This window comes from Carcharodon carcharias, chromosome 10, assembly GCF_017639515.1.
Source record: "Carcharodon carcharias isolate sCarCar2 chromosome 10, sCarCar2.pri, whole genome shotgun sequence".
Lineage (NCBI taxonomy): Eukaryota > Metazoa > Chordata > Chondrichthyes > Lamniformes > Lamnidae > Carcharodon > Carcharodon carcharias.
Window position 1 is genome coordinate 132,021,397 of NC_054476.1, and position 1,153,433 is coordinate 133,174,829.

A 1,153,433-nucleotide genomic window follows, 5' to 3' on the forward strand; every position below is an offset into this window, starting at 1 on the left:
TCGATACAGCCTGTTTCCCAGGAATGTTTAAATAATGTGGCGGGTTTGGGACGATACAGCGTGAAAACCTGTCATCGCAGCTGGAGGGTAAAACGCCTTTTTACCCGCCCGCTAATGTACTTAGTGCAAATCTAGGACAATTCCACCCACTATCTCTCACAGAGATCTTTCATTTACTCACTAATACATGGACTAAATAAGAGACACAACTAAATATGTCCAGGAATCTTTAAGCATCTGTTTGTCCAAACTGATGGTCACTCAAAATCTGTTGAATCTGTTTTACATTAGATGAGGGCAACTTTCTAGTCGACTGCAGGGAATATTCTAGATATTGTATTCGCTCTTATATTCGTTGTATCCACATTGTTTTTGTGGTTCTTGTACACACATCTCAATGATTGTTTCCTTCAGGCATGTCTACCTCTTGTTGTCAATTCTTGGTTCAGAGTTCAATGGCATTACATCATTATGCATGTTGCTTGTTGCAGTTTTTCTCAAGACTGTATCAAGCCATTCTGCTGCTTCCATAGCAACCAGAGCTTTCTCCTTGGTTACCAGCTGCCCTTGTCTGACAGACATTGTCCGTTAATGTTTCATTTTTTCCTGTTTTACATGAGTTAAATGTGGTTTAGCCATCATTAAAGGGTTAAAACAGATTTTTCTTATCATGGCGATGGTGGGAGTGATGGCGATGGTGGGAGTGATGGCGATGGTGGGAGTGATGGTGATGGTGGGAGTGATGGTGATGGTGGGAGTGATGGTGATGGCGGGAAGGAAGGTCAAGATGGATTGGGGGTGATGGTGGGTTGATGGTAATAACTGGATGTTGGTGGGGGTGTACTGATCGAGGAGGTGAGTGCAAGTTTGGGGTAGTGTCAAGGGTCATAGTGGTGTGGAGCTGGGGATGGGGGATGGAATGATTATCAGGATGGGTTTGAGGTTGGGGATGATCGTGGGTGTGGGTGTGAGTCTGGGAGTGATAGTGAAGATGGGTATGAGGCCGGGGGTGAGGGCCAGTGTGATGGTGAATGTGGGTGTGAGGCTGGGAGTGAGGGTGGGGGTGATCATGGGATTGATGTTGATGGTGACTTGGGTGATGATGGTGGTGGTGGTGGGACTGATGTTGATGGTGGGAGTGAGTGTGCCAGAATGGGTGGTAGCGGAGATGAAGGTGGTGTGAGGATCGGTGGGTGGTCATAATAGTAGAGGTGATGTTGTGGGAGTTGGGGATAAGAATGGGTTGGGAGAGAGTAGTTTCGGGTGATGAGGTAACGGTGGAGGTGGAGGTGAGGGTGGAGGTGACCTCAATTCCTCAACTTCCTGTATGGCTGATACTTAATGATGGCTCATACTAAAACATTAAAGCTGTAATATAATCATTCCAAAACTCAGTTGAATTGAATCCACATTCGTCTGGTTGAGTTTTCATGAAGGGAAACATGAACTTGTCTGTACTTGTCTGTTGTCTGCAGGTGTTGTCTGGCCTGCTGGATCTTTTTGGTTTAATTAGTTTGTGCGTGGTATGAAAATAATTCTCACTCCCATACTCTGCAGGTTCTGTATCTGTGTATCGATGCTGTGATGGATTCTAAATTATTATTTTTCTCTGACCCAGCATCTCCCTGCCTCTGCCTCTGCCTCTCTCGCTCTCTGGCTGCTTCTCTGTTTCTCGACTTGTGCTGTTATGTTTCCCTGGGAACGATTGTTCTATTCAATGACATGCAAGCAGGTGGTAGGATGGCTAGGTGTTGGGAGAGTGGTGACCATCCTGAGGAACCAACAGGAGACCTCCAGGCTACCTTCTTGTTAAATTAAGGGAGTTGTTGGTATAAAACATGTTTCTACCCAGAAAGCTCACCTATTTGAACATGAGGAAGTCAGGAGGTGGATCAATTTCTTAGAGGTCTACAGCAGCTTAAGAGGCCGAGGGCTTTTTTGTGTATGACAGAAGTGATAATGTTGAGCAGCAGGTGCCATGAGTTCAGAACCGACAGCCACAACTATAAAAACAAAAAAACTGCGGATGCTGGAAATCCAAAACAGAAACAGAATTACCTGGAAAAACTCAGCAGGTCTGGCAGCATCGGCGGAGAAGAAAAGAGTTGACGTTTCGAGACCTCATGACCCTTCAACAGAGCTACAACTATAAGCTCTTTCAAACCCTTTAAGGGTGAAGCAAAACCCACAGGCTACTGCAAGAAATATGTCTCTGAACATTGTACACAGCTTTACCTGGGAGCAGTTGAGGCTTCCTTTAAATTTCCTCCGAAACGGTGGTCTTCCAACATCTATCACCCATGGTTGGTGGTCAGGGAGAGGAACTGATGGCGAGGGCACTGGGGCCTAACTAATGTTACCCAATACCTTACTAATAGGACTCATAGGAAAAGGAGTAGGCCATTCAGTCCTTTGAATCTGTTCTGTCATTTAATGAGATCATGGCTGATCTATGAACTAACTCCATATACCGGCCTTTGCCCCTTATCCCTTAGTACTTTGAACAAACAAAAATCTATCAATCTTAGATTTAACATTGACATTTGATTAAGCATCAGTTGCTATTTGTGGAAGAGAGTTCCAAACTTCTTCACCCTAATTTCACCCTGAAAGGTCAGCCTCTAAGTTTTACACTATGCCCCCTGTACCTCCGGATATAATTTACCTCCCTCAATCCTATCTGTTCCCTTTCACCCCTTAACCTCCCAAGTTCCAGGGAATACAGAACAATAACAGAAATACCTGGAAAAACTCAGTAGGTCTGGCAGCATCGGCGGAGAAGAACAAAGTTGACGTTTCGAGTCCTCATGACCCTTCAACAGAAATAAGTAAAAATAGGAGAGGGGTGAAATATAAGCTGGTTTAAGGTGTGGGGGGGGGGGGGGTGCGGGGAGAAGTGGGGTGGGGGAGGTGGTTGTAGGGATAAGCAAGCAGTGATAGGAGCAGATAACCAAAAGATGTCACAGACAAAAGAACAAAAAGGTGAAGGTGGTGATATTATCTAAAAGACTGTACGAACTAAGAATGGCTAGTAGGATACACAAGGTACAGCTCTAGTGGGGGTGGGGTGAAATAAGACTAAAAGGGCATAAAAGGTATAGATTTTAAAATAATGGAAATAGGTGGGAAAAGAAAAATCTATATAAATTATTGGAAAAAACAAAAGGGAGGGGGAAGAAACAGAAAGGGGGTGGGGATGGAGGAGGGAGTTCAAGATCTAAAGTTGTTGAACTCAATATTCAGTCCGGAAGGCTGTAAAGTGCCTAGTCGGAAGATGAGGTGCTGTTCCTCCAGTTGCGTTGAGCTTCACTGGAACAATGCAGCAAGTCAAGGACAGACATGTGGGCAAGAGAGCAGGGTGGAATGTTAAAATGGCAAGTGACAGGGAGGTCTGGGTAATGCTTGTGGACAGACCGAAGGTGTTCTGCAAAGCGGTCACCCAGTCTGCATTTGGTCTCACCAATGTAGAGGAAACTGCATTGGGAGCAACAAATGCAGTAGACTAAGTTGGGGGAAATGCAAGTGAAATGCTGCTTCACTTGAAAGGAGTGTTTGGGCCCTTGGACGGTGAGGAGAGAGGAAGTGAAGGGGCAGGTGTTGCATATTTTGCGTATGCTTGGGGAGGTGCCGTAGGTGGAGGTTGAGGAGTAGGGGGTGATGGAGGAGTGGACCAGGGTGTCATGGAGGGAACGATCCCTATGGAATGCCACTGGGGGGGTGAAGGGAAGATGTGTTTGGTGGTGGCATCATGCTGGAGTTGGCAGAGAATGATCCTTTGAATGCGGAGGCTGGTGGGGTGAGAAGTGAGGAAAAGGGGGACCCTATCATGTTTCTGGGAGGGAGGAGAAGGCGTGAGGGCGGATGCACGGGAGATGGGCTGGACACAGTTGAGGGCCCTGTCAACTACCGTGGGTGGAAAACCTTGGTTAAGGAAGAAGGAGGACATGTCAGAGGAACTGTTTTTGAAGGTAGCTTCATCAGAACAGATGCGACAGAGGTGAAGGAACTGAGAGAATGGGATGGAGTCCTTACAGGAAGCGGGGTGTGAGGAGCTGTAGTCGAGGTAGCTGTGGGAGTCGGTGGGCTTGTAATGGATATTGGTGGACAGTCTATCACCAGAAATTGATACAGAGAGGTCAAGGAAGGGAATGGAAGTGTCAGAGATGGACCACATGAAAGTAATGGAGGGGTGGAGATTGGAAGCAAAATTAATAAATTTTTCCAGGTCCCGATGAGAGCATGAAGCAGCACCAAAGTAATCATCGATGTACCGGAGAAAGAGTTGTGGGAGGGGGCCGGAGTAGGACTGGAACAAGGAATGTTCCACATACCCCATAAAGAGACAGGCATAGCTGGGGCCCATGCGGGTACCCACAGCCACACCTTTTATTTGGAGCAAGTGAGAGGAGTTAAAGGAGAAATAGTTGTGTGAGAACAAGTTCAGCCAGACGGAGGAGAGTAGTAAAAACAAAAAAACTGCGGATGCTGGAAATCCAAAACAAAAACAGAATTACCTGGAAAAACTCAGCAGGTCTGGCAGCATCGGCGGAGAAGAAAAGAGTCAGTTCTGTCGAAGGGTCATGAGGACTCGAAACGTCAACTCTTTTCTTCTCCGCCGATGCTGCCAGACCTGCTGAGTTTTTCCAGGTAATTCTGTTTTTGTTGTGGAGGAGAGTAGTGCTGGATGGGGATTGTTCGGGCCTCTGTTCGAGGAAGAAACTGAGAGCCCTCAGACTATCCCGGTGGGGGGTGGAGGTGTAGAGTGATTGGACGTCCATGGTGAAGAGGAGGCAGTTGGGGCCAGGGAACTGGAAATTGTTGATGTGAAGTAAGGTGTCAGAGGAATCACGGATGAATGTGGGTGGAATACAACACTGGTTTGTGTAATCTCATCTTGTAATTTAACCCTGCAGCCCAGATATCATTCTGGTAAATCTGCGCTACACCCCATCCAAGACTAATATATCCTTCCCGATGTGCAGTGCCCAGATCTGCTGAAAGTAAGTACTTCAGGTGTCTTTGTATAGCTGAGGCAAGACTTCTACCCACTTGTATTCTAGTCCTTTAGATATTCCATTAGCCTTTTTGATTATTTCTTGTACCTGTTCATGATATTTTCATGATCCATGTATCTGAACATCCAAGTGTCTTTGGACCTCCACTGTATTTAGCTTTTCACCATTTAGAAAGTACCCAGTTCTATCCTTTCTCTTACACTGAAATCTATTTGCCACAGTTTTGCCCATTCACTTAATCCATCATTACCTCTTTGTGCTTCTATCTACACTGCTTACAATGCTGCCTATCAGCAAACTGGGGTACATGGCTTTCGATTCCATCATGTCTATTGTTAATAAAGAAGGGAGTAGTTGAGGCTCCAACAGAGATTCTTGAAGGACACTGCTAGTTACATCCAGGCCACTATCCATGCACTTTGTTCCTGCTGCTCAGCCAGTTTCCTAACCAGGTTAATAATGTATCTTCAATTTCATGAGCTCGAACTTTAGCTAACAGTCTCTAGTGAGGCGCTTCATCATCTGCCTCCCAGAAGTCCACATAAATAACATCCATTGACATTCCCCCGTCAAATACTTTAGTCACTTTTACAAGAAAATCAAATAGGTTTGTCATGCTAGACTAGCCTTTGCAAACCCATGCCGGCTCTCTCACCAACGGAACCCAACAACAGATGTTCGGCCAACTGGTCCATATTTCCCTGGTTTTCCTCTCATCTTTCTTAATTAATGGAATAACATGCACAATTTTCCACTCTAAAGAAACAATTCCTGAAAATGAGAGAATTCTGAGGTAAAGCTAGGTTTCACGCTGCTACTATGCAATAGCAACACGGGTAGTATTCCACATTAACAGGATGGTGTTGTCAACCCAAAAAGACAATGGCCGGGATTTTCTGTGCCCGCCGGCGTCGGGTATGATCGGTGACTTGTGCGAACAATATGGCACAATCGGTTTCACAATGGCATGAAACCAGTTTGCAATCGTCCGCTCAGCACACCAGTGGTGGGCCGCTTTCTCCACCATCGGAATTCAGGAACCTCATTGTAATACATCAGCATATCATTATTAGGCCTCATCTGGCCTCATCTCCTCTGGAGACTGCCTCCTCAGGCATGGCCCCCCACCCCCGCCTCCCCCACCCCCCACCCCGCCACTCCACACCCGTTGGATCGTCTGTCCACATCGGCAGGACAACACGCCAATATATTTCACAACAACACATAAGCGATGTGCAGTTGGCGGGCTTCACTTCGCTCAGGACTTCAAAGTTTGTTTGCCTACCTTGCTTCGGGCAGCACTCGCACTCATCAGCTCCAGGCTTCACAGGCAGCACCACATCACTTTTAGGGGGGCTCATGGGCAAGTCTCTACCTACCAGATCAGCCATATCTGATGACTTTTCAATGGCTGCAGGGTTAGGGCTTGCTTGGGGAAGGGGGAGAAGTGGCCTCAAGCAAGGGAAGAGGCTGCAGGGCCAGGGCTGTACTGGAGAAGGGTGTTTGTGGGGGCACTTGTTGATCTGCGCAGGTGGCCTCAAGATAGTGAGGGCTGAGGAGGCAGTCTCCAGTGGAGATGAGGTCAGCTGGAGATGTGAAGGTATGTGTGTGAGAATGGGTGGTGATGTCCCTTGAGCTGTCAATGAGTGTGATGCCAGTGAATGTGTGATGGGCTTGAGTGTGTGAGTTTAGAGTGATGAAATGGTTGCCATACCCTGGCTGCATGGATGAGATCATTCATCCTCTTTCTGCACTGGATGGCGAACCTCTTCTGTGCAGCATTGGCACTGATCATCAATGCCATTTCCTACCATGTCAGAGTGGTAATGTTGCTGCTCCTCCTGCAGCCAGAGCAGGGGAAGAGGACATCACAGAGGGCCTCTGCAGCACCCGAAAGGCACTCGAGATCTGCAGTCTTCTTGCCTTTCGGGGCCATGTCTTCTTTGCTGCAGTCCTGGGCTGGAAGCACTGAGTGCGGCTGTACTTTAATTGTGGTACCTGGCGTGATGGAGCAGTGAGGTGACAAGCCTGATCCCAGAGTGGAACCCAGCTTTATAGATCCTAACTTTTATTTTTGTTTGTTTAGGTATGTGGAGAGTAGCTACTGAACAGTGTCACAGGAGTCGGCTGATGAACTTTTAACAAAAGAATAAAACATTCATTAAACAAGAAAAGATAAACTATATTACAACACTTCTTCATCTACAACCATATCTTTACAGATATATACAGATTTCTAAAGATAACACAAGTTAAAAAAGCTATCTTATACTCTAATGTTCACAGTAAGTACACAGTCCATGTAAACCAATAGGCGATCTGTGGTCAGACACACCACACTCTGAAATGAGGTGACAGATGCCACCCCAAACAGATACTATGGATCTCTCATCAACTGCCCCCAAACCCTTGTCACACTGTGAGCCAATGGGTCTCACTGCACTCGGTCTTTCACACGATGGTTTCCAATCTCCACTCTCCAGCTTCACCTTAAAATCTTCCCCCAAACTGACACTTTCTCACTGACGCCTTCTGCAAGGGTTCACCTCCTGGGTTTTGAACTCTCCTTCCATTGTTCCTCTTCCCTGGGTCATCACATGCATTCAAGCCACCTTCCATGCATTCTCTCTCACTGACTCAGCCATCAACAGTACCAGCTTCACCTGGCCATCGCAAAGAGTTACAGACCTTCACTTGTCTTGTTGGACCTTCTTGCTTCTTGCAAGCTGTTCTTGCTTTAAATCTGCTTTCTGTAGCTTGTATCTCTTTAAACCTGAAGCTTGGAGCCTTTCTGTCTCTCCCTCACTCTTAGCTTCACCTAACAGGGCCTTTTCCAGGTTCCTGTCTATCATTTGACTAGAAGGTCTGCTTTAGACTTTCCCTTGTTTCTGTCTCACTCATTTGGCCTTGGGGCCTTTTGGTTTTTTTTGGAAATCTGCCACTCCCTCTCCCAGTGTCCAGTCTCTCTGAAGTCCTGGCTTCAAACTGCTTAAAACTGCTGTTTCTAGCTTTTCTGTGTTTATCTGTGGGAGGGACCTGCCACACTGGACCCCTATTGTTAGGCAACAGCGCAATTCTTCCACCCTTATTCATTTACTTTAGCTGCAGCAGTCATAAAAAAAACTTTTGGAAATGCAGGCACCTTTTTAAAGTGAAACTAAAACTCAATTTAACTTTTCTTAACACACAGATACAGAAATACAAATCAAACTCAAACTTTAATGCTAAAACCCATTCCTAACACCCACAAATACAAATATAACTTATTTAAACTATCTATTTCCTAACAGGGCAAACGTCATTTTACCTGCCTGCTACCGTACTTAGCGCAAATCTAAGACAATTCTGCTCGTTCTGCCTATCACACAAATGAGTAATATAGTATATGAATTTCAGTGCTGGTGTGATGCCAAGTATGAAGGCCAGACATCCCAATGACTTAGTTGTGATTCTGTGATTGGACAGCACTTGCTAAACAATCCTGATTGTGCTAAGAGTTAGACTGACACCCAATTTAAGATTATCAATCTGGACCATTTCAAAAACACATGGATTGTAGTTAGGCACATCTGCACCATCAGGATTTGCACTTCCACAATATCAGAGCTCCGGCTTCGAATCGAATCTGGATCTTCAATGGGAACACAAGTCCAGGAGAGGAAAGTGGCAAGGGGGTGAGTCAGGGAGTGGGAACTTTGGCAAGAGGGTGGATTGGGGAGCAGGGAGAGGCCACAACTCTGAGGTTGGGGTGGGCGAAAGGCCATTCCAAAATGGCACCAATTGAGTCATGCAGGAAACAACATTCCAGGATTTTGACCCAGTGACGCTCAATAAGATTACAGGCCCCATTAACTTATCAACATTCAAGTGAAACAATGTTAAACATGGTAACATTAAACAAGGACTTTCATGCCTCTACATCTATTTTATGTTTAGCTCCTGGCCCCCTTTGCATTGGCCAACCACACTGGTGGACAAAGAACTGATTGGACACATGGTTTGCCTCAGGCCTCCAAACCTAACACTCCAGGCTGTCCAGCATTGCATGGTGTCTTTTTTAATTTGGTGACATAAACTGCTGTACATTTACATTGCTATGTGCATTGTCTCTCCCTTTTCTATGACCTGTGTTTACGTCCATTTGCTGAATGCTATCACGATCAACATTTCTCTCCTCCTTTTGATCTTATTTCTTCAAAACCTCCAGTACTTTGTTATCCCATTTCACAGCATCAATTACCTATTCATCTTTCTTCATTTTCAGCAGCAACATTAATCAACCCAAGACATGCATCAAAGTTTTTTTTTAATTCATTCTAGGGCGTGGGTGTCACTGGCAAGGACAGGATTTGTTGCCCATACCTAATTGCCCCTGAGAAGGGGATGGTGAGCCACCTGCTTTAACTGCTCCAGTCCATCTTGTGCAGATACACCCAAGATATCCTCAAGGAAGAAATTGCAGGATTTTGACCCAGCAACGGAGGAATGGTGATATAGTCCCAAGCCAGGATGGTGCGTGGCTTGGAGGGGAACATGCACCTGAACATGAACATGGGTGGTGTTCCCATGCACCTACTGCCCTTGTCCTTATAGTTGGTGCAGGTCCCAGGTTTGGATGGTGCTGTGAAAGGAGCTTTGGCAATTTGCTGCAGTGCATCTTGTAGATCGGTGGTGGAGGGAGTGGGTGTTTAAGGTCATGGATGGGGTGCCACTCATTGGGCTGCTTTGTCTTGGATGGTGTTGAGCTTCTTGAGTGTTGTTGAAACTGCACTCAGCCAGCCAAGTGGCGAGCATTCGATCTCACTCCTGTGCTTTGTGATGGACAGGCATTGAGTAGTCAGTAGGTGAGTTATTCACTGTAGAATTCACAGTCTCTGACTTATTTATGTAACTGATCCAGTTGAGTTTCTGGTAAATGTTGGCTCCCAGGATGTTAACAGTGGGAATTTAGTGATGGTAATTTATTCATTCATTCATAGGATGTGGGCGTTGCTGGCTAGGCCATCATTTGTTGCCCACCCTAATTGCCCTTGAGAAGGTGGTGGTGAGCTGCCTTCTTGAACCTCTGCAGCCCATGTGGTGTAGGTACACCCAAAGTGCTGTTAGGTAGGGAGTTCCAGGATTTTGACCCAGCGACAGTGAAGGAATGGCGATATATTTACAAGTTAAGGTGGTGAGTGGCCTGGAGGGGACATTCCAGGTGGTGGTGGTATTCCCATGTGTTTCTTGCCCTTGTCTTTCTAGGTGGTGGAGATCGTGGGTTTGGAAGGTGCTGTCTAAGTAGCCTTGGTGAGTTCCTGCAGCACATCTTGTAGATGGTACACACTGCTGCCACTGTGCATCAGTGGTGGTGGGAGTAAATATTTGTGGATAGCGTGCCAATCAAGTGGGCTGCTTTGTCCTGGATGCTGTCATGTTTCTTGAGTGTTGTTGGACACCCAAGCAAGTGGAGAGTATTCCATCACACTCCTGACTTGTGCCTTGAGGATAGTGGTCAGGCTTTGGGGAATCAGGAGGTGAGTTACTCGCCACAGGATTCCTAGCCTCTGACCTGCTCTTGTAGTCACAGTATTTATATGACTACTCCAGTTCAGCTTCTGGTAGTTGATAGTGGGGGATTCAACAATGGTAATGGCATTGAATGTCAAGAAGCAACAGTTAGATTCTCTCTTGTTGGAGATGGTGATTGCTGGCACTTGTGTGGCGTAAATGTTACTTGCCACTTGTCAGCCCAGGCCTAGATATAGTCCAGGCCTTGCTGTATTTGGACATAGACTCCTTCAGTATCTGAGGAGTCACGAATGGTGCTGAGCATTGTGCAATCATCAGCGAACATTCCCCACTTCTGACCTTATGATGGAAGGAAGGTCACTGATGAAGCAGCTGAAGATGGTTGGGTCGAGGACACTACCCTGAGGAACTCCTGTAGTGATGTCCTGGGACTGAGATGTCTAACCTCCAACAACTACAATCATCTTCCCTTGTGCTAGGTATGACTCCAACCAGCAGAGAGTTTTCCCTCGATTCCCATTGACCCCAGTTTGCTAAGGTTCCTTGGTGCCACACTTGGTTAAATGCTGCCTTGATGTCAAGGGCAGTCACTCTCACCCCACCTCTGGAGTTCAGCTCTTTTGTCCATGTTTGAACCAAGGCTGTAATGAGGTCAGGAGCTGAGTGGCCCTGGCGGAACACAAACTGAGCATCGGTGAGCAGGTTATTGCTAAGCAAGTGCCGCTTGATAACACTGTTGTTGACCCCTTCCATTACTTTACTGAAGATGGAGAGTGGACTGATGGGCGGTAATTGGCTGGGTTGGGTTTGTTCTGCCTTTTGTGGACAGGACATACCTGGGCAATTTTCCACATTGTCAGGTAGATGCCAATGTAGCTATACTGGAACAGCTTGGCATGGAAAGGTCTGGAGCAGAAGTCTTCAGTACTATTGCCGGAATATTGTCCAGCCCCATAGCGTTAGCAGTATCCAGTGCCTTCAGCCTTTTTATTGATATCACGTGGAGTGAATTGAATGAGCTGAAGATTGGTTGCTGAGGACCTCCAGAGGAGGCCGAGATGGATCATCCACTCGGCACTTCTGGCTGCAGATTGTTTCAAATGCTTCAGCCTCATCTTTTGCACTGATGTGTTGGGCTCCCCCTTCATTGAAGATGGGGGATATTTGAGGAGCTGCCTCCTCCAGTGAGTTGGTTAATTGTCCACTGCTATTCATGAATGGATGTATCAGTACTGCAGAGCTTAGGTCTGATCTGTTGGTTGTGGAATCACTTAGCTCTGTATATCACTTGCTGCTTATGCTGTTTGGCAAACAAGTAGTCCTGTGTTATAGCTTCACCAAGTTGACACCTTAATTTTAGGTATGCCTGGTGCTGCTCCTGGCATGCCCTCCTGCACTCTTCATTGAACCAGTGTTGATCCTCTGGTTTGGTGGTAATGGTAGAGTGGGGAATACGTCTGGCCATAAGGTTACAGATTGTGGCTGATTACAATTCTGCTGCTGCTGATGGCCCACAGCGCCTCATGGTTGCTCAAACTTGAGTTGCTAGTCTGTTTGAAATCTATCCCATTTAGCATGGTGGTAGTGCCACACAACATGATGGAGGGTATCCTGAATGTGGAGGCGAGACTTTGTCTCCACGAAGACTGTGCAGTGGTCACTTCTACTGATACTGCCTCGGACAGATGCATCTGCAGCAGGAAAATTGGTGAGGATGAAGTCAGGTATATTTTTCCCCTCTTTTTAGTTCCCTCACCACCTGACACAGATCCAGATTAGCAGCTACATCCTTTAGGTCTCAGCCAGCTCAGTCTATGGTGATGCCACCGAGCCACTCTTGGCGATGGACAGTGAAGTTCCCCAACCAGAGTACATTGTTCCCCTTGTGACCCTCAATGCTTCCTCCAAGTGGTGTTCAAAATGGAGGAGTGCTGATTCATCAGATGAGGGGCAGGGTGGCGGTGCATGGTAATCAACAGGAGGTTTACTTGCCCATGTTTGACCTGGTGCCATGAGGCTTCATGGGGTCCGGAATCGACATTGAGGACTCCAGGGCAACTCCCTTCTGACTGTATGCCACTGTGCCGCCACCTCTGCTGGGCCTGTCCTGCCCGAAGGACAAGACATATCTAGGGATGGTGATGGTGGTGTCTGGGACATCATCTGTAAGATATGATTCCGTGAGGATGAATATGTCAGGCTGTTGCTTGACCAGTCTGTGAGGGAGCTTTCCCAATTTTGGCACAAGCCCCCAGATGGCAGTAAGGGGGACCTTGCATGGTTGACAGGGATGAGATTGCCATTGTTGTTGCCGGTGCCTAGGTTGATGCTGGGTGGTCCATCTGGTTTCATTCCTTTTAGACTTTGTACAATTTGATACAATTGAGTGGCATGCTAGGTCATTTCAGAGGGTATTTAGGAGTCAACCACATTGCTGTGGGTCTGGAGTCACAAGTAGGTCAGACCACGTAAGGACGACAGATTTCCTTTCCTCAAGGACATTAGTGAACCAGATAGGTTTTCATGACAATTGACAATGGTTTTATGGTCACCATTGGACTGTTAATTCCAGATTTTTATTGATTGAATTCAAATTCCACCATCTGCCATGATGGGATTGGAACCCGGGCCCCAGAGCATTACCTTGGGTCTCTGGGTTACTTGTCCAATGCCACTGAATGTCAAGGGGAAGTGATTAGATTCTCTCTTGTTGGAGATGGTCATTTCCTGGCACTTTTGTGGCATAATGTTACATGCCACATACCAACCTAAGCCTGAATATAGGCCAGGAGTTGCTGCCCAGAAGGACGGATTGCTTCATTATCTGACGAGTTGTGAGTGGAACTGTGCAATCATCAGCGAATATCCCACTTCTGACTTCATAATATAGAGGAGACCAACGATGAAGCAGCTGAAGATGGTTGGTCCTAGAACATTACTCTGAGGAACTCCTAAGCAATGCCTTTGCACTGAGATGATTCACCTTCAACAATCACAGCTATTTTCTTTATGCTAGGTATCAATCCAGCGAATGATGAGTGCCCCTTGAATTCCTCTGACATCAATTTACTCAGGCTCCTTGATGCCACACTTGGTCAAATGCTGCCTTGATGTCAAGGGCAGTCACTCTTATCTCACCTCTGGAATTCAGCTCATTGGCCCATGCTTGGACCAAGGCTGAAATGAGGTCAGGAGCCGAGTGTCCCTATCAGAACCCAAAATGAGCATCGGTGAGCAATTGGTGAGTAAGTGCCACTTGATAGCACTGTCCATTGCTTTGCTCATTGCTTTGAGAGTAGACTGGGGTGGTGATTGGCTGGATGGGGTTTGCCCTGCCTTTTGTAAACAGGCCAGATGTGGGCAATTTTCCACCAATATAGGTTGATGCCAGTGTTCTAGTTGTACTGTGACTGTTTGACTAGAGACTCAACTAGCTCTGGAACAAAATCTTCAACACTTAGAGCCAGGCTGTTGTATTTGCTGCATTCTGTGAGCTCAGCCAATTTTTAATTTCACATGGAGTGAATTGAATTGACAGGTGACTGGCATCTGTCGACCTCCAGAGGCTGAGATGGATCAACAACTTTTGGCTGAAGTGATGGATTCATCTTGGTCGCCTCTTGTTTTTGTTTCTTTATTCTTTCGTGGATTGTGGACATCACTGACAAGGCCAGCATTTGTTGCCCATTTCTAGTTGCCCTTGAACAGAGTGGCTTTTTTGGCCACTCCAGTTAAGAGTCAACCACATTGCTGTGGATTTGAAGACACATATCGGCCCAACTGGATAACAATGGCAGATTTCCTTCCCTACAGGACATTAGTGAACCAGATAGGTTTTTGTAACAATGGTTTCATAGTCACCATTACTGAGACTATTCCAGATTTTTATTAATTGAATTTAAATTCCAGCAGCTCGTCTGGGTCTCTAGATTATTAGTCCAGTGACCATTTCCATTACCATTACACCACTACCTTCTCATGTTGGGTAGGCTAGAGCAGGCAGACACTAAATGGACAGAAAAGGTATTTTGTATAGTTAGCTACTGTTGATTTGAACCCAATGGCAATGGAGGCAGGACTGGCATAAATTAAGATGTCTGACTGATATTGCCCCATTTACGCCATCGCCAATAGTTAAAATGGTCCTTCTCGTTCTTTGCCTAGAAGCTCAGCTCTTTCAGCTTTATTTTTGCTCCTCTAAAATCCAAGCTTGAAGTCACCTAACCTCACATTTATTGATTTACTTCATGCATTGCCCACCTTTCACCCATGGTGGTGCCCTACACAATGGGCCTTGACCATCTATCATTCTGGCTTCACAGCAAAAAAGTTAATTGCATTTACCCATCCAGCCATTGGGGGGAGCCCTGATTACAATTCTCATGGCTCTTGGTCAGTCCCCCTGCCCCATGCATTTTCAGGGCTGAGAATTAATCTCTCTAATTGGATCAGCTCTTCTCTCTCTTCAAGGACATTTCAATCCCAGTTTATACCCACTGTTCATTCAGATGAAAAATGAATTAAAACTGATTCTCATTAAGAGGCACTGTATAACACGATCAGCTAATTTGAAATGAACCTTTACTAAAAATATATTTTCAATACCTGCTCAACCAGAATGAACAAGTCAGAGAGACGGACTGGTCCCTGGAAGTGAAACCCAGCATCTAGGCATGGTAATTACGTTTTTACAGCTTTACTTATTAACACATCCTGCTCTCTGCAGAAGTACTCAATGTGTGAATGAAATGAAGTTTGTAAGATTCGATGCCACAAAGCTTCTTTCATCTCTCTAATCTTTAGCGTTTAAAACCCATTCATTTATTTGGAACTTCATTGGTTAAATACATCAGTTAAATACTCCATCTTCTGACTCTCAAAATGCAACTCTTTACAATTCAGGCTTTTAAATGCCATTTTCCCTTCAAGCAATCATACAGGCTTTCCATGAACTGACTTCATTTCCCTAACCAGCCCTTACAAGCTTTGTTACATGCAGAGGTCATGCGGTGAAGGATTGATAATCATGTAAACTGTACACTGATCTCTGTGTCCTCCAACTCCATTCTCCTCAGTCAGTGGAATTCACCACACAGCGCAAGGAGGTTATGGCTAAAATCTTTACAAATTACAGATGCTGGTGAAGCATTACTGTTTAGTTTTACTCAAAACGCAATATTCTTCCGCAATATTGCAATAGACATGAAGAAATTACAGCACAAATGAAAGCCATTGAAACTCATTGCATCTATGCTGGGGCTGGCTCTTCAACAGGTGCTGCTTACTTTAATTTAAGTCCCAGGGATAAGATTTCAGTTAAATGGTGAGACTAGAGAAGCTGGGATTCTTCTCCTTAGGGCAGAGAGGGTAAAGGGAGATTCAAAATTATGAAGATTTTGAAAGAGAAAATAAAGAAACATTGGATGGAATTTTACATTGTGTTAAAGTCCCTGAACTCCCTTGTGTAAGGGTCAGCGTCAAACTTTCTCCTGTTGTGGCAGCTTGCCCCTGCCAGCAGACTGTAAATTGCCTTGAGGCAGTACTTCCTTCCCCAGTCAAATGGTTGGCAGCTCACTGGTCCCCACAGCACCACCTGGAGCAGTGGCCAATACTGGGATTGCAACCAGTCTTAACGGAGATTTGAAATGGAGCTGGACACCAAGGTAAGTGTGGGGGAGGTATTGCCAGAGCCAGGCTGATGGGCCCCGGAGTGATGGGTGCAAGGGGCTGGGGGAAGGTGGGGGGGTGGTGGGGGGAGGGGTGGGGGGCAGGGTGGGGTAGGGGTGGAGGGCAGGGTGGAGAGGGAAATGGGAAGGGATTGGGTAGAGGGTAGACCTTGGTGGGGGGAATCCTCTGATGATCCCAAGGGGCCCGTGAAGGACATAACCTCTCGCACATGCCTGCCACCTGGCCGACCAATGAAAGCTGCTTGGCTTCCCACTGGGCGGTGGCGTCTGCCTGCCATGGGAAAAATTGCAGTGGGGGTGGGAACAGGCCCTTAACTGGCCACTAATTAGACACTTAAGGGTCTCAGTTGAGCAGGTAGGCTGCTTGATACCTCCCCCAACATGAGTAAAATTGCAACAGAGTAGGTGGGTAGGTAATGGATCGGCGTCCATGGGATTGGGCCCAATTTTATGCCCACCACCCGCCTGCTAATGCTCCTCCACAGGAGTGTAAAATTCAGCCTATTGCTTCCAGAGGCAGGAGGAGATCAGCAACCAGCGGACACACACTTATGATAATTTGCAGAAGAACTGGAGTCTGTGGCGGGGGTGTGGTGCGTGGAGATATGGATTTTTTTTTTACATGCTGAGTTGCTATGATCTTGAATTTGCTGCCTGTAAAAGTGGTGCAAGGAGATTGAATAGTGCTTTGTATCATTGAAAATGAAAAATGTGCAGGGCTACGTGATAGAGTGAGTGTGAGGGATTAACTGGCTAGCTCTTTCAAAGAACTGGCATATGCATGATGGCCCAAATAACCCCCGTCTCTGTTGTGTCTCTTTTTTCACATTCATTCATGGGATGTGGGCGCATCTTGCAAGGCAGCTTTTATTGCCCATTCCTGTATAATCTGTGATCTCTGCCATTTCCCTGTATTTGATTATATTTTTTCATATCCTTATCCAATTCTCATTAAGTGAGGTTACAGCATCTGCCTCAGTAACACTTGTGCCAAAACCTTCTGTGTGCCAGTAACCCTCTGTGTGAAAAATCTTCTTCAACTTCCTCATTCATTCATCTAGTGGTGATCCTGAGTCTATGTCCCCCTTTGTTGCTGATTTGTTAACTATTTTTTTGTGATTAACCTTCTCAAAGCTTTACATAATTTTGAAAACCTCTGTTTGATCTGTTCTTTCCCCCTTCCAGTGAAAAGGGCCCTACGTTTTAGTTTTTCTTCCAAACTACACCTTGTCATTCCTGTTGTTATCCTTGCCAATCTGTCCTGAGGGGAGCAGGGGCCTCCTTTGCACAATTCAGTCTAGCAAGTTGTACAAAATGGGGACTGCTGGAGTGCCCCCGCTCCCTGGTGTGATGCTGAGGAAGGATTCTCGTCTGAGCCTAGGCTGAGTAAAATGCTGTCACTGGGACAGCAAAAATAGTGCATGCCCAGACTAAAAAGGAGGGCAGCGAGGATTTTGATGTCCACTCACTTTCTAGTGATCCCTGCAGGCAAGTGTGTGGGTAGGGGGAAGGAACATTTGAAAGCCTGCTGTAATGCTCACCCATGTTGAATACTGCACTGGCACTCATTATCCAGGTTTATAAATGACAAATGGCCACTAGGAGCCAGCTATGAATAATAGAGGGGGGTCTGTGCCCAGGATTCACACCATGGAGTGAGTCAGCCTATTAAAGTATGGAGTACCAGAGGGCAGTCTGTGCCTAGGGATTTCACAACATGGAATAAGCCAGCACTTTCAGGAGATATGGGGAAATTAACAGAAGGGTTGGGGATGAAAAAATGTTGCATCTTTACAACTCTATTGACTAATGTAAAGATGGCTGAACCGCACATTGTTCTGACAGCCTGCCCTGACAGGAAACTGACTGAGGATGCACTGAATTTCAAGCTGGGATTTTATAAACTGAAATCTACTCCAATAATCCTTTTGATATTTAACCTTATTTTCTAATTAAGTATGAATTGTGCTCACATGATACTTCCCACACACAGACAGGCAGGGATTGTGTACACTGTCATTTCCTCTATGTGCTCTGTGTTAACATTTATACATTCCCGATCAATAGCAACCTGATTACATCATTAAAAAAAATCCATAGTTATTTTATAATGTGAATGAAATGCATGGAGTGCTCCACTCAGCCACTCGTCCTCTCCTGGACTGATTTCTCTTCTATCGATTCCATTACACTGAATGTCCTGTCCATTGTAAAATCATATTCACAAATCAGCAGTGTCCTCTTACCTGCAACTCACATCGGAACATGAAGGAAATGTCTGACATAACAAAGAGGATAAAAGGATTTGTTTTCTATTAACTTCAATTTAATTTGCTGCATTCTGATAGAAAGTCAAAAACTCTTTCAAGCAGCAGCTGCAAAAGCCATGATAGAAGACACTGAGCGTAACCTGGGGGTTAAACTGTAGGGACTGAACATAACCTGGGGGTTAACCTGTAGGGACTGAGCCTAACCTGGAGGTAAAACAGTAGGGACTGAGCCTAACCTGGAGGTAAAACAGTAGGGACTGAGCGTAACCTGGGGGTTAAACTGTAGGGACTGAATGTATCCTGGGGGTTAAACTGTATGGACTGAGCGTAAGCTGGGGGTTAAACTGTAGGGACTGAGTGTATCCTGGGGGTTAAACTGTAGGGACTGAGTGTATCCTGCGGGTTAAACTGTAGGGACTGAGCATAAACAGGGGGTTAAACTGTATGGACTGAGCGTAACCTGGGGGTTAACTGTAGGGACCGAGCGTAGCCTGGGGATTAAACTGTAGGGACTGAGCGTATCCTGGGGGTTAACTGTAGGGACCGAGCGTAGCCTGGGGTTTAAACTGTAGGGACTGAGCGTATCCTGGGGGTTAAACTGTAGGGACTGGGCGTAACCTGGGGGTTAAACTGTATAGACTGAGCGTAACCTGGGGGTTAACTGTAGGGACCGAGGGTAACCTGGGGGTTAAACTATCAAGACTGAGTGTAACCTGAGGGTTAAACTGTAGGGACTGAGCGTAACCTGGGGGTTAAACTGTAGGGACTGAGCGTAACCTGGGGGTTAAACTGTAGGGACTGAGTGTAACCTGGGGATTAAACTGTAGGAACTGAGTGTAACCTGGGGGTTAAACTGTAGGGATTGAGTGTAACCTGGGTGGGTAGCTTCAGGTTGTGAAGATTTAGCATTTGCTTTTGTAATGCAAACAAATTGTTCTTTTTTAAGTTCCTAATTTGCAACTCTTAATATTTTTGTAATTTTTTGTATTTTTCCTTATTATTTATATTAATAATGTTTTTTCTGCTTGTCCCAGTCCTCTAAATTGTCACTTCTCTTGGCATTTGCCTAAATCACTTCTTGTAGGCCCGAATTTTATCCTTGATCGGCATGTGTGATCGGCAGGCCCGTGACTGGTCAGGAAACCAGCCGCTGCCCGCGATCATTCCCCGACAGCGATTTCACTCTGTCTTGCCAATTAAGGTTCGCCCAACGTGAAACGCGTCTTCCCAATGGTTGGGAAGGTCCGGGGGCCTGTTGGCTGCTGGATTCAATGGAGACCCGGCCGATGGCTTAAAAACGGCACAGGCAGCTCCTTGAAGGCCTTGAATAATCATATCTTCTGCATTCTGAAGGCCATAGCCATGACCTTAAATGTTGCTTAAGATGCCAGGCGGGAGGGGAGGTCGGGTGGGCACTCGGCCCTCCTCGGTTTTTAGATGAGCGCCTCGCTGTCCTCCTGGAGGAGGTGGCTTCCAGGAGGGACACCCTCCTCTCCAGAGATGGCCGGATGAGGCCACTGCACCTGGCAAAAAGAGCTTGGGAGGTGGCAGCCGAGGTCAGCAGCCACAGTGTTGTGCAGTGCACAGGGGTGCAGGATAGTGGCGTCTTCTGCGGCCCCTTCCGCCTTGGACTACCTGCTGGCTCTGTGGCTCTTGTGCCTGCGCCTCTCCTCCCACAGGTCACTCCCCTGGAAGCTGCATTGGGACACCTGGCCTCCTCTCCCTTCTGCCCCTCTCTTCCCCCTCAGAAAAGGTGCCTCCAGCGGAGACCACAATCCCCATTATCAGGGTAACAGAAGGCTGTCTGATACCTGGAAGGATCCACTTGGTCTGAATCCTCCGGGGGCCTAGGAGACACCAATGAGTCCTGAAATGAAGCTCAGAATAGTGATGAAGCTGTCAAGTTCAAATAAGCAACCAACAGAAACTATCTCCCAAACTCCTCACGACTCACACTGGCAATGCTACTGACCCTTTTTATCCTGCCCTTGGATAAGGTTTTGCAAAATATCAGCTGCCCAGCTACCCGTTTTGCCTGTGTGACGAGCAACATAAAATCAATTGGTTTTTTTAAAGGCCATAAGTGGCCTTTTAATTGATGGCAGGCATGGCTCTGTCACCTGTGCATGCCCTCTGACCTGAAGGTTCCGTGCATGCAGGATGACATCGGGATACTTGCCCCATGTCTTCTTGTGCAATTTTACGCCCGATCGGATCGAGTATGTGGCCCCCGTGAGGCGTAAAATTCTGTCCTTAGTTTTATACTGCATTGCACCTCACGTGCTGGTTCCTTTGACTTGCTCCTTGCTTCCTTTCCTTACCCTGAGGCCCAGTTGTGAATTCACAATCAAGCCTTTTTCAATTTTCTCTTGCCTCCTTTTTCTCTTGCTGTTGTTTAAAAAGAAGTTTGCCTTATCTTTGATACCTGCTTTCATTCTTTACTAATGGATGGAGAGACACAGGCACATGCACAAATGGTAAGTAATAAGATGGCTGACAAAAAACGGTGTAGAAAGTACTGCTTGCTACACTGATGGCCAAATATTTAATGTGGCGTCCTCTGTCTCTATTTAATGAAAAGACTCGCATTAGTCTTTTTATGACCTCAGGACATCCCAAAGCACTTTACAGCCAATTAAGTACTTTTGAAATACAGTGGGTGGAATTTTTCATTCTGGAGACTAAGGGCAGAATTGTACCAGATTTGCACTAAGTGCAGTAGCAGGTGAGAGAAAGAACATTTTACCCACCAGCTGCAATGACAGCTTTTCATGCAGTATCATCCCAATCCGGCATCATTAATCATGCATTCCCGGGAAACATGCCGTTTTGCTGGCGTGTGGACTCCAATTCGCCCATCACACCATCACCTCACCGCTTCCTCACAGCCAGTGCCATATTTAAAGTGCAACTGTGCGCAGACCTCTCAGTGCTTCCAGCCCAGGACTGCTGCACAGAAGACATGGCTCCAAAAGGCGAGAAGATTGCAGCCCTCCGATTCAGTGCATCCCTGGAGCACCTCTTGGATGCCATGAAGGCTTGCCATTATGTCCTCTACCCCGTTCTGGCCACAGGAGGGGCAGCAACGTCACAAATCAGGCTTGGGAGACGGTGGCAGCAGTGGTTAATGTTGTTACCTTGCAAGAGAGGACAACCACCCAGTGCCATAAGAGGATGAATAATCTCCTCCATTCCGCAGGTTAAGTCACTCTTCTCATCACTCTCAACTCACACACTCACAAATCCATAACACATCTACAGGACCCTCACACTGCCAGTGCAAGGGACATCACCATTCACTCTCTCACACACACCATCATTGTCCTCATCCCGTCCTTGGCAGCACTCACCACCCACACAGGCCAGGCATACGTATCATCTGCTTACACTCTCCATCTGTATGCATGCAGGACAAGCTGGCACACAAAAGGGAGAGTTCGCAGCCTGGTGGAGGAATGTCTGAAATCAAGGTCTTCATGAACTTTGAAAACAGAACCATCCAGCTGGCCGACGAGGATCTGGACTGTTCCTGTGCTGCTGCTGAGGTCGGCGCTGCTCAAACAAGTGAGGATCCAGCAGTGCAACATCCATCAGACACCCATGCTGTGAGTTTCACAGGCTATTGCCGTGTACTAATTATCTCTGCTTGCTTTCGCTGGCACATCTGCCAAACAGCTGAGGGAGTCCATGTACCAGGTCCTCGACTCAAGTCCCGAAGACACCTCGGAAGAAGCAGCTGCTGAAACCCTCATTGAAGGCATGTCTCAGTGCTCACCCACACCCTGCACCAGCACTGGGACAAAACCCTTGGTGGCACCTAGTTCGAGAGTAGCCTTGGGGTCACAATCTGATGAGCACATCACACGTCTGATCCACAGTAGGCAGCAGCAGGGACTTCCCACTTTTCCAGCACTCGGAGAGCTGCTAGAGGCCAGAAGTCTGCTGAGTCTGAGTCAGATGAGGAGCCTCTGGACTCGGTCACACCTCAGTCGCTGGAGCTGCAAAGGCAAGCTCGGGAACATCAGGAAGGGATATCTAAAGCATTCCTCAGATTGCAAGGCACGATGGACGAGTCTGTTCACCTTCTGTCTGAGGTGTTAGTGCCAGCATGCCAACGTACTGAGGTCAACACTGGTAGGATAGCAGCCTCCATGGAGACCTTGGTCCAGGATGTCGCTTCTGCACTGCTGCATGGGCTGAACTTCATCACTGACGTTATTGTTGGGCTCCAACACAGTAAATGTGAGAGCAGTGCTGGGCAGTTTGATCTCACTCCAGCTTCTCCTTCCCCTCAAGGAGTCAGACAGGGCCCTCGGGCACACATAGGGAGGAGGATCAGCAGGTACACACCCCAGGGCCATCCACCCAGGTGACTCTGGGAGTTTCCAGCCCATCCGAATCCCCCCTTCCTGTGACGCCAGCAGCTCCAGCTCCACAGGCCGCCGAGGGTGCCACTGTCACACAGGACCTTGAAAGCAGGCCGGGGCCCTCCAAGTCTCAACCCTCCAGAGGACGCCTGCCAAAGTCATCACAGACAGGGTGTAGCAGTCAGCAGGCTGCCTCCTCCACCTCCATTGTGGATGTCCCGGGAGCACCAAGACGTAGCAGTGGGGTTAGGAAGGTTAATGTTATGAAAATATAATAATTCTCATAATATTATTGTGATTACTTGAAAAGTGGGTTAATAATGGGATTTAATTGAATTAGAGACAACTGGTCTGGAGGCTTTGAGTCATCAAAAAGGAAGTTAGGTTTGAAATGCTAAATACGAAAACATGGCTAAGTTCTAGAATGTGATGTGCAAGCTCAAAATTTGTATTTTTAGATAAACCAGAGTAGATTGAATTTCAAAGAGATGGTAAGATGTTACACTTAGCCAGAAGGAGCTAAGCCAAACAGTGTGTTTATTTTTCCCAAATATTACTGATAAAATTAGTACGATGAAAGATTTATATTTTGAGAAAAGTAAGGTTGCAAAAACATATGGGAACAATGGAGCTTGCATTAAAAGGGAGAGACATGTATAAAGGAGATGAGGCTGTGTAAGAGGAGAAGGAAGTCTAAGACCTAACGCAAGTGTGAAAGGCCTCCAGCTTCTGTGCATCAAGGTGCCGTCAACAGGAACCAAAGCTGAAAAAACTCACTTTGAATTAGACAAACCATAGTATTTGAAGCTTTGCCTGGGTCTGTTTAAATCTATTTGTTTTTACCGTTGCCTTAATGGGGGTGTAGCTGGAGCCAGATTAATTAGAGGTTTTAGGAGTTATTATAATGGTAATTTGTAGACCTATGTATGTGCTTGAAATCTTTTCTTTTGTTAATAAATATTTAATTTAGTTTTCTAAAAGTCTTTGAAGTCATGCTAGTCATATTGTTTCTGAACTCAAGACACGAATCGCAAAATAAAATACAAATTGCAAAACAGTTGTGACTGTGTGATCAAGTTTCCCTCGTGGATTTGATCCACCTGGCACACATCATCTGCCGTGTCATAACAGTTAAGATGTAACTCTTTTGTTACAACAAATAAACTAAATTAACATAATCAAGGACAAAGTAAAAGGCAGCCCCTTAAAGGCAAACTCCAAAAACAAAAGAAAAAATTCAAAGAAAACTTACAGGCGTTAAATCAAAATGTGTTTAAAGGGGTCTATAAAGCACCTCAGTCCCCAGGGTGCCCAGTGAGCACAGAAGGCCTCGATAGTGCTGGCAGACACCCAGCCATGAACACAGCCGCGGAAAAGGGGCAGACAGTCAGGTCAGACAACCCACCTGATCGCCCGCTGCCTGGACCTGTTAACGGATAACTTGGCCAGGCCCAGGAACAGGTTCACGAGGAGGTCCTCCTCCCTCCTGGCAGCCCTCTGCACTGGGTGCCCGTAGATCAGGAACGAAGTGCAAACTAAACAACAGCAAAAGGTTTTTCAAATAACTGAAAGGGGAGCTCAGCCTATGACACCCTATATATACATGGCCCACAGACTCCAAAAGACCGCCATAGATGCAGGCATCTGAGGAGTCCATGAACCAACACAACCTACGGTCGTATGGGGCTTCAGGGTGCAACATCCTCAACCGCAGGTCCCCGATGGAAAGGGGGAGGACTCCTATGTCGAGAGCCCCCCCACTGGGGACCTCCGCCACCTAGGCATGTCCGGGCAGTAAGCGAGGGCAAGGAATTGAAGGGTGTGTGGCAGCAACCCATACAGGAAACCCCTCCATGCTGTGCTAAAGGGCACAGAGGGCATTTCACGAGGCCATTCAGGTTGTGGGGCACTAGCTCCCGAGGGAGGGTTCGGGACTTGGGCCCAATGTGGAATTTCATCCAAACAGGGGAACGCTCAGACGGAAGACCACCACGCGCCTGGGCCACCTTGATACCCAGTATAACGTTGGGGCCGAGCACGACCGTCCTAAGGTCCTGAATGGCATCGGCCGCGAGCCGGACGCTCACAGACACGCAATGCGCCAACTCCTGCAGAAGCATCCAGCCCACCCCTCCACCACCCAGCACGTCCCCCATCCTGGTCACCCCAGCAGCCACAGCCCTCCTCTCCTCCAGCCACTGAAACAGATGGAGGGGCGGATTCCTGAGCTGCGGCTCTCTGACGATAGCCGCTACCCCTGACAGTGGAGAGCTGCATCACGAGGCGACAATGCTCCAGAATTTGATCAGGTCCTGGTAAAAGATGGGCAATGCCTGCAGTGAGCCACAAAGGCCCCTGGTCTACAATCAGGAGCTACACTTCATAATTCAGGCTGTGCACCTGGTGGAAGAAATATGTCGCCAAGACACACCATCTCGGAGGAGGATTGACGTAAAGGTTTCGCTGCAGGGCCTGAAGGCAGAAAGTCACCACCTGGATGTGTAGGCACACCAGCACCTGACCGCCCTCCCTAAGCGGGAGACTCAGAACCTCAGCAGCGACCCAGCGCAGCCTTTTGTCCCAGAAGAAGTGGATGAGCATTCTCTGGATTTTTGTGACAAAATCTGGGGGAAGGCGTTAAAGTGACCAGCCGGTACCACAACATGGTGGCAATCAGCTGGTTTATGACCAGAACTCGACCTCGGTAAGACAGCACTCGGAGCAGTCCTGTCCAGCGCCACAGGCGAGTGGTGACTTTGGCCTCCAGCTCCTGCCAGCTCACTGGCCAAGATCCCTCGTGGGGCAGAGGAGGTAGAGGAGGCTGGTCCTGCTCCAGGTGAAAGGACTGAGCTCCTCGGGTAGGGGATCCATCTGCCACTGTCCAACCAAGAGTCCAGAACACTTGCCCCAGGTGATCCTGGCAGAGGACATGGCAGACTAGACCTCCTGGCACTCGTGCATTCTCCACAGGTCAGCCAGGTTGGTGAACATGAGGAGCACGTCATCAGCGTAAGTCGAGAGGACCATCCCGATGCCCGGCCTGCACAGAACCAATCCCAACAACCTCCTCCACAAGAGGCGCAGGAAAGGCTCCATGCAGATAGAATACAACTGGCCAGACAGGGGGTAGCCCTGACACACTCCTCTCCCAAAGAGAAGGGGCGCCATAAGGGACCCGTTAACCTTAACTAGACATTCTGCGACAGTGTACAGAAGTCGGATCTGGGTGATAAAATGTGTCCCGAGCCTGAATGTTCGCACAGTGCCGAATAAATATTCATGATCCACCCTTTCGAATGCCTTCTCCTGGTCAAGAGACAGGAAGGTATTCGACAGACCAGTCCTCTGGGAGAAGTGGTGATGTCCCAGATCAGATGAATGTTGCCAAAGATGGTGCAGCCCGGGACAGTATAGGGCTGGTCAGGGTGGATCATGTGGTCCAGCATGGTGCCAAGGCGAGAATATATCACACTGGCAAAGATCTTGTAATCTGTGCTGAGGAGGGAGACCGGGTGGAGTGGCAGAGGTCCCCCTTCTTAGGCAGCAGGGTAATTATGGCCCTGCGCCATGAGAGGGGCATCTCCCTGGTTGCGATACTCTCCCCCAGGACCCCCGCGCAATTGTTCCCTGGGATGTCCCAGAATGCCTGAAGAACCCCACAGTCAGTCCGTCCAGCCCTGGGGACTTGCCCCTCGAGAGGTTGTTGAGGGTGCTGGTCAGCTCCCCCGGACGTATAAGGGAGTCAAGTTTTCCTGCGCCCTCCGGGCCGACCTGCAGCAGGTCCTCCCACAAACTCTGTGAGCATCCTCGCTGGACGGATCCGGAAAGAACAGAGCAGTGTAATAATCTCAGGCAATGGCCCTGATGCCCTCCGGATCCAAGACAAGGGATCCGTCGCTGGCCAGCAGAGTAAGGAGCTGCTGATGGACCCCGTGCCTTTTTTCCAGTGAGTAGAAGAAGGGGGAGCCACGGTCCAGGTCCGTGAGGAACCGGATCCGCGACATCATAACGCACCCCGGGACCCAACGAGTTGCAGGTCCCGCAGCGCACCCTTCTTCTCATCGTACAACAGCTGCAGGGCCGGGTCCACATCAAAATGACACTGTATGTCCCTGCTGCCATTAATGTTGAGGCTGGCTATGGTAGTCTTCATTGTCAGAAGTATGTGCTACCATCACCATGCCTAGAGTATGTGCAGAAGGAGAGGACTTTTTTAAGCTTTCCTCTACTTCAGAAGCCCAGTGAGAAATGTTTGGACCCTCCCCTGAGCGTTTTGGTCCAGCTTTGGGGCTAGGGCCTCGGGGGCAGACCAGAACACCAGCAGAAATGGTGTTCCAATTGGACCCTGTGTTGATGACCATGATTGCTCGCAAGAAAGTGCCTCCAGATCGAGCAGCTCCTTCTCCAACTCTTCAACCCTGGATTTCCACCTCTTTGTTGACCCCCTCGCGTACTCCTGACAGAAGACGCAGACGTGAGCCTTGCCCATGTCCCACCATAACCTCAAGGAGGGGAAGCCTCCCCACTTCCTTCTCCAGCCGGCCCAGAAACAATGGAATGAGTCCAGGAACTGCTCATCCTCCAGCAACAAAAAATAGTGAAATTAAAAAAATCAGTGATAAAGTAAAAGACAGCCCCTGGCCCCAAGGGAATAGTTGAAATCCGCCCTCTGAGGACGATGCACTCACCCACATCGATGGAGCCCAGATGAATGGACACTCCCTCAAAGAAGCTCGCTTGCTGCTGCGTGCCCAGGGGAGGTACACATTCACAAAGTGAAGAGCCGCACACCCCAGGCGCACAGTAAGGTGCAGCAACCGGCCTGGCACCAGCTCCTTGACCCCCAAGATCTCCGGCTGAAAATGTGGGGTCAACAAGATAGCCAACCTACCAGAATTGGAGGCTAGGTGACTCATCTAGACGCCCCCCTTGCCACTCCAGGAGCCATGTAGCTTTGTCTCCCGGAAAGGTATGGGTTTCCTACAGGAAGCACACGGCGTACTTCCCTTCCTGGAGGACTGAGAAGTTCTGGAACCTGTGCTGTGTGTCCCTGCTGCCATTAATGTTGAGGCTGGCTATGGTAGTCTTCATTGTCAGAAGTATGTGCTACCATCACCATGCCTAGCGTATGTGCAGAAGGAGAGGACTTTTTTAAGCTTTCCTCTACTTCAGAAGCCCAGTGAGAAATGTTTGGACCCTCCCCTGAGAGTTTTGGTCCAGCTTTGGGGCCTTTAGGGCCTCAGGGGCAGACCAGAACACCAGCAGAAATGAGTACCAAAGTCCAAGGCCAATTGGACCCTGTGCTGATGACCGCGATTGCTCGCAAGAAAGTCCCGGAGCTCCCCAACGGGAAAGAGGGGAAGTCGACAGCAGACACCAGAGTCCCCCAATCGCCTCACCTGGCTCTATTGACTCAAGGTCATCAGTGATGCTCACTATCAATGCCAGCTCCTCCTCTATGTCGTTATCTCCAGCTTCCGACCCATTCCTCACGTTGAACGTGGGGGCTGATTCAGATCCACCAGCTTGCTTTATCTCTACCTCAATCCCACCCCCAGGATCAAGGACAGAGGGGTCCTCTCTGGTCTCCATTCATGGTGCTGGGCCACAGACCAAAGGTAGCTCAGAACCTCACTCCTCCCCAGGCACCGGGTCGTCTAGAAAAATCTCCAGAACCAGGACAGAGGCACCCGGCGCTAAAGGTTGGGAGGGAGCTGGGAGGCCTTCCCCACTACCACCACATGATGACTCAGTGCTTGGGGCAGTAAAGGGGCTGCTGCAATCCCCTGGTGGGCTAGGTGTGCAAGGTGGGTCAAGGTGAGGCACCACCTCAAGGGTGATAGCCTCGCTGACCCCTGAGGGGCGCTGCTCAGGGGACTGCAGCGATATTTCACCATAGTTTTTTACTTTGCTATCCCCCAAAGGGCAGTATGAGGACTGTGAGGTGGAGATAACACCTCTCCCCCAACAGGAGGGGAGACACTCCCGACCTCTTCAGCCATGGGGTCATCCCCCTTCGAGGGCTGGCACCTCTTCCAGGACAGGCTGGGGACACCTCCACCTGTGAGGCCTCCGTCACCCCCTCCAACCACCACCCAACCCCCTGCCCCACCACTTCCGGAAGTGCTGCCCTCTGGGGTTCTGGCAGGGTCACCCTTTCAAATAGTGCCACCGGCTCGGGGTCAGGCGCCCCACTGCTGCTGGACCCAGGAACCTGCGCAGGGACGACGCCAGGCCCAGCACATGGCGCGGAGAGGCACACCAGCCCGGGAACACACACAGGCACATCACCAAAGCCGGATGATGTTTTTTTTTCCCCCGAGACAGTGTCCTTGGGGTTCTGGGGTTCAGGGTGGGTTAGAGGGGCTTTGTCTGCCTCCAAACACCAGGTCTTCCTCCAGGCCTTCTTCTGGCTCAGGGTCTCCCCTCCCAACTCACCGGCAGCCGAGGTGACACTGGCCGCCAGCGTCACCTTCCCATGTAGCGGTGGCACAGGGAGCCGTGGCCACCTGGATGGTTTTAGCAGCTTTGGAGGCAGGGCAGTTCTTCCTCACATGCCCCACCCCCTTGCAGGCATGGCACCGCACGCCATCCACTGACCAGAAAATACAGTCAGCCGCCCCCTCACAGGTGACATCAAAGCCCCCCCTCTGTGCATCCCCCCCACCCCCCCCGGGCCAGGCTAACAAAAACCTGGCATTGGAAGGCATACACATGATGAAGGGTGGTGTCCTTCAGGATGAGCAGGATCAGTGCCACCCCCGCCCTCACCTGCCCAGATGATAAAGGTGACAGAAGGCGGGATGTTGGAAAGGATCAATCTCCGGACGGTGGCCCCCAGGGGGTCCACTCCCAGGAGCGTCCCACCCACCATGAGCCCCTTTTTGAGGGAAAGGTGCACGGCCCACTTAGCCCTCAGAAAGAACACGGCCTTTCCATACATTTTCGAGGCCGATGCTTTGGGGCTGACAAACCCGGCCACGGCCTTCACGCAGGCCTCGGTGGTCATTGTGGGATGGGTGTAGCACTTCACCCTGAGCTGACGGGTGAGCAATTTAAATGGTGACGGGGCTGCCGGGGATGCAGGGGCTGAAAAGGACACTGACCCCACATAGGTGACCCGAGTGAGTCCATGGAGGGGTGCTACACCCATGCCAATACAGGGAAAAAACAAAAATGAAAATTCTGGAGCAAAGTAGACTTGGAGTAGGGGAGAACGAAAGGGGGAGGGGAAGGGAGAGAGAGAGAGAGGACAGATGGGCAAATGCCTTGATGTTTCCAGGAGATAGGGGGGTGTGGTGCAGGGTGGTGTATTCCCCAATATTCCACTGCATGGGGAGCAGTCTTCCCTGCAGCAGCAGGGTGTGATAGCAGAAGCAGGGTGTTTTAGTCCCCAAAAAAGAAAGAGAAAATCCACTCCCCAAACTCCTTTCTCCTCCTGGTGGGCGGCAGTCTTCTTCCTCCAGTTGAGAGCCAGAAGGAAACTCCACAGCAGTTGTTATAGCCACAGGAATTGCAGCAGCTACAGCTACAGCCACAGCCGAAGCAGCAACAAACTACACCTGAGCCCAGTCAGGAAGGTGTAACTATTTTGAGTCAAAACCAAATAAACTAAATTAAGAAATCAGGGGCAGATTAAAAGGCAGCCCCTTAAGTGGAACCAGCAAAAACATAAGACAAATCAGGAAGATGTAGTTGCAGAGCCTGGGCATGGTTGTTAGTCACTTTTACATAATGTTCACTTTGTTAATAATCTCCCAAGAATGTCTCCTTGCAGATGGCTCCTTGTTCTGATGACTAGAGTTTGTATCACTCAGATGTGAAACCTTGGTCCCTGCACAAGATAAAGTCAGGTGTCTCAGTCCAGGACCTCTTCCCTGTGCTTTGTGCAGCCTTCTCAGCACACTGATGGTGCGCCTTCACAATCACTGAACACATTAGTCATGCCTGCACCTTGATAGTGCTTATTATTGTTGCCAGAATGTTCTGGGCCAGCAGCACAGAATTCTGTCATTCTCTCTGTATGCTCTCAGCACCATTGAGGTGCGTTGGCCCCCATTTCATCAGCAAATGTGCCCGGTGACAATGTGGCCCCGAAGGGTTCAGCTCACAAAAGATGCCATAGGATCAGGGGAAGTTAAAGTTTCCCAGCTGCATCTCCAGCATATGACCCTGTTCACAGAGCACAAGCGAGCTGCCATTAGCCAGAAAGTCAGACATTCACATAAGCTATGTGAGGATCTATGGAGTATCCCCACTGCATGTCGTCATCTTCCTCCTGGAATGTCAGGACTATGGACATCTGCAGTGTCTCCATGACAGGAGCCTTATCACAGAGGGTATGTGCGCTGCCACCAGCCAGAAAGGAGTCAAATATTCACAGATGCAATGTGAGGATCTATGATGTCTCCTCACTGCATGTCGTCATCATCCTCCCGGAATCTAGCAGCTCTGAAGGCCTCCTGAACGTGCCTGCCTCATGTGGCCAGTGCGATGGCCTCATCACCATCATTCTCACCTTTCAGTACCTCCTCATCCTCATCCCCGTCAACATCTTCCTCGTCGGGGGAGAGATGCAGCCCTTCCATCTCCTCCTCAGCCAGCTCCTCCCCCAGTATCAGCGCCAGGTTGTAAAGGGCGCAGCAAGCGACAGTGATGCCTCACACCCTCTGTGGGCTGTATTGCAGGGCTCCACCAGACCGGCCCAGGCACCGGAACCTCCTTTTCAACACTCCATCGGTCTGCTCCACCGAGTCGCGAGTTTCAGCACGAGCCTCATTGTACCTTCTCTCTGCTGCAGTCTGAGGCTGCCGCACGGCCACAACCTCTGTCGGTAGCCCTTGTCCCTGAGGAGCCAACCCTGCTGCCTCTGTGGGCCCTGGAAGACACCAGGGATCTGAGACCTACAGAGAATGTAGGAGTCGTGGACTCTCCCTGGGAACCATGTGCAGACCAGCAGGATGCACTTGTGGTGGTCACATACCAGCTGAACATTCAGCAAGTGGAAGCCCTTGCAGGTTCATGTAGTTGATTGCTTGTTGCCAGGGAGATGTGAGTACCACATGAGTGCAGTCAGTGGCACCCTGCACCTGTGGAAAACCTGAGATGTGGGCAAATCCCAGCGCTCTTGCATCCTGGCTTTCTTGATCCCAGATAAAATGCAAAGTTGTGTGCCCTCACAGAGTTGGTATCTGTGACCTCATGGATACAGTTATGCATGGAGGCTTGTAATATCCCACAGAGGTTAGCATGGGTGTACTAAGAACCTGCTTGGTTAAGACTGAAGGCCTCTTAATGCATCCCGGAGAGTGCCGGCCAACACTTGGATGGCCAGAGATTAGTGCGCTGCATGGCTGCCCGAAACCACACCCACTTCCACCCCACTCCACCCGACTGATTGGCGGTAGCTTTGCCTGTTGTCCTGCACCCTATGTTCTCAGCTCAGGCACAGGCATTCTCCTAACCCGCACTGCAAGGCTGCACTGTTAGCTTGAACCATGGGGCAGACTAGTCCAAACTGGGATGATGACATTGCAAGGGACTGTGAGCGCCTCCAGCAGTGACTGCTCCATGGCCAGCTTTAGCAAGGAGAATGTATAACGTGCACAGGCATCCAACTGTTCTGCAGTCCACTAAAACACTCATTAATTTGCAGTCTGTGCCCGAGGGGTGAAAAGCTCTGGAACTTTTGGTGGCATTTTCCTGCCTCTGTGTTGCTTGAGTGATCAGCGAGGCTGGAGGCCCGACTCCAATAATATCAATGTGGCTGTGTCTCAACTGCCTCAGCTGCAGAGGAATGGTCACTTTATACAAGGTTTCCCTAATGCGTGGCCGTTTCCCTCATCCCTGCCTGACATGTGCTTGTGCAGTACCATTGACTCCTGTGCTTCCCTTGCCCGGTCACCTCACTATCAGCCACTTGCCTATGCCCGGGCCTGAATGCGTGGCACCTCAGCTTTAAGGTCCAACAGGTGACCCTTGTGAGTGCTGCTCAATGTTACTGTGAACTCACCTCTGAGTTCCCCTCGAACTGCAGCCCACAAATACGTCTCGTAAAAGCTGTTGTGAAACATGTCGGTGTAATGATCCAGCGTGGGATGATGATTCCAGTGAGCTGGGCTTATAATGATATGCAGATTTATTACAATGACATTCCCGATGTGCGGCAGCGGGAAACATGGTCCGCCAATGATGGGCGGAGCAGACGATTGCAAACTGGCTTCACGACAGCGCAAACCATCTTTTGGCCTTCCAGCCATTTTGTCCGCTCACGCCCGCCATGACACCTGATGCCAGTGGGCATGGAAAATTCCGCCCTAAGTCTGCTGGTAGGTGGGAAAGTCGGCATGATTCCCGCTGGGCAGTGGGGCAGCTGGATACTCGCAATCCTCTGCGAGTCAGTACATTAATTATACATCTGCAAAGAGCTCAGCAAACCTTGTGGCAGGTTGGGCAGCAAGTTGCCTGACCCGCCCTCATTTCAGGGAGTCGAAGGCCCTGGCACCATATTTAGAAGGCAGCTGGACAGACATTCACACAATACAGACCAGGAGCTCCGCATTACTCCTCCAGAGTCCTTGCAGCCGCAGCTCGTACTGGAGAAGCTACAAGTGACTCCAGCATCGCCTTTTGCTCATCTCTCGATAAAAGCACTGCCGGCAATACACCCATAGTCAGGCCAATGCTCCCCGTTGCAGTGGTTCATGTTCCCCAGCCTCTTGACCATATAGAGGCTCCACTGCCTCTTGCTGCTCAGGCCCTTGTTTCGCATGACCCTGTGCCAACTGGTGATGGGCTCTCCTTCTCCCTATCTGAATGGGAGCCACTACCAAGACAGGGTTGTCTGTAGCCTGCATCATCGATGCCTCAGTGGGTGTGTGAACAAATTGAAGTGACACATTTCCTCTCCATCTCAAATCCAGCAGGCCAGTGTTCAGCCCTACACCTGGCTTCTGTCTAGTCATGGCATCCCCAACCCACCCCTTCCAGGTAAATGACATCCCGGAGGACCAGAGACGGGTGTTCCTCCCATTCATACATGACTGCATATGGAGACATTACTCTTTGACCAGGTTAATGAAAGCCATGTGCAAGAAGTCTCATTCTGCTTGTCTCCACTTCTCTTGAGAGTCTACACAGAGACCATGGCTTGCGCAGCATAGAAAGACTAACCACATGAGCCCTTCTTAGCCATGAGTTGGGAACAAACCTGCTGCTGTGTGGGCTTCACCATAGAGAGGAGAACACAACAAAGCATGGCTGACATCCAGTTGCCTCCATTATTAGGGTGTCCCTTTAGTCAGCCACTTTTGCTGACCTTGAACTCCACCCTCCTGAAAAGCCTTCCTCCCACTTTGATGGACCTCACTGACTGACTAACTATGTGGCCAAAGTCATATTGGAAAAATGGTGTGCATCACCTTTCAAGCTTACTCCATAAGCTTCTACCCTCCTCCATCACCTGCAAACATCCCCCATCCATCACCCTAGACCCACCCAATATTCCTCTTCCCTCTGTCACACTTAAAGCTGCCCCCATTACTCTGGGCCTTATCACAATCCACCTCCACTTGCTTCCCTCCTCTCAGAGCCAACACCCCCTACCATCCCGATGCCAGCCCTGACCCTGTACCCTCCATTGATCTGAGCCACCTGTCTTTTCCCCCTGTGTGACCCCACCCCGATGAAACTTTCACTTACCAGACTCTCACCTGGACATGCCACTCTACCATACCTCACTCCTTCCTTTGACTGTGACTGTTCCCTCCTATCACCAGTACCCTGAGTTCACATCCCAGGACCTCACTGTTGACACCACAGATCCTATCCTCTAAGACTCTCTCCCTGCCCTTCCCTGCAATTCTCATTCCCTTCCCTTGTAAGCCTGCCTCTCCTGTCCAGCTTTCACTCCACCCTTCCACGCTATCTGCCCCCCCACCCAGCCTTTGCCTTCCCCCCACTGTCCAACCTTTTGCTAATGGTACGCGAATGAAGTTATACGAGGTCCCCAAGAAGGAGAAAGCAGCATCTCCAGAACCTCAAAGTCATGGAAGTGGTGAAGCTTGTTAGGTGCACGCCACTTATATGCAATTATAAAATTGAATGTTCTAAATTCTCACAGGCGGGGAACTTAATTTGGAGGACAAACTTAATGCCAGCGAGGTTGTCTTTTAATTAGCATACATGAGATGCTAATGAATGCAAATGGGGTTCCTGACATTGTTCATCAGGAAACTTGACCGGCCTTTAATCTGCCATCAAAATTGGGGGAACAAAATTCCAAACTAACTTTCAGCTAGCAGGGAACATGATTTTCAATCATGCCAAATTAAATGCTCCCACCTGCCACGATTCCCACCACTGGTGGAAGCAGAAAGTTCCGCACAGCCCCTGTTATAATGTGGGAAATGTGGCAGCCAATTTGCGCACAGACAGCTTCCAAAGACAGCAATGCAATGAATGAAGTGAGTCAGGATTTTTGGTTAAGACAGATCAGTCATTGTCACAGTCCTAACCATTAAGTGGAGTTGACAGTCAAAGTTCAGACTTAACACAGTCAGAGATGTTGAGAGAACAGAATCAAGCTAATGGAAATGGAAGGAGATACCCAGACAGAAAGAGAAAAAAGCCAGATTATTTAATTAAATGTATTTAGAAAGTAAGAAGAAAAAGGCTGTTCTTTTCATTATTCCTTGTCAAATGATGACATTTTTGTTCAACACATACTGGTGTTAAGGAAAAACACATCAGAATTATCCTGGCAGCATCATGCTTTGGTTGTGATTACAGTAAAAACAGATGTGCAACCCAACCTGTTACATTTTCACATGTTGTTGATGTTGGTTTAGTCATATTGCATTCTGGAAAATTATGCACTTGTGTCATTTTACATTTTAATTTACAAATGTTTTTTTAAGCGGAGAGTAATATACTATAAGAATTGAATATTTTGTTATACTGCTCCTCCATGCTGCCTTATCTCGAGCGTGAGACCAAACGTTACATGGCTGGTCCCAGGAGCCAGTTTCTGATACAATGAAACAGTTCTTCAACTGAAGACACAAGATGAGCAGTCAAGATGGCATTCTATTGTGGGGTGCATGGGTAATAGTTCCTCCAAAGGGAAGGGAGCCACATTTAGTCAAAGTACACAGTGCCCATCCAGGGATCTCCCAAACGAAGACATACTGCACAGACACCTATGGTGGCCGGGGATGGATGATGATATTGAAAATGTGGTAAAGCACTGTGTGCAATGTCAGTAGCTTCAAAGGTTGCTGGTGGCAGCTCCATTGCACCCATGGGAGTGGCCTGGTAGACCCTGGATGCGGGTACACATCGACTACATCGGACCCTTCCTTGGAACCATGTTTCTACCGATTATAGATGCTCATTCTATGTGGTTATATGTTTATGAGGTGAAGTCATTAATGTCGGGTGCTACAATAGAGAAGTAACACCAGAACTTTGCCATCCACAGAATACCAGAAGTAGCCAGATCCAATAACAGCACTGCATTCACGAGTGCTAAGTTCCAACGATTTATCAGCTCCATGGTATCACCCATGTGAAGACTGCACTGTATCATCTATCATCAAATGGACTGGCGGAAAGGGCAGTACCAACTTTTAAGGCGGGCATGAAGAAGTTAACTTGGGATTCATTGACAATCAAGCTTACGCACTTTCTTTTTCACTACAGAACGACCCCCCACACAACAGGAGCAACACCTGCAGAATTGTTAATGAGACACCATCATAGGACAAGACTGAGTCTAATATTTCCAAATTTGAGGGGAAGGTGGAGAAGAGTCAAGGAAACCAAAAAGCTGTGCATGACTTGAATAGTAGTGGGAGAAAATTTATTGTTGGAGAAGCAGTATATGTAAAGAGTTTTGGTGGTGGACCAAAGTGGTTACTGGGTAAAGTAGGTTCAGTGACTGGACCATTATCACAGCACATGGAAGTGAAAGGCCGGATCACCTGTAAGCATGTGGACCATTTAAGAAAAAGAAAGATACCACAACAAGGTATGGTTCCACCTGTAACCAATGTTGAACCAGTGTTTCCTGTTGAAGATGCTCAACCAAGGACTGACATGTCTGATGTTTCTATGAGAGTGGAAGACACTGAACTGCAAGTACCCACCGAGGTACCTGATGTTCATGCAGTTCCAGAAAATGTGGTTCCTGAAAAAGAATCTGTAGTTGTGGAGCTGTGACGTTCCACACAAATCAGGAAACCACCTGAAAGACTGAACTTGTAAATTTCATGGCCTGTGTAAATATTATAATGTCATGAGATAAATATACTTGTAAATACAAAATGTACAGCAAAGTTAAAGGGGGAGGAATGTAATAATTATGATTTTGTTAAATGTTGGACTGTACCTTTAAGAATAGTCCTGTGATGTAAGATCACATGATATGTATAAGCCAATATATTAGCAGTGTGGGCTACCTCCACAGGCAGTGTAGAGATAGAGCTGAAAGCACACGTGTAGTTGCTGCTGACTATATTGTAAATAAACCTAATGTTTCCACTAAGAAAGTTGTCTGCAGATCAACTTTATTACAAATAGGTGACAAGGTACAACAGTAATACTCCCTCAATACTGCACCAATATGCCGACTTAAACCTCATGCTCAAATCCCTGGAGTGGGGCTAGCCTTCTGGCTCAGTTGTGAGAGTGCTACTCTGTGCAACGACTGACATGAGTCATTCCTTTGTATAATTTGTGTTACAACTGCATTAAAACAATCTCTAACTCTTTCAACAAAGAAAACTCAGCAGCTAGCAAAGGGAACAGTAACAGATGGAGTAAACTGAAACAGAGAACACTGTGTATAACATACATATTCAGACACAGGAAGTTGTGGACTTCCCATCAGCAACACAATGGGAGATCAACTGGTTTCATGTAAGCAGCGCCAGAAGTGTTAAATGGAAGAGAAACTAACTGGGTAATATTGAGCCCAATCAGCCACACAGGAGGATAAAAAGCAGCTGAGGAGATGGCATGTAGAATATATTAGAATATATCATATATCCATGTGTGTTCACCATCAGTATCTCCAGAACATTCTAGAAAACACCATTTACTGTCCTTAAATTGAGCTTAAAACAATGTTAAAAATGACACCTACTGCAAATTTAAATGGTCAGTTACAATTGGCTCAGTTCCCAAATAAAACAAGGGAGTAATATTGGCTTTGCACAATAGTGTAAAAGGGGTCACTTTACATCTCTCCTGATTTTTATTTTGATTGTAGTCAAAGACTTAACAGACTCAGCTAATTCCTCGCTGTATTATGTCAATAAAGTGATTATTGACAAAACACGTCCTTATTTTAATTCAGGCGATTATATGCTTGGAGGGATTTAGTATGAACTTCGAAAGCAGTTATAAGGGAATCATGCTGATTGTGACTTCTACCCTAAAATAGTTAGAATTTGTGAATGTTAATGAACAGATGTTACATTTTGTAACATTTTACATTGTTTTATTGTAAAATCGAAGTTAATAATTGCAAGTACTGCAGCAATAAAATTAAATGAATTGTATTACTAACTTGCAGAACTTTTTTGCCTCCTTTTCTTTTACTAATGTTGTATGACAGGGTGAAAGGTTACTTGACGGGATCAAAAATATGGAGAACAGAGGTCTCTACCCCTTCCTCTTTAACTATTTCTTTCAACTGGCTTTCAAAACCCTACCTTGGTGTCACTCCATTAATAATACTTAACTTATCACATCTTTTTCACTCTTGATGTTGGCCTTTTCTGTGAACACTAGCTGGCCTTTCTGAATAAGGGAAGCATTATATGGACGGAAGCGTGCAAAGGCTGAACGTAAGCACAGCCTTATAGAGATGTTGAAGTTTCCTGATGATCCAATTATTGTCTGTATTACATAATGAATCCCTGGTGATCTACTGGCAAGAAGCTATATATATTAGGTCCCTTGTGATCTAGTGGTAATGCATGATAAAGTGTTTTGTTTATTTGGTTCTATAAAATGGGATTGAATAGAAAGGGGCTGAGTTAGTTGGATTTTATGCAGTGGAAGTGAATGGGCAGGGAGTTAGATTTATTGGATTTTAAAATCCAAACCTGACCACCTACCCACGATTTCCTTCCCAAATTTAATAGCATTTCTCCTTCTTCTTCTGAGGATTTTGATTTCTTGCTACCAACCGGGGTGCTAAGCAGGGCCTTGCCCAAGTATGAATACTTCACGTCTGTTACTTGACAATGTGTGTTAACAGGCTAGTCAAGCACAGCTATCTAAATTCCTGTCTTCACCTAATGCCATTATCTGATGTCCACACACAGAGCCTACACACAGACACACCCACACAAAGACAGACACACAGCACCACACACACACACAGCACACATAGAAAAGCACGCACACATTCACATGCACACATACAAATACACACACACAAACAATACACACAAACACATCACAAACACACACACATACACACAAACACATACATAACACATACACATATGCTACATACATACATGCACGTTACACACATAGACACACACATACCCTACACAAAGACAGACACACATGCACATACACACAGACACACATACACACTACATAAAGACAGTCACACACACAGACGTGCTACACACACAGACACACACCCTACACAAAGGCAGACAGACACATGTGCACAAACACTGTACACAAACACACACACACAGCACCATACACACACACACATAGAAAAACATGCATACACGTGCATGCACACGTACAAACACATACACACACAATGCACACAAACACACCACAGACACACACACACACATTACACACACCATACACAAACCACCCAAACACACGCACAAGTTCGAACAGTGGATAATTATCAGTGGATAATTATTAGAATGGAAGCCGGACTAATGTTTTCCATCTCAGCTGAGTGACACTGATATTCATGTATACCACCCTAGCTCCAATCACAGACCAGAAACTGAAGAGACCTCTGGTTGATATAATTCAGCATCACACACACTTTATCAATTGAAACATTAGAGAGACAACCATTACTTCCTGATTTCCTCATCTTCACTCCTGTTCTTTCTGACCCTACTTGTGTACTGTACTATTGACCTTTCCCCTTCATTTAGACTTCACCAACCTGGGATTTCTTGTTACTGGCTTTGGTGCCTGCAACTGTTTTTCGAATTCGTCAAAATCTGACATTTGTGTTGGTGTAATCTTAACGTTTTTTTTTAAAAAAAAGAGGAAATAAAACAAAAAAAAAACCAGAGGTCTTTTATTAATTTTCTGATTGTGCCTTCATCCACCGTTTACAAGCTGGCGGGGGCACCCCGGCTCGATTCCCTCACACATTCCTCAACTAGGCAAGTACCAATTAAAGAGTGCTTATTTTTAATTGTATATCAATTGTGTTTAATGAAATTCAGGTGAAGGGCATTAATTAGGGTTTCATGAGACACAACTGCCCCATCAGGGTCTGACAGAACTGCTCCCCCCACCACCCACCCCCATACCTTTGATTTTTTAGCTTAACTTGCTGATTTCGTTTCTCAATAAGAATCTATGAATAGGAGACCCCCACCAAGGGCTGCTCTTATTTATTAATTTTTTGTTTTGTTTACTGATTTTTGTTTTACTAATGAGAGTATAATGAGACACATACTGAAACTGTGGTTCAATTAGGAGGTGTATGCTTGTAATGTTTCACGCTGTAAATAAATGTAAGACTCAGTCAAGGTTAGCTCCAGTACCATCCTTCACCACTGGCTTTCTGAGATAGAACACTAATTGTTGGAAATGGGGTGAAAAGTGATTGGGTGCGGCTTAGAACAGGTCAAGCTGTCATCAGCAACATGTCTACCATCATTACTCGGGCAGAGTGTCGCACCATATTTTTACAACATCCCTATATCTGAGTCTCTGTATGGACCAAATTTCAGAAGTTTCCAGTATGTGTTTTTATTTTTACCAAGATCTTCCAACCAAATTATTATTACAGAGTGATGGTCACACATTCTGCAGCCATCTTACGGATCAGAATTTGTCCAAACTGAAGCGTTGTTTAGAAATTCTGTTCTCCTAATAAAATAATTAGCAGCCTGACACCTTTAAGATGCTTTGCAGCAAATAAGCTGTGTCAAATTCCCTTGGCTCTGAGAGTTTCATCCAACTTCAATTAACTTGTAACATATAATGTATTCTTTATATGAGAGATGTGAAATATTTCCAGTTTGAGAGGCTGGATCGAGACAAGAAAGGTCAAAGCTGACATTGTTTTCATGTTATTTATAGAGAAAATGAAGCTGCAGTTCAGGGGAGCAAAAGAAGGTGTTTGCAAATTCAAACCAAATACATCAAAAATATGACATTTAAAAGTAATCAGTATTTACATTTCTGCAGGGCTTTTCCTGATCAAGGCAACTTTGGTGGGGAATCCTTAGAAACCCTGGAGGAATGATGTTTACATCATTGATCCAGAGTTTGCACTGATATTCCTATTAAGTTACAGCAGATAATCATGAGAACCCGAAGGAAATTCAACCTCAATCTTCTTTCTTTCTATCTCTCATTGATCTTTGGGTCAAATGGGCTGTTTCTATACTGTACACTCAACATTTACCAAGTCCAATTTGGAAAAAAATAGTCAAATAAAGTTGGAAGTAAAAAATATAATCCCCAAGCCACCAGGATTAATAAATTGCATTAGTGAATATGGCAACAACAGATGTATCTCAGCTTATTTAAGATTTGACTCCATTTTAATTGAAATTGGGTGAACGTCTAGAGCCGTAGTGTTTACCATCAACAAAGAGAAGAGATAATGTAAACTAAGAGGTAGCCACTAGGTTTGGGAGTTAAAATCCTCGCAAGCAATAGGGGAAAGTGAAAACTGAGGGAGGCAGGGAGTGTTTTGATTCATTTTGTTAGATTGAATAGTAAAACTTCCAGATATCCTTCTTCTAGATTCAATTGAAGAATGCCTAAGTCTTGGAGTGAATGCTTCAGAGATTCAGAATTATACCAGGAATGAGGGACTTCAGTTAAACAGGGAGACTGGAAAAGCTGGGATTGTGCACTTCAGAGAAGAATACCCGCATGGGCCCCAGCTATGCCTGTCTCTTTATGGGGTATGTGGAACATTCCTTGTTCCAGTCCTACTCCGGCCCCCTTCCACAACTCTTTCTCCGGTACATCGATGATTACTTCGGTGCCGCTTCATGCTCTCGTCGGGACTTGGAAAAATTTATTAATTTTGCTTCCAATCTCCACCCCTCCATCATTTTCACGTGGTCCATCTCTGACACTTCCCTTCCCTTCCTTGACCTCTCTGTCTCAATCTCTGGTGATAGACTGTCCACCAATATCCATTACAAACCCACCGACTCCCACAGCTATCTCGACTACAGCTCCTCACACCCCGCTTCCTGTAAGGACTCCATCCCATTCTCTCAGTTCCTTCGCCTCCGTTGCATCTGTTCCGATGATGCTACATTCAAAAACAGTTCCTCTGACATGTCCTCCTTCTTCCTTAACCGAGGTTTTCCACCCACGGTCGTTGACAGGGCCCTCAACCATGTCCGGCCCATCTCCCGCGCATCCGCCCTCACGCCTTCTCCTCCCTCCCAGAAACATGATAGGGTCCCCCTTGTCCTCACTTATCACCCCACCAGCCTCCGCATTCAAAGGATCATCCTCCGTCATTTCCGCCAACTCCAGCATGATGCCACCACCAAACACATCTTCCCTTCACCCCCTTTATCGGCATTCCGTAGGGATCGCTCCCTCCGGGACACCCTGGTCCACTCCTCCATCACCCCCTACTCCTCAGCCCCCTCCTATGGCACCACCCCATGCCCACGCAAAAGATGCAACACCTGCCCCTTCACTTCCTCTCTCCTCACCGTCCAAGGACCCAAACACTCCTTTCAAGTGAAGCAGCATTTCACTTGCATTTCCCCCAACTTAGTCTACTGCATTCGTTGCTCCCAATGTGGTCTCCTCTACATTGGAGAGACCAAACGTAAACTGGGTGACCGCTTTGCAGAACACCTGCGGTCTGTCCGCAAGAATGACCCAAACCTCCCTGTCGCTTGCCATTTTAACACTCCACCCTGCTCTCTTGCCCACATGTCTGTCCTTGGCTTGCTGCATTGTTCCAGTGAAGCCCAACGCAAACTGGAGGAACAACACCTCATCTTCCGACTAGGCACTTTGCAGCCTTCCGGACTGAATATTGAATTCAACAACTTTAGGTCATGAGCTCCCTCCCCCATCCCCACCCCCTTTCTGTTTCCCCCTTCCATTTTTTTTTCCAATAAATTATAGAGATTTTCCTTTTCCCACCTATTTCCATTATATAATAAAAAAAAAACCCACTAGAGCTATACCTTGAGTGCCCTACCATCCATTCTTAATTAGCACATTCGTTTAGATAATATCACCAACTTTAACTCTAACACCTATGTGTTCTATTGTACTATTGTCATTGACATCTTTTGATGATCTGCTTCTATCACTGCTTGTTTGTCCTTACAACCACACCACCCCCCCTCCACCTCTCTGTCTCTCTATCTCTCCTCCCCCCACACACACACCTTAAACCAGCTTATATTTCAACTCTTTCTTGGACTCGAACTCAAGTTTTGTCGAAGGGTCATGAGGACTCGAAACGTCAACTCTTTTCTTCTCCGCCGATGCTGCCAGACCTGCTGAGTTTTTCCAGGTAATTCTGTTTTTGTTTTGGATTTCCAGCATCCGCAGTTTTTTTGTTTTTATATAAGTTAAGGGGAGATCTAGTCAAGACATTTAAAATGGCATGGGTTTTAACAGAGTAAATAAAGAAAAACGGGTTTTCACTGGTAGTGGGTCAATATGCAGAGGACACAAATTTAAGATATTTGAAAGAACCAGAGGGTATTGTTTCATTATAATAGATAATACCTTGGGCTAATATACTATACAAGGCACAAGGCGCCAATCGCTCATACGGGATTGGGTAAACACGTTGTAGGTCTTATTAAGGCTAGGCACACGAGAACAGTTACACATAGGTATAAAACTTAAAGGCATCAAGGTTGTGTGTGTGTGTGTGTGTGTGTGTGTGCTTTGCTCAAAGGAAAAGTGAAACTAAGACTGGATCATTGACACATTTCCCTTCTGGCGATGTCATGCAGATATCCCTTAAAGACATATCACAACATCTCCCTTTCTTTCTAAAGATACTTTCTACCTTCCAAAGAAGAATTACTATTTACAATACATGTTCATGTTTAGTTATCATTACATAAGTGCATAGAACTGATGAACCTATGAGTCTCTAAAGCGTAAAGGTAATCTGCTGGTATGCCCAGATCCTTTACGGAACCTTGTCTGGAGGTGTCTGTAATTACTCACAGTGATCTGTGGGATTCTCATTCTTCGATGTTGTTCCTCATTGCATTTGGAATCTTGTCCTAGATGCAATAGGACTGCACAGTGGCTCAGGAGATGGAATGGATCCGATTTGTCCTCATTTATGCTCACTACTGTGCCTTTGTATGTAATGACTTCAGACGACCTTGGTTCTGAACAAATCCTTGTCAACTCGGCTGGTTGCCATGTACCTTCTGTGGGATCCTGGATGTGAGCTCGTTGCCCCAACTGTAAATTTGGCAATTCCGTACCTGCATTTTTATCATGTTTGTTGGTCATCTTCTCTGGTAGTTGTAAAAGTTACTCTCTGGTTTGTGAGAGAGTAGTAAGGGTAAGAGCAGGTAGATTGGTATGCACTGGTCTGCCAAACATGAGCTCTGCTGGTAATGAAATAGTTGCACTTAAAGGTGTTGCTCTTGGGTGTAATGTTGCAATGTGTGCATCTTGCTTGGTCTGTCTACATTTGAGATTTAGGGACTTCACTGTGCAAATCATTCATTCAGCTAGGCTATTAGATCTAGGGTAATGAGGTGAAGTAGTGTGATCGATATTCCACTTCTCACACATTTCATGAAATGGCTTACCAATAAATTGTGGACCGTTATTCTTGATGATTTCTCTAGGCACACCAAATAAGCTCAAAATAGCACTTAGAATGTATACGACAGTTTTATTTGAAGTATCGTGCAATTGTCAAATAATGGGGTGCTTGGTAAAGTAGTTGGTAATGACAATGAAGTCACTGCCATGGACATAAAATAGTCAGATGCGATTTTAGACAATGGTAGGAACTTCATGCAGGATCAGTGGTTCTTTGTGCTGACTTGGCATATGATCTTGCCATGCCTTGCACTTCTTGTTGATGACTTCAATGTCATTGCTCATACCTGGCAAATAGACTGTTTCTCTTGTGAATCTTCTAGTCCAATCTTTGCCCATGTGTGAGTGAGGGCACAGCCTCAGAGTAAAGGGAAGACCTTTTAGAACAGAGAAGAGGAGAAACTTCTTTAGCCAGAGAGTGGTGAATCTATGGAATTCATTGCCACAGAAGGCTGTGGAGGCCAGGTCATTGAGTGTATTTAAGACCGAGATAGATAGGTTCTTGATTGGTAAGGGGATCAAAGGTTACGGGGAGAAGGTAGGAGAATGGGGTTGAGAAACTTATCAGCCATGATTGAATGGCGGAGCAGACTTGATGAGCCGAATGGCCTAATTTCTGCTCCTATGTCTTATGGTCTTATGGTCTTATGATGAAGTTGTGAAAAAGCAGGAAAAGCACATCCTTTTTCAATAATTCCCTGAGCGATGAAGATTTTTGAGAAAAATTAGGAATGTATGGAGACAAGAAATTAAAGGGACCTAGACACTTGCAAAGATCATCCTTCTCTTGAGGACTTGGGATGGCCTTAGTATCCTCTATTTTACCTGGATCAGGACATATGCCAGCACTGGAATAAATAGAACTGAATAAATTGATCTGGGGCAAGTTGATCTTGCATTTTAGACTTTTGAACACCAATCCTTCAATATTTGCTGCTTGCATTAATAAGTGCAGATTATGGTCATGTTCTTGCTTTGCTCTTCACACAACAGTGATATCATCTACAAAACAGATGCATCCTAGTACAGTGCATGTAATGCAGTCCATGTGATCTTGAGAGAGATTTTGGCTGTCAGATAGCCCAAAAGGAAGTGATTGAAAACTGTATCATCCGAATGGGGTACGAAATGTAGTAAACTCTTGGGATTTCTCCATGAGATCTGCTAACCATTAACCATGCTTCACGTCAACTTTTATGAATAATTTTGTACCTTCAAATCTCAGATTTAGCTCTTCTAATGTGGGCATTTTGTAAGGACAATGCTCAAAGCTGAGTTTAAATGTCCTGGATTGAAGCATAATCTCAATGATCCATCCATCTTTATGTCACATGTGATTGAATTGCACCAATCTGTGCTTTCTTGTGCTCTTCTAATGATTCCATCTTTCCACATTTTGTCTAGTTTGACATTAAATTTGCCTTGTAACTGGATGCTGCACTCACATGATGGATCAACTGTTGGATTTGCATTCTGCTGCAAGTGTACTGATGCTACTTCCTTGCAACTGTCAATTTTTTCAGAAAATTCTGCATATTTCGATGTTAGATCATAAATTGAGGTGTTATGAGCAGTTTCTGAGGATGCTCTGCCTTGTGATGTCTGACTGATTCCATGGATTGTTACTAGTGTAACAGCACAACGTGCCAATAGATTTGCAATTGCTGGGCCTTTTGTTTCCACCATGTAGAACTTCTGTGACACCCAGGAGGATTGATTGTTGCTGAATTCCAGACTATGGTCCTGCACATGGAATTAGTGAACCGCTTTACGCTGAATGTTTCACAGTAGTAGGTTTTGCTATGGCCTTCCACACCTGTGGATACATGTCTTTTAGAATTCACAAAGGTAATATGTTGGTACTTGCACCTGTGTCAATCTTGGCCAGTAACGAATAGTTACCAACCTTTCTAGGGCAGGTAATTTGAATCTTGGCAAACATTTCAGACGGTGTGGTGTCATCCATGTTTTCCATGAGATTGACAGCGTTAAACGTGTATTCATTGCTCTTTGTCTTGTCCTGCACATCATTGTCATTTCCTGGTTTGTCAATCACCTCATGTATGTTTCTGATGGGATACCGGATGGTCATTCTAATTACCATTGTGTACGGTCTATTTGGATCAATGCATGGCTCTTTGTAGCTGCAGCAGCCTTTGCTCGAGTGCATTGCTGCTGCCAATGGTCCTTTCTGCCACATGCCTTACAGGATTGATGAAAATCTGGGCATGCAGAAGGCCACACCTTCCACATGTCTTGCTAGGTTTGGGTGTTCTAGTGAGTGCATTAACAATGGAGGCTGTATTTAGGACCTGTCAGCTTTGTTGACTTATGGGGATCACTTAGTACTTACATCTATCATTGAGTAGCTGTTTGACGATATATGTTTTGGGCTTGCCTAGTTGATCTTTCTGGAATGCTTCCATGGGAATGCTTGCAATCACCAACTCGACAATTCTGTCTGCTAGCTCTTCGTTTGAAAAATCACAGTACTTACCCTTTTCTCTGCATCTGCTGATGAAGTGCTCTATGGATTCTGCAGGCTGTTGTCGAAATGACATGAATTCTAGTTGATGAATACGGAAGTTTAACCTGATTCTGAACCAATATTCCAAAGTAGTCCATATTTTTGGGGGATCCTTAATAGCTCTCCTGCTATTAATCTTGACATGTTCAACCTGTGTCGAACTTCATTCCCAATTGCTTGGTGGATTTTTATGGCTTGTTTGTCTGGTTCAGACACATCTGAATCAGGAAACCATAGCTCTGTATGTTGTTGTAAAACTTTGAATTTGGATAGTAGATCAGCTGCATCCCAATTCAAATTGGGGAATTTTGTGGACATTCTGACAATATTCCTTTGACCTGCCCTTTTCTGTAGTATCTGGGATGAGTGTCACTGTAGCCACTTTCGCCTGCTTTTCTGAAGCTCCGCCCATGAAGATGATTTGTGGCGAGAACGCACATGAAGTAATGGTGCCTTTGCTGCTTATTCAATTTATTGTTCAGCAGCTCCCAAAGCCACCTGTTATAATCACAACCTTCTCTGGCCCGATTTTTATGATGTCTTTTTTTTGTTTGACTCTTCCTTGTCGATCTGGTCCACACCATGGTCACTCACCTTTCCTGACTGAGCTAATCCAGTGCTGGTCCCTTTGACTTGCTGTCCCACACATGGGACTGACAGACTATGTGCCGAAATCTCACCATGACGGATCTGTCTGCTTACCAGCTCTTCACTTGAACACTATCATGGTGCTTTGTCTACAAAGCTTTTACTTGTAGTTATCACATTGCGTTTTCATCACTCACCGATACTGTGACTTTGATGTGGTCTGTCCAAACCGTCAAGAGTCGTCTCATGCCATGTATGTACCAGGTTGTTCTAAAGCTGTTCACCATGTTGTACCTGTAATTATCTTGCTGCCAACTGTCTTACAACCACTGAATACCATGCCGTGTTATTATAATAATATAATTCTTGGGCTTATTTACTGTAAAAGGCACAAGGTGGGGATGGAAGGCAAAAGGGAAGGAGTTCGGCAGGGGGAAGGAGTGCGGAGAGGGGACCGAGTCCAGGGTGAGGAAGGAGTATGGACAGGGGAGGGAATCCAGGGGGAGGAGAGAGTGTGGAGTGGGGAGGGAGTCCGGGGGGAGGAAGAAGTGAGCATGGAGGAAGGAGTCGGGAAGGGGAAGGATTAAAGCTGGAGGAAGAAGTGAGGATGAAAGAAGAGGTAAGTCTGGGGGAAGGATTCAGGAAAGGGGACGGTCTAAGGGCGGCGGAAAAAGTAAGGATGTTTGAGGGAGTCAGGAAGGGGGAGGAACTAAGTGGGGGAGTCTGGGAGAACGGGGGTCTAAGTGGGGGATGGAAATGGTCTGGAGGGGGAAAGGGGTTCCACGATGAAAGGGGTCCAGAGGGAGGAAGGGATCTGGAGGGAAGAAGGAGTTTCAGGGAGTGGAAGGGGTCAGGAGGGGGGAAGGGATCCAAAGGGGGGAAGGGGCCTGGGGGCGGGGGGGATGTCCAGGTGAAGGTGCAAGGGAGAGGTCTGATAGGTCCATGACTGCCTCCTGGTGAACGAACTGAGGATGCATGCGGTATGACAGAATGGTGAGAACAACTGAGGGCAGAGTGAAGTGGTAGGGTGGGAGGGTGAGGGTTTGATGACAGCGGTAGAGGGGACAGTGAGGTGGCTGGTGGGGACTCAGAGTCAGACACAAACCCTGGGGGTGGGAAGGAGGAGATCGGGGAGGTGAATGTGGATGGGGGTGGGATTTTTGGTAAGGAAGGGAATGTGCATGTTCATCTGGACATCTCTGTGGGGAAAGGATTGTGGCTGGTAGGTCACAGAGGGCAGGTGGAAGTTGATGCCGGGGGGGGGGTCAACTGTGATGGGGGAAAGGAAATGGGTGACGAGGGGAGGGGAAAAGATGGGGGATCACATGAAAAAGCGAATCCAGACCATGCTGTCCAAATTGAAAGTGAAATGACAGTCGTCGGCACAGACAGTGGGTGGGATCAGGTGCTGCATGGGAGTGTGATCATTGGCTGGGTGGAGATGCAGGTCAGCTCAGATGGACAACTGATAGCGAACCCCAGCAGGCAGCATTCAAAATGCTCAGGACATTGAGATGAGTATGATACGTGAGGCATCCGCGTGCGTGGGAGAGTGCTTGCACGAGACTCCGAAAGGCCCTGCCACTCACACACTTCTCCCTCCAGAATCACTCGTTGGCCAGCTGCTCCCTCTGCAGTGACAGAGGGCGATGTTGAGGAACTCACAGGCAAAGGGGACTTGGAGGGAGAGGACAGCCTCTGAGGCTCCTGACTGGATGACCCAAGGTTGTTCAGTTGCCGCTCCTCTTCCCTTTGGGTGCCCGGGGGCCCCAGCCTGATTTCCTGAGGGGAAGGAGCACCTGGAGGGACATCAATGTGCCCATTTCCCTCTCACATTGCCACTGCAGGAACTCACCCATGGCTCCCGCGATGGAGTGCTTGTCTGCACACATCGCCATGTTCTGCTGGAACAGGGTCTCCATGGCATCCGCAATCCTCCGCATAGGGACCTTCAAACATGCACATGTGGGCACCACTTCATCAGAGAGCAGCCCGACATACTCCTCCAACTTGCATGCAGATCTGTTGAGGGCTTCCAATAGCTCTGCGTGATGTTCCCACACCTTCTGCTGACTCTCCACGATGAGTTGGAAAGTCAAATTCAGATGCTCCTCATCTGACTTGGACTTCACAGTTGCCTGATACCCAACAGTCCCCCGAGTGCCGGGGAGCTTGCATGAATCTGCCTCCTGCTGCTGTGGACACATATCCATGCAGTGACCACCAGATTGTGAACCCAAGCCTGCTCTGGATCTAGGTTCCACGGAGTTGTGTGTCTCTGCGCTGGTGGAGGGTGTGGGTAAGCGCTGTGATAGGTCTTCCAAGCTACTTATTTCTGGCTCTTCACAGAGGATGTGTCCTCTTGGCTGGCTGAGGGTGTCAGTCGCTTGGCAGAACTCCCTGTGAACCAAAGTAGAGATAATTAATGATGGCAGCAGAATCAAAAGCAGGAGAGAGAGCACTCACATTTACATTGAGAGAGGGATGATGTGGTGCAGGATCCTTATAAGGGTGTTTTTTTTTTGTTATTCATTCATGGGAAGTGGGCTTCGCTGGCTGGGCCAGCATTTATTGCCCATCCCTAGTTGTCCTTGAGAAGGCGGTGGTGAGCTGCCTTCTTAAACCGTTGCAGTCGCTGTGGTATAGGGTACACCCACAGTGCTGTTAGGGACGGAGTTCCAGGATTTTGACCCAGCTACAATGAAAGAACTGCGATATATTCCCAAGTCAGGATGGTGAGTGATTTGGGAGGGAACTCCCAGATGGTGGTGTTCCCATCTATCTGCTGTCCTTGTCCTTCTAGGTGGTAGTGGTCATGGGTTTGGAAGTTGCTGTCAAAGGAGCCTTGGTGAATTCCACTGACCTTACCATCGCCACAGGTATAGTCCACTTCCTCACCAGTCAGTGCAATGGCACACTCCTCAAAGTGAGTGAGGGGCCTAATGTGGGCCACTCCACCCCTGGTCTGGGACCCCTTCATGCTTATGTGAGCCAGCTTCTCCTGCATGAAAACGGGTGGATAGAGTGTGAGCAGGACACATGGCACTGTGCATGAGCGGAGCCATGGACAAGATGAGGCCACAAGCTCAAGCGGGTATGAGCCTGATGAAGATGTGAGGGTGTGTGTGAGAGTTAGTGGTGTTGTCCCTTGAGGTGTGAGATCCCTGTGGATAGGTGATGGGTTTGGGAGTGTGTGAGTTGAGGGTGATGAGAGGAGTGAGTTACACTGGCAGAACAGATGAGGCCATTCATCCTGGATGACATTGGGTGACTGTCCTCTTTGCAGGGCTTTGGCGCTGACCACCGATGCCACCCCCTCCCATGCTGGATTGGTGATGCTGCTGCCCCTCCTGTGGCTAGAGTGGGGGAAGAGGGCATTATGCCGGACTCCATGGCATTCAAAAGGCACTCGAGGGATGCGTCACTCAACCTGCAGGCTGGAGTCTTTTTGCCTTTTGGGGCCAACCTGTCTTCCATGCAGCAGTCATGAGCTGGAAGCACTGAGAAATGTGTGCGTGGCTGACTTTAAATGTGGTGCCCAGCATGATGAAGTGGTGAGGAGAAGGCGGGTGGGTGAATGAGAGACCACCCACCATGGAAACGGTGTGTGTTGGGATGATACAGCGTGAAAAGCCACCATTGCGGCCGGCGGTTCAGACGTCATTTTACCCACCCGCTACCTCACTTAGTGCAAACCTGTGACGATTCCACCCATGGTCTGTGCCTGTGAAGATTCTTGCTAATCATGGCTGTGGATCAGAGAATCATAGTTGTATTTTATAGCCCTGTCTCTGACTGGGTCCCTGTGCCATCGACAATTCTCGTGATTAGTGCCTTTCGATTAGAGAATTGCCTGTTTACAGTCCTGTCTCTGACTTATACTCTGTGCAAGCACTGAGTTTCACTACCATTGACTTTGGGTCAGACAGTCATGTAGCTTTACAGGCCTACCTTTGATTCACACTCTGTGCTGACAGTGAGATTTATGTAACTGTCCCTTAAAAATATTTCACTTAATTCAGGAAACTTTGATCTTAAACTAATCTGCTTAACATTAACTTTCGGAAGTCAGGTTAGGTAAGTGCATCAAGTCATAATGTCCGTGGTAAAAGGAAAAGCTTTATGTATTGGGAAGCTGATACCTTTAAACTCTGAAGCATGATACACTGAAGTACATGATACTGCTGAAGAGGATTCCAGTTCTTAGACAGCATGCATTCACTACAAATAAGATGGATACCGAAAATATAAATTAGCCAAAATGGAAGCAAGACTTCTCATTTTGTTGTAGCTAAGTGTGGTAATCTAAGGTGTAATACACCTTTACGAGGATGTGAGCAGATTGACCACGTGGACTGTAAGACCCGATAGTTGTGTAGCGCGGGCTACCATGTTAATGTTAGTATAGAATTGGGTCTGGCTGGAGAAGCACACATCATGTTAGTGCCCTGTTGTCTGTATAAGTAATAGTATGTTCTTCATTTCATATCGGTCTCTGCGGCTGCAGTACATTGTAATCAAATTGCCTACTGACAGGTAAGCAGCAGCCAGTTCCCGAGCAAAGCGACCCCATAGTAAAGCATAACAACTGGTGACGAGCTAAAATGCAACCAGTCAACAACACCAAGGAAAGCCACGAGAACTCAGCTGTACTGGATTAGCTGTGCCCTGCGGGCCGATTACAATTGTAAGCCCTCACCTTGGTCATCAAAGTTATCTCCCTCCAGTATGCCACAAATTGGTCACATCGAACCAATTGGTCAGAGCACCGATGACTGGTCACATTATATTTTGTTTTTCTTTTTGGCCAATGACATAGCAAGGGAGAAGAAGAGGCAGGCAATCCGCTTGTCGATATGTGTCAGTAAAACATACTGCCTAATCCGTAGTCTATCAACACCGAACGCCCCAGATTCTAAGAGCTTTGAAGAGTTGGTGAATCTAGTGAAAGGCCACTTCCAACCGAAACCCTTGGTAACAACGCTGCATTTTAAATTCAATTCGAGGTGTCGCGCGCCTGGAGAGAAAGTCACTTGCTATGTAGCAGCCTTAAAACAACCGACAGAGCGCTTTGAGTTCGGGACGTTGATTAATGATAAGTTAAGAGACCGATTAGTGTGTGGGATTAATGAAGACGCCATTCAAAATAGGTCAGGGACAAAGTTAGATTTCAGCAAAGCACTGGGCTTGGCGCTCACAATGGAAAACGCAGTCAGGGACTCAGAAGAAATCTTCACGTTGGGAGGGAGGCACCGGCTAGAAAAGGCGTAGAAGTGCAGGGCTCCATGGAAATGAGGGAAACAGCTGCCCCATTAACAAACCAGCAAAAAGCAATGACTTAACGGATAAAAAAACACATTAATAATAGTACAAATAAATAACAATTTAAAAGAACTGAGTGCTTCTACTGCCATCGCAATGGGCACATTATGCGATATTGTAAAGAAAGATCGAGGCCAAAATTCAAACAAAGAAAGTTGTGAAATTATATAATGGAGGAGCCGGAAGAAACAGAGTCAGGTATTTACTCGCTACACAACTTAAAAATGGGTAAATCAGAGCCAATCTACATGACAGCAGAAGTCAACTGAACACCCATTCGAATGGAGGTGGATACAGGCACATCCGCAACAGTCATAGGGGAACACACGTTTAAGTGCCTAAAAGGAGGAGGCCACTCATGAAAGTTGGAAAACTCAGATGCCAGGCTAAAGACATACACTGGTGAAAACATACGAGTGACAGGTATACGCAAGATTCCAGTACAATATGGAAGCCAGTCTGCTAACCTACCCCTGATAGTGGTAGCATTCACTGGTGATGAATTAAGAAAGTTTAATAACAAGACAAGTTCTTGAGGGATGGGGACATTCAGATTGCTGTTCTTTAGAGGTAATTGGCTCAGTGTGTCAGTATTGGCAAACTGGCTTCCCGGCCTGTGGATAAAAGTATATTCGTAAGCAGCTAGAACCTTTGGATGCGTACTGAGGTGAGGGTCCAACTCTACTTGGTCGGAACTGGCTTAAGGAAATAAATTTGGAGTGGACTGAGATTTTTTAATTCAGGGTGAAAAATCTGCAAGAATTATTACAGAAATATATCTCTGTGTTCAGGGAAGAGTTTGGGAAGATTCGGGGCTGCAAGCTAAAATCCACATGGATCCCAGAGCAACCCTCAGATATTTGAAGGTGAGGCCAGTCCCCTGTGCCTTACAAGAAAAAGTGGATATTGCATTGGACAGGCTGGAAAGGTTAGGAGTCTTACAACCTGTACAATTTTCCGAATGGGCAGCGCCCATAGTTCCAGTGCTAAAGCCTGACCAGAGTGTGCGAATATGCGGGGACTACAAGTTGACTGTTAACAAGGTAATCAGACTTGATAGGCACCCTATACCAAAAGCTGATGAATTGTACTCCAAGCTGGCAGGGGGAACCGCATATATGAAACTCAACATGAGCCACACTTATCAGTAAGTCGAGCTGGAAAAGGACTCTCGGGATTTTGTGACTATCAACACACATAGGAGGTTGTACCAGTATACGAGGTTATCCTTCGGAGTCTCATCAACTCATGCTATTTTCCAACGGACTATGGAAAATTTACTCCAAGGTCTGCCGCATGTTGTGGTTTATCTCGATGATGTCCTAGTAACAGGACTAACTGATAAAGAGCACCTGGCTAACTTGGAAGAGGTATTGAAGCATTTCTCACAAGCCATCTTCCAAGCAAAAGAAGTGATTTACCTGAGTCATAGGGTCAACTTGCAGGGCCTTCACCCAGTAGAAGACAAGGTGAGAGCTACTCGTGAGGCGCCAGCCCCGCAAGATACCATAACTCAAGTCGTTCTCGAGTTAACCATGGTTAACTACTACGGTCATTTTCTCCCAAATTTGTCAACAGTGCTGGCTCATTTTTACAGGTTACTCATGAAAAACCACAGGTGGACAGACTTTTACAGCAGTAAAGCAGTTATTACACTCAACGGCCCTGTTGGTACATTTCGACCCAAAGAAACAATTGACTTTGACCTGCAATGCATCCCCTTACAGAGTAGGGGCAGCACTCTCCCACCAGATGGCAGATGGCTCTGAAAGCCATTGGTTACGTTTCAAAAACACTCAGTGTTGCAGAACGAAGGTACTCACAAATAGAGAAAGAAGGCTTATCTATTATATTTGACATTAAGAAATTCCACCAATACATCCATGGTCACCGTTTCGCCATAGTATCTCACCACAAGCCACTACTAGGCTTGTTTGGGGAAGATAAGACAATACCCCCAATTGCCTCAGCACACATCCAAAGATGGGCACTGATTCTAGCTGCTTACAAATATACTTTTATCCACAGGCTGGGGCCAGATTGACAATGCTGACACGCTGAGCTGATTACCTCTAAAGGACAGCAGTGTGAATGTCCTTATCCCTCAAGAACCTGTCTTGTTATTAAACTTTCTGGATTCATCACCAATGAATGCCAAACTAATCAGTGAATGGACAAACTGCGATCCAGTTTTGTCTCACGTCAGGGAATAAGTCTTGTAGGGATGGTCTAACAAGCCAAAGTTAGATGAAATGAAGCCCTATTTTAACAGGAGATGTGAGCTCACTCACCAGGATGGCATCTCACTATGGGGGGCAAGAGTCATTGTGCCTCTCAGAGGAAAACAACTATTACTGATAGAATTGCATAGCGCTCACCCCGGCATTTCTAGAATGAAATGTTGGTGCGCAGCTACTTATGGTGGCCAGGGATGGACACTGAAATCGAAAACATGGTCCAAGAGCTGCAAGCAGTGCTAACAGGTGCAGAAATTGCCTCCTTCTACTCCACTGCATCCCTGGGAATGGCCAGGAAGGCCATGGGTTCACCTCCACGTTGACTACATGGGGCCTTATTTGGGCACAATGTTCCTCTTATTTATCGACACTTATTCCAAATGGATGGATGTATACGAGGTGAGATCACCCACATCTGCTGCCACCATAGACATATTGCATTAGAGTTTCGCGATACACAGTTTATCAGAGATAATAGCGTCTGATAATGAAATGGCATTCACTAACGGGGAGTCCAAAAGATATACAATTCTCAACAGCATAACACATGTCAAGACCTCGCCACACCACCCTGCATCCAATGAGTTGGCCGAGAGGGCCGTTCAGACCTTTAAGTCTGGAATGAAAAAACTAGATGGGGACTCTATAGCAACAAAGTTATCATGTTTCCTGCTCAGCTATAGGACTATGCCAGATACAACCACAGCTATTACCCCTGCAGAGTTATTCATGAAGAGATGTCACAGGACATGGTTAAGCCTCATTGGGCCAAATTTAGTTGGGGGCAGGGTTAGAGAGAAGTCGTGGGGCTGAGGAAAATGAATACGATTACCGCAGTCGTGAAAGAAACTTAACTGTAGGAGAAGCTGTTTACGCATAGAACTTTGGATATGGACCCAAAAGGCTATCAGGTCAAGGTAGTGCAGTGACAGGACCCCTGCCTTACCATATATCAGTTGAAGGTTGGATAACCAGGAGACGTGTAGATCACCTCAAGAAAAGGGAAACAGATCCACAAGAAAAGATGCACCAAACATTCCCGTTGGAGTCTACACCACAGGTAGAAGGAATTTCCCTTGGTTTGGAAGTACCTGTCGGACCCATTGAGCCTGAAAGCATCGAAGAGGCAAACTTACAGGTTCCTACTGGGGAGCTTAGTGGACAAATAACTTCCAAGAGGGAGGCCTCAGATAAACATCCGCAGTTGTAGAACTACGATGGTCGACACATTTGAAAAAGCCTCCTGAGAAACTGAACTTGTAAATATTTATTTATATAAATAGTCAATATATTGTAAAATGTACTTTAAGTAAAGTGGGGGGGGATGTGGTAATCTGAGGTCTAATACACCTTTAAGACACTGTGAGCAGATTGCCCACATGACCAGTAGGGTCTGGTTGAAGAAGCAGACGTCATGTTAGTGCTCTGTTGCCTATGTAGTAAATAGCATTTGCTTCATTTCATATTGGTCTCAGCATCTGCAGTATATTGGAATCGACTCACCCGCCATCAGATAAGTGTGCAACCGGTTCGTGAGCAAAGCGACCCCATAGTAAAACATAACACTAAGCATGTCCTTTCATGTTCTGCATTACTCACTCCAGGACTAAGTGTGTGAATGGACGGCTAACTAAAGTATCCAAAGAGCTGGCCTTCAGCTAACAAAAAGCCACTTGGTCTGAAGTTTCCAACTGTCCATCTCTCCATTATTGGATTACGTCATGCTCTCTATAATATATATGTATTATATCAGCACTTCTTTTGTTACATATATTATATTAATCTCCATTTTGTACATGTTTATAATATATTAGCCCTCCATTGTACATATGTTATGTTATGCCCTCATTTAATGTGTCCATTGAACAACTGCTTTGGCTAGCCAGCTTCCTTAAGTTGTGGCCTTATGCATCAACATCTGAAAAAGAAATTATAGAAGGAAAGAGTATTGATTTTTTACATTCCCTTTTCTTGAGGCTGTAACGCCTCCTTCCTCCCAGTCTACACTTTTTGAAACACTCCAGCTTTCAGTTAATACAGTAGTTGATCATTCAAACACATACACATGCACAGAATATTAAAATAATCTCAGTGTATTTACCAAAGTTGCAGTAATAAGACAGCTTGACAGCAATGAGCAAAGGCTGCTTGCTCAGTAATGGCAGCTAATATCACAAAACTGTTTGGAGCTGGAACTGTAATTGGCTGCCTGGTTGTTTGTCTACTCACAAAGCACTCCTCCTGATGGTCAGTGCCTACTTGGCTTTCAGCTGGACTGTTTTGAGCTTTCTGGCATTTTCCAAAATTTCTAAAAAGTGAAGAAGAAACCAAAAATCTGAATTAAAAACACGAGGGCCTAGAAGTTGGATCTGGCTGCATCCATTATATAGAGCACAATGGTTGCTTGAGGGTGCACCAGATCCTGCATCATGAAGGAAAAATAAGTTGAAACTGGTTGAAGACTGCAACTGTATCTAACTGGAATAACCGGTACGTACTGTGTGTGTGTGTGTGTGTGTGTGTATGTGTGTAGGTGGTGGAGTGGGGGTGGGTGGGGGTCAAATTGAACAACTGGGAAATCCAACCAGAAATCATTTGGCCCCTGATTTTGTCAGTCACCTTCAGCTGTGGCCGTTTCTGATTTACTGGGGGCAGTTAACTTGAACTGGGGACTGAGTGGCTGAAGTCGAGCATGTCCCATTCTTGTGTGCCAGTTAGCAGATGGTCCTCATTCAAGTGTGTCATCAGGCTCATCATACTGTTTTCTGTGTGCCAGTTATCAAGTTGGATAGAGTTTGTAGCCCTTTGCCAATGTGTTGATTATTGAATTCTCCCAGGTATGGGATCAGTTTGTACACAGGCTTTATAGAATCCCTGAGACCTCTCAGCTGCTGACGAGTGAAGCTTGATGACAGTGGGAGCAGGCAGCCTGGAGCGCTGCTTCTAACACGTGTGCCCGACCATCAGCTCCTAAGTGAGGCTGATGTGTTTGTCCTCACTTTGCAAGCAGCCCAAATGCACAGAGGTGACACTGCATGAAGTTACTGCCAGGTGTTCACTATATGGCCGCTGCTGTAAGCATTCTATTGCTGGCTTTTATTTTGCTCGGAGATGTGATTACATTGCCCCAGTTCATTAGCAGGGCTGCACTGAGACTCTGATGCTATACACTTATCTCTGATTTAAATGTGACTTTTGGGTAGTGTAATGCGAAAAAATTTAAGTTGCAGTACAGGAAGGGAAGAAAAGGGGAGATGTCAGTCTGTCTTTCTGTGAGTGGCTGCAAAGCAAACGATGGTGGTTTTAAGGAGTTCCTTTCACTCCCTAGCACAGCAGCTTGGAACTGTAGGGTTAGAGGACCATGCAAAGAATGGTTTTCCCTAACAAGAGCAGCAACGATTGATCAGCCCAGCAAACAATGCAGAGTAGCAGTAAAATACAAGCAAACCGCATCAGAATTTTGCCAGAACAGGCTTATGGCTCTGACACTTGTGTTTAATCTGCAACTGTCCAAGTACATATTTCACCGGCTGGGAAAAATACCCATTTCCAAAATGAAAATCCATTCGAGGTGCAATATGTTCACTCTTCCATTTCTCATTTTTTTGCACAAAATTAAACCACGCAGGTGACATCACAGAGAATATATGGAGAACCCCCAAGTGTTGAACTTTACACAAAGATACAAGAAATAGGAAGGATGTGGATGAGACCATGGCTGCGTGGGGAACCTCACTACTGGTGAACACTTGGTGCGAGCTGCCTGCACTGATAGTCCTGGATGTGTTGTAAGTTCCCTTCCAGCCCAGTCAGTCTGCCTAGTTCCACACTAAAAGACAGGTTTCTTAAAGAAAGGCACCGGCATTGGAAAAGAAGCCTGCCACCCACCTACACTGCTGCCTGACTTTACACAGCCAGTGTTACTGAAAGCTGGTGCATATGAAGATGCAGGACAGGATCGATAGGGAGGAAGAGGAGGAGGTGGTGGAGATGGATGAGCCAAAGAGAGGAACCCCCAGCTCAGATATGGACAACAGGCAGCGGTTAACTGAGCCTGAGCAGAAAATTGTCCGAGAAACATTGCCTTGATGAGCCTACTGTATCTGGGTGGCCCTCACTCCCTTCCCATACCTCCCATCCTTCACACCCCCTCCTCTTCATCCTTCACTCCCCCAACCTCTCCCTCCCCTTTCCCTCAGTCACCCTCCCCCTCCATCACCCTCCCCTCTCACTCCCCCTTGCCTTACTCCCCCTCCTCCTCACTCACCCTCCCCCTCACTCCCCCTCCATCTCAGTCACTGAAGGGGCCGGGGAAGCAGAGCTTGCTGGGGGGAAGAGACACCTGGAATGGGGCCTGAGCTGAAGCCCAGTGATGACGGACTGGAGAGAGAGCTGTGAGAGCAGGAGCGAGCCAGGGGACTGGGGAGAGAGTAAGGAGGCTGCTCTTGGTGGGGTGGAGAGAGAGATTTAAACCTGCCTTAAAACAATCCATAAAGTTCTGGAGGTATCTAGTCACTGGGTAGTTAAGGAACTCATTTTTATTTTCTTGCATTTTCTTTGCAGAACTCAGAGAAATTTTAAGAGAGGGGCTATTGGAAGTAGTTAATTAATGAGACAGGTTTGTTCTAAGATCGTACTGTAATTTTATTAGAACATCTTTTTTGCTTTCTTGCTGGACAAGTGCATTGGTCTATATTTTTCTTTGCTTTTGGAAAGTGTCCAATAATTATATTGGAATTTTACATCATGGCTGCTGAAGTTCGCCTACGTATGATTCTTCATGATAAGGTCCGCCGACTTGTCGACACGATGAGAGATACCAAGGACTTTGATCCCTCAATGTATAGGGATAGTGAGGTGTACGTGGTGCAATGGATCCAAACAAACAAATCTACTGGCTACCCTTGGGGAAGGATAACCATAGATCAAAGAGTGATAAGTATTACAAAGCTCAGATTCTTATGATCACATGTAAATCTCAAAGATACAAGACAATAAGAATAAAGACACCACACACACACACACAACACACATGTGTGCGCGCACCAGAAATGAGAAGTTAAGGGTCCAAAATAAAAGTTTTAAAAGAATATACAAATCAGTCCTTGGCTTGTCCGTGAGGCATAGATGGTAGTACGTTGGGGCCGTTAAGTTGGGTGATTTTGATAGAGCTGACTTTGACAGTTTCATAATCTGTTGGAGACACTTTCTGGCTTTTTCCCAGTGGGAGAGGTGACCTGGTTGTCTGTGCAGGAGTAACTGAAGAGGCTGTCCTGTTTCGTTCTGCTTGCTGCCTGCAAGATGAATTCCAGCAAGAGAGAGAGAGAGAGAGGGAGAGAGAGAGAAAGATTGCCTGCTTGTCTTTGTGGGGGAGACAGGGGTTGCTTCTTTATTATTTTTCCTTGGGTTTTAGTAATGAATAAACTTAATCTTTCTTTTACTCAAGAAAACCTGGTTAAATTAGAGCCTTATAAAAAATAAATACATTTGGATTGGGAAACGCTATCCATGGGGCAAGAATTTTAAACAAACCTTTGTTAAAACCAACCATGGAGATTGGAAAAGAGGGGAGTCAACTTATTCCTCCTGATTCAATCGTAACAAAATTGAGGATCTAGTCCAGGATCATACCAGATGATAGATTCTCCCTCAATAGGGCCGGGTAGTCTTTTAAGTCTGAGCATTTGCTCTTGCGTTGAAAAGATTGTTGTACATTCGCCTGGAAATGTGATGTCCTGAGCAACTGTGGGTGAATCTAAAATGCATTCTGTTAAACTGCATTTAATTTGATTTCCCTATGTTTTATTCTTGCCCTCGGTCATAGCGACCCGTCAAGAGATGGAGATGTGAGACTGTGTGTGAGAGAATGAGTGGTGATGTCCCTTGAGCTGGCAGTGAATGAGATGCCAGTGAATGTGTGATGGGCTTGTGAGTGTGTGAGTTTAGAGTGATGAGGTGGTTGCCTTACCCTGGCAGCACAGATGAGACCATTCATTCTCTTTCTGCACTCGATAGCCAACCTCCTCCATGTAGTGATAGCACTGACCACCACTGCCACTGCTCCCCAAGCCAGAGTGGTGATGCTGATGGGCCTCCTGCAACCAGAGTGAGAGTAGAGGACATCGCGGCAGGCTCCAACAGTGTCCAGGAGGCATCCCAGGAATGTGTCATTGAATCGGGGGGCTGCAGCCTTCTTGCCTTTTGGGGACATGTCTTCTGTGCAGCAGTCCTGGGCTGGTAACACTGAGAGCTGTGCACACAGCTGCACTTTAAATATGGTGCCTGGTGTGTGTGTCTGAGAAAGTGGCAAGGTAATGGTGTAGCGGGCGAATCGGAGGCTGCCTGCCAGCGAAATGATGCATTTCCTGGGGAATGTATGATTAATGAGGTGAGATTGGGACGATACAGGGCGAAAACCCACCATTGCAGCCAGTGGATAAAACATTCTTTTTCCCGCCCGCTACCGCACTTCGTGTAAGTCTGGGGTGGTTCCGCCTCTAGACTTGAGCGTAAAAACTCAGTTGACATTCCAGTGTGGTACTGAGTGAGTGCTACACCGTTAGAAATGCTGAATTTTGGATGAGACCTTTCCCCAAAGTTCTGTCCATCTTCTCAAAGTGTCTGTAAAAAGATCCCACAGCACTAAGAAAAGCTGGGGTGTTCTCCCCGCTGTCCTGGCTGATACATATCCCTCAACCAACATCACTAAAACAGACTATCTGGTCATCACCTCATTGCTGTTTGTGGGAGCTGGCTGAGCACATATTGGCTGCTGGATTTCCTGCATTACAACAGTGATGACGCTTGATTTGACTTGTTAACCATAAAGTGCATTATCACACCCTGATGCTGTGAAAGGTGTTATATCAATACAAGCTTCCAGGCACCATATACTGTCCAGAGGGTCATATTTAAGATTTAAATCCATGCTTCGTTTTGAATTATCGTTGCTGATATTAATAAACATTGCTGTTTTGATTTAGGATTTAACCATCAACCAAGGAACAATTCTAAAAACAGCCATGTTCAATTCTTCTTATTCATGAAACTCAAAACAGAAGCAATCATCAAACAACAGCATCAAAAGAGAAGGCTCAGGAAGGCTCAGGTGCTATGGCCCATGGCCGACAGTTTGCACATCCCTGATTACAGTGAGCCCAAATCTTCCCTCGACTGCTGCCCACAAATATAGGGCGGGATTTAATGACCCCTGTGGAGGGTTGTTTGATCAGACAGGAGGATGCGGGGTGAGGACCAAACTGCCTCCCTGCCTTCCCTGATTAACTCTGGGGCAGGAAGGCGTGCAGGAATTGTGCTGCTTGGATTCATTTGATTCTCTTTAAGTGAGGAATTAATGCTCACTTAAGGACCTCATTCCAACACCACTGGTATTCAACCAGCGGCGGGTGGGGGACTGGCTAAGGGGGGATGCTGACAGCCTGGTAGGAGGTGTTCCTTGCTCACAGGCATTCGGGGCTGACTGAGGGACCCAGCATTAGGAGGCTGGGGTGGGGAGGGCCTGAGAGTTAACCCCTGCCCTTTCCTCTTCAGCAGCGATCCCTTCCTTGTGACCCCCATCCTCACATCGCTTATTCTTCTCCAGGGATCCCTTGAGGTAACCTGGTGAAAGCTGAATTGTGCTACTGGCAGTAGCCACTGCTCCCTGTGGCACTGCTGATAAAGGAGAGTTGCTGGCCTCTGGTTGGCCAGCACTTCTCCAGGTGCAATTTCTGCCCACTGGGGAAGAGCAGCAATTAAATATCCCTCGAGGAGCTGGGAGACCCAGCGGCAGGGTTCCTGCTTCCATTTAGGGACTTAATACCCTCGGCTCCCAGAGATCAGGTTGATGGAGATGCCACAAGTTTGGTGGGCAATGAGCTCCCCAGCACCCTCATTATATTCTGTCCGTAGTGTTTACCAGCATTGAATCTGAAATGTGGACCATAGCTAAAATTTTACACACCCCAGAAGCAGGCTGACAGGTAATGGGTGTGAAAATGAATGGAATGGCGGGGGCTGGTGCCTATCACCTGCCTACCTTCATTGAAATTTTACCAGCAGGTGTTGGGCAGTCTGCCCATTCTTGGGCCCATTGAGCAATAGGGCAATGAGTGGCCACTTAAAGACCTCCTCCCTCCACCACTGGCATTTAACCAGTGCAGAGCGTTCCTGTGCCACCTGGTGAGGCTGCCAGGTAAATCCTGGTGACCTGGCTGCAGGCTTGGTGTGGGGGTGTTCCTCCTGCACGGGCATCCTGTGCCCAATGGACAGCTTCCTCCAGTGGAAAGGACACCCCTGTTTATCCACCCACCCCTGGACTTCTGTTGGATGCATCCCCCTTTACCCCCACCCACCCCACCCCACTCTCCACCCCACCAGAGCTTGCTGGATAGTCTCCCACTTATCTGTTCATCGCTGTTCCTCATTGGACAATGCTGCAGTCCCATCAGTGGCTCCCACTCTTGGTAGTGCTGCTGGGACTGGAGAAGCTGCTGGCCATCTGATTGATCAGCAACTCTTGGAGGTGGGACATCCTCCCACCTGGAGGCGGAAGCCACAACTTCAGATAGCTAACTCTGCCAGTGGAGGCAGGCTCAGCCTCAACTTTTCAGCTGACGTTTGGGGCCACCGCCTCGAAATTTCAGCCCATGTTTTTATTTACCTTCTCCTTGGCCCAATAACATGGACATCAGCTTGGATCAACTGCCTCAGTACAGTTGAGACAATGAACCTAGGGCTGTCCTGAAATAAAAACAAACACTTTTGGAAATGCTCAGCATGATATACAGTCTCTGTGAAGACCAAAACAGAGTTAATTGTTCAAGTCTGTGATCTTTCACAATACACAGATGCTGCCTGACCTGCTGAGTATTTCTAGCACTTTCTGTTTTGCTTTCAGGTTTCCAGCATCCCTGGTATTTTGCTTTTGTTCTGGGACCTTCCTGATTCCTGTGTTACATAACTGAGCCCTCAGGTTTACTGCCAGTCTCCATCAATTGATATATCTTTCCAAGTTGCAGTTACCTCCATCTGTATCCTGTTGTTGTCATATTGTGTAGAACAATACATGAAATACAGCTAGTTAGTAAGGAACCTTCTGTTTCTCCATAAGGTTGTCAGTTCTGTTGTAGGCCACATTTTCTATATCCATTTACCACATGAGTTCTTGGCTGTGTTTCTTTGTCTTCAGCTTATGGCAGTGATACATAAATGTCTTGACTCATTAATAATCCTGATGCCAATTATGTATTGACTCACTTCATTCCAGATCTGATTGAAAATCTGAAGAAAGGGTAGTTACTGTAGCTAATTATCACCTACTGTTTGTAAATGGCATTCTTATTAGCTAGGAGTGAATAATTTACCAAAAGCTGTTATAATGTACTGCACATACTACAAGTGAGCTTGGAAGCTCCAAGCAAGAAGACCCATGGAAGGAAGTGTACCACAATTACAAGTGGGCAATAATCTAGATAATATCCATTTACTATCTATGGAGGCTTTTCTCAAGACCCAAATATGCATCAAAAACTTTGTACCAATTTTTGCACCACCTCTTTAATTCATACTTTCCCAGAACTTCAGACCTAGGATTTATTATCCCTCTCAACTTTACCTTCCTCTTGCCATTAAAACACAAAATCAGTATCACCAGGGTTCATGTTTGATTTCATCAACTCTTTTATTCTTTTGAGCCTTAATGGTGTCCTGAGCATTGGGTCTTTCATGTAGACCTCTCAATAATAAGACTGGAAACCTGGCCCCTTCTTTAGGGTCCAAGCCTTGTTTACCCAATCAACCAATGTGCAACTCCCTCTGGACCTGACAAGGGCTGGGGATATGGAAGTTCTTAAATAGGGAATCACTTTCCCCAAGACCAAACCTGTCCTACATTGGTCTGGAGAGGGCAGAAGCTGTGTTTCCAAAGGCCTCAGAAAGCTCAGGGTGGGCATAAATCAGCCTTGGCATAATTTTCAGCCCTTCCAATATATTCTTGTAAGACTGCATCAGAAGGGCTGCTGATTCTCAGTTCTGCACTCTGCTTCTTTAATGGGAGCCTGTTAATCTGATTTATGATTTAAGGAAATTGCAGACATTGCAGTGGTTTCATGGAGCACAAAGAAAAGAAATTCTTTTCATTGAAGAATATGCATTAATGACAAAAGGTGTCATTTTTCTTTCTGTGGTCAAAATATTTTAGTCACAGTCATTAATGATATGTTTATGCCAGCCTATTTTGCAGTGAAATGTTCATGAGGACATAGAAACAAAAGATTAAGAACATATAACTTAAGAACAAATATGTTCCTGCTAATAAAGGGGTGGGACTCCTAAATCTAAAGCTCTAAAGAGCATACAGAGCAGGATAAGGCAAACAAAGGGAAGGATATGTCAGATGCCAAGAACTCAATGCTGCACAAAGCCCAGAGAAGTCCAGAAAGTGTGAGGGTGAAATTAGAAAGGAAATTAGGAAATCAAAGAGAGGGCATGAAAGAATATTCAAATGTAAAATCAAAGAAAATCCAATGACGTTTTACAAATGTATAAAGAGCTAGAGAATAACTAAGGAAAGATAAGGCCTATTAGAGACTAGAAAGGTCTTTATCATTTTTTAAAAATTCATTCACGGGATGTGGGCATCGCTGGCTGGGCCAGCATTTATTGCCCATCCTTAGGTGCCCTTGAGAAGATGTTAGTGAGTCGCCTTCTTGAACCGCTGCAGTACATGTGATGTAGGTACACCCACAGTGCTGTTAGGGAGGGAGTTCCAGGATTTTGACACAGCGACAGTGAAGGAACAGTGATGTATTTTCAAGTCAGGATGGTGAATGACTTGGAGAGGAACTTCCAGGTGGTGGTGTTCCTATCTATCTTCTGCCCTTGTCCTTCAAGGTGGTAATGGTTGTGGGTTTGGAAGGTGCTGTCTAAGGAGCCTTGGTGAATTCCTGCAATGCATCTTGTATATGGTTGACCACTGTGTGTCAGTGGTGGAGGGAGCGAATGTTTGTGCTAGGTATGACTCCAACCAGTGGAGAGTTTTCCCTCTGATTCCCATTGATTCAGTTTTGCTAGGGCTCCTTGATGCCACACTCAGTCAAATGCTGCCTTGATGTCAAGGACAGTCACTCTAACCTCAGCTCAGGAGCTCAGCTCTTTTGTCCATCTTTGAACCAAGGCTGTAATGAGGTCAGGAGCTGAGTGGCCCTGATGTGGTGCCAATCAAGCTGTCTGCTTTGTCATGGATGGTGTCAAACTTCTTCAGTGTTGTGGGAGCTGCACTCATCCAGGCAAGTGGGGAGTATTCCATCACACTCCTGACTTTTGCCTTGTAGATGATGGACAGGCTTTGGGGAGTCAGGAGGTGAGTTACTCGTCACATGATTCCTAGCCTTTAACCTAATCTTGTAGCCACAGTATTTAAATGGCTACTCCAGTTCAGTTTCTGGTCAATGGTAACCCCCAGGATGCTGATAGTGGGGGATTCAGTGATGGTAATGCCATTGAACATCAAGGGGCAATGGTTGGATTCTCTCTTGTTGAAGATGGTCATTGCCTGACACTTGTGTGGTGCAAATGTTACTTGCTACTTGTCAGCCCAAGCCTGGATATTGTCCAGGTCTTGCTGCATTTGGACATGGACTCCTTCAGTATCTGAGGAGTCACGAATGGTGCTGAAAATTATGGAATCATCAGCAAACATCCCCACTTCTGACCTTATGATGGAGGGAAAGTCATTGATGAAGCAGCTGAAGATAGTTGGGCCGAGGACACTACCCTGTGGAACTCCTGCAGTGATGTCCTGGAGCTGAGGTGACTGAACTCCAACAACCACAACCATCTTCCTTTGTGCTAGGTATGACTCCAACCAGCAGAGAATTTTCCCTCTGATTCCCATTGACTCCAGTTTTGCTCAGGCTCCTTGATGCTACACTCAGTCAAATGCTGCCTTGATATCAAGGGCAGTCACTCTCACCTCAGCTCAGGAGCTCAGCTCTTTTGTCCATCTTTGAACCAAGGCTGTAATGAGGTCAGGAGCTGAGTGGCCCTGTTCTTATTGAATACTTTGCATCTGTTTTCACAAAAGAGGGTAACCATGTAGACAGTGTACCTAAGGAGGATGAGTGTGAAATATTGGATATGATAATCATAGTAAGGGAAGAAATATTAAGGTGGGAGGGATTTAGCATTTTAGAAAATGAATAAATCACCAGGCTCACTGAAATGCTAACAAAAGCAAGAATGAACTAACAGAGACTCTGACTCATCTTTTTCCAATCTGATCTGGTTACAGGTGCTGGAGGACTGCTAACATTGTACTGTTTTTTAAAAAGGCAGGAAATGATAGGCTGAGTAATTATAGGCCAGTCAGTCTAACCTTGGTGGTGAGCAAATTAATGGAACAAATTCTGAGAGACAGTATAAATCATCATTTCGAAAGGTGCAAATTAATCAAGGGCCATTAGCATTTATTTAATGGGAAGATCATGTCTGACTAATTTGACGAATCTTATGAGGAATAAAAAGGAGGGTTGCGGATAGTATGTTTGATGTTGTCTACATGGATTTTAGCAAGTCTTTTGGCAAGGTCCCACTTGGCAAATTAAAAGTTCATGGAAATAAGGGCAAGTGGCAAGTTGGATCCAAAGTTTGCACAGGGGTAGGAAGCAAAGGGTGATGGTCGACTGGTGTTTTTGTGTCTGGAAGGCTGTTTCCAATGGGGTTCCTCAGGCCTCAGTGCTAGGTTCCTAGCTTTTTGCAATATATATCAATAACTTAGATGTAGGGGTGTGATTAAGAAGTTTGCAGACAATATGGGAATTGCCCCTGTGGTTGATAGTGAGGAAGAAAGCTGTAGGCTATGGGAAGCTATCACTGGACTGGTCAGGAGGGCAGTAAAGTGGCAAATTGAATTCTAAGTGTGAGCCAATGCATTTGGGAAGGGCAAATAGGCAAGGAATACACAATAATGATAGGATACTAAGAAATGTAAAGGAACAGAGGGAACTTGAAGTGCATGTTCACAAATTTCTGAAGGTAGCAGGAAAGATAGATCAACTAGTTTAAGAAGGCAAACGGGATACTTTCCTTTATTGACCAAGGCATAGAATATAAGAGCAGGGAGGCTATGGCATAACTGTGTAAAACATTAATTAGACAGCAGCCAGAGTACTGCATACAGTTCTGGGCACTACATTAAGGAATGATATGATTTCATAGAGAGGGTACTGAGGAGATTTATGAAGATGTTGCCTGAGCTGGAGTATTTTAGCAACGAGGAACAACTGGAGGGCTGGGGTTGTTTTCTTTTGAGCAGAGGAGATGGAGAGGGCTATAATCTCTCAGTCTTCCCTAGGCTCAGGGGTGGTGCCAGAGGACTGGAGAATTGCAAATATTACGCCCTTGTTCAAAAAAGGTTGTAAGGATAAGCCCAGCAATTTACAGACTAGTCAGTTTAACTTCAGTGGTGGGCAAGATTCTAGAAACAATTATTCGGGATAGAATTAGTAGTCACATGGAAAAATATGGGTTGATAAGGAAGAGACAGCATGGATTTCTAAAGTGGAAATCATGTTAAACTAACTTGCTGAAGTTTTTTGAAGAGGTAATGGAAAAGGTTGATGAGGGTAATGATGCTAATGTGGTGTACATGGACTTTCAAAAGGCATTTGACAGTGTTACACAATAGACTTGTGAGAAAAGTTATTACTCATGGAGTAAAAGGGACAGTAGCAACATGGATACAAAATTGGCCGAAAAATAGGAAGCAGAGAGTAATGGTCGATGGATATTTTTCTGCTGGAAGAAAGTTTGTAGTGGAGTTCCCCAGGTCAGTATTGGGACCCTTGCTTGTCCTGATATATTAATGATCTAGATCTTGGTGTGCAGGAGACAATTTCAAAGTTTGCAGATGATACAAAGCTTGGGAATGTTGTGAACTGTGAGGAAGATAGTATGGAACTTCAAGAGGACATAGACAAGTTGGTGGAGTGGGTGGATAGGTGGCAGATGCAGTTCAATGTGGAGAAGTATGAGGTGATGCATTTTGGTAGAAAGAACATGGAGAGATAGTATAACATAAAGGTAACTATTTTAAAGGGTGTGCAGGAACAGAGGGACTTGGGTGTACATGTACATAAATCATTGAAGCTGGCAGGACAGGTGGAGAGAGCAGTTAAAAGCATTTAGTATCCTGTGCTGTATTAATAGCAGCATAGAGTATAAGAGCAGGGAGGTTATGCTGAATTTATATAAGACCCCCATTAGACCTCAGCTGGAATATTGTGTACAGTTCTGGGCACCATATTATTGGAAGGACGTGAACACATAGGAGAGAGTGCAGAATAGGTTTACAAGATTGGTTCCAGGGATGATAAATTCAGCTGTGAGGATAGATTGGGGAAGCTGGAGCTGTGTTTTTGGAAAGGAGAGGGCTGAGAGGAGGCTTGATAGAAGTTTTCAAAATCATGACGAGGCTGGACAGAGTAGATAGCGAGAAGCTGTTCCCGCTCATAAAAGGATCAAGAGTAAGTGGGCACAGGTTTAAAGTGATTTGCAAAAGAAGCAAGTGTGACGTGAGAAAAAGCTTTTTCACACAATGAGCGGCTCGAGCCTGGGACACACTACCTGGAAGAGTGGTGGAGGCAGGTTCAATCAAGGCATTCAAGAGTGCATTAGATGATTATTTGAATAGAAACAAGATACAGGAGTAAGGGGAAAAGGCAGGGCAATGCCACTAGGTCATAATGCTTATTGCAGAGCCAGTACAGACACGATGGGCCGAATGGCCTCCTTCTGTGTCGTTAAAATTTTGAGATTCTGTGATTTAATTGAGGTGTATTAAATTAAGAGACCTAGCTAGTGGATGGGAAGGACCTACTTCTGTTGGCAGAGGAGTTGATAACCAGAGAGCATTGATATAAATAATTGGTAGAAGGATTAGAGAGGACTTCTATTGTTGCACCTGGCAGCTGGTGAGGACCTGGAATTCACTGCCTGAAGGGGTGAGGCAGAAACCCTCATCACATGTAAAAAATATTTGGATATGCACTTGAAATACCATAACCTACAGGGCCATGACCAGAGAGCTGCAAAGCGGGATTAGGTTGGAAAACTCTTTTCCAACTGGCACCGACATGATGTGCTGAATGACCTCTTTGTGCTGTAAATTTTCTATGTTTCTAAGAAGATAATTTAGTCCCACAGGTTGCTGAAATCAAAGGGAATGACAAACATGACCGGTGCTGATTCTTTGATCCATTCTTTTCAAGCAGAGCTCCCAGCTGAAAACGCAGGGACAATAATTTTAACATAAGGAGCAATTTCCCTGCCCTTTGCAGTCTGCTATCTAGCTCCTTTATCAACATTTATGTTTTCTTTCTCCTGTCCCCCCATCTCCCAAAGCATTGGTGCTCTTGGTACCTCAGCTACCTGATTGTCATGTCTGAGCCCCACCTGTGAGTCTCCTCAAGCTATTCAACTATGCGTGCGCAGCTGCAAATATCCCCCCTCTAATCTTACTGAGCAGCTACACTTCCCAGCAGGATGGAGATTGGTAGCAGCAAGTTTCTCTCATTTGTCGACTTGGAGCACAATCTGACCATTTTCTAAATGAAAAGAAACGCTTGCATTTGTAAAGCACCTTTCACAACCTCAAGACATCCCAAAATACTTTGCAGCCAATGAAATTGTTTTGAAGTGTAGTCACTTTTGTAATGTAGAAAGTTAATTGGCACACAGTTAAGCTCCAACAAACAACAATGACATGATGACTAGATAACCTGTTTTACTGATGTTGGTTGAGGGATAAATATTGGCCAAGACACTGTGAAGAACTCAACTGCCCTTGTTCAAACAGCTTCATCAATTTGTTAGGCTCACCTGAGACGGGAGATTGGGCCTCAGTTTAAGAAAGATGCTCTTTTGATATTTAGAGCTTATACCCATAACTTTCTAATTCAGAGGTAAGTGTGATGCAACTGGGCCAGGGCTACTGTCTAGAATGTTTATACCCAAAACCTGTACCACTTTGCAGGAGCAGGAAATCCCCAAGTTAGTTCCCTGTTCAGGCACTCCTGGAGAGGTACAGCATTCACAGGGATCACTCATCAGGGAATCAAAGGCTGGCAGTCCTGAATTTCTCTCTGTGAATTTATATGGATGGAAAATCAGAGGCTGACAGTTTCCTGACCTGTGTTCCACTTATAAATGCTGCTTCTTGTTGGGAGGGCCTGATCAGAGATTCAGTTTCTGTTGAATATTTCAGCCAAGTGAGTCAGCATTCACTGCTTGAGGTGCAGGCTGTCATACAAACCGATCACCATAGCATGAGAAAATTACTCTTGATGAAGTCAGCTGCCAGATTCCTCAGCATTATCATGACACCATCTATTTCTTCTACCCACCTTTCACAAAATTCCCTTTGAATGTCCATTTATTGACTCCCACCATAATCCTTTTTTTTCAAAGGGAAGAGATTTTACTTCCAGCACTTCTTTTCATGGCTCACTGATCTAAAACCGGCAATGATTTTATGTTCTTCTCTCAATTCATTCCACTCCTGAAAATAAAAATGCACTGTGCCAAAATAACATCTGTTGTCGGATAAGCTTTTTGGATCGTGGCACATCATAGCCCAACCTTGCAGTGTTGTTATTTGTACTTGTCTGCTGGGATCCAAACCAATCAGTTGATTCTGCCCCTTAAACACTGGTTAGATAAGCAAATAAAAATATTAGGACCAGCTAAAGGCGAGGCAAGTCTCCACTCTTTTCCTACATTATCCTCCCACCTTAAATCTTCATCTCCTCTCTCTGTAGAAGCACCCCAAGCTTTTAGTGACTGTTACAATTACATCCTCTGATAACTTTTGTGAGAGAAGTGAACAGAACTGGTTCATCTTGGCACTGGAAGGTGCAGTTACAGAGCGTTAGGTTACACTACCCAGAATGAAAAAACAGTGAAAACTGGGAAATTAGAAAACTAGTCCAAACTGTTTTTTCCCCTTCTGGGTATGGCACCTTGCAGATCAATCACTTTGTTAGTTATACACTCTGCATCTACTTGGCTGGCTGTCATACTGCATATTGGACACTGGCCCGCAACTTCTTGTGGGGATTATAATCAGCAAGTTACGGCAAAATTTCCACTATTGTTACATCCCTTTTGCATGCATCAATTTATGCCAAATTTCCTGCCAGTCACATTAGCAAACTGGAATGTAAACATTGACGTAAACAAGCAGAAATTGCCATACAAAATCGGAATTCAAGCAAAGCAGGGAACAGACATACATTGTACAATGCTCAGCTAGATATCTACTCCTCACAGCTTAGCTAGGTGATGGCCAACTGTCAGGAATTCAGTCACCGTGAAGGTATGGCTTTTGAAACCAAGGTTGAGAGATTTTCTTTGCTGTATTATTTTGTTAAAGTATGAAGCCCATTCTCTGTCATGTCTAACAATGCTCTGGACTTCTATCTCTATTTTCATACAATTACCAGAGTGGAAGATTAAGTCAGTCATGCAAAGGTCAAGAGTTCACTTCCTGTCATTTATCTGTTCAATTTGCACAATTGCTCCTAATGTTCCATTTAATAGTCTATCAGTGACAGCAATTACCATACGGGAAAGTATTCATCATAACAAGGGGGTGAATGGTAAATACAGGTAATCACTACTCAAATCCTCACAGAGTGGGCAATTCCAGCACTCAACCTTTAACTAATTGCAGATCCCACTGCTAAATAGTTACCAGTTGCACATGGTTTAATTTAACAACAATGTGGTTGGCTCTTAATTGCCCTCTGAAATGACCGAGTAAGCCATTCAGTTGTAACTCTTTCGAGTACAAACACGTTTCCATCTGTTCCTATTCAGATGAAGTTATCTTGTTTCATAGTTTGCCATTGTGAGATTTGAACTCTTGATGAAGTTACATTGTTTCATAGTTTGCCATTGTGAGATTTGAACTCTTGATACTCTTTCGAGTACAAACCTGTTTCCATCTGTTTCAGATGAAGTTACATGTTTCATAGTTTGCCATTGTGAGATTTGAACTCTTGATCTTGGTTTAAATGAAAACCAAATCAACAAAATTGGGATAAATCAGGCACAGCCCCTAATTCAGGTCAGCTGTAAAACCAAGAACAAAGTTTAAAGGAAACTTACAAACTTTAAATCAAAATGTGATTAAAGGGGTCAACAAAACACCCCAGTCCCCGCGGTGCCCACCGAGCACGGAAGGCCTCGAGAGTGCCAGCAGACACCGCGTGCTCCTTCTCCAGGGACATCCGGCAGCGAACGTAGCCGCGGAAGAGGGACAAACAATCGGGCGGGACTCCCCCGTCGATCGCCCGCTGCCTGGACCTGTTAATGGCCAACTTGGCCAGGCCCAGGAGCAGGTTCACGAGGAGGTCCTCCTCCTTCCCGACCCCCTTCCGCACCGGGTGCCCATAGATCAGGAGCGTGGGGCTGAAGTGCAAACAAAACATCAATAAAAGGTTTTTCAAATAACTAAAAAGGGAGTGCAGCCTACAACACCCTATGTATACATGGTCCACGGACTCCACAAGACCGCAAAAAGGGCACGTGTCCTGAGAGTCCGTGAACCTATGCATCCTCTTATTATAAGGGACTGCTGCATGCAACACCCTCCAACCCAGGTCCCCGATAGAAAGGGGGAGGACACCTCCGTAGAGGGCCTCCCATCGAGGGCCTCCGCCGCCGGACGGCAACAAGGCACGCCAGGGCGTGTCCGGTCGACGGACAAGGGCGAGAAAATGGAAGGTGTGCAGCAGCAGTCCATACAAAAAGCCCCTCTTTGCTGTGCCAAAAGGCACAGAGGGCATGTCCCCGAGGCGGCTCATATTGCGGGGCACCAGCACCCGAGGGAGGGTTCGGGGCTTGGGGCCAATGTGGAATTCCGTCCGAACAGGGGAACGCTCAGACGGAAGACCACCGCGCACCTGGGCCGCCTCAAGACCCAAAATAACGTCGGGTCCGAGCACGACCGTTCTCAGGTCTTGGATGGCATCGGCTGCGACCTGGACACTCACAGACGCGCGTCGCGCCAACTCCTGCGGGAGCATCCAGCCCAGTCCTCCGCCACCCAGCACGTCCCCGATCCTGGTCACCCCTGCGGCCACAGCCCTCCTCTCCGCCAACCACTGAAAAGGACGGAGGGGCGGATTCCTGAGCAGCGGCTCTCTGACGATAGCCGCTACTCCTGACGGGGGAGAGCTGCGTCGCGAGGCGACCACTTTCCAGACTTTGATCAGGTCCTGGTAAAAGACGGGCAACGCCTGCAAGGAGCCACCGAGGCCCAGCTGTTCTATAAACAGGAGCTGCACGTCATAATTCAGGCCGTGCACCTGACGGAAGAAATACGTCATCAGGGCACACCATCTAGGAGGAGGCTCGACGTAGAGGTATCGCTGCAGGGTCTGAAGGCGGAAAGTCGCCACCTGTGTGCGTAGGCACACTAGCGCCTGACCACCCTCCCTAAGCGGGAGACTCAGAACCTCGGCAGCGACCCAGTGCAATCTTTTGTCCCAGAAGAAGTCGACTAACAATCTCTGGATTCTTGTGACAAAGTCCGGGGGAGGGGTCAAAGTGACCAGCCGATACCACAACATGGCGGCGATCAGCTGGTTTATGACCAGAACTCGACCCCGGTAAGATAGCACTCGGAGCAGTCCTGTCCAGCGCCGCAGGCGAGCGGTGACTTTCGTCTCCAGTTCCTGCCAGTTTGCCGGCCAGGATTCCTCAGCGGGGCAGAGATGGACCCCCAGGTAGAGGAGGCTGGTCCTGCTCCAGGTGAAAGGCCTGAGCTCCTCGGGTAGGGGATCCATCTGCCACTGACCGACCAGGAGTCCGGAACATTTACCCCAGTTGATCCTGGCAGAAGAAGCGGCAGAGTAGACCTTCTGGCACTCGCGCATCCTCCGCAGGTCAGCCGGGTCACTAAACATAAGGAGCACGTCATCGGCGTAAGCCGAAAGGACCACCCCGATGCCCGGCCCGCGCAGAACCAATCCCGACAACCTCCTCCGCAAGAGGCGCAGGAAAGGCTTGGCTATTTAGGCCAAGCTCCATAAACACATTTCCATCTGTTTCAGATGAAGTTACATTGTTTCATAGTTTGCCATTGTGAGATTTGAACTCTTAATCTTGGGGTTACAAACCCAGTACCATAACCACTTGGCTATTTAGGCCAAGCGCCATTCAGTTGTATCAAACTACTCTGAAGATAAAAAGAATGAAACCAGATGGACTACTCAGCAGTGACCTACACACAGGAAACGACAATGGCAAACCCAATCTTTTGACCCTGAAAAGTCCTCCCTACTAACATCTGGGGGCTTGTGCTAAAATTGGGAGAGCTGTTCTGCAGACTAGTCAAGCAACAGCCTGACATAGTCTTACACACAGAATCATACCTTATTGGCACTGTTCCAGGCACCACCATTACAATCCTTGGGCGTTCCCTGTCCCACTGACAGCACTGACTGACCAGAGGTGGCAACACAGCAGTATACTAATAGGTGGTAGTAACGCTGGGAGTCTTCAACATTGAATTTGGGCCCCATGAAATCTCACGGCATCAGGTCAAACATGGGCAAGGAATTTTCCTGCTGGTCACCACTTACCAATCCCGCACCCCACCCCCCACCCAGCTGATGAACCAGAACTCCTCTATGTCGAACACACTTGGAGGAAGCACTGGGTTCCACCAGGGCCACTCAGGCCTGAGTTCATCACAGCCTTTGTCCAAACAAGGACAAATGAGCTGAACTGAAAAGGTGAGGTGAGACTGACTGCCCTTGACGATAAGGCAGCATTTAACCAAGTGTGGCATCAAGGGTCTGAACAAAACTGGAGTCAATAGGAATTGGGGGAAAACTCACAGCTGGTTGGAGTTATACATAGCACAAAGGAATATGGTTGTGGTTGATGGAGGTCAATCAACTCAGTCGCAGGACATCACTGGAGGAGTTCTTTAGGGTAGAGTCCGAGGCCCAACTATCTTCAATCTTCATCAGTTGCCTTCCCTCCATCTTAAGGTCAGAAGTGAGGATGTTTGCTGACGATTGCACAATGTTCAGCATCATTTGTGACTCCTCAGATATTGAAACAGTCCATGTCAATATGCAGTAAGACCTGGTCAATATTCAGGCTTGGGCTGATAAGCGGCAAGTAACATTTGCGCCACACAAGTGTCAGGCAAGACCATCTCCAACAAGACAGAATCTAAGCATCTCCCTGAGACATTCAACGGTCTTTCCATAGCTGAATCCCTCACCATCAACGTCCTGGGGGTTACCTTTGACCAGAAACTGAACTGGACTAGCCATATAAACACTATGGCTATAAAACAAGCTCAGAGGCTGGGAATCCAGCGAGGAGTAACTCACTTCCTGACTCAACAAAGGCTGTCCGCCATCTACAGGGCACAAGTTAGGGGTATGATGGATGAGTGCAGCTCCAACAACGCTCAAGAAGCTTGGCACCATCCAAGACAAAGCAGCCCACTTGATTCGCACTTGATTAGTTTCCCCATCCACCACTACTCTCCTCCGTCTGGCTGAACTTGTTCTCACACTGAACAATTTCTCCTTCAACTCCTCTCACTTCCTCCAAATAAAAGATGTGGCTGTGGGTATCCGCATGGGCCCCAGCTATGCCTGTCTCTTTATCGGGTATGTGGAACATTCCTTGTTCCAGTCCTACTCCGGTCCCCTTCCACAACTCTTTTTCCGGTACATCGATGATTACTTCGGGGCTGCTTCATGCTCTCTTCGGGACTTGGAAAAATGTATTAATTTTGCTTCCAATCTCCACCCCTCCATCATTTTCACATGGTCCATCTCTGACACTTCCCTTCTCTTCCTCGACCTCTCTGTCTCAATCTCCGGTGATAGACTGTCCACCAATATCCATTACAAGGCTACCGACTCCCACAGCTACCTCGACTACAGCTCCTCACACCCTGCTTCCTGTAAGGACTCCATCCCATTCTCTCAGTTCCTTCACCTCCGTCGCATCTGTTCCAATGATGCTACCTTCAAAAACAGTTCCTCTGACATGTCCTCCTTCTTCCTTAACCGAGGTTTTCCACCCACAGTCGTTGACAGGGCCCTCAACTGTGTCCGGCCCACCTCCCACGCATCCGCCCTCACGCCTTCTCCTCCCTCCCAGAAACATGATAGGGTCCTCCTTGTCCTCACTTATCACCCCACCAGCCTCCGCATTCAAAGGATCATCCTCCACCATTTCTGCCAACTCCAGCATGATGCCACCACCAAACACATCTTCCCTTCACCCCCCCCCACCCCCGGCGGCATTCCGTAGAGATCGTTCCCTCCGGGACACCCTGGTCCACTCCTCCATCACCCCCTACTCCTCAACCCCCACCTATGGCACCACCCCATGCCCACACAAAAGATGCAACACCTGCCCCTTCACTTTCTCTCTCCTCACCGTCCAAGGGCCCAAACACTCCTTTCAAGTGAAGCAGCATTTCACTTGCATTTCCCCCAACTTAGTCTACTGTTTTCGTTGCTCCCAATGCAGTCTCCTCTACATTGGAGAGACCAAACGTAAATTGGGCGACCGCTTTGCAGAACACCTGCGGTCTGTCCGCAAGAATGACCCAAACCTCCCTGTCACTTGCCATTTTAACACTCCACCCTGCTCTCTTGCCCACATGTCTGTCCTTGGCCTGCTGCATTGTTCCAGTGAAGCCCAACGCAAACTGGAGGAACAACACCTCATCTTCCGACTAGGCACTTTACAGCCTTCCGGACTGAATATTGAATTCAACAACTTTAGGTCTTGAGCTCCCTCCTCCATCCCCACCCCCTTTCTGTTTCTTCCCCCTTCCTTTTGTTTTTTCCAATAAATTATATTAGATTTTTCTTTTCCCACCTATTTCCATTATTTTTAAATATGTTTAAATCTTTTATGCTCCCCCCAACCCCACTAGAGCTATACCTTGAGTGCCCTACCATTCATTCTTAATTAGCACATTCGTTTAGATAATATCACCAACTTCAACACCTATGTGTTCTTTTGTTCTTTTGTCTGTGACATCTTTTGATGATCTGCTTCTATCACTGCTTTTGCCTACAACCACACCACCCCCCTCCACTTCTCTCCCCCCACCCAACCCCCCCTCCACACACTTTAAACCAGCTTATATTTCACCCCTTCCTTGGATTCACTTGGTTCTGTTGAAGGGTCATGAGGACTCAAAACGTCAACTCTTTTCTTCTCCGCCGATGCTGACAGACCTGCTGAGTTTTTCCAGGTAATTCTGTTTTTGCACTTGATTAGCACCTTAACCACCACCTTCAACATTCACTCCCTCCACTACCGATGCACAGTGGCAACAGTGTGTATCATCTACAAGATGCACTGCAGCAACTCATCAAGGCTGCTTAGACAGCACCTTCCAAACCCATGACCTCCACCACTTTGAAGGACAAGGGCAGGAGATGCATAGAAACACCACCATCTACAAGCTCCCCTCCACTATCCTGACTTGGAACTATATTGTTGTTCCTTTTCTGTCACTGGGTCAAATCCTGGAACTCCTAACAGCACTGTGGGTGTACCTACACCAAATGGACTGCAGCAGTTCCAGAAGGCAGCTCACCACCACCTTCTCAAGGGCAATGAGGGTGGGCAATAAATGTTGGCCTAGCCAACAATACTCGCATTCCATGTGTGGTGGACTAAGACCTCACACTGTACATTTTTATTATATATATATATATATATATGCCAGTGACCCAAGTACAAAAGAAGCCACTTAGCAGTTTTGGAAAACTCTCAACTCCCACCTCATTATCTCTGAGGAGCCACTAATCTGTTGACTACACAGCTCAACTTCAAAGAGAGCTATACAAAGGCCATTTGAATTTAATAATCCAGCTGGCCAGCAGGAAACAGGGGGTCTGCTAAGACAAAGGCCCCTCAAGCCTTCTTTTCAACTCATAATGGCTGAGGTGTTTAGCAGTCTTTGAGACCCAGCCAAATTCCAGATGATTGTTGAAGACCAGTGGGTCATGTGATCTAGGCCTCAGGCTTGTTGAACAAGTTAATATTACCTTGCTGAGCTAAATAGCTCAGTCTTCTGCTTGAATGTCTGACTAGCAGGCCACACAGAAAGGAGTTTTACTCAGGTTGGACACCTGACCCCATCTACCCTGCTTTTGTTGGAAGTTCTGTGCCATTGGCTACAAGACTGATTCGTCTCTGCATGCCTATCTCATCTTGTGAAGTCAACACAACTGGAAAAGTGAATTTTACAACACTGGTTTTCAGCCCATTGACCTCCGTGAAGGAATACCTCTTTGGACTTTGATTCTAGACACTGGAACCTACGTGAACCAATATTTATTTTCTCTGTGGTCTCTGTACTGTAAAACCTTCTTTGCTCGATCCCTCTCTTTACTGCCAGAGTGTGGAGGTGACATTGTGAACCTGCCTTTCTGTGTTTTGAGTGTGTGCAAGTAAACTAATGCTTTGAGTTCATCCTACTTCGAGTTTGCTGTGGGGTTATTAATAGAAACTTGGATTGCACAAAAACAGGGGGATGGGGAAATACCCCATTGCTTATAAAGAGGGAAACAAATCAAAACATCTTTCTGTTTACAGACGGGTGGGGAGAGGAGAAATTAGTGCTGCTTAATTTAATACCCCCTCACCCCACCTCCACATGCCCATAGCACATGAAAAAAAAACTAGCTGTCTATTTCATACTATGTTGTTGACTAAGATGTACTTTGTTATTTTGGTTCTTCCAAACAGCTTCACTAACATACCAACTGGTTACCCACTCTATTATTTTATTTGTTATTCTTTCCACACTCTTTAATTAATTTCTCACTCCTGTCCAGTTGCTTACACACTCTTTACTGCTTAACTAGTTATCTACTCTACATGAGAGATTGTCAGCACATCACAGGCATTGGTTTGGAATTCCTTATCACATTCCAGCTCCGACTATTTGACTCCGTCATCTAATTCAGGGTTGGAAGCATTTTAATTAAAAGCCTTCAAGGAGTAGATTGTCTCAGATGCAATGAGGGATCTGGTTATGGAAGACAGGAGCCTTTTTAACATGCTGGCAGGATGTGTCGACAACCATCTGTTCAAACTTCTGAGAAAAAGTTTTCCTTGATTAAAGAGACCATCTCTATGAACAAATATTAACAGCAACTCCAAATGTGCAGGAGGGGGAGTGAAAAAACAATTTCTGCTCACAGCGAATATAATTGTATGTTGCCTAAAATAGATTAACGTGAGGAATGGGTTGAGAAGTGACACTGATTTTATTTGTGTTTGTAAATATCAAGCGTAAGAAATACCTGCAGCTTATGTCTTCTTAAAGGGGCACTGTCATCATAACAAATTTTTAAATATAATTTGAAACCTGTGACATGGTGCCCCAAACTCATCAATGTACCAGTGCCTCTCAACAAAGCAGGAGGCACATCTCTAATGTTAGCACATCTCTCAGTGCTTGTCTAAGAGTAACGCTGGCTGTGGCTCTACAGGAGGCTAAATGACGACCCTGCCTTCTGCCACGCAGCACATTCCTCCATCAGTGACAGCTGTGGGAAAATATTAAGGACAGAATATGCTAAGCAGCTTTGCTCATATCCCTTCACCTCTCTCTGTTGCCCCTAGTTACTGCTGTTTGGATTGTAGTTCTTTCTTGCTGTTTATTGGAATGTAATATGGCCTTGAATGGGAATCCCAAGCAACCTGCAGCTGGCAGCCTTACAAACTGCATAATAACAGGCAGTAAACGACAGACACCACCTCACCCTGGCTTATCCCATTTCCATTGTAAATATCTTCCTTTATAGCGTGTGGGGATAGGAAACAGTCTAATGAATCTAGCTGTTGTTAAAATAAATAGGATGGTGGATCCTCCCCACCTACTTTAAATGGAAATAATCAAAGTATCCCAATGTTAGGCAGGTGTACCCTAACCTGTTCATCTCCCCACCCCACCCCACATCCCACCACGTTCTCAATAAAGATATAATCAATTATCACCTCTCTACTTTAGACAGTACTGTGAAAGCCTTAGCCATATCAAGCTGCTGTAGCCAGTTAACAGGTAAAGGAATGGAAGTGCTGTCCATGCTCAGCAGTGTGTCAAGTATTAGTTTGGTATATCAATGTGCAACACATTGGCTGATATTTCAGGTGACCCTTATGTATCCTGGAAGAAGGTAAATCAGCAGAGCTGAGGGGGAGGAGCAGTCATATGCTATTGGTACCATCCCAGGTGGCAACAGGACTTTTTGCACATAAGACTCAGCTCTACAACTGCCAACCTGCAGTAATGGGGGGTGTGGAGGCCGTTCCCCCTCATTGCCACACAGGTATAGCTCAGGCTTGCAGGTTTGTTTGGTGGCATAATGATGATCACTGACAGTCCATCTCCAGTATCATCTGGTCTCTTTAGCAAGGAGATATTGAGGGGAGCAGTGGCGTAATAATCCAGAGGCTCAGACTCTGGCTGTGGGGACATGGGTTCAAATCTCGTCACAACAGCTGGTGAAATTTAAAATTCAGTGCATAAATATGGAATTTAAAAAATTGCTGGGCTCAGTAATAACGACCAATGAACCATTGCCAATTGTCGGAAAAACATACCCAGTTCACTAATGTCCATTAGGGAAGGAAATTTGCTATCCTTACCTGTTCTGGCCTGCAAGTGATTCCAGACCCAAAGCAATGTGATTGACTCTTAAATGCCCTCTGAAATGGCCTAGCAAGCCAATCAGTTCTATCAATCCCCTACAAAGTCTATGAAAAAGGAATGAAACTGGATGGATCACCTGGCATTGACCTAGGCACCGGAAAGGATAATGGCAAACCCAGCCCTGTCAACTGTGCAAAGTCCCCCCTGTTAACATCTGGGGCCTTGTGCCAAAATTGGGAGAGCTGTCCCACAGACTAGTCTAGCAATAGCCTGACATAGTCATTCTCGCAGAATCATATCTTTCAAACAACGTCCCTGACACCATCACCGCCAGAGGTGGCAGCACAGTGGTAAATAGTCGAGAGGGAGTTGTCTTGGGAGTTCTCAACGTTGGCTCTGGAGTCCATGAGGTCAAACATGGGCAAGGAAACCTCCTGCTGGTTACTATATACCACCCCCTCCTCAACTGATGAATCAGTGCTCCTCCATGCTGAACACCACTTGGAGGAAGCACAGTGGCAAGGGCACAAAATATACTCTGGTTGGGGGACAGCACCGCTACTGACTGAGCTAGTCGAATCCTAAAGGACAAAACTGCTAGACTGGGGCTCCAGCAGCTTTTGAGGGAACCAAAAACAGGGAAAAACTTATTTGATTTTGTCCTCACCAACCTGCCTGCCGCAGATGTATCTGTCCATTGGTAGGTGTGACCACCAAACAGTCCTTGTGCAGGTGAAATCCTGCCTTCACATTGAGGATACCCTCTATCGTGTTGTGTGGCACTACCACTATGCCAAATGGGACAGATTTCGAACAGATCTAGCAACTCTAGACTGGACATCTATGAGGTGCTGTGGGCCATCTGCAGCAGAAGAATTATACTCGAACACAATCTGTAACCTCATGACTCAGCGTATCCCCCACTCTATCATTACCATCAAGCTAGGGGGTCAATCCAGGTTCAATGATGAGTGCAGGAGGACATGCCAGGAGCAGCACCAGGCATACCTAAAAATGAGGTGTCAACCCAGTGAAGCTACAAAACAGGATTACTTGCATGCCAAACACCGCAAGCAGAAAGCAATCCCACAACCAATGGATCGGATCTAAGCTCTGCAGTCCTGCCACATCCAGTTGTGAATGGTGATGGACAATTAAATGCCTAATTGGAGGAGGAGGCTTCACAAATATCCCCATCCTCAATGATGGGGGAGCTGAACACAACAGTGCAAAAGACAAGGTGGAATAATGTGCTATAATCTTCAGCCAGAGATGCTGAGTGGATGATCCATCTCGGCCTCCTCTGGAGGTCCCCAGCATCACAGATGCCAGTCTTCAGCCAATTCGATTCATTCTATCTGATATTAAGAAACAGCTGAAGGCACTGGATAGCACAAAGGCTATGGGCCCTAATAACATTCCGACATTAGTACTCAAGCCTCATGCTCCAGACCTAGCTGCACCCTTAGCAAGCTGTTCCAGTACAGCACAACATTGGCATCTACCCGGCCATGTGAAAAGCTGCCAAGGTATGGACAAATCTAACCCAGCTAATTACTGCCCCCTCAGTCTACTCTCGATCATCAGTAAAGAGATGGAAGAGTCATCAACAGTGCTATCAAGTGGCACTTACTCAGAAATAACCTGCTCACTGATGCTCAGTTTGGTTTCCACCAGGGCCACTCAGCTCCTGACCTTCCCTGAATCTAAACATGGACAAAAGAGTTGAACTCAAGAGATGGGGTGAGAGTGACTTCAAGGCAGCATTTGACCAAGAGTGGCATCAAGGAGCCCTAGCTATACTGGAGTAAATGATAATCAGGGGGGAAACTCTCCACTGGTTGGAGTCATATCTAGCACAAAGGAAGATGGTTGTGGTTGATGGAGGTCAATCATCTTAGTTCCGGGACATCACTGCAGGAGTTCCTTAAGGTAGTGTCCTAGGCCCAACATCTTCAGCTGCTTCATCAATGATTTCCTTCCACCATAAGATCAGGAGTGGGGATGTTCACTGATGATTGCACAATGTTCAGCACCATTCACGACTTCAGATACTGAAGCCATAAGCAACAAGATCTGGACAATATCCAGGCTTGGGCTGACAAGTGGTAAGTAATATTCGTACCACAAAGTGTCAGGCAATGACCATCTCCAACAAGAGAGAATCCAAACATTTCCCCTTGACATTCAATGGCATTACCATCGCTGAGTCCCCCACTATCAACATCCTGGGGGTTACCATTGACCAGAAACTGAACTGGACCAGCCACATAAATGCTGTGTCTACAAGAGCAGGTCAAGGACCGGGAATTGTGCAGAGAATAACTCACCTCCTGACTCCCCAAAGCCTGTCCACCATCTACAAGGCACAAGTCAGGAGTGTGAAGGAATACTCCCCCCTGGATGAGTGCAGCTCCAACAACACTCAAGAAGCTTGACATTATCTAGGACAAAGCAGCCCATACAGTGGCAGCAATGTGCACCATTTACAAGATGCTCTGCAATAACTCACCAACGTTCCTTTGGCAGCACCTTCAAATCCTGTGACCTCCACCACCTCAGGGGACAAGGGCAGTAAATGCATGGGAACACTGCCACCTGCAAGTTTCCCTCCAAATCATACACCGTCCTGACTTGAAACTATATTGCCGTTCCTTCACTGTCGCTGAATCAAAATCCTGGGGCTGGATTTTTTCCTCGTCGGGTGAATGTGGTGGGCAGCCCAGCAGCGGCTGCAAACCCGACCCACCGCCCACGATTGGACCCCAACCACGATTTCAGGCTGGTGGGCTAATTAAGGCCAGGAAGGATCGAGCGGGGGTGGGAGCCTCTTTGCCTCCGGGTCCAATGGTGATCCGGCAGTCAGTATAAAGTAGGCCCAGACAGCTCCAGAAAGGGTGCCAGAGTAGGACGTCTGGCTGCCGTTCTAAAGATGCACTCGAGTTCGGCAGCAAACACCAGGTGGAATGGCAGGTCAGGTGGGCAATCAGTCCCCCGCTTTTTGGATGAGTGCCTTGTGGTTCTGCTGGAGGAGGTGGCTGTCAGGAGGGCCTTTTTCCCTAGAGATGGGAGGAGGAGGCCACTGTACAACACCAAGGGCATGGGAGCAGGTGGCAGCCTGGGTGAGCAGCCGTGACGGGGTGTGGCGCACATGGGTGCAGTGCCAGAAGTGGTTCAATAACCTGCTGCACTCAGGAAGGGTGAGTACTGTGTTAGCATGTGTCAGTGGGCAAAAGTGTTAAGGTGCCTCAGGGAGCTGCAGACCTGAAAATAATAAAAGAAAGCACAAAAAAGCTGCAAAAACTGTCCATGCAGCACAATCAAGCACCTGAAAGCATACCTCATAAAAATGCTGTCCCCAGACATTTATTTTTATTTTATTTCCTAACGGAGATTTCATCCTGCGCTTGAATGAGGTTTCATGAAAAATGTAAAGGCTGCCTGACCAATTCGCCAAACATAAGGGTGGATGGACCACAAAAAATCACAGACAATTTCGTCATTAATGGCTTAATTGCCTGCTTAATTGTCGGTGGACGTGCTTCCGACTGCCAAACGCGGTGATGTCAGGACACTCGCCCTACATCAGCTTGCACGATTTTACGCCCTTTCGGGTCAGGCACATGCCCGCCCACAGAACGTAAAATTATGCCTGTAATCTTGAAATGAAATATGTAAATTAATGTCAAGGGATCATTTTGGTTTCAGTTTAAACATCCACTCCCTCCACCAATAATGCAACATGGCTGCAGTGTGTCCTATCTATACGGTAGTCATGGCTTCTTTAGCAGCATCCCCCAAGTTTATGACCTTCACCACAAGGGTATGGGAAAACCAGCAGCTCTAAGCTTCCCTGCAAGTCACACACCATTCTTACATGGACATATCTCATAGTTCCATCATTGTTTCCAGGTCATAGTCCTGGAAACCCCTAATAGCAATGTGGAGATGCACTTCAAGAGGAAAACCCACCACCACCTCTCAACAGCAGCCAGGAATGGACAATAAGTGCTGGCCTTGCTGGTGACTCCCACAACCTGCACACTAATGTGAAAAAAGACACTTAAGGATATTAGTGTTTAACCATCAGCCTAAATAACAAAACAAACCAATTGTCTTGAAGGCTCACAAGAGCTGGAAAGCCAACAAGCACTTAGGAACTCAGAGGCTTCACCTTTATTGTCTTCTAAGCAATTAACCAAACTGGGTGATCAGCTGGCACCCTGGGAGTTTTGACAATGAGGCACAGCAGAATACAAATGGGTGTTCAAATGAATGTTTATGCTGAATAAGATTGGTTAAAATAATTCAATTAGGAGGGAGGGAGGGAGGGAGTCAGGGGAATAATCAGGATTACAGTGAGGAAGACTGGGTGCTGCTGTGAGACGTCAAATGCTGGAAGTTGGCTCCAAATTGAGAGTTCGTTGCAGTATATATGCCTGATCACGGTAGATAACTAGACAACAGATAACTCATGTGATATATGTTATTTGTATATTAATTGTGTATTTAAGTGTGTTCAGTTGGTGGACAATTAACTGGGGATTCACTTCTGATCCTAAATGTAGTAGCAGACTGTTACTGTGGTGGTTGGGTTGGGAGGTGTATGTTTGTAATGTGTATATCTGTAAATAAATGCTTCCAAAGGTAAAAATTGACTCCAGTTCTATCCTTCACTGCCTGACTTTCTGGAGTGGAACAATCGAGGCTGAAGCTACTGGTACACTTGCCCATTAGAAAAACATGCAGGAGTTGGTGCAGTCATGGTATTCCATTCCTGTGGCCAAAGAGTATCTGTTTTAGACAAGTGAAAAATAAGTAGGAGTTTTGGCATCATTGCAGAAGTGATTCATCGCTGGTGGATAATTCAAATGACTTAAACGCTCACTCAGTTGTCACACTCTTGTTATGAGTCAGCAAGATGTGGGCTTAAACCTAACTGGGACTTGAACATATAATCTAGGTGGCACTTCAGTGTTGTACTGGGAGAATGATGGATTATTGTAGGTGCTGTATTCCTTTGAGCTGTTAAACTGAGGTCCCCATCTGTTTGTTCTAATGAGTGCAAAAGGACTTATGGCACTAGTTAAACAAAGCTAGAGGAGTACCCCCAGTCTCCTGACCTACACTTTTACTTCCCTTAACCAATGCCGCCAGAGCAGAGTAACTGGTCACTAATTTCATTGCTGTTTGCTTGGTACAAATTGGGGCTGTTGCATTTGCTGACAAAACAAGAGTTGACTATAAGTTGCATTAGAACAGCACGAGAACATGAAACGTGCCAAGTAAATGCAAGTAAATTATTTCTTTTATGTAACTGTAGCTGATCAAATGTAGGATTGTTGCAGCTGGCTGTGACTGAAACTGGTAGAATTGACCTGAATAAGGTCACAAGGCCAATCTCTCCAGAGATAGGGGACTTCTGTGTAATTTTCAGCACAGCAGAGGAATGTGGGTCAATAGTGAGTCATACACAGAGAAAAACTTAGGGCATGTTTTTCCTCGGGTGCTTGGGGAGTGTGAACTAATTAGACCGGCAAAAGCATTGTATGTTAATCCTATTTGAGAGACAGTATGGACGCAGCTCGAAAGCATTGATCTTAAAGCTCAGTCTAGGCTCATAGGACCACTTGATCATCAAGATGCTGGTGCAGCACAATAACAAATCAGCAACATTGCTCAACCATGATGAGTTACTCATGTGAGTCTTGCCTTCAAGGGTTATGCAATTGGATTAGTGGTAAATAAAGGGATATCCTTAAGTGAAGAAGGGGTTCTAGGTAGGCACCTGATACCAGATAATGCTTGGGACTTGCAGAAACCTCTTGCTTGCATCAGATAAAAATTGAATAGATGGCCTAGGAAATTGACTGGAACCCAGTTACTCTGGCTCCTGGCCTTTGGAAGCTTTCTGCGAGGCCTTGCCTGTCTGACATAAAGCCTTGGTCCAAGTCAAACATGAACTAATGGATGCAGATGCACAGAGACTCCCAATGCTGGGAATTTCCCCCTGCACAGCCTCAGTGGGACCCATTGCAATTATGAAGACAGATATATCCACTGAGATGTGGTGTATCAGCCCCACAAAGAAGCCAAGTGCAGTCCAGACTAGGAAAGCAACTTGTCTCCCTGTAGAATAAGTAAAATTTATTTTTAATTTTATTTTTAAATCAACCCTGTTACAAAAAAGAGACCAGTAAATTGTTCCTCCAGGTATGTGGGGAGCCAGGAACCCTCACGGATGGATGCTGGAACTTCCATCCTATATTGGCACACATGTTCAAGCGGCATGAATGCCTATGGCTCCATGTTAACTTGGTGTCTCCCATTGCTCCAAAACTGTTCTGGGATCAGCTCTGGAAGGCAGGTATAATCCAGGTATAATTTAGGATTGCCAACTGTGATTGAATGTATTCCTGGAGGTTCCAGCACATGACTTGCCCCCACGCTCCAGCTATTACTCAGCCAACCCATTCACCTGTGTGATGCGTTGTCTTCTTATGCCAAATGAAAACCAAAAGATTCATTACCCAATTGGATGAGATTTGGCTGGCAGCCAAACAGCCTTTGTATCCCATTTTCAATATTTTTATATTGCTAAAGAGAAATGTTCAAAGAAAATGAGAAAAAAAGCAATCTTTTTTAATGTCCTGCTGATTTTTTTTTACCAGGTTTGCACACAGCAGTGTCGTGGAGATTGACCTTTAAGCCTGGAGACTCCAGGCCATCCTGGAGGGTTGGCAGCCCTAAGTGCCACTGGTACAAACCACACAAATTTGGAGCCTTGTACAGACAGACACTTACAGAGATTTCACCAAGCAGATCTGACTGTAATATTTTATATAGTTCTGTGAAGTCCTCCCTTTGCCATCTCTCCAGGGTGTAGATACTAAACCTTTCTTAACCTTACCTCATGTGTTATCCTTCTTGTGCTTCGAGTCACTCTGGTTACTTTATACTTCACCCTTTCCAATGCTTTCATATCTCTTTAATGGAGTGGTGACCAGAATAGCACACGGCACTCTGACCAGCACATTATATGGCCTCAAATGACCTTGGTAAACTTTGTATTCCATTATTTGGTTCTACACTCAAGCATTTAGCTAAATTTTAGTTATTTACTTCACCATACTCTCTAGACCTTTGTCAAAGGCAGGTACACTATTACTCAAAGGAGTTGAAAGAAGCTGTGATTAAGGTCCATGCTTAAAACATTGATCTGTCTTGTTGTTTAATGATGTTTATAGGCTTCTCATGTATTTACAGCATTTTCTGTGTTTTTGTTCTGAGTTACCTTGTACTCATTCCAGCTCATTGATTTCATATTTATGTCGCACATTATTCTGTCAATGTTGGTATTAAATTCACTTATCCATCTAAATTCATAAATGATGGAAATCTCTCTTCAAATCCTTATCTACATTCCAGAGGTTACTGACTTTCCTTTCTTGGTGTGATTTACAAATTTTATAATTGTGCTTTTGAATTCAGAATCTAGGTTATTTATGTAAACGTGAAATGGAGATCTAAGCATTAGCCCCTATGGAATTCAACTCAAGGTTTCTCATCATAGTCTCTGTTCCTTAATTTCTCATCCAATAATGTACTCTACCCTCAAGTCCCAAGGCTTTCAGCTTAATTATAAATCTGTCATGCAGAACTTTATCAAAGGCCTTTAGGAAGTATGAAGTAAATTATATCATTCAACGGTCTGCTTTATTCTTAGAGAAGTTAAGAGAAGTTTTTCAGGCAGGATATTTGTAAGGAAAAAATAAGTATTTCCAATTTATGTAGCAATTTATCACAGCACTGAAGTGTCTCAGAGTGCTTTAATTTTGGACTGAAGTGATTGTTGTCATCTTCCTCTTTGAAGTCAATGTTGTTTCTTGCAGTCATTTCTGCAGAGATTCTCTTCCCAATGACTCCTCGGAATGGTTTCCATTATTTTACCATGTATGGATCTTAGTTTTTTTAAACCTGTGGTTGACTGGAACAGGCATCTCTCTCTACTTGCACATTGGTATCACAATTAATGGAAAAAAAGGCTTGCATTTATACAGCACTTTTCATGGCTTCAGTATGTCCCAAAGTGCTTAAATACTTTTGAAGAGTAGTCACTTTTGTAATATATAAAACGCAACAGCACATTTATGTACAGCAATGTGATGATGACCAGATCATTTGTTTTACTGGTGTTCATTGAGAGATAAATAGATGTCATGACATTGATCATCTAATCTGATGTATTAGCTGAAGATGTTTAAGCATCCCCCCTCTTCACTCAATACTACCTTTATGGCTGTTATCTTTCAACTGTATTTCATGCTTTTGTTATATACATGCTGCTCATTTGTGCGTGGGTTATGGACCAGAGTCATGAGCCAGGTGGTCAGCAGATAGCCTTTGTTGCCCACTAGCCATCCTTTGGTCTCTTGTGGTGGTTCAAGTGCTGATGTACAGTGCACTGGTACAGAATAAAGGCATCATGACTGATGCCAGTATAAAAGGCATTGACCTGCATGATCCGCTGAGTATGTCTCACACACCTGAACACTGAGGAAATAGAACCTTTCCAGTTGTACATTTCTGAATTTACATGCAGTGTTTGCAAAGTGTTGTGTGTGCTGTCACTGGCACTCTGCACCATGGGCAAGACTGCCATCCTGGCAAAGTTGCATGCCTGCTCTGCCTGCTTCTCTCTGGAAAGAGAAATATAATGCATTCCTCTTTCTTTGTGTACAAGAAGCATGACATATAAAACCTTTTACAACATCGGATGATACACTGTGAGATGTTGGAGATATTGCCTGCTCCAGCCGGAAAGAAGACCAATGTGAAGAAGTTCAAGGTCAGCTCATGGCTATTGACAGTGCCATTCTCACCCTGCTCTGAAGCTACAGGTCTTCCTGTAACAGGTGGCAGATTTCAGTGAGAACCTCCCGAGATACATGAAAACATTGCACACTTTGGGTGGAATTTTTCATTTTTGAAACTAAGTGCAGTGGTGGATGGTTTCTGTAGCACGTATCCCTGCTGCTCAGAATGGCGGGAAATCGTGCCCCATTCCGAGCTTGGAAGCTGATTAATTATGCACAGGTGAGTATCTCTCCAAATCACCTGGCAGGACAGGAACTGATTTGTCAGCCCCGCTGTTACCTGATGGGGTCAATTGTCCGGGCACCATATCTAATCACCACCCAGGCACACACATCTCACTCTCTCCAGTCCCCCTGTTTCCAGGACATGTGTAGAGATGTTTTCCAGCCAAAAGAAGAAGGCCGAAAGCCTCAAGAAGAAGGCAGCAGCTCGCTTCACCCACTAGGCTCTCAAGGTCTTGATCGGAGGAGTCGGTGCGCGTAGGGATGCCCTATATCCCAGGGATTGTTCCAGGAAGCAGGCCAGCCGCACCTGTCCGGTCTCGAAGGCCATCGCAAAGGATATCAGTGTGGCTGGCAACTGCATCCAAAACGAAATCCAGTGCAGGAAGATGAATGATCTCATCCGCTCAGCCAAGGTAAGTCACCCGTCAACTCCTTCCAATGTCAAACTCTCATTATGGCACCACGTACTCAAACAACTTCACAGATCTCACACAACCATTAGCAGGGGACACACATCACCACTGATTGACTAATGAAGCCTTTCACATCACTACCATTCAATTTGCCATGCTGCGCACTCTCCATCCTCAGACCTGCTGGGGAGGGCTCACCACTCAAGGGGCATGCATCCTTCCCATCTCATGCTCCATCTCTTCTTATCACCTGCCTTTCTCCTGTCTTCATCCAGGGCAAGCTTGCCCACAGCAGGTGGGAAAGAGTGCAGACCTGGAGAGGTACGGCCAACATCATTGCCCTCAGTGAGTTTGAGGAGGCTGCCGCTGAGATCACAGACAGTGGAGAAGGGAGCTCGGATTGTCTCAGCAATCCAGTATGGATCACACCTCCATCAGTTCATCGCATCCTGACAATCACAGTGAGTGACATGCAGACCTTTAATCCTCTTGCTCATCAACTAAAACTCTATTCTCTATCTTACAGGCACCAGCACAGGGCTGCCCACCATAAATCCCAGCCCCTGGACCATTTCTGAACAGGAAGCTGAGAAGAACAGTCACTGCACTCACCTGCACCCTCCACCACAGACACGCCTCGATGGGGCATAGCTCTAGTTTAAGCTCGGGCTCCCCTACTGGAGAATGTCTCACTGACGCATCCCAATAGCAGACGGAGGCAGGGACAGCCCAGGTCTCAGGCACTCAGAGGGCTGCTGGAGACCAGCCACCCATTCAGTCTAAGTCAGATGTTGAGCCTCTGAGTAGCTGCCAACTCAATGCTGGAGATGCAACAATAGGCAGCACCTTCCAAACCCACGACCACTACTATCTAGAAGGACAAGGGCAGCAGACACATGGGGATGCCACCACCTGGAAGTTTACCTCCAAGCCTCTCACCCTGCTGACTTGGAAATGTATCACTGTTCCTTCACTGTCACTGGGTCAAAATCCTGGAACTCCCTTCCTAACAGCACTGTGGCTGTACCTACACCACATGGACTGCAGCGATTCAAGAAGGCAGCTCATCACCACCCTCTCAAAGGCAATTAGGGATGGGAAATAAATGCTGGTCTAGCCAGAAATGCCCATATCCAGTAAATGAATAAAAATAAATATCAGGCAAAGATTCAGCAATCACTTAGCAGACGAGAGTGAAGGATGGAGGACCCCGTCTGTGCTCTGTCTGATTTCATGGTTCTGACATGCCAGTGCCTCATGGTCATCGTGGGAAGGTTGGTAACCACCTTGGTCCAGCAGGTTTTGCCAGATTTGTGCTCAGCCCTGGACTCCGTGGCCACACACCCTGGTGGTCACCATCACACATAGGTGACAGGGTGATGAGGCACGTTGACCTCCCTCCATGTGTACCTTCTCCTCAAGGAGTCAGGGCACCCACAGGGAGGATGAGCATCAGTTGGACACCCCAGGGACCTCCTCTCAGGACACTCCAAACGTGTCCAGCTGCTTAGGGTTCCCCTGCCTGTGACCGCATTCACTCCAGCTGCTCAGGCTGAGGACGATGCATCTGACTCTGATCATGAGACCCTTATCAGGCCGGGGCCTTCCAGGCTTGGACCATCTAAGGATGCCCGCCAAGGTCATCACGGACATCAGGGCATAGCAGTCAGCAGGCTGCCTGCACCTCTGCTGCAGATGTTGGGGCTGCACCCAGGCACAGTGGAAGGGTTAGGAAAATTAAGAAATATCAAAATTACTTTTAGGTCACGGGTGTACAACCACTGTAAAACATTTTGTTAAAACATTTGATGTTTATGTGAATGGCTTGGTCAACTGAAGGTGTAGTGATTATATACATTTGAATCCTCTTATTTTGAGGTTTATCCATCCTCCCGCTCACTGATGGTGTCCCTTTGTGAGATTCACATTCATGTGATGTCAAACTCACCGAAGATAGCCTCCGCACCCATGTATGCTGTCAGAGAGATATGTTAAAATCTTTATTAGAAGTGTGTGATTTATGTGCTTCCAATCCTCCTTCCTCACAGAAGACTATTGTGTGAGGGCAGATCATCAGACTTGAGTGATTAGTGACAGTTGTATCTCCTAAGTGGTAGTAGCAAAGACAAGACATGGATGGGAGGTGGAGATCCCTAATCATGTCCTCATCTCACTGTCCACTGTTGTTTCTTAATTATGTGGCAATGACTGCTTCAAGTCACTTCTTGCATCGCTCTCATTATTGAGTGGACTCACTTCCCAGAGCAAGGTGCATACAGAGAGCACCGCAGACCTTTGCAGAGATCAGGACCTGGTGAATCATGAGGCCAGAAGGTGCAAGTGTCAATGCTGGATTCATTCTCAATTTGAATGGTTGTAAATCCCTTGAGATGAAAGGGAATGGTATTGAGAGCCAAGAGGACTGTGGCCACCTCCCCTTGCCTTCACTCTACTCCTCCTGGAAACTGGCAGTGATTAAAGTGCCATGAGCATATTGCCCATGTCTTGCTTCCTCTGTGGCATTGTTACCTTCAAATTGACCCTCATCACCTTCTTGAGGTTCCTGGGCCTCCTACTTTTCATCCTCCGAAGAACTCTCACCAGTCTTCATTTCACACTCTGGCAAGGGGTCACCTCTTTGCAGTGCCAGGTTGCGAAGGGTGCAGTACACAGCAATGATGCAGGAAACCCTCTCAGGAGTGTACTGGTATCTGAGCAGTCCAAACACCTGAAGTGCAACTTCAGACTCACAATGATCTGTTCGATTAGGGACCATGTGGAGCTGTGAGCTGTGTTGTATCTTTCCTCTGAATCATTCTGAGGCTGACACAATGGTGTCATCAGCCAGTGTTTCAGTGGGTAACCCTTATCCCCAAGAAGCCAGCTTTGCAGATGCTCAGACCCTCCGAAAATCTCAGGCACCTAGGAGTGACTCAGGATGTATGAGTCATGGCGAATCCCAGGGTACCTGGCACAGACTTTCATCATGTGCTTCTGATGATCACACACCAGTTGAACATTCATGGAATGATAGCCTTTACAGTTGATAAACATTAGGAGATGCCTCCATGGAGCCCTTGAAGCCACATGGGAATAGTCAATTCCACCCGGCACTCTAGAGAAGCCTGAAACAGCTGCAAAGCCAGGGAATCTTGCTGCCTGGCTAACTTCATCCAGAGCAAACCTCATAAAATGATGTATCTTGCTGTAGAGGGCATCTATGACCTCCTTGATGTATCTTTGTGTTGTGGACTGCAAAATGCCACACAGGTCCTATGTGGATCCCTGGAATGACCCACAGGCAAAGAAATTGAGTACTGCAGTCACCTTTAAAGCCACTGGCAGGGAATAGCCTCCAACTCCACGTGTCATCAGGTTTTCATGAAGAATGTGGCACATGTGATCTACCATAGCTCGGGACAAACGCAGACGTGCACAGCATTGTCTCTCACTCATTTGTAAATAGGAGAGTCTTCTTCTGTATACCCTAGGTCTAGTGATTTGCCTCCATTGTCTGGGTCTCTCCTGCTGACCCTCTTGTTCTTTCTCTGGTTTCCCTTGACCATAGCTATGAGTGGGGTCTCCTGTTGGAGCTGCACTCTGCATTGCCTCTCCCTCCATTACTTCCTCCATTGCATTAGGACCCTCAGAAAGGAAGCATTGAGCAATGGATCCATTTTTGCTTTTACCTTCTCTTTGAAATGAAACATTGAAGACATGAATGAGTGATGGGTCAAGATAGTGAAGCTCACAATTTGTTACATTTAGCAACCGTAATCGTCTATAGAGGTTTCTGCCCTATTTGCATTGTCGCTGGTGCTGCCTTGTCTTTGAGGTGCTATCACCCACAATGAGATGACCAAGGTGCCATCCCAGGAATGTAACATCTGAATCCCTCATGGCCACGTGAAGGTCTGAATGACAAGCGTTACCTAACTTGGCTTGTTTCCAATCTCTGATCTGACATTCTAATGATCAATAAGTTGCTGATGATTAATGACTGGATGCCCTTTAACCCATTAGGAATACCAATTCTGGAGAGCACATGACTGACCTCCATTAATGAAATGCCATATATGCTGAACTTGTGCTTCATCCCCGATTGCTTGCGTTCTTAAATTATACATTCCAATGTCTTCATGCGGATATGCTGTGAATGTGATGTTAAGCCATTGGCTTCTGAGTATCCCTGTTAAAGCGCTGATAAAATCATTGGCTTCCAATGGCTTTCTTCACAAAGAGGTCTTCCTCCTTTCTCTGTAATAAGACTCCAGTTCAATATTGCAGCATCAACAAGTTAGGGGGCGCCCACCGGAAGAGCCCCTTACTCTGGCAATGCATTCCTTCCACACTGCTTCACACCCTTCCTGTTCAGATTTGCTTCCATTTTTGATTTATAACTGCGTCATAACTTCAATAGTGCAGGATGGTGGTTCTGCACTATTATTTCGAAATGAGCTTTGAAGCTCCCTCTCTGTCCATGACCCAGAAATCTACCTGGAAGCTCACAATGTGAAGGTAGAGCTCCTTCCTTTATTAATACTGGATCCGTTGTTGTTGTGGTCAACATTCCTATCCTCCCTCCTGAGCCCATCACTACTGACGCGCCCATGCCCCATGAAGACATTGGACCTCTACCCTCCCTATCGAGAGACCGTGTGCACAGTCACCTACTGAGGACAAACACACCCACCCCAGGAAAGCTTCACATACATACCCCCTCCCCCTTTATTATGTTTTCCCCAAATACAAGCTGCAGATGCCTCCCATAACCATTACCATTTCATCTGCAGCCCAGTACAGAGACAGACAAGCCCATGGACTGTGACTGTGAGACAGCCCCGCACACCAAGCTGTGCATTATACCTACTGAGCACACAGCTCTTGCTCATCCCTGGAGTGGGAGTACACTGTGCTCCCAATGGTTACTCATGCAGCATGCCCACTGCATCCATGAATGTCTCCACCCTCTGGCTGTTGACTGTAAGGTCCGCAGAGCCCGAAGACTGTCTCTACTGTCTGACTCCTGACTGCAAGCCTCAGGCTAAGGACTGTGACTTTCACAGAGTTCCCCATTGCTCTCATGACTGAAGACAACACTGTCTTCCTCATCAACTACCTCTGTTTATGAGCCTGCATGTGACCCATCACTCTTGTGGCACACTAACAACCCCTTCTTTCCTATTCAAGAGTCTGTGTGCATCCTCTCCCATTCAGATATGTGGTATTCCTTTCACTCCCTTGTTCCTCAGTGTTTCAGTTACTCTTGTCAGACTCAAGCTTCCCACCCCTCGGTCTCCCCTCTGCCTGTTGTTGCTCCCCCCTTCCACCTCCAATCCATTGCAAAGCCTTCCTTCCCCATCACCCGCTGTGTATTCCCCTTCCTCACCCCACATGCCCCCCATTCCCTCCAACCACTTCCCTGATCAAAATGCTAGCTTCTGAATGCTCCACTCTGTATGCGTTCTGCTGCACAGTTCTGTCCTTTGGGACAATGGTGGCAACCACCAGGAGCAGACCAACCCTACAGCCCCAGAAATGTGGCATTCCAATGACATTGCAATGAGACTGGCGCAGCACTGTGGCAGGTTGGCTACCTGTGTTGCACTCACCTCAAAGTCGTAAGCGAAGTGAGGCCCAACCAGTGCACAACACTCTTTTCAAACCAGATTCAGACCAGTGTGATTTTGCGCTGGCAAGATTGGAAAGCGGCACATGATATTGGCAAGAAGCTAAATTCAGGACCATTCATGAGATGGTAGTGAATACAAATGGCGTTCATGCTATTGTTCAACAGGACACCTGACCTGCCATTAACCTGTCGTCAGGAGAATTGCAAACTATTTTTATGCCAACAGGTTTTCGATTTTTGGCCTCCCACTAAATTCTCCATTCTTACCAGCTGTAGGGCGATGGGAGAATTTCGCCCATTGTTCTTCACTGAGGTTGAGAAAGGAGAGTTGTTTCCTGGGTATGTATACCTGCTGAGAGTCCATCTTCTGCCCCCTCCTCTTCCTTCTCCTCCTTCCCTCTCTTTGAGGAGCTTGTGTTGCCTCAGCTCATTCTTTCTGTCATGCTAAAGCCCAAAGGAGTTAGAAACAACAGTACCCATAGCAGGGAGCAAGTAGTCTGAGTAAAATCCTTGAAATGAGATCCAAGGCCTTTACTGCATGCCATTGTCACTGCCGTCAGCACCAATTTTAAGTTCTTCGTCAGTATAATGGTTAGCATCCCAGCTTGTCATGCTGCAGGCCGGGGTTTGATTACCTCATGGGATGAAGCTTGATTTTCAGTTTCCTTTAAATTTTGTCTTTTGTTTTTGCAGTTTCCCTTTAAGGGGCTGCCTTTTACTTTGTCCCCGATGTTGTTAATTTAGTTTATTTGTGTTGTAACAAAAAGTTACAAACTTCCAAGCAATTCCAATAACTCAGTAGCAGCCAGTAGAAATCAATCAGCAAATATCTTGGAAGTGGTTAATGATCCCTTTAAATAGTGCTCCTGGGGGGTTCTTTTTGCAGATGAATGCATATTCAGAAGTGTGAAGTTAAGAGAGGGCATTCGTGTTCCTGTTGAAAATTGCACTATGGAGTCAAATGAGAATTACACACTTACTAATGCCACAATCTGTCTGCTCTGCACACTTCCAGCATGCGCTCTCAGCTCCCAACCCAGAAGGAAAAAACAGTTCGGACCGGGACTCTTATTCCCCAGTTTTTACTGGTGTTCCATTTTAAGGTATACAAGACCAGTTCAGACCAGTGTTCTTATTTCCCAGTTTTTACTGGGTTTTCCTTCTGGGAAGCTAACGAGCTGCCTAAAATGCTAATAGGCTCCAGAACTGTGCACATGTAGCATGGACGACTGTTTGGATCTTGAGACAACATAAATTGAGTGGAAAATACAGGTGCTGCTCAACCAAATTTTGAAGCCAATGGTTGGATTTCTCTCATTTTTTGTTTAATTGTTTTGTACCTATAACAAAGTCAGTTACTTTGAAGTGTGATATCTGGGAGTAGATTTCCACATTGTGATAGTGTAAAACAGGTGAGAATGAATCAGCAGCCTGTTTCACTGTTTCATATCTCTGCTGAAATTTATTTCCATTGAATTAAAATCAGGGAAGATGTAAAATGGGCTGTTGATTTACTATCATCCATCCCAATCCACCCCCTGGGTAGCGATGGATCTATGCTGAACACAAAGGAGTTAAATTTCCGTGGGAGCTCTTCTGCAAAGAACCACAGAAAACCCAGGGAAATGCTGCTCATGTCACTTCTCCAGGGTATCCACAGACCTTTCACTGAAGTCACAGTGAACAATCAGAAATTTAATCCCAAGACTTCGAATTTATAAAATTCTACATTATAAATCTTCTATCTGCAGGAATCTCCTGTAGCATAGCAATTAGTTATTGTAACTGCCACAGTTTTGCTGTTCATTGATTCGCAGTGAAACAGAAATTGGAACTGAAGAGGTAGGAGACATAAGAATCAAACGTGAGGAGCTTGGCCATGAAGCTGTCAACAAGAAGCTACAAAAATGAAAATCTTAAAACAACTAATCTGAACGATCCCAATAAAAGAGATAACGGACCAACGGAATCACTCAAAACACTTGTCTTTCTTTCTCAGTGGCTGAATTTTCTAATATGCAAAATAAGGCTTTAAACAAATAAAAGACTTGCACATTTCACAGCAACAGGATTAAATTTATCAATTAATGTGTCTTCTGTGACTTAATACTTAAGATAAAGTTTCTACTACAAAGCCTCAGGTCAAAATTCCAGACCTCAACATGATTTTTTTTCTCCAGAACAGTTAAATATGCCAACAATAGATTTTTAAAATTTATTCTTTCATGAGATGTGGGCATCACTGGCAAGGCCAGCATTGGTTGCCCATCCCTCATTGCTGTTGAATTAGGGTTTGCTGGGCTATTTCATAGAGCAGTTAAGAGGCCACAGTGCTGTCAGTCTGGCGTCACATGAAGTCCAGACTGGGTAATGATGGCAGATTTCCTTCCCTAAAGGGCATTCATGAACCAGTTGGCCTTTTACAATAATTAACGGTAGCTGCCATGGTCACCATTACTGAGGCTAGCTTTAAATAATTGAATTCAAATTCAACCAGCTACCATGGTGGGATTTGAACCCTTGTCCCTAGAGCATCAGCCTGGATCTCTGGATTGCTAGTCCAGTGACATTACCACTACACGACCATCTCTCCATTAGTATGTATAGTTTACCAAATTGTCCAATCTCCATGGAGACCAATAACTTTTAAACATAAATTTGAACTTCTAGTTGATACCTGAAAGAATGATGTGTCAAGTTTTCACTTTTAAGATGTATACTGTAACAATTGAGTAAAAACACTATTAACTAAACACTATCTCTGTAGACAATTTATACTTTTAACCACAGAATGGAACACTCCCCTTCTTATTCTCAGCCCAACTGAAAAAACACACTTCACAGGTATACTTTGTACTGTCCTTTACATAGACAATTTTCCCAGAAGCAACCTGAAGTAATTCTTATCTACTGAGGGTTTATTCCTGCCCTTTTCTTTTCTCAACCTGGTAACTTGAAATCTTAGAACTGTCTTTCACGGTGACTCTAACTCTAGCCCAAGCTAGGCAATTTTTCCAGTCTAGTTTTATCTCCCCACAAACTTGATTTTTTTTCCATCCAAGTGTGAGCTCCTACACATGTTCCTACATGCAGGACCACAAAAATGTTATGGTTTCTGGTTGCTCCCTCACTCCCAGGTCCAGGCAGACTAAAAACACTGTTTGTGATATTCAGTAATATCCTTGGAAAGCCTGGTCTTTAAATTAGCTTCCTTTTCATCCTTTCCTATGGCAACATGAATCACATGGGCCTTGTATCAGGGTAGACATGCTAATTACCTATCCTTAAGAGCCCAAATCTCTTTCACGTTGGGATGAAATCAACAGTTTAAAGCACAACTGTTTACACCCCAACATTCCCAACATTTTTCTGGTAGTTTGGAGACTTACAGACTCCACTGTTAACACACCAGGTTGCTGCCATTGTTTCCAAATGCCTTATACCTTTTTCCAAATAAAACAATCTAAACCTTCCTTTGATCTCTAACAATCAAATCACTCAGGCTTACTGCCAGGCAAACTGTGGAACAGTTCACATGGCTCCCTTCACTATATCTTAATTTTAAGGACACAGTCCCAAAACAATCTTATAAACCTCATACTTGTAGCATAAGCCAGTGTTTGAATTATCAACAGGTATTTTCAGGTGAGATTTCATATATACTGTAATAAAACTTTTTTTTCTGTTACAAACTGCTCAATTTTGATCTCTCAGATATTAGACAGCATTGAGCTAAATTTACTGACTCTTGGCTGGCAGGAACTGAGCTGATGGAGCTGTTAAATAATGCTAAACCGCATATGGATGGCTCTGTATCCTAGCCCCGCCACCTGGAAAGTTTCCCAGTAATGGACTAGAGGTGGGCTCTGAGGCAGGTTGGCTGCCTGCCCCACAAAGGCAAGAAGCTGATTTGTGTGAGTAAGGGCCGAATTTTGACCCATCTTCTGGGGCCATCAGCATTTTGCTGACAGTGGAGCAACTTCTCATATCGGGAGGGCAGCTGTGATCTTCAACGCCACTGGCATGGGGTGCCCACCCACACAATTGGAGCTGATCTCAGGACCTATCATCTAACAAATGGAGGTCACCGTCTCCCTTGGGAGACGGAGCCTCCTTCGGCACTGTACCTCAGACATTTTGAGGTAGCTGCTTCGCCACCTTTAAACCCTAGCAGCAAGATAGTGGCGTCTTCTGCAGCCCCTTCCACTTCCTGCTGGCCCTGTGCCCCTTGTGCCTGCACTTGCCCTCCCAAAGGTGGCTCCCCTGGTGGCTGAATGTGCACTCCTGGTCTCCACCTTCATCTGGCCCTCCCTTCCTCCTCAGTGGAGAACACAACTCCCATTCCCAGCCTAAGGGAAGGCTTCCTGAAACCATCAAGGTCCCAAAATTGATATTTACTCCAAAGTCCTGACTTGTAACCTGTCACTTCTGTCCAGGAAGCTGTGAAGAGTTTTGAAGTACTCCTGCTCACACAAGCAAGTAGCAGTAAGCTTAAGCCTTAAATGTTTGACAAATAACACTCGCAATCCCACTTACCCCTCTTATCCCTCCCGTGGATAAGGTTTATAAAAATGTGGCCTACCCACCTGCCATTTTGCCCGTGTGACAACCTGAAGATTGCACTGGCCCCGAAAAATCAGCGTCAATTACTGGCTCAAGGGCCTTAAGTGGTCCGTTAATTAATGGTGGATGCGCATCAGAGAACATTGTTCTAAATATCTGTTTATTGCGATGTTTATCCTCTCCTTATTCCTTAGATGCTTCCTCTATTCTGTTTTTACTAATTACTAATTGCAATGTTCATCTATTTTAGTCATTGCTTGGTTAATTTTTTTCCCCTGCATTCTACACATTTAACCCTAATGTTATAAAGATGCAGCATTTTTGTGCAATGTTCACCTCTGTCAGCTGCGTTTCCCAGATTGTAGCTTCCTTAGTCCTCCATCTCCCAGCTTCTGACTGCAGTAGAGAAACTCATTTTCAAAAGCTGCTTCAAAGAAGTTCTGAGATAGCTAAATGCTGAGAGCAGTTCATTTGCTTTATGATGTAACCAGAAATCTGCAACAACACTACAGCAGTTATCCTGACAGCATAAAGAATTAGTTACCATCTCTCTTGAATGCTTAATTACTTTTTTTTTATTGCGTGCATTATGTTCCCACGCTTGGTAATGTAGGAACTGGTAAACAGCTAAACAGCACAACATTGGATGAAGCAGCATCTGTTAATTATATTCTCCTGTCCCTGATTGCCTGATTCTTTGGAGGAATTTTAACATTGAGGAGTGTGTGGGTTTAGGTGCAGGCTGGAGGGAGTTAAAGTCAGTGAAAATCTCAACACGTTCAGAAGCTGATTACCATGTGCCAACTTCAGGGTTTAACTCGGGCACATTTGGCTCTGTGCACATAACCCCCTCCAGACAGGCGGGTTAGCACTTTGAATATTTAAGTCACTGAACTGTAACGGTCATGGGGCCAGAAAATCCCCCGTGTTGGGGGGAGGGGGTTGTGCAGGGGTGGGTGGGGGCGGGCGCGAACCCAATCGGCGCCCCCAATCAGGGACGTGCCACCATTTTACGTCGTGATGCTCGCCCGGAAGTGCTGAGTGCTCCCTGTGCAGGCGGGGGCTGGGAGATTCCCTGAGAGGTTCCCTGTTCTCTTTCGTGCATATGCGTGAATGAGCATAGAGATCTCCCCGAGGCACGAAGGTGCCTCAGGGAGATTTGTTTCAGTGCTAAAGTTTTGCATAAAGGTTTTTAACATTTTTAAAACATGTCCCCTCATGTGACACGATCACATGAGCTGGGACATGTCAAAGAATAAATGTATACATTTTTATTAGATTTTAAAACACTTCATGAAACCTCATCTCACCCATGGATGAGGTTTCATAAAAAATGCGAAGGCCGTCTGCGCTCTTCGCCTGCCCGCCAACCTTAAGATTGGATGGGCAGCTCATGAAATTGAATTAATTAGGTTTTAAATGCCTTAATAGGTCTTTGACAGTTCGGTGAGCACACAGCCAAGTCGGCTGCGCACCCGCCGAACTGAAAAGCTAAATGATGCGCAGTGACATCAGGGCACCCGCCCGACATCACTACATGTCACTTTACGTGTCGGTGAGTGGGCCGCGCCCCCGCTCGCTGACAGGAAAATTCTTCCCCATATCTCTGGCTAGCTTCCACTAGGTGCAGTACACATGCAGCAACTGTGAACTACAAGATGTCCCATTCCATCAATGTATATTAAGTGTGAAACCACAAGGAAAGGCTTATGTAGGTGTGCTGCAGATTTTTGCGGAACTGCCATGGTGCTTGCAATCCAGCACATTTCCAGCTGCTCAACCTCTTTGGACCTATAGTCTGATTTAAGTGGTAGTTGCTGGGAGAATAATGGACAACCCGACAAACCCAGTTAATAACACCCGTGAAAAATTCAACCAATGAAGGCCTGGCGCCATACAACAAAAGCCATTAGGTAACCAGATGTGTAACTGTTGGTTCACTCGACATGAGCTTCAGGTGCCTGGAAAGATGTGGAGGGGCCCTTCAGTGCTCACTAGCCAGGATCTCCAGAATGATTGTAGTGTGCTGCCCTCTGTATAACGTTTCTAACTAGCAAGGGTTTGAGCTGTAGGAGGAATCAGACACTGAGCACACATCATCTGTAAATGAATCCAGAAGGAAGAGGAAGAGAAGGAGACAGATGATGATCCAACACAACCAAGGCTGCTCATATTGCTGGCCAGGATGCCTGGAGGCTGCGACACCCACATCCCATGAATGAATGAATGAATGAGTAAAAAAAAGTCAACTGACGTAACTATCTCATTCAATGGTCGTTCTCCCCCATCTCCACCTAATCCCACTGACACAAAGTAGTCCTGCTACCAATTGTCCAGCTATTGTACATCCCCGCATTGGTCCTCATCGATTCATGTCTTCCCATTCTCAACAAGACACTGAAAAGGCAACTTATCATCTGACAATCAGGAATAGACAACATGCAAAAGTGTTGAAACTAATAAGCTTTATGTGATTCTATTAAACAATGGAAACTTACAAATTAACATTCTTCATACACCCATGTGAATTTCCTTCTGCAATTACGAAGCTTTATTCTTCCTTTTCTTAATGGTCCTATTGTAACGTAACCCTTGTGGCTTCAGCAGAGATAGAGACAGGCTGCTCACATGCCTGTTCTGAATGTTGAGTTGCCGTTGGTCAATGTCCTCTGGATTTTGGAACCAGGGAATGTCCTGCCTAAGACTGCTTCTACTGTACCTGTGCAGGAACAGATTCAGTCATCAGGAGAAAAGGCAGTATGTCGAGCATTGGTTAGTTGGGGGCGGTGCGAGGGTGGGGGTGCGGGCAACAGGTGAGAAGCTTAGAATAGAGTTTACATTTCAAAATTCCCTTTCGCCACAATCCCGCTCTTAGCCCAGTCACATTTCACTGCTACCATTGTAGTGGTTCAATGTAGCGCTGATTAAGATTAAGCTCAGGTGTCCTCATCTTGTATAAGGCACCAAACATGCTGACATCCAATGTCTACTCAGCCATGGTCAAGGCTTCCACGGACTTCTTTGGTTGCTGTGATTGAAGCAGAAAAATTATTAAAATGAAAAACTTGTCCTCTTGAGTCTGGGAACAAAATCTTGATGATTAGTTCGGTAGGGTAGGTCCATGAGGAGGGGAGATTCAGAATTAGAGCCAGCCAGATCCCGTGCAGTGATCACTGCATGTGCAGTGGTCAGGCTGATATAAACTACCTCGGTGTGCAATGGAGCTATACCATCCGGGAAGACAATCCGGTGTTCACCTGAATTATGGAAAAGACGTCATTGGAGCAATCAGATCCTACCTGTGATAGAATATGGCCTCTGACAATCCTTTTCTGTACGGCTCAGTTCTAGGAACATAGGGCTTAGGAGCTGGAGTAGGCTATTTAGCCCCTTCAGCCTGCTCCATCATTCAATAAGATAATGGCTGATCTGGTTGGGGTCTGAACTCCACTATCCCGTCTGCCCCCCATAACCCTGGTCTATCAAAAATCTATCTAACTTAGCCTTGAATAAATTCAATTACCCAGCCTCCATTACTTTCTGGGGAAGAGAACTCCATATACTAACAACCCTCTGAGAGAAAAAAAAATCTCCTCATCTCCATCTTAAAAGGGGGATCTCTTATTCTTAAACTTTGTCCCCTAGTTTTAGTCTCCCTCAAAAGTGGAAGCATCCGCCCAGTGTCTACCACGTCAAGTCCCCTCAGGATCTTATATGTTTCAATTAGATGCCCCCTCGTTCTTCTAAACTCCAATGGATATAGTCCCAACCTGTTCAACTTTTCTTCATAAGATAAACCCCTCATCCCAGAAATGAGACAAGTGAACCTTCTATACTGTGGCCCTCAGGGAAACTAATATAATCAGATGTACTAATGCTCTAAAGTTAGTCTGGACTCATTCCATTTTCCTCTACTTTAGTCAAGGTACCATGAGAATTAAGTAAATGCGTTACTGGCACTAACCCAAGTTCTTCCGCTGAGTTGCTGTACAAAGTTCCCCTAACTCCATTAAATTAAGAATAAAGATTTATTTTATAAATAGAAAATATGTCATAATCTTGCCAGGTAGGATATAAATCCAGCATTAAAATGACTAACCTGTTAGATACAGAAAATATATTGTATCTACACATAGGCACTGAAATGTAGGAAACCTACTACAGATACCAGTGAGACATATATCAATTTATATAGTTAACTGCAGCAGCTGGAGATAAACACAGGATTGCATATTTGTGCTTACAATCTATTTTCAAAAGTGAACTGAAAAAGGCAAAATGAATAGCATTGTCACACTTGCCAAAATGGACAGAATCTGAGGGGAGCTTTCTCATCAAGTAGCTTGGCAATTATGCATTTAATTCAGGTATTTCTTTAAGTCTGTTTTGTGGCTTCCTTGTTGCAGTGTAGACAGTCTTTGCATTCTGCTTTCAATTTTGTGACCTTCAGGTCATTAATAAAGTACAATAATCCCACTGTGTTGTTTCAACTTGGAAACTTTGCCTTGATGGGGCGTGCTTTCAGAGTATCGGCAGGACTTTTAGCTCGGTGGGTGGACACGAGCCCGACCTGACCGAGCATAAAATGACGCACGATGACATCGGGCGTGTGTCCCAACGTCACATTTCAGTTGGCGGCCGCCCGTTGACAATTAAAAGGCCTGTTAAGGCCACTTAAAAGGTAATTTAAGTAAATTTTTTGCTGCCCATACAACTTTGCAGTTGGCGGGAAGGCGAAAAGGCTTTTTTGGAAACCTCATCCGTGGCCGGGATGATATTTCCAAAAGCAAATAAAAATGAAATTAAAACTTTAAGTTCCATAAATAACATGTCCCTGCTCATGTGACAGAGTCACGAGGGGACATGTTCCATAACATTTATCAAAACTTTTATTTTTTTTTTTCAAATCAGTTCATCTCCCTGGGGCAGAGAGCTGCCTTGGGGAGATTATATAGCGCGCACTCATGTGAATGCATGAAGGTCATGCTCGCCTGGCTAGCCCTCCTCCCCTGCCCATGCAGGCAGCGTTCAGCGCTGCTGCTCATGTTTAATTGGCCCGCCAGTGTGAAATTACCTTCTGGGCCCGATCGCGGGCGGTGGTTGGCTTCCTGACCACCCCTGCCCGCCCCTGCTGAATCTGCACGCCAAGGGCAAAATTCTGCCCTATGTGTTTGTACCATGGAGCAATGACTGGTCACATATTTTCCATCCATTGCTTTCAATGATAGGTGCATGCCCATGATTTCCTGATAAGGGCAACTGGCAGCAAAGTTGCCAAGCTGGGCAGGCTCTGGTTTCTGCTCTTTGTTTATAGCCACAATCCAAGCTCTCGTATCCTCCAAGAACAGATTTTATGACTGAAAGATTGCTCGAAAAGATTAAGCTAATTGAACCTCTGAAATCTTGTTCAATGCAGTAGATTTTAAGGTCTTAAAGGAAGAGAGAGAGATAAAGATGGAGATGTTTAAGGGAGGAATTCTAGAGCTTTGGGCTGAGCTGCTGAGGCCACAATTGGAGGGGTGCAAAGATCTTGGCAAGTCATGGGGTCAGAAGAGATTAGAGAGATTGGGAGGACGCGACCATGGAGGGATTTGAAAACAAGGTTGAGAAGTTTAAAAACGTGACCCAGGAGCCAATGTAGGTCGCCGATCACACGGGTGATGGGTGAATGGGATTTAGGGCAGGTTAGAATACAGGCCACAAAATTTTGTACACACTTAAATTTATGAATGGTGGAAAATGAAAGGCCAGCCAGGAGATCCTAGAAGGTAACAAAGCAGGCAAGCTGAGCAGGGTCGGAGATAGGCAATGATATGGAGGTGGAATGAGATGGTTCTGGTGGTGGAGTGGATAAGTGATCAAAAATTCATTTCAGGGTCAAATAGGATGCCAAGGTTTTGAATGGTTTGGTTCAGCCTCAGACAGTCCCCAGTTAACAGGATGGAGTTGGTAGATAATCCACTGAGTTTGTGACTGGAACCAAGATTTTGTCTTCCTATTATTTAGTTGCAGGAGATTTCGACTCATTCAGTGATGGATGTCAACAAATAGTGTGACAAACCAGTGGTACAATACAATATTTATTATTGGAGTTCAGTTTAACTAACACTCGTGAATCTTTTAACCCTACAACAGGTATTTATTTAAATTTATGTTTATTGGAATATAAAGTGTTAATAACATCCTAAAATAATTCAATTCCTTGTGATCTGAATATCACTCCTCATTACTTTGGGTTACTTTGAGAAATTCTATTATGATCAAACTTTTGAACGTGAAAATGAGATTTAATTACCATGCCTCATTAATATAACAAAGAGACAAGCAGGACGTGTATTTTGTTCAAAATAATTTGTAGTTTTGGTAAATGCATGTGCCTGTCACACTGATTGATGGGTTCATCAAATAAATGTACTGCTGAAAGGAATGTTTTTCCATTTCAAACAGCAGTACCGTTATCAACCACTGACAGATCTAACACAGCACCGGTGACAGTCAAGTTGGTTGTACCCTACCCCAGGAGCAGGTCTTAACCATATGTTAGAAGAGCACCCTTTTCTGCAACAATAGACATCTTCCCATTCCCTGGTCAGCCTTTATTTTGTTCTTTTTCTCCCCTTTGACTTTTTCTGCTGACCTCAATCACAAATATTGACTCATTCTGCAGTGCCTTTCCATGAAAGTCTGCTGGTATCTTGTCCAAGCAGACATTCTTCATGTCCATCTCGACAGTAAGTTCCAAAATGCTATGGTAAAGATAAGCATCCCATTGAGCTTGACCTCCTCTCATTCAGTGCCCACCCAAGGAAAGCTTTTTCCTTGGGATATTCAAATTCTATCTTGTGCTCACAGTGATAGAGAAGTTAGTAAAGAGGGATTCCTTGCAGCCCTTCAAGAAGGCAATAGGTGGCCTTTGGCTAAAAAAGGGGTGCTTAATGCACATGGATGGTATAATATTCTGGTTAACTAATTTGTTTAGGACCTCCAGAAACTTGCCTGATCATCCAGGAGAAATTTTTGCCAGATGATTCCTGAATTGGCTGCAGGAATCTGTTATTATTAGCTCCTCTTAGGGATTGGGGGAATGGAAAGGTTGGTACATGGGACTGAAATCATTCAAGGTTGCGGGTGAGGATATAGCTGCCCGATGGCCTTTTCTTTTAACTTTTAAACTAATAAACAAGATGAATTTCATACCCTAATGAGAAATAGGAGTAAAATCTCTCATAATCTGTCCCTTCCTTAACCTAGGGGCCTATTGTGGTGCCTCAGCTAGACATTGAATATTGATCCTTCCTGGTTCAAACTATTCAGTCATTAGTGACATCACCAAATGAACCAGAGCTCGCCATTGCTTTGTTTACTAGTGCTTTGGTTGGGATTGAAGTACTAGAATAGGGAAGTCTTGCACTCATTGTGTAGGACTTTGGTGACACCACACTTGTGTTTAGTTTTAGTCCCCATCTTTAAGGAAGGATATATTTGCATTGGAGGCAGTATAGTAAAGATTTGTTCGATTGGCCACACCACTGGGATGCAGTGTTCTCCTAAGATGATAAATTGAATTTATATTCTCTGGAGTTTATAAGAATGATAGGTTATCACATTGAAGCATGCAAGATTCTAAAGGTGCTTAACATGGTGGGCACTGAGAGGTTGCTTCCCTTGGCTGGAGAGTCTAGGTCCGGAGGCACAATCTCAGGTAAGAGGGTCAGGTAAGAGGATTGAGATGAGGAGAAATTTCATCACCAAAAGGGTTGAGAATCTTTGGAATTATCCATCCAGAGGCAAGTGGATACTCCATTATAGAATATATTTGAGGCTGAGATAGACCGATTTTTGGTTTGTCAGAGAATCGAGGGATATGGGAGCAGGTGAGAAAGTGGAGTTAAGGCAGAGGATCAGTTATGTTTCTATTGAAAGGCGGAGCAGGTTTGAGGTTCCATTGGGTCTTCTCCTGTTTCTATTTCTTATCTTCTTACTGTCTCGGGGGAGAGGCCGGGGTGGGAGGGAGGTCTGGAGGCCACCAGACCTTAAGCGGGCGGCATCCGGCTTCAGAAGGGGGCTTCTGATGGAGACAACACACCCCCAACCACCCCCCCCCCTTCTTTTTCAGGACTCTCCCACGAAGGTTCAATCATCTTGCCAGCCTAAAAATTTACGCTGGATGGGAAACAGCCCTTCGGTGACCATTAGTTGGCCACTTAAGGGCCTCAGCTGGGGCAAGGGTGGGCTTCCTGTCCGAGGCCTTGCCCGCTCCTGCATAAAATTGCTGTGTGGTTGGGGCAGATGGGAACCCAGAGGGAATTGCGTACCTTCAATTTCACGGTCCTCCACTCCCCGCCCAGACCCCCGCTGGTGGGGGAGCATCAAATTCACGCCAATGGAGAGTTTGAAGCATAATGTATGGAGTTTGCAAGACATTAGTCATCCTATTATTAACAAGTACTAGGTAGAGGGAGGTCAATCTTTCCTTTCAATAGGTATCCTCTCCAAATAAACAATAGCAAGAAGGAATGATCCAAGAAAAGCATAACATCGTATCTCAACGCAAGAACTGCTCAACCAGAGCAGGCCGTATCTTCACTGCTTCCATCGCTGGTTGCTCTGCTTCTGTTAGCTCATTGATACCCCTCCTCCTCTTGTACCACAGCTTGTTGCTACTCTTCATTCACAAGCAAGTGTGTATTTGTTGCTGCATTCTGCACCATGCTTTACATTTCACTGTCACAGGCTGTCTTGTAGAATATCTGCAGCTTGGCCCCCACATCCAATCATTTCCTTCAGTTCACTAAATGAGGTTATTGGCGCATGTGTTTTCCTCATTGCTGACTTCTCTTTTCAGGGGTGCAGCAGCTGCAGAATAATGTCATGTGACACAATTCAAGAGGCTAACCCAAGAGCTCTCCATGATCAGCTGGTCAGCCTGTTGTCACCCTGCCTTGAATTTTGCGCTCATCGAGTGCGTGGAACCGGCAGGCCCAGGAGCAGACAGGAAACGGGCCCCTGACCACGATCGGCTCCCGACCTCGATTTCATGTTGGATGGCCAATTAATGGCCAGCCAGCATGAAACGTATGCTAAGGAAGGCTCAGCACTGCTGGTGGGGGTGGGAAGAAGATGGGCACTAATGTCACCACGGGTGCTGGTGAGCGCTTCCACTGAGCTCCCTGAAGGCAGACAGCTGCCTCAGGGAACTACAGACCTCCACAGAATAAACAAAGCAACAAAAATGCTGCAAAATATGTCCATGCAGCACAATCAAGCACCTCATTAAAAAACGAGCCCCCCAGGTATCTCTTTTTGCTTTATTTCCCAGCGGAGATTTCATCCTGTCCTGGATCAAGGTTTGAGCAAAAATATTGGTTGTCCACCAAAGGTAAAAGTGGATGGGCCACGAAAAATCACTTTCAATTGCCTCTTTAATTGGCTTAATTGCCAGCTTAGTTGTCAGTGGTTGCACTTCCGCCTGCCACACGTGCTCGCCGAGCAACATATCGTGCAAGTGCACAATGACATCGGGACACTCGCCCAACGGCATTTTGTACATTTTCTCGTGCATTTGGGATGGGCACGCCCGCCCAATCAAAGTACAATTCTGGCCTCTGTATATATGTGGGAAAACCATGACTCTGTTAGGATGTGGGTAACATGGGCACTCCCTGGAAACTGAGCATTGACACATAAAAATTTGATAGAAGTCTTGGTTGCCAATTGAATGTTCCTAAAGTGATATCCTTTTGAATGTTCAACAAATGCCATATGGTCACAGCTGTCCTGGGACTGATACCAAAGTTCTGCCAAAGTCAACTACAGCTTCTACATTTTTGTATTGAACTTAATGATTGTCACCAACTTGTAACAGGGTGCCTGTGACTTTAAAGTTGAACTGGTGATCTTTTCCGAATATTCTGGTGTTTTAATTGTGGATCCTGTGCCAAAAAAGTTGAATGAATTGACACTTTTACCATTACTGATTGCACAGTGCTGACGCTCTTCCTTGGCTATCAGTCTGATGACACAAGCCCATTAATGATATCTCGGTGAGACACAAAGGCCTCTTGACAAAAAGCTGCACTCAGATGGAAGACAGATGGCAGTTATAGCTACAACATTGTAAATCCAATCTTCCCACCTGTGATCAAGTGATGGATCATGGAATCGCCTTGTTGGATCCAGTTTGTTGTGAGTGGTGGCCAATCTGGTACTATAGATAGTTGATCAGCAGACACTTTTTAGGTGGAAGATTTATGTTTATTTACAAAGGTGCTCAGCAGCAACTGCATATGTGCTTTCGCTTCAAACCCTATCTCTACACTACTAACTACAGAGGTAGCCCGTGCTACTCTCCTATTGGGTACTAAAGATCATGTGATCTTCCTTAACAGCATTCTTCTTAAAGGTATATTACACATTAGCTAAAACCATAATCACCACACACCCTTTGTAGCCTTCTCACAAAACACACTTGTGAGGTCAAGGCAACTCTGTTAACTGCAGTAAACAAACAGGCTGGGACAGTGACAAATGCTGGTGATTCTCCGTCTAGGTAACTTCTCCTCCAACCTGTCGACTGCTGCATGAACAGAAATGACTCCAGCTTGATTTCCTGCTAAACGCCCTCCAGCTCTTTCAGCTGCATTGTTTATAATGGCATTATTAATGATGTGCACTTGTATGCATACTGTCTGCTAATTATCTATAAACACCCCCTGAACAAGCAAAACAGCTGATAACACGGCCATTATATTAGCGTGCGTTAGGTCTTTACACACAGAAGCAGTTTTAGAACTGGACGAAGATTTGTGGCCTCTATAATGTTAACACACAAAATGATTGCAGCTTGTCTCACACTCAACTAAAACGTACTCGGACTCCCTGCCAATCAGCCAGCAGAATGCAGACTGAGAAGTGTAATGGGAGGATCTTTAACAACTGTGCCTCATTCAAGATTGACCAGTGATCTGTTTGTCCCAAAAAGGCATTTGGAGCAATTCACTGGGTGTTAGTTTTGTAGCATGTCATTCCTAGAAATCTCTTATACAACATGCATGAAAATCAAACGGGCAGCAATAAATCACAGCTGGAAACAATTTTCTGCTGGATTCTGGTGACACTGCTAAGCTGCCTCTTTCGGGTTAGAGATTTAGTTGCAGATTTAAGTGTGGAGCTGTTAGTCTCCATTTGACTCCAGGGTATGCCTATTTTAAAAATTCTTTTTAATGGTACATGGGCGTCATTGGCTAAGCCAGCATTTGTATTGCCCATCTCTAATTGCCCTTGAGGAGGTGGTGGCTCACCACCACCTCAAAACTCAAAGCAGTCCACATGCTGTAGGTATGTCCACAGTGCTATTAGAGAGGGAGTTCCAAGATTTTGACCCAGTGACAGTGAAGGAACAGCGAAACATTTCCAAGTCAGGCTTGGAGGAAAAAAATTATAGCACAGGATGTTGAACAATGGGCTGAAAGGAATAGGTCAGTTTAAACACAGCTCCAATTCAGGAATGCCAAAGGCATTCCTGAGCAGCACCTGATCAGATAGTTTAATTGATATAAGTTAAAATTAAATTGAGAATGAAACTGATGAATAAGTACTTTCATTTACTTTTCTTCACCTCCAGCCCCATCCAGTGCCATAAATATTCCATGGAAGGTCAGGCAGCTGAATTTGCCACATTCAAGCTCCAACTGTTGTAAAATGTTATGTGTACTCGGTAAGTCTCATGAAGAGGTTTTGAGTCTTGCATAGTTTAACCATAAGTGTTTATTAACTACTTTTAGCTATATACATAAATGCAGTATAAAGTCTAAACTAGGAGCTGTCTCCATGCTTGTCTCTACACATGTCTCTGTCTAGTACAAGACTTGGACAATGTGTTCCTTTACATTAGAGTGTGGGCAGCACTATACCCAGTCCCATGTTAACTCTTTCTATGCCAGACCCTTATGTGACACTTCCCTCCAAGTCTTTATTGAACATATTTACGAAGCATTCCTGTTTGCCCAGCATATTTACATTACCTCTACTGCCCCTTCTCACCCTACCCCCCTTCAAGTCTCTGTATTTACAGGTTCAGAGTCTGGAGGCTTTATAATTCTTCCAGATCTTGTCTTTACAACAATTGGACGAATGATACAATCTGTTGTACAGGGTAAACCTTGATGATTAGAAAGTTGTTTTGGATGTGGTCACCCTGGTGTTTGGTTGGCTGTTCTTTATTCTCTTTTCTCATTCTTTGGAGTTGAACCATTATTTCTCAGTTCCCCATCTGGTGGTCATCAGTTTATCTGTCCCTTGCGGAAGGAATGAACTTTCTGCATGTCTGTTGTGCTCATTCTGTTTTTCTTCCTACAGCAGTTCACCGTGATGCTTGTGTGAGTTTGTGTTTCAAGAACAGAACCTTCATCCCTACATGTTTCACAACTTTAGACAAAAGTTTGATTACTCTCTTATTTTCCAGTTTCAAGCTTATATTTCCATTCAGCTCAGCAACTACTCTGGTAAATTCAGCTTCCTTTCTTTCAGAGTTTTCTGTGGAACTCTTACATAAGTTTAACAAATTCACCTGGGCATTCAGTTCTTTTCAGAATGTTTCTTCCATGGTCAATGACTGCTCCTTAGACTCTTTCAATTCATTTGCTCGATCTACAATCTGGTTCACGGAATTTTCCTTACCTGCTTTCAATGTCTAGACTTGCTCTTCCATACTGCACATCTCATCCTTCAAGTTGTTCAGATTATATCGAAGTTCAAGAATTTAATCAATTTTGTTATTAATTCTGCTCTCAAACAACTGTTCTGATATATCAGCAATTCTTTCTTCTGTTCCAGGCATTTTCTCCAATGCTTACTAAAGACTTCTGATGCTTGAAGTGCATAAAGTTTTAACTGAACATCTACCTTCACGTGTTCCTTTATATCACAGTGTGGGTGGTACTGTGCCCAGTCCCACATTAACCCTTTCTATGTCAGATCCTTATACCACACCAGCTAGCAAAGTCACAGAAACAGTGATTCCCTCTCCCATTTCCACTCATACTATGAGGAAATCTTTCACCGTCAGTCTGCCCTTAATGTAATAACCTTGAGGATGGAAATTAATTCCAGTATCTTGCCACACAGCCCTTTATATTCTTACACTTCAACCTGTCCAACCTCTCTGTGACAATTCCATGTTCTTTTACACTTAGACATCTTTATCCATCCTTCTATTTGAGGTGATTCTGCCAGATGTTGGGAGGCTGTCACTGTGGAATTTGCCCCATTAACAATGCAGGAAGGATTCCATTGAATTGCATAGTGTATAAGATCTTGCAGTGGAGGTTTTGTGGTGCAGTGGGTAGTGTCCCTGCCTCTAAGTGGGAAGGTCTGGGTTCAAATCCCACTTCAGGACTTGATGGTTGAGGAAGGTGCATTCATAACATGGCCAAATGAATTGAGTATCAACTTCTAAATCCTTTCAACATATGCCAATGAGTGGTATGGTATGAGTGGGAGAGATTCCTGATCAGAAGGCAATAGCAGGTATTATGTTGGCAAGCATAGTCCATGCCATGGACCAACACAGAAGGCCATGGTTGCCAAATAGTACCTGAAGGGAGAGATAATAGCTTGCACACATATAAAAACTGCATCAGCAACAATCTGGCCATGCAACTTCCCTGATCAGGTGACTGAAGTAAGCCTATGCAGGCCAGGAGTAGGCTCCGGCACCTACTTGCCATCTCCAAAGGAGCATTGAAAAGCACCTCTTGAGGTCGTTTTTGCCTGTGCTGGCATCAGCCGGAGCACCTTAGTTCTGTTTTAGTGCTAGCACTGACGTCAGGGCTGCTGTAACCAAAAGAGGTACTAGAACATTTTTGAAGGCACATTGAGCCCACTCTTACTAAACCAAGACAAAGGATTTGTTAGACTTTCAACAGCAGTTTAATTAGTGCCTGAGGATGTTGCACATTCAGCTCAGTTAATTCACCTGGTTACAGTGCAAAAATATGTTTTATTGATTATAGTATGTTACTATTTAAAACTTTGAATAAGTTTTAAAAATATTCACTGAAAATTATGATTACAACATATCACATCAAGTTTCTTGACAATGGCCTGATTTGTCAACGACATGAAAGCAACCCAGCATTCAACTATATGGAATAAATCAAGTGAAACTTGTCCACTTCCCAGGCAGAAGGAACCATTGTTGCCTTGATGTGCAACTGACCCATTTGAGTGTGAAAGGACGCGCAATGACGTTGTGCGAGTGTCCCGACATCATCGTGCACTTGTGCGATATTTCGCTCAGCGGATGCGCGTGGGAGTCAAAGCTGCACCCGCCATTTAATAACAGGCCAGCTAAGGCTCTTGACAACCCAACTGATGGCGATTAAACGTTGCCCATGTGAGTTTTCATCATCGCACGGGTAAAATGGGCAGGCGGGCAGGCCACAATTTGCAAAATCTCATCTACAGGTGGGATAAGAAGGGTCAGCAGCATTGCCATTGTGAGTAGTGAGGAGTTTTGGAAATAACTTGCTGTTGGTGGCTTATTGAGACTTGGCAGCTTAATCTCTGTTAGGGGCTTCATTGTTAGCATTTCCAGGCTTAATTTGTGGACTCGTTGGTGCCTTCCAGGCCCCCTGAGGATTCGGACCGTGTGGAACCTTCCAAGTATCAGACAGCATTCCTTTACCCAGGTAATGGGGCTTGTGGTCTCCGCTGTAGTCACCTCCTCTGGGGTGGAGTAGAGGGGCAGAATGGAGAAGAGGCCAGGTGTCCCAATGCAGCTTCCAGGGGAGTGACCTGTGGGAGGAGAAGCGCAGGCACAAGGTGTGCGGGGCCAACAGGAAGTCCACGGTGGAAGGGGCTGCAGACGATGCCACTATCCTGCTGCCAGGGTTTACAGGTGGCGATGCAGCTACCTCAATATGTATGAGGTGCAATGCTGAAGGAGGCTTCGTCTCTCCAGGGAGATGGCGATCTCCATTTGCCAGATGATCGGGCCTGAGATCAGCTTCGACTGTGTGGGTGGACACCCTATGCCAGTGGCTCTGAAGGTCTCAGCAGCCCTCAACTACTATGCCTCTGGCCCTTTCCAGGGGTCAGTGGGGGATCTGTGTGGAGTTTCCCAATCAGCTGTCCAGTTGCGTCAAGCTGGTGACAGAAGCTCTGTTCAGGCAGGTATTGACTTTCATTCATTTCTGCTCAAACGAGGCCAGCCAGGCTGAGCAACACAGAGGTTTTGCAACAATTGCTGAGTTCCCCCGTGTCCAGGGTGCAATTGAACGCACACATGTGGCCATCAAGGCATCAGCAGGTCAGCCGTGTGCCTTCGTCAACAGGAAGGGCTTTCACTCCATGAACGTGCAGATAGTGTGTAATCACAGGATGTAGATTCTGCAAGTCTGAGCAAGATACCCAGACGCTCCCAGTGCTTCAGCCCGACTGGATGGGTGGCTGCTGGGTGACAAGGGCTACCCCTTGAAAAGGTGGTTTATGATGCCTCTCCGCCACCTAAGAACAAAGGCGGGACAGCAGTACAACAGGAGCCATGGCTCCACAAGGGCGGTGGTAGAGAGAACCATAGGTCTTCTCAAGATGCACTTCCAATGCCTGGCCCGTTTAGGAGGTGCACTGCAACACCCCCCAGAGTGGGGGTCACTGATAATGGTTGCATGCTGTGCTCTCCACAATCTGGCACTGGCAAGGGGGGACCTACTGGAGGAAGAGGATCTTGATGCAGCTGCACAGGCCACAGAGGATGAATCCAGTAGTGAGTCAGAAGAGGAGCACAATGAGGAGAACGCTGAGGGCATGAAGTGAGACTTCTGTAACCTCCAGGGAGGCAAGGGTGCCTTCATCCAATGCTCCTTCAGTTAGGCTGCTAAATAAGAACTTCCACCTCATGCCAGGGCTGCTGCCATCATCTTGGATCACAGAAATGACTCTTTCTTTGGCCCCCAAGATACACTCAGTGCCTGTGCAATAAAGTTTTGAGCCACCCACGTCCTGCGTTACATATTGGCTAAGCCTGCACCTACAAAATAAATGAAGCATACTCAGGCTAATAACACAAAAGCAAATTTAATTGTATGATGGAACTCACATAGGCTTGAAGAGAAAAAAAACTGCTATTGCTAGTCACACCATTAAAAAAAAAACAAAATGGGGGAACAAAAGATCACCCGTGACCAGTCCTTCTTGGCTTAAGGTGTTTTAAACTCATGTTTATGGGTGCTATATCTGGGTGCTCCTCCCTCACTGGCATTGGAGACAGCTCTGCTGTCCTGTTGGCCTTGATGAACTTGGTGGTTGTCCTTTGATCAGTGGAGCCTGTATTGGCCCCGCCTGGGAGGGAGTGGCCAGTGGCATGGTTGGCATCTCCCCAGTCACCGCAGCCACATCAGATGCAACAGTCACTGGCAGAGGGACAGAGGAGCTGCTAGCATCATCTGGAGCACCCTGAGAGGAGACTACAGAGTCAACAAGCAGCTCGTGCACCAACATGAGGTTGCTCTGGACCTGCCTGTCACCACTGATGGACAAGCACCTAGCTGGGGTACTGGGTGCCTCATCTGTCTCACACGTTGACACTGACCAGCTGAGGTCAGTGCCTGTGTGAGGGTTTGCAGGTCCAAGCGCAACCCCAGGAATCCCAGATACTGTTCCTGGAACAGCCTCTTCATGAGAGTCACCACTCTCCATGGAGGAGGCATTGCACTTGGCCAAAAGGATCAAAGCAGTGCTCATGCTTTGCATGAGCTCCTCCATAACTGAGAACATGGCACGCATACCCTCTTGGATCTCCACCAGATACTCCCACACACCCCGCTGGATGTCCAGCATCTGCTGCCTAATGGAGACTCCAGAGGCTCATCATCTGCCTTTGACTGAGCATCGTCCTGGTCCCCAGAGTCCTCCGACTGCTGGCAACCTGCGCACTCTCTGCCTCTGATGGCACCTCAAGCGAGTGCGAAGTGCCCTCACCAACGTGCACCGAGATACTATCGGCTGATTTAATGCCCACCGAGGTGCTGGTATCTGCACTGGTGCCTGCTTCAGAGAGTGTGTGTGAACTGAGGAACCCCTCGCAGGGCAGATCTGAGGTGTGGCCTTTGAAGTGCAAGGCGCTCAGTTCAAGCAGCCAGGGCTCAACACTTGGCCAGCTCCGGCGTCACTGACAGTTGGCACACAGACTCTAACACCCTTGAGCTCCATGGGGGGATGGCCAGCCCAAAACAATTGAACACACTGACACTTGCCAACATGGTACTCAGTCCTACTGAGCGCAGCAGGTCAGTGAAGTGCTTCTGGCACTGCACCCAGGAATGTTGCACCATGCTGTGGCTGTTCACCAGGGCTGCCACCTCTTCCCTTGCCCTCTTGGTGAGATGTGGTGGACTCCTCCTTCCACCTCTGGGGATGAGGGGTCTTTTATGCCTTGGGTAAATGAGTTCATTAGTCAACTGAACTCTAACTGCATGCCTCCCTATGTTCTCCTCAATTACTGCTTGCAATCAATAATGGGGAGAGGCTGATCTAAGAATAAACAGTGATGGTTTGTTGAGGCATAGGGCAGAGCACCAGATCATGCATGCTCACTCAGAAACCTCTGGAACTAGACTTACAGTTCTCAGTTGCCCATGCTGTACAGTGATTCATCAGTGCTGCCACATAATCAGTATATCTGCATTTGCTTAAAGGGTACCTCATGTTACCACATCCCTCCCCCTTTACTTAAAAGTACAGCTAACAAGCTTAAAACACTAACTATTTACACATTAACTATTTACACAATAACTATTTGCAGGTCAAGTCTCTCAGGAGGCCGTCTTTGACGGGTTCAGCGTTATAGTGAAACAACCTTGGCTGGTGTTTCTGAGACCTACTTTTCAGGGGCAGTTGCCCACTATGTCCCTCAGTGGATGATTTCGCCATCATCTGGGTGCAGTCACATTTACTCCTGCTGCTCCCCCTCCAAGTTGAAACAGATAAAAGGAACAAGCACAAAGCAATACAGCGATGAGCTACATGATGTGTGAGGAGAAAGGAAAAGGAAAAAAAAATATTTTTGTTTTTCTTTCCATTGACTGTCAATATTTTTTCTTTTCTTTCTGCATGTCCTTTTATTGGTAGCACTGACTCGTATCTCTATCTTCTCTTTAATTTCGCTGTTGGCTGGAATAGACTCAGGCTCGAGCTGAACGTGAATGAGCTCAGTAGTTGGGTTTTCCGACAGCTGTTCTGAGAATTCAGGGCCTTCTAGTTTTAAAACTTCAGGGCTTTTATGCAGCTGCTTCTTCAGCTCTTCAATTCTTTCCTATCCTCACTAATACTTTCCTGGAGAATCACATATCATTGCCCCTTCTAAACTAACTCATTCCTTAACTCAGCCAGAGACAAGCTTAACTCTTCCTTTTCTTCCTCATATCTTTTTCGTGGCACAAATTGGGAGGTGATTGAATTTTGTGATGCACGAAAGTCCTTTAATAGATTTTCCATTTCCTTTCAAAGGATGCTGGCTTCAGCTTGAACTCTGTCCCGATGTAACACTTCTATGAGCTTCTCCCATTGGATCTTCGCCTACCCATTTTTTTCTTGCAGCAACACTTCTGGTTTCGAATAGGGAAGTTAGCCTCAAGGTTTATCTCTCCCAGCCAGTTCCTTCCAAGAAGATTCGGTTCCCTGCCTGACATTACAAATTGGAATAATTTTGCAGACTGTTCCTCATACTGCACCTTGACTTGACACATAACTTTCATCTTTGTCCATGTATGTCCTCAGCTTTGTGTCCGAAACTTCTAACTTCAATGAATGGGTTCCTTTGCTCAGATATCTGAATGTATGCTCTCCAATGATGGACATTGACACTCTCGTATCAATTTTCATCTTAATGGATTGTCCGTTAACTGTAATGGCTACTTGGATTGGCTTGGTTCTACCCACTTTGAGGTTATATAATGAATGAATGTCTGATTCTATTTCTTCTGGCTCTTCCATGAGGCACATTGCACGACTTTTCCTTTTGCCTTTATAGTGTTGTTTTAGCCTTTCTCTGCAGTGCTATAGTGGTGGCAGAGAAAGCACTTGACTGGTTTGAGTTGTCGTTCACTCACTGGAGGCCTGGTTGTATTTCTTTCATTCGTTTTTTGGGTTTTCACTGCAGTAATGTTGTTTTCAATGGTTTGGAGCTAGAGAGTGCTTCCTGCCTTTCCGAGGAGTCCAAAGTTTTCATGCCTTTTGTTGCCGGATTGGCCTGCTCGACCGGAAGGATGGTGCCATTTTGTGTATCTTTTATAGCTTCAGAATTTCTAATAGCTCTCTCCATAGTTAATTCTAATGCCTTATTGAAGTCTAGACTAGATTTGACTCGCAAATGCGTTTGGATGGTATCACCTCCAATCCCGCATATCAGCCGGTCTCTCAACATGTCAGCAATGGATGTTCTGAATTCGAAATGCTCAGTTAATTCCTTTAAAACAGCCACATAGTCAACTATTCTCTCCTCTGGAAGTCTGTTCCTTGAATTGAACTTGAAGTGCTGCATAGTAACTGAGGGCTTTGGTCTCAGGTGCTCTGTACAATCTTTATTGACCCATCAAAAGTCTTCGACTCAGGGGCAGTAGGTGACGTAAGGCTGCAGATCAAACGATATGTTTGCTCCCACATGAGGACAAAAGAATCGCCCTCTTCTTCTCCTCCCCCATGATGTCATTAGCGGCAACAAAGAATGCTAGATGTTCAACATACTGAGACCATTCATCTGCAATGGGATTCGATGTATCCACACGCCCAAACTGCGGCATTGTGAACAACTGCAAGGGGACTACACTTCTGATAGGCTTTCCAGATAATGACAAATTTAGGCGTGACAAAAATTAACTTACTCCAAAGTAAGGATGAGAAGCAGTTGAACATTTTCTACCTAGTTAGGATGGGAAGCTGTGTGCTGTTCTCATCTTTCCATTATTTCATTTTCATTGATATATGCAGGTGAAGACTCATAGTGCAAGGTACCTCCAATGTTGAAAGAGTTGAAGAGAGGAGTAAGTGATGATTACATGATCCTACCCATGGTTATTAAAAGCCTGGGAGTTGTAACTGGGGCTATGGCATTCCATTGTTTTGAGAAAGATGAGTCAAAGCAGGCGAGTCGTTGGTGATTTGACAGGTTAAGCAATAATAGAAGGCAAAGAGTAAGTGGGAAATCAGGATTAGAGTTAAAGAAGAACAAAACAGAACTTTGATAGAAGCACTAACCTCAGCAAAGTCACTGAGGGGGAGATCTAATATTTGTAGATGGGAGGTTTTTTCCTTCTCCCTGTCTAAGAAAGGAGGGGGCTGCAAGTGTCAGAAAAAACCTCTCCAGATAAAGGGTCAGGATTTAAAGTCATGGTTGAACTTCAGCTTTGCAGAAAGTTACAAGTTGCCAATGTGAAAAAAAATATTTGTCGTATATTAGATCAATGGAGAGCTTTCCTGCAAAAAGTGACTCAACTGTGGCCACTGCAGCTATAAATTTAAACAGTTCCAATTAATTTCCTGTAATTATATGGGATTCTAATACAGCTCATTTGAATTTGTAGGAGCTCCATAAATATTAGAAAGTGAAACTGAGGGAGTGGAAGACAGTGAATATTATATGGATATTAAAAAATAGGATGTGCTATAAATCTGAAAATTAAGATTGATCAGCCTAATATCAGCAACAAAGAAAATACTTGAGAGCATTACCATTGGATGATGTCAACATTGAGCTAAGAACACTCATTTAGAAGGAAATAAATTTACGGACATATGAACAGATGAAATAGGAGCAGAAGTAGGCCTGTCAAGCCTGCTCCGCCATTCAATAAGATCATGACTAATCTGTTTGCATTAATAATTCCACATTTCCACCTATCCCCGATAATCTTTGATTCCCTTGTCTAACAAGAATCTATTTAACTCGGCCTTAAAAATATTCAATGGCCTCGCCTCCACCTCCTCCTGTGACAGAGAGTTCCAAAGTCACACAACCCTCTGAGAGAAAAGATTTCTCCGCATCTCTGTCCGAACAGGGCAACCCCTAATTTTAAAACTGTGCCCCCTAGTGCTGAACTCACCCACAAGAGGAAGCATCATTTCCACGTCCATCTTGTCAAGACCATTCAGGACCTTGTATACTTCAATCAAATCATCCCTTACTCTTCTAAACTCCAGTGGAAACAAGCCCAGTCTGTCCAACCTATCAACCTGCTCATTCCAGGTATCAATCTGGTAAACCTCCTCTGAACTGCCTCCAAGGCATTCACATCCTTTCTTAAATAAGGAGACCAAAACTGCATGCAATATTCAAGATATGGGGCAAAATTTTTAGCTTGGCAGCCAGGCGTGCGTCCGATCCGCTCGAGCGTGAAATAACGTGTGTTGACGTCGGCCGAACATGCCAGAGTTGGCAGCGTGCCCACCGACAATTAAAAGGCCTGTTAAGGCCATTAAACAATCAATTAACTTAAATTTTTCGCTGCCCATCCAACCTTATGGTTGGCAGGCAGGCGAAAAGGCCAAGCAGCCTTTGCGTATTTTGGAAACCTCATCCACGGGCGAGATGAGGTTTCCAAAAGCAAATAAATAAAATAAAAACTTTAAAATGTAATTAATAACATGTCCCTGCTCATGTGACAGAGTCACAGGAGGGGACACATTTTATTACACTTTTCAAATCTTGATTCTTTTTTAAAAAGCGCTTCATCTCCCTCAGGCAGCTCTGTGCCTCGGAGATTTTCAAGCGCTCACCCGTACCCGTGCTGCTCGCACTTCACACTGGGGATGGGGGGGCCTTAATTGGCCCACCAGCGTGAAATCACGGTCCGGCCCCGAATGCAGACAGCGGTCGGCTTCCTGGCTGCCCTGCCTGTGTCCGCCCCTGCTGAGCTGACCTGCCAATGGCAAAATTCTGCCCATGGACTCACCACTGCCCTTTATAACTGAAACATAACATCCTTACTTGTATGCTCACTTCCTCTCATAATGAAAGATAGCATTCCATTAGCCTTAATTACTTGTAACTCCATACTAACTTTTTGTGACTCATGCACACAAACACCTAGATCCCTCTGCATCTCAGAGTTCTGCCATTGTTCTCCATTTATGTGATATTCTGCTTTTTTTATTCATCCTGCCAAAGTGAACAACTTCACATTTTCTAACATTGTGCTCCATCTGCCAAATTTTTGCTCACTCACTCACTCACTCAATCTATCTATATCCATCTACAACCACCTTAGGTCCTCTTCACAACCTATTTTCCTACCTATCTTTGTGTCATCTGCAAATTTAGCTACCATGCCTTCACATTCCTCATCTAAATCATTGATATAGATTGTTAAAAGTTGAGGCCGCAGCACAGACCCCTGGGGGACTCCACTCGTCACATCCTGCCAATCAGAAAATGATCCATTTATGCATACTGTCTGCTTTCTCTCAGCCAGCCAATCTTCTACCCATGTAATATGTTACCCCCTAAACCATGAGCTTTTATTTTCAACAATAACCTTTGGTGTGATTTAGATTTAGAACTAACATGCCAAGATTCACTAGTCTGCTGTCATCCTTTGGGACTGGTGGGTGAGGACTCTCCTGTTGGCATAATTTATTTCAATTTTCGGAAGGCATTTGATAAAGTTCCACATATCAGGCTTTTAAAGGAGCTTAAAACTCTTGTGGGTAACCCCATTTGCTTGGGTGTGGGTGTCATGATTCGTGCACAAGCCAGTTTGAAACAAAATGTGCAACACTTAAAAATTTGTGTGTTCACCTCAACTCCAGGATGTAGCATGGCCCCGAGTGGCTCCTGTGTTATACTGGTCTCTACAGTGCTGCTGGTGGTCTCTGTGTACCACATGGGTCTGAACAGCATTCTGATCAAACCATCTGCTGCAGACTGCCCTCCCTTTTTTAAAGGTGCAGTCCATGTGAATGAAAGCTGCTGTAATGTAGTGCAGGCTGCAGGATAATCAGTTTGAAATACTCAGGGACAAGGAATATGTCACACCCCAACAAGGAAAGGACTCCCTGCTTCAGTGACATGGACCTGAAGGCACAGGTCAGACAAGTGGAGACCAGGAAAGAGGCCATGTTTTCACTGTGGGGGCAGAAAACCTTCACAATGAGGTTCAGAGTGGAATGGGAGCAGGTGGCAAGGGCAGTTAATACTCAGAGTGCCGCAACCAGGATATGTGCCCAAAAGAGATTAATGACCTCACTCAGTTGGTCAAGGTACGTGAATGCATCTGCACGTCACATCACTTACATCTCTCATACTGCACAATGCATCACACCCCCATGACTCACCCAGCGGTACTCTGTCAGTTAAGGCTCACCACAACCTCCCTGTACTAAACGTTACCCACATACATCCATCCAAACATGCCAGCCACACACGCACCTCTGCATGCCTCCTCAAACCAATAGCTATTCAGCTATGTCAGGCACAACCGCACTGGAACACTTGCCATTGACATTCTGCCCAGCCCTGCAGAAGGCAGTCTACAACAAGCAGAAAACCCACAACATTGGCGGAGGACCAGTGCAGCTCAATCCTCCCAGCACCCTCCAAGAGATGGTCCAAAGAATCATCAAGAACAATGCCTCAGAGCCAGTGGAACCTGCTGAGGCCACTGAGGATGATGACGAGTTGCTGCCTTATGCAACTTCTTCACTCAATCCTCACCTTCATCCTATACAGAGCCATGACATGGAGACTTCAACTGCAGTGACCATGGCATTCCTATTTTTCTCCCCAACCTTGCCTGCATTTACCCTCCCCCTGCCCCAATTCCCCTTATGCTTCTGTGCTTTCAGATAGTCAAGAGCTGGCACCTGGACCAGCCACTGCAACATCATGAGGCCGGTTGAGAACTGCATGAGGACTCTGGTGAAGGAGTACTATCATTTAACCTTAAGGCTCCACTCTAAGCACAAAAATCTAGGCTGACACTCCAACATAGTACTGAGCAAGTGCTGCACTGTTGAGGTGCCATCTTTTGGATGAGGTGTTAAATTAAGGCCCTGTCTGCCCTCAAGAAAATGCAAAAGATTCCATGGCACTATGTTGAAGAACAGGAAAGTTATCCCAAGAGTCCTGGCCAATATTTATCTCTGAATCAACGTCACAAACCTCCAAACTCCTCCAGCCACTCACCGCAGTGTTTCCATAAATTGCCTGAGCACAAGTAAGTCAGAAGCACCTCAGCTGTAACTTGCTGAGTGGCCCTACCAGAACAGGGCTCGCCTTGCTCCCTCACAATGATTGTTTCAAAAGTGATTAACGAAAATGTTGCCTATACATTTGTTGACTAAGTTTGGTATCCTGGTCCTTAAATCACATTCATGTCACTGACATCACAATATCGCCCATCCGATGTCTTTGGCCATGTGCAGGGGTTGAACCTCTGTCCCACATTCCATTGCAGCAACATCGTGCTGGCCACATAGGAAATAATTAGCAGTGGATCACGCACATGGAAAATTCAGGTAGGCTTTTGACTGCTGGAAGCTTTGCTATGCAACTGAATTTCACGCAGCTGGAATTACTTGCTAGATTTGAAACAGGACGGGGATGTGATAAATAGAAGACACTCCATCGGGGGGTGGGGGTCGATAGTCATGGGGAGGGATGGTGATTTTAACCTAACCCACCTGACAGGAAACTGGTTCAAATTATCTGCTAGCTTTACAGCCTGATTCAGAAAGGAAAATCGTGTAGGGAGTAAAACAGGAACTAATCCCATCCCATCAGTTTGCCTCCTCTGGATTAGGTTAAAATTCACCTCACTGAAGTATAAATGTGTTGGTTTTATATCTCCTGCAGTGCACATTGCTGATAAATGAGAGCATGATGACTACTAGCATATGATAATGATATTATAACGCTTGCTGACAACACCAAGCTATGTGGTAAGGTGTCAAATATGAAGGAGATAAATGACATTCATGGATATCTGAAGCAGCAAAGTAACTTGGCTCATGAACGACAGATGGACTGTAATGCAACAGGAAATATAAATGCTCGATATATCACTGTCATATTACACACGGCAGTCTGTGATTCATCCTGTATACAATGTAAACCATCGAAACTGGGTGATGTGTCACTGTCCTGTGATACACTTCAGTTTGTATCTGATCCTGTATTTTGTGAAATGGAAGATATCAAGCAAATATTGGACACATTATTGCCATTCTCCTTGCTTACCTGCATGTCTACTAGAGCAGAGCAGCGGCAAGTGAACCAACAGCTGCACAGAATGGATTCCACCAAACCCAGAGCAGATGAATCAGAAGTTGCCCTGAGCACTGGGTAACCAACGATTGACATGGTTGAAGTGAAATAACAAAAACCCGAGGGACCATTCCTTTAGATATATAGTGATTATGAAATCTGGAGTAAGTGCAGCACATTGGTCAGTGGCTTTTTAACCTAGCCACTGCATTACCAGAATATTTCCAGGTTTCCCAAACAGAGTGAGCAGGCATCATGACGACCTGCATAAGTCAATTTCAACTACAATGTTTAAAGGGACGCTCCAAACATGGAAGTTGATGGATTGTGGAGTTAGGAGCAGAACAGGAGGCATTGACAGAATGGAGTCCACATGTTCAAGACTACGCCTCATTTTAGTGGTACCTCTCTGGATATGTTGCTGGGGCCCGCAGTTAGATCCCTTTCCTAACGATACAAGCAAGAAGCCTTCCAGTGAAGCCAAGAAGCTGTAGCTGGAGGTTGCACATGAAGTCAACAGCAGGAGTGTGGTGGTGCCACGCTTGTGGATTTAGTGTCGAAAGCAATTTCATGACCTAAAAAAAGTAGGGCAGGAAAGGTGGGTACAGTGGCTGTTTAACTATATCCTGATGTGTGTATCATGCCAACTCCCCCGCTTTTCCTTCTCAAGCCTACTCCTCACACAGACTTACCTTGCAGGTGGACCCATCCCTCACTGTCTATGCACTTCCTCACATCCTCATGTCTCTATCCATGACATACTATCATCTTTGCATAATGTCATGTCTCTCACTCAGTCACTCTCCCCATCCATTGGGTGAACTTATGCCATTACTCCCATTTCTATGTCTTTTCTTTCCCTACTTGCAGTAGAAGAGTGCAGAACATGGAGAGGCAGAAAACCGGAAGTGACCTTCCAACCATCTCATGATTGACAGCTGCAGAGGAGGCAGCGCAGGAGATCAGTGGAGCCTTGGTGTGCTTGGCAGTGGGAAATCAGAAGATGGGGGTCTTCAAAATACCTAGTGACAACGTTAAATATCAGATAGCCATTGGGAATACAATATTCACCTATGTTGGCCTGATGTCACCAGTGAGTGAAATAATATCATGTATATAACGATTAATTAAAACATATTTTCCTTGACAGCTCTAATGTATGATTTTCTCTTCCCACAGGGCCTTCAAGCAGCCTGCAGGAGGTGGTGCAGAAGGCTGGTGATGATTCTTCAGAGGAGGACTCATGCACCAACTCAGATACTCACACTTAGTTGGGACCAGTAAGGAAGTTAGTTGAGTTTTCACCTGGTGACTCACATCACGGGTGAGCAAGAGCAGATGGTAGAGACAGGGACAGCAGTGGAGAGTCCATGTTGGAGGGTGCAGAACTCTCCAGACTCCATCAACTGGACGCCAGATTCTGTACCTTATGGGCAGCTAACAGATAAGATTCTTCTGGGAAAGCATTAAAGGATGTGCAAGCTAATGACAGGTATTCCAGTCACACTGTGAACTCTCACAGGGAGAATGGAGGGGTCCATCTCAAGCATGAATAGTAGTACCATGTTGTAATGATGTTGTTATCCATGGATAGAGTGGCTACCTGCATGGAGGTGGCCTTAAAGTGGCACAATCAAGCGAGTGCTGCAGCCTCAAGCCTCACTCCCGGCTTACACACTATGAATGCCACTTTAAGTAAGGTGCAGTATCCTCCAGCTTTGGCTGTTCAACAGCCCACGGACTTGCAGCAAAATGTTTGCCAGCTCACTGTTAGCAGGGCCGTGTGGGTGAGCATGAGAGGAATTATGGTAAAGGGAACATGGAAAAGGGGTTCAACACGCTTCCACTTCCCACACTTTTCCCTCCTCCCTTGTCAGTGCCCCACATTCTAACTTGCCACTCAAGGCTGAGTCTGTCCCTGAACAGGTGCAGGTGCGGCAGACTTTGCTGGGGCTCCCACAGACTCCCAAATCCAGAGGATGTCAGCCAAAATATTCAGCAGTCAAAGCAGGGACTTCGTTGCTCCTGGTTCTCATTGGTTGGGCCCTCATGTTTTAAGTGGGTATTCTTTGCCCCCAAGCAGCCAGAGGTAAGTCTGCTTCAAGCTGCAAAGAAATCAGGGAGACTAGTCTGCTGCAGGACAAAGGCATCATGGCAGACACCTGGGAATCTTGAGAACACCTGCATTAAAATTTTTTTGTGGCACAGGAAGTAATCCAGAGATTCCCATCTTAGAGGTCCTGTCCTTTAACTTCCTCCTTAGCTCCTAAAACTCTGACTTCAGGACCGCAACCCTTTCCCTTCCTATAACACTGGTTCCCATATGAATCATGATCTCTTGTCTGTTCCCATTCAGAGTGTCCTGCACCTCTCAGTGATGTCTCTTACCCTGGCACCAAGGAGGCAACACACCATGTGGGACTCACATTGGTTTCAGAAAGACCTCTCTATTACCCCCACTATTGGATCCCCTCTGAGCCCTGCATTTTTATACTTTGTTGTGTCCATCTCTGCAGTCATTCATCCCACAATTCCATTTTGATCTCTAGACTGCACTTTCCCAAGGTGCCATTACCGTCAATGGTATCCAGTGTTGAAAACTCTCATAGACTTCTTGCACTGCCTGCCTCTTCTGTCTCTGTTGGATGACCACACACAGTCATAGAGTCATTTACGGCACAGGAGAACACCATTCCACTCATTGGGTCCATGCCAGTTCCTTGTGGAGTGATCCAGTCAGTCTCTCCCCCACTAGTCTCATTGCCCTGCAGTTTATTTCCTTCAGGTGCCCAACCAATTTTCTTTTGAAATAATTGATTATTTCCACATCTATACGAACATACAATCATATGAAACAGGAGCAGAAGTAGGCCATTCAGCCCCTTGAGCCTGCTCTGCCATTCAATAAGATCATGGCTGATCTGTTTGTGTTTCAAATTCCGCATTCCCATCTAACCCAATAACCTCTGATTCCCTTGTCTTACAAGGTATACTTCAACTGCCTTCTGAGGCAGAAAGTTCCGAAGTCCCTCTGAGAGAAAAAAATTCTCCTCATCTCTGTCCTAAAAGGGCAACCTCTAATTTTAAAACATTGACCCCTAGTTCTGGACTCACCCACCAGGGAAAACATCCTTTCCACATCCACATTGTTAATACTGTTCAGGATCTTATGCTTCAATCAAGTCAATCTTCTAAACTCCAATGGAAACAAGCGCAGTCTGTCCAATCTTTCCTAATAAGACAACCTGCTCAATCCAGGTATCAATCTAGGAAACCTGCTCTTAACCGCCACCAATGCATTTACATCCTTAAATAAGGATACCAAAACTGCACACAGTATTCAGGATGTGGCCTTACCAATGCCCTGTATAACTGAAGCATAACATCCTCACTTTTATGTTCAATTCCTCTTGTAATAAAGGATAGCATTCCATTAGTCTTCTTAATTACTTGTTGTACCTGCAGACTAAGTCATTGTGACTCATGCACAAGGACACCTAGATTTCACTACACCTCTGAATTCTGCAGCCTGTCTCCTTTTAAGTAATACTTCGCTCTTTTATTCATTCAGCCAAAGTGAACAACTTCACATTTTCCCACAATATACTCCATCTGCCAAATTTTTGCCCACTAACTCAACCTATCTATATCCAGCTGCAACCTCCTTGTGTCCTCTTCACAACCTATTTTCCTACCTATCTCTGTGTCATCTGCAAATTTAGCTACAATGCTTCACTCTCCTCATCTAAGTCATTTATATAAATTGTAAAAAGTTGAGGGCCCAACACAGATGACTGCAGGACTCCACACATCACATCCTGCCAATCTATCAACATCCCAGGGGTTACCATTGACCAGAAACTGAACTGGACTAGCTGTATAAATACTGTGGATACAAGAGCAGGTCAGAGGCTAGGAATCCTGCAATGAGTAACTCACCTCCTGATTCCTCAAAGCCTGTCCACCATCTACAAGGCACAAGTCAGGAGTGTGATGGAATACTCTCCACTTGCCTGGATGAGTGCAGCTCCCACAATACTCAAGAAGCTTGATACCATCCAGGACAAAGCAGCCTGCTTGAATGCCACCACATCCACAAACTTTCACTCCCTTCCCACCCATGCACAATAGCGACAGTGTGTACCATCTACAAGATGCACTACAGCAACTCACCAAGGCTCCTTACACAGCACCTACCAAACCCACGACCACTATCATCTAGAAGGACAAGGACAACAGATGCATGGGAACACCACCACCTGGAAGTTCCCCTCCAAGTCACTCACGACTCTGACTTGACAACATATTGTCGTTCCTTCACTGTCACTGGATCAAAATCCTGGAGCTCCCTTGCTAACAGCACCATGGGTGTACCTTTGCCACAGGGACTGCAGCAGTTCAAGAAGGTAGCTCACCACCGCATTCTCAAGGTCAACTAGAGATAGACAATAAATGTTGGTCTAGCCAGTGAAGCCCACACCCCTGAATGAATTTTAAAAATCAGAAAAAATAACCATTTATGCATGCTCTCTGTCTCCTGCCAGCCAGCCAATCTTCTATCCATGCTAATATGTTACCCCCTACATCATGAGCTTTTATTTCCTGCAATAACTTTTGATGTGGCCCCTTATCAAATGCCTCTGGAAGTCCAAGTACAGTATGTCTACAGGTTCCCCTTTATCCACAGCATATGTTACTCCTTCAAAGAACTCCAATAAGTTGGTTAAACATGATTTCCCTTTCGCAAAACCATGACTCTTCCCAATTACCTTGAGTTTTACTAAGTGCCCAGCTATAACCTCTTTAATGACTGACTCTAATACCTTCCCTATGACAGATGCCAAGTTAACTGGCCTATAGTTTCCTGCCTCCCTCTCTTCTTGAATAGAGGGGCTGTATTTGCTACTTCCCAGTCCGATGGAACCTTTCCAGAATCTAGTGAATCTTTGAAAATTAACACCAACGCATCTACTACCTCATTAGCCACCTCTTTTAAGACCCTAGGATGAAGTCCATCAGGACTCGGAGACTGGTCAGTCCACAACTCCATCAATGGCAGTCCAGCCTTGTGGGCAGCGAGTTCCAGTTCATTACCACTCATTGCATAGAAAAATTCTTCCCCACATTCCCCTTGCATCTCTTTCACAAAATCTTAAATCTGTGTTCCCTGGTCCTTATACCATCAGTGAATGGAAAGATTTTTCCCTTGTCTACCTTATCTAATCTTGTCATAATCTTGTATACCTCTACAAAATTTTCACTCAATCTCCTTTGCTCCAAGGAAAACAATCCCAGCCTTTCCAACTTAACCTTATATCTAACAACCTCTGCCCATCCCTAGAATGATTCCGGTAAATCTCTCCGCACCTTCTTAGGGACCTTCACATCTTAAGTATGATGACCAGAACTGGATGTAATACTCCAGAACCAGAGCTTTGTAAAGATTCATCATAATTTCCCTGCTTTTCTACTCAATGCCTCTATTTAAGAAGCCCAAGTTTCCCTATCTCTATCTCTCAATATGAACTGTCACCTTTAAAAATTGATGCACATGCACCCTCGGATCTCTGTTCCTGCACACTTTTTAGAATTGTGCCATTAAGCCTGTATTGCCACACCCGATCCTTTCTGCCATGATGCATCACCTCACACTTCTCTGCATTAAATTCCATCTGCCACTTGTCTGCCATTCTGCTAGCCAACTATGTCTTGTTGCAAGCAATGTTTAGCATCCACACTGTCGCTCCTCCAATGTCCAAGTTATTTTATATATACGTAGCAAAAAAAGCAGTGATCCTATGACTGACCCTTGGAGAATTTATTATTTTCCTGAACTCTGAACCACCGGAATGTGCACTCCAGGGAGTTCTCAGCAACGCACCACCAACCCCCCCACCCTCAGCACCACCACGCCCTGGCACCAATACCATCACCCAGCTGCCGAATGCCACAATACATCCCCCATCCCCGCCCCACCCCACCCACTACAACCACCTGTTATAGGCCCTGTAGTTTTCCTCCAATTCAGAAACCCTGAAGTCAAGTTCGAGAAACTGGAGGTACATCCTACACATGTTTACCGAGGAAATGTGGAGCATCCTGGAGTTCCCACATGACACAGGAATTACAGGGACCCAGCCATCCCCCAAGGAAAGTTCAATTATGTCACAATTATTTTACAAACACTACTTGCAATTCACTAAGAAAGAGCATTATTAATTGTTAAATAATCTTTATTCTGACCAAATCTCTCGTCGGGGGGTAGGGAGGCGACTCCGCCTGTTATGTTTTCTTTCATTGTTATTTTTTTAACTGTTTAATTTAGCTACTTCTGTTTACCTTTGTCTTAGATGGTTCCATCTCTGTCCCCATATTCCATCGATATACTGCAACAGATTTGGTCGTGCCTGCCACAGCTCAGAAACGACACTTCAAAGCATCAAAATGATATTTAAAATACAGTGATTTCATGTAGAGGTTAATTATAATTGCTGAAGAAAGTTTCAGCTGGAGTGGGAAGCATACAAGCAATTGGCAATCTGCAAAAATCCCTCACTAACAGCAATTGAACTGTAACTGACTTCAGTTGAGACTAATGTACTGCAATTATATTGTATGGAACAGTGTAAACTTAGATCCATCTCACTCAATGGATTTTCCATTGGACAACTACCTATTTTTTTGGGCACTATAGAGGTGGTAAAATGGGGTGCAAACTCTGTCCTTTGTGGTAATCAGAGATGTAATACACCTTTAAGAGACTGTGAGCAGATTGACCACGTGACTATAAGACCTAATAGCTTTGTAGCACGGGCTACCATGTTAATGTTAGCCTGGTGTAGGGTCTGGCTGGAGAAGCACACATCATGTTGATTCTCTGGTGTTTGTGTAAATAAAATAGCATGTTCTTCATTTTATATTGGCCTCTGCATCTGCAGTATATGGTAATCGAATCACCTGCCAACAGATAAGCGTGAAATCTGTTTGCAAGCAAAGCGACACATAGTTAATACATAAAAACTAGCGATGAGGCAAACACCGCTAGTCGACGACACCAAGGAAAGCTGCGAAAAACTCAACTGTACTGAAGTAGCCATGCCTGCAGGCCGATTGTAAGTACATTACAATTGTAAACCTTCACCGTAGCCGTCAAAGCCATCACCATCCAATATGCCACAATTTGACCGTATTGAACCATTTGATCAGACCACCGATGACAGGTCACATTATAGTGTACATCTTGCATTTTTCTTTTTGGCCAACAACATATCGGGAGAGGAGAGGAGGTGGGAGATCCCCTTGTCAACATGTGGCAGTAAAACTTACAGCCTAATCTGTCGTCTAACGGCACCAAACACCCCAGGTTCCAAGAGCTTTGATGAGTTGGTGAATCTAGTGAAAGGCCCTTTCTAACCGAAATCCTTGGTAACAACACAGCATTTTAAATTCAATTTGAGGTGTCGCGCCCCTGGAGAGAAAGTCACTTGCTATGTGGCAGCCTTAAAACAACTGACAGAGCACTGTGAGTTTGGGACATCGATTAATGGCATGTTGAGAGACTGATTGGTGTGTAGGATTAACGAAGACACCATTCAAAATAGGTTGCTGTCAGAGACAAATCTAGACTTCAGCAAGGCGCTGGAGTTGATGCTCACAATGCAAAGCACAGTCAGGAATTCAGAAGCAACCAAGGGAGCAGAAAATGGCACCATTCTTCATATTGGCAGGGAAGCATTGGCTAGAAATGGCGTAGAAGCGCAGGGCTCTGCGGAAAGGCGGGAAGCAGCTGCCCCATTAACAAACCAGCAAAAAGCAATGGTTTAACGGATAAAAATCACACTCATAATAGCAGAATTGGAACCAGGCATCAAACAAATGACAATTTAAAAGAACTAAGTGCTTCTACTGCCATCACAATTGACACGTTAAGCAATATTGTAAAGAAAGACTGAGGTCAACGTTCAAACAAAAAGGCAGAAGTCATGAAATTTATATAATGGAGGAGCCGGAAGAAGCAGAGTCAGATGTTTACTATCTGCACAATTTAAAAATGGGTAAAACAGAACCAATCTATGTGACATAATAAGTCAGCAGAAAACCCATTCGAATGGAGGTGGATACAAGCGTATCCACAACAGTCATAGGAGAACACACATTAAGTATCTGAATGGAGGAGGCCACTCATTAAAGCTGGAGAACTCAGATGCCAGATTAAAGACATTTGCTGGTAAAAACATAAGAGTGAAAGGTACATGCAAGATTCCAGTACAATATAGAAGCCAGTCTGCAATCTGCCCAACATGGTGATAGAAGGCAGAGGGCTGAGTCTCCTCGGAAGAAACTGGTTAAGAGAGATCAATCTTGAGAGATTACTGAGATCTTAATCAGTAGGTGGTAATGTTGCTTTTTGGAAAAAGGAGCATGTAAACAGCTGATGTTTCAGGACAGAGTTTGAGTTGAAGTCAGGAACCTCCAAAAAGAAAAAGAAAGCCTGTTGAAAGACTTTCGCATATTGCAAGGTTCCCTCAGATCCCAATTTGTGCCACTAAAAAGGCATGAGGAAGAACAGAAAAGAATCTGCATACCTCTGCCAAGATGAAGAATCAATTAGCTGAGAAAGCACAACAATACTTAATTCTCCAGGAAACAACTAACAACTATAAAAAAGAAATGGAAGAACTGAAGGACCAGCTGCGCGGAAGCCAAGAAGCCTTAAAAAAAGAGACGTCTGAGTTTCTAAAGGAGCTGACAGATGAGGAAATTCTGGAAGACTCAGCCGCTGAGTTCACTCAAGTTGAGCTCATACCTGAGCCTATCTAACCAATAGGGAAGTTGAAGAGGAAGCCGAGATTAAAGTCAGCTCTGCCAAAAAGAAAACCCATCAAAAGAAGACACGTCGGAAGAGAAAGCAAAATTACTAACAAGGCCCCAAATTTTTTTTATACAACAGGGAGCTGATCATTCCATGTTGAATTTAACCTTTCCCAACATCCTACTTCTCAGAACCTGCCTGACAGTTGCCTTTCATATTGTTGAACTGGGGGCGGGAGGGGCAGCAGGAGTGCATACGATTGGGCCCAAAAGAAGATGAAAACGTTCCCTTTGGAGTCTACACCACAGGTAGAAAGAACTCCTCTTGCTTTGAAAGCACCTGCAGAACCCATTGAGTCTGACAGAGTCGAAGAGGCAAACTTTCAGGTTCCTACTGGGGAGCCTAATGGACAGATAACTCCTGAGACGGAGGCCTCAGATAAACAACCAAAGTTGTAGAACTACGATGGTCAACACATTTGAAAAGGCCTCCTGAGAGACTGAACTTGTGAATAGTTTATTTTTGTAAAGAGTTAATATATTGTAAAATGTACTTTCAAGTAAAGGGGGAGGGATGTGGTAATCTGAAGTGTAATACTCCTTTAAGAGAATGTGAGCAGATTGTCCACATGACTGTAAGGCCCAATAGCTGTGTAACGCAGACTACCATGTTAATGTTAGACTAGAATAGGGTCTGGCTGGAGAAGCAGACGTCATGTTAGTGCCCTGTTGTCTGTGTACATAAAATAGCACGTGCTTCATTTCATATTGGTCTCTGCACCTGCAGTACATTGTAATCGACTCACCTGCCGACAGGTAAGCGTGCAACCGGTTCGCAAGCAAAGCGACCCCATAGTCAAAACACAATGCCCTTAAAATTGGACAGCATGGTTTTCCTCCCACGATCTTGCTGTGATCCTGATCTGCCCAGTGAAAGCACATCCCACCACTTTTAAACAAAATGAAGGTGGGGCCAAATACCATCTGACACCCACCCCCCAGGATTTGCATCCACTTCTGCACTCTTATCGCACATGACAGGTACGACGAAATGTGAAACTGGCAGCACTGAACTTGTAAGGTGGGATCACAGGCGAGAGAAATTTGAGGAGGTGAAATTTCATGCAGGAGTGTGATTCTGCCATGCTGAGAATCTCTTCCATCATTAAAACTGGAGTCTTTGAGCATATATTATGAACATTGCTGAGAATTGAAAGGGAGATCTGCATAGTGAATTAATATGGATTTCCCCCAGGGAGGTTCAACCGTTCATGTGTTTGGAGGAGAAGCAGAGACAGGGATAACACCTGGCCCGCAGATATCGGCGTCGCAGGGTCTTTAGCACCTATCTGAATTTTTCTGACAGATTGTATTTCCGTGAGCTGTGCTTCCCACAATAAGCAACCTCTTTCTACCAGAACCACTGCCTTGTTTGTCGCTTTGATAGTGACAACAGCACTTAAGATTTATGCCTCTGGAGGATTCCAAGTAGCCAATTGCGACATTAATCACATAATTTAGTCAACAGTTCATCGTTGCGCTTGGAACATTGAAGATAGTCTGTTCAGGTTTGTCCCAAGTTCATCCAGTTCTAAATGAAGCCAGCAAAGTAGAGGGACAGAACCAGCAGCCTCTACCAAGTAGCTGGATTCCTACAGGTGCAAGGTGTTACCAATGCCACCCATGTGGCTATTAAAGCCCTGTCTGAAAGTCTGATCAACCTCACACACAGGAAGGGACTTCATACCCTTAATGCCTGGATAGTGAGTAATCCTAGCTACCTCATGTTGGTGAATCTTCTCCAGAGAGTAGCCAAGCTGCATTTATTCTCATTCTACCTGCACTGCTCAGCAAGGGCACAGTGATGGAGTGAGTAGGGATGGTGGGAGAGGGTGGTGGTTGATAAGAGAGCACAAGGTTCTGCCCTCAGCCTTGACTGATAACACCTTGTTGGAATCCTGCTTGTGGTGATGTCAATGGAAGGTAATTGATCTGATCACATCAGTTTATCACTAGATGGATTTGCTTTGACTGCCTGCAGACATTCTATGATGAATATGCTATAAGGTGCAGGCAATGCAGCCATCTCTTCATTTCTTGCTAAAACCTTGCAGGAAATACAATGATGGAATGGCAAGAGATGAGAAGAATATTGAGGGGCCTGTGTGGCTACTAAGGGTCTCATTCATTTCTTACTTCTCTCCACTTGTTCTTGGCCAGCTTGGAGGTAAATCACACTTCCAACGCTATCTCAGCATCTGCATATGGCCTGGTGAATTCAATGAGACATTTCTGACATTAAGTAGCTGCTTATGGGTGGATGGAGTGATGGTTGGTGCCACCTCCCTCTAAACTGACTGCATGTCCTTTTTCTGGGGCAGAATGCTCTGGGTGCAAAGAGCAATGCCTCCTGCTTATGGCATTATCTCCATCGCAGCTTCTGAGTTTCTAGAGGCCTCGGTCATTGCAGATTCTTCCCCCGATGGTGCTACTCCTTCTGCCATTGCTATTGTTGAAGCTCCAACTCTCTCTCTGTATCTCTCCCGCAACTTTGGAGTCACTTGTTGTGCTCACAGCCCTCGGCCCTTGCAGCAAGCTTTTAACTGCTGTCATCTGCCCTGAGCTCTGCCCTATCCAGTGGCAGAGACCCAGACAGGGATAATATCCTCTCTAAAATCCTGCCCTGCACACTCAAGGAAGGCTGTTCCAATGCCCAGCACAACCCTCTACTCACCCATGGGAAAATGTGATCTGGTGATCAGAGGTCACTGGGAGGGTGGAAGGTGGAAGTCCAGCCTGCCATTTTACCAATGACCTCAGGAAAAGTGTTGCCGTTGTAAGTTACAATGTCCTATTTATAAATTAACACACCATTCAAGTTCCCAAGAGCTCTGCTGGTAAAGAAAGATGTTATCCAGCAAATGTAGCAGGGGAAGTGTGGCAGAGCTAAGTGTGACAGGGAACAAATGTGATTCAGGAACCGTACACTATACACAGGACTTGTAATGCATTGCTAGCAGATCTTGTGTGCTGATCATGGTGAATTGGAGAATATCCTGGGATAGGAAAAATGTGATGAAGGTAGTGATACAGGAAGTTAAGTATGACTTTTGCAGGATATTCACACAATAAACATGGCTAATAAATTCCTAGAACATGGATCATTAGTTGCCTGGACCCTAAACTCTGGAATACCTTCCCTGCATCTCTTTGCCTCTCTACCTTACCTCTCCCCTTTAAGACACTCCTTAAAACCTAGCTCTTCTACCAAACTTTTAATCATCTGTCCTAATATGGCTCAGTGTCATACTTTGTTTTATAATGCTCTTGTGGAGCACCTTGGGACATTTTATTACATTAAAGGTGCTATGTAAATATAAGTTGTTGTTGTTGAAAATGGTCTTTCTCTGATTGTTGTGATAAGTGGAGTGAGGTTATCAGGCCAACTCTGGAGCAAGCAAAAATTACAGGAGTTCTTCAATTCTTTTTAGTGGTAACAAGTGTTGTTCTGCGGAACAAGTAAAATAACGCACTATTTCACCATTACATCATTACATTATCCATTGATTTTAATAATCCATTGCAACATTATCAACTGATGAATTTTAACACATTATAGATAAATAAGTTTAAGTTGATGTGTATACAGTGTCACAAAGATATGTATATGAAATTAATTTGATATACATCAACTGCTTTCACATATTAAACTTTATTAAAAAGTGACATTTTACTGAAAAAAGTCATTGACTTAAAATGGTTGCCAATTTACATCTGTGTAGCCACAGCCCGTTTAATGGAGATGTAGGGTCAATGGAGGCCCCAACAGACAATGGCTTCTCTGGAGGTGTGAAAATCTTCCTTCCTATCTCATCCAAATGGAAGAATGAACCATTCAGGAGTTAATTTATGGAACATTAAAAATTAAAAGCAAAATACTGTGAATGCTGGAAATCTAGACAAAAACAAAAATACCTGGAAAAACTCAACAGGTCTGACAGCATCTGCAAAGAGGAACACAGTTGACGTTTCATCAGAACTAAGGAAATAGAGAAATGAAGTGAAACATAAGCTGGTTGAGGAGGTGGGACAGGTAGAGCTGGATAGGGGCCCAGTGATAGGTGGAGCCAAAGAAGAGACTGCCAAAGATGTCATTGATAAAAGGACAAATGGATGTTGACAGTGGTGATATTATCTAAGGAATGTGCCATTGGGGACATTAAGGGTAGCAAGCAGGACAAGCTATTGGTAGAAGGTCCTAGTGGAGGTGGGGTGGGGGGAAGGGATTGAAATGGGCTAAAAAGTGGGGATAAAACAATAGATTGAAATAAATTTAAAAATAGGTGGGAAAAGAAAATTTTTTAAAAAATTATAAATTATTGGAGGAAGGGGGATCAGAAAGGGGTTGAGGATAGAGGAGAGAGTTCATGATCTGAAATTGTTGAACTCAATATTAAGTCCGGAAGGCTGTAAAGTGCCTAGTCGGTTTGCGTTGAGCTTCATTGGAACATTGCAGAAGGCCAAGAATGGACATGTGGGCTTGAGAGCAGGGTGGTGTGTTGAAATGGCAAGCAGCATTAAAACTTAATTGCCCCAGCTATCACAATGCCTAAGAGGAGCTGTGCCAGACAAGAGCTGATCAACTTCCTTTTGGAATATACAATTGACATGGAAAGAGGTCATGTGATGCCACTTTTTGTATGGATGTTGGAATTGAGGATTTGGCAGAGATATTGTAGCTGCCGGAGTGAGTAGCTGATTTCTCATCCTCTCTTTCTCTCTTTCTACAATAGTCCATTTAACTTTGAACCTGGTTTTGCTAAGCTAAAAATGTATCAACATTCCTGCAGCAGAAAGAGACTCTACTGAAAGCCATTGGATTCTACAGCAGTGTTTCCAGGAGAAAAGGAACATACCAGCCACAATTTTAACCAAATCCCTCAGCTGAAGAACCAATGCCTCTGGATACAATTATTGAATCTTTATTGACTTCCCTTTTTTTTTAATTGGCTCTTTAACTTGGCCAAGTTTAACATCTGATGCTCTGTAAAGTTTATTTTTTCCTGCATGCTTGGGATTTGAGTGTATGCTTGCACACATTAGTGGGAAGTAGGACGTATTTATACATTTGTAATATTTTTAATATTTTTTCCTGGGTGGGTTTTAGTACAATTAAACTAACCTTTTTTTGTGTTTAACTCAAAATATCTGCTTGAATTAATTCTTACAAACTGCACACAGCCAAGTAAGTACCAAATTGCCAATGCAGCATCCTTTTTTAAAATTCAAAACCCCTGCTGTATGCAATCAGGGAATGGGAAAAGAGGGAAATCAGTCTATCCATCCTCACCTGGTTGTAACCAGAGAGAGAGAGAGAATGCTGGATAATTCAGTCACCTGGAGCAAAGAGATTGGATAGTTTGTGTAAGCGATGATATCCGTTGGGGTGATGTGTACCTCCACATCACTGAGCCAGGGGGAGCTGCTCCAAGTTCTTTAGTCTTTCCAATTCCAACAGGTTAATCAGTGATGTAAAATGATTTCTTTCATCCTTCCATGCATTGTCATTACCTAATTTCCAGGAGTCAGACAACCATTCATCACTAAGATAAAAGCAAAATACTGCGGATGCTAGAAATCTGAAACAAAAACAGAAAATGCTGGAAAAACTCAGCAGCTCCAACAGCATCTGTGGAGAGAAAGACAGAGCTAACGTTTCGAGTCCGTCTGAATCTTCTTCAGACTCTTCTTTCTCTGAAGAGTGATGAACCATTCATCACTGTCAGATTATTAATTTCACAAAATACCCTATTATCTTGGACCACTCAAATGTGGCTCACAGACACACTCAGCACACTTGAAATTTAAGCAGTTCCCCACACGAAACACCATTGACCTTTCATATTTTGGCTAAATGATACCGATAATATTCCTCCCCAACCTGTAGTGATTTATTGTCAGGGCTGAGCAATATGCTTTGGTGAGAGATGGAACTATTGCTGCTGAGGAGCTGGAAGATGTATCACTGGATAGTGAAGTGTGAATATTTGAAGAGTCAGCTTATAAGGCAGAGGAGGAAGGTGTCTGTCAGCCTTAATGGTGATTGTTGGCTGCTGAGGAGCACAGGTCTGAATCAATTACAGCTAATTGTTCAGAAGAGAGACAACAAGAGAGTGTTGGAGAATCCTGAAGCAGGTATATTGTGCCACTGGGTTCATTTTAGGTGCTGACCAGGGAACAACTCCTCCTCCAGTGATAATGCTGTACAACTCCAACCTGGAGTGGTCACAACCAGCTGAAGGCCTACTTCTCCGCATCTGAAGTTCATATATTTACCTCAATTCTGCTAAAGAGACACCCAGTTTCCCAGAGTGCAGGAAATATGAATCCAGTTACTTTATTATGTGCACTGCTGATAATAGGCAGCTTGATAAATGTTAACACACTCCCAAGGAACTCTGCAAACAACAATGTACTTTTGGGGACCCACTATAAATATCAACACAATACCCGCGGACTCACACCCTAATAGCCTCTCTGGGGACCCCCTGGAAATATCAAAACACCACCGAGCACCCACACCCAAATAATAATGCCTCTGAGGGTTTTTGTTCTAACAGCGGAAGCAGAACGCAGAAGACAACAAGGCTCTTATTGCTGAAGATTTCTTTACTCATATAAACCAAGAGAGATTATCCAGTACTGTAATGCTTTCAGTGATCCAAATATTTAATTGGAGGGAATTTCTGTCCCTCCAGTACTGGGTGTTGGATAAGTCGGATAGTTTAGGAACACTGGATGGATCGAGAGATGGTAAGGTAGAGCTCGATGTCATTAACATATATTTGGAAACTGACACTGTATTTGTGGATGATGTCACCAAGCGGCAACACGTGGATGAGAAATAGGACAGGGACATGGATTGATCCAGAGGTAATGGTGTAAAAGGGCAATAAATTGAAGATGAGTCCCTGGCTATGACTGAATAGATAAGAATGGAACAATGCAGCTGTAGTCCCACCCAATGTGATAAGAGTGGAGAGGCTTTGGAGGAGAATGATGTGGTCAACTTTGTCAAGGGCGGCAGGAAGGTCAAGAAGAACGAAAAGGGATAACTTACCTTTGTCACAGTCACATAGACTGTGACTTGTGATAAGAGAAGATTGAGTATTATGGCAGGGAGGAAACCTGATTCAAGGGTTCAGAGATGGAGTTCTAGGAACGACAGGCAGGGATTCAGGTGGGATAGGACGTTCAAAGATTTTGGAGAGGAAAGGCAGATTGGAGATGGGGCAGTAATTTGCAAGGTTGGAGGGGTCAAGAATTGGTATTTTTGAGGCCAGGGGTGATGATGGCAAATTTGAAGGAGTAGGTGAGCACCTGAGGAAGGAGAATTATTAGTAATATCAGTTAACATGGGAGCTAGGAATGGAAAGCGAGCAGTCAGCACTTTATTGAGTGTAGGAGGAGGGGGCAGGAGGTGAGTCTCAAGGACAAGATCAGCTTGGAGAGAGCATTAGGGAGATAAGAGAGAAACAAGAGAAAGATGCAAGTTCAGGGTTAGGGAGGAGGAAATCTTAAAGAAAGTTTGGTCAGGAGGGTGAGCAGAAGGGAGGGGCAAGGCAAAAGCAGCTGATCTGATAGTCTTGATCTTAGTGAAATAGAAGTCCATAGGGTGAATTTTAGAGTACTGCTCATGCACCCCACCCCTCTGCCTCAAGCAGTAAAAAAGTTGGATGGCTGCTCATTGACTTTATAAGGGGCTACCCCATAATGATAATACCCTGGGAGCAGCCTTAACAAGGGGGTGATGAGACTTCCACCCCTCAGGGACTGGAAGTCCCACCCTCAAGAGCTGCTACACAATCAGATTGGCTGGCAGCTCAGTAGTTTCATCATTACTAAAGTACATTGCCTGTACTCAGCCATGAATCAGTTGGTAGTGCCCTAACCTCTGTCAGAAACTTGTGGGCTCAAGGTCCACTCCAGAGACTCAAGCACAAAATCCAAATTTAACACTCAATGCAGTATTAAGAAAATGCTACACTGTCTGAGGGGCCATCTTTCAAGTGAGACATTAAACTGAGGCCTGGTATGCCCAGGAAGGTGGATGTTAAAGATCCCATGGCTCTATTTTGAAGAAGTGTAGGAGGTTTCATCCCAGCCTCCGACCAATATGTATCCCTGAACTAACACCAGAAAGATATTATCACATTACTGTTGGGAGCTTTCTGAGCACATATTGGTCACTAATGTGTTTTAATATTAATTAGAGACCACAGATTAATTAAAGAACACTGCCAGTGTTAAACAGGAAAAACTAATTCCGTGTATGTGAAATTAAGGTGATACAAATTATTGACTTGCATTTATATCATAATTTTAATATACAAAAAGTTACACTGTATAACTGCCATGCCCAGATAAAGCTAATGCATCAACAGTGTCAAGGCTAATGGACATCTACAGAACAGCACAGGCTTGCTACCCTCATTCTTCGTTCACATCTGCACCAATAATTACATTGACGTGCTGAACTATAATAAACAATAGAACATCCTGTCTTGTTTTGAAGTTGTGGTTTAGTAAAAGAACACATAAAGTAAGAATAATTAGAGCCCACAAAGCCCATTCAAACTCATCCCACTCAATAGGCTAATTCCCCCTCTGAAACTTATCCCTCTAATACTGTACCCCCCCAAAACTCATCCTCATAATACTCCAACCATCTGAAACTCATCCCTCAAAGACTGTAAGCCTCTGAAATTCATCCCTCCCCTATGTTGACTCATGCACTGAAGCTCAACCTTCTGGAGGCCAGTCATCTCAGCCCCAGTATATCACTGCTAGAGTCCCATGAGGTAGCATCCTAGTCCCAGCTATCTTCATCAATGACCTTTCTTCCATCAAAAGGTCAGAGGTGGAGCAATTCACTGATCTTTACTGAATTTCATCTCCACTTACAATTCTTTAGATATTGAAGCACTCCTTTACCACATGCAGCAAGACCTGCGTAACATCCAGACTTGGGGCTATAAAGTAGCAAATATCATTTGTCCCAAAAAAGGTGCAAGGAGATGACCTTCTCTAATGAGAGAGCATAACCACCTCTCCTTGACATTCAGTGGCATTACAATCACCAAATCCCCCAACACCGATACCCAGTGGTCACCACTGATAAGAAACGTATCTGGGTAGCCACATTAATGCCGTGGCTACTGGAACAGGTCAGACACTGGGTATTCTTTGACAAGTAACTTGCCTCCTAACTCCCCAAACTCTCTCCACTAAAACTCAAGTTATAAACTTAATGGAAACTCTCCACTTCCTTGCATGATTGCAGTTGCAAATATACTTTAGAAGCTCAAAATCATCCATGACAAAACAGTCTGTTGATTGGCACCCCACCTTTGAGCCTAAACATCTATCTCCTCCACCACTGGTACAATGTGGATGCAGTTTATAATATCTGCAGAATTCATGCACCAACTCACCAAGCCTTCTTCAACAGCACCTCCCAAACCTGCGACTCCACCATCAAGAAGGACAGGAGCATTAGATGCATGGGAGCATTACCTAATGCAAGTTCTCCTCCAAGTCATACACCATCCTGACTTGGAACTATAGCGTCATTCCTTCACTGTCACTGGATCAAAATCATGGAACTCCCTTCCTAACAGCACTGTGGGTGAACCTACAACACAGGAAATGCAGTGGTTCATGTAGGTGGCTCACCACCACTTCCTTACGGTAAAGCATGGGCAATAAACTGTAGTCTTGCTGGTGATTCACACATCCTGAATAATGAATTATAAAACAAAAACAATTCCACTTCCACTACAATACCAAAAGCAACACAGATAACTGTACAATTCACTACATGTTTGAACTATGCTGTTGTAATTGGAAAATCTAATTTTTCTTTCTGAAGCTCCTTCAGTGTAGGAGGCTTGAATTATTCAAAGATTTTTTTCAATCTCCTATTGTTCTCAAGAACGCTCAGAGTTACAGTCTGCCACTGAATCCATGAAATTTCCCATGAAACTCGGGGTCAGTTGGGATGTCACTATCAGCCAGTTTGATAGCTGCAATTTCTCTCGACTGTTTTGGTTATACAAACCCACTAAAGAGCAGTCAGTTTTATTTTAAAGCAGCACAGGCCTAGAAATTTGTTGATAATCCGTCTGATTTGCAGCCATAAAGCGGGTGCCAAAGCATCCAATATGGTGTGCATCTGCCTATTATGGGCACAACATTGTAAAACAATTAAAAGAAGTAGCCAGGATCTGTATGCCTGAAATACATTGGTTTGTCCTGAATGCTGCCAGAGTTGGACCTTTTGTGTTCAGGAAAACCAGCTCTACAGGCTGCCTTATTACACTGCAATCCTTAAAGGGATCACTGACACCCCCAGCAATAAGGTGAATTTGAAAACAAATATTTACCTGAAGGTGAATCTGGGAGATGCAGCAGTGTTCCTCTTGACCCCACATTATACCCATAGACTGCTGCTGAACAATAATCTTCCTATCAACACCCTCGAACCCCCCTTCCCCTTCCTGATCTCCGCCTAGAATCTCCTCCCAGGTCACTGCATTGTTACTGTAACTCTGTGCCATGCATTGATTCCAGTCACGATTGTTGCCCCAAGCATCCCTACTAATGGTCCCCACTACCAATTGTTAAGTATATTAATGATAGGGGTATTTCCACATGAAAAGACAGTGTATCTCTATTCTCAATATGGCAAGTATTTCCTGACTGCCACACTGGGGTCTTAGTAGCTTGGTTAGCACCCAAATTTATGGGCCTTAAAATGTTACTATGGGGTGCAATAGGTTGAAATGAGGGCAAACTTTACAAACAACTGAATGAAGACCCAGTTCATCAGTTTTTAATGGTGCTGGCTGAGGTTGTTGGATGTTGGGCACAACAATTCTCATACTATCGCTATCAATCATTAGGACTCAACTGAAGAGGCACAAAGTGCCTCAGTTTAAAAGCTGATCTGAAAGACAGCCCCTCCTAAAATACAACACTCAGGGCTACACTGACCAGCAACAGGATGTCTACCAACTGGCACAGAAAGGTCATGCATCACATTTTTTAACATCTTTCCTTCAGTACATTTTGAGGAATGTTAGGGCTTATGATGTGCACTGGGAGCAAATGATGATAGCTGTGTAAGGGAGGGTAAGTTAGGGTGGACTGAGAGTTGGTGGTGTTGTGACTGAGCATTGCTATTCAGTGTGGGTGGGGAGTTAGGATGAGGAAAGAGAGTGTGGGTGAGAGTAGGGAGTGTGGGTGAGGGAGGGCAGTGCGAGTGAGGGGGGAGTGTGATGAGGGGAGTCTACGTGAGGGTAGGGATTGTGGGTGAGGGTCAGGAATGTGAGTGAGGGAAAGGGGAGTGTGGGTGAGGAGGTGAGCGTGGCTGAGGGAAGGGAGGTTGGCTGAGGGAGAGGGAGTGATGTTATGTGAAGGATGGTACTATGGGGCTGTGACAATAGGTGTAATTTTAATTCTTGATAGGACTTCATAAAAATAACCTTTATTTTTATGCAATATCCTTATTTAACATTTTTAATGTCCAACTTCCAAAATCTCTTTTTGGGTTTTATGACATCAGACTGCTACCAGCTAATCGTTCACAAGATCTACCATGTGTCATGCAGCTGTTTATTAAATAATTTCCATACTGCTTTTTCACAATTACACAAACAACAATAATCAAATCACGACTGAAATATGAAGCTAAGTCAGTTTGGAGTCAGGATATGAAAAACAGACTGATGATTCCCACCTCCTACATGAGAATGTGCAGACACTGGTGGCAGGGACAGGGGGAAGCCTCATTGGGCTGCAATACAATCCAAACTCTGCTCAGCAGGCCACAGATGCTGAACACTGGGGGCTCTCTTCAGGGTTTTTACCTTGTCAGGCGGGTGGGCCCGACCATGATTTCACACCGCCTAGCCAATTAATTGCCAGCCAGCATGAGAGGCAGCCACAGAACCTCAGTAGTGCCGGGCGGGGGCACTGAAGTGTGCGCATGCGTGCGGGTGCGCTCAGTGAAAGCTCCCTGAAGGCACAGAGCTGCCTCCGGGAGCTGAAGATTTTTAACATTACAAATGAAGAGTTGAAAAATAAGGAAAACATGTCCCCTCATGTCACTCTGTTAGACGAGCAGGGACATGTTAAAAATGAGTTCTAAAAGTTTTTATTTATTTTCTAAATCACTGGTCGAAACCTCATTCCGCCCGTGGATGAGGTTTCACAAAAAGTGCAAAGGCCGCATGGCCTATTCGCCCACCTGCCAACTGAACGGTTGGACGGGCAGCAAAAAACTCAGTTTAATTAATTGGGGGCCTTAATAGGCCCCTTAATTATCGGTGGGTGCGCTGCCGCATCACGCGCTCGTCCACCAAGCGAAATATCGAAAGTGTGCGCGATGGCGTCTGGACGCTCGCCCAACGAAGGATAAATTCTGCCCCCTAGAGGAGAATTTCCAACTTGGCCAGGCACTGACAGAGGAGCCACACACACAGCAGTGGAGAGAATGGAAGAGCCCAACTCAGCAATTGCTGGATTGATGGAGCAGGGAATTACAAGAGTGTCTGCCATGAAGGGAGGGGTCAACTCCATGAAACTTCAAACATGACTCTCAAATGAATTCATGCAGACTTTGGATTCCAGTTTATCTGCCTCCTCAATAGGAAGACTTGAGATGCCATATCCATGGCCTTAGGGGTCACTAATTGCCATCAAACAGGTGTACAGTATAATGGTAGGGTTGATGGAGGGCTGGATTATACACTGAGGGTAGGCTCCTTGCACAGCAGTATAAACACCAGAGGCAAGCCTGCATCCACCTAGCTGGCTGGTCCCACTTTAATTGTAAGTGATTAAGAAGCAAGATGTCCAGCAACTGATAGGAGATTGAGAGCATGAAGTGGCTGGCAGACAATGAGTGCAGATGTCCCATCTGCTGGTGAGTGCTGTGACCCAAATTTCTGTCCAACATCCCTGGGGACTCGCAAACTTACACTGCCTGATGCCCTTATGAGTGTCAATTTGCAGGGAGCGGACGGTGCCATTTACCCTGGCGGAGTGCAGCAGATCATTCATCCTCTTCCTGCACTGCTGGGCTTTTCTTTGGTGAGCCCCATGGCCACTAACTTCTGCTATGACCTCTGCCCAGGTACCGCGGTCAGACAGGAGGGCGTGCCATGCCTGGAGAGCAGCACCTCCAATCTTTCCTGGACACCCTTAAGGAGAATATCCAGGGAGGCTTCGCTGAACTGTGGGGCTGCACATTGTTATCTTCCCTTGGACATTAAAAACCTCTAGACTGATGCTCCTGGCCTACAGTGAATGAATGGCTGTCCGATTGCCCTTTAAATATGGTGCCTGGATCTTCGACCCCATGAGGTGATGGCGGAGATGGTGACTTGCCATGCTCTGCATAGGTGCATAGATAATAAGCTGACCGGCTCAGAATCGGGCATGGTCATCTGTCCCGTTCCCCCAGTGGAAATCTCTCTACCTCCCACTCCCACCACTGAACTTAGACTCCAGAATGGAAGATTCCGCCCTTTGTTTCTGGTAAAATCTTTGATGAAAGAAGAACTAGAAATCCTGTATTTAAAGAAGCCCTGTTGCAATAAAGATACTAATTTGACTGCAAATGTTTTGCGGGTCTCTGCTGCTATCCACATATTTGATTCAGCATCTATTTTTGGCAGATTACTCTTCTGCAAAGCATCATGAGATTTTTTTCCATATTAAAGTTGCAATATAAATGCAAGTTGTCTCTGTTGCAAGAGACCCATGTGATGGGGAAATAGAGCAGTGTGATTCAATTCTTTATTCTTAGCACTGAGGTAATAGCTAACCAATCACCAATTTTCTCACCTTCCAGGCAAAAGCTGTCCCTGGGTACAAACTGTTCCCGAACATTTTGTTTATACAATGAATGAATAAGAAAGGGGACAATGGAGAGGAAATAATCTGAAAGTCCAAGGGAAGAGAAAATAAACACAAATAATGTTGCAGGTTTTAAAGGCACCAATGGAAAGGCAAATGAAGTTGAGCAATACCGGGGACTATAGAAGGTCAAGAGAAGGGTGAAGCAGAGGTGTGACTCACGTCTTTTAAGGACCATGCAAGGAAAAAACAGAGCTGTAACTGGGGCTCTGAGGGGCCAAAAGAACTGCAAACCAGTGATGTTGCTGGAGATCATGAAGAGCAAGCGATGGTGTTCGAGAGTTTGAAGGACTCTTCAAACAAGGCATGAAAATACCCAAAGAATGGTAGCACCCTGGGAAGAACTGAGGATCAGAAGGACCTTGGTCTACTGCTGCCTTAAGGTAGAGAGACAGGTAGATAAGGTGGTTAAGAAGGCATATGGGATACTTGTCTTTACTGGCTGAAGCGTAGAACGTAAGAGTAGGGAGGTTATGCTGGAACTGTATAAAATGCTGGTTAGGCCACAGCTGGAGTGTTGCGTGCAGTTCTGGAATCCGCATTATAGGAAGGATGCGATTGCACTGGAGAGAGTGCAGAGGAGATTTACCAGGATATTGCCTGGGCTGGAGAGTTTTAGTTATGAATAGACTGGGGTTATTTTCCCTGGAGCAGAGGAGATTGAGGGGGTACATGATTGAGGTGTATAAAATTATGAGGGGCATAGATAAGGTAGATAGGAAGGAACTTTACCCCTTGGTGGAGGGATCAATAACCAGGGGGCAGGAGGTTTAGAGGGGATGTGAGGAAGAATTTTTTCATCTAGAGGGTGGTGGGAATCTGGAACTCACTGCCTGAAAGGGTGGTAGAGGCAGAAACCCTCAAAATACTTAAGAAGTATTTGGATGTGCACTTGCGATGCCATGGCATACAAGGTTATGGCCCTAGTGCTGGAAAATGGGATTAGTATAGTTAGATACTTGTTTGACCGGCGCAGACCCAATGGGCTGAAGGGCCTTTTTCTGTGCCGTAGACCTCTATGACTCTATGACTAATCAGAGATGGAAAATAGCACAGAAGGAGGCCATTCAACACATCAGGTCCACGCTGGCTCTCTGCAAGAGCAACACAGCTAAGCCCACTTCTCCACCTAGTTTTCTCTGTAGCTCTTGAGGACTTGAGGACACTACCAAGAAGAAGAATCAAACTTGAAGCTAAGATTCTCGATGGTCAAGGAAGAAGGACAGAGAAATAATCAAGACACTGAGACAGAAATGTAAGCATGCTACTGGAGGAAGAATTATAAAATCTAATGGAAAGCTAGTCAGATGGAAGAAGAGCTGGAGAATTTTTAAAAACTTATTCTTTCATGGGATGTGGGCATCACTGGCAAGGCCAGCATTTGTTGCCCGTCCCTAATTATCCTTGAACTGAGTGACTTGTCACACATTTCAGAGGGCAGCTAAGGGTCAACCACATTGCTGTGGGTCTGGACTCACATGTAGGCCAGACCAGTTAAGGGTGGCAGATTTTCTTCCCTAAAGGGCATTGGTCAACCAGATGGGGTTCTTACAACAATGGTTTCATGGTTATCGTTACTGAGGCTAGCTTTTCAACTCCAGATTTATTACTTGAATTCAAATTCCACCAACTTCAATGATGGGATTTAAACTCTTGTCCCCAGAACTTTAAACTGGGCCTCTGGATTGCTAGTCCAGCGACATCACCACCAAGCCACCATCTCCCCCAAATATAAGAGCACAAAGCTGATAAATCATAGAAGAACCAAGAAATTAGTCTAAAATAGAACTGAAAGAAGGAAAGCTATCAATCCATAAAGACTTTCAAGTCTCTTCAAGTTTGTTTTCATAGAAAACAATGTCTAAGCGAATAGATGTTCAATTAATTTCTCGCAATTAACCTATGTTCTAGAATTAGTGTTGCCTTGTATGTTGTTAATATTTACTGTACCTCGGATTATAATTAATTTAACTTTCTGCTGCGGTGTATAATTTAATTTGGCTTCATTAGTGTAATTATTAATAAAGTAAATTTAGTTCCAAGAAAAATTGTCAAATGAAAGAATTACATTATGAGTGACAACGAACACTTGAGCTGCCAGCAGGAGTTGGAATTATTAGGTAAGTGTAGGATTTTAATGGTACATTTATTTCCTTGATGTAAATAGCTTCAGAGCTTAAGCAATCTTAGGTTTTGCAAGGTATTGATGTTCGAATTTTGCCACTATATTCGTTTATTTCCATTATCCATTAGCGTTCTGAGCCACCAAGCAAATTTTTGGCATAAGTGGTTTGTGAGCAAAAACATGAAAAATACTCTTTTATGGTAGACTGGGGTGTGAATCACACTGGCAGGAAACTCAAACTCAGCAGGGCCATTTGAAATTTGTACTGAGTTCAAACAGACCTCATTTTCACTGTTCCAAGGGTCTTAACCCATAGTTTGCGAGTCACAAATTTATTGAGGAGATGTAAACACACTTGAAGGACAAATAAGGTCTGTTTATGTGTCATGATCTGAAGTTATTTAAATCTCCAGCCTTTTAAGAATAGAAAACAGTTCAGCTTTCAGTTGGAATAAAAAATAGACACTTGCTGCTAGAGTGCATTGATTGACAAGCCATCTGGTTCAGCTTAGAAAAAAACTAGCCAACGTTCTTGCAGTTTCAATAGACTTCACTGTTGCCATTTCCCAAGGATTATTATTACAGCTAAGCCCTTTATGAATACTTGGCTGAGTTTAAAAAGTTCAGACCTACTTATCTCAGCTGGGGTCTGAGTTTATATTTTGACTGGCAGCTTCTAAGAGCCGATTAAAGGATTTTCTGTCTTTGATAGGATTAGCAGATAGAAGCTTGTTTGTTTTTACACAGACTTATCACTTGAGGGGTTTGAAAATGTTTGACAGGATTTCACGAATGTGAGGTTTATTTCAGTATTAAGCATGTATGAGTGAGAGCCCTCTTAGGTTGTTAGAAGTTACATTTTTTTCATCACCACATGGGTCCTGAGGTCTTCCCAAAGTGGAGACTGGTAACTGACTATGGAGGTAGTATGTGGGGGCGCGGTGTGAGAGGGCATGGAAGTGGCAATTGGGATGAGTGGTGAGGCCTAGAGCATCTAGTAGCTTTTTATACTGGGCTGCAGTCCCAGAGAACCAAGGTGGGCCTTTTAACCATCCCACCGGAGCCCTTGCCTGCCTCCATGCCTGCCTCCGATCTGTTACCTGCTTCTGGGATCAGACTGTCCTGCTGGGGACACTGGGGTGTCCTGCTTCACGACAGCAGGTCACGATCATCCGATCAGAGTGCCGATGGCTGGCCATGTTTCCAGCCATTGGTCAATGGGGAGCTAATTGTAAACATTAGCATATAATTAAAATGCCATCCCGCCAGGGTCTTGGAACCCCACCGCATCGTCCATCCACGTCGGCGGGAAAGTATGACAACGTATTTCACAGCAGCACACAGGAGACATGCACTTGGCGGCCTTCATTTTGAGGGAACTAAGGTGAGTGAGCAGCAGTGTTCTCCACAGCTTAACTGTTGTTTAGAGGCCTCAGGGGCGCCAGGAGGTGGGGGAAACTGATGCCTGGCCCCGCAGGCAACTTCTGAGAAGGGAGGTGTCGTGTCCTTGTGCAAATGCTGGCAGGCCTCCGAGCCGGCTGCTGGGGGCGGTGGCGGGGGGGAGGTTGGGGGTGTGTCCGGGGGCAAGTACTGGCCAGTCTAGAAGGCGACCATTGCTGATGGGGTGAGGTCAAGTGCTGCCCTGGTGTTGCATCCCGCACATAGGCAATTGAGGTGGGGGGCAGGGTAAGTGAGATAAGTGGCCACATATTAGAGGCACCTGTATAAATTGCCCATGCCTTTGCAGCTAAGACAGATCAGGCACAGCCACAGTGATATGATTGGAGGTTAGGCTCCTAGCCTGCCCACCCATGGAAGCAACGTGGGGGCACCAAAGGGCCACCATACACTCCATACCTTACCCCGCCCACCACTTCCCGAGTACAGTCCACCACCACTTTATTGGATTTAACAACAGTTAAGCTGTGGAGAATGCTGCTGCTCACTCACCTCAGTTCCCCCAAAGTGAAGGCCGCCAAGTGCACCTTGCCTGCGTGCTGTTGTGAAACACATTGGCGTGCTTTCCCACTGACGTGGATGGATGATACGGTGGGGTTGCAATCTCAGCATCCTGGCTTGGACCAGTGTCCCTCATGTCGCAGGCTGACAGGGCAGCCATGCAATGCACTCATTTCTGGCCATCCGAGGGGTGACCAGCACTCTCTGGGAAGTGTTAAGGGGCCATCACACAGGGCCAGGAAAGGTGCTTAATACAGCCATGATAACCATGTCTCTCTCTCTCTCCTTCATGCTGCAGGAGGACCACTTCAGGATCATGGATCCTGGTGACCCAGCTGTATGCCTGACGGTCTACAGAGACCATAGAAGACGGAGGAGAGACTGACTGATGCACCTGGCTGCAGAAAGGCAGGAGCAGCAATCTCATGAAGAAGGGGCAGCAGGGGCTCCCACACACATTCCCCAGGAGCAACAGCGAGTCCTGGCTAGTCGACGCCTAGCAACACCCAGGCTCTATAGATGCCGCCTGCCATCCCTGCAGATGACTGAGAACCAGTGTCGCTGATGACTGTGCATGGCTAAGGACCTGGTGGATCACATCTGCCACTTACAGCAAGAGTTGGCACCAAGGGGACATGGAGGGCATCCACTGCCAGTGGCTGTGAAAGTGACCACAGCACTCAATTTCTATGCCAGTGGTTCCTTTCAGTGCTCCACAGGTGACCTCTATGGGATTTCATAATTCACCACCCACAAATGCATCCATAAGGATGCCATCTTCTCCGTGGCACACAACTTTGTGCATTTTGCCCGGGATCAGGACAATCAGGATGCAAGGGCCATTAGATTTGCCCTGATCCCGGGATTTCCATGGGCGCAGGGTGCAATTGACTGCATTCATGTGGCGCTCAAGTCTCCATTGCTACACTCTGTGGACTTCATCAAGCACAAGGGCTTCCACTCACTAAACGTGTAGCTGGTATGTGACCACCAGAAGCTTATCTTGCAGATATGCACACGGTTTCCAGGGACTGTGCACGACACCTACATCCTGAGTCGCTCGCAGATCCCTGCAGTCTTCCAGGGTCCACAGAAGCTGCAGGGTTGGCTCCTTGGGGACAAGGGCTATCCACAGAGGCCGTGGCTGATGACCCCTGTGCAGCGGCCTCAGACTGCAGCAGAGCGACGCTATAGTGAGACTCATGCAGCAGCTCACAACTTGGTGGAGCAGACCATTGGGATGCTGAGGATGAGGTTCCAGTGCCTGGACCGGTCTGGTGGAGCCCTGCAATACAGTCCGCAGAGGGTGTCACACATCCTCATCATCTGCTGCACCCTTTACAACCTGGCGCTGCAACGGGGAGACGAGCTGGCTGAGGAGGAGATGGAGGAGCTGCACATCACCTCCAATGAGAAGGATGCTGATGGGGATGAGGATGAGGGGGTCCTCAGTGGTGATGATGACGGGGATGAGGCTCTCGCACTGGGTAGGCGAGGCAGGCATGCTCGGGGGGCCCTCATAGCTGTCAGATTTGTGAAGGATGATGATGACATGCAGTGAGGACACTCCATAGATCTTCACATAGTCTCTGAGAATGTCTGACTCCTGTCTGGCTGAGGGCAGCTTCCTTCGCTCCATGATCAGGGCCATCTCAGAGACGCAGCCAGGAAACTTTAGACACATCTGATGCTGTGTCCGTCTTCAACACCTCAGCCCTTCAGGAGCTGGTGCACAGCATCACTGATCGCAGAGGCTGGTGTGATGGGGGCCAGCCCCACCTTAAAGGTGCTGAGAGCACACAGAGAGTATGAAAGAACTCTGTTGTGCCTGCCCAATACATTCTGGCAGCAATGACCAGCACTGCCAAGATGGAGGTTATTGACAATAGTAAACAGTACGTACAAGTGATCAACACCCATGCCCAGGCAATGCAACTACTTTTACCTAACTTTCCTAACCCTGCCACTATGTCTTGGTGCTCTCTGGACATCCACAGCAGAGGTAGAGGCAGCCTGCTGACTGTGACACTCTGTCTGTGATGAATTTGGTGACCGTACTCTGGAGAGCTTAGGCTTTGAGGGCCCCGGTCTGCTTTCTGGGTCCTGTTGTGTGGCAGTGACACCCTCCTCAGCCTATGAAGCTGGAGCTGCAGAGGTCACAGGAAGAGGAGATTCGGATGGGCCGGCCACTCCTAGAGTCACCTGGGTGGATGGCCCAGAAGCGTGCACCTGCTGATCCACCTCCCTAAGGGTGTCCATGTGCCCCTGGCTGACTCCGTGAGCGGAAGGGGTAGCTGGAGTGAGAACAAACTGCCCAGCACACCTCCCACGTACACACTGGTGGAGGCCAACTATTACATCAGCAATAGAGTTAAGCCTGCGCAGCAGTGTTGGAGTGACGTCCTGGATCAAGATCTCCATGGCGGCCGCTATCCTGCCAGTGTTGACCTCTGTGTGTTGCAATGCTGGAGCTATCACCTCAGCTTGAAGGCAGATAGACTCCTCCATCGTGCCTTGCAATCTGAGAAATGCAGTGGACATCCTTTCCTGTTGTTCCCGAACTTGCCTTTGCAGCTCCAGCAACTGAGGTATGACTGAGTTCAGAGGTCGTGATTCAACTTGGACTCAGCAAGATTCTGGCCTCCAGCAGTCCTCTGAGTGCCGGGGACCTGGGAAGTCCCAGCCTCTGCCTCCTGTGGATCAGAAAGTGTGATGTGCTCACACTCTAAAGTTAGGTCCCACCGAGATATGTGTCTCTGCTGTGGTGGAGGGTGTGGGTGAGCGCTGTGATGGGACTTCAGGGAGAATGTCTTCAGATTCCTCTTCAGAGGTTTCTTTGGAGCTTGATTGGTGGCCCTGGGTCATGGGCTCTGTCAGCTGTTTGGCAGATGTGCCTGCGAAAGCAAGGGGAGATAGATAATTAGTACATGGCAGTGGCCTGTGAAAGAAGACACATCACTCACGACATGGTTGTTGGATGCATCTTGCACTGCTGGATCCTCACTTGGTAGATCAGCACCGACCTCACCATCATCACAGGACCAGTTCCAGTCATCGCCGGCCAGCTGGATGGCTCTGTTTTTGAAATCTGTCAGAACTTTGATCTCCGGCATCCCTCCACCTGTCTGTTACCTTTCCCTCCTGTTGTGAGCCAGTTTGTCCTGCATGGATAGAGATGGGGAGTGTGTATCAGGACTCCTGCTGGGCCAGTTGTTAAGTATACCTGGCCTGTGTGGGTGGTGAGTGGTCCCATGGATGGAATGAGGACAATGACGGTGTGTGTAAAAGTCTGAATAGTGATGTCCCTTGCACTGACAGTGAGTGAGGGCCCTGTGGATGTGTGATGGGTTTGTGAGTGTGTGAGTCGGGAGTAATGAAAAGAGTGACACCCTGGCGGAATGGAGGAGATCGTTTATCCACTTGTGGCTCTGGGTGGCTGTCCTCCTCTGCAGGGCTGACCACTGCTGCCACCGCCGCCCAAGCCAGGTTGGTAACTTTGCTACCCATCCTGCGGCCAGAGCAGGAGTAGTGCAAATCCCATCGGGCCTCCACAGCATCCAGCAGTCACTCGAGGGACCCATCATTGAAGCGGAGGGTGCGGTGCTGCAGTCTTTTTTCCTTTGCTGGCCATGTCTCCTGGGCAGCGGTGGTGAGCTGCTGGCAATGAGCACTTTGCTCGCGGCTGCCTTTTAAAGATGGTGGCCAGTGTGATGCAACAATGGGGCGATGGCAGGCGGTTGAATGAAAACCCCCCAGCTATGGAAACGGTGTGTTTCACGGGAGTGAATAAATAACGAGGCGGGCTCGGGACAATATGGCCTGAAAACCCACCATTTTCATCAGCGAATAGAATTCCATTTTACCTGCCTTCTACCACACTTAATGCAATTCTGGGAAAATTCTGCCCCTAAACTTTTTAGTTAAGATTAATATGCATAAGAAAACTTTTTTGTGAATTCCTGTAGAAACTCCACTATATTACAGAATGGGTGACTCAATTAACATTTTGGTTTAGATGATTGTTACAGTATTTTTCTTCCTCATTCAAGGTTATAAGGACGATGGGTATTTCAGTAGGCGCAGACATAAAATATACCAGAATCCAACAAAAAGATGAAATCCACTCTCAAACTCTTATGTTCCTATAGAAAATTGAAGGAGAAATAAGCTCTAATCTTGGACAGATAGAATTAGCTTCACTTTTACAAGAGAGACACTGTAAGAATACAAAAAGATGGATTTAAGATCAGAATAATTTTTGCTGAGCTTAAGCTGAAATAAAAATTGCAAGGGTTTGTAAATGCTGAGCTCTGTGGGTATGATTACTGCTTCAGCACAGTATGGCTGCAACAGCAAGATCTAGTTCCACTGACTTTCATCTAATTACTTAATGAAACCAAAAAAGCAGACTTTTTTTGCATTGTTAATATCTCAGCAGGCGATGCCATTTAATATTTGCTTTAGTAGATTCTCTTCCTGGCCTGCGAGACTCAAAAAAACCATTCAAATTACCTATGTAACCAGAATTTTTGAGCATTCACATAGACTGCATAACTTCGTGCCACAGCACACGGACTGTGTGACTCAGTGCCAGGTTATGCAGACTGTGTGACTCAGCGCCACTGTACACGGAGTGTGTGACCCCCATGTCATTTGCACACAGACAGTGAGACTCAGTGCCATTTTACACAGACTTTGTGACTATGTGCCACGTTTTACCAACTATAGCGTGCATTGTCAGCTCATCAGTCTGGCTTGTTTTTTAAATCCTATTCACAGAGGGCTAATGTCACTGTTCAGCTTATGGCATTAACTAATCTTACAACTGCTGTGTTGATGCATCATTCCTTTGATTTAGCAGTGCAAAAAAATGCAGTGCAAAAAAGTAGGTTTTACTTCATGATCATTTTGCTGGAGAAGGCAAAGTAGGCACAAAAAGTAGGCACATTACCATAAACTAAATACTGACTAAGGATGATGGTAGTTTATTGGTAATGCTATTGGACGAGTAACCTGGAGGCCTAGACTAATGTTCTGGGGGTGTGGGTTCAAGTCCCAGCATAGTAGCTGGTGGAATTTGAACTTAGCCAGTAAATCTGGTACTGTAAAAAGCTAATTTTAGTAGTGATTCTTGCTTTTTTTTCCCAAAAAAAACCTATCTAGTTCACTAACATCTGCCCTCCTTACTTGGTCTGGCCTATGTGTAACTCCAGATCCACAGCAATGTGGCTGATTCTTAACTGCCCCCTAAAATGGCCTATCGAGTGGTTCAGTTCAAGGACAATAAGGGGTGGACAACAAATGCTGGCCTTGCCAGGGACACCCACATTCCATGAAATAATAAAAAAAAAGTTCTACTGAGATGTCCTTACAAAATTTTTACTGTGTGAACTGTCTTGTTACCATCTACGTGTTCCTTTTTACCCATTCATGTTTGGATTTTGTATCAGATTAAACTTTGAGCATTATTAATAACCCAACTTGGTTTGACGTCAGGGTTGACTATTTAGAAATCTCAATGGAAATAGTCTTATATTTTGCTTGAAACACTTGCAAATTATGTCAGTGCCTTTTGCTATTTTGAAATTCTATCAACTTTTAATAAACCCTGATTGAAATAATCAATTTCAGTTCAACAACACGCAGTTAAGAATAAGTCACATATCATAGAAAGGAATCCCCGTGACACCAATGGAAAGAAGTGAACAAGATTTCATTTTTCAAATCTTTACTGTAACAAACCAATGAATAATGTAGTTCAAATATTAATTAACAGGTGAAGGATATTTCAAACAAAGAAATAGTTTCACATTAAATAGTCAATACTACAAAGTAGTGACAAGCATTCGCATTACTTCCTGCACAAATGGGCCACCATGTGCAACTTCACAGTCTTTCCAACTCAGCATCTGCTATGTAGGATCTCTCAACCCCTCTTAATTGACCCGATCCCTGAGTAGCATTCACCAGCAGCCGTTTCATCTTAAGTCCCCAGGCACGGCCAACACAGACAAGGCACACATCTGTGATCGATTTCTCACTTGGGTCACATTGTCCTGATTGCATGGAATCCCCAAACATTACCTTCTATGAACCCTTTATATGGGCTGTTGGGCTCTGGAAACAGTAAAACAGCAACAATGGGTCTTGTCCAATCCACAATCCATTGCACTTCCTGTCTTCAGCTCTCTGTCATTTCCAGCTGCATAACATACACAATAATAAAGTCTCTGCTTCATTTTCAGAGACCTGCTTCACCTCAGGGATCTGCTCAAAGAATGCCAAACAGAAAACTATCCCATTCAGAGAGAACCTTGTATGTTTCCTCTTACACAAATTCTAGTGTGTTCTAAACTGTTAAAGAGAAACACCACTGCAATTAGCTTTCTATTTACCCTTTGCTTCTTAGTTGTTCATTCCCACAGCAACCTCAGGTCACATGGGCATTTCTTGAAACCTAATGTTGTCATAATCAGGAAACCAGCTAACCCTCTGTCAGAATATTCCCCAGTTCACCCTGGTCTTAAAACGGATATGGCACAAAATTAAAATACAGGCTTTTCCCAAAGCACATGGGATATCACACTTCTGAGAATAGTATACAAGGTGAGAAGATATAAATGACTGACTGAGTTAGTAAGTGACTAAATGGGGGATGAGAGGGAGTGTTGCTGGTGGTAGGGTGCTGAGCACAGCTGCCGGCATGGCAGTCAGGTTAACGGCATGGTTGCATTTTGTGCATTAAAAAGGCTTTTCATTAGTTTCATTACTGATTTGGAGGCTTTTTCTTTCTACAGCTTTTTCTCTCCTTTTCTAAAGATCCCAGCATTTGCTGTAACTGGTTCCAGGGGCACCAGTAACACTCCATTACCTTCCTACATCACCCATCCTCATTGCTTTGTTTGGCCAGCTGGTTGTCTAACATGCACAGAAAGCCACCCATACCATTTAACACTCAGAATCTGTAAAATTCTTATAAATAGAGTTTAACTGATATGGAGTCCATACTTATCTCACCCTACAGAGCTACGTGCAAAAAAATTAGATAGGCACAGGTCAAGAAAAGCGAGGCTCACTGGTTCATCCAAGTGCGCACAGGTGTGTTGGTCAAGTTTAGCCTGATACAACATCACAGCTTAATCATAGAGCACTGGTCCTTTGTGTTGGGGATATGGCTTCCAGGGATAGCAGGAGACAAGAGCAAATGAAAACTCAATTCTCTGAGTTCCTTTAGTGAGTCAAGCTGTATGCTCAATCTAGCCTGCTGTACTGCAGACCCACCTTTGGTCATTGGGTCTGGCTCAGAGGGCTGACTTGGTTAAGAATTTCTATTGTCAGTCTTGGAGCCACCTTGATCCAACCATTCAAATCTTTGATCTAAAGGTGTGTCACATGTAAGTAAATAGACATGGACACATTCAACTGTGCAAGGAATAAGCTGACTGTATTGTCATGGTCAAGTTGCAAGCTGGTGAAGCTTATTAGGAGGATAGACACTAACTTTTTTTTGAAAAAGTATCATGGAACGGGCAATTTACCTTAACCAGGGGAATCAGGCAACTTATGTGGTTTCAGTTGAGACAGAGACAACACATCTGAACATATCTTTGGGATGTTACTTAAAATGCAAATGGCCTCCCCAAGTGCCGATTTTCCCCTCAGTATTTCAATGGAAGAGTTTTAAAGTGATAATGGTTGCCAGACTTTCTGGCTCCATGACGATGGAATTTCAAATAAAGATATTTCGGAGGCAAATCAAAGCTAGAATTTTGATGAGATAGCAAACTTCCCCCGTTGTGTGGCAAATTACATCTGCCATGAACCCATCTTGTGGTTAATGGAAAACATCAATACTGTTGTCACATGATCAAAACTGGCTTCTGATAGGAAAGAAAAGCAAAATACTGCGGATGCTGGAGATCTGAAATAAAAACAGAAATTGCAGGTCTTGCAGCATATGTAGCTACAGAAGCTACAGAATCCAATATGACTCTTCTTCAGAACTTCAGATTCTTCCATCAAAGAAGAGTCATATTGGACTTGAAACATTAACTCTGTTCCTCTCTCCACAGGTTCTGCCAGACCTGCTGAATCTTTCCAGCACTTTCTGTTTTTATTTATGATAGGAAATGCCTGGAAATGCCTTATTAGTTCACAAGGACAGGCCAGGGCAAGTAGTCTGGACCAACCCATAAGATCTCACCCAGAAAAAAGCAAGAACACTGTCTCTAAAAGGAAGTCATCTCAGGCTTGAAGAGGGGTTGGTTTGTTTTACCTGCAGGATTATAACTTTCAAGAACTCAACCATAATTTTAACTGAAAAAGCCAGAAGTGTCGAACCTCTTTTGTCTTCAGTGTATCAAGAGAGAATCCTTCAGGCCTGCAATGCTTCAACCACCATCTTAAGGACTGTTTAAAGTAGTGACCTGTTTCTTTTTTATCCTTTTAGTAATCTAAGTGCATGTAAATCTTTAAAAATCATCTTTTCTTTTGTATATGTGTGTTTGTGTTTGTGTGTGTGTGTGAGGAGTGAGTGTTTGTTGTCTTTACATTTCAGGCAGTGGGAAAAATAAACATTCATCTTTTCTTTTGATTTAAAGCCAGTTTTGTGCCTATTCTTTAAGGTACAGCACATAAGTGGTTAAAACATTCCTCAAAAAAAAATTCTGATGCAGTCAGTTGAGAGATGGGAAAAGGGGGAAAATATCTCACATCTCTGCTTCCCATCTGTAACACTAGCCTCTTCAGTTTCACACACTTTCCAGTCACTGGATAGGAATCAGAAGCATAACCCGAAGTGATCTTCCTCTTCGTGGCCCAGGGTGATTGTAGCAGCCCAACTTCACCCAACACCCAACCTTGGCAAGCTCCGTTAACTCAGCACAGTTAAATTGACTCTGGGAGTTTTCATTTCTATGTGGCTTAGTATTGCATTGAAGCCTCAGGACAATCATTATTATTTTTTTAAAAAAAGCGTGATGCTTTCCGAAAATATTTTTGGGAATGGATACAAAGTTGGCTGAGTGACAGGAAACAGAGTAGAGATGAATGGTTGTTTTTCGGATTGGAGAAAGGTATACTGTGGGGTTGCCTAGGAGTCCTTGTTAGGACCAGATCTTTTCTTTATTCTTTCATGGCATGTCACTGTCGCTGGCAAGGCAGCATGTACTGCATATCCCTATTGCCCTTGAATTGAGTGGCTTCCCAGGCCATTTCAGAGGGTGGTAAAGATTCAACCACATTGTTGTGAGTCTGGAGTCACATGTTGGCCAGACCAGGTAAGGATGGCAGATTTCCTTCCCTAAAGGACATTAGTGAACCAAATGGTTTTTATGACAATTGATGATAGTTTCATGGTCACCATAACTGGGATTAGCTTTATATTCCAGGTTTATTAATTGAATTCAAATTCCACCAGCTGTGACAGTAGGATTTGAATCTGTGCCCCAGATCATTAGCCTAGGCCCTGGATTACTAATCCACTGACAGTACGACTGTGTTGCAATCTCCCCCCAATCTATATTTATATTAATTTATTCTAATTATTTCTATATTAATGACATAGACTTGAGGTATACAGAGCCCAATTTAAAAATTTGCAGATGGCACAACACTTGAATTTATAGGAGGATAGTGATAAGCTTCAAGAGAGCAGCGGGAATGACTCAGTGGCTAGCTCTCCTGCCCCTGAGCCAGGAGGCCCTGTCTTCAAATCCCTTTCCAGGACTTGTTATCTATGAAAGAGCCCAGCCAGCATGTGTTGAATCCAGTTCCTGGCATGGATAAACAGAGAGAGTTAGTGAAAAGAAGAGCAACTAACTGTAAAGCCACCCATCAAATCCAGGAAAAAAGATGGCCAGAATGAAGGTGATTGACTAGCATTGTGGTGACCCCAAATAATGTGAGGAAAAAAGTGATAAACTTCAACAGTTCAGAGACAGGCTGGTTAAGTTCATTTTAGTAGGAAAAACAAGGAAAGGTAATATAAAATAAAGGGAAAAATTCTAAGGGCAGTGCAGGAGCAGAGAGACCTGGGAAGAAGTGTACCCAATTCATTGAAGCTGGCAGGGCAGTTGGAGAAAGTGGTTAAAAGGCAGAAGGGATCTGGGCTTTATTAATAGGGGCATAAAATACAAAAGCAAGGAAGTTATGATAAACCTGTATAAAACACTTATTATGGAGGAATTATGATAAAGTTCCATGTCAGTGTGGTGGCTTGGTGGGTTGCTTGCAGGTGCTGGTGTTTGGTGGTGTTTCCTTGCATCTGCTGTCCTTATCCTTATAGGTGGTAGAGACCGTGGATTTGGAAGGTGCTTTTGAAGGAGCCGTGGTGAACTGCTGCAGTGCATCTTATATATAGTACACCTGCTGCCACTGTGTATCAGTGGTGGAGTGAATGTTTAAGTTGGTGGATGGGGTTCTGACCAAGCGGACTGCTTTGTCCTGGGTGGCTTAGAGCTTCTTGAGTGTTGTTAGAGCTGCACTCATCCAGAGAAGTGGAAAGTATCCCATCACTTGTGGCTTGCAGATGGTGGACAGGCTTTGGGGAGTCAGGAGATGAGTTATTCATCACAGAATTCCCAGCCTCTGCCTGCTGTTGTAGCCACAGTATTTATATGGCTAATGCAGTTCAGTTTCTGGTCAATAGTAACTCCAAGGGTGTTAATAGTAGAGGAATCTGCAATGGTAATGCCATTGAATGTCAAGAGGAGATGGTTAGATTCTCCCTTGTTGGAGTTGGTCTGGCACTTGTGTGGCATGAATATTACTTGCCACTTATCAGTCCAAGCCTGAATGTTGTCCGGGTTTGCTGCATATTGGCATGGGTTGCCTCTGTATCTGAGGAGTTGCAAATGGTATTTAATTTGTGCACTCATCAGCAAATATTCTCACTTCTGACCTTATGATGGAAGGAAGATCATCAATGAAGTAGCTGAAGATGGTTGGGCCGAGGACAATATCCTGAGAAACTCCGGCAGCGATATCCAGGGACTGAGATGATTGGTCTCCAACAATCGCAACCATCTTCCTTTGTGCTACATATGTCTTCAACCAGTGGAGAGTTTCCCCCCTTATTCCCATTGACTTCAATTCTGCCAGTGCTCCTTGATGACACAGTTGGCCAAATGCTGCCTTAATGTGAAGGGCAGTCACTACCACTTCTTGAATTCAGCTCTTTTGTTTGTGTTTAGACCAAGACTGTAATGAGGTCTGGAGTTAAGTGGCCCTGGCAGAGCCTAAACTGAGTGTCAGTGAGCAGATCTTTGCTGTGTAAGGGTTACTTGATAACACTGTCGATGGCACCTCCCATCGCTTTGCTTTTGATCAAGATTAGATTTGGTTGGTCTTTTACGGGCAAGACACATCTGAGCAATTTTCCACATTGCCAAGTTGATGGCAATGTTACAGCATTACTGGAACAGCTTGGCTAAGGACCCGGCTAGTTCTGGAGCACAAATCTTCATTACTATTGCTGGGATATTGTCAGGGCTCATTTATAAGAATAACTCCAGGGATAAGAAACTTAGTTAGATTGGTGAAGGTGGGGCTTTTCTCTTCCGAGAAAAGACCCCCAAACAGTCAGAGAGAAATAGAAGAGCAGATACGTGGGCAAATTTCAGAGAAGTGTAAAAATAATAGGGTAGTAATAGTGGGGGATTTCAACTTCCCCAACATTAACGGGGTTAGTCATAGTGTGATAGGTTTAGAGGGAGCGGAATTCTTAAAATGCATCCAGGAGAGCTTTTTAAGCCAGTCCGTAGAAGGTCCTACAAGAGAGGGGGCGGTCCTGGACTTAATTTTAGGGAATGAAGCCAGGCAAGTGGTAGAGGTATCAGTGGGGGAGCATTTTGCAGATAGTGATCAGAACTCCTCTAGATTCAAGGTTGTTATGGAAAAGGACAAGGATGGGCCAGAAATCAGAGTTCTAAATTGGGGGAAGGCCGATTTTAAGAAGATCAGATATGATTTGGCCAGAGTGGACTGGGAGCAGCCTACTTTTACGTATATCTACGTCAGAGCGGTGGGACTCATTCAAGAAGGAAATAGGGAAAGTACAGGGCCAACATATTTCAGTAAAGGTAAAGGGTGGGACCAACAAATCCAGGGAACCCTGGATGTCGAGGGACATTAATGATTGGATAAAGAGAAAAAGGGAGGCTTATGGCAGATACCGAGGACTCCAAGCAGCCAAAGCCCTAGAGGAGTATAGAATGTGTAGGGGGAAACTTAAAAAGGAAATTAGGAGACCAAAAAGGGGGCATGAAAAAACATTGACAGGTAAAATAAAGGAAAATCCAAAGTTATTTTACAAGTACATTAAGAGTAAGAGGATAACTAGGGAAAGAGTAGGGCCCATTAAGGAACATAGTGGTAATTTGTGTGTGGAGCCGGAAGACGTAGGTAAGGATCTAAAAGAATACTTTGTGTCGGTGTTCACAAGTGAGAGGGACGACGTGGGTATGGAAATCAGGCATAAGGACTGTGATATAATTAAAGAAATTAGCATAGAAAGGGAAGAGGTTTAAGTGGTCTGGCAGGCTTAAAATTAGATAAATCTCCAGGCCCAGATGAAATGTACCCCAGGCTATTGAGTCAGGCAAGGGAGGAGATAGTAGGGACACTGGCAATAATTTTCAATACCTCTCTGGCCACAGGAGAGGTGCCAGAGGATTGGAGGACAGCTAAGGTAGTACTGTTATTCAAGAAGGGAGGAAGGGATAAACCAGGGAACTACAGGCCAGTCAGTCTAACCTCAGTGGTGAGGAAACTATTGGAAGCAATTCTGAGGAACAGAATTAATCTACACTTGGAGAGGCAGGGATTAATCAAGGACAGTCAGCATGGTTTTGTTAAGGGGAGGTCATGTCTGACCAATTTGATTGAAGTTTTTGAAGAGGTGACCAGATGTGTAGATGAGGGCAATGCATTTGACATAGTCTACTTGGACTTCGGCAAGGCTTTTGATAAGGTCCTACATGGGAGACTGATAACGAAGGTAAGAGCCCATGGGATCCAATGCAGTTTGGCAAATTGGATCCAGAATTGGCTGAGTAGCAGGAAGCAGAAGGTGATGGTTGAGGGGTGATTTTGTGACTGGATGCCTGTGTTCAGTGGGGTTCCACAGGGATCGGTGTTGGGTCCCTTGCTGTTTGTGGTATATATATAAATGATTTAGACTTGAATGTAGGAGGTTTGATCAGTAAGTTCACGGATGACACAAAAATTGGTGGGGTGGTAAATAGTGAGGAGGATAGCTTTAGATTACAGGAGGATATAGACGGGCTGATCAGTGGCAAATGGAATTTAATCCAGATAATTATGAGGCAATGTACTTGGGCGGGACAAACAAGGCATGGGAATACATGATGAATGGTAGGACCCTGGGAAGAACCAAGGATCAGAGGGACCTTGGTATGCACGTCCACCGGTCCCTTAAGTTAGCAGGACATGTAGATAAGATGGTTAAGAAGGCATATGGGATACTTGCCTTTATTAGCCAAGGCATAGAATATAAGAGCAGGAAGATTATGCTGGAACTGTATAAAACGCTGGTAAGGCCACAGCTAGAGTATCGTGTGCAGCTCTGGAATCCACATAGAATGCGATTGCACTAGAGAGAGTGCAGAGGGGATTTACCAGGATGTTGCCTGGGCTGGAGAGTTTTATCTATGAGGAGAGATTGCATAGACTGAAGTTATTTTCTTTGGAGCAGAGGAGATTGAGGGGGAACATGACTGAGGTGTATAAAGTTATGAAGGGCATAGATAAGGTAGACAAGAAGGAACATTTCCCCTTGGTGGAGGGATCAATAACCAGGGGGGCAAAGAATTAAGGTAAGGGGCAGGAGGTTTAGAGGGGATGTGAGGAAGAACATTTTGACTCAGAGGGTAGTGGGAATCTGGAACTCACTGCTTGAAAGGGTGGTAGAGGCAGAAAACCTCATAACATTAAGAAGTATTTGGATGTGCACTTGCAATGCCATGGCATACAAGGCTATGGGCCTATTGCTGGAGAATGGGATTAGAATGGTTAGGTACTTGTTTGATCGGCACAGATTCGATAGGCCAAAGGACCTTTTTCTGTGCTGTAGACCTCTATGACTCTATGACTCTAAAAGAAAATTACGATGAGATTGGATAGAGTGTTGAAAATCATGAGTGCTCTGGATGGAGTAGAGAAAAACTGTGCCCACTGGAGAAAGGGTCGAGAATCAGACACTGATGTAAGATGGTTGTCTAAAGAAGCAATGGTGGAAAAACATTTTTATGCAGTGAGTGTTGAGGATCTGGAATATACTGCCTGAGAGCGTGGTGGAGGTAGATTCAAAGGTTTTCAAAAGAGAATTGTATTATTATTTGATGAGAAAAAATTTGCAGGGCTATGGGGACTAGGTGAGTTGCACTTGTAGAGAGCTAACACAGACACAACTGGCTGAATGGCCTCCTTCTGTACTGTAACCAATCTATGATAATTCTATTCTCCAATATATTTGACACCTTTTGAAAATAATTCAACATATAGGCCGTAATTGGCATCAGCCCTGTTGGCATCAGGCATCATGGCAGGTGGAGGAGCAATATGGCAAGAAGAGCAAAAATCGGTTTCATGCCGTTGTGAAACCAGTTTGTGATTGTCCGCTCCACCCATCAATGGCGGGCCAAATTTGCCACCACCACACGTTGGGAACCTAATTTCAGTACTTTAGAATCTCATTGTAAGCCCTGCTCGCTGGAATCACCCTCCCCCCGCCCGGCCACCCAACATCAAATTTACCACCCACGTTGGTGTGACTTCAGAACGGTATGTTCCACGAATGCCTTCAAAAGGCATGCACCTGTCGACCTTGACTTTGAGGGAAACTCAGAGATGAGCGTACACAACCTTGTGCAATGCTTGTGATCATCACCCATAGGACATCAAGGAAGAGGCACATTCGTGGGAGGCACAGAGCACAGACAAGTTGCTTTTTTCCAAGCTTGCTTTCAGTGTGTTGTCGGGGAAAGGAGGGGATGGAGGGTGGAGGGGGGTGGGGTGGGGGGGGGGGAGGGGTTGGTGAAGGAAGCAGCCACACACTTGGAAAAGCTTTTCAAAATAAGCATTCTTCCACAATTAAGACTGTTCAGCAGCAGCTCCATTGACATGCTTGGATTTGGGCCTCTGAAGCTTTTCTGCCCACTTAAGCAATGCAAAAGCATGAATGTGTCACCAAATGCTCCAGAACCTTTCACCCCTCATGTGCAGACTGCAAATTAATGTGCATTTTACAGGGCAGCAGGACAATTGGCTGACTGGGTAAGAATCCCCTTGTGAAAGGTGGCCTTGGTGCAGTCACTGGTGAAGGAGCTCAGAATCCCTTGCAATGTCTGTGTTAAGGTTTGGACCAATATCTCTTCTGGTTCAAGCTAACAGTGCAGCCTTGCAGTACAATTTGGGAGAATGCCTGCGCCAGAGCAGAGAACACAGTGTGCAGTCCAGTGGCTGAAGCTGCCACCAGTTGGTCAAGTGGAGTGAGGTGGAGGTAAGCAGGGTTTCAGACAGCCATGAAGCGCACTATATGTTGTCCATCCAAGTGGTGGCCAGCAATCTCTGGCGTGGGTGTTCAGACTTAACCAATAGAGATTCTTTGGACACATATGCTAAGAGAGCAGAGAAGAAGAAGAAGAGGGCGGCAGAGGTGCCTGGCTCAGCAAATGGAGGATCACTTCCCTCAAAGTAAGGGGTGGCAGGGCCTGCTGCACCTGCAGCTGAAGATCCAGATGCTCGTAGGTGCTTCACAAGGCCTACTTGCCATTCCTGCAGATGACTGAGAACCAGTGTCACCAAAGGCTGTGCTTGTCTAGGGCTTCCACTTGTTGAATGTTCAGCTGGTGTGCGACCACCGCAAACACATCCTACAGGTCTGCGCATGATTTCCAGGGAGTGTCCACAGCCCCTACATCCTTAGCAGGTCTCAGATCCCTGACATCTTCCAGGGTCCACAGAGGCTTCAGTGTTGGCTTCTCAGGGACACGGGCTACCTACAGAGGATGTGGCTGATGACACCCATGTGGCGGCCTCAGACAGCAGCAGAATGACGGTATAATGAGGCTCATGCCACAACACAGACTTTGGTGGAGCGAATGATAGGCACATTGAAAATGAGGCTCCGGTGCCTCGACAGGTCCAGTGGAGGACTGCAATACGGTCCACCGGGGGTGTTGCACATCATCGTCACTTGCTGCGCGCTCCACAACCTGGTGCTGCAATGGGGAGAGGACCTGGTTGAGGAGGAGATGGAGGAGCTGCACCCCTCTCATGTTGACACTGTTGGAGGCCAACCATGGCATCAATGATGGAGTTCAGCCCACCCAGCAGCACAGGAACGATGTCCTGGTCCAAGTCTCCATGGCGGCTGCTAGTGTTGACCTTGGTGCATTGGCATGCTGGCATATTCACCTCAGACTGAAGACAGACGGACTGCTCCATCATGCTTTGCAACTGAGGAGTGCAGCGGACATCCCTTCCTGATATCCCTGAGCTTGCCTTTGCAACTCCAGCAACTGAGGTATGACCGAGTCCAGAGACTCCTCATCTGACTTAGGCTCATCAGATTTCTGGTCTCCAGCAGTCCTCCGAGTGCCAGAAACCTGGGAAGTCCCTGCCTCCGCTTGTTATGGAAGAGACAGCGTGATATGCCCACCAGATTGTGGCTCCGAGGATTGTCTACAACTTGGCCCCACCGAGGTGTGTGTCTTTGCACTGGTGGAGGGCATGGGTGAACACTGCGACAGGTCTTCAATGAGGGTTCAGCAGATTCTTCTTCCGTGGTGTCTTTGGCGCTTGAGTCGAGGACCTGGCTCGTGGACCCCCTCAGCTGCTTCCCAGGTGTGACTGAGAAAGCAAGAGAGATAATTAGTGCATGGAAGGGGACTGCAGAACAGGGGAACTCACTCACAGCATGGTTGTCTGATGGGTGTTACACTGCTAGATCCTCACTTGGTCAAGCAGCGCTGACCTCATTGTCAGCACAGGAAGGGTCCAGATCATCACCGACCAGCTGGATGACTCTATTTTCAATGTCTGTGAGGACCTTGATGTCAGGCAATTCTCCACCAGTCTGTGACCTCTCCCTGTTGTTATGTGCCAGCTTGTCCTGAATGAATGCTGATGGAGAGAGTGTAAGCAGGATGCCTAACAGGACAGATGAGAAGGATGCCTGGCATGTGTGGGTGGTGAGTGGTCCCATGGATGGGATGGTCACACGATCCACAGGGCAGATGAAGGTGTGTGTGAGAGAATGAATGGTGATGTCGCTTGAACTGGCATAGAGCAAGATCCCTGTGGATATGCGATGGGTTTGTGAGTGTGTGAGTTGAGATTGATGAGAAGATTGACTTACCCTGGAGGAACGGAGATTATTCATCCTCTTGCGGCACTGGGTGGCTGGCTCTTTTGCAGGGCACTGGCGCTGATCACCGCTGTCACTACCTCCCATGCTGGATTGGTGACCTTGCTTGCTGGCATTCACCCGGGGCAGGGCCTCGGCAGGCCTCCACAGCATCCAGTGGTGCCCAAGGGAGGCATTGCTAAATTTGCGGGCAGCTTGTTTCCTCCCTTTGGCAGCCATGACTCTCCAGCAGCTTCCGATCCCTTAGAGAGTGCTAGCTCTGTGCAGGGGCGCCCTTTAAATATGGTGCCCTGATTACTGAAGGCCTGAGGTGATGGTGGGGCAGGTGAATCAGAGGTGTGCTTCCCGGGAATGCATTGTTATTGAGGTGGGATGCGTTGGGAATGGGACAATATGGCAGGAAAACCTGCCATTGGGGCCGGCTGGTAAAGTAAATTTCTTCACGTCCGCTATCGCACTTTGTGCAAACCTGGGATGATTCCACCCATGATCTATATTTTGGACCTGTGGTCTTGTTTTATAAGAAAAAAAATGAGACATAGGATTCAATAGCAAATGGCATTTATTTTCCATTCATATTGCCCTTGAAAAGGTGATGGTTGCTTGCCTTCATTAATTGTGGAAGTGTGGCAGAGCTACACCCACAGTGCTGCAAGATAGGATGTTCCAGGATATTGTCCCAGTGACAATGAAGGAACAGTGATGTTTCTCCCAGTCATGTTTGTTTGTGACTTGGAGGAAAACGTGGAGGGAAACCTGAAGGTGATGGCATTCCCATGATTCTGATGCCTTTGATCTTCTAGACATTGGAGGTCATAAGTTTCTGAGGTCATATGGCTTCTTCAAGTTACATTGGTTGAGTAGTGGGTTAATATTAAAAAATACATGACAAGCCACCTTGTGAAATCTGTACAGAAACCTGTCGCCATAAAATGAGGGAACATGAAAGATAAAATATCAATGTGGTATTGGCACTCTTAAGAGTTAACACCAACAATAAATCAACCAAAGAGTAATTCCTGCAGTTTTCAGTTGTTCCCCCTGGAATTAACGACTAAAATTGCTAGTTAATGCAAGGATGATTAAGAGGCCATTAATTTTATAATTAAAAATGAATAATGGAAAGAAAAATTGCCCATTGAGATTTTTTATGATAAAAGTCAGTGTTAAGTAATAGTTTTTTATGGGTTTACTTACTTTTGGAATTAACTCAGAGACTGTTGGCGAATTTAGGGAATTCCAGACAGTTTTTAAGAAATAAATTCAGCTCACTGCAAACCCTAATATTATGGTAATAAGACCCATGCCTTTCCGGGGTAACTGTGTGATGATTATCTTAACTTTTGGAGCACCTAAATACTCTCTCTTAAAAGGAAAATAAAATCCCTGCCAATCTTCGCACAATATATTGTCTGATCATGGAGTTTAAGTAAGGATTCTCAACATACTTGGATTACAATGCTGTGAGTACCATTTGGAGATGAGATTTAACATGTTCAAAATGAGTTCCATTTTCCTTTTCATCCTGTGTGCTAATCTCTGCAGCACTGGCAAAATTAAGGTAACACATGACAGGTTGTGAGTTTGCCACAGAGCACACATAAGCATATTGACAGGACTATTTCACTAGGCTGTATGAAAATAGCCTGATTTAATTAACTTCTCTATTTTCTTGAAGATTCGTAGACTTGCCCCCATTTCAACTGACCTAGTGGTAAGTCTACCCCTGCATCAGAAGATTGAGGGTTGAAGTCTCAGAGGCTTGAGCATAATCTAAGCTGACATTTCTGAGTGCATACTGTACTGTAGGAGGTCCTATTGAACGAAAGCACTATGTCTGCTCTCCTGGATGGGCATAAAAGATTCCACTGTATTATTTCAAAGAAGAAGTGGGGAGTTATCCCTTGAATTCTGGTCAATATTTACCCCCAAACCAAAGTCGCTGAAACAAATTATCTGCTCATTATCACATGTTGTTTGTGGGAGTTTTCTGTACACAGATTGGTTGCTGCATTTCATTCCTTGCAACAGTGACAACACTTCAAAAGCATTTCATTGGCTGAAAGCATTTTTTGGACATCCTGAGGTCACGGAAGGCACCATATGAATGCAAGTTCTTCCTTTGCCATGTGGATAATAACAGAACAATGTGGTCCCTAGTTTTCCAGATGCTAAGTATACTGCCAGCTGAATTACTGAGGCAATTGTGTCAAAAAGGCATATGTTGGAGTACCAAAATATTCTCTCTTAAATAAAAGTTTCTGCCAGAAAACTGTGTTGGCAACTTAACTTCCCACCCATCTGATCCAAACACAATTCTACCCAGCATATTTTAACACTATTCCAAACAAGGCAAGGATTCTTCACTTCTTGTTTTATTTCCTTTTTTGGTGAGCTCCTGGATTGGGAAGTGACTCTATCATATTTCCATTCCCTGTTTAGGTCAAGAGCTGTCTTCTTGAAACCTTTGTTAGACCTGGGGATTGGCCTGAGTTGAACGTGAGTTTTTTCTCCCATTTAACTCTGACCCCAGAAACCAAAATCTCACCAGATGACCTTGAGTTCAAATAAATTATTATAACCAGAATAGATGTGAGCAACCACTGAAATGTCCAATCAAACTTTAATTGTCTGAAGACAATCTTAGACACCCCATCTAAATTCTAATCCGTGTCCCAGCTCTGCTGTCCTGTGATTTTAATCATCAGCTAAGTTCAACTCAACTGTAATGTCTTTTGAAATAAATTACATCAAAATCCCATTTGGACAACTAGTCAAAAATCCTGAAATTTAAGGAGCACACTTGGGGATCACTAAAACTTGATTCTTACCATCTTGTGCTAAGTTTTCTTGACATAAGTAAATGGGGTGTTTCCCTATCAGGAGTTAGTGTACAACAGAAACACTACCTGTGTGCTGTCTCCATGCAACACTTGTAAATAAGGTCATGGAATTTCATGCATCTCATGCATCTGGATGACCACAAGTTAACTTTTGCACTATCAGCTCCCTATGTTTAATTCTCCTTATTATGTCACTTTTACTGTTTATTAAATGAGGTTCTTCATCTGCAATGCATATTTGGTTTGCTGTATAGCTGGAATTTCTGTAATTGATTCAAATGACTGAGCTCCTACTCATCAACAACTTGCTGGTAAATAATCGATTTATTTGATACAAATTAAATTTTCTTTTATCTGACTCATCTTAAAAGGCAAAGCCTGGTGTATAAAAAAGCAGAGTCCTGAGATGTAAGAATTGAACAGAGGGAACAGGGTTGATATGATCGATATCATTCCTTCTACAGCTAATGGCTGCAGTACGAAAACCTTCTAGTGCAGTGTGTTACAGCACTAACAGGATTTTTTTACAACACTTTGATCACCATGTTATATTGCCATTTCATGCCAGAATGCTTACCATGTATCACACTATTTGTTATGCGCCACAATTTTCATTGTGCACCACAATGCATGCTGTGTGTCTCATGGTGTGAATAGGCTATTGCTAAGAAAGAGTTAACCAAATATTGCCTTCCCAGTGTAATTAAGTATACTTACAAACCTACGAACAGTACTTACCACTCTTCGTAACAGCACTGTAGGTGTACCTACACCACATGGACTGCAGTGATTCAAGGAGGTGGCTCATCACCACCTTCTCAAATACAATTTGAGATGAACAATAAATGCTGGCCTAGCCAGCGACACCCACATCTCCTGAAACAATTTTTTTAAAGATCTAACTGTTGGCATATAGCATGTATGATGATAAGTGCACTTTAGGCCTTCCAATGGGGTTCAAACATCAGTGACCATACCCAGCACTTTAAGTTGTGTAATGCAGCTATTTACAATCTCCAGGATAATGCATGGAAGGCTGGTACAGCTAACCTTAAAGGTGCTCTCTTGCCTTGATCAGATAGTGAAGTCTTTGAATAGTGGAATTATAGACCCTAGCCCATAGCTGACCAACATTTCACACTCAGACAGATTAAAGGTCAAATTGTGGGAGACCACAGCAAGAGATGCATAACTGCTAGAGTCAAGGACAAAGCATTTGGAGCTGAAGACAATTTAATATTAGGGTCAATTAACACTCCTGTACAAGTGGCAGTAGATGGGTCAGATGATAAGTCAGGCCAGGCAACAACAATAGCATCAGATGTAACTGACTGAAATGTTGGGCCATCATGGAGGCTGCGTATCACCAGCTAGCACACTTACTCCTTTCAAAACAAAGGCACGAGATGGAGTGGTCACGCACCACAAATAACATATAAATACAAAGGAGGAATATTCTAAAAAAATTACATTGACAACATTCACAGAACAAATAAGAACTGGAACCAGTGCCCTGCAATTGGTTTGCACATTATTGTGTATATATTCATTAGAATAAATTAGAATAAAACAGGACCTCAACAGAAATTCTGGAGATGGTATTTGAGAAAATTTGGAGGAAAATATGTCGGACAAGGTAGTCTAATGTAATACAAGCAGAAAATGCTGGAAAATCTCTGCAGGTCTCGCAATATCTGTGGAGAGAGAAACAGAGTCCAATATGACACTTCTTCGGAACTGTAGTCTAAGGTAAGTTGCTTTGAACATGGACTGGAGGCTTATAAAAAGCAGTTACTCTGCCAGTTATTGGAATATATCTTTGAGCCCTTGTGCACTATTCTACCTTGCTGTTCTCCTTTGTCGTCACCTTCATCATCCTGCTCTTCCACAGTTCAGATTCTGCTCTTCTACCACAGCGGTGACAGAGCAAAACTCTGCACTTTGCACGAGATGATTATTATTGAGACTCTAACAAGATATGTTTGCTGTAAGGCACCATCTGGCTGAGGCATCGAAAGTGATGCTTTAAGATCCAAACAGTATGCTCAGTGACATCACAGCTGTAACTGCTCTGAACTTTAGGGCTTCATGAACCATGGCTTCAAGGAGTTCCCTTGATCTTCCTCAAGCCATCCAACTCCTATACCTTCGACTTCAAATAAAGCTGGCACAGATAATTGCTTTAAATAAAGACATCATGGAAGTTCTTGAGGAAGTGTTGTGTAGAAATAGTTTTGAACTAAATGCACACTGATGGGATGAAGGCCCTTACAGTTCATACAGGCTGAAGCACTATGCATGGAGCCTGAGCGGCAACATGGTTACAAAGAATGATACGCTAGATTTTTTTCAAAGCCAACAGAGCCGTAGAATTATATAGTAATTTCAGTAGTAAAAGTGATTAAAGTATTAATCCTGCTGAATTAGTTATCTGTGATCTCTATGACCAAATCGGCTGCTCTTGCATATATCAGTGCTTGCTTGGAAGGAACTTTATACATTGGTTTTGAGCACTAAGGTGACTTTGGTAGCCTTATGGACAGTAAACCTTGTCAAAGTCTTTATTGAATTATTGCTTTGTCATAACCTTCTACTTAGCCGCATTTTTGTAAGGCACTGCTCCTCAGTCATATCCGGGTAGTAAAGCTGGGGCAATAGACCTGGTAGAAGATGAATTGTTGGATTTTCATGGTCCCGATTGGGGCCAAAGGAATTAGGGACTGAAAAACGTGGTTGGTTTCACGAGGGCAGTAAAGGGAGCAGGTCAAGTATCCTGCCCACTCCTATGGAGGAGGGAAGTGACTGTTGTGGGAGCATTGAGAGCCCACCCCAGATAAGTTTTTTTTAATACTTTTTATGGGGACAGCCAGTCTTTAGAAGCTGTTGGGTTTTACACCAACTGCATGGAGGTGTGAAGCATGGATTGAAGGCAGAGACAGTTAAAAACTGAGTATATGGCTTTGTCTTCTTTACAGTTGACTATGAAATGTTATAGCATGAATTGTATCTGTGTTTATTAAGGTGAGTTATGACAGTGCTGTGTCTGGAAGATATAACTATCCAGGGCAGGATTTTCGGGTCATTGGGCAGGTATGGTGGGCAGGCTTGGGAGCAGCTGGAAACAGGCCGCCACTTGTGATGGCCCCCACCCGCCTCCCCCCACCCCCACCCCAAACCCCGATCGCGATTTCACGCTGGCTGGCCAAATAACAGCTAGCCAGCATGAAGCACATGCTGAAAAGCTGCCTGGGTGGGGGAGGGAAGAGGGTGAGCACTGATGTCAGTGCGGACGTGGGGGGAGCGCGCAATGAAAGCTCCCTGAAGACACAGAGCTGCCTCAGGGAGCTGAAGAACTTTAAATCCAAAAATAAATAATAGGAAGTTCTGAAAAATATGTCCCCACATAGGACTCAATCACCTGAATACCTAGATAAAAAAAATTCAGCCCAAACATTTTTTTTAAATTAATATTGGGAACCTCATCCCGCCCTTGGATGAGGTTTCCTCAAAAATGCAAAGGCGCCTGGCCGATTCCCCCGCCCGCCAACTGTAATGTTGGATGGGCAGCACAAAATCCACATTAATTGAAACTTTAATGGCCTTAATAGGCCTCTTAATTGTCAGCCGGTGGGCGCGCTGTCAACTCTCACGTACGCCCTGCCGACCGAAATATCGTGCTACTGCATGATGACACTGGGACGCTCACCCGACACCACCGTGCGCTATTTTATGCCTAATCGGGTCAGGCGCGCACCCGCCTGCAGGACATAAAATTCTGCCCCCAGTAAACAATGTATTTGCTCATATGCTACTTGGGTCAATTAGCAAGCTGTCAAGTAAAAGATCAAAGCTTTGAGATGAATTGAAAATGTTCATCTAATGGATAAAATGGTAGAGCACATTTCACAGTATTGAAAGGGAAGTCTAGTATGATAACCAGGTGTAAATGTTCAATGTTTTCCCATTGCTTTTATGTATTCATTCTAGATATCTGTTGTAATGGCAGTTCTGAAATTTATTTGTTTAATCAGGAAGTTTTATGGGCTCTTGGATATAATCCAACTGCCTAATCTGTTGACAAGTTTTTATACAGCTGTATTGTTTATACGGGTGCTTTGAAGCGTCTGTTTGTCTACTCAGGTAGTATTATGGACTATTCAATGACTTCCAACTGTTATAATAGGGCTTGTAATGGGTGATGGGGTGAGGGGCAGGTTCAAACTGGTCAGAAGATTCAACTGTATGTGGGTTGGCTGCTGATTGCCTCAGAAGCACTGGGTCAAGGCTTTTTGGGAATGGAGCCAAGCCGTTTAACATGCCCACTCTTGATTCGGCCTGCCTCCACTCCTGCCTCAGGCCAGCTAGGGCCTGGATCCCTGGATCTCTGCCAGCAGTCAGGAGACGATGACGGATTGCAACAGCGGGATGAGTCCCATCTCTTGGTTCTCACCTCCAATATGAAAATCTGGCCCAAAGTCTCTTAAGCTCACATTGTGCACCAACTTTTTCTTCCTGTTCATCCCCCGAACTATTCAGAATACTGAATCCAACATTGCTGTAATACCTTATAGATTTGGTTCCATGACACAGTCTATGAGACATGATTGTCGCATTGGTCACAGTGGTTCCCATGGGTCATAATCATCACTGCATCAAAATGGCCAGTAGCAAGGCTGCAATAACTTTTATTGCTATTACTGGCACCGGTTAAATGCCACAAAATGCACCTTGCCCCAGGATGAGTGTAATACTTTAAACACTATTACCTCTCTGAAAGCACAAGTTGTTTAATGCTACAAAGTTACAATAAAACTAGAATCAGCTGGAAATACCCAGCAGATCCAATAGAATCTAGAAAGAGAAAAGGCAGATTAATGTTTCCATTATCAGAATGAAGAAATCCAGAAGAAAGTACATTTTTTTTTACCAGAAGAGAAGTAAATTAAGCAGCACAAACAGCTCTCAGTTCAGATGAAGGGTTTTACCTAACTAGTCCTATGTTCACAGTTGCTGTCGCTTTATTTCTAGCATTTGCTATTTCTGTTTTTAACTTTCTGCAGTTTGTACGGCCTTTCTCAGGTGACCAGCAGGTGCTCGGGACATTTAAACACCCTTCACTGCACCTCTGTATCAAAATCACCGCTACTTTAATTTATATGGCACCTTTAACATAGTAAAACATCCCAAATCACTTCAAGGAGTGTAATCAAACATTATCTGACACCAAGCCCTTATAATTTATCAATTCATAGAATGTGGGCATCATCGACGAGGCTAGCATTTATTATCTATCTCAAATTGCCCTCAAGAAGATGGTATTGAGCTGCCCTCACAATAACTGAGTGGCTTGCTAGGCCTTTCCAGCTAAGAGTCAACCACATTGCTAAGAGCTTGGAGTCACATTTAGACCATGCCCGGAGCAAGGACAGTAGATTTCCTTCCCTAAACAATATTAGTGAGCCAGATACGTTTTTGTGACAATCCAGTATTTTCATAGTGACCATTACTGATACTAACTTTTTAATACTAGAATTATTTGAGTGAATTCAAATTCCTCAGCTGCTGTGGTGTGATTTGACTATATGTCTCTGGGTTATTAGTCCAGGCTATGCTACCAACCCTTGGTCAAAGAGGCGGATTTTTGGAGTATTTTAATGGAGAGAAAGGAGATATTGAGGCGGAGAAGAGCAGGGGAGGAATTCCAGAGCAAAATCAAATATCCACTCTCACACTAAATGATGTTGTGTTATTTGGATCTATTTCAGTTTGATGCTTCTTTTCACCCTGGATGAGCTTGAGGTCAAACATACTGGGGCCTCCTGCACAAAAGGTTCCTGAGAGGGTTCTCTTGTCTGAGGCAGTGCTTGTTACCTCTCTCTCCAAATACACACAATTATATCTGATATACATCATACCTTTTGCATCTCATTTTCATATGCTGCTCCGAGGCTGACAAACGTGAAGTTGGATTGCAAGAGTCAATCATGACAGAGTCACATGTGGGGACACGTTTTCCTTATTTTTCAATGAGTTATTTTTAATGTCAAAAATCTTCAGCTCCCTGAAGCAGCCCTGGGCTTTCAGGGAGCTTTTACTGAGCGCACCCGCGCACATGCGCTGACTTCCACGCTTGCCCTCCTACCCCCTGGCCCAGGCAGCGCTGTGCATTGCAGTGCACGATTCACGCTGGCCGGCCGTTAGTTGGCCACCCAGCGTGAAATCGCAGTCAGGGCCCAATCGCAGGTGGCGGTCAGTTTCATGGCCGCTCCTGAGCCCCTCCGCCCGACGAGGTAAAAATCCTGCCCGTGGAGATGATAGGCACATATCGGAAGACAACCACACATTTAAGGACCCTGGAAAGGAAAAGGTGACAAGGACAGAGGGGAGTCATGAGTGTTAGTTTTGCAGAGAGGTGGGATGACTGTAATTTTGAAAATTAGGGGTACAGTACTTCAGGTAAGGGAATCCAAGGCAAAAAAGCAGCAATTTAAAAGCAATTTTAAGGATAGAAATTGTGATTGACTCAAACTGTTCAATGCCTGCATTAGAACAGCATTAAGGAATTTGGTCCAATTGCATTATGCAGAGCCAATCACAATCTCTGCCACTTTCTTCTCTCTATTTTAAGGTCTGAATTTTCCGGCTCCATTGGCATTGGGTGTCATGGTGGGTGGCGGGAGGGGGACAATGTGGCAAGAATACCAAAAATCATTTTCAAGCTGCTGTGAAGCCAGTTTGCGATTGTCCGCTCCACCCATCAATGGCTGGTCACATTTCCCGCTGCCACATGTTAAGAACCTAATTTCAATACGTTAGCATCTCATTATAAGCCCTGCTGGCCAGAATCATCCCTCAACGCTGGATCATCCAGGAGTGATTGCACGCTGACGTGCTTCACAACTGCACATAAGCGACATACACCTGGCGAGCTGCACTTCACTTGGGACCTGGAGGTTTGTTTGGCTACTTTGTTTCAGGCAGCACTCTCAGTCATCAGCGCCAGGCTTTGCAGGTAGCACCACATCACATTTAGGGGAGCTCACGGGCAGGTCTCTACCTACCAGATCAGCCATAAGGCAGGGATGGCTTTTCAATGGCTGCAGGGTTGGGGCTTGCTTGGGGAAGGGGGAGAAGTGGACTCAGGCAAGGGAAGAGGCTGTAAGGCGGGGGCTGTGCTGGGGAAGGGGAGTATCCCAGGGTGTGTTTGGGGGCAGATGTTGATCTGTGCAAGTGACCTCAAGATGGTGAGGGCTGAGGAGGCAGTCTACAAAGGAAATGAGGCCAGATGGAGATGTAAGGCTGTGTGAAAGAGAGTGAGTGGTGATGTCCCTTGAGCTGGCAGTGAGTGAGATGCCAGTGAATGTGTGATGGGCTTGTGTGTGTGAGAGTTTAGTGTGATGAGATAGTTGCTTTACCCTTGAGGCACAGAGGAGATCATTCATCCTCTTTCTGTACTGGATGGCTGACCTCTTCTGTGCAGCATTGACACTGACCACCACTGCCACCGCCTCCCAAACCAGAGTGGTGAGACTAATGGGCCTCCTGCGGCCAGAGCAGGGGTAGAGGATGTTGCGGTGAGCCTCCAAGGTGTTCAGAAAACATCCCGAGGATGTGTCACTGAATCGGGGGCAGGGGCTGCACTCTTCTTGGCTTTTGGGGCTGTGTCTTCACCAGAGCAGTATTGGGCTGCAAGCATTGAGAAGTGTACGCGCGGCTGCAGTTTAAATATGGTGGCCTGCATGAGGAAGCAGTGAGCATGGCGGGCAAATCGGAAGCCACCCGCCAGAGAGATGCCGTGTTTCCTGTGGCTGCATAATTAATGAAGCAGGATTGGGATGATACGGCATGAAAACCCTCCATTGCAGCCGGCGGGTCAAATGACTGTTTTCCCACCAGCTACCACACTTTGTGTAAATCTGGGATGATTCCACCCCAATTCCCTGTCCAGCTTTCTCTTCCTTGTTTGTTCCCATTTTTAAAATTTGATTCCTCACTTGCTGCCTTATTTGCTTAATGTTTAGCGTTAGTCTCTATCTCTCACTTCTCCCACGACTCCATCCCTCTGTCTCCTTTTCAGTCCTTGCCCTACCTATCTGATTTTGATTTTGCATATCTGCATTCAAAGACCCCGGACTCTCAATACCTTCTGCTGCCCTTTTCTGTTTCACAGTGTCAGCCTTGGCTCAGTGGGTCAGAAGTTTCAGAGGGTTCAAGGCCCACTCCACAAAATTCAAGCTGATTCTTCAGTAGAGGTCTGAGGGGCTGCTACATAGTTGGAGGTGTTGTCTTTCAGGTGAGATGTTAAATTGAGGCCCTGTCTGCCTTCTTAGATGGGTGTAAAAGATCCTGTGGCACTATTTTGAAAATCGGGGTACTTCTCCCAGGTGCCCTGGCTAAGATTTATCCTTGTAAAATGCTTTGGACAGCCTTATGCCATGAAAGCTGTTATAGAAATACAAGTTCTCTCTCCTTGCACTACTTTCTCTTTATCCCTTTGTGTATTTTTCAGCCTCTGGTCTTGTAGTCGATCCTTGTGCTTTACTCATCCCCTCTTATTGTTGTGCTGTTGTGGAGAGTCAGAACCCTCATTAATATGCTGCCAACATGAGGTAGAAAGATGAGCCACACAGTTTATTCTGTAGCTAGAAAAGGCATCACATTTATTATTCCTAATTAGCGGCCACATACTTAATCTCTGTAGCCCTGATGAAACATTACACTTATGTAAAAATCAAACAAAATAAAACAGGGTGCTTCATGACTAATGCTTACTGTGGAAATTACTTCACTTAACAAATTGTGTTCACTGCAATCTGTGATATTGTATTAATCACACCCTTGCACAATTATTTCCAAGTACTGAATTTCTCAATGTGAAATTTATGTTGTACGCAGCTTGTATTTCAGTATTTTGTTTTTTTTTGTTGTATGTAAATTTTGTGTTCCTTGGACCAGGATCTTCCTTTCGGTATGTGGGGTCGGGTGTGCGTTTGTCCCGACGTCACCACGCGTCATTCCGACCTTCAGTTCGGTGGGCGGGCACTGGAGTCGGCTGTGCGCCGGTCAAACTGTCAAAGGCTTGTTAAGGTCATTAATTAGCTAATCAAAGTGATTGTCAAGGCTGCCTGTCCAACTTTAAGGTTGATGGGCAGGCAAAGAGCCCAGGCAGCCTTCGCGTTTTTCATGAAACCTCATCTACGGGAGGGATAAGTTAATTAAATAAAATGTCTTATGAAAATTCATAAACATGGCCCAGCTCACGTGACAATATCACAAGAGGGGACATGTCTGAGTAATTTTCTTTTTCCTTTTTTCCAATGTTTTATTATTAAATTAATCTCTCTGAGGCAGCTCCGTGCCTCAGCGAGATTTCTGCGCTCTTTCGCGCAAAAGAGCGCAGGCCCTGACTCTCCCTCCTCCCCCCGCCTGCACAGGTAGCGCTGAGCGCTTCCAGGTGCATGTCACGCAAAATAGTGGCGAGCAGCCGATTGCGGGCGGCAATTGGCTTCACGCCTGCTCTCGTCCAGCCCGCCCGAAGGGGAGAAAATTCTGCCCCTGGGGTTGGAATTGCTTGTGCTATGAACAGAATATTTGCCATTTTGAGAACCTGATGTTGACACCCTGTGTTCCCAGGTCATTTATACGAAGGTGAGATACTGATTGAGTCTCTCAGTACTGATCCCAACAACATACCTCAGCTTAAAATTCAGCCTTTTACCTACACAAACCTGACATTTCTCCATTCTACACCTGCCATCTGTGTCCTTAAGTAAGATTCTCAATTAAAGGCACTTTTACTGCCTGACACCAGCTAGGACCAGGATTAAAACTTTCTAATTAATAATGTCCTCATTCTGCCCTCCTATTAAGATTGTTAATTTGTCACCTAATAAATGATCCTCCAGTCTTCATGCTCTCTCTTTTATCGATACCACTATGTTCACTGCTCTTCTGAACTTTCCTGTTGATCCTTCTAAGCTCCTACATATTAATCCTCCTCTCTGTCAGATTTAGGATTGATTACAATATCTCCAACTCCAAATCACTTTTTCCCCCTAGAAACTCAGAACTGTGAGATGCCCATGTCCATGAGTCATTACAGTCTCCCTCTGTCTTTACTACATCCCTTGGACTTTACCGTCTCTCTCAATCTCCGGGATATTTAAGATTGGTATCAGCCAATTGCTCATTCCTGATTATGCTAGTGGGATATGGAATAATTGATAGTTAAGAACAGCATCAAATAGTTCTAAATGTTTTGGATGGTGTAAAATGTGTTGCAACTCCCCTGAATTTTGTTCCCTTTGATATGAAGAACGTTACATGTGCAGAAGCACCTACCCTTCCCAATCTTGTCAAATCAGTGGAGTCTTAAACTACTCCTTGTGGTGGAAATAGGTTTAAATTGTAGGGCCTCCTGCCCTGTTCCAGCTGGTTCTCAGTCTTCCGAGGTCTTTCACTATGTGGCCTGGGTACTGACCTAAATCAGGTGACAGCTTAATCAACCCCTGCAAACTGGGATCCTGTCATGCACACAGGAGACACAGCAATGCATCCGCGAGGCTCAGGGTTACATGGATAACACATTTTTAGATGTGGTCACTCCGCTGTTTAAGGAAGTGCAGTCAGAGAGGGAATGGGTGACCACCAGTCAGAAGAAGGGATGCAGGCAAGTAGTCAGGAAAGCCCCAAACTGCATCTCACTTAAGAACCATTTTTCTGTGTTGGTAAACAGTGAGGGTGTGGGTGGATCAGATTGCACAAGGGGCGAGAAGGAAGAGTGCAAGAGCAATAGTGGTAGGACACTCAATAGTGAGGGGTGCAGACAGTTGCTTCTGCAGTCGTCGATGTGACTCCAGGATGGTGTGTTGCCTCCCTGGTGCCAGGGTCAAGGATGTCACAGAACGGCTGCAGGGCATTCTGAAGGGGGAGGGCAAACAGTCTGGGATCATGGTTCATATTGGTACCAACAACATAGGTAGAAAGCGGGATGAGGTCCTGCAACAAGAATTTAGGGAGCGAATTATCAGATTAAAAAGCAGGTCCTCAAACTCTCTGGATAACTCCCTGTGCCACATGCGTGAGTATAGGAATAGGAGGATAGAGAGGATGAATGGTGGCTGAAGAGATGGTGCAGGAGGGAGGGCTTTAGTTTCCTGGGTCACTGGGTCTGTTTCTGGTGAAGGTGGGGCCTGTACAAGTTGGACGGGTTGCATCTGAACCAGGATGGGACCAACATCCTTGTCGGGAGGTTTGCTAATGCTGTTGGTGAGGGGGGGGCGGGACGGTTAAATTAACTTGACAGAGTGAAGGTACAGCAGGGGGTGATGCACAGCCAAATGTAGAAGAGAAACTAAGTCAGTCTGGAAAGCAGAGCAAACATAGACCTGTTAAGGCACAAGGGAATAATGAAAGGCTGGATTGCATCTATTTTAACACAAGGAATCTTACAAGTAAGGCAGATGAACTGAGGGCAATATGATATTGTTGCCATTATAGAAACATGGTTGAGGGAAGGGCAGGACTGGCAGCTCAATATTCCAGGGTACAGAATCTTCAGGCTGACGGGGATGGGGTGTAAAAGAGGAGGTGGCATTGCACTATTGATCAAGGAATGAATTACTGCAGTAAGGAAGGATGGTTTCTTAGAAGGTTCCTCAAATGAGGCCATATGGGTAGAACTTAAAAACAAAAAAAGGGGCAATCACTTTGCTGGGAGTGTACTTTAGGCCTCCAAATAGTCAGGGGGAGATAGAGGAGCAGATATGTAGGCAAATCTCAGAGAAGTGTAAAAATACTAGGGTAATAACAGTAGGGGATTTTAACATCCCCAAAATTAACTGGGATAGTCTTAGTGTGAAAGGCTTAGAGGGGGTCGGGATTTTTCAATTGCAATCAGGAGAGTTTTTTGAGCCAGCACATAGAAAGTCTGACAAGAGAACGGCGGCACTGGACCTAATCTTAGGGAATGAAGCCAGGCAAGTGATAGAAGTTTCAATGGGGGAGCATTTTGGGGATAGTGACCATAACTCTAAGATTTAAGGTTTTGGAAAAGGAGAAAGATAGACCAGAAATAAAGGTCCTTGACTTGGGGAAGGCCAATTTCAATTTGATAAGACAGGGTCTGGCCAAAGTGGACTGGGAGCAGCTACTTGTAGGAAAGTCTACATCAGACCAGTGGGAGGCATTCAAGAAGCAAATGGTGAAAGTTCAGAGCCAACATGTTCTTGTAAAAGTGAAGGGTAGGACCAACAAGTCCAGGGAGCCCCAGATATCAAGGGATATAGAGGATTGAATAAGGATAAAAAAAGGAGGCTTATGGCAGGTATAGAGGGCTGAAAACAGTGGAAGACCTAGAGGAGTATAGAAAGTGTAGGGGGTACTTAAAAAAGTAATTAGGAGAGTGAAAAGCAGGCATGAAAAAGGTATTTGATAAAGATTTTAAGGGCAAGGGGATAACCAGGGAAAGAGTAGGGCCAATTAGGGACCAAAGTGGCAATCTGTACATGGATGTAGATGAGGTTTTAAATGATTACTTTTCACCTGTGTTCACTATGGAGAAAGACAATGCAGGTTTAGAAATCAGGGAGGGGAACTGTGATATATTTGAACAAATTCGTATTGAAAGGGAGGAGGTTTTAGCGGTTTTAATGGGCTTAAAAGTGGATAAATCCCCAGGCCCAGATGAGATGTATCCCAGGCTACTGTGTGAGGCAAAGGAGGAGATTGCAGGGGCTCTGACACTAATTTTCAAATCTTCTCTGGCCACAGGAGAAGTCCAAGGGGACTGGAGGGCTGTGAATGTGGTACCGTTATTCAAGAAAGATAGTAGGGATAAACCAGGTAATTACAGACCAGAGAGTCTAACATCAGTGGTAGGGAAACTATTGGAAAAAATTCTGAGGGACAAGATTAATCTCCACTTGGGGAAGCAGGGATGAATCAGGGATAATCAGCCTGGCTTTGTCAGGGGGGGGATCATGGGTAGAATTTTGACGTCACTCTGCGGGGGCAGGCCTGATAAGCCGACGTGTAAAATGATGTGCGATGTCGGGCATGCGTCCCGGCATCACTGCGCGCCATCACGATATTTCGGTGGGCGGACACTATGAGTTCCGAGGTGCACTTGCCATTAATTAACAGGCCACTTAAGGCCCTTGCGGCAGTAACACGCAGTGATTTTTCACAGCCCTTGTGATTTTCAGAGTGTCGCACAGGCACAACAGGTAGGCGGGTAGGCCACATTTTTAAAAACCTCATCCATGGCTGGGATGAGAGCGGTGAGTGGGCTCGTGAATGCGAGTTGTTAGTCATTTACTTTAGAAACTTGCTACTTGCTTGTGTGAACAGGAGAACTTCAAATCTCCTCAGAGCTGCTTTTACAGGAATAACAGGCTTCAGGTCAGGACTCCGGAGGAAACATAATTCTTGAGGCCTTGCTGGTTTCAGGGAGCCTTCCCTTAGCCTGGGAATGGGAGCTGAACTCTCCACTGGATGTACCTCCTCTGAGGAGGAAGGGGGGAGCAGAAGAGGGAGGAGGCCAGGAGTCTATGTTCAGTCCGCAGGGGAGCCAGCTGTGCGAGGACAGGCACATGCACAGACACTGACCTGGGCAGCCTCCAGGGAGGCAGGGACACCAGGGAGGCTTTGATCCAATGCTCCTTCAGGTAGTCCACCACAGATGGACCTCCAACACATGCAAGGGCTGCAGGCTTCATACTCGATACCTGAGAACAAAATTTGCCTGGTTAGGAACTATGTGGCTTGTCAATAAAGGTCAATGATAAACAAGTCACTCATATTATCATGGGTTCCCCTTCACCTGCAGAAGTAATGAAGCACCCAGAGGCTTGTTGAGAACTCACATATTTAATGGTTGCATACTACAAAACAGAAATGAAGGTGCATAAAAAGGTGTTGAGCTGCACAATGAGAAGCAAATAATACGGGGGCAACAGAAAACCACCAGTGATAAGCCCCTGTTGTGCCTAGGATGACTTATGCTTACGTTTGCAGGTGCTATATCTAGGTGCTACGCCCCTCACTGGCACCGGTATTGGAGACAGCCTGCTCACTTTGCTGTCCTGTTGGCCTTGAGGACCTTGGCGGGCGGCCTCTGGCCCGTAGAGCCTGTGCTGGCCCCGCCTGGGAGGGAGCTGCCAGTGACACGGCTGGCATCTCCCCAGTCGCTGCAGCCTCATCAGATGCCACTGGCAGAGGGACAGAGTAGCTGCTACCCTCATCCGGAGTGTCCTGCCTCTCTATGAGAGTCACCACTCTTTCCATGGAGGAGGCAGTGCGCTCGGCCATGAGGGTCATTGCATTGCTGGTGCTCCGCATGGACTCCTCCACCACGGAGACCATGCCATGCAAAGCATCATGTATCTCTGCCAGATCCTCCTGTGGACCCTGCTGGACTTCCAGCATCTACTGCCTCAGGGATGACTCCAGAGGCACATCATCAGCCACCGACAGAGCATGTTCCTGGTCCCCAGCAGTCCTCCGACTGCCGGCGCCATGGGAACGCTTTGTCTCCGCCTGCATCTCAAACGACTCTAAAGTGCCCTCACCACTGTGCCCCAGGGCACTAGCAGACGATCTTATACCCACTGAGCTGCTCATATCTGCGCTGGTGCCTGCCTGGCTGAGGTGGTACGGCGCTGGTGCGTGTATATCTTCAGGTCCCTTTGCCTCCTGAGTCCGGGCATGCTCCAGTGAGGCTGAAAGGAAGAACAAGGATGTTTGATTAGTTGAAGTCGTTACACTGTTAATGAGCATGCCTGGCACCCAGATCAGGATGCGCTCCTCCTTCCATTATCAATGGGAAACACCTCCCACTGGCATCCCAACCTCACTGTGGCCGGTTGACCTGGCGCATGGCGTCTCTCCAGATCCAGTGTCTCCTGCTCGTATCTGGTGAGTATGAGTAGGTGGATCTGCCCTCCGCCAGTCCGCATCCGTTTGGCATTATTGTGTGCAGTCTTCTCCTGAAAGGAGAGGGGAGTATTGATTAGTCCATCCTGTACCTGCATTGTCATTGCAGCCTTGCCAACCCCACCTGAGTGAAACATTGCAGGGCTTAGCCGACTTATGACCCTGGAGCCACCATACACTCACTCCAAGCAGCCAGGGCTGACTCCTTTGCCCAGATGCTGCCTCCAGCACACTTGCCACTCACACTCTAAGACCTTCCAAACACACGGCACTACCACCTAGAAAGACAAGGGCAGCAGATGAATGGCTACCCTGCCACCTGGAAGTTCCCTTCCAAGTCACTCAGCATCCTGACTTTGAAATGTTTTGGCGTCCCACCATTGCACCTAGGTCCAAATACTGGAGCTCGCCCCCAAAACAGTACTGTGGGTGTACATGCACCACATGCAGCAGATACAGAAGGCAGCTCACCACAACCCTCTCAGGGGCAACTAGGGATCGGCAATAAATGCTGGCCCATCCAGCGAAGGCCACATCCAGTGAATTAATGAATGCAAAAACAAAATTCTGAGTTGGTGGGGGGGCCAACCTAACTGCTGTGCTAAGTGACCCATGCCAACACAGTACTCACCCTTCCCAATCGCAAGAGGTCATTGAACCGCTTGCGGCACTGTACCCAAGTGCATTGCACCACATCGTGGGAGCTGACCCCTTCTGCCACCTCCACCCAGGAATGTTTCGTCATGTGGAGAGGCCTCCTCCTCCTGTCCCTCGAGGAGGGCACCGAGGCACTCATCTGAAAATCTCAGGGGACACTTCCCGCCAACCTGTCCTCCTGCCTGGCCTGCTCTCTGAGAGTGCCCTTGGACATCCTTCTGTGTATCATCGTTGGCAGCCTTTGGAAGGCTGCCTGTGCCATTTTTAAACAGGTCACTGGGTCGCCATTGGACCCAGCAGTCATTGGACTCTGGCGGCCACCTGCCCCTTCCTGCTGTTATAAGGAGCTGCGATTCACATTGGATGGGCCTTAATTGTTCACCCGCCTAAAATGGTGGCATGGAGCCAATCACGGGCAGCGATCGGCTCCAAGCCCACCCATGCCCGGTCCTGCCCAGCCAGCCCGACATAGGTAAGATTCAGCCCCATGTCTAACAAATTTGATTGAATTTTTCGAGGAGGTGATTGGTTGTGTAGATGAGGGTAGTGCTGTTAATGTAGTCTACATGGACTCCAGTAAGGGTTTTGACAAGGTCTCGCATGGGAGAATGGTCAAGAAGGTAAGAGCCCATGGGATCCAGGGCAATTTGGCAAATTGGATCCAAAATTGGCTTAGTGGCAGGAGGCAGAGGGTGAATGTCGAAGGTTGTTTTTGCGATTGGAAGCCTATGGCGAGTGGTGTGTCACAGGGATTGGTACTGGGACCCTTGCTGTTTGTAGTGTACATTGATGATTTAAACATGAATGTAGGAGGTATGATCAGAAAGTATGCAGATGACACGAAAATTGGTGGTGTTGTAAATAGTGAAGGGGAAAGCCTTAGATTACAGGATGATATCGATGGGCTGGTAAGATGGGCAGAGCAGTGGCAAATGGAATTTAATCCCAAGAAGTGTGAGGTGATGCATTTTGGGAGGATTAACACAGCAAGGGAATATACAATGAATAATAGGACCCTAGGAAGTACAGAGGATCAGAGGGACCTAGGGCTACATGTCCATAGATTCCCAAAGGCAGCAGCACAGGTAGATAAGGTGGTTAAGAAGGCATATGGGATGCTTGCTTTTATTAGCCGAGGCATAGAACATAAGAGCAGGGATGTTATGTTGGAGGTGTATAAAATGTTGGTTCAGCCACAGCTGGAGTACTGTGTGCAGTTCTGGTTGCCACACAAAGGAAGGATGTCGTTGCACTGGAGAGGATGCATGGATGTTGCCTGGACTGGAGCATTTCAGCTATGAAGAGAGACTGGGTAGGCTAGGATTGTTTTCCTAAGAGAAGAGAAGGCTGTGGGGGCACCTGATAGAGGTATCCAAAATTATGAGGGGCATAGATAGGGTAGATAGGAAGAAACTTTTCTCTTCAGAGGAGATGTCAGTATCCAGGGGGCATAGGTTTAAGATAAGGGGCAGGAGGTTTAGAGTGGGTGGTGGAGGCAGGAACTCTCAAAACATTTACGAAGCATTTAGATGAGAACTTGAAACGCCATAGCATAGAGGGCTGCAAGCCAAGTACTGGAACATGGATTAGAATAGATAGGTGTCTTATAGCCATCACGGACACAATAGGCCGAAGGGCCTGTTTCTGAACTTTATAACTCTGTGACTCTATGACTATGACCGTGAATTGGTTTTGGCTGCCAACTGGATTGAGCGTGAATGGTGGATGCTATCCTCAATGCAATCTATTGGGTGAAAAGAAAGAGGTCCAAAAGGGCAAGTGTTAAAATAACTTTTTGTGGGGTCAGGAAGAGCAGAAATAATCTTCTGGACTCCACAAGTAAAACGCAGGCCCTGCCACAATGTTCCTCCCACTTACAAGCATACAAAATTGTCGGGCTGGTAGAGACCAACTTATCCATTAGGCTTGCTGTACACACCATGGTGGCTGCAGCATCACAACCAGACACTTTTTACTCCTTCCATATATGAACTGACCATCCTATTGTACTTTTCGACCAGCCAGGTCGGCTCAGAGCAAGTGAGCTACAGCGCGATAACCATTATGGGGCAGGTCATTCACTGGATTTATGCTAATGAGCCTTGGCCTTTGAAATTGGATCAGACCTCCCTCTCTGTCTATTAGCCAATAGTTAGATTCTACCCCCTAGTTGTAGAGTAAAGGTTAATATCAGGAGCACTTGATGCTGATGTAACTACTGATGTAACTATGATGCAATATCACATGACTAAGAGACTAAAATCTGGTGGGAAGCAGAAGTAAAACCCCGTTGAGATGTATATGGATCTGTAAATGAACAAGAATAGTTTTCACAAATAATAGTTTATGGTAGCATTCTTAGGGTAACAGGCAAACCCTAAAGAAACCCCATTCAAACCCTGAAATCAAGATGAAACATGGTGGCAGCGGACAGAGCATAAAGATCCAGAAAAACTCCAAAAAAAGGCTGCAGACCTGAAAGACCCACAAATTCTTGGATAAAGGACAAGGCGGCAAAAAGTTGAAAATTCACCTAAGAAAGGAGCATTGTGGATGCTGTAGATGCAAGCAGCCACCTGTAGTCCAGACAGCAGTGGGTGCAGACCACAATCTGCAGGCCAGACCTCTGAAACAGCAACGGATCCAGAGCTTAGAGTAAGCATGGAGCCTACATTGCCACACCCAGAACCATTCTGAAGTGCTGAAGGCTCGCAACAGGCTCAACACTGCAACAATTGGAAGATGAGATTTTTTCAGATACAGAATGGCTTCAAGTTTGCATAAGAAGGACCAGAAAGACCAAGTCAGTACTTTGCTCCATGCAGCAGGGGCCATAGAAGACGATGTTTTTGTAAGGCAGGGAGATCGATGAGGCTGCAAGCTCATATAAGAATTCTTCCAAGCTTTCAATCCATATTTCAGTGTTCAAAAAAATGTGATCATTGAGACAGCAAAATTTAATAAGAGGAACAAAATCCAGGTGAATCCATGAACTCATTTATAAATAACTTGCACAGACACATGGAGAATTGCAATTATGGGTTCTCAGAGGTGAATTCATATTCAATCGTATAGTGTTTGGGATCTTAGATGAAACCTTATTCGATCTTTTGCAAATGAGAGAATATTTAACTCCCACTAAGGCAGTACAAATAGAGTGACAGACTGTGTGGGGAAAATGATGTACCTTCGGGAAAACAATAAGTGAAGCCACTCAATATGTCGGACAAACACCCACAAATTCGGGACGAAGAGTTCCAACTCCATCTTGAGATACACAAGTGGGAAGAATGTCCAGCAGGGGGAGATGAGCAACACAACTGTGGGAAGTTTGGACATTTTAAAATCGTCTCAGACCCAAAGTTCCTATAGCTCCTGGGAAGAAAGGAATAACAACGAAACCAAATAAAATTCAAGATTAGAAGAGCCACAGAAAAAACAAAATAACCTTCTGAGGAGAAGTTGACAAAACAAAAAATAATTATTGGAGCATTCAATTAGAGGTTGATAGCCACCCCACAGAATTCAAACTAAATACTGGGGCAGGTGTTTCAGTATTATCTGATGAAGTGTAATGGGTTAAAAATATCACATTACAGCCATCCTCCATCCAGTTGTAAGGTCCAGGAGGGACTGCAATAAAAGTAATAGGCCAACACTTGCAAGATTAAGATAGAGGAATAAAGTGCTATTGAACCCCTGTACATTATACAGAACCAGAAGTTCACCATTATTGAGCAAAAAAAAACATGTTTGCACCTGAGGCTAGTGAGGCATTCAGGAATGAATTTCCATCCTTAGTTTCAGGCTTAGGAAAGCTGAAAACGGAATATCACAAAACTTTAAGGGCAAATGCTCAGCCTATATGTCTCTTCACAGCGAGGAAGGTTCCTCACCCACTCTTAGACAAAGTCAAGAGCGAGATTGAACATGTGTTACAACAAGAGGTCATCTCTCCAGTAACCACACTGACAAAATGGTGCTCTAGAATGGTCATGGTACCAAAGTCTAATCGTTCAATTAGAATCTGCATGGACTTGACTCAATTAAACAAGTCAGTAGAGTGCAAGATCCAACTGATGTCATCAGTGGATGAAGGTCTCGCCAAATCAGCAAAAAGGCTCCCTGTTCACAAAATTGGAAGCTAACAGTTGCTTTTGACAGTTGCCTCTGGACAATAAATCCAGATTGCTAACTACTTTTATCACTTCAACTGGTCGTTATTGTTTTAACAGGTTTAATTCAGAATTGCTTCTGCACCCAAGATATTCCAAAGAACAATGTCTCAGACCCTGGAAGGCATGGATGGAGTCATATGCCATATGGACGACATTCTCGTATATAGTTCATTGAAGGAGGAACATGACCATTATGTTGGAACAGTCCTCAAAGTCTTACAAGAAGCAGCTTTGACATTAAACAACAAGTGTAAATTTGTAAAACCATTGGTGAAATTGAGGGCACATTGTGCAAGCTTTGTGAATTACAGCCAACCCGCTGAAGACCAAAGTGATTTGAGAGTTCCCTAGCCTAGAAGCATTACAGAATTACAAAAAGTCCTTGGCATGGTAAATCAAGTGGGCAAATTCTTACTGAACCTGGCAGAAATCAACGACAATCATTGCGACAACTATTGAGACAAGGTCAACAATGGTTCTAGAACATGGACCAGCAAACTGCTTTTGACAAGTTAAAAAAATCTCCTAATTTCATCAGAAATTCTAGCGCTATGATCCAGAGTTGCCAAAAATTGGAGCAGCTGCGCACCATCTACAGGCTTGGGCATAGTGTTGTTTCAAGTTCAAAAGATGGACAAAGAAGGCCAATTTATTACACCTCAAGATCTCTCAGACACAGATAAGAAACATGCAACCATTGAGAAAGAAGTATTAGCAGCCACATGGGTCTGTGAGAAGCTCTCTGGTTATATCATGGAACTAAGGTTTAAAATTGAAAATGACCACCTAAACCTTTAGCTACTCTTCTTAAACTGAAGGAAATTGCAAAAAAGCAGCCTAGAATTCAATGTTTAAGACATTGAGATATGATTCAGTTAGAGTACATTCAAGGAAAGCACCAGACAACAGCGGATGCATTGTCAAGAATACCAGTGGAAGGAGTCAGGCTGGAAGATTTAAATTTTATTGTGGAAATGGAAGCACATGCTTCACTCATTACCAAACACTTACCAGCCACTGAGAAGAGATTACAAGAAATTAAGCAAGCACAAGAACAGGATGATGAGTGCATCAAAATACAAGAGAATTGCCAGAATGGATGGCTGGAGCATACTCCTAACCACACAGTACTTCACCAGTATTTTGAACAGAGAAAACATCTCACAATCACTGATGATTTCTTAGTTTTTAATGACAGGCTGTCATACCTAAAACACTTCAGCCCCACATTCTCCCAAAACTCCACCAAGGTCACTTGGGAATAGCGAAATGCCAAGCAAGAGCCCAGCAGTCAGTCTGGTGGCTGGGCATCAGTCATTCTACTGAAAGGTTAATCACAACTTGCCTTACGTGTGCAGCGAATAACTAATGCAGAGTGAACCACTGGCACTCTCCACTTTTCCTTTGAGGCCATAGCAGCACCTGGGAATGGATTTATTGGTGCATAAATGTAAAGTTTTCATCATCGCCATTGATTACTACTCCAGACAGTTTGAAATGAGTAGACTGCATAGTGCCAAGGTGCAGGCAGTCATTACGTCACTTAGAATTTTCACGGCATGTGACGCCTCAGACGTTGTAGTGTCAGACAATGGACCTCAGTTTGCTAATGGGCTATTTCATAACTTTGCGCAGGAATATGGTTTTATGCATGTGACTAGTTAAACAGGCAAACAGAAAGAAGAGTTCAAAAAAATCAAGCAATTGATTAAAAAGAACAAATATATTTACTTAGCCCTTCTTAACTACAGGATTTCATCACTAAAAAACGGGTTCTCACTATTCAAACTATTGATGGCAAGATGGCTGGGAATGCAACTTTCAGCTCTGCAACAAACACTACAACCTAACGTTACCCCAGATGATCATGAGAGAGGAAACGTGAGGTGCAACAAAGAGACAGCGAAGCTCATAATTTCAACTTCAGGCACAGAGCACGAGGCTTGAAAGTGCTACAGTCCGGAGGGAGAATGTGGATATGAGATCTATAGAAAGAAGGAATTATAATAGAAACAGCTCCACAACCGAAATTTTAGAGAATTGAGATGGACCAGGGAAATATCAGAAGGAACTGAAGAACCTTGATATCATTGGGAAGGAAACCAATGGAACCTTGCACATACTATTTAGATCCATATGGAGAAAAAGAATCAGAAACAAGTAGAAACTCCACAACCACCCAGGTGGAAGACACTACTATTGGACAATGAGAGAGTGCAGTTCATCTTCAACCTCAAAATGAAATCAGGGTCAGAGCAGGGAGATTGGTCAAAGCATCACAGAGACTAACCCTGTGAAGTCTGAAACTTTGGGGGAGATGTAGGAGTACATATATAATTGGGATAAAGACTTGGGCAGGGGAAGAGCTAAAGGATCTGGAGCACCTGATACTGATGTAACTATGATGCAATGTCACATGATTAAGTGACTGCAATCTGGTGGGAAGCAGAAGTACAACATGTTGTAGAGTACTGAGATGTACATAGATCTATAAATAAACAAGAATGTTTTTTATGAATAACAGTCTATGGTAGCCTTCTTATGGCAACAGGCAAACCCTAAAGAAACCCTGTCAAGACCCCAAACCCAAGACGAAACACTAGTGTCAGCAGGAAATATTCCTGGTTTGGTCTAACAGAGGAAAAAGATTCTTTAATTAGCTTCCCCCTCAGGAGACTATTCCCCACTGGAACAGCAATTCTCAATGTCTCTTCAAGTAAGATAACAATCTTCCTCCTTTTTGAGTCAAATTGAGTTAACTTCATATTGTGGGCCAATTTAGCAGTGTTAAAACTGCCCAATATACAGGCTACAGAAAGAAAAGTATTTCATTCTGTTAGTCCAGGCTGGAAGAGAACTCATCTGCTTTTGGTGTTTTTTTTTTTAAATTCAGTAACTAACATTTCAATTTAGTTTAATATAAAGGTTAAACAAAATGAAAAAAATGTATTCCACAAAAGCATGATTACATTTTAATTATTATTTGTTTCTTCTAAATGCCTGCATTTTAATTTTACTTCAAGGCCTCAGCTGGGAGCAGGGGCTTGATATCTTTGAAATGAATCTGATCACAAATTACAGAGCCTGAGCATGTGCAGCGTACCCACTTGCCCAGGATGCATTAGGATTCAGTAATGGGAATCTTATTTTTTAGCTTCTACAGTTTCTGTTGTTCTAGTAAAAATGAAATTTGACTTAGTCACTCAGTGTGCCTGGCATTAATCTCTATATGGCATAAACATCCTTGTTTACAATAGCATAAGTCCTCTGACTGACTATGAACATGGGAGAATACTGCAGATATGTATTCTGTACAAATTGAATATGCCTGTCACATTCTATTGTCACATACTGTTGTACTATATAACAACAAATCAAAACTAAACATTTTCTTTTAAAAAGTCCACAAGAAGTTATTCTATGCTAAGGTGAGTTACAGTTTAATTGTTGTTGGTGAGGGAAGTTAACAAATTGATCTGGGCTGGCAATTTACAGGAACCTGACCATCTCCAAACTTCCATCAGCACCATCAGTCTGATTGACCCCAGGGTGTGTACTTATACCGCAATCAGACTTTGTGTCCTTTAAGAAAAAGACTAATTTAAACACAGCTCCACATTGAGTGGAGTTCCTGGGGATGATGTACGACTATTACAGGACATGTACAAGGAGTGCCAGACCAAGAGTAAGAAGCAGTGTGGGGAGTGTGAGAGTTTCAAAGCCAAAGTAAGATTGCACCAAGGTTCAGCACTGAGCCCCTTCCTCTTCCTGATTGTCATAGATGTTCTAACTGAGCAAGTGACACAGAAAGTGCCATGGTCAATGATGTTTGTAGGTGACATTGGGCTATGAGGTGGGGATGATGAGAACATGACTCAGCATCTGGAGAAAAGCCCTGGAAGACAGGGGTATGAAGATCAATAGACCATTGACCCAATATATGGGCTGTCAGTTTGAGCCTAGGGAAGAAGATTGGAGTGAAGGTTTATAGATTATGGGCGAAGATCCAGAGAAAGTGAATAATTCCAAGTACCTGGAGTCAGTAGTTACGGAAGGTGGGAGCATAGGAAAGGAAACTCACTAATGGTTTAACTATGTTTAGAGTAATTAGAAGAAGTGCAGTGGAGTGTTATGTGATAGGGAAGTATCACTGAAACTGAAAGGAAGAATTAACAAGTCAGTTGTGAGACCTGCCTTGCTCTATAGTGCAGAAACTTAGGCAATATCAAGAAAAGAGGAATAACGTGCAGATTCCAATGAGATGTGGATGGACGTGTGGAATAACCAGAAAGGACAAGATCAGGAACTAGCACATCAGAGGGGTTGGTGAAGATTGTGGGAGCATCAAAGAACGTAGCCGGGAAGAGACTGAAATAGTATGATCATCTGGTGCAGAGAGTGGGAGGAAATATGGTGAGGCAAATGATGGAGATGGGACTGCTAGGAAGAAGGAGAAGAGGAAGGCCTAAGACCAGATGCTGTGGTGAAAGACTTAAACACGGTGGGATTGGATGAGGAATGGGTGACTAACAAAGGAATGGAGAAGAGTGATCAACCAGCATTGTGGTGACCCCAAGTAAAATGGGAGGGAGAAGAAGAAGGAGGAGAAAGAAGAGAAGAAGAAACACAGCTTCGCCAGAGAAACAGAATAATATACAATGGTAATGTCATGGTTATGCTGTTGAACTAATAACCTAGAGGCTGTGGACTTGGCTGCTGGAGAATTAAATTCAATTAAATAAATAAAAAGTTGGAATTAAAAAGCTAACATCAGTAATGATGGCCACAAAACTGTTGGATTATTGTAAAAACTCATCTGTTTCACCAATATCCTTTAGGACATTGTTCAGAGTATAATGCTCCCATCATCATCATCTTGCATAACAAAGAGATGAGTAATGATGGGGAGAGCTCTTTGTAATATGGCTCTGTAGAATCCTCATTTGAATGTCCTCTTACAAAGTTTGATCTTAATTATTATTCTAATAAAAATGAATGTACACCATCTAATATAATCACTGTTGCAATTCCATGATGGTTACACTGTTCTTAGCACTTCAATTGCATTAGGTTCTATACATAATGAAGAACCTCATCCTCTATTAAATGTCCTTTTAGCCTTCTCTGCTGCAGTGGAAAAGTCCCAGTAACGCCAGGGTCTTCTCAAAACTCTCATCCCTTCCTCTGACATCATCCTAATAAATCTGCACTGTATGATTGCTATGCTATAATTGGGTGTCTTCTATTACATTTTGACTTTTTTGACAATTTGACCTAGAAAGAATTTTGCATAATTTATGCCAATGATTTTGCAATTAAGTTAAATTGAGCACACAAGGGATTAAATATAAAGAACAGCCATGCACTGAGAACGTGAGTTAGAACTGATCAAAGCATCAGTCCAAATTCGTGCTGCTTACACATCAGGTCAGTTTGAAATAGTGTCGTTTATCAAGCACATTTTACATGAGGTTGGATTGTTTTTATTCATTTGAGCCCAGTAGGGCATCTGGAGGAGTCCCATACCTAAAATAGTGAAGTTAGCTGAGGCCCAACGCATTCACAGACACAAAGTCCTTGGAGAAGATCTATGACCAAGTCTTTGATTTCCTATCTAGATGGCACAACTTGACACAGGTGAAGTCAGTTGTAATCTTCAGCCACAAAGGGCTTAATTTTTGTGGCTGTCTGAAATGGAATTTGGAGGCAGATCTTTGGGAGGGGGCGTGGGGGCAGGAAAATAGTGAGTAGCTACATGGAGATGGCTCCCTGGGTGCATTCCTGAGAACTTTCCCAGAGGTGGACTGGGAAGTGGGTCTGTTGCTGCGCCATGCAGGCAGAATGCCAGTTAATCAACTAAGGCCCTACTCTTGAGGCCATTTTGAGCTGACGCTGGTATTTTCCCCACTGTTGGCTCTAACCCTCATAAAAGATGCAGGCTCAGTCAAGGCAGCCTCCAGCTGCAAGTCAAGCAGCCATCAGAGTCAGAGGCCCCATGCTAAGTGGTAGTGCTGTCACCTCTGAATCAGAAAGTTATAGGATCAAGCTCTACTCCAGTACTTGGGCATGCAAACTCAGCAGACACTTTTTTGCAGTATGGAGTGAGTGCTGTGCTGTTTGGTGTGACAGCTTTCCAATGAAAGGTTTCTGGCTACCCTTGTAAAAGATTTCATGACATATTCAAAGCAAAGCAGGGACCTCGCCTATGTATCCTACACAACATTTATACCTCAGCCAATGCTACTAAAAACAGTTTAATTGGCCATCTATGTATTTGCTATTTGCAGGAATTTGCTATTTGCAAATTGGCAGTCAATTATCCCTGCATTATAACAGTGACTATACTTCAAAGAGCATCATTGGCTGTGAGATGGCCTGAGATCATGAAAAGTGTTAAATAAATGCAAGTTCTTTCTTTCCAGCTTAATGAGTCTGGTTAACTGAATTCCACCTGGTCCACTCCCTTCCTCCTAACTTTCTTATTTTTAAATTTCCTGGGGTTTGAATCCAATACCATTGTGAACAGTTTGCCCTGGCTCACTTATAACAATTCAGTTCATTATCACTGGATCAACTTGAAGTCTCTTTTCCAGCGAAAATCAGTCAAATATTTTGAATCTTTGCTTGTAACTTATATGCCTGACAGCTGGGGCTGCATTTTTACCTCCTGGGGCCATTTCCAAGTCCTGAACCTGCCCCTGGGGGCAAACAGTCACTCTTTGGGATTTTCACAGGGTAACCCCCTTGATTGCATGGAGGTAGGTTCTCTGCCCAATTAACGGCAGTGGGGAGGGTCTCAAAGTGGGTGGGCCAATAAGAAGCCTTCCAGCTTGAGAGGAACGGCATGCTGTGATAGAAAGTAGGTAACATAAAGGACCCTTCAACACTCTTCAATGTTTATACATCTTTAATTAAAAATTAGGTTCAGCAGCTTCTACAGGACAGCCAATGCCTGTTGTTGCATCCAGGCAGGCAGGGAGGGCATCTATGCCCTCAAGGAGCACTAGCCACTCAGTCTGCTGCCCTGTACCCACCTCCAGGCACCTGAACAGGCCCCTGCTGGTGTGGGAGCCTGGAGGCAAAATCCCAGACATCCTCCATTAATTGGCCTCAACTAGGCACCTACCAAGCCTAATTGGCTACCCACCACATGCTCAGAGGGTAGCTCTGCCAGCCTACCATGGCAAAAATGGCCCCGAGGTGGAATGCACCAGCAGAGCTAGAACACCGGCTGTTGGGGCTAATTTTCAAACACACTTTCCTTGGTTCACTGCTCCACTGGGACTCAAAAATCCAGCTAACAGATGAATCACCCTCATTCCGCATCTCCTACAGGCTATAGAATCCTTCCTAAAATTGGGCAACTGGAACTACAGACAGGTTTCCAGAACGAATCTGTACAGTATAGTTGCTTGTGGATGTTAGTCACCTTCAATGAATCTGGCTGCATGTAACACAATTCATTACAGGAAACTTAAATTCTGCAATCAAAATATCTGGCCTTGCCCAGTTCTTGACTGTTTGTTTCAATCGTACTAAATTTAAATTGTACTTACAGCTGACTTTGCACAGTATTAGCTAAGCTCTGAACACTTCTACCGCTCAATTTTTACCCTACCCATCCAGCATGAATAGAGCAGGTAGTTAGTGAAAATTCGGTTGAGGGGGTAGGGGCACATTACAGAAGCATTTTATATTTGACACAAAGCCGCATAAGGAGATATAAGGCAGGAATTCACCAAGGTTCATTAGACAGTACCTACCAAACCCACGACCATTACCATTTAGAAGGACAAGGGCAGCAGATAGATGGGAAAACCACCACCTGCAAGTTCCCCTCCAAGTCACTCACCATCCAGACTTGTAAGTATATCACTGTTCCTTTACTGTCGCTGGGTGAAAATCCTGGAATATCTCCCTAACAGCACTGTGCATGCACCTACTCCACATGGACTGCAGCGGTTCAAGAAGGCAGCTCACCACCACCTTCTCAAGGGCAACTAGGGATCAGCAATAAATACTGCCAGCGAAGCCCAAATCCCGTGAATAAATTAAAAAAGGGGCCTATGACCAAAAACTTGGTCAAAGAGGTAGGTTCTTCTTTAAACTTTTTGAAGAGTCTTAAATGCGGAAAAAGAGGCAGAGAATTGCCCCTGTGTACATTAATCATCTAGCCTCACACCTGAAGAATGGTCACAGTCAAGACATTTTATAGTACCCCTCACAGACTGACCTCTGCGAGAATAAGATTCCAAATGAGTACTAGGCCTGGTTTGATAAATCTTAAAGTAGGAGGGAAGGATAATGGTGCCCGTTATACAAAACATCATTTACAAATGATTCCACATCATTGTCTGATGGATTACCATTCACCATTACATCTTTAGGGCTAACACATTTCAAACCAAAAATAACTCTGCATTCAAGCATTAGCCACTTCTAATTAATTATGTGCCTGCTGTATAACAGATTCACATCTGGAAGGCTCCATCAGTTCCTCAATTATAACTCAACATAATTCAATTCACTAAAAAAGAACAAATATTCTTTGATCAAACTTTCAGACATATTTCAGTTTTTCTAATAAGATTTTCCTTGCATGGTTGATGGTCTTTCTATCTGATTTTTGGAATCCCTGAAAATGGCTCTCAAGGTTAAAGACAGGGGAAGAGTTTCCGCCTATTTCTTACAAGACAAATGGCGGGCAAAGGGGCAGTGCCAAATAGGTCCCAACTGTGGATCAAAAGTGAGAAACACTAAGCTCAGATCAGTTGGGCTCAGGATTGTTGTGGAGGTCAGTGAGTTGAGTGAGAGGAGTTATACCAACCTTCATGAGAGTGGGTAGGGTCTGTTGAACTCTGCTCCAGTTTTCATCAGATCAGCCCTTTAGGTCAAGGGTCTGAAGAGAACATTGCTGGAGATGAGAGCATATGTAACTTGTCCCCTCCCACATGAGGCCCCTCTCCCAAGGGTCAGACAACTGACCAAATTTCCAAAGGTATGGGGCAGGCCTGAAGTGCTCCATGCAACTTCCTGCCTCATGCTTCTAAAGTGCCCTCCCAATGTTTTCACCAACTGGCACTGGTGTTGGAGCTCATCTGCAGGCAGGGCCCCAACTCCAGGACCACAGCCAGAGAAATTTCAGAGTCTCCCTGTCTGACATTATATGGATAAATTTGATAAACTTTCTCCACAGTGATCAAGTATCAGGAAACTGTGACTGTGCACCCTGCTATTTTCCAATATGCACTCCCAGTGGGTGAGACTTCACAGCAGAAATTACTCCATGTTCAAACTGCCATGTTCCCTTCGTGTCTATAGTAACAGGTGTTGAGTCAGAGATACTTGACAGACCTGGAGAGGGATAATTACAGTCACAAGTTTCTGTTTTGCTTCATGTCTCCAGCTTTAGTTTAGTTCTGAAGTGTAGTCCTGTCATTTCCAAAGAAGAGATCTTTTCACGCATCTCACCCATTCCCTGCATGTATCAGGGAAAGCCCACAGGGCAGGCAGATGAATGATCATTCATTAGGGCTAGAGATAGATCTGATGGAACTTCCTATTCCCAACTCCATATGGCAAAGGAGATTCTGATTTTGTATGTCTTGATCCACTCCAAACAATGTTCTTATATCTACTGAAGAAAATCGTTTTTTAAAAGCTATCTATATGGAGTAACTGCCTTCATAAATGGTATTTGTTTCCCACTTTCCCTGATGACAGAAAACCAATGGGGAGACATGCACAGTAATGAGGCAGCTACTGAAAGGGATTGCCTACCCATTTCCCAGATAAATTGTTATTGTTCTTACACCAATAGGATAACCTAAAATGATCCAAACTTGCTTCTGCACCCTTGGGTTACAGACTGGAAAACTGGGCAGAGTTTGAGAATCATCAAGTTAATTCAAAATGGATCATGGCCAAATTTGGGTCATTTCATGTTACAGATACAATTCTGTGCCAATCAACCTGGTGAAAAGGAATCATTCCTCTGCTTTCTCTTTCATAGAGGGTCAAATTGTAACTTATGCCAACATTGGTCAATGACTGCTTGCTGGCCCTATTAACATCAGCCAAACATTTGTTTGGTTAAGGGAGGAACTTAAGGCCTACCCCATACCTTTGGAAATGCAGTCAGTTGTCTGATCCTTAGGAGGGGGGCTTATGTGGGAGGGGACAGGTTACACATGCTCCTAGTTCCAGCAATGTCCTCTTCAGTCCCTTGAACTAAAGGGCTGATCTGATATAAATTGGAGCAGAGTTCAGGGGTGCAGGCCACACATATCCTCGTGAATGCTGAATGCTCAAGGAGGGTCTAACACATTGCAGTGGCGCAAATCCTGAGGACACCAGGCAATTCTAGGTTGCTTGGTTTTTTTTAGCTTTCAGCTCACACATTGTGATACTGAAATAATTGGCACTAACAAGATGACTCAGATATCAGGAGGGAATTTGCACCTTAATGTGAATATAATTTCAACAAAATAAGTACCTGAAGAAATGTAAACAGAGTTAAAAATCCTATTTCTGCTCCTCATTTTCTCTTTTTCCTCTATCTTACATGCTGTCAAGGTTATCACAAACAACTCTCCCTGAATTCTCAGGCTTGAATACCTCAAGTCTGGTCAAAGTACCTCAAGTCCGGTCAGTGGTCAGGGTCAGCAGGATGTGACTGCATGTGAGGCAGGTAGAGGGATCCTGTATTCAGGAACAGAGGAGCCTCAGCTCTTGACCTTGTCCAACAGGTACGAGGTACTTGCTCCCTGTGTGGATGAGGAAGAGGGCTGTAGGCAGGATGAGCCAGCTGACCACAGTACCGTGGCACAGGAGGCCATTCAAGAGGGGGGAGCAAAAAGACAAGTGGTAGTTGTAGGGGATTCTATAATTAGGGAATTGATAGCTTCCTTTGTAAGCGGGATCGAGAGTCCCGCATGGTACGTTGCCTGCCCGGTGCCAGGACATCTCTGACCGGCTTGAAAGGATATTGGAGAGGGAGGGGGAGGATCCAGTTGTTGTGGTCCACGTCAGGAAAATAACGTAGGTCAGACTAGGAAAGAGGACCTGTTTGGGGATTATCAGGAACTAGGAACTAAATTAAAGAACAGGTCCTCAAGGGTTATAATCTCCGGATTACTACTCGAGCCACGTGCATTTTGGCATAGGAACGCGAGAATAAGGGAAGTAAACACATGGCTAAAGGAGTGTTGCAGGAAAGAGGGGTTCCATTTCGTGGGGCACTGGCATCAGTATTGGAACAGGAGGGATCTGTACCGTTGGGACAGTCTCCACCTGAGCCAATGTTCTAGCGAAAAGGGTAAATAGGGTGGTCAACAGGACTTTAAACTAGAAAGTGGGGGGGTGAGGGAAAGGAAAACTCCAAGAAGTATCACTAATGGGAAACAAAGCAGCAGGTTAGCATGTGGGGAGGGGGGGTGGGTGGTTGATTCAACTTCATGGAAAATCATGAAAAAGGAGAGGCTATTAAAGTCCCCAGAACACAAAATAGGACAGAGTGTTTGGAAAGGGCTAGGAATCTAACTTCAAGCATATCAGATAAAGGGACAACAATGAGAAAGGGGATGGGAAATACAGGACTGAAGGAGTTGTATCTGAATGCACACAGTATACGAAATAAGGTAAATGAGCTTGTGGCACAGATTGAAATTGGCAGGTATGATGTAGTGGGCATCACGGAGACATGGCTGCAAGGGGATCAGGACTGGGAGCTAAATATCCAAGGATATACATCCTATCGAAAAGATAGGCAGGTTGGCAGAGGTTGCTTTGTTAGTAAGAAATGAAATTATATCGATAGCAAGAAATGACGTAGGGTCAGATGATGTAGAAAAGTAAAAAAAAAACATAATGGGAGTTATGTACAGGCCTCCGAACAGTAGTCAGGATGTGGGGCACAAGATACACCAGGAGATAGAAAAGGTGTGTAAGAAAAGCAAGGTTACAGTGATCATGGGGGATTTCAATATGCAGGTAGACTGGGAAAATCAGGTTGGTAGCGGATCCCAAGAAAAGAAATTTGTGGAATGTCTATGAGATGGCTTTTTGGAGCAGCTTGTGGTGAAGCCCACTAGGGAACAGACAATTTTAGATTTAGTGATGTGTAATGAGGCAGATTTGATAAGGGAGCTTAAGGTGAAGGAACCCTTAGGAGGAAGTGACCATAATATCTTAGAATTTACCCTGCAATTTGAGAGGAAAAAGCTGGAATCAGATGTAACGGTACTACAGTTGAATAAAGGCAACTACAGAGGCATGAGGGAGGAGCTGGCCAGAATTGACTGGGAGATGAGCCTAGCAGGAAAGGCAGTGGAACAGCAATAGCAGGAGTTTCTGGGAGTAATTTGGGAGACACAGCAAAAATTCATCCCAAGGAAGAAGAAGCATACTAAAGGGAGGACGAGGCAACCTTGGCTGACAAGGGCAGTCAGGGACAGCATAAAAGCTAAAGAGAAAGCATACAATGTGGCGAAGAGCAGTGGGAAACCAGGGGATTGGGAAGCCTACAAAGACCAACAGAGGATAACTAAAAAAGAATTAAGGATGGAGAAGATTAAGTATGAGGTTAAACTAAGCAGTAATATAAAAGAAGATTGCAAGAGTTTTTTTTAGCTTTATACAGGGTAAGAGAGAGGCAAAAGTGGACATTGGGCCACTGGAAAATGAGGCTGGAGAAGTAGTAGTGGGGAACAAAGAAACGGCAGAGGAACTGAATAGGTACTTTGCATCAGTCTTCACAGTGGAAGACACGAGTGACATCCCCAAAGTTCAAGGGAGTCGGGGGGCAGAGGTGAGTATAGTGGCCATTACCAAGAAGAAGGTGCTAGGAAAACTGAAAGGTCTGAAGGTGGGTAAATCACCTGGACCAGATGGATTACACCCCAGAGTTCTGAAGGAGATAGCTGAAGAGATAGTGGAGGCGTTAGTGGTGATCTTTCAGGAATCACTGGAGTCAGGGAGGGTCCCAGAGGACTGGAAAATCGCTAATGTAACCGCCCTGTTTAAAAAGGGAGTGAGGCAAAAGACAGGAAATTACAGGCCGATTAGTCTGACCTCGGTCATTGGTAAGATTTTAGAGTCCCTTATTAAGGATGAGATTTCAGAATACTTGGAAGTGCATGGTAAAATCGGGCAAAGTCAGCATGGTTTCATCAAGGGGAGGTCATGTCTGACAAATCTGTTAGAATTCTTTGAGGAGGTAACGAGTAGGTTAGACAAAGGAGAGCCAATGGATGTTATCTACTTGGACTTCCAGAAGACCTTTGACAAGGTGCCGCACAGGAGGCTGCTCAGTAAGATAAGAGCCCATGGTGTTAGAGACAAGGTACTAGCATGGATAGAAGATTGGCTGTCTGGCAGGAGGCAGAGAGTGGGGATAAGGGGATCCTTCTCAGGCTGGCGGCCGGTGACTAGTGGAGTTCCGCAGGGGTCAGTTTTGGAACCACAACTTTTCACTTTATACATTATTGATCTAGATGAAGGAACTGAGGGCATCCTGGCTAAGTTTGCAGATGATACAAAGATATGTGGAGGGACAGGTAGTATTGAGAAGGTGGGGAGGCTGCAGAAGGATTTGGACAGGTTAGGAGGATGGGCAAAGAAATGGCAGATGGAATACAAGGTGGGGAAGTGTGAGGTCATGCTCTTTGGTAGGAAGAATAGAGGCATAGACTATTTTCTAAACGGGGACAGAATTCAGAAATCCGGAGTGCAAAGGGACTTGGGAGTCCTAGTCCAGTATTCTCTTAAGGTTAACTTGCAGGTTGAGTCGGTAGTTAGGAAGGCAAATGCAATGTTGGCATTTATTTTGAGAGGACTAGAATATAAAAGCAGGGATGTGCTGCTGAGGCTTTATAAGGCTCTGGTCAGACCACATTTAGCATATTGTGAGCAATTTTGGGCCCCGCATCTCAGGAAGGATGTGCTGGCCCTGGAGAGGGTCCAGAGGAGGTTCACGAGAACGATCCCAGGAATGAAAGGCTTAACATATGAGGAATGTTTGAGGACTCTGGGTCTATACTTGATGGAGTTTAGAAGGATGAGGGGGGACCTGATTGAAACTTACAGAATACTGAAAGGCCTGGATAGAGTGGATGTGGGGAATATGTTTCCATTAGTAGGAGAGACAAGGACCCAAGGGCACAGCCTCAGAATAAAGGGAAGACCTTTTGGAACAGAGATGAGGAGAAACTTCTTTAGCCAGAGAGTGGTGAATCTATGGAATTCATTGCCACAGAAGGCTGTGCAGGCCAGGTCATTGAGTGTATTTAAGACCGAGAGAGATAGGTTCTTGATTAGTAAGGGGATCAAAGGTTACGGGGAGAAGGCAGGAGAATGGGATTGAGAAACTTATCAGCCATGATTGAATGACAGAGCAGACTCGATGGGCCGAATGGCCTAATTTCTGCTCCTATGTCTTATGGTGTTATAGTCTTATGAATTAGCTTCAATATTCCTGTCTATTATGATTATTACAAAGTTAGGAAGCAGGAGAATGTGGCACAGCACAAACAATGACATAAGGTGAAACTCAGTGCAGAAAGACGGAAATGATATTGTTGCAAGAACCAGGAGCAATTGTAACAGGAATCAAAAGTCTGCTCAATGAAATGAAACTGCTTCTTCTACCAGTTCTATGTAGAATGTCATCCAAATGTCACCAAAAATCCTTGCTGCATTAATCAGGATTGGTAATACCAATGCACCAACATTTTGAGGGTTGGATGTTACGAGTGCCATCCTTTTCACCAATGTTATAGCCAGTCTTCTTGCATTTGATATTCCTAGACTTGATGTGATGGAGTTTTGGGCTGGTGAGGGTGGGGTGCAGTTGGAGTCATAAGAGCACACACAGAAATGATGTGCATGGTGCAAGGCATGATAAATTCTATGGGCCAAGTTTTTCATCCCTCAGGCGGGCAGGCATGCACTCGGCCCAATTGGGAGCAAAATAGTGCGCAGAAGGGAGAGGAGGCCAAGTTTCCCAATGCAGCTTCCAGGGGAGGGACCTGTGGGAGGAGGGATGCAGGCACAAGGTGTGCAGGGCCAGCAGGTAGTCCAAGGTAGAAGGGGCTGCAGAAGATGCCACTATCCTGCTGCCGGGGTATACAGGTGGCGATGCAGCTACCTCAATATGTCTGAGGCGTTGTGCCAAAGGAGGGTCCGTCTCTCAAGGGAGACAGTGACCTCCATTTGCCATATGATCAGGTCTGAGATCAGCTCTGACTGTGTGGGTGGACACCCCACGCCAGTGGCTCTGAAGGTCACAGTGGCCCTTAACGTATATGCCTCCGGCTCTTTCCAGGAATCAGTGGGGGATCTGTGTGGAGTCTCCCAATCAGCTGTTCATAGTTGCATCAAGCTGGTGACTGAAGCTCTGTTCAAGTGAGTACTGACCTTTATTCTTTGCCATTCAGAGGAGGCCAGCCAGGCTGAGTGAAATCGTGCTTGGTGCCCAATTGCAGGCAGCGGGCCATTTTGCGGTCACTCCCAGGCCTGCCTGTCATGCCCACCTGACGAAGGGAAAATCTTGGGCTATCATGTATACCCCCACTAGGCATTATTTCCATCAGTGCAATTTACAATGAACCTCCTCATAAACTGACTCGTTCAGTGGTCATGGCTCATTGAAAGGTACTTCCTACTGGGATAACTTTTGCCCATTTAGATCTGTCTGCAGGTTTATGTTTTTCTTCGTCATTTGGAGTTGGTAAGCTTGACTTTAAACTGTAACCAGCCTCTGCCACAGGAAACAGATACCACAGGAGAGAGTAAATTTCTCTATGGGGTTTCCACTCTAGTATATGGAAAAGAAGGGAAAAAAAAGGGAATGAAGGAGATTGAGGCAGCAGCAAAGAAGGAAGAGGGCATCCTGTTATTACCCCTACAGTGAATAAGTAACATCTACAGACTTTACGAGGGGGCTGAGTATGACAGTCAAACACTGCCCCAATCTCAAACTTAATGCTATGATACACTTTCCAAGCTGCAACCTGCCAGAAAGTCATTCATGCTTTGTTATAAGTTAGATCACCAATAATACTTTCTGGAGAACTGCAAAATGCATGCATTGGGAAGACCCTGATATAAAAAGACTGTTAAATTTTATATATTCCACAGAGAACAGGACCAACAGATGCCACCCACTTCGCTGTGCAATCCTACTATGGAGTAATCAGATTTGCTAAATAGAAAGGGTTTCCACTCGCTCGGCTTTCTAGATCTTATGATCAGCAAACGTTAAAACTGCATGTCACACAAAATTTGCAAGAGGTTTTCTGAGCATATCCTTAATGAAGAATCCCACCCCCCACTCCCCAACTCAAAGCAGTGAAGTGTTGGGATATCTTCTGGAAGACAACACAAACCCCTCATTTCCGTGATCCTAATTCGACTCACCAAATAAACATTGCTGCAATGAAGTCCATACAGCCACTACTGACAGTACTGTTGGAGTTTTACATGCAACTATTTGCTATCTTGATACATATGGGGGAGACACTGCAGTATAGTCCTGAACATGTTTTCATCATGGATGCTGTGCCCTTCACAGCTCATCATTCTCGATGGACTGAACCTGAGACAGCAGGAGGATTGTGACTGGATGCAGAGGGGGGAGTGGGCAGGCGGAGGTAAGGAACCCATATGCTCAGCATCAGGAGAATCAATACTTTGAGTACTCACATATGGCAGTTCTTGTACTTTGGCTATCTTGCTCAGGTCATTAAGGTATTTGAAACCCTGACCTGTTGTCCTGGAATGTGAATGGTGGCACCCAGTACTACCCTGCGCATAACACAGCATAGCGGCAAGTTTTCTTGTGTGTAACACACCCCAGTTTTTATTATCCGCTCTATATATTATGAACAAATGTATAATTTTAATTTGAATTTATGTATTTATTTGTGTGTTAAGGAAGGTAAAAATGGTTTCAGTTTCATATAGGGTTTGTTTATGGATCTTGGTGTCTGGAAGTCTGGATTGTGACTAAAATGTTTCAGGTTTTTTGGGTTTGTTTTCATGTATACATTTTTAATGAGGTCTTACAACCCCTGAAGTTAAAGAGATGGGTTTAAAGGCTTTTGAAAGTTTAGTGATTCTGGGAAAAAAAAAACACAATGTAAAAAGACTTTACTGTTGCCTAGCAACAGTGATCCAGTGATACATATACAGATAAAAAAAATAGGAGTTGAGAGGAGACTGTTCAGTGTGTGTCAGGAAGAGAAAAAAGGGACTTTAAGCTCTCTGAGAAGAAAGAAGTATAAAGCTATTGGGACAGTAGTTAACTGAATAATCAGTTTTAGGACTCAGTAAAGTGATCAGTTTAATAGGGGTGCTACTGGAAGACTGAGTTTAAGGAACTCATTTGTTTGCTCAGCAGTTGAAGAAACAGTGAGTTTAGGGTGTGGCTTTTGGGTATCTCAGGGAGAGGTGTGAGTTGGGTGAGAAACATCAGGTGAATGCTCACGAATGCACTGGAAGAAAACCGTTTGCAACTGTGCCAGTCACAGGTGAGAAGCCTTTGTGTCGAGCTAGTGGTAACTCTTCAATAGTTTATGTGTTTGTAAAGATATTGCTGGGGCAAAACAATAGAGGGAATTTGAATCATCTTATTGTGTTTGTATTAAGATCTTTCCAACCTTTTTGTCTGGTGTAACATAATTCACTTTTCTTGTTTTAATAAAAACTTTATTCTTTGTCTTAAAAGTTTATCAGCAGACTCCAGTGAATCTGTTCAGTAACTTTCCTATACAGCTTTTTAGAAAAAAGTTAGGATCTATCAAGCCAGGTTTCACTCTGGGATCTGACTTATCCGGTATTAACGTCAGTTGGTATTGTAACAAAGCAGGGGCTCATCCGGAATCAAAAAAAATCCTTGAATTTAAGTGGGATCTGTGAATCCTTCAAGAAACAAGTACGTAGAGGTACTGGGCATAATAACAGGATTTGCTGTAAAATATATTACACTTGTTGGAACTCAAAAATGGCTTTGACAGTTGCTAAGACTTTTCTGGAAATAGTAAATGTAACAGTAGATTATTTGAAATCCTTGACTAAGGTTAGACCAAGAGAGTTAGCAAATCAACTGAAGGTAGAAATAAAAGCCGGATTCTGTAAGGATGATATGATTATAGAAATTAGCCAACATTTAGAATTAAAAGAAGAGAAACTTGAAAGTGGTGTATCACTGTTAGAGTCAGCTAGAATTCAGCTGCAAATGAAACAACTTGAAATAGAAAAAGAAAAAAGAAATGAAAAACATCGAATTAAAAAAAGGAAAAGAAATGAAAATAAGAAAGCTTGAGTTTGAGTTTCAAGGAGAGAAATAAATCAGACAGCATGACCTGGCTAAAGAAAAGTTTAGAATGAAGAAAGAAAGGAGAGCTAGTGGTTCAGAGGATGATTCTGATTCTACTGAAGATTTTGATTTAACTAAAATTCTTCATGTAGTGCCTAAGTTTACAGAGGATGGAGTTGAATGATAGTGTACCTCATTTGAAAAGATAACTGTGAAGTTGAAGTGGTCAAAGGATGCTTGGACTTTAATGTTACAAAGTGCCCTAATAGGGACAGCTATGAATGCGTACACTAGTTCATCACAGGAATAGCCTGCAGACTGTTAAGTGGCTAAAAGGACAATACTCAGGGTGGGGTTTTCCGCATCTGCCCACCGCCGGGATCGTCCAGTCCGGCCGCAAGTCAATGGACTTCTAGCTGGGGCACCACCTCGCCCGTGATGGGGCCGTTTCCGGCCCCAGTGTTCACAAACTTGCCCCTGAAGCACATCAGTTGAAATTTCTGATTTTAAAAAGACTGAAGGGAAAAAAGAAATGCTGTGGGACCGGTGGTTTCAATCACTGAAATTAGCGAAAGATTTTGAGAAACTGAGGGAAATAATGATTATGGAAGAACCTGAAATAGTATTCCAGTAACCACTCAGGCTTATTTAGATGAGCACCAGGTATCACAGATTTGGGACATGGCAGTTTTGGTTGATATATATGATATCTCACACAGACAGTTACACGTGGGGAAATAGTCATGCTGATATCAACAGGGAAATTGGAGGAATAGAAAATCTGGTTTGGAAAAGGTACTAGTTCTAGGGAACAGAAAAAGGACGCCAAAATAATAAAGGAGATAGGCGAGAAGCTAAAAGTGGTACAAAGTAAATCATATATTTCTATTGCAATAAAACTGGAGATACTAAATCTAATTGCTGGAAATTAATTAGGAGACCTATCGCAATAATGGGGTGCATAAAGAATCTTTAGGAAAAACAAGGGAAGGAGACAAGTGACAAAACAGTAGCCATAATGCAAGTGCAAAGTGAAGGCTCTGAATCGACCAAAGAGGTAGAGATAATTTTTCAGACTATTCAATTAAATTTGGAAAATCAAATTATGGAAGGGTTTGAAGGTTTTTTTTTATAGAGGAAAGATATTTCCTTATTCTTCTAATCAAAGAGGTAAACTAATAAAGACATTGCGAGGTACTGGAGCAAGTCAGTCCCTGATGCTAGCTGATGATACAATTCAACCCCAGAAGGGCTAATGAAGGAAAAAATATTAATTGGGGTATCACCAGATGTTATAAACCAGTTCCATTATATATAGTTGGATTAAAGAGTGACTTAGTAAATGGAGTGGTTACAGTTGAAGTAGTGCATAAAATGCCTATAGCAGGAATTGATTTTATCTTGGGGAACAAATTGACTGACTGAAGAATATTAGCCTCACCGACGGTGTTGGAACAACCAATGGAAGTGAAAGAAACAGAAATGCTTTAGGAGGAACATCCTGGATTGTTTCCTGACTGTAGTAATTAGATCTCAGGCCCATAAAATTAGACAGAAAGAGGAAGAATCTATGAAAAAGGGAGATGAAGGACAAATTCCATTATCTGACAATATTTTCCAAAACATGAGCAAAAAGGAGGAAGGTAAAGAAAATCAGGCTGACATGTTTCACTCACTTTCTTTAGTAGAAGCACAACAGGCTGATCCTGAGGTGAGAGAACTTTATCAAGCGGCCTACTTAGAGATTGAATAAGAACAAATGCCTGAGTGTTATTATTTAAAAGACAACATGCTAATGAGGAAATGGAGCCCACCTCAAATACCAACAGATGAGGAATGGGCAGTAGTTCATCAGTTGGTAGCTCCATCTGAGTGTCATAATGAAATTTTACAAGTGGATCATAAATTTCCAATGGCAGGTCATTTCGGGATTAGGAAAATGCAGAATAAAATACTGAAACATTTTTATTGGCCAAGATTGCAGAAAGATGTGGTGAAATTCTGCCAGACATGTCATACATGTCAGGTAGTGGAGAAACTCCAATCATCAATTAAATCTGCACCCTTAATTCCAATACTAGCTTTTGAAGAACCATTTATCAGGGTCTTAATAGGCTGTGTAGGACCCATACCTAAAACCAGAAGTGAGAATCAGTATCTTTTAACAATTATGGACCTTTCAACAAGATTTCCTGAGCCAGTGCGTTTGGGGAAAATTACAGCAAAAATGGTGGTGGAAACATTAGTTCAATTTGTTAGATATGGATTACTTAAGGAGATAAAATTTAAGCCTTGGTCTGTTGTATGTCAAAAATATTCAAAAAATAATGAATAGTTTGGGAATAAAATAATTTAAATCTTCAGTTTATCATCCAAAATAGCAAAGAGCATTAGAAAGATGGCATCAAACTTTAAAAACCACGATTAAAGCCTATTGTCAGGAATGTCCTGATGATTGGGATAAAGGAATTCCATTTTTATTGTTTGCCATTAAGGATGCTCCTAATGAATCAACAGGATTCAGTCCTTTGGAACTGATATATGGACATGGGGTGAGAGGACCCCTTAAATTAATTCAGGAAAAATTTAGAAACCAAAGCTCAGAGACTACACTTTTGACCTAGGGAAAACATTAAAATAGAAGCAAAATACTGTGGATGCTGGAAAGACAAAAACAGAAAATGCTGAAAAAAACACAGCAGGTGTGGCAGCACATGTGGAGAGAGAAACAGTTAATGTTTGGAGTCCGTATGGCTCTTCTTCAGAGCTCTGAGAATAAGTCATACGGACTCGACATGTTAACTTTGTTTCTCTCTCCACAGAGAGAAATGGGCACACAACCCCTTTCAGATGCTGCCAGGCCAGCTGAATTTTTCCAGCATTTTCTGTTCTTGTTCTAGGGAAAACATCTTTGGCCATACATGATGTTAATGTAAGGGATGCATTACCCATAAAGCAACACCCTTACAGACTAAATCCAGAGAAGTTAGCCCAAGTCAGGGAAGAGATCAAGTTCATGACAGAAAATGACATTATGGAACCGAGTCTCATTAGCTGGAGCTCACCTATTGTAATGGTAAAGAAGCCAGATGGGTTGCAGCGATTATGTGTAGATTATCACACAGTTAATGCAGTAACAAAGGTGGTCTCATATCCAATTACACGGTTAGAAGACTGTATGGAGAAGATTGGGCAAGCAATGTTCATCACAAAAATTGATTTACTGGAGGGATAATAGCATGTTCCACAAACTGATACAGCCAAAGAAATGTTAGCTTTTGTAAACCCGGATGGACTTCATCAATGCAAAGTCATACCTTTCAGAATGAAAAATGCAGCAGCAACCTTTCAAAGATTAACCAACAAGGTCATTGAAGAATTATGCCACTGTGTGATATATACTAATGATTTGGTTGTGTTTAGCCAAACCTGGGAGGAACATTTTCACAAATTGTTTGGTCAATTTCGAAGGGCCAATTTGGTCATAAACTTGGCAAAAAATAAATTTGCTAAAGCAAAAGTAACTTATTTGGGCCACGCTGTGGGAAAAGGCCAAGAAAAGTCTAGAGTAGTAAAAATAAGGCTATTTTGGATTTTCCAGTGCCCAAGACAAAATAAGAGACTTTATGGTATAGAGGCACTTGTCAGGTGTAACATAATTCACTTTTCTTGCTTTAATAAATATTTTATTCTTTGTATTAAAAGTTTATTAGCAGACTCCTGTAAATTTATTCAGTAATCTTTCTCCACAGTTTCTGAAAAACAAGTTAGGATCTATCAAGCCAGCTTTTGCTCTGGGATCTGACTTGTCCGGTGTGAACATCAGTTGAAATCATAACTACCTGCTGGAAATCTAAAACAAAAACAGAAAATGCTGGAAAAAGAGTCAGAGTCAGAGAAAATGCTCTGAAGAAGAGTCATATGGACTCGAAACGTTAACTCTGTTTTTCTCTCCACAGAGTAAAATCATGGTGGTCTGCAAAGGAGCAGGCAGCATTAAGCCACCTTATATCTGCCATGTTGCACTTTCAGCATTGAATATGAAAACATGTTTTGTGAATTCTCCTAGCGAGCTTATCTATCTAATGTCTGAACCATACAGAGCAGAGAGGTCCCAGTCTCTATTTCCAGTCTGTAATGAATTTATTGACCTCAGTGAAGGTTGAGGCTGTCTTCCTGCTCCCTGAGTTACAGAAGGGAGAAAGGTCAGTCATAGTTTTTGGGCCACGCTTGGGACTGTGGCACAGTCGGAAGGTGCACGTATTTGTATATAAACTGGGATCAGGATAAGGGTCACACTGGCTGTTGACACTCACTGTCTGAGCTCCCCCATGCATCAGCTAACTGAACAAAGCAGCAGAGAGTGGTCATCATCTGGGGGCCTGAACCTCAACACAAATGGCATGGGAGAAAATTGCAGTGAGGAGAAATATGTCGAGGAGAACGAATGTTTCAAAGAACTTTTTCCACTTTGTTCAGGGAGCGCTGATAGCTCTTAATTGCGGTGATTGACAGGAACTAACATCGTTCCTTGTATTTCAGTGCTACCTTCAAACAAAGCACGAAGGACCAGACTCCCAACACTTGAAAAGCAACATTATTACAAACAAAAAAAACTGCATTCGGTGCTCAGTAAGTGATATTGGGCCATAACTTCCCAGCTCCCCAGCATCAGAATTGGTGGGGGGTACCCCAAAAATGCACTGAGGAATTCCTCTCAGAATGTCACAGATATGGGTTTATATGGCAATTGGCCAGAAACGCAAACCTCTCTCTGCTCCTTTAGAACATTGCTTAAAGTCTGTCCCAAATTTTTGTCACTTCTCTTAATATCTCTTCATGTGGCTTGGTGTCAGATTTTTTTTTGAAAAGACTTCTGCCGAGTGCCTTGGGATGTTACAGGTGCTATGTAAATAGAGACTGTTGTTGTTAAAAACACAAGAGACAGTGGCAGTTTTTGGCACTCATCCTTTACAAAGCAGCCACAGAAGGTTCCAGAGATTACACATGCTAGAAAAACAATATTCACCTGGGAGTGAGTTACTGAGCTGTAAAATGTGCAAATTGTCAATAATAAACTGTCAAGAGTGGAGCATGATTTCAATGGAGCTGAATTTCCTTGTTGCTTCCTGACATGGTGCTGAACAGGAGCCCAACCCCGGAATTATATGATGCAGGGGTAGTCCCAGATCAGGCCCAGCTGCTGACAGGGTTTCCAGCACCCATGGTAGGGCCAGGAAATCCAGGCAAATGTGCAGATCCCTCAGGCTGGTCTTTGGTGATCTGTACCCCCAGCTGGATTTCACAATCCTGAGCTGAGGCAGGGGTGGGGGTGTGCATTGAGGTTGGGTGGGGTTGGTTGCAGATGTTGCAGACAGGACTGAAGGTTCAGGAGCAGGCCACAGCATCACTCTACCTGGGAGTCCCATTCTACTTATGTAAGAATCCATGGCACAAACAGTCCACAAATCAGTATGATGGGAAAGCATGGGTAAACTGAATGCCCCTGGGTGAGGGAGGAGAATCAGCCATCATCCACAATCCTGCTCATTGTCAAATGAATTCTACTAAAAAAATGTGAAAGCTTGCATGTCAGGGTTGGCTGTGGTATTCCCCATGGCCAAATAGCCTCCTAGTTGTCTAGGCCCACACCAAATACTGTAGCCCTCTGAGATTTAGCACCTTCAGGAATGAAGGAGATTGAGAAGAAAATAATTTGTAAGAGATATCATGGTGTGAAGTCTTGCTGTCATTAAATGTGTTCTGCTATGTGATTGACTGCATTTCAAATTAAACCCTCAATATCCTTGAATTGACTAACGATATGCACTCAAGCAGACTCGGAAATCTGCACCCAACTGTTGTCCTCGCACAGTTTTATTTTTAATTATCCTTCAAAGAATCCAAAATAATTAGCCAGCTGCTTAGTTGGGCAGGAAAACAGACACTAAAGCCTTTAAAACCTCAGCTGGTAAATCAGCTGCAGGGCGTGGAGCTGATTCATATGGGCCAGGAAAGTCCCAGCATTGGTGATACCATTCATTAATCTCAGCTGGGGGAACAATAGGCACGGGTCCAATTAGCCTCGGTGTCCTTGGACCAGACAGGGACTTCTGTTACAATGTGCATGCTTGTGGATCATGATTGAGGATAGGACCTGAATCAGCCATGATATGGTTGATAATCTGATAACCATCATCAGGCTTCCCTGTCAGCGTTTGACCTTTTTAATGGACAAGCGATCTAACATTAACACACAAAAAAGTAAAACATAGAGAATAAAGTACATTGCAGTCACACCTCTACTTGAGCTTGTTTCTTGTGCAGGTCCGGGACAATCATAAAAATTACAACAGGGAAAGAGGCCATTTGACCCACTGTGCTGTTGCTAGCTCTATGGTTGCCAAACCTCCAGGATTGGCCTGGAGTCTCCAGGAATTGAAGATCAATCTCTAGGACGTAGCTGTTTGCAAACCTGGAGAAAAATCATCAGGACAATAAAACAGATTGTTTTTCTATAATAAAAGAAAAATACTGCGGATGCAGGAAATCTGAAATAAAAACAGAAAATACTGGTAAAACTCAGCAAGTCTGACAGCATCTGTGGAAAGAGGAAGGATCAAACAGACTCAAAACGTCAACTCTGTTTCTCTCTCCACAGGTCAGACCAGGTTGTTTTTCTTTTGTCATTTTCTTTCAATATTTTTATTGCTGGTAAAGAGAAATATTCCAAATTGCAAATAAAGGCTGTTTTGCAGACAGTCAAGCATCATCCAATTGGGTAATGAGCCTTTTTGCTTTCCATTTGGTGTAGAAAGGCAGTGTGGCAGAAGGATGTGTCGGCTGGTGAATGGCTGGACCATAGGGGCAAGTCATGTGATGAAACCTCCAGGAATACATTTAACCACAGTTGGCAACCCTAGCTAGTTCTTCAGCTGAAATGGTTTGCTCTGATGTTATTGATCTGCTTCCTTCTTTATCTCCTTTTCCAATAATTAAACAATTTCCTTTTAAATCATTTCACAGACTCTGTCTCCACAGCCACTTCTGATAGATCATTTCATGCTTCCTATGAATAGATGTCTTAAAACAAACAGTCGTGGCTCTGTTTATATTACAAACATTAGATTTAATATATTTGTAACTTAAGCCTACTTTGGAAGTAAGCTGTGTTCAACAAATCTCTGCACATTAGGAGATTAGAACATTTTCCAGTATTTGTTTGTACACCAAGCTTGAAAATTTATGGGAAGATTCAGCAGCACTTAATTTATTTAATGACCAAACAGCCATTTTGTTCCCAGTTGTTTCTCTCCTCCAGCCCTTTGGGAATTAACTCAGTCTGCAGGAGTTCCACCAGCCTGTAAAAATCATATAAAGCGTTGACTGGATCTTGGACCAAGCTCACCTGATAAGTGCATCCACTTCCCAACATTAATGACTGCACAGCTCAAGGCACTGAAACAAGGGCTGGATTTTACAGCCCCCCCTCCCCCCCCGCTGAATATTTGATGATGGAAGATTGAGGGTGAGGGTGGGGCCTGTAAAATAAAGCAAGTGGCCTTCCCACTCTTGTCCCGTTTCCCATATGATGGTGGGTGGGGAAGCATCAAGCAGCCCTTAGGTCGATGAGGGTGTTACATGAAGAGGGAAGAAATCTTTAGCCACCCCAGATATAGGGGTGTGTGGAAGTGTATGCCCTCCCCCACTGATGGAAAAGTTGATCTTGAGTCCACCAACTCAGAAGCCGGTTGCCCTGAAGTGATAATCGCATCCTCATTCTACCTCCGCCGCTGTTTTCCGTATGGCGGAGACAAGGCAGGAAGCCGGCAGCTTTCACTGACAGGGCTGCTGTTCGGTCATGGTGGCGGGGCGGGGGGCGAGACACGCCTCTTTTAGAGCTCTCCTGTGCCATCAGAGGTGCCCCCGCCCCCCGCTACATAACCATACCCCCCCTTTAACCTTCCCTCCCTGGCCTCTTCATCCCAGCCCCCTCACCCCTCTCGCTCGGGTTTCTCATCCAGACCTGTCCACATTCCCAGATTTACCTGAAATCCGAGATCCATGACAATTCTTCCTTGGGACCGACTTTTCCATCCAGTGGGAGTGGGGGTGGGGGAGGGGGATATGTCTCATGTAAAATCCACCCCGGTGGTTGTTTATTCCTCTCCTGGATAAGGATCTCTTACTCTCTTGTTCTCCATGTAACATCCTCAGGTTTCAAGAACTATCTCAGCCGGTATGACGATTGAACCTGAGCTGTTATTCTGCACCAAACACCAGCCATCTAGATAACAGACCCCTAAGCATTACTGAGGTCATTTGTTGCAGCCACATCTGCTCTAAGTCAGAGCAGATCAGGGATTGAACCTAGAGATAAAAACGAAAAACTGCGGATGCTGGAAATCCAAAACAAAAATAGAATTACCTGGAAAAACTCAGCAGGTCTGGCAGCATCGGCGGAGAAGAAAAGAGTTGACGTTTCGAGTCCTCATGACCCTTCAACAGAACTGTAATTCTGTTTTTGTCAGGGATTGAACCTAGTGTGTTGATCAACTCAATCACAAGAGGCATGAGAATGATGCTTCCCTGTGGTGTGTTGTGGAGACACGTTTGCTGCTCCAGCTCAGTCATCAGGTTCTCCCCAATTGACAGCTAGATTTTAAATTACTTTAATGGCACTTTACTGGTTTAAAAGTGTGAACACTCCATTATTTTGACTGAATGCTCATTGGCTGCTTCACTTCCACCAACATTCACAAATGCAAAGAACAAGCTGCAAATCAGGTGATGGTGACACTTTCACCACACAAGTACAAGTGATACTTTGCATTTGAACTGCTCTGCTTTTTAACCTTGTACTACATTCTGAGTGATTGAGGGCAGCTGCATCTCTTTTCTCTTTAGCAACAATAATAGCTTGTATTCATAAAGGCATAATCAGATAAAAATGGATGTCAAGCTAAAGAAGAAGATATTTCAATTTACTCAGTTTTACAGCACAGAAACAGGCAAATTGGCCCAACAGGTCCACACCACATCATGTGGTGCTTATGCTCCACATGAGCCTTCTCCCACTCTACTTCACCTAATCCTTTATGTATAGGCTTGCTTGATAAATTATTAGATAATAGACTCGACAGCAAAGTTGCAGCCCATGGAATAAAACACACATTGGCAGCATGGATTTGAAGTTGGATGAGTGAGTATTGGTGAAGGGTTGTTTTTCAGACTGGAGTAAGGCATGCTTCCCAGGGCTCAGTACGAGGAACACTGCTTTTCTTAATATATATTAATGGCTTGGTTTAGGCATACAGGACAAAATTTGCAGATTACACTAACTTGGTAGTGCAGTGAACTGTGAGGAGGATAGCGACGGGCTTCAAGGGTACATAAATAGGCTGGTTGAATAGTGAAGGTGTATCAGATGAAACTTAATGCAGAGAAATTTGTAGTGATACATTTTGGCAGGAAGAATGAGGAGACGCAATAGAAAATAAAGGGTACAATCCTAAAGTAGATGCAGGAATTGAGAGACCTGGGGATATGTGTGCACAAATCATTGAAAGTGGCAGGGCAGATTGAGAAAGTGATTAAAAACACATATGGGATCATGGGCTTTACAAGCAGAGGGATAGAGTACAAAGCAAGTGCATTCTAGTGAACCTCTATAAAACCCTGGTTCAGTTTCAAATGGAGCATTGTGTCCAATTCTGGGACACACTATAGGAAGCATGTAAAGGATTGATAAAGAGTACATAAAGATTTGCAGCATGGTTCCAGGGATGAAAGACTTCAATTACTGAATCGATTGGAGAAGCTGAAATTGTCCTCCTTAGAAAAGAGAAGGTTGAGAGGAGGTTTGATAGAGATGTTCAAAATCATGAGGAATCTGGACAAAGTAGATAAGGAGAACTGTTCCCACCTTCTGCCAGTCTCAGTAGCAGTAGGGATCTGCCCAAGGGCTACTCTTCAGCTCATTTCTCCAGGCCTCATAGACTCGTGCTTTCCTCTCCAATTCCCAAAGGAGCCTCTCAGTTTCAATTTCAATGGCCAATCTGACTAGAGAAAACAATACATGAGCTGGCTTCCTGTTGCCTTCCTCAAGTGTGTTCAATATCCTCTTTCCAAAGAATCCTTTGTCTGGGAGTAGCTGTTCTCCTTGAAGTTCTAACTTTTCAAACGTAACCCTTATGAGCCTGGGATGGCTCATAAACGGTCAGAGGCAGCCTCCCCCTAAGGTCCCAAATGACCCTGCTAGCTTACCCGTCTGACTACATACCTTTAAACTAGAGTCTTTTTCCGTGTATAGCTGGTTTGCTCTGCATTCTGCTACTTGCCCCTGACTCTACATCCTCTGAAGTTAGTCATGAGTCTATAATGCAGTTCAAAACCTTTAGAAAGTCCTTTAGAAAGTTTTAAAAATCATTTATGGGCTATGGGCATTACTGATGAGGACAGCATTTATTGCCAATCCCTAATTGCCCTTGAGAGGGTGGTGAGTTGCCTTCTTGCACTGCTGCAGTCCCTATAGCATAGGTACACCCACAGTGCTGTTAGGAAGGGAGCTCCAGGATTTTAACCCAGCAACAGTGAAGGAACAATAATATATTTCCAAGTCAGGAAGGTGAATGGCTTGGAGCGGAACTTCCAGGTGGTGGTGTTCCCATTTTTCTGCTGCCCTTGTCCTTCTAGATGGTGGTGGAATTGGGTTTGGAAGGTGCTACCTAAGGAGCCTTGGTGAGTTCCTGCAGTGTATCTTGTAGATGGTACACACTGCTGCTACTGTGCGTCAGTAGTGAAGGGAGTGAATGTTTGTGGATGGGGTGCCAATCAAGCGAACTGCTTTGTCCTGGACGGTGTCAAGCTTCTTGAACGTTATGGGAGCTGCACTCATCCAGGCAGGTGGGGAGTATTCCATCACATTCCTAATCTGTGCCTTGTAGCTAATGGACAGTGGAGTCAGGAGTTGAGTTACTCAATGCCATATTTCGAGCCCCTGACCTGCTATTGTAGCCACAGTATTTATATGGCTAGTTCAGTTCAATTTCTGGTCTATGGTAACCTCCAGGGTGTTGATAGTGGGGAATTCAGTGATGGTAGTGCCATTGAATGTCAAGGACAATGGTTAGATTCTCTCATGTTGGAGATGGTCATTACCTGGCACTAATGTGGTGCAAATGTTACTTGCAACTTGTCAGCCCAAGCCTGGATATTGTCCAGGTCTTGCTACATTTGGATATGGACTTCAGTATCTGAGGAGTCACGAGTGGTGCTGAACATTGTGCAATCATCAGTGAACATCCCAACTTCTAACCTTATGATGGATGGAAAGTCATTGATGAAGCAGCTGAAGATGGTTTGGTCTAGGCACTACCCTGGGGAACTCCTACAGTGATGTCCTGGATCTGAGAGGTTTGAGCTCCAACAACCACAACCATCTTGCTTTGTGCTAGTTATGACTCAAACCAATGGAGAGTTTTCCCCAATTCCCATTGACTCCAGTGTCACTAGGGCTCCTTGATGCCACACTTGGTCAAATGCTGCATTGATGTCAAGGGCAGTCACCCTCACCTCACCTCTAGAGTTTAGCTCTTTTGTCCATGTTTGAACCAAGGCTGTAATGAAGACAGGAGCTAAATAGCCCAGCAGGAACCCAAACTGTCAGTGAACAGGCTATTGCTAACCAAGTGCCACTTGATAGGACTGTTTATGGCCCCTTCCATCACTTTACTGATGATTGAGAGTAGACTGATAGAATGGTAATTGGCTGGTTTGGATTTGTCCAGTTTTTTGTGTACAGGACATACCTGGGTAGATGCCAGTGTTGTAGCTGCACTGGAACAGCTTGGCCAGGGGCATAGCAGGTTCTGGAGCACAAGCTTTCAGTACTATTGCCGGAATATTGTCAAGACCCATAGCCTTTGCATTATCTGATGCCTTCAGCCATTTCTTGATATCACGTGAAGTGAATTGAATTGATTGAAGACTGGCATCTGTGATGCTGGGGACCTCTGGAAGAGGCCGAGATGGATGATCCACTTGGCACTTCTAGCTGAAGATTATTGCGAATGCTTATCTTATCTTTTACACTGATGTAATGGGCTCCCCATCATTGAGGATGGGGATATTTGTAGAGCCTCGTCCCCCAATGAGTTGTTTAATTGTCCACCAACATTCACTACTGGATATGGCAGGACTGCAGAGCTTAAGTCTGATCTGTTGGCTGTGGAATTACTTAGCTCTGCTTATCGCTTACTGCTTATGCTGTTTAGCATGCAAGTAGTCCTGTGTTATTGCTTCACCAAGTTGACACCTCATTTTTAGGTATGCCTGGTGCTGCTCCTAGCATGCCCTCCTACACTCTTCATTGAACCAGGGCTGATCCCCTGGCTTGATGGTAATGGTAGAGTGGGGGATATGCCTGGCTATGAGGTTACAGATTGTGTCCGAGTACAATTCTGCTACTGCTGAGGCCCACAGCGCCTCATGGATGCCCAGACTTGGGTTGCTAGATATGTTTGAAATCTATCCCATTTATCATGGTGGTGGTGGCACACAACAAGATAGAGAGTATCCTCAATGTGAAGGCAGGACTCCATCTCCACAATGACTGTGCGGTGGTCACTTCTACCGATACTGTCATGGACAGATGCATCTGCGGCAGGCAGGACAATGAGGATGAAGCCAAGTATGTTTTTCCCTTTTGTTGGTTCCCTCGCCACCTGCTGCAGGCCCAGTCTAACAGCTTTGTCTTTTAAGACTCTCTCAGCTCAGTCAGTAGTGGTGCTACTGAGCCACCCTTGGTGATGGACATTGAAGTCCCCCACCCAGAGTACATTCTGCACCCTTGCCACCCACACTGCTTCGTGTAAGTGGTGTTCAACATGGAGGAGTACTGATTCATAGCTGAGGTGGGTGAGTGGGTACATGTTAATCAGCAGGACGTTTCCTTGCCATGTTTAACCTGATGCGATGAGATTTCATGGGAGCCTGAGTCACGTTGAGGACTCCCAGGATAACGCCGTCATATACCACTGACTATATACCACTGTGCTGCTGCCACCTCTGATTGGTCTGTCCTGCTGGTGGGACAGGACATACCAGGGATGTGATGGTGGTGTCTGGGACATTACCTGTAAGGTATGATTCTGAGAGTATGACTATATTAGGCTGTTGCTTGACTAGTCTTTGAGGCAGCTCTCCCAATTTTGGCACAAGCACCAGATGTTAGTAAGGAGGACTTTGCAGGGTTGACAGGGCTGAGTTAGCCATTGTCATTTCCGGTGTCTAGGTTGATGCTAGGTGGTCCGTCCGGTTTCATTCCTTATCCAATTTTCTGCAGCAGTTTGATACAACTGAATGGCTTGCTAGGCCATTTCAGAGGGCACTTAAGAGTCAACCACATACACTGCATTACCATTGCCTATACTTTCTGTTACCACCTCAAGAATTGTCAGGCAGCCTTCCCTTTTGAAATCCATGCTGACTATTCTTTACTAACTTTTTGTTTTTTCTATTACCTTTGTGAGTAAAAATTCTAATGTCTTTCCTATCACTGACATTAAGCGAACTGGTCTAAAGTTCTATCTCCTCTTTTGGAAACAGATGACTAAAAATGCCTAATCTCTCCCTCTATTGTCAATCTAGTACGCCAAAATTGAAGAATGCTAAAAATATGGATCAAGTTACCTTTGATAAGTGTTTAAATTTTTTTGACAGAACCAACTTAGCAAAAAGAATCCTTGCCTTCATAAAACTCTGGCATAATCTGCCAATTCCATTTGTGCTGGATCATATGAGCTGAATCGTAATTATCATTTGAAAGGTCATTTTCAAAAACTAAAGATGAACGATACACAACAACTTGTTCCAGCCTGTGTGCAATTGTTGGGCGGATTGTTATTTCCACCTGTTAATTTGATGGAAGAACAAGTCAATAATGTGTTCTCCAATAAGAGAAATTACTGTGATTTGGGGTTAATTGTTAGAACTCCTACAACTAATCTGTAATGGCAAGGAATAAAAACATTTTGCAGTTGTTGGATCCTGTGGACCCTCATCGCATGCTTGTTGTGAGTGGTGGCTGAGTTGGTTCTATATCTAGAGTTGATCAACAGACACTTCTTAGGTGGTAACATCCGACTAAGTGCTGGCCAGCAGAAATGATAAGGAATGTATAAGGAAGTGCTGGCCAGCAGAAATCATAAGAAATAAATACGTACATACCTGATCTTGAAAATTGTGTGGCCGTTTTCGTTCGCCAGAGCTGATTGGGGCTTGCATCGAAAGAATCCTCGCAGGCTCCAACAGGTTCAAGGAGGCCATGCCCCCTTTTTCAGAACTTTAAAGGGCCAGGTAAATTGACAGGCCAGGGAGAAGGTACGTGGATAAGATTTGTGGGTTGGAGGGTGAATGGGGGTGGTCCAGGTCGGGGTGGGACCGAGGTCGGGGAGGGTGATCCAAGCTTGGGGAGGTGGGGGATGGGAGGGTCTGAGGTTGAAGGGGTGTTCTGAGGTCACGGAGGGTGTTGGGAGAATTCGGAGGTTCCGAGGTCGGGGGCGTGGGGGTTGGTTCTGGGGAAAATATGAGAAATTGCATCCTATAAGCCACTGAGATATCTGCACTCCTTTAATTCTGGCTTCTTGAGGATCCCTGATCTTAACCACTCTGCCATTGGTGGCTATGTATTCAGGGCCCAAGCTCTGGAATACCCTCCCTGTGCCCCTCCACCTCTCTACCTCACTTTCCTTCCGTAGGACACTCCTTAAAACATATCTCTTTGACCAAGCTTATCTGTCCTAAAACTTCCTTATGTAGCTTGTGTCATACTTAGTTTTATAATGCCCCTGTGAAGTACCTTGGGATGTTTTATTATGTAAAAGCTGCTATGTAAATACAAGTTGTTGATTCAAATCTAGGCCATGAGTTGAAAGGATAATATATTCACCCACTGAGCTACCCTAGTCCTAGGAAGGTTGGAATTTTGTTAGTGCAAGCACAGTTTAAATGTAAACAGTAAAGTACTGAGAAATTACAGTCGAGAAGTAATGTGAAGGAACATAAAGAATTCTCACTTATTGGACACCACTGGAACAAACTCTCTTACAATGTAACTGAATAGTCAATTGGTGCCTCTAGCTGTTCCCTGTTGTGTATCTTCAATAGCTGCAGTTCATTAAAATCAATTTTTATAGATTTTCGAAAGGTATCAAGATGAAACAACACTCATGGAACTGAAAAGGTCTGAGGGGCTTCTGGCACAAAGGATCACTGGTACAAAATGGTACTTAGACATAGCTACATAGTGTGTTCAGTTTCTGAGAAATTAGCAGGCTGCAAATTATGCTTTCCACGTTTTGTCCAGTCTACTCGAGATCCATCATCCTGCGTCAATATCACAGAACTGGGTTATTTTATTGCCCCATTTTTAACTGTTGAGCAATTAAGGTGGTCTCGATCCTGAAGGTTAGCTTCACTGCAGGAAACCTAAGGGAGAAGTGGATAGCTATTTAAGGGATTGGATGCTTAGGAGATCACAAATTTTTGGGATTGGTCAGAAAACCTGCAGACTCTTTAAGGAAAGGTGTTCATGGGAATACACCATTCACTGACACATATACCACTGCCAGTCAGCTACCTCCGTGTTTTCAATGGGATTTGCATCTTTGTTTTGGAATGTCAAACGAAAAGAAATAATTTGGAGCCATCTTTGAGGAAGTGACATCCCACGTAGATTGCAGAAAACCTTCCAGCACGAGGTCTGCAGACTTCTAAAACTCAGAGCAATGGGGATTCCAAATAAATGTTGGGACTCAATAAGAAATTAGCCAAAGGGTTAAAATGTAATGAGTTTTTGTTGGATGATTTCTATGGGGTGAGAAGCACTGAGCTGGGGGCCTGAGGGGTTGGTGTTGGGACTACCACTTGTTTTTAATTTACGGTCATTCTAAAGCTCAGGACCATGTGGTTAAATTTGCAAATGATACCAAAGTAGGAAGGGCAGTGAAATCAGAAGAGCACCACCAATTGGTGGCAAAATGGGTTTAACAAAACTGGGACCAAATTTCCTGAGGGTTCTGCTGGTTTCCTGCCATTTCCCTGACAGAATCCGAGGAAAATAGCAGATGCCAGGAGTTTCTTATAGTTTTTGCCAGAAATTAAAAGGCGAACTTGCTCAATCTGTCACTTCAAGAAGCACACCTTGGACATGGGGTTCTGGAACTACTGCTCTGGTTCCTTGTCATGTACCATATCCAGGCACAACTTTTGCTGGTAGCAAGGGATTTACCCTCCAACATGTCACAGCTTCTTACATCTGTTAGCCCATTTCCTGCCACTCTTTGTGTATCACCTCTGTGCCATTTCACTCTGCATTTTTGCAAAATGCTAAAAGTTAAATGTGTTGTAATTACCTGCAAATATTTTTCGATTGAATACTGTCACAAAACCTGATATTATTGAAAATCCACTTCAAAATTGGTATTTTAATGCTAAAAAATTAAAGAAGTTATGGCATGTGTTTATTTAGTTTGTTTTTTTCACAGTTTTCACCCCTACGGCTTTAAACAAATTGGGGTCCATATTTCTTGTGTTTCAAGTTCCATCCCTTACAAGGAATGCTGCTTATTTCAGTCCCTAAGGAGCCAGGTTTAACAAAACATTTACTGACAGCCCAGAGGAAAATGTTGGCAGCATCACCCCTGGTAATATGAGTCACTTGTAGCCAAATGAAAATAACTTCTTGTTCATCTTGTTCTCTCGCCCTAGAAATGAATGAAATGTTTGTAGTCAGAACTGACTGGAGCAGCCCAAGCTTTGATCCAAGTTGATTTCCAATTCATTTGTACACGTCATACCCAATTTACACTAGCAAATGCCAATTTCTCATTTGCTTTCTTTATGATAGAGTGGTGTCTGTTTCAGATCCAAATTCATTCCGCAGTTAGTCCCGAATGAGATGGCTTCTTCTGAATGCTCTTTTTTAACCTTCTGTATTTGGATTCGCTTAAAAAATAATTAATTTTCTTCAATTTGCACTTTGTGCTTTGATCCACACTGGTTGTTGAATGAAGAAGGCTTTATTTAATCAGAGCTTTAAAGGGAGCTCAGTGAGTTTAGTCAGGTCCAAACGAATTAAGCTGGAACGAGAACTGACTGTTATTTGAACAGAAAATCTGCCTTTCACAATCTACTGACACTCAGGGTCCATAATCTCCAAATGCATGAAAGCCAGAAGAACAAACATGAAAAAGCAGAATTGCTCAAATTCCTTTCCCTTTTGATCTTCCACTGAACTGCTATATATATTTTGCACTTTAAAGCCTGTGCTGAAAATGACCCAAGGGAACATCTGTTACAGTAGAATTAGCTCGATACTGTGGAACCATCTGGAATATTCGGCCGTCCATTTATCAGCTATGGACTACAGGACTAAGAGCTCATTATGCAAGACTGCAACACACTAACTAACCATATGGTAACTTTGCAGACTGAATTGCATGTAAATCAAATTCAACCAATCCACCTGTTTACTCAACCTAATCTTCTTAAATTCATTAAGAACTGGAATTAAAATTTATACAGATGATCAAAAGAAAATTTACATAGGATTATTTGTTAATATTTTTGTTTTGTTAAAAGCTACAATCCTAATGTTTGCTTGTCTACAGTTGGCAACCTCCCAGGTTTGATGGGCCACAAGTGGGGTGTTATTACTGGGGATAATAATTCGCGACTTCATCAAAAGCACCCTGCCTGACTCCTGGTATCAGCCATTTGAGCTACGTGAGAGACTTTATAAGTCTGTAAGGGAAGAGTGAAGGAATGAAAAATTTCAGTAAGTTGAACCCGAAGAGACTGTTTACCACAATTCTAAGAATTAAAATGGGGCTGGGGGAAAGAGTCATTTGGGATGAATCTTAGAGATGGGAAAGTGAATGGTTAGATCAGATAGTGCTGTTTGACATAGAATGTAGTGAGTACTTGGAATGAACAATCTAGGGATGCAATTGAAGATGATGCCTAAAGTAATTATAGGAAAAAGGTTAGTTAGACATTTGGGTAGAGAATCCATTGGGTGTTGGGCAGGGGGGTAGTGGTGGGGGAGGAGAATAGATTTCAATCTTTGTGGACAGAATTTCACAGTTGGCATGCAGGGGCGGGTCTGACATGCATGCTTGTAAAATGACACCCAATGACGTCAGGCATGTGTCCCAACGTCACTGCGTGCCATCACAATATTTTGGAAGGTGGGCGCACTGTGAGTTCAGAGGCACGCCCGCCATTAATTGATGGGTCAGTTAAGGCCCTTGAGGCTGCAGTTGACATCGATTTTGTGCAGCCCTTGTGATTTTTTTTTCAGGGTGTCACATGGGTGCAACAGGCAGGCAGGTAGGCCACGTTTTTAAAAACCTCATTCACCAGCGGCATAAGAGGGGTGCGTGAGCTCGCTATGCGAGTTGTTTAGTTTATTGCTACTTGCTTGTGTGAAGAGGATAACTTAATTTCTCTTCAGGGCTGCTTTGACAGAAATAACAGGCTTCAGTTCAGGACTCTGGAGGAGTCATAACACTTGGGGCCTTCCAGGTATCAGAGAGCATTCCCTTACCCTGGGAATGGGGATCGTGGTGTCCGCTGGAGGCACCCCCTCTGAGGATAAGAGAGGGCTAGAAGGGGAAAGAGGCTAAGTGTCCCTGTTCAGCCTCCAGGGAGCCACCTGTGGGAGGACAGGTGCAGGCACAAAGGGCACAGGGCTAACTGGAAGTCCAAGGTGGAAGGGACCACAGAAGATGACACTATCCTGCTACTAGGGTTTAAGAACAGCAATGCAGCTACCTCAATATATCTGAAGGATGCTTCATCTCTCAAATGAGACAGTGACCTTCTTCTGTCAGATGATCGACCTGAGATCAGCTCCAACTGTGTGGGTGGACATCCCATGCCAGTGGCACTGAAGGTCACAGTTGCCCTCAACTTCTATGCCTCCGGCTCTTTCCAGGGGTCGGTTTGTGGAGTCTCCCAATCAGCTGCCCACAGTTGTGCCAAGCTGGTGACAAACGCTCTGTTCAGGTGTGCATTGACTTTCATTCACTACCGCATGGATGAGGCCAGCCAGGCAGAGCGAGCCAGAGGCTTTGCCATGATTGCTAGGTTTCCCCGCATCCAGGGTGCCATCGACTGCACAAATGTGGCCATCAAGGCGCCAGCAGGTGAGCCAAGAGCCTTTGTCAACAGGAAGGGCTTCCACTCCATGAACCTGCAGATAGTGTGTGATCACAGGATGTGGATTCTGCAAGTCTGTGCAAGGTACCCAGGCAGCTCCCATGACGCATACATCCTCAGACACTCCCAGGCTCTTCAGTGCTCCGGCCTAGCTGGATGGATGGCTGATGGGTGATAAGGGCTATCCCCTCAAAAGGTGGTACTTGATTCCCCTCCAACATCCATCAGGCTGAGCAGCAGTACAATAGGAGCCACATCTCCACAAGGGCCGTGGTAGAGAGAATCATCAGTCTTCTCAAGATGCGCTTCCGATGCCTGGATCATTCAGGGGGTGCATTCCAATACCCCCCAGATCATTTGTCACTGATAGTGATTGCATGCTGTGCTCTCCACAATCTGGTGATGGGAAGGAGGGACGCAGTAGAGGGAGATGATGTTGACGCAGCTGCTCTGGCAACAGACAATGAGCCCAGTAGTGAGTCTGAGGACAAGCACGCTCAGGAGAATGCTAAGGGGATAGACGCTGACCTGGGCAACCTCCAGGGAGTCATGGACACCTGGGAGGCTTTGATCCAATGATCCTTCAGCCAGCCTACCAAAGATGAACCACCACCATATGCCAGGGCTGCAGGCTCCATACTCGATACCTTGGTCAGCAACATGAACTATGTGCCATTTCAGTAAAGCTCAATGACAAACAAGTCACTCATAACATCATGAGTTCCCCTTCACCTGCAGAAGCACCCAGAGGCTTGTTGAGAACCGACACATTTAATGCTTTGTAGCTTGGCCGACAGAAATCAAACTAAATGAAAAGGTGTTGAACAGCACAACAACTTAACAATAACTTAAAAGTGGGGCAAAAGAAATCCACCAGTGATAAGCCCGTGTGTGCCTAAGATGCTTTACGTTTACGCTTGTGGGTGCTACGTCTAGTTGTTCCCCCTCGCTGGCACCTGCATTGGAGACAGCCTGCTCATTCTGTTGTCCTGATGGCCTTGGAGGGCATCTTCTAGCCCGTGGAGCCTGTGCTGGTCCTATATGGGAGGGAGCGGCCAGTGACACGGCTGGCATCTCCCCACAGCCACATCAGATACCACGGTCACTGGCAGAGGGACAGAGGAGATGCTGCTCTCACCCGGAGCACCCTGAGAGGAACCTGCAGAGACAATGGACAGCTCGTGTGCCATTGTGAGGTTGCTTTGGACCTCCCTGCTCGCCACTGATGGATGGGCACCTAGCTGGGATACTAGGTGCCCAATCCATCTCCCATACTGACACTGAGCCCCTGAGGTCATTGCCGGTGTGAAGGCTTGCAGGTCCGAGTACTTTCCCAGGAAGCCCTGATTGACTTCCTGGAGGAGCCTCTCCATGAGAGTCACCACTCTCTCCATGGAGGAGGCAGTGCACTCGACCATGAGGGTCATTGCATTGCTCATGCTCCACATGGACTCCTCCATCACGGAGACCATGGCATGCATACTCTTATGGATCTCTGCCAGATCCTCCCACACATCCTGCTGGACTTCCAGCATCTGTCGCCTCAGGGACTAGTCCAGAGGCTTATCATCAGCTACCGGCTGAGTATGTTCCTCACCCCCAGCATTGCTCCAACTGCTTGTGCCCTGGGCACTCTCTAACTCCACCTGCACCTCAAGCGAGTGTGAGGTGCCCTCACTGCTGTGCACCAGATACTTGCCACCGATCTTACTCCCACCAAGGTGCTGGTATCTGCGCTGGTGCCTGCCTGGCTGAGATGGTGTGATGCTGGTGCGTTCATATCTTCTGTGCCCTCAGGGGTCAGTGGCGGTCCCTCAGCCTCCTGAATCCGGCCCTGCACTGGTGAGGCTGAATGGAAGAACAAGGACATTTGATTAGTAGAAGTCGTTACACTGTTAACATGCATGCCTGGCACCCGGATCAGGATGCGGTCTTCCTTCCATTATCAATGGACAACCCATGTTGCATGCTGAAATCAATATACAGTCAACAGTAGAAGGTTTGTAATGACAGATATTGTGACCTCAGTGCACGGCACTCTTACCTCCCAGTGGTACCCTAGGCGCATGGCGCCTGTCCAACTCCAGTGCCTCCTTGTATCCGGTGAGGATCAGAAGGTGGGGCTGCCCTCTGCCAGTGTTATTGTGTGCTATCTTCTCCTGAATGGAGAGAGGAGCATTGATTAGTCCACCCTGTACCTGTATTGCTATTGCAGCCTTGCCACCCCCACCTGAGTGAAACCTTGCATCCGATTCGTGACCCTGGAGCTGCCGTACGCTCACTCCAAGCAGCCAGGGCTTACCCCCTTGCCCACGTGCTGCCTCCATCACATTTTCCACTCACACTCTTACAAACCCATGAGCACTACCACCTAGAAGGACAAGGGCAGCAGATAGATGGGAACACCACCACCTGGAAGTTCCCCTCCAAGTCACTCACTATCCTGACTTGGAAATATATCGCCGTTCCTTCACTGTTGCTGGGTCAAGGTCCTGGAACTCCCTCTCTAACAGCACTGTGGGTGTACCTACACCACATGGACTGCAGAAGTTCAAGAAGGCAGCTCACCACCACCTTCTCACAGGCAACTAGGGACGAGCAATAAATGTTGGCCCAGCCAACGAAGCCCACAGCCTGTGAATGAATGAATAAAAATACAAAATTCTGAGGTGCGGGAGGATGGGGAATTTGTGGTGGTGGTTGGGGCGGGGGGGTGGGGGGGGGGTGGTGGGATGGCGGTGGTGGTGAGGTGGCCAACCTAACTGCTGTGCTAAGTGACCCATGCCAACATGGTACTCACCCTTTCCGATCGCAGGAGGTCATTAAACCGCTTGTGGCACTGCACCCATGTGTATCTCACCACATCGTAGGAGCTGACCCTTAATGCCACCTCCTCCCAGGCACGTTTGGTTAAGCAGGGTGACCTCCTCCTCCCATCCCTTAGGGCAAGGATACCCCAGTGGGATGCCACCTCCTCGAGAAGGGCAGCTGGGTACTCATCTGAAAATCTCGGGGCCAACTGCCCCACTGACCTGCCCTCCTGCCTGGCCTGCTCTCCGATGATGTTGTCCATTGCGGCTAACCGAACTCAGTGGCAGATGGCTGAACTCAGTGACAGGTAACCAAATTCAGTGGCAGCCTTAGGACAGCTACCTGCGCCGTTTCTGAACAAGCCGCTGAGTTGACATTGGCCTCCTGCTGCTGCCTGCCCCTTCCCTCAGGTCTTGGGAGCCGCAAATTACGCTGGGCGGGCCTTAACTGGCCCGCTCGTGTAAAATTGCGGTGCGCACCCAATCGCAGGCAGCAGTCAGGTTCCCAACTGCTCCCATCCACTCCCACGGAGCCCGCCTGCCAACTGAAAAATTCTGGCCTGTATTTTTGAACTCTGGGGCCTGACGAAATGTACTAATTTTCCAATCGGTGCATTCCCACACGATTCCCCTAAGTAAGCAACCCTGTGGTGACATAATTAACTAAAGCTGAAGGCAGACACAAGAGCATGAAATGTCCCATCTGCAACCCACAAAAGGTGCATGAATTTCATGTGTACTCAATCTACCTACAAAGGAGATTAGTTAATCTGAGAGGTATTGTTTAGGTGTTGCCAAGATTGGTTTTTTAAACTTCTTTAAGTTGGAGCAGCTGGAAAGTGTGATGAAACTCATACAGTCCAAAATGGCTGCATTTATAATACAGGACAAGGAATTGGAATTGGAAGATGACAACCAACACATCCACTATTTCCACAGCCACCTCCTTTAGTACCCTGGGATGTAGGTAATCAGGCTTTGAGGATTTGTCGGCTTTCAGTCCCATTAATTTCTCCAGCACTATTCTTCTTGTAATACTAATTTCCTTCAATTCCTCCTTCTCACTAGACCCTTGGTTTCCTAGCAAATTTGGGAAGTTATTTGTATCTTCCTTCAGGAAGAACACAGTCTCAGGATACAGGGTAGGCCATTTAAGTCTGAGATGAGGAGAAACTTTTTCACTCAGAGGGTGGTGAACCTGTGGAATTCTGTACCACAGAAGGCTATGGAGGCCAAGTCATTGAATATATTTAAGAAGGAAATAGATAGATCCCTAGACTCTGAAGGCATCAAGGCATCTGGTGCTGAGATAGAGTATCAGCCATGGTCATATTGAATGGTGGAGTAGGCTCAAAGGGCTGAATGACCTACTCCTGCTCATATTTTCTCTGTTCCTATGTAATGCAAATACTTACCTTAATCTGAAGTCGGAGGTCGGGAACACCAGTTCCCGATGAGCCTCAGTCCTTTTGCGCATGCGCTGGCTGTGAAATGGTGCACATGCACAGTTCATTCATATTACCTTTTTCAGAACGGGAACCTGTCGTGTGCAGCTGTGCAGAAGCCAGGAAGGGTAAAGGGCATGAAAAGCAGGTCAGATGACCTGAACCACTGTGCCATTACCATGTAGGTGTCCCAGAGATTAGGACACGGGACGGGGGGACAGGGAGAGGTCCCAGAAGGAAGTCCCCGGTGTAAGATTTCTGGATTCGGGCCCACAGATACCTAAATAGGCAGTCAACTGTTTGTATATTATTTTAAGATAGTTTATTAAAAATCAACAGATTAGATATGTGATATTAACTAATTAGACAGAAAAAAAAGTATACGACTCATAACCGCTTGTGATAACAGCATTCTGCTCTCTAGTAGAAGTGTTTAGGAAACTCTTCTCTTGACTTTCCTCCTCCTCCTCTGGTCCATCTTCCATCTGAAGAGGGCAGCTGCCCAATGAGCACCGTCACCTCACCAGCACCTCAGTCCACTACCACCAGTATGACACCAATCTATATATCCTTTTTTGGGGGCTGCTAGCTTACCCAGTGGCAATCATCTATCTAACTGTTCTGACCAATGGATACAGGACAGATACTCAAAACATCAGGGTGGTTACCACCACCACCACCCACCACCCCCCAACAGCCCCCAACCCCCATGCATCACCCCGCTCGAGGTCAGCTTTTTAGTTTGCATCTTTTAAACGATTGCATTAATAAGGGGGTACTGCAGACACCATCTTAGCTTAGGAATGACAACATGAACTAAGTGACCTTGCCTATTTCCACAGACGGTTTAAAAATTGTTGCCTTTTGGAAAGTTTTAGGGGGCGTTATATTATGCAGAAAATATCCGTTTATTCAAGACGCCAATTTCTTACACCGGTAAGAGACAAAGACGGGGATCAGATATAATTCCTGTTAAGTTAAGCTAAAAGTAAGTAGCAGAGAACTAATTAAAGAAAGAGCTGCAGTGAGCAGACTTCAAGTGAAGCTGGGTTTAAGAGAAGCCCTGAAGATTTGAGAAAGCAGCCAAGCTTTGGTGAAACTCTGCTGCGGGCCATTCAGTAAAAGGTACCACTTTGATGCATTGGTGTTCTGCTTGGCATGGCCTAAGATCTGGAACTGTGCTTGGAAGGTGGCACTTGAGTTAACTTGGCCAGTATTAACATCAGCTGGGGTTGTAACAAAAGGTTGAGCAGGTTGATGAGTTTAATAATTTCAAGATCCTAGGAAATAGCAAATTCGAATAGGAGACCACATGATGAACTTTTATTTCAATACAATGGGGCCTGTGTACCTTCTGTTTGTTAATTTAGTTTTCCTCAACTGAGGCAGCAATTGGGGGATGACAATTGATCTAGGGAGGGGAGTAGATCATCTCATGTTCCTGCAGTGGATTGCTATCTGGTGGCTCTGACTGTTGAAGACGAGAACAACAATGGGATTCATTCTGATGCTTCCTGTAGTATTAAAACCTGCTGATACTTATTGAGTAGGCTCACACATCAAGAATAGTAGCTTAACTCAGGTTGACAGGGAGCCACTGTTACCTATTCTCCTGATTTCCAGACAGAATCTGCATCTTCGACAGAAGAGAAAGGACAAAAGGTTATTTTGAAGGGTTTTGGTTGTTTTGGAGTTGGGTTTATTCCCGATGATTTAAAATGGCATTTGTAGTTAAAAAATGAACTGTCTAGTGAATTAAATTGACCAATACAGATATTAAAAAATAGGTATTTGCTGCAAAAAACTGTATTAAATAATTCAAATTAAGCAGCTTTGAATTGGGTCTCCATTGTTATTTCAGTAATTAATTTTTATTTTACCACATTTATCTCATTAGCTCATTGTTGTCTAAAAGGAACACATAAAATGGATTTGAGATGAGATGGGATGAATTTTATGATGGGGCGTATTCCTCATGCATCCATCCCCCATTCCTCCCAACACGGTTGAAAAGTCAGTCATCAGGGGCAGCCTTAATAAGGTAAGAATGGGACTTCCTCCCCTCAGCGACAGGAAGTTCTGCCCATGAAATCAGCTGGGCAATCACATTACCTGACAGCTCTGTAGGCCCAGCAGCACAAGAAGCAAGTGGTGGCCTTTGCAGTCCCCCAGGAAGGGAGAACATGGATACCGGACTTGAAGGTAAGTCAGGGCATTTTGGTCGGCCAGGAATTGGAGACCGCAGCAAGCGGGGGAGGGGTATGGGGCTTTAGAGTCTGGGGAGAGATACTAAGTAGGGAGGTGGTGTACCATTTTGGGGGCAGTGACCCCAATAGGCACAAAGAATCCGCTAAAGGAGGTAACATCCACTTCCTGCCCGCCTTTAGCCCGTGCAGTGAAACCTGCGGGATACTCGCTTTCCTTCCATCTTCATCAACTGCACGTGTTATAATGGAGGAAGCAGAAGGAGTCCTTTAGAAGGATGACCATTATTTTGCACTTAAGGACTTCAATAGGCCTAAGGATGGGCGGGCTGCCTGACGCCTTACCCGCATCCCGTAATATGGGGGACAGGTTGGGGTTGGGAGGGAAGGAAGGAAGAGGCCTGGCTGCCTGTTTTATTTTATGTACCTTTAAATACAGGATGGCGACTAAATTCACCCTGCAAGTGAAAATCAATGCAGAGCACTTATGACTCATTCCGGTCCTGAAATGTAGACAGACCCATTGATTCAGCAGGCAGGAAGGTTCTTTTGAAGAATTCAACCAAAAAATATAACAGTTCCAAAACATAATAACCCTAAACGTGAATGAATTACTCCCCACTGTGTTTCGTTTGTGTTTTTCTTGACTTGTTATCATACTATCAGCCCCTTTTTTGTTGCTATGTTGATTTGAATCATTAGTTCAGTCATTGGGATTAATTCCACCCTATGTTCTTCTTCCATTGAGAATTTTGTTTAGCAAGAAATAGAACTGAATTAAAGACTGTTACACAAATCTTGTTCCTGTCCCTATGGATCTACTAACAGCTACCACTCAATACTCAGAACCTCAGACACACAGTTCATTTGAATATTGAGTTCCAATAGCACTTGACCAGATTTACAGGCACAATATGACACATGCAGGTGGTGTTCGAAAGGCAGCCCTGCATCATTTACATATGTACTTCCTCTGACCCAACCCCTCACTGGAAATGTATTGCAGGGCTCTGTTCTTACATGTTTAGATAATTGAATAAGAAAATAGTTAACAAAGTGAGCTTGGTCCTATTGAGTGCATGTCTTGGGAATTGATAATGGAAAGTAGGCAGATGGTAGATGAATTAAGCAGGTATTTTGCTTCTGTCTTCACTATAGAAGATACAAGTAACATCCTGGAAATAGCTATGAGCCAGGAAATGGAAGGGAGGGAGGAACTCAGGAAAAGTACAATTACTAGAGAAGTGGTATTGAGCAAATTGTTGGGGCTATGAGCTGACAAATCCCCAGGTCCAGATGGACTTCACCCTAAAGGGTTGAAAGAAGTGGCTATTGACATGGTTGATGCACTGGTTTTAATTCCCTAGATTCGGAGAACGTTCCATTAGATTGGAAAATAGCAAATATGACTCCTTTATTCAAAAAGGGAGGGAGATAGGAAACAGTAAACTATAGGCCAGTTAGCCTAACATCTGCCATAGGGAAAATGTTAGAAGCTATAATCAAAGATGCTATATCAGGACATTTAAGAAAATTTCAAGGCAGTCGGGCAGAGTCAACATGGCATTGTAAAAGGGAAACCATGGGTAGAATTTTATGTTGATCAGGCAGGCACACGCCCAACTCGATCAGACAAGAAATTGGGCGATATTTCGGTCAGCAGGTGAGTGCAAAAGTCGGAAGCACACCCGCCGACTATTAAGAGTCCAATTAAGGTTATTAAAGGTGCAATTGTCTCTGATTTATTTGTGGTCCATTGTTATGGCTCGGTGGAAGATCAATGCTGAGCATCTCAAATCCCAGAGAGAAATTTGAAATAGCTGCCACAACTATTTTGCAATTTGTATTTTTATTTTGAGATGCATGCCTTGAATTCAATAGTAATAAGTCTACCAAGTCCTAGAGGTTTTATACAAAACTAAATTAAACATTTATTAATAAAAGAAAAGATTTTAAGCACATACATAGGTCCACAAATTATTACTATGATAACTCCTAGCTCCCCTAATTAATCTGACTCTCAGTTACACCTCCATTAAGGCAACAGTAAAACAACTAAATTTCAACAGACCCAGGCAAAGCACACAATACCCTGGACAGTGATATTCACAGTGAGTTTTCTTAGTTTCCAATCCTGTAGACTGCAACTTGATGCATAAAGGCTGGAGGTTTTTTACACTTGTTAGATCTTAGAATTCCTTCCTCCTTACACATAACCTCATCTCCTTTATACATGTTTCTCCCTTTTTAACGTAAATTCTATTGTTCCATTATGTCTTTAAAACTTTACTTTTTCTATAATATAAATCTTCCATAGTACTCATATTATCAGTAACCTTTACGAAAAATAAACACATTGACTTAGCTTCATATGACTAGTTGTAGTATCTCATCATCTCTTTGAAATTCAAATTACTGTGGTTCAACCAAAAATGCAAATGTTCCTCACACCTCACATTCTAAAACTTCAGCCATGCTTATGTAGCATTTCAAACCTAGCTTCCCTTCTGATCACTCAAAAGCTCCAGACTAGCTGTCTCTAATTCAATTAAATCCCTTACACATATACCTACACACAGAGAAACTCATTCAAACCCCACTATTAACCTACCTTTACAATAAATCACAATAATCTTATGAAAATTATTATATTTTCATGACAACCCCCTTCTTACTGGAAAATGAACCATCATAATTCAAAAAGACAGCTTCATTTTCTTAACCTGTCCTGGACCCATTGATCATACCGGCCCACCAACCTAAAAATTCTGCCCCATGTTTAACTGATTTATTGGAGTTCTTTGAAGGAATCATGTACTGTGAATAAAGGGGAACCAATGAACATACTGTGCTTAGATTTCAGAAGGCATTTGATAAAGTGCCACCTCAAAGGTTATTGCAGAAAATAAAAGCTCATGGTATAGGGGGTAACATACTGGCATGGATAGAAGATTGACTAGCTAACAGGAAGCAGATTGTTGGCCTAGATGGTTCTTTTTCTGGTTGGCAGGATGTGATGAGTTATGTGCCACATGGATCAGTGCTGGGGCCTCAAATTTTTACAAGCTATGTAAATGACTTGAATGAAGGGACTGAAGGAATAGTTGCTAAATTTGCTGACAACACGAAGAGGTAGGAAAGTAAATTGTGAGGAGGATGTAAGGAGGCTACAAAGTGATATAGATAGGTTAAGTGAGTGGGCAAAGATCTGTCAAATGGAGTATAATGTGGGTAAATGTGAAATTGTTCATTTTGGCAGGAAGAATAAAAAGGAACCCTATTATCGAAATGGTGAGAGATTGCAGAGCTGTAAGATTCAGAGGGATCTGGGTGTCCTAGTGCATGCATCACAAAAGGTTAGTGTGTGGGTACAAGAAGTAATTTGGAAAGCTAACAGAATCTTCTCATTTATTGTGAGGGAAATTGACTACAAAAGTATGGAGGTTATGCTTCCGTTTTACAGGGCATTGGTGAGACCACGTCTGGAGTATTGTGTAGAGCACTGGTCTCATTTAAAGAAAGATGTAAATGCGTTAGGAGCAGTTCAGAGCAGGTTTACTGGGCTAATACTGGGTATGGGCAAGTTGTCCTTTGAGGAAATGTTGGACAGGTTAGGCTTGTATCCACTAGAATTTAGAAGAGTAAGAGGCGACTTGATTGAAACCTTAAGATCCTAAGAGGCCTTGACAGGGTGGATGTGGAGAGGATGTTTCCCCTTGTGAGAGGATCGAGAACCGGGGGTCACTGTTTAAAAATAAGGGGTCGCCCATTTAAGACAGAGGTGAGAAGAAATTTTTTCTTTCAGAGGGTTGCAAGTCTTTGGAACTCTCTTCCTCAAAAGGTGGTGGAAGCAGAGTCTGAATATTTTTGAGGCAGAACTATGTAGATTATTGATTAACAAGGGAGTCTCTTCGTCTCTTTTATTCATTTACAGTATCTTTCCTAAAATGGAGGAGACATTAGACACCACATTAGCGGATTGAGCTCTGCCTATCCTTTTCATTCACAGATACTTCCGAACATTGGGCCTGCTCCTCATGAGTCAGAATAAAATGCTACATGAATCATGGTTCAAAACGCAATGTTCAACCCATAGTTCAAAACCTTTACTCTCACTAGATGTTCTTGAATTCCTTCTTTGACTTTTCTCTACTATAAATATCAGGGTAACACATTAATATATTTGTACTGAGTATGGTTCCAACATTTAAAAATAAAATGTTTGCTATTTTAAGGTTTTCTGGTGCTAACCTTGTAACATCACATGAAATTTGCACCCGTGCAATTCTTTCTGTCCAATTATCCTAATGCAGTATGAAGGGATAGTTTGTTAGCAGATTGACACCTGTGTTAATTATTGTGGACTTGCACAGAGAGAGAAAGAGACTCCCTCACAGTCCCTCTGTACTAGGCTTCGCTTCATCATTTTGCTATTTGAACAGGTGACATGACTGACAGGGAAATAGCAGACAGCAAAACACAGAAGTGTGAAATGATAGAATGTGAGGTTATTGCAATTTTCTCACATAAGGAAAGCAGTAAGAAAGCTTTAATCAAAGGCAGTTTCTGTCACTCTTTGGCCTGTCTAATCCTCAAAGCTGGACAGGTCTGTCAACCAATCTTGCTCTTGCAGTACAGAAAATAAACCTTCACTGACAACCACTTGTCTCATGTAAGACTGCCTGATCTTTAGTTAAATCCAAAAGGGAGGAATGGGGAGAAAGGACAAGGTGATATTGTGCATTACAGACTGGCTGTTCACTTTTGCAACATGAATTCAAATCTAGTTTAGATTGATGGCTGTATGGGTCCTTGACTAAATATGTACAGACAAATTCAATTCAGCCACTGGTAGGTTTAGGCAAAGAACATAAACTACATAACACAACCTAATCCAAACGCCAAGAGCCAGGGACACAGATAGGATCAAGGCAGTGGGCCAATTACGAGAAGGTCAAGGAGGCAGATTGTGAGCAGGACAGGGAATGGGATTAAAGGGACACAAGGACAGAGATGGGAGTAGTGAAAGGAGTATGATTGATTGGACTGGACTAACAATCCAGAGAATTAGTTCAAATCCTGCCAAGCCGAATTGAGAATTGGGACTTGGTTTAGAAAAATCTGGGGGGAAATAAATCGTTGCCAATAAGCAAGGATGAAACTGGTGGGTTGTTCATTAATGTTTTTTAATGTTGGAAACCTGTCTTTCCTCAGCCCATCCTAAATGTGATTGCTGTTCTGTGCCATGTTTGAATTTTAACTGCCCCCTGAAGCGGCTGCTCAATTACATCAAAACCACTTTGGACAGTGAGGGCTGGGTTATAAATACTAACCTTATCCATGATGCCCACACACTGAGAATTAATTAGAACTATTAGTGTGATTACATATGGTTACAGGTAGCCCTGTTGTTCTAGGTCATGTGTTGTTACACTTATCATTGTGGTTACACATACTGCTATAGCTATTTTATTCCTGTGGTTACATGTAGGGCAGAATATAATGGGGCTTGTAAGAGGGAAATGTGACAAATGGACTTAATTTGGTGGAAACTGAAATGTCAGTTTTCCGATGGCGGATGGAAGTTGGGTATTAAGTTGGTGGTGGATTGAGGATGGATCATACTTCCTGACGGCGAGTGGCAGGAACCTATTTTTAATATGTTAGTGTGCTCATTAAAACACAGATTCACCAGATTAAGTTGTACCTATAAAATTAAGTCTGCAGCAAACAAGAAATACATGCCTTCAGATTCATGATTGATTCAGGGTGGCGCGAAGCAGGCGAGGTAGTCTTTCTGGTGGATTTGGACTAAGAAGGATCTGCCAGGGGAGAGTTGCCATTGATATGTTGAGGTGGGTTGGCAACTGTGCAGGGAAACAGGGCAATGGCTGACCAAGGAAGGCAAGGAGGTGGCTGTGGAAGGGGGATTGGGGCATGGCTGACTGAGGGATGGAGGGAGGTGGCAGCCCTATGAACGTTTGTGGGGAACAGAGGGAGGAAGCTGGACTACAGAGGAAAAGCCAATGTCTACAGATGGGAGGTAAGCAAGATTGTTGAGAGGTCCAGGGTTAGAGAGGGCAGGTCAGTGGTGAAGTCCTGAGAGTTGAGGGTAACAGAGGGTAGGCAAAGGGTGATAGAAGGAGGGTCAAGCATGACAGATGGCAGGTCAAAGGTAACAGAGGGTAACAGATCAGAAGGGGATTGACAACATTTTCAGTGAAAATAACTCTTCACAAACAGCCGGACTGATGCGGCTGGATAGCAGGGAGTGAATGCCTGTCTGGGTGCCATTTAAATATGGTTCCTATCCATTTGTGAGGTATTGACATGGCAGATGACTTGCTGCCCTTCTCTGCTGCACGTATGGTTGGGCCCCTTGCATCTGCATATCTAATTGGCTGGCCGGCACATGATTGAACCTGACCAGCTGTTCTCATCCGTGTGAAAGTGCCATGTACTTCCAGTCCCGTTGCCGGGACACAACATGAAAAGAAAATTCCACCCATGTTCTAATAGTTATACATCCTGCTTTGCACCCCCTTCCCACCCCCTACCTCCTGTGAGTGCATGTCTTGCATTGTTACACACTCCACTGGGGTAACATGCAGCCCCAAGTTTACATTTTCCATCTGCATGTAATGCTAGGTTGAGAACAGACAAAATTATCACAGTTAAGTCCGACTGATTTAAGCATCAGGCAGGTTTTGTTGTTAAACAGCAACAGCTTATATTTATAAAGCACCTTTAATGTAATGGAACAGACCAAGGTGACCTCATGAACTCCGCACTGTGAAGTAAATGCAGAAGCGTTGAGTGGATGATCCACCTTGGCCTCCTCTGGAGGTGCCAGTCTTCAGCCAATTCGATTTACTCCATGTGATATCAAGAAATGACTTAAGGCACTGGATAATGCAAAGACTATGGGCTCTGACAATATTCCGGCAATAGTACTGAAAACTTATGCTCCAGAACTTGTCGTGCCCATAAGCCAAGCTGTTCCAGTGCAGCTACAACACTGGCATCTACCCGGTTATGTGGAAAATTGCTCAGGTATGTCCTGTACACAAAAAGCAGAACAAATCCAACTCACCCCATCAGTCTAGCCTCAATCATCAGTAAAGTAATGGAAAGGGTCATCAACAGTGTTATCAAGCGGTACTTGCTTAGCAATAACCTGCTCACTGATGCTCAGTTTGGGTTCCACCAGGGACACTCAGCTTCTGACTTCATTACAGCCTTGGTTCAGAGGCGAGGTTAGAATGATTGCCCTTGACATCAAGGCAGCATTTGACCAAGTGTGGCATCAAGGAGCCCTAGCAAAACTGAGATAGCAATGAGAATCATAGGGAAAACGCTCCACTGTTTCGAGTCAGGCCTAGCACAAAGGAAAATGGTTGTGGTTGTTGGAGGCCATTCATCTCAGTTCCGGGACATCACTGCAGGAGTTCCTCAGGGTAATGTCCTAGGCCCAACCATCTTCAGCTGTTTCATCAATGACCTTCCTTCCATCATAAGGTCAGAAATGGGGATGTTCGCTGATGATTGCACAATATTCAGCACCATTCGCAACTCCTCAGATACTGAAGCAGTCCATGTCCAAATGCAACAAGACCTTGACAATACCCAGGCTTAGGCTAACAAGTAGCAAGTAACATTCATGCCACACAAGTGTCAGGCAATCTTCAACAAGAGAGAACACAACCATCGCATCTTGACATTCAATGGTATTACTACTGCTGAATTCCCCCACTATCAACATCCTGAGGGTTACCAATGACCAGAAACTGAACTGAACTAGCTATATAAATTCTGTGGCTACAAAGGCAGGTCAGAGACTAGTAATTCTGCAGCGAGTAACTCACCGCCTGACTCACCAAAGCCTGTCCACTACCTACAAGGCACAAATCAGGAAAATGATGGAATACTCCCCATTTGTCTGGATGAGTGCAGCTCCAACAACACTCAAGCAGCCTGACACCATCCAGGACAAAGCAGACCACTTGATTGGCACACTGCTGCCAACAAACAGTGGCAGCAGTGTGCACCATCTACAAGGCGCACTGTAGAAACTCACCGAGGCTCCTTAGGCAGCACCTTCCAAACCCATTATAACTACCATCTGGAAGGACAAGGGCAGCAGAGCCGTGGGAACACCTCCACCTACAAGTTCCCCTTCAAGCCACTCACCAACCTGACTAGGAAATATATCACAGTTCCTTCACTGTCGCTGGGTCAAATCCTGGAACTTCCTCTCTAATAGCACGATGGGTGTACCTACGCTACATGGATTGCAGTAGTTTAAGAATGCAGCTCACCATAAATAGCTTGAGGGGCATCACTCCACATCAAGCATGGGGTAAGGCAAGGAGGCAAGCCTTATTGAACTACCACAGCCAGTACAGGGATTGAACTCAGGGGTGGCGATGACATAGAACAAAGAAAAGTACAGCACAGGAACAGGCCCTTTGGCCCTCCAAGCTTGCACCAATCATATTGCCTGTCAACTAAAACATTTTGCACTTCCAGGGTCCATATCGCTGTATTCCCATCCTAATCATGTACTTGTCAAGCTGCCTCTTAAACACCACTATCGTACCTGCTTCCACCATCTCCTCTGGCAGCGAATTCCAGACAGTCACTACCCTCTGCGTAAAAAAACTTGCCCGGTACATCTCCTCTATACTTTTCTCCTCTCACCTTAAATCTATGTCCCCTAGTAATTGACTCTTCCACGCTGGGAAAAAGCTTCTGACTATCTACTCTGTCCATACCACTCATAATTTTGTAAACCTCTATCAAGTCATCCCTCAATCTCTGTTGCTCTAGTGAGAACAATCCAAGTTTCTCCAACCTCTCCTCATAACTAATAACCTCCAGACCAGGCAGCATCCTGGTAAACTTCCTCTGCACCCTCACCAACACCTCCATATCCTTTTGGTAATGTGGTGACCAGAACTGCACGCAATATTCCGTGTGGCCTAACCAAGGTTCTATACGGCTGCAGCATGACTTCCCAGCTTTTATACCCAATACCCCTGCCAATGAAGGCAAGCATGCCATATGCCTTCCTGACTACCTTATCCACCTGCGTTGCCACTTTCAGTGACCTGTGGACCCGAACACCCAGATCCCTCTGCCCATCAATACCCTTAAGGGTTCTGCCATTAACTGTATAATTCATGCCTGTATTAGACCTTCCAAAATGCATTACCTCGCATTTGTCTGGATTAAACTCCATCTGCCATTTCTACGCCCAAGTCTCCAACCGATCTATATCCCATTGTATCCTTTGAAAATCCTCTTCACTATCTGCAACTCCTCCAACCTTAGTGTCGTCTGTAAACTTACTAATTAGCCCAATTACATTTTCCTCCAAATCATTTATGTATACTACAAACAGCAAAGGTCCCAGCACTGATCCCTGCGGAACTCCACTCGTCACAGCTCTCCATTCAGAAAAGCACCCTTCCACTGCTACCCTCTGTCTTCTATGACCAAGCCAATTCTGTATCCATCTTGCTAGCTCACCTCTGATCCCATACGACTTTAAATTCTGTACCAGTCTGCCATGAGGGACCCTGTCAAAGGCCTTACTGAAATCCATGTATATAACATCCACTGCCCTTCCATCATCGATCATCTTTGTCACTTCCTCAAAAAACTCGTTCAAGTTAGTGAGACACGACCTCCCCTTCACAAAACCATGCTGCCTCTCACTAATTCGCCCATTTGCTTCCAAATGGTAGTAAATCCTGTCACGAGGAATCTTCTCCAATAATTTCCCTACCGCTGATGTAAGGCTCACCGGCCTGTAATTTCCTGGATTATCCTTGCTACCTTTCTTAAACAACGGAACAACATTGACCGTTCTCCAGTCCTCTGGGACCTTACCCATAGCCAGTGAGGATACAAAGATTTCTGTCAAGACCCCAGCAATCTCCTTCCTTGCCTCCCTCAGTACTCTGGGTTAGATCCTATCTGGCCCTGGGGACTTGTCCACCTTAATATTCTTCAAGACGCCTAACACCTCCTCCTCTTTTTTAATCTCAACATGATCCAGGCTATCTACAAACTCTTCCCTAGACAAATCGACCGCTAAATCCTTCTCTTTGGTGAATACTGATGAGAAGTGTTCATTTAGTATTTCTCCCATTTCTTCTGGCTCCACACACAGATTCCTACCTCTGTCCCTGAGTGGGCCTACCCTTTCCCAGGCTACCCTATTGTTTTTTACATATGTATAAAAGGCCTTGGGATTTTCCTTAATCCTGGTTGCCAGTGACTTTTCATGACCCCTTTTAGCCCTCCTGACTCCTTGCTTAAGTTTCTTCCTACTTTCTTTATATTCTCCATGGGCTTCATCTGTTCCCAGCCTTCTAGCCCTTATGAGTGCTTCCCTTTTCTTTTTGACTAATCTCACAATATCCTTCGTTATCCAAGGTTCCTGAAGCTTGCCATGCTTATCCTTCATCCTAGCAGGAACATGCTGGTCCTGAATTCTTATCAACTAACGTTTGAAAGCCCCCCCACATGTCAGTTGTTGATTTGCCCTCAAACATTCGCCTCCAGTCTAGATTCCTCAGTTCCTGGCTAATATTGTTATAATTAACCTTCCCCCAACTTAGCACCTTAATCCAAGGACTCCTGTTATCCTTATCCACCAATACCTTGAAACTTACTGAATTATGGTCACTTTTCATGAAATGCTCCCTACTAAAACTTCGATCACCTGGCTGGCTTCATTCCCTAATACCAGGTCCAGTATTGCCCCTTCCCTAGTTGGACTATTTACATACTGTCTCAGAAAGCCCTCCTGGATGCACCTTACAAATTCTGCACTATCCAAACCCCTAGCACTAAGTGATTCCCAGTTAATATAGGGAAAGTTAAAATCACCCACCACAACAAGTCTATTGCTTTTACATCTTTCCAAAATTTGCCTACATAACTGTTCCTCAATCTCCTGCCAGCAATTGGGAGGTCTATAGTAAACCCCCAACATTGTGACTGCACCTTTCCTATTCCGGAGCTCCTGTCGTACAGCTGTGATATTCCCCTTAACCAGCATTGCAACTCCCCCACCTCTTCTACATCCCTGTCTATCCTGTCTGAAACATCTAAATCCTAGAACGTTTATCTGCCAATCCTGTCCATCCTTCAACCAAGTCTCTGTAATAGCAATAACATCATAGTACTAATCCAAGCTCTAAGCTCATCTGCCTTGTCTGTTATACTTCTCGTATTGAAACAAATGCATTTCAGACACCCAGTCCCACTGTGTTCAGTAATTTCTCCCTGCCTGCCCTTCCTCTTAGTCCTACTGGCCAAATTCACTGGTTCCCAGTCATTTATTTCACCTGCTGACCTATTGCTCTGGTTCCCACCCCACCACCCCACTCCCCCCAAACCCCACCTCCCCCCCCACCCCCCACCCACCCCGCCATACTAGTTTAAACCCTCCTGAGTGACACTAGCAAACCTCGCAGACAGGATATTTGTGCCCCTCCAATTTAGATGCAACCCCTCCTTCTTGTACAGGTCCCACCTGCCCCGGAAGAGATCCCACTGATCCAGATATCGGAAACCCTCCCTCCTACACCATCTGTTCAGCCACGTGTTCAGCTGCACTATCTTTCTATTTCTAATCTCACTGGCATGTGGCACAGGGAGTAATCCTGAGATTACAACCTTAGAGGTCCTGTTTTTTAACTTTCTGCCTAACTCCCTGAACTCCCACTGCAGGACCTCATCACTCTTTCTGCCTATGTCGTTAGTACCAATGTGTACCACAACCTCTGGCTGTTTTCCCTCCCCCTTCAGAATGTCCCATACCCGATCAGAGACATCCTGGACCCTGGCATCAGGGAGGCAACATACCATCCTGGTGCCTCTTTCACGACCACAGAAGCCCCTGACTATAGAGTCCCCGATGACAATGCTTTTCTGTGCTTTGACTCCCACTGCCGAACAACAGAGACAGCCGTGGTGCCACTGCTCTGGCTACTGCTGTTGTTTTCCCCTGATAGGCCATCCCCCCCAACAGTATCCAAAATGGTATATCTATTAGAGAGGGGGACAGCCACAGGGGATTTCTGCACTGACTGCCTGCCCCTTCTAGCAGTCACCCATCTATCTGTCTGTACCTTGGATGTGACCACATCTCCAAAACTCCTGTCAATGACGCTTTCCGTCACCTGAATGCTCCTAAATGCATCCAACTGCTGCTCCAACCGATCCATGCGGTCTGTGAGGAGCTGCAATTGGGTACACTTCCTGCAGATGTAGTTGTCCGGGACACTTGAAACGTCACAGGTTTCCCACATTCCACAGGTGAAGCACTTCACCCCAGCAACTGCCATTTCTAGAACTATTTAATAAATTAATTTAAATCTAATAACTGCTTATTGACTCCTTGTTAACTATACGTTGCCTAGGGCTAGATTTCTACTATAAATGCTAAATTCTAAGAACAGTAATCCCCTGATTCTGGTCTAGATACCCTCTACTTATTAATTAAGTGATTAATTTATTTGGTTTAATTAGTTTAACAATGCTTTAGTTTCAAATTCAGTGTAGATTCTCTACCAGCCAATCAGGTCACAGATTTACCGTGTTGCCACTTTTAATGTTTTTTTTAAGACCCGAGGTCCATGAATCCCCAAGGTAAGGTTTTTATACTCACCTCTCTGGAACTCCGCCCTCCGACTCTGCTCCCTGGAACTCTCCTCACACTCTTTTATCCTGTGTCTCCGCTCTTCTCCTGTTTTTTTATCCTGTGTCTCCACCGCTCTCCTCGCGCTCTTTTATCCTGACATAGTGATATTGTCGCTGGACTAGTAATCCAGAGTCACAGGGTATTGCTCTGGGGATGTAAGTTCGAATCCTGCTATGGTAGAATTTGAATTCAATTGAAATTCAATAAAAACATCTGGAATTAAGCCATTGTCGATTGTTGTAAAAACCCTAGTTTACTGAGGAATCTGCATGTGGAATGAACAATCACAACAATGTGGTTGACTCTTAAATACCCTCGCCACTAGGGCATCCCATGAACAAATTTTAAAAATTCATGCTGTTTGTATCATTCTGCATCACAATTCAAGCTAACTGAGCTAACCAACTCCGACTTTCCTAAAATTGGGCAGAAGCATGTTGTTGAGAAAAAGTAAGGACAGCTTCATACTAACTTCTGTGAGTGGATTACAAAAGGTTTAGAAATCATCCCTATCTCAGCCTACAAAATTCACAAACAACAGAAACACTATGTGTCTTAAATTAAACAAGGATTTTGGAGCTGTATTTGTACATTTTCCCGCCAAGCCATCCTTTGGTTAAGGGCTGACTGACCACTCAGGTGAATACAAAAGGTAAGACAGAAGCATTTGCAAGAATGTTCAGCTAGAGGCGCTGAATGGATGATCCACCTAGATCTCCTCCAGAGGTCCCCAGCCACTTCAATTCACTCCACATGATATCTAGACACAGCTGAAGGCACTGGATACTCCAAAGGCTATGGGCCCTTACAATATTCCGGCAATAGCACTGGAGATTTGTGCTCTAGAACCTGCCACGCCCCTAGTCAAGCTGTTCCAGTACAGCTACAACATTGGCATCTACCCAACAATGTGGATAATTGCCTGATGCCCTGTACATACAAAAGCAGGACAAATTCAACCAGCCAATTACCACCCCATCAGTCTGCTCTCGATCATCAGTAAAGTATAGAAGGGGTAATCAACAGTATTATCAAGTGGCACTTGCTTAGCAATAACCTTCTCATTGATGCTCAGTTTGGGTTCCGCCAGGGTCACTCAGCTCTTGACTTCATTACGCTTTGGTTCAAACATGGACATAAGAACTGAACTCTACAGTGGGGTGAAGTGACTGCCCTTGACATCAAGGCAGCAGTTGACCTAGTGTGGCATAAAGGAGCCACAGCAAAGCTGGACTCAATGGGAATCAGGGGAAAAGCTCTCCGCTGGTTGCAGTCCTCCCTAACACAAATGAAGATGGTTGTGTTTGTTGGAGGTCAATCATCTGAGTTCCGGGACATCACTGCAGGAGTTTGTTGGATCCAGTGCCCTGGGTTTGTTGGGACTAAAGGATCCAGGTTGCACTCTTGTTTCAGAGTGACCGAGTTGGTACCATAGACAGAGAAGATCAGTAGATTGTTCTTAGAAGAAACACATTCTATTTATTTACAAAAGGAACTCAGCAGCTACACTTGTGCGCTTACAACTCAAAACTATGTCTTCACACTTCAGACTATAACTTCAAACTACAGGCTACAGAGGTAGCCCATGCTACTCTGCTATTGGGTATCAAAATCATGTGATCTCTCATTACAATATTTGTCTTAAAGGTATATTACACATCAGATTACTGCATCCTTCCCCCTTTACTCAGAAGTTAATTTTACAATTTAAAAAAATATATATCAAATTATTCCCACAGAATAATAATTTACAAAGTCAATCATTCTGGGGGTTTCCTTATGCGTGTAGAATATCTCAGCTCTGCAGCTTCCAATATTTGATCCAGAACCTCCCTCACTGTAGTCGTCTGAACATCTGATTCTTCAGTAGGTAACTGTAAGTCTGTTTCTTCAACTCTTTCAGGTACAGTTGGCCCTTCAGAGACATCTGTACTCCACTGAGTTCTTTCAACAGGAGATGCTGATTCAGTCACGAACATTGGTATTTCTGGGTATTTTGTTTCTCCACTTCTTATATGATCCACAAGTCTCCATATGACTCGATCTTCCACATTCACGTGGTAGGAAAGAGGTCCCGTTACTGCTCTTATTTCACCAAACAGCCATGTTGGTCCTTCTCTAAAATTCTTCACAAATACCTTCTCTCCTATGTTAAACGGGCTGTTATGGCTGTGACAGTCATGTCCAATTTTCTGACTTCCCTGATTTCTTTTCACCTTCCACCCACCCCCAAGTTTGGCATAATTAGGCTCAATCTCAATTGGAGACAGCACTTCATCAACAATTCCCCAGGTGTGATGCCTGCTGTTGTACGATGGGTGATTCTATAATGGAAAAGAAAACGTGCTAATTTAGTCGTTATAGAATCTCCAGACAATTTCTTTGTATCAGGCTTGAATGTCTGAACTGCTCTCTCAATCAGTCCATTTGAATAAGGGTGTTATGGTGAAGTTCTCACATGAATAGTACTGTTGAGGCTTATAAATCGGTGAAATTCAGCTCTCGTGAATACTGTTCCATTTTCTGATACACCCACTTCAGGTAGTCTGTTGATTGTGAAATTTTGTCATAGCTTGTCTATTGTAGCAGAAGATGTTGGCGACTTCACTTCATATATGTCCATCCATTTTGAAAGTGCATCGACGATAAATAGAAACATTGTTTCCATAAAAGGTCCCATGTAGTCAATGTGGGCTTCCTGGCAACTCCCAGAGATGTAACAGAGCTGTTGTAGGTAACCTTTGCACTTGCTGACACTGCATACAGCTTCTCACTAAGTTTTCTATTTCTCCATCCAACCCAGGCCACCATAAATAGCTGCGCGCTATTGCCTTCATTTTGGAAATTCTGGGATGTGCACTGTGAAGTTCAGATAACAATTGCTTTCATTCTTTTGGAGGGACAATCACTTGTGCTCCTGACAACAAGATAACTACCTGGCTGGTTATTTTGTACCTTCTCTGGAAATACAGTTTCATTTAATCAATTTCTTGTTCTTGTGACCAGCAATGAAGAACCTGATCTCACACTTTGGATAAGACTTGGTCTCGATTTGTCCAATCTTTAATCTGTCCAGCACATACCGGTGATGAATCCAGAAAATTCAATAATAAAATGAATTCTTGAGGAATTGGAACATTCTCATCTTTTACTTGCATGAGCAAACGATTGAGTGCATCTGCATTTGCAATTTGACTTCCAGGACTATGGATGAAAGTATACTCATGCATTGCCAAGATCAATGCCCATTTTTGTACTTTAACTGTAGCTATAGGGGGTATAGCCTTGTCTTTGCTGAATAATCCTAATAATGGCTTGTGGTCAGATGTGATAGTAAAATGACAACCATGTACATGTTGGTGAAGCTTCTTAACATCGAAAATGATTGACAGGCCTTCTTTGTCAATTTGAATGTACGTCTTTTCTGCTGTATTGAGTGTTTTCGATACATATCTTATAGGTCGCTCTGATCCATCATCCATTCGATGGGAAAGCACTGCCCCCACCCCGTAGGGAGATGTGTCACATGTTAATATCAACTCTTTTCTTTGGGTCAAAATGTACTAGAAGTGTAGATGATTGTAACAACTGTTTCATTTTGTGAAAGCTTTCTTTTGTGGTGTTTGCCAAAACCATTGCTGGCTTTCCTTGAGTAAGTAATAAGTGATGCCAGTTCTGTCAACAAATTAGGAGTGTCCAAAGTAATTGATCATCCCCAAGAATGATTTCAGTTCAGATGTATTCTTTGGTGCTGGGGCTTCTTTAATGGCTTTCAATTTTTCTTCAACTGGATGTAGGCTTTGTGAATCTGCCTGGTGACTGAGGTAAGTTACCTCTTTTGCCTGGAATATGTACTGTTCTTTTTTCAATCTCACTCCCACCTGTGAAAAATGTTTCAAAACTTCTTCTTAGTTCATCAAATGTTCCTTTTCAGTGCGTCCAGTCATGACAATGTCATCCAAATAAACTACAATGTGGGGCAGTTCCTGTAGTAAACGTTGCATGGTTCTTTGGAATATGGCGCAACCTGAAGATATGCTAAAAGGTAAACGGGTGTATTGGTGCAGTCCCTTGTGTGTATTAATGGTGAGAAGCTTCCAGGAGGTCTTCTCTAATTCCAACTGTTGATAGGCGTGACTCATATCAAGCTTTGTGTAGGCAGTCCTACCTGCCAGTTTAGCGTACAAGTCTTCAATTTTTGGTATGGGATGTCTGTCCAACTTAGCCACTTTATTGATTGTTAATTTGTAGCCCCCACAAATTTGAATGCTTCGGTCAGGCTTGAGTAAGGTACAATTGGTGCTGCCCGCTCTGAAAGTTGCACTGGTGGTTTCATTCCCAGTTTTACTAATCTGTCCAGTTCAGCACCCACCTTATCCCGCATTGCATAAGGTACTGGTCTTGCCTTCATAAATTTTGGTGTTGCCTCTGCATCTACATGAATTTTTGCTTGTTGCCCTTCAATTTTTCCAAGTCCGTCCTTGAAAACAATATTTTTGTAGTAGCTGTGAAAGTCCATTAGTTCTCAGTTGGGAGATTTCTGTCCATTCCAATTTAATTTCTTTCAACCAGTTTTGTCCAAGGAGACCAGGTCCCTCGCCTGCTGCTACTATCAAGGGTAATTTCATTGTTTGACTCCGTGGTGTGCTGTGACTTTGCATACGCCCTTGACTTTGATGTCTTCTGCCATGTAAGTTTTCAATTTGGCATCTATTTCTTCAAAATTCAGTTTATGTTCCCCATGATTCAGGCATTTAAAAGTATGCTCACCTATCACCAGAATGGCTACTCCAGTATCCACCTCCATTCTTATAGGCTTCTCATTCACTCTCAGGTTACATAGACTCTGTTCTTCCTACCTTTAAATTACATAACAAATAAAGATCTGAATCTATTACTTCAAGCTTTTCAACACAGTTAATCTCATTGAGTTTTTTCTTTTATCTGAAAGCTTGCCTGATTCTATCTTTACAATGTCTCATGAGATGGGTGAAGTGACAGTTGGCGACCATATCGGGGACAATGATCACAATTCAGTTAGATTTAGCATTACCATGGAAAAGGACAGAGATAAGGCGGGTGTAAAAGCCTTGAACCGAGGGAAGGCAAATTTTGCAGAAATGAGAAGGGACTTGGCTGAGGTGGACTGGACAACACTGCTGGAGGATAAAACAGTGTAAAACCAGTCGGAAGCACTAAAAAGCGAGATCCTAATTGTACAAAGTAGACATGTCCCCTACAAAAATAAGAGTGGTACTGCCAAATCTAGACCCCTCTGGTTGTCTAGAGGAATACAGGGGAAGATCAAACAGAAAAAGAAAGCGTACGATAAGCACAAAGAACTAAGCACTGCAGATAGCCTAGACGAATATAGGAAGTGCAGGGACGAAGTAAAAAAGGAAATAAGGAAATCAAAGAGATGGCATGAAAAAAGATTAGCAAGTAAAGTTAAAGATAACCCAAAGATGTTTTACCAATATATTAATGCTAAAAGGTTAGTTCAGGAAAAAGTGGGATCTATCAGAGATGAAGATGTTGATAGGTAGATGCAGAGGCTGTGGGAAGGGTTTTGAATGAATATTTTGTCTCCATGTTTACAAAGGAAAGGGAGGATGTAGATATAGTCCTCCAGGAAGAACACTGCGAGATATTGGACGGGATAGTCATAAAGAGAGAGGAAGTACTCGAAGGGTTGAAATCCTTGAATGTTGATAAGTCACCAGGGCCAGATGGATTGTTTCCGAGGCTGCTGAAGGAAGTCAGGGAGGAGATAGCAGATGCTCTGAGGATGATTTTCCAATCTTCACTAGATACAGGGGAGATACCAGAGGACTGGAGAAATGCAAACGTAGTTTGATTGTTTAAAAAGGGATCAAAGGAAATGCCAAACAATTATAAGCCAGTTAGTCTTACATCGGTGGTGAGCAAATTAGTAGAATCAATCCTGAGAGATAGGATTAACTGTCATGTGGAAAGGCATGGACTAGTCAAGGATGGTCAGCATGGATTTGTTAAAGGAAGGTCTTGCCTCACAAATTTGATTGAATTCTTTGAGGAAGTGACAAGAAGGGTTGATGAAGGTAATGCAGTGGATGTTGTGTACTTGGATTTTAGCAAGGCATTTGTCAAGGTCCCACATGGCAGATTGGTCAGGAAAGTAAAAGCCCATGGGATTCAGGGTAATGTGGCAAACTGGATAAAAGGTTGGCTTTGTAACAGGAAACAAAGGGTAATAGTCGATGTATGCCCTTACGAATGGAAAGTTGTCTCAAGTGATGTTCCACAGGTCTCGGTGTTGGGACCCTTGCTGTTTGTGTTATATATTAATGATTTGGACGTGAACGGGGGGGGGGGGCATGATTGGGACATTTGCAGATGACACAAAGATTGGCTGAGTAGTGGATAGTGTAGAGGATAGCCATAATCTCCAAAACGATATAGATGGGTTGGTGGAGTGGGCGGTAAAGTGGCAGATGGATTTTAACATAGAGAAGTGTGAGATCATAAATTTAGGGAGGTCAAACAGTTACAGGGATTACAAAATAAATGGGAATATAGTAAGAGGGGTAGATGAAGTGAGAGATCTTGGCGTACAGCAGTTCAAGTAGACAAGTTTGTAAAGAAGGCATATGGAATGCTCTCCTTCATTGGCAGAGGTATAGAATATAAAAGTAAGGATATCATGTTGGAATTATATCAAACACTGGTGAGGCCACAACTGGAGTATTGTGTGCAGTTCTGGTCACCACATTACAGGAAGGACGTAATAGCTCTGGAGAGAGTGCAGAAGAGGTTTATAAGAATGTTGCCAAGGTTAGAAAAGTGTAGCTACGAGGAGAGATTGGATAGGTTGGGGTTATTTTCCTCAGAACAAAGAAGGCTGAGAGATGACTTGATTGAGGTGTACAAAATTATGAGGGGAATAGATAGAGTGGACAGGATAAAGTTGTTTCCCTTGATGGAGAATTCAAGAACCAGGGGACATAGATTCAAGATAAGTGGCAGAAGGTGTAGGGGACATGAGGAAGAACTTTTTTACACAGAGGGTTGTGGGTGTCTGGAATTTGCTGCCCAAGTTGATGGTAGAGGCAGAAACTTTAAACTCTTTTAAAAAGTACCTGGATCTGCACCTAAAGTGCTGTAAGCTGCAGGGCTATGGGCCGGGTGCAGGAAGGTGGGATCAGGAAGGGCACCTGGGTTTCTTCGGGCTGGCATGGACAAGATGGGCCAAATGGCCTCCTTCTGTTCTGTAACTTTTCTATGGTTCTATGCCCATTTTGATGACAGAAAAACCATTCAATTTTTTTAAACTGTGATTCATTACAAGGTTGTCTGCTTCCATCTCTGTTAACATGATGCCATGTTTTTGCTGCTAAGTTATCTCTTTTGATTTGTCTGCTAGCAGTGGCTGCTTACCATTTCTGAGTAAAGCTTTGCACTTTCACACTCTTTTTAGCTGAGGCTCCCCACCCAACGTGGAGAGTGGCGCCATGTTGTGCTCCTTGCGTGGCTTTCGAGTCTCACGCTGCACTTTCCCTTGCCAGAGAGATTTCCAAAGCCTTCTGAAAATCTCAATTTGTTTCAGATAGTAATCTCTTCTGAATCACATCTTCATTTATACTACACACCAAACAATCTCTACGCATGTCATCGATAGATGTACCAAACTCACAATATTCAGTTAATTGTTTCAAACTTGCCACATAACAAGCAACCGTCTCCCCTGCAGCTCTATTCCTTGAGTTAAATTTGAACCGTTGCATCGTCACTGACGGCTTGGGCTGGTAATGATTTTTTACGAGGTTCACTAAGTCATCAAAACTTTTCAAATCCAGAGCACTGGATGCCAACAAATTTCGAATTAATCCACATGTCTTACTCCCACACGTGGATAAGAAGATTGTGTGCTTCTTCTCCTTCCCCAACAATGTCGTTCACCTGGAAGAAGAACATGAGGTGTTCAACATAGTGAGACCAGTAATGTGAGGTTGGGTCGAAAGACTCCACTCTTCCAAGTTGTGGCATGCTCTGAGGGAATTACTTCAATGATCAGGAAGGAAATTTTTCTTTACTTACAACTACCGTGCGAGGTATGGCTCGATTTTGGTTCTTTTGATGTCTTTCGTTCCTTCTTGCTTTTCACCTCGTCCTTTTGTGTCTTTTCTTGCTTTTTACTCTGTGTCAGTTTGTTGCCCTGGATTTGTTGGGGCTAAAGGATCTGGGTTGCACACTTGTTTCGGGGTGACCGAGTTGGTACCAAGACAGAGAAGATCAGTACATCATTCTTAGAAGAAAGACATTATTATGTTTATTTATAAAAGAAACTCAGCAGCTACACTTGTGTGCTTACAACTCACAACTCTGGCTTTACTCTCCTGACTCTAACTCAAGACTACTCTACAGAGGTAGCCCACGCTACTCTGCTATTGGGTATCAAGATCATGTGATCTCACATTACAATATTTGTCTTAAAGCTGTATTACATATCAGATTACTACAGAGTTCCTCAGGGTAGTGGCCTTTGCCCAACCACCTTCAGCTGTTTTATCTTCCTAGCAAGACTTGGACTGTATCCAGTCTTGGGCTGACAAGTGCCAAGTAACATATGCACCAACAAGTGCCAGGCCATGATCATTTCCAACAAGAGAGAATCTAACCATCTCTCCTTGACATTCAGTGGCATTACCCTCGCTGAATCCCCCACTATCAACATCCTGGGCGTTACCATTGACCAGAAACTGAACTGGACTAGCCATTTAAATACTGTGGCTACAAAAGCAGGTCAGAGGCTAAGAATCCTGCAGTGAGTAACTCACCTCCTGACTCCCAAAAGCCTGTCCACTATCTACAAGGCACAAGTCAGATGCATGATGGAATACTCTCCACTTGCCTGGATGAGTGCAGCTCCAACAACACTCAAAAAGCTTGACACCATTCAGGACAAAGCAGCCTGCTTGAATGGCATCCCATCCACAAACATTCACCACCGACATACAGTGGCTGCAGTATGTACCATCTACAAGATGCATTGCAAGAATTCACCAAGCTTTCTTAGACAGCATCTTCCAAACCTACAACACGTACCATCTGGAAGGGCAAGAGCAGCAGACACATGGGAACACCATCACCTGCAAGTTCCCCTCCAAGCCACTCACCATCCTGACTTGGAAATATATCACTGCTCCTTCACTGTCACTGGATCAAAATCCTGGAACTGCCTTCCTAACAGCACTGTGGGTGTACCTACACCACATGGACTGCAGCGGTTCAAGAAGGCAGCTCATCACCACTTTCTCAAGGGCAATTAGGGATGGGCAATAAATGCTGGCCTAGCCAGCAATCCATGAATGAATAAAAACAAAATTCCCATGGCACTATTGTGAAGAAGAACAAGGCATTCTCCCCATTGTCCTGGTCAATATTCAACCATCACCCAGCTTTTCATAATCACATTATTGGATTATTTTCATGTTTTTGTTTGTGGGACCTTGCAGTGCAGTTCCTACATTGCAGAGTGACTACACTTTAAAAGTATTTCATTGACTGGTAAGCACTTTGGGAAGCCCTGAGGCCATGACAGGTGCCATATAAATGTAAATCTTTCTTTCTTCAGTTTAAAAAAGTTGTTTGCAAATTGATTTGTATATTTTGGTTTCATTATTTGCAGGAGCTTGCATTATTACGCTGTGTCTATATTGAGCTTGTTTATTTTATATTGCTGTGTGGCAGTCCTAGATATGAAATAATTGGACTAATGAGATATTTTCCAACTTGCTTGAGTAGGAACATTGGATTAAGTCATCAGTCATTATTTGTATTGCAGTTGGTTTGCAATAAAGTGGTATGGCAGATTAATGCAGCCTGTCAGCTCAGTTCCAAAGTTGGGAAAATCCTGAATTCACTCCAAACTCCCTGAAACAATTTCCACTCATTTCCTGTTCTTTTCCTGCCAGTGAAGTATTCTTGCATTAACACTAACTGAGGATTAAGGTATAAAAAATTCCTTCATTAAGCCATTAATCGAGGAGAACTTAGTGATAACATGTTGACCATTTATACCCAGAAGTAACACACAGGACAGAATCTTACCAGCCTTGCAGAGGGAGCTTTGGAGGTGGGGCGGGGTGGAAAATTAGAATGTAGCATCGGATTGGCTCCCCATTATGTTAATGCCTTTGTAATCAGAACAATTAAACCCCACTCTTGGAGAGCACGGGTGGGACCCCTGCTGTGTCCGCTCCCCAGCAGCTGTGAGGAAGCAGCTTCACAGTGGGAGGTCAGAGTCTCATTACCTTTGAGGCTGTTAAAGAGCTCATCAGCAGCAAATGGCAAGGCTGCTGACTGCCCATATTGCAGTGTTAACATTGAATGAAGACATTTTGAAGATGGATGTCTCTAATGACCATATGTATTGATTCTTGCATCCACTCTGACCACTGCCTCCCTGCTGCTCCATCAGTCTAGCCCTCAGCAACTCTCCCACTGGTTTCTCAGTGGGAGAGCTGCCAAACTCCATTGGAGTGGGCTATGGTCCTGCCTCGGGAACCCAACCACTGTTGTTAATTGGACATAAATGAGGAGGTGGCCTCTTAATTGACTGCATCCCCTAAGAACGTCCCCCTAGCACCCCTCCCCACTCAACTGCCAGCACACCTCTGACCCTTATGGGGCCAGGACACAGAAATGGTCCTGATGCCTGAAAATTTTTAAAGAGAAATTTGATTGTAGAGTGTCACGTGTATGTCACCTTACACGTTTAAATCAGTCTGTCTGAACAGAATATGATACTGTCAGAGGACAGCAGGAAGTCAATAGGATTCAGCAACTGAGATTTCGGTAATACGCATGAGAGAGGTTAGGGCCTGTTTGAATTCTCCGTAATATTGGTTGTTTGACTCTGTTATTAATCAGTGTTTCCCTTGGAAAAGATCGAAAGAAAATTTGGAATGAGGAATGCCCATTTACTTCATCAAGGTTCTACTTCTTCCAGAATATGTACAAATTACAACAACATGCAAACTACCCAACTGAAACCCCAAAGGCAGTGAATCACCACACTGAAAAGCTGAAAAAAAGCAGTGTGAAAATTTCTCCTCCACTTCACAAGGTAATCAATCTAGAGTAGCTGGAGGATATCAATCTAATATTGTGTAACAGGACCTCTTACCTAGTGTAAAACTGCTTTAGATTTCCTTCTTTGCATTTCCCTCCAATGTCCATTAATTTGCAAACAAGACCCTTGCCACCCATGACCTCATTGTGGATAATTGCATTGATATCTGGGTAGTGAAAAGCTTGTCACTAATTGAAACCTATATTGGTGTTCACCTTCTACCATCTATCCTATCCAAACTGCCCGGAACCCATTATCACCAAATCACACTTTGGTATGCTGCCCCTCTTCCCAAAATATCCTCCCTTGTTTCCACACAGCCTCTGCATTGAGTGACTCTTCGCTTTTGGTAATTTCAATCTCTATCTCAACTTCCCTTGCCCTCCCTCCTCTGAGTTCATAGTCTCCCTGTCCTCCTTAAACCTTTCCCTCCACATATACTCAGCTATCCATATTTACAGTCACCCCTTCAATCTTGCTCTCTTGTGGCCCCTATGCTCCCATGGTCTCAATCACAGAAACAACCATGATTACTTCCTTAAATCTCCCACTACTCACATCCCTCTACCCACTTCCAATGTCACTTCATTCTGCTCCTAACCCTGGAAAAATTCTCATCAAGTCCCTTAATTGCACTTTGGACACATTTGTTCCACATCTGTCATTCAGCTCAGCTGCTGCCTCTGTCCTACCTGTAATGATCTTTTCCCCAATAAAATCCTTTAACTCTCTCTCATATGGTCAGTCACCCTTTACAGATACAAACATTTCTAAAAGAATTCAACTTATGCCTAAACTATTGAAATTACAGGCCATATTTTCAAACACTCTGTCTAGAATCATTACACGGAGCAACTTTTCCACTTTCACAGACCCAGCAGGACAGCGACCATCATGATCTGCTGAACCTTTGATTATGCACAACTGCATTTATCCTTAGAACCTTCAGGTTGATTATTCACTCAGCTTTTTTAAATGGAATTTCTTGGCATAGCACTAAGTGCTCTTGGAGGAAATTTATTCTTCATGTATCTTTGACTGTGTGGGTAAAAGAATTCTTATAATCGCTAGTCAAGCTACAGAGATGTTGATTTTTCACTTGTATCATCCATTTCTGCAATTACAGTTTCAATTAAATACCCTTATATTTACATTATCCAGATCTTTTAGAATTGGAAACGCCTACGAATCTTCCCCTTTTCAGCCACCTTTTTGTTCAAAGAAAACCAATTCCATTTCACAAGTCTCTTCTCAGTTCAAACCTTCAACTGCTCGATAATCCATGTCTCCGTGGGCTGGGTGTTTTGATTATTGTTGGTGTGAACGCTGACATTACAAAAGTACTCAATTGTCATGACTGTGTTAGTTAACGTTAAACATAGGAGGTTAATGTCCTCGAGTTGCATTTTTTTTACAGCGTACATCAATGATTTTGATTTAGGGATAGGGAAAGTATGGTCAAGTTCGCAGATAATACCAAAATAGGATGGATAGTAAATTAATCTGAGCACTACAGCATTTACTTCCAGCAGGATGGAGATGGAAAAACAGCTTTTCTTTTAGCTCAATGCCAGCCTGAAACTTCACAGGTTGGCAACAATTTTCTTTGAAATTGTTTCTGTTTTTACCAAGAAACAAATGAAACTGTCTCTTGAACTGATTTATATATTGTCTGGTTGAATGTCCTTCCCTGGTAACACATTCTGTAAGCTATTACCTTTCAGGTCTGACTTCCCTTCTTATTTCTGACATCCTAGTTTTTAACCTGTGTTCTTCGTATTTCAACCCTTCACCTAAGCTAAGAAAATCACTCTGGCAGTGTGTATGGTCGAGTCTTGGATGGCACTGCAAAGCAGGCTGCGAACTTACTATCGCCGATTTTGTGCCCAAGAATAATTTCTACCCCATGATCCCAGGTACCCAAAATTTTATCTCAGCTGTGCTAACACATCCATTAAGGTAACAGAGTAATGTCATGCAAACATGTTAGGCATCCATTTGCTAATCATGCTAAAGGTTTTGCACAGCTTCCTGTCATATCAATTGTAAGTGTCAGCGACCAGAATAGATCTTCAGGTCTCCCTGCAGCTGAGCAGTCATATTACAATGAATGGTCTCTTTACAAGATGCTGGAACAATAAGAATTGCATGTAATGTTGTGGAGATTTCTCAAGAACGATGTGTGTGGCAGGTCTTGCAACAAAACAAATTTGATCAAATGACATAATGCTTGATCTACTGATTTGTTTTTCTTCCCTCATAATTTTCTGGACACTCCCTTTTACCCAGAATTTAAGCTGCAAACTCAAAATGGCCTACCATAAATGAGAGTGAGGAATTGATATCCCTATTGGAATTGTGAAATGGCTTCACACTCCAAACTTCCATTTGGATCTTCAGTACATGCTTGAGAGGAATTCAAATGCTCTTTAGGGATGTTTTAATATGGTGCTCAGGTAGTCATCCATCTTTCATGTCCCTCAGCACTACCCACTGCTGTCCAACATCATTCCATTTCGTATGGAAAGATCACAAAGTATTGAAGTTCAGATTCTCAAGCTACTTTGCAATATTATGAACTAGTCAAAAATACAGATCAGATGAGCATTCCCACATATAATAATGTTGTCCAAGTAAATGAGTGATATGAGATATTTTCTCTTATGCAGGTGCCACTTTGTGTTAGCAGTAGAAAATTATACCCAGAAGCTGTGAAAAATGTGGCATCTGTCATCTAAGAGAGCAGCAATGGCACCAATTTGTTAACTCTCTTGCATAAAGAGACACAATAAATCACACACTTTGTAAAAGGATGTAAAATTGATTGAAGGAGGCAAGAGAAGACTGTTTTAACTGTTATGATGCAGATGTGCCCTCTGTATACCAATCTGACCATTAATCTCTTACTTTTAAACTTGCTGACAGCTATTTAAGATGGCCAGAGAATCTATTGGATCTCTAAGCATAATAGAATTTCTTCATGATCTGGTTAAGTAACCTTTTAGAATTCAGTAAATCTTTCTTAGGAGTTGGCAGTACTGTAGTAATCTTACAACAATTCTTTTGTAAAAGTATTGGTGTCGCAGGCTGTTCCCACAGCGTATTCTCCCACTTATTTCCCTTCTTTCCGCTGGGACATAGTTCCAGCACCAGCAGCTTTCTGATAGGCTGTTCAATTGGCAGTTCATTCACTATTGCTGGGCCAAACTCCTTGAACTCCCTTCCTAACAGTACTGTGGGTCTACTTACACCGCATGGACTGCAGCCATTCATGAGGTGGCACACCATCACCTTTTCAAGGACAATTAGGGATGAGTAACAAATGCTGGCCTTGCCAGTGACACTCACATCCCATTAAATAAAACAAAGTTTACTCTGATTGGCTGAGGCATTGCCATAGAGAAGCAACAGGGAACTATAGGCTCCTTATGCTTCCAGGCAATTCAAAAAAGACTCAAGATGTGAACATGTTCAGTTTGTTTGCAGAGAATGAGTCCCTGTGTATGAATGTATATCACATCCAGCAAAAGTAAATGTTGGCTAGGACACGTAAAGAACTCCTCTGCTCTTCCACAAATAGTGGCACAAGATCTTTTGCAGGCCTCAGTTTAATACTACCTCCAAAAGACAGCAACCCCTAGCCATTTGCTCACCTTGCAAGCTCAACATAGAAATAGACACATCAAAGCTATCCTGCAGGACAACGGCTATCCTGATCCGATCATTGTTCACTGTGCATCGCGCAAACTCACAAATGGGCCAATGCCCACCACTTTTGGGCCTGAAAAGTGCCCGGTCTACCTGGAAATGCAAAATATCTAAAAAATCTGACAACAGGTTAAGTAAGGCATTTCATGTTGCTATTATGCATGAGTTGCGTTTTCCATAGGATCATAGGATTCTGCTGTCCGTTCAAAAGGTGGAAAAAATGTGCCTGCTCCACAATTGAGCTATGTTGTGTATGAATCTCAGTGCTAGTGCAATGCCAGCTATGTATACAGGCCATATTTCCCAATGATTGGCTGATCGAATCAAAAAACATGTTCTTTGGCTGTTCATGACATGCAGAGTGTAGACCATACTCAACCAGCCCACGTTTGCAAAACTCAAAACCAGACATCTACTGTTAAATGTGCTTCTGTAACTGGGCAGAACTTGCTGCACAATCCTGAGTGTGTATAATAGCTACACTAACAACCAATCTAAGATAGTCAATTGAGCTTGTAACATGGCTCATTCATTCTTGTTAGAAACAACATATATTCATATACAAGGACCCGTTCTCTGCAAGCAAAAGGAATATGTCCAAGCCTTGTGACTTTATTTTGAATTATTCAGAGACTTGTGGAGCTCCCCATTGTTTACACCTTGGCAATGCCTTAGCCAATCAGGATTTGCTTGCCACTCCTTTTCTCCTGTAGTATATATTGTGCAATCGTTTGAGTGAATGATCGCAAACTAATTTCACGACGGCATAAAACCAATTTTTGGCCTTCTCACCATATTATCCACCCACACCTACTATCAATGGGAGTGAATGATTCCACCCCTTGTCACATTAGGGAGTGTGGCATCTGAAAAATCTCAGATTGTGAAAACTGAAGAAAAACATCTTTGGAATGTGATTACCCAGAAATTAACTGTTGTTGATAATTATGATTTGGCTGCAAATCAGGAGAACATAACGTTAAATAACTGACTTTCTCTTTTTTAAGATTCCTTTGTATCTGTAATATCTTTGTACATGTAATATCTGCAATGTATCTGGTTTAGCCATGGTTAGTATTTTAATATTAGGCTTCCACAGCTGCCCATCCTCTGACCACGTGCTGCTGACTTACTAGCTTTATCTGTCCACAGTATATTTCATGGTCTGGAATTGTTTTTCCTGCACTATGGTCCATCTCTTCTGCTTCTGAGCTGATAGTGACATTCAAATTCTGCACCATTTGTATTCCCCATAATCGATTCTGCATACATCCTGGTTCTATCATGTGGCACTTTCTCAAATGCTTTATAAAAGATTAATATAAAGCCAGAAATGATGAATGATCAGGTGCACGTTGTGCCTACAATTCGTTGTCTTCTCCCGACTCACATTGCTTATAGAACACTTTCTGTCTCCCTTCATTTGGTGCTTCCTGTGTGATCCATTTGCAGCCTTGCAGTGCTGCTGATGTCTATGATGACTGCTCCAGTTAATACAATAAAACAATTTGTTGCCATTTTTACCTCCCTCTAGCTGAACGGTTTCAACAATTTCAGCAGTAGCCTGGAGAAGTTTCAACAGGTAATGTGGTCTGCAGGCACACCCCTGAAGTGCCTTGCAGTGTTTCGCTTTGTTGAGGGTGCTATTTACGTTATTGTTGCTACAAAGCAACAGAAAGACTAATTAAGAAATGCTTAAGAAGAAGAAGAAGGAGAAATAAAGGATCCAGACACTTCAAGAATATCTCTCTGAACCTGTGCTGTGTCCACATGGGCAGCAATGGATCCTTTCCATTGGAGTGAGACTGAATCAGTGCTACAGTTGGTATATTTCTAATGGACTTGTCGTCTATGAATCACTGTGCTTTGATTTGAGCCACGCATAGATCACTGTGATGCAGATTGGTGGCACTAAGAGAGTGGACTATCAAAGGCGATATTTGTTGAGTGTTAGAGCCAATCAGGAAACCTCATATCACGAGAGGAGCAGAGAGAAGTGACCATGAATCATGAAGAGGGGCGAGGAGTGATTATAAATTGCAAATGGAGCAGCAAGGAGTGTGATACAGGGACGAATCTGCAAAAAAAGCTGAAGAAGTGACATTAGAGGAGTTGCGGTGCTTAGGCAACTGCAGAACAGTGAGTAAGTTAGTTAATCACTTAATCATGTGTGTGATTGACTAAACAAATATGTTTAATGCTCAATGAATTTAGCAGATCTGGGCAAGGTTATGAAAATAACTAAATCGAGGACGTTGTCATGAAAATCTTAAGCCTTGAAGTCAGAGCTGAGATAAAACAATAATAAGTATAGGTTGAATAAACAGAAAAATAGAGAAGCTAATAAATAAAAAGTAGCAGAGTAAATGAATGAGAGGCAGAACAGTTTAAAAAGAGCCCCAAATGTTAAATTAATTTCAGCTATGTCATGAAATAAATAGAGCAGGAGTATATATGGATGACAGTGCAGCTGGCATGCTGTAACTATAGCACATAGAGATTTGTGGAGAGTAGTGTGATCCTGGACAACCTTATCTGCTGTGAATATCTATATCTTGAGCTCAGCTCAGAGTTGTTGATCCAGAGTCTGAGCTGCAGATTCTGTGGTCTATCAGGGAGGTACAGAGGTTATGTTTTCTGTCCAGTCACTGGCTGAAGGACATCTGTCCTGTTGGGAAAGAAGTTGGAGTTGCATTATGCTGTAATCACTGCTCACCAAGCAGGCTCCTCTACATTGGGAAGACCAAACGTGGATTGGGTTATCTCTTTGCTGTACATTTTCATTCAGGCCACAAGAACGACTGAGCTTCCGATCATGTGCCATTCAATTCTCTGTCCCATTCTCTCTCTGACCTCTCCATCCTTGGCCAGCTATACTTCTAATGATGCATGAGGAACAGCACCTTATTATTTCGCACACAACAGCTCAATACTGATTCAATAATTTCACATCATGATCACACTGCAGCTACACCAGGTGCTGATAAAGATTTAACTTTTTTTTTTATTTAACTACTCGGCCTTCCACCCAATCACAGAAACTCCCTTCCCCTGCCTCTGTACTTTCTTAAAACTTGTCACACCTCTATCTTCCAGTCCCTTTCTGACAATAGACAACAACATGAAGTCTTCTCTCCATCCATGCTGCCTGGCCTGCTGAGTATTTCCAACATTTTCTGTTTACATATTAGGAGCTCTCTTTGCCCACATCTGACTCAAAGGCTGTAGACTTCATGCGGTTCCAAATGAATACCAACAACTTCCAGGACAACCTGACTTATACCATAACCTCTAGTGTGTCTGCTCTGCTGGTGGAACAGGACATGCCCAGGGATGCTGATGGACAAGTCTGGGATATTAGATCAAAGGTATAATTCTGTAAGCATGACTATGTCAGCTCATCCAATTTTGAAAAAACTTCGAGGTGTTAGCGAGGGGACTTTGCAAGGGTGCACTGATTAGCTCTGGAACTCACTCCTGAATCCTCTCTGCCTCTCTCACTCTCTTTCCTCCTTTAATGCATACCTTAAAACATAGCGGTTTGATCAACCTTTTGGTTATCTCCTTATGAGGTTCAGTGTCAAATTTTGCTTCATGACACCCCTATGAGTTGCACTGGGGCAACTGTGGTTGCCTTGAATGAGACTGTGGCATGAATGTTGAAAACTATAGCTGTAGTGTTCAATTGTTCTACATTTAATTGTTCTGTTTTTGATTGTGTGAGTCTATTTACTATTTATGCTCATTGTGCTTGATAGGTTAAGCCTGACAGTGAACTCGAAGAAAAGTAAACAAAGCTGTAGAAGGAGCTGGAGCTAGAAGCTATAGCTGAAGCATGGAGTAGACATTTTAAAGCACTGTGAACAAAACCTGTGACACATGGAAACTAATGTCATGTCTCCATAGGTCTGAGATATAAAATATACAACAGTAGCAACTCTCTGTTCCCTATTGAGAATTGTTTGTATTGCAGACCTTGGTTTCAGATCTGGCTACAACAGCAAACAGAATTGCTCCAAAGCTTCCTGAAGTAAGCACAGTCTTCTGATAGAGACCTCCTGAGGGTTGGGGAATTCCACAATGGTTTGGCTCTCCTCTAATGTTGCCTAATGAATCTGGCCACCCGTGTGGTCATCTCCTATTCTAACTTATCTTCTTCCAGTATGTATTTCATGTTAAATGGGATTCCTATAGGGATTCTTATTGGCAGCACAGATCCACTAGAGTTATACTCGACTTTGGAGGGTTGCATTATGAGATTGTATTCCCTTGAGTATAGAAGACTAAAGAGTGATCTAATTGGGCGGGCCAATTCCACGTAAAATTGCTGTGCGGAGCCGTTCATGGGTCACAGGCAGCTTCCCGACTGCCCCGCCCGCTCCCGCTGAGCCCGCCTGATACGGGAAAAATTCAGGCCTCTGTCACCAGGGAAGAAAGTTGCTGTTGTATTTACTGATAAAGATCTTGAAGACATATACAATATCCACAAGGGGTGGGACATTACCAAAGGGGTTTAAACATATGTACATTGTCAATTAGTCTCTAGTATTATAGTCTGAACAAAGAATTTATGCCTCATTTATGCCAAACGTAGATGGTGCATTTTGACAGGACAGTACGATCTTGTCAATGAAACATCCTGCCTACCTTGGAAAGTAAGGTCTACAGATCATTGCAAAAGGTGATTGATGCTCAAGTTGACCATCTTGGTTCGCTACTGAAGGGAGGTTTGCCACTTGCTGGGTGAACATACGTATTTTTTCTTGTAATGTATTTGTGGCAATGGATGTATTATTAATGGGTGTATTGTTGATAGGCATATTGTATTGTTAACTAGTATTCATCTCAACCTAGTAAAGCCAATAGTGTTTATTTTGAGCTTTGAGTGTTGACACCTTACTTCTTGTAATTTTCATGCCTGAACCCTAGAATAACCTGTCAAGGGTAAAAGGTTTATGTCTTATGGTTTCCCAACCAAGACACAGGAGCCATTCTCTGCCTTGAACAGACTGCAACTATTTGAATTCCATTTCTGCTGTAAAGGGTAGGCCTGACTTTCAAAGCACATCAAAATCACCTGACCGTGGTGTCACCGCTCCTACTTCGCGGCCACCATTGTCAACTTTCACCCACCAAGATTTTGTGATGAAGCTTTTAATGGCTTCACTAGATTTTCCAAAAGAGCAACATTTTCTTTGGTCTATCAGCCACTAACGAAAACATGAACCTACAGAGTGATACACAGAGTGAAGGAGTAGGACTGACTTCTGGGCTTTCTGCTTTGCCACATCCACCTCCTGGAAGCTGCAATGCCAACAAATATGCACTGTCAGGAGGTGCCCCTCCTCTCAGTCCTTCGAGCTCCTTTGTGCTGATCTGGGAGGACTGTGCCATGTTTCATGTCATTTTTGTTAAAGGCAGCTGCCTTGCACATTGCTGGCTTTGACGTCAAGACGCTGTGGGAAGTGATCTGTGCTCTGAAGTTGCAGTGTTACTAAATGCTGCCTTTTCTTATGACCAACACCAAAAACAGATTATCTGGCCATTTATTTCATTGCTGCTTTTGAAGCCTTGCAATACACACTTTTCCTACATTACAACAATGACTGTTAAGCACTCTGGTACATCCAGGGGTCAGGAAAGTTACAATATAAAAACAAGTTCTTTCTTTTTTCTCTTCTTTAAAGGAAGCTCAGAGATCAAGTCATTAGAGAATTGCATTCTGCAGTGGTCCTTTCAAGTTAATTTTAGTCTGTAGCCACTATGTATACATCTTTTCAATTGGGTTTGCTTGATAACACAGGACTGGATAAGTGGATTGCATTGTTCACCCCAGGGTGTTTTCATTAAGCAGTTTCTCCTGTATCACAATAGCATAGCACTTCTCAATGGTTAATAACAACTGTCAAATGTCAAAACTTGTTCTGAGGCAGCCTAGAGATGTTATTCTGGTTTAGTTAAGTTGTAATGATCCTTTGGGACTGTCAGAATCCAATGATCAAGGAAACAGAAAAATAAACTTTCATTAAAAGAAACGGCAAAGCGAAGGCACATTGTGGTGGTTCTGGAAGATCATTTATGAGCCCAGAAATTATCCTTGATAATATTAATGGCCAAGAACTGCACACATTCATTAGCATGTTCCTTGATCCACTGTTTTAATTCAGATGTTAACACAGTGAATTTACATAGGCCTGCACTCTAATAGCAGCAGGGAAATGTCCTCTGAAAGCATTTAACAATCTCACTCCCACTTATTTCACCATCAGTAATTACTGTGCTAATTGGAAAAGCCCTGGGAGAAGAGTGCCTTCTCCATGAGGAATGTATTTGAACACTGAAGGTTTCATTGGAGGAGCCAGAAGTAACAGATGGGTTTTATGTCTAGGGTAAATTTTCTGTGCAGAATTTTATGATTCGGCGAGCAGGGATAGGATCCACTCGCCGACATGTAAAATGACGCATGGTGACATTGGGGGGAACTCCTGACATCACCGTGTCCGATTTAAATTTTCAGGAAGACAGGAGCGCAACGAAATCAGCTGCGCGCCCGCCGACCTGTCAATGGTCAACAGAGGCCATTGACAGGGTCAATCAAGTAATTAAAGGACCTAAAAACAAAAAAACTGCGGATGCTGGAAATCCAAAACAAAAACAGAATTACCTGGAAAAACTCAGCAGGTCTGGCAGCATCGGCGGAGAAGAAAAGAGTTGACGTTTCGAGTCCTCATGACCCTTCAATCTTAAGGTTGGCAGGCAGGCCAGGAACCCCGGCGCAAAGTAGAAAAAAACATGAAACCTCATCCACGGGCGGGAGGAGGTTTCATGCAGGCTTTTAAAAATTTTAATAAAGTTTTGTAAAAATTATGGACATGTCCCAACTCATCTGACATTGTAAGAGGGGACATGTAATGAAAATTTTACTTTTCTATTTTTATCTTTTTTTACATGTACAGCCGATTTCCCTGAGGCAGCACTTAGCCTCAGGGAGATGAGTGCGCTCTTTCGTGTGCATGCGAGAAAGAGCGCACTCTCAATTTTGGGATTCGCTCCCCGGCTGCACAGGGAGCGCATAACACTTCCATGCGGACGTCACATAAACTGGTGGCGCGCCTCCAATCAGAAGCATACCTATATGCGCCCGCTCATCAACCTCCCCCCCCCCAATGGGGGGGAAAATCCAGCCCTCCGAGTTAGTGTTCCTGATGCATAATTTGAAATGATGGGAGTGGATATTTGGCACTTTGGGTGTAAAGATCAGCCCAGCCGATTTCTAGCCATATACCAGTGTTATTGGGCAGGACATGATGTGGGCTGAAAATTAGGCTTGTTGATCTTCAACTCCAAAATCATGGTATGCGTTCCTGTTGTATGAAGTCTCATGTAGAAAGTGCTAACCAAAAATCTACCCTGAGAATTTCTAAAATGGGGGAAAGGCTTTCCTTTATGAATAATCTGACATTAAGCTGTGCTGGAGAACTTGTTTTGGAATTATTTTCCTGCTGTGATGTGATCCATTTCATGCAGCTGCCTGATTGCACACATATATAAATGCCTGGAATACCCTAGCAACTGAGCTCTGTAACCAGAAATATTCCAGGTTTAACCCCTGGTCTGTGTTGAGTTAATTGATCTCAATGGGCATAGTGATGGGAATCTGAGGGGAAAAGATCATCCAGGATTCACGCTGGATTATCCGGTGATCCTACTGGAAGTGCCCATATGTTTATGCGGATAAGAACTTCTCTGTGATGCACCCCGACTCTTCTACCAACCAACAGTCGAACAGCATGTTAATAGTCATTGTCCAGCCTCACACGCAAAGAATATTTATTTAATTGATGTAGCAAAGGAATGTTTGTGCCCATGGAACCATAACCAACAATCAACTACTTCAGGAGGGAAGGGAGAAAACTACTGCAGCAAAAGTAGATATTGCAGGATAAATTTTAATTCTTGAGTGGAAGGCCACCAACTCCCCATCCCTCTGTTCTCCCCTATCCAACCACCACAATGCACACTGCCCCCTAAGCTGCAAATTCATAACTTTGGTGTGTTCGTGGGAGACCTTCGGTGAAATCAATGCCTGGCCCTCATTTATATCTCATCAGCCAGCTGCCCACCTGAAGCAGCGGCTGGAGAGCTGCTCCAAGCCAGGTGGGGGAGAGGGATTGGCAAGGATCACTGCCACTATGAGATAGAAAGGGGGAGAAGCCTAGGGGAATAGCGGTCCAGACTTTCCTCCTGATGGGGGCACCCTTGGTGGAGTTTCCTCTCAGTATAGGCCAGTAAAAGGCATCAGGGTGCTGTGGACACAATTCACATAAATCACTGAGTGAAACAGGTGCCTCATCCACTTAAAATCTGTTAAGATGGTGACAGAAAGGCAGGAATAGAGTGAAAATGGGATGGTGAGTCTGAGCACAGCAAGTGCATACCCATTATATTGCTTCTGGATGGGGTAGGTTAAAACTCTCCCCAATTCAATCCTATCCCCTGCACATTGGAAGGATGAAAACTGCCTGTATGATATAGGGCCTAAATAGCCAAGTGGTTATGGTACTGGGCTTGTAACCCCAAGATTAAGAGTTCAAATCTCACAATGGCAAACTATGAAACAATGTAACTTCATCTGAAACAGATGAAAACATGTTTGTACTTGAAAGAGTTATAGGGTGTGGAAGTATAAATGGATCATGTGAGAGGAGCTGTCACACTACCTCTTTAGATTATGGGTTAAGAGGTATGGTAACTATTGCCTACAGTATACACTTATGAGCTGTCAAACCTCCCTCATTTACACAATCCTACCACACTGTGCCCTTAATTCACAAGATATTACTATTGACAATTTGAAATGAAATTGCAGAGAGCTATGTGCTTTACAGGGGGATAACAGTAACGAGATCTTCACCTGGGTGATTCAATTTCAGATATTACCTCGCACACAATTATCTGCTCTTGCCACCTCAGCACTGTCTCACAGACACAGGTACTCAGCTTGACACTATGTGAAAATCAACGGCACAAATTTGCTGCAGAATGAATCACAGAGTGTATGAATGCACAGAACAGACCTGTGGTGGGCTAACTGATCTCAGCTGAGTGTTGTAAGTGTCAATCCCAACCCCAAACTATACAGACAGGTTTCCTGCTCCTGATCACTCGCCACTGACTCTGTGCTTGTGCCTGTCAGGTGAATTCAGGGCTGGTCACAGCTTAGATGGCCCTCCCCTGAAAATCGGATAGCTTGCTGACACTGTGGCCTGGAATATTTTCTGTGAATCAGGTGCACAAAGAGTTGAGAGAATTCCCGGGTCCACGTACCTGATTTCTAAAAGTGGCTGCCTGAGCTTGCCATTTCTTGATCTGGGTGGGGCGGGAGTCAGGGCAATCGATCCTAGGAGGAGTAAGGGTCAGAAGTGGGCCCAGCGAGGTTTGGGCCCCTGGGTTGCAGATAAAAAGCAGGCCTTCAGAAAGGCCCCTATGACACGTAGATCATCAATGCTAAAGTCCCTGTGCCTTGGAAGAGACATCATTGCCTTGTCAGATGACTGTCCAAATTGTCCAACTGTTTAATTAATTTTCACAGTTGTCCAACTGTTAGCTGACCCTGGAATGGATGGCCCATCGTGGGTTTTCCCTCTGGGAGAAATGTCATTGTTGCTGTCTAATCAAAGTGTACTCTACTGAACCACTGAAATCATGGGAATGGATTCACAAGACACAGCCACAGGGATGGAACCGTCTTGCCACCAATACCTGGTACAGATGTTACACAGTCATGTAGTTAGCTACCAAAACTCAGTGTGTGGTTGAATGATGAACATTACAGATTATCCCACCCTCTTGAAGCACATCTTTAAAATGCCAATTGCCTGCTTCATGGTACTCCTGGTGATGTCATGACTGATGTTGTAGTTGAGGTCTGCCTTTGTTTGTGGGATCCTAAAGGGCATCATTACCCAAGTTCTTAAGGGGTTCTTGTCCCCTAGAAGCCAACCATGGATCTACATTGGTGGCTGAAACAGCTGAGGGAGTTTGGAACTCCTTAGTATGAAAAAATGGTGGCAGCTGCTAGGGAATCTTGTACATACTTGAAGGAAGACCCTTGTTGTGGTCATAAACCACCTGGATGGACGTTGATTGAGAAGAAGGACCTCCGGTTGACAGAGGTGTCCACATGTTGAGTTGGGGCCTTGATGGCAACCTGGGTTATGGGAGATGGTGGTTTGTAATATGACACAGCCAATGGTAAAGGCTGAGTTGCTAAAATCCCAGAGGGAAACCCATTTTTGTAATTTGTATGTTTCAAGATGCAGGTTTTGAATTCAGTGGTAATAAAACCACCAAGTCTCAAGAGGTTTTTTTATAAAACTAAATTAAACATTTCTTGATACAAGAAAAACTGTAAGCACATACATGTTTACAAAATTACTACCATAATAATTATAAAAATCCCCTTATTAATCTGACTCTCAGTTACACCTCCATTAAGACAACAGTAAAACTCATAGATTTAAAAAGACACTAAGCAAAGCACATTTGACATTACAAATTCAAAATGAGATTCCTTGCAGACACAGTTGCAGGCATACAGGCTGGTTAGATCTTAAATGCCTTTGCCACACACACACAAACTCCTTTCTGTTTATACGTAGCTTTTCCTTTGAACGTAAATTTTCCATGGTATCCTAGGCTTTTAACATCACGCCTTCTAACAATAACATTTCCAATCCACTAATTTTATTAGTTATATAAACACATTGCCTGGTGTCTCCCAGCTAAATGCAAGATTTTACTCCCACTCTTGAATGCTTTATTCAACAAATGCAAATGCTCCCCCTTAGCACCTATGTTTCTAAACTTCCCCATGTTTATGTAATTACCATTTCAAACCTATTTCTTTCTATACATCAAAGCACCCAGACAATAGCTGGCTTTAATCCAATTAAAACACACATATATACACACTCACAGACACAGACACCACTAAACTCTTATTTTAAAAAATAATTTCCAATAACATTATAGACATTAATCTCTTAATGACACTATGTCACCGGACTAGTAATCCAGAGACCCAGGCTGGGTCTGGGGACACAGGGATTCAAATGGTGTCACAGCGCTGGTAGAATTTAAATTCAATTAATTAATCTGGAATATAAAACTGTCTCAGTAATGGTGACCATGAAACTATTATCAATTGTCATAAAAAAACCTATCCGATTCATTGATGTCCTTTAGGGAAGGAAATCTGTCATCCTTACCTGGTCTGGCCTACATGTGACTCCAGACCCACAGCACCATGGTCGACTCTTAACTGCTCTCTGAAAACGGTCTAGCGAGCCACTCAGTTCAAGGGCAATTAGGGATGGTCAACAAATGCTGGCCTTGCCAACAATATCCACATTCCATGAAGGAATCAATAACACCCTCCACCGAAGGGAAGCCACTGGGCAAAGGCCGTGGCTCTCTGTATCTGAGATGCCAAATCTATAGGGAAATTATGATTCCACTTCATGAACAAACAGAACATTAGTTACAGCCTTAATGCAGCAGTGTGCTGTTGACTGGGATATACCAGACAGGTCTCTTGAAGAACCCTGGAAAGATTCTGAGGCATAGAAGTTGAGAGCAATGGTTACCCTCACAGCCACTGCAGGATCGGGTTGTGGCTCAAATTGCTGCTGGACCATGCAACATATGCCTGACACCACCTCACAGCTTAGCCTCAGTTGTCTTCACCCCTGCTTCTCTGTCATATTAAGGTAGGATGTCCTAGGTCTGTACACCCTTCACACACGATGATTCTTGGTCGTCCTGCCTCTCTTCCTCCTCCTTCCTGTTGGCGAGTAGAAGCTTTTTCCTCTTGACCTTCCACCCTTCTTCTGGCCTCTGGGTCCTCACAGTGACTAGCTGATATGGTTTCCATGTGCGAGGGTGCCATGCCCATCTACTATGTTCCTTCGCACAAAGAGCTGTATGTCCTTCTCCAGCACAAAGTTCTTAGTAGCACAGGGGTGCATAAGTCAGTAGGGGCAACAATAATTGCCTGCAAGACCAGGAGCCCCACCCTCCTACTCCCTTGGGTTAAGAGTAAACAGTTGGGCCAGGATCTTTCAGGCGGCATGCGGGGGCAGGCCCACCACACCAGCGTGCAAAATGACGCACTATGACGTTGGGCGTGCATCCCGAAGTCATCGCGCTGGCTCACGCGAGCAGGATGAGGTTTCCTAAAGCTTTTACGGCTTAAATAAAAATTTTATATGAAAAATAAAAACATGTCCCATCTGATGTGACACGTATGGCCTTAATTGGCCCTCCTGCGTAAAATGGCGGTGTGGAGCCACTCACGGTCAGCTCCGCAGCCTCTCCCATCAAGCCCGCCCAATGCAGGAAAAATTCAGGCCATGGAATTTGTTTTATATCACTTCTGGGCCAGTGAATAAATGTTTAAAGCAAATTCCACAGGAGTATCCTACCTCGCCAAAGGGCTTGCCTGGCTATCCAAACGAATGCACAAAGTTCAGACCAGCTCTTACCAAATCTAAGTTGCATACTTTGTATTTCACACTCCTAGCCTACCAAAATCCCATTTCAGTGGAAGTAGTTGATGATTTCAATGGCCAGCTGCCTCCATAAAATGCGCATGTGCAAAACATGCCCCGCCTCCATTCCCACTCCCGCGAAAACAGGAATTGCCATGTTCGGGACCGAGACTTTGTCCACTTCCCCATTTTCACCACTACAAAGAGGCTTACTATCGTGGTGAAAATCTGTGTCTGTGTAGACCACAATGTGAAGGATAGCTTCTTGGGGAAAGTACCAGGGAGCTGTCAACATCAGTGGGATAATCAACAACTCCAGAGGAAAAAAAAGAGTTTAAGCATTGTTAAAGATTGACCAGCAAATAGATCAGTGACCAGGGGACATAGAACCAAGATAACTGGCAAAAAAACAAAGAAGGGAAATGAGAGTTGTTGTTCTGCAGCAAGGTATGATCTAGAATCTGGAAGTAATTTCAATAGTAACAATCAATAGGGAATTGGATAAATACTTGAGAAGCAGAAACTTGCCGGATTATAGGAAAGAGTCAGGGAGTGGCACTTGGATAAGTCTTTCAATGAGTTAGCACAGAAACAATGGTGTGAACGGCTTCCTTTTACACTGTATAATTCTAAAGATTGAATATCTATTTCTACAGTGGCTGTAGCCAATAATACAGGGCAACAAGCAGTGCTCAGTAAGTGTACCAATATCAATGTTCAGGCTTCCTTACTAACATTTAAGATGGCAGTGCAATTCAATATAGCCTTTTTAATGAATTTGAAATGAATTGATTTGGTGCTGTGCACTGGAATTATATATTTGGATTAGACTCCTGCCTGGGTGAGGGATTTCTTTGGGGCCAAGCTTCCTTGCAAACAGCGATATTCTTACCTAATCTTGCTGCAGAAATTGATATCTCGGGCTAATTAAATTCACATTAGTCAGGATGAGATGTCCTGGTGATCAGGGTTAATCCTGGTGGCTGGGTATCACTGGACAGCTAGCATTGAGATTAAAACAAAAAACTGTGGATGCTGGAAATCCAAAACAAAAACAGAATTACCTGGAAAAACTCAGCAGGTCTGGCAGCATCGGCGGAGAAGAAAAGAGTTGACGTTTCGAGTCCTCATGACCCTTCCACAGAACTGAGCGAATATAAGGAGAGGGGTGAAATATAAGCTGGTTTAAGGTTGGCGGGGTGGGGGGGGGTGGAGGGGGGGGCAGGGGTGGAGAGAAGTTGGGGGGGTGGTGGTGTGGTTGTAGGGACAAGCAAGCAGTGATAGGAGCAGATAATCAAAATATGTCACAGACAAAAGAACAAAAGAACACAGAGGTGTTGAAGGTAGTGATATTATCTAAACGAATGTGCTAATTAAGAATGGATGGTAGGGCACTCAAGGTACAGATCTAGTGGGGGTGGAGTAGAAAGACTAACGGGGCATAAAAGATTTAAAAATAATGGAAATAGGTGGGAAAAGAGAAATCTATATAAATAATTGGAAAAAAACAGAAGGAAGGGGGAAGAAACAGAAAGGGGGTGGGGATGGAGGAGGGAGTTCAAGATCTAAAGTTGTTGAATTCAATATTCAGTTCGGAAGGCTGTAAAGTGCCTAGTCGGAAGATGAGGGTCTGTTCCTCCAGTTTGCGTTGGGCTTCACTGGAACAATGCAGCAAGCCAATGACAGACATGTGGGCAAGAGAGCAGGGTGGAGTGTTAAAATGGCAAGCGACAGGGAGGTTTGGGTCATTCTTGCGGACAGACCACAGTTTCCTCTACATTGGAGAGACCAAACGTAAACTGGGCGACCGCTTTGCAGAACACCTGCGGTCTGTCCGCAAGAATGACCCAGACCTCCTGTCGTTTGCCATTTTAACACTCCACCCTGCTCTCTTGCCCACATGTCTGTCCTTAGCTTGCTGCATTGTTCCAGTGAAGGCCAACGCAAACTGAAGGAACAGCACCTCATCTTCCGACTAGGTACTTTACAGCCTTCCGGCCTGAATATTGAATTCAACAACTTTAGATCTTGAACTCCCTCCTCCATCCCCACCCCCTTTCTGTTTCTTCCCCCTTCCTTCTGTTTTTTTCCAATTATTTATAAAGATTTCTCTTTTCCCACCTGTTTCCATCATTTTTAAATCTTTTATGCCCCGCTAGTCTTTCCACCCCACCCCCACTAGAGCTGTATCTTGAGTGCCCTACCATCCATTCTTAATTAGCACATTCGTTTAGATAATATCACTACTTTCAACACCTCTGTGTTCTTTTGTTCTTTTGTCTGTGACATCTTTTGTTTATCTGCTCCTATCACTGCTTGCTTGTCCCTACAACCACACCACCCCCCCAACTTCTCCCCCTCCCCCGACCTTAAACCAGCTTATATTTCACCCCTCTCCTTATATTCGTTCAGTTCTGTTGAAGGGTCATGAGGACTCGAAACTTCAACTCTTTTCTTCTCCGCCAATGCTGCCAGACCTGCTGAGTTTTTCCAAGTAATTCTGTTTTTGTTTAGCATTGAGATTCTCTTGTTTGCCATTGTTTTATACAACTGCAATAGAAAGCAGATCAGAGGGAGATTGAATTCAACACTGTGATTGGCTGGAACTGCTACAACAAACTTCACCTCAAAGAGTAGCAGTCAAAAGTTTTTTGAAATTTCAGGCTGGATTTTCTCAGAATTGGGGAGATTGCAGGGACCTTTGAAAATGGCGGACAGGACCTGCTTCTGGAAGTTCCCTCCCCCATGCCCCATTTACAGCATGCAACATTTTCACAAGTAGGAGAAAGAGGGTGGGTGTGAAGCACACATAAGGGAAACCCAAGCTCAGCTGGGCCATTTTAAACCCAGTGCTCAAGTCAAGCAGACCAATTTTCACTCCAGGAATGGCCTCAACCAACGCTGTGTGTTCCACGGCTTTGTGGCATGTCATGATACAGCCTTTTGGTAAAGCTGAGTTATTTAAAATTCCTGGAGAGAAACTTTAAACAACTGTCATAACCTATATTTTTAAGTGGTATGTTTGAGATGCAACTCTAAATTTAGGAATCAGACCACCAATTCTCGAGAGATTTTATATTAAACTAAATGAAACATTTTACTAATTTACACAAGTTAAACCTATACACATGGCTTCAAATTGCTACTGTCATAACTTTTAACAAATTCCCAAACTAATCTCCATTAAGGCAACAGCAACCCATAGACTTAACCAGACACCAGGCAAAGCATTTTCACCTTATAAATTCAAAATTAGGTTCCTTTCACTTTGGCTCCTGTGGAGATAGTTGTAGGCTTACAGCTACTTTGCTCTTACATTGCCTCTACCCCACACACAAAAACTGCTGAAGTTATACCTAGCACAGCTCATTGAATGTAAATTCTCATTGTATCGCCAGCCTCTTTGAAACCATCTTTTCTAACAATAAAACCCCTTTCATAGCACCAATTTTATTAGCAATATAAACATATTGTTTGGTATTTGCTCACTAGGTTCCAGATTTCACCCTATTTCTTGAATGTTCTTGTCAAAGAATGCAAATGCACTCTAACTAGCACACATCAAAGCACCTAGACCAGCTGGCTTTAATCCAATTAAGACACAGCCACAGGCTAAACCTCTATTTTAAAAGAAAAATATTTTCCAACAATATTATATACACTAATAGCTTCATGACAGGTGGAGATATAATGCTTGTGAAGGGAATAAAGCATGCAAAAACATCAAGCTGTCAAGCTATTGCCCTTTAAATTTTGAATAAAAAGCTGTCTGCCTGTGTCCCTGAGAATGGGAAAAAACTGGTTCCAGCAGTTTCTATAGATGGTTGTTGACCTAATGCTAAAATGACAGCATTATTACTGCTCAGCTGCTTCCACAGCCTGTCATTGCCACAGTGGGGTGGAGGGTTGAGGGGGTGGGGGGTGGGGTGGTGGTGCATGGGGCTGTAAGTTCACAGTTTCATTGACAGCTCCAAGATGTTATTAAAGGAGAAGTTGTCTTTGAAGTAGGGTTATGAATACAAATGTTTGTTTTTATAAGGGGTTAACTACTGGAGGTGATTTAAATATATTGAATGGGTTTTCATGAATTAAAGTGTTTATTTTATATAGTGAAGTGTGTAATAGATATTTAGGATTTGATTTTATTTCAACTCAGAAAAGCTGCTGAGGTCTGCCGATGGTGAATACTGAGTGAGTTGTCATGGAGGGTGTAAGGGCAGAGTTGGGGGTGGGGTTCATGAGTTGACAATAAATTAACATAGGGACTATAAGAGGCCATGGGTATTGGTGGAGGGTTATGAGTTAGCATGGAGGGTATATAGGCCATGAGTTGGCATGAGTTGATATGGATTGGCATGGGGAGTGGTGGGGGTTTGAGGGGATGTAAGGGGTAAGGATTAGAGGACATAATATTGAACAAAACATCTGGAATGAGGTCCCAGGTGGGCCTTTTAGCCAGCCTGCCTCAAAACCTAGCAGCTCCTGTGGTTTCGTCTGTACTGTTTCCCAGGGCGGCAGGCTCAACTCCAGCAGCCCCCACCCTGGAACAAAAATCAAGTCTTACAAGGCACTTTTGCCTGAGGTGGCACGCCAAGCCTGGGAATTTCCTGAATCCCGTTACCCAGCCCTTCATCTTCATCTTTTCTCACCAGCCAGCCTTTCTGGGGCCTGCCTGACTGGGCCGATCTACCCCAACCCCACTTACCCTGATCCGAGGATGTGTCCATGACGCTGTTCAGGGCTGAGTGCAGTCCCAGCATTGGCCACGATTCCCGGTGGCGCTGCTGGCCATGAGAGCTGCTGGTCCTCTGAATCGCCAGCAGCTTTTGGAAATTGAGTGTCATCCCTTCAAGGGATGCGAGCCCCGAAGGCAGTTCATCAGCTGTCTGATGGGCATAAAATCTGCGCAGTGCTCCCAGGAATGGCTGATGTTGCCCCAGACTTTCTGGCCATTAGATTGAGCCACTGCTGTCCAGTATAATCCTGGCCAACATGTTCTGATCAAGTGGGGGCAGGTAGTGAGGGGATAAGAGGGGGGATGGGGGGTGACGGAGGGTAAGGTGGGGGCTGGTGGTGAGGGGGTGGAGTTTAAATGTTGTCCTTTTACAGGACCTGAGGTTATATGCCTGAAAACCTGTATATTTAAGGCAAAAGTTCAAAAATGTAACTGGCCATCTTTGTTAGGCCTGCATGACCAGGCTAAATACTTAATCCACAGTCAGTAAGGAAAGAAGAGAAAGCTGTGATGCCCGCTGTGACAGGGGCAGCTGTCCAATTGCTGCCTGGCTCAACTGCCTCTAGCAGAATAAGGAGAAGCTGTTTCTAGAGCTGACTATGCTGCAGGAGCCAATAGCACTGTTCTCATTTGCTTTATAACTCTACCATCAAAGTAAGGATCAGGGCCTTCTTTGCTGTAGGGTAAATGAGACAGAAATTTGGTCTCATACTGCCTTCAGAAAGAACATCCCATTGTTCTGAGATTGAGTCAAGCTCGGGACCTCAACAACAACAACTTGCATTTATGCAGCACCATTAACATCATAAGTCATTCTGAGGCATTCCGCGGAAGTATTTCAGACACCCAGGCACAAAAGAAGATATTTGGACAGATGGTCAAAAGTTTGGTCAAAGATGCAGGTTTTAAGGAGCATCTTAAAGGAGGGGAGAAAGTTATAGAAGACCAGAAATGTGAGGCGGGATATAAGGAGGGATTTTCAGAGCTGAGAGCTCAGACACTGAAAGCATAGCTACCAATGGTGGGATGAAGGATATCGGAGAGGCAGAAAAGGCCAGGATGAGAAGAATGCAGAGTTCTCAGGGTGTTGTAGAACTAGAGGAGGTTAACAGAGATAGGGAGATCAAAACAATATAAAAAAATATACTTGTGCTGTCCTGCCCTCCTAACATCCAACAGAGGTAATTTACACACAGGTAAAATGCAACAACTGATTGATATAATTTACATAATTGTAACTTATTACCTATTGTTCCCACTGCTTCTTGCTCATTCTTTTATTGTTTGCTTCTCCTTCCTAGCATGAACATTTTCTTCCCTCTTCACCCAAAGAAGGGGATGCTCACTGGAATATAGGGTGGAATCGTCCCAGATTTACACTAAGTGCGGTAGTGGGTCGGAGAAAGGATGTTTTACCCTTTGACCATGATAGCAGGTTTTTCCTCCACATCAACCTATTCCCGCCTCATTAATTATGCATTCCTAGGAAACACGCCGGATCGCTGGCGGGGCAACCTCTGATTTGTCAGTCCCGCCATCACCTCAGGCGTTCAGTAAACTGGGTGCTATATTTAAAGGCCACCCCTGAACAGACCTAACACTCTTCAAGGGATAGGAAGCTGTGGGAACTGTTGGCTGCCAAAGGCGGGAAACATGATGCCCCCATATTTAGTGACACCTCCCTGAAGTGCCAACTGGATGTGATGTCCTCTAGCCCCACTCTGGGTGAAGACCAGCAAGCAAGACCACCAATTCAGGTTGGGAGGCAATGGCTGCCGTGGTCAGCACCAACGCCTTGCAAAAGAGGACAGCTGCCCAGTGCTGCAAGAGGATGAATGGTCTCCTCTGTTCTGCCAGGGTAAGTCACTCTTCTCATCACTCTTAACTCACACACTCATAAACCCATCACACATCCACAGGGATCTCACACTTCAAGGGACAACACCACTAACTCTCACATCTCCAGCAGGCTCATATCCTCGCGAGGTCGCATCCTCATCCTGTCCATGGCTCCACTCACCACACAAACATTCTATACAGTGCCATGCATCCTGCTCACACTCTCTCCATCTGTTTTCATGCAGGAGAAGATGGCTCACAACATAAGGGAGTGGTTCCAGGCTGGGGGTGGAACAGTCCACATTAGGCCCCTGACTCACTTTGAAGGGTGTTGACTAATGGGAACGTGGACTGTGCCTACTGTGATGGTAATTTCAGAGGGGAACACGCTCGTGAGGATCATGCAACAGGTCATCCCTCTCTCAACAGAAATGTGAGTGCTCTATCTCTTGTTTTTGATTCTGCTGCCATGCACTAATTATCTCTACTGTGGTTCACAGGGAGCTCTGTCAAGCGACTGACACCCTCAGCCTGCCAGTCCCTCAACTCCATTCAGGTCCTCACCTGCAGCCAAGAGGACACCTCCTCTGTTGAAGCAGCCCATGCCCAAATGCAGCAAGACCTGGACAGTATCCAAGCTTGGGCTGACAAGTGGCAAATAACATTTGCACCACACAAGTACCAGGCAATCACCATCTCCAACAAGGGAGAATCTAACGATCGCCCCCATCACGGAATCCCCCACTATCAATATCCTGGGTGTTACCATTGACCAGTAACTGAACTGGACTAGCCCTATAAATACCATGGCTACAAGAGCAGGTCAGAGGATAAGAATCCTGTGACGAATAACTCACATCCTGACTTCCCAAACCCTATCCACCATCTACAAGGCACAAGTCAGGAGTGTGATGGAATACTCTTCACTTGCCTGGATGAGTGCAGCTCCCACAACACACAAGAAACATGACGCCATCCAGGACAAAGCAGCCCACTTGATTGGCACCACATCCACAAACATTCACTCCCTCCACCACTGACACACAGTAGCAGCAATGTGTACCATTTACAAGATGCACTGCAAGAATTCACCAAGGCTCCTTAGACAGCACCTTCCAAACCCACAACCATCTAGAAGGACAAGGGCAGCAGACAGATGGGAACACCACCATCTGGAAGTTCCCCTCCAAACCACTCACCATCCTGACTTGGAAATATATCCCCGTTCCTCCACTGTTGCTGGGTCAAAATCCTGGAACTCCCTTCCTAACGGCATTGTGGATGTACCTACATCACATGGACTGCAGTGGTTCAAGAAGGCAGCTCACCATCACCTTCTCAAGGGCAGCTAGGGATGGGCAATAAATGCTGGCCCAGCCAGTGAAGTCCACATCCTGTGAATGAATAATAATAAAAAATAAGCAGCCTGGAAGATCTGTCACAGTGCTAACCCACACCCTCTACCAGCGCAGGGACACAAACCTCGGTGGGACCTAGTTCGAGAGCAGGTTTGGGTTCACAATTTGGTGGTCACCATACGGACACGTGTCCACAGCAGGAGGAGGCAGGTTCAACTGAGCTCCCTGGCACTCGGAGGACTACTGTGGAAGAGGCATCTGCAAAGTCCGAGTCAGATGACAAACCTCTGGATTCGACCTTCCAACTCACTGTGGAGCCAGTAGAAGGCGGAGGAGCATCATGCAGAAGGAACAGCTACCCACAGGAGGACAATCAAAGCAAGCTGGGGCTGTCAAGACCTTGGCTCTCCAGAGGACCCATGCCAAAGTCATCAGAGGCAACAGGGCCAACCATTGCACAGACTGTCTCCTCCCCTGCTGCGGATGTCAGGGCAGCACCTGGAAGATGTGGTAGGCCTAGAAAAGTTAAAAAATTTCTGATCACAATTGGTTGCACAGGTGAACACATTTTGTCACTTTATAATCTGAAAATATATTCACTTTCACTGAATAATGTATAATAGTGTCTTTGAGTTTCATTTACAGGCTTTGTGAGTCCTCCCCTTGCATCCACCCCCCCACTAGCAGTTCAGCTGCATACAGCCGGGCCGCGAGTGATTCTAGAGCAAGATATGATAGTATCCTCATATCTTCATTTTGACACTCCACATCCTACAGATGGCGTAAGCACAAACCTCTTGCTTCCACACCAACACTGCCACCATCACCCCAACACTTCCCCTCAACACAACTTACCCTTCTGCATATTTCCTTTCAGATACCCAAGAAATGCAACCTGGCTAGGCAGAGGCAGAAGAGAAAGAGGTGGATCAGCAAGAGGACACTGATGAAAATGAAACACAGTCACTTAGTCTCACATTGACAGTCAGCAATTCAAAGGCTGACACTGCACATACCTTAGAGAATAGCTTAGAGGCGGGGTCTTCGCCTGGTAAGCCACTAGCAGGTGTGGCCTGCAGCCAGGATGGTGGGAAAGGCTGGTCCAGCCACCAGCTCCCCAAAGGGCGAAGTCACATACATGTCCTGCCACAGCGGGCTCATGTGAGCATTTCAATGAGGTGGCTACGGGAGGAGGCTGATGGTATGTGTAGTGAAATGCTTGGTGCATTGGGGAGCCTGCCAAAGGGCCTGTGGTCACTGTCAAGAAGCACAGAGGAGCCTGACACCAACTTGGCACAGGACTTTCCTCAGAGCTTGAAGCCCATCCATTCTAGCATGGAAGTGGTGACCAACTCCACAAGCACATTTGTGAAGTAAAACATGATGCAGCATCTGATGGCCAATGCATCAGTTTCCATTGCAGCACAACCAGAAACCACCCACTGCAACAGATGTTCAGACTTTTGGCATGCAAACTCAGACAGCTGCCATCGTGACTCCAGATGCCAGTGTTCAAGGGGACTTGGAAGGGTCACAGCAATCCAACAGTTTATTAGATTGGTGAGCTGCTGCCCAGTGGGAGTGACAGTGGCCCCATGGAGCACAAACATGCTGTGCATTCACCCTCCCAACTCTATCACTTCACCAACCTTGTTTTTGCCTGTCGGCCAGACAGCCAGACTGCTGCCACCATGGCAAGTTGGTGCAATTGAGAGCCAGGCCTTCTAGGCCCAGCACTGTTCAAGGTCATCGTCCAAGGCCATCTGCAGTCTCCCCCGCTGAAAGTCAGCAGCCTCCCACCAGCTATGCTGCAGCCACTGGGCCGTCACTGTGTAGGAGCACTTGGGCAGGCAAAGATACCTCTGAAAACAGGCACTAAGGCAATGCACAAATGTGACTAGTTAATGTATGTATGCAATATGGCTTGATTTAGTTTAAGTTTGGTTCAGAATGTTTATTTTGTGGTGGCTATTATTGTTGTATTATGGCAAAATGGATGTTATGATCCTCAGTGACAGATGGAGGGTAAGGTGTGGGATGGTTGGTGAATGGGACATCGGGATTGTGTTCACTGGTATTTAAGTCAGATGAATTGTTCACAGACAGCCCAGCCAGAAAGAGACTATCTAGATTGTCTCCTCCCTCCTCTTTCTCATCATCCTCCTGTTCCTCAGGTGATGGCTGTTTAGCCGGTGGCAAGAGTTGTGCCCTAATGACAGTGCGTTTATGTGCTATGCAGCAGACCACCTTGCGTCTTGACACCCACTCTGCCGGGTACAGTAGGGCTCCTCCAGAGCAGTATGGGTTTAGGAGGTTTTTCAGCATGCCTACAGTCTGAACAATCAAATTTTTGTGTGTCAGTATGCATGGGTTGCGCGCTGGAGTCATCAGTCATGTCATCAGCAGATAGCTCTTGCTGTTCAGTAGCCACCCTGTGGTTTGCCAAGGTGGACCAAATGCAACTGCCACACAATGAAGGAATTATGACAGCTGCAGGATGCTGGGCATTGAGCTGTATGATTCTCTGCCTACGCTTTGCACTGCAGCTGGCCATTAAATGGAATGGAATCTTTTTTGGTCACTGTGCATCTCCAAGTTGAAGTACAGTGGCCACAAAGCAAGATGCATCCAGTCAATGGCTTCCTGTAGCATGGCAAAGCTCATAATCCTTGCAATGCTGAGTACTCACTCTACCTGCTGCCCTGTGGCATGGGAGAATAAAATGTATTCAGTTCCCTTTGAATAGAAAGCCTCAGTGACCCCCTTATGCAACTGTAGAGGGCTTAATGCGAAATATTGCAAATATCTCCAGCTCCTGCCTGGAAGGAGCCCAATGTATAAAAGTTAATCACAGCAATCACCTTCACAGCCACTGGCAATGTGGTCCTTGCCCTGCTCTGAGGGTGCAGTTGTGGCTGCAGCAGGTGGCAGATTTCAGTGAGGACATCTCTACTGAAACACAGACAGCTCACACATTGTTCCTCACTGAGGTTCAGGTAGAACTGATTCTTGAACACAGTGGGTGGATGTGGCATCTACTGTGAGCCTTTCTTCACCCCCTTCTCCTCCTCCTTTGACTGGCAGCTTGGCCTGCTCTCTATGCACTCTGCTCATTCTCCCAGTCGTGCTGTATTCCAGAGGGAATGTCTATTACTACACTTATGTCAGGGAGCAGTGGGTTTATGCTGAAGTCAAGTCAGAACTAACTCCTTGACCACCTGCTACACCATTCTGTAGACCTTAGCAATTTTAAGCAAGTATATACAAGGGGGGTAGGAGGGTGTTTGTGGTGGGGTGTCTTTCCTGTTGTTGAATGTGTGCTCAGCCGTAAGTGATTGAGAGGGCATTAGCTGGAATGTTGAGCTCCAAGATGGCAGTGCTGGCTTTAAATGCACACTGATTGCCATCATGATCTGCCTGCTTGGTGTTCTTCCAGCAGTTGCTTATTGTGCAGGTGCGAAGGCTTTCTTTTACACTGGTTGGGCACAAACTTCAGATTGACTGGCCCTACTGGCTCAAAATAGCATCTGTGGCACAGGTCTATTTTTCTGCTGCCAGTTATGCCAGGTACCATATTATTGAGGGAGTATCACAGATCGGCTTGATCAAGCTCGCAACCAGTGGTCAAACACAGCTCACATCTTCTATCAGAGTCAATGGATAGTGATCAGGAGTGTGAACCTTAATTGTTTTTACCTCTCCCTTCCCTGCAAAATTGTCGCATCTGGAGCTTCCTTATTACCACTTCTGCTGAGGTAACTATCCCAATTGGTTTTGTGATCCAATTTGTGAACTTATTGATCTCAATGGCTTAGTTCAGCACTGTGTGTTGTATTTACCAAATAAAAAATTCAGGGCTCTAATCACTTTCCATATTTTATGATTTCTATGGCATCCTTGAATTATCTTGGTGTAACAAAATGTTTAAAATGCTTCTATTGAGCTAAAGTTAGCCTTCAAGGGGTTAAGTTCACACAGTGGGGTTTGGAGATATGAATTAGTGTTCAAACAGGATGTCTAAAGGAGTGTGCTGAATACGATGAAAAATACATAAACATTTTAGTGATTATTTGCACTCATTACTGCTCTGCTAACTCTGTTCATTCCAACTTAGCAGCAGGAGTAATGGCCAAATTGAACAAGTGGATTCTATTCTGGGTGGGTGGCTAGGTAGTCACATCAACTAAAATGTAGCAGAGGAGTCAAGCTATTATAAACAGATAACTGTCAGGGTAGTGAAATTTTGTTAAAAACAAGTTGTGAGGGCATTTGATAAGGGAAAGACGGAAGACATATCGATCATGTCGGGTAAGATGATCAACTGATATGACGAAACACGTTCTTTATTTTGTATTGCTATGTGAGGAGAAGTTGTAGTGTTTGAACTAAGTAAATCTGATCAGTACTATACCCTTGTGTATTCACTCATGAAATAAAATAGTGTAATAATCCAAGGTGCCAATTGGCTCAGTGATAGAATGTGTACTTCTGAATTAGAAGGTTGTGGGTTCAAGCCCTACTGCACATATTCTCGGCTGACACATCAGCACAGTGGTGAAGGAGCTCCGCACTGCTGGTGATGCCATGTTGAGGATGGGGCATTAAGTCAGGCCTACCTGACCGCTCGCTTGATTATATTGTAAAATATTGCATGAAACTATATTGAAGAAGATCAGAGAGTTCCCACTCATGTCTTGGCAAATATTTATCTCTCAGCCAACATGACTAACAGAAAACCAGGTTATCTGATTATTATCACACTGCTGTTTATGGAAGCTTGCTGTGTACAAATTAGCTGTTGCATTCCAAAATTACAACAGTAGGTACACTTCAAAAGTACTTCACTATCTGCAAAGCACTTTGGGATGTTAATGAAAATACTTTATCATACAAGACATCTCACCAAATGTTTGCTAGTTCACCTTCAATGAGATTGAACAAGTTACAAGTTACATTTCCATGCTGGGTTATGCTTTCATACGAGATCTTAAAGAGCATTGTGAGACTGTTTATGAGAGTGATTAATGCTACTGAATCTGAAAAGGTAACATTAGTGCACACAAATTCATAACACTATTCAATGGAACACATGCAAGTTATCCAATCATAAACTTTTCCTATCTCCTTCAATTGCCCAAGTGTTGAGTAGCACTATTCAAGAATGATTAGGCTGTATTTTCTCCCTAATCCCCAAAGATAATCAAATGAAAACTTAAAGATATCAATCTAGCATTGTAGTATACAATATTGAAGTTTCAACCTGCTTGTAATCCACAAATGGCATTCCTATTGTGTCAACAGAAACGAAGTCACAATATTCGAAAGAGTACTTAATCATCTGTGCCTGTACTCACTTCTCAAACATTAATTCCATTCACAATTAAATATCTATCCAGTTACTTTGTTAGAGTTAATCAATTTAATATGGATTGGAGTTACTTCTCACTTCACTGATAGTCAAAGTGACCTCCCTCTGGAATCAATAGGTAGAATTTTGCGAATCAAACATGTCTTTTTGAAAACATACAACTAACTTCCAGCTCCACATTAGTTATGAGCTTTGCTTAGACCCAATTTTGGATCCATTTTAGAAGCATGAGCAAAATTTAGCTTCCAAGGAAAGAGGCTTTTTACAATGTACCATCAAAGCAATAATATGTTAATCCACAGCTACTTCCTGATTTCCCAAGCATTTCCAGAACTTATGTTTTTATTTTGAAATTTCCAGCATCTGTAATATTTTGCTTTTGTAATATGTTAACTATGTCAATTATAATTAATTATGTTTCATGTTAAATATGTTAATTATGATTCAGAGATGCAAAAAGCCAAATTAAGCATGTGCCAGACTTCTAATTTAATGACTCTTAAGTTGTGCTGTTTGCTTCACAATTAATAGCAAACTAAAAGCAATCTAAGGCACAAATTACTGCAGGAACAGCCCCATGCTCTGAACCAAATATCTAAGGATTCGCACTGTCCCATGCTATTTCATATGTCAAATAGTTACAAACTATAATCTGTCATCCTTCAAGGCCTCAAAAATACTTCACTGTAAACAAAGGCAGCCATCTGCATTTGAAGCTGACAGCAGCTTCTGAGTTTAAACTATGGAGATTAATTGAGCTTAATGTTACATTGTCTCAAATTATAAGGGGGGTGGGGTTTAGCCTAAAAACTGGGTGTGGGGATTAAAATGCAGCATTAGCCCACACCTGTTCGCAGTGAAGCAGACAGCATGCAAACTTCATGCTACCTGCTAATTATAATGATTGTGGCGTGCAGCGCAACACTAAACATGTTGTTTAGTGACTGGATGCCTCAATAGTGGCTACAAAGTTTGTGCGAGACTAGCACCACTTAAAGCTAACCTGCGTTAAAGCAAGACTGCACCTTTTAAAGGTAAAGTTTATTCGGGTTGGAGGAGAGCCTGGAACCTGATATGGAAGAGTTGAAGACCTTCAAGAACATACAGAGATGGCACAATAAGCCACAGCATATTCCCCGAGGTTCTCCAAGGCCACACGGGAAGTGGTGTTGTAGGAGGTGCACTGGGGGAGAGAGGTCCTCTCAGGGGCCCAGGCAGCCTTCTAGACAGGTACTGAGACGGCAATGAGAGCAGGTGGTCATTGCAGACAATACCAGCAGTCCAACCCTGTGCAGTTGGCTACAGAGCCGAAAGAAGCTCAATGACCTCACAATACTTGTCAAGGTCAGTGAATGTATCTTCAAATGTCATATCCCACCAAATACTCCACGAGCCTCACACTGAGCACCCCAATCACCCACCTACCAACAATCTCTACCAATCATGACTCATATCTCACATTCAGAGCCTCACACATTTAGCACTGCTTTAAACTGCACACCCATATCTCTCAGCTTGCACATACTGTCAACTATTCAACTGTTGCAAGCATATCACCCAAACACAAAGTACCACACTCACTGATACACTTTTCTCTCTCTTAAGAAAAACCTCTCTTTCCAACTGCAGCAACTTCCCTTGCAGTCATTATTAACTTGAAGCAGCATCTCCAAACAACCAGCAAAGGCAGAGCCAGTAGAAAATAATAAGTAACTAAAGCTGCAGGTTGGATGATGGTGCCTTTGTGTGGTGCTGGCGGAGAGGGCCCTTTATGCTACTGAGGACATATTCAGCTGTGCATGTTTAAGAGAGGGAGTTACTAGGGCAGTGAAACCTAAAATAGCAGCACTGGCATCAACTCAGTGTTAGATGCTGACTGATGTCACAGTCTCCTACTCTGCACACTACTAGCGCACACTCATAATGCCCACACTAACACCTTCACCAAGATTTTGTTTAATATGGGCCAAGCTGGAAGTGGCAGAAGCTGCATGAATGCCATTTTGCTTCTAAACGGCAACTAGTTCTGAAATTACCAGCACTATATAAGAGTTGGATTTTGTGCCTCTGTTTCCCATTTCTAGGTGAAGAATGTTGTTGTTCAAAAGTTTTAATGGTACTGAAAAACACCCTTCTTGTTAGCTTCAGTTCTTTCCAGCTCTTTCACAGACTGACCTTCCTCGTACTGATGAAAGGTCCCACAATACATTTACCTTTCTCTTTCAGATGTCAGTATTTGTAGAATTTCCTCCCCAGTGGGCCAGCGGATAGACTTGAGCCCTATTGAGCCCTTGGTCTGGATAATTACACATCCTGAAAGGGTACACTATCGCAACTCGCTGATTGATCAGTAAAGCAATTCCAGTCAGTTTGGATGCCAAACCAGCTGGTGGGCCGGTAGATTTGGATAGAAACTGATCATGGGGTTGAAATGGGTAGGGGAACATAGGAATTAGGAGCAGAAGTAGACCACTCAGTCCCTCGAGCCTGCTCTGCCATTCAATAAGGTCATGGCTGATATAATTTTATCCTCAACTTCACATTCCCGCCTACCCCGATAACCTTCATCCCCTTGCTTATCAAGAATCTGTTTACCCCTGCTTTAAAAATATTCAAAGACTCTGCCTCAACCACCTTTTGAGGAAGAGAATTCCAAAGTCTCTCAATCCACTGAGAGAAAAAAAAATCCTCATCTCTGTCTTAAATGGACAACCCCTTATTTTAAACAGTGACCCCTAGTTCTAGATTCTCCCACAAGAGGAATCACCCTCTTCACATCCACCCTGTCAAAGCCCCTCAGGATCTTATGTGTTTCAATCAAGTCTTCTAAATTCCAGTGAATACAAACCTAGCCTGTCCGACCTTTCCTCATAAGACAACCCATCCACTCCAGGTACTAATCTAGTAAACCTTCCCTGAACTGCTTCCAATTAATTTACATATTTCCTTAAATAAGGAGACCAATACTGTACACAGTATTCCCGATGTGGTATCACCAATGCCCTGTATAACTGAAGCATAACCTCCCCACCCTTGTATTCAATTCCCCTTGCAATAAAAGATAACATTCTTTTAGCTTTGCTAATTACTTGCTGCACCTCCATACTAACCTTTTGCAATTCATGCACTAGGACACCCAGATCCCTCTGCATCTCAAGTGCTGCAATCTTTCACCATGTAGATAATATGTCTCTCTTTTATTCTTCCTGCCAAAATGGACGACCTCACTTTTTCCTACATTATGCTCCATTTGCCTGAAAATACCTATGTGGATTATACTGGCAGATCTGGCCTGAGAGAACATGGAATGCTGCACTTGAAAAGGTGTCATGGCCTTCTTCAAGCAGAGGCACTTAAAAGGATGTTAAGAAAGACGCAAAGGACTGAAATTTAATCTCCTGTGGTTGTGGAGACAAAGACTGATTACCGCATCTCAGCAGTTATCTAAAATCTATCTCCTGTTGATTTATATCTCAGAACATGTAAAATGGTTGGAGATGAAAGAAAACAAACCCGGGCATCTTTTTTTTCTCCCCTCACAGAAATACACAGGGAAAAATGGGTTAAAAAGCTACTGCAGAGCAGTGCAGTGTGTGTTAGTGTGCAATGAGAGTGACAGCACAAGAAGACCAACTAGTCACCCCTGCAGTTACAGGCAAAGTCTCTCTCTCTCTCTCTCTATTACTGGAGACAAAGGTCAGCAGGATCCAGAATCGGAAAGGAAATAGGATAGCTTCTTCAGCCAACCTGCAGAACCAAATGTCTCCAAACCAACTGCTAAACTGCCAAGGTCAGCACTAACAGAATCTTCCAACTTAATGGCTGCAACATATCTCCATCTATACCTCATGGACAAACCAAAGACTGATTCATATATCTTTAAAAAAATTTTTTGGACTCTTAACTTCTTATTTCTGATCTATGCATATGTATGTTGTGTTTTTATTATTTTTCTATGGTTTATAGTAACTAATAAACTTAGTCTTTCTTTTCTTTTAAATTGGTTCCCTCTAAAAAAAACTACATTTGGACTGAGAAAAGGTATCTAGGGGGAAGGGGATCTCTTTTAAATGAATCTTTTGCGACCAACCGAGGGAGTTGAATAAAAAAGGGAAGCCAGTTCATTTCTCCTCACCTGGGAGCATAACAAAATTGGGGTCCCATTCGGAAAGTTAACAAATTGGGGGACATCACCGGGAGACTGGTTGTAACGAAAACATCCATGACAATTGCATACCTTTCTGACAAGATCCAGCTATTTCTTCTTTGATACCTGGTCCTACCATAAGATTATAGTTCGGGGGTCTGTGCACCACTCCCACAAATGACTTCTTGCCTTTAACCATTCCTTATCTCTATCCAAACTACTTTTATATCCTGGTTCCTGAACTTAGGCCATCCCTTTCTATTGTGCTAATGTTGTCTTTAAGAAGAGACACCCCTCCACCTTTTCCTAGCTTCCTGTCCTTCCTAAAAGTCACATACCCTTCAATATTCAGGTCCCAACCTATGCCATCCTGCAATCTTTGGGATCAAATGACTGAGCTAGGGTCAGATCTGGCCCATAGTATTCTTGTGGAACTCAGAGAAGAGCGCCCCACCCCCTGCCAAAAAAAGAGATATCAGAAAGATATTTGGAACAATATTTTTTAAATTACCAAAATGGGTGGTCCTGTGTAATGGCTAGTCTGCCCAATTACCTCTCAATATACCAAACAGGGGTCTATATGTGTTCAGGACTCCACTGTTAAAGTGTCCTACTGCAACAAAGAGGCTCCAGCTGCTGATCAGAATATCCCTTCCAAGATAATTGCAGTCAGAGAACCAGAACAGTGACCCAACACCATTTTCAGACTTCAAGGCAGGCCAAGTTAAACTTAACTTTATTACACTGAAAAACCCGGGGGTTGGGGGTGGTCAGGGGAAATGGGGTGGTCAGGGGGGATGGGGTGGTGGGGATTGTGCGGGGGTGGGTGGGGTAAGAAGAGCAGGTAGGATGATATATCTTGACTGTGGTAGGAACAAGAGAGGAAAATTGTTGCTAATATTGAATGAACATTGTTTTTTAGGCAACATTTGTGTAATAAATACATAAGGTTGTTTTGATTGGATACAATTTCATTCTATTTTGCTTTACTACCTACTAGAGCATGCAATTATGTGCAATTGCACTCCATGGACCTGGAAAAATGAAAGATAACAAGGCCCAGGTGGTCTATAAGTGTTAGTCGCCCATGTTACACAGGCTTTTAATTGCTTTGGCTGCCAGATGTATTCCACTTCATTGATGTGCTTGTGGACAACTTAAAAGCTGCGTTTTTAATAGATGCTATTAAAAACAGAAAAAAACAAAGCAAAATGAATCTCTGCTACATGGAGAACTGAAGTTCAGCAATGATGGTTGAAAAGATAGGTAGTACTTTAACCCAGGTTTAATATGTTTATCTTCTATTGGACTAGAACTATAATCAACCTCAGCTGTCCATCAGAAAACACAACATTGTGAATTGCTTCAATTATTGGACAGCATCCTATGAATGTACTTGAATTTATTAATTTTCTTTGCACACAATCAATAAAATGTGCTCTCCATTTTCTGCTAATGTTGTTCTTTGGCTAGATCTAGGTTGCGGGGTTCTGAAGAAACTTGGAGTTCTTATGACACATGGGGAACAGAGTGAAAATCTATTCCCAACCAAACCATGGCATGATAACTTGGAGCTTCACCAAACCGCTCCTTCTGTGGACAAATTTTCTATCACCAATCACCAACATACATATTAAATGAAAATCCAAAACTGCAACCAACACGAGGAAATTATCATTCACGCAGGTGAAAAAGTACATCACACTTGGAAACAGCCATTTCTTTTCTGGTCCTGCCATTGTTAACATCAATTGTCCAATTTGCTGCAGGGACACTTGCAGCTTTAATTTCTGTTCAAAAGAAGTTGCCAATTGATGTCAGAAAATATTAGAAACACACAGGTCTGTCAGCCACCATGGAGAAAGAAACAAAGTTAACGCTTCAGCTTGGTGAACTTTTGTCAGATTCTAATGCACTTCGTTGCCCTCACTTAGAAAGTGTGTATATGTCAAGCGACATTAGGTCAAGATCAGGTTCCACTATAACGTTACCCAGTGTCAAATAGTGAACCAACTTCATAGCCTCACTGAATGGGAAAGGCCACAGGATAACTGGCGTGGAAAAATAAAAAAAAAATTACGCAATAAGAATATGTATCTATATAGTGCCATTCATGTAAAAACCAACTCAAGGCACATCACAGAGCCATGATCGGACAAAAAAATATGTGCCAAATAAGGATATTTTAGGAGGAGTGACCAAAGGTTTAGTCAGAGATGAATTTTAAGGGAGGTCTTAAAGGAAAAGAGGAAATGAAAAGGCAGAGGGTTATTAGAGAGAGAGTTGCAGAAGGCCGGCAGTGAGGTCGGGGAGCGCAAGGGCAGTGGTTTAGATGGCTGAAGATATGGCCACTATTGGTGGGGCCAGTGATGAAGATGAATGAGCCAGATGCAGAGGAATGAAGAATTCTTGGAGCATTGTGAGGTTGGAGGTGGGTGAGGCGATCAAGGAATTTTAAAACAAGGATGAAAACTTCAAGTTTAAAGCACTGGGGAACCAGAAGCCAATGCAGGTCAGTGAAGGCAGGAGTGAGTGGCAAGCTGGACTTGGTGAATGATAAAATGTGAGCTGCAATCTATGGAGGGCAGAGGATGGGAACACAATTGCCCTGGTGGCATTCTCATCTTTCATTGTTTTTAGCTTAGTCTTATTTAATGGGTTTGACTACAAAATTATTTAAACCAGAGAGGAAAAAAATCCCCTTTTTGTCTGTTTGTCAGGGCCACATGTGAATTCAGTGACCCCAGGTCCCCACATCACCCTCATTATAGTAATTACACATTGGGCGGAATCGTCCCAGAATTACACTATGTGCGGTAGCAGGCATGACAAATGACATTTTACCCACCGGCCACAATGGTGGGTTTTCACACCATATCATCTGCTTCCTGTCTCATTAATTATGCAGCCACAGGAAACACGCTATCTCAGGGGCAGCCTCTGAATCGTCCGCCATGCTGTTACCTCACCATTTCCTCACTTTGGGTGCCATTTCTAAACTGCAACCACACACACATTTCTCCATGCTTGCAGCCCAGGATTGCTCCAGTGAAGACATGGCCCTGAAAGCCAGGAAGAGTTCAGTGACCCATCACTGGAATGCCTTTTGGGAGGCCTGCCTCAATGTCCTCACCCCTGTTTTGGCTGCAGGAGGTCCAGCAATCTCACCACTCTGGCTTGGGAGGTGATGGCGGTGGTGGTCAGTGCCACCATAGAAGTATCTAGTGCAGAAAGAGGATGAATGATCTCATCCGTGCCAACAGAGTAAGGCAGCTATCTCATCAGTCTAAACTCACAAGGCCATCACACATTCACTGGCATCTCACTCACTGCCAACTCACTCTGTCATATACATCCTCATATCTCCATCTGGCCTCATCTCCTCTGGAGACTGCCTCCTCAGCCCTCACCATCTTGAGGCCACTTGTACAGATCAACACGTGCTGCCACACACACCCAGGGATACCCCCCCACCCCCCCACTTCCGTACTACATCCCACGTCCTGCAGCCTCTTCCCTTGCCTGAGGCCACTTCTCCCCCTAGCCCTGCAGCCATTAAAAAGCCACCCCCACTATATGGCAGGGCTGGCAGGTAGGGACCTGCCTGCGATGTCCCCTAAAAGTGATGTGGTGCTGCCTGTGAAGCCTGGCCTGGCGCTGATGACCATGAGTGCTGCCCGAAGCAAGGTTGGCAATGTGGAGTCCTGAGTGAAGTGCAGTCACCAGGTGCATGCTACTTATGTACAATTGTGTAGTATGTCGGCACGCAATACAGGCCAACGTGCCTAAATGATCCAGCGTGGGGGTGGGGGGTGGTGATTCCAGCGAGCAGAACTTTTAATAAGATACTAAAGTATTGAAATGTTCGGCAGTGAGAAGCGCAGCTCGCCATTGATGGGCGGAGCTGACGATCGCAAACTGGTTTCACGATGGTGTTAAATCGATTTTTGGCCTTCTCTCCATATTGTCCGCTCACATGGCCAAACCTTTCATCCACCAATGGGAGCAGGAAATTCCGCCCATTGTCTCAGTTTCTTGGGGCTAAGGTGTGAGACTTTCCTCATGATTTGAAATCGCGCAATGCACAGGAGCTGAATAGTGTGTAACCTCCTGCCTGCAGCTCCCTATGGGCAGCTGCCTCTCTGAAGCTGACAGTGGTTATTTGTAGCCAGGCTGCTATCTCTATAAAATCACAGAATTTAAGCTCGGAATGAGACCATTTTGGCCTGCCCTGCCTGTGTGACTGCTCTGCTCCAGAACCAGTTTCCTTTCCCTACATCATTTATTTCTTTGTTCTTCTTAAGTGTTTATCGAATTCCCTGCTAAATGTTGTGATTGGACCAGTATCAATAGTCACTTGTTTTAGTTTGTCGTGTTAATTTCTAGATCTTTGACAGTATATTTCTGTCCTGGTACACAGATTGGGAATGATGATCTCCATGAGCCACTCTCCATTCTTAAGATATTGACTCGTCACTAGGCGCCATTCTGTAGAAGATCAGTGAAGAATAATTGCTTCAGCCAGTGCTCAGCAATGGTGGAAAACACTGCAACCCACACTAATACACTTAGGGGGGAATCATCCTAGTTTTGCACTAAGTGCGGTAGCGGGTGGGGAAAATGGCATTTCACTGCCGGCTGCAATGGCGGCTTCTCACGTCATATCATCCCAAACCCGCCTTATGCATTCCCAGGCCACACGCCGTTTTGATGGTGGGCAGGCTGTAATTCGTCTGCCAGGCCGTTACCTCGCCGCTTCCTCACACCAGGTGCCATATTTAAAGTGCAGCCGCACATACAACTCTCAATGCTCCCAGCCAGGACTGCTGCACAGAAGACAGGATAGCCTCGAAAGGCAAAAAGACTGTAGCCCCTCACCCCCCGTTTAGTGATGCATCCCTCAAGTGCCTCTTGGACGCTGTGGAGGGCTGCCATGATGCCCTCTGCCCTTGCTCTGGCTGCAAAAGGGGTAGCGACATCACCAATCCAGCATGGGAGGCGATGGCAGCAGTGGTCAGCGCCAATGCTCTGCAAAAGAGGACAGACACCCAGTGTCACAAAGAATGAAGGGTCTCATCCATTCTGCCAGGGTAAATGACGGTTCCCATCACTCTCAACTCACATATTCACAAACCCATCACACATCCACAGGGATCTCACACCTCAAGGGACAACACCACTAACTCACACAAACCCTCACATCTCCATCAGGCTCACATCCTCTCGAGCTCACATCCTGATCCTGTCACCACACAAACATTCCACGCAGTGCCGTGTGTCCTGCTCACACTCTCTTCATCTGTTCCCATGCAGGAAAAACCTGTTCACAAGATCAGGGAGAGGTCCCAGATCTGGGGTGGAGTGGCCCACATCAGGCCCCTCACTCACTTTGAGGAGTGTGCCATCGCATTGACTGGTGAGGACATGAACCGTGCCTGCGGTGACAGTGAGGTTGGTAGCGAACACCCTCGTGAGGATCCTGCACCACATCAACACTCTCTCAATGCAAATCTGAGTGCTCTCTCTCCTGTTTTTGACTCTGCTGCCATGCACTAATTATCTCTACTTTGGCTCACAGGGATCTCTGCCAAGTGACAGACATCCTCAGCCAGCCAGTCCCTCAGCTCCATCCAAGTCCTCACCTCCAGCCAAGAGGACACTTCCTCCATTGACGAGCTGGAAATAAGCAGCCTGGAAGACCTGTCACAGCGCTTACCCACACCCTCCACCAGCACAGACACACACACCTCATGGGACCAAGATCTACAGGAGGTTCGGGTTCACAATCTGGTGGTCGCTGCACGGACACGTGTCCACAGCAGAAGGAGGAGGCAGGTTCAGGTGAGGTCCCTGACACTCGGATAATTGCTGGGGATCAGGCATCTGTGAGGTCCAAGTCATCTGGAGAGTCAGCAGAAGGCATGGGAAGATCATGCAGAACTGTTGGAAGCACTGAATAGAATGGTTCTCCTATGAAGTGGTGCCCACATGTGTGTGTATGGATAGCTCCATGGGGCTGGCTGGCAGATGCCATGGAGACCCTGGTCCAGCAGACATGGAGATGTGTGCAGATCTGCACTCCATCAAGGGAGCCATGGATGAGTTCCTGCAGTGGAATAAAACAATCAAGTCGGAGGGAGTACAGCTGCAGTAAGTTTCAAGGGAGTAAGCTGGATGGCCTCTACTTTAATGCCAGGAGTATTACAAGTAAAACTGATGAGTTAAGGGTGAGGATTGACATGTGGAATTGTGATCTAGTAGACATCACTGAGACGTGGTTGAGGGAGGGGCAGGATTGGCAGCTCAACATTCCGGGATATAGAATCTTCAGGCGGGTCAGGGGAGGGAGTAAAAGAGGAGGAGGCATTGCATTATTAGTTAAGGAGTCAGTTACTGAAGTAGGGAGAGATGATATCTTGGAGGGGGCATCGAATAAAACTTTTTGGGTAGAGCTTAGGAATAAAAAAGGGGCAGCCACATTGTTAGGTGTTTATTATAGGCCCCAGATAGTGAGCGGGAAATTGAGGAGCAAATATGTGCACAATTTGTGGAGGTGTGTAAAAACAATAACAATAGGGTAATTATATTAGGTGATTTCAACTTTCCCAACATTAATTGAGATAGACAGAATGTTAAGGGCTTGGATGGAGTGGATTTCTTGAAATGTGTAGAGGAGAACTCTTTATGTCAATATGTAGAGTGTCCAACAAGGGATGGCGCAGTGCTGAACCTAATTCTGGGGAATGAAGCTGGACAGGTGGCTGAGGTGGTGGTGGGGGAGCATTTTAGTGATAGTGACCACAACATGGTACAATTTAAGTTTGTTATGGACAAAGAAATAGACAAGTTGCAAAAAAATGTTTTGGATTGGGGGAAGAGTGAATTTTAGTAAAATAAGGCAGGATCTGGCCAAGGTAGACTGGGAATAGGTACTTGTGGGGAAATCTACAGAGGAGCAGTGGAGGGTGTTCAAAAAGGAAATGGGGAGGGTACAGGCTTAACATGTTCCCTCTAGGGTGATAGGAAGGAGTAACAAGCTCAGAAAACCATGGATGACCAGAGATATTCAGGTTATGATGAGAAGGAAAAAAGAGGCTTTTAGCAGGTACAAGGGAAGCAAATCAGCAGAGGCATTAGTGGAGCACAGAAAGTGCAGAGTGAAGCTTAAGAAAGCAATTAGGAGAGCAAAGAGGGGTTATGAGTAAGCTCTGGCTGGTAAAAGTAAGGAAAATCCCAAGATATTCTATAGTAGATCAATGGGAAGAGGATAACCAGGGAAAGTGTAGGGCCTATAAGGGACTAAGGGGGCAATCTATGGGTGGAGCCAGAGGACATCGCTGGAGTGTTGAATGAATACCTCACATCCATCTTCACCCAAGAGAATGAGGATGAACGTATCGAACTCAGGGAGAGAGACTATGAGGTTCTTAAGCAAATTGATATAGGATGTGACAAGGTATTGGAGGTATTGAGAGGCTTAAAAGTGGACAAATATCCAGGTTCAGATGATTTGTGTCGGGCTCCAGCATCTTCTGTTCCTCGGATGTCCACGCTGTGACTAAGACTCTGGCAGTTAAGCCCTGACCTCTGCACATCACACTTGTCAAGGAGCGTTCTGCTCTGTCATGCAATCACACTGACGTGGGCAGGCAATCCAGCATGGGGGGATGATTCCAGCAGGCTGGCCTTGTAATGATATCCAGATGTATTACAATGAGGTTCCCAACATCCAAATGTGGGAAAAGTGGCCCACCATCGATGGGCTGAGCAGTGATTGCAAACTGGTTTCACGACGTCGTGAAACCGATTTCTGGCCTTCTCGCCATATTGTCTGCTCATGCCGCCAAACACGCCTGAGCCAGCAGGCACTGAAAATTCTGCTCTTAGATTAATTTATCTCCTTAGGGTAAGAGGGTTGAATCAGGCATCAAATTTCTGTTTCCCAACATGCCTGCACATTCCTAACAATAGTGCCCACATGTGGCAGTGGCATTATATATCACAGAGCATTAGATGGACAACGAATAAAAACTAATCTGCATTTCGATCTCTGGAATTAATCTCTCATGCCCAGCACTTGCCAACTGGATTTTGCTACACAAGATTGATGGCTTTGTCCTGCTAAATATCCCTTCCCCAATTGCTTTTGGATTTGGGAAAAGAGCAGGAACTCTGCACAGTGGGAAATACTGTACTGATGTTCGGGGATTTTACTCTGCGTTTAAGCATTCTAGACTGATGCCTGATGCTGACAATGTGTGGTTCTATTCCAGAAAGCCAGTTGGTGAAGGATAGTAATACTAGAACTAATATCTACTCAGTTTTACATTTATTTACAATGCACAGCATTACAAGCAAATGCCTCCTAACTCAACCACCCCACAGTTTCAATAAAGTGTCTTTTTATATGTGCTCAAATGAAATCCCAATCAATGCCCTTCAATTGCATAAAATCAATCATAATTTATGTACAATTAACAATGAGTCCCTGAAATTAAAAGATGCTGATGTAAATGGCCAGAAAAGTGATTCCTGTATCTGTAATCTTCATAAAGAAAATTCAATATACGCTTTCACACAAAGGTTTTTTTTGCATATTTCTGATTAATACCTTTTTTTTAATCAAAATCTTTCCCCACCTGTTGCATTATGTTACTGCACTAATTCTAAGTTTCCCCTCCATTTTCATACAAGTCATAGGTTATTGAAGAACTAATATCTACAAGGGCCTTTGCTTGTAATTCATATCACTGATAGCTGGCGGGTTGAGGGTGGGTGGGTAGGATTGGAGGGAGCTGGTTTCTCGTCTGGAATAACCAATGAAAAGCGATAAACTGATCAGCTCCTATCTTCTTCAAACAATCTGCAGCCACAACATAAACTTCAGCTTTCTTCATAAATGAGTAGAAAGGGTAAGAGCAGCCTATTATTATGAACTGCCAAATGCGTCTTACAAGGAGTGGCTGCTAAATTCATCCAAGGTCCTTTCTCTGGAGACTAGATTCAAACAGAAAGCATTTGCCTCAAGTATAAAGGTTGCAGAGATTTATTCCTATATTTTGGCACGCCAGGGGGCAGCATGTTTTTATACAGATGTTTTTAATTGTCCCCAAGATCATCTATCACTGCTTCTGTTTGTCGATCTTTACATTTCTTTCACTGGGCACTGGGTTTGGTGCTCAGAGCGATACAAAAATAAATTATTCTGTTGCCTATATGTGACTCAAAATTAGTTCCCATAGGCCAGATGTCATCAAAATTATATAAAATATTAATGTCAATGGTAGTTTTTTCTTCCTTAGAATCTGTAGGAAATCATATCAGGAAATAGGTTTGATTGTTCGTAAGTAACCACGGTAGTGCTGTAACTTGTCCTCAGTATATGGGCAGCTTTCTGCACTTATTGAAGCAAAAATTGCCAGAAAATTAATGGCAAGTTCACTGCATCCATCACTATTAATTTGTGAAACATCCAACAATCTGTGGTGAAGAAGTGATACGTCATGAATTCTGATTTTCCACAAACTTCTGGATGATTTGCACCATTCCACCATTAGTCTCGACATAACTGAAAAGACTGCAACTTTGCCTTGAGTGATTTAAATAGTTGCATGTCATGAAATTGCTGGATTAAAGCCGTTAATGCAGTTAATCCTTCCATAACCAGTTAAGGCTGCTAATTCATGGCTTAAAAACCCTGTCAGTGATGTGGGAGGAGGGACCCTTTGAGATCCAACCCCTTGCCCCCCTCTCCCCGTGACCCTCACACTCCAAAACTGCACCCCCCCACCTCCCCCCCCCCTCCCACCGCCACATTACTTACCTGTAGCCTTGGTCCTCCATGTCCCTGGGACTCCAGGACAGCAGTAGCCACGGCCTCCTCAGCGGACCTGCTGAGCACAAGAACTGTCTGCCTCTGATTTGCCAACAGCTCTCGATAGGCAAGACTTCCACCCGAGGTCTTGATTCCAGGGGAAGGCTCACCAGCGGCCTCACCAGTGCTTGTTGGCTTGTGGTTCAGCTGGCCTTCCAGAAAAGAACCGCCACAGGTCTTTCGCCGGCTTTTCAGCTGGCAGGCAAGAATCTTGATGCCGCAACAAGATTCCATCCCTTATTTCTCTTTCTTATCTCTTTTTATAGACAGAGATGGGAGAGATAACTGAAACTCTTTTTCGCTTTCCCTTACTGTCCATAATCAGCATGTTTTTGGAGCTGGTGTGTATGTTTTCAACCACTGAGTGTGTGGTCAATTTTGAACAATCAGCAGCATGCTTTTGTGTGTTTAAGTAAAGAGGATTATTTGTTCATGCATTCACCACAAAAGTCTAAACGCTGCATCGCACATGCACACATGAAAGATAAAGTTCAACAGGATGGAGGACTTTTACTAATTACAAGCACAAGAACAGTTTGTAAGTCGTGTGTTTGGATCATCTTTGGAAGCAATTGTTGTGGACCCACTGAAGAATGCATTTTCACTCCAAATGGTTGGTCTAGGTGATTTCAATAGCTGGAGTTGCATATCAGCTTTGTTATAGGATTCCCTCAAATAAATGGCTTTTCCAGCAGGTCAGGAAGTTGGTTACTTGTGCTTTTCTTACCAGGTGGTCAAGTTTCTGTTGTGGTGGACTTTGAAAAGAAACAGGTGGAAGACTTTAAGATGAAGTCATCTCCAGGTTTAAGAAGGTGCAAGTGCTATGGCCTTTTCTGCAGCTGCTGTTTCTTGCTGTGTTCTCTGCAGACTGATTTGGTTTCTCCTTGGTTTTTGGGATAAAAGAATTTGTGATCTGAAGTTGGGTTTGGTCACGTGATGGCAAAATTCAGTGCTTCCGATTGTCCACATATGGTTTGGAGCTAGGGTAATTGATACACAATAGAGGAACTGATTGATAACCCATCAATATACCAGGTACAATTAGCTCACTGGAAGACTATTTGACATTCCAACCTCACAGCTCCATCAAGTCTTTTCTTAAGTATTCTTTCATAGGTTGTGGGCATCGCTGGCTAGGTCAACATTTATTGCCCATCACAATTGAACTCAAGAAGGTGGTGGTGAGCTGCCTTCTTGAACCGCTGCAGCCCCTGTAGTGTAGGTACACTGCAGGGCTGTTAGAGAGGGTGTTCCAGGATATTGACCCAGAGACAGTAAAGGAATGGTGATATATTTCCAAGTCAGAATGGTGAAAGACTTGGAGGGGGACTTGTAGGTGATGGTGTTCCCTTGTGGCTGCTGCCTTTGTCCTCCTAGGTGGTAGAGGTTGTGGGTTTGGAAGGTACTGTCTAAGGAGCATTGGTGAGTTGCTGCAATGCATCCAGTCTCTGATACACACCACTGCTACTGTGCATCGGTGGTGGAGGGAGTGAATATTTCAGGTGGTGGACAGGGTGCCAATCAAGTGGATTGTTTTGCCCTAAATGGTGGCAAGTGTCTTGAATGTTCTTGGAGCTGCACTTATCCAGGCAAGTGGAGAGTATTACATTACACTCCTGACTTCTGCCTTGTAGATTGTGGACAGGCTTTGGGGAGTCAAGTAGTGAGTTATTCACCACTAAATTCTCAGCCTCTGCTCTGCTCTTGTAGCCACAGTATTTATATGGCTAGTCCAGTTCAATTTCTGGTCAATAGTAATCTACAGGATTTTGATAGCAGGGAATTCAGCAATGGTAAAGCTATTGAATATCAAGGGAAGATGGTTAGATTCTCTCTTGTTGAAGATGGTCATTGTCTGGCACTTATGTGGCACAAATTTTACTTCCCACTTATCCACCCAAGCCTGAATGTTGTCCAGGTCTTGTTGCATATGTTAAGAAACAGAGATAGTTTAAGTAAGTTATATTTGTATTTGGGGTGCTGTTTTAACTTTAAAGGTTAAGTTTCATTTGTTTTTCCTTATTTGTGTGTTAAGAAAAGGTCATATTGAACGTTATTATCACTTTTAAAAGGTGCCTGCATTTCTAATGGGGTTTTTATGACTGTTGCAGCTATGCTAAATAAACAAGAGTAGGAGAATTGGCCTTTTGCCTAGCGGCAGGGGTCCAGGGAGGCATGTCCCTTCCACAGACACACAAAGAAAAGCTAAAAACAGCAGTTTGTTTTTGGAAGCTGCTTGAGTTCAGTTGGTTTTGAAAGCAGCTGCCAGGAGAGACTGGAGCAAAGGGGACATATAGCCAGTCCCAAACTAAAGAAAATACCCCAAAATCCAGGGGAGTGGAACAGGAGGAAGTCCCAAGCAGAACTTCTAGTCAAAGGAAGGACAGGAACCTGGAAAAGGTCCTGTTAAGTGAAGTTAAGAGTGAGGGTCAGAGAAAGGCTCCAAGTTTCAAGTTTGAGGCTTCAAGCTGTAGAAAGAGGATTTAAAGCTTGCAAGAGGCAAGTAGGTCCAAAGAGACTGCTGAAGGTCTGTAACTCTTTGCAATGAGCATGTGAAGTGGTGTACTGTTGACGGCTGAGTTTATGAGAGAGAGTGCATGGAAAAGAGCTGGAATGCATGTGGTGGCCCAGGGGAGAGGAAAATCTAAAGGAACGTTTGAAACCCTGGAGATGAACACTTGCAGAAGGCGTTGGTGAGAAAGCATCGGTTTTGGAGAAGATTCTAAACCGAGGTCGTCGAGAATGGAGATTGGAAACCCTTGTGTGAAAGATGGAGTGCAGTGAGACTGGTTCGCTCATGGTGTGACAAGCATCTGGGGGAGTTGAGGAGAGATCCATAGCATCTGTCTGGGTAGGCATCTGTCACTTGGTTTCAGAGTGTGGTGTGTCTGACCACAGGTTGCCAGTTGGTTTACATGGACTGTGTACTTAATGTGGACATTAGAGTATAAGATAGATTTTGTAACTTGTGCTATCCTTACAAATCTGTATATATCTGTAAGATATAGTTGTGGGTGAAGGAGTATTCTGATATAGTTAATCTTTTCTTGTTGAATAAATATTTTATTCTTCTGTTAAAGTTCATCAGCTGACTGCTGTGACTGTTCAGTAGCTACTCTCCATGCATCTAAACAAAAATAAAAGTTAAGACCTATCAAGCTGGGTTCCACGCTGGGATCAGGCTCGTCCAGGGGTAACCTCAGCTGGGATCATAACACATATGGACATAGACTGCTTCAGCATCCCAGGAGTCATGAATGGTGCTGGCAGCCACTATCTGTTAAGTCCTTTCCATTGAGGTAATAAGGATACTCCCTTTGCACCTGAGAAACCATTTGCATTTGAGAACTTCCCAGGCGCATTTTCAGATACAAATTAATCCCTTGTCTATGCAGAAATTGCAAAAGTCACCTGACCTTTGGCAGCCATGTTAGCCCCTTGCAAATGTCCATTTTTTTTAAATAAAGTTAGTTCCAGATTTCCAGCAATTTACTTTGAAATTATATTGCAATCTGAAGGGCAAGATAAAATGTCTTGTTCAGTCATTCACTGTGATTTTCAGTATTCCAGCAATTCAGGAGCATTGTGTGCAAACAGCTCTCTGCACTTATTGCCAGCACAAGACTCTTATATAAATGAGACTCTCCATGGTTATAATGTAGTTGGGGTTCTCCATGGTTATAGTTGAGACTTACCAGGCACGAAATTGGGTTAAGTAGCACCTATTGTTCATATAACATAGATCCATTTGGGAACCAAATGGGCGAGTGCATACTTCTGTCCTGAATCCTACTGAACATCTTATTTGCTGAAGGCATTAGCATGCTAGCTTTGAATGTCAGCTGGAAGTATGCAGATCAGACAGATCATGACAACAGTGTGCAGAGCTGATTTCACGTCAGAAGTTCCATTTTGGAACTCAACACTGCAGGCAATGTCCTCTCTTAACCTTGCACAGCTCAACACATATTAACTATGACAACTTATATTTATATACCACCTACAACCCAACAAAAAGTTCCAAGGCGCTTCACAGGAGCATTTTAAAACAATTGTGACATTGGTCACATGAGGAGATATTAGGTCAGATGACAAAAAGCTTGGTCACAGATTTTAAAGGTAGAAAGCGTGGTTGCGGGGCAGAGGTGTTTGTGGGGGGAAATTTCAGAGTTTAGGGCCAAGCCAACTAAAGACGTGGCCACTGATGGTGCAGTGATTAAAATCGGGGATGTTCAAGAGGCTACAATTAGAGCAACGCAGGTATCTGGGAAAGTTGTAAGACTGGAGAATATTAGAGAGATAGAAAGGAGCCAAGCCATGAAAGGATTTGAAAACAAGGATGATAATTTTAAAATCACAGAGTTGCTTAACCGGACATCAATGTAGGGCAGTGAACACAGATGTGATGGGTGAAAGGGATTTGGATTGAGTAGAGTTTTGGATGACCAGTCCTGATTGATGGAGATTATTGACTGATGAGTGATGGGGGGTTTTATGATTTGAGCAGTGTCTGATGCAGTTGGTAGGAAATGACGTTTGAAGAAGCATTCACTGATCTTGCCCATTCATGTAAGGTCATTGAACTTCTTGCTGCACTGTATCTGGGTTCTCAGGGCTTGAATTGTGGCATTGAGCAGCACAGCTTCTGCTCTCACTGCCTTTTGGCCATGTGTCTGGATGGCCTCCTGCCCTGTGGACACAGGAGATTACTCTCCCTTCCAACTTCCTCCACCAAGACCTCCAGTGCAGTTACAGAATCATTAGCGCCCACTCTCTCCTTTGTTGTGTTATTCCTAGCTACGAAAAAGTCACTTCCTGCATGACTCCCAACATCTGCCCCAGTCACCATGAACCCCCCCCACCCCCCCTTTTAACATTACAGGTGAGCTTTTCGGAATGTTAAACAAATGTCGATTCTGCTTCCCCTGTCAAAGCTCTGACTGCAAGCAGCAATCAATCTACAGAGCAGGCTGCAGTATGTTGGCACACTGCCTGCATTTCAGTCAACAGATATGGGTTCACCATACATCACAATTCCCACACCCTTTTTGGGAACTATCCAACTTAGCCCATATGATGTTTTACACTGAAAATGGGCTCTACATGTTACTTGTGGAGAAGGGATGCTGCGTGTTTATAGTGAAGATTAAACTCTCCTGTTTATTGTGGAGATTGGGTTCTCCTGTTTATAACTACTGCAAATTCTTAAAGGGGCACACAGATTGTTGCCTCCATTTATGAGTGAAGCAGCATTAAAGGATATTACTGTGACTGAAAGCAATAGAGAAGCAGCCAGATTTTATACTGGGGCTGTTGAACAATTGATGGAAGTAGTAAGAGAAAGGATGAGGACCATCTATGGCACTGACAGACACAGGCCGTAAGGAAAGCTTACAGCAAGTGTCAGAAGCAGTCACTACATCTGTCAATGTCACCTCTTAGAAAGCTGGGAACAGTTGCAGGAAGAAGCTAATTACCTTACTAGGTCAGACAAGGTAAGAAAAAAATAACCCAGCTCTTTCCTGTAGGTACTGTACCAGCCACTTATAATTACCTCACTTCATACTGCCTTAAATGTACTCTAAGTGCTTACTGTGAATGCCTTTCAGGCAGCAGGGTGTGCTTTAAGCTGGAATTGTTCACTCACATCCTTACATGTACTATGTATGAGAAGCCTCCCATATAAAAGGTATCTGAACCATTATGAGCTACCATTGGATATTACCACATTTCAAAGTAACAAAAGCAAAAGGAAGCAGGAGAAGAGCTTAAGGTGGCAGCTTTCCGATTTGCACCATTTCCGTAAGAATATAGAAAACGCTAGAATGAAAAAAAGCCAATATAATTCACCACCTACAATCCTGGTAGCTGCAAGATACAATGATAATGTTGACTAATCATTGCAGCCAATCTCCATCAATTTCTTTACAACAAACCTAAAATTCACATGAGGAAAACCTCAGTGGTGGAGAACTTTGGGAACCATGGGTCCATGGTCACCTTTTCCCTTCAAGTATGTAACATCTACACACCATCTCTCAAATTACTCATACTCTGTATCACATAATGTTACATTCTGAAAGATATCAATCTTATTTACATTTGAATGCTTCAATACGAATTGCTTCCACTGTCGCCTAAGGGAGATTGATTGAAATATTGGCCAGGATTTTACTGGCCCCAGGGAGAGTTGGGATGGGAGGCTCATCCCAAGGAGCTGGGCAGCCAATTTACATGTGTGAAGGCCCTGTTAAGGGCCATTTTACATTGCAATCAGCATTTTGTCAACAGCGGAGTGATCCCCTGCTGTGTGAGGAGGCCTACCAGCTAAGTGGAGGCAGCCTCCTAGCAGCATGGCAGGAGCCTGGGGGTGGCTCCATAGCTCCAAAGAAAGGGCTGTGGGCATGGAAGGCAGCTCCCCTGGCCTGGGTGGAGTTTGCCCTCCGGCCCCTTATCCCATGAAATTTTAATTTTTAATTTTACTTAACAGCCTAGCTGCCAAGGTTGCTGTATACCTCAGCAGCAACTCCTCAGCTATTGGCACTGCTGAAGCTCCAGAGCTGCCGGCCCTGTGATATGGCTGGCAGCATGAGGAACCCGCCCGCCCACCTTCATTGCATGGCCACCTGTGGTGAAATTGCTGAGCAGCTTCTGCTGCCGGCAGGTGCAGGATTGGGACCCGCTTTTTACCCTGACATCCCTCAAAATTAAGCCCACTGTTTCTGCAGTTTCTTTAACTTACTGCCCCCCCAACCACCGCCTTCAAGTACTGGCAATGTCACTTGTTTTTTACAATTCTAAAGGTAAAATAGCTTCACATAGTCCATAGTGCTCTGTCCCTTTAAAAACAGCAATTGCATCCCCTCTCAACAATCCATTTTCCATTGAGAACTTACCTCATATGAGGGGGAAACTCTGGAAAATCTGATGAGGGATTCCCCAAAAGGTGCTGGAGACCGGGAAGTAGGAGAATAAGATCCACCCAGGGTTGTAAGAAACCTCTGCTTCCCATCTGATTGTGCCGTTCAGTGTTAGGAAAGCCCATTGTGATGCCTTGCATCAAGTTACTCCTTCCAATGTAAGTCTGCTCACCAGGACACCACTGTAACCTCTCTCCTGCTCTTTTACCTCCAGATTTTCCTGAGGAAGGGAAGCCAAACCCCAGCATACCTGCTTGTGGGGTGTCACTCACTCTTCCTCCCAAGAACTTGCTCCGGTTTGGAACCTTAACTCTTGATGGTACTCCTGGAGGTTTCATCACACGAATCCCAGTCTAGATGACAACCATAGCTCAGTAGGTAACATCCTCACCTCCAAAAGTTGTGACTTCAATTTCCCACTTCAGCGACTTGAGTGCAAAAATCTAGGCTGACACTCCAGTGGAGTGCTGAGATATCTGTGTTACCTTTCAGATGAGATGTTAAGCAAAAGTCTCACCTGTTTTTTATGATGGACGTAAAAGATCACATGGCACTATTTAGAAGAGGAACAGGCTAGTTAGCCAAGTCTTAGGCAATATTTATCCCTCAACTGACACAGCAACAAAATAAGTATAATCTGGTCATTTTCACATTGCTGTTTGCGGTTCATTGCTGTGTGCAAAATAGTTGCCAGGCTTCCTACATTACTTGACTAAACGTAAAAAAAAAATTGGCTGTAAAGATGGGGCATCCTGAGGTTGTGAAAGATGCTGTATAAATACAAGTCTTCCTTTGTTTTCCAACCACCCTGCCCAGTCAAGCAGCTTTTCCCCTCATCTCCAATATTTTTACAGCTAATAAATGGAAATGTTCAATAATGCAAATGAGAAAGCACAATTATTTTTTCATGTGCCCTATGATTTTTCTCCCGGTTGCTCATAGTGGTGTCCAGGGCAATAATCTTTAATTCTTGCATATTCCAGGACAGTCCTGGAGGACTGGCAATGCTTGGCTCAGATCCATATGGGACGACTTACATTGAGAGCCAGAGGAGATTGTACTGACTGAGACACACCATGAGCGAGCGGGAGCATCTGATGGAAGCATCAGAGGAGAAGGAGGAATTTTCTGCCTGGGAGGTCAAGCTTGTGCTGTGCCTCAGCTGAAGAGCCTAATGATATAGATCTCACTGGTCCTGTTTTTCTAAGGATACATTTTGTGTCAAACTCTAATGGAAGAATTGGAAGTCGTGCCAAATAATGTGTTGCTAATAACAGCTTGCGAGGACCAGCCCACCTCTCCAGCCATCAGGAATGGATGCAAAAAATTCCATGGCACTCATTTGAAGAAGAGTAAAAGAGCTCCCCTAGTGTTCTGATCAATATTTATCCTTCAGTCAAAATCACTAAAAAAGGTTATCCCGTCATTAACACTTTACTGTTGTGGAAGCTTGACACACACACACACACACACACACACCAACCCCACTTCCCAACTCCCCACCATCCCCATACATCCCACATCCAAATTATTGAAATAGATTGTGAACAGCTGGGGCCCAAGCACTGACCCTTGCTGTACCCCACTAGATATTACCTGCCAAGAATCCCCCCTTCTCTATTCTGCAAGTTACATCCTCAAAAAGCTCCACCAGGTTTGTCAAGCATAATTTGCCTTTCATAAATCCATGTTGACTCTGCCTAGTCAGATCATGATTTTGAGCGTTCGGTTATCAAACCCTTTACAACAGATTCTAGCATTTTCCCTACTACTATGATGTTAGGCTAACCAGTCTGTAATTCCCCATTTTCTCTCTCCCGCCTTTCTTAAACGGTAGGGTTATATTTAAAACTTCCAATCTGCAGGCACCATTCCAGAATCTATAAGATTTTGAAAGATGACCACCAATGCATCCACAACCTCTGGGACGTAGATCTTTGGGCCCTGGGATTTATCAACTTTCAGTGCCATTAATTTCTCCAATACTCCTTTTTAACTGGTGGTGAGGAAAAGTGGAATGCCATGCAAAGATGAATATGATACTATGCTATGTGACCAGCTACTCCACCAATATGGAACTAAATTAAACTCCATAGGTCTGTGGAAAACAAACCTGAGCAGCAGGGTTCCTTGAGACGCAAGCTGTGGGGCCACAAGGTAACTGTTGCAAGCAAAACAAAAATGAAATGCCCATTTAGAGATTTGACTTATAAACAAAAAGCTCAATTTCCAGTCAATGGCCAGTAGGCTTACTCTGCAGTGTAAGTTGCACACGATGAATTAGCTGAGACTTTGAGCGAAATGGAGACTGGAAATGAGAGCATTAGTGTCCTTGATCTATGCACCTAATTAGTTTATTTCATGCAGTGCTTGTCAGGTTAATTACTTGGCAGATTTTTGGCTCTTAGTATTGTTCGCTGTCAATCCATTCTGTCACAGCATTGGATAAGGATCATTAGAGAATTCTAATGCTTTATCCTCCTTTGAAGGTCTTAACCTAATATTTGTGCATTTCCACCACTCATCCGGAAGGATAGTGAGGGGGTCAGGTTTGTCTAAAACTAATGCTGCCTGATAATAAGTATGAGCACTCAACTTCTTCATCTGTTTTCTAGCTAAGATCACCAAATGTCATTCTTTCCTCCTGGTTAGTATGATCCTAATTCAAGTTCGATGTTTTGAATTTATTAATTGTAAGTTAGTTGGTTCTCAAGGGAAATCGACTCTGCTTGACTCATAATCAAACACTTGGGTTATGATTTAAGTGTTCGAATGAAACATGCTCTAGGAAAAGTAACATAAAATGAATTGTAATTAAAGTAAAGGGGATCAGGACAGCAGAGATTAAAGAGGATCTAACCACTGTCTAACTCCTCACCTTGGACATTGCTGAAATTGAGGTCGAAAATTTAGCAGCTACATTGTAGAAACCTTAATGTAAAGATAATGCAAAAAATAATCCAAGAAAGAAGCATCTAATAGCATTTTCCTCTGCCAAAAAATGCTTACACTAATATGCCCATGGTTCAATTGATAACTGCAACTTCCTTTTTTACATAAGAGAGCAATGGATTTGGGAGATAAACTTCAGATAATCACTCTACAAAACCATCTACATGCCTCATCTGAGTTTCAAACTGTTTACATATAGAATTTCTATTCTAAATGTTCTTCAGTCAGGTCTTCAATCAAGTTCAATCAGGTGCACAGTACCAACTCCTAACAAAGTCAATATGCTATGTGACTGTGAGAAAGGTGAATTATCCCTACTCATCCTTTTTGACTTGTTTGCAGCCATTGATATGGTTGACCACACCATTCACTTCCAAAATCTTTCCTCTGTTGTCCAGCTGGATGGGACTGCACAGTTTTATCTATCCAGTCATAACCAGAGAATCAGTTAAAAGGGCTTCTTTGCCTGGTCCTGTTTTTACTCTGGGGTCCCCAAGGAACTATCTTTGGCCCCTATCTATTTCTCATCTACATGCTACCATTCAGTGACATCATCAGAAAACACATGCACTCTTTTGACATCCAGCTCTACCACACGATCATCTACCTTGACCACTTCACTGTCTCTAAATTGTCAGACTGCTTGTCTGACATTCAGCACTGGATGAACAGAAATTTCCTCCAAATAAATATTGGGAAGACAGAAGTCATTGTCTTAGATCCCTGCCACAACATCCATTCCCTAACCAACAATTCTAATGAGGCTGAACCAGACTGCTTGCAACCTTAACATCATATCTGACCCCGAGATGAGCTTCCGACCACATATTTGCGCTAAGGTCACCTATTTATACCTCCATAATATCACCTGAATCCACCCGGCCTTAGCTCATCTGCGGCTGAAAGCTTCATTCATGCCTTTGTTATTTCTAGACTTGACTATTCCAACGCATTCTGCTCCATATCCCATGTTCTTCCTTCCATAGACTTGGGGTGACCTAAAACTCTACAGCACGTGTACTAACCAGCTCCATGTCTCATTCACCCATCACCCATGTTCTCTCTGACCTACATTGGCTTCCAGTAAAGCATAACCTTGATTTTAATATTCTCATCCTAGATGTCATGGCCTTGCCCCTCCCTTTCTCTGCATTCTTCTCCAGCTCCGAAACCCTCCCAGATATCTGCTCCCCTCCAAACTGATCATCTCTGATTTTAATCGCTCCACCATTGGTGGTCGTACCTTCAGCTGCCAAGGCCCTAAGCCCTGGAATTCCCCCCTAAACCTCTCTGCCTCTCTTTCCTCATTTAAGACACATTTTAAGACCCACCTCTTTGACCAAACTTTTGGTCATCTGCTGTAATGTTTCCTTTTGTGGCTCCATGTCAAATTCTATTTGATAACATTCCTGTGAAGTGCCTTGGGATGTTTTCCCGCATTAAAAACATTATATAAATACAAGTTGCTGTTATAATTGACACTTCTGATGTTAAATGTTGAAATCATGTGTAACCAAAAATTGTGATAACAAGGCATTAGATAGGAATATATAAAATATTTATTGTATAAATGTATGTAATATGTATTATATAAAATAAAATGTTTAATTAAAGTCACATGGCATTGTTACAATGATTTTCAATCCATTAAAACAAATACATCACACACACTGCTTTTGTGAGCTAAGCCACCTATGATGCATCTAGAAATAAACTTCCACTGCTACAGGGGTAGAGCTGAGGAATGGGACTGATTGGATTGCTCTACAGAGAGCTGATATAGGCACGATGGGTCGAATGGCCTCCTTCTGTGCCTTTATGGCTATGATCTGTGGTAGACACGCTCAAGCATTGGGTAACCCTGAGATGTGAACTGTGTGGCCCACAAAGCAACTGCTGTACTTAGCAACATTAAGAATTCCAATTAGGGGAACTAGAGACTACACCATCATGTACAGCAAATAGGCATTTAGAGTGGTTTCATCCAGTACTGGATTAGCAGAAATTTTGTTCACATAAATTGGTTAAGTATGAAGCCATTGCTTTCAGCACCCCACTCCAAACTCTGTTCTGTAGCTGCCAGCTCCATCCTTGTCCCTGGCTGATTCTAAGCCAAATTGTTTATAATCTTGGTGTCATATCTGACCCCAAGTTGAGCTTCTCACAACACATTCACACCATTACTAAGACCGCCTATTTCCACCTCCGTCACATTGCCTGACCTCATCCTGTTCTCAGCTCATCTGTTGCTGAATCCTCCATTCAGGCTTTTGTTACCTCCAGTCTTGACTATTCCAACACACTCCTGGCTGGTCTCCCACATCCTACCCTCCGTAAACCTGAAGTAATCCAAAACTCTGCTGCTTGTCTCTTAACTCGTATCAAGTCCCATTCCCCTATCATCTGTGTTATTTGACCTACATTGGCTCCAGTCAAGCAACATCTTGATTTTTAAAACTTTCATCCTTGTTTTCAAATCCTTCCATGTCCTCCCTTTCTCTGTAATCTCCTCCATCCCCCAAACCTTCAGAGATATCTACACTCCTCTAATAGTGTTCTCTTAAGCACCCCCCATTGATGCCTGTGCCTTTAGTTACCTCGGACTTAAGTTCTAGAATACTGTCTCATCACCTCTCTGCCTCTCTATCTCACTTCCTCCTTTGAGACACTCTTTAAAACCTTCCTCCCTGAGCAAACATTTGGTCAAAACCAGACCCGATATCTCCTTATGTGACTCAATGTTTCACAATGCTCTTATGAAGCACCTTGGGAAATTTGGTAACATAGCGGTTATGTTACTGGAGTAATCCAGAGGCCTGGACTAATGATCTGAAGACATGAGTTCAAATTCCACCAATGCTGCTGGGGAAGTTAAATTCAATTAATTAAAAATCTGGAATGAAAAGCCAATATCAGAAATGATGACCATAAAATTATTGACTGCTGTAAAAACCCATCTGGTTCACTACTGTCCTTTAGGGAAAGAAATCTGCTGCTCTTACCTAATCTGGCTGATCTGAAACTCTAGGCCAGTGTTCCTCTAATTTCTGTTTGCTGTGCATGGCCAGCTTGTTGCACTGCATGGTCCCTTTAAGATTGATGCCCAACCACTCGTGCTTAAATCTTAAAGGGAATGTTGCTTGGGCACAGCCTATTTGTTCTTTCCTTGGCACATTCCCAATTGCTAAACGGCTGGGGCACCCATACAGTTTAGAGGGAGTTACATTGTTCCAGATGAATGTTCCTGCTAAGCTATGCAGCAGCCCCAAAAGTTAACGGGCAGGCTGTTAAAAGTTGCCCTTTAACTTGTCACGTGTGCTCAGACACACAAAAATATTTAAAGGGGTTCGCAGTGAAAGAAATCAGCCATGCTCTACAAAAAACTCTATATGTTGCTCCAGACCCACAGCAATGTGGTTGACTCTTAATCCTCTGAAATGGCCCAACAAGCCACTTAGCTGTTTTCAAGAGGCAGTTCACCGCCACCATCTCAAGGGCAATTAGGGATGGACAATAAATGCTGGCCTAGCCAGCGACACCCGTGTCCCATAAATGAATAAACAAAAGTAACAATGTTAAAGAGAGGTTTTTACCTTGACAGATGTTCCTCCTTCTCCTTCAAGCCCCTCATCTGAAACTACAGATCAGTAAAATAGCTTTGGAGCAGTCTTGCCCAGCTTGTTGCCTGCTATAAATCACAAGAACACAGAGTCTGAAGTACCCACAGGCATATCTATAAATCACAGCTGCCATGGGGAGCGAAACACCATCTGATTTTCAAAGCACTAAATCTATCTGCCAAATGTAGGTCTGCGCAAGGGGAAGGGTAGCCCAAAGGCCTTGGCCTCCTGAGCTGTCATAGCCAGACAAAGACCATAGCAATGCTATACCGTGCAACAAAATGAAAAGAGGGTTGTTGAGCTCTATACTGAGCAAAGTATGGAGCTAATTGTAGGCATCACTGACTGCCTCTCTGGCCCAGCAGACAGAGCACAGCGCTCATTATACCCCCTGTGCTACCAGTAATGAGGCTGCAAACACAGCATATCTCAAGGCCAAAAACTATTAAGCATAAATGTGAGAATTAGTACTGACTGTCCTACATTTGAAATTACTATCGTCAGCTTCTGATAAATGTAATTTATATGGTGCTCACTTTAAAAAAACAATGTCATCTCTCCAAAGGTCATTTCTAACCACACAGTGTGATTATTTCATCCATATATTAAAATGTGGGCTCATTCCTCCCCCACACTTGACTTGGCTGTGCAGCCTGCCACCCACAAATATCATCACAATGTCGCTGACATGACACTGTGTGGCTGTTATTCCAATTCTTCCCAAGGAAGCCTGTACTAATTATTCCCCAACATGGGCGTCGTGCCCTTCAACATTCTTATTCTGAGCCAACTCATTAATTTTTGATTTTTTAAAAATATTCTTGTAGAGGTAAAACAAAGGCAGCACATACATTTTAATATACTATCTTATTGTTCTCTTGTGGCATTGCATTGCTCATTGATCCTGGACAACACCTTGATTCATAACAGGAGTATTATACCATTTGATGCATGAGGTATTATGCAGCTGGTAGCGTGAGAAAAGGGTTAATCAGGCTGATTTGAAGTGTGTCAATGTCGCACTGCTAATAGACTTTTATGTTGTAGCATTATTATGTTGCAGTAATGCAGTAAAACCCACTAAAGGTGTTTAGCCTTTGTTTGTTAAGTAGAGAAGTATGATTCTTAAATTGTAGTACCTGAAAATGGGTCAAAGAATTCAGCAATTCTAAGGTTGTCATCCTCTGCTTAAGAAGAAAAGCTGATAAGAGACAAGGTGAAGAAAGGGGTTCAGCACAGGCACAGGGCAGGCAAAAAAATGTGTTCCTTCATTAGAAGGGAGAGCCTTGAAGCCTTAGTTAAGATAAGCACCCGCTTGAGGAAGACCGTAGCTTCTAGTCTGGAAAGTTAGGATAAATGAATCACATAAAGGGAGTTACAGATCTGCAGCTGCAAGGACTGATCAAATCAGTGTTGAATTACGCATATGAGGCATAGAAGGGGTAAGAAAGTGTGTAAAAAGGTGGGCATTGGAACAGATACTTTAGAACCAATTAAAGTTTGATCAACCTGTATCCCAAATGAGGAACTGTAACACATTTGAGTTCTCTGACTAACACTTGCAAGGTTCATTGTTAAGTGCTGCTGTGAAGTATATGTTTAATTATTGTTTGATTAATAAATTGGTGACACATGATATTCAATGATGTGAACCCCACCAATTTCAGTAAATTACAAGAACACTAATATTTATCCCTCCGTGAGCTGTGTTTAAGCTGATCTGTCCCTTCAAGGTAACAAAATGAAATTGGTCTAAATCCTAAAGTTAGTTTGAGGTTAATAGTTGCTTGCAAGGAAAGTTTGTACATTACCAGGTACTGGTTCCAGATCAGAAGCCAGCAAGAATTCAAAATGCAAGAGAATCGGATAATTGTCCAAAGAAAAGATTTGGGATTTGCTGAGTTGCTCTTGCAGAGATACAGCATGAATGCTCATAAATTAGATATTTTGGCTCCTGTGCCAGATTAATCAATTTATACTTTATTAAAATTTTGACACAGAAATTGATGGCTCTTGAAATCTGATAGACTGAAATTTCATCCTAGACATAATTGGACAATTCCCTGCCAAAAAAGGGGCCCAAGTCATCGTGGTGTCCATTGTGCCTACCTGATGGCTTCAGTAAGAGGCCCAAACTGTTTGAGATCTAGCCTTAATTTCTACATTTTGGGCAAACTGCTCAAGTTCAGCGACCACGCAATGGCAGCTCATTACTGGAGTGGGGAAGGCAGGGGAGGACTTTAATGGTTTTTCCACAGAATCTAGATGAAAAATAGGTGGGAAGTGGGAGAGAGGTTGGCGATTATGATGGGGGATGGCAGTGAGTGGCCAGCCTCAGCTCCTGAAGGTTTTTGTGGCCTGGAAGAGCATTCCTGTGTCTCCTAGCTTCCACAAAAATCTGAAGAAGCAGGGAACCTTACCTATGCAGGAGCAGCTGCCAGGCATTCCTTTAAGGACCCCTAGCTAGACCCATTGGTGCCTGGGACCGATGAACACCAGAGGTTCCATGCTCAACATAGGATCTGATTTAAACAATTAAGTAGCTTTCTGTATTTTTCAGAAACAAATACACTAAACCAAGTTTCACTGAAACCCCTAATAAGGAAGGAATCAACAGTGCCATGTTCCATTCCCCCCTTACTTTACTTTCCCTTCAATGAAATGGATAGCTCTGTTGCAATGGACCAATCTAACCAGAATCTCGATGAGAACTACTCAAACTCTCCTCGCAAAGAATATCAGTCAAGCCTGAACTTGGCCACTTTGAATTGGGGCCTAATATCTGATGGCTTCCTTTTATTGCTATGTTAACAAGTGACCTTTTCAGGCAGCTATGAGAGCTGATAGTAAGTGGCTGTCAGAGCTCAGGGTGATGCCCTATTGCATCTCTACAGTAGTTGCTTTCATTTACTTATCTCAGTGGCTCTGCTCCTAGTGATCTGATTACTCTACAAAATGCCTGTCTCTAGATTTCCTTTAGTGTTTCAAACAAATAACTTTTCCATCATCAAATGTCAGTTTTCCTTTTGTTTGTGAAGCAGAACGTCAAACTTTGTCAAGAGATCTGAATACATTAACAAACTCCTCTAATGCTACTTGTCCCGAGAAACAAAATTGGATTTGGATAGTTTGTGTAAAATTGAGAAGCCGAGGTGAAGGACCCTGTAACCAGAGTGCTCTCTACCGCATGTAATTCATGGAGTGAGAGAGAGGTTAGGATAAGTTAAGATAAGTCCTCTATGCACACTGCATCTCTGGCCTATTTTTCTGGATTGCATTTATCTCCATGTTTTCCACCATCAAAGGGAACATGCTAGCTAAGGTGAAGAATCCTGGCACTACTTCAGCACCACAGCACTGATAGGAAAAGAAACATAGGCGCACTGAAAATTGTTACAAGGCTTCAACTGAAGACCTTGATCAAGGCCTACACCACTGGGCCATATTTCAAGGGAGAAGAGGCTGTTACATGGCCCTTTCGCTCCATTCTGGATCTCAAGCCCTGTGAAAGGTGGCAGTAGCCCCTAGAAAGCAAAGGTAAGCAGAGCAACCAAGAGGGAAATCCCCCCAGGGATCTGTTCCCAGCTTTCCACATGTGCAAGAGCAATTCTGATTGGGGCATGAAGCCTTGGTTGTGGTTGCAAGGTCATCGTAAACCTCATTACTCACATTGTGATGGAGTATGAGAGACAATCTGAGGCAGGACCACAGGGAACAATTCCTCCATGGTATGAGGGAATGTCAAGCTCATGTTAAAAGAATCTGGATTTTAGGAGAACAAGAAGCTGAGGTAGGTAAGGATTTCTTCCAGGCCAGCAAAAAGAATTCAATCACCTTTCTTTGGTAGGTCTCTTCTCTTCCATCATCTGTGGAACTGGTCAAATTGTGCACTGCACAGGCTTTGAACAGGACATGCTGAAAATGGTAATGGAGATCCTAATAACATTACAGATTTCCATATTTCAAATGCCTGAAGCAGGCAACCAGTGGTAGGCCACTTTTAAACTGGAGCTGGTCACATCACCAGAGTTAACAAGGTAATAAGGCTACCAACAACGTTGCAAACCCCTTCACCCCCAATAATGCCAGCCAAAGGAAGTCAAAAATCAACCCATGTTGTTAATTATTGTATCTCATGGCTCCCACATTACGTCAGGAACAGACTATTGCTTCCCATATATTTTCCTAAATAGTTACAGAGTGAGTATTGCTTGCTCACTCTCTCAGTGCAAACCTAGGACGATTCCACCCAGAAGTTAAGTGTGGTAGGAGATGTGAAAAAAGACGTTTTACCCATTGGCCGCAATGGTGGATTTTTGCGCCGTATCGTCCCCTTCCCACATCATAAATTATGCAGCCCAATGGTAAGTGACAGATCGCTGGCAGGTGGCCTCCGATTGGCTCACCATGCCATTACCTCACCACTTCCTCATGCCAGATGCCTTATTTAAAATGCAGCTGCATGCACACTTCTCAATGCTTGCAGACCAGGACTGCTCTGGTCAAGACACGGCCCCAAAAACCAGGGGCAGCCCGATTCAGTGACACATCCCTGGGATGTCTGCTGGACATTGTAGAGGCCTGCTACAATGACCTCTACCCCTACTCTGGTAGTAGGAGCTCCAGTCTCACTACTCCAGCTTGGGAGACGGTGGCAGAGGTTGCCAGTGCCAATGCTGCACACAAGAGTTCGACTATCCAGTGGCGAACTCGGATGAATGATCTCATCCGTGCCACCAGGGTATGTCAATCATCTCATCAATCTCAACTCACCTACTCAAGTCCATCACATGTTCACTGACAGCTCACTCACTGCCAGCTCAAGGGACATCACCACTCAGTCTCTAACACACTGTCAGCTCCTCCAGAGACTGTCTCCTCATCCTGTCCATGGCTCCACTCAGCACACATGCATGACTGGCATCCTTCTCATTTGGATTGGCATGTGCCTTGCTCACATTCCCTCCATCTGTCTTTATGCAGTGCAAGATCGCGCACAATCACCGGGAAGGTTCTGGACCAGGGGTGGAGTGCTGGACACCAATGTCCTCACTCCTTTAGAGAGTTGTGCATTTGAGCTGGCTGGAGAGGACATCAACAATTCCTGCGGCAACAATGAGGTCAACGGCAAACACCCAAGTGAAGATCCTGCGTTATATCACCAGTCTCTCAACGGTACTCTGAGTCCACTGCCCTGTTTTCAATGCAGCTGCAAAACACTGAATCTCCACTTTCTGTCCTAGACACATCTGACACATCAGACACAGGGAACCTTGAGACTGACCCCAGTGCCAAGAGCACCTCAGATGAGAACCCTGAGAGCAGCACCTTGGAGACCTGTCATGGCACTCACCCACACCCTCCACCAGCGCAGTGACACACACCTCGATGAGACCTAGGTGTAGGGTAGCCTCAAGATCACAATCTGGTGAGCACACTACACAATCTGTTCCACAGCAGGTGGAGGCAGGGACATCCTTGGTCGCTGGAAATCAGAAATCTGGAGGAAAGGAATCTGCTGAATCTGAGTCAGATGATGAGCCTTTGGACTCGACCCTCAATCAGTTGGTGGAGCTGCAAAGGCTATCACAGGAACATCGGGATGTCTGGTGCATTCCGCAGATTGCAATGGAGGATTCCATCTGCCTGCTTCTGAGATGATAGCGCTGACATGCCGATGCATCAAGGTCAACACTGATAGGATGGCGGCTGCCTTGGAGACCTTGGTCCTGGACCTTTATCCTGCTCTGCTGCTCAGGCTGGACTCTATTGCTGATGGTATAGTTGGCCTCCAACAGTGTCAACACAAAAGGGGTGTGGGGTAATGTCAGACTGTTTAACTGAAACAAAATGCTGTCTTATGAACTCCATTCACTCAAATAATGAATGTGCTTTAATAAAATAAGCAAACTTTTAAAAATAGAATTCAATTGAAATTGTATTATAATATGTCTAACAATAGTAGATGTGTTGATGTTGTATACAATATATGAGCTGAAGTATTAAAAGGTATGACAGCTGAAGGCATCTAAAAATATGTTAAGATAAGAACTTAAGGATGAAATAATTCAGCAGACCAGTTCAGTGACTGGTAAGTACATAAAGAGGAGCTGACACCAGGGTGGCAATATTATGAGTGACAAGTACAGGCAGAGGAAAATACTTCCATGACAGTGCTCTTAGATCTCTGCACACCTGCAGTTCTAGGCTCTTGTGCTCACCCCATTTCCATTGCTCCACATTGGAGGCCATGCCTTCAGTTAAACTCTGGGATTCTCCAAATCTCTCTGCCTTTCTCCACTTCTTTAAGACGTTCCAAAAAAACTGCGCACTTTGTCCAATCTTTTAGTCACCTGCCCTGATATCTCTATGGGCTTGGTGTCAAATTTTGTCTGATAATGCTCCAGTGAGGCACCTCGGGACCTTTAACAAGGGTTAACGTGCTAGATAAATATAAATTGCAGCTGTTGATATAAGGCTTAAATCCAAGGTTGTCATAAACATTTTGTAAAAAATGTACTAATCAGTTTGTTATTAGACCCATTGATATTTTGAAGGGCTCTTCAACAGTGCTCATAGGCACTTCAATTATGTTACTTACCCCTGTCCTCTCCTCCTCTTGTCTAACACCAACACTTTCTCATCTGATTTGAATTTACGCAAAATCAAATGGAAAAATCCAACCCATCCTTATCCAGCATTTTGGACAGATTGCTGTTTAGTGTTGGCCAGCTGAGCTGTGGAGCCATGTCACATTCCCTAATAAATATTTAGCTTTCAGGCTTCTTGTCCACAGTGCAACATTTTCCTTTAAGCATTCGCCATTTAGGCTACTTAACTTAAAATCCCAGGCTGCTTTTTCACGACCAAACTCGTCATCCTTTTCCACCCCTACTCCTAAACTTGCTGAATTCTCTTCCCTTCTGTCCCCAGGTTAAACCTTAATTTCCACCATAACTTACATTCCCTGGCCCAGCCAACTTCATAACCCTATTTGCATCCTTTGTCACCGTTCTCATCAACTGCCCCACCTATTCATATGCCACCATTTTTGTCATTACTTTTTTTATTCATTCATGGGATATGAGCATCACTGTTTAGGCCAGCATCTATTGCCCATCCCTAATTGCCCTTGAGAAGGTGGTGGTGAGCTGCCTTCTTGAACTGCTGCAGTCCCTGTGGTATAGGTACACCCACAGTGTTGTTAAGGAGGAAGTTCCAGGATTTTGACCCAGTGACAGTGAAGGAACAGCGATATATTTCCAAGTCAGGATGGTGAGTGGCTTGAAGGCCAACTTCCAGGTGGTGATATTCCCAACTATCTGCTGCCCTTATATAAAAACAAAAAACTGCGGATGCTGGAAATCCAAAACAAAAACAGAATTACCTGGAAAAACTCAGCAGGTCTGGCAGCATCGGCGGAGAAGAAAAGAGTTTTTTCTTCTCCGCCAATGCTGCCAGACCTGCTGAGTTTTTCCAGGTAATTCTGTTTTTGTTTTTATCTGCTGCCCTTGTCCATCTAGATGGTAGAGACTGGGTTTGAAAAATGTTGCCTAAGAAGCCTTGGTGAGTTCCTGCAGCATATCTTGTAGATGATGCGCACTGTGCCACTGCATGTTAGTGGCGCAGGGAATGAATGTTTGTGGATGTGGTGCCAATCAAGCGGGCTGCTTTGTCCTGGATGGTGTCAAGCTTCTTGGGTGTTGTTGAAGCTTCATTCATCCAGGCAACAGGAGAGCATTCCATCACACTCCTGAACTGTGCCTTGTAGATTGTGAACAGGCTTTGGGGAGTCAGCAGATGAGTTACTCGCCACAGGATTCTTAGCCTCTGACCTGCTCTTGTAGCCACAGTATTTATATGGCTAACACAGCTCTGTTTCTGGCCAATAATAACCCCCAAGATACTGATAATGGGGGATTCAGTGATGGTAATGCCATTGAATATCAAGGGGAAATGGTTAGATTCTCTCTTGTTGGAGATGGTCATTGCCTGGCAATGTGTGGTAGAAATCTTACTTGCCATTGGCCAGCCCAAAGCTGAATATTGTCCAGGTCTTGCTGCATTTAGACATCACCTGCTTCAGTATGAAGTGTTGCGAATGGTGCTGAGCATTGTGCAATCATCAGCGAACATTCCCACTTCTGACCTTATGATGGAAGGAAGTTCATTGATGAAGCAGCTGAAGATGGTTCCCAAGCATCTAGGACATTATCCTAAGGAACTCCTGCAGTGAAGTCCTGGAACTGAGATGATTGACCTCCAACAACCACAACCACCTTCCTTTGTGCTAGGTATGACTCCAACCAGCAGAGAGTTTTCCCTCTGATTCTCATTGACTCTAGTTTTGCTAGAGCTCCTTGATGCCACACTCGGTCAAATACTGCCTTGATGTCAAGGGCAGTCAATCTCACCTCTGGAGTTCAGCTCTTTTCTCCATGTTTGAAACAAGGCTGTAATGAGATCAGGAGCTGAATGCCCCTGGCAGAAATCAAACACATTGAGTGAGCAAGCTATTGCTAAGCAAGTGCCACTTGATAGCATTGTTGATGACCCCTTCCATCACTTCACTGATGATGGAGAGTAGACTGATGGGGTGGTAAATGGCCATGTGGGATTTGTCCTGCTTTTTATGTACAGGACATACCTGGTAGCCGGGTAGATGCCAGTGTTGTAGCTGTACTGGAATAGATTGGCTAGGGTTGCGGCAAGTTCTGGAGCACATGTTTCCAATACTATTGCTGGAATATTGTCAGGGCCCATAGCCTTTGCCGTATCCAGTGCCTTCAGCTATTTGTTGATATCACATGGAGTGAATCAAATTGGCTGAATACCAGCATTTGTAATGCTGGGGCCCTCCGAAGGAGGCTGAGATCAATCATCCACTCGGCACTTTTGACTGAAGATTATTGCAAGTGCTTCAGCCTTACATTTGCATTGATATTCTGGACTTCATGTGGCCTCAAGATCTCTGAGGTTTTGATCACTTACACTTCTTCAATTGCTTTTCCTACTAATACAGCTACCAACCCCAAACCCCACTGATACTATATTCTCCCTTGGGAAAGTACCACCACTCAGCTCCCTCACACATTCTGTATTTCTCCTTACTTTCCTCACTTTGATGTACCTTCTAAAATTATATCATAGTCTCAGTCAATCTCATCCATAACTGTTTTCCTCCTCCTTTGCCATCCATATTTCTATTAGATCACTCACCATATCCCTGTATTATGGGTATTTCTGTGGCCTCAAGCCCACAGACTGAAGATTAAATGCACTTTGCAACCAGTCTGGTTGACCATCACCAAATATGGCTTGTGAAGAGCAAAATACTTTACCTGCAGGAAATCTGAAATATAAACAGAAAATGCTGGAAATACTCAACAAATTAGAACTGATGCAAGGTCACAGATCTGAAACATTAGCTGCTTCTCTTCCCACAGATGCTGCTTGACCTGTTGAGTACTTCCAACACTATATCTGCAGTCTGATCACTTCAAACTTTAACAAGGCCCTCGTTCCACACCCAAAATTAATATGTTCTTAAATTGTATTATATTAACAAATATAACCTCCACTTCTCAATAAACCACATCTGTTGATCATCCATGACAAACCTTCTCTCTATGTTAGCTTCACTTCAAATGGTAGCACTCTTGTCTGTGAGTCAGATGATTCAAACTTGTCTTTGTAGAAATGTAGTGGCTCTCTGTACCCCAGAGCATTGATTACAAGATCCTCATCCTAGCCTTAAAATTGCTCCATGATCTTGCTCACCCATCCCCATGTCTCTTCCTTGTATGTATCTTCCACACCTCCAGTTCCTCAGTTTCCAGTCTACCATTGCTAACAGGTCATTCTACACTCCTGCCCCTTGAAGCTCCCTTACATTACACTCACACTGGTGTTATGATTGCTGTACAGACCTTACTTTTAAAAAGGTATTTGAATTCCAGTAAGATAAAAGCAAAATACTGCGATGCTGGAAATCTGAAATAAAAGCAGAAAATGCTGAAAACACTCAGCAGATCTGTGGAGAGAAACAGAGTTAACATTTTGAGTCAGTTCAAGCTCTGAAGAAGAGCCGTACAGACTCGAAACATTAACTGTCCCTCTCCCCACAGGTGCTGTCAGATCTGCTGAGTGTTTTCAGCATTTTCTGTTTTTATTTTTTATTTTGAATTCCTGAAATTGACTGAAAATATAAAAAAAAGATTTTAAACTTTATGTCTTTTACTGGAATAAAAACACAAAGCAACATTGTCTGATCATTAACAGAATTAGCTGGAAAAACTCAGCAGGTCTGGCAGCATCGGCGGAGAAGAAAAGAGTTGACATTTAAAGTCCTCATGACTCTTCAGCAGAACTGGGTGAATCCAAGGAGAGGGGTGAAATATAAGCTGGTTTAAGGGGGTGGGGTGGGGGGAGAGAAGTGGAGGGGGGTGGTGTGGTTGTAGGGACAAGCAAGCAGTGATAGGAGCAGATAATCAAAAGATGTCACAGACAAAAGAACAAAAGAACACAGAGGTGTTGAAGTTGGTGATATTATCTGAACAAATGTGCTAATTAAGAATGGATGGTAGGGCACTCAAGGTATAGCTCTGGTGGAGGTGGAGGGGGGGGGGCATAAAAGATTTAAAAATAATGGAAATAAGTAGGAAAAGAAAAATCTATATAAATTATTGGAAAAAACAAAAGGAAGTGGGAAGACATAGAAAGGGGGTGGGGATGGAGGAGGGAGTTCAAGGTCTAAAGTTGTTGAATTCAATATTCAGTCCCGAAGGCTGTAAAGTGCCTAGTCGGAAGATGATGTGCTATTCCTCCAGTTTGCGGTGGGTTTCACTGGAACAATGCAGCAAGCCAAGGACAGACATGTGGGCAATAGAGCAGGGTGGAGTGTTAAAATGGCAAGCGACAGGGAGGTTTGGGTCATTCTTGCGGACAGACCACAGGTGTTCTGCAAAGTGGTCGCCCAGTTTATGTTTGGTCTCTCCAATGTAGAGGAGACCGCATTGGGAGCAACGAATGCAGTAGAGTAAGTTGGGGGAAATGCAAGTGAAATGCTGCTTCACTTGAAAGGAGTGTTTGGGCCATTGGATGGTGAGGAGAGAGGAAGTGAAGGGGCAGGTGTTGCATCTTTTGCGTGGGCAAGGGGAGGTGCCATAGGTGGGGGTTGAGGAGTAGGGGGTGATGGAGGACTGGACCAGGGTGTCCCGGAGGGAATGATCCCTATGGTATGCCGCTGGGGGGGTGAAGGGAAGATGTGTTTGGTGGTGGCATCATGCTGGAGTTGGCAGAAATGGCGGAGGATGATCCTTTGAATGCGGAGGCTGGTGGGGTGAAAAAGGAGGACAAGGGGGACCCTATCATGTTGCTGGGAGGGAGGAGAAGGCGTGAGGGCAGATGCACGGGAGATGGGCCGGATATGGTTGAGGACCCTGTCAACGACCGTGGGTGGAAAACTTCGGTTAAGGAAGGAGGAGGACATGTCAGAGGAACTGTTTTTGAAGGTAGCATCATCAGAACAGATGCGACAGAGGTGAAGGAACTGAGAGAATGGGATGGAGTCCTTACAGGAAGCGGGGTGTGAGGAGCTGTAGTCAAGATAGCTGTGGGAGTCGGTGGGTTTGTAATGGATATTGGTGGACAGTCTATCACAAGAGATTGAGACAGAGAGATCAAGGAAGGGAAGGGAATGGAAGTGTCAGAGATGGACCACATGAAAATGATGGAGGGGTGGAGATTGGAAGCAAAATTAATACATTTTTCCAAGTCTCGACGACAGCATGAAGCAGCACTGAAGTAATCATCGATGTACTGGTGAAGGAGTTGTGGAAGGGGGCCAGAGTAGGACTGGAACAAGGAATGATACATCAAGCCATTGTTTCCAGGACTGTCACTGACCTCATCTCCTCTGGAGATCTTCCTCCTACAGCTTCCAACCTGATAGTTGCCCTACCTCGGACGGCCCGCTTCTACCTCCTACCAAAAGTCCACAAACAGAACTGTCCCGGTAGACCGATCGTGTCAGCTTGCTCCTGCCCCACGGAACTCATTTCTCGTTATCTTGACTCCATTCTCTCTCCCCTTGTCCAGTCCCTTCCCACCTACATCCATGATTCCTCTGACAGCTTACGTCAATGAACAATTTCCAGTTCCCTGGCCCCAACGGCTTCCTCTTCACCATGGACGTCCAATCCCTCTACACCTCCATCCCCCACCAGGATGGTCTGAGGACCCTTAGCTTCTTCCTCGAACAAAGGCCCAAACAATCCCCATCCACCACTACTCTCCTCCGTCTGGCTGAACTTGATCTCACACTGAACAATTTATCCTTCAACTCCTCTCACTTCCTCCAAATAAAAGGTGTGGCTATGGGTACCCGCATGGGCCCCAGCTATGCCTGTCTCTTTATGGGGTATGTGGAACATTCCTTGTTCCAATCCTACTCTGGCCCCCTTCCACAACTCTTTCTCCGGTACATCGATGATTACTTCAGTGCTGCTTCATGCTCTCATCGGGACTTGGAAAAATGTATTAATTTTGCTTCCAATCTCCACCCCTCCATCATTTTCACGTGGTCCATCGCTGACACTTCCCTTCCCTTCCTTGACCTCTCTGAATCAATTCCTGGTGATAGACTGTCCACCAATATCCATTACAAGCCTACCGACTCCCATAGCTACCTCGACTACAGCTCCTCACACCCCGCTTCCTGTAAGGACTCCATCCCATTCTCTCAGTTCCTTCACCTCTGTCGCATCTGTTCTGATGATGCTACCTTCAAAAACAGTTCCTCTGACATGTCCTCCTTCTTCCTTAACCGAGGTTTTCCACCCATGGTCGTTGACAGGGCCCTCAATGTGTCCGGCCCATCTCCCGTGCATCCGCCCTCCTTCTCCTCCCTCCCAGAAACATGATAGGGTCCCCCTTGTCCTCCCTTTTCACCCCACCAGCCTCCGCATTCAAAGGATCATCCTCCGCCATTTCTGCCAACTCCAGCATGATGCCACCACCAAACACATCTTCCCTTCACCCCCCGGCAGCATTCCGTAGGGATCATTCCCTCCGGGACACCCTGGTCCACTCCTCCATCATCCCCTACTCCTCAACCCCCACCTATGGCACCTCCCCATGCCCACGCAAAAGATGCAACACCTGTCCCTTCACTTCCTCTCTCCTCATCGTTCAAGGGCCCAAACACTCCTTTCAAGTGAAGCAACATTTTACTTGCATTTCCCCCAACTTAGTCTACTGCATTCGTTGCTCCCAATGCGGTCTCCTCTACATTGGAGAGACCAAACGTAAACTGGGCGACCACTTTGCAGAACACCTGCGGTCTGTCCGCAAGAATGACCCAAACCCCCTTGTCGCTTGCCATTTTAACAGTCCACCCTGCTCTCTTGCCCATATGTCTGTCCTTGGCTTGCTGCATTGTTCCAGCGAAGCTCAACGCAAACTGGAGAAACAGCACCTCATCTTCCGGCTAGGCACTTTACAGCCTTCTGGATTGAATATTGATTTCAACAACTTTAGATCTTGAACTCCCTCCTCCATCCCCACCCCCTTTCTGTTTCTTCCCCCTTCCTTTTGTTTTTTCCAATAATTTATATAGATTTTTCTTTTCCCACCTATTTCCATTATTTTTAAATCTTTTATGCCCCCCCACTCCCACTAGTGCTATACCTTGAGTGCCGATCCATCCATTCTTAATTAGCACATTCATTTAGATAATATCACCAACTTCAACACCTCTGTGTACTTTTGTTCTTTTGTCTGTGACATCTTTTGATTATCTGCTCCTATCACTGCTTGCTTGTCCCTACAACCACACCACCCCCCTCCACTTCTCTCACCCCACCCAACCACCCCCCCACCCCCCTTAAACCAGCTTATATTTCACCCCTCTCCTTGGATTCACCCAGTTCTGCTGAAGGGTCATGAGGACTCAAAACGTCAACTCTTTTCTTCTCCGCTGATGCTGCCAGACCTGCTGAGTTTTTCCAGGTAATTTTGTTTTTGTTTTGGATTTCCAGCATCCACAGTTTTTTGTTTTTATTGTCTAAACATTATTCAGTACCCAACTTATAGTCTAAATTACCGAATAAATCCTCATTTAACTTTTAAAATGACTGTAAATCCCCCTCCATGGCTATACTTTACTCTGCCCCTTAAGTGGACATTTCATTCCCCAGGAACCAGTACAAAGTTGCTCTCAGCTCCCAGTGGCTTGCTTCCTTCTTCCTTTTCCAGCCAAGAAACTTAGAATCCCCAATTGACTCTCACGCTGAGGACTATCCTGGAGATCCCTCCCTCTAGTTAAAGCTAGGCCAATCTTCCAGCCTTGATTAAATCCTCACAAAATTGGGCTCTTCAATCTGAGCACAAGCTTCTACCTGCTTTCTGCGTGGTAAACCATAGAGACTGGCTGCCTCTCTCTTTTCGCGCTCTCTCCTCCTCACTTAGATTTTTGCAGACTGACCTGTTTCTGTCAGGTTTTGTGATATTTTAAGAAAAACTCAGTAACCTAATACTACAATGGCTTGCTATGGACTCTTCCCCTCTCAAAGTCCATTTCCATGTCAAAGTGAATCATATGGCCCTGGTATCCAGGTAGAAATGCCATCCTTTTAGACACCCAACTCCATTTTATCTAGACAGTACATAAAACTCAACATTCCTAACACCTCCCTGACAGACTTGGGGTCTAACAGTCAATTCACCAGCACAGCTGTTCTGGTCATTGTTTACAGGCATGGATATCTTGCACCTTCTTCCCAGTAAGGCAAACTGCACACCTCCCATGACACACACTGCATCCGCCCCCAACCACCTTTAACCTTTAGTAACCAAGCCATCCAAATTTGCTGTCAGGAAAAATTCAGAACAGGTCACATGATCCCCTTCATTCCTCCATTTTACCTTAAATTAAAGAAATAGTCCCAGAGCATAACAATCTTATAAACTTCATATTTGATGCACTGGTCACTTCTTTCCCTGCTGTCAAAAGACTTGATGGAAATGGCATTTCTTTTACTTGACCCCCTTCTCTTTTCTTCTTCCCACTTAGTGTCCATTGTTTGCCCACAGTCTATAAAATACTTTGGCACATATCTCTTCATGTTGAGAATTACTGAAATGCAAGTTGTGTTCTCCTTACCATGTTTACTCCCCTCTTATCAACAGACATTAATTCTATTTAACTTGTGTTACAAATCCCTTTAAAGACTCATCATTCAAGCTTCTGAACATTCTACTTTAAGTGCCCTACCATCCATTCTTAATTAGCACATTCGTTTAGATAATATCACCAACTTTAATACCTATGTGTTCTTTTGTCCTGTTGTTTATGACATCTTTTGATGATCTGCTTCTATCACTGCTTTTGCCTACAACCACACCACCCCCCCAAACTTCTCTCTCTCTCTCTCTCTCTCTCCACACCCCCCCCCCCCCCCCCCCCCCCCACCCCCCAACACCTTAAACCAGCTTATATTTCAACTCTTTCTTGGACTCGAACTCAAGTTCTGTCGAAGGGTCATGAGGACTCGAAACGTCAACTCTTTTCTTCTCCGCCGATGCTGCCAGACCTGCTGAGTTTTTCCAGGTAATTCTGTTTTTGTTTTGGATTTCCAGCATCCGCAGTTTTTTTGTTTTTATTTTTTTTGTTTTTATTCTACTTTAAGTGTCTACTACAAATTTTATTTCGCCCCAGGTTTTACAATCCCCTTTAAACACATGCTATCCATGCATCATGCCCCTAGTTTGCATTTCCCTTTAAACATCATTCACATAGCAACTCACTCAAGTTACATTCATTTTTAAGCACAGCATGCATTTTTATAGCACCTTTAATGTAGTGCAACACCCTAAGGTGTCACAGGATCACGATCTCAAAGAATTTGGCATCCAGTCACATAAGGAGATACTAGGATAGGTGAGAAAAAGTTTGATCAAATAGGTAGGCTTTAAGGAGCACCTTAAAGACAGAAGTTCAGGGAGGGAATTCCAGAGCTTAGGTCCGAGACAGCTGAAGGCACGGCCGCCAATGTAGTTAGTAGTTATTATAGTGATTATCCTTCTACCCCCTAGCATTATCTCCTCACTCTCAACTCCAATGTTATTTTGCTTTCTATGTATTTATCATTTGTAGGCATGTACTGAAATTACTACATTTAACATCTTTATTAAACATTAATTATTAATTTTGTATTCATTTTAATCAATTCAACCTTGGGAGATGAGGTAGCGCCAAAATCTAATAATTGGAAGGAGGAGAATAAAGCATGCTGATAATTTGTGTGTGCATTTTGTGTCTTGCAATAGGATGTCAAGCAATAATGTATCAAAAGGCAGGACTCGTTTGGGCTAATTAATGATTTGCTCACTTGATTTACATGCATTTGTGTGCTTCCTCCTATAAATGAGATCAGTCTGGATATTTATCCCTCTGTTTCCTGCTAATTGCTCAGTTAAATAGTGCATTCTATTTGGAAAATATTGGCTTTTAACTCAACCTCATTCAAACAATTCAGTCCTCAAAATTGACTCCTCCCTACCTTTCTGCACATATGGGATTCAGCATTGGTTAAAATCAGAGAATCATAACCAGTTCCTATCATTTGTCATCTAGAATAGGGGCATTAGGAGACCCTTTGCCCAATATCCATTTTTTTTGTTGAGCCTTCTAAGGAAGCTACTTGATGTAGTTAAGTTTTAGAGCTTAATGAGAGCATATCAAGGATTACTTCAAAGCCAGTGTTCTTCAACTGGGTCTTTAGGCAAGCTGTGAGCAATTAGAATGATCAAACGGTCATAAAATAAGAGGGATAGCATTAGTTTTGATCAAGGTGAAATCCTGACTCCTGAAAGTCAGGAACATTCTCTATTCTATTAACAGCATCTCCCTGTCATCATTACCTTAAGAGTCTTAGTCAGCTGTTTCCAAATTCCCCCAAATGTCTGGCACTGGGAAATCTGTTCTGTTTCTTCAAAGAGATTCTCCAAGCAGTATACTCTATGATCCTTGCCCACTAGATTGTTCTGTTCTCTAGTTCATTATTGATGTCACACTCCTCACTGGAACTTCAGTGTGTAACTTGACAGCAGAATGTTTTGGACAAAAGCAACTATATTCCAGCCAATGGCAAATTCTCATGGCCATATCTCCAAGTAGATAATTGGTAGATGTGATGGGTTCCTTCACAATGTTTCTTTTTGCTTTTTCTTTCTGCTTAATTACAAAGAAATTTCTAATCCTTGATCTTATGGACCCATCCTCCTTATCAGATTGCTGAAGAATTGAGTCAATAAATCTGACCAGACTCCCACTTTCATTTCTACTCATCCCATGGAAAATATTTGATTCTCATTCTGAAGACTAATCATTTGAATGAGGACCAAGAAGGTTGTTCCTACTTCGGGAATAATCATACTACTCTTCAAAGGAAATGAAAAAGACCAGCAAAATAGACTGTTATGGGGGCACCCTTTTGAGAAGATAATAACTTTCAGTTTATAAAGGCCACAACTGCCGAGCCATCATTGTGGAGGGACAGCCCAGGGCTAATGGCCACAGCTGGATCCCAACAGGAGAGAACAGGATAGTGCACCGTCCCAATCCAGTTTGCCAGTGGAAGGTTGCTCCTATTCCCTGACTTCAATTCAGCTTTAATTGCAGGGGTGTGTGGGGCTGGGGGGCTGGTATGTGGGGCTGGAGGTGGGGTGGTGTGTGGGGCTGGGGGTGGGGTGGTGTCTGGGGCTGGGGGTGGGCTGGTGGTGGTGGTGTGGTGTGTGGGGCTGGGGGTGGGCTGGTGGTGATTGTGTGGTCTGGGGGTGGGGTGGTGGTGGGGTGATGTGTGGGGCTGGGGGGGGTGGTGGGGTGGTGCATGGGGCTGGGGGGATGGTGGTGGGATGGTGCCTGGGGCTGCGGAGGGTGGTGCGCGGGGCTGGGGAGGGTGTGTGGGGTTGGGGGGGTGTGAGGGGAGGGGAGGGTAGGGCTGGGGGGGGAAGCTGATGCATGGGGCTGGGGGTGAGTGGTGGTGCATGGGGCTGGGGCAGAGTGGTGGTGCGTAGGGCTGGGGCGGGTGGTGCGTGGGGCTAGGGTGTGCATGGGGCTGGTGGGGGCAAGGGGAGGGTGGGGCTGGGGGCGCGAGGGAGGGATGAGGGGAGTGTGGGGCTGTCGGGGTGGGGGGAATGTAATGCATGGGGGTGGGTGGTGTGTGTTGCTGCGGGGGGAGGGGGTACTGGGTGAGGAGGGTAGTGGGTGGGGCTGGGGAGGGGATGGGAGGGTGGTGCGTGAGGCTGGGGAGGGTGGTTCGTGGGGGTGGGGGTAGGATGGTGTGTGGAGCTGCAGTGGGGAGGTGGTGGTGGGTGGGAGGCAAGTGGTGCATGGGCCTCGGGGATGGGAGTGTGCGTGGGACTTGGGGGGGCATGTTGTTTTGGGCAGGGGCTGTGCTGTGTGGGCAGGGGGTGGGTGTGGCACGGGGGTTGTGTGAAGCAGGGGGGTGAGGGGGAGGATGGTGCATGGGGGTGGGGGGAAGGTGGTGTATAGGGCTGGGGGAGTGGGATGGTGTGCGGGACTGGGGGGGCATGTTGTGTTGGGCAGGGGCTGTGTTGTGTGGGCAGGGGGTGGGGTGTGGGGCAGAGGGAGTGTGGGGCAGGGGGGTTGTAGGGCAGGAGGGTGTGTGGCAGGGGGCAATGTAGGACAGGGGGGTGAGGGAGGGTTGAGGTAGGTGGGGGAAGGAGGGTGTGGGGCTGGGGCTGCATGTGGGGGAGTAGGGGGTCAGAGGTGTGGGGTGGGGGGGTAGGGCACATGTGCATTTCCAGTCAACTTCTGCTGAGAGACCTTATAAAGGCCATTTAATTTGTCTAATAGTCCACCTGCCACTTGCAGCTGGCTAGCCTTCACTCTTATCTCTCTCATGCCGGAATAGAAATGGCCCTGAGATAGGAACATACCAGCAACTTGGTACATCATTCTCCAATGCCAATTTTCAGACCTTCTCACCTCCAGTACCACCTCTGATGGGAATTTAAAATTCTGCCCAATAAGTGCATTACTGAGTGAATGCTACAATGCTGGGAGCACAATCTATTGGCTGTTGTGTTAAAACAAAGACCCATGCGGATGTAAGAATTCTTAATGCACCTCTCAAAGAACATAAGGGGATTTCTCCTGCTATTCTGGCCCCGATGTATCCATGAACAAAAAACCCAGATTACTTGGTCATGTGTGTGCAACCTTGCTGTACACATATTAGCTGCTGCCATTGTCCACAAAACAACAATAAGCACAGCTCGAAGGTAGTTCAGCGACTGTGAAGCTCTTTGCAATATCCTAAAAAATGTAGAGCTGCTTTATACACAGTCCCACCTTATTTTTATTTTTACTTTTCCAACTTCAGGAACGGGAAAGCCAACCCCCCCCAAACTCCCAGAGGAGTAGGGGCCTAACTTAAGTGTTGCAACCCAAGGGTATCACTGGAGTCCACACACTGTTTTGACCAGATCCCCAGCCATGGCCCACATGACCTCCAGCTTACCAGGAAATGTTGATTACAGCAGCGGCAAGGATTCTGGTCTATTAGTTCCTTATTAATTCAAACTCCTCGGCTTCCTGAGGCCCAGGACGTGCAGGAGTTGAGGATACCTTGCAACTCTCCTGCTTTGGGCTTACTCTACTCCCTAATCACAGATTTGCTAACCCAGCTCTGTTCTTCATTTACCTTGCTGCCCGCTATTCCAATGGATCTTCAACAGTGAACTGACCCCATCGGTTTTGATATCTGCTCACTGAAGGTGGCATCATTCACCTCAGATTTAGACAGGAGTCAGACTCAGGGTGCATAAATGAAGTCAGAGAGGTAAAATCTACAAACTCCACAGGCAGTAAGATTCATCATCCTTTACAACTCTCAATTCCTGCTCTAATTTAAAATTGCTCTTCTTATATGTTATAACTTGGATAGTTGACAGTAAAGAATAGAACTGAGCCTAGTATTTTATATACTGACAAGCTTTCAGGCACTGCTACAGGTGACTCCCCAACTAATGCTCACCATTTGAACACAATTAACCCTCAATTGATATACAAGTAACATAGTATCTATGATCATGGTTTATGCAAGTCTTTTGAACAAACAAAGTTGAGACCTTCAGCTCAAAATATACTAGGATTTGACCTTGGACTTTTGAATTTGTAGGGATTAATTAATCAAGGTGAACTTACTGTGACAAACAGTGGACAATTGTGCTCACCTTCACTAATAGGAAGAAGAAGTTTCTTCCTGCGGAGTTTGAACTGTGGCATGTCATTCCTGACAGCAAAACAGGAACTGGGCACCACTTCCGCTCTCTTGCTTTTTGCTGATTCCCACGCGATCACAGTTAAAATTGAAAGTGCTGGCAGTGTGCACAAGACATGTCGATCACACAGCGGGGGAATTGCTTTTCATTGGTGAAGCCCTCTGTCAGCTGACAATGCAGCAGCTATGTCTCCTGGACAGACAGGGAGACTCTTCATCACAGCAACAACTTTCCTGCCCAACTCCCTTGTCATAAACATAACACTTATTGAGAGCACAAAGGTGGCCCAGGTGTTGTTAAATTTAAATTTCACTTGCAAAAAATTCACATTACAATAGCTTCACCTTATTCATGTGTGCATCATTGTTATTTGTTGAGATTAGTCACACAGCTAAATGAACTGGCACACTTCATGATTGGCAAGCATTGATGGTTACAGGGGAGTTAGGGTCATTATTGTGGAAGGAGCAATGTTATGTTTTTGCATTTACTCTTTAGTGAATGTTCATGTCAGTGTCCAGTGTTGTATTTGCCACTCTGTGGGCAAGGTCTGAACTTGCAGGTTCAGCATTGTAAAGGACATTGTCCGAGGTCACTCTGAGCAGGGATAATTGAAATGTTGTATGTGAACTCAAAGCCCTATAAGGACTCTGCTAGTCAACATCCTGAGATGGACCCACACATAGACAGTAATGACATCGCCCTTTAGGCCCCTCATTTTCTTACCTTGACTGACTGTTCCCACCACTTCCCATCATACCCAGGATGCTAAGCCCTACCCAATTTACTCCTCCATGCCTCCAACCCCACCTGTCCACCCTTGGATCCCTCTGCCACTTTTCCATGCTGCTAACCCCACACCACACCTCCCCCTTTCACCACTCTGTCTGTCCTGAGACTCCATGCAAGCTACCATTCTCCTGCTCCCCTCCTTTGTATTGCAAAGTTCAACAAGGAAAACTGTTGACCTCAGGCACAAATGCACAAATCTGCCTGTTGCTCACCATCTTTAAACGGAATTGAACCAAGTGCCATGAGATTTTCATGTGTCATTGAATTTGTATTGAAGTAGAACATAATTTTTAAAAGTCTTATGCTAATGAGTATCTGTGGCATGAGTATCTGACAAGTGGGAACCAGCCACTGGACAGCATGAAACCTGACACAACACTACTGACTTAATGTCTGCATCTCAACTCACAGTTGAAATTTCAGCTCCTGCCAAATTTAGTCACCCTATATGCCATGTTTCCCACTCTTGCAGACTCCATAAAATCCCCCCTACATGTGCACAACCAAGCAAAGGCAATTGATATGCTATTAATTAACCCCACCAATAACTGGACAACTGGAAATGAGATGCAGGTAAGAGAACAGTGTATAGACAGGAGTTATTAAATACTTCATGGAAAACAATGGATCTTGTGCCACTGCGGTTATAAGGGAGGCTGGGAGGCAATTAGCTTAGATCTTTTCAAGATCAACTTAGATAATGATCTTGAGAAAAATCATATCATTTGTCCAGCTGCTAGCCACAGCAGGTAAGTGGACCAGATGGACCCCTGGGCCTTCAATTTCCTCAGTGTTCCTCTAACCTATTGCTGTAATGTTTGTGGAAGACTGGTGTTAGTTTGAAGGAACATTTAAATGGACATTTGCGCTGTTTCAAAGGGGTTTCCAGCAATCTTCCATTGAAATTATAGCAGTGGTCTGGGAAAATCCAGGCGATGGTTTCTTTTAGCCTTGAGACTTTCCATTTCAGTGTATCTGACCAGACAGGAATCCTTGAAAGTGAGAGCTGAAGAATGCAGTCTTTTCTTGGGAGATTAAGTGGGTGGGGTAGAACCTGTTACCAAAGGTAAGTCAAATTTTCATCATCAACAGACTTTTGCACTTTCTGCTAGAGTATGACAATGTATATTTGGAGTGAAGCTGTGAAGTGGGAGGGTTGAAATTTCCTCCATGGTCCTTGATAGACCAACTGGCGCTTTTTACTTTCCATACTTTTCTATGTTCCTACAAGTTACTATGATACTCAGGTGGATATGCAAATTCAGTCTCCACTGCACATGGTGGACATCTTTGTGCTAATGTGATTTTCCTGCTATTTGATGCAAATGGTAAATCCACTGAAGTCCCCAATAATGTCTTTTAAGAGATGAAACTTCTATGAAAAGCCCTAGTCAATTCAAAGTTCCTGAACAACTGCAGCTGTGTTTGCAATTCTCTTTCAGAAGTGAACATGTAATAGGTAGATCAGTTAAATACATTAAAGAAAATGCTGCAGGATGAACAGGGCCAGGGAAGGTGACCCCAAACCACTGTTTAAGCTGTCCAAAGTAGCCAGCTTGCTTAATACAGTTAAAGCAGCATTTTTATAATTGATGCCCCTGGTAATGGTAAATGGTCAGCAACACTTGCTTGATAAAAATAGGGCCTGAATTTTTTGCTTGTCAGGCGCGTGTGATAGGCGGGCCCAGGAGCAGACAGGAAATGGACACTGGATGGCCAATTAACGGGCAGCCACCGTGAATCACGTGCTGAGGAAGATTCAGCACTGCCGGTGGGGGTGGGAAGAGGGTGGACATCAACATCACCGTGGGTGCTGGTGAGCACTTCCACTGGGCTCCCTGAAGGCAGACAGCTGCCTCAGGGAGCTGCAGACCTTCACAGAATAAACAAAACAACAAAAATGCTGCAAAATATGTCCACACAGCACAATCAAGCACTTGAAAGCATACCTCATTAAAAAAAAAATCCCCAACTATCTCTTTTTATGTTATTTCCCCACAGGGATTTCATCTCGCCCTGGGTTGAGGTTTCAGCAAAAATGTAAAGGCCTCCTGGCTGAATGGCCTGTCTGCCAACTGTAAAAATGGATGGGCCAAAAAAAAATGCTTTTTTAATGGGCTTAATTAGCTGTTTAATTGTTGGTGGGTGTGCTTCCAACTGCCACGCATGCCAACCAAGCAAGATATCACACGGTGACATCCAGACGCTCACTTGACGTCATCTCACACTATTTCGCAACCAGACAGGCCCAGCGCGTGCCTGCCCGCGGGACGTAAATTTCTGGCCCAGGTGCCCAGGATAAATAGGATGATGTAAGTGGTGGTATTTACAATCTATATTTGATATTTGACTTGGATTCAGGGATAGAAAGTACTATGGCTAAATTTGCAGATGACACCAAAATATGTGGGAAAGTAATTTGCAATGAAGAAATAAGAAATTTACAAATGGATATGGGCAGGTTAGGTGAATGGGCCAAAATTTGGCAGATGGAGTTTAATGTGGATAAGTGTGAGGTCAGAAGATTAAAAAGGCAACTTATTATTTAAATGGAGAGAAACTTCAGAATGCTTCAGTGCAGAGGGATCTGGGTGTCCTTGTGCATTAATCGCTGAAAGCTGAAAGCAGGAAGGCGAATGGAATTTTGGCATTTATTGCTAAAGGAACAGAGTATAAAAATAGGGAAGTGTTATTGCAACTGTACAAGGAATTGGTGAGACCGCACCTGGAGTACTGTGCACAGTTTTGGCCCCCTTACTTGAGGAAGGATGTAATTGTATTGGAGACGGTTCAGAGGAGGTTCACTAGATTGATTTCAGAGGTGCGGGGCTTGTATTATGAGGAGAGATTGAGCAGTTTAGGCCTATACTCGCTAGAGTTTAGAAGGATGAGACGAGATCTAACTGAGGTATTTAAGATGCTAAAGGGGATAAACAAAGTAGATGTGGAGCAGATGCTTCCCCTTGTGGGGCATTCTAGAATGAGAGGCCATAGTTTTAGGTTAAGGGGTGGTAGATTTAAATCAGAGATGAGGAGGAATTACTTTTCTCAAAGGGTGGTGAATCTGTGGAATTCACTACCTCAGAGTGCAGTAGATGCGGGGACGCTGCTTAAATTTAAGGAGAAGATAGACAATCAGATTTTTAATTAGTAATGGGTTGAAAGGTTATGGGGAAATTGGAGTTGAGACCGAAATGAGATCAGCCATGATTGTATTAGTTGGCGGGGCAGGCACAAGGGGCTGAATTGACTACTCCTGCTCCTAGTTCTTATGTTCTTATATGAGTAAATACTCGGACAACAAGATCCTAAACAGCTATGTATACATATGAAATAAAACCACATGGTCAGTCAGAGAGCTAGGACAAGCTTGGTCACACTTTCTAATCATTGCATTTATTCAAATACTTTTTTAATTCTTTCATGGGATGTGGGCATCGCTGGCAAAGCATCTGTTGCCCTTCCACATCCCTAATTGCCCTTGAACTGAGTGGCTTGCTAGGCCATTTCAGAGGGCAGTTAAGAGTCAACCACATTGTTGTGGGTCTAGAATTACTTGTAGGCCAGACCAGGTAAGGACAGCAGATTTCTTTCCCTAAAGGCCATTAGTGAACCAGATTGGTTTTCACAACAATCGATAGTTTCTTGGTCACCATCACTGAGACTAATTTTACGTTCCAGATTTATTTATTTTATATTAATTGAATTTAACTTTCATGGGCTGCCATGGTGGAATTTGAACCCATGAGCACAGAGCATTAGCCTGGGCCTCTGGGTTGCTAGTCCAGTGACATTACCACCATCTTACCATCTCCCCATGCTTCTTGTGTTGTAAGAGGAAGAGTTGCTTAAACCCTCTGAGACCTGTGCTGTTTAAAACTGAGCCCATAACACATAATGTAAGCAGAACATAGCAGCCATTGAGCAGCTCTTGGGCTTTAGTGGATTTTCTTTCATATTTTATTTGGATTCACTTCATTAGTGGTGTGCTCTAACGAGTGAGGAAATTATTGTACAGGATTAGAGAAATTAAACAAATAGCAAAATTCATTTAATAAACTTGGATTCCACAGATCAGCCAAATTACTAAAAAATTTAAGGAGATTTAAAATTAAACCTTTCTAATGATGCTTCATTTAGTATCAGGTTGTCAGTGAAAATTATACATTTCTAGCAAATACAATCACCACTTTAAGTAAGTTGGTACAAATTATAGCCCAGGGAAGTGCTCTAAGGCAGAATTTTAAGAGCAAGATCTCAAAGACAAAATAAACTGTTTTTAATCTATCCTCAGTGGATGACAATCTCAGTGGTTTAGTTCTGCTCTGTCAATCGTGATCCATCAGTCCTGCTCCGTCACTCCTGCCCCATCACTATTAACACACATCTTGCTTCATCAGGGTTACAGACTGTTGAGTTGCAGCTTTCTCTTTAATCATGGATTTCACTGCTATCCCACAATATGCCATTAGAATTCTAATTTGTGTAGCCATTTCAGACACCCAAAACAGAAAGCTACAATACAACAGATTTATCTGGTAGTTTAGCTATGGATTGGTGCTATTCACCCAGTTAAGGTGGTTGACTCTGAGTCTTAGATAGCCTTTGGGCTTCAATTCATGGTCATTGTGACTGGGAGTATTGAGACACTGGGTGCAGTTGGTTGCGGACAGGGACAAGAAAGAAGCAGAATCACACTTGCTGCACATTATACATCACACCCAATATTTGACTCTATGCAGTTTGTTATGAGCTGCAATACCTGATGTGAAAGGGCAGTGTCACCTAAGGCAAAATACCTCTGAGAACATTAACACCATCTACGTTCGAACAGATCTAGCAAACCAAGACTGGGCATCCATGAGGCACTGTGGGCCATCAGCAGCAACAGAATTGTAATTAAAAACAATCTGTAACCTCATGATCCAGCATATACCCCACTCTACCATTGCCATGGATCAATCCTGGATCAATGAAGAGTGCAGGAGGCCATGCCAGGAGCAACACCAGGCAAACCTAAAAATGAGGTGTCAACCTGGTGAAGCTATAACACAAGGCTACTTGCATGCCTAAGCAGCATAAGCAGCAAGTGATAGACAGAGCTAAGCGATCCCACAACCAATGGATCAGATCTAAGCTCTGCAGTCCTGCCACATCCAGTCATGAATGGTGGTGGTCAATTAAACAACTCACTGGAGGAGAAGGCTCCACAACCATCCCCATCTTCAATGGTGGAGGAGCCCAGCACATCAGTGCAAAAGGTTAAGGCTGAAACATTTTCTACTATCTTCAGTCAAAAGTGCTGAGTGGAGGATCAATCTTGGCCTCCTTCGGAGGTCCCCAGCATCAAGATGCCAGTCTTCAGCCAATTTGATTCACTCCATGTGATATCAAGAAATGGCTGAAGGCACTGAGTACCGTAAAGGCTATGGGCCCTGACAACATTCCAGCAATAGTATTGGAGATGTGCTCCAGAACTTGCTGCGCCCCTAGCAAGCTGTTCCAGTGCAGCTACAACACTGGCATCTACCCAGCTATGTGGAAAATTGTCCAGGTGAGACATTTACATTAAAAGCAGCACAAATCCAACCCAGCCAATTACTGCCCTATCTGTCTACTTTCAATCATCAGTAAAATAAATGAAGGGGTCATCAACAGTGCTATCAAGTGGCACTTGCTTAGCAATAGCCTGCTGATGCCCATTTGGGGTTCCGCCAGGGCCATTCAGCTCCTGACCTCAAAATAGTCTTGGTTCAAACATGGACAAAAGAGCTGAACTCCCAAGGTGTGGTGAGAGTGACTGCCCTTGACATCAAGGCAGCATTTGACCAAGTGTGGCATCAAGGACTCCTAGCAAAACTGGAGTCAATGGGAACCATTGGGAAAACTCTCCACTAGTTGGAGTCATACCTAGCACAAAGCAAGATGGCTGTGGTTGTTGGAGGTCAGTCAACTCAGCTTCAGAACATCATTGCAGGAATTCCATAGGGTAGTGTCCTAGGCCCAGCTGCTTCACAATGATCTTCCTTCCATCATAAGATCAGAAGTGGGGATGTTCGTTGATGATTGCGCAATGTTCAGTACCATTCACGACTCCTCAGATACTGACACAATCCATGTCCAAATGTAACAAGACCTGGACAATGTCCAGGCTTGGGCTGACAAGTGGCAAATAAAATTTGCACCACACAACTGGCAGGCAATGACCATCTCCAACAAGAGAGAATTCAAACATGTTAAGTGGCATTACCATCACTGAATCCCCTATTATTAACTTCCTGGGGGTTACCATTGACCAGAAACTGAACTGGACTAGCCATATAAATACTGTGGCTGCAAGAGCAGGTCAGAAGCTAAGAATCCTGTGATGAGAACTCACCTCCTGACTCCCCAAAGCCTGTCCGCCATCTACAAGGCACAAGTCAGGAGTGTGATGGAATACTCCCCACTTGCCTGGAGGAGTGCAGCTCCCACAACACTCAAGAAGCTCAAAACCATCCAGGACAAAGCAGCCCACTTGATTGGCACCACATCCACAGAGATTCACTCCCTCCACCACTGACGCACGTAGCAACAGTGTGTAGCATCTACAAGATGCACTGCATGAATTCACCAAGGCTCCTTCGACAGCACCTTCCAAACCCATGACTGCTACCATCTAGAAGGACAAGGGCAACAGATATATGGGAACACCACTACCTGCAAATTCCCCTCCAGGTCACTCACCATCCTGACTTGGAAATACATTAGCATTCTTACACTGTTGCTGGGTCAAAATCCTGGAACTCCCTCTCTAACAGCACCGTGGGTGTACCTACACCACATGGATTGCAGTGGTTCAAGAAGGCAGCTCGCCACCACCTTCTCAATGGCAACTAGGGATGGGCAATACATGCTGGCCCAGCCAGCGAAGCCCACATCCCACGAATGAATTAAAAAAAAAACACTGATTTTATCTGTCCAGAATGTATTGGCATAAGGTTAGTGAGTTTATTTGTGAGAGAACAAAAACAGTGTTGGGAAGGGGAACCCAACCACAATGTTGCCCTGGTTGGAGAGATTGTTTCCATGAGGGATGGCATGGGAGGTATGGATGAGATGATGGATTCAGTTACGCATGGCAAAATGGCCATTTATTTGATACAAATTATTATTATTCAAAAGCTATTCTTTGTACTAAGGATGAAACTTCACTAGATTCGTATGAAAATGTTTTAGAAAAGCTGTCCGGTGAATTATCAGAATACACGTGTTGATTCTATAGGTGAAGAAGATGATGACAATCTAAACCCTCCAGATTTTCTGCCCAGTCTGACTCTAATGGAAATTTCATCACAAAGACTTGGAAGTAAAGAAGGAACAGTTATAATGTCGCAACAAAACTTGAATCCTAAACAAGTGCTTTGTCATGGAATGAGATTGGTAGTTTGAAACTGTTTTCTTTGATGACAGATGCTGAAATTATAACAGTTTTCAAGGAAATAGAGTGCTTACTCCTTGAATAATGAGCCCATCAGATGTAAACCTACCTTTCTAACTCAGGAGAAAACAGTTCCTAATTAGTCTTTCATATTCTCTGACTATAAACAAGTCACAAGACCAGGCCCTTGACAAAATTTGCATTTACATTCCTGGACTGTTATTACACATGGACAGATTTATGGAGCTTTTTTCAGTGAGAAGTTCATTAAACTCTCTCAAACCCTTACATAATATTGAAGAACTCTTATCAGGTGATCCGTCAATCTTCCCTTTGAGAGCCTCAGCCTGTTATTTGATATGAAGTATAAGAATGACCCCAGAACACACTCATTATTTACTCTGAAAAAGTAATGTAGTTAAACTTTGTTGCCAAAGCAAATCTTTGTGTGGCTATAATTTCACCTCCCCTGTGCCACATGTTTTATGGAACTCTTCATATTCCTGTTGGAAATTTTGCAAGGAAGTTTCACCTTGTCTTAATCAGCCACTTTTTGTCTATTTGCTTTTGGAGATTACAGAATACTTATAAAGAGCACGACCGATTCTGCAATTGGGTCCCCTTGGAAACAAACAAGGAATAGAAAACTGCAGGGTTGTAGCCCATGATACTCCACCACAACTGGGGCTCTGTAATTTTCCAACCTGTGCCCCCTCCTAGTGTCACACCTCGCTGGGAGCACCCAGTCACAGCATCAACCAGAAGGAGATTAAAACAGAAAAGTAAATGCTCATCATTTTCTTCCTTCCTGTCAACACCTGCTAACCTGATCATCAAAGGAAATGCTTGGTGGCAAGGACAGAAATTACTTTGTCGATAACAGTGGGTGAAGGCTTAACATCTCCTTTAAAATAGCAGGTAAAGGAGGGTCTGGTGAATATGATAAACCTACATCCCCTATTTTTGCCATCAGTAATTTCTGGCCTATGTTCTTTTAATAAGATGAATAGCATACAAGATTAAAATCTGTAAAATAAGATTAAGAAAGGAAGTCAGGCAGAACCTTTTTACACAAAAGGCCAATTAAGTTAAGGAGTAGAATACCAGGGAAGGAGTTGAGGTGGGCAATACTAATGAGTTCAAAACAATTAGATGTGCTTGCGGAGAGATAAGTGATTGAAGGATATGCTGAGCAGGCAGATGGCTGATGTTCCAAGGAGGGATTGTCGTGATTTTTAGGTTCCTATGGTATTATTCATCCACCCTAGGGTATTGCTTTGCAGCCAACAATATAGTTTTTCCATCTGGGACCTTGTCATTGTTGCTGTTAAACTTTTCATTAGTACATTGAGAGTCAGCTTTGAATCTGCAGTCAGAGGCAATAGATTGATGGCAAGTTGACCTTTTGAGCATGTAGCTCAGTGAAGGGTGAATGTGCCACTGTGGTGAATAAGCACATAAAAACAATAATGTTTGCATTAATCGTGATCAGAAGTGTGTGCTTAACAGAGACAAAGAGGCAGGAAATTGTGATTAACAGAGTAATAGTTGCCACTAGTGGGCTCTGGGGAAAGATCTAGTTATGAAACTTATCCCAGTACTAAAATGTAATTTAAGTAGGATCTGCAGAGTTTACTAAAGATGAAGCTGTCAGCTCAATTAATGGATATAACATAAACAGTGGAGCCAAGCGAATTCCACCTGTCACACCAGCTGATAGAATGTGACTTAACAGACCTCAATCATTCACTACGGTTTAACTCATCACTCCATTTAATGTGCATAAACTTAACTTTCTTGCAACATTCTCCTTTCTTCTCCTGAAGGTACTATATTTTCCTGGGCTACTGTTCACAGGCACTGGTTGCTCTCTGCTACCTCTGACTAGTTGGCCTATCTTCAAGCACATACCAAGAAAGTGAATGTCAGCTGTTCAACTCTCACGCACATCATAGAAGAACTGTCCTTATCTGCCATCACACATGCGCATGGGCACACGCATGCACACACCAAACATCCCCCAAGAATCTAGGCTCATTTTTTTCTCTCTTGCTGGCCCAAGGCCCCAGTTGTAAGACCCAGAAATGATCTTCTGGAATGTACTTGGTTCTGAACTTATTCCACAGGGCATTCTGCGGTACTGAAACACACTACTGTGTGTAGCAAAAGCTGTAAAATATTGACTTTGATCCACTTGTGGTATCTGAAGATAGGTCTGTCACATGTTGAGCTTTTTGAAGACTCTAGTCATGAAATAAGGTTGATTTTGCATTGCGCAAGGTAGATTCAATGTCCATGTCAATGAGTTGATTCAGCTAACGACGCTGTCTGTTTCAGCTTCTGTAACATTTCGGCCTGGATTGCAAAACAGCAGCCATCTCAAATTTTGCTAATCTGGAGGAATTGATGTGTCAATGTGAGGAGGTCCAAATCAGGTAAATAAGGAAGGAAAGCATTGTACATAGTTGGTGTCATCAATCACATAAATGTGTGCTCAGGTGGAGTCTGAAACTTTGAAGCCAAGCTTGTCGAAAAGGCTTATCCCCATAAGGTTTCTGCCTTTGGCTATGTAGAACGTGAACCTGTCTAGAGTGACTCTCTTGTTACACACTGGAACTGTGATCATTCCCAAATCCACAATAATCGAGTCATCATAAGCTTGAAGAGTGTCTATTGCAGGAGTGGAAGAAAGTTGTGAAGAGTATTAATGATAGAGTTTGTCACTCAATGTGGATGCTGTGGATACGTTTGTGCCAACATCGGTGAGAAATGACACTGAAATGCCTGCAAACTCGATTGAGCATTCTTTAAAATGCTCTGGTGCTTTACAATCTGTCGTGGTATACACATACCTTATTCCTCTCTCAGGCCTGCTCCGCCATTCAATAAGATCACACTTGATCTGTTTGTGTTTCGATTTCCATATTCCCATCTACCCCCAATAACCTTTGATTCCCTTGCCTAACAAGATTCTATTTACCCCTATCTTAAAAATATTCAATGAATAAAGAAATGTTCCACGTACCCCATAAAGAGACAGGCATAGCTGAGGCTATGGGGCTATGGGGCTTTATCAGCTATGCCTGTCTCTTTATGGGTTATGTGGAACATTCCTTGTTCCAGTCCTACTCCGGCCGCCTTCCACAACTCTTTCTCCAGTACATCGATGATTACTTCGGTCCTGCTTCATGCTTTCATCGGGACTTGGGAAAAATGTATTAATTTTGCTTCCAATCTCCACCCCTCCATCATTTTCACGTGGTCCATCTCTGACACTTCCCTTCCCTTCCTTGACCTCTTTGTCTCAATCTCTGGTGATAGACTGTCCACCAATATCCATTACAAGCCTACCGACTCCCACAGCTACCTTGACTACAGCTCCCCACACCCCGCTACCTGTAAGGACTCCATCCCATTCTCTCAGTTCCTTCGCCTCCGTCGCATCTGTTCCGATGATGCTACCTTCAAAAACAGTTCCGTTGACATGTCCTCCTTCTTCCTTAACCGAGGTTTTCCACCCACGGTCGTTGACAGGGCCCTCAACTGTGTCCGGCCCATCTCCCGCACATCCGCCCTCATGCCTTCTCCTCCCTCCCAGAAACATGATAGGGTCCCCCTTGTCCTCACTTATCACCGCACCAGCCTCCGCATTCAAAGGATCATCCTCCGCCATTTCTGCCAACTCCAGCATGATGCCACCACCAAACACATCTTCCCTTCACCCCCCCGGCAGCATTCCATAGGGATCGTTCCCTCCGGGACACCCTGGTCCACTCCTCCATCACCCCCTACTCTTCAACCCCCACCTATGGCACCTCCCCATGCCCACGCAAAAGATGCAACACCTGCCCCTTCACTTCCTCTCTCCTCACCATCCAATGGCCCAAACACTCCTTTCAAGTGAAGCAGCATTTTACTTGCATTTCCCCCAACTTAGTCTACTGCATTCATTGCTCCCAATGCGGTCTCCTCCACATTGGAGAGACCAAACATAAACTGGGCGACCGCTTTGCAGAACACCTGCGGTCTGTCCCCAAGAATGACCCAAACCTCCCTGTCTCTTGCCATTTTAACACTCTCTTGCCCACATGTCTGTCCTTGGCTTGCTGCATTGTTCCAGTGAAGCCCAACGCAAACTGGAGGAACAGCACCTCATCTTCCGACTAGGCACTTTACAGCCTTCGGGACTGAATATTGAATTCAACAACTTTAGATCTTGAACTCCCTCCTCCATCCCCACCCCCTTTCTGTTTCTTCCCCCTTCCTTTTGTTTTTTCCAATAATTTATATAGATTTTTCTTTTCCCACCTATTTCCATTATTTTTAAATCTTTTATGCCCCCCACCCCCACTAGAGCTATACCTTGAGTGCCCTACCGTCCATTCTTAATTAGCACATTCGTTTAGATAATATCACCAACTTCAACACCTTTGTGTTCTTTTGTTCTTTTATCTGTGACATCTTTTGATTATCTGCTCCTATCACTGCTTGCTTGTTCCTACAACCACACCCCCCCTCCACTTCTCTCCCCCAACCCAACCCCCCCACCCCCCACCCCCCACCTTAAACCAGCTTATATTTCACTCCTCTCCTTGGATTCACCTAGTTCTGTTGAAGGGTCATGAGAACTCGAAACGTCAACTCTTTTCTTCTCCGCTGATGCTGCCAGACCTGCTGAGTTTTTCCAGGTAATTCTTTTTTTGTTTTGGATTTCCAGCATCCGTAGTTTTTTGTTTTTATAAGGATGTTCCCAATGGTGGGGGAGTCCAGAACCAGGGGTCATAGCCTGAGGATACGGGCTAGACCATTTAGGACTAAGATAAGGAGAAATTTCTTCACCCAGAGAGTGTTGAGTCTGTGGTATTTGCTACCACAGAAAGTAGTTGAGACCAAAACATTGTGTGTTTTCAAGAAAGAGTTAGATATAGCTCTTGGGGCGAAAGGGTTCAAAGGATATGGGGAGAAAGCGGGAGCAGGCTATTGAGTTGGATGATCAGCCATGATCATAACAAATGTCGGAGCAGGCTCAAAGGGCTGAATGGCCTACTTCTGCTCTTAGTTTCTATGTTTCTGTAGTGATGATAGAAGCAAAATATTTGTTCATTTCATTCTCCTGCTCTCTGGTTGGTTCCAGAATGAGCTGCTCTAAAAAACGATCTTGAAAGAATGCTATGAACTCCTCATCCAGGCTACTGCTGCCAGTCTGATTTTTTTCAGTTTATATGTAGATTAAAATCACCTATGATTATTGCTGTCCCTTTATCACAAGCATCCAATATTTCTTCTTGCACACTTTGTCCTACGATGTGGTTACTATTAGGGGGTCTGTAGAGCACACCCACGAGTGACTTCTTTCCTCTACTATTCCTCACCCCCACCCAAACCGATATTACATCCTGAACTCCTGAACCAAGATCATGTCTAACTATTGTACCTATTTCTGAAACATAACATCTGTCCTGCCATTTTTAAGTTGTGTTATTTAGTTAACTTAATTTAGTTATTCATTTCATCAACTTAGAATAATTCCTACGTATATGACACCTATTTCCTCGGTGCACCGAATTCTCACATGAGCCTAATTCGCTACTCTATGGAGTTCTGAAATGAGTTGCTTGCATTGAAGTTAAGTGCCACAGTCACCTTGAAGGTAACTGGCATGAGGTTCCCTCCAAAGCTATGGGAACTGCAGATCTTGTTGTAGGTGTGCACACAGGTCAGTGACTGCCTCCCAGGAAAACCTTAGCTGTCTCTGATGTTGCATCTTCGACATCTGGAAGTAGTTGGTGTGTGTTCTGAACACGCACTGATGCGCCAATGCTGTTCGGTGATGTTGACAGCCTTGATTAGATTCGTCCTGACCTCACTTCCCCTCAGCTGGTGCTGGCTGATATCCTTGTGGCCTATGTTGCAGTGCGACCAAGGCCCCCTCTGGTGAATCCACTCCTCAGCACCCAAGATTGCAAAAAAGACTGGGGGTATGAAACCCATTGCGAATCTACAAGGTACACCGTATGAAGAAGGTAGGCAAAGATACGAGCACCTCTGTTAACATGGCCTACAGCAGCTCCAGTTGACCAATGGGAATGCATGATCTTTTCATGGGCCACACCCAGAGCTCCTCCCATTCCACAATGGTATCCTCCCACAATTACCTGATCTCTGGTTAGATAAAAGTTTCCAAACAGCACCTGATCTCCAGTAAGGTAGCAGTTTCTGAGCAGCCATGTTGAAGGACACTAACAATATGACCCTGGTGTTGGAGCCCATCCACCTCTATCCTCTCTCTGTCACCCTTAGGTTTCCTCCCATCTCTTGTGATCTTCACAACATTACCCTGCTTCTTCCCCCAATCATCCTGGAGCATCCTGCCATCATCCTTGACCTAGAGCCATTGACCCTCCCACCCTCACCCTCAACCTTCCTGCAGTCATCCTGGAGTTTCCCTCAATCATCCTTATCCTGCCTTCATTTTCCCTCAACCCCCTCTCAGGGACCATTGACCTGCCCTGCCTGCATCTGGACCTGCCCTGCTTCAAACTTGATATCCCTTCCCTGTCTGTTGACCTACTATGTATGGTGCAGCTGCCTCCCTTGGACACACAGGATGAGACCACTGTAATGATGGACCCCGCACTAAAGGCCAGAGCCTGCCTCCCTTCAGACACCTGCTTCCATCCTGTCCCCAAGCATGCCAGTGCCTTGCCGTGCTGCCACTTGACCTGATCGCCAGCCCCACCCTCTTGCCAGCCCAACCACTGTGCCATTTCAGGACTGGACCACCACACTCTTGCCTCATTCTTTCTGCTACCAGACCATCCATCCTCCCCTAGTCCTGTCCTCTGAATAGCCGCTGAGTTAGACAAAGAAGAAACCTTAACTCAGATCCAAAGATTGAACAACTTCGCCTGGAGCATGCCTTCTTTAAACCATTGGGAAACAGAAGGCATGAATTTCCTGTGCCCCACTTTCTTAAACTTGAAGGTAGGATTGAATTTGGTGGACTTCCCAATTAATGAGTATTCATGGCATACAAATGGATGATAAATAAGTTACCACCACTAGGCAGTGTGTGCTGCTTGACTGCTGACATGCCATGCACTTTATCTCACAGCCTGATGTCAGAAAAATCAAGATTTTTGCTCCTGTGTAATTACACATTCCTCCTGACCCTCACTTCCACATTTCCCACTCTCACAGGCCCCATTAAATTCCACCCTTAGACTGACTTGGCTTAGTGTCAATGTTCTAGTGGCTTAAGCACATAATCCAGAATTGTACTTCAGTGAAGTACTGAGGGGGTGCCGCACTGTCAGAGATGCTATTGAATGAGACATTAAACTGAGATCCCTTCAGCCCTTTCAAGTGGGGGTAAAAGATTTTATGGCACTATTTAAAGAACAGTGGTGATCTCTCAGTATTTTTTCCCTTTATTCATCCATTTATGCATCATAGCAAGGCCAGCATTTATTGCCTATCCTTAATTGCCCTTGTGAAGGTGATGGCAAGCTGCCTACTTGAGTACAACTGAATGGCTTGCTAGGCCATCTCATGGGACAGTTAAGAGTCGGCAACATTGATCTCGGTCTGGAGTCACATATAGGCCAGACCAGGTAAGCATGGAAGAGTTCCTTTCCTAAAGGATATCAGTAAACCAGATGGGTTTTTTTAATGATAATCCGGTAGTTTCATAGTCACAGTTACTGAGACTAACTTTTTATTACAGATTAATTTAATTTATTTAATTTAAATTTCTATACTCTCAGGATAAAATTTGAACTCCCCTCCAGGATGATTACTCTCAGCCTCTGGCTAGTCCTGTAGCATAATTATTATGTTACCATTTCCTGGCCCTAGTCAGCATTTGTAAAAACGGGAAAAAGAAAGAATTGTCTGCATCTGGCTTGCACACAGTGTGAGGGAGCAGACAGAAAGTGCTCAAATGGTTATTTTTTAAAAACTTTGAAACATGGCAAAAAGTCATCAATAGCCTGGAAATTAAACTTACTGCACTTTAAAACCTGCCAGGATCTCCTCGGGGTGGGTGTCTCTGCGAATGTAAGATTTGCACGTGTTTTAACCTTACCCATGTTTCCTATACATTACAGCAGAGATGCTTCAACCATCACAAACAACCTTCCTTACAGCCTGGTCAAAAACTAACAGTCTTCACAATATCATTGACACATCATATTGACAAGTCTGAAAATAAACCAACATTTTCATCAGCAGAGTTGATCTAACCTCTCCGACCTCTGTGCCCTCCGCTAGCAGATGGAAGAAACAAAAATCAGCATTCCAGTGGTATCCGATTAATTTGTATTGGAGGATGGAGGACAGTAAGGTGTTCCAGTCTTACCATCGTTACCTTGAATGTTACAAATATATTAACGGCGCAATTGAATGCGATTTTTTGTGGCCCGTCCAACCTTATGCTTGGCGGATGGGCCAAGCGGCCTTTATATTTTTCATGAAACCTCATCCAAGGGTGGGATGAAATCTCCATTAGGAAATAAAATAAGAAATATCTGGGGACTGTTTTTTTTATGAGGTATGCTTTCAGGTGCTTGATTATGCTGCATGGACATTTTTTGCAGCTTTGTTGTGCTTTATGTTATTATTTGCAGGTCTGCGGTTCCCTGAGGCAGCTGTCTGCCTACAGGGAGCTCTCTCGAAGCGCTCACCCGCACCTGCAGTGATGTCGTCATGCGCCCTCACCCTAGCAGCGCTGAGCTTTAATGTATGCGTTTCATGCTGGCTGGCTGTTAATTGGCCAATCAGCATAAAATCACGGTTGGGGGCTCGTTTCCCGGCCGATCCTGGGCCCACCGATGGCACACGCATGACGAGGGAAAAATTCAGATCTATGTGTGCATATATGTGTGTGTCTATTGTTTATATATTGAGTATGTATCTGGGAGTATATGAGTTGTTATGCCCAGTGTGTATTTGAATAAACGTCTGTGTGTGTACATGTGTGGATGTGTATTTCTGTGTGAGTGTATGTATGAGTGCTTGTCTGTGTATGTGAATGAGGTGATTGCGTGTGTGTCTTTATGTATACGTGTGTGTGGATTCCTTCTACTATTCCTTATTTGCTGGGTATTAAAATTGAAACAAAGAATCAGAACTGTCATGAATAACATTGTCAACTGAAAATATATTGAGTGAACATATAAGATATAATACTTGCACCAAAATGTTACAATTGAAAGGTGTGGTACCAAACCTCTAATAAAACTGGGTAAGGAAAGGAAATTTCAGAAACCCACATAGCCCAAAGGTTGAATGCTGGTTTACATGTATCTGGATGTTTGCTGTTGTTACAATTGATTCTAATTGGAACAGACAGAATAATCCCTCATATCTAACCCTTGTGCTTTCAGTTCTTTCCCTAAAGCAGCTGCCTGCTTTCTTTCCAATAATTTCACTGCATTCCCACACCAGCATTGCAGGCTTTGTACTCTAAAATTAAAACCAGCAAGAGCGGTTGTGGAGCTATTACTGGCTGTTCCGATACCTATGCAAACATTGACAATTATGTATTTGTAATTTGCCCAGCATGCCTGGCCAGGCATGTTCCAAGCATCAGAAGAAGCTCTCAGTGAGGAGAAAAGACTATGTGCTCAAATGGTCATTGGAGAGGGGACCTTCATTGATTAACTTTCTACAAAGGCACTCTGAAAGTGCAGTCATGCAGCTTATGTGTGTCTTCATCAGCCTCACTTCCAAGTAACACAACTGCTTGACAAATGTCTTCAAGTTTTGGAGCGCAAGAATGAAGTAACTGCACGTATTGTCCCTCCTTCCTGTCGATTACAGGTCATGTGATGTACTGCAAGGGCTTTGACCAGTGAGCTCTTAGTGCGTGCAATCCGGGCGGGTGGAGGTGGCGTCTTTTTCGGACTCATCACTTTTGACGACGAGGGTGAAATCGATTTCAACTGTGCACCTCACCCTGTTACTGAATTTTAAAAACTACTTACCAGTCATGCTGCTGTTTGGAAGAATCGATCCATATGATGCTAATATTGAAGATTGGAGCCAGTGTGTTAAGCGCCTTTGATTTTACCTTGTAGCAAATGAAATAACTGCCGAAGAAAAGCGGAAAGCGATCATCTTAAGTATATGTGGCAGTAAAACATACTACCTGATTCACTGTTCTGAGTGCATCCAATTCCAAGCTGTACAGTGAGTTAGTGGACCGAGCGAAAACACACTTCCAGCCAAAGCCGTCCGTGATAATGCAACTCTTTAAATTTAATTCAAGAGTTTGTGCCGTGGGAGAGTCCATCGCAACATATGTGGTGAACCTCAAGCAGTTAACGGAATACAGTGACTTTGGGGATGCATTAAACGACATGTTGCAGGGCCAACTGGTAAACAGAGTCAAGGACAGCACCGTACAGCGCTGCTTGCTTGCCAAAATCGATATCAACTATAAGCGCACCTTAGAAATCTCCCTTGCCATGGAAAGCGCTGCAAAAGACTCGCAGACTTTGCAACACATGGATAATGGCACTGTACTTCACGTGGGCAGGAGCTTGCCACTGAGCGTGGTGCAAAAACAAGACCTGCAGAACTAAAGCACAATTCAATGTCCACTGTGATGAACATTAAGAAGCTTAACAGAAACATTTCATCCACGACTTCAAAACAAAATGCTCTAGATATGGAAGTGACCAAAGAGCAGATGCTTATAAATTCAGAGAGGCAGAATGTCATTGTTGTCATAAAAAGGGAAGCATGGTTAGGCAATGCCAAACAAAGATGAGTCAGCCTGCAAGGGAACAAATAAACATGATCGAGTTAAGGGGTACAGCAAAGGCTGAAGCTGCTGATACTGATGTGTACTCCCTGTAAAATGTATCTGCTGTGAAAACTGAGCCTATTATGGTGACAGTACAAGTAAATGAGAAGCCACTGCAAATGGAAGTAGATAATGGTGCCTCAACTACGGTGATTGGAGAGCACACTTTCAGGTGCCTTACTGAAGGACGATAGTCAATAAGCTTGGAGCGGACAACCAATAAATAAAGAACTTACATGGGAGAATTGATTCAAGTCAAGAGCATTGCCACAGACCCAGCCTGTTACAAGCAACAGACAGCCCAACTGCCTGAGATAATCGTAAAAGGGGAGGGACCCAGTCTTTAAGGTCAAGATTCGTTACAGAAGATAAAATTCAACTGGTCCAAGATATTTCACCTAAAATCAGACAGAATTCTGGAACTTCTGAAGAAATACAACATGGTTTTTCAGGATTAATCAGGAAAGTTGAAAGGCATACATGCCAAGATATATGTTGATCCTCAGGCAACACCACGTTTCTTCAAGGCCAGGCCTATGCACTGAAAGAAAAGGTGGATGTAGTGCTGCTCAGGTTAGAAAGCCTGGGAGTAATTCAGCCCATCCAGTTCTGAGTGGATCACACCCATAGTTCCAGTGGTCAAGCCTGGACAGGCCATACATATATGTGGGGGCTGCAACTTGACAGTAAATAAAGTAATAAAACTAGACAAGTACCCCATTCCAAGGATAGGTGATTTGTATGCCAAGCTGGCAGGAGGTCAGTCATATATGAAATTAGATATGATTCATGCCTATGAACAATTACATTGCATAGCACATCGAGAGAATACATGATGATTAACACGCACAAGAATCTCTATCAGTACATTCATCTACCTTTGGAGTCTAGTTGGCATGTGCTATTCTTCAGAGAACAGTGGAGAGCCTTCTGCAAGGACTCCCAAGAGTGATTGTATATTTGGATAATGTTCTTATTACTGGGTTAATTGAGGCTGAACACTTAGCCAACCTGAGATGGTTCATAAAAGCCAGCGTACAGTTAAAGAGGGGAAAATGCACATTTCAAGCATTGGAAGTGACTTATCTAGATTACAGGGTGGACATCAGGTGGAAGATAAAGTTCAGGCAATAAAAGATGTACCATCACCATCCAATGTAATAGAATTCAAGTCCTTCCTGGGTATGATCAACTATTAAAGCTGCTTCTTACCTAACCCATCAATTGTTTTGGCACTTGTTGCTAAAAAAGAACCACTGTTGGTCATGGGGGTTCACCACAGGAAGAAGCCTTTGTGACAAGAAAGAAATTGCTGCATTTATCATGTTTATTGGTGCACTATGACCCATTGAAAGAGCTGGTGTTAACATGAGATGCTTCTCCTTATTGGTGTAGGAGTTGTTTTATCATGTAAAATGGGAAATGGATCAGAAAGGCCCATTGGCTATGTCTTTTGCGAGCCCTTTCCCAAGCCAAGAAGAGCTATTCTCAGTTAGAAAAAGAAGGATTATCAGTAGTATTCAGTATAAAAAAAGTTTCACCAGTACCTACATGGATGACATTTTACCATTGTGTCAGACCATAAACCATTAACGGGATTATCAGTGAGGACAAGGTCAGCCCTCCAATATCATCAGCAAGATGCTGGGCTCTGACATTATCTGCATATGAGTATTATTTTATGTACCACACTGGCATACACATTGCAAATGCAGATGTACTCAGTCATCTTCCTCTACCAAATAGTATTGTAAATTCTCTCACAAGAATTAGTGCATTTATTGAATTTCTTAGATTCTTTGCCTGTGTGTACAAAACACTTTAGAAATTGTACAGACAGAGATCCAATATTGTCAAAAGTCAGACTTTGTTTTGTAAGGATGGCCAAACTCACCTGTATCTGAAGAACTGAGACCATTTCATGTCAGAACCACAGAATCAGGCTGTCAAGATGGAATTGTGGCCAAAATGTTTCCCTCGTCAGGCCGGCTCGGCGCGATAGAGCAGCGGTGGACGGGAAGCCAAGCGCCGCCTGTAATCGACTCCACTCCACAATTTCACAAGGTTGGGCCAATTAAGGCCCACCCTGTGTGAATCGCGAGCGGCAGTGCTCAGTGCTACCTGCGTGGGTAAGGGGAGGAGGGAGAGCTGGGCCTGGTGCACAGTTCGCGCTTGTGCACAAAAGAGCACTTCAATCTCCCTGAGGCACGGAGCTGCCTCAGGAAGATTGAAACGCTTTATATAAATAAAATAAAGACAGTAAAAAATTTTTAAAACCTGTCCCCTCATGTGACACTGTCACATGTTCTTAATTCAAAAATAAAGTTTTTAGTTAATGTTTATTTGCTTTAGGGAACCTCATCCCGCTTGTGGATGAGGTTTCCTAAAATATGTAAAGGCCGCTTGGCCTTTTCACCTGCCCACCAACCGTAAGGTTGGACGGGCAGTGTTAATTTGATTTTAATTAGCTTGTTAATGGCCTTAATAGACCTTTTAATTATCGGCGGGCACGCAGCTGACTCTGGTGTGCGCCTGCTGAATGAAATATCGCCCGAGTGTGCGATGATGTCGCGATGCACGCCTGACGTCATTCCATGTAATTATACTCGGGCGTGATGGGCGTGTAAAATTCTGCCGTGTTTTGTGGCTCAAGAGTCTTCATACCATCTTATGGCAGAGCAGCACACTTGACAGAGCTCCACAGTGTGCATCTAAGCATATCAAAGATCAAAATGCTTGCATGAATTAATGTCTGGTGGCAAGCATTGACAGTGACATTAAAAGCATGGTAAAGCATGGTGTTCATTGTCAGCAACAACAGAAGTTGCCTGTTTCAGCTCCCCTGCATCCGTGAGAGAGGCCTGGTCAGCCCTGTGTACATACCAATTTTGTAGGACCATTCTTAGGCACCATGTTCTTGTTAATTGTAGATGCACATTCAAAATGAATAGATGTATACAACGTCAAATTGCCAACGTCAAATGCAACTATCACGAAATAACTTCACTGTTTCAGCATACGTGGCCTACCTGAAATTGCCATTTCTGATAATGGTACAGCCTTTACCAGGATCAAGTTTCAAAAATTTAAGATCTGAATGGAATCCACCAGATAAAGACAGCTCCTTGGCACCCCTCATTGAATGGTCTAGCTGAGAGAGCTATACAAACTTTTAAGTCTGGTATGAAAAAGTTATCGGAAGGGACTCTGGCATCTCAACTTTCCCGGTTTCTCTTGTTATCATACAACATCACAATTTACTATTGGGTAGTCATGAAGCTATTAATATATATAATATTTTGGAAAATATTTTTTTTTAAATAGACATTAAGTCTGCGGGTGTGTCTTAATTGGATTAAAGCCAACTAGCCTGGATGCTTTGATGTTTACTAGTTTTGATATGTAAGAGAGAGAGTGCGCACTTGCATTTTTTGAATAGGACATTCAAGAAGTGGGGTGAAAACTGACGCCTATCTAGCAGCTACAAAGCCATATGTTTATATTACTAATAAAATTGGTATTATGAAAGGAGTTTCATTGTTAAAAGGTAAAGTTCAAAGAGGCTGGTGAGACAATGAGAATTTGAATTCAATCAGCGGTGGTAGGTATAACTTCAGTAGTTTTTGTGTATGCAGGGCAGAGGCAATGTGACATCAAAAGGCAGCTGTAAGCCTTCAACTGACTTCACAGGATCCACAGTGAAAGAACCTCATTTTGAATTTGTGAGGTGAAAAAGCTTTGCCTGGTGTCTGGTTAAGTCTATGGGTTGCTGTTGCTTTAATGGAGATTAGTTTGGGAATTTGTTAAAAAGTTATGATAGTAAGTTGTATCCATGTGTATATATATTTTTAACCTGTGTAAATTAGTAAAATGTTTCAATTAGTTTAATTTAAAACCTCAAGAACTGATGGTCTGATTCCTGAATTTAGAGTCACACCTCAAACATAACACTTAAAATTATAGGTTATGACAGTTGTTTAAAGTTTCCCTCTGGGGTTTTTAAATAACTCCACTTTACCAACTACATCAGTCATAACAGGGTTCTATGCCATCTGAGTTACTAATGAAACACAATCTGCATACATGTTTACACTGGTATTTCTGAATTTAGAGGGGAAGGTAACGTGGAACCAGAGTAATCAGAAATGTAACCATGACTTACATAGTAAAGCTCGCACATTCAGTGTAGGTGACACAGTATATGTGCAAAATTTCGGCAGTGGATTCTGTTGGGCTCTGGGAGCCATGTTTCAGAGACTGGTCTATTATCTTTCCAAGTACAAGTGGGAGATAGAACCATCCGTGAGTACGTAGATCACATCTGTGCCAGAGAGACATTCCAGCAATTAACTGATCAACCTGTGATTAATGTTGGATCATTGACTCCTGAAGTGTGTGATTGACCTAGAACAGACATTCCAGATGTTTCAGAGAAGCTGCCAAATTCTGAACTGCCCAGTTCTGATGATGTATCTCATGGTGCAGCTCCAGATCCTGTTGATCCTGTTCAGAAACCTCCAGTGGTAGAGCTACACTGCCATAGCCGTATATGAAGAGCACCTCAGAGACTTGATTTATAATCACCTCAAATTACGCAATATTTGGGTGTTCAAATGTGTTTTGTAAAGACTAATTGTAAAAAAAAACTAAAGGGGAGGAAAATGTGGTAACTGTATGTATTATTCCTCCCTCCTGTAAATCGCTGGTCATGTGATGTACTACAGGGGCTTCAACCAGTGAGCTCTTAGCATGGGCAGTCCAGCAACTAAAAAGGATTTTTGTCCCTCAACCTATATTCAAGAAACAAGTCAAGCAATGGATAATTACAGCAAGTATGACTACACCTATCTGAATTCTTAAAGGTGTGGTATGAAACTCTTGTCAGTCATAGAATTAACAACTCCCCCTGACCCCCAAGTGTGTCAGGTTACAAAGAAAAGGTTCCAGAAGTAGGCGTATATTTTAAAATTGGCAAAGTTCACACCGTAATACTAAATATGCTCATACTAGATTCTTCTCTGCAGTATTTTTAGATTAATATTATTGAAGATAATATTGAAGATTGATGCTTGACTAGCAATAGTGCACAGGGGGATCCAGTATACATGCATGATGTATTCAGATGTGAACTTTACTGACGGAAAAATAAATCCCAGATTGACTCTGTAAATTGGTCTCCTGTAACATTTAAAATGAAATGTACTGCTATTCTGTTTTTAAATAAATCAGTTTAAAATCAAGACAGGCATTGGATTAATTTGATTATAGGGAGGCCATCTGATGCTCGAAGACTGCAGTGCTTCTGAGTGTAAGGTCTTCATTCAGCTGCTTGTAAAATGGCTGCTTACAGAGAAATTCCCTTATGGCAGAGGTCACATGACTATAGAAAACCAGGTAGGACATGTAGTGATGTTGCATTTCAAAGCCCAAACTATGGTGAGAAGTTGTTTCTTGGAGGTTGAAATTTTTTGAAATTCTACTGGTCTCCCACTGCAACTCCTCTGGTCAGCAACCCCAAAGTTCCTGCCCAGATTGGGCACAAGTTAGTTTCTTTGAGTTACCACATGCACGGCTGTGCAAAAATTTTAAAGGGGCTATGCACTTACATAAATCACCATGCTCTACAAAAAAAGGAGAGGGTAGTTTGGTTACAACTCTTTCCTGGGGTTTCCCTGAAATGTGGGGTGGGTGGTGTTTGGGTGTGTTGAGGTAGGAATTGGGATGTGCTGGGGAACAAGTAGCAGGGTCTCCTGAAGTTGGAAGTGTAGGCAATGTAATAATTTGTGGCTGGTACACTGAGTGAGTGGAGGTATACTGACCTCCACAGAGCAACTATGGGCCCCATGTGGGGTCAAGGCCAGATGAGTGGCTTGAGCTTCTGAAGGGTTTAAAACTGACTTTTAATAGGCCTTCGATTCCAACGACTCTTTTAACTATTTTAATCAAATTGTCTTCTTGCTCAGCAGGCTGCTAGGACTGTGGTTGGGGTCAAGAGGATTTTGAGAATTATCCCTTACTCCCCCCACCGTGGGTTGGCAGGTACCAAAATTTTTGGGAGCTGTGGAGAGGTGTCTGCCAGCCTGCCCCTTTCTAATGAGACACCCTCCCAAGGTCCCTGCGAAGACTGTGGAGTGAGTCCTTGAGAACACTAACTGGTGCAATCCTATGCAACACCCCACCTCCAACCCCTCCCCCCTTCAAAGTGATCTCAACCCAAGAAATTTTGGGATCTTGGTGACTTAACAACAGATTGCCGCCAGAGGCAATGATAACTAGGAGATTTGCTTCATTAGTTTGATTGCTGAGGAGCAAACAGTAAAAACAAGAGAATTTGTACATTCTTGACAGGAAGCAGATATGAAATAATACGTGGCCTTCCCATGGCTGAATTCACTCTTTAATAATCTGTGTCCATGATGGTAATTTTTATATAGAACAAATGGCATTCCAAATGACTGGAGAAAGATCTGTAGGCAGGACAAGAGGGCCTGGATTTTCCCAACACCAGAGGGTCGGATTTCTGCTGACAAGTGACTACATGTTCCCTTGACGTGGGACCTATTTACTATCCAGGCAGGGTTTTAGTGAGGATCTCATTCCAGACTGGGTTTTCTCCTTGGGGGGCAGGGAAATAGAGGCCAGCACTGAAACTCTGAAAGATTGCTGGTGCTGAAATGGCTGATAGCACAGCAGATGTAAGTCAGATTTAGCCGCTGGCATATCCCTGTCTCCAATCGTCTTACTATGACTAGAGGTGTCCCCAGGGCACAGTGATTTATCTTTCAACATTCACTGTTAGAGAAGGCTATTTCTTGCTGATGGTGGTGGGAAGATGGGGTGCGGCTGGTGTGGGAGGTGGTAAATTGCCATAGAAATGTCCCAAAGTAAAAACTACTGGACTCTGTGCCAAATGAACATCCTTGACATTTTCTGTCCTTAAATGAGAGCTCCATGCAGTGTTGCACCTGCAGGAATCACAGATATTCAAACCAATCAGATTTGTAATTTTTATAATTTCAGATTTCCTGTCCCGTTGCAGGTCTGCGCTATCAAAGGATGCTGGCACAAAAATACTTTTTAAACACTGCGTCAGCAAATGTTCAGGGGTTTAATTAAGAAGATATTATTGTATTGCTGTATTTATAGGATCTTGGAAGCTTACAGCACAGAAGAAGGTCACTTTAGATATTCTTGACACTAAAAGGAATGTCTCCCACATTGTGTTGGAGCAGTGAGGACAAATACCAAATCTGGATGATAAAAGTCCCCCCTGGAATCCTTCTGCATTAATGCTACCTGCAGGAGGAGGAGGTGTTTGAACAGGGAGTTGTTTTAGGCTCAGGATAGTAAGATAAAGCCAGAGGAGGAGAGCACTGACTCTTAGGGACCCTGTGTGGGTATTTCAACCCATACATACATTTATTGCAGCAATGCCAAAGGTTTTCGGGAGATTATCAGAGTTTTGTTCTCTGAGGAGAGGACCTGAAACCACAGTCCTGAGGTTTCATTGTGCTTCCTGTACAGAGAAGGTCAACACGACATGTACTTGCCAAACCAATGAAGATTTCAAGCAGGCATGGTGTAAGGATATGGGCACATAAGAGTGTTTTGAGGGGAAGGCATTGCAAGGGTTAAATGACCCTCAGCTTTTCTCGTAAGCAACGAAAGGAAAAATACACTGCTTTGATCTGTCTGCATGTGCGGTATGGTCTTGTTATTGTAAAAACTAATTACAGAGTTATTGGGGAAGAGAGAGAAAAAGAACAGAGTGTAACTTTAAGTCATCTACGGCCTTTGTCCTACCTTTTCCTATGTCTGTAGGAATACAAGAATTTTTGTAAATTGTTGCAATATGATTACATTTAAATGTAATTTCCTTTAACTATTTTTCAGTATTAAGCTTTGCTCACCTGCAGTTTAATCTATCAAGGTTGCTGGTCAAGAGTTTTATTACTTTGGGTAGAATTTTACATCCTGCATGTGGATGCACACCCAACCCGATTGTGCGTAAAATAGCGCGCGATGACTTCGGGTGAGCGTCCCGACATCATCACGCACTTGCGTGATATTTCAGCTGGCAGGCATATGCAAGAGTCGACAGCACACTCGCCGACAATTAAGAGGCTTATTAAGGCCATTAAAGTTTCAGTTAGGGGGGATTTTTCACTGCCCGTCCAACATTACAGTTGGCAGGCAGGCAAATCGGCCAAACAGCCTTTGCATTTTTGAGGAAACCTCATCCAAGGGCTGGATGAGGCTTCCAAAATTAATTAAAAAACAGATAGAAATGTGTGGGCATAATTTTCAACATGTATGTTGAGGTGACTCATGTGACGTGCGGACATTGTTTCTGGATTTTACATTCGGTTTTTATTCATTGTAAATTCGTCAGCTCCCTGAGGCAGCTCCCTGCCTTCAGGAAGCTTTCCTTCCATACTCCCCTGTGCCTGTGCTGACTTCGGCACTTGCCCTCCTCCCATTAATTGGCCAGCCAGCGTGAAATCGTGGCCGGGGGCTGATCGCAGGTGGTGGCTCGTTTCCCGACTAGCTGACCACACCCACACGCTGAGGTCAAAATCAGTCCTTTCAGCTTATTTCTCATCTGTTAGAATTAGGAAAAGGTATGTTTTCCACACCCGCCCGCTGCTGTGATCTTCTGGTCCCGCCGCAAGTCAATGGACTTCTGACTGGGGCACCACCTCACCCGTGGCGGGTTCCACCCATGACAGGGCTGGAAAATCCCAGCCAAAGTCTTATTTACAGTTGGAACATTCGCATGTCCTCAAAGTACTGAGTTATCAACCATGAAAACAGAAAACAAGCACAGAGAAAGCTTGTGCTAAGGCTGAACAGAAGATAAGGGAGGTCCAAAACCGTGCTTCAACTCAGAACTTGCTATGCCTCTCAGTGGATTGGTTTCTCTGCAGTTCCAGTTTTTAGGGTTTATTCGAGTGGGTTTGGGTCATTCTCAGACAATGGAGGACATTAAAAATCTGTGGACTCATAAGTGAGTGGATGTTCTGAGGAATGGACAACACCTTCTATTCTTTATTTCACTCCTTTCCTATTTTTGCTTAGTTCTGTTGAAGGGTCATGAGGATTCAAAACATCAACTGCCCTCTTCTCCGCTGATGCTGCCAGACCTGCTGAGTTTTTCCAGGTATTTCTGTTTCTGTTTTTGTTTTGCTCTTCTATTCAAGGATTCAACAGAATAATGTCATTCTCAATTATTCCTTGGAAACATAAGATCATAAGAAATAGGAGCAGGAGTAGGCCTTTCATTCTATCGAGCCTGCTCCGACATTCAATAAGACCATCTGATTGAGCCCTCAACTCCATTTTCCTGCCTGCTCCCACAACCCTTGATTCCCTTGTCGATCAAAAATCTGTCTAACTCTGCCTTAAATATGCTCATTGACCCAGTTTCCAAAGCTCTCCGTGGAAGATAATTCCAAAGACTAGCAACCCTCAGAGAAGAAATTCATCCTAATCTCCATTTTAAATGGGAGACCTTTTTTTAAAAAAAATCTGTGTCACCTCATTCTAGATTTCCCCATGAGAGGAAACATCCTTTCAGCTTCCATTCTGTCAAGCCCCCTTGGAATCTTATGCTTCAATAAGATCACTTCTCATTCTTCTAAACTCCAATGAGTATAGGCCCAACCAGTTCAAAATGTCCTCATAAGACAGCCCCTTCATCCCAAGAATCAGTCTAGTGAACCTTTTCTGAACTGTTTCCAATAGCAAGTATATCCCTCCCTAAGTAAGGAGATTAAAACTGTGCATCGTACTACAGGTGCAGTCTCAACAATACCCTATATAGTTGTAGCAAGACTTCCCTACTTTTATACTCCATCTCCCTGGCAATAATTGTCAACAGTCCATTTGCCCTTGCAATTACTTGAAATATCTCCTTAAATGTCTACCTCTGCTTCTCAACCATTTCACCTTTTAACCTATTTTCCCAGTCACTTTATCCAACTCAGTCTTCATACCCTTGTAATTGCCTTTATTTAAGCTTAAGACACTAATTTCAGACCCAAATTCCTCACCACCAAATAGAACGTGAATTTCTATCACGCTATGATCACTCTTGCCTAGATGACTGTTTACTGTGAGGTTATCAACTACTGCTGCCTCATAACACAGTCGAAAATAGCATGTTTCCAGTTGGTTCCAGAAAGTATTATTCTAAGAAACTGTCCTGAATACACTCATCCTCTAGGCTACCTTTACCAATTTGATTCGTCCAATCCATATGAAGATTAAAATCTTCCTTGATTAGTGCAGTACCTTTCTTACAAGCCAGCATTATTTTGTGATTTATACTCTATCCTACAGTAATGTCAGGGGGATTATAAACCACTCCCACCAGTGACTTTTCTCCTTTGCTATTTCTTATCTCTACCCAAACTGATTTTATATTTTGATCCTCTGAACCAAGATCATTTCTCATGGCTGTACTGATCTCATTTATTATGAACAGAGCTATCCAGATTTCCTTTTGTTTCTTGCTGTCCTTCTGAAATGTCAAAGATCCTTGAATATTCAAGTCCCAGTCATTGTCACCTTGTAATCTGCTTCCATAACGGTTATTATATTATACTCATTTTTTTCTATTTGTGCTATCAATTCATCTGTCTTGTTACAAATGCTGCATGAATTCAGTTAAACAGCCTTTGGTTCTGTCTTTATGCCATTTTTTTCCAAAATGACTTTATTTCCTGGTGCACTCTTATGTTTACACACTCTGTCCCTTTCTGTCAATCTCTGGTTACCCAGCATTATTGCCTTGTCTTTTTTCTTGAACTTGCCAAATCTCCACTCATATGAACCATACCCCTGCTCCCACCCAACATTTAGCTTAAAGCCCTCTTGCAGCTCTAGTTATATGACTCACCAGTACACTGGCCCCAGCACAGTTCAAGTGAAGGCAGTCCCAGTGGTACAGTTCCCTTTTTCCTCAGAATTGGTGTCAGTGTCCCGTGAAATGAAGCCCATTTCTTTCACATCAATTTTTGAGCAACAGATTCAGCTTTCTGATCTTATTTAACCTATGCCAATTTGCTCCTGGTTCATGTCGTAAAGCTAATTACCTTTATGGTTTTGTTTTTAAATTTTGCCCCTAGCTGCTCATAATTCCAATGCAGAATCTCTTTCTTAATCCTACCTTTGTCAATGGTACTCATGTGAAACACAATAACTGGATTGTCCCCTCTCACTTCATGTTTCTTTCCCACGCGGAGGAGATGTCATTCTTGGTGCTTAAGTACTGTAATGTATGAATCCTCATGCATGCTTAATTAAAATCAAAATTGTTGCCAATATGGTGTCAGCTTCAAATAGTCTAAACGGATTTCAAATGTATTACATGTGGTCACAAGGCACACACCTTACTTAAGTCAGTATAGCATGGATACCAGGGTCAAAATGAATGTGCCCTTGTTTTCTACCAACTCGCTGTTTTTCCCAGCATGCAGGCTGTGAGTGATAGTATTCATGAAGACCTTAATTGAAAGAAGCACTATTTCCAATCGTGTCCAAATAGCGTGTGATCACAATGATGGAGGTGGGCACACAGGCCCGGATTTCCATCATGGCAAAAATCCCGGAAATGGGTGAAATGTCAAAGTCCCAACCTGTACGTGACATTTCCCATCCTCGCAGGGGTGGGACTGGAGTTAGGCTGGGGTTTGTGCCTGCACAATTCGCGGAGACATCTGGCCATTTAGATCACAGCTGCCTTTCCTGAAGTGGAATTTTAGAAGAACTGGAGGGTGGAATGCAGGGGCCAGAATTTTACCCTTGTTGTGTGGGCCCAGGAGCAGCCATGAAACTGACTGCCGCCCGCGGTCGGGTCCCGACCATGATTTCACACTGGGTGGGCCAAATAAGGCCCGCCCAGCGTGAACAGCGGCACTGCACTGGTCAGGAAATACCAAGTGGTGTGGGTGGGGGGGTTGAGGGTGGGGGGGGGGTGGGGAGGAGGGAGGGGCGGGGGGGGGCTGCCTGTTAGCCACTGGGTCCAATTGTGACCCAGCGACCGGTATAAAGAAAGCCCAGGCAGCCCCAGAAAGGCCACCAGGGAAGGGCATCTGGATGCCGGTCAGAAGGACGATGCAGTCGAATGCGTCAGCAAACATCAGGCAGCAGGGCAGGCCAGGTGGGCACTCGGCTCCCCCCTCCCCCGGTTTCCCGATGAGTGTTTCACCATTCTCCTGGAGGAGGTGGCTGCCAGGCGGGACAGCCTTGTCCCAGGGATGGGAGAAAGAAGCCACTGCGCCTCACCAAGAGGTTTTGGGAGGAGGTGGCAGCCCGGGTGAGTAGCTATGATGTTGTGCAGTGCTCCTGGGTGCTGTGCCTGGAGCACTTCAATGACCTGCTGCGCTCGGGAAGGGTGAGTACTGTGTTAGCGTGGGTTAGTGTGCAGGAAGTTCAAGGTGAGGCCATCGCCCCATGGACCTCAGGGGTGCTAGAATCTGAGTGCCAACCGTCAGTCACACTGCAGCTGGACAAAGGGGTGACCCCTGGCTGCTTGGACTGAGTGCCCTGAAGCTCGAGGACCACAAATTGGATGTGCCCTGCGAGTTGTTCCTCAGCTGGGGTTGGCCAGGCTGCAATGGTGCTGCAGGTAGAGAGTGGACTAATCAATAATCCTCTATCCTTTCTGGAGAAGACAAGCCATAACCAGGCCAAGGGGGCATGAACAAGCGGAGGACCACTCAACCTGCTGCTCACCAGATTCAAGAAAGATCCTCCGGAACTCGAGAGCTGGCAACCGGGGCATGGAGAGGCGGGGGTGCCAGATAAAGGTAAGAGTACAATGCACAGAGGTGAGACATTCAGATTGTGCAATGACTCTAGTATTGTCTTCTCATTGATGGGAGCCTTGAACCTGGGGTCTCCATTGATTATTTGAAGATGATGGCACCATGATGCAGATCTCCATTGTCTCACCAGGGTGCCTGGTGTGTACAGTGACAGTGCGATGACTGTAATTAATGACAGGTCCTTCTCTCTTTTACTCCATGAACGTGCAGATAGTGTGTGACCACAGGCTGCTGCTTCAGTTCTTTAATGATATTAATATTGGGACCGTACAGTAGGACTTATATATTAATTGGATTCACTCCAGTGTCTCTCAAGGTAAAGGTATGGCTACTGTTGTGTAGCGATGATAGTTCTCCCCTTAATTAGGGTGGAGGCATCTTACTAGACTCGGTAGCTTTCTATTTGGAGATTTAAGGTAAATACTACTTTAAATATTGATGGATATATTAAATATCTCTCTGTAACATTATGAAGACCTGGATTCTCTAATAGAAAAAAGATTATACTTTGCTTTCCTAGAACTATCACTGTTGCGATTACCATCATAATTGAATTGTATGTTTGGTTCTTAACATTTATATAATCCAGAAAATATATTTTCTCTTTAGTCTTCTGTATCCAAACTCAAAAACCCATCTCTGCACACTCTTCAGTGAAGAGGTACATTGTTGGGGAAAGATGTCCAGACCCTTATAATATCCGGGTTGTTGTAATCCAGCTAAAACAAGTTAAAAAGGCTACCTGGAGAATAGTAATATGCTCTGGTGGTTCCTTTCTTTCAGGAAGGATTAGATCAGTTATTCAGACCCATTTAAGTGTCTGAAAGGCCTGTCTTTCTCAACCTTAAGTGAGAGTGATCATCTGAGGAGTGCGCCTGATCCAGAATCGCCCCATAAAAGGGCTGGGATTATAATTCACTTCAATATGGAGTGGGTAGAGGGGCACTAAATTGGCATAGGGCATCTGGGGGACATGGCAGGGGGTGGTGGGTGGGGGTGCATGGGTTGTCACAGAAGGGGTATAGGGGGTGTGGGGGGGGTGTGTTGAGGGGGTTGGAGGCTGAGGGCTGGAGGGATGTTTTTTATTTTATTATTATCTTTTATCTATTTAAGCAAAGTGCTGGAGCACAGAGGCAGGCCTTGCATCCAGCAGCCTCCACATTTGTTTTGGGGTTGCCCTCCCCAGCTCCTATTTCACCTCACTGTACCCCCCGATTGAAAATCCAAACTGCGAGCAGAAGCTTTTAAAGGTCAGATTCGCTGAGCTGGGAAATCATCTGACTTAACAAACCCGATCCGGGGTTGAAAATCTGGGCCAACATGTCTTCAACCTCAGTCAATCCACCCTCTGACCCTCATTTCAAGGGCAAGGATTAAACAACAATCTGATAGGAAACTATCTGGCAGTTATTAAATCTCATCCTGGAAACCCTCCTTTGACAATATTGTACAGTAAAACTGTTAGACTCAATGCCAACCTCTTGACCTTCTTTGTCAAGAAAAACATGGCTGAAAAACCCACTCTGAATGCATCCACATCAGCTCTCACCGTTATTTAATCTTCTCCAAAAGCCTTAACTCCAGTAACATCAAAAGGGCTTTTCACAAAACATAATCTACACTCATCAAATTTATCACACACATTTCTCATAGTGACTGCCAACCTAATTCTTTCCAGCACGCTGCTTCCCCTTTTTAACAGTGCACGGTTCACTGGTCTGATGCTTCATCTAAGTGATTCCCCTAAGGCAGGAACAGGAGGATGGCAGCTGTATGTCACTGTCAAAAGCCCAAAACTTTATCTATTTCAGCAGCATCCTTGCTAGCCTCTAGTCAAATGCCTGATATCACTCTCTTCTGACTCCTAGTTCTCCTGCCTTCCCAACCCCTGGACTCATGCAGACCTAACTGTGTCAGGCATGGCTCAGTGCAAGCACATTCACTAATGAATCAGAGGGTTGTGGGTTCAAGTCCCACCCCAGAGATTTCGATACAAAATCTAGGTTGACATTCTGGTGCAATACTGAGGGAGTGCCGCTGACGATGAGACATTGAAATGTGCCCTCATGGTCCCTCTTGGTAGGTGTAAAAGTTCCCATGGCATGGGGCTGGATTTTATGGCTGCAAACTGGTAGGCCACGCCCCCATGCTTATGTAAAATATGGCGTGATGGTGACAGGTAGGCAAACCGACATCATCCCACCAGAGTCCAATAATGCGGAAGGCAAGCGGGTGCTAAAATCGGAAGCCTGCCCACCCTTCTGAAGAAAACAATTAGTGGGCCATTGAGCTTGTTACACAGCCAATTGACTGCAATTTTTCACTGTCCATTTTTCATTGGATACAGTCCAGATCTTGCTGCATGTGGGTATGGGTTGTTTCATTATCTAAAGAATTGCGAATGGAGTTGAAAACTGTGATGTTGATGATGGAGGAAACTTGGCGATAGAACTTCTATTGCACATTAAAAGAGTGGTGGTTTGGTTTACTCTAGGTTGAGATGGTCATTGCCTGACACCTGTGCTCATGAAATAGAATTACTGCCTATTGCAGTATGGCTTTGTATAGTTTGATCATGTGTGATTTTGATGTGCATTGCACTCCAGGAAAGCTACTGCATCCATAAAACTGAATATGGCTCTCGTGTTGCAGCTGACGGTTCTTCCTGAGCTGTATAAAAGTGTTGTGGTGTTGACAGAGGGCATTTATGACCTTGCTGATTCCATAGTAAATGGCATATTGACTCGCACCTGCTGCATCCACTGTAGCTGTCTCAGAGGAACCAAAGGCATAAAAGAGTTCAGTGCCTTTGTTGCATTCATTAGCCCAGTTAAAGTAGTCCTGGGGGTTTGAATGCATCTCCAGCAGAGGTGACATCATTTAATGGCTGCCCTGCTGTTCAGTTGGAATGTTCCACAACATAATGTAGAGGTACAGTCTGGTCTCTTCTCTCATGAAACACCCTGTCCTCATTTATCTCAGCCTGAAACAGCATCAAATTAAAGTGTGCAGTGTCTCCCAATTGCCCCCCAGCAGTGCCCCCCCCCCCCCCCCCCCCCCCCCCACCCCCCCATATCATAGGATGTGCAGAATGAATTTCCCATAGCAACCTAGTGGCTGTTCTGCTCTATGCTTGAATGCTTCGCCAACACATAAAGAAGAAATAAAATGAGACCAATCCAAAGGCCTGTGAAATATGGAGCAGGAGGTTAAATAGGCTTTTCACAGCTGCTTAACAAACCTGAGCAATCATTTAACCTGAAACACCTATTACTTCATGGAACTGCACTGCAGAACAATGGAATTCCTGGAAAGGTGTTAAATATGTCAGAAACAATTCTTTCTGAATCCCCTCCAAATTGGGCAGTGATAGTAACAATAAAACAATCAATTGAGAAAGAAAAATACACATTTTGACACAGCACCTTTAAGATGTCACAAAGAACTTCATAATCCATGGATTACTTTCGAAGTTTAGTTACTGCTAATTCTTAGCCAAATGTGGTAGCCAATATGTGCACAGTAAGATCCCTCAACTGCAAATTAATAATAATCCATGTTTAGTTATGTTAGTGAGTGAGAAATGTTGGCTCAAATGCTGGGACAATCACCTGCTTTTCCTCAAACATCCTCCTGGGTAAACACACAGGGCCTCAGTTTAACATCTCAAACAAGGTGCAATAGCCAAGTGTGAACTTGGATTATGTGTTCAGGTGCTGGAATGGGACTTGAAGCCGTGAGCTAGCTGGCTCAGAGGTAAGAGTGCAGCCAGCTGAACTAAGATGGCACTGTAATCAATAGTCACTTGGACAAGTGCAGGATAACGGAGGACAGCCAGCATGGATTCACTAAGGGAAAATCATTTTTAAGTAAGTCCCTGGAGTTTTTTGAGGAGGTAACAGAGAAGGTTGATAAGAGAAATGCTGTTAATGTGGCGTATATGGATTTTCAAAAGGCATTTGGATACAGTGCCACACAACAGACTTGTAAGCAAAATTCTACATCATGGACTAAAAAGGAAGCACTTGGATAAGAAATTTGCTGAGTGGTAGGAAACAGAGAGTAGTGATAAATGATTGTTTTTCAGGTTGGAGAAAGGTTTGTAGTGGAGTTCCCCAGGGGCCAGTGTTAGGTCCCTTGCTTCCCTCTGGTGTGCAGGGCATGATTTTGAAATTTACAGATGATACAAAATTGGAAGTGTTGTCAACTGTGATGGGAATAGTCTTGAACTTCAAAAGGGCATTGGCATGTTGGTGGATTGGGCAGATGAAGTTCAATACAGAGAAGTGTGAGGTGATTTGTTTTGGCAAGAAAGATATGGTGACACAGTATAAAGTAAAGGGAGAGCCTCTAAAGGAGGTGCAGGTACAAAGGGATCTCGGTGTATACGTACTTATATCATTGAAGGTGGCAGCGTATGTTGAAAAAGCAGTTAATAAAGCAAATAGCATCTGAGGCTTTATTAATATGGGCATTGAGTACAAGAATAAGGAGGTCATGTCAAACTTGTATAAGACACTATTTAGGCCTCATCTGAAGTATTGAGTCCAGTTCTGGGCACCATACTTGAGGAAGGATGCGAAGGCATTGAGAAAGTTTAAGAGAAGATTCACAAGAATGACTCCAGATATGAAGAACTGTAGTTATGAGGATAGATTGGAGAGTTTGGGACTCTTTTCCTTGGAGAAAAGAAGGCTGAGAGGAGGCTTGATAGAGGTATTCAAGATCCTGAGGGGGATGATCAGGGTAAATAGTGAGAAACTGTTTCCACTCAAGAGAACATCAAGAACAAGAAGGCATGGATTCAAAATAATTGGCAAAATGAGTAAATTTGATGCGAGGAAATATTTTTTCACCCAGAGTTTGGTTGGAGTCTGGAACAAACTTCCTGAAATGGTGGTGGAGGTAGGTTCGATCGAGGTATTCAAAACTGAATTGGATTGCTACCTGAAAAGAGAGAATGTACAAGGTTACAGGGAAAAGGCAGGGGAGTGGGACTAATTGGAATGCTCTGTCAGAGAGGCAGTGCAGACTCAATGGCCAAATGGCCTCCTTCTGCACCATAAAGATACTGAAATGCTTGAATTAGCCTTCATTTTAAGTAACGTAAAGAGATTTCAATTTGTTCATGTTATAATCAGATTGATCATCCTTCCTTGGCCAGAACCTTCTTCTTCCTGCTGATTAATAATACATACTTACTCATTTATGTTGCCATCACTTAGCCTTTCCTCCAACTAATTCTTATTAAAATGAATCTCAACTTCTAGTTTCCACATTTTCAAACAATTGCTTAGATTTCTACCTGATTATGTACAGGCCATGCTTCTATAAGTTGTTTCTACATAAGCAATCACCCCAATTATCATCTTATTCATTCATGGAATGTGGGCATCACTGGCAAGGCCAGAAGTTATTGCCCATCCCTAATCTTCCTTGAGAAGGTGATGGTGAGCCTCCTTCTTGAACTGCCGCAGTCCATGTGGTGTAGATATCCTCCTGTATGTCCTTTAAATAAACACTGCTGCATTCTTTATTTTAAATTGAACTGCCTTTTGAATGTTCTGTAGATTCCTCAAACTTATATCTGTATCTTTGATTACTGCACCTCCAATGCTATAGTAGCAGTTTTCATTGCTGTAACTTCTCACAACTGGTCATGCCACCAATAATGTCACGTTCTAATTTAGAGTAAACAAAAGTGCCATCAAAACGGTTGTCAGCTTCACTCAGAGATGAGATAAGGAGAGCTGATATATATGTCACATAAGCCCAACAGGCTGTTAAGTAAGGTGAATGCTTGGACATTGAGATTGAAACTTTACCAAGTACCTATCTTGTATCAAACCTAATTGGCTGGGAATATTGGATGCCAATAGCAGGTTCCAAAACAAGCAAGTGACCCATTCCCTAGTATTGGTGACCCTTAACTCAACAGGTGCAGCAATTCAACAACATCAAATTATAGCTTTTAAAGTACAGTCACAAATGGAAGAATGTTTGTGGCCTCACTCCAGCTTCCATGGCATGCAAGAACAGTGAGCCACAATGGTGAAACTTGCTGGTTCTTAGCCAGACCTGTGGTTGGAGCATCTGTATATGTGTGGGAGAAGCGGGTGTCAATCCCATTACAGAATAGAAACATGAGGCATACTGATCCTACACGCCAGTGCCTACTTCCCATTACTGACACAATGGAGTGTAAACATTAGTGACTAGTGTTGGCTCTGTCCTTTTGCCTAAATGAGGGCATTTTAGAGGTAGCAAGGATGAACCTGGGGATATGAAAGGGAAGGATTACACTTTCCCCAATTAAGACAGATCAGAAGTGTTATTTGAGGCAGAAAACGTGCTCATCGCTGACATGTGGAAAGCAGCTTTAATTGAAATTGGGCTGACCAGGCAGATTTCTGGCTGACTGAAGAAGGCTAGTTGGTCATGAAGGTCCACATCTGTTGATGCAATTGAAGACCACTGAGGTAGAGTCACATTCAATGTGAGCTGTGTTTTGAATGGGCGTTAACAGCACTCTGTTGCCCTCACTTACTCTCTGCCTATCATAAAGGCAAGTGATGCATTGCCCCTTTAATCAGCGATTGAACTGAAGAAATGGACAGACAGTGGGTATCACAGGCAGAAGTGGCATAGTTTCAGAACAGCTGCTAGCGTTCGAGAGGGGACGAGTTTTAATTTCAAGCAGCCGTGAGTGGGGCATTGAAGAACAGGACAGCTTTGCCAGTGCTGGTGGCTGCAAGACTGAAGAACAGCTGGTGTGTGTCCAATCCAATTAATACACACTTTACTGATGGACAGAAAGACACCGGTGTAGAACTAAATGTGATATGATCTTTCACCTCATTTGATGTTATCTTGATAGGCCTGACTCTGTGCCACAAACAGTACTGCTTTGGGTATACAAAAGAAGAATAAATTAAAGGCAGCTTGTGATATGGCTAGGCAGAGTGAAAGGATCCAGATTCAATCTCTGATCTACGCTGATTCAAATGGTGGCTGTATGGGTGACGTCTGTGCCTCTAGGTTAAGAATTCCAAAAAAAAACATCAGGTGGTGTTCCAGCTGCTGATCACCATCCAGGATTCAACTCCTGATCACCATCCAGGATCCCACTCCTGATCACCATCCAGGAGCCCACTCGTGTGTGAATGTCAGATGAGGGCAAGATTAAGTTTCCCGAATGTTCACTGAACCTTGTTATCATACAAATGGGTAACCGACATCTATAGACCATACCCCTTTGGGGTGGAAAAGCAGAAAGCAAATTAGAAAAAGGAGAGATAGGAAGAAACCAATCCAAGTTAATGAGTGGATGGCCTATATGGTAGTAAGATCTGGTTTAAAGGTAGTTTCAAAACGTCAAGTACTACAATTAATTATTATGTACAGAGGTGAATTTCTGTGGAGATTCTTTTGCTCGACCACCATAGCTTCGGTGAAAGGAAGAATTGCATTTCTCATGCAGCTTTTATGATGTTAAGATGTCCCAAAGCACTTCAGGCCTAATGAAGCATTTTAGAAGTATAATCACTGTTGTAATGTAGGAAAAACGCCAGCTAACTTATGCATAGCAAGTTGCACAAATGACAATGTGATAAATGACCAAATAATCTGTTTTTATTAATGTTAGTTGAAACATTAAATATTTATAGCTGCAGGATCCTCCCAAAAATCAGCATAAATACAGGCTACTCCATATTTCTATGGTTTTCATGGCTCTTTAACCAAATTACAGCAAATGAATGGGAAAATTCCTGCAAAGCAGAAATACCTGAAGGATGGGAAAATCTCTGGGTCAGACTTACTTCGAGGTTGGTGCCGAGTGTTTTTGCTTCTTTGCTCACTGTAAAGGGCCCATGACCAAAATGTAAAACTGCTGTTTTCTTTTTCAGATCCTGTTGGACACTCTGTGTATTTCCAGATGTATGTTTGTATGTATGTCCTTGTGAACCCAAACAACAGCAGATTATGCTACTTTTGTTCTCTTCCAAACATCGAAAACTGTTTTATCTCCAACTTTCTCCCCTTCCTTCACAAATGTCTTTTGTCATTTGCACACAGGCACCAGCTGCTCCAAAGTACCCAAGAGCAGCATTGGTGGCCGCACCTTGATAGTGAGAGTCAGCAGAATATTTGATTATGGAAGGCATTGTAGCAGACCTTGCTGTCCTCTCACCTGACTCATGCAACACATGTACACATGCACATACGCACATGTGCAGACACATATGTGCACACACATACATGCGTATACATGCACACATACACATATGCACTCAAGTGCACGCATATCAAAAACATAGACATATGCGTGCACACATAAATACATACACATATTTATGCACATGCACAAGAGCACACAGATGTAAGGGCATGCACAAAGGTACACACACTGACGTGCATGATACTCCCCCACCTACCCACCTTTCAGTGGAAGTGGCTGGATAGCAATTAGCAAGTTTGCCATGACTTCTTAACTGCTTCATTTCATGACTAAATAAATATCTTTCACTTGGTATCTGTATTACATCTGGAGGTAAGCTATTGCTATTGATGTCAATAGCCCTTTTAAACCTAACACCTTAGCCTTCACCTCCCCAAATGCTGACTGCAATATTTCCTCTGTGTTCTCTACACTTACAACAGAAAGAGGAACAAAACAAATTGATTTTGCTGGGTGAGACTTTGAAAAATGTTAATGGCAATTGCTTGCTCTGCCCGGTGCCCCCTGCTATCAACAGCTATTTTTCCTGGTGACTGCCTTTCATTCATTGTATGTAATCCTGTGGGCCCTGCGCCTGCAGTCCAGGGCTGACTGAGCATTGTCAAGCCTCAGATGGTCCTGATACACATCAGCTGGACTTTACCATCCACCATCTTGTCAGTCATGACATTTATTTTTAAAAGAATCCTTGACCCTGCAGACCTATAATTAATGACAGGCACCTGTAACTGACAAAGTGCTGGTAGCCTTTGCTCACACATTGCTGCAAGTTGTCCCTTTAGACTGTGCTTGAAGCATTTTCCTGTAAACTTGTCAATACCACATGGCACCTTTCAATATCCGCAGTAGATATCAGTCACAAAAAATACAGCTTCAATTCATTATTGATGAATTGCCACTATCCAGACACATCAAGGTCTAATTCCCAGTCTATGCTGAGTTAGTTGAGCTTAGTCAGGATGCTATAATTACCCTCAGGGTCTCTGGATTAAGGAAATTAAAAATAATTAATGGGCGTTCCCACTTGGAATTGCAATCTGTTGACTTCTGCTGAAATGTGCATGTGTTTGCTTGTCAGATGAGGACTCGGGTACCTTCCTTAGTGGAATATCATTAGCAGGGTTCATACATGAAGGGCGGATGCTTAACTGAAGTAATCAAGTCCTTCTGGTACCTGTGGAGTCTGTACCTCACCAAGGAACTGCATCTTCAGAAAAGGAGGGAAGAAAATAGGGAAAAGCAAGAATATCGACCAATGATTGTGGTGCTTTACGTTAAGCAATAGATTGGCTTCCATTCATGTTATTATTTATCCTTCTCCAATTCTTGGTCCTCTAGCCCCAAGTCTCTGTTCTGCAACCTGATGCATGGAAGTATATAAGTGCAGAACCTTGTGTGAGTTCAATCTTCTTGCAGAAGTTGGATCCTACAACATCTTGCATTTTGTGGGCATTGTATGCCATCTCCAACATAAATACTCTATGTACTATCTGAAGGGGTCACTCATTTAAGGCAGATATGAGAAGATTTTTTTCTCTCAGAGGGTTGAGTCTTTGGAACTCTCTTCCTCAAAATGTGGTGGAAGCAGAGTCTTTGAATATTTTTAAGGCAGAGCTAGATAGATTCTTGATTAACAAGGGAGGTGTAAGGTTATTGGGGGTAGGTAGGAATTTGGGTTTGAGGTTACATTCAGATCAACTATGAACCTATTGAATGGCGGAGCAGGTTCGAGGGGCTGAGTGGCTTACTCCTGCTCCTAGTTCGTAAGAGCTCCTGGGAAGACACTCTTATCTTGTGGGAAATAGCAGGATCAGTGCTACCAACCTACTCTATCAGTCTGGTGTTCCTGTGAAGCACCACACAGGCACAACCTCCCCCTTCTCTCATTCACCCTTAGCTTCTGCCCTCTTCACCTAAAGATCCACCACAGCAACGGGCAGCACAGGAGGAACATGATGATGATGAGGAGGAAGATGAATCGAGATACTACTACCTCCTTGTGAACTAGGATGACGAAGACAAGGAGGATGATGATGAAAAGGGAGATGTGTAAAGAGGGAGATTGGACTCAATTCCACCCATCACTTCCTGCAAGTTCCTCTGGCCACCAGGCAGCAGCAGCACCTTATAATCGCCAACTGCAGTAACATAGTGGCCACAAAATTTGAATGGGTAGCACTGTAATTCCAATGCTTTAGGTCATGTTGGTACCAAAATGGTTTCCGTGCCACTCACTAACGCTTCTGGTGTGGCCCACAACAAGCACCATTTTGATGAGGACGTTAGTTCCGGCACTTGGAGCATGCACTGGAAGATCTGTGTGTGGCCTATGGGAAAATCACAGGTGCCAATGGGAGTCCTGCAGATGCAGGCCTGCCCACTGAGTTTAGGTCCAGCTTCCAAATGCTAGTAGCGAGCAGCAGCCAGAAGGCCTCATGGCTTCAGCTTCCAGAGACAATCTAACAAGGTCCTTACCTGTTGCTCCAATTCACCCTGGCAGCTTTTTAGGGCACGTCTGGATCCTTGGGTCACCATGTACGGAAACTGAAATAGGAATCTGGGAATGCCCCTTTCTGCCATGCTTCTATTGTCATGTTAGGCCTGGTCCTGTAACTGTTTCCACAGGCTTTGCCTCATCAAGGGCTAGGTCTTGGAAAGCCAGGAGCAATAAAAAGAGGGAGAAGCATTGTTGTCAGCAAACAGGTGTTACTTGGAGGAGCGGGGTGGGAAGGGAAAAGATGAGGAAAACTAGCCTTGTTATTCCTTAAATTTAACTGCATCCTTTTTCTTTTGTTGACGGATCACCAATGTGCACTTTGGTTTGATAGTTGGTGATAACTGTCAACAAATACTTAAATAAAAACAAAAAAACTGCGGATGCTGGAAATCCAAAAAAAAAACAAAAACAGAATTACCTGGAAAACTCAGCAGGTCTGGCAGCATCGGCGGAGAAGAAAGAGTTGACGTTTCGAGTCCTCATGACCCTTCGACAGAACTTGAGTTCGAGTCCAAGAAAGAGTTGAAATATAAACTGGTTTAAGGTGTGTGTGTGGGGGGCGGAGAGAGAGAGAGAGAGAGAGAGAGAGGTGGGGGGGGTGTGGTTGTAGGGACAAACAAGCAGTGATAGAAGCAGATCATCAAAAGATGTCAGCAACAATAGTATAAAAGAACACATAGGTGTTAAAGTTAAAGTTGGTGATATTATCTAAACGAATGTGCTAATTAAGAATGGATGGTAGGGCACTCAAGGTATAGCTCTAGTGGGGGTGTTTTTTTTTAAAATAATGGAAATAGGTGGGAAAAGGAAAATCTTTATAATTTATTGGAAAAAAAAGGAAGGGGGAAACAGAAAGGGGGTGGGGATGGGGGAGGGAGCTCACAACCTAAAGTTGTTGAATTCAATATTCAGTCTGGAAGGCTGTAAAGTGCCTAGTCGGAAGATGAGGTGTTGTTCCTCCAGTTTGCGTTGGGCTTCACTGGAACAATGCAGCAAGTCAAGGACAGACATGTGGGCAAGAGAGCAGGGTGGAGTGTTAAAATGGCAAGCGACAGGGAGGTTTGAGTCATTCTTGCGGACAGACCGCAGGTGTTCTGCAAAGCGGTTGCCCAGTTTACGTTTGGTCTCTCCAATGTAGAGGAGACCACATTGGGAGCAACGAATGCAGTAGACTAAGTTGGGGGAAATGCAAGTGAAATGCTGCTTCACTTGAAAGGAGTGTTTGGGTCCTTGGACGGTGAGGAGAGAGGAAGTGAAGGGGCAGGTGTTGCATCTTTTGCGTGGGCATGGGGTGGTGCTATAGGAGGGGGTTGAGGAGTAGGGGGTGATGGAGGAGTGGACCAGGGTGTCCCGGAGGGAGCGATCCCTACGGAATGCCGATAGGGGGGGTGAAGGGAAGATGTGTTTGGTGGTGGCATCATGCTGGAGTTGGTGGAAATGGCGGAGTATGATCCTTTGAATGCGGAGGCTGGTGGGGTGATAAGTGAGGACAAGGGGGACCCTATCATGTTTCTGGGAGGGTGGAGAAGGCGTGAGGGCGGATGCGCGGGAGATGGGCCAGACACGGTTGAGGACCCTGTCAATGACCGTGGGTGGAAAACCTCGGTTAAGGAAGAAGGAGGACATGTCAGAGGAACTGTTTTTGAAGGTAGCATCATCGGAACAGATGCGACGGAGGCGAAGGAACTGAGAGAATGGGATGGAGTCCTTACAGGAAGCGGGGTGTGAGGAGCTGTAGTCGAGATAGCTGTGGGAGTCGGTGGGTTTGTAATGGATATTGGTGGAAAGTCTATCACCAGAGATTGAGACAGAGAGGTCAAGGAAGAGAAGGGAAGTGTCAGAGATGGACCACGTGAAAATGATGGAGGGGTGGAGATTGGAAGCAAAATTAATAAATTTTTCCAAGTCCCGACGAGAGCATGAAGCAGCACCGAAGTAATCATCGATGTACCGGAGAAAGAGTTGTGGAAGGGGGCTGGAGTAGGACTGGAACAAGAAATGTTCCACATACCCCATAAAGAGACAGGCATAGCTGGGGCCCATGCGGGTACCCATAGCCACACCTTTTATTTGGAGGAAGTGAGAGGAGTTGAAGGAGAAATTGTTCAGCGTGAGAACAAGTTCAGTCAGACGGAGGAGAGTAGTGACATGTCCAAGAGCTTAAGCTTCAGGTACAATCTACAATCTGGGCAAAAACTGCTTCCAAAATTGAGCTAGCTTTGAGTAGCCTCAAATTTAATTTGAGTCTTTCCCTCAAATTTCAGCTCAAGCTAACTTGCTGAATGTAAAACCTGTCATGAACCAGCAAGATTGGTAATGCTTTAGAATGGAGCTTTAAAAAAAATAAATTTGGGGGTTACAATCTATCATATGATATATCTCAGACTGGGAACTTAGTGCAATCTGACCATCTGAAAATAGGTTTATCCCCCCCAAAAAATGCATTTTTAATTTGTCAGGAAGATATAATAATTTTTATAAGTTTATTGGAATTTATCTTAAAGTAAATAGTGCAGTCTGTGCCTATGTCTGTGTGTGTGCGCATGCCTGTGTGTATGTGTGTGTGTGTGTGTGTGTGTGTGGGGGGGTGGGGGGTGGTGGTGGGGGGGGACTTAATTGAATTAAAGCCAGCTGGTCTGAAGGCTTTGATGTAACAGAGGATAAGCCAGGTTTAAAATGTTAAGTAGGTAAACATATGTGTAATGGAAACATTTGCATTTTTAAATAAACCAGACTAGCTTGACTTCAGAAGAGGGTGAAATGTTTCACTTAGCCAGGAGAAGTTAAGAAACAGTGGGCAGAATTTTGTCCTTGGTGTGCAGGATTGGCAGGCGCGGGCAGAGGTTGTTGGGAAGCAAAAGCCACCCGCGATCAGCAGCACTCCATGATTTCATGCAGGCGGGCCAATTAAGGCCCACCCAGCATGATATGCGGCTTTGGGAATGAGTGTGAAGGGGTGGGAGGGAGCAGGGACATGGGCATGATGTCCACTGGGTCCAATGGTGATCCGGCAACTGATTCGAATGTGGCCTCGGCAGACCCTGGAAGGCGGAGATATATGAGGGAATGTGTGCCATGATGTCCATTGTGGAGGAGTCCCTGCGGAGCATAAGCACCGTGCTGACCCTCATGTTCATGCGATGCCTCCTCCATGGAGAGAGTGGGGACTCTCATTGAGAGGCTGCTCCAGGGCCTCAATTAGGGGTTCCTGGGGATGCATTTGGACCTGCAAGCCCTCACACCAGCAATGACCTTGGCTGGTCATTGTCAATGTGGGAGATGGATCGGGCACCTAGTATCCCAGTTAGGTGACCATCCATTGCTGGTGAGCAGGGAGGTCCAATGCAACCTCACATTGGTGCACAAGCTGCCTGTTGTCTCTGCGGGCTCCTCTCAGGTTGCTCCGGATAATAGCAACAGCTCCTCCTCCCATCTCCCAGTGAATGAGGCATTTGATGAGGCTGCAATGGCTGAGGAGATGCCAGTGTGGCACTGGCTGCTCCCTCCCAGGCAGGGCCAGCACAGGCTCCATGGGCCAGAGGATGACAGCTAAGGTCATAAAGCCCACAAGGCAGCAGAGTCAGCAGGCTGTCTCCAATGCTGGTGCCAGCAAGGGGGGAGCACCAAGATGGAGCACCTGAAAGTGAAAACTTAAAACAACCTTAGGCAAAACACAGCTTTATTGTGGGTAAGCACCGCCGCACCCTTTTTCAAAGCTGCGCGTGCCCCCAGTTTCATTTTATTCTTCGTCTCATCCGACGCTTCAACAAGAACTTTTTCTCTTTCTCTCAAGTGCTAAGGAACGCAAGCTGCAACAACTCATCGACACCAACACCCATCTAGGACCCTCCACCCCTGCCTGTCCCTCCGTCCCCACCCCGTCTTCCAATCCCAGCCGTGTATTCACTATACCCCCTGACCTTCCCCTCTCCGATGCTGAACGTTCAGTGCTCAGCAAAGGACTTAGTTTCACACCCTTATGCCCTCATCTCAATGAATTTCGGGCCCTGCACAATGCTGAACTCCTCTTCCGTCGTCTTTGTCTCCGGGCTCACTTCTTTGGGCAAGAGTCCTCTCCCCGGTCACCGATCCTTTTACCCACCTCCAATATTTTCCCTCCACCTGGACCCCTCCCTCTGGATTCTTACCTTCTCTTGATCTTTTCATTGAGAACTGTCGGCGCGACATTAGTTGTCTCAATTTCTCTGCTCCTCTCACCCATTCTAATCTCTCTCTCTCTGAACTTACTGCACTCCATTCTCTCAGGTCCAACCCTGACATTGTCATCAAACCCGCTGATAAGGGTGGTGCTGTTGTTGTCTGGCGCACTGACCTCTACCTCGCGGAGGCTGAGCGTCAACTCGCAGACACTTCCTCCTGCCTCTCCCTGGACTATGACCCCACCACTGAACATCAAGCCATTGTTTCCAGAACTGTCACTGACCTCATCTCCTCTGGGGATCTTCCTCCCACAGCTTCCAACCTGATAGTCGCCCAACCTCTGACAGCCCGCTTCTACCTCCTACCAAAAATCCACAAACAGAACTGTCCTGGTAGACCGATCGTGTCAGCTTGCTCCTGCCCCACGGAACTCATTTCTCATTATCTTGACTCCCTTCTCTCTCCCCTTGTCCAGTCCCTTCCCACCTACATCCGTGATTCCTCTGACACCTTACGTCACATCAACAATTTCCAGTTCCCTGGCCCTAACCGCTTCCTCTTCACCATGGACGTCCAATCCCTCTACACCTCCATCCCCGACCAGGATGGTCTGAGGGCCCTTATCTTCTTCCTCGAACAGAGGCCCAAACAATCCCCATCCACCACTGCTCTCCTCCGTCTGGCTGAACTTGTTCTCACACTGAACAATTTCTCCTTCAACTCCTCTCACTTCCTCCAAATAAAAGGTGTGGCTATGGGTACCCACATGGGCCCCAGCTATGCCTGTCTCTTTATGGGGTATGTGGAACATTCCTTGTTCCAGTCCTACTCCGGCCCCCTTCCACAAATCTTTCTCCGGTACATCGATGGTTACTTCGCTGCTGCTTCATGCTCTCGTCGGGACTTGGAAAAATTTATTAATTTTTCTTCCAATCTCCACCCCTCCATCATTTTCACGTGGTCCATCTCTGACACTTCCCTTCCCTTCCTTGACCTCTCTGTCTCAATCTCTGGTGATAGACTGTCCACCAATATCCATTACAAGCCTACTGACTCCCACAGCTACCTCGACTACAGCTCCTCACACCCCACTTACTGTAAGGACTCCATCCCATTCTCTCAGTTCCTTCGCCTCCGTCGCATCTGTTCCGATGATGCTACCTTCAAAAACAGTTCCTCTGACATGTCGTCCTTCTTCCTTAACCGAGGTTTTCCACCTACGGTCGTTGACAGGGGCCTCAACTGTGTCCGGCCCATCTCCCGCGCATCCGCCCTCACGCCTTCTCCTCCCTCCCAGAAACATGATAGGGTCCCCCTTGTCCTCACTTATCAACCCACCAGCCTTCGCATTCAAAGGATCATTCTCTGCCATTTCCGCCAACTCCAGCATGATGCCACCACCAAACACATCTTCCTTTCACCCCCCCTGTCGACATTCCGTCGGGATCGTTCCCTCCGGGACACCCTGGTCCACTCCTCCACACCCCCTACTCCTCAATCCCCACCTATGGCATCTCCCCATGCCCACGCAAATGATGTAACACCTGCCCCTTCACTTCCTCTCTCCTCACCGTCCAAGGGCCCAAACATCCTTTCAAGTGAAGCAGCATTTCACTTGCATTTCCCCCAACTTAGTCTACTGTATTCATTGCTCCCAAACGTAAACTGGGCGACCGCTTTGCAGAACACCTGCGGTCTGTCCGCAAGAATGACCCAAACCTCCCTGTCGCTTGCCATTTTAACACTCCACCCTGCTCTCTTGCCCACATGTCTGTCCTTGACTTGCTGCATTGTTCCAGTGAAGCCCAACGCAAACTGGAGGAACAACACCTCATCTTCCGACTAGGCACTTTACAGCCTTCCGGACTGAATATTGAATTCAACAACTTTAGGTCTTGAACTCCCTCCTCCTTCCCCACCCCTTTTCTGTTTCTTCCCTCTTCCTTTTGTTTTTTATCTTTTCCAATAATTTATATAGATTTTTCTTTTCCCACCTATTTCATTATTTTTAAATCTTTTATGCTCCCCCACCCCCACTAGAGCTATACATTGAGTGCCCTACCATCCATTCTTAATTAGCACATTCATTTAGATAATATCACCAACTTCAACACCTCTGTGTTCTTTTGTACTTTTGTCTGTGACGTCTTTTGATGATCTGCTCCTATCCTAACACCACCCCCCTCCACTTCTACCACCGCCCCCCACCTCCCCCCACCCAACCTTAAACCAGCTTATATTTCCCTCTCCTTGTAAAGAAAGATCAGTTCTGTCGAAGGGTCATGAGGACTCGAAACGTCAACTCTTTTCTTCTCCACAGATGCTGCCAAACCTGCTGAGTTTTTCCAGGTAATTCTGTTTTTGTTTTGGATTTCCAGCATCCGCAGTTTTTTGTTTTTATCGTGGGTAATGTTTGAGTCCTCTGTTTTTCTTTACATTTTTAATGTTATGATGGAAAACACTGGTTAATGTTAATTTCAGAAATGTTTCACACAAGTAAGTGAGATGTTATTTTGTGCTATTGGCCTCTGTATGTTTCATTTGTTTATTAGGTGCAGGGAAGGCCATTATGTCATGATGTGCTTGTGTCTCCTGAAACATTATTACAAAGGCACAGAATGTACCTTGTTGACCAAGAAATTGGTCCTGAGAGGGATCGCGTATGGAGCCTGCAGCCCTGATATGTGGTGGTTCTAATTTGGTAGGCTAGTTGAAGAAGTGTTGGATCAAAGCGTTCCAGGTGTCCCTGTCTCCCTGGAGATTACCCAGGTCAGCATCTATGCCCTCAGTGTTCTCCTGAGCCTGCTCGTCCTCGGACTCCTTACTGGACTTATCATCTGTTGCCTGTGTAGCTGCTTCTTCCTCCATTGCAACCCCCCCTTGCCAGTGCCAGATTGTGGAGAGTGCAGCATGCATCCACTATCAGTGACACATGATCTGGGGGGTATTGGAGTGCGCCTCTTGAACGGTCCAAGTATTGAAAGCGCATCTTGAGAAGACCTATGGTTCTCTCTACACCGCCCTTGTGGAGGCAAGGCTCCTGTTGTACCACTGCTCAGCCTCAGTTCTTGGATGGCAGAGAGGCTTCATGAGCCACCTTCTGAGGGAATAGCCTTTGACACCCAGCAGCCATTCATCCAGCAAGGCTGGAGCACTGAAGAGCCCCAGCACCTGGGAGTGCATCCGGATGTAAGCATCATGGGAGCTGTCAGGGTACCTTGCACAGACTTGCAGAATCTACATGCTGTGATCACACACTATCTGCACGTTCATGGAGTGGAAGCCCTTCCTGCTGAAAATGGCCCCCAACTCAACCGCTGGCGCCTTGATGGCCACATGTGTGGGGGGCAACCCAGCAATCGCTGCAAAGTCTCTGGCTCCCTCGGCCTGGCCGGCCTCATCCGTACGGTAATGAATGAAAGTCAATGCATGCCTGAACAGAGCTTCTGTCACCAGTTTGATGCAGCTGTGGACAGCTGATTGGGAGATTCCACAAAGAACCCCCCCCATTGACCCCTGGAAAGAGCCGGCGACATAAAAGTCGAGGGCAACCGTGGCCTTCCACGCCACACAGTCAGAGCTGATCTCAGGGCCAATCCTCTGACAGATGGAGGTCACTGTCTGTCTTGAGAGATGAAGCCTCCTTTGCCATTGCACCTCAGACACATTGAGATAGCTGCATCGCCGCATGTAAACCCTGGCAGCAAGATAGTGGCATCTTCTGCGACTGCTTCCGCCTTGGACTTCCTGTTGGCCCTGTGCCCCTTGTACTTGCGCCTTTCCTCCCACAGATGGCTCCCTGGAAGCTGAATAGGGACACCTGGCCTCCTCCCACGTCTGGCCCTCTCTTCCTCCTCAGAGGAGGTGCCTCCAGCAGAGACCACAATTCCCATTCCCAGGGTAAAGAGAGGCTGTCTGAAATCTGGAAGGCCCCACACGATGTGAATCCTCCGGGGGCTGGGAAAACAACACTGAGTCCTGAACTTAAGCCTCTAAGTTCTCTGAAGATAGCTCTGAAGCGAGATGAAGCTGTCCTGTTACAGAAGCAACCAGCAGCAAGTGATATCCTGCACTCCTCAGTATTCGGTTTGTCTAGCCCGCTCACCCCTCTTATCCTGCCCCAGATGAGGTTTTGTAAATTGTGGTCTGCCCACTTACCTGTTTTGCTCATGCGATGGCCTGAAAATCGCATGGGCTACATAAAGTCGGAGACAATTGGTCTTTCAAGGGCCTTAACTGGCCACTTAATTAGTGGAGGGCGCGCCACTATCTCCATCATGCACCCATCTAGCGAAACATTGCGAGAGTGCACGTTGACGTCAGCACACTCAGTTGACATCAAGATGCTTTATTTAATGCTTGAGCAGAACGGGCATGTGCCTGTTCACAAAGCTAAAAATTCTGCCCAGTGTATTTATTTTTCTCAAAGATTACTGGTAAAATTGGTGATTTCATGGATTTTATTCCATGAAATAATACATAGTGAAACAATGGGAGTTTGCATTCAAAGGGGAAAATATATATAAAGGAGTGAATGTTGTGTGTAAGGGCAGGAATTCTAAGATCTAGAACAAGTGTGAAAAAGCCTCCAGCATCTATGCCTCAAGCTGCTAAAGAACTGAAGTTAAGAAAACTCACTTTCAATTGGATTTTTCAGGGTATCGTGTTTCTTTGCCTGGGTCATTTAAAATCTGTTTGTCTTACTGTTGCCTTATTGAAAGTGTAACTGGGAGTTAGATTGATTCGGAGATTTAGAAGTTATCATAATAGTAATTTGTAGATCTATGCGTGTACTTAAAATTATTTATCTATTAACATAGGTTTAATGTAGTTTTGTAAGACACTTAAAAGATTTGGTGGTCTTGTTATGACTGAATTCAAAGCACGCATCTTGAAATTTATACAAATTGTAAACAGCTGTGGCAGTTGTTTCGAGTTTCCCTTTGCAATTTGAGCAGCTCAGCATTTACCATCGGCTATGCCATAACAAAGTTGGGGGCTCATCTGGGATATATTTTGAAATTCCTTGTTTGGGGTAGGAGGACGGCAAAAGGGGAAAAAAGGATAGAAAAGGGGATAAAATAATGAATAAATGAATAAAAATAAAAATATAAATAAAATTTAAAAAACAAAAATATGTAGGTAAAGAATAAATATAAATTTAAAAAGCTGGGGGGTGGTGGGTGGTGGGATTAAAAAAGGGGGAAGATAGAGGAGAGAGTTCACGGTCTGAAGTTGTTGAACTCAGTGTTAAGTCCAGAAGGCTGTAAACTGCATAATCGGAAGATGAGGTGCAGTTCCACCAGTTTTCTTCGAGCTTCACTGGAACATTGCAGCAGGCCAAGGATGGACATGTGGGCATGAGAGCAGGATGGGGAGTTGAAATGGCAAGTGATAGGGAGGTCTGGGTCATGCTTGCAGACAGATGGAAGGTGTTCCGCTAAGCGGTCACCCAGTCTGTGTTTCGTCTCCCCAATGTAGAGGAGTCCACATTGGGAGCAGCAAATGCAGTAGGCCAAATTGAAAGAGGTGCAAGTGAAGTGCTGCTTCACCTGAAAGGAGTGTTTGGGCCTTGGACGGTGAGCAGGGAGAGGGTAAAGGGGCAAGTGTTGCACCTTCTACAATTGCATGGGAAGGTGCCTTAGGAAGGGGATGATGGAGGAGTGGACCAGGGTGTCCCAGAGGGAACGGTCCCTACAAAATGCTGACAGGGGGTGGAGGTGTTAAGGGGAGGATGTGTTTCGTGGTGGTATCATGCTGGAGTTGACAGAAATGGTGGAGGACGATTCTTTGAATGCGGGAGCTGGTGGGATGAACAGTGAGGACAAGGGGGACCTTATTATGGTTCTGGGAGGGAGGAAGTTGTGTGAGAGCAAAGTGTGGGAGATGGGTTGGATAGGGCCCTGTCAACCACAGTAGGTGGGAAACCTTGGTTAAAGAAGAAGGAAGACATGTCAGAAGTGCCGTTTTGGAAAGTGGCATAATAGGAACAGATGTGACGGAGGCGAAGGAACTGAGAAAATGGGATGGAGTCCTTACAGAAGCAGGGTGTGAGGAGCTGTAGTCAAGGTAGCTGTGGGAGTCGGTGGGCTCGTAATGAATATTGGTGGACAGTCTATCACCAGAAATGGAGACAGAGAGGTCAAGGAAGGGAAGGGAAGTGTCAGAGATGGACCACATGAAGGTGATAGAAGAGTGGAAATTGGAAGCAGAATTGATAAATTTTCCCATGTCTGGACGAGAGCATGAAGCTGTTTAAATAACTTAAATGACTTTTTTAAAAAATACATAACTATTTACTAGTTATATTGGTGTACAGTGGTTAGTTGCAGAAAATTGTTTTTACCATTTAAACGCTTTTAAAAAGGTGCCTTTTAGTCTCCTTGCCCCTGAATACAAGTTTAATTTTAAGACCTTCCTCAGAGACCTGCAAACCGGAACAATTTGCGGAAACATAATTAGTGACTATTTCAATCTGTGGGGTATGGCTAGATTTGTGAGCAGGGCCTTTTCCTGTACAAAAGATTGCAGAAACTTCCTTTCGCTGGACAAGCTTTCTGTTTGAAATGACTTGATCTTTTTGTGCTGTTCTGCCCACCCAGAAGGAAAAACAGTTCGGACCGGGACTCTTATTTCGCAGTTTACTAGTGTTTCATTTTAAGGTATACAAGACAAGTTCAGACCAGTATCCTTATTTCCCAGTTTTTACTGTTTTTTTCCTTCTGAGTAATTTCAGGCGAAATGTGCTGATGAAACCAGCACGTCTGAGGGGGAACTCTGGACCAATATTTTCATGTGACAATCCTCTGGCCATATTTTAAATGCTGGCATTAATTGGTTTATTTTAAACAGATTTTTCACCTTCATTATAATAGTTAACAGAGATTATCATGTAACCATATTAGGATGAATTTCTAAATTGTTATTTTAATTGGGTTTAACTGAAAATGGAACTGCAAGTCTAATTATAGGTTCATCTTGCTGCCAATGTGTTGAAATGTACATCAACTCTTATTGGCAAGGAAATGCTTAAATGGGCTATTTGATTTTTAGTCTTTAACTTCTGCTCTCCTCCCTGAAACATGGAATTGATTTGTCTTTTGCTCTACGGGTGCTGACCACTCTCGCTTGCCCCAAGAGCATGTCTGTTGTCGGAGCAGGCATCACAAACAGATCAATCCCCTGGTCCCTTAAAAATCTTTTCATTGGTGGAATGACAGATAATGTTCTAGAGTGGGAGAACAGGCTGATTTTTCTCTAAATGGACTGAAGTGGTTTTTCTCATAGTCATTTGGAGCTACAGTACGCTTGAGAGGTCCTTGTTTGTGCTAGGATTAAATCCTCTGTTTGCAGCCAAGTGAGTAAAGAATAAAATAATAAAGCTCTGCAGCAGGAGTAGGTTGTAAAGTTATCTTATTAAAAGCACATTTTTGTTATAAAAGGAATTATTCTTTGTCAAAAGCTGACCATATAATTGACTTGGCAAGCTAACCTTGATGTTTCCAGTGGAATATGCTCAAATGGGCTGCTTTAGCCACTGATCAGTCACCACAATGAGAAACAGCTGGAATCAACAACATCATTTAATGATCACAGAACATGCCAGAAATGCAGCCAGCACACCTATAACCTCCTATTACACTCTCCCACTGGCTGCGACTCTTCTCTGGGAGCATGCAATTATAAAATCATTAAGGGAGGCAGTTCCTGCAGAGGGGAAATAGATAGAAAATTGTAAGATGCTTTCCCATAAAGAAAGCTGTTGATATTGTGCTAATTGACTGCTTCTCAAAAGGATTGCAATAAAGGGGATTTGAACGATGTGTATGAGGTGAAGGTGTATAATTCAAGATATAAATCAGATTTCCAATACAGTGTCTGCGATGGAAGGTACATGTTAGGATTCATGTCTTGGAGGTGAACACTTGCTGCACACCCATTACAACAGAGGATTACACACGGTGTGGTGGCCTCCACAAATGCCCAGTCAGGGTGTGCTCTCCATCTCCTAACATTTGTCTCCAGTGGACAAATTTCCTCAGTGAGAACATCTGGAACATGAGACACAGTAGGTCAGGTAGCAACCGTAACGAGAATGGACAGGTTTTACTGCTTCAGGAACTGTGCTGTCCAAATTATTTGTCCTTTCTTCCATACAGATTCTGACTAACCTGCGTGATACAGTTCCAGCATTTACTATTTTCTCTTTCAAATTTCCAACCTCTGAAGCTTTTTCTTCCTTTTACAGAATTAATACTTAGTCCGCTCAACTTTCTGAATGAGCAGGAAATCATACTGCTTCAACTTTTAAAAAAAATTAAAAGCCAGAGGGAACACAATTCATAGGATAAAATGCTGATTTAAACAAGGAGTTCACAGAAGTGATAAACTAGCTAAATGAAGTCCAAACGTTTTATGGATATTTTCTGAATCCTTAAATTGAATTTCAGTCCCTTATTCACTATTTTTCAAAAAATATATTATAGATCCAATAAAATAAAAGCATTTGATGACAGCTGAAAGTAAAACTGAAATTACTTCAACTGAGGAATGTACAATGAATAACACACAATGTGTCACAAGGCACAGTTCAATCAGAATAATAAGTCAAACAATTGAAATCTGTCACAGAGAAGGATTCTTGTATTTTATACAAATTGGTAGATTGCCCTAAATCAGTGATGTCCAGCAATGTCTATTTGCACCACTCATCATGTTGGCCAGTGAGGACCCAAAATGAACAGATACAGAAAAATAAAAGTAATGATTGAAAAAAGAAAAGGAAATCATGGATGAATGGGAGAAAACAATATAAGCTAAGAAAGAAAAAGAGAAATGTGAACCTAGTTTGGAGAAAATATCACGGAGAGGTAACGCGATGATCCAAGTCTTTGAAAAGCTGTTAATCTGGAGCTAAGTAGGGTATCTGAATCTGGGGACTAGAAGGATTTTTCTCTGCACAGGCCACTGAGTACTTGGATCACTTCCCAATGAAAGCAGTTGATGTCATGTTGACTGCTTCTCATAGGGATTGAAATAAGGATTTTTGAGCCTCAGTGTATGAAGTGCAGGGGTAAAATCATTGTTTAACAACACCTCCAGCATAGGGCTGTCTGTGATGGAATATACACATTAGGAATCGTATTCTGGATGTCAAACATCCATTACAACAGCAGATCATCCAAGGTGTGGCAGCCTCCACTCCTGAATTCCCAGCAGGTGTCCCCGAGAGGTCAAATTCCAAACCAAGAACCTTTGGCCATAAAACTTACCCTGAAATGTGAAACATTGGACAGTGCAGAGAATAGTACAAAATTCATTGCTCATGTTAGCATTGTAAGAGTTAAGTAAGGTTTTTAATCAAAAAGCAAACAATGGGGAAATCATCAGGAAATGGCTATTAAAGCTGTGAGGTTTGTTGTAAACCTTTGGAATCAAAGGTTGTAACCTGAAACCACAACAAGCGGGCTGTACCAAGGTAAGAAGTACCAGCTTACATTCAACAGATGAAGTGCCAACCCCACGTGGACTGTGGCCATTTGCAAGGCCTAGAGATTTTGCAGGTCTTCTGCCACTGAAAGGCAGTCTGTAATCCTTAAAGGGGAGGGGCAACTGAAGCAGCAGACAACATGAATTTGTTCAGAGGACCCTGACTCTCCAAATCATTTGTTGAGTAAATCGTGGAGCAAATGAGGAATAGGAAGAGGGGTTTGTTCCTTCAGATGGGCAGTAGGTGTTCTGCCCATTTACCTCCTGAAGGCCAGGCAGCAACCCTGCTGATGCAGCCTTGTTTTGTTCCTCGGCATCTTTTCCAACCTTTGTGACTCGAGCTAAACACTGTACTCCTGTTGGTGTCTGAATAATTATTTTCCTTTTCCATTTATAAATACTACTAAGCTCATTCCTCCTCAGATCTTTCCAGTTATTTCCCACTAAAGGTGCCCTACACATTCTATCTTCTCTCTGTTTACTCACTGTTGAAATTAAGACACTTTGCACATGTGGGGCCAGGTGGTGGTGGTGGTGGGTGGGGGTAGAGTGTGGGGGTGGGGTGGAGAGTGGGGAGGTGATACTTTTAACTTACTGACCTGGTGAGAAACTGGAGTAAATGATTGGCTGCTTATTTCAAACTGTGCACCTTTAAACTTCCCATTGTGGAAATTAAAATTGGCAGGGTGTAAATGGATGATTAATCCAATTCTGCTAGTTTCCCAATGGACTGCCTATTTCCTACTCTAGCATGCCTTCTCTAGACTTCAGAGGTGCAGAATACCCCATCTCTCTCAGTCTTTCCTTTCCTTTACCAGGTTAAAACCTTTAAAACCTCCAAACTTAGTGTCTCTTAATTCCTTGATATGCTGAGCATTTTTGGTCATCTGTTTGCTGAAACCTGGTGTTGTCTTGCACTTTGAACATTGGCCTTGCACCTCAGTTTCTTAGCACTCAGAAAATGACAGAAAACTCTTCCATTTTTTGTCACTCAATTATTCATGTTCTTCAAGAGATTTTTAATCGGCTGATGCATAGCTTACCTCATCCAACTTTTGGACTGCTCAAACCTCGAGCCAATTCGAAGAATGCCATCAGGATCAGGCTGAGGTTTGCTGGCATCTTTGGACATCAGTCTGCTGTATGGTTTCAGCAGTTCTTTTCATTGCTGGTTTAAGTGGTTTGACAAGAGAGCTCTCTTGTACATGTAGCCATTTTCCAAACAAATCTCAAAAATATCTGTCTGCTCATTTAATGATCTCACACATCATGCAGACAAGAGCTTCCTGACACTTATTTGAAGTTACTAAGAGTATGCGGTTTGGCCTCAATGCTTATTCCTTTGAACACTGACTAGCATGGCGTGTTCACATAGATGCCATTTTAACTCAGCCGACATAAGATAACTTGACATGAGTAGAAAGCATCGTGTATTAGAGAGGTAGAGATAGAATAAGAGTATGGACAGTATGCATCAAAACCATCAGCAGACAGTGTGTGTTAAGCAAGGTAAGACAATGGTGTACAAGTAACTGCATTCCTGCAGAATAGGCTCTTAGATGGAAATTGTATCAGATGATTTTAGGGCTTTATAAATTAAGTGGGGTGACTATGGTAGTGGAAAATTTATGGACAGAGTAACCTCAAGGAGATATTTAAACACAAGGCCTACTGTCTGTTTTGCAGAAATAGACAAAACTGGATTCTGTGATCTCTCAGATCAAAGAGAATAACACATAGGTCTATGAGTACAACATATCCTGTATCAAAGGATACAATGTGTATGATTTACAAAATGCAATGGCCAAGGCTTCTTCGACTGCACATTCCAAAGCTACAAACTCTGCCACTGAGATGGACAAGGGCAAGAGTCAATGAGAGGATTAGACTATGCTGGGTGGAGGGGAGTCGAAAAAAGGATTAGACTATGCTGGGTGGAGGGGAGTCTATAAGAGGATTAAAATGTGCTGGGGGCTGGGAAGTCTATGAAAGAATTGAACTGTGCTGGGTGGAGGGGACGCTATAAGAGGATTAGACTGTCCTGGGTGTAGGGGAATCTATAAAAGGATTAGATTGTGCTGGGTGGGGAGGTGTCTATAAAAGGATTAGGCTGTGCAGGGTGGAGGGGAGTCTATAAAAGGATTAGGCTGTGGTAGGTGAAGGGGAGTCTATAAAAGGATTAGGCTGTGGTGGGTGGAGGGGAGTCTATCAGAGGATTAGGCTGTGCTGTGTGGGGGGGTGTCTATAAAAGGATTAGGCTGTGCTGGGTGGAGGGGAGTCTATAAGAGGATTAGGCTGTGCTGGGTGAAGGGGATAAAAGGATTAGGCTGTGGTGGGTGGAGGGGAGTCTATCAGATGATTAGGCTGTGCTGGGTGGAGGGGAGTCTATAAAAGGATTAGGCTGTGGTGGGTGGAGGGGAGTCTATCAGAGGATTAGGCTGTGCTGGGTGGAGGGGAACCTATAAAAGGATTAGGCTGTGGTGTGTGGAGGGGAGTCTATAAGGGGATTAGGCTGTGCTGGGTGGAGGGGAGTCTACAAGAGGATTAGGCTGTGCTGGGTGGGGAGGTTTCTATAAAAGGATTAGGCTGTGCTGGGTGGGGAAGTGTCTATAAAAGGATTAGGCTGTGCTGGGTGGAGGGGAGTCTATGGGCGGAATTTTAAGGCCCCTCCCGCTGACAGGATTCTTCAGTTCCTGTCGAATTCAATGGGCCTATAAATGGCTCGCCAAGATTTTCGGCCCTGCCCTTGCCATGATGGAGCTGTAAAATTCTGCTCTACAAGTGTGCTTAGATCATAAGGATGGGGTGATACAAATTATGTAAACAAGGGTCATTGACTAATCTATTCAATTTCCTGGTTATCTAATGTTGTTAACTGATTTTTTTGTAGCAAAACAAATTATTCACAAGAATAACAATTCAATAATCTAAGGAGTCTAATCCTAAATCAATCTCAGCATTTTTTAAAATCAATCTCAGTCACAGATCTCAGTTGTAAATTGATGATCAGCAAGCTCATCTACCATGACATAACTGAACTGCCTTTTAACCTCTTATTATTTTCTCAGATAAAACTATTAAACATTTGCATACTTAATGTTTAACTGCTGCTAACTATGGGCTGAATTTTAATGTGCACACGAGTAGGGCAGGGTGGAGTTCAAGCCAGGGAAACATACAGTGGGTCAGGAATCTGTCTCCAACCTGCACGTTTAACTGCACTGGATTAGATTGTTTGTGAACAATGCCCTCAGGGAAGGTGGATGGGGGTTTATTTATTTCAATATGTTAATTGCTCAACTATAGAGATTTAAACAAGGCTCTTGCAATTCAATTGTGGGTCCTTGAGTTTCCCGGGCATCCTGACCTTGCTGGTGAAAGCAACCCAAGAACACAGCTTGCCTGCTCATGTGAGCAACATGAGAGGTTAGGAGCATTGGGTAGAAGGTGTCATTTGAAGATGTTTTCACTGACCTTGACCATTTGAACTTCCAGCACTGCAGCCAGGCCGTCACGCCCAGACTCTCAGGAATTGACCTCCTTGGCTACCTGTTCCCATTGCCTCCAGAGGGTATGTCCCTGTGAAAACATCAGTTGGGATTTTTAAGAGGAAATTGGGGTTTGCAGCAGGGGCTGAAAGTGGGTGGGTGGGGGCGACGCTGCTTCAGTGGGCAGCGGGGCCCAAGGGGGTGTTTTATGAGCGATACCCAACTAAATGACTGCAGTTGCACCTACTGTCCAATTAAGGATGACAGCCCACTCCCACGAATTGCCAGTCCAAACAGATAGCTGGCAGATCACCAGGACTGGTGGCAATTGCTAGGGCTGTACCAGCAGAAGGTGGGCACATTGATAAACATGCATCTTACAGCCAGGTAAGTGGGGTCTGGGGGTGCTGGAGTCAGTCAGGCAGGCCCCTGGTGAGGGGGTTTGTGGGCGTTGAGGGCAGGCAGGGCCAGGCCAGGGGATCAGCATTGCTGTCGGGAGTGGGACTTTCTGTTGGCCAGAGTGCCTGAATAGGAGAGGCTCCCTCCTAAAACCCTCTGGAATACTGTCTGGATTTACCTGGCAATCTCCCCACACAACAGGTTCCTCCTCTACCTCCTCTTCACCAATGTTAAAATGCCAGCAAAGGCAGGCAGAGGCTCTTAATTGGCCACTTAAGAGGCTCAATTAGGCTCCAGGTGGGCAGGTTGTCAGGCACCTTTCTCAACACCTGATGCCATAAAGGGGCATGGAAATCCCAGTCATCATCTCTCCTGCAGTAAGGCTGCCAGAGCTGCATCAATACACATGGGAGCACCCTCCCTGGCTTGTTGATGTATTTGCATTTTCTTCTCTCCAGAAAAGCCTTTCTGTGACTATTCCACCAGCTGCATTCCACCTCCCCTTTAAGAGGGGCAGGCTGCCTTTATGTGCAGGTTAACTGCACATTGTTCTCGCCATGCACCCTCCTCGGCCACCTGCTGAACAGGTGACCAGCCATTTTGTACTGGGCTGCATTCGACAATCATTGTGATGAGCAGGCATGAGATTGGCTGAAATGAGACTTCCTATATCAACTTAACTCTTAATGCTCTCAGAAAATGTGCAATAAATAATGCCCTGCTGTATTCCTATATCCCAAAAACATATTTCAAAACTCTTACATGAATTCTATTAAAAATTCCTATATTTCTCTAATTTCTCTGTGGTTCCTTTAATTGGTGCTGTGCTGTCAGACCTTCTCTGTCATAAAATATCCTGGGGGCTACTGTGACAAAAGGGTGAAAACAGGCACTAAGTGGGTGCTATGCTAATAAACATGTTTGTTTGAAGGTCTGGTTTTATCACAATTTGGGGATTAAACATGCCTGGCAATGCTAAAACAGATGCTTGAAGATTTTCCCACTCACGCATTATTCTGAAATAATTTTTGTGGAACAGGATTTGTATCCTCCATGTATCTACTTACACTGAAGGTGTGGACTGTGCTGACTGGCACACAGGAGCAGGTTGAAATGGCTCAGGGACAATGGGAGAAACTGCACAGGTTCTTGGATGCAGCTCAGCAGATCTTGTTGGGGGGAGGGATTTACTGTACTTGTAGCTGGGAGAAGGAGCACACCATACCCGCCCATTGTTTTCTCCTGCAGCAGCTGGTGCTGCTCTGCCTGGTCATATCCCCTCCTCCCATTTCTCCTGCAACAAAGAGGGATCCCTAGCAAACTGTCGAAGACCTTCTCCTACTGATTTCCAGAAGGTAGAGTAGCACACCGCCCATTCTTTTTAAGTGATGTCCTCAGACGATTTCTAGAATAAATTTTGATAAAGGGTTGGTGAAGTCTTGACAAAGTACTTCAGAAAGTCTCCTGATGTGTTTCAAAAGCCATATTCAAACCCTTAGCAACAGCTGAGTAGTGAAAGCTCAGCATAACTTTAAGTACTGCTTGAAATCCTCAGCAACAACTTGTTTACTTCTATTCAGCTGGTTGCTGTTAAATATCATTAATTGAAGTGCTAACGACAAAACCTGCTATACAGCCTCTTTAATGATCACAGGCAGGCAATTTCATTGTCAATCAGACCCTTAACAAGAACGCTGGCTGTTTTGTACTGTATGTTTCAACTCCTTTTTTCAAAGTGGGTCTTGCACTGAAGGTGAGCTAAACCCATATTGCGGCTCAAAACCCCACCTTGGAGGCTCTTAAATGCCTAGAGAAAATATCCATAAATCCAGCTATTTTTGTGAAGGTCCTACAAGGTACATGTACTGAACTACTTTAAATCTTCAGTTTGAGGTTGCATGCCCCCAATGCTAACCTATGCCCCTCTACCCACCTCCTATGGCCCCTCATGCCCCCAATGCTAACCTATGCCCCTCCACCCACATCCTATGGCTCCTCATGGCCCCAATGCCAAGCTAACTCCCTCCACCCACCCTCATGCCCCCAATGTTAACCTATGCCCTGCCACCCACCTCCTATGGCCCCAATCTACTTCCCTCCACCCGCCCTCGTGCTCCCTCTGCCAAGCTATGGCACTTCCATCCCCATTAACCCATAATGTACTGTACAGAAACAATGAACCCTGACAGGATGTGTAAAAAAAACTTTTTAAAAGTAATTCATTCATAACTTTGCACAATGTTTAAAAAAAATCATTTCACTGCAAGATAATAAAAATGTCAAAGGAGCCCAGTAATCCATTACTCTTGTTGAACAGTTGTGCCGCAGGGAAAACATTGCCTGATTGATAGCTCAGGCTCCCTTTTTTAAAAGGCTCCTGAGTCATTTTGACTTTGTGAAAATTCAGTTCAGAGGACCTGACTTTAACTTTGTGCAACTGGGTGGGTTTTGAATGGGTTAAAATCAGGCTCATTGGGTTAGGGTTCAGTGACAGCTCCCTGACTTGTAATCCTTTACTCCCCAACTTTGTTCTCACTCGGCCCCATATTGCTGCATTTAGCCTTGCCCAATTCCCCCAGTCCTTAACCACCTTTGACAATTTCCCCATGTCATCTCATCCCAACATTTCTTAGTCTCCCTGCACAACATTCTTCTCACCTTCAGTATTTTAGTCCTCTCTGTTTGCATTTATTAATTTCCCAGCCCCCCCTCGCCCGTCGTTAATTGGAAGCTTCCCTTAATTTTACCTCACCGTTATGTTCCTTCTATTGGGTCACTTTGTTCAGCAAGCATGGTTGCAGGCCTATCTACTGACGTGTGAGTTGGTAATCAAGATGATGTAGGTGAAGAGAACATTGTAAAATGAAGCACATACTGTTTATTCACATATGTAATAGAGCATTAACACATGCGTGCTCCTCAAACCAAAACCCATTCTAAAACTGATTAACAATGTAGCCCACATTACGTAGCAATTGGGTAATGCAATCATGTGGTCAATCTGCTTACATGCTCTTAAAGGTGTACTGTACCTCAGATTACCACATCCCTCCCCCTTTACTAGAAGGTACAAATTACAATCTTTACAATATATCAACTATTTACGTGAATAAACTATTTACAAATTCAGTCTCTCTGGAGGCTTGTTCAAATGTATTGAACATCGTTGTTCTATGACTTCGGATGGTTTATCTGAAACCTCCCTCTCAGGAGTTATTTGTTCACTAGGCTCTCCAGTAGGAACCTGGAAGTTTGTTTCCTCGATCCTCTCAGACTCAACGGATCCTACAGGGACTTCCAAACCAAGGGGAATTCCTTCCACATGTGGTGTAAATTCACTCGGGAATGCTTGGTGCATCCTTTCTTATAGATCTGTTTCCCTTTTCCTGAGGTAATCTATGTGTCTCCTAGTTATCTGACTTTCGACCGATATGTGATAGGAAAGAAGTCCTGTCACAGCACTAACTTCACCTAATAGCCATTTGGGCCCATCTCCAAAATTCTTTGCAAAAACTGTGTCTCCGACAGTGAAGATTCTTTCATGACTGTGGTAATCGTGTCCATTTTTCTGGGCCTCCTCACCTTACATTCGACCTTATGAGACTCAAATGTGTCCAGAGATGTCTCTTCTGCTTTCTGTCTCCCTCCCATCTTGAATAATGGAGTTACATTTGCTATCTTCCAATATAATGGGACCTTCCCCCCATCTAGGGCGTTTTTGAAAATTAAAACCAATGCATCAATTATCTCACTCATCACTTCTTTTAAGACACTAGAAAGAAGTCCATCAAGGACCTGGGCACTTGTCAGCCCGCAGCTCCAACAATTTACTCAGTACCACTTCTCCGGTGATTGTAATTTTCCTGAGTTCTTTCCTCCCTTCCATTTCCTGATTTATAGCTGTTTCTGGGATGTTACTCATATCCTTTACAGTGAAGACTGATGCAAAATACCTGTTCAATTCATCTGCCATTTCCTTGTTTTCCATGATCGATTCTCCAGACTCACTTTCTATAGGACCAACACTCACTTAGTTAACTCATTTATTTTTAAAATATTTATAGAAACTGTTGCTATCTGTTTTTATATTTCTGGCTAGCTTTCTCTTGTACCCTAATTTTTCCCTCCTTAATAATCTTTTAGCCATCCTTTGCTATTCCTTTTATTCTATCCAAACTTCTGACCTTCCACCTATCGTGGCACAATTATATGCTTTTTCTTTAATTCAGATACTATCTTTAACCTTTCTAGTTAACTACGGATGGTGTGTCCTTCCCTTGGACTTTTTCTTACTCTTTGGAGACATGAGCTCACAGTCTCATCATAGCAGCAAAGGCGTTTAAACTCGGCTAAGTAAATAAAAATCTGGAATAAATATCTAGTCTCAGTAAAGGTGACCACAAAACTATTGGATTGTTATAAAAAAAAACCCATCAGGTTCACCTATGCCTTTTCGGGAAGGAAATCTTCTTCTACCTTCCCACGGGCAATTCAGGATTTAGAATAAATTCTGGCATTGCCACTGATGACCACACCTGAATATTTTAACAAAAGCTCGTTGTACATGTACTGGGAAGAGATGAGGTAAGGTCTTAATCGATATTGACAGCTTGTCAGATAAAGAGAGCATTGAACAAGAAACAAATGGTATTATATCTTCATATCGAAGGGGATTATGTAATGAATGTTATATGATAATGCTGTATTCTCACAGATTATTAAAGTATATAAGATGTTATGTAATTAAATCTGGCACAGCTTTTTGATCTCATCTTGCTGAGGCTAACACAAGCAATCAAAACAAGCTTGCAACATCTTGACGTGTCCTCTGCATGTGAGTTACTGCATTTAAGAGGTTGTGTTATTATCATTGATTTCATAAGTAAGGGGTATTAACTAGATACCTTGGTGTTTCCTCATCCTTAAACTTGTATTTGGTGGACAGGATAAATGACTATCCCATAACCCATCCACATAAGGGTAAAGGATGAATGACAATATCCAATACCATGCTAGAATTTGTAAAGCCTGTGGATTTCAGGAGTAAGGAAAGACTGTGGCCCAAATTTTTGCTCCCAGGTTGAGTGCGCAGAGATGGGGAAATTCCCGACTCTGCAAAGCTGACTTTTAAAAATGGCTCCCCAGGCATCAGAATTTCAGCGTGGGGTGTGGGCTGGATCAGAAGTCAGGGCAGGCAACCAGGGATGAACTGAAGAGGGTGCCAGGTATGGAGGCTGAAGACCTGCTTTTGGGCTCGGGTAGTGTGTTCAAAGTTTAAAAATGAAGATTGAAACATGAAACATCCCTCCAGCCTTCACCCCCTCATCACCCCCCCAACACGCACATACTCCCCATGCCCCATTCATGCCAACTCATGTTCCCACCTTCCCCCTCCATAACCCCCCATAGCCTCCATCCCATCCTATGCCCCCCCCCATTCCCATAACTTCTCAGTCCGCCATTCCAACCTCCAACTCTCCAACCACCATTCCATGGCTCTTTATGTCAATGTATCAGCCATTACATTGTCAAGGTCCAGTGACAATCATCTTGTTGACTGGCAATTATAATATATAGCAATTACATTGTTAAGACAATGGCTTTGTTAAAACAGGTGATGGGCATTGACTTAAATGGGTACAGCTGTAACACTCTGGGGTGAAGGAAACAGGAGTCTGTTGAGTTGGCCAAAGTATACACCGTCTTGAGGTAAAAGACTTGCTTCAGACTCATTCTTCCCTTATATACAATTATTGGAGTTAACACTTAATAGCCCAATGCTAACCTATGCCCCCACCCCCACCCTTTTCCCTTACACCTACCAGGCCATCTTACCTAGTACCCACCATGGGCAGACCTCAGGACCCATGCAGAGATGAGATAAAAAAAAGTTCTAAGTGTCTTGTAGACTTCGCTATATTGAAAAAAACACACTCAATTGTGAAAAAACCTATTTATTAAATTTACATACCTTCAACTAATTGAAGCCCTATAACAACAAACATTCCATTCAAGTGCACAATCCCTTATAACAACATGTATTGGAATTCATAGGCCCACATCAAAGCATTGTTGCTGTCAATCAAACTGTGAAATGGCAGGCATGCTTTGTGGTTGTGGATGTTTGTGAAATCAGTCATGCAGCACTAATTCACTAGTGGATTTATGGCAACAGACAGAGTGACATAGCAAGCAATCATTTTTTTAAACACTCCAGACATTGTTTTCAAAGATTTAAAGGGCAATACTTTTGAACGCCTTGACAGCTTGATATCCCTTTGACAGTAGCCCCTGACAGTTTTGATTGGTCACTTTGACAGGTCCTTCTGTCAGTTTTAACAGTTGATTTTGACATGTCTGTTAACTGTTTCAATAAGCTTGACAGTAATGAGTTAAGGCACTTTTTATGCACATCATTGCCTACTTTTAATAATTCCAAAGGGCACCTGACCCCCATCCCCGCAAAAAGATATCCTTGGCCAGGGAGGTGATGGCTTAGTGGTGTTATCACTGGACTATTAACCCAGGGACCTGGGAACCTGGGTTCGAATCCCACAGATAATGGAATTTGAATTCAATAAAAATCTGGAATTAAAAGTGCAACGGTGACTATGAAACCATTGTCGATTGTTGAAAAAACCCATCTGGTTGACGAATGTCCTTTAGGGAAGGAACTTTGTCATCCTTACCTGGTCTGTGACTCTAGATCCATAGCAATGTGGTTGAATCGTAAATGCCCCCTGAAATGGCCTACTTTGTAACAAACTGCTAAAAAGTCACAAAAAATGAATGAAGCCCAATGGACCACCCAGCATCGACCTAGGCTCCGGAAATGATAACTGCAATATCAGCCCTGTCGACCTTGCAAAGTCCTCCTTACAAACATCTGGAAGCTAGTGCCAAAATTGGGAGAGCTATCTCACAGACTAGTCAAGCAACAGCCTGACATAGTAATCTTCACAGAATCATACTTTACAGATAGTGTCCCAGACACCACCATCACCAACCCTGAGTATGTCCTATCCACCAGCAGGATAGGCCCAGCAGAGGTGGTGGCACAGTGGTATACAGTCGGGAGGGAGTTGCCCTAGGCATCCTCAACATTGACTCTAGACCCCATGAAGTCTCATGGCATCAGGTCAAACATGGGCAAGGAAACCTCCTGCTGATTAAGAACATAAGAACTAAGAGCAGGAGTAGGCGATTCAGCCCCTTGATTCAATACAATCATGGCTGATTTCATTTTGGACTCAACTCCAATTTCCCACCCTCTCCCCATAACCTTTCAACCCGTTACTAATCAAAAATCTATCCCCTCCTTAAATTTATTTAGTATCCCGGAATCTACTGCACTCTGAGGTAGTGAATTCCACAGATTCACAACCCTTTGAGAAAAGTAATTCCTTCTCATCTCTGATTTAAATCTACCACCTCTTAGCCTAAAACGATGGCCTCTCATTCTAGAATGCCCCACAAGGGAAAACATCTGCCCCACGTCTACTTTGTCTATCCCTTTAGCATCTTATATACCTCAATTAGATCTCCTCTCATCCTTCCAAATTCTAGCGAGTATAGGCCTAAACCGCTCAATCTCTCCCCATAAGACAAGCCCCATATCTTTGGAATCAATCTAATGAATCTCCTCTGAACCGCCTCCAGTGCAACTATATCCTTCCTCAAGTAAGGGGACCAAAACTGTGCACAGTACTCCAGATGCAGTCTCACCAATGCCGTGTACAGTTGCAACAACACTTCCCTATTTTTATACTCTATTCCTTTAGCAATAAATGCCAAAATTCCATTTGCCTTCCTTATTACCTTCTATACCTGCATCCTAGCTTTCAGCGATTCATGCATGAGGACACCCAGATCCCTCTACACTGAAGCATTCTGAAGTTTCTCTCCATTTAAATAATGTCGTCTTTTTATTCTTCCAATCAAAATGGATAACTTCACACTTATCCACATTAAACTCCACCTGCCAAATTTTGGCCTATTCACCTAACCTGTCCATATCCATTTGTAAATTTCTTATTTATTTATTACAACTTACTTTCCCAGCTATTTTGGTGTCATCTACAAAGTTAGCTATAGGACCTTCTATCCCTGAATCCAAGTCATTGATATAGATTGTAAATAATTGGGGCTCAAGGACCGAATTCTGTGGCACCCCACTAGTTACAGCTTGCCATCCAGAAAAAGACCCATTTATCCTGACTCTCTGCTTTCTGTTGGTTAGCCAATCTTCTATCCAAGCTAATATATTACCCCTAAATCCATGTGATCTTATCTGTGTATTAATCTTTTGTGCAGCACCTTATCAAAGGCCTTCTGGAAGTTCAGATATACTACATCTACAGGATCCCCATTATCCACTTTGCTTGTAACATCTTCAAAGAACACTAGCAAATTAGTCAAACATGATTTACTCTTCATAAAACCATGCTGACTCTGGTGGATTGCATTTTGACTTTCCAAATGCCCCATTACTACTTTCTTAATAATGGAATCCAACAATTTCCCAATGATAGATGTTAAACTAACTGGTCCATAGTTTCTTATTTTCTGCCTCCCCACTTTTTGAATAAGGGCATTATTTTAGCATTTTTCCAATCCACCGGAACCTTTCCAAAATCCAGGGAATTTTGGAATATTATAGCCAATGCATCTCCACTGCCACTTCCTTTAAGATCCTGGAATGTAGGCCATCAGGTCCTAGGGACTTGTCACCTTTTAATCCCAATAGTTTGCTCAGTACTTTTTCTCTAATGATGGTGATTGTTCTAAGTTCCTCCTTCTCTATACCCTCTGCACTACCTGTTAATACTGGGGTGGTACTAATGTCCTCCACCATGAAAAGTGAGGAAAAATATTGATTAAGCATCTTTGCCATTTCTGCATTCCCCACTATTAACTCCCCATCCTCATCTTCCAAGGGACCAACGTTCACTTTAGCTACTCTCTTTCCTTTTATATACTTTTAGAAGCTTCTGCTGTCAGTTTTTACATTTTGCGCTAGTTTTCTTTCATAATTTACCTTTGCTCTTTTTATTATTTTTTTACTAACCCTTTGTTGATCTTTCAAAGTTTCCCAATCTTCCAGCCTGCCACTGACGTTTGCAATTTGGTATGCCTTAGTTTTTCCCTTTATGTTATCTTTAACTTCCTTGCTTAGCCATGGATGCTTTTTCCCCCTCTTACCATCTTTCTTTGTCTTTGGAAGATATTTTACTTGGGAGGAATTGAATATCTCCTCAAATATCTGCCGCTGTTCATCAACTGTCCTACGTTGTAGTATTCCTGCCCAGTCCACTAGGGCCAAATCTGCCTTCGTGCCTATGTAGTTAAATTTGTTTAACTTCAGAACACTGGTGTGGGACTCAAGTTTCTCACTCTCAAACTGAACTTGAAATTCTAGCATGATATGATCACTCTTCCCTAGAGGAGCCTTTACTATGAGATCATTAATTAATCCCATCTCATTACTCAAAGCCAAATCCAGAATAGCCTGCTCCCTGGTTGGTTCCACAACATATTGCTCCAAGAAACAATCTCGAATACACTCTATGAACTCTTCCTCGAGGCTACCCTTGCCAATTTGATTAGTTCAGTCTATATGCATATTAAAATCACCTATGATTATTGCCATGCCTTTCTTACATGCTCCCAGTATATCCTGGTTTATATTATGCCCCACTGTTGATCTATTGTTTGGGGACCTATAGATTACTCCCACCAGGGACTTCTTTCCCTTGCTATTTCTTATTTCTATCCAGACTGACTCCATGTCTTGCTCTCCAGTGCCTAAATCATTCCTCACTATAGCACTGATCTCTTCCTTTACTAACAAAGCTACACCACTTCCTTTTCCTTCCTGCCTATCCATCCGAAACACTGAGTACCTTTGGATATTCAACTCCCAAGCCAATTCTCCCTGTAACCACATCTCAGTAACTGCCACCAAATCATACCTATTTATCTCTATTTGCACTGTTAATTAGTTTTATTCTGAATGCTATGCGCATTCAGATACAAAGCCTTTAAGTTTGCCCTATTGTCAATTTTCTCTACTCTTATAATATTACCACATTCCACCCCCCCCACCTCAGCCGATGAATCAGTACTCCTCCATGTTGAACACCAGTTGGAGGAAGCGCTGAGGGTGGCAAGGGCACAGAATGTACTCTGGGTGGGGGATTTCAATGTACATCACCAAGAGTAGCTTGGTAGCAGCACTACTGACTGAGCTGGCCTAGTCCTAAATGACATAGCTGTTAGACTGGGTCTGCGGCAGGTGGTGAGGGAACCAACAAGAGGAAAAAGCATACTTGACCTTATCCTTGCCAACCTGCCTGCCGCAGAGGCTACTACCCATGACAGTATCGGTAGGAGTGACCACCGCACAGTTGTTGTGGAGACAAAGTCTTGCCTTCACATTGAGGATACCCTCCATCGTGTTGTGTGGCACTACCACCATGCTAAATGGGATAGTTTTCAAACAGATCTAGCAACTCAAGACTGGGCATCCATGAGGAGCTGTGGGCCATAGCAGCAGCAGAATTGTACTCCAACACAATCTGTAATCTCATGGTCCAGCATATCCCCCACCTCTAACAATATCATCAAGCCAGGGGATCAACCCTGGTCTAATGAAGATTGCAGGAGGGCATGCCAGGAGTAGCACCAGGCATACCTAAAAATGAGATGTTAAACTGGTGAAGGTAAACACAGGACTACTTGTGTACCAAACAGCATAAGCAGCAAGTGATGGACAGAGCTAAACGATCCTTCAAACAACAGATCAGATCTAAGCTCTGCAGTCCTGCCACATCCAGTCATGAATGGTGGTGAACAATTAAACAACTGGAGGAGGAGGCTCCAGAAATATCCCCATCCTCAATGATGTAAGAACCCAGCACATCAGTGAAAAAGATAAGGCTGATGCATTTGCTATAATCTTCAGCCAGAACTGCTGAATAGATGATCTATCTCGGCCTCCTCCGGAGGACCAGCATCAGAGATGCCAGTCTTCAGCGAATTCATTTCACTCCACGTGATATCAAGAAACGGCTGAAGGCACTGAATACCTCAAAGACTATGGGCCCTGACAACATTTTGACAATAGTGCTGAAGACTTGTGCTCCAGAACTTGCCATGCCCCTAACCAAGCTGTTCCAGTATAGCTACAACACTGGCATCTACCTGGCTATGCGGAAAATTGCCCAAGGATGTCCTGTGCACAAAAAGTAGGAAAAATCCAAGCCCCATTACTGCCCCATCAGTCTACCCTTGATCATTAATAAAGTAATGGAAGGGGTCATCAACAGTGCTATTAAGTGGCACTTGCTTAGCAATGACCTGCTCGCTGATGCCTAGTTTGAGTTCTGCCAGGGCCACTCAGCTCCTGACCTAATTACAGCCTTAGTTCAAAGACGGACAAAAAAGCTGAACTCCTGAGGTTAGGTGAGAGTGACTGCCCTTGACACCAAGGCAGCATTTGGCTGAATGTGGCATCAAGGAGACCTAGGAAAACTGAAGTCAATGGGAATCAGGGAGAAAATTCTCCACTGGTTGGAGTCATTCCTAGCACAACAGAAGATGGTTGTGGTTGTTGGAGGTCAGTCATCTCAGCTCCAGGGCATCACTGCAGAAGTTCCTCAGGGTCCTCAGCCCAACGATCTTCAGCTGCTTCATCAATGACCTTCCTTCCGTTATAAGGTCAGAAGTAGGGATGTTCACTAATGATTGCACATGTTCAGCACTATTTGTGCTTCCTCAGATACTGAAGCAGTCCATGTCCAAATACAGCAAGACCTGGACAATATCCAGGCTTTGGCTGACAAGTGGCAAGTAACATTTGCGCCACACATGTGCCAGGCAATGACCATCTCCAACAAGAGAGAATCCAACCATCGCCTCTTGACATTCAATGGCATTACCATTACTGAATCCCCCAATATCAACATCCTGGGGGTTACCATTGACCAGAAACTGAACTGGACTAACCATATAAATATTGTGGCTACAAGAACAGGCCACAGGCTAGGATTGTACAATGAGTAGCTCACCTCCTGACTCCCCAAAGCATATTCATCATCTACAAGTCACAAGTCAGGAATGTGATGGAATACTCCCCACTTGCCTGGATGAGTGCAGCTCCCAAAGCACTCAAGAAGCTTGACACCATTCAGTACAAAGCAGCCCGCTTGATTGGCATCACATCCACAGACATTCACTCTCTCCACCACAGACATGGAGTAGCAGCAGTGTGTACCACCTACAAGATGCATTGCAGGAATTCACCAAGGCTCCTTCAACAGCACCTTACAAACCCACGACCACTACCGTTTAGAAAGACAAGGGAAGCAGAAAAATGGGAACACCACCACCTGGAAATTCCCTTCCAAGTCACTGACCATCCTGACTTGGAAATATATCGCCGTTCCTTCGCTGTCACTGGGTCAAAATCCTGGAACTCCCTTCCTAACAGCACTGTGGGTGTACCTACACCACATGGACTGTAGCCTTTCAAGAAGGTAGCTCACCACCACCTTCTCAAGGGCAACTAGGGATGGGCAATTAATACTGGCACAGCCAGTGAAGCCCATATCCCGTGAATGAAAAAAAAATCCAAAGTTGTACCTTACCTCTCCAAAGGGATATCCAAATAAATCCACGAAGTTCAGACCTACTGTTACCTGTTCTAACCTGCACACTTCAGGTTTCACACACACCAAAATCCCCCTTCTCCTTAAATCACACATGGACAAAATGTGCCCCGGTCCCATTCCCGCCCCAGCAAAAATGTTCGGGGGTGGGACTTACAATTTTCTGCCACTTCTACCATGACAAAGAGGCTCTGTGTTGTGGCAACAATCTGGGCCTGAGAGTTGAAGAGTTTCACAATTGGAAAGAATGGATTAGAGTAGGAGATGGAGCAATGCTTGACTTCAATGCGGAGTGGAAAGAATATTGCAGCAGTGCTTTTGGTGCTTAAGAAGACAAGTTAGGGAAGTTTAGGGGAGGGATAACCATGTGAAAGAATCTATATAAAAAATATATACAGTATATAAAAAAAGGCACAACTCAGATGGACAGAGTTTGGAGACTAGAGGAGAGGTCAAGCCCCTAAGGGGATTGCATTGACACATACATACAGAGATTGCAAAGGTATGAGTGCTGTGACAACACAGTCACATAATTATAATGGCTCCTTGATACAAAATTGTAATTTGTGCAATCAAGCATCGCCATTACCGAAGCTCTTCCCAATCATACTCGTCACCTCTCCATTACCAACCTCGAAGTTAGATGCAGATTATTGAAACTGGCAAATAAATTGAAATGACAGCGACTGAAAGCATTCCATTAAAACAGACCAAACAAAAAAATAAATGGTAAGGGCAGGAATGAAACATTGCTGTGTAAAGAAGCTATTAAACTATGGCTGATTATCAAATCCATAAACATAAACCATTTCTAGTCACAGTCGCCAGTTCACATTACATAATAAGCACTTTCAGGCAGTCCTGTCAATCAAATTATCTGCAGTACTTATTGTTATTCCAGAGCTTTATTTACTACTTTTTTTTATTTGAACCTTTACTTATTAACATATTCTGGTGATTAATATGAATGCAGGAATGATCTGTCTTAAAATGAAACAGATTGAAATCTGGTGTTGCTAAGCTATTGAACTGTAAGGGACACCATGGACCTGATTCTGCTGTTCCAGCAGAGGCCCATTGATAGCAGTCACAGGACTTTGGAAAACAGAGGGATTGCTGTGGTTAGTGGTCTGGATAGCAGCCAGAGTGCCCCTTGATAACAGTTGATAGGGTAGGGGTGTTTCTGGATAGCATTGAATTGTCTCTGAATATCATTCAGTAATGGGAACACTGACTTCTTTTCCCTCACCATCTTAAGGCCAGAATTGGGGATACAACAATTGGCCTTAAAAGCCTTCAAATTGATCACTATTCATTAAGTCTTCTCCTCACTGCCCTGCCCCGGAAAGTATACATGTAAAATCCAATGAGTGTGCCAATGTGCAAATATACTGTCAACCACCTGGGCTCACCTGAGTTATTGGAGGCAGCTAACCCCTGTGGAACTGCCCAGAGATCACATGTTGCTGAGATAAGTGTGGTAGCTATTGCTTTGTTCTGAACTGTGCAAGGTGAACTGAACACCTTTATAAAAGGAGAGTAAAAAATTCCAAAAGAAATCTCAAATAATTTCACAGCAATTTTGATATTACAAATTTCAACTCCTAAATCAAGAAAGGACAAAGGATTCATAGAGCAACCAAAGTGCAGTCACAAAACAGCTACTATGGAACAGCTCTCACTCTGGAATCAGGAAAATCTGAGGTTTAGGCTCTCGGATGGGTCATGAGGGATTATCAACAGGCAACTGTGCAGAGATATCTAAAGATGATCTTCAAGCTGTTTGTGGAGCTATAGACAGATTTTAGCTTCCAGCTAGGGCACACAGTCAATTTTAGGACAGTCATTTGGAGACATCCTTGAGGCTTAAACCAATTGGCAATAGCTAAAGCCTTGTGGAGCTTTTCAGCATGAAGATTGTGGCCATATACTGTAGACACATCAATAAGTAACCTTGAGCGTATGGTCTTGTGCTGTAACTTGAAACTTGGGCTTGCAGGATAATATGCAAATCTGAGATGGTCGAGAAACGTAGCAGCATGTCCAGTAAGATTAAATCCTTCAATAGGAGAGCAAAGGTCACTTCAATGATCAGGTATTGGAGATCTTCATGGTTTAACTCATGAGGATCAGGAAAGGTTAGGTAACCCTGTCTTCACAATTATGGGCAGAGATGGTTCACTAAATCAGTGCCCACTAACTCAGTGTCCAGCTCAGGATCATTCATCCTAACATCACTCTGATTAGCACAAAGGCAGTTACACATGACGGAGTCATATAACCTCCCATTCACCTTTATGAATAATAAAATAATAATTGCCTTATTACATCGGAAACATCTCAAAGTGATTTTGTTCAATAGTTTTAGTGAAGTCATCAGTGTCTTGAGTTGGAATAATTCCACTTAACTGAACTGCCTTTCACTTTCTGTGATAAATTCATTGATCCCACACTCCCAGCGGGGAGCCTTGTTTGAAAGAAGTGCATTCAGACAGAGCTAGAAGACTGGAGCATTGATTCTCCAATCAGCAGTCTATTCAATCTAGACTCGCTGCTGGGATCAAATCAGTAAATTGTACCCTTATGTTACATATATAGAACAAAATGTATCACTCGTGACAGTCAACAACAACTAGGATAAAGGGAGAGCCAAACCACCAATTCTTTTCTTTTATTCACTCAGGCACTGCCTCATCCATGTCAGGCGAAATACTAGTGACGGATTGCTTAGGAGGAATAATTAGGCCAATGAATAAATAGTCAGACAATAATAGATATGGTTGAACAGAAGTGATGAAAGAGAAAAACAGCTAGGTGGTGTGAAGGGTTGGTGGAGAAGATGCAAGTTATATAATTGTTAGGCAGCAAGGAATAAGAAAAGACCTCCATCCCACCCCCTTTTCGTTTCTTCCCCCTCCTTTTTGTTTTTTCCAATAATTTATATAGATTTTTCTTTTCCCATCTATTTCCATTATTTTTAAATGTATTTCCATCCATTGTTTATCTCTACCTTTTAGCCTTTTTAGTATTCCTTCACCCCACCCCCACTAGAGCTATCTGTACCTTGTCTGACCTGCTTTCTACCCTTAGTTAACACATTCCTTTAGATAATATCACCACCTTCAACACCTCTTTGTCCTTTTGTCTGTGACATCTTTTGGTTATCTCCACCTATTATCGGCTTCTTGTCCCAACAACACCCCCCCTTAAACCAGCTTATATTTCACCCCTTTCCTATTTTTACTTAGTTCTGTTGAAGGGTCATGAGGACTCGAAACATCAACTGTGCTCTTCTCCGCCGATGCTGCCAGACCTGCTGAGTTTTTCTAGGTATTTGTTTGTTTTTGTATAAGAAAAGATCATCAATTATAAAGTCTAATCCTTTCAATAGGCCACATTCAATTGCCATTGTCAAGGACTCTTTTTTTTCCATTTGTCGTCTCCCCAGGGAGTACAAAACAGAAAACTTTTGAACTTCTCCCAGTAGCAGGCAAATCAATGGTCCAGTATATCAGTCTAACAGCACAATATAAGGAACTTAAATCTAGACAGCTACGTTTTACAAATGACAGTCCCACAGTCCTGACAGGACTGGAATCACAGTGACCTGTAGATTACTTCATTATCTATGTCTATATTTACTGGAATAATCTCCAATCCTATGCTTTACCAGATAATGAGAGAAAAGATTAGATAAGGGATTAGAAACAAAATACGGAAAGGATTAGAGAAGGAATCAGGGAAACAGTCCATTAGTGCATCAGTACTTAAAGTAACAGCTAACCTTAAGGCTCTAAATAGTCATCATACATTAAAGGTCACAAAGTGTGGGGAGGAGACAGATTCTCTCTGTGCCACTAATTAACACCTCTTCATAATGAGTGATGTATAAATAACAATTAGATTGGGTGTCACTGAAGGAATGACATATTGGCCTGGATTTTACTGGGAAGGGATATCTGGGGGTGTGCCCCGTTAGTGAGACATTTTTCTTCACGCTTCAGCTTGAAATTTTTTTGCCTTGTAGATTGCTGGAAGTGCCAGGGCAACAAGGCATCTGGGATAAAAACAGTGCTGTGTACAACCATGTGTATTATTGTCTGACCTAATTATTCCTCCTAAGCAATCCATCACTAGTATTTTATCTATGAAGAGAAAAAGAGAATTAACATTTCAAGACATATAGACACCTGGGACACTGGTGAATGGCAGGACCAGCAGCCTATCTCCTTAACCAATGAGATTTAAGGCTTGAGGAGATAATAGGGGAATGTGGGACAAGGAAATAAGCTGAATTAGAGTCAGATCAGGTAGAGAAAACGAATGTATTTTATTCATTCACAAGATGCAGGGATTGCAGCGGTTCAAGAAGGCAGCTCACCACCATCTTCTCAAGGGCAGTTAGTGATGGGCAATAAATATTGGCCTCGCCAATATAAACTATTCCTAAACGTTCTTGAGAAAGCGATTGTGAGACTCCTTCTTGAACATAACCAAATGGCTTGCCGAGCCAATTCAGAGGGCTGTTAGGAGTCACTCCATTGCTGTTGTTCTGGAAATCAGGTAAGGATGGGGAGAACATTAGTGAACCAAATAGATTTTATGACAGTCCAGAAGTTACGTGATCATTACTACAAATACTAGCTTTTTATTTTGGATTTATTTAATTAACTAAATTTAAATTCCCCAACTGCCATGGTGGGACTTGAACCCATGCCCCTGAATCATTAGTCCAGATCTCTACCACTTCCATTCTAGGGTTGAAGAGAGGGGAAGAAAGACTTGAATAAAAGGGGAAAAAAAGACTAAGGGAAAAATAAAAAAAATAAAAGAAAACAAATTCTCAAACTATCTACCATCTATAGGAATGAGATTCCACAGATGAAATTGTTTGCTTTCTAGGCTGGAAATGTTGATAGGCATCATGGGAACATATAACTTCCCATTAAAAAGGTACCTTCACTGTTGAGTAACGGTTGTAACTTTCTGTAGTGACTTTAATAGGTAATTAATGTGCAATTACAGGTATTTGCTAAAATTCATGGGGAGGTTGTGGACAATCTGTTACTTTCCTGATGCTGATGTTGGGCTAGGGCAAATCATCTAGCAATTTGTGACAATACTCAATTTATGTGGTATCTCTTCCAATCCACAAGTTGCCAGATAATTTACACATTAATAATGGTTAGCGCCATTAAACCCACTGTTATTTTGGATGAGCACTGTAATATATTTTGGACTTTTATTACAATCATTTTATGTAGCCTCCCAGTCAAACATTTTTCTTCTAATCCAGGAAGTGTTTTTTTGTCTAAGTTTCTTCAAATTCAACTTCTCCCTAAGTACGGCATATCAAATAATTTTGTGTTAACATTTGTCTTTTGTGAGTTGGCAAACAGTGAAAGTGTTCATGCATACAGCCCTCCTATTTCACTGTTACAATGGCCTGAATCTTCTGGTCGGCATGCAGTGGCAGGCCCCGCTCGACGCCGAATAAAATGGCACACGGTGGCGTGTGTCCCGATATCACCGCACGTCATTCCGATCTTCAGTTCAGCGGGGCAAGCACCAGAGTCGGCTGTGTGTCCGCCGAACTGTCAAAGGCCTATTAAGGCTACTCCACAACCAATTAAAAAAATTAACAGAGCTGCCCATTCAACCTTAAGGTTGGCGGACAGGCAAACAGCCCAAGCGGCCTTCACATTTATCATGAAAACTCATCCACGGGTGGGATGAGGTTTCATGAAGTGTTTTTAAATCAAATAAATTTTTTATTGAAATTCATTGAAATGTCCCAGCTCATGTGACACTGTCACATGAGGGGACATGTCTGAATAAATTTTCCCATTTTTTTTTAAGTTTTAATAATGAAAATAATCTCCCTGAGGCAACTCTATGCCCCCGGGAGATTTCTGCACTCTTTTGCGCACATGCGTGAAAGGGCACAGGCCCCGATTCTCCCTCCTCCACCCCACCAATACAGGGAGTGCTCAGTGCCTCCACCCTGCCCACGTAAAATGGCGGCGTGCAGCCGATCGCGGGCGGTGATCGGCTGCACGCTCGCTCACACCCACACCCAATATGTTGCAAGGTGATCTGGGCAATAAAATGGAGGACAAATGATGCCCATGGAACTGTACCCCAGTGTGAGGCATTACCTTTCGGAAAGGAGAAAATTGAAAAGAGTCACCTCGTTTTCCTTTATTTTTCAATTACTCCTATTTGGTAAGAAATAATTTCATTTTTAGCATCTTATTACATCCTCAGGACATCCCAAACCACTTCACATGTAATGAATTAATAGGGACTATGCTTCAAAATTATGTGACCAACTATGCTGCATGCAGCAAGATCCCACCAGCACAAAAGGCAATGAACAACAAATTAATCTATGCTTGATGGTGTTGATTGAGGGAAAAATGGTGGCCAGGACAACAGTAAAGTTACTGTTCCAGTATTGGCATTTGATCTTTTACACTTACCTGAGCAGGTTTTGCTGACAATGCTGCATTCTCTTAGTACTGCACTAAAGCAACATAGGTTATTTGTTCATGTCTAAAGTGGGGTTCAAGTCACCATTTTCCACTTCAAAGGTAAAAGTTCTACCAAAGCAGCCAAGCTAACGCTAAATTTAATTTTACTTATGTTTTGACGTAATCAAAATTCTATTGTCCTTTGTAATTATTTCATTCTAAAAATTATGTTTAAATCCAAATACTGACCTCATTTTTCCCCTTGATGTTGTCCATCCTCTGAGACCAGAGAAGAAAATTAATTTTCAAATCAACCACATCATCAAATCTTCTCCACAGATGCTGCCAGACCTGCTGAGTTTTTCCAGCATTTTCTGTTTGTATTTCAAATCAACCTGCCTCGCTTGCATTTAAAATGACTGAAAATTGGCTGTAAAACAATTCTTGCAGCTAACCAAAAGCCAGATTTTGCGAGCTTGCTTGTCTCATCCTTGATGCATTTTCTGTAAACTGGCTCAGTTTAATAATCAAATTAATTACTGATTAACTGTAAGAATTTATGACTGACTACATTTAATAATTTCAATTACTGAATCAATTTAAAGAATTGAAAGCACAAATTCAATTTATAAATAAATATTTGCTGGCTAAAATTGATAATGAAATTAATGCACCAGTTTATTAATTTTAGCTTGTGAACCAAATCTTAGTTTATAAAAATACCTGACCCTTTGCCCTATTCCCTATGTGAATTGTGACAAATAACTGCAAGAGTATTGTCCCTGAATATATTCATCTGGGACTCCCAGACATTTGATATAACCTTGAAAAGTACAGTTGTCTGTGGGAATTGGAGGGTTAAATGCTGTTGAAGCTGTGCACGATATAGATTAAAAATATACTTGCTGGGTATGAAAGGAAAAGAAACTTTAAAAAATTTTGACCTTCCATATGGCAGAGGAGATAAATCATCTCCGAGGCACGTGCACATGAACCGACCCTTTCCCTTTCAGATTCTAATTCCTGAGTCGGACATTAACACATCTAGGTGGGGTAAAATGGTGAAAACTCAGTATTCTTTTAACTATTGTATCACTTGACGACATGCAAACATCAGTACACTGCACTCTTCAATTTTCAATCAGTACCCAGATACGTTGTTCCCTTTAACTCTCCTTAATTTCAAAGAGTTCTCACTCTGACGGTCACTCTAGGAAGTATGCCCCCATCTGTGCAGATCAATCCTGCTTGCAATTATCCTTACAAGCCACAGCTTCTGTCCCAAAATGCACCCTTTTAGTACAAAGATCAATGATTGACACAACCCCTGCCACCAACCCCCCTCAAACACTTTACTTGTAACATCTTAAATATTGTATCAATTCCACATCTTGGGCTTGTGAATAGTCCATTAACATACAAATGTGTTTTGATGGGGAAAGCTCTGCCCAGGAGGAAAAAAACAGTTTGGACCAGTACTCTTAATCCCCAGTTTTTATTGGTGTTCCATTTTAAGATGTACAAGACCAGTTTGGACCAGTATTCTTACTTCCCAGTTTTTACTGTTTTATCCTTCTGAGTGGGCTAATCAGCATCATTAGATCGGTGAATGTGTTTCACCCTATGTAACAGCCTAGAGATTAACATTTCCAATTGATTGGGGGGCCAAACCAGGCACAATGGAATCATTGTTCTTATTTTGTCAAATCCTGTTGACAGCTCGGCCCCAGCAGTCCAATAGTCAAGGCAGTCAGTTAAATTGAACAAACACATGCTATTGCTCCAGTTTTGTTCTTGGTAAACATATTCATGAAATTAATCCATCATGCCTGTGTCTTTGTGTGAATAATTTCATTTCAGCTCCCAGCTTGTTTTTTCAAAATTTCAGTTCAAAGTCCCTTTGGTTCCTGGGGTATGACACTTGGCCATTTTGGATGATTGTCAAATTACAAACTGCCTTTCCAGTACACCCTCTTGACCCTTTAATGTTGGGTCCTTGTAAGTTAAGTGCTTTATTGCTGAAGGACTGGTGACAGTGCATCAGCTCTTTGGGCCACTGACTAATTCTCCACCAGATGCCCAAAACTCCTTAAGTTAGCCTAGAAAAGGTACAAAAGAAAATCGAGCTGTTCACAACAGTGATAGAAGTGAGTCATTTCTCAATGTTCTAGTTCCTAACTTACTGAAAAAATTATCCTTTGAAACCGATTTTCATCTTAACAAGCTGCAAAGTTTAAAGATGTGGGTTCTATTTTAAATATCAATGGCAGACGAGGCACAAGTAAGATTGATGCTCAAATCCAAAATCTGTCTGTATAATTAAATCTTCTGCGTCTTGCCTAGATCCACAGGCTTCGGGAAAGTGTCCAATGTATCCATAGGACATGAAGCTTTGGGTTAAATCTTATATTCACTGAAAGCCAGCCAAGCAAAAAACACACTGACATGTACAGAGAGCACATCACAATCTCTGAAAGAATTCCCACTCACAAAAAAGGAACCATTTATATCCTTAAGAATCTTTCTTAGCCTTAGTTTGTTTTCCATACACACCTGATAGAGACATCATTAAAATACTATTTGTGCCATAACAAATATCTTTTAAAAAACCCTATAGTCACATCTTCCAACAACCTTTCTTTCTCCAAACGTGCCTTGCTTCCCTCAAGGATCTCAGACTTTCATTCTGTTTCATTCGCAGGATTTCAATTGTCCACCAATGTCTTAGGCCCCAGCATATTTGTGCCTGTGTGTTAGCAACAAGGTGAGGAGGGTCAACCAGGTAAAGGAGCATAAATCCCAGACCTCATCAGAAATGCAATGGATTACAACTCTAAGAGTACAAATCTGGGTTAGATCGGTGTAGTAACTGTAGCTTTAAGGGATGTAGGACTTATTGTACTGTGTCGTATCACATGACAGTGTGAACAAATTAGCCCAAAGTGGGGGGAACCTTAGGGGTGGAGTTTGTGTCTAGTTGTGGGTCTTGATGGAAACATGTAACTGCTGATGAATCCCTGTAAATAAAGTTTACTGTTTCTTACGAGAAACCTGTCTGGAAAATCAAGTCCATAACAACCGACAATGAGGATAAATTGGTTCTGGCACTGTCCCTCACTCAGTGAATGTGAGTATCTTGTTTTAAACAGAAGAAAAGGAAAATATATTCACCAGGTATGCCACTTTTTGGCAAGATCAACACCTTCAACTCATCCACAGAGGATTAGAGTCAATATATAGAATGCCTCGGTTTCTTTTACCAAGAAAACAAAATAACGGTGAAGAAAAAAAGGAAAGCAATTCTCCTAAGTGCCTGTGGGAGTAAAATTTATAATTTAATCCATAGTTTGACTGCCCCGAACGCCCCTGATTCGAAGACTTACAGCGAATTGGTAAACCTTGTAAAGAATCATTGTCAACCCAAACCCTTCGTAATCTGTAGAAGTTCAAATTTAATTCGAGAGTAAGAGCCCCGGGAGACACCCCATGTACGTAGCGAAGTCGAAACAGCTAACTGAACATTGTGACTTCAGGGAGACTCTAAACAATACATTAAGGGATCATTTGGTCTGTGGTGTGCACAATCATGCCCTTCAACGATGGTTATTAGCCGAAGTAAATATTGATTTTCAAAGAGCATTGGAAGTAGTGCTTGCGATGAAATGCCTTACAGGGTGTGTGCGCTGTTTTCCAGTTGGGGCAGGAACAGACCACCGGGCGTGGCGCAAAAACCAAGGAGACAGCCATGGAGCGGAAGACAGCCCCTGCTACCCGAAAATTTTAAAAACGTGCAGGAGACAGCTCAGCAGCAAATCAGAAAATGAATTGTTACCAAGGTGGAAGTAACCATATCCCTGAAACCTGCTGTTTTAAAGAGGTGGAGTGCTACTATTGTCATAAAAGAGGCCACATACTGAAGCAATGTAAAGCAAGATGGAGACAGACTCCCAGGCACCAAACTAAACTGATTGAAATACATAATGTGGAAGAACCAGAAAGCACTAATACTGATGTTTATTCTCTATTTAATGTGAAAGTAGGGAAAGCGGAGCCAATTACTGTAACTGTGCAGGTCAATGGAAAACCTTTGATTATGGAAGTGGATACCGGTGCATCAACCACTGTATTGGAGGAGCACACGCTCAAATATTTAAACAAGGGTACTCAACATTTGAATATGGAACAGAATTCAGCCAAATTGAAAACATATACTGGTGAAGCCATACAAGTGAAAATTATTACCACTGTACTTGTTTATTACAAGCACCAGACAGCACAGCCTCCTATGATTGTAGTGGAAGGTGAAGGACCAAGCCTTCTGGATCATAATTGGTTGAGGGAAATTAACCTTGATTGGCCAGTGAGAATTCAAAAGGAAGCAGGAAGAGTTCCTGAGTTGAAAAAGGAACAAGGCAAGGTAATTCAGAAAGAGCATGGAGAGTCATATGACCTTAACAGGATGCAAAAGGAGTGTGTAGCCATTCAACAACCTGAGGAAATGAAGACTGTCTTAAACAGCAGCATGGAAGAACAGCAGAAGAAACTCAAGGAAACTCTGTTGAATTACAGAATTCAAAATGAAGCAAATGAGCTTCGCAAAGAAAAGGAAAACCTGTTGAAAGACCTTCACACACTACAAGGATCCCTCAGGTCATCTGGAAAATTAGGAATAGAAGCAGAATGAATTTAATGTCACTCTGAACAAACCAAAGAACTAGTTGGCAGAGAAGATGCAGCAATGTTCAAGGTTCCAGGAGGAAGGCAAAAGATACAAGAAGGACAAGAGCTGAAGGATCAGCTGAGTGAAACAAAAGAGGCATCAGAAGGAAACATCATGGAACATTCCAAAATGCAAGTGACTGATGAAGCCAATGGGTAGCTCAACCCCTAAACTGAACCAAGTTGAGATTTTGCCTGAGAGAAATCTGGCTGACTGTGAAGTCTAAGTGAAGGATGAGACTAAACTCTGTGGTAGACAGATGAAGACAAGATGGAAGATGGTTCGGAAAAGATAATGAATGACCCCCCCACACTACTACAGGTTCACTACTTTCAGAATTACTTATGAAGCGCTGACTTCGTACGAGGTTAAGCCTGGTACTTCCCAAGTTGGAGGGAAAGGGAGAGAACAGTCAAGGGGATCAAAAAGTGACTCATGATTTACATAGTTGAGAGTGAGAATTTACTCTCAATGAAACAGTATTTGCACGAAACTTTGGTGGTGGATCGAGTTGATTACCTGGGCCTGAATCTTCTGGTCGACATGTGGGGGCGGGCCCCGTCGCCAACGCATAAAATAATGCACGGTAACGTCAGGTGTGTGTCCCACCCAACTGTCCAAGGCCTGTTAAAGCCAATTAAAAACCAACTGAAATCATTAACAGGGCCACCTGTCCAACCTTAAGGCAGCCTTCGCTTTCTTGTGAAACCTCATCTGCAGGCGAGATGAGGTTTCATGAAGGGTTTATAAATCAAATAAAAATTTTTATTGAAATACATAACCATGTCCCAGCTCATGTGACACTGTCACATGAGGGGACATATCTGAGTAATTTTTTAAATTCTTTTTTCCATTTTTGATAATTAAATTAATCTCCCCGAGATTTTGCACACAGAGGAGAGTGCAGGCCCCAACTTTCCCTTCCTCCCCCGGCCCACACAGGGAACGCTGAGCGCTTCCGGGTGTGCGTCACGCTGGGCGGGCCTGAAATGGTCCTCCCACGTAAAATGGTGGCACGCAGCCAATCGCGGGAGGCGATCAGCTGCGCGCCCACTCCCACCCAGCCCGTCCGATGGGGAGAAAATTCTTCCCCCTGGTGTAATAGTTTTTGTGATCAGACCATTGTCATACCATGTAGAAGTGGAAAGCCGGATCACCTAAAAACAGGTGGATCATTTGAGAAGGGAGATACCCCAACAAACCAACGTTCCACCTGTTGCTATTGTTGAACCTGAGGTCCCCATTGTGATTGATCAAAGAAGGATAGATATACCAGATGTCTCTGTCAGATTGGATAACACTGAACTGCCTGTGCCTAAAGAGGTACCTGATGTTGCTCCAGTTCCAGGAAATGAAGATTCAGTAAGAGATTCTAAAGCCATGGAGCTGTGACGTTCCGCTCAGGTCAGGAAACCACCTGAGAGATTGAAATTATAGGGGAGAATTTTTCCTGTGGCGGGTGGACTGGGCAGGAGTAGGCGGGGGCGGGCGTGGAACCGATCACCACCTGCAATCTGCTGCGTGCCACCGTTTTACACGGGTGGGCCAAATAAGCCCCGCCCAGTGTAATGCTCAGCGCTACGGGAGAATGTCGTAACTGTAGCTTAAAGGAATGTAGTGACTTAAGACTTATTGTACTGTGTAGTATCATGTGGCAGTGTGAACAAATCAGCCTGGGGAACCTTAAGGGTGGGGTTTTGTGTCTAATTGTGGTTCTTGATGGAAGCATGTAACTGCTGCTGAATCCCTGTAAATAAAGTTCACTGTTTCTTATGAGAAACCTGTCTAGAAAATATAGGTGGGCGGGGGGAGGAGGGAGAGTCGGGGCCTGCACTCTTTCACGCATGCAGCAATCTCCCTGAGGCACGGAGCTGCCACAGGGAGATTAAATGGTTGTGAAAACTTTTTAATAAATGAAGTGAAAATTTATTTAAACATGTCCCCTCATGTGACAATGCCACATGAGCTGGGACATGTATGTGAAGTAAGTAAAATTTATTTACTTATTTTATAAAAATTTCAAGAAACCTCATCCCGCCCATGGATGAGGTTTCCTGAAAAACACAAAGGCCGCTTGGGCTCTTCACCTGCCTGCCACCCTTAAGGTTGTTAACAAGTTAAATTACATTTTTAATGGCCTTAAGGAATGAAACGTCGAAATGACACACGATGATGTCGGGATGCACGCCCAATGTCATCGAGCGTCATTTTACACGTCGGTGTGTTGGGCCCACCCCTGGAGGCCAACCTGAAAATTCAGCCCATAATTTCATAACCTCTGTTTATCTTTGTAATGTCATGAATGTAGTTGTTCTTGTAATTACAAACTGTAAAAAAAAATTAAGGGGGAGAATGTCGTAACTGTAGCTTAAAGGAATGGATTGACTTAAGACTTATTGTACTGTGTAGTATCATGTGACAGTGTGAACAAATCAGCCTGGGGAACCTTAGGGGTGGAGTTTTGTGTCTAATTGTGGTTCTTGATGGAAGCATGCTGCTGAATCCCTGTAAATAAAGTTCACTGTTTCTTATGAGAAACCTGTCTAGAAAATCTAGTCCATGATAATGAGCCTCCATACTTTTCAAGATGCTCTATAAATTGTCTCACTTCATGCATGACCTATGGATATTACAGTATTTGAAAATATATAAATCTTACAGGCACTTAGTTAAATGGACATGCACATGAAGAAGCATTGCTACCTTTACTAAGAAAAAGGTCAAATTATAGGTCATAGCAAATGGATATTAAGAATATTACTGAAAGTTACGGCACTGGTGAAGAGTACTGAGATTACAGTCTAGAGGCATAAAATACACCTTTTATTTTACCAAGCGACCCTGAGAGAATTTATGGTGCATTGCAGTGATGTCCAATGTATAAAATTCCTAGAAGGCTTGCCAGATGCAGTGAGCCTGTTCCTGCTGGTTGGAGAGTCTAGAACTACTATATTCTAAGGCCATTGCAGACAGAGATGGGGAGAAATTCCTTCACTCAGAGACTTGTGAATCTTTTAAATTTTCTATCCCAAGGGAAGGATTTTTCCCTCAGCTTGTGGGCACGCACCCGACACGCCTGAGAGTGAAATGAAGCGCGTTGACGTTGGCCGAGTGTGCCGACGTCGGCGTGCACTCTCACAAAAGCTCGGTCGGCAGGCACGCGCCGGAGCTGCAGTGTGCCCGCTGATAATTAAAAGGCCTATTAAGGCCATTAAGTTAACAACTGAGCTGAATTTTTCACTATCTGTTCAACCTAATGATTGATGGGCAGGCAAAAAGGCAAAGCGGCTTTGCAATTTTTTGGAAACCTCATCCACGGGCGGGATGAGGTTTCCTAAAGCAAATAAAAATAAAATAAAAATTTTACACTTGAATGAAAAACATGTCCCTCCTCAAGTGACAGAGTCACATGAAGGGATATGCTTTATGACATTTTTATTTTGTTCAGTAGTTTTTTTTAAACAGTGCTTCATCTCCCTGACGCAGCTCTGTGCCTCAGGGAGATTGAAGTTCACATTCGTGCGAATGTATCGAGTTCACACGAGGCCAGCTCACCCTCCGCTCCCCACCCTCACAGGCAGTTCTGAGCGCTGCCGCTCATGTTCCATGCTGGGCGGGCCTAAATTGGCCCGCCCATGTAAAATCGTGGTGTGGTGCCAATTGCGGGCTGTAGTCGGCTTCTCGCCCATCCCTGCCGAGCACGCCTGCCAAGGGCTAAATTCTGCCCCAGGAAACTGTGGCTGCTCAGCTGTTGAGAATCTTCAATGAAGGGATTATGGGGATATGGGGATAGGGCAGGAAAGTGGAGTTGAGACAGAAGATCACTCATGATCTTGTTGAATGGTGAAGCAGGCTTAGCAGAGTTAGCAAAATGATTCTGTCCCAGTTAGAGAAAGAATTAGCATTATTATTATTGTAATTATTGCAAACCCCAATAGTTGTATCTTTACCATGAGAGAAGCTGGAGCAAATTCAGTGATACTAAAATCCAATGGATGCTCTCAATATTTATCGTGTTACTTCAGGCTGCATTTTTTTTTACTCATTCACCAGAAGTGGGCTTCGCTGACTAGGCCAGCATTTATTGCCCATCCCTAATTCCTCTTGAGAAGGTGGTGGTGAGCTGCCTTCTTGAACTGCTGTGGGCCATGTGGTGTAGGTACACACACAGTGCTGTTCGGGAGGGAGTTCCAGGATTTTGACCCAGCGACAGTGAAGGAATGGTGATATATTTCCACGTCAGTGTGGTGAGTGGCTTGGAGGGGAACTTCCAGGTGATGGTGTTCCCATATGTCTGCTGCCCTTGTCCTTATAGATGGTAGTGGTCGTGGGTTTGGAAGGTGCTGCCTAAGGAACCTTGGTGAGCTCCTGCAGTGCGTAACTAATTTTTTAGTCATATCTTAATTGTAATTAGGCTCAGCCTCTTTTACAGCCCATTTAAAACCTGTATCACTGTTGATTTCTAAGTATATCTGGCCCTCCAAGAAATGTATCTGCTAATTTCCAGGTAAGGTTTGTCCCACATCAATTTGAAGGAAGCCAGGCTGCAAGGATTCATGATGATTGGTTTTCATGAGTCATATGTCTTGTGTTGTTTAAGGTGACAATGTTGTTTTAGGGTTTGGTTAGCTTTGTGAAATATTCAGTTGACTGTGATCTATGATTATCAGTATAAGATCATCTAATCAAATATTACACTGTGGTGGCCTTCATGACAGCTTGCAACAAAAAAAATGATAGTATGTGACTTTGCGTGCGTATCTCTCTTATCAGGGATTTTCTTATTGCTGCATGGATAGGCAAGTCCCAACATGCAGAGTGAACTGTATTATGAATGCTTTTCAAAAAAATGTTATAGGAAAATAACTCATTTAACCTTATCCCTCATTACGGCCAGATTTCTTTACATGGGTTCCTTCACAGAATTTGTTACTAATGACAGTTAATCTAATTTCTGACTGAATTCAAAAGCTTCAATACACTTTATAAATATATAGTTGCTCATTTACAATTAATAATGAAATTAGTACCTCAGTTTATTAATTTGTAACCTGTGTACCTACATTTCCCTGATCATCTTATGAATGAAAAGCCTGACCCTACGGCCTGGGGATTGTGATTGATTGGAATAAAAAAATACTGGTCCATGTGCCCTGGTGACCTTGACCTGGAAGCAATACCTACAGGAAAGAAGTTAAGGCAAGAAGTGTGTGGCTGGCAGACACAAAGGAGAGCTATGAGCAGAGGAGTTGGATGGCGAAGGCAATCGGTGCACTGATGCAGAAACACAGAGAAAGCAGGTAGAGACAGAAAGAAGAGTACATTGAATTCTTGTGAGGAGAAGAAAATCTCTCGTAGGAAGAGGTCAGCTTTTCTGTTTGGCAGAGGAAGGGATAGGAACTTTTGGAGACTGTACGAGCTGGTTAAAAATGTCTGAAACCCAGAAATTTCTGCGTGATTGGCTGGGAGGTGCTAAAGTGCTGGGTGCTTTCCTAAAAGTGACCACACTGTGAACAGGGTGTTATTGGTTGGTTAGTTGAAAAGGAACTCTGGAAAGCTGCACCATCAGGACAATTGCGACCTGAGGTGGAGAGAGTTCGTAGAAGTATGCCTTGCTGGTGGTAATCATTTCCATTTCCATTAAACTTGAAGGCAAAAGCTGTTGTCCGATAGGACTCCTGACCCACCCTGCACAAATAAAGAACAGCATATTGTGGAACTGTCCAGCCACATAGTGCCACAATTGTGCAGGGAGTGATGCGGATGCTTGTGGTTGTGTTAGATGTAGCTTTGTTGTACCCACTATTTAAAGTGAAATTTATCTTTTCATTTGAAGCATCATTTGTCAATAAATTCATGTTTAATTTATTTTGGTTCTGAGTCTTGTTGAAGTAAATACTACAAAAAGTGGAATTTTGTTGGTAATTTCTTCTTCATTTGGATCTTTGGTAAATTTGGTTATTTTTGCTCCCTCCGGGGATCATAACAATACATAGTATTTGCAATGTAGAATCAGCTCTTAATGCTCAATTGGCCTATGCCAGTGATTATATTCCACATGGGTCTTCTCCCATCCTCATGCATCTAACCTTATCAACATATCCTTCTTTTCTATTATTTCTCTAGCTTCCCCTTAGATGCATCTATGCTATTTGTCTCAATGATTCATGTAACATTCTAACCATTCTCTGGTTAATGAAGTTTCACCTGAGTCCCTTGCTTTAATTCAGTGTATCTTCTAAGATCTGCCAAGTATTGCAAAAACTTTACACAGGCATGAATTTTCTGAATGGTGCAGTAATATTAAAGGAAACTGAGCTATCACAGACTTTTATCTTTCAGAATACAAATGCTGCTTACACCTTAACATAGGCCTCGTGCTGCTGGAAAGTAAGAGCAAAAGAAATACAAGCAGGAGTAGGCCATTTGGCCCCTTGAACCTGCTCGACCATTCAATAAAATCATGGCTGATCTAATAAAGGCCACAACTCCACTTTCCTGCTTTCCCCCCAAAACCTTTCACTCCCTTGTAGATTAAAAATCTGTCTAATTCAGCCTTGAATTCTATTCAAGTACCCAGCAGCCTCCACTGTTCTCTATGGAAGAGAGCTCCAAAGATTAGTGACCCACTGAGAGAAAAAAATCCTCATCTCTGTCTTAAATGGGAGACTCCTATTCTGAAACTGAATGCATTGTCCTAGGATCCCCAATGAGGAGAAACATCCTCTCATCATGTACCCTATGAAGCTCTCTCAGAACCTTATGGTTCAATAAGATCACCTCTCATTCTTTAAACTCTAGGACCAGCCTCCTCAACCTTTCCTCATAAGACAACCCCTTCATCCCATGAATCAGCCCAGTGAACCTTCTCTGAACTGCCTCCAATGCAAGTATATCACTCCTTAAATAAGGGGATCAAAACTGTATGCAGTACTGTCAGTGAGCTCTGACCAACAACTACAGTTGTTGTAAGACCTCCTTACTTGCACACTCCACCCCCTTTCATAAAGGCCAGCATTCCATTGCCTTCCTAATTAGTTGCTGTACCCGCATGATAACTTTTTTGTGGCTCATGTATGAGGACATGTTCCTCAGGGTGGTGTCCTAGGCCCAACCATCTTTAGCAGTTTCATCAATGACCTTCCCTCCAACATAAGGTCAGAAGTGGGGATGTTCGCTGACGATTGTTCAGCACCATTCACGACTCTTCAGATGCTGAAGCAGTCCATGTCCAAATGTAGCAAGACCTGGACAATGCTGACAAGTAACATTCGTGCCACACAAGTGCCAGGCAATGACCATCCCCAACAAGAGAGTAACTATCTATCTCCTCTTGATATTTAATGGCATTATCATCACTGAATCCCCCACTATCAACATCCTCGGGGATACCATTAGCAGAAACTGAAGTGGACTAGCCATATAAAAACTGTGGCTAGAAGAGCAGGTCAAAGGCTAGGAATCCTGCGGTGAGTAACTCACCTCCTGACTCCCCAAGGCCTGTCCTCATCTACAAGTCAGGTGTGTGATGGAATACTCTCCACTTGCCTGGATGAGTGCAGCTCCAACAGCATTCAAGAAGCTTGGCACCATCCAGGAGAAAGCAACCCGCTTGATTGGCACCCCATCCACAAACATTCACTCCCTCCACCACCAATGCACAGTGACAGCAGTGTGTACTATCTACACGATGTACTGCAGGAACCCACCAAGGCTCCTTAGACAGCACCTTCCAAACCCACGACCACTACTAAATAGAAGGATAAGAGCAGCAGATACATGGGAACACCACCACCTGGAAGTTCCCCTCCAAGCCACTCACCATCCTGACATGGAAATATATCGCTGTTCCTTTACCATCACTGGGTCAAAAGCCTGGAACTTCTTCCCTCACAGCACTGTAGGTGTACCTACATGGACTGCTGCAGTTCTAGAAGGCAGCTTGCCACCATCTTCTCAAGGACAATTAAGGATGGGCAATAAATGCTGGCCTAGCCATAGCCGTAAATGAATTTTTAAAAAAGTCTGATGCCTGAGTATAATTGACACTGACAGATTCAATGTGTCGCCTATCTGAATTAAATTTGGCATCATGTTAGCTGATCAACCAATTAGCTTGATATTGAGTTAAACTGTTTCATTGAACTGCATTAGTTGGCATCATTTCTCACTGTTCACTGAGATTAACCATTTATCTACTTTAAATCCATTCTTGGGCCTATCATTCCTTCTTTTAAATCTTGGTGAGAGAAATCAAATGGATTCCAATGTGATCCGTTAACAGGAGGCAGGGATTGTGGTACACAATTAACCTGCTGTCATCCATTAAGATGCAGACATAGTAGATTGGTAACATGTGCTTTTTGTAAACGATTTGCTACATGTACTGCATGCATCAGCGGAGGGTCCAATATCTCCAATATTGTGAGTGACTAGTGCCATTTAAAGGCAGCGCGTACCTCTTAAAGGAGAGGTGCAACATAGTTGCACGATGCACTAGGTGCAGAATTTTCTGCTCGTCGGAGGAGTGGGGGACGTGTGCCCGACTCGAACGAGTGTAAAATGATGCGCATTGACATCGGGCGAGCATCCCGACATCATCAAGCACTAGTGCGATATTTTGGTCGGCGGGTGCACACAGGAGTCAGCAGCGCACCCGCTGACAATTAACAAGCCTATTAAGGCCATTAAAAATCTAATTGAATTAAATTTTTTGCTGCCCGGGCAACCTTATGGTTGTCAGACAAACGATAATCCAAAGTGGCCTTCAGGGTTTCTTTGCAAAGCCTCATCCATGGGTGGGATGAGGTTTCGATCCGTCATTAATTAAAAATTTTCAAGCTAATTTCTAACATGTGATAGGGTCACTTGAGCGGGAGCATATTTGTAATATTTTTAAATTCTTTCTTTCTTATTATTAAAAATCTTCATCTCCCTGAGGCACACCCACGCACATGCATGAAGTTCCCCGCTTGCCTTCCTGCTCCCCTCAAACACAGGCAGCGCTGAAGCACACGTTTCACGCTGGGTGGGCCTTAATTGGCCCGTGAATGTGAAATCGTGATTGGGCCCCGATTGCAGGCGGTGGTCGGTTTCCCAACTGTTCCGGCTCGCCCCCGCTGAGCCCGCCCAATGAGAAAATTCTGGCCTAGGTGTCTTTTCAAAAGTCAACCTGGACTACAACACTTTAAGCAAAGGCTGAATGTGTAAGAGAATAAATACCCAGGTTTTCAGAAGAAGCACTGGAGGTCTTGGTGGAAGAGGAGAGAGGAAGGACAGATGTCCTGTACCTGCAGGGATGTAGCAAGACCTCCAAAAATATGCTCAGGAGGCATCGGGAATAAATAGCAGCAGAGGTCAGTGCCAGGAGCATTGCTTTAAGAACATGGATGCAGTGTGGGAAGAAGTTTAACAATCTAACATGAGTTAACAAATCTAACATAACAAGGCGAGTGAGTTCATCTTCAAATGGCATATCATACCAATTTGCATCCCCAGCCTCATCCATTGCTCAATTCACTACACTCCCATTACCCACCTACCAACAATATCTATTGATCAGTCCTCGCGCACTCACCTCACAGATTACACAGACTGACAGCTATTCAACCACATCATTTAACCACTATTCAACCACTATTTAGCCACACCAGCTAAACATACTGTCCCTTTTTTAAAATTTTAGATACCCAAGAATTGAAACCTTCCAAGTCAGAAGTGGAAGAGAAAGAAGACAGTGAAGACAAAGAAATGCATCATTCAATCTTGTACTCACAGTCACTAGCTCAGAGACTGAGATTATGCATATTTTAGAGACCAGGATTGAGAGGCATCTGTAAATGGTGAGTGCAAGTGTGCAGGCGTCAGGTTGGGGAGAAAAGCAGGTGTCAGTTCACTAGAGGGTGTGGTATTACTAGTATCTCCAGCAATAGCCTGGAAGGAGTCAGAGGCATAACCCTCATTTGTCTCAGAAAATACATGGGGCAGAATTCTTCAGTCGGCAAGCGGGGGCAGGGCCCACTCGCTGACGCGTAAAAAGACGCGTGGTGATGTTGGGCGTGCGTCCCAATGTCACCACGCATCATTTAGAGTGTCAGTTTGGCAGGCACGCAGCCGAGTCGGCTGCGTACCTGCCGAACTGTCAAAGGCCTATTAAGGCCATTTAAACAGCTATTAATCCAACTAAATGAGCTGCCCATCCAACCTTAAGGTTGGCGGGCAGGCAAAGAGCCCAGGCGGATTTGCATTTCCATGAAACCTCATCCACAGTCGGGATGAGGTTTCATGAAGTGTTTTAAAATGTAATAAAACATTTTACATTAATTCTTTGACATGTCCTAGCTCATGTGACAGTGTCACATGAGGGATATGTTTCAAAAGTTTTTTCCTTCCTTTATTTAAAGTTACACATGTCAAATGGATCTCCCTGAGACACCTCCATGCCTTGGGGAGATCTCTGCCCTCTTTCACGTTTCTGGGCAAGCATCACGCTGAGTGGGCCTTAATTGGTCTGCCCACGTAAAATGACGGCGCATCCTTGATCGGGTTCATACCCGCCTCCACCCACCCCCACACAACCCCCTGGATGGGGGGCAAAATTTTTCCCATGAACCCTAAACTCAGGAGAGAACATGACCTCTAATTGCCTCCGAGACCATGTAAGCCCTGACCCTCAGGAAATAATGCATAAACCTTGCCCCTTGGGAGAGACCAAGTGATTTGACTGACAAGGGTAGGTGCCAGGTAGATGGACACCTGCTTGTTTAATGTTGATGCTATTTTGCACTGCAAGTTTCTGGAAGTGGGGGTGGAAACAGCGTGGCACCCTCCACAGTGCAACTGAACCTCAGTAAAGAGGGTAAACAGCTATGACCAGGATGTTGAGGTTGGTGAGTGGGGGGCGGGGAGGTAAGGTGGGGGGTGCAGGGCCTGCTCGCCAATGTGTAAGATGACATTGGGCGGAATTCCCTATGTCACCCCGCATCATTTCAATTCAGATCAGCGGGGACGCAGCCGAATCAGCTGTGCACCCACTGACCTGTCAACGGCCAATTGAGGCCATTTAAAAACTAATTCAACTAGCTAAAGAACCTGCCCATCCAACCTTAATGTTGGCAGGCAGGCTGGGAGCCCTGGCAGGCTTCAAAAAAAGCATGAAAATTCATCCACAGGCGGGATGAGGTTGCATGTAGGTTTTTGAAAATTGATTAAAAGTTTAATTAAAAGTGATGGACATGTCCCAACTCACGTGACAGTGTCACATGAGGGGACGTCAGGGAAATTTTATTTCTCTACATTTACCATTTTTAAATTTGGTGCCGATCTCCCTGAGGCAGCACTTAGCCTCAGGGAGATGAGTGCGCTCTTTCCTGCGCATGTACAAAAGAGCGCACTCCCGGCTTAGGGAATCTCCCCACCCACCGTCCGCACAGGGAGCATATAGCGCTTCCTGGCAGATGTCACACTAGGTGGGTCTTAATTGACCCGCCCACATAAAATGGCGGCATGCCCCCAATTGGGGGCGCCAATCGGAGGCGTGCCTGCACCTGCCTGCTCCTGAACTTTCCCCCTCCAACAGGGGGAAAATTCTTTCCTATGTGTCTCCTTACTGAATCCAATTGAAGAGCTATGAAATTAACAGTGTAAAGACGGAGAAGGAGGGTGAATTAGAGTGTGTGAATTCAATGTCAAATCTAGTTACAGAAAGATAATTAAAAAGAGGGAAAGGAAGATCGGATTAAGAATTAGAGGATAAAAGTAAATAATTTGTTTTAAATCTCTAATAATTAATACCTGAAGCAAAGAGATTCCACACTTGTTACAGTTAATTTTCTGCACAAGACAGACTGACTGACAGTAATTAACACAATAGCTTGTTGTTTCAAGAAGACTTATACTTGAAATAATTGATTTAACTTTCTGGCCTGAATTTTCACCACAAAGGAGAGGCTCTCTGATGTGGCAAAACTCCGGAAATGACCAAAGTTTCTAAGCCCCACCCCTGAACACAGCACCTTTGTATCGGTGGGACTGGATTTGGGCCGGAGTTCACGCATCCATGATTTGCAGAGGCAGCTGGCCATTTAAATCACTACCTGCCTCCACTGAAGTGGGATTTTGAAAGAAAGGAGGATGGAATTCAGAGTGTACGGATTAGAACAGGTAAGAGGATGTCTGAACTTGGTGGATGGTACCCCTTTAGAGAGGCAAGGTACAGCTTGGATGGGGTTCGGGGACACTGCTTGGAGAGGTAAGGCAACTTTTGGGAGAGGTAAGGCACCCTTTGGGAGAACATAAGGCACCCTTAGGGACTGTTAAATGTGAACATGATTTTGAACTTTTTACACACTAACTCATTGGAACTGTCATGCTGTCAAAGAAATATCCTGCTGCAAGAACCTGTTCAAGAGCTGCCCAGCTGTCAAGGAACTGTCCAGCTATCAAGAAACTGTTAAGAAGCTGTCAAAGAGCTCACCAGCTGTCAAACCTGTCCAGAATGTGTCAAAGTAGTCAAGGAATTATCCAATAATGCTAGGTGAATTGGCATGGAGGAGGTAAGGGCAAAGGGTTGTAGGAGGGACATTTGGCATGAGTTGGCACTAAGTTGGCATGGGGATATGGGGGCAAAAGGGATGGGTAGAGGGGCACTAAGTTGCCATAAGGGTGGAGGGGGGCATGGATTGGCTTGGATAGGGAGTGGGTGTGGGTGCTGGAGGGATGTTTTTGGTTTCATTGTTATTTTTTATTTATTTAAACACAGTGCTGGAGAATAGAGGCAGGTCTTATGCCCATTCCGCCACTGTATACCTTCTGGGTTCAACCGCCCCAACTTCTATTTCAGCCAGACCCCCAGGACCAAAATTCCGAGCTGTAGGCAGACAATTTTAAAGGCCCAGTTCATTGAGCCAGGAAATCTTCCAACTCGTCGAACCTGATGCGGGGATGAAAATCTGGGCCTCTATTTGGAGTTAAGGTCATATTCACTGGGAACTTTAACCTGCTCAATGCATTTGAATGGAGGACCAGACAGCAAGACGTCATTTTCATGAGGCTAAAAGAGTGGAGTATTACAGACACAACTTTTTTTGATTTCCTTCCTTACTTGTGCATCTGCTTCTTGGCTGAAGTGGTTGCATCAGCTGTGGTTCAGTTGGTAGCACTCTCACCTCTCAGGCTGAAGGTTCTATAGGGCTAGGGTGCAGAAATCAAAACTGACACTCGAGAGCAGCACTGAGAGAGTGCTGCACGGTCATAGGTATCGTCTTTCAGCTGAGCTGTTAAACTGAGGTCCCAGCTGCCCTCCCAGGTGGACGAAATAGATCTTGTGGCGCTCTTTTGAAGAAGTGCGGTGGAGTTATCCCTAGTGTCCTGGCCAACATTTATCCTTCAAAGTACAGATCACAAAAGGGATTATCTGGTCATTATCACTTTGCTGTATTGTGAGTTTGCTGTGTGCAAATTGACTTCCATGGGCAGAATTTTGCCTTTGGCGTGTAGGATTGGCAGGAGTGGGCGGGGGTGGTTGGGAAACTGCCTGCCGCCCGTGATCAACAGCACTCTGTGATTTCACGCTAGCTGGCTAATTAAGGTCCGCTGCCTGTGTGAGCGGGGGTAGGAGGGCGGGCAGGCTTAGCATGAACTTCACGCATGCGCGAGAGGGAGCACTGAATAATCTCGCTGAGGTACAGAGCTGACTCAGGGAGATGAAGAGATATTTTTTAAAATAATGAAGAGCAGAAAAATGTATTGAAACATGTCCCCTCGTGTGACTCTGTCACATGAGCAGGGACATGTTTTCAATTAAAAAAATAAAGCTTTTATATTACTTGTATTTGCTTTTGGACACCTCACCCTGCCTGTGGATGAGGGTTCCAAAAAAATGCAAAAGCCGCTTGGCCTTTCCGCCTGCCCTCCAACCGTTAGGTTGAACAGGCAGTGAACAATTAACGTCATTTGATAACTTAATGGCCTTAATAGGCCTTTTAATTGTTAAGGAGCGCACTGCCAGCTCTGGTATGCGCTCACCAACCGAGCTATCATGCATGCTCGGCTGACATCATCGCGCTTCATTTCACACTCGGCCGACATCATCGCACTTCATTTCACACTCGGCCGACATCATCTCGCTTCATTTCACGCTCGGCCGACATCATCGCGCTTCATTTCATGCTCGGCTGACATCATCGCGCTTCATTTCACGCTCGGCTGACATCATCTCGCTTCATTTCATGCTCGGCCGACATCATCGCGCTTCATTTCACGCTCGGTCGTGTCGGGTGCCCGCCCGCTGAGCTAAAAATTCTACCCATGTTTCTGCATTACAACAGTAACCACACTTCAAAAATACTCCATTAGCTGTAAAGCAACTTGAGATGCCTGGCAGCCATGAGAGGCCCTATAGAAATGCAACACTTGCTTTCATTCTTTGGCACTTGCAAATGAATGAATGAATGAAACAGCCTCACTGTTATTTTCATAACAATTTTTGGGTCCAACTCTGAGTGGCAGAATAAGCACATGATCCATGACCATCAAATGTAATATGTCACCTGAACTATCAGACTGGCCATGTGAGCTCCGGCTGTGTCTACAGGCTTGCGCTTGCTCTGTATCTATTTCAAAGACTAAGACAGCTTCATAACTGCCTCACCGTATCCTAGCATTGGCCCAGCAGATTGCTCAGGAAGAAAGGCAGTGCATTTTACAAACCAGCTCTTTAACTGTTACCAAACAGATTTATCACACAACGTAGAATTTTGTGATAAGTATTAACCTGTGGTGCGTCAGGCCTGAATGAGCTACATCCTGAATCAAGGCTTAGAGGAGACGCCAGCAAAATGCTTATAATCTAAGAGAGGGAGAGTGAGACGAGCGATAGAACAGGGGATGACAATAACAAAGAAAAAAGGAAGGCATAGTAAAAAGAAGATAGGAAAGAGACAAAGGGCTAGAAAGGAGAGAATGAGAGAGAAAGAGCAATAATAGAAAGAAGAAAGGGAAGTGGAAAAGAGAGAGAAGAAAAGAGAGAGATTAAAACATAAAGTCAAAGAAATAGGAGTAAAAGAGAGATAAAGACTGAGATAGAGCAAAGAAAGACAAGCAAAAGAGAAGGAGAAAGAAACATTAAGGAAATAAATGTGAAGAAAGAAAAAGATGGGATAAAGAGAAACACAGTCAGCAGTGGCTTTGGTACAGCCAGAGGAAAGAGACAAAGAAAGGTCGGGGTGAAGCATTATTTAATGTAACGTGCATTGTGCGGATGACAAACCCAGCTGTGCTCTGATCATCACATTACAGCATGTGGGTAACAGAATCAGGCAGTGCAGCTAATGACTGTTAAGAGAAAACATTTTGTTTTGATTAAAGAAAATTGAGATGATTAATAAGCACAATCTTGGCTCTATTACATTGAGTAACAAATTACTGGGGATTGTTCCAGAACACAATCAGATATGTCAGCCCTAATCAGAGGTTTGAGATGTGAAGTGTGAGAAAGATCTAGTGGCCAGTGATTATTGCAAATGAGAAACAGTCACAGATAAACCCAACGATGAGTGACAATGTTATCCAACCCTCATCACTAGAATTACTGCCGACAAGCTCTCAGTCATACTTATAACTATTTACAGGCAGGTTTCTACTCCTCCCCTTTTAAATTTTTTTCTCCACAAGACTGGGCTATGATTTCAGTCAACCAGCCAGTCATTTTTTAAATTTAAGACAATGCAAGGACTTTTGGTAAACTATCACAGCATAGGAAACCACAGTTAAGCCCAACCCTTCCTAAACATGACACATATACACACAAACACACACACATGCACGAACATATCAGCACACACACATCCGCACAAGTCTCAGGATAAGGGGCTGATCATTTAGGACTGACTTCAAGATAAATTTCTTTATTCAAAGGGTTGCAAATCTTTGGAATTCCCTATCTCAGAGAGTTGTGCATGTTCCATCGTTGAATATATTTAAGACTGCGAATGACAGATTTCTGGTTTCTCAGGGAAAGTAGAGTTGAAGCTAATGATCAGCCATGATCAAGACAAACATGGGCAAGGAAACCTCCTGCAGATTACCACCTAGCACACTATCCACCCCTGCCGAACCCCCACCCTCAGCTGATAAATCCATGTTGAACATCACTGGAAAGAAGAATGAGGGTGGCAAGACACAGAATGTATTCTGGGTGGAGTACTTCAATGTCCATCACCAAGGGCAGCTCAGTAACACCACTACTGACTGAGCTGACTGAGTCCTAAAGTCCAGCTGTAGACTGGGTCTGCGGCAGGTGGTGCGGGAACCAAAAAGAGGAAGGAACCTACTTGACTTCTTCCTCACCCAATCTATCTGTCACAGATGCATCTGTCCATGACAGCATTGGTAGAAGTGACCACCTTGTGGAGACAAAGTCCAGTCTTCACATTGAGGGTACCCTCCATCATATTGTGTGGTACTACCACTGTGCTAAATGGGATACATTTCGAACAGATCTACCAGCTCAAAACTGTGAGGCACTGTGGGCCATCAACAGCAGTAGAACTTTAACCACAATTTGCAACCTCATGGCCCAGCGTATCCCCCACTCTACTATTACCATCAAGCTGGGGGATCAGCCCTGGTTAAATGAAAAGTGCAGGAGGGTAAGACAGGAGCAGCACCAGGCATACCTAAAAATGAGGTGTCAAACTGGTGAAACTATAGCACAGGACTACTTGTGTGCCATACAGCATAAGCAGCAAGTGATAGAAAGAGCTAAGAGATCCCTCAACCAACGCATCAGACCTAAGCTCTGCTGTCCTGACACATCCAGTCATGAATGGTGATGGGCAGTTAAACATTTCACTGGAGGAGAAGGCTTCACAAATATCCCATCCTCAATGATGGAGGAGACTAGCACATCAGTGCAAAGGATAAGGCTGAAGCATTTGCAACCATCTTCAGCCAGAAGCATTGAGTGGATGATCTATCTCAGCCTTCTCCAGAGGTCCCCAGGATCACAGGTGCCAGCCTTCAGCCAATTCAATTCACTCCACGTGATATCAAGAAACAGCTGAAGGCACTGGATACTGCAAAGGCTCTGGGCCTTGACAACATTCCTGAAATAGTACAGAAGACTTGTGCTCCAGAACTTGCCACACCCCTAGCCAATCTACACACTGGCATCTAACCAGCAATGTGGAAAATTGCCCAAGTATGTCCTGTACATAAAACGCAGGACAAACCCAATCCGGCCAGTTACCGCCCCATCAGTCTACTCTCAATCATCAGCAAAATGATGGAAGGGGTCATCAACAGTGCTATCTATCAGCACTTGCTCAGCAATAATCTGCTCACTGACGCTCAGCTTAGGTTCCACCAGGGCCACTCAACACCAGACCTCACCACAGCCTTGGTCCAAACATGGACAAAAGAGCTGAATCCAGAGGTGAGGTGAAAGTGACTGCCCTTGACATCAAAGCAGTACTTGACTGAGTGTGGCATCAAGGATCCCTAGCAAAACTAGAGTCATTGGGAATCAGAGGAAAAACTCTGCTGGTTGGAGTCACACCTAGGCCAAAGGAAGATTATTGTCGGTGTTGGAGGTCAGTCATCTCAGTTCCAGAGTTTACTGCAGGAGTTCCAAATGTCCTAGGCCCATCCATCTTCAGCTGCTTTATCAATGACCTTCCCTTTGTCATAAGGTCAGAAGTGGGGATGTTCGCTGATGATTGCACAATGTTCAGCACTATTCGCAACTCCTCGTATATTGAAGCAGTCCATGTCCATATGCAGCAAGACCTGGACAATATCCAGGGCTGACAAGTGGCAAATAACATTTTCATCACACATGTACCAGGCAATGACCTCCAAAATCTAACCATCTCCCCTTGACATTCAATGACATTACCATTGCTGAATCCCCACTATCAACATTCCTGGAACTCCCTCCCTAACAGCACTGTGGGTTTACATACACCACATGGATTGCAGTGCTTCAAGAAGGCAGCTCATCACCACCTTCTCAAGGGCAAATAGGGATGGGAAATAAATGCTGGCCCAGCCAGCGAAGCCCATATCCAATGAATGAATTTTTTTTTTAAATGGACATGTTGAATGGTGGAGTAAGCTCAAGTGGCTGTATAGTTGACCCTTGGTTACACATACATACAAACACACACTCACACGCACACACATGCAATGCACACACATGAATGCACACCATTTCCAGCAATAATAACTGGATAGCAACCTGGGCAGGTGCCCCCAGCTGCTTGCGCCCCCCCCCCCCCCACCGCCCTGTGTAGCATGGGGATGCTGAGTTACTTGCAGCATCCCAATGGATGCTCTGGCTGGGTTAAATTAATTCAACACAGATCAGGAGCTGAATTTAGGACTTTATGACCTGCCTGACTCAGGACCATACAAAGCTGCATTTTTCCCACTGAGGTATCAGGAGCTTCATGCCATTTAGGATCTGTCTTGCATTACATTTGTTTGCTCCTGGCAAGGTGATGCAAATATTTTGGATCATTTGAATGTCCTACAGAGCATATTTAGAAAAAATGCAAATTGCTGATTTCCCCACCTTGGCTCAATTGGTAAATGCACCACCCTGTGTGATATTGTACTACATAAACACAGAAAGTTCCTGCCAATTTGAGTATGATGCTCCAAATTCTCTTTACTGCTCATATAGGTCATGCAATTAAGTAACCAAACTGAAATCACTCCAGGCACTGGCTGTCTGATTGTTCTATAAAACAAACATCCACTACTACATAATGATATAAAAACAAAAAACTGCGGATGCTGGAAATCCAAAACAAAAACAGAATTACCTGGAAAAACTCAACAGGTCTGGCAGCATCGGTGGAGAAGAAAACAGTTGACGTTTCGAGTCCTTATGACCCTTCAACAGAACTGTGTGAATCTAAGGAGAGGGGTGAAATATAAGCTGGTTTAAAGTGTGTGTATCGGGGGGGGGGTGGGGAGGGGGGGGTGTTGTTGGCAGGGGTTGGGTGGGGGCAGAGAAGGTGGAGGGGTGGTGTGGTTGTAGGGACAAGCAAGCAGTGATAGGTAGCAGATAATCAAAAGATGTCACCGACAAAAGAACACAGAGGTGTTGAAGGTGGTGATATTATCTAAACGAATGTGCTAATTTAGAATGGATGATAGGGCACTCAAGGTACAGCTCTAGTGGGGGTGGGGTGGAAAGGCTAGCAGGGCATAAAGGATTTTAAAATAATGGAAATAGGTGGGAAAAGAAAAATCTATATAAATTATTGGAAAAAACAAAAGGAAGGGGGAAGAAACAGAAAGGGGGTGGGGATGGAGGAGGGAGTTCAAGATCTAAAGTTGTTGAATTCAATATTCAGTCCGAAAGGCTGTAAAGTGCCTAGTCGGAAGATGAGGTGCTGTTCCTCCAGTTTGCGTTGGGCTTCACTGGAACAATGCAGCAAGCCAAGGACAGACATGTGGGCAAGAGAGCAGGGTGGAGTGTTAAAATGGCAAGCAACAGGGAGGTTTGGGTCATTCTTGTGGACAGACCACAGGTGTTCTGCAAAGCGATCGCCCAGTTTATGTTTGGTCTCTACAATGTAGAGGAGACCGCACTGGGAGCAACGAATCCAGTAGACTAAGTTGGGGAAATGCAAGTGAAATGCTGCTTCACTTGAAAGGAGTGCTTGGGCCCTTGGACGGTGAGGAGAGAGGAATTGCATCTTTTGCAGGGGCATGGGGAGGTGCCATAGATGGGGGTTGAGGAGTAGGGGGTGATGGAGGAGTGGACCAGGGTGTCCCGGAGGGAACAATCCCTACAGAATGCCGCCGGGGGCGGGGGGGTGAAGGGAAGATGTGTTTGGTGATGGCATCATGCTGAAGTTGGCGGAATTGGCGGAGGATGATCCTCTGAATGCACAGGCTGGTGGGGTGATAAGCGAGGACAGGAGGGACCCTATCATGTCTCTAGGAGGGAGGAGAAGGCGTGAGGGCGGATGCGCGGGAGATGGGCCGGACACAGTTGAGGGCCCTTTCAACGACAGTGGGTGGAAAACCTCGGTTAAGGAAGAAGGAGGACATGTCAGAGGAACTGGTTTTGAAGGTAGCATCATCGGAACAGATGCGACAGAGGCGAAGGAACTGAGAGAATGGGATGGAGTCCTTATAGGAAGTGAGGTGTGAGGAGCTGTAGTCGAGGTAGCTGTGGGAGTCGGTAGGCTTGTAATGGATATTGGTGGACAGTCTATCACCAGAGATTGAGACAGAGAGGTCAAGGAAGAGAAGGGAAGTGTCAGAGATGGACCATGTGAAAATGATGGAGGGGTGGAGATTGGAAGCAAAATTAATAAATTTTTCCAAGTCCCGACGAGAGCATGAAGCAGCACCGAAGTAATCATCGATGTACGGGAGAAAGAGTCATGGAAGGGGGCCAGAATAGGACTGGAACAAGGAATGTTCCACATACCCCATAAAGAGACAGGCATAGCTGGGGCCCATGCGGGTACCCATAGCCACACCTTTTATTTGGAGGAAGTGAGAGGAGTTGAAGTGTGAGAACAAGTTCAGCCAGATGGAGGAGAGTAGTGGTGGATGGGGATTGTTCAGGCCTCTGTTCGAGGAAGAAGCTAAGGGCCCTCAGACCATCCTGGTGGGGGATGAAGGTGTAGAGGGATTGGACGTCCAACTCCTAACTTCAAAAACAGTTCCTCTGACATGTCCTCCTTCTTCCTTAACCGAGGTTTTCCACCCACGGTCGTTGACAGGGCCCTCGACCGTGTCCGGCCCATCTCCCGCGCATCCGCCCTCATGCCTTCTCCTCCCTCCCAGAAACATGATAGGGTCCCTCTTGTCCTCACTTATCACCCCACTAGCTTCCGCATTCAAAGGATCATCCTCTGCCATTTCTGCCAACTCCGGCATGATGCCACCACCAAACACATTTTCCCTTTACTCCCCCGGCAGCATTCCGTAGGGATCATTCCCTCCGGGACACCCTGCAGTCTCCTCTACATTGGAGAGACCAAACGTAAACTGGGCGACCGCTTTGCCGAACACCTGTGGTCTGTCGGCAAGAATGACCCAAACCTCCCTGTCGCTTTCCATTTTAACACTTCACCCTGCTCTCTTGCCCACATGTCTGTCCGTGGCTTGCTGCATTGTTCCAGTGAAGCCCAACGCAAACTGGAGGAACAGCACCTCATCTTCCGACTAGGCACTTTACAGCCTTCCGGACTGAATATTGAATTCAACAACTTTAGATCTTGAACTCCCTCCTCCATCCCCACCCCCTTTCTGTTTCTTCCCCCTTCCTTTTGTTTTTTCCAATAATTTATATAGATTTTTCTTTTCCCACCTATTTCCATTATTTTAAAATCCTTTATGCCCTGCTAGCCTTTCCACCCCACCCCCACTAGAGCTGTACCTTGGATGTCCTGCCACCCATTCTAAATTAGCACATTCATTTAGATAATATCATTACCTTCAACACCTCTTTGTTCTTTTGTTCTTTTGTCTGTGTCATCTTTTGATTATCTGCTCCTATCACTGCTTGCTTGTCCCTACAACCAACCCACCCCCGACTTCACTCCCCCAACCCAACCACCCCTCCCCCCACCCACCTTAAACCAGCTTATATTTCACCCCTCTCCTTAGATTCACTCAGTTCTGTTGAAGGGTCATGAGGACTTGAAACTTCAACGCTTTTCTTCTCCGCCGATGCTGCCAGACCTGCTGAGTTTTTCCAGGTAATTCTATTTTTGTTTTTATCCACTACTGCATCCCCATTCTGATCTTTTTTGTTGCTAGACCACAACTAATTTTGAAATCAGCTGGAAAATAGGCTATCAGCCATCTTAACTCAACCTCATCTTTCACAAAATAAAGATTGAATACTCAGGTTTTAAATTCACCTATTTAAAAAAAAACTTGAATCGGAAATAGTACTAATTTCCAATTAATATAACATGTAAAAAAAAAATGACTAAATAAGGTCCAAATCACATAATGCCTCACGGTCATTTGCAAAATAATCCAAAATTATATTTGGTAACTTCATCATGAATGTCAGGCTGGTCTGTAACATTATAATGAAAGAACACAAGCATATGCATAATATTTGTCTGAGGAGACAGCAATCTTTCTAACACCTTTCTTTTGCCCAGAGGACACCAGGATTATGCCTCCCTCCATCTTTCTTTTAAACCAAGCTTTCACAATTATTTTGGACACAGAACATGGACTTTTCCATTTCTGTCTAAGCTCCCGAGGCAAGGTTCTGTACAATCAAATTCCCTCACTTTCAAGAGTAATCAAGCAAACTCCAGAGTGGTCATCTAACTGCATGTCACCACCACGCAAACCATTCATCTGAATCCTCCATGGGCACAGCCTGGCAGAAGCAGAGACGGCCAATGATTTCAAAAGAAATTGGCAGGACACTTGAGGGAAATAAATTTGCAAGGCTGCAGGGATAGAGCGGAGGAATGGGGCTGACTGGATTGCTCTGCAGAGAGCTGACATAGGTTTGATGGGCTGAATGGCCTCCTGTGCCACAGTGACTTCTCAAATCCTGACAGCATTCCTCATGTTAGGATGATGTGCCACAGTATTTTAAAGGTCAGAAAAATATCCCAGAGGTCCAATAGTGTAAACGCATCACAGCACCAGTTCCATGGGGAGGAATTTCCCCTTATAGGGCGGGCGTGGTGCGCAGGCTCGGGAATGGCCGCGCAACAGTCTGATGCCCATGATCAGGCCACGACCGCAATTTCACACTGGTTGGCCAATTAACAGCCAGCCAGAGTGAATTGCGCAGCGCTGCCTTGGTGGTGGGGGAGGGGAGGAGGGAGAGTGTGGAATTCAGCGCGTGTGTGCGGGTGCGCTCACAGAAAGCTCCCTGAAGGCACAGAGTTGCCTGAGGGAACTGAAGATTTTTGACATGAAAAGTAAAGATTTTTTTTAAAAAGGAAAACATGTCCCCTCATGTCACTCTGTCACATGAGCAGAGACATGTTAGAAATGAGATTTAAAAACTTATATTTATTTTTAATTAACATCGGAAACCTCATCCTGCCCGTGGCTGTGGTTTCCTCAAAAATCCAAAGGCTGCTTGGCCTATTCACCCGCCCGCCAACTGCAAGGTTGGATGGGCAAGAACAAACTCAGTTTAATTAATGAATTAATGGGCTTAACAGCCCTCTTAGTTGTCTGAGTGCACGATGATGTCAGGACGCTCCACCCAGGTCATTGCGTGCTGTTTCATAGTCGTGCGTGTCGGGCGTGCACCCGCACACCAAAGTGAAAATTCAGCCCTATGGCCTGGATTTTTCCTATGTCGGGCGGGCTGGGTGGGAGTAGGCGGGGGCGGATGCAGAGCCAATCACCGCCTGCGATCAGCTGCGCATCACCATTTTACACAGGCGGCTCAATTAAGGCCGGTAGTGCTCAGCGCTACCTGTGCGGGCGGGGGCTGGAGGGAGAGTTGGGGCCGGCGCGCAAAACAGCGCAGCAATCTCCCTGAGGCACGGAGCTGCCTCAGGGAGTTTGAACGGTTATGAGAATTAATAAAGAATAGATTTAAAAATTTATTCAAACATATCCCTTCATGTGACTGTGTCACATGAGTTGGGACATGTTGATAAAGGTGGGAAAATATATTTATTTATTTTATAAAAGCTTCAGGAAACCTCATCCCGCCTGTGGATGAGGCTTCCTGAAAAATGTGAAGGCCGCTTGCGCTTTTCACCTGCCCGTCAACCTTAAGGTTGGGCAACGTTCTGAACTACTTTAATTACTCCCTTAATGGCCTTAATAGGCCTCCGGTGCATGTTCGCCGAACAAAATATCGAGATAATGCACGATGATGTCAGGAAACACACCCGAACATCATCACGCGTCATTTTACACACCGGCATGTCGGGCCCACCCCCGCACACTGACCGGAAGGTTCTGCCCTGTGAATCACTGTGCAACCTGATTTTACCTCCATTAACAGCCTTACACTGAACTGCTTGGTGGTTGAGGATTCTAGGTTTTTCTGGAAGAATGAACTAAATAGGTCATATGACCTCCCTTATCTGTGCAATCTTTGTGGTTCAGCTGTTTATGGAATTACTAAATCAAAATTAATGTGTCTATCTTACTGATTGAGAAAATGCGGCTGTGCTGATGAATTCTCCAGAGGTGCTGTTTAATCCAACATGTGCATCCATTCTATCAACATTATCCTACATAACAGCATCATTCTGAATGGAAAGGTCAATATTTTTGCAGATAAAGTGGCTTTCATGTGCCCCAACTGGCAAAAAACAGGCTACCTGGATACACAAAGAATGTAAAACCCAGCAGATTGAAAATCATTAAGGACGGGGGAAAAGAAGATTCTAGAATCTGTTAGAGATTCATGCAGGAGGCCAACCGGTTTTTAATCTGTTTCTTACATGGAATTGAAAAACTGACATGCAGCGAACTGAACATGGAATATGAGTCAAACCAGTTCAATCAAATTACTCCATGAAATATAACAGTATTAACCTATTTATTTTTAAATGAAGGAAAGTATCCACTAATATAGCAGAGAGGTCAGACAAACTCATTAAGCAGGTGTATGCTAGCATCCTGCAGCATAATTTTAGGGCCTGTGTAAAATTTCACAGCAACACAACAGTGCAAATAAAGCACAGATCCACCAGAAGCTGGTGAACTACACTCCATTACTTGGAAGACTCAGATAGGTCTAAAATATTAATCAGAAGTGGGCTGTTTCTAAATGTTTTAAATTAAGAAGCATTTCTACTCATTACTTCAATAGGCACAAAATTAATGAACCGATAAATAAAAAAAATGGTATTTGAAGAAACTAATAACTTTGAGATTTTACTCTGAAGCTAACTGCCTTTATGTTCACAGGATTTTTTTGCTGTGCCAGGAATGTTACCAAACATTGTACCTAGGTAACAATGATGGTGAAGTACTCTTGAAGGGACAGAGACCTGGGATTCATTCATTATTGTGATATTAAAGATAAAACAAATCTAAACTAAATCTAAAGTCAAAGACCTTAAAACGGAAAAAAAACTTGCATTTAAGTAGCATTTTTCATGATCACCTGACATCTCAAAGTACTTTAGAGACAATGAAGTACTTTTGAAGTGTAGCCACTGTTGTAAATGGGAAACATGGCAGCCAATATGCACTCAGCAAACTTAATGTGATAATGACTGGGCAACCTGTATTTTTTATGATCTTGATTGTGGAATAAATATTAGCCAGGGCCCCATGGTAACACCCTTGCTCTTCTTCTAAATAGCACCATGGGATCTTTTACATTCATCTGAGCAATTTAACATCTCATATGAAAGATCACACCTCCAACAGTGCAATGCATCCTCAGTACTGCACTGGAGTTTCAGCCTTGGTTTTTCTGCTCAATTCCTGGAGTGGGACATTAGAACCACAAGTTTATGATTTAGGAACAAGAATGTTACCAACTGAACCACAGTTGATACACAACATGGGCGTTAGATCCCACATATTCATCCATTTTCAGATCACTGATCAGTTTGAAGGGCAAATTCAACAAGGCTGCACCCCTGGAGTGGGACTCCAGCAAGGAAGAGCAAAGGTGGGGAATCTGAGCCTCAAGGCTTCTTGTTTATTCCAGCCTCATTTGGCAATGTCCTGTTCCAGGAGTACATTGTCAGAGAATTTGTCCTACATGCACCCATAAACATGAAATATATTTGTTCTGCTTCTCCATTATCTTGGGAGCCATTTAATAACTACATCTAAGAAATTGCTTGTAAATTTATTTCTCCCTTCTGGTTGTCCCTGTGGCCACTCTCTCTGTATCATTTGTTTGTTTTGAGGGGTTTTGAGCCTCTCGTTGTTATAGTCATGAGATGACTTCAATTAAATAAAGTCAGAACATTATTAAGTTCTCAGATAAACTATCACAATAAACTCAGGCAGTGACACAGTCTAGCACAAGCTATATACTTCCCAGATTATGGCCAGGATTTTCTGGTCCCATCCACAGGCGGAATGGCGTGTGGGAAGGGAAAATATCGTGGGAGGGAAAAAGTCAGTTTCCCATCGGTGTAAAAGCAGGTTGTGATCGTCCATTCCCACCCTCAATGATTGTGCGCTTTTCAATTTTGTGCCATGTCGGGAACATCACTTAAATACACTAGAATATCACAAATGCTCATTATGAAGGCAGCTCGCCAGAAACACACCCCCACACTGGATCAAAAGGCCACACCAGCGTCTAATTAGACTGGCGTGATTCACAACCACATGTAAGCGACATGCACCAGGCAACCTGCACTTCACTCATGACTTTGAGGTTCGTTCGCTGACCTTGCATCACGCAGCACCCACGGCACCTCGGGCTCCGAGGCAGCTTCGCAGACGGCTCTGCTTTGCGATCAAGGGGGGTGTTACAGAGGCAAGGCTCTATATACCAGACCAGTGGCAAGGTGGGGGTGGGTTGTAATGTGTTGCAGGGGAGGTGGGGGGATGGAGGGAGTCAAGACACAGACAAGGGAAGGGGCTAGAGGGAAAGGACTCAACTTGGGGGTGGGGAGAAGATGAGACTGAGACAAGGGAAGGGGCTGGAAGGCAAGGGCTCGAATGAGGGAAGGGGGAAGACTGAGGAATGTTGCACTCAGACACATGACTTGGTGTGGGGTTTGTGGTGGTGGGGTATGGGGGTGGGGTTGGTTGAGAAGCATCCTCTGGGCCAGAACTGGGAGAGAGTCTCTTGCAGAAGGACATAAGCGAGTTGGGGCCAGAGTGGGAGGATTGTGGAGTGAAGAAGCACTTCAGTTTACATCACTGAGCTTCTAAATACAGCCCTTGTCCCAGTCCAGGGAGGGGGAGGGCATGTCAGTCCATTGTCAGTCGTGCCCGGCATAGTGTGCGCAGAGCATGGTCATCACCATGCACATGGCAGTCTGCGGGGTTTCTGACATAGCACTCAGCCATAGATGGTAGAGTCACAGTCAGAGGAGGCATCAGCAGCCTGTAGATGATAATGTAGGGTCGGGCACTCAATGGTCTCATTGGGGTTGGTGCCTATATGTGACAGTCCGGTAGGCCTCAAGATGGGGAGGAGTAAAGTCCACATGGGACATAGGCACATCCATTTCACGGGGTAACACAGGAATATCAACCACAATTCCAATGGAATCAAGGATTACAGGGGGAGGACTGAGAGTAATAGGAGGCAGGGAAACCTGAACGTTATGCTCCTCCAGGATGATGGAAGGGGTTTCCACGGTCACACAGGGAGGGTCGGAGCTGGTCTGGAAAAAAAACCTGAGGACCGCCATCTTGGAACCTCAAGCAATGGTGCAGCAGAAAGTGAAACTCTGAAAAAGTGCGGCCGGGGGGGCTTCTGGTTTTGACTGTTTTGGCTTCTGGGAGAAGTGGATCACAGCACTGGGGGCTGATTAAAGGTGCACACATCTGGAATCTGTATTACCACATGAGGAGCTGAGATATGTTAGGAGCATCTCAATAACTATAGAGGCAATCTGAAGCCTTCAAAGTAACAGCGTATCCACGTGAGATTAATTCCGATCTGTTCCAATCATCAATCTCCCTGCAGTAACCCATTGTACCAATCGTGTTAATTTTCCAGTGTGATAAAGACTCCAAAAATAAGTGGAAACCTGGACAAACAGGAGAAGCCTCTTGGAAACCCCCCTTCAGAACCTTGCAGCTGCCGTGTTCAGGGATGGGAACTCCCAGACCCCCCTGAAAGAATCTCATTCCCTCACAGAGCATGTGTTCTCAAAGGATGTAGTCATAGAGTCAACTGAATGAGTAATTTATCACCTTAAATAAATGCAGGACATCCAAGCTCCTGGCCAAGTCCATCTTATAGCAGTAGGTCTACTGAAATGGGACCATGGGGTAAGAGAGGTCATTGCAATGGCCAGGATTGTATTGGCTAATAGGTTGTGAGACTGTAACCAAACCCTTGAACCCACAGTCACTCATGAGTCAGCAACAAAAAGAGAATCTTTGGAGGCTGACGCTCAGCCATGTCTTTCTTTCAATATTCCTGCAGAGATGAAACTTTCAGGAAGATGGAGGGTGAATTTCATGTTGCTGCATCATCACATGTAGGCAGTAGGAAAGGCGGAGAAGATTGCTACAGCAGCACCAGGCTCACCAAAGGGACGAGCTTCACCCTGATGAGCGAGGGGCACTAGGGCCCCCTCTGGACTGAGAGGATGAGGCTCACAGAAATACTGTGCTTAGGTGCCTCTCAAAACCAAGGGTGTATAGAAGACACATGTCCGTTCTGCTGATGAGTGAGAGACAATGTTGTCGAGGCCTCCGCATGTCCAGGGAGCTTGGCTCACATCTGCTAAGTTCTCCATGAGTTGATGCCACAGGGTCTGGGAGCGCATCCTTTACCAATGGCTCTGAAAGTCTCTGCTGCTCTTAACTTCTACGCAAGTGGCTTTTCCCAGGGCTCCACTGGGGACCCCTGCAGCATCTCTCAAGCTCCCACCCACAAGTGCAAACAGGAGGTGATGGACACCTTTTTTGCCAAGGCCCACAGTTGTGTGCAGTTTGCTAGAGGTCAAGCTAGCCAGGCAGCTAGAGCAGTGAGCTTTGCTGCTATTTACTGATTCCCAAAGATGCAGTGTGACATCGACTGCACTCATGTAGCTATAAAAGCTCTCTGGTAACAGGCAATGCAATACATCAATGGGAAAGGCTTCCACTCACTCAATGTGCAGCTGGTCTGTGGCCACAAGAAACAAATCATACATGTTTATGCAAGATACCGGGAAGCTACATCTTGAGTAGATCACAGATCCTGGACATCTTCGAGGGTCCACACCACACGCAGGGTTGGCTCCTCGGTGACAAAGGCTAGCTGCAAAGGGCATGGCTGATGATGCCCATCTGATGGCCACAACTCCAGCTGAGGGACAACATGCTCATTCGGTCACATAAACGTTGGTTGAGCAAACCATTAGCATCTTGAAGATGTGATTCTGATGCCTGGACAGATCTGGCAGAGCACTCCAGTGTACTTCCCAGAGGGTCTCATGGATCATTGTGGTTTTCTGTGCCCTGCACAGCCTGGTGCTGCAAAGGAGGGACGGCTTGTCAGGTGCCAAGGTGGAGGAGCTGTAGTCCCCTCTGATGAGGAGGACATCAAGAGGGATGAGAGTGATGAGTTTGAGGAAGCTGAGGCTGCAGGGGAAGAGGCCATAGCACTTGCCAGACAAGGCAGGTGTTTATGTGATGTGCTCATAGCCACCATATTCCAGGAGGATGATGACAGTAGCAGTGCATATCCTGTCAGACCATTGCCCCACATGATGGTCTCACATCACCGTCAATGTGGCTGATCTTCTCAACCATCCTCTTCATTCTGAGATTCACTAGTTACACATTCTGCTCACCATGTCCTCATTCTTTGAAGGATGATGAAGCCTTAGAGGCATGTGTCCTTGCTGAGATGAGATACCATCTGCAGGAGGTTGTTCTGGTATCACACAACAGTAGGCACTGACTCTTCAAGTGTCTCTCCAGAATCTCAGTTGCTAAGGCAGCCTACAAGAGGCAGGAGCCGCCCTGCAGTCCTCAGTGGAATCATTGCAGTATACCTTCAGTCTGACAAAGCGCCTCAAGGAGATTCATCTCTAGCAACAGAAAAATGCCTTACGTGTCACTTTGAGGGGAGGTTAAGCAAAATGAATGGGCCAGCACTGCAACCCTTCTTTTTGACGATAGCCTTATGGGCGCTATGCAGACAATTCCAAGATGCAAAACTGTTGAAACCGTAGCTTTGAACGCCAGGACAAAATTGGGCCCCTCGAGGGACAGAGCACTGGCACACTGAGGTGGGAAGGTGCTTATTGCTCAGCTTAGCAGATGTACATTCGGAGTCAACAATGTGCAAGGCTGGCAGAAGCACACATGACCTCTGAGAATGGGCTCATTAACTGAAATCCTCACAGATGACAGAGAGAATAGAGTTCAAGGAAAGATTACCCTTCCCCACGCGCACCTACATCTCTCCCTCTACACTACCCCTTCACCTTTCCACAACGCAGACGTGTCAAGGGCAAAATGAGCCTCCACCTTACACAGCCCAGAATGAACATCACTTGAACCTGCAATGCATGTCGATGAGAAGCCTTGCACAAGCACACTTTACATTGAGGGTGAGCTATCACTGATGTCGGGAATGAGCTGAGAAGGAACACATATTGTGATGAGATGGCTGCAAACAACATCCACCAGTGGCACATGATGCGAAATCTGCGATAAGTGTGGGGAGGGAACACGGTGTGACATCTGATCGAGCACAACACAGCTCAGCATAAAGAGGAGACATACACAAGAGAACGTCCTTGCCTGCCTTGGCCCATGTCTAGCCTCGCAGTGTCACCATCAAAGTGACACATAAGGCATTTTTCTGTTGCTGGAGATGGATCTCCTTGAGGTGCTTTGTCAGACTGAAGGTATACTACCATGAGGACTGCAGTGTGGCTTCTGCTTCTTGTAGGCTGCCATAACGACAGGGATTCTGGAGTGACACTTGAAGAGGCAGCGCCTACTATCGTGTGTTTCCAGAACAACATCCTGTAGTTGGTACCTCATCTCAGCAAGGACACATTCCCCCGAGGCTTCATCATCCTTCAAAGGATGAGGACATAGTGAGAAGAATGAGTAAAAGAGGAGAAGTGGAATCGATATAATTCTACTTACATTGGTCAAAAGTATATCCATGTGATGAACACTCATGCCACCGTCATGCTCCTAATATTTCTTGATCTTCCTAATCCTACCACTACATCTTAGTGAATCCCCAACATCCACAGCACAGCAAGGCAGCCTGCCGACTGCTACACCCTGTTGTCTGTGATGACTTTGGCCAACGTCCTCTAGAAGGGCAAAACCTGGGGGGGCTCCAGCCTGCTTTGGGTCTCCTGCTCTGGGAGAGGTGCACCCTCCTCGGCCTGTGGAGCTTGAGGTGATGAGATCACAGGCAGAGGGGATTGGTATCAGCTGGCCACCCTCAGAGTCACCTTGGTGGATGGGCCCAGGGAATCCAGATGTTGGTCCACATCCCTATGGGTGTCTGAGGGCCCCTGGCTGACCCCTTGAAGAGATGGGGTCCTGAAGTGAGATCTAGGTTCCCTGGCCCCCTCTGACGTACCTGCTGGTGGATGCCATCTATGCCTATAGTGATAGAATGCAACTCACGCAGCAGTACAGGTGCTATGTCCTGTACCAAGGTCTCCATGGCAGCTACTGGCATGCTGGCACTATCACTTCAAACTAAATGCAGAGGGACTCCTCCATTGTCGTTGCAATCTGTAGAATGCAGCTGACAACCCCGCCTGATATTTCCATGTCTGTTGCTGTAGCTCTAACATCCCCATTAAGACTGAGTCCACAGACTCGTCATCTGACTGGGACTCAGCAGAACACTGGCCTCCAGCAGTCCTCTGAGTGCTGGTGACCTTGGATGTCCCTGCCTCCGCCTGCTGTGGACCAGAATCTGTGCTGTGCTCACCAGATTGTGACACCGAGCCTGCTATACATCTAGGTCCTACAATGGTGTGTGTCTCTGCACTGGTGGAGGGTGTGGGTGAGCAATCTGATGGGTCTTCCACAAGTGGGTCCTTAAAATCCTCATCCAAAGTGTCTTCCGGGCTGGAGGTGAGGGGTTGGCTCCCTGTGTCCATGGGGTGCTTGGCTGTAGTGCCTATGAAAGAGAATAGAGATAAGGAGTGCATGACAACAGACTTCGAGGCATAACATTGCACTCACAGTCTCTCAGTCTGAAGGAGCAGCCAGTGCAGGATCCTCACATGAGTGTGCGCCACCATCACTGCAGGCAAGTGTACTGTATGCTCCTTATACTGGGTGAGGGCCCTAATCTCTGGTATCTCACCACCGGTCTGGAACCTCTCCCTCTTACTGTGAGCGAGCTTGGCCTGCGTGAAGATGGATGGTGAGAGTGTGAGCAGGAAGCGTGTCAAGGCAGATCATAAAGATGCCTGCCTTGTGTGGGTGCTGAGTGGAGCCATATATGGGATAAGAGTGCTAACTGCATAGGGTGTGAACTCAGTTGGAGATGTTAGGGTGTGGGTGAGAGTGAGTGGTGATATCCCTTGCACTCGTAATGTGTGCAATCCCTGTGGACTATCATCCTGCAATCATGTGAGGGGCTTGTGAGAGTGTGAGCTGAGAGGGATGAGAAGGTTGACTTACCCAGGCTGTGCGGATGAGATCATTCATCCGTTTGTCGCACTGTACCGCTGTCCTCCTGCGGGCTGAGTGGCACTCACCGCCACAGACACCTCCTCCCGAGCCAGGTTGGTGACCTCTTTGGACCTTCCCCAGCCATCCCCAGGGTAGAGAAGGTCACGAGGGGCCTCGACAGTGTCCAGGAGATGACTCAGTGAGGTGTCACTAAACTTGGGGGCTGCACTCTTCCTGCTTTTGGGGGCCATCTCTCGCCTGGTGCAGTCCTGAGCTGCAGACATTGAGAAAGCTGTGTGCGGGTGCGATTTAAATATGGCATTCAGAGCAAGGATCCACTGAGGTCACAGTGGAGTGGGTGAATCTCAGGCCGCTCACTGGCTAAACGATGTGTTTCCAGCTGATGCATACTTAATGAGGCGAGAGGTGGACAATCAGGAGCGAAAACGCACCATTGCCGTATTCCCGCCCGCCACCGCACTTCTTCCGTGGAGGGGAGACTCCCAGCCTGTGAATGGACAGGGAGCACACAATGACATCTCTTCTTGCAGCTTTTGGTGTTCGGGCTTTTCTTCTTTGGTTCTGAATCACACTAGGATTCAGCTCTCCCTCTCTCTTTCATCTGTTCACTTTGAGCTGCAGATTAATTCCAGTTGTCAATTATTACTTTGTTGCAATTACTGTTACTAACTTCAACCCAGATTGATTCTGCCATCTCCACTTTTCCGCTGTACCCACTGCTTTGATGTTTGCTGTGTCCTTCCTTTGATGATCTCACTCCAGCATTTAAGTTGAATTGCACTCAGGAAAGATTTGAGTTGCACATTACAGATGCAACTAATTTTTGTTTCTGATAGGTATTTTAATATGTGAAATAGCACTTCGTCCTGAGGAATGACTGAATTAATATGTTTATACAATGGAAGAATTCTACATAAAATTTTTGTACACTTAAAAATATGCATATTCCCACTTTATTACAGATGCGCTACCTTGGAGTACAAGAGTACACATCCTCCAGAACTTCTGGCCTCCACTCAGTTACGCACAACCATTTACAGGCAATTGGCACTAACCATTCAACGGCTTCTTGAGAATGTACACTACTGTGCCCATCTATCTTACAAATCTTACATGCTGAAAGCACTGACCAGCGCTATGGTACAGCTCCACCGGTGTTGGCTGCCCTCCAGTATCTTGCCCAGCTGGTGATTCAGGTGAGCCTAACCAATGAGGGTCTGTGTTTTTCTCCATCATGGAGCACATCACGGCTAAATTTGATACTGTTTTCACCAACACTCTTTCCAGTAGGAGCCCTTGAAAAAGTCCTCAGTGAGACATCAGAAATTTCACCCCATCATAGCTCAAGTATCCTGCAACTAACAGCACAAATCAACCAGCACAGCAGTTTGCCATTTTATGGTATTACCAATTCACTGATAATGGAAGCGGATTTTCCCTATTCACTTCATCCAAAACATCAATAATTTTGAAATGTATCAAATCTTTTCAGTCTCAAAAAGTCCTTATTTAATTAAAAACAAAAAACTGTGGATGCTGGAAATCCAAAACAAAAACAGAAATACCTGGAAAAACTCAGGAGGTCTGGCAGCATCGTCAGAGAAGAACAAAGTTGACGTTTCGAGTCCTCATGACTCTTCAACAGAACGGAAGGTTCTGATCTAAAGGGCCTGGCTTTAGATTCCAGATTAATGTTCCATGGAACCATTGCCAACACCCCGTTCTCCCCCAACCCTGGGCAGTGCTTCAACAATCCTACTGACTTGCTGGAAAATGGACTGATGTTTCTGGAAACTCCTTTGAACATTGGCTCCCAGAGCCACAATGGAAGCATTATGAGTTTCCAAGGTATTATGAGCTTGAGCTGCAGCATTCAAACCTTTTGTGGAAGCTTCTTGTACTGCAATGGAAGATCAACCATCAGATGCTGCATCATGGTGGATTCCACATGTTGGTTGATGGAGGAGGCTGCCTATTCCATATTGGAAAAGAAGGGTCCCAGTGTCTGCGTGAAGCCATGTGACAAGCTAGCACTGGACTCCTCCATGATCCTTGACATTATGCGCAGGCTTTCCAGTACTGGATCTCCAGTGCACCACACATTTGGTTATGTACACTCACCACCTTTCTTCCATAGTCTGCCCTTTGTGACAGAACCAGTGCACAACCTTGCCCACCAAAGAGCCTCTACCTGCACCAATCTATTCGTCTGCCACAATTCTTCCCAATTTTTTCAGGTTCAGCCAATTTAACTCCCATTAAGAAGAGACAAGCTTGTAAGCAAGCTGTTCAACTCAAACTCTAAATGTTGAAGAGGATTTCTCTGCAGAACAATGAATATGTGCAATACATTCCCAGCTAAAGTCATCAATGTTGCATCTCATGACACCTTTGAAAACTAGTTGATTAGAAATGGGATTATAAGGGCATGTACAATATTACATAGTCCCTGAGCTTCTTGTACCATGCGAGCATTAGGTAAGACACATGGGTTGTAAGGTTAGGCAGATGTTCTGGAGTTCCTAGATCTGAAGAAAGGGCATATGGACTTGAAACATCAACTCTGTTTCTCTCGCCACAGATGCTGTCAGGCCTGCTGAGTTTTTCCAGCATTTCCTGTTTTTGTTTCAGATTTCCAGCATGCATAGTATTTTGCTTTTATATTATTCTGGAGTTCCTCTTGATTTAATGATGGGGAGTGGGTGGAAGGGTGGTGGTTGTTGTAGGATAGAAAGAAACTTTGCAAAACCAAGATTTAATGGCTCTGGTAGAATCCATGAGATGATTTTTTGGGTCTTGCCGAAGTCCGGAACAGAGAGGGGATGCCCCAAAAGTTATGAGGATGGCCAGTGTGTTGGTTTTCTGACCGCATCACCAGCATTGGTCATTTTGGTGGATGAAGGTTTGGGGCCTGACATGGCCACCCACTCCTTCATAGAAGTCAAGAAATTAGGCTCGCTAAGAGCCTTGTATCCCAGGAATTAATGAGACCAATTTTCTAGTCAGCCTCTAATTTCCTGATGCAACAGAGGGGTGAGGGCAGTTTAATTGCCTGGGGATGAGCACATGGCAGCAGGCTTTGGGACCAGTGCTTTAGGTGGGCCTACAAGCCCTCCCCACATGTCAGGCATGAACAACCAAAGGCCTCTCTGTAGAGCCCCCAACAGTGGTGGCCTGGCTACTTTGTGTATCATTTATTTAAATATTTAAAAAGGCATTTGAGAGGATACCTTCTTGTGGTAGTGTCTTCTTGGTTACTTACCTCTTACTGCAGCCTTCTGCTCCTTTCAATCTGGAAGGCCTCTGATTGGCACTCCAGCTGTGTAAGCCTGCCCACCACCATTAAAAGAGTGGGGAAGCAATGAGTGATCTGGCAACAGAGTGCATCATGAACCAACTGTTAAATTTGGAATTTAGAGCAAGTGAGATTTTGGTGGAGAGGGAGAAGGAGGAGCTGTTTTGTATTCTTTTTGTTTTACTCCCAATAGTTGCTGAGTGTTCGTCCTTCATTTCTAGGCTCAGAGACTAACTTGCTAATAAGTTATTTTACTAAATTGGTAATTAGGATTAGACAAACATGGCAGGACAAGGGATGTACCCTGATTGCAACATGTGGGCATTTGTGGAATGCATTGCAGTCCTGGCCAACCATACCTGTAGTAAGCATCTGCAGTTTGAGCAACTTCAGCTCAGAGTTGCTGAGCTTGAGTCTGAGCTGCAGACATTATGGGACATCAAGTAGGAGAGTTACCTGGACCCTGTTTCAGGTGATAGTCACACCCTTTGGTTAAGTAGAACGTTTAAAGTTGATAAAAGGTCAGGTACAGGTGGGTGTGACTGCAAGCCTGACAGGTTTAGGGATCCAGGTTGTAGTGATGGAGGAGTTTCCTTAACTTTGACCAATAGGCTTTAGGTACCTGCTGCCTGTGTGGATGTGAGCAAGAACTGCAGGGTGGATGGGCAAACTATTCATGGCAACATGGTGCAGGATGCCATTTGGGTGGAAGGAGTGAAAAGGAATGTGGTAGTGATTTGGGGGCAGTTTAGTTAGGTATATGAATACAAGCTAAAATACAACAGTCTCTCTAGAGTAACATCTTTATTGAACTAAATGTAATATGGCTGCTTGGAGGGAGAGGTCACATGACAATGGCAAGCCAGGTGGGACACTTAATAATGATAGCATTTCAAAACCCAAGCATCCTCCTTTCCATAATGAACAACTTTGCACGCACTATCATGTATAACTGTGTGTTGCCCACTTATGCACAACTGTTCTCATGCATTAACAAACTGTTCATTAATCTCATCAATCTCTGCACATGCACTGCACACATAGCTATTAAATCATGCAAGCCTCTTATGGTGCGCATGCCCTTTGTCATTGGTTGTTTGTCTGGATAATGTTCCTTCTCCAGGGAGTGTCATTCCCACCACACTTGTTGCATGGTACCTGTTGCTTTTGTTCCATTTCATTGTTGGGGACCTCTGGGAGTGATGGTTGTTACGTACTCTGTGCAGCTGGTGAGATGTCATCTTCCTGATCGGCTGCCTGCAATGAAGGAACAGTTTCTCTAGTTATTCGTATGTGCCTGTGGTTGTGCCGGTATATTTGCTCGTTCACTTCCTCCACGTATGCTTGAAGTGACAATTTCTCTACGCATGTTCCAAGTCCCAGGGCTGACTCCTGTTGGGACCATTGAAAGTTTGTACCCTGACTGGCTCTCCAATGCTCAACTCTGGCAATGGTTTAGCAGTCTTTTCAAAATGAAATTTGGCTTTTTGCCGTTTCACCTTGATTTTTTCACACATGCCTATTACTACTTCTGGCTTCAGTAGCTTTTTTGCAATTGGAAGAGTAGACTGGGTGAAATGTGACATTAGTCTATGAATTAGACTACCTTCCCCATGCCTTCGGTCAATGTGTTTCTCCACTCAAGGATTGCCTTGTATACATCCGTGCTAGATTTTCTCAATTTCTCGATGATTCCTTTGGCAATTTTCACTGCCGCCTCAGCCTATCCATTTGACTGGGGATAGTACAGAGGTGATGTGAAGTGTTGAATTTCCCAATTCTTTTTGAAGTGGTTGAATTCTTCACTCATGTACTGGGGATCATTGTCACTAATCACAAATGATGTAACACCCTTTGCAGATGATTTGAGCAGATAGTAGCAGTTTGAGAAAAATGCTTTGAAATGGCTTATGGTCAGACTCCATTATTATTTTGTCTCTGCCAAGCAGGTATTGATGAAAATACTCACAAGCAAAAACAATTGCCAGGCAAGTTTTCTCGATCTGAGCAAAGCGTCGTTCAGTTTGTATTAATGTCCTGGATGTCCTTGCTGCATCAGTGTTGCTCAAAGACCTATCTTTCTGGTGTCACAATGCAAGGTGACAGCACCATTGACATCATAGTACTTCAGCACTGGTGTTATAGTCACTAGTTGTTTGATTTTAAAGAATGCTGCTTCTTGTTCTGTGCCCGAATACCACTACACATCCTTGGTAGTGAGCTTGTGTAATGGTTCACTCTCCGATGAGAAAAATTTTGCCAAATAGTTCATGAATCCAACAAATCATTGCATTCCTTTCACATCTGTTGGTTGCTACATTGCTGCTACAGCTCTCACCTTGTCAGGATCCGGGCAAAGACCTTTTGCTCTCAGTACATGACCTGTGTACTTGACTTCAGGCATCTTCAGTTGCAATTTTTTCTTGTTCAGCTTCAGGTTCATCTGGTGAGCTCTCTCTCTAGCAGTCATATTAAATTCTGATCATGGTCAGCTATGGTTTTTTCTATTGTGTTTCCACATCCATAGACTGTAGGTCATCCACAATGGCATGCACTCTGGGAAGATCACTGACTATCTCCTGCTGTCTGCATTGATACCCTTCTGGAGCCGTGGAAATTGTAAATGGTATGTGCAACCAACTGTATCTCCCGAGCGGAGTCCAGAGTGTAGTTAGGAAGCTATTGCTTTCATCCAGCTTCACTTTCCAGTAAACATCCTTCACATCTACAGTAGTAAAGATCTTTGCCTTGGCAAGTTGTGGCAAAATTCCTTTGAGGCTTGGCATGGGGTAGTGAGATCTCTTCAGCACTTTGTTTAGGTTCTTTGGGTCTAAGCATACTCTCAACTTTCCAGGTTGTTTCACTGCTACCATGCTGCTAACCCAGTCTGTAGGAGTTGTCACTTTCTTGATTAGTCCCTTCTTTTCCAGCTCTTCTATCTTGCTTTTTAGGCTGGACTTGAGGGCAGCTGAGGCTCTTCTCGACAGGTGCTGAATTGGTCTTACTATCTCATCTACTTCTACATGATATTCTCTTGGTAGACATCCCAACCCTGTAAACACATCTTTGTGCTCCTAGAGGATCTGCTCGGCAATCAATGGTTTTGTGAGCTGCAACAGATCGTAAATCTCTGTTGGCACATTTAGGGTTACAAATCCAAGCTTTAGACTTGTTTCAGCTGAGACAAGTGGCTGTCGCATCCTATCTATGATCTGGAACTCCAGATCGTCACTCTTGCTATTGCACTGGGCTCCCAGACTAATTTGTCCTCTTGGTATGAGTATCATGCCACCATATAGCCTCTTACTTTCGAGATCTTCATTTTTGGATCATCATGTTGAGCCACTGCGCACAGGACTGTGAAGGTCGTGATGTTGTATGATGCACCAGTGTCCTTCTGCAATCATCATTCTAATACTTACAAACCATTTATTGCCTATAGACTTGACAGAAGCAGCCTTTTATATGGTGTATAGTGATTCATCAGACTCTTCAGCTGATATCTCTCCAGTGGCCATCTGTTTCAGCTTGATTTGCTTCTTTCTATCCAAACATCTGTGTTCAAAATGATTCAGCTTCTTGCAGTTAAAACACTGCTTTCCCCACACTGGACAATCCTTCTTTTCCTTCCTATGATGTCCTCCGCAGTATTTGTGTCCTGTCATTTGTCTGTGATTGTTCTGCTCCTTCAGCCTGGAATGTCTTTCGACATAATGCATCTGCTGGTCTGTTCTGCCATATGTGTTCTCTAGCTGCCTGTTTTACAACCTCCGCATTTCTGCGCACGTCTATCGCTTTCTTGAGAGTAAGTTTCTCCTCTCTCAGCAGACTTGCTCTCACTGTCAGACCTCTTTTGCCTAAGACAATTCTATCTTTAAAGGGATCATCTTTTAGTTGCCCAAATTCACATGATTCTGCAAGCCGTGTTACTGCAGTCACATACTGATCAATAGACTCTTTTCACCTTGAGCCCTAATGTTGAACACATACTGTTTATAAGTTACATTAACTTAGGGTTCAAAGCATGCCTTCAAGGCTTTCAAAATGTCTGCAGTCTGTTTTTTCTGTTCTTCAGACATGTTTAGGGTGGAATACAATTTGTAGCAGTCTCTCCTCAGCAGCCTTAAAAGTGCTGTTACTTATCTCAGCTCCAGCTTATTGATCAGATCTTTTGCAATTTCATAATTTTGCCATTGTGAGTGGAAAAATTGCCAGCTCTGCCAGATATCTCCTTTCATTTTGACAGGAGCTGGGAGTGGAAAATTTACAGCCATTTTTATCTCACCCGGTATTTTACTTGCAGCCTACAGCTTGTGTTAGCTTTTCGTTGTCTGTGTTTTTTTTTTCAGCAGCTTTTAGGAGTTTGGAACATTTCAGTGTTTCTCTTTCAGCAGCTGTAGCTTCTCTTCCACCTTTTCAAAACTCAATCTCAGCTCCACTTCTGACACCATGTTATGAGCTGAAAGAGCTCTTTCTAGTGTAATGTCTTTATTGAACTCAATGTAACATGGATGTCTGTCAGGAGTCCCTCATGCAGAGGTCACATGACTATGGTACGCCAGGTAGGACACTTAGTAATGCTTGCATTTCAAAACACAAGCAGATACCGTTCTCCACAGCTATGGCTTGGAATTCTGAAGGTTGTGTTGCCTGCCTGTTGCCAAGATTAAGGACATCCCCTCAAGGCTGGATATAAACATGGTGTGGCAGAAGAAGGACCTACTTGTTGTGGTCCATGTCAGAACCAACAACATAGAATTAGGGATGATGTTCTACTGAGAGAATTTAGGAGTAAGAGACCACATTAAAACCAGAACCCCAATCTCTGGATTGTTCTCTAAACCACATGCCAATTAGCAGAGGATCAACCAGATTAGAGAATTAAATGCATGGCTCAAAGAGTGCTGGGGAAAGCAGGTTTCAATTCATGAGGCACTGGCACCAGTACTGGGGAAAGAGGGAATTGTTTCATTCGGATAGGCTCCACTTAAACTGAGCTGGGCTTAGTGTTCTGGCGAATTGTATAACTAGAGTTGTGGATCGGGCTTTGAACTAAAATGATGGAAGGGTCCAGGTGAAGGGAGATTCCGAAATCTAAACAGAAAGTCAAAATAATAAAACAGTGTAGCAATTTGGGCAAAGACAAAGAAAGTGGGACAGATAGGGACAGAGAGTTTAACAGTAGTAGTACATCAGTGAGTAAGATCCATGCAAATAATAGAAGTAAAAGAATAACATTAAATTCCTTATTTGAATGCTCAAAGCATCTGCAATAAGATAGGTGAACTAATGGCACAAATAGAGATAAATGGTTTAGATCCACTTGCTATTGGAGACATGGTTACAAGGTAACCAAGGTTAGGAAATAAATATTTCTGCACAACATTTTAAAAAGACATCTAGAATGGAAAAGGAGGAAGAGTAGCTCTGGTAGTAAAGAACATAAGGATAGCAGTGGTATAGTGGTATTGTCACTAGGCTAGTACTCCAGAGACCCAGGGTAATGCTCTGGGGACTCAGATTCAAATCCCACCATGGCAGATGGTGAAATTTGAATTCAATAACATATCTGGAATTAAAAGTCTGATGATGACAATGTAACCATTACTGATTGTTGTAAAAACCCATCTGGTTCTTTAGGGAAGGAAATCTGCCATCCTCACCTGGTTTGGCCTACATGTGACTCCAGTGCCACAGCAATGTGGTTGACTCTTAACTGCTCTCTGACCAAAGGCAATTAGGGATGGGCAATAAATTCTGGCCTTGCCAGCGATGCCCATGAACAAATATTTTTTTTTAAAAGTATCACAGTATCTTTACATTGCAGAAGGAAGCCATTCAGCCTATCGAGTCTGCACTGGCTCTCTGAAAGACCATTCCACACCCTGTCTTATCCATAACTTTGCATGTTATTTCTTTTCAGGTAGCAATTAAATTCCCTTTGGAATACCTTGATCGAACCTGCCTCCACCACCCTTTCAGGAAGTTTGTTTCAGACTCCAACCACCTCTGGGTGAAAATATATTTCCTCAGATTACATTTGCTCATTTTGCCAATTAATTTGAACCTGTGTCCTTTTGTTCTGGATGTTCTCTTGAGTGGGAACAGTTTATCAATATTTACCCTGTCCACACCTCTATCAAGTCTCCTCTCAGCCCTCGTTTCTCCAGGGAAAAGAGTCCCAGCCTCTCCAATCTATCTTCATAGCTACAGTTCTTCATTGCGGGAATCATTCTTGTGAATCTCCTCTGTACTCTCGCCAATGTACTCATATCCTGCCTCAAGTATGGCACCCAGAACTGGACGCAGTACTCCAGATGAGGCCTAACTAGTGTCTTATACAAGTTCAACATGAATTCCTTACTCTTGTACTCAATGCCCCTATTCATAAAGCCTAAGATACTATATGCTTTATTAGCTGCTCTCTAAACATGCCCTGCAGTATTCAATGACCTATGCACGTATACACCATGGTCCCTCTGTTCCTGCACCTCCTTTAGAGGTTGTCCCTTTATTTTATACTGTCTCACCATATTTTCCTGCCAAAATGAATCGCCTCACACTTCTCTGCATTGAACTACACCTGCCACTTGTCTGCCCAATCCACCAACATGTCTATGTCCTTTTGAAGCTCAAGACTATCCACATCACAGTTGACAACACTGCCAATCTTCAAATCATCTGTAAATTTTGAAATTATGCCCTGTGCACCACAGACTAGGTCAGTAATATATGTCAGGAAGAGCAAGGGTCCCAACACTGAATCCTGAGGAACTCCACTACAAACCTTCCTCCAATCTGAAAAACAACCATTGATCACTACTCTCTGTTTCCTATCACTCAGCCAATTTCTTATCCAAATGCCTACTTTTCCTTTCATTCCATGATGTAGAATTTTGCTCACAAGTCTATTGTGTGATACTGTATCAAATGCCTTTTGAAAAACTATATACACCATATCAATAGTGTTTCCCTTATCAACCTTCTCTGTTACCTCCTCAAAAAACTCCAGCAAGTTAATTAAAGATGCTTTTCCTTTAATTAATCCATGCTGGCTTTACTTAATTATCTTGCACTTATCTAAGTGACTATTGATTTTATCCAATATTACAGTTCCCAGAAGTTTCCAGACCACTGAGGTCAAACTGACTGGACTGTAGTTGCACCCCTTTTTGAACAAGAGTGTAACATTTGCAATCCTCCAGTCCTCTAGCACCTCCCCTGTGTCTAAGGAAGACTAGAAGATTATCATTAGTGCCTCTGCAATTTCTATTCACTTCCCTCAGTACCCTTGGATGCATCTCTTCCGGTCCTTATCTACTTTAAGTAAAGATAGCCCTTCCAACACCTCATTCCTCTCAATTTTCTAGTGTACCAGTTACCTCCTCTCTCACCTCGGCCTGGGTAACATCTTCTTTCTTTGTAAAGACAGATGGAAAGTGCTCATTCAACACCTCTGCCATTTCTCCAGTCTCCACATGTAAGCCACCTTTTTTGTCGTTACTTGGCCCTACTCTTTCTTTTACCACCCTTTTATTATTTACATGCTTATATAAGACCTTGGGATTCCCTTTTATGTTCGCTTTCTCTTTTCATGCTCTCTCCTTGCTTATTAGTCTCTTCACTTCTATATTCTACATTCAGCCTGATTCTCCATTGTATTTTCTACCTGACACCACGTACGCACTTCTCACTTTTCATCCTTCCCTCTACCTCTCTCGTCATCCAGGGCACTCTGGATTTATTTGTCCTACTGTTCTCCTTCAAGGGAATATACCTTGACACTGCCTGCATTACTTTTTCTTTGAAGGTGGCCCATTGTACAGCCACTGCCTTTTCTGCCAACATTTGATTCCAACTCACTCGACTCAGATGAATTCTCATCCCATCGAAGTTGGCTTTCCCCCAATTAATTATCTCTGCTCTGGATTGTTCCCTTGTCATTTTCCATGATTAACCTAAACTTTATGATACAGCGGTCACTGTCCACTAGAGGCTCTCCCACAGATATTTGATCCACTTGGGCCAACTCAATCCCCAGAACCAGGTCCAAAAGTGCATGTCCTACTGCTGCAGAAAATTATCTTGAACACATTCCAGGAACTATCACCCCTCTTTTCCCTTTCCTAATAGTGAAACTGGATCTGGAAGCTCAGAAGATCAAGCAGTAGAATCAGTATGGGTGTAGATTAGGAATAGCAAGGATCAGAAAATGCTGGTCAGAGTAATTTATAGGCCTGCTAACAGTAGTTATAGAATTGGCAGAGCATTAAGCAAAAATAAAAGGCAATGTAATAATTGTGTGGGCTTTAATCTTCATATTGACTGGAGCAATTAAATTGGCAAAGGTGATCTAGAAGATGAGTTTATAGAATGCTTTAATGACTGTTTCCTAGAACAAAATATTATAGAACCACCTAGGGATAAAGCAATTTTAGATATAGTTTTGTGCAATGAGGTTAATTAGTAATCTCATAGTACAAGGTCCATGGGGAAAACATTATCCTAACACAATTGAATTCCATATTCAGTTTGAAAGTGATCGAGTCCAGTCCCAAACACAAATCTTAAAATCAGACAAAGCCAATTGCAAAAGTATGAAGGGTTGATTGAGTAAATCGACTAGAAGATATGGTGGTAAATAAATAGTGGGGAGCTTTTAAAGAAACTATTCAAAAAGTTCAAAAAAAAATATATTGCATTAAAAAAACAAAGCAAAAGCTCAGCAAGAAAGATCCATCCATGGCTTACTGGAGAGGTTAAGAATGGTATTACATTAAAAGAAGAGGCTTATAATGTAGGTCTGAGCATTGGGAATGTTTCAGAAAAAAAGGGTCACCAAAAAGTTGATAAAAAGTGAAAAAGTAGGATATGAGAGTAAACTAGCCAGGAAGATAAAAACATTGCCATTATGGAGATGTGGTTGCAGGGTGACCAAGATTGGGAACTGAATATGCAAGGATATTTGGCATTTTGGAGGGATAAGTAAAAAGGAAAAAGGAGGGGAGTAGCACTCTTAATAAGGGGTGAGATCAGTACATTTGTAAGAGAAGATCTTAGATCAAATGATCAAGATGTAGAATCAACTTTGTTGAATCTTAGAAACAGCAAGAAGCAGCACACATTGGTAGGAGTTGTTTATAGACCACCAAACTATAATGCTAATGTTGGGTATGGTATAAGTCAGGAAGTTAGAAATGCATGTAACATGGGCAATACAATGTTAATGGATGACTTCAATTTACACATAGACTGAGATAACCAAGTCAGCACTAATGTTTTGGAGGAGGAATTCCTGGAGCGTGTATGACATGGGTTTCTGGAGCATTATGTTGAGGAGCTAACTAGGGATCAGGCTATTTTGAACTTAGGCAACTGGCTAATTAATAAAAAAAAAAACAAAAACAGAATTACCTGGAAAAACTCAGCAGGTCTGGCAGCATCGGCGGAGAAGAAAAGAGTTGACGTTTCGAGTCCTCATGACCCTTCGAAGGGTCATGAGGACTCGAAACGTCAACTCTTTTCTTCTCCGCCGATGCTGCCAGACCTGCTGAGTTTTTCCAGGTAATTCTGTTTTTGTTTTGGATTTCCAGCATCCGCAGTTTTTTTGTTTTTATTTTGGCTAATTAATAACCTTGCTGTAAAGGAGCCTTTGGGAAATAGTGGCCATAATATGATTTTTGACCAACAAGGGAGTCAAGGATTATAGGGTGTAGACAGAAAAGTGGAGTTGAGATTACAATCAGATCACCCACAATCTTATTGAATGGCAGAACAGGCTCAGTGGGCCAAATGACCTACTCCTACTCCTAATTCTTGTGCTCTTGTGTTCACTCCATCAGTTTCAGATGGTATGTACCTCCTGGAAGAAACTCATGCATGTCTGTGCAAAATATCCAGGAAACTCCCAAGATGTTGCCATTCTGTACCAGTCAAATCATCCACAGATCTTCCAAGCTCCAAACAGACACTTGGAGACTAGGGATAACTTCTAAGGACGTGGTTGATGACATCTGTGAAGATCCCTATCACTGATGCACAGGAAAGGTACAACAGATGCCATGTAAGCACAAGAGAAGTCATTGAGCAAGTATTTTCATATGCATCAGCAAGGGTGCCCCAAATGATAGTAGGCTGCTGCATATTGCAGAACTTGCCACAGCAGAGGGCCTGGAGATGCAAACAAAGGAGATGATGGCTATTCTGCAGCTTTGGAGGAGAAAGAAGAGGAAGAGAAGGAGAAGGAGCTTAGTGTGGTCAGGGTGCCTGAAATTGCACACCTACCTGCAGAGGTGCCCAGGATCGACTTATTCAGGCACAATTCAGCTAGGCTGCAGCTGTGAAGCCATATGACACATCATTGCTTAACCCTCTGCCTCCTCCCCCCATCACCAGCACAAAGCAATCCCACAGTCAATAATCCTCTCATTTTTCTGACACCCACTGCTCATCTTCCACTCCTGTCACATCATTTACCTCATGGTTAAGGTCTACTTGGCAGGCAAGAGACAACAATTGACATGACTGGACAAAGGAAACTTGAAATTAAGTTTTTAGGCTTAAACGTTTCTAATGAATTTGACACATTAACATTTTTAAACACTCAAGTGATTTCCCTATTGAAGCTACAAAGTCTTCCTTTTCCTTTTCATATTACTTCTATGCGATGCTACCCCTGTAGGCTTCAGCAAAACCACAGGCTGCTCATTTCCCTGTTCAGATGCTTGTGGCCCATGTCCTCTGAGTTTTGGAGAGTTTGAGGGCCCTGCCAAAAATTGCTCCAACTGCATCTGTCCAGAGGCAAACTTAGCCATTGAGACAGGAGTCTGCATGTGGGGCTCTGACTGAGCAAGGGGGAAGAAGTGGAAACTCCTTGAGCAGAGTTTGCACTTCCACATGTCCTTTCTCTATCTTCCCTTTCATGGCTCACCTGTGCTCCCCTATTAGCCAAGAGCTGGAATGCACTTTAGTAGGGCACTGAATGGCCAAGCCAAGGTTTCCTGCCATCCTATCTGAACTGACAGACTGAACCATTGGTGAGATCCAGCATGCACTTGGTTGCCTGCCATGTTGAATGGTCCATGCAGATGGCCACCCTTTCCATGGGGGTGGGCTACAGTGTAACAGCCTGAGACTTCACAGCACTCATGCTGGAGATGAACTCCTGTACTTTCTCCCCAGCTGTGCTCACTGTCTTTGGAAAGGCTGATAGAACCTCACACATTTGCAGCACCTGCTCCAGAACATGCCTCTGGAGCCTGTCGTGATCCCCAAAGCTCAGCTTCTGTGACCAGCTGAGCAGATGGAGGGCCCAGATTGATGAGGGAGTTTGGCCATAGGTGACTGAGGGTGGGATGGGAGTCACAGAAAGGGAGTCACTGCCAGGCATTTGTTGGGTGGCCTTCAGGAACCACAGGAAACCTGTGCAAGTTAGGGGGAACCTCTAACCTACCTCTAAATCCTGATGGGCTCAGGAATAATGACCTTTATGCGGCTCAATAATGAGCTTAATTAGCCAGCAGGTGGGTTCCCCGCAGCAGATGATTCCCGCTGTTGACCTAATGAGGGTCAGCTTTCTTGCCAGCGATAATGTGATATGCTGCTCCCCCCATGATTATATGGACCTGCAAGCCACGTATTAAATCCAGCCACTTCATATTTCAGTTACAGATGATGCCACATCAACATCACTGTGTGCATGGGGTTCTGCAATACTTAATTCTGTCACTATCTGGGAAATCACCATCTCTCCATCTGACCATGCACTCTGACAGGCTGCTCGAGTTCTAGTGTCTCATCCTCTGTAGCAGTCAAGGTGGCTATCACTGGAGTTCTGTGCTTTCTTCTGCAAGAAGGCATAGCAGAGAGTTATCAGTGTAGGAAATGGATTGTGATGAGAGAATGGAGGAACAAAGTTTATGAAGGATGACTGCAAGAGATGGATGTGAAAAGGCAATAGGATGAGAGTGAGTGCTGGCTGTTCAGATGAGGATTTGAGGCAGTGTCTTGAGAGACAGGAGTGGGTGGAGCAGCAAGGTGTAGTTTTCTGAGAAGGGCTTTGCGTAAGGATGGTAAAGTCAGAGTGATGGGGTTGGCACTTGAATGTGGCAAGATACTCACCAGTTCTCACCCTGAAACCTTTCTTGGAACTGTATCCATGTGAGGAACAACACTCCTACAGCCCAGCTTTTCAGTCACTTCCTGGCAAGCCTGCTTCATTTCAGAGCCTGGCTGCTTCCCTCCCACCACCCATCCATATGGCAAAAGTGTCTCTCTGTAGGCCTTTATTGATCTTAGCATGACCTCTGGCCTCAGAGAGCCAGGAGCAGGCCTCCGTCCCCCATTGAGACTCCTCATCACTGAATATGTCCTGACAGTTGCAGTATACAAGCGTTCTGACCTCTGCCGCAGATCTTACAAATAATGAGGCTTGCTCCCTCCGGGAAACCCGGAGACAGGATACTAATGAAATGTCTAATCTGAAAGAAAAACATAGAAAAGCCCATTACAATAACTTTTGAGTTCAGAACCTGTTAGCCCACCACTCCGCCACCCCGCACCACCCCCATCTCCTCCACTTCAAACTGTTAAAATTCTGCCCTAAGCCAATTTTCTTATTCCTTGCTTTTCAGAATTATGTTTTTCTTTTGGGCAAGGAAGAGGGGGACTATATCTCCTGATAGCTCTTTCCTCCTTAAAAATGTGTGTGTTTGTATGTGTGGACATTGAGTGAATATAAGGTCATGCTTGATTGAAAATTGATGAGGCTCACGTATAAAGAATGGCCACATGTGTCATCGGGCTTCTGGTATCCAGAGAGGTCAACATCTTCAGGTCAGGCAGGGAGAGCATTTGAGAAAAACACATTTCAATAACAGTGAGTTAATAAGAAGCTTGCTCTGTTACTTGAGCCCCAGCCTACTGAGGACATGAGCCCATGTCTGTCGCACTACACATTCACCAGCTGGGAGCCAAGCATACCTGAAACGAATAGGAAACAAGCAAACATAAGACCACAAGACATAATCAATATCACCAGGAGCTCTAAGCTATGCAGCATAAACAAGATATTCAACAGGAGCAACTCCGTACAGCTGAAACCTAGCACTGCTCCACATCAGTGTGCATCTGTGTATAAATCCTTATTTCCATATGAATATTGACCTTCAACCATGGAGATAATTTTAGATCTTACAGTAAGCCCATGAGATTCGGTGCATTTAACCTGAAATAAGCTTCCATTATATGTCACTCCTTCAATCTTCTAAACTCATTTTCAGCCAATAAACTTTAATACTGTGTTGGAATTCTGAATTTCTGAACTATTGATGTTCGGATCCATATCCTATACCCTGAACCTTACAATTCTTCCCCATGCCTCCCTTTAGCATCTCACCGATTGCTTTCACCCAGACAGCTGCCCTGCAGGTTCATGTTGTTCTAGATAAAACATCACTTTCTCCTTCCATGGGGCTGAAAATGCATGGAGAAAGATAACCTTTAAAGAGGTCTTTAACATTATGAAAAGGTTCAAATGTGAAGAGTATTTCTATCTTGTGGGGGAAACCAAAACTAGGGGTCATAAATGTAAGATAATCATTAATAAATCCAATAGGGAATTCGGGAGAAGCTGGATAAACAGATGAGGGAGAAATGAATAGAAGATTATGCTGATGGGATTAGGTGAGGAAGGGTGAGAATGTGAAAGAAAGCAATTATAAATATGGAGTTAAAAGAGAATCCAGCTATAGTACAGAGTTCTACGACCGAAAAGAATGATTTCTCCTATGAAGTAGGGATTAAAAATTAAAAGCAGAATTATCTGCTGGAAAAGAGCTCAGGAGTTTATAAACATGCCTAAGCATAATTGTGTACTCAAGGACACTAAATTCCTGTGGCATAGGGTATGGTACATCCTCTAACACAGGACAGTTCAAAAAAATAAGAAGAGCTGGCCTCTACGTTACCTCAGCAAGGCATTGATAATTTGTAAGAAACTGCAACCTAATAATAGATAACCTTAAGGATGCCCCTAAATAAACTGACAGCTGAATCCTGGAAACTGAGTGTAGTGACCACCATATGCACCTTTCAGTATTCTGTCTGTTTAATGAATGTTAACTAAAACAAAGGATGTTGACTAAAACCAAAAATGGTGTCCAGCACAAGTGCTCAACATGACTCCTGCTGGTTCAGCTCTTTTATGGTATAAAAATTGGAACAACACAGTAGGACTTTTAGATTTGTTGTATTTTCTCCAACATCTCTCAAGGTTAAGGTATAGCTGCTGTAGTGTAGTGATGATCACTCTCCCCTTAATTGAGATTAATCTATCTCACTAGAGTTAGTAGCTTTCTACTCAGGGATTTAAGGTAAATACTACTTTAAATATTAATGGATTTCTTAAAAATCTTTTTTTAAAATTTGTTCATAGGATGGGGCGTCGCTGACTAGGCCAGCATTTATTGCCTATCCCCAATTGCGTTGTTCAAAGGGCAGTTAAGAGTCAACCACATTGCTGTGAGTCTGGAGTCACATGTAGGCCAGACCAGGTAACGATGGCAGATTTCCTTCCCTAAAGGGCATTGGTGAACCGTATGGCTTTTTTTAATGAAGAATCAGCAATGGTTTTGCGGTCATCATCAGCCTTTTAATTCCATATTTTTACTGAATTTAAATTCCACCATCTGCTGTGGTGGGGATTTGAACCGGGGTCCCCGGAGCTTTACCCTGGTGTCCAGTGTCAATGCCAATATGCCGTCACCTCCCCCTATTATTAAGACCTGGGGTCTCTCATAAAAACAAGGTTATAACTTTCCTAGAGCTATAAATGTTGCAATTACAATCAAAAATGAATTGCATGTTTGGTTCTTTAATAATCTTCTTTATAATTTAGAAAATATATTGTCTCATCCAGCCTTCTGTATCCAAACTCAAAAACCCATCTCCATACACTCTTCAGTGGAGATATAAATTGTTGAGGAGAGATGCCCAGACCCTTATAATAGCCGGGTTGTTATAATCCAGCTAAAACATGTTTAAAAGGCTAACTGGAGGACAGTAATATTTCCTAGAGTTCCTTTCCTTTGGGTAGAGTTAGATCAGTTCTTCAGATCTATTTAAATGTTTACTAGGGCTGTCTTTCTCAATGTTAAGTGAGAGCGGTCATCTGAGGAGTATGCCTGATCTGGAATAGTTCCAAAAAGGGGTTAGGATATTACTCCACATCGGGAGGAGGCTTGTGTGAAGATTAAGGTATGGAATATGCCTGTTTGTTCAATCAGCCTGTTTCTGTGTTATAATTTTATGTAAGGATGGGGGCATATCCCAGCATGTCCAGGCCCTGGCCTCATTTCAGATCTTTCCAACATACTCCCACCGATGTTATGGATAAAGTGCATTGAGTGGGCTATGTCCACTTGTTCATTTTGGTATTTTTTGGGAATCTGAAAAGTCAATTCATATCCCCAGTGTGGTCATGTGTGAATGGCTGAATTATTGGAAGGTTAGAGGAATGCAGAATCCCTCTCTCAGTAAATAATTTGTTTAAAGAACCACTGCTTTTATTTTTGGATTTAGGATGAACAGGGGTCAAGACCAAGCAACCCTTTCGTGTCATCTGCAGGGTTTGAGTAATGTTGAAGCAAACAAAGAAATGAGTGTCATTATTGAACGGTTTTTGACAGAAATGGAGCCTCTTTCATGCAAAGTATATTCCATGAGGATTAGTGTATTTACTTGTCAGGGATTTGCTCTAAAATGGAGGAAATTTGCATTAAAATGCAAGAGCTGACTAATGATTTTTTTTTTATGTTGACTTCAACTGACTGGGGAATGACCCTTAGATTAGAATCAATTTGTGCAGCGTACTTCCACTGGAACTATTGCTAAAGTGCACTGGATGGCCAACAGATCTTCACAATGAGGTATGCTACATGTTGCATTGTCAAGCCCCCTGAGCCACGGCTCCACTACTGCCAGGGTCCAGTAGGCCCTCTGAGCCACGGCCTGATTAAGACCCTAAGGGCAACACCTGTCAATAAGCAATATCTAATGTTACCTAAGTTATCTAATAGTGCCAGGTTTTCAGTGTATGCATCTGAAGACAGCACTGAACATTTATCACTGGAGAAGCCATAAAAACTTTGGTCAGTTCAATGAAAAAGTTTAAAAGGCAGCTCAATCTGGTATGTATGAGATTTACAAAAATAACTAATCCAAAGTAAATTGGATGTTGAAGGCATTTGGGGACTCTTCATCATTATCATAAATTTCTCATTGTGTGAGAGTTGACTTTTATATGTGAATTATGAGCTCATTAAGTTGCGTAATGCTGGTTCTAATCATTGCAACACTTCAGGCGCACAGTGTCCGAACCATACACTCCCAGATCAACTATAGCACAGTTGGATGGAGAATAAAACTCCCTCTCCTCGTATAAAATAAAAGTGATTAAAACATTCATCATCTCTTTCTTCCTCTCTTATTGTGGGAAAAGATGTTTTGTGAAGTGCCTGTCAAGAAGCTTCACATATAATACTCTGAAGTGCAGTGATGACTGTTATATAAGCAAATATCAACAGCCATTTGGCACTCACTGAGCAATGAGACTGTCTAATAATATTCTGTGTAAGCGGTACATGCGTATGACCACGTAACAACCCGGAAGAGACCATGCAGGTCGCTCAGGATTTGTCTCTTCATCCAAAGGGAGCAGCAGCATTCCCTAAGTACAACAGTACTTCCAGCTTTATTTCTTGATCCTGATGTCAGAAGTGCTATAATACTGCACCAGGGTGGTATTTCCATTGCTCTCAGCAACCATCATTTTGGTCACTCAAGGTTAGATTCCTAATCTGTGCTGAACTTTGTGTCATTTGTGCTTTCAGCCTTATCATAGTAAAACTGCTGTTGGATTGCTCCAAGTTATTTCACAAAAAACAAATACCCAAAATTGGAAATATGTAGCTTGGCAATCGCCATTACCACCATTGGTTGCAAAGTGCAAAGAAAACTGGTTATTGTTCTTGAAGGTCAATTATATCAGCCCCAGATACCAAAGTGGTTTGTGCCTGTATGCAGCAAGACTTGGACAACATTCAGGTTTGGACTGATAAACAGCAAATAACATTTGTGTCAAACAAGTGCCAGGCAATGACCACCTCCAACAGGAGAGCAACTAATCCTCCTTTGGCGTGCGGGGGCAGGTCCTGCATGTCCGCACATAAAATGACACGCGGTGATGTCGAGCAAGTGTCCTGATGTCACCACGTGCCATCGCGATATTTTGCTGGGCGGGTGCAACGCACACCCGCCATTAATTAACAGGCCACTTAAGACCCTTGAGGTAGCAATCAATGCTGATTTTTCAGCACCCGTACGATCTTCAGGTTGGCGCATGGGCACAACGGGCTGGCTGGTTGGACACATTTATATAAACCTCATCAATGGGCAGGATAAGAGGGCTCACTGGGGTCGCGAGTGCACACTGTTAAGTTTTTGTTTCTGAAAGTTTTTGAAACTGGCCTTTGTGATCTGCAGTACTTCAAAATGCATACCAGCTGCTTTTTCTGGACTCTTAAACTTCAGGTCAGCACTCTGCAGTGAGGAATCTTTTCTAGGCCTGCAGGTTTCAGGAAGCCTTCCCTCAGCCTGGGAATGAGAGCTGAACTGTCCACTGGAGGCACCTCCTTTGAGGAGGAAGGGAGGGCTAGAAGGGGGAGGAGGCCAGGAGTGCACAGTCAGCCTCCAGGGGAGCTACCTTTGGGAGAACAGGCACAAGCACAAGCGGTGCAGGGCCAAAAGGTAGTCGAAGGCAGAAGGGGCCAAAAAGATGCCACTATCCTGCTGCCAGGGCATACAGGCGGCGAAGCAGCTACCTCAATATGCCTGAGGTGCAGTGCCGAAGGAGGCTCCGTCTCTCAAGCAAGACAGTCAACTATATCTGTCAGATGATAGGGCCTGAGATCTCCACTAACTGTGTGGGTAGACACCCCATGCCAGTGGTTCTGAGGTCACAGCTGCCCTCAGTTTTTATGCCTCTGGCTCCTTCCAAGGATCGGTGGGTGATCTTTATGGTGTCTCCCAATCAGCTATCCATACCTGTGTCAAGCAGGTTACAGACACTCTGTTCTGGTGTGCATTGACATTCATCCACCTGTTGGGATTAGGCAAGCCACACATAGCGAGCCAGAGGCTTCGCAGCCATTGCTGGCTTTCCCCGTGCCCAGGGTGCAATGGACTGCACACTTGTGGACATCAAGGTGCCAGCAGGTGAGCCCAGTGCCTTTGCCAACAGGAAGGGCTTCCACTTCATGAGCGTGCAGATAGCGTGTAATCACAGGATGCTGATTCTACAAGTCTGTGCAAGGTACCCAGGCAGCTCCCACCATGCCTACATCCTCAGACACTCCCAGGTGCCAGGGCACCTCAGTGCTCTAGCCTGGCTGGATGGATGGCTGCTGGGTGACAAGGGCTATCCCCTCAGAATGTGGCTTATGGCGCCTCTCCGCCATCCAAGAACAGAAGCTGAGCAGCGGTACAATAGGAAGCAGAGCACCACAAGGGCTGTGGCAGACAGAATCATCTGTCTTCTCAAGATGCACTTCCAATGCCTGGACTGCTCAGGGGGAGCCCCCAGATTGAGTGTCGCTGCTAGTGGTTGCATGCTGCGCTCTCTACAATCTTGCGCTGAAAAGGGGGGATGCAGTGGATGATGAAGACATCAACACAGTGGCTGCGGCTGCATACAATGAGTCCAGCAGTGAGGCCGAGGATGAGCATGCACAAAGAAATGCTGAGGGGGTAGACGCTGACCAGGGCATACTCCAGGGAGGCAGATACACCTGGGAGGCTTTAATCCAATGAACCTTCAGCTAGCACACCACAGATGGACCACCAGGACAAGCCTGGGCTGTAGGCTCGATACTCGACACCTCAGTGCAAAATCTGCCAGGTTAGTAACAGTCACTAAGGACCTTGTTAATAAAGCTGAATATCCAACAAAGCATTCATTACATTAATGGAAACCATCCAAATGCAGAAGAAAAGAGGCACCTTCAGCCATAGTGAGATATCTGAATTTATTCTGTCAAGCAAACCAAAAAATAGAGAATAGTGTTACCAAACAAAACAAATTATAAGACATTATCTCGGGCCAACACATAAGCACCAGTGATAAACCCGTGATGTGCCTAAATGTAAATGTGTTTACATTTTCAGGTGCTACGTCTTGGTGCTGCCCCCTTGCTGGGAGTGGCATCTGAGACAACTGCTGACTCTGCTGTCCTGTTGGCCTTGATGGCCTTGGCAGTCGTTCACTGGCCCGTGGAGCCTGTGCTGGCCCCGCCTGGGAAGGAGCTGCTAGTTCCACAGCTGGCATCTCCCCAGTCGCTGCAGCCTCATCAGAAGCAACGGTCACTGGAAGAGGGGTAGAGGAGTTACCACCCTCAGCCAGAGTGCCCTGAGAGGTGCCCACAGAGATGCCAGGCAGCTGCTGCGCTGAAGTGAGGTCGCTTCGGACCTCCCTGCTCATTGTGGATGGATGGGCACTGAGCTGGGAAAGTTGTTGCCCAAACCATCTCCCACACTGGCACTGACCAGCTGAGGTCAGTGCCGATTTGAGGGCTTGCTGGTCTGAGCGCATCCCCAAGAAGCCCTGATGGGTCTCCTGGAGTAGCCTCTCCACAAGAGTTGCCACTCTCTCCAAGGAGGACGCATGGCGCTCGGACATGTGGCTCATTGCTTTGGCGATTGTCTGTGTAGACTCCTCCACCACAGAGACGAAACCAAGCATAGCCTCATGTATGTCCCCCAGACATTCCCGCGCACCCAGCTGCATTTCCTGCACCTGCTGTGTTGCGGACGACTCCAGAGGCACATCATTAGGCACTGACTGAGTATATACCTGGTCTCCTGCAGTTCTCCAACTGCTGGCGCCATGTGCATTCTCTGTCTCTGCCAGCTCCTCCAACAAGTGCCCTCACCACTGTGCCCCGGGGCACTAGCCAATGTTCTAATTCCCACCGAGGTGCTGGTGTCTGCGCTGGTGCCTGCCTGGCAGAGATGGTGTGATGCTGGTGAGACTTCAGGGCCCTCAGGTGTGAGAGGGGGCCTCTGCTGTTCCTCCTCCCGGCCCTGCTCCACTGATGCTGAAAGGAAGAACAAGGACAGTGGATCAGTTAACATAGAGACAATGTCAAAGTGCATCCCTGTCCCCGAATCATTACGTGCTCATTCTTCCATAACCAATGGTCAAGCCATGTTGCAAAATTAAATCAATTAACATTCAGCAGTGCTTTGGCCAATGCAAGAACAATGCTGACCTCACTGTCGGGCATAAGTACCTGGCCGTGGCACACCAGCCTCTCCGACACCAGTGGACCTTGGTGCTTGGCAGCTCTCCAGATCCAGGGCCTCCTGCTCGAAATGGCTAAGAATGATGATCTGCACCTGCCCGCCACCAGTCCTCACATACTCTGCCATGTTATGAGCAATCTTCTCCTGATAATGAGAGACGAGCATTGATTAGTGCAAATTACACATGGACTCTTTTCGCACACGGCCCACCCCAATCAGAGTGGGGTGTATCAGGGCTTCAGTGTCTCCTCACCCCACTGCTGCTGAACACTCACACAAAGATGCTAGGCCTGCTCCACACGCCCCCACCCCACCTTGGGTACATACTGCCTGTATCACATTAGGTACCAGACGGTATATCCTTCCATAGCAAGGAGGCGCAAGCATGTGGAGCACAGAGTGCAGCAGATGGTTCATTGCCACGCCACCTTGAAGCTCCCCTCCCAGCATGTCATCACCCTGACTAGGATATATCCTGGAGTTCAAACACAGCGCCTAGGTGCAGCTCCTCCAGGATGTCCCCAAACCAGTCATGTGGGACTCAGTGTAACACATGCTGTGGGGCAAAACAACTCTTCATCACCCTCTCAGGCTGACCTCAGCATGGACAATCTCTGCTGGCCCACCCAGATAAGGACAAGTGCCGTCAATAATTCAAAGCAGTCACTACCTCAGACTTGGGGTGGGCGAGGGGGGAAGGCAGCAGGTGGTAAGCCGACCTGCTGAGTTAAGTGACTAATGCCAACATGGTACTCACCCTGCCAGAGCGCAACAAGTCATTGAAGTGCTTGCGACACTGGATCCAGGTGCGCTGCACCATGTCACGGGAGCTCACCACCTCTGCCACCTCGGCCCAGGTGTGTTTCGTCATGTGGGGGGGCCTCCTCCTCCCATCCTGGGAAACCAGCACCTCCCGCTGTGTTGCCACCTCCTCGAGGAGGGCAACAAGGCAGTCATCTGAAAAACAAGAGGAAAACTGGCCCCCATCCTACCCTCCAGCCTGGCCTGTCCTGCTGCCCTACCCTCCAGCCTTGCTTGCTCCGATGGCCTACCCTCCAGACTGGCCTGCTCACCAGAAGCCCTCTGGTCAGCCCTTCCACTTGCCATTGTGAGCAGCCTTGCAACGGCTGCCAGCGGTTCAGATAAACAGGCCGTTGGGTCCCCATTGGACCTGACGGGCAATGCACTCCTGCCACCGCCCACTCACTCCCGCTATCCTTGGGAGCCACGCATTACATTGGGCGGGCCTTAATTGGCCCGCCTGCATAAAATGGCAGCACGGACCTGATCACGGCCGGCAATCGGGTCCGCGCCTGCCCGTGCCCAGTCCGCCCCCCCACCTCACCAAACAGAAAATTCAGCTCGTGGTTACAGACATGGATAGTGGGATAACTTTCCCCCATTCTCCTCTCCTCTCAGGTATCCGTAACAAGATTATGTTTAGAGGGAGTGTTTTACCTTTTTAGTGTTGTGACTTTTAGCAATAGGCACAAAGAAGACTTTTGGGTAAATTTAAATCAGAGGAAAGATAATATTTATTCACACAAGACCCTGAAATGTAAATGCAATGAAAAACATTCATTCCCTCATGCGCATTGGCAAACAATTAAAGATAGATCCTAGAGAACAAAGAATGTAGCAAGAACATTAACAGAATACAAGAAGCAAACCATGTTCAGATTGAATGGGTTTCCTCTCATAGTTATTTGGAGATGAATGGACATCTCTAGAATTCTAGATGAGGTTATGGTTGCGTTTCTGTGGAGGCAAACCTTCACAGGTGAAAACAAATTAGTCTGCCTTGCACTACCTGAGTTGATTGATTGTTAGGCAGAATTCTGTTCTACTGGCTGGGGGAATGGTCTCTCTTGTCCTGTTAGTTTCAAACTGATCTGGTTTCTTTCTGGTGCTTAGAGTAAAATATTTGTTCTTTGAAGACAGTTTCGATCACATGAGCAATATTTCTATTGTCCATCCAGAAGAGTTTGGAAGTCTGATGCCATTGGCACACAATAGAGGAATGAATGAGTTATTTATAACTACTTATGATTAATTGGTTTCTGCTACTTTCTTTTGTTAAGTCTCGAGTTGGAGACAATGGATTTGGTAGGCCATTGATTTTGAGTTTTGGGAAAGTCTACAAACACTGGAATGTGTGAATTCACAAAACGGTTCTCATCTTGGTATGTCTATTCAAGAGAAGGCATTCCACCCACATTTGAAGAGCTGTCCAGAAGCATGTTCAGACATGAGTTAATCCTTTGTCTGCCTGGAATTCACAAAAGATCACCTGACCCTCAGCAGCCATCTTGGATGGCATTTTGACCAATTTTTGAAGTTAATTGCAAGAAATCCATTTCTGAAAGTTAGGATTATGATATCCTTATTGGACATGAAAACAATCAATGGCATTACCATCACTGAATCCCCCACCATTAACATCCCAAGGGTCACAATTGACCAGTAACTTATTTGGACCAGCTACATAAATACTGTGTCAACATGAGCAGATCAGAGGCTGGGAATTCTGTAGAGAGCAACTCACCTTCTGAATCCCAAAGCCTGTTCACCATCTCCAAGGTAGAAGTCAGGAATGTGATGGAATACTTTGCAATTGCCTGGATGAGTGCAGCTACAACAAAACTCAATAACTTTGACACCATCCAAGACAAAGGAGCCTACTTATCTAGACTCATCCAGCATCTTAAACATTCACTCACTCCACCACTGGCTGCACCATGGCTGTAGTGCCTATCTATAAGATGCACAGCAATAATTTGCTAAGGGTCCTTTAACAGCACCTTCAAAACTTGTGACTTCCACCATCTAAAATAACGAGGACAGCAAGAACATGGGAACACCACCAACTGCAAGTTCCACTCCAAATCACACATCATCCTGACTTGGAAATATTTTGTTGTTCTTTCGCCATTACTGGATCAAGATCCTAGAACTCCCTCCCTAACAACACCCTAGGTGTACCTACATAACATGGACTGCAACTGTTCAAGAAGGCAGCTCACCACTGTGTTCTCAAGAGAAATTAAGGATGGGCTATAGATGGTAGTCTTATTAGCAATGCCTATATCACATGGATAAATAACAAAAATCTAAAGAAGGTTGTCATTTTAGAAAAGACCCTTCTCCTGGCATCTTTTTCTTCCAGTTGTTGACCAGTCTGATGTCATTCTTTTTAGCATTTTCTGTTTATATTGCAGACTTCCACCATTCCATTTCTTCAGCTATTTCAAGTAGTTTCCTTGCATGGAAAAGAGAGAGAGAGAGGAAACTGATTAGGTGAAAAACCTGATGCCAAAAGATAAACTATCAGAACAGTGCACTTTACAGTCTCAACACATCCACTAGTCAGCACAGCACAATATTTTTACTAGTATTTAGATGAGTTAATATTTTGCAGATCAGAGATATAGGCCAGAGTTTTGTGGATATGATGGAGGTCTCTGCTGCCAGCTGGAGAGCCGATGGGAGCTGTGTCACCCCTTTCTGGAAAAGCCTGCTGCATCTTCTGCCACTGAGGCACTTTCAGGCACTTTACAGGTCAGTGGCAGGCCTTCCCCAGGATCAATGACCCTGGGGGACGGGTGAAGTCCCATGTGCTGAGAGCTGCTGGCCAATCAAGGGCTGGCAACTCTATTGAACGGCAGAGCCACCGGAGAGGCAGTATGACATGCACCGGAGGCCTAGTGTTGTCACTGGATCCCAGTCCACAAGTGAGTGATAGCCGGGGGGAGGGGGGGTGATGGGGGTTGCTGGGTGGGGTTCTCAGCGAGACTGGCTCAGCATCAAGGACATGGAGTTGCGCTTCATGGTCCCCTATCCTGATGCCAGGTCCCTGAGTGTCTTTGAACAAAGATCCCAGCCCCTGGAATCCCATAAGCAACTGCACTCAGGTTTGTTTGTCATGGTCTCTAAATGGCGAGCCCTCTGCTAATTGTTGGCTCTATACCAACGGCAATAGTGTGAGGCCCTCTAGTGGGCATTAATTGCCCACTGAAGGGCCTCAGTTGGTGGTGGCATGGGCAGACTGTCACGGGCCTTCCTGTCCTTGACTTATTTGGGGTGAAGGCAGAAAAGGTGGTGGGATCCCTGACTGCCACCCTCTCGCCTGAATAAATGACCCCCGCCACCAAACTCACCACCGCCGAGGGCACAAGATTCCCCCCATAGCTCTGCAGCTGACCTCCTCCAGTTATCACAACTGAACTTTATTACAGAGTATAAGGAAATTATGGCCCAGGTCTTCTGAGCCTAGGTGATGATGTTCAGATTGCTGCTGCACTTAAAAATTGCCGCTATTTGACACTCTGCGAATTTCTTCCAGGGTCTTCTGAGCCAGCTTTCACAGAGGTGCACAACACAGTGACCCTCAGGGAACTCCAACGGAGGGGAAAGGTGTCAGGGAAGAACAGACTCACTCCCATTTTACAGCACCAGCTGCTGTAAGGTAAGCTTAAAAATCAAGTCTGAATGTTAGTGAGTTGATGAGTGAATTGATGAGTGGATGAATGGGTGCATGGATGAATGGGTGAGTGGGTGAATGGGTGAGTGGGTGAGTGGGTATGTGGGTTGATGGATAGGCTGTGTGGGTCAGTAGAGTAGGGTGCCGGGAAGGTGGGTGGATAGGTGGGTAGTTGGGTAGGGTGGGTAGGATGGGGAGGTGGGTGAGGTGGTAGGTGGATGCTTGGGTAGTCAGGCTCAAGGGTAGTCAAGTCAGGCCAGGGGTAGTTCGATGGTCGAGAGGGGTCACTGGGTGGTCAGCAGGGGTTAGTCGGGTGGTCGGTGGCATAATCAGGTGGTTGAGGAATATCCAGGTAATTGGGGGTTAGTCGGACAGTTGGGGTGGTTGGGTTGGCTCGGGAGGCAGTAATCGGGTGGTTGGAGGTGGTCGGATCAGGTTGGGGATTAGTTGGGTAGTCGGATGGGGAGTCGGATCATGGGGATAGTCGGGTGGTTGTGGGGGTTCTTAGTCAGCAATTAGGGTGTTGATTGGGGAGGTTGGTTGCGTAGTTATGCAGTTACGCAGATGTTCGACTAGATTTTAATATGTATAACATTTCCTGGGTAAATATCCAGGTATGTACATCAAAACGCCTGGGGCTGAATTTTACGTAAGTGGGATTTTACGTTCCCGCCAAAGTCAATGGAGTTTAGAAAGGCTCGCTATATTTTAGAGCCCCATCCACACCATGATGGGGCCGTAAAATTCCAACCTTTAAAAAAATCACTAACTGGTCTCTAGTATCTATTCCTTTCTTCTACCATGTGGGCTGATCCATGAAATGCTGCTAACTTTGCTGCTTTTTGTTGACATCTCTTATGCTGATGTTGTTGGAATCTTCTCCTTTGACATCACTGTTATTCCAGTGCATCCACTGCCAAATACTGTGTTACATGCCACATAGCACTCTGGTCATACAAGTCACAAACACCACACATCTAAAGGCTCTGTAGTAAGAATCATGCACTGTATAGGACTCTCTTATTGCATGCTTCATTTGCAGTCTAGAAATCAGGATTCATCACAGAGTCTCCCACCTGTGACTCTTTCTTTCTCATCTTTCCTTGGTCTTCCCTTCTCCAACAACTTTCAGGCGTGGCATCGCCAATTCAGGAATTTTGCAATTACCTGTACCTCTCCTTCAGTTGTCCTTTGAACTAAGCCTTGGTTCTTTACCTCAGCATCTTGGTAAAAGCAAAGAAAATCTCACACCATGAAGAGAGGCAGGAGAAGTCACAATCCCAGGGGAGTGATGGCTACTAATGGCTAAAATCATGTTCAGTCCTCAGCAAAGCACCGTATGCATTTTAACTGATTGATGCAAATGCTGTCACCTTCCAGGCAACACTTGTTTGGTTGAAGGTTGCTGCCATGGGATTAGTATTTATTTTATTCAAAACCCTATAAAAACGTCATGTCCAGCCTGAGTACTTTGCTAATAACTTCTTTCATTCCTGATGTGTTATTTGGATGGCCCTTTAGATAATGGATTCACGGGTCAGGAAAATTCGTAGAATGCCGTTCTGCATTAATAAGCGTTGCAGTATGCACTCAATATTTCAGCCAGAGAGCTTTAGAAGCACAAGAATAAATAAATCAGCTTGGGCATTGCTGGCCTTTTTGTATAAATGGAAACACCATAAAGAATTCAGAAGATTAACCCCTTCAGGGGCTAATCATGAACATGAATGCTCCTTAGTACAGTGATATTATGCCAAAATCGTCCGGTTTCCAGACCGTCGGAGGCCGAATGTCTGACCCAAGATGTGCGTCTGGACCCTGTGGAAGAACTGGTGCATGGACCCATTTGGGAATTATCTGGGAAATTTCAACTTCCGATGGGCAATTCTCCTGCTCCCCAGGACCCTTCAAGTATGTCTCCAACTCTGGGCAGGATTTTGCCCTTGGTGTGCAGGAACAGCAGTGGCAGGGGGGTACAGTCACGAAGCTGATCACCGCCTACGAGGGGCAGCACTCCGCAATTTTACGCGGGTGGGCCAATTAATGCCCACCCAGCATGATACGCGAGCAGCAGCACTAAGCATTGCCTGTGCAGGTTGGGGGGATGCGGGTAAGGGAGTGCGAGCAGGCCTAGTGCGAACCTCGCACATGCGTGTGAGAGAGGGCAGAATAATCTCCCTGAGGCTCCATGCAACTCCGTGCCTCAGGGAGATTAAGAGGCATTTAAAAAATAATAAAGAGCAGGAAAATATAATGAAACATGTCCCCTCAGCAGCGACATGTTTTTAATTTAAAAATAAAGTTTTTATTTAATTTTTACTTGCTTTTGGAAACCTCATCCCACCCGAGGTTTTGAAAAAAATTGCAAAGGCCACTTGGCCTTTTCGCCTGCCCACCAACCATTAGATTGAACGAGCAGTGAAAAATTAAAGTGAATTGATAACTTAATAGCCTTAATGGGCCTTGTAATTGTCAGGTCGCTCGGCCGACATCATCGCGCGTCATTTCATGCTCAGTTGGGTCGGACACACGCCCGGCCATCGAGCTAAAATTTTGTCCGGAGACTTCAGTTCCAGGATTTTGACCCAGCAACAGTGAAGAAATGGCGATATATTTCCAAGTCAGGATGGTGAGATACTTGGAGGGGAAATTCCAGGTGGTGGTGTTCCCATCTGCCTACTGCCCTTGTCCTTCTAGATGGTAGTAGTCGTGGGTTTGGAAGGTGCTGTCTAAGGAGCCTTGGTGAGTTCCTGCAGTGCATTTTGTAGATAGTACACACTGCTGCTACTGTGCGTCGGTGGTGGAGGGAATGAATGTTTGTGAATGTGATGCCAGTCAAGCGGGCCGCTTTGTCCCGGACGGTGTCAAGCTTCTAGAGTGTTGTTGTAGCTGCACTCATCCAGGCAAGTGGAGCGAATTCTATCACACTCCTGACTTGTGCCTTGTAGATGTTAGACAGGCTTTGGGGAGTCAGGAGGTGAGTTACTTGCCACAGAATTCCTAGCCTCTGACCTGCTCATGTAGTGACAATATTTTAGAGTCTAGGATATTGGATTTTTATTGAATGGAAAGCTTAGATTTTTTTAGTGAATAGAGGTTAGACTGCATGCCAGATGATCTCGTTGGAATGCAACTTTTCCACATTGTTTTGGACGCTCCTCCTATGTGTTGGGTGGCCTTCCCGTCTCTGAATTTAGGCAAATTAAGATGGTGAGGGTGTGGTGGGGTGTTGTAGGCATTGGGAATGACGTTCTGAGAATCTGTGCTAGTGGTGAGCTTTACCATATGGCCAGAATTTTGAGGTCGGCGGGCAGGAGCGGTCGGCGGGCCTGAGAGCCAGCAGGAAATGGCCCACCCACCATGATCTCACACCAATTAAGGCCCGCTGAGCATGGATGGTGGGTCCCCAATGGTCAGAAAGAGGTATTGTCAGCAGGAGATTAAAAAAAATGCATTCCAATGCGGCTGCAGATGCCAGGCGGGAGAGCAGGTCGGGTGGGCACTCTGCGCCCCTGGTTTCCTAATGAGTGCCTCATGGTCCTCCTGGAGGAGTTAGCTGCCAGGAAGGACAACCTTGTCCCCAGGGATGGAAGGAGGAGGCCACCACACCTGACAAAAAAAGCTTGGGAGGAGGTGGCAGCTCTGGTCAGCAGCCATGATGTGGTGGAGTGCACCTGAGTCCAGTACCGCAAGAGGTTTAACAAGCTGTGCTCAGGAAGGGTGAGTACTGTGTTGACATGGATCAGTATGCATCCTGTGGTCTCACACTATCTGGACATTTATTGAGTGGAAGCCCTGTTGACGAAGGCACCCAGCTGACCCACCGGCACCTTGATGGCTGCATGTGTGCAGTCTATTGCATCCTGGATGCAAGGGATCCCAGCAATCGCTGAAAGCCCTTTGGCTCACTCAGCCGGGCTGGCCTCGGCTGTACGGAAATGAATGCAAGTCAATACCTGCCTGAACAGAGCTTCTGTCACCAGCTTGATGCAACTGTGGACAGTTGATTGGGAGACTCCACATAGATTCCCCACTGTCCCCTGGAAAGAGCCGGAGGCATATACGTTGAGAGCCACTGTGACATCCAGAGCCGCTGGCATGGGGTATCCACCCACACAGTCAGAGCTGATTTTAGGCCCAATAATCTGACAAATGGAGGTCACTAAAACAAAAATAAAAATACCTGGAAAAACTCAGCAGGTCTGGCAGCATCTGTGGAGAGGAACACAGTTAATGTTTTGAGTCCGTATGACTCTTCAACAGAACTAAGGAAAAATAGAAAAGAGGTGAAATATAAGCTGGTTTAAGGGGGAGGGGTGGGACAGGTAGAGTTGGATAGAGGGCCAATGATAGGTGGAGATAGCCAAAAGATGTCAAAGACGAAAGGACAAAGGTGGTGATATTATCTAAGGAATGTGCTAATTAAGGGTAGAAAGCAGGACAAGCAAGGTCAGATAGCCCTAGTGGGGGTGGCATGGGGTGAAGGGAAGGGATCGAAATAGGTTAAAAGGTAGAGATAAAACAATGGATGGAAATACATTTAAAAATAATGGAAATAGGTGGGAAAAGAAAAATCTATATAAATTATTGGAAAAAAAGGGGAAGATCGGAAAGGAGGTGGAGATGGAGGAGAGAGTTCATGATCTAAAACTGTTGAGCTCAATATTCAGTCCAGAAGGCTGTAAAGTGCCTAGTCGGAAGATGAGGTGTTGTTCCTCCATTTTGTGTTGAGCTTCACTGAAACAATGCAGCAGGCCAAGGTTGGACATGTGGGCATGAGAGCAGGGTGGAGTGTTGAAATGGCTACCAACAGGGAGGTCTGGGTCATGCTGCGGACAAACCAAAGGTGTTCTGCAAAGCAGTCACCCAGTCTGCGTTTGGTCTATCCAATGTAGAGGAAACCGCATTGGGGGAAACAAATGCAGTAGACTAAATAGAGGGAAGTGCAAGTGAAATGCTGTTTCACTTGAAAGGAGTGTTTGGGCCCTTGGACGGTAAGGAGAGGGGAAGTAAAGGGGCAGGTGTTGCACCTTCTGTGATTGCATGGGAAGGTGCAATGGGAGGGGGTTGAGGTGCAGTGGGTGATGGAGGAGTGGACTGGGATGTCCCGGAGGGAACGGTCCCTGCAGAATGCCGCCGGGGGGTGGGGGTGAAGAGAAGATGTGTTTCTTGGTGGCATCATGCTGGAGTAGGCGGAAATGGCGGAGGATGGTCCTTTGAATGTGGAGGCTGGTGGGGTGATAAGTGAGGACAAGGGGGACCCTATCAAGGTTCTGGGAGGGAGAGGAAGGTGTGAGGACGGATGTGCAGGAGATGGGCCAGACACGGTTGAGGGCCCTGTCAACCACCATGGGTGGAAGACCTTGGTTAAGGAAGAAGGAAGACATGTCAGAGGAACTGTTTTTGAAGGTAGCATCATCAGAACAGATGCGATGGAGGCGAAGGAACTGAGAGAATGGGATGGAGACCTTACAGGAAGCGAGGTGTGAGGAGCTGTAGTCGAGGTAGCTGTGGGAGTCGGTAGGCTTGTAATGAATATTGGTGGACAGTCTATCACCAGAAATTGAGACAGAGAGATCAAGGAAGGGAAGGGAAGTGTCAGAGATGGACCATGTGAAAATGATGGAGGGGTGGATATTGGAAGCAAAATTAATCCATTTTTCCAGGTCCAGATGAGAGCATGAAGCAGCACCAAGGCAATCATCGATGTACCAGAGAAAGAGTTGAGGGAGGGGGCCGGAGTAGGACTGGAATAAGGAATGTTCCACACGCCTATAAAGAGACAGGCATAACTGGGGCCCGTGCGGGTACCCATAGCTACACCTTTCATTTGGAGGAAGTGAGAGGAGTTTAAGGAGAAATTGTTCATTGTGAGAACAAGTTCAGCCAGATGGAGGAGAGTAGTGGGGGATGGGGATTGCTCGGGCTTCTGTTCAAGGGAGAAGCGGAGAGCCATCAGACCATCCCGGTGGGCGATGGAGGTGTAGAGGGATTGGACGTCCATGGTGAAGAGGAGGCAGTTGGAGCCAGGGAACTGGAAATTGTTGATATGATGTAGGGTGTCAGAGGAATCACTGATGTAGGTGGGAAGGGACTGGACAAGGGGAGAGAGAATGGAGTCAAGATAGCAAGAATTGAGTTCCGTGGGGCAGGAACAGGCTGACATGATCAGTCTACCGGGACGGTTCTGTTTGTGGATTTTGGCTAGGAGGTAGAAGCGGGCCATCCAAGGTTGGGAGACTATCACGTTGGAAGCTGTGGAAGGAAGATCTCCAGAGGAGATGAGGTCAGTAACAGTACTGGAAACAATGGCTTGATGTTCAGTGGTGGGGTCATGGTCCAGTGGGAGGTAGGAGGAAGTATCTGTGAGTTGACGCTCAGCCTCTGCGAGGTAGAGGTCAGTGCACCAGACAACAACAGCACCACCCTTGTCAGCAGGTTTGATGACAAAGTCAGAGTTGGACCTGAGAGAACGGAGTGCAGCAAGTTCAGAGAGAGACAGGTTAGAATGGGTGAGAGCAGGGAAATTGAGATGACTAATGTCACGCCGACAGTTCTCAATGAAAAGATCAAGAGAAGGTAAGAATCCAGAGGGAGGGGTCCAGGTGGAGGGAGAATATTGGAGGTGGGTAAAAGGATCTGTTGAACGGGGAGAGGACTCCTGCCCAAAGAAGTGAACACGGAGATGAAGGTGGTGGAAGAAGAGTTCTGCATTATGCCAAGCCCAAAATTCATTGAGAGGAGGGTGCAAGGGTATGAAACTAAGTCCTTTGCTTAGCACTGAACGTTCAGCATCGGAGAGGGGCAGGTCAGGGGGTATGACGAATATACGTCTGAGGCTGGGATTGGAAGACGGGATGGGGACAGAGGGACAGGCAGGGGTGGAGGGTCCTGGATGGGTGTTGATGTCGATGAGTTGTCGGAGCTTGCGTTCCCTTGCACCTGAAAGAAAGAGACAAAATTTCTTGTTGAGACGTTGGATGAGACGAAGAATAAAATTAAACTAGGGGCACGCGCAGCTTAGAAATAGGGTGCAGCGGTGCTGCTAGAGGGAGAGGTCGAGTGTGTTCATATGGCAGTGCATGGCACTGAGTATGGATCTCAGAATGCGACGGGAACAGCAGTCCGAGGAGAGATCTATGTCCCGGAGATACCTGTAATCCTGGGTGGGTTCGAAACATGAGGGATGGAATTTCAGTTGAAATCCACGTGGGGTAAGTCGGAGACGGAGACAGTCACTGAGGAAGGAAATATGGCTGTGAAAACGGGTTTTAGTAAACACCTTGTCAAACACCAGGAGAGAAATGGACAGCAATGAAGGTGAACAGGGCAAAAGAGAGATACAGAATCCTGTTGGAGAGAAATGCAATACTTCTTCAAGGTTGGCATTCCTTGAGGAGATGTGGCAGTCAATTAAACACTAAGATAAAAGCAAAAGGAGGTCACTGTCTCCCTTGAGAGATGGAGCCTCCTTCGGTATTGCACCTCTGACATATTGAGGTAGCTGCGTCACCTCCTGTAAACCCTGGCAGCAGGACAGTGGCATCTTCTGTGGCCCCTTCCATCTTGGGCTTCCTGTTGGCCCTGCGCCCCCTGTGCCTGCTCCTCTCCTCTCACAGGTCACTCCCCTGGAAGCTGCATTGGGACACCTGGCCTCCTCTCCCTTCTGCTCTTCTCTTCTTCCTCAGAGGAGGTGCCTCCAGTGGAGACCATAATCCCCCTAACCAGGGTAACGGAAGGCTGTCTGATACCTGGAAGGGTCCTCATGGTCTGAATTGTCAGGGATCCTTGGAGGCACCAAGGTGACCTGAAATGAAGCCTCGAAATGCTAAGAATGAAGCCCCGAAAAGAGATGAAGCTGCCAAGTACTAATAGGTCACCAGCAACAAATCATCTACCAAACTCTTCACTACTCACACTGGCAATGCTGTTGACTGTTTCTATCCTGTCCGTAGGTGAGGTTTTTGAAATTGTCGGCTGGCTGCCTGCCTGTTTTGCCCGTGCGATGAGCGTGAAATCGCACGGGCAACGAAAAATCTGTATCAATTGGCTTTTTAATGGCCTTAACTGGCCTCTTAATTAATGGCGGGCGCAGCTCCGGCCCCTGCGCATGCCCGCCAAGTGAAATATCGCGCGAGTGTGCAATGACATCAGCACGCAAACCCGATGTCATCATGCACTATTTTACGCTTGTGCATGTACCCACACACCGAGCGAAAATTTCTGCCCTTTGAGTAGAACAGGGGAATCTCAGTTTTGAATCATTCACAATTTTTATAGAACCAAAGGGCTAAAACTTCCAAATTCCAGGACTCTCATCCCTCATTTGAATGAGCATAAATGCTTAGCAAAGAAGACATCTCTTTTTCCAGAATTTCTACGCTGTGTTAAAGATGTTTGCAGGCAATATAGAAGTAAGCACTTTTGGTATATATGAGCCTTAGGCCATTCAATTATTCATTCCACAACTGAGCCTAAATGAACAGAATATATAACATCAACGTTTTATTGTTATACAAGTATTAATAGCTGAAATGTCATCAAGATTTGAATTTTATTTCTGAATGGAAGCCTTTCAATGAATTGGATGATATTGAAGCATAGGGCAGGATATTAAGGTCGGTAAGTGGGGGACCTGCTCGCCGACGTGTAAAATGATGTGGAATGACATTCCGCTTCATTTCAATTTTCAGGTTGGCGGGGTCTCAGCTGAATCAGCTGTGTGCCCGCCAACCTGTCAGCAGCCAATTGAGGCCATTTAAAAAGTAATTAGACTAGTTAATGGACCTGCCCGTCCAACCTTAAGGTTGGTGGGCAGGCCGGGAGCCCTGGTAGGCTTCAGGAAAAGCATCCACGGGATGAGGTTTCATGTAGGTTTTTAAAGATTGAATAAAAGTTTAATTAAAAGTGATGGACATGTCCCAACTCATGTGACAGTGTCACATGAGGGGACATGTCAGGGAAATTTCATTTCTTTACATGTACCATTTTTAAATTTGGCACCAATCTCCCTAAGGCAGCACTTAGCCTCAGGGACATGAGTGCGCTCTTTCACGTGCATGTGCGAAAGAGCGCACTCTCGGCTTAGGGAATCCCTCCCCCCACCTGCATAGGGAGCACATGGCGCTTCCTGGCGGATGTCATGCAGGGGGGCCTTATTTGGCCCACCCACATAAAAGGGCAGCGCGCCCCCAATCAGGGGTGCCTATTGGAGGCACGGCCCGCGTGCTCCCGCTCCTGAACTTCCCCCCCAACAGGGTGGGGTGAAATTCTTCCCTTGGAATCATACGTGTACTGTCAAATAGAACATTTGTTACCAGTATTAGCACCATTTTCTTTTAGTCAATGCCATCTAGAGGCAGGAGGTAGCTCTCCTGACACTGAACCTTCAGCATGTTTGAAATCCAACTACAGGAGGAAACCTCCTACTGCATTAGGTTGACATGTTATTTTTCACACTAGCCAGCGCGTAGGTATAACATCCTTGGATTTTCATAAACCATATGATAAAGTTACACTTGTGATGACATATTGGTTAACTGGATTGGACAATAAACTGAGACTGCTTGTCCAGATGGTTTTGGCAGATGTTAAAGTTCCCATGGCACTATACAAAAACAAAGAACTATCCTGGCCAACAATCCTTCGTCAACCAAACGTGGGCTCATTAGTTATTCACCTCAATGCGGTATGTGAGCAAAGTGACAGTTGTGCTTTTGCTTTCAAAGCAGTCACTGCATTTTAAAATACCCAAATGCACACTTTGGTGCTATTTCAAAAAATATTGTCTGGTGGTTTCTGACCTCAGTGCAGTGGAAGGAATTCAGAAAGGAGGAGCAAGAGTTTGCTAGTTTTAGTGATCTGAGATTTAGGAACATGACGATTTAGGAACCAAGTGTGAGGCCCAAAACACCTGTCATGATATTGGAGATCACCCGTCACTCCAACCCCAACCTCCCAAGCCCACACCTGCTCTTTCACTAGGCCCTTAAACCTCTTTCTCTCTAGAAAGGTATCAACCTGTTTCTTGAACCACTTGGACTCTATGATTCTGGGGCCAGCAGAATTTCAGCTATGGGGAGAAAACAGTCAAAGCTGATTACAATTTAAAATGTTGGACCAATGATGTCCTAGCCATTTGGTTTATATACGCTTCACTGTTGATAACAGAACTTCAGCCACCATGGACCTATCTTCGGAATTCCATCAGTAAAAACCTCCCCCTCTCCACTTCCCTTTCTATTAAAAATATTATCCAAACTCTTCCTTCTCAATAAGCCCTCCCTTAACCATCATTTGTCCAGACCCTAATTCCTCTCCATATTAAGGATGTAGCAAAACATATTCATACAATCTGCTCCAATTCATGACTCCTTTCTGTCCTTCACCCTTTGGGTGAATTGGTTCTCCCTATTTTGTCCCTTGGTTCTATATTGATTTATTCTTTCCAGCTTCCTATTTTAATTGGTACTTGATTCATTCGCATTGACAAGTTGCCTGCACAACTTTCTTAATTTGTTTCATAACCTTGAAAATTTTAGCTCACCTTGAGCTTTATTTATTCTTTAAAGAAAGAAAGATTAAAAGAGGACACATGGCCGAGTCTATAAACTGATGAAAAATGGGGATCATTTAAATATCTGCAGGTTATTCAATTCAAAGCAGTACCTGCAAGACTAGTGGACTGGAGCTTACAGGGATAATTTCCCATGTTTGCAGTCCTTGCACGGAGGATTACAGGTCACAAATATGTCCCTGAATATCGAGCAGGGAGGATCATTTGCCAGTGAGCCAGCTGGCCCAATTTTCATCCATCAATTTAAGTGGATGGAAGGTCAAGCACCCATGCCCAATATGCACTCCTATTTTGTGTGATATTCTATCTGGAATGCAAACTTAGAAATTCACTCCTGGGTAATTTGCCTTTACAGAGCCCATTGAACACAGGCAACAATGGGCAGGATTTTTCAGATGGCAGTAATTGATTGGGCGTTCGGGGTGGGGGGTGGGATTTCCACCTCTCAACTGGGAAGAAATCCCATCTCAGAGTGCTACTGGCCTTGTGTGGTGTCCACTGCTGGGACTCCAGGCAGTCTGAAGGACAACAATGGTTTAACTCCTTGTGTGAGGTTCTGCTGAAGTTACAAGTTTAAGTGGAAGCAGAAGTCACATAGCCTAGTCGAGAAGTAAAGGTGCAATAAGCATATATGTCTTACAACTACAATAGAGGAAGGGATTAGCGCCTGATGACATTAGAAACCAGACAATAGAGGAAGATCAACTCAAGTACCATATAAATCACAAGGGGAGGCGTGTGAAAGATTGGCCTTCCTGAAATCGATTATCAGCAAGAAATGGGTGTTTTTGTGTCTTTTGCTGAAGATTTTTTAAAAAGGATATCGAAAATGAGGACATGAGCTGCCCATCAGGACTAAAGATTTGGAGCATTGTCAGTTTTGGAGACAAAATGGCCAAGTCAGCAACAAGAAAATGGTATAAACAGGAACAGAAATTACTGCTCCTGCAGACAGTCAAGGAGAATGGTAGAGCACGGTCAACTCCACAAGAGGCCTACAAACACCATCAGTAGACCACCGAGGAGTGATTTTAAGTATTAAGTTAGGAAATTAAGTTAGGAATAAGGGAGTTTAGCCTCTAACAGGACAGGGTTGTAACGGTAACTTGTGACTGCTGAATATAATCCTTCTCTAAGGATTGTGGATAATTCAATAAAGTGACTGTGAATGATCAGAGGGAACTTGTCTTGCTGGTAAATCTGTTTGAGTCATGCATTTGTAATTCTGATGTCATGAACTTGAGTGTAGAGGTTCTCTGAGTAAGGAAGAGAAATCCCTACAGTTCCACTAGTTTAAGTGTCAGAGCCCCCAGAGCCAGGTAGGTGTGGAGTCTTGCGGCAATGGGAGGGGAGGCCAGGTGGTAGGGACTGAGGTAGAGGATTGTGACAGCAAGGCCAGGCAGGGAGGGAGCATAACAACACAAAGGAACAATTGAGGGTTAAGAGAGAGACTCATTAGTTTTAAGTGCACAGACAGCAGAGGAATGCATAATAAGACAGAATATGAAGAGATTAGGAGAGAAATTAAAAAAAACAATTAGGAAGGCAAGGGGGAAGCATGAAGTTAATTTATCAAAGAACATAAAATAAAATAGTAAAGTGCTTTATAGGCACAGATAACAATAGAGAGATGCCAGAAATAGTACATATTTATTTCACTTCTGTATTTACTAGGGAGGTAGATCAAGTAGACACAGCATTGAATGATGAGATGATTAATAAGATAAGTGCATTTCAGATTTTAAAAGGAGGATGTACTGAATAAACTAATCAAACTCCAAGAAGATAATATTCCTTGTCCATATGGATTCAGAACATGCATTTTAAAATCACGGAGACATGGCTGCAAGGGGATCAGGACTGGGAGGTAAATATCCAGGGATATACATCCTATCGAAAAGATAGGCAGGTTGGCAGAGGGGGTGGGGTTGCTTTGTTAGTAAGAAATTAAATTAAATCGATAACAAGAAATTATGTAGGGTCAGATGATGTAGAACCTGTGTGGGTAGAGTTGAGGAACGGCAATAGTAAAAAAAAACATAATGTGAGTTATGTACCAGCCTCCGAACAGTAGTCAGGATGTGGGGCACAAGATACACCAGGAGATACAAAAGATGTGTAAGAAAGACAAGGTTACAGTGATCATGGGTGATTTCAATATGCAGGTAGACTGGGAAAATCAGGTTGGTAGTGGATCCCAAGAAAAGAAATTTGTGGAATGTCTACGAGATGGCTTTTTGGAGCAGCTTGTGGTGGAGCCCACAAGGGAACAGGTAATTCTAGATTTAGTGATGTGTAATGAGGCAGATTTGATAAGGGAGCTTAAGGTGAAGGAACCCTTGGGAGGAAGTGACCATAATATCTTAGAATTTACCCTGCAATTTGAGAGGTAAAAGCTGGAATCAGATGTAACGGTATTACAGTTGAATAAAGACAACTACAGAGGCATGAGGGAGGAGCTGGCCAGAATTGACTGGGAGATGAGCCTAGCAGGAAAGACAGTGGAACAGCAATGGCAGGAGTTTCTGGGAGTAATTTGGGAGACACAACAAAAATTCATCCCTAGGAAGAAGAAGCATACTAAAAGGAGGACGAGGCAACCATGGCTGACAAGGGAAGTCAGGGACAGTATGAAAGCTAAAGAGAAAGCATACAATGCGGCGAAGAGCAGTGGGAAACCAGGGGATTGGGAAACCTACAAAGACCAACAGAGGACAACTATAAAAGAAATAAGGAGGGAGAAGATTAAATATGAGGGTAAACTAGCCAGTAATATAAAAGAAGATTGCAAGAGTTTTTTTATACAGGGTAAGAGAGAGGCACAAGTGGACATTGGGCCACTGGAAAATAACGCTGGAGAAGTAGTAGTGGGGAACAAAGATATGGTGGAGGAACTGAATAGGTACTTTGCGTCAGTCTTCATAGTGGAACTCACGAGTGACATCCCCAAAGTTCAAGACAGTTGGGGAGCAGAGGTGAGTATGGTGGCCATTACCAAGCAGAAGGTGTGAGGAAAACTGAAAGGTCTGAAGGTGGAAATATCACCTGGACCAGATGGATTACATCCCAGAGTTCTGAAGGAGATAGCTGAAGAGATAGTGGAGGTGTTAGTAGTGATCTTTCAGGAATCACTGGATTCAGGGAGGGTCCCAGAGGACTGGAAAATCGTTAATGTTTAAGAAGGGAGTGAGGCAAAAGACGGGAAATTACAGGCCAATTAGCCTGACCTCAGTCGTTGGCAAGATTTTAGAGTCCATTATTAAGGATGAGATTTCAGAATAGTTGGAAGTGCATGGCAAAATCGGGCAAAGTCAGCATGGTTTCATCAAGGGGAGGTCATGCCTGACAAATCTGTTAGAATTCTTTGAGCAGGTAACGAGTAGGTTAGACAAAGGACAGCCAATGGATGTTATCTACTTGGACTTCCAGAAGGCCTTTGACAAAGTGCCACACAGGACGCTGCTCAGTAAGATAAGAGCCCATGGTGTTAGAGACAAGGTACTAGCATGGATAGAAGATTGGCTGTCTGGAAGGAGGCAGAGAGTGGGGATAAGGGGGTCCTTCTCAGGATGGCGGCCAGTGACTAGTGGAGTTCCGCAGGGGTCAGTGTTGGGACCACAACTTTTCACTTTATACAGTAATGATCTAGATGAAGGAGCATCCTGGCTAAGTTTGCAAATGATACAAAGATAGGTGGAGGGACAGGTAGTATTGAGGAGGCGGGGAGGATGTAGAAGGATTTGGACAGGTTAGGAGAATGGGCAAAGAAGTGGCAGATGGAATACAACGTGGGGAAGTGTGAGGTCATGCACTTTGATAGGAAGAATAGAGGCATAGACTATTTTCTAAATGTGGAGAGAATTCAGAAGTCTGGAGTGCAAAGGGACTTGGGAGTCCTAGTCCAGTATTCTCTTAAGGTTAACTTGCAGGCTGAGTCGGTAGTTAGGAAGGCAAATGCAATGTTGGCATTTATTTCGAGAGGACTAGAATATAAAAGCAGGGATGTGCTGCTGAGGCTTTATAAGGCTCTGGTAAGACCACATTTAGAATATTGTGAGCAATTTTGGGCCCTGTATCTCAGGAAGGAGAGGGTCCAGAGGAGGTTCACGAGAATGATCCCAGGAATGAAAGGCTTAACGTATGAGGAATGTTTGAGGACTCTGGATCTATACTCGATGGAGTTTAGAAGGATGAGGGGGGATCTGATTGAAATTTACAGAATACTGAAAGGCCTGGATAGAGTGGACGTGGGGAAGATGTTTCTATTAGTAGGAGAGACTAGGACCCGAGGGCACAGCCTCAGAGTAAAGGGAAGATCTTTTAGAAGATTTAAGTTCAAACAAAGCCGTGCAACTGGCCAGACAGGCTGAAGAGCAGAGGCAAAATAAGGCTTTTGTCAGAGATGCGAGGGAAATTTCCCAAGAACAGACTGATGAACTTGTTCAGTTCGTGGGTTGTAAAACCAAAAGTATAGCAAGGCAGCAACCAGGGAAACACAGAAAAGGCACCAAACACCATTTTCCAATGTCCTCGCTGTGGCAGGAAGAAGGTTAGGCCATTTTAAAGTGGTCTGCTGTTCCTGGAGATCTGTGTTTACCAGGCAGGAGGAGAAATCTGCTAAAGGAAATCAAGATTTTGACAGCTAAGACATCATTTTCCTAGGAGAAATAAAGAAAAATAAAAACCAGTATCGGAATGCTGACATTAATATAAATCGGCATCTGACCGAATTCAGACTTGATACAGGACCTTGTGTCGCAGTGTTATCTGACAGAGTTGTATTGCTGAATAAAGTTATACTGTGACCATCCACTATTCGATTGGAAGAGCAGCAGGAGGATATTGCAGATCTTTCACTTCTCTTTGAGGGCAGGCTAGAAAAAGCAGGGACAAGGTGCACAAAGAATGATGGTGATAGCCCACAAGATAATATTCTAGACTTTAATTTGCTCATTCAGGAAAGAGGGCAAGAGAATGAAACCACCACAGAGGCAGATGATCTGTTGAAAGATGAGGTCCTAAACCTTACTACAATCTTTGACTCCACTGCCAATGATTGTGAAGTCTTTGTTGATTCTTTTGAGAATTAGCCTTTTGTTAAAGAAGGTAACAAACAGGTGAATGTCTCTACTTATTCCACTGACCCCACTGACGACAAGTAACAACAATTGCTTGCAGCCAGCAGAAAGCTATCCAGAGAGAATGAGATGCTTAACTCCAAATTGGATCAAATCAATAGTGAAAGTTCAGGGACTATTAATCCATTAAGCTGGAGCCCACAATGGGATCTCCTCAGCAAGCCATGGAAGCACTTAAGCTTTCTTTCAGTGAAGAAGCAAAGGCCCAAACTACAGAGATTCTACAGCAGGATAATACATTAGAAAAACTTAAAGTCAAGCTGATGTGGTGTGTGGACCATGCAGGAGTTGAGGTAGAAGATCAACCGTGATTATATTGAATGGCCGAGCAGCTAAATGGCTTACACTTGCACTATTTCATATGTTTCTCATTTAGGATAGGCAGAGCTTACTAGAGTGTAAATTACACATGACCTTTGAAAGGAGGCAGTTTGATTGTATAAGAAGCATTCCCTCATTCTATTAATCTAGTGGCACTGGGTTTAAAGGAGATGACTGGAGTCTTGGCAGCCAGCTGGAAAGCTGGTGGAAGCCCAGCGTCGCTTCTTTTAATGAAGGCCTGGCGAATTAAGTGTAACTCAGGCACTTGACAGGCCATTGGTGGGCCTTTCCTGGGAATGAGGAACCCAAGGGCAAAAGTCCTACCTGGCAAGAGCTGCCGGTCAATCAAAGGCCTGTAGTTCTTCTGTAATCGCCAGTGCCACTGGGAAAGCGGAGGCTGCTGTACTACACCCACACATCCAAGGTCTTGGACCAAGGAGGAATCCACCCACAGGTGAGTGATGGTGGAAAGAGGATCATGGGGTGCAGGTCACAGTGTAAGGGGGAGGTAAGGGGGAGGTGAGTGGGAGGCAGGCAGCAAGAACGAGGAGATGGCTACCAGCACCTCCTCCTCCATGATGTGGGTCCCCCGATCAGGTACCGAGTGCTTTTGAATGAGATATCACCCCCCACTTGGGACCCTGCATGCAAACATGCCAGGGTTTGCTTGCCATGTTCCCTGCATGGTGAGAACCCCGGTTGCTGCTGGGATAATATCAGCAGCGACGGGATGAGGCCCTTAAATGGACATTAATTGGCCATATAGGGGCCTTCATTGGTGGCAGGGCAGGAAGACTGTCTACGGACTGAATTAGGGCAGAGGTGGGAAGGCAGCAGTGTCCCTACTCGCCACCCTCTCACCTGATTAAATGTCCCCCCCACCCGCCACCAAACCTGCCTCTGGGGAGGGCTTTAAATTCTGCCCGTGCTCTCTTTGGGTCAAATTGAGTCCGGAATTAATTTGCACCATGTTACAGGCAGTTTTGTGCTATAGAATCATCTTTTATATGAGTGAAGTTAGAACACCCATATTCATTTCAGTAGCACTCTTGAAACCAACAGACATGGAATGCTTTCATTGCAATTGCAAAGATTTCTCTTCTGACCATCTGCTGTCTTTATGAATTGGCAATATGCATTATGTAGAAAGTTGTAAACATGGTTCCTACAGGGGCACTTTATTTGTGAATCATTCTTGGACTTAAATATAATAACCATAATGCTTCTGCACCAACTGGTTGATAACAGTAATTCATTTATAAAATTTCATTAGCATAATTTCTTCTTGATGTTGTTTTCCTTTTAAATGGTTGCTAGCAATTAAAATCTTTGGAGAGACTGTTAACAGCTTTCTGTTACTAAATAGTGATGTTATGCTACCCAAAAATTGCACAGAGGAATCACCCAGGGTTCTGTCAGTAAATATAATTGTAAACTTTGCATGTATGGGAGTCATATGAGAATGTGGTTAATATTTTGATTTCACCTCATACAAGATGGATCAGCCAAGGTTTGCATATGAACAACAGCCAATTGGTTAACATTATCTAGGTTCCTCTGGTAACTGAGGGACCATTTTCTCGCAAGAGTTAGTCTATTCAGGAGCCAGCGAGATAATATTACAGGGAAAGAACATAACTTAATGTATAAAAACAAAAAAACTGTGGATGCTGGAAATCCAAAACAAAAACAGAATTACCTGGAAAAATTCAGCAGGTCTGGCAGCATCGGCGGAGAAGAAAAGGGTTAACGTTTCGAGTCCTCATGACCCTTCGACAGATCTTGAGTTCGAGTCCAAGAAAGAGTTGAAATATAAGCTGGTTTAAGGTGTTGGGGGGGGGGCGGGGTTAGAGAGAGAGAGAGAGAAAGGACTTAATGTATGTCTTAATAAAAGATCACGTTGGGCATGCAATAGTAAATTTCTGCTTGCACAGTACTAGTAGAGGACCTGACCCATCAGAAGCACATTTTGGGCAATTGCCATTGCACAGAAGATTCTGGACTGCATGGACACAATTTCCTACTACCCAATGTTGGCAGCCAGGTTTCCATGCACAAGTGAGAAAACAATTGCCCTGTAATTGTTCTGACACCAGGAGGCCTTTAATGCCCATGAGCAGCCACTTGGGATTAAATCCCAATACTTACACATCCCTGAAACATTGAATCGCCTGGAGATATCAATTTATGAAGATGCATTCATTTGAGATTTAATTAATTACCATCCCACATATCACTGAGTCACATAGAGAAGGCACATCCCAGATTCAATGTGTGTCCGGTACTGAGTTAATCAATCAATCAAAGTTGAAAAAAAGTGTATACACTATATCGCCCTGAGTGGTCCTGAGCTAGAGCCTTTAAGGAAATAAAAATATAATTAAAGAGGAATGTTGAATGAAACTTTAAAGACATTGCAGGGAAAACTAAATAAAAGAAATAGTTCTAAATGGCCACTGTCTTGCAGTCTTAGAGAGAGCAATAGAACTTATAAGCAAGGTGTGACTTTTTTAAAATTTAGGGCAGAATCGTCCCAGATTTGCACAAAGTGCAGTAGCGGGCCAGAGAAAGGAGGTTTACCTGCCGGCTGAAATGGCGACTTTTCACGCCATATCATCCCAATCCCATCTCATTAATAATGCATTCCTAGGATACACGCCATTTCGATGGCAGGTGGACTGTCATTCACCCGCCATGCCATCACCTTGCTGCTTCATCACACCCGGCACCATATTTAAAGTGCAGCCGCTCAAGTACCTCTCAGTGCTTCCAGACAAGGACTGTGGCAAGAAGACATGGCTCCAAAAGGCAAGAAGACTGCAGTGCCCACCACTCCCACCCACAACCCCCACCCCGGTTTAATGACGTGTTCCTCGAGCACCTTTTGGATGCAGTGGAGGCCCACTGTGATGTCCTTTACCCCCGCTCTGGCTGCAGGATGGGCAGCAACATCACAAATCTAGCATGGGAGATGGTGGCAGCGGTGGTCAGTGCCAGCATCCTACAAAAGAGGACAGCCACACAGTGCCAAAAAAGAATGAATAATCTCTTCCGTTCCACCAGGGTAAGTCACTCCTCCTATCACCCTCAACTCTCAAACATGCCCGATGCTAGCAGACACAGGAAATTCTGCTGTTAATTCTCAATATAGTGTACTGTGATTTTGTCAAAATGTTTGAAACATGTTATGTTATCTTTGTAGGCCCAGCTCAACTCAACTGTGCCAACCTGCAAAGTAGCTAGATTGATGGCGATGCCAGTTAGTCTGCTATATTAGTCACTGTTGCATGCTTAGAGGAGCAGATCTGCTGGAGAAGGGGAAATGCTGCAATCATTGGTAACTTTTCTAATTTTTTTCTTGTGCTCATCAAGATAAGGGATGTCCCTTGGGGAGTGGGAGCCTTTTTGACCCATATTCTGCAAGAAGGACCCCCAGGATTAGGTACAAGTCTGTCTTTTGGATGGGACATTAAATCAACACCCCTTCTGCCCCCTCAGCTGAAGGTATAAGATCCCATGGCACTATTTTAAAAAGAGCAAAGGAGTTTTCCCAGTGTCCAGGTTAATAGCTATCCCTCACCAACATCGTTAAAACAGATTATCTGGTCATTACCTCGTGGGAGTTTGCTGTATGCATTTCCTACATTACAACATTTCAAAAGTACTTGATTGGCTGTCAAGGATTTTGGGATGCCTTGAGGTTGTAAAAGATGCTATAATACAAGTCTTTGCTTCTTTTAAAGCCCCCTTAATTTTGCCTTGGTAACGTGTCTCAACTCCAAATATGTCATCACGGAAGAATCCCATCTGGGTGTTGCAGGAGAGGTAATGGATACTATTTTCCAAATACATGCCAACAGCTGGGACATTCATTAGTCACTGACCGTGATCGTCCCTTCATCAATGGTAACGTTTCCTGCGTCAGTACTTATTTTGGGAATGACTGTACAAGTCTTTCAGTATAGCTTCAAGTTAGTACTTTCAGGTGGCCACCAGTTAGTATAGTGACATGGATGATCCAACTTTTGGTTTATATCCTGTATGAACACAATTAGTTGAAAAGTGGCCTAAAGCCTACGCAACTAAATTATGCATTTAAAACATAATTTTGAGTAAAAGTTAAAAAAAAATCATTCTGCTCACTCGATTTTCTTCAATTCTCTCCCTTTCCCATTCTGCACCGTTTTTATTTAATTTTACAATCCCCCACCCACAACTGTTTTAAATCTTAGGTTTTTGGCTTTCTCTCAGCTCTGCTAAACAAATGGGAAAATGGGAGCAAGCTCAGGAAATCGTGTCTTAATTGGCAGAAAAACAAATTTGAAGGCTATTTTTGCAACCAATTAAAAGCTACAACTTGGAAGACTAATGAGTTAATATCATGGATCTGAGTAAATCCAATCATTGGTGAAATTTGTGGCATTAAACCAAGAAATGAGCTGCTTAACAAAGATATTCATTCACATCCGTGTTTCCAAGACCACACAAACAAATAAAGCCAATGGTAGTGTTGAGAGAGTTAAAAATGCCCAAAGTGTGTTAACGTCCCTTCCCTAGTGGTATGTGTCTGGTACCTGCTCAGTGTTTCAAAACTGTTCCACACTGTGGGTGAAATGATAAAAACAAATTAGTGTCAGGGTGTTAGAAGAGATTTCAGTTGGTAAAGCCTGAAGCTTTCTTTAATTGTTATGTGTGGATCAAACATGGAAGTGATTTACAACTGATATAAAGCAGTAGATGCCCGTGAATGAGTTCAAATTCAATAGCACGATGGATGGATTCAGATGACATCATAAATCATGAGCATGGATACAATGTTAATCAAATCCCATGTTTTGTAGGCCTGTCTGGACTGCAGTCTTTGCGACTTATGATTACATATAGCACAGCATGAATTACTAAGGTATTTTCAGGAATAATATACATTCCCCACTGTTTCCTCTTCATTAGAAAATCATATAAAACACCCACTTTCATGGTAGGCACTGCCATATTCAAGGCTAGCAAACAACCAAGAGTAGCCATAGCAACTACAGCTATAACAGGGCTAAGAGCATTGTGCAGCAATGGGAACGTAACAGGGCTAAGAGCATTGTGCAGCAATGGGAACGTAACAGGTCTAAGAGCATTGTGCAGCAATGGGAACGTAACAGGGCTAAGAGCATTGTGCAGCAATGGGAACGTAACAGGGCTAAGAGCATTGTGCAGCAATGGGAACGTAACAGGGCTAAGAGCATTGTGCAGCAATGGGAATGTTACAGGCCTAAGAGCATTGTGCAGCAATGGGAATGTAACAGGGCTAAGAGCATTGTGCAGCAATGGGAATGTAACAGGGCTAAGAGCATTGTGCAGCAATAGGAATGTAACAGGGCTAAGAACATTGTGCAGCAATGGGAATGTAACAGGGCTAAGAACATTGTGCAGCAATGGGAATGTAACAGGGCTAAGAACATTGTGCAGCAATGGGAATGTAACAGGGCTATGAGCATTGTGCAGCAATGGGAATGAAAGAAAAAGCTGGAGGCTGGGGCACTATAACCAGCCTGAGTCCATGCAATAACATTACCCAAGTAACCAGTCTGCATACTTAGCATCGCCTAATAACCACTTCAAATTTATCTTGTCTTCTCTTCTAAGCTTTTGAGTCACATCAATGTCTCCCACTATGACCTTTAACACCTGATTTTTTAAAAACACATGTTTATTATTTCAATTACTTCCATGTGAAATATCAGACTTCTGAGATTAATGCGAATCAAATTTGAATTAATTGAAGGTAAAGTTCACACTCAAAAATAAGTAAGTTTGGGCCAGGTAGGAATTTAAAACATAAAGAATTTCAAACCTGAGCCCAACCCACCTCGTAGCCACCCACTTCTGGTTTTAGCAGAGGCTGAATGGGGTGTGGATGGGGGTGGGTGGGGAGGCAACCAACAAACTCTTGGGAGGCAGATAGATCATTTAACTATTTTAATGAGGCTGCATAGCTAAGAATTCATCTATCTTCCAGCTTTAATTTTAGATGATCATGTTTCCCAGGGCTCAGGAAACCCAACTGCTGAAGAAAGGTGAGGACTGCTCAATGGGATGGGTAAGTTCCTTTATAGCAATACTTGTGGACCAAGAGAATCAGAGTGCTACCCCTGGCCATTCAAGCTATCTTGTTAATCCCCTCAGTGATATGACTCTTAACCTCACCCCTCCTACCTTCCCTACAATCTGCACTTCTGTTGTCCTCCCTGGTCTGTGATTTTCTCCATGCGCCCTCATGATCATCTCCCCTCCTACTCCTGATCTCTTCAGGCTTCCCTATAGATGTGCTACTTGACCCCTGATCTTTCAGGCTCCCAGAGCCCCACCCACAATCTCTCCCTCCTTGTTCTACGCTTCCCAACAACGCCCTGCTGCCATAGGCCTATCTGCCTGACAGCCAAACAGCTTCTCAGTCTTGTCAGGATGATGAATACAGCAGCATGTAGGTGAATGTCCAATTGCACTCACCTGACCTGGTTAAGTCATTAATGTGCTTCTTGTATTGATTTTCAGAGCATGACACAATGCTCCTGCTGCTGACAGCCTGGATCACCTCCAGACATCTCTCCTTTGTGGTAGCAGCAGGTTTCTTCTTCCCATTGCTGGGGAAGAGTATTTCTCCTACTTCTGACTGAACCCAGCAGCACATCAACATGGTGGGAATATATCATTGTGCAGTCCTTGGCCATTCTAAATGCATCATAAAACCTCACCCTGTCTTTTTGCAAACTCATAACTCCCTCAAAATTCACTTTTGGGTTGATTCTTTAAATACTGGAGTTGACATAGTTTCATGCAAGGCCTCATCACAGCCACTGCTGTGCAATCCAGAGACAATAGGCTTATTAGCCTAGCCATCAACCCACCTACTTTGAAGTTTGGAACACTTGGATTTAACAATGGAACCGTGAAGTTACATTTTAGGTTAATAAGTTTTTTTCAATTGTTTGATCATAGGATGTAAGAAACATTAACAAGGCCCCATGTTTTACTCATCCCTAGAATGATGCATGTTGCCAGAGTAACGGGATTAGCTTGTAGCCCACGTGTGTTTTGCAAAATGGAGTTTTCCTGAGAAGATGGTGGTAGATCTTCAATTACTGCAGTCTTTATGCTGATGGTTCTTCCACAATGCTGTTAGGTAGAGAATTCTAGGATATTGAACAAGTAATGATGAAGGAATGGCTATTTACGTCCATGGTATGGGAAACACAGGGTAATTTGGAGGTTATAATATTCCCATTTCATTGATGCTCTTGTCCTTCTTGTTAGATGTGAATGCACTTAACCTTTAAAATTAAGGCCAAAGTTTTGCCAGCGAGGCAGGAAGCTCCAGTCAGGAAATTTCCCAACTCAGCAGATCCATCTCCATAGAAATTGCCCCAGCACTCACTATTTTCACTCCGGGGAGGCATAGGTGGGATCAAGTTAGGCCCACCAACCCTGGGAACAATTTGGATGTGGTCTTGGAAGCGAGTGCTGAGGCAGGCTGGTCAGAAGGCCCACCTCAGTTCTTTGAGACTTAATCCCAGTTGTACTAAAAGATAGGCCCTCAAGCCCTCACCCCTCACATTCCCTCCAGCCTCACCAACTCCCCATGCCTCCTCCATGCCCCCATATACCTCCATGCTTCCATTCCCTCTCCATGTCCCAAGCCACTTTCATGCTCCATGCCACTTCTGTTTCCCACATGCCCCTTCCATGTCCCCCTGCATCCTCCATGCCTATTCATCCAATATGTACTATGGAAGCAATGAGCCATAATGCCAAGTCTTGAAATGCACTTTAAGAAAAATTAAAAAATCTCCTTTGAAAAATCTGCTGCTCTCACAATGCTACAGAAGTGTCAGTAGGACAGACCCATTATAGTATCAATAAAAGAAGCTTTACCTCACTTCAGACTTCTTAATCTTTCCCAAATAAACATACAGATATTAAAAGAAACTGTTCAAAGAAAGAATTTCTATTATGATCACATAAACTTGCCAATCAAACAAAGCAAACACTCCACTTCCACCTATGAAAACAGACCCCTGTTTAGCTAATCCATTAGTGAGTCTTAGGCCAGGATTCTCCCTTCGGCAGGGGGTGGCGGGGCCCACTCGCTGACGTGTAAAATGACGCACGGTGATATTGGGCAGAACTCCCGACATCACCCTGCCCCATTTAAATTTTCAGGTAGGCGGGGGCTCAGCAAAATCAGCTGTGCATCCGCCGACCTGTCAATGGCCAATTGAGGCCATTGACAGAGTCATTAAAGTAGCTAATGGACCTGCTGGGAGCCCTGGCGGGAATTAGAAAAAGCATGAAACCTCATCCACGGGCGGGATGAGGTTTTATGTAGGTTTTTTAAAATTTAATTAAAGTGGTTTTAAAAGTTATGGACATGTCCAACTCATGTGACAGTGTCAGGGACTTTTTTTCTCTATTTTTAATATTTTTTATTGTACAGCTGACCTCCCTGAGGCAGCACTTTGCCTCAGGGAGATGAGTGCACTCTTTCATACACATGCGCGAAAGAGCACACTCTCGGGATTAGGGATTCCCCCCCCCCCCCCCCCCCCCCCCACCCGCACAGGGAGCACATAGTGCTTCCATGCAGACGTCACGCTGGGCAGGCCTTAATTGGCCCGCCCATGTAAAATGATGGCGCGCCCGTTCTTCAACTTCCCCTCCAACGGGGGGAAAACCCTGGCCTTAGAGCTCAGCCAAGTATTCATAATGAGGTAATCTGTGAACTGTATTAACAGAAGCAAATAACCAGACATCTGTTTCTCCATATCACTATCTGCACGCTTATCCTGCAGCAGTAAAAATTGCCAGCACTGAGAATGGCAGTGGGAATCCTGGAATCAGGTCCACCCACCATTTTTAAAGATCTCCAGAGTTGGCCCACTCCATGAAATTCCAACTCATTATGTCTGGATTAAAATAGCAGGAAGAGGAATTACAGATGAACACACTAGGCATTCATATTCATGCTTATTATTAAAGTGTATGGAAAAGAAGATATCTCCTTCCTTGCAGAGAGTACTGGGATATTGCACTTGGAAAATCAATTTTACACAATCCCATCGCACAGAGAGCTAGAGTTGTGATTGGGTTACCAGGTTATCATTGTGATTGTCAGCTTTTAAAAATGATTAGTCACGCAGATTCTATCACTAACCATCTTCGTACATAGTAGGCTTATTGTCAGCTACCATAAAATGAAGGGGGCAATAAAAAGAACTTTGGGTGGCCCCCAATCCAATCTATGAGACACTGTCTAGAGGTTTTATTCTGTACCTCTTGCTGGATGAGATCAAATGCTCAGAGTATAGAGTATCATGGATGCAGAAATGCTTGTTAATGTTTTACAGCATGTTAGTGTATTAATTTGGATACTGTTTCAGTGGACTTCTTAATTATTGAGGGTATAAAAAAACTATTTTTGTAAAACACAGGTGGGCTAAACAGATGTTTGTCAGCAACACGTTCCAGCTGCAACCCAATCCCATTACACTGGTAACTTGTATTATACTCACTTTCATGAGTTTTCAATTCCTAAGCCTGGTTTAGGTGACCAGGATCCATAGTTCAGTGCAGAGAATCAAAGAATCATTACAGCACAGAAGAAAGCCATTTGGCCCATCATGTTTGCACTGGCTCTCCAAGTGAGCAACTTATCTAGGACCATTCCCTGCCTTCTCCCTGTAACCCTGTCCATTCTTCCTTTTTAGCTAACAGTCTATGTCCATTTTGAATGCTTTGATTGAAACTGCCTCCACCACACTCTCAGGCAGTGCATTCCAAACCCTAACCACTCACTACATAAAAAGGTTTCTCCTCATATCACTTTTGCTTCTTTTACAAATTACTTTAACCCTGTGCCCGTTTGTTCTTGAAACTTTCGTGAGTGAAAGAGTTTGTCCCTATCTAGTCTGTCCCGACTCCTCACAGTTTTGAATGTCTCCATCAAATCTCCTCTCAGCCTGCTTCCCTAAGGAAAACAGTTCCAACTTCTCCAATCTGTCTTCATAACTGAAGTTCCTCATCCCTGGAACCATTCTTGTGAATCTTTTCTGCCTCTTTGTAACACCTACACATCCTTCCTAAAGTGCAGCACCCAGAACTAGACACAATATTCTAGCTGAGGCCAAAATAGTGACTTATACCAATTCAACATAACCTCCTTGCTCCTGTACTCTCTGCCCCTATTAAGAAATCTCAGGATACTGTATGCTTTGTTAACTGCTCTCTCAACCTGTCCTGCCACCTTCAATGACTTATGCACATATACACCCAAGTCCCTCTGCGCCTGCACCCACTTTAGAGTTGTAACTTTATTTTATATTATCTCTCCCATGTTCTTACTATCAAAATGAATCACTTCACACTTCTCTACATTGAACTTCATCTGCCACCTGTCCGCCATTCCACCGACTTGTTTATGTCCTTTTGAAGTTCTACATTGCCCTCCTCAAAGTTCACAGTGCCTCCAAGTTTAGTATCATCTGAAAATGTCCCCTGTACACAAAGGTCTAGGTCATTAATATATATCATGAAAAGCAAGGGTCCCAACACTGACCCCTGGGGAACTCCACTACAAACCTTCCTTCAGCACAAAAACATCCATTAACCACTACTGTCTGTTTCCTGTGACTCAGCCAATTCTGTATCCATGTTGTTACTGTCCCTTTTATTCCATGAGCTATAACTTTGCTCACAAGTCTTTTGTGCAGCACTGTATCAAATGCCTTTTGAAAGTCCATATACACATCAGCAGCATTGCCCTCATCAACCAATTTGGCTCCAGCCAAATAAATTCGATCCTTGATTCCTCTAAGACATCCTCTTTCACCAGCACTGCAATGCTCTCCTTTATAAATATCACCATCACTGGTCCCCCTTTTCCGTACTTTACTAGCATTTCTGAACATCTTGTATCCTGGAATATTTAACACCAATCCTGCCCTTCTTTGAGCCAGGTCTCTGTTATTGCCACCACATCATATGTCCACATGGCAATTTGTGCCTGTAACTCACGAGTCTTATTTGCCACATTCCGGGCATCCACATACTTGAACAGTGACCCTAATTTAGACTCGATTACTGTCTCCTTTACTCTAAACCCACCTATTAACTTATTATTTCCTACTCTAGTGCTATCTATATCTCCAAGTATTTTGTGCCCTTTGGTATTCCTCTCCAATATTCTCTCCTAGTTCCCACACCCCTGCTGAGTTAGTTTAAACCCTCCCCAACAGCACTAGCAAAACGCCCCACAAGGAAATCTGCTCGGCTATGTTCAGGTGCAACATGTCATGCTTGTACAGGTCCAGTCTCCCCCAGAGTCAGTCCCAATGTCCCAAGAATCTAAAGCCCTTCTGCTGCATCTTTCCAGCCATGCATTCATCTGTCTTATCCTCCTATTTCTGTACTCACTTGCACGTGGCACTGGGAGTAATCTGGAGGTTACTACTTTTGAGGTCCTGTCTGCTAATTTTCTACCTAGCTCCCTAAATTCAGTCCGCAGAACAACATCCCTCTTTTGACCTGTGTCGTTGGTACCGATATGACCACGATTGCTGGCTGTTCACCCTTCCCCCTCAAGGTGCTCTGCAGCCGCTTAGTACCATCCTTGACCATGGCACCAGGGAGGCAACAAACCATATGGATTCACATCTGTGGCCACATAAGTACCTATCTATTCCCCTAGCTATAGAAGCACCTATCATTGTTGCTCTTGCAGACTTCCTTGTACTCCAGTGTACAGCTGAGCCACCCTTGGTGCCATCGGCTTGGCTCTGGCTGCACTCCCCAGATGAATCATCACTCTCATCAGCTGAATACAGGTTGGAAAGTGGAATGCACTCAGAGGAATCCTACTCTACCTGCCTGTTCCTTTTTTAATGTTTGGTAGTCACTCCTTCCCTCTCTCCCTGCATTCTCTTAAGCTGAGGGATGACCACATCTATAAACATGCTATCCACTTAACTGTCACCACTCGGAAGCTCTGCAGTGATGCCCGTTGCTGCTCAAGTTCCACAACGCAGAGCTCAAACTGCTGCAAATAATGACGCCTCCTGCACAAATGGTTATTCAGGGTATGGGAAGCATTCTGGAGTCCCCACAAAGCACAGGATGGGCGCCTTTGAGATTGGAACAGCCCTGCCATTTCTCTATTAACTGATGACCTTGTTACTGTGATTAAACCTTCCTACTAGTAATAAACCTTACCTATATTAATATAGCTTTATAAATACTAATAAAACTTACCACTATTAATAAATCTTAGCAATATTGATTAAACCCTACAAATACTTACTACACCTTACTAATGGTAATAATAAACTTTACCAATACCAATAAATATTACTAATACCTATGATCCCTACTAATACTTAATACAATTCACGAGTAGTAATAAACCCTACTTCATAAATTAGGATAAGACTCACTCAGTTATTCCCTAGTTTAGATTGGAATTACTCACCAGCCAATCACCTACCTGTAGCCCTGGGACGTCACACCTCGATTTTTTTTTTCACAAATAAAAGTCAAATAACTTTTCTGAATGAGCATCTGCATTAGAGACACCAGTCAGATTGGAAAGAATATGACAGAAGGTGCAATTAAGTGACACCAAGTCTGCATTTTAAAAATCTGTAGACCTCAGGAGAAAGGAAGGATGGAGGAAAGTTAGGACTCCCACAGCTCAAAATATATTGGAAACAGTAGCCGTTTTTTTTTCTGATTCACTGCAGGTTGTGATAAAGTAGCTCTGCGGATAAATGCTTTGCATAATTGATCTCAGAATGAAAAAAAATGTCATCAGACAGTTGGAGCAGCTCTTCAAGGGAGATTGCAATCAATAAATCGATTTTATGGAAATCTATCACAGAAATTTGGAATTGTGATCAGGTTACCAGATCATTGTTTGATTGTCAGCTTTCAAAAAAGTTTAGTAATGAACCATCAAAGGGCCAGACACATGCATGTGGAGCAATATTATAAGCTTTATTAAACTCAGCATCTGCTGCAATATGAAGTTACCAATATGACTGATACTGGGTTTCTTTCGCAAGCCAGTTTATGGGATTTCACCTTGACTGGAGAAGGCCTGATGATCACTTGTTAAATATTCAATTGTACAAAATTTCAAAAATGAGTGGAACTGAAGCTGAGTAATCAAGAATCTACATGAGGCTTTATATTTGCTCTTAAATGTACCAATTATTCAGTGTATTTATCAAATTAATGTGAATTGTTGTAGTTATCAGTGAGTGCTGTATTTTGCAATCTTTCGACTTTATAACTGCTGTGCTGTGCTTTTCTGATAAATGATTTTGTTACAGTAAAAGGTTACATCTGTGATATGAGAACAACACATTGAGTTCCACTGGACATCTCACAGGTGTGTTAAAGTGATATAATCAGGTTTTTTCTTGAAGTTTTTAATTATTTGGTTCTCAGTACAAATCCGAGAACACAAATGAAGTAAAACTTGTTAATGCCAGGATTGTGGCTGTGTGCTGATATTATGGGCAACATGACAACCCACCATTGAAATTCAACTTTATAATTTATTTACAGGAATAGAAAAAGCCACTTCTGGGGTCTTCCTGCTCCTGGTTTGCTGCACTTCAGCCTCTTGGTGGACCTGTCCACCAGGTGCATCACGTCACCTAAGACACTGCATGGTAGAGAGGCCAAGGCATTGGCAATTCCTCCCCTGGTCCCACCCCAATTAACATTATGAGGTCATGTTTGGAATAGATGGAGATTCTGCTTTCTCTAGGCCTCATCAGGAATTTCCAGCCAAGCAAATTTCTGGCAGGGCCTATAATTTCCCAGGCTTTCCAGATATATAAATATATATTCCTCTTTTAGGGTCTGTGACTAATTTGCATCCTTAATTTATGGTTGACGTTGAGGATTTATGGATCCTTTATTTTTATAAATTTATAATCATAGCATAGTTATGGCACAGAAGGAGACCATTCAGCCCACCATGTCCACTCTGCAAGAGCAATTTGGCAAGTCCTGCTCTCCTGTCCTTTCTTTGTAGCCCTGCAATTTTCTTTCTCTTCAAACCCTTTTGAAAGTCACAATTGAATCAACCTTCACCACACTTTCAGGAAGTGTATGTCAGATCCTAACCATCCTCTGCTTTAAAAAAAATCCTCATGTCATCTTTGGTCTTTTAGTCAATCGCCTTAAATCCATGTCCTCTGTTTCCCACCCTTCAGCCAATGGCAACAATTTCTCTCCATCACACTTTGTCTACACCCATAATGATTTTGAATCTCCTCTCAACCTTCTCTTCTCCAAGGAGAACAACCCCAGCTTCTGCAATCTATCCATGTAATTGAAGTGCCTCATTCCTAGAACCATTCTCAGAAATCTTTTCTGAACCCTTTCTGAAGTTTTCACATCCTTCCTAAAGTGCAGGACCCAGCATTGGACATAATATTCCAGTTGAGGCCAAATCAATGTTTTATAAAGGTTCATCATTAGTTCCTTTTTTTTCTCTATGCCTCTATTTATAAAGCTTAGGGTCCCACACACCTTTCTAACCACTTTCTCAACCTGCCCTGTCACCTTCAATAATTTGTGCACACATACCCCCATGTCTACCAGCTCCTTTAGAATTGTGCCTTTTATGTTATATTGCCTCTTCCCGTTCTTTCTACCAAAATGACTCAATTTACTCCCCTCTGCATAAAATTTAATTTGCCATATGCCAGTCCATTCCACCAATCAGTCTATGCCCTCTTGAAGTCTATCACTTTCCGCCACACACTTCACAGTACTTGTAAGATTTGTGCCATCTGCAAATTTGCACCCTGTACATCCAATTCTAAGTTATTAATACATATCAAGAAAAGTAACAGTCCTAATACCAACCTCTGGGAAACTCCACTGTATACCTATTTCCATTTCAAAAAACAATTATTCATCATTACTTTCTGTCACTCAGCCAACTTCATATTATTGGCATGGTCCCTTTTATTTCTTTGGCTTCAACTTTGCTGACAAGCCTGCTATGAGGCATTTTATCAAAGATCTTTTGGAAGTCCATATAGATCATATCAACTACTTTACCCTCATCAACTCTGTTACCTCATCAAAAACTCAATCAAGTTGGTTAAATATGATTTGCCTTTAACTAATCCATGCTAGCTTTCCTTAATTAATCTCCACTTGTCCAAGTGATTGCTAATTTTCTCCTGGATTTTCACTTTGAAAAGCTTTCTCACCACTGGTATTAAGCTGAATGGCCTGTTTTTGCTATGCTTATCCTTACAACTTTTTCTGAACAATTCTCCAGTCCTCTGGCACCACCCCTGTATCTAAGGAGGGTTGAAAGATTATGGCCAGTATCTCTGCAATTTCCGCCCTTACTTAACTCAGCATCCCCAGATAAATCAATTTTAAGTACAGCTAGCCTTCCTGATATTTCCACTTTATCAAACTATAACACATCTAGTATTGTGACTACCTCCTTGTGGACTATGATTCAGGCAACAAATTTCACTTTCACTTGCCGTTTCCTGAAAATATGCCCACATACCAATTGATGACTGTACATTTGACTCACTCCACATACAAACACTTTGAAGCATGGCCTAAATAGCCAAGTGGTTATGGTACTGGGTTTGTAACCCCAAGATCAAGAGTTCAAATCTCACAATGGCAAACTATGAAACAATGTAACTTCATCTGAAACAGATGGAAATGGGTTTGTACTCAAAAGAGTTACAAACACTTTGAAAAGCTGGGCAGCACATTAAGGAGAAGAGGCAACCACCTTATGGTTACAGGTTGATAACCTGCCTCTATAAACCTTTATGTATGTACCCAGAGCTGTTCTCCATGGTAAATAAAAGGAAACTTGCAGAAATGAAGTAGTGTACTGCCTTCAGGCCCATGTAGAGCCTGTTGTAGACCCTAACCGAGGTTAATTTCATTGAATTCTATATGACAAAGTGAAACTGAAAGGTGTTGAGAGGCATGCAGAGACAGAAAGACCATGTAATAGAAAGAGTGAAGTACAAAAGACAGAGATAAGAATAAGAATGGGAGATGGGCAGAGAGATAGTTACAGAAAGAATCTTCTTTAAATTTACTCAAAGCCACATCACAACTGACATAATGAATTCACAAGGCTAGTTACAAGCAGAAATCCATCTCAACATTTTATTAATTGTTACAATTTCACATTTGAATAGCAGAAAGGTATCCCATTACATCATATAGGCACAAATTGTGAGGCTCTGTTGACAGAACAAGCCCAGGGAATGAAATGGGGCTACAATGTTATTATCCTATCCTTAATGCTCACCTTTTATAGTTCCAGTTGTTGCTGGGCTTGTAGTGGCCTTGAAAAGCAATTTATAAGCAAGGATATTTTTAAGATCTCGATGTCAGCTTGTTGAGTGTGTGCTCAATTTCTCACATGACATCTGCATCCTGTATATTTCTGATGCTCAGTGTTCTCCAATTGTATGAGAGTAATTTCTCACCTCCTCTGCCACACATCATATTCCACAACCCAGAGGGCATGGACCAGCTGCTCCCAGCTATCAGGCATCAAAACCTTTCCTAATTTGCCGTAAAATGTTTTATAAATCTTCCAAAACTGCACTCCTGACTGGCATGTTGTTAGCAGATTGTTAGTGTACTGGATTGAGTTCAGCCAATAAGTTCTGAGACTCAGCATTGGAGATTAGCTGGGATAGGATGAGAAGAGGTACTTCCTCACTGCAAGGGAAACTGAATCACAGACACGCATGCACGCACAGACACAGACACAGACACACACAGCCACAGGCAAATGGACACAGATACAGACACACGCACGCACACACTCTCCCTCTGAGTGGAGGTAACAGAGTGGTATTGGTCTAGAACTGGGAGCAGTTGGCCCAAGATTTCTGAGCTGGGGTATGGGTGGGTAGGGGGGTGGGGGCGGGGTGGGGGGAAAAAGAGTAGATCTGAGGTTTCTTAAAAGAGGATAAAGAAGGAAAAATAGAGAAAAACAGAATAATCTCCCAAAATCTTTTTTCCTTACCAATATATTTCTTTACCTTTATGTCCTGAAAACAAGAACACAAGAAATAGGAGTGGGAGCACACCTCACGGCCCATCAAGCCTGTTCCGCTATTTAATACGATCGTGGCTGATTTTGGATTTCAACTCCACTTATCTGCCCGCTCCCCATATCCCTTAATTCCCTGAGAGACCAATACTTTGTCTGTCCCAGCTTTAAACGTATTCAATGATGGAGTATCCACAACCCTCTGGGGTAGAGAATTCCAAAGATTCACAAACCTTTGTGAGATGTAATTTCTCCTCATCTCAGTCCTAAATGATTGCCCCTTATCCCGAGACTGTGTCCCCATGTTTTAGATTTCCCGACCAATGGAACCAACCAGCACAATTTTACGCCAGTGGGATTTTGCGGTCCCGCCGAACTCAATGGAGATTGCAGTGGCTAGCCACATTTTACGGCCCCATGCCCACGGCAATGGGGCGGCAAAATTCTGACCAATCTCTCAGCATCCACCCTGTCAAGCCCCTTCAGAATCTTGTATGGTTCAATGAGATCACCTCTCATTCTCCTAAACTCCAGTGAATATCAGCCCAATTTACTCAGCCTCTCATCATAAGACACCCCTCATCCCAGGGACCAATTTAGTGAACCTTCATTGTACCACCTCCAATGCAAATAGATCCTTCCTTAAATGTGGGGCTGGATTTTACTTCCCTGGATGGGCATGCTACTGACCTAATCGGGCGTAAAATTGAGCAAGACGATGTCAGGCGAGTGTCCCGACGTCATCCTGCACTCGTGCAATATTTCACTTGGTGGGTGCCGCAAAAGTTAGGAGTGCACCCGCCAACAATTAAGAGGGCAATTAAGCCCATTAACGGTGCATCTGCTTGTAACTTTTCATAGCTCGTCCAACCTTATGGTTGGCAGATGGGCAAATCAGCCAGGTGCCCTTTACATTTTTCATCAAACCTCATCCAAGGGCAGGATGAGGCTTCCATTATTAAACAAAATAAATATAAAAACCTGTGGGCAGCATTTTTATCATCTGTATATTCAGGTGCCTGATTGTGATGCTTGGACATTTCTTTCCTGATTTTCAAAACTTTATTTCATGGTTTTCGGGTCTGTAGCCCCCTGAGGCAGCTCTCTGCCTTCAGGGAGCTTTCTCTCAGTGCTCGCCAGCGCCTGCGGAAACGTCATCGCCCGTCCTCCTCCCACCCTCACCTCGGCAGCGCTGACCTTTTCAGCGCGCTCTTCATACTGGCTGGACGTTAATTGGCCAGCCAGCGTGAAATTGCAGTCGGGGCCCAATTGCGGTGAGTGGTCCATTTCCCGGTCCACCCCTGCCCTGCCGATCGCGCCCTCCCACCGAGCTGAAAATTCAGGCCGTGGAGATAAAACTGCATACAGGATTCCAGATGTAGTCTCACCAAAATCCTGTACAATTGTCGCAGGATTCTTTATTCCTGTACTCCAATCCCCTTGCAATAAAGACCAACATGCCAGTTGCCTTCCTAATTACTTGCTGTACTTGCATGCTAACTTTCTGCTTTCCTTGTATGAGCACATCCAAGTTTCTTTGAGCATCAACACCTATGAGTTTCTAACCTTTAAGAAAAAATCTGCTATTCTAATTTTACGTTAAAGTGAATAACTTTATACTTCCCTAAATTAAACTATCTGCCATCTTGTTGCTCACTCAATTAAGTTGTCAATGTTTTTTTACAGCCTTTCCGTGTCTTCCCACAGCTTACCTTACCTCATCAGTAAACATAGATACATTACTCTCTGTCTCTTCATCTAGTCATTGATGTAGACTGTAAATAGCTGAGACCCCAGCACTGATCCTTGCAGCATTCTACCATTCTCTGCCTGCCAAATGCTCTATTTAAGCCCATTCTCTGCTTCTCATCTATTAACCCATCCTCTATCCATGCTAATAGATTACCCTCAATTCCATGAGCCCTTATCTTATCTATTAACATTTGGTGTAACACCTTAACGAATGTCATTTGAAAATCCAGGCATACTACATCTACAGCTTCATTAGTAGGCTCCCTCTGGTCTAGATATTTCAGAGAATGTCACTGATTAGAAGAGTTGTAGCCATTTTCCTCTAAAGAGCAGTGTCTGGAGATGGTACAGTGGAAGAGGTGATTTAGATTTAAAGGCTATGGATGAATTGTACTGGTTTACCTGAAAAACAAAATTTCTAAACATGTTGGGTATAGTTCCTGTCCCTCTGGAAATCAAATGTCAGAAATTGTCTTAAAAGGCTTAAATAATGTTTTTGTTTCAAACAAATGAGGAAACCACTGCTTCCCTCTGGCATCTCTTTGAACGGCACATGTTTCCTTTCACCACTTCTCCAACTGTTATCTCAGCCTCTGTTGCAGTCCTAAAGATTTACTTCCATTCCCTGCTTGGTGCAACCTCAGATTCTTTTTCTAATGTTTGTAACAGTATACCCTCAGCTTCTAGTTTCCTTTCATCTGACTTAATCATTGTCTGACATAGAAGCACAGAAGGAGGTCTCTTGGCCTATACTGCCTGTGCCAGCTCTTTGATAGAGCTATCCAATTAATCCCACTTCTCTGCTCTTTCCCCTTAACCTTGTAAATGTTTTCCTTTCAAGTGCTACCCAATTCCCTTTTGAAAGTTACTATTGAATCCAGGCTTTCACCATCCTTTCAGACAGTGCATTCCAGATCACAACCGTTCTCTGTGTAAAAATATCTTTCTGCATGGCCCTGCTGGTTCTTTTGCCAATCACCTTAAAATGGTGTCGCCTGGTTACTAACTCTTTGCCACTGGAAACAGCTTCTCCTTATTTATTCTATTCATAATTTTGAACTCCTCTAAATCTCCTTTTAACCTTCTCTGCTCTAAGGAGAACAATCACAGTTTCTCTAGTCCCTCCACAATAACTGAAGCCACACATCCCTGCTACCATTCCAGCAAATTAATTCTTCTCTTGTCTTCTCTCCATTTCTTTGATTCTCATCAGCATAGATTCATTATCTTCTCTCAAGGGAAAATATCCATACTTTCGCACAAATGTTCATTTTTTAAAAATTTCTTAATTTCAACTTCTCTCTTTAATTGCTTATAGCATTTTTGTTGTATGTTTCTTCTTTTCAGATGTGATTCCATTCATATTCAACCCTTCTTTTTAGGTTTGGTTTCTTTAATTTCTTAGTAAAGTCTGATCTTTTCCCCCACTTACAGTGTTTTGCATAGAAATCTACCTCAGGCTTTGCCATTCATTATTCTCAGTCTTATCCATTTTGCGAATGTTAATACTGGATAGGTCAGATCCCAGAGTGAAACCTGGCTTGGTAGATCCTAATTTTGTCTTTTTTTAGAAACCGTGGAGGTCAGTTACTGAACACTTTCACAAGAGTCTGCCATATATTGTTGACACAAAGGATAAAACATTTATTACACAAGAACTCACACTATTCCTTTTGTCCCAGCAACCCTTGTCAACAGGAATGGATTCCGCTCCATGAACGTGTAGATAGTGTGTGACAAAAGCATGCAGATTCTGCAAGTCTGTGCAAGGTACCCTGGCAGCTCCCATGACGCTTATGTTCTCAGATACTCCCAGGTTCTGCGGCTCTTCAGTGCTCCAGTCCAACTGGATGGATGGCTGCTGGGTGCCCAGGGCTATCCATTGAAAAGGTGACGCCTCTCCACCACCCAAGAACAGGGACAGAGAAGCATCACAATACAAGTCATGCCTCCACAAGGGCGGTGATAGAGAGAACCATAAGTCTTCTCACGATGCGCTTCTGATGTCTGGACCATTCAGGGGGAGCACTACGGTATGCCCCAGAGAGGATGTCACTGATAGTGATTGCATGCTGTGCTCTCCACAATCTGGCACTGGCAAGGGGGGAACCCACTGGCAGAAGAGGATGTTGATGCACAGGCCACAATCATGAGTCCAGTAGTGAGCCTGAAGATGAGCGCAGTGAGGGGAACGCTGAGGGCATGAACCCAGACCTCGGTAACCTGCAGGGAGGCAGGGACACCAGAGATGCCTTGATTCAACACTCCTTCAGCTAGGCTACCAAAGATCAGCTTCAACCACATGCCAGGGCTGCCACCTCCATCCCAGATATCTGAAAGGACTCTTTCATTTGAACACAATTAACACACAGTGCCTGTGCAATAAAGTTCAGAGCCACTGACGTCCAGCATTACATATTGGCGTTTCCCATACCAATGAAATGAAAAAGTGAAGCATACTCAAGCCATGACAATGAAAACAAAATTTATCTCATTCTGACAGTTCAATAATATTTACATAAACATTTCTGGTCTTCAGCCTTAAACCAGTTTACATAAAATCAACATAAATGAACATAAAATCACCTGTGGCCTATCCCTCTTGGACTCATGGTGCGTTTTACTTAAGTTTGCAAGTGCTACATCTTGGTGCTCCCCCCTCACTTGCACCAGCAATGGAGACAGCCTGCTGACTCTGCTGCTTTTGTTGGCTTTGATTATCTTGGCGGTCGTCCTCTGGCCAGTGGAGCATATGCTGACCATGCCATCTTGGTGAGGTGGGTTGGCCTCCTGCTCCCATCCCTGGGGACAAGGGTGTCCCTCCTGGCAGCCAGCCCCTCCAGGAGGATGGTAAGGCACTCATCAGAAAAGCGGGGGCCGGGTGCCCACCAGACCTGCCCTCCCACCTGTCCAGACGCACTCGAATCCGTAGTGAAATTACAGGAGACGTCCTTCTGTTGTGGCCTTCCAGGGGCTGCCTGGGCTGCTTTTAAACCAGCCGCTGGGTCACTATTGGACCCAGTGGCCGACAGGCCTCCGCCCCCACTCAGCACTTCCCAGCCAGTGCAGAGCCGCATTTCATGCTGGCGGGCCAATCGCGATCGGGGCCCGATTGTGGGCGATGGTCCATTTCCCGGCCGCTTCCGGGCCCACCTGACAACCTCAAAATTGTGGCCCAAAAGAGATATAGAGACACTGGCAAAGCTGTAAAGATTTACAAAGATGATGTGAGAACTGAGAGGTTAAGACTATCAGGAAAGATTGAACAGGCTGGGGCTCTTTCCCAGGAAAAGAGGGTCTGGATTTTTCAGTGGGGTGAGGGAGGCAGAACAGAAAGTGCGTGGTCCACCCCAGCCTTCTCAACTCAGTAAGTGGCATCGGATGCTCAATTAACGGCTGCCTGTTGGGAAGGCAGCTAATTAAAGGTGTGAAGGGGGGGCTCCGTGCCCAATCGGGGCTCGAGACCGGGACATCATACAGCAGAGGGGTTATGTCGTAATCAGGAAATTGGCCACAGCTACAAATTTAAAGGCCTCCTATTTATCTCATTCTCTCTTTATTTCATATGACAGGCTCAAAAAAGTTAATAAATGAAGTGAAAAACTATCCAGGCGCTTCCACCTTCACGAGCAGAATCTGCTGCTACATGCAGCCAGGGGCAGGCCTTTACTTCCATCCTTGTGCTGCCTCATCATACCTGCTGTAAAGTACTCCCAAACTTTTTCCTGTCCGATGCCCAAAAAATGCAGTGAACAATGAAAAAGTTGCAGACAACTGGGAAGTTAACAAGGTGTTTCTCACATGTCAGTGCAGACTCAATGGGCCGAAGGGCCTCTTCTGAACCGTGTGATTCTGTGAACAGCTTGTTAATTAATTATTTCAAAATGGTGGACAGGCTTCCAGCTTCTGCACCCTCTCACCTTCCATAACTTTGGAGATTGGTAAGATGACGTCACATTACTGACCCAGCATCATCACTCCGTATCTTACATTCGCATGGGAGCCGTCACGCCAAATTTGCGGCTGTAAAATCCAGCCTGAGAAGACTAAGAAGTGACCTGATAGAGGCCTTAAAATTGTAAAGAGGTTTGATAGGCCACATAGAGAAAATATTTCTGATTTTCAATTGTGCTTCAGTTGTCAATTATAGATCAGTTGGTAGCACTCTTGTCTCTAAATCATAAGGTTCTGGGTTCAAGTCTGACTCCAGGGCTTGAACACAAAAGTGAAATTGCTAAGTGGCAACTTAGTTCTAAGTGCAACTAAGTGGCAATACAGTTCATGTATTTTGTTACCCAAGTGTCTTATCCCACTATTTTCACAAACAGCAGATCCCTGTATATGCAGCATGACCTGACCCCACTAGTGCAACAGGCAGTGCATAACTCACCCCCCACCTCAGCACCAGTTTGCATTTATATAGTGTCTTTAACATAGTAAAATATCACAGGAGCATCGAAACACATAATTTGGGTGGAATCGTCCCAGATTTGCACTAAGTACGGTAGCGGGCAGGTAAAATGATGTTATTATGCATTCCCGGGAAACATGCCATTTCAATGGCAGGCGGGCTCTCATTTGTCCGCCATGTCACCATCTCGCTGTTTCATCACACCAGGTGCCACATTTAAAGTGCAGCCGCGCGCACACCTCTCTGTGCTTTCAGCCCACAACTGCTGCAAAGAAGACATGGCCCTGAAAGGCAAAAAGTCTGCAGCCCCCAGGTTCAATGATGCATCCCTCGAGCACCTTTTGGATGTTGTGGAGGCTCACCGCGATGTCCTCTACCCCTGCTCTGGCCGCAAGATGGGCAGCAAAGTCACTAATCCAGCTTGGGAGACAGTGGCAGCATTGATCAGCACCAATGCCCTGCAAAAGAGGACAGCGACCCTGTGCTACTACTGGATGAATGGTCTCATCTGTTCTGCCAGGCTAAGTCACTCTTCTCATCAGTCTCAACCCACACACTCACAAACCCATCACACATCCACAGGGATCTCACACCTCAAGGGACAACACCACTAACTCTCACACACACCCTCACATCTGGAGCTCGTGTCTTCATCCCGTCCATGTCTCCACTCACCACACAAACATTCCACGCACTGCCATGTATCCTGCTCACACTCTCTCCATCTGTTTTCATGCAGGAGGAGCTGGCTCACATCAGCAGCGAGAGGTCCCAGGCTGGGGGTGGAGTGGCCCACATTAAGCCCTTCACTCACTTTGTGGACCATGTCTGTGGTGATGGTGAGGTCAGCAGTGAACACCCACCTGAGGATCCTGCACCACATCATCCGTCTCTCAACTGAACTATGAGTGCTTTCTCTCCTGCTTTTGACTCTGCTGCCATGCACTGGTTACCTCTACTTTGGTTCACAGGCAGCTCTGCCAAGCAACTGACACCCTCAGCCAGACATTCCCTCAACTCCGTCCAGGTCCTCACCTCCAGCCATGAGGACTCCTCCTCCACTGAAGAGCTGGAAATAAGCAGCCTGGAAGACCCATCACAGCGCTTACCCACATCCTCCACCAGAACAGAGACACACATCCCAGTGGGACCCAGATCTAGAGCAGGGTCGAGTTCACAATCTGATCGTCACCGCATGGACACGTGTCCACAGCAGCAGCAGGTAGGTTCATGTGAGCTTCTCAGCACTCAGAGGGCTGCTGGGGATCAGGCATCTATGAGGTCCGAGTCACATGACAAGCCTCTAGATTTGGGCTTCCAACTTATTCTGGAGAATTAGCAGAAGGCAGGGTAACATCATGCAGAGCTGTTGGGAGCCCTCAGCGGTGTGGCACATGGGTCAGAGGAGTACATCCACCTGCTCTCTGATGAAGTTGTGCCCACATGTGTGTGTATGAAGATCTACATGAGGAGAATGGCTGAAGCCATGAAAATCTTGGTCCAGCAGAACGTGGAGATGTGTGCAGGCCTGCACTCCATCGTGGGAGCCATGGGTGAGTACCTGCGGTGGCAATGTGAGAGGGAAACAGGGCACATTCTCATCCCTCCAGCTACTCCTTCCCTTCAAGGAGTCAGGCTGTGGCCCCCCGGCACCCAAAGGGAGGAGGAGTGGCAGGTGGGCACCACTGGGTCGTCCACTCAGGAATCTCTGAGGCTGTGCTCTCCCTCCAAGTCCCCTTTGCCTGTGAGCCCCTCAACCTCGCCCTCTGACACCGCAGGGGGAGCAGCTAGCCAATGAATGATTCTGGAGGGAGAAGTGTGTGTGTGGCAGGGCCTTTCAGAGCCTCGTGTAAACACTCTCCCATGCACGTCGATCCTTACTGTATCACTCATCTCGATGTCCTGAGCATTTTCACTGCTGCCTTCTGGGGTTCACTTTCAGGTGTCCATCTGAGCTGACTGCATCTCCGTCCACCCACTGATCACACCATCATACAGCAGCTGACCTCACCCACCACGACTGTCGTTTCACTTTTGATTTAGGCAGCATGGTCTGGATTCAGTTTTTTGTGCTCTCTCCCGTCTTTTCCCTTCCTCCATTCACCTATTTCCTTTTTCCCATCACAGTTGACCCCCCTGGAATCACCTTCCACCTCTCCTCGGTAACTTACCAGCCACAATCCTTTACCTTTGAAGATGTCCAGATGAACATGCACATTCCCTTCCTTCCCAAAATTCCCACCCCCATCCACATTCACCTTCTCCTTCCCAACCCCAGGGTCTGTGTCTGCCTTTGAGCCCCACATATCACCCTCACCATCCCTTAAACTGCTACCGTTGGACCCTCACCCTCCCACCTCATTCTGCCCTTGGTCATTCTCACCATTCCCTCATACCAAGCCCACCCTCAGTTCACTCCTCAGGAGGCAGTCATGGATCTTTTAGACCCCTCCTTTGCACATTCACCTAAACATGCCCTCCCCTCTCACCCCAGAGCCCATTGCCCCCGGAACTCCTTTCTCACCTTGGGATCTCTTCACCCACTGAAACCCCTTCCCCCTGGAACCCCTTCAGCGCCCCCTTAGTCCTCCCACCCCACACCAGACTCACCTCCCACTTAGTCCCTCCCCCTTCCTGACCCAGTCACCCTTACTTCTTCTGCCACCCTTAGTCCTTCTCCCCTCCTGACTTCCTCCTCCAGCCTCACTCCTTTCCCCTTCCTGAATCCCTCAGACACCCTCACTTCTTCCTCCAGATTTACTCCTTCATCCTTCCCAACTCCTTCCTCCACCCTTACTTTATCCCCCACCCTTACTTTATCCCCCACCTTACTCCCTCCCCTCTCTGCACTCCTTCCTCCCCCTGGATTCCCTCCCCCTCCACACTCCATCCCCCCTTCAAATTCCTTCCCTTACACCTTACACTTACCCCTACATCTACCTCCCCAGTTTCCATCTTCTCCCCCATTACCCCCTCTTCACTCTGTACCCCCTCCCTATCTCACCCCTGACACCTTCATTCCCCCCTCCCACCCTCACCACCCCTGCGGCACTGCTTTTTCTCCCAGTCAAACCTAGACCTTCCTCTCCCACCCCTTTGACTATCATCCGTTGTGAGCATCAATGGTGACTTTCCAACTTCCATGAGCTGCTTCACAGCAAAGCCATGTCCATGAGAATCCACCCAGCATGCCATGGATGTTCCTCCAGGATCCCGCTGCTGTTGAGCTCCAGCATCTTCTGCTCCTCAGATGTCCACGATGTGAGCAAGGCCCTGGTGGTAAATCCCAACTTCTGCATGTCACAGTTGTCAAGACCTGTTGTACACTGGCGTATTTTCCTGCCAACGTGAGCAGATGATCCAGCGGGGGGGATGAGTCCAGCAGGCTGGCCTTATAATGATATGCTGATGTATTACAATGAGATTCCTGACGTCCGATGGCAGGGAATGCAGCCCGCCATCGATGGGCTGAGTGGACGATCACAAACTGGTCTCACGATGTCATGAAACTGATTTTTGGCCTTCTTGCCATATTGTCCGCTCACGCCGCCAAACACGCCCAATACCAGCGGGCACGGAAATTTCCAGCCTTTGACACAGAGGTGTATAAGGAGCTACCAGACATATGACTAAAAGCTGAGTCAAAAAGATAGGTTTAAAGGCATACATTAAAGGAAGGAGAGAGCTAGAGAGGCAGAGAGGTTTAGGGAGTGAATTCAATAGCTTGGGGCAGCTGAAGATGTCATTACCAATGGTGGAGTTATAAAAATTAAGATGCATAAGAGACCAGGTTTGGAAAAGTGCAGAGATCGCAGAGGGCTGGAGGAGGTTAGGAGTCATGAAGAAATGGAGGAATTTCATACAAGGATGAGAATCTTGAAATTGAGGCATTGACAAACTGGTAGCCAATAGGTCAGAGAGCACAGGGATAATGGGTGAACAGGACTTGGGGGAAGTTGGGATATGGAAAGCAGTGTTTTGATTAGGCTCGTTAGGGTGCAAGATGGGAGACTGGCCAGAAGAACATTGGAATAGTCAAGTCTAAAGGTAACAAAGACACAGATGAGGGTTTCAACAGTACTTGAGCTAAGGCAGGGGTGGGGTTAGAGATTTCAATTTGGAGCAATCCCCTGATACATTGGGAATAAACAAACTGATCAAAATATTTTGAGTGACCAAATAGATGCCTCCAAAATTCTCACTTCAATCCTATTCACAGCTACATTTGCAAAAATATTTTCTCTGAATTGATCTCTAGCAGGGTATATTTCAGTTTTAATGGAGCAGTTTAATAGATACAAATTTCTAGACTGAGGTTCCTTCACCAGGGGATCAATGAAATCATTCTCCACTTGACATGATCCTCTAAATTTGCCTAATATGTAGGATGACGTGAGTCCAATAAATGGTAACATCTATTGTGCAGGCAGGTTGTTTCTACAGAAGCAACACAAGGTACCTATTTAAACTTGTTAATGGTTCATTGATTTTAGTTTGATTGACAGTGTGCATTGAATTAGCTTTTCTCTCTCTGCTAGGGGTAACAATTGCATGAATGAACAATTCACCTTGCCTTTGATTGCTGATCATTGACATATGCTGGAAAACGCATACGTCTGTATGTGTCTTTGTGTGTAGTTTGGGTGAGGGTAGGATGGGTCTTGAATGTGATTCTCCAGATGGTTGAAGAACCTGCTGATGCTTACTTTCTCAATTTACGCCAAATCATTCCCAGCGTCCTTGGGGCCACACCCACCCTGGAAAGGAGAAAAGGGGGAAGGGAAGTGGAAAAAATGGAGAACTTAATGAAGATCTGTAGATGGTTAACTGTCCAGTTACAGCAGAATTCTGATACACCGCTCATTTACAATTGGACTAGTTTGACAGATGCATTATATTCTCACTTGTCATTTCTCCCTGAAGGCTAAATGAGGCAGTGGCTGGACTGATTAATAGGGATTGGGAACATCATTCTTCATGTAAACTTGAGGGAGGGTTTAATTTGCAATCTCCTTCGTTCAAATAGATAAAACTGATGACAAATAATGTCTTTTTTTGAACTACGCAAAGCCTCCGAAGAGAGGCTCCTTCATGCACCCCCACCACATTTCCTGCACTGGAGACATGCAGGCAGGGAATGCTGGCATTTAGACTTGCTGACAGGAGACACTATGATCCCACCCAGGGATTCTATCCTGTGTCCCGGTTAAAAAATGAAGAAACTTGGGCCACATCGTATTCCCAAATTTCAACGTCAGGAAACCAGATCTCAATCCATCAGTATCTCAGTCACTCTGATTAATCAAGAGCATAGAACTATATTTTGGATGATCAAGACCAGGTAGGTTTTACACTTTTTCAATTTTGGTGAATTTTTTGCTCAGCAATGTGAGAGATACCATTTCAGGAAATCAGTGTCATGTACTCTCAGCGCACTTAGAAAATCGTAATGGCCCAGACCTTCTGATCTGCGGCAATGGTGGGCTCATTGGGTTACAGGAAACTTCACAGCCAGTGGCAAAAATATCGCACATTTTCCACCTGGACTTCTGATCCAGGCTGCTGTAGAAGTGGGCCTCTTCAGAGCAAGAATGGCACGTGAAGGAGAAGATGGAAGAGAGGACACACCCTCTTTTTATGACAGTCGCTGCCACATTCAGATACCTAATTATGCTTCTTTGAGTGCGTCTAAGTGCCCAAATATCTGTAAGGTGGCACAGAAATCCTTGTTTTGTTCAGCTCCATCTATGTGTGCAAACAAACATTTGCCCTGCTGAAATACAACAAATTTCCTTATAGGTCCCAGTTAATTGACCAGCATCTCAAGTCCTTATTGTAGATTTCCACAACAAAATGACACCAGACTTTGATGCCACTGTAAAGAGGAGGAGTGACCAACTGCATTGTTCATATTAAGTCAAGAGGGTGTGAAAAAAGGGGCTACATTTGGTTCAGTTGATGTACTGCATCACTATGATGGTATAATTGTCATAAAAATAATGGTTTTGTGCTTATGGGTATCAACATTTACCTTTATTTCAATTGTTTGATTCTTGAGCATTTATGGCTCCTATACAATTTCCACACCCAGTTTTGGCCATCCCATCGAAAAATTGCACAGCCCTATCTTAAATGAAGGAACCACGTGTAATGCATCCTGGTTTACAAATGATACAAAGCTGGGAAAGTAAGTTGTGGAAGGACACAAAGGGGGGGATTCTAATATCGGAGTGGATCGGATTGGGTGTGGGTGAGGCAGCCAGGATTAAATGGTTGAAAAGTGGAAACATGTCAGGAAGCTGATTCCAAATGTGATCTTTGACATTTACTCAGTCAGGATAATGAGTGAGCAACTAACCCACATCCAGGATACAGGTTGGCATTTTGAGTATGTTAATGAGTCTAGAGTCTCAGATTTAAACTGCAGGAGGTTGTATGTAATTTTGATAAAGACTTGGGGGGAGATGTAGAGTAAAGGGTTAACATCAAAAACATGTGATGTTAATGTAATGATGATGTAGCATCACAGAATTGAGTAACAGAGATCTGGAAGAAGCAGAAGTTCCAACCTCATGCAGAGGCCCTAATATGTATATTAAAACCTCTGCAAGAGGTTGGAACTTCTGTTCCAATAGCTGTAAATAAAGTGTAATAGTTTTAACAAACTACAGTCTCGGGCAGATTACTTTGGGAGAATAGACAAATCCCAAAGAATCCCACCTAGACTCCAAACATAACACAAAACATGGTGACACCAACAGCAAGTAAAAGTCTAGAAAAAAACTCAAACAGCTACAGCTACTGGCAAGTCAGGAGACCCTTAAAAGAAGAATGAAAGGAACAGATTCAAAACTCACCAGAAGGTCAAAGCATCGCCAGTTCACAAGATGCAAGCTGGGACACAGACCTGGAGTCCAGACAGCACTGAGCACAGACCAGAATCAACAAGCAACACCAGTAAAGCAGCAACTAATCCAGGTCTTGGTACATGCATGAAATCCACACTCCCACTCTCAGATCCATTCCGGAGCACTGAAGGCTTGCAACAGGCTTACTACTGAAACAACTGGAGAAAGAGGTTTTCCAGATATAGAACTGCTTCTGGTTTAGTTAAAGGAGGACCAAATGATCAGGTCAGTACATTATTCTATGCAGTTGGAGCTATTGCTGATGATATAATCATAAGAGAGGGAGTCGATGAGACTTCAACATTTTGAAAAGAACTTCTGCAAGCATTTGATTCAAATTTCAACAGTCACAAAAATTAATTATAAAAAGAGCAACATTTAACAAGGGAAAGTAAAGACTAGATGAGAGCATGGATTCATTCATCAATAATCTTACATGATGTCAGGAGTTCACTACTACAGAATATTGGGGGGTGAATTGATTCACAATTGAATAGTAGTTGGGGTTTTAGCTGATGCTCCATCAGATTTCTGGCAGATGAGAAAAGATTTAACTCTCATCAAGGCAGTACAAATTGCAAGACAAACTGAGCTCGGAAAACAAAATAGAGCATTTGTTCACATGGAAGGGGAGGTCCCATGGAAAAGACTGATTGATGCCATTCAATATGTAGGGAGAGTCAGTGGCATTGTCACTGGGCTAGTAATCCAGAGACCCAGGTTAATGCTCTGGGAATTTTGGTTCGATCTCACCATGGTGAAATTTGAATTCAATAAAAAATAGGATTCAAAAGCCTAATGAGGTCCATGAAACCAGTGTTGATTATTGTAAAGACCCATCTGGTTCACCATTGTCCTTTAGGGAAAGAAAGCTGCAGTTCTTACCTGGTCTGGCCTACATGTGACTCCAGACCCACAGTAATGTGGTTGACTCTTAAATGCCCTCTGAAATGGCCTAGCAAGCCATTCAGATGTATTAAACCGCTAGAAAGTCAAAAAGGAATGTATCTTAAGGACCACCCAGCATTGTCGTAGGTACCAGAAATGACAACGGCAAACTCAGCCCCATCGACCCTGCAAAGTCCTCCTTACTAATATCTGGGGGCTAATGCAAAAATTGGGAGAGCTGTCTCACAGACTAGTCAAGCAACAGCCTGACAGAGTCATCCTCACAGAATCATACGTTACAGATCATGTCCCATACACACCATCACCATCCCTGGGTATGTCCTGTCCCACTGGCATGACAGATGCTGCAGAGGTGACAGCACAGTTGCATATAGTTGAGAGGAAGTTGCCCTCGGAGTCCTCAATATCGACTCCAGACCCCATGAAGTATCATGGCATCAAGTCAAATATGGGCAAGGAAACCTCCTGCTGATTGCCACGTACCATATTCCCTCAGAGTGGCTTAATAGCACCACTACAGGCCGAGCCGGCCGAATCCTAAATGACATAGCTACTAGACTGGGTCTACAATAGGTGGCGAGGGAACCAAGAGGATGAAAAACATACCTCATCCTCACCAACCTGCCTACCGCAGATGCATCTGTCCATGACAGTATCGGTAGGAGTGACAATCACATAGTCCTTGTGGAGGCAAAGTCCCGTCTTCAGATTTAGGATGCTGTCTATCGTATTCTGTGGCACCACCACCGTGCTAAATGGGATAGATTTTGAACAAATCTAGCAAATCAAGACTGGACAACCATGAGACACTGTGGGCTATCAGCAACCACAACCACAATTTGTAACCTCATGCCCCAGCATATCCCCCAGTTTACCATTACTACCAAGCCAGAGGATCAAACCTGGTTCAATGAAGAGTGCAGGAGGGCATGCCAGGAGCAGCACCTAAAAATTAAGTGTCAACCTGATGAAGCTACAACACAGGACCACTTGCATGCCAAACAGCATAAGCAGCAAGTGATAGACAGAGCAATTCCACAACCAACAGATCAGATCCAAGCTCTGCAGTCCTGTCACATCCAGTCATGAATGGTGATGGACAATTAAACAACTCACTGGGGGAGCAGGCTGCACAAATATCCCCATCCTCAATGATGGGGGAGCCCAGCACAGCAGCGCAAAAGATAAGCTGAAGCATTTTCAACAATCTTCAGCCAGAAGTGCTGAGTGGATGATCCATCTAGGCATTCAGCATCAAAATGCCAGAATTCAGCCAATTTGATTCACTCCATGTGATATCAAGAAACAGCTGAAGGCACTGGATACTGCAAAGGCTATGGGCCCTGACAATATTCCCATAATAGTACTGAAGACTTGTGCTCCAGAACTTGCCGTGCCTCTAGCCAAGCTGTTCCAGTACAGCTACAACATTGGCATCTACCCGGCTATGGGGAAAATTGCCCAGATATGTCCTTTACACAAAAAGCAGGACAAATCCAACCCAGCCCAATTACCACCCCATCAGTCTACTCTCCATCATAAGTAAAGTGATGAAAGGGGTCATCAACAGTGCTGTCAAACGGCACTTGCTTAGCAATGACCTGCTCACTGACCATCAGTTTGGGTTCTGCCAGGGCCACTCATCTTCTGACCTCATTACAGCCTTGCTTCAAACATGGACAAAAGAACTGAACTCCCGAGGTTGAAGTGAGAGTCACTGCCCTTGATACCAAGACAGCATTTGACCGTGTGTGGCACCAAGGAACCCTAGCAAAATTGGAGTCAATGGGAATGAGGAGGAAAACTCTTCGTTGGTTGGAATCATACCTAGCACAAAGAAAGATGTTGGAGGTCAATCATCTCATTTCTAGGACAACACTGCAGGAGCTTCTCAGTTGCTTCATCAATGACCTTCCTTCCTTCCTTCATAAGATCAAAAGTGGGTATATTTGCTGATGATTGCACAATGTTCAGCACCATTCATGCCTCCTCAGAGACTGAAGCAATTCATATCCAAATGCAGCAAGACCTGGACAACATTCAGGCTTTGGCTGACAAGTGAGAAGTAACATTTGCACTTCATAAGTGCTAGGCAATGGCCATCTCCAACAAGAGAGAATCTAAAAATCGCCCCATGACATTCAATGGCATTAACAGCACTGAATACCCCAGTATCAACATCCTGGGTGTTACCATTGATCAGATACTGAACTGGACTAGCCACATAAATACTGTGGCTGAAAGAACAGGTCAGAGGCTAGGAATCTTGCAGCAAGTAACTCACCTCCTGATTCCCCAAAGCCTGTCCACCATCTACAAGGCACAAGTGTGATGGAATACTCTCCACTTGCCTGGATGAGCAGAACTCCAACAACACTCAAAAAGCTTGACACCATCCAGGACAAAGCTGCCCACTTGATTGGCACCCCATCCACAAACATTCACTCCCTCCACCAACAACGCACAGTGGCAGTAGTCTGTACCATCTACAAGATGCGCTGCAGGAACTCACAAAGCCTCCTTCAACAGCACCTTCTAAACCTATGACCACAACCATCTAGAAGGACAAGGGCAGCAGATACATGGGAACACCACCACCTGGAAGTTCCCCTCCAAGCCACTCACAATCCTGACTTGGAAATATATCACTGTTCCTTCACTGTCACTGGGTCAAAATCCCGGAACTCCCTCCCTAACAGCACTTTGGGTGGATCTCCAGCACATGGGCTGCAGCGGTTCAAGAAGGCAGCTCACCACCATCTTCTCAAGGGCAAGTAGAGATGGGCAATAAATGCTGGCCCAGCCAGTGACACCACATCCCATAAATGAATCAAAATAAATGTAGGCCATAAGAGGGAAGGTGTACCAAAGCAGAAACCTGCAAAAATGGGGAAAAGCACACCAACCACCAACTTGAATTGCTCTCGTTGTGGCACGAAGAACCTGCACAAGTTAGAAGAATGTCCAGCAGGGGCTCCAGAGTCCAACAACTGTAAAGAATAGGATCTTTTAAAACCATCTGTCAATCTAAAACACCGACAACCTGCAAAAAGAAGGAAAAGATATTAAAGCCAGAACACATTCAAAAAGTGGAAGAACCACAGAGAAAGGAAATAACTTTCCTAGCGGAAGTCAATGAAATGGTAAATAAATACAGGAGTATTAAACTTGAAGTGGATGGACACCTCACAGAATTTAAATTAGACATGGGGGAGGAGTTTCTGTCTTAACTGACAAAGTAAAATGGCTTAATCACATTACACTAAAGCCTTCATCTATCAAGTTACAGGGTCCAGGTGGGACTACACTGAAAGTTATTGGCAACACATGGAAAAATTGCAGTACAAAGCTGGAGAAATCATTGAACGTCCGTATGTCATCCAAAATCAAGAATCTTCTTTACTACGCAGGAAGGCATGTTTAAAATTGAAGCTAATCTATGAGGTTGATGAAGTTGCTAATGAGCATTTGAGCCATACAATCAGGAATGAATTTACAAAATTATTTACAGGCTTGGGAAAACTGAAGGCTGAATGCCATGTTACCCTATGAGCTGATGCTAAACCAATTTGTCTCTTCACACTGAGGAAAGTCCCTCACCCACTCTTTAACAAAGTCAAGGTGAAATCCAGAACATGCTACAGCAGGGAGTTATATCAGCTGTCACCATGCAACAAAATAATCTTCAGGAATGGTCATGGTCCCAAAGCCAAATGGCTCAGTTAGAATCTGCATGGATTTAACTCAACTTAACAAATCAGTGGAATGTGAGATCCATCCAATGGCCTCACTGGATGGGAGTCTTGCCAACTTCCCAAGACTACTCCATTCACAAAATAGCAAATTTTGGCAGTTTCCTCTGGACAAAGACTCCAGATTGCTTTTATAACACCATTTGGTCATTACTGTTTTAATAGATTACCATTTGGAATAAGGTCCACTCCTGAAATTTTCCAGAGAACAATGTCTTAAACCCTAGAAGGCATGAAAGGTGTGATATACCATATGGATGACATATTTGTACACAGCTCCATGAGAGAAGAGCATGACTATTGAGTTAGAGCAGTCCTGAAAGTTTTACAGGATGCAGGCCTAACATTAAATGAAATATGTGAGTTCGCCAGACTTATGGTTAAATTTCTAGGTCACATTGTACAAGCCTCTGGAATAACAGTCAACCCACAAAAGAAAATGGAGATCAGAGAGTTTCCACAACCCAGCAACATTACTGAGCTTCAGAGGTTCCTCAGGATGGTCAACCAAGTAGGCAAGTTCCTACCAAATTTGTTTGAGGTCAATAAGCCTTTGAGACAGCTGTTGAGACAGGGCAACAGTAATGCTGGAACGTGGACCAGCAAAATGCTTTTGAAAAAATCAAAAATCTTTTAATTTCCTCTGAGTTTTTAGAACATTATAACCCAGAGCTACTGACTATAGTAGCAGCAGATGCAGCGTCCACAGGTCTGGGTGCAGTAGTATTTCAAGTACAGAGAAATGGTAAACGTAGACCAGTTTACTACACCTCAGGGTCACGTACAGACACAAAGAAAAGACTTGCTACAATTGAAAAGGAAGCATAGGCATGTAAGAAATTCTCAGATGATGTGATGGGATTGTGGTTCAAAATTGAAACAGACCATAAGCCACTTTTCGCTCTTCTGAACATGAAAGAGATTGTGATATTGCAGCATAAAATCCAATGGTTAAAATTAAGATTAAGATTAATGAGATATGATTCCATAACAGAGTACATTCAAAGGAAGTACCAGACAACAGAAGATACATTATCAAGGATCCAGTTGAAGGAACTAATCTAGAAGATTTGCATTTCATCGAGAAGGTAGAAGTGTATACATCTCTCATTACTCAACACCTACGGCTACAGCAAAGAAGTTTCAGGAAATAAAAGAAGCATAGCAGCGAGATGATGAATGTGTCCAGATAAGAATTTACTGTCTGGAAGGATAGCCAGACTATACTCCTAACAATCCAATACTACAGCAGTTCCTTGAACAAAGAAAGCAGCTCACAATCATTGATGATCTCTTGGTTTTTAATGACAGAACAGTCATTCTGAGAACACTTCAGCTTGATATTCTTCAAAGACTTCACCAAGGTCGCTTAGGGTAGCAAAATGTCAAGCGAGAGCCCAGCAATACGTCTGGTGGGCATGCATTACTCGTTCCAGAGAAGAAATTATTTCTAATTGCCTTACAGTGAACAGTCAAGAGCAAAAGGAACCACCAACACCTTCTACTTTTCCATCAAGGCCATGTGAGTGCCTGGGAATGGATTTAATAGATTTTAAAGGCAAAACATTCCTTATTGTCATTGATTATGACTCAAGTTAGATTGAGGTAAACAGATTGCACAGCGTCACGGAGGAAGCAGTCATTCAATCACTGAAGAGAATTTATGCAACAGATTGTCTGACAACACAATATCTAGAATGCAATGGTATGCAATTTGCTAATGAACTATTCCGAAATCTTGCAAAGGAATACAGATTCATTTGCGCAATCAGCTCACCTCATTATCCTCAAGCAAATGGAGAAGCTGAGAGAGGTGTATGAACCATTGAAGACTTGATGAAGAAGAATGAAGATCTTAATTTAAGTTACCAAATCTCATTTCTACAAAATGGTTTCTTATCATGAGAGTTAATAGAAAGGACATTGAGAACAAAACTTCCAGCTCTGTAACAGAAACTAAAACCTAATATTACTTTGAACAACCATGAGAGAGTAAAACAGCATGAGGAAGAACAGAGAAACAAACAGGCTTGCAACTTTGACTTCAGGCACAGAATATGAGACTTATCAGTGCTGAAGCCCGTGGAGAGAGTATGGCTATGAGACTAACAGAACAAAGGCATAATAATTGAAAGAGCTCCACAACTGAGATCATACAGGATTGAGACAGATCAGGAAACTTAAAAGGAGAAATGGCCGCGCCATAATATCCTTGGAATGAAAGTTGAAAAAGCATTGGCCTGACTACTCAGATCCTGATGGAGATAAAGAAAAAGAAATAAATCAAAGCTCTACAGTCACTAGGAGAAGGAGACTCCTACCGAGAGGAGAAAGCGCAGAATGACCTCAACCTCAGAAAGAGAGCAGAACAAGATCAGGGAGATTGGTCAAAGCATCTCAGATACTAACCCTGTGAAGTCTGAGACTTTGTAGGGAGATGTAGGAAGATGTAATTATGAAAGGGATAAAGATTGGGGATGGGGTCGGGGAGGGGGAAATGCAGAGTAAAGGATTAACACCAGAAGTATTTGATGCTGATGTAATGATGCAGTAGTACCACATGATTGATTAACAGAGACCTGGAGGATACAGAAATTCCAACTACCAAGCAGTGATCCCAATATGTATATAGTAGTTGTAAATAAAGAATAGTGGTTTTAACAGACTACAGTCCCAAGCAGCTTTTTTTGAGAAAATAGACAACTCCCAAAGAACCCTATCTAGACGCCAAACACACGACAAAACATAAACCTGCTTTATTCTGGCCCCTCAAGCTCCCCCTGACCTCCTATGCAACACCCACTCCCAACTTTGGTCAAGGATCAGACCATCTCTACTCAGAGGTCAGGGATCAGATCAATCTTACCCACTCCCACCCCACAACCCCCCACACCCAACCTTCAAAACAGGATCAAGTATTGGACCACCCTTCCCCTTCCACTTCACAATTGGACACCCCCACAACACCACCTCCCACTCAACCCCCGGTCACTATCCCAGAGTCAGGAATCATAGGAATTGGATCCCCTGGGCTCATGGATCAGACTGCCCACAACCTCTCCTCAGGGCCCTGATTGGATCACATCCTCCTCCCTCTCCAAGGACAGAGATTTGAGTACACCCTCTCCCTCTCCTGGGATCAAGGGCTGGATTTTACAGGGCACCATGTTCCTCACCATACCTCCGCCGAAAAGTTGGTTGGGAGCCCGCCCACAAAAAAGCTGGCTGCCTTGCAACAATTTTATAGTCAATTGGGCATTAATTGGCTCACAGCAAGACTTCAGCCCCCATCTAAGAGGAAGTCCACCTTAGAGAGCTGCTGACCAATCCAATAGCACCAGGTTTGAACAGTGGTCAATGCTGGGACTACAGCCAGTCCCCAAAGAGGGGGTTACAGACGCTAGACTGAATGCAAGTCCGAGATATCTGTGGGGACTGGCTGGCAGGCCTCAGCGAGTGGGGTGAGGGGAGTGGGGGAGCTGGGTTTGAGAGGCCAAGGGGGGAGGGTTTAAGGGGAGGATATGGCCTTGGACAGGTGTTTAGCAGATCCCCAAAGGAGATCCCCCTTGCCTGATACCAGCCTGCCATTGAAAGCTACCAGGCTTCCCACTTGGCCTTGGCCTCCCCCTGCCCATGATTAAAATGGTGATGGGGAAGGGGTGGGGCACTAAGTTGGCCATTAATTGGAGACTTTAGGGCCTCTTTGTGCTCAAGGCCTGATGCCTGCATTGCCCGCCATAAAATGGGAGACAGGTTGGGAGCGAGCAGGAAGGCGGCAGGCAGGCCACGTGTTGGATTTTACGGGCCCCTCCACTGCCCATCTTCGAACATACCTGTGGGGAGAATATTATATCCAGTCCCAAGAATCAGACATACCTGGTCCTGTGGCTGGTCCTCAACGTTCTCAGCCCAACTGGGAGCCCAGCCATCAATCAGACAGACAATCAGGTGGGGAACCTGTCAATGAAATCAGATGCAAACTGTTTCCTATTCTTATGTTCCTAAGTCAGTTAAAAAATGACAAAATCTAAAGGAAGGGTGTATTCACCAAAGCTTATCGCTGGTGCAAACCTTTGCACTGTTACTAAGCATATACAATGCAATCAGTTGTGAAAGACCAAGGGAGCAGAGCAAGCATCTGGTATCAAGTGAGGTCCTGACTCCACATTCATCATTCACTCTGTAAAGACAGCACTGGTACAAAGGAGAAAAAAGCAAAAAAAACTGCAGATGCTGGAAATCCAAAACAAAAACAAAAATACCTGGAAAAACTCAGCAGGTCTGGCAGCATCTGCGGAGAGTAACACAGTTAACGGTTTGAGTCCAAATGACCCTTCAAGAAAACTAAGTAAAAATAGAAGAGAGGTTAAATATAAGCTGGTTTAAGGGAGGGGGCGAGGGGTTGGGGGAGTGGTGCGGTGGGACAAGTAGAGCTAGATAGAGGGCCAGTGATAGGTGGAGATAACCAAAAGATGTCACAGACAAAAGGACAAAGAGGTGTTGAAGGTGGTGATGTTATCTGAGGAATGTGCTAATTAAGGGTAGAAAGCAGGACGAGCAAGGTACAGATAGCCCTAGTGGGGGTGGGGTGGGGGAAGGGATCAAAATAGGCTAAAAGGTATAGATAAAACAATGGATGGAAATACACTTAAAAATAATGGAAGTAGGTGGGAAAAGAAAAATCTATGTAAATTATTGGAAAAAACAAAAAGGAGGGGGAAAATCGGAAAATGGGCGGGGATGGAGGAGAGAGTTCATGATCTAAAATTGTTGGACTCAATATTCAGTCCGGAAGGCTGTAGAGTGCCTAGTCGGAAGATGAGGTGCTGTTCCTTCAGTTTGCGTTGAGCTTCACTGGAACAATGCAGCAGGCCAAGGATGGACATGTGGGCATTAGAGCAGGGTGGAATGTTGAAATGGCAAGTGACAGGGAGGTCTGGGTAATGCTTGCGGAGAGACCGAAGGTGTTCTGCAAAGCAGTCACCCAGTCTGCGTTTGGTCTCTGCAATGTAGAGGAAACCACATTGGGAGCAATGAATGCAGTAGACTAAGTTGAGGGAAGTGCAAGTGAAATGCTGCTTCACTTGAAAGTAGTGTTTGGGCCCTTGGACGGTGAAGAGAGGGGAAGTAAAGGGGCAGGTGTTGAACCTTCTGCGGTTGCATGGGAAGGTGCCGTGGGAGGGGGTTGTGGTGTAGGGGGTGATGGAGAAGTGGATCAAGGTGTCCTGGAGGGAACGATCCCTGCGGAATGCCGCCGGAGGTGGTGGGGGGGGGGGGGTGCGGTTGGTGGTGGGGGGGAGGGGTGAAGGGAAGATGTGTTTGTTGGTGGCATCATGCTGGAGTTGGCGGAAATGGTGGAGGATGAGCACTAACCAATTAATAAGAAAAAAAAGCAAAGAATAGGTCTGAGCTGTCTGGGCTTTGAGGGTCAGAGTGTTAGGGCCTATCACGCCACATATGCCTCAGGACAGTAGCTAGCACATGCCTACTTGACAATGTCCCAGTAATACACCTCAGATCCAGCCTTAGAAGAGTGGCCTTGTTATTTGTATATTATGTTGATTTAATTATATGTAGATATTGGGGATTCACCCGTGCCCCTACAAAAAGAGCCAGACTGAAACTGTGGTTGTTGGGTGAGGAAGCGCGTGTTTATAATGTGTAAATCTGTAAATAAATACTTATAAATGTTAGTAAATATCGGCTGTATGTAAATATCCTTCGCCCCTGGCTTTTTGGAATATAACGTGGTAGGAGAGGGTGGTTGCCTCAAGATAAAGGTTGGAAACTAAGAAAAATAAATTCAGACAGAAAACTAAAATCCTAGTGACCATTATGGAAAATGGAAAAAAAGGAAATGTAAATTATTGGGGTATAATTACCACTGATGTTTTCAGAGTCTAGATGATATGATCAGTGAAAGAATGAAGTGGGTATAAGGTCATGGGCATCCTATTAAAGAGAAAACAAGGTATGGCCTTGGCATTGTTGCTTCCTAGAAGAAGTGAAACTGGAGTATTTTGTGAGATAGGTGCCTGTCAGTTGGATAAAGATGAAGATTTGCACCTCTTAGAGTTTTTGGAAGAAATTTATGAGATTACCTATGAAATGCCTCTGAGGATGGATTTGATGAATTTCAGAAAACAGATGGTCATTCCATGGAAGAATATATAATGGAATTTAACAGAATGTATAAAAAATTGATGAAATTCAAGTTTGGGAATCCTTGGATCTGTACGAGCATATAAATTATGGGATTATGTTGTGTCCCATATGGACAGTAAACTGGTTCTAATTAGTGTTCTATTCTCACAGGGGGAGACCCTGCTGGATCAGATGTCCATCGCCTTAAAAACATTCCTGGGGAAATAATCATTTCCTTCAGCCTTCAGGAAAAAATTGAGATGCTCTGCATTGACACAAAAAACAAAGGATTCAAAGGATTTCAAAATATTCCAGAAACTGGATGCAGGCGTCCAATACAACAGAAGGGGTAAGGAATGGCAGAATGAGGATGAAGGCACCTTTAGTATATCTGGCTATTACAGCAGAAGTAACATTTGCACTCCACACGTGTCAGGCAATGACCATCTCCAACAAGAGAAAATCTAACCATCGCTCCTTGACATTCAATGGCATTACCATTGCTGAATCCCTCATTATCAACACCCTGGGGGTTACCATTGATCAGAAACTGAATTGGACTAGCCATATAAATATTGTGGCTGCAAGAGCAGGTCAGAGCCTAGGGATCCTGTGGCGAGTAACTCACCTCCTGACTCCCAAAGCCTGTCCACCATCTACAAGGCACAAGTCAGGAATGTGATGGAATACTCTCCACTTGCCTGGATCCAACAACACTCAAGAAGCTTGACACTATCCAGCTTGATTGGCACCCCATCCACAAACATTCACTCCCTCCACCACTGATGCACAGTGGCAGCAGTATGTACCATCTACAAGATGCACTGCAGGAAGTCATCAAGACTTCTCAGGCAGCACCTTCCAAACCCATGAACACTACCATCTAGAAGGACAAGGGCAGCAGATACATAGGAACACCACCACCTGGAAGTTACCCTGCAAGCAACTCACCATCCTGACTTGGAAATATGTCACCTTCAATGTCGCTGGGTCAAAATCCTGGAACTCCCTTCCTAACAGCACTGTGGGTGTACCTACTGTAGCAGTTCAAGAAGGCAGCTCACCGCCACCTTGTCAAGGGCCATGAGGGATGGGTAATAAATGCTGGACTAGCCAGCATACCTACATCCCATCAATGAATTTAAAAAAATGTTTTATTTACCATTCATAAAGACTTGGAAAATAATAAAGCATTCACAGTTAGCAATAATGTTGTTACCTGCCCAACAATTCCCTGCAGCAAGAGGCATCTTCCTACTGGCAAAAAAGGCGGGCATGTTTACTTTTATTTTTCCCTCAGCTGGTGATTTTTTTCTCATTCTTTGCAGGTGTGCAGTACTTACCTAGGTCTGCCATTCCAGTCTTTTGGCCCTGCAGGAGTTCAGCCAAGATTCCAAGATTGGACCCTCAAATACAGCAATGTTATAGATGGATTCACCAGTGCAGGATCGAGTGGATTTACAAATAAACCTTGATGGCTAATTGGGATTCCTAACTGAGTCCTGGCACTCTCACATCATTCCTTGCTGCATCCGTATGATAGATGTCACCGCTAAGACACAATCATTGATTTCCTCAGATGCATACAGAATGCAGCAATGGTTCAACTGTCTTAAATACAGACGTTCAGCCTTGAATGAGTTGAGAGCAGAGTGCTGTAACGTCAGCCATGAAATGGGCTTTGGTCATAATGGATGGGTAAAACTAACTAAGGGTTGATAGGATTGCCAGAAACATGAGTTTATACTTAGAAACTAGCAATACTTGTGTTGCAAGGTTAAAGTCGAAGCAAAATACCAGAACATGTTTTGGGAACAGTAAACCCTATTACATCCAAATAATTCCATCTCCCCACATCATCAGCAGATCCTTCAAACCTTCCCATCTCCTGAAGTATGTCTGGTTGCTTCTTGAACTTACATTTATAAGGGGAGGGGGGGGGAGTGCAGGAGCAGGCGTGGGCAGGTGCACCTCCGATCGATGCCCCTGATTGGGGGTGCACCGTCATTTTACATGGGCAGGCCAATTAAGGCCCGCCCAGCATGATGTCCACCAGGAAGCGTTATGCGCTCCCTGTGCGGGCAGGGGGAGGATTCCCTCAGACGAGTGTGCACTCTTTCGCACATGCATGCGGAAGAGTGCACTCATCTCCCTGAGGCTAAGTGCTGCCTCAGGGAGATCGGCTCCAAGTTTAAAAACATTATAGAGACGAAAACAAAATTTCCCTGACATGTCCCCTCAAGTGACACTGTCACATGAGTTGGGACATGTCCATCACTTTTAGTGAAACCTTTATTAACTATTTAAAAACCCTCATGAAACCTCATCCCACCTGTGGATGAGGTTTCATGCTTTTTCTTAAGCCCGCCAGGGCTCCCAGCCTGCCCGCCAACCCTAAGGTTGGACGGGCAGGTCCATTAATTATATTAAGTACTTTTTAAATGGCCTCAGTAGACCATTGACAAGTCGGCGGGCACACAGCTGATTCAGCTGCAACCCCACCAACCTGAAAATGGAAATGACGCAGGGTGACATCGGGCATTCTACCTGACTTCATCCCGTGTCATGTTACACGTCAGCGGGCGGAAGCTCCTGCTCATGGTCTTCCATAACATCTCATTGCACAGCCCCATTACTACGTGTAGTAAACAGATGCAGCACAGGTAAATATAATGACCCTATGTTAGCTTCATTCAGTGCGGTGAGCTTCATAGTCTTTCCCATGTGTGGACCATTGTCCCACAACCAGGAAGGGTTGAACAAACTGAATGTACATCACTGTATTAACATGGTTTGCACTTCTTTATTATGTAGATAAATTTTAGGCACTGGGTTAAGTGCTGATTAAGCAGAAATTAAGATAAAATTTGCAATTTTGTTCACGATTTACTTTATTTATGCATTGAATTAACTTCCCACAAATGAAGCTTAGCTACATTAACAGAAAGTTCAAGAGGTGAGCAGAATAGGAAATAACTTACCAAACTGGTGAACACAACCACTTGTGTTCATCACTAAGACCTGGATTTTCACTGAGTCAGGATGACTCGGGAGCCCTTTAAAAATGGCAGGCGTGTCCCGATTCCAGGGTTCCCGATCCCATTCCTGGGCTGTCTGATTTCCTTTCAAGGGTGTAGGCTGATTCCTGTCAAAAGCCTGCATCTGGCATTCCTTACCTGGCCAGCTCCATTGTGGAGAGAGACATGTCCTATTCCTGCACAGTTTTCATGGAATCAGGCCAGGTTATTAAAAAGTTGTGATTCATAGCCCTCAGACGAGTCGTGAACCCTAGACTGCATGAGATGACCTTTTAAAAGGTAAGCTCTAAAGGTCCTCCTCATGTCCCCTATGCTAAGTTACACTCCCCATTCTCCACCCATTGTCTATCATGCCCGCTATGCAAAGCTATACCTTTCCACCCACCTACTACTCATGCCCCCAGTGTCAAGCTTCGCCCTTCCACCCACATCCCCTTGGCCCCTCATACCCCAATGCCAAGTTCTACCCTCTGACCTGCTCCATATAGCCCCATATGACGTCAGTGCCAAGTTCTGCACTTACAGCTGCCCCATGGCCCCTCATACATCCAATGTCAAGTTATGCCTTCCACTGATCCCCAATGGCTCCTCACTCCCCTTATTCCAAGCTCTGCCCTTCCACACAACCCCCAGGGTCCCTCATACCCCCAGAGCAAAGCTATGGCACTGCCATGCCCATTAACCCACTATGCATTGTATAGAACCAACAGTGACAGTAGGCTATGTTAAAAAATGTTATGAAAAATGAATTAATTCATAACTTTTTGCAATGTCAAAAAAGATTTCACTTAGAAGGCAAGAAAAGGGTCAATCATCCAGCACCTGTAAAGTATCAATAACAAAAACCACAAGATCTTAAAACCAATTAACCTTGTGTAAATAAACATTGTGAAATTGACCACAGAGATCAGAGAACCTGAGCTATCAATCAAGCAATGTTTTTTCTGGGGCATAATGGATTTCTGGACTCTCAGCCAAGCATATATAATGAGGCTTGGCTGAGAGCCCAGATATCCATTGCACTTGTTTAAACAGCTGTGCAAGGGAGCCTGCCCATCTCGGGAGTAAGTGCCCACAAAGGCAGGATCTTCATTGCTGGGGGACAGACACAGGCTGGAGTTGGACCAACAGATCCAGGAGAAAGTTTGGAGACTGATGCAGGGGCTGCTGGGTGCAGAAATGGGCTCTTTACAAGGTCCACCTCGATGCTGTAGGACTTCCCAGTTGAAATAAAATCACAAGGGCCTTCCAGCCCTCAATCCTCAATCTCTACACATTACTCATGCCCTATCCATACCAAAGCATGCCCCCCACCCACCCCTATGGTCCTTCATGTTCCATAAGCCAAGATCTGCCCTGGGCTGAGCAGGAATTTTCCCAACTCCCACTACCCATCTTGAGGATGAAAATTCAGGCTTAAGTGCCTTTTAGTTAGACATTTTAAAGTAAGCACATCCGGAAATCATGGTCATTGACACTCAGGACAATTGGAAGCTGAAGTTAAGATATCACCTAATGCAGAACAGCAACCAGTAACTTCAGTGAGGAACAGTGTATAAGAAGACTGTGCCTTCACTGGATGTGGTCTCTAGCTGTAGCTAAGATTCAAATCTCAGCACAAGTGAAAATCATCACCACCCTAACCTCCATACCACATCCAGATATCTGGATACAAGAACTGCATCAGCTAATGTTCATATCTCAGGCTATAGAATTTACACAATAAAAGCCATGCATGCTAAGAGATGACTAGAAACTATTCAGCTTAGGCATCTTTGTTCCAGTTCATGGGGCAGGATTTTCCCCTCACAGGCAGGCCTGGGAACAGCCACGAGACCCACCGCCGCACATGATTGGGCTCCGACCGCAACTTCACGCTGGCTGGCCAATTAACGGCCAGCGGCATGAAATGCACACTAAGAGCCTCAGCGCTGCTGGGGTGGGGGCAGGAGGAATGCGAGCACTGAAGTGTGCGCATGCATAGGGGAATGCACACTGAAATCTCCCTGAAGGCATAGAGCTGTCTAGGGAGCTGAAGGATTTTAAATAAAAAAATAAACATATTACAAATGATATAAACATATCCCCACCATGTGACTCAATCACATGAAGAGTGACATGTAATAAAGGATGTTAAAAAACTTTTTGCTGTTTTATCAGTAAGCATTGGAAACCTTATCCTGCCCATGGAGGAGGTTTTGTGAAAAATGCAAAGGCCACCTGCCCTATTCGTCCACCTGCCAACCAAACAGTTGAGCGGGCAGTTAAAAATGCAACTTAATTAATTGCTTAAGGGCCTTAATTGGTCTCTTAATTGTTGGTGTATGTGCTGCCACCTCTTGCATGCGTCCGCCAACTGAAAGATCACCAGAGTGTGGGATGACGTCAGGACGCTCGGCCGACGTCATCGTGCACTATATCACTCTCGTTCAGGTCAGGCACACGCCCCCATCTGTAGGATGAAAAGTTCTGCCCATGATCTTTGCTAATTAATTAAATGGTTGCATAATCATATCAATTGAATCTCTTCTTCAAAATGTGGGATCAAGTTTAACTAATTGTAATTAATTCCAGAAAAGTTAGGGGCTAAATTATCTGAAACTGCACCTACTGGACTCACCATGGACATGTTTTCTCTGTCAGTTTAAGAGTTCCAGCACTCTGTCAGGGAGATGGCAATATCCTTCTTCACCTTAATTCTGCATACATGTTCAGCACCAGCAGGAGATAAAGACCCAACTCAGTCAAGTATGTAATCCTCAAGGGCCCACATTGATCAACAGAGTCTCATCTGTAAAGTAGGCATTTTAAAATCTCCCTGTCCTCCTGCTGGGTGTTCAAGTTTTCCCAGTCCACAGCTGAAATGATGCACTGAATTTAGTTTATATTGATTATATGGGGGATTTAGTAGCATTATTGCTGGTGAATTCTGATTGCTGCTCAGCTTGAAGAACGGATGAGTTGATTCCTACACATGCATGAAAATGGGTCAGGAATATTTACAGAGAATTACATGAAATATACAGTCAGCCCCACCAGTCCATGCCACTGTTTATGCTCCAATCAAGCCTTCTCCCATCATTCCTCATATAACTCTATCAACAGAACCCTCTATCCCCTTCTCCATCATATGCTAATCCAACCTCCCCTAAATACACATGTATTAGTCACCTCAATTACTCTCTATGGTAACACGGTCCACATTCTTACCACTCTCAGGGTAAATAAGTTTTGTTCTGAACTCTTGACTTGAATTCTTGGTGAATATTTTATATTGATGGCTTGTAGTTTTGCTCTTCCCCAAAAGTGAAATGTGCTTTGAGTCTGGTCTCTGAAAAAGACCTCTATTAGGCCACCCCATAGCCTTCACTTTTCAAGAGAAAAGAGATCTAGCCTGTTCATCCTTTCATGATAACATCTCCGTACTGGTATCTTCCTTCTAAATCTTTTATACACCCTCTCTAATGCCTCTATTCCTTATTATATATAATATGGTGACCAGAACTGCACACAGTGCTTCAAGTGTGGTCCAACTGAGGTTTGACACAGGTTTAGCATAACTTCTCCACTTTTCAATCCTATCACTATAGAAATAAACCCTAGTGCTGGGTTTGCTTTATTATGTATGATCTTATCGGCCTGTGTCATAACATTTAGTGATTTGCGTATTGGCACTTCCAGGTCCCTTTGCCCTTCTATCCCATTTAGATTTGTATTTTATAATTAATATGCGACTTCCTCATTTTTCTTACCAAAATATATTACCACACACTTGTCTATGTTGAAATTCATTTGTTAATTATATGCTCATTTTGCAAGTTTATTAATGTCTCCTTGTAATTTGTTGCAGCCCTTCTGTGTTTATTATCCCTCCCAATTTGATGTCATCTACAAATTTAGAAATTTTGTTTTTGATTCCAGAGTCTAAATTATTAACATAAATTGTGAGCAACAAATCCTAGCACTGACCCTTTGTGGGACCAGACTTCCCGCCTTTTGCCACTCTGAATAACTACCCTTTACCCCTACTCTCTGCTCTTTTTTAAGTCAGTTTGCTATCCATTCTGCTACTTGTCCTCTGATTCCGCATGCTCTGATCTCATTCATTAATCTATGATGTGATATCTTATCAAAGGCCTTTTGAAAAGCTAGATAAATTTCATTTTTGCTTTAATCTCGTCTAAAAGCCTTTAACTCTTCAAAGACTTCAGCAAGGTTGGTTAAGCAAGATTTTTCCTTTTGAAAGCCATGTTAACTATTGATTATTATACATTGGTTTCAAGATGTTTTTCTTTTTTCTTCTTTAGTAGAGATTCCATTATTTTTCCTACTGCCAATGACTGGTCCATGGTTCTCTGGGCATGTTCCTTCTCCCTTATATATGGATATATTGTTACCTATCCACCAATCCTCTGACACTGCACATTTTTCTAATGAATTATTAAATATGTGCAATAATTTCTCTGCTATCTCTCTCTTGATTCCTTTAGCATGCATGAATGGAGTTTGTCTGGACTAGGGGTTTTATTGTCTTTTAGTTTGACTAACTGATTTAATATGTCTCCAATTCTAATTTTAAATGCAGTTACATCAAGCAGCATTGTCCAGTCCTGCCCACTGCGGGACTGGAAATACCCACCCAAGGTCCACAGGCTCTTTGCGGCTCTGTTAAATTTTCTACCTCCACTCACGACAATTCGCATGGTGGAAACTCCCAATCATTTCTAATTCCATCTTCGGGTCTCATAACCACTTGATCTATTTCTCTGGTAAATCCTGAAGCAAAATAATTATTTGATATTTCTGGCATTTCACTGTTGCTGCCTATTATTTTATCCTGACTGTCCCTTGATGGCCTTTTTCTGATACTGTTTTTTATTTGTATGCCTGTAGAATATTTTAATATCTTGTTTTGTTTCCCTTAAAAATTTGCTTTCATAATTTATCTTTTCCTCCCTATTTTTTTATCTTCTCTCCTAGTCTCTTTGTATTCTACTTTGCCTTTCTCACCTCTGCTATCTATATCCCTTTTATTATCCTCAATTTTTCCCTATATATTTATTCATCTGTGCTGTCTTATTAGTTTTTAGTTTGTTCTTGTTTTTTTTTTAAGTGGAGTACACTTTTTCCTGGGTCCTGTTGAGCACTGTTTAAAATGTTTCCCTTTGCAGGTCTACATCATTGTTTGCTAATATTTTGTTCATTTTATTTTTCTGTGTTCTATTCTCAGAATCTCAAAAACAGTTTTTCTCCAATCCATTACCCTGGTCCTTGTTATGCTTATATCCTTGTCCATTATTACTCTAAATCATATTATATTATGATTGCTACTGCCTAGATGTTCCCTACTTTTATTTCTCCTATGTGCTTGGTTCTTCCCTCATTACCAGATCCAATAGTGAATGCTCCCTTGTTGGACTTCTTACACATTGGGTTAGTGGAATACAAGTGGAATCACATGGCCAGGCGGAAGTACTGCCACCCTGTTTTACCAACAATGTCTAGAAAATGTAGGTCTTTTTCTTGAATGATTATTCCATAAGAAAAGGTTTAAAAATTCTTCATAGAATTCTTCTCTAGCAACTATGTCAGAACTAAACAGTCTTTGGCTTACGCAAACTTAAAAAGTTCTTCTTCCTCTTCTCCCAACTTGGTTGCAGATTGCATATTTTGACTGATAGGTTTCTCAGAAGATTCATTCCCATAATCCAAAAAGAGTAAGCTAAAACTCTCTTTATTGCCAGAAAACAACTGTCCATAATTTTCTGCCAATATAACAGCGAGGATAATGTTACTCACAGTCATCTATGTATACATACTACAATAACTTCAGGTGAGAACAGATGTGAGGTTAAACACATTAATCCAAAAGTTGCTATCCAAAGTGTGCCATTTGATTCACATAAACATCTTATTGTCTCTCTCACCACTGGAATACATTGTGAAGCTGCAGTACTTGCAAGGTAGATCCAAATTAAACTCAACACAGGAGGTTAAGATTTGTCCATTTTCATAAGTAATCATTCTCTCTCTGTTCCTTTTCTTCTATTTCTAATCTTTCTGTCCCTCTCTTCACTTTGCTTTTCATAACTGATTTGCCATTGAGTTAATTATTTGAACTTATGGGCCAGGATTTTGCCCATGTTGGGCAGGCTCATTGGGGGTGAGTGGGAGCTGTCGAGAAGCTGACCGTCACCTGTGATCAGGGCTGGACCATGACTTCACACTGGTGGGCTAATTAAGGCCCACCCAGCATGAAACACGCACTGCAGCACTCAGCGCTGCCTGTGGTTGGGGGGAGGAGGGTAAGTGTGGAAGTTCGTACATGCGTGCAATTAAAGCTCCCAGAGGCACAGAGCTGCCTCAGGGAGCGGAATATTTAAAAAATGAAGAATAAAGAATTTAAAAATGTAAAAAAAAACCCTCATGTCACATGTTATTAATGAAATGTTAAAATTTTTATTTAATTTTTACTTGCTGTTGGAAACATCACCCCAACTGTGGATAAGGTTTCCTAAAAAATGAAAAGGCCGCTTGGCCTTTTCGCCTGTCAGCCAACTGTAAGGTTGGGTAGGCAGCAAAACATTTGATTTAATTGGTACTCGAATGGCCTTAATAGGCCTCTTAATTGTCAGCAGGCATTCTGCCAAATCCAGCATGCACCTACCAATCAAAATATCACACGAGAATGTGATGACGTTGAGACACACACCAGACGTCATAGTGCGTCATTTTATGCTTGTTCAGGTCGGATGTACACCTGCCCAACAAGTGAAAAACTCTGGCCATGATCTTATCTCAGTCCTTATGCTGTTAATTTCACAATCCTTCAATCTGACTGGTTAAAGAGATGCGCAATTGGTTGCACTGTTCACTCAGGTCCCAGATGCTAGGCTGCATTTTACAAGTCCTTGCCAGGCATGTTTTCAACAGCAAGGCATGTAAAATAGGGTGGGTGCCCAGCCCACTACCCTCCCACCCACCTTGAGTTCACCACAATAACATGCTAGGTGGGCAGGCCACCAATGTTTAAAAAAAATTTAATGCTCAACTGAGCTTGTTAACAAGGCCCTCCCTAAACTGGCCAAACTCTCCCAACCAAATACCCCAGACTTACCTCGATCGGGATTCATTGGGCCTTCTCTTTGGGACAGCTTGCAGTCCCGGCAGCACTCACTACTGAGCTCTTGTCACTGCTGGTTCTACTGGAGCCAACAGCCAATCAGATTGGGCAGCAGGTCTCAAGGAATTGCTTCCTCCCCAGTGAAGGTCGGAAATCCCACAGTTGGCCAATTTAGCCCGCATGCAATGCATCATGGCTGTGGGCCGGGCTTGCACAGGTAAAATGCAGCTCAGCTGGCACTTTCAGCAACTTGCCAGGTCAAAGAAAAATAAAAACCTAAACCAGTCTAAGTCTTGGCAAATGCTCTTAGATGCTTGACCACAGCAAGTTGTGGCACCAATATTTTGCCCCCATTTAACTACGCAATTCTTCCTTAATTTGCTTTCAAATTAAACATAATATTGCTAAATCTAGAATGCTGATGTGGACAATCATTGTGGAGAAAGTAGCCTCCGAATATTTACAAATCTCCATTCAGCTGATACAGCCTGTTTCAGCATGAATTTCAAAACTTTTAAAATGAAATGACAGGAAAAGTGAAATGATCTGAATATTGAAAATCCAATGCATTGATCAACAAAGCCAACTTACTTACCAAGGAACGATGTTACTAATTAAACCCGAACCATTGAAGTGTTTTAAAAATGGTTGAAAAACCGGCTTTATGATTGCAGAATCTGACAGCCATCTCTTAGTTAATCCTGCTCTGCTATTAAATGAAAATTGGAACCAGAAAAGTACACAACTTTTCATAATAATCATTTTAACACTTAGCACAAGTTCTTTCTTTAGAGGGGTGACAAAGTGCAGGCATCTAATTAATTTGTTCCTCAAGACTCTTTTGCAGTTTGTCTTACTATCTACTGGGTACAGCCAGTTTATCCAGCTCGTTAAGGCTGGAGACAACAAGCATGTGGAAAATAACTCATTCACCTTAAAAAGCTTTAAGTCCTTCACAGAGTGCCCCTTCTACCTGATGTATTGTTACTTAATAATAAGCTGCAATATAAATCATATCTTTCATTATGGTTTTTTAAGTTTGCCACAGACAATACACAAGCAGTAAGGTTTGCTTAGAACAGGTTAGGAGGAAAGAGGGTGTGGTAGATTTATAGAGATGGTCAGTATTTTTGTTCCATGAATAAAATGTTAGGTATATCTATTCTGTATGTGTCTGTAGAATTTTCTCCGCACTGTCAGTGAAACTGTGGTGAAGGTGGATTCAAAGCCTTCATGTTTTACTTGTGCTCCGAATAAGCAAACTTTTAGCGAAAAATTGTCTGCAAAATATAATTTGTTGAGTGCGAAATCCTGTTAATCCTCATACGGTGTCTCTAGGAAAAACCTTGAGATCCTTTACCTGAGCGAAACAAGATAGAATTGGTGCAGTACGCATACAGTTAAATGAGGAAGAGCATAATGATGAACTTTATAACTATCCAGTATCAGATAGGTGGTTTAAAATACTACTGGATATAATGGCTACGGGTGGATTCATCCCATAGTTGCACTAAGTGTGGTAGCGGGCGGGAAAAACAACATTTTATCTGCTGGCCGCAATGGTGGCTTCTCGTGCCATAGCAGCTCAATCCCACTGCATTAATAATGCATTCCCAGGAAACACGCTGTTTCCATGGTGGGCGGGCACTCATTCACCCACCACGCCATCACCTCACCGCTTCGTCACACCAGCCGCTGCGTTTGAAGTGCAGCTGCATGCATACCTCTCAGTGCTTCCAGCCCACGGCTGCTGCTTGGAAGACATTACCCTGAAAGGCAAAAAGTCTGCAGCCCCCAGGTTCAGTGACGCATCCCTCGAGTGCCTTTTGGACACAGTGCAGGCCTGCTGTTATGTCCTCTACCCCGCTCTGGTCACAGGATGGGCAGCAACATCACTAATCTGGCTTCGGAGGCGGTGGCAGTGGTGGTCAGCGCCAATGCCCTACAAAAGAGCACAGCCACCCAGTGCCGGAAGAGGATGAATGATCTCCTCCCCTCCATCAGGGTAAGTTACTCTTCTCATCACTCTTAACTCACACGCTCCCAAACCCATCACACATCCACAGGGCTGTCACTCACTGCTGGTTCAAGGAACATCACCACTCACTCTCACATACACACCTTCACTATCATCATCCCGTCCATGGGACCATTCCCCACCTACACAGGCCAGGCACACATCATCTGGCCTGGTAGGCATCCTGCCTACACTCTCTTCATCTCTATTCATGCAGGACAAGTTGGCATGCAACAAGAGGGGAAGGTCACAGACTGTGAAGGAATGCCTGAAATCAAGGTCCTCTCTGACTTTGAAAATAGAGCCATCCAGCTGGCCGGCGAACATCTGGACTGGTCTGTGCTGACAGTGAGGTCGGTGGTGCTCTACCAAGTGAGGATCCTGCAGTGCAACAACCATGCTGTTGAGTGATGTGCCCTGTTTCACAGGCCACTGCCATGCACTAATTATCTCTCCTTGCTTTCGCAGGCTCATCTGGGAAACAGGTGATGGAGTCCATGACCCAGAGCCTCCAATCAAGCTCTGAAGAAATCTCTGAAGAAGAATCTGAAGGCATTCTCCCTGAAAACCCATCACAGCGCTCACCCACACCCTCCACCAGCGCAGAGACACACACCTCGATGGGACCTAGTTCTAGAGTAGCCTTAGGATCGCAATCTGGTGAGCACATCACATTGTCTGATCCACAGCAGGTGGCGGCAGGAACTTCTCTAGTCTCTGGCACTTAGAGGACTGCTGGAGACCAGAAATTTGCTGAGTCCGAGTCAGATGTCGAGCCTCTGGACTCGGTCATGTCACAGTTGCTGGAGTTGCAAAAGCAACCTCGGGAACATCAGGAAGGGATGTCCGCTGCATTCCTCAGATTGCAAAGCACAATGGAGGAGTCCGTCTGTCTTCAGACTGAAGTGATAGCATCGGCATTCCAATGCACCAAGGTCAACACTGGTAGAGTGGCGGCCGCCATGAAGACCTTGGTCCAGAGCATTGCCCCTGCACTGCTGCATGGGCTGAACTCCATCGCTGGCGCCATAGTTGGCCAACAGTGTGCAAATGAGAGGGGTGTAGGGCAGGCTGGATCCACCTTTGCAGTGGATGTCTGAGGAGCACCAAGATATAGCAGCAGGATTAGGAAGGTTAAGAAGAATTAGTTGCAAAGCCTGGGCTTTGAGTGTTAATCACTTGTGCGTACTGTTTACTATTGTGAATAAACTCTCGAGAATGTCTCCCTGCCTCTTTGATGAGCTGTGTTTGTGTCAGTCAAGATGTGAAGTCTTTCTGCACAAGATAAAGGCAGGTGTCTCAGTGCAGGGCTCTTCCCTGTACAGCCTTCAGGACAAAATGATGGTCCAACTTCCAACTCCCTGGACACATTACTGATGCCTGCACCTCGATGGTGCTCGTCATTGCTGCCAGACATCGCTGGGCAGGCATCAGAGAGTTCCGTCATTCTCTGTGTGTGCTCAGCACCTTTAAGGAGGGGTTGGCCCCCATCTCTTCAGCATCTCTGACCACTGATGCTGTGCTCCTGAACAGCTCAGGTGCTTAAGGCTGACAAAGGATCAGGTGCTTTTAAAGTTTCATGGCTGTGTCTCCATGGTATGGCCCTGATCATAGAGTGCAGGCGAGCTGCCCTCAGCCAGACAGTAGTTAGACATTCACAGAGGCTGTGTGAAGGCCTGTGGAGTTTCCTCACTGCATGTCATCATCATCCTCCACTTGGGATTGAGCAACTATTAGGTCTGCCACTACATTTCCACGACAGGAGCCTGATCACAGAGGGTATGTACGCTGCCATAAGCCAGACTGAAGTCAAACGTTCATAAATGCAATGTGTGGATCTTATGTGCCTCCTCACTGCATGTCATTATCATCCTCCACAAATCTAGCAGCTATGAGGGCCTCCTGAGTATTCCTGTCTCATCTGGCCAGTGCGATGGCCTCATCGCCATCATTGTCATCTCCACAGAGCTCCTCACCCACGTCCCCATCAAAGTCCTCCTCATCAGAGTAGACCTCCAGCTCCTGCTTCACCCCCACAGCCAGCTTCTCTCCACGTTGTAGCTCCAGGTTGTAAAGGGCGCAGCAGGCAATGACGATGCGTGACACCCTCTGTCAACTATATTGCGGGGCTCCACCAGACTCGTCCAGGCACCAGAACCTCATTTTCAGTGTCTCCACCAAGTTGCGAGTTGCAGCATGAGCCTCAATACACCTTCGCTGTGCTTGAGGCCACTGCATTGGTGTCATCAGCCACGACCTCTGCGAGTTGCCCTTGTCCCTGAGAAACCAATTCCTGAAGCCTCTGTGGACTCTGGAACATGTCAGGGGTCTGTGACTAACTGAGGATATAGGGGTTGTGTACAATCCCTAGAAACCGTGCACAGACCTACAGGACGCGTTTGTGGTCACACCCCAGCTGCACATTCAGTAAATGGAAGCCCTTGCGGCTGACATAGTTGACCGCTAGTTGCCACGGAGATCTAAGTGCCATGTGAGTCGATGGCACCCTGCACCTGTGGAAAACCCGAGATCTGGGCAAATCCCAGCACTCTTGCTTCCTGCTTTCCTGGTCCCAGGCGAAATGCACAAAGTTGTGTGCCTTTGCAAAGGTGGCGTCCATGACCTCATAGATGAATTTGTGGGTGGAGGCTTGTGATATCCCACAGGGGTCACCTGTGGAGTCCTGAAAGGAGCCACTGGTGTAAAAATTGAGTACCGCAGTGACTTTCACAGCCACTGGCAGTGGATGCCCTCCATGCCTCCGTAGCACCTAATCCTGCAGCAGGTGGCAGATGTGACCGATCAGTTCCCTAGACATGCACAGTCTTCAGCAACACTGGTTCTCAGTCATCTGCAGGAATGAAAGGCAGCATCAGTAGATCCTTGGTCTAGCTCAGCCCCAACCAGCAACGGCTCGGCTGTGGCTCTTCAACCGCGTGTGCGGGAGCCCCAGCTGTCCCTTCTTCCTGAGAGTGCTGCTCCTCCCTCTGCACAGCCAAGCGTCTCCGTCGCTGTCTCCTCCGTTGTCTCTGCTCTCTGTGCCCATGACACATACAGCTAGTTCACCAGGCTCCATGGTCTCGATATACTCCTCCTGCAGAATGAAAGAGAGACATGTGTGGATTAGCTTGGGTGTACTAAGATCAGGGAATTTTTTTCATACAAAATCTTAATCTCAAGAAATTAAATGGATTTGTCGGAGTCCTAAGTAAGGTGGATGGTACATATATTGTTAAATGAGCAGATTGGTGACTTGGTCGAAAACAAAACCTGTTCATACCCCTGAAGGGCAAGAGTTCTACCTGTATAATAAATTATCTTTGTCAACAAAGGAAGTAAGGAGTAGGCCCAGATTTTCACTCGCTGGTCAGGTGCACAGAGACAGGAGAATTCCAGGCTCCATGATCCTAACCTCTAAGAGTATCTGCCTGACCTTCTGATTTTCAGTCCAGAGGGGTGGGTCAGAATAGAATCAGGGCAGGTGACACCAGGAGTATTAAGGGGTTGGAAGTGAGTCCGGCGTGGGCTGGGCAACTTGGCTGCAGATAAAAAGCGGCCCTTCAGAAAGGCCCATATGATACGTAGGCCATCAACGTTAAAGTCCCTGTGCCTTGGAAGAGATGTCATTGCTTTGTCAGGTGAGTGTCCAAGCTGTAAATGTTGTTCAGCTGTTAGCTGACCCTGGAATGGATGGCCCATCTTGGGTTTTCCCTCTGGGAGAAATGTCATTGTTACTGCCTATTCAAAGTGTATTCTACTGAACCACTGAAATCATGGGAATGGATTCACAAGACACAGCCATGGAGATGGAATTGTCTTGCCACCACTACCTGGTACAGATATTACGCTGTCATGTAGTTAGCTGCCAAGACTCAGTGTCTAGGTGAATGATGAACATTGCCATGCTCATTATCCCATCCACTTGCCCTCTCGCCACCCATCTATCAGCATGTGGCCACACTGTTGACCCTTGACCAGGTTCCTCACAGCTGCCCTGTCATGACATAACAGTGTGACTAAGAGGAAGGAAACCAGTAGGGCTGTCAGAGGTTGCAGAGCACAGCCTGCTACCTTGGATTTACATATGTAGTACCGAGCATTTGCGCAGGGCCATTTTCTCCACCAAACCTTACCAGTAATCATTGATGAAATTGTGAAAATGGTTCGTGCATGTAAGCACACAAAAGTGAATGATGGCATTGTAATCTGAATGACCCTTTTTGCCTTACACTTTTATTGATAGAATGTAACACAGAGGAGACACAGGGGGGAGCGATGCATTCAGTTGCCTTGCACTTTTCTGATTAGGACGATCAATTTTTGGTGTAAGAAGTCCAGAAGAGGAGATGGTCCTGTTACTTGCTGGTGTAATGCTGCTGCAGCTATCAGGAAGGCCTGGCTTCAAGTAGTGGCTGTGGTGAACACAGCAGGAGACCATCAGTATTCTTGGATTCAGTGCAGGAAATGTTCAATGACCAGCTGCACCAGCAAAGTGAGTAGCTTGATTCAACCACATAGAGCTCCAGGAAAGGGTCATATCTGCAAACTGCAGTATAAGCCTCAATGCAGAAGAAGAGGCATGTGTAAGCAATGTAGGTGCACATGGAACACATGTGACTGAGCATTGTGATGCATTGTGAGCAATACCCCTCCATGTGCTATATATAAGGATAACATAAATTCATCTGGCCATTGCAGACCAAAAAGGCAAAGACTGCCACGGAGATGGCCCGGACTGGGGGTCGGTCAGTTTACCTGAGACACATCTGTTTTGTTGAGCCAATGGCTATGAGGTCGCCAGGGTGCTGGAGCAGCTGTCAGATGGTGATGGTGAATCGCTGTTAGCAGGTGATAAAGGTGGTGTTGAAATCATCTTGGCGCAAGGTGGGAATGGTGGAGGTCATGCTGTCATTTCACTGAGCACAAAGAGATGTTGGCATGAGAGAGTGTACAGCAATGAGGTTGCATCATTAGGGCAGCATGAACATGCTTAAGACAATGGCATGTATCAGAGAGTACATTCACAATAACACAGACTATACCTAAATAATTCCTTCTGTGTCTCAAACAGGTCCCAGCGCTGTTCCCTCTCCACACCCCTTCCCCCTTCCCATGCCCCCATTTGGGGCAGATCATCCCTCAGGCATCAAGAGGAGGAAGAGATGTCCGAGGATGCAGCATCACATCTTACTAGCCCACACTCCATCAACTCAGAAACAAGCACTTCGGAGGGATGTAGCGCACATGTCGAGTTGGTGGCACAGGATGGAAGTCACCGCACCAGAGTGCAAGAGGAGGCGTCAGAGTCAGAGACATCTGTGCACAGTCCCCTCGGAGAAGGGAGGAAAGTTATCATGATACTCCAGCGGGCAAGGAAAAGAGACCTCAAGAGTCACCTTTTAGAACACCGTATTTGGATAATCAGCAGCATATGTGTGGACATCTTGCAGATTTCCCTGAGGCAGTGGGAGCTCTTGGACTGTGAATGGAGGAGTGTCCATCGCCATCATTAGCTCCACATTGTTCTGGGATCTCAATCGCATGTGCTCTATCCACGGCAGTTTGGCCAATCTCATGGAGAGACACACAAAGCAACACTTGGAGTGGACGCAAGAGCAGCGTCTCAGCCAGGAAAGGGTGCAAGCTTCCCTCAGTGACCTGGATCAGTCCATCAGAGTATGAGTACTGATTTCATGGAGCACATGAGGTGCTGCATACCCTTAACAGAACATTTGCAGTGTTGACACAACAGTTACTGGAATAGATGACTGCTGTGCACCTGCAGCCAGCTCCATCAACCGCACCCAAAGGTCTACCCAGTGCTGTGCAGGTCACTGAGGAGGGTAAAGGTATTGAGCACCTCTCATCACCCTCATCTTCCTCCTCATCCGCAGCCCCCCGCCAGAGCCCTTGTCCGCTGCACATATTCCAGTGACCACGGCTGCTCATGCAGTGATGCAGAGGCTGCAGTCTGAAACAGTGCCTGTACAACAATGCAGGCCACCTTGCTCTTCATTGCCATTTAGACAGAGAAGTGAGCAACCTGCCTCCACTTCCTCTGAGGGAACATCAGGGCGGTGGGGCAAGAGAGCACGTCGTAGGGGTGTGCATCTCACCTAGAGCACAAATGGGTTCACCGGGTTATACTTTTCACATTGTATATAGCACATTTGAGCACTTCTTGAATATATCTACTTACACTTGTACATGACTTGGTGCGTGTTTGTACATGACAGAGCTGAAAAAGAATGGTAATGTTATGAAGACGTTTCTTACCAAGAATAATGAGGGTGGCATGCTGAGGTCCATCTTGATGTGCCCTCAGCAGGATCAAGGTTGCCAGATGATTTGTGATGCTTCAGAGGGCTTCTTCCTTCATTACTGTATCACAAAATTCCAGTGTTCAAAGGCCTTTGCTCCTTGTATCCTTCATCATTCATCCAAGCTTGACTTTAACAGAGGCTCAATGATCAGACTCCATGAACAGATGCTGGGCAGCAGGTGTATCTCAAGCATGAATGCTGGGCGCAAGATATTCATCCACACTGCTGCGTTATACATCGGACCAGGTATAGGCATCACAGCTCGAAAGGGTGTATCATCCAGGTAATATTGGCCATCTGCTGTGCCCACCACTTTGGCTGCATTTGCATTCTAGGTGTCACAGGATGTGCTTTGTGCAGTAAGCAGAGGTATATGGAAACCAGGAATGTTGCATGTAATTCCCACACCAGAAACTGAACCATTGATCAGAATGGATGGTGCACAAGTTCTTTCAAAGAGCTGTTGTTGGACAGTTATAGGCTTCTCTTGTACAAGATACCTTATCTCCATGTATGTTACAACAGGCTTGTCCAACTCATGGCACATGGGCCACAACCCAGCCGCCGAAGCCTCTGTATCAACCCCTCAGTGCCAGCATTCAAACTACGTGTGAGCTCAATTAAAGATTCTGCAAGAGTTGCTCCTTTAATCACAGACCAGTTCTCTCCCACCTCAACAGCAAGTTCTGGAGAGAAACAAACAGTCTCTGATTCGAGGAGCAGCAAGCAGTGGGAGGTTAAATGGCTTTTTTGTTTTCACAACATGTGCATTCTCTGCCTATTGACGCGCTCTTTCTCTTTCTCTCTTGCCCTTGCTCACAGGTGCCAGCTCCTGATGGAGCAGAATGATCAAAATGGTGGATTGGGCCAGGGAGGTTATGAGGAACAGCAGACTTGCAGCAACTGCACCCATCCACATGGCTCCCTGCCTGCCTGGGGCACCTGGAGTCCAAGACAGGGTGGAATGAGTAATTGAATCTCTTCACAGTGTCCCGATATCTCTTTGGCAATAAGATGTCCAAACTTCCCAGGCCCAGGTGGGGAGTCAGTGAGTCTGGTTGAGTGGATCAGTGAGTGAGTCTGGGCTAGTGAGTGAATGAATCTGGGCGAGTGAATGAGTGAGTGAGTCTGGGTGAGTGGATCAGTGAATGAGCCTAGGCTAGTGAGTGAGTGAATCTGGGTGAGTGAATGAATCTGGTTGAGTGCATGAGTGAGTGAGTCTGAGTGATTGAGTCTGGGTAAATGAGTCTGGATGTGTGAATGAGTAAGTGAGTCTGGGTGAGTGAGTCTGGATGAGTGAGTGAGTGAGTGAGTCTGGGTGAGTGAGACTGGGTGAGTGAATGAGTGAGTAAATCTGAGTAAGTGAATCTGGATTAGTGAGTCGGGTGAGTGACTGATGCTGGGTGAGTGAGTGAGTCTGAGTTGTTGAGTGCCTGAGTCTCGGTGAGCAAGTCTGGGTGAGTGATTGGGTGAGAGCAAGAACCCTGAAACTGGGAGTGAGCCTGACACACACACACCCTGCCCTGCTCCTCCTCCCTCCTCAACATCCTATCCACAAAGCAGGCCAGGGGAGGGGGAAAACTCAGGCTGAAAGGGAACCCACTTCTGACCCCTCTTTTATATGAATTCCGCCGAGGCTAGCATGGAGTGTGTGCCATCAGAGGTAAATGCAAGGTTAGTATTAGTTAAAACCAACTCCTTTGCTTGGCCCAGTCCCCAGGATTTGGAGCCTAGTCTGTCTGTTTCTTAAATGAAAAGGCAAAAAATAAGGGTTTTTTTCCAGCTCGGTACTCTTTAATGCTCATTTTTATTAATGTTTTAAAAATATATCAATTTATCACTTTGACATCAATTTTTAAATTCCTGTTTAATGTTGTGCCAAACCCTATCTTGCCAAAATTTGCTCACCAGTCCCTTGAGTGAGAAAAGAATTGAAATGTGGCTACCCACACAAATAGGATGGACAATCCTATGCTATAGCAATATAGTAACTGAAGGTATAGACTCTCCTACTCTATCGGGGTCACATACTGTTCCTGGAGGCTCCGACAAATGAGCCCCAAGCATGGGTAAATGGGGTGGGATGGGGGGGTGTGGGGGGGTGGGTGGGTGGGGCTTCCTGACAAAAGAGTATGTAGAATTTGAAAAGCTCTCTGTTATAAAGTTCATCTGTTTCTTGTTGAAACCTGTCCGGTCCATCAAGGCATTACATTTGCCAACGAGGATGGGATAGCTACGACACTGCACCTCGCCTTGTTAACATGAGTACATCAAAGCTTAAGAAAAAAGAAAAGGTTATTCACCAGTCATGCCACTCTTCACCAGAATCGATCCTTACGATGTGACTATGGAAGACTGGAGCCAGCATGTAGAGTGCCTTGGATTTTAGTTTGTTGCATACGAAATTACCGTGGAGGAAAAGCAGAAAGCAACCCTTTTGAGTGCATGTGGTGACAAGATAAACAATCTCTTCCACAGCCTGACAGCCCCGAACCCTCCCAATCCTAAGCCCTATAATGAATTAGCGGACCTCGTGAAAATGCACGTCCAGCCAAAGCCACCCATAATAATGCAGCAGTTTAAGTTTAATTCCAGATTTAGGGCCCTGGGAGAGTCCATCGCAACCAATGTAGCGAAGCTGAAGCAGTTAACAGAACACTGCGACTGCGGGGACACACTAAATGGTGTGCTGCAGGGCTGATTAGTTTGTAGAGTTCATGATGACACCATTCAGCGCCATTTACTCACACAGGCTGACATTGATTTGAAGCGCGTCCTGGAAATACCCCTCACTATGGAAAGTGCTGCGGGAGACTCACAGGCTTTGCAACACATACAACATGGAGCTGTTCTTCATGTGAGGCGGCAACCTACCGCTGGGCGTGGTGCAAAAACCAGACCCATAGCACCAAAGTGACCGGCAATGTCCGCAGTTAGAAACATGAAAAGTGTTAGAAACACTTCAGCAGCAACTCCAAGGTTAATTTGTTACAGATGTGGGGACAGACCGGACACCTGCAGACTCAAGGAGGCAGAATGCCATTACTGCCATAAGAAAGGTCATGTAGTAAGGCAATGCAGGGCAAAGTTGGAACAACCAATAAAGCAACAAACGAACATGATTTATTTGAAAAATATAGCAGAGCATGAAACTGCCGATACCGACGTCTATTATCTAGTATAATGTCACTGCTGTAAAAACTGAACCTATCACTGTCATAATCCAAGTTAACGGGAAGTCACTAATAATGGAGGTGGATACGGGATCCTCAACCACAGTGGTGGGAGAGCACATTTCAAATACCTAAATGAAGGTAGACAGCCAATAAACCTGGAGCAGACAACCACTAAATTGAAGACATACACTGGAGAATCTATACAAGTAAAGGGCATTGCCACAGTACCAAAATCTTAAAGGCAACAGACAGCTTAGCTTCCAGTGATCATACTGACAGGAGAAGGACCTAGTCTTCTGGGCCGAGGCTGGCTACAAAAAATCAAGCTTGACTGGTCTGAAATATTTCACCTGAAGACAGGAGAACCTGAACTGCTAAGGAAATACGACAGTGTATTTCATGACGAATTAACGAAGTTAAAAGGCTTGCAAACAAAAATATATGTGGATCCCCAGGTGACACCACGTTTCTTTAAAGCCAGGGTTGTGCCTTATGCGTTGAAGGAGAAGGTGGATGCGGAACTGTGCTGGTTAGAAAAGCTGGTCATCATTCCCACCGTCCATTTCTTGGAATGGGGAGCACCCATAGTTCCAGTGGTTAAGCCTGATCAAACCATATGCATTTGTAGGGACTATAAATTGACCATCAACAAGGCAGCCAAACTAGCTAAGTGCCCTATTCCAAGGATGGATGACTTATGTGCAAAGCTAGCTGGAGGCAAATCCTATACAAAATTGGATATGAGCCATGCTTACCAACAATTAGAGCTGGATAGCACATCTAGAGGATACATGACCATCAACACACCTAAGAGTCTTTATCAGTATACTCATCTACCCTTTGGAGTATCAGCTGCATGTGTAATCTTCCAAAGGACAATGGAGAGTCTTTTGCAAGGATCTCCCCAAGTGGTAACATACCTAGATGATGTTCTGATCACAGGGTCAACCGAGACCGAACAATTGGCCAACCTGGAGGAAGTGCTAAGAAGACTCATGGAAGCCGGCGTTCGATTAAAGAAAGAAAAATGTACATTCCAAGTGCCAGAAGTTATTTACCTGGGTCACAGGGTGGACGCCATGGGTTTGCATCCAGGGGAAGAGAGAGTTAGGGCAATCAAAGATGTGCTCTCACCATCCAATGTAACCAGACTTCAGTTTTTCCTGGGTATGATCAACTACTATAGCCACTTCTTGCCAAACTTATCAACAGTGTTCATACCATTACACTTGTTTAAAAAGAATCACCGTCAGTCATGGAATTCACAACAGGAAAAAGCCTTTGTGAAAGTAAAGAAATTGTTGCATTCGTTGTGTTTATTGGTACACCACAACCCATTGAAAGAATTGGTATTAATATGTGATGCTCTCCTTATGGTGTAGGAGCTGTGTATCACATAGAATGGAAAATGGGTCAGAAAGGCCCATTGGATATGTCTCGAAAAACATCTCCAAAGATGAGAAGGGTTATTCCCAGCTAGAAAAGAAAGGTGTATCAGTGGTACTCTGAGTGAAGAAATTCCACCAGTACTTGTATGGGTGACATTTCACCATCAGACCGTAAACCATGAACGAGTTCATTCAGTGAAGATAAGGCCATTCTGCCGACAGCATCAGCAAGAATACAACATTGGGCTTTGATATTACCTGCGTATGAGTATGCCTTTATGTACCGTCCTGGCGTACAGATTGCAAATGCGGACACACTCAGTCATCTCCCATTATCAGATATCATTGTACATGCTCCAGTGCCACAAGAAGTTGCGCTGGTACTGAATTTCTTGGATTCTTCACATGTGTGTGCAAACCAAGTTAGAAATTGGATGAACAGAGATCCAATTTTATTTCTTATTGAAACCTGTCCAGTCCGTCAAGTCATTACAAACACACAAGCACATCAACAAGTGTAGGATTTGAATTCAGACGTCGTGTCACTCTCAGCATTGTGGACATAGTTTGATTATGGAAAATTTGGTGATTGGGCCCTTCGTTTACAGTCATTGGCATTTTTGTGAGAGGTCCAGTTTTGAATGACTATTACCATGCGAGTGAATAAAAATTTATAGCAAATTCCACAAGGGTACCTCCTGGCTATCCAAACAAATAGGCCAAGTTCAGACCTACTTTTACATGGTCAATATGTACAATTTGTACTAAACACATCTAGGCTAGCAAAATCCAACTAGTGCGGAGGCAACTGCTGATTTAAATGGCCAGCTGCCTGCATAAATCACGTATACATGTAATGTACTCTGCACCCATTCCCACCCCCGCAAAAATGGGACGTATTATGTTCGGGGACAGGACAACGGAGAGCCGCTCCATCATGGCAAAAATTTGGGCCAAAGTACAAAACTTAAAGGAAGCACTAACACCAAAGCAAATGACAGTAGAGATCTTGTGCGCTGGGATAGATATAGAGAACAGCAAAGGGAAGAAAAGATAGTGGTAAGAGCTGCAATAAAGAATATGAGAGAAAACTTGAGAGAAAATTTGTAAGAGTTAACAAGGGCAACACTAAGGGCTCAAAATTGGGCTCCATAGCAGCTGTAGTTTCAATGTTCTGAATGCTGTTTTGGTGCCAAATTGGCAACTGTGCCGCATGTGCGCATTGTCGACAGAGTCAGCATCAAACATCAGCACGAGTTTAGGAATGTGGACCTAAGAAGTATGTAGAGCAGGTAGATTCTGACACCAGTCAGTGTGTGATGCTGATTTGATGCCAGTGCTGCTATTTTCAATTTTGCCATTCCAGCTTATGCCTTTCGCAAACTCACACAGCTGAACATGCTTTCAGCAGTGGAAGGAATCTCCCTCCAGCATTATTTAAAGGGATCATCAACCACTCTCAGGTTAATGTCTGATGGGTGTTGGCTTCAGTCATCTTCAGTTGCAGTTCCTTTTTATTCTGCTTCAAGATCATCTGGCAAGCTCTCTCTAGCAGTCTCATTAGATTCTGATCATGGTTTGCGATGGCTTCTTCCATTGTATCTCCACATCCATGGAGCAGCAGGTCAACCACAATCGCTTCCACTCCTGGGAGATCACTGACTATCTCATGCTGTTGATACTGATACTCTTCAGGAACCATAGAAATGCCAAATGGCATGTGCAACTATCTATACCTCCCAAAAGGTTTCCAGAATGTAGTCAGGAAACTGCTGCTTTCATCCAACTTCACTTGCCAGTACCCATCTTTCATGACTAGGGTAGTAAAGACCTTTGCCTTGGCAAGTTGTGGCAAAGTTTCTTCAATGTTTGGCATGGGGTAGTGAGATCGCTTCAAAGTTTTATTGAGGTCCTTTGGATCTATGCACACTCTCAGTTTTCTGGGTTGTTTCGCTGCTGCCTTGATGCTAATCCAATCTGTCAGAGTTGTCACTTTCTTGATTACTCCCGTCTTTTCAAGCTCCTCTATCTTGTCTTTCAGACTGGACTTGAGGGGAGCTGAAACTCTCCTCGAAGATGCTGAGTTGGTCACACATACTCATTTCTTTCAAGATTATGTTTACCAGGAAAATATCCAAGACAAATGAAAACATCCTGGTAATTTTTTAGGATTTGTTCAGCAGTCAATGGTTTTGTGCTGTGCGAATCAGTGCAAACCTCTTCTGCCACATGGAGAGTTACCAGTCCTAACTTTTGAATTGGTTCAGCAAAGATAAGTGGATTTTGCTTAGTGTCTATCATTTGGAACTGCAAATCTTCCTTCTTCACATTGCATTGGGCTCTCAGCTTGGTTTGTCCTCTTGGGGTGAAAATCGTTCCATCATGTAACCTCAACTTTACCTCTGACAGCTTCATTTTTGGGTCACCATCTTCAGCAGCTTCACACAGATCTGCAAAGCTCATGATGTTGCACATAGCGCCAGTATCTATAGACACTTCACATTAACCTGATGCCTTCCTTTTGCAATCATCATACCAATATTCACAAACCACTTTCTTTTCTTTAACACTTGAGGGTGCCAATCTGTTATAGAGTGTAGAGTGGTTCATCAGTTTCATTGTCCAACATCTCTCCAGTAGTCCATGTCCAAATGCAGCAAGACCTGGACAATAGCGAGGCTTGGGCTGACAAGTGGCAAGTAATATTTACGCGACACAAGTGTCAGGCAATGACCATCTCTAACAAGAGAGAATGTAACCATTGCCCCTTGACGTTCAATGTCATTACCATCACTGAATCCCCCACTATCAACATCCTGGGGGCTACAATTGACCAGAAACTGAACTGGACTGGCCATATAAATACAGTGGCTACAAGAGCAGGTCAGAGGCTAGGAATCCTGAGGCAAGTAACTCACCTCCTGACTCCCAAAAGTCAAGGCATCTACAAAGCATAAGTCAGGATAGTGATGGAATATTCCCCACTTTCCTGGATGAGTACAGCTGCCATAACACTCAAGAAGCTTGACATTGTTCAGGACAACGCAGCCTGCTTGATCAGCACCACATCCACAAGCATTCACTCCTTCCACTACCGACGCACAGTAGCAGCAGCTGTACCATCTACAAGATGCAATGCAGGAATTCACCAAGGATCTTACAAAAGCACCTTCCAAGCCCAAAATCACTACCACCTAGATGGGCAAGGGCAGCCGATAGATGGGAACACCACCACCTGGAAGTTCTCCTCCAAGTCACTCATCATCCTGACTTGGGAAATATATCGCCGTTCCTTCGTTGTCACTGGGTCAAAATCCTGGAACCCCCTTCCTAACAGCACTGTGGGTGTACCTACACCACATAGACTGCAGCAGTTCAAGAAGGCAGCTCACCACCACCTTCTGAAGGGCAACTAGGGATGGACAATAAATGCTGGCCCAGCCAGCAAAGCCCACATCCCATGAATGAATAAAAAAATATTCCTAGGCTTGCTTTCCTTCTTTCCAGCAAACACTTGTGTGCAAAGTGATTCAGTTTCTTGCAGTTAGAGCACTGCCTTCCTCATGCTGGACATGCTTCCTTTTCTTTTGTGTGGTGTCCTCCACAATATTTATATCAAGTACTCTGGCCTTGAACTGCTGGCACTTCTGCAAATAGTTCTTCATTCCCTCCATTGTTTTGTGCTTGGAAGGCCTGAACTACCTCTCAGCGTAGTGCAAAGCCTCATCAGTTCTCCCATCAATACTCTGCAGCTGATTGTTGACCACTTCAGAGCTTCTACACATGTCAATAGCTTTCTTGAGATTAGATTTTTCTTCTCTGAGCAGACATGCTTTCACAGCAGGATCTTTAGTTCTTAAGTCAATCCTATCTCTGATCAGATCATCCTTCTGTTGCTCAAACTCACATGATATAGCTAGGTGTCTCTTCTGTAGTAACATTATCAGAGAACTCAAAGTCAGTCCTTAAGGTCTCCACAATTTCACAAGTCTGGCTTCTCTGCTCCTCAGTGATATCTATGGTGCAATATAGCTGCTAGCACTCTTTACGCAGCACTGATAATTGTTATTGTTATTTGTTCAGGTTTCTTGTTTAACTCTGTGGAAATGTTATAGTTTTGCCATTGAGACGGGAAGAATTTCCAATTTATTTTCAAAATTGCCTTTAGCTCCATAGAAACCAGTACTGGAATGTTCAAAGTCGTACTTACTCACCCAATGACCAATGTCCTATACCAAGTTGCAGACTGAAGTTTTAATGATTCTCTACCGTTTCTTAAAGCTGCTGGCTCTCTTACCCAATTTCAGCTGCATATTCCTGACACCATGTTCCAAGTGGTGGATGAAATGGCTTCTGGTCTCAAGCCTTTATACACTAAGGATTACATCAAAGGTCACATGACTATGGTGAGCCCATGGCAAGCCACATTGCACAAAGGCACTTCTCCAAACACAAATGTAGAAATTCTCCAAAAACACCCTCAATTGCATTAGCAGCCAAAAAAAAACAATGAACTAACTTTTGTGCAGTTCACAATCCCTTTAAATTATGCTGGGTGAGGGTCCTTCATGCCACCTAATATTGTATTCAGCTGTTAATGTAGGCTGGAGGGGGGTTTTCTAAAATGGCAGTGCTGGTGTTAAATCAGTGTTGCACAATGATTTACATCATAATATGCCTGCACTCCATATAACCCTCAGTCATTAGATCCGCGCATGCAAACCCTTTTACCGAGATGGCATCGAGTGCACTTCCCATTGGAAGTGTGCTTGCACATCCCAGACAACTTTATTGAGCATTAGGAAGTCATATATTGAGGCTAAAAAAATGGATGCTGCACAGCTCAATTTAGCCCCACATATGCTATTGGAACTGTGCTATAACTCTCTGTGATGATGGTATACTCACTTTATCTTTGACCAGCATTGTCCTCAGACGCAGCTTCCCTGCTGTGTTTGTGACATAGTTGAATTGTACCTTTTATGTTTCTTCTTTTACAGAGCTTCGTTAGAGGCTTATCAAGCTTTTTTACATTTTACAGGCTCCCTTAGCCCTCAGTCCTTGGCTCTTCGAAATTGAAGGAACATACAAGATTGGAGTTGACAATCAGCAATCTTCATGCCAGCATGTTTCTGTCTTAAAAATAAATAATGTGCTCTAACTGGCTGACTACTGTCAGGGCCTTATGCTGACAGAATTGTGTCGACATTCCATGTTGGTGAACTGAAGGCAACTGGTTTAGCTGCTATGGAAGGTGCAGGCTCTCAGACACAGCCAGCGGGGGAGAAGCATACATGATGGGTGAAGTGAACAATGCCAACATGCTACTTACCCTTAAGATAAAAACAAAAGCAAAAGCCCACTTCCGCACGTCCCGCCCGACATGGGGAAAATTCTCCCCATTAAAAACGCTCCCATGTGATGTGGGACCTTGCTGTCCAGAATGAGTCTGCTTAATTTGCCAACATTCCAATAGTAACTGCTTCAAAAGTATTGTAAAAGCACCTATAAGGCACTTGGGTCATACTAAGAAAGGTGTTGATGAATTTAAGTTCTTTCTTTATAACGTTCCTCTCAAATGTGACACATTTATGAGCTGCTTCACATTTTTTAGTCTTGCTACACGCACTGCACCTTCCATAGCAGCTAAACCAGTCGCCTTCAGTTCACCAACATGCCCAATTTAGCCCCACATGTCTTAATGGAACTGCACTATAACTCTCTGTGACGATGGTATACTTACTTTATCTTTGACCAGCATTGTCCTCGGACGCAGCTTCCCTGCTGTGTTTATGGTATTGTTGAACTGTACCTTCTACATTTCTTTTTCTACAGAACTTCGTTAGAGGCTTATCAAGCTTTTTTACATTTTACAGACTCCCTTAGCCCTCAGTCCTTGGCTCTTCGAAGTTGAAGGAACATACAAGATTGGAGTTGACAATCAGCAATCTTCATGCCAGCATGTTTCTGTCTTAAAAATAAATAATGTGCTCTAACTGGCTGACTGCTGTCAGGGCCTTATGCTGACAGAATTGTGTCGACATTCCATGTTGGTGAACCGAAGGCGACTGGTTTAGCTGCTATGGAAGGTGCAGTGCGTGTAGCAAGACTAAAAAATGTGAAGCAGCTCATAAATGTGTCACATTTGAGAGGAACGTTATAAAGAAAGAACTTAAATTCATACAACACCTTCCTTAGTATGACCCAAGTGCCTTATAGGTGCTTTTACAATACTTTTGAAGCATAGTTACTATTGGAATGTTGGCAAATTAAGCATGCTCATTCTGGACAGCAAGGTCCCACATCACATGGGGGCATTTTAATGGGGAGAATTTTCCCCATGTCGGGCGGGACGTGCGGAAGTGGGCTTTTGCTTTTGTTTTTATCTTAAGGGTAAGTAGCATGTTGGCACTGTTCACTTCATCCATCATGTAAGCTTCTCCCCCGCTAGCGCCCCAGCCATGTCTGAGTAGCCTAAGTGCAATGAGTCACTGACGGTATGTGTCCTTAGCTGGGTGGCCCAGTAAATATCCCCTATGTGTTGGTCAGCCTGAGAGGGCTGTGATGAGATGGGTTCTGCACCCGCAGCATCTGGGGTGGGGGCAACCTGGAGGATCTGCACCCAGGCGCAGTGCTCGAACTCCAGGATATGTTGAAGTTAGGGTGATGACATGGTGGGAGGGGATCTTCAAGGTGGCGTGTCACCGATTGATCTGCTGCCCTCTGTGCTCCACATCATTGTGCCTCCTTGCAACAGCAAGTACAACTGTATGCTCCCAACTGTGATGAAGGCAGCATGTGGCCAAGGTGGGGGGGAGAGAGGGGAAGGACACAGCTGGCATATTTGTGCGAGTGTTCAGCAGCAGCACTGGACCCCTGCAATGAGCAGCTGGGCTTGGGGTGGGCCAGCCGCCAGTAGATTGATGGTACAAGTATCACTTATCAATGCTCATTTTTCATTTCCAGAATTCTCATAACAATGCCAAGTGGCTGAGGACTGGTGGTGGGCCAGGCCAGATTTTGCTGCTTAGCCACTTCAAGCAGGAGGCCCGCAACCTGGAGAGGTGCTACGCCCACTGGAGCCGGAGAGGCTGGAGTTCCATGGCCAGCACTCACTTCACCAGTAATCTCCCAACATCCATGGCAGTGCTGATTGTTGAGTGAGTGAAATAACCAACATGGCTTGTCCAGTGCGTGTGGAATGATGAGCTCATGATGAGCCGGGGGACAGGCATGGACATTGACACTGCCCGCACGCTGACTGATCGAATTTCCTTACTCTTCCTTTCAGCATCAGTGGCGCACAGCCAGGAGCAGGAGCAACAAGGGCCCCTCTGACACCTAAGGGCCATGAAGTTCCAACATCACAAGCATCGCACCATCTCTGCCAGGCAGGCACCAGCGCAGATACTGGCATCTCGGTGGGCATTAGATCTTTGGCTAATGTCCTGGGGCACAGCGGTCAGGGCACTTCACAGTCACTGGAGGAGCTGCCGGAGACAGAGAGTGCCATGGCACCAGCAGTAGGAGGACTGCAGGGGCCCAGGCACATGCTCAGTCCATCGCTGATGATGAGGCCCTGGAGTCATCGGTGATGCAGCCAACTGATGAGATGCGGCCGGGTGTTTCCGATGGAGAGACACGAGGCTGTGCTTGGCTTGGTGTCAGTGGTGGAGGAGTCTACGTGGACTGTAGCCAATGCATTGAGCCTCATAGATGAGTGCCAAGCTTCCTCCATGGAGAGAGTGGCAACTCTCTTGGAGAGACATCTCCAGGGACAGGATTAGGGGTTCCTGGGGTTGCACTGGGACCTGCACACCCTCACAGGGGCATTGACTTCATGTGGTCAGAGCCCGTGTGGCTGGTGGTTTGGACACCAGGTATCTCACCTCGGTGCCCATCCATCTACGGTGAGCAGGGAGGGCTGAACGAACCTCACTTCAGTGGAGCAGCTGCCTGTTGTCTCTGCTGGTGCCTCTCAGGGCACTCTGGATGAGGGCAGTAGCTCCTCCGCCCCTCTACCAGTGACCATGGCACCCAACGAGGCAGCGAAAACTGGGGAGATGCCAGCTGCGGAGCTGGCAGCTCCCTGCCAGGTGGGGCCAGCACAGGCTCCACAGGCCAGAGGACGTCGCCAAGGTCATCAAGTCCAATAGGACAGGAGAGAGAGCAGGCTGTTTCAGATGCCAGTGCCAGTGAGGGGGCACCACAAAAACGTAGCACTCGCAAACATAAAATGAAGGCATCTTAGGCACACCCCGGGTTCATCACTGGTGGGTTTTTGTTTGCCCCCCTATGAGTTCCTTCTGATTGTGGGTGAAGTGCAACACTATTTTATTTCTGTTATGCCAAGAGACTTTTGTTACAGCATTAAATTTATGTCATCTAACATGACTGGGGGTGCCTCATTTCTTGGGCAGGTGCATGGATTCCTGAGATTTGATGAGTGATTTGTATGTCATTGACATTTGTTGACTGAGCCCATCGTCAATGCTCCTATCCAGACAGATAAGGTCTCCAGTATGGAAGCTGCAGCCCAGGCTTGTGTTGAAGGCCCATATGTGCTGTGCTAGCTGAAGGTTCCTTAGATTAGAGCATCCCGGATGTCCCTACCTCCCTGGAGCCCGGGTCAGTGTCTGCCCTCTCAGCATTTCCCTGTGCGTGCTCATCCTCGGACTCACTGCTGGACTCATCGTGTGCAGCTGCAGCTACTCTGTCTAAATCCTCTTCTTCCACAGCGTTCCCCATTGCAGCTCAAGATTGTGCAGGGCACAGCATGCAGCCACTATAAATGACAGACGATCTTGGGGGTACTAGAGTGCACCCCTGGAATGGTCCAGGCATTGGAAGCACATTTTGAGAAGACTGATAGCTCTCTCCACCACAGCCCTTGTGGAGGCGTGACTTCTATTGTACCACTGCTCAGCTTCTGTTCTTGGATGGCGGAGAGGCATCATAAGCCACCTTCTGAGGGGATAGACCTTGTCACCCAGCAGCCATCCATCCAGCTGGGCTGGAGCACTGAAGAGCCCTGGAATCTGGGAGTATCTGAGGATGTAGGTGTCGTGGGAGCTGCCTGGGTACCTTGCACAGACTTGCAGAATCAGCATCCTGTGATCACACACTATCTGAACGTTCATGGAGTGGAAGCCCTTCCTGCTGATGAAGGCACCGGGCTCACCTGCTGGCGCCTTGATGGCCACATGTGTACAGTCTATAGCAACCTGGATGCGGGGGAAGCCAGCAAAGGCCACGAAGCCTCTGGCTCTCTTTGTCTGACTTGCCTGGTCCTAGCGATAGTGGATGAAGGTCAATGCACACCTGAACAGAGTGTTTGTGACCTGCTTAACACAAGTGTGGACAGCTGATTGCGAGACACTGCAAAGATCAGCCACCAAACCCTGAAAAGAGCCAGAGGCATAGGAGCTGAGGGCAGATGTGATCTTCAGAGCCACTGGCATGTGGTGTCCACCCACACAGTTAGCTGAGATCTCAGGACCAATCATCTGACAGATAGGGTTGACTGCCTCCCTTAAGAGATGGAGCCTCCTTTGGCACTGCACTTCAGACATATTGAGGTAGCTGCTTCGCGCTCTGTATACCCTGGCAGCAGGATAATGCCAGCTTCTGTGGCTCCTTGTACCTTAGACTACCTCTCGGCCCTGCACCCCTTGTGCCTGTGCCTCTCCTCCCAAAGGTGGCTCCCCTACAGGCTGAATGTGCAGTCCTGGCCTCCTCCCCCTTCTAGCCCTCCCTTCCTCCTCAGATGATGTGTCTCCATTGGAGAGTTCAGCTCCCATTCCCAGGCTCAGGGAGGCTTGCTGAAATCTACAGGCCACAAAACAAATCCTCACTAAAAAGTGCTGACCTGAAGGTTATGAGTCCAGTCCAAGCAGCTGCTATGCGTTTGCAACTTTTCCACCTCACAAGTTTCGCTAACTTCTGAGCATTAACTTTTAAACGTCTGGATTAGTGAACTCACTGAGCCCTCTTCTCCTGCCCGTGGATGAGCTTCATGCAAATTTCAGATACACACCTGCCTGTTGCGCCCATGTGACGAGCCGAAGATCGCACTGGTGCCTTAAAATCCAGATCAATTGAAACCTCAAGGGCCTTAAGAGGCTTGTTAATTGATGGTGGTCACGCAACAGACATCGTTGCGTGCCTACCCACTGGAATATTGCGATGGCGCACAGCTACTTGGGACGCGCGCCCAACTTCACCATGCGTCATTTTACGTGTCAGCGAGCGGGTCCTGCCCCCCCCTGCACGCCGATGGAAAAATTCTGCCCAATGTAACCTGCTGGGATACTGATGGAATTGGGTGGAAGGCTGATTTTACATCCTGCCTGATTGTACACTCCATTGTAATCAGTGGAGAGCAGTATTAGGTGGAGTGTAAAACCAGCGTCCCAACCAACGCTGTGTGATTCCTACCGGGTGAGTTAGTTCAAAATTATCCCCTCTTATTTAATGTATTTATACTTTCTGCATACATAGAGAATATTTTCAGAATTTTATCAGATACACAGGTTTTTACGGCTTCTTGTCATTTTTTTGTAGCAAGTTATCCTTATAAATTTCTATACTGAAATTTGTAACAGAACCTGTCTGTAATCACACTGTAATCATACCCTCTCACTACTGAAACCATAATAACTGTGCTTTATTGTAATTTTTGAACCTTGAAATGAGTGACATTAACACTGAAAGTAGAACATGTTCTACTGCAAGCAGTCTCAGCATTATATCGGTCAAAAAATACATTAGATCAAGAGTAAGGTTCTCTGTACTTTGCCTCAATAATACCATTTCATATTGCACATGTATGACAATTTTCTATTTCCTACACAAGCCATTTGAACTGAATTTGAACTAAGTCACTGAATGAAAGGTCAGTGTTAAAACCCATTGTCCCATTCTGATCTTACAATACCAACAGCGGAAGATTTAATAGTTAAAGCATAGTGGTTGAAATTGCACTGTATGCTGTTAGGAACAGATGCATTAATTAATTTCACATCAAATTCAGTGTTTACTGTTTGAACAAAATATTAACTTCAGGCAAATATTTTTGTTCTAGAAACAGAAACTGCTGAAATCATTCAACAGGTCTGGCATCATCCAATGAAAGGCCACCAACCTGAAAACTTAACTTTGATTTTCTCACTCTCTTTTATTTCCAGTATTTTCTGTTTCTATTTCAGATTTCCAGCATCCACTGTTTTTGGCTTTTACATATAAATGTTTTGTTCAATTGAGAGACACAAATTTTGTTCATGCATTAACACATTCATTATTAATATTGCACCTTGTAATTTTAATCTATGAATTTTCAACTGATGCTTCAATGATCCTATTGTTATGCAATGATCCCTGTCTACCAGCTCTACATTATACATCATTTCTTACAGAAGAGCTCACACTGTCTCATCATTTCCAGTGCAAGGCTGACCAGTTTCACCACTGATCCATCTCCTGATACATTGAGCTGCTCACCATTAGCACCTGTTCAGGATATTGCGACTCAGGGTCAAAACCAATTAAGGAGATTAAGAAACAACAAAAGAGTTATTATTGTCAAAATAAGATAAAGCTCATGGGGGACTGGAGCCCATGTGGCTGAAAGAGAAAGTGTCCTGCTGAGCTGTTCTAACTTGCTGTGTCTGTAATGGAAATATATTGTGATTCCATATTCTAAAAAAACAAAAGTTGCTTTGCATTTTTGCTGTGGGCCTTTTATTTATCTTTAGCTCTAGTTTGTAAATTATTTTCTTCCTCTTTCCATCACTTACATGATGGGGTCCTTATGCCTGTGCCTCAAAGTATTTTAGCATTTTTAAAAATTCATTCTTTGGACATTAGTGTTAATGGCTAGGCTAGCATTTATTGCCCATAACTAATTAACCTTGAGAAGGTGATGGTGAGCTATTTTCTTGAACCGCTGCAGTCCATGTGATACACCCACAGTGCTGTTCAGAAGGGAATTCCAGGAATTTGATACAGTTACAGTGAAGAAACTACAACATAGATTCAGTCAGGATGGTCTGTGATTTGAAGGTTGTGGGTTTGGAAGGTGCTGATGGAGAAGCCTTGGTGAGTTGCTGGAATATTCTTGTAGACGGTACACACTGCTGCCACTGTGCGTTGATGGTGGGGAGAGTGAATGTTTAAGGTGGTGAATGGGCTGTTGATCAAGCAGGTTGCTCTGCCTTCAATGGTGTAGAGCTTCTTGAATCCTGTTGGAGCTGCATTCAACCAGGCAAATGGAGACCATTACATCACACTCTTATACCCTGTAGATGGTGGATATATATTGGGGAGTCAGGAGATGAATTGCATGCTGCAGAATTCCCAGCCTCTTACCTGGTCTTTTAGCAACAGTATTTATATGGCTGGTCCAGTTAAGTTTCTGGTCAACGGTAATGTTGATGATGGGGCAATTCAGTGATGGTAATGTCATTGAATATCAAGGATAGTTAGATTCTCTCTTATTGGAGATGGTCATTAGCTGGAACTTGTGTGGCATAAATGTACCTGCAACTTACTAGCCCAAGCCTTACCGCAATCCGAGGCCAGAAATTTACATCCCGAAGGTGAGCATACGCCCAACCTGTCTGGCTGCAAAATAACGCGAGATGATGTCGGGCGAACATCCCAGCATCATCACACACTCGCGCGATGTCTCGCTCAGCATGTGTGCGCAGCATTCAGAAGTGTGCCTGCCCACAATTAAGCTGGCATTTAAGTCCATTAAGGAGGCAATTGAAAGCGATTTATTTGGCCCGTCCACTTTTACGGTTGGCAGACAGGCCAATTGGCCAGGAGGTCTTTTCATTTTTACTCAAACCTTGATCCAGGATGGGATGAAATCTCCATGGGGAAATAAAATCAAAAGCAATATCTGGGGACTCGTTTTTTAATGAGGTATGCTTTCAGGTGCTTGATTGTGCTGCATGGACATATTTTGCAGCATTTTTGTTGCTTTGTTTATTCTGTGGAGGTCTGTAGCTCCCTGAGGCAGCTGTCTGCCTTCAGGGAGCTCAGTGAAAGCGCTCAGCAGCACCTGCAGTGACATTGGTGCCCGTCTTCTTCCCAACCCCACGGCAGTGCTGAGCCTTTCTCAGCGTGTGTTTCATGCTGGCTGGCCGTTAGTTGGTCATCCAGTGTAAAATCATGGTTGGCGGCCAATCGCAGTCGGGAGCCTATTTCCCGTCTGCCCCTGGGCTTACTGATCATGTGCGCCTGATGAGTGAAAAAGTCAGGCCCTAGTCTTTCCACAAAGGACACAGACTGATTCAGTACATGAGGAATTGCCAATGGTGCTGAACATTGTGCAATCATCAGTGAACATCCTTTTTTCTGACCTTATGATGGTGGGAACGTCATTGATGAAGCAGCTGAAGATGGTTGGGCCGAGGCCACTACCCTGAGGAACTCCTGCAGTGATGTCCTGGAGCTGAGATGATCAGCCTCCAACAACCACAACCATCCTACTTTGCGCTAGGTATAACTCCAACCAGTGGAAAATTTTCCTCCTGATTCCTGTTAACTTCAGTTTTGCTAGGGAACCTTAATGCCACACTTCGTCAAATGTTGCGTTAAAGGTAAGGGCAGTAACCCTCACCTCACCTCTTGAATTCAGCTTTTTGTGGTCCATATTTGGATCAAGGTTGTCTGGAACTGAGTGGCCCTGAACATGAGTGAACAGGAAGTTGCTGAGCAGGCACAGCTTGATAACACCATCGACAACATTTTCCATCACTTGGCTGATGATTGTGAGTAAACTGATGGGCAGCGACTGACCAATTTGAATCTGTCTTGCATTTTGTGGGCAGGACATACCTGGATAATTATTTGCATTGTTGGTTAGATGCCATTGTTGCGGCAGTACTGGACTGACTAAGGGTGCGACTAGTTCTGGAGCAAAAATCTTCAGTACTACAGCCAGAGTGTTGTAGGGGCCCATTGCCTTTGCTGCATCCAGTGCCTTGATATCCTCCTTTTTACCTCATACTCCTTTATTCAGATCTTCTGATCAAGATTTGGTTGATTTGATTTGGGTTTCCTTGTGGTCTTTTCTTCAGCCTGAAAAGGGGCACGCCCACCCTCTGACAATGCCACTCTGTATCCAGCCACCAGGAAGTAAACCTGCTCAGTTTCTTTTCTCCACTATCCCCCTTCCTGCCCAGACTTTGTATCCCTCCACTAGTTGTCTCCCCTAATTTGCAACTCACTCAGCAGAATACCACATATGGGAATCAATTCTTGGTGTGGTGTTTAAGTGCACTGATGTCCTTTCTAATCCACTGATGTGCATTGCATTGCAAAATATGCTTGAAGTCAGTTACCCTTTGTTGTAGGTTTAAATATAAAAAACCTGAAAGTTTGAGTCTGTTGATGGTGATTTTATTCCCTTTGAACTCCACGTTAACGATATCCTACTTGACTTAAAGATAACATAATCATGTCTTGTGCTTTTTTGCAAGTTAACAGGCTGGTGAAAATTTAATGCTAACAGCTAAACAACGCCAATTATGCCAGTGATGAAGATTGGATCCAATTCACTATAGATGGATAGTAATTCCTGAACTGTAATATTATGGACTTAACTGAACTGTTGGTTGCACTCAGTGCTGCCTTAACTTGATGCCAACGATAGGGATGCGAATCTATTTTTTAATCATTTCTCGTAGCAGTGATGTCTCTTCAGTAATGACTTGAAGATTGGCAGCATTGTACAATCTGGTTGAATTTGACTTCTATCCAATTCCAGATATCTTTGAGCACAGGGAGTCCATCCGCCTCTCCATAATGAAAACCACAAACCCAATGCACTGATACCTAGCACTTAACACGGTGGATTTATAAATATTGATCCAAGTGCTATGATCCCACTATGCATCACACTATGGTCGTGCAAAATTCTGAAAGTACACTTGCTGAACGGATAAGCAGAAAGCATGAACATCTTGGACATAATTGGCCAATCATTGTCAGGCACTGACTGAAATTGTGTCTGATTTTATGGTTGAGCCACTCTAATATTGTCCCCTGTGTAGTGGGGAGACGAGCAAGACTTCAGTTACTCGACTTCCAGTTTTGGAGCGGGGCCAGATGCTGAGCCCCAACTACTGGGGGGCATTCCCTGTGGGACACTGGGTCATTAGCAGAGGTCATTGGCCTGGGAGGACTCCGGGCAGGGAATTCGGTCGGCACTCTCGGGAGAAATTGAGATGCCCTCGCAGGCTGGAGGTGGAACCTGAAGCCTGAAGCCCGGACTGAAGTAGAGGCGGCGGAACCCAGAACGTGGGCTGGAGAAGCTAGGAGGCCAGAAGCCTGGGAGAGAAAGGGGAGAGCGAGGCAGCAGCAAGGAGCAGGAGCAGAATTTGGAGGCTGGTGAGTCACAGCCTGAAGGCGCCCAGGCCATGAATAGGGCTGACCAAAGCTTCTGATGGTGGCTGAACACTGGGAAGAGGCAGTACAATGGGCAGACAGCTGTGGAGGACCTAGGGTGGACTGCCTGGGCAGCATCCCTGAGTTAAAGAGACCATGAGGATAGAAAGACTTCCTTCATGTCTCAGGGACAAGGTGATAAGATTCACCTGGTTATGGGAAGTTAGCAAAAGGAGCTCCACCAATTGAACTCTGCTATCTGGCAGGTAAGAGATCAGGAGTTAAACCGATGATGGTATCCTGGTGGATCTGGAGCATTGGCCATGAATATCTATCTCAAGGGCAATTAGGGATGGGCAATAAATGCTGGCCTAGCCAGCGACACTCACATCCCATGAACAAACTGAAAAAAAAGCTTGCTCCTATAAGTTAAGATTTTCTGTTAATGTTTATAGAGATTTGGTGCCAGAGGAATAAAAGATCCCCGTTTTATAACCTTCATGCATTCTAGGTGCTTGCATCTCATATTACACTTGCCTGAAGCGTTACGTCTTCACAAAGTTGCAGAGGGGGGTTTGCTATTTTTGTCAGGTTTCCTCCTCTCCATCTGCACCTCCCAACACCGTGTCATTTATGTCTATATTAAAAAACACCAGAGCTCCCCCAGCTTATGGCTGGAGGTCTGACTGACTGTTCCCAGTTTCAAAACAGGTGAAATGTTCCTTCCAGAAACAGTTGGGGCCTACTTAAAAAATACTAATAGGTTCAACTTACATTGTCACCACTTCCCCTCCCCCCCAATACCACTTGTGTTTCAATCATCATTGCCACCACAACTTCCTTAATCTACCCACTAATGGTTGGTGGTACACTCTGGGAGACAGTCATTACAGTTGTTGTCTAAAGGGCCAACCACCTACTCAGATTGAAAATACTGTGAAGGTTTGAGAGACATATTGCTGATAGTTTTTAGTGTTTTACAATGTTTTGACTACTTAAATTATTTTGAAATGCTTCCAAAGCTTGTAGAACATGTTGACATCCTGAAATCCTAAAGGTCTCCTGGAATATGTTTCTTCTCACTTGGGAGTCCTTCTGTCAATTCTACTCTGACTGGATGATGAGGACCGAGAAAGAGAAACACAAGAACAGGAATGGGCTGTTAAGTCCTTCAAGCCCATTTTTCTATTCACACTAAGCTCTCGAATTTTTCTACTGAATCTGATCTGTGCTCCTTCCATGGTCAATGTATTTAAAGTTCACTACCCAGACTGAGCTCAGTACTCCAGATGGGTCTGATCAAGAGTCTGTACAACTGAAGCATCACTTCCTCACTTTTGTATTCCAGCCCTGTTGAAATAAAGACCATTAGCCTTTTTGATTACTTTTTGTACCTGTGAACTAGCTTTTAGTGATTTGGTTTTTTTTGGAAACCTAAATATCTTCCACAGCTGCAATCTTTCCTCAATAACAAAACATTCTGATTTGCCTTTTTCAGATCTAAAGTGGATGACTTCACGCTTGCCCACATTAAACTCTGACTACCATAGTTTTGCCTGCTCACTGAATTTGTCTTAGTCCCTTTGTAGATTCATGCTCCCTTCTACACAGTTTTCTATACGTCCTAACGTGATGTCATCTACAAACCTGGGTATAGAGCTCTCTCCAGGACTCATTCCTTCAAATCATTTACATATGTTGAAATGCTGACACTCTGTTACAGATAACACTGCTTGTAACATCCTCCAATCAGAGAATGTTCACTTTATCCTTATTCCCTGTCTCCCTACTTCCTAAGCAATTACCAATCTATTACTTAAGGTTATCTTCAATTCTGTGTGCTTTCGTTTTACAATAATTCCTTTTGCAAAACCTGAACAAATGTTTTCTGGAAGCGGACAACAGCAATTGACACTGTGCTGCAGACATCAAAATATCAATCAGATTGGTTATTGCCTTTCTTTCACAAATCCATACTGACTCTTTTTGATCACCTGCTACTTCTTCAAATGCTCAGTTACACTGATCCCAGTAACTTCCCCATGGCTGAAGCTGGGGAGCAACAGCAACAGGAGGAATGAGCAAAAATAACTGCAGCTGCAGAGAGACCAGCTAGAAGGAGATGTGTTGGCAGGGACCCTTACTCTCCTAATAGAGTTAAATAGTTAAAGAGCAGTACATACTGAGCCTGTACCAAAGTTTTACACGTTCCACAACAAAAGCTGCCACTGCTGGCATTGCATTGCCTGTTGCAATCAAGGTCACAGTAGCCTTAAATGTCTTTGCCTCTAGTTCCTTTCATCCTGCAACAGAATATTGGTATCATTGTTCAGTCTGCAATCCATGATTCCATTAAGCAAGTGACTGAAGCATTACCTTCCCCATGGACAACCAGAAACAACAAGATAGGGTTCTGGGGTCCATGCAAATTGCAGGCTTCTCCTAAAACCCGGGTGTCATTGACTGCACCTATGTCATGCTGGAACTACTGCAGACGAACCCACTGTGCTTACAAATTGTAAAGGTGATCACTCCATTAATATGCAGCAGCAGAAACTTTGATAATTACTCCCCTGGAGAAAAGAAAGGTTAATGTTTTGGGTAAAAAACCTTCGTCAGTAGAAGTACCAAGCTTGAGATCCACTTTCATGAGTGGTCAAAATAAAGTGGGAGGGAAAGTACCCGAAGGTTAGATACTACAACAATGTGCTCACATTGTTTTGCTACAGTGCCAACACAACAGCCAAAAGAAATGAGTTACATTCTCCTAATGCTTAACATTTATAATTGACGTTCTGCAATGCTGATGCTTGTGATTTCTGACTCCCTGCTCCTTTTGAGAACAAAGTGAAGAAACTCCCTGCTCCTCACAAGTGTCTCCTCCTCCATTGAACCAATTGCCCTTGTCACAGAAAATAAATTGAGAGTAAATATGTGACAAATCAACTGTAATTGGGTGGTTGATTTGCTGAGCATCACAAGCATGATCCTCCATTTGTGGTGGCTCATCACTTCAACTCTCATTTCTATTCTCACTCTTATCTTCCCACCCCTGGTCTGCTACATTCCCATCAGGCCACTGCAAACTTAGAGATCAATATCATGTCTGAATTTGACATTAGCAACTTCAAACTCATTCTACTCTTCATTTCCATGCTGTTCCCCTCCATTTCAATGTTGCTTAGAGACCATCAAACTACTTTGTTGTAGTAGCTAACCTTCGGCTATTTTCCCTTCCACTTTATTTTGATCACTCATGGAAGAGGATCCCTAGCTTGGTAGTTCTACTGATGAAGGTTCTTTACCCAAAACATTAACCTTTCTTTTCTCCAGGGGAGTAATTATCGGTGTTTCTGCTGCTGTAGGGCTCTTATCACATACTTAGAAAATGAGCCTCAGGGATATATAGTGTCAGTTGTAAGGTTCAATATGTCTGGTGGTGTTTCACTTGATTTATCTTTAACAGCAAGAAGGAAGCTTTTTACATTATCCAGTCATATTACACTGCTCTTCCACTGGCACATCGAGGTTGCTGATACAGTAAATCCTAGTGATTGAACTGCACACCATGTGGAGATGAGGAGGGAGTGCAGTCAGCATAATTGGTGGGGTACAGTCAGGATAATTGGTGGGCGAGCAGTCAGGATAATTGGGGGGGGCACAGTCAGGATAATTGGTGGGGCGCAGTCAGGATAATTGGTGGAGTTGCAGTGAGGATAATTGGTGGAGTACAGTCAGGATAATTGGTGGGGAAGCAGTCAGCATAATTTGTGGAGGCACAGTCAGGATAACTGGTGGGGGCACAGTCAGGATAATTGGTGGGGCGCAGTCAGGATAATTGGTGGGGTACAGTCAGGATAATTGGTGGGGGCACAGTCAGGATAATTGGTGGGGGCACAGTCAGGATAATTTGTGGAGGCACAGTCAGGATAATTGGTGGGGGCACAGTCAGGATAATTGGTGGGGGCACAGTCAGGATAATTGGTGGGGCGCAGTCAGGATAATTGGTGGGGCGCAGTCAGAAAAATTGGTGGAGTTGCAGTGAGGATAATTGGTGGAGTACAGTCAGGATAATTAGTGGGGGCGTAGTCAGGATAATTGGTGGAGTTAGAGTGAGGATAATTGGTGGGGGCACAGTCAGGACAATTGGTGGGGCGCAGTCAGGATAATTGGTGGGGGCGCAGTAATGATAATTGATTTTATTCCTAAGCTTTAGCTGAATTGGGAAGATTTCAACGGTCCTGTCTGGGCATGGGGGTGGGGTGTGGTGGGGTGTGGGTGGGAGGTGGGGTGGGGGGCAGGGTACAAGGAATGATGATCTCACAGGGTTTGGTTATTGAAACTTTTGCAACCCAAACAAAACCCAACTAAGCTGATGAAATATTTTCAGACTGCCCGTGGTAGAGTCAACTGTATATCTTCTGGAAAGGAATGGGTTTGTTTGGAATGGCCTTTAATCTGTATATGTCTCTTCTCATGTTCATATAATCAGCTGCTGTACATGCGAAAACTCCCAGGTAATCAGCATGGCGGGCTTTTTGAAGTATTTCGGAAACTCAGCTTGCTTGAAAAATTTTCATTGCGTATGGGCCTTTGCCTACTGCCTGGAAGCAGAATGACAGTGGGAGACTGCTACAAAACGGCATGCCATCTACTTCACAGGACTGCATCAAACAGGCAAGAACAGAGGCATTTCTTTTTTAACGTTATGACAGGAGTAGTAGCTGTATTAAGCTCGTACTAACCCTTCCATTTCATTTTATTCTATAATTCATGGAACACTAAACTATTCAAGTTGCAAGTGAGATGGTATTCACTAACAAGAATAGCCAACTAAATACTTATAATTCCACACACTTCATTTTAAAACACAACATACTTTTATATGCATTCTTAAAGATATTATTATTTTATGCATCCCAAAGGGATAGTGTACTTAGAAAATGTTTCGCTCCCAGTTAAAGTGTTTGTGCTCAGGAAAGGTCAACCAATGAACCAATAACCTCACCCACTCTTTTGCTCTTTGAATTTCATTTGTTCCCTACTTTATCTCACTTGTTCTCCTTTCTAATACTTCGTCATTTCAGAGTTTGTGAAGAGGTCTCAAAATTGCTCTGTCTATTTAAAATGGCAGAAAGGTGACAAACTGCAGAAACACCAGTATTTCATATGTACAGTTTGTGAGAACGTGGAAAATATAAAGAAAAACAGGCCAGTCATGGCACACTTGTAATAATGATCGTTTTAGTCATTCTCAACAGTTCATGAGCTATTGACCTGGTACAAATAATGAGAAATTTGTTACAGAGTACACAGCACCTGGAGAAATTACCTGGACACCAATGGGAAAATGTCATTTTTATTTTTTCTTATTCTTTCATGGGATGGGTGTCACTGCCAAACCAGAATTTGTGCCCATCCTTGAGAAGATGGTGGTGCTCCACTTTCTTGAATCACTGCAGTTTTGGGAGTCAGGACCCAGGAAAAAAAAAACAAAAACTGGGAAATAAGAGTACTGGTCCGAACTGGCATTTCATTTTAAGGTATTCAGACCAGTGCCCTTATTTCCCAGTTTTTACTGTAGTTTCTTTCTGGGGAGATGAGTTACTCAACACAGAATTCCCAGCCTCTGACCTGCTCTTGTAGCCACTGAATTTATATGACTAGTCCGCTTCAGTTTCTGGTCAATAGTAACCCCAGAAATTTGATGATGGGATACTCACTGATAATAATGTCATTGAATGTCAAGGATGGTTCAATTCTCCCTTGTTGGAGATGATCATTGCCTGGCACTTATATGGTACAAATGTTACTTGCCAATTATCAGCCCAAGCACGAATGTTGTCCAGGCTTTGCTGCATTTGAACAGTACCTGAGGAGTCGCGAATGGTACTGTGCAATTTCAAGGAGTATCCCCACTTTTGACCTTATGGTAGGAAGTGGTCATTGATGAAGCAGCTGAAGATAGTTGGTTCAACGATGTTACCCTGAGGATGTCCTTAGGTTGAAATGATTAGCTTCCAACAACCATGACCGTATTCCTTTGTGCTGCATATAACTCCAACCAGGAGCGTGTTTTCCCCCTAATTCCCATTGCCTTCAATTTTGCTAGGGTTCCTTGATCCCATACTCAGTCAAATGATACCTTGATGTCAAAGTTAGTCACATCCACCTCACCTTTGGAATTCAGCACTTTTGTCCAGGTTTGGGCCAAGTCTGTAATGACTTCAAGAGCTGAATGGCCCTGGCGGAATCCAAACTGAGCATCAGTGAGCAGGTTATTGCTGCATAAGTGCTGTTGGATTGCAAAATTGATGACAGCTACTTTGTTGATGATCAAGAATAAAGTGACGGGACTACAATTTGACCTGTCTTTTTGTGGACTGGACAGATCTGAGAAATTTTCCACGTTGCTAGGTAGATGCCAGTGTTGTAGCTGTACTGGAAACAACTTGGCTAGGGGCGCAGCTAGTTTTGGAGCACAGGTCTTCAGTGACAGTGCTGGGGTGTTGTCAGGGCAAATAGCCTTTGTTGTGTCCAATATCTTTAGTCATTTCTTGATATCACCTGGAGTGAATTGAATTGGCTGAAGACTAGCATCTACGGCAATGGGGATACCAGGCTCTGAGAATGCTAGTAAACACAGTAAGGGAATGATGCATTTCTCCCTAACTCCAAAGAAGCCCAGAAGCCTGGTAATATCTGACAGGGAGGCTACACTTTATCTCTAAGACTTGGAGGATTTGGTTGAAAATCCAGGAAAAGGTTGTATTAAAAACGGAACAGCTAGTTGTGAATATTGCTGTGAAGTAGCAGCACAGGATATATCTGGACATGAAGGAATGCAACAGTTAATCAAAAATGTAAACAATAGATAAAGAATTATGTTAAGGAGGATGTAGAAAATAAGGGTGCAGTGATAGTATCAGGATTGTGCAAACTTGCAAAATCCAAGCAAGAGATCGCAGGAAGGAATTTATCCCAATTCCCAATACCTTTATGTGTAAAGGCACATGACAGGGGGCACAATCTATATCATGAGGAAGGGACTTTCCACCAGAATTCTACTTAATATGTTGTATTGTGTTTCTGCCTAACCTTCATTTGTCAGGAAAGAGGTTACATAAAGTTAGCCACACTCTAGGTTCCATGAGTTAATTGTTAGAACATGAGAATTTTCAGCAAACCAAAAGCCCAGGTATTAAATAATCTACCTTATAATTCTTCCCATGCTTCCTGCATGCTTAGAGGCACAAAATGCAACATCCTTAACAAAAATAATATAAATTATAATGTCCTTCAAAGCTGAACAGTGAAACATCTGAATCAATAAGCCTCATTTGGAAAAATGAATAAGCAGGAGGTGAGTATTTACATTGAAAAACAATAGCTCAGAGCTTAGGACAATGTGAATTCCCCCATCGGCAAACATTTTCTGCAATAGTACATTTCCAGAGATCTCCTACTATATATCATGTCTGAACTCAAGACATGGTGAGCTGGGGTGGATTTTATGGAGCCCGTAAGAGTGGGAAATGTGGCGTGCAAGGTGGCTGAATTAGATGGGAGCCAAAATTTTGATTTCCTGATGCCAGGCTGAGATGTGGGAGATGAAGTTAGTGATGGGTTTGCAGCAGGTCAGGCCTCACTGTGGCCTGTGACAAGTTTGTACTTGTAATACATTTGCATGCCAAGAATACCCATTAGCATGAAACATTTTGTAATTATGTCCTACCTTCAAGATAAAGTCAGCGGCGCTCGAGAATCTCATGGCACCCAGTTCACATTTGGCTTTGTGCAGTTGTGTCGAAAGTCATCGGTTTTTCATGTTGAGCTCTGCAGCACAAGGCAGAGTGTCAGGAAAGGTTGGCTTGTGAGCACAAATATGTGTGGAGGGGCAGGAAAGAAGCTCAGAGTGTGGCTTTCAGGTGAGGGAGGTGAGAAGGAGGGAAGGAAAGGAGGACAGGAGATGGCGCAGGGAAGTGTGGAGGAGACAAAGGTCTGGGTGTGGTGATCATGTCCGGGGGGATGGGGGATGTGCTGGGGGGGGGGGTGGAGATTGATTCCTGGCAGGGAAGATGAGATTAATGAGGGATCTAAAGGCTGGGGTTGTTGCTGTCAATATTGGGTTCTGTGGATTGAATTGATGGCGGAGGGAACACTCACAGTCACGGGGGGGAGTTGGATTTTGTAGGTGGGCGGGGGGCAAGTCCAGTGTAGGGGTTGGGTATTGAACAATCTTGTAGGTTGGGAGGAAAACATTGGGGATGATAACAGTGTCATTTAGGATCAGAGTGGGCATCTGGCAGGGATGGGTGTGGCACAGGGGTAGAGATGGCATGTCAAAGGCTATGGTGATAGGGTCTAGGGTAACAGAGGGAGGTTCAAACATCACAGAGGGAAAGTGCAAGGTTAAGCTGGGATATCAAGAGTGATGGGTGCAAGCATGAGTGTTGCACCTAGAGGTAGTGGTAGAAAATGCAAGCTTAAAACAAAGGTGGCATACGTGATTTTTACAAATATTTATCACTTTATAACCATTCACAATAGATTGTTTTTGCTTTATTCATGTGTACATAATCATAATTCTTTGGCAACTCCCTTAGTATGAGAATTAAATTTAATGGCTCATGGTTGGCTCACTTTGATGGTTCCAGAGGAGATATAGTAGAAGTTGCAGGTACAGGTCTGAAGAGCCACATGCATCATATTGAGTGGCTTGTTTAAATCGCAGCTTTGCTATACAGATTCTAGATCAAAGGGGGAGGAGGGCCATCTAGGGTGTTAGAGTTCTAGGTATGCACAATTGGCCAATTAAAGGTAATGCCTGATCATTAGATCTATGGGTGAGAACCATGGACAAGTATGTTCTCACCTCTATGTCAACCCTCTTAACACAGGGTAATTACTGCAACCATGGGTCTCATTCACCCAATATCCCTTTAACCTCAGGAAAAGGAGAGAAAGATGTGACACAGAAGGCAACAACAACAGAGGTTACCAATAGGCAGCACAAGGTGGGGAGGCTGGTCAGGATGCATCCATTTAGGGAAGGCTTCAACTCAGATAGGCACTGGCACGTCAACGCATCCTCAGGTCAAGAACTAACTATATTCAGATGTCAGAGAGGCGATGCCAGAGACGACTGATGATGTCGTGGGAAATGGTAACTGAGATTGTGAGATTATGTGTCAAGACCTGAAGCCTTGTGGATTTGTTGGGAACCCCATGTCAGTAGCTTCAATCTCACTGCAGTGCTCAATTTCTTCACCAGCAATGGCTTCCAAGGCATGACAGGTGACATATGCTGCCACACGTAAATGCATAAAGGAGGTGACCAATGCCCTATTCCATTGTGCCAATGACTTCATCCACTTCTCCACCAATGATATTTATATGTTCTTATGCTCCTCACCACTGATCTCATCCTTCTTCCTGGCGCCTCTCAGATTGAATTAGACTGTTCGCAACTTCAGCGTCCTATTTGACCCTGATCTGAGCTACCAACCCCAAATCCTTTCCAGCACCAAGAACACCTACTTGCCCACCACCCAACTTCACCCATGTCCTTCCATTTGCTGCTGAAACCATCATCCGTGCTTTTCATGCCTCTGGACTTAGCTGTTCTAAAGCTCTCCTGGTTAATCTCCTATCTTCCATCCTCTGAATACTTCGCCTCATCCAAAATTCTGTTGTTCATATCCTAGCTCATACCAAATCCTGTTCATCCATCACCATTGTGCTTGCTGACCCAATTTGCCACTATCATCATTGCTCATCTCCTACACAAAGACAGCCCACACACAACTCTTTCTCTGACCTCAAGTTGCAAGATGCACCTATCTCCCTCACCACTGCAAGGACTGTGGTTTTATAGGGATAGGGTTGGGAATGCTTCATCCCATTTCCCAGAATCTGAAGAAGAAAGCTAATGTCAGTAATGCAGCACTTGAACCTTTCCAATGAGTGGCCTTAAAAATGCAGCCTCCTGTCTCTTGTCTCTACATTAACAGGGGTGCTTGCACATGACCTGTATCCATTAGAATTGGAGGAAAACCAGGGGAAGGTCCCGACATCATCGATATCTCATCAAATCTTTTTTAAATGGAAACACTTGGTTCCAGAGTTGTGGAATTTGGGAAATAATAGGACAGTGCAATACTGGGGCAAAATGAATGGAAAATCTCTGTGCTTATTTTTCCTCACAATGCAACAAACGATGGCACAAAGCAAAAACAAATGAAAAGAACTTCACAATCTAGCAGTTGGTAATCTTATTCAAAGAGCCCATAAGTGTGACAGGTATGAAAAATTCACATTAGCCTCCTGGGGTTGGCGAAGAGTGTTTGACAATGCGAAATCCCCATTGGCAGGGACCTGGAATATAGCGTATACTGGAGCTGGATATAGCGTATACTAGAGTATGAGTCAGTTTCTGGAGAGGCAGGAAGAATTTGGGAAATAAAAAGATTGTGAACAGTTTGTGCACTCTTGGTCTGCATGAGTAAGGTGGGGTAAATAAATGACAGGCAATGATGACACAAGCTGGTTTTGTCATTCCCATGAGTGGAACACTTTACTCTATGATATTTATATCCCATTTGCAATGCTTATAAAAAAAAATGTAATTTTATGTTGTTATGACCTTAGCAATGTTTTCTATGTCAGGGTGTCACACTTGTTTGAACATGTGCCTTTTACGTCCTCGTGAACATTATAAGTTATCAAAAACAAGGTGTGGCTTAGACGAAATTATTTCACCTTCAGGGCAAGTGTGAATGTAATTGGCCAAAAAAGAATCATGAAGCACTTAGGACAAAGAAAAAAAGTGACCTTCACAATCTCAACCACACCACCACTGCATTTTAAAATGTGCTACTTTATATTTCAAATCTACAAAGCACCACTTCCCCTCATTTTCACTGAGATATGAAGAGAAGGTTGAGCATGCTTATGAATCAGCATGCCTGACATGTCTAGTGTAAGAAACAATAGGATAATTAGATGACAATTTTAGCATTTATAGACAAAGTACGCCTGAAAATAGTTATTTGAGAAAAATCTACATCAAAATGCACTACCGCTTAAGGCAAAAAACCTTTAAAGTATTTCTGATTGCTCTCTTACTGTCAGCAGTGAGTTTGATGAAACTAGAATCAACATCGACCTTGGAATTGGAGGGCTCGCAATCCCTTCACGTTATTCGTCTTCAATCAAGAGCCCTCAACAACAATCATTCAAGTCATACTCCTCACATATATGAAGAAATCACATTTCTGATGAGAAAGACACTGTAGATAATGAGCATCAGGAAAGGCAAGGGGAAATAGAAGGCTAGAACAGAGAATCAAAGGTCCAGATTATTAAGATAAAAGCAAAATAAAAGATTAAACCACTCCTCTATCACCCCCTACACTTCAATCCCCTCCCATGGCACTTTCCCATGCAATTGCCGAAGGTGCAACACCTGCCCCTTTACTTCCCACCTCCTCACCGGCCAAGAGCTCAAACACACTTGTACTTCCCTCAATTTGGTCTACTGCATTTGCTGCTCCCAATGCAGTCTTCTCTACATTGGAGAGACCAAACGCAGACTGGGTGACCACTTTGTGGAGAACCTTCATGTCCGCAAGCATGATACAGACCTTCCAGTTGCTTGCCATTTCATAGAAACATAGAAACTAAGAGCAGGAGTAGGCCATTCAGCCTTTTGAGCCTGCTCCACCATTCATTATGATCATGGCTGATCATCCAACTCAATAACCTGCTCCCGCTTTCTCCCCATACCCTTTGATCCTTTTCGTTCCAAGAGCTATATCTAACTCCTTCTTGAAAACATACAATGTTTTGGTCTCAACTATTTCCTGTGATAACAAATTCCACAGGCTCACCACTCTCTGGGTAAAGAAATTTCTCCTCATCTCATTCCTAAATGGTCTACTCCATATCCTCACACTGTGACCCCTGGTTCTGGACTCCCCCACCATTGGGAACGTCCTTCCTGAATCTACCCTGTCTAGTTCTGTTAGAATTTTATAGGTGTCTATGAGATCCCCCTTCATTCTTCTGAACTTTCTACACACCACCCTGCTCTCATGCCCACATGTCCATCATTGGCCATCTGTCAATTGCTCATCCTGCTTTCTACTCTTAATGTTACCATTAGCACCTCCTTTAGCTAGTATCACCACCATCAACACCCCTTTGACCTTTTGTTTGTGACGTATTTTGCAATTGCTCCTTTGCCTCCACCTATCACTGGCTTTCTATCCGGCTTCAGCTGTGCCCCCATCCCCCACGCCAAACAGTATATACTTCACCACATTTTTACTTCTCTTTAGTTCTGAAGAAGAGTCATCTGGACTCGAAACGTTAACTCTGTCTTTCCCTCCAGAGATGCTGCCAGACTTGCTGAGTTTTTCCAGCAATTTTTATTTTTGGCCCAAATTATTAATACTAAAGCTGGATCAATGTACATAACATTAAACCTATATCCAAGCTTTCATATAATGACCATGGAGTCTTCCTACTACCATCACATGGGGCTCCAGTACAAAGACCCAAGAAGATAGGATTACATAGGGTAGGATCTGTCAGAAAGCAGCTAAATGTATCTCTCTGCAGAGGTAAGCAGTTGTCAATCAATATATATGCTTGGGAAAATCTGGTGAGATCTCCCCGGCAGAAGGGTTTAGTTTATCACAACACTTCAGGAATGACAATCAAATGTTAAAAACAATGATACCTGGCTGGCTTTTGCTCTAAACAAAGCTGACTCTGATAGTCCAGCAAGGTGAATGCTGATGTGTTCTTGAAGCATTCAGAATTGACCAACTGGCCTGAAATTATTAAGAATTAGTTCAGGCATAGCTTACAGTCCCCTGCACTAACCAACCTGAATGAACTCTGGTGACACACTCAACCGTATTTGCACAATGTATATTGTCTCCACGATCAGTTAATCTAAGCAAAATTAAAGTGGCTGTCCATAAATGGATAGAAATATTTAGGGCCAGATTTTTGTGTGATCACTTCCTTTAGGCAGGAGGCAGGTAGAGTAATCTCGTCCAATAAAAACATCCTGAAGGCTGACTGGGTCGGACCCAATTGCAATTCCACGAGTGAGCTATTTGCATGTTTCGATCAACCCCCCACCGGTCAATGAGGGTCATCACTGTGCAGCCCAGCCAGGGCAGGGAACTTAAAGAGGAAAGGGCACAGGGCTAATGATTAGGTAATCTTGATGGAGTGTCAACTAGGAGTCAATTATTCAGGGCCAGCAGTTAATACTGCCCTAACACCTCAAACATTTTCAAACCTATTTTTTAACTGTTTTGGAGCAGCCTCAGGGGTCCCTTTAAGGACCACTAGTTAAGCCACTTAGACCACGTACTACTGGGTGGGGCATATGTGGTGCAGGCTCCACTCTTTAAAATGTCAAAATTCCATTGGTATCTTATTGCCACCATAAGACCCAAATTTCATGGGCTCTGACCTGTTTCAGGCAGTCACCTGGGTGACCCATGAGAAGGCCCTCATCAAAATGGCAGGAGCTGAAGAGGCAGAAAGAACAATTGAAGAAGAGTCATACAGACTTGAAACATTAACTCTGTTTTTCTCTCTACAAATGCTTAGACTTGCTGAGATTTTCCAGCATTTTCTGTTTTTGTTTCAGAAAGAACAATGGCTGTGTTGTGATTTTGATTTCACTAGTATCTTATTCCCAATCAACAGTGAAAACAAATATTAGCTCAATGGACTCCCTTTGCCACAGAACCCCATATCCGATACAAGGAGTTCTACTGGGTCCAAGCAAACAATGAGACCATATCACAGATCTTGATTCAACATGTTGTGGAAACAGGAAGCAAGAGGGATATGTAGGTTGGCATATTTGCAGCTTTGAAAAACAAAAAAGGACAGTTAGGATGAATAATGATCATGGTAATAATGTTGAACTAGAGAAAGAGAAGCAAGGTTTGCAAAAAAGGGAGAGTTTGGAAGATTATCTTTCAAATGACAAACTTTACAGTGTATTATTTGAGGATTCCTCAGGGCAGATTTAGGTGAACTTCCAGAATATGGCAGTAAATTTTAGTTTACACTAAAATGGACGATGCTCAGTTATCAATATCTATAGTTGACGCTAAAGCTGTAAGTGTCTAAGTGGATGTGGACGTAGTCCTGGGTAGAACAATGGGTCTCAAAACACATTGGGTGGCTGGTCCTGTTGACACTCACCAGAGGTTGCTCAAAGAAGTAACACCTGTTCTCAGCAAGCTCCTAGCTCAAAATATTCATAGCTCATCGTGGATCTGGAATTGTTCCCATGGGGAAGATTTTCTCTTCATCAGGCAAATGCTGCGGGTGGGCCTGGGAGCGGCCGAGAAATGTTCCACAGCCCACGATTGGGCCCCGACCACAATTTCACGCTGGGTAGCCAATTCACGACCAGCTAGTGTGAAAGGCGCACTGAGAACCTCAGCGCTGCCTGGGTGGGGGCGGGAGGTGCTTGAGCACTGAAGTTTGCACATGCACATTGAAAGCTCCCCAAAGGCACAGAGCTGCCTCAGGGGGCTGAAGGATTTAAAAATTAAAAATAAAGATTTGAAAAATAAGGGAAATGTCCCCACATGTGACCCTGTCGTGTGAACAGGGACATGTTAAAAATGAGTTTAAAAATTTTTTACTGTTTTTTTATTCACTGTTGGAAACCTCATCCTGCCTGTGAATGAGGTTTCACAAAAATTGTTAAGGCCATCTGGCCTATTCGCCTGCATGCCAACTGGAAGGCTAGATGGGCAGCAAAAAATTCACCTTAATTATCAGCTTAAGGGCCTTAATAGGCCTCTTAATTGTCAGCACGCCGCTTGCGATTCTCGTGTGCACCCGCCAACTGGAATATCATGTGACGCCAGGATGCTTGCCCAACGTCATTGCGCGCTGTTTCATGCTCAGGCGTGTCAGACATCAAACTGAAAATCCTGCCCCACATATTAAAAGGGTGCTCATGAAGTGACTATATTCAAAAACATCAATGAGTCAGATTTGAGAAATTGTAGGGCGAAAACGTCCCAGATTTGCACTAAGGGCAGTAGCAGGCAGGAAAAGGGGTGTTTTACCCACTGGCCCCAATGGCGGGTTTTTGCACCATATCATCCCATCCCCGCCTCACCAATTATGTATTCTGGGGAAACATGCCGGCTCGCTAGCCTCTGATTCTCCCACTCCACTGTCACCTCAGTCCTTTATTAAACTGGGTGCCACATTTAAAGGCCACCCCTGCACAGAGCCAACACTCTTCAAAGGATAGGAAGCTGCTGGGAACTGATGGGGGAAACATGATGCCCCCAGATTTAGTGACGCCTCCTTGAAGTGCCTACTGGATGCAGTGGAGGCCCAACGCAATGTCCTCTAGCCCCGCTCTGGGCAAAGTCCAACAAGCAAGGTCATCAATCCGACTTGGGAGACAGTGGCAGTGGTGGTCAATACCAATGCCCTTCAAAAGAGGACAGCCACCCAATACAGAAAGAGGATAAAAGGCACTCTTCTCATCAACCTCAACTCACACTCACAATCCCATCACACATCCACAGGGATCTCACAGCTCAAGGGACAACACTACTAACTCTCACACATACCTCACATCTCCATCAGGCTCATATCCTCTGGAATTTGTATCCTCATCCCATCCATGGCACTGCTCACCATACAAACATTCCACACGATGCCATGCATCCTGTTCACACTCTCTCCATCTCTTTTCATGCAGGAGAAGCTGGTTCACATCAGCAGGGAGAGGTCCCAGACCGGGGGGTGGAGTGGCCCATATTAGGCCTCACACTCACTTTGAGGAGTGTGCCATTGAGCTAACTGGTGAGGATGTGGAATGTGCCTCTGGTGATGGTGAGGTCGGCGGTGAACACCCTCGTGCGGATCCTGCACCACATCACCCCTCTCTCAACGGAACTGTGAATGCTCATTCTTCTGATTCTGACTGTGCTTCCATGCACTAATTATCTCTACTTCAGTTCACAGGGAGCTCTACCAAGCGATTGACACCCTCAGCCAGCCAGTCACTCAGTTCCATCCAGGTCCTCACCTCCAGCAAAGAGGACTCCTCTTCCATTGAAGAGCTGGAAATTAGCAGCCTAGACGACCCATCACAGTACTTACCCACACCCTGCACCAGCACAGAGACACACAGCTTGGTGGGACCTAGATCTAGAGCAGATGGCATCCGCATGGACATGTGTCTGCAGAAGGAGGAGGCTGGTTCAGCTGAGCTCCCCCATACTCAGAGAACTGCTGGGGAGGAGGCATTTGTGAGGTCTGAGTGAGATAACAAGCTTCTGGGTCAGCAGAAGGTGGGGGACCATCACGCAGAGTTGTTGGAAGCCCACAACAGAGTGGTACACGAGTCAGAGGATAGCATCTGCCTGCTCTCTGATGAAGTGATGCCCATATGAATGCAAATGGAGGTGTCCATGGGAAGGATGGCGGATACCATAGGGACTCTGGTCCAGCAGAATGCGGAGATGTGCGCAGACCTGTACTCCATCGTGTTAACTATGGGTGAGTTCCTGCAGTGGCAACGCGGAAGGGAAACAAGGCACCTTGAAAGCCCTCCAGGTGTTCCTTCCGCTCAGAGTCAGGCTGGCGCCCTTGGGCACCTGAAGGGAGGAGGAGCAGCAATTGGAAACCCCTGCATCATCCACTCAGGAATCCCAAAGGCTGTCCGCTCCCTCCGAGTCTCCTTTGCCTGTGAGCCCCTCAACCTTGACCTCTGTCACCACAGGGGGAGCAACTGGCCCACAGGAGGACAGAAAAAGCGAACTGGGGTCTTTAAGCACTCGGCTCTCCAGGGGACCCACGCCGAAGTCACCAGAGACAACCGGGCCAATCGTTGCACAGGCTGTCTCCACCTCTCCTGCGGATGTCAGGACAGCACCTAGAAGAAGTGATAGGTCTGGAAATGTTAAGAATTTCTGATCACAAGCGGTTGCACAGCTGAACAGATTTTGTCACTTTATAATCTGAAAATATAGTCACTTTTAATTAATAATGTGTAATGGTGCCTTTCAGTTTTATCTACAGGCTTTGCAAGCCTTCTCCCTGCATTGCCCCCCAACTAGCAGTTCCTCTGCACGCAGCCAGACTACGAGTGATTCTGGAGGGAGAAGTGTGTGTGTGGCAGGACCTTTTGGAGCATCGTGCAATCACTCTCCCAGGTACACAGATCCTTCATCCATCACACTCATCCTACTGTCCAGAGCATTTTCAATACTGCCTGCTGGGGTTCATTTTCAGCTGTCCATCTGAGCTGACCTGCATCTCCACCCACCCACTGATCACACTCCCATGGAGCACCTGTGCCTGCCCAACACAAGGCTCTTTTCACTTTCGATTTTACAAGTTGGTTGTTATGAAGTATGTCTTCAGCTCCCCTGTCTTTTCCCCTTCCCCAGTCACCCACTTCCTTTCCCCCATCACTGTTGATCCCCCTGGCATCACCTTTCACCTCCCCACCATCATCTACCAGCCAGAACCCTTTTCTTTCCGGGATGTCCAGGTGAACATGCATGTTCCCTATCTTACTGAGAATCCCACCTCCATCCGTATTGACCTCCCCGACCTCCTTTTTCCCAGCCCCAGGGTCCGTCGCTGTCTCCAAGTCCCCACCAACCACCCTTGCCATCCCTTCTACAGCTACCGTTGCACCCTCACCCTACCACTCACTCTGCCCTGTCTCAGTCTCACCATTCGCTCTTACCATATCAGCCCTCATTTCGCTCCCCAGGAGGCAGTCATTGACTCCACAGACCCCTCCCTTGCACTTTCACCTGGACATCCCCCCCTTACTCCTTCCCCCACCCTTACTCCTCCCAGCAGGACTTCACCCCCCTCCAAACTCCTTCCCCCTCTCTGAACTCCCTCCCTTACACCTTCCTGCCCCTTACACCTACCTTCTCAATTGTTGCATTCTCCATTCCACCCTCCTTCCCAGTACTCCCTCCCCCCTCCCATCCTCACCCCCGAAAGCTTCATTCCCTCCCAGTAAAGCCTAGACCTTCCTTTCCCAACACCCCCTCCCCCCAGTACATCTTCCTCTCCCAGTCAAGCCTAGACCCTCCTCTCCAATCCCTCAATGATCATCCATAGCAGACCACGGCCAAGACACTGATGTTCTGAAGGACACCCCAGACATCAACAGTGACCTTCCACCTTCTGAGAGCTGCTTCGTGGCAGAGCCATGTCCATGAGAGTCTACTCAGCATGCAACACATGTGTTCTCCAGGGTACGGTTGCTGTAGGGTTCCAGCACCTTCTGCTCCTCGGATGTCCGCGATATGAGCAAAGCCCTAACGGTAAGTCCTGATTTTTGCACATCACACTTGTCAAGATGTGTCCTGGGCCGAGATGTTTTCCCGCAGACGTAGGCAGTAAAGTTGATGTGGGGAGATGATTCCAATGAGCAGGGCTTTAATGAAGTGCTAAAGTATTAAAATTAGGTTCCCTACGTGCATCGGTAGGTATTATGCATATGGGTAAGCCTAATGCCTGGGATGTGTGCCGCATGCAGATTTCCAAACTAAAGACTGTTAAGTGGGAAAATGGCCAAGGTATAATAATATATGAACATCTAAAATTTAACAACCAATGTTGTTCGTGTACAGAAAAAACAAATAGAAGGTTAGAATGTTAGGATAATCCAATACTGTTCCTGTATAGGACTTAGTTCGGCATCATCTGAACACTAGCTGGAATTTAACTGGGCCATTTAAAGTGAATTTGGAGGCGTGGGGCCACAAAATGGAGCGGGAAAGTGGAGGGTGGCATAACCATTATCTTCATGCCATCGTGCCATCTTGCCAATTGCAGGGGAGGTAGCAGACATCCTTCTGCCCAGAGCCCAATTGAACCACTTAAGTGGCCAATTAGGGGCCTCCTTCCACCTCTGCTGTCATTTTATCAGCAGCAGCAGGGGTCTCTGCTGCATGGGGAGACTACCAAGTAAACTGTGGCAGCCTCCTCATGGGCTTCAGAGAGAGGTGGACCCACCTATCTGGGTACTCGTTGGCCCATGAAGGGGGGGTCCAAGCAGCATGGCCACCACCAAGGCAATGGCACCACCTGCCCTCACCTTCCTCACCTTCTTCCCCCCGCACCAACCCCTGCCTGACTGGCTTCAGCACTCCCACACCCCACTTAGCTGATTGTGAGGGTGCACATCCAGGGATTGACTGGCAGTCCTTGGGGTTGGGCAGCCAATTAATTGGGTGTGGCTGATGAAATGTGGTCCAGGATCCTGCCGATCACCGAAGTGGGTCCGCCACTTTCTGGGTCATCAACAGACCCCACTGCCACCAATAAATCCAACTCACTGTGTCCAGTATTAGTTCCTATTTCCCTTGCCTGGTGCGTAATATAGAGGAGCTGGAAATAGATCAGAGAAGGACTAATAAATTGATGGCTAGCATAAAAACCCTTAATTAGCATGATAGACTTAGCTATCTGGGCTTTTTTACTCTAGAGAAGTGTAGACTTCTGTGAAATGTGATGGAAATTTTTGAAATAATTAATAAACTAGACATTGTTCATGTGATGAACCATGGGAGTTAGATAGGTTGGGGTGAATTGGGGACATATGTATAAGTTACATATGCATAAAACTAGGTAAGGTTTAGGGAGAATTTTCTTCTTTTTTAATATAAGGAAGATAAATAGCATTGAGAAAGATCAACACTAGTTGAGCAGATGGAGTATGGAATGGCAGATGGCTTTTAATTCAGATAAATGTAAAGTGATGCATATTGGAACAGGAAATGACAACTCGTGTACACGATAAAAACATTACCTTTAGCAAAAGAGGACATGAATAAGATTTGTGGGTGATTTTTTTAATCACTCATGAAAGTACCCGGTAAATGTAAAGCTGTTATCAAAAAAATACTGTGATAAATCTCAAGGACATTTGAGTGTGTCATCATGAGGGATTCTAATCTAGTACAGATCATTGCTGGGGTCACATTTGAAATATTCTGTAATTCTTCACTTTCTACTCCAAAAGGGCACTGGTACATTTGGGAGAATTTAAAGAAGAGTGACAAGGATGTTTGTGAAACTTGGTTTGAAATCAGGAAGAAAAAGTTGCAGAGTGTAATGTAATATCACTGGACAAAATAAGATTCAGTGGGACATAATCCACATCCTTAAAATGTGACCAAAAATGGGTTTGGAGTTGATAGGTATAACTATTAATTCTGCAAGAGTTTATTGGCTTCTGTGCTGATGGGGATGTTGCAGGGTTGAATAATAAGATTGATGATGGATGAATATTCCAGAGTGTTACTTTACTTAACTTTGGAAAATGAAAGTACTTATGCAGAACTTTCCTTTAGGAGATTAAATGGGTTGGAAAAGAAAATTACAGAGTCTGTCAAAGGAATACGTTTAATGGGGTGTTTTGGGACCGAATCATTGATTTTACACTTCATTGCAGACAAGAGCCTTTACCAGAACCTTGAGATTACCCATTGACCTTAATGTAAAAAAAAAATGGGGAGAGGGCAAAACAATCTGCTGGCACACTGTTCAAAATGTATTCATACCCCAGTGTCCCTTTAATTGATATTTCTACCTTCCAACTCAATCAGATTTTAAAACAGGAATTCTTAATTCCTCCAATGTTCCTTCCTTCTGCAATCTTCATGAATTTAAAACCCAAACTTGGCATCATCTAATGTCTTCAAATGTTATATCTTCCCTTTTACTCTTTTTAACCCAGTGCCACCCAGCACTTCACTCAAAAAATTATGTTTTCAGCTTAATTGTTTTAAGCTGAATCTGTTGGTGGATATTGTGGAGAGTGATTAAAAGAAAGGAATCAAGAGACAAATATTTATTGTTAATATCAATGAAACATCCTGAACTAATGAGAAAGATAGGGCAGAATCTTATGAGATCCTAGGAGGTAGCTTTGAAGGCAGAAGTGTGAGGTATTTCACAAATGAATACATGAGTCTTCAACCCAATGTGGTCATACCTCCACAGGATCGTGACAGAGACAGGTTCATGCCTGCAGCAGCTACCCACCCAGCAGCAGAAAGTAGCCAACTGAGATCAATTAAAGTTGTAATTAACAGGAAGGTGCCCAGTGATATGAGATATTTATAGCGGCGCTGGGGACTACAGGCTGTGTCAACACAATGGCAGCTCAGCTGAGGCAACTGCACAGGGTGAAGAGTGTATTCAGTAATTTGGACATGCAGGCTAGATTATAAAGAGGTGAGGCAGCAGGGCTAATCACTTGCATGGACTAAAACCCCACATTGAGGAGTACTGTATCTGAAAGGGCTATTGTTGCAAGATGTTTAAGTTAGTAATAATAATAAGTAGTAATAAATTAAGAACAAAGAGACAGAATAATCTGCTGGTCAACTGGGCTGAGGGGATCAGTACCTTGAAGGACAGTAGCAGACATTGGGTCCACATATGGAGTGGGTGGCTGGACCTCTAGAGGAGGCACAGTATGTCAATCAGAACTTGTAGCTGCAGCTATCAGAGTGTAACAGATATGTTGCCCAAGGGTCAGGACCTCGAATAACATGCACCCTTTTATATTTTTATTATCAGATTTACTTTGTACAGCGAATGCGAGCTGCGCCCTTGATATTAACACATTGTTGGTGCTTGCAACAATATAGGCAGAGAGACCAATTAACTTAACAAACACTGGCGGTTTATTGGAACTAAGAACAGGGCACTAACACAATGTGTGCTTCATCAATCACCTCCAGCTTTAGACTTAAGGTTACCAAAGTAGCCTGTGCTATATAGTGATTGGTCAATACAGTCACGTGGTCAGTTAACTACATTCTCTTAAAGGTACATAGCACTCCACTTTACCACATCCCTTCTCCTTTACTTGACAGTACAATTGACAAGCCTCATAACATCCCAATTATTTACATGAATCATTATTTACAAGTCATGTCTCTCAGGAGGTTTCCTTGGATGTGTTGAGCTTCGTAGCTCAACGACCTCGGCTGGTTTATCGAGACACCCTCCTCAGGGTCAACTGCGCACCAGGCTCCTTAGTGGAAGTGTGCAAGTTCGACCTCGAGTCCCACAGATCCCACCGGTACTTCCAAATCATGTGACATTTCTTCCACATGCGGTGCAGACTCAAATTCAAATGACGACAACATTCCTTCTTGTGGGGCTGTCTCTCTTCTCCAGAGATGATTGCGTCATCTAATTATTCAGCCATTTACCAATACATTATAGGAGAGAGGTCCTGTCACGGCACTCAAGTCGCCGAATAGCCAATTGGGCCCATCCCCAAAGTTCTTCGTGAAAACTGTGTCTCCTACCGTGAAATTTCTTTCATGATTATGGCCATGATGTCTGGTCTTCTGGGCCTCTTGGCTTCTCTCCACACACCCCCCCCCCCCCGCTAAATTCAGCCTGATAAGAGTTAGACAGATGTGGAGATGTCTCTTCATTAGTGATTCATTGGCGGCAAAACCGGTGGTCGTGTGTGGTGTCGTCCAGTATGCAAATAAGAGCTGTGACAATCTGGTGCTGATGGAATCCCTGTCCAGCTTTTTTATCTTGAATGTAAAAGTTTGGACTGCCTGCTCAGCCAAACCATTAGAGGTAGGATGGTAAGGTGAGGTTTTGATATGAGTTATTCCATTGAGGGTTGTAAATCTGTGGAACTCCCCGCTGGTAAATGCAGTCCCATTATCTGACACAAGCACCTCTGGGAACCACTGCAAAACTCTGTCGCAAATGGTCTATGGTGGCAGCAGTCCATCCACTTGGAGTGGGCATCTATTAGTAAACGGAGCATCATGCCAAGAAGGGCTCCACGTAATCGATGTGGGGACACACCCATGGCCGCCCCAGTCATTCCCAGGGGTGCAATGGAGCTAAGCGGGATAGCTTTTGTACCTGCTGGTATTGAAGACAACTTCTGACTAAGGTTTCAATGTCCACATCCATCCCTGACCACCACAAAAAGCTGTGCGTAAGCATCTTGATCCTACTAATGCCAGGGTAAGTGCTATATAATTGGCCCAGTAATGGCCTCGCCCTCTCAGGGGCAGGATAACCCTTGCTCCCCAGAGCAATATGCCTTCCTGGCAGGTGAGCTCATATCTGCGATTGAAATAGGATTTCATGTCCTAGACTTTGGCCCTCCTGACCATCCGCTCAAGACGTGCTCCCAGATGTGATTTATAAGTGGATCTTGGCTTGTCCACTATGGATTTGTTTGGCCCAGATGGGAGGAATCCAAAAATTTTAGTACTAAGACAAGTTCCTCGGGAATTGGAACCTTCATGTTGTTATCTGGCAGGGGGAGGCAGATCAGCACATCAGCATGTGTGATCTGGCTTCCTGACTGGTGAATAAAAGTGTATTTGTAAGCAGCCGATATCAGTGCCCACCTCTGGATATGAGCAGATGTGACGAGGAGTATCGCCTTATCCTCTCCAAATAATTCCAGCAGAGGCTTGTGATGGGATATAATATGAAAATGGTGACCGTGGAAGTATTGATGGAATTTCCAAATACCAAATACAGCAGACAAGCCCTCCTTCTCAATTTGAGAATATAATTGCTCTGCAGCATTAAGCGTGTGAGATGTATAACCAATGAGTTGTTCGGAGCCATCCACCATCCGATGAGAAAATATATCCCCTACTCCATAAGGGAATGCGTCGCAAGTTAAAATCAATTCTTTCTTTGGATCAAAGTGGACCAGTAGGGCTGGTGATCTTAACAATTGCTTTACCTTGAGAAACACCTCCTGTTGCAGAGCTTGCCAAATCCATTTAGATTTGGGAGAAAATGCCCATAGCAGTTTATCATGCCTAAGAAGGCCTTTAGTTCTGTAGTGTTTCTTGGTGCAGGTTCCTTGCAATTGGCATTAACCTTTATTTGCACGGGGTGCAGGCCCTGCAAGTCGACCTTATGGCCCACGTAAACTACCTCTTGGCTTGGAAAAGACATTTTTCTCATTTCAAGCATACCCCCACTTGTGAGAAGTGTTTCAGCACCTCCTTTAAATTAGTTAAGTGTTCTTATTAGTTAGTCCAGTGACTAAGACATCATCCAGGTAAACAATAATATGGAGCAGTCTCTGATGTAGATTTTCAATGGTACACTGGAAAATAGCACATGCCGATGAGACCCCTAAGGGTAGTTGAGTATATTGATGCAATCCTTGATGTGTATCGATGGCCATGAATGCCCTAGAGCTTTCTTCCAAATCTACCTGCTGGTAGACATGGCTCATGTTGAGTTTTGAATATGTGATATATGGGAATGAATATAATTTGTCAATCTTCGATATTGGGTGTCTATCAAGTTTGGCCTCCCTGTTAACTTATAGTCATCACATAAGCGAACACTTTGGTATGGCTTCATTACGGGTAATATGGGTGCCGCCCACTTGGAAAATTGCATCGGTTGTAAGATACCCAACTTTTCCAGCTAGTTTATCTCGGTCTCAACCTTGTCCCATAGAGCATAAGGGACTGGTCTGGCTCTGATAAATCTGGGAGCTGCGTTAGGGTTTATGTGGATTTTGGCTTGTAGCCCACGAATCCTTCCTAGCTCGTCACTGAAAATGGAAGCGTACTTTTGTAACAATTTCTAAAAGTTTCTCGTTCTGATCTAAAAAATCTCAGCCCATTGCAATTTAATCCTTTTGAGCCAGTTGTGACCAATTCAATTGGGGCCTGCCCCAGCTACTACTGTAAGGGGTAAATTCGTAGGCTGATCCTCATACTTCATCAGGACTTGACATACCCCTTTCACTCTTATTTCTTCGCCCGTTTATGTTTTTAATTTATTGCCTAATTCTTCCAAACTTAAAGGATGGACTCCTTTATTCAAGCACCTGAACATATTTCCTCCTATGACAGAACTTGATGCCCCAGTATCGACCTCCATCTTGATGGGTTGTTCATTGACTCCAATGACTACTTGGATCGGCTCAGTTCTACCCACTTCCAGGTTGTATAATGAATAAATGTCGGATTCTGCTTCCTCTGGTTCTTCAATGAGACAGATTTCGTCATTTCAATCTCTGTTTTTAAAATGCTGTCTCAGCTTATCTTTACAGACGATTGCGGCGGCAGAAAAAGCTTTCAATATTTCTGAACTGTCGATCATCTGGATGCCTGGATGCATTTTTCTCATTAATGCAGTGGGTTTTCACTGTAATACTGTTGTTCTTCAATGATCTGTACATAGTGGGCCTTTCCCACCTTTCTGTGGCGTCTGATGTTTTCGTGCCTTTATTACTGACCCGTCCCGCCCTACAAGCTGGACGGTGCCATTTTGTGTATCTTTTATTGCTCCAAATCTCTAACAGCGCTCTCCATGGCTGTTGCCAATTCTGATACCTTACTGAAGACTAGGGGCAGAATTTATCCCCTGTTGGGCAGGCTCGGCAGGAGTGGATGAGGGTGGTCAGGAAGCCCACCACCGCCTGCGATCGAGGCCAGAAGGCGATTTCATGCTGGCAGGCCAATTAAGACTCAGCACTGCCTGTGCGGGCAGGGGGGAGGAGGTCGAGCGCGAACTTCATGCATGTGCATGAGTGCGTGCTTGAGAATCTCCCTGAGGCACAGAGCTGCTTCAGGGAGATGAAGAATTTTCAAAAAAAATAAAGCTATGAAAAATGTAATAAAGCATGTCCCCTCATGTGATTCTGTCACATGAGCAGGGACATGTTATTCATTAAATTTTACATTTTTTATTTTATTTTTATTTGCTTTAGGAAATCTCATCCCACCCGTGGATGAGGTTTCCTAAAAAGTGCAAAGGCCGTTTGGCCTTTTCGCCTGCCCACCAACCGTAAGGTTGGATGGACAGTGAAAAATGTCAATCAATTGAGACTTTAATGGTCTTAACAGGCCTTTGAATTGTTGGTGGGCGTACTGACAATTCCCATGTGTGCCCGCTGACTGAAATATCGTGCAACTGCGCGTTGATGTCGGGACGCTCGTCTGATGTCACTGCGCGTCATTTTATGCTCAAGCAGGCCAGCCGCGCACTTGTCTGCCAAGGTGAAAATTTTGCCCTAGATTAGTTTCAGATAGCAATCGCTTTTGAATAGCATCATCCCTGATTACACACATCAATCAGTCTCTCAACGTCATTAATTAAAGTTCCAAACTCACAATATTCCGTTAATTCCTTTAAAGCAGCTACATAGCCAGCGATTATCCCTCCTGGAAGCCTATTCCTCGAATTGAATTTAAAATGTTGCATAGTGACTGAGGGCTTCGGCTTCAGGTGGTTTTTGACAATATTTACTAACTCATCGAAAGTCTTGATATCAGGGGTGTTAGGTGATGTGAGGCTGCGGATCAGCCCATACGTTTTGTTCCCGCATGTGGACAATAAAATCACCCTTTCTTGTTCTCCCCCACAATGTCGTTGGTGGTAAAGAAGAACACTAGGCACTTGACATAATGAGACCAGTCATTGGAAACGGGGTCGAATGGTTCAAGATGCCCAAACCACGGCATACTCGATGGCTAAGGAAGCTGCAAACAGCTTTCAAGGTAGTGGCGAAGTAATGTAGCTGGCTTACCGCGGCTTTCCTGATTGCCATCAATTGATCTGGTTTATCCTCGTTGCCAGTTTTATGTTTCTGGTATCAGGTTCACTTGTCAAGCAAACACTAACTGCGCCCTTGATATTAACACATTAGTTGGTTCTTGCAACCATATAGGCAGAGAGACTGATTCACGTAACAAACATTGCTGGGTTATTGGAACTAAGAACAGAGCACTAACACCATGTATGGTTCTTCAACCACTTACAACTCCAGACTTACAGTTACCAAAGTAGCTGGTGTGTATAGTGATTGATCCATACAGTCAAGTCGTCAATTAACTACGTTTTCTTAAAAGCACATAGCACTCCACTTTACCACACACCTGTTGTCAGAGGGTCTTTTGTCCAAGGGCCAGCTTTCTAGATCTTTCACAACAGCAGTACTGCAGAAGATCACGACTCTCAAGGCAGATGGTCACAAACTACACCATAATGACATCATGGCCCAAGGAGCAGATGGACATCCAATGTCCATTCAATGGCCTTGAATCTCTAAGCCACTGACACATTTCAGGATGGGGCTGTGCACATTTGTCAAATTTTGCAATGCCCATTCATGCTTTGCACAGGTAACAGATGCCCTGTACGCAAGGATTTCTGACAATAATGGTTTTCACAACTGACAAAGCCAGTCAAACCCAGTGGGGTCTGGATTTTGCTTTTATTGCAGGCTTCCCTCAGGTGCAAGGCTACACCCATGTGGCCATCACGGTGCCATCGGAGTACTCAGGGGCATTCATTAATAGGAAGGGCTTCCTCGCTCAATGTTCAGCTCATCAAGCAAATCATCCAAGTCTGCACAAAGTTCCCTGGCAGTTGCCATGACTCTCTCTCTCTTTCATATTAAGGCAGTCTCAGAGAGGTCAACTTTCAATCCACTTTCCTCACAGTTAACCTCTATCGGTGGCTGCTAGGTAACAAAGGACATCCTTTGAAGGCATTGCTCCTGATACCAGTGTGAAACCCATTTATGGAATCTGAGGGGAGGTAAAACCACTGCTGTGCTTCCACATCTGTGACTATTTAGCATATCAGGGGTGCCCTTAAGATGCCCTGATCGGTCTGGAGAAGCCCTTCCATAGGGACCATCACGGGTGTTGTACATTGTGGCGGTTTGCTGTGCATTACACAACTTGGCAATGCAGAGAGGTGGGAATCTTGATGCCCATGAAGAGCAGGAGCTATGGTCATCCTCTGAGGAGGAGGAAGATAGAGAGGGTGAACATCCAGAGCAGTCAACCCATGCTGAGATGTCTCTATGGTATCAGAGAGCACCTGGCTGGGAATCCATGGTTTTGTGTGCATTTACTGCAATGGAGCTGTCAATACTCCTGAGTGTTGAAGTCACATCATTGAAGCTACTTCATTGATCCTGCACATAAACATTGGACTGGCATCTGTGAGTCTCCCTTTCAGTGAAGGTACTGATGCACTCAAACAGTCAAAAGATAGTATCACTCATGGCATGAACACAATTCTTCTTCCCAAGGGTGTTCACAGCCTCAGGGAACTCTTCCAGATGAGCACACATCTCACATTGCCTCTCCACTGGAACCCATTTAGTGCGTGACTTCTGAGGTTTTGCATCTCTGGCAAGCTGAGAATCCTCCCCCTGAGGTCGACTGCCAACTGCTTCCATTGCCTCCTTCACCTGCTCATATGTGATGTGCTCCTCATATTGTGCATAAATTCCTATTCCCCGGTCGCGTACCCTCTGAAGTGCCAGTATCTGTACTGGTGGAGGGTCACAGGTTTGTAATGACAGTGTATCCTCAGAGAGGTGTTTGACATCTGAGGCTACTGATGTCTCACCCAACTCCTCATAGTGCTCATCTGACATTGGCCCCACGGTGATAGCATAAGTTCTCTCTATGGCTGTTTCTCAGCATTAGTAGGAATTTAGCAAAGGTTTAACTCAGTAAAAATCAACATACAATCTTGTTGTCCTACTCCACGCTCTGATGATATAGCCATTTTGCTTTCACCCTCTACGGGGTGCACTCCCAAGCTCACCTTCAGCTACTGGCAGCCCATGTGACATTGGCCTATCTATCTTCTTCCAATTGCATGAGGTATGAGGTAACTGCCAGGTCTCCCCTGCTGCGACCCTTCTCCCAGGCCTTGTCTGCTTGTTTCTCCTGAAAACAGAAGAACAGGAGTTTCATTATGTCAGGGGCTCCCACTTGTCTAAGAAAAGCCATTGCATCATTTGATAATTCATCACCTTTTAATGCCATTGTGCCATTCTCACTTATTCCATGAATGCAATGATATTAATGCATCCTTTGGTGCAGCAATGCATCAAGGTGCTCAAGTGTTAGTGCTGGGATGACTTATGTTTGTTGAATCTATGTAGAGAAGAAGCCAGTTGTACTTACCATGCCCTCACTGTCCCTCCATGTGCTGATAGACCACCCATCTTCTTAGACCTCACAAGGTGAGGCTGAAGTGCGTTCGGCACTGAATCCAGTACTTTGCAACTGTACAGGCTGCTGAAGTCCTGGCCACCTCCAGCGATACCTGCTATATGTGCACTGCTGGACTCACATCCCATTGTCACTAAATTAAGCCTTTTGGCCCTCATCACCTCCAACGTTACTTGTAAGGAGGCTTCATTTCTCTCCATGTTTCCATTCTGTGGCTGTTCTGTTTTTAAACCGCCTGCCGGGCCGCCATTGGACCCAGTGCCTGAAAGGCCCCCGCCCCCACCCGGCACTTTCCGACCATTGGGATGATGCTTTTCATGGTGGGCAGGCATATTTGGCCAGCCAGTGTGAAATCGTGGTCATGGGCCGATTGCGGGTGGGGGATTGTTTCCCAACTGGTCCCAGGCCTGCCAATTGCACACGTCTGCCAAGGGTGGAAAGATCGGAGGCTTTCGCCTATGGATGGAGGCATCACTGAGTCCTGTACAATCTTTAATTTCCTGCTTTCCTGTTATATATCTTACCTGTTTTTTCCCTTACTTTCTCTTCTTTTGCAATGCGCCTCATCTTATGCATTGGAGGACTGGCATAAATGAACAGTCTGATTATACTTGGGAGTGATTAAATAAAAAATATGAATACAATAAACTTGATTACTAGCTGGAATCTAACTGAGTGATTTACTTGATCATAGATGTAATAACAGATACCTGGAATTTTGTTACAGCTTGCTTGATTTTGTATGGTTTGTATATAAGTGGTCTCTCCTTAGTCAAGAGCATAGCATGTGTTGTCAAGGGTGTAGGTCTATCTTCCATCCATTCTTCTTCCTAGTGAAGTGCTCCTGAGTGCAGAGCCTTGCAATTTCATAGAATAATGGGGGTTACAGGCTGTGATGTGATTATTGGATTCAACTGAGATCATGGGCTTACAGAGCCAAGTCTAGATTATCTATAGTGATCATTTTAACTCTTAAGATTTTATGTGATATGGTGAGAGAGTTGTAAGTGCTGGCTGTGGCTAGGACAGCTTCAGCTATAACAGTCAACATGCTCCCCATCTTTAATAGCTTGTGATTCCCATGTAAGAAGATCAATGCGGGCAATGCTAAAGCACAGGCATTGAAAAATAATCTCTTGTTGATTTTGAGAAAAAATGTCTATTGAAAAGTTAATATAATTCCAAGTCAAGTGCCCATTTAAATGCTAACACCAGTGCATAAGAAATGGCACATTTGGTTAAAATAGCTGAACTTATTGCAAGGTGGTACAAGAGCAGATGTGAAACAGCAACCCAGTGAAACTGCATTCAAAAATAAGAACTGCAATAGGCTATTAGGTTGAGATGTGTTAAAATGTATTCTGCTGAACTGAGCAATATATTCATAAATCACAAATGGAAGTGAGATGCATGATGGAGATGACAGGGTTAGGACGAAAGGGCAAGTTTGTGTGTTTTGTATCTTTTTTAAAAAGATGCTGGAGTCCATCAGGGTCTGACTCATTGTATACCCATTACCAGATTATTCAAACATAAAGGCAGCTGCTGCTTACAGTATTTTACATAAATTATTAACAGCACTTTACTCTGAATAAGGCTGGAGGGATTTTAAGTGCCATAATCACTTAGAAATTTATTTTCGATGTTGAAGGATGAACACATAAGAGATAGATTTTGACCATTATCGTCGGCGGTGAGCCTAGCCGATGGGCTGTCCGACCAGAAAGGATTTATAATGGGCAAGCAACCTACTGTCGGCCGTGAAAGGTAAAATCTACCTCTTAATGTGTGCGTGTGGAACAATCCTCTCTTTGCTGTTCCAGAATAGGAATAAAACCTTTTATTGGAAGTGGCTTAAAGCTGCTGTTAAAATAATGGACAGAAGAATTTCACATAAACAGATAGCACAACTCAACCACTAAATCCATCCACAGTAAATTTTAGGTTGAGATCAGAAGGATCCTACACCCATTGGAATTATCACAGATATTTTTAAAAGCTGTTAACAGTGTTGGATGGATAGCACAACACTTAATTTTTCCTCTATAAATTGTGTTTCTAATTATATGCAGATGAATCATAGCTTCAGATCTAGATATCTTGCCACACGAATGCACACGTCCAAAACACCGTCCGTGACATTTTCGCAGAGCCACTATCACAGTTTCTATTTCCTCACACTAGGGAGAAATTTGAATTGATCATTATTCAATGACAAACCACTTAATATTTTAACTGCTTGTTTTGTGCCAAATGTTTTCCCAATTGATTGCAATGCAAAGGTTAAGAGGCATCATTATATTGCATAATTACTTTCCTGACTCCAGTCATAAAACATAACTCAAAGCAACAGTCCATTTGCTAATTTTTTCGGTGGCATCCTTTCGTGAATATTTACATTCCTGGGGCTGGTACAACATTGATGCTTCTAGATATTGGGCCCTTTACATGGCTGCTGATTGCTTCAGCCGGTATTTTTCAGAAGTGGTGATTAAACTCAGGCAGAATGAAATTCCTTGAGTGCATTTAAAAAGAACCATAGATATTTGCAACATAGAAGGAGCCCACCAGTTCATGATGTCTGCAGTAACACTCACTAAAGCAATTCGATCCCAGGGTAAATCTGCTGCCCTGCTTTCACCAGAACCCTATGTCTTCTGCTGCTTCGCAGAATCAAAGAACAGTTAAAGCACAGAAGGAGGCCTTTCAGCACATTGTGTCTGTGCCAGTTCTCTGCAAGAACAATTCACAAATTGCCATTCCCCACCTTTTTCTACATATGTTCACAGTATTTTCTTTTCCCTTGAAGAATTGAATGGCCTCTGCCTCAACTACTGCCTGTAACCAAACTCTTAAAAACTCTCTGGGGAGAATTTTATTTGAATAGTGCCACATCTCATGGTCCTGTGCAGACCTTGGGGGGGTTGGGGGGATGCTGAGGGGTTGGGGGCAGCCTGCTCACAGGGTGTTCAACACTAATAAGTGTGCATGCAGATGTGTCCCTCGCATGCACCCAAACACACGAAAATGGCACTATCCTGATGTCACACAGTCCAACCAGGATACCAAAATTATTGCTGAAAAGAGAGACATGTTGCCAAAGGCTTTCATCTTGCACTCATCAGGGCAAATGCAAGAATGCTAAATTTCAAATGATCTCAACAATTTATACTACAGGAGAAAAGGGGTACTGATTGGTTGGCAAGTTGAAGTGCAGGACAATAGCTTTCTTGGTCAGATCATTGGCCATTGTGTATCATGCAAACAGTCAAGTGGGCTAAACGCTGTCACATTTGGACCTGAAATGTGCCCAATCTACCTCAAATTACTCTGGAAAGGCAAAGTATCTCAAAATTTGAATAGCAGGTTAAACAAGTTGCTTCATGCTGCTCCTATGCGGTGACAATGTGAGTGGTATGTTCCACTGATAGAATGCTGCTGTCAGTCCAAAAATACATTCTCCCTGCCACACAATTGAGCAGTGTTGCATATGAAGTTCAGTGCCAGTGTGATGCCAGCTACATAGGCCATACGTCTCAATGATTGGATGATCAAATCAAATCAAATGTTCCTTTGGCGGCTTGTGAAAGGTAGACTACAAACCGTACTGAACCAGCCTGCACTTGCAAAACCCAAAACAAAATGTCTACCGTGAGACGTGATTCTGTGACTGGGAAGAACTTGCTGAACAAACCTGAGTGTGCTGTAGCTATACTCACAATCAATTTAAGATAATAACTGAGCTCGTAACATGACTGATTTACACTTACTAGAAGTGACATAAATTCATATGCAAGGACCCATTCTCTGCAAACAAAAGGAATATTTTCAAGCCTTGCATCTTTTTTGAATTTTCTAGAGGCTTGGGGAGCCTTGTTTCCTCCACAGCAACATCTCAGCCAATTAGAGTTGATTTTCTAACCAATCAGCACCCCTTTTCTCCTGAGTATAAATTGTTATGATCATTTGAAATTTGGCAATCTTGCATTTGTCTTGATGAGTGCAAAACAAAACGCTTTGGTAACATATCTCTTTTTTCAGCAATATTCAAGTTCTATACTACAATCAACTGTTTTGATATCAAATGCAGGTTGAGGGAATGCCTCATTTTTCAGTAAACAATGAATCAGCTAAAAGGGCACTGCAGTGGCGTTATCTGAAGGGTCAGGTACCCTGATTGGAAGTAAGTTAAATTTCTGGAACCTTTTCCATTGGAAAGTGTCTGAAAGTACTCCAGAGTGTTTTTGGAGGTGCTTGATGCATTGCCAGAGTGTGTTGAGAAAAAAAAAAAGAAACAAAACAGGTGCCTGGAGCAGGTGTGCTGCATCTGAAAGGAAGAAAAATGAAACATGTGAAGAAAAAATAAAATGGAGCAGGGATTATGATCTGAAATTGTTCAATTCAATATTGATTCCAGAAGGCTGTAGAAGGGATGGGTACAAAAAAGACAAAAGGAAGGTCTGTGACAGGATGGAGAGATTGAATGATGGAAGAGTCCAGGGCCAAAGAAAATGGAGGAGAGGCAAGAAAGGAAACAAATAAATAAAATATGCGCTAAGCAGATGTGCTGCTGTCTGAAAGAAATACTGAAACAAGGAAAGAAAAGGAAGCATAAGGCAGCAGAGATTATGGTCTGAAATTGTTGAACTCAATGTTGAGTACAGAAGGCTATAAAGTGCCTAATTGAAAGATGAGGTGCTTTTCCTCAAACTTATTTTGAGCCTCACTGGAACAGTGCAGCAAACCGAGGACAGAGATGTCAGTGTGAGAGCAATTGTGGGGAATTAAAATGACAGGGCACGGGAAGCTTGGGGTCAAGTCTGCAGACAGAATGGAGGTATTCTGCGAAGCGGTCACCCAGTGTAGAAGAGACCATATTGTGAGCAATGAATACAGTAGACTTGATTAAAAGAAGGGGGCGTAAATCATTACTTCACCCGGAAGGAGTGTTTGAGGCCTTGGACAGTGAGGAGAGAAGAGGTAAAAGGGCAGGTGTTACACCTCCTGCATTTGCATGGAAAGGTACCATGGGAAGGGGATGGGGTGTTGGGGGTGACTGAGGAGTGAACCAGGGTGTCACAGACATAATGGTCCCTTCATAATTCTGGAAGGGGAGGGGAAGATGCGCTTGTGGTGGCATCATGCTGAAGATGGCAGAAATGATGGAAAATGATCTGTTGAATAAGGAGGCTGATGGGGTGCAAGGTGAGGACAAGGGGAACCCGCTCATGGTTTTGGGAGGGAGGAGGAGGGCTGAAAGCAGAAGTGCAGGAACTATGGTAGACTCGGTCAAGGACCCTGTCAACCACGGTGAGGGGGATTCCTTGGCTGAGGACAAAAAAAGGCATCTCAGAAACACTGGTGTGGAAATTTGCATCACCAGAACAGATGCAATGGAGATGAAGGATGTGGGAGAATGGAATGGAGTCTTTACAAGGTGTGGGATATGAGGAAGTGTAGTCGAGGTAAAAGTGGCAGTCAGTTGACTTATATTCAATATTAGTTAATAGCCTACCACTAGAATTGGAGACAGAGAAGTGATGAAGAGAAGAGAAAAGTCAGAGATGAACCATGTGAAACAGAGAAGGGTGGAAATTGGAAGCTAAGTTGTTTCTTTGTTTCTTTGCTTGCCCCATCTCAATTCCCTTTGGCCCTGGAGGACCAACTCTTCCATCATTCACCTCTCCTGACTTTCACCCTATCAGAGACCTTCCTTTTGTCTTTGTCCCATCCCTTGCTTAAAACCTATTACACTTCTAACTTTCTTCAGTTCTGATGAAGAGTCATCAACCTGAAATATTAACTCTGTTTCTCTTCATGGATGCTGCCATTAGAAATTCCAGCATTTTCTGTTTTTATTTCAGATTTCCAGCATCCGCAGTGTTCTACTTTTTGATAGGTGTCGTCATGATGCCTGTGATATATCACAACCCTGCTGTTATCTGAACTACATGCAATAATTCCAACTTTTTATTTCTTTTCTGTTGACCAATTTATATCCGTTACATTCCTTCTACAATAATGCCTGAATTTTTCTAACAAGCCTTTTATAAAATACTTTATTCAATATCTTCTGAAAAGCCCCGTACACTGCTTCTGCCTTTATCTAGACATCTAGACAATTGGTTTATACTTCCAAACACTTTACATTTTCAAATGCAAGAAGCAAATAGAAATTTAGGACTCGGCTCATTGTCACTTGTATTCTAGTAACATTTTTAAGTTTAGTATAGAGCTCCTTCTCGTATTGGATCATTTATATGTACTAAAAAAAATTTAAACCTGATAAAACGCAATCTCCTTGACGCAAATTGCCAAAATTCAAAGCACTCTTACCGCACTGGCTCTGAGTCTTCAATACAAAGTAGCCTATGTGCCCCTGATATTTGTAGTCAATCAGCTTGCAGTAACTTAAAGGTCACAAGTTGCCAATGTTACATGTGTAATAAGTCCAAGGAAAGGAAGGGCTGAGGGCTGTTCATTAATGAGAGCCAAGTGGAAAAAGAAGTGTCTTAGGGGTAGCTTATTGAATGAGAGTAAATGATTTTTCAATATTTTACTGTGTATAAAGGATTCTTTGGGCTTCTATCCAGCAAAGAGAAGAAGATCAATATGCCCACTAGTCAGGCTGACTGGATTGGTGAGGAATTCACAAGTGTGTTGCCATCAGCTTCTCCCTCAGGTTAAAAAAAATTCAGTTCCATTGTAAGCAATAGCATGCTATGTTTGTGCTGTGTGTTTTGTTACAAATATGGCCTCACTTTCTCTCTGTTAGTTTCCTTTTGGTTGTAAATTTACCAATTTAGCTCACAAATTAAATCCAAGCTGCAGTTATGAAAAGGAAGAATCCTCACTAGCTGCTTTTGAGGATGTGTCTGCCATCATAAAGTCCTAGAGCTAAACAGGTTAAAAAAAATCTCTAGAAAGAATCATGTGATAAGGCCAGCCTTCAAGCATGGGGATTGTGATGGGTGGTCACCCCAAACCCAGTCCCATTAAGACAGGCAGCACACAAACTTCATGCTGCCTTCTCATCAACATGATTGCTGCGTGCAGCCCAGTGCAAAACATGCTGCTGACTGGCTGCACACTCAACATACAACCCAGCAGCGAGTGTGGCTAGCATGATGCACAGCTAGCTTAGACCTCAAAGGCAGCTTGCCCCTCTTAAAGGGGAGCTCCATGCAGGCTATAGGAGCTGTTGGACCAATCTCAGGAAGGCTTTGGTGGAAGGAAAAGGCCTGCAAATGGGACAAAAGAGCCAGAGAGAGGGGTCTCAGGTATCCAGATGCAAAGCTGTAGGCCTCAGCGATGGAGACTGACAGTCAGAGAGAGGACATGTTCCTACTTGTGTTCAAAAGGCCTTTGAGGCACACCCATGAAGGTAATGGAAGCTTTAACTTGTTTGGAAATATACACAGCGCTGTATCCATTACAGTTGAATTTGTAGGCCTACAGCCATAATCACTAATTTTTTGAAATTTTATTTTTGCTTCACTTTTAATTTTTAAGCCAACCTGTAATGAATCTTACTTTGTAGACATTGATTTAAAACTAGAAGTGATTGTGCTTCAATTACTGATCAATTATATAATCAGTAATATTGTTACTGTTGATTTGGATTTTTTTCCAAGGATTTCTCTTGCACATCATATTCACAGCTGCTGTTTTGCTGTTTTGACTGAACATTATAAATGAGCTACTGCTAAAAAAAGTTAATTTTTTAAAAAGGAATTGTTCTTACAATATGAACCTTCAATCAGAAGATGAACATAACACCTGATTGATGGCAGATGAGAAGACACCATTACAAGATGCGTAAATAAAACGTGGATATTATGAAGTCTCCATGGCCTTGCAGTGCCTGTGAGGAAAATTGATAAGAACTGAGACTTGTCTTGAGAATATCAGAATCAGGCCTCAAAAGGCTACAATGGAGCCAGAAATTTGGCTTAAAGGAATGCTGCTTCCAGGACTCAGGACTGAAGCCAGAGTAGAATAGTCAGGCACTGAAGACTTTATTTTATTCATTCATGGGATGTAGGCTTCGCTGGCTGGGCCAGCATTTATTGTCCATCCCTAGTAGCCCTTGAGAAGATGGTGGTGAGCTGCCTTCTTGAACCACTGTTGTCCATGTGGTGTAGGTACACCCACAGTGCTATTAGGGAGGGAGTTCCAGCAACAGTGAGGGACTGGCAATGTATTTTCAAGTCAGGATAGTGAGTGACTTGGAGGGGCACTTGGATGGTGGTGTTCCCATCTATCTGCTGTCCTTGTCCTTCTATATGAGTGGTCATGGGTTTGGAAGGTGCTGTTTAAGCAGCCTCGGTGAATTCTTGCAGTGCATCTTATAAATGGTACACACTGCTGCTACTGTACATGGGTGGTGGAGGGAGTGAATGTTTGTGAATGTGGTGTCAATCAAGTGCTTTGTCCTGGATAGTGTCAAGCTTCTTGAGTATTGTGGAAGCTGCATTAATCCAAGCAAATGGGAAGTATTCCATTGCACTCCTGACTTGTGCCTTGTAGATGGTGTACAAGTTTTGGGGAGTCAGGAGGTAAGTTACTTGTCACAGGATTCTAAGCCTCTGACCTGCTGTTGTAGCTACAATATTTATTTGGCTAGTCCAGTTCAGTTTCTGGTCAATGGTAACGGCCAGGATGTTGATAGTAGGGGATTCAGTGATGGTAATGCCATTGAATGTCAAGGGGTGATGGTTAGATTCTCTCTTGTTGGAGATGGTCATTTCCTGGCATTTGTGTGGCGCAACTATTACATGCCACTTGTCAGCCCAAGCCTGGATGTTGTCCATGTCTCGTTGCATTTTGACATTAACTGTTTCAGTATCTGAGGAGTCGTTAATGGTGCTGAACATTGTTCAATCATCAGCGAACATCCCCACTTTTGACCTTATGATGGAAGGAAGGTCACTGATGAAGCAGCTGAAGATGTTTGGGCCTAGGACACTACCCTGAGGAACTCCTGTAAGCATGTCCTGGAGCTAAGATGACTGACCTCCAACAACCACAACCAACTTCCTTTGTGCTAGGTATGACTCCAACCAGTGGAGAGTTTTCCTCCTGAATTTCATAGACACCAGTTTTGTTCAGGCTCCTTGATGCCATACTCGGTCAAATGCAGTCTTGATATCAAAGGCAGTCACTCTCCCCTCACCTGGGGAGTTCAGCTCTTTTGTCCATGTTTGAAGCAAGGCTGTAATTAGGTCAGGAGCTGAGTGGCCTTGGCGGAACCCAAACTCGGCATCAGTGAGCAGGTTATTGCTAAGCAAGTGCCGTTTGCTAGCACTGTTGATGACCCCGTTCTTTTACTTACTGATGATCGAGAGTAGAATGAAGGGGCGGTAATTGGTTGGGTTGGATTTGTCCTGCTTTCTATGTACAAGACACACCTGGGCAATTTTCCACATAGCCTGGTAGCTGCCAGTGTTGTAGCTATACTGGAACAGCTTGGCTACCTGCACAGCAAGTTCTGGAGCACCAGTCTTCAGTACTATTGCCATAATATTGTCAGGGCCCATAGTCTTTGTGTTATCCAGGGCCTTCAGCCATTTCTTGATATCACATGGAGTGAATTGAATTGGCTGAAGACTAGCATCTCTGATTCTGGGGACTTCCGAAGGAGGCATTGATGGATCATCCACTCGGCACTTCTGGCTGAAGATTGTAGCAAATGCTTCAGCCTTACCTTTTGCGCTGATGTGCTGGGCTTCCCCCTCATTTGTTAAGCCTCCCCCTCCAGTGAGTTGTTTAATTGTCCACCACCGTTCATGACTGGATGTTGCAGGGCTGCAGAGCTTGGATCTGATCCGTTGGTTGTGGGATCAGTTAGCTCTGTTTATTGCATGCTGCTTATGCTGCTTGGCACACAAGGGGTCCTATGTTATAGCTTCTCACCAGTTGACACCTCATTTTTAGGTATGGCTGGTGCTGCTCCTGGCATCCTCTCCTGCACTCTTTATTGAACCAAGGTTGATCTCCTGACCTAAAGGTAATGGTAGAGTGGGGGATATGCCGGATCATGAGGTTACAAATTGTGTTCGAGTACAATTCTGCTGATGGCCCACAGCGCCAAATGAATGCCCAATCTTGAGTTGTTAGATCTGTTCGAAATCTATCCCATTTAGCATGGTGATAGTGCCACAAAACATGATAGAGGTTATCCTTGATGTGAAGATGGGGCTTCGTCTCCACAATGACTGTGCGGTGGTCACTCCTACCGATACTGTCATGGACAATTGCGTCTGCTGCAGGCAAGTTGGTGAGGCTGAGGTCAAGTATGTTTTCCCCTCTTGTTGGTTCCCTCACTACCTATCACAGACCCAGTCAGACAGCTATGTCCTTTAGGACTCAGCCAGCTTGGTCAGTAGTGGTACTACTGAGCCACTCTTGGTGATGGACATTGAAGTCCTCCACCCAGAGTACATTCTGCACCTTTGCCATCCTCAGTTCTTCCTCCAAATGATATTCAACATGGAGGAGCACTGATTCATCAGCTGAGGGAGGGTGGTACATGGTAATCAGCAGGTTTTGTTGTCCATGTTTGACCTGGTGCCATGAACTTCATGGGTTCCAGAGTCGATGTTGAGGACTCCCAGGGCAACTCCCTCCTGACTGTATAACCCTGTGCTGCCATCTCTGCTGGGTTTGTCCTGCCAGTGGGACAGGACATACCCAGAGATGGTGATGATGGTGTCTGGGACATTATATATAAGATATGATTCCATGAGGATGACTATGTCAGGCTGTTGCCTGACTAGCCTATGAGACAACTCTCCCAATTTTGGCACTAGCCTCAAGATGTTAGTAAGGAGGGCTTTGCAGGGTCGACAGGGCTGCGATTGCCGTTGTTATTTCCGGTACCCCTAGTCTGATGCAGGTTGATCTGTCCGGTTTCCTCCTATTTTGAGACTTTGTAGTGGTTTGACACAACTGAATAGCTTGCTAGGCCATTTCAGAGGACATTTAAGAGTCAACCACATTGCTGTGGGTCTGGAGTCACATGTAGGCCAGACCAGGCAAGGAGAGCAGATTTCCTTCCTTAAAGGGCATTAGTAAACCAGATGGGTTTTTATAACAATCGACCATGGTTTCATGGTCGACATTATATTTTTAATTCCAGATTTTTATTGAATTCAAATTCCATTATCTGCCAGGTGGGATTTGGACATGGGATGCCAGAGCGTTATGCTGGGTCTCTGAATAACGGGAGGAAGAGTCAGGAACAGAGTGACTGACCATAGTGCTCACCCATTGTATGGTTATTAAGGGACTTGGTAAAGTATGTACCAAGGGGAATTTTACCAAATTTGTTACCTGTCATGAAACAGACTAATTTGGGGTCATCCATTTTTGGGAGCTGTTGTGAACAGATCAATTTGGGGTTAACATTTGTAATATGGTATATATCTCTGTAATATACAACATAGTATGTAAGTGAAGCTGTCTTCCTTCCTTTCTTTTAATATATAAAGCGCTTTCTCCTTTCAATAAAATGATCTTTCTTCCTTCTTACTTATTTCATTCCATATTATCAATTATAATTTTGTATAATTATTATGATTATCATTATTCAATAAAATTGTTGTACTAACACATGGCTCGGCATTGTCACTCATCCCTCTTGTGTCCAGAATACGGCTCTGAACTAAGTGAGGCTCCAAAAGGGACTCTCCCCCTTACAAAATATTTGGTTTCTCTATTTTAATACAAGACACTTGTGTTCTATAATCTGCAAAAATAACGATTTACGTAGATACATATGTTTTATTTTTCTCCAGGACTTTTATTCCTGCATTCCTGACCTGATCTTTTCCTCTCACATTAAAAATATTATGCTGGAGGTATCATTTTGTTTGTCATAACACAAATTCTTACATTAGTTGAGGGTGATTTTAGAAAATGATTCTTCAGAATTCTCTGCCCCAGAGGGCTGTGGAAGCTCAATCATTGAGCAGGTTCAAGACAGAAATCGATAGATATCTGGATACTAATGACATCAAGGGGTAAGAGGATGTTGGGGAAAAATGGCATAGAGGTAAATGATCAGCCATGATCTGTTTGAATGGCAAAGCAGGCTCGATGGGCCGAACGGCCTACTCCTGCTCTTATGTTCCTATGTAAAAGTAGCCAGGGAAACAGTTCTCTGAACCTTGTTCTGCAGACCTGGTTCCAGTGCCAGGAAACATTCAATGACCTCACTTGGGTGGTCGAATTCAGTGGATACATCTTCAGATGACATCTCCTACCCATCTAACCACTAACCCCTCTTGCTGCTCAAAGCAACACAACCCCATCACTCACTCCTCAGCAATCAGGATTTATGCCTGATATCCAAAGACTTCACCTCACTCCCAAACATGTACCAATGCCACCAACCTCACATACCCCCTCTCACAGCTTCCACATGCCTTCAGCCATTCAACTGTGCAAACTCACTAACATGCTTCCTTCTTTCTTACTGGACAAGGTCGCCAATAACCACAAGAAACAGCAGAGAACTGATGGGGTCAGGCAGTCCTACATTGACTAAGCTCTCTGATGGAGATGGTGCCCCATGTTATGAGACTTTAGCATTCAGCTTTACCAAGGACATTCAGAATGATGGTATATTCCTGCCTTATTCCCTTCTGAAATCTCACATCACCGATATCCTATCTGGCATGAAGTACTATCTGCAGATGGTCTGACATGGGTCTCTTGTTTTTCATCTCATCCCCCTTGTCCTCCTATCTGCTTGTCTGCTTGCAGACACACAAGACCTGCCACCTGTCCAGCCAATGCAACTTCACCAGAGAGGCAAGGGCAACACCAGAGCTCTGATGAAGAAGCACCATCATGTGATCTGACACTCACAGCCACCAGATCATATACTGGTACTGCAGATACCTTAGAGGGTAGTATAAAGTCAGGATCAGCACACTGTGAGCCACCAGATACACGTGGGCTGCAGCTAGCTGATGGGGGAGAGAATAGTTTTTGTACCAGCTCACTTAAATTCTTTTGTACCAGCTCTTAGAGGGTTGTGTGACTTTGGAACTCTCTGCCTCAGAAGGCGGTAGAGGTGGAGACATTGATTATTTTAAATGTTTTTCAGTCCAGTGTGGAGTTTTACTTGGAGCTGGTGTACTTGGTCACTGCCTTTGTCCCTTCCGACACAGTGTTCTTAGCCAGTTCCCGGAGCAGCAGTGCATGGTGGTCTGGATCTCCCGGGATCTGATGGAGCTGAGCTTGTTGTAATGGGCCAGGCGGGAAGCCTCAACCGCGATGCACTTAAAAATATCGTTCACGAACGAATTCATGATGCTCATGACCTTGGAGGAGATGCCGGTGTCGGGATGAACCTATTTCATCACTTTGTAGGTGTAGATGGAGTAACTCTCTTTCCTAGACGTTTTTTTTTAAATTTACTTTATTCATAAAATATCTGGAAGAACATTACAAAACATTTCTAAATTGCCATCACAAAAAGTACAATCAGGTTCAGCTTTTACTCATGGATCACGAAGTGCTTCAATACAATCAATGAATATTACAATCATTTCAATATGGTCATTACAGACAATCAGACAGTGCATTGGTATTGGAGTTATCAACATACATCATGTTGCACTATGGGGTGCTTCAATACAAGTATAATACAATTAGTATTCAATGCATACATCATTGTGAGCCGTACAGCCCGAGGGGTCTATATAATTCCCAGCCCCTCGGTGCACTATGGCAGAAAAGTCTTAGACAGCGACCTTTCCCCGTTGTGCCTTTGCGGCAGCTGCTCCAAGCTTTCCTAGACTTTTGCCACTTCTTGCCCCTCTGACATTTTCTTTAAGGCTTTCTTGGTTTCCTTCTTGGGACCTGGTTTCTTCTCATCAACCATCTTCAAGGTGGAGGTAGATAGGTTGATAGGCAAGGGAATCAAAGGTTATCAGGGGTAGATGGAAGCATGAAATTTGAAACACAAACAGGTCAGCCATGATCTTATTGAATGCCAGAGCAGGCTTGGGAGGCCAAAAGGCCTACCTCTTCTCCTATATTGTTTATTTGTGTGAGGTCTCAGGTGAGTTCTGTTGCAGAGGACTCAGATGAGGATGTTGAATGGGCAGTGTACATGATGATGGGTATGGACACGGAAATGCTTGGTACAATGGGTGGCCTGCCAGACAGCTTTCTGTCACTGTCTGAGTATGGAGGGAGTCCAGCACCAACTGGGTGAAGGTATCATGCAGAGTTTGGAGCCATCATTCCCAGCATGGAAGTGATGGACAACTCCATGTCAAAGTTTGCAGCCCTACCTGCGGTGCAGCATCTGATGGACGATGTCTGTTCTACAGCTGTACAGGCAGAGGTCACTCAATGTCTGAATACTGCAATGGAAGCTCGGACTGAGACCATAAGATCTGTTCTTGGACCTATGCAAGCTCAGACTGCAGCCAACATGGCTGTGGAGCTCAGTGCTCAAAAGGGACATGCAGGCTCTCACAGCAGTCCAGAAACCTGCCTTCTGACAGATTGCTAGGATTGCTGAGCCACAGCTCTGGGGGAGTGACACTGGCTCCATGGAACATGAACCAGCTGTAGCATTTGTGCACTGCCGCCACTGCACGGGTGCTCCTGCTTTTGTCTTTCAGCCAGTCAACCCAGACTGCTGCCAGCCATGCCCAATGGTACAGACTGAAGCTGGGCCCTAAAGACCCAGAGCTTCTTGAAGTCATCCTCTAAGGTCATACATAATCTCACCCACTGAAAGCCAACAGCCTTCTACCAGCCATTGGGACATCACAGTTTATGGAGCACTAGGACAAGGAAGGGCACCCACAGACAGGCATTAAGCGATTGAACCGGGGTGAGTTGTTAATTTTTGTATGTATGATTGGAAGTGTTGTTGATTAAAAGTTGTTATGGAACATTTTTTGGTGGTGGCTTTTGTTTCCGAATTTTGGCTAAAAGGATGCTGTGATGGGACATGATAGGTGGATTGAAAAAAGTGGGGAATTGTGGAACAATTGTGATGTGGGGATGATGTCACAGGGAAACCAGAGTCTGAACATCTACTCACAGATGGACCATCCTGAGCATGGGCTCCCAGGTGCCTCCTCTTTCCCTCCTCTTCCTTCCCCTTCTACTAAGGTAACATCCAAAGGCCTGGTGACAAGGATTGTGTTCTCATGATATCAAGGTTGAGGAGATCACAGCAGACCACCACAAACATGAAAACATGCTCCAATGTGTACTAGAGGGCTCCTATAAAGCAGTTCGGGTTTTCTCTGAAGCATTCCAGATGGCTGCATGGCATCCATTGTAGGCATGCTGTCCTTGTATGGTCAAGTGGCACAGGGTCATCATGTGTCTGGTGTAGAGTGGTTATCCCACATCATTAGGCAGCTCACATGCTTCTTTGTGATGGGCCAAAGAGCTTGGATTTGGCTAACACAGAGAGGATCTTCTGTGCATGGTCACACACCAACTGGACAGTAATGGATTGGCATCCTTTGTGGCTGTGGGACATTTGACCATCAACATGTGGAGCTCACAGAGACACTTGCGTGCAGTCGATTGCATCCTGCACCATTTGGAATCCCACTAGCCTGGCAAAGCTATGTCCCATTGCTCCTGGCTTCTCGCTGGTCAAAGAGGACAATGAAGACCCCACTTCTTCAATACAGGATCTCTGTCATCTCCCTGATGCAACAATGGATAGCAAACTATGAGATGTTGTTAATGTTGCCTACTCCTGCTTGGAAGGGTCACCTGATGTAAAAAACTATGGTCACAGTGATCCTCATGGCCACTGACATAGCCATCCTCACCCTGCAATGCGGCCGCAGGTTGGTTTGCAGGGGGTGGCACAGTTCAATCACCACCTCCTTGGTGAAATGCAAGTGTCAAGTGCATTGCTCCTGTCTGAGTTGGAGGTAGGAGAAGTTCTCCCCGTAGACTGTTAGTCATTATGGCCTTTTATTGAAAGCCCTCCTCCTCCTCTTCCTCTTCCTGCCTTTGTGCACAGCTTCCCCTCTCTGCTGCCTCTGTTCCATTTCTAAGACATGCTTCAAACCAAGAGGCACTGCAACTACAGCCCCCATTACTGAAGCAAGCACCAAGCTGACAGGCCTTCCAATTCCTTTGACCTCAGGCTGCATTAGATGTGACCAGAAGCATCCTGGCTGACATTTTGAGTTTTGGGCTGTCATGGCTCCAACACAAATGGTGCGACAGAGCCAGATTTCCCTGCCGTAATGCCTTAAAATAGTGGAAAAAGCAATTAAAGATTGTTGCTGAGCAGCAGGTTGAAAAGCATAAAGAGCTTATTCTTCTATTTCTCTATGAAATGGGGAATATTTTAAGCAAAAATCATCATATAGATTTAATTTCCTTTAAGTCTGGTGTCCTTCTGACTCCTTTTTCTCCCCAACTAATTAACAGGCTTGGCATGTTGGAGGATGGGCACTTTGATCTACTGCTTCCATCCAAACCATTATAGACTGCTCCCCACAGCAGAGTTGGGTGATCTGTCCATTGACTTTCCCTCTCGGTAAAGGATATTTGCCTTTGCTGGGCAGTTATCAGTAACAAAGCAGCTGTTTGATTATGTGAAACAAAAACAAAAACAGAATTACCTGGAAAAACTCAGCAGGTCTGGCAGCATCGGCGGAGAAGAGAAGAGTTGACGTTTCGAGTCCTCATGACCCTTCGACAGAGTTCTGTCGAAGGGTCATGAGGACTCGAAACGTCAACTCGTTTTTTGTTTTTGTTTTGGATTTCCAGCATCCGCAGTTTTTTTGTTTTTATCTCTGTGTTTGATTATGTGAGTCTGTTGATTATTCTCTGTGCTGTGTGCTGTTAGTCAAGCCTTTCAGCGTGCTAACAGAGAAGGAGAAGCAGAAAGCAAGCTGGAAGCTTGTGGCTGGAGACATTTTGAAAAAGCTTTTGTAATTAAGTCCCATTCACATATAGAACCTGGTGTGTGCCATCTCTGATGCAATATTGATTATGAGTCAACATCCCATCATTCCATGATGACAGACATGCTGCTTCTATAAATAGAATCATTATACTGCCCAGCAATGAGTTGGATCTTAATTACTTTATCAGTAGGTGATACCATTGGGTCACTGATCTGTAATAGAAACTGTGCTATTCAGGTGCTGGGAAGCAGTTTTGTGTCCATGGGGAGGGTTTCCCCCCATCGAGGGGGAAGTTGAAGTGCAGGCGCGCAGAGACACGCCTCCGATCAACGCCCCCAATCGGGGGCATGGCCCTATTTTATGTGGGCAGGCCAATTAAGGCCCGCCCAGTGTGACATCTGCATGGAAGCGCTATATGCTCCCTGTGCGGGCAGGGGGATTCCCTAAACTAAGAGTGCGCTCTTTCACGCATGCGCACGAAAGAGCACACTCATCTTCCTGAGGCTAAGTGCTGCCTCAGGGACATTGGCTCTAATGTACAATTTATTAAAAATAGAAAAAAAATTCCCTGACATGTCCATAACTTTTTTAAAAACCTTAATTATTTTTTTTAAAACCTACATGAAACCTCATCAACAACAACAAAAACAAAAACAGAATTACCTGGAAAAACTCAGCAGGTCTGGCAGCATCAGCAGAGAAGAAAAGAGTTGACGTTTCGAGTCCTCATGACCCTTCGACAGAACTTGAGTTCGAGTCCAAGAAAGAGTTGAAATATAAGCTGGTTTAAGGTGTGTGTGTCGGGGGCGGAGAGAGAGAGAGAGAGAGAGAGAGAGAGGTGGAGTGGGGGTGTGGTTGTAGGGACAAACAAGCAGTGATAGAAGCAGATCATCAAAAGATGTCAACAACAATAATACAAAAGAACACATAGGTGTTAAAGTTAAAGTTGGTGATATTATCTAAACGAATGTGCTAATTAAGAATGGATGGTAGGGCACTCAAGGTATAGCTCTAGTGGGGGTGGGGAGAGCATAAAAGATGTAAATAAATAAATAAATAAATATTTTTTTTTTCTCTTTTTATAATGGAAATAGGTGGGAAAAGGAAAATCTATATAATTTATTGGAAAAAAAAGAAAAGGAAGGGGGAAACAGAAAGGGGGTGGGGATGGGGGAGGGAGCTCACGACCTAAAGTTGTTGAATTCAATATTCAGTCCGGATGGCTGTAAAGTGCCTAGTCGGAAGATGAGGTGTTGTTCCTTCAGTTTGCATTGGGCTTCACTGGAACAATGCAGCAAGCCAAGGACAGACATGTGGGCAAGAGAGCAGGGTGGGGTGTTAAAATGGCAAGCGACAGGGAGGTTTGGGTCATTCTTGTGGACAGTCCGCAGGTGTTCTGCAAAGCGGTCGCCCAGTTTACGTTTGGTCTCTCCAATGTAGAGGAGACCACATTGGGAGCAACGAATGCAGTAGACTAAGTTGGGGGAAATGCAAGTGAAATGCTGCTTCACTTGAAAGGAGTGTTTGGGTCCTTGGACGGTGAGGAGAGAGGAAGTGAAGGGGCATCTTTTGCGTGGGCATGGGGTGGTGCCATAGGAGGGGGTTGAGGAGTAGGGGGTGATGGAGGAGTGGACCAGGGTGTCCCGGAGGGAGCGATCCCTACGCAATGCCGATAAGGGGGGTGAAGGGAAGATGTGTTTGGTGGTGGCATCATGCTGGAGTTGGCGGAAATGGCGGAGGATGATCCTTTGAATGCGGAGGCTGATGGGGTGATAAGTGAGGACAAGGGGGACCCTATCATGGTTCTAGGAGGGAGGAGAAGGCATGAGGGCGGATGCGCGGGAGATGGGCCGGACACGGTTGAGGGCCCTGTCAACCACCGTGGGTGGAAAACCTCGGTTAAGGAAGAAGGAGGACATGTCAGAGGAACTGTTTTTGAAGGTAGCATCATCGGAACAGATGCGACGGAGGCGAAGGAACTGAGAGAATGGGATGGAGTCCTTACAGGAAGCGGGGTGTGAGGAGCTGTAGTCGAGATAGCTGTGGGAGTCGGTGGGTTTGTAATGGATATTGGTGGAAAGTCTATCACCAGAGATTGAGACAGAGAGGTCAAGGAAGGGAAGGGAAGTGTCAGAGATGGACCACGTGAAAATGATGGAGGGGTGGAGATTGGAAGCAAAATTAATAAATTTTTCCAAGTCCCGACAAGAGCGTGAAGCGGCACCAAAGTAATCATCGATGTACCGGAGAAAGAGTTGTGGAAGGGGGCCGGAGTAGGACTGGAACAAGGAATGTTCCACATACCCCATAAGGAGACAGGCATAGCTGGGGCCCATGCGGGTACCCATAGCCACACCTTTTATTTGGAGGAAGTGAGAGGAGTTGAAGGAGAAATTGTTCAGCGTGAGAACAAGTTCAGCCAGACGGAGGAGAGTAGTGGTGGATGGGGATTGTTCGGGCCTCTGTTCGAGGAAGAAGCTAAGGGCCCTCAGACCATCCTGGGGGGATGGAGGTGTAGAGGGATTGGACGTCCAAGGTGAGGAGGAAGCGGTTGGGGCCAGGGAACTGGAAATTGTTGATGTGACGTAATGTGTCAGAGGAATCACGGATGTAGGTGGGAAGGGACTGGACAAGGGGAGAGAGAAGAGAGTCAAGATAATGAGAAATGAGTTCTGTGGGGCAGGAGCAAGCTGAGACGATTGGTCTACCGGGGCAGTGCTGTTTGTGGATTTTGGGTAGGAGATAGAAGCGGGCCGTCCGAGGTTGGGCGACTATCAGGTTGGAAGCTGTGGGAGGGAGATCCCCAGAGGAGATGAGGTCAGTGACAGTCCTGGAAACAATGGCTTGATGTTCAGTGGTGGGGTCATGGTCCAGGGAGAGGTAGGAGGAAGTGTCTGCGAGTTGACGCTCAGCCCCCGCGAGGTAGAGGTCAGTGCGCCAGACAACAACAGCACCACCCTTGTCAGCGGGTTTGATGACAATGTCAGGGTTGGACCTGAGAGAATGGAGTGCAGTAAGTTTAACTTTAACACCTATGTGTTCTTTTGTATTATTGTTGTTGACATCTTTTGATGATCTACTTCTATCACTGCTTGTTTGTCCCTACAACCACACCCCCACTCCACCTGTCTCTCTCTCTCTTTCTCTCCGCCCCCCACACACACACCTTAAACCAGCTTATATTTCAACTCTTTCTTGGACTCAAACTCAAGTTCTGTCGAAGGGTCATGAGGACTCGAAACGTCAACTCTTTTCTTCTCCGCCGATGCTGCCAGACCTGCTGAGTTTTTCCAGGTAATTCTGTTTTTGTTTTTGTTTTGGATTTCCAGCATCCGCAGTTTTTTTGTTTTTATCTCTGTATGAAACCTCATCCCACCCGTGGATGAGGTTTCATGCTTTTTCTGAAGCCTGCCAGGGCTCCTGGCCTGTCCGCCAGCCTTAAGGTTGGACGGGCAGGTCCATTAATTAGTTTAATGTCTCTGTCAATGGCCTCAATTGGCCATTGACAGGCCAGTGGGTGCTCTGCTGATTTTGCTGAGTCCCCATCTACCTGAAAATTGAAATGGGGTGCGGTGACATCAGGAGTTCCGCCTGACATCACCACGTGTCATTTTCTGCGTTGGCGAGCAGGCCCCACTCCCCGCTTGCCGACGGGAAAATCCTGCCCTTTGTATCCTGCTCAGATCAAGCCCTTGATCAACTGAACTTAGTTGTCAGTCTTGGCTTAATGATAGATCTCTTGCCTCTGAACTAGTTGGTCATAGATTCAAACCCCAAAGATCTGAGAACAAAATTTGGACTAACACACCTGTGTAGTACTGAAGGAACACTGCATTGTCAGAGGTGCTGTCTTTCAGATGATTCATTGAATGAGATCACATCTGCCTTCTCAGTTTGATACAAAAGACTCCATGGGACTATTTGAAGAGCAGAGGGCAATTTCTCCTGTTGCCCTGACCAATGTTTATCTTTCAACCAGCATCTCAGTGATACTCATGCATCTCATGTCTGTTCATTTATTCTTTATTGAAGCTGTCCTTTCATTTCCTTTCTGAAAAGTGCTAATTCTCCCTGATGCATGGCAACACAGGCATCAGGCGTTTTCTTGTGCTTCACCCAAGGGACAAATCATCATGTGTAAACCCCGAAAGTTTGTCTCAGCTGCGTGTTTGACTGACAGACACAGCCAAAACTGATTTTGCCCTCACCTGACAGTCACTCAAGCACACTTCCCACAGAGGGTACTGGATAGCAATTAAGACCAGCCCCATACTGACTTTTTCCTCTCATGCCGGGACACTGAGACCAACTGTGGCTTCCCATTGTCCAATAATTTCATGTGAGTCATCACACACCACAGTTTAAACTTGCAGCCTTTCTTTTCTGAATGGACGGCTCAGTAGAATTCCAGATAGTAGGGTTAACAATTGAGCACACATTGATGCTCCATTTGCTGCTTAAAATATTAAAATAAAGCAGGCTTTCTATATAAAAGGTAGTAATAAAAGTATCTGTGCTGAACTATTAGTCAAGTTTACCTGGAAAAACTCAGCAGGTCTGGCAGCATCGGCGGAGAAGAAAAGAGTTGACGTTTCGAGTCCTCATGACCCTTCGACAGAACTCAAGTTCTGTCGAAGGGTCATGAGGACTCGAAACGTCAACTCTTTTCTTCTCCGCCGATGCTGCCAGACCTGCTGAGTTTTTCCAGGTAATTCTGTTTTTGTTTTGGATTTCCAGCATCCGCAGTTTTTTTGTTTTTATATTAGTCAAGTTTGTTGGGTGGGATGGGGGTATACTGTTCATAATATAAAAATTCTTTTGTAGCTATACCCATAAATACTTGTTAATGTAAGGGAGTGTGATTTGCTATGGCTAATGCAACATTTAGAATTAAGCAATGCCTGTACAAGTTAGCTTCAAAGGCTTCCACAGCAAACTTTATCACACCTACTGCGAGAAGCGCGGTGAAATCAGGCAGGATATGATGTTCCATCACAAACAATTGAATTTCAGAGACAAAGGCACTATAATGATTTAACTTCCTCCCAGCTAAGTGTCAACACATAGGTTTATTTATTTGAAAACCTTTCATTCATGAACTAATTTTGTTAATGAAAATTCTTCAGAAACTAGAAGCTTAACAAGAAATGACTCTTGGCTTATTTGTTGTGTGGGGAGGCCTTTGACCCCACAGTCAGCACATTCCAAAGGTTCAGAATTAACTGTCATTCAAACTGATCTCTGGGGCTTAGCATTTTGAATCACTTTCCAACTTGCACTCTTACACTCTTGACCTCTGCCACTGTCCACTCTTTTTTTACTTTGGTTAGTCCTAGAAACTGCTGTCCTCAGCCTGAGCATGCTGTTTCTGATTAAGGATTCATCCTCACTTTATTAAGCCAGCTTAGACAATTCTTCGACAAAGTAATAGACTGCTTTGAGAGATGGCAATCTTCAACTGCAGAGTTGGAGGGTGGCTAGAAGGTGAAGTATATCGCAGCACATTCAATATAGCTAACACAAGCCTATACCAGGCTATTTTAAAAGCAAATACTGCGGATCCTGGAAATTTGAAACAAAAACAAAAATAGCTGGAAAAACTCAGCAGGTCTGACAGCATCTGTGGAGAGGAACACAGTTAACGTTTCGAGTCCGTATGACTCTTTATCAAAACTAAAGAAACATAGAAATGTGGTGAAATATAAGCTGGTTGAGGGGGGTGGGACAGGTAGAGCTGGATAGAGGGCCAGTGATGGATGGAGGCATAGAAGAGATTGCCAAACATGTCATAGACAAAAGGACAAAGGGGTGTTGACGGTGATGATATTATCTAAGGAATGTGCTAATAGTGACATTAAGGGTAGAAAGCAGGACAAGCAAGTGACAGATGGCCCTAGTGGGGGTGGGGTAGGGGGAAGGGATCGAAATGGGCTAAAAGGTGGAGATAAAATGATAGATCGAAATAAATAGGTGGGAAAAGAAAAATATATTAAAAAAATTATAAATTTTTGGAAAAAGGGGGATCGGAAAGGGGGTGGGGATGGAGGAGAGAGTTCATGATTTGAAGTTGTTGAACTCAATGTTAAGTCCGGAAGGCTGTAGAGTGCCTAATCAGAAGATGAGGTGCTGTACCTCCAGTTTGCGTTGAGCTGCACTGGAGCAATGCAGCAGGTCAAGGGCGGACATGTCAGCTTGCGAGCAGGGTGGAGTGTTGAAATGGCAAGCGACAGGGAGGTCTGGGTCATGCTTGCAGATAGACCGACGGTGTTCCGCAAAGCGGTCACGGAGTCTGCGTTTGGTCTCTCCAATGTAGAGGAGACCACATTGGGAGCAGTGAATGCAGCTGACTAAATTGAAGGAAGTGCAAGTGAAGTGCTGCTTCACTTGAAAGGAGTGTTTGGGCCCTTGGATGGTGAGGAGGGGGGAAGTAAAGGGACAGGTGTTACACCTTCTGCGGTTGCATGGGAAGGTGCCGTGGGAGGGGGTTGAGGTGTAGCGGGTGCTGGAGGAGTGGACCAGGATGTCCCAGAGGGAACCATCCCTGTGGAATGCCACCGGGTGGGTGAAGGGAAGATGTGTTTGTTGGTGGCATCATGCTGGAGTTGGCGGAAATGGCGGAGGATGATCCTTTGAATGTGGAGGCTGGTGAGGTGATAAGTGAGGACGAGGGGAACCCTATCATGGTTCTGGGAGGGAGAGGAAGGAATGAGGGCGGATGCACAGGAGATGGGCCGGACAGTTGAGGGCCCTGTCAACCACCGTGGGTGGAATACCTCGGTTATGGAATAAGGAAGATATGTCAGAGGAACTGTTTTGGAAAGTGGCATCATCAGAATGGATGCGACGGAGGCGAAGGAACTGAGAGAATGGAATGGAGTCCTTACAGGAAATGCGGTGTGAGGAGCTGTGGTCGAGGTAGCTGTGGGAGTTGGTAGGCTTGTAATGAATATTGGTGGATAGCCTATCACCAGAAATTGAGACAGAGGTCAAGGAAGAGGAGGGAAGTGTCAGTGATGGACCATGTGAAAATGATGGAGGGGTGGAAATTGGAAGCAAAATTAATAATTTTTTCTAGGTCCAGACGAGAGCATGAAGCAGCACCAAAGCAGTCATCAATGTATCGGAGAAAGAGTTGTGGCAGGGGGTCTGAGTAAGACTGAATCAAGGAATGTTCCACAAAGCCCATAAAGAGGCAGGCATAACTGGAGCCCATACGGGTACCCATAGCCACACCTTTTATTTGGAGGAAGTGGGACGAGTTTAAGGAGATATTGTTCAGTGAGAGAACAAGTTCAGCCAGACGGAGGAGAGTAGTGGTGGATGGGGATTATTCAGGCTTCTGTTCGAGGAAGAAGCGGAGAGCCCTCAGACTATCCCGGTGGGGGATGGAGGTGTAAAGGGATTGGACATCCATGGTGAAGAGGAGGCAGTTGGGGCCAGGGAACTGGAAATTGTTGATATGATGTAGGGGGTCAGAGGAATCGCAGATGTAGGTAGGAAGAGACTGGACAAGGGGAGAGAGAATGGAGTAAAGAAATAAGTTCCGTAGGGCAGGAACAGGCTGACACGATCGGTCTGCCAGGACGGTCCTGTTTGTGGATTTTGGGTAGGAGGTAGAAGTGGGCCATCCGAGGTTGGGAGACTATGAGGTTGGAAGCTGTGGAGGGAAGCTCTCCAGAGGAGATGAGGTCAGTAACAATCCTAGAAACAATGGCTTGATGTTCAGTGGTGGGGTCATGGTCCCGGGGTAGGTAGGAAGAAGTGTCTGCAAGTTGACGCTCAGCCTCTGCAAGGTACAGTGCGCCAGACAACAATAGCACCACCCTTGTCAGCAGGTTTGATGACAAAGTCAGGGTTGGACCTGAGAGACTGGAGTGCAGCATGTTCAGAAAGAGACAGGTTAGAGTGGGTGAGAGGAGCAGAGGAATTGAGACAACTGATGTCAAGCTGACAGTTCTCAATGAAAAGATCAAGAGCAGGTAAGAATCCAGAGGGCGGGGCCCAAGGTGGAGGGACAATATTGGAGGAGGGTAAAAGGATCTGTTGAACGGGGAGAGGACTTGTGCCCAAAGAAGTGAGCACTGAGACGAAGGTGGCGGAAGAAGAGTTCAGCATCATGCCGATCCCGAAATTCATTGAGGTGAGCACATAAGGATATGAAACTGAGTCCTTTGCTGAGCACTGAACGTTCAGCATCAGAGTGGGGTAGGTCAGGGAGTATGGTGAATGCACGGCTGGGGCTGGGATTGGAAGACAAGATGGGGACAGAGGGATGGGCAGGGGTGGAAGGTCCTGGATGGGCGCTGGTGTCGATGAGTTGTTGGAGCTTGCGTTCCTTTGCACCTGAAAGAAAGAGACAAAGTTTCTTGTTGAGGCGTCGGATGAGGTGAAGAATAAAATGAAACTGGGGGCAAGGACAGCTGAGAGATAGGGTGAGTCAGTGCTGCTGGAGGGAGAGGTCAAGTGTGTTCATGTGGCGGCGCATGGCACCGAGCATGGATCTCAGGATGCAACGAGAACAGCAGTCTGAGGAACGTTGTATGTCCCGGAGATACCTATAATCCTGGGTAGGTTTGAAACATGAGGGATGGAACTTCAGTTGGAATCCACGTGGGGTAAGTCGGAGATGGAGGCAGTCACTAAGGAAGGAAATATGGCTGTGAAAGCAAGTTTTAGTAAATACCTTGTCAAACACCAGGAGAGAAATGGAAAGCAATGAAGGTGAACAGGGCAAAAGAGTCAAGTGGAAATCCTGTCTGAGAGAAGAACAGTACTTCTTCAAGGTAGGCATTCCTGGAGGAGAAGTGGCAGTCAATTAAACACTAAGATAAAAGAAAAATACTGCAGATGCTGGAAATCTGAAACAAACAAAAATAGCTGGAAAAATTCAGCAGGTCTGACAGCATCTGCGAAGAGGAACACAGTTAACTTTTCGAGTCCGTATGACTCTTCATCAAAACTGAAGAAATATAGAAATATGGTGAAATATAAGATGGTTGAGGGGGAGGGACAGGTAGAGCTGGCTAGAAGGCCAGTGATAGGTGGAGGCAAAGAAGAGATTGCCAAAGATGTCATAGACCAAAAGACAAAGGGATGTTGATGGTGGTGATATTATCTAAGGAATGTGCTAATGGTGACATTAAGGGTGAAAAGCAGGACAAGCAAATGACAGATTGACAAGTGACAGGCTAATTTCGTCTCTTGTGAGTGAAATAAAATTAAGTCTTTGTCCATTAAATTGGAAGAAAAGGCCAACGTACCTCTATAAGGTCCAAGCTGCTCATTCCTTCTGCTTTAGAAAATATTGGTGTCTCAGTGAAACTAAACTTTGTTGGCATGAGCTAATTGCATCTATGTGGCCCAGCTAACCATAAAATTCTCGTATCTTTAAATAAATGATGGCATACCATATGTTTACCTTAACGTTTAATTGTATTTCTCAATCCTTGTCATTTTTTTACAATTGTTTCAATTTGTCTTTTCCATTATTTGGGGAAGGATTTGTTATTGGTGCAATAATCAGTTATCAGTGGATTCACTTCCTGTCCAAAGAGGTGAATTCAGCTTTAGTTTGATGTGGACTGTTCATAAAGACTCACTGCTAGAGTAAACCAAGCATATAGCAAATTTCATTTCTCCCAATGGCAAAGCCTGGAAGATGTGTGAGACATAAGCCCTAAGCGAGTAACGATCATTCAGCTATTAAACTTGCTCTATCCTGAATATATCTGGGATAATCTTGGCATGGACAGGGTGGATAGGGAGTAGCTCTTCCCTTTAGTTGAAGGGTCAGTCACGAGGGGAGATAAGTTCAAGGTGAGGGGCAGGTTGTTTAGGGGGGATGTGAGGAAAAACTTTTTTACCCAGAGAGTGGTGACAGTCTGGAATGCGCAGCCTGGGAGGGTGGTGGAGGCGGGTTGCCTCATATCCTTTAAGAAGTACCTGGATGAGTGCTTGGCACATCATAACATTCGAGGCTATGGACCAAGTGCTGGTAAATAGGATTAGGTAGGTAGGTCAGGTGTTTCTCACGTGTCGGTGCAGACTCAATGGGCCAAAGGGCCTCTTCTGCACTGTGATTCTGTGTTTCTGTGATACTGTGAATTTCATTACCACTTGTTGATTATCTAATTTAAGGAACACTATGTTCCTCTCTTTACCAACCTTAAAAAATTCAGCTGTGTTATTTATATCTTTCAAAGGCTCAATCCCTCTTCTCATCAGAAATTGATCCCACATCAGTTACATTCACAGAGAGTATATTTCACATCTCAACTATCCTTTCTAGATTCTAGTCTGACTTGAATTTTCTACCTGTGTCCCCTAATGATCTGCTCATTGTCCAGGGTAAATAACTTGCTCACTTTAATCTTACCTACACTTTTCATTAGTTGAAACACCTGTATCTTGTCTTCTTTTCAGAATGAAAATTTTAGTTACTTCCCAACATAAACCCCTAAAGTCTGGAATATTCCTGACCACCTATGAATCTTTTAGAATGCATATTTAGCCTATCTGAGGTATGTGATCAGAACATCACACCATTCCATTGACCTGTACAGTGTCAGCGTAACATATTCTGATTTGCAACCAATACCATACAAATGCATCCCAGTACCTACCATATACTATTGACAACTGCTTCACTGGTGCTATCAAATAAGATCAATGATGGCCCTGCGAATCCTTTTTCCTTTCATCAGTTGTCAATGGGGACCTAATTATGTTTTTACATATTTACTGTTATCTGTTCCGACATGCATTACCCTACATTTGTGCAAGTTAAAATCCATCTGCTATATCTCAGGTGACCTGCATGATTGGTACAATGCTTTCTCTGAAGATAATTCATTTCCTGCTGCCCAAATAGATGCATATTATCAGTAAGTTTAATGCTGTTACTGCTACCTCATTCCATATTATTCATAAATATTCTGAATACCATCAGGTCCCAAATAAATCCCTGTGGAGCTCCACTAGTTATTTTATAACATTTATTACCATCCTCCATTTCCTGTTGTTAAGCTAATTCCTAACCCATCTAGACAATTTCCCATATACTTCATGAATCTAAAACTTCCCTACCAGTATCAGCTGAACAAAACATCTTTCAAAAGTAAACTTCATTGACTGAACTGCCCTCTTCCACTAGTGAAGAATTCATTAGGTTCATAAGATAAAGCTGACAACTCCCTATGATCACCATAATCTTCAGATGATCATAGCATTGCGTTAAATGCACTCATGATATTTCTCATGATCTTGCTCAGGGGATAACAGTATAATTTTTTTCCCTGATATGTGTTTGTTATATGACAATGTATTTGTCTGAAAGTCTGTGGATGTCAAGCGTCATGGTGGCCGTGAACAGACAATATGGCAGGAAGGCCAAAAATTGTTTCCACAATGTCGTGAAAGCAGTTTGCAATTGTCCACTCAGCCCGTTAATGGCGGGTCACATTTCCTGCCGCTGCACGTTGGGAACATCATTGTAATACATCTGCATATCATTATAAGACCAGCTCGCCAGAATCATCATCTCACTCTGGATTATCCAGGCAGCCAACATGTTTAACAATAGCATATATAACGCGCTCACCTGGTGAACTGCTCTTCAAGAGGAACTCGGAGGTGAGTGAACAGTAATGTTGCGCAGCATTCATGAGGGTCGCCAGTTGAACCTCAAGTTGCGGTGCCACACATTCAGGTGAGGGCACAGGCAAGTCAATTTCCCAACTGGCTGACAGTGCGGTGCTGGAGCAAGGGCTGTCCAGCAGCTGAGCTGGATTGGGGGAATGGTGCAAGGGCTGCCCTGCGGTTGATGGTAGCGCACAAGCATGTGGGGGGTTGGAGGCAGGGAAGCGGCCATGCATTAGGGAAACCTTGTATAAAGGGAACATTCCTCTGCAGCTGAGATAGTTCAGGTGCAGCTGCATTGATATAATTGGAGTCGGGCCATGGAGCAGTCACTGATGGAGGTGTTCACAGCCCCTTGGCAATGTCAGCCTCCTGGTTTGGACCAGTATCCCCCATTGTTGAAGCTAACAGTGCAGCATTGCAGTGCAGGTTAGGAGAATGCCTGCATCTGAGCTGAGAGCACAACAAGCTGTCGCTGGTTGGCACATAGTTGGCCCCAAGGCCTATAGACAGCACTGGTCATTCCTGCAGATGACCGAGAACCAGTGTTGCCAAAGACTGCACATGTCCAGGGACCATCTGCCACGTGCTGCAGGATTTGGCGCCATGGGGACATGGAGGGCATCCACTGCCAGTGGCTGTGAAACTGACCGCAGCACTCAATTTTTACACCAGTGGCTCTTTCCTGGGCTCCACAGGTGACCTTGTGGGATATCACAAGCCCCCACCCACAAATGCATCCATGAGGTCACGGACGCCATCTTCATGAAGGTACACAGCTTTCTGCATTTCGCCCAAGATCAGGAAAGACAAGATGCAAGAGCACCTCAGGTTTTGCACCAGTGCAGAGTGTCATCAACATGGCAACAAGCAGGCAACTATGCCAACCGCAAGGGCTTCCATTCACTGAACGTGCAGCTGGTGTGCGACCACTACAAGTGCATCCTGCTGGTCTGTGCATGGTTCCCAGGGAGTGTTCACGACTCCTACATTCTCAGTAGGTCTCAGATCCTTGACATCTTCCAGGGTCCACAGAGGCTGCAGCGGTGGCTTCTCGGGGGCAAGGGCTACTCTCAGACAACATGGCTGATGATGCCTGTGCAGTGGCCTCAGACTGCAGCCGAGAGAAGGTATAGTGAGGCTGATGCTGCAACTCGCAACTTGATGGAACAAACAATCAGAGTGTTAAAAATGAGTTCTGGTGCCTGGGCTGGTCTGGTGGAGCCCTACAATATAGTTCGCATTGTTGTCTTCTGCTGCGCCCTTCACAACCTGGCAACGGGGGGACAAGCTGGTTGAGGAGGAGGTAGCAGAGCTGCATGTCTCCTCTCATGAGCAGGATTTTGATGGGGATGAGGGTGAGGACATCCTTGAAGGAGGGGATGACGGTGATGAGGCTATCGCACTGGCCAGATGAGGCAGGCGCACATGGGGCCCTTCATAGCTGTTAGTTCCATAGATCCTCACATAGCTTATGTGAATGTCTGACTCCTGCCTGGCTGATGGCAGCTCACTTCCACTCTGTGAACAGGGCCATATCATGGAGATGCAGCTGGAAAACTTTAACTTCTCCTGATCCAATGGCATCCTTTGTGAGCTGAACCCTTCAGGACCACACTGTCACCGGACACAGATGCTGATGAGCAGCCGCACCTCAATGGTGCTGAGAGCATAGGGAGAGAATGACGGAACTCTGTGCTGCTGGCCCAGGAAACTCTGGCAACAATGACAAGCACCATCGATATACAGGCATGATTGTTGTGGCCAGTGACTGTGAAGGCGCACCATCAGTGTGCTGGGAAAGTCCCACAAAGTACAGGGAAGAGGCCCTGGACCGAGACACCTGCCTTTATCTTCTACAGGGACTAAGGTTCCACATCTAACTGACACGAATAATGCTCATCATAACAAGGAGCCATAGGCAAGGAGACATTCTTTGGAGTTTATTTACAATAATGAACATTAAGTAGAAGTGATTCGTACCCATGTCCAGGCTGTGCAATTACATCTTTTTTTAACCCATGGACCATGCGTATATAGGGTGTGGTAGGTTGCTCTCCCTTTTTAGTTATTTGAAAAACCTTTTATTAATGTTTTGTTTACACTTCAGCCCCACGCTCCTGATCTATGGACACCCGGTGCGGAAGGGGGTCGGGAAGGAGGAGGACCTCCTCGTGAACCTGCTCTTGGGCCTGGCCAAGTTGGCTATTAACAGGTCCAGGCAGCGGGCGATCGACGGGGGAGTCCCGCCCGATTGTTTGTCCCTCTTCCGCGGCTACGTTCGCGGCCGGATGTCCCTGGAGAGGTAGCACGCGGTGTCTGCTAGCACACTCGAGGCCTTCTGTGCTCGGTGGGCACCGCGGGGACTGGGGTGTTTTGTTGACCCCTTTAATCACATTTTGATTTAAAGTTTGTAAGGTTCCTTTAAACTTTGTTCTTGGTTTTTTACAGCTGACCTAAATTAGGGGCTGTGCCTGATTTATCCCAATTTTGTTGATTTGGTTTAATTGTTTTGACTCTATAAGAGTTACATCTTTTTTTAACCCGTGGACCATGCATATATAGGGTGTGGTAGGTTGCTCTCCCTTTTTAGTTATTTGAAAAACCTTTTATTAATGTTTTGTTTACACTTCAACCCCACGCTCCTGATCTATGGACACCCGGTGTGGAAGGGGGTTGGGAAGGAGGAGGACTTCCTTGTGAACCTGCTCCTGGGCCTGGCCAAGTTGGCTATTAACAGGTCTAGGCAGCGGGCGATCGACGGGGGAGACCCGCCCGATTGTTTGTCCCTCTTCCGCGGCTATGTTCGTGGCCGGATGTCCTTGGAAAGGGAGCACGCGGTGTCTGCCGGCACACTTGAGGCCTTCCGTGCTCGATGGGCACCGCGGGGACTGGGGTGCTTTATCGACCCCTTTAATCACATTTTGGTTTAATGTTTATAAGTTTCCTTTAAACTTTGCTCTTGGTTTTACAGCTGACCTGAATTAGGGGCTGTGCCTGATTTATCCTAATTTTGTTAATTTCGTTTAATTGGTTTTAACTCAAAAGAGTTACATCTTTTTTTAACCCGTGGACCATGCATGTATAGGGTGTGGTAGGCTGCACTCCCTTTTTAGTTATTTGACAAACCTTTTATTAATGTTTTGTTTGCACTTCAGCCCCACACTCCTGATCTATGGACACCCGGTGCGGAAGGGGGTCGGAAAGGAGGAGGACCTCCTCGTGAACCTGCTCCTGAGCCTGGCCAAGTTGGCTATTAACAGGGTTGGCTATTAAAATTTATTCATGGATTGTGGGTGTCGCTGGCTAGGCCAGCACTTATTGCTCATCCCTAATTGTCCTCGAGAAGGTGGCGGTGAGCTGTCTTCTTGAACCCCTTTCATCCATGGTCTAGGTACACCCACAGTGCTGTTAGGGAGGGAGTTCCAAGATTTTCACCCAGTGACAGTGAAGGAATGGCGATAGATTTCCAAGTCAGGATGGTGAGTGGCTTGGAGGGGAACTTCCAGGTGGTGGAGTTCCCGTGTGTCTGCTGCCCTTGTCCTTCTAGATGCTAGCCATCGTGGGTTTGAAAGGTGCTACCGAAGGAGGCTTGGTGAGTTCCTGCAGTGCATCTTGCAGGTGGTACACACTGCTGCCACTGTTCGTTGGGAGTGAATGTTTGTGAATGCTGTACCAATCAAGCGGGCTGCTTTGTCCTGGATGGTGTCAAACTTCTTGAGTGTTGTTGGGAGCTGCAGAAATCCAGGCAAGTGGAGAGTATTCCATCACACTCCTGACTTGGGCCTTGTAGAGGTGGACAGGATTTGGGGAATCAGAAGGTGAATTACTGGATTTCTAGTCACTGACCTGCCCTTGTAGCCACAGTATTTATATGGCTAGTCCAGTTCAGTTTCTGGTCAATGGTAACCCCCAGGATGTTGATAGTAGGGGATTCAGCGAGGTTGATAGTAGGGGATTCAGCGATGGTAATGCTATTGAATGTCAAGGGGCGATGCTTAAATTCTTTCCTGTTGGAGATGGTCATTGTCTGGCACTTGTGAGGCGCAAATGTTACTTGTCACTTGTCAGCCCGAGTCTGGATATTGTCCAGGTTCTGCTGCAATTGGACATGGACTGCTTCAGTAACTGAATGGTGCTGAACATTGTGCAATCATAATCCAATATCCCCATGTCTGACCTTTTGATGGAAGGAAGGTCATTGATGAAGCAGCTGAAGATGGTTGGGCCTAGGACACTACCCTGAGAAACTCCTGCAGTGATGTCCTGAAACTAAGATGATTGACCTCCAACAACCACAACTATCTCCCTTTGTGCTAGGTATGACTTCAGCCAGTAGAGAATTTTTCCCTGACACATTGACTCCAATTTTGCTCGTGCTCCTTGATGCCACACTTGGTCAAATGCTGCCTTCATGTCAAGGGTACTTACTCTCACCTTACACTCTGCATTATTGCAGACCCAACATTTTATAACAGCTGCACTTTGCCTAAAAGGACAGGATATCTATGCCACTTTTCTTTGTCTCCTGTCATGCAATGTCCTAATACAGTTTAGTGCTCTAGGTTCTGACTACATGAAATCAGACAGAACTTGCTCCTGAAGTAATAGAAAGATAGTGAGGGAAAGGACTAGTAAAGGACAACATTATTGCCAGCTTTAGCAATGGCAGACAACCTGTTACCACTTGTATATGCTCTGTACTGGTAACAGTCGTGACAAATTTTTTCACTTTTTTTTATTAGTTTCAATGACTTAATTAAGCTGAGAGATCTGAACAATGGATAATTATTCATTTTAATGATCAAGGGTCAGTTGCAAACACTCTCTATCATTAAAAGGAGTGGGTAACACTCTCTCTAATGTTTTGTCTCGGTCCCAAAACCAGAAGGACATATCCAACTACACGAATATAAATTACTCCATTTTCCACCCCAACCCAATGGTGTGGCCTTTCTGAGCGAGAATATCAATTTAGTGCTGTACAGTCTTAAATTAAGGCTAGCAATCTGTCAGCCCATGTCCTCTCTGAGGAAGAATGCAACCAACAGATAGAAGAAACAGTCACCCCATCTATCTGCTCCTCGACTTGAAAGGACAGCCCCAGCCCACTGAAACATCTAGTCTTCCTTAAGTTTACATTTACAAAGAATGCTTTTTTCACAAGAAAGTGAAATTTGACACTCCTGGTTTTACTGTTATCCTGCCATGAGCATAATAAAAATATAATTCAACTGCAAATTAAACCATAGCATTTATGAGGAGAAAAAATTGATTAAATACAAACAAAATTTAATAATCCCCGAAGGCTATAGCTAATATTACTGAAAGGCTGCTCTCAAAGGCTGAAGAAAAAATCTTTTGCGCCAGGGGCATTGTTAATCAATCGATGAACGTGCACTGCTGTAAAATCAGCTGGGTTCACTGCAGGAGTTCAGGCCCATAGTACAGTTTTTTTTATTATTATTGACAAAGTTTTGAGGTGTCTCAGCGATACTGGTTAAATATTGTTTATTCTCAAAATGTGGACCAACCTATGGCGTCTAATGTATTGCATGTCCTTTAACTGGATTAATAATCAGTCATGTTAACTAACGTAGAGACACTCCAGTTCCTGACAATTTTAGGTCCACATCTGCCTTTGACTATAGTTTCCTGTTGTCTGGCAGATGCAACCCCTCCACAATTTAGGGTTCCTTAACATTGATAATGTATTGCAACAACCCAATATCCTCACCATCTTTCTTTCTAAAAAGAAAATTAAGAAATACCATTTTTAAAATTGATGGCTTAGGAATGTCTTCCTTCCAAAATTCAATACAGTTTCATATGAATTGTAACTGAGATGACATGCCCTGCTTATCCAATAGTCACATGCTACACAATAATCCCTCTGGTATTTGCTTTTCTAATTAGGAAAAAAAGAATCAATTTTATAAGTTCAGTATTTTTGGTGCAGACAGTGTTATAGAATGAATATAAATACTTCTGTCTTTGGGCTGGTCTGTCAGACATTAGTTGGCCTCTCTCACTCTGTACAATATATGAACATACGAATAAGAGCAGGAGTAGGCCACTCGGCCCCTCAAGCCTGCCCCGCCACTCAATTAAATCATGGCTGATCTGATTGTAACCTCAACCCCACATTCCTGCCTACCCCTGATAACCTTTCACCTTGTTAATCAAGAATCTATCTAGCTCTGCCTTAAAAATATTCAAAGACTCTGCTTCCACCACCTTTTGAAGAAAGGTGTCTCAAAGACTCACAACCCTCTGATAGAAAAAAATCCTCCTCAGCTCTTTCTTAAATGAGTGACCCCTCATTTTTAAACAGTGACCCCTAGTTCTAGTTTCTCACTCAAGAGGAAACATCCTCTCTGCCTCTACCCTGTCAAGACCTCTCAGAATCTTAAAGGTTTCAATTAAGTCACCTCATGCTCTTCTATATTCCAGTGAATACAAGCCTAACCTGTCCAGTCTTTCCTCATAATGCAACCTGCCCATTCCTGGTATTAGTCTAGTAAACCTTATCTGAACTGATTCTAATGCATTTACATCTTCCTTTAAATAAGGAGAGCAGTACTGTACACAGTACTGCCGATGTGGTCTCACCAATACCCTAGGCAACTGAAACATAACTCCCTACTTTTGTAATCAATTCCCCTCACAATAAATGATAATATTCTATTAGCTTTCCTAATTACCTACTGTACCTGCATACTAACCTGCATAGGAATTTCAGTTCCTACAGTAATGCTGCGAAGTCTCCAATCATATCAATCTTTGGTAGATTTGACTCAGGTAAAGATTGTGTCTATTTTATATATTGAAACCAAGGGCTAGTTTGATCTGCACCATATTTTAGGGATGCAGTTGTGATTTGCAACCTGCTCAGGACCATTACCATGGAGGTAGGCAGCGTGACAATTTGGAGGTGTGTCCTCATTTACCTTATTTTTGTGATGGTCCAGGAAAGACCCACATTGCTGGCTACCAGCATGTTCCAATTTCATAAACAGACCATCAAATCAACTGCTAGGGATGAGTTCAGTAGTTTCTGATGTACAGGGGATCCCCATGGGAGCACCCTTCCCAGCATAGAGCATTTTTGGGCCATGCTGATAACAAATAGAGGCTCAGTGCAGCCTACTCAGAGGGCCTTCAGTTTCCATAGTGCCATCTCGGATCCGACTTTCATGCCTATATGTCTCAGTGTCAAATGATTGAGTTGTGGATTCCTCAAATCACTTCTCATTTGCTTCATATGGCCATAGTCTAGTTCAGGTCCCATATATTCAGACCTGAGTATCTTTGTTGCTTTTTACCTTGAATTAAATTTCCCAGCTGACAATGGCATTCAGGGGAAAACTCTCTGCTTATAGGGGTAATCCTGAGCACAAAAGAAGGTGGCTGAGGTTGTTGAAGGTCAATCTCAGTTCCAGGACATCACTGCAGGAGATCCTCATGGTAGTGCCAACCATCTTAAGCTGCTTTATCAATGACCTCCCTTCCATCATAAGGTCAGAAGTGGGGATTGATTGCACAATGTTCAGTACATTCATGACTCCTCAGATACTGCAGCAAGACCTGGACAATATCCAGGCTTGGGCTGACAAGTGGCAAATAACATTCGCACCACACAAGTGCCAGGTAATGACCATCTCCAAAAAGAGAGAATCTAACTGTTTCCCCTTGATATTCAATGACACTACCATTGCTAAATCCCCCACTATCAACATCCTGGGGGTTTCCATTGACCAGAAACCGAACTGGACTAACCACATAAATACTCGGGCTACAAGAGCAGGTCAGAGGCTAGGAATCATGCGGCAAGTAATTCACCTCCTGACTACTCAAAACCTGTCCACCATCTACAAGGCACAAGTCAAAAGTGTGATGGAATACTCCCCAGTTGCCTGGATGAGCACAACTCTAACAACACTCAAGAACCTTGAAACCAGCCAGGACAAATCAGCTCATTTGATTGGCACCTGATCCACAAACGTTCACTCCCTCCACCACCAATGCACAGTAACAGCAGTGTATACCATCCTCAAGATGCCCTGCAGAAACTCACCAAGGCTCCTTAGGCAGCACCTTCCAAAACCACAACATCTACCATCCAGAAGGACAAGGGAAGCAGATACATGGGAAGACCTGCAAGTTCCCCTCCAAGCCATTCACCATCCTGACTTGGAAATATATCACTGTTCCTTCACTGTCGCTGGGTCAAAATCCTGGAACTCCCTCCCTAACAGCACTGTGGGTATACCCACACCACAGTGACTGCAGCAGTTTCTCAAAAGCTGATTAAGTCTGACAATTTACGGCTAGAATTTTCTGGAAGCACTGGTAGAGCAATTCTTAACTGATTAGCTATTAATAGTCCCTCAGGATGGTGTCCATTTACTAGTGGAATCCCATTTACTAGTCGAATATTATACTATGTAATACCAAGCTTGGAAGAAAAAGGTGGAAATGTAATTTATATGGCAAAATGGTGGTCAGCAGCACTTCCCTCCAATCTCACAAAAGGTAGGGTATCCTCTTCTCCCATTAGCTTTACAAGCACTATATATATCTTTAAATCTGCTATGACATAAGGAACAGTATATTGCCCAGAGTAGATGTTGTAAAAGACTGGAAAGTTGACTAGAAAGTGAAGTATATGAAACTCTATCAGTGTGGACAAGCTCTTGGAGAAAACAAGATCAAATTGAAGCTCGATGTAGAGCGTTTCATTGTTAAGGAACTTTATATTTTGTTGTATTTCCCTCAGGAGTGCTTATGTTTCTTCATCTTTGTAATGGCATGGATTGCACTCTGTTTCTGACATACTGCTTGAAAATACTCCTTCATGTCTCTTGCAGGGTTTTGGTGATGAATATCAATTCCAAGTTGCAATGTTTCAGTTTATCGGTGAGATTTTTTTCTCTTTTTTGTGGCTCTGCTTCAAAGGGTATTTTGACTGGGATAATTTTGTGCACTGCTGTGGTTTTTTTCTCATCTCTTCAGCTGATGTACATTTACTCTTCCGTTGGAATGGCATCTAACTGCTACCTGTTGCCCCATTCCAACTTTCACGTTGATTTGTGTCAAATCAGAAAAGCTCTACTCCAGGGACTTGGAGCTCAAAATCCAGGTTAACATTCCAGTGCATTTCCGAGGGAGTGCTGCTGGTGAGACGTTTAAACTAGCCTTATTGTTTCCTGTTATGCAGATTTAAAAGGTTGCATGACATTATTTCAGAGATGAGTAAGGAGATTTTCTTGGTGTCCTGGTCAATACTCATCCTTCAATCAAATCAGTTGAAAAAAAACAAGTCTCAGGTCATTACCATATTGCTCTTTGTTGCAACTGTCCTGTGTGCAACAGTGATTTCAAAAGCACTTAATTGGCTAAAAAGCACCACGGGAGATCCTGAGGTTATGTAAGTGTGAAAAGTCACATATAAATGCAAGACTTTCTTTTTTTCTATTTATTATTTTGCTAAGTTTATTGATTTCAACTTGCCCGTTTGCCAGCGTGGGATACAAACCCATCTCTGGGTTGTTTGCCCGTTGCCAGAACTCCTGCATTATTATACTGCGATCCCTTCCATCTATGTGATTCGTTCACTCTCTCCAATCTTTCCCATCCTCCATTCCATCTGTCACATTCTCTCTTTCTCCTGCCTGTATCTTGATCTATGGGCTGGATTTTGATCATAAAAACAAAAAAACTGCGGATGCTGGAAATCCAAAACAAAAACAGAATTACCTGGAAAAACTCAGCAGGTCTGGCAGCATCGGCGGAGAAGAAAAGAGTTGACGTTTCGAGTCCTCATGACCCTTCGACAGAACTGTCGAAGGGTCATGAGGACTCGAAACGTCAACTCTTTTCTTCTCCGCCGATGCTGCCAGACCTGCTGAGTTTTTCCAGGTAATTCTGTTTTTGTTTTGGATTTTGATCATGGTGTGCGGGCGTGGTCAGCGGGACCAGGAGCGGCCGGGAAACGGGCCGCCGCCTGTGATCAGACTCCGACCGTCATTTCACACTGGCTGGCCAATTATCAGCCAGCATGAAAGGCCCACTGAAAGGCTCAGCGTAGCTGGGGCGGGGACGGGAGGAGGGTGAGCGCTGAAGTCAGCATGGGCATGGGGGAGCGTGGAATGGAAGCTCCCTGAATGCAGAGAGCTGCCTAAGGGAGCTGACAAATTTAAAATCAATAAAAATGATTTAAAATCGGGGAAAAAATGTCCACGCGTCAGAATGAGTCATCTCAACATATGGGTGTTGAAAATTATGTCCACATATTTTTATCTTTCTTTAAATTAATCTTGGCAACCTCAGCCCTTGGATGAGGTTTGTTCAAAAATGCAAAGGCTGCCTGGCCGATTCACCGGCCCGCCAACCGTAACATTAGACCAGCAGTGAAAAATCCCTGCTAACTGAAACTTTAATGGCCTTAATAGACGGCAGACGCACTGCTGACTCTCGCACGCGCCCACCGACCGAAATGCGCGTGAGTGTGCGATGACATCGGGACACTCACCCATTCCAGCATGTCAGGTGTGGGCCCACACACTGAGGTCAAAATCCTGCCTTATATTTCATGCTGAAAACTCAGTCTTTCTCCAATCTGTTTAGTTGACTCTTTCCACATTCTATTGCTGCATCTTATTCTCTCCCTTTCCTTCCTTCTACTAGTTTGCTTTTCTGAGTTTCTGTCTTCGTCATCCAGTTTACCACAGAAAGAAGGTTAGGTGGTACTGATGCAAGTTTGTTCCTCTGGTAAGTTACATGCTGCAGGTTTGGTGCCGTTGTTTTTAAACCATTATCAGACACACATGCAGAATAGAAATGGACAGAGGACTGGGAACTGGGCCACCACTTGCTAACTTCAATCCAGGAAAATTTTAACAAAATAGTCATCAGGGAAGGGATATTAGAAAGTAATAGCAAACCATTCTAAACACCAATGTAATTGGCTATAATAGGGGAGCTCAGGCATTAAAACAGAAGACTAAAAAAGCAGTAAATAAATAGTCGAAGGAAGGGATTGTTTCACAATTAATACATTTTAATGTTTCACACCAATATAATAGAACATGGAGTTTAAAGGATGTGACTGGAATGGGAATATAATTAATTGGGTTAAAGTTTGAGGGCAGACATTCATGTTAACTTTAAATGTTTAGACGGACAAAGAAAAGAGATCAGAGATCAAACTATCTATTAGCAACTAAAAAGTATTGACAGCCAAGGAAACAACTGAAAAGAGGTCCTAATAAACCCAAAGGAATTTCTTAAATATTGTTCTGCAAATTAGCTACAAGCATTGGAAAGAGAGGATTAAAAATTGCCATGCCTGAGTGTCTCTCCTGTAGAAAGTGGAGTATCGGAAGCTGGCTAGATGGTGCAATGTCACCTCAACCTCATCTGAAATGGGGCCTCTAGTTATGAGGCTTGCCAAAATGATGCAGATTTTGCTAGTTTAGCAAGAACAGATGGAATGTTTCAAGTCAAACACTTCCATAGGACCACAGTCAGAAAAAAATAGCGGGATAAGCTCTTATATCATCATTCCACCGGAACATTTATTAGATAAGTTTGAAGTTAGAGTGTCTGTATGGTAATGGCAATGAAGGAGTGCTTTAGTGATTGTGTGAGGTTGGAGTATCTGTGTTACTGACAGCATGAGGTTGAAATATTTGCATTACTGACAGTGTGATGTTGGAGTTTCTGTGTTACTGACAGTGTGAGGTTGGAGTATCTGTGTTACTGACAGTGTGAGGTTGGAGTATCTGTGCTACTGACAGCGTGAGGTTGGATTATCTGTGTTACTGACAGCATGAGGTTGGGATATTTGTGCTACTGACAGCATGAGTTGGGGATATCTGTGTTTACAGTGTGAGGTTGGAGGATCTGTGTTACTGACAATGTGAGGTTGGAGGATCCGTGTTACTGACAGTGTGAGGTTGGAATATCTGTGCTACTGACATCGTGAGGTTGGGATATCTGTGTTACTGACAGCATGAGGTTGGGATATCTGTGTTACTGACAGTGTGAGGTTGGAGTATCTGTGCTACTGACATCGTGAGGTTGGGATATCTGTGTTACTGACAGTGTGAGGTTGGAGTATCTGTGCTACTGACATCGTGAGGTTGGGATATCTGTGTTACTGACAGCATGAGGTTGGGATATCTGTGTTACTGACAGTGTGAGGTTGGGATATTTGTGTTACTGACAGTGTGAGGTTGGGATATCTGTGCTACTGACAGTGTGAGGTTGGAGTATCTGTGTTTCTGACAGTGTGAGGTTGAAATATTTGTTTTACTGACAGTGTGAGGTTGGAGAATCTGTGTATCTGATAGTGTGAGGTTGGAGTATCTGTGTTACTCACAGTGTGAGATTGGAGTATCATGTGAGGTTGGAGTGTGTGTTAATGGCAGTGTGAGATTGGAGTGTTTGTTAGTAACAGTGTGAGGTTGGAGTGAGTGTTAGTGACAGTGTGAGGTTGGAGTCTGAGTTAGTGACAGTGTGAGGTTGGGGTGAGTGTTGTGGCAGCATGAGTTTGGAGTGTGTGTTTGTGACCGTGTGAGGTTAGAGTGAATGTTAGTGACAGCATGAGCTTGACATGTGTGTTAATAACATTGTGAGTTTGGAGTGTGTGTTTGTGACAGTATGAGGTTGGAGTGTGTGTCAATGACAGTGTGAGGCTGGAGTGTGTGTTAGATTCAGTGTGAATTTGCAGTGTGTGTCAGTGACAGATTGAGGTTGGAGTGTGTATTGGTGACAGCGTGAGGTTGGAGTATGTGTTAGGGACAATGTGAGGTTGGAGTCTGTGTTAATGACAGCATGAGGTTGGAGTGTGTGTTAGTGACAATGTGGGCTTGGCATGTGTGTTACTGATAGTGTGATGTAGTTTGTTTGTATGTGTTTGTGGAGTGTGTATTAGTGACAGCATGATGTTGGAGTGTGTGTTTGTAGCAGTGTGAAATTGGAGTCTGTGTTAATGACAGTGTGAGATTCTAGTGTGTGTGAGTGACAGTGTGAAGTTGGAATGTGTGTTAGTGACAGCATGAGGTTGGAGTGTGTGTTAGTGACAGTGTGAAGTTGAAGTCAGTGTTAATGACAATGTGAGGTTGGAGTGAGTGTTAGTGACAGTGTGAGGTTGGAGTCTGAGTTAGTGACAGTGTGAGGTTGGGGTGAGTGTTGTGGCAGCATGAGTTTGGAGTGTGTGTTTGTGACAGTGTGAGGTTAGAGTGAATGTTAGTGACAGCATGAGCTTGACATGTGTGTTAATAACATTGTGAGTTTGGAGTGTGTGTTTGTGACAGTATGAGGTTGGAGTGTGTGTCAATGACAGTGTGAGGCTGGAGTGTGTGTTAGATTCAGTGTGAATTTGCAGTGTGTGTAAGTGACAGATTGAGGTTGGAGTGTGTATTGGTGACAGCGTGAGGTTAGAGTATGTGTTAGGGACAATGTGAGGTTGGAGTCTGTGTTAATGACAGCATGAGGTTGTAGTGTGTGTTAGTGACAATGTGGGCTTGGCATGTGTGTTACTGATAGTGTGATGTAGTTTGTTTGTATGTGTTTGTGGAGTGTGTATTAGTGACAGCATGATGTTGGAGTGTGTGTTTGTAGCAGTGTGAAATTGGAGTCTGTGTTAATGACAGTGTGAGATTCTAGTGTATGTGAGTGACAGTGTGAGGTTGGAATGTGTGTTAGTGACAGCATGAGGTTGGAGTGTGTGTTAATGACAGTGTGAAGTTGAAGTCATTGTTAATGACAGTGTGAGGTTGGAGTGAGTGTTAATGACAGTGTGAGGTTGGAGTGTGTTTAATGACTCTGTGGTGTCAGCATGTGTTATTGACAGTGCTTGGTTTGGAGTGTGTGTTAGTGACAGTGTGAGGGCAGTGTGTGTGTTACTGACAGCTGAGGCTGGACTGTGTGTGGTAGCAGTGTGAGGTTGGAGATTGTGTTAATGACTGTGTGATGTTGGAGTGTGTGTTAGTGACAGTGTGAGGGTGGAGTCTGTTTTAGTGACTGTGCGAGATTGGGGTGAGTGTTGTGGCAGTGTAAGTTAGGAGTTTGTGTTAGTGACAGTGTGAGGTTAGAGTGAATGTTAGTGACACTGTGAGCTTGGCATGTGTGTTAATGACAGTGTGAGGTTGGACTGTGTGCATAGTTTCAGTGTCAGGTGTGTATTAGTTTTAGTGTGAGGTTGCAGTGTGTGTTATTGATAGATTGGGGTTGGAGTGTGTATTAGTGACACTTTGAGGTTGGAGTGTATGTTAGTCACAGTTTGAGGTTGGAGTGTGTGTTAGTCACAGTTTGAGGTTGGAATGTGTGTTAGTCACAGTTTGAGGTTGGAGTATGTGTTAGTCACAGTTTGAGGTTGGAGTGAATTTTAATGACAATTTGAGGTTGGAGTGTGTGTTAGTGACAATTTGAGGTTGGAGTGTGTGTTAGTCACAGTTTGATGTTGGAGTGTGTGTTAATGAAAGTGGGAGGTAGAGTGCAATCTAACCATCTATGAGGTCAGAAGGATGTGTTTGATTTCATTTTCTCCAGCTTATTACTGCTTCACAATTATTTCTGCAGTCTTTTTGTGGCTCACATTAGAGCTTGTGCTTTGAATATGTGAAGAAATGGATAAGGAAGTGACTAAAAATATTTCATTTTGAGCACTTAGGATAGCTGTTACAGTGTCTTTTCCACATGGAAGTTTTACTCTTAACTACAAACAGATTAAATCAATTCATGAAATCTGGTGCATATGTATAAAAATCAGCTAGAATTCTGAAATTGTTGTTGTGTATTAAAAAAGGCTCTCTGTGTTTGAAATGGCTGTTTGCTAGAGCAAATGTCATGCCTAGCATTTGATTTACTGGGAGCAATAGAATTAGCAGTTAGTAATGTACTATTGCCATCATCCCAAAATTCCACCACAGAAGCTTGAAATCATCAGCAGGTTTTAATTGGTGGCCATGTTTGGCATGGATTAGTAACAGAAGATGACTAAGGAGATGTAATGGCATTGGAGGAGGACCTGTACCCTTAGCAGAATATGTACTGTCAGCAACAGTACTACCTCAACCTCACCCAAGAGCAATTTATGAGGAAACCATGCGTCAAAGAGTCCAAAGGTAAACTGTGCCAGTTGCTGGAATCAGGAGACCAAGTCATTCTTTTTTTTTGCTAGGTGCTCCATTCAAGCAACGGCAGAAAATTAGGTAATGGGGAAATTGTTAAAAAATAATATCAGTAATGGGGAAAGGTTCACTAATTCCTTTGGAGAAAGAAATCTACAAACCTTACCTGGTCTGGCCTATGTTAATCCAGACCCGCAGCAATGTGGACTCTTTACTGCCCTCTGAAATAGCTTAGCAAGCCACTCAGTTGTATTCAAGAAGGAAGCATTAATCAAGACAGATTTGCAAGAATACCAAATCTAAAGAACCTAAGAACCAGGAGCAGGAGTAGGCAATTAAGCCCCTCGAGCCTGCCCTGCCATTCATTACAATCATGGTTGATCTCATTTCGGCCTCAACTCCAATTTCCTGCCCTCTCTCCATAACCTTCCAACCCATTACTAATTAAAAATCTGTCTATCTCCTCCTTAAATTTATTCAGCGTCCCGGCATCCAATGCACTCTGAGGTAGTGAATTCCACAGATTCACAACCCTTTGAGAAAAGAAATTCCTCCTCATCTCTGATTTAGATCTACCACCCCTTAGCCTAAAACTATGGCCTCTCATTCCAGAATGCCCCAGAAGGAGAAACATCCACTCCATGTCTACTTTGTCTATCCTCTTTAACATCTTATATACCTCAATTAGATCTCCTCTCATCCTTCTAAACTCTAGTGAGTGTAGGCCTAAACTGCTCAATCTCTCCTCATAAGACAAGCCCTGCACCTCTGGAATCAATCAAGTGAACCTACTCTGAACCGCCTCCAGTGCAACTACATCCTTCCTCAAGTAAGGGGACCAAAACTGTACACAGTACTCCAGGTGCAGTCTCACCAATGCCTTGTACAGTTGCAACAACATTTCCCTATTTTTATTCTCTATTCCTTTAGCAATAAATGCCGAGATTCCATTTGCCTTCTTTATTACCTCCTGTACCTGCATTCTAGCTTTCAGCGATTCATGCACGAGGACACTCAGATCCCTCTGCACTGAAGCATTCTGAACTTTCTCATCATTTAAATAATAAATTGCCTTTTTATTCTTCCAACCAAAATGGATAACCTCATGTTATCTACGTTAAACTCCATCTGCCAAACTTTGGCCCATTCAACTAACCTGTCCATATCCATTTGTAAATTTCTTATTTCTTCATTGCAACTTACTTTCCCACCTATTTTTGTGTCATCTGCAAATTTATAGTACTTTCTATCCCTGAATTCAAGTCATTAATATAGATTGTAAATAGTTAGGGCTCAAGGACCGAACCCTGTGGCACCCCACTAATTACAGCTTGCTATCCAGAAAAAGACCCATTTATCCTGACTTTCTGCTTTCCGTTGGTTAGCAAATCCTCTATCCAAGCTAATATATTACCCCTAACTCCGTGTGATCTTATCTTGTGTATTAATCCTTTGTGTGGCATCTTCTCAAAGGCCTTCTGGAAGTCCAGATATACTACATCTACAGGTTCCCCATTATCCACTTTGCTAGGGAACTTGCAAGGGAACAACAATTTACACTGCATGAGAAGAGATTGCTGATTGGTTGGCAAATGGACCTTGATTGGTAGTGACGTTGCCATGGAGAATGTACCAGAGAACAACTAACTGCCTTCCAACCAATCAGCACTCTCTTCTCATGCAGTATAAATTGTTGTCTCCTTTAGATTTGGTGTTCTTGCGAATCTGTCCTGATGAGTGCAAAACGAAAAGCTCCAACAGCGTATCTCTTTTTTCAGCAACACTGAACACTAACCATTCCCGGTATCATCTAAGTAAACCCCTCTGCATCGCAAGTAACTATTCTAATTGTGATCTAAACAATAAGTTGTATAGATTTAATATTACCTCTTTGTACTCCATAAGACTTATTTATAATGTTTCTGTTTTAAAGAAGAAATCATAGGCTTATCAAATGATCAAATGATCCTACTTTTAAAGATTTATGTTTGAACTCAGTAGTATCCCCTATCCTCTGCTTGTTTGCCATTTAATATATATAAAAGCCTGATCTCTCCCAGTTCTAATTGCCTGCCAACTGGTTAGTTGAGGTGCCAACTGAAACTACTACCCAGCCCTCTTAGACCTGAGCTCTGGGTAGTTAAGCTCTAGTGCGATGTGACATGAATGAAACGATTCCAACATACACTGTGTCATTGCTTTTAATGATCTGACATTGTATAAAGCTTTTGTGATAAACTGGATAATTGGCTCTTTTTAATCTAACCCATCAGCTTGGAAATGACGGTTGTAGATTTAGTTTCTTGTGTGTTCAATTATTGTAACATTTTGATTTAAAAATACCAAAATTCCCCTCTAGCTACAGGATGGAATCATCCTAGATTTTCACAAAGTATAGTAGCCGGTGGGTAAAAGGACGTTTTACCCACCAGCCGCCAATGACGGCTTTTTGCACCATACCATCCCATTCCCGGTGCATCCCGCCTCATTAATAATGCATTCCTGGGAAACATGCGGATCGCTATTGGGGCATCAGCTGATTCATCTGCCCTGCTGACATTTCAGGCCTTCAGTATTTTGGGCGCCATATTTAAAAGGTATTCCTGCACAGAGCTAGCTCTGTCTAAGGGTTTGGGAGTTACTACAAAGTCATGGCTGCCAAAGGGAGAAAAGATGCTGCCCCCAAATTTAGTGACGCCTCCCTCTGGTGCCTACTGGATGCAGCGGAGGCCTGGCATGATGTCTCTACCTCCACTCTGGGCAAAGACCAGCAAGCAAGGTCACCAATCCAGCATGGAAGGCAGTGGCAGCAGTGGTCCACGCCAGATTCCTGCAAAAGAGGACAACCACCCAGTGCTAAAAGAGGATGAATGATCTCCTCCATTCCATCAGGGTAAGTCACTCTTCTCAGCGCTCTTCACTCACACTCATAATTCCATCACACATCCACAAGAATCTCACTCACTGCCAGTTCAAGGGACATCGCCATTCTCTCTCTCACACACACCTTCATCTGCCCTGTGGATCGTGTCCTTATCCCATCCATGGCACCACTCACACATGCCAGACATCCTTCTCATCTGGCCTGACAGGAATCCAGCTTACACTCTCTCCATCTGTCTTTATGCAGGACAAGCTGGCACGCAACAAAAGGGAGATGTCACAGACTGGTAGATGAATGCCTGACATCAAGGACCTCATAGACTTTGAAAATGGAGTCATTCTCTTGGCCAGTGAGGTCGGCGCTACTCAACCAAGTGAGGATCCAGCAGTGCAACACCCAATAGACAAACATGATGTGGGTGAATTCTCCTGTTCCACAGTCCCCTGCCATGCACTAATTATGTCTCTTGCTTTCACAGGCACATCTGGGAAGCAGTCGAAGGTGTTCACCAGCCAAGTCCTTGACTCAAGCCCCAAAGACACCTTGGAAGAAGAATCGGATACCCTAATTGAAGACCCGTCATAGTGCTCCCCCACACCCCCCACCAGCGCAGAGAAACACACCTCAATGGGACTTAGTTCAAGAGTAGCCTCGGGGTCATAACCTGGTGAGCACATCACACTGTCTGATCCACAGCAGATGCTGCAGGGGCTTCCCAGGTTTCTGGCACTCGGAGGACTGCTGAGTCCGAGTCAGATGATGAGCCTCTGGACTCGGTCATGTTACAGTTGCTGGAGCTGCAAAGGCGAGCTAGGGAATATCAGGAAGGGATGTCCGCTGCGGCCCACAGATTGCAAAGCACGATGGAGGAGATGGCCTGCCTTCAGGCTGAGGTGATAGCGCTGGCATGCCACTGCATCAAGGTTAACACTGGTAGGATGGTGACTGCCATGAAGTCCTTGGTCCAGGATATTGATCCTGCACTGCTGCATGGGCTGAGCTCTATCACTGAAGCAATAGTTGGCCTCCAACAGTGTCAATGCAAGAAAGGTGCAGGGCAGTTCAATCTCACTCCAGCTTCCCCTTCTCTTCAAGGAGTTAACCAAGGGCCCTCAGGCACTCATAAGGAGGAGGTTCAGCAGGTGCACACCATGGGGCCACTCACTCAAGTGTCTCCAGGACAGTCCGGCCCATCCAAATCCCCTCTTCCTGTGACCCTAGCAGTTTCAGCTCCATAGGCTGAGGAGGGTACCACTGCCACAAGCAAGACCCCAAAAGCAGACTAGGGCCCTCCAGGTCTCAGCCCTCCAGAGGACGCCGGTCAAGGTCAACACACACAGGGCATAGCAGTCAGCCGACTGCCTCCACCTCTGCTGTGGATGTCAGGGGAGCACCAAGGTCTACTGGTAGGGTTAGGAAGGTTAAGAAGATGTAGTTGCACAGCCAGGGCACGGGTGTTAATCACTTGTACTTAATGTTCACTATTGTAAATAAAATCCCAAGAATGTCTCCCTGCCTATGGTTCCTTGTTCTGATGAGTAGTGTTCATGTCACTCAAACGTGAAACCTTGGTTCCTGCATAAGATAAAGGCAGGTGTCTCCAGAGCCTCTTCCTTGTGCAGTGTGTAACCTTCAGACAAAAGTGATGGCCCAGCTTCACACTCACTGGACACATTAGTGATGCCTGCCCCTCTACGATGCTTGTCATTGCTGCCAGAATATCGTGGGCAGGCATCACATACTTCCAGCATTCTCTCTGTGTGCTCTCAGCACCTCTGAGGTGGGGCTGGCCCCCCATCTCATCAGCATCTGTATCCGGTGACATTATGCTCCTCGAGATCAGGTGCTGAAGGCTGACAAATGATCAGGCGTCCTCTGGAGGGCCAAGACCTGGAGGGCCCTGGTCTGCTTTTGGGGTCTTGCTTGTGGCAGTGGTACCCTCCTCGGCCTGTGGAGCTGAAACAGGAGTCAAATGTTCACAGATGCAGAATGAGGATGTCAGGACAGTCCTCATTGCATCTCGTCATCATCCTCCACGAATCTTGTGGTAATGAGGGCCTCCCTAGCGCACCAGCCTCGTCTGACCAGTGCGGTGGTCTCATCCCCAGCATCCTTACCTTCCAGGACCTCATCATCGTCATCTCTTTCAACGTCCTCCTCGCTGGAGGATATGTACAACTCCTCCTTGGCCAGGGCCTTCCCCCATTGCAGTGCCAGGTTGTAGAGCATGCAGTAAGCTACGATGATACACGACACCCCTGGTGGACTGTATTGCGTTGTCCACCAGACCTATCGAGGCACCGGAGCCTCATTTTCTAAATGCCTATTGTTTGCTCCACCAAAGTCCGGGTCACGACATGAACATTGTTATATGGTCGCTCTGCTTCAGTCTGAGGCCACCGCACAGGTTTCATCAGCCACATCCTCTGTGGGTTGCCCTTGTCCCCAAGGAGCCAACCCTGCAGCTTCTGTGAACCCTGGAAGATGTCAGGGATCTGAGACTTGCTAAGTATGCAGGAGTTGAGGATGCTGTCTGGGAACTGTGTGCAGACCTGTAGGATGTGTTTGCGGTGGTCGCACACCAGGTGAACATCCAGCAAGTGGAAGCCCTTGCAGCTGACATAGTTGTGTGTTTGTTGCCACGGAGATCTAAGCACCACGTGAGTGCAATCTATTGCACACTGCACCTATGGAAACCCAGAGATCTACACAAATCCCAGTGCTCTTGCTTCCTGGCTTTCCTGATCCCAGGAAAAATTCACAAAGTTCTGTGTCTTCGTGAAGATGGCATCCATGACCTCATGGATACAGTTGTATGTGGAGACTTGCGAGGCCCCGCGCAGATCACCTGTGGAGCCCTGGAAGGAGCCACTGGCTTAAAAATTGAGCACCATGGTCACTTTCACTACCATTGGCACGTCCATGTCCCTGGGTGCCAAATTCTGCAGCAGGTGGCATATGTGACCGACCAGTTCCCTAGACATGTGCAGACTTCGACAACACTGGTTCTCGGTCATCTGCAGGAATGATAGGCGTTGTCTATAAACCCTGGATCCAGCAAGGTGCCTACAACCGATGGATTTCTGTGGATCTTCAATTGCGAGTGCAGGAAGCCCTACCACCCCTTCATCTTGAGGGAGATGCACCTTCCTTTGCCAAGCCTGCCGCCTCTGCCACTCTCTCCTTTCTCTTCTCTGGTCCCTGGAAGCCATGAGGTGTACCACTAAATCACCAGGCTCCATGATCCTGATGTTCTCCTCCAGCAGGATCAAAGAGAGAGGTGTATAAGTTAGCATAGGTGTACTAAGAACGTCTCTTGGTTAAGCCTGAAGGCCTCTTCAAGCTTGTAGGAGAATGCTGGCGACCACTTGGATGGCCTGTATGTGGTGCACTCATTGGCTGTCTGAAACCCCACCTGTGCTCTCAGCTGAGGCACAGGCATTCTCCTAACCTGCACTGCAAGGCTGCACTGTTAAATTGAACCATAATGGATACTGGTCCAAACCTTAATAAAGACATTGCAAGAGACTGTGAGTGCCTCCACCAGTGACTGCGCCATGGCCACCTTTTGCAAGAGAATTGTACAACTTGCCCAGTCGGCCAATGGCTCTCTTGATCCCTAAAACGTACATTAATTTGGAGTCTGTGCTCGAGGGGTGAAAAGTTCTGGAGCATTTGGTAGCACTTTCATGCTTTTGCATTGCTTGAGTGGGCAGTAAAGCTTTGGAGGCTCAACTCCAAGAATGTCAATGGAGCTACAGCTGAACGGTCTCAGCTGCGGAAGAATACTCACTTTTGATAAGCTTTTCCAAGCATGTGGCAGCTTCCCTCACTCCCCAGCACCCCCACTCTCCAGCATGTGCTTGAGTCTGTGTTGCCTTGCCCCCCCAAACTTCCACCCCACCCCAACTCGGCCCGACCCGCACTGGAGTCTTTGACCCAGCACTGCACTGAAAACCAGCCGGGAAAAAGCAACTTGTTCTGTGCCCCCACAAATGGCGCGGCATCTCTTCCTTGATGTCCTACAGCAGATGCTCGTGAGTAATGCACAAGTTCGTGTGCACTCACCTCTGAGTTCCCCTTGAAGTTCAGCTCGCCAGGTGCACACCTTTTAAAGGCAGCCATGAAGCACGCCGTGCTGAAGTCACGCTGACGTGGGCGGTAAAATTGACGTGGGGAGGATGATTCCGGCGAGCAGGGCTTATAATTAGATGCAAATCTATTGAAATGACATTGCTGGTGTGCAGCAGCAGGAAACATGGCCCCCCATTGACGGGTGGAGTGGACAGTGGATTTTTGGCCTTCTTGCCATATTCTTCCCCCCAACCACCATGACGCCCGCACTTCGGGGCATGAAAGTTCTGGCCATAGAGTGAATTATGAAATGCAACACTGGTGTTGGCTTATAGAAAGTACACTGGTAACTCCTAAGATACAGTGAATAAAGAGTGAATTGTAAGTACGTGTTCATCCAAACTAATCCCAGTCCTTTACCATCGGTCTCATCCAAAAAAAAGGACTCTCATGTTTTTTGAACAATAGCTCCCCAAAACCCATTTTAAAAAGTAAGAGCAGCTTTATGAAGCCCACCTCTGTCTAAGAGCAGCATACTGCTCCCATACTTGGACAGCTCCTCATAGACACCCCTGAACAGCACCACACTAAACAAACTCCTCAGCTAATTAGCAATTCTTCTCTTCCCCATTCCCTAGCCTTTTTAATCATTTGATAACTGAAGGAAAAATGCAGCAAAATAACCCTCAGTTTATATAAATGATAAATATGCTGAAGCAAGTACTTAGCTGGGGGTTGTTTTTATGAGTGTGGAACAGCTTTTACATGAATGTACCTTATAAATTGCAAGAGCAATTGATTGGAAAGCTAATCCGTACAGTTATAGTTTGTTATATTTTCATTGACTTTCCTTTTTGACATGTATGACTTTTAATCATTTATTTATTGGGCCAACTCATCATAAATGAGCGCAGTTGGTTGTATCCTTACAATTCTTTTTAATGTAAGCTTTGCTGAATCATACAATGAAATCATTGAAAAGAAAGGGCTGATGTATTATGAAGAGTACTTATTCCAGCAGAACCAGTACTCGAACCAGATGATGTGCCGCGCAGCATGCCAATGCAGCTTTAGCTGATGGATGGGGCTGCAGTTGTCAGAGGCCATGTGAGGTTATGAATCAAGTAAAATTGTAATGAATACCCAGGGGTCAGTAAATTTTCCATTGGGGAGGCCAAGCTGTTTAATAGAACTTGTAGGCTTAAAAGGAAACCCTGTGAATTGATGGATCTTCTGCCAACTGTTCTTACCCGAAACAAGAGAAGGTTTTAAATTCCAGTTCCTTTTTGTAATGTTCCATGTCTCAGTGTACCCTTCAATCTCTGGGCCTACAATGTTGTAGCTGAACTGCTCTGGCATATGGAAAAGGGTACTAAATTAATGCTCTGAGCATCAGGAGAGTAAATTAGCTCAGAGAATAATAAGGAAAGTTTAAGCACATTTAAGTTTTGTTCAAATCTTTTCCTTGAGCTTATTCACTTCTTTCCTGAATCCAGGGATTCAAAATCAAAAAAGCATCAAGGAGTAATGTGCAAGATTCTATTATAAAAATGGAAAATACACAGTAGGTCAGGCAGCATACGTGGAGAGGCAGAGAAACAGAGGTAGCATTCCAGGTTGATGGCATTTATTCAGAATCCTTCTCTGTTAGCTTGGACAATATTTAATCAAATGTTGATCAATGTATCTATTCCCTGAATGGGAGCTCAGAATATTAGGACAGCTGGTAGTCAGGGACACAGAAGGAAACAAATTTTGCAATTTCTGGTCATTGTGTCAAGCCTCAGGAGGCTGTAAAACTATGAAAACAATGAGAGACCATCTTCATAATTCATGTCTACCATCTGCTCCTATCTAATGCACAGCAGATTCCAATCTCAGCAAAATATTTGTTCTCAGCACTGAGACAGAGAGGACAAATATCAAGGATTGATGCTTATACAAAATACACTTGAATCATTCGGTCGGCCTACTCAACATTTTTTTCTAATGCTGGATTTACACTACAATAACATCAATGCAAAGTGGTTTTGTTTCACACTGACCGAATTGTGAGGGTTCAAGTGCTCACATGCTGCCAGCATGTGTTCAAAGGGAATGAGGAACCAAGATGAGGGTACGATATTGTAGCGCCAAATCTTCGACCTGTGTTCCCTGTAACCCTGGCTCTATGCTTTGAGTACACAGCATCCTTGTAGGACAAATCCAGAGCCAAGGCTTGACACAGGGCCTGCATGAAGTGGAGCAAGACTCCCTGGAGAAATATACAACCTTGAACAAACCATTTTTCCAAATTATTTTGAAAGATCATTTTAGCCACTTTTTTCTTATGAAACAGATGAACTTAATATAATGAGAAAAGAGAGACATGAATTGAATCTTTAAGTCAGAAAACGCACGACCTTTCTTTGTGGTTTGACAAATAAAAAAGGTTTGAAAGCGAAACATCAACGTATAGCCAAGCTAGGAATTAAAATATGCCTGGAATTTGCATCAAGGACAACGGTAAGGCTATTGCTGTTATTATGAGTATCCTGGACAGCAACTTATGGTGTCCACACGCAAGCAGATAAGCATGGAAATCAGAGGTTGGTGCTGCCCAATTTTCCCTGTTGCTTCACAAGTTTCACTACACCAATACGTCCCCCGAGACTCAGCACTCAAGTATATGTAACAGCACAAATTTGGGATACTTGCCCATGAGATATCCACTAAACATGCCAGAAGAAGTTAGGCCTGTGTATTCAATTGCAAGTAACATTTCAATGGCATGCTGAGTCTCAATTACTGACAAACAACCTCATTAAAAAAAATTACTTTTACAAATGTGAAGTCTCATTCCTTCACATTTTAATTATTGCTGGAGATTGAAAATATTGAAACGTAAAATATTTTAAAACCTTTTTCTTTATCTGTTTTACCTGTCTCTTTTGATCACTTTTTATTTTGCTTTCTATACCTTTATTTTACATTGAATTAAATATTCCAACTTACACTTTCTGTCTTTGACACCACAGGCATGATTTTGATGGAGGAGCTGGGATTCAGGAGGTGGGTGCATATCGCATCTGCAAACTCGCCCCCGTTCTGAACCAGGAAGTCTTTGTTATTTTCATGGAGGTAGGTGATTAATTGGACAGGGTTCGGGTTTGCCGGCCAATCAATGGGCAAGGGGGCAGAAACGGAGGCTAGTCACCTTCAAAGTGGGCAAGATTTAAACATGAATCAGGAGCCGTGAATTTTGAAATTGTTCGCAATCGATGCCATGATGTCTCAGCAGAGCAGGATCCAATGGAGCCAGGGCAGGGTGGCTCGAGATTTTCAGATTCTGACCTGGAGTCATGAGGGTAAAGTGAGAGACTATAATCCCAGAAGGTGAAATTGGGATGCTGTTAAAATCCTGACAGCCAGTTAGTGAAAGAGCAGACCAGAAATTAATCTTTACTCAATTTTAGCTTTATTCATGTGGTGAACATTATCAATGCATAGCTCTGAATTCTACAAAACCCATTCCCCATCACCAATGTCAACAAGTCCCTCTTTATATGAGCCCAAGTAATTATTCAATGAGCTTCCCCCGCCGCCCCCCCCAACCAACTGTATATACTTAACCTTAATTTATACAACTAACAGATGCCATGCACCAAAATCAAGGGCACATGGATGCAGATGAAATGTATGGATGAAATAGTAATTGCCGACGAGTCACCCTGAATACAGTGTAGGAAAAGGTTCAATACACTTCAAAAACAAAAACAGAATTACCTGGAAAAACTCAGCAGGTCTGGCAGCATCGGCGGAGAAGTAAAGAGTTGACGTTTCGAGTCCTCATGACCCTTCGACAGAACTTGAGTTCGAGTCCAAGAAAAAGTTGAAATGAGTTTTTTGGGAGATGCACTCATCCAGGCAAATGGGAAGTATTCCATCACACTCCTGATTTGTGCCTTGTAGATGGTGGACAAGCTTTGGGGAGTCAGGAGGTGACCTTGATATTTCAACTCTTTCTTGGACTCGAATTCAAGTTCTGTCGAAGGGTCATGAGGACTCGAAACGTCAACTCTTTTCTTCTCCGCCGATGCTGCCAGACCTGCTGAGTTTTTCCAGGTAATTCTGTTTTTGTTTTTGTTTTGGATTTCCAGCATCCGCATTTTTTTGTTTTTATTTCAATACACTTCACGTGCTCTGGCATGGTGAGTATAACCCCTAATCATTAGGACAGGCCCATGGGTATAGACTCCACTCCTCTCAACCAGCTCTGCTGGACAGTGATTCAGGACCTCATCAGTTACAATATGGAGACTATGGCAGTGGATGTGGGAGTTCCCTAAGGCTGTGTGGAGTCAGTGACTGCGAATGGAGGAGTCCATCCAGACATGTGCCACAGTTCTCAGGGCTTCAAGCGCTCCTTCATTGAGAGTGTAGCAAACCTACTGTGAAGCATATTTGGCAGCATTTGGAGTGTAAACAGGAGCAATGAACTCGCAGGCATAGAACACATAGCACATTATGTAGCCTGAACTAGTATGCTCAAAACTTGAGGAATAATATCCATGGAATTCATGAAGCGCTATGCAGCTGGACAGATCAGCAGTTTAGATGGCCCTTGGTTGGTGCGAGGGGATGCCAGTAGTACTTCAGCGACATCCTCCCGCAACCCATCAGGAGTTTCAACCCAGGGCTGAGGATGTAACGGAAGTGGATGATGGTGCCACACCTCTCACATCTCCTTCATCAACCTCGGCTTCCCCGGCCCCTCTGACAGAGGGAGCATCTGTGCAGTAAGGTCCAGTGATAATGGCTGCCACTTCCAGGATGCAGTTAGGGCAGTTCGAGGACAAACCCCAACATTTCTCTTCATGTTGAGGATGACCACCACATGTATCACAGCCACAAAGCCTCCAAAACAACAAGGGGAGCACTGTGTAGAGGTCTGAGTGCAGAGGGCGCCGCTTTGGGAAGATCACTGCGTGGGTCACGGTGCTGTTATGTTGATACATGCTGGCTGGGAGATTTCAATGTCCATCGCCAGGAGTGATTCGATAGCTCTGCTACAGACCAAGCTGGCTGAATCCTAAAGGACATAGCTGCTAGACTGCGTCTGCAGCAGGTGGTGGGGGAACTAACCATAGGGAAAACATACTTGACCTCATTCTCACCAATCTGCCTGCAGCAGATGCATCTGTCATGACAGTATTGGTGAGAGTGACCACCGAACAGCCCTTGTGGAGACTAAGTCCCGTCTTCGCATTGAGGATACTCTCCATCGTGTTGTATGGCACTATCCCCATGCTCAGTGGGATAGATTTTGAACAGATCTAGCAACTCAAAACTGGGCAACCATGAGGCCCTGTGGGCCATCAACTGCAACAGAATTGTAATCAGCCACAATCTGTAACCTCGTGGACCAGCATATCCCCCACTCTACCATTACGACCAAGCTAGGGGATCAACCCCTGGTTCGTTGAAGATTGCAGGAGGGAATGCCAGGAGCAGCACCAGGCATACCTAAAAATGAGGTGTCAACCTGGTGAAGTTATAACACAGGACTACTTGCGTGCCAAACAGCACACGCAGCAAGTGACAGACAGATCTATATGATTCCACAACCAACAGATCAGATCTAAGCTCTGCAGTCCTGCCACATCCAGTCACGAATAGAGGTGGACAATTAAACAACTCACTTCTGGAGGAGGCTCTGCAAGTATCCCCACCCTCAATGGTCGGGGAGCCCAGCATATCAGCACAAAAGATAAGGCTGAAGCATTTGCAACCATCTTCAGCCAAAAATGCTGAGCGGATGATCCATCTCGGCCTCCTCTGGATGTCCCCAGCATGACAGGTGCCAGTCTCCAGCCAATTTGATTCACTCCACATGATATCAAGAAACAGCAGAAGGCACTTGATACTGCAAAGGCTATAGGCCCTGATAATATTCCGGCAATAGCACTGAAGACTTGTGCTCCAGAACCTGGCCACTAGCCAAGCTGTTCCAGTACAGCTACAACACTGGCATCTATCCAGCAATGTGGAAAATTGCCCAGGTATGTCCTGTACATAGAAAGCAGGACAAATCCAACCTGGCCAATTACTGGCCTGTCAGTCTACTCTCCATCATCAGCAAAGTGATGGAAGGGGTCATCAATAGTGCTATCAAGCGGCAATTGCTTAGCAATAACCTGCTCATTGATGTTCAGTTTTGGTTCCGCCAGGGCCACTCAGCTCCTGACCTCATTACAGCCTTTGTTCAAACATGGACAAAAGAGTTGAACTCCAGAGGTGAGGTGAGAGTGATTGCCATTGATACCAAGACAGCATTTGACCAATTGTAGCATCAACAAGCCCTGGCAAAATTAGATCAATCGGAATCGGACCAAACTCTCTGCTGGTTGGAGTCATACCTAGCAAAAAAGAGGATGGTTATTGGAGATCAATAATCTCAGTTCCAGGAAATCACTATGGCAGTTTCTCAGGGTACTGCCCTAGCCTCAGCCATTTTCAGCTGCTTCATCAATGATCTTCTTTCCATCATAAGGTCAGAAGTGGGGAATGTTCGCTGAAGATTGCATAATTTTCAGCACCATTCATGACTCCTCAGTTAGTGAAGCAGTCTATGTCCAAATGCAGCAAGACCTGGACAATATCCAGGCTTGGGTTGACAAGTGGCAAGTAACAGTTGCACCACACAAGTGTCAGGCAATGACCATCTCCAACAAGAGAGAATCCAACCATCGTCCCTTGATGTTCAATGGCATTACCATCACTGAATCCCCCCACAATCAACATTGTGGAAGTTACCATTGCCCAGAAACGGAACTGGACTAGCCATATAAATACCGTAGCTACAAGAGCAGGTCAGAGGTTAGGAATAGTGTGATGTGTAACCCACCTCCTGAGTCCTCAAAGCCTGTCCACCATCTACAAGACACAAGTCAGGGGTGTGATGGAATACACCCCACTTGCCTGGATGAGTTCAGCTCCCACAACACTCAGGAAGCTTGACACCCTCCAGGACAAAGCAGCCCACTTGACTGGCACCACATCCACAAACATTCACCACCACCGACACACAGTAGCAGCAGTGTGCACCATCTACAAAATGCACTGTAGGAATTCACCAAGGCTCCTTTGACAGCACCTTCCAGACCCACGACCATTAACATTTAGAAGGACAAGGAAAGCAGATAGATGGGAACATCACCACCTAGAAGTTGCCCTCCAAGTCACTCACCATCCTGACTTGGAAATATATTGCCATTCCTTCACTGGTGCTGGGTCAAAATTCTGGAACTCCCTAACAGTACTGTGCATGTACCCACACCACATGGACTGCGGTGATTCAAGAAGGCAGCTCACCACCACCTTCTCAAGGGCAACTAGGGATGGGCAATAAATGCTGGCCCAGCCTGCGAAGCCCACATCCTGTGAATGAATAAAAAAAAATGAATGAGTCATGGCAGCTACCAGGAAAGTGCGCACACACATGAAGGAAACTATTATTGTGGTTGCAGATCGGCAAGACATTCAGGGAGTGGTAAGCCTTCCTGTTAATAAACCTTTACGGTCTGTCCTTGGGTGCCTTGACAGCAACATGGGTGAAGTCAATGATACCTACACTTGAGGGAATCCAGCAACTGCAGTGAAACGCAGTGCCCTCTGAGCCTGCAATGCCACATCAGTTGCAAATCTGATGTATTGTACAGACATGGTGAAGAGGGCTTCTCTCACCAGGGTGGATCACCATTGTGCAGCCACCTGCATGATGCCACAGAGGTCAGCAGCTGACCCTTGAGAGGTGAAGAAATTCAAGGTAATAATTAACTGGACTATTACGGGCAGAGTGAGGCGACTAGTGGTGCAAGACATGAGGTACACACTGAGCAGGGTACAGGTGACTGTGACTATCTACCTAAAGGTTCACAGTCATCATCAGCATTGGTTGTCAGTCATGTCCAAGTATCCTAGCCTCTGCTTGTAGGTCCTGGGCTCAACATAGTGTCTCTTTCTCCTTTGTACCCCTCGTTCGTCTCCCCTTGCCTCCTGATGCCTGGGGCTCCATCCTTCCTTGTGCAGGCTGCTACTCCTCAACTCCACAGGCTTCAATTTCTGAGGATGCAGTACCCATTTCCAGCTGCACTCTTCCTGGTGCTCAGTTGGAATCAAACATTCTTTCCCACTGTTCCGATGCTCACGGGATGCTTGGAGGTTGATGATCCCCCTAAACTGGCAAAGTTCTTAATGCTGACTCCTCCCCTGAACTACGAATGGACTGCTGCAACTTTTCCTTCAAAGGGGTAAGGCAAGTCCTTTAAAGACCTCGATTGGCCTTGGCACAAGTGGAGACAAGTTCACAGGTGTGCCCTTTTCCCATCCTCATGAAAATTTCCAACATTGCAAATGGAGGTGGGAATTCATCACGCATGACATTGGCACCATTTTTTTTATTTTAGTCACCTCCCTCCATTCAGGCCTGATCCCAGCAGCAAAAATCCAGCCTCTCGTGAATCAGTGAGGATTCTTCAATCTGTTTGGAGAAATAAGCTTGCCCTGCTCACACATGCCACAGATCCTTTGTAGAGAACTCCACACTGAAACTGATCTCTGGGACTGGTAAATGACCAATCAAATGCCCACAAAAACCAGTCACTCCTTCATATGCTGACACATGTTAGTCAATCCCAGTCATCTCAGAAAGCATGGCCATTAGGACTTCGAGCATTGTTTGGCTTTTAGAACTACATATTCTTTGTCATTACCTAATAATAAAAAAAAATCCTCATCTCCCAAAAGGAAGGAAGATTGGCTATCAAACATGAGATGAGCTATACAGGTTAGATTCAGGCCCAAAGGCTTCATTTAGCATTTAGCAAAAAGAATGGTGAGTGCTGTTCAGCACAAAATCCAATCCGTCATCTTTAGTAATCGACTGCTTCCATTGCTTTCTGTCAAACTATAGCTTTATTTTACTAAGGAGTTTTGTGAAACAGTTGGAATTTTACAACAATTCAGTAGTATTTACAGCCAATATTGGGATTTGAACTCAAGATCTCGGAGTTACCAGTTCAGTACCACAATCATTATTTCATATCATAAATTTAAAAAGTTTTCATATGACTGTGATCTGCAAAGAAAATGTTCTAATATATAGGTGCTTGCCATAAATATGTCACTGAGAGTAAACCAACTTATTACAAGCTTTTGACTCAAGTTGCCTTAACCAGCTATATGTAGACTGGAAGTCTAATTCCATGTATTGCTGAGTTTAATTCCAGTAAAGCTCAATTGTGGCCTGTCTGCACTGGGAAGATAATCTGCTTTTCAATAAACTCTTCATTTATTTGACTGTGCTCAGAATTTTATCTGATTGCTATAATAGGAAAAGGCTCAATGGTTAGCCATGAGGGCAACACAGGGACTGAGAGAAGGCTCTGTGTGCTCTAAAGAAGACCACTAATTACTGGGGCAGGGCCAAAGGAAAGGTCTCTCTACGTTAGTAAGGCCCTCATCCTCAACCTTGCAGGAATCCATTCTGGGTTTGGAAACTGGTAAATCTCTTCTCAGTGAAGGCTTGGACCCTGAAGACGAAGCAAGGAGGACATTTGCAGCCTCAGGTTAAGTCAGATGCCCAAAGTAAGCTGCTCCTTCTGGTGTGGGGATCTTCAGGCCCCATGCAAAGAGGGTCATTTTACAATGACACCAAACCAGCAAGCTAATTGAGAGAGGTCATGCGGGCACAATTGATGCTGGGAATGACATTGCCTTCTCCAGCAATTTTGGCCTCAACCTTTCCTCAGATTCAGAAATGCTAGACCCGAGTTCTTGCCCACAACCTGAGTAAAATACTGAACAAATTAAGGAGAGAAGCAATCAGAAAGTGAGGCCAGTTTGTCCATTAATCCCTGCCTTTATTAATAGTACTACTCAAAAAATAGATCACCTCCTTGACTTATTAAATCAGATTTGTCAAAGGAAGGATGGGGGGGTGGGGGGAGAGTGAAGAATGGCAGAAAATACATGTTTAAAATGGGGGGGGAAATCTAAACAGATTTTTTTAAAGAAAACAACATTTTAGAAAAATTAGCTCAGCAATTGTCAAGTTAAAGCCATGAAAAGGGTACCATGAATTTCCAACCCACCAGGTCCTAAAAAATAAAACAATTGTCCTAACCCTGAAAATCTCTTCAGTTGAAGCCTCGAGTCTTTTGTACAAGCTGAACATGTAATGCTCATTTCATGTTTGATAGCCATTCCCTGCTCCTTTCCCCTTCAGCCGAACAGAACCTTTTGGAGAACAAGCAGTTTGCGGTACTTGTAGAGGATATCTGGTTTTGAAAGCTAAACAATGTCATAAATCCTCACAGCTGAGATTACCAGAAATGGCCAGCGTGTGCATGCATGTGAAGAAGACATCACATATCCCTTCCCCGACCTCCTCCTGCTACAGGCTCAGAACAACAAGCTTGCCAGGGAAGTTAGAATATTTACAGACCCCCGAAGCCTGGGTCACAAGAGGGTTGAAAAAACATGGGCTTTAACTGGAGGAAAGCTTAATATTCTCAAGCCTGAGATGTTCCTATTTACTAGCGCAAGATAATTTAAGTGAAGAGGTAAGCCAAGTAAATGACTGGCTTATGCTTTCAGCAGCAGCAGATCAAATCTATCTGAACAGCTGAGCCAGTTACCTCTGATTAATCAAGCATTTCAGAGATTGTACCAGAGAGTCCTTTATTTCCAACTAAGATATTTGATGGCTGGAGACATGGCAGAAATTGTACAATCAGCACCATTCAAAATGTGAACTGTAAATATACTGTCCTATTTGATGATCATCCTCTATGTAGTGAAGTTCGCCATGACAGCATCTCCTAATCTAACTCCTTCTTTCCCTGGAAACTCAAGGCTGTGGAGATATTCACCTTTCATCTCCCACTGTGTCCCCTCGCACCCACCACCCCCCCCACCCCCCGCCCACCCCACCACCACCACCACCACCAAACGGCCCCCCATCTCCCCAATTTTCTTCTGCATTCTACAGGCTTTTAAAGTTAAATTATCCAACTACTATGTGCCTCATCCTTTTTCAGTCTTGGTAGTCTATAACCTGACATTACTGGGCAGCCTCAAAAATGCTTCTTAACCTTTACCTCTGAAGATGCTAATGTCAATATTAATGGACAAGGCATTTGTAAGTCAGCCCTCGCTTGACCACTTTGAAACAGACATCAACCCGCTTACTTGGAATGGGTTAACACCTCTGCTGGAGAAAGGATAAAGGAATCATCCAAAAGCTTTAAGCATTCACCCACTAATCTCATGACGATAATGTCTAAGCTTAGCATCAATTGCTTGCACAAAGTCTGTCTGGCAGCAACCACCTGAACTTTAAAATCACTGACATTAAAAATGACTATCAAGTGAGTTACATTTTCTGTCTCAGGGATTGAGTACAAACAGTGGCAAAAATGCACAGATAAAGCTCAGACCAGATGGCTCGCTCTCTCCTCTCAATTTTATAGAAAGCTTTTATCAGAATTAACTCTATTATTAAAGGAGTTTATGGATTATGCAACTGTTAACGAGACTTCTCGTAATCTCTCCAAGAAAGCTTCTATTATGTTGATCCACAAGAGACAGCAATCATTTAGATTTTCCTTTTAAATAGTTCCTGAGATTTTAGCTAAATTTTTAATAGGTTCCAAGCAAGAATCAATGCGCCTGAAATTAATTTTCTAAATCAAACTAGATGTTGGTGTCTGGGGATACTGTTTGTGGACTTGCAAACATAAATCATTATTCTCCCAACAGCAGAGCTACAAATATGGAGCTATTTGCAGGCAGTGAAGTTATCAAGCTGGACAACAACAATAATAACTCGCATTTAAAATGCACCTTCAATGCCTCTATCTGCTTCACAGAATCATGATCAGACGAAAATTTGTCACCCAGCCGTCTGAAGAGAAATTAGGGCAAATGAAACAGGTAGATTTGAAGAAGCATCTTAAAGGAGAGAGGTAGAAGGACACAGAGGTTTAGGGAGTCAATTCCAAACTTAGGGTCTGAGCAGCTGAAGGTTTGGCCAGCAAAGGTGGAGCATTAAAAATCTGGGATGCACAGGTCATAATTTAAGAAGCACAGAGATCTTGGTAGATTGGAAGGCTGGAGAAGGTACAGAGATAGATATGGCCAAGGGATATAAAACAAGGATGACATGAGAATTTTAAAATAGCAGCATTACCAGAGAGGGCACATGAGGTATCTATGGCTGTGTTAAAGGAGAGAATAACCCTGAGAATTATTATTGTCACTAGTATGTGTTTATCCACACAGCATCTGCAGAGGATTAAACTTTGCTTTTAAAATATTTCAATCTATATGGTTCTACTCTACATGTAGCTGACTGGGAAATGTAACTGTAAACTCTTAGAGAATACTGAGCATGTGCAGAAGGAGGCTATGTCACAGGGATATTACTCACTGAGAAAGGGTGTTTGAGTAGCAACTCAGAGGGTAGCTCTCACTATATGTAAGTTTTATTTAACCTTTCTAAATTGTTAACATGTAAATAAGTGTTTTTTGAACAATGACCATTACCTCCAGTGAGCTATCTTCCAGAATAAGAAGTTAATGAACGTTGAAATAAACCCATCATAACAGAGCAACCACTCAAAATAATTGGTGCCAGCCCCATAATTGCATAATGCAATGCAATGCTGAGCCATACAGATCATAAACTCTGAGGTTTGATTCTCAGATTATGCTGTATTAGCAGATCCCAAATAAATACACTACATTTGACCTCGATGCCTAAGTGTACAGAGTGGAAATATCTGCTATAGTTCCAGCTGATTATTATCCTGCTGGAAACAGACTTAGGGGTGGAGTTTTCCAGTCCCGCTGCAGCAGGGGAGTGGCCAGAAAATGCGGCGAGCCATTTAGATGCTGGTTGACTTCGGCGGGAACAGAAGATCCTGCCGGCAGGAGGGCCAGAAAATTCCAGCCTTGATAACCTTACAGTTAAATCTTCTGCCAACCCGTTATTTGGTGGAATTTTCCATGCCCGTTGGTGTCAGGCACCATGGCGGGCAGGAGTGGACAATATGGCAGGAAAGCCAAAAATAGGTTTCACGCCATTGTGAAACCAATTTGCAATCGTCTGCTCCACCTGTCAATGGCAGGCCATGTTTCCCACCATCGGATGTCAGGTACCTCACTTCCTTACATCAGCATATCATTATAAGCCCCGCCCGCCGGAATCATCCCCCTACGCTGGATCATCTAAGCACACCAATGTGATTCATAAGCGACATGTACCTGGCAAGCTGCACTTCACTTGGGCCTTCCAGGTTTCTTTGCTGACCTTGTTTTGGGCAGTACTCATGGTCATCAGCGCCAGGCCTTGCAGGCAGAACCACATCACTTTTAGGGGGGCACATGGGCAGATTTCTACCTACCAGATGTGCTGTAAGGCAGGGATGGCTTTTCAATGGCTGCAGGGCTAGGTTGTGTTGGGGAAGGGGGAGAAGGGGCCTCAGGCAAGGGAAGAGGCTACAGGGTGAGGGCTTTACTGAGGAAGGGGGGTATCCCAGGGTGTGTGTGTGGGCCACATGTTGATCTGTGCAAGTGGCCTCAAGATGTTTAGGGCTGAGGAAGCAGTCACCAGAGTCACATGAGGCCAGACGGAGATGTGAGAGTGTGTGTGAGAGAGAGAGTGGTGATGACCCTTGAGCTGACAGTGAGTGAGATGCCAGTGAATGTTTAAAGGCCTAGTGGGTGTGTGAAACTAGAATGATGAGATCGTTGCCTTCTTACCCTGGCAGCATGAATGAGATCATTCATCCTATTTCTGCACTGGATGGCCAAACTCTTCTGTGCAGTGTTGGCACTGATCAACACTGACACCGTCTCCCAGCCAGAGTGGTGAGACTGCAGGACGTCCTGCAGCCAGAGCTGTGGTGGAGGACATCATGGTGGGTGTCCTAAAGGCATTCCAGTGACGGGTCACTGGACTCTTCCTGGCTTTAAGGGCCATGTCTTCACTGGAGAACGGTGTGGTAAGGAAGTGTCAGGCATTTCAGAGGCTGCCCGCCAGAGAGGCAGCATTTTTCCTGTGGCGGTTATACATTAGTGAGGCGGGGACGGGACGATAAAGGTGTGAAAAGCTGCCATTGCAGCCGCCTGGTAAAACCTCCTTTCTCCCATCCACCACTGCACTTAGTGGGAAGATTCTGCCCGAAGTCTAGTCGCTTGGGGTGGCAGTTTGCACCTGTGAAATGGTGTCCCAGCATGAGTCAACACCAGAGATGAGGGGAGGAAAGTCCCTGTTACACTCCATGGAGTACATATCCAAGGTATATCCATTCAAACAGCTGTGCTGATGTCATAATTTAAAAGACCTCAATCGTGTTGATCACAAAGTCTGTGGCCAGAATCGTCCCTAATTTGCACTAAGGTAGCAGGCGGGTAAATGATGTTTTACCCTCCAGCCACAATGGTGGCTTTTCACGCCATATTGTCTCAAACCCGCTGCATTATTTATGCATTCCCAGGAAACACGGCATTTCCATGGTGGGAGGGCTCTCATTCTCCCACCATGCCATCAACTGCTGCTTCATCACACCGGGCACCATATATAAAGTGCAGCCGTACACGCATCTCTCAGTGCTTCCAGCCCACAACTGCTGCAAAGAAGACATGGCCCCGAAAGGCAAAAATACTGCAGCTCCCTGGTTCAATAACACATCCCTTGAGCGCCTTTCTGATGCAGTGGAGGCAGGTTGTGATGCCCTCAACCCTAGCTCTGGCCGAGGAGGGGCAGCAACAGACAGTCAGCAGGCTGCCTCCACCTCTGCTGTGATGTCCAGGGAGCACCAAGACATAGCAGCAGGATTAGGAAAGTTAAGAAGAAGTAACTCTTTTGAGTCAAAACGATTAAACCAAATTAACAAAATCAGGAACAAAGTAAAAGCAGCCTCTTAAAGAGAAACTTCAAAAAAGAAAGACAAAATGCAAAGGAAGTTTACCAACATCGAAACAAAATGTGATTAAGGGGGGTCTGTGAAGCACTTCAGTCCCTACGGTGCCCACCGAGCATGGAAGGCCTCGACAGTGCCAGTGGACATCATGTGCTCCCTCTCCAGGGACACCCGGCTGCGAACATAAATGTGGAAGAGGGGCAAACAGTCGGGTCGGATGACCCCCCCCGATTATCCGCTGCCTGGACCTGTTAATGGCCAGGTACGCCTAGATCAGGAGCGTGGGACTGAAGTGTAAACAAAATAACAGTAACTGAAAAGGGATTGGAGCCTACAACAATTAACATAGACATGGTCCACGGACTCCACAAGGCCGCAAAAGACACAAGTATCTTGGGAGTCCTTGAACCGACACAAACTACGGTTGTACGGTCTGCTCTGTGCAACACCCTCCACCCGAGGCCTCCGATGGAAAGCTGGAGGACACCCCCTTAGAGGACCTCCCAATGGGGACGTCTGCTGCTGGATGGCAACAAGGCACGACAGGGCATGTCTGGGCGGTGGGCAAGGGCAAGGAAGTGAAGGGTATGCAGCAGCAACCCATCCGCGCTGTGCTAAAGGATAGGGAGGGCATTTCGCAGTGACCCAGATTGTGGGACATCGGCTTCTGAGGGAGGGCTGGGGGCTTGGGGCCAATGTGGAATTCCATCTGAACAGGGGAACGCTCAGATGGAAGACCACCACGCGCCTGGGCCACCTCGAGACCTAAAATTACATCGGGTCTGAGCACGACCGTTCTAAGGTCTTGGATGGCATCAGCTGCGAGCTGGACACCCACGGACTTGCAATGCGCCAAATCCTGTGGAAGCATCCAGCCCACTCCTCCACCACCCAGCACGTCCTCAATCCTGGTCACCCCGGCAGCCACAGCCCTCCTCTCCGCCAGCCATTGAAACAGATGGAGGGGCAGATTCTTGGGCAGTGGCTCTCTGATGACAGCTGCTACTCCTGATGGGGGTGAGCTGCATCACGAGGCAACCATGTTCCAGACTTTGATCAGGTCCTGGTAAAAAATGGGCAATGCCTGCAGTGAGCCACGAAGGCCCCTGCTCTACAATCAGGAGCTGCAGGAAGAAATACGCCACCAGGTCATACCATCTCGGAGGGGGCTCAATGTAAAGGTATCGCTGCAGGCCTGAAGTTGGAAAGTCACCACCTGGGTGCGTAGGCACACCAGCACCTGACCTTCCTCCCTAAGCAGGAGACTCAGAACCTCAGCAGCGACCCAGTGCAGCCTTTTGTCCCAGAAGAAGTTGATGAGCATTCCCTGGAATTTTGTGTGAAAATCCAGGGGAGGGGTCAAAGTGACCAGCCGGTACCACAACATGGTGGCAATCAGCTGGTTTATGACCAGAACTCGACCTCGGTAAGACAGCACTCGGAGCAGTCCTGTCCAGCGCCTCAGGCGAGTGGTGACTTTGGCCTCCAGCTCCTGCCAGTTCACTGGCCAAGATTCCTCAGCAGGGCAGAGGTGGAACCCCAGAGAGAGGAGGCTGGTCCTGTTCCAGGTGAAAGGCCTGAGCTCCTCAGGCAGGGGATCCATCTGCCATTGTCCGACCAGGAGTCCAGAACACTTGCCCCAATTGATCCTGGCAGAGGACGTGGCAGACTAGACCTCCAGGCACTCATGCATTCTCCACAGGTCAGCCGGGTTGTTGAACCTGAGGAGCACATCATCAGCGTAAGCCAAGAGGATCAACCCGATGTCCAGCCCGCGCAGAACTAATCCCAACAACCTCCTCCACAAGAGGCGCAGGAAAGGCTCCACGCAGATAGAATACAATTGGCCAGACAGGGGGCAGCCCTGATGTACCCCTCTCCCAAAGCGAAGGGTCGCCGTCAGGGACCCGTTAACCTTAACTAGACATTCCACGGCAGTATACAGAAGTTGGATCTGGGTGACAAAATGTGTCCCGAGCCTGAATGTTCGCAGAGTCCCAAATAAATATTCGTGATCCACCCTATTGAACGCCTTCTCCTGGTCAAGAGACAGGAAGGTACTCGACAGACCAGCCCTCTGGGAGAAGTGATTGATGTCCCGGACCAGATGAATGTTATCAAAGATGGTGCAGCCCGGGACAGTGTAGGGCTGGTCAGGGTGGATCATGTGGTCCAGCACGGTGCCAAGGCGAGAAGACATCACCCTGGCAAAGATCTTGTAATCCATGCTGAGGAGGGAGACTAGGCGCCAGTTTTTAAGGAGGTAGAAATCCCCCTTTGGCAGCAGGGCAATGACTGCCCTGCACCACGAAAGGGGCATCTCCCCGGTTGCGATACTCTCCCCTAGGACCCTGGCGTAGTCATTCCCCAGGATGTCCCAGAACGCCCTGAAGAACCCCACAGTCAGTCCATCCAGCCCTGGGGACTTGCCCCTGGAGAGGTTGTCGAGGGTGTTGGTCAACTCCCCCGGACGTATAGGAGAGTTAATCTTTCCGGCGCCCTCCGGGCCGACCTGCGGCAGGTCCTCCCACAAACTCTGTGAACATCCTCGCTGGATGGATCAGGAGAGAACAGGGCAGTGTAATAATCTCAGGCAATGGCCCTGATGCCCTCCAGATCCGAGACAAGGGATCCATCACTGGCCAGCAGCATAAGGAGCTGCTGATGGACCCCATGTCTTTTCTCCAGTGAGTAGAAGATGGGGGAGCTGCGGTCCAGGTCCGTGAGGCACCAAATCCGCAACCTCACGTATGCGCCCCGGGACCCTTCGAGTTCCAGGTCCCACAGTGCACCCTTCTCCTCTTCGTACACCAACCGCAGGGCCGGGTCCGCGTCGGGCTGACGGAGACATGCCTCCAGGTCGAGCACCACCTTCTCCAACTTCTCGATCCTGGATTTCCACCTCTTTGTCGACCCCCTCGCGTACTCCTGACAGATAATGCGGACGTGAGCCTTGCCCATGTCCCACCATAGCCTCAAGGAGGGGAAGCATCCCCGCTTCCTTCTCCAGCCAGCCCAGAAACAACAGAACAAGTCCAGGAACTGCTCATCCTCCAGCAGCAGGTTGTTAAAGTGCCAGTACGTGGATCCCGTCCGAGTGCAGAACGGAACGAGCTCAGCCCACACCAGATGGTGGTCCGTGCACAGCACCTGCTACACAGAAGCTGACGGAATGCAGGACATGAACACTTTGAAAACGTAAAGGTGGTTGAGTCTGGAAATTCCGACTCCAGGTGACACAAAAGTGAAAACGCTGCAGTCAGGATGGAGATGTCACCAGATGTCCACCAAGTAGAAGGGCCTGACCAGGTCGCTCAACTTACTCATGCCTAGCGTGCGGTGCTGGGTACCGTGACGGTCTCTGGCCCCGAGGGTACAGTTGAAATCCCCACCCAAGGACAATGCACTTGCCGACATCGATGGAGCCGAGATGAGTGGACACTTCCTCAAAAAAGCTCGCTTGCTGCTGCATGCCCTGTGAACCATACACGTTCACAAAGTGAAGTGCCGCACCCCCCAGGCGCACAGTAAGGTGCAGCAACTGGCCTGGCACCGGCTTCTTGACCCCCAAGATCTCCAGCTGAAAATGTGGGGCCAACAAGATAGCCAGGCTAGGTGACTCATCTAGACCCCCCCTCGCCACTCCAGGAGCCACGTAGCTTTGTCTCCCGGAACGGTATGGGTTTCCCACAGGTAGCACACCGCATACTTCCCTTCCCGGAGGTCCGAGAAGTTCTGGAACCTGTGCTGTGTGTCCCTGCTGCCATTGATGTTGAGGCTGGCTATGTTAGTCTTCATTGTCAGAAGTATGTGCTACCATCAGTGTAAGAAGGAGAGAATTATTTTAATCCTTCCTCTCCTTCAGGAGCCCAGCGAGAAACGTTTGGACCCCCTTCTTATTGTTCCGGTCCAGCCCAGGGGCCTTGAGGGCCTCGCGGGCGGAGCAGAACACAAGAGGAAAAGAATGCCACCGTCCAGGGCCGAGTGGATCCTGTCCCAATGACCGTGATTACTCACTAAAAAATCCTGGAGCTCCCGTAAAGGGGTGAGGGGAGAATTGGTGGGGGGCACGAGGCGATCCACCACCTCACCCAACAATGACTCTCAGTCATACCCGGTGCTCACCATCGAAACCTCATCGCCTCCAGCTTCCAACCCCTCCCCCATATTGAGTACAGGGGCTTGTTCGGAGCTGCCAGTCGGCTCCACCTTCACCTCGATCCCACCCCCTGAATCAAGAGCAAAGGGGTCCACTCTGATCTTCTCTTGGGGATATGGGCCAAAGGACGGTGGAGGCTCAGAGCCCTGCTACCCCACCCAGGCACTGGGTCGCCCAGCGAGTCTGGATAAATGTCCGGACCTAGGACGGAGGCACCTGGTGCTGAAGGTTGGGAGGGAGCGGGCAGGCCTTCCTCACCACCACCGCCCGATGACCCAGTTGTCAGGGCCATGAAGGGACTGCTGCAGTCCCCTGGCGGGCCAGATGGCATTTCAAGGGTGCAAGGTGGGGGACAGGACACATCCAACCTCGCGAATCGTGAGGACCACCCCCTTTTGAGGGGTGGCATCTCTTCCAGGGTAGGCTGGGGAGACCTCCATCCACGAGGCCCCTGCTGCATTGTCCAGCCTCTCTGGACCCTCCGCCCTCTGGGGTTTGGGCAGGTCCACCCACTTCAATAGGACCACTGGCTCGGGGTCGCGCGCCCCACCACCAGCGGACCCGGGACCCCACGCGGGGACGACGCTGGGCCCAGCATATGACGCTGAGGTGCACACAGGCCTGGGAGCACACGCGGACATATCACCAGGACCAGATGATGTTTTTACCCCCGAGCCGGTGTTTCCAGGGGTCTGGGAATCAGATCGGATTTGTGGGGCTGCCTCCAACTGGCGGGTCTTCCACCACACCTTCTTACGGTGTGGGGGCTCATCCCCCACCTCGCCAGCACTGAGATGGCGGTGGCTGCCGGTGGCACCTCCCCTTGTGGAGAGGAAGATGGAGCAGTGGTAGGGGGAGGAGCGGCTGCGCCAGCTGCAGCTGCCTGGATGGTATTGGTGGCCTTGGAGTCGGGGCATTCCTTCCTCTCATGCCCCACCCCCTTGCAGGCATGACACTGCTCAACGTCCGCCGACCAAAAAATGTGGTGGGTATCCCTTTCAAAGATGACATCAAAACCCCCCTGGGTGCATTCCTCCTGGGCTAGGTGCACAAAAACTTGGCGTCAGAAGGAGTACACCTGACGGAGACTAGCCTCCTTCAAGCTGAGTGGGATTGGCGCCACCCCTGAGCTCACCTCCCCCAGATGGCAGAGGTGGAGGAGGAGGTGCCTACTGGGAACAAAGGGTGGGACATTTGATAATATTAGCCTCTGGGCAGTGGCCTCCACCGTGAGCCCCTTTTCGAAGGTGAAGTGCACCGCCCGCTCGGCCTTCAAAAAGAATATGGCCTTACTGTCCTTCTTGGAGGCTGCGGCTATGGCCAAGGGGCCAACAGCCCCAGCCAGAGCCTTCACGCAGCCCTCAATGGTCATTGTGGGGTGGGTGTAGCATTTCACCTCAAGCTAATGGGTTAGCAATTTATATGGTGATGGGGCCACAGGGGAAGCAGAAGCCGAAGAGGCCATCACTCCTGTGTATGTGGCCTGAGTGAGCCCTGCCACTGGCGAAGATGTAGTTGCTGCCATCAGGGCGTGCCACACCCACCCCAATACAGGTAAAATATACACAACAAACAGAGCAAAGGGGAGTGGGAGTAGGGGAGAGCGAGGTGGGGGTAGGCGGGGGAGACAGCGAGGACAAAAGGTTGGGGTTTCTTGAGGTGGGGATGGGGCTCCAATGTTCCGCTGCAGGAGGAGGAGGAATCTTCACTGGGCAGCTAACACTGCCCAGACACAGTTCAGGAACGATGGTAAATGTCTGTAGATGCAGCTGGCTCTAACTAGCTAACCCAAGCAAGGCAAGGGAGGGCAGAGTAGGGTACACATTTTCTTCCCTTCAAAGTTTAGTCTCTCACAACCCTCGCTGCTTGGATGTTCTATCCCTCCCCCTGCAGACAACCAGACAGACAAAAGACAGTTCTTTTCTCCCCCAGGTACCCACCTCTTGCAGCAAATGTCCTCTCCCTCCGGCTGGAGTCGGGTCTTCTTCCCTCCAGCTCTCCCCAAGCTCCCACTCCCAGGGCCTTCAGACCTTGCTAGGCCTTACAAGACCACACCCTGAATAGCAGGTTGTAATAGCAGCAGCAGCAGCAGCATCCTTTTTGGTAGCAGTCTTCTTGATCCAGTTGAGGACTAGAAGGAAATCCCACAGCAGCAGAAACATCCACAGGAAATCCCACAGCAACAGCAACAGTTACAGCCAGCACCAAGCACAACCACAGCAACAGCACACAGTTTAGCAGTAACGAGCTGCAGCTAAGACCAATCAGAAAGCACAGCCTGAGCACGGGTACTGAGCACTTGTACATAATGTTCACTATTGTCAATAAATTCCTAAGAATGTCTCCCTGCCTATGGCTCCCTGTTCTGATGAGCAGTGTTTATGTCACTCAGATGTGAAATCTTTATGCACAAAATAAAGACAGGTATATCAGTTCAGGGCCTCTTCCCTGTGCTTTCTGTGATAGTCTGGCCTCACACTCCCTGGACATATTACTGATGCTTGCACCTCAACGGTGCTTGTCATTTGCTGCCAGAATGTCATGGGCAGGCATCACAGAGTTCCATCATTCCCTTTGTGTGCTCTCAGCATCTTTAAGGTGGGACTAGCCCCATCTCTTTAGCATCTGCGACCAGTGACACTGTGGTGCTGAAGGGCTGGGTACTAAAGGCAGACAAAGGATCGGGTGCTTTTCAAGTTTCATGGGGCGTCTCTACGATATGACCCTGAACACAGAGCGCAAGCAAGCTGCCCTTGGCCAGACAGGAGTCAGATATTCTCAGATGTTACGTGAAGATCTATGGAGTGTCCTCACTGCATGTTGTCATCATCCTCCTGCAATAGAGTGACTATTAGGGCCTCCACTGCGTCCCCATGACAGGAGTATTGTCACAGAGGATATTTGCGCTGCCATAAGCCAGGCTGGAGTCAAATGTTCATAGATGTGATGTGAGGATCCATGGGGTCTCGTCACTGCATGTTGTCGTCATGCTCCACAAATCAAGCAGGTATGAGGGCCTCCCAAGCACATCTTCCTCGTCTGGCCAGTGTGGGGGCCTCATCACCATCATCATCGCCTTCGAGGACCTCCCCACCCTCATCATCGTCAACCTCATCAGAGGAGACCTCCAGCTCATGCATCTCCTCCTCATCCAGCTCCTCTCCCCATTTCAGCGCCAGGTTGTAAAGGGCGCAGCAGACGACGAAGATGTGTGACACCCTCTGCAGACAGTATTGCTGGGCTCCACCAGACCGGTCCAGGCACTGGAACCTCATCCTCAGCATCCTGACTGTCAGCTCCGCCAAGTTGCGAGCTGCTGCATGAGTCTCACTATAGCATCACTCTGCTGCAGTCTGAGGCCGCTGCACAGGGGTCATCAGCCACAGCCTCTGCAGGTAGCCCTTGTCCCCAAGGAACCAACCATGGTCTGTGGACCATGGAAGATGTCAGGGATTTGTGACCGACTGAGAACATAGGAGTCATGGACACTCCCTGGGAACTGTGCGCAGACCTGCATGATGCGTTTGTGGCTGTCACACACTAGCAGAAAATTCAGCAAACGGAAGCGGTTGACAGTTGACTCCTTGTTGCGATAGGGATCTGAGCACCACGTGAGGGCAATCGATGCCACCCTGCACCTGTAAGAACCCTGAGATCTGGGCAAATCCAATCGCTCTTGCATCCTGGCTCTCCTGGTCCCAGGCAAAATGCACAAGAGTTGTGTGCCTTCGCAAAGATGGTGTCCCTGAACTCATGGATGCATTTGTGGGTGGAGGCTTGCGATATCCCACAGAGGTCACCTGTGGAGCCCTGAAATGAGCAACTGGCATAGAATCTGAGTGCTGCGGTCACTTTCACAGCCACTGGCAGTGGATGCCCTCCATGTCCCCGTGGCGCCAAATCCTGCAGTAGCTGGCAGATGTGACCAACCAGTTCACTAGACATGCGCAGTCTTCAGCGACACTGGTTCTTGGTCATCTGCAGGAATGAAAGGCAAAGTCTATAGACCCTATGTCCAGTTAAGCGCCAAACAGTGACGGCTCACTGTGGCCCTTCGGCAGTTTGTGTGGGAGCCCCAGCCGCCCCTTCTTCCAGAGGGTGCTACTCTTCCGTCTGCGCAGCCAGGCACCTCCATCGCTGTCTTCTCCATTGATTACTCTCTGTAAGCCATAAGGCGTGCAGCTAGGCTCCATGATCCTGATGTATTCCTCCTGCAGGATGAAAGAGAGAGATGTGTGGGTTAGCTTAGGTGTACAAAGAACCTGTCCTGGTTAAGTCTGAAGGCCCCTTAATGCATCCTGGAGAGTGCTGGCCACCACTTGGATGGCCAGTGTTTAGTGCGCTGCATGGCTACCCAAAACCCCACCCACCTCCATCCCACTCCACCTGACCGATTGGCAGCAGCTTTGCCCACTGGGCTGCACCCTATGCTCTCAACTAAGGCACAGGCATTCTCCTAACCTGCACTGCAAGGCTAGGCTGTTAGCTTAAACCATGGGGGACACTGGTCCAAACCAGGATGATGACATTGCAAGGGGCTGTGAGCACCTCCAGCAGTGACTGCTCCATGGCCAGTTTTAGCAAGGAGATTGTACAATGTATGCAGTTGTTTAACTGTTCTGGAGTCCACTAAAACACTCATTATTTTTCATTCTGTGCCCAAGGGGTGAAAAGCTCTGGAGCACCTGGTGGCACTTTCCTGCCTCTTTGCTGCTTCAGTGAGCAGAGAGGCTAGAGGCTGGACTCCAATCATATCAATGTGGCTGTGTCTGAACTGTCTCAGCTGCAGTGGTCACTTTATACAATGTTTCCTAAATGTGTGGCCACTTCCCTCACCCAACCCCCCTGCCAACCCCAAACGTGCTTGTGCACCACCTTCAACCGTAGGGCAGCCATTGCCACCCCCCCTCCTGCTCCCCTCGCTCAAGTTGCCTCAACTGCAGGGCAGCCCTTGCACACCCCCTGCCCCCCAACGCGACTCAACCTTGAAGTCCAATAGGCAACCTGGGCAAGAGCTCCATAACATTACTGCGCACTCACCTCCGAGTTCCTCTCAAAGTGAAGCCCGCCAAGTGCACACCTTTTATATGCTGTTGTGAACCGTGCAAAGGTGGACGATCCAGCAGGGTCTGGGTGAGGAGGTGGGAATGAATCCAGGCGGGCTGGTCTTATCATGATATCTGATGTATTTCAGATATCTTCTTGTGGCACTGGAGCATGTACAATGTTATATGGTCATGGAAGACAGCTGAGAGCAACTGTATTTGCAATGTGCACATCTGGACGGTGCATAAAGGCCTACCCTGATAAAATTGAAGCCCAGTGTTGAATTCTGGCTGAGATGATCGGCAGAATGGCTTTATCTTCACTAAATTAAGCCAATGATCCAACACTCTGGTGAATGCAGATACTGATGGAATTTCTTCACTCCAAGTGAAGCATACTCAGACCATGAAGACAAAAGCAAAATCTATATCATGTTGGCACTCACATCAAATGAACGTAACAATATATGGTGTTAATAGTCACACCAGTAAACATATTAACAAAACATGGCAGAACAGAAGATCACTCATGAACAGTCCCTCTTGTGCTCATGGTGACTTAAATTTAGTTTATGGGTGCTGCATCTTGTTGCTGCCACCTCAGCCTCCCCCCCCACCACCTCCCCCCCCCCCCCCCCCCCCACCCCCCTCACTGACAGCTGCATTGGAGACAGTCTGCTGACTCAGCTGTCTTGTTGACCTTGATGACCTTGGCGGTCATGCTCTGGCCAGTGGAGCCTATGCTTGCCCCGCCTGGGAGGGAGCAGCCAGTGCCACAGTTGGCATCACCCCAGTCATCGCAGCCTCATCAGACACCAAGGTCACTGGCAGAGGGGCAGAGGGGCTGATACCCTCAGCTAAAGTGCCCTGAAAGGAGACCGCAGAGCTGACAAGCAGCTTGTGCACCAATGTGAGGTCACTCTGGACTTCCCTGCTCACCATTGATGGACGGACACCTAGCTGGGATACTGGGTGCCTTATCCATCTCCCACACTGGCACTGACCACCTGAGGTCATTGCCCATGTGAGGGCTTGCAGATCCAAGAATAACCCCTAGAAAACTTGATTCTGTCCCTGGAGTTGCCTCTCCATGAGAGTGACAACTCATTCAATGGAGGAGGCAGTGCACTCAGCGATGAGGGTTAACGCAGTGCTCATGCTCTGAATGGACTCCTACACAACAGAGACCATGGCACACATACCGTCATGGATCTCTGCCAGATCCTCCTACACATTCCACTGGACATCCAGCATCTGCCACCTAATGGACAATTCCAGAAGCTCTTCATCTGCCCTTGAATCAGCATCATCCTGGTCTCCAGCAACCCTCCGACTGCTGGCGGCCTGGGCACTCTCTGCCAGCGCCTGCTCCTTAAGTGTGAAGTGTCCTCACTAATGTGCACTGAGATACTAGCCGATGAATAATGGCCACTTAAGGTGCTGGTGTCTGTGCTGGTGTTTGCTTCAGAGAACGGGTGTGACAAAGGTGCATCTAAGGTCCAGTGGTCTTGTGGCATCAAGGGTAGCTGTTTGGGGTCCTGTGTTCATGGACAAGCTGGCGATTCTAAAGCAGAACAACAACATACCATTAGTTTAAGTCATCACACTGTCACTGTGCATGCCATGCGCTCTGGTGTGATAATGGAGATCTGCATCATGGTGCCATCATCATTCAATAATCAATAGGGACTCCAGGTTTGAGGCTCCCAATAATGAGGAGGCTACACAAGAATGTTTGCACAATCTGACACACTCACTTCTGTGCACTGCACTCTTACCTTCATCAGAGACCCCTCTCTCTTCATGACTGGCTGACCGAATGGAAGGCAGCTCTCCAGCACCAAGGCATCCATCTCGTACCTTGTCAGAATGAGGAGATTTTGGGGCCTCCACCTGTCTTAGTTCTTTCGTTGGTGTTATGGCTTCTCTTCCCCTGAAATGACAGAGGAGCATTGATTTGTCCACTCTCTACCTGCAGCGCCATTGTAGCCTGGCCAATCCCAAGACAATTTGCAGGGCGCATCCGAGTCATGGCACTCAGCCAAAAGGCACTGAGACCAAGCAGCCAAGGCTCACCCCTTTCAGTGTCAGTGACAGTTGGCACTCAAACTCTAACAGCCCTGAGGCCCACAGGGAGGGAGGGATGATTAGCCCTTAACACTTCTCCACACTGATCCATGCAACTCAGTCCTCCCCCTTGCTGAGCACAGCAGCACGTTGAAGCTTTTGCGGCACTTTTGCGCTGCACAATGTCATGGCCACCAACCTCGGCTGCCACATCCTCCCAGGCTTTTGCGGTCAAGTGCGGTGGCCTCCTCCTGCCATCCCTGGGTACTAGAGTGTTCCACCTGACACTGAACTCCTCCATAAGGACCGTGAGGCACTCATCCAAGAAACGGGGGGAGCCAAGTGCCCACCTGACTTGACCTCTCGCCTGATGCCTCCAGCCACTGTTGAGGCCATTGTTCAAATGAAGTAGTTTCCTGTACAGACTCCAAAGATTCTCCCCTGGCAGCCTTCAGGAAGCTGCCTCTGCCGGTTTTAATGTACCTGCTGGGTCGTCATTGTATCCAGCTTCCCACAGGTTCCTGCCCCTGCCTGGCCCTTCCCGATCATTGAGGACCTTACTTTGTCATCCAGCGTGAAATCGTGCCTACCATGTGACTACGGCTGAGAGCGTATTGCACATCCACTTCCGCTCCCTCGACTTGGCACACACGTCAAGCGTGAAATTCAGGCCCTGGTTTTCGGACAACACCAGGTGGTAGGTTCCTGCCCAAAATGAAAAACAGCACCATGAAGCGCGCTCTGCAAAGCGTCTGAATCCTTCACAGTACTCTCAATTGCTAGCACTGTTTCCATGGCGCGCTTCAAATCAATATTAACTTCTGAAGATTAAGGGCGCTGAATGGCATCATTATCTATGCCACAAACCAACTGGTTCTGCAACATGTCATTAAGCGCATCTCCGAAGTCGCAGCACTCAATCAACTGTTTCAACTTTGCGATAAACTCTGTGATTGACTCACCCAGAGCCCTTACTTAGGAGTTAAATAAATATCTACACGATTACCAATGGCTTTGGCTGAAAATGTATCTTCATGAGGTCTACCAGCTCGTTAAAAGATTTAGAATCTGGGGCTGTCAGACTGTGGATGAGGTTATACGTTTTGCTACCACAGACACTTAAAAGAATTGCTTTCTGCTTCTCCTCCACTGTTATTTCATTTACCACAAAATAAAAACCAAGGCACTCTATGTACTGACCCCAGTCTTCCATGGGTAAGTCGTAAAGGTCGATCCTGCCAAAAAGTGGCATGACTGGTGAGTATACTTTTCTTTCTTCCCTTAAGAATTGATGCATTCACATTAAGTAGGTGAGGTGTAGCATCAGAGCTATTTATCCTCATCGTCAAATGTAATAAACTTGGTGTACCAGACAGGTTTCTTACTTGAAACAGATAACTTTATTACAGAGCTTGTGTAGTAGCTACATGCTTGAACCAGGTCCACGACTAGAAAACTCCACCCCTAGATTACTCCATGCTTATGGCTGATTCGCTAATACAACCACGTGACCCCTAAAGACATCAGGAAAGAAGCATAGATGTTTACAGCACAAAAGGAGGCCATTCGGCCCATTGTGTCCACGCCGGTCAACAAAGATCTGACTACACTAATCCTATTGGACCATAGGTCTGGAGGCTGTGACAATGCAAGTGAATGTCTAAATACTCCTTAAATGTTACGAGAGTTTCAACCACCCTTTCAGGCAGTGAGCTCCAGATTCCCACCATCCTCTGAGTGAAAAGATTTCTCCTCAACTCCCCTCTTAGTCTTCTACTCCTTACCTTAAATCTATGATCTCTGATTATTGACCCCTTTACTAATTGAAAAAGTGCCTTTCTATCCCCCTATCTATGCTCCTTATAATCTTATACACCTCTATCTGGTCCCCTCTCAACTGTCGCTGCTCCAAGGAAAACAACCCCAGCCTATCCAATCTTTCTTCATATCTCAGACCCTCCAGCCCTGGCAGCATCCTGGTAAATATCCTCTGCACCCTCTCCAGTGCAATCACATCCTTCCTACAATTGGTGACCAGAACTGCACGCAGTGCTCCAGTTGTGGCCTAACCAGCATTTTATACAACCCCAGCATAACCTCCCTCCTCTTGTACGCTATGCCTCGGCTAATAAAGGCAAGTATCCCATAAGCCTTCTTGACATGGTCCTTCTCTCACACTAGGTTATACCTACAATCACTACAGTGCTAGTTCTACATCCCAACACCGTATTCACATTCTCTACAGCCCTACAACACTGCTCATATACTTTCAGCATTTCATGAACAATGGCCCCTCGGTCTCTCTCACACCTGCTCCACAACCTTTAGAGGGTAACCCTGCAGGTGTATACATGGTTAGAATTACACATTGAAAGACATCTGCTACAGACCTTCTACATGTTGCCTGGGCAACGTTCCCCTAAAGTATGTAAATCAATCCCCAATCTATTTATTTAATACAAAGTTCCAATTGTTGCACATATAGCAAACCTTTGAATTGGAATTGTACTATCAATGGCTTCATCCAAATCATTTATAAAAGACAACGATGAGCATCGGTTCTAACATGGATCCTTGGAGAATTACACTGGTGTCTGAACCATATGCAGAGCTTTTCTCATTAACAACCAATTATAACCCCCGCTTTCTCAATTAGAAATAATTTGCAATCCAGTTTAAAATTCTGTTGCTATTCCCACAGAGCTCAACCTTACTTATCAGCCTTTTTTGCGACACATTTAGGAAATGATTTTTTAGAGATGATAGTTAATATCTACTGATATAAAAGCAAAAAACAGCGAATGCTGGAAATCCAAAACAAAAACAAAAATACCTGGAAAAACTCAGCAGGTCTGGCAGCATCTGCGGAGAGGAACACAGTTAACGTTTCGAGTCCGAATGACCCTTCAACAGAACTAAGTAAAAATAGAAAAGAGGTGAAATATAAGCTGGTTTAAGTGGGGAGGTGTGGGGGGGGAGTTGGGTGGTGGTAGAGCTGGATAGAGGACCAGTGATAGGTTGAGGTAAGCAAAAGATGTCACAGACAAAAGGACAAAGAGGTGTTGAAGGTGGTGATATTATCTGAGGAATGTGCTAATTAAGGAAGCAGGACAAGCAAGGTACAGATAGCCCTAATGGGGGTTGGGTTAATGGGGGTTGGGTGGGGTGAAGGAATCGAAAAAGGCTAAAAGGTAGAGATAAAACAATGGATGGAAATACATTTAAAGATAATGGAAATTGGTGGGAAAAGAAAAATCTATTTAAATTATTGGAAAAAAAGGGTGGGGGGAAATTAGAAAGGGGGTGGGGATGGAGGAGAGAGTTCATGATCTAAAATTGTTGAACTCAATATTCAGTCCAGAAGACTGTAAAGTGCCTAGTCGGAAGATGAGGTGCTGTTCCTCCAGTTTGCGTTGAGCTTCACTGGAACAATGCAGCAAGCCAAGGACTGACATGTGAGCATGAGAGCAGGCTGGAGTGTTGAAATGGCAAGCGACAGGGATGTCTGGATAATGCTTGCAGACAGACCGAAGGTGTTCTGCAAAGCGGTCACCCAGTCTGCGTTTGATCTCTCCAATGTAGAGGAAACTGCATTGTGAGCAACAAATGCAGTAGACTAAATTGAGGGAAGTGCAAGTGAAATGCTGCTTCACTTGAAAGGAGTGTTTGGGCCCTTGGACAGTGAGGAGAGGGGAAGTAAAGGGGCAGGTGTTGCACCTTCTGCGGTTGCATGGGTAGGTGCCATGAGGTGTAGGGGGTGATGGAGGAGTGGATCAGGGTGTCCCGGAGGGAACAATCCCTGCAGAATGCCACCAGTGGGGTGAAGGGAAGGTATGTTTTGTGGTGGCATCATGCTGGAGTAGGCGGAAATGGCAGAGGATGATCCTTTGAATGCGGAGGCTGGTGGGGTGATAAGTGAGGACAAGGGGGACCCTATCATGTTTCTGGGAGGGAGAAGAAGGTGTGAGGGTGGATTTGTGGGTGATGGGCCGGACATGGTTAAGGGCCCTCCCACAGTATCAGTAAAGCAAATCGCACCCTGGAGTGTATCTAGAATATTGAACATTGAACTAAATAACAGAACAAGTTATACTGACATTATAATGATCAATAGTGATGGCAATCTGTGGTATATTGTGGATTTTTGATCACCCAGCCCCAAGTGACTTGTGGGGAGGGAATAAATTATAAGGAAATGCTTATGACTGCATTTATTTACACTGGCAACAATCTTACTGAAGGGATATATAATGCATGTTAAAATAATGGAAGATACAGATGAAGAAAGCTGTTTCATTTGACCAAAGCATTGGATGACAGAAATAGAGGATTAAAGCCTCGAGAAAAGTTAGATGTTAAAAAAAATGCTTCTTTTCCAAAGAGGATAGCTAATATATGATACAGATTTTCTGAGAAGCTGGTTGTGTTGGGGTCAATTGGTGCCTTTAAGAGGGACCTGTTGAAAAGTAGGATTGAAGGCCTAGAGATTACATTTTTATTTTCCAAGGAGGTGGGAAGACAAACATATTTTTCTCTCAAGCAAGGGCCAGCAGTGGTCCAGGATTAAGTCCATGATAGAATAAACCTACATAGATTCTGGGTGGACTTGATAGACGAAATCATCTTTTTAAACTCTGGACTTCCTTATGACACAACAGAAGTTCCTTGCTCAGAAGTCCTGTTCTCTGGTTTCTTTTTTATTAATTCAGCAAGGATTTGGGTCACGTTTGCTAGACATCTATTCTCATTACAATCATTTTACTAGTCAATAGATAAGCAAACTTTTGTAGGTAAAATTGAATGCAACTAAAGCTGAGACCAGTCATTTATTCACAAAGTCAAAGTGAAAGCAGAGTGAAACTGAAATACAGCCCTCACCCACATACCGCCTCTCTCACACCCCATGCCTGAACTGAAGGATAGGTGATTCTTACAAACTGAGTTAGACCAGGAGTTCTTTCTAGAATCTTTCTGCAAGTACTACTGAGATAACCTAGAATCAACCAATAATATCTAAGAATGAGATCTACATTTCTGAATCAATCATACAATAATTTTCATGACTTAATTTATTTTCCTAACAGGTAACAAATGGACCGGAAACATATAGCATCATAGCTGGATCAGTAAGTCTCATTGGTAATATGTTTATATCTATGTCAGAAGGTAATGGATTCAAGTCCCACTTCAGGATGTAGCACAAAATTCAGGGCTGTACTAAGATAGTGCTGCACTATTGGAAGTGCCAGCCTTATGAGTCTTCCCATCCACCTGCTCAAGTGGATATTATAAACGCCAAACTACTTCTCAAAAAAAACAGGAGGTCTCACCTGGCTAACATTCATTCCTCAACCTCATGAAATTGAAGAAGAATAGAGTTCACTTGGAGGCCTGTTTTGACATTCCTTTCTGACTCAACAACAACCCACACTTACAGACAGCAAGAGAGAGTGACTGCAAAAATTAACAGATCACCCATTCAACTCATTTGCTGTTTGTAGCATTTTGGTTTCTATAAATTAATTGTTGCTTTATTTGTCTATAAAGCAGCAATGACTACCCTACAAGGATGGAAATCATCTTAAGATGGCCTGAGGGTGTGATAAAGTGCCATATAAAAGCAAGTTCTTGTTTTAGCAGTAGTAACTATAAATTAATTACATCTGTATTATTTTTCTCTCTCTGCTATGTCTTACTTATTCACGTTGTAGGGTTAGGAACTGTATCATGCCTGTGAACCTCATTAATTTAATGGCAGTTTGCTTCTGAAGATTATTGTTCCACTCATAGATTTGTGCCTGAAATGTCTGCTGCCCTTACATCTTCCTCCCACTTTCCAGATTCCAGAGTCGCAAGAACAGCTTACACTACTGATTAATATTACAACAGCCTGCTCCCCTGGAGCTACAAAACAGGCTATTGCTATATTAATGTTGGAGCTGACTCCCCAGTGCTGCAGAATGGGGTCTAACTAACATGTCCCTACCCCTTTGCTCCCAATATTTCAGGAGCAAGCCTGATGCATGTTTAATTATTTTTAGCATTGCTAGTGGGTAGAATAGTCAACAGTATTCAACAGTTCCAATAGACATCATCAGCAGTGAATAAAATAGTAATTGAGTTCATATTTTATTAATGAATGAGGGAATAGTAATTTTGTTAAGTGTTGCCGCTAAGTTGGTCTTGAGAATTTCAGAATAACATATTTTAGAACTAAAACAAAACAAAATGCCGACATATAGAATGTGATCTTTCTGAGTTTTTTTACACCATTTTACACCCAAAAAAGTTATCATGGCATTGTATGTAATGAGCAGGTTCAGGTCAGGGGTAGAGCAAAAAGATCATAGCTCTCTCTACTCTGCCTGATAATGTACTTCAGCCTCAAATTCAGTTAAGTATTCCTACCTTCACTAGCAATCCTGTGAACTCATTGAGTGTTGTTGCCAATTTAGTGCTGAATACCCACTGGAAGCAGTGTTATGACTGCAATGGTTGATTAGGGTATGCTATTACGCGTATATCCAGCAGACGGAAACTAGACTTGGAGTTAATACCATGGTCTGATTTCATGGTCAGCCACTGACCTCCAAGAAACCTGCTCACAAAAATCTATTGATCTTTGTTGCTTAGCTTTCACCTTTCCCAGCATTAATTTGATTCTAGTGCCAACTATAGTGAATTTCTAGCATCTAGCAGCCGTGATGTCACCAAGCAGGTTCAGCAGCCAATCATATTGAAAAAATCTCACAGACAGAGAGCCAGGAGGTAAAATACATTAATCATCCTTCCCTTTTTAATCATTATACACAGAACAAAATAAAGATTGGGACACACAAATGGGATTAAGGTAGAAACTAAAATATCCTAAACAAACTTTAAAAAGTATACTTTATATTAAAAACCAATGAACTTGTTATCATAATGGAAAAATTTGACATTCCACAAATGTAATATTCATTTTTTTCAGGGTCGCAAGGAAATTGCCCTGCTATCATTAAAAACTTAGAAAACTGTTAAAAGCCAAGCCATTTTACACTTTATTCAACAAGATGTCATTTTTGTCAAGGATTTTTACAGTGAGGCCAGTAGCATAATATCATGTGTCAGTTAATTCAAATGATTTCTGAAGATTTCCATCTGCACTGGTCTTCAATAGTGCACCCTGTGGAGGAGCAGGAAATCATAGAAATCAACTCCTGAATTTTCAAGTTTACCTGCTCATGTGTTGAAGCCAGAAGTTGTCAGTTTTGCAGTTGTAATGACAATGAATGCTGACAATTCTGTCTTTGTTATAATTGCAAAACCTGGGTCAATAATTTATTTGGTAAGTTCTCAGCTTAGGCAGAGGACAAGATAGAACATGGCACCTGAATAAAGGCAAAGGCACGAATTTTTGTTCCCAAGTCGGCTGTGCAGAGTTGTGGAAATTCCCAATTCCTCAAACCCAACTTAGGAGAGGCTTCCCTGAATGGTTGGATTTTTGATCCAGGGATGCGGAGGCATACTGGAGTCAGGCTCGCTGGCCCCAAAAGTAGTGCCGAGGCAGAGATAGACCCAGAGTGGGTTATGTGACTCAGTCAGTGTTTTAAAGGAAGGCGGGTAAGGAGCTTCTGCAATTATAACAGAAAGTGGACACAAGTGTGAGAGACTAAAACCTCACAATGTACATTTTATAAAATATTTATAGTTCTGCTGATTGCTATTTCTAAATTTTTAACAGTGAACAAATACCTTTAAATTGGCTGAACCTATGCCTGTCCATGACCCCCAAATAAAAGAAGCTAACTGGCAGTATTGGGAAAACTCACACCTCATTTTCTCTGAGGGGCCAAGGACTGCACAGTCTAAATTCAAAGAGAGCTATACAAAGGTCATCTGCATTTAATAATCCAGGCTCGCCAAACAGGAGATGGATGTCTGCTAAGACAAAGGCCCCACGACCTTCCTTTCAATTCCTAATGGTGGAGACATTTAACAGTCTTTGGAATCCAAGTGATGGATACATGCCCTTTGTCAAAGACCAGGTGGAGATGTGGGACTCATGTGACAAGGGCCCCTGGCTTGTGGAGCAAGTAATATTGCCTTGCTGAACCACTTAGCTCAGTCTGCTATTTACCAGCTAACTAGCAGACTCACAGACAAGGAATTCTGGCCCAGGGAGAATACCTGGTCCCCAACTATGCTGCTTCTGCTGGAAATTTGGTACCATCACCTACAAGACTGATTCATTTATGCATGCCTATCTCATTATGTGAAGTCAACACCACTGGAAAAGTGAATTATCCAGCATTTGTTTTCAACCCACTGACCTCCGTGATGGAATACCTCTTTGGACCTTGATTCTAGACTCCGGAACTTCTTTTCACTGTGGTCACTGTACTGTAAATCTTTCTTTTCTCTATCCCTCGCTTTACTGTCTAAGTGTGGAAGCGATGTTGTAACCCTTCTTTCGTGTTTTTAGTGTGCACAAATAAACTAACCCTTTGAGTTCAACCTAACTTGAGCTTGCTGCGGGGCTATGAATAGAAGATTGCATCACACCAAAATCAAGGGGTTGGGAAATATGCCACCACTTATAAAGAGGGAAACAAATCAAAACACCTTTTTGTTTACAGATGAGTGGTGAGAGGAGAAATTAGTGCTGGTTAAATTAACCTACCCCCACCTCCTGTCTGTAATACAAGTGTTACTCAATCAACAATCAATGCTTGTACCAACTGTAATAGTTTTCCAACTGGTTGCTGACACTGCAAGTGAAGACTCATCATGTCCATAGCAAAATGTAGTCATCGCTGCCACCTATTCACACTGTGATGAATAAGCACACTCTACCAAGTTCAGGCTGAGAAAGCTTCACAAGACACAAACATGGAGATGGCAACATCTCAACAACATCAGCTGCTTGCAATATTCGGTATTGAATCAGGTTACTAGAATGCCTCAGGTAATAATTGATACACACCACATTGCCACGATCCTTTGCCCTTCCACCTACCCTCTTTCCATCCATCTTTCAGGGTGTAGCCATGCAACTGAGCCTTGACCAAGACCCTGACAGATGTACAGTGTCATGGCAGAACAGTGTGACTTAGGGAGAGAGCAGGCCAGCAGGGTAGTTTATGGTTGGGAGCACAGCATGCCAACAGGGAGTGACACTAACAAAAGCCAGGCTGCATGCATTCCTCCAGACCAATTCTCCACTCACCTCAACATTATGCATTGATGTGATAAATGACATGATTTGTGTATGCAAACATATATATGTGTGTGAGACCATTCAAAGCTGGAAACCTCAAATGTTTTTTCTTGTTCCATATCTCATGGAGGGAAAATGGGGAAGGAGCCAAAGTAGCTTCAGTGACCATGACCTCCAGATCCTGGTGGAGAAGGCACAGAGATGGCACTCCATAATATATCCTAGTGGCCAGCATAACCTGCCCACAATGCCCAAGAGGGCATGGCAGGAGATGGCTCCTGTTATGAGTGCAGCAGGAGACCATGGAAGATCATGGATTAAATGTAGGAAGCAGCTCCACCACCTGCTGTTCTCCAGCAAGGTGAATTGTTGGGCACAAGCACACAGAAGTCCAAGTGACAGTTCACATCTGAATGCTCATCTATGGCGGGAGACATGCCACATATCTCTCCTATAGCATGGAGGCTTGTTTGTCTAAGATGTTCCTGTAGGTGCACACATGTCACTGTGATGCAATGTCACATTCAAGAGATTTGTCCCTAGAGGCACTTTGTATTAGGCTAACATTAAACTTTATGTTGTATCTGCCTGTCAAGCGGGCTCGTAATGCAAAGGAGATGATATGGACTGGGAGCAGGGTCACAAGGCTATGGGCAATCAGGAATGTTGAGGAGACAGCCATGCCAAAAGCCAGGGTTCTCACCTGGTTGGCTGTTGGGGCTCAATTGTTTGAGCTCCAACCATGAAAGAATGGCCAATCTCAATGAGATACAAATGCAGCATCACACAGAGCGAATGCAAGAGCAGCATAACTGCTGGCAAAAGGTACCAGGCTCGTTCAGTAGCCTGGAACAGTCCACTCAGAGTATGAATGCTAACATCCATGGAATCCACGAGAAGCTGTGTTCCCTTAACAGGACACTTGCACTGGTGGCGCAAAAGTTGCTGGGATGCACGACTGCTGCACCCCAGCAGCAATCAACATTGAATCCACCTGAAGGCCAACCTAGGGCTGTGGTTGTTAGTGAGCATGGTGAAGGTACTGAGAGCATTTCAGCACTCTCATCTTCTTCCAACTCCCCAGTCCCTCTGCCAGCCCCCTTGTCTGCTTTACTTCTGCCAGTGACAACAACTGGCCCTGCAGAAATACAGAGGCCTCAACCTGAAGTGAGTCCCCAATGGGTCCTTGCATGATGAGGCCAGCCATCACCTCCTCAATGGCATTTAGCAGGAGAATTGAGCAGACTGCCTCCAACTCCTCTGAGGCAACAGGGGGCACTTTGTAGGAGCATCATGAGCACAGGGTGCCGTGATGCTTTGATCACTGATGGGTTCATCATGGTTACGCCTTATATCATTTTGTGCATATCACAATTGAGCATGTTGTAAATACATATTATTACAGCCAAAAATATCTGGGTTTGCTTTTGTACATTAAAATCTTCAATGAGGATGTTAACAAAATGAAGGTAGTTCCTTACTATTGGCACTGAAATCCATTTCTCATTGATGCCACCAGGAGCAAGAGATTTGTCCCTAGAGGCACTTTGTATTAGGCTAACATTAAACTTTATGTTGTATCTGCCTGTCAAGCGGGCTCGTAATGCAAAGGAGATGATATGGACTGGGAGCAGGGTCACAAGGCTATGGGCAATCAGGAATGTTGAGGAGACAGCCATGCCAAAAGCCAGGGTTCTCACCTGGTTGGCTGTTGGGGCTCAATTGTTTGAGCTCCAACCATGAAAGAATGGCCAATCTCAATGAGATACATATGCAGCATCACACAGAGCGAATGCAAGAGCAGCATAACTGCTGGCAAAAGGTACCAGGCTCATTCAGTAGCCTGGAACAGTCCACTCAGAGTATGAATGCTAACATCCATGGAATCCACGAGAAGCTGTGTTCCCTTAACAGGACACTTACACTGGTGGCGCAAAAGTTGCTGGGATGCACGACTGCTGTCCAGCATCAGAAGGTTGTTTCCTGGAACTTCAAGTAAGGTAACAGTACACCAAAGGCTGAGGATTGAGGTGCTCCTTGCATCTTTAAGGAAGAATTAATGATCAACCTCAAAAAGCAGATGGAGATGGATCAGGTGCATTTCAAGTCTGAGTACTGTGTCAAAGGCATTCACATGTGAGTGTACACAGACACTTAAATGTATTTTTCACATGTCAAGATGCCATGTATGTTCCAGGGAAGCATGCTTATGTGGTTTCCCAATTATATTAGAAGCTTTTATCTTCTATGTTGTAGATGCTGCGGTTTCTAAGGGAACTGAGGTGGTGGACAGCAAAGCATGTTACAGATGCCACACATTCCTGAAACTGGGCACATTGGTAGATGGATAATGTGGAAAGTAATTGAAGGAGTTTTTCCAACATATGTATGGCAACATCTTGAACAATGTGCAGCAGCTGCAGTACTATTAGCTCATACAATCACATCTGAAGGTCATGGGTGTAAAGCCCTTTTTCCTATTGGTATTGCGAGCATGGTTTGAGTGGGCATAGAGTGGTATTTTGACTGTCTTATTGGCAGTCACTAGCATATATTTCCAGGGTTCAGGTTGTGAAGGACTTCCCGAGGTGTATTTGTTCATTATGTTGAGGCCAAGGATTATGATGGTCATAGTTTCAGCCATATTGGTGGCACTGACTTTCAGTATGTACAGTTGGTTTTCTCTCTTGTTGAGGATGGGTATTTCCCTACTGAAGTGTGGCTTCCACGTTAAAGGCTTATTCTGTGGAAACTGCTCACCGGAGACAGATTGATATAAGTTGCGACCTTTCAGAGCCGAGGTGGATCTACTCTGGATTAGCAGGTTTCTGGCAATGACCCCCTCTTGCCATGGCTACATGGGTTTGCCCCTCGCGTGGTCTGCCATTGCCACCCTCTTTCTCTTCCTCCATGTCAGATCCATAAGCCTAGACAGGAGTCTCCTCTTCCTGCTCCTCATCTCCCTCATCATCCTCCTTATCAGATGTTAGAGCTATAAGCCTGGATTCTATTCGCTCTGGTTGTAGGCCAATATGCTGTGCGATATTGTATAGCATGCAGCACACAACTACTATTCTGGATACCCTTGCAGAGGAATGCTGTAGAGCTCCACTGGGAACAGTTATGGCACTTAAGCTGCACCTAGAGAATGCCAATAGCCTTCTCTATACTGTGTGTCATTACATGGCTGTTGTTGTAGTACCGTTTGGGCTCCATTTGCAACCATCTAAAGGCAGCCATCAGACACCTCCTTGAGGAGTGCCCCTTTTGTCCCCCAGAAACCAACCACGGACCTGTGTTGATGGTTGAAAAAGCTGAGGCAATTGAAAATTTCTCAGGATGAATTAATCGTGGCAGCTTCCAGGGTACCAGGCACACCACCTGTACATTCAGGCAGTGGAAGGATTTCCTATTTATGCAAATGTCAGGTTAATAACTTGGTGCTTTATGGTGATGTGGACACAATTAATAGCCCCCTGTACTTGAGGAAGCCTGCTAATTCAGCAAAACCTCTGGCCCTCTGCACCTGCGATGCTGCATCTATTGAGAAATTCATGTGCTCCCACACTCGAGTAAAGAGGGCATCAGTGACTATCTAGATGCAGCTATGTGAAATTGACTGAGATACCACATAGGTCTCCAGCTGAGCCCTGGAAAGAGCCAGAAATATAAAAATTTAGAGCCACTGTGACTTTGAGTGCCACTGGCTGGGGATGTGGATTGGCAGACTGTGCTGCAAGTTCTTGTGCACCATGATACAAATGTCAATGACTAATTTCTGGGTTAACTTTCTGCATTGATTCTCTGTCATATCCAGATATGACCTCTGCAGTGCCAAGACTCTTTACCTTGGGTAAAACTTGGTTGTCCTTCTCTTCCTCCTACCTAGTGCATGCTGTGCTGCCTCCAACTCCTGCTCTTGTCCCCTCCATCTGGCCTTACATTTTTCCTGCTCACGTGCCCCTATGGAGTCAATGTATACATGCGGGGGTCAGCCCCATTTTACAACTTCTTCACCAGAATACGCACTCTTATCTGGCACATTCCTCTTCCTCCCACCTGGTGCCTGAGTTCCAAGGGGCAAAATTATCTGTCCTTCCAAGACCACAGACCTCACCCTAGAACTCCCTTGTGTGTCAGCCATAGACTGTGATTTAATTTGTGGAAGTTCTGTGGCACTTAGCGTAAATGTTTAAAGGTCTCCAAAGGGTACCTGACCTCTCCAAAGAACACTGGTAAGTAACATTTCTCCTGAACATCCACAAGCCGTGTTTCAGAACTTTGGATGACAAAAATCACTTCTGATTGAAGGGAGTTGCACTTATAATTGTGGCGCTGCCTCAGTGAACTGCTCATGTGCAAAATGTGAACCATTCACTATTACACTTCAAGTAAATGGAAAGCCTTTGCTCATATAGTGGACACAAGAGCATTGACCACAGATGAGAGAGCACATCTTTAAATACCTCAGAGAAGGTAGCTAGCCATTGAGTTTGGTGGAAACCACTGCTCAGTTAAAAACATATACAGGAAAAGCAATACAGGTGAAAGGCATCACCTCCGTGCCTGTGTCACACAGGTAACAGACAGCTCAGCTGCCAATAATTGTTGTAAAATTACCTTGCCTTCTGGGCTATGATTGGTTGAAAGAAATCAAATTAAATTGGCCCGAAATTTTTCAGGTCAGGACGAGTGGAATTCCATAGTTGCTGAAAATATATGACAGAGTATTCCGAGATGTGTTGGGGAAAATCAAAGGTCTACAAGCTAAAATATATGTGGAGCCTGAAGCAACACCCTGGGTTTTTAAGGCAACACCTGTGCCTTATGCTCTAAGAGAAAAGTTAGATATGGAATTATGTCATTTGGAGAAATTAGAAATAATACAGCCAGCCCAATTTTCAGAATGGGAAGCACCCATAGTCCCTGTGCTAAAACTGGACGAAACCATTCACATCTGCAGGGATTAAGACTGTGAAATTAGACAAATACCCAATCCCAAAGATTGAAGATCTGTATGCTAAGTTTGCAGGAGGAAGATCCTACACCAAACTGGACATGAGTCTTGTATCAATAGCTCAAACTGGTCAAAACATCAAGAAGTTATGTCACCATAAACACGCACAAGGGCCTGCACCAATATATACGCCTACCCTTTGGTGTGTCCTCTACTTGTGCAATTTTCCAGATAACCATGAAAAGCTTACGGCAAGGACTTCCCCGAATTAGAGTGTACTTGGACAATGCCCTAATCACAGGATCCACAGAAGCAGAACATGTGGCAAACCCGGAAGAGTTTCTGAAGAGATATTTAGAGGCTGGTGTGCATTTTAAAAAAAAGAATAGTGTACCTTCCAAGCAAAGGAAGTTGCATATCTGGGTCGTCATGTGGATGCCCAAGGGTTGCATCCATTAGAGGAGAAAGTTAGGGCAAACAAGGTAGTGCCCTCTCCTACCAACATCACAAAATTCAAGTCTTTTTTGGCATTACGGCACTATTATGCAAACTATTACAGTAGACTCTTGCCTAATCTATCCATAGTGTTAGCCTCTTTACACTTATTATTGAAGAAGAACCTCAGATAGTCCTGGAAAGCACAGCAAGAGGAAGCCTTCACAAGAGTCAAGAAACTTTTACGCTCCTTGTGTCTGCTAGTGCACTATGACCTGTCTAAGCGATTGATATTCACTTGTGATGCATCTCCCTATGGAGTGGGAGCAGTATTGTCACACAAGAAGGAGGATAAATCTGAAAGACTGATTGGATATGTATCCAGAACCCTTTCTGCAGCCGAGAAAGGTTATTCGCAAATTGAAAAAGAGGGCTTACTATCGTATTTGGAGTAAAGAAGTTCCATCAATATTTGCACAATTGACAATTCACCACAGTGTCAGATCATCAATGTTTAGATTGTTTAGTGAAGATACGGCAATCCCATCGATAGCCTTTGCTAGAATTCGAAGATGGGTTTTAATTCTGTCAGCATATGAGTGCACTTTTATGCACCATCTGGGTGTGCACATAGCAAATGTAGAAGCCCTCAGTCATCTCCCTTTGCCCGATAGTATTATACAAGTTCCAGTACTTCAAGAGGTAATACTTGCGTTGAATTTCCTGGACTCCACACCAGTCTATGTGGGACGGAAAAAGGATTGGACAAATTGGGATCCAATTTTAGCAAGAATCCGTGAACAAGTATTACAAGGATGGTCAAATGCCCAAGTTCCTGAAGAATTAAAACCACTCTTCATTCGTAGATCTGAACTGAGTTGTCAAGATGGTATCTTGTTATGGGGAGCAAGAGTCATTGTGCCTGTGCAGGGAAGAGAACCATTATTAGAAGAACTTCATAGTGCGCATCCTGGTGTTTCAAAAATGAAGATGCTCGCACAAGGTTATATCTGATGGCCAGGTATAGACAGTGATATAGAAAAAACTATGAAACCCTGTCTCCAATGCCAGCAACAACAGAAGTGGGAGTAGCCTGGTTGACCCTGGGTTAGACTACAAAAAGGCTATGTAGGTCCTTTTCTAGGCACCATGTTTTTTGTGATTATCGACACACATTCCAAATGGATGGAAGTGTTTGAAGTGAGATGACCTACTTCGTCTGCAACCATTGAAAAACTGCGCCAGAGTTTCAGTGTTCATGGTTTACCTGAAGTTATTGTATCAGACAATGGTATTGCTTTCACTAGCACTGAATTCCAAAGATTTGTGAACATAAATGGGATTAAACATGCCAGAACAGCACTCTATCATCCCTCGTCCAATGGGTTAGCAGAAAGAGCAGTACAAACCTTTAAAACCGGCATGAAGAAACTATCAGAGGGAACATTAGAAATGTGAATTTCAAGATTCCTGTTCAGCTATTGCACAACTCCTCATCCAACCACTGGCTTAACACCTTCAGAGTTGTTATTGAAGCACCGACTTCATACAAGATTGAGTCTAGTCTTCCCTAATTTAGAAGGGATGGTAGAGAGAAACCAGGGTAGTCAGAAAGTGAATCATGATGTTCACAGTAAAGGTCGAGAGTTCATTGTGGGAAAGGTAGTTTTTGTACGAGGTTTTGCAACTGGATCGAGATGAGTCCTTGGTACAATTGTCGCTGAACCAGGACCTTTCTCTTATCGGGTAGAAGTGGAAAACAGAATTGTTGGGAATCACGTGGATCATCTCAGACGTCAAGAAACCCTCCAACAACCAGTTAATCTACCAGAAATCGAAGCCAAAACTTTGTCCACTGAGATGCCAGATCAACAAAGTATAGACATACCAGATGTCTCTGTTGAAGTAAATAATTCTGAACTGCCATTGTCTAGGGATGTCCCTGAAGCCGCAGTTCCTGTTCAAGTCGATCCAATGGAAGTTGTAGAGTTGCATCACTACCCGAATCCAAAAACCTCCTCAAAGACTAAATTTATAAGGCATGAAATGTATATAATTGCGCATAATATGGGTTAAGATGTTTTTGTAAATAAGATGGTAAAACAAAATTAAAGGAGGAGGAATATAGTAATTGTAAGTTAAACCATTTCTTACTGTCATGAGGATCACGTGACTGTATAGACAATCAGCCCTAAGCATGGGGAATCTTGGGGGTGGAGGTTCCTAGCATTGGTCTAGGAACAAGCATGTAGGCTCATTTGGAGTCTATAAGTAAAGATTACTGCTTCTTACAAGAAACCTGTCTAATATTCTAAGTTTATTACAAATTCTTTCTCTTCAAACATAATTCCTCCCACAAAATACTGTCAATGGAGATTGGTAAACCCATCTGTATAGATGTTCTTTAAAAATTAATCATGTGGAAAATAATTGGAGCAAAATAAACCTTTTTGAGTGTCTATAGCCTAGGAGTCTGCTATCAGGATTGAATCAGCAATGTCTATCTTGTCAGTACTTGATGTAAATTCTAATGCATTGTCAAGTATACCTATTAACAAAAGTGATTTAAAAAAGTTTGCTGGAGCAATATTTGACCTTAGGATTATTTCACTTGCATGTTAGGAGGAGTTATAAGGCATTTCTAACACTACAAATAATATGCAGGAAGAGACTGATGGTTCTGACAGTACCAAATGTTGATTGGCTCAGCATTTTCATCTCTGAACAGGTTGAGGGTTCAAAGCACCACAGACCTAAATATATAATCTAGTTGACACTTCAGTGCAGCATTGAAGGAGTGCTGCACTATAGTAAGTGCCATTTTTCTGATGAGACTTTAAACTGAGGCACTGCCTGGCATGGTCATATGGAAGCAAAATATGTTAGAGCACAATATAAAGAAGCATCAGGAGTTGTGTTGATGACCTAGCCAACTAGTCCTTCAAACAGTAATTTACAGGATAACCGCACATTGATCTAATTTGCTTGTTTTTGGATCTTAATATGTGCAGATTGGCTGCTATGCTTTCTGTGAAGTAGTACTAACTTTTAAAGTCACTCAACAGTGGACAGCCTAAGAATATGGAGGGCAATCTGTAAATGCAAGTTCTTCATTATAAGCAATAACTTTGCGCCAAAGTAAATCAGTCTTAATGAAACGCCTCCCTTTCATTGGTCTCAACAAATGCAGATGGATAGTGGTCAGTCTGCCCATGATTAAGACGGTTGTGAATTGAATACCAGAACCAGACAGGTCGTAATATAGATTATAGAAGTTGCATTTGAAGGAAGTTACATTAATGGAAATTAAGCATTTAATAGGCTAGCAATAGGCTACAGTAAACTAGAGTGACAAATGAGCTAAAAGCTCACATTAAGTGGTTATCTATTAAATAGTAGAAGGTGCAAATAAGACAATGCTGAAACTCAAGACATAATTTTATTTCTGTGAGTACTACAGATTTGCCAGAGAATGAGTGACCAACAATGGGATGATTACATTCATCCTTTGGGAAAGTGAGCAATTGCAATACTTACAGAGAAAAGAAATGTGATTACAAGAAAATCGTGAATAGAGGAACAAAGTCATTATATTGAAACACAAGGCATTGCTGATAAAACAGAAAACAGGAATAAAACTGAACTGCATGTCAGGTAAAGATGCAACAATTGTGCAAGGTTGAAAATACATCAGTACTGGTTGATTTTGAGTACTGAAAAATCATTGATAACTTCACTTTCAAGAATATTTAATTGAATATTATGTGACAGTTATGGAAATGCTCAGTGAAGATGTTTCCCTATGGTTCTGACACACCTATATCATTGCTGAGCAAATTCAAAGCAACAACAAAGTATCATTGTTGATGAGCTAATATACATATATATATATATATATTGTGAAAGGAAAATGCTGATTCTTTTCCAAACCTGCAGACAGAATAAGAAAGACAATTGCTGAATGTAAGTAATGGAGTAAATGAATTGAAGGAAAACAGCATTGCTAATAAAATGTCCAAGGAATCGTCAAATGTCTAAACAAGGCATCAAATATATCCAATAGATGTTCGGGTGAAATTACACATACATTTATCTATGCAGGCTATTACACAATGAGTTAAATCTTTGGAAAGAAAACAGAGAAAAAGCAAAGTAAGTTGGTGGAAAATGATTATTATTGGAGACATTGATGGTCCATCAAAATGAGATCCTAAGAGGTCTAGGACTGGATTTCATCACCCCCTTTTTCACCACCCACCATCGTCACCATCATCCCGCCCCCAGCCATACCCCACCCCCCACCCCACTTTACAGGAGTTAGCCGGCAGCTGACACACCTGAAAGAAGACTGCCCTGCAGACATAATGCGCTGCCATCAGGCTAAATGAGCAAAGGGTAGGACTTCTGCACCTCAGTAGGAGGAAGTCCGTCCCTCAAGAGATGCTGGCCAATCTCATTGACCGTCAACTCTAGCAGCCCTAGCCATGCCAGGACTCAGTAGTGGGTGCTGCTTTGACTGTAAAAAGGCCCGTGGATGAAGAAGATATGGATTTCGGAGAAAGATGAATTTGGGATATTGGACGGGGAGGGATCAGAGAGCCAAGGAGCAGGGGTGACGGTGGTAGGGGAGTGGTTTTGCAGGCCAGGCATGGAGGAACAAAGTAGGAGTATCATGGGGTATTGTCCCTGATGTGCACAGGGCAAGCCCTGAAGGTTATATCCCCCCAAGTCCCTTCCTGCTTTTTAAGCAATTTCCTTTAAAAAGTTTAAAAAGCAAACGCCTACCTACCTGCCTATGCCAACCACATTTGGCACGGGCAGCGTATTATTCCGGTCGATTGGCTTGGTATGAGTCACAAAAAGTTAGTATGCCGGTACAGCAAGTAATTAAGAAGGCTAATGGAATGCAATCCTTTATTACAGAGGAATTGAACACAAAAGTAACAATGTTATGCTTCAGTTATACAGGGCACTGGTGAGACCACATCTTGAATACTGTGTGCAATTTTGGTCTCCTTATTTAAGGAAGGATGTAAATGCGTTGGAGGCGGTTCAAAGGGAATTTACTAGATTGATAACTGGAATGAACGGGTTGTCTTATGAGGAAAGGTTGGACAGACTGGGCTTGTTTCCACTGGAGATTAGAAGAGTCAGGGGTGCCTTGATTGAAGTATGTAAGATTCAGAACGGTATTGACAAGGTGGATGTGGAAAGGATGTTTCCTCTGGTAGGTGAGTCCAGGACTAGAGGGCACTTTTTTAAAATTAGGGATGAGGAAAAATGTTTTTCTCTCAGGGGGTTGTGTGACTTTGGAACTCTCTGCCACAGAAGGTGGTGGAGCCAGGGACGTTGAATATTTTTAAGGCGGAGGTAGATAGACTCTTGTTAGATGAGGGAATCAAAGGTTATCTGTTGTAGGTGGGAATGTGGAATTCGAAACACAAACAGATCAGCCATGATCTTATTGAATGGTGGAGCATTTTAAAATGGCGGGTGGGCTGCCAATTTTGGCATTATGGGGGACAGTTCAGGGGTGGGCGCAGAGTGGTAGCTTGCCACCCCTTGTATTTTATGTGCCCCACCCCCCTATACCAAATACACGCCCAGTTGTGGAGTGGGTGTAAAATCCAGCCCCTGGTGTAAAGCAAGTTGTGAGATTTCTGATGGAAAAGGAAACATGAAGTCCAAGGAAAAGGAAATGGGAGGAATTTCAGGAAAGGAAGAGGGTGAGAGATCATGTCGACCTCAGCAAAGATATACAAATCTCAGAGGTACTATATTGAGGTGTGTGATATATAGTGGATACGAGTGAAGGTTTAAAGAAAAAACTATGGCCAGAATTTTTCCGTCGGCGAGTTGGGGGTGGGGCCTATGCGAAAACGACGCAGGATGATGTCGGGAGGAGCCCCCAACGTCATCCCGCCCCATTTAAATATTCAGGAAAGCGGGGGCACAGCGAAATCAGCTGTCCGCCTGCCAACCTGTCAATGGCCAATTGAGACCATTGACAGGATAATTAAGCTACTTAAAGGACCTGCCCATCCAACCTTAAGGTTGGCGGGCAGGCCAGGAGCCCCGGCGGGCTTCTGAAAAAACATGAAAGCTCATCCACTAGCGGGATGAGGTTTCATGTCATTTTAAAAATCTTTAATAAAAGTTTTTGTCATATTTATTAACATGTGCCATCTCGTGGGACATTGTCATATGAGGGGGACATGTTAAATTTTTTTATTATTCCATTTTTGAGATTTATGAAACTTTCAGCACTTAGTCTCAGGGAGATGTGCGCTCTTTCACGCACATGCACGAAAGAGCACACTTTGACAGTTGAAGAATCCCTCCCCCCAACCCCCCGCACAGGAAGTGCATAGCGCTTCCCAGCAGGCCTTAACTGGCCCGCCCACTCAAAATGGCAGTGGGGTCCGCTTTGGCGGCGGCGATCGGCTGCCCGCCCACCCCCGAGCCGGTTGGGCCCACCTGCCCATCAAGGGCAAAATTCTGCCCAATGCTTCAATGGAGACAGAAAGTGCAGAAGACCTTTTACTTCCAAGATGAAGGTTTTGTAAGTACTGTGACTGTTGTATGTTGTAGTCGTCTAAGGAAGAGGTTCCGAGGCATAGAGTCTGAACAGTGACTATTTATTGTAGAACACAACTATGTACAGATGTACAAGACAGTAGTCTTCTTCAGTCCAAGCCATGAGCTTTCACCATTCAGACTACTGCCAGACTACTGCCAGTCATGTGACTCCCTTTACATCATCATGTGGGCCATACTGTTTTCCTAGCCCCACATTAACCCTTTCAGTCCTGAACACCTAATCCTACACCTCCTCCCAAATCTTTATCCAAATATATTTACATTTAAATGTACATGCTACCCTCTCCCCCCTCCCCCACCCCAAGTCTCTAACTTTACAGGTTTAAACAATCTGGATGTTTCGTGACTCTCCCGATCATGTTTTTTTGAAGTGTGGAGTAGTCTCAACTTAGATTTCTTTGTTCTGACATAACTGCCTTTCAGTAGAAGCTGAAGTATTGGTGCTTTGCTTGTTTGAGATTCTACATCTGGTTTGCCCAAATGTATGACAGCAGGTTCTCCTTGAGGAGTGTGGATAAGATTTTTCCTGTTTCTTCTTATTGTGTCTTCTGGGGTATGTATCAAGTAAGACCATTGCTGACCTTCATCCCTTAGGACAATGACACTTCTCTGCCAAGGTCTCTGATCCAAACCTTGTCTCTGTCATTTAGCTTGTGCAGGTTTCTGGTGTGGCACCTCAAATTATAAATGTAATCTTGTTGCTTTCTGTAGGACTGTTTTGGTTTTTAATCTTCTGATAGCCCCGGACTGCTAACCCTGGGATTAACTTCTTGGGAAGAATGGGAAGCTGAGTACGAGGTTTTCTGCTCATTAGCAGCTCTGATGGTGTCAATCCATATTGCAGTGGAGTGGACCAATATGTCAAAAGCGCCACTGGAAAGTCATCATTTTCTTCAAGAGAATTTTAGTAGCGCACCTTCCCATTAGATTGTGGATACCTTGGGGAGCTGGTGGGGTGTTGAAACTTGCAGCTCTTGGCAAAATGGGTGAAGTTATCATTAGCGAATTGCAGGCCGTTGTCGGACACTATCTGATTCGGAATGCCATGTATCGCAAAGATTTCTTTCAATGACCTATTGACTGACTCTGTGGTCATTATGTGTAAACATCTCACCTTGATCATCCTAGAGAAGTAGTCAACAATGATGAGGAAGGATTTTTGTTGTGCATAAATAGATCCATTCCAAAACATTCCCAGGGTCTGGTAGGGAACTGTGTGGTAAAAAGGGACTCCCTCTGGACTGGCTTGTGCAATGCGCACACCTGGCAGTTTAAAATCATCACTTCAATTGCTCTGGATATTCCTGGCCACCAGACTGCAGATTGGGCTCGTGCTCTGCACTTTGTGATGCCCAAGTAACCTCCGTGGATTCATTGCAGAATTTCTGATGTCGGGCTGAGAAAGAAATGACCAATAGCTCACCATACACCAGCAAATCATCAATTATGGTGAAGTGTTCCTCCTGTTTGAAATATATTTTGATGAGAGTGCCACCGAGACAAATCTGTGTCCTACCTTGTACACAGTGTTGATGGATACGGATGCACTCTCTGCTCACTGACGGTTGTGTTGTCACAAACTGAGAATAGGACTTGACCTCATCAACCAGATTAACATCCTGTGTCACAGGATGGTTGGCTGTGACACTGAGTAATGAGTCTGCAGCCATTTGATGCTTCCCTTGGATGTACACTATCTCATAAGCAAAGTGCATGAGTTGCAAGTGGAATCTCTGAATTCTGGAGGGCATACTGGAAAACTCCTTCTCATCACTAATGGATTGTGATCCATCTCAATGTCCATTTTCAGCCCAATAATATTGTCAGAGAACTTCTCTCAAGCCCATGTGACTGCAATAGCCTCTTTTGCTATAACTGCGTATCTCATTTCTGTGCCTGATAGCACCCTAGACGCGTAATACACTAGTCGACAGCATCCATCCAGCTGCTCTTGGAACAGAACTGCCCCTAGGCCATTGATGAGGCAATTGTAGTTGGCAGGGTTGGGTCATTGTAAGCCAGGAAATCTGGTGAGAGCAGCATGTCTTTGATCTGATGGAATGCTTGCTCTTGGTGTGCATCCCAACATCATGCTTGGACCTTTTTCAGTAGGTGTCGCAAGCGCTCCGTGACTTGTGTCAGGTTTGTGAGAATTTTGTGAGTTGGTTTACCATACCCAGGAATCTTTGGAGATCTGGAATGGATGACGGGTCAGAAATTCCCTGAGTGACTTTGTTTTATGTGGGCCTGCCATGATGTCTTTGCTGCTCCCAGTATGACCTAAAAACCAATGGAGGTCTTAGAGAATTCACACTTATCATTCAATGTTAATTCTGCTTCCTGCAAGCAATTCCAGACAGCCTTGAATCTCGTGTCATGTTCCTCGACTGCAGCTCCATGGACAAGGACATCATCCATATGGCAGATGATTCTTTTTAGACCTTGTAAGATGGCCGACGTAGCGTGCTGAAAAATCTCAGGAACCGAGGTAATTCCAAAGGGCAAACAATTGAAAAAAAATCTGCTGAATGGGGTGATAAAAGTTGTCAGCAACTTAGATTTTTAATCTAACGGAACCACTGCAGGTTCCATTAGATTGGAGCCTCTGTTGGAATCAAGTTTTGAGAACACTGTGCTCTTTGAGAGCTTGGTCAAGCTGTCTTCCACTGAGGACATCAGGTGGATTTCCTTCACCACAGCCTTATCCAGTTGTGTCAGGTCGACACAGATGTGAATGGACCCATTTGATTTCAGAACTGGGATCATTCCAGAGCACCATTCCTTTGGCTAAGGTGGGGGAGATGGCTTCCATGTTGGTCATCGTGTCAAGTTGCAGTTGTATCTGCTTCATAAGCAAATGCGAGTAATTGGAGTAAACAGGCACAGAGATTTCTCAGTTTTATGCTGCATTCAGTCTTCAGTCACCCCCAGCCCAGTGAACAGTTTTGGAAAATCCTTTTTAAAATCAGAACCAGACTCTTGCTGGTTAATCTCTTCAATCTTTTGGATGAGATTGAGGTCAACACAGGGGCCTTTTGACTCAGAAGAGAGAATTCTTGGTTGTGAAGCACATACAACATTTCCCATACCTGTTTGTTCTTATATTGGAGCATTGCTTTCAACGTACATTTGGACTGGAGCTTGATTCCTCTTGGTCGGTACAATTGTGCTGTAGGTGGCTGCAGTGATTGTTTAACCAGCCACAGTTCTCTGTCAGACAGGACTGTCACATTTGTTCTTGTGTCCAAATTCAAGTTAGCAATATGCCCATTGACACATATGTCAACATTCCAGAAGGTATATCTGGGATCTTTAATTTTGCCTAGGAAGCATTGTTGTTCTTTGTCTTGGTGTGACTCTTCTATTTCATTGATGGCTTTTTTGTGAAGATTCACTGGTGGTCCTCTGTATGTTTAATGGTTTTTGGTCTGCACATTTTCCCAAAGTGCCTCAGCCTTTTACAGTGAAAGCTTTCAGCCATGCTTGCAGGGGATGCTTTGTGGTGCCACAGCACTGGCGTGGTTTATTGGCATCTTGAGTTTTAATTGTTTGCAATCTTCTTTGCCCTGGACTGTCTTTTGCTTTGCATTGTTTGATGAGCTGGACCATCATTGGGAGTACTCTGTACCATGGTTTATCTTCACTTCTTCATATGGATCTATTTTGCTGATGGACCTCAGATTGTCTGACAATCTGTATCGCCTTCTCCAAAGTTAGACCTTCTTTGGATTGAAGTAGGTCAAAAAGCATCTCATCAGTAACCCCAACTATTATGTGATCTCATACCAGCTCAGCTTTAAGATCACCATTTTGACAGTTTTCAGCTAACTGATACAAATCATTGATGAAGGTGTCCACGGTTTCTCGAGGAGTTTTGGACCCTTCTGTTAAACTTTGCTCTTTCCATAATTTTGTTACCCCAAAGGTTAAAGTAACTGCCAAAGGATTTTATGACCTCTTCAAATTTGCCTAACGATTCATTAATGCCTTGTCTGGCTTTAATTACACCAATTAAATACAATAGTGTTTTAACTTGCTCAGCCTCAGATTTATTTTTCAATCCTGATGCAATTCTGCATCTTAAAAGTCTCCTCCTCCACAGTGCCCAATTCTGTGTTTAGTCTGGCCCTTCCATATGCCCAAATCATTCTGGCTAAGTAAATTTTGGATCTATCATTGTTTTCAGCTCAGGAAAGGCTTGTTTTAAACTTTTAAAATGGTGCTGCAGTATTCGAGTTTTCTTGTGCAGGTCTGGGTTTTTCGGATACCCACCGCAGTCACAGAGCCATTTCAAACCTCCTCCAAATCGCAAGAGAAATCGTCAAAATGATTATTAAGACCAGTTAGTAGCTTTGCAGTCACTGGAAGATCGAATTTAGTAGCTGATTTTTTCTTCCTTTCTTTTCATCACACAGTTGCTACATGTTATGTCATGTCACTGGACCCAGGTTTCAAGCTGCACACTTAAAAATGAACTGTCTCCTAGAGCTGCCTGGTTACTGTGCCTTGTTTTGAAGCTTTTTAAGGCTTTTTTTAAAGTTTGCTCACGCTTCCTCGATCTTTGCTAAGTTCTTTGACTCTGTTTCTTGATCAGGATTTTCCATGAACCTCCACATGTTATGGTGGGGTCCTTCTTGAGGTGCACAGTTGATTTCTTATCTGCTTCCCAGCCTCCAGGTCTGTTAAGGTTCTTTTCTGGTGATTTCCAACTCTTTCATTGAAGACTTCCATTTTGGCACTTTTTTTCAGGTCAGACTGCAGATTTTTCAGTTTTTATTTTCAGAGATTTTGGGGTCCTTCACTTACTGCCACCATATTGTACGTTGTTGTGGTTGTCTGCGGAAGAGGTTCAAAGGCATAGAGTCTGAACAGTAACTATTTATTGTAGAACGTAACTATATACAGACATACAAGACAGTAGGTTTCTTCAGCTCAAGCCATGAGCTTTCTCCATTCAGACTACTACTAGTCATGTGACTCCCTTTACATCATCAGATGGACGGTACTGTTTCCCCAGTTCAACATTAACCCTTTCTGTTCTGAACACCCAATACTACAGTGACAAAGGAACCAGTAACTTGTTTTCATGTTGGAAACTCTGCTGCATATTGGGGAGGTGTCTTCAATGAGAACTGTGATATGATGGACAACATGGCTGATGTCTGGCAGAGCAGTTTTCTACCCTACACACATCTGACAATGTTAGTGAAACTAGCAGGTGGAGTTTCTGTGGAGTTTCTGAATAAAAGATCTTACTCAAGGACATTCCCTCTGCTGCATTCCAGACCCCAGGGCAGAAAACTCAAAACTCTAAACTTCAGTAAGCTTAGGGGTCAAGATGCTGGTAACTTTGATCAATGCATTTAAAAGCTGTACACAAGCATAATGTGCTGTATTCCCACACAACATTGGATAACATAAGAAATCTGCCTTGAGCAGTACCATCTGCTTGGCACAGTCATGTCACTGCAGTGACACATGGTGCTCCTGAAAACAGTATTGTCCTTGCATCAACAAACAGGACATTCCTGGCTGCCCCATTTAGTGTCAGCAGCTTTGGTTAAGTGCCAACAGAAGCCACTCACAAAGCACCTTTCAGACAGGGTCCACTTACCTTACCCCTTCTATTAAAAGCACCCATTGAGGCACTTCACAAAATAGGATGCGTTAGGACACAAAAGATAAAGTCACAATGCAGAGACTTACAGGACACGATTTTATGATTTTTTTCCAGTCTTTGTTGACGTTTCAAGGGTTTTCTGCCAGGAGTGTTGCTGAATGCTTCGATTCTCTTAGAAGTAAAGGCCTGCCTTCCCCAGTGCAATGATTACACAGTAATATATTTTAGGAGGCATCACAAAGGTTTTAAAAATACAGTAATACTTATTTAGTCTAGCTGGCACCACTGAGCACACTACTGTATGGCATCATAGGCATTCTCCTCCTCCAGCCTGAGGCAGGCATCCAGTGACAATGGAAATATTACTGGAAGCCCACCAGCAGGTTGTTTCATGCCTGCTATTTTCCACAGTCTGCTCCCAGCAAGTGCTTCCCCACTGTGGTACCAGATTGTGGAATCACCTCTATTAGTTAGTAGAGGTAATATCTTCAAGGAGCAGAGGAATCCTTCCTGATGACCTGGCCAATCTTTATCCATCAGTGGAAAGAGGGGCGTGCAGACACGAGACTACATCTGAATGAGGCATGGATTGAATGAAGAGTTGGGAATTTGGTTCAGGAGGGAATTTGGTGCAGAGAGGGAAAGAGATGCTCCTTTTTCTACTTTTTTCAGCCTCCAGTGGCTGGTGAGTTTCCTTCCTTGCCTCCAAGCTAGGTGAGTGCAACGTTCTACTCCTTTAGCTGTGTAAATTATTAACTAATTGACTAATTAAATAAATAAAGTTGGATAGAAATGGCAGGGCTGGTGGTGTGCCATGACTGCAGCATGTGGGAATCTTTGGAATGCACTGCAATCCCAGACAACCATATCGGCTGTAAGTGTCTGCAGTTTAGGCAATTTTGGCTCCGAATTGCTGAGCTGGAGCCTGAGTTGCAGACATTGCAGATCATCAGGGAAGGGGAGAGTTGCCAGGACACTTTGTTCCAGGAAGCAGTCACTCCCTTTAGGTTAAGCAGAACTTTAAAGTTGGTCAATAATCAGGGACAGGAGGATCTGGCTGTGAGTCAGGCAGGTAAGGAAAACCAACATGTAGTGATAGAGGTCGCTCAGCCCCCGACTTTGTGCAACAGGTACGTGTGCTTGTTACATGTGTGGATGAGGAGAAGAACTGCAATGTGGATGAGCGGACTGACCAATGCACCATGGTGAAGGATGCCATTCAAGTGGGGGGACGGAAGAGGAATGTGGTAGTGATAGGAGACAGTATAGTCGGGGGATAAGCACTGTTCTCTACAGTCGAGAGCATGAGTCCAGATGGCTGTGTTGCCTGCCTGGCGCCAGGGACAAGAACATCTGTTCTAGGCTGAAGAGGAACTTGCAGTGGAAGGGGGAGGATTCAGTGGTTGTGGTCCTTGTAGGTATCAATGATATAGATAGGATTAGGAAAGAGGCTCTGCAGAGAGAGTATGAGCAGCTTGGGGCTAAATTAAAAGCAGAACCGTAAAGATAATAATCTCTGGATTATTACCTGAGCCACGAGCAAATTGGTGTAGGGTAAATAAGATTAGAGAGATGAATGCATGCCTCAAAGATTGGTGTGGGAGAAATGGGTTTCTATTCATGGGGCACTGGCATCAGTTCTGGGGAAAGTGGGAGCTATACCTTTGGGATGGTCTACACCTCAGGCATGCTAGGACCAGTGTTCTGGCGAATCATATAACTAGTCCAATAGAGAGACTTTTAAAATAAATAGTGGGGGGAAGGGATCATGTGAAAGGAGATGTAGTAAAGTAAAGGGAAACAACAAAGCAATAAAGCAAGGCAGCAATTTTGGTAACGAGCTCCAGAGTGTGATAGGAAGGGACAGAATATAACATTCATAAGAATGCACTAGTAGATAAAGCCAAAAATGGTAAAAAAAAACAGAGTTTAAGGCTCTATATCTGAATGCACATAGCATTTGTAACAAAAGGGATGAATTGTTAGCACAAATAGAGATAAATATGTATGATCTGATAGGCATTACAGAGACATAGTTGAACAAGGCTGGGATCTAAATGCTGAAGGGTATTTAACATATTGAAATGACAGGGAGCTAAGGAAAGGTGGTGGGGTAGCTCTATTAATTAAGGATGGCTTTAGTTCAGTTCTGTGAGAAGACCTTAGCTTGAAAGAGCAAGGTATAGAATAAGTTTGGGTAGAGATAAAAAATAGTAAGAGGTCACTTGAGGGACTGGATTATAGGCACCCTAACAATAGTTACACTCTAGGACAGCATACAGGAAGAAATAAATGGCATGTGTAAGAAAGGTACTGTGATAATCATGGGTGACTTTAATCTACATGTAGATTGGGAAAATTAGATTGGCAAAGAGCCTGGAAAATGAGCTCATAGAGTGTTTTCAGGACAATTTCTTCGAGCAGTACATTCTAGAGCCATCCAGGGAGCAGGCTATCTTAGACCTCGAAGTGTTCATTGAGACAGGATTAATCAATAGCCTCATGTTAAAGGAGCCTCTAGGTGACAGCAATCACAACATGATCGAATTTCTTGTTCAGTTTGAAATGGAGAAGTGTGGGTCCAAGATTATTACTTTAAACCTAAATAAAGATAACTATGAGAGCATGAAGGCAGAGCTAGCTAAGGTGAAACTGAGAAACAAGGTTAAAGATAGCACAGCTGAGTTGCAGTGGCAGACTTTTAAGGAGATATTTATTAAACCCCAGAAAAGTTTTATCCCAGTGAGAAAGAAAGGCTCTTTGAGAAGGATGCATTATCTGTGGCTAAAAAAGGAAAGTAAGAATAGTATTAAATAGAAAGAAACACTGTATAAGTCTTCCATGATTAGTGGTAGGTCAGAGGATTGGGCAGATTTTAAGAACCAGCAAAGAATGACTAAAAAGATAATTAAGAGACAGAAAGCAGAGCCTGAGGGAAAGCTAGCTGGTAATATAAAAACAGATAGTAAAAGTTTCTACAAGCATTTGAAAAGGAAAAGAGTTACTAAAGCTAGTGTTGGTCCTTTACGGAGTGAGTCTGGGGAATTGATAATGGAAAACAAAGATATGACAGAGGAAGTATTGAACATGTATTTTGTGTCTACATTCATGGTAGAGGACTTAGAAAACTTCCTAAAGATTCTTGAAAATCAAGACATCATGGGAGGGGTGAACTTAATACAATCACTATCATCAGGGAAAAGGGTACTAGGAAAACTATTTGACGTAAAGGCTGACAAGTACCCAGGACCAGATGGCCTGCATCCTAGGGGCTTAAAAAAAGTGGCGGCACAGGTAGCAGATGCATTGGTTGTAATCTTCCAAAATTCCTTAGATTCTGGAAAGGTATAGGTGGATTGGAAAATAACTAATATAACACCTTTATTTAAGAAAGGAGGGAAACAGAAAGCAGGAAACGATAGCCAGTTAGCCTAACATCTGTCATAGGGAAAGTGCTGGAATCCGTTATTAAGGGGGTTATGGCAGGAAACTTAATCACAATTTGATCAGACAGAGCCAACATGGCTTTGTGAAAGGGAAATCGTGTTATCTGTTAGAGTTTTTTGATGAAGTAACATTCAATGTGGATAAAGGGAAACCTGAGATGTGGTGTACTTGGATTTCCAAAAGGTATTTGATAAGGTACCACATCAAACGCTACTACACCAGATAAGAGCACATGTTATAGGGGGTAACATATTAGGATGGATAAAGGATTGATTGGCCAACAGGAAGCAAAGAGTAGGTCTAAATAGGTCTTTTTCAGATTGGCAAGCTATAACTAGTGGAGTGCCACAGGGATCAGTGCTGAGTGCTCAGCTATTTACAATCTATGGCAATGACTTGGATTAAGGGACCAAATGTATGGTAGCTAAATTTGCCAATAATGCCAAGATAGGTTGGAAAGTAAGTTGTCAAGAGGGGGTAGAGAGTCTCCAAAAGGATATAGAGAGGTTAAGTGAGTGGGCAATTATTCGGCAGATAGAGTATAATATGGGAAAATATGAACTTCTTCACTTTGGCAGGAAGAAAAGAAAAGCGGTATACTATTTAAATGGAGGCAGATTGCAAAACTAAGCAGGTATACAGGGATCTAGGTGTCCTGGTACATGATCACATAAAATTGGTAAAGCATGTAATTAGAAAGGTAAATAGAATGTTTGTGTTTATTGCAAGAGGAATGGAATATAAAAGTTGGGAAATTTTATTGCAGCTGTGCAGGGCCTTGGTGAGACCACATCCGGAGCGCAGTTTGCAATTTTGGTCTCCTTATTTTAAGAAAAGATACAATTGCTTTAGAAGCAATTCAGAGAAGGTGCACTGGACTCATTCCTAGGATGAAGGTATTGTCTTATGAAGAAAGGTTGAACAGGTTGGGCCTATACTCATTGGACTTTAGGAAAATAAGAGGTGGTTTTAGTGAAAGATATAAGATCTTGAGGGGAGTTGATCAGATGGACAGCCGGAAGATGATTCCTCTTGTGGGGGAGGCTAAGGGTGGGATAGCCACATGTTTCCCACTGGCCCACATGGCGGGTTCCTGCGCCAGATCATACACTTTTCAGCTCAATATTTATGCACAAACGTGCACGTTGTACCTAGTGGCGGGGTGGGCTGGGATTTGTCTGCCCTGCCGTGACCTCACCGGAACATCTTTCAGGGCGCCATATTTAAACCGCACCTGCACACATAATTCACTGTCTGCAGCCCAGGATTAGTTGTGGTGAGTGATGGCCCCAAGAAGGGAGAAGCCTACTGCCCCGAAGCTCAGCAACAATGCACTGGGAGCACTTGTTGAGGTATGCTGGGACATATTTCACCCCTGCGATGGCAGAAGGAGGTCCAGCAACTTCACCTCAGGTCGTCAGGGCAGTCAGTGGCAATGCCCCTCAGAGGAGGACCGCCATCCATTGCAGGAAGAGGATGAATAATCTCAGCTGCACAGCCAGGGTAAGCCAACCTTGGCCCTAGATGGTGGAGCTGCGCAGACAGATATGGAAATATCAGGCAGGGTTGTCAGATGCTGTCACCAGATTGCAACGAATGATGGAGCACTTGCATCTGTATTCAATCTGATGTCGTCGCGCCAACATGCCAACACACCGAGGTCAACACTGGTGGGATGGCAAAACAAAAACAGAATTACCTGGAAAAACTCAGCAGGTCTGGCAGCATCGACGGTGAAGAAAAGAGTTGACGTTTCGAGTCCTCATGACCCTTCGACAGAACTTGAGTTCGAGTCCAGGAAAGAGCTGAAATATAAGCTGGTTTAAGGTGTGTGTGTTGGGGGCGGAGAGATAGAGAGACAGAGAGGTGGAGGGGGTTGGTGTGGTTGTAGGGACAAACAAGCAGTGATAGAAGCAGATCATCAAAAGATGTCAACGACAATAGTACAATAGAACACATAGGTGTTAAAGTTAAAGTTGGTGATATTATCTAAACGAATGTGCTAATTAAGAATGGATGGTAGGGCACTCAAGGTATAGCTCTAGTGGGGTTTTTTTTATAATGGAAATAGGTGGAAAAAGGAAAATCTTTATAATTTATTGGAAAAAAAAAGGGGGAAACAGAAAGGGGGTGGGGATGGGGGAGGGAGCTCACGACCTAAAGTTGTTGAATTCAATATTCAGTCCGGAAGGCTGTAAAGTCCCTAGTCGGAAGATGAGGTGTTGTTCCTCCAGTTTGCGTTGGGCTTCACTGGAACAATGCAGCAAGCCAAGGACAGACATGTGGGCAAGAGAGCAGGGTGGAGTGTTAAAATGGCAAGCGACAGGGAGGTTTGGGTCATTCTTGCGGACAGACCACAGGTGTTCTGCAAAGCGGTCGCCCAGTTTACGTTTGGTCTCTCCAATGTAGAGGAGACCACATTGGGAGCAACGAATGCAGTAGAATAAGTTGGGGGAAATGCAAGTGAAATGCTGCTTCACTTGAAAGGAGTGTTTGGGTCCTTGGACGGTGAGGAGAGAGGAAGTAAAGGGGCAGGTGTTGCATCTTTTGCGTGGGCATGGGGTTGTGCCATAGGAGGGGGTTGAGGAGTAGGGGGTGATGGAAGAGTGGACCAGGGTGTCCCGGAGGGAGCGATCCCTATGGAATGCCGATAAGGGGGGTGAAGGGAAGATGTGTTTGGTGGTGGCATCATGCTGGAGTTGGTGGAAATGGCGGAGGATGATCCTTTGAATGCGGAGGCTGGTGGGGTGATAAGTGAGGACAAGGGGGACCCTATCATGTTTCTGGGAGGGAGGAGAAGGCGTGGTCCACTCCTCCATCACCCCCTACTCCTCAACCCCCTCCTATGGCACAACCCCATGCCCACGCAAAAGATGCAACACCTGCCCCTTCACTTCCTCTCTCCTCACCGTCCAAGGACCCAAACACTCCTTTCAAGTGAAGCAGCATTTCACTTGCATTTCCCCCAACTGAGTCTACTGCATTCGTTGCTCCCAATGTGGTCTCCTCTACATTGGAGAGACCAAACGTAAACTGGGCGACCGCTTTGCAGAACACCTGCGGTCTGTCCGTAAGAATGACCCAAACCTCCCTGTCGCTTGCCATTTTAACACTCCACCCTGCTCTCTTGCCCACATGTCTGTCCTTGGCTTGCTGCATTGTTCCAGTGAAGCCCAACGCAAACTGGAGGAACAACACCTCATCTTCCGACTAGGGACTTTACAGCCTTCCGGACTGAATATTGAATTCAACAACTTTAGGTCGTGAGCTCCCTCCCCCATCCCCACCCCCTTTCTGTTTCCCCCTTCCTTTTTTTTTTCCAATAAATTATAAAGATTTTCCTTTTCCCACCTATTTCCATTATAAAAAAACCCCCACTAGAGCTATACCTTGAGTGCCCTACCATCCATTCTTAATTAGCACATTCGTTTAGATAATATCACCAACTTTAACTTTAACACCTATGTGTTCTATTGTACTATTGTCGTTGACATCTTTTGATGATCTGCTTCTATCACTGCTTGTTTGTCCCTACAACCACACCCCCCCATCCACCTCTCTGTCTCTCTATCTCTCCGCCCCCCACACACACACCTTAAACCAGCTTATATTTCAGCTCTTTCCTGGACTCGAACTCAAGTTCTGTCGAAGGGTCATGAGGACTCGAAACGTCAACTCTTTTCTTCACCGCCGATGCTGCCAGACCTGCTGAGTTTTTCCAGGTAATTCTGTTTTTGTTTTGGATTTCCAGCATCCGCAGTTTTTTTGTTTTTATCTCTGGTGGGATGGCGACTGCCATGGAAACCTTTGTCCAGGACATTGCACCGAATATGCGCCAGGACCTGCAGTCCATTGCTCCAGCCAAAGGTGGGATCCATCAGTGGTTAGGCGAGAGGGGACATGGCACCTTGACCTCACTCCAGGTGTCCCTTCTCCTCAAGAAATCAGGGAGCGACCCTCGGCCACTCAGAGGGAGGAGGACCGTCAGCCGGACACCCTTAGGTCATCCACCCAGGTGACCCTGAGAGTGTCCAATTGCTCCCAATCCCCTTTGACTGTGACCCCATCAGCTGCAGCTCTACAGGCCAAGGAGGGTGCACCTGCCCCACACCAGGAGACCCAAAGCAGACTGGGGCCCTCCAGGTTTCGGCTATCCAGAGGGTACCTGCCAAGGTCATCATAGACAACAGGGTGTAGCAGTCAGCAGGCTGCCTCCACCTCTGCTGTGGATATCAGGGATGCACCAAGACATAGCGGTGGGGTAAGAAAAGCTGAGAAACACTAAGAACACAAAGGTAGGAAGGGTGATCACAACCTGTACATTGATTTCACAAATGTAAATAGATTTTGATTCATTCCATTTCTCATGTTGTGTATGCCTCTTCTATCTGATGGTACGCTCCCTGGGCAGTCAAGTATCACAAATGCTCACCCTCCTCCCAGATGTCCTATTGCCTGACCCAGCTCTATGATGTGTTGAACCATCTCATTACAATGCCTGACTGCTCTCTGTGCAGTATCGACATGAGTGAAGCCTCTGCCTCTAAGAACCTGGTGCTTGGGCAAGGTATGTCTGAGACCTGCTTCAGAGGTTCATATATTGTTGCCTCATGAGTTTAGAACCTGGAGCTGCTTTAGTCCATGATGCTTCTGCTCTGAAGAGTGCTCAATGTGGATCTTAGAGGATTGAAAGGCAATGCGCATTGAGCTGGTGCATCTTCCATTTGCCTCCATGTACTTCCCATCGGCCTTGAGTGTGCCTTATATATGAACCATAACTCGGAGCACTTACGCGCTCCTGTTTGCCTGTTGTGTTATCTCATGGCTGCGTGTACATCTGAACATCATCGCAATATTAGTCCCCACCTTCCCACTCCATGATTTTCTTTTTCATTCATGAGATGTGGGCATCGCTGGCTAGACCAACATTTATTGCCCATCCCTAATTGCCCTTGAGAAGGTGGTAGTGAGCCATCTTCTTGAACCGCTGCAGTCCATGTGGAGTAGGTATACCCATAGTGCTGTTAGGGAGGGAGTTTCAGAATTTTGACCCAACGCCAGTGAAGGAACAACGATATATTCTCAAGTCAGGCTGGTGACTGGCTTGGAGGGGAACTTCCAGATGGCGGTATTCCCATGTGTCTGCTGCCCTTGCCCTTCTACTTGGTAGTAGTCATGGGTTCGGAAGTTGGTGCCTAAGGAGCCTTGCTGAGTGCTTGCAGTGCATCTTGTAGATGGTACATACTGCTGCTACTGTGCATCGGTGGAGGGAATCCACATTTGTGGAAGGGGTGCCAATCAAGCTGGCTGCTTTGTCCAGGATGGTGTCAAGTTTCTTGCGTGTTGTTGAAGCTGCATTCATCCAGACAAGTGGAGAGTATCGCACCACAATCCAGACTTGTGCCTTGTAGATGGTGGATAGGCACTGGGGAGTCAGGAGATGAGTTACTCGCTGGCCTCTGACCTGTTCTTGTGGCCTCAGTATTTATAGAGCTAGCCCAGTTCATTTTCTGGTCAATGGTATCCCCCAGGATGTTGATAGTGGGGGATTCAGCAATGGTAATGTCATTGAATGTCAAGGGCAACAGTTAGATTCTCTCTTGTTGGAGATGGCCATTGCCTGGCAATTGTGTGGCACGAATGTACTTGCCACTTGTTAGCCCAAGCCTGGATATTGTCCAGGTCTTGTTGCATTTGGACATGGACTGCTTCAGTAACTGAATGATGCTGAACATTGTGCAATTATCAGCCAACATCCCCACTTCTGACCTTATGATGGAAGGAAGGTCATTGATGAAGCAGTTGAAGATAGTTGGGCTGAGGACACTACCCTGAGGAAGCCCTGCAGTGATGTCCTGGAACTGAGGTGCTTGACCTCCAACAACCTTTGTGCTAGGCATGACTCCAACGAGCTATGGACCTCGCTGAAATATTGAGCCTTGAAATTCCTAGATTGAGTGTCAGCGTTTTTGAGCCCACATATGCCAAGGCCTGGCTGCATAGGAGGTTAGGAGACTCCAGAGGGAGGCACGATCATGAGTGGTTGACAGATATCAGACTGTGCTGCTCTTGAGGCTTTCGTGGTCCACTGAAAGGTGAGCTGAAGTGCAGGCTCGCATCCGTTTCTGAGAGTTATGGACAACTGCGTTCTGCAGATGTATTTAATGAGTGTGATTATGAGGTCTGAACAGTTGTCTTGCATGAACAATTGCCTGTATGTAAATATCGCAGTGCAGATATAACCACAGACATGAAGGCAAGAGCCACTGAGTGATGATTGTCCTCCTTGAGATGCCTTGCCAAACTGCAGGCACACTGACACGAGTACACTGAAGATTGCAGTGATGCTCCTGCCTCTTGAAGGCTGCTGTAAGCAGTGGAATGTTGGCGAGATGCTTGAAGAGGCTGCACCATCTCAACTGTGCTCAATGAAACACACTGTTGAAACAATTATCCCAAAACAGAAAGCCCGCATGCTCCAGAGGCTGCCTCACATTCCAAGGATGAAGACATCATGATGCAACAGTGTAGCTACTCATTCAGAGATTGATGATCTGCATTGAGATGTTGGGGATCACATCAAAGGTGCTAAGGTGGACCCAGCATGGAAGGCACTGGTGAAAGAGACTTATATGAGCTATTTATCATATTCTTCCAGGAACCTGGTGGCTATAAGCATCTCACATGCATGCCTGCCTCATCTAGCCCATGCAATGACCCCTTCCTCTGGAGCCTTCGCTTCCTTGCTTTTATCAAGCTCAGCCCTTTCAAAGTCCTCATCATCGGAGGAGACATGTAGCTCCTCCATCTCTCATTCTGGCAAGATATCCTCCCTTTGTAGCACAAAGTTGTGTAGAGCGCAGCAAACCATGATGATGTAGGACACCCTCTGGGGAGAGTACTGGACAGTGCCACCTGATCTGTTCTGACATTGAAAATGCATCTTCAAGATGCCAGTGGTCTGCTCAATGAGCATGTTGCAGAATGAGCAGCGTTATACCTCTCCTCGGAGGCACAGTGTGGCAGACCAATGGGCAACATGAGCTACATCTTTTGCAGGTAGCCTTTGTCACTGAGGACCCAGAAGCATTTTCTGTCTTGCCAGATGCCTGTGCTTAATGGCTCTATCATTCTCAGCCTCTGAGTCTTGAGGGAGGCCCCACTAGCTTTAGTTCATCAGGGTGAAGCACTTTGCCCAGCCTGCAGGCGATGGGCCCTTATTCTCCCCCTTCTCAATTGCTTGAACGTAATGTTACCTGCTCCATCCATTAGGCACCTGTGCTCTTCTCTGTGGAAACATTGAACAGAAACATAAGTGAACATAAGCCTGCAGTGGTCACCTTCCAGTTGTGAACCAAGGAATCAGTGTGCAGCCCATGGGTTGCTTTCATCCCAGACATCACAACCAATTTTTTGTTTTAATTTGTTCATGGGATGTGGGCATGGCTGGTTCAGCCAGAATTTATTGCCCTTGTGAAGGTGCTGGTGAGATGCCTTCTTGAACTGCTGCAGTCCCTGTGGTGTAGGTACACCCACAGTGCTGTTAGAGAGTGAGTTCCAGGATTTTGACCCAAAATTATCCCTTGGAGAACCAGTACTGCCTTCTGGATCGAGGGTAGGGCATCCAACTCCCCAAACTGCCCACAATGCAAAAGGCATGACAGGGCTTTGACACAGGAGCTTGGATCTGAATGAGTTCTGCCAGGCAAGAGAAGCCACAGCCAGGGCACTGACAGACTGTTTCCTTTGGATTACACAGCAGACCCAATTTGTACTCATGAGAGTATTGTGAGGGTGAGGGATTGGGGAGGGGGTGTGGAGGAGGACACGTTCAAATGCTGAACCTGCAGCTGCAGGTCTTTGGGCCATTAGGTATAAGCATTTTGGCCCATTGTCCCTTTCCATTGGTTCCTTCTGACACTATGGATTTCCCACGAGAGGGACAAAGGGTCTTTGGAAGCCAATCCTAAGATGGCCCCAATTGGGTTTATACCCTCGCAAGAATGCGCAAAATAAGTTAAGGCACCACATTCCCAAGATTGGCATTTGACCATTCCTAGCATGTCTCACCTGTGCCTTCCTTACCATTTGCAAATGTGGAAATGAGTAGGTGACCCTTTCAACTGGCCCAAACTGCAGCAGCCCTCCCTGGGTAATTTTTTTCATGCCTTGCTTTTCAACTGCGTCACTGCGTCAGCTTGCAAAATGGTGGTGCTGAGGTTTTATACCAGACTAGCTTCCAGCAACTCCCCCATAAGTCCCTCCCATCATGCAGGAGGAGCATCATCTGCAGGTTTCCATCCCTCCATTCACTCTCCTTCCTCCCCCTCTAATCCTTGATCATATCATCATTGTTGTTGATACCCCTGTCCTCCCCCTGAGCCATTTGATGTTGATGTCCCAATGCCCCATCTAGACCCGACCCTTCCCCATCTTGAGGCCCATTGTTCTGTGACTTACAGAGATGACACCCCCCCCCACCCCCACCATGAGACCATCGAATGCTACCCCTCCCACATTACCTGTTCCCTACCTCCAGGCTATCTGTGGCCTGGTATCAAGCCGACAACCCCCAGGTCCTATGCGCCATGCTGGGCATGACTGACAAGGGAGTGACAGGCCCTCACCCTCCTGGTCTGGGACCAGGATAGGTGTGCCAAGCACAGCCCTCTAAATTGTGGAGCTAATCCACATGACTGACTATGCTTTGTGGCCCTGACTACCCGTTACTCTATTGTCCAGGACAGTGTATGCTTTCTGGCCCTGATTAAGTAACCTCCCCACCGCGCCAGTCATGTGTCTCTGTCCTCTCTTCCCAGTCATTCCACCCCAGTCATGTGTCTCTGTGCACTCTTCCCCAGTTATCCCACCCCAGTCATGTGCCTATGTGTAGCTTTTCCTCCGGACTCCGTTGTCACCCCTGCCCCCCGCCCCAGTCAAGTCATTGCCTTCCAGCCCCTTCCCTAGCCTCTGTCTTGTCTCAGCACAGCCCCAAGTCAAGCCTTTGCCCTACAAACTCCCCCCACTCCCACACCCCCATTTTCCCACTGGCCTCGTATGGTAAGCCTTGGCTCTGGCCATCCCTTTGAGTTCCCACTGGTCTTGCCTGCACAGCCTTGGCACATGATCAGAGCAGCTGCGAGCGCAGCGCATTGAAAGGTGGGCGATTGCTGTGCACACACACCTCGAGTTCACGAGTGAAGTGGTGCTCGCCAGGTGGATGTCACTGATTACTGGCCGTGAATCACGCCGGTCTAATTAGCCACTGGTGTAGCCTTTTGATCTGGAGTGGGGGCTTGATGCTGGTGAGCTGGATTTTTAATGAGAATTCATGACATTCAAATGAATTTAAATATGATTCCTGACATGGCGCAGCAGGCTGCCCACCTGAAAGTCAGGAACAGAAAATTATTTTATTACCAAATTATTACTACTTCTGCATCGGCGGGAAACTGACTTTTGACCATCCTCCACATTTGCCCATCCTGCCCCCCCATGACACCCGTTGCTGAGGGACAAGAAAACCCCACCCTAAAACTAGGGGATATGATTCAAAACAAGGGGTCTCCCTTTTAAGACAGAAATGGGGAGAATTTTTTTCTCTCAAATGGTCATGTGGAATTCTTATGCAGAAAATAGTGGAGGCTGGATCATTGAATTTATTCAAGGCAGAGTTAGACAGATTTTTGTTAGGCAAGGGAGCCAAGGGTTAAGGGGGGAAGAGAGCAAAGTGGAGCTGAGACCACAACCAGACCAGCCATGATCTTATCGAATGGTGGAGCAGGCTCGAAGGGCAAAATGGTCTACTCCTGCTCCTATGTTTCTAACCAATATCATAAAACAGATTACCTGATAATTATCACATTACTGTTTGTGTAACATTGCTTTGCTGAAACTGGCTGCAGCATTTCCTACATTACAACAGCAGCTAAACTTCAAAAATATTTCATTGAATGTAAAGCACTTTGAGACATCCTGAAGTTGTGAAAGGCACTATATAAATGCAACTCTTTCTTTACCAATCATTTATGTCATAATTGAATCCTTGAAGTATGTGTTTTATTGTTGTATATCATTGATTGCATCTAAACTAATTCCTTTGCACTGGTAGACCAGACAACGCAGACAAAGATTGTTCCAGACGCTGAGTCATTCTGTTGGCCTGAAGGCTGAACCCTGTGCTGGTCTCCATCGAACAAGGTGATCTGACAAACTAACCTCTCCTGTCACAGTGATGTTGAACTTCTGATTGATAACTTGCATTCTCTTCCTCCATTTCTTTCACTTAACTTGCAGTGTTGTGCCTCTAATATAAGCCGTACGAAACATACAAAACAAAGAAATAATTTTGTCAACTTATAGCAAAGCCCCCAAACCTCCAAAAATATGCTTTCAGACTTTTGGTCCTCACATGAGATTCATTTATGATTTGAAGAGAATCACAAAGTAAGGTGACATACAACAACTAAGTAATTCCCTTTAGTAGATACTTAACAGTAATTTAATAGATCCACAGAAAGAAAAATCATGTAAACCACAAGGGCTCATCTCCTAAATTTCCAATGCAGTATACACTCTGGACACATAAAGCTCGATGCCAGACTTATGTCATGTCGCAGAACGAGGAAAAAAATAACTGCAGGAACTTCAATATAGATGCTCTGAATGAATAAGTTTTAACACAAACTTTATAAGTTACTCATCAATGCCACTCATGTTGTTCATTTCTCAGCCCCAGTTTCAGCGCAGTACCAAAGGAGTGCTTGCACTGTTGCAGGTGCAGTGTTTTTCAGATGAGATGTTGAACTGAGGCCGTTTGCTCAGGTGGAGGGAAAAGATCATGTGACACTATTCAAAACAGAGCAAGAATTTCCTGCATTTTCACGGGGAACGGTTCCTCACGACCAACACTATGAACATACTGGTAATTTGCTCATTCATCTCATTTACTGTTTATGGGACATTGCTACATGAGACATGGCTGCCATATTTGTTTTCAGAACAACACTGACTATTCATCAGTAATCCATAGGTTGTAAAACTCTTTTGGACATTGCGAGTTTTTTTCTTTCTAATAATGATAGTTTAGGTAGGGTAACCAGATTTTCAAAAGTCAAAACTGGGACACATTGAAAAGCCTTGGGAAGGCAGGGCTCTGTGATGATTGAGCTCTTGGGCGACCAGTGGCAGGAGTCTGGGGTGGGGCACTTGAAAACAGGCCGTCACATGATGTTGATGGCAAAGACACTAAAACGTCATGTAATCAAAAGAGTGAAAAGCTTGTGGTCAAACTGGCATAATTGTTTCTGCTTGTATTACTTTTTGCTGATCTTAGGTTGTTATGTCCCTTCTATCGGGTTGCTTTGCTCAGTGAACATGATTGCATGCCTACCTACTTGTGATTGAGTTGGTAATCAAGATGATGTCGATGAAGAGACCTTGCAAGGTGAAAAACAGGCTGTTTATTAACATCGTAACAGAGCACTAACCCGTGTGTGCTTCTCTAACCCAAACGCTATTCTACAATTACTGATTAACAATGTAGCCCACGCTACAATTGGGTAATACAATCACGTGATCGATCTGCTCACATTCTCTTAAAGGTATATTGCACCTCAGATTACCACATCCCTCCCCCTTTACTCAAAGGTACAACTTGCAATCTTTACAGTATATCAACTATTTACATAAATAAACTATTTACAAAGTCAGTCTCTCTGGAGGCTTCTTCAAACATGTCAAACATCGTAGTTCAACGACTTTGGATGGTTTATCCGAGGCCTCCCTCTCAGGAGTTACCTGTACACTAGGCTCTCCCAGACAAACCTTTAAGTTTGTTTCCTCGAAGCTCTCAGGCTCAACGGATTTTAGAGGTACTTCCAAACCAAAGGGAATTCCTTCTACATGTGGTGTAAACTCAAACCGGAATGCTTGCTGCATCCTTCCTTGTAGATCTGTTTCCCTTTTCCTGAGGTGACCTACGTGTCTCCTAATTATCTGACCTTCAACTGATATGTGATAGAAAAGAGGTACTGTCACTGCACTAACTTCACCTGAAAGCCATATGGGCCCATCTCCAAAGTTCTTTGCAAAAGCTGTGTCTCCAACAGTGAAGTTTCTTTCACGACTGTGGTAATCATGTCCATTTTTCTGGGCTTCCTGACTTTTCACCGCCCTCCCCACTAAATTCAGCCTGATGAGATGCAAACATGTGCTGAGACATCTCTTCATCAATAACTCTACGGGGTGCAATACCGGTGGTCATGTGTGGTACAGTCCTATAGTTGAATAGGATTCATGATAATCTAATTGCAATAGAGTCTCCATCCAATTTTTTCATTCCGGACTTGAAGGTCAGGACTGCCCTCTTGACCAAACCATTGGGTGGTATGGCGAGGTCTTGACGTGTTATGCTATTGAGACTTGCAAATCTTTTGTGTTCCCCACTGGTGAATGATGTTCCATTATCAGACACTATTATCATCCGTAAACCATGTATTGCAAAACTCTGACGCAATCTGTCTATAGTGGCGGCAGATATGGGTGATCTTACATCATATACATCCATCCACTTTGAATGAGCATCTATAATCAAGTGGAACTTTGTGCCCAAAAAAGCCCCATGTAGTCAATGTGGAGGTGGATTCATGGCCTTCCTGGCCATTCCCAGGAATGCCATGGAGCCGAAGGGGGTCATTTCTGTACCTGTTAGCACTATATGCAGCTCTTAACTAAATTTTCAATTTCTGTATCCATCCCTGGCCACCATAAGTAGCTGCGCACCAACATCTTCATTCTAGAAATACCGGGCTGAGCACTATGTAATTCAGACAATAATGGATTTCTTCCTCTCAGAGGTACAATAACCCTCGCTCGCCACAGCAAGACGCCATCCTGGTAGGTGAGCTCGTATCTCTTCTTAAAATAAGGCTTCATTTCATCAGGTTTTGGCTCGTTAGACCATCCCTGTAAGACTTGTTCCTTTATGTGGGACAAAATTGGATCCCGGTGGTCCACTCTCTGATTTGTTTAGCATGTACTGGTGACAAATCCAGAAAGTTTAATAACAAGACAAGTTCTTGAGGAATTGAGACGTTTACGTTGCTGTCCTTCGGAGGTAATCGGCTCAGTGTGTCCTCATTGGCAATCTGGCTTCTCGGCCCTTGGTTAAAAGTATATTCATAAGCAGCTAGAATCAGTGCCCACTTTTAGAGGCGTGCAGAGGGAATTGGGGGTATAGCCTTATCTTTGCTGAACAAGCCTAGTAGTGGCTTGTGGTCAGATACAATGGTAAAGTGGCGACCAAGGAGATATTGGTGGAATTTCTTAATGTCATATATAATGGATAAGCCTTCTTTCTCTATTTGTAAGCATCTTCACTCTGCCATACTGTGCGTCCTTGAGACGTAACCAATGGGCCACTCGGAGCCATCCACCATCCAGTGGCAGAGAACTGCCCCTACTCTGTAAGGAGATGCATTGCAGTTCAAAATGAATTCTTTCTTCAGGTTGAAATGTACCAACAAAGCCAATGAAGCAACTGCTTAACTGTCATAAAGGCCTCTTGTTGAACTTGCCAAGTCCACTGTGGTTTTTCTTGAGTAACCCATATACTGGAGCCAGTACTGTTGACAAATTTGGAAGAAAACAACAGTAGTGGTTAACCATTTCCAAGAAGGACTTGATTTCTATGACATTTCTCATGGCTGGCACCTCACAAATAGTTCTCACCTTGTCTTCTACTGGATGAAGGCACTGCGAGTTAACCCTATGACCCAGGTAAATCACTTATTTTGCTTAGAAGATACATTTTTCTCTTTTCAAATGTACTCCAGCTTGTGAGAAATGCTTCAATGCCTTTTCCAAGTTAGCCAAGTGTTCTTCATCAGTTAGTGCTGTTACTAGGACACAATCAAGATAACTACAACATGGGGCAGTCCTTGGAGTAAATTTTCTATGGTCTATTGGAAAATGGCACAAGCCACTGAGACACTGAAGGGTAACCAGGTATATTGCTATAACCTCCAATGTATGTTGATAATTACATAGTCACAAGGGGATTTTTCTAGTTTGACCTGCTGGTAAACGTGCTTCATGTCAAGCTTCATATATGCGGTTCCACCTGCTAGCTTGGAGTACAATTCATCAATTTTCAGTATAGGATGCCTGTCTAGTCTGGTCACTTTGGTCAAAATAGAGGCATATTTCTGTAATTAATCTTGCAGGTCTTTAATTCTGAGTTGAAAAATCTCGGTCCATTCCAACTTTATTTCCTTCTGCCAGTTCTGACCAAGTAGACTTGGGCCCTCCCTGCTCCCACTGTTAGGGGTAGATTAAAAGACTGATTTCCATACTGTACTGGAACCTTTCATATACCTCTTACTCACTTGTCTTCACCAGTGTACGTCTTTAATTTAGCACCTGAATTTTCTAGGTTTAATGGGTGGTCTCCTCTTTCAGATATCTGAACACATGTTCCCATGTAACTGTCATGGATGCCCCTGTACCCAACACCTTTTGGATGGGTTTCTTGTTGATGCTCACTGTCAAGTAGATTGGCTCTGTTTTACCTATTTTAAGTTATGTAGTGAGTAAATGGCTGACTCTGTTTCTTCTAGTTCCTCTATTATGTGGATTTCACAATTCCTAACTTTTGCTTAGTTTTGTCTTAATCTGTCTTTGCAATGTCGCATAATGCGTCCATTACGGTGACAGAAGAAAGATTCAATTCCTTTAAATTATTGTTCATTCGCAGGCTGTCTGGTTCCATGTTTGTAGTTGTTATGGTAGGTTTTCTCTGTTAAACCATTGCTTTCTACCAGTCTGTTAATGGTGGTTGTTTTGTGCCTTTCTGCAGAGCCCTGTACTTTTGCGCCATTTCTAACCAGTGCTTCCCTCCCGATGTGAAGAATGGCGCTATTTTGTGTTCCCTTGACTGCTTCTGAGTGTCTGACTGCATTTTGCATTGTGAACGCCAACTTCAGCATCTGGCTGAAGTCTAAATTCGTTTCTAACAACAACCTTTTTTGATGGCACTTTCATTAATCCCACATACTAATCGGTCTCCTAACATGTTGTTAATCAACGTCCCACACTCACAGTGCTCTGTCAGCTGTTTTATGGCTACTACATTGCAAGTGACTGTTTCTCCAGGGGCGCAATGCCTCAAATTAAATTTAAAATGCTGCATTTGCGGAATTTTCTCAGAATTGCACTAAGTGCGGTAGCGGGCAGGTAAAATGGAGTCCTACCCACCGGCGAAAATGGCAGGTTTTCACACCATACCTTCCCGAGCCCGCCTCATTATATATTCACACCCGTGAAACACTATTTTCATGGCGGGCGGGCTTTCATTTGCCCGCTTGCCATCACCCCGCTGTTGCATTGCGCCGGCCACCACCTTTAAAAGGCAGCCACCAGCAAAGCGCTCATCGCCACCAGCTCACCACTGCTACCCAGGAGACATGGCCAGCAAAGGAAAAATTACAGCAGCTGCCGCTTTAAAGATGAGTCCCTCAAGTGACTGCTGGATGCCTTGGAGGCCCGTCAGGATGTGGTCTATCCCCGCTCTGGCCGCAGGATGGGTAGCAAAGCCTGGCTCTGGAGGCAGTGGCAGCAGTGGTTAGTGTGAATGCCCTGCAGAGGAGGACAGCCACCCAGTGCTGAAAGGGGATGAGTGATCTCCTCCATTCCGCCAGGGTAGATCACTCGTTTCATCACTCCCAACTCACAAACCCATCACACATCCACAGGGCCCTCACTCACTGCCAGTGCAAGGGCTATCACCATGCACTCTTTCACATACACCGTCATTGCGCTCAGCCCATCCACGGGACCACTCACCACCAACACAGGCCAGGCATACTTATAATCTGGCTTGGTAGGCATCCTGATACGTTCTCCCTATCTCTATCCATGCAGGACAAACTGGTTCACAACAGGAGGGAAAGGATGCAGACAGGTGGAAGGATGCCAGAGATCAAAGTTCTGATAGAATTCGAAACCAGAGCCATCCAGCTGGCCAGCGATGACTGGGACCAGTCCTGTGCCGATGGTGAGGTCAGCCTTGCTGTACCAAGTGAAGATCCAGCAGTGCAGCATCCATCAGACAACCATGCAGTGAGTGATGTGTCCTCTTTCACAGGCCACTGCCATGCACTAATTATCTCCCCTTGCTCCCACAGGCACATCTGCCAAACAGCTGACAGAGTCCATGATCCAGGGCCTCCAATCAAGACCCAAAGAAATCTCTGAAGAGGAATCTGGAGGCAGCCTCCCTGAAGACCCGTCCCATCTCTCACCCACACCCTCCATCAGCGCAGAGACACACACCTTGGTGGTACCTATCTTTAGAGTAGCCTTGGGATCACAATCTGGTGAGCACATTATGCTTTCTGACCTACAGCAGGTGGAGGCAGGGACTTCCCAAGTCCCAGGCATCCGGAGGACTGGTGGAGGCCAGAACATTGCTGAGTCCAAGTCAGATGACGAGCCTCTGGACTCGGTTATGTCACAGTTGCTGAAGCTGCAAAGACAAGCTAGGGAACAACATGAAGGGATGTCCGCTGCACTCTTCAGTTTCAAGGCACAATGGAGGAGCCTGTCCTTGGGCTGAGGTGATAGCGCTCGCATTGCAATGCACCGAGGTCAACACTGGAAGATGGCGGCCATCATGGAGACCTTGGTCCAGGACATCACTCCTGCACTGCTGCACGGGCTTAACTCCATTGCTGATGCCATAGTTGGCCGCCAACAGTGTGTATGTGAGAGGGATGCTCGGCAGCTCAATCTCACTCCAGCTACCCACTCACGGAGTCAGCTAGGGGCCCTTGAGCACCCATAAGGAGGTGGATGAGCAGGTGCACACTCCTGGGCCGTCCACTCAGGTGACTCTGGGAGTTACTGGCCCATCCGAATCTCCTCTTCCAGTGACCTCTGCAGCTTTAGTTTCACAGGCCGAGGAGGGTGCCACTGCCACATGGCAGGACCCCAAAAGCAGGCCTGGGCCCTCCAAGTCTCGGCCCTCCAGGGGACACCCATCAAAGTCATCACAGACAGGGCGTCACAGTCAGCAGGCTGCCTGCACCTCTGCTGTGGATGTCCAGGGAGCACCAAGACATAGCAGCAGGGTTAGGAAGGTTAGGTAAAAGTGGTTGCATTGCCTGGGCACGGGTGTTGATCACTTGAACATACTGTTCACTATTGTCAATAAACTTCCTAAGAATGTGTCCCTGCCTGTGGTTCCTTGTTCTGATGAGCAGTGTTCTCGTCACTCAAATTTGAAACCTTTCTGCACAAGATAAAAGGCAGGTGTCTCAGACCAGGGCCTCTTCCCTATGCTCTGTGCAACCTTCAGACCACAGTGATGGTCCAGCCTCACACTCACTAGAAACATTACTGATGCCTGCACCTTGACAGTGCTGGTCATTGCTGCTAGAATGTATTGGGCAGGCACCACAGAGTTCTCTCATACTCTCTGTTGCTCTCAGCACCGTTAAGGTGGGGCTGGCCCCCATCACACCAGCATCTGTGATCAGTGATGCTGTCCACCAGCACCTGAAGGGCTGAGGTGTTGAAGGTGGACACAGCATCAGATGCGTGTAAAGTTTCATGGCTGCGTCTCTGAGATGGCCCTGATTATGGAGCGCAAGTGAGCTTCCCTTGGCCAGACAGGGGTCAGACATTCACAGAGGTTATGTGAAGATCTATGGAGTGTCCTCACTGCATGTCATCATCATCCTCCTGTGATCGAGTGACTATTAGGGCCTCCACTGTGTCTCCATGACAGGTGCATTCTCACAGAGGGTATTGCCGCTGTGATAAGCCAGGCTGGAGTCAAACATTCACAGATGTGATTTGAGGATCTATGGGGACACCTCACTGCATGTCGTCATAATCCTCCATAAATCTGGCAGCTGTGAGGGCCTCCCGAGCGTGCCTGACTCATCTACCCAGTGCGAGAGCCTCATCCCTGTCATCATCACCACTGAGGACCCCCTCATCCTCATCCCCATTGGCGTCCTCCTCATCAGAGGGGACCTCCAGCACCTCCATCTCCTCCTCAGCCAGCTCCTCTCCTCATTGTAGTGCCAGGTTGTAAAGGGCACAGCAGATGACGACGATGTGTGACACCCTCTGCAGGCTGTATTTCAGGGCTCCACCAGACTGGTCCAGGCACTGGAACCGTATCTTCAGCATCCCCATGGTCTGCTCCACCAAGTTGTGAGCTGCTACATGAGCTTCATTATAGCGTCTCTGCTACAGTCTGAGGTTACTGCACAGGTGTCATCAATCATGGCCTCTGTGGGTAGCCCTTGTCCCCAGGGAGCCAACCCTGCAGCCTCTGTGTACCCTGGAAGACTGCAGGGATCTGCGAGCGACTCAGGATGTAGGCATCATGGAAACTGTGCGCAAACCTGCAGGGTGTGTTTCTGGTGGTCACATACCAGCTGCACGTTCAGTGAGTGGAAGCCCTTGCTGTTGGTGAAGCCCACCTAGTGTTGCGACAGAGACCTGAGCGCCACATGAATGCAGTCAATTGCACCCTGCACTTGTGGGAATTTAAGGAGTGGTGGAAAGCTCAGACAAGTGATAAAACCAACAAAGCTACAGTACTTATTTTGAGTCTGTATCTGCAACAAACTAAATACAGAAATATCTCAGCCGAGTTGCACCGGTCGCAGCGGCAGATCAATTTCTCCTAGGGGCCAACAACAGAGAATGGGAATATGTGGAAGAATGATTGGGACCCGAAAGGTCCTCTACTGAATTTTTGTAACTTAAAAGAAATGAATTGATCTATGCTTTAAGAGCTGTTTGTGCTGAGGAGAGAGAGAGAAAGGGGGTACCCCTAGGGGAGTTAGTGAGCATGACAGGCAGGAGCAGAGGAAATGTGAGCTTCAGCCAGTTTGATTGCCCCTATAGGTGGAGCCTGCAAGATCCCTTTATTCCCCCCACTGCTACTTGAAGTTTCATTTAGAGTTAAGTTCAATATTATAGGAATATAAATACATACCTTTATATATGTGCTTGTTTGTGTGCAAAGAAGCATTTGTATGTGAGCCTTAATGTGTTTTCTTCCCTAAATTTTCATTTGTGTGTGTAGTTCAGCACTTTAGAGTCGAAAGCCCCATATTAAATGAAAGGAAAAGTATGCTCAAACATTCCAAAGTTTTGAGTATAAGGTTTGAGTTGAGATTTCAGGCAAAAATCACAATTTGAAGGTATTGTAAAGATAAAACAGGGTTTGCCTTTGTTTGAGATGAACCAACCATTGTACCACCCCTTTGCAGACTTGTAGGGAATAACGCTCATTACCAGCTTCCAAGCTGATTGGGATTAATACATTCGAGTTAGTATTCTAAAATTCTGAGGGAAAAAAAGATTACCTGAAATTCAAAAGGATTCTAGGAAAGCCAAAAGACATAAACACAAGGTCTAGGTGGTTCCAATGGATAAAAAGGGGTTTATTTTGAAGAGATAAATTAAATATTAAAGGAAATCTGCATTCCAACAGCACTGTAATTTGTATTTAGGATGATCTTGAGATGTAAAGTGCAGTGTAATTTAACAGGTTACTTTGAATAACGAGGATGCTATCCAAAGATAAAGAATGTGTCAATAAACAAATGGGACTTCTAATCTGGATACAAATCATTACACATGAAAAATAGATTGTTTTAATTTTGATAGCGTAAATTACAGTCCTTACAAAGTTTAAAAATTTGAGGGTTAGTTCTTGATAAAATTCTCAAAAGGGAATTTTCATTTTAAAGGGTTTTTGACAACAATTGGTACTAATGCAAATGCTGCAAGCTTTTGTATTTGTAAGTCTGATCCCAAAATGTGAAGTTAAGCTCAACACCTTGACAAAGTTTGGCAGAAATCCAATTTTTGGCCCAGTTAATGAATCTGGAATAATTCTAAAAAAAGGGTCAGACACAATTTAATGGGTTACTTTTGAGACAATAAAATGTTATTTGAGAAGAAGCTAAGGAAGCCAGACTTGTCAGTGCCTGATTTCTGTTTTAAAACTGTTATGAGAATACTTTATTGGACTGTAAAATCTCTCCAGACAACCTGAACAAGATAAGATGGTAGCTGTTGCATGTGTAAAATGGTATGAGGAAAGTAGAAGAAAGAGTCAGGGAGAGAGGACATAACGTACAAACTGCTTTAAGGGAACTGAATTTGATAATCTGGCCATCAACTGAGAATTGGAATCGCACAGGGGAAGATTAGCAAAGATCTAAAGACAGAGATCCCCATTGACATGGAATAGTTAATTTGGCCTAAAGAGTAAGAACACATTTTAACTGATCAAGACAATAGACCTCAACTGACCTCAAGAGAATCTTAGGGTGATCGTGGCCAAGAAGAAAAACCTTAGAGGTAAAACTATTCAGAATCTGTAGTTGAGGCAATTGAAGGGTAAGGAGAAATAATACTTAACAACAATTTACCACAAGATGGATACAGGTAAAGAGAAAGCTGGAAAATAGCTAAATAGATGTATTACTAACTATATTAATGTGCCTACGAGCTACAGAAAGTAACACCACGGGATTAACACCCTGATGACAAGCAGAGTTAAGTGGCTCCCAGAGAGAACTGCCACTGGAAGTGAAGATACTGAGCCGTTGAAAGATAGGATGAGAAGGTGCATTGTAGAGTTGTTTAAGGAATTGAGACCCGGCATGAGACAGCAGCAGGAGATAGTAAACTGGAAGGAGTGGGGGTGCTTACCCAGATGGATTCAGATCAGGGAACTCGTTTCACAGGGAGAGTCATTAAAGAAATGTGTAAACTTATGGAGATTAAACAAAAAATCTGTATTCCTTACCACCCCCAGAGTCCAGGGATGGTGGAAAGGATGAACGGAACTTTAAAAACATCTATAGCCAAAGCAATTCAGGAGACAGGGAACAGCTGGACCACCATATGGCCCAGCATTCTGATGCGCCTTAGGGCTACACCAAATAGGACTACCAGGTTCACCTCATTGAATTGATAACAGGAAGGGCCATGCAATTACTTGAAGGCATTATAGTAGGAGGAGGAGGTGTAGGGCCACTGAAAGGAAGAATATGGAACAATGTAGGGGAATTAAGTAAGCAACTACATGAGTTGAGAGAGGAAGTTAGAGACCAACAGATAATTAAGGATATGGAAACAGGCAAATCCAAAGAGCAACAGGGAAGGGAAGGTTATGTTATACAACCAGGTGGTTTAGGATTCCTCTGGTGGGCTGGATGACTGGCCACCCGAAGGACCAGAAGAGGAATTCTCAACTTAAGGTGTGGCCAGCTTGGGCTTTGCCAAGGGCCAAAAGGGGGGACTGTTAGGGGGAAATTAAAAATGCTATAAGAGAATACAGTAAGAATTTACTGAAAAACCCCTAAAATCTCCAGGCAGACATGGCTGCTAAACATATTAAGAGTTGAAGATTACCAGATGAACATTGCACAGCTTTGAGAGTCAGACTGGAGACAAAAGTATGACATAAATTGGATAGTGTACTCCCCTCTCACATAGGGAAGGGGCGGATGGTTTTAGCTTAAATATGGGAAGATGAACAATGGACAAAGAGGGATCTTTAATGAAACACAAACAGTCTTGAGTTGTAAGAACCAAGGTCTTTGCATATGTGTTTTAATTCTGATTGGATAATATAATTATGTATACATCCTTTAGAATAATTGGTTAGCAAAATCACATGTTTATGTACTCAATAGGATAAAGTTAGCATGGAACTGGTGTGTTGGTTACCGATTGAATGTATACAAATGCACTCAAATGTGTTATGATAAGAAAAAGTGCAAAAGTAGTAAAATGTAACCAACCTGGGAGCTGGGTCTTCATTCTTAGGAATGATTGTGGCTCCCTTGCATATGCTTGAATAAAACTGGTTAAAAGGAAGCCTGAGTCTCTGTGGCCATTGCAGGATTGGAGAGAGTACCATCTTCAATGCTGGAGGAAGATAACTTAGACGACTATGACGAAGGCTGTACTTAGAACTGCCTAGCAAGGTATTGCTGATTTACTTCTGTTTAATTCCCATGGCTTCCTTGGGTGTCATCAACTGGTTGTGTTTTTCCTCGTTGCCAGTTGTTAGGTCCCTTCTATTGAGCCGCTTTGCTCAGCGAACACTGTTGCATGCCTATCAACTGATGTGTGAGTTGGTAATCAAGATGAGCCAACAAAGAGACTATTGTAAGATGAAACACAGGCTGTTTATTAACACAGTAATGGAGCATTAACCCATCTGTGCTTCTCAAACCCAAACGCTTTTCTACAACTACTCATTAACAATGTAGCCTGCGCTACACAGCAATTGTATAATATAATCACGTAGCCAATCTGCTCACATTCTCTTAAAGGTGTATTGCATCTCAGATGACCACATAGATATTTTAATTTTAGGGTCCAATTATAATGGGACATTGGTATTAATGTGATTGCATTTAAAGTGAGGGGTTGGGGGTGTTTCAAAGGTGTTGGAGGGGAATCAGTGAGGGGCAGTGCAGCCCTGCCCAGGCCTTTGTTGCAGCTTCTGTGCCCAGAGCTAGCCTCAGCTCTTGTTCACAGGCTGCCCTTTCTCTTCACTGGCTCCAGCATGCTGCTGAAAGGTGCCAAGGGTTTCCTCTTGAGTGGTGGCCTCCTCTTCCCTTTCTCTGGCAGCTGAGCCTGCCTCATGGTGCCGCTGTGTGTGTGAACCAGTGTCTATATGTCTGCAGCCGCAAGTGGCTCTCAATCATGAACCATCTCCCACCCTACACACCCACCTCAACTGCCACCAGCCACCACCAACCATCCTTTTTGAAAGTCCCACAGCTCGTATACTCTTTTTGGGAGAGGTTTTCAAAAGACATTGATGTCTGTTGTAATTGAGAAGGCAATTTCCAATACATATTGAAATCAATGTTGTTTGGTAATTTGAGGTGAATATGCAGAGCACCTCACAGGAACACAATAATCCAGATGTTAAAATCAAAAGCTGCTTTTAAGTTGTGCCAGTTTGGCTCATTGCGCACTAGCTGATGATCTACAACAATGTGCCCCAGTCCAGGGTCTGCACACATAATCCAGGCTCCCCCTTCAGTGCAGTACTGAAGGAGAGGGTCTGTTTCCCAAATGATAGATTAAATCGAGGCCCATCTGCCTATTCAGTTAAACAAAGAGGCCCTGATATTTAAGGGGAAATGGGGAGGGTGTGGGGACATATGTTTACAGAGAGTAAACCCAGAAATGCCTGGAATGTGTCTATCCTGATGAATTTAATGGCAGGAGGACCTCATCTTTTTTAAAAAAACACTCAAGCCAGAATTTTCCTGACCCGTTGGTGGGGTACACTAATGCGAGAAGGCCAAAAATCTGTTTCACGCTATTGTGAAACCAGTTTGTGATTGTCCGCTCCACCCGTCAATGGCGGGCTGCATTTCCAACTGCCACACGTTGGGAACCTAATTTCAATACTTTAGCATCTCATTATAAATCCTGCTCACCAGAATCATCCCTCTGCGCTGGATCATCCAGGATCATGCCAATGTGTTTCACAACTGAACATAAGTGATGTGCACCTGAGGAGCTGCACTTTGCTCGGGACTTCGAGGTTTCTTTGCCTAACTTGCTTCAGTCAGCACTCGCAGTCATCAGCGCCAGATTTCCCAGGCAGCACCACATCATATTTAGGGGGGCCCACGGGCAGCTCTCGACCTACAAAACCAGCCATAAGGGCTAGGGCTTGCTTGGAAAAGGGGTAGAAGTGGCCTCTGCCAAGGGAAGAGGCTGCAGGGTGAGGGCTGCATTGGGTGTGTGTGGGGCCACATGTTGATCTGTGCAAGTGGCCTCAAGATGGTGGGGCCTGAGGAGGCGGTCTCCAGAGGAGATGAGTCCAGATGGAGATGTGAGGGTGCGTGTGAGAGAGACAGTGATGATGTCCCTTGAGCTGGCGGTGAGTGAGATGCCAGTGAATGTGTGATGGGCTTGTGAGTGTGTGAGTTTAGAGTTATGAGATGGTTACCATATCCTGGCGGCATGGATGAGATCATTCATCCTCTTTCTGCATTGGATGGCCAAACTCTTCTGTGCAGCATTGGCTTTGACCACCACTGCCACCATCTCCCAAGTCGGAGTGGTGAGATTGTTCGACCTCCTGCGGTCAGAGCTGGGGTGAAGGACATCACGTCGGGTCCAAAAGGCATTCCAGTGACGGATCACTGAACTCTTCCTGGCTTTCAGGGCTATGTCTTCACTGGAGCAGTCCTGGGCTGCAAGCATTGAGAACTATGTGTTCAGCCACAGGTTAGGTATGTCCACCAGTGAGTGGGCATGTTTCCTGTGACTGCATAATTAATGAGGTGGGATTGGGATTATACAGAGTGAAAAGCCGCCATTGTGGCCAGACGGCAAAACATTCTTTCTCCTGCCCACGACTGCACTTAGTGCAAACCTGGGACGATTCTGCTCCAAGTCTAGTCGCTTGGGGTGGCAGTTTGTGCCTGTGAAATGGTGTCCCAGCATGAGTCAGCACCAGAGATGAGGGGAAGAAAGTTCCTGTTGCACTCCATAGAGTAAATACCGGAGGTGCAGGGTTCTCTGAAATGTCCATGTTCCTTTACTTTATATTGATGGCCCAGTTCTCTGTTCTCTATCCAGAGTGATCAGATGGTTGCCTTACCCTGGCAGCAGCGATGAGATCTTTCTTCTGTTTCATGCATTGGATAGCCAGCCTCTTGTGTGCAGCATTGGCACTGACCACCTCGGCCATCACCTCCCAAGCCAGGGTGGTGAGACTGATGGGCCTCCTGCAGCAGAGGACATTGCGTTAAGCCTCCATGGCATCCAGAAGGCATCTTAGGGATGTGTGACTGAAACAGAGCGGTGGGCGGGGGGGAAGGGGGTGGGGGGGGGGGGGGGTGCGCTGCACTCTTTTTGGCTTTTGGTGCCATATCTTCAACAGAGCGGTACTGGGCTACAAGCATTGAGAAGTGTGCATGTGGCTACAGCATAAATATGGCACCCTGCGTGAGGAAGTGACGAGGTAACAGAGTAGTGGGCAAAATGGAGGCCGTTCCCCAGCGAGATGACAATGGCTACATAATTAATGAGGCGGGAATGGGACAATACGGTGCGAAAAGTTGCCATTGTGGGCAACGGGTGAAGCATACTTTTTCCTGACCGCTACCGCACTTAGTGCAAATCTGGGACAATTCCACTCTCAGCCAGATTGTGAATCTGGCCAGCTGCCAGGAAAGAAATCCAGCAATGGAAAGCCACAGCCAGGTTTTTGATAGTGAGAAAAATATCTAGGGGAGATTAGCAGATCAAGGCAGAAGATTTGCTTTGGAGGTTCAGGGGAAGCAATGCTGTCCCTCTTGGCTCACAAGCACTTACCAGCTGGAGCTGGCAGCCCCCACCTCTATTTAGCTGCCATGTTTGCTGCAGTAAATTGAAATGGATGCACAACTGCTGCTGAGGAAGGCAGTTAAAAAGTGGTAATGTCGCCGGACTAGTAATCCAGAGGCCCAGCCTAATGCTCTGGGGACATAGGTTTGAATCCCACCATGGCAGCTGATGGAATTTGAATTCAGTTCATAAATCTTGAATTAACCACGTAGTCTCGGCAACAGTGCCCATGAAACAATTGCCAATTGTCATAAAAAGCCATCTGGTTCACTACCTTACCTGGTCTGGACTACATGTGACTCCAGGCCCACATCAATGTGGTTGACTCTTAAATGCCCTCTGAAATGGCCTAGCAAGCCACTCAGTTGTATCAAACCACTACAAAGCCTACAGAAAGGAATGAAACTGGACGGTGCACCTACATCAAAAAAGGCACCAGAAATGACAATGGCAAACCCAGCCCTGTCGGCTCTACAAAGTCCTCCTTACTAAAATCTGGGGCTTTGTGCCAAAATTGGCAGGGCTGTCCCAGACTAGTCAAGCAACAGCCTGACTCATGGAATCATGTCGTACAGACAACGTTCCAGATACCACCATCACCATTCCTGGGTACGTCCTGTCCCACCGCTAGGACAGATCCACCAGAGGTGGCGGTGTAGCAGTATACAGTCAGGAGGAAGTTACCCTGGGTGGTCTCAGCATTGACCCTGGATGCCATGAAGTCTCATGACATCAGGTCAAACATAGGCAAGGAAACCTCCTGCTGATTACCACATACGATCCCCCCCTCAGCTGATGAATCAATGCTCCTCCATGTTGAACACCACTTGGAGGAATACTGAGGGTGGCAAGGGTGCAGAATGTACTCTGGGTGGGGAAATTCAATGTCCATCGCCAAACATGGCTCGGTAGCACCACTACTGACCAAGCTAGCTGAATTCTAAAGGACATAGCTGTTAGACTGGGTCTGCGACAGGTGGTGAAGGAACCACAAAGAGTAAAAAACATACCTGACCTTGTCCTCACCAACCTACCTGTCGCAGATGTATCTGTCCATGACAGTATCAGCAGGAGTGACCGCCGCACAGCCCTTTAGCAGATGAAGTCCTGTTTTCACATTGAGGATACCCTCCATTATGTTGTATGGAACTACCTTCATGCTAAATGGCATAGATTTTGAACAGATATAGCAACTCAAAACTGGGTATCCATGAGGCACAGTGGGCCATCAACAGCAGCAGAACTGTATACAATCACAATCTGTAACCTCACATCCCGGCATATCCTGACTCTACCGTTATCATCAAGCCGGGGGATCAACGCTGGTTCAATGAAGCGTGCAGGAGGCCATGCCAGGAGCAGCACCAGCCAAACCCCTAAAAATGAGGTGTCAAGCTGGTGAAGCTACAATACAGGACTACTTGTGTGCCAAGCAGCGAAAGCAGCAGGTGCTAGACTGAGCTAAGTGATTCTGCAGCCAATGGATAATATTTAAGCTCTGCAGTCCTGCCACAATCAGTCACGAATGGTGGTGGACAATTAACTAGTTAACAGAAGGAGGAGGCTTCACAAAAATCCCCATCTTCAATGATGTGGGAGCCTAGTACATCAGTACAAAAGACAAGCTGAAGAATTTGCAACAATCTTCACCAGAAGTGCTGAAAGGATGATCCATCTTGGCCTCCTCTGGAGGCCCCCAACATCACAGATGCCAGTCTTCAGCCAATTCAATTCACTCCACGTGATATCAAGAAGTAACTGAAGGCACTGGAAACAGCAAAGGCTATGGGCCCTGACAATATTCCAGCAGTAGTACTAAAGACTTGTGCTTCAGAACTAGCTGTGCACTTAGCCAAGCTGTTCCTGTACAGTTACAACACTGGCATCTATGGCAATGCAGAAAACTGGCCAGGTATGTTCTGCCACAAAAGCAGGACAAATCCAACCTGGCCAATTACTTTTCCATTGGTCTACTGTTGATTATTAACAAAGTGATGAAAAGTGTTGCTGACAGTGCTATCAAGCAGCACTTACTCAGCAATAACCTACTCACTGACGTTCAGTTTGGGTTCTGCGAGGGCCACTCAGCTCCTGACCTCATTGCAACCTTAGTCCAAACATGAACAAATGAGCTGAACTCCAGAGGTGAAATGGGAGTTATTGCCCTGACCTCAAGGCAGCATTTGACAGAATGAGGCATCAAGGAACCCTAGCAAAACTGGAGTCAATGGGAATCAGGAGGAAAACTCTCTGCTGGTTGGAGTCATACCTAGCACAAAGGACGAAGGTTGTGGTTAGTCATCTCAGTTCCATGACATCATTGCAGCAGTTCCTCATGGTAGTGTCCCAGACCCAAAAGTCTTCAGTTGCTTCATCAATGACCTTCCTTCCATCATAAGGTCAGAAGTGGGGCTGTTTGCTGATGATTGCACCATTCGTGGCTCCTCAGGTACTGAAGCAGTCCATGTCCAAATGCAGCAAGACCTGGACAATATCCAGGCTTGGGCTAACAGGTGGCAAGTAACATTTGTACCACACAAGTGCCAGGCAATGGCCATCTCCAACAAGAAAGAATCTAACCATTGCCCCATGATATTCAATGGCATTACCATCGCTGTTTCTGCCATCATTAATGCCCAGGGAGTAACCATTGACCAGAAACTGGACTGGATTAGCTATATAAATACTATGGCTACAAGAGCAGGTCAGGGGCTGGGCATTATACAGAGAGTAACTCATCTCCTGATTCCCCAAAGCTTGTCCACCATCTACAAAGCACTGGAGTATTATGGAATATTCTCCACCTGCCTGGAAGAGTGCAACTCCAACAACACTTTAAGAAGTTTGACACCATCCATGACAAAGCAGCCCTCTTGACTGGCACCCCATCCACAAACATTCACTCCCTCTAACACCGATGCACAGTAGTAGCAATGTCTACCATCTACAGGATGCACTGCAGGAACTCACCAAAGCTCCTTAGACAGTGCCTTCCAAACCCACGACCACTACCTTCTAGAAGGACAAGAGCAGCAGACACAGGGACCGCCACCACCTGGAAGTTCCCCTCCAAGCCACTCAGCATTCTCACTTAGAAATATATCGCCATTCCTTCACTGTTGCTGGGTGAAAATCCTGAAACCCCCTCCCTAACAGCACTGTGGATGTACTACACCCAGTGGACCGCAAAGGTTCAAGAAGGCAGCTCACCACTCCTTCTCATGGGCAATTAGCGATGGGCAATAAATGCTGGCCTAGCCAGCAAAGCCCACATCCTAGGGACGAATCAAAAAAAGTCATATTGTGCAATATGAGTAAACAGTTAAACATAGTTGATAGGGTAGAAACTCCAATCAGCAAAATTCATTCACAAATGCATAGTGCCCTCATGCTACATTTCTGTGTGTGTAATTATTAACCAGATTATTTTAAACTTCACCAGTCAGAATTACTACCCTTATTATTCTAAAGGTGTCTATGAATTGTACAAATACTCTATGAATCTTTAGTCTGGCACAGACTATGATTAATCATGGTAAGTCATTGATTAAAAATATTACTCTGGGCTGCAATATTTATTTGAATTTTCTTCTATCATCACAATGAAAACAGCTCAAGCTTCTGTGAATGGACAGTGGCGAAACAAAAGTAATTGCCAATAGAAGAACTTCTAACAGTCGCCATGACAATGGCCTAGTCAGGAATTGATATTATCGCAGTCCACTGTATCAACCAGAATGACTTAAAATCCCAATAGTAAGCTGTCAAATTTATTCACAGCAGTACACTCTCTGCAGCATTTACTTCAAATAACAAGAAAAAATATCTCTTTATGACACTGTAGAATTCAATATTTCATTTAATTTTGTATTCTGATGTATGCCTGTTATCTGTTGCATTAAATACAAGGGCCTGGATTTTATGGGGCTTGGTGGGGGCGGGGTCGGGAGCAGGGACTTTTCTCACTGCCGTAAAAGTCAGGGCGACCTTGACCTTGCCCAGCAGCTGTTTAACAGCTGTCAGCTGCTCCCATCAGGGAGGAAGTCCCACCTCTGAGAGCTGCTGGCCAATCAAATGGCCGAAAACTCTCTTGTCCCAGCAGCACCACTAGGAGAAGTGGCTACTGCTTGGATTGCATCCAGTCCCCAATGGTGATCTTCAATGGAGCTGGATGTGAAGATATGTTAGGGAGCTATTGCTGGGGGCAGGCTGGCAAAGCCCAGCGAGGTGGGTGACAGGGATAGGGAAGGCCAGGGTGGACAAAAAAAGAGGGGAGGAAAACATGAAGGTGGGAAGACCTGGAAGGGGCCTCCGATGGGCATAGGGGACCTGTTAAAGAGGCAACCTCCTTGACTGACCACCAGCTTGAGCACTAAAAACTTCTGGGTTGTACACTTGGAGTGGGCCTCTCCCGCTGTGGGTTAAATCCCAGCGATAGCAGAAGGAGGCCCTTAAGTGACCATTAATTGGCCATTTAATGGCCGCAATTGGCCTACAGGCAGCCGGGTCTCCAGATGCCTTCCTCGCCGCTGGTAGAATTGGTCGGTCCCGAGAGCAGAGTCCATAGTATGGCACCCAATTTCATGGCCTGCCCACCCCACCTACCAGTCCACCCCTTGGGATCAGTAAAATCTAGCTCAATGTCAAAAATGCAGCACTGCTTGTTGTTATGTAGACTTGTTAGTTTCTTAATGTTGGCCTGGGTTTTCTAACACAGGCACATCCTTGGGAACATAAGACTTGCATCGGGCAAAGGCTTGCCAGAGCAAGAAAATGGTGCAGCTTTTGAACTTGCTACAGAAGAAATTATTTTTTTGGCCCAAGTTCCTGCTCCTGATGGTGTCTGTACATTACACCCCCACCTCCTCCCTCCAGATGGCTTCTGCCAACTTTACATTGCTAGACCAAAGGCAATGTTTACCCACATTTGGGAAGGCGTATGATAAACCAACAGGTGTACCAATTGGAGCATCAGATGGAGACAGATAAACTCTGGATCTAGCCACCCCAGTTCCTCCAAAGTAACAGCAGGTGGGTAGGTAGAAAATCCACGCTATCATGTGTTGCAAAGATACCACTTTATTTCCTACAAGAGACACTGTACTGCAATAAGTGCTTCATAGCGCTTTGGCATGTCCTGAAATGTCATGAAGTGTGCTAAATAAATGAATGACTTTTTAAATTTTAACTAGTTCTCAAAATTATATTCTTTGAATGAATGAATGTTTTTAATATGTTTTATAATGGCTACTCATCAGCTTGTGAATGCTTCAGAACGAGCAGGAATATGCTCCTTGCTCTTCAGAAATATGCCCTGGTTTGTATGGGGCAAATGCACAGCATAGGCTTCTTGGGTCAAATGGTCTGTTTCTGTGCTGTAAAACTTTATGGTCTGAATTTTACCCTTGGCAGGCGCACGCGATCGGTGGGCCTGGGAGCGGTCGGGAAATGGACCCCCGCCCGCGATCGGCACCTGACCGTGAATTCACGCTGGCTGGCTTGTTAAGGCATGCCCAGTATGAAATGTGTCTACCCAATATCCGGGAAGGGCCAGGCGGGGGCCTGTGGGGAGCCGGGCTCAATGGCAAGCCGGCGGCCGGTTTAAAACTGGAACAGGCAGTTCCTTCAAGGCCACCAGGGAAGAAAATATCTTCTGGGTGCTGAAGACTGAAACTATGGCCTCAACTGCGGCTGGAGACACCAGGCAGGAGGGCAGGTTGGGTGGGCACTCAGCCCCCCAATTTTTTGACGAGTGCCTCGCAGTCCTCCTGGAGGAGGTGGCTGCCAGGAGGGACACCCTCACCTCCAAAGATGGAAGGAGGAGGTCACCGCACGTGATAAAGAAAGCTTGGGGGGAGGTGGCAGCCCAGGTCAGCAATCATAACATTGTGCACTGCCAAAGGTTCAATGATCTGCTACACTCGGGAATAGTGAGTACCATGTTGACATGGATCAGTGTGGTAAAGTGTTAAGGTCTGGCTGTCCCCCTGTGGAGCTCAGGGCTGTTAGAGTCTGAGTGCCAACTGTCAATGATATCGGAGCTGGCCAAGATGGTGGGCCGTGGCCATGTGGACTGAGTGCTTTGCGGCTCGAGGGTCATGACTTGAATGTGCCTTTGCAAGGTGTTCCTCAGGTGGGGTTGGCCAGGCTGCAATGGTGCTGCAGGAAGAGAGTGGACCAATCAATGCTGCTCTGTCCTTTCAGGAGAAGATGAGCCATAACAACATTGAGAGGTCACAGACAGGCAGAGGCCCCCCCAAACCTCCTAATCATTACAAGATTTGAGCAGGATGTCTTGGAACTGGAGAGGTGCCACGCACCTCGGTCAGCTGGTTGTGGAGAGGCTTGGCTGTCAGATGAAGGTAAGAGTGCAAGTGCACAGGGGTGAGATTTTCGGATGGCGCAAACATTCTTGTGTAGCCTCTTCAACGATGGGACCCTCCAGACTGGATTCCCCATTGATCATTGAAAGACAATGGCACCATGATGCAGGTCTCCATTGTCTCATCAGGGTTCTTGGCATCCACAGTGACAGTGTGATGACTATAACTAATTACATGTTGTTGTTCTCATTTAGATTTGCCAGCAGTCACTCGTTCACAGGACCCCGAAGAGCCACAGGTCAATTGAGCTTCAGATGCACCTGCGTCACACCTGCTCTCTAAACCAGGCACCAGCGTGGATGCCAGCTCCTTAGTGAGCGTTAGATGTTGGGCTAGAATGTCGGAGCACAGTGGTGAGGGCGCTTCACACTGAATGAGACACCCAGTATCCCAGCTAGGTGCCTGCCCATCAATGGCGAGCAGGGAGGTCCAGAACAACTTCATGTTGCACGGGCTGCTTGCCATCTCTGCAGACTCCTCTCAGGGCACTCTGGATGATGGCAGCAGGTCCTCAGCCCCTCTGTCAGTGGCCATGGAATCTGATGAGGCTGCAATGACTGGGGAGATGCCAGACATGGCCCTGGCCACTCCCTCTCAGGTGGGGCCAGCACAGGCTCCAATGGCCAGAGGATGACTGCCAAGGTCATCAAGGGCAACAAGACACCAGCGTCAGCAGCTGTCTCCAATGCCGGTGCTAGCAAGTGGGGTGAGGGGGGAAAGCGGGCACCAAGACACGGCATTCGTAAAGTAAGTTTAAGGCACCATGAGCACAAGAGGGACTGGTCACAGGTGATCTTCTGGTCTGTAATGTTTTGTTTATGTTTACTGCTGTGGAATTGAACACCAGCGAAGGTTATGCTAATTTGTTTGGATTGTGAAAATGACAGAAATGTTGTTTTTCTCATAATGGCCTGAGTATGCTTCACCTTTTTTTGGTGCAGGGTGCGCCAGTTATGTAATGCTGGGCATGAGTGGCTCTAAACTTTATTGCACAGGTACTGACTGGACTTTGGGTTCAGAGGAAAGGGTCATTTCAGACATCCGGGATGGAGGCAGCACCCCTGGCATGAGGTGGAAGCAGATCTTTTGCAGCCTAGCAGAAGGAGCATTGGATCAAGGCATCGTCCCTGGTGTACCTGCCTCTCTGAAGGATACAGAGGTCTGCCTCCATGCCCTCAGCATTCTCCTCACCAGGCTGCTCTTCTGACTCACTACAAGATTCATTCTTCGTGGCCTCTGCAGCTGCGTCAAGATCCTTTTCCCCCAGTGGGTCCCCCCTTGTCAGTGCCAGATTGTGGAAAGCGCAGCATGTACCACATGTCCAAAGGTGGCTCCACCTTTCCAGGCAGACTGTGACCTCCATTTGTCATATGACTGGGCCTGAGATCATCTCCAACTGTGTGGGTGGAAGCCCCATGCCAGTAGCTCTGAAAGTCACAGTGGCCTTCAACATCTATGCTTCTGGCTCTTTCCAGTGGTCAGTGGGGGATCTGTGCAGAGTCTCCCAATCAGCTGTTCATAGTTGTGGCAAGCTGGTGGCTAATGCTCTGTTCAGGCGGATATTGACTTTCATTCATTTCTGTATGGTCAAGGCCAACTGGGCTGAGCGAGCCAGAGGGTTTGCAGTGATTCCTGGGCTCCCCCGCACCCAGGGTGCAATGGACTGCACACATTTTGGCCATCAAGGTGCCAGCTGGTCAACTGGGTGCCTATGTTAACAGGGAGGGATTCCACTCCATGAACATGCAGATATTGTTTGACCACAGGACACAGATTCTGTAAGTCTGTGCAAGGTAACCTGGCAGCTCCCATGATGCTTATATCCTTAGACACTCGCATGTGCTAAGGTTGTTCACTGCTCCAGCCTGACTGGATGGATGGCTGCTGGGTGTCAAGGTGGCTTATGATGCCTCTCCGCCACCCAAGAACAGAGTCAGAGCAATGTTATAATAGAAGTTATGCCTCCAGAAAAGCAATGATAGAGAGGACCATATGTTTCCGATGCCTGGACCATTCAGGGGAAGCACTACAATACCCCCCAGAGCAGGTGTTACTGATAGTGGTTGTGCTCTCCACAATCTGGCTCTGGCAAGGGAGGACCCACTGGAGGAACAGGTTCTTGAGGCAATTCCATAGGCCACAGCTGATGAATCCAGTGGTGAGTCAGAAGAGGAGAACACTGAAGGTGTGGAGGCAGACCTCTGTAATCCTTCAGAGAAGCAGGGGCACCAGGGGTGCCTTGATCTAACGCTCCTTCAGCTAGGCTGCCAAAGATCTGCTTCCACCTTATGCCAGGACTGCTGCCTCCATCCCGGATGTCTGAAATGACTCTTTCCTTTGAACCTAAAGTCCACTCAGTGCCTGTGCAATAAGGTTTAGGGTCACCCACGTCCACCATTAGATACTGGCATACCCTGCGCCTACAAAACAAGTGAAACATCCTCAGGCCATGAAGACAAAAGTAAAATTTATATCATGTTGGCAATCACATCAAAGGGATGTAACAATATATGGTGTTAATAGTCACACCAGTAAACATATTAACAAAACATAGCAGAACAAAAGATCACCCATGAAGTCCCTCTTGTGCTCAAGGTGCCTTAAACTTCTGCTTGCAAATGCTACATCTTGTTGCCCTTAGGCTTGCTGGCAGTGGTTTCAGAGACAGCATGCTGTGTGTGCAGTTCTGTTGGCCTTTATGACCTTGGCGGTCGTCCTCTAGCCCGTGGAGTCTGTGCTGACCCCGACTGTGAAGGAGCAGCCAGTGCCACAGCTGGCATCTCCCCAGTCATCGCAGCCTCATCAGACACCACGGTCACTGGCAGAGGGGCAGAGGGGCTGATACCCTCAGCTAAAGTGCCCTGAAAGGAGACCGCAGAGATGACAAGCAGCTCGTGCACCAATGTGAGGTCACTCTGGACTTCCCTGCTCACCATTGATGGACGGACACCTAGCTGGGATACTGGGTGCCTCATCCATCTCCCACATTGGCACTGACCAGCTGAAGTCATTGCCTGTGTGAGGGCTTGCAGGTCCGAGCACAACCCCAGGTACCCCGATTCTGTCTCTGGAGCAGCCTCTTCATGAGATTTGCCACTGTCTTAATGGAGGAGGCAGAGCGTGTGGCGATGCATGTCAATGCAGTGCTCACACTCTGCATGGACTCCTCCCACACAGAGATCATGGGTACACATATCCTCATGGATCTCCGCCAGATCTTCCCGCACCTCCCGCTGGACATCCAGCACCTGCCACCTAATGAACGACTCCAGAGGCTCATCATCTGCCTTGACTCTGCATCATCCTGGTCCCCAGCAGCCCTCCGACTGCTGACACCCTGGACACTCTCTGCCTCCTCCTGCTCCTCAAGTGAATGTGAAATGCCCTTACAGCTGCGCATCAACATTGCAGCCAACAATCTAATGCCCTCCGAGTTCCTGGCATCTGTGCTGGTGTTTGGTTCAGAGAGCGGGTGTGACACAGGTGCATCTAAAGCCCAGTGGTCCTCTGTCATCGAGGGAGGCTCTTCAGGGTCCTGTGTTCGTGGGTGAGGTGGCATTTCTAGGGGAGAACAATGGCATGCCATTAGTTTAAGTCATCACACTGTCACTGTGCATGCCAGGTGCCCTGGTGAGATAATGGAGATCTGCATCATGGTGCCATCGTCCTTCAAAGATCATAGGGGACTCCAGGTTTGAGACTGCCATTAATGACGCGACTACACAAGAATGTTTGCACAGTCTGACATTCTCACCTCTGTGCACTGCACTCTTACCTTCGTCAGAGACCCCTGCCTCTCCATGACCGGCTGACCAAGGTGGGTGGCGACTCTCCAGCACGAAGGCATCCATCTGGTATCTCATCAGAATGAAGAGGTTTTGTGGGCCTCTGCCTGTCTTAGTTCTTTTGTTGGTGTTATGGCTTTTCGTCCCCTGAAATGACAGAGGAGCATTGATTTGTCCACTCTACCTGTAGTGCCATTGCAGCCTGGCAGCCTCGGGGGAGGCAATGGCATAGTGGTCTTGTTGCTGGGCTAGTAACCCAGAAAACCAGGGTAATTCTCTGGGGGCCTGGGTTCAACTCCTGCCATAGCAGATGGTGGAATTTGAATTCAATAGAAATCTAGAATTAAAAGTCCGATGATAACCATGAAACCATTGTCAATCCTTGGAAACTAAAAACCCAACTGATTCACCAATCCTCATTAGGGAAGGAAATTTGCTGTCCTTACCTGGCCTGGCCTACATGTGACTCCAGACCCACAGCAATATGGTTGACTCTTAAATGCCCTCTGAACTAGGGCAACTAGGGATGAATAAATGCTGGCCTGCCCACATCCCATGAACAAATAATAAAAACCCCTTCCCATTCTGGGACATCTTGTAGGGCACATCTGAGTCATGGGCTTTGACCCAAAAGGCACTCAGGCCAAGCAGTCACAACTGACCCACCTTAGCTGGTGACAGTTGGCACTCAGACCCTAACACCCCTGAGCACCACAGAAGGGATGGCCAGCCCTTAACATTTCTCCACACTGATCCATGCCAACTTGGTACTGATCCTTGCTGAGCACAGCAGATCATTGAGCCTTTTGCGGCATTGCACCCATGTGCACCGCACAAAGCTGTGGCCGTTGACCTCAGCTACCACCTCCTCCCAGGCTGTTTTTGGTCAGGTGTGGTGACCTCCTTCTACAATGCCTGACACCGACCTCCTCCACAAGGACCACGAGGCACTTGTCTGAGAAATGGGGGCCAAGTGCCCACCCGGCTTGCCCTCACACATGACATCTCCAGCCACTGCTGAGGCGATTGTTTGAATGATATGGTTTCCTGGACAGACTCCAAAGATTCTCCCCTGGCAGCCTTCAGGAAGCTGCCTCTGTCAGTTTTCAAGTGCCCGTCGGGTCCCCATTGGACCCGACTCCCAACAGGCTCCCCCCCCCAACCACTGTCTGGCCCTTCCCGACCATTGAGAAGACGTGTCTCACACTGGGCAGACCTTCATTGGCCATCCCACATGAATTGCATTTGGAATGCGACCGCAGCTAAGAGCAGATTCCACATCCGCTCCCACTCCTGACAACACGGCGCACACGCCAAACGTGAAATTCAGACCATGAAAATGGTCCATAGCATACATAACTCTGCCATTTATCTCCTGATGGATAAAAATTTAATTTTTGATAAGCTTTTGCTAGAACATTATCAGTTGGAAATTTGCCAATTAATTGGACAAAATATATTGCAAACTATGACAAATATAATTGTTAAATATTTTATATAACATTATAACATTATTATAACTATTTTAGTTCTGATGTTTTATGCAATAATTGATCTTAAAAATTAAAAATAATTTAAATACCACAAGTATTACATAACGGTCCAGTATAATGGCATTCTGTTGTTTTATGTCAAAAAGTAAATTAATATTTATGTATTCATTAAAGGGAAATAAATGTGTAAATGTCAGTGGTGTGTGTGTTATTGTGTGTTAATTTCAGTAGAAAGTAGTGATGCTTTTATTCTCAGTCACAGATGTTTAACATATTGTTTTATCAACGTTTAAAACTGGCACTCTAAGTTGTGCTATTCTTTTCAGCTTCATGGTGTTTACCACCTTCCCTTCTTTACAGCCAGTCTTAACTGACACAGGGTTATCAACAAAAGTTACTTCCATTTTCTAAGATGGCAAATTAGCACAAACCTAAATCACCACTGCTTAGCTTAAAGCCCCTCAAAGAATGAATTAACATACAACGATCCAGACAACACATTGTTCATTCAATAGCTGTAGTTAGCTATAGTTTGCATTTTGTAAACCTGAAAAGGACTCATGTATGCCAGAAAGAGATTATTTTTAATATGTGAACACTTGGGCAAGCAGCCAAGGCTGTCATGTTGGATATCACCACAGTCGAAAAGAGGAAGAGGAAAGATTAGTTGAATGAAAAAGTGATTCCAAAGTGAGTCCAAGCTTAGGTTTTGGAAGGTTATGGATTGCTGGAGGAAAGTAAGACTGGGGAGGTGAGAAATTTTGAAATCCCAGAAAGGAACAATTTAGAATAGGAGATTGTGAAATGCATTTTGCTTTCAATATGATATTACAATTTTACAATTTGTCAGATTTCTAGATGTCTACTTAAAAGGGAGAGAGCTTTCTCCTGTTATTATTTTGTCTATTTTTTGATAAGCCCTCGTGGATAATTAAAATTCAGTTTAGTCTTGTGTTCTCTGTGTTAGATTAAACTTTTTGAAGAAACTCTTACATAAAAAGAATTAGATTATATTATTATTTTCTGCCTTTTTTTGCTTTTTGTATTAATTTGGTGCTTGTAAGGGTGATAGATTTTAATAGTGGTGCATAAAATACTTTCCATTTCCGACATTTAGTTTCATTAATACCAAACACCTCCCAAGTATAGCACATATTGGTACAGAAAAAACCTTGCTGTACTCTATCCTAATCATGTGGCTGAATGATAGATTCTGTCTATCCATATCAGCTGTCTGAATGCCAATAAGTATCAAATGGGGGATGTTTTATGCTGCAGGCCAACATCCACTAAGAAATGAACTACTTTCTATGTTATTAATTATATATCCCCAACAATGTCTCTTCTGGCAAAAACATTTTCAATCAATACTTCAGTGAAATGAGAGTGCTGGAATATCACGTCCAGCATAGCAAAATCAATCTTTTTTTTCAGCCGTTCATGGGATGAGGGTTGCTGGCTAGGCCAGCATTTATTGCCCATTCCTAATTGCCCTTGAGAAGGTGGTGGTGAGCTGCCTTCTTGAACCGCTGCAATCCATATGGCGTAGATATACGCACAGTGCTGTTAGGGAGAGAGTTCCAGGATTTTGACCCAGTGGCAGCGTAGGAACAGCAATGTATTTCCAAGTCAGGATGGTGAGTGGCTTGGAGGGGAACTTCCAGGTGGTGGTGTTCCCACGTGTCTGCTGCGCTTGTCCTTCTAGATGGTAGCGGTCGTGGGTTTGGAAGGTGCTTTCGAAGCAGCCTTGGTGAGTTCCTCTAGTGCATCTTGTAGATGGTACACATGGCTGCCACTGTGTGCTGGTGGTGGAGGGAGTGAATGTTTGTGGCTGGGGTGCCAATCAAGCGGGCTATTTTGTCCTGGATGGTGTCAAGCTTCTTGATTGTTGTTGGAGTTGCACTCATCCAGGCAAGCAGGAGTATTCCATCTCACTTGTAGATGGAGACAAGCTTTGGGGAGTCTGGAGGTGAGTTACTGTCCGCAGAATTCCCAACCTCTGACCTGCTCTTGTAGCCACAGTACTTTTATGGCTGGTCCAATTCAGTTTTTGGTCAATGGTAACCCTCAAGATTTTGATAGTGGAATTCAGCGATAGTAATGCCACTGAATATCAAGGGGTATTGGTTAGATTCCCTTTTGTTGGAGATTGTCATTGCCTGGCACTTGTGTGGCATGAATGTTATTTGCTTCTTGTCAGCCCAAGCCTGGATATTGTCCAGTTCTTGCTGCTTTTGGATATGGACTGCTTCAGGAGCACTGATTCATCAGCTGAGGGAGGTGCAGTATGTGGTAGTCAGCAAAAGGTTTCCTTGCCCATGTTTGACCTGATGCCATGAGACATTATGGGGCCCAGAATCAATGTTGAGGACTCCCAGGGCAACTCCCTTCCAACTGTATATCACTGTGCTGCCACCTCTACTGTTGGGACAGGACATACCCAGGGATGGTAATGGTGGTGTCTGGGACATGATCTGTAAAGTATGATTCCATGAGTATGACTATGTCAGGCTGTTGCTTGACTAGCCTTTGAGGCAACTCTCCCAATTTTGGCACAAATCCCCAGATGTTACTAAGGCTGATCGACAGGACTGAGCTTGCTATTGTCGTTTCCAGTGCCTAGGTCAATATTGGGTCATCTGTATGGTTTCATTCCTTTTTATTGGTTTGATAGAACTGAATAGTCTGCTAGGCCATTTCTGGAGTCACAGGTAGACTGTGGATGGCAGATTTCCTTCCTCTAAGAGATTAGTGAACCAGATGGTTTTTTATGACAATCAACAATCCTGTTAATCATTAGACTTTCAACTCTAGGTTTTAATTTAATGTAAATTCCACCATCTGCTGTAGTAGGATTTGAACCTCTCGGGATTACTAGTCCAGTGATTATGCCACTATGCCACTGCCTTCCCTTCTTAGTGAAGCACACCAAGATATTGATATCATGGACCACAGGAAGATTAGGGGGAAGCATCTTCCTCTTTGATTTAATTAAAAGAATCTCTAATAATCACACTCATGCATGGACTTAACCAAGCAGCAACATAAGAATGTACTGGATAAACAAAACCGGGTGTTGGAGATAACCTCAGTGTACAGAGTAAATCTTTATGAATGTGATCTCTCAGTTTAGAACCTTGACTTCCACAGATCCACAGTCCCACAACTTTCATCTTATTCATAAAGCTTATTCTCACACATCAAAGGTAATTTTCATATCTTGATATCATATGAAAGATACTATCTTGAGAAATATCTTGGCTTCAAATGGCGGACTTATAAACAAATAAACTATTTTCCAAAACAGGAGAAACACTTGATTGTAATTGTTTCATCTTGAGTTTGGGGTCTAGATGGGGTTTCTTCAGGGTTTGCCCGTTACCCTAAGAAAGCTACCATAGAATGTTATCCATAAAAACCATTCTTGTTCATTTACAGATCTTTATATATCTCAGTACTTTACATGAGGTTGTACTTCCACTTGCCACCCAATCTGTCTCTAATCATGTGATATTACATCAGAGAGGCTACATCAGTATCATGTGCTTCTGATGTTAATCCTTTACTCTACAGTAATACAGGATATTTTTATCTTTAAGCAGATCTACCTAGATTTGCCCTAGCATCTGGGTGACAATAAACTTTGATCATCACTGGCTGATGCTGGTCAATTTGATTTCTGCAGCCTTGTCTAGTTGGTGATTTGTTTTATATATTTTGCAGGCTTTGGGGAAACTTCTAAATTGTTACACAGTAGATTCAGAATATTGATTGCAGCTTAACACTACAATAATATGCCACTGTGAAAATAATAAAAACCATTCCAAAAGGGACCAGTCTTCAAACTTGGAGAAATGGCTGCTATCTATCATTAAAAAAAAACACAAAAATTGAGATTTTCATTTATATAGTGCCTTTATGGCTTCAATACATCCCAAAGTGATTTTACATCTATTGAAATACATTTGAATCATAATCACTGTTGAAATGCAGGACACACAGCAGCCAATTTGCACCCAGAAAGGTCCCACAAGCAACAACGTGATAATGACCAGATAATCTATCTTTTTCACCGATGTTGATAGAAGTATAAACATTAGCCAGGATACCGGTGCAGAAATCAACAGCGCTTTGAAATAGTGTTGTACAATCTTTTAAATCCGTGGACAGCATCTTATCCAAAAGTCGGCACTTCTAATAACGCAGGCCTCCCTCAGTACTGCGCTACGTGTCAGCTGAGATTATATACTCAAATCCTGGTCATGAGCCCACAACCTCCTAATTTAGCAATGAGAGTATTACCACTGAGTCAAAGGTGGCACAAAAGTCACTTTGGTCTGAGTCTCTCATGTCACTGTAAGTGTAAGACATCTGACATATTTCAGGAATCCTGACTTTGTTTCCAATGGGAAATCTTGGTGAATATATGTTAAAATGTCACTAAGTAATTATTGTGTTTAGGGACAACCCCCAGCAATTACGAAAGATCGAGGATTGTGGGAAGGGAAGGAAAGGTTGCATTTTGGGGAGAGGAGGGATTCGGCGAATCATGGGGTTAGGGGTCAGATCATGAGCCATGAGAGGTCATCAGATCAGGTGGTGGTGGGTCAGATCACAGAGCAGGAGGTGTTTTGGCAGATCACAGGCAAGAAGGGAGTCAGATCACAGTGCAAGAGGGGCAAGGCAGGAGATTAGAGCAGCAAAGAGAGGCTGTGAAAGTTAGCTTGAGTGGCTGGGTGACGACCGCAACCCTTCTGGCTCGGAAGCAAAGCTCTGCAGCTGGCTGCTCCCATCTCCATTTAGCTGCTGTGCTTCCTAAGCCCTGAGGAACCCAGATGACAACCACTAAAATTAAATCAAGCTCCCACATACATTGTTTGAAATTGATTTAGATATTATAACAAAGTATCCTGCCTCTCCAAGGTGGGTTACAAGCATGTTGCAACCTACCACTGTATAAATATCAAAAGGTGTGTCTGCTAGCAGGTCGGGGTATGCGTTTCAGGAATTTTCATTTTTAATCCTCCCAAATCTTTTCCCATCCCTTGTGGGTGAGGGGGAGGTAATATCAATCCCATTGCCTCAGCTGGTGAGTTGGACATGGGGTGGGGCCAGGATTCACAGCTAATAGTCTACTTTGCAGCAAAGTTCTATTGAAAAATAACCTCAACAAACTACTGCAAACAGAACTCATGACCAAAGCTTCAGCAACTTTGCCCCATTGAAGCAGGGTGATTTCTCCAGCAAAATTCAATGGGGCGAAATTTTATGGTAGCGGGATTTTACGTTCCCACTGAAGCCAATGAGGTTTAGAATGTCTCGCCATATCTTACGGCACCCCCCCCACCCCGCCGAAACGGGGCCGTAAAATTCTGCCCAATGAGTAGAAGATTGCTACATAATACATGTGCATAAAATCAATCCCAATTATTTACAGCAATGATTGATGGGAGAAATAGCCAATATTATCTAATCTGATTGGGAGTAGCAGTGTCATTATATGTAGTTGACTATGTAATTGACAACTATGGGGCTGACTAGAATTAATTGCCTGGTCTAGATGGCCACCCACAGTGACCATGGACTGTGTAAGTGCTGACAATTGTGTTGCGTTAAATATAGTTCTCAAAGATTAAATTCATGAGACAGCAGGACTGGCAGATTGGGTAGGGTACAAATGGGATCTCTGGGCCAATCTGCTTTAGACAATCAAAGTTGTTTGAATACGTCAGTGACTGTTCACATCTGTTGAGGTGATTTGAATCAATTGGGTCAAGCAGAAGTAGAGGGTTGTTTGTTGACACCTTTGGTTCAGAATTAAAAAGGAGAAAAACGCTCAATGTCAAGGAGCCTGGAGGAGTCCAGCACCAACTTGACACATGGCTTTGTGCAGAGCTTGGAGCTCATGCCTTCCAATATGATATGGGTGATCACCTCCATCAACAAGCCCATGGAACCCATCATGCTGTAGCTTCTGATGGCTGATCACAACTTCCATTGCAGTGCAGGCAGCTTCTACCAAATGTCTGAGTGCTGCACTGGAAGCTCATGCTGCTACTACCATGGTTCTGGATGTAATTGTTCAAAGGAGTTCCCAGGGCATCACAGCAGACCATCAATCTGTTCTCTAACAGATCTCTTGGATTGGTGGCACCACTCAAGGAGAGTGGTAGCTCCATCCATCACAAAACTGATGTCTTCTTTGAGAATGACAGCATTCGATCTCCGACCCTGCCATATGGCTGGTATTATTGCTGTTGTCTCTTAGCCATCCAGCCCAGACTGCTGCAGCCCAAACTCAGAAGGTGAGGTCTGAAGCTGGGCATTTTAGATGCAGAGCTATTCAATGTCACCCTCCAATGCCTTGAACTATATCCTTAATTGGAGGTCAGCAATCTTCCAGCATCAATGCTGCGGCTAGTGGGGAAATATGTCATAGGAGCAGCAAGACAGGCAAAGGCACACTGAAGACAGGCATGACTTGCAACCTGCTGCAATGCAGAAGGATGATTGGTTTATTTTTTGCTTGCATTATTTCAAGATTGAATTTATAAAATTTTGAGGGAATGTGCATTTTCTGTCAGCTTTTCTTTCTGTGTTGTTGAAACATGGTCAACCTAATGCTTAGTAAAAGCGGAAAGGTAAAGAGCATAGGACCATACGTTAATAGGGAGGTGTAGTTGATTTTCAATGGTAGATCAAATACAGCTGACACAGAAAGCTACTGAAGAATTAAGGCATCATGACTACTGCCAGGACAATGGGCATACACCTACAGGATGCGCTGCCTGTAGTTACCAGCTATACATTGCATGAGAGGAATTCCTTTTGGTTCACGAAAATGGCTGAGTTCATAATAGGTGCATGCAAGTGATAGTGAACAATTAAACAACAAGCAGGAGAAGAAGGCTCCATAAACATTCCCATCCTCAATGATTGTAAAGATCAGAAAGTCGGTGCAAAAGACGAGCCTGAAGCATTTGCAATAATCTTCAGCCAGAGGCGTCGAGTAAAGATGATCTGTTTGGCCTTCTCCTCAAGTCTGAAGCATCACAGATGCCAGCCTTCAGCCAATTCGATTCACTCCACATGATATCAAGAAACAGCTGAGCGCACTGGATACTGCAAAGGCTATGGGCAGCGACAACGTCCCTGGCATAGTGCTGCTGTCTGGTGCTCCAGAAATAGCTACACCCCTAACCAAGTTGTTCCAGTGTAGCCACATCACTGGCATCTGCCCAGCAATATGGAAAACTGCACAGGTATGTCCTGTCCACAAAAACAGGAAAGATAAAATCCAGCCAATTACCGCCTCTTCTGTTTATCTAAATCATCAGTAAAGTGATTAAAAGTGTCATCATTAGTGTTATCAGTGGCACTTACTCAGCAATAGCCTGCTCACTGATGCTCAATTTGGGTTCTGCCTTGACCACTTGACTTCATACCTCATTGCAAACATGGTCCAAACATGGAAAAAAGCTGAATTCCAGAGGTGGTGAGGTACTGCCCTGGACGTCAAGGCAGCATTTGACCAAGTGGGCATCATGGGACCCTTTTAAAATTGAAGTCAATGGAGATAAAAGAGCGCGAGGAGGGGCAAGAGAGAAGCCAGGAGATAAAAGACCGCAAGAAGGAATGAGAGAGGAGCCAAGAGACAAAGGAGCATGAGAAGGAGTGAAAGAGGAGCTGGGAGGTAAAAGAGCACGAGAAGAAGCGAGAGAGGAGCCAGCAGATAAAAGAGCGCAAGAGGGGAGTCGGGAGATAATAGATCTTGAGAGAGGAGCTGGGAGATAAACGAGCTAGCTGCTGCTGATGATGCTGGTGGTGAGTCTCAGTGGACCGACCAGATTTAGAGAAAATCAAGTGTGATGTCCTAGGGAAGTAAGTAAGTGATTAGTTGGTGAGTATTTTACTTGTTTTACTCATTTATCTTTTAAATGCTGGTACAATTATTGGTAACTGAAGGTTTTCTTCATAGTAAGACTTTTGTAATAGCAACAGTAAAGCTTATTGGGACTAGTAGCATTTATTAATTAAAATAAATAAAAATTTAAAATAAATATGAATAAATAAAAATTACTAAAACTTAAAATAGAATAAATAAAATAAGTATCTAAAATATATATCTGTGTAATTAAATACCGTTTAGTTTTCGGTGGTACAAGCTTTTAATAGCACAGTAAATTGTAGCATAAATAGGAGTTATTCTAAGTTAATTAAGAAAGTCATTAAATTAATTAAATAACAAAAAAACTGGCAGTACAGGTGTTATGTTGCAATTGTGGGATGTGGGAGCTTCTGGACGCCAAGCCGATCTGCAGAAAATGTGGGCAGAATTTTTGGGTCGGCGAGTGGGCCCCGACTCGCTCGCCAACGCATAAAATGACGCATGGTGATGTCGGGTGGATGTCTCGACGTCACTGCGCGTCATTTAGATTTTCAGTTCGGCGGGCGCAAAGCTGAGTCGGCTGTGCACCCATCGAACGGTCAATGGCCTATTAAGGCCATTTAAAAGTTAATTAAACCAATAAACTGAGCTGCCCATCCAACCTTAAGGTTGGCGGCAGGTGAGGGGCCCAGGCAGCCTTCGCGTTTTTCATGGGACCTCATCCACGGGCGGGATGAGGTTTTCATGAAGTGTTTTAAATTGAATAAAAAAATTTTTTTAATTTATTGACATGTCCCAGCTCATATGACACTGTCACATGAGGGGACGTGTCTTAAACATTTTTCTTTTCTTTATTCAGCTTTTTAAAAGTTAAACTAATCTCCCTGAGGCACCCCTGTGCCTTGGGGAGATTTCTGCACTCTTTTGTGCACATGCACAGGCCCCAACTCAGGTAACACCACCCCCCGCCACCCCCTGCCCATACAGGGAGCGCTCAGCACTTCTGGGCACACGTCACACTGGGCGGGCCTTAATTGGTGGCACGGCCCCAATCGAGGGCGTCGATCGGGTTCGCGCCTGCCCCCGCACAACCCCCACAACGGGGGGAAAATTCTCCCCCATATGTCTGCAAGAGGAATTCCGGATCAGGATTATTGATCTGGAAGCTGAATTGTAGACACTGCACAACATAAGGGAAGGGGAGAAATACCTGGACACTTTGTTCCAAAAGAAAGTCACACCTCTTAGAATAGGGTCGTCAGTTTTTGACAGCAGTGAGGGACAGGGGGATGTGACCGTGGGTGAGGCAAGTAAAAGGACCGAGCAGACAGTTGTGGAGGAGCCTCAGACTTTGCAGTTGTCAAACAGGCACAAGGTGCTTGCTACCTGTGTGAACAAAAGTGAGGTCTTCAGGGTTGATGAGCAGATTGGCCAAGGCCCCATGGTACAAAAAGCTGTTCAAGCCGGGGAAGCAAAAAGCAATGTAGTGGTAGCAGGGGGCAGCATTGTGAGGGGAATTGACACTGTTCTCTGCAGCCAAGAGCGAGAGTCCAGACAGCTGTGTTACCTGCCTGGTGCCAGTATTCAGGACATCTGCTCAGGGCTGGAGAGGAACTCGCAGTGAGAGGGGGAGGATCCAGTTGTCATGGTGCAGGTAAGTTGCGAATGACACGGGCAGGACAAAGAGAGAGGATCTGCATTATCAGTATGAAGGCTTGGCATCAAATTATAAAGCAGAACCTCAAAGATAACAATCTCTGGATTATTACCTGAGCCACATGCAAATTGGCATAGAACAAATAAGATTAGGGAAATGAATGCATGGCTCAAAGACTGATGTGGGAGAAGTGGGTCTTGGTTCCTGGGGCACTGGCATCAGTACTGGGGAAAGTGGGGACTGTACTTTTGGGATGGTCTACACCTGATCTGTGCTGGGACCAGTGTTCTAGTGAGCTGCATTACTCAGGAAGTCAAGAGGGCTTTAAACTAAACAAGGGCTGGTGAGGGATCAAGGTTAGGTAGTTGTAGCAATTCAAGGGGTAGAATGAAAGCAGGAGAACAAAATAGTAATATCGGAAATGGGGGTCAGAGAATGACAGGAAGGGACAGACAGAAAAAACCTAAGAATATACAAACAGTCAAGACTAGATGTTACAAAGATAACAAAAAAAACCTAAAGGCTCTTTTTCTGAATATGCATAGCTAAGAAAGTAATTGAACTGATAACGCACATTGAAGTAAATAAATATATCCTGATAGCCATTACGGAGACATGGCCGCAGGGTGACAAGGATTGGGTCCTGATATTGAAGGATTTTTGGCATTTGAGAAGATAAGGAAGCTAGGTAAAGATGGAGGAGTAGCATTGTTAATCAATGATGACCTTGGTTCAGGAGATCAGGAGATATAATCAGTTTGTGTAGAGATGAGGAATAATAGTGGAAAGAAGTCACTAGTGGGAGTGGCCTCCTAACAGTAATCACATTGTAGGACAAAGTATTGAAGAAGAAATATTAGGTGCTTGCGATAAAGGGACAGCAATAATCATGGGTGTTTTTAATCTACATATAAGCTGGAAAAATCAGATTGGCAGCAGTAGCCAGGATGAGGAGATTACAAAATGATTTCGAGGCAGTATATTAGAGTAGCACATTCTGGAACCATCCAGAGAGCAGGTTATATTAGACTTGGTGCTATGGAAAGTGACAGGATTAATTAACGATGACAGACTAAAGGCATCTCTAGGTAGCAGTGACCAGAATATGGTTGAATTTTTTACATCCAGTTTGAAAGGAAGAGGATTGGGCCTTAGACTAGTATTTTAAACTTAAATAAGGACAACTATGTGGGCATGAAAGCTGAGCTAGCTGAAGTGAACTGAGATATTCAGCCAGCGGTTAGATCAATAGAGAAGCAGTGGCAGATAATTAAGGGGATATTTCAGAATACACAGAATAAGTAAATTCCTACCATAAAAAAAGTTCTAAGGGGAAGACCCATGATCCATGGTTAACTAAAGAAGTTAAGGAAAGCATCAAACTTAAGGAAAAAGCATATAACTGCACAAAGATGAGTGGCAGGTCAGGTGACTGGTCAGAATATAAAGAATGGAAGAAAATGACTAAAAGGTTAATCAGGAGAAAAACATTAAAGTATGAGAGGAAGCCAGCTAGAAGTGTAAAAATGAATAGCAAGAGTTTCTACAGGTATTTAAAGGAAAAGAGTAAGTAAAGTGATTGTTGGTCCTCTAGAGAGTGACAGTGGAGAGTTAATAGTATATAATAAGGAAATGGCAGATGAAATGAACAAATATTTTGCTTCTGTCTTCACTGTAGAGGAAACAAAAAACCTTCCAGCAATAGCTATAAATGAGGAGGTGGAAGGAAGAGAGGAACTTGGTGAAATTACAATCACTAGGGAAGGGGTACTGAGCAAACTGATGGAGAAGTGGGTTGACAAGTCTCCAAGTCCAAATGGATTGCATCCTAGTGTCTTAAAAGAGGTGGCAAATGAAGTAGTGGATGGGTTAGTGTTAATTTTCCAAAATTCCCTAGATTCTGGAAAGGTTGCATCAAACTCAAAAGTAGCAAATATAACCCCTCTATTCAAAAACAGATGGAAGCAGAAAACAGGAAATTATAGACGAGTTAGCTTGATGTCTGTCATGGGGAATGTGTTAGAATCGGATACTAAGGAGGTTATAGCTGGGCACTTAGAAAATCTCAAAGTAATCGGGAAGAGTCAGCATGGTTTTGTAAAAGGGAAATCATGTTTAACCAATTTATTTGAGTTTTTTGAAGGAGTAACATGTGCAGTAGATAAAGGGGAGCCTGTAGACATACTGTGCTTGGATTTCTAGAAGGCATTTGATAAAGGGTCAGATCATAGGTTATTGCAGAAAATGAAAGCTCATGGTATTGGGGGTAACATATTAGCATGGACAGAAGATTGGCTGGCTGGCAGAAAACAGAGAGTATGCATTAATGTTTTCTTTTCTCTGATTGGCAGTGTGCGATGAGTGGAGTCCCGCAGGGGTCTGTGCTGGGCCCTCAACTTTTAACAATCTATATCAATGATTCAGATGAGGTGAGTGAAGACATGGTAGCTAAATTTGCAGATGACACAAAAGTAGGTAGGGAAGTATGTTGTGAAGAGGACATGAGGAGGTTGCAGGTGGATATAGATAGGTTGAATGAGTGGGCAAAATTCTGACAGATAGAGCATAATGTGGGAAAATGTGAAGTTGTTCACTTTGGCAGCATGAGTAAAAAAGCAGACTATTACTTAAACAGAGAATGGCTGCATAATTCTGAGGTGCAGCAAGATCTAGGAGTTCTAGTGCATGAGTCACAAAATGTTGGTATGCAGGTACAGCACGTAATAAAGAAGGGCTAATGGAATGCTATCCTTTATTACGAGAGGAATTGAACACAATTGTAAGGATGTTATGCTTCAGGTATACAGGACATTGGCGAGACCACATCTTGAATACTGTGTGCCGTTTTGTTCCTCTTATTTAAGGAAGGATGTAGATGCATTGGAGGTGGTTCAGAGGAGGCTTACTAGATTGATACCTGGAATGAGTGGGCTGTTTTAAGAGGAAAGGTTAGACAGATTGGGCTTGTTTCCACTGGAGTTTAGAAGAGTGATTGGTGACTTGATTGAGGTATATGAGATCCTGGATGGTTTCAACAAGTGGACATGGAAAGAATGTTTCCTCTTGTGGGTGAGTCGAGAACCAGGGGGCACTGTTTTAAAATTAGTGGTCACCCTTTTAGGACAGAGATGAGGAGAATTTTTTTCTCTCAGAGGGTTGTGCAACTTTGGAACTGTCTATCTCAGAATGTAGTGGAGGTGGGGTCATTGAATATGCTTAAGGCGAAGGTAGATAGATTCTAGTTAGGCAAGGATATCAAAGATTATCAGGAGTAGATGGGAATGTGGAATTTGAAACACAACAACCAGATAAGCCATGAACTTACTGAGTGGTGGAGCAGGCTTGAGGGGGCCAAATGGCCTACTTCTGCTCCTATTTCATATGTTTGTATGTAACTGGGGAGAAAGCTTTCCATTGTCTGGAGTAAAATGTAACACAAAGGAAGATGGTTGTGATTGTTGAAGGCCAATCAGCCCGAGATCATAATTGTAGAAGTTCCTCAGGGAATTGTGCTAGGCTCAACCATCCTCAGCTGCTTCAGGAGGCCTTTCCTCCATAATAAGGTCAGAAGTGGGAATGTTCACTGACGATGTCCTCTTCACAGCACACTTTCCAACCCATCTTTGTGTCATCTGCCAACTTAGCTACCATGCCTTCACGCCTCCTCATCTGAGTAATTGATACAAATTGTTAAAAGTTGAGGGCCCAGCACAGGGCCTTGCAGAACTCCACTCATCACATCCCACTAATCAGGAAAAAGACCCATTTATGCATACACAACTCCTCAGATAATGAAGCAGTTCATGCTTGCATGCTGAAAAATCTGGATACCATTCAGGCTTGGGCTGATGGCAATAACATTCATGCCACGTAAATGCCATGCAATCAGCATCACCAAAAAGAGAGAGTCTAACCATCACCCCTTGATGTTCAACAGCATTATCATTGCTGAATCTCAGGGCTTACCATTGACCAGAAAATTAACTGGACTAGCCATATAAATTCTGTGGCTACAAGAACAGGTCAGAGGCTGGGAATTCTACAGCAAGTGACACACCTTCTAACTCTCCAAAGCTTGTCCACCATCAATAAGGCACAAGTCAGGACTGTGATGGGATACTCTCCACTTGCCTGGATGAGTGCAGCTCCAACAACACTCAAACAGCTCAACATCTTTCAGGGCAAAGCAGCCCACTTGAGTGGAGTACCACTCACCACCTTAAAGATTCACTCTCTACCACCAATACACAGTGGCAGCTGTGTGTACTATATAAAAGATGCACTGTAGCTACTCACCAAGGTTCTGTTAACCGCACCTGCCAGAAGGACAAGGATAGCAGACACATAGGATCACCACCGCCACATGTAAATACCCCGCCATGACACACACCATCCTGACGTGGAACCATATTGCCATTGCCTCACTGTCACTGAATCAAATTCCTGGAGCACCCTTCCTAACAGCTCTGTAGGTGTACCTACACTACATCGACTGCAGCAAGTTCAAGAAGACAGTGCATCACAGTCTTCTCAAGCGCAATTAAGGAGGGGCCAACAACACCCACAAATGACTAATAAAAAATCAATATACAGTCAGTCTATTATGACACAGCCGATGGTAAAGGCTGAGTTGTTCAAATCCCAAAGAGAAACTTGAAACAACTGTCGTGACCTGTTTTTAAAATTTGTATGTTTCGATATGCAGGCTTTGAATTCAGTAGTAACAAGACCACTGAGCCTCAAGAGGTTTTCATAAAACTAAATTAAACATTAATTAACACAAGAAAGATTGTCAACACATACATATGTCTACAAAATTACTACTATAATAACTACAAAAATCCCCTAATTAATATGACTCTCAGTTACACCCCCGTTAAGGCAACAGTAAATCTCATAGATTTAAATTTACACCTGGCAAAGCACAGCCTGGACATATACATTCAAAATAAGTTTCTTTCAGCTCTGGGTCCTTGCAGACAGCAGTTTGAGGCATAGAGGCTAGAGGCTTCTCACACTTGTTGGATCTTAAAATGCCTCTCCTTACACACAATCTCCTTTCTCCTTTATACATATATTTCTCTTTGAATGTGAATTTTCCATTGTATCACCAGGCTTTTAACTTTACCTCTTCTAACAATGATATCCTTTCATCCCACCAATTTTATTAGTAAGCTGAAAAAAATACCTTGCTTGGCATCTTCTAGCTAGGTGTGAGATTTTACCCACAGTCTTGAATGGCTTTTTAACAAATGCAAATTTACACTTTACCTTCTACACTCCTTACATTTACCTAATTAACATCTCAAAACTACTATACATAAAAGCACCCAGACCAGCTGGCTTTAATCCAATTAAGACGCACACAGACACACACTTAGACACAGACCTCATTGGAATTCTATTTTAAAAACTAATTTCCAATAACATTATAGGCATTAATATCTCCTCATGACAAGTCAATGGCACAATGCACCAATGGGAAGTCTGTAAAATGTGTAAACCCTCTCCTTCACTCCACCTGCTTGTCCCTTGCAAGAGGGAATAAAATAACATGGTTTCTTTATGTATAGGGAGACTTTTTGACCTCCCTCATGCAGCAGCATACTCCAAACTGCAAAATAATGCTTATGCCTCCAGCAGCAGCCTGGAAGGAGTCAGATGCACAAAAGTTGACAGTTCAGACAAATGCAGTTCTTACCCTGTGTTGGGGTTGCAGTTTTAGCTGAAGCAAATAGCAAATTTTCACCACACCTCATTCATAAAAGGAAGACATTGCAAGAATTGACCCCTAGTAAAATTCAGGTGAGGGAATTCTCCTTAAAAACCCTAAGCAGTTATGGCCTCTTTCTGAGACCCCTTCTCCCTCTTCCAGCAACTAGTCCTGCTCTGTGTGGCCTTTCTTCATTCTCCCAATCATGTTCAATACCAAGAGGAAGCCTGAAACAAGATACACATTTCTGGTAGCAATGTTTTTCAGTACAAGGTTTTAACTCAGCAGAAAATTAGTCCAGCCAAACCATGTCTTGTGATCTATTCAAATTTTAGGCAACTATAGGAAAGCTCCAATTACACCAGCAGCCAGGAGAAATAATCCAGAACCCAATGCTTCATGATTCCTTTAACTCGCACTACTGGGTGGTCCATCATGCCATTGAAAGTATATTCAACTGTGGAAGGTTAAGTCTGGGCATAGGCATTTGAAAATGGTAGCAGTGACATTAAATCAATGTTATACACTAAACACAGCCATAATCTGTCTGCTCTGTATTCTGCTGGTGGTTGTTAGGTGCAGACACGTGAACTACTGTGCCAAGATGGTGTCAGGCACACATCCCATTGGAATTATGCACTTAAAAAAAATCTAGTATTTAATTTTCAACTTTTAGAAGAATGACTAGTGTCTAAAAATAGATGTTGTAGACTTGAATTTCTCCCCTAATGGAAGCTTCTTACAGGGGTAGATACCACTGAATCAGAGAAGGTAGCCGCAGCAGTCCCTAAACTTGTAATGACATCCCTTCAGAGTCACACATGTAGCTGCAATATCAAAGGAAACACAAAGATACAGCAAGGAGTTGGTAGTTGTATGTTACTAAACTCCACTGGCTCCTCCCTGCATCCCCCAGTAAAAAACTAAACAACAAAGCATTATCTTTCATACTTTATAGCCTGCTGTTTGCGAGTTAGGATGACTTGATGTGTTTGTACTTCTGCTCGGCTGGATTTTGTGAATATGAAGGCAAATTACTGTGACTGCTGGAAATCTGAAATATAAATAGAAAATGCTGGAAGTACTCAGCAGGTCAGAGAGAGGAAATAAAAGTAGTGATTATGACCTGAAATTGTTGAATTCAATGCTGAAACAGGAAGGCTGTAAAGTGCTGAAGCAAAAACGCTTCCTTTCTGGGCAGCAACTGATGGTAGTGCCTCTGCTGTTGCCATGTATACCTCCTCTAGCCCTATCTTTTGTTTCTTTAATTGTCCCATTATCCCCTTGTGCCTTGCACCATCATCCTTTTAGTCATTTAATCATTCCTTCCTTCCATACCATCATAGACATTCACTTTTGTTCATTCCTCATTTCCCTTCTATGAACTTCCTTAAAACCTCTCACATCCTTATCATTTTTCCAGTTCTGGTGAAAGGCCATCAACCTCAATCATAGCTCTGTTTCTCTCTCCACAGATGCTGCCTGATCTGCAGAGTGTTTCCATATTTTCTCATTTTATCGCAGAATATGACATTGAAATCCTGAACAATGTCTTTAACAGTTCCACCACCAGAAAATTTTGTGCTGAAGTAGATGGTATGCAAGGGGGCATTTACTTTTTATTTAAATTTTTATTTTTTTCCCTTCTTTCCTAAAGGTGGTAACTCATGATAGATTCAGTTCCCTGAATATCTGTAACCCTCCAGTATCGTGCCAAATTGTACACCTCTATGTTTTGTCAACCTATGTGACTATGGGGAGTGTCAGAGCTAAATCAATTATGCCTTGATCCACATGCACACATTTTCCAATAGTGGTCATTCAATAATGGTCAGGTGATCACTTTTTACTCGATCCAGTCCAATCCTTAATACAGCTGCAAAAGTTCAGCTAGTTCAGCACAATCAAAGAATGGAAGCTGGGGCTTTACAGCTCCATATGATCCAAACCCACACCACCCAGCTATCAGGGAAACCCATTAACAACTGCAGTTCCCTCATATTTGTGTTATGTAAATAATTGGGATGTACGGCCTTCCTGGCATTGCACCAGCACTGAAATTCAAACGCAATGTTGATCAATTGTGTAGCAGCAGAACATCTTTTTGAATAGATGTCAGCATCCCATTAGTGGAAAATGCCAATCATATTGCCAATGTATTATAGTAGTGTGAAATGGGTTGCTTAACCAGTTGTTCAAATTTTTGAGATATTTTGCCTTTCCAGGATAATTTGAGGTAGACTGGGCACATTTCGGATCTCAATGTGGCGATCTTTGGCCCATTTGCAAGTTTGTGCAATATGCAATGAACAATGATCTGATCAAGATAGTCATTGTCCTGCAGGATAGGTTTGATATGGTCTACTTCTGCCTCAAGCTTGCTTGGTGAAAAATTTGCTAGGGCCCTATTTACAAGATTGCTGATAAGGCCAATCTTATAGCGTGTTGAGCCATACGAATCCCAATGTGTATATTAACTGGTGACGGTAGGCTTGCAGAAGATGGAAGTGCACAAACCATTAGCGGATATCTCAACTAGCATGTTGAGGAAAGGGAGAAGGTTACACTGTTCCATCTCAAAAATGAATTTGAGAGCGGGATGGAATGCATTCAGGTATGTCAGGAAATCGCGACACACAGCAGCAAGATTCAAAGGTCTATCTGAAGATTATGACAACTGATGGATTGTTACTGAATTTCTTCCTGTTTGTGCTGGTATTGGGGTTTGAATCTTCCCTACAGCTGCTGTCTGTACAAACAGTGGACAATATTTCTAGTCTCCAGATTGTCGAAGGCCATATGTACGAATGAAAATGTACGTTGGGGCCCTGTGGAAGTCCTGACATGCAGACCTCCGTGGGATTTGCCTGGGAAGTTTCAATTTCCGAAGGGTCATTACCCTGCTCCCTGGGACCCTTCGCAAATGCCTCTGTCTCTGAGTTAGCTTTTTTTATTTCGTTCATGGGATGTGGGCATCACTGGCTAGGCCATCATTTGTTGCCCATCGCTAATTGCCCTTGGGAAGTTGGTGGTGAGGCTGCCTTTTTGAACTGATGTAGTCCCTGTGGGTTAGGAATACCTGAACTGCCGTTAGCGACAGTGAAGGAACGGTGATGTAGTTCCAAGTCAAGATGATGTGTGACTTGGAGGGGGATTTGCAGGTGGCGGTGTTCCCATGTATCTGCTGTCCTTGTCATTCTAGGTGCTGGAGGTCGCGGGTTTGGAAGTTCCACGGTACTTACCAGGGTAGTTACCTAGGAAATGTTAGTTTAAAACCTAGTCTAACACTCGTTAACTGCACAACTGAACCAACAATCAACCCCCCCAACACAACAACTACCTCCTCAACTCCCCAACTACTCCCCATTGATCTCTGGCAACCACCCAGATCTGAATACACCCTGGACCCCACTACCTCCTGATCACCTGCCTAACTCCCTCCCTGACCTGACAACACTCCCAACCATCCAACTACCCCCAGCCAGTCCCAACTACCCCCACCCACACCCATCTACCCAACTCACCCACTTACCCACTAACCCACCATTCCTACCCACTCACCAACCTATCCACCTCACCTACTGACCCTTACCCACATACACACATCACCCATCTACCCCTGCCCACATTACCTATCTAATCCATCCACTTAGCCACCTAACCACTTTACCCACTTACCCACTCACCCACCAACCCACCTCATCCACTTATGCCCTACACAGCTATCCACATCACCCACCTCCCCTTACCCACCTCACCCGCCTCCCTCTACCCACCTCACCTACCTATCCCTATCCACTTCCCACCTATCTACTTCAACCACATACCCACCTCACCCAATTACTCACCTCACCCACATTTTCCAATACCCACTTACCCATCTACTCACTTTGCCCACTTATCCACCTCACCCATTTGTTCACCTCACCTACCTACCCATTCACTCACTCACCGATTCATCCACTCATTCACTCATTAGCTTTGAGACTAGAACTTTAAACTTACCACAAGACAACTAGTACTGTTAAAAAAAAGGGGCTTGTCTTCCCCTGACTCTACCCCACTCTGACGGAGTTCCCCGAAGGACACTGCTCTGCTTATTTCTGTGTAAGTCAGGCTCAGGAGACCTCGGTAGAAATGTGCAGCAGCATCGAGTTGGGGGAGTTTTCAAGTGCAGCACAATCCGACCACCTTGCTGCCGCTCAGAAGATCTGAGACATTGACGATTCGAAAATATGGACGCTTGCAAATAAAACGATAGCTACCATCATTTCTAAGGGTCTGTATCTTACAGGTTTCATTGTAATTTCAAATTTCGAAGTGTTAATGGGCAGAATCATCTGTGCTCTCTGGCGTCGGATGTGCTCGGCAGTGTGAGCGATCAATATGGCGATAAGGACAAAAATCCGCTCAGCCCATCGATGGCAGGCTGCGTTTCCCACTGTCAAATGTCGGGAACCTAATTGTAATACATCTGCTAATCATCATAAGGCCAGCCCGCCGAAATCATCCCTCCTGCCACTGGATCGTCCTCCCATGTGGGCATGACTACACGCCAACATGTTTCACAACAGCATATAAAAGACGTGTGCTGGGCGGGTTGCACTTCGAGGGGAACCCAGAGGTGAGCAATTTTGCACAGCGCTCACTCAGGTCGCTTGTTGGACTTCAAGGTTAAGGCGTGTTGCAGGCATGAGGCAAAGGCTGCCCTGCATTTGGGGCGACTTGAGGGTGGGGGCAAGGGCTGCCCTACATTTGGGCCGACTTGGGGGTGGGGGCAAAGGCTGCCCTGTGGTTGATGATAGTGCACAAGCACGTACGGGGTGGTGGGGAGGGAAGTGGCCAAGTATTAGGGACCCTTGTATAAAGTGACCATTCCTCTGCAGCTGAGACAGTTCATTTGCAGCCATGTTGACATGCACAGAGTCGATCCTCTAGCTTATCTGCCCACTCAAGCAAAGCTGAGACATGCAGGTGCCAACAAATGCTCCAGAGCTTTTCAACCCTCGGGCACAGACTGAAAACTAATGAGCATTTCAGTGGACTGCAGAACAGTTGGCTGATTGGGCATGTTGTACAATCTCCTTGCTTAAACTGACCATGAAGCAGTTACTGATGGAAGCACTCACAGCCCCTTGCAATGTCATTATCCCAGTTTGGACCCACGGTTCAAGCTAACAGTGCAGCCATGAGGTATGAAGGGCATCCATTGCCAGTGGCTGTGAAAGTGACTGCGGCATTCAATTTTTATGCCAGTGGCTTTTTTCAGGGCTCCACAGGTGATCTTTGTGGGATCTCACAAGCCTCCACCCACAAATGTGTCCAGGAGGTCATGGATGCCATCTTCGCGAAGGCACACAACTTTGTGCATCTCGCCCGGGACCAAGAGAACCAGGGTGTAAGAGCACTGGGATTTGCCCAGGTCTCGGGTTTTCCACAGGGGCAGGGTGCCATCGACTGCACTCACATGGTGCTCAGATCTCTGTTGCAACAAGGCGTCAGCTACGTCAACCGGAAGGACTTCCATTTGCGGAATGTGCAGCTGGTGTGTGGCCACCAGAAACGCATCCTGCAGGTGTGAGCATGGTTCCCAGGGAGTGTCCATGACTCCTACATTCTCAGTAGGTCTCAGATCCTTCACATCTTCCAGGGTCCATGGAGGCTACAGGGATGTCTACTAGGGGACAAGGGCTACCCACAGAGGACATGGCTGATGACACCTGGGCGACCTCAGACTGCAGCAGAGAGAAAGTACAATGAGGCTTATGCTGCAACTCACAACTTGGTGGAACAGAGCAGCAGGATGCTCAAAATGAGGTTCCGGTGCCTGGACCGGCCTGTTGGAGCCCTGCAATATAGTCCACGGAGGGTGTCACGCATCATCATTGCCTTCTACGGGCTTTACAACCTGGTGCTGCAACGGGGAGAGGAGCTGACTGAGGAGGAGATGCAGGAGCTGGAGGTCTCCTTTGATGAGGAGGATGTCAATGGGAATAAGGGTGAGGAGCTCCGTGGAGGCAACGATGACGGTGATGATGCCCCCGCACTGGTCAGATAGGCAGGTGCGCTCAGGAGGCCCTCATAGCTGCTAGGTTTGTGGAAGATGATGACAACATGCAGTGAGGTGATCCCATAGATCCTCGCATTGCATCTGTGAACATTTGACTCCACTCTGGCTTATGGCAGTGTGAATATGCTCTGTGATCATAGAGACACAGTGGAGACTCTAATAGTCGCTCAATTGCAGGAGGATGATGATGATATGCAGTGAGGACACTCCATAGATCTTCACATAGCCTCTGAGAACATTTGACTCCTGTCTGTCTGAGGGAAGCTCGCTTGTGCTCTGTGAACAGGGTCATATCATAGAGAAGCAGCCATGAAACTTTAAAAGCATCTGATCCTTTGTCCACCTTCAGCACCTGAGCCCTTCAGGAGCACAGCATCACTGGTCGCAGTTGCTGAAGAGATGGGGGCCAGCCCCACCTTAAAGTTGTTGAAAGCACACAGAGAGAATGAGAGAACTCTGTGATGACTGCTCCACACATTCTGGCAGCAATGACGAGCACTGTCGAGGTGCAGACATCAATAAGTCCAGGGAGTGTGAGGCTGGACCATCACTTTGGTCTGAAGGCTGCACAAAGCACAGGGAAGAGGCCCTGAACTGAGGCACCTGCCTTTATCTTGCACAGAAAGGTTTCACATCTGAGTGACATGAACACTGCTCATCAGAACAAGGACCCATAGGCAGGGGTCATTCTTGGGAGTTTATTGACAATAGTGAATATTACATACAAATGATTAACTCCCATACCCAGGCTGTGCAACTACATCTTCTTAACTTTCCTAACCCTGCCACTACATCTTTTTAATCCCCGGACAGCCACAGTGGAGGTGTAGGCAGCCTGCTGACTGTTACGCCCTGTCTGTGATGACCTTGGCAGGGCCCTGGCCTGCTTTGGGTGTCCTGCTGTGTGGCAGTGGCACCTTCCTTGGCCTGTGGAGCTGGAGCTGCGGAGGTCACAGGAAGAGGGGATTCGGATGGGCCACACACACCTGGGTGGATGGGCCCGGAGTATGCTCCTCCCTTGGGTGCCCAAGAGCCCCTGTCTGACTCCTTGAGGATAAAGAGTAGCTGGAGTGAGATCAGACTGCCCCACACTTCTCTCGCGTACACATTTTTGGAGGCTAACTATGGCATCAGCGATGGAGTTAAGCCTGTGCAGCAGTGCAGGAGTGACATCCTGGACCAAGGTCTTCATGGTGAGCGCCATCCTGCCAGTGTTGACCTCGGTGCGCTGCAATGCTGGCTCTAGAACCCCAGCCTGAAGACAGATGGACTCCTCCATTGTGCCTTGCAATCTGAAGAGTTTGTAACTCTTCGCTATGTCCCTGAGCTTGCCTTTGCAGCTCCAGCAACTGGAACATGACCGAGTCCAGAGGCTCATCATCTGACTCAGACTCAGCAAATTTCTGACCTCCAGCAGTCCTCCAGTTGCGGGGGATTTGGGAAGGCCCTGCCACTGCCTGCTGTGGATCAGGAAGTGCACTGGTGGAGGGTGTGGGTGAGCGCTGTGATGGGACTTTGAGGAGGGTGCCTTCAGATTCCTCTTCAGAGGTTTCTTCGGGGCTTGATTGGAGGCCCTGGGTCCCGGACTCCATTGGCTGTTTCCCAGATGTGCCTGTGGAAGCAAGGGGAGATAATTAGTGCATGGCAGTGGCCTGTGAAAGAGGACACATCACTCACAGCACAGTTGTCTGATGGATGTTGCACTGCTGGATCCTCACTTGGTAGAGCACTGCCGACCACACCATCAGCACAGGAATGGTCCAGATTCTCGCTGGCCAGCTGGATGGCCTCTGTTTTCAAGCATCTCTCCACCAGTCTGCTTCCTTTCGCTTGTTTTGTGTGCCAGCTTGTCCTGCATGAATAGAGTATGAGCAGGATGCCTGCGAGGCCAGATGATAAGCGTGCCTAGTATGTGTGGGTGGTGAGTGATGCAATGGATGTGATGAGGACAATGACAGTGAATGTGAGAGAGTGAATGGTGATGTCCCTTGAACTGGCAGTGAGAGAGAGTCCTGTGGATGTGTGATGGGTTTGTGAGTGTGTGAGTTGAGAGTGATGAAAAGAATGACTTACCCTGGCAGAACGTAGATCATTCATCCTCTTGCGGCACTGGGTGGCTGACCTCTTTTGCAGGGCATTGGCACTGACCACCACTGCCACTGCCTCCCAAGCCCGATTAATGATGTTGCTGCCGATCCTGCAGCCTGACTGGGGATAGAGGTCACCACAGTGAGCCTCCACCGCCTCTAAAAGGAGTTCGAGGGATGCGTCAATGAACCTGGGAGCTGCAGTCTTCTTGCCTTTCAGGGTCATGTCTTTCATGCAACAGTTGTGGGCTGGAGGTGTGCGAACGGCTGCAAGTTAAATATGGCGCCCAGAGTGGTGAAGCAACAGGGTGATGGCTTGGTGGGCGAATGAGAGCCCACCTGCTATGGAAAATGTGTGTTTCCTGGGAATGCTTAATTAATGCGGCAGGTTTGGGATGATACGGTATGAAAATCCACCATTGCAGCCAGCAGGTAAAACCTCGTTTCACACACCCGCTAGCGTACTTCGTACAAATCTGGGATGATCCTGCCCAATATTTCCAGATCCACACATGTTACTCTCCTGTAGAGTTGGGAGCGTTTTCAAAGGAGGTTGTTGTTTTTCCCTTCTTCTGTTCTCCTCACCCGATTCTTGTTCTCATCTAGTTCCACAGAGACTGACCTAAGGGACCATTCTTCACGTGTGAGCCCAATAAATGTCAGAAGGCAATTTAATCATGGAAAGCATCACAACCAAGCCCAGAGGTGACTGCACCCTTAGGTCCCAAACACTGTCACTTATCAGCAGGCGTGAGTCAAAGGGACATATTCAGGAGAGGTGCAGTTCTACGTGGGCGTAATGTGGGATTTAAGCAAATGGACTGCACAAAGGTTAAAAAAGATTCCTTTATTCCACTAGCATCAAAACTATCAAAACTGTCAAGGCAAAGCATAACTCTAAGAAACAACTATTTACAGAGAATATTCACTGCCGATACTTCACATCTCTGCCCTAGTCAGGGCCTCGGCTCCTCAGCTCCTCAGCACAGCACTCACCAGACATGTTCTGCCTTGTCCAGCCCCTGACAGCAGCTTTGCTCTCTTCTCTCTCCATGAGGCTTCTCAGGCTCAGAGGTGCTGACAATCAGTCTGACTCGGTCCCAATTCCTCTTCCTGGCTCTTCAGCCACCCTCAGGGGCTTCAGGCTGCCCTAGGCTCCTGCCATATTGCTACTCACAAGTCCTGGCTTTGTCTTGGCTGCTTTCTCCCTTGCCTCACAGCATCTGGCTCTGCCACTCAGCTTGTCAAAGACACTGCTCCATGCAGGGAGGGGCCCACGTGTGCCAACTGGTGCCCCGCTCCATTCTTTCCCCCACAATTGCCACCTGCAGCCAGAGGCCGCACTATATAGAATATTTGTACATCTGGGCCTAGCCATCGAGAAAAGGTAGAAATCAAGCAGCAATGATCTGAGGAGTAACTTCTGAGATTTCCAATTACCTCACTGACATCAGTGTGGTGGGTACTGAAAAATACCAAAGGACAAGAGAGATTTGTAAAGGACCAAACAGCACACAGAAATAACCTGAGGCATAGCAATGCACATCCTTTTTTAACAGTTGCAGAGATCAGTTGCTTGTCAAGTCTAAATCTCTGATAACAATGAGTGTCAGGTGAGTTTGGGAATAACTTACTTCAGGTACTTTAGAACTGCTGCCTTTTCTGTTTTTGCTGCCAGGAAGCCCACAGCCATTTGGAGCCACTTGCTGTTTCCAGACGGTGTTGTATCTTTTTTCATGCTGCTCATGTGCTTAGCACCATGAACAATATGATTCTACCCTTACCACAGGCAGTTACCTCACAGGGCCTTTAAATTGCCTTAAGATACAAAATGTGGCACCAAACATAGTTTAACACAGATTACACCAAACTGAATAAACCAGCATGAGGTTCCATCAATGCACTGTATGGGAGTGTGTCTGCTGAAGTGCTGGTTTATTTTTTAAAGAGCACTATTTATCAACAGCTAGGTGCATTAGCTGATGCTTTGAATGAAGGGTCTGTGACCGGAATCTTCTACTCTCGCTGGTGGTGAGGTTTGGAGGCAGAAAGGGCATGTAATCAACTCAGCTGCAAGTGGGCCTGTCACCCTGTAGCATAAGTAACAAGTGAGATTCCGCGGGCTGCTTATCACCTCAGGGCGGGGGCATCCTTCAATCAAAGGCACTCGGTGTCTAATTGAGCATTAGACATTGGGAAGGACGGGCCCATTGAGAGCTACCCTCCTGCCCCTGCCCCCATCTCCCCCATGATCCCTACCCCATGAAACCCTCCCCTCATGATACTTACCTGGAATTTGAGTCCTCTGTGATCCTGGGACCCCGGAGGTAGGGGTTGGGTGTGAGGGTGTGCTCCTGGCAGCATGACCACCTCAGTGGTGCTGCTGAGTGCCAGGGCTGCTGGCCTCAGAATGGCTGGCAGCTCTTGCTAGGCGGAACTTCTGTCCCGGGGCCTTCATTCAAGGGGAGGGCCTGCCAACGGACTCGCCACTGCCTGATTGGCTTGTGTTTGGCGGGCCTTCCCGCAAACAGCCACTCTCCAGATGGTAGGTGAGACTTTTGATGCCTGAACATGATTCTGCCCACATGCATTATCACACAAACAGCCATCCTCATACAATGAAATGTCAGACATAGAAAACAATATTTGCTTTTATTATGTACAAAATTTTATAGAGGGAAAGAAGAATACAAAGGTAATAACAACTATTCATTATAAAATCAAAATACTGCGGATGCAGGAAATCTGAAATAAAAACAGAAAATGCTGAAAATACTCAGCAAGTCTTGCAGCATCTGTGGAGAGAAAACTAGAGTTAATCAGTGGAATTTAACGTCCCTCCCGGAGGCAGGTTTGAAGGCCAGGGTGTGTTTGATAAGGTAGGAGGATGTGATGTGGACCAAGTTCTGGGAAGGAGGATGGATGGCAGGCACGTAAGGGTTGTATCTCACCACAGCTGGTATTCAACCAACAGTGGATAGGGAACTCGCCATCTGAGGAGGCCCACCCAGCAAACTCTGTCATGTTTTCCGGCAACCTAGCAGGGAAGCTGTGACAAAGATCAAATAGTGATCAGCTCATCAGTTAGGCTTGCGCAAGAAAAATGAGCCCTTAAATAAGGAATAGAAAGCTTACAGAATCATAGTCAGCATGGCTCCACATCGGGGGAAGAGGCAAGAAATTAAGACACATCATCAATCCTTTTTGAACAAATTCACAGTAGCGTCAATGAAGCAGCAGTCTATTACATGCTGAGTTCGCTCACAAAAACACAAGAAAACGGAGTAGGAGTGGACCACATAGCCCATCAAGCCTTCTGCACCATTCAATATGATTTTGGCTGATCATGGGCTTCAACTCCACTTTCCCATCCACTTCCCATATCCCTTAATTTCCTGAGAGACCAAAAATCTGTCCATCCCAGCCTTAAATGCATTCAATGATGGAAAATCCACAACCATTTGGGGTACAGAATTCCAACGATTCACAACCCTTTGAGTGAAGAAATTTCTCTACATCTCAGTCCAAAATGATTGATGCCTGCACTGTGCACCCCCACCATGTTTTATGTTCCCCGACCAGCGAAAACAATCTCTTAGCGTCTACAGTATTAACCCCCTTGAGAATTGTGTATTTTTCAATGATATCGCCTCTCATTCTTCTAAACTCCAAAGGATGTAAGCCCAATTTACTCAGCCTCTCAGCAGATGACAACCAACACTCTCATCCCAGTGACCAATTTAATGAAACTTCACTGTACTGCCTCCAATGCAAGTATGTCCTTTCTCAAATGTGGAGACCAAAACTGCACACGGTATTCCAGATGTGGTCTCACTAGAACCCTCTATAACTGTAGCAAGACTTCTTTATTCTTATGCTCCAGTCCTCTTGCAGTAAAGGCCAACATGCCATTTGGCTTCCTAATTGCTTGCTGCACCTGGTTGCTAATTTTCTGCATCCTTTGTACCAGCACACCAAAGTCTCTTTGAACAACACTTATAAGTTACTCATCTTTTAAAAAAATTCTGCTTTTTCACTCTTACGACCAAAATGAATAACTTCAAATTTCCCTATATTATATTCCATCTGTCATCTTGTTGCCCACTCACCTAACCTGCATATATCTCTTTGCAGCCTCTCTGTGTTCTCCTGACAGCTTACCTTTCCACCTGGTTTGGTATACATACATTACTCTCTGTCGCTTCATCTAAGCCATTAATTTAGATTGTAAATAGCTGAGGCACCAGTACTCCATTTACACTACCTGGCAACTTGAAAAAGCCCCATTTATGACAACTCTCTGCTTTCTATCTATTTCCAGTCCTCGATTCATGCTAATATATACCCCAACTCCAAGGGCCTTTATTTTGCCTATGAGCCTTTTGTGTGGTACCTTATTGAATGCCTTTTAGAAATCCAGATGTACTACATCTACTGGTTCCCTTCATCTACCCTACTAACTACATCCTCAAAAAACTCTAATAAATTTATCAAGATCTCTCTTTAGAATAAGCATGTTGACTTGCCCTAATAATACTATGCTTTTCTAAGTACACTGTTAAGACTTCCTTAATAATAGATTCCAGCATTTTTCCAACAACTGATGTTAGGCTAATTGATGTGTAGTTCACTGCTTTCTCACTCCTTCCTTACTTGAAAAGCAATGTAACATTTGCCAACTTGCAATCTCGTGGGAAGCTTCCTGAATCAAAGGAATTTTGGAAAATCATATTTAGTACATCAATTATCTCTACTGTTACCTCTTTTGGAATCTTAGAGTGTAGTCCATCAGGTCCCTGGGATTTATCTGATTTTAGTCCTTTTAATTTTTACACCACTTTACCTCTGCTGATAGTAATTTTCCCAAATTCATCACTCTTTTTAGCCCCTACATTATTGTCTATTTCTGGCACAAAACTTACGTCTTCTGCTATGAAAACAGACACAAAATACTTGTTCAATGCCTCCACCATTTTCTCATTCCGATGATAATTTCTCCCATCTTTGTTTCTAAGGGACCAACATTTACTTTAGCTACTCTCTTCCTTTTTTTATAAAAACTCTTACAATCTGTTTTTACATTCCTGGCTAGTTTATTCTCATTCTATTTTTTCCCTTTTTATCAACTTTTTGGTGGCCCTTTGCTGTTTTCTAAAACATTCCCAATCCTCAGATTTGCTACTGTGTTTTGCAATAAAATTATAAGCCTCTTCTTTTAATCCAATACTATTCTTAACTTCCTGAATGAGCCATGGATGTGTCCTTGCTGAGTTTCTGTTCTTCAGTAGAATGTATTTTTGCTAAACATTTTGAACTGTTACTCTAAATTTTTCTCACTCTTCATTTCCCTCCAAACCTTTTTGTTTATTTACCCAATTAGCCAGCTCTCCCCTCTTACCTATGTAATTGGCTTTGTTTAAGTTTAGGATTTTTGTTAGCGATTGAAATATGTCACTTTCAAATTTAACATGGAATTGAATGATATTATGGCCACTATTTCCCAGTGTAACTTTCACTGTGACATTACTAATTAATCCTGCTTCATTACACATTTCTAAATCTAAGATAGCTTTACCCCTAGTGGGTTTCACTACATACTGATCTAAGAAAGTGTCATGAAAACATTCTACAAACTCAGCTTCTAGATCATTCTTGCCAATTTGATTGTCCCATGAAGATTAAAGTCTCCCACAATTATTACATTTCCTTTGTTACAAGCACCCAATAATTTCTTGTGCCTAAGAGTACAACTACTTTAAACTACTTGCAACGTTTTCTGACTCTTGCTATTCCTAAATTCCACTCATACTGATTCTACTTCATTAGTATCCTTATGGTAGGGCTATCCCACCTCTTTTGCCATTCTTTCTGCTTTTCCAAAATATTGTGTACCCTAGAATATTTATTTCCTAACCTTGATTACCTTGTAGCCGTGTTTCTGTAACGGTGATTAGATCTAAGTCATTGACTTCTATTTGTGCCACTAATTTATATAAATTTACCATTATGCTGGTGGAAAACATGTCGAACATGCCTGGACAAGTGTGACATGCAGAAGTTGAGACTTATCATTAGGGCCTTGTTTAGATTGTTAATATCCAAGGTGAAGAAAATGCTGGAGCCCTACAGCTACTGGACCTTGGAGGAACATGGACATCGCATGCTGGATGGACCTTCATGCACATGGCTCCACCACGAAGCAGCTCATGGAAGGTGGGAGGTCTCCTTTGATGTCTCAGGTCTGCTTCAGAATATCACAGTTTTGGCCATGAGCTGCTATGAATGGTCGATAAAGTGGGGGGAAGAGGAAGGTCTAGGTGTGAGTGGGAGTGGAAATTGTGCTGGGAGGTGGTGAGGTTGTAGAGTGGGTAACGAAGGTGCGCGGTTGGGGGGGGAGTGAGATTGACAGGGGGAAGGAGGCTGTGCAGGGGAGGAGGGAATATGGTGGGAGCAGGGAGTATAGGGGGGAGGGGGATGTAATGGTGGAGAATACTGAAAAGGGGGAGGAAGATGTAAGGGAGGAAGTTTGGAAGGGGTAAGGTGTCCAAGTGGAGGATTGAGTAAGCATGGGGGGTTGTCCAGGTGAATGTGCAAGGCTGGGGTCTGTGGACTCAATGACTGCCTTCTCAGGAGTAAACCGAGGGTAGGTATGGTAGGAGGGAATGGTGAGTGTGAGAGGGGGCAGAGAGAGCTGGTAGGGTGGAAGGGTGAGGGTGCATCAGTAATGGTAGAAGGGACGGGGAGGGTGGTCAGTGGGAACTCGGAGGCAGATACGCACCCTGGGGTTGGAAGGAGGAGGTTAGGGAGGTGAATGTGGATGGGAGTGGGATTCTCAGGAAGGTAGGGAAAATGCATGTTCACCTGGACATCCTGGAATGACGGAGGTTCAGGTTGGTAGGTGACAGTGGGGAGGTGGAAGGTGATTCCAGGAGGTTCCAAGTGATGGGGAAAAAGACATGGGTGTCTGGGGGAAGGGAAAGACAGGGGAGCTAATGATGAACTTGACAATTAACATTTTGCAGAAATAGACAATGAGCTAGTTGGATGGGCACAGGTGCTGCCTGTGATCAGTGGGTGGGTGGAGATGCAGGTCAGCTCAGATGGGCAACTGAAAGAGAACCGAGAACCCCAGCAGGCACCATTGAAAATGCTCAGGACATTAAGAGGAGTGTGATGGATGAAGGCTTCACGTGCATGGGAGAAAGCTTGCACAAGGCTCTGAAATGCCCTGCCACACACACACACTTCTCCTGCCAGAGTCACTCGTGGTCCGGCTGCGTACAGCTGAACTGCTAGTGGTGTGGGGTGGGCGGGGGGGGGATGTTGCAAGGATGCAGGGGGAGGACTCGTAAAGCCTGTCAATCAAGCTAAAAGACAACATTATTCAGTGAAAGTAAACATATTTTCAGATTATAAAGTGACAAAATGTTTCACTTGTGATCAGAATTTCTTAACTTTCTAGGCCTACTACATCTTCTGGGTGCTGCCCTGACACCTGCAGCAGGGGTGGAGACAGCCTGTGCAATGGTTGGCCCCATTGCCTCTGATAACCTCAGCGTGGGTCCTCTGGAGAGCCGAGGCCTTGAGGGCCCCGGTTTGCTTTAGCTATCCAGTGCAGTGACGGAGGACGAGGTTGAGGCAGGCACAGGCAAAGGGGATTTGGAGGAAGTCTTTTGAGGTTCCTAAGTGGATGACCCAGGGGTACCTAGCTGCTGCTCCTCCTCCCTTTGGGTACCCGAGGGCCCCGGCCTGACCCCTTGAGGGGAAAGTGCACCTGGAGGGATATTGAGGTGACCTGTTTCCCTCTTGCGTTGCCACTGCAGGAACTCACCCATGGCTACCGCGGTGGAGTGCAGATCTGTACATGTCTCTGTGTTCCGTTGGACCAGGGTCCCCATGACATCCACCATCCTTCCCATGGAGACCTTCATGAGCGTACATGTGGGCAGCACTTCATCAGAGAGCAGGTAGATGCGATCCTCTGACTCACATGCCACTTTATTGTGGGCTTCCAACAGTTCTGTGTGATGTTCCCCTGCCTTCTGCTGACTCTCCACGATGAGTTGGAAGGCCACTCGGACCTCATAGATACCTGTTCCCCGGCAGTCCTCTGAGTTCCGGGGAGCTCGGCTGAACCTGCCTTCTCATGCTGCGGAGACGTGTCCATGCAGTGATCACTGGATTGTGAACCCACCTGTTCTAGATCTAGGTCCAACTGAGGTGTTTGTCTCTGCGCTGGTGGATGGTGGGGATAAGTGCTGTGACAGGTCTTCCAGGCTGCTTTTTTCCAGCTCCTCAATGGAAGAGGTATCCTCTTGGCTGGAGGTGAGGACCTGGATGCAGTTGAGGGACTGGCTGACTGAGGGTGTCGGTCGCTTGGCAGAGCTCCCTGTGAACCAAAGTAGAGACAATTAGTGCATGGCAGCAGAGTGAAAAGCAGGAGAGAGAGCACTCACAGTTGCATTGAGAGGGATGATGTGGCGCAGGATCCTCACATGGGTGTTTGCTGTTAACCTCACCATTGTCATGAGCATGGTCCACGTCCTCACCAGTCAGCATGATGGCACGCTCCTCAAAGTGAGTGAGGGGCCTAGTGTAGGCCACTCCACCCCCAACCTGGGACCTCTCCCTGCTGTTGTGAGCCAGCTTCTCCTGCATGAAAACAGATGGAGAGAGTGTGAGCAGGATACATGGCACTGTGTGGAATGTTTGTGTGGTGAGTGGAGCCAGGGACAGGATGAGGACGCGAGCTCCAGTGGCTATGTGCCTGATGAAGATGTGATGGTGTGTGTGAGAGTTAGTGGTGTTGCCCCTTGAGGTGTGAGATCCCTGTGGATGTGAGATGGGTTTGGGAGTGTGTGAGTTGAGAGTGATGAGGTGGTTGACTTACCCTGGTGGAATGAATGAGAGCATTCACCCTCTTCCTGCACTGGATGGCTGACCTCCTCTGTGCTCTGGTGGCACTGGCCGCCACTGTCACCAGCTCCCAAGCTGGATTGGTGACTCTGGTGGACATCCTGTGGCCAGAGCAGGGGTAGAGGACATTGCGGCGGCCTTCCACTGCACCTAGCAGGTCCCCCAGAGAGGCGTTACTAAATTTGGGGGCTGCCATCTTTGCTGTCACCTGGAGCAGCCCTGGTCTGTCGACAGGAAGTAGGCATGTGCTCTGGTGTGCTTTAAATATGGCGCCCAGAATGAGGAAGCGCTGAGGTCATGGTGTGATGGGAAAATCTGAGCCTATCTGTCAGCAACCTGGAGTGCTTCCTGTGAATGCAGTATTAATGAGGCAGGACGAGTCAGGAAGGGGAGGATACAACATGAAATCCTGCCATTGCGGACAATGGGTAAAACAGCTTTTTTCACACCCGCTAGTGCACTTAGACATCAAGGTGTATGGGGAGAGAGCGGGAGTACGGTGTTGAGATAGAGGATCAGCCATGATCATATTGAATAGCAGAGCAGGCTCGAAGATCCAAATGACCTACTCCTGCTTCAATTTTTCTATGTTTCTAAGTTAGTGCAAATCTGGGAAAATTCCGCTTAGAGTTAACGTTTTGAGTTGCATATGACTCATTGGCTCAGAAGAAAAGTCATGTTTAACTGGAAACATTAGCTCTGTTTCTTGTGCCACAAATGCTGCCAGATCTGCTGATATTTTCTCGCACTTTCTGTTTTTACAACAAAAACCTGCCTGAGAAAACTCAACAAATTCAGCGCTTTGACTGAATCCTGTTTAAAGTAATCCCAATCCCAATCCTAGGATGGGGCCTTTATTCATTCCTGGGCAGGACCGGCTTAAACCTGCCATTCAACTTAGCATACTAGTTTCCTGACGCAAAACTGGCAGGTTGTGATTCAGAAAAGTCAAGGCAGCATGGGAAGGGGCAATCTGTCCACTCTGTGCAAATGGCCTATTAATAAGTTTGCTGTCAGCTTGTTAAAGGACCAGTTTTGTAAGTTCATTCTAAGGAGTGGGTTCAATGCACCATGAGAAGCACGACAAGGGGGAGTAGGCAGTGAGGCAGCAGGGAGCCTGCTGGAATGGTGGAACACAAGCAAGAGATAGCATTGATGAGCGAAGCCAAAGAAAAGGCTGTCATTCAAATGCAACCTTCTCAGTGAGAAGAATTATCTATCATATCTCTGCACTCTTGACAAGGGCATTTTGGAACATCTGGGATTAGAAGGGTTGGTGAGAGGGGTCAGCAGGACAGATCCCTCTGCTAATGGACGGTTCATGCTCGTAACAGTGGTAGAAACGTTTTACATTCCATTGCCAACCAGGGAAGGGCACTGAACTTGCTCTGATCAGAATTAAAGAGCAGCATCTGTCAGAGCACAGGCAGACCCCTGGGCATTGGGGTAAAGGGCTGAGGAAGAAGGGTCAGGAAGGCTCCAGAGCCTGCACCTTACACAATCTTCACCAGCGCACTCTGTAACTCTGACAACCCTCACTTTGCATTATTTTTTATATTCATTCATGGGATATGGATGTTGCTGGCTAAGCCAGCATTTATTGCTCATCCCTTATTTTCCTTGTTAAGAGGGCATTTAAGAGTCAACCACATTGCTGTGGGTCTGGAGGCACATGTAGGCCAGACCAGTTAAGGATAGCAGGTTTCCTATGGAAACATACAAGTCAGCCTTAATCAACAAATTCCATTGCTTTATTGCTTAATGTTTAACTAGAATTTATATTATTAACACCAAATCAACCCACAAAGTGCCTTACCTGTGCTCATAGCCACTCTTATGAGGTGCTGCTCCTGAGGATGAGATGCAGGCAGATCGCTTGCTATTACCTGTCTGGGATCGAGATGCGCATGACAGTTTGGCCTTGGCATGAAGGTGCTGGCAGGGGGTGGTGGCACCTCCAACGGTTGTTGCATCTACATCACTGCGGGTACAGTTCTGGAACAAAGCGTGACTCCACAGATGCTTCGCCCATTGGAGGGGGCGGCCAAGGTGGATGAGAATGACAGAGCTTCATGAGGGGTGACCCCCTTATCACCATCAATTGTCCCATCAGCCTCTCATGGCACCCTTAATCGCTGAAGGGAACCACCAGCTGGGCCACTGCTGGCATCCACTCCATGCTTCAGTGCACCATTTGCAACACGGACTGATCAATGCTACCAAACAATGCATGTCAGTGACGCCTCTCTGAGAAATGCTACATATTTTCTGAGGGTTAAAGATTCACCTATTTTCTGCCCTTTCACCTTTTTGCAGTTCAGAGGCCAGGTGTATAATGTCTTTATTATTGTTACTTTTTTGCACAATTAAATGTAGTATTTTTATTATGTATGATTCTTCCTATAAGGCTGCCGAACACTTCCTCATTGTTTCAGTTTCTGGCCAGTATCCTATGTGCACAAACCCATGGAGCAAAATCCCGAAAGATTCAAAACATTATGCCAATATGATTGAACTTGTTTTGAATTGAAATCTTCATTGCTCTCCAAAACTTATGGCTCACAACCACACAACTAAAACCAAATAGCTTCCCTCCCCTTGAAACCCTCAAGCTCATCACAACAAGTATCTGCTTCAAGACCTCAAATTGAAACTGCCATGAACAGAAGCACTCCTAGCTGGCTTCCCATATTCTACCCTCCATAAACTTGAGGTCATCCAAACCTAAGGGGAGGCAGTAGTGTCATGGTATTGTCACTAGAATGGTAATCCAGAGACCCAGGGTAATGCTCTGGGGACCCCCAGTTTGAATCCTACCAAGGCAGGAGCTGGAATTGGAATTCAATAAAAATCTGGAATTAAAAGTCTAATGATGACCATAAAACCAATGTCGATTGTTGTAAAAACTGTAGTCTACCCCTGAACAGCATTCCCAACATTTATGGGAGATGATGGTATATGGTTAATGCCACTGGACTAGTAACCCAGAAGCTCAGGCTATTGGTCTGGGGACAAGGGTTCAAGTCTCAGTAATGGTGACCAGTAAACCATCATTAATTGTTGTAAAACCTCACCTGGTTCACTAATGTCCTTTAGAGAAGGAAATCTAAAAGTGACTCCAGCTCCACCACAATGCGGTTGACACCTAACTGCCCTCTGAAATTGTCCTAGCAAGCCACTCAGCTCATAGGCAATTATAGATGGGCAAAGAGTAACATACCCCATGAAAGAATTGAAAAAAATTCCAAGGAATGACTCCTCTCTCATCTCTTCTCTGAGCAGCTTTTCCCCAATCTGCATGGAACAGCCTCTTGAGGACCCAGAAACCTCACCAAGAAATAAGAGAAAAAGATCAGGGAGGCAACATAGCAGAAGGGAGAGAGGGTAGAGGAGAGATGTGAACAAAATGGAGGACAGAGGAAAAGAGTGGAAAGGAAGCTGGGAGAGGAAGGCGAGAGGAGAAAAGGATTGGCAGGGGCAAGGACATTTTTTATATATCTCTTAGCCCTTCTCATGACTTTACTATCTTCCTACTTCACTCCTATCCTCTGTCACCTACCTCTCTCCCTTTTCCAACCTTTCTTTCACCTGTCCCCCGCCCCTCATTTGTTTTCCTATTTCACTCCCTCCTCTTTGTTTCTCCCCTTTCCTATTTTCCTTCTGCAGTCTTCTTTCCTTCCTTCTTTCAACGCTTTTCTCTCATACTCCATCCCTTCCCCTCATATTGCTCTCTCGATGTCCTGCTCCCTGCTCCCCTCCCTTTTCCTGCTTCCTGTCTCATTTATTTCCTCTGCACCATCTCACTATCCAATGATCTATCCCACCCTCTCCTTTCCCTCCATCTCTCCCACTCCTTCCTCTTCTCCTCCCCCTCTCTCCCCTACTCCTTTGGCCAACTTTCTTCTTCCTTCTCTCTTCATTCCTCCTTCTTGATGCCATCTTCTCCTCCCTGCTCCTCCCCTCTTCATTACTTTCTCTGCTTCCCCTATTGTCCCTTTCCAGTCCTTTCCCCTCCACCACCTTACTACGTTCTTCCCTCTCCATCCTCTCCTCATTCCCTCTACACCACTAGCAAGTAGTATTATTACAAAGAGGACAAGTTTAAATATCAGCTGCATGTACTAATACAATTATTCTCCTTTCACCCCACCACACTTGAGGACTGCACTAGACCTTGACCCTGTGTGCAATGCCACAAGAGAGTGACTAGTGTATGTATGTGAGAGAGAAAAAAAGACTTAGAGCAATTAATCCACCTACTCAATTGGATTATGATGGGAGAATCTTACCGACACAAGGCCTATGTAACAGGGTTATCAAAAGGTTTGTGGGAGATGTCCTGTTAGCCTATGTTAGGTTGAAGTATATCAAGTCTAACTATGATAGATGTGTGAGAGCTGAGAAACAAGAAAGTGGTATTGTTGCCTCTCCAAGTCAGCTTCTGAAATACCTCCCCATTTCAATGCAGGGTCAGTAACCCAGTCTCTTCCTTGATCTACTCCACTACTCAGAGACTTAATTAATATTACAGCAGGGGTCACAGAGGGTAGACAAATCTCTTCACAATATGCATGAGAAACACCCATCAATTTACTTCAGTGTTAAATGTGTTATGGAAAACTGTCCATTACTGCAAATATTTCAATGAGGCACTGGACTTGGCGATTTGCTATATAAAAATCAGTGTAATTTGTTGGGGAGAGAATAGCCTTGGATTGCTTCCATTATAGTGACATTGCACAATGACAATTTGAGACCCAGTGGCGCATTTCAATGTAAATCATGTCACACAATTTTGTCAAATACATCTCATTGAAGAAACTGCCTGTCTGAAACACTACTGATAGAAAAAAGGTAGTGGCCAAAAACTGCATGGGAGAATACAAGTCATGTATGTACTTGTAATAAAATAAAAAGCCATCCAACACACACCTTTTAGAAAAATTCTGCTCACATATCCTGTGGCTGTGGAAATGTAACTAACTAATAGGACAGGTTAAAGGTTACGACAAGGTCATTCTACAATGTTGGCATACGGTTGAATTGAAAGAAAACAACAAAAACATGTCTTGTCATTTAGATTGCCATGGAAATAAACAAGGAAAATTCATTAAGTTCACATGCCCCACATACCTTAGCATGTACAAATCAGGGGTCAGTCACCACTGGATTATGTTCCACGTCACAGATAGCAGCATAGAAACAAATGCTTAACACATTCTAAGGAGAGTGTGAAGAGGGCAGAAATACATATCTATGTACCATAATTATTCTTTCTCCTGCCACCAAATTAATTGAGTATATTATCCAATTGGCCATCTTTCATGCTTAAGACAGTGAAGGTTGGTACGCTATTCCATTGGGAAGACACCATACCGGAACCTGAGTCTTGTCTTATCTACTCCAAACATCCAGAGATGCCACATTTTCCACCAGAAGTTGCTGCACAGCATTCAGAAGTGGGAGCCCTGTCTGACTTTTCCCTCTCTGACTTTAGACTAATTAGAGGGCCCACACCATCACCCTAGCTCAGGCCAGTTAAGTCAGCATAGATGTTTATAGCTCAATTCCACAGTGCATTAACCAGCTGAGCCATGGGGCAGTGCTCCTTTCAACACATACTGTCAGAATAAAGTTGTGCTTTGTGGGACTTAATTACCCTGTCAATTAATCTTACTGTAATGAGAAAGGTATTATACATGTATTACCTGAATTCAACTGGTGAAAGTTTCAGGGATAGATTTTTATGTTACTTTAAGACAGAGCAGCAGGGCCAAAATCACTTTACTGGTGGAATTTTCAACTTATCGTCGAGTTGCCCTCTGTCCCAATTGTCAGGTGAACCTCCATCCAGGCACCACAAGTTTGCATCTGAAACAAGCAGGAGACTCATTCGTTAGTGCAAATTAAGGTCAAATAGCAAAGCTAAGGACCCAATTGAATTTTCATGTCCACGTTGCTACTTGCTCTTCCTGCCCTGGGCTGAATTTTTGCTCCCGAGTCGAAAGTGCAGAGTCGGGAAAATTCCCGACTTTGCAGGCCCAACTCCAGAGGAAGTGCCCCGGATATTCCAATTTTCATTCCAATGGGACCAGGGCTTATTGGGAGTTGGCCCGCAGACCCCGCAAGTAGTGGAGGCGGGCTCAACGTGGGTTCAGCAACTTAGCTGGCAATCAAAGGCAGACCAGTAAGAAGTTCCTTCTGTGATGCAGGAAGTATATGGAGGTGCTGCTTTCATTTGGAGGAAACATCATTGAGCAGTCAGGTGAATGCAGACTGTAATAGTTGTTCAGTTGATTGCTGACACTGGAACAGATGACCCATCATGGGCTTTTGATAGGAAAAAATAGTCATTGCTGCTGCCTATTCACTTTGAAATGAAGTAGTACACTTTACCAATTTAAGGCTGGAAAATCATCACTGGATACAGCCATTGAGATGGTAGCATCTTGACACCACCAGCTGCTCATGATATTCTGTATTGACTTAAGTTACTGATAGGGTGCTTAGGATTACTGATACTTTTCTAGCCTGACAGCTCAGACTGCTACTTTAACACCAACCAAAAAGAACTCCAGCAGCTCCCAACTGACCAAGAGGTCACCATCTCTGAACTCCTCGAAGCCTTTTGATTTTAAAAGTCTCTGACCATCGCCTGCCAAGCAGTCTAAGCACAGAAAGCCCATGGTGCTGCAGTGTGATTTGCTTCAAGGATTCTCTTGTTGCTGTCTCCAACCAGGACCTCATCTGGACTGATCTCCGCCATGAAGGAAACACCCTCTGGATGATGACTTCTTGGGCTCTGAAAATCACCAGAACCAACCATTTGCCACGATCCTTTGCTGTTCCACCTCCCCTCTTTCCACGCATGTCTCAGTGTGTGTTCATTCAATTGACATTTGACCAGGACCCTCAAAGCTGAACAATCTCATGGCATAGCAATGTGACTCAAAGGGAGCCAGCAGTTAATGGTTGGGAGCATAGCATGCAATCTGGGAGTGACAGCAACAAAATCTAGGCCACTCCACATTCGTCCAAACCCATTTCCAACCCCCACCCCACCTCCAGCCCTGCCCAATATTAGTTGCTAATGAGTTAGAGATCATGGTTTGTATATGTAAGCAGACAATGGCCTGAATTTTTCCTGTGTTGGGCAGGCTCGGCGGGAACGGGCAGAAGCGGTCACAGAGCCGGCCGCTGCCAGCGATCGGCTCCACACTGCCATTTTACGCAGGCGGGCCAATTAAGGCCAGCCCAGCGTAACACGTGAGAGGTAGCGCTCATCACTACCTGTGCGGGCAGGAGGAGGAGCGGGAGTTGGGGCTAGCTTTTTTTTGCACATGCACATAAAAGAGTGCTTCAATGCCTCAGGGAGATTGAAGCACTTTTGAAAACAATAAATAAAATCAATAAAAATTTAATGAAACATTTCCCCTCATGTGACTGTGTCACATGAAATGGGACATGTTTTTATTTTTCAGAAAAACTTTTTATTTAATTCATAAAAGCTTTAGGAAACCTCATCCCGCTCATGGATGAGGTTTCCTAACAAATATAAAGGCCGCTTGGCTTTTTTGCCTGCCCGCCAAACATAAGGTTGGATGGGCAATGTAAACTTGACATTAATTACTTCGTTGATGGTCTTAATAGGCCTTTTATTTAGCGTCGGGTGCACAGCTGACTCTGGTGTGCACCCGCCAAGCGAAACATCACAAGACAGCGCGATGATGTCGGGATGCACACCCGATGTCATCACGCATCACTTTATGTGCCGGCATGTTGGGCCCGCCCCCGCATGCCAACTGAAAAATCCTGGCCAATGTATGTGAGACCATTCAAAGCTGGATGCATTACGTGTCTCTCCTTTCCTTATGCCAGAATGTTTCACTGAAGAGAGAATAGGGAAGGAGTGGGAGGGTCTGCACCCCACATCAGTGATCAAGACCTCCAGATCATGGTGGAGAAGGTCCAGACACAGCATGTAATATTATATCCACTGGCCACTGGAAGACAGCAACCAAGTGGTCAAGGCAGGAGATAGCCTCCACTGTGAACACAGCAGATGACCATTGAAGAACATGGATCCAGGAGGAGGTTCCATGACTGCTGTGCTCTAGCAAGGTGACTTGTTCGGCACAAACACACAGAGGTCTAAGTGATGGTTCACATCTGAATGCTGCACCTATGGTGGGAGACCAGACACATACCTCTCCTATAGTATGTATACATACTCCTGTAGATGCATGCAGTAAAGGCGTGAATGTCCACTGTTAATGCACTGCACATTTTTTTTAATGTATTCTTTAACATGGTGTAGGCCTCACTGGCTAGGCCAGCATTTATTGACCATCCCTAATTGCCCTTGAGGAGGTGGTGGTGAGCTACCTTCTTGAACTGCCCCAGTCCATGTGGTGTAGGTACACCCACAGTGCTGTTCGGGAGGGACTTCCAGGATCTTGACCCAGCAACAGTGAAGGAACGGTGATATATTTCCATGTCATGATGGTGAGTGGCTTGGAGGAGAACTTGCAGATCATGTGTTCCCATAAATCTGCAGCCCTTGTCCATCAAGGTGGTAGAGGTTGTGGGTTTGGAAGGTGCTGCCGAAGGGGCCTTGGTTAGTTGCTGCAGTGTCTTATAGATGGTACACACTGCTGTCATTATGCATCAGTGGTGGAGGGAGTGATTGTTTAAGATGTAGATGGGGTGCCAATCAAGTGGGCTGCTTTGTCATGATTGGTGTCAAGCATCTTGAGTGTTGGCAAGTGGAGAGTATTCATCACACTCTTGACTTGTGCCTTGTAGATGGTGGACAGGCTTTGGGGAGTCAAGAGGTGAGTTACTCATCACAGAATTCTGAGCCCCTGACCTGCTGTTATAACCATAGTATTTATATGGCTGGTCCAGTTCAGTTTCTGTTCAATGGTAACCCCCAGGATGTTGATGGTGGGGTATTGGACAATTGTAATGCCATTGAACATCAAGGAGGGGTGGTGAGATTCTTTCTTGTTGGAGATGGTCATTGCCTGGCAGTTATATTACTTGCCACTTATCAGCTCAAGCCTGAATGTTGTCCAGGTATTGTTACATATTGACACGGACTGAGGCATCACAAATGGTACTGAACATTGTGCAATCACCCGCAAACATTCCCACTTTTGACTTTATGACGGAAGGAAGATAATTGGCTGAAGAAGCTAATGCTGAGGATACTATCTGCAGCAATGTCCTGGGACTGAGACAGTGGCCTCCAACAATCTCCACCATTTTCCTTTGTGCTGGGTAAGACTGCAAACTCTGGAGAGTATTCTCGATTCCAATTGACTTCAATTTTGCTCGGGTTCCTTGATGCCACATTCAGTTTATTGCTGCCTTGATGTCAATGCCAGTCTGTCTCACTTCAACTATGCTCTATATGAATTTGGTTTTCTATTTCAGCATAGCACAGCCTAAACTTCCTGGCTTCTTGCTCTTTCCAGGCTGACACAGGGAATATTAATAATATAAGTAAATCTGTACATGCTGCCACATCGAACAAACATTTTCATCATTTTCCATGTGGACAACCATAACGAGCAGGATAAAGCTCTGGTCTGATTATCCCAAGTTCAGGGCAACAGTAAATACTACCCTTCAGGCTTGGCCTAAAGAGCCAAGTGGTTATGGTACTGGGCTTGCAACCCCAAGGTCAAGAATTCAAATCTCACAATGGCAAACTATGAAACAATGTAACTTCATCTAAATAGGAACAGATGGAAATGTGTTTGTACTTGAAAGAGTTACTACCCCTCAGCCTAATAGATAAGAACCCATTGCTTTCATGAATGATGAGGAATTTGACTTCATTAATGTACCACAGGTGCATGATCACCAAGAGCTGATCATACAAGTTTCTGCCTCCTTTCCCGGCGGCTGCTATAATGCTTTTATCTTGTGACAACTATCCCTCCCTCCACGCCTTGCCTCTGCATGGCAAATGCAAAGACAGCTGCTTGGAAACAAGTGTTATCCATAGCAGTCTTGGATCCTGACTCCTCACAGGGACCAAACTTGGCTACATTAAGATTGGTGGGTAAATAGAAGCAGACCATTCATCTTCAAACAACAATTCTGTGTGGAACGTTACGCCCCACCCCAAGAACAGGCTGGCAGGTAGGGAGGACGTAAAATTGAGTGGCAGATTTGGGGCACCATGCTTGTTGCTAACTCACTCCCATTGGTATTTTACCAGTGGCAGGGGGTACCCACACCACATGGCAAGGCCACCAGCTGACCCCTGACACCTTACCCAATGGAGGACCCTCCCAAATAATACTACCCATGCCCACATTCCACCCCCTCCCAACTACCCGCCCTCTAAATCTTGGCCCTGGTAGAACCACACCCATCTTCTTATCTGGCTCCATTGATGATCGCTGTTGGGTACTTCCTGCAGTTCCAGCAGTGCCACTGATCACGGTGGCACTACTGGGACTAGAGAGTTGCAATCACCTGAGTGGCCAGCAGTTCTTGGAAGCGGAACTTCTTCCACGATGGAGCCAGAAGCCTTGCTCTGAGCCAATTAATGACCCATTTAGTGTAAATTCAGCCCCGTCATGCAAATGCAAACTCGCCCTGACTTTTCAGCTGGGGCAGGACCCCCCCACCTCCATGTAAAATCCATCTCTGATGTCTGGACACATCCAGTGGTTTCCTGCAGTTCAACACAGAGAGAGTACCCTGTGTGACAATAGTTTACTCTATCCTCCATAAATATACTCTGCTACAGGGAAAATACACAAAGTTGCCGTTGGACAAGGACTTTCAGGTTGATGTGGGAGAGGATACTAAGGGAATACAGAAGGCCATGAAGCAGGAAGGGATCAACATTTGGCTGCAGTCAAAACTACTTAATAACAACTCATTGCAAAACCCTTCAGCTGAAAGATTCTAGCTTCCCTGCATTAACAGTCATGTCTAACCTCACTCAAAGCTTTCACTAGCCAATAAACTGCATCTGCCTGAAGGCCAACGTTGATATTCATGTCAGCCAATGCTGCAGGGTCACCAGCTAATACAACAATACTGTCTGAAACACAAAAAATTCACAAAGCATTATGATTTTATTGACTTATAGAAATGTTTGTGAGCCATTTATCACCCTGCTGTGAGCCATTGTTCTTTCACCTACTCTGTGCTTCTACAAGATACTCACACAGTAGTTGCAGTATAGGAGGTGGAAAACTACTGTGACTTAGTCAGGGGTTCAGACTGAGATGGGCCCAGCTGCAGCAACTCCACCAGCTCTCTAACTCAGCTGGCTTTCTGACACCAGGGTGGGATGAATTGAGGGGATTATAAAGATTCAGTTGTCTTGTCTTCATGAGAGATGCCAATATATTCTATTCCCATTGCACAATTATTCCTGCTCCAGGGCTGTGGAACTGATGCTGATCTGTGGGACAGCAGCCCATATGACATTCATGAACTAACTGAAACATTTTTTCCATTCGGTTTTGTAGCCTTTCTTTGGTGGAGAAAGTGGTTGAGGTCAGAGCCGGCATGGTCCAAGAATATCTGTGAGTGATACTGTTAAAGATTTCCTGACTTGAACATGGGAAGGCTCAGCTTTTGCATCTAAAGAAGCTACCAGACATGCCACGGTTACCTGTAGACTAATGACACCATAGGCCAGAGTCTGACACAATTTGAAATGGACTGTACTATACTGTCCAAAGTGTTTTGAAAGCTCTTTGACAATGGCCAGAATTTTTCCTTTGGCAATTTGGGGGCGAGGCCCACTCGCTGATGGGAAAATGACGTGGAGTGATGTCAGGAGGAACCCCTGACGTCATCCCGCCCCACTTAAATATTCAGGAAGGTGGACAGACAGCGAAATCAGCTGTTCGCCCGCTGACCCGTAAATGGCCAATTGAGGCCATTGACAGGATAATTAAGTTAATTAAAGGCCCTGCCTGTCCAACCTTAAGACTGGCGGGTAGGCCAGGAGCCCCGGTGGGAATTAGAAAAAGCATGAAATTGGCGGGATAAGGTTTCATCTCTGTTTAAAAAACTTTAATAAAGTTTATGTAATATTTATTAACATGTCCCATCTTGTGTGACATTGCCACGTGAGGGGGACATGTTAATAATTTTTTTCTTTTGCTATTTTTGATGTTTTTTAAACTGTCACCAATTTCCCTGAGACAGCACTTAATGAAAGAATGCACTTTGACTGTTGGGGAATCCCCCCCCACCCCACTACACTGAAAGTGCAAAGCGCTTTCCGTTGGCCAGCCCGCTGGGTGAGTCTTCATTGGCCCACCCACTCAAAACGGCGGCGGGGCCCATTTCGGCAGTGGAGTTTGGCTGCCCGCCTGCCGCCGAGCCGGTGGAGCCCACCCGCCCATCAAGGGCTAAATTCTGCCCCATGTTACAGCACAATGGATGGTAAATGCTAAAATCCCAGAGAGAAACTTGAAACAACCACCACAACTGTTTTACAATTTGTATTTTTATTTTGAAATCCATGCCTTGAATTCAGTAGTAATAAGCCCACTGAGTCTTGGAGGGTGTTTTAAAAAAAACTAAATTAAACATTTATTAATAAAATAAATAATTTTAAACACATACACAGGTCTACAAATTAGTACTATGAAACTCTTAGTTCCCTTAATTAATCTGACTCCGAGTTACACCCCTTTTAAAAGAAAACAGAAAAAAAAATAGATTTTAACAGACCCAGGCAAAGCACAGTAGGCGAAATCCAGTTACTGCAACTAGACTCAATGATATTGTGAATTGAATCTTTAAATTCTTCCAAAAGAATTACTTCTCAAAAAGCTGCATATGTTGTCTCTATTTTTAACACCCATATCTACCGGCCAGGATTACTTTGTTTTACTCTCTCAAACTCAATATAAATTTTCCTAGGCTGTTTTCTCGTATTCCTAAATTTCTGCCTGTATGCTTCAGGAATCAACTCATATTCACTCAAAATAGTCTTTTTTACCACATCATAGTTCACTGACATTTCTTCTGACAGTGAAGCATGATCCTCATGTGCTCTACCACCAAACTGGATTGTAACAACAATGTCCAGTTTTCCTGTGGCCACTTCATCTGTTTAGCTATCTTCTCAACTGAAATAAAGAACACTTCAACATCTCTTTCCTCAAACTTTGGAAGAACTTGTACAAATTTAAATACCTCTCTACTGGGTCCTGGAAATAGGTCCTTCCTCATCTTCTGGTGTGTCTTTTTTAACTGCCATCATTTTAATCTGGAATTCTCTGTCTCTCTCTTTTTCTCTATCCTCCATTTTTAACCTCACCATTTCTAATTCTTTTTTCTGTTTTCTTTCTCTATCCTGCCTTTCTGCCTGTTCCCTTTGGAATGCCCTTTCTCTTTCTTTTTTTCTGCTGCTTTAGTTCCAACTTTTTCATTTGCAACTGAACTTGAGTCCATTCCAATGGCCCACCCCTTGGAGAAGTCAATCTCTTGGGTAATCTTTCCAGTTTTAAATGCTACATTATACCTTCAGTTATGTCTGATTTTCGTAGCCCTGCAGGCAATCCTAATTGTGATTTATCTGCCAACTCTGTTAACTTACCCTTAGATACTTTTTGTAACCCAATCAGAGTTATATCTCCTACTTCCAAAAATGTTTTAGCCATTTTTGCAGTGTCACCACTTTAAAAATACCTCACACCAATTCCTGAATTCAAAGTGCTTCTCGTACTCATAACCTTAAAATTCACCAACTCCAAATCAACCAACGAATTTCAAATGTATCCTCAAAGAGCCCTCAATTATTGTTATGGCACAATGGATGGCATATGCTAAGCTGCTAAAATCCCAGAGGGAAACTGGAAACAACTGCCACAACTGTTTTGCAATTTATATTTCTATTTTGAGATGCGTGCCTTGAATTCAGTAGTAATAAGTCCACCAAGGTTTTTTTTTACAAAACTAAATTAAACATTTATTAATAAAATAAATAATTTGAAACAATACATAGGTCTACAAATTACTACTATGATACCTCCTAGCTCCCCTAATTAATCCGATTCCGAGTTACACCCCCATCAAGGCAACAGTAAAAACAAAGTAGATTTTAACAGATTCAGGCAAAGCACATGATACACAATTCACAATGAATTATCTTTGCTTCGGTTCCTATAGGCAGCAGCTTGGTACATAGAGGCTGGAGGCTTTTCACACTTGTTAGATCTTAGAATTCTTTTTTCCTACACGTAACCTCATCTCCTTTATACATGTTGCTCATTTTTTAATGTAAATCCCTTTTTCCTAATATGTCTTTGTAACTTTACCTTTCTAATATTAAAAATCTTTCATGGTACCAATTTTATTAGCAAGTGTTGGGAAAAGTAAACATACTGTTTGGCTTCTTCTGCCTAAGTGTAACATTTCACCCTCACTTTTGAAATTCAAAGTATTCTGGTTTAACTAAAAATGCAAATTTTCCTTTACACCTCACATTCTAAAACTTCAGCCTTGTTTACTTATTTAACATTTCAAACCTAGCTTCTCTACTGATATATCAAAGGCTTAAGATCAGCTGTCTTTAATTCAATTAAGTCACACACACACACACACACACACACACAACTATATAGACACTACTATTCCTAGATTACAATAAATCCCAATAACATTATAAATATTAATATATTTTCATGACAACAAGCATCTCAATGCTTTTTGCTATTACACAGATGTCATCTTATTCTATAGCCAGGACTCTTACAATCTGAAGCTCTATCCTCTTCGTATTCCCATGAGCTCATTATTGGGCCAGCCTCTAATTCCAACCTTCGGCTTAAGAGATGCTGATTTTGTGCTGTTGCTGAAAAAATGGGTGAGAGTGCCCTTTCTGAAGAGTCCTCCTCCTCAGCCTGCCTGATAAGAGTGTCCATGTTGTCTGATTGACATACACTTGCATTGGTAACACTAGCAGTTGAGCTGTCACAAAATGGATAACAACGTTATAATGAACAGGTAGATTGAAGAGTTAAATAGCAAGAGGCAAAATAAAAGGAAGGGACAAAGCCCAACTATGCTCCTGTAACACAATACCTCGATACTTGTCAATGTCTTATCAATTACGTTGTTAAAGTTTGTTCATGTCAATTACATTGTTAAGGGAAACAGGTGGTGGGTGTTTGCACGCATATACATAGCTGGGATAAAAGCAAAAAACTGCAGATGCTGGAAATCCAAAACAAAAATAAAAATACCTGGAAAAACTCAGCAGGTCTGGCAGCATCTGCGGAGAGGAACACAGTTAACGTTTCGAGTCCATATGACTCTTCAACAGAACTAAGTAAAAACAGAAAAGAGGTGAAATATAAGCTGGTTTAACGGGGGGGTGGGGGGGTGGTGGGACAGGTAGAGCTGGATAGAGGGCCAGTAATAGGTGGAGATAGCCATAAAGATGTCATAGACAAAAGGACAAAGAGGTGTTGAAGGTGGTGATATTATCTAAGGAATGTGCTAATTAAGGGTAGAAAGCAGGACAAGCAAGGTATAGATAGCCCTAGTGGGGTTGGGGTGAGGTGAAGGGAAGGGATCGAAATAGGCTAAAAGGTAGAGATAAAACAATGGATGGAAATACATTTAAAAAATGGAAAAAAATGGGGGGGATCAGAATTGGGTTGGGATGGAGGAGAGAGTTCATGATCTAAAATTGTTGAACTCAATATTCAGTCCAGAAGGCAATAAAGTGCTTAGTCAGAAGATGAGATGCTGTTCCTCCTGTTTGCGTTGAGCTTCACTGGAACAATGCTGCATAGCTGGGATATTGGGTGTGGGTGAGACGTATTGACACTGAACAAAATTAATAAAGTCGCTCAGCAAGAAAAGGGTCTGTGTCTTAGTTTTGACTTCAGAAACTGACTTGGATCTTGTTAAACAATACTGACTTCTTTCATGTCAATTATGATGATAGCATTGATGTCAGCATCTCTTGTGTGACAAGAGCTCCTTCTATGCTGGTTTTCTGCCCCCTGTTGGATGCCAAAAAAATGTATGTGGGTTATATGTACCCTGGGCAAAGGGCTTCAATATGAAAGAGCTTACCAAAGTGCTTATGATAAAAAGAACAAGTAGAAAATATAGTGAAGAGGGAGAAGCACTTTGAGCTACTAAGTAGGCCTCAGAATTGTTTCTGGATATTCCTTGATCTGTCATAACTTATGTAGACATCAGGTTGTAGTATTAGGGTGTCAGAACTGTTAGGGTTAATGTGGGACTAGGGAAACAGTACTGCCCACATTATGATGTAGAGAGTCACATGGGAGAAGTAAAGTGCAGTAAAGACTCCGATAGAAGTCAACGTGAAGATAGCACTTAGTCAGGACTGTATCATATATATATGTAGGTTGTTATGTGTTATTAATAATAAACAGCTATTGTTCAATCATACAAGCCTTTGGACCACTTCATAAGACAACATACATCCTTACAACATGGTGCTGGCAGATGAAGGACCCCAAAATCCCTAAGAATGAAGAAGTAAAGAAATTGCAATCTGACTTGAGAGAAGTGCACCTAACTTGAAGACCTCGAAGACACAGCAGGAGAACACCTAAGAAGCTCCATTACAGGTGTGGAGACTGAAGGCCAGACTAAAGATCCATTGTGCAGCATAAAAGAACTCCACCAGAACACGTGGAGGCCTACTGCAGGACCTGATTGAAACTAGAGTCAAAGGACCTAGCCAGATCATAAAAGGGTGAGCAAAATACAAAAGAAAAAATCAAAAAAAGGCTGAAATAAGCTTTTAAATATGGCAGAATAATCAGGCAGCACTGGCAGACTGATTATTTTAATGGGCCCAACTTGAATAATGTTGCAGCCTGGATCAAAAGTCAGTGTCATAACATGTGGTGACTGCGCTCGAGTGAAAAAAAAAAATAGAGAGAAGTCAGAACAAAGCATCAGCTTCAATTTGATTCTCCAAGATTAGGAAAGCAACTAACAGACCAAAATGATTCAATCAAAAGATTTTCTTCAGAATCACTGAAGTTGAAAATGGCTCCATAACTCGATGGAAGCCCACTAAATTCCAACAAGCGCTGGAAGAGGCAAAAAACGATTTACTGCAGCGCCATTTAAAAAAAAAGAGCTGTATTCCCCTGTGCTGAAAACAGCCATGGGTGGTAAATCAATGCTGCCAGACCAATTAAGGCAAATGGAAGGGCCTGACCAGGTGTATGGAGAAGAATTTTAAGATATCTGATAGCATCAGGCTTGAATACGAAAACAAAGACTGAACACACAAAGTGAATACACTATTATATTCTGTTGGTCCTACAGCTGACGACATAATTGCCAGGCAAGGAATACATGAAACTCCCGATAACTTTGAAGAGGTCATAAGTCCTTTTACACCTACTTTAACCTGAGAAGCAATAAAATTTTGAAGCAAGCAAAATGTAAGAATACAATCTAAAAGCCCAGGGAACCCATAGACTTTCATAAATGAGTTATACAGATTGGCTGAAGGCTGTGAATATGATGACATTAAGTCAGAGCTCATAAGAGACTGAATGATAGTGGGAGTGGCCAATTATACTCTTTCAGATGTACTTCAATTAAAGAAGATCTGACTTTGGAAAAAGCCATCTAACTTGTCAGACAATTGGAAATCTACAAGGAAATCCAATCCATTTTGCATGGTGAAGTAAAACCATGGCACAGAGCAACCTCAACAACCCAGCTCATAAAGCAACAAAAGGACAAGGAGACTCCAGGGCAAGAAAAGCAATACCCAAGCAAAACACAAGATGGCGGCAGACTATGTCAGCACTTTGGCACCAAAAGACCTCATAGGCGTGAGTAGTGTCCAGCAGTCACTGTGCAGTGCTTTCACTGCAACCAACTGGGACATTTTGGAAAGCTGTGTAAGTACAAAAGCACAAGCTGTGTGAAGGATCCCAAGTGAGTCCATGATATAGATGACCTACACCAAGAAGAAATCCAACAATGCTTCTTGGAAGAAATTAAGGCTCCCAGATTCACGTTTTGAAATGCTGACATATCTGTAAATGGTCACCTCACAAATTTCAAGTTAGACACAGGAGCCAGTGTGATGGTCCTGTCAGGTCAGGAACCATGGTTAAAAGACCTCTTAGTATGGGTGACAGACACAATACTGTATGGTCCCAGCAGAATCCAACTACTGGCCATAGGCATGATTCAAGAATCGCTCTGGTAAGGCAACAAACAAATAATCAAAATTCTGTATGTCATCCTCGGCCAACCCATTTCTCTCCTGGGCAGAGAGGCCTGTGTTGCCCTTACCCTCCTCAAAATGGCAGAAGACATCAAATCAACCACTGTAATCAATTACACTGAATTGGAGACTCTTGAGAAGTCCACCGGTGCTGATGATCTTGACTGGGACTTCAGTTTGAATTTTCCTCACTCTTTGCAGAGACGGATATTCCAGCTCCTTTGCAGGTGTCAGAAAGTATTCTTCTTCAGTCAGACCAGCCAAACCTTCAGTTGAGCACCAACATGCTTAAAAGAGAAGATACAGAGGAGAAGGAGCAGCCCGAATTTCAGAGACAAACAATTGCTGTCACACAACCAGGAAAAACTACAGTAATGAAGCTGGAACTTCAAGCTCACACAAACGACATGAGGTCAATCCTGATGCAGGAGAGAGGAGACCAGCAACTCACCAAGACAAACTCAGGGAGGCACAAGTTCACATGAGGAAACAGAGCACAGCATTAGAAGCCAAGCTGTAGGCTGAGCTCAGGGATGAGGAACGTACAAACATAAGGGAGATAAACCTTCAACTTCCAGGAAGAACATGGCAGATCCCAAAAAGAAAAATAGGAGTCCAATCTATGAATGAACGTACCGAACACTCCCTCCAGAAGGAGAGGAATAAGCCCGTGGTATCCAACCAAGGAAGACAGATTGTTGACAAAGAAAAATACAACACTAAGGAGTGCAACGAGTGAACTACATGTTGACACATGAGTATTTGAAACACCAAGCGCTACAACTTCAACTCCAGACCAACAAAGTCAGTGCAAAGCAGCTGAGACTACCACTCCTCCAAACTTGAAAAGAACGAGATCTGGAAGAGTCATAATGTCTCCAGACCACCTGAATCTGTAAAGTCAGAGACTTTGGCGGAGAAGGAGTAGCATATAAATATTATTGTGAACAATATAAATATTATATTTTGGATATGAACTTGGGAGAGGTGTAGTATTAGGGTGTTCGGGACTGTAAGGGTTAATGTGGGATGGGGAACAGTACTGCCCATATTATGATGTAGAGAGTCATGAGAAAAGAGTGATAATTCTGGTTGAAGTCAGCACGGAGATGGCACCTGGTCAGGACTGTATCTTGTATATATGTATATAGCTATGTATAATTAATAAACAGTTATTGCTCAACCATATAAGCTCTGGACCTTCTCATGAGACAACATACAACCTTACAACACAGGTGAACAAACAATCAAGTTTATGGGCAGAATTTTTCACTTGGCGTGTGGGTACACGCTGGACATGCTCGAGCATAAAATAGCACGCGATGACATTGGGTGAGCGTCCCGATGTCACTGTGCGCTAGCACAATATTTCAGTTGGCAGGTGCATGCTAAGCTCTGAAGCACACCTGCTGACAATTAAACGCATTGATGGAACAATTAACTGGGATTCTTTGCTGCCCATCCAACATTACGGTTGGCAGGTGGGTGAATCGGCCAGGCAGCCGATTTTTCAGGAATCCTCATCCAAGGGCAGATTGAGGTTTCTTAAAGGTAATTAAAATTTTTGAGGTAATTTAAAAAATTAAAATAAAACTGCACTGAATTTTCATCATCCATATGTTCTGGTGACTCATTCTGATGTGAGGCCATTTTTTCCTGGTTTTTAAATCTTTACTTTTTGCATTTTAATTCTTCAGCTCCCTGTGACAGTCTCTGCCTTCAGGGAGATTTCACTCCATGCTTCCCTGCGCCCCCACGCCTGCGCTGACTTCAGCACACTCCCTCCGCCCACTCCCTACCCCGACAGCGTTGACCATATCAGTGCGCCCTTCACAGTGGCTGGCCGTAATTGGCCATCCAGCACAAAATTGTGGTTGGGGACTGATCGCGGCCAGCGGTCTGTTTTCTGACTGCTCCCAGGCCTGCCGATCACGACCGCCAGCTGACCTTAAAATTCAGGCCTATAAGTTGAACATTTATGACACAGATGCTAGAAACAAAGACTCCAATGTAATTTTTATTGGGGCACAATATTATTTTGAGTGTTTTTGCCATGACTGAGTACTACTGAAATATGTTATTAATATGACCACTCTGAGGCATAGGAAAAAAAGCTTCAATACTTGATCAATTCTTACCTAGGGTAATGGTCATCACTAACTGCTTGATACTTGAAATATTTACACTTCACAGGAAGAAGCTGGCGGAATGGCACTAGGTAAATTGTTCATTTGGAGAGCTGGTGCAGACATGATGGGCCGAATGGTCTCTTTCTGCACTGTAACAATTCAATGATTCGATTCTATAATTCTATGGTCCCCACCAGGTCCTGCACAGAGTAATATCACATCAACATTACATTTCCAGACTTAAAAATAAATAGTTGCTATTTGGTTGAGGTCCTAAGGACAGACAGTAGCTATTGAATTGTACTCCAGCTTAAGTTAACACCTTCTGGGAAGGAGGGAAGGATAATGAGATGGTAAACTACCCTTTCTAGCTCAAACACTTTTCACCACCAAAGAGTAAGTGAATAGTAAAGTTACTGGCAATCTAAAAATAGCAGCCTTGACATTCATCTCTTGTGGACAAGATTAAAGGTAGCCAATTGGTTTTATACGTGTGATGGTATCTGAGTCATACAACTGATGGGGTCATAACTCAGCATATGCTATTTGCATACTTTTCACTGCTATGTGACAACTAAAGTGTATGTTTGGGCATCAAGGTTATTTACGACTGCAACATCTACATATATTAAGTTTAATATCTGCATCACATATTGCTCCTTGTTCTTTTTGTAACCTTTGACAGTCAAGCATACCATCCTAATCCGCAGCCTTTCCTCCTTTGTCCAACTGCTCTCATTTGGTTCTGTTCTGACATAGACAGGAGCATTATCAGCAATGGCTTCTGTTTCTACCACTACCCTGTTACCTCTGGAGCCTGTCAAAAATTTATCCTTGAGTCCTTCTTCCTTCTCATACATATGCTGCTCCTTGGCAACATCATTCACAGCCATGAGAACAGTTTTCACATAAGCATCTAACTCTACCTTCCACAACCTCCACTGCCAATGTGTTGCCAGTCTGTTCCTCCAACATCCAGGCCCATGAATTCCAATCTCCAGGGTGTCATACCCAGAGGGTACCCCAAACATGCACTGGGGGAACACCGCCCTGGAAGTCCCAACATAAGGATTGCACTGCAATTACCCAGGAAGTTCAAATTTCCATTGGGCAATTAGCCTGCATGGGAAATTATCCAATACGCTGATTTAAGTTGCATTCTTCAGCTGGTTCTGGCTGTCTTCCAGGAATAGTTACCAAGGAAAAGTTAGAAGAATTAAAACCACTTCAAACTCCTGGGTAACTATAGTGCTGTCTTCACAACCCTCCCCCCTCCCCTCCCCCCCACCCCAACTGGACCCTCTGACCATCTCCCATCCCGCCGGCCATCCCCCAGCACACCTCCTGACTACCTTTCCAACTCATATGGGAACCCCCCAACCACACACCCCCATGTCCCCACTACCACCCCATCCCCTCAACTAAGCCCCAACCAGCCCCCACTAACCACCCAAACCCCACAATGGCCAATGACCCACCCGTCCATCTGACTCCTTCCACTGACAACCCTGCTGCCCCTGCCATTCTGCCTTTTCCATTCTGCCTCCCCACCACAATCTTCCCCCTACCCTCACCCCTCCTTTCTCACCTGGCCCGAGTTGCCAAGTTGGCAAGAAAGATATGCCTGCATCCTACTGTAAGCACGTAGGAGCGGAGTGGCAATCCAACTGTGATTGTCACTGCACAGAGGTTATGGCCCACAGATGAGCCTCAATTTCCTCTAGTGAAGTATTGGGAACCATTTTTGGCCCCCCACCATAAACTCCCTCTCCCTGGCTATTGCCTCAGTTTGAAGCGGACTGTTTGCAACTTTGATTTCGAGCTGAACTTGAGACCCTGTATTCTCTCCATTAGAAAGATTTCACCTCCATAGCATCACACGCCTCCTCCCCTAACTCAATGAAGTTCTGACACAACAGCAAGAATGCTCCTCCAGGCACCACAACACTTTTCAGTCCGCTGCTGAACTATTCTCCTGGTACTCTCGATATTCGAACCCACAGTGTGCAACTGACCAATTCTCCAGCCAGCAAAACCAAAGAACTGCAATGAGATGCCTGTTTAGAGCCTGCAGCTCACAGGAACAATATTAATGAGGCCCAAACTTGAAAGCGTTTTGGGCATCCCAACTGTCTCATTGGGCAGGCAGCACAAGTACATTACTGATATCGCATATATTCTGCACTCGAATCAAAGATTATCCCTAATGTATTTTCTCACTTAATGTGAGCAATGCCAAGGAACCTACTGGTGATGTATAAAAACAATATATCAGTTTGTGCAGACTCTCAGACTTTGTTACATATGCAAAGCAATCATAAAGTGCTAAATGCTATAAGAATGGGCAACCACACTCCAAACTCGATGAAGCAATTGAACTCTGAGTGACCTCAGGCTATGTTCACTTGTGGCATTTGAAGGGGCTATCTGACCTTGGAAGGACAAGCCAATGTAAACACAGCTCCAGAGAAAACACCATGGGCCAGGATTTTCTGGCCTTGCCATAGCAGGACCCACCGCGAGGGTTGCAGCAGGCCAGAAAAAAGTCCATTGACTTTTGGCGGGATCGGAAGATCCCAGTACCGGGTAGGGCCAGAAAATTACAGCCAAGATTTAGTACTGCTGTCATTACAAAACATCATTCAATTTACTGGGTACAATGCCACAGGAAATCTACTAATATATTTAAAAATAAATTTCTCCCTTTGTATCAACCTTTATTCACAAAACACAAACTGAGTCCCCTTTAAACCTGTTTTATGCTTGCTTGGTAAAATAAAATTACAGACCTCAACCATTTAAGATTTGCATCAGCATTCCTCTGTTCCTCAAAATAATAAATCATTGGATTACGGAGGGATTTATAAAAAGTTCTGTGATCTTCAACTTTTTTGACTTTGAAGTATCAACACCGGAGAGGTAGATAAACTATTTAGTCTGACGTTACGTAATAAAGGAAGTGTGGGTTTTAACATCTAAATCGAAAAGGTTTAAATAATATACATTTAGGTAGTGTGTAAATTCTCAAGTATGTCAACAAACTAAATGTAACAAAAGACTTATTATTTCCATTACTGGAGTCCAGATAAGCAGAGAAGAAGTGCATGTGCCGTTTGTCTCTGTCAAATCCAAGGGCTGTGTAATAACTGCAAGAATTTCTAGCATGTGTGTGCTTGAAATTCTCAAGTCAGAATAATACCTCCCCACTTGTTAACCAGATACCTTGCAGAATAGTTGCTGGCTGCCTAGAGCAGACCGAAATGGCAGTGGGGGCCTCAAATAGGCATTAGGCTCCTGATTTGCATATGTAAAAGCCCGAATGTTAGTTTCAGGTATATGTGCTGCACAGTATTTACTTTTGCTTTCCCGCATATGGTGGACGCCGCATGTCTCACCAGAAATATGTGTAATCTTCCTGCATTCCATATTAGGAGCTTAGAAGGATGGTTAGCACCTGTAAAATAGGCACTGTGTGACCAAATTAATTGCTATTTGTCTTCTGATTTTTAACAAGAACTGTAAATCCTTCACTTCATACCTAGAAAATGTATTTGGATGTCCTCGATAGAAGAGAACTCTAAACCATACTGTTGCAAACTAGTAAACATTTATTGATCATTTGCACTATATACAGAGACAGACTTTAGCAGGACTCCATTCGAACTTTCTTCCCTCAGTTCCAGTTACATACGATCTGACAACATCTGATGGTGCACTCTAACTATTAGTATAACAGCTATTAATCCTTTATACTACACCTCTCCCGAATCTTTCATTCTATAAATAAACTATTTATATTTTTATCCTACTCCTAGTTACCACACCACCACCCCCCACCACACCCCCACAACCACCACCAAAGTCACTGTCAGGCCCTCCAAATCATTAGCAAAGATACTATGGTGTCTTAACTAATCTACCTGACTGCATCCTTGCTTCTTTTCAGGGAGGGGAGCAACACAGGCACCCTGCAGAGAAAGATGTGAACAGTCCACTGAGTTGGTCGGAGCATCTTCCCTTTCATCTGAGCAGTCAGATCCAGGCCTGCAAAGGTCACTTGCTAGTAGGCACCATCACCAACCTGTTGCATCTGAGGATGCCATGGCCAATGTTGACTAAGTAAGAATGAGAATAAACTAAAAAACTCAAACTTGGCCAGGCCGGTTCTGGTCCTGCGTGCAGACAGACGCCCCAGCACAGATTGCTGCTGCACCTTACAGCAATGGCCGAAGGTGACAGCCCGGTTTGCATGATAGTGATCCTCCATCTGCTGGATTCTATCCAAGTCAGTCTCTGTGATACCTAGTCAAAGAATATGCAGGAGACTCAGGAGTGGAGTATGTAATCTCCTACCCATAAGGAGCTCCAAAGGAGTCAGACCATTGTGTAAAGATGTGGACCGGTAACCAAGCAAGGCCAGGTTGATGTTGTCATTTTCCTTTTAACAGAGCTTTGACCATATCAGTCTCACCATTGGTCTGTGGGTATCTAGATAAGCTGTATGATACTGTATAATTCAGTGAATTGTTTGAAGTAGTCATTAGCAAGCTGCAGTCCATTATCCAAAATGACCACATCCAGAATGCTTTGTGTGGCAAAAATCTCTAAGTATACTGACAATCACTGTTGATCTGGGGCTGTGTAGTCGCTTGACTCAATCTATTGGGTATAATAGTCAATCACAATGGGAATGGCTTTACCCTTTAAGACGAACAGATCCATCCCAAGGTTCTTCCAAGGGCGAGGTGGGAAAGATGACGCCATCAAAAATCCTTTGCGAATTTGCCTATGGATAGCACCCTTTGGACAATTAGAGGCCATATCTTCGATAGCTTTTGCCATACCAGGTCACCAGGTGGAGTTGCAGACTTGTGCCCGGCACTTGGCAATGCCCAGGTGTCCCTGGTGTGAGTATTGGAGAATATCCAGTTTGAGAACCCTGGGAATAACAATGCAGTTGTTATAGACTAGCAGATCATCCATAAGACTAAGGTGACAGCATTGTTTGAAATATTGCTTTAAAACACAATTAGTGGGAATGTATGCAGGCTAGCTAATAATGCAATATGCCAAAATTTAAGCATAATCAGAGTGTACTTTTCCATGCCTGTTGGCATTGGGTGTCTTGGCAGACGTGAGCGGACAATATGGTGGGAAGGCCAAAAATTAGTTTCATGCCATTGTGAAACCAGTTTGCAATTGTCCACTCCATCCATCAGTGGCAGGTCACATTTCCCACTGCTGCACGATGGGAAATTCATTTTAATACATCTGCATATCACTATAAGATGACCTCACCAGAATCATCCCCCCACTTCAAATTTACCAGCCGCATCAGCAGGAAAACACGACGGTGCAGAACATGTCTTCACAAGTGATATGCAGATGTCAGGACTTACTGTCAGGGCCTTGCTCGCATCGCAGACATCTGAGGAGCAGAAGATGCTGGAGCTCAACAGCAACCAGACCCTGGAGGAATGAGCGTCACATGGTGGGTGGATTCTCATGTACATGGCTCCGCTGCAAAGCAACTCATAGGAGGTGGGAGGTCAATGTTGAGGATCTGCTTCAGGACATCAGTTTCTTAATCATGCTACAGATGATCATTAAGGAGGGGGAGAGAAAGGTATAGGAGTGACGGAGAGAGAAAGGTGTACCAGAGGATGTGTTGAGGTTGGCGGGAAGTGGGGGGTGATGATGGTGTCGGGGTGGGGGTCATTGAGGTACCGGGAGGAGGGTGTAACAGGGGAGAATACGGCAACTGAGGAAGTAGGTTTAAAGCGGGATGAAGATTTCAGGGAAGGAGTTCGGAGAAGGGAAGGAGTCCAGGGGGAGGAAGGAGCCCAGAAGGCGGAAGGAGTCTGGGTGGAGGAAGGAGTTCGCAGGGGATTAAGAGTCTGGGGGGGGAGGAGGAAGGACGTCGCAGTTGGGGGAAGGAGTCCAGAGTGAGGAAGGAGTAAGGGTGGAGGAAGGAGTTAGGGGGAATGAAGGATTCCGAGTAAAGAAAGGATAAAGGATAGGGTGGGCATGATAGGAAGGAATGGTGAGAATGAGAGGGCAGAGTGAGCTGGTGAGGGTGCAACCATAGTGGTAGAAGGGACAGTGAGGGTGGTTGGTGGGGAATCGGAAGCAGACACGGACCTTGGGGGTGTGAAAGAGGAGGTTAGGGATGTCAATATGGATAGGGGTGGAATTCTCAGGAAGGCAGGGAACATGCAGGTTCACCTGGAAATCCCGGAAAGTAAAAGGCTCAGGCTGGTAGATGATGGTGGGGAGGTGGAAGGTAATGCCAGGGGGTTCACCAGTGATGGGGGCTGGGGAAGGGAAAGGACGGGGAAGCTAAAGACAAACTTTACCAGTACCATGCTTCTGAAATAGAAAGTGAACGGAGCCTCATGTTGGACAGGCCCAGGTGCTGCATGGGAGTGCGATCAGTGGGTGGCCGGAGATGCAGGTCAGCTCAGATGGACAACTGAAAGACAACCCCAGCAGACAGCATTGAAAATGATCAGGATATTGAGATGAGTGTAAAAGAGGAACAATCTGCGTGCTTGGGAGAATGCTTACACGAGGCTCTGAAAGGTCCTGCCACACACACACACACTTATCCCTCCAAAATCACTTGTGGACCAGGTGCGTGCAGTTGAACTGCTAATGGTGGGGGGTGCAGAGGGAGGACTTGCAAAGCCTGAGATTGAAGCTGAAAAACACCATTATACATTATTTAGTGAAAGTGAATATATTTTCAGATTATAAAGCGAAAAAATGTGCTCACCTGTGCAACCAATTGTGATCAGAATTTCTTAATTTTTCTATTCTCAACACTTCTAGGTGCTACCCTTACATCTGCAGCAGAGGTGGAGACAACCTGTGCCCTGGCCCTGTTGCCTCTGATGATTTGGTGTGGGTTCTTTGGAGAGCCTAGGGCTTGGCGGCTCCAACTTGCTTTGGCTGTCCTCCTATGGGCTGGCTATACCGTCTGCAGTGACAGAGGATGAGGTTGAGGCAGTCACAGGAGAAAGGGACTCGGAGGGAATGAGAGCCTTTAAGATTCCTGAATTGATAACCCAGGGGAGTCCAGCTGGCACTCCTCCTCCCTTCGGGTGCCCGAGGACCCCGGCCTGACTCCTTGAAGAGAAGGAACACTTGGTGGGACATCGCAGTGCCCTGTTTCCCCATTCATGTTGCCATTGCAGGAACTCACCCATGGCTACCATAACGGAGTGCAGATCTGTGTGCATCTTCATGTTCTGCTGGTCCAGGGTCTCCATGGTGTCCGCCATCCTTCCATTGGAAACCTCCATATACCCAAATGTGGACATTTCATCAGAGAGCAGGCAGATGCACTCTTTGGACTCACGTGCCACTCTGTTGAGGGCTTCCAACTGCTCTACGTGATGTTTTTCACCTTCTGCTGACTTTCCTGAATGAGTTGGAAAGCCGAATCCAGAGGCTCATCATTTGACTCGGACCTCACAGATTCCTCTTTCCCATCAGTCCTCCAGGCAGCTTGGCTGAAAATGCATCCTGTTGAGGACATGTGTCCATGCGGTGACCACCAGATTGTGAACCCGAGCATGGTCCAGATCTAGTTCCCACCGAGTGCATATCCCTGCGCTGGGGGAGGGTATGGGTAAGTGCTGTGATAGGTCTTCCAGGTTGCCTATTTCCAGCTCTTCAATGGAGGAAGAGTCATCTTGGTTGAAGATGAGGACTGGATGGAGCTGAGCGACTGGCTTACTGAGGGCATTGGTTGCATCGCAAAGCTCCATGTTAACCAAGGTAACAATAATTAGCGCATGGCAGCAGAGTCAAAAGTAGGAGAGAGAGCACTCACATTGGCATTGAAAGAGGGATGATGTGGTGCAGGATCCTCATGAGGATATTCGCCACCGACCTCACCATCGCTGCAGGCGTGGTCCATGTCCTCACCAGTCAGCGCAATAGCACGCTCTTCAAAGTGAGTGAGGGGCCTAATGTGGGCCTCTCCACCCCGGTCTGGGACCTCTCCCTGCCGTTGTGAGCCAGCTTCTCCTGCATGGAAAAAGATGGAGAGAATGTGAGCAGGACACAGGCATGGAATGTTTGTGCGGTGAGCAGAACCATGGACACAAGATGATATGAGCCCGATGGAGATGTGAGGGTGTATGAGAGTTAGTGGTGTTGTCCCTTGAAGTGTGAGATCTCTGTGGATGTATGATGGGTTTGTGAGTGTGCAAGTTGAGAGTGATGAGAAGGGTGATTGCCCTGGCGGAATAGAGAAGAGACCATTTATCCTGTAGTGGCACTGGGTGGCAGTTATCTTTCACAGGCCATTGGCACCGACCACCTCTGCCACTGCTTCCCATGCTGGATTGGTGACCTTGCTTGCTGGCCTTCACCCAGAGTGGGGTAGAGGACTTTGTTTGCGGTGTGCCTCCACTATGTCCACTAGGCACTCAAGGGAGGTGTTGCTAAATCTGGGGGCAGCACATTTCCTCCCCCTGGCAACCCTCAATTCACAGCAGTTTCCTGTCTCTTGAAGAGTGCTAGCTCTTTGCAGGGATGGCCTTTACATATAGCACCCGGTTTAATTAAGGTCTGATGTGATGGCAGCACAGGCAAATTAGAGGACACCCTGCCAGTGACCAGGTGTATTTCCTGGGAATGGATGATTAATGAAGCAGTGTAGGGATGATATGGCTTGAAAACCTGCCATTGCAGCCAGCAGGTAAAATGTCCTTTTATCGCCCCGTTACCACACTTATTGCAAATCTGGGATGATTCAACCCTCAGTGTTGGTTTTATGAACTGATCGAATTTCTTCCAATTTCTGAGTCACTGCTGGGAGAAACTTGGCCAACAAAGAGATGTAGGACTCTATGTCAGTGACAAAGGAGACATCATTCCTGGCTTCACCACAGGGGTGTAGGATAAAGCATCAACCTTAGTCTGGGTCTTGCCCTGAATGTATTTTGTGATAGTGTCAAAGCACATCAGGCGCAATCGGAACCCCTGGATTCAGGGTGGCATCTTTTCCAGCTCCTTTAATTGAGAAGAGTTACTCATGGCTTATGATGTGTGTTTTTGGTGAATTTGAGTCCAAGGACATAATCAGAGAACTTCGCACAGGTCCATGTGACTGCCAGGGCCTCTTTCCCGATGACATTGTACTGCTGTTCAGCATCCTTTAGTGCCCTGGAGGTCACCTCCCAATTGGTCATTGGGAACAATTGTGCTGGTTTTGAAATAAAACCACTCCTAAGCCAATGGAGGAGGTGTCGACTGCAACAATGGTGTGCAGTTCTGGACCATAGTGGGCTTGGGTAGATGTGAGCATGTGCTTGATTGTATCAAAGGCCTGTTGTTGGTGTGTGTCCCAATACCAAGCCTGGTCCTGTTTTAAAAGTTGTCTCACGAGTTCAGTGATGTGCGCCAGGTCAGGCAGAAACTCGCTCAACTGATAAGCCATTTCCATAAAGCATTTGAATTCGGTCACATTAAGAGCGGTGGAAAATTCTTCATGGTTCCTGTCTTTTGGGGATATACCTTGACTGCTGAGGTATTGACAATGTGGCCCAGGAAATTGATGGTGATTTTAGAAAACTCATACTTGTGCTTTTGTCATGACTCAATATCAAGCTGTAATATCAAGCTCCACTCTTTCCCAAGCCACGACAAATGTGAAAAGTTTGACCAAACCACCAGATTGCCCCAATTCTACGAGCACCAGGTTTGTAAACTTAATAAATAAATAATTGTTTATTGAACAAGTTGTCTTTAACTGGTGGCAAAAGAAAGAAATATGAACTGCTAACTTCTAACACTATAACTTAAACTCTAGCCCCTTCTTAGGTCCCTATACACACACACACACACACACACACACAAGACACACAAAACGTGGATTTTAAGGGTGAAGTAAAACAGTTCAATAGCATCAATCCGGAGTACAGGATTTGATGGGTTGATTTTGACTGATGTCCTCCAAATTCCTTTCAGTTCCTTTTTGATGACACAAAGTGATCTTCCAAATTCCTTTCGTCTTTAGTTCACTGGTTGAGAACTTACTTTTCAATGTCTTTAACAGTGGTTTTCCCCTTTTCCCTTTTATAGGGTCTTCCTCAGAGAGATAGCAGATTATGGAGATATGAGGAAAATAGACTTTTAGGTGTATTCTCTTTGCAGGCTTGAAGCTACTCTGCTGCACTGCTCTCACACAAACCTTGGTCACCTGGTCAGGCGCCAATTAAAATACTGTTGTCAGGCAGCTCCATTGGTCCAGGACCCCTTTCCTGCACCATCCTGTCTTTCATGGTACACTCTGTTCCAGGGTTGCAACATTGTATATATCTCTCATTCTGTTCCAGTAGACATGCCTTTCAAACTGTAGTCATTCTGGTTTTAAATCCACAGTCTAACAGAAATAGAGCAAAATGAAAAGGATATGTTATTTACACTTTAGTGTGAGACCCACAGCCTGCTGGCATCACAGTACTGCCCGTGCTCTGGCATTGTGTTCCATCATGGTGGAGTCATGAATGGAAATGTCATCCATATGACAGGTGACACCTTCTAGGCCCTCTAAGATGTCTGTCAGAGTGCATAGGAAGATTCCGGATGCTGAGGTGATTCCAAACGAAAGGCAATTAAAACAGTATCTTCCAAAGGGAGTGATAATCATAGTTAAGAGCTTGGATTTTTCATCCAGTGGAAGCTGTCAAAAACCACTGGTGACATCGAATTTTTTGCAGTCTGAGCTCCCCGCGAGCTTTGCCAAACTCTCGTCAACAGATGCCATTAGGTGAATTCCTCTTTCTACTGCCTTATTCGATTGCATAAGGTCAACACAAATACTTAAAGAGCCATTAGGTTTAAGTACGGGCACCATACTAAGCACCATGAAATGGGCTGGGTGACAGCTGATATCACTCCCTGGTGATATCAGCTGTCTCTGCTTCACTTCTTGACTTTGCCTTGTGCTGCTACAGCCTCCATGGCTGCCTTTACAGTCGCCTCATCTCCCAGGAACCTCATGGGGCCAGTGGGCTTCAGGGTGGCATCCAATTCGTAAACGATCGGAATACCTGTTGGTATGACATCTATTTCCTTCCTGAGCTTTTGTGAGAGAAGGTGTGAAACTTTCCTGGAATAAATAATCACACTAGCTTAGCAGTTGGTTTCAAGGTGATGTGGTATGTTATCTGTAGCTTTCTCAGTCCAGAGAACAATTTAGGGAATTAGTCTTGAACTTGTCTATCTTGATTGACCAGCTCATCTATCTTGCAAATAAGGCGCAATCAATGCAAGCTCTGCAGCTCAGTAGGGAGGATTCCTGGTTGTGGATGACATAAAGGATTTCAGTAATTTCTCCCCTTATAATGAAGAGTGGCAGCCATCTGACCTTGTTCCTTCAGTAGAGTGCCCCCTGGGACATGGACTCAAATGGTGGACAGCTGAAGAAACTCAGGTTTCAGTTAGGGTGCGTTATCAGGGAGATAGGGCACCCCTGCTCCTGTATCCAATTTAAAAGTCATCTTGGGGCCATTAACCATTATTTTGATGGTTCATAAATGCCCTTTGGATTCTGTACTGTAAGCTAAAAAAAAAAGTGTTTGATACTGACAAAGGTTTTCTGGTGCTTCAGATGCTGTTGTTGGGAATAGTGTGCCTTTAAATTTTTGACCTGAAGCTGAAAGCTTTCTGCCATGGCAGACTGTTTAAAAATGCTCCCACCTATGGTAGGAGTGACACTCTGTGTTATTGGCTGGCTGGCAGTGGTTTCATCCTTTCCCACCACAATGGAAACATCTAATGATGGCCACGACAGTGCACTACCTCATCCCACTGTGCTCATTGGCAGGTGTTCTGGGTGCCCTGTCGTATCCACTGTGATATGGCACAACTAACAATCATTTTGAAAAGAATCAATACTTGCTGCAGACTTTTAGGTGGCTCTGTCAAACTTTCCCTGGTCTGTATCAGTGTCATGTTTCAAACTAAAATAGGAGTCAAAGGCACTAAGCTCTTTTACATATCTAGTGGTTTTCTCATTGACCTGCTACATATTAAAATGTCTTCAGCTTTGCTGCCGATTGCGTATAATAGCACACTGACCTGATCCTTATCTGGTTTCTCTGTGGGTCTGAAGGCAGTGCGACAGTGGTGGAAGCATCTATTCCGGTTCACCCAGTGTGCTGCCTGGCCGAGGCCCTCCACATGGTCCAGGGACTCGGGAAGGGGTGAGGCTTTCTCCATATCTTTGCACACTTATGTTTGACTACTGCGGGACTTCAGTAACAATTCATCACTCTATTTGCTGCAACAGGCGTTTCTCAAGTGTGCTCTGCTAAGCTGTCTGCTTTCTTGCCTTTCTCGGAGTCCATGGGGATCCTTAAAAGATGGTTTACATACCATTGCCACCATGTATTAATATCACAACCAGGCTCTGGGTGTCTTTGAAAGAAGAGAGCTGAAAACAATGCTGTCGTAAACGAGTGAACGTTTATTAACTATATGCACTATTTACAGAGACAGATTTTAGCAGGACTCCAGTAGAACCTTCTTCCCTCAGCTTCCAGTTACATGTGATCTGACAGCATCTGACATCACTGATGATGTGCTCTAGCTATTAGCATAATAGCTATTAACCCCTTATACTGCAGAAAACACCAATCCACATCATGCTGTACAGTTACAGATCAAAGAATCCAATATATTTGTTTGGCACAACCTGTCTTTCAAAAATCTTTATTGGGTTGGGACAAATCTTATCCTACTTATGTTAAATGACTTTCTTCCTTTAAACAAATTGCAAAATTTCCCTTGATTGGTAGCATGTTAACAGGCATATCATATTCAGGACCACATTTCTGAATTTTAATAAAATTGGAACAACATTGTGAAATTTTCAATCTTCTGCCACTGGCCCTGCATTTATTGAGGTATGGTGAATATTTCTATATTGGATGTTTTTATGTCTTGAGTTTATGAGTTCATTAGTCGACTCAACTCGAATTGCATGCCTTCATATACACCTGTTAGCTGATGCTCGCTATCAATTACGGAGAGAGACCAACAAAAGAACAAATTGTGATTGTTTATTGCAACAGAAGGCAGAGCACTAAATCCTTGTGTGCTCCCACAACCACCTCCAGCTCTAGACTTACAGTTAACTAGTAGCCCATGCTGTACATTTATTGGTCAGTATTGTCACTTGGTTAGTCCACTTGCATTCTCTTAAAGGTACATGGTATCCCACTTTACCACATCCCTCCCTTTTTACTTAAAAAATGCAGTTGACAAACTTAATAACGTGAATATTTACACTAATAACTATTTACAAATCAAGTCTCACAGGAGGCTTTCTCGGGCGTGTTGAGCATTGCAGTTCAACAACAATGGCTGGTTTTCCTGAGACCTCCTTTTCAGGGGCAGGTATCCACTAGGTTCCTCAGTAGATGATTTCACCATCTTCTGGGTGGGGTCATGTTCACTCCTGCTGCCCCTCCCCTCTAAGCTGAAACAGATAAAGGGCAACAAGCACAAAGCAAGACAGAGAGAAAAAAGTTTGTTTTTCTTTTTAAGGGTTGTCAATAATTCCTCTTTTTCTTCCTGCGTGTCCTTTCCTTGGTAGCACTGATCTGTAGCTCAGTCTTCCCTTTAATTTTGCAATTGGCTGGACTAGACTCAGGCGTGAGCTTAACGTGAGTAAGCTCAATAGTTGGGTTTTCCAACAACTCTTCTGAGAACTCAGAGTCTTCTAGTTTTAAAACTTCAGGGCTTTTACACAGCTGCTACTGCAGCTTTTTCAATTCTTTCCTATTCTCATTGATAGTTTCCTGGCGAATTTCATATCATTGTACCTTCTCAGCTAATTTGTTCCTTAATTCAGCCAGAGACAGGCCTAACTTTTCCTTTTCTTCTTCATATCTTTTCAGTGGCACAAATTGGAAACTGATTGAATTTTGTAGTGCACAAAAGTTCTTTAATATGTTTTCTTTTTCTTTTTGAAGGATGCTGACTTTGGCTTGAACTCTACCCCAGTGTAACACTGCTACGGGCTTCTTCTGTTGAGTCTTCATGAGCTCATTTTTCCTGCAGTAATGCTTCTGGTTTCGAATGGGGAACTTAGCCTGAAGGTTTATCTCTCCCAGCCTGTTCCTTCCAAGGACATTCGGTCCCCTGCCTGACATTACAGATAGAGTTAATTTTGCAGACTGTTCCTCATACTGCACCTTGACTTGAAATATCCCTTTCAGTCTTATTTCTTCAGCCATTTATGTTTTCAGTTTAGTCCAAAACTTCCGATCTTAAAAGATTTATTCAAGTATCTGAATGTATGTTCTCCAATGACAGACATCGACGCTCCAGTATCAACTCCCACCTTAACGGGTTGTCCATTGACTATAATGACTATTTGGATTGGCTCGGTTCTATCCACTTTCAGGTTATATAATGAATGGATGTCTGATTCTATTTCTCCTGGTTCTTCCCTATCTTTAAAATGCTGTCGCAGCCTATCTCTGTCATGTCGCATTATGTGACCATAGCGATGGCAGAAAAAGCATTTGACTTATTTGAATTGTCAATTTCCCACTGGATGCCTGGATGCATTCCTCTCATTCATTTTGAGGGTCTTCATTGTAGTACTGCTGTTTTTTAATGATCTGTACATAGGGGATGTTTCCTGCCTTTCTGTGGGGTCTGATGTTTTCACACCTTTTGTTGCTAGGTCTGATCTGCCCTACCAGATGGTCGGCGCCACTTTGTGTATCCCTTATAGCTTCTGAATGTCTAACAGCATTCTCCGTGACTGTGGCTAATTCTAATGCCTTATTGAAGTCTAGCTTAGCTTTGGCTAGCGAACGCCTTTGGATATTATCATTTCCAATCCCACACATCAGTTGGTCTCAACTTATCACTAATGAATTTGCAATGTTCAGTTAATGCCTTTAAAATGGCGACATAGTCAGCTATTGTCTCCCCTGGAAGCCTGTTCCTTGAATTGAACTTGAAGTGCTGCATGGTAACTGAGGGCTTTGGTCTCAGGTGGTTTTGTACAATTTTTTTCTTGCTCATCGAAAGTCTTCAAGTCAGGGGTATTAGGTGACGTGAGGCTGCAGATCAGCCCATACTTTTTCCTCCTGCATGTGGCCAAAAGAATCGCCCTCTTCTTTTCCTCACTCACGATGTCATCAGTAGCAAAAATAAACACTAGATATTCGATATACTGAGACCAGTCATCTGAAATGGGGTCGAATGGATCAGCACGCCCAAACTGCAGCATCGAGAATGACTGCAAGGGGACTGCACTTCCGATGGCTTCCCAGTTAATGACAACATCAGGTGTTTGGCTTCCCGCGGTTTCCCTGACTGCCATCAAGCGATTCATGTTTTACATTCCACAGAGTTGTGGAAGAATTGCATCTGGGGTCTCTCATAATTTTCTGTCCATAGCCATTTTTCTTGCATGTACCTCTTTAAATGTACTGCCGCTCTAAGAGCAGTCACCTTTTTTTTTTTAACTCCACCTCTGCAGCTGTCGGCTTTTCTGTGCTGGGTTTCGTGCTCTTTTCGAGTTTTGGTGGGATCCCCACGATCGTGGTTCTGCAGGGTTCTTTTCTTTTCTCTTTTTTTAAATTTAAAACTGCAACACTTCTTCCTGTTCTGATTGCCATCTATTTTACAACACTAGCACAAATACGCTTTCTAATACTCTGCTCACCTGTCTTGCGGATTCTCACTCAGGGTGCTATTTTATGTTATTTTCATCCTCGTCGCCAATTTTATGTCTTGAGTCTATAAATCCAGTAGTCGAGTCAACTCGAATTGCATGCCTTCATACACACCTGTTAGTTGATGCTCACTATCAATAACGGAGAGAGGGACCAACATAAGAACAAACTGTGATTGTTTATTGCAACAGAAGGCAGAGCACTAAATCCTTGTGTGCTCCCACAACCACCTCCAGTCTAGTCTTAGTTAACCAGTAGCCTGTGCTGTACACTGATTGGTCAGTACTGTCACATAGTTAGTCCACTTGCATTCTCTTAAAGGTACATGGTACTCCACTTTACGACAGAGTTATTACTGGTGTCCTCATTTATTTTGTCTGTTTGAATGCATCCTGTTTGATCTCTTGCTTATCAGTATTTCAATACTCTAAGGGCAGAATTTTCATTTGGCATGTGGGCGTGTGCCCGACACACTGGATTGTGAAGTAGCGTGTGATGACGTGGGTGCACAGCCCAACATCATCGCACACTCACGTGATATTTCAGTTGGCAGGCACAAGCAGTTGCCGGAGCCATGCCCACCATTAATTAAAAGGTCAGTTAAGGTCATTAAAAAGCCAATTGACGATGATCTTTCATTACCTGAGCGATTTAGCACTCATTGCACGGGCAAAATGGGCAGGCAGCTAGCCGACAATTTTAAAAATCTCAGCCACTGGCAGGATGAAAAGAGTCAGTAATGTTGCTAGTGTGAGTAGTTAGTTTGGTAGATAGTTTGCTGCTGGTGACTTATTGGTACTTGGCAGCTTCATCTCTGTTCAGAGCTTCATTCTTAGCATTTCCAGGCTTCAGTTCAGGTCTCCTTGGTGTCTCCAAGGCCCCGGGAGGATTCAGACTGTGTGGACCCTTCCAGGTATCAGACAGCCTTCCATTACCCTGGTAATGGGAATTGTGGTCTCCACTGTTGGCACCTCCTCTGAGGAGGAAGAGAGGGGCAGAAGGGAGAGGAGGCCAAGTTTCCCAATGCAGCTTTCAGGGAGTGACCTGTGGGAGGAGTGGCGCAGGCACAAGGGGTGCAGGGCCAGCGGGTAGTCCAAGGCTGATGGGGCCACAGAAGACGGCACTATCCTGCTGCCAGAGTTTACAGGTGGGGATGCAACTACTTCAATATGTCAGAGGTGTAATGGTGAAGGAAGCTCCCTCTTTAAAGGGAGATAGTGACATCCGTGCGTCAGATGATTGGGCCTGAAATCAGCTCCAATTGTGCGGGTTGACACCCCATGTCAGTGGCTCTGAAGGTCACAGTGGCCCTCAACTTCTATGTATCCGGCTCTTTCCAGGGGTCAGTGGGGGATCTGTGTGGAGTCTCCCAATCAGCTGTCCACAGTTGCGTCAAGGTGGTGACAGAAGCTCTGTTCAGGTGGGTAATGACCTTTTCTCTTTACCATACGGACGAGGCCAGCCAGGCAGAGTGAGCCAGAGGCTTTGCAGCAATTGCTGGGTTCTCCCGCATCCAGGATGCAATCAGCTGCACACATGTGACCAAGACACCAGCAGGTCAGCCGGGTGCCTTTGTCAACAGGAAGGGCTTCCACTCGATGAACGAGCCGATAGTGTGTGCCCACAGGATGCAGATTCAGCAAGTCTGTGCAAGTTACACTGGCAGCTCATATGACACTTAAATCCTGAGACACTCCCAGGTGCCAAAGCTCTTCAGTGCTCCAGCCCGACTGGATGGATGGCTGCTGGGTGACAAGAGCTATCTGTTGAAAAGGTGGCTCAAGACATCTCTCCGCCACCCAAGAACAGAGGCAGAGCAGCATTACAATATGAGTCATGCCTCCACAAGGGTGGTGATAGAGAGGACCATAGGTCTTCTCAAGATGTGCTTCTGATGCCTGAACCATTCAGGGGGAGCATGACAATACCCCCCAGAATGGGTGTCACTGATAATGGTTGCATGCTGCGCTCTCCATAATCTGGCTCTGTCAAGGGGGGACCCACTGGAGGAAGAGGGTCTTGGTGCAGCTGCATAGGCCACAGATGATAAGTCCAATAGTGAATCAGAAGAGGAACATGGTGAGGAGAATGCTGAGGGTGTGGAGGCAGACTCAGTAATCTCCAGGGAGGTAGGGACACCAGGGATGCCTTTATCCAATGCTCCTTCAGTTAGGCTCAAAGATCTGCTTCCACCTCATGGAGGGCTGCTGCCTCCATCACAAATGTCTGAAATGACACTTTCCTTTGACCCCAAAGTCCACTCAGTGCCTGTGCAATAAAGTTTAGAGCCACCCACATCCAACACTACATACTGGCATACCCTGCACCAGAAAGAAAAAAATGTGAAGCATACTCAGGATGAAAGCAAATTTAATGTTATCGTCACATTAAACTCAAACTCATTATGACATTGCAATTACTGGTGCTGATGTTCATGCCAGCAGACATATAAACCAAACATAAATTAGCAAAAAATCACCCGTGAGCTGTCCCTCCATACACATAGTGCCTTCACCTAATATTGCAAGTGCTACATCTTGGTGCCCTACTCCTTGCTGGCACCGGTGTTGGAGACAGCCTGCTGACTCTGCTGTCTTGTTAGCCTTGATGACCTTGGCAGTCGTCCTCTGGCCTGTGGAGCCTGTGCTGGCCCCACCTGGGAGGGAATGGCCGGTGACATGGTTGGCATCACCCCAGTCTCATCAGATGCAATGGTCGCTGGCAGAGGGGCGGAAGAGCTGCTGCAGTCATCCAGAGTGCTCTGAGAGGAGCCTGCAGAGACAACAAGCAGCTCATGCGCCAACGTGAGGTTGCTCGGGACCTCCCTGCTCACTATTGATGGATGGGCACCTAGCTGGGATACTGGGTGCCTAACCCATCTCCCTCAAAACATTGCCCCTTGACGTTCAATGGAATTACTATCACTGAATCACCCACTATCAATGACCTGGGGGTTACCATTGACTAGAAACTGAATTGGACTAACTATATAAATACTGTCTACAAAGGCGGGTCAGAGGCTAGGAATCCTGTGATGAGTATCTCACCTCCTGACTCCCCAAAGCCTGTCCACCATCTACAAGGTACAAGTAAGGTGTGTGATGGAATGCTCCCCACTTGCCTGGATGAGTGTAGCTCCCACAATACTCAAGAAGCTTGACACCATCCAGGACAAAGCAGCTCAATTGTTTGGCATCCTATCAATGGAAATTCACTCCCTTCACCATCGATGCACACTAGCACCAGTGTGTACCAGCTACAAGATGCACTGCAGGAATTACCCAAGGCTCCTTCGATAGCACCTTCCAAACCCACGACCACTACTATCTAGAAGAACAAGGGCAGCTGACACATGGGAACACAACCACCTGGAAGTTCCCCTCCAAATCACTCACCAACCTGACTTGGAAATATATCGTCATTCCTTCACTGTTGCTGGGTCAAAATCCTGGAACTCCCTCTCTAACAGCACTGTGGGTGTACCTACACCACATGGACCACTGCGGTTCAAGAAGGCAGTTCACCACCACCTTCTCAAGGGCAGCTAGGGAGGGCCAATAAATGCTGGCCCAACCACATCCCATGAATGAATAAAGAAAAACACTGGCACTGACCACCTGAGGTTATTGCCTGTGTGAGACTTGCAGGTCCGAGGGCAACCCCAGGAACCCCTGATTCTGTCCCTGGAGCCGCCTCCCCATGAAAATCGCCACTGTCTCAATGGAGGAGACAGTGCTCTCAGACATGATGGTGAACGCAATGCTCATGCTCCGCAGGGACTCCTTCGCAACAGAGACCATAGCGCACAGACCCTCATGTATCTCTACCAGATCCTCCCGCACATCCTGCTGGACATCCAGCATCTGCTGCCTAATGGATGACTCCAGAAGTTCATCAGCTGCCTTCGACTGGGCATCGTCCTGGTCTGCAGCAGCCCTTTGACTGCTGGCGCCCTGGGCGCTCTCTGCCTCGGCCTGCACCTCAAGCAAGTGTGAAATGCCCTCACTGCTGTGCTCCAACATTCTAGCTGCCAATCTAATATCCACTGAGGTGCTGGTATCTGCGCTGGTGCCTGCTTCGGAGGGCAGGTGTGACACAGGAGCAAGTGAAGCCCGGTGGCCCTCCAGCATCAGAGGTGGCCCTTCGGGGCCCAGAGAGTGAATGCCTGCTGGCAAACCTAAAAGAGAGAACAAGGATATGTCATTAGTTTAAGTCATCACACTGTCACTATGGATGCCAGACACCCTGGTGAGACAATGGAGATCTGCATCATGGTGCCATTGTCTTTCAACGATCAATGAGGACTCCAGCTTCAAGGCTCCCATCAATGAAAAAACTGCACTAGAATGGTTGCACAATTCGAAACTCTCACCTCTGTGCTCTGTGCCCTTACCTTCATCTGCCAACCTCCGCCTCCACCCCAGGTTGCATGGGGAACGTGCCAGATCTCGATCTCTAGGGCTTCCTGCTCGAACCTGGTGAGCGGCAGGAGGTTGGGTAGGCCTCCGCCCGTATGTGGCCTCTCTGATTGGTTATGGCTTGTCTTCTCCTGAAAGGACAGAGGAGCATTGATTAATCCACTCTCTACCTGCAGCACCACTGCAGCCTGGCCAACCCCACCTGAGGAACACCTCGCAGGGCACATCTGAGTCATGGCCCTTGAGCCACAAGGCACTCAGTCCAAGCAGCCAGGGCTCACTCCCTTGACCAGCTCCAGCATCATTGACAGTTGGCACTCAGACTCTAGCATCCATGAGGTCCATGGGGAGGTGGCCACACCTTAACACTTCTGCACACTGACCCATGCTCACCCTTCCTGAGCACAGCAGGTCATTGAATTGCTTGCAGCACTGCACCCATGTGCGCCGCACCACATCCTGGCTGCTCACCAGCGCTGCCATCTCTTCCAATGCCCTCTTTGTGAGGTGTGGTGGCCTCCTCTTCCTATCTTTACAGATGAGGGTATCCCTTCTGGCCGCCACCCCCTCCAGCAGGACCACAAGGCACTCGCCCGAAAAGCCGGGGGCCAAGCGCCCATCCGACCTGCCTTCCCGCCTGGTGCCTCCAGCTGCACTTGACCCCATTAATTCAACGCAAAACAGGCATCCTTCCATGGCAGCCTTTCTGGGGCTGCCTGGGCCATTTTTGAACCAGCCGCCAGGTCGCCATTGTACTCGGCGGCCAACAGGCCCCCACCCTCGCTCAACCCTTCCTGAACAGTGAAGAGTGATGTTGCACACTGGGCGGGCCTTAATTGGGGACTGATCACTGACTGCAGACTGTTTCCTGGCCGTTCCTGATCCTTCCAACCGAGCCCACCCGCTCACCTCAAAATTCTGCCCTAAGTTATTAATAAACATTTCATTACTAATTTCAAATCCCATCTCAGGAGGGGAGTGCATAATCTAAGCTGACACTCCAGTACTAAGGAAGCTGAATTATTGGAGGTGTACTCTATTATTTGAAATATTAAATCATGATCCTGTCTGTCCAGTGCAGGTGGATGCTACAGATTGATAACTTTCAAAGTGTAGATATAGCTCTTATTACATAACAACCAGAAGATGTAAATGCAGTAAATTATAAAAAGAATGGCTGGATCTTTCAGCAACTGCCTATAAATTTGTGAATAAAAATGGTACCATTAACTTCCATGAATTGAAATGATTGTTGGCCATCACATTCTACTTTTTGAATGATCTAGTTCGACTTTTGTTCATTAAGCTAAATGCACAACATCACTAACGCATTAAGGGAATAATAAATTGATCAATAATATATTAGACTTTCTTCATAATGAGCTTTTGTAACAGCATGAGAGATAAATTAACTTCAATATTATAAATATTTCATGGAAAGATGCTGGATTATTTTTATGACGTTTTCATTTTATTTTGCTACCAGAGTTTTAAAAGAAGTCTTTGATTTAGCCTGTGAACAAAGGTATCAATCCCACTTTAGCATTTCTCAATTGGTTAGTTGTGTTATAGTCGCAACCTCAACTGTTTAAACATGAATGAACTGGCCTAAGACACAGTATTATGAGATCCAGTCCCGCAGGCCATATATGGTCCACATGGTCCTTTAGTCTGGCATAGCTGCTGCCCACTTGTGTAAATTCTTTACCGTTCTCCCAGAATTTCAGGCCTGGAAGACTGCAGATGGTATTTCCCTGTTTAATAAATTTTGACTAGTCAGGAAGCAGCGTTTGCCAAACTGCCAATCCTGAGAATTTTAAAGAGATTTTCCCAACTTTTCATGGATTCAGGGAAGGCTGGGGATGGGGAAGCAAGTAAGGAACCTCACACTGTTTGTGCATGGAGGAGTTTTATATTATGCTTGGAGGCATCTTACTTTTTGTTATATGTACACTCTATTTTCCATTGCATGAGGTTCTTCCTTCTTTGTGTTCTCTCAGTGTTTATATATGGGTTATGCATTTTATGTATGAGCACTCATGTTACTGTATAATTATATGGGGCCTATTCATTAGTTTCTTTCCAGCTTCAAAGAGGCCAGAGTTGAAAGAGAAATGAAAGGAAAATGCCCAAACACTTTGCTGTATGTGACCTCCAGCCTTTCTATCTGCAAAGTTGCACATCTTCCCTCTGCCAATCAGGTTAATGGCAGCATCCTCTATCGGAGTCAAAATCCATATCAAGGCAAAAGCTATTCTTGATGCCTCTCTTTAATTAATTTCCAGTTTCTCCATCAAGCAGAGTGAGAATACATTATTTTGTGCCCTGTTGAAGGCTTGCGAAGGTGTCTATGGGAGATTAGGATTGAGAGGAAGAAAGAGCAGATGGAGGTGAGACAGGGATTCACTGTAAGGACAGTGGAAGGAAATGTGGTGAATTGTTACATTATGATTGGAACAAAGGTTTATGAAGAGGAAAGGGGAGGATTGCAATCCTGGGTCACTATGTTTCTTCTCACATTACAGCCAAGTTGTAGGAATTATGCTTCTGGCATTGAACTGCCCAGCCACTTTTCTCCACTTGTGCTGACTACTTTGCTGGGCCACTGACAGTCAATCTGAAGGAGGAAGGACCCCCTCCTGGTCCTCACTTGTCACAAGAGGACCTTTGTGGCAGTATATGAAAGTCAGAGTACTCAGGCCATTGTCATTCTGCCCACTACATTTGAAATGAACTGTCCATTCACCACTACAAAAGCTTCACTTCCTCTTTTAAGAGCTGCTTTTAAGAGGTGACTTCAAAAAATAGCAGATCTGGCTGATTTCACACCCTCTCAAATAACAAGCTGCCCAAAAGTAGTATGATTTGCACTGGCAGCTTGCCTCCAGCATTTAAACATGGCCCGATCATCAGTTAGGCCACCCACCAATATGTCATTAGAGGAGCTGAGCAGACACTTCACTTGCTGGTCATCTGATTTATGCCATATGCCAAAATCTCCTGCAAATTGTTAAAGGGGGTTGCAAAAAGCACTGTGCTGCCACAAATAAATGATTGTAACAATGGGTTATTCCAATAATAATAATAAAAATAGGATTCTATTATACACAGCATTATAGCAAATTAAAGTCTATTGCAAGAAGACTTCCATGGCTCAAATCACAAATTTCTACAGTTCTTTTGTTTAAAGATTGCATTGCATATAATTGGAATCACAGAGCATGCAATGGAAACATGAAACAGCTCACTTCTTTTTAACAAGCTAGTGTAGAGCTGATTAGAAAATGATTGCATCAACATCATGGCCTTGATGGAAACTTGGTTCAGGGATAATGTTACCTTCCCCCTAAATTAAACCTCCCTGCTTGGCTTTTCCTTCCACCTCTTGCCCTGTCCAGGCTGTCATGGTGGAGGTGTGGTCCTCATCACCAAATTACACCTTGGTCTATCCCTTTATTTCTCTGGCACCTGCTCCTTCTCATCTTGTTCCACCCTTAACACCTCTCATTTAAAATTCTCATTCTCTACCGGCCACCCAAGTGCCATGAGAAAAGTTCTTAACCATATATTTTCACTGCTTTCCTCCCTTAGTGTCTGCCCCAAGTGTCTTCTCATCTTTGGTGATTTCAACCTCTATCACCATTCATCATGCTACCTCTTCGCTGAGTTCCCCCTATCCTCACTTAATTGCTCCCTCCATATAAACTCCCCTACCCATATTCACAGCCACCCTTTGATTTTGCCATCTCATGTGAACTCATTGCTTTCAAAATGTCGATCATAAATAAGGCCATCTCTGTTCTCCTCCACTTATAGCTTTCCACCCATTTCTTCCTTTTCCTTTGCAGCTCTACTTGTAAGTTCACCCTGGGAAAAACTCTCTCCTAATTCTGAAACTGGACTGTCAAAATGCCAATGTCCAGCCTTTAGCCTCCATTTGTTACTATATTTCTGCAGCTATTGATCTGCTCAACTATACCCACCTCCCCTGTTTGATGCCCCAGTCCTCAGTAAAATCGTTATTCTCTCCCTTCTAGCCATTCCTCCATTACAGTCCCCATTGCCACTCCCTTAAGTCCAAAGGACACAGATTTGAATGGATGTAGCAAAGAATTGGTTTAGCCATTCTCTGCCAGGTTTGACTGCACCTCAGTAAGCATTATTGTGTCCAAAACACAAGAGGAAAATTGACCAAAATAAATTAAGAATAGTACTAGGTCCAAAGTGGAGTCATATAAAGTTGCTAGAAGAAGTAGAAACCTGAGGATTGGGACCAGTTTAGAATTCAGCAAAGGAGGACAAAGAGATTGATTAAATGGAGAAAAGTAAAGTATGAGAGGAAACTTGCAAGGAACATAAAAGCAGTCTGTAAAAAGAAAAAGATTAGTGAAGACAAATGTAGGTCACTTACAGGCTGAAACGGGAGAATTTATAATGGAGAACAAAGAAATGGCAGAGCAATTAAACAACTACTTTAGTTATGTCTTCACGGAGAAAGACATAGATAACTTCCCAGAAACGCTAGGAAACCAACGGTCTAATGAGAAGGAGGATTTATTTATTTTTTATTCATTCACAGGATTTGGTCTTTGCTGGCTGGGCCAGCATCTATTGCCCATCCCTAATTGCCCTTGAGAAAGCGGTGGTGAGCTGCCTTCTTGAACGGCTGCTGTCCCTATGGTGTTGGTACACCCACAGTTCTGTGAAGGAACGGCGATATGATCCCAAGTCAGGATGGTGAGTGACTTGGAGGGGAACTTTCAGGTGGTGGTGTTCCCATCTATCTGCTGCCCTTGTCCTTCTAGATGGTAGCAGTCGTGGGTTTGGAAGGTGTTGTCGAAGGAGCCTTGGTGAATTTCTGCAGTGCACCTTGTAGATGGTACTCACCGCTGCTTTTGGGCGTTAGTGGTGGAGGGAGTGAACGTTTGTGGATGTGGTGTCAATCAAGCGGGTTGCTTTATCCTGGATAGTGTCAAGCATCTTGAATGTTGTGAGGGCTGCACTCATCCAGGCAAGTGGGGAGTATTCCATTACACTCCTGACTTGTGCCTTGTAGATTGACAGGCTTTGGGAAGTCAGGAGGTGAGTTGCTCATCACAGGATTCCTATCATCTGACCTGCTCTTGTAGCCACAGTATTTATATGGCTAGTCCAGTTCAGTTTCTGGTCAATGATAACCCCTAGGATGTTGATAGTGGGAGGTTCAGTAATGGTAATGCCATTGAATGTCAAGGGGTGACGGTTAGATTCTCACTTGTTGGAGATGGTCATTGCCTGACACTTGTGTGGCACGAATGTTACTTGCCATTTATCAGCCCAAGCCTGGATATTGCCCAGGTCTTGCTGCATTTGGACATGTACTGCTTCAGTATTTGAGGAGTCACGAATAGTGCTGAACATTGTGCAATCTTCAGCGAACATCCCCACTTCTGACCTTATGATGGAAGGAAGGTCATTGATGAAGCAGCTGAAGATGGTTGGGCTGAGGGCACTACCCTGGGGAACTCCTGTAGTGATGTCCTGGAGCTGAGATGACTGACCTCCAACAATCGCAACCATCTTCCTTTGTGCTAGGTATGACTCTAGCCAGCGGAAAGTTTCCCCCCTGATTCCCATTGACTTCAATTTTGCTAGGACTCCTTGATGCAATACTGCATGAAATGATGCTTTAATATCAAGGACAGTCACTCTCACCTCACCTCGGGAGTTCAGCTCTTTTGTCCATGTTTGAACCAAGGCCGTAATGAGATCAGGAGCCGAGTGGCCCTGGCAGAACCCAAGCTGGATGGTCAGTGAGCAGGTTATAGCTAAGCAAGTTCCGCTAGATAGCACTGTCTACTGCCCCATCTCTAACTTCCCTTTCCTCTCATGTCTTTGAATGCGGTGTCAGCTCCCAACCATGCCCATCTGTCCTGAGAGTCCATGTTTGAAAAGTTCCAATTCCAAGAAGTGAGGTGAGAGTGACTGCCCTTGACATCAAGGCAGCATTTCACTGGCTATGGTATCAAGGAGCCTGAGCAAAATGAATTCAATCAGAATCAGGAAGAAAACTCTCCACTAGTTGGAGTCATACCTAGCACAAATGGAACTAGCTATGGCTGTTAAAGGCTTCAGGACTTTTCAGCAGGAGTTCTTCGGGGTGGTATCTTAGGTCCAAGCATCTTCAGCTATCTTCCACTATAAATTCAGAAGTGGGGATGTTTGCTGTTGATTGCACAATGTTCAGCACTGTTTGTGACTGCTCAGATACTGAAGCAGTCTCTGTCCATATGCTGCAAGACTTGGACAACATTCAGGCTTTGGTTGATAAGCAAATAGCATTCACACCACACTTGTGTCAGGCAATGACCATCTCCAACAAGACAGAATCCAAACACCTCCCCTTGAATTCAATGGCATTACCATTGCTAACCTCCCCACCATCAGCATCTTGGGGTTACCATTGGTCAGAATCTTAACTGGACCAGCTATATAAATAGTGTGGCTACAAGAGCAGGTCAGAGGTTGAGAATTCTATAGTGAGTAACTCACCACCTGACTGTCCTATGTCTGTCCACCATTAATAAAACACAAGTCAGGAGTGTGATAGTATATTCTCCAGTTGCCTGAATGAGTGTGGTTCCAGCAATACTCAAGAAACCTTCTTCAAAGGCACATTTCAAACCTGCAACTTCTACTACCTAGGAAGACAAGGGCACAGATGCATGGGAATGTCACCACCTGCAAGTTCCCCTCAAATCACACATCATCTTGTCTTGGAACTATATCGCTGTTCCTTCATTATCACTGGGTAAAAGCCTGGAGCCCCCTCCCTAACAGCACAGTGGGCGTACCTATGCCACATGGACTGCAGCAGCTCATGAAAGTGGCTCATCACCACCTTCTCAAGGGAATTAGGGATGGGAATAGGGCAAATAGGGCTTTGAGGAGGCAGTGACAGAGCGGTAATGTCACTGGACTAGTAATCCATGAGACCCCAGCTAATGTTCTGGGGACATGGGCTCAAATCCCAGCACAGCAGCTCATGGAATTTGAATTCAGTTCATAAAACTGAAATATAAGGCTCGTCCCAGTAATGGTACCCATGAAACTATCATCGATTGTCATAAAAGCCTATCTGGTTCACTAGTGTCCTTTCAAGAAGGAAATCTGCTTTCTTTACCTGGTCTGGCTTACATGTGACTCCAGACCAACAGCAATGTGGTTGACTCTGAAATGACTGAGCAAGCCATTCAGCTCAAGGGCAATTAGAGATAGCCAAATGCTGGCCTTGCCAGTGATGCTCACGTTCCATGAAATTTTTTAAAAAGGGTAACAAATGCAAGCCTTGCCAGCAGTGTTCACATCTCATGAAAAAATATCAAAACAAATATTCAATCCTTGCTACAGAGCCAAAATGGCTCTTATCAAAATCACAAATGACATCTTAAGTGACTGTGACAAAGGTAAACTATTCCTTCTGATCCTTCTCAACCTGATTTCAGCCTTTGACATTGCTGGCAAAGCCTTTCCATAATCATCCAGTTAGTTGGGATGGCATCATTTGGTTCCATTCATAATCTACCCAGCTGTAACCAGAAAAGCATCTACATTAGTTTCTCTTCATGCTCCCACACATTTGTCTCTGGTGTCCTTCATGGATTTATCCTTGGGCCTCTCCTATTTCTCATTTACATGATTCTCTTAGTAACATTATCCAAGACATTGTTAGTTTCCGCATATACGCTGTGTTATGACTGTGTAGTTGGTAAAGCTGAGTTATTTAAAAATCCCTTAGGGAAACTTTAAACAACTGTCATAACCTATATTTTTAAGTGTTATGTTTGAGATGCGACTTTAAATTCTGGAATCAGACCATCAGTTCTTGAGGTTTTACATTAAACTAAACGAAACATTTATTAATTTACACAGGTTAAAATATACATATACATGGCTACAAATTACAACTATCATAACTTTTAACAAATTCCCAAACCAATCTCCATTTAGGCAACAGCAACCTATAGGGCTGAATTTCCTGGCTGGTGGGGGCGGCAGAGTGGGAGTGGATGTGGACCTGATCGCCCCCCCCGCCACCGGGTCTGGGCAACGATTTTACCCGGGCGGGCCAATTAAGGCCTGCCCAGCGTGAATCGCGGCTCCCGAGGACAGCAGGAATGGATAGGCGGCGGTGGGATTGCAATGCCCGCCGGGTCCAATGGCGACCCAGCTGCCTGTTTTAAAAAGCTGCTGCAGCCTTTCAAAGGCTGAAAATCATGGCCAGTGGAAGGACTCCCCAGAGCGCTGCTGGTGAGCAGACCAAGCAGGAGGGATGACTGCCTTGCTACTCTCCTCGAGGAGGTGGCAGCATGGCAGGAGGTCCTCATACCCTAGGAAGGGAGGAGAAGGCCACCCCCAACATGACCAAACATGCCTGGGAGGAGGGGGCGGAGATTGTGAGCTCCCGCGACATGATGCAGCGCACCTGGATCCAATGTTGCAAGCACTTCAATGACCTGTTGCACTCAGGAAGGGTGAGTACCATGTTGGCATTGGTCACTTAACTCAGCAGGTGGGCTTACCCCCTGGTGGAGTAGCGGGGGGGTGGGTTGGGGGGGGGGGCGGTGCGGGGGCACCAAGTCTGAGTGTAGTGACTGCATTGAATCATTGACGGCCTGTGTCCTTCACTGGGTGGGCCAGCAGATATTGCCCATGCTGAGGTCATCCTGGGATGGGTTCTGTCCCCGCAACATGTGGTACACTGAGACCCACATTACTGTTTTGGGGGCAAACTGGAGGAGCTGCACCTAGGCGCAGTGCTGGAACTCCAGGACATGTCAAAGTCAGGGTGATGACATGCTAGGAGGGGAGCTTCAAGGTGCGTGGCACCGATCGATCTGCTGTCCTCTGTGCTCCATGTCCTTGTGCCTCCTTGCGATGGAAGGTTAGACCATGTGGTGCCTAATGTGATGTAAGCAGCATTTGGCCAAGGGGGTGGGGACAGGCCTAGCATCTTTGTGTGAGTGTTCAACAGCAGCAAGGTGAGAAGACACTGGACCCTGCAACGTCCCACTCTGGTTGGGGTGGGCTGTCCGCAAAGAGAGTCCAGGTACAAGTAGCACTAATCAATGTTCTTCTCTCCTTTTCAGGAGAAGAATGCACATAATGCAGCCAAGTGGGTGAGGACAGGGGGCGGTCCAGCACAGTTAGCAATTCTTAGTCCCTTCGGGCAGGAGGCCCTAGATGTGGAGAGGTGCCATGCCTCACTCTTCCACCACTGTCAGTGAGGCTGTCGTGCCACAGGCAGGTATGTTTGCCCAGCAGTGAGGTCACCATTGTTCTCCCAGCAGCTAAGGCAGTGCTGAATGTTCAGTGATTGAAGTTTGCAACATGGCTTGACCATTGCTCATGGAAGGATGAGAGTACAATGATCAGGGGGACAGGGATACACATTGACATTGTCTCCACGTTAACTTATCCAATGTCCTTGTTCTTCCTGTCAACATCAGATGAGCAGGGCCAGGAGGAGGAGCAGCAGAGGCCCCCTCTCACACCTGAGGGCCCTGAAGTCTCACCAGCATCTGGATCCAGTGTCGCAAGCATCATATCATCTCTCCCAGGCAGGCACCAGCGCAGATACTAGCACCTCAGTGGGAATTAGAACATCGGCTAGTGTCCCGGGCACAGCGGTGAGGGCACTTCACAGTCATTGGAGGAGCTGGCAGAGACAGAGAGTGCCCATGGCACCAGCAGGCAGAGGACTGCAGGGGGCCAGACACATGCTTAGTCGGTGAGTGGTGATGTGCCTCTGGAGCCATCCGCGATGCAGCAAGCGCAGGAAATGCAGCTGGGTGCATGGGAGCACATGAGGTTATGCCTGGCTTGGTGTCCATGGTGGAGGAGTCTACGTGGATGATCACCAAAGCAATGAGCCTCATGTCCGAGCGCCATGCGTCCTCCATGGAAAGAGTGGCAACTCTCACGGAAAGGCTCCTCCAGGAGACCATTCAGGACTTCCTGGGGATGTGCTCGGACCTCAGCTGGTCAATGCCAGTGTGGGAGATGGTCTGAGCACCATGTTTCCCAGCTCAGTGCTCATCCATCCACGGTGAGCAAGGAGGTCCGAAGCGACCTCATGTTGGCGCAGCAGCTGCCTGTCCTCTCTGTGGGTTCCACTCAGGGCAGTCCAGATGAAGGTGGCAGCTCCTCCACCCCTCTGCCAGTGACCATTGCATCCAGTGAAGCTACGACGACTGGGGAGATGCCAGCTGTGGAACTGGAGCTCCCTCCCAGGCGGGGCAAGCACAGGCTCCACGGGCCAGAGGGCGACAGCCAAGGTCATCGAGGCCAACAGGACAGCAGAGTCAGCAGCTCTCTCAGATGCCACTCCCAGCGAGTGGGCAGCACCAAGAAGTAGCACCAGAAAACATAAACATAAGGCACCTTAGGCACACCGCGTGTTTATCACTGGTGCTTTCGTGTTGGCCTGCAATGAGGTTCTTATGAGTTGATGTGATTTTTAAAACCTTTTTCATTTTGTTTCATTAAGTCTCTTTGGCTGCAATATTAAATTCAGACATGTCACCATGGCTGAGGGTGCCTCTTTTCTTCTGCAGGTGGAAGGTTTCCAATAATATTATGAGTACTTTGTAGGACATTCGACTTTATTAACAAGGACTTCAGTTAATGTTCCTAACATGACAGATTTTGTACTTAGGTCTCAAATAAGGAGCATACAGCCCAGGCTTGTCCTGGAGGTCCAAATGTGGTATGCTAGCTGAAGGTTTGTTGGATTAAAGCCTCCCGGGTGTCCCTACCTCCCTGGAGTATGCTCAGGTCAGCATCAAACCCCTCAGCATTTCCCTGTGCATGCTCATCCTCGGACTCATTGCTGGACTCATCATCTGCATCTGCAGCCAATGCGTCTACGTCTTCATTGTCCACAGCATCGCCCCTTTCTAGTGCAAGGTTGTGGAGAGCGCAGCATGCAGCCACTATCAGCAACAGACGATCTGGGGGGTACTGGAGTGTGGCACCTGAGTGGTCCAGGCATTGGAAGCGCATCTTGAGAAGACCAATGTTTCTCTCCATCACAACCCTTATGGAGGTGCGGCTCCTATTCTAACGCTCCTCAACTTCTGTTCTTGGATGGCGAAGTGGTGTCATGAGCCACCTTATGAGGGGATAGCCCTTGTCATCCAGCAGCCACCCATCCAGCTGAGCTGGAGCACTGAAGAGCCCCGGCACTTGGGAGTGTCTGAGGATATAGGCGTCATGGGAGCTGCTTTGGTACCTTGCACAGACTTGAAGAATCTGCAGCTTGTGATCACACACTATCTGCACATCCATGGAGTGGAAGCCCTTCCTGTTGACAAAGGTATCGGGCTTACCTGCTGGCGCCTTGATGGCCACATATGTGCAGCCTATTGCACCCTGGACGTGGGGGAAGCCAGCAAAGGCCATGAAGCCTCTGGCTCTCTGTGTCTGGCTTGCTTGGTCCCAGCAGTAGTGGATGAATGTCAATGCATGCCTGAACAGAGCGTCTGTAACCTGCTTGACACAAATGTGGACAGCTGATTGGGAGACACCGCAAATATCATCCACTGAGCCCTGGAATGATCCAGAGGCATAGAAGTTGAGGGCAGCTGTGGTCTTTAGAGCCACTGGCATGAGGTGTCCACCCACACAGTTCGCAGAAATCTCAGGCCCAATCATCTGACAGATATAGTTGACTGTCTCCCTTGAGAGATGGAGCCTCCTTCGGCACTGCACCTCAGATATATTGAGGTCGCTGCTTCACCACCTGTATACTCTGGCAGCAGGATAGTGGTGTCTTCTGTGACCCCTTCCACCTTGGACAACCTCTTGGCCCTGCACTCCTTGTGCCTGCGCCTGACTTCCCAAAGGTGGCTCCCCTGGAGGCTGAATGTGCACTCCTAGCCTCCTCCCCCCTTCTAGCCCTCCCTTTCTCCTCAGCGGAGGTGCCTCCAGTGGAGAGTTCAGCTCCCATTCCCAGGCTAAGGGAAGGATTCCTGAAACCTGCAGGGCCAAAAAAGATTCCTCACTGCAGAGTGCTGACCTGAAGGTTCTGAGTCCAGACCAAGCAACTGGTATGCATTTTGAAGTATTGCAGATCACACAGGCAAGTATCAGTGACTTTGAAATATCAATGTTTGTCAGAGCACACTCGCGACTGCACTGAGCCCTGTTGTCCCTACCGTAGATGATACTTATACAAATGTGTCCTACCCGCCTGGGTAGTGCCAACCCGGCGATTGCACGGGTGCCGAAAAATCGCCATCGATGGGCATCTCAAGGGCCTTAAGTGGCCTGTTAATTAATGGCGGGCGCGCATCGGAAAGCATCGCACGCCTGCCCAACAAAATATCATGATGGCGTGTGGCGATGTCGGGACGTTCGCCTCACATCACCGCATGTCATTTTGCACATCAATGGGAAAATTCTGCCCATAGACTTAAACATGCACCAGGCAAAGCATTTTCACCTTACGAAATCAAAATGAGGTTCTTTTCAGTTTGGTTCCAATGGAGGCCAACAGCTGCTTTTGATCTATCACATTGCTTCTGCCTTACACACACAAAACTGCTGAAGTTATACCTAGCATCGCTCATTGAATGTAAATTCTCGTTATATCATCAGCCCCTTTGAACTCCACCTTTTAACAATGAAACCACTTTCATTGTACCAATTTTATTAGTAATATAAACTTATTGCTTGGTCTCTGCTCACTAGGTAGTAGTTTTCACCTCACTGCTTGAATGCTCTATTCAAAAAATGCAAATATATGCTATCTCTCTTACATATCAAAACTAGTGCACATCAAAGCACCCAGACCAGATAGTTTTAATCCAATTAAGACACACCCACAGGCTAAACCTCTATTTTAAAAGAAAAATATTTTCCAATAATATTATATACATTAATAGCTTCATGACAGCTGATATAATTATTTTAATTGCAAATCATTTTTCTGTAACTCTACTAACCTCCGTTAGTTAAACACTTCAGCTGACTTGTCCTGTAGTCTCTCCTCCCAAACAATGTTATCAAACACAGTGCCAGTTTCAATCTATGAGCCTGTGATCTTGTTACCATATATTCTGGAAACAACCCAGGATGCTCTGTCTGTAACACCTCTGTTGAAACCACTTCTATATGCTACTCAACTACCCTAGGCATCACCCAAACCTGTGACCCTGCCACATCATTACCCAAAATAAATTGAACACCTGCAATGGGCATTTTTTCCACTACTCCAACAATAACTTCACCTTTCTTCAATTTGTTCTTTAAATTTATCTTCCACAAGAGAATAGGTTTAGCATCTCCATGAATCCCACTTATTATCACCTGCTCCTGCAATACTTCCTCTGAGCAACAAATGTCACTATCCCACATTAAGGATTGACTAGCCCCTTTGCCTACTCCATCCTGTACATATTAATGATTTAGACATGAATATAGGAAGTATGATCAGTAAGTTCGCAGATGATGCGAAAATTGGTTGTGTCATAAATAGTGAGGAAGAAAGCCTTAGATTACAGGATGATATAAATAGGCTGGTAAGATGGGCAGAGCAGTGGCAAATGGGATTTAATCCTGAGAAGTGTAAGGTGATGCATTTTGGGAGGACTAATACAGCAAGGAATACACAATGAATGGTAGGACCCTAGGAAGTGCAGAATGTTAGTGGGACCTTGGTGTACATGTCCATCGATCCCTGAAGGCAGCAGCACAGGTAGATAATGTGATTAAGAAGGAATATGGTATACTTACCTTTATTAGCTGAGGCATAGAATATAAGAGCAGGGAGGTTATGTTGGAACTGTATAAAATGTTAGTTAGGCCGCAGCTGGAGTACTGTGTGCAGTTCTGGTTGCCACACTATAGGAAGGATGTGATTGCACTGGAGAAGGTACAGAGGAGATTCACCAGGATATTGCCTGGGCTGGAGCATTTCAGCTATGAAGAGAGACTGGATAGGCTAGGGTTGTTTTCCTTAGAGCAGAGAAGGCTGAGGGTGGACCTGATAGAGGTATACAAAATTATGAGGGGCATAGATAGGTTAGATAGAAAGAAACCTTTCCCCTTATCGGAGGTATCAGTAACTAGGGGTTATAGATTTAAGGTATGGGGCAGGAGGTTTAGAGGGGATTTGAGGAAAAATGTTTTCACCCAGAGGGTGATTGGAATCTGGAACACACTGCCTGGGGGGTGGTAGAGGCAAGAACCCTCACAACATTTAAAAAGCAGTTAGATGAGCACTTGAAATGCCATAGCACACAAGTCTATGGGCTAAGTGCTGGAAAATGGGATTAGAATAGATAGGTGCTTGATGGCCGGCATGGACACGATGGGCTGAAGCGCCTGTTTCTGTGCTGTATAACTGTGTGACTCCATGACTCTATGACACCAGCTCTACCTCTTCACCACTTCTCTTAATCCCTCCACTAATCTTTAAACTTTCAGGCTGCACATTCGACATCCAGAAATTTCCTCCACCTAAATATTGGAAAGATCAAAGCCATTGTCTTTGGTCCCTAACAAAGCCCTGTTCTTAGGGCTGGATTTTCATCCTAGGAGTGAGTAGCAGGAGTCAGGAAATTTCCTGGCTTGGCCCACCTGCCTCAGGAGAAAGTGCCTGCAAAAGCAGGATTTCTGTGCCTGAGGGGTGAGGTGCAGGCTGGAGTCGGGCCAACTGCCTCAGAAAATATTTCAGAGGCAGCCACAGAGGCTAATGGAGGCAGAGATGGGCTGTTTAAAACATTGCCCCAGTCATAATAAAAGCAATGATATACCCAATGGCCCACACACACCCCATACTCTCTCCATGCCAACCTATGCCCCTGCACTCACCCCCATGGCTTCTCATACTCTCTATGCCAAACTATGACCCTCTACCCACCCACCATGACCCACCATACCCTCCATGTCAACCTATTGCACTCCCAAGCTCATTCACCTAGTATAAACTCTGTACCCAGCTTTAAAAATCCAGTGGTCCATTCATAACTTTCTTTTAAAAAAACAGCTTTTACTACAGCCCTATAAAAGTTTTAATCAACCAGACTTTTAAAGTATCAACAGCAGAAACTGCAAGCACTGGACACCTTTTTGTCTTGTGTAAATAAACATTGAGAAATAAGAGAAAAAGCTGTCAATCAATTAATGTTTTTCCTTGGCACAGTTGTTTCTGTAGGCTAATGGATGTGTAGGCTCTCAGAACAGTCAACAAAAGTTATGAATGAATGTTTGGATTTTAAAAGCTATTCACACATGAGATTGTTACTGTAAGGTTCACTGGTTCTGTACTGGATGAATGGGCATGGAACTGCCATAGTTGGCATGGAAGGTATGAGGGCCATGGGGCAATGAGGGTGGATAGAGAGACATAGGTTGGCATGGAGGGTATAAAGGGCCAAGGGAGGATGGGTACAGGGGCATAAGTAGGCATGGGGGAACATAGATAAGACCTTTTGAACTTACCCAGACTATGGTTCATGTTACTTCTGAGGGGCCATGAAGCACAACTCCTTGGAAAGCTGGCCAAATGCCACAAAGATTGTAGTGGGTTCCTAGATGCCTATCCCCCCCAAGGCAGCTGGCCAGGTTAGGAGTGTAGGGTCTAGGCTTGCAATCTGCATCAGCTTGCACTCTTATCCCATCCTGACGGGAATTGGGGGAACCAGGAATGGGTCCGGGAATCTCGGACTCAGGTCCTGGTGGCCATTTTTAAAGGTCCATGGAGTCTTCTAACTCCGCAAAAACCCAACCCTAAGTCTCCCTCTCCTTGGCAACTGTCTGAGGATGAAATGGACTGTTCACAACACTGGTGTTATATTTGATACCAAGATAAGCTCCTGACCACTATTCATGCTATTACCAGGATCACATATTTCCACCCCTGAAACATTGTCCAATCCCACCTTTATCTTAACTCATCTGCTGCTTAAGTTCCCATCCAGGCTTGTATTGCCTGTAGACTTGACTACTCCAATGCACTCCTGACTGCCTCCCATGTTCTACCTTCCATAAACTTGATGCCTTTCAAAATCTGTTGCCTGTGTGCCATTCACCCAGCACCTTTATTCCCGTAAGTAATGTCTCAGTTTTAAACTATAATCCATGTTTTCCAATACCTCCATGGCCTCATACATCCCAATCTTTGTAATCATCTCCAGTCCCACAACTCCCCAAGATATCTATGCCCATCCAATTCTAGTCTCTTGAGCATCCCTGATTTTAATTGCTTCACCATTGACATCTGTACTTTCAGCTGCTTAGTCCCAAAGCTTTGTAATTTCTTCCCTAAACCTTTCTGCCTCTCTAAATCTCTTTTCTCCTTTAGGACAGTCCTGAAAATCTACCACTTTGATCAAGCTTTCATGATCTGCCCTAATATCTTATGTGAATAAATGCATCAGGCACACTTGATGGGAACAATGGGTTCAGGTACATGCTGTTCTTCTGAAGATTGCACACCTCCGCTTAGGGAATAATTGCCCTTCCTAGTTAGATATTCTGCAGGCTGTCCAATTGATGCATAAGTTGAAACTTCTATACAATGTCCTTTCCAGGGGTGGATTTTGCGTTCCCTTGCTAGCAATTTTAAAGGTGAGAGGAAGATGTAAAATTCATTGAGTGGTAGTCCTGCCATCTCCCCGCCTGCCCCAACCTGTCTGAAATTTTTCAGTGGACGGAGAGGCGTTGGGTGGCCCTTGGGCCTATTAAGGCTCTTAAGTGGCCAATTAATGGCCTCATCCCACTGCTGCCTCATTTCACCTGAGGGAGGGGAGGCCCATGCCATGCAACAAGCCTCATAGCTGCATGGGCTGGAGCTAGGGGGCAAAGGACCTGATTTAGGAGCCCCTTGGCTCATCGGAGACATATATCCAAGGTTTCATCCCCCACCCCCTTTGAACCCTCTCCTGTAGCCTCTTGAACCCCACCCTCCACCCCACTCATACCCCTCGCTGAGACCCCCGACCCCTAACTTATCTGTCAGTCTGGGATCCTCGGCATTGGGGACTGTTTCTCGAGGCAACAGGGAAACCATTCCTGGCTGATGCTGCTGGGAATACAGAGATGCCGGCCAATCCAATTAGCCGACAGCACTCTAAGGCAGCACATCCCCCCAAGCAAGGAGCAGAAATCTTGTCTTAAAGCAATTAACGCTGGCCCTAGCATTAAATTACTGTGAGGCAGCTGTCGTGATTTTGGGTAGGCTCCTCCCCTGCCTGAGTTACACCATGACCTCAGCACTTCCTCGCTCCGGGCGCCATATTTAAAGCACACCAGAGCACGGCCTACGACATGTTGATAGATCAGGATTGCACCAGGTGTCAGATGGCCCTGGAAGCAAAGAAGACAGCAGCTCCCAAATTTAGGGGATATATAGTGGCTCACAGTAACTGGGAGAGGTCCCAGACCCCTGGGAGGGGGGAGGGGTGGAGTGGCCCACATTAGGCACCTCACTCATGTTGAGAAGCATGCCATCGCACTGACCGACGATGTGGACTGAGCCTACAGCAACAGTGAGGTCAGCAGCGAACCCACCAGAGGATCCTGCACCCCATCAGCCCTTTCTCAACACAACTGTGAGTGCTCTCTCTCCTGCCTTTGACTCTGCCATGTATTAATTATCTCTATCTTGGTTCACAGGGAACACTGTCAAGTGACTGATGCCCCAAGCCAGCCCCTCAGCTCCATCCAGATCCTCACCTCTAGTCAAGAGGGCTCCTCCTCCATCGAAGAGCTGGAAATAAGCAGCCTGGAAGACCCATCGCAGCGCTTACCCAGACCCTCCACTAACACTGAGACATACACCTCGGTGTGACCTAAATCTAGAGCAGGCTCATGTCTGCAATCTGATGGTCACCACAGGGACTTGTGTCCATAGAAGGAGGAGGAAGGTTCGGCCGAGGTCCCCAGCACTCAGAGGACTGCTGGGGAAGAGGCATCTGTGAGATCTGAATCAGATGACAGGCCTGTGTATTTGGCCTTCCACATCATGGAGAGTCAGCGGAAGGTGGGGGAATAACACGCAGAGCTGTTGGAAGTCCCCAACAGAGTGGCACGAAAATCGGAGGACTGTGTCTGCCTGCTCTCTGATGAAGTGTTGCCCACATGTACGTCTATGGAGGTCCCTATGGGAAGAATGGTGGATGCCCTGGTCCAGATGAATGCGGATATGCGCACCGATCTGAATTCCATTGCAGTAGCCATGAGTGAGTTCCTGCAGTGGCAACACGAGAGGGAAATGGGGCAGCTCAACTACCTTCAAGGTGCTCCTTCCTCTCAAAGAGTAAGCCTGGGGTCTTCAACACCTGAAGGGAGGAGGAGCAGCAGCTGGACACCTCTGGGTCTTCCACTCAGGAATCTCAGAGGCTGTCCGCTCTCTCCAAATCTCCTTTCCCTGTGATGCCCTCAACATCATCCTCTGTCACCGCAGAGGGAGCACCTGGCCCACAGGAGGACAGCCAAAGCAAGCCGAAGCCCTCAAGGCTTCAACTCTCCAGAGGACCCAGGCCGAAATCACCAGAGGCAACAGGGCCAACAATTGCACAGGCTGTCTCCATCCCTGCTGAGGATGTCAGGACAGCACCTAGAAGAAATGGTGGGCCTAGAAAAATTAAGAAATTCTGCACACAAGTGGTTGCACTTGTGATCACATTTTGTCACTTTATAATCTGAAAATATATTCACTTTCATTGAATAATGTATAATGTTGTCTTTCAGCTTCAGTTACAGGCTTCGCAAGTCCTCCACCTGCATCCCCCCCACCACCAGCAGTTGCATGCAGCCGGACCACAAGTGATTCTGGAAGAAGGATTTTGTGTGTGTGTGTGTGTGTGGCAGGGCCTTTCGGAGCCTCATGCAAGCACTCTTCCACTCACATTGAGCCCTCCTCCATCACACTCATCTCACATCATTTTTAATGCTGTCTACTGAGATTCTCCTTCAGTTGTCCATCTGAGCTGACCTGCATCTCCGCCCACCCACTGATCGCACTCCCATGCAGCACCTGTGTCCATACAACACAAGGCTCCGCTCACTTTTGATTTGAAAAATATGATCATAGTCAAATTTCTCGTAAGCTCCTCTTTTCTTTACCCTCCCCCATCACCCATTTCCTTTCCCCCCATCACTGTTGACCTCATGGCATCACCTTTCACCTCCCCACTGTCACCTGCCAAACCTTTTGTTTCCAGGATGTCCAGGTAAACGTGCACATTCCCTGCCTTCCTGAGAATCCCATCTCCATTCACAATGACATCCCCAATCTCCTCCTTACCACCTCCAAGGTCGGTGTCTGCCTCTGAATTCCTACCTAACCACCCTCGCCATTTCTTCTACTGCTACGATCGCACCCTTGCCCCTCCCACCTTTCTGGTTCATTTTTCCCCCTCCTACCATGCCCAGTTTTCTAACCCAGGAGCCAGTCATTGACTTCACAGACCACTTCCTTGCTCATTCACTTGGACATCCTCCCCTTACTCCCTGCTCTACCCTTACTCCCTTCTCCACCCTTAACTCCTTCCTCCAGCTTTACTCCTTTCTCCCTCCGAACTGCTGCCCCACTCCAAACTCCTTCCCTACATGTTCCTCCCCCCTTAAACCTACCTCCCCACTTGCTGCATTCTCCCCTGTTACACCTTCCGCCCCTGAACTCCCTCCTCCCACTCCCAACTCAACCCCCCAACACACCCATTCCCCCCACCCCCCCAACCTCACCACCCCTGGTACACCTTCCTCTCCCAGTCAAATCTAGACCTTCCTCTCCCACCCCACCACCCGCCCTCCCTCGCCAGTCCACCTTCCTTTCCCACTCACAGATGGGATTCCTCTCCCTCACTCTCCTGATCATCCTTAGCAGCCCATGGCCAAGTCTCATGTTCCGCAACAGATGGGAGACATCAATAGAGACCTCCCATGTTCTGCCATCTGCTTCACGGCAGAGCCACGTCCATGAGAATCCACCCAGCAAGCGATGAACTTGTTCCTCCAGGGTCCAGTAGCAGTAGGGTTCCAGTATCTTCTGCTCCTCAGATGTCCAGGATCTGAGCAAAGCCCCAGCAGTAAGTCCCAGCCTCTGCATGTCACATATGTCCAGACGTGTTCTAGGCCGGCATGTTTCCCATTGGCGTAACGGAATACCTGGCAAGGGGGCTCAGGCCTTACTTTGCATCCCACCATCCTCCAGTGGACTTGGGGTTCCGCCATGGCAGACACCATCAGATGATCCTGCTATTCTTTCATGTTGCTGTGAAACCAATTTTTGGCCGTCTTGCCATATTGTCTCCTACTCGGTGATGTTTGCGGCAACTGCTGCAAATGACTAGAATGCCCCAGGAACATAAAAGGATTGTGATGAGCTTCACAGCTACTATACTAGTGGACAGACTCAAGACCTTCTTAAATCAGGTGGCTCACTTCAGTCATAACTTTACCTGATGTGCATGAGCCTAATCAGTCACTAACCAAATCCATGCCAAGAATCCATTTATGAGGAACAGATCTGTTACATCCTCTATTTATGTGCCAGTGATGGTTCAGTGGTCACAATCTCACCACTGAGTTGGAGGTTGTGGGTTTAAATCCCACTTCAGACACTTGAGCACAAAATCTAAATTGGTTGCCACTTACTGTGGGAGGTGCCATCTTTTTGATGAAACATTAGACCAAGGCCCCATCTACACACAAGAGTGGACATAAAAAATTTCATGACACTATTTCATAGAACAGCAGGAGAGTTATCCTGGTGACATCGCTAATTTTTATACCTCAATCAACATCACTAATAAAAGATTATCTGGTCATTCTCATGTCTGTCGGAACTTGCTGTTAGCAAATTGACTAACATGTTTCCCACTACAACAGTGACTACATGTCAAAAATATGAATTGATTGTATAGCACTTTGGAGCATCCTGGGGTCATGAATGGCACTATATAAATGCAGATCTTTCTTGCTTTCTTTACCCTATGCTCCCTCCTGCTGTTGAACTGTGAGGTACCCATGTTTGTGAGCAGAGAACTCCTCCCTACTATTTACATCTCTTCGTGTTGTGGTGCTATTTAGAAATGTTCATCTTTGTTCAATTTACTAGATCAAGGTTGGATCTGGGGTGTAACATTCCATTTTTATTATGCTCACCAGATGTGGAATTCTTCACGAATTTTTGTGATTACCATTAAAAACACCTGAATAAATTACCCTCTTTTGTTAATGTTCACTGAAGCATATTTTAAAAGGCTAGGAATTGTCAGAAAACTGCTAAATACAGATGATTAGTCCTGATTCACGATTACTCTTTTGCTAAAATTAGCAAATATGAGGAAATATAGACCCGTATCATTGTTGTCAGGACCACAATACCTATACAGAAGTAAATGCCTGCACACACTTGAAAAGGAAATAGGCATTCAAAACAGCTGCACAAATAGAAATAATTCTCCAAAATACTCATATTTCCTAACACTTCCATGTAATATTCAGATCATTATATGTTCATACTTGAGCACAAAACTATTCCAGTCACAGCTGATGTACATAACCCATTAGCTAGCTGCAGATATATTGATTTTTTTCTATGTAAACAAAAATAGCATCAAGCCTAGTCACAATGCAAACAGTGTAAAACTATTATGAAAGCCGAAACTGAACATATTAAGTTGGCTAGGAAAAGGGTATAACAATGATAAGATTCACATTAATGGTCCTTTACTGTTACGATGAAAGCTTGTCATTTTTTTCAGCTGATTATTAATCGGAAGGCACTCAGGTGGTTAAACACTGAGTCACGGTCCATGGTGCAATTGAGTTTGCATAATGGGCAGTTCGTACATCTGGCTTTCCCAGATGAAATATGTAAGGCCTCACTGTTGGCTGTGTCAATCTGCTAAATGTCTTCAACTGGGTGTATGTTCAGCCAAAGACACAGGCACTGCCTCACTAACCATCTGCTGGAGCACACACAGGGTTGGCATGTTCCATCTTAGTTAGCAGGAAAATGTTATACCAAATTATTCTTTCGTTCAGTATCATTTGAACCAGCCACCCATTTCTGAACAATGTTTAAAATAGAAATAAAACAAAATGTTCGCCATATTTTATCACAATGAAAGACCAGAGCAGTTCCTATTGGCTAAAATCATCATTGACAGATCACTGTCTATCCAGATAACAAACATGAACACCAAAGTAGCTATGGCTTCAGTTGTCCAATACTGATAACTCCAGGAAATGACAGCTTTGGAGCGTATTTTCTTCTGTTCACTATTTTTGGTAAAACAACTATAAAGGACTGTTGCCTATATTCACATCTACTTTTGCATTAAAAATAGCAAATGGTGCAAGCAATATAGCCCCATTCAACTTACCCTGAGATAACCTGGTGGATAATGGTGTCAGCAGCTGTAAACATGCCAATCCTTGATGCTATCCCCTCAACCAGATACCAAGTAAAGAACAGAAAGTAGGTTACCCCAAGAATATGCCTCGAGAGAATGCTAATATCAGTGAAAATGGAAGGAGGGGAAATGCAAAACAAGAACAAAAGTAGAAAATTTAGCAGTGCAAAATCTCACACCCAAATTGCACTAGGTGTGCCTCCAATGCCATATTGATTTGGACACTCCTTAGGCATCTCTGATCACCTGACACAAACACTGACATCATTAAAATATGTTTTTATAGGACCCTAAACTGGGAACCTTTTGAGAAACCAGTGATTGGAGCTTCTTATTTGTCAGCTTCTAATCCAGCTCAACCAAACATGGTGCTGACAGTCAGGATAGCAATATTTTCAAAGGGATCCACTGCTTTATTAAGGTACGTCTCTGATTAGGCTTTTAGGCTGCTGCTGCTTTTGGGCCACTATCTTGGCTGTTGGATATTTATTAGTTTTGGAAAGTGAGTCCTAGGGTGGGGGGGAGGTGCTGTAATCTTTTACAGCATTGGCTATAGCACTATCATAAAACATGGATATACTGCTTGTTTTACATTTGAAGCTGCCTGTTGAGGAGAGAAAACAGCAGCAACAAGGAAGAGAGCCCAGAGGTGAAGAAGCTGCTTGGAGAAGGTGAAGGGGAAGGCACAATAGATGTGCAGGTGTATACCTGAGCCTGACAGAGGAGAAATCTATAAGGCTGTTATAGAGTTAATCTTCCAGGTAACTTTTCTTCATCGACACCTTTAACTTTATTTAGAAGACAGCAGCAGCAACTACATGTGTGCATCAAACTTCATAATTAAAGAAGAATTCTCCTGAAGAGATTCCCCGCACTGTTAACACATTGGTTTATGCAGATCATGAGAACTTTCAACACAGGATTATTCTTAAAGCTACAGTCCTACGTTTTCCAAAATTATAATTACAACATTCCTTCCCCTTTAACTTTCTGTACATTTTTTGTTCACAAGGATATTTATCTCATGACATCACAATATTTACACAGGTCATGAAATGACATGTTCAGTCTTTCAGGTGGTTTCCTGATCCATGTGGAACATCGTAGCTCCACAACTTCCAATGCTTTTGCAGGAGCCACATTCTCCGGAACCACGTTAACATCAGATACCTTATTAGGCACATGCAGCTCAGTGCCTTCCACTCTGACAGAGACATCGGGTATGTCTGTCCTTGGTTGAGCAACTTCAAAAGAACCACAGGTTCAGCAATGGTTACAGGTGGAATATCATTTTGTTGGAGTATCTCCCTTCTTCTTAAATAATCCACATGCTTATGGGTGATCCGGCCTTCCATTTCCATGTGGTATGACAATGGTCTGGTCACAGAACTCACTTGACCAGGTAACCACTTCTGTCCTCCACCAAAATTCTTTAAATATATTGCTTCTCCAACTATAAATTGTCACTCAGAACTATGCAAATCATGAGTAACTTTTTAGTTCCCTTGACATTTCTCCAACCTCTCCTCCAAACTGGGAAATATCAGGCTTAGTATTGTCCGAAGACGGCGCCTCGTCAGTAATTTTGTAGGTGTTGCTCCTGTTGTAGTGTGGGGGGGTTGTTCTGTAGTGAAATAGAAAACAAGCAAGTCTTCAACAATTCACCTGTTAACTTTTTCATTCCCGCCTTAAAAGTTTGTACGGCCCTTTCCGCCAGTCTGACAGATGGTACGGGGGATGCAGTCTTCATGTGGTTGATACCGTTGAGGCTGATGAATCATTGGAACTCAGTGCTCATGAATGCTGTGCCATTATCTGTGACGATTAGCTCTGGCAATCCGTGGATGGCGAAGCTCTGGTGTTGTTTTTCTACAATAGCGCCTGACATTGACGACTTTACCTCATAAACATCTAACAACTTGGAATGAGCATCTATAATCAGTAGTGACATGATTCCAAGGAAAGGATCAACATAGTGAATGTGCAATTGCACCAGGGTCTACCAGGCCACTTCCGTGGGTGTAATGAGGCCGCCACCGGCAACTTTTGCAACTGCTGACATTGTACACTGTGTTTTACCACTTTTTCAATATCGCCATACATCCCCAGCCACCAAAGACAACTTCGCATTATGGTCTTTATTCGGGAGATCCCTGGATCGGCACTGTGTAGCTCTACTAAAAGTGGTTCCCTTCCCTGTAAAGGAACCACTACCTGTGCACCCCATAATAGAATAACACCTTGACTGCTCATCTTGTGTCTTTGGTTGAAAAATGGCTTCAATTCTTCAGAGACTGGTTCCTGGGACCAACCATGAAACACTTGGTCAAAAACAAAAACAGAATTACCTGGAAAAACTCAGCAGGTCTGGCAGCATCGGCGGAGAAGAAAAGAGTTGATGTTTCGGGGCCTCATGACCCTTCAACAGAACTTGGTCTCTGACTCAAGATAGGACTGGATCACAATTCGTCCAGTTTCTTATCTGCCTGTCACAGACTTGTGAGGATTCTAGAAATCTCATCACTAACACGAGCTCCTGTGGGATTGGGATATGTTCATCATTCTTTTGCAAAGGAAGGCGACTTAGGGGATCGGCATTTTCTATGTGAATCCCTGGTTTATGTACAAAGGTGTATTCATATGCCACCAAAATTAGGGCCCATCTTTGTATTCTTGCAGAGGCTATAGGAGGTATAGCCTTTTCCTCGCTAAACAGACCCAAAAGTGGTTTGTGGTCTGATACTATCATGAAATGTCACCCGTGCATGTGTTGGTGGAATTTCTTTACACCAAAAATAATCTTTTTTGAACTGAGAATATCCTTTTACAAAGGTGGTAAGTGTCCTGGATACATAGCCTATCGAACTCTCTGTGCTGTTGACCATTTTGTGAGATAGTACCGCTTCCACTCCATAGGGCGACGCATCATAGATTAGCACCAATTCCTTTATCTGGTCATAATGCACTAACAAATTTAAAGACTGTAAGAGCTGTTTTACTTTCATGAAGGCTTCTTTTTGGGGTGCCTCCCAAAACCAATGCTTTTTTTTCTTAACAGTGAATGTAGAGGGGCTAGAACATGGATAAATTTGGTAGAAACCGCCCATAATAATTTATCATTCCTAAAAATGATTTAAGTTCAGAAGTGTTCTTGGATGTGGGTGCCTTTCTTATTGCTTTAACCTTCTCTTCAACTGGGTGTGACCCATGGGCATCTACCCGGTGGCCCAAATAAATAATTTTATTTACTTGAAAAGTGCATTTTTCTTTCTTCAGGGGTACTCCTGCTTCTAAAAATTGCTTCAGGACTTCTTCTAGGTCAGCCTTTTCTCTGAATCCAGTTATCAGTGCATTGTCCAGGTAGACCACAACCTGGGGTAGTCTCTGTAGTAAGATCTCCATTGTCCTCTAAAAAATGGCACAGGCTGAGGAAACACCGAAGGGTAGGCGTGTATATTGGCATAACCCTTTGTGGATATTTATGGTTATGAATTCCCGGGAGGCGTAATCCAGCTCCAATTGCTGATATGCGTGATTCATGTCAAGCTTTTTGTACATTGTCCCTCCTGCTAGTTTAGCATAGGGGTCTTCAATCTTGGGAATAGAGTACCTGTCCAGTTTGACTGCTCTGTTGACTGTTAATTTATAGTCCCCACAGATCCGAACGGCCTGGTCTGGTTTAAGGACAGGGGCTATGGGTGTCTCGAGCTCTGAGAACTGAGATGCTTTTATGACACCCAGCCTCTCTAGCCAGTTTAGCTTAGCGTCAACCTTCTCTATCAGGGTGTATGGCACCAGTCTTGCTTTCAAGAAGTGAGGGGTTGCTTCTGGGCCCATGTAAATCTTAGCCTGTAGGTTTTGGATTTTTTCCAGTTCATCCTCGAAGATGGTGTTATATTTTTTTAGCAGCTCTGGTAGTCCACCTGCTCGCAACTGGAAGATTTCGGACCAGTTTAATTTAATCTCCTTCAACCAATCATGCCCTAGAAAGCTTGGCCCTTCACTTTCTACCACCATCACTGGTAGTATAAAGGATTAATTTTAATTATGTGCAGTTAACAAGGCAGTCAAAGTGAGAAAGCACAATTGTTTATGTATTTGAGGTGACAGGAGGATCTTGTAGAGAAAAGCAGTTGACACAGTGGAGTTTGTAGGACACAGGAGTAGAAGTGCACCTAATCCAAAACCGGGAAAGTGTGAAGAGGACACAGTAGCTGTCAATACTCAGTGACTCAGTGTTGTAGCTGTGGTGGGAAAAGGCTGCACCAGCATGAAGAATGCTCCACCAAAAATGCAGAATGGATTCCTGTAAGAGGAGAGGACATTTTAAATTGGCATGCCACAGCAAAGTGCTCCTATGTCAAAACTCAAAGGAAAAATCCATGAAAACATGTAACATTTAAGAAACTGAAGAAGAAAAAAACAATGAAGTGCCATTCTTGGGAGAAATTTCAGGATCAAATGGGAAGTATTGGAGCACAAACATTATGGTCAATGGACATAAAAAAAATTTCAAAGACAGGAGTTTCAATTCTTTCAGACACAGAACAGTGGCTAAAGCAAGACTTCCTCCAGCTATTGATCATATGATTCAATAGTCCAGGAGGTCTTCGACTGAAGCTAAACTTCAGTACAAAGGAAGAGAAACCACAGAAACTTTATATATGATCCAAAACCAAGAATGCTCAATGTTAAGCTGAAAAGTTTGCACAGTTCTACAACTCATCTATTAAGTAGGCAAATTTGGAAGCCAAGAAAAATCAAAAGAATTCAGGACAGAATTTCCAAAATTAGTCAGAAGTCTTGAGAAGATTGAAACAAGCAGTATCACCAGAACCTAATAGAGCCATATGAAAACCTTGAGAAAACCAGGCATTGATTTCCCATGAACTGCAAGTAAAGGGACCATAGGTTCATTACTGAGAAGGGCAGCTTGCTTCAAGCAAGATACAGATGGACGAATTTGAGCAAGGAAAACAATGAATGACAGCAGACACATTGTCACATGTTCCTGCTGAAAAGCCAAACAAAAGGAACATAAGAACATAAGAAATAGGAGCAGGAATAGGTCATTCGGCCTCTAAGGCCTGCCCCACCATTTAATAAGATCATGGTTGATCTGCCACAGGCCTCAACTCCTCTTTCATGCCAGCTCCTCATAACCCTCTACTCCCCAATATTTCAAAAATCTACCTCCTATTTAAATATTTTCAGTGATCTAGCCTCCACAGCTCTCTGGGGTACAGAATTCTACACATTTAGTACCCTCTGAGTGAAGAAATTCCTTTGCATCTCAGTTTTAAATGAGAGTCCCCTTTTTCTGTGACTATGTCCCCTAGGTCGAGATTCCCCCACTAGTGGAAACAACTTCTCAACATCTACCCTGTGAAGCCTCCTCAGAATCTTGTATGTTCCAATAAGATCATCCCTCATTCTTCTGAACTCTAATGAATAAAGGCCTAACCTGTTTAGCTGTATATTTTTAAGACATATATTTTGTCGAAGATGTTGAAGCCTATACCTCAATGATCACAAAATTTCTACCAGTAACAACATGAAGGTTAAATGAAATTCAAAAAGCACAAAAAACAGATGAAGAATGTGCTAAAATTAGGGAATGTTACATATACGAATGGTCACAATATGTTACAAATTATCTCATCCTGAAACAATACTTTAAGCAATGAAGACACCTCAGTGTCATGGATGACCTAGTGATTTATGATGAGAGATTGGTCATACCAAGAGTCCTCAGAATACAGGGCCTTAAAGAGAATACACCAGGGATACCTGGGCACTACAAAGTATCATGCTAGAGTGCAAAATTCCATTTGGTGGCCAGGGATCTCAAAATCATGATAGGAAATGATTTTGAGCTCCATCACCTGTGCAATCCATTGCCAGGAGCAACGTAAACTATTAATGGTATCTCCACTTCTGTCCCGACCATGGGAATATCTCCGAATGGATCTTTCCAAGCTCAAGGGGAAGACATTCCTCGTATTTGTTAACTATTACTCCAGATGGATTGAGGTCAAATGTCTTCATGGTCCCACATTTAAAGCAGTAATTAAACTACTCAATGAAATCTTTGCCACACACAGCATTCCAGATTTAGTAACTTTAGGCAATGGCCCACAGTTTGCAAATAAATGTTTTAAGCAATCCATAGAAGCCTATAGGTTTGTCCACACAACTAGTTCACCCAGATACCTAAAAGCTAATGGAGACGCCCAATGAGGAATAAGAATAGTAAAAGCTTTGCTGAAGGAAAATGACAATATCAACTTAGCACTGTTGACCTACCACTTCACACTACTTCAGAACGGTTTGGCTCCATCAGAGCTTCTAATGAGAAGATGACTATGAATTCAACTTCCTGTTCCTACACACATGCTGATGCCATGTCTCAAAGCAGCAGATAAAGAGAAAGTAATTAAGGGAGAATGAAGATGGGTATCATGTAAATCAAGCCAGAAACTACAATCAAGGCCATAGAGTGCATGGTTTTTCAGAACTCCAGTCAGATGAATCAGTATGGATTCATGTCCACAGTCGTGAAGGCCAAATTTTGGAAAAAGCATGACAGATGCAATCTTATCTTATGGAAACTGAAAATGGAATAGTGAGAAGGAACAGAATCGCATTTGTATCTACATGAAGATGACCATCAATGGAATGGACCAACTACCCGGACAATCAGGAAGACAACCTGAACAGAGAGCGGGTACTCTCTTATAATTCGCATACTAATCTACAGAGTTAAGAGAGATCATGGAGAATGTGGATACTATTCAACCTCCAGCAGAGATGAGAATAAGGTTGGGGAGATTAGTGAGATCACCACAACACATCTTTGTGAACCAGGGATGAAGACAGAAACTTCGGGGGAGAAGAAGAATAATGTAATTAATGTATCTAATAGAGTCAGAGACCGGGGGCGGGGGGGGGGGGGGGTGGAGATGTAGTATAAAGGGTTAATGTTAAATATGAAAATAGGTAGTTTATGTCATCAATGATAAAAGATCCCATGACAACAGAGCATGGAGAGAGATAGTTCCATGTAGATCCTCATGCTAAGCCTTGTATTATACATAATTAGTAGAATGTTCAATAAAACATAAAGTTTACCAATAGCTTTGTCTCCAGCAGTCACTATCAATTCTGACCAAGGAGACCCTCATCTAAGACATACAACAATGATAACAGAAGCAGCGTCACTGCTAGTGGTGGCCATAACCGGGACTGCACCTGTATGATGAGGGCTCATCAATGAACATGTTTACTCAAAGACAGGTAAGTGGAATCTGAGAGTGCCAGGGCCAGCAGGGAGGGATTGCTGAAGGGGCAGTGGGTTGGGGTCACTGAGTCAAGCAGCACGTTGCCATTAGAGACATGGCCATGGACCGTGGAGTGCCCAAAAAATACCCACATCCAGAGCTTGCTGGAGTATACATGGCAGTCTGCCCATGCAGTGGCAGGCCCTCCCAATGCAGACAAAATGCCCACAGAGGCAGGAATTGGCTGTTAATTGATCTTTCTTGCCACTAGCAAAATGGTACGGTGACAGAAGGACCCCAGCCCCAACACTGATACCTACCCATGGCATTTTGTCAGACTTCCCTTCTCCCAGCCCATCTCCAAAGGCCCGGTAAATTCAGACCAAATGCTCCACAATAAGGATAGCTGGGGAAGCCTCCTCCCATACAGCCCAAAGATAGTCTCATGGATGTCTGATATATGTTGCAAACTTTGCACTACAAAGGATGGTAACCATGGAGTCAACAGAGGAGGAAGATCTGAAGCAAAAACAACAAGAAACGAGAAGAAGAGGAAGAGACAACAATGCTGTCACCTGCTAGAGCTTTCAGGCAGAAAATTATGGCAGAGGTTCCCTTGAGAACACTCTTCTCTCCTCTCTTCCCTAATACACCAACAGTTTCTCCTTCTATCTTACTCAGTCCTTATTCCCACTATTTCAATGTGCTTCATCAGTGCAAGTTTATGGGTGCTTCCCTAATGTTGCTAAGAATATTAAGAGCAGCAGCATTCCAAAAAAATGTAGTTTACTGCTGTACTATATCTCTGCACTTTTAATTTGACAAATGCTAATATTGAAGTAGGGAACTAAAAATAACACTTATGGAAAGTGACTTCTGAGCTCATTTACCTATTGCAGTACTCCTGTGCGTTAGCTCCCCAATGACTACAGCTTGGGAGGGGTGTATTCCTGGATGTTTACCTTGAGATAGCCAGGATGGATGAACTTGAAGTTAATGCTACTTTAACAAACCTGACTCTTCCTTACTTTATTCTTTCATGGGACGTGAGCATTGTTGGCAAGGCTGGCACTTGTTGCCTAGCCCTAATTGGCACAATTGAGTAGCTTGCTAGGCCATTTCAGAGGGCAGTTAAGAGTTAGACACATTGCTATGGCTCTGGGGTCACAAGTAGGCCAGACTGGGTAATAATTTCCTTCCCTAAAGGACATTAGTGAAGCTGATGGGTTTTAAGACAATTGCTTATAATTTCATGGTCAGCATTACTGAGACTAGCTTTATATTCCAGATTCATTAATTGAATTTAAATTTCATCAGCTGCCATGGTGGGATTTGAACCCCTATTCCCAAAGCATTATTAATCCAGTGTGATTATCACATCACCATTGTCTCCCATGAACTTAGCAAGCCCCCTGTGTTCTGCCGAGAACAAACAGGAGTGGTGATGCTCTCAACGTCTTTTGTGATTTTAAAGTCTGAAAAAAATTTGGACTCTAGGTCCAAAATAGCTGCAGTCTAAACATTCAATGAAGCTGTCAAAACATCAGTGTAAGGTCCCCTGCAGAGCTAACCATTTGCTCCATAGCTGATGTAAAATGTCCGGGGCCAGGATTTTACAGTCGGCATGCATGGCCAGGCCCAACACGCCAGTATGTAAAATGATGCGCGATGACATCGGGCAAGTGTCTCAACGTCATCGTGCTGTCTCATGATGTTTCATTTGGCGGGTGCACGCCAGAGTTAGCTGTGCACCCACCGATAATTGATAGACCTATTAAGGCCATTAACAAAGTAATTAATTTCAAGTTTGCGCTGCCCGTCCAACCTTACAGTTGGCCGGCAGGTGAAAAGCAGCCTTTACGTTTTTTTAGGAAACCTCATCCACGAGCAGGATGAGGCTTTCTAAAGCTTTTACGAATTAAATACAAAGTTTTTCTGAAAAATAAAAACATGTCCCATCTCATGTGACACAGTCGCATGAGGGGACATGTTTCATTAAATTTTTCTTACATTCATTTATTTTTTTTCAAAAGCGCTTCAATCTCCCTGAGGCAACTCCATACCTCAGAGAGATTGAAACGTTCTTTCATGCACATGCGTGATAGAGCGCTGGACCCAATTCTCCCTCTTCCCCCCTACCCGCACAGCGCTACCACTCGCATATTACGCTGGGCAGGCCTTAATTGGCCTGCCCACGTAAAATGGTGGTGCAGAACCGATCGCTAGCAGCAATCGGCACCGCAACTGCCCCCGCCCGCTCCTGCCAAGCCTGACAAATGCAGGAAAAATTCAGGCCCTGATGTTTAACCATGAGGCTTAAATGTAGGCTGGGCCCCGGAAGACTCCAACTGTGCTCTCTGTAGTAAGGTTTGGATCCACGCTCCTGCTGGGCTGCCCTAACCCTGACTCTTACTTGAGGACAGAGCTCCTCCCAGTGCAGGACACCTCAGCTTACCTTCTAAATATAGAGTATCAATTTTTGGGCTGGTGTCCGTGAGGTCAAGATTGGGTGGATCTTCTGAAAGGATAAACTTAACTTAGGTTCTTATTATTGGGATGAGGGGATTGTGCTTTGAGGAGAGATTGAGTCCTATATTCGATAAAAAATAAATGAGGTGATCTCACAGAAGCAATACAACATTTGTAAGGGACTTGACAGAATAGATGCTGTGGAAATGTTTCCCCTGGCTGTGGAGTCTAGAATTAGGTATCACATTGCAGAATAAGAGGTTGGCTATTTAGGACTGAGATAAGAAATTTCTTCACTGAAAAGGTTATGAATCCTTGGAAAGCTCTCCAGAGAGCAATGCATGCTCAGTTGTCGAATTTATTCAAGACAAAGGCCAATAGACTTTTGGATACTAAAAGAATGACAGGATAAGCTGATAGTGCTAGTAAGTGAAGTTAAGACAGAAGACCAACCATAGTCTTAGTGAATGGTAGAGAAAGCTCCAAGGGCTGAATAACCTACTCCTATTCTTAATTCTGATGTTCATATGATCTGGACTACTCCAAATTAAGCTCAGGGACCAACTGGGACCCCACTTGCATCCACAAGGTTGGGTACATGCTTTGAACAAGTCATAAATTCCATGCCTAAAAATGGGCCTAAACAATTTCTCTCCAAACATTTCTTTTTGGTCATAGTCCAGTATTGGCTATTTTAAATAAAATCCTGTAGCAGGTTTGAAGTTAGCCGTCAATGTAAATCACCCCAGTTTTACTGAGAAACAATATACAAAGCCCTGCTAAGCACCAGAGGACTTGATTAATCACATTAATTGCCAGGGATCTTACATAAGCAGAGTAAATCAGGGCCTTTGTACATTACTCATCACCTGCTGGAGGTAAAGTGGCTCTTTTTACAGGCAAAGTTATTTCGATCTTTGGCTCAGAGGGAATATCTCAAGCAGAGTGATAGTAAGCCATTTTCTTGACTGGGGCAGGGGCCATGAATCGTCTTTGCAGACTAGCCTATCTTGATTGGACAAATGGTTCTGTCCCTGCAATTTACTGCAGATTCTATAGCTGCTACATGAATGGGCAGGGCTTCCGCTTCACCGCTCATTTGGCCCAATAAATTTTTAAGTAGTCAACAACATTTTATTCAATGCAGTATTAAATATGTGCAGCAGTCCTGACGGTTTCTTCAACTTCACCCTCAGGGGATTAGGCATTTATCTTAACCGCTGTTTATTGGTCACTGATTTCACAGGGAAGAATGTCCTGGCAATTCTTCTGGAATCCAGCATACTGAAGTGAAAACAGAAAGTGCTGGAAATACTCAACAGGTACAGCAGCATCTGTGGAGAGAGAAACAGAGTTAACACGCGGAATCGTCCCAGATTTGCACAGTGCGTTAATAGGCAGGTAAGGCGACATTTCGCTGTATCGTCCCCAATCCGCCGCATTAACTATGCATTCTCAGGAAACACGCCACTTTCATCGTGGAGGGGTTCTCATTCGCGCGCCATGCTGTAACCTCGCCGCTTCATCATGCCAGGTGGCATATTTAAAGTCCAGCCGCATGCCCATCTCTCAGTGCTTCCAGCCCACAACTGCTGCATGGGAGACAGGATGGAACCTAAAGGCAAAAAGGCTGCAGCCCGCAGGTTTAGTGACGCATCCCTCGAGCGCCTTTTGGACGCCGTGGAGGCCTGCCATAATGTTCTCTACCCAGCTCTGGCTGCAAGATAGGCAGCAGCATTGCCAATCCAGCATGGGAGGCTGTGACAGAGGTGGTCAGCGCTAATGCCCTGCAAAATAGGAAACCACCCAGTGCCGGTACAGGATGAATGGTCTCATCCATTCCACCAAGGTAATTCACTCTTCTCATCACTCTCAACTCACACCCTCATTAACCTTTCACACATCCACAGGGATCTCACACCTCAAGGGACAACACCACTCACTCTCACACACACCCTCATATCTCCATCGGGCTCATATCCTCTGGAGCTCACATCCTCATCCCATCCATGGCTCTGCTCACCACACAAACTTTCCACTCAGTACCATATGTCCTACTCACACTCTCTCCATCTGTTTTCATGCAGGAGAACCAGGTTCACAGCATCAGGGAGAGGTGCCAGACTCGGGGTGGAGTAGCCCACATTAGGCCCCTCACTCGCTATCGTGCTGATTGATGAGGATGTGGACTCTGCCTGCAGCAATGGTGAGGTCAGCGGTGATCACACACATGAGGATCCTACACCACATCATCCCTCTCTCAACAGAACTGTGAGTGTTTTCTCTCTTGCTTTTGACTCTGCTATCATGCATTAATTATCTCTACTTTGGTTCACAGGGAGCTCTGTCAAGCAACACTCAGCCAGCCAGTACCTCAGCTCCACTCACATCCTCACCTCCAGCCAAGAGGACACCTCCTCCATTGAAGAGCTGGAAATAAGCAGCCTGGAAAACCCGTCACAGCGCTTAGCCACACCCTGCACCAGCGCAGAGACACACATCTCAGTGGGACCTAGATCTAGAGCAGGCTCAGATTCACAATCTGGTGGTCACTGCAGGGGCTCGTGTACGCAGCAGAAGAAAGCCAGTTCAGACGAGATACCCAGCACTCAGAGAGCTGCTGGGAATCAGGCATCTGTGAGGTCCAAGTCAGATGTGAGCCTCTGGATTTGGCCTTCCTACTCACCCTGGAGAGTCAGCAGAAGGTGGGAAATATCACACAGAGCTGTTGGAAGCCCTCAATAGAGTGGCACACAAGTCGAGTGCATCTGCCTGCTCTCTGGTGAAGTGGTGCCCACATGTGTGTGTCAATGGAGATCTCCATGAGAAGGATGGCAGACGTCACAGAGACCCTGGTCCAGCAAAACACGGAGACTTCTGCAGACCTTTCGGGAACCATGTGTGAGTTCCTGCAGTGGCAACGCAAGAGGGAAACAGAGCACCTCAACCTCCTGCCAGGTGCTCCTTGCCCTCAAGGTGTTAGTCCAGGGCCCCCAGGCACCTGAAGGGAGGAGGAGCGGTAACTGGACAACCCTGGGTCATCCACTCAGGAATCTCAGATACTGTCCTCTTCCCCTGTGTCCCCTTTGCCTGTGAGCTCCTCAATCTCATCCTTTGGCACCGCAGAGGGAGCAGCTGGCCAACGAATGTTTCTGGAGGGAGAAGTGTGTGTGTGTGAGACAGGGCCTTTCAGAGCCTCATGCAAACACTCCCCCACACACGCAAATCCCTCACATATCACATTCACCTCAATGTCCTGAGCATTTTCAATGCTGCCTGCTGGGGTTCTCATTCAGTTGTCCATCTGAGCTGACCTGCATCTCCGCCCACCCAATGATCACACTCCCAAGCAGCATCTGACCTTGCCCACCACAACTGTCATTTCACTTTCAGTTTGGACAGCTTGGTCTTGATTTGGTCTTTTGTACATTTCCCCTTTTTCCCCTTCCCCAGTCACCCATTTCCTTTCCCCCATCACAGTTGACCCCCCGACATCACCTTACACCTGCCCTCCATAACCTACCACAACCCTTTTCCTTCAGGAATGTCCTGGTGAACATACACATTCATTTCCTTCCTGAAAATCCCACCCCTATCCATATTCACCACTCCAACCTCCTCCTTCCCACCCCCAGGGTCCATGTCTGTCTCCAAGGCCCCACCAACCACTCTCGCTGCCCCTTCTACCACTACCATCGAACACTCACCCTCCCACCCTATCACCTCACTCTGCCCTCAGTCATTCTCATCATTCCCTCAGACCATGCCCACCCTCAGTTCGCTCCCCAGGAGGCAGTCATGGACCCATAAGACCCCTCCATTGCACATTCATTTGGACATCCCCCTCCAGACCCCTTCCCCCCCAGAACCCCTAGCCCCTGGGAACCCCTTTCCTCCAGAGCACACCCCCACCTTAGTCCTCCCACCCTCTCCAGACTCCTTCCACCCCCCCACTTAGTCCCTCTCCCTTCCTGGCTCCCTCAGAAACCCTTACTTCTTCCGCCACCCATAATCCTTCCCTCCTTTCACACTCCTTCCTCCAGTCTTGCTTCTTCCTCCAGTCTTATGCCTTCCCCCTTTCTGGCTCCCTCAGAAACCCTCATTTCTTCCTCCAGCTTTACTGCTTCTCCCTTTCTGATTTCTTCCTCCACCCTTAGTCGCTTCCTCCCTACACTCCTCCCTCCCCCTGGACTCCTTCCCCTTTCCACATCCTTGACCTCTCCAAACTCCTTCCCTTACACCTTCCACCCCCCTCCCTTACACATTGACGGACGATCCAGCAAGGGGGGATGATTCCGGCGGGCTGGCCTTATAATGATATGCAGATGTATTACAGTGAGGTTCCTGACATCCGACGGCAGGGAACATGCCCCACCATCAACGGTTTGAGTGGATGATCACAAACTGGTTGCACAACATCGTGAAACCGATCTTTGGCCTTCTCGCCATATTGTCCGCTCATGCTACCCGACACCAACAGACACAACAATACTGCCCACCGTTTCAAGTTGACTATGACTCTTCTTCAGAACAAGTATACTGATTGGTGTTTGGGCAAATCCTAGGTGGAACCAGGGCCAGAAATGGGATTTGATGAGTAATCGAGTGGTGATTTTGACAAAGACATTGGTTGGAATCTTGTGCCCTCCCTTAATGTCCACTTGAAGGTCTCATCCCACTGATGCTGGTATTAACCCAGCATTAGGTAGGGGCCTTGCCACACAGGGAGTATGACAAGCGAACCTATATGGGCTTGTGGGCTCTCAGGGGGTGAGGGAAGGAGTGCCTTGTTCAAAGGCACTGCATGCCTGATCAAGGAACCCGGCCTCAGGAAAGTGGGAGCCCTCTGAGAGCCAGCTCCCTGCTTTTTTCTGCCAACACCACTGCCGTCTCCCCACCCCCCATGACAGCCACACTGTCACCCACCCACTCCCGCCATCACTCACCTCTGACCTGGGATCCAGCGACAATCCTAGATCTTGGGTGGGTGTCGTGCTGGCAGCAGCCACCGCCTCCCCAATGCTGTTGAATAGAGCTGCCAGCCTCTGATTCGCTGGCAGCCCTCAGCAGGTGAGACTTCATCCCCCAGGATTACGGATCCTGGAGACCTGCCTCTGGCCTATCGAGTGTCTGAGTGGAACAAGATGCAGTGGGCCATCCCGGAAAGAGGGGCAGTGGGACTCTCACCGCTGAGGCCTCTTGTCACCGCTTCAAGATCCCGGCCATTGTTTCAAATAATGATGGGTATTATCTTGGCAAAAATGCTTCAGAATGAGAGGACTCGTATTTACAAAGTATCATGTTATTTCAGTAGGGATTGTCAGATTGCTTCACATTCAGTAAATTATTTTTTCACTATTATCATGTGAACAAATGTTCCAACCAATTTTCACACAGTAAAGTCCCAGTAAATCACATAGGTTAATTGGCCAGTTGATCTCGAGGACAGGACACCAAGGGAGCTCATTGCTCTTTCACAGTTTGTACATTGGCCTGAATAAGCAGGTAGAGAGTTAGTGTAACACCTCATTATGCATTTAAATCAGCTTTAAACTCAAGTTATTTAATATACATTGATTGACAGATCCAGAGAATGTTTCTGGTGAAATCTAAATCATATTCAGGATTTCTTCCTCTGTATGCATAATAAGAGAAAAGTAGCTTTAGATCATTATTCTAATTAGAAAAACAGCTTTATGCTTTGGTAAAAGGTTTAGTTACATAATTATTTAGTAAGTGAATCATAAATGCTTCAGGTGAGAGGCTGGTGTGAATATTAATTAAGAAGGTAGGGATATGCAACATACACATGAATTTTTCGCTCATCAGGCACATAATTGACGGCCCTAGGAACAGACAGGAAATGGGCCCCCGACCGCAATCGGCCCCTGACCAATTAACAGCCAGCCAGCGTGCAACACGCCTGGAGAAAGGCTCAGCACTGCCGGTGGGGGCGGGAAGAGGGCGGGCACTGACGTCACCACAGGTGCTAGCGAGCACTTCCACTGAGCTTCCTGAAGGCAGACAGCTGCCTCGGGGAGCTGCAGACCTCCACAGAACAAACAAAACAACAAAAATGCTGCAAAATATGTCCATGCAGCACAATCAAGCACCTGAAAGCAAACCTCATTAAAAAAACCAGGCCCCAGGCATGTATTTTTATTTTATTTCCCCACGGTGATTTCAACTAGACCTGGATTGAGGTTTGAGCAAAAATGTAAAGGCCTCCTGGCCGACTGGCCCACCTGCCAACCGTAAAAGTGGACAAGCTACGAAAAATCGCTTTCAATTGCCTCCTTAATGGGCTTAATTTCCTGCTTAATTGTCGGTGGGTGCAGTTCCAACTGCCAGGCATGCCTGCTGAACGAGATATCGCGCCAATGCACGATGGCGTCGGGACACTTGCCCAGGGTCATCTCGTGCTATCTTATGACTGGGCGGGTCAGGCGCGTGCCCACCCACGGGACATAAAATTCTGGCCTATGTATATTATAGGATTACTATATTGTAATCTTATATACAACTAAACACTACAAGGATGATACCCAGAAATATATTGGTTAAATTAAACCTGACCCCCTGTGCACAATGGCAGTGTCATTAAGGAGACTGTAAGGTGCCCTTTTATATATACTGAGAAATAAGTAAATAGTTCTATTGCACAATGTCACATTTAATGGATTTTTTAGGACAACTATGTCCAGGATGTATTTTCAGGGATAGAATTGGGCCTTCAACCCAAAATTTACAGATCAGTTTCAGATTTTAATTGGGCGCGATCATCAACCTATTGACCTTTAAAAGGGCTGTTACTTGAGGGGTAGAAAGGTCTTTTGTGCGATTGTCCTTCAAGTGTTGCAAGCAAAAGGAGTATAACTTATTGGGATTAATTAAGTGAATAAAATTTACAGATGTGTATATACAAGTCTTAATTAAAATTGGAGGCTTAAGAATGATTGACAACTAGGTTGAAAAAGGTCTTTGTTCTTAAAGTACTTAAAAAGAGACTTTGATGCTAGAACTCAAGTTGTGTGGGAAGGAAGGGCAGGAATATGAACAAACATTAGTTAAAAAGTAGTCTGAGCAGTTTTATAGTTGCTTATCACATCCTGGGGCCTTCTCATTGACATTGCAACCAATGAATTATTTCAAACTGTACTTACACTTGTTATTGAGGTAAACATGCAACTAATTTACAAGCAAATGAATGACTGATCAGATAAATTTTTTTTGGTGATGTAGTTTGAGAGCCGAATGTTTGCCTCAACGATTGGAGGACTCTGAACTCTTTAGCCATAGGATCATATGATTCTTTATGCTATCAGAATAAGCAGACAAAGCATCTACTGAACATCTCATCCTATGGATGGTATGTCCAGCAGTGAATCAGTGCCTCAGTAGTGCTCTAAAGTGTCTTCCTAGATTATGTATTCATGTCTGTAATGGGACTTAAATCACAACCTTCTGACAAGTTAGAGTGCTATGAGCAAGCCATGCTGATGTTTATAATAAAAAGAGCAGCATCAAGATTATTCAGAAAAGTAAATGTAATGAAACAATTAACCCAGTAGCAAGAGTTCATAACATATAGAAAATGCAGCGTTTGATTCTAAATGTGATGGTAATGGCTAAAATTAATAAAAGAAGATACCTGCTGATGAATTAAGATGTTTGGTATGGCCCAGAGGTGAACCAGCACTCTGCAGATGAAGTATGTGCTAAAATGCCACTTGGCCACAAAGTTGATATAACTTTATTAAGGGACTTAAACAAGAAGCTGTTACTGTTACATGTTGGACTTCAGGATCAAACTTCAGTGCACTGCTGGTTTCTTAACAGCACTCTGCTACTCCTTGGTCGCTGGGTAGAAATCTGCTTTCCCTTGGACAGATTTCATTGCTGCATTGCTTTCTGGGATGCACTGTGATCTCGATCTTCATTGTTACTTCCTAATGAGTCTATATTCTCTGCTAAAGTAGCTTCATTCCACTACCTGGTGTGCATTTCTGGGCTTTGTTTCTGCTCCCCCATTAGGACATTTAACTCAACATTGGACTAACTCTGATCCATTTCTGTTGGTTCCCCTCCTGTTCAGTATTCAGCTCCTATGCTGTTGAAAGAGGTTCATTATGCACCTCCTTTGGACTCTGAACTTCTGAGTATGCATGGTTGACTCTACACCCCTCCTTATCCCTTTGATTTCATTGGGCAACCTCCATCTGTGAATTCCCTGACACTCCACCTTTGGATTGGCTCCTAGATTTATTCCTTCTCCTTGCTTCTACCAACTGAGCAACTTGACCTCTGTATAAACTTCACTTCATTAATGCTTTTTACTATTTGGCTGGATTTTGCCCTGAGTGGTGAGCTGTGGACTTTATTTAAAACAGAGTGGGGAGACTTCATTTGAAAAGAGCACAGAGAGCAGCTGATTGGTGAGTTGGATTGGTGAGTATTTCTAGTCTTTAGATTAAAATTAAGGTCTGTGGTTAGTGTTTAGATGTCTAGTTTTTATTTTCTCTCTTAAAAATAGCCTATTAAATATAAAACAAAAACAAAAATAGCTGGAAAAACTCAGCAGGTCTAACTGCATCTCCAAAGAGGAATAAAGTTAATGTTTCGAGTCCATATGACTCTTCATCAGAACTCAATATCGATACTGGTGTAAATAATTAATTTCAGTAAAGTATAAAGAGCAGGAATACTCAAGTAACTAATTAATAAATTAAATAAAATAAGATATCGATGAGAAGATGGGTGATGCATTACTGCTGCGGCATGTGGGTGCTGGTGGACACCAAGGTGATCCGGAGTAAACACATCTGTAGTAAGTGTTTGCAGCTCGAGGAACTTCAGATCCGAGTTAAGGAACTGGAGTCTAAGCAGTAGACATTGCATCACATCAGGGAGGGGGTATGTTACCTGGACACTTTGCTCCAGAAGGCGGTCACACCTCACAGGTGAGATAATTCAAATTTGATCTGTGATCAGGGACAGGAGGGTGTGACTGCAGGTGAGGCAGGTATGGGGACCCAGGGGGTTGCGTTCAAGGAGCCTCAGCCCCTGAAATAATCCAACAGTTATGAGGTTCTTGCAAGTTGTGTGGACAAGAGCAGGGACTGCAGTAACGATGAATGAGCTGACCATGGCACCATGGTATAGGGAGCCATTCAAATGGGGGGAGGAAATAGGAACATAGTAGTGGTAGGGGGCAGTATAATTAGAGGGATAAATACTGTTTTCTGCAGCCTTGAGCATGAGTTCTGAAGGCTGGGTTGTCTGCCCGGTGCCAGGGTTAAGCAAATCTCCTCAGGGCTGGAGAGGAACTTAGAGTGGGAGTGGAGGGATCCAGTTGTCGTTGTCCACATTGGTACCAATGACGTTGATAGGACTAGAAAGGAGGTTCTTGTGAATGAATTTGAACAGTTAGGAGCTAAATTAAAAAACAGAACCTCCAAGGTAATAATCTCGGGATTACTACCTGAACCACAGACAAACTGGCATAGGGTAAATAAAGTCAAGGAATTAAATATGTGGCTCAAAGATTGGTGTGGGAGAAATGGGTTTCAGTTCATGGGGCACTGCCATCAGTGCTGGGGTAGAAGGGAGCTGTTCCGGTGGGACATGCTTCACTTGAACCATTCTGGGACCAGTGTCCTGACTAATCAAATAACTAGGGCTATAGAGAGGGCTTTGAATTAATTAGAGGGGGGGTGGGTCCTGGAGAGGGGCTAAGTAGGTTTACAAAGCAAAAGGATATGGCGGCATTGCAGGGTAGCTACTTAGGTTATGATACCCAGTGTGTGACAGAAAGGGATAGAGTGCACAAACATAAAAAAAAACAACACATATGGTCAAAGAAGAAAAAAATGGTAAAAAGCCAAAATTAATGGCCCTTTACTTAAATGCACATAGTATTTGGAACAAAATAAATGAATTAACGGCACAAATAGAGATTAATGGGTATGATCTTATAGCCATTACAGAGACATGGTTACAAGGAGATCAAAGCTGGGAACTAAATGTTCAGAGGTATGTGACTTTTTGAAAGGAAAGGCAGGAAGGAAAGGGTGGTGGGGTAGTTTTGTTAGTACGAGATGGAATAAGTACGATAGCAAGAAATGATCTTGGGTCAGAAGATGTGGAATCCATATGGGTGGAGGTAAGAAATAATAAGGGGAAGAAGACACTGGTGGGAGAATAGTCTATAGGCCCCGTAACAGTAGCTATGCTGTCAGACAGAGAATAAACCAGGAAATAATGAGGGCATGTAAAAAAGGCAGTATATTAATCACGGGTGACTTTAATCTCTATGTAGATTGGGAAAATCAAAATGGCAGAGGTAGCCACGAGCAAGAATTCATAGAGTGTATTCAGGACCATTTCCTAGAATAATATATTGTAGGTCCAACCAGAGATCAGGCTATTTTGGATCTGGCAATGTGTAATGAAGCAGGTTTAATAAATGATCACAGAGTAAAAGATCACCTAGGAAACAGTAACCATAACATGGTGGAATCTAGCCTTCAGTTTGAGAGTGGGAAACTTAGTTCAGAAACACCTGTACAAAACTTAAATAAGGGTAATTACAAAGGAATGAGGGCAGAGTTGGCTGGAGTAGACTGGGAAAGGAGTTTAGCAGAAAAGATGGTTGATGAACAATAACAGATCTTTAAGAAAATAGTTCATGACTCACAACAAAGATATATCCCAGTGAGGAAGAAGGATTGTAGGAAGGGCATAAATCAGGCATAGTTAACCAAGGAAGTTAAAGACAGTATCAAAGTGAAAGAAAAAACAAACAATGTGGCAAAGATTAGTGGTAAGCCAGAGGATTGGGAAAGTTTTAAAAACCAACAGAAGATGGCCAAAAAACAATAAAAGGGAGAAAATAAACTTAGAGGGTAAACTAGCAAGTAATATAAAAACTGACTGTAAGAGCTTCTTTAAATATATAAATGGAAAACAGAGGCTAAAGTCAATATAGGCCACTTAGAGAATGAGGCTGGGGAAATAATAATAGGGAACCAGGAAATGGCAGTGGAGTTGAATAAATACTTTGCATCATGGTGGAAGACACTAATAGCACTCCAAAAATACTAAATAATCAAGGGGCAAGAGGTGGTGGGGGGGGGGGGAATAAATACAATAACTCACTAGGGAAAAAGTACTAGGGAAACTAATGGGGCTAAAGGCTGATAAGTCACCTGGACCTAGGTTGCATCCTAGGATATTAAAGGAAATAGCTGCAGAGACAGTGGATGCACTGGTAATAAGCGTCCAAAAGTCCTTAGATTCTGGAAAAGTCCCAGAGCATTGGAAAACTGCCAATGTAACACCCTTATTCAAAAAGGGAGGGAAACAAAACACAGGTAGCTATAGGCCAGTTAGCTTAACATCTGTCATTGGGAAAATGTTGGAGTCTATTATAAAGGATGTAATAGCAGACCATTTAGAAATGCATAATCTAATCAAGCAGAGTCAGCATGGCTTCATGAAGGGGAAATCATGCCTGACAAATTTATTAGAATTCTTTGAGGAGGTAACAAGCAGGATAGATAAAGGCAAACCAGTAAATGTAATATATTTGGATTTTCAAAAGGAATTCGTTAAGGTACCACACATAAGGCTACTTAGGTAAGAGACATTGTGTGGGGGGTAGTATAAAAGCATGGATAGAAGACTGGCTAACTAATAGAAGACAGAGATTTGGGATACGGGGGACATTTTCAGGATGGCAACCTGTACCTGGTGGAGGGCCACGGGGATCAGTGCTAGGGCCACAATTATTTACAATATTTTTAATGACTTGGATGAGAAAAATGAATGTACTATTGCCAAGTTTGCAGATGACACAAAACCAGTTGGGAAGGCAAGTGGTGAGGATGACACAAAGAGTCTACAGAGGGATCTAGACAGGTTAAGTGAGTGGGCAAAAATGTGGCAGATGGAATATAATGTTGGAAAGTATGAGGTTATGCACTTTGGCAGGAAGAATAGAGGGGCTGAATATTATTTAAATGGAGAAAGACTGCAGAAAGCTGCAGCACAGAGGGATTTGGGGGTCCTCATGCATGACTCCCAAAAAGCTAGCATACAAGTTCAGCAGGTAATGGGTAAGGCAAATAGAATGTTGTCCTTTATTTCAAAGGGAATGGAGTATTAAAATAAGGAAGTCTTGCTAAATCTATGCAAGGTGCTAGTTAGACCACACCTAGAATGCTATGAACAGTTTTGGTCCCCTCATCTAAAGAAAGATATACTGGCATTGGAAGCAGTCCAGAGAAGGTTCACTAGGTTGATCCTGAGTATGGAGGGATTTTCTTATGAGGAGAGGTTGAGGCGGTTGGGTCTGTACTCTTTGGAGTTTAGAAGAATGAGAGGTGACCTAATTGAAACATATAAGATTCTTCAGGGGCTTGACAGGGTAGATGCTGAGAGGTTGTTTCCCCTTGTGGGAGAGTCTAGGACCAGAGGGCATAATCTCAGAGTAAGGAAGCGCCCACTTAAAACAGAGATGAGGAGGAATTTCTTCTCTCAGAGGGTAGTCAATCTGTGGCATTCTTTACCGCGGGGGACCGCTGGGTCATTAAGTATATTCATGGCTGAGATTGGCAGATTTTTAATCAGTATGGGAATCAAGGGTTATGGGAAAAAGGCAGGAAAGTGGAGTTGAGGATTATCTGATCAGCCATGATCTCATTGAATGGTGGAGCAGACTTGATAGGCTGAATGGCCCACTTCTGCTCCTACGTCTTATGGTCTTATAAACTTTTTAAGGGCTTTTGCATGATAAGTTCCTATCAGCCAGGCAACCAAAAAGCACAGCAGTCTTTACAGGCAAATTTTGAATAAGACAAGCAATTGTATCTCCATAATCAATCATATTGAAGAATTGTTAATGAGGGCTGCAGAGTCCGAACCAGACAATATTGGAACTAGTTGGAATACTTAATTCAATGTAAAATCAGATACAGCAAGAAAAATAAAGAGATGACAAGAAAGATTAGATAAAAGGAGAAATTTAAAAGAGACAGCAAGAAAAAGTTTTTAGAAGATTTAAATTTAAAGTCTCCAATAATTGTTCAAAGCTGAAGGAATGAGATTCCATCTATTTAACATTAACTTTAGTGCCAGAGAGGTTATTTTGCAATAATTAAAACTTATCAGGCCATTAAAATGGCATTTACACTGGAATGGATAAGCCCTAAATTTTGGCAAGTTGAATCCAGATCTGTACAACAAGTGCAGCAACTTCAGATTATTCCATGTATTTGAATGGTGAATTAAACAACAAGATAACATTACAACACAGCTTTTATAATCTTTAGAATGATTGGCCTAAATGGAGCTGGTGTATTTGGTGACCACTTTGGTGCCTTTGGAGACGGCATGTTTGGCTAGGTCCCCTGGCAGCATGAGGCGGACGGCGCTCTGGATCTTTCTGGCTGAGATGGTGAGGTGCTTGTTGCGGAGCTGATGCTCTTGAAAAGGTCGACAATGAAGGAATTCATAACACTCATGGCCTTGGATGAGATCTTTGTGGAAGGGTGGACCTGGGTCAGCACCCTGTACACATAAGTGGAATAGCTCTGCTTGCAAGATTTCCACTGCTCCTTGGGCAACTTCCTGGTGACTTTAGTCAGCGACTGCTTCGACGTCTTGGGGGATGCACCTCCCTTAGCCACTTCAGGCATTCCACTTGACTTGGACCAACTCAAGCCAGAGGAACAAGACGTCTTGGATGGCGTCTTCCTAATTTCTGCTTTTAACTGCACAGGTGCTGTTGCTAGAAATTGCTATCCGGTTTGCACATACGCAACGGTGAACACATCCTCACCATTATTTTTACAGCAAAGTTCAGCCCATTGAGTTTCAGATCCACAATGTGCAATTGATCCAAGGAGCTTAAAATTTCCAAGGAGTTGAAGATAATTTATTGGTTAATTGGCTAAGTGCCATCAAATACACAGAAGTGCCTTCAAGTAAAATTTATTTATGCAGTTCAAGAGGGATATTTGAATAATTGATTATCCATCAGAAGACAGGCATTAAGGACTGCATTAAAAATATTGACTAGTTTACATAAGCATTCTTTATTGGAATAAATTAATTAACAGAAACAAGAGTTGGGGGTTTGTCTTTACTTTTGTCCTATTTAAGCCTCATAATAAGCCTTGGTTGATGCATTATTATAATTACAGACTAGGAGGCCCCAGACTCAAATCTTAGGCTCCCAGCCAGAGAGGCAGCAATAATATCACAATTGATCCTATTGCAAGAAGACCAAAACTCAGCCAGATTTCTACTCCTGGTTATTATTCAATGACTTATGTTGGAATGTATCTATATGTGGATATTTAGGTAAAGGCAAGATTGGTCACAGCTCCCTTTGTGACAAAATAACCTGCTGATATTCACCATTCATAGATAAAGGAAGAAGTGTCACTTTTGGGAGGTAGAAAGGCCATATTAGGCCATCAAGAATCAGGGCCTTCATCAGAGCAGAGAAAAGCTGGAAATATTCCTTTTGTCTGCAGAGGAAAGGTCCCTGCACGTGAATATATCTAGCTTCCAGCAGGCATAATTGAGCTACATTGTGAGCCAGATAGATAATCTTAAATTAGTTGTTAGCGTAATTCTTATGAAGCTTGTGATTGTTTGGCAGTATGTAGATGCAAAGAATGGGGGACAAAAGCTCCCTGGCACATTCACCATGGCAATGTCCCAACCAAACAGAGCCAACTTGCTAACCAAGCAGCACCCCTTTTTTAACATAGGCCAGAATCTTTGAATCGGCGTGCGGGGGCAGGCCCAACTCACTAACATGTAAAATGACGTGTAGTGACCGTCCCAACATCACCGCGCGTTTTTCCGATTTTCAATTCAGCAGGCGCGCACTGGAGTCGGCGGCGTGTCCGCCGAACTATCAAAGGCCTATTAAGGCTATTTAAAAACTAATTAAAATAATTAACGGAGCTCCACATCCAACCTTAAGGTTGGCAGACAGGTGAAAAGAACAGGCGGCCTTTGCATTTATCATGAAAACTCATCCATGGGCGGGATGAGGTTTCATGAAGTGTTTATAAATTGAATAAAAATTTTTATTAAAGTTCATTGACATGTCCCAGCTCATGTCTTAAAATTATTTGTTCTTTATTTAAATTTTTGATAATCATACTAATCTCCCTGTGTGCCTCAGGGAGATTTCTGCATTCTTTCGCATGCATGCGTGAAAGAGCGCAGGCCTTGACTCAGCCTCCTCCCCACCGCCCGCACAAGGAGCGCTTAGTGCTTCCAGGTGCACGTCACACTGGGCGGGCCTTAATTGGCCAGCTCATATTAAATGGTGGTGCACAGCCGATCACGGGTGGCAATCGGCTTCATGCCATCCCGCACCCACTCCCACTCAGCCCCCAAACGGGGAGAAAATTCTCCCCATAGTGTCAAAAATTCCACAATTCGGCAGCGCTTGCTGAACAATCCCAAGTATGCTAAGAATTACACTAACAACCAATTTAAGCTAATCAGTCGGGCTCACAATTTAACTCGCTTACGCTTGCTAGAATCTACATATACAGGGGCCTGTCCTCTCCAGGCACAAGTAATATGTCTAGACATTGCTCCTTTATTGAATAAAAAAAGGTGGCAAAAGTTCATAAAAAGAATTTAGTCCCATCCACGTCAATTGTACATTTTGCACTTCAGTTTCAGTTCTGTACCTTGCAATTATAAATTATTTTATACTCTATTGATTCTACCCAGTGTATTCCTTTGCATCTACCTACTTAAGCTCAGAAGTATCTGGCATCCATTCTTTTTGTTTATTGAGAAATGTTTAAAAAATTTTGATTGTTGCAAATTTCACCCAGGTTTTCTTCTGAACATATGATCGTTAATGTCTCTTATAAATCGAACACATGTCCCTTATGATCAAGGTTTATCATCACTGCCTAATATCTCCTCATACTATAGTATGACCTGGAGTCACAGCAATGAAGCCCCTCACCACACCCCACATGCCTGTTATGTGAATTGCACCCTATGACTTTACAGATACTATACCCTCCTAATGCATTTCTCTTTTCTATTGGAAGATATATAACTGAATGTTCAATAATGATGATTCACTTAGGCCACATTGGCTTGAGGCAATGGCGATTTGTTATCAAATATTCAGTTAAAAATTCAGACATAAGAGGCGCAAAATTCCATGTATAGAACTTCCTCTGATGGGGTTATGAGGCCTGGCATTTTTCTTGTGTTGTGCTCTGCATCACTGGGCACTTTCTGCATGACCCATGCAGGGTTTTGTAAGGAGAAGGGTGCAAAGAGGGAGGTCACCTGCATGTTTTGAAGACCTTGAATCATCACCATCCTGATGTAGCACAGCCCAACTGACTGATACGATGCCAAGATACCAGATTTAGACCACACCGGCCAAGGCAGAGCCTTCATGGATCACTTGGCAAATGATAAGCTGTTAATATGGGATCTGTGCTAGTGTTATTTAAAGCGCCATGCACACAAATTGCAAATAAAGCAATGTTTAAAAACTTTTTCTATCATTAAGTGTCTGGCGTGTTTTTGGAGGCGTTGTAGTGAATTTTTGGATTTTGTAGGGAGTGTTGTATTACCCCACAGGAATGACAAAGAAGTAGGTGACCTGTCCACATAAAGACTGCAGCAAGTATGGGGACAGCAGTGGCAGTGCCTCTGGGTCTGCACCATGACGGGGAGAAGGAGCAAATTTTGCAAAAAGGCAAGCTCCTTGCCATGCTATCTGCTAACAAGATGCCAAACTCCTCCATGATCCTTGCTGTTGCTTTCTCTGTCTCTCTCTTCCTCCTTGAGCTGCTGTGGCTGGGCAGCTGGCAATTCTTGGATGTCTCAAAGCAGGAACTTAGAAGGGGAAGTGTGAACGAAGAGGCATTGGCAGGGAAGCAAAGGGTCCATGATCATGCTATCAGAAGCTTGCTAATCATCCCAGATAGCATGATGAGAGATCAGGGATGCCACAGGCTCTGTCACAGCTGGCTACTTGATGCAGACAGCATCTCCTTAGGGCTTAGAAGATATAAGCATCCTTTTACCCACTTCTGCTCTGACTCTTTCTACTGTGTGCTGCCATGTCAAGGGAGAGGGGGAAATGTATTACTGTGTCTGGGTGATACACATGCCATAATTGAATATGAAGAGGTATGTGGAGGCAGTGAGGCATGCAACATTGAAAAGGTATGTACGGATGATATGGAGAATTTGGATGTTAGACATGAATCCTAGAGCCAGGGAGTGCTGCTGGGTGAGTGATGGTGGGTGGTGCATTGAGCAGTGTGATAAGAGTGTTGGGTAGGAGATGTCATGTGAAGGTACATTCACTGGCCTTGAGCACCCACATAGAGATCATTATACTTCATATGGAACAATTGTCAGATCATCAAGACCAGACACCAGTATTTGACCTCCCTAACCATGTGCTCCCATCCCATCTGAGGCTGGTCCCTTAAGAGCCTCCTCAGCCCCTTGGAACCATGTCATCTCTCCTGTTGCCTAATTCTAATGCCTTTAGAACCATTCCTTCATCCTGGAACCCCTTCTCTACTCTATTATTCATGTTGGCATCATTTAAATTGCAGCAACATTCTTCAGTGCATCTTCCTTTTAATATGGACAGTCTGCCTTTAAGAAGACCAGGCTGGCTACAATAGCCTCCAATGTTAAAAGGAAGACAGCAGTGTTGGCCCCACTTGGCCAGACACTATAATCATTCTGATGAGATGGTTGCACCAAATCTGCGTGCTGCCCACCTCGATCTGAACAGGCACGTTGCAAATCATGGTCCCTGCATCAAAAAATCAGGGTACCCCAAACCTTTAGCCCACCATGTTGGAATTGTTTCATTCAACTGCCAGCAATATTGATGAAATGTCAACACTTTTATCTTTGATGCCTAGAAAACGTATTATGATGTCATAGTTTATTTAAGAAGAACCTTTGGAGTCTTCAGAGAGATCATTTGAGTTTCTACCATGTTCCTTGTTTCACTGCGGTATTTGCTATTTTGTAACATTGCAGCACGAGAAAATTATTAAGTATTCAAAGTAGTTAAGGCAATAAATAGAAATTTATATATCTAGATATTCATTGGATGGTCTAATTCTCCATCAACAGAAACTATTCTCTCCCAGTAAAAGGCTATTCTTTCAAAAGTGTCTAAAATCTGTCCACAGTTCCTTTGTCCTTCAAAATTGCTTTTATAAAGAATGTGGCAGAAAATAGAGTGGATTTTTTTTTGATGCACACCAAAGATTATGGGTGAAAAAGCATGATCAGATTGCCAACATTTAATGAGAACTTTCACGTATAATATTAATGGAAGTTATGTAAAGTATCATCGTTACTTCTTAATTACTGATACATTTATGAAAGCAGATGAAATTCCTTTTGGGGTGCTCTAATGTAGCATAACATACTTACACTGAGCAATCTAACAAATTTACAAGAATGCACTGTTTTGAACAGTGAAATTCCTGTGAGATTGAAGTCACCAGGATGCAAGCACAAATGATGAGCTAATCAGCATGTACCAGTGCTAATGCTTCATAAGCCACTTGTTAAGCAGCTAATGAGATACTTAACGAGATGGAACCTGCCAAAATTGGTTAATGCAGTGTGCAAGCCTCTCGTGGTCTTTCTGCTGAATGGTTCAGCTGAAAATCTGGAAAACCCGATTGTCATTTTTCTAGATTTCTGATTAGCCTAGGAAAACCTTGGGTAATTTATATTAAAATTACATTAAGTTTAGCTCATGTAGGATTTAAGTCATAGAATACACAAACTCTGGGGATGTGATTTAAAATGAGCTGAGGTATTAGCCCAGGGCAGTGTTTCATTCATGCTTTGTTAGCTTGAGACAATGGAGGTTTGTTAAAAGATCCCAATAACATTTCCAGCCTAGGTCTTCCAGTTGCAGGATTGTTGGAGGCTGGATGTACCACTCAAGATACACATTGGACCCCTCAGAAGTTCTAAAGCACTGACTCTGTGGGAATTGCCCAGGAAGTTTGAACTTCTGATGGGCAATTCCCCTGCTCCCCGGAACCCTCCAAAAAAGTCTCCAACTGTGAGTTTGAGTCAGAGATTTTGGACTAGTTCTGACTTACTTGCCTGAAAATGCCAGGAAATGTTAGACAGAAATATCCTAGTCTAACACCTGGATAACTATACAACTGAACCCCCACCATACACTCACTCTGACCACCCTGACTTCCTGCTTGACCCCCTGACTACCCCCTCTGACCCCCCCCAACTGTACAACTGTACCCCCAACCCTCTGACTACCCCCGACCGCCAACTCCCCCAAACTGACCTGACCCAACCTCACCACCCAACTCTCCCCTGACCCCCCCAACCTGATCTGACCTGACCTCACCACCTGTCCCCCTCCCAACCAACAAACTCCCCCAAACTGACTTAACCTGACCTCACCACTCTACCCGCCTGCCATCCTACCACCCTACCCAAATATCACCCAGCTCCCTAACCACCTGCCACCCTACCCCCATCATCCTACCCACTTGCCACCCATGCACCTGCCACCCTACCCACCTACCACCTCACCCACCTGCCATCCTAGCCCCTTTCCCACTTACCCATCCATCCTATCCCCTCACCCTGGAGACAGTTCCATTTCAGGCATGCTCTGCATTTCTGAAGAAGCCGGGATTGGAAGTTACGGCCAGAAATGTGGAACTTCAGCATGGTGAAGTGGAGCAGCAATCCGATGGTGATTGCCGCTCCTTGGAAGATTCAGGCCATCATGTTGGAATCACTTTGTGAGACTCCAGCAGGCGGAGGGGGGAAATTGCAAGAAGACCGCACAAAAAGAGTATTAGCAACTGAAAAAGCTGGTCAATTTCCATACATGAAGAACTGGGGAAGGATCAGAGGTCAAGTTTTTGTCTTGCTGTTAAATGGCTCATTTTGCCATATGGAGATAAAATAGAGAAAGTGGAAACCCCCCTTTTCAAGTTTTTGAACTGACTAGTTTCAACGATTTACTGAGTAATAAGGTGAAATTAACCCACTAACTGGAATAATGTAGTGTGCTTTGCTATTTTTCTATATTAAAAGGAGTGTTATGAAATAGACTGACATTCACTTTCAACATTTTTCCTGTTTCTTCACATAGTACATGTAAAATATACCCGCTTGGTTTACAGTTGGCCTCAACACAGTAGAATGTACATGAATCCATCTTCTTGAAGTTAGTCAAAACAGTTTCTGAAATTGCAACAGAATTCATTGTACCAAAGAAGGAATAGATATCAAATAGGACAGTGTAACCAACGAGGGATGATTCAAGTAATTATAAGTGTAAAGTATCGCACTTTAGCGGTTGAAGTAACCGATATGTTCAATGGTGATAAAACTTGGATCAGCTGACAAGTGGCTGGTAATATTGTGTGTTTGGAGAGGAAATGTTCTGATAGAGAGAGTGCTTTCATTGTAAAGTGTTTTTGCTTACAGTAAAAAGTAGAAAATAAATTATTCTTCCCACTGTTAATTCCTTGACCAGTATGTTCTCAGTCCAACATGTTGGATCTGGTGCTGAAGAATGAGGCGGGCCAATAGTCAGTGGGGGAACACTTGAGCCATAGAGTCATGGAGTCGTAGAGGTCTACAGCATAGAAAAAGGCCCTTCGGCCCATTGAGTCTGTGCCAGTCAAACAAGAACCTAACTATTCTAATCCCATTTTCCAGCACTAGGCCCATAGCCTTGTATGCTATGGCATCAAAAGTGCACATCCAAATACTTGTTAAATGTTATGAGCGTTTCTGTCTCTACCACCCTTTCAGGCAGTGAGTTCCAGATTCCCACCACCCTCTGGGTGAAAATTCTTTCCTCACATCCCCTCTAAACCTCTTGCCCCTTAACTTAAATCAATGCCCCCTGGTTATTGATCCCTCCACCAAGGGGAAAAGTTCCTTCCTGTCTACCCTATCTGGTCCCTCTTAATTTTATACAACACAATCATGTCCCCCCTCAATTTCCACTGCTCCAGGGAAAATAACCCCAGTCTATCCAATCTCTTCTCATAACTAAAACTCTCCAGCCCAGGCAACATCCTGGCAAATCTCCTCTGCACTCTCTCTAGTGCAATCACATCCTTCCTATAATGCGGATTCCAGAACTGCACGCAATACTCTAGCTGTGGCCTAACCAGCGTTTTATACAGTTCCAGCATAACCTCCCTGCTCTTATATTCTATGCCTCGGCTAATAAAGGCAAGTATCCCATATGCCTTCTTAACCACTTTATCTACCTGTCCCACTACCTTAAGGGACTGATGGGCATGCACACCAAGGTCCCTCTGATCCTTGGTACTTCCCAAGGTCCGACCATTCATCATGTATTCCTGTGACTTCTTTGTCCTGCCCAAGTGCGTCACCTCACACTTATCCGGATTAAATTCCATTTGCCACTGATCAGCCCATCTATATCCTCCTGTAATCTAAGGCTATCATCCTCACTATTTATCACCTCACCAATTTTCGTGTCATTTGCAAACTTAATGATCAACCCTCCTACATTCAAGTCTAAATCGTTTATATATACCACAAACAGCAAGGGACCCAACACCAATCCCTGTAGAACCCCACTGGACACAGGCATCCAGTCACAAAAACATCCCTTGACCATCACCCTCTGCTTCCTGCCACCCAGCCAATTCTGGATCCAATTTGCCAAATTACCTTGCATCCCATGCGCTCTTACCTTCGTTATCAGTTTCCCATGCGGGACCTTATTAAAAGCCTTGCTGAAGTCCAAGTAGACTATGTCAAATGCATTGCCCTCATCTACACACCTGGGCACCTCTTCAAAAAATTCAATCAAATTGATCGGACGTGACCTTCCCTTAACAAAACCATGCTGACTGTCCATGATTAATCCCTGCCTCTCCAAGTGTAGATTAATTCTGTCCATCAGAATTGCTTCCAATAGTTTCCCCACCACTGAGGTTAGACTGACTGGCCTATAGTTCTCTGGTTTATCCCTTCCTCCCTTCTTGAATAATGGTACCACACTGGCTGTCTTCCAGTCCTCTGGCACCTCACCTGTGGCCAGAGAGGTATTGAAAATTATTGCGAGCGCCCCTGCTATTTCCTCCCTTGCCTCACTCAACAGCCTAGGATATATTTCATCCAGGCCTGGAGATTTATCTATTTTTAAGCCTGCCAGACTGCTAGAACCTCCTCCCTTTCTATGCTAATTTATTTAATTATATCACAGTCCTTCTGCCTGATTTCCATACCCATGTCATCCCTCTCCCTTGTGAACACAAACATGAAGTATTAATTTAGAACACTACCTACGTCTTCCGGCTCCACACACAAATTACCACGATGGTCCTTAATGGGCCTGACTCTTTCCCTAGTTATCCTCTTACTCTTCATGTACTTGTAAAATAACTTTGGATTTTCCTTTATTTTACCTGTCAATGTTTCTTCATGCCCCCTTTTTGCTTTCCTAATTTTATTTTAAGTTCCCTCCTACACATTCTATACTCCTCTAGGGCTTCTGCTTTTTTGAGCCCCCAGTATCTGCCTTAAGCCTCCCTTTTTCTCTTTATCCAATGCTGTATATCCCTCGACATCTAAAGTTCCCTAGATTTATTGGTCCTGTCCTTTATCTTTAGTGGAATTTGTTGGCCCTGTACTCTCCCTATTTCCTTCTTGAATGAGTCCCACTGCTCTGATGCAGATTTACCTAAAAGTAGCTGCTCCCAGTCCACTCTGGCCAAATTATAAGTATTCTTATTAAAATCAGCCTTTCCCCAATTTAGAACTCTGATTTCTGGCTCTTCCTTCTCTTTTTCCATAACAACCTTGAATCTAAAGGAGTTATGATCACTATCTGCAATATGCTCCCCTAATGATACTTCTACAACTTGCTCGGTTTCATTCCCTAAAATTAAGTCCAGGACCGCCCCCTCTCTTGTAGGACCTTCTATGTACTGGCTTAAAAAGCTCTCCTAAATGTGTTTTAAGAATTATGCTCCCTCTAAACCTATCACGCTAAGACTAACCCAGTTAATGTTGGGGAAGTTAAAATCCCCCACTATTATTCCCCTATCATTTTTACACTTCTCTGAAATTTGCCTCCATATCTGCTCTTCTATTTCTCCCTGACTGTTTGGGGGCCTATAGTGCACTCCCATCAATATGATTGCTTCTTTTTTGTTTTTAAGCTCTACCCATATGGCTTCATTTGAGGAATCTTCTAGGATGTCATCCCTCCTTACTGCTGTAATTGATTCCTTGATCAATATTGCGATACCCCCTCCTCTTTTACCTCTTTCCCTGCCTGGCCTGAAGGCCCTATATCCTGGAATATTGAGCTGCCAATCCTGTCCCTCTCTCAACCATGTCTCTGTGACAGCAAAGACATCATACGTCCATGTGTTAATTTGTGCCCTCAACTCATCTGACTTATTCGTCAGACTGCTTGCATTAAAATAAATACCATCCAACCTTGCCAAACTGCCTTGTGCCTTAACTGGCCTATAATTTCTGTGCCTTCCCATCTCACTTGCTCTCTCTTCTAATATTGGCTGTGCATCTCCCCCTGCTGAACCTCCTCTCAGGATCCCATCCCCCTGCCAAGTTAGTTTAAACCCTCCCCAACAGCACTAGCAAACCTCCTCACAAGGATGTTGGTCCCATTCCGGTTCAGGTGCAACCCACCTCCTTGTACAGGAGCCATTGCCCCCAGAAACGGTCCCAATATACCATAAATCTAAAGCCCTCCCTCCTGCACCATCTTTCCAGCCAGGCATTCATCTGGACTAATCTCCTATTTTTATCCTCACTAGCGTGTGGCACCAGAAGCAATCCAGAGATTACTACGTTTGAGATCCTGTTTTTTAATCTGCTTCCTAGCTCCGTAAATTTTGCTTGCAAGACCTCATCCCTCTTTCTACCTACGTTGTTGGTACCAATATGTACCATGATCTCTGTCTGTTGCCACCTCCCTTTAGGATGCCCTGCAGCCGTTCCATGACATCCATGACCCTGGCAGCAGGGAGGCAACATACCATCCTGGAGTCATGTCTATGGCCGCAGAAACGCCCATCTGTTCCCCTTACTATCAAGTCTCCTACTACTATTGCTCTTCCTCTCCTTTTCCTCCCCCGCTGGGCAGCTGAGGCACTCACAGTGCCATGAGCGTGTCTGCACTCCCCAGAGGAACCATCACTCTCACCGTTTTCCAACACAGAAAAACAGTTCTCGAGCGAGATGCACCCTGGGGATTTCCTGACTACCTGCCTGACACCTTTCTTCTGACTGATGGTTACCCATTCCCTCTCTGTCTGCACTTCTGTAAGTTGTGGGGTGACCATGTCTAACAACGTGCTATCCATGAAACTCTCAGCCTTGCGAATGCACCTCAGCACCTCCAGCTGTTGCTCATGCTCCGAAACGCGGAGCTCAAGTAGCTGCAGCTGGTAGCACTTGCTGCACACATGGTTGGTCAGAGCGCAAGGAGCATCTAGGACTTCCACATGTTGCAGGTGGTACATAACAAGTGACTGAGCTTCCCTGCCATGCCTCTAGTTGAAAATAAACCCTTACCTTAAGTTAAATTCCAGAAAAAAACGTTAAATTATTTATGTATTTTAAATAAAAACTAGAACTCTTACCTTTCCTTAGCTTAATCTATTTTAAACTGGAGAAGAAAAAACTAGAGAAAAACACACCCACAACTCACCAATCAGCTCTCACCTTTGTGCTGAAGTCACTTTTTGAAGCTTCCCCACTCTCACGCTGGTTCTGATTTCTCCGCCGCTTTCTCGCGCTGTCTTGTGATGTCACTCTTGTTAATTTCAACAAGAACTGACTGCAAGACACTCTTCCCAGACGGCTTCACTGTGATGCTGACTGCAGAACAGTCTTCCCAGATTGCTTCACTGTGATGCTGACTGCAGAACAGTCTTCCCAGACTGCTTCACCATGATGCTGACTGTAGGACACTCTTCCCAGACTGCTTCACTGCTTTTCTGACTGCAGGGCACTCTTCCCAGACTGCTTCACCATGATGCTGACTGCAGGACATTCTTCCCAGACTCTGAGTAAGAGTGATCATCATGTCATAAGGTTTAGACTGATAATGCAGCATGGAACAATATAAAATAGAATGTCTAAGTTAAAAGAGGGTAAATTTCAATAGGATGAGAAGGGATCTAGCCAGGAGTCCAATGGAATGAAAGACTGACCGAAAAAATTCATATGGAACAACTGGTGATCTTTAAGATGAAGATGCTTCAGACACAAGCTAGGTACATTCCGAAAAGGGTGAAAAGTTGGTGAACCAAAGCCCGGGCTCCTTGGATGACGAGAGGGAGAGAGAATATGATTAAACACAAAAAAGGGTGCATGATGAATGTCAGGTGAATCCTTCAAGTGAGAACTAGGCCAAATAAAATTTGTTAAGAGGGGGAGTGAAGAGGAAAATAATGTAAGACTCCAAAGAGAGATTATGGGAACACAATAGCAGTCAACTTAAAAGGAACCTAAAAAAACTTCTATCAGAATGCAAATAATAAGTGAATAATAAGAGGTGAAGTGGCTCCTTTCCAGGACAAAAAGGGTGATATATGCTTAGATTCGCAAGATTACAATACTTAATGAGCACTTTCCATCTGTATTTATTAAGGAAGTCAAAACTGACAACATATCGGTAGAAGTGGAGATGGTAGAGTGAATGGATAGGGTGAAAATTGATAGGCAGGATGTACTAGAAAGGTTGGCTATGCTTAGCATGGATAAGCTCTCTGGTCCAGATGGCTTGCATTCCAGGCTGCTGAAGGAAGTGGGGATGGTGATAGCAGAAGTCATAATCTTCCAATCTTCCCTAGATACAGGGGATGTGCCAGAGATTTGGAGAGTGGCAAATGTGACACCTTTGCTCAAGAAAGTATGTAAGGTCATTCCGAGTAATTACAGACCAGTTGGTTTAACATGAGTGTTTGATAGGGTTTTATAAACAATAATCAGGGACAGAGGTCAACAGGCACTCGGAGAGTTAATGGATAGCTAGCACAGGTTTCTAAAAGGCAGATCATGCTTGGCTAATTTAACTGAATCTTTTGATGAAATTACAGAGGTTGATGAAGAGAGTGCAATGAATATTCTCTATGTGGATTTTAAGAAATTGTTTGAAAGAGTAGCACATAAAAGTCTGCTTAACAAAATTGTGGCATGGAATAAGAGGTCTGTGTTAGTTTGGACTAAATACTGGCTTATGGACAGAAAAGAGAAAATGGTGGCAATTTGTTATTTTTTCAGACTGGAGGATGGGGGGTGGAATTTAGTCTATTTAAGTGTGAGGTGATGCATTTTGACAGGAGGGATAGGGAGAGGCAAAGAGACTTATTGGCACTGTTCTAAAGTGTTTGGGGACATAGATAACTGGGGTTGCATGTGCATAGATCTTTGAAGATGGCAGGACATATTGAGAGTAGTCAGCAAAGCATATGTGATTTTGGATTTCATAAATAGAGGTACTGAGTATCAGGAAAGTTATGTTGAACCATTATAAAACTTTGTTCACTCCACAAGTAGAGTACTGTGCCCAGTTCTATTTAGGGTTGTTCTTGTTGGAGCAAAGGATCGAGGAGAGATTTGATAGAGTGTACAAAATTAGGACAGGTTTAGATGAGCTAGACAAGGCAAAACTGTTTCCATTAGCTGATAGTACAAGGACTAGATTTAAAGTCTTGGCAATTATGCAGAGGGATGTGAAGAAGAATTTATTCTATGCAACGAGTGGTAATGAACAAGAACTCACTGCCTAGGATGGTGGTAGATGCAGATATGAATAATGATTTCAAAAGGAAACTGGATAGGTACTCGAGGGAAATAAACTTGAAGGACTATGGAGATAGAGCGGAGGAATGAGACTAACTGGATTGCTCTACAGAGAGCCAGCATGCATTTAATGGGCTGAATGGCCTCCTTCTATAACGTAATGACTCTATGGGCGGGATCGTTCCAGATTTGCACAAAGCAGGCAGGAGAAAAGTTGTTTTACCCGCTAGCCACAATGGCAAGTTTTCACGCCATATCATCCCATTCCCACCTCGTTAATTATGCAGCCACAGGAAGCATGCCGTTTCACTGGCGGCCAGCCTCCGATTTGGCTGCCACGCAGTTCCTTGCCACTTCCTTGCTGCTTCCTTACGCAGGACGCAAAATTTAAACTGCAGCCACATGCACGCTTCTTAATGCTTGCAGCCCAGGACTGCTCTGGTGAAGACATGGTCCCAAAAACCAAGAAGAGTCCAGCTCCCTGATTCAGTGACACATCCCTGGGATGTTTTCTGGATGCTGTAGAGACCCACCACGATGTCCTCTAACTCCGCTCTGGCTGCAGGAGGGCAATCAGTCTCACCACTCCGGCTTGGAAGGTGGTGGCGGATTGGTGGTTAATGCCAATGCTGCACACAAGAGGTAGACCTTCCAGTGCAGAAAACAGATGAATGATCTCATCCGTGCTGCCAGGGTAAGGCAACAATCTCATTGCTCTAAACTCACACACTCACAAGTCCATCACACATTCACTGGCATCTCACTCACTGCCAGCTCAAGGGGCATCACCACTCACTCTCTTACACACACTCACATCCCAATCTGGCCTCACCTCCTCTGGAGACCTTCTCCTCAGCCCTCACCATTTTGAGGCCACTTGCACAGACCCACACAAACTTTGGATATCCCCTCCCCCAGTAATGCCCTAGCCCTTCAGCCTCTTCCCTTGCCTAACGCCACTTCTCCCCCTTCGCCAAGCAAGCCCTAGCTCTGCAGCTGTTGAAAAGCCACCCCTGCCTTACACATGGTCTGGTAGATAGAGACCTTCCCATGAGCTGGCTGTGAAGCCTGGCACTGATGACCGTGAGTACTATCCGAAGCAAGTTAGGCAAACAAACCTCAAAGTCTCGAGCAAAGTGCAGCTCACCAGGTGCACATTGGTTATGTAAAGTTGTGAAATGCATTGGCATGTAATCAGGTTCCCGACTATGGCAGTGGGAAATGTGGCCACCATTGACGGGTGGAGCAGACAATCGCAAACCTTTTTCACGATGGCATGAAACCTTTGTCTCCTCTCTGCTCCGCTTGCCATGATGCCCTACGCCAACAGTGCTGGAAAATTCCAGCCTATAACTCTAAGAAATTGTCTTAAAGAATTGAAAGAAACAAGAAGATGGATTTTCCTGCACTCCCACACTAACCTCAATTCTGCCCAGGCCCAGGTATTAATGTAACCCAGGAGAACCTGGGCACAATTCTGTCTCCGGCAGAATTTAGCACTGATGAAGGAGCAGGAAATTCCATGTTGTGCTATTCCTGTATCCTTCTCCTGTTAAAATCAGTTTTACAATGACTCCCAGGTCCTGCTTCAGCCAAAATACATCACCCCATTAAGAGGTACAGGCTGGATTTAAGTAGTGCATGTTAATTTTAACTTGCACAAGAAGTTTGTGTGCTTCCTGCATCAGAAAATGTGCACAGATTAAATGCACCTCTTAATCCCTTTGTGCATTTTTGGGGTTATCAAATTCTGCAGCCAAAGACTTCTAATATACTTTTCTTGCATACAGTGCAATGGAATTACTCTGCAGAAAGGGAAGGCTGTTTTAATTGCTTGGAACAAGTATGTTGCACTAAAACTATTTGCCTTAAAGGATTTATGATAACTTAATTGGTAAAATCTGCATGCAGCCTGTTCTTAATGGGTGTTTACAAAGGGTAATTGTCCTCTTAATCTATTTGGAGCAAAGCAACTATGTGCGTTGCTGTTCTGCAGACTTGTAAAATGAAGATAAATCCTCACCCACAATATATTCTATGCTGTAGGTTCCTGTCTGCTTTCACATAAACTTTATAACTTTGTGAAGCTAGAAATTGCTACAATGATTATAAAATGTTACTTCAATTCTTTTTGAAGCAACTTAGCATTAAGAATTAATAATACAATTATAAATTCATTACAAAACAAATTCAGTTAAAGGACATATTGAACAACCCTGCCAGGGTGGTTGCACATCTGATAGTCCTTCCCTGCACAGAGCAGTAATCATCATGTCAAGCAAGGTACTTTTCTCAGTTTCACTGTCACTGAAGCCTTCCAACAGCAGCCTTCTGTCTTGTAAGACAATAGTTTGCGTCCTGGTGATCAACTCTGTGTTAAGCATTACCTGGCGTGGCTCAGGAGCCTCACTCTGGCATGGAAGTCTCTGCTGCATTTGCTGCAGAGGAAGAAGTTGGCTGAGAAGGTGCGTGATTCACTGGCCTCTGTTTTCTCTAGCCACCTTCTCAGCCAGCTAAGATTTTTGTTTCTACTCACCTCTTCTAATGCCCCTCCAAGCAGTCAGCATCTAGAGGTCAGAGTCATCAGCAACTGTTTCCCAGTTGACAGAGTCAATGTCCGCCATCTTCATATCTCACTTGCAGGTACCCTTGTAATGGTGGTATGGACACCCAAGAGGTCATAGCCCAGTGGTCAGTTTACCATACAGAAGGTCTTTGAGTATATGGCTGTCAATCATCCTATGTGCTGGATCAGCCACGTTCAAACGTCATTGGTTTAGCAATAAGTGCATGCTGGTGGAACAGCCTGCTCCAGGATCTCTAAGTTGGTGACCTTGTCCTACCAAGAGATGCCAAGGATATGTCTGAGACAGCAAAGGTAGGAACTTCAGCCTTTTCTCCTGTCTAGCATATGTTGTCCAGATCTCACTACTGAAAAGGAGTGTGCTGAGAGAACAGGGTTGGTAGACTCACATTTTGTTGTTCTCAATCAGGTTGCTGTTGTTCCACTCTCTTACTCAGCTTGGACACAACAGCTACAGCTTTTGTGATGTGTGTGTTGATTTCAGTGTCAAGTGACAGATTACTGATTATGGGGCTTAGATATGTGAAGCCATCAACAACCTCCAATGTCAATGTTGATAGATGGTGGTATGCCAACATCCTGGACCAGGACATGTATCTCCCTGATGCTGATGGTCAAATCAAACTCTTTACAGGTCTGAGAGAGTCTTTCCATTTGCCACTGAAGTTGTTCCTCAGTATGGAATGCTATCATCAACATCATCAGTGTAGAGCAACTCTCTGATGAGAACATGGCACTCTGTTGGCTTGGATCTCAGGCAGCATATTTGAACAGCTTTCTGTCAGCTCTGGTATGTAAGTAGACATGCTCCCTAGTTGATCTGAAGGCATATGACAACAGCAAAGAGAAGAATAGTTCAAAGAGTATCAGTGCCAGAACACAACCCTGTTTGACCCCACTGCAAATCTCAATGTGTTCTGATGTTGCTCCATCATAGCTGATCTTACCCATCATGTTGTCATGGAAAGAGGAGACCACAATAATCAGCTTCGAAGGGCACCAATATTCTCCGGCAGCTTAAATAGACTGCCTCTGCTCATGTGGTCAAATAGCTTGGTGAGTTTGATAATGGCAATATATAGTGATCTCTTTTGTTCATGATGTTTCTCTTGCAGCTGCTGGACTGAGAAGATCATGTTACTTGCAGATCTTCCAGTTTTGAACCCACACTTGGATTCAGGGTAGATGCAGTCTGACAAGGGCAACATGGACAAATACGTTTCCCATGATGCTCAGCAGGGAGATGCCTCGATAGTTGCTGTAATCGCTACAGTTGACCTTGACCTTGTCCAGGATCAGAATTTTTGCATCACATATATCCTGAGGCACTGCCCCTTCCCTCCAACAGAGATAGAGAAGTTTGTGCAGATGCTGCAGGAGTGCCAGTTTCCCGTGCTTAAGCTTAGGCAGTAAAGATTTTGGATTTGGAGCTTTTCTTATTGCAAGTGAAACATTGGGGGGATCATCTCAGATTTGCACTGAAGTATCAGGTGGGAAAAATAACTTTTTACCTGCCGGCCGCAATGGTGGCTTTTCACATTGTGTTGCCCCAATTCCACCTCTTTAATCATGAATTCCCGGGAAACACACCATTTCCTTGATGGGTGGACTCTCGTTCGCCAGCCACACCGTCACCTCACCGCTTCCTCATGCCAGGTGCCATTTTTAAAGTGCAGCTTTGTACACACCTCTCACTGCTTCCAGCCCAGGACTGCAAGAAGACATGGCCCTGAAAGGCAAAAAGACTGCAGTCCACTGAATCAGTGATGCATCCCTGGGAAAACTTCTGGACTCTATTGGAGCCCGCCACGATGCCCTCTGCCCCCGCTCTAGCCGCAGGAGGCCCATCAGTGTCACCCCTCTGGCTTTGGAGGCAGTGGCAGTGGTGGTCAGTGCCAATGCTGCACAGAAGATGTTCGCCATCCAGTGCAGAAAGAAGGTGAATGATCTCATCCATGCTGCCAGGGTACAGCAACCATCTCATCACTCTAAACTCACACACTCACAAGGCCATCACATATTCACTGGCAACTCACTCACTGCCAGCTCAAGGAACATCATCACTCACTCTCTCACACAAACTCTCACATCTCCATCTGGCCTCATCTCCTCTGGAGACTACCTCCTCAGCCCTCACCATCTTGAGGCCATTTTCACAGATCAACATGTACCCCCCACACACCCTGGGATACCCCCTTTCCCCAGTAATGCCCTAGCCCTGCAGCCTCATCCCTTGCCCGATGCCACTTCTCCCCCTTCCCAAAGCAATCCATAGCCCTGCAGCCATTGAAAAGCCACCCCCGCCTTATGGCTGGTCTCATAAGTAGAGTCCTGCCCATGAGCTGCCCTAAAAGTGCTGCCTGTGAAACATGGTACTGATGACCGTGAATGCTGCCTAAACCAAGGTGGAATTGTTTGTCAAAGTCCTGAGTGAACTGCAGCTCGCCAAGTGCATGTCGCTTATGTTCACATCATCATACAATCACGCCGATGTGCTCGGATGATCCAGTGTGGGATGATGATTCCAGTGAGCTGAGCTTATAATGATATGCAGATGTATTGCAATGAAGTTCCAAATATGTGGCAGAGGGAAACCCGGCCCATCATTGACAGGTGGAGCAGATGATTGCAAACTGGCTTCATGACGTTGTGAAATTGATTTTTGGCCTTCCCCCATATTTTCCACTCATGCCCACCATGATGCACAATGCCAGTGGGCATGGTAAATTCTGCCCATTAGCTTGCTCCTCCACTTTGGGTTCACCTGGCCCCTTGCATTCTTTGTGCCAAAGGACATCTGGATATTCTGGCAAAGTCGTAACCTAGCAGCCTGTTGGACTTTACTCTCTTTCTGAAACTATCCTCAACCACCGAAGCCATACAGGGTCCACCCCGGCGCTTCAGGGCGTAGACCACATCCATGGCCGTCACCGTCTTGCGCTTAGCGTGTTCCGTGTAGGTGACCGAGTCCCTGATCACATTTTCCAAGAAAATCTTCAGGACTCCGTGGACCTCCTCGTAGATGAGGCTGGAGATGTGCTTGATGCCCCCGCAGCGGGCCAGGCACCGGATGGCCGGCTTGGTGATGCCCTGAATGTTATCGCGAAGGACTTTGCAGTGCCGCTTGGCTCCGCCTTTGCCCAGCCCCTTTCCGCCTTTCCCTCTGCCCGACATGACCTACACCCACCATGAACAGCTATTAGTGCATTGCTTTCTTGCTCTGATTGCTCTTGAAATTAATGATAGCAGACCACCTGGCTTCAATGACAGGTTCCGTCACAGTGATGTTAGCCTCGAACCAGTCTGCAATTTTCCACTGATGCTTCTCGTATGTTGAGAATGCAGTATGGTTGCTGTTGATACGAGGACAGTATTTCTGCTTTGAATGAAAACATTTCAAGGTTTGCATCCTAACTCTGGTGCACACCAGGGAGCGAACTGTATCACAGTCAATGCTGTGGTAGCTGTGTGTATTGAGAATGCTGTTAGGAATGTCATGTCTAGTGATCAGATCCAGCTGGTGCCAATGCCCTGATTTTGGATGTCTCCAAGGAACCTTGTGTACAGTTGTCCTGAAAGAAGTTGTTAGTTACACAAAGCCTGTGGTAGCAGCAAAGCTCAAATAGTTTCTATCAAACTGGCACCAGTTTGGTTGCAAGAGTTGTTCAAAAGATGACAAATTTAGACATCAGTTCACCTTTGGGCTCCACTCCAGGTATTTTGTCAGGGTTTACCTAGCTAGGAATTTGGTTGATAGTGCCAGGTAGTTTCTACATGCCAGTGGCTCTGCACACCAGGGAGCAATCTATATCACACTCAATGCTGTGGTAGCTGTGTATGTTAAGAATTCTGTTCAGAGAGTCATGTCTGGCAATGATCGCATCCAGCTGGTGCCAATGCCTGATTTTGGATGTCTCCAGGACACCTTGTGCACGGTTTGTTCTGAAAGAAGTTGTGTGTCACCAAGAGGAAGTGCATCTGAGGACTAGCCGATGGTGAAGCTGTAAACTGACAGGAAGAGACTTACACATATTTCTCCTCTTTTCACATTGCAGCCAGCCAATTTCTGTAGGCTGAAAATGAGAAACAAACGCACACAAAAGCGGAAAACATGCTAACTCTCCACCCATACATTAGGCGCATCACATCAATCTGTTGGACACACTTCATAATATTTTGATTTAATGTTGATTAAAGAAATTCTCTCTTCCCTTCTGACAACTGGTTCTATTTATCAATAATTGATGTCTATTTGCATATTTACATATCCCACTGCTATACTGAATTTATCGATTTTGATGAATGGGTAATACAATATAGTTTTTCTTTTATTCATATGGCTGGAGAAGCAGTTAAGTTTTATGTTGAGAGTGAAGATGAGGGTGAATGTTGTGTTTAGATGATGTGCCTGCGCTTCCTTTTGGTGATATACAACTTCTTTCAGTAAATGGCTGGAGGTATGTGGCGGCAGTGACAGGTGTGTGTGAGGCTGGCAGCATCGGTGTGTGTGTGTGTGATTATCAGGGTGTTATGCATGACTCCTGAGTGCCAATGAATGCTGAGTAAGTGATTGATGTGTGATGTATTGAAAAGTGTGAGAGGTTGGTGACGTGGTTGGTAGGAGATGTCATGTGACTTCTTATTACAATGCTACCAGGTCCTCAGGTCCAGATTCCAGGCATTGACATTCCTGGCCACCTGCTCCCACTTTCTTCTGTAGGTGTCCCTTGACGGTCTCCTGGGCCCCATGGAACCATGGTATCTCTCCTCCTGCCTACCTCCACCCCGAATGTCTCTAACACCACAGCTATCCTGCTGGAACATTCTCCCGGCTCTGCTGTTCCATTTTCCATGTTTTAAATTCCATCAATATTATTCATTGCAGATTCCTTTTAAAGGGACTGACTGCCTTTAAGAACAGACCATGTACTCTCAGCACAATGCAATTCAGTCCTTTGCTGAGTGCAGATGCGGTGCGAAGTGATGCAGGCAAAGCCAATAGTAATGAGCCTATTCAGCCCCACAATATAATTATGGCAATGAGATGGGAGTACCAAGTTTGCTTGCTGTCTACCTTCAAGAAAAATAGCTTGGGCAAGTCATGGATTGTGAACCCGTGCCCAAGAAACAGGGCAGACAAATTTTTAGCCCATTATTAATAAAATGTTTTAGTGTTCACTTTAGTGGTACCTGAAAGCTGTCTTAGCACTGCACCCTCCCCTTCCCCAACCTGCATCACCATCCCATATTAATTTTTCAATTCCCTCCTGCACTGCACTAATTATTAACTGAATCTTGCTCCTGACATTTTTTATAAGCCTCCTTTTTCTGTTTATGTTAACTTTTATTTAATTTCCTATCAAGGGCAAATTCACTGTTGAAGCTCTACCTGCCCCTTATATGCCTAGTCTGTACCTGAACTGTCTCTTCCCTGAATGCCTCCATTTCTTTTTTACATCTTTACTCTGCAATTGCCTTTTCCAATCAACCTCTGCCAGGTCCCCTCTTAAATCACTAAAATTAGCTTTGCCCGGTTGAGCATTTTTACTTTAGGAATTTTCTGGTTTCTTTACATTATTACTTCATACTGAATTATGTTGTGGTCACTGTAAGCTAGATGATATTCAGCTGTGACACACCCCACTGGCTCCATTTCATTTCCAACAACCAGATCCAAAACTGCTTCCTTCCTTGTTGGGCTGGAGATTTTGATTGAGAAAGTTCCCCTGTGCACTTTTCAGAAATTCCCTTCCTTCCCCATATTTGCCTTTAAGTTTTCCCCAGTCTATATTAGTCTGTGACTGTGCTTAGGTTTTATTATCTTTAATTGCTATGTTTTTTATTCATCAATGATCCATAGAAGGAATTAGGAATAAGGGCAAACCTTTTGTTTCTTTGTAGAATGACTGTTGATACTGTTAAACCCCTGTGTTACAGGATGAATGAAATGGGATGTTTTATGTGTTAATAATATAATACAAAACATAAGCACATGACACTGTCAGCATTAGTTGTGAGTTATTAGACGTGAAAGGTTTTGAGGGAATAATTGTTGAGTGGACCCATTCTAAACAGGCTGTAGTGGTTGCGATTTTATTAATGGTACCTTTCCTGCCAACTCTGAGCATTTGCATGAACTGCTCAATGAAATGCAGAGTTAAATTCATAGCTCACTAATCATACTGAGGTTTCATTAAGCAAATCTAGTTTACCAAGATAGGTCTGCTTCAGCAGGTCAAGAGGAAAATAGAATTCATCACCTTGACTAGACTGCAACCAAGACAAGAATTAATACAGATCTGGAGGCTTTTAAAGGGCAACTTTGGTATCAATGATCACCAGATCCTTATTTACCTTGCCTTCTCTCCTACTCTTTTCAACCTTTATGCACTGTAGACCTTGGCCCTTTTAAGCACGTCAGTAGATTGAAACACAAATCATCAGTGAATTGTTTCAAATGCAACCAAAACAAAATCTCAAAGCTTGTATAAAGCAGGCAATGAAGTCTGCTGTGAAGCGTGTGTCATGCCTTTTACAATATTGGTCTGAATTTTGTCCTTGGTAGGCATGCACGATCAGCGAACCCGGGACCGGTCGGGAAATACGCAATCAGCCCATAAGCTCAATTTCACGCTGGCTGGCCAGTTAAGGCCCACCCAGCATGAGACGAATATTCTCAATGGTTGGGAAGGGCTGGGTGGGGTCGGGGGCCTGTCAGCTGCTGGGTTCAATGGGGACCCAGAAGGCAGTTTAAAAATGGCACAGGCTGCTCCTTGAAGGCTGCCAGGGAAGAATCATATATTCTGCATTCTGAGGAGTGAAGCTATGGCCTCAAGAGCGGCTGGAGATGCTAGGTGGGACTCTCAATCTCCTGGTTTTCGGAGGAGTGCCTCACAGTGCTCTTGGAGGAGGTAGCTGCCAGGAGGGACAACCTTGTCCCCAGAGATGGAAGGAAGAGGTCACTGCACCAGGCAAAAAAAGCCTGAGAGCAGGTGGCAGGCAAGGTCAGCAGCCATGACGTTGTGCAGCGCACGTGGGCGCAGTGTCACAAAAGGTTCAATGAACGGCTGCACTTGGGGAGGATGAGTACCATGTTGACATGGATCAGTGTGGTGAAGTGTTAAGGGCTGGCAGTCCTCCTGTGGAGCTTAGTGGTGTTAGAGTCCGGGTGCCAACTGTCAGTGAAGCCAGAGCTGGCCAAGGGGGTGAGCCCTGGCTGCTTGGACTGAATGCCTTGCAGCTCGAGGGAACAACTCGGATGTGCCCTGCAAAGTGTTTCTCAGATGGGGTTGGCCAGGCTGCAATGGCGCTGCAGGTAGAGAATGGACTAATCAATGCTCCTCCGTGCTTTCAGGAGAAGACAAGCCATAACAACATAGAGAGATCACGGACAGGCGGAGGCACCCCAAATCTCCTAATATTGACCAGATTTAAGCCGGACGCCTTGGATCCGGAGAGGTGCCATGCACCTCTCAGTCGCGGAGAGGCTGGTGTGTCAGATGAAGGTAAGATTGCAGTGCTGTGAGCATTTCGGATGCCATTCTTGTGTAGTCTCGTCATTGTGGGAGCCTAAAAACTGGAGTCCCCAATGATTATTGAAACACGGTGGATGCTGATCTCCATTGTCTCACCAGGGTGCCTGGCATGCACAGTGACAGTGTGATGACTTTAACTAATGACATGTTGCTGATCTCCCTTAGAATCGCCAGCACCCACTCATTTGCAGGACCCCGAAGAGCCACCCCTGATGCCAGAGGACCGCCAGGCTTCAGCTGCACCTGCATCACACCCAATCTCTCAACCAGGAACCAGTGCAGAAACCAGCACCTCAGTGGGCATTAGATCTTCAGCTACAATGTCGATACACAGTGGTAAGTCCACTTCAAGCTCGCTTGAGGAGCAGGCGGAGGCAGAGAGTGTCCGGGGCACTAGCAAATGGAGGCTTGCTGGAGACCAAGATGATGCTGAGTTAAAGGCAGATTATGAGCCTCTGAAGTTGTCCAGTAGGCAGCAGATGCTGGATGTCCAGCGAGATTTGCAGGAGGATCTGGTGGCTGTACATGAGGGTATGCATACCATGGTCTTCTTGTGGAGGAGTCCATGCAGAACATTAGCCCTGCCTTGACACTCATGGCCGAGCACACTGCATCCTCCATTGGGAGAGTGACGACTCTCATGGGGAGGCAGCTCCAGGGGCAGAATGAGGGGTTCCTGGGTTTGCACTCACACCTGCAAGCCCTCACACAGGTAACAACCTCAGGAGGTCAATGCCAATGTTGGAGATGGATGTATCCCAGCTAGATGCCTGTTTGTCAATGGAGAGCAGGGAAGTCCAGAGCGACCTCACGTTGGTGCACAATCTGCCTGTCATCTCTGCGAGCTCCTCTCAGGGCGCTGTGGAGGACAGCAGCAGTTCTTCTGCCTCTCTGCCAGTGACCATGGCATCTGATGTGGCTGCGATGACTGAGGAGATGTCAGCTATGGCACTCGCCACTCCCTCCCAGGTGGGGCCAGCACAGGCTCCACTGGCCAGAGGATGACCGCCAAGGCCATCAAGGCCAAGAAGACAGCAGACTCAACAGGCTATCTCCAATGCCACTGCCAGCGAGGGGGTGGGGAGCACCAAGACGTAGCACTTGTAAATGTAAGTTTAAGACACCATGAGCACAAGATCACGTGATCTTCTGTTTTGTAATGTTTGATTTATATGTTTACTGGTGTGGAAATAAACACCAGTGATGGTGAAAATTACATAAATTTTGTTTTTGTTTTAAAGGCCTGAGTATGCTTCACATTTTTTTTTTGGTGCAGGGTGCGCCAGTATGTAATGCTGGGCGTGAGTTGCTCTTAACTTTATTGCACAGGCACTGAGTGGACTTTGAGGTCAAATGAAAGGATCATTTCAGACATTCGGGATGGAGACGGCAGCCCCGGCATGAGGTGGAAGCAGATCTTTGGCAGCCTAGTAGAAGGAGCTTTGGATCAAGGCGTCTTGGTGTCCCTGCCTCCCTGAAGGTTACAGAGGTCTGCCTCCACACCCTCAGCGTTCTCCTTATTGTGCTCCGTTTCTAACTCAACACTGGATTCATCCTCTGCGGCCTGTAGAGCTGCATCAAGATCCTCTTCTTCCAGTAGGCTCTACCTTGCCAGTGCCAGATTGTGGAAAGCGGAGCATGCTACCACTATCAGTGACATTGGCTCTGGGGTTTATTGTAGTGCACCCACTAAATGGTCCAGACATCAGAAGTGCATCTTCAGAAGACCTATGGTCCTCTCTATCACCATCATTGTGGAGGCATGAATCCTATTATAACATTGCTCTGCCTCCATCCTTGGGTGACAAGAGGCATCATAAACCACCTTTTCAATGGATAGCCCTTGTCACCCAGCAGCCATCCATCCAGTCAAGCTGGAGCACTGAATAGCCTTGGCACCTATGAGTGTCTGAGGATATAAATATCATGGGAGCTGCCAGGGTACCTTGCACAGACTTGCAGAATCTGTGTCTTGTGGTCACAAACTATCTGGATATTCATCGAGTGGAATCCCTTCCTGTTGACGAAGGCACCCGGCTTAATGGCCACATGTGAGCAGTCGAGTGCACCCTGGATGTGGGGGAACCCATCAATCGCTGCCAACTCACTGGCTCACTCAGCCTGGCTGGCCTCATCTGAATGGAAATGAATGAAAGTCAATACCCACCTGAACAAAGCTTCTGACATCAGCTTGACGCAACTGTGGGCAGCTGATTGGGACATTTCATAAAGATCTCCCACTGACCCCTGGAAAGAGCTGGAGGCTTAGAAGTTGAGGGCCACAGCGGCCTTCAAAGCCACTGGCATGGGATGTCCACCCACACAGTCGGAACTGATCTCAGGCCCAATCATCTGACAAATGGATGTCACAGTCTACCTGGAGAGGCGGAGCCCCCTTCAGCATTGCATCTTGCACATATTGAGGTAGCTGCATTGCCACCTGTAAACCCTGCCAGCAGAATAGTGGCATCGTCTGGGACCCCTTCCGCCTTGGACTTCCTACTGGCCCTGCGCCCCTTGTGCCTGCGCCTCTCCTCCCACAGGTCATGCCCCTGGAAGCTGCATTGGGACACCTGGCCTCCTCTCCCTTCTGCTCCTCTCTTTCTCCTCAGAGGAGGTGCCTCCAGCAGATCCCTGTTACCAGGGTTATAGAAGGTTGTCTGATACCTGGAAGGGTCCACACAGTCAAAATCCTCCGGGAGACACCAATGAGTCCTGAAATGAAGCCTAGAAACCTGCAATCTGTGGCAACTAGCAGCAAACTATCTCCTAAACTCCTCACTACTCACGCTGACAATGCTGAGGACTTTTTTTATCCCGCCCTTGGAAGAGGTTTTGCAAAATGTGGGCTGCCCATCTGCCCATTTTGCCCTTGCGATGAGTGGAAAATCACACGGGCAGCATAAATTCTGGATCAATTGTGTTTTTAATGGCCTTAAGTGGCCTTTTATTTGTTGGCGGGCGCGGCCCCGACCCCTACATGCGCCCAGCGACCGAAAGATTGCGCACATGCCGGATGGCGTTGGGACCATCGCCCAAAATCTTCTCCCATGATTTTACACCTGATCAAGACAGGTGCTCGCCAGCCCACGTGGCGTAAAGTTCTGCCCATTGTTACTTAAATATTTAGATTTATAAAATTTCAGTTTGCAAGCCAAAGTAAGAACAAAATATTTCTTCACATTGACCCTTAGGATACATTCAAAGTATTGATTGCCACTTCACCATACGGGCTATGTTCAGTCCTGATCTATTTTCAATTACTCAGCTTAGCCAATGTTACAATAAGGGTAGAGGAATTAGCCTTAAGTATCCCTGGCGTAGGGATGAAATAAAGAACCACTAGCTGATGACCACCACTGAAAATGCATGAAAGCAGTTGTGTAGCGAGGAAAGGATTGGGCTTGGCTATGTTTTGACCCATGGTCAAATGGACTGCTGGGCCCAGCTTTTCACCAAGATAGAGAACCTCTCCATCATGTCAAAAATGGTGGACAAACCAGAAATTCTAAGTTCCACCCTCGGACACAGCGCTTCCTATTTTCATGGGGGGGCTACTAGAGTTGGGCCGGCGTTTGCCATTTATGGTGCCATTTATGGTGGCAGCTGTCCATTTAAATTAGCAGCTGCCTCAGCTGAAGTGGGATTTTTCTAGGCCAGAAGTGTGAAACCCAGCATGTGCAGAGCAGACCAGGTAAGAGCTGGTCTGAACTTGATGGATTTGTTTGGGTAGCTGGGCTATCCCTTTGGAGAGGTAAGATACCCCTTTGAACATGGTCCTGGAACATCTGTGGGAGAGCTAAGACATACTGTGGGAGAAGCAAGGCACCCTTTGATATAGGTAAGGCACCCTTTGGGATTCTTAAAAGTAAACAGGATTTTGAATAAAAAGTGCATACATTCAATGGAACTGTCATATCTGTCAAAGAGCTTTCAAAGTTGTCAAAACTGTCAAAGAACTGTCAAAGCTCTCAAAAAACTGTCAAGCTGTCAAAGGATACTAGTTGAGTTGGCATGGAAAGGATAAGGGCAAAGTGTGGTGGGTAGGGGCATGGACTGGCATGATGTGGGACATGCTGGGGGGTAGGGGGGGATATGGGGGAGGAGGAAGCAGCCTTGCATTTGGAAAAGCTTCTCAAAAGTGAGCATTCTTCCGCAGCTGAGACCGTTCAGCAGCAGCTCCATTGATATGCTTGGAGTCGGGCCTCTGAAGCTTTTCTGCCCACTCAAGCAACGCAAAAGCAAGAATGTGCCACCAAATACTCCAGAGCTTTTCACCCCTTGGGCGCAGACCGCAAATTAATGTACGTTTTAGGGAGCTGCAGAACAATAGACCAACTGGCAAGTTGCAGAATCCCCTTGTGAAAGGTGGCCATGGCGCAGTCACTGATGGAAGTGCTCAGAGTCTCTTGCAATGTCTTTATTAAAGTTTGGATAAGTATCCCTCCTGGTTCAGGCTAACAGCGCAGTCTTACAGTGCAGTTTAGGATAATTCCTGTGCCTCAACTGAGAGCACAGCATGCAATCCAATGGCCAAAGCTGCCGCCAATCAGTCAAATGCAGTGGGGTGGAAATGGGTGGAGTTTTGGGCAGCCATGAAGTGCGTTACACACTGTCCATCTAAGTGGGGCCAGCACTGTTCAGCATGCGTGAAGTGGCCTTCAGAATTAACCAAGAGAAGTTATTAGGACACATTTACTAAACTTGCAGGAGAAGAACATTTGAATCATGGAGACTGGTGATTTAGCGGTATGACACAGGAAGCAGAGAAGAAGAAGAGTGCGGTGGAGGCACCTGGCTCGGCAAAGGGAAGAGTACCTCCCTCAAGATGAAGGGGCAACAGGGCTGCTGCACACGTAGCTGAAGAACCACAGAGAACCATCACCCCTAGGCACCTTGCTAAGCCCAGGATCTATAGATGACACTTGTCATTCCTGCAGATGACTGAGAACCAATGTCGTCAAAGTCTGCGCATGCCTAGGGAACTGTTCGATCACATATGCCACCTGCTGCAGGCTTTGGCGCTACGGGGACATGGGGGGCATCCACCACAAGTGGCCATTAATGTGACCATGACGCTCAATTTTTACACCAGTGGCTCCTTCTTCATGAAGGCACTGAACTTTGTGCATTTTGCCTGGGATCAGGTAAGCCAGCAAGCAAAAGCTCTGGGATTTGCCCAGATCTCTGGTTTTTCACAGGTGCAGGACGCCATCAACAGCACTCATGTAGTGCTTAGATCTCTGTGGCAACAAGCAATCAACCACATCAACAGCAAGGGCTTCCACTCACTGAATGTTCAGCTGGCCTGGGACCACCACAAACGCATCCTACTGGTCTGCGCACAATTCCCAGGAAGTGTCCATGGTCCCTACACCCTTAACAGGTCTCAGATCCCTGACAAGTTCCAGGGTCCACAGAGGCTGCAGGGTTGGTTCCTCTGGGACAAGGATACACACAGAGGCCATAGCTGGTGACACACATTTGGCAGCCACAGACTGCAGCAGAGAGATGGTATAACAAAACTCATGCCACAGACTTTGGTGGAGCAAACGATAGGCATATTGAAAATGAGGTTCCAGTGCCTCGGCAGGTCCAGTGGGGCACTGCAATATAGTAGTCCCCAGAGAGTGTCACGCATCGTTGTAGCTTGCTGCGCACTACACAACCTGGTGCCACAATAGGGGGAGGACATGACTGAGGAGGAAATGGAAGACCTGCACATCTCCTCTGATGAGGAGGACATCGAAGGGGATAACGGTGATGATGAGGTCCTTGAAAGCGAGAACGCCGGTGATGAGGCCATCGCATTGGCCAGATGAGGCAGGCTTGCTTGGGAGACCCTCATAGCTGCAAGATTCATGGAAGATGATGATGAGATGCAGTGAGGACAGTCCTGACATCCTCACCTTGCAGCTGTGAACATTTGACTCCTGTGTGGATGATGGCAGCGCATATACCCTCAGTGCTCAGGCTCCTGTCATGGAGATGCAGCAGAGGCCCTAATAGTCACTAGATTCCAGGAGGCTGCTGACAACATGCAGTGAAGACACTCCATAAATCTTCACATTGCCTCTGTGAATGTCTGACATCTCTGTCTGGCAGAGGGCAGCTCCCTTGTGCTTTGTGATCAATGTCATATCATGGAGATGCAGCTGTGAAACTTTACAAGCACCTGATGCTTTGTCAGCTTTCAGCACCTGTCCCTTCAGGAGCACAGCACCACGAGACACGGATGTGACAGATGTGCCCCACCTCAAAGGTGCTGAGAGCACACAGTGAGAATGACAGGACTTTATGACGCCTGCCCACAACAATCTGACAGCAATGACAAGCATCATTGAGGTACAAACATCACTAACGTGTGCAGTGAGTGTGAAGCTGGCAATCACTTTGCTCTGGAGATTACACATTGCACAGGGAAGAGGCCTTGGACTGAGACACTGGCCTTTATCTTGTGAAGAAGCCAAGGTTTCACTTCTGAGAGACACGAACACTGCTCATAATAACAAGGAGCCAAAGGCAAGGAGACATTGTTGGGAGTTTATTGATTAATACCCATGCAAGTGATTAACACCCATGCCCATGCTGTGCTACTACATCTTCTTAACCTTCCTAAGCCTGCCCTACGGCTTGGTTCTCCCATGACATCCACAGGGGAGGTGGAGGCAGCCTGCTGACTGCAATGCCCTGTCTGTGATGACTTTGGCGTGTGTCCTCTGGAAGGCCGAGAATTGGAGGGCAGCAGCTGGCTTTGCGTGTCCTGCTGTGGACCAGCTGTACCCTCCTCGGCCTGTGGAGCAGGAGCTGTGGGGGTCACAGGAAGAGGGGATTTGGATCAGCCAGATATTCCCTGAGTCACCTAGGTGGATGACCCCAGGAGGTTGAGTGTCCGGTAAACTTTGAGACTAGAACAGGTTTAAGTACTTTGGCTGATTAATCACTTGGAGCTAGTTTTAGAGTCTGATTCTCAGGCTAGCTGATGACAGGAAGTACTTAAAAGGCAAAGATGGCACAGCCTTTCTCTGCAGCTGTTGTGTTGTCAGTATTCTTTTGCTGTCTGTCCTGGTCTCTCTGAGTCTTTGGATAAAACTCGTTATCTCAAGCTGGTTTCGATCATATGGCTGATACTGGCAATTGTGGTTTGGAAGCCCAAAGCCACCAATACACAATAGAAGATAGATTGTGGTCTTTGACACTTAACTTTGTGGATAATTGGTCAAGTCAGCTTTATTTTGACAAATTGCAAACCTGGAGACATTGGGCAGAATCATGCCAGATTTGCATTAAGTACTGTAGCGGGTGTGAAAAAAGACTTTATATCCTCTGGCCGCAATGACGGGTTTTTGAGCCATATCATCCTTTTTCCGCCTCAGTGTCCATGTGTGCTGAGTGGCACCATGGACTGGATGAGAAGGCTATCTCCAGAGGGGAATAGGCTAGATGGAGATGTGAGGGTGTGGGTGACAGAGTCCTTTGAGCTAGCAGTGAATGGGATGTCAATGAATGTGTGATGGGCTTGTGAGTGGGTGAGTTGGAATTGATGAGATGGTTGGCATACCCTGGTGACGAGGATGAGATCATTCATCCATTTTCTGCACTGGATGGCCGACATCTTTTGTGCAGCATTGGCACTGACCACCTCTGCTACTACCTCCCAAGCCAGAGCGGTGAGACTAATGAGCCTCCTGCCACCAGAGCTGGGTAGAGGACATCACGGTGGACCTCCAAGGCATTGGGAAGGTGTCCCAGCGACACGTCACTGAATTGGGGCTGCACTCCACTTGGCTTTTGGGTCCATGTCTTCACCAGAGAAGTTCTGGGCTGCAAATATTGAGAAATGTGCAGGGCTGCAGTTTAAATATGGTGCCCGGTGTGTGAAAGCAGTGAGGTAACAGTGTGGCAGGCAAATAAGAGGCCACCCATCACAATCCAGCCTGTTTCCCACGACTACATAATTTATGAGGCAGGAACAGGATGATATGGCGCAAAAACCCGTCATTGCGGCTGGAGGGTATAACGTCTTTTTTCACACCCGCTACCGTACTTAGTGCAAATCTAGGATGATTCTGCCCAATGTCTCCAGGTTTTCAATTTATCAAAATAAAGCTGACTTGACCAGTTATCCACGAGTTAAGTGTCAAAGACCACAATCTATCTCCTATTGTGTATTGATGGCTTTGGGCTTCCAAACCACAATTGCCAGTATCGGCCATGTGATCAAAACCAGCTTGAGAAAACGAGTTTTATCCAAAGATTCAGAGAGACCAGGACAGGCTGCAGAAAAATACTGACAACACAACAGCTGTAGAGAAAGTCTGTGCCATCTTTGCCTTTTAAGTACTTCCCGTCATCAGCTAGCCTGAAAATCAGACTCTAAAACTAGCTTAATATGATTAAGCTGCTAAAGTACTTAAACCTGTTCTAGTCTCAAAGTTTATCTGACACACAACCTCCTAGATATTCAACTACAAGAAACCTTGCAATCTGTGAACCCTTCACTTTACAAGACCCTTACTTCAACTTTAAATCATCAAATCCATTCAAGAAACCATAGGCCTGCCTGGTGGGAGATCAGAAATTGTAAATCAGAGAGTGAATTAACTGTAATCTGTAAATGTGCACTCTCTTCATCTGTATTCAATTTGTATGTGTGTGTGTGTGTGTGTGTGTGCACGCGTGCAACACACGTGCATGAGACCGAGTGTGTGATTTGTTAATTCAGGGTAAGTGTGTGAAAATAACCTTTATTTTTATACTCACAAGATCTTGATGATGAATTATTTGACTGGAATACATACTCCAAGGGCAAGAAAAGACACACCTCTTTCCATACAAAACTTAACTGATTACAGGCAGCAAGGGAACATATACATTCTGTCTTTGACAAGGTGTGATAAAGGACATGGGGCAAAGGTGAATAAATAGAGTTAGGTCACTGATCAACCATGATCTCATTGAATGGTGGAACCGACCCAAGGGGTTAAATGGCCTTCCCCTGTTCCTATGTTTCTACATGATTGCTACGCTATTTTGTTCTGATGTGCCAACTGGGAACCTAGACAGCTTTTGATTTTATGAGGGAGTTGGAGAAAAGTTTCCCCCAAGTATTTTTTTCACTTATGGCTCTGGGCTTGTTCTTTTTTGATTGCATGGTTGTGGGGATGATGGGGCAGGGAAGGGGCTGGCTGTAGGAGGAAGTGAGTTAAACTTGATTCTCCAGCCATTATGTGGTGGGCCAAGTTGATAGACGAGTTGATCTTTTCCTGCTCATGAATTGCATATGATCACACTTGATTAATTCTACCTTATCAAATTAAGTCACTGCTTTGCTTATTTAAGCAGATCTAAAAACTTTCAAGACTCTGCAGTAGCCACAGTAGTGTGAAGAATGAGAATAAATGATTAATTCTGGGTATGTGCAGAAGACAGGCGTAAACTGAAAAAACAGGGCTCTCACCTTAGTTGTCACATCTGATGGGAAGTGACTTATGCAGTTAATAGCAACAGACAATGGAAGCTCATAAATAATGCAATTTATGCTGTTCTGCTGAAGCATTAGCTACTTGCATAACTAACTATGGCATCACTTAGTATGATTTGGATAACTACATGTATGGCTCTACATAGTTTACAGATAGAGTGATGAATTCAAACTCTTGCCACAGGCATTTAAAGCTTCTTTGGACAATGCTGAAACCATGGATGCTATTCTAGTACTTCAGTCTTCAGTACAGTCACCAGAGTGAATAAATGGCACTACCAGGACTTAATCAAATCTTGGGTGTTATTATTAGTCATGTAAACAGAGGAGCTCTTAACTTGCATTGTGCTCTAGTCCCACTTGCTCAATTAACTATTTTTGGTGTGTGAGTCTAGACTGTGAACTATTATATTGTAGGGAGCACCAAAACAAAGCCTCATTCGATATCTAAAGTTACATGATTTCCAGGAGGCTAACTGGAAATGAAAAGCAGGAATCCTGACCAATCATTTCCTCATAGTTTTGTTCCTCACAGCATCACAAGCGAATCATGTGCTCCACCTTCCTGATTCTTCTCCCTCCCTCCTGGAAGAATGCAATGAAACTCTCACCTTTCTCACTTATTAGGAACTGGGGAGGTGCAGGGTGCTCAATCTTCCCATCTCCAATCGCATTGTGCCCTCTTTCCAATTGTTCTGGGCCACATTTAAATGAAGCCTGGAAGTAAGCATACTCCAGGCCTCAAAATTAGTTCACAGCGTGTGTTTCACAACCTGCCCTCCCAAAACATGCTTGAAGTTAAAATTGACCCCATCATCTCTTTTAACACTTCACATCAATGACTATCATTTACTTTTGCACTTTCTTCAGGTCAGACAGGTTTTTATGTATTTCTGGACACATCTGAAGGGTACATCACATCATGTTGATGCCTGTAGTAACCTCTGGCTATACTTTATTGCTCCATAACTCCACAAAATCTTCTTCACTGCTCCCTCCAGAAACCCTTCCTCTGCCCTCTATGATTTTACTCTTCTCTCTTTCTCTCCCTCTCTCTTCCTCATCCTTCTCCCATCTACCTCTAAATGCCCTTTCCATCCTCTCACCCTATTTATGTTAATACTACACTTGGTCTTGACTCATTAAGTGCTATTGATTACTTGCTTCAAAACTCAAACAAAACGGCGCATTGTCAAAAAGTTAGCATCAAAATTAGCCTAAATATTCTTCTAGCATTATCACCAATAGATGTTATTAATATATAACTGATTGTTCCTTTGCCCTTCCTGACCTTTGTGATGCCTATTATAGCATAGAGCTGACTTTATGGTGTTATACAAATATTGACTACAGCTGAGGACTAGAGTTTGCTATTGATCTAAGACTTAGTGAAATGATTCACAATCATGCTTGACACTCCTATGACTCAAGGGCACTAGTTTACCTTATTCTGAATACTCCACTCAATACTTGTTTTCTTATCACATGGCAATGTTGAAGAGAGTGTTAATTACAGACTATTGCCATGTTAGATCCTGAGTACAATTAGAAATAGGCGAAAAGTGGCAGCGGCACAATTCAGAGTTACATCCACATTCTTCACTGCCATTCACCTGATGAACCAATCCAACTCTATGATTATTCTGAGTATATGCACCAGACTAATTCATCACTATCAGGAAATATGATTGCATTAAGCCAACCGCACCAGCAATTCTTTTTCTAGTGTCCTACAACCTATTATTGTCTAATAGAATTGTCTTGGAGTGAGACCAAGAATAGACCAATTTACAGTTCAGCTTTACTTGGACACTGTCAGGATTCTAGATTGTAAGTTGGATCCATTCAGGCTCTGCTGGCCGAGGTGGTCTGCTACAGTGCTTCCACCTGGTCTCAGTGATGACTGCCAAATGGCTCAAATTTTCTTGACACAATCACAGCCTGGAAGAGAGAGAATGAAAGTACCTCAGTGCTGTGAGACTCTCTGTTGCTTTTCAGGGGTAAAAACCACTGTTGAAGATGATTCTGGGTGACTGAACAGTGTGTATGCACTCTTATGAACTTGCTTGTTTTTGCTGGTTTCAGATGGTTGTGCACCTAATACTGATGAACACTGTGGATTCCGCAGCTGTACCGTGCTGGGCTATAGAGAGCATTATATATTGAAAGGAAATTGTAAATAGAGGCAGAGACTACTGTGGCCAGGTGACATGTTAATGATGTCATCACGTACTGGACATGTTCTTAATATATAAATACATTACACTGCTTACTTTTTTTAAAACAAAGTTTTTCCAATAAACCATTTACACCGGCGTGAAAGCACAGCAATCATCAGACTGTATCCTCCATGGCAGAACGTGAATTCCACTGGAGGGTAGTGTGAACCCAGTTTGCATCCTGGTAATAAGATACAAAGTAAGGCCTGACCGGAATTGTCCCCCCACGCCAAATTTACCTTTATACCAGCAGGAAAAGACACTGGTCCAGAACACGTCTGGACAAATGTGAAGTGCAGAAGTCAGGACTTAATGTTAGGGCCTTGTTCAGGTCATGGACTTTCAAGGAGCAGAAGATGCAGAAGTCCTGCAGCTACAGAACCGTGGAGGAATGTGCATCACATGCTGGTAGGTCTCATGGACATGGCTCCACCGCAAAGCAGCTCACGGAAGGTGGGAGGTCTCCATTGATGTCTTTGGTCTGCTTCGGCACATCATGGGCTTAACCATGAACTGCTACAGATGATCGGCGAGGGGAAGGGAGAGGAAGGTGTACTGAGAAGTGGGGGGCCGTGGGGAAGGGTTTATTGGGGAAGAATACGGCAAGTGGGGAGGTAGGTATAAGGGGGGAGGAGAGTGTAAGGGAGGGAGTTCGGTGGGGGAGATGGAATTCAGAGGGGCTGTGGGGAAGAGGGAGTAATGGTGGAGGAGACAGTATGGGGGGGAATGTCCAGGTGCAAGGGGGAGGTCTGTGGAGTCAATGACTGCCTCCTGGGGAGCGAACGGAGGGTGGGCGTGGTAGGACGGAATGGTGAGAATGAGAGGGGGCAGAGGGAGTCGGAAGGGTGGGAGGGCAAGATTGAAATGATAGCAGTAGAAGGGACGGAGAGGGTGGTCGATGGCAACTCAGAGGCATACATGGACTCTGTGGGTAGGAATAAGGAGGTCAGAGAGGTTAATGCGGATGGGGGTGGGATTTTCAAGAAGGTAGGGAATGTGTGGACACAGCTGGACATCCTGGAAAGACAAGGGTTCTGGCTGGTCAGTAACAGTAGGGTGGTGGAAGGTGATGCCGGGGGGTCAACAGTGATAAGAGAAAGGACATGAGTGATTGGGGGAGGGGAAAGGACCGGGGAGCTGATCAAAAACTTGATCGCGACCATCATTGTCGAAATTGAAAATGAGCAGAGCCTTGTGTTGGGCAGGCACAGGTGCTACATGGGAGTGCGAATAGTGGGTGGGTGGAGATGGACAACTGAAAGAGAAACCCAGCAGGCAGCATTGAAAATGCTCAGTACAGTAGGATGACTATGATGGATGAAGGATCTGCATTCATTGGAGTGTGCTTGCAGGTGGCTCTGAAAGGCCCTGCCACACATACGCTTCTCCCTCCAGAATCACTCATGGCCCAGCTGCGTGCTGCTGAACTGCTAGTGGCTGGGGAGATGCAATGGGGAACTCATGAAACCTGTAAACGGAGCTGAAAGGCAACATTACACATTATTCAGTGAAAAGTGAATATATTTTCAGATTATAAAGTGACAAAATTTGTTCACCCATGCAACCACTTTGTGATCAGAACTTCTAAATTTTTCCAGGCCTACCACTTCTTCCAGGAGCTGCCCTGACATCCACAGCAGGGGTGGAGACAGCCTGTGCAATGGTTCGCCCTGTGGCCTCTGATAACTTCAGCGTGCATCCTCTGGAGAGCCAAGGCCTTTAGTGTCCTGACTTGCTTTGGCTGTCCTCCTGTGGGCCAGCTGCTCCCTCTGCAATGACAGAGGATGATGGTGAGGGGGTCACAAGCAAAGGAGGGCAGAGGACAGCCTCTGAGATTCCTGAGTGGATGATCCAGCTCCCACTCCTCCTCCCTTTAGGTACCTGAGGACCCTGGCCTGACTACTTGATGGGAAGGAGCACCTGGAGAGATGTTGAGGTGCCCCATTTCCCTCTCATGGTGCCACTGCAGAAACTCACCCATGGCTACCATGATGGAATGCAGGTATGCGTACATCTTCACGTTCTGCTGGACCAGGGTCTTCATGGCATCCTCCATCCTTCCCATGGAGACCTCCATATACTCACATGTGGGCACCACTTCACCAGAGAAGAGGCAGATGCACCCTCCTGACTCATGTGACACTCTGTTGAGCTCCAACAGCTCTATGTGATGTTCCCCTGCCTTCTGCTGACTCTGCAGGATTAGTTAGAAGGTTGAATCCAGAGGCTTGTCGTCTGACTCAGACCTCACAGATACCTCTCCCCAGCAGTCCTCTAAGTTCTGGGGATCTCGGCTGAACCTGCCTCCTCCTGCCTTGGACACATGTCTATGCGGTGACCACCAGATTATGAGATCAAGCATCCTCTAGATCTAGGTTCCAGCAAGGTGTGTGTCTCTGCGCTGGTGGAGGGTGTGGGCAAGCGCTGCGACAGGTCTTCAAGGCTAAAAGCAAAATACTGCAGATACTGGAAATCTGAAACAAGAACAGAAAATGCTGGAAAAGCTCAACAGGTCTAGAAGCATCTGTGGAGAGAAAAACAGAGTTAACGAATTTTAAGAGTCATATGGACTTGAAGCATTAACTCTGTTTTTCTCTCCACAGATGCTGTTAGACCTGCTGAGTTTACCAACATTTTCTGTTTTTGTTTCAGGTCTCCAGGCTGCTTATTTCCAGTTTTTGCCCTCTTGGCTGGAGGTGAGGACCTGGACGGATCTGAGGGACTGGCTAGCTGAAGGTTTCAGTCACTTGGCAGAGCTCCCTGTGAACCAAAGTAGAGATAATTAGCGCTTGGCAGTAGAGTTAAAAGCTGGAGAGAGAGCACCCACAGTTGTTGAGAGAGGGATGATGGGGTATAGGATCCTCATGGGGTGTTCACTGCTGAACTCATCATTGCTGTAGGGACAGTCCATGTCCTCACCATTCAGCTCAATGGCACGCTCCTCAAAGTGAGTGAGGGGCCTAATGAGGGCCACTTCATCCCTGGTCTAGGGCCTCTCCCCGCTGTTGTGAGCTAGCTTCTCCTGCATGAAAATGGATGGAGAGAGTGTGAGCAGGATGCATGGCACTGCATGGAATGTATGTGTGGTGAGCGAGCCATGGACGGGATAAGGGCATGAGCTCTAGAGGATAAGAGACTGATGGAGATGTGAGGCTGTGTGTGAGAGTTATGGTATTGTTCATTGAGGCACCATGTGCACCCCCCTCTCCCGGGCCTTGGTGGAACGTAGAGTTCTCCTATACTTCAACAAAATATTTACTAATCTCTGTTTCATGCTAAAACTTGAACATCCATGCAGCACCTGTTTCTTGAGTGCTTCCTTAGCCATTCTTACAGATCTTTCTGCTGCTCTATTTGATGCCAGATGATACAGAAGGAAGGGATAGGTTAGATTTTATATTGCTTCATGGAATTTTGGAATGGAGCAGAACAAAATTGAAGGCCATTATCTGAAACCACCTCCTTAGGTAAACCATGACAGGCAAAAATGGATCTTAACTTGTCAGTTGTCCATTGGTGTTTTGATTCATATGCTTTACTTTGATTTGCTTAGAGTGACAAATGAGCACCAAGAAACTCATTCTCCTTTTCACAAATGTCTACATGCACTCTTTGAAATGAATGAACCGCCCAGGACCTTGGATGTAAAGGAGTTTCAGGTGTCTTATTTCTGCAATTTTAGCAAATGGTACATTTGGTAACCAATGATTCTAGATCACCATCTAGACCAGGCCGATAAACAGAACTTCTGGCTATGGATTTCATATGAACCATACCCCTGTGTTCAGTACGGAGTTCTGCCAGAATCTTGTCTCATAAAGAACTTGGTACTACCATTTTGTGTCCTTATTTAGCCTTGTTCTTATGACAACTCATTACATTGATTGTGGAATAATTTTAGTGCATTGTCTGTATTCCAGTAAAACCCTACCCAACCATTCAACATATGTTTCTAAACTCGTTTTTAATCTAGGGCCGGGATTATGCACCCCATCATGGTGGGACCCACTGTGGGAGATTCGGCGATGGGTGGGGCCAGAAAATCCCATCCTAGATCTTTCTGAGTTTCAGCTGCAATTGCAGTTCCAATGATTGGAAAGTCCTCATTCGGAACTCCTATTGTGAATGTGGCATCTTCGCAGCCTACTTTTGAGTCTTCTTGCAGCAGAGTACTATAGCATTTTCCTTTCAACTGTGATATTTAATGTTGTAATCATACCGTGAGAGAAGTACAGCACACCATTGCATCCTGAACACTGCCATCACTGGTATTGCAGACTTTCAACCTGGAATAACTATAATGATCTGTTACTGGCATGAAGATTCTACCAAACTAATCTGATGAAACTTATTGATTCTGAAGTTGATTCCAATAACTTCCTTTTCTATCTGCATATTCTTCAAATTTCTGATCCCAAATTTGTAGCTTTCTTCTATCTCAAGTTGCTGAGGGTTAAACTGTGTTGCCACTTGATGATTATTTTGAATAGCACACCTTTTGCTTGTTGGGAGGAGGAAGATTTGTTAGTTTGCCTTCGTAAGCAAAATTACTTTCTTGTGCTCAAGAATTGCTTTACTCTGACTCTGGACCTTTTACCTTCACCATCAAGTTCTAATATATTATTAGGTCTGAAGAACATACCATTCTCTCAATGTATGAACTGAATGGCTCAAGCTCTATCATATATTCCTAGCCTTCCGATGTAACTTGTAAACACAGCCATATTGTTCCATTTCCAAATGTAACAGTGATCCAGTACACACTTTACTGTGGCCTAATATGAGTGATGCAGAAGCAAAGTCAGCCTAATCAGAACAAACTCACCAAAGTTAGTGTAGTCCGGTCGGTAGCTGAATCAGATGGACACGAGAGGACACTGCAACAACCTAATCAACTGAGTGTAGCCACATCTTTTCTGAAAAAATGAGGCTCAACAAAAATCTTCACCATCCTATCAAGTAAGTCACTGGGGCCTAGCTTATTTTGTTCACTATGGTCTCTACTGCCATTTGCTGCAAACATTTTAGCACTTGAACCCCATTTTGTCACCAAAATCTGTAATATATTGGGAGGAACTTGGAAAGACAGATATCCAAGATGGTCAGGTCATGTGCTTAATGGCATCATCATGCACTGAGCTTGCTGATTACGTATGAATATACTGCAGGGAACAATCCTCCGATGGGTTTATTAAAGGTGGAAACAGAACCACAGCATTTTCCCACGCCTGGATATAAGGCAGCTTTCAGTGGCCTCCCACCATATTTGGCAAAACGATCACACATACCTTTTATGGCTCAAGTCTATAGTTCACTAGTCGAGTAAACTCGAATTGCATGCCTTCATACATACTTGTTAGTTGATGCTCGCTATCAATAACAAAGAGAGAGACCGACATAAGAACAAACTGCGATTGTCTATTGCAACAGAAGGCAGAGCACTAAATCCTTGTGTGCTCCCACAATCACCTCCAGCTCTAAACTTATAGGTAACCAGTAGCCCGTGCTATACAGTGATTGGTCAGTATTGTAACATGGTTAGTCCACTTGCACTCTCTTAAAGGTACATGGTACTCCACTTTATCACAATACCTCTGGTGATATTGCAAACAAAATAATTTCTTTAAAAGGACAATGCTAGAAGTGCATGACCAGTCAGGATCTGAAAAAGAAAGATAAAAGCAAAAAACTGCAGATGCTGGAAATCCAAAACAAAAACAAAAATACCTGGAAAAACTTAGCAGGTCTGACAACATCTGCAGAGAGGAACACAGTTAATGTTTCGAGTCCATATGACTCTTCAACAGAACTAAGGAAAAATAGAAAAGAGATGAAATATAAGCAGGTTTAAAGGCTTCAACACCTCTTTGTCCTTTTGTCCATAACATCTCTTGGTTATCTCCACCTATAACTGGCCCTCTATCCAGCTCTACTTGTCCCACCCCACCTTAAACCAGCATATATTTCACCTATTTTTCCTTAGTTCTGTTGAATAGTCATACGGACTCGAAATGTTAACTGTGTTCCACTCTGAAAAAGAAAGATTGGATGAGATTTTGTGTGCAACGTTTTATCAGAGTTTAATGTTTTAGAGCTTTGACCTTTCAGATGCAGACTAGCCTGTAGTTTCAGCTTTATATATTTTTACTTCTGATTTTTTTCTTCATTTTTTGTAAATATTTTTTACCTAAGTTGTACACATGTATTCTCTGCTTGGTAGCATCAGTGAAGCAGCAGTCTATTACATGCTGAGTTTATTCACAAGAACACAAGAAATAGGAGCAGGAGTAGACCACAGGGCCCATTGAACCTACTCCGCCATTCATTACAATCATGGCTGATCTTGGGCTTTAGCTCCACTTTCCCACCCACTCCTCATACCCCTTGATTCCCTGAGACCAAAAACCTGTCTATCTCAGCCTTAAATGTATTCAGTGATGGAGTATCTACAACCCACTGGGGTAGAGAATTCCAAAGATTCACAACACTTTGAATGAAGTAATTTCTCCTCACTGCAGTCCTATATGATTGGCCCTTACCCTGAGACTCTGCCCCCCATGCATCCCCGCACCCCCTGTCTTAGATTCTCCACTAGGTGAAACAATCTCTCAGCATCTACCATATCAAGCCTCTTCAGAATTTTATAAGTTCCAATGAGATTGCGCCTCATTCTTTTACACTCCAGAGAATATAAACCTTTCACCATAAGACAACCCCTCATCCCAGGGGCCAATTTAGTGAACCTTTACTGTGTCACCCCCAATGCTAGTATATCCTCTCTTAAATGTGGAGACCAAAACTGCACACAGTATTCCAGATGTGGTCTCATCAAAATTCTATTTAATTGTAGCACGAAGTCTTTCTTCCTGTCTCCAACTCTCTTGCATTAAAGACCAACATGTCCTTTGCCTTCCTAATTGCACCTGAAAGCTAACTGTTTGTGCTCCTTGTTTGAGCACACTGAAGTATTGTTGAACATCAAGTTTCTCACCTTTTAAAAAATGTTCTGCTTTCCATTCTTATGTCCAAAGTGAATAACTCCACGCTTTTGTACATTATACTCCATTTGCCATCTTGTTGCCCACTCACTTAATCTGTCTATATGTCTTTGCAGCTTCTTTGTGTCTTCTCCACAGACTACCTTCCACCTAGTTTGGTGTCATGTGCAAACTTTGACACATTACTCTCTGTCTCTTCATCTAAGTCATTAATATAGGTTATAAATAGCTGAGGACCCAGCATGGATCCTTGCTGCATTCCATTATCACTGCCCACCAACTTGAAAAAGCCCTGTTCATGCTCACTCACTGCTTTCCATCTGTTAACCAATACTCTGTCCATGCTAATATATTACCCCCGACTCCATAAGCCCTTATATTGCCTATTAAGCATTTGTGTGGCACCTTATTGACTGCCTTTTGGAAACCCAGATACACTACATCCACCAGTTCCTCTTTATCTACCCTACTCATTACAACCTTAAAAAGCTCTAATAAATTTGTCAAACAGGATTTCCCTTTAGTAAAGCCATGTTGATTTGTCTAATCAAATTGGGGAGGTGGTGGCATAGTGGTGTTGTCACTGGACTGGTAATCCAGAGATCCAGGGTATTGGGGATCCTGGGGACCTGGGTTCAAATTTGAATTCAATAAAATTCTGGAATGGAAAGTCTAATTATCACCATGAAACCTATCTGGTTCACTAATGCCCTCTAGGGAAGGACATCTGCCATCCTGACCTGGTCTGGCCTACATGTAACTGCAAATCCACAATAAAATGAATGAAACAGGATGAAACACCCAGCATCGACCTAGGTACCAGAAATGACAATGGCAGACTCAGCCCTGTCAGCCCTGCAAAGTCCTTCTTACTAACATCTGGGGGCTTGTGCCAAAATTGGGAGAGATGTCTCACAGACTAGTCAAGCAACAACCTAACATAGTCATATTCACAGAATCATACCTTATAGATCGTGTTCCAGACACCACCATCACCATCTCAGCAGAGGTGGCGGCAACACAGTGGTATGCAGGCCCTGGGAGTTCTCAGCATCGACACAGGCCCCCATGATGTCTCATTGCATCAGGAAACCTCCCCTGCCCTTCAGCTGATGAATCAGTACTCCTCCATGACCACCACTTGAAGGAAGCACTGAGGGTGGCAAGGATGCAGAATGTACTTTGGGTGGGGGAATTAAATGTACATCACCAAGAGTGGCTTGGTAGCACCACTACAGACCAACCTGGCCGAATCCTAAAGGACATAACTGCTAGACTGTCTGCGGGAAGTGATGAGGGAACCAACAAGAGGAAAAAACATACTCGACCTCATCCTCACCAAACTGCCTGCCACACATGCAACTGTCCATGACAGTATCAGTGGGAGTGACCACCGCCCAGTTGTTGTGGAGGCAAAGTCCTGCCTTCACAATGAGGATACCCACCATCATGTTGTGTGCACAACCACCATGCTAAATGGGATAAATATTGAGCACATCCAGCAACTCAAGACTGGGCATTCATGATGCTCTGTAGGCTTTCAGCAGCAGCATAATTGCACTCAACCACAATCTGCAACCTCATGGCCTGGCATGTCCCCCAATCTACCATTACAACCAAGCCAGGGAACCAACCCCTGTTCAATGAAGAGTGCAGGAGGGCATGCCAGGAGCAGCACCAGGCACACAATAAAATAAGTGTCTACCTGCTGAAACTACAGCGCAAGACTACTTGCGTGCTAAAACAGCATAAGCAGCAAGTGATAGACAGGGTTAAGCAATTCCATAACCTACCGATCAGATCTAAGTTTTGCAGTCTTGTCACATCCAGTCATGAATGGTGATGGACAATTAAACAACTCACTTTAGGAGAAGACTCTACAAATATCCCCATCCTCAATGATGGAGGAGTCCAGCACATCAGTGCAAAAGATAAGGCTGAAGCATTCGTAACAATCTTCAACCAGAAATGCTGAGTGGATGATCCATCTCCTCCTCTGGAGGTTTCCAGCACTACAAGTGCCAGTCTTCAGTCAATTCAATTCACTTCACCTGATATCAAGAAATGGCTAAAGGCACTTGATACTGCAAAGGCTATGGGCCCTGACAATATTCCAGCAATAGTACTGAAGGCTTGTGCTCCAGAATTTGCCACACCCCTAGCTAAGCTGCTCCAGTACAGCTACGACACTGGCATCTTTTCGGCAATGTGGAAAATTACCCAGGTATGCCCTGTACACAAAAAGCAGGATAAATACAACCCAGCTAATTACTGCCTCATTGGTCTACTCTCGATCATCAGTAAAGTAATGGGAGGGATCATCAACGGTGCTATCAAGTGGCATATGCTTAGCAATAACGTGCTTTCTGACATTCAGTTTGGGTTCCACCAGGGTCACTCAGCTTCTGACCTCATTGCAGTCTGAGTTCAAATATGGACAAAAGAGCTTGACCCCAGACATGAGGTGAGAGTGACTGCCCTTGACATCAAGGCAGCATTTGACAGAGTGTGGCATCAAGGAGCCTTAGCAAAATTGGGAATCAGGGAAAAACTCTCCTCTGGTTGGAGTTATACCTAGCACAAAGGAAGATGGTTGTGGTTGTTGGAGGTCAATATTCTCAGTTCCAGGATATCACTGCAGGAGTTCCTCAAGGTAGTGTCCTAGGCCCAACCTTTTTCAACTGCTTCATCAAAGGCCTTCCTTCCATCATAAGGATAACATCCAGGCTTGGGCTGACAAGTGGCAAGTAAAATTCGAGCCGCACAAGTGCCAGGCAATGACTATCTTCAACAAGAGAGGATCTAACCATTGCCCCTTGACATTAAATGGTATTTCCATCGATGAATTTCCCAACATCAATGTCCTAGGGATTAGCATTGACCAGAAACTGAACTGGACTAGCCACACAAATTCTGTGGCTAAAAGGGCAGGTCAGTGGCTAGGAATCCTGCAACAGTAACTCACCTCCAAACTCCCCAAAACCTGTCCATCATCTACAAGGCACAAGTCAGGAGTGTGATGGAATACTCCCCACTTGCCTGGATGAGTGCAGCTCCAAAAACACTCAAGAAGCTTGACACCATCCAGGACAAAGCAGCCAGCTTGATTGGCATCCTTTCCACAAACATTCACTTCCTCCACTACCGACAAACAGTGTCAGCAGTCTGTACCATCCACGAGGTGCACTGCAGAAATTCACCAAGACTCCTTAAGCAGCATCTTCCAAACCCATGACCACTACCATCTACAAGGACAAGGGCAGCAGACACATGGGAACACCACCTCCTGGAAGTTCCCCTCCAAACCACTCACCATCATGACTTGGAAATATATCACCGTTCCTTCACTGTCGCTGTGTCAAAATCCTGGAACTCCCTTCCTAACAGCATTGTGGGTGTACCTACACTACAATTACTGCAGTCGTTCAAGAAGGCGGCTCATCACCACCTTCTCCAGGGCAGTTAGGAATGGGCTATAAATGCTGACTTAGCCAGCAATGTCCACATCCCATAAATGAATTAAAAAAAAATGCATTGTTAAGACTTCCTTGATAATAGTTTCCAACATTTTCCCAATGACTGATCTTAGGCTAACTTGCCTGTAGTTCACTGTTTTCTCTCTCCCTCTTCTCTTAAAATGCATTGTAATGTTTGCAAACTTTCAATCTGATGGGACTGTTACTAAACCTAAGGAATTTTGGAAAATCATCACTAGTGCACTATTTCTTTTAGAACCCTAAGGTGTAGTCCATCAGGTCCTGGAGATTTGTCCAATTTTAGTCCCTTAAGTTCCTCCAATACTTTTTTTCTGCTGATATCAATTTCCTCACTCTTTTTCGCCCCTATGTTACCATCTATTTCTGGGAGGAAACATATCTTCTATAGGAAGACAGACAAGATATTTGTTCAATGCCTCTGCCATTTCCTCATTCCTCATGATAATTTCCCCTGTCTCTGTTTCAAAAGGACAAATGTTTACTTTAGCTGCTGTCTTCATTTGCAAAAACTCTTACAATCTGGTTTTATATTTCTGACTAGTTTACTCTCATATTCTATTTTTCCCTTTTTATCAACTTTTTAATGGCCATTTGCTGGTTTCTAAAATACTCCTAGTCCTCAGACTCACTATTGTTTTTTGCAACATTGTACGCCACATTTAAAAAATCTAACACTTTCATTAACTTCCTGAGTGAGCTATGGATAGGTCTTTCTTGCTGAGTTTTTGTTTGTCAATGGACTGTATTTTTGTTGAACATTTTTAATTGTTTCTTTAAATGTTTCCCAATATTCATTTACCGCCAAACCTTTTAGTCTATTTACCCAATTAACCTTAGCCAGTTCTCCCCTCATTCCTATATAATTGGCTTTAAGTTTAAGTTTAAGATTCTTGTTTGTAATTGGAGTATGCCACTTTCAAACTTAACGTGAGATTCAATGCTTGGAGTATGCCACTTTCAAAATTAACATGAGATTCAATGTCAGTATATTGCTCTAAGAAACTGTTACAAAAACGTTGTACAAGCTCATCTTCTAAAGTACTCCTGGCAATTTGATTATCCCAGTCTATACACAATTAAAGTCCCTGAGAACTATAACTTTGCCTTTGTTACAATCTCTAATAATTTCTCATTTCATGCTCTGCCCAACAGTATAGCCACTGTTAGGGCGCCTATAAACGCCTCTCACCAGAATTTTCAGACTCTTGCTATCCCTAATTTCCACCTACAGATCCAACTTCCTAGTTTTCTGAGGCCAGATCCTTCCTCGCTAATGTCCTTATTCACTCCTTTACTATCAGGACTATCCCTCCTCCTTTGCCATTCTGTCTGAAATATTGTGTACGCTGGAATATTTATTTCCCAACCGTGATCAACTTGTAACCATTTTTCTGTAATGGTATTAGATCTAAATCATTCACCCCTATTTATGCCACTAATCCATCTGTCTATTGCATATGCTTCGTGCATTCAGATAAAGAACCTTTGATTGCATTTTTTCACTTGTATGCCCTGTAATGACCTTATTCGCTGATGTACATTTTTTGTTAAACTGTCTGTCTCTCCCTGTCCCACTCTTGTCTTTCCCCACATTGCTATACTGTTCAGATACCTTGGCCTTTCTCTTTGGATTTCTAAATTTCCATCCACCTGAACACTCCAAAGCGACCCTAGCCCCACCACACTCCTCCATCCCTTGAAAACTATTACCTATTGTAATAGTGAAAAATATTCCTTATGTTTATTAGCTTGTTTACTAATTCTATTTACTGTTTCAGGCCAAGCTTATCATACAAAATGTACCGAGATCTCCATAGATCAGAATATTCAGTGTAATATTCAGCTCCGAGAATCAAGACACCCAATGGATAGCTACCTTTCACAAGAACTGTTGCTATTAACAAGCATAGATTTTCCAACAGATATTCATAAGGACTTCATCAAGATAGCGGGAGGTGCTTTCCCACCCATTAGTTAAATGCATGCCTGTAGACATAGACTACCAGCAAGATTGCCTTCTTTTTTCATTCCTTCCAGCTGGGATAAATAAACAAGATGAAAAGATTAAACAGAGACTCACAGCTAAATGTGCAATTACACAACTTGTATTCAATGTGCGTGAGATTTGAAGAGGAATGGGGTTACATCAGCGGAGGCGTGGATGCAGCAAAACAACCATGCAGCACCACACCTGTGCAAGTGGAATAGAGAACAGCAGTGCCATTGTAAGTCATTTGGGAGCCTCAGACTGTAATAGCTGAGTTCAGGTGGCACTTTGAAGCTGCAAGGCATTGGAAAATGATAGTCATCTGTTATTCAATCTGTATTGAGAGTTTCAGGGCAGAATCATCCCAGGTTTGCACTAAGTGTGGTAGAGGGTGGGAAAAAGGACATTTTACTGGGTTTGGCAGGTCTTTGCACCATATTGTCCCAATCCCACCTCATTAATCATGCATTCTCTGGAAACATGCCATTTCGCTGGTGGGCAGCATACGAATCACCCGCCATGCCATCACCTCACCGCTTCCTCAGGCCGGGTGCCATATTTAAAGTGCAGCCTCGCGCACACCTCTCAGTACTCCCAGCCCAGCTCTGCTGCACAGAAGATATGGCCCTAAAAGGCAAGAAGACTACAGCTCCCCAATTCAGTGATGTATCCCTGGACACCACTGGAGCCTGCTGCAATTTCCTTTTCCAATGACCTGGCCGCAGGGGGCCAATCGGTGTCACTGCACCAGCTTGGGAGGGGGTGGCAGTGGTGGTCAGTGCCAATGCAGCACAGAAGAGGTTGGCCATCCAGTACAGAAAGAGGATGAATGATCTCATCTGTGTCACCAGGGTAAGGCAACTATCTCATCACTCTAAACTGGCACACTCACAAGCCCATCACACATTCACTAGGATCTCACTCCCTGCCAGCTCACACACGGTCTCACATCTCCATCTGGACTCATCTCCTCTGGAGATTGCCTCCTCAGCCCTCAACCAATTGAGGCCACTTGCACAGATCAACAAGTGTCCCCACACATATCCTGGCTTACCCATAGCCCTGCAGCCTCTTCTCTTTCCTGAGGCCACTTCTCCCCCTTCTTCAAACAAGCCATAGCCCTGCAGCTGTTGAAATGCCACCCCCACCTTACCAAGTAGATGTGGTGCTGCTTGCAAAGCCTGGCGCTGATGACCATGAATGCTGCCAAAGCAAGGTAGGCAAACAAGTGTGCATCAATAGTGGAGGGGATGAATGTTTGTGGATGAGGTCTCAATCAGGCGGGCTGCTTTGCCCTGGAAGGTGTCAAGTTTCTTGAGTGTTGTTGGAGCTGCACTCACCCAGGCAAGTGGAGAATATTCCATCACACTCTTGACTTGTGCCTTGTAGATGGTGAACAGGCTTTGGGGAGTCAGGAGGTGAGTTATTCACTGCAAGATTCCTAGCCACTGACTTGCTCTTGTATCCACCATACTTATATAGCTGTTCCAGTTCTGTTTCTGATGAATGGTAACCCCCAGGATGTTGATAGTGGAGGAGTTACTGATGGCAATCCATTGAACATCAAGGGGTGATGGTTGGATTCTCCCTTGTTGGAGATGGTCATTTCCTGACACTTGTGTGGCACGAATGTTACTGTTTAAATTCAGTTAATTAATAAACCTGGAATGAAGAAATCTAAGGCAGAATTGTCCCAGTTTTGCACAATGTGCAGTAGTGAGTGGGTAAAACAATATTTTACCTGCCAGCCGTGATGGTGAGTTTTCACGCTATATCAGTTCAAGGGACATCAACAGTCACTCTCTCACACTCACCCTCATTGTCCTCATCCCATCCATAGGACTACACACCATCCACACATGCCGGGCATACTTATCATCTGGCCTGCCAAGCATCCTGCTTACACTCCCTCCATCTCTATTCATGCAGGACAATCTGGCACACAACAAGAGGGAGAGGTCACAGACCCGTGGAAGAATGCCTGAAATGAAGGTCCTCACAGACTTTGAAAACAGGGCCAGATGACAAGCTGGACTGGTCCTGTGCTGATGGTGAGGTCAGCGGTGCTCTACCAAGTGAGGGTCCATCAATGCAACATCCATCAGACAACCATACTGTGAGTGATGTGTCCTGTTTCACAGGCCATTGCCATGCACTAATTATCTCCCCTTGCCTCCACAGGCACACCTGAGAAACAGCCGATTGACTCAGGGCTTCCTATCAAGCCCCGAAGAAACCTCTGGGGGGAATCTGAAGGCATCGCTCTTGAAGTGCCATCACAGCACTCACCAACACCTTCCACCAGTGCAGAGACACGCACCTCGTTAGAACCTAGCTTTAGAATAGCCTCGGGATCACAGCCTGGTGAGCACATCACACTGTTTGATCCACAGCAGGTGGCGACAAGGACTTCCCAGATGTCCGGCACTCAGAGGACTGCTGGACGCCAGAAATTTGCTGAGTCTGAGTCAGATGATGAGCATCTGGACTTGGTCATGTCATAGTTGCTGGAGCTGCAAAAGCAAGTTAGCAAACATCAGGAAGGAATGTCCGCTGCACTCCTCAGATTGCAAGGCATGATGGAGGAGTGAAAGCTCCAGCATTGCAATGCACCAAGGTCAACACTGGTAAGATGGTGGCTGCCATGGAGGCCTTGGTCCAGGACTTCGTTCCTGCACTGCTGCACAGGCTCAACTCCATCGCTGATGCTGTAGTTGGCCTCCAACAATGCATACACAGGAGGGGTGTGGGGCAGCTCGATCTCACTCCAGCTGCCCCTGCTCCTCAAGGAATCATCCTGGGGTCCCCAAGCACCCATAGGGAGGAGGATCTGCAGGTGCATACTCCGGGCCCATCCGCCTCCCCTCTTCCTGTGACCTCAGCAGCTCCAACTCCACACTGCCACACAGCAGGACCACCAAAGCTGGCCAGGGCCATCCAAGTCTCAGCCCTCCAGAGGATGCCTGCCAAGGCCATCACAGACAAGGCATCACAGTCACCAGGCTGCCTCCACTTCCGCTGTGGATGTCCAGGGAGCAACAAAATGTAGCGGCAGGGTTAGGAAAGTTAAGAAGAATTAATTGCACAGCCTGGGCACAGGTGTTAATCACTTGCACATAATGTTGTCAATAAGCTCCCAAGAATGTTTCCCTGATTATGGTTCCCTGTTCTGATGGGCAGTGTTCTTGTCACTCAGATGTGAAACCTTTCTGCACAAGATAAAGGCAGGTGTCTCAGTCCAGGGCCTCTTCCTTGTGCTTTCTGCAGCCTTCAGACCAAAGTGATGGTCCAGCCTCACACTCCCTGGAAACATTACTGATGCCTGCACCTCGGCAGTGCTGGTCATTGCTGTCAGAATGTTGTGGGCAGGCGTCACAGAGTTCTCTCATTCTATTTCTGTGCTCTTAGCACCTTTAAGGTGGGGCTGGCCCCCATCTCTTCAGCATCTATAACCAGCGACGCTGTGCTCCTGAAGGGCTGAAGGCCGACAAAGGATCAGATATTTCAAAAGTTTCATGACTGCATCCGTATGATATGACCCTGATCACAGAGTGCAAGTGAGCTGCCTTTAGCCAGACAGGAGTCAGACAGTCACATAAGCTATGTAAAGATCTATGGAGTGCCCTCACTGCATGTTGTCATCATCCTCCTGCAACTGAGTGACTATTAGGGCCTCCACTGTGTCTCCATGACTGGGGCATTCTCATAGGAGTATTTGTGCTGCCATGAGCCAGACTGGAGTCAAACATTCACAGATGCGATGTATGGATCTACAGGGACACCTCATTGCATGTCATCATCATCTTCCACAAATCTAGGAGCTTTGAGGGCGCCTGCCTCATCTAGCCAGAGCAAGAGCCTTATCCCCAACATTGTCGCCTGCGAGGACCTCCTCACCCTCTTCCCCATCAATGTCCTCCTCTTTGGAGAAGACTTCCAGCTCTTCCATTTCCTTCTGAGCCAACTTGTCTCCCCATTGTGGCACCAGGTTGTACAGGGTGCAGCAGATGACGACGATGCGTGACACCCTCTGTGGACTGTATTGCAGGGCTCTGCCAGACTGGCCAGGCACCAGGATCTCATCTCCAGCATCCTGATGGTCTGCTCCACCAAGTTGTGAGCTGCTGCATGAGTCTCATTATAGTGTCGCTCTGCTGCAGTCTGATGCCACTGCACAGGTGTCATCAGCTACGGCCTCTGCAGGTAGTCTTTGTCCCTGAGGAGCCATTACTCCAGTTTCTGTGGACCATGGAAGACTTCAGGGATCTGCGAGCAACTCAGGATGTAGGTGTCATGCACACTCCGTGGGAACCATGCGCACACATGCAGGTTGCGTTTCTGGGGGTCACACACCAGCTGCAAGTTCAGCGAGTGGAATCCCTTGCGGTTCAAATAGTTCACCAAGTGTTGTGACAGAGATCTGAGTGCCACGTGAGAGCAGTCAATCTAATCCTGCATCCATGGGAATCCTGAGATCTGGACGAACCCAATCGCTCGTGCGTCCTGGCTGTCCTGGTTCTGGGCGAAATGCACAAAGTTGTGTGCCCTCAAGAAGATGGCATCTGTGACCTCATGGATGCATTTGTGGGTGAAGGCTTGTAAGATCCCACAGAGGTCACCTGTGAAAGGAGCCACTGGTGTAGGAATTGAGTGCAGTGGTCACTTTCACGGCCACAGGCAGTGGATGCCCTCCATGTCCATGTGGTGCCTAATCTGCCATCTGTCATGTGGCAGATGGCAGATGTAACCGACCAGTTCCCTAGGCATGCGCGGTCTTCGGCGGCACTGGTTCTGGGTCATCTGCAAGAATGAAAGGTGGCGTCTATAGGCCTGGGTGTCACTAGGCATCTGCCTGTGACAGCTTGCTGTGGCTCTTAGGTGGCATATGCATGAGTCCCAGCCGCCCCTTCTTCCTGAGGTTGCTGCTCCTGACTCTGTGCAGCCAGGAGCCTCAGTCACCCTCTCTTCCATTGTATTTGCTCTCTTCAGGCCATCAGGCATACAGCTAGTTCACCAAGATCCATGATCCTGATATACTCTTGCAGAATGAAAGAGAGAGACACTTAGTAATCATGGGTGTACTAAGAACCTGTCCTGATGAAGTTTGAAGGCCCTTAATGCTTCTGGACAGTGCTGGCCACCACTTGGACGGCCAGAGATTAGTGCACTGCACGGCTGCCTGAAACCCCACCTACGTTCCCCCCTGCTCCACCCAATCAATTGGCAGCAGCTTTGCCCATTGGGCTGCATGCTGTGCTCTCAGCTCAGGCACAAGCATTCGCCAAACCCACATGCAAGGCTGTGCTGTTAGCTTGAACCATGGAGGAGACTGGTCCAAACCGAAATGATGACTGCACCTCCATAGCCGTATCGTATAAATCCATTCTGCCGAAGAGTGGCACGACTGGGTAGCAGTCTTTTTTTTAATTCGATGTACTGACAGTAACAGGGTGAGGCACAGAGTCGGAGCTAATTTTACCCTCATCATCAAATGTAATGACTCGATGGAGCAGACAGGTTTCAACAAGAAACAGCTAAACTTTATTACAGAGAGCTTTTCAGGTGCTACATGCTCGATCAGGACTCTCAACAGGATGCTCTATGCTTAGGCCTCAATGGCCGGAGCCTTAACAGAACATCACGTGTCCCCTGATATACAGCAGGAGGGGCTATGCCCTCAGTTAGCACAAGCACAATCCCAAATCTATTGCTTCCATTCGCGCCAGATTCTTAGCAGCTACAGTACATTTAACCACCCCTTTTATTCTCTTGGCTTCCCAGCTGTACTCAAATACCTATTCAGAAGATTTGCATGGGAAGCATCATTAAAAAGGACTGGTTTCATATCTTTTGGGTCACCTAAGGCTGGAAAATTAATTTCTTTAATGTGTTATTTGCCCTCCGAGCCTCCTCAACTGTATCATGTTTCACTGTAGCTCTAAGTTCCAAAACATCATAACTGCAACAGGTCCTGCCTGTTTACATAGCCAGTTTAACTGTCCAATCCAGCTTCTTAACTGTTGTTTCTTCTTTGGATGCAAGATCATCTTTCAGGAATAACCTGACCCAATTTATTGGGATACGATTAACGCTTTCCACATACGATTGTTAATTCAAGGTTACTCCCGACCTATTCTGCTAAATGTCTAGCTCTATACATTTAACAGCTCCAGAAGCCTGGCTTCCAATCTTAAATTCCCCTTTTATCTTTCCTATAACAAATTTGAGCACTGCTGAAAAAAGAGACATGCTATTGAAGCACTTTGTTTTGTACTCATCAGGACAGCTTGCAAGAAAAACCAACAGAAAGGGAACACCAATTTATACTGCATGAGAAGAAAGTGCTGGTTGGTTGGAAAGTGGACTTTGATTGGTAGGGGCATACTATGGCGAATGCAGCAAAAAACTGTTAACTGCCAAGCTTTTGTTCAAATTTAAACCAGGTGGGTTGACTCTGATTGATCACGGCATTGTATTAGGGAATGAACCAGGGAATGGCTGTCCCCCAAGCTTTTGCTTAGTTACAAAAGGCACAATATGTGGATATGCTACTCCTGTCTGCAAAGGGCAAGGCCCTGTGTATGAATATGTGGCTTCTAGCATGCATAAGTAAGCCACACTGTGAGCCCACTTCATAACCTTAAATTGATTTTCAGTGTAATTCATAGCATAGCTGGGATTGTTTAGCAAGTGTTATCTAATTGCAGAATCACATCCAATGTTGGACATTGTATTTTGAGTTTTGTAAGCATGGGCTGGTCAGTGCTTTGCCCGTTTTGAACAGCTGAAGGGGCGTGCTGTTTGATATGATCCACCAGTCATTTGGATGTATGGCTTACATACCTGGCATCACACCAATACTGAAATTCATATACCACATTATTCATTGTGTGATAGGTAGAACATCTTTTTGGCTTGATGGCAGCATCTTGTTAGTGGGCAATACTACTCGTGTTGCTACTGCATAGTAGGAGCATGCATCAAGTAGTTTCATCCCTTGCTCAAATTTTTGAGATACCTTACCCTTCTAGGGTGACCTGAGGTAGACTGGGCACTTTTCAGGGCCAAAAGTGGCAGCTTTAGGCCCATTTGTGAGTTTGTGCGATATAGAGCAAGCAATGATCGGATCAGGGTCGCCATTATCTCGCAGATTGGCTCTGATGCGCCCTATTTCAACCTCAAGCTTGCACTCATGACAGTTGCAGTCATAACATCGTGAAGCAGGTCCAGGATTCTGATGAAGTTTCTTGGACATCCAGATCTTTGGAGCACAACCCACAGAGACTCACAATTTCCTGAATCAAATGCTTTGTTCAGGTCAATAAATGCAATGAAGAGTCCCGGGGCAGAATTTTCACCTCGGCGGGCAGGTGTGAAATGATGCGCGATGACGTTGGGCGAGCGTCCCAATGTCAACGCACAGTCGCACGATAGTTCGATCGGCGGGCCCGTGCACAAATCGGCAGCATGCCCGCTGATAATTAGAAGGCCTATTAAGGCCATTAAAGTATTAATAAACTTAAATTTTTTGCTGCATGTCCAACCTTATGGTTGGCTGGCAGACGGAAAGGCCAAGCAGCCTTTGCATTTTTTTGGAAACCTCATCCACAGGCGGGATAAAATTTCCAAAAGCAAATAAAAATAAAATAATTTTTAAAAAAATTTCATTTGTAACATGTTCTGACTCATAGAGTCACATGAGGGGATGTGTTTTATAACATTTTTAAAATCTTTATTTCTAATTTTTAAACCTCTTCATCTCCCTGAGGCAGCTCTGTGCCTCAGGGAGATTATGAAGCGTTAACTCACACGCATGTGCTAAGTTCCCTGCTCAACCTGCCTGCACAGGTGGTGCTGAGTGCTGCCACTTACGTTACGTTTACGCTGAACAGGCCTTAAGTGGCTCACCAGAGTGAAATTGCGGTCTGGCCCCGATCACGGGTGGCTTCCTGTCTGCCCCCGCCCGACAAGGGCAAAATTCTGCCACTGGTGTTGTTGTCAACAATTTTCATAGATTTGCCTGGCAATAAAGACCATGTCAGAGGTTCCTCTGGAAGTTCTTAAGCTACCCAGTTTCTTGGAAGGATGTCCTCAGCCACAGAAATAGGTGATTCAGGAGATTGAGTGTCAGGATTTTCCCTGCTATGCACAAGAGGGAAATACCCTGATATTTTCCACATGATTTATCTCCCTTCTTGAAGGTAGTTACAATTGTTGCATTCCTGAAGTCAGGGGGAGTTCTTTTTCCTCCCAGATCTTGGGAAGGAGAGGCTCTAAGAGTTCTCAACATTGACTTGGGCCCCATGAAGTCTCATTGCATCAGGTCAAATATAGGCAAAGAAATTTTATGATTACCATGTATTGCCCTACCTCAGCTGATCAATCAGTGCTCCTCTATGTTGAACTCCACTTGGAAGAAGCAATGAGGGTAGCAAGAGCACAGAATGTACTAGTTAGGGACTTCAGAAATAGCTTGATGGCATCACTACTGACCAAGTTGACCGAGCCCTGAAGGACGTATCTGCTAGCCTGAGCCTGCAGGAAGTGGTGAGAAAATCAACAAAGGGAAAGTCTACTTGACCTCGTCCTCACTAATCTACCTGGCACAGATGCATCTGTATTGGTAAAAGTGACCACCACATTGTCCTTGTGAGACAAAGTCCCAACTTTACACTGAGGACATGCTCTATCAGGCTTTGTGGCACTACCACTCTGCTAAATGGGATAGATTCAAACAGATCCAGCAACTCAAATCTAGGCATCCATGAAGCATTCTGGGTCATCATCAGCAGCAAAATTGCATTCAACCACAATCCTGTAACCTCATGGTCTGGCATAATCCTCACGGTATCAATATAATTAAGCCAGAGGATCAAGCCTGGCTCAATGAGTACTGTAACAAAGCACGTCAGGAGCAGAACCAGGCATACCTAAAAATGAGGTGCCAACATGGTAAAGCTAAACACAGGATTATGTGCATGTTAAACAGTGGAAGCAATATGCTAAAGGCAAAGGTAAACAATCCCACAACTAACAGATCAGATCTAAACTTTGCAATCCTGCCACATTCAGCCATGGATACAGTAAAGACTATGGAATCTGAAAACTACCCGGTAGTAATATTGAAGACATGTGCTCCAGAACAAACCACAACCTTTTCAAGCAATACTTGCATTTACCCTGCAATGTGAAAAATTGTCTAAATATTTCCTGTCCTCAAAAAATAGGATAAATAAATCTGGCCAATTATCATCCTATCCATCTATTCTCAATCATCAGCAAAGTGATGGAAGATGTCGTTAGCAGTACTATCAAGTGGCACTTACTCAACAGTAACCTGCTCACCAATGTGCACTTTGGGTTCTGCTAAGGCTGCCCAGCCTCCTGACCTCATTACAACCTTGGCCCGAACATAGAAAAAGAGTAGAATTCAAGCGAAGAGTTTGGAGAGATTGCTTGACTTCAAGGTAGGAAGCATTTGACTGAGTGTGGCATCAAGGAGCTCTAGCAAAACTGAAGTAAATCCGGATCAGGGGGACACGCTCCTCTGATTGGGTTCATATCTAGCACAAAGAAAGGTGGTTGTGGTTATTGGAGGCCAATCATTTCAGCTGGTATCACTCCAGGTGTTCCTCTGGGTGGTGTCCAAGGCCCAACCATCTTCAATTGCTTCATCAATGGTCTTCCCTCCAACTAAAAGCCAGAAGTGGGAATGTTCACTGATGAATGCATGGTTTCAGTACCATTCACAACTCTTCAGATAATGAAACAGTCCATACCCACATGCAGCAAGACCTGAACAACATTCAAGTTTGGGCTGATAAGTGGCAGGTAACATTTGCAAGATACTCATTCCAGCACCAGGGCATTGTGCCCCAGAGTGTACCATCTACAAGATGCACTGCAGCAACTTTCAAAGGCTACTTCGACAGCCTGTGACCTCTACTACCAAGAAGAATAAGGACAGCAGGTGCACGGGAACAACATCCCCTCCAAGCTACATACCATCTTGACTTGGAACAGTAGCACCGTTCCTTCATTGTTCTTAGAATACAATCCTAGATTCCCTTCCTAACAGCACTGTGGGTGTACCTACACCACATGGACTGCAATGGTTCAGAAAGATGGGTCAGGATCACCTCAAGAGAAATTCGGGATGGGCAATAAATGCTGGCCTAGCCAGCGATACTCACATCCTACAAATGAATATTTTAAAAAAACACAAGTTTACTCTGCACGTTCTTTGAGGATGAATGTGTAAACATCATATAAAATTGAACAGTCAATGGAAACACACATACCATGGGCAGAATTTTATGCCTCACAGGCAGGCGACTGCCCGACCCGATCGGGTGTAAAATTATATTAAAAGACGTTGCGCAAGTGTCCCTATGTCATCCCTCATCCGTGTAACCTTCAGGTCAGCAGCCGCACGCGTGTGTCGCAGCTGCACCCACCATCAATTCAGAGGCCACTTAAGGCCATTAAAAACCCATTTTAACCTGATTTCGCACTCATCGCATGGGAAAAACAGACAGGTAAGCAGCCCACATTTTGCAAAACCTCATCTAAGGGCAGGATAAAAAAGGGTCAGCAGCATTGCCATTGTGAGTAGTGAAGAGTTGGGGAGATAGTTTGCTGCCGGTTGCTTATTTGAACATAACAGTTTCATCTCAGTTCTGAGCTTCATTCTTAGCACTTCTTGGCTTAATTTCAGGTCTCACTGGTGTCTCCAAGGTCCTCAGAGGATTCAGACATTGTAGACCCTTCCAGGCATCAGACAGCCTTCTGTAATCCTGGTAATGGGGATGGTGTTCTCCGCTGGAGGCACCTCCTCTGTGGAGGAAGAGAGCGGAAGGGAGAGGAGGCCAGGTGTCCCAATGCCGCTTCCAGGGGAGCGATCTATGGGAGGAGAGGTGCAGGCACAAGGTGCACAGGTCCAGCAAGTAGTTCCAGGTAGAAGGGCCCACAGAAAATGCCACTATCCTGCTGCCAGGGTTTACAGGCGGTGATGCAGCTACCTCAATATGTCTGAGGTGTAATGCCGAAGGACGGTCCGCCTCTCCAGCGAGATCCCTCTTGTGTTCGTTACGCCTTAAACTTACATTTGCGAATGCGGTAGCAGTGTGACTCTGACTCTGCTGTCTTCTTGGTCCTGATGACCTTGATGGCCATCTGCTGGCCAGTGGAGCCTGTGCTGGCCCTGATTGGGAGGGAGTGGCCAGTGCCATGGCTGGCATCTCCCCATCACAGCCTCCTCAGCAGCCATCATCACCGGGAGAGGGGCAAAGAAGTTGCTGCCATCATCCGGAGTGCTGTGAGAGGAGCCTGTAGAGGCAACAAGCAGCTTGTGTGCCAAAGTGAGCTCGCTCTTGACCTCCCTGCTCACCATTGATGGACGGGCACCTAGCTGGGATACTGGGTGCCTCATCCATCTCTCACACTAGCACTAACCACCTGAGGCCAGTGCCTGTGTGAGGGCTTGCAAGTCCGAGCACAACCACAGGAACCCCTGATTCTGTCCCTGGAGCTGCCTCTTCATGAGAGTTGCCACTCTCTCAATGGAGGAGGCAGTGCATTCGGCCATGAGGGTCAACACAGTGCTCATGTTCTGGACCCTCATGGATCTCTGACAGATACTCCCGCATATCCCGCTGGACATCCAGCACCTGCCACCTAATGGATGACTCCAGAGGCTCATCATCTACCTTTGACTCAGTGTTCGGGGGAAGAAAGTAAATGAGAATTTATGGTAAGGGAGAATTCATTATCAGGGAATGAATTATTTAAATTAGAATCTATAGGCACGCTAGTGCAAATCAGTAAATCAACAATTAAACAGATAAACCAGATGAACCTTATAGGCTCTCAAACTTTGTACACCCTCAGGCTTTGCAATCACCAGCAAGGTCCTGGGAGTTAGCCTGGAGTCAGAGGATGGCAATAACATAGATTAAGTGTGCTCTTCAACAGAGAGGGGAAGGACAGATGGTCCCAGCTTAGATAGAAAGGCAGGTTTCTACCTGGGTGAAAATAGGGACATGTGATGCATGTACCTGTTACGAGAGATGCCTGTTTAATATAAACCTATATTGACAAGATCGGAATCTGAAAACTGTTTTTGTATGTGACAAATAATGTATAAATATGGTGAGCACTTGTAGTTTAGCAGAGTGCTATCTCAAGCTGCATTGAAATGGTTCTCCTCTTGCAATTGCTCGAATAAACGATCGTGACCTGTACCTGAGACTCCTGTGGTCCATTTGTCAAAGTGACCACAACACTCAGCATCAGCACTGGCCTCTAGCAATCCTCTGACTGCCAGCGCCCAGGGCACTCTGCCTCCACCTGCTCCTCAAGAAAGTGTGAAGTGCCCTCATTGCTGTGCTAGCTGTGGATCTAATGCCCACCGAGGTGCTGGTATCTGTGCTGGCACCTGGTTGTTATAAAACAGCAGTTGGTAAAGGATGAGTTGTTTAAATCCCTGAGGGAAACTTGAACAACTGTCATTAACTATATTTTTAATTGGTATGTTTGAGATACAGCTCTGAATTCAGGAATAAGACCATCTCTTCTTGAAAGGTTTCTTTATATAAAACTAAATTAAACATTTATTAATTTAACAACAAATTAAACACATACACATGTCTACAAATTACTACCATAATAACTTTTAAACAAAATTCCCAAATTAATCATTCCCAGGTAAATCTTCACCAAGGCAACAGAAATATATAGACTTTAAACAGACACCAGGCAAAGCACATTTGACCTTACAAATTCAAAATGAGTTCCTCTTCAATTTGTTTTCTTTGCAGACACAGTTGCAGGCTTACAGGATGGTTAGATCTTAAATGCCTCTGACCTACACACGCAAATTCCTTTCTGTTTATACGTAGCTTTTCCTTTGAATGTAAACTTTCCATGGTATCCTAGGGAAGAATTTTCCCCCTGTCGGGGAAAAGTGCAGGAGCGGGCATGGACAGGCATGCCTCCGATCGGGGGCGCACCACCATTTTCTGTGGGTGGGCCAATTAACCCGCACAGTGTGATGTCCGTCAGGAAGCGCTATGCGCTCCATGTGCAGGCTGGGGGGTATTCCCTCAGCCGAGAGTGCACTCTTTCACGCTTGCATGAAAGAGTGCACTCATCTCCCTGAAGCTCAGGGAGATTGGCTCCAGATGTGAAAATGGTAAAGATACAAAAACAAAATTTCCCTGACTGGTCCCCTCATGTGACACTGTCACATGAGTTGGGACATGTCCATCACTTTAAATCAAATATTTATTAAATTTTTTAAAACCCTCACGAAAACTCATCCCGCCCGTGGATGAGACTTCATGCTTTTCCTGAAGCCTGCCAGGGGTCCCAGCCTGCCTGCCAACACGAAGGCTGGATGGGCAGGTCCATTAATGAGTTTAATGACTTTGTCAATGGCCTCAATTGGCTGTTGACAGGTCGGCGGGTGCACAGCTGATTTGGCTGCGCCCCTGCCGACCTGAAAGTTGAAATGATGCGGGGTGACATCGGGAGTTCCATCCAACGTCATCCCACAACATTTTACGAGTCGGCGAGCGGGTCCTGCCCCCCGTTCACCGAACTCAATATCCTGCCCCTAGGCTTTTAACATCACAGCTTCTAACAATAACATTTTCATCCCACTAATTTTAGAAATAATATAAACACATTTCTTGGCGTCTCCCAGCTAGCTGCAAAATTTTACCCATTCTTTTGAATGCTTTATTCAAATGCAAATTTACACTTTACCTTCTCCCCCTTATATTTATCTAATTAACATCTCAAAACTACTATACATCAAAGCACCCAGACAAGCTGTCTTAAATCCAATTAAGCCACATACAGACACACACGTGGACACACACATGGGCCAGATTATTGCTGTTGGGTGTGTGGGGGTGGGCTCGACACGCCAATGCACAAAATGGCGCGCAATGATGTCAGGCGTGCCTCCCAATGTCATCGCGCATCTGTTAGATATTTCGCTCAGAGGGTATGCGCTGGAGGCAGCTGTGGGCCCAACGAAATGTCAAAGGCCTATTAAGGCCATTAAAAAGCCAATTAAAGTTGTAAGCAATGCTGCCTGTCCAACCTTAAGGTTGGCGGGCAGGCAAAAAGCCCAAGTAGCCTTCATGTTTTTCAGGAAACCTCATCCATGGGCAGGATGAGGTTTCCTGAAGGTTTTTGAAGATAATTAATTAAATTTTGTGCAGTTCACAAACATGTCCCAGCTCATGTGACACTGTCACATGAGGGACATGTTTAAATAATTTTTAACTTTATTATTTAAAAACTTTCATTATATACTTAATCTCTCTAAGGCAGCTCTGTGCCTCAGGGAGATTGCTGTGCTCTTTTGTGCACATGTGCGAACGAGTGCAGGCCCCGACTCTCCCTCCTCCCCCCGCCCACACAGGCAGCGCACTACCAGCCATGCCTCACCCTGGGCGGGCCTTAATTGGCATGCCCATATAAAATGGCAGGCGCAGCCAAACGCGGGCGATCGGTTCCATTTCTGCCCCTGCCTGCTCCCGCCCTTATGGCCTGACATAGCTAAGTTTCTGGCCATAGACACAGACCCTGCTAGAATTCCAACCTTAAAACATAGTTTCCAGTTACATTATAGACATTAATATCCCTTCATGGGCGGAATTTTCTGGCTGGAGGGGGAGGGAGGAGTGGGAGCGGGCGCGAGAGGGCATGGGCCTGATCGTCGCCTGCGATTGGATCTGCGCCGCCATTTTACACCGGCGGACCAATTAAGACTCCCAGGGACAGTGGGAATGGGCGGGCGGCAGTGGGACTGCAATGCCCACTGGGTCCAATGACCTGGTGGCCTGTTTTAAAAAGCTGATGCAGCCTTTCCAAGGCTGTGAATCATGGTCAGTGGAAGGGCTCCCCAGAGCGCTTCTGATGAGCAGACCAGGCAGGAGGGTAGGGTAGGGCGGCACTGGGCCCCTTTTTCAGATGATTGCCTTGCTGCCATCCTCAAGAAGGTGGCAGCACAGCAGGAGGTCCTAGTACCCCAGGGCGGGAGGAGGAGTCTCGTCCACATGATCAAACATGCCTGGGAGGATGTGGCGGAGGTGGCGGAGATTGTGAGCTCCCACAACGTGGCCACATGTGTGCAGCCTATTGCACCCTGGATGCGGAGGAAGCCAGCAATGGCCGCGAAGCCTCTGGCTCACTCTGTCTGGCTTGCCTGGTTCCAATGGTAGAGGATGAAGGTCAATGCACGCCTGTACCTGCTTGATACAAGTGTGAACAGCTGACTGGGAGAAACTGCAAAGATCATCCAGAGGCATTAAAGTTGAGGACAGCTGTGACCTTTAGAGCCACTGGCATGGGGTGTCCACCCACACAGTTTGCGGAGATCTCAGGCCCAATCACCTGACAGATATAGTTGACTGTCTCCCTTGAGAGACGGAGCCTCCTTCGGCACTGCACCTCAGACATATTGAGGTAGCTGCTTCGCCGCCTGGCAGCAGGATAGTCTTCTGCGGCCCCTTCCGCCTTGGACTACCTCTTGGCCCTGCACCCCTTGCTCCTGCTCCTGACCTCCCATTGGTGGCTCCCCTGGAGGCTGAATGTGCACTCCTGGCCTCCTTCCTCTTCTAGCCCTCCCTTCCTCCTCAGGGAAGCTGCCTCCAGTGGACAGTTCAGCTTCAATCCCAGGCTAAGGGAAGGCTCCTGGAAACCTGCAGGCCCAAAAAAGATTCCTCACTGCAGTGCTGACCTGAAGGTTGTGAGTCCAGACCAAGCAGCTAATATGCGTTTTGAAGTATTGCATATCAGACAGGCAAGAATCAGTAACTTTGAAAAAACAATATTTGACAGATCACACTCATGACCCCACTGAGCCTTCTTATCTTGCCCATGGTTGAGGTTTATACAACTGTGTCCTACCCGCCTGCCCATTGCGCCCGTGAGCCAACCCGAGGATTACACGGGTGCTGAAAAATTGCCATCAATTGGCGCCTCAAGGGCCTCAAGTGGCCGGTTAATTAATGGTGGGCGCGTATCGGAGATCATCGTGTACCTGCCCAACGAAATGTCGCGATGGCATGTGATGACACTGGGACACTTGAGACAACGTCACCAAGCGTCATTTTACACGCTTGGGTGCGGGGCCCACTCCCGCACGCCAACTGGAAAATTCTGCCCCAGGACTTCCCCCTCCCTATCAAAAAATGAACCATCATAATTCTAAAAGACAGCTTCATTTCTAATAACCCATTTTACACTATCTCCTCTACTTTTTACACTATTACATTCCCAGATGCATGCATTAACAAAACTATATATATATATATATACACATAAGTCCTTGATATCAATAGAAATCACTCCAAACCAGTGTCCAAGTTTTTCAAAATGTCCAATTTTCCTTTTTAGCTTCAAATGCTTGATAACACATATGCAAACAGATTTTCTCTATCACCAACATGTATAATCTGTAGATTAAGTGGTTGCAATAATAGAATCCACCTGAAAAGTCTTGCACTTTTGTCTCAAAATTTGTCTAAAAACTTCAGAGGATTGTGGTCTGTATAAACAGTTGTTTCTGATTAATTGTTTGCAACATAAATTTCAAAATGCTGCAATGCTAACACCAAACCCAATGTCTCTTTTTCGATCATTGAATATCTTTTCTGTTGTACATTCAGCTTCTGTGAAAAATACACTATCAGTTTTCAGTTTCAGCGTCCCCCTTTTGTACCTGTTCGGCCCCAATGCCTATATTGTTCATGTCAGCAGCCAATTTAAATTGCTAGGCATAATTGGATACTTCCAAAACTAGTGTCATAGTTAATACAGTTTTCAGACTGTCAAATGACTTCTGACACTCCAGTGTCCATTGAAACCTCTTGTCCTTTTTTGATAGTTCAGTCATTGGAGCAACTACGCTGCTAAAATTTAGTACAAATTTCCAGTAAAACCCAACTCATTTAAATTTTCAAGCACTCCCTCATTATCCAATTTGATTAGTGGAAAATAAATTTCAGAGTCCTGCACTTCTACCTTTTTCTCATCATCCACCATCACTAATACCTCTTTTTGGTAATTTTCCCTGTCAAAGTACTTTTTAAGCATATTTACATGACACGCCCCCTGCTTCTTTCTTCTCTCTCTCTGGAGTATTTACAAAATAATTTCCTTCACTCAATTTCTTTTCATCCCTGTAAGGTCCACTAAACCTTGAATTTAATTAATCACCTAGTACTGGTAACAGAACTAGCACTTTCTCTCCACAAACAAAACTGTGAGCTATCACTTTCTTGTCTGCCTTCATGTTCATTACTTGCTGTGACATTTTTAAATGTTCCTTAGCCAAGTCACATGCTCTGAACAATCTTTCCTTGAAAGTTGATATGTAATCCAAGAGAATAGTTTCTGATTTTTGATCCACCAATTCCTCATAAATCAATATCAGTGGTCCCCATACCTCATGACCGTAAACTAGTTCAAAAGGGCTAAAACCAGTTCACGCATTAGGAGCATCTCTAATCGCAACTCGTGAGAATGGAATTCTCCCATCCCAATCCTTTGGATAATCCTGACAGTACGCTCTCATCATGGTTTTTAAAATTTGTTGCCATCTTTCCAAAGCACCTTGTGACTCCAGATGATAAGCTGTTGACTTAAGCTGTTTTTTTCCCCAAACTGATCATTACTTCCTTAAACAGCTGTGACATAAAATTTGACCCGTGATCTGATTATAATCCTTAGGTAAACCATATCTTGTAAAAAAAAGAATGAGTTAACTCCTCCAGAATCTTCTTGGTTATAATATTTCTTAAAGGCATCGCTTCAGGAAATCTGGTAGACACATCCATTATTGTCAGTAAGTATTGATTCCACTTTAAGTCTTAGGGAGGGGTCATCCACAATCAATCATGACCCTGGTAAAAAGGTTCGTCAAATGCTACTATTGGGATTAAAGGCACCAGCTTAATTACTGCTTGTGGTTTCCCTGTTACCTGACATGTGTGACAGGTTCTACAGAATTTGACTACATCCCTATGCAATCCTGGCCAATAAAAATGTTACTGTACTTTTACCATGTCTTTCTAATTCCTAAATGTCCCCCCTTTGAAATTTCAAGAGCAATTCTCAGAATCTCATTTCTATATCCAACTGGGATAATAATCTGATGCACCTCACTCCAGCTTTCATTTGCTGAGACATGATCTAGCCTCCATTTTCTCATTAAAATATCTCCCTTAAGGCAATAACACAATAGAATGTACTTTGCTTCTGTTTCTGAGTAAGCTGCCTGATATAACTGTTTTAATTGCAAATCATGTTTCTGGAACTCCACTAGCCTCCTTGAGTTAAACACTTCAGCTGAATTGCCCTGTAGTCTTTCCTCCTGAACAATGTAATCAAACGCAATGCCAGCTAATTGGATTTCAACACCTACTTCCCGCCTTTGAACTGCCTGCCCTTTGTGTTTTTCTTGTTTCAACCTGGGTGCCGTTGATCTCATTATCACACAACCTGGAAACAATCCAGGATGCTCTCTCTTTAACACCTCTGTTGAAAACACTTATACAAGTTGCTCAACTACCATAGGCATCACCCACATTTGTGATCCAGCTATATCATTACCCAGAATAAATTGAACACCTGCAATGGGCAATTTTTCCACTACTCCAACAATAACTTCACCTGCTTTCCATTTACTCTTGAAATGTACCTTCCACAATGTAATAGGTTTAGCATCTCCATGAACTTCACTTATTATCACCTGTTCCTGCAATACTCCCTCTGAACAACAAATGTCTCTATCGCACAACATTAAGGATTGACTAGCCTCTGTTTCTCTGAAAATTTTAACATCTTTACCCATTCCACCCTGTACACATGGAAAGACTTTTCCTTCGCACACAAAATCTTTAAACATTTCTGCAATGCTCTTCCCAGAATTCTCTTGGGTAAACTGTGGACTCATTCCCACTTATTTACCCATTACTGATTCTCCCTGTTTTACCTGTACGCACACCATTGGTTTTTCCTGTGCCTGAATCTCAGAACCTGCAGTACTTTTATTTCCAGAACGTTTCTGCACCCCAATAATTCCAACAAGTTTTCCCATTAATTCCCTACACACTGACTTTGTATGCCCCACTTTATTACAATGAAAACACCTCAATTTTTGAATGTCACTCCTACCTTCAGCACTTCCTTTTTATTCTGCAAAAAAAAAAATTCCTGGGAATTTCCAGCTACTCCTTTTCTTCCCAGACTACCCACCTTCATTTCACTTTCTCACTTTCTTTCCTTTTCAGATTTAAATGGGTGGCAGAAGAAAGCTCTATTAACTAGCTCATAATCATCAGCTATCTCTGCTGCCTGTCTTACCATTTGAACCCTCTGTTCCTCCACATGACTTCTCACTACTGAAGAAATTGAATCTCTAAATTCCTCCAAAAGAATCACTTCTCTAAGAGCTGCATATGTTGCTTGTATTTTTAATGGCCAGTCAGCATTATTTTGTTTTACTCTCTCAAAACTCAATATAAGTTTTCCCAGGCTATTTTCTCATATTCCTAAATTTCTGCCTGTATGCTTCAGGAACCAACTCATGTGCATTCAAAATAGCCTTTTTCACCACATCATAATTCACCAATTGTTCTTCAGACAGCAAAGCAACTTAGGCTTAACAATAAGGTCCACCAACTTAGGCTGTAACAATAATGCCCAGCTTTCCTGTGGCCATTTCATCTGTTTAGTTATCTTAGCGAATGAAATAAAGAATGCTTCAATATTTTTTCCCTCAAACTTTGGAAGAGCTTGTACAAATTTAAACATCTCCCCACTGGGTTTTAGGTTAAAGGTTTTTTCATCATCAGAACTCTCCTCAGAATCTGAAATCTCTTTTTTTAACTTCCAACCTTTTAAGCAGGCATTCTCTTTCTTTCTCCCTTTCCCTTGCCTCTAATTCAAGTTTTTCAGTTCCTTTGCTTGTTCAAGTTCAAGTGTCTTCATTTGTAACTGAATATAAGTTTTCCCAGGCTATTTTCTCATATTCCTAAATTTCTGTGGCTCACTAGTGTCAGGTAGCACATCCAACTGTAGATATTGTGCTATACCTTTAATTATATTTGATTTCCTAGCCCCCGCAGGTAACCCCAATTGTAATTTATGCACCAACACTGATAGATTGCTCTTTTTGTAACTCAGAGTTATATTTTCTACTCCAAGTCACATCTAGGCAATTGCCAAAACCATTTTGCAGTCTCACCACTTATAAAAAACCTCACCAACTCCTGAATTCAAAATGCTTCTTGTACTCGTAACTTTAAGATTCACCAGGCAGAATTCTCCCTTTGGCAAGCAGAGGCAGGCCCCGCTCGCCGACACATAAAATGACGTGTGGTGAGATCGGGCGGGTGTCCTGACTTCACTGCGTGTCATTTAGGTTTTCAGTTCGGCAGGTGCGTAGCTGAGTCAGCTGCACACCACTGAACTGTCAAAGGCCTATTAAGACCTGTTAAAAAGTAATTAAAGTAATTAACTGAGCTGCCTGTCCAACCTTAAGGTTGGCGGGCAGGCAAAGAACCCAGGCTGCCTTTGCATTTTTCATGAAACCTCATCCACGGGTGGGATGAGGTTTCATGAAGTGTTTTAAAATCTAATAAAAATGTATACATTTATTCTTTGACATGTCCCAGCTCATGTGATAGTGTCACATGAGCAGACATGTTTTAAAAGTGTTAAAAACCTTCTGTTGAAAACTTTAGCACTGAAACAAATCTCCCTGAGGCAGCTCCATGCCTCAGGGAGATCTTTGTGCTCTTTCGTGCGCATGCATGATAGAGTGCAGGGAACCTCTCACGGAATCATCCCCCCCCACCCCACCCCACCCACACAGGGAATGCTCAGTGCTTCCTGGCGAGCATCATGTTGGGCGGGCCTTAATTGGCCTGTCCAGGTAAAATGGAGGTGCGTCCCCAATCGGGGTTGCCGATTAGGTTCACACCCACCCCACCTGCCCCTGCACAACCGCCCCAACGGAGGGAAATTTCTGGCCACCAATTCCAGACCAATCAAGGAATTACAAATATTATCCCGGATGAGCCCCCAGTTGTTATAAAACAGCAGTTGGTAAAGGCTGAGTTGTTTAAATCCCAGAAGGAAACTTGAACAACTGTCATTACCTATATTTTTAATTCGTATGTTTGAGATGCAGCTCTAAATTCAGGAATAAGACCATCGAGCCTTGAAAGATTTTTTATATAAAACTAACTTAAACATTTATTAATTTAACAGCAAATTAAACACATACACATGTCTGCAAGTTACTAACATAATAAGTTTTAAACAAAGTGCCCAAATTAATCACTCCCATGTAAATCTTCACCAAGGCAACAGTAACACATAGGGCAGAATTTTACGGTCCCATTTCGGCAGGGACAGGGCCGTAAAATGCGGCGAAACATTCCAAACCTCATTGGCTTTGGCGAGAACATAAAACCCCGCTGCTGTAAAAATTCAAAATGAGGTTCCTTTCAATTTACTTCCTTTAAAAAGTTGTAGGCTTACAGGATGGTTAGATCTTAAATGCCTCAGACCGACACACACAAACTCCTTTTTGTTTATACCTAGCTTTTCCTTTGAATGTAATGTCACAACTTCTAACAATAACATTTTCATCCCACTAATTTTATGAGTAATATAAATACATTTCTAGTGTCTTCCAGCTAGGTGCAAGATTTTATGCATTGTTTTGAATGTTTTATTCAACAAATGCAAATTTAAACTTTACCTTCTCCTCCTTACGTTTATCTAATTAACATCTCAAAATTACTACACATCAAAGCACCCAGACTAGCTGGCTTTAATCCAATTAAGCCACACACAGACACACACATCAACACACACACAGACACACATAGAATTCCAATTTTAAAAAATAATTTCCAGTAACATTATAGACATTAATATCTCTTCATGACGCTGGTTCAGAGAGCGGGTGTGACACTGGTGCATGTGAAGCCTGGCAGTCCTCACCAGGGGTGGCTCTTCGGGGTCCTGCAATTGAATGCATGCTGGCAAATCTAAGGGAAAACAACTAAACATCATTCATTTATATCATCACACTGTCACTGTGCCTGCCAGGCACCTTGGTGGGACAATTGAGATATGCATCATGGTGCCATAGTCTTTCAATGATCAATGGGGAATCCAGTTTTTAGGCTCTCATCAATATGAGACTACACAAGATGGTTTGCACCATCCGAAACTCTCACCTCTATGCACTGCACGCTTACCTTCAGCTGACACCCCAATCTTACTGTAGTTGGTTGACCGAGGTGCATGGTGCCTCTGCTGCTCCAAGGCCTCCTGCTGGAATCTGAATAGGATTAGGAGGTTTGGGGGCCTCCGCCTATCCATGGCCTTTCAATGTTGTTATATGATCACCAAGGTAAGCCATTGTATTTAAGACCAAGATAGATAGGTTCTTGATTGGTAAGGGGATCAAAGGTTACAGGGAGAAGGCGGGAGAATGGGGTTGAGAAACTTATCAGCCATGACTGAATGTCAGAGCAGACTTGATGGGCCGAATGGCCTAATTTCTGTTCCTATGTGTTATGGTCTTATGGTCTTTTGGGTCATCTTCTCCTGAAAGGACAGAGGAGCATGGCTTAGTCCACTCTCTACCTGCAGCGCCTTTGCAGCCTGGCCAACCCCACCTGATTCCTGGTCCTTGAGTCACAACGCGCTCAGTTCAGGCAGCCAGAGCTCACCCCCTTGGCCAACTCCAGCATCATTGACAGTTGGCACTCAGACTCTAAAATCCCTGAGCTCCACGCGGGATGGCCAGCCCTTAAAATTTGAACACACTGATCCATGCTAACACGGTACTCAACCTTCACGAACGCAGCAGGTTGTTAACTCTTTTGCAGCCCTGCAGCCATGTGCACCGCACAACATCATGGCTGCTGACCTGTGCTGCTATCTCCTCCTAAGCTCTTTTTATTAGGTGTGGTGGTCTCCTTCCATCTTTGAGGACAAGGAGGGCCTCCAGGAGGACCGTGACACACTCGTCCAAAAACTGGGGTGCCGAGTGCCCACCTGACCTGTCCCAAGGCAACTACAGAGGCATGAGGGAGGAGCTGGCCAGAATTGACTGGGAGATGAGCCTAGCAGGAAAGACAGCGGAACAGCAATGGCAGGAGTTTCTGGGAATAATTTGGGAGACACAGCGAAAATTCATCCCTAGGGAGAAGAAGCATACTAAAGGGAAGACGAGGCAACCATGGGAAGACAGGGACAGCGTAAAAGCTAAAGAGAAATCATACAATGCGACGAAGAGCAGTGGGAAACCAGGGGATTGGGAAGCCTACAAAGACCAACAGAGGACAACTGAAAAAGAAATAAGGAGGGAGAAGATTAAATATGAGGATAAACTAGCCAGTAATATAAAAGAAGTTTGAAAAAGATTTTTTAGATATATAAAGGGTAAGAGAGAGGAAAAAGTGGACATTGGGCCGCTGGAAAATGACGCTGGAGAAGTAGTAGTGGGAAACAAAGATATGGCGGAGGAACTGAATAGGTACATTGCATCAGTCTTCACAGTGGAAGACACGAGTGACATCCCCAAAGTTCAAGAGAGTCGAAGGGCAGAGGTGAGTATGGTGGCCATTACCAAGAAGAAGGTGCTAGGAAAACTGAAAGGTCTGAAGGTGGATAAATCACCTGGACCAGATGGATTACACCCCAGAGTTCTGAAGGAGATAGCTGAAGAGATAGTGGAGGCGTTAGTGGTGATCTTTCAGGAATCACTGGAGTCAGGGAGGGTCCCAGAGGACAGGAAAATCACCAATGTAAACCCCCTGTTTAAGAAGGGAGTGAGGCAAAAGACGGGAAATTACAGGCCAATTAGCCTGACCTCGGTCGTTGGTAAGATTTTAGAGTCCATTATTAAGGATGAGATTTCAGAATACTTGGAAGTGCATGGTAAAATCGGGCAAAGTCAGCATGGTTTCATTAAGGGGATGTCATGCCTGACAAATCTGTTAGAATTCTTTGAGGAGGTAATGAGTAAGTTAGACAAAGGAGAACCAATGGATGTTATCTACTTGGAATTCCAGAAGGCCTTTGACAAGGTACCGCACAGGAGGCTGCTCAGTAAGATAAGAGCCCATGGTGTTAGAGGCAAGGTACTAGCATGGATAGAAGATTGGCTGTCTGGCAGGAGGCAGAGAGTGGGGATAAGGGGGTCCTTCTCAGGATGGCGGCCGGTGACTAGTGGAGTTCCGCAGATGTCAGTGTTGGGACCACAACTTTTCACTTTATACATTAATGATCCAGATGAGGGAACTGAGGTCATCCTGGCTAAGTTTGCAGATGATACAAGGATAGGTGGAGGGACAGGTAGTATTGAAGAGGCGGGGAGGCTGCAGAAGGATTTGGACAGGTTAGGAGAATGGGCAAAGAAGTGACAGATGGAATACAACTGGGGAAGTGTGAGGTCATGCACTTTGGTAGGAAGAATAGAGGCACAGACTATTTTCTAAATGGGGAGAGAATTCAAAAGTCTGGAGTGCAAAGGGACTTGGGAGTCCTAGTCCAGGATTCTCTTAAGGTTAACTTGCAGGTTGAGTCGGTAATTAGAAAGGCAAATGCAATGTTGGCATTTATTTCGAGAGGACTAGAATATAAATCAGGGATGTGCTGCTGAGGCTTTAAAAGGCTCTGGTCAGACCACATTTAGAATATTGTGAGCAATTTTGGGCCCCGTATCTCAGGAAGGATGTGCTGGCCCTGGAGAGGGTCCAGAGAAGGTTCACAAGAATGATCCCAGGAATGAAAGGCTTAACATATGAGGAACATTTATGGACTCTGGGTCTGTACTCGGTGGGGTTTAGAAGGATGAGGGGGGATCTGACTGAAACTTACAGAATACTGAAAGGCCTGGATAGAGTGGACGTGGGGAAGATGTTTCCATTAGTAGGAGAGACTAGGACCCGAGGGCACAGCCTCAGAGTAAAAGGAAGACCTTTTAGAACAGAGATGAGGGGAAACTTCTTTAGCCAGAGAGTGGTGAATCTATGGAATTCATTGCCACAGAAGGCTGTGGAGGCCAGGTCATTGAGTGTATTTAAGACCAAGATAGATAGGTTCTTGATTGGTAAGGGGATCAAAGGTTATGGGGAGAAGGCGGAAGAATGGGGTTGAGAAACTTATCAGCCATGATTGAGTGGTGGAGCAGACTCGATGGGCCAAATGGCCTAATTTCTGCTCCTATGTCTTATGGTCTTATGGTCTTATGGCATCCATAGCTGCACTTGAGGCCAGAATTTCGGTGTTCAGAACGCTGCAAATATGCTCCTTCCTGGCAGCCTTCAAGGAGCTGCCAAAGCCGTTTGTAAACTGGCCATTAGGTCACCATTGGACCCAGCAGCTGATAGGCCCATGCCCATGCCTGGCCCTTCCCGACCATTGGGAAAACAGGAGGGCCTCAATTGGCCAGACAGCGTGATATCGCAGTCGGGGACCAATTGCGGGTGATGGCCCATTTCCCTACTGATCGCGGGCCTGCCGATCCAGCCCACCCATCAAGGGTTGAATTCAGGCCCATATTGCTGATGAATCAACCATGAGCTCTTATCACAGGCATAAAAATAAGTGCAAGAAAAATTCTCCGTGAACCAATCCAGCTTTGGATGAGGTATATGTGAGTGCTAATGACCAGAGATACTACATTATTAAATTAGCAAATATGGAGGTGTAGATCTTTTGTAAATGATGCGATGGAAGGGCAAAATTTTCCTTACGATCACCAAGGTAAGCCATTGTTGATTTCAGCACCATGGGAGGTAATTACAGGAAGGTGAAAAATGCACCTGTATCCTACATGTACGAAATGCAATGGTGGAAGTTCTTTTGGGGAATTAGCAGGAGCATGGGTGGGACTTCTTGAAAAGGCTGGCAACAAGAGGACAAAGGCTGGCAGTGCAAAGAAGAAAGTATTGCATAGCTTACTGCCATATAAGGCAGGATTCAGACAAGAATATCGCTATAAAAGCTAATGGGAATGTTTGCCAGCACGTCCACTAGCTGATGAGGTTGAATAAAATATCATATGGTCTAAACCTGCACTGTAATGCAGAAATGCACAATGCTCTGCATGTGGTGAAGTAATAGTTTTTACTGAAGCAAAGCACCGTTCTAATGAACGGTTATCAACATGAAACATTAACTTTGTTTCTCTCCACAGATGTTGCCTACCCTGCTGAGTATTTCTAGTATTTTCTGTTTTAATTTATAATGAGCCAGAAATACTGAGGAGTGGCAATCCGTCTGTGATTGCCTCTCCTTTATACTTACCTTAATTGGAAGCTGCACATTTCTAACCTGACATTCTGACTCGGGCCTGATATGAAATGTGCAGTGTACCAGCTCCTGGGACCCTTCAGTGCAGGGCAGCAGCATCAGGGGAAGTCAAGCCACACTTGCTTTTCACAAAACCAGCCGCAGTAAAGCAGGTAAGCTTCAAGGTCCCAGCCATTTTGAGAAGCCAGGGAGAAAGTAGGCTTGTAAAGTAATTGGGTAGGATGGCAGGGTGGGGGAGGAAGTGTGGTAGGATTGGTCAGAGCATGGTGGTATGATGGGTTAGAGGAAGTAGGATGGGTCGGGGGGGGGGGTCGGGTGGTCAGTGGCGCCGGCGTGAGGGGGCAGTTGGAGGGTGAGGGAATATTCAGAGGAGTGGAGGTGTAGTCAGGTTTTCGGGAGGGTCATCAGGGGGTTTTCAGGGTGGTGTGGTGGGTAGTCAGGGGATGGCGTTGTCAGGGTTAGTCAAGGGGTCAGGAGGGTGGTTAGGGGGTTGTGGGGGTGGCAGGGTAGTTGGGGGATAGTCAGGGATTGGAGGGTGGTCCGGGGATGGGTGTTGGTAGGAGGATGAAGGGGTAGTCAGGTGGGGGTGGCGTGGGTGCATGGTCGGGGGATGCAGTGAGGGTTGGTGGAGTCACTAGTACAGTTATCCGGGAATTAGAAGTGATTTTCTTCCTTCTAACTTTTTCTGGGTAATTATTCTGCTAAGAGTCAGAAGCATCTGAAGTCTCCAATTTAAAACAAAGTTTCAGATGGTTCCCTGTGCAGGGTAATTGCCAATCGGAACTTCCCAGGTAATTGCCATGCAGGCCTGCTTTTCCTGTTTGTGTGATTATAAACAGAAATACAGTAATATCATTATAATACAAACAGTAAAATATGACTTATGGGTGCAACTTTAACATCACCACATGATCAATAATTAACTGAGTTAAATGTTATGATAATCATCCCAGATTTGCATTAAGTGCGGTAGCAGGCATGAAAAGAGTCGTTTCATCCGCTGAATGGGTTTTCGTGCCGTATTGTCCCATTCATGACGTGTCCTGCCTCATTACTAATGTATTCAGGGGAAACATTCTAGATCGCTGGCAGGCAGGTGCGGATTTGCCTGCCATGCCGTGACCTGAGCACTTCCTCACTCTGGGCACCATATTTAAAGTGCACTGGAGTGCATGTCTACTTCATGTCTTCAGACTAGGACTGTTCCAGGCAACAGATGGCCCCGAAAGCAAAGAAGACAGCAGCCCCCCAAATTCAATGACGCCTCTTTTGAGCAATTGCTGGACACAGTGGAAGACCGCCATGAGGTCCTCTACCCTCACTCTGGCCGCAGGGGATCCACCAGAGTCATCAATCCAGCCTGGGAGTTGGTCGCAGTGGTGGTCAGCGCCACTGCAGCATGGAGGAGGTCAGTCATCCAGTGCAGGAAGAGGGTGAATGCTCTTATTCATTCCGCCAGGGTAAGTCAACCACCTCACCAGTCTCAACTCACACACTCACAAACCCATCTCACATCCACAGGGATCTCATTCGTCAAGGGACAACATCACTAACTCTCAGACACACCCTCACATCTCCTCTGGAGCTCACGTCCATGGCTCTGCTCACCACACAAACATTCCACTCAGTGCCATGCATCCTGATCACATTCTCTCCATCTGTTTTCTTGCAGGAGTAACTGGCTCACAACAGAAGCGAGAGGTCCCAGACCGGATTTGGAGTGGCCTAGATTAGGCCCCTCCCTCACATTGAGGAGCATGCCATCGCGCTGACTGATGAGGACATGGACCGTGCCTGTGGCGATGGTGAGGTCGGTGGTGAACACTCATGCAAGGAGTCTGCATCACATCATCCCTCTCTCAACGCAACTGTGAGTGCTCGCTCTCCTGCTGCTGCCATGCAATATTTACCTCAACTTTGGTTCACAGGGAGCTCTGCCAAGCGACCGACACCCTCAGCCAGCCAGTCCCTCAGCTCCATCCACGTCCTCACCTCCAGCCAAGAGGACACCTCCTCCATTGAAGAGCTGGAAATAAGCAGCTTGGAAGACCCATGACAGCGCTTACCCACACCCTCCATCAGTACAAAGACACACATCTCAGTGGGACCTAGATCTACAGCAGGCTAGGGTTCACAACCTGGTGGTCATCGCATGGATATGTGTCTGCAGCAGGAGGAGGTAGGTTCATCCGAGATCCCTGGCACTCTGGGGACTGCTAGGGGTGAGGCATCTGTAAGTTCTGAGTCAGATGACGAGTGCAATAATCTTGGTGTACCGGTCAGGTTTCTTATTAGAAACAGTAAACTTTATTTACAGAGCTCCTGATGAAGCTACATGCTTGAACCAAGTCCACGACTAGAAAACTCCACTTCTAAGATGACCCATGCTTCGAGTTGATTCATCTGTACAGTCACATGATACCCAAAATAGTAAGAAAGGTTTTACTTACAATCACTACAACGAGCCTTTGGATTTTGCCTTCCAACTCATTGTGGAGAGTCAGCTGAAGGCAGGGTAACATTATGCAGAGCTGTTGGAAGCCATAAACAGAGTGGCACGTGAATCGGAGGAGTGCTTCCGTCTGCTCTCTGATGAAATGGTGCCCCCATGTGTGCATAAGGAGGTCTCCATGGGAAGGATGGCAGATGCCATGGAGACCCTGATCCAGCAGAACACAGAGATGCGTTCAGACCTGTTCTTCATCACAGTAGCCATGAATGAGTTGCTGCAGTGGCAATGCCAGAGGAAAATGGGGCATCTCGATGTCCCTACAGGTGCTCATTCCCCTCGAGGAGTCAGGCCGGGGCAGCTGGAGTCATCCACTCTGGAATCTCAGGGGCTGTCTGCTCTCTCCGAGTCCCCATTTGCATGTGACCCTCCCTCATCCTCATCCTCTGTCACCTCAGAAGGGACAGCTGGTCCACAGGAGGACACCCACAGCAAGACAGGGCCCTCAAGGCCTCAGCTCTCCAGAGGATGCACGCCAAAGCCATCAGAGGCAACGGGGCCAACCATTGCATAGGCTGTCTGCACTCCTGCTGCAGATATTAGGGCAGCACCTAGAAGAACTGGTAGGCCTAGAAAAGTTAAGAAATTCTGGTCACAAGGGGTTGCACAGGTGAACATATTTTGTCACTTTATAATCTAAAAATATATTCACTTTCACTAAATAATGTTGTCTTTCAATTTCATTTACAGGCTTCACGAGTCCAACCCCTACATTACCCCACCCCCCGACACACCACCACTAGCAACTCAGCTGCATTCAGCTGGGCCACCAGTGATTCCGGAGGGAAAAGTGCGAGTGCGGCAGGGCCTTTCAGAGCCTTATGCAAGCACTCTCCCACGCACACAGATCCTTCATCTATCACACTTATCTTACTGTCCAGAGCATTTGCAATGCTGCTTGCTGGTGTTGTATTTCAGTTGTCTATCTGAGCTGACCTGCATCTCTGCCCACCCGCTGATCGCACTCCCATGCAGCACCTGTGCCCATCCAACATGAGGCTCCGCTCATTTACGACTTCGACAATGATGGTTCTGGTGAAGATTTGGATCAGCTCTCCTATCCTTTCCCCTCCCCGAGTCACCCATGTCCTTTCTCCCAGCACTGTCAACCTCCAGGACATCACCTTCCATCTCTCCAACATCCCCTACCAACCCTGACCCTTGTCTTTCCAGGATGTCCTGGTGAATGTGCTCGTTCTCTACCTTCCTGAGAATCCCATCCCCATCCACATTCACCTCCTCGTTCCTACCATGAGAGTCCATTTTGCCTCTGAGTCCCAATCAACCACCCTCGCCATTCCTTCTACCACTACTGATGCACCTCCACCTTTCCAGCTCCCTCTGCCCCCTCTCATACTCATCATTCCCATCTACCACGCCCACCCTCTGTTCGCTCCCCAGGAGGCAGTCGTTGACTCCACAGGCCCCTCCCTTGCACTTTCACCAGGACATCCCCTACCCCTTACTCCCTCCTCCACCCTTACTACTTCCTACATCCTGACCCCCTCCCAGCCGTGCTCCCTCCTCCCCCCTCCAATGTCGCCCCTACGACACCTTCGTTCCTCCTCCTCTCAACCTCACCCCACCCCCCCAACACCTTCGTTCCCCCCACCACCACCCCAACCCCACTCCCCCCAGTACACCTTCCTCTCTCACCACCCACCCCGCAGTATGCCTTCCTCTGCCCACCTTCGCCGATCATCCATAGCAGCCAATGGCTAAGATTGTTATGTTCCAAAGCAGACCCAAGACATCAACGGAGACCTCTCACCTTCGGTGAGCTGCTTCATGGTGGAGCCCTGTCCATGAGAAGCCACCCAGCATGCAATGTACATGTTCCTCCAGGGTCTGGTAGCTGTAGGACTCCAGCGTCTTCTTCTCCTTGGATGTCCGTGATCTGGGCAAGTATCTGGCGTTAAGTCCCAACTCCCGCACGTCACATTTGTCCAAACGTCTTCTGAGCCGATGTATTTTCCCACTGATATAACCGTAATTCGGCATGGGGGGGCCAATTTCAGTCAGGCCTTACTTTGCATCCCATTAACTGGCCACAAATTACGTTCATGCTGGCCTCCAGCGAGATTCGTATTCCGCCATGGCGGACACCATCGGATGATAATGCTGTGATTTCACTGCAGTGCAAAACCAATTTTTGGCCTTCTCACCATTTCCACCTTGTCCCCACCCCCACCTGCCATGACGCCCAATGCCAATGGGGCCAGAAAATTCTGGCCAATCAGTCAGCTACTTAGGGTTGCACAGGTGTGTACAGACTTGGCTGTCCAATGTGTTACCTACTGCTTTCCATCAACTGAATCGTGATCCAAATTAAACTGAAGTACCAGAGTAAACCAAATAGCAATTCTGTTATAATTATGTTTGTCCATTTATGATTAGATTTTGTCAGAATTACTTTTAGTTAATAAATGAGACCTGACTGTTAGTATCTATTTTGCCAAATTTTGCTTTTGCTGTAGCTTACTGCCATTTAGGCTGATCACCCAAACAAGTCTGTGATATTTGCCAGTATTAGTCCCATGTGCCCATCTGACTCAAATGTTCTATTATAACCATCTGCTTATCATATATTGTGCTGAAAGCTTTGTTCAGTAAATAATGGAATGTTTGCCAAATTTACTATGGGAAACAGGATGCTGTGCCTTCTTTAATAATTTGGATACTTCCTTATTTCCATCTAAATATGTGGACTTCATTGCTTTTCCATTATATTTATCAAAGCTCTTATTATCATGGAATATTTATTAGCAGAAAATTTTGTCTTATAATCAACTATAAACAATGGTGACACAGCAATCTGATCCATTATATTCACAGTACTTACTTTGCAGAACAATTTTATCTTCAGTTTCTTATATCAAAGAACTATTCTGTTGGAACAATAAGAAAAATAATTCCAAGCAAAGTCCTGTGCATTTTATGAATATAGACTTATCTTTGTGGGAAATTTAAAGCAGGAATTTAATCCCAAGGTTTCAATATGGACATAAGGTTTTTGAGATTTATTCTCTGGATTGCCATTTCTTGTATTACTTTCCACGACTTTCTGACAGATATTCATGCTGCTCTTTATAAGGGAGATCTTGTGGTGCAGTGAGTAGTATTCCTACTCTAAGCCAGAAGCTCTGGGTTTGAGTCCCACACTAGGTTTTGATGGCCACAGAAGATGCGCTCATAATGAAACCAAACAGATTGATTACCAACCTGTAAATCCTTTCAATACACAATTGCAGGCAATAAGAGTGGGAGATTTTCCTGATCAGCCAGAACCTGCAGAAGACAACAGCAAACCAGTACCTTGCCAAGCATAACCATGGCCCAACACATGGAACTTCATGGTTAGCATCACTTGTCTTAAGGCATGGTACCTGAAGGGAGGGAATTTCACATGGAAGCACATTACTTTATTTTTCACTGCTTTGTTCTAATCACACTCCAAAGTTTTCAGTATTGTTTGTTATAAAGGTGAGGACCTTTTCCAGAATAGACTGCAGGATTGCCTCTGAAAATTAACACAAGCCAACTTGTGATTTAAAAAATCATGCATAGTAGTTTACAGACAGCAGCTGGAAAAGGTCCTCTGGTCAATCAGAAATTCTGAAAGTGTTTTCACACACAGATAAAGATTCTAATGCGGGTGTAAAGGACCTCCTTGGACAGTTCTTATTCTTTGTCCTTTTTTTTTATCCATGCTCTCCTTTCCTCTGCTAAAAACATTGGATTAATCTTTAGGCCCCAGCCAGGGTGAGGACTGGAGGCAGGCAGCTGCTAAAAGTAGTGCTGCCAGTGTATATGCCAGTTCCCTGGCTCCATCCCACCCACAGGCTATTTTTCCAGAGGCAGTCTTGGGGGGCATGGGTGTGAGGTGCAGGGCTACCCACCCACATGCAGCATGTAGCTGATCCAGGTTGCTAACGGGCTATTAAAGTGGATTAAATGAGGCTGACTGGGATTTTCCAGTCAGCATCCAAGTCCCCAAACTGAGATAAACTAAGTCAATGTAGCTCTTCAACAGCATCTTCCAAACCAACGACCTCTACCACCTAGAAGGACAAGAGCAGCAGAATATTGGGAGCACCACTATCTGCAAGTTCCCCTCCAAATCACACACTATTTTGTTTTGGAATTATATTGCTGTTCCTTCACCGTCACTGGGTCAAAGTCCTGGAAATCCCTCCCTTTCAGCACTGTGGGTAGATCTACATCACATGGTCTGCAACAGTTCAAGAAGGCTATTCGCCACCTCCTTCTCAAAGGCAATTAAGATGAACAATAAATGTTGGCTTTGCCACAATGCCCACATCCCATGACCAATAGCCCAGGAGTTGAACCTGGGATGTTTGCTCTAACATCAATTGCCAATACATCGAACAGTGCCTTTGCACAAAGCCATTCAGAAACCTAACTCCCTCTATTTTGGCATGACAATGTGTCCTCAACCAGTGGAATTGATGGAGAATTAAGGGTGAAAGAATCACAGGATTAAACATGATTTTGCAACTGGCATTTGCATAGGAGACGTTTCTATCAAGGATCCAGCAAAAGATACTCAGCTAAATTTTTGTTGGAAAGCTTTATGTGATGCAAATAAAAGTGAACAAATATCATTCAGAGTAACTTTCATTATAGTCATTATTTCTTTAAAACATTTCTGATATTTAAAATATTAGCCACCAAAATCAAGAGACTTAGATCAATGCTTTCAATAGATGGAAGCTTTAAGGCTACCATTTTCTCTGGCTAGGTTAGTTATTACTTCATTAACATTTGGCTTTCCTATGTCTTTCTGTCATAGGCAAATTACCATTCTTGAGGTCATACATTCAGCTGTCCTGGTGTCTGCTGAATTTTGAATCTTTTTTCTATCATCAATTGTATGCTTCTTTTTCCTGCAATGATCCCTTATCCTTGCTTAAAGGGATTGGCACATGCAGGACTATAATTCCATTGATTCTGGCAGCCTTTTGGTACTTTATTCAAATAACTACACATTTACTCTTATCAGAAAAAAAATCACAGTGCCTAGACAGCTGAAACTATAGCTGCCAATGGCAGTGCAAAGTTGAGGATACTGTATTGGAGGAAAACTGAGTTTTGAAAGGTTGTACAACTGGAGGAGATTACAGAGATGGTGGTAGCGGGGGGCGGGGGGGGGGGGAGGAGGCGGGGTGAGGCCTGAGAGGGAACCGAACATGAGGATGAGAATTTTAAAAATGAGGAGTTGCCAGGCCAGGAACCAATGTAGATCAGTGAGCAAAGGGGAAAAGGGTTAATCGGACTATGTGCAGATTAGGATATGAGCAGCAAAGCTTCGGATGAACTCAAGGTTATGGAGGAATAGACCATCATGCAGTGTACACCTTTATTTTCTGTTGATTAGCTATATTTTTAAAATCTATGTTGTGTACCTTGTTGTCATGAAAGCTCAGTTACATAAAATCACAATCTGCAATAGTACTTAGTATTTCCATCCACAGCAAGGTCAAAATAAGGAAACATGATTAAAAGCATTCCCTTTTTATCATTTTGATATTCTCACTAACCTCACTGGTCTTGATACAATTATTTGCTGAAGGGAAATTAGAAAGGAATTGTCACTAAACATCTATTCCATGTATCACATCCCAGGTTGCCTTCAGAATTGAATGATTCACATTAAATTAACAAGAATATAACTGGTAACTGTGTGCATATGAATAATGGATCCTTCACCTTCACAGCCAACAGGAGAAACTGTCTTGTGAAATGGGCTTGAGACTGTCATTAACAGATTTCATCCAATTTACATCTGTCATCCTAAACATGCCATCTGTCTAAGATGACCTTTGCCATCCAAGCCTGAGGTCATATTGGCAATCTTCTTTCCACAAATGAAAGGTCACTTTGATTGTTTACCATAATAATAACATTATGGCTTATTTCATATCATTGAAATTTACCACTTCATTCATTATGGTCTGAAGGCTACTATTAATAATCTTATTGGCCTTTTGAGGGAGGCCTGTAGCTACAAGTCAGGAATAGTGTTTAAACCATCATCTGCTGCACAGAAAACAAGTTATGGTTTGTGTTGCACAGTGGCAGTGTGCAAAAATCTTTCTTGGTATTAATAATGTTATAAGCTGCCATTCTTGAAAAATTAAAAATAACTTTTGAGGAACACAAAACAGAGGCCTCTAATTGTTACATGTTCCTTGAATACGGGCTCTGAATATTAGGCTGCAAACATTTAACAGGTTCCTATGAAATTCTATTGTTCACTCTTAAAAGAGGTCCTTGTCTGTTTAATAAGGGACACCGCAGTCTGAATAGAGTCTTGCAATTAATTCAACAGCAGCAGAGTCTCCTCAATAAAAAACTTGAGGGCGAAAGGAAAGCCATCATCTCCACAAGAACATTATAACATCACTAGCTTTTATTAAATATAAAAACTGGGAAAATGCAACTGACAATATTAATCCTTAGACAGCAAAGGCAGCAGGCTCGATTCCCTGTTTTGCGTTGAGTTAGCTGATCTCAGCTGACATAAAAATAGGGTACTACAAGTGGTATCAACATCCCTGGATAAGGAAGGAAAAAGATTTAGAGCAGATTCCCAATCCTGTTTTTTATTCAGTGGCCCTACAGGGCAGTGTCTATGTGTGTGGATGCTGAGTGAGCAAGTGATTGAACTCAGCTGCGATCCTCGACAGTCAAATAGCCTGCTGGCATCAACTGTCTAGGATCAGACTTGAAAAATGTATTTGGGCAAAGTACATGAGGGCACTTGGCATTCTTGATTTGAGACCCCAGCAGGTGAGAATGCCTTTGGAAGAGATTGTAGAAAGTCAGAAAAATATAAAATAAGTGTAAACATTTTTTAAATTTTATTGGCTATTTTCTTTTGGAGAAAGAATATTAGCCTAAAAAATAGTGTTTGCATTATTAGTGAACAAATGCTTCACAGGATGATGTTTCCCTATTATTATTTTAATAGAGGGGTCAACCTGGTTATTATTGCCTGTGTACAGACAATTGACAAAAAATATGTTTTATATTTTAATATTACAGTCAGTAATCCCCAGAATATTGTTTCTTGTTAACATGACATTAGTTGCAGAAGGTTTATTGCCATATTGACAGAACAATGTCTTCACTTTTATATTCCACTATAGTGTTGCAGCAACACCTCACTGTATCACTGCAGAGACTTCAGCTCATAACCTATGCTGACAGTTCAGTGCAGTACTGAGGGAGTGATGAATGGTCAACACCTAAAACAGATGATCAGGTCATTTATTTCATTGCTGTTTATGAATGCTTGCTGTGCCAAATTGGTTGCCACATTTCTTACAATAAAACAGTGATTACACTTCAAAAGTACTTTATTGGCTGGAAAGTGCTTTGAAGTTGTGAAAGACACTATATGAATGCAAATCTTCATTCACGTTACTGTCTGCTCCTATATTGTGCTTCTGAACCAGGAATTCCTGATCCACTCTGGCAATTCCTGATCCTACAATGCATCACTTAGTCAGCTCATTTCTAGACCCAATGGCATTAACTGAACACAATACCCACGATACACTGGAGTACTGTGCTAAGGGCAGGGGTGGAATGGAGAGTTAGAAGTGTATCGTTAAGAACTAAGAATAGCTGAAAATTTAAACAGAAGAATGGGAAAGCAGCAAGTAAGTAGTACTTTATTTTTTCAATTTATTTTCCTATGCCGACTCTCAATTTGCTATGATAGGTGGTTTCTGTGAGCTTTTGTGCCACTTATAGGGCCTTAATGGAGAAACAGACAGTGACACCAAAGAAGAGAACAGGGCATTGGAAGGGGACAGAAAGGAAGGAACCAAAATTTTAGCGAGACTTGCCTTCAGGCACTGCTGGACAGCATGCAGCAAAGCAGGGAAAGAGACAGTTGGTGGCCATGAGTGGAAATTTCAGGAAAATATTGACTTGCCTTATAAAGGTATATGGCAATGGCACTGTATGTCATACCTCATTCCAGGAAAGTGCCCAATAAAGTTCAATGATGACAAAGGCAGAATGTATTTTTTGACACACTGTGGAAACTATCATACTGCTCAGCTGCTAAAATTAATAGCTCAGGAGACACTTTGTATAATGCACTGTTAAAGGGTTTACTAGTTCTGAATCTCTGAAATTCCAAATTCCCTAAAGCTTGATATGAGTGCAGGAGAGTGGGATCCATTGAATTCTGAGGAAGCTGAACCTGTCAAGAATTCGGAATTCAGCAACTAGGGTTAGAGGGAGATGCTCCCAGACTGCCAGGGTGGGGCGAGGGTTGGATAACTCAGAGGATGGAGTAAGGAGGCAATGTTGTCATTATTACACACCACCTGAAAAACGCCTGTTAAAATGTGCATTTGCAGTGTAAATTCAAAGACTGCCAATCTACCAATATGTTAATCACTCCCCACCCTATCCCAACACCTGTTCGTGTTCAGCACAAGAAGATAAAATCAGAGATACAGATTGTAGTCCTGAATGCAGTGTACTCCTGTTAACCAATTGGTGAATAATCAGTCTTTACTCAGTTTTGTGAGATATTACAAATGTATAGCTCCTAACTCTATAAAACCCCTACCAGTGTCAATATATGCACAAGTATCCAATGATTGCTTCCCCCACCTGTAGCCATTTAACCTTAATTTATACAATTAACAAGCAGTGCAGGGCAGGATAGATCTTGTTCAAGGCCACAAGTGTTATGAATTCCTTCGTTGTTGACATTTTTGAGCACATCACCTCTGAGGCTTCGCACTTCATTCACTACAACAAGGGCCGCACCATCTCGGCCAGAGAGATCCAGAGCGCCGTCTGCCTCGTGCTGCCAGGGGAACTGGCCAAACACGCCGTCTCCAAAGTCACCAAAGCGGTCACCAAATACACCAACTCCATTTAGGTCGATCATTCTAAAGATTAGTAGAATCCTGTAGTGCAAAGGAGCAGTCCAGATCCTTGACGGCCAGCTAGATGGCTCTGTTTTCAAAGTCCCTGAGAACCTTGATTTCAGGCATTCCTCCACCAGTCTACAAAATCTCACTCTTGATATGTGCCAGCTTGTCGTGCAGGAATTTAGATTGAGAGAGTGTAAGCAATATCCCTGCCAGGCCAAATGATCAATAGGCCTGGCTTGTGTGGGTGGTGAGTGGTCTCATGGACGGGATGAGGACAATGATGGTGTGTGTGAGAGAATGAATAGTGATGCCCTTGAACCAGCAGTGAGTGAGGGCCCTGTGGATATATGATGAGTTTGTGAGTTTGTAAGGTGAGCGTGATGAGAAGAGTGACTTAGAACCCTGTAGTACAGCTTTCAGACACTTCAAGCAGGGAGAAAGACATCTATTTCTCAGGAATTCCAAGACTAATAGCAGCCGTTAGACCAGTATCCTGCTCATCAGTTAAAAAATAGAGTAGAAATAGCCCAGTTAATTGTTGATATTTGGGGCTGGATTTTGAGCCCCACCAGTTAGCTTGCCTGCTCCCCAGCTCCCCCTTGTCTCAAAGCTACATTTGCAGAGATGAGAATAGGGGTGACCAGGGCTATGCATCAGTGGGTAGCCAACATGCCTCTTCAAGGGTGAATTAAAGGAAGCCAACTGGGATTTTCCAGTCAGCCTCCAGGTTCCTGCAGGCAGCAGGGGCCAGTCTAGTTGCCTGGAGGCTGCCTTCCTGCGGCAGACTGGGAGGCCCTTCCTGCCTGCCTAAGTGTAGGAGCAGCCATAGGTTGCCCACTCAAGGAGTTCTCCTGACATAGTTATGGCCTAGCTGCAAAATTCATTTTTTAATTTAGATGTCAAAATTTTGGAGAAAGAGGATCCTCCCATCTTGAAGTGCCATGTCTCTTACTGACCCCCTCTTTCAGCCTGCTGCTCCTTTCAAGCTGGAAGGCCTCTTATTGGCCCTCTGACAGCCCATCCTCCATCCCTAGTCAGTGAGCCAATCTCCAGGCCGATAAAATGGATGCCCCAGTGAAAATCACAATAGGTTACTGTTTACCCAACTGTGCTCTCCCACCCCACTCCTTCCACCTCGGGAGCAAGTTTGAGACACAGAAACAGTCCTGTTTCCCACCCCTGGAGGGAGGATACTGCTCTTGGAATCAATCTGGATGAGGTCAGTCATTTCTCAGGGCACCAGCACATGCCAGATATCAGCATGTTCCCTTCAGATCATCAGAGACAACATCAGGCTACCTAAGGTGAAGGGTGAATGTCAGTAAATATAGCCTGTAATGGATCCTTTCTTCGACCAAGCTGTGACTTGAGGAGGACCACTTCATTAGCAGAAGCTTTTGCTAGCATTAGGGTTGCCAAGCAAATTTTACGCTACTGACCCCCAGATTGAACCTAGGAAATGTTAGGAATAGAAAGAAAAAAAGCATAAAAACAAAAAACTGTGGATGCTGGAAATCCAAAACAAAAACAGAATTACCTGGAAAAACCCAGCAGGTCTGGCAGCATCGGCAGAGAAGGACAAAGTTGACGTTTCAAGTCCTCATGACCCTTCAACAGAACTGAGTAAAATTAGGAGACGGGTAAAATATAAGCTGTTTAAGGTGGGGGGGGTGGTGGGGGAGAGAAGTGTGGGGGGGGTGGTGGTTGTAGGGACAAGCAAGCAGTGATAGGACCAGATAATGAAAAGATGTCGCAGACAAAAGAGCAAAGAGGTGTTGAAGGTGGTGATATTATCTAAAAGAATGTGTTAACTAAGAATGGATGGCAGGACCCGCAAGGTACAGCTCTAACGGGGGTGGGGTGAAATAAGACTAACAGGCCATAAAAGGTATAGATTTAAAAATAATGGAAATAGGTGGGAAAAGAAAAATCTATATAAATTATTGGAAAAAACAAAAGGGAGGGGAAAGAAATGGAAAGGGGGTGGGGATGGGGGAGGGAGTTCATGATCTAAGGTTGTTGAATTCAATATTCAGTCCGGAAGGCTGTAAAGTGCTTAGTCGGAAGATGAGGTGTTGTTCCTCCAGTTTGCGTTGAGCTTCACTGGAACAATGCAGCGAGCCGAGGACAAACATGTGGGCAAGAGAGCAGGGTGGAGTGTTAAAATGGCAAGCGACAGGGAGGTTTGGGTCATTCTTGAGGACAGACCGAAGGTTTTCTGCAAAGCGGTCGCTCATTTTGCGTTTGGTCTCTGCAGTGTTGAGGAGACCGCATCGGGAGCAACAAATGCAGTAGACTAAGTTGGGGGAAATGCAAGTGAAATGCTGCTTCACTTGAAAGGAGTGTTTGGGCCCTTGGACAGTGAGGAGAGAGGAAGTGAAGGGGCAGGTGTTGCATCTTTTACGTATGCATGGGGAGGTGCCATAGGTGGGGGTTGAGGAGTAGGGGGTGATGGAGGAGTGGACCAGGGTGTCCCGGAGGGAACGATCCCTACGGAATGCTGCCAGGGGGCGTTAAGGGAAGATGTGTTTGGTGGTGGCATCATGCTGGAATTGGCGGAAATGGCAGAGGATGATCCTTTGAATGCGGAGGTTGGTGGGGTCATAGGTGAGGACAAGGGGGACCCTATCATGTTTCTGGGAGGGAGGAGAAGGTGTGAGGGCGGATGCGCGAGAGATGGGCCGGACACGGTTGAGGGCCCTGTCAAGGACCGTGGGTGGAAAACCTCAGTTAAGGAAGAAGGAGGACATGTCAGAGGAACTGTTTTTGAAGGTACCATCAACAGAACAGATGCAACGGAGGCAAAGGAATTGAGAGAATGGGATGGAGTCCTTACAGGAAGCGGGGTGTGAGGAGCTGTAGTCGAGGTAGCTGTGGGAGTCAGGAGGCTTCTAATGGATATTGGTGGACAGTCTATCACCAGAAATTGAGACAGAGAGGTCAAGGAAGAGAAGGGAAGTGTCAGAGATGGACCATGTGAAAATAATGGAGGGGTGGAGATTGGAAGCAAAATTAATAAATTTTTCCAGGTCCCGCCGAGAGCATGAAGCAGCACCGAAGTAATCATCGATGTACCGGAGAAAGAGTTGTGGAAGGGGGCCGGAGTAGGACTGGAACAAGGAATGTTCCACATACCCCACAAAGAGACAGGCATAGCTGGGGCCCATGTGGGTACCCATAGCCACACCTTTTATTTGGAGGAAGTGAGAGGAGTTAAAGGAGAAATTGTTCAGTGTGAGAACAAGTTCAGCCAGACGGAGGAGAGTAGTGGTGGATGGGGATTGTTCGGGCCTCTGTTTGAGGAAGAAAAAAAGCATGTTTAGACACCCATCCATCACTGATGTGATGAAGTAGCAGGATGGTATATGATAATACTGAAAGTGATTACATATGAGAGAAGTGGACTTATCTTATTATTTCCATGTGGTCATGGAAATAATAAAGACATGGTTAGTTAGGAGTAAAGCGATCTTAGGTGGTATAAAATTCTTGGACCTAAACTGCATTGAATCAATTTTAATTTCTCTGAAGGTGAGGGAATTGAGTTATGGCATTGGTAACAAAAGGAGCCAGATTTTCAAACACCCAGGGTGGGCTCACTTTGAAAATTGCGTTCCTAGGTGGTGTGTCAGTCTTCCGATGCCTCCAGAACATGCTGCAATTTTCAAAGAAAGGATGGCAGTTGCAGGGAGCTGGCAATCAGTCACCTCCAATTAACCAGCTGTTAAGCTCATTGAAAAGCTTGTAAATAGCCTGGAGAGGACAAGAATGAGAGTTTCAAAGTGTGAACAGGAAAAGCGAACAGCTTGGGACAGGTTAGTGCATACTTGTTGGGAGCACTGCAGGGAGCCATAATGCAATGTTGCTGCTGATTTAAGGTGTTGAAAGGAAAGGGTTATTGAAACTGAGGCACTCAAGCAGTGGTACAAACTTGCCATTGTTTTAGCAGAGCCAGTCAAGTGCCTTGGGAATAACGTTTGACCACTTGTATGCACCATGAGACTGCTGGCCCTCTGCTCTCCTGCCAGCAACTATATACAAAAACAAAGGCATGATTAGTCATGGCTGCTTTCCGTCTTTGAGCATTGAATTCCAGAGCCGCTTCCCACCTCCTGGAGATGCCAACTTGCCTCCAGCCCAACTAGAAGCAGACATAGCACAGGGTTAGGGCTAGGAAATGACCTGGGATCTGGATTCCTAACCCCAGATTGAAAATTCACTCTAGCATGTCTATTAAACAGATGAGAAACCTTCATTGATAAAATACTTTCAGATCCACCTTGCAGTCACCGCTGAAGATTCCTCCAAGGGGTCCCTGAAGGTTCACTTCATGTTTTTTGCCTCCAAAACACCTGGTGCCAAATTGCCTGGAATCTCTATGACCAGATTAATTTGGACGTTAATTGGGTAGGGAATGCACACTGCCCAGAGTGCACACTGACTGACCAGCGTAGCGTTCAGAGTAGCTGTTGCCATGATGCTTTCTTCCTCAGGAATTCTCCTCAGCCTGAACTCTTCAATTGGATTCAAGCAGCCAAATGGCTTGCAGATGACAACATTGGGAACCCAGTAATATGATATAATTGTATCGCACTGCTGTCTGACGAAACTGGATGAATTCCCCAGCTCTCCTAAAAAAAGTTTGTCAATTGCCTGATCAATGCAGACCTGAAAAATATCCTGCATGATACAAAAATTCCCTAAGACTGCTTAAGATAAACCTAAGACATAACAGTTGAGCACAATGGTAACTTTCAAAGTGACTCCATCTATCCACCTTGGTTTTATAACCCTTAATACTCTCACCTAACAAAATATCTAAGAGTCTTTATTTTTACATTTTCAATTGACGGTATCTTAATAGCATTTTGGGAGAAACAGTTCCAGATCTCCACTACCCTTTCTGTGACGAAGTATTTCTTGGCATCCCCCATGAACAGCTTAGCTCTAATTTTAAGGTTATGCCCCTTTGTTCTAGACTTCCCCAACAGAGGAAGCAGTTTTGCTTTATCTGCCCTAAATACCCTTTTGTTTATCTTAAACATTTCAAATAGTTCACCCCCAAAGGAATAGAAGCCTAGACCTCATAATGCCGCCCTGTTAGCCTTGGCATAATTCTAGTGAATCTGTGCTGCACTCACTCCAAAGCCAAAATATCCTTTCTGAGGTGCAGTGCCCCACACTGAATTCTGTACTCCAGATGGGATTGAACCAGAGCTCCATTCAGCTGTAACATTACTTCCACATCCTTTGTCAAGTCTCTCATGATAACAACATTTAAAAAGAGCTACAAAATCTCTTTTATCATAGAATTATACAGGAGACCATTTAGACAATCATGCAAGTGCTGTCTCTTTGAAAGGGCTATCTAATTAGTCTAATTATTACTGCCCTGCTCTTTCCTACCATCCCCCCTCCAGATCTACAATATATTTCATTTTCAAGTTTATATTCAATTCCCTTTTGAAAATTACAACTGAATCTGCTTCTACAATTCTTTTGGTCAGTGCCTTTCAGATCAAGCCCCTCTATTCTCTTGTTAGTCAAGTAATCATTAATTATAGCTTCTCTGGGCTACATACATAATAGACATGATGTTCTGTATCCAGGAGATTTATTTAGGTCATTTAAGACTTTTTTAAAATCAGGTATAGATCCATGAGCTGGATTGTTAATAAGTTGACATTATTTTACAAAAGTAAGAAAAAACATTTCCACCAGTATCAGCTGGAGCTAGCAACAGGTGCATCTCCTTAACTTCATTCACAACACTCTTTTTGGGAGTGTAAGTAATGGGTTTTAGCCACTTCTATGCCTTATTTGCATTAATTACAATGAGCTTCAGGCTGCAGCCTTGTGTTCGCTGGAAGAAGGTTCTAGACCTGATCAGAAATGGCAGTGCAGCCTTAGAGGTGTCTAAACCAAAATAAATGGGAACTGCTCCACTTCACAGGACTCAAAAAAATAAGATTACCAGTCCAACACTAGTGATATGCTGAAAATGCCATGAAAATTCAGGGCCTTAATTTTCTTTATCATGCTTTGAAAACATCAAAAGCTGTCAATATAGTTGAAACCTAAAAGAAAGCCCTGAATAAAAGCTTATGACATATGAAAGCAGATGTTTGGCACATATGCTTTACAGTTTGTTAAGGATGTAGCAGTTTACTGTGTTCTGGAGCAGGGCTTGACCATAGCTTTTAATCTCAGGTGTGCCAACTGTTGGGAAGGTGTTGGTTACAGAATGGTGTCTCTTAAAGAAGTCTTTGTAATCTTCAGGAGGTTAACTGTAAGCCTTTATTAACAAGTGGAACTATTTGCACATACAGTAAAGGGTGCAGGCTAGGCGCAATCTCCGTGCTTTTCCAGTTTCTGCTCAATACCGCACAGACCCTTGGGTCTGGGTCATGCACCTCTCACATGATTGTATGGTCAGTACTGTACTCAACCCCTCATTAACCCTGTGTGTGCCAGACCCTTATACTACACCTCCCCAAATCTTTATCCAATGTACATGGAGTTACACTGGTTTACTTCATGTCTTACATTGTTATCAGTCTCATACATTTATATTGTTATTACATTATTGCTAATACTGTATTAACGTTATTACAACATTCTCACTACCCCATCTCCCTCTTCAAGTCCTTAAATTTACAGGATCAGGTGGCCCGGAGGCCTAATAACTCTTCCATATCTCATTTGCTGTTCTGTTAGAGGACTGGTCTTTCTGGTACTCCCTGTTGACTTGGAGGTTGGACCAGCATTTGGGTATGATTTCATTCATTTCTTCCATTCATTCATGTTGAACCACACTTGTTAGTTCAGCTGTTGCATTGATCAGTGGCTGTTGCTACTCTAAATCATTTCTTGTGGGGTGGATGAACATTGTGCCTGTCTCTATGTCATTTCTTTCTTTTCTTCTTTCTACATATAGGCTGTCTCAATGCCTTCTGTGGCCGAGGAAGAGCATTCCTCTAGTGAGAAGGTTTAGTGGTATGCTCAGCTCTGCTTTTTGTTGTTGATTGTGGGAAGCTGCTACCAGGTTCCAGCACCAACTGTGGTTGTGGCATGCTGGTTGGGAGCTGTACTGGGTAAATGGTGGTGGTTGTGTTGCTGTGATTGCTGTACCATTGTTTAATTGGAGGTAGATGCTTCTCAGACTGCTTCTCACTTTCTTGTACCACTTCTACTGGAATCTACATGGTTATCTTGTAGATGGTAGGCTGCTCTGACCACTGGGGGTTTTCTGGGACCTCCAATGGACAAACATGCTCCGCAAAGGGAGAAGAGAGTTCAGAGCAGAAGTCCATATCTGAATACTCCTTAGTGTTTGAGTACTCGGGACCATGCAGTTCTGGTTGGCTAACAACAGTGGTAGTCTTTACATCCTCTGCCAGCAAGATCAGATCCAAGGCTATGCTGGCATCCCTGCTCAGGAGAGAGAAAGGCTGGTTATAGATGAAGTACATCAGCTCAAAGAACTGTTTGCTGCCACACCTCAGTGGTTCCAGGATCATAGCAATGACTGGAAGCCGGATTCCTCCTGCCCTATGAAGTGGTGTGTTGGTCGTTCAAAGCCAGAGGTCTTTGAGCTATGATAAAAATAAAATATTGTGGATGCTGGAAATCTGAATAAAAACAGAAAATTCTGATAAAACTCAGTAGGCCCGGCAGCATCTATGGAGAGAGAAAGAGAGTTGTTTCCCTCTCCACAGATACTGCCAGACCTGCTGAGTTTTTCCAAAGCTTTCTGTCTTTCTGTCTTTGAGCCATGGTTCCTTGCCTGACAGGACTGTCACATAATCTAATTTAACATTTGTTAGATGGCCAGTACCAAAGATGTCTGTATTCCAGATGAGAAACCACAATCCTTGTCCCCACCAAATAAGCGGGCTCTATGTCTTCTCGGTTTTCAGTCTCAAACTCATGGATTACTTTTGGGCCTTCAGCACATTCCAGTATCAGCTGGGGTGGAAAGGGGTTTTGACTTGCAAAGTTTGCCATTGTGGCCCATCTGTAAAAGTGGAAGTATTGGACTCTACTCACAGGACACTGATCTCTCCTGTGATGGCGCTTCACCCTGCAGTGATGGCAAGGTTGCTTTGCTGGGCATTTCAGGAGTTGCTTTCCCTGACTTAGATTGCAACTGTGTCTTTGTGGCCTAACAAGCTGGACTGAGGGCTGGCTTCTGACCTATGTTTTATTCTCCCTTCTTAAGATTGTCCTGTGCTGCTCACAGAGTTTGAATAATCTAACTGTCTGGATTGCCTTGCCCAGAGTTAGATCTTCTTTAGCTTGTAGGAGTTCAGAGAGTGTATCATCTGTTACACCCATTACTATTCTGTCTCTGATGAGTTCAGACTTTAAATCTCTGTATTCACATCACTCTGCCATCCTGTAGAGATCATTTGTGAAAGAAGCAACTGGTTCCCTTGCAGTTAGACTCTTCTATTGAATTTAGCTCTCTCCAGTATTTTATTGCTCCACAAGTTAAAATAAATGTCAAAAGATTTTAAAACCTCCTTGAATTTGGTGGATGACTCATTAATACCCTGTCTTAAAATGATGTCTGCAATTGGGCCTATCAAGTAAGGCAGCATGTTCACCTCTTCTTCTGACTCTTTACTTAAGCCAGAAGTGATGCTGTATCTTAAAAATCTTTCTCTCAAAAGGCCCCAATTTTGTGACTGGCCTGGGCCTTGGTTTAGTCCAAATTGAGCTGGACGTGTTGAATTGTGATCCATGTTAAAACATTTTAAATTCTATGTGCAGCATTAGGAGCTTACAGGCTTTCAAAATGGCGTCACAGTTGACTCTGAGACAAAGGGATTTCCTGTGCTTGCCAGTTTTGTTGCTTCCACAAAAAGGTGATGGCGCACTTCTTGAAGAAGACCCTTAATAATGGCTGCCTGGATCAGAATTTTCATTGAAGTTTTGTCTTAGTCTTCCAGCATTTTTGCTAGTTTCAGCACTTTAGCGAGGCTGAGGGTTTTTGATCCCCAGCTGCCACCATGTTAAGCGGATGTTGGTTACAGAACAGTGTCACTTAAAGAAGTCTTCAGTAGGTTAACTGCAGGTCTTTATTAACAAGCAGAACTATTTACACACACAACAAAGGGTACAGACTAGGAGCTATCTCCATGCTCAGGTCTTTTCCTGTCTGCTCAACAGACACCTGTGTCTATGTCAAGGGCCTTCTTACATCACTGTTTGGGCAGTACTGTACTCAGTCCCATATTAACCCTGTATGTGCCAGACCCTTATATTACACCAAATAAACCAAACCCGCAAGTGTATTCGACACATTTAGCAGTCTATGCTGCACTTAAAGGTGAGACATGTTTATCATCCAGTCATATAGTGAGATTTTTACAATTTAGCTTAGATAGTACTTTTTATTTTTAAATAATTATGAAAATCGCACATTCTAAGAGCTTTGGTCATCTTGTATGGCCATTGTGGAGCTTTACTCCCAACTATATATATATTCTTCAAAAATATTTGCAGTTCTTTTCTATAGAGAGTGCAGGGGGTTGCTTAACAAAGAAATGAGGAGAGCGAAGAGGGGGCATGAATAAACACTAGCGGGTAAAATAAAGGAAAATCTAAAGGCGTTTTATAAGTATATTAGGGGCAAGGGTAGGGCCCACTAAGGAACAAAGTGGGAATCTGTGTGAGGAGTTGGAAGACGTAGGTGAGGTTTTAAATAGTGCTTTGCATCTGTATTCACTATAGAGAAGGACGGTGTAGGCATAGAAATCAGGGAGGGAGACTGTGATATACTTGAACAAATTGGCATTGAGAGGGAGGAGGTATTAATGGTTTTAGCGGGTTTAAAAGTAGATAAATCCCCATGCCCAGATTTGATGAATCCCAGGCTGCTGTGGGAGACAAGGGAGGAGATTGTAGGGGTCCTGACATTAATTTTCAAATTATCTCTGGCCACAGGAGAGATGCCAGAGGGCCGGAGGACAGCTAATGTGGTACCATTAATCAAGAAAGGTGGTAGGGATAAATCAGGGAACTAAAGGCCAGTGAATCAAACATCAGTGGTAGGGAAACCTTTGGAAAAAATTCTGAGGGACAGAATTAATCGCCACTTGGAGAGGCAAAGATTAATCAAGGAAAGTCAGTATGATTTTGTCAGGGGGAGATCAAGTCTAACAAATTTGATTGAATTCTTCGAGAAGGTGACTAGGTGTGTAGACTACTGCAGTTGATGTAATCTACATGGATTTCAGTAAGGCTTTTGCCAAGATCTCACATGGGAAACTGGTCAAGAAGGTAAGAGCCCATGGGATCCAGGGCAATTTGGCAAATTGGTTCCAAAATTGGTTTCATGGCAGGATGCAGTGGGTGATGGTCGAAGGTTGTTTTTGTGACTGAAAGCCTGTATCCAGTGGCATACCGCAGGGTTCGGTGCTGGATCCCTTGATGTTTGTGGTGTACATTAATGATCTATACATGAATGTAGGAGGTATGTTCAATAAGTTCGCGGATTACACGAAAATTGGTGGTGTGGTAAATAGCAAGGAGGAAAGCCTTAAACAAGAAAATGATATAGACCGCCTGGTTAGATGGGCAGAACAATGTCAAATGGAATATAATCCTGAAAAGTGTGCGGTGATGCATTTTGGGAGGACTATCGAGGCAAGGGAGTACACAATGAATGGTATGACCCTAGAAAGTACAAAGGATCAGAGGGACCTTGGTGTGCATGTCCATAGATTCTTGAAGGCAGCAGGACAGGTAGATAATGTAGTCAAGAAGGCATATGGGATACTTGCCTTTATTAGTTGAGGCACTGAATACAAGAGAAGGGAGGTTATGATGGACCCATATAAAGCATTAGTTCAGTCACATCTGGAGTACTGTGTGCAGTTCTAGTCGCCATCCCATAGGAAGGATGTGATTGGACTGGAGAGGGTGCAGAGGAGATTCACCGGGATGTTGCCCGGGCTAGAATGTTTCAGCTATGAAGAGAGATTAGATAGGCTGGTGTTGTTTTCCTTAGAGCAGAGAAGGCTGAGGGGGCAACTGATTGAGGTGTACAAAATTATGAGCGGCATAGGAAGGGTAGATAGGAAGAAACCTTTCCCCTTAGCGGAGGTGTCAATAACCAGAGGGCATAGATTTAAGGTAAAGGCAGAAGGTTTAGAGGGGATTTGAGGAAAAATATTTTTCACCCAGAGGGTGGGGGTATCTGGAACTCACTGCCTGAAAGGGTGGTAGAGACAGGAACCCTCATAACATTTAAGAAGCATTTAGATAAACATTTGAAACACCATAGCATACAAGGCTATGGGCCAAGTGCTGGAAATTGTGATTAGAGTAGATAGGACCTTGATGACCGGCACGGACACAATGGACTGAAGGGCCTCGATCCATGCTGTAAAACTCTAGGCTCTATCACTCTATGACTCTGACTCTTTTCGGGATGATTGAGGATTGAAAGCAAGTTTTTAGTTAAATACTTTTTGAGGACATTTCTGCCAGAATTTTCCTTTAAATGCCTTGACATTTTTAAATATTTTTTGTACTAAATAGACATGAGTTCTGAGGTCATTGCTGGTAGCATCATCAACTCCTGATGTGATAATTTGCTGCAGTGAAATTAAAAATGATATTTCACATAGTAAATTCACAAAGTAAATTATCATTTAAACATCAGTGCCACATGCTGTGCTCCAGAACTTTAAGCCTAATCTAAAGGTTCATGTTATCTGCAGTCACAGACTTTTAAAATATCACATCAAAGCACTGTCTATCTGTGTTCTCAGTTTATTTCTTTGAGAATGGACTGTAAAAATCCCTCTTTTTGAGGAATTTTCTCTCTTTTACATGTTTCAGGCCATGCACCAATTACTGCCTTGAAGGTGATGAACAAACAATTCATTTCTTTGCAGAGAGTTGTTAGGTTATGAAATGCTTTGTTGCAAGCCACTGTTAAATCTGAATCCATAAATTCCCTGTCAAGGGTATCAGATGGTTGCTTGAAAATTAAAAATATGGGGAGGAAGTGTGAGAGAGAGATTACACGTGTAGTCATAGAGAAACACTGGCACAGACTTGGTGGGTGGAATAGTCTGGATCTGGCATGGTCACTTTCTTTAATTCTGCAAGTAACATCAAATCAGCAGCTAGGAAGAATATAAGAGCTGCTAACATGATTGCCCCTTTGATTTTACCACATCCCTGTGGAAAAAAGTTTTCAATCACAGGTATGGTTATAATAAGGAAAACCCTGAGCAGGTTTGTTCCCTACAGCGCTGTGGCTTGTGGTTGTGGGTCTGACATGTTTCATCCTCATGCCTCTATCTATTTTCTAAATGGGAAGAATTTTATGCCTCATGGGTGGGCCCGTGCCTGACCTGACTGTGTGTAAAATAGCGCAAGAAGACATTGGGTGAGCATCCCGATGTCATCCTGCACACATGCAATCTTCAGGAAGGCGGGCGCATGCAAGTGTTGGAGCTGCACCCGCCATCAATTAAAAGGCCATTTAAGGCCGTTAAAAAGACAATTGATTCAGATTTTACACTGCCTGTGCGATTTTGCGCTCATCACACAGGCAAAACACCAGGGTGGCAGCCCACATTTTGCAAAAACTCATCCAAGGGCAAGATTAAAAAGTGTCAGCAGCATTGCCAGTGAGTAGTGAGGAGTTTAGGAGATACTTTTCTGCTGGTTGCTTATTTGAATGTGATAGCTTCATCTCAGTTCTGAGCTTCATTCTTAGCAATTCTAGGCTTCATTTCAGGATTCACTGGTGTCTCCAAGGCCCCTGGAGGATTTTGACAGTGTGGACCTTTCCAGGTATCAGATAACCTTCTGCAACCCTGGTTACGGGGATAGTGCTCTCCGCTGGAGGTACCTCCCCTGAGGACCAAGAGAGGGGCAGAAGAGAGAGGAGGCCAGGTGTTCCAATGCAGCTTGCAGGGCAGCGACCTGTGGGGGGGAGAGGCACAGGAACAAGGGGTGCAGGTCCATAGGTAGTCCAAGGCGTAAGAGTCCACAGAAGATGCCACTATGCTGCTGCCAGGGTTTACAGGCAACGATACAGCTACCTCAATAAATCCAAGGTGCTGGGTAACAAGGGCTATGTATTGAACAGGTGGCTTATGATGCCTCTCTGCTACCCAAGAGCAGAGGCAGAGCAGCGTTATAATAGGAGTCATGCATCCACAAGGGCGGTGATAGAGAGGACTATAGGCCTTCGGAAGATGCACTTCCACTGCCTGGACCATTCAGGGGGTGCAATACAATACCCCCCAGAGCAGTGTCATTGAAAGTGGTTGCATGCTGTGCTCTCCACAATCTGGCACTGGCAAGGGTGGACCCACTGGAGGAAGAGGATCTTGAGGCAGCTCCACAGGCCACAGAACTCCAGTACTGAGTCAGAAGAGGAGAATGGTGAGGAGAATGCTGACTGTATGTAGGCAGACCTCTGTATCCTTCAGGGAGGCAGGGACACCAGGGATGCATTGATCCAAAGCTACTTCAGCTAAACTGCCAAAGATCTGCTTCCACCTCATGCCAGGGCTGCTGCCTCCATCTCGGATGTCTGAAACAACCCTTTCATTTGAGTCCAAAGTCCACTCAGTGCCTGTGCAATAAAGTTTAGAGCCACTCACATCCAGCAATACATACTGGCGCACCCTGCACCAAAAAAAAGCTGAAGCATACTCAGGCCATTATGACAAAACTAAACTTTATGTAATTTTCGCAATCAAATCAAATTAACATTACCATATCTGGTGTTCATTTCTACACCAGTAATCATAAAGAAAACATTACAGAACAGAAGATCGCCTGTGAACTGTCCCGCCTGTGCTCATGGTGCCTTAAACTTATATTTACGAGTGCTATATCTTGGTGCCGTCCCCCCACCACCACCACTTGCTGATAGCAGCATTGGAGGCAGTCTGCTGTCTCTGCTTTCTTGTTGGCCTTGATGACCTTGGTGGCTGTCCTCTGGCTAGTGGATCTTGTGCTGGCCCTGCCTGGAAAGGTGAGACCAGTGCCACAGCTGGCATCTCCCCAGTCATCACAGCCTCATCAGATGCCATGGTCACTGGCTAAAGGGCAGAGGAGCTTCTGCCATCATCCAGAGTGCCCTGAGAGGACCCCGCAGAGACGACAAGGAGCTTGTGCGCCAACGTGAGGTTGCACTGGATCTTCCTGGTCGCCATTGATGGACAAGCACCTAGCTGGGATACTGGGTGCATCATACATATCCAACGCTGACACTGACCACCAGAGGTCATTGCCTGTGTGGGGGCTTGCAGGACCGAGCACAATCCCAGGAACCCCTGATTCTGTCCCTGGAACTGCCTCTCCATGAGAGTCGCCACTCAATGGAGGAGTCAGTGCACTATGCCATGAGGGTCAATACATTGCTCATGCTTCGCATGGACTCATCCACACAGAGAACATGGCATGCATACCCTCATGGATCTCCGCCAGATCCTCCCACACATCCCGCTGGGCACCCAGCATCTGCTGCCTAATGGACAACTCCAGATGCTCATCATCTGCCTCTGACTCAACATCATCCTGGTCTCCAACTGTCCTCTGACTTCTGGCACCTTGGGCACTCTCTGCCTCCGCCTGCACCTCAAGCAAGTATAAACTGCCCTCACCGCTATGCACTGACATTCTAGCCGAAGGTCGAATGCTCACCATGGAGCTGATATCTGCGTTGGTGCCTGGTTAAGAGAGTAGGTGTGACGCAGGTGCAGCTGAAGCCCAGTGGAACTCTGACATCAGGGGTGGCTCTTCAGGGTCTTGCGAACAAGTGCCTCCTGGCAAATCTAAGGGAGAGCATCGACACGTCGTTAGTTTAAGTCATCACACTGTCACAGTGCATGCCAGACACTCTGGTGAGACATTGGAGATCTTCATTGTGGTGCTATCGTCTTTCAATGATCAACGGGGACTCCAGTTTTGAGGCTCCCATCAATGAAGAGACTACACAGGAATGTTGGCACCATCCGAAACTCTCACATCTGTGCACTGCTCTCTTACTTTCAGCTAACACCCCAGCCTCTCCACAACTAGTTGAATGAGATGCATGATGCCACTCCAGCTCCAAGGCGTCCTGCTCAAATCTGCTCAGGATTAGGAGGTTTGGGGGCCTCCGCCTGTCTGAAACCTTGCAATGTTGTTATGGCTCATCTTCTCCTGAAAGGACAGAGGTGCAATGATTAGCCCACTCTCTACCTGCAGCGCCATTGCAGCCTGGCCAACCCCACCTGAGGAACACCTTACAGGGCACATCTGTGGCCCTCAAGCCACAAGGCACTCAATTCAAGCAGTCAAGCTCACCCGCTTGGCCAGCTCCGACATCATTAACAGTTGGCACTCAGGTTTTAACACTGCTGAGCTCCACGGGAGGACGGCCAGACCTCAATACTTCACCACACTGATCCATGCCAACACAACACATGCCCTTCCAGCAGGTTGTCGAACCTTTTGTGACACTGCACCAGAAAATGCTATGGCTGCTGACCTGGGCTGTCACCTCCTCCCAAGCTTTTGTTGCCTGGTGTGGTAGCATCCTCCTTCCATCACTGGGGACAGGGGTGCCACTCCTGGCATCCATCTCCTCCAAGATCACCGTGAGACACTCATCTGAAAACTGAGTGGTGGGGGGGGTTGCTGAGTGCCCATCTGACCTGCCCGCCTGCCTGGTGTCTCCAGCTGCTGTTGAGGCCATAGCTTCGGTCTCCAGAGCACAGATGATCTGTTCTTTCCTGACAGCCTTCAAGGAGCTACCTGTGCTATTTTTAAACTGGCCACCGGGTCTCCATTGGACCCAGTGGCCAACAGGCCCCCAATAAACACCGCCCAGTCCTTCCCAACCATTGGGAAGGCAAGTTTTACGCTGGGTGGGCCTTAACTGGCCAGCAGTGTGAAATTGCAGTCATGGGATGGTCATGAGCAGGGGCCTTTTCCTGAACAGTCCCGAGCCACCGATCATGCCCACCAAGGGTAAAATTCAAGCCAATGTCTCTTTTTTACAACATTTCTCCCTCCTTTGCTGCATGTTGTAAGTAGCAATTGTAATCTGTAAATTAAGAAATTATGGACTTTTTCTTCGGCTAATCAGACCATGATCAGTTGTGGTGGTGACCACAACCTTGGTTGGTTGGGGCGTATGCCTGATTTGACCATATGCCGTGTCTGACAGCAGGCCCTGGATGCAGGATATTGTTATGTAGGGATTCTCCTCACCTGCCTCTGCCCGTTACAATAATTGGATGTTCAAGGCAGGGGGAATCATCACTCCCAACAGGTCAGAGTGCAATGCCTCATTTAAGGTTGGGATTAAGTTTAATCACAAACTAGCTGACTTTCTGGCTCAGATAAAAGCAAAATACTGCGGATGCTGGAAATCTGAAACAAAAACAGAAAATGCTGGAAAAACTCAGCAGGTCTAACAGCATCTGTGGAGGAAAAAAAACAGAGTTAATGTTTTGAGTCTTTCAGAGCTAAAGTGAAGTAAAATGTAATGAAATTTATACTGTTTAAGAGGGGTGGAGAAGGTGAAGCTGGATAGAAAGCCAGTGATAGTTGGAGGCAAAGGAGAGATCGCCAGAGATGTCATGAACAAAAGGACAAAGGGGTGTTAATGATAGCGATATTGGCTAAGGAAGGTGCTAGTGGTGGCATTAAGGTCGGAGAGCAGAACGTGATAATGGCAGGACAAGGGTAAGCACGCTAGAAAGAACAACAAGAACAGGCAACAGATGGCCCTACTGGGAGGAGGGTGGGGGGAGGGGACAGTGGTGGGAAAAAAATTGAAATAGAATAAAATAATGAATAAAAATGAAGTTAAATAAAAATAGAAATAAAAATAAGTGGGTAAAATAAAAACTAAAAATTAAAAAAATAAAAATTAAGAAATGAGAATGAATATTGAAAAAAGGGGATATAAAGGGGTTGAGGATGGAGGAGACAGTTCACGATCTAAAATTGTTGAACTCAACAGTCCGGAAGGCTGTAAATTGCCTAATCGGAAGATGAGGCACTGTTCCTTCAGTTTGTGTTGGGCTTCACAGGAACATTGCAGCAGGCCAAGGACGGACATGTGTGCATGAGAGCAGGATGGAGTGTTGAAATGGCAAGCAACAGGAAGGTGTGGGTCATACTTGGGGACAGGCCAAAGGTGTTCCTCATGACATAGGGGGCCTGAGTAGAACTGGAACAAGGAATGTTCCACTTTCTGGCTATTCAAGTGGACTCCCAGTAAAGTTAAAGTGTGACACTGGAGCAGCAATGGATCTTTCGGACCATTGATTCTCGCTGAACCACAGTGCAATTGGCTCCTTGGTGCTTTCCAGTATTTCAAATAAGTGACCACTATTCATCTGTGAGTGCCAGGAGACTTTTAAGCATGTTTGATCAGATTCTTAGCCAACATTCATACACAAGTACTTTCCAGCAGGAAGGAATGAACTTCTTCCTCCTTCAGGTAACATGCCCTAAAAGGGCACAGGCATTCATGGACTTCCATTGGATCGGTCCATGATTATGCTTGGCAAAGTACTGCAGTGGTTTGCCATTGCCTTCTGCAGTATGGCTGACCAGGAAAGTCTCCCACTCTTACTGTCTGCCATCAGGCATATCAAAAGGAGTTACAGCTTAATAATCATCCTGTTTAGCCACATTATAAATAATGAAGTGAACAGTCATTCAAAAAAGAAACTCTGGTTGATATTTCTCCTCCCCAACTCAAAGAGAGATATCAATGGTAGTGCTTCTACTGCTGCAGCAGCTAAAATCAACTAATTCACAAAAGCTTGCAAATTAAACCTTTTAATTCCTGATCTGTTTGACAGCCATTCAGTGCACAATCTAATTCAGCCATCAAATAAAATGATGCTACCTCACAGGAGGAGACCATTCAGTCTCTTGCACCTGTGCCTGTTTTCTGAAAAGGCTAACCATTTCATCCCATTCTTCTGTTCATGTGTAATTCCCATGGTAAGGTGGCTTTGGACTGGCCCTAAGCTAGTTTGAAGTTACACCCACTTTCTGTATTGCATTATGGATGCATGAAGAGCTTTCTTCTTTTAACTGACATCCCTGGAGTAGCCTTGGAGAACCCACTTTAAGATCTCAATGGTTGCAGAAAAATTGATGTTTTCAAAAACATTATCAAATCAATATAAATTGAATTCACCATTGGTTTAAACAGGGGAAATAAGTATTTAATTGATGAATGGAACTTTCTTGCCTTTTAACCTTGGAAGATGTTCTAAGGTGAGAAAGGATACTTGGCCCATTTAAGTTCATCCATCCAAAATGATAATTAAAGTCCCCATTCTTCAGCATCCAACTTACACTTTAGCAGCTCCAGAGCTTACTGTCCCATTACGCTTATCGGAGAGTCCACACTTTGTTTTGATTACTCTATGCATAAATTTGCCTGTTGGTAGTTTGAATCTGTGTCCCATTTTCCTCGTTTTACACTTCAAATTAAAGCATTTTAATCCCTTCACTCTTGAGCTTTGGGTGAGAGAGACAGAGACACATTTACTGACTACAATAAATATCATGGTGCCAAAATCAAGATGCACCTCAACATCCCTAACTCCAATTTATTATATTCCAGGAGTTTCAAAATTATGGAGTTCCTTAACTCCCTCAGTCTTCCCTTCCCTTATACATTCTTCAGACTGTCAAGATTGGAACTTGGCATTACTACGTCTCTGCTATGTGTTTCAATATTTTATTCCAGGAGAATTTAGTGATTTCCTGTAATTTGTGCCTAGATCTCTCAATTTAACAGCAATACATTTTCCCCTCAACAATTTTCTTCTTTTTCCTGAAGATTTTGACATCTTGCTGGATTTTGTTCCATGGGCACTCATACTCCACTACCTCACACACACAGCTATTTTGTACATGTGAGCATTGCCTGTCAGAAATGTATTGAATATCACTGCTGAGCTTAATCCTGTTTCTTTGACCAATCATGAGCAGGAAACACAACTGTTTTTCCTCTCCCTAAACCAGAGAATACAAAAGCCAAACAAGGCACAATTTGAAAAATACAGGTAGCTTTTTCTAGCTTGAAATCAATGCAATGATAGGACATGGAAGTGATATAGAAATGTTGATTTGCACAATGACATAGTACAGAAGGAAGCCATTTGTCCCATCATACTTTTCCCAGCTCTTTGGTAGAGCTATCCAATTAATCCCACTTGTTTGCTCTTTCCCCATATCTATGCAAATATTTCCCCTTCAAGTATATATCCAATTCGGTTTTGAATGTTACGAATAAATATGCCTCCACCACTCTTTGAGGTATTGCAATCCAGATTTCAACAAGTCACTTTGTGAAAAAACTGTTTCGTCATGTTGCCTCTGGTCTTTTTGCTAATCAACTTAAACTTGTGTCTTGTGGTTACTGACCCCTCTGCCACTGGAAACAATTTCACCTTATTTGCTCTATCAAAACTATTTGATCACCTCTGCCTAATTTACTCTTAACCTTCTCTGCTCTGTGGAGTACAACCCTAGCTTCTTTAGTCTTACTGTATAACGGAAGTCCTTTGTCGGTGGTAAATCTCTACTGCGCCCTCTCAAAGGTCTTGACATTCTTCCAAAATTGTGGTGACCAAGAAATGAACAAATTACTCTAACTAACCATGGTTTTATACAGGTTCAGCATAGGTTTCTCACTTTTGCACTCTACTCCTCTGTTATTAAAACCAGGGGTGGAATTTTCCCTGAATTGCATTAAGTACAGTGGCTGGCATGAAAAAAGACGTTTTTCTCGCCAGCCACAATGGCGGTTTTTTGTACCATATCATCCGCTTCCCAGTGTGTCCTGCCTCATTAATAATACATGCGCGGAAAACACGCCAAATCGCTGGCAGGCAAGCCCAGATTTGCCCACCATTCCGTGACCTCAGCGCTTCCTTGCTCCGGGCACAGCCTACTTCATGCCACAGACCAGAGGACTGTTCCAGATGGCACCAAAAGCAAAGAAGATGGCAGCCATCAAATTTAGTGATGCCTCTCTGGGGCGCCTGCTGGACGAGTGGAAGCTTGCTGCGACTCCTCTAACCCCGCTCTGGGCAAAGACCAGATACCAAACTCACCAGTCCAGCGTGGTAGGCAGTGGCAGCAGTGGTGGGTGCCAACACCCTCTAAAAGAAGGCAGCCACCCAGTGCTGTAAGAGGATGAATGATCTCCTCCGTTCCACCAGGATAAGTCACTCTTCTCATCACTCTCAACTCACCCACTCACAAACCCATCACACATCCCTAAGGTTCGCACTCACTGCCAGTTCAAGAGACATCACCAGTCATTCTCTCACAAACCTCCTCATCTCCCCTGCCCATCATGTCTTCATCTTGTCCATGGCACCACTCACACTCCACTTTTGTACGCTACTCCTCTGTTATTAAAACCAGGGGCGTAATTTTCCCTGAATTGCATTAAGTGCAGTGGCTGGCATGAAAAAAGATGTTTTTCTCGCCGGCCACAATGGCGGGTTTTTGTGCCATATCATCCGCTTCCCAGTGTGTCCTGCCTCATTAAAAATGCATGCATGGAAAACACACCAAATTGGCATTTTTCTCACCTGGCCTGGCAGGCACCTTGCCTACACTCTCTCAATTTGTCTCCATGCAGGATAAGCTAGCCCACAACAACAGGGGGACATCCCAGACCTATTGAGAAATGCCCGACATCAAGATTCTCACGGTCTTTGAAAATAGAGCCATCCAGATGGTTGGCGAGGATGTGGACTGTTCCTGCGCAGACGGTGAGGTCAACAGCTCTCAATCAAGCGAGGATCCTGTACTGCAATATCCATCAGACAGCCATACTGTGAGTGCTGTCTCCTGTTTACAATCCCTTTCCAAGCACTAATTATCTCTCTTTTCTCTCGCAGGCATATCAGGGAAACAGCCAAGGGTGGCCACGAGCCAGGTCATCAACTCCAGCCCTGAGGACACCTCGGAAGAGGAATATGCAGACACCGACATTGAAGACCCATTATAGCGCTCACCCACACCCTCCACCAGCGCAGAGACACACACCTTGGTGGGGCCTAGTTCTAGATTAGCCATCGGGTCATAATCTGGTTTGCAAACTGCACTGTCTGATCCAGGCGTAGGCAGGGAAATCCAAGGATGCTAGCACTCAGAGGACAGCTGGAGGCCAGGAATCTGCTGAGTCTAAGTGAGGTGACGAGCCTTTGGACTCAGTTCTACCTCAGTTGCTGCAGCTGCAAAGACAAGTTTGGGAACATCAGGAAGGGCTATCTGCTTCACTCATCAGATTGCAAGGCATGATGGAGAAGCCCACCCGCCTTCAGTCTGAGGTGATAGTGCCAGCATGCCAACACACCAAGGTCAACACAGGTAGGATGGAGGCTGCCATAGAGACCTTAGTCCAGGACATTGATCCTGCACTGCTACAGGAGCTGCATTCCATCACTGAGGCACTTGCTGGCATCCATCAGTGTCAAAACAAAAGGGGAATGGGGCATCTCGAATTCATTCCAGCTGCCCCTTCCGCTCAAGGAGTCAGCCAGGAGCCCTCAGGCACCCGTAGGGAGGAGGATCAGCAGCTGCACACCCCAGGGCCATCCACCCAGGTGACTCCGGAGTACTTGGCCCAACAGAATCCCCTCTTCCTGTGAGCCCCGCCGCTCTAGCTCTGCAGGCTGAGAAAGGTGCCACTGCCACACTCCATCATCCCAAAAGCGGGTGGGGGGCCTCCAGGTCTCAGCCCTCCAAAGGATGCCTGCCAAGGTCATCACAGACATGGTGTCACAGTTAGTAGGTTGCCTCCACCTCCATTGTGGATATCGGGGGAGCATCCAGACGTAGCGGCAGGATTAAGATGATGTAACTCTTATAGAGTCAAAACAATTAAAACAAATCAACAAAATTGGGATAAATCAGGCACAGCCCCTAATTCAGGTCAGCTGTAAAACCAAGAACAAAGTTTAAAGGAACCTTACAAACTTTAAATCAAAATGTGATTAAAGGGGTCAACAAAACACCCCAGTCCCCGCGGTGCCCACTGAGCACGGAAGGCCTCAAGTGATTAAGATGATGTAGTAGCACAGCCTGGGAATGGGTGTTAATCACTGTACATAATGTTCACAATTATAAGTAAAATCCCAAGAATGTCTCCTTGTTGGTGGGTCCTCATTGGATGTGCAGTGTTCGTGTCACTCAGATGTGAAACCTTGGTTTCTCCAAAAACCAGGTATCTCAGTCCAGGGTCTTCCCTGTGCAGTGTGTAATGTTCAGAGCAAAGTAATTCTCTGACTTCACAGTCACACGACACATCAGTGATGCCTGCACCTCTATGTGGCTTGTCATTGCTATCAGAATATCATGGACAGGCGTCACAGAATTCTGTGATTTTCTCTGTGTGCTCTCAGCACCTTTCAGCTGGGTCTGGAACCCATCTTTTCAGCATCTGTGTCCAGTGATGGTGTGACCCTGAAGGGGACAGGTAATGAAGTCTGACAAAGGATCAGGTGCTGTTGAAAGATCACCACTGTGTCTCCATGATATGACCCTGTCCACAGAGCACAAGTGAGCTGCCCTTAGCCAGACAGGAGTCAGACATTCACAGATGCAATGTGAAGATCTATGTAGTGGCCTCACTGTATGTTGTCATCATCCCCATGTAATCTTGCGATTGTTAGTGCCTCTGATGCATTTCCATTACATAAGCCTAATCACTGAGGGTATGTGTGCTGCCATCAACCAGACAAGTTCACAGATACAATGTGAGGATGTATCCTCACTGCATGTCATCATCATCCTCCACGAATCTTGCAGCTATTAGGGCTTCACAAGCATGCCAGCCTTGCCTGGCCACTGTGATGGTCTCATTGCCAGCATCCTTGCCTTCTAGGACCTCATCACCCTCACCCCCTTCGTCATCTTCCTCATCGGAGGAGATGTGCAATCATTTCTGATTCCTCCTCAGCCGGGTCCTCCCCCTGTTGCAGCGCCAGGTTGTGTAGCATGCAGCTATCTGCAATGATGTGTGACACCCCCTGGGCACTGTACTGCAGTGCTCCACCAGACCTGTCAAGGCACCAGAATCTAATTTTCAAGATGCCAATCGTGTACTCCGCCAAAGTCCGGTTTGCGGCATGAGACTCATGTACCGTCTCTGTTGCAATCTGAGGCCGCTGCACGGGAGTCATCAGCCATGTTCTCTGTGCGTGGGGTGATGATTCCAGTGCACAGGCACAATAATGAGATGCAAATGTATTAAAACCAAGTTCCCGACATTAGCTGGCAGGAAACCACCACTGACAGTGGAGGGGGCAACTGCATCCTGGATTTATGTCAGCAGGAAACGTGACTAAGGCCATCTCACATTATTTCCCGCTCACGTTGCCAAACACGCCCACCGCAACTGGGAGCAGAAAATTCCGGCTCAAGAATCTAATTTACTTTTTTTCTCAATCTACTCAACTTCTCTTGCCGCCTACAATTTTTGTGTAGGTGCACCCAGATCTCTTTACTCTTGCACCACATTTAAGATTGTACCATTTAGGTTCATATTGCTTTTTCTCATTTTTCCTACCAAATAGTATAACTTCACATTTCTCTGCACTATATTCCACCTATGCATCAGCCTATTTCGCCAGTCTGTCGATGTCCTCTTGAAGTCTGTTACTGTCCTAATCATTGTTAACTATATTCCCGAGTTTTTGCATTACCTTCAGGCTTGGGAATTATGTCCTAAATGCAAAAGTCTGTTAATATGTCAAAAAGAGCAGCTGTTCTAATACTGCTTCCAAGGAAACACCATACCTCTCACCACTCTGAAAAACAACCATTCACTGCTACTCTCTGCTTTCTTTAGCGAATTTTGTATCCACACTGCCACTATTCCTCTAATCCTTTAATTTTGCTAACAAATCTACTATGTGATATTTTGTAAAATCCCTTTTAAAAGTCTTTACGAACAACATTATCTGCAATACCCTCTTCAACCTTTTCCATTTCTTCATCAAAGAATTCAATCAAGTTAGTCAAACATGATTTGTTTTTAACAAATCCATGCTGATTTTCATTTATTAACCTATACCTCCCTGAGGTGTATAGTGATAGCATATATAGCAGATCCTCACTTTCTAAATAGATCGTTTCCATTCAGTTTTTTTTTATCAGGATAGAAAAGCAATGTTGAATATTAATACTTCTATTTATTTCAGAGGGATTATCACTCCCTTTTCAGATTATGTCACTTTTATGTCTTGGGTAAATTAGTTCTTTGGCCAACTAAACTCTAAATACACGCCTTCCAATGTTCTCCTCAATTGCTGCTTGCAATCAATAGTGGGCAGAGACTGATGTGAGAATAAACAGTGTTGGTTTATTGAGCCATAGGACAGAGCACCAGATCATACATGCCCACTCAGAAACCTCCAAAATTAGACTTACTGTTCCCAGTTGCCCAGACACGTACAGTGATTCATCAGTGCTGTCACATGATCAGTACACTTACATTCTCTTAAAAGGACAGGGTATCTCACTTTACCACAGTCACCCATCACATCTTTATGTGCTCCTCCGATTTGCAACTCAGCTAGACAACAAATCTACTTTTTTGAAGAAACCTAGGAGAAGGGCCAATGCCCATAGCAAAAGACAAAATAGAAAGTATGTTAATTTAATGATTGAAGACCATAACTTGGGTTTTAAAAGCCTGCTGATTATAAGAGGAAAGGGACTTCCATAATTGACATTTTTGTGACATAACAGTGCAATTGGTATTGATTTGACACAGCGGAAACATAGGGCAGAATTTTCCTTCCTATAGACTAAGGCTTGAATCTTGCGTTCCAACTGAACACACGTAAAATTGCATAAGAAAATGTCTGGCATACTTTCCAAAGTCATCGCACACGCATGCAAAATTGAGGTCAGCAGGTGCACGAGGGAGTCAGAGCAGCGCCCATTGACAATTAAAGGTCATTAAAAAGCCTATTGATTACGATTTTATGTTGCCCATGCAATTTTTAGCTCATCACATGGACTAAACAGGTGGGTGGATTTCATGTTTTTATCATTTCCTCATCCATGGTTGGGAGAAAATGCCCCCAGAGCAGCAGCACTTCCTCTGTCATTGCCAGTTCGTTGCTGTGTGAGTACAGAGTTGTCCCAGAATTTCTTGGCATCCGGTCTGATTGTCAAGCCAGCCTTTCAGCATCTCAGGTCCTCATCTTCCCTGGAAGGTTCCCCTGAGTATTGCAGCACAGTGCTCCTTCATTTTCAATGCACTGCTCCTCTGCCTCAGATCTAATGGACATAGTGTATTCCGCCAGTGGATCCTCCTCTGAAAAGGAAGAGAGGGGCAGGAGGGAGAGGAGGCCAGGTTGACACATGCAGCGTGACAGACCTTTAAGGGGAGAGTCATAGGCTTAGTTGGTGCAGGGCCAGCAGGGAGGCCAAGGCAGGAGGGTGCACCAAAGACACCACTACCCAGCGTCTAGAGTGCTCAGGAAGCTGAACTACCTCCGGATGTCTGAGACACAGTACTGCAGGAGACTCTGCCTGTCCAGGGACACAGTGATAGCAATATGTCACATGATAGGTCCGGAAATTGCCTCCACTCTATGCCGGTGGCTTTGAAGGTCACAGTGGCTCTCAACGTCAATGCCTCCGGTTCTTTTCAGGGCTCAGTGGGGGACCTGTGTGAAGTTTCTCAATCAGCTGCACACAGTTGTGTCAAACTCGTAACTGATGCTCTCTTTAGACATGTCCATCCACTTCTGGACAGACAAGGTGAGACAGGCGGAGAGAGTACAAGGCTTCACTGCGATGGCTGTGTTCCCCACATCCAAGGTGTAACAGGTTGCACTCATGTGACCATCAAGGTGCCAGCAGGTGAGCCTGGAGCTTTCATAAACAGAAAGGAGTTCCACTCAATGAAAGTTCAGATCATATTTGACCACAGGACACAGATTCCCCAAGTTTGTGCCCGTTACCCTGGGAGCTCACACGATGCTTACACCTTGCGGCACTCACAGGTACCAAGGCTGTTCGTGGCTCCTGCACGAGTTGATGGATGGCTCCTGGGTGACAAGGGCTATCCCTTGAAGAGGTGGCTGAAGACTCCATTCCATCACCCAAGAGCTGAGGCTGAGGAGAAAAATAACAGGAGTCATGCCTCCACAAGGGCGATGGTGGAGAGGACCATTGAGTTGCTGAAGATGCGCTTCAGATGCCTGGACCGATCAAGGGGAGTATTGCAGTATCCTCTAGAGAATGTCTCCCTCATAGTTGTCGCATGCTGCACCCTGCACAACCTGGCTATGGCAAAGGGGTACCCACTGGAGACTGAGGAAAGCGAGGCAGCTCCACAGGCTTGTCATCTGCCTTGGACGTGGCATGATCCTGGTCTCCAGCTGTGCCCCCACTATCGACTCCCTGGGGCCTCTCTGACTCTGCCAACTCCTCATGCAAGTGTGATATGTCCTCACTGCTCACAGCTGCACAGTACCCGCATTGGAGCTTCAATAGGCTCTCTGGCTACGACAGTTCAGTTTCTGATGGGAGGAGATCATTATGTTTCCAGTACCCTCTGCACACGCATCTGTCATCTGCACTGTTACCTTCATCAGAGACCCCCACCTCACTGCGACCGGAGGAGTGAGATGACCAGTGGCATTCCAGCTCCAGTGCATTGCACAGATTCCATGCATGGGGATGGGAACGTGTTGGGTACCAGGTCCAAAGGGTGTTTAAAAATTGGAAGAGGCAGGTCCCTGAAGGTTGCCAGGGGTTATGGGGGAAGCTGAGGGAGCTGTCTTGAAACTATCCAGTGTACAGGCAGGAAACAATAAGAAATATTGAGAGCATAAGGGTGGCATGGGTGTTCATTCACTGTATATACTTTGCAAATCTGTAAATATATTTTGTACATCTGAGATTCTCGTCTGATAAATGGATCTTCTATGTAATGCTGTGCTTCAAGGTCATGCAAGTGTAACAGGTGATTTCCCCTCCTCCCCAACTCAGCTCTTCACTTATCTCCCATCATGTGCCTCAGGTCTATGGTGTCTCGCACAATCTCAGTATGGTGAGTCACCTTTCAGTACACAACAGCGGCATGGAAAAGCCTCTTGTTCTGTCAACATAGTGGTTGGGCAATGCATCTCTTAGATTTGCGTCAGAGGATCATGTCATGTAGCCTAATGAGTATAGATTTTGAGTTTGTTTTTTACTTTTGAAGCTGCAGCACTGAAGACTGGTCTATGTGTAGCTTCAAGGTTTAAATGGTAATCCGCATTGGAGTCATTTAAACTCACTGCATCTTCCAATACCATCCATGTAATGCCTGTCAGGCATGAATGTGGGCTACATTTCAAGTAATAGTCGGCAATCACGGCGGCCTGTAGTGTGATGTCGTGACCATGTGTACAGCTGGACATGACTCATATAGTAGTTCCCATTCTCCACCTATATGATGCAGAGCTATGGACCTAGCTAGCACTTGGTGACTCCTGAAATGTCAGCTAGATGGCAATGATTATGTGACTTCAGAGGTTTGGGTCAAAGCCTCAGATGCCAGACTATTAAATGGGAGGAAGCCACTCTGTACCTGAAGGTCTGGTTAGCATGGCTTGACCTAACCCCTGAGCCAAATCACCGATGGGCAATCAGCATCATTATCTGATTGTCACAATGCCATCAGTGTGCCAGGCTTCCTTGTGTATATCTGAAACTGCTGCAGTGAAAATATGGAGCCCTCAAATGGGATCAGAGTGAAGGCCCAGTGCATTTGACGTGTGCTCTTTATCATCAACGAAGTTCCTAGGTAATGCTTAAATGCAGTGTCAATATTTTCTGGGCCACAGATGCCAAGGCAATGTTGGATGTGAACTTGGGAAGCTCCAGATGAAGGCTGGGTCATGAATGCTTGTCAATGATCAGATGATGGTGCTATTGAAGCTCTCACTGCGCACACAAACGTGACCTGAGTCACATGATTGCATCCATGACTGACTGACAGATTACTGCATCCTAATTTTCAATCTCATGCTGGGGACTCAGCGTGAGGATGAGGCCAGAACATTATTCTTACATGAGGGATGCTGCTGCAGTCTGGATTCAGAGCAGACCTCAGATGTTGTTCACATGAGAACCAGTGATAGATGATTGTTCCCCTTGAGGCACCTTGCAATGCTCCAGGCATACTCCCATGAGTGCACTTAGTTCTGCGGTGCTGCTCCTGCCTCTTGAAGACTGCCATAGAGAGTGAAATGTTGATGGAATACTTGAAAAGACTGCAGCATGTCAAATCTCTTCACAGTGTGCACTGGTGGAGCTCTTATCCTGTTACAGAACGACTACATGCTCCATAGGCTGTTTAGTCTTCCAAGAATGAGGCCATCATCACGCAGGATTGTGACTACTCATTCTGAGATTGCTGGCCTTCATTGAGATGCTAAAGATAGCAAAGATAGTGTTAATGTCTACCTTGCATGGAGGACACAGGTAAAGGGGCTCATGTGCGCTATTCATCATCATCATCATCATCACAAGCATGTCTGCCATGTCTAGCCCGTGCTATGGCCTCTTTCTCTGGGGCCTCAACATGCTCACCCTCATTGAACTCAACCTTCTCGACATCCTCCTCATCGGAGGAGGCATGCAGCTCCTCCATCTCCCCATCTGGCAACTGGTCCCAGGTTGTGTGGAGCACAGAGAACACAAAATCACAGAATTTTAATGGCACAGAAGGAGGCTAATTGGCCCATCATGTCTGCACCAGCCCTCCAAATGAGCATTATAACCGAGTGACATTGTCCTGCCTGTTCCCTGTACCCTTGCACATTGTTTCTATTCAAATAATCATCTAATGCCCTCTTGAATGCTTTGATTGAACCTACCTCCACCATACTTCTAGGCAGCGCATTCCAGACCCGAACCACTCGTTGTGTGAAAGTGTTTTTTCTCATGTCACATTTGCTTTTTTGTGAATCACTTTAAATCTGTGCCCTCTTTATGTTAGATGCCAGTCTTTCATAAGCCCTCTTCGCTTCTCTAATATGCTTTTTCATCTCCCCTCTGAACCTTCTGTATTCCTTTTGGTTCTCAGTTGTATTTTCTACCTGGCACCTGTCGTAAGCACACTTTCTCTTCTTTATCTTAATTTCTATCTCCTTTTTCATCCAGGGAGCTCTGGATTTGTTTGCCCTACCTTTCCCTTTCGATAGAATACACCATGCATATGCCCGAACCAATTATTTTTTGAAGGTAGCCCATTATTCGACTACAGTTTTTCCTGCCAATCTTATGTTCCAGTCTATCTGGCTCAGTTCCGTTCTTGCCCTGTCAAAGTCGGCTCTCGTCCAGTTAATTATTCTTTCTCTGGATTGCCTATTGTCCATTTCTATCATCATCCTAAAACGTACAATACAATGATCACTGTCTCCTAAAGGTTCCCCCATTGACACTTGATCTACTTGGCCCATCTCATTTCTAAGAGCCAGTCCAACCGTGCATCTTTTCTTGTTGGATTGGACACATACCGCTGTAGAAAATTCTCCTGAACACAATCTAGGAATTGTTGTGCCTCTCCACCCTTTACACTACCACTGTCCCAGTCTACATTCGGGTAATTAAAGTCCCCCATTATAACTACTCTATAATACTTGCATCTCTCTAAAATTTCCCTGATATTCCTCTCTAATATTCTCTCCTGGTTCCCACACCACTGCCGAGTTAGTTTAAAGCCCTCCCAAAAGTAGTAGCAAAACACCCCATAAGGAACTTAGTTCCAGCTCTGTTCAGGTGCAGACCGTCCGGCTTGTACTGGTGCCAATTCCAGTGTCCCAGGAATCTAAAGCCCTCCCCAGTGCACCATCTTTCCAGCCATGCGTTCATCTGTCTTATCCTCCTATTTCTTTATGCATTGGCTTGTGGCACTGAGAGTAATCTGGACATTACTACATTTGAGGTCCTGCTTGCTAATTTTCTACCTTGCTCCCTAAATTCTTATTGCAGGGCCACATCCTCCTTCCTACCTACGTTATTGGTACCCATATGGACCATGAGCTCTGGCTGTTCACCCTCCCCCAGAAGAATATCCTGCAGCCGCTCTATGACACCCTTGCACCAGGAAGGCAACATACCATCCTGGAGTCACAGCCACAGAAACGCCTGTCTGTTCCCTTAACCAATGAATCCCCTATCACTATTGCTCTTCCTTTCTCCCCTCCTGTATAGCCAAGCCACTCATAGTGCCACAAACTTGGCTCTGACTGCACTCCTCTGAAGAACCTTACCAGCTTCCAAAATGGAAAACCGATTGGTAAGCAGGACACCTGGGGGGTCCTGCACTGCCTGCCTACTTCTCTTGGACTGCCTGGTGGTCACCCACTCCCTCTCTGTTTCCAGGCCCTAAAGCTGAGGTGTGACCACCTCTCTGAACGTGCTATCCACATATTTCTCAGCCTCGCGGATGCACCACAGTGACTCCAGCTGCCGCTCAAGCTCTGAAACCTAGAGCTCAAGTTTCTGCAGCTGGCAACACTTCCAGCAAATGTGGTCATCTGGGACACCAGTAGTGTCCATGATTTTGCACATATTACAGGACACGCATTCCACGCGACTGAGCTGCCCTGCCATGTCTTAACTCTACTTCCCTTATATTAACTTCATTCTACTTTGGATTATTTATATTACTTTCTTATATTGGCCCTAAATTTCCCTTATTCCTTCTCAGTTACCCTCTGGGGAGAGTACTGGACAGCAGCATCTGACTGGTCCAGACATCTGAAATATATCTTCAGCATGCCAATGGTCTGCTTACTCAAGGAACATGTCATGGAATGAATTGTGTTGTATCTCTCCTCTGAAGCACTCTGCTTCTGGTGGTTACAGATCAGATGCACATTGAGAGAGTGGAAGCCTTTTTTATTGATGAATCATAGTGGCTGTTGTCAGGGAGCTCTTAATGTCACCTGTGTGCAGTTGATGGCACACTGCACCTATGGGAAGCTGGAGATCACTGCAGATCCCACTACTTTGGCTGCCTGGCTGGCTACATCCAGGGAGAACTGGATGTAGTTGTGTGCCTTACTGAATAGGGAGTCAGTTACCTCTCGGATGCATCTATGAGTGGAGGATTGTGATATTCCACAGAGGTCCCCAATGGAGATCTGGAACGAGCCATTCACAAATAAGTTGAGTACAGTGGTCACCTTTAGAGCCATTGGCAATGGATGGCCTTCCAGACCATGTGGCATCAGATCCACCCGAAGAATGTAGCACATGTGAGCCATCACATCCCTTGAAAAGCAAAGGTGTCTGCAGCACTGTCGCTCGCTCATCTGCAAGTATGAGAGGCATCTTTGGTACACCCTGGGTTGTGCCAAACGTCCCCGTGTAATTGGTCTCTCGTGCTCAGCTTCTGGGTCTTTATGGGGCCCTGTTGGCCCAGGTTCAGGGCAAGGCACTTCCCTTTGCTCTGCCTGGTGGCGACAGGCCCCTCTTTTCCTCCTCAGTTCCATTACAGCAATGAAAAAGGCCTCGCTGCCTGCTGTCTACCTTGTGCACTCCTCCTCATCTCTGTGGGAAAATTGAACAGCAACATGATTGAACATAACCCTGCAAAGATCAACTTCCATCGCCAAGCTAGGGAGTCATTGTCGAGCCCTTGAGCTGCCCTCATTCCAGGCATTCCATCCCCAGATCCTCTTTTACAGTTGTTGCCCAACATTAAGGATTTTTGGAAGCTGATCCCCCATTCCTCTCACCCACCCACGCCCCAGACATGACAGTGCTTTCAGAAAGGGTGTTGGATCTGGATGAGTACAGGCCAGGCACTTTCACCCTCAGTCAGGGCACTATCAGGCTGCTTCCTTTGGAGTAGACTAGAGCCCAAACTTGCACTAATGTAATGACTGTAATTGCTTTTTTTGTTCATTTACGGAATGTGGGTGTCGCTGGCTAGGGCAACATTTATTGCCCATCACTAATTGCCCTTGAGAAGGTGCTAGTGAGCAGCCTTCTTGAATCATGCAGTCCTGTGGTATAGGTACACACAGTGCTGTTAGGGAGCAAGTTCCAGGATTTTGACCCAGCGACAGTGAAGTAATGGTGATATGTTTCCAAGTCAGTGTGGTTCATGGCTTGGAGGGGGACTTCCGGGTGGTGGTGTTCCCATCTATCTGCTGCCCTTGCCCTTCTAGATGGTATTGGTCGAGGACATGTAAACACTGAACCTCTCAGCTGCAAAGTGTTGAGTTCTTTGGAGTTTTTTACATATGATCTTTAGTTGTTATCCCTTTGCAATTGAATTATTGTGACCTATGCTTATTGCTGTGAGGGGGACAAATGGTCATCCAGACCAAATCAACATTTGGCCCCAAATTCTCACAATGGATTCTCACAGGAACGCTCCCTATGAGTTAAGGTGCCCAAATCCTTCAATTAGCGTTTGAGACTTCCTAACATGTCTCAGCTGAAGCTTGCTCTCCATGTCCTGAAGCAGAAATTATTAAGGTTCCCCATTAATTGGCCCAAAAGTGCTGTAGCTGACTCCTCCCACAAGCCCTCAGACTCAACCCCTGGCAATTTTTTTCCTACCTTATTTTTTAACTATGTCATTCGATCAGCTAGAAAAATGGTACTGCTCCAGTTCCATTATGAGACCAGCTTCCAATGCACCCCCCCCAGCCCTCCCCCACCATGACTATCCAAGTCCGTCCTATCATCTTGGAATAGCATCATGTGCAAGTTTCCCTCGCTCCTATCACTCGCCTGCCTCCCTTGCTAATCCTGGAGCTCATCGTAATTCTGGTTGTTATCCCTGTCCTCACCTCTGAACCATTTCCTGTGGATGTCCACATGCCCCATGTTGACCTGACCCCTCCGTATCTTGAGGCATTGTGCACTGTGACCTACCAAGACCCACCCAGCCCATGAGACTATTGAGTGCCCCCCTCTTAGTTACCAGTACCCCATTTACAGGCTGCAGATGCCTCCCCTGACTGTGACAGTGCCATCTGTGTCCCAGTACCTAAACACCAACTCCCAGGACTGAAATATGTGAGGCACTGACCACTCTCTGCACATAATGCTGTGCTCAATTGACACAGGGCAGACAGGTCCTCCCCTTCCCTGGACTGGGACCAAGACATGCGTGCCAGGCACAGGCTTGTAGCATGGCGGGCACAGACCCAGGACCGCCTTGCTTTCTGGCCCTGACTATAGGTGCACAGCTCCAGGGCTGCCTTTGCTTTCTGGCCCTGACTGTAGGCATGTACAGCACCAGGACTGCTTCAGACATAAGCCCCCTGCTCCTTTCTCACTCTGCCCCCTCGCCATGTGTCTCTAACCATCCCTTCCTTCCTGTGCTCCAGTTAGTCAGCAACCCCCCAAGTCATGTGTCTCTGTCCACCACTTCCCTCCCAGTCTTCAGGCAAACCCCCCAATCATGTGTCTCTGTCTGCCCCTTCCCTTGCCTCTGTCTTGTCTCACCACTCCTCCCACCCAGTCAAGCATACGAACATAAGAACAAGGAGCAGGAGTAAGCAATTCAGCCCCTCAAACCTGCTCCACCATTTAATTAGATCATGGCTGATCTGATAGTAACTTAAAATTTGCATCCCACCTACCCCCGAAAACCTATCGGTCCCTTGCTTACCAAGAATCTATCCACCTCTGCCTTAAAAATATTCAAAGACTCTGCTTCCACCACCTTTTCAGGAAGAGAGTTCCAAAGACTCACGACCCTCTGAGTGAAATAATTTGGCCTCATCTCTGTTTTAAATGGGCACCCCATATTTTTAAACAGTGTGCTTTCCAGTCCCTCTCCTTGGCTCTGCTACGTCTCACCCCTCAGTCAAGCATGTGCTTTACAAAACCCCTCCACCCTTGCATTCCCACTGGTAATTGCTTGCACAGCCTTGGCACGGAGCCGGAGCAGGCCCGAATGCAGCACAGTAAAAGGTAGGCGAGTTCTGTGTGCACAAACCTGGAAGTCGCGATTGAAGCGTAGTTCACCCTGTGCACGTCTGTCATATCCGGTTGTGATTCACGACAGTCCAATTAACCGCCAGCGTGGCTGCTTAATTTGGAGTGGGGCCGTGATTCCAGCAAGCTGGGTTTTTAATGGGCAATTATGAGGATGTAAAAGCATGCAAATGCAGCCTCCGACATGGCGTGCAGGCAACCTGACCCGCCATGAAACTCGGGAGCGGAAAATTGAGAATTGAGAAAATTGAGTTTTCACACTGGTGGGAAACTGACTTTTGGCCACATTCCGAATTTTCTGGTTCAGCCCGCTATTCTACCTGCCACTGGCAGGACTGGAAAACCCTGCCCTAAAGGCGGAAGATTACTCTAATTAGTGAATATTGATGTTATAGTCAGTGTTATTGGCTGAGAGGAATTACTGGGCAAGGAATGATAAAAAAAACATTGTTTGAACTTTTTTTATGAAAAGGTGAAACAATTATTTTGATGTTACTTTCCTTAATAAAAAGATAAGATTAATATTACAAAGATCCGGCCACAGATTTGCTGTGTAATCCTAAATATTGTAAAGGGTGATCAGCTTTCCAATTGCTTTTGCAGATTAATATAACTCTCCTCATTACTATCCATTAGTCTGAGAAAATAGACAATAATTGTGTGCCCTACAAATCCTGAGGCATAAAGCTGAGTGACTTCTTTCTTTTGTATTTCAAGTAGATCATGGACCCTGGGAGCAATGAGCCTAATGTGCTGAATGTTACTGGCTCCAGACTTTACGTGCTGTCTCTTTTGGGGCTCCGCGGTTCCTGCCTCCCGGCTAAAATGTGTTAATTGCTTTAGATTTGCTGACCAATTGTGAGAGGTGGCGGCTCTGTTGTCCCAGCCAGTTGGGAATGGTGGCCACTGTTGGGATTACATGCAGACCCACCACACCGAGGCATCCAGGTAAATCCGAGAATGGGGATCTTGGCAAAGGCTGGGGGGGTGGGGGGGTGGGGGGGGGGGGGGGGGGGGGGTGGTGCTGGTGGTGGGAGGGTGGATGTTGGCATGGTGGGTGGTGCAAGGGGAGTGAGGAGTCAGGTTCAAGTGGCCAAGAGAGTGTTAAATGGGTGGTTAACCTGGAGGAGGGTGCCTGAGATGGTCCCAGGGGTTTGCAAAGGAGGTCCCCCCCCACCCCGCCTTGCCCGACAAAGACTGCATAGCTAAAGCTACCAGGCTTCCTACATGGCATAAGCCCACTCCCTGCTGCAAGTAAAATACTGGTGGCAGCCAGATGAGGCTCATTAATTGGCCACTTAAGGGACTCAATAGGCCCAAGGGCAGGTGGCCCGCACAATGCCTCCCCTGCCACCATAAAATTTCAGACAGGTCAGGGGCATAGGCAGTAACTGCTTTTATTTGAATAAAACCTACATTGATTGCTTGTTGCCTCAAATGTTTCCTTCTTCAATTAACACATTATTTCAATTTTGTCTCTCAGATGGGATGAGCAAAGCTTTATAATGTAATTGCCTTATTGCCCTACTATCCACTGGACTCATTGAACACTGGGCTGTTTTGTCTTCAACTTTGTCTTGAAGTGAAACCACTATTTACAACAAGGATCACTAGAAAATGTAAGTTGATGACAAGAGAGAAAGAAAAGGAGAAATCAGAAAGAAAGTGAGACACATGACAGAGGCAAGAAAGGAGCCAAGGAAGACAAGGGCTATCAGTGGCCTAAATGTTCATACAGGAAGGACTTAGGGCATTCTTGATAACATTCACAATCTATTTCAACAGTACTGCCCAAAACTGCCCAAAGCTACCATTGTAAACCAATGTTATGAACTGCATAGCACGAGTATTGTAGTAAACACAATAGAATACATAAAAACAATGAAGATTTATGTACAGACGTCAATATAGGCTTCTATGATCCTATAGACACTGTCATCTGAACTAAAATATGCCCATAAATCTCTTGAGCTGTATATGCTCATTGCCTGAACTTGCCTTTAATAGTTTAAGAGTTTAAGCCAGTCTATGCTCTGCTCTGTCTGCATCTCATAGCTTTAATAGCATACTGCAGATGGTAAGAATATACAGGATTTTAGTTTAGAAAACAGGATTAATGTCATACATTTTAGTCCCACTCATGCATTAAACATGTATAGAACGAACCTGCATTTCTTTAGAGGCCTCAGGAAAGAGGTCACAAAACCCTCAGATTGAAGAAGTACTTTTGAAGTGAGGTCACTGTTGTAATGTAATGAGAAGTGTAGCCAATTTGTTCACAGCAAGATCCAAACAAACAAGATACATAATATCAATTTCAGGTGGTCTCCAGGCCGGCAACAGTTTAAAAAAGGCCCGAGTCAGGGCCGGCAACAGTCTTCAGAAGTGCGACAGAGCCAGAAGAAGTAATCCTGCTCCTCATTAGCTCCCCATTCAGGTATGTTTTTTTTAATATGCCTGGCTCCTTTGGTGGTGGTCTCCATTGGTAGGCCAGCACCCATTGAATGAAGGGCTGTCCAATTTGAAGAGGAAGTTTTAAAGCAGGAGCTTGGCCTCCTATTTGCATATGTAAAGGGCCTAACACTCATTTCAAGTGGATGCTCAGAATTATTTTACTGGAATCATTACCAATATGGCAAGTGGCGCATTTAGGCCATGGAATTTGCGTACACACACTGCCTGTCATATTGGATGCTTAGGTATCCATTTTCTCATCATTTGGTAGTATAGAACTTGAGTATTGCTGAAAAAAGAGACATGTCTAAACTTTTTGTCTTATATTCATCAGGACATACGCAAGAGTACCAATATAAGGGGGAAAACAACAATTTATACTGTATGTGAAGAGATTGCCGGTTGGTTAGCAGTGGTGTTATCATGCAGAATGCACCACTGATGGTGACTGACTGTTAACTGACAAACATTGTTTGAAACTTAAACCAGGTGGCTTAACCCTGATTGGTCAAGGCATTGCCCTGAGGAATGAGTTAGCAGATGACTGTCACTTATTTTGTTTAGCTGAAACAGGCACAGTGAATGTACATGTTCTTTCTGTCTGCAAAGAGAAGGGCCTTATATATTAATATATGTAGCTTCCGGTACATGCAAATGTGCCACATTGCAAGCCCGACTGACAATCTTAAATTGGTTGTCAGTATAATTCTTAGCACGCTGAGGATTATTTAGCAAATGTTGTCCAATCGCAGAATCATATCTAATGTTGGCCACTGTATTTTGAGCTTGGCAAGCACGGGCTGGTTAGGTACGGTCTGTACCCTGCCCATTGCAAACAGTGCCTGGGACATTCTGTTTGATACAATTCACCAGTCTTTGGGACGTATGATCTACATAACTAGCAACACTGGCACTGAAATTCAAATACCACATTACTTATTTGTGTGATCAGCAGAACATCTTTTTGGCTTGACAGCAGCATCTTGTTAGTGACGAATACCAATCGTGTTGCTACTGCATAGTAACAGTGTGAAACAGCTAGCTTCACCTGTTCTCAAATTTTTGGGATACCTTACCCTTCCAGGTAATCTAAGGTAGGCTGGACACTTTTCAGAGCCGGAAGTGACAACCTTAGGCCCATTCATGAGTTTGCGCAATATACAGCGTGAAGTTATTTGATCAGGGTAGCCATTATCCTGCAGGATGCCTTTCATGCACCCTATTTCAGCATTAAGCTTGCATGGTGAGCCAATGGCTCGGGCCCTATTTACAACGTTGCCAATAAGACCAATCTTATCGCGTGTGAAGCTGTAAGAATCCCAATGCATATAATGACCAGCGAAAGGAGGCTTTCAGTAGAACGTGGTAGACAATCCCTACCTTTTTCTCAACTAGTGCATAAGGAAGGGGAATTCATTTGACTGCTCCATTTCATAGGTGAATTTGAGTGCAGGATGGAGCCCATTAAGACATGTAAGGAAATTGTTACATACAAGTGTGTATTAAACCTAAGGTTATGCCAGTCTTCATTTCCAAATGTATCAATAATGCTAAAGTGAGACACAGTCCCACGATTGAGCGAGCGTTAATGCGAGATAAGATTGGTGGTAGGGTTACTAATTTACACCATAGCCCACACTGTGCTTGGTTTGAGGTGCACAAATTGCTTGCATTTTTCTATTTGATCCGTTTTTGCTGCTATATTGCTTCAATAGATGACCGCACCATAAACAGTACCCGTTTGAAACACATCCGCACCATAAACTCACTTAAGCAGAAGCGGTTTAGCAATGCAATTAATGATGCCACTAAACACGTAACAAATCTCTTTGACCATGTACTATCAGAAAGCAAAGAGTTGTTCTTGTGCATGGTTTCAATTTTGGTGTGCCTTCATCCCAAATCAAACAGGAAGAGGTACTAGCTGAGTTTGAACTCCTGTACTCCCAACTATCCTGCCACAAACCAGCATCTACTGCATTCATTGAATCCTTGAAAGCACGCTTAGCTGATCTAGCGTATGCATATTGCCAGATTCCAAACGACTTTCACATGCAACACGAATGTCTTAAAGTGTTGCAAGGCCTTAAGACCAACACAGACATACATAGTAACAAACCTGACAAAGGCACAGGAATAGTCATCCCTTAACAAGCATGAATATATCGATAAAATCTTCAACATGACTGGACAGCCTTGCTTGAAAGTAAGCTTAAAAAAAACACACTTGCTGGACTTGTGTAAGAGTGATGAGCTACCATGTGATACATACGGCAGGGTTTGTCCTCACAGTTCGCTACATCCGCGTAGGTATGGGTTGCCCGAGACACATAAAAGTGATGTCCCTCTAGGCCCCATCTTATCTATGACCGGTTCTGCACAACATTAATTGGCCAAATGGTTGTGCAAATTGTTACAACCAATTTTGACCAAGTTTTCCACATATATGTTGAAGGACTCCTTCACATTTGTGAAGGTCGTACAGGACTTGCATATCGATGGTATTGCTGTGTCCATGTGTTCATTTGACATTGCTGGCCTATTCACCAATGTTCCACTTAAGGAAGCTATAGATATTTGTTTTGCAGTACGATATCGGCGATCGAGACCCGCCACCGCGGCGTGAATCAGCATTCATTGAACTTATGAATGCAGAAATTCACGCAGTTGAAGTCAGCTTTAATGACAGCATGTCTGCCCAAATAGATGGTGTTGCCATGGGATCCCCTCTAGGCCCGGCTCTTGCAAACACCTTTGTTGGGTTCCATGAGAAACATGTCTTCGATGGAATGACCACTAACCTCCTACCCCTTGCATATTTCCAATATGTGGATGATAAATTTGCTATCTTTAAATCCTCAGCTGCATGTTGCTTTTGGTGAGCCATGCTGAAATAATTGAGAGTGCCCAAAGTATTCCCAAATTAACATTTCAAAATGTTTAATCATTATTCTAGCAAACATTTTATTTCAATCACATTTATTTCAGTTGAGTAACAGTTAAAACTGTAAAATCAAAAATACACTTCATTACTTGCCATGGCTGCAAAATTCAGCTTTGTAATACCAGTGGTTTTGTCACTACAGGAGCTGGCAGGGTCAAAAAATGGTGGTAGACCCATTTACAGCACAACCTGTGACAATTGCCAGGCTTGGAAGGACAATAATGCAGATGGGCCGTGCATGCACCGGAAGCTAGCAGAATGGGCAGATCATGACATCGATCAGTGTCTGACACAGATTTGACACCCAACCTGCCATTTTGGACATTGCAGATCCTGTTAATGCTCTCTCTTAAACATTTGCAGCTGAACATGCGTTCATCTGCATGAGGAACTTCCACTAGATATATTTAAAGTTTCAGCATGGGACTTTCAGTTGACTTTCAGACTTTCTACTGCAGAGTAAGTGGAAGTATTGTGTTCTGTGTTGTTGAAAGAGCTCTCAGAAGTTGTTGGGATTAAAAAGGAGTGGTGGTGCACAACAGAGGCTGTACTGTGAAAGTCTACATGTCCCTTTGAGCCCTGATAGCTGCAGCCATGATGGCAGTGATCTGTGCCTGCAATGCAACAAGCTGGATGTTATGACTGAGTCTAAGCTTCCACCGCAGCACCCTTCAACAGCACCTTCCAAACCCATAGCCTCTACCACCTATGGCAAGTGCACAAACACATGGGACACCACCGCCTACAAAGTTCCCCCCTAAGTCACACACCAGCCTGACTTGGAACTATGTTGTCGTTCCTTTGCTATTGCTGGGTCAAAATTCTGGAATTCCCTCCAAAATAGCACTGTGGGAATATTAGACCACATGGGCTGTAGCAGTTCAAGAAGGAGGCTCACTGCTACCTTCCCAAGGGCAATTAGGGATGGGCAATAAATCCGAGCCTTGCCAGCAATATTCACATTCCATGAACAAGAACTCAGTCGTTAGGTAGCTTCTGTTTGTGCAGACCATTCATCCATGACAACTCGCCACGTGCTGTTCCTGACTCTATACTATCCTCTAAAATACACACTTTGCCAGCATCTGAGGTGGTGGATACTCTTAGTATTAAGACTGCCATGGCTTGCCATGTGACACATCTTGGGTATCTGAAAGCATAAATGCAGAAGGGTTGGGTTGGAGTGAGGGAAGTCAAGTGGGTGGAAAATAGGAGGTGCATGGACACACCATCTGGCCTTGTACTTCGTGCCAGATTGTGGGGTGAGGATGAAGTGGGATGTGAAAAGTGGCATAAGGCAGGAACATACTATCATCCTGATTAGTTTGATATTCCTTATCTTCTACATTAATAATTTGAAGGATTGCTTCCTCCAAGGGACTTAGGAGGTGCAGTGAGCCTGACTCCACTCTGCTACTCCCTCCACTCCCTCCATGTGAAAGAAGTAGGCCATTTAACCCATCGAGTCTGTTCTGTCATTTAATGAAATTATGACTGATCAGCAACCTAACTCCATATTCCTGCCTTTGCCCCATATCCCTTAACACCTAACAAGAATCTATCAATCTCAGTTTTAAAATTAACAATTGACTTAGCAATTGATCTATCAATTGATCTAGCATCAATTGTTCTAAACTTCTACCATCCTTTGTGTGAAGAAGTGTTTCCTAATTTCACTCCAAGAAAGTCTAGCTTTAATATTTTGATTATGCCCCATAGCCTTAGGGTGGAATTTTCCATGCCCACTGATGGTAGGCATCATGGCGGACATGAGTGGACAAGATGGCAGAAGGCCAAATATTGGTTTCACACCATCAGGAACTTTATTGTAATACATTTGCATATCATTATAAGCCCAACTCACTGGAATCACAGGCTGTAGGGTTGGATCCTTGGGGACAAGGGCTACTCGCAGAGGTTGTGGCTGGTGAACCCATGTGGCGGCCTCAGACTGCAGCAGAGAGAAAGTACAACGAGGCTTATGCTGCAACTCATGACTTGGTGGAGCAAACCATCGGGATGCTGAAAATGAGGTTCCGGTGCCTGGACCGGTCTAGTGGAGCCCTGCAATATAGTCCACAGAGGGTGTCACACATCATTGTTGCCTGTTGCGGCTTTTACAACTTGGCATTATAATGGGGAGAGGAGCTGGCTGAGGAGGAGATGGAGGAGCTGCACGTCTTCTCCAATGAGAAAGATGTCGACAGGAATGAGGGTGAGGAGGCCCTCGAAGGCAAAGATGATGGCAATCAGGCCATTGCATTGGCCAGGTGAGGCAGGTGTGCTGGGGAGGCCCTCATAGCTGCTAGATTCATGGAGGATGATGATGACATGCAGTGAGGAGACACCATAGATCCTCACATTGCACCTGTGAACGTTTGACTCCAGTCTAGCTGATGACAGTGCACATACCCTCTGTGATAAGGCTCTTGTCATAGAGATGCAGCAAAGGCCCTAACAGTCGCTCGATCCCAAGAAGATGATGACAACATGCAGTGAGGACACTCTATAGATCTTCATATAGCCTCTGTGAATGCCTGACTCCTGTCTGGCTGAAGACACAGCCCTGAAACTTTAAATGCACCTGATCCTTTGTCTGCCTTCTAAACCTGACCCCTTCAGGAGCACAGCGTCACTGGTCACAAATGATGACAAGATGGGGGGGGGCAATCCCACCTTAAAGCTGCTGAGAGCACACAGAGAGAATGATGGAACTCTGTGACGTCTGCCCATGACATGCAGGCAGCAATGACAAGCACCATCGAGGTGCCAGCATCACTAATGTGTCCAGTGAGTGTGAAGCTGGACCATCACTTTGCTCTGAAGGTTATATACTGTACAGGGAAGAGGCCCTGAACTGAGACACCTGCCTTTATCTTGTGCAGGAACCAAGGTTTCACATCTGAGTGACACGAACACTCTTCATCATAACAAGGAGCCATAGACAAGGAGACATTCTTGGGTGTTTATTTACAATAGTGAACATTATGTACAAGTGATTAACATCCATGCCCAGTCTGTGCAACTACATCTTCTTAACCTTCCTAAACCTGCCGCTGGGTCTTGGTGCTCCCCCCGACATCAACAGCAGAGTTGGAGGCAGCTTACTAACTGCTACGCTGTGTCTGTGATGACCTTGATTGGCATCCTCTGGAGGGCCCTGGCCTGCTTTCCAGATCCTGCTCTGTGGCAGTGACACCCACCCCATCCTGTGGAACTGGTGCTGCTGGGGTCACAGGAAGAGGGGATTCGGATGGGCCGACACTCCTGGGGTCACCTGGGTATATGGCCCCAGGGTGTGCATCTGCTGATCCTCCTCTCTATGGGTGCCCAAGGCCTCTGGCTGACTCTGACCAGTGTTGAACTTGGTGCTTTGGCATGCCGGCGCTATCACCTCAGATTGAAGGTGGACGGAATCCTCCATTGTGCTTTGCAATCTGAGGAGTGTAGCGGACATCCCTTCCTGATGTTCCCAGGCTTGCCTTTGCAGCTCCAGCAACTAAGATATGGCCAAGTCCAGTGGCTCATCATCTGAGTTGGACGCAGCAGATTTCTGGCCTCCAGCAGCCTTCCGAGTGCCAGAAGCTTGGGAAGTCTCTGCCGCTGCTTGCTGTGGATCAGATAGTGTGATGTGCTCACCAGACTGTGACCCCAAGGCTACTCTAGAATTATGCCCCACCGAGGTGTGTGTCTCTGTGTTGATGGAGGGTGTGGGTGATCGCTATGGTGGATCTTCATTTGTGGTTTCAGCAGATTTCTCTTCCGAGGTGTCTTCAGGGCTTGAGTTGAGGACCTGGGTCATGGACTCCCTTGGATGCTTCCAAGGTGTATCTGCGAAAGCAATAAGAGGTAATTAGTGTATGGCAGTGGCCTGTGAAACAGAACATATCACTCATAACATGGTTGTCTGATGGATGTTGCATTGCTGGATCCTCACTTGATAGAGCATTGCCATCCTCACTGTCAACACAAGAATGGTTCAGTTCTTCACTGGCCAGCTGTATGACTCTATTTTCAAAGTCCATGAGGACTTTGATTTCAGGCATTACTCCAAGAGTCTGCGGCTTCTCCCTTTTGTTATGTGCCAGCTTGTCCTGCATGAAGACAGATGGAGAGAGTGTAAGCAGGACACTTGCCAGGCCAGATGCTAAGTATGCCTGGCATTTGTGGGTGGTGAGTGGCACCATGGGCGAGACAAGGACACTGAAGGTGTGTGAGAGTGCAGATGGCGATGTCCCTTGAACTGGCAGTGAGTGAGATCCCTGTGGATATGTGATGGGTTTGTGAGTGTGTGAGTTGAGAGTGACCAGAAGAGTGACTTACCCTGACAAAAAAATGGAGATCATCATTCTCTTTCATCACTGGATGGCTGCCCTCTTTTGCACCGCTGCCAGCGCCTCTCAAGCCAGATTGGTAATGTTGCTGCCCATCCTGTGGCCAGAGTGGGGGTAGAGAACATCACGGCAGGCCCCCACAGCGTCCAAAAGGCATTCCAGGGACAAGTCACTAAATCGGGGGGCTGCAGTCTTCTTGCCTTTCAGGGCTATGTCTTCTGTACAGCAGTCCTGGTTTATATTTTCTGCGTTTATTTTGCTTTCAAGAGGTGTGTGCACGGCTGCACTTAAAACATGGTGCCCAGCGTGAGGAAGTGGCGAGGTGACAGCATAGCAGCTGAATGAGATCCTGCCCGCCATCAAAACAGCATGTTTCCCAGAAATGCATGATTAACGAGGGTGGACCAGTATGTTACGGCATGAAAAGCCGCCATTGCAGCCAGCAGATAAAACGTTCTTTCTCCTGCCCACTACAGCACAGTGCAAATCTGGCCTTAGTCTGCCCTTAGTCTCCCCAGCTAGCAACATAATTTCTCCCTAACTACCCTATCTTAAACACTTTGATCAAATCATCTCTTAACCTTCTAAATTCCATGGAATACAATCCTGGTTGGTTTTCCTCATAGCTTAACTGTTGGAGTCCAGGTATCATTCTGACAAATCTATGCTGCATTCCTTTCAATGCTTGTCTTGTAACTATTGGGAAGTTTATCAATGAATGTGTTGCAGTGTGTTTGGGTGATGTGTCTGTCATAACTGAATAGCTGGAAGTATTTAGAACCTGCAAGAGGTGGGTATGAGGCTTATAGTAGAAGTACACGTGTGAGGGTGAAGTGGAGCATATGAATGTTAATTATAAATCCTGATCGCTAGAGATTGCTGATGGGTGAGTGATGGGGGTGTCCTGCATTGAATAACGTCCTGCATGTGAGATTGGTGGTGCTGCTGATAGGAATGGCATATGAAGATGCATTCACCGACCTTGACCACTCGTGTAAGGTCACTGAACTTTATCCAGCTCTGCAGCTAGGTTCTCAGGACCAGACCCCTTGCATTGACTTTGGTGGATGCCTGTACCCATTCCCTTTGCATTGTATGCTTTGAGAGCTTTCTGGCTCCCTATAATGTTTGCCCTCCTTTCCAAATCTTGGACCAGGGCCTCCAGCATTGAATCTGAGGACCTGGGAGACCTCTCTCTGGTCTGCTATTCTACTAGACAGGGAGATAGTCACGTAGTGGTAATGTCACTGTACTAGTAATCTGGAGGTACAGGCTAATAATCTGGGGGGCAAGGGTTCCAATCCCACTGTGGCATTTTAAATTCAATAAATAAATCTGGAATATAAAGCTAGACTCAGTGATGGTGACCATAAAAGATTTATGGATTGTTGTAGAAACTATTTGATTCACTGATGTCTTTTAGCGTAGGAAATCTGCCATCCTTACCGGGACTGGCCTACATGTGACTCCAGATCCACAGCAATGTGGTTGACTCTTTATTGTCCTCTGAAATGGCCATGCAAACCATTCATTTTAAGAGCAATTAGGGATGGACAATAAATGCTGTACTTGCCAATGCCCCATGAAAGAATATATTTTAAAAACTAGAATTCTTTATTGTTTGTGAAAAACACTTTCTGAGACAGACCCAACACATGCTGCAGACAGAATGCACCTTCCCCTTAAGAGGTACAGGTTGCCTTTAGGAAGAGCAAGTTTTCTTCAATTCATAACAAAAACAGAAATACCTGGAAAAACTTGCAGGTCTGGCAGCATCGGCGGAGAAGAACAAAGTTGACGTTTCGAGTGCTCATGACCCTTCAACAGAACTAAGTAGAAATAGGAAAGGGGTGAAATAGCTGGTTGGGGGGGGGGGGCGTTGGTGGTGGCGGAGAAGGTGGTTGGGGGGGGGTGTTGTTAGGACAAGCAAGCAGTGGTAGGAGCAGATATCCAAAAGATGTCACAGACAAAAAAACAAAGAAATGTTGAAGGTGGTGATATTATCTAAAAGAATGTGCAAATTAAGATTGGAGAGCAGGACAAGCAAGGTAGCTCTGGGGGGGTGGAATACATTTAAAAATAATGGAAATAGGTGGGAAAGGAAAAATCTATAAATTTTTGGAAAAAACAAAAGGGAGGGGGAAGAAACGGAAAGGGGGTGGGGATGGAGGAGGGAGTTCAAGATCTACAGTTGTTGAACTCAATATTCAGTCCGGAAGACTGTAAAGTGCCAAGTCGGAAGATGAGGTGCTGTTCCTCCAGTTTGCTTTGAGCTTCACTGGAACAATGCAGCAAGCCAAGGACAAACATGTGGGCAACAGAGCAGGGTGCAGTGTTAAAATGGCAAGCGACAGGGAGGTCTGGGTCATTCTTGCAGACAGACCGAAGGTATTCTGCAAAGCGGTCGCCCAGTCTGCGTTTGGTCTCTCCGATGTAGAGCCCAATGTTTACCTGGGCCTGTTGCTGAGCATGCAGCCAGACAACATTAAGCACTGGGCTGCAAACCATGATCATGGAGAAAAGCAGGCAGCATGAAGTTTGCTTGAAAATATATGAGGAAGCATTCTTTTTTTACTCTTGCCAGTTTACTTCCCTCTTTTCTTGAAAGGGTTTGCCGTTCGCCAGCATGTAATTCCACAGTCTCTGATTCTCTCATAAATTGGCAAATGGTCTTCTTACACAATTCTGCAAATTCTTGGCCAACCATATTTTCTGGTTGTTTGATGATGATTCACCTCAAAGACTAAAGTTATCCTTTTTTGTTATATCGTATTTAACTTTGAAGCTTGACATATCACCTACCTGAATAAATGTACATGTTAAAGATAGTCGAATCAATCTCATCTTAGACAGGTTCAGCCATGTCCATTTTTTAGCAGCATAATGAGTATGAGTAAGAATTCTATCTGATATTTCCTATGAGCATGAGATCAATTAAAATATCCCAACTACTACCTTGCACTAACTGGGAATTCAATCTGAAGCTTTCTGGCTCAGGATTGCTTGGCCGTCCCAGTAAATCAAGTACTCGTTTCCTGGTGAAAATGCTGCCCTTGTTTTTTTTTCCTTTCTGTTCTTCTAATGTTTAGTATATTTAAAAATTATTTTGCACGAGTTTCAAAACTTCAAAAATATAAAAGTAAGCTGAGAATAGTTTAGACAGGATTACTAGAAGGAATGAAGACAGAATGAAGCCTGCCCAATTTCCTTTAGGACTGAGTTTAAGAACTTGAAACTTGTAAAGAGAAATGTTATCATCAGAACCTCATTTAAAAATCAAATAATCAGAAATAATTGTGAATAATATTTACATTTTTTACCATATCTGTTTTTGATTATTGTTTCATTAATTTTATTTGAATGATAACAATAATATCATTGTGGAGATCAAAAAATGTGCAGCATAGGCACTGACCATTCAGGTCATGTTGAAGCACCCCAGGCAGGTTAAAGGTCCTTTCTATACTAATGTGAAAACAGACCCTTTTCACTGTTGGGCTCAGCATCTCCTCCAATCCAGTGTGCCGAGTGTTACCACCAGCAGAAACTGATTAAATGGCAGAATAGAGAGAAATGAACAGAACAAAACATTTGGACAAAAAATAAATCTCACTGTTATAATTATAACTCTGATAAACATAGGACTGTAGCTTTGAGAGTAATCCTGTGTTGTAAGATCACATAATCTGGGTAAACCAATGAGTTAGCAGCACAGGGAACCTCTAGGCAAGAGAGTTCTTTAGTTATAGAGTTTGATGCACATATGCAGTTGCTGCTGCTGTCTTGTAAATAAAGTTAAATGTGTCCACTAAGAAAAGTTGCCTGGAAAATCAACTCTATAACACCCACTGATCAATATTTCATGGGTAGAAGAAACCACTGGCCCTGATGTATTTTTTTTTTTAGCACAGTATTTCAAATTTAAATGCATAGGAATGACAGATTTTAACAATTATTTATCTTTGTTTGCTTGATATGATGCCATGGATCACAGAGAGTAAGGACATGTCTGTAATTAGTTTCAGTTCAGATGATGTCATATACATTTAAGAATTTTTCCTGAATTCTAATATTAGATAACAGATCTTAAACAATAACACATCTGAATCCAAGATGAAAGCAAAATACTGCGGATGCTGGAAATCCAAAACAAAAACAAAAATACCTGGAAAAACTCAGCAGGTCTGGCAGCATCTGCGGAGAGGGACACAGTTAACGTTTCGAGTCCGAATGACCCTTCAACAGAACTAAGTAAAAATAGAAGAGAAGTGAAATATAAGCTGGTTTAAGGGGAGGGTGGGACAAGTAGAGCTTCCTTAACCGAGGTTTTCCACCTACGATGGTTGACAGGGCCCTCAACCGTGTCCGGCCCATCTCCTACGCATACGCCCTCACACCTTCCTCTCCCTCCCAGAAACATGATAGGGTCCCCCTTGTCCTCACTTATCACCCCACCAGCCTCCGCATTCAAAGGATCATCCTCCGCCATTTGCACCAACTCCAGCATGATGCCACCACCAAACACATCTTCCCTTCACCACCTCAGCGGCATTCCGCAGGGAACATTGTTGAAGGGTCATTCGGACTCAAAACGTTAACTGTGTCCCTATCCGCAGATGCTGCAAGACCTGCTGAGTTTTTTCCAGGTATTTTTGTTTTTGATCTGAACCCAACTCTCTTCTCACCCAACATTTACACATATATACTTCACCGCAAATGTTGCTGGTTGGTGATCAGAAGCACGATTCTTTCTTTCCCTCCTGCAGCTCAGGAGTTCAATAGCCAATTGTAGCAGACTCAGCATTGAGCACAAATACAACTTTGAACTTGATGTTGCATGTATAGAAGTTGCAAAGTGTGTTAGATTGAGCATTTCTCTGCCTGGAAATATTTCTGAGGTACTGCACTGTAATGTTTCTATGTTTCTGTGGTGCTATGAAGTGTGGCATCAAGGAGCCCTAGTAGAACTGGACTCAATGGGAATCAGGCGGAAGATTCTCCACTGTTTGGAATCATGCCTAGCACAAAGAAAGATGGTTGTGGTTGTTGGAGGTCAATCAAATCAGTTCCAGGACATCACTGCAGGAGTTCTTCAGGGTTGTGTCCGAGGCTCAACCTTCTTCAGCTGCTTCATCAATGATCTTCCTTCCATCATAAGGTCAGAAGTGGGAATGTTCACTTATGATTGCAGAATATTCAGCACCATTTGCAACTCCTCAGATACTGAAGCTGTCCATGTCCAAATGCAATAAGACCTGGACAATATCCAGGCTTGGCCTTACAAGTGGCAAATAATATTCATGCCACAGTACCAGGCAACAAGAGGAAATCTAACCATCGTCCTTGACATTCAATGGCATTACCATCACTGAATCCCCCACTATCAACATCCTGGGGGTTACCATTGAACAGCAACAGAACTGGACTAGCCATATAAATACTGTGGCTATAACAGCAGGTCAGAGGCCAGGAACGCTGCAGTGAGTAACTCACCTCCTGACTCCCCAAAGCCTGTCCACAATCTACAAGGGACAAGGGACAAAGGAGTGTGATGGAAAACTCTCCATTTGCCTGGATGAGTGCAGTTCCAACAACACTCAAGAATCTCGACACCATTCAGGACAAAGCAGTCCACTTGATTGGCACCCCATTCACAAAAATTCACTTCCTCCACCACCGACACACAGTGGCAGCAGTGAGTACCATCTACAAGATGTACTTCAGGAACTCACCAAGACTCCTTCAACAGCACATTGCAAACCCACGATCGCTGCCATCTAGAAGGATAAGAGTAGCGGACAGATGGGAGTACCATCACCTGGAAGTTTGCCTCCAAACCGCATACCATCCTACCTGGAAATACATCACCATTCCTTCTCTGTCGCTGGGTCAAAATCCTGGAACTCGCACCCTCACAGTACTGTGGGTGTACCTACCACATGGACTTCAGCAGTCCAAGAAGGCAGCTCACCACCTCCTTCTCAAGGACAATTAGGGATGGGAAGTAAATGCTGGCCTAGCCAACGAATCCCAGATCTTGTGAATGAAACAATGCTGAGTTGGTATTTGCAGTTAATTGTAGAATTTGAATTTTTCCCCTCTCTGTATTGCAGAACCTGAAGTGCATTAATACTGATTGATTGACTTTCAGACATTTTACTTCACACTTGATCATATGCGATCAGGCCATCTTCATTGTTAAGATGTCTTCTTTGAAGTAAGTTGTCTGTGGTCAAATGGTATGAATGATGCAATTGAAGCTGAGCATAAAACTGCAGTTGATCATACTCTAGGCATCTAGAGAGCTAAATGAATCTACCTTGTCAGAATCAGATCAGCTTGTATTATTCTTATTTCAGCACCAGTACCAAATAAATGGTTAATGTCACTACTACCTCAAACTTGCATTGCTTAGCTCTGTATTCTGAATCTTGGAATTAGTTTCCTATGTAGAGTGAAGGGTTAACATCCAAAGCACATGATGCTGATATAATGATGATTATACCAGATGACTGAATAACAGCGATCTGGAGGGAACAGAGGTTCTAATCTCATGCAGAGGTCCTAATATGTATTCAGTAGCTGGAAATGAAGAAAAGTTATTTTAACAACTATAGTGCTGAGCAGCTTACTTTGGGAGAATAGACAAGCTCCAAAGAAACTCAGTGAGACCCCAAACACACAACGAAACATGGTGGCAGTGGACAATGAGTAAAAGACCCAGGAAAATCTCCAAGAAGCAGCTGCAGATCTCGTATGTCAAAGGAACCTTAAGAGAAGGACCCAAGAAACAGGTTCAAAACTCATAAAAAAAGCTGGAGAATTGAGTATGCAGCAGGCACAAGCTAAGACATAGACCTGGAATCCAGACATCAGTGAGCACAGACCAGAACTAACAAGCAACACCTGTGAAACATCAATTATTCCAGGCCTTTGTACAAGCGTAGAATCCACACTATCATTCCCAGAACCACTCTGGTGTGCTGAAGGCTCACAACAGGCACAGCACTGGGACAACTAAAGAAAGAGGTTTTCCAGATATAGAACCACTTTTGGTTTGCACAAAAAAGAACAAAAGAAGCGATTGCTGATGACCTAATAGTGAACCAGGGAGTCGATGAGACCTTAACATCTTACATGGAAGTCCTGCAAGAATTTGATTCATATTTCAGCATTCACAAGCAATTTAATTACAGAAAAGATAGAGTTTAACAAGTGAAAGCATAGACCAGGAGAGAAAATTGATTTGTTCATGAACAATCTAAAAAGGCCGACAGAAAATTGTGAAAATTAAGGAATATTTAGGGACAAATTGAATCATGATCAAATAGTAGTTGGGGGCTTAGAGGAAGCTCTGTCAGCTTTCTTGAAGACAAGAGAGGATCTAACTCTAGTCAAAGCAGTACAAATTGTGAGACAAACTGAGCTCAGAAAACAAAATGAAGGGCAGAATTTTTACCTCGATGGGTGGGTGGGCCCCGGGTGGGTGGGCCCCACTGCTGAAATGGAGCCTGCTGCCATTTTAAGTGGGTGGGCAAATTAAGGCACATTATGACCCAGAGCTGCAGACCATAGTAGCAGCAGATGCAGTGCCTACAGGTCTGGGTGCAGTATTATTTCAAATAGAGAGAGAAAGTAAATGTAGATCAGTTTATTACACCTCAAGATCACTCACAGAGAAAAGATATGCTACAATTGAGAAGGTAGCATTGACAGCAACATGGGCATACAATAAATTCTTAGATGACTTGATGGGATTGTGGTTCAAAATTGAAACAGACCATAATCCACCAGTCATCCGAACTGGAAAGAGATTGTGAAGGTGCCGTCTAAAATCCAATGGCTAAGATTAAGATTAATGAGATATGATTCCATAACAGAGTATGTTCCTGGGAAGTACCAGTCAACAGCAGATACACTATTGAGGATACCAATTGAAGGAACCAATCTAGAGGATTTGCATTTCATTGAGGAGGTGGAACATATATACCCCTTATTACTCAATACCTAGCAGTTACTGCAAAGAAGTTGCAGGGGATCAAATAAGCAATACTGTGTGGAAGGATGGCTAGACTATACCTCTAACAATCCAATACTGCGGCAGTACTTCGAACAGAGAAAACACCTCACAATCATTGATGATCTCCTAGCTTTTACTGATAATAGTCATTCAGAGAATACTTCAGCCTAATATTCTTCAAAGACTTCATCAAGGTCACTTAGGGATAGCAAAATGTCAAGCAAGAGCCCAATAATCAGTGTGGTGGCCAGGTATTATTCGTCCTATAACAGAAATGATTTCTCATTGTCTTACATGTGCAATGAACAGCCAAGAGCACCTTTTGCTTTTCCATCAAGGCTGTGGGAGCATCTGGAAATTGATTTATTTGATTTTAAAGGCAAGATATTCCTTATTGTCATCAATTACTACTCAAGGCAGATTGAAGTGAACAAATTGCACAGCATCACGACGGGAGTAGTCATTCAATCACTGAAGAGAATTTATGCAACGCATGGCATTCTGGACATTGTGTTATCAGAAAATGGTTCACAATTTGCTAATGGATTATTCCAAAATTTTGCAAAGGAATATGGATTCATTCATATAAATAGCTCATCTCATTATCCTCATGCAAATGGAAAAACTGATAGAGGTGTACAAACCATTGAAGACTTGATGAAAAAGAATGAAGAACTTAATTTAAGTTACCGAACCTAATCTCGACAAAATGGTTTCTCACCATCAGAGTTGTTAATGGGAAAGGGATAGAGAACACAGCTTCTAGATCTGCAACAGAAATTAAAACCTAATATGATCTCAAACAACCATGAGAGGGTAAAACAGCATGAGGAAGAACAGAGAAACAAACAGAGAATCTAACCATCTCACCTTGACATTCAATGACATTACCATCACTGAATCTCCTACCATCAGCACCCTGGGGGATACCATTGACCAGAAACTGAACTGGACCAGCCCTACAAATACTGCGGCAACAAAAGCAGGTTGGAGGCTAAGAATTCTGTGGCAAGCAATTCATCTCCTGACTCCTCAAGCCTGTCCACCATCTATAAAGCACAAACCAGGAGTGCGGTGGAATACTCTTCATTTGCCTGGATGAGTGCAGCTCCAACAACATTCAAGAAGCTTGACATCATCCAGGACAAAACAGCCCATTTGACTGGCACCCCATTCACCACTTTAAGCATGCACTCCCTCCACCACCGAAGCACAGCAGCAGCAGTCTGTACCATCTACAAGATGCACTGCATCAACTGACCAAGGATCTTTTGACAGCACCTTCCAAATCTACGACTACTACCAGCTAGAAGGGCAAGGGTAACAGATGCATGGGAACACCAAGTTCCCTTCCACGTTACATAACATCCTGAATTGGAACTATAAGTGTGTCAGTGGTGGAGGGAGTGCATGCTTAAAGTGGTAGATGGGGTACCAATCAAATGGGCTGCTTTGTCCTGGATGATGTTAAGCTTCTTGAATGTTGTTGGAGCTGCACTCATCCAGGCAAATGGACAGTATTCCACCACACTCCTGACTTGTGCTTTATAGATGGTGAACAGGCTTTGAGGAGTCAGGAGATGAATTACTTGCCATTGAATTCATTGTTGCTGGGCCACAATTCTGGAACTCCATTCCTAACAGCACGGTGGGTATTCCTACAACACATGGACTGAAGTGGTTCAAGAAGGCAGCTCACCACCACTTCTCAAAAATGCTGGCCTAGCCAGCAGCATCCACATGCTGTGTATGAATAAAAGAACGGCTCATATCTTTAACTTCAGGCACAGAGCACGAGGCTTATCAGTGCTGAGGTCTAGGGTGAGCATGGGTACCAGACCAACAGAAAGAAGGCATAATAATTGAAAGGGCTCCATAACCGAGATCATACAGGATTGAGATAGACCAGGGAACTATAAGGACAAATCATAGCATCTTAATATGGCTTGTTCAAAAAAGAGTGTAAAGATAAGCAAGTCAGTTTGAATTTGATGGTGGGAAAACTTCCAGAAACAATAATTCTGGACAAAATTCATAGTCACATGGACAAATGTGGGATAATTAAGGAAAGCCAGCATGGATTTCTTAAGGGAAAATTGTGCTTAACTAACTTGCTGGAGTTTTTTGAAAAAGTAAGAGAGTGGGTTGATGAGGGCAATACTGTTAAGGTGGTGTAAATGGACTTCCAAAAAGCCCTTGATACAGTGCCACACAACAGAGCAAAGTTGTAGTACATAGAATAAAACGGATAGCAGCAGCAGCATAGAAATAGGATTGGCTAAATGACAGGAATCAGAGAGTAACGGCTAATTCATGTTTTTTGGGCTGGAGGAAGATTTGCCCCCTTTTTGCTCTCCTAATTTCCTTTTTAAGTTCCTCTCTACGCATTCTATACTCCTCTAACAAAGACCTCCAATATAGACCTTCAACTAACAAACTTTCAGCCTGTTCCTATATATATGAGCAGAGGTGAATTCTCAATTCACTTAAATATAATTAACTCTAACGGATATACAAGTAACATGTGAGACTAAATAGTTAGTTTGTGGCTTCAAATGTCTTATGTGACATTTCATCACTGTTTTAAAAATGTCTCCTAGTCAAGGAGCTGGGAAAGAAGGGAAGATGCAATTTGAAGGAGTCAGAAAGTAAGAGCCTAATGTTCTAATAAGTCCAACCATCAGACATTCTTGGATGAATTGCAACAGAAGAAAGATTGTTCCATGCCCATGGGAAGAAACTTCACAAAACTGTTGAGAGCCATATTGAGGGAGGTGACATAGGAACTGTAGAATGGCACACCATTGCAGGAAAAGGTTGAATATCTTAACAAGGGCAAGCAAGGTAGTCGACAGGTTCTTTCTCTTTCCTTGACAGTACCAGCACATTGTTAAACTTTTAATATCATTTTCTTCACAAGTCTCCTTCTTATTGCATTGTAAAATTCATATTTTGCATCATATGTTGGCTCTCATGCTGAGTTTTATAAGCCCTTCTTATCACAAGATCTATTAAATCAGCTTTCCGATACCACTGGGAGATGCCCCTCAAGTGCTGGCCTTCAGTTAATGCGCTCAATCCTGTTTCAGGAAAAACTGCGCACAGCAGCCATGAATGGCAAATGACTGGAGTGAGCATGCCTGACATTGGAGAGGCGGTCCCTCATGATGACCAAGCTAATTGAGCTGTTAGGGAGGCACATTGCTTTAGTGTGTTATAGGTTAGTTGGTGCAGACCTATATGATCACTATAGCATGCTTGTAAATCAGCAGGCATTCAGAATACTTATCATCCTTTATGTGTAGATGTTATAACCACACATTCTTAGGTTCTGCCCTCTTTCCTGCACAGCCATCACAGAAATGGGAGTAGAGGAAATAAATAAGCAGAAGTTGATAATAATGAGGAAGCAGGAAGAAATGTATTCCTTGTCGACTACAATGATGAAGATTTTGATAATGGGAATAATAAACAATGGCCACACAAAAGTGCCTGAAGCAAGATCTGATATCAGCCACTCCAATGATCCATGGATAAACAGCTCTGGTGTTCAGGGCAATGGCAGTGGCTGCAGCCGACCTGCAAGATGCTGGCATTTCTCAGGACAACAGTGTGTCCCACATAGTCAGCCAATTCCCTCAGATTACCATTGATGGGCATGAAGAGGAGACCAGGCTGCCCAGCTGTAAGTCCGAGAGATGCAACCCTCAAGGGTCTTTCTCAGGTTTATTCTGACCGGAGGGTCACTTCAATCTCAAGAGGCATCATTACCACAAGAGCACGCAGCCAGCTCTTATGATATTACTCCTCAGATATGCTAGAATAGGAGAAAGATAGGCATGTTTGTATACCTAGGGGAATCATGATGTCAAGTATTTGAATGGCTATGTTGCCATTTCTTTTGGCATGATTAAAAGAATAGGTGCATTTATTGCCTGCTCAGTTATTCATGTAGTAAGTTAGGAATTGCAAGGTTTGATAGGGACAGAGAGATCCAATGTTCAAATATATGTTTTGATTGGAAAGAGTTAAATTTGAACTGAAGATAGGGTTAATGGAGTGATGAAAAAATAAGACACTTGAACAGAGAAGAATAATCATTAATTGTTTGAGTTGTAATATCACTTGCACGTTAATGAAGAATACTTTGAATATCCTGACAGTCAGTTTTATCACAGCAAGCTTCCACAAACAGCAATGGGATGAATGACCAGAACATTTGTTTTAGGTGTTGGCTGAGGGATAAATGTTGACCAGAACACCAGGAAGAGGAATTGCCCTGCCCTTCTTCAAAATAGTGGCATGGAATCTTTAAATTCCATCTGAGGAGGCAGACAAGGGCCTCAGTTTAACATCTCATCCAACAGACTCCCTCAGTACTGCACTGACTTTATTTTGTATATGGAAACTTTATTTTCAATATATTGTAGTAGTTTCCAGTAGCATCCCCTGGCACACTATCAAAAAACACAGACGAGGGCACAGTTCACAAGCTGAGTCACCACAAGGCAACTTCGTTACTTTAATGTTTCAAAGTTCAAAATATTTTGACTTCTGCATGGTCGGTTCTCCTAGGTTAATAGCCTGTTCACCATCATATCATACTTTCACCATCTCCTCACCGCAAGGCTGTTATGTCTGCAGATAATCTGCAACACCATTATGGAAGCACCATTACTACAAGGTCTGTAATGATTCAATAAAGTCCAACACCATCATCTTCTCAGGGAAACCAGGGAAAGGCAGTCAATGTGGCCTTGCAACTGTCACCCAAGAGCAGTGTCAGACTTTTTATGTAGACTAGAGTTTTGAAACCTGAATTTTTCCTCTAATTCACTAACATCGTTCCTGTACACATGGCTGAAGCTGCATTAAAAAAGCAAGTCACCAACAATAGTTTGATCCAATTCATGGGTGCATAAACAATACTGAAAATATGTAGGAACAATAGCCTAGAAATATAAATACAGTTTTGTTTTCCAGATTAAACACATTTAACATTTTCTTCAAGTGAAAAGTGCCTCATGACCAATTAGAGGCAGTTGGTTAAAGATTTTCAATTCTCAAAGAACATTGAGTGAACTGGTGAACTGCACACTGCGTTCTAATAAGTGACATTTCTTCCATAATTATCCACAATCTGAATCATCAATCTCCTCTGGCATAAACAGAGAGATATTGCCTCACCTAAGAGAGGAAGGGAGAGACAATGAGGGAATAAGTCAATCTGCACCTCTCTCATCAATCTTTTAGTGGTTGGTTAACAGCATCCATAGTTAAGTGTTAAATGGTACTGAATTAACAATCCCACTCAGGGAAATCAAATAATTTCATTAACCAATTTGTCATTAATTCCATGAGCTTTAACCTTTTTAATGCTTTCATATCTAAAGATTAGAGACATAGGGCTGGATTTTACAGGGCCCTGTATTCCTACCCCCTTCCCCACCATTCCCCTAAACTAAAAAGTCAGTGGGAAGCCCACCCACTAAAACACCAGCTACCCTGCCGTCATTTTATGCTGGAAGCAGCATTAATTGATTGAAGGTAAGGCTTCAGACCCATCTGAGGAGGAAGTCAGCCCCAGAGAGTTGTCAGCCAATCTGATTGACTGCAGTCCAAGCAGTGCCAGGTTTGAGCTATGGCCGCTGTTGGGACTACAGGCAATCCCAGAGAAGAAGAGGTAATGGAGCTGGACTTCAAGGTAAGTCTGGGATATCGGTAAGGCCTGGCTGGCAGACCCCAGCAGGGTTAGTAGGGGGAGTGGGGTGGTGGGTGAAGTTGATGAAGCGGGGGGGGGGTGGGTGCATATTTGAGAAATAAGAGGGGAGATTGAAGGGGGGGTATGACCTAGGGAGTGCCTCTGATGTGTACAGGAGACCACTAAAGGAGGTTCCATTGCCGCCCACCCCGCCTTGCGCAACATCAGCCTGCGCAGTAAAATCTGCTGGTCGACCTACCTTCTGGTAATGCTTCTCTGCATCCTCTCAAGGACGCACATTCTTCCTAAAGTGTGGTGACCAGAATTGGACACAATACTTGACTTGTGGCCTAACTAGAGCTTTATAAAGTTTCAGCATAACTTCTCTACTTTTGTAGTCAATATTTCTGGATGGGATTTTCAGGTCCTGCCAGTGGTGGGTGTCATGGCAGGTGAGATGGGAAAATTTGGCAGTTGGTCAAAAATCAGTTTCCCACCGGTTTAAAATTAGATTGCAAATGTCCGCTCCCAACTTTCATGGCGGGTTGGGTAGGCCATTGTGCCATGTCAGGAACCGCATTTGCATGCATTTACATGCCATGAATACTCATTAAGGGCCCAACTCACCAGAATCATGCCCCTACTCCAGATCAAAAGGCCACACCGGCAACAAATTAGACCAGCATGATTCATGACTGGATATAAATGACATGAACCTGGCGACCTGCACTTCACTCGTGACTTCGCGATATGTTCACCTACCTCTCTATGCACAGTGCTCGCAGCTGTTCCGACTCCATGCTAGGCTGCACAGGCAAGACCAGCTCGAGTTCAAGGAGGCGTTCAGAGTTAATGCTCTCCATTCCAGACCTGCAGTAAAGTTGCGGGGGGGGGGAGTGGGGTTGCTGGAAGGGGATGGAGGACAAAAGCTAGACTGGGAGGGGATGGAGGACAAAAGCTAGACTGGGAGGGGTGGTGTGAGACAAGACAGAGGTAACGGAAGGGGCTGGAGAGCAAAGAATTGACTGGGTGTAGTAATCTGATGTGTAATATACCTTTAAGATGAATGTTGTAAGGGAAGATTATATAATCTTGGTATACAATAGCAGAGTAGCTCGGGCTACCTCTCTAGTCAGTAGTCTTAAATTAGAGTCTGAAGTGTAAAGACAGAGTTTTGAGTTGTAAGCACACAAGTGTAGCTGCTGAGCTCCTTATGTAAATAAACAGAATGTGTTTCTTCTAAGAATGATGTACTGATCTTCTCTGTCTATGGTACCAACTCAACCACCCCTAAAGTGTGTAACCTGGATCCTTAAGTCCCAAGAATGCAGGATACAGGATCCAACAAACTGGCAACAAGAGTAAAAAGCAAGAAAAAGACACAAAAAGAGGAGAAAAAGCAAGAAAGAGTGAAGGAAATCAAGGGAACCGAAATTGGGCCGTACCTTGCACAGTAAGTAAAGAAAGATTTTGTCCTGATCGTCGAAGCAATTCCCTCAGAGCATGCCACAATTTGGAGGAGTTGAACGTTTCGATCCAGCCTTGGACGATTGGTCTCATTATGTTCTTCTTCCAGGTGAACGACATTGTTGGGGGAGAAGAAGCACGCGAACCTCTTGGGGTTGGGGAGTAAGACATATGGATTAACTTGAAATTTGTTGGCACCCAGTGCCCCAGATTTGAAAACTTTTGATGACTTAGTGAACCTCATAAAGAATCATTACCAGCCAAAGCCCTCGGAGATGATTTAACTCAAGGAATAGAGCCGCAGGGGAGACAGCAGCTTGTTCTGTGGCAAGTCTGAAACAATTAACAGAATATCGCGAGTTTGGTACATGCATCAATGATATGCTGAGAGATCGTTTGGTGTGCAAATAAATGAAGATGCGATTCAGAAGAGATTACTATCTGGAACAAATTTGGATTTTCAGAAGGCATTGGAAATTGCCCTGGCAATGGAAGGCACAGTGTGGGACTCAAAAGCCTTACAGGGAGTGTAAAATGGTGCTGTCCTCCACATTGGGTGGGGAGCCTTATCCAAAAAGAACACGAAAGTGCAAGGCTTTGGTCAGAAGCCGGAAGCAGGCACCACTAGCAGATGAATAAAAAGAGATGATTTACCAGCAAAAACATGGCATAATGGTCACAGAGGTGGAAGCAGACAATCTTGTAATGAATTACAGTTTAAAAAAATCAAATGATTTTACTGTCATCAGAACGAATACCTCATGAGAGATTGTAAAGATAGAATTAGGCAGACTTTCAAACGAAAGCAAAAACCCAATGAGATCTACAGCATTGAAAAGCCTGAAGTAATAGATTCAGATATTTATGTGTGTATAATTTAAAAATAGGAAGAACAGAACCTCTCTATGTAACCATAGAGTGAATGAGAGGCCTATCAGAATGGAGGTGGATACTGGAGCTCCGACTACGGTGAAAGGTGAGCATACTTATAAATACCTGAATAATGGGAAACATAAACTAAATTTGGAAAATTGAAAACTTATGCAGGAGAAGACATACAAGTCAAGGGCATAAGTAAAGTTACAGTACACTACAGGGGTCAACAGTGAAATTACCCTTGATGGTGGTAGCAGGCATATGTCCAAGCATACTAGAATGAAACTGGCTGAGGGAAATCAACCTTGATTTGTCACAGAGATTCCAAAAGAAAAGTGAAAACCTGCTAAAAGACCTTTCCCTCCTGTCTAAGTATGTACCTCTGGAAAAATATGAAGAGAAAAGAAAGAGTTCTGCACTTCTCTAAATAAAATGAAGGATGAGTTAGCAGAGAAGACCTGACAATGCTTAATTTTCGAGGAGGCAGTACACCAATGCAAAAAAGAGATGGAAGAGCTGAAACATCAACTATGTGAAACAAAAAAAGCTTTGGAGGCAAAGCCACAGAATTTTCTAAGAAGCAGACACCTGATGAAATTCTGGAAAACTCAACCACTGAGTTCACTCAAGCCGAGCTTACATCTGAGATTAGTCTGGCCAACATGGAAGTTCAAAAGAAGGCTAAGAATGAAGTCAGTGTTAGAAAGAAGAATGCCCATCAAAAGAAGACACAGAAGCACAAATAACACCATTGATCTTGCCAGCATATGAGTATACCTTCATTCATGGGCTTGGAAGTCAAATTGCAAACACCAGTACACTTAGACATTTTCCCATGCAAGTAAAAGATGAGGATGTTCCAATTCCTCACTACTGAACGCCCTGGATACATCACTACTATATGCGGGACAAATTAGAAATTGGACAAGTCGAGAGCCAGCCTTATCTAAAGTGAGAGAACAAGTTCTTCATGGTTGGTCACAAGAACAGGAATCTGACAAAATGAAACTGTATTTTCAGAGAAGGTGCAAAATAACCAGCCAGGAAGGTATCTTATTGTGAGGAGCATGAGTCATTGTTCCTCCAAAAGGATGAAAGCCATTGTTATCCGAGCTTCACATCACACATACAGGAATTTCCCGAATGAAGGCAAAAGCACACAGCTATCTATGGTGGCCTGGGATGGATGGAGAAATAATGAACTTAGTGAGATGTTGTATGCAGCGTCAGCAAGTGCAAAAGTTATCTTTAACAGCTCCATTACGCCCTTGGGAGTGGCCAGGAAGGCCATGGGTGTGATTACACGTTGACTTTGTGGGACCTTTTGTGGGAACAATGTTCCTATTTATCGTCGATGCTCACTCAAAATGGATGGACCTATATGAAGTGAAGTCGCTGACATTTTCTGCTACAATTGACAAGCTACAACAAAGTTTTGCAATAAACGGACTACCAGAAGTGGTCGTATCAGACAATGGAACAGCATTTACGAGTGCTGAGTTTCACCAATTTATCAGCCTCAATGGTATTGCTCATGTAAAAACTTCACTGTGCCACCCTTCTTCAAATGGACTGGCCAAGAGAACTGTTCAGGCGTTCAAGTCTGGTATGAAGAATTTGTCTGGAGATTCTACAGCAACTAAACTGGCACGTTTTCTTTTCCATTATAGGACTACAACAACAGGTGTCACATCTGCGGAATTGTTGATGAAGCACCATCAACGATCGAGATTGAGCCTAATTATGCCAAATTTGGCGGGCGAAGGTGGAAAGGAGTCAGGGAAGTCAGAAAATTGGACATGGCTGGCGCAGTTGTGACAGGGTGTTTCATGTAGGAGCAAAGGTATTTGTGAAGAATTTTAAAGAAAGACCAACATTTTATGTTTGGTGAAATAAGAGCAGTAACTGGACCTTTTTCCTACGACATGAAAGTGAAAGATTAAGTCATATGGAGACATGTGGATCATATAAGAAGAGAAGAAACAAAATACCCGGAAAGGATTCCACCAGCGTTCATGACTGAGTCAACATCTCCTGTTGAAAGAACTCAACTGAGTACAGATTTGTCTGAAGAGTCGACTGTACCTATAAGAGTCAGAAAACAGATTTGCAGGTAACTATCAAAGAGCCAGATGCTCAAATGACTCTGGTGAAGGAGGTTCCAGATAAAACATCAGAAGCTGTAGAGCTGAGATGTTCAACATACATAAGGAAAATCCCAGAAAGACTAATTTTGTAAATTACGTATCTGTGTGAAAAATTTGATATTTTGAGAAAAATTGTAAAAGGTATTTTTGAGAAAAGGGGGAATGATGTCGTAATCTGATGTGTAATATACCTTTAAGACGAATATTGTAAGGGAAGATCACATGATCTTGGTATACGCAGAGTAGCGCGGGCTATCTCTGTAGCCAGTAGTTTTAAGTTAGAGTCTGAAGTGTAAAGACAGAATTTTGAGTTGTAAGCGCACAAGAGTAGCTGTTGAGTTCCTTTTATAAATAAACATGTTTCTTCTAAGAATGATCCACTGATCTCCTCTGTCTATGATGCAAACTCAGTCACCCCTAAACAAGTGTGTAGCCCGGATCCTTAAGTCCCAACAAACCAGGGTACGGGATCCAACACTGGGACTGAGGGGTGGTAATGTGAGACAAGACAGAGGCAAGGCAAGGGCCTAGAAAGCAAAGGCTTCACCGGAGGAGGGGGGAACACTGGGGAAGGGCGCACACAGACACATGACTGGGGAGGAAGAATTATTCGGGGCCCATACGCACAAGCAGTCCTGGGCAAGAGCACAAGAGGTAGTCAAGACCAGAATGCTTAGAAAGCCCTGGGCAAAAGCAAAAGATGTAGTCACGGCCAGAATGCACAGACAGTCCTGGACATGAACACGAGATAGTCGGGGCCAGAATGTACAGACAGTCCTGTGTCTCAGTGCCACAATATAGAGGGCTATGCTTGGAATGACTGTCCTTGTCCCAGTCCAGGGAGGAGGAGGGCCTGTAAGTCCTGTGTTATTCAGGCCCAGCAATAGCCTCAAGATGGGGAGCGGTCTGGTTTACATGGGGCATTGGGACATCAACATCAAAGGGTTCGGGTGTAGGACAGGGATATCTAGACTATCACTTTGGGATCAAGGTTTAGAGGGGGAGGAAGAAGAGTGATCGGAGGGAGGGAAGCCTGAACATGATGCTCCTAAAACACAATGAGAGGGGTTTCCACAGTCACAGGGGAAGGGTCAAAGCTGGTCTGGTAGCAGAACCTCAGCACCACTATTTTTCAAGCTGAATTAATGATGCAGTTGACAAAGAAAGTATGAAAAAAATTGCCAGGGGAAGGCTCTCAAGCCTTGTGGGAGGGATTGACCACTTGGTGAGCCAATTGAAGGGGCACCCTACTAATTTCCAATTTTCCTAATGGAGAGGAAGGCAGAGCTGAGGCATGGTAGGAGCTGTTAAATGCTAATTTAGAGAATTTGGCACCTTTACTCTTCGAGCGCTTTCATGCAAGAGTGTAATTCCGATTGGGGCCATTGTACAATTGCCTTGCAAAGATCCTTTGTCCCACTCATGAGAAATCCAGAGTATCAGAATAAACCAATAGGAAGGGGACACAGGCACAAATGTAGATGCCTGGTGGCCATTAGATCTCTAAACTTTGCAACTGGAAGGTTCAGATATGCAAACCCCACTATCCGCCCCAACAAACTCTCATGACATCACTGCAAGTTGGAGCTGCTGTGTAAACCAAACGATACAGTCTGAGAGTGCCCTGTCAGAGGCTTCTAGCACCTGGCAGAGCTCTTTCAGGTCCAAGCCCCTGTGTCAAAGCACTGTCATTGGAGTTGCATTTGCTGGGGGTGGAAGGGAACCGGGGTGGTGGCTGCGCTTCAGATGGTCCTGAAGGCTGTAGTAGCACTGCAAAGGGACTAAGTAGGGATGTAATGGCTGAGATGAAATTAACCCAATGGGTCCATGGTCACCTAGTAATTGACAGGAAGATGACCTTGGCAGGCTTATCCTCACTCATCAGCATAATGGAAACATGGATGGAGCAGCCACCATTGCGTTCATCCTGGCAATCAGGCAACTAGAAAGGAGGAGAAGGGCCCATCACCGCCAGGCTGGGAAAAGGGAAGAGCCTCACCCTGATGGCCAGTGGGGCCCCCTCAACACCCAGAAGCTGAGGTTGACAGAGCCATTGAGCAAAGTCACCTGGCAAGACCAAGGGTATACAAAAGATACTTCTCATACCTCCAGATGAGTGAGAGACAGTGTTGGTGATGCTTTGGCATGTCAAGGGTTGTGGTAGCTCACACCTGCCACATTCTTTGGGAGGACTCAATGTGCAGGGACTGGGAGACCATCCATTGCCAGTGGCTCTCAAAGTCACTACCTCTTTGAACTTTTCTGCAAGTGACCTGTTCCAAGGCTCCACTGGGGACCTCTGCAGGATTTCTTAAGCATCTACTCACAAAGGCACACGGAAGGTCACCAACGCCCACTTTAGCAAGGTGCACAATTATGTGCAGTGTTCTCTAAATAACGTCGGCCAGACTGCCAGAGCAGTGGGCTTTGCTGCTATCTCCAGATTCCCACGGGTGCAGGGTGCCATTAGCTGTACTCATATAGTTTTAAGAGCTCCCTGGTAGCAGACGTTACAGTTCATCAATCGGAAAGAGTTCCACTCTCTCAATGTGCAGCTGGTCTGCAACCACCAGAAGCAGATTATGCAGGTATGTGTGAAATATCCTGGAATCTCCCATGACTCGTAAACCTTGAGTCACTCAAAAGGTGCCATAGATCTTTAAGGATTCCTCAGTGTATCCAGAGTTGGCTCCTCGGTGACAAAGGCTACCCACAAAAGATGTGGTTGATGACGCCCATTTGGAGCCACAAAGTGCCTTAGAGGAGAGGTATAATGCTGCTCATGCTGCAATACGCTCATTGATAGAGCCGATCATTGGCACCTTGTAGATGCGTTTTAGATATCTGAACAGATGAGGCAGCGATCTCCAGTACAATCCTCAGAGGATCTCATGCATCATTGTGGCTTGCTGCACCCTACACAACAGGGCACTCCAGAGGGGGGATGTCTTGCCAGATGCCAAGATGAAGGAGCTGCATGTGCCCTCTGATGAAGAGGACATTCAGAAGGTTGAGTGCGATGAGGGCAAGGAAACTGAGGGTCCACAAGAAAAGGCTGTAGCACAAGCCAGGCAAGGCAGGCATGCATGTGAGATACTAATAGCCACCAGGTTCCAAGAGGACGATGATGACTAGCTATGATGATCCTCTTTCACCAGTGCCCTCAAGGCTGTGTCCACCTTACCACCTTCGTTGTACCTTCCTCATCTCAATGCACCACGTCAATCTCTGAATGAGCAGTTACACTCTAGCGGCCCAATGTCCTCATTCTTGGAAGGTAAGGCAGCCGAGGGAGCATGTGGCCTTTCTGAAATGTGATAATAACTGCAACAGGACATTTTGTGAGTACAGTTGACAGCCTCTTCAAGCATCTTGCCAACATTCCACTGGCTATGGCAGGCTACAAGAGGCTGGAGCAGAACTGCAATCCTCAGCACACTTGTGGCAGTATGCCTACATTGTGACAAGGCACCTCACAGAGGTCAATCTTCACTCAGTGGATATTGCCTTTATGTGTGAGTTCGATTCTGAGCCTGCACTACAGTTTTTTATGCAAGACATGAAAAACTGAGTATCGTATTCAGTCCTCAGTGTCACATATATCCTCAGGACATAGTCATCTGTAACTCTCAGCGAAGGATGCGAGGCTACAGTTCGGCTCACCTTTCCATGGACCTTGAAAATTTCATGAACAGCATCTTCTGATACCTGCCTGCCACTCATGATCATGCTTCCATTTGGAGTCTCCCAATGTCCCCATATGCCATGGCATTTGTTCTCCCGAAAATGCTGACTCTTTAGGACTCAAATTGATGATAATAAAGAGCACACATCAGATGAATTGCAGCCTCGCGCTGATCCCATTTCAGGCCTACACATCTTCATCTCAACAGTTTGGCATATGCAGACAGAAACCAGGCAGACTGATGCCATTGTTAGTTACACATAGCCATTTTGATTGACCACCTGAGAGCTGGCAGAAGGTTAATGTCAAAAGAACTTAGCCAGACCTTATCCAGACACTGCATCCTCCCATGTCCACGTCAGCCGTATGGAGCCTCTGCACACAGGTCCTAGGTCACATACCTTTTACCATCTAGCAGGAAACACAAGGACCAATGTGTGTCAGAGTGCTGAAAAGCTTAAAAACATGGAGGTGAAAAGGTGGACACTGGCGTGATGTGCAGATGTACACATGGACACAGACATGAGATAATGCTGCAGGCAGACAGGAATGCATAAAAGCTCAGGGTTCAGCATCAGAGGTAAAGCACGCTCAATGTTGACGGAAAATATATGCAGGGCAATGAAAGATGCCTTGTCTCCATGAGCATCCACATTTCATCATCTAGGCTATACACTGAACACTCTACAATGCAGAAGCACCAGGGGAACTAAAACAGCCTCCAGGCTCTACACTCATGACTGAACATCAGATGAACCTCTGATGCAGGTCTCAGAAATGTTGTGGCCAACCACAAAGTTCTTTGAGGCTGACACTTCACTCATGTCAGCACTGAACACAGAATGGGCAGAGACTGTTGTGGGATGGTTCTACACACAATAAAGCTGAAGCATGTGATCGGACATCTGCAATGAGGGAGGGGACCTATGGCATTTGAATGACCATGAAGAACATCATCAGATAGAAGAGGCATATACAACATGAGAAGTGGGGTGATGGAAGCCTATTTACATTTGTGCAAAATCCATACAGATTGTGAACACCTGTGCAACCTTTGTTCTCCTAGTATTTCTTAATTTTTCTAAGCCTACCACGATGTCTAGGTGCATCCCTGACATCCACAGCAGAAGTGGAGGAAGCCTGCTGACTGCTACACCCAGTTGTCTGTGATGACCTTGGCGGGCGTCCTCTGGAGGACCAAGACTTGAAGGGCCCCAGCCTACTTTGGGTGTCCTGCTGTGGGGCAGGTGCAACCTTCGCAGCCTGCGGAGCTGCAGCAAAGGGGTCACAGGCAGAGGGAATTGGGATTGCCTGCACACTCCCAGAGTCACCTGGGTGAATGGCCCTGGGGTGTCCAGCTGTTGGTCCTCCTCCCTTTGGGTGCTCGAGGGCCCTGGCTGAGTCCTTGAGGAGAAGGTGCAGATGGAGTTAAGTCAATGTGCTCTGTCCCCCTCTCGTTTAGCCACTGGTGCACCCACCTATGCCTACAGCAATGGAGTGCACATCAGGCCCCATGTCCTGGACCAAATTCTCAATGGCGGTCGCTATCCAGTGTTGACCTTGGTGTGCTGGCATGGCAATGCTATGACCTCAGATTGAACATGAACGGACTCCTCCATCATCCATTGCAATCTGTTGACCGCATTTATTTTTGGCTTTTTTTAATTCATTCATGGGATGTGGGCTTCGCTGCTGGGCCAGCATTTATTGCCCATCCCTAGTTGCCTTTGGGAAGGTGGTGGTGAGCTGCCTTTTTGAACTGATGTAGTCCATGTGGTGTAGGTACATCCACACTGTTGTTAGGAAGGCAGCTCCAGAATTTTGACCCAGTGACAGTGAAGGAACAGCGATATATTTCCAAGTCAGGATGGTGAGTGACTTGGAAGGGAACTTCCAGGTGGTGGTGTTCCCAGCTATCTGCTGCCCTTAACTGTCCAGATGGTAGTGGTCATGGGTATGGAAGGTGCTGTCTAAGGAGCCTTGGTGAATTCCTGCAATGCATCTTGTAGATGGTAAACACTGCTGCTGCTATGCGTGGTGGTGGAGATAGTGAATGTTTGTGGATATGGTGCCAATCAAGTGGGCTGCTTTGTCCTGGATGATGTCAAGCTTTTTGAGTGCTGCAGGAGGTGCACTCATCCAGGCAAGTGGGGAGTATTCCATCACACTCCTAATTTGTGCCTTGTAGATGGTAGACAGGCTTTGCGGAGTCAGCAGGTGAGTTACTCATCGCACAATTCCTAGCCTCTGACCTGTTCTTGTAGCCACAGTATTTATATGGCTAGTCCAGTTCAGTTTCTGGTCAATAGAACCCCAGAATGTTGATAGTGGGGGATTCAGTGATGGTAATGCCATTCGCATCAAGGGGTGATTGTTAGATTCTCTCTTGTTGGAGATGGTCATTGCCTGACGCTTGTTTGGCGCAAATGTTACTTGCCACTTGTCAGCCTAAACCTAGATATTGTCCAGAACTTGCTGCATTTGGACATGGACTGCTTCAGTATCTGAGGAGTCGTGAATGGTGCTGAACATTGTGCAATCATCAGAGAACGTGCCGACTTCTGACTTTATGATGGAAGGGAGGTCATTGAAGAAGCAGCTGAAGACGGTTGGGCCTAGGACACTTCCCTGAGGAACTCCTGCAGTGATGTCCTGGAGCTGAGATGACTGACCTCCCACAGCCACAACCATCTTCCTTTGTGCTAGGTTTGACTCCAACCAGTGGAGAGTTTTCCCCTTGATTCCCATTGACTCCAGTTTTGTTAGAGTTCCTTGATGCCACACATGGTTAAATGTATCCTTGATGTCAAAGACAGTCACTCTCATCTCATCTCGGGAGTTCAGCTCTTTTGTCCATGTTTAAACCAAGGCTGTAATGCGGTCAGCAGTTGAGTGGTCCTGGTGGCACCCAAACTGGACGTCAGTGAACAGTTTATTGCTAAGCAAGTGCTGCTTGATAGCACTGTTAATGACCCCCTTCCTTTATGCTACTGATGATCGAGAGTAGGCTGATGACACAGTAATTGGCTGGCATCTGACAACCCTGCCTGATATTCCCGTATCTGTCATTGCAGCTCCAACATCTGTGTTAGGGCTGAGTCCAGGGGCTTTCCATCTGACTGGGCCTCCAGTAGTCCTCAGAGTGTCATGACCTTGGATGTCTCTGCCTCCACCTGCTGTGGACCAGAATCTGTGCTATGCCCATCAGACTGTGACCCCGAGCCTACTCTAGAACTAAGTCCTATCGAGTTGTCCGTCTCTGGTGGAGGGTGCGTGTGAACACTGTGACAGCTCCATATCTATTGGGTCCTCAGGATTCTCATCCGAGGTTAACTGGGAGCTGGGGCTGTGGGGCTGGCTGCCAATGGTTTCCCACTGGTGCCCATTAGAGAGAGGAGCTAATCAGTGATTGGCTGCACAGTAACCAACTTTACAAAGCACTCAGTTTCATTGGGTGAACATTGAGTTGGTGATGAGTCCTCACTTGCTTGGGAGATGCCGGTGTCACCCTCGGCACAGGAATGGTTCCGGTCTTCTCCTGCCAGCTCTGCTGGATGCTCTTCGAGCTTAGTGAGGGGCCTGAGCTCAGGCAATGCCATTCTGGTCTGGGGATTTCTCCATTTTGTTGTGTGTGAGCTTCTGCTGCATAAAAGCAGATGGACACACTGTGAACAGGACAGATGCCAAGGCAGATGATAATGATGTCATCCTTCTGTGGATGCTGAGTGAACCTGTGTAAGGACTGAGGATGCAAGCTGCACAGGATGTGAGAAGAGATGAAGATACCAAAGTGCATGAGGGAGTAAGTGGTGATATCCCTTGTGCTGGTAATGTATGAGATCCCTGTGGAATGTAACCCTGCGAATGCCAGATGTGTTTATGAAAATAGAATTGAGAGTGAGGAGAAAGTTGACTTACCCTGGCTTTGTAGAAAAGATCATTCATTCTTTTTCTGCACTGGATAGCGGACCTCTTATGAGCTGATTTGGTGCCAACCACACAGGCCACGTCCTCCCAAACTGGAGCAGTGAGGTTTGTGGATCTCCTTCTCCCATCACTGGTGGTGTGCCTCCACCACGTCCAGAAGTCACGTCCCCACATTGTTGCTGAACTTGGGAGCACTCTGCTTCTTCCCTTTGGGGGGCCATCATTATATTTGACAAGTTCTGGGCTGCAGACAGTGAAGGATGTGTGCAGGTGCGGTTTAAATATGGTGCCCAAAAAGATGATCCGATAAGGTCACAGTGGGATGGATGAACCACAGCCACATGATCTGACGTGCATCCTGTTTATGCATACATAATGAGCTGAAAAGTTGGTGATCTGTTGCAGAAACACACCATTCTGGCAGGCAGAAAACACACTGCTTTTGCCACCCACCATTGCACTTAGCCTCTGAAGCAGAAAATCCTGCCCTCTATTTATGAAGCCCAAGATCCCATATGCGGTGCTAACCATTCTTTCAATATGTTCTGCCACCCTCAAAAATGAATGTGAATCCCCAGGTCCCACTCACCCTGTATGCTTTTTGGAACTGTGTCATTTAGTCTGTATTGCCTCTGCCAAAGTATATCATCTCACACTTCTCTGTAGTAAGTTATATCTGCCACTTCTCTGCCCATTCTCCTAGCCAATTGCAGCCAATTGGTACCATTCTCACTGTCAGCCACACCTCCAAGTTTGAAATGACTGGCAAACTTTAAACTTTACTTTGTATTCCAGTATCCAAGTTATTATATGTATATGATCTATCAAAAAATACAAAGGTCCCAGAGTGACCCTTGGGGAACACCACTGTCCACCATCCACCAGTCTTAAAAACAATTATTAATCATGACACATTGTTTCCTGAACTTAAGCCAATTTTTTATCCAAGCTGACACTGACCATCCTATTCCACAAGCCTCAGTTTTGCTAACCAGTCTTTTATGTGGCACTTTGTTGAATGCTTTCAAAACATCCATTATATTCCCTTCATCAACATTCTCTGTTACTTCATCTAAACATTCAGTACTATTAGTCAAGCATGAACTGCCTTTTGCAAATCTATGCTGGCCATTCTTAATTTATTCAAACATCTGCAAGTAACTGTTGATTTTTTCCATGATTATTGTTTCTAAAACCTTCCCCACACCGATGTTAAACTGACCAGCCTGCAGTTACCAGGATTATCTTTATACCCTTTCTTGAAAAACGCTGCCTCATTTATCAAACATCTGAAAATCCAAGTAAAGTTCAATGGTTAGCCCTCAACCATTAATTTCTTTCTCAACAGTTGCTAAAGAATTGGTGGTTCTTCCAAATCTATACAGAATATTATAGCCTCTATGTGATTTAAATGAGCACTGATAAGCCTTTGAAACTGCAGTTCAAGCCTCTTCAGAGCCACCCAGAGCTTCTACGGAGGTAGATGAGATTGAAAACAGGGTGAGTGGAGAGGCAGTCAGGAGATTGAAAACAGTGCGAGTGGAGAAATAATCGGGAGATTGAAAATACCGTAAGTGGAGAAATAAAATCTAAAAGTGATGTCACAGGTGTCCCAGAAGTTGATTCATTAGAAAATATAGGCCTTTTCAGACTCAACACAGAGGAGAAGATTGGTGAGGGACAGGTGTGTTATTATATTATACCATACTGTAGTGAACACTTTATATAAAGTTTAAGGTATGTCCTTGCGGCTCAGCCATGTGGAACGTGCATCCAGCAGGCTGTGGGAAGCCGTGAAGGCACAAAATGCCCTCGAGGACTACATCTGCAGGAAGTGTCACCAGCTACAGGAGCTTGAGCTCCGGGTTGCGGAACTTGAGTGGCGGCTGGAGTCAATGTGGTGCATCCGCAAGGCTAATGACTATGTGGATAGCACATTTGGAGCTGTGGCCACACTGCAGCTAAGAAATGCACAGATGGAGAATGAACAGGTAACCACCAGAGTATCTAAGAGAAACAGGCAAGTAGTGCAGGAATCCCCTGAGGCTATCTTACTCTGTAACTGCTTTTCCATTTTGGATACTGGTGAGAGAGATGGTTCCTCAGAGGATTGTAGCAAGAGCCAAATTTGGAGGGGAAAAGGATGAGTGTAAGAGGTATTGTGGTAGGGGATTTCATAGTTAGGGGAGCAGGCAGAGTTTCTGCTTAGACATGACTCCAGGATGGCATGTTCCCTCCCTGATCAAGGATGTCATAGAGTGGCTGCAAGACATTCTTTGGGGGGAGGGTGAACAGCCAGAGGTCGCAGTTCACAAAGGGACCAATGACATAGGTAAGAAAAGGGATGAGGGCCTGAGTTTAGTGAGTTAGGAAAGGAATTAAAAGCAGGACCTCAAAAGCAGTAATCTCAAGATTACTCCCAGTGTCACATGTTAGTGAGTATAAGAATAGGAAGATTGAGCAGTTCAACGCATGGCTGGAGAAATGGAGTTGGAAGGAAGGCTTTAGATTTCTGAGGGTTGAAGTGGACTGCAGACTGTATTGTATAGGCAGGCTCCGCAGATGGCATTCATTCCAAATTCATAAAAACTATTCTTGGTAACATGGTGGGAATGAGTTAAGTATTAACAACAACTTTGATTTATATAATGTTTTTAACATAATGAAATGTCCCAAGACGCTTCACAGGAGCATGATAAAACTTTATGACACTGAGCCACACAGGAGATATTAGGTCGGATGATCAAAAGCTTGGTCAAAATTGTAAGTTTTAAGGAGTGTCTTAAGGGAGAAAAGTGAGGTAGAGAGGCGGAGAGGTGTAGGGAGTGTATCCCGGGCTTGGGGTCTAGACAACTGAAGGGACAATCACTAATAGTGGAGCAATTTATATTGGGGATGCACAAGAGGACAGAGAGAGAGAGAAACACGGTTAATGGGCAGAACCTTCCGGTCTCACTAGCAGTGGGATGCTTGGTTGGGGGGACTTAATTTGGTGTGCTGCCAAAAATGAGTTTCCCAGTGGTGGGATAAACTTTAGCAATTATGTTCTTGGGACTTTAAAGGTGCGTTAAAAGTGGGCTGAGATTCCCAATGAGCAATGTCAGGAATCCCTTTTGCATGCATTAGCATGTCATGCATGCTCATTAAAAGGCCAGCTCACTGGAATTAAGTATCCCACCACATTAAGTTTCCTATCAGTGAGAAATTAGAATGTCCATTTTTATGACTGCACATAAGTGGCACGCACCTGGCCAAGTAGGCTTCATCCATGATTAATAGTACTGCATTGTTCTCCTTAGAAAGCATCTGTAAATGTTGAGATTGGGTGGTGGCAGTGTAAGTTGCATGGGGGATGATCAAGGAAGGGAGGAGGGGTGCACAGGGAAGGGTGGAGCAGTGACGGGGTAAAGGTGGAAGGGAGAATGCAGGCTGTCCAGGGGCCCTTTAAATATGGCACCCAGACCTTCGATCATATGAGATAACGACAGGGGCGGTGACTTCCTGCCTGTTCCTGCCATGAGAAACAGCAAGCTCCTTGCAGATGCATATTTAATGAGCTGAACAGCACAAGATCATACATGGTCAGCTGCCCCAACCCCCAGTGAAAATCACTCCCACTTGCTTCATCGCCACTGAACTTAGGCTCCAAAAAGGAAGGATCCAACCAATGTTTCAGGTCAATGACCTTTCATCAGAACTTGGAAAAGTTAAGGATCTATTAGATTTTTGGCAAGGGGTGGGTGCAGCAAGGACAAAGGAAGATCTGTAATGGGGTGGAAGTCAGGAGAGATTGAATAACAGAGAGTTAGTTTTACAGGGCCAAAGGGAATGGTGATGGGGATAGAAGAAATAAAGAACCAAATGTCATACCTAGAGCAGATATGCTGCTGTCTGAAAGCAAAAATAAGAGAAAATATTTCCATCATTTTCTGTTTCAATTTCAGATTTCCAGCATCCATAGCATTCCACTTTACAAACCAGGTATACTTGTGCTATAATTATCTGCTGGTTTGTCCTATTTGAATTTTGTGAGGTTGGTGGGTAGAAAGGTGGTGTTTTACTCGATTGCCTTGTTAATAGATAAATTCTAAATTAGAATACTAAGATCTGAGATGTGTGCAAATAAATGAGAATAAGGCTCCATGGTATTCATCTATACAGCCATTAAAGAAGAAAAGCTAAGACATCCTTGCCTTAAAGGAACTAGCTAGTCTTTAACATGCTATTTAAACTAAAAGATGTGAGAAAGTATTTTTCAATCCCTCTTTGATCTGCAATCTACCTCTCTATTGACTTTGCATCTATTTTAATTCTTCTAAACTTCGTATGCTTCCTACTCTATAACATTTTTGCTTCCCTGCATCTGTTACATTATTTCTATTAAGTTAGGCTAGTTTTAACCTCCTATTGAGACATTGTGGTCTCTGGCTCATGTTTCTCTCTTTTCTCATTCAATTTTCTTAAAGTGGTTGAAAAAAATTCAATTTTTGTCCTGCTCTTTTATTTTCTATTTCTGCTTCCTACTTAATCCATTTGTTGCAGCTCCAACATTGACAGATTAACTTGAATTAATGGATGAAAAATTGTTTAGGCATGCTAACCACCATATCCAAATTCTTGATATGTGCTCTGTATGCAAAGCTTTGTGCCAAGAGTGCTCATTTGTAAAGCCAGCACCTAAATCTAATAAAACATCTGCTCAGTGCTCTACTCTCCATGTCATGTTAAGAAGCACTCACTAATTAACTCTATGAAATTATTTGTTTTTTTAACTCTTCCCTTCTGTTCACCTCTCGTCTGACCACTTTCCTTCTCAGACATGATAATCACATTATGATTTCCCGCAGCCTGCACTTAGAATAGTTTTTGTCCTGTTCAGCTTGAACTGGTGGGTCAAATTGCAGTTTCCAATAATTATTTTGCTGCCCTTATCATTAATTTCAACGCATTTTGCTTCTGTAATCTTCTCATCAGTCCTTATGCCCACCCTCTCAGTAGCTTGCTATTCCCATTTTATCAATCCAGCTTCATGGTTCAACCTTTACAGGATAATCTATAAATTCTTAAATTCTAATACCAATAATTTTAAATGTTTACCCTTACTGCATACATCTCTAACTCTAACGGTCCCATTTTAATCCAAATTGGTTCAAATGATAGCAGGCACTTCCTGATGAGTTCTCAATGTGGTTATGCCTGCCACCATCTTAACTGCGCTAATTTTGATGTTGAGAAAAGTAGTTGGCAAAGCAAGTGGGGGCCTCATTAAATACAAGGCTAGTCAAGCAACAGTCTGACATAGCCTGATACTCACCGAATCATAACTTACAGTTAATGTCCCAGACATCACCATTACCACCATCACCATCCTGTTCCTGTCCTACTGGCAGAGGTGGGAGAACAGTGGTATACAGTAGGAAGGAGTGGCCCTGGAAATTCTCAACATTGACTTTGGATGCTATGAAGTTCCATGGCATTAGGTCAAAAATGGGCAAGGAAACCTCCTGCTGATTACTACCTACTGTCCTCACTCAGCTGATGAATCAGTGCCTCTCCATATTGAATACCACTTAGAACAGGGGTGGGGACCCTATGGCCTGTTGGTCAGATCCAGCCCATTGCTCAATTTCATCCAGCCCACAGCAAGATTTCTAAAATATAGACCAATGACAGTAGTGCCTTCAAAACAGTATTTATTACCATTGTTACAAATTTGCTTTGGATAAAAGCATCAGCTAAATTACTCTAATAATATTTAACAATATAATATTCATATTCAGCCATCACATTAAAACAGTAGGTGAGTTGAATGTTTCTGTATTCTCATTAAAAAAAGCTAAATTAAGTGGATTTATATGTGTGTGGCCAGTGACTGATTTTTGCTATGTGTGGATGGCCCATGATAAGAAAAAAGTTCCTCATCCTTGACTTAGAAGAAGAACTGAGAGTTGCAAGGACACAGAATGTACTCTGGTTGGGAGATTGCAATGCCCATCACCAAGAGTGGCTCAGTAGCACCATTGCCAATCAAGCTGGCCAAGTCTTAAAGTACATATCTGCCAGACGGGGCCTTTGGCAAGTGATGAGAGAGCCAACATGAATAAAAATCCCTACTTGACCTCACCCTCACAATCTACCTGACCCAGATCTGTTGATGACAATGTTGGTAGGAGTGACCAATGCCCAGTCCTATGGAGACAAAGTCCCATCATAGCCTCCATCATATTGTGTGGCACCACAGCCATGTTAAATAGGATATATACTGAACAGGCCTAGCAGCTCAAAACTGTGCGTCCATGCAGTGTTGTGGACCATCAGCAATAGAATTGTATTCAACCACGATCTGTAATTTCATGGTCCAGCATATCCCTCACTCTGCCAATGCAGGGAATCAATGCTGGTTCAACGAGGAGTGCATGGCAGGAGGAGTATCAGACACACCTAAAAATGAAAGGCCAACCTGGTGAAGTAACAACACAGGACTACATTTATTAGAAACAAAGGAAGCAGCATGCAATAGAACGAAGCAATCCCACAACCAATGGATCACATCAAAGCTTCGCAGTCCTGCCATATCCAGCCATGAATGATAGTGGATACTTAAACAATTAACTGGAGGAAGACACTCCACAAAACTCCCTATCCTCAATGATGGGGGAGCCCAGCATGTCAGTGCTAAAGATAAGGCTAAAACAATAGTACGTGTCTTGAGCTGGAAGTGCCAGTTGGATGATCCATCTTGGCCTTCTCCTGAGGTTCCTAGCATCACGGACGTCAGTCTTCAATTTAATTCACTCCTCATGTGATCAAGAAACATTGAAGGCACTGAACACAGCATGATTTGGAAGATTCAAACATGGAGTTGCAGAAAAGATGGAAATAGATTTAGAAGGCACTGCAGTCTATGTGGTGTAGTTACACCCACAGTGCTGTTAGGATGGGAGTTCCAGATTTTTTATCTAGCAACAGACACTGGTTTGAAAGGTAAAAACAAAAGAACTGCGGATGCTGGAAATCCAAAACAAAAACAGAATTACCTGGAAAAACTCAGCAGGTCTGGCAGCATCGGCGGAGAAGAAAAGAGTTGACGTTTCGAGTCCTCATGACCCTTCGACAGAACTTGCGTTCGAGTCCAAGAAAGAGTTGAAATATAAGCTGGTTTAAGGTGTGTGTGTGGGGGGCGGAGAGATAGAGAGACAAAGAGGTGGAGGGGGGGGTGGTGTGGTTGTAGGGACAAACAAGCAGTGATAGAAGCAGATCATCAAAAGATGTCAACGACAATAGTACAATAGAACACATAGGTGTTAAAATTAAAGTTGGTGATATTATCTAAACGAATGTGCTAATTAAGAATGGATGGTAGGGCACTCAAGGTATAGCTCTAGTGGGGTTTTTTTTTATATAATGGAAATAGGTGGGAAAAGGAAAATCTTTATAATTTATTGGAAACAAAAAAGGGAAGGGGGAAACAGAAAGGGGGTGGGGATGGGGGAGGGAGCTTACGACCTAAAGTTGTTGAATTCAATATTCAGTCCGGAAGGCTGTAAAGTGCTTAGTCGGAAGATGAGGTGCTGTTCCTCCAGTTTGCGTTGGGCTTCACTGGAACAATGCAGCAAGCCAAGGACAGACATGTGGGCAAGAGAGCAGGGTGGAGTGTTGAAATGGCAAGCGACAGGGAGGTTTGGGTCATTCTTGCGGACAGACCTCAGGTGTTCTGCAAAGTGGTCGCCCAGTTTACGTTTGGTCTCTCCAATGTAGAGGAGACCACATTGGGAGCACCGAATGCAGTAGACTAAGTTGGGGGAAATGCAAGTGAAATGCTGCTTCACTTGAAAGGAGTGTTTGGGTCCTTGGACGGTGAGGAGAGAGGAAGTGAAGGGGCAGGTTTTGCATCTTTTGCGTGGGCATGGGGTGGTGCCATAGGAGGGGGTTGAGGAGTAGGGGGTGATGGAGGAGTGGACCAGGGTGTCCCGGAGGGAGTGATCCCTACGGAATGCCGATAAGGGGGGTGAAGGGAAGATGTGTTTGGTGGTGGCATCATGCTGGAGTTGGTGGAAATGGCAGAGGATGATCCTTTGAATGCGGAGGCTGGTGGGGTGATAAGTGAGGACAAGGGGGACCCTATCATGTTTCTGGGAGGGAGGAGAAGGCGTGAGGGCGGATGCGCGGGAGATGGGCCAGACACGGTTGAGGGCCCTGTCAACGACCGTGGGTGGAAAACCTCGGTTAAGGAAGAAGGAGGACATGTCAGAGGAACTGTTTTTGAATGTAGCATCATCGGAACAGATGCGACGGAGGCGAAGGAACTGAGAGAATGGGATGGAGTCCTTACAGGAAACGGGGTGTGAGGAGCTGTAGTCGAGATAGCTGTGGGAGTCGGTGGGTTTGTAATGGATATTGGTGGACAGTCTATCACCAGAGATTGAGACAGAGAGGTCAAGGAAGGGAAGGGAAGTGTCAGAGATGGACCACGTGAAAATGATGGAGGGGTGGAGATTGGAAGCAAAATTAATAAATTTTTCCAAGTCCTGACGAGAGCATGAAGCGGCACCGAAGTAATCATCGATGTACCGGAGAAAGAGTTGTGGAAGGGGGCCGGAGTAGGACTGCAACAAGGAATGTTCCACATACCCCATAAAGAGACAGGCATAGCTGGGGCCCATGCGGGTACCCATAGCCACACCTTTTATTTGGAGGAAGTGAGAGGAGTTGAAGGAGAAATTGTTCAGTGTGAGAACAAGTTCAGCCAGACGGAGGAGAGTAGTGGTGGATAGGGATTGTTCGGGCCTCTGTTCGAGGAAGAAGCTAAGGGCCCTCAGACCATCCTGGTGGGGGATGGAGGTGTAGAGGGATTGGACGTCCATGGTGAAGAGTAAGCGGTTGGGGCCAGGGAACTGGAAATTGTTGATGTGACGTAAGGTGTCAGAGGAATCACGGATGTAGGTGGGAAGGGACTGGACAAGGGGAGAGAGAAGGGAGTCAAGATAACAAGAAATGAGTTCTGTGGGGCAGGAGCAAGCTGACACGATCGGTTTACCGGGGCAGTTCTGTTTGTGGATTTTGGGTAGGAGATAGAAGCGGGCCGTCCGAGGTTGGGTGACTATCAGGTTGGAAGCTGTGGGAGGGAGATCCCCAGAGGAGATGAGGTCAGTGACAGTCCTGGAAACAATGGCTTGATGTTCAGTGGTGGGGTCATGGTCCAGGGAGAGGTAGGAGGAAGTGTCTGCGAGTTGACGCTCAGCCTCCGCGAGGTAGAGGTCAGTGCGCCAGACAACAACAGCACCACCCTTGTCAGCGGGTTTGATGACAATGTCAGGGTTGGACCTGAGAGAATGGAGTGCAGTAAGTTCAGAGAGAGACAGGTTAGAATGGGTGAGAGGAGCAGAGAAATTGAGACGACTAATGTCGCGCCGACAGTTCTCAATGAAAAGATCGAGAGAAGGTAAGAATCCAGAGGGAGGGGTCCAGGTGGAGGGAAAATATTGGAGATGGGTAAAAGGATCCGTTGAACTGGGAGAGGACTCCTGCCCAAAGAAGTGAGCCCGGAGACGAAGACGGCGGAAGAAGAGTTCAGTATCATGCCGAGCCCGAAATTCATTGAGGTGAGGGCGTAAGGGTATGAAACTAAATCCTTTGCTGAGCACTGAACGTTCAGCATCGGAGAGGGGAAGGTCAGGGGGTATAGTGAATACACGGCTGGGGTTGGGATTGGAAGAAAGGGTGGGGACGGAGAGACAGGCAGGGGTGGAGGGTCCTAGATGGGTGTTGGTATCGATGAGTTGTTGCAGCTTGCGTTCCTTAGCACTTGAGAGAAAGAGAAAAAGTTTCTTGTTGAGGCGTCGGATGAGCCGAAGGATAAAATGAAACTGGGGGCACGCGCAGCTTTGAAAAAGGGTACGGCGGTGCTGCTGGAGGGAGAGGTCGAGTGTGTTCATGTGGCGGCGCATGGCACTGAGTGTGGATTTCAGAATGTGACGGGAACAGCAGTCCGAGAAACGTTTTATGTCCCGGAGATACCTGTAATCCTGGGTGGGTTCGAAACATGAGGGGTGGAATTTCAGTTGAAATCCACGTGGGGTAAGTCGGAGACGGAGACAGTCACTGAGAAAGGAGATATGGCTGTGAAAGCGGGTTTTAGTAAACACCTTGTCAAACACTAGGAGGCCAGTCCCTTCCCACCTACATGCTGAACGTTCAGTGCTCAGCAAAGGATTTAGTTTCATACCCTTACGCCCTCACCTCAATGAATTTCGGGCTCGGCATGATACTGAACTCTTCTTCCGCCGTCTTCGTCTCCGGGCTCACTTCTTTGGGCAGGAGTCCTCTCCCAGTTCAACGGATCCTTTTACCCATCTCCAATATTTTCCCTCCACCTGGACCCCTCCCTCTGGATTCTTACCTTCTCTCGATCTTTTCATTGAGAACTGTCGGCGCGACATTAGTCGTCTCAATTTCTCTGCTCCTCTCACCCATTCTAACCTGTCTCTCTCTGAACTTACTGCACTCCATTCTCTCAGGTCCAACCCTGACATTGTCATCAAACCCGCTGACAAGGGTGGTGCTGTTGTTGTCTGGCGCACTGACCTCTACCTCGCGGAGGCTGAGCGTCAACTCGCAGACACTTCCTCCTACCTCTCCCTGGACCATGACCCCACCACTGAACATCAAGCCATTGTTTCCAGGACTGTCACTGACCTCATCTCCTCTGGGGATCTCCCTCCCACAGCTTCCAACCTGATAGTCACCCAACCTCGGACGGCCCGCTTCTATCTCCTACCCAAAATCCACAAACAGAACTGCCCCGGTAAACCGATCGTGTCAGCTTGCTCCTGCCCCACAGAACTCATTTCTTGTTATCTTGACTCCCTTCTCTCTCCCCTTGTCCAGTCCCTTCCCACCTACATCCGTGATTCCTCTGACACCTTACGTCACATCAACAATTTCCAGTTCCCTGGCCCCAACCGCTTACTCTTCACCATGGACGTCCAATCCCTCTACACCTCCATCCCCCACCAGGATGGTCTGAGGGCCCTTAGCTTCTTCCTCGAACAGAGGCCCGAACAATCCCTATCCACCACTACTCTCCTCCGTCTGGCTGAACTTGTTCTCACACTGAACAATTTCTCCTTCAACTCCTCTCACTTCCTCCAAATAAAAGGTGTGGCTATGGGTACCCGCATGGGCCCCAGCTATGCCTGTCTCTTTATGGGGTATGTGGAACATTCCTTGTTGCAGTCCTACTCCGGCCCCCTTCCACAACTCTTTCTCCGGTACATCGATGATTACTTCGGTGCCGCTTCATGCTCTCGTCAGGACTTGGAAAAATTTATTAATTTTGCTTCCAATCTCCACCCCTCCATCATTTTCACGTGGTCCATCTCTGACACTTCCCTTCCCTTCCTTGACCTCTCTGTCTCAATCTCTGGTGATAGACTGTCCACCAATATCCATTACAAACCCACCGACTCCCACAGCTATCTCGACTACAGCTCCTCACACCCCGTTTCCTGTAAGGACTCCATCCCATTCTCTCAGTTCCTTCGCCTCCGTCGCATCTGTTCCGATGATGCTACATTCAAAAACAGTTCCTCTGACATGTCCTCCTTCTTCCTTAACCGAGGTTTTCCACCCACGGTCGTTGACAGGGCCCTCAACCGTGTCCGGCCCATCTCCCGCGCATCCGCCCTCACGCCTTCTCCTCCCTCCCAGAAACATGATAGGGTCCCCCTTGTCCTCACTTATCACCCCACCAGCCTCCGCATTCAAAGGATCATCCTCTGCCATTTCCACCAACTCCAGCATGATGCCACCACCAAACACATCTTCCCTTCACCCCCCTTATCGGCATTCCGTAGGGATCACTCCCTCCGGGACACCCTGGTCCACTCCTCCATCACCCCCTACTCCTCAACCCCCTCCTATGGCACCACCCCATGCCCACGCAAAAGATGCAAAACCTGCCCCTTCACTTCCTCTCTCCTCACCGTCCAAGGACCCAAACACTCCTTTCAAGTGAAGCAGCATTTCACTTGCATTTCCCCCAACTTAGTCTACTGCATTCGGTGCTCCCAATGTGGTCTCCTCTACATTGGAGAGACCAAACGTAAACTGGGCGACCACTTTGCAGAACACCTGAGGTCTGTCCGCAAGAATGACCCAAACCTCCCTGTCGCTTGCCATTTCAACACTCCACCCTGCTCTCTTGCCCACATGTCTGTCCTTGGCTTGCTGCATTGTTCCAGTGAAGCCCAACGCAAACTGGAGGAACAGCACCTCATCTTCCGACTAAGCACTTTACAGCCTTCCGGACTGAATATTGAATTCAACAACTTTAGGTCGTAAGCTCCCTCCCCCATCCCCACCCCCTTTCTGTTTCCCCCTTCCCTTTTTTGTTTCCAATAAATTATAAAGATTTTCCTTTTCCCACCTATTTCCATTATATAAAAAAAAACCCCACTAGAGCTATACCTTGAGTGCCCTACCATCCATTCTTAATTAGCACATTCGTTTAGATAATATCACCAACTTTAATTTTAACACCTATGTGTTCTATTGTACTATTGTCGTTGACATCTTTTGATGATCTGCTTCTATCACTGCTTGTTTGTCCCTACAACCACACCACCCCCCCCTCCACCTCTTTGTCTCTCTATCTCTCCGCCCCCCACACACACACCTTAAACCAGCTTATATTTCAACTCTTTCTTGGACTCGAACGCAAGTTCTGTCGAAGGGTCATGAGGACTCGAAACGTCAACTCTTTTCTTCTCCGCCGATGCTGCCAGACCTGCTGAGTTTTTCCAGGTAATTCTGTTTTTGTTCTGGTTTGAAAGGTGCTGTTGCAGGAGCCTTGGTGAGTTGCTGTAGTGCATTTTTTAGATGGTACACACACTGCTGCCAATAAGTGCCTTGGTGGAACGAGTGAATGTTTAAGGTTCTGGATGGGATGGATGGACACCACCTCCTCCACATGTGATAGAGTCTGCAGTTCCACATTGGACTTATCAGCCATTTCAGAACCCATCAAATCAGAATTGGAAGAAAATCATCCTCGATTCCAAGGGACTGCCTAAGAAGAAAAAGGATGGAGTGCCATTCAAATGGGCTGCTTTGTCCTTAATGGTGTCAAGCTTCCAGTGTGTTGTTGGAACTGCATTCATCCAGGCAAGAGGAGAACATTACATCACGCTCCTGCTTTGTGCCCTGTTGATAGTGGACAGGTTTTGGTGAGTCAGGAGGTGAGTTACTTGTTGCAGAATTCCCAACTTCTGATCTACTCTTGTAGTTGCAACTCCTGCTAGCATCCCGCTTTCTACCTTCCATAAACCTGAGGTCATCTAAAGCTCTACTGTCCGTGTCTTAACTCATAACAAGTCCCATTCCCCTATCACCCCAGTGTTCGCTGGTGTACATTGGTTCTCAGTCAAGTTGATTTTAAAATTCTCATCCTAGGCTGGAATTTGCCAGCCAACTCCCATGACAGAGGTATCTGTACTCCTCTAATTTTGGCCACTTGTGCACCCCCAATTTTAATTGCTTGATCGTTGTTGACCACGGATTCAATTGTTTAGACCTTGCTCTGGAATACCCTCCCGACATTTCTCCATCTCTCTACTTTGCTTTCCTCCCTTTAGACACTCCTTAAAATATACTCTTTGACCAAGTCTTTGATCTATCTGACCTGATATCTCCTTATGTGTCGCAATGTCATATTTTGTTGTACAATGCTCTTGTGAAGCACCTTCAAGTAATCCCTTGGACTTTTGATCTCTTCTGTAACTCACACATCTCACTTATTCGAACGGCCTGGAACCTTGACCTTGAAATTTCCCATTTGTTAACTGTTAAATTCGCTCTGTGGTCCTGTCAACACAGTGCATTATTAAAATAACCCATTTACCTTTTGTAAGTTCCATAGATCATGGTGTATAAGTCAATCTTTGGAGCTTCAAAAAGTCCTTCCAAAAATGTGGGTCAACATTTACGCTAAGTATAAAATGTGAACTGCCAGTGTGGGTGTGGATAGTCGCCATTTTGAAATGTAAAAAAATACTTAACATGGTAATTCCAATTAAATCAATATGTCATGTTTGTTTAATGAAATAACTCTACAAGGACAGTTTGAACCACAATCATAATGTTTTAAAAATCGTCAAATTCATCATCTTTGACATCTGATGCAGAGTTCATCAAATCCATCCTGAGTCACTTTGGCAATGGCATTACCATAAGGATCCCTTTGTTGATCAGATGTGGTTCTTTTGGTTTCATAATCATCCCTCCACAAGAAATCATATTTTTTTCCACCATTTGAATTGGATCAAAGGTCGACTTATACATCGTGATCTATGGTACTTACAAAAAGTAAATGAATTATTTTAATAATGTACTGTGTTGACAAGACCACAGAGCAAAAATAACAGTCAACTAATGAGAAATTTCAAGGTCAAGGCTCCAGGCCGTTCGAATAATTAAGATGTGTAAGTTACAAAAGAGATCAAAGGTCCAAGGGATTACTTGAATCTATTTGGATAATAAAGTTAACTCTACTCATAAGCACCAATGCAAGATTTAAGAGAAATTAAAGCCCTATAAAAATAATAATCAGGAGCCATCATGTTACCCACAATTCAATGTCAATGCTGAGGTTATGTATGAAGATATTGAGCTTTGTTTTCATAAAAAATAATCTCAGTAGTTAAATTCATGTCAACCTGTCTGATATAAGGACTATGGTTAAAATAAGTAATAAATAAGATACATTGTGATGAAAATGAGCTTTATCATTTATCATTTTTTGAATGATCTGATGACAGTTTGTGCAATAAAGCATTCCACAACTTGATGACAAAACCACACAAAACATTAAGCAGGGCAGCACGCATATTTCCACTCTTTGTGAAGGTTTTTCTCTATCATTCATCTATTTATAGCATTTGAAGTGAACATGATCTTTGAATGACTTTTGAGACCCACATCTAAAGGTTGCACTATGGACTATAGACCTGTTATGATCCAAGCTGAAGTTACTCCTGGACAAGCCTGATCCCAGAGTGGAACCCAGGTTGATAGATCCTAACTTTAATTTTTGTTTGTTTAGATATGTGGAGAGTGGCTACTGAACAGAGGCATAGGAATCAGCTGATGAACTTTTAACAAAAGAATAAAACATTTATTCAACAAGAAAAGATTAACTATATTACAATATTCCTTCACCACAACTATACCTTTATAGATGTGTGCAGATTTGTAAGGATAACACTAGTTACAAAAGCTATCTTATACTCTAATGTCCACAGCAAGTAAACAGTCCATGTAAACCTATGGCACCCTGTGGTCAGACACACCACACTCTGAAACCAAGGAACAGATGCCACCTCAAGCAGATGCTATGGATCTCTCCTCAAATCTCCCCAGACGCTGGTCACACCATGAGCCAGCCAGTCTCACTGAATTCCATCCTTCACATGTGGGTTACCAATCTCCACTCTCCAGGATCTCACCTTGGAATCTTCCCCCAAATCAATGCTTTCTCTCAGACACCTTCCACAAGGGTTCACCTCTAGGGTTTCGAGCTCTCCTTCTGATGTTCCTCGTCCCTAGGTCACCACATGTATTCAGTTTCTCTTCCACACACTCTGCCTCTCTGATTCAGCTGTCAACAGTACACCACTGCTTCACATGCTCATAGCAAAGAGTTCAGTTGTCTCCTTGGACCTTGTTGCCTCTTGCAAGCTGTTCTCACTTTAAGTCTGCTTTCTGCAGCGTTTGTCTCTTTAAATCTGAATCTTGGAGCCTTTCTCTCTGCCCCTCACTCTTAACTTCACTTAACAGGACCCTTCCCAGGCTCCTGTCCTTCCTTTGACTAAAAGGACTGCTTTGGACTTTCTCTTCTTCCAATCCCCTGGACTCTTGGGGGTTTTTCCTTAGCTTGAGACTGGCTATCTGTCCCCTTTGCTCCAATCTATCCTGGCAGCAACTTTCAGAACCAACTGCACACAAACAGCTTCCAAAACGACTACTGTTTCTCGTCTTCTGTGTGTGTGTATCTATGGGAGAGACCCACCTCTCTGGGCAAAAACAGAAACAGAGATACCTGGAAAAACTCAGCAGGTCTGGCAGCATCGGCGGAGAAGAGCACAGTTGACGTTTCGAGTCCTCATGACCCTTCAACAGAACTAAGTAAAAATAGGAAAGGGGTGAAATATAAGCTGGTTTAAGGGGGGAGAGCGGGGTAAGAAGGGGAGGGGTTGTTGGGATAAGCAAGCAGTGATACGAGGAGAAAACCAAAAGATGTCACAGGCAAAAGAACAAAGAGGTGTTGAAGGTGGTGATATTTTCTAAAAGAGTGTGCTAATTAAGAGTGGAGAGCAGGACATGCAAGGTACAGATAGCTCTAGTGGGGGTGGGGTGAAATAAGACTATAAGGGCATAAAAGGTATAGATAAACGATGAGTGGAATACATTTAAAAATAATGGAAATAGGTGGGAAAAGAAAAATCTATATAAATTATTGGAAAAAACAAAAAGAAGGGGGAAGAAATGGAAAGGGGGTGGGGATGGAGGAGGGAGTTCAAGATCTAAAATTGTTGAACTCAATATTCAGTCCGGAAGGCTGTAAAGTGCCTAGTCGGAAGATGAGGTGCTGTTCCTCCAGTTTGCGTTGAGCTTCACTGGAACAGTGGAACAAGCCAAGGACAGACACGTGGGCAAAAGAGCAGGGTGGAGTGTTAAAATGGCAAGCGACAGGGAGGTCTGGGTAATGCTTGCAGACAGACCGAAGGTGTTCTGCAAAGCGGTCACCCAGTCTGCATTTGGTCTCTCCAGTGTAGAGGAAACCACATTGGGAGCAACAAATGCAGTAGACTAAGTTGAGGGAAGTGCAAGTGAAATGCTGCTTCACTTGAAAGAAGTGTTTGGGCCCTTGGACGGTGAGGGGAGAGGAAGTGAAGGGGCAGGTGTTGCATATTCTGCGTTTGCATGGGGAGGTGCTATAGGCGGGGGTTGAGGAGTAAGGGGTGATGGAGGAGTAAACCAGGGTGTCCTGGAGGGAATGATCTCTGAGGAATGCCGCCGGGGGGGTGAAGGGAAGATGTGTTTGGTGGTGGCATCATGCTGGAGTTGGCGCAAATGGTCGAGAATGATCCTTTGAATGCGGAGGCTGGTGGGGTGATAAGTGAGGACAAGGGGGACTCTATCACCTTTCTGGGAGGGAGGAGAAGGCGTGAGGGTGGATGCGCGGGAGATGGGCCGGACACGGTTGAGGGCCCTGTCAACTACCGAGGGTGGAAAACCTCGGTTAAGGAAGAAGGAGGACATGTCAGTGGAACTGTTTTTGAAGGTAACATCATCAGAACAGATGCGACAGAGGCGAAGGAACTGAGAGAATGTGATTGAGTCCTTACAGGAAGCAGGGTGTGAGGGGTGTTCTCCATGCAGGCTAGTACCACTATGAATCTTGTCTTCTTATGTCCTGTGATTTTCACTTGAACTGTTTTTGACCCTTTCCATTCCACTGTTTGGTTGCATGGACATTTCACCCATGTTGCCGCTGTGATATAATGAGCACTCGTGTTTTTTGCCACTGTCAGATGATGAATCATGAATTGTAATTTTGGCATCAATTTCTTTTGCTAGTCTCTGAGCGACCTTGCTTTTCTTCTGCAAAAATAGACATTCCATAAAGTGGCTACACCAGCTAGCTGTTGTTTTGAAACCTTTATTGGACCCAGGGTTTGGTATGGCCCACTTAGGTCTGTGCGTACATTGTATTTCTGGTAACGATGTAAACATTCTGCCAATTCTGATACATGCTTCTCAAGGTCAGGCTGGTGGCTATTTCCTGGTCTCATGGCATATTGGATCGTGAGCATCTTCTTCAGGGTGGATTCCTTCTTCTTCCAACCTTGCACCAATTTTTCACTAACACCAAATTCCCTTGCTGCAGCACAGTTATTTGAGGAGTTAGCAAAAGTTATAACTTTTAAAATGAAGCCAGCTTCATACTTCATTATTTTTGCAGGGGACCCATTTCTGTTCATCAATCGCTATGCATGGTCTATGTTGGCATGTCTTAAACTCCCACACATCTTTTTGGCAACACAATCCTTATTATTTGCTTGATCCCATGCGCCAACTCCTAAACATGCATCTATTAGCTGAAAATGGGTGTGGGTTGGGTGGGGGTGTCAACTTAATTGCCATTATAGGCCTAAAAATGTATTTTGGGATCGAAAAATGGGTCATCTTATACTCCAGATCGACTGATATGCCATAATCCATAGTATACATATTACATTTTAATCATGTTGAAATATATAATATTGGAGTATATAGCATGCTGAATATTGCCATGTTAACCTATTTCATAATAGTATCTGGACAGTTTATCTTTTACCATATATCCCATTTCCTTCAACCAGCCTTTCTTTAAAAATTGACACAGCCTCTGCTTCAATAACAGCCCCACAAACCTTTCTGTAAAAAATGTTTCTCATATACTTTGCCCTAAATCACTGTACCTTTGTTGTAAACTCGTCAATCTCTAGAAACAGTCTGTTATCTCCTCTGTTCTAACAAAACCAGCCTCAAGTTTTAAAAGTACTTTTTTCCGTATCTGAATTTCCTCATACCATGCAATATTCTCATGAATCTCAAATGCCATGTGAGGCGTTGTGCTCTCCAATTCTTCAGTAATGAACCTGTGCCAAAATTTGCTGTAGAATTCATCTGAACCCTTTGCAGTGAACGTTGTGGAAAATTAGAAACAATACAGCTAGTGGATATTTCAGAACTTAAGCATTGCTGAAAAGAAGAGACGTCTTTTGTTGAAGCTTTTCATCCTGCACTCATCAGGACAGTTAACAAGAATACCAAATGTAAAAGGAACAACAATTTATATTGTATGAGAAGAGAATGCTGATACCAATCAGGGTCCACTTGCCAACCAATCAGCACTCTCTTATCATTAAGTAGAAATTGTTGTTCCCTTTATATTTGGTATTCTTGCAAATTGTCCTGATGAGCGCAAGGAGAAAGGCTTTGACAAAAAATCTCTTTTTCAGTAATGTTAATGGATATTTCTGCCCTGAAGAGAATTCTGTCTGCATTTATGTCTCAATTCATCAGTAATTCTGGTTTCTTGAAAAGGGTATGTTGAACAACCTTGGTACATCTTAAAATAGGTGTACTTAATTCATGCAATATCTGAGGTTTAACTAGGCATGACATAAAAAAACTTGTTTTAAGTCACATTTTGTACATCATGCACTTTTTCAGAGACTCTTGATAGAAATTATTATATTTAGACAGACGACAACTTAGTCATTAAACTTTCCATGGAATCCACATTGCTTGTGTGGCAACCCAATTCTCGATCGTGTTACAAATATAAAAAGGCAAACACGTTTAGACATCCTTAAAAATTATTTCTGCACAATAAGTTATTTGCCTAAAATGCAATACATTCCCTGCAGTGATGTTAAACAGTTGAATTCTGGTTAGAGAAAGTGGTAATGCAGTAAATTAAAACAGCTATCTTGTTAGGCAATGCACATAAGTTTCATAATTATAAGCTGGCACAAGGAGTTCTCAAAAGAAAGCATGGAAGTAAATTCAGTCAAAATATAAGAACACTAAATAGCAGCAGAAACATTTCATTTTCCATTATTGCTTTCTATTGTGTGTCAAAGCAGGGTAGTAGTGCGGTCCATTCCAACAAAAAATAAGAGTAGGAAGTTCAAAGGATATGAAAATAATAGCTGATTTTAAGCAGATCAATATGACCAATATCATAATGAACGGACAGAAACTCATGCTTCTATTTCCCTCACTAGTTCTCTTGCCCAGATTTTTTGGATTATACTAATGGATCCTCACTGAATTAGATTGTTATTAAACAAGTTTAATCATCTTCAATATTTATTGAATCATAGAATGCTTATGCACAGAAGGAAGGCAATCTGCCCTTTGATTCCTTGCCAGCCATCTGCAAGAACAATTTAGCAAGTTCTATTCTCCGAGTCTTTCCCTGCAGCCTTGTATTTTTTTCTCTCCAAGTGTTTATCATTTTACCTTTTGGAAGTCACAATTGAATCTGCCTCCACACAATCTTAGGCTGTGTATTCCAAATCCTAACCACTCATTGCATTTTAAAATGTTTTTCTCATGTCGCCTTTGGTTCTTCTGCCAATTACTTTGAATCTGTGTCCTCTGGTTCTCAAGCTTTCTGCCAACAAGAATAAATTCTCTCTATCTACTTTGTCTCGGCACGTCATATTTTTGAACACCTCTTTCAGATCTCCTCTTAACCTTCTCTTCAATAAGGACTACAACACTAGCTTCTCCAAATCTATCCACATAACTGAAGTCCCTCATCCCTGGCACTGATCTATAAATCTTTCCTGCACCATCTTTAAAGGCTTCACATTCTTCCTCAAATGTGGTGCCCAGAATTGGACACAGTACTCTGATTGAGGCAGAACCAGTGATTTATAAATGTTCGTTGTAACTTCCTCACTCTTGTAATCTATGGATTTTACAGCCCCACTATACACCACCCACCCCACTCCTGCTGGAGTATTTGACAGCCAGGGGGACATATAAAATAAAGCAGGTGACCAGCCTATTGCCTTCCTGCCCATCCGTGAACTGTCCCCCATATTCATGGGGGAAGGTAAGGCATTATGCACATGCCCGACATTAAGTCCATTGAGGTCCTTAAGTGGCCAATTAATGGCCACTTAAGAATCTCATTCTGCTTCCACCAAAAGCAGAAGGAAGTTAACCAGATGACAGGTTTCACTGCACAGGCTAAAGGCAAGTGTTAAGAGGGTATCTCCTTTCAGAGATCTCCTGTGCCCATGGGTGGCACCACCTGAGATGGCACCCACACTTTGTGCCTCCCACCTGATGTTTAAACCCCACCCCAAACCTTGTCCCCACCTCGTGGGGTCTCCAATCCCTGTCCAGCCAAAATTCCCAGACTTACTTAAGTCTGGGAAACATGTTCAGTTCTTCTTGGGACTCCTTGGATTCCCAGAAGTGGCAACTCCTATGTTTTGGTGCTGCTGGGACTACAGCACTGTGAGCCAATCAGATTGTCTGGCAGCTCTCGAGGGTGGGATATCCTGTCCCTGAGGGCCAAAAATCCCATTTTCAAATCATTAAGAACATATACAGCTTATTATCTAAAAACACAGGAACAAATGAATTAGGAGCAGGAGTAGGCCATTCCGCCCCAGAGCTTACTCTGCCATTCAATATGATCAAGGCTGATCTGGCTGTGGCCTCAATTCCACAATCCTTCTACCCCTTATAACTTTTGACTCCCTTGTTAGTCAAGAATCTCTGCCTTAAAAATATTTAATGACCCTGCCTCCACTATTCTCGGGGGAGATCGTTCCTAAGATTCATGACCCTCTCAGGGGAAAAATTCTTCTCATCTCCATCTTAAATGGGAGACCCCTTATTTTTAAACTGTGTCCCCTGGTATCCTTTCAGCATCCACCCTGTAAAGGCCTCTCAGAGTCTCATATATTTCAATAATAACCTCTCAATCTTCTAAACTTTAATGGATACAGGCCCAGCTTGTCCATCCTTTCTTCATAAGATAACCTCACCCCATCCTAGGTATCAGTCAAGTGAACCTTCTCTGAACTGTTTCTAACACATTTAAATCCTTTCTTAAATAAGGAGGCAAAAACACATTACTCTAGATGTGGTCTCACCAACTCCCTGTACAACTGTAGAAAAACATCCCTACTTATATATTCCATTCCCCTTGCAATAAACAAAAACATTTAATGTGCTTTCCTAATCACTTGCTGTACCTGCATGCTAATTTTTCTGATTCATGTACCATGACACCCAGATCCCTCTGCACCTCAGAGTTCTGCAATCTCTTGCCATTTAAATAATATGCTGCTTTTTTATTCTTCCTGCAAAAGTTGGCAAGTTCACATTTTCACACATTATATTCCATCTGCCAAATTTTTGCCCACTCACTTAACCTATCTATGTTCTTTTACAGGCTCCTTGAGCAGAAATCCCCCATCCTATGTGCGGCAGGTTTCATGGCGGGCAGAAATGGAGAATCCATTTGGAAACAAAAAAATTGGAAACCCGCCGTCGTAAAAACGAGTCATAATTCTCCCGACGGCATTTTCATGGCGGGTCGGTTATCCTGCCGGCTAGTGGCACAAATGCAATTTGCATTCATTAGCATGTCGTGAATGCTCATTAAAACAACTGCTTGCTGGAATTTTGCTACACCTTCCAATCTTCTGTCACGCCAGTGGGAAATTATGTTGGCGTCAAACCTTTTTGAAAAGGAGTCGTATGCACAAATCGGACCTCAGTTTGCTGGCAACTTTGAGGTTAGCGGAACATATCTGCCACAGCACTGCGCCGGTCTTGTTGCGATGAACGCCATTCTACTGGGGCTGTAGGGTTGGACTGCTCCTTTTCTTTGCTTTCATTGTCCCGAGGAACACCACCGTGCTGTGGTACTCATGCAGGCCTCCAATTTCAGAGACTAGCACTTCAACTGAGGTGAGCTGTGAGGCGATGGGTCAGGCTGAAAAACACAAAGGGGGCAACGGGATGGGAAGCCTGTGGAATGGCAGTCAGGGGGAAGGGTAAACATGAGGTGGGCAACGGGGAGGGAAGGCTATGGAATGGCAGTCAGGGGGAAGGGTGAAAACAGAGAGGGCCTTTCTGGGGTCACCCTCTAACCTCTTGTTACCACTGGAGTGAGCAGGAGTCTGATGAGAAAGATAGGAGGAAGACCTATTTGCGATGAAAGCCACTGAAAGCAGCGGCTTCACTGGCATTGTTAAAGGGCTACTCAGAACTCAGCAGCTATACATGAATCGCTGCATCTCAAGTGTAACACATAGGAATGTTGAATTTGGGAATGCAGGCAATAGTGAGGGAGACACAGCTGTATCATATATGACATTCCATCAATGAAGGCCTATCATGTGTTTACCAGATGTGACACTCCTAATGAGGCATTCCATCTGCTCATTCACCATGAGCAACTGATTGGTCATTAATATGCCACATCAGAGATTGGGGCACAGAGCTGGGTTGGGTCAATCATCTCACTTAAACTTTAGCATTCCATGCAGGGTGCAAGATGTTACTTATCTGCGATGCCATCTTGGTCGCCTTGATGTGCGTACTAGTGTTTCAGGGACAAGACAGCATCAGCCACCGTGCAAGTAGGGCAGGAAAAACAATGGACCCTTACAGTCTCCAAACATGTCATCCTCTGAGCTTCACTTTCTTGCCCCTTGAATCATTAATGACTTTAATGTTTCTTTTCAGAGAGAAGGCAAAAGCAGATATGGATCCAAGGCTCAGTGCTGCCTTAGTCAGGATCATGATGCAATGGAGGAGGTGAAGGAGGTAGAGGCAACTCTGTGTGCAGCTCCAGCAGGAGGGACATGATCAAGCTGAGCTGTAGCATGAACAGCAAGGTCAGGAGGAGAGACCCAGACAACGAGGCTGACTCACCAGACCTAGGGTTTATCATCCAAGAGTCCTCAATTTACAAATGAGCAAGAGGCAATGCTGCACTTGTCCTGAGATCTGGTACCACATTCTTCGTGAAGACCTGACACCATGTGGAGTTGGAGGAAATCCCCTGCCAATGGCTTTGAAGGTGACCGGTGCACTCAAATTCTTGGCCTCTGGTTCTTTCCAAAGATCAACAGGCGACCTGTGCGGCATCACTCAGTGCGCAACTCACCAATGCATAAAAGAGGCCACATTTGCCCTTTACAGGAAGGCCCATCATTATCTCAGGTTTGCTCTGGACGGAAATAGCCAGGCTGCAAGATTTATCAGCTTCATCGCCATCTCAGGCTTCCCTAGAGCGCAGGATGAAATAGACTGTACCCATGTGGGTGGTGGATGGGGACTGGCTGGGCTTCTGTTCAAAAAAGAAATGGAGATCTCGTACCATCCTACTGGGGATGGAAGTGTAGAATGTAGCTTAATCACTTGTCTATTACATCCACTACCAACATCCTTCATGTGGCTGAACTTGTTCTCACATTGAACAACTTATCCTTTAGCACCATTCATTCCTCCAAATAAAAGGTGTTTTATGGGAAGTCATATGGGTCCTAGCCATGCCTTCTTTTTATGTCCAATATGTTCTATTAAGGCCCCTCTGAACACATGCCATGTATCTCTCCTATACTAGGGACAGACATGCATACTCTGCCATTTTCAAGATGGTGTGATATATTGAGGCAGCTCATTTATTCCCTAGCATGCTTTCAAAGAGTTTTTAACTTGACTGATGATAGAAGATAAGCAAATGAATAACTGGTGATAAAAAATCACTTGGAAATTTAAATTGGAAAATAATCCATTGGGCCTATAAAAAATGTGGAAAAATACAGGAGTACCAGAAAATCGCTTAATTTCTACATTACAACAGTGACTACACTTAAAAAGTACTTCACTGGTTGTAAAGCATTTTAGGACATCCTGAGGTCATGCAAACGCTCCTTTCTTTAATTACAAGCAACTAATTTATAAGAAACAAAAACAAAAATTGCTGGAAAAACTCAGCAGGTCTGATGTGTAAAGGAAGGCAGAGTTAATGTTCGAGTCCGTACGACTCTTCATCAGTTCAGACCTGCTGAGTTTTTCCAGCAATTTTTGTTTTTGTTTCAGATTTCCAGCATCCGCAGTATTTTACTTTTATCTTAGTTTATAAAAGATGTGGGTATCAGGCTGGGGGGCATTTTCCCCAGATATTTTAGAATCTCCAAGATGATAAAGACAGGGTCTTGAGCTGCAATGCTATTTTAGCATACCTTTAGTGCAAAATGCCACCTTGGTAAAGGAGTTGAGGTGTGCAATAGATATAACTGGCTCAAGGATCAAAGTAGCAACCAATGCTAATTAAAGATCCTGCATGTCATTTTTCTGGCTAGCGCTGAAATTAAAATCTCTCCTGAGCTGGAGTAGAGAAGTCATTGCTGAAGACTATGACTACTTATAGCCATGTTCAGCTTTCACTGTTCACTTGCTGCTGGAAATTGGTAGACAACATTGTATTTGAACAGGACTTTTGATACACATCATGAGACTTTCTGAGGCACTTTGTCATGATTTCACCAACACTTTCAACATCTATTTGGTAAATCCTCTGAAAAGTTTACCTAAAGAGAATGAGCACAGTGCCAATGTAACTTATTGGAGACTTTTTAGAAGTCAACAAGAGGAAGTGGATGCTTGGTCATGGGGATATTGCTAGGGGATGCATTTGGTTGGTGGGAGGAATAGGAGGAGGAATGAAGCCATGAAATGCTGGAGGAGAAACGGACAGAGGGTAACTCATGCTGATTTGTTAAATACTTCACAATCTGGTGATCATGAGAGCAGTTATGCCAGACAATAAGATGAGAAGGATAAGGGAGATGAGGGTGAGCACTAGCAGGTTCCAAATAGATGGCCCCACCTTGGAGTGCTGCTCACTGCCATCTAATTGAAAACCACTTTTGACAAGTGTCCTCCACCATCAACCCTGGAGCAGGGTTCCTTTGGATTCCTTACCTCTGACAACTAAGGATCCATAAAGAAATCTACAAACTCACATTGAATCCTTTCATTTCCTTGCACATGAACAATGTAATATTATAAACCAGCAATTCCAACACTACACAATTTCCATATTCACTCTTTATCAAAAGTAAACGCAAACAAAGGAAACAGCACTTAAAAATATTAAACTAGTTACAATGGTACTTATCCTTAGTGGCCACCCGATAATTGATTTTGCCTTCTCTAGTGTTTCTGAAAAGTGCAACCTCAGCATTAGCAGCATGCGATTTGAACAGCTGCTGAGATGCTGAAGAGTGTAGTTCAGATACTCTCAAAGGACATCCACGAGAGGCTGTAAGCCATGATGGCCCTCTGTCAGGCTGCAACAACTCTGCATGGACTTTAGCTGCCTGGGCCAACTAACTGATAGCAAACAGCAAGGGCAATGATAGGGTGTTGGAGGAGGGAGCGAGGATACTGCCATCCAAGAGAGGCGGGTGGTTTCCTGTTCCATGATTTGCACACCATTATCTAAGTGTGGCAGCCCACTGAGTAGTGCCTGTGAAAGACGTGGATAAATGCTAGTGTATAGTGGATGAAGTGTGTTGAGGTTGTGAAGAAAGTGTGGTTATTGGGCAGAATTTTCTGCCTGTCGTGCAGGCGGACGGAGCTGGAACTGGCGCGGGCACAGGTCGTGATCAGGTCTGCACCGCCATTTTACGCAGGCAGGCCAATTAAGGCCCGCCCAGCATATTTGCTGACTCCCATGGATAGCGGGTGGCGGCGGGCGTGCACAGATCTCCGGGTCCAATGGCAACCCAACAGTCTGTTTAAAGGAAGGCCTGGCAACCTCCTGTTGGCTGCTCACAATGGCCACTTCAAGGTCACACCACAAGGGGTAGGCTGACCAGGGCACACTGGGGGGAAGGGCAGAGGAGCAGGCCAGGCTGCAGGGTCTGCCACAGGAGCAGGGCAGATTGCAGGGTAGGCCAGCAGGGGGCCAATGTGCCCCTCGCTTTTCTGATGCTTGCCTTGCTGCCCTCCTCAAGGAGGTGGCAGCACAGTGGGACGTGTTGATCCCCCAGAATGGGAGGAGGAGGCACACCCGCATGACCAAACGTGCTTGGGAGGAGGTGGCGGAGGTGATGAGCTCCCGCGACATGGTGCGGCGCACCTGGATCCAGTGCCATAAGCGCTTCAACGATTTGTTGTGCTCGGGAAGGGTGCGTACCATGTTGACATTGGGCAGTTAACCCAGCAGTTAGCCTTAGCCTTTGAGGACCCCCCCCCGCCCTGTAAGTCTTACTGTCATGACTGCATTGAATCATGTTGGGCATTTCTCCTACACTGTATGGGCAAGCAGATAGTGCCCATGCTTAGATCAGCCTGAGTGGTTCATGAGGAGATGATTTTTCCCCCGCACCATGTGTTGCTCTTAGTCACACATGATTAGTCTGGGGGCAACCTGCAGGAGACGCAGCTAGGCGCATACTCAGAACTCCAACACATGTCCTAATCACGGTGATGAGATAGGGAAAGGGGAGCCTCAAGGTGTCGTGGCCAAGAACCATTCCTGCCCTCGATGCTGCACATAGTTGCGCCTCCTTGCTATGGGAGCAAAGACCGTGTGTTTCCTAAAAAGATGGATGCAGAATGTGTCCAAGGTGGCCGTTAGGGAGAGTTGGGAGCAGGCGTACTATCTTTGTGTGACTGATCAGCAGTTGCAGGGAGAGGAGTCACAGGAGGCCTGATATGGGCCACTGTGGATGGCGTGCGGTGTGCGCATGCAGAGTCCATGTGCAAATTGCCGCATGAGTGGTGTTCTCTGTTTCTCAGTAGAAGAATGCTCATAATTCGTCAGAGCATTCAAGGATTGGAGGCTGCCAGGCTCACATCATGATGTTAAGCCACTTTGAACAGGAGGCCCTGGAGCTTGAGAGGCGCCATGCACCCAGGTCAACTGGTGTCGGTGAGGCTTGGGTGAAGCAGCCAGGTATTTGAGGCCAACAATGAGATCTGCAAAGTCCTTCCAACTGATAGCACTGATGATTGTTTAATTTGTTATTGTTGTAACATTGCTCGGTCACAGAATGATAGAGTCAGAGGTGTGGATCATAGAAAAATGTCCTTCGGCCCTTTGAGGAAGCGCACGTCAAACTCGTTCCTAAGTCTTCTAATCCCATTTCCCAGCACTATCCCCATGGCCTTGTATGCAATGGCATCGCAACTGCACATCCAAATACTTATTACATGTAAGGATGGTTTCTGCGCCACCACCCTTTCAGGCAGTGCGTTCCACATTCCCAACACACTCTGTGTGCAAAAGTTGCTCATCACATCCCATGTCAACCTCATGCCCCTTACCTTAAATATATGCCACCTGGCTACTGATCCCTCCACCAAGGGAAAAAGTTCCTTTCTGTTGACCCTATCTATGCCCCTCACAAGTTTAAACACCTCAATCATGTCACCCCTCAATCTCCTCTGCTCCAGGGGAAATATCCCCAGTCTATGCTATGTCTCCTCATAAGTCAAACTCTCCAGCCCAGCCAGCATCCTGGTCAACGACCTCTGTGCTCTCTCCACTTCAATCACATCCCTCCCGTGAAGCGCATTTCAGAACTGCACACAGAATTATAGCTGTGGCCTAGGCAGCATTTTCTGCACTTGGAACATGACCTCCCTGCTCCTATATTCTATTCCTTGGCTAATAAAGGCAAGTATGTCATTTACCTTCTTAAAACACCTTATGTACCTGTCCCACTACCTTAAGGGACCTATCAACATGCACAGCAAGGTCCCTCTGATCCTCCTTACTTTCCACGGTCCTGCCATTCATTGTGTATTCCCCTGCCTTGTTTATCCTGCCCAAGTGCATGACCTCACACTTATCCACATTCCATTTGACATTCATCAGCGCATCTGACCAGCCCATCTGTATCCGCCTGTAATGTTAGCGTCTCCTCCTCACTATTTGCCACCTCATCAAAGTTTGTCTCCAGGTTCTGGAAGGTTGAGCACATAATGAGCCAGGGGAAAAGGATGAAGTGTGTCACTGTGTGCACACTAACTGATCCACTGTCCTTGCTGTTCACTTCAGCATTATTAAAGCATGGCCGCCAGGAGGAACTGCAGATGCCCCCTCTCACACCTGAGAGCCTTCAAGTGCCACCTGCATCACACCATTTGTGCGAGGCAAGCACCAGTGCAGAAACTAGCACTTCGGTGGGCATTGGAACATCAGCTAGTGTCCTAGGCCCAATGGAGAGGGCACTTCACAATTGCTGGGGGAGCTGGCAGAGACAGAGAGTGCCAATGGCACCAGCAGTCAGAGGACTACAGTAGACCAGGCACATGCTCAGTTGGTGCATGATGATGTGCTTCTGGAGTCGTCCACAATGCAGCAGCTGCAGGAAATGCGGCCAGGTGTGAGGGAGCACCTGGGAGTGATATATGAGGCTGCGCTTCGCTTGGTGTCCATGGTGGAGGAGTCTTCACGGAGTATCATTGATGCAATGAGCCTCATGGCAAAGCGTCGTGCTTCCTCCATGGAGAGGGTGGCGACTTTCATGGAGAGGCGCCTCCAGGAGAACAATCACATCCTCCTGGGGTTACGCTCGGACCTGCAAGCCCTCACAGCATCAGTGGCCACAGTTGGTCAATGCCAATATGGGAGTTGGTGTGAGCTTCAAGCTTCCCAGCTCATTGGCCATCCATCCATGGCGAGCAGGCAGGTACAGGGTGACCTCATGTTGGCGCAGCAGCTGCCTGTTGTATCTGCCGGCTCCTCTCACGGCGCTCTGGATGTGGGCACCAGCTGCTCCACCCCTCTCCCAATGATCATTTCATCGGGTGAGGCTGCGACAACTGGGGAGATGCCAGCTGTGCAACTAACAGATCCCTCCCAGGCGGGCCCAGCACAGGCTCCATGGGCCAGAGGACAACCGCCAAGGTCATCAAGGCAAACAGGACAGCAGAGTCAGCAGGCTGTCTCAAATACCACGCCGAGCGATGGGGAGGCACCAAGATGTAGCACTCGTAAACGAAAGCATAAGGCACCTTAGGCACACCATGGGTATCTCACAGGTACTTTTGTGCTGGCCCGAGATTAGGCCCTTATAATCTTTTTCTGGTTGCTTAATGTTTCGTTTTGGATTTGTGAGAACATCTGATGTTTAAAATAAACATCAGATGTGTCACCATGGCTGACAGTGGCCCCTTTGTTCTGCATTTGTATGTTTAAGATAAATGTCATGAGTATTTGTTTGGACATTCAAGTTCATGTCCAAAGCCCTTAGTTCCTAATGATGACCGGGCAGATTTAGCACTTAGGTGCCGAGTATGGAAGCGCCAGGCAAGGCTGATCCATTTGTGTTGAGCTAGCTGAGGGTTCGTTGGATTAAAGCCTCCCAGGTGTCCCTCCTTGGTGTAGTCCCGGGACAGCATTTAGCCCCTCAGCATTCCCCTCAGAATCAGTGCTGGATTCATCGGGTGCAGCCGCATCCATTGCGTCAACATCTTCATCGTCCACTTGTCCTCCCTTTCCAGCGCAAGATTGTGGAGAGCGCAGCATGCAACCACTATCACCGACACATGATCTGGGGGGTACTGGAGTGCACCCCCTGAGCGGTCCAGGCATCAGAAGCACATCTTGAGAAGACCGATGGCTCTCTCCACCACTGCCCTTGTGGAGGCATGTCTCCTATTGAACCACTGTTCAGCTTCTGATATTGAATGATGGAGAGGCATCATGAGCCGCCTTCTGATGGGGATAGCCGTTGTCACTCACCAGCCAGCCATCAAGCTGAGCCGGAGCACTGAAGACCCCCGGCACCAGGGAATTTCTGAGGATGTAGGTGTCGTGGGACCGGCCTGGTTACCTTGCATAGGCTTGTAGAATCAGCATCCTGTGATCACACACTATCTGCACATTCATGGAGTGGAAGCCCTTCCTGTTGACGAAGGCACCGGGCTCACCTGCTGGCGCCTTGATGGCCACATGTATGCGGTCTATTGCACCCTGGATGTGGGGGAAGCCAGCAATGGCTGCAAAGCCTCTGGCATGCTGTGCCTGACTTGCCTGGTCCCAGTGGAAGTGGATGAAGGCCAATGCATGCCTGAACAGAGCGTCTGTGACCTGCTTGACACAAGTGTGTATAGCTGATTGGGAGGCACCGCAAAGATCACTCACCGAGTCCTGGAAGGAGCCAGTGGCATAGAAGTTGAGGGCAACTGTGACCTTCAGAGCCACTGGCGTGGGGTGTCTGCCCACACGGTTAGAAGAGATCTCAGGGCCAATCATATGACAGATGGAGTTGACTGTCTGCCTTGACAGTCGGACTCCCTCCGCACTGCACCTCAGTCATATTGAGGTAGCTGCTTCGCTGCCTGTATACCCTGGCAGCTGGATAGTGGCATCTTCTGCGGCCCCTTCCACCTTGGGATACCTCTTGGTCCTGCACCCCTTGGCCTGCACTTGTACTCCCAAAGTGGGTCCTTTGGAGGCTGATTGTCTACTCCTGGCCTCCTCCACCTTCTAGCCCTCCCTTCCTCCTCAGAGGAGCTGCCTCCAGTGGATATGTCAGAATCCATACCCAGGCTAAGGGGAGGCCTCCAGAAAGCTGCAGGTCCGATAAAGATTACTGACTGCAGAGTGCTGACTTGAAGGTTCAAAGTACGCAGAAAGCTGCTGGAATTCATTCTGAACTGCTGCAGGTCACACAGGCAAGTTTACAATATTTTCTCTAATAAATACTCCATAAAGCAGATTGACAGCCCTATTGAGCTCTCTTATCCCGTCCGTGGATGAGGTTCATAAAAAAATTTCTTACCCGCCTGCCCGTTGCACCCGTGCGCCGAACCAAAGATCGTACAGGCGCTGAAAATCGCCATTGATTGATGAATTAAGGGCCTTAACTATCCCGTTAATTAATGGCAGGCACGCATCGAACTTTATTGCGCGCCCGCCCAGCGAAATATCACGATGGCGCATGATGACATCGGGATGCTCGCCTGACATGATTGCGCATCATTTTACGCGCTGACATGTGGGGGTCAAACAGAAAATTCTGCTCATTGAGAAGTGTGATTTTGAGAAGGGATCTTACCTTGTGTGTCAAGTCGTTAAATATTTTGCAGCCATGTCCTTGGGCAATGCTCCTGACTGTGAGCTCATCGGCACAACTCCTCCCACATCGTTGCATTATCTGTTTCTGTGGCCTCCTGCTACCCTGCAGATGCAGTATCTGCCTATTTTGCTGTACCTCTTCCACCAAGACTTCCGGTGCTGCATCCGAGAACTTCTGGTCCTTATCCTTTGCTCTCTGAGCCATCCTGATAAGTAGCATTGTATGTCAACTAGTGAACTCCACACACTCAGTGGAAGTATATGGGTGGAGGCTATATACACAACTCCATAAAAACTGTTCCTAATCATGTGCAGGTCTCTGGTTTAGCACTTCCAGGCATGTTTAGTCATCACAACCACCAATTAGCCACAAAATCCCTTCTCAAAATCACACTTCTCAATGAGCAGAATTTTGCAAAACTTTTGAACAGGAGTTACTTACCACACAAAACCCACTAAGTGCCAGTTTTGATCCTTTCTCCAAAATAATTCCTTTGGTCCTGGCAATATTATTTTCCCATGTTTTTTAATCTTTTCATAAACGCAAGAAGCACTTATGGGTAGGTTTAATTTTTTTTCTGGAGTGGCATTTGGATAAATCTTCATTTACTTTTAGACCTGAATTTTTGGCTCAGCGAGCAGGGGCACGGCCCGCTCGCCGAGGTGTAAAATGACGCGTGTATCATTTAGATTTTCTGTTCAGTGGGCGCACAGCCGACTTGGCTGCATGCCCGCCAAACTGTCAAAGGCCTATTAAGGCCATTTAAAAATCAATTTAAGCAATAAACGGAGCTGCCCATCCAACCTTCAGGTTGACGGGCAGGCGAAGAGCCCAGGCGGCCATCGCCTTTTTCATGGAACCTCATCCACGGGTGAGATGAGGTTTCATGAAGGGTTTATAAATTAAATAATTTTTTACATTAATTTTCATTTACATGTCCCAGCTCATGTGACACATGAGGGGACATGTCCTAAATTTTTTTCTTTTCTTTAAATTTTTGAAACTTAAACTAATCTCCCTGAGGCACCTCTGTACCACAGGGAGGTTGCTGCGCTCCTTTGCATACATGCGCGAAAGAGTGCAGGCCCCAACTCAGGGAATCCACCCCCACCCGCACAGGGAGCGCTCAGTGCTTCCAGGTATGTGTCATGCTGGGCAGGCCTGGTGTGAATTTCAAATTTGTGCTATAAACTGGCTTCAGTTGCTGGTGACTATAAATAGCCTGGAAATTGTTGTTGTCATTAGCATTTATGGCAACAACAAATATGAAATCCTGAGCAGTCATCTGTAAAGTCTGTTGGATAATTAATTCCTGACTGATCTCCACTTGGTCCAAAAGTTTAGTAATTTAGATAGTTCTTGATTTTGAGGGTGTATTTTGCCGGTCCTGTGCTGCTTATTATTTCCTGGATAATTGTTGATTTGAGGTTTGGGAGGAGTGTAATCCACCAGATTCCCATTAATGCATTATATGTTCTGCGGCACTGCGAATCTCCGTAGAAGGAACTGCCATTGACTAAAGGCAGAATTTTATTGCCCCATCATGACAGATGTGGAGCCTTAAAATGTGACGAACCATTCAAAAGTCCATGACTTAAGAGGGACCTTAAAATTCCACTAGCATAAAATTCTGCCTTAAGTCTCTGCTGACAGTAAGGTCACTACACATAGGATCACTTTCTATTATTCTCCCTGCGCTTAGTGAAACAGAATGAGCAAGAGCAGAGAACGACTCAGGGGATGTCAAATGACACCAAACCAAATTGTTTCGCAATTGGATCTACTGACTTAAATACTTCAATGTGGCAGTGCTTCAACAGGCTGCAGGGATATAGTTAAATAACTGTGGCATCTGCTTCAGGATGACCAGCAAACTGTGCTATATGGAGGAACACACATTCAGTAATGATTGAAGAAACTGCAATTCTTAGTTTTTATGCCTTGTTACGATTTGTTTAGGGACCAGTAACTTTTTGTTTAAAGCAGACACATTTTGGAATCCCAGTTATCCACTAAAAGAATAAAGCCACAAGATTTCATGGTTTTAAACAAACAAAATAAACTTTACTATACAAAGTCTGGGCAGTAAAATAATCTACAATATTCCTTATTCTCGAACATTCAGAAATAATATGAGGTAAGTATGAATTAACAGGCAAAGTGTGGTTAAACACACCATACTGCACATTAAATGGCAGATGCGACCAAGATAGATCCCATGGATTTCCCAACCCACCCTGATGGCAGTGACCACTGTGAGCCACAATATCTAGCTTCTTCTGAGCTAACAAAGGGAATATTAATAGTATCAGCCACAGGTACACCAAACAGGAAACTCGTGCCTTATTCAGGAGGGCCAACCAAACTGACAGCTTTTCTGAAGTGCAAGGGCTGATTGATAGCACCTATGTTGCTTTCTAAAGCCTCAGCTACACTTAAGGGTCTACATGAACAGAACAGGTTACTCATTCAATGTACAGCTGACCTGTAACCACAGTACATAGAATTTACAGCAGAGAGTCCAACCATTTGGCCCAATTGGTTTATGTCAGTGTTTATATTCCACACAAGCCTACTCCCATTCTAATTACTTCTTCCACTCTGCCCACAGACATAGAAAGATAGAAACATAGAAAATAGGAGCAGGAGTAGGTCATTCAGCTCATCGAGCCTGCTCCACCATTCAACGTGATCATGGCTGATGCTCTATCTCAAAGCCATACTCCTGTGCTCTCCCCATATCCCTTGATGCCTTTAGAGTCCAGGAATCTATCTCTTTCTTCTTAAATATATTCAGACCCTTCTATTGTTTTCTCCCTCCTGTCTGCATCAATCCTCCCCTTAATCCATCAATGTGTAGCATTATTCATTCCATGTGGCAGCAGGTTGCAGATTCTCCCTACTTTTGGTGTAAAATTCCTCCTAAGTTCTTTATTTCATCTGTTAGTGGTTATCTTTTACTTAAGCTCCTTGTTCTGGACTCACCCACAAGTGGAAACAGTTTCTCCACATTCATTCTATAGCACACATTCATAATTATAAAAACCTTTATCAGGTGCCCTCTCAGTTGTCCCTGTTCCAGAGAAAGGAGCCCTAATGTGCTCAATCTTTTAGATAGTGATATGTATATCTGGTAACATACTTGTAAGTCTTTATGCACTTTCTCCAGTGCTTCATTTGTTTGCAGTATGGAGACCTGAGTGCACACAGTGTGGCCTAAACAAGATTGTATATAAATTTATTATTACTTCCTTTCTTTAGTATTTTGTTCCTCCAGAAATGAACCACGGGACTTTGTGGACTTATCAACATGTGCTGCTATTTTTAGTGATTTATTCAACTGCATTCATTGATCTTTTTGCTCTTTTACTCCAGTTAGCTTCTTACCTTTCAAGAAATGGGTAACCTCTGTATTTCTGCTACCAACATGGACCATCCGACCCTTTAACTATGTTAAATTTCATTTGGCATTTATCCATCCCCTTTGCAGGTCTGTTTATATATTTCTGTATTTTGATGCAACCCTACAACATTATTAGCTATATTCCCCGAATTAGTATGTTTTGGCCATATCTGTATTTTCAGAAATCAAATTATTTATGTATATGGTAAACAATAGTGATCCCAGCATGGAGCCCTGTGGGACATAACTTCTCACTTTCTACCAGTTCAGAAATTTCCATTAACTACTGCCCTCTGATTTCTATTTCATAGCAATCTTTCAATGCATTCTGCCTGGCCCCTGAATCCATACCTTTGGCATGAGTCTCTGATCTGGCACTTGTGATGATCTTTGACCTGGAGCAGTAACAGGAACATTTGTAATAGCTTTAACACATTTGGGGAATCTGTGATTGTTTAAAAAAAACGTTTGAAAGGGGCTTTTAAGAGTTTGTATCAATTGTAAAGAGATAAATTGTAATTTTATCGAATAATAAGAAATACCAGTTGATGTGACCTGACGACCCTTGACCTGAAAGCAGTGCCAACAGGAAGGAAATTATGATATGGAAGCTGCGTGGCCAGACACAAAGGAGAGCTGGAGACAGAAAGTGATCAGCACACAGATGCAGATACAAAGGCCAGAATTTCCCAGTCGGTGAGCCTGCTTGCCGATGCGTAAAATGACCCGGGATGCTGTCGGGCAGAACTCCTGACGTCACCCCGCCTCATTTCAATTTTCAGGTCAGCGGGGGCTCAGCCGAATCAGCTGTCTGCCCCCCGACCTGTCAAAGGCCTGTTGAGGCCATTGACAAAGTAATTAACATAATTAGTGGACCTGCCCATCCAACCTTAATGTAAGCAGGCAGGCTGGGAGCCCTGGTGGGCATTGGGAAAAGCATGAAACCTCATCCACGGTCAGGATGAGGTTTCATGTAGGTTTTTAAAAATTTAATAAACATGTAACAAAAAGTGATGGACATGTCCCAACTCATGTGACTGTGTCACATGAGGAGACGTGTCAAGTAAATTTTTCTTTTCTGTTTTTAACATTTTTTAATGTGGAGCCAATCTCCCTGAGGCAGCACTTAGCCTCAGGGGTGCCAATCAGAGGTGTGCCTCTGCATGCCCACTCCTGAACTTCCCCCCCAAAGGGGGAAAATTCTGCCCAAAGTGACAGCAGACAGAGACAGAAGGAGGAACACAGAACAAACCAGTAAATCTCTCCAAAAATGTCATTTTTCTGTTTGGCAGCTAGAAGAAAAATAGAATTCCAGAATCCTTTCCATAAGCAATGTGTGAGTGAGCTAAAGGGGATTGAATCCTAAAAGTGGAACGAATAGCTCAGGCATGCAAAATACCTGAGACTTTGCATCAGAGGACCAGAGCATAAACTAGGTATTGTTGGTTGGTTGTTTGATAAGGATTTCTGGAAAGCTATGCCATCGGGACTGACATGACCCGAGTGAGAAATTGTTTACCTTGCACCTTGTCAGTGTTAACCGTATCTAGGGACATCGGATGGAATATGGCTACTTGTGAACATTAGTCATGGCTGAATCTATTGAGTGGGGAAGCGAGAGATCCTACCAGAGGCTGAGTTCGAGAACTTTGGAACTGCATGAGGTGCCATATGTGCGCAGGGGTGATGGGAGTGCTTGTGACTGTGTAAGAAGTATCTCTTTTGTTTTGACTGTTTAAATTGAAATTTATTCATTTATTTGAAGTATCACTTGCCCGATAATTTTCTTTGCTTCTGATTCATGTTAAAGTAAAAGAGAAATCTTTTTGTTAATTTCTTCACTTAGGAGTCATTCAGTAAATTTGGCTATTTTGGTTTATGGTTTCACTATTAGGATCATAACATCTTAATTGAAAAGTCCTTTTTATTACCTCTGGGCTCGCCATCCAATTAAGGACGGTGGGTGGATACTGCCACCCCAATCAGAGGGATGGCACTTCTAAAGCCTCAGCAGTGCCAGGGTGAGAGCTGGTCTCTGCTGAGGCAGCTAGGAGACCTTGGGGAACCTTCTGGAAAGTAAATTAAAAATAAGAAATTAGGGGGCCAAGAGTTGGGGAGCAGAACCATCTGGAGGATCATCAGGGCCACAGCTGCTGCCTTCCCTCCAAGCAATCCCATCTATGGGGCATACAGCCTCTGGCCCCAACAAGAATTGAAGGCCTGCTCACTGATCTGCTGCCTCCATTACTGGCCTAGCCGATTTTTATGTGGGCAGGAGGAGAGCTGGGGTGGGGGAGGTGGCTACCAAACCCACCAGTATTATTGATCAGGCCAATTAAGGCAATTAAGGCACTCATTAGGAACTTGTCTTTGATTCTTTACAGATGTTCATTGTGGGGTGGAGGTTGGGCAGCCTTCATGAGCTACCTGATGCAGGTCAGCTCAAGGGTTACATTCGAGAACAAGGTCGGCTGCATTTTGAGTGGAGAAGATCAACTTAGAAATCATAGTGAAGAAGTTTAATGAAGTAGATGGAGCCTGACCCATCGCAGCTTAAATCTAAAGGATTTTAAACAAATTCTTACATTCCTCCCTACTGCTGGTTCCATATCTCCATCTGGCCTCTGAAATGTGAAAAGTCTGCATTTGTTATTTTTCCAAATTTAAAAGCTACTGTCTAAATCGCAACCATAGCAATGGCTGCCAAAGTGATTCACAATGTAGCTTGCATTTCCAGTGACCCACCTCTGTTCCCATTGCCTAGCCACTAACTGGCTGGCATATCCCCAACCCAATTGATTGCTTGCCCCCAAAAAATTAATAGAAAGTTTCTGCTTCCTGATAGGGTCGTGTTTGCAACCCAGAAATGAACCCGCATCCCGATTCCCGCCTCCACCGCAAAAATCCGGCCCTATATATTCAGCTAAGAATTAGAGTTGCCCTTCTCTTTGTCCATATATGCATATTAAAGTAGTCCAAAACACCATCATCAAAATCTCCTCTACACTTCCTCCCCCACTGCCAATGTTTATCCTTTGCTGTGTTAATACCTTATTCTGTACAATCACAAAGGAAATCTCTGGACAAAGTACAAACAGAATTTATTTCCATACTTTGTGTGATGTGTGAGCAGTGTCAATGTGTCATGTTTAGCCACTAACCTATGACTTCTTTTAAGCAAAATATCTATTGAATGACTAAGTGTGGTGGCTATTTGTGGGATTTCAATGACAGTCAAGATTCAGGTAGTCTATGTCATAACAATGACTACACTTCAAAAGTAATTCAATGGTTGCCAAGTACTTTGGGATATCCTAAGTATATGAAAGGAACTGCACAATGCTATTTCTTTCTTTCAATTACTTATTTTTATTCCTTCATGGGATGTGGGTATAGCTGGCAAGGCTAATATTTATTGCCCATCTCTAATTGTCCTTGAGAAGATGGTAGTGAGCCACCCTCTTGATCTGTTACAGTCCATATGGTATAGGTACGCCCACAGTTCCAGGATTCAGATCCAACAATAGTGAAGGAACAGCAATTTATTTCCAAGTCAGGATGGTGTGTGACTGGTAAGGGAACTTGCAGGTGGTGGTGCTCCCATGCATATGTTGCCCATATTCTTGAGTCTGAAGTCTTGATTTTGAAAGGTGGTGTTGAAGGTGCCAAGTTGTTGCAATAAATCTTGTAAATGGTACAAACTGCTGTCACAGTGCACCAGTGGTACAGCGAGTAAATATTTAAGGTGGTGGATGGGATGCCAGTCAAGCAGGCTGCTTTGTCGTGGATGGTGTCAAGCTCCTTACAGACACATAATTTATTTATTACAGTTAAATTTCTGGTCTGTGGTGACCACTAGGATGTGGATGATGGGGGATTCAACAATGGTAATGCCATTGAAGATTGAGGTGGTTAGATGTTCTCTAATTGGAGATAGTCATTGTCTCATACTTCTGTGGCATTAATGTAACTTGCCACTTATTAGCCCAAGCCTGAATGTTATCCAGTTCTTGCTACCTGTGGGTATGGACATCTTCATGATCTAAGGAATTATGAATGGAACTGAACACTGTACAATCATCATCGAACACCTCCACTTCTGAGCAACATTCCCTCTAATTTCTCTTTGTTCTTTATGGCCTCTTATTTAAGGGCCCTTTAAATTCTTTGTCACTTCCATGCACTTGCAGTAACTTAAAGGAGCTGACTTGTCCTTGGCCTTTGAGGGAACTTCTAAGTTGCTGCAAGGCCACACATCTTAGAGCTGTGCTGGAACAGCTTGGCTAGGGGGACAGCTAGTTCTGAAGCACAAGTCTTAAATACTACAGCCAAGTAGTATGTGACCAATAGCCTTTTCTGCATCCAATGCCTTTAGCCACTTTCTGATATCACATTGAATGAATCAAATTAGCTAAAGACAGGACCTCAGAAGGAGGCCAAGACAGATGGAGGTCAAGAAACCATTTGGTTTCTGGCTGAAGATGGTTGAAAATGCTTCAGCCTTGCCTTTTACATTGACCTGCTGGGCTCCCCCATCATTAAGTATGGGGATGTTCATAGTTCCTCCTCCTCCCATTGTTGTTTAATTGTCCACCACCATTCACGATTGGATGTGGCAGGATTACAGAACTTTGTTCTGATCCGCTGGTTGTGGGATTGCTTAGCTTTGTCTAAAGCATGTTCTTTCTGTTGTTTAACACGCATATAGTCCTGTGTTGTAGCCTCACCTCCATTTTAGGTATGCCTGGTGATGCTCCTGGCATGGTCTTGTACAATTTTCATTGAACTAGGGTTGATCTCCTGGTTTGATGGTAATGGCAGAGTATGTGATATACTGTGTCAAGAGGTTATACGTGTGTGAAATATGTTTCTGCTGCTTATGATAGCCATAATGTCGCTTGGGTACTGAGTTTTGAGCTATCAGACCTATGTTATGATCCCCAGCTGACGTTACCTCTGGAGAAGCCTGATCCCAAAGTGAAACCCAGCTTGATAAGTCCTAATTGTCATTTCAAGTTTCCCTCTGGGATTTGAACAACTTAGCCTTTACCATCGGCTGTGTCGTAATAATTGGGGGCTCTTGCCAGGATATATTTGTAATTCCTTGATTTTTTTTGGAATTGGTGAATCTTAAGGCTATGAGTACGAGAAGCACTTTGAATCCAGAAGTTGGTGACACTCAAGATGGCTGTATCGATGGCTAAATCTTCTTTGGTAGTAGAATATTTAAATCTGATTGGGTTACAAAAGGTATCCAAGAGTAAGTTAACAGAGTTGGTGGATAAATTACAACTGGGGCTACCTGCAGGGCCTGGGAAATCAGACATAATTGAAATGATAGCACAGCATTTGAAATTGGAAGGAATATCTGAGAGAGAGAATTCACTAAGAGATGGGTCATTGGAATGGACTCAAATTCAGTTTCAACAGAAAACAATTGAATTGGAAGAAAGGGAAAGAGGCAGGGTATTCCAAAGGGAACAAGCAGAAAGGCAGGAGAGAGAAAGAAAACAGGAAGGGGAGGTGGAAATTGTGAAGATAGAGAAGGAGGAAAGAGAAAAAGAGAGAGAGAGCAGGAAAGAGAAAAAGAGAGAGAGGGCATTCCAATTGAAAATGTTGGCAGTTAAAAAAGAGATGCCAGGAAGTGAGGAAGGACTTTTCTCCAGAGTAGAACCCAATGGGGAGATGTTTAAATTTGTACAGGCTGTTCCAAAGTTTGGGAAAAGAGATGTTAAAGCATTCTTTATTTCATTTGAGAAGATAGCTAAACAGATGAAGTGGCCACAGGAGTACTGAACACTGTTGTTGCAATCCAGGTTGATGGGCAGACCATATAAGGTAAATGCTTCACTGTCTGGAAGAGGTATCAGTGAATTATGATGTGGCAAAAAAGGCTATTTCGAGCGCATATGAGTTGGTTCCTGAAGCATACAGGCAGAAATTTAGGAATATGAGAAAACAGCCTAGGCAAACTTATATTGAGTTTGAGCGAGTAAAACAAAGTAATTTTGACCAGTGGATGCGGGTATTAAAGATAGAGACAACATATGCAGCTCTTAGAGCAGTAATTCTTTTGGAAGAATTTAAAAATTCAATCCCTTCAGTAGTGAGAACTCTTGTGGAGGAACAGAGGGTCGATTCCTAAAGGCAAGCAGCAGAGATAGGTGATGATTATGAGTTAGTTCATAGAGCAAAACCTTTTTCTTGTCATCCTTTTAAATCCAAAAAGGATAGAAAACAGGAAGGTGAAAGAAAAGTAAACAATCAGGGAAGAGAAGGAGTATCTGGGAATTCCCAGTCAGTTTTTGTTCAAGATAAAAGGGAAGGTGCTGAGGGTAGAAGTGACATTCGAAAGTTGAGGTGTTTTCATTGTAATAAAGTGGGGCACACAAAGTCAGTGTGTTGAAAATTGCAGGGAAAATCTGTTGGGATTATTGGGTGCAGAAAAATTCTGGAAGTAAAAGTACTGTGGGTTCTGAGCTTCCAGCACAGGAAAAACAATTGTTTGTGTACAAGTAAAACAGGGAGAATCAGTGATAGGTAAAGAAGTGGGAATGTGTTCACAGTTTACCCAAGAGAATTCTGAGGAGCAGGTTGCAGAAATGTTTAAAGATCTTGTGTGTAAAGGGAAAGTGTACAGGGTGCAGAAGGTAAAGATGTTAAATCTTTATGAGACACAAGGGCTCGTCAATCCTTAATGTTGTGGGATAGTGACATTTGTTGTTCAAAGGGAGTGTTGCAGGAGCAGGTGATAATAACTGGGGTTCATGGAAGATAAATTTAAAGAGTAGATGGAGGACAGGTAAAGTTATTGTTGGAGTAGTGGTTCAATTTATTTTGGGTAATGATGTGGCTGGGTCACAGATTTGGGTGATGCCTATGGTAGTTGAGCAGTCTGGAAACGTTTTCAACCGAGAGAGCATCCTGGATTGTTTCCAGATTGAGTGGTAACAAGATCACAGGCTTATAGGTTGAAACAAGAAAAACCTAAAGGGCAGGCAGTTCAAAGGCAAGAAGAAGCTATCAAAATCCAATTAGTTGGCACTGTGTTTGATAACGTTGTTCAGGAAGAAAGACTACAGGACAATTCAGCTGAAGTGTTTAACCCAAGGAGTTAGTAGAGTTACAGAAAAATGATTTGCTATTAAAATAGTTATATCAGACAGCTTACTCAGAAACAGAAGCAAAATGTACTCCAGTATGCTATTACCTTAAGAATTATATTTTAATGAGAAAATTGAAGCCGGATCATGTCTCAGCAAATGAAAGCTGGAGGGAGGTATATCAGATTGCTTTCCCATTAGGGTATAGAAATGAGATTCTGAGGATTGCTCATTTAATTCCAATGGGGGGACATGTAAAAATTAGAAAAACACAGGCAAAAGTACAGAAACATTTTTATTGGTCAGGGCTGCATAAGGATGTATTCAAATTCTGTAGAAAATGTTACACATGCCAGGTGATAGGGAAACCACAAGCAGTGATTAAGGCCACACCTTTAATCCCAATACAGCATTTGAAGAACCTTTTACTAGGGTCATGATTGATTGTGTAGGACCCTTCCCTCAGACTAAAAGTGGAAATCAGTACTTACTGACAATAATGGAGATGTCTACCAGGTTTCTTGAAGCAATACCTTTAAGAAATATTACAACCAAGAAGATTGTGGAAGAGTTAACTAACTTTCTACAAGATATGGTTTACCTAAAGAAATACTATCAGATTGGGGTCCAAATTTTATGTCACAGCTGTTTAAGGAAATAATGAACATCTTGGGGATAAAACAATTTAAGTCAACAGCTGGAGTCACAAGGAGCTTTGGACAGATGGCATCAAACTTTAAAAACAATGGCCAAAATCTTTACTTCAGCAGGCAGGCACGCACCCGCCCCACTCAAGCATAAAATGACATGCATTGACGTCGGGCGAGCATCCCAACTTCAATGCACAGTTGCACGATATTCTAGTTGGCGGACGCATGTGGGATTCAGCAGCGTGTACGCCGACAATTAAAAGGACTATTAAGGAAAATATAGACTTAATTAAGTGACATTTTTCACTTCCCATCCAACCTTACATTTGGCAGGAAGACGAAAAGACCAAGTGGCCTTTGCACTTCTTAGGAAACCTTATGATTGGATGGCATAAGTTTTTCAAAAGCAAATAAAAATAAAATATTTTTTTTTTTACATTTAATTAATAACATATCCCTGCTCTTTTGACAGAGTCATATGAGGGGGCATGTTTTATGACACTTTATGTTCCATTATTTATTTGTCTGAAAAGTTTTCATCACCCTGAGGCAGCTCTGTGCCTCAGGGAGATTTGCAAGCTTGAACTCACGCACATGTACAAAGCGCAAAGCTTGTGCTCCCCACCCACCAGCCCGCACAGATAGCAGTGAACGCTGCCACTCGCAATTCACGCTGGGCGGGCCTTAATTGGCCCACCTGTATGAATTGCAGTCCAACCCTGATCATGGGTGGACGACCCACCCCCACCCACCCCCGCCGAGCCTGCCCAAGAAGGGCTAAATTCTGCCCTATGATGAGAGCATACTATCAGGATTATCCACAGGATTGGGATGGGGAATTCCATTGTTGTTATTTGCTATTAGGGACACTCAAATGCATCGACTCCTTTTAGTCCTTTTGAACTAGTTTATGATCATGAGGTAAGGGGAGCCACTTAAATGGATTGATGAGAAATTGGTGGGTCAAAATCCACAAACTACTCTCTTGGGTTATGTATCAAACTTCAGAGAGAGATTGGACAGAGCATGTGAGGTGGCTAGGGAATATTTAAAGATATCAGAGCAAGGGATGAAAGTGAAGGCAGATAAGAAAGTTAAAGCTCACAGTTTTACTGCTGGAGAGAAAGTTCTAGTTCTGTTACCAGTACTGAGTGATTCATTAAAGGCAAGATTTAGTGGGCCTTACAGGATTGAAAAGAAATTGAATGAAGTGAATGATTTAATAAATACTCCAGATAGAAGAAAGGAGCAAAGGTTGTGTCATGTAAATATGCTTAAAAAGTATTTTGACAGGGAAGAGGTGGTGAATAATGCTAAAGAGGTAGAAATACATGACTCTGAATTTGATTTTCCTCTAATTAAATTGAATAATGAGGGATACTTGAAAACCTCAGTGTAATATTGAGTTACCTTCCAGACAATTATCAAAGTGATTTGGAAAAGCTATTGCAATCAGACAAATCTATTTGTAGGAATAAGTTGGGAGGAGAAATTTAGCTATACATGATGTCTCTGTAATAGTTTCATCTTCAATAAAGCAACATCCTTATAGATTAAATTCGGCAAAATTATCACAAGTACAAAAAGAAATTGATTTCATGCTATCATTCAGTCTAGTTGCAGTAACTGGAGTTCACCTATTGTACTGATCCCGAACTCGGATGGAACATAAAAAATATGTGTGGACTATCGAAATGTGAATGTGGTGACAAAAGCAGGTTCATATTCTATACAATGAGTGGAGGATTGTATTGAGAAAGTGGGACAATCAAACTTTATCACTAAGATTGACTTGCCAGAAGAATATTGGCAAGTACTGTTATCAAAGAGAGCAAAGGAGATATTGGCTTTTGTGATGCAAAATGGGCTATATCAGTTTAAAGTCATGCCATTTGATATAAAGAATGCACCTGCAGCATTTCAAAGACTGACAAAGTAATTGCACATCTAAGCAATTGTGGTGTTTATATTGATGACTTAATAGTTTGCAGTCAGACATGGGATGAGCATTTACAGCATCTGAAAGAATTATTTACTCGATTACAAGAAGCTAATTTGGTGAGAAACTTGGTTACAGGTGAATTTGCAAAAGCGCAAGTTACATATCTAGGCCATACTATTGGACAAAATAAGGTGGCTCCAAGAGATGCGAAAGTCAAGGTTGTCTTGGATTTCCCAGTGCCTACAACAAAACGAGAAGTTTTGAGATTTCTGGGCATGAGTGAGTTTTACCGGAAATTTGTACCAAATTTTAGCAGTGTGGTAGCTCCACTGACTGAACTATTAAAGAAGAACAAGAAGCTTCAATGGACACTGGAGTGTCAGAAGGCATTTGATTGTTTGAAAGCTGTATTAACTATGACACCAGTTGTGGCAGTGCCCAATTACGCCAAGCAATTTAAGTTGGCCATTGATACAAGCAATATAGGCATTGGGGCCGTACTGTTACTGGAAGATGAAATTGAAATTGAAAATCCGATAGGGTATTTTCACAGAAGTTTAATGCACAACAGAGAAGATATCCAATGATTGAATAAAAGACATTGGGTTTGGTGTTAGCATTGCAGCGTTTTTAAATCTATGCGACAAACAATTTGTCAGAAACAATTGTTTATAGAGACCACAATTATTTAAAGTTTCTGGACAAATTCCGAGACAACAGTGCAAGGCTATTTAGGTGGATTTTATTACTGCAACTATTTAATCTATAGATAATATATGTTGCAAGACAAGAGAATCTGTTTGTAGATGCGTTATCAAGAGTTTGAAGCTTAAAGGGAAAATTGGACATTTTGAAGCCTGGACACTGAACTGGAATGATTTCTGCTGATACCAAGAATTTGTATATATGTTATGTTCGTGCATGCATCTGGTAATGTAATAGTGTAATAAATATAGGAGGTAGTTTAAGATGGGTTAATTTAAAAAAAAGCTGTCTTTTAGAATTATGATGGTTCATTTTTCGATAAGGAAGGGGACATCATGAAGAGATCAAAGCCTGTAATATTATGGAAATTATTTTTTTTAAATAGAGTTTAGTGGTGTCTCTGTGTCTATAGGGAGAACTTTTCCCTCGCCGAGCGGACTCTGCAGGGGCGGTCAAGAATCCGACCGTCATCCGCAATCGGGACCGGACCACTATTTCAAGCTGGTGGGCTACTTAAGTGTGAAATATGAGCAGCAGTGCTCAGCGCTGCCTGTGTCGGGGTGGGGGGGGAAGGAGGGTGAGTGTGCAAGTTCACGCATGGGCGTGGGTGCACACTGGAAAAGTTCCCTGAGGCACAGAGCTGGCTCAGGGAGATGAACAGTTTAAAACATCAAAAATAAAGATTTTAAAAATGTTATGAAACATGTCTCCTCATGTGACTCTGTCACATGAGCAGGGACATGTTAAAAGTGAAATTTTAAAATTTTAATTTTATTTTTATTTGCTGTTGGAAACCTCATCCACCCATGGATGAGGTTTCCCAAAAAATGCAAAGGGCACTTGGACTTTTCGTCTGCTGACCAACCGTAAGGTTGGAGGGGAAGCAAAAAATTTGTTTCCATTACCTTTTTAATGACCTTAATAGGCCTTTTAATTGTTGGCAGGTGCGCCGCTGACTCTGGCATGCGCTAGGTGACTGAAATATCGCATGAGTGCGCAATGACATCAGGACACTTGCCCAAAGTGATTGCGCATCATTTTACGTTCGGTCGGGTCAGGCGCAGCTCCGCCTGATCAACTAAAAATTCTGGGCCATGTGTGTGTCTTAATTGGATTAAAGCCAGCTAGTCTAGGTGCTTTGATGTATAGAAAGGAGTAGGTTTGAAATGGTAATTAGATAAACATGGTTCAGTTCAGAAACATATGTGTCAAGGGAGAAATTTGCATTTTTAAATAAAGCATTCAAAAGAATGGGTGAAATCTTGCACCTAGCTAGAAGACGCCAAACAATGTGTTTATTTTTGTCAGCTTACTAAGTAAATTGGTCGAATCAAAGGATATTATTTTTAGAAGATGTAACGTTAAAAACCTAGTGAGACAATGGAAAATTTACATTCAAAGGAAAAGCTAGGTGTAAACAGAAAGAAGTTTGTGTGTGTAAGGGAGAGGCATTTTAAGATACATCAAGTGTGAAAAGCCTCCAGCCTGTAAACCTCAAGTTTGTCTGCAAGGACCCAGAGCTGAAAAGAAATTCATTTTGAATGCGGCTGTTCAGGGTGTGCTCTGCCAGGTGTCTCTTTAAATCTATGAGTTTTACTTATGTCTTAATGAAGGTGTAACTGAGAGTCAGATTTGAACAACTCAGCTTTTACCATTGGCTGTGTCATAATATTGCCTCATGCATGTTGTTCTTGTTTTAAATTTGCTTTCTGCAGCTTGAAGCTTTAAACTTGAAGCTTGGAGCGTTTCTCTGCCCCTCACTCTTAACTTCACTTATCAGGGCCTTTTCCATGTCCCTATCCTTCCTTTCACTAGAAGGTCTGCTTGGACTTCCCCTCTTCCACTCCCCTGTATTTTGGGATAATTTCTTTAGTTTGGGACTGGCTATCTATCCCCTTTACTCCAGTCTCTCCTGGCAGCAACTTTCAAAATCAAAATGAACTCCACAGCTTCCAAATCAAAACTGCTATCTTTCTTCTTCTTGTGTCTGTAGGAGGGATCTGTCTCTCTGGCCCCCTGTTCCTGGGCAACAGCCTAATTCTTCTACCCTTGTTTATTTAATTTAGTTTACAATTGTAAAAAACCTCTTTAGAAATGCAAGCACCTTTTTAAAGTGAAACTAAAATTCCATTTGACCTTTCTTAACACACACATTCAGAAATACAAATCGAACTGAAACTTTAAGCTAAAACCCATTCCTAATACCTACAAATACCAACACAACTTACCCAAACTAGCTCCATTTTGTAACATCTGTTCTGAATCTATCTCATTTAGCATGGTGTTAGTGCCACTCAACATGTTGGAGGGCGTCATCAGTTTGTGGATGATTAAACAACTAAAAGGAGCAGGAGGCTCCACAAATATCCCATCCTCAATGATGGGGGAGCCCAGCATATCAGTGCAAAAGATAAGACTAAAGCATTTGCTACAATCTTCTGCCAGAACTGCCGAGTGGGTGATCCATCTCAGCCTCCTCCGGAGGTCCCCAGCATCACAAACGCCAGTCTGCAGCCAATTCAATTCACTCCACGTGATATCAAGAAATGGCTGAAGGCACTGAATACTGCAAAGGCTATGGGCCCTGAAAGTATTCTGGCAATAATATTGAACACTTTTGCTCCAGAACTTGCTGCACCCCTAGCCAAGCTGTTCCAGTACAACTACAACACTAGCATCTACCTGGCTATGTGGAAAATTGACCAAGTATGTCCTGTATACAAAAAGCAGGACAAATCCAACTCAGCCAATTACTGCCCCAGCAGTCTACTCTCGATCATCAGTAAAGTAATGGAAGGGGTCATCAACAGTGCTATCAAATGGCACTTGCTCAGCAATAACCTACTCACTGACATTCAGTTTGGGTTCCGCCAGGGCCATTCAGCTCTTGACCTCATTACAGCCTTGGTTCAAACATGGACAAAAGAGCTAAACTCCTGAGGTGAGGTGAGAATGCCTGCCCTTAACATCAAGGCTGCATTTAACCAAGTGTGGCATCAAGGAACCTTTGAAAAATTGGAGCCAATAGGAATCAGGGGGAAAACTCTCCAGTGGTTGGAGTCATACCTAGCACAAAGGAAGATGCTTGTGGTTATTGGAGGTCAGTCATCTCAGCTCCAGGACATCACTGCAGGAGTTCCTTAGGGTAGCGTCCTCAGCCCAACCATCTTCAGCTGCTTCATCAATGACCTTACATCATTAAGTCAGAAGTGGGGATGTTTGCTGATGATTGCACTATGTTCAGCACCATTTGCGGCTTCTCAGATACTGAAGCAGTCCATGCCTGAATGCAGCAAGACCTGGACAATATCCAGGCTTGGGCTGACAAGTGGCAAATAACATTCGCGCCACACAAGTACCAGGCAATGACATTTCCAACAACAGAGAATCTAACCATCTAACCTTGATGTCCAATGGCATTACCATCACTGAATCCCCCACTATCAACATCCTAGGGGTTACCATTGACCAGAATCTGGACTGGACTAGCCATGTAAATACTGTGGCTACAAGAGCAGGTCAGAGGTTACGCACCTCCTGGCTCCCAAAGCCTGTTCACCATTGGCAAGGCACAAATCAGGAGTGTGATGGAATACTCCCCACTTGCCTGGATAAATGCAGCTCCCACAACACTCAAAAAGCTCGACACTATCCAAGACAAAGCAGCCCGCTTGATTGGCACCACATTCACAAACATTCACTCCCTCCACCATTGATGCACAGTAGCAGAAGTGTATACCATCTACAAGATGCACTGCAGGAATTAACCAAGGCTCCTTAGACAGCACCTTCCAAACCCACGACCACTACCATCTAGAAGGACAAAGGCAGCAGAAACATGGGAACACCACCACCTGGAAGTTTTCCTCCAAGCCACTCACCATCCTGTCTTGGAACTGTATCACCGTTCCCTCTCTGTAGCTGGGTCAAAATCCTGGAACTCCCTCCCTAACAGCACTGCAGCTGTACCTATACCATATGGACTGCACCAGTTCAAGAAGGCAGCTCACCACCACCTTCTCAAGGACAACTAGGGCTGGACAATAAATACTGGCCCAGCCAGCGAAGCCCACATCCCATGGGTGAATTTTTAAAAATCTAGGCCAGACTAAGTAATGACAGCAGATTTCCTTGTGTAAAGGACATCAGTGATCCAGATGGGTTTTTACAACAACCTGGTAATTGCATCACCACCATTAGTGAGATCAGTTTTTTATTCCAGATTCATTTAAATGAATTTAAATGCCCCCGCTGCTGTGAACTCATGTCTTATGATTTGAATTGATGTCTCTGGAGCTGAAGTTCAGTCGTCTGGATTATTAGTCCAGTAATATAACTAGTATGCTTCTGTTCCCAACGATGGCCCTACAGCTGATCTAGCTCCATCCGCTAATGTGCAACTGGCTGGTTGTTCCTATTTTCTGGTGAATCTACAAATGCGCTCATAGACTGAATGCAATGTCACCCTGAGGTTCTGCAGCCTCATCTATGTTTAATCGAAGCTGCTTCTGTCATTTCTTCAGCATGTCCACTGACAGAGCAGCAAGTAATAATATTAATATTAATATTTAACAGAATCTTTGTGATATTATTTCCAAAAGATGGAGGATATGCTTATCCATAAGGATGGGAGGATGTAATTCTCAGTGCATTGTTCTGCAGCTGGATTGTATTGTGTATAATCTGGTTTATTCTTTTAAGGCAGAAAGACTAATTCTGTAAATAGCCAGGTCTTAAATTCAGTTAATAATTTCTCTTAGAATACCGTGAAATCAATTAGTGTTTTGTTACTTTCCTGAGGAAGCTTCTGAATGAACTGGAACTCTCAGATTTTCATTCTTGTGTTTATGTATACTGTCACAAGGTTATGCCCCTTTATTTTTGAAAATATGATATTTCAACTTTCAACTGACAGGAAATTTTGCAATTTTAACTGAGACAAAGAAAACTACTTAAAATGCAATGCCACATTCCAAGGTGAAGGTGAAAAAAAAAAATCACCCTCAGGGGAGTATGAAGATAGAGACATTTCGTACAATCCAGGTACCCACTGAAACTTGTAACTAAAGAAGAGACGTTAAAAATACAAAGTACTGGATATCGAAACAATGGCTGCCACAGACAGACATCCCCAAAACTTCTTAGAATTACAATAGGGATGAAGAATCTCAAGGCAAGGCTGCCCAGCCTCTAGAGAGAGAGATTGCAAGTGACACAGAGGGTTTCAAGAAAGTCTTCAGCAGAGGAAACAGGCTGGGGCTGCTTTCTCTTCCTCTCTCTCTTTTGGAATAAGAGTGTCATCCAGTTCAAGAAGCCAACTCTACCAGAAATCTTCCAGCAAACCGTGTCTCATAATAATTGCATCATCTTCTACATGTGACCATATCCAAGAAACCAGGTAACCTAAGTCAGCTGCAGCATTTAATAATCTATGCCTTAAGGACAACCAAAGGTAACTTAACCATCTATTCTTATATCTTTTCTTTATTGGACTCTAAATCCCCATATTTCTAGGCTGTGTGTGTGTGTGTGCGTGCATGCGTGTGTGCATCTGTGTGTGTCTGTGCCTGTGCTTGTGGGCCGGAATGACTGCATGAATGCTTGATCTTGCATTTTTGTTATTTTTCTCAGGTTCAGTGATTAATAAATCTGCTCTTTCTTTGACTCAAGAAAGTGTTTTTTTTATTGGCTCCTTGTTGCTTACAGCTTAAGTAGTTAAACACATTCTGATTCGGAAAGGCATGTCCTCATGAAGAAGGAAACTTAAGACTCGATTGTGACCACCCAAAGAGGTTGGACAGAGGGGAGTCAGTTCACCTCTTCTCACCATGTCAGAACAATAATTTTAAGTGGAATATCCATCCATCTCTCTGAAATAATCTGAGATGAAACCAGTCTATTTGCAATCTTGGTGATATAGTTAACTCTGTGATGAACTTCTAACTGCATATTCATGTTATCATTAAAACCACCTATTTCCACCTCTAACATATCCCAACTTTGCCCCTTCTCAGCTCATCTGCTGCTGAAATCCTGATTCAAGCCTTTTTTAACCTCAAGACTTGACTATCCCAACCAGTAAGACCTGGTTGGTCTTCCACATTCAACTCCCGATAAATTTGAGGCCATCCATATGTTCATATGGATGGTTCATATCTTAACATTCACGAAGTCCCATTCACCCATCAGCCTGTACTCACTGATCTGTGCTAACTCCCAGTCAAGGAACATCTTGATTTTAAAATCTTCATCTTTATTTACAAATCCTCCATGGCCTCAGCCCACTCTATCACTGTCGTCTCCACAACCCTCTGAGATAACTGCGCTCATCTAATTCTGGACCCCTGAGCATTCCCAATTTTAATCACTCCATCATTGATGGCCATGCCTTCAATTGTTAAGGGCCTAAGTTCCGGAATTTCTTTCCTACCTTTCATTCCTTTTGAGTGGGGGATGATGGATGGCCTGGCATGGTGTGGCATGGAATGGAGCCATCAAAGGCTGTGGACTATACTTTCTAGTGGGGCCTACAAGGAAATGTGGCCTCAGCATCTCCTTTAATTCCTACTGCCTTCCTCAACCCAGAGGCTGCTTTCCTATCCACTGCCTCACTTATGCTTTTCTGCCTACTACATCCTTACCCCTGTACCTTCCACTACTACTCTCCTCATAGCTTCACTCTCATTGCTAATCTTTCAGTTCCCTTTTATTTTCTGCCCCCCAACACTACCTTGTTTTATTCTGCCCTCCTCGTTTTGCTGTCATTTATTTCACTCTTAACCCACCATCCACTCCAGCTCACCCTCAATCAATTTCCCTCATATCTTCCCTTCCATCCAATTCCCTCAATGTGATTTAGTTTGCTTTCAATATTCCCCAGTTTCCATAACCTCCACCAGCTCCACAAGTAAATATGCCCAACCACCACCCCCACCAACCGCCCCCATTCCCCACCCATTCCTGCCTAATTTTCCACTCTTTCAACTTGGTGTTGTACCTAACCTCAGTCTTCTACCCTATTTTGGTATCATCTGCTAATTTTTTTTATGGGTTAGATTGATGTCTCAATGGTGAGATCTTGAGACTTGTATGAACATGAACCGTTAATTGTGAATCTTTAACTTTGTACAGATCCCATTTAATGTCATGCATGGTGCTGCTGTCATTCAGGTAGGCTACTTCTAGAGAGTTGCCTCAAGTCTATTACCATGGGACTCTATACATCACACTGTGGGCAGTGCTATTCTCCTGTCCCACATTAACCCTTGCTCTACCAAGAACCTTTACACACAGCATCATACAATATCCCCCTTTCTTCTCAAAAGAAAACTTTCCTCCGTTCCAGCGGAGTATAACAATACTTTATAAATTCAGATGGTCCTGAGGCTTGACAGTTCTTCTACATCTCAGTCTGTCGCGTTTAAGGAATGTGAATTGTAGTATTCTGTATTTCTGTACTTGGTTATCACTATTTGATTTGCTCTTTGTGCTCCTTAGAATTGTGTTTCTCTTTATTAACAAAATGTCCGCTTTTATCGGACACGAGGATTTATCCCATTCCTTCCGAAAGGAATGTGCACTCCGTTCATTCCTAGAATGGACTCAAATTTTCTTTTGCCATGGTGTTGGCCATATTCTTGCTGGACGTTCTTGAGACTCTCAGTTCTTGATTTTCAGTTCAGCCATTTCATTCTTGCACAACTCAGTGGTTCTCAGTAAGTTTGAGACATACTGTGCTTTTTCCTCTAGTTCCTTGCGCTTCAGTGTTGCATTTACATTTTCTAATTGTATTTCTGTAGCATGTGAAGTTCTTTCAACAGGTTTTCCTTTTCTTTGCAAAGCTCACTTGCTTCATCTTGAGTTTTCCTAGATTTCAGTAGAGCCTCCTTGAGTCTCTTCTGCTGTGCTTCCTTTCTGCTGCTTAAGACAGTCTTCTTCTCTTCATGTTGCTGAATGATTATGCATTCCTCTTGCATGTGATATTGAAGGAGAATCAACTGTTCTTTCAACTGTTTATTTTCTTGTTGTCCTCTTGCCAACTCACTCTGGGCATCAGTATATCATTCCATTGCTCCTGATGCAGCTTCTTCAGAAGTAAATTCAGCATCCTTTTTAGATTTTCATGTTTTTCCATGGCCACATATTGATTGTTCAAGGAGTCTTTCAGGGATGCAATTTCTTTGTGTGCTATTTTTGCCTGTCGTTTTGCCTGGCTATACCTCTGGTTGAGTTTTCCCAACTCCTGCTTTGATTTGCCAACTGTGGAATTGAGGATCATTATTTCGTCCTAATACCTTTGTGTCATCTCTGAAACTTGTTTGTTCAGATCTTGGACAATTTGGTTCATTGAAGACTTCAGTTTATCGTACGTTTTCAGAGGATTCAGCTTGAATCTTCCGCTTCAACTCTTACAGTTCAGCTCTGATGCAAAGATTTTCTTGTAGATCAGATTCATTTACTTTTTGCATGTTTTGCTTCTTTTGAGTTACCTTAGATAGCTTTCGTTCATTCATAGCCATCTGCTGTTGCAATTGGGGTACTGAGTCAGCATTTTCAAAAAGCTCTATTTTTAAAACTTTTGGCTGCTTCTCAGCCATTTCTTTCTTCTCCACTAAACTCTTCAGCTCGTGCATTTCATTGCACTGAGATGGTTGGCAACTATCTTGTAGTTTACTTGTATATTATTTCCCTTGTCTGGGGTCTTCTGTCTCCCTCTCATTGGGATCTTTTGTTATCCTCAATCTGGAGTCTTTATTGGGGGTGTGCCAGACCTTCTTCTGGTGTCTGTACTCTCCACAGCTTGGAGTTTAAAGCAACTGCCAAAACCTTTTAATATCTCACCAAATTTTGTTGAGTATTGATCTATACATTGGCTGTGAAGTACTTCACCAGCAAATGAACAAAAACTTATCAATTTGTGCTTCTTCTGATTCCTTATTTAATCATGTAATTCCCCTATAAACTAAAAATTGTCTTCTCCAAGACTCATATTCTTTGGCCTGATTTAGCACTTTCCTTAGCAAAAATATGTCTAGCTCTTCTAATTTACTGTCCATGCCTTTTTTTTCCTGTATTTACTGCTTTAAAAGTTATTGTTCCTGTGCAGGAACCATTTTTTTTCACTCAGGCTGTAGTTGCCAGGACATAATTGGCTTCCCTTTGTCTTCTTTTTAGTCTTGCTGCTGGGGTGGTTATTTGGCTCCTCAATTTTAAGAGAAGACTTTACAGCTGTTGTATTTTGTAACAAATGTATCAATCCAGACAGTAGCATTGCAGTATTTGTACTGCACTGCACTGGGCTTGAAGCTTGGTTATCCCTTTGTTTTAGTTTGGGACAAAATGTGTTCTCCTTAGTTTAAAATGAGAATGTTTGAAGTGATTTCCTTTTTTTAAACTCTGCAGGAACTTTTAAAATAACAGTAATTCATTCCTCTGTGCAAGAAGCTAGGGACCTGATTGAAAAAGGTTCCCTTTCTCTTAAACTCTGCAGGATTTTCCCTTTTTGTTACTGTGCTGTGTGTGTTTCCCTCTTTACTATGTCAACAGATTGTTATTGAACTTCATTTTTTTAAACTTCAATGTATCACACCCACTACTGTTGCAATCTATTGTGCCTCTGGGACTGCCACCTATTCTATCATGTGAGTACAGCTTATTTTTTTGTAATTTTTGCTCATTGTCTTATGAACTGACCAGGCATTTTAACTCTGTATCACTCAGGGTCTTGCAATTCTTGTATTTTTGCTCACCATCATATTAAATAACCACTTTTCTTCACACTGCGTCACTACGTTTTGTATTTTTGCTCACCCATCCTGTGATCTGACCAGATTTCTTTACTCAGCATTACTTAAGGTCTTGCAATGGACATCTGGTGGATTCCACATATGTAGCAAAGCTCCTTCAAATGTTTCTTCAATCGTTCTTCTTAGGCACATGTCTCTCTAGTCAGGCTTCAGCTGCTTTTAATTTTTCATAAGTTGTTCATGTCTGTTCGGAGTTCATCATTTAAAATGCAACCTTTCATATTTCCATGGATCGTCAAGCTGTGTACCACCGCTGATCACCGTGTTGTATTATGGGCTTGATTTATGTCTCAATGATGAGATCTTGAGACTTGCATGTTTAAACATGAACCATTTATTGTTAATCTTTAACTATGTACAGATCCCAGTTAATGTCATGCATGGTGCTGTTGCCATGCAGGTAGGCTGCTTCTAGAGAGCTCTCTCAAGTCTATTACCATGTGAGTCTATACATCATACCATTGATGGTGCTATTCTCCAGTCCCACACTAATCCTTGTTCTTCTGAGCACCTTTGCATTACAATGGCATGCAGGCACACACAACATCATACAGCACTAACATCTCCACTTTGCACTGGATTTACAAGGTTAAGTTATTGATTTAAATTAGAAAGAATAAGAATCCCAGCACTGATCCCTGAGGTACTACATTTAATCCTCCCCTTATCATTCTGAAATCCTACTGATAACCTCCTGTTATTTTATTAATTTCAACTAATTTCTTATCCACCTCACCTTGAATTTTTATTGGTTTATGTTTATATTAACTGATTTGCAAGTGGAACTTTACCACAGGCTTTCTAGAAGTTCAGATAACCACCTCATCAACATAAAGTTGATGTAACGTCATCACTGTCTGAAGTCATGTTATCTGCTACTTACTGTTATACACATCTTTACGTTTGCTTCTTAGGATTAATTTAATTATTTTACCTGATATTGATGTAAGACTAATGAGTCTATGGTTTCCTGGATTTCACCGATCATGTTTGAGAAATATCTGCTACTTATGCCAACTATGCTGGAACTTCTGATGTAATATCACTTAGCTATTTGTAAATGGAATTAATCTATACTGTGCTGCAAAGAATAGGAACATGGGAACTGAAGTAAGCCAATTCACCCCTCGAGCCTACTCCACCTTTCCTGCCTAATTCTCCGCTCTTTCAACTTGTTGTTGTACCTAACCCCTTAAAGGGAAGGTGCACTGTGGCTGTATCAGAGGCTGGCAGGGTCTGAATCTCATCTGTGAAACATTGAATAATGGCACAAGGTAAGAGAATGCATATTCCAGGGTTTTCAAACATTATACTGGAGGTCAAAAGTGGAAGAAATGGTAACTTCCTGAATCTACAGGGGGCCAGGAGCAATATTTCCTCTATTTGTGCAGGTATGTGGCCACACAGCAACCTGGAATATATGGCACAGTCCAATAAACAAGCCACATATAACCAGTGTTCTTTCTAAGATGCACACGTGTGTGGCTGCACAGCAATCTTGAATGTACAGCACAATTCAATAAGTTCAACAAAGAAAAAATAGGGGCAACATTGTTCAGGGGACCCTATTCGTTAGGCAGTGGAAGCAGGTAGACATGGATGTCAGTGTGAGGAGTCAGACTGTGAAGATCTGGTTGCAGTGCCACAAAATGTTGGATGACCTCACAAGAGTTGTCAAAATCAGTGAATGCATCTTCAAATGCCATATTCTTCCAACTGCACAGTTAGCCTCAGGTATTGTTCAAATCACCACATCCCCATTACTGACCTACCAACAGTCTCTATCAATCAGGACTCATACCTGACATTCATATGCTCCACTGTATCCTCACACACCTAGCACTGCTAGGTGCCTCACATTCACACCTCACAGCGTGCACACCGTGCTAGCTATTCAGCCACACCAACTACATCAGCCAAACAAAGTGTAAAATGCTCACTGACAAACTTCCTTCTGCCTTGCGGAACAAGCAAGGTGGCAAGCAACCAGACACAGTAGGAGCTAACTGGAGGACGACAGGTGCACCTGCATATCATAGCCCCCATGAAGGAGATGATATTGGTCATCCCTTGGAAGGCCCATTGTTGAGGCCAGCAGAGCGGCTGAAATCATCAAAGATAATAGTATTCTCATACCTAATTCTGCTTCTTGCATCCCTTTCAACCCACACTCTCTTTCCATTTACAACTGCAGATGGCATGAGCATGCATTTCCTCTGTGGATGCCGGGGAGCACCGAGACATAGAGGCAGGGTTAGGAATGTTAAGGAAAATCAGTTGCACAGCCTGTGCGCAGGTGTTAATCACTTATACATACGGTTCATCATAGTCAATAAAGTCTCAAGAATGTCTCCCTGCCTGTGGCTCCTTGTTCTGATGAGCAGTGTTCTTGTCACTCAGATGTGAAACCTTTCTGCACAAGATAAAGGCAAGTGTTTCAGTCCAGGGCCTCTTCCCTATGCTTTTTGCAGCCTTCAGATCAAAGTGATGGTCTGGCCGCACACTCCCTGGAAACATTACTGATGCCTGCACCTCAGCGGTGTTTCTCATTACTACCAGAATGTGATGGGCAGGCACCACAGAGTTCTCGCATTCTCTCGATGTGTGCTCAGCAAGTTAAGGAGGGAAAGCGACCACTGATGCTGTGCTCCAGCTCAGGTGCTGAAGGTGGACAAAACATCAGATGCTTCTAAAGTTTCTTGGCTGTATCTCTATGATATGACCCTGATCACAGAACACAAGCAAGCTGACCTCGGCCAGACAGGAGTCAGACATTCTCAGAAGCTATGTGAAGATTTATGGAGTGTCCTCACTGCATGTCGTCATTGTCTTCCTGCAATTGAGTAACTATTAGGGCCTCCACAGAGTGTCCATGACAGGAGAATTTTCACAGAGGGTATTTGTGCTGCCATAAGCCAGACTGGAGTCAAACATTCACAAATGCGATGTGAGGATCTATGGGGTCATCTCACTGTATCTTGTCATCATCCTCCACAAATCAAACAGCTATGAGGGCCTCCTGAGCACGCCTGCCTCGTTTAGCCAGTGCGAAGGCCTTATCCCCATAATCATCATCTCCGAGGACCTCCTCATCCTGATCCTCGTTGGCGTCTTCCTCATTAAAGGAGACCTGCAGTCCCTCCATCTCCTCCTCATCCAGCTCATTTCCCCATTGGAGTGCCAGGTTGTAAAGGACACAGCAGATGGTGACGATGCGTGACACCCTCTGCAGACTGTATTTCAGGTCTCCGCCAGACCGCCCCAGGCACCAGAGCATCATCTTCAGCATCCTGGTGGTCTGCTCCACCAAGTTGCAAGCTGCTACATGAGCCTCATAATACCGTCAATCTGCTGCAGTCTGAGGCCACTGCACAGGTGTCATCAGCCATGGCCTCTATGGGTAGCCCTCCCTGCAGCCCAATGGGCCAACCCTGCAGCTTCAGTGAACCCTGGAAGACTGAGGATGTAGGCATCGTGCACACACCCTGGAAACCGTGTGCACACCTGCAGGATGTGTTTCTGGTAGTCGCATATCAGTAAGTGGAATCCCTTGCAGCTGATGTAGTCCACTGTGTGCAGCGACAGAGATCTGAGCACCCTGCACCTGTGGGAATCTCGAGATCTGGGCAAATCCAATGGCCATTGCATCCTGGCTGTCCTGGTCCTGGGCGAAATGCACAAAGTTGTGTGCCCACGAGAAGATGGCATCCATGACCTCATGGATGCATTTATGTGTGGTGGCTTGCGATATCCCACAGAGGTCACTTGTGGAGCCCTGAAAGGAGCCACGATCATAGAAATTGAGCGCCGTGGTCACTTTCACAGCCACCAACAGTGGATGTCCTCCATGACCCCTTGGCACCAAGTCCTGCAGTGAGTGGCAGATGTGAGCGATCAATTCCTTCGATATGCATAGTCTTCAGCAACACTGGTTCTCGGTCATCTGCTGGAATGACAGGTGGCACCTTTGGATACTGGGTGTCGCTAGGCATCAACCAGCCACAACTCACTGTCGCTCCTGGGCAGCGTGTGCGGGAGCCCCAGCAGCCCCTTCCTCCTGAGGTTGCTGCTGCTGCCTTTGCACAGCCAGGCACTCCAGTCCTTCTCTCCTCCGTCTTCTTTGCTCTCTATGGGTCATCAGGCATGCAGTTGGGTCACCAGGCTCCATGCTTCTGACGTGGTTCTCCTGCAGCATGAAAGAGAGAGATGTGGTTAGCATGGATGAACTTTAGCACCTTCCTGGCCCTGTGTGATGTCCCCTTAACGCTTCCTGGAAAGTGCTGGCCACCCCTCGGATGGCCACAGAGGAGTGCGCTGCATGGCTGCCATGTCAGCCTGGGACATGGGGGGAAACACTCCTAACTGGATTGTTGAGAATGCAAGGGGTTGAAAGTCTCCAGCAATGCCTGCTATATGGCCAGTGTTGTCGAGGAGGTTGTACAACGCGTGCAGGCCAACTGCACCGCAGTCCAATAAAGTGGTCGCGGACTCGCAGTCTGTGTTGGGGGGTTGGGGGGGCATGTTAGGGGGTTGGGGAATAAGGTTTGGAGTGCTTGGTGACACTTTGGTGCTGCCGGGTTGCTTGCATGGGTGGGCAGGCTGAGAGCCCAAACCCAATCGTATCACTGTGGCTGTGCCTGAACTGTCTCAGTTGCAGAGGAATGGTCAGTTTATTTAGGTGTCCCTACTGCATGGTCAATTCCCTCGCCTACCCTGACCCCCACCTCAATTTCCTGTGCGCAAGATCCAATGCCAAGGCAGCAGTTGCACCCACAAACCCCCCAACAACCGCAGAATGCCGCAGAATGAAGACATTGTGACTCCTTCCAGGATGCCAAGCATTGACCTACAGCATTCCCACCAAAGGCACACACCACCTGGGCATTGAGGGAATGGAATCCCTTTTGATTTGGATATAGGGCAGAGTAGACATGCGGCACCCATAAAGCAATGTGTGTGCAATCAATGGTATCCTGCAACATTGAAAAGCCTGCATTCTTAGTCCATTGTATCTAGCAAGAGAGAATGAAATGTAGTGCACTTAATGAATAGACATCAGGTCTCTTACCCAACAGGGGACAACAAACATCTTCAACTCCAACCTAAAAGGAGACAGACAGTTAAAAGTTCATTGCCACCGTCACCTTCATAGCCACTGGAAATACATGCCTTTCTCTGCTCTAAGGTTGAAGTTGTGCCTGGAGCATGTGAAGGATTTCAGTGAGGACACCTTGCTGAAGGGCAGATATCTCTCACATTGCTCCACACTGAGCTTCAGGAAGAAATGCTCCCTGAACACCCTGGATAGATAAAATCTCCTGCTGAGATCCCTTGTCCTCTTCCTCCCTCTTCCAGCAGCTTGTGCGGCTCAGCATGTCTTCTGTTCAGTCTCTGAATTATACTGCATTTCAAGCAAAATGGCTATTAATGCATCAATGGCCTGAATTTTATCCCTGGCTGGTGTGTGCGATTGGTGGGCCCAGGACCAGTAAGGAAACTGGCCTCTGACCACGATCAGCCCATGACCGCGATTTCACACTGACTGATCGATGAAGGCCTGCTCAGCGTGAAACACGTCTTCGCAATGGTCAGGAAGGGCCAGGCAGGGCAGGACCCTATTGGCCCCTGGGTTCAATGGAAACCTGGCGGCCAGTTCAAAAATGGCACAGGTGGCTCCTTGAAGATTTCCAGGGAAGAATCATATATTCTGTGTTCTGGAGAGTGAAGCTATGGCCTCAACGGCAGCTGGAGATGCCAGATAGGAGGGCAGGCTGGGTGGGCACTCGGCCCCCTGTTTTTCAGACGAGTGCCTCGAGGTGCTCTTGGAGGAGGTGGCTGCCAGGAGGGACACCATTTTTCTGAGAGAAGGAAGGAGGAGGCCACAGCACCAGACAAAAAAAGCTTGGGAGGAAGTGGCAGCCCAGCTCGGCGGCCATGACGTTGTGCGGCGCACGTGGGTGAAGTGTTGCAAAAGGTTCAATAGCCTGCTGCACTCGGGAAGGATGAGTACCATGTTGGCATGGATCAATGTGGTGAAATTTTAAGGGCTAGCTGTCCCCTCATGGAGGAGTCCATGCGGAGCACAAGCACTGCCTCCTCCATTGAGAGAGTGATGACTCTTTGGTCTAGAATGCACTGCCTGGAAGCGTGGTGGACGTAGGTTCAATCAAGGCATTCAAGAGGGCATTAAATGAATATTTGAATCGAAACTATGTGCAGGAAAATGGGGAAAAGGCAGGGTAATGGCACTAGGTCATAATGCTACACAATGGGCTGAATGGCCTCCTTCTGCACCATTAAAATTCTATGATTCATGGAGATGCAGCTCCAGGGACAGAATGAGGGGTTCCTGGGGTTGCGCTCAGACCTGCCAGTCCTCACACAGGCAATAACCTCGGGTGGTCAGCACCAGTGTAGGAGATGAATGAGGCACCTTGTATCCCAGCTAGGTGCCCATCCATCATTGGCAAGCAGGGAGATCCAGAGCAATCTCACCTTGGTGCATGAGCTGCCTGTTGTGTCTACAGGCTCCTCTCAGGGCACTCTGGATGATGGCAGCAGCTCCTCTGTCCCTCTGCCAGTGACCATGGCATCTGATGAGGCGGCAATGACTGGGGAGATGCCAGCCATGACACTGGCAGGCTCCACTACCCAGAGGACAACCGCCAAGGTCATCAAGGCCAACGAGACATCAGAGTCACCAGGCTGTCTCCAATGCCGTTGCCAGAGAGGCGGGAGAACCAAGATGCAGCACTCATAAACGTAAGTTTATGACACCATGAGCACGTGGGACTGGTCACGGGTGATATTTTGTTTATGTTTACTGGTGTGCAAATGAACACCAGAGATGGTGATGCTAATTTGTTTTGAGTGATAATTACATAAATTTTGTTTTTGTCCTAATGACCTGAGTATGCTTCACACTTTCTTTTTGGTGTAGGGTACGCCAGTATGTAATGCTGGACATGGGTGGCTCTAACCTTAATTGCACAGGCACTGAGGGGACTTTGGGTTCAAATGAAAGCATTATTTCAGACATCCAAGATGGAGGCAGCACCCCTGGCATGAGGTGGAAGCAGATCTTTGGCAGCCTAGCTGAAGGAGTATTGGATCAAGGCATTCCTGGCATCCCTGCTTCTCTGAAGGATACAGATGTCTGGCTCCACACCCTCAGTGTTCTCCTCACCATGCTTCTCTTCTGACTCACTACTAGATTCATCATCTGTGGCCTGTGGAGTTGCGTCAAGATCGTGTTCCTCTAGTGGGTCCCTCCTTGCCACAGCTAGATTGTGGACAGTGCAGCATGCAACCACTTTCAGTGACACCCATTCTGGAGAGTATTGTAGTGCTCCCCCTGATCGGTCCAGGCATTGGAAGCACATCTTCAGGGGAACAATGGTCCTCTCTACCACTATCCTTGAGCAGGTATTACTCGTATTATAACGCTGCTCTGCCTCTGTTCTTAGGTGGAGAATAGACGTCATAAGCCACCTTTTCAACGGATAGCCCTTGTCATCCAGCAGTCATCCATCCAGTTGGGCTGGAGCACTGAATAGCCTCGGCACCTGGGGATGTCTAAGGATATAAGCATCATGGAAGCTGCCCGGGTACCTTGCACAGACTTGCAAAATCTCCATCTTGTGGTCACAAACTATCTGGACTTTCATCGAGTGGTTGGGTATAATACGAATGTAAGAGTGAGGTGCACAGATGTGAGAGTCTTGGATGGTGCAAACATTCTTGTGTAATCTCTTACATTGATGGGAGCCTCAAAACTGGATTCTCCAAGATCATTGAAAGACGATGGTACCATGATGCACCTTCCTGTTGACAAATGCACCTAGCTGACCTGCTGGTGCCTTATTGTCCACATGTGTGCAGTCGATTCCACCCTGGATGTAGGACAACCCAGCAATCACTGCAGACCCTCTGGCTCGCTCAGCCTTGCTGGCCTTGTCCATACAGAAATGAATAAATGTCATTACCCACCTGAACAGAGCTTCTGTCAGCAGCCTGATGCCACTGTGGACAGCTGATTGGGACACACCACAAAGATCCCCCACTGACCCATGGAAAGAGCTGGAGGCATAGAAGTTAAGGACCACTGTGACCTTCAGAGCCACTGGCATGGGGTTTCCGCCCACAAAACTGGAGGTGATATCAGACCCAATCACAAATGGAGGTCACAGCCTTCTTGGAGAGGCGGACCCTCCTTCAGCATTTCATCTCGGACATATTAAGGTAGCTGCATCGCTGCCTGGAGACCCTGGCCCCTGTGGCCCCTTCCATCTTGGACAACCTGCTGGCCCTAGGCCCCTTGTGCCTGAGCCTCCCCTCCCACAGGTCCCTCCTCTGGAAGCTGCATTGGGACAAATGGTCTCCTCTCTTTTCTCCCCTCTGTCCCTCCTCAGTGGAAGTGCCTCCATCCCCATTACCAGGATAACAGAAGGCCATCTGATACCTGGAAGGGTCCACACAGTCAAAATCCTCCGGGGTCTTGGACACACCAGTGAGTCCTGAAATGAAGCCTGGAAATGCTAAGAGTGAAATTCAGAACTGAGATGAAGCTGTCAAATCCAAATAACCAGCAACCAACTATCTCCTAAACTCCTCACCACTCATAATGGCAATGCAGCTGACCATTCTTATCCTGCCCTTGGATGAGGTTTTTAAAAATGTGGGCTGCCCATTTTGCCCATGTGATGAGCACGAAATCGCACAGGCAACATAAACTCAGGATCAATTGTTTTTTTAATGGCCATAAGTGGCCTTTTAATTGATGGTGGGCATGGCTTCCACACCAGGGTGTGCCTGCCAACCTGAAGATTGCGCATATGGGGGATGACGTTGGGTCGCTCGCCTGACATCTTCTCATGCGATTTTATGACCCATCAGGTCGGGCCCATGCCCGCTCACGAGGCATAGAATTCTGCCCTATGTCTGGAAGGTTTCTGCAGAAGCCTTGAAGTCAGCAAAACGTTCTTCAGCAACTACCATAGCACTCCCTTTATACCTTCGCTACTTGAAACTACTATAGAAAGCATCAAACACTAGTAAAATCATAGCAACATATGGAAGAAATCAACCAGCAATGAAGCTGCAAATAGTTGATGACCTCTTTTAATAGCATTGGTCCTGCTGTTTAATGCATGGTCAGCTTTATAAGGTTAAGAGAAGGCTGTTGCTGGAGTGTTGAGCTCCAAATTGGCACTGTTAGCATCAAATCAGCTTTGCATGTTGTTTAACATCACAATCTGCCTGCTCTGCATAATTCCATTAGTTTTTCACTGTGCATGCACTAATGCCTGGTGCAACTTGCCCTAAAAGTGTGTGCAAAGGCTGTGGATGCCATTTTTGTCCTCAATTAACATCTGTAGCACTCAAACAATAGGCACTACCAATCCAAATTTTACATGCGAGTTTTTCACTGTTCTGTCAAGTTTATGAAGGGAAATGTGATGCAGAATATACCACAGCAATGCAATGTAGTTCTGACCAGCAAATGTAAGGCAAACAGCAGAAGGGGCGCATATATCCTGAAAGAAAAGGTTAGGTTTATTAATTCAGAGAAAGTGTTGAAGCAAAGTGCTGCTGACCCACGAAGGGCCTGGCAGGAGGTTGCCTGTGTTTGAAGTGCAGAGCACATCAGACCAGGTAGAAGCAGACACATATAAGCAATAGGAAGCAGTGAATAGTATCCATGTATAAATAATTTCCTATATCCTACACATTGCTCCATATTGGTCATATCCTTAAAATTTTAGAAGGTCAGTCAAAAGTAAAAATATCATTAAATAAGGAAATAGGCCCTCTAACGTAACCAAGATGAGAGATAATTTAAAAGCTTTTTCTAATATTAAAATATACATTTAAAAATTGTCTGTGGTGTATTCATTCAAAAAACATAATCCATAAATAAATGAATACAGTTCATTATTATTAGTGGGCGTTTAACAAAGTAAAATAGACATTTACAAAGTTTCTTCAGTTAATTTGCAGATGCTTTTAAGGGCACAGTAAATTCTGCTTATTTTTAAACATTGATATTTTATAGATTATTACTCTCTTAATGGAACAATTAATTCTGCAGATGTTGAATGATTTTTTTCATAGATTCAAAATGTTAATTCAAATTGTAGGCAATTGGAGAAACGTTCAAGCACAAGTTGTACTTTCCAAGGGAACTCATTCACAACACTCATTCCAAAACATACCAGTGTCCAAAAATCAGATATTCATGCTGACCATGCCTTTGACAGTTGTATCAGGCAAAATAAGCTTTCACTGACTCAAATCGATGAAGAACTATTTATGGTTGACTGTGTTGCAAGGAAGTCTTAATGGCTTGGCAGATATCTTGATAGTACTTGAGATTTTTTGGAAACTCAATGATTCAGTTGTTGTTGTATAGAGATATTGAATGCTGTTACTCAGATGGTGTACAAGATTTTGTTGCAGCTAAAGAGCAAGAAACTAGTTTCTGAGATATACTGAGATAACATCCATGATTCAAGAATTTTTATAACCACTCAATGTCATTTACTCATGTTACTTATCACTTACAATTTTATCAACTATTTATAATTTATCTATTGCAAAGTTCTTTTTTCACAATCATAAGAGTGTGGATTTGACACCAGATTAAGTAGGTATTTTTTAGTTTCATTGCCAGTTAAAATGTAGGATGCCCGAACTGAATCCCCACAAGGCAAATGCTATCCGTCCACAACCATTAAAGTCAGGTGACAGGAGGCCACTGCTGGGGACCAGTCCTCTGCACAAAGATAATTGATCAGAAATGGAACTGCGAGGGGACAGTGGTCAGGAGCGAAAAATGAAGTCCAGGTCAGGGGGGACCCAAGATTTTCTGGTGGGGTAGGAAGAAATACTTTTGCTTCTTCTGACCCACTGGAAAACTACAAAAAAAATTCAATCCCTAGATACACTTCCTGAAATGTTTGGCCAGACAGTGTAGCCATCAGGGCTCCACCATGCAGGCTTGGGATTAAAATTGCACAAGCTCACTGCAGCAAGATCCAAGCCCAAATTGCATATTTAAACAAGGACCCTGCCATCTTTGGGGAGCATCCTTGGGCCTATGATTTAAATTGCATTTTTAAAATTAGGGGCTAGCAACTTTTGGCAGAATCGTCCCAGATTTGCACTAAGTGTGATAACGGGAGGGTTAAATGCTCTGGTCGCGGGATGGGCAGCGGCGTGACCTACCAGGCTTGGGAGGCCATGGCAGCGGTGGTCAGCTCCAATGCTCTTCAAAAGAGGACAGCCACCCAGTGCCGCAAGGACATGAATGATCTCCTCCATTCTGCCAGGCTAAGTCACTTTTCTCACACTCTCAACTCACACACTCACAAACCCATCACACATCCCAAAGCTATTCTAAAGCTAGGTCCCACTGAGGTGTGTGTCTTTGCGCTGATGGAGGGTGTGAGTGAGTGCTGTGACAAGGCTTCAAGGAGGGTGCCTCCAGATTCCTCTTCAGGGGTTTCGTCCGGGCTTGATTGGAGGCCCTGGGTCATGGATCTCACTCACTGCCAGTTCAAGGGACATCACCATTCACTCTCTCACAGTCACCGTCATTGTCCTCATCCTCTCCATGGGACCACTCACCAACCACCCATGCCAGCCATACTTATCATCTGGCCTGGCAGGCATCCTGCTTACACTTTCCCCATCTCTATTCTTGCAGGACAAGCTGGCACACAACAACAGGGAGAGGCCACAGACAGTGGAGGAATGCCTGAAATCAAGGTCCTCACTGACTTTGAAAACAGAGCCATCCAGCTGGCTGGCAACAATCTGGACCAGTCCTGTGCTGACAGTGAAGTCGGCAGTGCTCTACCAAGCGAGGATCCAGCAGTGCAACATCCATCTGCCAGCCATGCTGTGAGTGATGTGTCCTGTTTCACCATGCAATAATTATCTACCTTTCCTTCTGCAGGCACATCTGGGAAACAGCCGACGGAGTCCATGACCCAGGGCCTCCAATCAAGCCCGGCCGAAACCCCTGAAGAGGAATCTGGAGGCAACCGCTTTGAAGTCTCATCACACCCATACCCTCTACCAGCGTAAAGACACACGCCTCGGTGGGACCTAGCTTTAGAATAGCTTCGGTATCACAATCAGATAAGCACATCGCACTGACTGATCTACAGCAGGCAGTGGCAGGGACTTACCTGGGGTCCAACACTTGGAGGCCAGAAATTTGCTGAGGCTAAGTAAGATGACAAGCCTCTGAACTAGGTCATGTCACAGTTGCTGAAGCTGCAAAGGCAAGCTCGGGAACATCAGGAAGGGATGTCTGCTGCACTCCTCAGATTGCAAAGCATGATTGAGGAGTCCATCTGCCTACACTCTGAGGTGATGGTGTCATCATGCCAACACACTGAGGTCAACACTGGTAGAATGGCAGCCACCATGGAAACCTTCTTCCAGGACATCGCTCCTGCACTGCTGTACAGGCTCAATTCCATTGCTGATGCCATAGTTGGCCTCCAATAGGATGTACATGAGAGGAGTACCGGGCAGTTTCTCCTGCCCCTCAAGGAGTCAGCATGGGGCCCTCAGCCACCCATAGGGAGGAGGATCAGCAGGTGCATACCTAGGGCCATCCGTCTGTGTGACTCTGGGAGTGTCCAGCCCCTCTTCCTGTGACCTCAGCGGCTCCAGCTCCACAGGCCGAGGAGGGTGCCACTGCCACACAGCAGGACCCCAAAAGCAGGCCAGGGCCCTCCTAGTTTTATCCCTCCAGAGGCTCGCCAAGATCATCATGGACAGGATGTTGCAGTTAGCAGGCTGCCTCCACTTCCACTGTGGATGGCCGGGGAGCACCAAGACGTAACCGCAGGGTTAGGAAAGTTAAGTAGAATCAGTTGCACAGCCTGGGCATGGCTGTTAATCACTTGTATATATTGTTCACTATTGTCAATAAACTCCCAAGAATGTCTCCCTGCCTATGACTCCTTGTTCTGATGAGCAGTGTTCTTATCACTCAGATGTGAAACCTTTCTGCACAAGATAAAGGCAGGGCCTCTTCTCTGTGCTCTGTGCAACCTTCAGATCTAAGTGATTGTCCAGCCTCACACTCCCTGGACACATTACTGATGCCTACATCTCAACAGTTCTTGTCATTGGTGCCGGAAAGTAGTGGGCAAGCACCACAGATTTCCGCCATTTTCTGTGTGCTCTCAGCTCTTTTAAGGCGGGGCTGGCCCCCATCTCTTCAGTATCTGTGACCAGTGATGATGTGCTCCTGAAGGTCTCAGGAGCTGAAGGTGGACAAAGGATCAGATACTTCTGAAGTTTCATGTCTGCGTCTCTGTGATATGACCCTGATCACAGAGCGCAAGTGAGCTGCCCTCAGCCAGTCAGGAGTCAGACATTCTCAGAGTCTATGTGAAGATCTATGGGGTGTCCTCACTGTATGTCATTCTCATCATCCTGCAATTGAACGACTATTAGGGACTCAACTGCGTCTCCATGACAGGAACATTCTCACAGAGGGTATAAGCCATAAGACTGCCATAAGCCAGACTGGAGTCAAACATTCACAGATGCAATATGAGGGTCTATGGGATCACCTCACTGCCTGTCATCATCATCCTCCACAAATCTAGCGGCTATGAGGGCCTCCCAAGAGTGTCTAGCCTGTTTGAGGGCTTCATCCCCGTCATCGTCATCTTCGAGGATTTCCTCACCCTCATCCCCATCGGCGTCCTCCGCACCGTAGGAGACTGCCAGCTGCTCCATCTCCTCCTCAGCCAGCTCATCTCCCCATTGCAGCACCAGGTTGTAGCAGACAATGAGGATGTGTGACACACTCTGCAGACTGTATTGCAAGGCTCCACCAGATCAGTCCATGCACCAGAGCCTCATCTTCCGCATCCCAATGGTCTGCTCCACAAAGTTGCAGGTTGCAACATGAGCCTATTGTCCCATCACTCTGCTGCAGCTTGAGGCCGCCGCACGGGTGTCATTAGTCATGGCTTCTGCTGGTAGCCCTTGTCTCCGAGGAGCCATCCCTGCTGCTTCTGTGGACCCTGGAAGACTTCAGGGATCTATGACCGACTGAGGATGTAGGAGTCATGCACACTCACTGGAAACCATGTGCACACCTGCACGATGCGTTTCTGATGGTCGCACACCAGCTGCACATTTAGCAAGTGGAACCCTTTGCAGTTGATGTAGTTCACTGCATGTTGCAATGGAGACCTGAGTGCCACGTGAGTGCAGTTGATCGTACCCTGCACCTGGGGGAAACCTGAGATCTGGGCAAATCCAATTGATCTTGCATCCTGGCTGTCCTGGTCCCGGATGAAATGCACAAAATTGTGTGTCTTCGCAAGGATGGCATCCATGACCTTATGGATGCATTTGTGTGCGAAGGCTTGTGAGACCCCACAGATCTCACAAGCTGTGGAACCCTGAAATGAGTAACTGGAGTAGAAATTGAGTACCGCGGTCACTTTCATGCCCACTGGCAGTGGATGCCCTCCATGTCCCTGTGGCAGCAAATCCTGCTGCAGCTGGCAGATGTGACCAACCAATTCCCTGGACATGCATAATCTTCAGCAACACTGGTTCTTGGTCATCTGCAGGAATGAAAGGCGGCGTCTATAGACCCTGGGTGTCGCATGGCACTGACCAACGATGTCTCGCTGTGGCTATTTGGTGGATTGTGTAGGAGTCCCAGCCACCCCTTCCTCCTGAGGTTGCACATCATGCCTCAGCACAGCCTTGTGCCTCAGTCGCGCTCTCCTCCATCGTCTTCGCTCTCTGCAGGCAAACCGTTAGTTCACCAGGCTCCATGATCCTGATGTACTCCTCCTGCAGGATGAAAGAGAGAGAGATACGTGGTTAGCATGGGTGTACTAAGAACCTGTCCTGGTTAAGTGTGAAGGCCCCTTAACGCTTCCCGGAGAGCGCAGACCATCACTTGTATGGTCAGAGTTTAGTGCACTGCATGGCTGCCCGAAATTCCACCCACTTCCGTCCCACTCCACCTAACCAATTGGCAGCAGCTTTGCCCGTTGGACTGCATGCTGTGCTCTCAGCTCGGGCGCAGGCATTCTCCTAACCTGTGCTGCAAGGCTGCACTGTTAGCTTGAACCATCAGGGAGAGTGGTCCAAACCAGGATGCTGACATTGCAAGGGGCTGTGAGCACTTCCAGCAGTGATTACTCCATGGCCAGCTTTAGATGGGAGATTATACAACATGTACAGTCGTCCAACTGTTCTGCAGTCCACTAAAACCTCATGACTTTGCAGTCTGTGCCCAAGGGGTGAAAAACTCTGGAGCACTTGGCGGCACTTTGCGTTGCCTCTGCGTTGCTTGAGTGGGCAGATAAGCTAGAGGCCTGACTCCAATCATATCAATATGGCTGCATCTGAACTGTCTCAGCTGCAGAGGAATGGCCACTTTATAAATGTTTCCATAATGCGTGGCCATTTCCGTCGCCCGTCCTAATCCCAGCCCAAATGCTTGTTCACTATATTCAACGGCAGGGCTGCCCTTGCCCTGTCCCTACAAGTCACCTCAGCAGCAGGGCTGCCCTTGCCATCTCCCCACAAGTCGCCTCAGCAGCAGGGCTGCTCTTGATCCGCACCTGACCCCCCCACCCCACAACGTTCCTCAACCTTGAAGACCAATAGGCGACCCTGGCAAGCGCTGCACATCGTTGTTGTGTACCCACATCCAAGCTCCCCTCAAAGTGCAGCCCAGTAAGTGCACATCTTTTATATGCTGTTGTGAAACATGTTGATGTGCTTTCCCACCAACTTGGATTGAAGATCAGTAGAGAGGGAACAATTCCGGTGGCTGACCTAATAATGATATGCAGATATATTACGATGAGGCTCCTGAAATCTGATGGCGGGAAACAGGACACGCCATCAGTGGGCTGAGCAGATGATCATGAACTGGTTTCACACAGTCATGAAATCGATTGCGCCATGTTGTCCGCTCATGCCATCAAACACGCCCAAAGCCGGCGGGCATGGAAAATCCCAGCCTTTACCATTCAATTAATTTTTATCCCCCTGCACCCCCCCCCCCTCCCCCCATCAAGTTTCTTCTAAACAGGAGTAGAAATTGAAATATCTCCAAATGCAATTTCAACCCCAGGCCTGCATTGGGAGAACCATGGCATTTATACCACCTGGCAAAATCTTTCGGGGAGTGGACCTAGAACCTGAGGAGTCACAGTTATTCCTTTTCAAATTTTGTAGTTTTCTAGTGGGTCAGAAAATCAAGAATACCTCTAGCCCACAAGGAAACCTTGGATCACCCCTGCCTTGGACACCCTTTATCTCTCTTGACCACAGTTGCCTATAGCTCCATTCCTGATCACTAACCTGAGTGCAGAGAACCAATCCACAGCAGTGGCCTCTTGTCACCTGGTTTTAGTGATTGAGGACATATGGAATTTGTTTTGTGGGGATTCAGTTTGGGGCTCTGACATTTTAACAGGCAATGAAACTAATAACTACCTATTTAAAAACCCTGAAGATTCTCTGCATATAATCAAGTTTTTTTTATTTATTCCTTCACGGGATGTGGGTGTTGCTGGCTAGTCATTGAGCACCAATGTGCAGATGGCGCTTCTGTGTATGCTAACTGTGATGAAAGTCAAATACTTAACTCCAGAGATCAGGAACTCCAGTTTCCGGCAAGCCTTGGGCCTTCTGCACATGCGCCAGCTGGGAAATGGTCGTGCATGTGCAGTTCATGTCTTTTACATTACTTAGGCTAGGAACTGGCCCATCACGCCTGCACAGAGGAAAAGAAATAGAATGGCATGAAAAACAGGTCAGGTGACTTCAAAATGGAACACCGTTGTGCTGAGTGTGTTCCAGGGGGCAGGATAAGGGAGGGGGACAGGGAGAGATCCCAGAAGAAAGTCCCAGGTAAGGACAAAGACAGGGATCAGAAAGAGGTCCCAGAAATCAAGTTAAAAGAAAAGGGCAGCACAATAAGCTCTGAGTCAAAGTGAGAGCTGCAAGGAGCAGACTTGAAGTGAAACAGGCTTGAGAGAAGCCCTGAAGATCCAAGGAGGCAGCTGAAGGTTAATGGCTCTTTATTGTGGCCAAGGATCTGAAATTGTGCATGGGATGGTAGGGTTGAGCATAATGGATGAAATAATTGGAGATTGTCAGAAAGTTATGGTGATAATCATGAGAGATTTTAATTTACGTATAGACTAGAAAAGTCAGATGGGCAAAGATAGTCTAGATGAGGAGTACATTGAATGTTTTCGGGATAGTTTCTTAGAACAGCATGTCCTGGAACCAATTAGAGAGCAGGCTATACTACAGCTGGAATTGTGCAGTGAGATGGGAGTAATTAATGATCTCATAGTGAATGTGCCCCTAAGTAGCAGTGACCGTAATACGATTGAATTTTACATTCAGTTTGAGGGATAGAGGAGTGGGTCGGAGACTAAGTTTTTAAACTTAAATAATGGCAATCATAAGAGCATGAAAGCTGAGGTGGCTAAAGTGAATTGGCAAATTAGGTTAAGGGATATGTCAATAGAGATGCAGTGGCTAATATTTAAGGGTATATTTCAGAATGCACAGAATTGATACATTCCAACGAGGAAGAAAAAGTCCAAGACACACCATCAGTGGTTAACGAGAAAGGTTGAAGATAGTAACAAACTTAAAGAAAAAGCATATAATTGTGCAGAGATAGGTGGAAGGCCAAACAAGTGGACAGAATATAATGAACTGCAAAGAATGACTAAAAGAATAATAAGGAGGGAAAAAATAGATTATGAGAGAAAGCTAGTGAGAAATATAAAAACAGATAGTAAGAGTTTTTAAAAATATTTAATGAAGAAAAGAGTTAACAAAGTAAGTGTTGGCCCAAAGAAATCGAGTCTGTAGAATTGTTAAGGGAAAACAAGAAGTTGGCACTTGAATTGAACAGGTATTTTGCATCAGTTTTCACTATAGAGAATACAAGTAACGTCCTAGAAGCAGCTATAAACCAGGACATGGAAGGAAGTCAGGAAAATTACAGTCACAAGTGGTACTGAGTAAATTGTTGGAGCTGTGGGCTAACAAGAGCCTGGGCCCTGATGGACTTCAACCTAAGGCCTTAAAAGAAGTGTCTAGTGAGGTAGTTGATGCATGGGTTTTAATTTTCCAAAACCCCCTTGATATAGGGATGGTCCCATTAGATTAGAAAATAGCAAATGTAACTCCATTATTCAAAAAGGGAGGGAGACAGAAAGCAGGAAACAACAGGCCAGTTAGCATAACATCTGTCATAGGGAAAATGTTAGGAACTATTATTAAACAAGTTATAGCAGGGCAGTTGAAAAAACTCAAGGTCAGGCAGAGTCAACATGGTTTTGTGAAAGGGAAATCGTGTTTAACCAACTTATTGGAGTTCTTTGAGGAAGTAACATGTGCGGTTGGTAAAGGGGAATCAGTGGGTGTACTGTACTTAGATTTTCAGAAGGCATTTGATAAAGTGTCACATCAAAGGTTATTGCACAAATTAAAGCTCATGGTATAGGGGGTAACATATTGACATGGATAGAAGATTGGCTGGCTAACAGGAAGCAGAGAGGAGGCATAAATGGGTCTTTTGCAGGTTGGCAAGATATAATAAGTGGCCTGCCTCAGGAATCAGTGCTGGGACCTCAACTGTTTACGGTTCGTATAAATGACTTGGATTAAGGGATTAAAGGGATGGTTGCCAAATTTGCTGATGGCACAAAGATAGGTAGGAAAGTAAGTTGTGGAGAGGACATAAGGAAGCTACAAACAGATATAGAAATGTTAAGTGAGTGGGCAATGATCTGGCATTTGGAGTATAATGTGGGAAAATGTGACATTGTTCATTTTGGCAGGAAAAATAAAAGAGAAGCACAATATTTAAATGGTGAGAGATTGTAGAGGCCTGAGGTGCTGAGAGATCTGGGTGTCCTAGTGCAATAATCACAAAGGCTGGCTTGCAGGTACAGCAAGTAATTAAAAAAGCTAATAGAATGTTATCATTTATTGAGAGGGGAATTGAATACAAAAGTAGGGAGGTTATGCTTCAGTTATACAGGGCACAAGTGAGATCACATTTGGAGTACTGTGTACAGTACTGTTTACCTTATTTAAGGAAAGATGTAAATGCGTTGGAAGAAGTTCAGAAAAGATTTACCAGACTAATGCCTAGAATGGGTGGGTAGTCTTATGAGGAAAGATTGGATATACTAAGCTTGTATCCACTGGAATTTTGAAGAGTAAGAGGCGACTTGATTAAAACATATAAGATCCTGAAGGGTCTTTACAGGATGGATGTGGAGAGGGTGTTTCCTCTTGTGGGAGAATCTAGAACTAGGTGTCATGTTTAAAAACAAGGGTTGCCCATTTAAAACAGAGATGATACAAAGTTTTTTCGCTCAGAGCATCCTGAGTCTTTGGAACACTCTTGCTGAAAAGCCGATGGAAGCAGAGTCCTTGAATATTTTTAAATCAGAGGTGGATAGATTCTTGGTAAGAAAGGGATTGATTGGTTATCAGTGGTAGGTGGCATGCAGATTTCAGGGGTTACTATCAGATCAATCATGTTCTTATTAAATAGCAGAGCAGACTCGAGGGGCTGAATGGCTTGCACCTGCTCCTTGTTTGTATTTTTGTAAGTTCATAAGGTGAAGTTTGAGTGTACTCAGAGATCCAGGGGAAATGAATATCAGAAGGTGAGATTGAAACCCTGTGAGGTGGGCCATTGTGGCAGCTACTCGCACGGGGGCAACATTTGGAGAGAATTCCAAGATGAGTTCTTTTAAATGTGGAGATTGGAAACCCTTGTGAGAAAGACTATGGCCGGAATCGTTCAGTCCTATTGGCGGTGGGTGTCATGGCGAGTGCCAGCAGGCAATATGGCGAGAAAGGCAAAAATTGGTTTCATGCTGTCATGAAACCAGTTTGCGATCTTTCATTCCGCCCGTCATTGGAGGGCTATGTTTCCTGCCACCATATGTTAGCAACCTAATTTCAATACTTTAGCATCTCATTATAAGCCCAGCTCACCAGAACCATTCCCCCACATCAAATTTACCGCCCACGTTGGCCTGACTTCAGAACAGCCTTTAAAAGGCGGGCACCTGACGAGCTGAACTTTGAGAGCAACTCAGAGGTGAGTACACACAGACTTGCGCAGCGCTCACGAGCATTGCCCATAGGACATCAGGGAAGAGGCACCCCACATTCAGGGGTTGGGGGTACAGGCAAGTCATATTTTCCTGGCTGGCTTTCAGTGAGGCCGGAGGGGGCAGGGGCAAGGCAGCAGAGACTGAAGAAAGTACACAGGCACATGCTGAGGAGCAGCAGTGGTGGGCATGGCGGGGGCAAAGCAGCACAAACTGAAGGAAGTACACAAGCACATGCTGGCATAGGAGGGGGTGAAGGTGGGGGAGGGGGTGGGTGAGGGAAGTGGCCACACACTTGGGCCACAATTTTGCCCTCATTGGGCAGGCTCGGCAAGGGCGAGCAGGAACGGTTAGTAAGCCAACTGCTGTCCATGATCAAGCCACAACCGTGATTTTACGCTGGCGGTCCAATTAAGGCTGCCTGTGTAGGGGGGGAGGAGGGTGAGTATGCGAGTTCTCGCATGTGCACAAATGCGTGCAATGAAAGCACCCTAAAAAATTAAAAGCAAAGAATTTTGAAATGCTAAAAAACATGTCTCCTCATGTGACTGTCACATGAGCAGGGACATGTTATGAATGAAATTTAAACATTTTTATTTTATTTTTATTTGCTGTTGGAAATCTCATCCTGACCGTGGCTGTGGTTTCCTAAAAAATCCAAAGGCCACTTGGCCTTTTCGCCTGCCTACCAACCGTAAGGTTGAGCAGGCAGTGAAAAGTTGAATTTAAGTATAACTTTAATGGCCTTAATAGGCCTTTTAATTGTCAGCAGATGCACTACTGGCTTCTGCACTCGCCCATCAACCAAAATATTGCACGAATGTGCGATGGCATTAGGATGCATGCCCTACTTCTTCGCGCATCATTTATGCTCATTCAGGTCAGGTGCGCACCTTGGATTCTGGCCTTGGAAAAGCTTGTCAAAAATGAGCATTCTTCCGCTGCTGAGACCGTTCAGCAGCAGCTCCATTGACATGCTTGGTGTTGGGCCTCTAAAGCTTTTCTGTCAATTCAAACAACGCAAAAGCGTAGACGTGCCACCAAATGCTCCAGAACTTTTCAAACCCCACCACGCCAAACGGCCCCCCCACCCTCCCCAACTCCCCCCCTCCCCACCCCGCCCAGTGCCCCAGTACAAATTAATGTGCACTTTAGGGCCAGCAGAACAATTGGCCAACTGGGTAAGGTGTACAATCCCCTTGTGAAAGGTGGTCCTGGTGCAGTCACTGGTGGAGGTGCTCAGAGCCCCTTGCAATATCTTTGCTAAGGTTTGGACCAGTATCACTCATGGTTCTAGCTAACAGTGCAGCCTTGCAGTGCAGATTAGGAGGTTGTCTGCATATGAGCTGAGAACACAGCAGGCAGTCCAGTGGCCGAAGCTACTGCTAGTCGGTCAAGTGGAGTGAGGCACAGGTGGGTGGGGTTTCGGACAGCCATGAAGTGCACTACATACTGCTCATCCAACTCTCCTTTGTGCATGAAGGGGCCTTCAGACTTAACCAAGAGAGGTTGTTAGAACACATATACTAACCTACATGTCTCTCTCTTTGATCCTGCAGGAGAACATCAGGATCATGGAGCCTGGTGATTTAGCAGTATGCCCTATGGCTTACAGGGAGCAGTGAAGAAGACTGCAGCCAGGGTGCCAGGCTCAGCAAAGGGAGGAGCACCTCCCTCAAGCTGAAGGGGTGGCAGGGCCAGCTGCACACACAGCTGAAGATCCACAGAGAGCCATCACTCTTAGGCACCTCACTAGACCCTGGGTCTATAAAAGGCACTTGTCAATCCTGCAGATGACTGAGAACTAGTGTCGCCAAAGACTGCACATGTCTAGGGAACTGGTCAGCCACATATGCCGCCTGGTACAGGATTTGATGCCACGAGGACATGGAGGGCATCCACTGCCCATGGCCATGAAAGTGACTGTGGTGCTCAATTTTTACACCAGTGGCTCCTTCCACAACTCCACAGGTGACCTTGTGGGATCTCGCAAGATTCCACGCACAAGTGTACCCGAGAGGTCACGGTCAATATCTTCGTGAAGGCACAGAACTTTGTGCATTTTGCCTGGGAAATCAGGAAGCTAGAGCTATGGAATTTGTACGGATCTCAGGTTTCCCACAGGGGCAGGGTGCCATTGACTACACTCACATGGCGCTCAGATCTCCATGGCAACAAGCAGAAATTTCATCAATCGCAAGGTCTTCCACTCGCTGAATGTTCAGCTGTGTTCAATCATCACAAATGCATCCTGCAGATCTGCCCTTGATTCCCAGGGAGCATCTATGACTCCTGCATCCTTTGTAGGTCTCAGATCCCTGATATTTTCCAGGGTCCACAGAGGCTGCAGAGTTGGGTCCTCAGGGACAAGGGCTACCCACAGAGGCCGTAGCTGATGACCCTTGTGCAGCGGCCTCAGACTGCAGCAGAGAGACAATATAATGAAGCTCATGTCGAGACCTGGACTTCATTGGAGCAAATGATAGGCATCTTGAAAATGAGGCTCTGGTGGCTCGACAGCACTGCAATACAATCCACCAAGGCTGTCGTGCATCATCATAGCTTGCTGCGTGCTACACAACCTGGCGCTGCAATTGGGGGAGGACCTGGCTGAGGAAGAGATGTAAGAGCTGCACATCTCCTCCGATGAGGAGGACGTCGAAGGGGATGACGGTGATGAGGTCCTCAAAGGCAAGGATGCCGGCAAAGAAACCATTGCAATGGGCAGATGAGGCAGGCATTCTTCAGGGATCTTCATAGTCGCTAAATGCATGGAGGATGATGACAAGATGCAGTGAGGACATTCCAGATATCCTCACCTTGCATCTGTGAACATTTGACTCCTGTGTGGCTGATGGCAGTGCACATACAGTTAGTGCTCAGGCTCATGTCAAGGAAGTGCAGCGGAGGCCCCACTACTCGCTCAATTGCAGAAGGATGATGACGGCACACAGTGAGGGCACTTCATAGATCTTCACTTAGCCTCTGTAAATGTCTGACTCCTGTCTGGCCAAGGGCAGCTCACTTGCACTCTGTGATCAGGGTCATATCATGGAGACACACCTGTCCCCTTCAGGAGCACACCATCACCTGTCACAGATGCTGAAGAGATGGGGGCCAGTCCCACCTCAAAGGTGCTGAGAGTACACAGAAAACAGGAACTCTGTGATGCCTGCCCACGATATTCTGGAAGCAATGACAAGCATCATTGAGGTGCAGGCATCACTAATGTGTCCAGTGAGTGTGAAGCTGGACCAGCACTTTGGTCTGCACAGGGAAGAGTCCCTGGACTGAGGCACCTGCCTTTACCTTGTCCAGGAAACAAGGTTTCACATCTGAGTGACACAAACACTGCTCATCAGAATTAGGAGCCATAAGTAAGAAGACATTCTTGAGAATTTCTTTACAATAGAGAACATTCTGTACAACAGAATGTGCAACTGCATCTTCTTTTCTTCTTAAACTTCATTTAAATTTTGCCTTTAGTTTTTGCAGTTTCCCTTTAAGGGGCTGCCTTTTAATTTGTCCCTTGATTTGTTAATTTAGTTTATTTATTTTGGACCCGAATGAGTTACATCTTCTTAACGTTCCTCACCCTCCCACTACATCTTGGTGCTCCCCCGACATCCACAGTGGAGGTGGAGACAGCTTGCTGACTGCTACGCCTGGTCTGTGATGACCTAGGCATGCATCCTCTGGAGGGCCAAGACTTGGAGGGTCGTAGCCTGCTTTGGGTGCCCTGCTGTGGGCCAGCTTCACCCTCCTCAGCCTGTGGAGCTGGAGCTGTGGGGTTTTGGATCGGCCAAACATTCCCAGAGTCACCTAGGTGGATGGCCCTGAGGTGTCGAGCTGCTGGTCCTCCTCCCTGTGGGTGCCCGTTGGCCCCTGGCTGACTCCTTCGGGAGAAGGGGAAGCTGGAGTGAGATCGAACTGCCCCTGGAGGCCAACTATGGCACCGATGAAGGAGTTCAGCCTGTGCAGCGGTGTAGGACCGATATCTTGGACCAAGGTCTCCATGGCAGCCGCCATCCTGCCAGTGTTAACCTCAATAAGTCAGCTACCAGCGCTATCACCTCGGACTTAAGGAGGACAGACTCCTCCATCATGCATTGCAATCTGAGAAGTAACCAGACATCCCTTCCTGATAGTCCCATGATAGTCTTTGCAGCTCCACCAACTGATTGAGGACTGAGTCCAGAAGCTCATAATCTGACTCAGACGCAACAGATTCCTTGCCTCCAGCAGTCCTCCGAGTGCCAGCAACCAAGGATGTCCCTGCCTCCACCTGCTGTGGAAAAGATTGTGTGACGTGCTTACCAGATTGTGATCCCAAGACTACTCTAAATCTAGGCTCCATTGAGGTCTTTTGATGTACTGATGGAGGATGTGTGTGAGTGCAGTGACAGGTCATCAATGGTGCTCATAGAGTCACAGTCACAGAGGTCTACAGCACAGAAAAAGGACCTTCAGCTCATCGAGTCTGGGCTAGTCAATGAGTACCTAACTATTCTAATCCCATTCTCCAGCACTAGGCCCATAGCCTTGTATGCCATGGCATCGCAAGTGCACATCCAAATATTTCTTAAATATTATGAGGGTTTCTGCCTCTACCACCCTTTCAGGCAGTGACTTCTAGATTCCCACCACCCTCTGGGTGAAAAGATTCTTCCGCACATCCCCTCTAAACCTCCTGCCCCTTACCTTAAATCTATGCCCCCTGGTTATTGATCCTTCCACCAAGGGGAAAAGTCCCTTCCTGTCTACCCTATCTATGCCCCTCATAATTTTATACACCTCAATCTTGTCCCCACTCAATCTCCTCTGCTCCAGGGAAAATAATCCCAGTCTATCCAATCTCTCCTCATAACTAAAACTCTCCAGCCCAGGTAACATTCTGGTAAATATTCTCTGCACTCTCTCTAGTACAATCACATACTTCCTATAATGTGGATTCCAGAACTGCACACAATACTCTTGCTGTGGCCTAACCAACGTTTTATACAGTTTCAGCATAACCTCCATGCTCTTATATTCTATGCCGCGGCTAATAAAGGCAAGTATCCCATATGCCTTCTTAACCACCTGATCTACCTGTCCCGCTACCTTAAGGGACCAGTGGACATGTACACCAAGGTCCCTCTGATCCTCAGTGCTTCTCAGGGTCCTACCTTTCATCGTGTATTCCTGTGTCTTATTCGTCCTGCCCAAGTGCATCACCTCACACTTATCTGGATTAAGTTCTATTTGCCATTGGTCAGCCCATCTATATCCTCCTGTAATCTAAGGATATACTCTTCACTATTTACCACCCCACCAATTTTCGTGTCATCCACGAACTTACTGATCAACCCTCCTACATTCAAGTCTAAATCATTTATATATACCACAAACTTACCCTGGCGGCACGGATGAGATCATTCATCCATTTTCTGCACTGGATGACCGACCTCTTCTGTGCAGCATTGGCACTGACCACCTCTGCCATCGCCTTCTAAGACGGAGTGGTGAGACTGATGGGCCTCCCGCAGCCAGAGCAGGGTAAAGGACTTTGCAGCTGTCCTCCACGGTATCCAGAAGGTGTCCCTGGGATGTGTCACTGAATCTTCTTGGCTTTTGAGGTCATGTCTTCACCCTAGTAGTCCTAGGCTGCAAGCAATGAGAAGCATGTGCACGGCTGCATTTTAAATATGGCGCCAGGCCAGGTGGAAGCGGCCAGGTAATGACATGGCAGGCCAATCGGAGGCCACCCGCCAGCGATCCGGCATGTTTCCCATGGCCGCCTAATTTACAAGGCGGGAAGGGGGGTGATACGGCGCGGAAACCCATCATTGCAGTCAGCAGGTAAAATGTCTTTTTACATGCCCACGACCACATTTCATGCAAATCTGGGGTGATTCCATCCAAAGTTTCTGTGAGACCGGTTGGCCACAATAAGACAAATGTCTTGGTGGGTTGTTGAGAAATCCACATGGAACCTGTTTTGGTCGCATCTGCCATTTACTTTGGAGTGTGGTGTGTCTAGCCACAGTTCACCTGTTAATTCACATGTACCACATACTTACTCTGAATATTAGAGTATAAGGTAGATATTATAAATTGCTTTATCTTTCTGAATTTGTATGTTTCTATAAAGATATTGCTGGAGTCAAGGAATAGTGAATTTTTGAATCACTTTCTTGTGTTCGTATTGAGACTTTTCCAGCCTCTTTGTCTGGTGTAATATAGTTCATTTTTTCTCGTTTAATAAATATTTTATTATTTGTGTTCAAAGTACATCAGCAGAATTCTGTGAATTTGTCCAGTAACTTTCTTCCATGACTTCAAAAAAATAGATGGATTTATCAAGCTAGGTTTCACTCTGCGATTTGACTTGTCAAGTATAAGCATAAACTGTGACTGTAACATAACTCAGAACCTGAGCTTCAGGTCATTGTCGATGACATATTTAAAACACATGAGAAAATGGGCCTTTCACTAGACACCAGGAGATATAGAAACATAGAGACTAGGAGCAGGAGTAGGCCATTCAGCCCTTCAAGCCTGCTCCGCCATTCAACATGATCATGGCTGATCCTCTATCTCAACGCTGTACTCCTGCTTTCTCTCCATGCCCCTTGATGCCCCTACTATCCAAAAATGTATTCATTTCTTTCTTGAATGTTCTCAGTGACCTGACTTCCACAGCCTTCTGTGGGAGAGAATGCCACAGGTTGACCACCCTCTGAGTGAAGAAATCTTTCCTCATCTCAGTTCTAAATGGCCTGCCCTGTATCCTGAGACTATGGCCCCTGGTTCTAGACTCCCCAACCAAGGGAAACATCCTCCCTACATCCAGTCTATCTAGCCCTGTTAGAATTTTATGTTTCAATCAGATCCCCTCTCATTCTTCTAAACTCTAGTGAATACAGTCGAACCAATCTCTCCTCATACAACAGTCCTGCCATCCCTGGTATCAGCCTAGTGAGCCTTCGCTGCACTCCCTCTATGGCATGTATATCCTTTCTTAGGTAGGGAGGCCAAAACTACACATAATACTCCTGGTGTGGTCTCACCAGGGCCCTGTATAACCGCAGTAAGACATCCCTACTTCTGAACGCAAATCCTCTTGCAATGAAGGCCAACATACCATTTGCCTTCCTAATTCTTGCTGCACCTGCCTGTTTACTTTCATTGACTGGTGCACAAGGACACCCAGATCCCTTTGTACATCCACATTTCCCAATATATCAACACTTAAATAATACTCTGCCTTTCTGTTTTTCACACCGAAGCATATAACTTCACATTTATCCACGTTATACTGCATCTGCCCTATGTTTGCCCACACACACAACCTATCTAAATCACCCTGAAGCCTCCTTGCATCCTCCTCACAACCCCGCAGTTTTGTGTCATCAGCAAATACAGAAATATTGCATTAGGTTCCCTCATCTAAGTCATTTATGGATATCATGAATAGCTGGGGCCCAAGCACACTGATCCCTGCGGTACACCACTAGTCACTGCCTGCCACCAGAAAGAGACCCATTTATTCCCACTCCCTGTTTCTGGTCTATCAACTAATTCTCAATCCATGCCAGTATATTACCCCCGATCCCATGTACTTTAATTTTGCCCACTGGCCTCTTATGTGGGAGCTTATCAAAAGCCTTCTTGAAATCCAAATACACCATATCCACTGGTTCTTCTTTATCTATTCTATTAGTTACATCCTCAAAAAACTCCAGTAGATTAGTTAAGCATGATGTCCCTTTCATAACCCCATGCTAACTTTGTCTAATCTTGTTAATGCTTTCCAAGTGTTCTGTTACCATGTCTTTTACAATAGACTCTAACATTTTCCCCACTACTGATGTAAGTCTAACTGGTCTGTAATTCACTGTTTTTTTCTCTCCCTCCTTTTTTAAATAGTAGGGTTACATTTGCTACCCTCCAATCTGTAGGAACTGCTCTAGAGTCTATAGAATTTTGAAAGATGACCACCAATGCATCCAATATTTCCAGGGCCACTTCCTTTAGTACTCTGGGGTGTAGATTATTAGGCTCTGGGGATTTGTCAGCCATTAACCCCATTAATTTCTCAAGCACCGTCTTTTTACTAATATAAATTTTCTTTAATTCCTCCCTCTCACTAGACCCTTGGTTGCCTAAGATTCCTGGGAAATTATTTGTATCCTATTTTGTGAAGAATCAAAATTTGTGTTCAATTCTTCTGCCATTTCTTTGTTCCCCATTATAATATCCCCCGTTTCTGACTGTAAGGGATCTATATTTGTCTTCAGCCACGTATTCATCTGATATATCCTCTTATTTCTACTCTCGCTAGCACGTAGCACTGGTAGTAATCCTGAGATTACTACCTTTGAGGTCCTAATTTTTAATTTACCTCCTAACTCCCTATATTCAGCTTGTAAGACTTCATCCCTTTTTTTATCAATGTTGTTTGTACCAATATGCACCACGACAACTGGCTGTTCACCCTCCTCCTTCAGAGTGCTGCAGCCTCTCCTTGACCTTGGCACCAGGGAGGCAACATAACATCCTGGAGTCTCTTTTGCGGCCGCAGAAACACTTGCCTATTCTCCTTACTATTGAATCCCCTATCACTATAGTCCAGCTACTCTCCTTCCTCCCCTCTTGTGCAGCACAGCCACCCGTGGTGCCATGGACTTGGCTCCTGCTGCTTTCCCTTGAGAAGATATCTCCCCGAATAGTATCCAAATGGTATATCTGTTAGAGAGAAGACAGCCACAGGGGACTCTGCACTACCTGTGTTCCACTACTCTGCCTGGTGGTCACCCATCCCCTTTCTATCTGTTCAGTCCTTATCTGCGGTGTGACCACATCACTGAACGTGCTGTCCACCATAATCTCAGCATCGCGGATGCTCCACAATGAATCCACCCGCAGCTCCAGCTCCGAAATGCGGTTAGCCAGTAACTGCAGCTGGACATACCTCCTGCACAGATGGTCGCCAGGGACACTGGAAGAGTCCATGACTTCCCACGTAGCACAGGAGGAGCATATCATGGGTGCAAGTTCTGTTGCCATGGCTTCCCCCTAGATTAAGCTTGTTAGTTACTCCTTTAAAGAATACTAATTATGCTAGGGGCCTTATTCCACTCCAAACACACCCACTACAGTCCAAAGTCGTCACCTTATTTTGTTTAAGCTAATGAAGTGCAGCAGTTTAATTGGGAGATAAAGTAGAAGTGCTCACTTCTTACCAATCAGCTGCCTCCCCTGCATCACGTCACTTTTTGAACCGTGATGCCCTCACGCCACTTTCAGCCCTAAGTATCCCCAGAACTTTGGTTCTGACCTCGTGCCACTTTCAGCCCCTAATCCAGCTCCTGCTCTTTTTAAATCTCCGCTCTGACTCTCAGCTCCCGCTCCTTTTGAATCTTACCAAGACTGCCACTCCTCTTGCACTACCTCCCGGTCCCGCTCTAGGGACCACCAGCTTTTTTATCTGCTCCCTCCTCTCACCCTGTTTTATCTGCTCCAACACTCTTGCGCTGTTTTATCCGCTCCACTGCTCTCATGCTGTTTTATCTGCTCCCTTCTCTCACGCTGTTTATCTGGTCTGCCACTTTCGCGCCGTTTAATCTAAGGTGCTTTTCCATACAGTTCCTATCGTACAACACCTGCCCCCCCCATTGATTAAGACCAACGGTGAGATCCTGGAAAATGTGAACCATTTCCCATATCTTGGGAGCCTCCTCCAGACAAAGACAAAATTCATCATCACCTCCAATGTGCCTTTGATCAATTGAGGAAATGAGTATTTGAGGACCATGGTCGCAAACCCAAGACTAAGGTCATGGTTTACTCTACCAGACAGCAGTGATCAGTATGTTCCATATGTTTCAGTGATTTGGACAACTTACAGCACCTCTATATGCCTCTAGAGAAGTATCACTATCAGTACTCTCACATGATCCTCCAAATCTGGTGGCAAGAATGAGGGTCCAACAGCAGCGTCCTCTCCCAAGCCAACATGCCCAGCATCAAGGCGCTAATCACTCAAAACCAGCACCGCTGAGCAGGTCATTCATATGCCTGACACCAGACTCCCAAAGCAACTGTTCTACTTGGAACTCAGTCCTGGCAGGTGACTTCCAGGAGGACAGTGGAAAGTTTTTTAAGTTGTCCTCAAAGCATCCCTGAAGAAGTCAAACATCCCCACCAACTCACAGGAGTCCCTGGATTGTAACTGAACAAAATGAAGATGGTTCATTGAGGAAGGCATCAAATAAATTAAGGGACTTTATTGGGAGCACACAGAGGTGTCAGAGAGAGCGCACAAAACTTCTAACAATTCATCTACCCAACCCTTCAAGTACAATCTGCCCCATATGTGGCAGAGTCTGTAGATTGCACATTCAACTTATCAGCCATCTCAGAAACCATCAAACCAGGGTGGAAGCAAGTCATCCTCGGCCCCAGGGGACTGCCTAATTTCTATATACTGCTTTAATTTCTATATATAAATATATATATATATATATATATATATACATATATATCCATTGACACATTTAATAGCTGTCAAACAGTCTACCTGCTTACTGGTTGGTTTTGATATTATCAATTGTGACATTGGTAACACTTCAAATATTTGACAGTGTGTGGATCAGAGCAAAGTAGCATTAGGTGCCAATCATTTTCAGTTATGGCACCAGGAACTGCTATGATGTGATGCAATATAGAATTAATGATGTGATGAATTCCCCCTCATGTTACTTGTTCTTTAAGGACCGTATTTGCCTCAATTCGGAAAGAAAGGAAATAGTGATCTTTTATATAATTACAAGCTACCAACAAAATTTCTTAAATGAGCAGTTTTGATATGTGTGCTTTGTTTGAGTGCAATTTTATTAGTTCTTTTTAAAGCAGCAAATTGTTGTGACAAAAATAATTTAATGTTTCTCAAATAGTTATTAAGCTACATCATAAGAATATTTTTTTTAATACTTTAAATTCAGCTATGGGGTGTGTGTAATGCTTACTAGCTGTATCAGCAACGGAAATCCCAATTCAATAATGACGTCATACAGATGCATCTGACACTACCCTCTTCCCATTATCAATTTTAAACTTTTAAAGTAAGAACATATGAAATAGGAGCAGGAGTAGACCACATGGCCTATTGAGCCTGCTCCACCATTCAATACAATCATGGCTGACCTTGGGCTTCAACTCCATTTTCCCACCCGCTCAGCATATCCCTTAATTTCTTGAGAGACCAGAAGTCTGTATAGCCCAGCCTTAAATGTATTCAATGATGCAGCATCCACACCCTTCTGGGGTACAGAATTCCAAAGATACACAAACCTTTGAGTGCAGAAATTTCTCCTCATATCACCCCTAAATGATACTGAGAATGTGCCCCCATATTTTGGATTCCTCGACAAGCAGAAACAATCCCTCAACGTCCAACTGATCAAGCAACTTCAGAATTTTGTAGGTTTCAATGAGATAACCTTTCATTCTTCTAAACTCCATGGAATATAAGCCCAATTTACTCAGACTCTCATTATCGGACAACCCCCTCATACCAAAGATGAATTTAGTGGACCTTGGCAGTACCGCCTCCAATGCAAGTATATCCTTTCTTAAATATGGAGATGAAGGGCTGAATCAGCCCAGATTTGCATTAAGTGTGGTAGCAGGCAGGTAAAACAGGCTTCTCATGCCGTATTGTCCCAAACCTGCCACGTTAATTATGCATTCCCAGGGAACAGCCCGTTTCCATAGCGGACAGGCTGTCATTTGCCCATCAAGCCATCACCTCGCCACTTCATCACGTCAGGCGCCACATTTTAAATGCAGCCGTGCGTACATCTCTCAGTGCTTCCAGCCCAGGACTACTGCATGGAAGACAGGATGGCCCCGAAAGGCAAAAAGACTTCAGCCTCCTGCTTCAGTGACATGTCCTTCGAACGCCTTTTGAATGCTGTGGAGACCCGCCGTGATGTCCTCTAACCCCTCGCTGGCCACAGGATGGGCAGCTGCATCACCAATCTAGCATGGGAAGCGATGGCAGCAGTGGTCAGCTCCAATGCCCTACAAAAGAGGACAGCCACCCAGTGCTGCCACAGGATGAATGGTCTCATCCATTCCACTTGGGGAAATCACTTTTCGCATCACTCTCAACTTAAATGCTCACAAACCCATCACACATCCACAGGGATCTCACACCTCAAGGAACAATACCACTAACTCTCCCACACACCCTCACATCTTCATCAAGCTCATATCCTCTCAAGCTCACATCCTCATCCTGTCCAAGTCTCCACTCACCACACAAACATTCCATACAGTGCCATGTGTCCTGCTCACATTCTCTCTATCTCTTTCGATGCAGGAGAAGATTGCTCACATCAGAGGGAGAGGTCCCAGACTGGCAGTGGAGTAGCCCACATTAGGCCCTCACTCACTTTGAGGAGTGTGCCAGCATGCTGACTGGTGAGGACATGACCGTGCCTGTGTTGACGGTGAGGTCGGCAGCAAACACCCTCATCAGAATCCTGCCCCACATCATCCCTCTCTCAACAGAAATGTGCGTGCTCTCTCTCCTGCTTTTGACTCTGCTGACATGCACTAGTTATCTCTACTTTGGTTCACAGGAAGCTCTGCCAAACAACTGACACCCTCAGCCAGTTAGTCCCTCAGCTCCATCCAAGTCCTCACCTCCAGCCAAGAGGACACCTCTTCCATTGAAGAGCTGAAAATAGGCAGCCTGGAAGACCCCTCACACCATTTACCCACACCCTGCACCAGTGCAGGGACACAAACCTAGATCTAGAGCAGGAGTGGTTCACAATCTGGTGGTCACGGCACAAACACATGTCCTCAACAGGAGGAGGCAGGTTCAGCCGAGCTCCCCAGTACTCGGCGGACTGCTGGGGAAGAGGCATCTGTGAGGTCCGAGTCAGATGATGAGCCTCTGAATTTGACCTTCCAACCCATCCTAGAGAGAGAGCAGAAGGTGTGGGAATATCATGCTGAGCAGTTGGAAGCCCTCAACAGAGTGGCACTTGAGTTGGACAAGTGTGCCCTCCTGCTCTCTGATGAAGTGGTGCCCACATGTGCATGTATGGAGGTGCCATGAGGATGATAGTGGACGCCAAGGAGACCCTGGTCCAGCAGAACGCAGAGATGCGCACAGACCTGCACTCCATCACAGGAACCATGGGTGAGTTCGTGCAGTGGCAATGTGAGAGGGAAACAGGGCATCTCAACATCCCTCCAGGTCCTCCTTCCCCTCAAGGAGTCAGGCCAGGGCCTCTGGGGAACCAAAAGGAGGAGGAGTGGCAGCTGGATATCCCTGGGTCATCTACTTAGGAATCCAAGAGGCTGTCCTCTTCCTTCGAGTATCCTTTGCCTGTGAGCCACTCAATCTCATCCTCTGGCACCGCAGGGGGAGCAGCTGGCCAATGAGTGATTCTGGAGGGAGAAGTGTGTGTGTGTGTGTGTGTGTGTGTGTGGCAGGGCCTCTCGGAGCCTCGTGCAAGCACTCTTCCATGCACGTGGATCCCTCAAGTATTATACTCACCTCAATGTCCTGAGAATTTTCAGTGCTGCCTGCTGGGGTTCACTTTCAGTTATCCGTCTGAGCTGACCTGCATCTCCGCCCATCCAATGATCACATTCCCATGTAGCACTTGACCTCGCCCACCACGACTGTTGTTTCACTTTCAATTTAGACAGCATGGTCTTGATTCAGTTTTTCGTGCACTCCCCTGTCTTTTCCCATCCCCCAGTCACCCATTTCCTTTCCCCCATTACTGTTGACCCCCCTGGCATCACCTTCCACCTCCCCCTCGTGACGCACGAGTCTCAACCGTTTTCATTCAGGGATGTCCAGGTGAATGCGCATGTTCACTTCCTTCCCGAAAATCTCATCCCAATACACATTCACCTCCCTGGCCTCCTCCTTCCCACCCCCAGGGTCCATGTCTGCCTCCAAGTCCCCACAAACCACCCACACCATCCCTTCTACTGCTACCGTTGAACCCTCACCCTCCCAACCTACGGCTTCACTTTGCCCTCAGTCATTCTCACCATTCCCTCGTTCCATGCCCACCCTCAGTTCACTCCCCTGGCAGCAGTAATGGACTCATCAGAGCCTTAGCTCTCATGTTCACCTGGATATCCTACCCTCTGGGCCGCTCCTCCCTTGGAAGCCCTTCCCCCGTGGCCCTCCCCCTGTTTAGCCTCGCTTAGTCCTGCCCTCTTCCTGACTCCTTCAGACACCCTTATTTTTTCCGCCACCTTTAGTCCTTCCCCCCACCCCCAACTCTTTCCTCCAGCCTTACTTCTTCTTGCAGCATTACTCCTTCCCCCTTCCTGATTCCTTTCTCCACCCTTAGTCCCTCCCCTCTCCTCACTCCTTCCTACCCCTGGACTCCCTCCCCTCTCTGCACTCCTTCCTCACCCCCGGACTCCCTCCTCTCTCTGCATGCCTCACTCCCCAGACTCCCCTCTCTGCACTAATATAAGAGCAAAAAACTGCGGATGATGGAAATCCAAAACAAAAACAAAAATACCTGGAAAAACCCAGCAGGTCTGGCAGCATCTGTGGAGAGGAACACAGTTAACATTTCGAGTCCGAATGACCCTTCAACAGAACTAAGTAAAAATAGAAGAGAGGTGAAATATAAGCTGGTTTAAGGGGGGGTGGGCCAAGTAGAACTGGATAGAGAGCCAGTGATAGGTGGAGATAACCAAAAGATGTCACAGACAAAAGGATAAAGAGGTGTTGAAGGTGGTGATATTATCTAAGGAATGTGCTAATTAAGGGTAGAAAGCAGGACAAGCAAGCTCCAGATAGCCCTAGTGGGGATGGAGTGGTGTGAAGGAATCAAAAAAGGCTAAAAGGTAAATATAAAACAATGGATGGAAATACATTTAAAAATAATGGAAATAGGTAGGAAAAGAAAAATCTATATAAATTATTAGGAAAAAAATGGGGGGATCGGAAAGGGGGTGGGGATGGAGGACAGAGTTCATGATCTAAGATTGTTGAACTCAATATTCAGTCCGGAAGGCTGTAAAGTGCCTAGTCAGAAGATGAGGTGCTGTTCCTCCAGTTTGCGTTGAGCTTCACTGGAACAATGCAGCAGGCCAAGGACAGACATGTGGGCATGAGAGCAAGGTGGAATGTTGAAATGGCAAGCGACAGGGAGGTCTGGGTAATGCTTGCGGACAGATCGAATGTGTCCTGCAGTGTGGTCATCCAGTCTGCATTTGGTCTCTCCAATGTAGAGCAAAACGCATTGAGAGCAACAAATGCAGTAGACTAAATTGAGGGAAGTGCAAGTGAAATGCTGTTTCACTTAAACAGAGTGTTTCAGCCCTTGGAGGGTGAGGAGGGGGGAAGTAAAAGGGTTGGTGTTGCACCTTCTCCAGTTGCATGGGAAGGTGCCGTGGGAGGGGGTTGAGGTGTAAAGGGTGATGGAGGAGTGGACCAGGGTGTCCCGGAGGGAATGATCCCTGCGGAATGCCACCTTTGGGGTGAAGGGAAGATGTGTTTGGTGGTGGCATCATGCTAGAATTGGCAGAAATGGCGGAAGATGATCCTTTGAATGCGGAGGCTGGTGGGATGATAAGTGTGGACAAGGGGGACCCTATCATGTTTCTGGAAGGGAGAGGAAGGTGTGAGGGCGGATGCGTGGGAGATGGGCCGGACACAGTTGAGAGCCCTGTCAACCACCGTGGGTGGTAAACCTCGGTTAAGGAAGAAGGAAGACATGTCAGAGGAACTGTTTTTGAAAGTGGCATCATCAGAACAGATGCGACGGAGGCGAAGGAACTGAGAGAATGGGATGGAGTCCTTACGGGAAGCGGGGTGTGAGGAGCTGTAGTCGAGGTAGCTGTGGGAGTCAGTAGGCTTGTAATGGATATTGGTGGACAGTCTGTCACCAGAAATTGAGACAGAGAGGTCAAGAAAGGGAAGGGAAGTGTCAGAGATGGACCATGTGAAAATGGTGGCGGGATGGAAATTGGAAGCAAGTTAAGAAATTTTTCCAGGTCCAGACAAGAGCATGAAGCATCACCAAAGTAATCATCGAAGTAATCAGTACCAGAGAAAGAGTTGTGGGAGGGAGCCGGAGTAGGACTGGAACAAGGAATGTTCCACGTACCCCATAAAGAGACAAGCATAGCTGGGGCCCATGTGGGTACCCATAGCCACACCTTTTATTTGGAGGAAGTGAGAGGAGTTTAAGGAGAAGTTGTTTAAGGTGAGAACAAGTTCAGCCAGACGGAGGAGAGTAGTGATGGATGGGGATTGTTCAGGCCTCTGTTCGAGGAAGAAGCGGAGAGCCATCAGACCATCCCGGTGGGGGATGGAGGTGTAGAGGGATTGGACGTCCATGGTGAAGAGGAGTCAGCTGGGGCCAGGGAACTGGAAATTGTTGATATGATGTAGGGTGTCGGAGGAATCACGGATGTAGGTGGGAAGGGACTGGACAAGGGGAGAGAAAATGAAGTCAAGGTAGCAAGAAATGAGTTCCATGGGGCAGGAACAGGCTGACACGATCGGTCTCTCTCTGCACTGTTCTCCCCACTCTGAACGCCTTCCCTTATACCTTCCAACCCCCTTACACCTACCTCCCCAGTTGCCGTCTTCTCCCCTGTTATGCCCATCCTCCCCTCCCCGTACTCAATTCCCCACCTCCCAACCTCAACACTTTAATTCCTCCTCTCCCAACCTCACCCCATCCTGACACCTGCATGTCCCAACCTTACCTCATCCTGACACCTCTTCCTCTCCCAGTCGATCCTAGGCATTCCTTTCCTATCTCCAGTACATCTTCCTCTCCCAAACACAGCTGGACCTTCCTCTCTACCCCCTCGACCATCATCCATTGTGAGCAGACCCTCAACAGGGGCTTTCCAACTTCTGTGGGCTGCTTCGCAGCAGAGCCATGTCCATGAGATTCCACTCAGCATACCATGGACATTCATCCAGTGTGCCATTGCTGTGGGGCTCCAGCATTTTCTGCTCCTCAGGTGTCCGCGATGCGAGCAAGGCCCTGGAGGTAAGTCCCAATTTCTGCACGTCACACTTATCAAGACATGTTCTGCACCGGCGTGCAATCATGAGGACAGATAATCCAGCTGGGTGGGGGGAGGGGGGCATGATTCCAGCAGGCTGGCCTTAAAATGATATACAGATGTATGACAACGAGGTTCCCGATGTCCAATGGCGGGGAATGCAGCCTGCCATCAATTGGCTGAGTGGACAATCGCAAACTGGTTTCATGACGTTGCGAAACTGATTTCTGGCCTTCTCAACATATTGTCTGCTCACGCTGCCAAGCACACCCGACACCTGTGGGCATGGAAAATTCTGCCCCAAAACTGCACACAGTATTCTAGATGCAGTCTCGCCAAAACCCTGTACAACTGTAGCAAAGCTTTTTTATTCTTGTACTGAAATCCCCTTGCAATAAAGGGCAAAATGCAATTTGCCTTCCTAATTGCTTGCTGCACCTGCATGTTAGCTTTATGTGTTCCTGTACAAGTACACACAAGTTTCTTTGGACATCAACATTTACAAGTTCTTCACCTTTTAAGATATATCCTTATGTTCTATTTTTATGACCAAAGTAAATACCTTCACACTTCCCTATATTATACTCCATCTGCCATCTTATTACCCATTCACATGACCTGTCTATATCTCTTTGCAGCCTCCCTCCCTGTTTCCTCCCTACAGCTCACTGTTACACCAAGTTTAGTGTCATCAGCAAATGTAGATACATTACTCTCTGTCTTTTCACCTATTTCATCAATAAAGATTGTAAATCGCTGAGGCCCCAGCATGGATCCTTGCGGCACTCCACTATTCATGGCTGCCAACTTGAAAACACCCCATTTATGCCCACTCTCTGTTTTCTATCTATTAACCAATCCTTTATCCATACTAAGCTATTACCCCAAACTCCATGAGTACTTATTTTGCCTATTAACCTTTGGCACGACACTTTATCAAATGCCTTTTGGAAATCCAGGTACACCACATCTACTGGTTCTTCTTTATCTACTGTACTACTTTTATCCTCAAAAAGCTCCAATAAATTTGTCAAGCAGGATTTCCCTTTAGTAAAACCATGTTGACTTGCTCTAATCATACTATGCATTTCTAACTGCATTTTTAAAACTTCCTTAAGAATAGATTCTAGCATTTTCCCAACAACTGATGTTAGGCTAACTGGTCTGTTGTTCACTATTTTCTCTCTCCCTCCTTTCTTGAGAAGCAGTGTAACATTTACTAACTTTCAATCTCATGGGACTATACCGGAATGTAAGGAATTTTGGAAGATGATAGCTAGCACATTCATTATTTCTGCAGCTATCTCTTTTAGAATCCAAGGGTGTAGGCAGTCAGGTTCTCGGATTTTAGTTCCTTAAGTTTCGCCAATACTTTATCTCACTGATGTTAATTTCCCTAATTTCCTCAATCGTTTTAGCCCCTAGGTTAACGTGTATTTCTGGTATGGAACTTATGTCTTCTTCTATGAAGACAGACTCAAAATACTTGTTCAGTGCATCCACCATTTCCTCATTCCCCATGATAATTTCTTCTGTCTCTGCTTCTAAGGGGCTAATATTTACTCTAGCTACTCTCTTCCTTTTTATATACTTATAAAAGCTCTTATCATCTGTTTTTATATTTCTGGCTATATTACTCTCATTCTGTTTTTTTCCCTTTTTATCAACTTTTTGGTAGCCCTTTACTGGTTTTCTAAAAAAACACTTCCAATCCTCAGACTTGCTACTGGTTTTTGTAACATTGTAAGCCTCTTCTTTAATCTAATACTATCCTTAACTTCCTAAGGGAGACACGGAAGAGTCTTTCTGGCTGAGATTTTGTTCTTCAATAGAATGTATTTTTGTTGAACATTTTTAATTGTTTCTTTAAATGATACCCACTGATCATTTACCTCCATGCCTTTCAGTTTATTTCCCCAATTAACCTTAGCCAGTTCTCTCCTCCTATCTATACAATTGGCTTTGTTTGAGTTTAAGATTTTTGTTTGTGATTCAAACATGTCACTTTCAAATTTAACATGGATCTCAATGGTGATATGGATAGTATTTCCCAGTGGATCTTTTACCATGATATGACTAATTAATCCAGCTTCATTATACAATATTAGATCTAAGATAGCTTTACCCCTAGTTGGTTCCACTACATACCGCTCCAATAAACTGTCATGAAAGATTCTACAGACTCATCTTCCAGACCATACTTGCCAATTTGATTGTCCCAGTCCATATGAAGATTAAAGTCCCCCACAATTATTACATTTCCTTTGTTACAGGCTCCAATAATTTCTTGTTTAGTGTTCTACCAAATAGTATAACTACTGTTAGGGAACCTCTAAACTACTTCCACTAGTGTTTTCAGACTCTTGCTATTTCTAATTTCCATCCATACTGATTCTACTTCATGATCATCTTCAAGGGCCAGATCCTTATTCATTAATGTCCTTATGGCATCCTTTACTATCAGGGCTATCCCTCCTCCTTTGCCATTCTGTCAGTCTTTCCAAAATATTATGCACCCTGGAATATTTATTTCCCAACCTTGATCACCTTGTAACCATGTTTCTGTAATGGTGATTAGATCTAAATAATTTACCTCTATTTGTGCCACTAATTCATCTATCTTATTGTAGATGCTTTATGTGTTCAGATAAAGAAGCTTTCATTTCACTTTTTTACTTCTATTCCTTGCAATAACCTTATTCGCCAATGTACATTTTTTGTTAAAATCTCTGTCCCTTCCTGTCCCATTCTGCTTGTCTTTACCCACATCACTACATGGTTCCAATACCTTCACCTTTCTCTTTGGGTTTCTAAGTCTCCCTTCATCCAACCCCTCCCACCACTCTGTAATACAAGCTTGCTTCTAGCCCATTCCTGAATAACAATTTAAGGCAGTTTGTAAGCCATCCCATAGTGACTGTATAAAATTCCAGTTCATTCGCATCATATACAACTTGCCTCAAACAAAATAAACAACACTCTTTACTTCAGCTCATCCAAACTCTGATTTCTTTATCCAATCCCATACTAAGGACAGAATTTAATGCCCTCCCTCATGGAAAGTTTCATGGCGGTGAGGGAATTTAACTGGGTAGGAGGGTGACCAGTGGGTACCCAGCCATTTCCCACCTCTACCCCAATTAAGTCCGTGGCGGGAAGGCTCGTGAGTGGCCTTTCAATCCTGCTGCCAATTGAGGCCTTTAAGTAGGCAATTAATGCCCACCTAAGGGCCTCATTCCGCCTCAGCTTGTATTAACCCAGCGGTGGGCTGGGCAGTTGCATTGCATGGAGCACAAAAGCAAAGCCATTGCTTGCAGGCTTCCAGGAGTGTGGTGTGTCCTTCATTCAAAGCCACTGAGTGCCTGATTGAGGGACCCAGCATCAGGAAGGGTGGGGGGGGGGTGGGAGATCTGCTAAAGCCAACCCTCTGCCCTTGCTGCTGACCACCCTCCCCATCTACCCTGCAACCACCACCCTGTGACCCCCCATCCCACCATTACTCAGCTGTGCCTGGTTCATTACAATCATAGGCCTGTGGTGGCTGTACTTCGAGCATTAGCCACTGATTTCCCAGTAGCACTGCCGCCCAATAGAGCTCCCAACTTCTGACTGGCCACAGCTGTCAATGAGCAAGGGCAGAATTTTTTGTCCCGCAGGCGGGCGCATGCCCAACCTGAACGGGAAACGGGAGTGAAATAGTGCACAATGACATCAGGCAAGCATCCCAACGTCATCGCGCACTCTCACAATCTTTCGGTCGGCTGGTGCGCACGAAGAGACGGCAGCGCACCCGCCAACAATCAAGAGGCCTGCTAAGGCCCTCAAGTCATTAATTAAGTTGCATTTCTCGCTGCCTAATCAGCCGCTCGGTTGGCTTCCAGAAGAATAGGCCTTTGAATTTTTAACCTAACCTCATCCACGAGTGGGATGAGGTTAGCAACGGTTGCTAAAAAAAAGCAATTAAAAATTTTTAACATCCTTTTTTACATGTCCCTCTTCATGTGACTGAGTTACATGTGGGGACATGTTTACATCATATGTAAAATGTTTATTTTTCATTTTAAAATCCTTCAGCTCCCCGAGGCAGCTCTGTGCATTCAGAGTGTTGTCAGGGCGCACTCCCCCATGCATGCACAGACTTCAGCGCTTGCGCTCCTCTCGCCCCCATCCCGGCAGTGCTGAAGATCTTAGTGCACTTTTCACGCTGGCTGGCCATTAATTGGCTAGACAGCATGAAATCGCATTTGCAGCCCGATCACGGGTGGCGGTTGGTCCCGGGCCCGCCCACCACACCCACCCGGCGAGGGCGAAATCCTCCCCCAAGACTTCTGGGGTCCTTCATCCTGGGAAAGGATCACTGCTGTCCAGTTAAGTGCCTGAGTGGCACATGATGCAGCGAGCCTTTCTGAAAATCGAGGCGCTTGCCAGTTATCCAGCTGGCAGCTTCAATTAAATCCAGCCTTGGTGAGTTTGGTGGCTGGGAGGCATTTAATCATGTGGGATTGTGGCAGGTGGGGACCATGACCCAGAATCAGGAAAGGGGCCTACTAAGAGCCCCGAACCCCTGCCAATGCTGCCAAACCTTCTTCCCCCACGACCCCCTTCCCACCTTCATTCACCTGTGGCCTCAGATACACCATCGATACTCCACCTTAGGTAAGTGTCGTACCAGTAGCAGCCATCACCTCCCCAGGAGATCTGCCATTCAATACAGCTGCCATCCTCTAATTGGCCAGCAGCTCCCGATGGGTGGGACTTCCGCCACCGGGATCGTTGATCCAGGGAAGGACTGTTGTTGCCCTGTCAAGTGCCTGACTAGTATACGATGCAGCAGGCCTTCCTTAAAAGAGGCAATACGGGGGTTCTTGCTGGTTCTCCATTCAACGACCGAGACGACCAACACCTCCACAAGATCTGCTCTATAAGTCCCATTTGCCCATTGTCCCTGTTCCACCTCTATGAGGAACTTTCGAGCATTTTTAATTGTTAAAGGTGCTATCCAATGCAAATTATTAATGTTGTTATCATTGTTAATGCCAAGATACACAACCATTTTGCTTCTGAGGCCACACTCGATTTTTTTAAATGCACATATAGGCTGGGATTTAACATGGAAGCGTCATCCCTGCCCATCAGTGGGAAAGTTAGGGCAAGCCAACATCTGCTGCCCTGGAAGCTACGACTCTGTTTTAGGTGTTTCAGGCAATTAGTGAGGTCATGACTTCCGCAACCCCACTCCCCACCCCCCCCCACCACCCCCAAGCATTACGTACCACCTCCAAAAGCTGCCAACCAGTCAAAGGGTGGCAGCTCTTCAGTGCCAACAGTGCCATTGGGAACAATGGCCAGTGCTGAGGCTGCAGCAGGCCATGGACCAGGAGCATCACTGGAGGCTTGGAAGAGAGGTGAGTGGGCAGGCTCACTGGGGCCAGTCAGGCAGGTCCTGGAAAAGGGGGTGGAGGGGGTTGGGTAAAGCATGAGGGTAGGGTCCAGCGGGGTCAGCCCTTGCTGTTGGGGGGCCCATGATGAGGCTGGGTTCCCGATCAAAATGGACCATACTCCCCCCCGCCCCCGAGTCCAGAGACAGGCCATCATGATATATCTAAAGGCCTCAGTACATGGTGTGGGCCACCACCTCACTACACCTCGCCCCTCCCTCCACCCCACCACACACACATTGTCGCTGATAAAATGCCAGCAGTAGCAGCAAAAACCCTTTTAAGTAGTACTCCCTGGGGCCGTAATACTAAGGCTTTTGTATAAATATGGACTTGGACACAATTCTAATCTGTATGTTAGCAGACAGTAATTCAATTGCAATTTTCCCACAGTTGTAAATTCACTCATGGAATTACAAAATCATAATAGACACATAAAATATCTGCATTAATGATTTAATTTAATACAATTCTGTTGCATAGCACTTGTAAAAAGCCCTGTCTTGATCAGTGTTTTTCTACTCACTTAGTCATGCATATACTGACTCTGAAGACATGTAAAAGCATCTCCAAATTTTGGGCTTTTGTTCAATGACTGTATCATCCAGCACAGGCTTTTCCCTTGCCAGTGCCACTTTACAACCAACATAAAAGTAAAACCTGCAATCAAGGACAAGATTCATTAAGCGTCCTACCCTTCCCACCCTCCAGTATTTCCATTCATGCACCACATCTAAATCACTGCTGTCTGTATCCTGCTCCACATCATTTGCCCATTGACTCTGTTCCCACTAACGATTCCTAACGCCCACTGCCACTGTCTCATGCACGGATCAGCTTCATTGCTTTTTATCTCCACATTTCCACGAAAAGCTGTGCAAACACAGAGAGACCCTGAACTTGATTCACTCATTGGATGGCATCCATTGCTAGACAAGGTACCTGAGCCAGTGGTTGTGATTCTGATTGTTCTTTTATCACATCAAACTTTTTTTTATTTTTGGCACAGTAGCGGGAACCTTCTCACAGACCCCTAGTCACCAAAGTCTTATGTCACATCCTATAATATACTGTTCTGGTACAGAAATGTATTGTTCCCTAACACAATAAAAATTTGACCGTTTTTTGTTTTACATCATTAAGTTTTGCCATGTATTAAGCATCATGCTGCATTTTTTATTTCATCACCACATTCAGCCATTTATAAAGAAATGTATATCACTGAATGAGGTGGAAAATGCCATGAGGTACACAGTATTTGAAGTAAAACTTGTAAGAAAAATAAGATTTATATATTTTTTAAACCTATCTCCTGTTTGCTTATCAACTTTTTTGGGACACTGCTGCAATAACTTCTAAGAAAGCTAATGGCAATATCACCAAGTAAAACATTTTCACCTCTTTTAATATAAGAAATCAAACTATCCATGTGATTATTGAAAATTGGCCATAACAAAATAATTTAATCTGCTACAAACTAGTTAGCTCTCAAAAGGGGTCATTATTCCAAAGATATAGCACCAAACTTTGCAAGCAGTGGTGAATGAAATGAGCTAACCTGCCCACGGTCTTTCTGTGAGGTTTTGCACTGGGATTTACGGTGATTAGAAAGTCATTTGGTACAGAGCACCAGAGGATCTGAATTCTTTCTGAATAGGCCAATCAACTGTGCATATTCTTGATCAATCAGGTTGAAGAATCATTACCAAGCAATGAACCAAGAAGTGAAGTTAAAATATTTTATTCAATGTCACATCATGGCACTGTAAGTGTAATACAGTAATGAGAAATAAAAAAAAAGGATGGCATTAAGGAAGAGGTAAAGGAGACAAGAAGAAGTTAAAAAATAAACTATTTGCATTTTTTAAAAATCACAAGCACTAAAACCTGAAGGAATCAAAATACACACATGTACAAGTTAATTTTCACTATGTGCAAAGTTATTTGACAGTAATTAAGATTTATGCTGTTTAAAATTTATCTATATTGGAATGAACAAGTCCTAACATTTTTTTTGGTGCCTTTTTTTCCAACAATTGTCAGTATATTAAACCACACTGATATTTAAAGTGTTTCTCTGCTTCCTCAAGAGGCTTTAAATAACATGCAGCAGAGCATTCAGGAGCTGTGTTACTTCAAACTAGCCTCATCATTTAATGTGCTAGCAGCTCCAAAACATTCTCTGGCACCAAGTCCTAAGCACAGATTCTAATTTTTTTCTGTGCAGATCTCAAAGACCTCACACAGCCAATATGGATGCAATAGGAAAGATTGCTGGGATCGACAAGAGTAAGCCTGTTGGCTTCTTGAAGGAAATACAAAACTAATTTGCCATTAATTCCTTGAGTCTTTAACTTCTTGGAAGGCTGAAGAGATATCCCCCCTATTTCTCCAGAAATCAATATGGTCCAACGCCATGATGACTGTGAATTTCATGAGAATACTTTGTGCTTTCCAAAATTGCCAATCCTCCAAGATTAAGTTTGAAGTTGCACCATATGAGCTAATGGAACTGTATTTTAACAATCTATCAATCCAAAAGATTTATGCAATATGCCAGCAACAAAACTTCTCATACTGCTAATCCTGCTATTGAACTATTTCCCAGGCAGTTTGTCTGTGGAAATCTTAATGCAGCATTAGTCATCACTTGCTGAATCAGGGTCAGGCTTTAGGTAATGAGAATTAAGTTACAATTCTAGTACCCAGTAAAACGTTCCTACTGTATCAGAATCAATTCTGTGAGACATCTATCCTTGTCGATCAAGTTTCTTAGTGCACCATATAACTATGGAATTCAAACTTTTTAAAAAACTGTAGCAAAAAACAAAATTATACTCTCTACTCTATTATTTTGTGCACTTAAACTGATAGCATTGGAATCATGATAGTATATTACATATATTTCCAGTTTACTCCAACAATATCATGTTAATTCTTTACTTGATAGTTTCCTGGGTATATTTAGAAGTAAAATATGAATAGCTGCAGGTTCATGTTTCCAAAGATGGCAAATAAAAACTTATCTCCTCACTATTTAGATTCTTTCTACTGGGGCAGTTGGAGGCTGATCTAACTACATTTAAATCATTTAAATATACTTTCAATTAAGATACCTTCAAATCCTTCAATCAAGTCCACTGCCATGCTTAAGGTGGGCAACTGTCTATTCTGTGCAACTTCTCATGACCATAGTGGTAGTGGTAAGGGACTTTAATTAGCCTAATATGGATTGAGAACCAAAACAAATTAAAGATCAAGGATAGTGAAAAGTTCTTAAAATGGGTACTGGAATACTTTCACAGTCAGTATATTTCTAGTACAATGAGGAAGCAGGACTGGATCTAATTCTGAGAATTGAAATAGGGCAAGTGGATTATGTTTTAGTGTGAGATCATCTAAGTAAAAATAATCATAACATAATTAGCATTAAAGCAGTTATGGAAGAAAAAAACAAAAATTAACAATAAAAATACTCAGCAAGAAAAGAGCCAATGTCAAGGGGGAATATTTTATGAGCAGGTTTACAGGCAAGGATCCCGTAAAATTCCATGGGTGCCATTTCTTACTGTCTACACACCTGACCCGACCTGGCTGCCAGTTAACGTGTGACAGGCAAGTCCTCTGGTCAAGTGAAGCCATTAATTGGCCAATTAATGGCCACTTGAGGATCACTTTCACCTGGTTGTAATTTTCTGTACAGTGGAAGGAGGTCAGCAATAAGCGGGAAGCCTGGCAGGTAAGCCTGCTTGGGCCTCAGGCGGGATAGGAGGGGGTACTTCCTTCATGGATTCTTTTTCCAATTGGAGAGCCCCCCAATATCTATCCCCCACAGGTGTCCCGTTAGCTCCAGCCTGTGCACCCCAATGCCCACCCACATTGTACCTTCCCTCTCAGGGCCTCCTATCCTGGCCTCACAGAGAATCTTCCCCCAACTTACCTGTCATCTGGCTCTTGGCTCTTATTCATTGAGGACTGGATGCAGCCCCAACAGTGACCACTGCTGCTAAGACCAGAGAGCTGCAAGCACAAATTGGGGGTGGGGTTTCCTCTTTAGGGTGTTAAATGGCTGCAAGTCAGTTCGCCAGAGCAGAAGTGAGCTGTATGGCAGCTTTTTTGTCATGTTACGATTATTGGTTGTGGGAGAGATCAGTTAAGGACCAATAACGTTTTATTTGAAGTAGACGAAGTTTGAGATTCATGATGCTTACTAAGTGAATAAAACCAGAAGATTCTAAGGATTTTGAATGAACAAAAATAAACTTGACTATACAAGTTCAGAAAGATAAAACAATTTACAATATCTATCTTATACTCTAACATTCAGGGTAAGTGTGAGGCACATGTGAAATAACAGGCAAACTATGGTCAAACCCACCACACTACGCCATAAGTGCCAAATGCAACCAACCCAATTTCATGGATTCCTCAACAACTCAACCAGACATTTGTCATATGGTGAGCCAACCAATCTCACTGAAACTTTGTCTTTCTCACAAGGGTTTCCAATCTTCACTTTCAAAGAACTTGCCTTGGAACTCTGTCCAAAAGAACTCAGACAGCTTCAATGATGGCCCACCTTGAAGGGTTTCAATCTTGCCTACCAAGACTGTGTTCCCCTGGAGTTCCAAGTACACCCAAGCATCAACCTACAACAACAATTTCAGATCTTTGACTGTGCCAAGCAGAACACTGCTGCTGCAAAGGGATACTTCTGCTCTAGTGACACAAAGAACGGTGTCACCAGCCTTTGGCTGCCTTCGTGGATCTTCTGGGGTTCTCTCAAGCCCACTTCTCTTAAAGCCTGACACCCATAGTTCTTTCTTTAATTGGAGACTGTTTATCCTTTTCTTAACTCAACTGGGACCTGGTTCTGTCCCCTGTCTCTTGTCCCTTACCTCTGGTTTCTGGCTGACTAAAAACTGACTCTCCAAGAAGTGCTGTTCACTGACCCTTGAACTGATATAGCAACCTATCACAACACTCCAAGAGGGTCCCACCCTTTTTACTAGGCAGAAACAAATGTAACAAGCAGTGGAACATCCTGTGCCTTAAATGTTACAATCTCCACACACTACAAGCTTACATGGCACACAGAGACACAAAATGAATGGATTTCATAACAGGCAGTAGCATGGGAAATCCAGCCACTCATGAAATCTTGCCCATTGATTTATGGAGGGATCTATCATAAGTAGAATAGAAACAATGGTCAGGGAAACAGTAAATAAGCAATAGCAGACCATCAAGACAGGAACAGTTTGGGGACAAACCAAGCATATTCCCATATGGAGGAAAGATGGGCTACCAAAGCCAGAGCTCCCTAGATGACAAAGAAGATAGAGGATAATTTAAAACAGGTTAGAAGAAAGGTTTATACAAATGTCAGATACAGAATATAATCAAAAAATAGGTAAAATACAGTGAATACAGAGGGAATTCAATAAAGGATATAAGAAGGTCAAAGAGAGTATGAGAAAAGATCATTGTGTAATATTAAAGGGAACTCAAAAATATTTCATAAATATATATAAAGTAAAAAGATAATTAAAGTAATGGTGGACCACTGAGGGAAAAAAAGAAATCTTTTTGAGGTAGAGGGCATATATGAGGTACCAAATGCTGTACTTTGTATCTGTCTTCACAAAAAAAGAGGATGGAGTTGATGGCACAGTAGAGGAGGGGGGAGTTGGGATGTTGGGTAGAATAAAAATAGATAACAAAGAGGGGCTACATGGGTGAGCATCACTCAAATTTAACAAATCATCTAGTCCAGATCGGATGCATCCTAACTTGCTGATAGAAGTTAGGTTGGAGATAGCAGAAGCTCTGATCGTAATCTTTCAATCCTCATTGCATATGGGAGTGGTGGAAGAAAATTGGAGGATTGTAAATGTTACACCCAGTGTAAAGACGAGGAGTGAGATGAACGTGATAACCACAGGAATATTATTCCAATGGCAATGGTGGGAAACCAATTAGAAATTACTGTCCAGGAAAATATTCGCTCTCACTTGGGAAAGCTTAAGTTAATAAGGGAGATCCTGAGGGGTCTTGATGGATTTGATATGAAGAGGATGTTTCCTCTTGTGGGAGAATCTAGTACTCGGAGCCACTATTTAAAAACAAGGGGTCACCCACTTAAGGCAGAGATGAGGAGAATATTTTTCTCTCAGAAAGTTGTGACTCTTTGGGACTGTCTTCCTCAAAAGGCGGTGGAAGCAGAGTCTTTGAATATTTTTAAGGCAGAGGTAGATAGATTCTTGATATGCAAGGGGGTGAAAGGTTATTGAGGATAGGTGCAAATGTGAAGTTGAGGTTACAATCAGATCAGCCATATTGATCGTATTCAATGGCGGGGTAGACTTGAACGGCCGAGTGGCCTACTCATGCTCCTAATTTGTATGCTCATATGTTCGTATGTCCAAATACTCAGCCTGGGTTTGTTAAAGGCAAATAGTGCCTGACCAACCTGATTAGGTACTTTGATAAAGTAATAGAGATGGTTGATGAAGGAGGTGCAGCAAATATTGTAGCTCTTTCGAGTGCAGCAAATATTGTAGATATGCATTTCTAAAAGGAATGTGATAAGGTATTACAGAAAAAAGCATTGGGGAAATTAGAAACAGCTGGTATTAAATGGATGGTGATAACTTGATTCAGTAATCACCTAAGGGATGGAGGCAGGGTGTGGTGGTGAACAGTTGTTTTCTGATTGGATATGAAGTGGATTTCCACAGGATGTTATGACCTTTGTTTTTCTTTTTATATATAAATAATACTATCCAGCTTCAGATTTCATTATAGCCTTGTTTCCAACACAGACAAATGAGCTGAATTCTAGAAGTGAAGTGAAATCAGACAGTATTTGATCAAGTGTAGCACCATGCCACATGCAGTAAGGCCTAGACATCATTCAGGCTTGTGCTGATTAGTGGCAAGTAATATTCATGCTACACAAGTTCTAGGCAATGACCATCTCAAGATAGAATATAGTGACCTCCCCTTGATTTTCAGTAACATTATTGCTAATGAATTACCTACCATCAACATCCTGGGGAATACTATTGACCAGAAACTTGACTGGACCAGCCATAGAAAAAATGTAGCTACAAGAATATGTCAATGGCTGGGTATTCTGCAGTGAGTAACTCACTCCCTGATGCACTAAAACCTTTTCACCATCTGCAAGGCACAAGTCAGGAGTGTGATAGAATATTCTCTATTTGCCTAGATGCGTTTAGCTCCAACAGCATTTAAGAAGTTCAACTTCTTGGTGACTATCTAATCTTGATGGCCTCTAGTCATGCTCTTCACCACAAAAGGAAACATCCTCTTTGCATTGTCAGGAGGCTATGCCTTTTTATTTTTGAAAATATAATTTTTCGACTTTTAATTGACTTGAAATTTTGCAATTTGAAATAAGACAGAACAAACTACCTAAAAATGCAAGGCTACCTTCCAAGGAGAAGGTGAAAGACAAACAAACCACCCTCAGGGGAGAAAGACATTTCCTATAATTCAGAGATTCATTGAAACTTATGTCTAAGGAAGGGACATTAAACTGAAATGTGCTGGATATTGAAATAATGGCTGCCACAGAAAGACCCACCCCAAAACCCTTTGGAAATACACTGTGGTCGAAGCATTTGAGGTCAAGGTGCAACCACAGCAGAGAGATTGCTTGAAAGTTTTCAGCAAGGGAAACAGGCTGAAAGCTGGTCTCTCTCTCTCTCTCTCTCTCCCTCTCTCTCTCTCTCTCTCGGAACAAGTGTATTACCCAATTCGGAAGCCAACTTTACTAGAAATCTACGAGAGAACTGAGATCTCATAATACTTACAACATTTTCTACATCTGACTGCCTCCATGAAACCAGCTAATCCAAATCAGCTGTAATGTTTAAAAATATACACCTCCTGCTCAATCAAAGGACACCTAATCATATGTTCTTTTAACCATTTGTTTATTGGACTCTAGCTTCTCTTATTTCTGATACCTGTGTGGATTGTCGTATTTTTATTATTTCTTTCTCTCACATTTAGTCGTTAATAAATTTGCTCTTTCTTTGACTCAAGATTGTTTGATTTGCTCTTTTTTGCTCACAACTTAAACAGTTAAATACTTTTGGATTCAGAAAAAGCACATGCTCATGAAAAATAAACTAAACCTTTGTTGTGACCAACTGAGGAGATTGAATAGAAGGAAGCCAGCTCATCTCTTCTCACTTGGTCATAACAAAATCCACTCTAGCAAAACCTTCATAATTTTATCTCTCCTCAGTCTTATTTTTTCAAAAGATAAGACACCCAGCATATCAATCCTTTCCTGATATGTATACCCACACATTTCTGGTGTCATCCTCGTAAATCTTCTCTGCACCCTCTCCAAAGCCTCTATATCATTTTATAAAATAGCAATCAAAACTGCACATAGTACTCTAAGTGTGGCCTAACCAAGATTTGATACAGGTTGAGCATTAATTTTCAATTCTGAGGCACTGAATATAGAAACAAGGAAGTCATGCTAAACTTTTACAAATCTCTAGTTAGGTCTTAGCTGGAGTAATATGAACAATTCTGGAGACCACACTTTAGGAAGGACCTCAAGGCTTTGGAGAAGGAACAATGGATGGTTACCCCAGAATGAGGGGCATCAATTATGTAGAGATTGGGAAAGCTGTGATTGTTTCTTAGATAAGAAAAGGTAAGGAAAAACCGAATCAAGGTATTCAAAACAATATAGGGTTTTTATAGAGCAAATGGGGAGAAAATATTTCCTGCAATTGGTCTGTCAGTAGCCAAACACCATTGATCTTGAAATAATTGACAAATAAACTAGAGGGGAAATGAGGATACATTTTTTTTTACACCAAGTGTTGTTAAGATCTAGAATGCACCACTTGAAAGGGTGGTGGATTCAGATTCCATAAGGACTTTCAAAGTACATTGGACATGTGTCAAGAAGATATAATAATTCTCATAATGTTATTGAAATTTATTGTGAAATAAAGTAATAGTGGGATGTGTCTATGTGTTTATATGTGTGTCTGTGTGTGTGTGTGTGTGTGTGTGTGTGTATGTAAGAGATTTAATGAAATTAGAGCCAGCTAGTCTGGGTGCTTTGATCTAAGAAGAGAGGTCAGGCTTGAAATGTTAATTTGATAAACATGGGGACGTTTAGAAACATAGGGCAGGATATTTAGGTCAGCAAGCAGAGGGCCGGGCCAGATCGCTGACATGTTAAATGACGCGGAATGACTTCAGGCGCAACTGCCAATGTCACCGCGCGTCATTTCAATTTTCAGGTCGGCAGAGGCACAACCTAATCAGCTATGCGCCCGCCGACCTGTCAACGGCCTATTCAGGCCATTGACAAAGTCATTAACCTCATTAATGGACCTGCCCGTCCAACCTTAGGGTTGGCGGGCAGGCCGGGAGACCTGGCAGGCTTCAGAAAAAGCATGAAGCCCAATCCACGGGCGGGATGATGTTTCATGAGGGTTTTTAAAATTTAATAAATGTTTGATTTAAAGTAATAGAAAAGTCCCAACTCATGTGACAGTGTCACATGAGGGGACATGTCAGGGATGTTTTGTTTTTGTACCTTTACCATTTTTACATTTGGAGCCAATCTCCCTGAGGCAGCACTCAGCCTCAGGGAGATGATTGTGTCTTTTGCACGCATGCGCAAAAGAGCGCACTCTCAGCTGAGGGAACCCCTCCCCCCCAAAGCCCGCACAAGGTGGGCATAGCGCTTCCTGGCGGACGTCACGCTGGGTGGGTCTTATTTGGCCCGCCCATGTAAAATGGCGGTGCGCCCCCAATCAGGAGCACCGATCAGAGGTGCGCCAGCCTGCGCCCGCTCCTGTACTTCCCCCCAACGGGGGAAAAATTCTTACCATAGGTGTCAAGGGAACATTTACATTTTGAAATAAACCAGACTAGATCATTTTCAAAGGAGGGGCGAAATGTGTCACCTTGCCAGGTGAAGTTTAGAGATGGTGTGTTTATTTTTCCGAAAGATTACTGGTAAAATTTAGTGCTATGAGAGGGTTTTATTATCAGGGAGATGTAGTCCAAAGACATAGTGAAACAATGGATAATTGCATTCAAAGAGAAAGGCATGTATAAAGAAGGACCAAGGGCTGTGTGTAAGGTAAGGCATTTTTAGGATCTTACAGGTGTATGAAGAAGCCTTCAGCATCTATGCCTCAAGCTGCTGTCTTCAAAGGACTGAAGTTAAGAAAACTCACTTGGAAGTCAACTTGTTCAGGTTATCATGTTTCTTTGCCTGGTTCTTTTCCAATCTATGTGTCTTATTGATGCCTTAATGAACGTGTAACTGGGAGTTACATTGATTAGGGGATTTAGAAATTATCATAGTAGTAATTTGTAGATCTCTGTATGTATTTAAAGTAATTTATTCGATTAATAAATGTTTAATCTAGCTTTGTAAAAACCTATAAGACTTGGTGGTCTTATTACTACTGAATTCAGGGCATGCATCTCAAAATTTGTACAAATTTAAAACCCAGTTGTTTCAAATTTCCCTTTGGGATTTGAATAACTCAGCATTTACCATCGGCTGTGCCATAACAACATGTATTTGAAGAGGACTAATTTGTAGTGTCATGGGGAAAATCTGGGTTGAACTAAGCTTAAGGAGCACAATGGGCTGAATAGCCTCTTTCTCCACTGTAAGATTCTATAATTCTAATTTATAAATCAATTATAAAGACAGAATTTACAATGTATTAAATGCATCAGATATTTCAAGCAATTCAATAAGCTCTTTGCACCTCGTTAAAGTGCAATTACCTTAATTACTTAATCTTCTCTATTTACCATTTTAAAAGCTCTGCTGATTTCAGGCAAATTGAAGTGTATTCAATGTCTCACAGCTTGTACTGCTACTTACCTGGTATGTTGGCACTAAGTGCCTCAGTAGTACAGTGTAGTAAGACATCGTCACTGTATCATGATGAAATAGTGGCTGAGTGACAGGATCACACGCATTTATTCATTGTAGGAGTTTGAGTTCTGTTATCCTTATTCCCTTTTTTCAACGTTGATGAATTCTACATGAACAATGCAGAGATGAAAAATTGTGTCATGATGCAGTCTTGAGCCAGGTATTCGAGCACCACTGAAACTGTCTTTATCCTGCACTTCTTGGTTTTACTGTAAGTGATGGGGTCATTAAGTTAAAGGTCCTTTAAACATTAAATATTTTTTTTTCTACAAGGTCAATCATTCTCATTTTGTGTGCCATCCCCTGATCTAAGAAAAGATATACTGGCATTGGAGGCAATCCAGAGCAGGTTCACTAGGTTGATTTCGGATATGGAGGGATTTTCTTATGAGGAGAGGTTGAGTAGGTTGGGCCTGTACTCACTAGAGTTTAGAAGAATGAGAGTCAACCTTATTGAAATGTATAAGATTCTTAGGGGGCTTGACAGGGTAGATGCTGAGAGGTTGTTTCCACTTGCTCTAAGAGTAAGTGGTTGCCCATTTAAGACAGAGATGACCCTCTTCTCTCAGACGGTAGTGAATCTGTGATTCTATACCACAGAAGGTTGTAGAGGCTGGGTCATTATGTATATTCAAGGCTGAGATAGACAGATGTTTAACTAGTAAGGGAATCAAGGGTTATGGGAAAAAGCAGGAAAGTGGAGTTAAGGGCTATCAGGTCAGCCATGATCTCATTGAATGGCGGAGCAGTCTTGATAGGCCAAATGGCCTACTTCTGCTCCATCTTATGATCAGTGTCACTCTTATGATCTCAATAAGAATTTACCAGTTGTAAGAACACATGTTTAGAACTCAAACCTGAAATAGTTAAGAAAAAGATAATTGATTCTGTTTCAATAGGAGACTTACTTCAAATCTTGAAACTGACACAGTTAATTCTGAACTATTGTAAATGCGCCAGTAATTGTGAGTCGATCAGTAATTGCTGATATTTGTAGTCACACAGAGATTTTAATTCCTTTGCGTACGCTGATTGCATTAAGTGAGAGTTGGGGAAATTCCATTACTATATTTCAGGATTGTGCTAAGAGTGGATGTGTGTTAGAAGACTGGAGTGTGACCGATGCAATATTAATTTTCAATAAGAGGGACAAAACAAATCCCAGTAACTACAAAGAAATTAATTTAAAATCTGTGGAAAACTTAGGAAAATTTAATTAAGGATGATATTGTTAAATATCTAGATGAAAAGAAAATAATAAACAGGAGTCGACAAGGATTTCAAAAGAAAAGATTATGCATGACAAAACTCAGAGTTCTTTGAGGAGGGGACAGATATGGCTGACATAGGAAAGGGTGCAGAGATTCTTTGCATAGGTCTTTGGAAAGTCTTTGACAAGCTACCAGGCAGGAGACAAAAGGAGAAGAATAAACGGGACATATGGGTTAGGGAGATGGTGCCAAACTGGATTAAAATTGCAGCATGGAGTGAGAGTAAGGTAAAAGTGGGTTTCAGAGTGTCTTGGAGTGGGTGGTGGTGACCCACCTCTGTTCAGTATATACATCAATGATTTGGAATTAAAGCTAGAAGAAGTCCAAATTTGGAGATGATACCAAAATAGTAGATATGATAAATATTCTGAGGATAAAAGTAAGCTGTAACGGATGGAAAGACTGACAGCAGGATTTTCTACACCTGCCCGCCGGTATGATCTTCCGGTAAAGCCATAAGTCAATGGACTTCTGGCTGAGGCATCACCTTGCCCGTGGCAGGACCCGCCCATGACAGGGCCAGAAAATCCTGGCCTGAGTGGGGAACAATGGGCGGAATTTTCTTATTATTGCACTAAATCCTACCCGTCGATGAAAATGGCGGGTTTTCACACCGTATCTTCCCGAGCCCGCTCACCCACTGTTGCATCACACTGGCCACCATCTTTAAAAGGCAGCTGCCAGAAAGGCACTCATCACCACCGCTGCCTGGGAGACATGGCCGGCAAAGGCTGACTGCAACCCCCTGCTTCAGGGACGGGTCTGTCAAGCACTGGATGCCACAGAGGCCTGTCAGATGTGCTCTACCCCGTCTCTGGCCGCAGGATTGGGTAGGAATGTCACCAAGCCAGCTTGGGAGGCGATGGCAGCAGTGGTCAGTGCAAATGCCCTGCAGAGGAGGACAGCCACCCAGCACCACAAAAGGATGAATGAGCTCCTCCGTTCCACCAGGGTAAGTCACTCTTTTCATCACTCTCAACTCACACATTCACAAACCCATCACACATACACAGGGCTCTCACTCACTGCCAGTGCAAGGGACATCACCATTCACTCCTTCACACACACTGTCATTGTCCTCATCCTGTCAATGGGACCACTCACCATCTACACAGGCCAGGCAGACTTATCTTCTGGCCTGGCAGGCATTTTGATACACTCTCCCCATCTCTATCCATGCAGGACAAACTGGCTCACAACAGAAGGGAAAGGTTGCAGGAGGCATGCCAGAAATCAATGTTCTGACTGAATTCAAAAACAGAGCCATCCAGCTGGCCGGCGATGACCGGGACCGGTCCTGTGCTGACGTTGAGGTCGGCGCTGCTCTACCAAGTGAGGATCCAGCAGTGCAACATCCATCAGACAACCATGCCGTGAGTGATGTTTCCTCTTTCACAGGCCACTGCCATGCACTAATCTCCCCTTGCTTTCTCAGGCACATCTGCCAAACAGCTGACACAGTCCATGACCCAGGGCCACCAATCAAGCTCCAAAGAAACCTCTGAAGAGAAATCTGAAGGCACCCTCCCTGAAGTCCCATCACAGCGCTCACCCACACCCTCCACCACAGCAGAGACACATATCTCGGTGGGATCTAGCTTTAGAATAGCCTCGAGATCACAATCTGGTGAGCACGTCGCACTGTCTGATCCACAACAGGTAGAGGCAGGGACTTCCCAGATCCCCAGCACATGGAGGACTGCTGGAGGCCAGAACGTTGCTGAGTCCAAGTCATATGACAAGCCTCAGGACTTGGTCATGTCACAGTTGCTGGAGTTGCAAAGGCAAGCTAGTGAACAACAGGAAGGGATGTCCACTGCACTCCTCATGTTGCAAGATACGATGGAGAAGTCTGTCCACCTTCAGTCTGAGGTGATAGCGCCGGCATTGCAATGCACTGACGTCAGCAGTGACAGGATGTTGGCTGCCATGGAGACCTTGGTCCAGGCCGTCACTCCTACACTGCTGCGCAGGCTTAACTCCATTGCTGAAGCCACAGTTGGTCTCCAACAGTGTGTACGCAAGAAGGGTGCTGGGAAGCTCGATCTTATTCCAGTTACCTGTTCTGCCCACAGCGTCAGCTAAGGGCCCTCGGGCACCCATAGGGAGGAGGATCAGCAGGTGCACAATACAGGACAATCCACCCAGGTGACTCTGGGAGTGACTGGCCCATCTGACTACTCTCTTACTGTGATCTCCGCAGATCTATCTCCACAGGCCGAGGAGGGTGCCAATGCCATACAGCAGGACCCTGAAGGCAGGCTGGGGCCTGCCAAGTCTCGGGCCTCTAGAGGACGCCCACCAAAGTCATCACGGAGAGGGCTTCACAGTCAGCAGGCTGCCTCCACCTCTGCTGTAGATACCCGGGGAGCACCAGGATGTAGCAACAGGGTTAGGAAAGTTAGATGTAGTTGCACAGCCTGGCCACGGGTGTTGATCACTGGTACATACTGTTTGCTATTGTCAATAAACTCCTAAGAATGTCACCCTGCCTGTGGCTCCTTGTTCTTGTCACTCAGATCTGAAACCTTTCTGCACAAAATAAAAGCAGGTGTCTCAGTCCAGGGCCTCTTCCCTGTGCTCTGTGCAGTCTTCAGACCACAGTGATGGTCCAGTCTCACACTCCCTGGAAACATTACTGATGCCTGCACCTCAGCAGTGTTGTTCATTGCAGTCAGAATGTAGTGGGCAAGCGCCACAGAGTTTTCATAAACTCTCTGTGTGCCCTCAGCACATTTAAGGTGGGGCTGGCCCCCATCACACCAGCATCTGTGACCAGTGATGCTGTGCAGCAGCTTCTGAAGGGCTGAGGTGCTGAAGGCAGACACAGCATCAGTTGCGTCTAAAATTTCATGGTTGCATCTCTGAGATGGCCCTAATCATGGAGTGCAAGTGAGCTGCCCTCAGACATTCTCAGGGCTATGTGAAGATCTATGGAGTGTCCTCACTGCATGTTTTTAACATCCTTCAGCGATCGAACAACTATTAGGGCCTCCACTGCATCTCCATGGCAGGAGCATTCTCACAGAGATTATTGGCGTTGCGATAAGCTAGATGGGAGTCAAACGTTCACAAATGCAATGTGAGGATCCACAGGGACACGTCACTGCATGTCATCATCATCCCCCAAAAATCAGCTATGAGGGCCTCCCAAGTGCGCCTGCCTCATCTAGCCAGTGCGAGAGCCTTATCCACGTCGTCATCACCACCGAGGACCCCCTTACCCTCATCCCCGATGGTGCCTCCTCATCAGAGGAAACATGCAATTCCTCCATCTCCTCCTCAGCCAGCTCCTCACCCCATTGCAGTGCCAGGTTGTAAAGGGTGTAACAGATGATGACAATGCGTAAAGCCCTCTGCAGCCTGTGTTGCAGGGCTCCACCAGACTGGTCCAGGCACGGGAACTGTATCTTCAGCATCCCGATGGTCTGCTGCACCAAGTTGTGAGCTGCTGCATGAGCCTCATTATAGCGCTGCCTTGCTGCAGTCCATTGAGTGTAGCGATGAAGACCTGAGCGCCACATGAGTGCAGTCAATCGCACCCTGTACCTGTGGGAATCCTGAGATCAGGGCAAATCCAATGGCCCTTGCACCCTGGCTGTCCCGGTCCCAGGCGAAATGCACAAAGTTGTGTTCCATGGAGAAGATGGCATCCATGACATCATGGATGCATTCATGGGCAGCGGATTGTGAAATCCCATAGAGGTCATTTGTGGACCTCCAAAAGAAGCCACTGGCTTGGAAATTGAATGCCGTGGATGCCCTCCATGTCTCCTTGGCACCAAGTCCTGCCTTAAGTGGCAGATGTGAGCCACCAGGTCCTTAGACATGCACAGTTGTCAGCGACACTGGTTCTCAGTCATCTGCAGGAATGGCAGGCAGCGTCTATAGACCCTGGGTGTGGCTAGGCACTGACCAGTAAAGGCCTGCTGTCACTCCTGGGCAGCAGGTGCGGGAGCCCCTGCTGCCCCTTCTCCATGAGGTTGCTGCTGCTGCCTTTGCGCAGCCAGGAGCCTCAGTCACTCTCTCCTCCGTCTTCTACAGACTCTGTAGAGCATCAGGCATACAGCTAGGTCACCAGGATCCATGATCCTGACATGGTCCTTCTGCAGCATGAAGCTATACTTAGCACATTTCCTGGCCCTGTGTGACTGCCCCTTAATGCTTCCCGGAGAGTCCTGGTCACCGCTTGGATGATCAGAGATGAGTCCGCTGCATGGCTGCCCTGTCAACCTGCGACATGGGGGACACTGGTCTAAAGCAGGATGTTGAGATTGCAAGGGGCTGTAAGCGCCTCCAGCAGTGACTGCTACATAGCCAGCATTGGTGAGGAGATTGTACGTGTGCAGTCCAACTGCTCCTTGGTCCAATAAAGTGGTGGTGGACTCAAGGTCTGTGCCTGAGGAGTGGTGGGGGCTGGGGTAAGGTATGGAGCGCTTGGTGGCCCTTTGGTGCCTCCACGTTGCTTGCATGGGCAGGCTAGGAGCCTGACCCCAATCATATCACTGAGGCTGCGCCTGATCTGTCTTAGCTGCAGAGGCATGGTCAGTTTATACAGGTGCCCCTAATATGTGGCCACTTCCCTCGCTTACCCTGTCCCCCACCTTGATTGCCTGAGTGTGGGATGCAACACCAGAGCAGCACTTGACCCCACTCCCCCACCTCAGCAGCCACCTCCGAGGCTGGCCAGCACATGTCCCCAGACACCCCCACCCCTCAGCAGTCACCTGCGGGGCAGGCATCAGTTTCCTCGCCACCCCACCCCAGTGCCCCTTAGGCCTGTAAAAAACAGGCAAGCCCTGGAGAACGCAGCTGCTCACTCACCTCAGTCGCCCCAAAGTGAAGGCCACCAAGTGCACGTCGCCAGCGTGCTGTTGTGAAACACATCAGCGTGCTTTCCCACCAAATGGGGTTCCAAGAGCCTGGTGGGATGGCCTTTTAATTGTATGCTAATGTTTTACAACTAGCTCCCCGCCGACCAGTGGGCTGAGCGGAAGATTGCAACTTGCCTTCACGCCACCGTGAAGTTGGTCCCACCATATTTTCCGCTCAAGCCACCTATCATGCCCACTGCCAGCAGGCTCCGAAAATTCTGCCCAATATATGAGCCATAGATTTTGGAGAGCTCTGTACTTTTCGAGGGCTGAACTTTGGCAGCAAAAACAGGAGCCAGGTTTGATTTTGAGTTAGAAACCCACCTCCAGTGGAAAACTGATTAAATTTGAAGTGTGTAGCATCCTAGGCTTTAATAGTAGGGGCATAGAGTAAAAGAGCGAGGAGGATATGTTAACATTTTATAGAACACTTATTTGGACTCAATTGGAGTATTGTGTCCAATTTTAGGTGCCACACCTTGGGAAAAATGTGAAGGCATTAGAGAGAGTGCAGAAAAGATTCACAAGCAATGGTCCCAGAGATAAGGAACATCAGTTGGATAAATTGGAGAAGTTTGGACTGTTTTCCTTGGAGAAGAGAAGGTTATGAGAAGATTTGATAGAAGCATTCAAAATCATGAGGAGCCTGGACAGAGTAGATAGGGAAAAAACTATTTCCATTAGTGGAAGGATTGAGAACAAGAGGGCACACATTTAAGGTAATAGGCAAAAGAAATAATGGAGATGTAAGGAAAAGCTTTTTCATGCAGTGATTGGCTAGGATCTGGAATACTGCCTGATAGTGTGGTGGTAGCAAGTTCAATTGAGGCATTCAAGAGGAAATTTGGATTGTATTGCGTTAAGGAAGAACGTACAGGGCTACAAGGAGAAGGCAGGAGAGCAGCACCAAGTAAATTTCTCCGAAAAGATTCAATGCAGGCACGATGGGCCAAATGGCCTCCTGTGTTGTAAAAATTATGTGATTCTTTTAAATTAAGATTTTCATGGTAGTGAGCACTTAATTGGTATGGAGATTGGTTTCCTGTTCAATTAGACCCAGTGAATATGGAAATAGAGGCAGAAATTCATGGCCGCCATCACGGAAGCTGTTGGTTGTCCTAAGGGAGAAATTTACTGATTGTGCCAAAGCCTTTCACAGTATCAACAGGAAGCAAGATGTCACAGCAGAGTCGAGGCCTGGCACCCAGGACAGGGCTGCACCTTGCTTCATCAATACTAACTTGGATCTAATGTTGGAGGTCATGAGGGAGAGGAGGGAGCTCATCTTCCCAGAGGGTGGCAAGAGGAGGCCTCAGTCTGCATTGCACAGAGCACTCAGTGGGTCATTGCGATGAGTTTTTACCATCTTGGTCTACTGCCTTCCTCCATTTGCACTATATAAATGATGACTCTTTAAGCCATATATCTGGCACTCCTTTTATTCTGCTATGACAGGAAACTATAGGCCAGTTAGCTTGACACTGTCATGGGGAAGGTGTTAGAATCAATCATTAAGGAGGATTTTTGCTGGGCACTTAGAGAAAGGCAAGGTAATTGGGAAGAGTCAGCATGGTTTTGTGAAAGGGAAATCATGTTTAACCAATTTATTGGAGTTCTTTGAAGGACTAACATGTGCTGTGGATAAAGAGAGCCTATAGATGTACTGTACTTGGATTTCCAGAAGGCATTGGATGAGGTGTCACATCAAAGGTTATTGCAAAAATAAAAGCTCATAGTATAGGGGGTAACATATTAGCTTGGATAGAAGATTGGCAGGTTGGCAGAAAACAGAGTATGCATAAATGGGTATTTTCTGGTTGGCATGATTTGATGAGTGAACTCCCGCAGGGATCTCTGCTGGGGCCTCAACTTTTTACAATTTATATCAATGATTTAGATGAGGGGAGTGAAGGCATGGTAGCTAAATTTGTAGATGACACAAAGATAGGGAGGAAAGTATGTTGTGAAAAGGACATAAGGAGGTTGCAGTAGTTATAGATAAGGTTGAGTGAATGGATAAAAAAATAGCAGATAGAATATAATACAGGAAAATGTGAAGTTGTTCAGTTTGGTAGGAAGAATAAAAAAGAGTATTAAATGGAGAATGGCTGCACATTTCTGAGGTGCAGAGCGATCTGAGTGTTCTAGTGCATGAGTTACGAAAAGTCAATATGCAGGTACAGCACGTAATGAAGAAGGCTAATGGAATGCTATCCTTTATTATGAGATGAATTGAACATAAAAGTAAGGATGTTATGCTTCAGTTATACAGGGCATTGGTGAGACCACATCATGAATATTGTGTGCTGCTTTGGTCTCTTATTTAAGGAAGAGTGTAAATGTGTTAGAGGTGGTTCAGAGGAGGATTACTAGATTGATATTTGGGATGAGGGTGTTGTCTGATGAGGAAAGGTTAGACAGACCGGACTTCTTTCCACTGGAGTTTAGAAGAGTGAGGGCTGATTTGACTGAAGTATATAAGATCCTGAAAGGTATTGGCAAGGTGGACATGGAAAGGATGTTTCTTCTGGTGGGTGAGTCCAGAACTAGGCGGCAATGTTTTAAAATTAGGAGTTGCCCTTTTCACAGAATCACAGAATCTCACAGTATAGGAGAGGCCATTAAGCCCATCGAATCTGCACCGACGTGTGAGAAACACCTGACCTACCTACCTAATTCCATTTACCAGCACTTCACTCATAGCCTTGAATATTATGACGTGCCAAGTGCTTTTTAAAGGATGTTAGGCAACCCGCCTTCACCACCCTCCCAGGCAGTGCATTTCAGACTGTCACCACCCTCTGGCTAAAAAAATTTTTCCTCACATCATCCCTAAACCTCCTGCCCCTCACCTTGAACTTATGTCCCATTGTGACTGACCCTTCAACTAAGGGGAACAGCTGTTCCTTATCCACCCTGTCCATGCCCCTCAAAATCTTGTACAACCCAATCAGGTCGCCCCTTGGTCATCTCTGCTCCAACAAAAACAACCCAAGTCTATCCAATCTCTCTTCATAACTTAAATATTTCATCCCAGGCAACATCTTGGTGAATCTCCTCTGCACCCCCTCCAGTGCAATCACATCCTTCCTATAATGTGGCGACCAGAACTGCACACAGTACTCCAGCTGTGGCCTCACCCAAGGTTCTATACAACTCCAACATGACCTCCCTACTTTTGTAATCTATACTTCGATTGATAAAGGCAAGTGTCCCATATGCCTTTTTCACCACCCCACTAACATGCTGCTCCACCTTCAGAGATCTATGGACATACACGCCAAGGTCCCTTTGTTCCTCAGAACTTCCTAGTGTCATGCTGTTCATTGAATACTTCCTTGTCAAATTATTCCTTCCAAAGTGTATCACCTCACACTTTTCAGGGTTAAATTTCATCTGCCACTTATCTGCCCATTTGACCATCCCATCTATATCTTCCTGTAGCCCAAAATACTCAAACTCACTGTTAACCACCCAGCCAATCTTTGTGTCATCCGCACACTTACTAATCCTAACTCCCACATAGTCATCTATGTTGTTTATATGAATGACAAATAATAGGGGATCCAGCACAGATCCCTGTGGTATGCTACTGGACACTGGCTTCCAGTCACTAAAGCATCCCTCTGTCATCACTCTCTGCCTCCTGCAACTTAGCCAATTTTGAATCCACCTTATCAAATTACCTTGTATCTCATGTGCATTTGCCTTCTTTATAAGTCTCCCATGTGGGACCTTGTCAAAGACTTTGCTGAAATCCATATAAACTGCATTACCCTCATCTACACACCTGGTCACCTCCTCAAAAAATTCAATCACATTTGTTAGGCATGACCTCCCTCTAACAAAGCCATGCTGACTATCCCTAATCAAACCTTGCTTCTCCAAGTGGAGATAGATTCTCTCCTTCAGAGTTTTCTCCAATAATTTCCCTACCACTGACATGAGACTCACTGGCCTGTATTTCCCTGGCTTATCGCTACAGCCCTTCTTAAATAGCAGAACCACATTAGCCGTTCTCCAGTCCTCTGGCACCTCCCCTGTGGCCAGAGAGGAATTAAAAATTTGGGTCAGAGCCCCTGCGATCTCCTCCCTTGCCTCCCTCAGCAGTCAGGGACACAAATCATCCAGACTTGGAGATTTGTCCAATTTTTAAGCCTGCCAACACCTCCAATATCTTGTCACTCCCTATATCAATTTGCTTAAGGATCTCGCAGTCTCTCTCCCCGAGTTCAATACCTTCATCCTCATTCTCTTGGGTGAATATGGATGTGAAGTATTCATTCAACAGTCTAGCGATGTCATCTGGCTCCACCTATAGATTGCCCCTTTGGTCCCTTATGGGCCCTACTCTTTCCCTTGTTATCCTCTTCCCATTGATATACTTATAGAATATCTTGGGATTTTCCCTAGTTTTACCAGCCAGAGCTTTCTCATATCCCCTCTTTGCTCTCCTAATTGCTTTCTTATGCTCCACCCTGCACTTTCTGTACTCCACTAATAACTCCACTGATTTGCTTCCCTTGTGCCTGCTAAAAGCCTTTCTTTTCCTTCTCATCATAATCTGAATATCTCTGGTCATCCATGAGACAGAGGTGAGGTGAATTTTTTTCTCTCAGAGGATTGTGCGACTTTGGAACTCTTTGCCTGTGAAGGCGGTGGAGGTGAGGTCATTCAATATTTTCAAGGCAAAGATATATAGATTCTTGTTAGGCAAAGGAGTCAAACTTTATTGGAGGTAGATAGGAATGTGGAATTTGGAACATGAACAGATCAGCCATGATCTTACTGAATTGTGGAGCAGGCTTTAGGAGCCAAATGGCCCACCTCTGCTCCTATTTCCTGTGTTCATATATTCTGACGATAGGAAAAATGGTATGTGATGGTGGAAGAGATAACGGGATCCTCCACAGTGAAGACAAAGCCTCTAGGCAGATGTGCCTCTTTCATTAGCTGTAAGCGATTAGATGTCCCAGTCTGCAGTTTCCATGCCTATGTTCACGCAGGTGTCTCAGACTCATTTCCATGTTGAAATGTTTCTGGATCAGGAGATCCCTGATATTCATGGCATCCTCAAAAGCTCTTCACACTTCAAATCATGTCCAGCCACCTCTGTGCAGACCGGCCACCTCACTCTTCAGTGTCATCTCCCTGACCTCCACTTCCTCCTCCTCTACTGCTCTGACTCTTCCACCGATGTGCTGTCTCTTTCCAGTGCCTCACCATCCTTAGGGTTCACACCTGTCTGAAAGGCCATATTATGAAGAACACAAAGATCACCACAATGAGTAAGACCCTTGCAGGTGTGCACTGCAGGACTCCATCCAACTGCTCCATGCACCACAGGCATATCTTAAAAAGCACAGTGGCCTGATTAATTGTTGTCCTAGTAAGCAGGTGGCATTGGTTGTATCGTCTCTGTGCCACTGAGTGGGACTTTCATAGAGGGGTGAGTAACCATGTCTTCAAGGGTATCCCTTGTCCCCTAGGATCTATCATGTTCTTTGGGATTACGGTGAAGATCTAAGGCTGCGTGGACTGCTGGACGATGAAGGTGTCATGGCAGCTGTAAGAAAAGTGAGAGCACACATGGAGGAAGTTGGATGTTGAGAGAATGGAAGATCTGTTGATAGAGCTGACTTGTCGGTCACTGGGTGCAATGATGGCCATATGGGTGTGATCGATGATACCCTGCACCTAAAGGAGTCTGGCAAAACTTAATGCCACTACAAGATTACATCCATCGTGTTATCAAGGTACTGTCCAGCTCTGGGAAAGAGGGCGTCAGTGACCAGCACAATGCAGTGGAGTGCAGCTGTTTGCAATGCGTCACTCAGGTCTGCAGAAGGAGCCAGCAGTGAAGACGTTCAAGGCCACAGTGATTTTGACGCCTACTGGCAGGTCATGGTGACCAGTGCTGCGAAGTGTAAGGCTTTGGCGATGAGGTAACACAACCATCTGCCTGGCGAGTCACAGTCTCCTGAGGCACTGGGTTTCAGTCGTCTCCAGATTTGGTGATAGAGCATGTGTTAAAGATATGGCCTCTGCTTCTTTCCTGCCCCTCTTACCTCTCCTGTGCCCTCCTGCTGCTTGGGGCTCTGTCTTTACGCAAAGGGTGTTGCCCCTCATCGCTACTGGGCCGAAACTCTGAGAATCATTGCCAGCTGCAACCTTCCTTTTGGTGGCAACCCTCTTGGGATTGATAGCCTTGCCCCCTGCTCTTCTGCACCTGCAATGCTGGGGAGGGGTAATGACCCTGTTAAATGCCAGAGCACAATGCCCACTCTCCCTGCTACCTATGCAGTGCAAAGGACACCTCTTTCCCAAATGCTGAGACCCACTTCGCCTCGTTCTGTCTTATGAGGCCTGGTTAATGCCCTGGGGCTGCCATGACTGGCTTTCCATTCAGTACCCGCTTCCCTTAAGCTGATCAGCAACAGAAGGTCATTAAACCTATGTGCTCCCTTCTAGATTGTAGTCCTCACAAGCTCTCAATGAGCTTTTCACGTACTTTAATTAGCCTCATTTGGGAGGTAGGCAGGATCCCTGTTACTGTCTTGTTCGTCGCCAGACTTTAAGATGCGACACATGAGTTTTGGCCTACATGTCTAATTGACCACTGGGACTTAAGCTACTTCAACTTGTTACCCATAATCTTCTCTGCTCTAAAGCAAGTAACACTGCTTTTCAGGTTTTTCTTTGTACTTGTTTTTCCTCATACTGGACAGTGTCATTGCGAATATCTGATGTCACAACATTGTTCCTTTGGAATCCAAAACTGCACACAATACTTAAACCGCAGTCTTATTCAGATATAGATTCATCATTACATTTTGACTTGTATATTTTGTACTGTTATCAAAATCCATCAGCTATGTTAAAGCCTTATCCGGAGTACTGCTTTTGTGAGCCTGACCTCGATTCAACCATTTCACCCAGATATTCCCCATTCAAAGCACAATTATTACTTTCATTTTTAAAAACCTAATGTATATCCTTACATTTACTGATATTAAAAGTAATTTGCCATTTTTCTTCTCATTCCACTATCTTATCAATATTTCCTGTAACAGAGAACATTATGGGTGATCTGATAAAAGCATTTAAAATTATGATGGGATTGGACAGGCCAGATAGAATCAGTCCAGTAGTTATAGGGCCTAGAATGAAAGGAATGGAGATATAATATGATACGTAAAAGATTTAGGACAGAGAACAGGAGTGTCTTCTTTACACAGATGGTTGTGATGGTGTGGAATGTACTACCAGAGTTAATGATTAAAGCAGTGACCATATGGCGGGCAATTTCAATGATCAGTTGGCAGGCCACCTATCCCCTTTAGCTGGAGACCTATTCCACTTTGAGGGTGGGCTTCATTAATATGTCACCAGAGAGGTGCATGCGCTGAAGGGGTGTCTTGCTGCACCTTGCGGGTTCCAGGCCATTGCAATATTGGGCAGCCCACAGGCCAACCTGACTGGCAGGAAAATAAAGCACTCCCAGGCAACTAATTTTAGACTTCACAGAATCACAGAATCGTTACGTTGTAGAAGGAGGCCATTCGGCGGCCCATTGTGTCTGCACCAACTCTCTGAACATTTTAACTTAGTGCCAATCTTCTGCCTTTTCCTCACAACCCTGCACATTGTTTCCATTTAAATAATCATCCAATGCCCTCTTGAATGGCTCAGCTGAACATGCCTCCACCACACTTCCAGGCAGTGCATTGTAAACCCTAACTACTCGCTGTGTGTAAAAGCTTTATCTCACCTCGCGTTTGCTTCTTTTGCAAACACTTTAAAACTATGCCCTCTGGTTCCCGATCCATTTATGAATGGGAACAGTTTCTCCCTATCTACTCTGTCCAGACCCCTCATGATTTTGAAAACTTCTGTCAAGTCTCCTCTTAGCCTTCTCCTCTCCAAGGAAAACAGTCCCAACTTCTCCAATCTTTCCTCATAACTGAAGTGTCTCATCTGTGGAACCATTCTCATAAACCTCTTCTGCACTCTCTCCAATGCATTCACATCCTTCATACAGAGTGGCGCCCAGATCTGTACACAATACTATAGCTCAGGTCTAACCAGTGTCTTATATAAGTTCATCATAACCTCCCTGCTCTTGTACTCTATGCTCCTATTAATGAAGCCTAGAATACTGTATGCTTTAGAAACAGCTTTGCCTATCTGTCCTGCCACCTTTAATGACTTATGTACATATACACCCATGTCTCTTTGCTCCTGCACACCTTCTAAAATAGTATCCTTTATTTTATACTGTCTCTCCACGTACTTTGTACCAAAGCCTATCACCTCACACTTCTCCACATTGAATTTCATCTCCCACCTATCTGTCCGCTCCACCAATGTGCCAATGTCCTTTTGAAATTCTACACTGTCCTCCTCACAGTTTACAATTTTCCCAAGTTTTGTGTCATCCGCAAACTTTGAAATTGTCCCCTGCACACCAAGATCTAGACCACTTGTATATATCAGGAAAAGCAAGGGTCCCAATACTGACCCCTGGGGAACTCTACTACAAACCTTCCTCCAGCCTGGAAAATTCCCATTAACCATTACTCTCTGTTTCCTATCCCTCAGTCAATTTTGTATCCATGTTGCTACTGCCCCTTTTATTCCATGACCTATAAAGTTCCTTACAAGTCTGTTGTGTGGTACTGTACTGAATGCCTTTTGGAAGTCCATATACACCACATAACAGCCTCGCCCTCATCAACCACCTCTGTTACCTTTTCAAAAAAACTTCAGCATGTTAGTTAGACACAATTTTCCTTTAACAAATCCGTGCTGACTCTTCCAAATCAATCCACATTTTTCCACGTGACTATTAATTCTATCCTGGAAAATTGTTTCTAGGAGCCTCCCTATCACCAAAGTTAAACTAATTAGCCTGTAATTACAGGGCAGATCTTTACATCCTTTTTTGAACAAGGGTATAATGTTTGCAATTCCCCAGTCCTTCAGCACCTCCTTTGAATCCAGGGAACATTGAAAGATTATTGGCAGTGCCTCTGAAATTTCCATTCTCACTTCCTTCAATATTTTTGGATGCATCTCATCCAGTCCCGGAGCCTTATCAACTTTAAGTGCTGACAGATTATCCAATACCTCCTCCTTATCAATTTTAAACCCTTCTAGTGACTGAGTTTCCTTCTCTGTCACCATGGCCTGGGCAACATCTGCCTCGTAGGTAAAGCCAGATGCAAAGTATTCAGTTAACACCTCAGCCATGCCTCTTGCCTCTATGTGTAAATCCACTTTTTGATCCCTAATTGTCCCACCTCCTCCTTTTCATACCCTTTTACTATTGCTGTGCTTATAGAATATTTTGGGATTTCCTTTTAGGTTAGCTGCCAGTCTTTTTTTTCTTTGCTTCTCGTATTTTCTTTTTCACATCCCTTCTGAACCTTCTGTATTCAGCTTGGTTCTCAATTATATTTGCTACCTGATACCTGTTGTAAGCACACTTTTCCTTCTTTAACTTAATTTCTATCTTCTTTGTCATCCAGGGAGCTTTGGATTTGTTTGTCCTACCCTTCCCTTTTGAGGGAACATACCTTGAATGTGCCCAAACCATTTCCTCTTTGAAGGTAGCCCATTGTTCAGTTGTTCTCCCGCCAACCTTTGGTTCCAGTCTATCCGGCCCAGCTCTGTTCTTGCCCTGTTGAAATCCACTCTCCACCAGTTGATTATTCTTACTCTGAATTGACCAATGTCATTTTCCACCGTCATCCTAAACCTTATGGTACAATGATCACTATCCCCTAAATGTTCCCCCACTGTCACTTAATCTGCCTGGCCCACCTCATTCCCAAGGACCAGGTTTAGCAGTGCCTCCTTTCTTTTTGGACTGTACACATATTGCTGTAGGAAATTCTACTGAACGCAATCTAGGAATGCATGTCCCTCACAGCCCCTTACACTACCACTATCCCAGTCTATATACGGGTAATTAAAGTCCCCCATTATAACTACTCTATGATATTTTCATCTCACTGTAATTTCCTTGCAGATTTGTTCCTCTATATCCTACCTCCTAGCTGGTGGTCTATATATTACACCGAGCGATATAATTGCACCCTTCTTATTCCTTCGCTCGAGCCAAATCGACTCTGTCCTTGAATCCTCTTTCTCCAGTACTGCAATACTCTCCTTAACTAAAAGCACCACCTCCCTTTTTCTCTTCCCTGTCTTTTCTGAACACTAGTAACCAGGAATAGTTAACACCCAGATTTGCACTTCATTAAGCCAGGTCTCCGTTATGGCCACAACATCATAATCCCACAATGCAATCTGTGCTTGTAACTCCCCAATTTTATTGACTATACTCTGTGTATTCACATATATGCAATGTAACCCTGCTTTGGACTTCGTTACTTGCTCCCTTACTCCGGCTCCATCTACTAACTCACTATTCTCTATTTTAGTCCTATCTGCACCTCTCAGCATTTCATGCACCCTGGTATTACTTTCCAATATTCGTTCCTGGTTCCCACACCACTGCTGAGTTAGTTTAAACTCTCCCCTACAGCACTAGCAAAACACCCCACAAGGAAATCAGTCCCAGCTCTATTCATATGCAAACTATCCAGCGTGTACCGGTTCCATTTCCCCAAGAGCTAGTCCTGGTGTCCCAGGAACCTAAAGTCCTCCCCACCGCACCATTTTTCCAGCCATGTATTCATCTGTCTAATCTTCCTATTTCTGCACTCACTTGCACTTGGCTCTGGGAGTAATCCGGAGATTACTACTTTACAGGTCCTGCTTGCTAATTTTCTACCTAGTTCCCTAAATTCCAATTGCAGTACAACATCCCCCTTCCTAACTATGTCATTAGTACCAATGTGGATCACGACCTCTGGCTGTTTGCCTTACCCCACAAGAATGTCCTGCAGCAGTTCTGTGACATCCTTGACCCTAGCACCAGGGAGACAACAAACCGTCCTGGAGTCACGTTCATGGCCGCAGAAATGCCTATCTGTTCCTCTAACTAAAGAATCCTCTATCAGTACTATTCTTCTGCTCTTCTTCCTCCCCTCCTATACAGCTGGGCCAACCACGGTGTCACAGGATTGGTTTTTGCTGCACTCCCCCAAGGATCCATCGCCCTCACCAATATCCAGAATGGAAAACCGGTTAGTGAGCAGGACCCCTAGGGACTGCTGCACTACCTGCCTGTTTCTCATGGACTGCCTGGTGGTCACCCATTCCCTACCTGCCTGCTTGCCCCTAACTTGTGGTGTGACCACCTCTCTGAATGTGCTATCTCTGCCTCACGGATGCACCTCTTTGACTCCAGCTGCTGCTCAAGCTCTGAAATGCGAAGCTCAAGCTTGTGCAGCTGGTGACACTTCCTGCTTATGGGCTTATCTGGGTCATGAGAAGTGTCCGTGATACCCCACATGCCACAGAACAGGCATTCCACTTGTCTGAGCTGTCCTGCCATGCCTTAATAGAAAGTAGAAATTCTTCACCCTTACTCACAAATTAGCTCCCTCTCCTGTGCCTATAAATTCTTACTTTCCCTGTGCTAGTTTAGAAATTTACGTTTTTCAAAATTACTGGGGTTGAAACACAGTCCTTAACAGCAGCTGCTCAAGAACCAGTCGAATCACGAATTTCTTGTGATGTTACTCTCACACTTTTTTCACATCCACCAAGCAGCTCAGGAAACGTGCTCCCATGTAGGTCCAACTCCTCTCGCCCCCAGAAGGTAAATGAAAGGCCCCAAGCCTTGGCCTCTTTTTATTCACAGCCCTGGAACATGCTCCCACACAGGTCCGACTCCTCTTGCCCCCGAAGGTAAGTTCCTTTTTGGAGCTTCTTCCTCTTGACATTTTGCTGAGCAGAGCATCTTCAGAACACAATCCTCTCAGCAGGCCTTCAAAACTCCAACAGAGTCCCAGGCACATTATAATACCACAATTAATTAGATTGCTGCCTGATTCAGATGGGTGCCTTGGCTGCCCAAGTAGATGATCTGAGTTAAAATAGTAGTGGAACTGAAATGGGGCGGTAAATAAACCATATTGATTTTCACTCTGCTACTGCATCATTTCTGTCAGCGGAGGGAGTTCAAGTCACTGCTCATGTCTACTTAAATACTGTGGCTTCAAGAATAGATCAGAGGCTGGGTATTTCAGTGCATGTAACTTATCTCCTGATTCTCCAAAGCCTGTACACCATCTCCAAGGCAGAAGTTAGGAGTGTGATGGAATACTCTTCACTTGCCTAGATGAGTGCAGCTCCAGCAACACTCAAGAAGCTGACACCATCCAGGAAAAAGCAGTCTGC